This window comes from Sciurus vulgaris (genome assembly GCF_902686455.1).
Source record: "Sciurus vulgaris genome assembly, chromosome: 7".
NCBI classification, from domain to species: Eukaryota; Metazoa; Chordata; class Mammalia; order Rodentia; family Sciuridae; genus Sciurus; species Sciurus vulgaris.
The window spans coordinates 130,663,152-131,777,082 of record NC_136467.1 but is presented as its reverse complement, the minus strand read 5'-3'; the positions used below and the strand labels follow the sequence as shown (position 1 = coordinate 131,777,082).

The 1,113,931-nt window shown below is 42.9% G+C and overlaps 3 protein-coding genes and 12 pseudogenes across 15 annotated transcripts; 7 read left to right on the top strand and 8 right to left on the bottom strand.

The window, feature by feature from the left end:
* Positions 1-6,998: 6,998 nt before the first annotated feature.
* LOC306665623 (GRB2-associated-binding protein 2-like) lies at positions 6,999-18,569 on the bottom strand. Its single transcript, XM_079147304.1, has 3 exons — positions 18,197-18,569; positions 16,910-17,004; positions 6,999-8,694 (listed from the first exon to the last, which is right to left on the bottom strand). The coding sequence occupies exons 1-3, from the start codon at positions 18,504-18,506 to the stop codon at positions 8,590-8,592; spliced, it is 510 nt and encodes a 169-aa protein (XP_079003430.1). The 5' UTR covers positions 18,507-18,569; the 3' UTR covers positions 6,999-8,589.
* Positions 18,570-19,717: 1,148 nt separating this feature from the next.
* Positions 19,718-36,448, bottom strand: LOC306665625 (GRB2-associated-binding protein 4-like). The gene is made up of 3 exons (XM_079147306.1): positions 36,279-36,448; positions 31,453-31,573; positions 19,718-20,718 (listed from the first exon to the last, which is right to left on the bottom strand). Exons 1-3 carry the CDS (start codon positions 36,417-36,419, stop codon positions 20,585-20,587), a joined length of 396 nt encoding a protein of 131 aa, XP_079003432.1. The 5' UTR covers positions 36,420-36,448; the 3' UTR covers positions 19,718-20,584.
* A 30,268-nt stretch (positions 36,449-66,716) lies between these two features.
* Positions 66,717-80,885, bottom strand: LOC306665791 (putative RNA-binding protein 19; annotated as a pseudogene). Its single transcript has 14 exons — positions 80,745-80,885; positions 79,433-79,563; positions 79,083-79,202; positions 78,924-78,957; positions 78,446-78,641; positions 76,759-76,995; positions 75,377-75,458; positions 72,397-72,475; positions 71,451-71,521; positions 70,396-70,592; positions 68,792-68,923; positions 68,204-68,319; positions 67,718-67,813; positions 66,717-66,782 (listed from the first exon to the last, which is right to left on the bottom strand). The product of its transcript is annotated as a putative RNA-binding protein 19 (transcript).
* Positions 80,886-99,100: 18,215 nt separating this feature from the next.
* LOC306665790 (putative RNA-binding protein 19) lies at positions 99,101-104,195 on the bottom strand (annotated as a pseudogene). The gene is made up of 7 exons: positions 104,185-104,195; positions 103,839-103,910; positions 102,783-102,882; positions 101,179-101,310; positions 100,590-100,705; positions 100,104-100,199; positions 99,101-99,166 (listed from the first exon to the last, which is right to left on the bottom strand). The product of its transcript is annotated as a putative RNA-binding protein 19 (transcript).
* Positions 104,196-161,292: 57,097 nt separating this feature from the next.
* LOC306665789 (uncharacterized protein) lies at positions 161,293-890,368 on the top strand (the record flags this gene model as incomplete). Its single annotated transcript, XM_079147400.1, has 5 exons — positions 161,293-161,298; positions 162,088-162,428; positions 857,008-857,183; positions 858,878-859,001; positions 890,027-890,368. 4 exons carry the CDS (start codon positions 161,293-161,295, stop codon positions 858,997-858,999), a joined length of 645 nt encoding a protein of 214 aa, XP_079003526.1. The 3' UTR covers positions 859,000-859,001; positions 890,027-890,368.
* On the top strand, positions 191,359-192,602 carry LOC306665618 (proteasomal ubiquitin receptor ADRM1-like; annotated as a pseudogene). Its single transcript has one exon. The product of its transcript is annotated as a proteasomal ubiquitin receptor ADRM1-like (transcript).
* On the bottom strand, positions 288,769-292,022 carry LOC306666992 (PRELI domain-containing protein 1, mitochondrial-like; annotated as a pseudogene). The gene is made up of 2 exons: positions 291,947-292,022; positions 288,769-289,804 (listed from the first exon to the last, which is right to left on the bottom strand). The product of its transcript is annotated as a PRELI domain-containing protein 1, mitochondrial-like (transcript).
* Positions 292,093-293,986, top strand: LOC306665667 (protein ILRUN-like; annotated as a pseudogene). The gene has a single exon. The product of its transcript is annotated as a protein ILRUN-like (transcript).
* Positions 448,778-451,143, top strand: LOC306665104 (anaphase-promoting complex subunit 5-like; annotated as a pseudogene). The gene has a single exon. The product of its transcript is annotated as an anaphase-promoting complex subunit 5-like (transcript).
* LOC306665879 (holocytochrome c-type synthase-like) lies at positions 455,849-456,390 on the top strand (annotated as a pseudogene). The gene has a single exon. The product of its transcript is annotated as a holocytochrome c-type synthase-like (transcript).
* LOC306666991 (olfactory receptor 2M2-like) lies at positions 549,024-549,934 on the bottom strand (annotated as a pseudogene). The gene has a single exon. The product of its transcript is annotated as an olfactory receptor 2M2-like (transcript).
* LOC306666990 (olfactory receptor 2T33-like) lies at positions 608,334-621,052 on the bottom strand (annotated as a pseudogene). The gene is made up of 2 exons: positions 620,876-621,052; positions 608,334-609,211 (listed from the first exon to the last, which is right to left on the bottom strand). The product of its transcript is annotated as an olfactory receptor 2T33-like (transcript).
* Positions 636,885-637,864, top strand: LOC306665621 (olfactory receptor 2L13-like; annotated as a pseudogene). The gene has a single exon. The product of its transcript is annotated as an olfactory receptor 2L13-like (transcript).
* Positions 662,294-663,230, top strand: LOC306665620 (olfactory receptor 2L13-like; annotated as a pseudogene). The gene has a single exon. The product of its transcript is annotated as an olfactory receptor 2L13-like (transcript).
* A 156,656-nt stretch (positions 890,369-1,047,024) lies between the features above and the next one.
* LOC306665788 (olfactory receptor 2L5-like) lies at positions 1,047,025-1,047,835 on the bottom strand (annotated as a pseudogene). Its single transcript has one exon. The product of its transcript is annotated as an olfactory receptor 2L5-like (transcript).
* Positions 1,047,836-1,113,931: the final 66,096 nt, after the last annotated feature.

Sequence of the window (1,113,931 nt, the reverse complement as noted above, 5' to 3'; positions counted from 1 at the left end):
GCAAGAAAGAAAGGAAAAACACGAAGGGGAAAATCCCTTTCCATTCACCAGGTTGCCCACATATGTACTTAATTATAACTAGTATAATTAGACATATAATTTTACCTAGTACAAAGCTAGAATTTAGGGTGTCATAAATAGACCATTCTGACTTACTATCTAAAGGACAATTTAGCTTTGATTCAGGGAATAGGTGAAGGGGTTTGAGATGATTTAATAAGCATCTCAGGGGTGAGTTTGCTGAGCTGGATGTCCCGAATCCCATGGTAAACTGAGACCCACCTGGCTAGTGTTTTTTGGCATCCCAAGAACCATGGTGCCAGGCAATGAGAGGTTGGAACAGAGGTTTGGTCGTCACCAAAAAACAACCAATGTTTAACTAGGCATTAGCTGAGAGAGTTTGAAGACCTGATCAGGATTTCGAGCAAGATGCAGTGGGGAATAAACGAACTTCAAACCCTGAGAAAGAATCTCAGCACCATAAAAATCAGGAGTCCACCCAGCAATTAGGACCAGCTATGGGAACCAAGGAGGTACCCCCACACCTCAGCAGTCGGGCGGCGGGAGCCGTGGGGCTGGCGGCGGAAGCTGCAAGGCTGGCGGGCGAGAGCCATGAATGGGAAGCTGCAGGGCGGCAGGAGGAAGCCACGGGGTGGGCGGGTGGGTGGCGGTGGACGGAACCGCAGGAATGGCCGTTTCTGAGATACAGGGGGGCGGCGGTGGCACCACGGTGGGAGCCACAGGCGGCTGAGATGTGTTTAAGTGGTTAGGGCCTGCCTAAGGGGAACTCACCAATTCTGGAGTCCAGTGTTGTATGCAGAAAACTGGGCATCCAGGTAAATGGAAGGTGAGCCTGTATCCGTGGGTGCTGGGGCTATTGGATGGGATTCCTTTTGCTTAGTCAGTGGAAAAACCCATCCCGAGTCTTTGGCACCAGATGTTAGGGGCAGTTATGGTTTGTCACTAGCTCCCAGAAAATGGTCCGCAGATACAGGTCTCACACAAGAAAATTTTATTTTATGCAGACGATTCACGTCCACTCCCAGGAAAGGGAAGAAAGAAAGAGAGCATGGTACAAGGTTTCTTTCAGATATAGGAATTTCGCGGGCTGAGAGGAACCAGTTGCGGAGGAGAATTCTTACAGACTGACTCAAGGACCAATGACATATTAGAACTTAACGTGGGAGGCAGGAAGATTTAGCAGCGTAATGTGAGAGGTGGGAAGAATGCAGACTGACAGGTGATGGGGAGGCTGGAAATTCCTGTAATGGGAGAGGCGGGGAGAACGCAGATTGACAGGTGGTGGGGGAAGCCAGATTCCTTACAGACTCTTTCAAGTTTATTTTTTCCTTCAGAATTTGTAAAATGTAATGGTGAGATTTTTCATCTTCATAAGATTTGGATTATGTTCATAAGGTTTTGATGATGTTAGATTTTTGTATTCTTTGTTTAAATTAAATATTGCTCAGTTTGAATAGGCAAAATCTTCAAAACCATACTATGCTCCATGAACATTTGGATAAGCAACAGTTTTAATCTAAATATTAATAATTTCTTAAGCATGCAAATAACCAACATTTGGTTTAGATCCCAAAGTCACTGTTAAATAAAGAAACTTCAAAAAATTAAACAAAGTAGTTTATTGAACAGTATATAAAAAAAGAATGACACACAATCCAGGAGTATGAGAACAAAAGAGTAGGGTCATAGGATCAGGCAGCTCTTGGAGATGGAGAAGAGATGCAAGGTCAAAAACAGCTCACTAGTTAGAGTCAGCTTTGCAGGTTGCAAATGCTGTTTGTCTCAATTTGTCAGTTGAGACTTTGCTGCTATGATTGGCTGAGATGCTTTGTTAGTTACAAAAGAGTTCTCTTAGCTAGGCTTTCAGTACTAAAATAGTTGCAAATGGGAGTTAATTTCACAATAACATTTGGGGAGGGAGAGCCAGAGAAGGAGGAGATGTACCCAGAAGACATGGAGTCACAGTAACCAATCAAGAATCTGTTTTCTACATGGAATTGTAAACAACAACCCACAACATTTTGCTTAGGGGCATAGGATGCTAAGGAGGTTTTGGCTGAAGGTGACCTACCCTCACCTAACAGCCAGTCATGTAGAGTAGCAGAAATGTCCAGGTGTAGGCAGAAGATCATCCTCTGGGGAAAGATGGACTGGGTGCACCTGACTTCATCACACACCTTTCTGCAACCAGACTGAACAAATTTCTCAGGTGCTACAACTTTGGAACTCAGCTCCAGCCCTGGGATGTGAGAGAAGTCAGCTGTGCTTTCCTTAGGCTGGATCACCCTTTTGATTTCGCTGAGTTTAAATGTTAAATATTTATGTCTCTCAGGAGTTTAGGGTGTAGCAGGTTCTCCATGTATGCAGGTTCCACAAACTCATATTCAACCAACCTTAACTGCAGAATATTTAGAAATATTCCCATCTGTGATAAATAAACAGGTACACTTTTTCTTTGTTATTACTGCCTAACTTGTTACATAGTATTTATGTTCTATTTGTTATTCTATGTAATATGCAGACTGTTTATAATATGCAAGAGGGTATGCCTGTATTATATGTGAATACTATGCCATATCCTAGAAATGACTTAACCTTCCCAGTTTTAATATCTATGGGGCTCCTGCACCCCATCCAAGTCAGCAGTTAAAAGGTTTCTGGTGACAATGGGCCTCTGCAGATCTTGGGTGATCTCTGGTTCAGGCTACACCATCATAGCTCTGGCATTGTGTTGTCTCCAGTTTCACACATGATATCAAAGGAAGTCAGAAAAGGAAGTCAACCTGGAATTCTCCCAATATTCCTGGGAAGAACCAGACATGGAATGAGATGTGGCTTTACAAACTAGTTAGAAAGGGTGAAACTCCCTTGATTGGAGAGGGGTGCTGAACTGTTGGAAGTTAAAATTCTGTGAATGGACATTAAGACAGGCAGTCCTCTGACCCCAACCTGTCTACTTTGTATAAAAAAAAAACATCCATCTGCCATAAAGGGATGTGACCCTCCACTTCACTCATCCCCTCCCCTTTAGAGGCAGAAGGCGTTCAGCATCCTCCCACCTGCTCAGAGATGTGCATTCATTTCCGCAGGAGCCTGGGGTAAGGGTCATGTCTGTCAGCTGTGCGCACCAGGTTGGGTGCATGTCTTCTTTCCCCACCCCCACCCCACACCCGGCTTGGCCCCAAACACTGCTGATAAGGCAAGCTAGGCAGGCCGCATGGATAGCACGCTGGTGGTGGACGCCAGCTGGCTGAGGAAATCACCCCCAGAGAAAAAGTTGCTACTGTGTGAGTGCCAGCGGGCGCGGGTGCTGGGAAATTCTGAAGATGTATGGGACAAGAGGGTGGAAGGTGTTGACGGGCACCTTCTCTACAAATTTTCTCAGCCAGTCTCCCTGGAAACTCAACCCATTTCAAAGTTTATATTGAGGAATTGGGAGGAAAAGAGTGGATTTCCAGGGATGTGGGCCATAGCTCATGCTATGTTCTTTTGTCTTCTCTGGGTTTCTCTCTGGGAAGCTGGAACCCTCAGAGGTGCTGAAGGCTGACATGGGCCCACCTGCACCCACACACACACCTCTCTCCCCCCGGATGATTAATACTGAGGATACATTATCAGAGCTAATAGGACTCAAATGAAGAAAACTGCTCAAGTGAAACCCTGTAAATTGGTTTGTGTGTTTCCTCTGCCTCTTTTAATACCTCATGCTGGGGATTTTCATCCTTGTCTAGTCAGACTACAAGGGAAAGGATTAGTATAAATAGCTCCCATGGCAGTGAAAAGGTGCAGCCAACTGCTTCCATGGCCCATTTATTAACATGACAAGAATTCAGATCTCCAACAGAGGCATCTTTTCTCTGAAAACACTGCTTTGCTTCAGAAAATTAACTGAAAACACAACCCTCTTGCTTCCTGTTTTCCTCTTTTTATTTTGTTCTTTTCCTCCCATTTCTGTCTTAGTTTTTTCAGGCTGCTATTAAAAATAATCATAGACTGGGTGGCTTGTAAACAATGAAAATTTCCATGTCACAGTTCTTAGGCAGGTAAGTGCAAGGTTCACAGACTGCTTCCTGTTTCACAGATAGCTTCATTGTTCACAGGCAGCTTCCTGGTTCAGAGACAGCTTTTTCTTGCTGTGTCCTTACATGTGACCAAATCTCATCCCAAAGGCGTCACTTCCTCATGCCATCACACTGCAAATGTTTTTAAACAGAGGAAATTTGAAAGGACACAAATATTCATACATAGATTGCTATGATTTGGATGCAGTTTGATGCACCAAGGCTTCATGGGTTCAAATTCAGCCCCTACTGTGGAAAGTAAGAGGGTGGAAACTTAGTCCCTTTGGAAAGTGATTAGAATAAGATAAGGTCAGTAGGGTGGAGCCCTATGATTGAATCCTGGTTGTTTTAAAAGGACAAGGAGAGAGATCAGACAGACACACACACATGCTCCCTGGCTCTTGCCATGAGTTTCCCTGCACCATCTTGGAACAATGCCATCAAGAATTTCACCACCAACTGTGGTGATGTCAGATCTCCACAACAGGAGCCAAAATCAACTTCCTTATGAAGTACCCTGCCTCAGCTATTTCATTGTAGGAATGAAAAACTGACAGTTTTTGGTGGAAATGAAATATGAAAAGTTGAGAGCAATTCCTGGTACAGAGTATGTGATTTGTTCATCTTAATTATTATTATTAAAGAAAGGGCCCAAAAACACAGAAGGCAAACTTGGTATCAGTGCCCTCTATAGCTATTCATTTGTTTTGTTTCTGTTTTCTGTCAGATGTCCTTGTGGCTCTGTTTTGGTTGCAGGGTCTGTTTTTGTTTGAGATGCCCTAGAGGCAACAAAAAGAGTGACTTTACAAAACCTACTGTATTTTCCACTGTTCCTAGGTTTCTAAGATACATATAATTTCTCAGAGGTTGAAGCCTTTGTCTTCAAATACAGTCACATTGGCATTAAGGCCTCAATATATGAATTTTGGGAATACACAATTCAGTCCACAGTAGAATATGTTGAATTTTATCTTATCTCACCGATCAACTCAATTTGTCAAAATAAATAGTTGTTTACAGATCTAACCCTGAAATTTTTTTTTATTTTAAAAAATTTGTTCTTAATAGTTATAGGTGATGGCAGAATGCATTTTGACATGTTGTACACAAATGGAGCATAACTTCTCATTCTTCTAGCTGTACATGTTGTTGATTCACACCAGTAGTGTAATCATACATGTATAAAGGGTAATAATGTCTGTCTCATTCTACCATCCTTCCCATCCCTCACTCCCCTCTGCACAATCCAAAGTTCCTTCATTCTTCCCCCTACTATGGATCAGCATCTGCTTAACAGAGAAAACATTTAGCTTTTGGTTTTTTTGGGATTGCCTTATTTCACTTAGCATGATATTCTCTAGTTCTAGACATTTACCTGAAAATGCCATAATTTCATTCTTTTTTAAGACCGAGTAATATCCCAATGTGTATATCTGCCACATTGTCTTTATACATTCGTCTGTTGAAGGCCATCTAGGTTGGTTCCATAATTCAGCTATTGTGAATTGAGCTGCTATAAAAACTGATGTGGCTGAGTCACTGTAGTATGCTTATTTTAAATCCTATATGTGTAAACTGAGGAGTCCAACCCTGAAATTTTGAATCCAAAGTTTACTGGCAAATATATCTTCCACACACTAGGTTGCCATTAACAATTAGGGAGATTTTTCTGGGACAGAAAAAAAAAAAAAAAAAGCTGTCTTGATGTTTTACTCTAGTTACATAATAGAAGCTGTAACATCAGTAGGCAATGATTCATACTAATAAGCTGCTATTTTAATACATCATTCATTGATCAGATATTTTGAGAGAAATAATGACAGTGGTTAAGAATATGAAACTGAAGTGGTTGAATTTAAAGCCCAAATTCACCACTAACTAGTGAACAATCATCTCACCTTTCCATTTTACTTTCCAGTTGTTAGAGTAAGGTAGCACATCTAGATCGGAGAGGTATTGTTGAGGATTAAATGGATAATAAATACAAAGCATTTAGAGCAGTGCCTGGTATATAACAAATTCTCAGTTAATGTTAGCTGGTGGTAAAATTTCATTAGGAGAGACAAATTTAAATATAACTACAGAATTAAGTATAAAATCATTCATGTGTCATCTATCATTAACATCAAATTTATTAGTGGTTACTTTTTTCACAGGATATTTTAGACAGACCAATGTCTGCAAAGAAGTTCTTACCCAATCCTCAGAACCTTTGAATATGTTACCTTTTATGTCAAAAAAGACTTTGAGATGGGGTTATTCTGAATTATCTTAGTGGGTCCAATATATTTACCTGAGTTTTTAAATGTGGAGAAATTTTTTGAATATGAGAATAAGGTAGAGTGATTGCAGATGGGTCAGCTTTACTGAAGTGTTAAGACCCAACCCGCCATTGCTGATTTTGAAAATGGAGGAATAAAACTAAGAGCCAAGGAGTGTAAGCAGCCTGCAGAAACTGGAAAAGACAAAGAAATGAACTCTATTCTGAAGACTGAAGTAATTTGCTCAGCCCTGCTAACACTTTGACTTTAGCCCAATGAGGCCTGTAGCGGACTTCTGCCTACAGTAAGGCAATAAGTCATATTGTCTTGAGTCAGTTAATATGTTACACAGTGATAAAAAATGAATATGTGCTCTAATTTCTCTAATTCATTTAAATATGGGTTTTAGTAATAGATAGCAGGGAATGAGGAGTATAAGCAAACCACAACTCACTCTCAAAAACAGGCAAATGAAAATCATCTGAAACTAGAACTGGATCAAATGATGAGAACCCATTTTGAGTTTATCCAACTGTGAAATATGTGGCATAACTCTATGCTTAGATGCAACAAGTTAAATAAAATAGAAAGTTTGTTGTCTCATGTGATGCATAGTGCAAAGAAAAGTTGGTCTTCCTATTATTGTGTGCATCAGAGTCCCTCTGCCTCTCTGCCTCCTCACCACAGGGGTCTCCAGTTGCAGCCCTAAAGATTGTTTAATGCTGCCCAAATTATAACTGAGCAGGAACAAGAAAGGTTAGCAGTAATTAGGCAAGCAAAGGAGGCAACCCAAGCTGGACACTGGAGGCATGAACCTCTGAGAACTTCAGACTCAGACCTAGGCTTCCTGGAAATGGCTGTCAGAAGTGAATCAACAGGAGCCACTCTTTCAGCATTGCAGAAGGAACAAACATTGCTGGGGAACTCACTGCTCTTCCTTGTACTAAAGGAAGGAAGAGATTTCTCTTGGAAAGTCACAAGGAAGTCATTGCTGCTGTGTGGAAAAGCAGACACAGTGACATGCTGAGGACACTCCTGCACCAGCTCCATTGACAAGGCCACCAGGGCTGGCTGCCATGCTGCCACACCAAAGTGCCTCATCAGTGGAGTCACCCAGTGATACTCAAGAAGTCCAGTAAAGATTTTCTATCATCTTGAATCTGCTAGACTTTGCCTTGGTCACCACTTATGGAGGCTCTTCTGAGTTTTTCACCTATAGAAATAGTTAATTGCATATCAAACCATCAGTTGCTTTGTGACCATGAGCTAGATATTATCCTTAGTGATGAGTCTGAAAATAAATATCTGAATTGTGCATTTGAAAAGAGTAAAGGTGGTAATTTGCATGTTATGTGTGTTTTATCACAATAAAAATGTAATAATGAACAGGAAAACACCCTTGCCCTAAGGCATTCACAGTCTGATGAGGGGTGTGTGTCAAGACAGAGTGATGGTGGCAGATGCCATAATGGAAACAGGATACAAGAAGGAAGGCCTTGTTTCCAGGGAGGCTTGGGGGTTATGAGACCTCTTAAACCTCAAATGGCTTCTGTGTCCTGGACTCCATAGTTCTGAGTCAGCCTGGGAGTTGTTCAAGGTCTCTTCCTGTTGTTGAGGGCCAGCATTCAACAGTCAGCCTGCTGGTAATTGCATTTCAATGAGCAGTCTGTGCACAGAAGAACATCCTCCATCCCAATAACATTTTCTCTGTCCTTGCTCTAAGCGATGTAATTGAGGCTGAGATGATGATATTTTATTGAGACTACAGGACATAAATTTGCTGTATGTTCCTGCCGGATCAATTGTAACATTGATATTTTGGCATGCCACTTATTCTCCTGTAGGCAGTAACATAGATGTAAACCTCAGAAAGTGCTCAGAGACTTTAGGTTTTTAAATGTGCTTCAGGGGCAGCAATGCTGCTTGTGCTATTGATGGTGTCAGTGGTTGGGATGTGGGAATGCTCAGAGACTCATGGGAGTGCCCAAGGTGTTTGTGCTTCTAAGAGTTGTCCTGATATCAGTAGTAGTCCAGTCTCTGGGTCACAGAAGCTGTGTACACCACATGTGTGAAGTGGCTGCTTACACTGTTTTCCCAAACAGGTATGGTCCTGCAGAGTGGCTGGAATGAAGATGGGTGAAGGCATGGGTCCATTTGCCTCAGGTCTCTGCACCTGCAAGACAGTGGCTGCTATGTTGGTCAGTTCTGGGATCTGTTACATGGGATTTGCCATTCTGTTCCTGCTGCTACTCAGCTGTGTCACTGTGACCCCCATCCTTCATCACTGTGGGCCTCAGCTTCCTCTCTATGCAAAAGGAGTTTTGTATATCCATGATTCTACCATGCCACAGCTGTGAGAAAAGAGAAGAAAAAAGATGACTGAGAAATGGAACATAAAAATACCTCTCTGTAGTAATTCAACTCTTTCCAACTTAAGTGTTTTGTCACATCTCAAGAAACACTGATTATTGTTTTTTGTTGTTGTTGGTTTTGTTTGTGTTTTCATGTTTCTTCTTTTCTGGAACTCATGGGCTCAATTGAGACACCCACCTAAACCTCCTGAGCAGTTGGGATGATGCAAAAATTCCACTGTTTTCATTAAAGAAGATAGTGTCATGTAAAAAGAGGTAAGTCAATAATCTAGTATACATTTTGGGTAATTATTCTCTGTAAAAATGGTATTACTTTTCTCTTGCTCTCTAATTGAGTGTGCTTAGCTCATTGTAGCCCATTTGAAAGCACAGTATTCTTTAGAAAATTAAAAAAAAAAAAAAACTAACCTTGTAAGTTGAAGTCATGAGAAGGTTCTTGGTGGTTTATTAGAGGTTTTATCATACACATGGGATCCCCAGTCAACTCCAGTATCCTGTTCCTATTCATGTGGAACAAACATACCCTGACCTACCCACAAGCATCTTGATGTTTTGAACACTAGGGTTAAGGTTTTAGACTTGAAACTCTGACATGGACCACTGAACTTAACTTCCTTTTCTTTCCCCAATCCCAAGAAAATGAACCAAACAGGAGAAGCATATTTATGTCAGGTAGGAAGTTTAGAGAAACTATGGATTCACCAGAAAACTTGAGGACTTACTGAAAGATACAGTAAAAACCAACAGGCTGGTTGTGATGAAGGAACCCTAGCACTGGGCAGGAGGGAGCCAGTGATGCAGGTCTGAGCGAATGTGCCCTGGCTGGTGTCAGCTGGGGCCTACTCAGGGCCTGCAAGTGCCTGTGAGGTGAGGAATACTGCACCCAGAAAAGTCTGGTCACTCCAGATCCTGGAGCCCTGCAGCCCTTCCTCCTGACCATCTGCAGGCACCACTTAGTCTCAGCTCCCTTCTTTCACAGGTTCTGGTTCTGTTTGTACTGAGTACGCTGCTTTCTCCACCATGTGGGCCAAGTACTTCTCCCACTGGCTCAACTGGGGCTTCCCCTTGCACTTAGGGGCTTCCCCTTGCACTTAGGGGCTTCCAACTACAGGAGTGCATTGCTGTAGATCATCACACACTCCACCTTGCACAGCCAGGTGTTCCATTTTTGGTCTCAAGATTGTGGCCTGCCCAGCAGCCTGCTCCCTGTGCACCATTTCCAGTAGGCCTTGTTGTGCCTGCTGGCACTCTAGCAACAGCAGTCAATTCTTGAGAGTCACTGGCATGAAGATCCCCTTCATCTTCTGCTGATTCTCTTTCCTGCAATGGGCCTTGCTGGCTGGTGCCTCCTCACACACCTCCAAATTAATAAAGATGAGGGTCAGCTCCCATGGCTCCATGCAGGCCACCTCCAGAGAAGCCTTACTGCCTCCTTTTTCTTTGTTGCCTTCTCTGCCTCCACGAGGACCTTTTTGGTCCCACTCCTGTTTTCTCCACTGCCTTTTATCCATAAGAACAGTGAACAGAATATTAGGTCTATCCTGGTCCCTGGTTTGTTGGGACTTTTCCTGTAGCACTGTTGTAGAACCTCCAGGGCAAAGAGAGCTGACCTCTGCCATTCCACCATCAGTCTCTTTATCTTTGTTTACTGCTGACTTCATTTCCCCAGAAGTCATTGGAGACTTCTCTCCAAGGGACTTGTTCTTGGTGCCCATCTTCTGTTTTTGTTCCTAGAGTTTCTTTTGTATTTTCTTCCTTTGCATATTTTAGGGTCAAGAAATTTCTGGACCCTGAATGTTACCATTCTGTGTGTGCCAGAGCAAGCTGGAGCTGGACAGGTTGCAGGTCTTCCTGGACAGATCCCATAGGTAGGCATCTGGGCTGCTGCCCTCCAGGCACCTGCAGTGGTACAACTCATGTTATCTTTTGAAAAAACGTCTACTTAGGACTTTGGTCCATTGTTTAGTGTGGTTTTTGTTTGGTTTTGTTTTTTGGTTTTTGTTGGTTGTTTGTCATGGAGTTGTTCGAATTTCTTATAGATACTGCGCATTTACCACTTGTTAAAATGAATTGCTTGCCAGTATTTTCCCTCTTTCTGGAGGTTGTCTCTTCACTCTGTCGATTACTTTTTGGGAGTTCAGAAGCTTTTTAATTTGATTTGATCACATTTTTTCAGTTTTTTTTGAAACTGTATCAAAATATATATAGATTGGTTTTCTAATGTGAGCTCTCACACATTAGATTGCCTGCTCCAATCTGGGGGCACCAACCAACCTCAGGAGAGGCCTTGATCTTTCTTCTGGGAACAGTATCTCCATCAGGACTGTTGACTTTCTGGGTGAAAGATGAGAGTTCCATTTTTGGTTATTTGCAGGGATGGGATGCTAGCTGGCTACAGGTGTGCTCAATTCAGGCATTTTTCTCTGTGTGCATTCAGGATACCATATCCTCAATGAAGCAAAGCTGACACTGGTGGGGTGGCACACACCAAGCTCCTGCATTCTGCTGATGGCTATGAGCCAAGGCCCAGAGTACATTTCCCCTTGGTCCATATGGTGGTCCCTATCCAGGATACATATCTAGGCTTTGCCCCTGCCCCTCTGACCTGGGCGGTCACCTTCGTTCAAAAGCACTGAGGGCTGAACCCTCCCAGCAGGTAGCTCTTCCCTTTCAGCTCATTTCAAATAATGACTCTTCTGAGGTGTCCACAGTGCAATGGGGTCCAAGCCCTTGCACAGAGAAGAAGCTGTGAATTGTTCCAATGTGGGATCTCATTCCTCCAAGGAGGTTACAGTGGTTGAGTGGGGGGCCTCTCAGGTACCCTTTCTAAGTTGTGGGAGTTGTGTGGGTAGAACCAGCATGGCACAGGATCACAGAAAGGAGCTGATCTGGTCTCATGACTTTCCTGCCCATCCCCTACCAAGTACGGGAGGGAAGGAGTGGGCAGATACCTCTTAGAGGGGAGGAGCATGGCCAATTCTACATAGGGGGGGAAACATGGTGAGTACCCCATAGAGGGGAGGAGCACATGGAGTTCTTTATCCTCCTGTTGCAGGGCCTGAGGTGCCACTGTCTGTATCAGCTTTTGGTTGAGAGAGGGTCCTTGCTTTACTGGAGAGATGTGTGTGAGAAAGCTGCTGGCTCAGCTAGCCATGGTGGTGGCCTGATGTTTGGCAGATCCTGATCTCACTGTACACTAACACTGATCTAAATGGAGAGGAGACCCATGTCCTCAGTCAGGAATAGGACTAGGTTAGGTAGCTGCAGGGTCTGCATGCACTGGGTCTCTTACCTTCTGGGAAGTGTAACTGTGACTCAGGCTCTGAGTCACACCCATGCTGGTAACTTGTGAAATGCAACATCAAGGGGAGAAGACTTTTCACTGATGTACACTGTGAATAAAAGCATGACCTGACTAGTGCCAGGATGGGGGGACCTGGAAGGAAGAGCTGAATGGCAGTGAGGACAGAATCAAGTGGAAGCAGAGAGGGGAGAGAGGGGGAAGGATCTCAGGTCCAGCCATGCCCAATGAACAGTGCACATGCTTCCCTGTCAGGCGGTGACTTTCAGGTCCTAAGAAGTCTGGGCTTTCTAGAACACCTGCTGCAAACACTACCTTCTTTTCTTTTCTGTGAGAACCTGGAGAGGTGGAAGGTGGTTGGTGGCCTCCACTGGGCTGGACTTGGACACAGACCAGTGACTGGTTGAGAAGGCAGATCCTGCACCTCACTCCTCCCCTGAACATCACCCCATCCCTGTAGCTGGAGAGGAACTCTGAGTGACTTTGAAAAGCCCTGACCACCATCCTGACCATCCTCTCTTGCACAGTTGAACAGTGGGAAGCAGGGTAAGAGTGGGCACCACTGTGCCATGAGGGGCTATCTTCTCCTGTTATGGGTGGAGCTGCATTTTGGCCCCAAGTTCCCCATTCATGAAAATGCCAGACAAATTCTTTCTACTATGTCTGAGAGACATGAGCCAGCAGACCCTGGTACATTTCCACTTAACAGATCAGAGAAACAACTCCTTAGCAGAGGACTTATTCTTGCTCCCAGCCAAGAAGATCACCTGACTTCTATTAGTGTGACATAAGCCGAGACTGGCACACTGGCCTTCCTGGGATCATTTGGGAGAGGACTCTGAGGTGACACCATGTTGAGAATATGTGAGCCATATGTTGCACCATCACACCTCAGCCTTGCCCAGGATGGGGCCCACTATTGGCCCCTTCAGGCAAGATGGGCAGCACCCTCTGGGTGGAATTTTTAAGGGTCTGCAATTTCCTGTATGCTCCTAGCCAATGCCTCATGTCACCACAAAAAGAACCCACTTGAGTCTGTTCAAGATCTGAGACCAGTTTCCTTCCCCTCCTGACATGCTTGGAATGGATGGATTCTCATGGCATGTTCAGTCCAGGGGCATCACAGTTCAGGCCATCAGTATCTGAACACATCTGCAGAATGGTGGTCAGGATCTCAATGTGAAAAAACAAGATTGTCTTATAGGTTGGGGGGAAGAGCTTTAGAGGACACCTGACTTTGGACGACCTTGTAAGTAGGAGAGGTAGACCAAGTATTGCCTGGCACCTGGAATGCTGGGTTCAAAAAAGGTAAGATGAGCTGAGAAGCACTGGATCCTACTCTTAGGCCTAGCCCAAGTCTCTAGCCACAGCTCTGCTGGACTTTCTCAGGTCCCACTGCCATACACATGGCTCCCTGTACTTGTCACTTCTTCTCTCTGCTCCACCCTGCACCTCGCTCAGCTTTGATCAGCCCCTGTGGCAGTGTCCCTGCATTTTCTGTGTGCCCTCACCCTGTCTCACAGCCCACCAGGAGACTTCAATTGCACTGATTCCCAGCACACTGCTGTCCCATGGCTCACCAGGGGAATTCTGCTGCACTCATTATTAGCTCACTGCTGTCCCCAGCACCCAGCCCTGCACCACCTCCATCCACATGTTCTTCTGTGCATTTTTACCACACCCCAGTCCACAATGCATCATGCTCAGCTTCCACCAGCCCCTCTGCATGCGTCCCTGCATCTGCTCTGTGGCCTCACCCTGCCTCACAGCCCACCAGGAGACCTCTGCTGCACTGACTGCCCAGCCTGCTGCTGACCATGGTCCCAGCACATCACCTCCATCCACATGCTCCCTCCCACACCCCACATGACTGGCATTATGGTGCTACAGGTGGGGTGGAGCCCCAAAAGGCTGGGGAAGAGTACATCACCCCAGGGTCAGAGGACAGCCAATTCCAAAGTTCTGAGTAAACCTATGACTGGCAACCTTGTTCTGTGCTGTGCACCATGACTGTTCCTGCCTGCTGTCTTTCCTCCTCCTTCCTTGTGACACTGGCTGAAATTGCCCTGTCATGACCTCAGATATTGATGTCAGTTACTCTTCCATATCTGTGATTCTGTCCTTTGCCCTCTGGCTTCCTTCTTAACTCTTCCATTCATTGGCAGTCCTTGTCCCCACCAAAAAAAGGGATGAAAAGTTTACTCTGACCTGGTCTTCTGATACATTCTTCCCAGCCAGAGGGCCAACTTATCCTCTTCTGAGCCTGGGGGCTGAGGGAAGAGGACTGAGTCTAAGAGGGAACTTGGGCATGAATCCTGGCCCAGAGCCCAAAGTCATACTGAAAGTATCCAGGGTCCTGGGCACCACAGGACAAAAACAATAAGGGGAAACTAATCAACACTGTCAGCAGTTATTCTACATACAGAAGAGCACACAGCAACCAAAACTGAAAGCAAGCACACCAAGAAGGGAGTCTGTTGGTCTCTTTATCCCTGACACAATTGAAGTTTAGTCATGGACCACTGGTCAGGATGATTGTACAGTCTTTGGTGTGATGAATACTGAGGAAGGGAAGGCTGAGGAAGTGCAGATTTAGAAAGACACCCATTGTAGGGAAAGGGCAGTCAGGAAGAGAAGAGTTAACATGGAGATTCTCAGTTTGACAGAAAATACTGATAGGCTTGTCTCAATATTCAGGTCTGGAGGATGGGCCGAGGGTGCACTTTGACAAAAACTTCTCACTAGAATGGTAGTGATTTTGTAAAATAAATCAAGAGACTGCATTTGAAGTGGAGATGGTCACTGGTACCACTTCTGGGCATGCAGGTAGTCCAGGATGGAGGGAGGGAACTCTGCAGGCCCTGTGGCTTGAGTACCATACACTAGGACTGAGGGCTGTTGGCCAGACACAGGGATCTTTCTGCTGGTGCTCTTGGTCCTGTTCCTCCTATTGGAACCCCATTGCTAGTCCTCCTCCTGCAGAACCAGGCAGTGCAGACCTGGGCCTTGGAACCCTTCCTCCTGGCCTGTGTAAGGGCCAGATCTGACTGTAGTGAACACCTGCAGTGCCCCAATTTCTGTCCTGGGGGCTATCCTTCCACAAACCTAGGGGCAGGTGCTACCTCAATTTCATAGATAAGAAACAAGACTGAGATTCAATGATTTATCCAATGTCTTAACCCCAAGTCCAGGATCCATCTGATACATAAGTAAAGCCAGCAGACCTGGATGTTGTCCAGGGGTGGGATAGGGATAGAGTGTACTTACCTTTCCGGCCTGGCTTGAGCAGTCTACAGAAGGTGGCTGGATCTCGCTTCAACTGACAAGGACTTTGTGTGAAGGAAGGGCTTCACATAGGCAGCTAAGAGAGTAAAAGTGGCCACTTCCTGGGCTCCTGGGGTTATGGACATTCTGGGCATTCAAATTGTTTCCCCCATGGCCAGTAGGGTGGAAGGACCTGTGTATCGGGGCAGGTAATCATCTTCAGAATGAGCCTCATTCAGTTGGTGCACAACTGTTCTTGCTGGCTAGGGACAGGACAGTGAAGGAAATAGCCATCACTGACCAGAAGAAAGAAGGAAGTGAAAATCTGTATTCATGTCAAGATAGCCACCACTAGGTTGGCCACATTATGACTGTGGAGACTGTGGACTTCAGGCAGGAAGGCACAGTGGGAATGGGCAGTAGGGAGGTGGATGGACCTCTTCTAGCTTTCCTGGGACACACCAAGCATTAGTGGTATGTCTAGTGTAAAATGCTTCTGGTGGATAGGTCCATCCAGGTCAGAGGTCTGATGGGCAGGGACAGCCCTGCCTATAGACTGCATGGACTGGCTGTGCCTCCAGCCTCACCAAACAGTTGAGCCTCTCAGAGCTGATCAGGGGGAGTGACACGTGGGCAGTCCTGGCCCTGAAGGTGAGCCTGGGGCTATGGTATTGGCCCAGAAGATTTCAGGGCAGGCCACACCTGCAGTGGAGGTGAGCAGCTCAGCTGCCTTCTCAGCCCTGGCCCCACAGTGAGGCACACATCTCAGTTGCTTCTAAGTTGCAAGTCACAGTTCTCAATGCACCAATCTGATTGCTGACATTTTGGGAGCCATCAGAGTCTTCCCCACAGCCTGGGCTCTGGCACTGAAGTCACTGTCCTCTCCCACCTGACTCATCCTTCATTCTACCATTCCTCTTCTAGAAGAGACTCTGGGGGTGAAGTCTGCTGAATGGGAGACTGTGGGAAGTAGTGATGTGAATCAAGGTACAAGATTACCTTGTGGTTGTGGTGTGCTTTCACTGGGATTCCCCAGTTGCTATGGCATGTCTTCTCTGGGCAAATATCCAGAGCTTTCAGTTTTAACCTTAAGTCACAGGTGCTGTCTCCTACTAATAGAGCATTCTGAACATATTAAGATAACCATAATGTCTCACCCATGTTGTGAGCATCAAGCCTGGCTGCTTTCCATAAACATTCTCACAAATAACCTCTTGATGATAAAGCCCATATGAGAAACATGTGGAGCCAGCTCTGGGTCAATGTTACTCCATCAGAGGACAGTACCTACCTGATCCCACCTTGCCCTCTAAGTGTTTATTTTTCTTAATCCTCTATCACCCCTTTTCTGTTTCTGAATTAATGGTCATGCAGGTCATGACAGAAGACCCCAACCAGCATTCCCCTTTCTGCTCACTAGGAGAGTCAGGGAGCCTGTGCCCCAGTACACCTCAGCACATTAATTTCTTCCAAACTAGGGACACTGCACTTACCTGGGGCCCTGAACTGAGGTAAGCCCAGACAGCATCCTGTGAGGCAGTTGCCATCATTGAGGATGTGCTGATACCTTATAGGGTGTGGTATTACACCTGTCCAAGCATTCTGCAGAGCCAGTCAAAATGTACTCACCTGGAGAAAGCTGGCTCCAAGGCTCCTGGACTCAGCAGAGGGTCCTACACTCTCTGTGCCACTCTGGGAGTGCTTGAGGGTATCAGGGAAGGAAGCTGTGTCAGAGAAAGTAAATTGCATGTGGCTCCACATGGTCCTGCGTGGATATTCCCCATGCCCTCCCCAGTCACTCTTGGACTTACTAGTCCTCCAGACAACATAAGCCCTAATCCCCCAGCACAGGATTCACTTCTGACACATCTTGACCAAGCACATAGATCTTGGAAGTTCCTCCTGGGTGTGGGGTGCAAGCCCCAGGAGGCATCTATAGGATTCCCTTGACTTGTAAACTCACTCCCTCTTCTCCCATCTCACCCCACTGTCCTGCTCACCCAGAGTGACACAACACTGTTGGACATTCCAGGATGAGAACTTTGCAGCAGTCCAGGTGATGTGAGAATTTGCAGCTGTGACCTCTGATCCCATTCCATTTTGGCTTGGGTGGGATACAGAAGCCACATTGAAAACATAGGCACTGGTTTATATTTGTGGGGTTTAACTTCCCAGCTGAAGTTTAGTTATGGTAGTTAGGAGCATGATTCCAAACATCTCTGCCTCAGTTCTAGGCCAGAGGATGAGCATAGAGCTCCAAACCAGATGCCAGGCCCTTGGGGTTGAGTCATCTCTGAGTAAATCTTCTAATCCCAGACATCATATAAAATGGAGATAAAGCTCTGCCCTGAAAAACTTCCATAAGCTGCATCATGGGTGAGAGGAGGCTGTGTAGATTCTGGGGTGGAGGGTCAATGGGAAAGAATGAGAATGTTTCTTGCATCAAGCAGATGAGGTACACACAGTGCTGAGATGCACTCAGGGAAAATTAGTGACAGTGCAAGGACAGACTTCAAGTGAAATTTCATTCAACCACAAACATTCCAGTGTGCCTTAGAATATCACCTTACTTTCTCATTTTGTTTTAGTAGTCTGTTAGTACCTCTAAGTTTGGCTGCAATTTGAGCTGAGGTAGATTTCCTTTTAAGTCCTTAGTTTGATGTGTAAAATACTGTGATTTGAGCCACAATGAATCCTGGAACACATTGTACTGTGGTTAACCAGGAGGGTCTGTTCCCCTCACTGAGTAGGGAGTTCTCCAAGAACCAGGTGGGGTGGCAGAGGAGACCTGCATCCTAAATGTCAGTGACCACAGATGACTGAAAGTCTGCCTTGGGCATGGGTGATGAGGGCCTGCAAAATGTGAGAACTCTCCTACCTCCCTCTCCCCTGGCCTTAGCTGCACATGACACTTACCTTCGTGAGGTTGGCTGCTGTACAGTTCAGGGAAGTCTCTATGCCAAGTAATGATGGTAGAAAAAGAGACAGACTTATTCTTTCTAACCACAGGGTCCTGGGAAAGGCAGCTCTGTGGAGGTGTTTCTACCTGGCTTGGCTTGTGGGGAAAGCATGGGATGGTCATGTCTTTGTTCCCTGGAGCTGCGGCTTCCAAGTTGCTCTGGCTTTTATTCATCATGAATGTCTTGGGAATTGGGAAGGCTGAGAGTGGTGTTGCTATAGGTGCCATGAAAATGTATGAATCCTCGCTGTCTGTCTTGGGGCTCATGGGGCTGCCTGTGGTGTGGCCCTGGCAGTCCAGGTGATGTGGGAATTTGCAGCTGTGACCTCTGATCCCATTCCATTTTGGCTTGGGTGGGATACAGAGGTCTTGGGCTTGACCACAGACCCCACGAACACAACACCTACTGTCATGGACAACTTTCTGGGTGACCAGGCCACTCTTCATGTAGAATGAGGTCCTTGAATCTTCAAAGAAACCATCACTCCTGAAAGAGAATGGAGGGCAATGCAGGACTGAGTCCAGTGAGCATGGTGGGTTTGTCAAAGCCCCAAACAGCCCACTGTTTGGAAGGAGCATGCAGAGCATAAGCACCTGCATTTTTCAGCTGTGACTTACTCTTACCCTGGGATATTATTGCCAACCTGCTTTTAAAAACATGCTGGAGTTTGTTCCTGAACTAGAGTCGAGTGCCTCTGCTATGTGGACACTCAATATTGTTTAACTCTGTCCTACTCACCCAAGGGAGCTTTGATCATTTGTGTCAGACTTCCTGCACACTAAGGTTCCCACAATACTTCCTGCTTGCTCACTGTGGTTCACTCTTCCCCACACATCAGAAAATGTGATTGCTTTCTGTGGATCAGTCTTCCTTGCACATCCATCACACTGCAGGCTTGCTCATCTGGGTGTCTTACCTTCACCTCAACAGGTTTCTGCAAATGTCTCACACTTCCTGCTTTCTCAACTGTGTCAGTTTTCCTGAACCAGAGTAGGATTACACAGGTCTCTCACACTTCCTACTTATTCAACTCTATCAGACTAGCCTTCAGACTAGCCTGCTACCCACCATTTGTCCACATGTCCCTCAAACTGATGAACAGTCTTCGGTCACACACTACCAGCTTGTACAATGGCTGTCAAGTCTTCCCAGCCCCAAACAAGTTTGCACAGGCCTCTCATAGTGCCTGTTTGCTCACTGTGAGACAGCCTTTGGTGTACCGCAGCAGGTTTCCTCATCCTCCTCAAACAACTTGCTTGCCAATGTGAGTGACTTTTCCATGCACCCCAGTGGGATTCCCCATGCCCCTCACACTGCCTGCTTGCTAAGTGAAAGGCAGTATTCCCTGTACCTCACTAGTATTTGGCATGTCCATCACAGTGCCTACTTGCTCACTGTGGGTAACTCTTCTTGCACCCAACATGTCCTCACAATGCCTACTTACTCAGTTGGGTCAGCCTTCCCTGCAGCCCAGCAGGTTTATCCTTGTTCCTCACACAGTCTGCTTACTGAGTTTTGTCATTCTTCCCTACACCCTTCCAGGTGTCCACACAGCCCTCACATTGCCTCCTTGCTCCCTCTGGGTAAGTCTCTCCTACACCCCAGCAGATGTACTCACTCCCTTCACCCTGCCTGCTTGTTCAGCAGGGTCAGTCTTCCCTGAACACCAGCAGATGCCCACACTCCCCTCATACTGATATCTTATTCACTGTGAGTCAGTCTTCCATATGAGCAACCCAGGTCCCTCACACCCATCACACTGCCTGCTTGCTCATCTGGGTTAGTCTGCCATGCACCCCAGCTGATTTCAACAAGCCAATCACAGTGACTGCATGCTCAGGTTGATCAGTCTTTCAAACACCCCAGCATTTCCCCAAGCCTGTAATAATCCTGTTAGCTCACTGTGGTCATTTTCCCCTACCCAGCAGAAGTATATACTTGTCCCAACTTATAGCTTCAAAGTGAGGGCATGGGAGCTCCTGCCCCGGTGTCATCATGGTAACATACTTGTCCCATCTTATAGCTCTAAAGTAGGGGAGAGTTAACCCTGGCCTTGTGCTGTCATGGAACAAAGCTTCACCCAAATTAAAGCTCTAAAAATAGGGCATAGGAGCCTCTGGTCCAGTGTGGCCATGGAACAATGCTTGACCCGTCTTACAGCTCTAAAGCAGGGACACAGGATCCCTTGACCAAGTGTGGTCACATGGCCATTCTCATCCCTATCTCGCACTCTCTAATCCATGGCTCAAGCACTGGTCCAAATGGGGGCACAGGTAGAGGTGCTGCTGTCGTGCTCTGGAGGACCAGGTGGGCTGTGCCTCCTCCCACTCAGGGGACTTGCCTGTCAGCAGTGCAGGCTGACTGTGGTGTGGCAGGGTGGGGCATCTTCATTGTTGGAGGTGCTGCAGACATGAGTGGTTAGTTCAGCTCTGGAGGAGCAGGGCTTCTGACTGGCTGCGGAAATGTTTCTCAGGAAGCCTGTTGATAAAATGTAAGGAGAGGTGGGAAAGTGGCCTCATCCTGAAAGGTATCATCAGAGGAAGGATGTATATTATGCATCAAGGTCACACCCAGGAGTGACTTCCCTCCTGACACAACCCTGCTCTCCTGCCTTCCTTGCAAGCAGGGTAGTTCATCTATTACTTGCCACTCTGGACTAGCCCCAGGAAGTGTGGCTCCCTGTGGTGCATTGTCAGCCCTTGGAAAGTAAGGGACCCCCATCCTGATTTCAGGTTTTTGATTCAGCCTCATTAGGCAGAACATGGAATGTGCCCTGCTGTGTATGTGGCCTGGATTCCTCCTTCCTGCCCCTGCAAGTCCCTCAGGCACAGCAAAGCTCCCATCAAAAAACAAACCCCAGAAACAAACCCTGCATGTCATACTGAATCTTGTTTGTTCTGGAACTGCTCCTTCTCTGTGAACATCATCCCTGTGTCCCTGCAGAGAAGAGCTTTCTGTGAGGAAGTTGTTTTCTGCAACCTGAAGTCAATATTCAAACTGTGTCCCTCCTAGTCTGGTTGTGATGCTGCAGGCTTTATCCTGGGTATATCTATGTGGATTATGTGAAGAATTGGAAAGTGGCTGAAGGAAAAGTCAAGGGGTTGCCAGAAGTGTTAAAAAGAGAGACAGCTGGGTGTGGAGGCACACGTTCTTGTCTCAGCACTGGAGAGGCTGAGGTGAGAGGAGGATTGGAACCCAGAAGTTCAGGTCAGCCTCTATTGTACCTGGAGAGCAAATGCAGAAAAAGAAAGACAAAATCTGTGTAAAGGAGAAAGTCTCCCTATGCCACAAAACACCTACCAGCTGAAACAAGACAGAAGTCTTGTGATAGGTCTCTATGAATCACTTAAAAAAATGAAAAATAACAGGGTGTATCTGCTGAGAGCCCAGTAGGATGGATCTATCAGGATTGCTGGGAGCAGGTCTCCACCTATGAGTTCCACAGTAGGTTCTCATGGGATTGATGGATTCAGGGTCTCATCCTCCACTGAACCATTTTTCAGGAATAGTAACTTTAGCTCTCTGAAGTATCTATAATGCACAAATGAATCACTGGGAGAAAGGAAAAAAGCATTTGATCCATTTAACTGAAGGGATCAGAGCCTTTGCAAAGACTTGCTCACATCATCTGGGAGGTGATGTGGACTTTGTCAGGTTCACCACAATACACTAATCCATATGTGTCGGTGAGGAGGAGCTCTCAGTCCAAAGGGTCAGAGGCATCTGACAAATGTCAAGGGAAAAGAGGCTAGGTATCATAACTTAAAACCAGGCCTGACTGAGACAGAGTCCCACTGTCAATCAGTTATGTGACTTTGGGTCATTCCTGTCTAGTTTTAAGAGGTGCTTGTTAGTGGGATTTATACTAGGTCTATGCTTTCAGGGAGATGGTCAAGTCACAGATGTTGTCACATCCTTCTGTTGGTATGGATGGCAGGTGTGAATGCAGACATCTCCTTACCTACAAAAGGGGTGGATCCAGAACAAAGATGGAAAGCTCTTGACAGGCACAGCAAGGGAAACGTTTTGCCTCAGGGGAGTTTTATGCAATGAAAATGGAATGCCTACACAGTGCAGGTCAACAGAAAGATCTTCAGTTCTGCAAAGTTTCAGTGTAAGGCAGGAAATAAATTCCATTTCCTTACTAGAAAAACAGAAATACTTCACAGAGCAATTAACAACAAGCTCTTTCATGAATAGTGGTCAGATGCTGACTCCTTGCTTCCTCACAGCCCCAGCTCAGCTGGAAACCCTCACTGATGACTAAGCTAAGCTCCTGTGGATAGTTTTGTAGCCACAATACACTTTATAAGAAAGTTGCTAACTCAAAACTCTAGAGAGTGGAGACCGAGAAGGAAGACAAACCACCTGTCCTCTTCAGAAAGATCTCACAGTACTGAACCTCTCACATGCAACTAATGACTTCCACCTAGTAACTGAACCTCCTATAAGCTAAGAGAATATACCCTCATGAACAGGAAGCCAAGAGTCCAATGGAACAAACAATTTAGAAGACAAAATATTGACCAACTACTCAATCGTTACACTAACAATCTTCCTGATCATTTAATAAACCTCCCCTCACTTAGCTCTCTGTGCTGAAGTCAGTGTCTCTGGCCTGGTGATGAACTCCCCATGACTGGTTGGCACCTATCCACACACAAGGTTAGGAGCCCTGTGCCCTGGAGTCAGCTGAACACATCTGCAGACTCATCAGATACAATAGGGTGTAAAGACATGATGGAAAATCAAGGAATTTCAAACCAGAGACAGCACACAAAACAAATTAAACGTTGCTTTGAAAATATGAGCTACTCTTCATGAAGAATGAGAGGAAATGGGCTCATTATCCTTCCCCCAGGAAGGCAAAAAAAAATCTCCACAGCAGCTTTTCACCCCAGGCCCAGCTGGCCACATAATTTCCAGGGCCTGCTGTAACCTGAAAAAACAGTACCCACTGCTGAAAACTTACAGGACCTCAGGACAACAGCACCAAGTGCTGGTATGAGTGCAGTAGCATTCTGGACCTATGCAGCGGCACAGGGCACAAACCCACATGGCTGCTCCCAAGTCAAGGGGACTTGCACCTGGGTTGCCATCAGTTGTAACCTGAGAAAATTATTTTTAAAAAAATCTTGACATGTTATTCACATTCCATCAATGCTACCATTTCTTTTTTTTTTCCTATTTTTTTTTATTGTAAACAAATAGGATACATGTTGTTTCTCTGTTTGTACATGGCGTAAAGGCATACCATTTGTGTAATCATAAATTTACATAGAGTAATGTTGTTTGATTCATTCTGTTATTTTTTCCCTTCCCCCCACCCCTCCCACCCCTCTTTACCCTCTCTACAGTACTTCCTTCCTCCATACTTGCCCTCCCCAACCCTAACTTTAACCCTTCCCTCCCCCCCATTATGTGTCATCCTCCACTTATTAGCGATATCATTCGTCCTTTGGCTTTTTGAGATTGGCTTATCTCACTTAGCATGATATTCTCCAATTTCATCCATTTGCCTGCAAATGCCATAATTTTATCATTCTTTATGGCTGAGTAATATTCCATTGTATATATATACCACAGTTTCTTTATCCACTCATCAATTGAAGGGCATCTAGGTTGGTTCCACAGTCTGGCTATTGTGAATTGAGCAGCTATGAACATTGATGTGGCTGTATCTCTGTAGTATGCTGATTTTAAGTCCTTTGGGTATAGGCCAAGGAGTGGGATAGCTGGGTCAAATGGCGGGTCCATTCCAAGTTTTCTAAGAAATCTCCACACTGCTTTCCAGAGTGGCTGCACTAATTTGCAGCCCCACCAGCAATGTATGAGTGTACGTTTCTCCCCACATCCTCACCAACACCTGTTGTTGCTCGTATTCTTGATAATCGCCATTCTAATTGGGGTGAGATGGAATCTTAGGGTGGTTTTGATTTGCATTTCTCTTATTACTAGAGATGTTGAACATTTTTCCATATGTTTGTTGATTGCTTGTAGATCTTCTTCTGTGAAGTGTCTATTCATTTCCTTAGCCCATTTGTCGACTGGATTATTTGAATTCTTGGAGTAAAGTTTTTTGAGATCTTTATAGATTCTGGAGATTAGTGCTCTATCTGAAGTATGATTGGCAAAGATATTCTCCCATTCTGTAGGCTCTTTCTTCGCATTGCTGATAGTTTCCTTTGCTGAGAGAAAGCTTTTTAGTTTGAATCTATCCCAGTGGTTGATTCTAGCTTTTATTTCTTGTGCTATGGGAGTCCTGTTAAGGAAGTCTGATCCTAGACCAACAAGGTGAAGATTTGGACCTACTTTTTCTTCTATAATCTGCAGGGTCTCTGGTCTGATTCCGAGGTCCTTAATCCATTTTGAGTTTAGTTTCGTGCATGGTGAGAGATATGGGTTTAGTTTCATTCTGTTGCATATGGATTTCCAATTCTCCCAGCACCATTTGTTGAAGAGGCTATCTTTTCTCCATTGCATATTTTTGGCCCCTTTGTCTAGTATGAGAAAATTGTATTTATTTGGGTTTGTGTCCGTGTCCTCTATTCTGTACCATTGATCTACCTTTGTATTTTGGTACCAATACCATGCCGTTTTTGTTACTATTGCTTTGTAGTAGAGTTGAAGATCTGATATTGCAATACCCCCTGTATCACTCTTCCTGCTAAGGATTGCTTTAGCTATTCTGGGTTTCTTATTCTTCCAGATGAATTTCATAATTGCTTGCTCTATTTCTGTAAGGTACGTCATTGGGATTTTAATTGGAATTGCATTGAATTTGTATAGCACTTTAGGTAGTATGGCCATTTTGACAATATTAATTCTTCCTATCCAAGAACATGGAAGATCTTTCCATCTTCTAAGGTGTTCTTTAATTCCTTTCTTTAGTGTTGTATAGTTCTCATTGTAGAGGTCTTTTACCTCTTTTGTGAGATTGATTCCCAAGTATTTTATTTTTTTCGAGGCTATTGTGAATGGGGTAGTTTTCCTAATTTCTCTTTCTGAAGATTCATCACTTATGTATAAAAATGCATTGGATTTATGGGCATTGATCTTGTAACCTGCTACTTTACTGAATTTACTTATGAGTTCTAAGAGTTTTCTGGTGGAATTTCCAGGTTCCTCTAAATATATAATCATGTCATCAGCGAACAGGGATAGTTTGAGTTCTTCTTTCCCAATTCGTATCCCTTTAATTTCTTTGGTTTGTCTAATTGCTCTGGCCAGAGTCTCAAGAACGATGTTGAATAGAAGTGGTGAAAGAGGGCATCCCTGCCTTGTTCCAGTTTTTAGGGGAATGCTTTCAGTTTTTTCATCATTTAGAATGATATTAGCCATGGGCTTAGCATAAATGGCCTTTACAATGTTAAGGAATGTTCCCACTATCCCTATTTTTTCTAGTGTTTTGAGCATGAAGGGGTGCTGTATTTTATCAAATGCTTTTTCTGCATCTATTGAAATAATCATGTGATTCTTGACTTTAAGTCTATTAATATGGTGAATTACGTTCATTGATTTCCTGATGTTGAACCAACCTTGCATCCCTGGGATGAAACCAACTTGATCATGGTGCACTATCTTTTTAATATGTTTTTGTATGCGATTTGCTAAAATTTTGTTGAGAATTTTTGCATCGATGTTCATTAAGGATATTGGTCTGAAATTTTCTTTCCTTGATGAGTCTCTGTCTGGTTTAGGTATCAGGGTGATATTGGCTTCATAGAATGAGTTTGGGAGGGTTCCCTCCTCTTCTATTTTATGGAATACTTTGAGAAGTATTGGAATGAGCTCTTCTTTAAAGGTTTTGTAGAACTCGGCTGAGAACCCATCTGGTCCCGGACTTTTCTTTGTTGGTAGGCTTTTGATGACTTCTTCTATTTCAATACTTGAAATTGGTCTATTTAAATTGTTTATGTCCTTCTCGTTCAGTTTAGGTAATTCATATGTCTCTCGAAACCTGTTGATGTCTTCGAAATTTTCTATTTTGTTGGAGTATAGATTTTCAAAATAGCTTCTAATTATGTTTTGTATTTCAATCCTGTCTGTTGTGATAGTTCCTTGTTCATTCCGAATTTTAGTGATTTGGGTTTTCTCTCGTCTTCTCTTTGTTAGTGTGGCTAAAGGTTTATCAATTTTGCTTATTTTTTCGAAGAACCAACTATTTATTTTGTCAATTTTTTGTATTGTTTCTTTTGTTTCAATTTCATTGATTTCAGCTCTGAGTTTAACTATTTCCTGTCTTCTACTACTTTTGGTGCTGTTCTGTTCTTCTTTTTCTAGGGCTTTGAGCTGTAGTGTTAGGTCGTTTATTTGTTGAGTTTTACTTCTTTTATTAAAAGCGCTCCATGAAATAAATTTCCCTCTAAATACTGCTTTCATAGTGTCCCAGAGATTTTGATATGTTGTTTCTTTGTTCTCATTTACCTCTAAGAATTTTTTAATTTCCTTCCTAATATCTTTTGTTATCCATTCATCATATAATAGCATATTGTTTAATCTCCAGATGTTGGAATAGTTTCTGTGTTTTACTCTTTCATTTATTTCTAATTTCAATCCATTATGATCTGATAGAATACATGGTAGTGTCTCTATCTTCTTGTATTTGCTAACATTAGCTTTGTGGCATAATATATGGTCTATTTTAGAGAAGGATCCATGTGCTGCTGAGAAGAAAGTGTATTCGCTCTTGGTTGGATGGTATATTCTATAAATGTCCGTTAATTCTAAATTATTGATTGTGTTATTGAGATCTATGGTTTCTTTGTTCAATTTTTGTCTGGAAGATCTGTCCAGTGGTGAGAGAGGCGTGTTAAAATCACCTAGTATTATTGTGTTATGGTCTATTTGGTTTCTGAAATTGAGAAGGATTTGTTTGACATACATGGATGAGCCACTGTTTGGGGCATAGATGTTTATGATTGTTATATCTTGCTGATTTATGCTTCTCTTAAGCAGTATGAAATGAACTTCTTTATCCCTTCTGACTAACTTTGGCTTGAAGTCCACATTATCGAAATGAAGATGGATACTCCAGCTTTTTTGCTGAGTCCATGTGCATGGTATGTTTTTCCCCATCCTTTCACCTTTAGTCTATGGGTATCTTTTTCTATGAGGTGAGTCTCTTGCAGGCAACATATTGTTGGATCTTTCTTTTTAATCCAATCTGCCAGTCTATGTCTTTGATTGATGAATTCAGGCCATTAACATTCAGGGTTATTATAGAGATATGATTTGGTTTCCCGGTCATTTGGTTCATTTTTTAAATTTTATTTATTTATTTGTTGACACAACTTGGTTCCTCCTTTATTTGACAATTCCTTAGTATAATTCCTCCCTTTGCTGATTTGCTTCTTTGTTTTCATCTCTTCCTCATGGAATATTTTGCTGAGAATGTTCTGTAATGCTGGCTTTCTTTTTGTAATTTCTTTTAGCTTTTGTTTATCATGGAAGGATTTTATTTCATCGTCAAATTTGAAGGTAAGTTTTGCTGGGTATAAGATTCTTGGTTGGCATCCATTTTCTTTCAGGGCTTGAAAATGTTGTTCCAGGCCCTTCTAGCTTTTAGGGTCTGGATTGAAAAATCTGCTGATATCCGTATTGGTTTCCCCCTGAATGTAATTTGGTTCTTTCTCTCACAGCCTTTAAAATTCTGTCTTTATTTGTATGTTCGGTATTTTCATTATAATGTGCCTTGGTGTGGGTCTGTTGTAAATTTGTGTATTGGAGTCCTATAAGCCTCTTGAACTTGATTTTCCATTTCATTCTTCAGATTTGGGAAATTTTCTGATATTATTTCATTGAATAAATTGTTCATTCCTTTGGCTTGTTTCTCTAGGCCTCCTCAATCCCAATAATTCTTAAATTGGCCTTTTCATGATATCCCATAGTTCTTGTAGATTCTGTTCATGATTTCTTACCATCTTCTCTGTTTGTTCAACTTTGTTTTCAAGGTTAAATATTTGTCTTCAATGTCTGAGGTTCTGTCTTCAGGTGTTCTATCCTATTGGATATGCTTTCTATGGAGTTCTTAATTTGGTTTATTGTTTCCTTCATGTCAAGGATTTTTGTTTGTTTTTTTTTCAATATCTCTAACTCTTTATTGAAATGATCTTTTGCTTCCTGTATTTGCTCTTTTACTGTCGATTGGTGCGATCAATCAATGCTTGCATTTGCTCTTTCATCTCATCATTCAGTGCGTGCATTTGCTCTTTCATCTCATCGTTTGCTTCTCTGATCATTTTAATTATGTACATTCTGAACTCCTTTTCTGTCATTTCTTCTGCCATGCTGTCATTGGGTTTTATTGATGTAACATCTAGATTTGTTTGAGACATTTTCTTCCCTTGTTTTCTCATATTGTTCAGGTATCAGAGGACCGCTGAGATATTGCAGATTTCCTCTATTGACTTACAATGTCCCTGAAGATTTCTATATATATCCCCCCTTAGCCTTCAGTAGGCTGAAGTCTTGGAGGAAGTTGATAATGCGGTGCTCCACAAGGAAGCTGCCTCTCTAGGAGTGGTGGCCTTCAGGTGGGGTATAATCCCTGCTAGTGGGCAGAGGTGCCTCCACTTGTTGACCAATGGTCATCCAAAGGGGACCTAGGCTGCGGGCTGAGGCAAGGCCTGTTTGGGCCTGAGTCTCTGGTTTTACCATTCTTGTGGGGAAACCTCACCCGGCAGGGAAGACTCACCCGGTGGGGAGGTCTCGCTGGTCAGTTCCCTCCTAGAGGTTCCCCTCAATTTACAGCTACCGCCTGGGCTGGGCTGCCTTCCTCTGCAAAGTTCCCAGGGGCCCGGCCCTACCTCCTGGGCCTGGGAGCCTCACCCTTTGCAGATGACTCTCCTTAGGCTGCCCTTCCTTCTGAATCTGCCCGCAGGCCTGGAACCTTCGCTCCACCCTAAGCCTGTCTCTGTGCGGCTCTTCCACCAAGAAGCCTCCTAGATCCTGGGACCCTGCTCTGCACCTAATCGCCTGGCTATGCGGCCCCTCCTCTGAGCAGCCACCTGGGGCCCTGTACAATCGCTCTGAATCCCAGAGACCCGCCACATGCCTCTTCCTCCAGACAGCCGCCCAGTATTCTGGTGCGGTCACTAGGTGTCCAAGAAACTCACTGGGTGCCTCCACCTCCACCAACCACCCATAGCCCTGGGCAATCAATCACTCCGAGTCGAAGTGACCCTCCCCGTTCCTCCTCCTTCTCCAGATAACCCCCCGGGTGTTCAGGAGCGGTCACTCTGAGTGGCTCTGAATCCACGTGACCTGCTGCACGGGTCCTCTGGGCAACTGCCCGGAGCTCTGGTGCAGCCACTCAAGACCAAGTATCCCACCACGCTTCTCCTCCAGGCAGCCCCCCTGTGTTCAGGAGCTGTCACTTTAAGTCCAAACAACTCACCACTCGCCTTCTCCTCTGAGCAGCCGCTTGGAGCGCTAATGCAGTTACTGCGAGTCCAAACGACCCGCCTCGCTCCTCCTCCTCCTCCTCCTACTCCTCCGGGCAGGCCCCAGGGTTCAGAAGTGGTCTGAGTCCAAACAGCTCGTCACGCAGCCCCTTCTCTGGCAACCGCCTGTAGCTCTGGTGTAGTCACCCCAAATCCAAGCGGCTGCACTCCTCTTCCTCCTCCTCGTCCTCAGGGCAGGCCCCGGTGTTCAGAAGCAGTCCTTCTGAGTCCAAACAGCTCGCCGCGCAGCTTCTCCTCTGGCAACCGCCGTAGCTCTGGGTGCAGTCACTCCGAATCCAAGTGGCCACGCTCCTCCTCCTCCTCCTCAGGGCAGGCCCCGGTGTCCTGAGTCCACACAGCTGTTCTCGCCACTCTTCCCCTGGGCAGCCGCCGGAGCCCCAGTGGTTGCTCCGAGTTCCAGCGCTGTGCCGAGCGGCCTCCTTTACGATGCTCCCAGTTGTCCGAGTTCAATGCTACCATTTCAAAGTGCAAAATTCCGTTGTGAGTACTTTCCCACAGATTTACTGATGTCATCATAAGTCAAGAGTGGTTGACATTCCAAAATGAAACCTACTATCAAACCCAATGATAAATTTCTGATCCCCTTCACCTATCTTCTCCCAGGGTGCTGTGCGAGGAATCCTGGATTCTACATCAACAATAATCACACAGAACTAAGGGCAAAGCCTTATTGCAGAGGCTGGATAGAAGGGACTGTGGAGAGCAGTGACAGAGGACGGGTCGAAGCAGTGAGTGAGACAGGGTGTCCTGATGACCTCATGGCTATGGCATGCTGGTGCCTGTGAATGTTGCGTGTGCAAGGCACAGGATGCTTAGCTACTGTGGCAATTCCCTGCATAGGAGGCTCTGGGCAACAGTCCTATCAGCTATGACCTTGATCTCAGCACATAAGCTCCTGGGACTAAAGACATCTTATGATAGAGTAACCACAATGTTTTACAGTTTCACTTCTCCTATTCTTGGCCCCCCCTTACAGTAACTTTAGCAATATACTTTCCTGAGAGCTGCACAAAACTCCTAACATTGCACTTTGCAACTGTGGATTGAAACTCCAGAAAAGCTATATAGATGTCCTAGTTTCTGTAACTTTCCTGAATACAAAGAATAAAGTTTGCAAAGTCTTTCACCTGATAAGACATATATAAATGAAGATTGCTGGCATAACTCTTTAGATCTGCATCTGCACCAGAGAACAGAGCTCCACTTGATTGCAGGTTTATCTTCAAAATCTGTGTTTGTGAGTCTATATTTTTCTAATCCCCCTTTGCCTCTTAAAAGAACTGCAAGATTGGCCACACTGGTCATGCAGAGGACCCATAGAAAGGCAGATAGTCACCATGTGTGAGAGCTGAAGGAGGAAGAAGGTGACACACTGGTAGATGGAATTGGGGTCCAGGGGCCTGAGGATATGTCATCAAACAACTTTTGTTTCATTGTGACCCACATTTCTTGTTTTGCCATTTGAGCACAGTGAGGGCCAGTGGTCCCCATGATATCGCATCTGCTTTACTTGTAAAGGGAACCTTAGGGGTATTTAAGCCTCTAGAGAAGGCTGGTGACTGTGTATCTATGCTTTCAAATTCCTGATGGAAGCCGCACACCTTGCAGATGCTCTGCATCCACTTATGCCTGTCCTCCTTTGTCTCTGCTACCAGGTAAAAGGTGTGATCACTGGTCCTGAAGATGCACACCAAGTCACATGGCAGCCCCTTCTTGTGAAAGGCCGCATTGCCATGCACCTGCTTACAGAGGCTCAGGAAGATGATCCGCAAAGGCTTCTTGGACTGGTGATACTTGCAGTATTCCAGGACACCTCGGTCATCCCCTTCCTGGTTGTTCTTCAGGATGAACCAGCGTTTCCTCCAGGCCTGAACTCCACCAGAAGAGTAAGAAGAGGTCAGAAATTCACTCATTATTTCAAAGTTTTTACTCCTTAACTGTATTTTGAGATGAGGTTCCCTAAGTTGCACAGACTTTCCTGGAGTTTGTGATCCTCCTGCTTTAACTTTCAGGATTTCTGGATCACCATGCTAGATGTTATAAAATTTTTCATAGTTCACTAAGATGATACTCCTGATTTTGGAACCTTCAGGCTGCTCATGGCACCAAACCTCTCCTATCATAGATAAAAACAACAGAGGCTTGACTTGATGTAGTGGTTCTCTCCAGCTACGGCCCAGTTTTGGTACTTCTCTTCAGAGCAAAACCTCAAAGTTTTCTACACTACCAGTCCTTTGAATGACATTGAAATTTTCATTGCAAGGATGAAGGCCAGAGGAAAGTGCACACATTTTTAATGTGCAAAATGATAAGAGCTCTCATAATTTTCCATCCGTGAAAATACCCTTCAGAATGACTGAGTAAGGGAGATGTTCTCCAGTGAAGGCAAACCATGGACTTGACACCAGAAATCCTGCCCTGTGGAAGGGCCAGAGAATGTCTCTGTCTAGAAAGGAATGGTGAAAGGAGGGCCTAGGTGATATAAGGAGGAAGAAAGCACCCAGCACACAGAAAAGTATGTTGATATAACAGGCTCTTCTCTCCTTGAGTCTCTTGACTCTTGTTTGATTATTGAATCAAAAGCCAAAGCACCACCTGATGTAGGAAAATACTTAGCACAGGGACACGTGGAACAAGGACATTCCTCTCAAAACCACATGAAGAGCTGGACACAGTGATGTGCACCTGTAATCCAAGTGGCTCTAGAGGCTGAGACAGGAGGATCAAGAGTTTATAGCCAACTCAACAAAAGTGAGGTGCTAAGCCACGCAGTGAGATTGCCTTAAATAAAATACAAAATAGGGTTGTGGATGTGGCTCAGTAGTCGAGTGCCCCTGAGTTCAATTACTCATAGCTCCCCACCCCTCTGGCAAAACAAATCACAACTAGGCATTTTAGATGCAAACACATTTACCATCAACATTGTATTGGAAGGCAGAAGAAAGATAACATCTAAAACAACTTGAAAACAAAGAATAAGCGGAAGAGTTAGTCCACCAGACTGTCAGACTCATGGCATGACCACACTCATGAAGACCACCTGGGATGACTGACAGAGAAAGAGACACAGGGACAAGAGACTGGAACAGAGCACCAGAAAGAGACCCAGAGAAATGTTTCAATTGGCTTTGCACAAAACTAAGAGACTAATTCAGTGAAAGAAGGGTGGCTTGTCAACAATGGTACAGAGAGAGCAGTCATTGACCACTGCCATAAAGGAAATGAGCTGTCTCAAACCTTACACAAAAATTAAAGTGGACTATGGAAATGAAAGAAAACACAACATTGTAAGATGCAGTGCATTTGTGAGCTTCTCATAACTCTGAACAAAACACCTGACAAGAGCAACTCAGAGGAACACAGGATTACTTAAATTTATGGTATCAAAGCATGGTCAGCCAACTCCACTGCAGAAACCTCATGGTGGATGGACATGTAACAGGAAAGCTGCTCAGCTCTTGGTAACCAGAATGCAGGAGAGACAGACAGAGAGTAAGTGGACTTACAGTCCCCCAGGCAGCACCCTGGGATCCAATTCCTACAGTCAAATCCCACCTGCTTGTCACTTTCTACATCTCTCAGTAAGTCATTATATATATATTTTTTTCTTTCTTTTTTTTTTTTTTTTGCCAATACAGGGGATGGAACCCAAGGCCTCACACATGCTGGGTAGATGCTATACCACAGAGCTATAATCAGCCTGCTACAAATTATTAATCCACACTACATAGATGAACTCACTGAAGAGATGAGTTAACTCACTGATGAATCCTTGTAACTCAGTTGTCTTACCTCTGAATACTGCTACACTGACACCTGAGCTTTTCGGGGGATATTTTGGACCCAAATCATAACACTTAAAAAAACAAAAGTTATATAAATGGGGAAATATTTGGGACATAGGATTAAACAAAGCATTCACAAATTTGCCAAAAAATTGCAATCTAGAATAGGAAAGATTAATACACTTATAAACATCTACTCAGTGAAGACCCTGGTTCAGTATATACAAAGGACAATTTATAGGCTGAGTGGAAATACAAACTCATTGTGGTGGCTATGCCTGTCATCCAAAAATGTGGGAGGTTGAAGCAGGAAGAACACCTCAGTCTTAATTCAAGGACAGCCTCAGCAAATTAGTGAGATCCCAATCTTAAAAATAAAATGAAATAAATAAATAAATAAATAAAGAACTGGGGATGTAGATCAATTTGTAAAGGATCCCAGTGTTCAATCCCCAGGAAACCCCATGATAAAAAAGAAAGAAAGAAAATGAAAACCACACTTGGAGCATAGGACTACTATCTTAAGTGTGTAAAGTATTATCAAAATTCAACATAAAATAAAACAAACAAAGCTTAAAGAAAATGCCAAAAGACTTGAGGGGGCATGTTCTATGAGGATGCAATCACATGAAAGGAGTTCAATTCTTGGAAGAAATCCTAGTTCTTGGCTTGCAGCAGTTAATATCTCAAGTGTGTAAACTTGCAGAGAGGAGCATTCCACTCTGACCACCTAGGAATGTAAACAACTGCCCCCAAGTTGACCTAGTGTTACCAAGGAAACCTGTATAGGAGCCTGGAGGTCTGATCCCCTGTGGAACATTGTGAGTGGGCAAGAAACTTATAAAATGTATGGTTTTTCCTGCAATAAATGAGTTTGCAGGCTGCTTGCCACAAGCCTGCTTCTACCCAAGTACCAGGGTCTGGGTCCTGACTCTGTGACTCTTACCTATGCCTGAGCTAGCCTGGCATACCCTGAATTCAATGTCCTTAGACATGTGAATTCCTGAACTAAAATGAGTGGGCAAATGGTCAAACCAAAAGGCTGGTACAATCATGGACAATGATACCACATATTAAAGAGAAAATGAACTGTTGACATACAACAGCTGGGACAAATACCCAGAGATTCATGCTGAAAACATCTGAACCATAACACACCATCTGAATCCACTGAAGCAACACTGGTGAGATGACCAGCTCACAGACACAGAGGACAGCTTCATGGATGTCAGGGGTGAAGAATGTGTCAGGGCTGGGAAGGGGCAGAGGTGAAGAGAAAGGGAGAGAGGAGGGGCCCTCAGTGTGATGGGCTGACAGATCTGGCTCCATGAGAATGTTATAGGCCAGACTCTAAGGGAAATGATTAAACAAACTCCATTTTGCTCTGAGACTCCATTTTATGTAGGAAATAAGTTTCTCCCATGGGAACACCCCGCCTCTGTGCCCATCATCAGTTACTTAGTGTGACATGTTTAATAATATACAATGGCAACTCCTATGTAGTGAAGAATTGCTCTATTTTTATTTCTATTGCTCCTAAACAATGTACCACATGAACAGTGATTGTGTGGATGTTAGTAAACATTCTTTAGTTTGTACCTAGGTAAGGGTCATTTTGACCCACTTCTCCCTCTGTTGATGATCTCATGATGTTAATGTGTAATTTTGAATCATAGCAACAGACACTTATGATTAATGTGATTTTTGGTATAAGAACCCCTACAACCCTGTGGTCAGAGCTGTTCTCCCAATAGCCATTCTTTGGGGGCATTGTGTGAGACAGTCAGCTGGCCAGCTTAATAAAGACTCTCAAATTTGGACTTCTCAGTGGTGATCAGTCTGTTCTTAAGTTGCGCCCCATAACACTCAGCACTGAAGGCCTTCTGCATCCTGACAGGGCTTCTTTGAAAGAGCTCAGGCTACAGGACAAAACTAGATGGTCCTGCTGGCAGGGTGAAAAATACTGAATTAATAAGAGGTGAATGCACAGAGCCTGGTACAGAGATGAGCTCCCAGGTGACTGTCAGAAATAAGCAATGCTCAGCCTCAAGGTGGTGGGTGGGTCATGCATAGCCAGGGTATTTAGTCTGGTGGGAGTCAGTCAAGGGTTACTGGGTGACATTAGCTCAAAAATGGTTTCCACATTTCTCACCAGACAAGTGGCTTGCTGGTGGCACCATTTACTGAGCAGGTATGGGGTTCAGGTTTCTGGATGTTGTGAGTCTGTGCTCACTGGGAGACACTAGAGGCATCACATTTCAGCTGCATATGCAGGTTGGAGTTTTGAAATCTACCCTGGGAGGAGAATTTAATGGAACTTCAGACTCATGGTTGTAGCATAGAAGTAAGTCTCATCCAGAAGGTTCAGAGGAGAAAAACCAGCAGCAAGCATGCAAGGTGCCTTTCTCAAGGCAAGAATGAGACATTGCAAGAAAGAGCCACTGGACAAGAGTGGAAAGGTGCTGCTCACCTTCCTTTCACTACAGCTTTAAATTAGAAGAAACAAAGGGCACTGTCAGCACTGCTGGTCAATAGCAGTTGTGAACCACTAAATGTGACCACAAGGGAGGGGTAGGGTAGGGCCATTCCCTGCTTGATCCTCAGCATGAACTTCCATGGTATCTATGGCCCCCAGAAATCCACCCTTTTTCTCCCAAGCCCTCAAAATAAACTTTGAAATTGGTTGAGTTTCCAACTGGGGAGAATCTATAGAGAAGGCACCCCAGTCTGCTCCTACTGCCTGTCAGCCCCATGGATTATCCCAGCACCCACACCTACCCATACTCACACAGAGTTGCCACTTCTTCTCTGGGGGTGATTTTCTCAGCCAGACAGAGTGCACCACCTGGCTCCTATCCATGCTGCCAGCCTTGATGGCCTTGAGTATGGAGTTGGGGGCAGAGCCTGGGGAGAGCAGTCCCACACACATCTATGTGAGCAGGCGCTCTTGGAACCATGGATGTGACCCCCACCATGACCCCCAGGTCAGTTCTCCCTTGTGCACAGCAGTAGATTGTCAGGTTTCTGTGAAAATCACCCTGACAGTGCTCTCATAAGAAGGGGGGAGGAGGCTGAATGCCCACTGGATCTTGTGGGGTGGGAGGATGGGAGGGGGTGGAGTTAAGGGAAGGAGCCGCATCTCTTTTCAGCTGATAGAGTATTCATAGCAAGTGGACAGGTAGGGATCCGAGGATAGTTTGGCTTCCTGTCCATTTCCAGAATTTAAATTCCAGCAGGTCGTGGTCCCACCCCAATCAAAGGAATTTCACTCTTTCAATCAGTTTGTAAAACTGAAACCCTATCCCATTCCTGGCCTTCCTAGCCACTCTAGGAGGATTCTGAGTTTGTTCCCTTGGCTAAATTTCTTCAATAACCAGTGTGATGCTGGAGACACAAAACACCCTATCTGTGAGGCTGTAGCCTGGACCAGACATCACCTAACCTTTGCAGAGGGCCAGCATCACCAGAAATCCTTTAACTTCTGGCTTGGATGTGTTCCAGGACCCCCACAGGCACCAAAACCCAGGGGTGGTTATGTCAGTCATAGAAAATGGAGCAATATTTGCATGTAGCCCTCACAAGCTGTCCTGCATGCTCTAAACCATATGGGCATTACCTATAATACCCAGTAGAATACAAACACTATCTAACAGGTTAGGCAGTAATAACAATGAAAAATATACCTATTTATTTAGTACAGATAGAATTGTTTCTAGATATTTTACAGCTAAGGTTGGTTGGATATGATGATGTGGATCTGCACATACAGAAGACCAGCTATACCCTAAACCTCGGAGAGATATAAATATCTAAACATTTAAAAATCTAAACATTTAAACTCAAGAAAAATCAGTAGAGGTAATTCAACCTAGGAAATGTGGTGTTGACTTCCCTCATATCCTAGTGCCTGTGCTGAGTCCGACGGTTGCAGCACCCTAGAAATCTGCATGGTTTTGCTGCAGCTGAGGTGTATGATGAACTCAGGTGCACTGTGCACATATTTTCCAAGAGTTTTGTCTTTTGCAGACCCATGGACATTATTGCAACTTTATAAGACAGGCAGTTATTTGGGGATAGGTCACATTCTGCCAGAAGCACCTCAGGGTCATTTTCCCTTAAACACAAGGTCCAGGATTGTTGTTTACACTTCCATATGGAAATATAGGGTCTTGAAAGGTTAGTGTGGCTCCATGTCTTCTGCGTATACATCCTCCTTCTCTGGGTCCTCCACCGCCCAATTAATTTCCATTTGTAAGGTAATTTAGTATTTATGCCACTGAAAGCCTAACCAAGAGAATTCTTTTATAACTAACAAAGAGTTCCAGCCAATCACAGGAGAAAGATCTGAACTGACCAAATGAGACAAACACCAATGGCAACATGCAAAGCTGACTTTGTTAACAGCTGAGATGTTTTGTACCTTGCAACTTTTCTCTATCTCTAAGTGCTGCCTGGTCCTGTGCCTCTACGCTTTCTCCTGTGCTCCTGGATTGCAACTTATGACTTGTTCAATAAACTGCTTTGTTTTACTGATCAAAAGTTCTTCATTTAAAGTGACTTTGGGATCTAAACTAAAAGTTTATGAAAGTAAATATAATTATGTTTGAGTGATAGAACTTTGATGTTTATGACCTATTTGCATGCAGAAGAAATCTAATAATTTTTAAAGTAAAACTATTGCTTATCAGAGTTTATGAAGAATAATATGGTTTTGAAGATTATGCCTTCTAAAAATAAGCAATATTTAATTCGAACAAAGAATACATTGCCCACATCTTATGAAAATAATCTAAATCTTATAAACATTAAACATCTCAACATTCTTTTTAAAAAAATTATGAAGAAAAAAACTCAAAATAATAAACTACAGAAAATTATGTTGAAACTAGTGTTTAGCTTTCAGGACCCTGTTACTGACTTTGGGAAGTTTTATGACAAATGACATGCCAATAGCATTCACATTCTATGATTCATCATTTTACATGGTTTTGTGCTGAGAATTGTACCCAGGACTCCATGCATGCTAGGCAAACCACCACTGAGATACATACCTCAACTTTTAATGTTAACTTTTAAAACAGATTCTCTTCATTTTAGATAATATAACAAATCACTGGTAGTTTCCAGTTTTCCATGTTTTAAGACCTTAAATTATAGAACTTCAAAAATGTGGTTGTAGTAAGCTCATGCCTCAATAGTGCAATTGAAACAATTTATAAGATCATGAAGCAAAAAAGGAAGAAATGGAGATTACAAAGGCAGACTTGAAGCAGAATTCATTCTTAAATCAGCGTTAGTAATAATTGCATATGATAAGATCACCTGCTTAATATTTTAATGATTAAATGTTGGACATAGTTGTTTGTGAGACATCTAGATTAACAAAGTGCAATGCACCTTTTTTTTTTTTTTCCTATTTCTGGAGCTTCTTGTTTCATTTTCGCTAATTTGGAATTGCTTTGTAATTAGATCCTCTCTATTCAAATTGTATTTGTAAAATTTCCTTTTCCATAGGTTGGCTTTTCAAACTTCCAATGGCATTTAAAAAAAACAATTTTTAAATTGAGTTATATTAAGAAACAGTGATTTTGCTAGTTATGCCTTTTCATTTAAAGAATTGCAACTAATAAGTCCATGTAATTTTCAATGTTCTAGCTAATCATAAATTGTCCTATGTAAAAATAATTTTATTGAGTAATGTCAGAAGTATTTAAATCTAATTTAAATTCTGAATAATGTGCAAAACCTTTTTGCAAATATTGTACTAATATAAAATCAAGAAAAATGATGCTTTCAGGCAAAGTAAGAGCAAGATACTTCAGAAACCTCCTAAGATTAAACATAGTGATCAAGAAATAATAGATGAGAAAACATTTTATAAACATGGTAACAAATCCATGAAACACAAACCTCTATGAAAAATAGTACACTGTATCCCCAAGATGGGACTCTGATCCCCACAATGCTAGAAATATCTGGGAGGACAGTGTTTATATTGTGTCTGGAGGACACATCAACAATGCATGTCTGAGTGGCAGCTCATGTGTGTGCCCACCCAGTAGAATATGGGAGCCCTTTCCTCATACTATTGTTGTAGGCCATAATCCAAGGCATAAGGAGTGCATCATTGACAGGAAATAGAATTTTTGATTCTGTGTATCCAAGCAGCCTGCAGAAGTTCCACTTATTTTTGTATGATTTCCTGTCCTACAATTCAGGCTCAGGACTGTTGCATCTTGGTGACAGAACTTCATGACAGAAATTTCTCTTACATACTTTGTTCTCATCAATGATGTTAGTGCATGTTATCGCCCCCTATTCTCTTTATCACACAGCACTAACAGATTTTGCACATCATACCTCTAAGTCCAAGGTCAGTAAATTAGGTCCACCCAAGAGCTGTCCATCACTGCCGCTGAGAGCAGTCTCATGTCTGCAACAAGTACTTTCTTTTTGAAGGCTCAGTGACAAATCACAAGCACAAGAATAGCACTTTCATTAATACTCCTTTTTATTAAAATTGCCTAAAACAGGAACAATATCACTGAGGTCCTCAAAGAGAAAAATGTTAGAAGAAAGGACATGATTAGATAAAATTGCTGTTAAATGAAAACATTAATATTGTGACATTTATTAGGGCTTTTATCCCTTCACCCTACCAGAATAAAAGAAGATGGAAAATCCTCTGCCTAGGTGCACCAACACCATGGGCCTACCTAGCTTGCCTTGCAGACCTGCAGGAGGAGATAAACAAGAGAGAAGTCTCCTGGACATTACAAGAGCAAGGTCAGTAGTCCACTACACACTGTGTGTGTTGCAAGAATCATTCTTGTCAGTATGAAGGGATGCCCCATCATAATGATTAGTGCTAGCTGTCCGAATGTAGGGGATGCCTATCCCATGAATGTGTGGCTTATTCTCCTGGAGGGTTAGATCTTCTGAGTGAGGCTTCACAGGAGGGATAGGTTGCACTAGCCAGAATCCTCAGGGATGTGTGGTGGGTATGTGGCATGCAGATCCTGGGGGCCTCTGCATGAGGGTCACACAAGAGCAATGGTTAACAATGCTAGAATCCTCAGGGGATTGTGATGAGCATGTCGTACAGAAATCTCAGGTTCCTCTGGGTAGTGCTGCTGAGGAAGAATGGGCTGCACTACCCAGAATCCTCAGGGTGCCCTATGAGCATGTGTATTTCAGCTCCCAGGAGATTTTGAAGAAGGGTGTATATGAAGAATGAGTTATAATGCTCAGGTTCCCCTGGGGTGTGCAGTGAGCATGTGGTCTGCAGCTCCCAGGAGTCTGCTTGAGGCCTACAGTGTAGAGATGGTATGTAGTACACAGAATTACCAGGTTGTACTTTGAGCATCTGTTCTTCCCTCCCTGGAGCCCATAGGTGAGCCTTCAAGGGAAGATTGCACTACCCAGAATCCTAGGTGACTTATGAGCATGTGGCCTGCAACTCCCTAGATTCTCTGAGTGAGATTTGCCCAAGAAGAATGGCCGCAATCCCCATGGTTGCCATATAAGAATGTGCCCTGAGTTCACAGGAGCCTCTGCATGAGGGCTGCAGAGGAGAGATGGGCTGCACTGCTCAGAATTGAGGAATGTGTAGTGAGCATTTGGCCTGGTGCAATGATGTCGCTATTCCACCTTATCACTAGGTGTGATTATATTTTATTTTTTCCATGTCTTTTATAAGCTTATTTCCTTTGTTCTGAAATATTACACACAGTGGAAGAGCCAGAATGGGTTTAATATTTTCTCCATTGCTGATCATTTAGGGTGTTTCTAGTTTTTCAGCATCTTGGATGGTATTGATGCCAACAGCTTGCCACCAGACAATTTCCTGCTTCTCTTTCCCTGCACCATTCCTCCTTGCCTTCCCCCTTCCTCCCTGCCCCCACCCACATCTGCTCACCATCCACATTCAACAGGCTTTACCCTAGGTACTGTGACAAGGTCTGTATAAGGCCCAGCCCAGCCTTAAAGCCACTCATTCTCTGGAGAAAATGAGGCAGTTTTTAAACCCTTAGGTTTAGATCCAGAGAGTGTGGTAGAGTCATTTGGTGAAACACAGAGTGTGGCAAGATAGTGCTCCCAACTTGGGCTGTGGGTGTGGGAGTATGAATTGCAGGGAAGAGGGTCTTTGGGTCCCCAGGACTGCCCATGCCAGGACAGGACCCCAAATGTGGAGTGTGCCTGTTTTCACTTCAGACATACCTATTGGCTACCTTCCCCTGTGTCAGAGCTGAACCTCCCTCAGTGGACAAGTTGCAGTAGTCCCTTCATCCTGGAAAAACCTCCTGTTCCACCCAACTGTGTTGTCCTTCATGTAACCATGCTTGGCCCCGAAATGATCTGTACCCTCTTCTTGCTGTGTATGATCCCCTTCTGGTTCTGTAATATATTTTCATGGTTGGGTCACTGACACCTTGCTGCTCAGGACCCTTGCAAAAGAAGGTGAATCAATATTGAAGCCCAGCTCCAAGATACTCCTCACCCAGTCCTTCCTGAAACCAGGACCAGGGCAACCTGATGTCCACCTGGGACAGAGAAATCCATGTGGACCCTCCTAAACTCCCTATGATGGGAAAGGAACCCAGCAAATGCCTGAAATCCCCTTGCCTCACCCTCAGCATGATAATCAAAGTGTGAACCGGACTCCTGAGGCCTTTTTCATGTCCCCACCACACTCTCCACCATCCACCCTCTATTCTTGCTGCTGAGATCCTGGGATTCCTACATCATGCAGCAGGCCTCTGGGCTTCTCCAATGCTGTCCTCTGGAAAAATCCCCTCCCCACCCTCCCCACTTTATTTTGTCATATTCTGATGGTCCTGCAGGTCATGGCCCAGCTGATCAAATACACGGCACACTGCCCCATGTCTCCATAGTAACCTGCTCTCTATCTGTTCAACATATTGGATGACAATTGCCTGCTAGTCCTCTTTCTCCCTTGCTAGCTTGCAGGTCCTGAGGACCCCAAATACTTAGTATTGTAGACTCCCAAGTATGGTATACATTCATTAACTATTTGTGAAAAAACACCTCTGTGGGAATGGGAGACAGAGACAGGTCTCTAATTCCAGGTGAAATCTGGAAGAAGAAGCTCAGGATGAGAATCCTCTGGGAATGATCCCTAGACAGTGGGCTTGCTCAAGAGCAGGACAAACCTTCTCCTATCAGAGAATAAAGGCAAAGGCTCACTGGTTTTGGGCTTCCCTTCAGGGAGCATGGATCCCATCTGATGAAATCATTGACCCAAGAACCTGCAGGGATTGCAGATACTGTCTACTGAATGAAGGAAACTTGTACAGGTCAGAGTTGATTTCCTGACAGCATGGTACAGGTGATCACCTACACAAAGCCACTGGTAGTGGCAGTAGGATGTCACGTTCTCAGGTAGGCTGGCCCTTTGGCTGCTCAACAGAAGGGCTCTGCCCTTGTGAGACACAAAGACAGAGTGAAGAAATGGGTCATTTTTCAGAGGACATTGGCCTGAGGTCAATTTGATTCCAACATCAGAATAATCCTCCAGGTTTCATAATGTAACTCACAAATCAGCCTGTTTCTAGACAAGTGTCTAACCTATGCTTGGGTGGCAGGAAGCCTCCTAGGCCATGGGACTCCTGCCTTTCAGTAAGGTGCTGTGGGGAGGCCACTGTACTCATCATGAGTGTGCACTGTGTCCTGAAATTCCACAGTAGGGGTGCATTCTGTGTCTCAGTCTATGATCCCTGATAGAATTCACAGAATCTGGCAGGCTTTGCCTGGAACCCATCAGCCATCTGTACTTCATATGCATCAATTAGATTCACTCTTAACATCAGGCAAGTTCTCAAGTCAGGGGAGTGGGGAGACTCTGAAGAGGATTCTAAGTTTCAGTCAAAATTACCACCTTCCCCCTCTAAGTGTTCTGCCCCACCAAGGCCATATCCACAGTAAACCAGCAGTCCTGCAATCCTCTCCAGCATGATGCTCCTTTACTTTTTCTTTCTCCACATATTCTACTTGTCTCCCTCCATTATTTCTCTTTTTTTCATGCAGTTTCTGATTTATTTTTCTACTCCACTGTCTCTGAACCTGCAGGAGCACGTAGGTGCATGTTCATGGACTACTTTAAAATAAACTTGTGTGACATCCAATACATAGGTCAAAGACTGACACCAGAAATACCTGATTTCAAATCTCCCTGTCTTCAGGAGCTTTGTGACCCTTAGGAGGTTACAGTCCTGTCCTCCCTCTTTGGAAAAGTGGAATCAATTACGCAAACCCAGATGGGGGCTGTGAAAGCAATAGAGGTTCCACCAGTGTGTCTGGGCCTGGTGGCCCTCCTTCAGCCCCTCTCCTGGGTCTGCAGGGACCAGACAGCAGTCTATGAAGCTACTCTTCTGTGCAGTGGACTCTTCATTTTTACCTCCAGCCAAGCTCAGCATTTCACTCTTCGTTGGCTTGCCCCCAGAACAGGGATTTCAATAAGATCACAGGAAGTCTGCTGCTTAGCAGCCTGATCTTGAAAATACAGGTGCTTTTCTTGATCAATTTGCCAAAGTAAGTTCAAAGGAAATCTTACAACTTTAGAGCAAGAAGACTTCTCCAACACCTGGAGTTTCAGGTCCAATGCTCCATGATCTCCAGATCCTTGTACAGAAGTGCAGCTTCATGTCCATTGTTGCAGAACTCCTCAAGAGATCCCAGGGACCCTGGTCTGGAATCCAAGTGTTCTCACAGCACTCCAGGTAACAGGATAGGAAAACACTTGTCAACCCCATTCACAGCACCAAGATGACATTTATTCCTGACCATTGGGACCCTCGGAAGTGACTTGCCTGAATTCCCATCGCTGGTCAGTGATAGAAACAGAAGGAAACCTAAGTTGGATGTTCCCAGGTCCATCTCTCTCTCTGGTGACCTCAGGCTCTCCCTCCAAAGAGTTCTCATCATCTAACAATAGTCCTGAGATGCTAATGCAGCTCAAGTGAGTATAATCATAATTAAATTTTGTTACAGGTAATGAATTAAGATGGCTATTGGCATTATTTTTTAATACTGAGATTTTATCTATATATCCATTTAGGTATCTTATGTACTTCCTACAGTTGGGGATTGTTCTTGTCCGGAGCCAGCAGGTCACACGCCCTGCCTTGCCTCAAGGTCATGCGCCTTGGCTCATGGTCAGGCGCCTTGGCTCATGGTCAGGCGCTTTGACTCATGGTCACGCCCCCTACCGCGCTTCATGCTGAGCTAAGATGGCGCCTGCCAGATGTTGGCGGGGCGTGCCATTACCTGTTTACACACCTGTCAGACTATACCAGGTGCATCACACTAGATTACGTGGTGCTTCATGATTGGACAATTACACTTCCTTATTGGAGTTCTGGCGCGAGACTAGTCTTGCCTTCGCGCGCTTTACTCTGATTGGTTTCTGTACTTTATATTAACTGTGTTTATTATTCTAATAAATGAGACTTGATCAGGCTTTTGTCTTGTCTCCATTTCTCGTGTCTCTTGTCTCTTTCAATCCCAGCACCCCCCTCCAGGTACCCGTTGATGTCCTGCAGGCCGGGGCAAGTGACCTGCCGGCTCCGGACAGGGGTCTTTCGCTTGTTTGGTGTTTGCACAAGAACAGAGGGCTGAGGGCTGGGGACTCGAACCTGGGCCTCCAGCATCAGAGTCAGGCACTCTACTAGATGACCTATATGGCCGGCAATAACACATCATCAGTAGGGTAAAACTAAGATTATTCAACCCTACACCCGATCTCAGGTCAATTGGCTGTTACAAAATACTGACACCTGGCCTATAGCTTGTGCCTCATTCACAGGTGATATAAATTGGCTTCAACCATATCTTAAATTAACCACAGGGGAGTTAAAACCATTGTTTGAAATATTAAAAGGAGATCCTAATCCACAATCATCCAGGATTATATCTCCTGATGCATTAGCTGCTCTTAAAAAGGTGGAGGATGCTATTGCAGGTCAATTTGTTACCAATATTGATTATTCTTGTCCCTTAACGCTCATTATATTTAATACTTCCATCACTCCAACTGGTCTTTTCTGGCAAGATAATCCTATTATGTGGATTCATCTTCCTTCCTCACCCAAAAAAGTGTTATTGCCTCACCTGGAGACCTGCTGCGGATATGGGTACGGCCCGGCTAGCTCAGTCAGTAGAGCATGAGACTCTTAATCTCAGGGTCGTGGGTTCAAGTCCCACGTTGGGCGCCACTTGCCCCGGCCTTCAGGACATCAACGGGTACCTGGAGGGGGTGCTGGGATTGAAAGAGACAAGAGACATGAGAAATGGAGACAAGACAAAAGCCTGATCAAGTCTCGTTTATTAGAATAATAAACACAGTTAATATAAAGTACAGAAACCAATCAGAGTAAAGCGCGCGAAGGCAAGACTAGTCTCGCGCCAAAACTCCAATAAGGAAGTGTAATTGTTCAATCATGAAGCACCACGTAATCTAGTGTGATGCACCTGGTATAGTCTGACAGGTGTGTAAACAGGTAATGGCACGCCCCGCCAACATCTGGCAGGCGCCATCTTAGCTCAGCATGAGGCGCGGCAGGGGGCGTGACCATGAGTCAAAGCGTCTGACCATGAGCCAAGGCGCCTGACCATGAGCCAAGGCGCGTGACCTTGAGGCAAGGCAGGGCGCGTGACCTGCCGGCTCCGGACATGTTCTATCAAGTTTCATGCTTTCCCTTGATAAAAGACTTTTGGACCCAGGAAATCACTTAAAATATTAGCCACATCTGATGAAGAAATTAATGTAATGATGCCACAGTTGAGTGCAGTTGAGAGAACAGAGGTCCCAATGCATACAGGGCAGAGGTTCCAGCCCAGGGGATGAGCTGCAGTTTCCTGAGAAAGCTGCTTGTCCTCCTGAGCCTCAATTTCCTCCTTGGAATTACAAGAACATTTGAGTGCTCATCAGATCATAAGCAACAGCCCTCCCTATGCTGGTGCTGTCTCTGGGGCAGGCTAAATCCCCACATCACCTTGTGGAGTCTTACCCACATTATAACACAGGCCATGAGAGGTTCTGAAGTGAAGCAGAACTTCACTCAGCGCAGATTTCCCAAGCTGAAGTCAATTTCCCCATTCAAAATACATTTATTGAGCACCTATGTTGTACCAGGCACTGTTTCAGGACCTGGGGCTCCAGCAGAAACAAAATATTGCAATCCTTTCCCATGAGGCACTTAAAGCTTAGTGGGGGACAGGAGTCCCAAGCAGAACAAGTAATAAAATGTGGCTATTCTATATGATCATGTTATGGCTTATGATGCCCCGTGGAGGAGTGCCAACTAGGAGGCACACATATTCTCCAAGAATAATTCTGATTAATGTCTTTGAATGTGATTTTGTTCAGATTTTGTTTGGCCTGGGGGGATCCAAGATGGTGGACTAGAGGGAGGCTGTGTTCCTTTTCACTCCATAACGCCAGTTTCTTGCAGAGGATATTTTTTCTCGGTGAGGCAGTTTTTGCTACTTATCCATCCCCTTGTGTTTACCCATTTGTCTGCTGTGATGACCTGCAGTCTGCCAGCATATTGATGCCTTTTTTGAGAGCAGATTGCTCACTGTCAGGCATCTATCATCTGCCATTTGCCTGCCTCTTGCCTGTCCATTGCCTGCCTTACTCCTATCCATTGCCAATGCTCGAGGTTCACCTCCCAATCGTCCGACAACAGTCAGCAAATTGATTGCCAATCGCCAGTGGAGCACCAGCTGCCTGCTTCTGCCTGGAAGTTCACTGTTACAGTACCTGCAGCTTTGATTACACATGGCTGCTGCCATTTTGAGACAACAGCCAGACCCGTAGGACCCCTGGCTAGAATGACTGAGCCCATTCTCCAGGATCCCTCAGCCTGAATGATCACTCCCTGCCTCTGGAGCCCTCACATCCACTGATTGCTCCCTGCCGCCAGGACCCCCAGACCAACTGACTGTACCCTATCACTGGGACCGCAGACTGTCTGATTGCACCCAGCCTCCAGGATCCCACAACTACAACAAACACACAGGACCTCCAGGACCCCTGCCAGACCAACTGCATCCATCTCAAGGATCTTCAGCTGACCACGTCCACCCCTGAGCTGCAGCTCCCCATTTGCCAACACATTTCAAAGCCAGAGTGGCCATCTTGGATAATTCTGGGTTGCCTACCATGAATCCTATACCCAGCAAAACTAACCTTCAGATTTGAAAATGAAATAAAATCCTTCCATGATAAACAAAAGTTAAAAGAATTTACAAATAGAAAGCCTGTACTACAGAATGTTCTCAACAAAATATTCCATGAGGAGGAAATGAAAAACAATAATGTAGGTCAGCAAGGGAGGAACTACCTTCGAGAAAAACCACTGAAAGGAGAAACCAAGCCAACCTAAAAAACAAAAATGAGCCCAAATGAGTGGGAATGCGAATCATATCTCAATAATAACACTGAACGTTAAAGGCCTAAACTCATCAATCAAAAGACATAGACTGGCAGAATGGATTAAAAAGAAAGATACAACAATATGCTGTCTGCAAGAGACTCATCTCATATAAAAATACATCCACAGACTAAAGGTGAAAGGATGGGAGAAAACCTATCATGCACATAGACTCAGTAAAAAAGTGGGGGTTTCCATCCTTATTTCAGATAAAGTGGACTTCAAGCCAAAGTTAGTCAGAAGGGATAAAATAGGACATTTCATACTGCTTAAGGGAACCATAGATCAGGAAGACATAATGATAGGAAATATTTATGCCCCAAACAGTGATGCATCCCTGTACATCAAACAAATCCATCTCAATTTCAGGAATCACATAGACCACAATGCAATAATTCTGGGTGACTTTAATGCACTGTTGTCACCACTAGATAGATCATCAAAAGAAAAACCAACCAAAGAAACCATAGAACTCAATAAAACAATTAATAACCTAGACTTAATGGACATATATTGAATATTCCATCCATCAATGAGTGGATTAACTTTCTTCTCAGCAGCACATGGAACCTTCTAGAAAATAGACCATATGTTATGCCACAAAGCAGCCTTTAGGAAATGCAAAAAAAAATAGAGATACTGCCTTGTGTTCTATCAGATTACAATGGACTGAGAGTAGAAATCAATGACAAAATAAAAAAAAAAACAGGAATTATTCCAACACCTGGAGACTAAATAATATACTATGGAATGAAACATGGATAACAGAAAACATCAGGGAGGAGATTAAAAAATTCATAGAGGTCAATGAGAATGATGATACAACATATCAAAATCTCTGGGACACTGTGAAAGCTGGAATGAGAGGAAAATTCATTGCATGGAGCGCATTCCATAAAAGAATGAAAAGTCAAAACTAAATGACCTAACATTACAGATCAAAGTCCTAGAAAAAGAAGAACAGAATAACAGTAAAAGTAGTAGAAGTCAGGAAATAATTAAAATCAAAGCTGAAATCAATGAAATTGAAACAAAAGAAACAATTCAAAAAATTGACAAAAATAAAAGTTGGTTTGTTGAGAAAGTAAACAAAATAGACAAAACCTTAGCCACACTAACAAAGAGAAGGAGAGGGAAGACTCAAATTACTAAATTTGTGATGAAAATGAAATATCAAGAAAGACACCACTGAGATACAGAACATAATGAGAAGCTACTTTGAAAATCTGTATTCCAATAAAATAGAAACTACTGAAGATATTGACAAATTTCTAGAGACATATGATCCCCCAATCTGAACCAGGAGGACATACACAATTTAAACAGATCAATATCAAGCAATGAAATAGAAGAAACCATTAAAAATATACCATCCAAGAAAAGCCCAGGACTAGATGGATTCTCAGCTGAGTTCTACAACACCTTCAAAGAACTAATTCCAATAAGTCTCAAAGTATTACAGGAAATAGAAAAGGATGGTACCCTACCGAACTCATTCTATGAAGGAACTATCACTCTCATACCCAAACCAGGCAAATACACATCAAGAACAAAATTTTAGACCAATATCCTTGATGAATATAGATGCAAAGATCCTTAACAAAATATTGGCAAACCGTATGCAAAAACATATTAAGAAAATTGTGCACCACGATCCAGTGGGGTTCATCCCTGGAAATCAAGGATGGTTTAACATCCGTAAATCAATAAACGTAATCCATCATGTCTTCAATAAGACTTCAATAAGAATCATATGGTTATTTCAATTGATGCAGAAAATGCGATCAACAAAATACAACAGCCCTTCATGCTCCAACCACTAGAAAATATAGGGATAGTAGGAACATACCTGAACATTGTACAGGCTATTTATGGTAATCCCATGGCCAACATCATTCGTAATGGAGAAAAACTGAAACCATTCCCTTTAAAAAGAAGAACAAGACAGGGATGTCCTCTTTCACTTCTATTCAACATTGTCCTCGAAACTCTAGGCAGAACAATTAGGCAGACTAAAGAAATTAAAGGGATAAGAATAGGAAAAGAGGAACTTAAGCTGTCACTATTCGCTGATGACATGATTGTATATTTAGAGGATCCAAGAACCTCCTCTAGAAATCTTCTAGACCTCATCAATGAATTCAGCAAAATAGCAGGCTATAAAATCAACACACATAAATCTAAAGCATTTTTATACGCAAGCGATGAAACAGTTGAAAGGGAAATGAGGAAAACAACTCCATTTGCAATAGTCTCAAAAAAAATAAAATACTTGTGAATCAATCTAACCAACAAGGTAAAAGATCTCTACAATGAAAACTACAAAACATTGATTAAAGAATTTGAGGAAGACCTTAGAAGATGGAAAGATCTCCCATGTTCTTGGATAGGCAGAATTAATATTGTCAAAATGGCCATACTACCAAAAGTGCCATACAGATTCAATGCAATTCCAAATAAAATCCCAAAGATGTACCTTACAGAAATAGAGCAAGCAATCATGAAATTCATCTGGAAGAATAAGAAACCCAAAATAGCTAAAGAAATCCTTAGTAGGAAGAATGAAATGGGGTATATCAATACCAGGACTTCAACTATACTACAAAGCAATAGTAACAAAAATGGCATGGTATTGGCACCAAAATAGACAGGTAGATAAAAGGTACAGAATAGAGGACACAGACACAAACCCAAATAAATACAATCTTCTCATACTAGACAAAGTTCCCAAAATATGCAACAGAGAAAATATAGCCTCTTCAACAAATGGTGCTGGAAAAACTGGAAATCCATATGCAACAGAATGAAACTAAACCCCTATCTCTCACCCTGCACAAAAATCAACTGAAAATGGATCAAGGACCTCGGAATCAGACCAGAGACCCTGCATATTATATAAGAAAAAGTAGGTCCAAATCTTCAACCTGGCGTTTTACGATCTTCAACCTGGTGTTTACGTTTTTCTTAACAGGACTCCCATAGCACAAGAAATAAAAGCAAGAATCAATAACTGGAATAGATTCAAACTAAATAGCTTTCTCTAAGCAAAGGAAACTATCAGCAATGTGAAGAAAGAACCTATGAAAGAACCTACAGAGTGGGAGAATATCTTTACCACTCATACTTCAGATAGAGCACGAATTTCCAGAATATATAAAGAACTCAAAAAACTCTACACCAAGAATACAAATGACTCAATCATCAAATGGGCTAAGATATGAACAGAAACTTCACAGAAGAAGATCTACAAGCAGTCAACAAATATATGAAAAACTGTTCACCATCATTAGTAATAAGAGAAATGCAAATCAAAACTACCCTAAGATTCCATGTCACCCCAATTAGAAAGGCGATTATCAAGAAAACAAGCAACAATAGGTGTTGGAGAGGATGTGAGGAAACAGGTACACTCATACATTGATGGTGGGGTTGCAAATTAGTGCAGCCACTCTGGAAAGCAGTATGGAGATTCCTCAGAAAGCTTGGAATGGAACCACCATTTGACCCAGCTATCCCACTCCTTGACCTATACCCAAAGGACTTAAAATCAGCACACTACAGAGATACAGCCACATCAATGTTCATAGCTGCTCAATTCACAATAGCCAGACTGTGGAACCAACCTAGATGTCCTTCAATTGATGAATGGATAAAGAAATCATGGTACATATATACAATGGAATATTACTCAGCTATAAAGAATAATAAAATTATGGCATTCGCAGGCAAATGAAAGAAATTGGAGAATATCATGCTAAGTGAGATAAGCCAATCTCAAAAATCCAAAAAAGGAATGATCTCACTGATAAGCAGATAATGACACATAATGGGGGGTGGGAGGGCGGTGAATGGAGGAAGGAGGGACTGTATAGAGGGAAAAGAGGGGTGGAATGGGTGGGGGGAATGAAAAAGTAACAGAATGAATCAAACCTCATTATTCTATGTGAATGTATGATTACCCAAATGGTATGCTGTTACTCCATGTACAAACAGAAACAACATGTATCCCATTTGTTTACAATAAAAATTAATTAAAAAATAAAAAAGTTAAAATTTATTTACATATGCTTGCATAGATTATGCAGTCTTTTTAAAATAGTTTATATTGTTATTTATCTTTTAATTGTCCCCACCCCTCCTTCTCTCTTCATCAAACTACATTACTGCTCTTTGGCATAATCACAAAATGAATGGCTATGACAGAGAAACATTCATGAGTATTTGAAATGCAAAAGGAATGTCAAGGACTATCAAAAATCCACTTTTATCTGGGAATACCCTGAATGCTTTAAATTTTGCCTCTAACTTCTTTAAAGGAAGCAAAGAAAATTTTATCTTCTTACAGACCAGTAAGAAATTCTGATTACTGCCAGGTGAACTGATGCATGCCTGCAATCCCAGTGATTTGGGAAACAGAGACAGAATGATTGCAAATGCAAGAACAGCCTCAGAAAGTTAGCAAAGCCCTTAAACAATTTAGGAAGACCCTGACTCAAAATAATATCTCAGTTGTAAGGTGGCCCTGGGTTTAATCTCCAGTACCAAAAAAAAGAAGAAAAGGAAAAGAAAGAGAGAGAGAGAGAGAGAAAAGAATTTGATATTTCCATGAGATAATAAAATCCACTTTGTTGCTTTTGTTGTTTATTTATTTTATTGCATAGTAAATACACTTGGGGCTTCAAGTAAGTGAGGGTCAATTCCGTTAGAGTTTTTATACTGTAGGTAGTTCTTGATCCTTCTGAAAATTCTACCCTTTTTCATGGCCAGTGAAAATCTGAGGTCTAGGAATTACAATATAGTCATTTTCATTAATGATAAAAATTGGTTTGTGTAGAATTGATACTGCCATTTACTGGTGATGAGTTCTGCTCCTTCTAATGTGGAAGTTTGAACACTAGAGAAGCACGCAAAGGCAAGCACATTAAGCAAGTTTTATTTAAAGGTAATAATACATACTTCTCTGGGGAGGGAGAAGGGGGCCATGACTGATGTTCTAAAGTTCCAAGAAGTGAGCGCACCCTACATCTTTTATAGGTTAAGGTCTCTTTTGTTCTCCAGTTCTCTCTCCCCTTATCTCTCCTTCCTGCCTAGTGACTCTGCCTGGTTTTGCAGGTGAGAAGCTGATGGGGCAGGGAGAGGGCCAAAATGATTCAGCCAGGCAAGGGGCCCTGGAGGCATTATCAGCTCCTTGCCTGCAGTCCTTGATAAGGGCAGGTAAATTTGGTAATCAATGAGTTCAGGAGATCCTGAACATTCCATTCTCCCAGGGGCAGTCTCCACCTTCCAGAGGCAGATAGCTTTCATGGCCTTCATTTTTCCAATTTGACCTGATCCCCTATTTCTACACTAACTGCCTGACCCAATTCTGGCTTCAGAATCATGTGACATTTAGTTAGTTGAGTTTGAGAGATTATATATTTCATTTCATACCAATACCAAAATTCTGATTGTAGACCAGGAACCTATTTGTACAAGCATGCTAGTTCATGATCTTCTCAGGAGTAGAGAGTAAAGTATTGGGGCAACTACAACTGGCAACTTGCAAAGCTATAGGATAAGCAAATTTATAGCTCTGTACTTTATCTCCTTATAACTCAGTCTTAGCATCTGAAAGATAAATCAGAAAGATACCTTCCATCATATTAATTACCAAAAATTATAGGAAATAATTTGTTGTACTTATTTCTCAAAGTTGGGAGATTAATAGTTAAATTAATAACAAATAAAATTATGTCAGCATTGTTCCAGTTACTGTTAGCCATGATTTAACTCTCTGGTATTGCTTATGCAATTTTTATGCAATGTAATAAAGTATTGATTTAAGTTTTTTGATAATATTTTAATCAGATATATAAAGTTCAGTGTCATATAAAGTTACATTTATTAGTAATTTCAGACTGAAAAGTTCTATTGTTTGAAATAAATTATATGGTAAAAATAAGTTTATTTTCTTAATGTACCTTTCATATATTCTCCTTCAAGTGATCAGGATTTAGAGGCTTAGAGATGATAATAACTCTAGTGCTAATGACAGATAAAATTGGAAACTCTAATCTTTATTTCTGGATAATTAGTGTATTCCATATTAAATTGACAAAGGAATGGCAAGTATATTGCATCATTTATAGCAATTAGTAATACTCAAAAGCAGTACTCAAAAGCAATGAGGTCTCTTTTAGTCTAAACTTATCCACATAACAAGAAGAGTACAGAATACATTGTAATTTCTATTCCATGGAAAACTTTTCTGAATGGATTTCTGCAAGGAAATTGTCAGTAAAACTCAACTGGATTGTAGACTAATGACTTCAGGATATTTAATAAAAAAGTGGTATAACAATAAATGTTAGAATTAGGTTAAAGGTGATAAAAGCTTATAACTTTGTCAAGTAAAATTGTGTATCTCAGTGTCACTGACCTATTTTGGATTGATTTAATTTCAGCTAGAAAATAATTTTGGCAGTGTGACTGATGGACAAAAGGAAAACATCTTTAGCTTAGGTTAAGATAAACTAAACATCTACACCTTATACCACATACATTCAGCACATAAAAGTAAGTAAACATTTGTGGCCTCATAATTATTTTATTTAGATTAATTATATAATGATATCCTGACCCAAGACCACATGTAGTCAGCAGAATTCATAAAATCAATTTTGTTGAAGTTTCAAGAAACCATGGAGTAGCCATCTCAGTATCCCTGTGAATGGAGTCATGGTGAGGATAGGGACTAAGAAATTCTATATTAAATGGATTTCAGTATATTTCTTTGTTTTCTTTTCCCTAGTAAGGACTAGTGAGATCAATGTCAGTTCCCACAAGACTTACTCAAGTGATGTTGTCACACTATGTTATCAGCCACCTGATGTACTTCTTGGTTCTGAAGAGTACTCAACATAGATTGACAAATGGTAAATATATACAGATACAAAATTCCTACATTTATAATTTTGAAATCATGTAGCTAATAACACAGGGCATACTAATAGTCATTTTTAAAAAGTTGTTATTTTAAAGAGCCACAGCATAAGCAGTGAATAAAAGTTCTGGCATGGTATCAAGATTACCTATGTTTAAATATCAATTTCATCATCCAAATCACTGGCCTGTGCCTTAGATTCCACATTTAAGTAAATGGGAATATTTAACAATAACTACTTTAATGTTCTGTACATAAGGTTAAGGCCAAATTGTTTAACACATAAAAAAAAAAAAACTCAGAAAAGTATTGATTGACACAGTAATTGAAAGCAAAATCACTTTATCATTATTTAATATTCATCAAAATCTACCAGTTTTAAGTTGTTCTAAAAACAATAATCAAAATATCATAACCAGAAACAAACACTTATAAGCTCTGACAAACGTTTAGAACAACACTTATACATGATAAGTAACTTATAAATAGTTGCTGTCAATTACTGAAATTATGTCATCTAGTGAAATAAAAGAGTCTTAGGGACCTGACTCATCTGGGAGAGGGTAGTGAATATGGTGTGTTCTCCAGTGTCAACCCTGTGGGCAGGGCCATACTATCCCAGGTAGTGTTAAGAAAGTGGGTGTGCATGTGGGAGAGAGGTACCTGTGCATATTTAAGCATAAAAGGGCATTTTGTAAATCTGATTAAGTTAAACTACTTTATGCATAAACTGGACTAAACAAATCCGTTCCCTTCTTGAGAAGAGGTACCTGTAACAATTTATTTTTAATATTTGTTTCTTCACAGACTGAATGAATTCCTACTCTACCTACAAGAATACATTATAAAATGTGTGACTAGCAATTCTCCTGTGACCCTTTCTGGCACTGTAGAGGTACTGAACCTGTCAGTCTGGGTCTCCACTGACACTCACATGGTACACCTCACTGTGGCCTGTGATGCTACATAACACCCTCATCATGACTTATGACTCTCACATTATAACCTCATTGTGACCTCTGATTGAGATATAATATCCTTTCTGCGACTTCTGACTCTCACATGATTTCCCTCAAAAATGGCCCCTGACACTCACATAACACCTTCACTTTGTTTTTTGACTCTCAAATATTTTCCCCAGTTTGCCCTCTCATTCACATAATACCTCACTGTGACCTCTGACATTCAGGTAGTAACCTCTGTTTTACCACTGATGCTTACCAAATATCTACACGGTGACCCCTGAAGCTCCATTATACCATCTACATGACTTCTTACACTCACATAATATCCCCATAGTGACCTCTGACACTGAAAACATATCCTTCTTGTGACCTCTGCCACTCAAAAAATACCTTCAGTGTGACTTTCAGGAATATCATGATACTTTACTGTTGCCTCTAAAACTGACATAATAACCTCACTTTTTTCTCTGATACTCATATCTCCTCCTAGTGGCTTCTGAAACTCACATAAAACCCTAAGAGTGACAAAACATCCTTACTATGACCACTGACACTGACATAATATAATTATTTTTTCCTATGATACTCACTTTATCTCCCTATGTCATGTGACACTCAAAGAATATCTTCACTGTGACTCTGATAGTCACAAATTAGCCTGACTTGACTTATGACACTCAATAATATCTTCATTCTGACATCTCAAACTCCCAAAATAGCACATTGTCACTTGTGACATTCAAAAATATCCTCACTTGCCCTTTGACAGTAATGTCATACCCTCAATGTGACATTTGACACATTATACCCTCATTCTGACCTCTGACAAAAATGTCCTCCATTGACCTCTATCACTGACATAATACCCTCATCTAACATCTCATACTCACATATTACCCTCACTGTGACTTCTATTGCTTACTTATTACCCTTACTGTGGTCTATGACACTCATAAAATATACTCACTGTGGTCTCTGACAGACACATAATACCCTCCTTTGGCCTCTAACTCTGAAATAATATCCTCAGTATGACTTCTGTTACACAATAATCTCAGTGCGACCTCTCTCACACACATAATATCTTTACATGGCCTGAGTCAGTCACATAATACCCTCAATGTGTCTTATGGCTCTCACATAGTTCCCCTTCTGAGCCTTGTGACACTCAAATAATACTCTCATTGTTCTTTTTTAGAAACTGACATAATACCTCTGTGGCCACTCATACTCACATTATGTCCTCACTGTGATCTTTGACACACATTATTTTCTGAAATGACTTTGGATACTTTCATTTTTTCTTCACCAGTGCCTCTGGTACTCACCTAATTTCCTCACTTGTTATGTGACTCTCACGTGATATTCTCACTGTGAGTCTGATAGTCACATAATATCCTCACATAACCTCTGACACTCATATAATGTCCTCACTGTCACCTCTTATAATCACAATATAACCTCACTGTGACCTCTGTTACTTATGTAATCCCCTCACTTAGGATTATAACATTCACAAAATATTCTCACTTGGCCTCTGACACTAATGTAATATTCTTACTTTGACCACTGACACTCAAATAATAAGCTCTAACACATAACATTAATGCTACCTCTGACACATAATAACTATAATTAGACCTCTGGCACTCACATAAATCCCCAATTCTGGTCTCTGAAAATCACATAATGCACACATTTTGACCTCAGACACAGACTACTACCACTCTGGTCTCTGTCACTCACATAATATCACACTGTCCTTTGAAAGTCACATAAATATCACTGGGTCCTCTGACACTCATAAAATATCCTCACTTTGACCTCAGACATTGACATAATACCCTCATTTTGATGTCTGAAACTGATACAATATCCTCTTTGTGAATTCTTACACTCATAATGTCATCATTTTGATCTCTGATACTGACATAGTATCCTTATTCTAACCTGTGATACTCACATAATACTCACAGATTGGCCTCCTATACACATATTATATTCAAGGTGACTTGTCATGCACATAATACCTTTTCTGTGACCTGAGACACTCACGTAATGCTTGCAATAAAGCCTCTGACACTTATATAATATCCACATTTGGTCTCTGATATTCATATAATAAATTCAATCTGGCTTCTGACAATCACATAATATTCTAACTGTGACCTCTGTCACTCACTTAATATACTCACTCTTGCCCCTGATATTCACATAATATCCTCACTTGGCATCTGAAACTCACAAAATGCCATCACTATTACCTTGATACTCATGTAACACCCTCAATGTGGCCTCTAATACTCATCAAATACCCTCAATGTGGCCTTATACACTCACATACTATAATTGTCACCTCTGACACTCACATAATATACTCACTATGGTCCAAGATAGTTACTGTGACTTGGGACACTCATAATATCCTCATACTGGCCCCTGATGTGACAAAATATTCTCACTGTAGCCACTGACACCCACACAATTTCCACAGTGTTCTCCCTGTATTGACAGTATATCCCAACTGTAGCCTCTGACACTCATATAATATCCTTCCTGGGACAGTTGCCACTCACATAATATCCTCATTTGGTTCTGACACTCATAATACCATCTCTGTGGCCTCTGACACTTACATAATATATACAATTAAACCTCTGACTTTCACAAAATATCCTCAATGTGGCCTCTGATATTAATATAATACCCACTGTGGCAAAAAAAGACACATAATTCCCTCACTGTAGCCTCTGACACTCACATAATATCATCACTCTTACCACTGACATAATATTCTCAATGTGACCACTGTGATCACTGTCACTCATTGAGTAACTTACCTGAGGTCTCTGACATTCAATAAACATAGTCTGGCCTCTGACATTGATATAATGTTACCAGAGTGGTCTCAAATATTTATATAAAATCCTCACTGTGCCTTCTGACACACAATAACCTCACTATGGTCTTTGACTCTCATATAATATCCTGTGTCCTCTGATACTCATATAATACACTAACTGTTGCCATGACAATCACATAATATCTTTCCTGGATCTGACCCCCAAATTCCCTCATTGTTTTCTTGATACTCACATAAAACCCTGATTGTGGCCACTGACACTCACATATAAACCTCAATGTGGCCTCTGACTTTCACATAATATCTTCACTGTGACCTCTGAAACTCACATAATAACATATGATCTCACACTCACATAATACCCTCTGAAATTCACATAATATGCTCACTATGAATAATTACATGCATGTAATGTCCATATTGTAACCTCTGACTCTTCCTCTAGTCTTTGACACACATAAAACATCCTCCATGAGGTCTCTTAAACTCTTAAACTCACATTACACCCTCTCTATAACATCTGACACTCAAAGTCCTTATCTGGCCTCTGACATTCATATAATATCCTTACTATGGCCTCAGATTGTCACATAATATTCTCACTCTGACCACTAACCTTGAAAAACTGTCCTCGCTGTAGCCACTGAAATCCAGATATTACCCTCACTGTAGCCTCTGACACATAATATCTTCACTCTGGCAGCTCACATTTACATAATATCTTTAATCTGCCTACCAGCACTCACATAATAACTTCACGATGCCTCTGACATTCTGGTAATTACCTCACTATAGCCACTGACACAGAATAACCTTATGTGGTCTATGACACTTCCTTGTCCTCATTCTGGCCCCTTTTATATAATATTCTCCCTTGACCTCTAACACTCACATAATATCTTTACTGTGGTCTAAAATACTCACAAAGTATTTGCCCTGTGAACTCTCACAACAAGTGAGGATATACAATCCTCAATTGACCACTTTTTAAAAAATACCATTTCTTTAAAGATTAACATGTAAATTACAGAAGAAGTAAAAGTACAAGCAAAGAACAAACTTATTAATTTGCAAGTAGTTTAGTTGGACATGGCTTCCAGGTCAGGAGTATACATATACAACATCAAATTTTATGTGATTGAGATCATTGTATCATGCTTTTCCAAACATGAATATTCATCAAAACAAAATCTAATACCTACCTCATTTGACCACTTACATTTACATAATATCATAACTCTGACACAAGAATCTCACATAAATACCCTCACTCTGGCCTCTGACACTCATATAATGTTTACACTTGACCACTGACACTAACATAATGTCCTTACAGTGGAACTTGACACACATAATACACTCACTGTGACTGAAGACACTAATACCCTTCATGTGACTGCTGATACTCACATAATATCCTTAGTATGCACTGTGTCCTTTAGTATCAACATAATATTCATACATTAGAATTTATAACTAATATAGTAGTTGTCCTTTGGCTTTTAATGCCAACATATTATCAATAATTTTACATGCAAAATTAATAGTTTCCCCAAGTCCTTTCAAATTCATGTAATATGGAATATATGGCCTCTTAAACTCATATAAAAACTGTCCATTGGTGCTGGGTTTGTGGCTTACTGTTAGAGCACTTGCCTAGCACAAGTGAGTCACTGGGTTCAATCCTGAGCAACACATAAAAAATAAATAAATAAAATTAAATTTAACAAAGAATTCTCTTATCTTTCAAAACTATCCATTGTTCTTTCTATACATATATTCATACTATAGCATTAAAACAGCTGTAATAACTAGTCTTTGGTTGTTCATACTAACATGCTTTCCATTCTATAAAATCTAAACCTAACAAAATAGCTGTCTAACTTGGTACCCTTAATATGAAAGTGATAAACTTGTTGTACCCTCTAAAGCTAATAGCTGCCATGTGGTATTTAATGCTAAAGAAATATTCTTACTATTCCACATTAAACTAATATAGTAGATTCCCTGTGTCCTTAAAGATGATTATAATATACATAGTGACCATCTAAAACACATATAATAGCTCCCCTCTAAACTTCAATAATAATACAATATTCCTATTATGGCTGTTCCATGTCCTTTTTTTAACAGTATATGCATACAATAGCATGGGAAACTATACAAGAGCTGTTCTGTCCTTTAATGATAATATAATTTGTCTGATATTACAACATCAGAAATGGATAACACAGCCATTCAGAGTACTCAAATACTAATATAAAATCCATACTAGAGTGTCAAATATGAATATAGAAGCTGTGCTTTGGCCTCTAAATCTATGTGTTATTCATAGCCAAACACCTAAATTGAATATACTAGCTCCCCTCTACCTTGAAAAACTAATATGACGTCTATATTATTACCTACAAAACCAATGAAATATGTCCTCTAGCCTTTAATATTACTTTATGCCAGCTTTTTTATAAACCCTGAAACCAATATAATAACTTACTTGTGGATTTTAATATTCACTTAATATCCTTGATATAACATCTAAAACTAGTAAATGGGTGTTCTGTAGCATTTAACATTAGCATATTTATATTATGCAACCTTATGCTAATAAAATATCTGCATTTTTGACATTAAATAATTTTTATGAGTTATCATTAAAATTAATGTATTAACTACCATGTTGATTTTAATCCTAAGATATGCATACTTGAGTTTCTAAAAATGACCTAAAGATTTATTTGTGGCTTTTAATACTAATATGATATCAATACTATGATATATCAATCTGATACGATAGCTGCCTTTTAAAATTGATGTAATATTTATACTATAGGAAGTACAACTAATATGATAATGGCCCTGAGATTTTAATACTATTACATTTTCCATAGTATAACATTTAATATTAACATAATAGCTTCTATAAACCTTGGATATTGATAGAAGAAGTGTACAATAACATCTATAACAAATATAATAGCTGTTATGTAGTCTATTTTGCAAAAGTAATATCATAATAAAACACCTCAAGATAATACAATATCTGTCCTTAGTTATTAATAGTAATACCAATACTACACCATCCAAAAGTGATGGTTGTCCTGTGGAATGTAGTTCTATTATAGCATACATACTATTATAGAATTCTCATGACTATGGCTGCTCTTCATGAGCTTCACTGGCATCGAGCAGAGAGGTAAGACAGAGCACCAACTGGAACGAGGATGCAAGTTCTCAACAGGCTCCATTAGGAAAAAACCATGCCAGTAACTGAAAGAGTTCAGAAGGCAGCTGATCAAGACACATAAAATGCATGATCTTTGTCCCAATTCTCTGGGAGGAACATGTCACCAATAATGCAAATGCAACGAAAGATCCCTCAGCATACACAGGGCTTCATGCCACCTGGTATTTGACCCTTCAGATCTGAGTTGCAGTCTTGCACCTGAGACAAGCCAGGTGGCCCCTAAGTTCCATGGTCTCTTTGTCAGGATCACCAAACCTGAGTACACAGCTGCAGATATGAGGACATAGCCTGCACTGCCTTGCTGCTCCTTGATAACACAAGACCAGAGGGCAAAGTCTGTGGGCTGTGTTACCAGGGTGTCTCCATCTCACACTGACATTGATTGTTCTGGGCTTCACACTGTGCCTTTAATCACAAGGTTTTTGCCTAATTTGGATTTCAGTAGGGAAGCTGTGGTCATAATATATCACTTTAAAATTTTATTTTGTCTACATTGGTCTGTCAGAAAAATCATAATTTTAAAAGAATGCATGTTCTTGTAATTTTTCTATTGAGAGTTTATGCACTACAACGTTGTCTTGGATGCCCTTCTAAGAAAGGGAAGAGTACACCATCAGAGCTTGGTGCCTCAGTGTTTGGATCTGGTGATGCTGTGCTTCAGAGTGTGAAAGTCAGGACTGGGACAACTGGGTACAGAACCATTTGAGGATATTGGTAGAAAGTTGTATTAGAGACAAGGGAATAACCCTTAGGAAGGCTTTATTGATATACTTGTTCATGGGAATTCTTTGTTAATACAGTGAATCTGTTTTCTGTGGAATCAAACCCCTCTGAACCCAGGATTCATCACCCATTTTCTGTGATTCCTTTTTTCTCCTGTTTTGGAGAATTAAGCAACAATCCCAACAAATCAACTTTTAGGCATTTTCCAAGAGTTGTCAATGAAGAGATATTATCACTAGCTGATCTTGTTAGCTTAAAGGCTTTTTACAGTGACTTGGAAATTAACTGAACTTCTGTTCATTTCATGGTCCTATCAGGCCTGCCAAAGCTCATACAGGGCTTTCTCCTTCCTGAAGAAACTTAGTTGATAGGGAATGTTATCACATAATGCCATAATACCATAAGATGGATACCTACAGGAGCAGGAGATAAGAGGGGAGAATTTTATATGACTTCAATTTTTAGCAGCTTAAAAAATAAGGACTATTTCCTTTTTTCAAATTCACTGGTGCCTCAGGGCTTACCAAACTCAGCACCATACAGAGTTGCAGGACTTCCTTATGGTGCTCCTCCCCATTTTTTGTTCCCCAGTACATTTCAAGGAACACAGAAGCATTCAGCAATACCCTATCCTGGAAGCCCTCTGACAGGGGTGATTGTGCATATGAGTATTGATATTCAAGTCTTTCCAAGCCAGTGGTCTATCATCAGACTCTCACCTTTGTGGGATGGTAATGAGAAGTCAATTAGTTCTGTATGCACAAGGAAGATAGTTCTAAGCCTTTGAGATGGTTTGCTAATTTTTGATCTTTCTTAATAGAGAGAAGGAGATCAGCTTCTTGTGTTCATTCAAAAGTGGATACAGGACACTCAGAGAACCAGCATTAGATTAATGACTATCCCCTGAAGAGAGTGGTTACCTTGTCCCTTTCCATTTATCAAAACTGAATTGTCAGTCCTTCTCTCTGCTCCAATAACCTTAGCTGTTGAATAAATATTGACTTCTGAGTTTGTTCTTTGTTCTTCTGCTGGGCCTTCTTTCCAAATTTTAGTTAGAAGTATAGAAATAAACTGTCTTCAACAACATACACAAAAAGAAGTGACCTGCTGTGACCTTGAAAGAAGCAGTGCAGATGTTCCATAAATAAATAGAGAAAGAGAATTCCACTCCCATGGTTATGACCATGGTATTGAAAAAAGTTTTGGCAATTTCACAACATCATTTCTTCTCGATAAAAATTGCATTCATGAATTTTATAACCAAAATATGTTTATCTATGTGAGGCATTTAGAAATGGAAACAGAATGCCAGTTCCTTGCTATTTAATGGGGTCCCTGGAACTTTGCCTGCTGCCACACAAACTTTTCCAAAAAATCTCTGGAATTGTAGGAGTGCCACTGCTATGGGACTATGGAGACAAAGAAATGAGACTTCTGATGACTACATCTTGGAAGTGAAATACCATGGCTCTTGCTGATTTATTTTTCTTTGAAACCAGATGCTGATGTGGATTCACTTAGAGGGGGAAGCTACAGGTTTTGGACAACAGAATTCTCTGGTGCCAGTGATCCCTTGTAGTGTAACCATATCATACAGTGAGAAAAAATATTAAATAATTTTAAATTTCACAGGAAGCATTGGAAAGTGTATTGGTCAGGGAGTCTATCTCTGAAAGTCAGTCATTGCAAACTTCCAGTGGGGCAGAGTGGAAACAAGGACAATGTAGAAGTTGATTTTCCATCTTTTACTGTTTGATTCACATCATGGTAGAGTTGTATGTCATCCCTTGTCCTTCTCCTTTCTATTTTGTGTTTTCTGTATGTTGGTGCATTACAGACACTAACTCAAATATTACGGTTTCCAAGGAGTACGTATATAAATGACCTTATACACCTGATGACAACTTCAAAACCATGTACCAGAATAACCCCGGGAAATAAATGGCAAAAGTGATCAGGTCTTGTAAGGCATAATGACTTCTTCAGGGCCACCCACATGGCCAGAAGGAGTAAATGGGTCTGATTCAAACTGTCTCTCCAAACCAGGTGAGTTGGCTACACCTGGGACAGTCTGGGGACCAGAACCAGGATGTATTGGTGTAACCATGTCCACTTGTGTATATGTCAAGGGAAGCTGGGAGAAACCTGCATATCAGTGGGCCATTAAAACCATCTTGTCTGAGAAAGAGCTATGGGTATGCAGTCCCCAGAAAAGTGACCTCACTTCCTTGGCAGTAGAACACACAGAACTTGGAACCCTAGTAGCTAGGCAACCACATTCCAGATAAACTCCATTCCACTCGCTTGTGTTGAGACAGGAAGTCCAGAGCCACTAGTTCTTAATGTCTTCTCATCTTTGAATGCTTATTTCTCAGGAAAGTCCCTAGGAGGGGCCTTTCCCAAGATTGGAAGCACTGTATCAATGTTGGGACCAACAAATCTGGTGATATATCCCAAGAAGACCAGAGGTGAAACAGGACAGGCCATTGGAAGTGAGTAGAGTCTAGCCCTCCACTCAGATTCCCATTTAGATAGCACCAGACCCTCAGAAATTTTTGACTGTGTGTATTTATATTTGTGTCTCATATTTGTGACTCCTTGAGTTTGATGTTGATCAAGCTGTGATACTATCCTTTAAAAGAGGGCCACCTTACATCATTCTCTCCACACCTCAGAGAGACATAACTACATATTTGAGTGAGTACAAACTAGTACTTCACAAGCCCTAGTAACTATACTTCTTAGCAAGTCTTCTCTAAACACCTTAGAGAGCCTTTCTACTTACCTCAGAGAGCCTGCAATACATACCTCAGAGAAAATTTTTGACTCACCACAGAGACATTTCCTATACACTGCAATAGCCCTTTTATTCACTTAAGTGAACACTTACACTCTCATCAATAAGCCTTCCTACAAACCTCATAAAGCCCTTCTATACCATTCAGAGGGTTCTCCCTACATGTCAGAGAGCCCACCCTACATAAAAATGAGAACCCACTCAACACATCAGAGAATCTTTCCTTCACACCTCAAACTCACTTCCCTATATGTCTCAATAATGACTCCCTACTAATACCAAGAGCTTTTTCTACACACCTCAACTTCCTAAGGACACTGCCCCCACACTTAATTGAGCAACACTTATACAACTCAGAAAGCCTTTCCTATACACCCCAGAGAGTACTCTTTATAAGTTCCAGTTAGATGCTAATTCAAACTTCAGAATTACCATGCTACAAACAACAACACACCCTACTACACAACTTGGATACAACATACTACTCAACAAAATGCCCTCTCTACTCGCCTCTGAGGGTTGGCCTGACACACCTCAGAGAAGACTCTGGATACACTGTTGAGTGGCCTTCCTAAACAATATAGGGATTCCCCCTATTGTACTCAAAGAATACTCCCATTACATCTCATTGTGTTCTACCTAGTCATATCAGATAGATTTCATTATTCATTTCTGAGGATCCTAACTACACAACAGAGAGCACTCCTATGCAGTCAAAAGCCATTCTACACCCCTCATAGATTCCTCCTGTACACTTAATAGAGGCCTCCGTACACACTTCAAGTCATCTGCACTATAAATCTCAGAGAACCTTTCCTTTACACTTCAGTGAACACTTCCTACACACATAGCAGTCACCTCTCCACACAGCTCAGAGCCCTACCTACTCTTATCAAGTGCCCATTCTACAGAATTCAGAGGGCCATCCATACACACCTTAGACCCATTTTCTATACACATTATTTATCCATCACTGTATCAATGTTGGGACCAGAGAACCATTGCTACACACCACACACCATGCCTCTACACACCTCAGAATGCCATCATTTCACTATTCAGAAGGCCCAGTTACACACCTCATAGAGCCCTCCTTTCAAACTTCAGTTCATCTTCATTTATCTCAGAGATCTCTCCTTACTCCCCATAGATGTTCACAAATACACACCTCTGCTAGCTCTTAATTTTTACCAGTGAAAACTCACTCTATACACCTCATTCAACAGTCCTCCCTAAAAATCTCATAGAAGCAAGTGCTACAACTCTTGGACCAGCTGGGTCTCCCCAGGGGCCACACGGACAGCCACACTGCCCTTGGTCTCCTGAGGGAGGGAGGAAAGTAGGCCCGCGGCCATCAGGTGGACCCGATCTGCTCTCTTCAGCCAGCAGCTGAGCAGAGCCAGTGGAAGTGGGTTCAGCGGTGCCCCTCACCCAGCCACACCCACCTGACCCCCTCTGGCGCCCTCTCCAGCCACGTGTCCCTGCACCCGCTTGGTCTCTTTCCTTCTCCATAGTGGGCAGGTCTGCAGCTCCTCTTGCAGCTCGTGGGGGCTTCTGCAGGCCTGACCCTGACCCCGACCCCTCGCTCCAAGCAGTCCTTGCTCTGTCACCTCCCCAACCAGCCCAGGCTCTCCTCTCTCCACCTGTCTCCACTAGGCGGCTCCAGAAGGCACCAGAAGCTCTAGAAGATAGGACTCTGTCCTGGCACTGCGAAGCCCTGGTGCTTGGGGTACTTGTGGCACCTAAGCTACTGCAGCTGTCCCTTGTCCCTCCCTCCAACTCAGGCCAAGTTGCACTGCCCAGCATGGCAGCCATGAGCCACTGGACACCTGAGGCGTGGCTCAAACCCACGTTCTGCTACATGTGCAATTCAGTGGCCTGGGTGGGAAAAAGGGAGGAGAAACACCCTATGACTATGTTGGGCGCAGCGAAGCGACGATCCCTCCGACGCATTAGCTGAAGACGGCGTCTGTTAGAATTAATTTTCCTGTTTCTTTTAAAAATGTGGTCACCAGGCCATTCAGTTACACACGGGCTTGCCGTCCACCTCCACAGACAGGTTGGCCTCCAGTGTCTTAAGGAAGGGCAGAGGACCATGGAGAAAGCAGCCAACAGGCAGAATCAAGGGACGTCCCTTGCCACATGGCTGAAATGCACTCCTGGTTTTGCCCAGAAAGAATTCCGCGGGGATCCAGCCCTGGACATATTCACCAAGAGGGTCTGTGGACATGAAGCTCGCAAGTCACAGGCCACTCACGTGGTCGAACACTTGGCTCTTGGTGGCACTGTAATTCTGTGTGATGGCATCAGCCATGTGTTGGGCCCCATGAACAGTGTGTTCCAGTTGTGGGAGCTGCGGGCAGGGGCAGAGCAGGACAGGCCACGCTGGGACCCACGGGTGCTCTCTCACAGACACAGCCTGTCACAAGCCTCCCCGCCTTCCTAGCCCTCCCACTTGCTCGCCTGTCCTGGGTGGGCTCCCCACCTGCAGGCAGCGGTGCTGACAGATCTAACCTCTGGCAGTGCCAGCAGCTGGCCTGTGCCAGGGCCCAGCAGGTGGCAACTGTCCACTCTTAGTGGACGCGATACCTCAGAGCATAAGTATACACGGCACCACTCTCCCCATCTGCAGTGGGGAAACTGGCTCGGAGGTGAGGATGAACCTCAAGCTATAGAGCAAAAGGGACCAGGCGGTTGGGAAAGGTGGAGAAGGCGACAGAGGCTGGGCGGGGCTGGCGAGGACCTGGAGCTGCTGGCTTTGTCCTTAGATGCCTTCTTCTTGTAGGACGAGCAAGGGGTATCGGCATCCTCACTGGCTTCCTTCCTGATGGTGGACGGCAGCACATGCAGCAGCCTGCCCTGTGGGGACAGGGGAGGAAGTGGGTGAGCTGCCCTCCTGGCCTCCAGCCCTGCTCTCCAGTGGGGCCTCCTGTCTAGTGGGGCCTCCTGTCCTAAACATGTTGGACCCAGGGCCAGACCTGCAGGAAGACAGGGACAGCAGCCAGAGCAGACACTTGGTTACTCTCAGTTCAGCTGGTGCTGGGGTCCCCGACACGGCCATGCCAAGGGAAAGGTGCCTTTCGGTGACACCCCACAGCCCCTAACACTGTGCCCCCAGGCCCTGCACAGGGAGAACGTGAGTGGCTGTGGGTGGGCCAGGTCTGGCCTGGAGCCCATAAAGTCCATACGCTGTGAATGAAGGTGCACTGGAGGGAAGGTGGCCTGGGCACATCGCAAGGTGACCCTGAAGAGCAGAGCTCCCTGCAGTCCACGGGGCCATCCCTCCTGTCACCAGGCTCGGCGACCCTGGCAGGCCCATGAGCAACCTCACCTGGAACACCTGCCCATCCACTGCCACATAGGCCTTCACTGCGTGCTCGGGGAACATGAAGGTGATGAAGGCAAAGCCCTTGGGTTTCTTGGTCAGGCAGTTGATGGGGTAGTGGAGCTCTGGCAGGGGACCTGAGGACAGAAGAATGTCAGTCACCTGGGTTTGATCTGGGCCCAAGCTCAGGGGAAAGTGCTGGGCCCTAAGGGTCGGCCACATGACCACAGAACGGCTGCTGTGCACCAGCCACATCCACTCAGTCCAAGGGAAAGGATGGTGACTGCCAGTCACGAGGCCCACCTCCAGGTCAAGGGTGTCATTTCCCAGTCCCCTTGCGTCCACCCTAAGAGAAGTCAGGAGGAAGGTGCCAGGCTGCACCTGGCTCCATGGTCTGCTGCGCACAGCCTGTCCTGGGCAGTGGCCTCGCCCACACAGGCCTCCTCCTCTTGCCTGTGAATGGCACAAAAGTCGTCCCACACACAGTGGCCTCAAGTGTCCAAGAGTTAGTGTGCAGTCACTACCCAGGGCCTGCTGCAGTTAGTGCCACATAAGTGTTCATGACACCGTCCCTCTCAGAGGACATTATCTGCATGGTTCCGCTCTGAACACCAGGGGCGGCCACATCCCAAATGGATACCTGCAGTCTATGGTCAAGCCCTCTCCCATCCACCCAGCACTGCCATGTGACAGGACACCAGCCTGTGGGAGGACCTGGGGAGCAGGACAGCATGGACAGACCTTTAGGTTCCATCACCTGGCCTGCAAGCAGGTTCCACTTGGGACCTCTGAGCTGTCCTAGGCCCAAGCCACTCTCACGGCCTCGCTAATCCTCCACACCCAGCCCAGCCTCCCAGAAGACAGGGTGCTGGCAGCATCTCCAGAGCACAGATCCACCTGCACTGCGAGCCCACCTTCCTCCCCTTGACAAACGGCCCCTGTGACCAAGCTCAACTAGGGGCCTGCAAATTCTCAGCCCAAGAAGTAACAGCAGCAAAACCAAAGATGGCCCTGGCTGTTGCCTCTTCTCAGAAGCTCGGTTTGCTTAGGAAGAATTGAAAAAGAAAAGCATTCCCAGGCAGGAGCATGGTGGGTGGGGAGGGCTGGGCGGCTGCTGGATTCCAACACCAGAAGCCAAGGAAACTCAGGAAAACGCCTCGATCACTCCCGCTCTGCATATGGATGGTGAGAGCTAAGGAATCAAGTTCTGCAGGGCATGCTGGCTATGCCTGTGGTCCCAGCAACTTGGGAGGCTGAGGCAGGAGGATCAAGGCCAGCCTCGTGGACTTACCAAGACAGTCTCAAATTAAAATTAAAAAAAAAAAAAACAAAAAACTGGAGATGTAGCTTGGTGGCAGAGTGACCCTGGGTTCAATCCCCAACACTGTTAAGGAAAAAAAAAAAAAAAAAAAAGGAATCCAAGTTCAAGTTCAGAAAGCAGAAGATGCCACTAGATCTGCAGTGAGGACAGAGAGCCCTGTTTTCAGATGAGACCAGCTAGAGCCACTGCCCAAGGTCAAGAGCAAGTGGGAGGCAGATGGGGCTGACCCAGCCAAGTGGGAGCCAGGCACAGTAGGGGCCTACATGTGCGGCCAGGAGCAAAGCCCTACCTTAGGGGACAAGAGGACCTCCAGGTCCTCCTCGGTGAGGGGTGGGTTGAGCACAAAGAGCCTCCTGGAGTCCGCCAGGTCCTCCTCCTCCTCGTTCTTTCTGAGCAACCGGCCTTGTCAGGGCTACACTCTGTTCTGCAGGGGCCCCTTGGCTGTGGGCACGTGCTTCTCCCTGAACACCTTGATGTAGCATCCACCTGCAGGAGGAGAGGGTCAGGGCTCCGGGGAGCCTGGGACTTGACACACCTGGCTGGGGACCCAGGCCCTGGCTGCAGGCTGCCAGATGTTCCAGCTGGGAAAGGTGATGGGCCCAGCAGCAGGCTCTGTAGCGGGGCAGAGGCCTGAGCCCCTGGGACCTCTCCCATCCTGCCAGCATGGCCTCGGCCCTTGGGGCCTGTTCCCACTGTTCCAGGCCAAGTGACAGGTCCTCTGAACTCTGAGCCCACTCTGGCACTGCTGGTGGCTCTGCCTTGGGAAAGGTCTCATGTGACAGGCCGACCCTGAACAATCACCTGCTGGTGAGCAGGTTGCAAAACCACCCTGCATGTGTAAGAAGGCCGCAGGGATGGCCTGCCTCTACCCACACTGCAAGGGCTTGATGGATACCTTCCCCTGACCTGCCAGCAGGACTCCCAGGAACACCTGTATACCCTAGCACAATGCATCCCCAGGAGTCTGTGGTTCGGTGCAATAGCCATCCCTGCCAGAGAGGGTGGAGGACCACATCCCAGCTTGGGGAAGGTGCCCTTGCTGCACCCCCACCAACCCTGTCCAGAGGCCAGAGCCTTCTCCTCACTCCAGGAGGCCCAGTAGTCATCCCGCCAGAGACCTGCCTCCTCCAACCCCAGCCCTCTCCACTGCCCTGACCACCCTGTACTGCCCAGGGCCATGGGCCCGCTCATGGGCTCTGGCGCTCCCTGCCTCTCCACATCCCCTCTGCTGCTGTACCCTCAGTGCCCACAACGTAGGGTGGGAGGAAAAGCTGGGCACAGACGTACATGAAGGAGCCCATGAGGGAATAAGAAGCCCGAGGGGCCCTGCCAGTGCCCCCTTACCCACGTATGCCCTGTCGCACTTCAAGGCTTTCTTCACTTCCTCTTCGCTGCTGAAATCCAAAAGATGTACCCTGAGGGGGACCAGGACAGAGGTAACTGCAGGCTCTGCATACACAGGGAGTCACTGGGAATGCTGCACCCAGCTCAGGGCAGAGGCTGGAAGCCTCCAAGCACACCCGCCTCCCTCCCCACCAGGCCAAACTCCCTTTTGAGGAGCTCTCCGCACCAGCCTGGGTTGGCAGGTGAAGGCGCCAGATGCCAGGAGTCAGAAACAAAGGGCCTTTCTGCCTCCCTCTTGGCCTCAGTCCTTCCCTGACCAGGTTCTGCAAAGGAGAAATGCTCACGATGGCCCCATGACCCGGCCTAGCACTGGGGGCTGGACTCTGCCACCATCCTCCCAGCACCAGCTTCCCTCCAGCCATGCCTCTGGGCAGCCAGATCCAGGCTCCAAGGCCAGGAGCGGAGGCTCACTGCCAGAGAGGACACCCAGGGGCAGCACCACACATGCTCAGAGTAAAGTGCCGCCCACCAGCACCACTCCTGGGAAGCAAGAGGCCGTGACTCACACAACACCAGCAGGTGGGGAGTCTTTCCTGATCATGGGAGGCCTCCACAGCCTCAGCCTCAGCCTCATGGGACCTCTACCCGTGAGCCTCAGAGCAGAACCCTGTCTACGCCACCATCTTCTGCCAGCATGAACTCAGCCCAGCAAACCCAGAACTGCTGACCTCTATCTAAACAGATGGGGGAACCTGCCAGAAGAGCTAAGGCTGGGCAAGGAGAGACAGGTGACAATTCTAACACTCTCCACCAGGCTGCCAGAGGCAGGAAGAAGGCCATCAGAGCAGTGTCCTGACCAGGGTAGAGTGAGGACCGCCACCTGGAGAGGAGACATGCCCCACCCCGTGCTTGGCCTCCCTGACTAGGCACAGCTCCCAGACCTCACCTGTCTTGTTCCCATGCATGTTCCTCACTATCCAAATGGCCTCTGGCTTCAGGGGCACCAGGAATTCCATGACATTCTTCTGCAGGGAGAAGTTTGGCCCCTGATCAGTGCAACAAGAAAAGTGCGGCCCAGTAAAGAGAGGAGGGGCAAAGTACTGAATCGGAAAAGAAAACAGGGCGATTACGGTTCTGCTTTCAGTTATACTCATCTTTCCTCCATCGTAAAATAGAAGAATTGGAAAATAGAGATCAGAGAAGAACTGTGTAACAACTATAGAATAGCAACATCATCGCTGCTATTTTAAGGCATCGTATCTGACCTTTTTTGAGGTTTTTTTTTTTTTTTTTTCTTTTATACTTGGGGTCAAATCTAGCTTTTCTCACTTCACTCTACAGCATAGATATCTGTCCATGATACTTCACGTTGTAAGGAGACCCCTGTTTTGTTAACCATTCTCTTCTCTGGATGTGTGTGTGACTAAAACACATATTTAAAAAAATACACGAACAGGCAGGGTGAAATCACGGAAAATGCTGAAAAGTGCAAATCAGAAAACAAAACCGACTCCTAATTCTAAGGGCCAGCTCTCCCTTCCTGGCTCCTTCTACAAAATAAAAAGCAGTGAAACCAGTTTTAATCTGGGCACTGGGTGCTCAGAGGCCCCTGCTCTGAGTAGCCTGTGATGCCAGCCACCAGACGAAACTAAAAAGCATTCCAAACAAATGAAGAAGTCCAGCAAAGGTAGGGTTTTCACATGGCTGCTGCCAATTTCCTGATTATCAGATTCTCTCCAGAAGCCTGGCCTCGTTCCTGGTGCCTGGTGGGACAGCCAGCACCTGCACCACATGCAGTCAGGTGACTCTGGGGATGAACCACCTGCTGTTTCACACCGGGATTTTTCCACTTGCCACATCACACTGAGGTCTTCCTGTCACTGCATTCTTCATGTGACACCTCATGTTCCCCCATTTCAATGTGCCCTGTGAGTTAACCCAGGCACTGGTGATATTGTGGGCTTGGTGATTCTTTGTTGTGGGCACTGTCCTGTGTGCAGCAGGGCATCTGGCAGCATGCCAGTTTCTCTGCCCTGTAGATGTCAGCAGCAGCTCCTTCAGCGGTGACAACCAAGAGTTCCTCTGGACATCCCCATCTGTTCCACAGGGGCAGACCATTCCCTTCTGAGAATCATGGATACACGCCTTCCTAGAAATGGAGCTTTGCTTTCTGTTCTTATTGATGATTATAAATCAACACATTAAGTTTAAATAATAACAGGAAGGTTGCAAAGAACTTTCTTGAGTTCAGACTCTGGTGTGCTCGGGGGAATCACTTGTGGGGCGAAGCTCAGCACCAGCTCGGCAAAGGCCTGATGTTCCTAATTCTGCCTGACACTTCTACGTTGTCCTCCAAAAGACATGAAAATGTTTATTACAAAATGTGAAAAATGTATGCCACTTTGGCAAGTGAAAACATGAACTTTCAGTTTTGATTTTATTTTTAATAATTATGAATAAATTCAAGCATCTGTACAGGCCACCTGAATTCTTTTTCTTCAAAAACCTCTTGTCCTTTCTCCATTTTTCTGGTGGGCGGGTCATGTATCCTTCATAAGAATCTCTGTAAATTAGAGAAATTGGCACCTCTTGCGTGCTGTCCGGCTATGGATTCTGCGGTCCACCTTCTGACCCCCATGGCAGCCGTGGCCTTACAGGGTTTCTGGCTGGTAGGCAGTCAACACGTCCATTTTTTGTTTTTCCATCAAAGTTTGTGAATTGCTTAGAAAGAAATTTGTTCAGCTCAAATCCTTGATGAGTCTGAAACTTTTCTCATTATGAGGAGTAAGGCAGGGGTTCATCATTTTTCCCTAAAAAAAAGTTAACTAGGATGGGCGTGGTGCACGCCACTCTCCCAGCAGCTTGGGAGACTAAGGGAGGAGGATCATAAGTTCAAAGCCAGCCTCAGCAACTTAGTGAGACCCTGAGCAACTGAATGAGACCCTGTCTCAAAATAAAACATAAAATGTGGATTAGTGGTTACACACACCAAGGTTCGATCCTGGGTACCAAATTAAAAAAACAAAACAAACAAACAAAACAACAACAAAACCCAACTGACCTCGATCACAAGGAATTGCTTCAGTATTTCTAATAGCAAAAAATTTTAACTCCCATGTCCCATTTAGGAGACCAGGAAGTGTATCAAAGTGTCCCTAAGCACAGAAGAACATGCGAGAAGGAAAATGGCGGTGTCACGGTGTCGCAAGCCAGTCCTACCAGAGGGATGTGGAAAAAGCAAACCAATGGCAGAGGTCAGCGTCAGTGCACAAAGAAAAGGACACTTAAGAAGGTTCGTCCCAAATGTCAGGGGTGTCACTGGTGGGACCCGGGAATTGGGGCAGGGCAGCCCAGTGTGCCGAGGACAGTGGGCACCTGCGGATCACCTCTAGTCATCAGACCTGCAGCGATCACACCTGCATCCCAGCACCCCCTCTGGCTACGCCCGCTCATGGTCACTCACATGGCCATCTGGGTTATAGGTGACTTTTCATACTTTTTATTTAGCCGGGTCTTCTAGAATCTCATATGGGGAACAACTGTCACAAGGGGGCATGAGAACAGGGTCCTCTGCTAAGGCAGCTCTAGGGCCAGCCAGCTGCAGCCATGGTGCCAGCTGGCCTGCAGCCTGTTTCTGAAAACAGCAACCCCTCCACACTCACATGCACCTACAGCAGCCGCCTGCTGCAAAGTGGGGGAAGGACTCTCCCAAGGGACCATCTGACCATAGGCCAGCCCTCTGCCCCAGCTGCCCACCCACCCTGCTGTAGGTGAGGGAGCAGAACAGGCCTCCTCCTCCTCAAGGCAGCCATCACAGTCCCTCCTTAGTGGATGCCTGAGATGACATCGGTCAGCCTTTTGGTCTGTGATTCCTTCAGCTCTCAATCCAAGTGGCCTCCTCCTCACCCTGTCCTAGGAGCACATACCTCTGTGACACTGAACAGGGCTCCCCGCAGCTTCATGGTGTGGGGGGTGGTGGGCTCCTTCCTCTTTTGTGGGTTTCTCTGTCTGAGAACAAAGAGAAAAGACCACAGTGGGTTCCCTGAGATGGGGAAGCAGGGGACAGACCGGGAGTCGCAGCTCCAGCCAGGGTGGCAGGAAGTGCTGGCGCCTGTGTCTGCCACAGACTCAGGGTCTGGTTAGTGCGGACGCACTGGATGCAGGGTCCTCATTTGCCTCTGAAGTGAGAGCTGCAGCCAGGTCAGCATACCATAGGCAGGTGAACAGGCCCCTGCCAGCAGAGGGCCAGGGCAGAGGGAGGAGCCGAGGCATGCACCCTGTAGCCGCTGATCCCATCTGGCTCTGTGCTGCACGCTGAGCCCAGCATGCAGAGGCCAGCCTCCTACTGAGCCTCTAATTCCACACAGATTCTAAATTCAGCACTTTTTCCTGTAATTCTAGACTCCAGATAGCTCGGCACAACCTAAGTTTTGGTAGATCCTTTGGTGCTAAAACCTGCCCAGCTAGCACTCACTCCCCAGAAGAGCCTGCCATAAGCCAACAGGTGCAGAACAAGGTCATTTCTAGTCCCAGCACAGAAACGTCAATGTGCTGGGAGGGTGGCTGCCCAGACCGTGCTGGACATGGTGACCCCCAGGGCCACCCTGAGCACAGGGGTTCAGGAGATGGTTGGAAGGATGGCACTGCCAGGATGTCCTCTGCAGATTCTGCAGATGAGGATCAGAGAGGCCTGTGGGCTGAAGCATCCCCCCAGGCCTAGCAGCCCACAAGGGTCAGAGCTGAGATTGAGCCTCGAACTCCCAGACTCCCTGCAGGGCACGGTAACTAGAAAGGGAGGGAGGAGGAAGAGGAAAGAGAAGAGGAGGCAGAGGGAGCCCCCTTCCTCTCATTGGGAAGTGAAAGACTGGTTGCTTCCACTCAAGAATGGGGACACACACATGTCCAAGTGCCCTGTGTCTGGAGCAGAGGACTCCCTGTTGAGGGACAAGGTGGCCGTCCTCAAGGGTCATGTCCACCTCTATAACTCTTAACTTCAAAGCCTGAAAGACCCAGGCTGGGGCCTGACCCCATCATGGGAGCCTGTCATTTCCCTTCTCCAGGCCTCAGTTTTCTCACCTATGAAATGGAAGAAGAATGGCCCCAGAGATGGTAATGACATTCTGTGACAGCAGTGCATCACCGGGCATGTAGGCGGGCTTGACTAATCTCAACCTATCACGTGGCCTGTTCGTGTCTGTCCGCCTTGTTACTGAACACCACGTGCAACATGGACACCCCCTTCACTCCTCCTACAGCCTTGACAGGTGGACATGCACAGAACCCCTCCCTGTCCCCCAGAGGTAGGTACCCAGGCTCCAGGCTCCTGTGGCTTCCTATTCCCAGGCAGGGCCCCTGTGCTCCCTTAAGCCTGCTGGGTTTTGGTGGCGGAGGACTCCTCTGCCTCACTCCCTACGTCACAGTTTGCTACTTCATCCTCACTCTCCTCTGAGGATGACTCGGCAGCCACCATCTTGGACTTCAAGTACACCATGACCGAGATCTCGCCCCTTCTATGCAGCCGTCTTTGGCTCAAGGCCTTGCTCTGCTGAGAGAGCCGGGGTGGAAGAGGGTCACCTTCCTGGGCCACCAGAGACCTGGGCAACACAGGGCTGAAAACCTGGAGGGTGGCTGAGATGCCACACCCACCACGACCAGGGCCCCTGTACCCAGTGGCCCCAGGAAACCCTGTGATGGGCAATGAGAGGGTGGAGCTCTGCAGTTCTGTATGATCATGCCACACACCCAGGGTGCCATAGCTTTCACCACAGCCTGGCTCTCCCCTGGACGGCCCTCTGCAGTCACTGCTGACCCTCCTAGCTGGGTTATGTCCAGGCACGTAACATGTTAGAGAAGGCGTAGGTACGACCAAGGCCTTACTACAGAGGAACGCACTATGGTGTCTGTCACCACAGAGGGCCGCCTGCTCCATCCTGGGCAGGGGCAGCTCTCATCCATCTGAACAGCAGGATGGTGCCAAAGCACCTCCAGCACGTCACTGTCAATGTGCTGTGTGCTGCACTCTGGACATCCCCATCCTGCTACCTGATGCTGGACATGCTGTATAATGTATGAGGAATACTTGGTAAGACGTCAGCCACTGAGGAGCTATGGAAAGGGAGCCACGGAGGCTGAGGGAGTGTGCAGGGTGTCCTCCATGCTTGCAGGCTGCTGGGACTATGTTCTAGCCTCTCACACCAGGCAGGGAGCCCTGGAGGCTGAGGAGGGAACCCGCCTCCCCTCCCAGGGCTGCGAGCCCAGGAACTTTGGCTCCTCCTTCCCTGCTCTCCTCGGCCCACTCAGGGCCACGTCTGCCCCTGCAGCCCCTGCTCCCCTCTCCTGAGCCCTGAAATGTTGCACCCTTGTCTGTGACCCCTTCTCTGCCCCCTGCTACTGTGTCCCCCCAAGTCCTACGAGTCCTTCAGATTCCAGCTCAGCACAGAAACTCTGCCAGGCCTACAGCTCATGCTGCGTCCCCATCTTCATCTTTAAACCAGCCCTGACTGGGACCCCCAATCAGAGCTACCAACCTGTATTGCAACTGGTCACTCACTACCATTAGCTACCCCACAATGACCGGTGGGGACAAAGGCTCGCCCCCAGTAAGACCTTCCTGACAGCTCCCCTTCCAAGCCCTCCTGTCCTCTGTCACCAATGATGTGATCCAGGGGTGCTTATCTGCTATTGCTTCTCCCCTCTCATCAGGAAGACAGCTGACAGCTACATGGGGGAGGGGTGCTCTGCCTCCTGTTCGCTGCTGTGTCCTCAGTGCCTAGCACACAGCATGCACTCAGCCAATCCTTTTGATCACTGACTGAGCAAGTGATCAGAACAGTCACAGCAGACTTGCCAACTAAGAGAGCTCAAGAGCTGCATTGGGCTGGCCCATGCCTGGGGTCAGGCAGGGCAGGCCGCCTGTGCCTGCAAGCAGGCATGGTGAGCTGGGCAGGCAGGCTGGAAAGGACACAGGCACATAGGTGCAGAGGCCCAGGCCTCACCTGCTGGCTCCTCAGCTGCTTCCTCACTCTCCTGCCCAGAATCGGCATCAAAGTTCAGGTAGTCACTGGTTGGCTTGCTCTTCCCTATCAGGGACTCTGTGTCCAGGGCATCATTTGTCCACGTGGCCACCTGGGTCCGCTTCTGGTGAACTGACAGAAACTCCTGGAACTCATTATCTTCCTTCACTTGGTGGCACTGGAACCAGGGTGGCAGGGATATGGGGGGAGAAGAGGTGGAGGCGGCTCAGGTGTGGCCCGGCCGTCCTAGCTCTCGGCAGGACAGGCACCCCCCTACCTCTATTGGGCACCAAAGGTCTGCAGGTCAGCAAGGAGGCAGAGTGGACTCTGCAGGATGAGGCAACCAGGAGTCCATGGGGATGAGGACAGGGACAGTGGAGAGTGTGGCACTCTGCTTCCTGGACTAGCCCTCACCCTCAGATCTGCTGCCACCAGCCCTCTCCATCAATGGGACACTCACCTTCTCCAGCTTGCTTGGGACCTTTCTTTTCATCCTAAAAGAAGAAGGTGCAGATGATGAGGGTCACACAGAAAGCAGGGAGGTGACCCTGTAGTGCCCACAGCCCCCTCAGAAGCCACCCAAGAGCGAGGCTCAGCTCCTTCAGGGCTGCCTGCATACTTTGTTAACTTGCAGGGGGACAGGGCCTCGTGCGGGCTGTTCAGGCTGCCTCGGTCTCTGGGCACATCTGCTCCAGGCTCAGGGCTTCGTTGGGTCACCAAAAGACTTGAAGAACTCCACCTGCAAGAGAACAGGGTCATTTTCACACATGATGCGACAGCCAGCAGCCCTTCTGGTGATCTTCAGCACCTGGGGACCTGGGCTTCACAGAGGCAGCTGCCACTGACTTGCTGAGCTGAGTGAATGACTACTGCCCCAGCCTTGGCTGGTCCCGTGACATCACTACACTTGCTACCATTTATTGAGGTGTCCCGCACACTGGCACCCTCAAGTGCCCCGCAAGGACTGACCGGTTGAGACCCCCAACAGTGGGTAGCAGAGCTGCGACTCTCCCCAGTCCCCAGACCAGGAACCAGGAGCACAGAGATGTGAGGGAGCATGGCTGGGTGACCAGGTCGTAGGTGACAGAGGTCTCAGGTGCCTGGGAACCCAGGAGCCTGAGTTTTAACCATCCATGCCAAAGGATGGCTTTGAGGACAACCTAAGACGCAGGCCATGTGCACAGCCGGGCAGGGGCAGGGATGAGCGATGGCTGCGGGGTCACTAGTGAGTGCAAGGCAAGTGCCACTGACCTTGGGGAACAAGCATGGGTAACAGGGAGCCCGGGGCGGGAAAGGGGCATGGAAGGGAGCTGAGCCCATGGACCTCTCCAGACCCAAGGCCGCTTACACTCAAGGTGACCGTGGAGAAGGCTGGTCCTGCTGGGAGCCCAGGGTGACAACTCCCAGACAGTTAGGTCGCCCCGGTCACCAACCCCTCCCCTGAAGAAAAGCCTGCCATCTGGGTCCATCCTGCTGTGAGGATGTTCAAAGTTGCTCCTATAATAACGGCAAGTCTGTGGTGAAAAATCCAAATACCAGAAAGTCTGGGTGAAGGTTAGAGGGAAATGACTCCAACTGCTGTCATTAGAGAGGCACCATCAGGCTCTGGGTAAAACCCATGCCCACCTCACACCAGACCGCGGGATGTGGCTGCCTCGATGGGATCTTGTGCCCATCACTGTTTTCTCTTTCTCAGCAAAGCACTGGGGACATTTTATCATTCAGTGAACATTTCATCATGTGGGTGACCTGAGTGGGACCTCCTTCTCCGGGAAACTTCCTGACCCCTCCCTGGCCAGGGTGGGTCCTGCTCTGTCTTCCCAGGGTCTCTGATGCACTGACCACCCTGACCACAGCAGCCTGTGTCTGTCAGTGCTCTGCCTGTGCAAAGGCAGCAGGCTCGTGAGGACAGGGACCAGGGCGCAGGTCTCCACAGATTCCCAGCAGTGACCAGGAGCTCCTGAGAGCACGCTGATGGGCAGGATGATGCCCACCTGTGGCTCTCAAGTGCCCTCTCGGCAGGCAGCACAGGTGCCACCTGATGCTTCAGACGTGCCTGTTCTCACACCTGACAGCCTGCATCACGTCAAAACTCAGGACAGGCCAGCCACAGTTTGACTCGTTCTCAGGAGATTCTTAGAACACAGAAAAGCAGGACCTGGTAAGCCGGCCAAAGACCTCACAGCCTGGAGGACAGCCCTGGGACCCATGTGCTGGGCGAAAGGTGGATGGTGGGTGTCGCTCTGGACAGGCAGGCAGGGTGAGCCTCCCAGCCACTCACTGTGATCCAGGACGAGTCGATAAAGTTCTTGTTGAAATGGCTCAATGTGGTCTGAGCCTCTTCCTCAGACTTGAAGCTGATGAAGCCAAACTTGTGGAACTTGCCATCGTTGGTGAACTTGAGGCTGCAGTCGGTCAGCATGCCAAAGGCGGCAAGCAGCTGTCTGAATCACTTTTCCTTCATCTAGCATAGAAGGTGGGGAGAATCTGGTGAGGCCTTACAGCGAAGGGACAAATGGCTAGAAACCTGGGGCTCCAGGATTCTCTAGGGGTGGCCAGAGATGAGGAGGTGGCAGCATGTGCTTTGCTAATCAGGCCAGCTCTGACTCTAACACTCACTGGCTACGTGCTCTCTACTCACATCACTGGTGAAGAAATGAGAATCCCAAGGGCCACGTAATGTCATCATACCCTATGGGGCTGCTGCGAGGTCAAGACCAAGTACAAAATCACCATTATGGCACTGCTTAGGAGACACTTAAAGAGGCTGGTCAGAAATGAGAGAGTGGACATGCAAGCTCTGTGTGCTGACTGTGGTGGAGGATGCCGCCGTCTCCCAAGGCGGCCACACCCTAAGCCCTGGAACACACCACACACGGCACATGGGATTTTGCAGATATGATGCGATTAGGAGTCTTGAGATGGGGAGGTGATCCTGCGTTATCCAGGTCCAAAGTAATCACGAGGGTCCTTACAAGAAGGCGACGGGGGGTCAGAGTCAGAGAAGGAGGTGTAAAGACAGAATCAGAGGGAAAGAAATGAAGATGCTGTGCTGCACTTTGAAGACAGATGTTCAAGGGTGTGGCTTGGAGTCCAGGGAGGCAGGCAGGCTCTTGAAGCTGAAAAAGCGAAGGGACAGATTCTGTCCTACAGCCTCCAGAAGCATGGCAACCTTGATTTAAGATGTCTGACCAACACCTTGATTTAAGAAGTCTGACCTCCAAGACTGTAGGAATAAATATGCATTGTGGAACTTCCGAGGTGTGCAAAGCTGCTCTGGCAGCCATGGAAATCTGACAGGTTGACGTTGTTACAATCTTGTCAATTGGCCCCCATTCCAGGCAGAACTGGATCCTGGCTTCCAGCATCCTCACGACCCCAGGACCACCCTCACAACTCAGCAGAGAACTGTGTGGGTGGTAGTGGTACTAAGAGACACCTGGGGGCCACAGACAACTAAATCAGCTTGAAAACACAGAAACCCATAGGCACTGGCAGCCCAGGAGGAAGAAATTTTCAGAGGCAGCTTCATAGTAACTCTGATCTCACCCAAATCTCACACTCACCAAGTTAGGAGTTTTTATGCATATTTTAGAGAGGAGAAAATGGAATACTTGGAGGATAAATGACCTGCCCAAGGTCTGCAGAATCCAGGGCCATGTTGTTTCAGATGTATAAGTGAACTCATGCCCCCATTGCATGGGGGGCCTCACTGAACTCTGACCCCATCATTCTGCTGCAGGGACTGCCAGCTCCCTCCCTGTTCTCACAGGAAGCCTCTCCAAGATCCCACACGTGGATCAGTAACTAAACCCCACTGGGCTCCCACAGCACCCAGCTCACACTTTAGTCCCTGCTTTTTGATCTGGTGTCTGTTACCTCTGCTACCCTGCAAACTCCATAAAAGCAGGGACCAAGTCTTGTCCACTTCTGTCTACACTGTCAGCAATACCAGAAGCACTCATTACTAAATGTTCATCTGCTGGAAAATAATTAAGTGTATGCAATTATGCCAAGAGAGACAAAGGGGTACTGGTCAGAATTGCCAGTTCTAGAACCACACTCCCCAATTCAGTCCCTGTTGTATGAATTATTACCTGTGTGTGACTTCAGGCCAATAACGTTGCCTTGATATGCCTTGGTTTCTTCACTTTAAAATGGATATAAGAGTAGATCCAGACTTGCAGGCTTATGTGAGGATTAAATGAGTTACTGTACCTAATGCATCCGGAACAGTGCCCAGCACATAATAAACTCTCCAAGGGCTAACTCCTACTGTTACTGTTTTTTTTTTTTTTTAAGTAAGAAGTTATGTTTATTTTTACCAAAATTGAAGACAAAAATTATTAAAATTAATAATTATTTCATAATCATCAGTGATATTATTCCTCTCTTCCCTTCTCTGTGCTGAGGATCAAACCCAGGGCCTCACACATGCCAGGCAGGCACTTTACCGCTGAGCCATATCCCTGGTCCAAGGCATATTCTTTCTTTTTTTTTTTTAAATTTTCTTTTTATTGTAAACAAATGGGATACATGTTGTTTCTCTGTACATGGCATAAAGACATACCATTTTTGTAATCATAAATTTACATATGGTAATGTTGTTTGATTCATTCTGTTATTTTTCCCTTCCCCCCACCCCTCCCACTTCTCTTTTCCCTCTAAACAGTCCTTACTTCCTCCATTCATGCCCCCCTCCCTAACCCTAACTCTAACCCTAACACTAGCCCCTCCACCCCCCATTATGTGTCATCATCCACTTACTAGCGATATCATTCGTCCTTTGGTTTCTTGACATTGGCTTATCTCACTTAGCATGATATTCTCCAATTTCATCGATTTGCCTGCAAATGCCATAATTTTATCATTCTTTATGGTGGAGTAATATTCCATTGTGTGTGTGTATATATATATATATATATATATATATATATATATATATGTATATATATATATATATATATCACAGTTTTTTTATCTATTCATCAATTGAAGGACATCCAGGTTGGTTCCACAATCTGGCTATTGTGAATTGAGCAGCTATGAACATTGATGTGGCTGTATCTCTGTAATATGCTGATTTTAAGTCCTTTGGGTACAGGCCAAGGAGTGGGATAGCTGGGTCAAATGGTGGTTCCATTCCAAGTTTTCTAAGGAATCTCCACACTGCTTTCCAGAGTGGCTGCACTAATTTGCAGCCCCACCAGCAATGTGTGAGTGTACCTTTCTCCCCACATCCTCTCCAACACCTGTTATTGCTTGTGTTCTTGATAATCGCCATTCTAATTGGGGTGAGATGGAATCTTAGGGTGGTTTTGATTTGCATTTCTCTTATTACTAGAGATGTTGAACATTTTTTTGTATTTTTGTTGATTGCTTGTAGATCTTCTTCTGTGAAGTGTCTATTCATTTCCTTAGCCCATTTGTCGATTGGATTATTTGCATTCTTGGTGTAGAGTTTTTTGAGATCTTTTTAGATTCTGGAGATTAGTGCTCTATCTGAAGTATGATTGGCAAAGATTTTCTCCCACTCTGTAGGCTCTTTATTCACATTGCTGATAGTTTCCTTTGCTGAGAGAAAGCTTTTTCGTTTGAATCTATCCCAGTTATTGATTCTTGCTTTTATTCTTGTGCTATGGGAGTCCTGTTGAGGAAGTCTGGTTCTAAGCCGACATGTTGAAGATCTGGACCTACATTTTCTTCTATAATCTGCAGGGTCTCTGGTCTGATTCCGAGGTCCTTAATCCATTGTGAGTTTAGTTTCGTGCATGGTGAGAGATAGGGATTTAGTTTCATTCTGTTGCATATGGCATTTATTGAAGAGGCTATCTTTTCTCCATTGCATATTTTTGGCCCTTTGTCTAGTATGAGAAAATTGTATTTATTTGGGTTTGTGTCCCTGTCCTCTATTCTGTACCATTGATCTACCTTTCTATTTTGGTACCAATACCATGCCATTTTTGTTACTATTGCTTTGTAGTAGAGTTGAAGATCTGGTATTGTGATATCCCCTGCTTCACTCTTTCTGCTAAGGATTGCTTTAGCTATTCTGGGTAGAAACCAGATGAATTTCATAATTGCTTGCTCTATTTCTGTAAGATACATCTTTGGGATTTTAATTGGAATTGAATTGAATCTGTATAGCACTTTAGGTAGTATGGCCATTTTGACAATATTAATTCTGCCTCTCCAAGAACATGGGAGATCTTTTCATCTTCTAAGGTTTTCTTTAATTTCTTTCTTTAGTGTTCTGTAGTTCTCATTGTAGAGCTCTTTCACCTCTTTTGTGAGATTGATTCCCAAGTATTTTTTTTTTTGAGGCTATTGTGAATGGGGTAGTTTTCCTAATTATTCTTTCCAAAGATTCATCACTTATGAATAAAAATGCTTTAGAATTATGTGCATTGATCTTATATCAAGCTTATTTACTGAATTCACTTATGAGTTCTAACAGTTTTCTGGTGGAATTTCCTGGTTCCTTTAAGTATATAATCATATCATCAGCAAATAGGGGTAGTTTGAGTTCTTCTTTTCCTATTCGTATCCCTTTAATTTCTTTGGTCTGTCTATGCTATGGCTAGAGTTTCAAGGACAATATTGAATAGAAGTGGTAAAAGAGGGCATCCCTGTCTTGTTCCAGACTTTAGGGAAATGCTTTCAGTTTTTCACCATTTAGAATAATATTAGCCATGGGCTTAGCATAGATGGCCTTTACAATGTTAAGGAATGTTCCCACTATCCCTATTTTTTCTAGTGTTTTGAGCATGAAGGGGTGCTGTAGTTTATCAAATGCTTTTTCTGCATCTATCAAAATAATCATGTGATTCTTGACTTTAAGTCTGTTGATATGGTGAATTACATTTATTGATTTCCTGATGTTGAACCAATCTTGCATCCCTGGGGTGAAACCCACTTGATCATGGTGCACTATCTTTTTAATATGTTGTTGTATGTGAATTATTGCATCGATGTTCATTAAGGATATTGGTCTGAAATTTTCTTTCCTCGATGTATCTCTGTCTGGTTTAGGTATCAGGGTGATATTGGCTTCATAGAATGAGTTTGGGAGGGTTCCCTCCTCTTCTGTTTTATGGAATACTTTGAGAAGTATTGGAATGAGCTCTTCTTTAAAGGTTTTGTAGAACTCGGCTGAGAACCCATCTGGTCCCAGACTTTTCTTTGTTGGTAGGCTTTTGATGACTTCTTCTATTTCATTACTTGAAATTGATCAATTAAAATTGTGTATGTCCTCCTCGTTCAGTTTAGGCAATTCATATGTCTCTAGAAACCTGTTGATGTCTTCGAAATTTTCTATATTGGTGGAGTATTGATTTTCAAAATAGCTTCTAATCATGTTTTGTATTTCAATCGTGTATGTTGTGATATTTCCTTGTTCATTCTGAATTTTAGTGATTTGGGTTTTCTCTCGTCTTCTCTTTGTTAGTGTGGCTAAAGGTTTATTAATTTTGTTTATTTTTTCGAAGAACCAACTATTTAGTTTGTCAATTTTTTGTATTGTTTCTTTTGTTTCAATTTCATTGATTTCAGCTCTGAGTTTAACTATTTCCTGTCTTCTACTACTTTTGGTGCTGGTCTGTTCTTCTTTTTCTAGGGCTTTGAGCTGTAGTGTTAGGTCGTTTATTTGTTGAGTTTTACTTCTTTTATTGAATGCGCTCCATGAAATAAATTTTCCTCTAAGTACTGCTTTCATAGTATCCCAGAGATTTTGATATGATGCTTCTTTGTTCTCATTTACCTCTAAGAATTTTTAAATTTACTTCCTAATATCTTCTGTTATCCATTCATCATATAATAGCATATTGTTTAATCTCTAGGTGTTTTTACTCTTTATTTCTAACTTCAATCCATTATGATCTGATAGAATACAAGGTAGTATCTCTATCTTCTTTTATTTGCTAACATTAGCTTTGTGGTATAATATACGGTCTATTTTAAAGAAGGATCCATGTGCTGCTGAGAAGAAAGTGTATTTGCTCTTGGTTGGATGGTATACTCTATAAATGTCTGTTATGTCTAAATTTTGATTGTGTTATTAAGATCTATTGTTTCTTTCTTTAATTTTTGTTTGGAAGATTTGTCCAGTGGTGAGAGATGTGTGTTAAAAGCACCTCGTATTATTGTGTTATGGTCTATTTGGTTTCTGAAATTAAGAAGGATTTGTTTGACATACATGAATGAGCCACTGTTTGGGGCATCAATGTTTATGATTGTTATGTCTTGCTGATTGATGCTTCCCTTAAGAAGTATGAAATGTCCTTCTTTATCTCTTCTGACTAACTTTGGCTTGAAGTCCACATTATCTGAAATGAGGATGGATACTCCAGCTTTTCTGCAGAGTCCATGTGCATGGTATGTTTTTCCCCATCCTTTCACTTTTAGTCTATGGGTATCTTTTCTATGAAGTGAGTCTCTTGCAGGCAACATATTGTTGGATCTGTCTTTTTAATCGAATCTGCCAGTCTATGTCTTTTGATTGATGAATTGAGGCCATTAACATTCAGGATTCTTATAGAGACATGATTTGTATTCCCGGTCATTTGGTTCATTTTTTAAATTTTATTTATTTATTTATTTGACCCCACTTGGATCCTCCTTTATTTGACAATTCCTTTAGTATAATTCCTTCCTTTGCTGATTTGCTTCTTTGTTTTTCATCTCTTCCTCATGGAATATTTTGCTGAGAATGTTCTGTAATTCTGGCTTTCTTTTTATAATTCTTTTAGCTTTGTTTATCAAGGAAGGATTTTATTTCATCATCAAATATGAAGGTATGTTTGCTGGATATAAGATTCTTGGTTGGCATCCATTTTCTTTTAGGGCTTGAAAAATGTTGTTCCAGGCCCTTCTAGCTTTTAGTGTCTGGATTGAAAAAATCTGCTGATATCTGTATTGGTTTCTCCCTGAATGTAATTTGGTTCTTTTCTCTCACAGCCTTTAAAATTCTGTCTTTATTTGTATGTTAGGTATTTTCATTATAATGTGCCTTGGTGTGGGTCTGTTGTAATTTTGTGTATTTGGAGTCCTATAGGCCTGTTGAACTTGATTTTCCATTTCATTTTTCAGGACTGGAAAATATTCTGATATTATTTCATTGAATAGGTTGTTCATTCCGTTGGTCTGTTTCTCTAAGCCTTCCTCAATCCCAATAAGTCCTCAATTTGGCCTTTTCATGATATCCCATAGTTCTTGGAGTTTCTATTCATGATTTCTTACCATCTTCTCTGTTTGGTCAACTTTGTTTTCAAGGTTAAATATTTGTCTTTAATATCTGAGGTTCTGTCTTCCAGGTGTTCTATCCTATTGGATATGCTTTCTATGGAGTTCTTAATTGGTTTATTGTTTCCTTCATTTCAAGGATTTCTGTTTTTTTTTTTTTCAATATCTCCTAACTCTTTATTGAAATGATCTTTTGCTTCCCATATTTGTTCTTTTAACTGTCGATCGGTGCGATCATTCAATGCCTGCAATTTGCTCTTTCATCTCATCGTTTGCTTCCCTGATCATTTTAATTATGTACATTCTGAACTCCATTTCTGTCATTTCTTCTGCCATGCTGTCATTGGATTTTATTGATGTAACATCTAGATTTATTTGAGGACATTTTCTTCCCTTGTTTTCTCATATGTTCAGGTATCAGTGGACCGCTGAGATATTGCAGATTTCCTCTATTGACTTATGATGTCCCTGAAGATTTCTAGTATATCCCCTCTTAGCCTGCAATAGCCTGAAGTCTTGGAGGAAGTTGATAATGCGGTGCTCCACAACAAAGCTGCCTCTCTAAGGGTGGTGGCATTCAGGTGGGGTATATTCCCTGCTAGTGGGCAGAGGTGCCTCCACTTGTTGACCAATGGTCATCCAAAGGGGAACTAGGATGCGGGCTGAGGCAAGGCCTTTTTAGGCCTGTGTCTCTGGTTTTACTGTCCTTGTGGGAAAACCTCACCTGGCACAGAAGACTCACCCAGTGGGGAGGCCTCACTGGTCAGTTCCCCTCAGAGGTTCACCTCAATCTACAACTACCACCTGGTCTGGGCTGTCTTCCTCTGCAACATTTCCAGGGCCCCAGACCTACCTCCTGGGCCTGGGAGCCTCACCCTTTGCAGATGAGTCTCCTTAGGCTGCCTCTATTCAGAGAATCTGCCTGCAGTCTTGGAACCTTCACTCCGCCCCTAAGCGTGTCTCTGTGCAGCTCTTCCACCAAGAAGCCTCCTAGGTCCTGGAACCCTGCTCTGCACCTAATTGCCTGGCTATGCAGCCCCCTCTGAGCAGCCACCTGGAGCCCTGTACAGTTGCGCCAAGTCCCAGCAACCCGCCACACCCTCTTCCTCCGGACAGCCGCCTTTTGTTCCGGTGTGGTCACTAGGAGTCCAAGCAACTCACTGCGTGCCTCCTCCTCCCGCCAACTGCCCGCAGCCCTGGGTAGTCACTCCCGAGTCCAAGTGACCCGCCCCATTCCTCCTCTCCTCCTCCGGGCAGCCCCCCGGTGTTCAGGAGCTGTCGCTGTGAGTCCAAAGTGACCCGCCACACGCCTTCCCCGGGCAGCCGCCCGGAGCTCTGGTGCGGCCGCTCCAAGACCAAGCGACCTACCGCGCTCCTCCTCCAGGCAGCCACCCGGTGTTCAGGAGCGGTCACTTTGAGTCCAAACAACTCACCACTTGCCTCCTCCTCTGAGCAGCCACCCAGAACTCTGATGCAGTCACTCTGAGTCCAAGCAACCCGCCGCTCTCCTCCTCGTCCTCTTCCGGGCAGACCCCGGTGTTCAGAAGCGGTCTCTCTGAGTCCAAACAGCTCACCGCGCAGCTCCTCCTCTGGCATCCGCCTGTAGCTCTGGTGCAGTTACTCCGAGTCCAAGCAACCCACCGCGCTCCTCCTCCTCCTCCTCCTGGCAGGCCCCGGTGTCAGGAGCAGTCACTTTGAGTACAAAGAGCTCAACACGCAGCTCCTCCTCTGGTAACCGCCTGTACCTCTGGTGCAGTCACTCCGAGTCCAAGTGACCTGCCTCACTCCTCCTCCTCCTGGGCAGCCCCCTGGTGTACAGGAGTGTTTGCTCTGAGTCCAAACAGCCTGCCACGCAGCTCCTCCTCTGGGCAGCCGCCCGGAGCCCCAGTGGTTGCTCCGAGTCCAAGCACTATGCTGAGCGGCCTCCTCCACAATGCTCCCAGCCATCCAAGTTCACTGCTCCAGCAGGGGGAGGGGGTCCCATTGGGCAACTCCACTTCACAAAGTTCCCTGTGTTCCAGGACTACTGCCCCATCCGGGATGCCTCCCCAATGGGAGAGACTCACCCGGCGGCTTTGAGTTGGTTCCAAGTCTCTCAATATCTCCTCTTTTGAATCCTGAGTCCTGGAGCAACATGAAATGCAGCCACCCTCTAGTCTGCCATCTTGAAACCCCCCCAATACATTCCTTAAAATACTTCTGAACTATTATATACATGCATGAGTTATGGATTAAAGTTATTTTGGCATAGCTAGTTTTTCTAGTACCCTTTGTTGAAACCTTTGTATCTTCATTGAGAAGCAGTTGTTTATATATGTGTGGGCTTCTTATTCTCTACTGTTACTGTTTTGTTACTAATTCTTTCATTCATCAGGCAAGATGAACAACAGAAAGAAGCTGCCACACTGAGGGTCAAAGTGAAACTAGGAGAGAAAAGAAGGGTAGCTGTGCTGAAAGTCTCATCCAACTAAGTGAAGCATCAGGAGATGCTGTTTAAAGTTGATGGATAGATCAATAATAAATATCTTAAAAGTATTCTACTTAGGGTAAACAGCAGGATAGTTAAAAACAAAACTACTTAGAAGTTGGAGGGAAGGAATAGATTATCTAAGGTCCTCCTCTTTCATAGTAGAGGAGTCAGCAGTTAGTCCCTGGGATAAACTACAGGGATGAGCAAAGTACCTGGGTCCACAGAGAAGCCTTTGGAGAGCCCTTTTAAAAACAAACCATTTGAAGATGGGTACACCCAGAGTTGGAGCAAAAGACTTTACTTCTCATTTTATATACAACTGTCCTGTTTTAATTTTTTAAAACACGTGGCATAAGTCCCTTCTACATGACAAAGAGGAAAAAAAAAAACCTAAAACACCATAATAAAAGCGAAAGGGCTCCTTGAATTCTCTTTCCAGGGAAAGAGACTCCCCAGAACAGAGGCGAGAGTTCAGGAGACATACTCACAACATCCAAATGGCTCTCTTTGTATTGGGGCCATGCAATTCCTGGCCATCCAAGTGGTGTGGGTGCTCTCCATTGGAGAACTACAGTGAAAGAGGAAAGATGACCACTTTGATCCACTGCATCCAGAAAGACACTGCCATATCTATTCATCCATTACTTCACTCACTGATCAGGCAGTTTCATCAGAAACCTACCAAGTGCTGGGTTCTGTGTTAGGCTTAGGGAGACAGGAAAGTGCAGCTAGCATAAATGGATTAAAGTCCTTGGCGATATTCCTACCTGTCCCAAGGGGGATGGATGAGGGTGGGGATTGGAAACAGGTCCTCGGAGCCATACTCCCACAAGCTCCCCAACAGACTCCCAAATGGGAAGGCAATACAAGCACCTTGATGGTTCAGACACTGATCAACAAGAAAACGTGATTGATGGAGAGAGACTGGGGAGCGGCACAAGGAAGAGGTTGGCATTTCCCTAAAAAGAGGGTTGTTGGGTTTGGAGTCAGCTACCCACTGACCGGCTGGGAAACCTTGGGCAGCCGCTTTTCTCTTTCCCAGCAGTCAAGTAGGGATAAACCCAGGATTCTGCCCCTTTAGGTTTCGGATCTGCCCAAAGTCCCACGGAGAGCGGAAGCCCCTCAATTTTCTCCAGCCAACTCTTCCCGCAGCTCCCAGCGGGTCCCACTTTCAGAGTCCCCAAACCTGGCTCTTTCCTCATCCCATTCGGAGGTTCTTCACGATCAGTCGCGACATGGCACAAATCCCGCTGTCTTGATTTCAGCACCACCGAAGGCGTCTTCCCACAAGTCTCACGCTGCGGCCATGGGCTCGGCCATCTTCAGCATGCAGGAACAAAGACATGTGGCCTCGACTGGGCCTCCCACCCGGAAGTAGCGTGGCCAAAGCCGGACCTGCCCGAGGAGGTCACACCCCTAAGAGGCGGGCCTGTGCGCTTGCATTCTGCGCAGGTTCAGGATCTGGAGCAGCTCCTGGAGGCCACAATGAGGCGGTCCAGTAGGCAGGGGGTGCTGGTTCCCAACACCCACGGGGGATTGCTCGGGACCTGCTCTATGTAGAGCGCTAAGCAGGGCATGTGGTTTTGTGTCCCTTTCGTTTTATTTACTGTTGACTCCTAAGACAGCCCTGAGAAAGGGGGCTAGTTTAGGGATCCTTGCCTCCCTTCGGAAGATGGAGAAATAGGCTTTCTAAACCCTGCAGGGTCAATGGTGGAATGTGCACATTGGAAACAAAGTCCCATCTTGCAGGCGGTCAACCTGGGACCCAAGGAGTGAAGCTATTCCATAGAAGAGCGGAGATTGGAGGCAGGGGCCGCCTAGGACCTCACAGTGAGCACCTTCAACTCCAATGCCACAAGCAGATGCCAATTCTGGCTGAGCTTCTAAACCCTCACCTGCCAACCTTCTAGCAGGGAGTTCTTGACCAGACTAACCGTGATTCTTTGCACTTACTTCTGTAAAACCGGGGTAGTTCTGTACTGTGCTAGGATTCAAGGAGGTAAGAAGGGTGCGTCCAGGGTATCATTCTACTGCTTCTCTGAGCATCCTCCTACCACTGTTGGAGGGAGGAGGAAGGCCTGTGAAAAGCCGCCATTTCCTCTCCAGAGTGACCAGCACTTCCTGGCCACTTACCACAGTGCCTTGGTGTTCCAGGCCTTGTTTCCCCAGCTTTTGTGATTTCTTCACTTGAAAGCCCCCCATCCTTTTGGTTGTGCAGCTTTACTGTGGTATACTAAACACCCTGTGCAAGTCACAAACCCTGGTCTTTGTAGATTTGCCAAATTTTGCAGGCAGCAGTGTCGCCCTGTATATTGAAATGTTTGTAAATTCCCCAAGAAACCCTGCACCCTTCAGCTGTCATGGGCCATTTCCTGCTCCCTCCAGGCCCTGGCAACCACAGGGATCAACATTCTGTCTACACAGAATTGCCCACTGGACATTCCACACAATGGGATCATGCGACTTGTGGTCTTTTGTGACTGGCTTCTTTCATTTAGCACCATGCTTTTGAGGTTCACCCATGGGCAGCATGTGTGAGTGCTTCCTTGTGTTTTTCTGGCTGAGGAATAGCTCCTGTGGATAAAGAGCATTTCCTCATCCATTTCTCTATGATGGACATCTGGGTGGTTCCTACCCCGTGGAGTGACGTTGTTTATGAACTTTCAGTGTTTGTGTGGAAAGGTAGTTTCCATTTCCTTGCAGGGTTAGATTCCTGGGAGAGGAAACTACCTGCAGTTGTTTATTCAACAAGCACTATAAATCTAAATGTAACACAATAGCTGCTTGACTTGGTACCCTTAATATGAAAGTAATAAACTTGTTGTACCCTCTAAAGCTAATAGATGCCATGTGGTCTTTATTGCTAAGAAATATTCTTACTATTCCACATTAAACTAATATAGTAGATTCCCTGGGACCTAAAGATGATTATAATATACATAGTGACCATCTAAAACCATATTATAGCTCCCTCTAAACTTCAATAATAATACAATATTCCTTTTATGACTGTTCCATTTTCTTTTTTCAACAGTATATGAATACAAATGTATGGAAAACTATAGAAGAGTTATTCTGTCCTTTAATAATAATATAATTTGTCTGATATTACAACATCAGAAATGGATAACACAGCCATTCAGAGTACTAAAATACTAATATAAAATCCATACTAGAGTATCAAATATGAATATAGAAGCTGTGCTGTGGCCTCTAAATCTAATGTGTTATTCATAGCCAAACATCTAAAATGAATATACTAGCTCCTCTCTACCTTGAAAAACTAATATGACATCTATATTATCACCTACAAAACTAATGAAATATGTCCTCTAGCCTTTAATATTACTTTATACCATCTTTTTTATAAACCCTGAAACCAATATAATAACTTACATATGGATTTTAAAATTCACATAATATCCTTGATATAACATCTAAAACTAGTAAACGGGTGTTCTGTAGCATTTAACATTAGCATATTTATATTATACAACCTTATGCTAATAAAATATCTGCATTTTTGACATTAAATGATTTTTATGAGTTATCATTAAAATTAATGTATTTACTACCATGTTGATTTCAATACTAAGATATGCAAACTTGAGTTTCTAAGAATGACCTAAAGATTTATTTGTGGCTTTTAATACTAATATGATATCCATACTATGGCATATAAATCTGATATGATAGCTGCCTTTTAAAATTGATATAATATTCATAATATAGGAAGTACAACTAATATAATAATGACCCTGAGGTTTTAATACTATTACATTTTCCATTTTATAACATTTAATATTAACATAATAGTTTCTATAGACCTTGGATATTGATAGAAGTGTACAATAACATCCATAAAAAATATAATAGCTGTTATGTACTCTATTTTGCAAAATAATATCATAATAAAACACCTCAAGATAATGCAATATATGTCCTTAGTTATTAATAGTAATACCAATACTACATCATCCAAAAGTGATATAATAGTTGTCCTGTGGATTGTAGTCCTATTATAGAATCCATACTATTATAGAATTCTCATGACTAGGGCTGCTCTTCATGAGCTTCACTGGCATCGAGCAGAGAGGTAAGACAGAGTACTAACTGGAAACAGGATGCAAGTTCTCAACAGGCTCCATTAGAAATAAACCATGCCCAGTAACTGAAAGAGTTCAGAAGGCAGCTGATCAAGACACATAAAATGCATGATCTTTGTCCCAATTCTCTGGGAGGAACATGTCACCAATAATGCAAATGCAAGAAAACATCCCTCAGTCATACACAGGGCTTCATGTCACCTGGTATTTGACCCTTCAGATGTGAGTTGCAGTCTTGCACCTGAGACAAACCAGGTGGCCCCTAAGTTCCATGGTCTCTTTGTCAGGATCACCAAACCTGAGTACACAGCTGCAGATATGAGGACATAGCCTGCACTGCCTTGCTGCTCCTTGATAAACACAAGACCAGAGGGCAAAGTCTGTGGGCTGTGTTACCAGGGTGTCTCCATCTCACACTGACATTGATTGTCGGGCTTCACACTGTGCCTTAATCACAAGGTTTTTGCCTAATTTGGATTTCAGTAGGGAAGCTGTGGTCATAATTATAGTCACTTTTAAAATTTTATTTTGTCTACATTGGTCTGTCAGAAAAATCATAATTTAAAGAATGCATGTTCTTGTAATTTTTTCTATTGAGAGTTATGCACTACAACGTTTGTCTTGGATGCCCTTCTAAGAAAGGGAAGAGACACCATCAGAGCTTGGTGCTCAGTGTTTGGATCTGGTGATGCTGTGCTTCAGAGTGTGAAAGTCAGGACTGGGACAACTGGGTACAGAACCATTTGAGGATATTGGTAGAAAGTTGTATTAGAGACAGGGAATAACCCTTAGGAAGGCTTTATTGATATACTTGCTTCATGGGAATTCTTTGTTAATACAGTGAATCTGTTTCTGTGAATCAAACCCCTCTGAACCCCAGGATTCATCACCCATTTTCTGTGATTCCTTTTTTTCTCCTGTTTTGGAGAATTAAGCAAGTATCCCAGTGATTAATTTTTAGGCATTCTCCTAGAGTTGTCAATGAAGAGAAATTATCACTAGCTGATCTTGTTAGCTTAAAGGCTTTTTACAGTGACTTGGAAATTAACTGAACTTCTGTTCATTTCATGGTCCTATCAGGCCTGCCAAAGCTCATACAGGGCTTTCTCCTTCCTGAAGAAACTTAGTTGATAGGGAATGTTATCACATAATGCCATAATACCATAAGATGGATACCTACAGGAGCAGGAGATAAGAGGGGAGAATTTTATATGACTTCAATTTTTAGCAGCTTAAAAAATAAGGACTATTTCCTTTTTTCAAATTCACTGGTGCCTCAGGGCTTACCAAACTCAGCACCATACAGAGTTGCAGGACTTCCTTATGGTGCTCCTCCCCATTTTTTGTTCCCCAGTACATTTCAAGGAACACAGAAGCATTCAGCAATACCCTATCCTGGAAGCCCTCTGACAGGGGTGATTGTGCATATGAGTATTGATATTCAAGTCTTTCCAAGCCAGTGGTCTATCCTATCATCAGACTCTCACCTTTGTGGGAAGGTAATGAGAAGTCAATTAGTTCTGTGTGGACAAGCTAGATGGTTCTAAGCCTTTGAGATGGTTTGCTAATTTTTGATCTTCTTAATAGAGAGAAGGAGATCAGCTTCTTGTGTTCATTCAAAAGTGATACAGGACACTCAGAGAACCAGCATTAGATTAATGACTATCCCCTGAAGAGAGTGGTTACCTTGTCCCTTTCCATTTATCAAAACTGAATTGTCAGTCACTTCTCTCTGCTCCAATAACCTTAGCTGTTGAATAATATTGACTTCTGAGTTTGTTCTTTGTTCTTCTGCTGGCCTTCTTTCCAAATTTTAGTTAGAAGTATAGAAATAAACTGTCTTCAACAACATACACAAAAGAAGTGACCTGCTGTGACCTTGAAAGAAGCAGTGCAGATGTTCCATAAATAAATAGAGAAAGAGAATTCCACTCCCATGGTTATGACCATGGTATATGAAAAAGTTTTGGCCAATTTCACAACATCATCTTCTTCTCGATAAAAATTGCATTCATGAATTTTATAACCCAAAATATGTTTATCTATGTGAGGCATTTAGAAATGGAAACAGAATGCAGTTCCTTGCTATTTAATGGGGTCCCTGGAACTTTGCCTGCTGCCACACAAATTTTCCAAAAAATCTCTGGAATTACAGTAGTGCCACTGCTATGCGACTATGGAGACAAAGAAATGAGACTTCTGATGACTACATCTTGGAAGTGAAATACCATGGCTCTTGCTGATTTATTTTTTCTTTGAAACCAGATGCTGATGTGGATTAACTTAGAGGTGGAAGCTACAGGTTTTGGACAACAGAAATCTCTGGTGCCAGTGATCCCTTGTAGTGTAACCATATCATACAATGAGAAAAAAATATTGAAACAATTTTAATTTCACAGGAAGCATCGGAAGTGTATTGGTCAGGGAGTTTATCTCTGAAAGTCAGTCATTGCAAAATTCCAGTGGGGCAGAGTGGAAACAAAGACAAGGTAGAAGTTGATTTCCCCTCTTTCACTGTTTGACTCACATCATGGTAGAGTTGTATGTCATCCCTTGTCCTTCTCCTTTCTATTTTGTGTTTTCTGTATGTTGGTGCATTACAGACACTAACTCAATATTAGGGTTCCCAAGGAGTACATATATATATGACCTTATACACCTGATGACAACTTCAAAACCATGTACCAGAATAACCCCGGGAAATAAATGGCAAAAGTGATCAGGTCTTGTAAGGCATAATGACTTCTTCAGGGCCACCCACATGGCCAGAAGGAGTAAATGGGTCTGATTCAAACTGTCTTTCTAAACCAGGTGAGTTGGCTACACCTGGGACAGTCTGGGGACCAGATTCAGGGTGTGTTGGTGTAACCATGTCCACTTGTGTATATGTCAAGGGAAGCTGGGAGAAACCTGCATATCAGTGGGCCATTAAAACCATCTTGTCTGAGAAAGAGCTATGGGTATGCAGTCCCCAGAAAAGTGACCTCACTTCCTTGGCAGTAGAACACACAGAACTTGGAACCCTAGTAGCTAGGCAACCACATTCCAGATAAACTCCCATTCCACTCGCTTGTGTTGAGACAGGAAGTCCAGAGCCACTAGTTCTTAATGTCTTCTCATCTTTGAATGCTTATTTCTCAGGAAAGTCCCTAGGAGGGGTCTTTCCCAAGATTGGAAGCACTTTGTCAATGTTGGGACCAACAAATCTGGTGATATATCCCAAGAAGACCAGAGGTGAAACAGGACAGGCCATTGGAAGTGAGTACAGTCTAGCCCTCCACTCAGATTCCCATTTAGATAGCACCAGACCCTCAGAAGTTTTTGCCTGTGTGTGTTTTTATTTGTGTCTCATATTTGTGACTCCTTGAGTTTGATGTTGATCAAGCTGTGATACTATCCTTTAAAAGAGGGCCACCTTACATCATTCTCTCCACACCTCAGAGAGACATAACTACATATTTGAGTGAGTACAAACTAGTACTTCACAAGCCCTAGTAACTATACTTCTTAGCGAGTCTTCTCTAAACACCTTAGAGAGCCTTTCTACTTACCTCAGAGAGCCTGCAATACATACCTCAGAGAAAATTTTTGACTCACCACAGAGACATTTCCTATTCACTGCAATAGCCCTTTTATTCACTTAAGTGAACACTTACACTCTCATCAATAAGCCTTCCTACAAACCTCATAAAGCCCTTCTATACCATTCAGAGGGTTCTCCCTACATGTCAGAGAGCCCACCCTACATAAAAATGAGAACCCACTCAACACATCAGAGAATCTTTCCTTCCACACCTCAAACTCACTTCCCTATATGTCTCAATAATGACTCCCTACTAATACCAAGAGCTTTTTCTACACACCTCAACTTCCTAAGGACACTGCCCCCACACTTAATTGAGCAACACTTATACAACTCAGAAAGCCTTTCCTATACACCCAGAGAGTACTCTTTATAAATTCCAGTTAGATGCTAATTCAAACCTCAGAATTCCCATGCTACAAACAACAACACACCCTACTACACAACTTGGATACAACATACTACTCAACAAAATGCCCTCTCTACTCACCTCTGAGGGTTGGCCTGACACACCTCAGAGAAGACTCTGGATACACTGTTGAGTGGCTTTCCTAAACAATATAGGGATTCCCCCTATTGTACTCAAAGAATACTCCCATTACATCTCATTGTGTTCTACCTAGTCATATCAGATAGATTTCATTATTCATTTCTGAGGACCCTAACTACACAACAGAGAGCACTCCTATGCAGACAGAGGCCCTTCTACACCCCTCATAGATTCCTCCTGTACACTTAATAGAGGCCTCCGTACACACCTCAAATCATCTGCACTACAAATCTCAGAGAACCTTTCCTTCACACTTCAGTGAACACTTCCTACACACATAGCAGTCACCTCTCCACACAGCTCAGAGCCCTACCTACTCATATCAAGTGCCCTTTCTACAGAATTCAGAGGGCCATCCATACACACCTTAGACCCCATTTTTCTATACACATTATTTATCCATCACTGTATCAATGTTGGGACCAGAGAACCATTGCTACACACCACACACCATGCCTCTACACACCTCAGAATGCCATCATTTCACTATCAGAAGGCCCAGTTACACACCTCATAGAGCCCTCCTTTCAAACTTCCGTTCATCTTCATTTATCTCAGAGATCTTCTCCTTACTCCCCATAGATGTTCACAAATACACACCTCTGCTAGCTCTTAATTTTTACCAGTGAAAACCCACTCTATACACCTCATTCAACAGTCCTCCCTAAAAATCTCATAGAAGCAAGTGCTACAACTCTTGGACCAGCTGGGTCTCCCCAGGGGCCACACGGACAGCCACACTGCCCTTGGTCTCCTGAGGGAGGGAGGAAAGTAGGCCCGCGGCCATCAGGTGGACCCGATCTGCTCTCTTCAGCCAGCAGCTGAGCAGAGCCAGTGGAAGTGGGTTCAGCGGTGCCCCTCACCCAGCCACACCCACCTGACCCCCTCTGGCGCCCTCTCCAGCCACGTGTCCCTGCACCCGCTTGGTCTCTTTCCTTCTCCATAGTGGGCAGGTCTGCAGCTCCTCTTGCAGCTCGTGGGGGCTTCTGCAGGCCTGACCCTGACCCCGACCCCTCGCTCCAAGCAGTCCTTGCTCTGTCACCTCCCCAACCAGCCCAGGCTCTCCTCTCTCCACCTGTCTCCACTAGGCGGCTCCAGAAGGCACCAGAAGCTCTAGAAGATAGGACTCTGTCCTGGCAACTGCGAAGCCCTGGTGCTTGGGGGTACTTGTGGCACCTAAGCTACTGCAGCTGTCCCTTGTCCCTCCCTCCAACTCAGGCCAAGTTGCACTGCCCAGCATGGCAGCCATGAGCCACTGGACACCTGAGGCGTGGCTCAAACCCACGTTCTGCTACATGTGCAATTCAGTGGCCTGGGTGGGAAAAAGGGAGGAGAAACACCCTATGACTATGTTGGGCGCAGCGAAGCGACGATCCCTCCGACGCATTAGCTGAAGACGGCGTCTGTTAGAATTAATTTTCCTGTTTCTTTTAAAAATGTGGTCACCAGGCCATTCAGTTACACACGGGCTTGCCGTCCACCTCCACAGACAGGTTGGCCTCCAGTGTCTTAAGGAAGGGCAGAGGACCATGGAGAAAGCAGCCAACAGGCAGAATCAAGGGACGTCCCTTGCCACATGGCTGAAATGCACTCCTGGTTTTGCCCAGAAAGAATTCCGCGGGGATCCAGCCCTGGACATATTCACCAAGAGGGTCTGTGGACATGAAGCTCGCAAGTCACAGGCCACTCACGTGGTCGAACACTTGGCTCTTGGTGGCACTGTAATTCTGTGTGATGGCATCAGCCATGTGTTGGGCCCCATGAACAGTGTGTTCCAGTTGTGGGAGCTGCGGGCAGGGGCAGAGCAGGACAGGCCACGCTGGGACCCACGGGTGCTCTCTCACAGACACAGCCTGTCACAAGCCTCCCCGCCTTCCTAGCCCTCCCACTTGCTCGCCTGTCCTGGGTGGGCTCCCCACCTGCAGGCAGCGGTGCTGACAGATCTAACCTCTGGCAGTGCCAGCAGCTGGCCTGTGCCAGGGCCCAGCAGGTGGCAACTGTCCACTCTTAGTGGACGCGATACCTCAGAGCATAAGTATACACGGCACCACTCTCCCCATCTGCAGTGGGGAAACTGGCTCGGAGGTGAGGATGAACCTCAAGCTATAGAGCAAAAGGGACCAGGCGGTTGGGAAAGGTGGAGAAGGCGACAGAGGCTGGGCGGGGCTGGCGAGGACCTGGAGCTGCTGGCTTTGTCCTTAGATGCCTTCTTCTTGTAGGACGAGCAAGGGGTATCGGCATCCTCACTGGCTTCCTTCCTGATGGTGGACGGCAGCACATGCAGCAGCCTGCCCTGTGGGGACAGGGGAGGAAGTGGGTGAGCTGCCCTCCTGGCCTCCAGCCCTGCTCTCCAGTGGGGCCTCCTGTCTAGTGGGGCCTCCTGTCCTAAACATGTTGGACCCAGGGCCAGACCTGCAGGAAGACAGGGACAGCAGCCAGAGCAGACACTTGGTTACTCTCAGTTCAGCTGGTGCTGGGGGTCCCCGACACGGCCATGCCAAGGGAAAGGTGCCTTTCGGTGACACCCCACAGCCCCTAACACTGTGCCCCCAGGCCCTGCACAGGGAGAACGTGAGTGGCTGTGGGTGGGCCAGGTCTGGCCTGGAGCCCATAAAGTCCATACGCTGTGAATGAAGGTGCACTGGAGGGAAGGTGGCCTGGGCACATCGCAAGGTGACCCTGAAGAGCAGAGCTCCCTGCAGTCCACGGGGCCATCCCTCCTGTCACCAGGCTCGGCGACCCTGGCAGGCCCATGAGCAACCTCACCTGGAACACCTGCCCATCCACTGCCACATAGGCCTTCACTGCGTGCTCGGGGAACATGAAGGTGATGAAGGCAAAGCCCTTGGGTTTCTTGGTCAGGCAGTTGATGGGGTAGTGGAGCTCTGGCAGGGGACCTGAGGACAGAAGAATGTCAGTCACCTGGGTTTGATCTGGGCCCAAGCTCAGGGAAAGTGCTGGGCCCTAAGGGTCGGCCACATGACCACAGAACGGCTGCTGTGCACCAGCCACATCCACTCAGTCCAAGGGAAAGGATGGTGACTGCCAGTCACGAGGCCCACCTCCAGGTCAAGGGTGTCATTTCCCCAGTCCCCTTGCGTCCACCCTAAGAGAAGTCAGGAGGAAGGTGCCAGGCTGCACCTGGCTCCATGGTCTGCTGCGCACAGCCTGTCCTGGGCAGTGGCCTCGCCCACACAGGCCTCCTCCTCTTGCCTGTGAATGGCACAAAAGTCGTCCCACACACAGTGGCCTCAAGTGTCCAAGAGTTAGTGTGCAGTCACTACCCAGGGCCTGCTGCAGTTAGTGCCACATAAGTGTTCATGACACCGTCCCTCTCAGAGGACATTATCTGCATGGTTCCGCTCTGAACACCAGGGGCGGCCACATCCCAAATGGATACCTGCAGTCTATGGTCAAGCCCTCTCCCATCCACCCAGCACTGCCATGTGACAGGACACCAGCCTGTGGGAGGACCTGGGGAGCAGGACAGCATGGACAGACCTTTAGGTTCCATCACCTGGCCTGCAAGCAGGTTCCACTTGGGACCTCTGAGCTGTCCTAGGCCCAAGCCACTCTCACGGCCTCGCTAATCCTCCACACCCAGCCCAGCCTCCCAGAAGACAGGGTGCTGGCAGCATCTCCAGAGCACAGATCCACCTGCACTGCGAGCCCACCTTCCTCCCCTTGACAAACGGCCCCTGTGACCAAGCTCAACTAGGGGCCTGCAAATTCTCAGCCCAAGAAGTAACAGCAGCAAAACCAAAGATGGCCCTGGCTGTTGCCTCTTCTCAGAAGCTCGGTTTGCTTAGGAAGAATTGAAAAAGAAAAGCATTCCCAGGCAGGAGCATGGTGGGTGGGGAGGGCTGGGCGGCTGCTGGATTCCAACACCAGAAGCCAAGGAAACTCAGGAAAACGCCTCGATCACTCCCGCTCTGCATATGGATGGTGAGAGCTAAGGAATCAAGTTCTGCAGGGCATGCTGGCTATGCCTGTGGTCCCAGCAACTTGGGAGGCTGAGGCAGGAGGATCAAGGCCAGCCTCGTGGACTTACCAAGACAGTCTCAAATTAAAATTAAAAAAAAAAAAAAACAAAAAACTGGAGATGTAGCTTGGTGGCAGAGTGACCCTGGGTTCAATCCCCAACACTGTTAAGGAAAAAAAAAAAAAAAAAAAGGAATCCAAGTTCAAGTTCAGAAAGCAGAAGATGCCACTAGATCTGCAGTGAGGACAGAGAGCCCTGTTTTCAGATGAGACCAGCTAGAGCCACTGCCCAAGGTCAAGAGCAAGTGGGAGGCAGATGGGGCTGACCCAGCCAAGTGGGAGCCAGGCACAGTAGGGGCCTACATGTGCGGCCAGGAGCAAAGCCCTACCTTAGGGGACAAGAGGACCTCCAGGTCCTCCTCGGTGAGGGGTGGGTTGAGCACAAAGAGCCTCCTGGAGTCCGCCAGGTCCTCCTCCTCCTCGTTCTTTCTGAGCAACCGGCCTTGTCAGGGCTACACTCTGTTCTGCAGGGGCCCCTTGGCTGTGGGCACGTGCTTCTCCCTGAACACCTTGATGTAGCATCCACCTGCAGGAGGAGAGGGTCAGGGCTCCGGGGAGCCTGGGACTTGACACACCTGGCTGGGGACCCAGGCCCTGGCTGCAGGCTGCCAGATGTTCCAGCTGGGAAAGGTGATGGGCCCAGCAGCAGGCTCTGTAGCGGGGCAGAGGCCTGAGCCCCTGGGACCTCTCCCATCCTGCCAGCATGGCCTCGGCCCTTGGGGCCTGTTCCCACTGTTCCAGGCCAAGTGACAGGTCCTCTGAACTCTGAGCCCACTCTGGCACTGCTGGTGGCTCTGCCTTGGGAAAGGTCTCATGTGACAGGCCGACCCTGAACAATCACCTGCTGGTGAGCAGGTTGCAAAAACCACCCTGCATGTGTAAGAAGGCCGCAGGGATGGCCTGCCTCTACCCACACTGCAAGGGCTTGATGGATACCTTCCCCTGACCTGCCAGCAGGACTCCCAGGAACACCTGTATACCCTAGCACAATGCATCCCCAGGAGTCTGTGGTTCGGTGCAATCGCCATCCCTGCCAGAGAGGGTGGAGGACCACATCCCAGCTTGGGGAAGGTGCCCTTGCTGCACCCCCACCAACCCTGTCCAGAGGCCAGAGCCTTCTCCTCACTCCAGGAGGCCCAGTAGTCATCCCGCCAGAGACCTGCCTCCTCCAACCCCAGCCCTCTCCACTGCCCTGACCACCCTGTACTGCCCAGGGCCATGGGCCCGCTCATGGGCTCTGGCGCTCCCTGCCTCTCCACATCCCCTCTGCTGCTGTACCCTCAGTGCCCACAACGTAGGGTGGGAGGAAAAGCTGGGCACAGACGTACATGAAGGAGCCCATGAGGGAATAAGAAGCCCGAGGGGCCCTGCCAGTGCCCCCTTACCCACGTATGCCCTGTCGCACTTCAAGGCTTTCTTCACTTCCTCTTCGCTGCTGAAATCCAAAAAGATGTACCCTGAGGGGGACCAGGACAGAGGTAACTGCAGGCTCTGCATACACAGGGAGTCACTGGGAATGCTGCACCCAGCTCAGGGCAGAGGCTGGAAGCCTCCAAAGCACACCCGCCTCCCTCCCCACCAGGCCAAACTCCCTTTTGAGGAGCTCTCCGCACCAGCCTGGGTTGGCAGGTGAAGGCGCCAGATGCCAGGAGTCAGAAACAAAGGGCCTTTCTGCCTCCCTCTTGGCCTCAGTCCTTCCCTGACCAGGTTCTGCAAAGGAGAAATGCTCACGATGGCCCCATGACCCGGCCTAGCACTGGGGGCTGGACTCTGCCACCATCCTCCCAGCACCAGCTTCCCTCCAGCCATGCCTCTGGGCAGCCAGATCCAGGGCTCCAAGGCCAGGAGCGGAGGCTCACTGCCAGAGAGGACACCCAGGGGCAGCACCACACATGCTCAGAGTAAAGTGCCGCCCACCAGCACCACTCCTGGGAAGCAAGAGGCCGTGACTCACACAACACCAGCAGGTGGGGAGTCTTTCCTGATCATGGGAGGCCTCCACAGCCTCAGCCTCAGCCTCATGGGACCTCTACCCGTGGAGCCTCAGAGCAGAACCCTGTCTACGCCACCATCTTCTGCCAGCATGAACTCAGCCCAGCAAACCCAGAACTGCTGACCTCTATCTAAACAGATGGGGGAACCTGCCAGAAGAGCTAAGGCTGGGCAAGGAGAGACAGGTGACAATTCTAACACTCTCCACCAGGCTGCCAGAGGCAGGAAGAAGGCCATCAGAGCAGTGTCCTGACCAGGGTAGAGTGAGGACCGCCACCTGGAGAGGAGACATGCCCCACCCCGTGCTGGCCTCCCTGACTAGGCACAGCTCCCAGACCTCACCTGTCTTGTTCCCATGCATGTTCCTCACTATCCAAATGGCCTCTGGCTTCAGGGGCACCAGGAATTCCATGACATTCTTCTGCAGGGAGAAGTTTGGCCCCTGATCAGTGCAACAAGAAAAGTGCGGCCCAGTAAAGAGAGGAGGGGCAAAGTACTGAATCGGAAAAGAAAACAGGGCGATTACGGTTCTGCTTTCAGTTATACTCATCTTTCCTCCATCGTAAAATAGAAGAATTGGAAAATAGAGATCAGAGAAGAACTGTGTAACAACTATAGAATAGCAACATCATCGCTGCTATTTTAAGGCATCGTATCTGACCTTTTTTGAGGTTTTTTTTTTTTTTTTTTTTTCTTTTATACTTGGGGTCAAATCTAGCTTTTCTCACTTCACTCTACAGCATAGATATCTGTCCATGATACTTCACGTTGTAAGGAGACCCCTGTTTTGTTAACCATTCTCTTCTCTGGATGTGTGTGTGACTAAAACACATATTTAAAAAAATACACGAACAGGCAGGGTGAAATCACGGAAAATGCTGAAAAGTGCAAATCAGAAAACAAAACCGACTCCTAATTCTAAGGGCCAGCTCTCCCTTCCTGGCTCCTTCTACAAAATAAAAGCAGTGAAACCAGTTTTAATCTGGGCACTGGGTGCTCAGAGGCCCCTGCTCTGAGTAGCCTGTGATGCCAGCCACCAGACGAAACTAAAAAGCATTCCAAACAAATGAAGAAGTCCAGCAAAGTAGGGTTTTCACATGGCTGCTGCCAATTTCCTGATTATCAGATTCTCTCCAGAAGCCTGGCCTCGTTCCTGGTGCCTGGTGGGACAGCCAGCACCTGCACCACATGCAGTCAGGTGACTCTGGGGATGAACCACCTGCTGTTTCACACCGGGATTTTTCCACTTGCCACATCACACTGAGGTCTTCCTGTCACTGCATTCTTCATGTGACACCTCATGTTCCCCCATTTCAATGTGCCCTGTGAGTTAACCCAGGCACTGGTGATATTGTGGGCTTGGTGATTCTTTGTTGTGGGCACTGTCCTGTGTGCAGCAGGGCATCTGGCAGCATGCCAGTTCTCTGCCCTGTAGATGTCAGCAGCAGCTCCTTCAGCGGTGACAACCAAGAGTTCCTCTGGACATCCCCATCTGTTCCACAGGGGCAGACCATTCCCTTCTGAGAATCATGGATACACGCCTTCCTAGAAATGGAGCTTTGCTTTTCTGTTCTTATTGATGATTATAAATCAACACATTAAGTTTAAATAATAACAGGAAGGTTGCAAAGAACTTTCTTGAGTTCAGACTCTGGTGTGCTCGGGGAATCAACTTGTGGGGCGAAGCTCAGCACCAGCTCGGCAAAGGCCTGGATGTTCCTAATTCTGCCTGACACTTCTACGTTGTCCTCCAAAAGACATGAAAATGTTTATTACAAAATGTGAAAAATGTATGCCACTTTGGCAAGTGAAAACATGAACTTTCAGTTTTGATTTTATTTTTAATAATTATGAATAAATTCAAGCATCTGTACAGGCCACCTGAATTCTTTTTCTTCAAAAACCTCTTGTCCTTTCTCCATTTTTCTGTTGGGCGGGTCATGTATCCTTCATAAGAATCTCTGTAAATTAGAGAAATTGGCACCTCTTGCGTGCTGTCCGGGCTATGGATTCTGCGGTCCACCTTCTGACCCCATGGCAGCCGTGGCCTTACAGGGTTTCTGGCTGGTAGGCAGTCAACACGTCCATTTTTTGTTTTTCCATCAAAGTTTGTGAATTGCTTAGAAAGAAATTTGTTCAGCTCAAATCCTTGATGAGTCTGAAACTTTTCTCATTATGAGGAGTAAGGCAGGGGTTCATCATTTTTCCCTAAAAAAAAGTTAACTAGGATGGGCGTGGTGCACGCCACTCTTCCCAGCAGCTTGGGAGACTAAGGGAGGAGGATCATAAGTTCAAAGCCAGCCTCAGCAACTTAGTGAGACCCTGAGCAACTGAATGAGACCCTGTCTCAAAATAAAACATAAAATGTGGATTAGTGGTTACACACACCAAGGTTCGATCCTGGGTACCAAATTAAAAAAACAAAACAAACAAACAAAACAACAACAAAACCCAACTGACCTCGATCACAAGGAATTGCTTCAGTATTTCTAATAGCAAAAAATTTTAACTCCCATGTCCCATTTAGGAGACCAGGAAGTGTATCAAAGTGTCCCTAAGCACAGAAGAACATGCGAGAAGGAAAATGGCGGTGTCACGGTGTCGCAAGCCAGTCCTACCAGAGGGATGTGGAAAAAGCAAACCAATGGCAGAGGTCAGCGTCAGTGCACAAAGAAAAGGACACTTAAGAAGGTTCGTCCCAAATGTCAGGGGTTGTCACTGGGTGGGACCCGGGAATTGGGGCAGGGCAGCCCAGTGTGCCGAGGACAGTGGGCACCTGCGGATCACCTCTAGTCATCAGACCTGCAGCGATCACACCTGCATCCCAGCACCCCCTCTGGCTACGCCCGCTCATGGTCACTCACATGGCCATCTGGGTTATAGGTGACTTTCATACTTTTTATTTAGCCGGGTCTTCTAGAATCTCATATGGGGAACAACTGTCACAAGGGGGGCATGAGAACAGGGTCCTCTGCTAAGGCAGCTCTAGGGCCAGCCAGCTGCAGCCATGGTGCCAGCTGGCCTGCAGCCTGTTTCTGAAAACAGCAACCCCTCCACACTCACATGCACCTACAGCAGCCGCCTGCTGCAAAGTGGGGAAGGACTCTCCCAAGGGACCATCTGACCATAGGCCAGCCCTCTGCCCCAGCTGCCCACCCACCCTGCTGTAGGTGAGGGAGCAGAACAGGCCTCCTCCTCCTCAAGGCAGCCATCACAGTCCCTCCTTAGTGATGCCTGAGATGACATCGGTCAGCCTTTTTGGTCTGTGATTCCTTCAGCTCTCAATCCAAGTGGCCTCCTCCTCACCCTGTCCTAGGAGCACATACCTCTGTGACACTGAACAGGGCTCCCCGCAGCTTCATGGTGTGGGGGGTGGTGGGCTCCTTCTCTTTTGTGGGTTTCTCTGTCTGAGAACAAAGAGAAAAGACCACAGTGGGTTCCCTGAGATGGGGAAGCAGGGGACAGACCGGGAGTCGCAGCTCCAGCCAGGGTGGCAGGAAGTGCTGGCGCCTGTGTCTGCCACAGACTCAGGGTCTGGTTAGTGCGGACGCACTGGATGCAGGGTCCTCATTTGCCTCTGAAGTGAGAGCTGCAGCCAGGTCAGCATACCATAGGCAGGTGAACAGGCCCCTGGCCAGCAGAGGGCCAGGGCAGAGGGAGGAGCCGAGGCATGCACCCTGTAGCCGCTGATCCCAGCTGGCTCTGTGCTGCACGCTGAGCCCAGCATGCAGAGGCCAGCCTCCTACTGAGCCTCTAATTCCACACAGATTCTAAATTCAGCACTTTTTCCTGTAATTCTAGACTCCAGATAGCTCTGCACAACCTAAGTTTTTGGTAGATCCTTTGGTGCTAAAACCTGCCCAGCTAGCACTCACTCCCCAGAAGAGCCTGCCATAAGCCAACAGGTGCAGAACAAGGTCATTTCTAGTCCCAGCACAGAAACGTCAATGTGCTGGGAGGGTGGCTGCCCAGACCGTGCTGGACATGGTGACCCCCAGGGCCACCCTGAGCACAGGGGTTCAGGAGATGGTTGGAAGGATGGGCACTGCCAGGATGTCCTCTGCAGATTCTGCAGATGAGGATCAGAGAGGCCTGTGGGCTGAAGCATCCCCCCAGGCCTAGCAGCCCACAAGGGTCAGAGCTGAGATTGAGCCTCGAACTCCCAGACTCCCTGCAGGGCACGGTAACTAGAAAGGAGGGAGGAGGAAGAGGAAAGAGAAGAGGAGGCAGAGGGAGCCCCTTCCTCTCATTGGGAAGTGAAAGACTGGTTGCTTCCAACTCAAGAATGGGGACACACACATGTCCAAGTGCCCTGTGTCTGGAGCAGAGGACTCCCTGTTGAGGGACAAGGTGGCCGTCCTCAAGGGTCATGTCCACCTCTATAACTCTTAACTTCAAAGCCTGAAAGACCCAGGCTGGGGCCTGACCCCATCATGGGAGCCTGTCATTTCCCTTCTCCAGGCCTCAGTTTTCTCACCTATGAAATGGAAGAAGAATGGCCCCAGAGATGGTAATGACATTCTGTGACAGCAGGTGCATCACCGGGCATGTAGGCGGGGCTTGACTAATCTCACCTATCAACGATGGCCTGTTCGTGTCTGTCCGCCTTGTTACTGAACACCACGTGCAACATGGACACCCCCTTCACTCCTCCTACAGCCTTGACAGGTGGACATGCACAGAACCCCTCCCTGTCCCCCAGAGGTAGGTACCCAGGCTCCAGGCTCCTGTGGCTTCCTATTCCCAGGCAGGGCCCCTGTGCTCCCTTAAGCCTGCTGGGTTTTGGTGGCGGAGGACTCCTCTGCCTCACTCCCTACGTCACAGTTTGCTACTTCATCCTCACTCTCCTCTGAGGATGACTCGGCAGCCACCATCTTGGACTTCAAGTACACCATGACCGAGATCTCGCCCCTTCTATGCAGCCGTCTTTGGCTCAAGGCCTTGCTCTGCTGAGAGAGCCGGGGTGGAAGAGGGTCACCTTCCTGGGCCACCAGAGACCTGGGCAACACAGGGCTGAAAACCTGGAGGGTGGCTGAGATGCCACACCCACCACGACCAGGGCCCCTGTACCCAGTGGCCCCAGGAAACCCTGTGATGGGCAATGAGAGGGTGGAGCTCTGCAGTTCTGTATGATCATGCCACACACCCAGGGTGCCATAGCTTTCACCACAGCCTGGCTCTCCCCTGGACGGCCCTCTGCAGTCACTGCTGACCCTCCTAGCTGGGTTATGTCCAGGCACGTAACATGTTAGAGAAGGCGTAGGTACGACCAAGGCCTTACTACAGAGGAACGCACTATGGTGTCTGTCACCACAGAGGGCCGCCTGCTCCATCCTGGGCAGGGGCAGCTCTCATCCATCTGAACAGCAGGATGGTGCCAAAGCACCTCCAGCACGTCACTGTCAATGTGCTGTGTGCTGCGCTCTGGACGTCCCCATCCTGCTACCTGATGCTGGACATGCTGTATAACGTACGAGGTACACTTGGTAAGACATCAGCCACTGAGGAGCTATGGACGGAGAGCAGGGGAGGCCAAGGAGTGTGCAGGGTACCCCCCATGCTCACGGGCTGCTGGGACTGTTTTTTAGCCTCTCGTGCCCGGCTGGGAGCCCTGGAGACTGAAAGGGAAACTGCCTCCCCTCCCAGGCCTGTGAGCCCAGCACATTTGGCTCTTCCCTCCCTGCTCTCTTGGCCCACCCAGGGCCACGTCCAACCCTGCAACCTCTGCTCCCCTCTCCTGAGCCCTGACATGCTGTACCCTTGTCTGCAACCCATTCTCTGCCCCCTGCTACTGTGTCCCCCCAAGTCCTACCAGACTCCAGCTGAGCAAAGAAACTCTGCCAGGCCTACAGCTCATGCTGCATCCCCATCTTCATCTTTAAACCAGCCCTGACTCAGACCCCCAATCAGAGCTACCAACCTGTATTGCAACTGGTCACTCACTACCATTAGCTACCCCACAATGACCGGTGGGGACAAAGGCTCGCCCCCAGTAAGACCTTCCTGACAGCTCCCCTTCCAAGCCCTCCTGTCCTCTGTCACCAATGATGTGATCCAGGGGTGCTTATCTGCTATTGCTTCTCCCCTCTCATCAGGAAGACAGCTGACAGCTACATGGGGGAGGGGTGCTCTGCCTCCTGTTCGCTGCTGTGTCCTCAGTGCCTAGCACACAGCATGCACTCAGCCAATCCTTTTGATCACTGACTGAGCAAGTGATCAGAACAGTCACAGCAGACTTGCCAACTAAGAGAGCTCAAGAGCTGCATTGGGCTGGCCCATGCCTGGGGTCAGGCAGGGCAGGCCGCCTGTGCCTGCAAGCAGGCATGGTGAGCTGGGCAGGCAGGCTGGAAAGGACACAGGCACATAGGTGCAGAGGCCCAGGCCTCACCTGCTGGCTCCTCAGCTGCTTCCTCACTCTCCTGCCCAGAATCGGCATCAAAGTTCAGGTAGTCACTGGTTGGCTTGCTCTTCCCTATCAGGGACTCTGTGTCCAGGGCATCATTTGTCCACGTGGCCACCTGGGTCCGCTTCTGGTGAACTGACAGAAACTCCTGGAACTCATTATCTTCCTTCACTTGGTGGCACTGGAACCAGGGTGGCAGGGATATGGGGGGAGAAGAGGTGGAGGCGGCTCAGGTGTGGCCCGGCCGTCCTAGCTCTCGGCAGGACAGGCACCCCCCTACCTCTATTGGGCACCAAAGGTCTGCAGGTCAGCAAGGAGGCAGAGTGGACTCTGCAGGATGAGGCAACCAGGAGTCCATGGGGATGAGGACAGGGACAGTGGAGAGTGTGGCACTCTGCTTCCTGGACTAGCCCTCACCCTCAGATCTGCTGCCACCAGCCCTCTCCATCAATGGGACACTCACCTTCTCCAGCTTGCTTGGGACCTTTCTTTTCATCCTAAAAGAAGAAGGTGCAGATGATGAGGGTCACACAGAAAGCAGGGAGGTGACCCTGTAGTGCCCACAGCCCCCTCAGAAGCCACCCAAGAGCGAGGCTCAGCTCCTTCAGGGCTGCCTGCATACTTTGTTAACTTGCAGGGGGACAGGGCCTCGTGCGGGCTGTTCAGGCTGCCTCGGTCTCTGGGCACATCTGCTCCAGGCTCAGGGCTTCGTTGGGTCACCAAAAGACTTGAAGAACTCCACCTGCAAGAGAACAGGGTCATTTTCACACATGATGCGACAGCCAGCAGCCCTTCTGGTGATCTTCAGCACCTGGGGACCTGGGCTTCACAGAGGCAGCTGCCACTGACTTGCTGAGCTGAGTGAATGACTACTGCCCCAGCCTTGGCTGGTCCCGTGACATCACTACACTTGCTACCATTTATTGAGGTGTCCCGCACACTGGCACCCTCAAGTGCCCCGCAAGGACTGACCGGTTGAGACCCCCAACAGTGGGTAGCAGAGCTGCGACTCTCCCCAGTCCCCAGACCAGGAACCAGGAGCACAGAGATGTGAGGGAGCATGGCTGGGTGACCAGGTCGTAGGTGACAGAGGTCTCAGGTGCCTGGGAACCCAGGAGCCTGAGTTTTAACCATCCATGCCAAAGGATGGCTTTGAGGACAACCTAAGACGCAGGCCATGTGCACAGCCGGGCAGGGGCAGGGATGAGCGATGGCTGCGGGGTCACTAGTGAGTGCAAGGCAAGTGCCACTGACCTTGGGGAACAAGCATGGGTAACAGGGAGCCCGGGGCGGGAAAGGGGCATGGAAGGGAGCTGAGCCCATGGACCTCTCCAGACCCAAGGCCGCTTACACTCAAGGTGACCGTGGAGAAGGCTGGTCCTGCTGGGAGCCCAGGGTGACAACTCCCAGACAGTTAGGTCGCCCCGGTCACCAACCCCTCCCCTGAAGAAAAAGCCTGCCATCTGGGTCCATCCTGCTGTGAGGATGTTCAAAGTTGCTCCTATAATAACGGCAAGTCTGTGGTGAAAAATCCAAATACCAGAAAGTCTGGGTGAAGGTTAGAGGGAAATGACTCCAACTGCTGTCATTAGAGAGGCACCATCAGGCTCTGGGTAAAACCCATGCCCACCTCACACCAGACCGCGGGATGTGGCTGCCTCGATGGGATCTTGTGCCCATCACTGTTTTCTCTTTCTCAGCAAAGCACTGGGGACATTTTATCATTCAGTGAACATTTCATCATGTGGGTGACCTGAGTGGGACCTCCTTCTCCGGGAAACTTCCTGACCCCTCCCTGGCCAGGGTGGGTCCTGCTCTGTCTTCCCAGGGTCTCTGATGCACTGACCACCCTGACCACAGCAGCCTGTGTCTGTCAGTGCTCTGCCTGTGCAAAGGCAGCAGGCTCGTGAGGACAGGGACCAGGGCGCAGGTCTCCACAGATTCCCAGCAGTGACCAGGAGCTCCTGAGAGCACGCTGATGGGCAGGATGATGCCCACCTGTGGCTCTCAAGTGCCCTCTCGGCAGGCAGCACAGGTGCCACCTGATGCTTCAGACGTGCCTGTTCTCACACCTGACAGCCTGCATCACGTCAAAACTCAGGACAGGCCAGCCACAGTTTGACTCGTTCTCAGGAGATTCTTAGAACACAGAAAAGCAGGACCTGGTAAGCCGGCCAAAGACCTCACAGCCTGGAGGACAGCCCTGGGACCCATGTGCTGGGCGAAAGGTGGATGGTGGGTGTCGCTCTGGACAGGCAGGCAGGGTGAGCCTCCCAGCCACTCACTGTGATCCAGGACGAGTCGATAAAGTTCTTGTTGAAATGGCTCAATGTGGTCTGAGCCTCTTCCTCAGACTTGAAGCTGATGAAGCCAAACTTGTGGAACTTGCCATCGTTGGTGAACTTGAGGCTGCAGTCGGTCAGCATGCCAAAGGCGGCAAGCAGCTGTCTGAATCACTTTTCCTTCATCTAGCATAGAAGGTGGGGAGAATCTGGTGAGGCCTTACAGCGAAGGGACAAATGGCTAGAAACCTGGGGCTCCAGGATTCTCTAGGGGTGGCCAGAGATGAGGAGGTGGCAGCATGTGCTTTGCTAATCAGGCCAGCTCTGACTCTAACACTCACTGGCTACGTGCTCTCTACTCACATCACTGGTGAAGAAATGAGAATCCCAAGGGCCACGTAATGTCATCATACCCTATGGGGCTGCTGCGAGGTCAAGACCAAGTACAAAATCACCATTATGGCACTGCTTAGGAGACACTTAAAGAGGCTGGTCAGAAATGAGAGAGTGGACATGCAAGCTCTGTGTGCTGACTGTGGTGGAGGATGCCGCCGTCTCCCAAGGCGGCCACACCCTAAGCCCTGGAACACACCACACACGGCACATGGGATTTTGCAGATATGATGCGATTAGGAGTCTTGAGATGGGGAGGTGATCCTGCGTTATCCAGGTCCAAAGTAATCACGAGGGTCCTTACAAGAAGGCGACGGGGGGTCAGAGTCAGAGAAGGAGGTGTAAAGACAGAATCAGAGGGAAAGAAATGAAGATGCTGTGCTGCACTTTGAAGACAGATGTTCAAGGGTGTGGCTTGGAGTCCAGGGAGGCAGGCAGGCTCTTGAAGCTGAAAAAGCGAAGGGACAGATTCTGTCCTACAGCCTCCAGAAGCATGGCAACCTTGATTTAAGATGTCTGACCAACACCTTGATTTAAGAAGTCTGACCTCCAAGACTGTAGGAATAAATATGCATTGTGGAACTTCCGAGGTGTGCAAAGCTGCTCTGGCAGCCATGGAAATCTGACAGGTTGACGTTGTTACAATCTTGTCAATTGGCCCCCATTCCAGGCAGAACTGGATCCTGGCTTCCAGCATCCTCACGACCCCAGGACCACCCTCACAACTCAGCAGAGAACTGTGTGGGTGGTAGTGGTACTAAGAGACACCTGGGGGCCACAGACAACTAAATCAGCTTGAAAACACAGAAACCCATAGGCACTGGCAGCCCAGGAGGAAGAAATTTTCAGAGGCAGCTTCATAGTAACTCTGATCTCACCCAAATCTCACACTCACCAAGTTAGGAGTTTTTATGCATATTTTAGAGAGGAGAAAATGGAATACTTGGAGGATAAATGACCTGCCCAAGGTCTGCAGAATCCAGGGCCATGTTGTTTCAGATGTATAAGTGAACTCATGCCCCCATTGCATGGGGGGCCTCACTGAACTCTGACCCCATCATTCTGCTGCAGGGACTGCCAGCTCCCTCCCTGTTCTCACAGGAAGCCTCTCCAAGATCCCACACGTGGATCAGTAACTAAACCCCACTGGGCTCCCACAGCACCCAGCTCACACTTTAGTCCCTGCTTTTTGATCTGGTGTCTGTTACCTCTGCTACCCTGCAAACTCCATAAAAGCAGGGACCAAGTCTTGTCCACTTCTGTCTACACTGTCAGCAATACCAGAAGCACTCATTACTAAATGTTCATCTGCTGGAAAATAATTAAGTGTATGCAATTATGCCAAGAGAGACAAAGGGGTACTGGTCAGAATTGCCAGTTCTAGAACCACACTCCCCAATTCAGTCCCTGTTGTATGAATTATTACCTGTGTGTGACTTCAGGCCAATAACGTTGCCTTGATATGCCTTGGTTTCTTCACTTTTAAAATGGATATAAGAGTAGATCCAGACTTGCAGGCTTATGTGAGGATTAAATGAGTTACTGTACCTAATGCATCCGGAACAGTGCCCAGCACATAATAAACTCTCCAAGGGCTAACTCCTACTGTTACTGTTTTTTTTTTTTTTTAAGTAAGAAGTTATGTTTATTTTTACCAAAATTGAAGACAAAAATTATTAAAATTAATAATTATTTCATAATCATCAGTGATATTATTCCTCTCTTCCCTTCTCTGTGCTGAGGATCAAACCCAGGGCCTCACACATGCCAGGCAGGCACTTTACCGCTGAGCCATATCCCTGGTCCAAGGCATATTCTTTCTTTTTTTTTTTTTAAATTTTCTTTTTATTGTAAACAAATGGGATACATGTTGTTTCTCTGTACATGGCATAAAGACATACCATTTTTGTAATCATAAATTTACATATGGTAATGTTGTTTGATTCATTCTGTTATTTTTCCCTTCCCCCCACCCCTCCCACTTCTCTTTTCCCTCTAAACAGTCCTTACTTCCTCCATTCATGCCCCCCTCCCTAACCCTAACTCTAACCCTAACACTAGCCCCTCCACCCCCCATTATGTGTCATCATCCACTTACTAGCGATATCATTCGTCCTTTGGTTTCTTGACATTGGCTTATCTCACTTAGCATGATATTCTCCAATTTCATCGATTTGCCTGCAAATGCCATAATTTTATCATTCTTTATGGTGGAGTAATATTCCATTGTGTGTGTGTATATATATATATATATATATATATATATATATATATATATATATATATATATATCACAGTTTCTTTATCTATTCATCAATTGAAGGACATCCAGGTTGGTTCCACAATCTGGCTATTGTGAATTGAGCAGCTATGAACATTGATGTGGCTGTATCTCTGTAATATGCTGATTTTAAGTCCTTTGGGTACAGGCCAAGGAGTGGGATAGCTGGGTCAAATGGTGGTTCCATTCCAAGTTTTCTAAGGAATCTCCACACTGCTTTCCAGAGTGGCTGCACTAATTTGCAGCCCCACCAGCAATGTGTGAGTGTACCTTTCTCCCCACATCCTCTCCAACACCTGTTATTGCTTGTGTTCTTGATAATCGCCATTCTAATTGGGGTGAGATGGAATCTTAGGGTGGTTTTGATTTGCATTTCTCTTATTACTAGAGATGTTGAACATTTTTTTGTATTTTTGTTGATTGCTTGTAGATCTTCTTCTGTGAAGTGTCTATTCATTTCCTTAGCCCATTTGTCGATTGGATTATTTGCATTCTTGGTGTAGAGTTTTTTGAGATCTTTTTAGATTCTGGAGATTAGTGCTCTATCTGAAGTATGATTGGCAAAGATTTTCTCCCACTCTGTAGGCTCTTTCTTCGCATTGCTGATAGTTTCCTTTGCTGAGAGAAAGCTTTTTCGTTTGAATCTATCCCAGTTATTGATTCTTGCTTTTATTTCTTGTGCTATGGGAGTCCTGTTGAGGAAGTCTGGTTCTAAGCCGACATGTTGAAGATCTGGACCTACATTTTCTTCTATAATCTGCAGGGTCTCTGGTCTGATTCCGAGGTCCTTAATCCATTGTGAGTTTAGTTTCGTGCATGGTGAGAGATAGGGATTTAGTTTCATTCTGTTGCATATGGCATTTATTGAAGAGGCTATCTTTTCTCCATTGCATATTTTTGGCCCCTTTGTCTAGTATGAGAAAATTGTATTTATTTGGGTTTGTGTCCCTGTCCTCTATTCTGTACCATTGATCTACCTTTCTATTTTGGTACCAATACCATGCCATTTTTGTTACTATTGCTTTGTAGTAGAGTTGAAGATCTGGTATTGTGATATCCCCTGCTTCACTCTTTCTGCTAAGGATTGCTTTAGCTATTCTGGGTAGAAACCAGATGAATTTCATAATTGCTTGCTCTATTTCTGTAAGATACATCTTTGGGATTTTAATTGGAATTGAATTGAATCTGTATAGCACTTTAGGTAGTATGGCCATTTTGACAATATTAATTCTGCCTCTCCAAGAACATGGGAGATCTTTTCATCTTCTAAGGTTTTCTTTAATTTCTTTCTTTAGTGTTCTGTAGTTCTCATTGTAGAGCTCTTTCACCTCTTTTGTGAGATTGATTCCCAAGTATTTTTTTTTTTGAGGCTATTGTGAATGGGGTAGTTTTCCTAATTATTCTTTCCAAAGATTCATCACTTATGAATAAAAATGCTTTAGAATTATGTGCATTGATCTTATATCAAGCTTATTTACTGAATTCACTTATGAGTTCTAACAGTTTTCTGGTGGAATTTCCTGGTTCCTTTAAGTATATAATCATATCATCAGCAAATAGGGGTAGTTTGAGTTCTTCTTTTCCTATTCGTATCCCTTTAATTTCTTTGGTCTGTCTATGCTATGGCTAGAGTTTCAAGGACAATATTGAATAGAAGTGGTAAAAGAGGGCATCCCTGTCTTGTTCCAGACTTTAGGGAAATGCTTTCAGTTTTTCACCATTTAGAATAATATTAGCCATGGGCTTAGCATAGATGGCCTTTACAATGTTAAGGAATGTTCCCACTATCCCTATTTTTTCTAGTGTTTTGAGCATGAAGGGGTGCTGTAGTTTATCAAATGCTTTTTCTGCATCTATCAAAATAATCATGTGATTCTTGACTTTAAGTCTGTTGATATGGTGAATTACATTTATTGATTTCCTGATGTTGAACCAATCTTGCATCCCTGGGGTGAAACCCACTTGATCATGGTGCACTATCTTTTTAATATGTTGTTGTATGTGAATTATTGCATCGATGTTCATTAAGGATATTGGTCTGAAATTTTCTTTCCTCGATGTATCTCTGTCTGGTTTAGGTATCAGGGTGATATTGGCTTCATAGAATGAGTTTGGGAGGGTTCCCTCCTCTTCTGTTTTATGGAATACTTTGAGAAGTATTGGAATGAGCTCTTCTTTAAAGGTTTTGTAGAACTCGGCTGAGAACCCATCTGGTCCCAGACTTTTCTTTGTTGGTAGGCTTTTGATGACTTCTTCTATTTCATTACTTGAAATTGATCAATTAAAATTGTGTATGTCCTCCTCGTTCAGTTTAGGCAATTCATATGTCTCTAGAAACCTGTTGATGTCTTCGAAATTTTCTATATTGGTGGAGTATTGATTTTCAAAATAGCTTCTAATCATGTTTTGTATTTCAATCGTGTATGTTGTGATATTTCCTTGTTCATTCTGAATTTTAGTGATTTGGGTATTCTCTCGTCTTCTCTTTGTTAGTGTGGCTAAAGGTTTATTAATTTTGTTTATTTTTTCGAAGAACCAACTATTTAGTTTGTCAATTTTTTGTATTGTTTCTTTTGTTTCAATTTCATTGATTTCAGCTCTGAGTTTAACTATTTCCTGTCTTCTACTACTTTTGGTGCTGGTCTGTTCTTCTTTTTCTAGGGCTTTGAGCTGTAGTGTTAGGTCGTTTATTTGTTGAGTTTTACTTCTTTTATTGAATGCGCTCCATGAAATAAATTTTCCTCTAAGTACTGCTTTCATAGTATCCCAGAGATTTTGATATGATGCTTCTTTGTTCTCATTTACCTCTAAGAATTTTTAAATTTACTTCCTAATATCTTCTGTTATCCATTCATCATATAATAGCATATTGTTTAATCTCTAGGTGTTTTTACTCTTTATTTCTAACTTCAATCCATTATGATCTGATAGAATACAAGGTAGTATCTCTATCTTCTTTTATTTGCTAACATTAGCTTTGTGGTATAATATACGGTCTATTTTAAAGAAGGATCCATGTGCTGCTGAGAAGAAAGTGTATTTGCTCTTGGTTGGATGGTATACTCTATAAATGTCTGTTATGTCTAAATTTTGATTGTGTTATTAAGATCTATTGTTTCTTTCTTTAATTTTTGTTTGGAAGATTTGTCCAGTGGTGAGAGATGTGTGTTAAAAGCACCTCGTATTATTGTGTTATGGTCTATTTGGTTTCTGAAATTAAGAAGGATTTGTTTGACATACATGAATGAGCCACTGTTTGGGGCATCAATGTTTATGATTGTTATGTCTTGCTGATTGATGCTTCCCTTAAGAAGTATGAAATGTCCTTCTTTATCTCTTCTGACTAACTTTGGCTTGAAGTCCACATTATCTGAAATGAGGATGGATACTCCAGCTTTTCTGCAGAGTCCATGTGCATGGTATGTTTTTCCCCATCCTTTCACTTTTAGTCTATGGGTATCTTTTTCTATGAAGTGAGTCTCTTGCAGGCAACATATTGTTGGATCTGTCTTTTTAATCGAATCTGCCAGTCTATGTCTTTTGATTGATGAATTGAGGCCATTAACATTCAGGATTCTTATAGAGACATGATTTGTATTCCCGGTCATTTGGTTCATTTTTTAAATTTTATTTATTTATTTATTTGACCCCACTTGGATCCTCCTTTATTTGACAATTCCTTTAGTATAATTCCTTCCTTTGCTGATTTGCTTCTTTGTTTTTCATCTCTTCCTCATGGAATATTTTGCTGAGAATGTTCTGTAATTCTGGCTTTCTTTTTATAATTCTTTTAGCTTTTGTTTATCAAGGAAGGATTTTATTTCATCATCAAATATGAAGGTATGTTTTGCTGGATATAAGATTCTTGGTTGGCATCCATTTTCTTTTAGGGCTTGAAAAATGTTGTTCCAGGCCCTTCTAGCTTTTAGTGTCTGGATTGAAAAAATCTGCTGATATCTGTATTGGTTTCTCCCTGAATGTAATTTGGTTCTTTTCTCTCACAGCCTTTAAAATTCTGTCTTTATTTTGTATGTTAGGTATTTTCATTATAATGTGCCTTGGTGTGGGTCTGTTGTAATTTTGTGTATTTGGAGTCCTATAGGCCTGTTGAACTTGATTTTCCATTTCATTTTTCAGGACTGGAAAATATTCTGATATTATTTCATTGAATAGGTTGTTCATTCCTTTGGTCTGTTTCTCTAAGCCTTCCTCAATCCCAATAAGTCCTCAATTTGGCCTTTTCATGATATCCCATAGTTCTTGGAGTTTCTATTCATGATTTCTTACCATCTTCTCTGTTTGGTCAACTTTGTTTTCAAGGTTAAATATTTTGTCTTTAATATCTGAGGTTCTGTCTTCCAGGTGTTCTATCCTATTGGATATGCTTTCTATGGAGTTCTTAATTTGGTTTATTGTTTCCTTCATTTCAAGGATTTCTGTTTTTTTTTTTTTCAATATCTCTAACTCTTTATTGAAATGATCTTTTGCTTCCCATATTTGTTCTTTTAACTGTCGATCGGTGCGATCATTCAATGCCTGCATTTGCTCTTTCATCTCATCGTTTGCTTCCCTGATCATTTTAATTATGTACATTCTGAACTCCATTTCTGTCATTTCTTCTGCCATGCTGTCATTGGATTTTATTGATGTAACATCTAGATTTATTTGAGACATTTTCTTCCCTTGTTTTCTCATAGTGTTCAGGTATCAGTGGACCGCTGAGATATTGCAGATTTCCTCTATTGACTTATGATGTCCCTGAAGATTTCTAGTATATCCCCTCTTAGCCTGCAATAGCCTGAAGTCTTGGAGGAAGTTGATAATGCGGTGCTCCACAACAAAGCTGCCTCTCTAAGGGTGGTGGCATTCAGGTGGGGTATATTCCCTGCTAGTGGGCAGAGGTGCCTCCACTTGTTGACCAATGGTCATCCAAAGGGGAACTAGGATGCGGGCTGAGGCAAGGCCTTTTTAGGCCTGTGTCTCTGGTTTTACTGTCCTTGTGGGAAAACCTCACCTGGCACAGAAGACTCACCCAGTGGGGAGGCCTCACTGGTCAGTTCCCCTCCTAGAGGTTCACCTCAATCTACAACTACCACCTGGTCTGGGCTGTCTTCCTCTGCAACATTTCCAGGGCCCCAGACCTACCTCCTGGGCCTGGGAGCCTCACCCTTTGCAGATGAGTCTCCTTAGGCTGCCTCTATTCAGAGAATCTGCCTGCAGTCTTGGAACCTTCACTCCGCCCCTAAGCGTGTCTCTGTGCAGCTCTTCCACCAAGAAGCCTCCTAGGTCCTGGAACCCTGCTCTGCACCTAATTGCCTGGCTATGCAGCCCCTCCTCTGAGCAGCCACCTGGAGCCCTGTACAGTTGCGCCAAGTCCCAGCAACCCGCCACACCCTCTTCCTCCGGACAGCCGCCTTTTGTTCCGGTGTGGTCACTAGGAGTCCAAGCAACTCACTGCGTGCCTCCTCCTCCCGCCAACTGCCCGCAGCCCTGGGTAGTCACTCCGAGTCCAAGTGACCCGCCCCATTCCTCCCTCCTCCTCCTCCGGGCAGCCCCCCAGGTGTTCAGGAGCTGTCGCTGTGAGTCCAAAGTGACCCGCCACACGCCTTCCCCGGGCAGCCGCCCGGAGCTCTGGTGCGGCCGCTCCAAGACCAAGCGACCTACCGCGCTCCTCCTCCAGGCAGCCACCCGGTGTTCAGGAGCGGTCACTTTGAGTCCAAACAACTCACCACTTGCCTCCTCCTCTGAGCAGCCACCCAGAACTCTGATGCAGTCACTCTGAGTCCAAGCAACCCGCCGCGCTCCTCCTCGTCCTCTTCCGGGCAGACCCCGGTGTTCAGAAGCGGTCTCTCTGAGTCCAAACAGCTCACCGCGCAGCTCCTCCTCTGGCATCCGCCTGTAGCTCTGGTGCAGTTACTCCGAGTCCAAGCAACCCACCGCGCTCCTCCTCCTCCTCCTCCTGGCAGGCCCCGGTGTCAGGAGCAGTCACTTTGAGTACAAAGAGCTCAACACGCAGCTCCTCCTCTGGTAACCGCCTGTACCTCTGGTGCAGTCACTCCGAGTCCAAGTGACCTGCCTCACTCCTCCTCCTCCTCTGGGCAGCCCCCTGGTGTACAGGAGTGTTTGCTCTGAGTCCAAACAGCCTGCCACGCAGCTCCTCCTCTGGGCAGCCGCCCGGAGCCCCAGTGGTTGCTCCGAGTCCAAGCACTATGCTGAGCGGCCTCCTCCACAATGCTCCCAGCCATCCAAGTTCACTGCTCCAGCAGGGGGAGGGGTGTCCCATTGGGCAACTCCACTTCACAAAGTTCCCTGTGTTCCAGGACTACTGCCCCATCCGGGATGCCTCCCCAATGGGAGAGACTCACCCGGCGGCTTTGAGTTGGTTCCAAGTCTCTCAATATCTCCTCTTTTGAATCCTGAGTCCTGGAGCAACATGAAATGCAGCCACCCTCTAGTCTGCCATCTTGAAACCCCCCCAATACATTCCTTAAAATACTTCTGAACTAATTTATATACATGCATGAGTTATGGATTAAAGTTATTTTGGCATAGCTAGTTTTTCTAGTACCCTTTGTTGAAACCTTTGTATCTTCATTGAGAAGCAGTTGTTTATATATGTGTGGGCTTCTTATTCTCTACTGTTACTGTTTTTGTTACTAATTCTTTCATTCATCAGGCAAGATGAACAACAGAAAGAAGCTGCCACACTGAGGGTCAAAGTGAAACTAGGAGAGAAAAGAAGGGTAGCTGTGCTGAAAGTCTCATCCAACTAAGTGAAGCATCAGGAGATGCTGTTTAAAGTTGATGGATAGATCAATAATAAATATCTTAAAAGTATTCTACTTAGGGTAAACAGCAGGATAGTTAAAAACAAAACTACTTAGAAGTTGGAGGGAAGGAATAGATTATCTAAGGTCCTCCTCTTTCATAGTAGAGGGAGTCAGCAGTTAGTCCCTGGGATAAACTACAGGGATGAGCAAAGTACCTGGGTCCACAGAGAAGCCTTTGGAGAGCCCTTTTAAAAACAAACCATTTGAAGATGGGTACACCCAGAGTTGGAGCAAAAGACTTTACTTCTCATTTTATATACAACTGTCCTGTTTTAATTTTTTAAAACACGTGGCATAAGTCCCTTCTACATGACAAAGAGGAAAAAAAAAAACCTAAAACACCATAATAAAAGCGAAAGGGCTCCTTGAATTCTCTTTCCAGGGAAAGAGACTCCCCAGAACAGAGGCGAGAGTTCAGGAGACATACTCACAACATCCAAATGGCTCTCTTTGTATTGGGGCCATGCAATTCCTGGCCATCCAAGTGGTGTGGGTGCTCTCCATTGGAGAACTACAGTGAAAGAGGAAAGATGACCACTTTGATCCACTGCATCCAGAAAGACACTGCCATATCTATTCATCCATTACTTCACTCACTGATCAGGCAGTTTCATCAGAAACCTACCAAGTGCTGGGTTCTGTGTTAGGCTTAGGGAGACAGGAAAGTGCAGCTAGCATAAATGGATTAAAGTCCTTGGCGATATTCCTACCTGTCCCAAGGGGGATGGATGAGGGTGGGGATTGGAACACAGGTCCTCGGAGCCATACTCCCACAAGCCTCCCCAACAGACTCCCAAATGGGAAGGCAATACAAGCACCTTGATGGTTCAGACACTGATCAACAAGAAAACGTGATTGATGGAGAGAGACTGGGGAGCGGCACAAGGAAGAGGTTGGCATTTCCCTAAAAAGAGGGTTGTTGGGTTTGGAGTCAGCTACCCACTGACCGGCTGGGAAACCTTGGGCAGCCGCTATTTCTCTTTCCCAGCAGTCAAGTAGGGATAAACCCAGGATTCTGCCCCTTTAGGTTTCGGATCTGCCCAAAGTCCCACCGGAGAGCGGAAGCCCCTCAATTTTCTCCAGCCAACTCTTCCCCGCAGCTCCCAGCGGGTCCCACTTTCAGAGTCCCCAAACCTGGCTCTTTCCTCATCCCATTCGGAGGTTCTTCACGATCAGTCGCGACATGGCACAAATCCCGCTGTCTTGATTTCAGCACCACCGAAGGCGTCTTCCCACAAGTCTCACGCTGCGGCCATGGGCTCGGCCATCTTCAGCATGCAGGAACAAAGACATGTGGCCTCGACTGGGCCCTCCCACCCGGAAGTAGCGTGGCCAAAGCCGGACCTGCCCGAGGAGGTCACACCCCTAAGAGGCGGGCCTGTGCGCTTGCATTCTGCGCAGGTTCAGGATCTGGAGCAGCTCCTGGAGGCCACAATGAGGCGGTCCAGTAGGCAGGGGGTGCTGGTTCCCAACACCCACGGGGGATTGCTCGGGACCTGCTCTATGTAGAGCGCTAAGCAGGGCATGTGGTTTTGTGTCCCTTTCGTATTTTATTTTACTGTTGACTCCTAAGACAGCCCTGAGAAAGGGGGCTAGTTTAGGGATCCTTGCCTCCCTTCGGAAGATGGAGAAATAGGCTTTCTAAACCCTGCAGGGTCAATGGTGGAATGTGCACATTGGAAACAAAGTCCCATCTTGCAGGCGGTCAACCTGGGACCCAAGGAGTGAAGCTATTCCATAGAAGAGCGGAGATTGGAGGCAGGGGCCGCCTAGGACCTCACAGTGAGCACCTTCAACTCCAATGCCACAAGCAGATGCCAATTCTGGCTGAGCTTCTAAACCCTCACCTGCCAACCTTCTAGCAGGGAGTTCTTGACCAGACTAACCGTGATTCTTTGCACTTACTTCTGTAAAACCGGGGTAGTTCTGTACTGTGCTAGGATTCAAGGAGGTAAGAAGGGTGCGTCCAGGGTATCATTCTACTGCTTCTCTGAGCATCCTCCTACCACTGTTGGAGGGAGGAGGAAGGCCTGTGAAAAGCCGCCATTTCCTCTCCAGAGTGACCAGCACTTCCTGGCCACTTACCACAGTGCCTTGGTGTTCCAGGCCTTGTTTCCCCAGCTTTTGTGATTTTCTTCACTTGAAAGCCCCCCCATCCTTTTGGTTGTGCAGCTTTACTGTGGTATACTAAACACCCTGTGCAAGTCACAAACCCTGGTCTTTGTAGATTTGCCAAATTTTGCAGGCAGCAGTGTCGCCCTGTATATTGAAATGTTTGTAAATTCCCCAAAGAAACCCTGCACCCTTCAGCTGTCATGGGCCATTTCCTGCTCCCTCCAGGCCCTGGCAACCACAGGGATCAACATTCTGTCTACACAGAATTGCCCACTGGACATTCCACACAATGGGATCATGCGACTTGTGGTCTTTTGTGACTGGCTTCTTTCATTTAGCACCATGCTTTTGAGGTTCACCCATGGGCAGCATGTGTGAGTGCTTCCTTGTGTTTCTTGCTGAGGAATAGCTCCTGTGGATAAAGAGCATTTCCTCATCCATTTCTCTATGATGGACATCTGGGTGGTTCCTACCCCGTGGATGACGTTGTTATGAACTTTCCAGTGTTTGTGTGGAAAGGTATTTCCATTTCCTGCAGGTAGATTCCTGGGAGAGGAAACTACCTGCAGTTGTTTATTTCAACAAGCAAGTCATTAGCCTCATCTCCTTGGGACAAATACTGATAAAAACAATGTTTAATGCAGGAGAGAGACTTAGGTTGATTTCAATATTCCAACAGTTAAAAGCTGAATTTTCAAGTTCACAGTTATTGCTATTTAGAATTCCCTGCATAAAGCAACAAAAAGCAGATTAATAATAATTAAAAGTTAAATTTCTTTACAGATAATGCACCCTCTTCTTGGATTGAGGTGGACCCTCACTACTGCACCCTTCCCCACATTTCACCAATTCTCTGGACTTATTTTGGAGGCAAGTTGGCAGGAGACATAGAATCTAAAAGTGATAATTCCTTCCTGTCATCTCTTACTCCAAGAACCCCCTTCTGCAATTCTTGTTCCAAGCCATATTCCTAACCACAGCGGAAGAGGCCAATTACTTTTCTAAATCCTTTTTATTTTGGATTTATTTTAGATTTACAAACTGAGACAATACAGAGTCAACTACAGCCCTCATCCCCAACATTCACGTCTTCCATGGACCCTTCACCCAAACTAAGACCTGCCTGTGGTCCATCCCCATGAACCCCTCTCTAGGAGTCAGTTGGATAGCACCACCCATGTGCAGTGTTTTCTGTTACAAGCTTTCTTCCAAGGCTCACAGTTTGTGGTTTTAGTCCATGGCCCACTGGCTCATGACAGAGGGTTGGTGGCAAAGCAGAACATCATGGCAGAATGGAATGGTGGAGCAAAGGTGCTCAGCTCATGGCAGCCAGGAAGCAGAGAAAGGGGCAAGGTGGACAAAACACAGTCCAACGGAAGACCCCAAGCACCCACTCCTTCCAGCTGGGTTCCACCTCCTGCTGTTTCCATTGGGAATCAAGCCTACGACACAGTTTTGGGGGAGAGTCCAGACCCAGACCATAACCACGGCACACAGTACTTTGTCACCATTGCTGAGTCTCCCCAGTCTTATTTCATGACCTTAATGTTGTGGAGGAACACTGGTCAGGGATTTTGCAGAATGCCCTTCCATTGGGTTGACATGATGTTTACTCATAAGAGTAGGGCAATGGGTTCCCGGGAAGCTGGGTGTTTTAGTCAGTGTTTTCCACTGCTGTGACAAAGATCTGACCAGCACAACTGTAGAGGAGGAAGAGTCTGAGGGCTCACAGTTTCAGAGGTCTCAATCCATAGAAGGCTGGCTCCGTTCCTCAGGGCTCAAGGTGAGGCAGAACATCATGGTGGAAGAGCATGACAGAGGGAAGCAGAGACACACTCCACTCTCCAGATATGAGGTCAATACCCATAGCCACACCCAATTCCCACCTCCCCCAGTCATGCCCACCACTTCAGTTAATCTCATCAGGGATTAATTCACTGGATGGGTTAAGACTGTTACCACCCAAATCATTTCTCCTCTGAACCTTCCTGCATTGTCTCACATGTGAGCTTCTGGGGGACACCTCACATCCAAACTGTAACGCTGGGGAAGTGGCACCTTTCTCAGTCATTTGCCCTCATAGGTGGTGGCAACCTTGATACTTGGTTGCGGTGATGTTTGCCACTTTCTTCCTGGATATACTCCTCCTTAAGGATGCAGGGAGTGAGAGAGGAAGAATGAACTCCACCCCAGAGGGGCAGGTAGGTACCTGTGTTATCCAGGCTCATTTTGTAGTAAAGGTTTCTTTTCCCTCAATGACTTTTGTAAAGAGAATCTCTCAACTTCTATTAAAATAGGCACCTTTCTCCAAGATGGAGAATGGCAGGCCAATAGACTGAAGATCACCACCCATCACCAGCTTCACTTAAGTTTTTGAGGAGGGGCCCTTGAAGTTCCCTCACAAGATCCCACTATGCAAGCCGTTTGCAGAGTCCTCTGAAATCCTCCTTTGGGGCAGACATCAGAGGGGAACTGGGCAGTCTCTCAGATGTGGCTTTTCAAAGTGTGGTCCCTGACCAGCAGCATCACCTGGGAGCTGGTTAGAGAGGCAGAATCCTAGGCCCCACCTGAACCTCCTGAATCAGACTCCTCCATTTAGTAACCCCCTGGTGGCTCCTTGCCTGTAAGAAGAGCTGCATCTTAGCATCTTGCAGACTCCTGTGCAGAATCCAGAGGTGACAGCTCCTGATAGGGCAACCTCCTCTCTTCTGCCAGGGCACCTGCTATGATTTCCTCTTCTGCATCTTGTGCAGTTGGAGGATAGGGGAGAGCAGCAATGGGGGTCAGGGTGGGAGGAGGGGGCAGGAGACGCAGCAGGTGGTTCAGATGAGTCAGTGGGCGGGGGGTCAGTGTCAGTAGAGCTGACAGATGAGCATGGTGCTTCACCGGTCCTGGGAAGATGGATGACGGCAGGGATAGAGTGATGGACGAGTGGGGGTGGGGCCAGGGGCTGCTGGACAGCTGCAGGGAGCAGAGGGCTCAGCATGCATGCACCCAAGAAGTGCCGTGGGTGGCGGCCAAACCCAACAGCCCTGCACAGGAAGGGTCTTTCTTTTCAGTAGCATTCAAGTTATTTTCTCAACTATTCCATACTGTTAAGAATACAGTTTGGGGGAATGCTTTCAGCTTTTCACCATTTAGAATGATATTAGCCATGGGCTTAGCATAAATGGCCTTTACAATATTAAGGAATGTTCCCACTATCCCTATTTGTTCTAGTGTTTTGAGCATAAAGGGGTGCTGAATTTTATCAAATGCTTTTTCTGCGTCTATTGAAATAATCATGTGATTCTTGACTTTAAGTCTATTAATATGGTGAATTACGTTTATTGATTTCCTGATGTTGAACCAACCTTGCATCCCTGGGATGAAACCCACTTGATCATGGTGCACTATCTTTTTAATATGTTTTTGTATGCGATTTGCTAAAATTTTGTTGAGAATTTTTGCGTCGATGTTCATTAAGGATATTGGTCTGAAATTTTCTTTCCTTGATGAGTCTCTGTCTGGTTTAGGTATCAGTGTGATATTGGCTTCATAGAATGAGTTTGGGAGGGTTCCCTCCTCTTCTATTTTATGGAATACTTTGAGAAGTATTGGAATGAGCTCTTCCTTAAAGGTTTTGTAGAACTCGGCTGAGAACCCATCTGGTCCCGGACTTTTCTTTGTTGGTAGGCTTTTGATGACTTCTTCTATTTCAGTACTTGAAATTGGTCTATTTAAATTGTTTATGTCCTCCTCATTCAGTTTAGGCAATTCATATGTCTCTAGAAACCTGTTGATGTCTTCGAAATTTTCTATTTTGTTGGAGTATAGATTTTCAAAATAGCTTCTAATTATGTTTTGTATTTCCATCCTGGAACAAGGCAGGGATGCCCTCTTTCACCACTTCTATTCAACATCGTTCTTGAGACTCTGGCCAGAGCAATTAGACAAACCAAAGAAATTAAAGGGATACGAATTGGAAAAGAAGAACTCAAACTATCCCTGTTCGCTGATGACATGATTATATATTTAGAGGAACCTGGAAATTCCACCAGAAAACTCTTAGAACTCATAAGTGATTTCAGTAAAGTAGCAGGTTACAAGATCAATGCCCATAAATCCAACGCATTTTTATACATAAGTGATGAATCTTCAGAAAGAGAAATTAGGAAAACTACCCCATTCACAATAGCCTCGAAAAAAATAAAATACTTGGGAATCAATCTCACAAAAGAGGTGAAAGACCTCTACAATGAGAACTATACAACACTAAAGAAAGAAATTAAAGAACACCTTAGAAGATGGAAAGATCTTCCATGTTCTTGGATAGGAAGAATTAATATTGTCAAAATGGCCATACTACCTAAAGTGCTATACAAATTCAATGCAATTCCAATTAAAATCCCAATGACGTACCTTACAGAAATAGAGCAGGCAATTATGAAATTCATCTGGAAGAATAAGAAACCCAGAATAGCTAAAGCAATCCTTAGCAGGAAGAGTGAAACAGGGGGTATTGCAATACCAGATCTTCAACTCTACTACAAAGCAATAGTAACAAAAACGGCATGGTATTGGTACCAAAATAGAAAGGTAGATCAATGGTACAGAATAGAGGACACGGACACAAACCCAAATAAATACAATTTTCTCATACTAGACAAAGGGGCCAAAAATATGCAATGGAGAAAAGATAGCCTCTTCAACAAATGGTGCTGGGAGAATTGGAAATCCATATGCAACAGAATGAAACTAAACCCATATCTCTCACCATGCACGAAACTAAACTCAAAATGGATTAAGGACCTCGGAATCAGACCAGAGACCCTGCAGATTATAGAAGAAAAAGTAGGTCCAAATCTTCATCTTGTTGGTCTAGGACCAGACTTCCTTAACAGGACTCCCATAGCACAAGAAATAAAAGCTAGAATCAACCACTGGGATAGATTCAAACTAAAAAGCTTTCTCTCAGCAAAGGAAACTATCAGCAATGCGAAGAAAGAGCCTACAGAGTGGGAGAATATCTTTGCCAATCATACTTCAGATAGAGCACTAATCTCCAGAATCTATAAAGAACTCAAAAAACTCTACTCCAAGAATTCAAACAGTCCAGTCAACAAATGGGCTAAGGAAATGAATAGACACTTCACAGAAGAAGATCTACAAGCAATCAACAAACATATGGAAAAATGTTCAACATCTCTAGTAATAAGAGAAATGCAAATCAAAACCACCCTAAGGTTCCATCTCACCCCAATTAGAATGGCGATTATCAAGAATACGAGCAACAACAGGTGTTGGCGAGGATGTGGGGAGAAAGGTACACTCATACACTGCTGGTGGGGCTGCAAATTAGTGCAGCCGCTATGGAAAGCAGTGTGGAGATTCCTTAGAAAACTTGGAATGGAACCACCATTTGACCCAGCTATCCCACTCCTTGGCCTATACCCAAAGGACTTAAAATCTGCATACTACAGAAATACAGCCACATCAATGTTCATAGCTGCTCAATTCACAATAGCCAGACTGTGGAACCAACCTAGATGCCCTTCAATTGATGAGTGGATAAAGAAACTGTGGTATATATATACTATGGAATATTACTCAGCCATAAAGAATGATAAAATTATGACATTTGCAGGCAAATGGATGAAATTGGAGAATATCATGCTAAGTGAGATAAGCCAATCTCAAAAAGCCAAAGGACGAATGATATCGCTAATAAGTGGAGGTTGACACATAATGGGGGGGAGGGAAGGGTTAGAGTTAGGGTTAGGGAGGGGGGCAAGTATAGAGGAAGGAACTACTGTATAGAGGGTAAAGAGGGGTGGGAGGGGTGGGGGGAAGGGAAAAAAATAACAGAATGAATCAAACAACATTGCTCTATGTAAATTTATGATTACACAAATGGTATGCCTTTACGCCATGTACAAACAGAGAAACAACATGTATCCCATTTGTTTACAATAAAAAAAAAAAAAAAAAAAAAAAAAAAAAAAAAAAAAAAGAATACAGTTTGGTGGCATCCAGACATTCCCTCCGGTGCACAACCTCCACGCCACTGTCTCCAGAACTCTTCATCCTGCAAAGCCAAGGCTCTGGCCCCATGAGCGCTGGCTCCCAGGCCCCTCCTTCCACGCCATTCCACCATCTCCCAATGTGGCTTCTCTAGCTCCTCACAGGAGTCGACTTACACGGTATCTGGCCTTCTGGGATCTCCCTGCAGCTTCTGAACTAGGGGACGACATCCAGGCTGTACATGTGGAGGCAAAGGCCAGAGGCCTAGGGAGATGACTTGCACACTCCAGGGTCAGTCAGAGAGGAGAGCTTCCCAGGTCGACTCCAGATGTACTTCACCTGTATTAGAAAAAGGTGGGGGGCTTAGGCTGGGGACAGAATGGAAGGGCACAGGTGGTACAGGGGACCCTCTGAGGTTAAGGCCCAAACTCAGAGGGCCAAAGGATTGTAATCTTCAAATATCCCCAGCATGCATGCTGGTACTGATCATAACAAATATGGTAGCATATTTGATGAATGAACAAACAGACTGTTTTCTTCCTAATTTCAGCTTTTGACAAGAACTGGAGAATCCATAAAAAGGAAGCTTTGAAATAGAAATTTGGTTTTAATTCAAAAAAAAATTCACTGCAAATATAAAGACATTCTTAGATTTTTGCAGGATCTCCATTCTGTTGAATACCCAGGACTGAGTATCACTGTGTACTAGGTAGCTGGTGGGGTTACTTGTGCCTTGACTTTTGGGAGGCAGGTTGCTGAGGTTGGTCTTGGACTTTTCATCCTCCTGCCTCAGCCTCCTGAGTAGCCAAGTACCTTTATAAACAGAACCTCTGAGCATACTTAATCTCTCTCCTAAAATACTTTTGTCACTTGGGGGTTTCTGTGCTGTGCTCTGATTAAGCAAACAAGTGTGTCCTAATTCCCGTGGGGACCCTGATGTTAGGAGAATTAAACAGAACACCTGGGCTCTGCATGAAGCACTCCCCGCCACTTAACCAAGTCACAGGCAGAATGAAGGAGCTGAGGGATGGACAATGTGGTGGACAGGCTCCGAGATGGTCCCCAGTGTGGTTCATGTTCTCCTAAGTCCTTCTCTTTGAGACAGGGCCTGTGATCGACTTCTCACCAATAGCACATAGCAAAGGGGTCGGGTACAACTCCTGTGACCATGTTACAGATGAAAATAATGTCCATTTGCCAGCAGACTCTCCCCCTTGCTGGTTTTGACGAAGCCAGTCATGTTGGTGATGTCCACATGGCAAGGACCCAAGGGCAGCCCTCAACCAGCAGCCGGCAAGGAACTGGAGGTTCTCAGTTCTACAACCTGCAAGAGACTGAGTCCTGCCTGTCACTGTGTGAGCTTGGAGCAGTTTTGTCCATAGTGGAACCTTCTGATGAGCCCCCAGCCAGCACCTCGATGGCAGCCTCACGAGACAATATTCCAGAGGCTTCCGTCAAGCAACACGCCAAGCTGACCTACAGAAAAACGTGTACTGTTGTCAACACTGGTGATTTGCTGAGCAGAATTAGCTATATATACAGCAAGGTACTTGCTTCTATTTTGCAGAGGAGGAAAATGAAGTTAGGAGGTGCGCTAACCTTCCTTAGGGATGCCCCAGGCAATGAGGCTTGAAGACACCACAACCATCAGGCCTGGAGCATACTGCCCTCCCATGCAGAGTCCACCCTGCACATGCCCTCTCAGGTTTCTGTCCTTGGGGAATGACTTGCCTCTGAGCACCTTCCTGCTCTACCCAGCTCCCCCAGGGAGTGGTGGGGGCTGGGGTTTGTAAAACAGTGTCCAGCTGTCAGCACTGGCATTTGTCAAAAGAAGTGGCTGCTCTCGGGCCCCATCAAACTTCCCAAAATTGACACTGCTTTGGAAAAGTGTGAACTACAAGTCTGTCAGCCCAGCCTGGGGGAGGGAGTTGGAGCAGAGTTTCAACACTGAGGACAGAGGAGGGAAGCCACTGATGTGTGAGGCTGGGCCTCTTGCTCTTTGCCCACACCCAGAACCTGCTTCTTTAGCCCAAGCACACAGGTGATAGAAGATAGGCATGGAAGCAGAGATCACTCTCCTCCAGACCTTACTGATCCTGGGAGCCAGAGCTGGTGAGCCAGCAAGGCTGGGGTTGACAATGCTGTGGTGCAAAGCAATGCTGAGGACAGAAGTGGCCAGAACATCTGCTCAGCTCCCAACAGAAGCTGAAGGATTCCCATCGCAGGGTGAGAAGGGTGTGTACTTCCCAACTGAAAGAATGGTGGCCAGAGCTTGGGGAAGTGGGGACTCCTTGGGTCAGGTGTGGGGACACCCCAGGTCACCTGGTCCTGGTTTATGTCACTATTATCTATTGTTGCCCTTTATTACACAGGGATAGGTTTTCTAGATCAAGTTCAAGAACACAAGTGGTTCACAAGGGGGCAGTGACTGTTGCAAAGAAACTGGAGACAAGGGAGGAGAGGTCATTATGCCTGTGTCAATGAGAGGCAGTCACCCTCTCTGAGCAATTACCAAGGGTCAGGTGGACTAGGCTAGGCTCAGGGACAGTGGTATCAATTCAGACAAAACACTCGCATGGCTGAGCTTGCTCATGAGGGAAGCAGAATGACTGCTGCATAACAAAGCACCCCAAACACAGTAGCTGCAGACAATGCTCACACATTTCTCCTACTGGGGGCCTGGCATGGGGTGGGGGTTCTGTTGGCTGGTTGTTCTGTGTCATGAGATGTCAGCTAGAGCCTGCTTATGTTTAGCTAATGATTCAGATGTTATGTCTCTGCGAGTAGCCACCTCCTGGAGTGGCTTGGGCTTCCTTACAACATGGCACCTGGGTCTCTGCATGTAGCCTCCTGGAGTGACTTGGGCTTCCTTACAACATGGCACCTGGTTTGCAGCAGGAACAACAGCAGCTACCAGTCCTCTTAAGGGCTCAGGCAAGGCCCAGGGTCAGCACTGACTCCAGAGGGGAACATGCCTGCTCTGAGGAACAGGAGGTGAATACGGGAAGTGGGGGTTGTTGGCAGCCAGATTTGCAGACTGTCCTAACACATTATTGTAGCCAGCGATACACTCAGCAATGGCCACTAAACTTGGTAGAGAATCATTCAGAAGGTGAGCAATGCTGTTTATAGTTGAGATAGTTATGCTTCCCTGTTTTGATAGGAGTTGGTATTTTGAAATGATATGTGCTTACCGGATTATTTCATCCTCATATAAGGAGGAGTGTCATCCTATGTAAAGAAGTAGGATAACTTGTGAGACAGAAGTTGTTTAGTGGTGGTGAAGGAGGCCTGAGACCCCCACCCAGAAACCATGATCAAGCTTCTCTCATCAGATTTTTACAAAGAGTACCAGCAGACAGTTAGGGTGTCTGCAGAAGGCTTAGTGGTTGGGAGCTTCCCCTTTCTTGTGAATGCTGAGTTTGCACACAAAAGATAGTGAGAGAGTCTGCAAGCTTGTTGTACACAAAGGTATTATCTGTTTTCTTGGTAAAAACTTGGTGAAAGCTGTAGTCTGGTCTAGGGGATGGAGCAGAGAGACCTCCAAGTCTGTCCTGCCTCCACTGGGTATAAAGTTCAAAGAATTTCCAAAATCTGTCCAGAGAATGTTTCAGGCACAAACCACACTCTGAACCAGTGGCTGGTTGCAGCCAATAAACCTGCTTTCTTAAAATTCCTCTGGTGTCCAGCCTCTTCTGTCCTGCTTCAGCAGGGCTGGGACCTGGAACCAGGCTGTGATGTCACACACAGCTATTTTTGCAATAGTGCCTCAATGTAAACCTGGGACTTGATGGAGGACTGTTTGTCCCTGAATTGACCCAGGAAGCTTGAGGGACAGGCTTGTCACCACCTCCCTATGATCCCTAAGCCCCTAATTTGCAGGTAAAGGTTTGATTCTTATCAGATGCCAAAGGGATTGGAGACATGGAGCTCCAGCACATCCTTTGGGTACTAAAGATCTATACCGGACAAAAGTTATGCTTCGTGTCCATCTCCAGGGGTGGAATCATCCATGTTAGCTTGATGTGCAATGGTGGAGCTTTATAATAACCACTGTATCTGACCCAATGTCTCATGAGCTCACGTCACTTCTCGATGTTAAGTGTTCAGAGTTGGAGGACCATTTTCACTAAGGCACAGCAGGTAGCACTTGTGTCCTGCTCTGAGGTTCCTCTCGCTTCCCAAGGTCCCCAAGAGTGACCCCAAGGAACCCAGGGGAACACTGCCCACATGGCAGGTTTGCATCCCAGCTGAGGTTGCTCCTCTCAGGTGTTTTCCATGGGACGTGAAGCTGGCCATCGTGGCTGACCGGCTAAATCCATTCTCTCAATGCCTCACAGCTACCCTGCCAGGCAGTTGTTACCATCAGGCCCTTTCATACAGGGGTTTAGGGAAATGAAGTGACTTCACTTCCGAGATCACATAGTGGCTGAGCGGGGATTCCCATCCAGGCCAACTCAGGCCTCTCTCACCAAGTGATGCTCTGGTCTCCTCAGCCCTGCGAGTCCCTGGACAGTACCAGGCATTACAGTGTTGTTTATTGTCCACTTCCTGCCAAACACAAATACCAGAGTTAGATGATGCCCAAAGGAGACCAACACCCTCGTGACATCACCTGGTGGCTAGACTGCATGTTTTTGGATGGCAAATCCCCATCTCACATCTCGACCACGAAGAAGATGTCTGTAAATCAAGCAGGAACTGACTGGAGGTGCAGAGCTTGGTGGCACCTGTCTTATTCAGAAGCCTCACCTCTCTCTCTCACACCTTCCATGTTCAGGGGGAAAGGAGAGGCGCTCAACTCCACTGACCGCTTCCAGAGGGCCTTCAGAAGCACGGACGCCTGGGCTGCTGACCTGGGTTGGAGGTCACAGGGACACGCTGGTGCATGTTGTGAAAAGGTGCTGGTGCCTCGGTGATGGGTGTGCAGCAAGCTGGGTCTGTGGGTGAAGGTTTCTACCTGTCTAGTCCACGGGAGAGGAAGTCCAGCTGTTCTTTCCTTCCAGGGTGGATGGCAGAGGAGGAGGATAAATACGGAACTTTGATCACCGTGCTGAATGGAAAGGACTGTGATGGGGTAGTGGCAACATGTAGTGATGGAGAGCAGTGACTTGGGGCAAGGCTGAGCCCCAAGGTCCCCGGCTAGGGTGGCAGAGCCAGGAGCTCACACCCCTGTTTGTCAGATGTCATATGTTGATAGTCAAAGTGCCTGTCATTAACTTGGTTGCTCCAAGGATCCAATACAATGAGGCTCACACACTGCTTGGTGGTCCCGGTTGCATGGCCAGGGTGAGTTGTCAAAGCTTGGCCTCCTTCTCTCGGACCCCTGGTGTGTCCTGTTTCCTCCTGGGCTCAACAGCTCCCCAGCAGCCCAGCTGGCCCACCACACACAGGGGCAAAGCTGCTCAGTTCTGTGGCCCTACTGCTGCTGGTATGCTGGGGCACATACACGCCTGAACGTGGTGGGCTGCCAGACTCTCTCAGCCCCTGGGGGCAGCAGCAGCCCCAGGCAGGGTCAGCAGAGCCCCAGGGCCTTTGCCGCACAGCCAGAGAAGTGCAGCTCCAGTACAGTCCCGTCTCCTGCCGGTGGGGAGGTGAGAGCTGGCTTTGCCCCCAAGGGTGGATTCTTCCAGGGAAGGACACTGGCCCCCGCCTCTGGCACCTCATGGGTTCTGCAAAGGTGTTTGTGTACGGCCCCTCCCTCAACCACAGCCTCTCACCTGTGGGAGTCACATTGGGGCCTCCTCTCTCTGGCCTCCCCATTCTTTGGTCTCACCTGTTCTCCACACTTCCACCTTCCAGCTGGCAGCCCTGCAGTCTGTCTCCGGTGGGACGGCCAACCTCAGAGCTGGGTGACCATTCAAAGACACCAGGATTTGTTTAATTTTCAGAATACACCTCTTCATCCTTATCAGAGGCAACTCGGCCCCAGCCTGGGAGGCCCTTTGGCATCTTTCCCTGAATTTTCAAACAGATGGGCTGGGCCTTCTCCAACAGGTTGTCTTCTTCACCAGGAGATGGAAAGGAAGGAAAGTCAGCAATCTGATCTGAGGGGGGGCAAGAGTTACCTGGAGGGAGGAAGGGAGAGAGGCAGGGCGCTAGGCCCTTCATTATCAGAGTCCTGGACTTTCCACGAAAACCTCATACTTTATCACCATTTCAGAGGTCCCCATGCACACGATTGCACCTTGTGCGTACAGGGTCCCTGTCACAGGCCAGGCACTCCAAGCACAGGGTATATCTAGCCCTCCCAGCAGCACCTGGAGGTCGGTCCTAACATCACCTCCCTCCTACAGGGGGTGAAACTAAGGCAAAGCAAGACAGGTCATTGCCCAGAGCCACCCAGCTCCATGGACTCAGGGGTCTGTGCGTACCTCTGCTGGTCCTCATGGTGGCCTTGAGGAAAAGCTGCCCTCTGCTTCAGCTACGATGGAGACATTCACTTTCAGGTCCATGTCCACTGCCCACAGGCAACAGGCTCAGGAGAGAAAAAAGAAGTCACAGCTGCTAATACCAACAGTGTCTGGCACAGGGGATCCAAGCCCTGTGTCACCTGAACTTATTGAATCCTGACAGCCTGTGAAACAGGTGCTGTGATGACCATTTTACAGGAGAGGAGGGTAAGGCTCAGGAGCCAAGCGTCCAGGATCAGTTCTGGAGGAGACAGGTTTGAACCATAGCAAACGTCCTTGACTACTACCCATCTCCCTGGGCCGACCATGGTCAGCTAGACCCTGGCAGAGGTCGCTTGCTGTCCTCTGTGCTCTGCGTGATTCTGGGTGCTGCACTAGAGCAGACCCCAGGGGACTGCATGGCCTTCCCCTTCTTCCTTCCCCAGCCAGTCTAGACACCCCCAAGTTCCCCTAGAAACTGCAGGGGCACTTGGAGGCTGGTGTGAACTGGACTGAGAGAACACCCCTGGAATAAATGAAGGAGAGCGTGGGACACCCCACCACCTGAGCCAGGGAGGGGAAAAAGAGTTTCCACCAGGAAGCCACACCAGGGAAAGATGGCACTAACCCATCTGTGCCTTTGATGGAGTGATTGTGGAGCAAAGCCCAGAAGCTCAGCACCTGGACTCGGTCTGGAGGCACCAGAGGAAGGTGGCATGGGGTCTTGCTCAGGTAGAAGCTGGAATGGGGTTGGATGACCTCTTGTGAGCACTCCCCTCTTGGAATCTGGCTCCCTTAGCACCAAGACACCCAGCGGTTCCACAAGGAGTAGAAGGATAGAGGCGGTGACCCGATCCAGATGGTTCACCTTGGCCCGCATCAGGTCTCGCCTCCCAACTTGCCTTGGCAACGTGGGCGCCCTCCTGCCCTCATTTCCCTCCTCTGTGGGCCTTACATAGGCTTCCAGGCTGCAGTTGGTGTGGCTGTTGGGATCTAGCGGCAGGCTCTGTGGGCACATCTGTGGGCACATCTGTGGGCCACGCTGTGCTGGAAGCAGGGTGCAGCCTGGAAGCCCAGGCCATCATTCCCTTCAACCCCAGGCAGATCCCAGGCCAACGTTGGCTCCTATGGTGGATGCGTCAGCCCAGCAGCACTGGGCTCCAAGGGGCCTGTGGCCAGGGTCTTCGCCCAGCCAAGGGCGTGGTGAAATACCAGAGCTATTATTTTAACTATTTTAATTTTATCCATCCCTTGAATTGGCCTTATTTTATCCTGTGTGGAATATTATCCATGTGGAATTTTCTTCTGACCCCAAGGACTGGGAAGCAGGAAATGTGGGTCTAAGAGCCGCTGAGGTGAGGACAGGCCATGTCCCAAGGGACCCTCAGCTGCTTCCCGGCACCATAGTCTTCAAAATCCCAAATGTAGATTTCCGAGTGATATAGAGCAAGTCCTCAGTCTCTGCATCCGACTGTAGCAGCTAGACTTCTTTCTCGACTGTGCTCATTTGTTGGAGTTGGGGCATGAGGTGGCTGTCTATGTTCCAGAATTCCCCATAGAAGCATTGACGCCACTGTCACCATCTTAACCCATCTTCCCTAAAGCTGTGGCAGCGAGGTGCCCTTGTCCCCATCTCCAGAGGGACTGAACGGGCTCAGGAAGGTTGAGGTGTGCCCAGGGTGACATGGCTGTTAGCCAGGGCAGCACTTGGACCCTGCAGTCTCATTCCAAAGCCTAAGCTCATCACAGGTGCTGAATAACCTCCCTGGACCTGGAATGGCCTGGAATTACAGAAACCACAAAACCACCCCACCACAAACTCTGAGAATGGAGTCCAACTCCTATGGGGAGAGTCACTCCCTCCCTGAGGGAGATGCCGCTCTACTCTGCCCTGCAGCAGGAGGGAAGGCCTGATGGACAGTTAAGGAAATCCTGATCCTGGAGTTGATGTTGTACCAAGCCCAGAGACGGCGAGTTCTGGAGCTGCCCCGTCCCACAGGTGTGACTTAGGTGAGCCTCAGTTGGCTTATCCATGAAATGGGGGTGTCTTACCACCCTCTCAGGGGATCAGTTTGAGGTCCAAATGAACATGAAAGAACTGAAGGAACTCAGAATCGTAGAACATTCTGGAATGCGGGAACAAGACATTCCCAGGTAGAGGGATGTTGTTGGAGTTGTGAACCGGCAGGGGTTTTGGGAACATCTAATACCACTCAAACCAGGTGGATGACATTCCCTGAGATCATCATGAAGAACTCTGCACCTTGGGGTCTATGATTCCACTCCCAGCACCACAGATGTGGCCAAAGATAAGCTTGTTTTAATCACAAGCTAGAAGCCACCAAATCCCCAAGTTCAGAGGGACACATTGTGGTCCATTCTTATGATAGTGTAAGAGTCCAGTTAGAAGACTCCAACTTTATGGCCTGGTCGAATCTGGATCAGGGCCACAGTGGAGGCAGATTTGAAGGCTAGCCAGCCCAGCAGGACAAGAGAGAGCAAGATGAATAGGGAGCCCTGGGTACCTCTGACCTAGCAAACTACAGAACTGAGATGTTAGCAGTCAACCAGTCATTCAGATAAAGTCCCTACGTGAGGTGAGATTCTTCATCGGTGTTCCCAGGAAGCTGTGCCTGAGGCCAGCAGCTTCCACTGGACTTAATCGCTTCACCACCAACCCAGGCAAGTCCGATAATGAGAGGCTTGAGCTCTGCACCTGTGCAGGTGGCAAAGACCCACCTTGGGGACCCTCTGCCAAGGGTCACTTAGTTCCATTCCCCATGAGCCACATGGGAAGCTTCAGAGGATTTGCAAGATGGCAGCCTTGGGTCAGATGGCTTTAGGTACAGACATGACCTGGCACACCCAGTGCCATTTGGGGCAAGTGACTTGAATTGTTAGTTAACTCCCATCTCCTTGTGCAGGAGAGAACCACCTGCAAAGGGGTGCTTTGGGGATTAAAGTTAGACACTCATCTATTTGGCTACTGTCTGGCACAGGGGAACTTTTATTATGGCAGTAAGTTAGAATCACCTGGGGAATTTTGAAATAAACTAGCGCCCATATCCCACCCCACACAATGCCTTGGGGTAGAGGTCAAGCTTTAATACTTCTTCTAATTCTCAAAAAGCAACATGCTTTAGGAACTACTGATTATAATTTTCTAAAATTGGGTTTCAGGTACCTTCATTTTCCATTCCAGGACCCTGGTCACTTTGCTCGGAATCTGATCTTCCATCTTCCATCTGCTTAGGTGTGCAAGACAAACTCAGCTCTCCAGGGATCGCCTCTGCTTCTCAGCAAAACGAAAACAAACTGCCAGCTCTCCCACTGCAGCTGATGGGAGAAAATACCAGATGCTCAGGCTCAGGGGCTGCCTTGAGGTTTCCTCGGCTATTCCCATCACCTCTGGTAGGATTCCTTCTGCAAACCTTCACTGCTGAATGTTGAGAGAGAAGCCATGTTCAACCAAGCCACTGTCATCTCCCATCTGGACAACTCCAACAGTCTTCTGTCTTCCCAGCCTCCTCTTTAATCCCTATTCCCAGGCCTTAGCCACATGGGTCTTCTAAACGCACCTCTTGCCCCCCTCCCCCCACCTTATGTCCTCAAGGGCTCCCCTCTGCCGTATGGACAAAGACCAAACTCCCATTTGCATTCTGTAAGACTGCTACCAGCAACTCTAGCCTCAACGCCCTTCCTTTTTGAATTTCCAGATGCTAATGGTAGATTTTAATTCATTGAACGTTTCAATCCCAACCTTGGCACATACTAATCTAGTCGATTTCACTTTCAGCCTCCTGAGGCTTCTGGCTAGTTTATATACTTCTATTGGCAGTTCCTTGGACTTCTTTTCCTGGCTGTCTTACCCTCTAATAGCCAATAGAAACATGCTTAGCACTCCGTGGAGGCTATTAAGTCCTTTCAGTATTAGCTCATTTAAGCCTAGGATGCAGGCCTTCTTACCCTACTTTACACATGGGAAATGGTACAGAGGTTAAGCCTCTCCCTTAAGCTAAGGTCACATAGTGAATGGCAGAGCTAGAACTTGAACCTAGGCAGTCTCTGACCTTGGCAAGATCTTGACCCTAGAAGGAACAGCTCTTCTGCTGTGGCTGAGTCAGGACGGCCCTTTAGGTTTCCTCAAGCTCTGAACACAGTCAGCATGTGATGCTTTTTGAATGGTTTACCCTTTAATGAGGAAGCGGGTAGACAGAGGAACCACTTTCTCCCCCTCCTGAGGCTGGTTCCAGTGAACACCAGACTAGTGGCAGCAGGGATGGCCCAAGCTTTGGGGTGGCTGTGCCCACTATAACATGCCTCTACATGCATGTTCACATGAGTCTTCACTGCATGCCCCTCAGCGGGGGCAGGGCCTTGCCTCTTTAGAGGAAGCCACCCCACCCTGGCCCTGCCCCCTTCTCAGCCTGCTCAGGGTCTCTGAACAGAACAACCACTACAATTCATCAGGGGGATGTCAGACTTCCAGAGCTGTTTGGGGCATAAATCAAATGGAGGAGGAGGCAATGTTTTTATAAAAAAGGTTGAAAAGTTAGGAAGAAAAATCAGGGCCAGGGGTGGGGAGAAGGAGCAATGGAAGGGGGGGCGAGATCAAAGGGAAAACTTCATCAGAGATAAGGTAATTATTTATTTTCCCTGCTCTCCATCTCTGGCTTCTGCTCCACGCTGTTGTAATTGGATGGCCGAGGGCCACCGGCTGCAGAGGCCACTCCACCTCAGGTGGGCCCAGCCCCCGAGGCTCCCCTGCAGCAGCTGCCCCTCCTCGGGAGCCTTTTGAAGTGGGTCTGGCTGGTGTTGGTCTCCCTCTGTGAGGAGCGTGTATGGGGCAGTGGCCACAGCTGCCCCATAGGGGTGGCAGCCAAGGCCCCTCATCACTCACAAGCCTGTTTATTTGGGAACCAGAGTGGCCTTTCCCCAGTTATTACTCAACATCCTCTTCCCCTGATGCCACCCATTCCAGGGGGCGGGCAGGAATAACAAACAGTCTGCCACCTCAGCAGGAGGCTCCCATCTGCCTGGCCTCATGGTGCACTTGGCTTTCAGAGGACAGATGGAGATGAAGGGCTTGAGGATGCTTGGCTGGTCCCAAGAGGGCTGGGGACAAGGTGCCCAGGCTCTAATTCTAGCTCTGCCCACACAACTGCGTGGCCCGCACAGCAAGAGGACTGCCAATCCTCAAGTCCATCCCTTGCCCACTTTACAGACAGGGAAGCCAAGGCTCAAAAATGCCAACACTCGTCAACCGGCCTAGGTGGCTGGGACTTGGCAAAACCAACAAACATGTTCCCCCAATGGTTGACAGTTGGCTGGGGACTCAGGGGATCAGCCTGGCTCATGTTCTTAAATACCAGCTTTCCCTCGCCCCGATTTTCTACTTAACTGATCGGAAGTGCTTTGGGTACAGTCTTCTCATCCGTTTTAATAGATTGGCTGCTTTGTGCACTGAAGATGGTGGGCGGTGTTGCTGGTGGCTGAAAAATGGCCACATTCCCCAGAGATAACCATCTTGCCTCCAGTTACTCTCAGATCAGCTACTGCCATGTGAAACTGGGTATAGATTCCAAGACTGGCACTGGAATGCCCAGGCTAGAATTCAGGCTGGCATTTGCCTGACCCATGAAGCACAGAAGCCAGCTCCCCTGCTTCCTTATTGGCAAGCAGCTGGCCCCGAATCGATCCTTCTCTCCTGGGGAACTTTGGGGCAACTCCTCTGGACTGTGAGGAAACCTCATCTTACAGGAGGTGCAAGGCATTGTTCTCAGAGCCTGATAAATCCTTGCTCATTTGACTCGGAACAAGTCCATGAGATACACACTAGTACCCAATTTTATAGGTGGGGAAACTGAGGCTCAAGGGTGACCGACGTTAGGTAGCCTATCTTTAAGGGCCTGTAATGGGTCTTCAGAAGGTGGTCGCAAGTTTTAAGTCTCTTGTGTTCCTAGGGCTTTAAAAACAGTTCCCAATTGTAAGGAGCAGGCTGCTCTGTGAGCTACCCTCTGGGGAGGGGCACTTTGGAATGCAAATGAGAGAGACATGTCTCTTGGAGACAATAAAGCAAAATGGGGAGTGCTAGGCAGCAGGATCTCTTATGTGCAATTACCAGTCACATTTGCAGAGACCTGGAGTGCCGTGGGCCATGCAGGGCTGGGGAGAGGGCCGTGCCTGAGCTAGAGGCACTGCTGCCATCCAGTTTGAGTGAATGGACTGTGGCCTGCATCATGCCATCCTGGGACCCTGCCACCTGAGACCAGGACACCAGGCCCCATCGGTGCCAAGGCAGGTAGGTCGACATTGAGTCCATTTTATTTTTAAACAGCAGTCTCCATGCTCCTCTTCCAAGAGGGTCATTCCAGAAAAGCATGGCAGCACCTACTTCTCAAAGGGCTCTTCCTGTTTCATCTCATCTGGGCCTTGGGACACTTCTGTAGAAGGCAGCAGGGCCAGACATTCTATAGCTGCCCATTTATGCAGCAGGGACAGCAGATGATCCTCAGCCACCTAAGCCAGCCTCTCCTCTCTGGTCCTTGGAGGGACTGGCTGGCTTCTGCTGAGACAAGTTTGAGAGAAGTCCTTCTCTGAAGGAGCCGCTTTCAGACCCTGTAGACAAAGACCCCCCAACATGAAATCCTGCAGGCAGAGGTATGGCGCTCTCTGGGCACTCTCTGGGTGTCTGGTTTTGATTTAGCCATCATTACTTACTTGGTCAGGAACAATGCTCAGGAAGGCAGATGTTGCCACATGACGCTTGGGTTGGTGTGGGAGCCAGCAGCCCTGCCAACCCAGAAAACCATGACCTGGACATTCCATCACATCAACATTGTGCAAGCTCTCGGGGGTCCCAGGATGTGCAGAGTAGGCAGATGCGTGATTCCTTGAGTTTTCTTCATTCTTCTCAGGAAGATGCTCTTGCTGGTCTTCAGACCAGGTAGCCACTCAAGATGCTTATGGATCCGCCTTAGACCAAAGGCAGAGATTTCAGCTGCCTCTCCCTTTGGGGGAGAGGATGGATGTACACCAGAGAGGTCCCAGCTGGAAATGAAGTCATCAAAAGTTACCACTGGTTTCCACCCCTCTTCCTAGCTCAACCACAGAACTTTCCAGAAGATGCGATTCAAGCATTTTTGGCATTTGGGGTACAGGGGGAGGGAGTCAGGAGATGATAGCTGTCATGAAGGGTCTTACCTGATGTTTTAATTTCAAGATCACTTAATTCTTACCAATTCTCAGAATTGGCAGTTGGAAAAATAAACAGAGACTCAGAGCAACTCATGAGATGGGTTTCCCCCAAGTCCTTACAGCTAGGACATGAAAATGGAAAAATGGGACACAATCTGGTTCCCCCGGGCTGCAGGGCTCTCTACAGGGCTTTTTGAGAGTAGGGCCCTGGCCCAGCTCCTGCCTGGTAGAGCAGCCCCCTGCATGTCAGAAGCACTGCCATCCTGGGTGGCAGAATCCTGGTTTTGGGCTGTGTTCTCAAAGCCGGCGTGGTGGTGGAGGGGGTCCCCATTTCTTTGTGGTTGAAGTGGAAGTAGGGAAGCATCTTTGGTCTACCTCAAGGAGGTGCCGGGAAGGACACAGAGGGTCAAGGTGACAGGCGGTCCTTGCCCACAGGGCTTTGAGAGGATGAACTGGAAGGATCTTCAGAGCACCAGGTACTCTACTGCCCTTTCACAGGAGACAGCTGGGTCACTAGCTAAAGCACCCTGGAGTTTTCAGACACCTGCAGAGGCCAGCCGACAGTCCCACCCTGCCTCTAATGTCTCACCCTGCCTCTGCAGGTGCGGCCTTCTCCCCAGGAAGGTCCCTACCCATGGAAGAGCTGGCTGGTTCTGGGCTCATTCTCCCCCATCTCCTGTCAGACGTTACAAGTGTCTTAAGATCTAGGAAAGATCTAGCACCAGACTGATGAGCACTGATCTTCCAACCTATTTTGGAATAACTTTAGTTTTATGGAAAAGTAGCCAAGACATCAGACTCCCGTCCACTCCAAGACTCCTCTAATGTCCTGGTTTTGCGTTACCATGCCATCTATCAAACTGAAATGAACATGGTGTGTCATTGTTGAACTCACTTGGGGTCACTAGGATTTCATCAGGGTTTCTCGTACTGGCCTTTTATTGTCTGGGGATTTGATGTAGGGTAGCACATTGCGTTTAGGAGAATATTACTGTTGAATACAATACAGGATTATATTTCTTAAATGAGTTGGGTCACAAAAAATAATAAAACCAAACCCAAGTTCCCTTGCCTAGCCTCTGCCTGGGTAAATTTGGTCTGTAGCCTTCTAGACCTGCCTCATCCAGTACGGCACCTGTTAGCCACTGATGCAACTTCAGTGAACTAAAATCCAGTAAGAAGAGCATTCAGTTCCTCACTCCTACTGGCTGGGCTTCAAGTGCTCACTACTTGGCCACATTTCTGGTGGCCACAGCTCTGGACAGCACTGAATCCCAACTCCTCCATTCTAGTCCCTTTTCTGTTTCCTACTAATATGTTAATATGCCTCTGACTGCTTCGCCTTTGTATGCAGCCTGGACCACAGCTTACCACACAGCTTTCCCTGGGAGCATTATGGAGGTTAGACCACACTGGCATGTATCCAGCTGCCTCATTCACTGGCTATTGATGCAGAGTGCAGATGTACCCCTAAGACACCCCTCTCCTTGATGGGCTCTTATTCTCTATTCTTATCACAATAAAGGAGACATTGAATATCCTTATCCATTTTGACAAAACCCTGGGCTGGTTTAACTCAGGGTAGAGTGGCCGAGGCCAGCGGGAGAGATTCTCACCCTGAAATCTCTTCCTGTACCCTGGAAACTCCTCCAGGCCCATGCCCACACTCCATGGAATGGAATGTGGGGAAAAGACCCACAGCCCTGTGATGCAGGCAAGATACCTGCTCTGCCCAGTTGTCGAGCCCCTTTAGAAAGCAGTGTCTAGACATCAGCTGGCCACCCACAGGCAGGACCCTCTAGACCTGCCTCCCCGCATCCTCCAATATTGCACTGTTAGCGGATGATGCAGGACCATCAGATTGCATTGAGCTGGCCTGAGGGGGTTCGAGTCATGTGGTTTAATTGGCTGGTACTGATTGTTCATTGCAGTCACCCATTTCCATTTACCATGAGAAGGCTCTACGTCATGCATCCAGTCTGTAATAGTGCCGCTGGCTGGTTCCATCATTGCCATTTCACAGGTTGGGGAGCCGAGTTGAAGGGTTAGGGAATTTCACCTCATTTCCTCAAAAAAATCCCAGCAGCTCAGTGGCAGAGCTGGGGCATGAAATTTGAAGTCCACAATCCTAGCACATGCACCAGCCTGCACAGATGGTACAGAAGTGTCCCTCGTGTCCCTCACCCTGCATTCCTGGGTATGCATTTCATCACAAATCTTAAGGAATTAACTTCCTATGTCATTATTAGCTGGTGCCCTGAATCCAGCAGTTCTCCCACAGAGGCCCCTCTGTTCTTACTCCCTGCAATAGAAAGTCAGTCTCATTTCAATAGGAACCAGCTCCATTTCATGGGGTCAGCCAGGGAGGGCAGGCAAATGCATGGGTAGATTGTGTTCTCCAACCCAGGTTGGTCCCAGGCTGCACTGTCCCCAGGTGATCTTGGTCAAGTTGCACTTGATTTATATTCTTGCTTGCTGATGTAAAACTGGCCAGGCAGCACTGTTCTAGACAGAACACCAAGTAACTGTGGAATTCCAGGCCTGGGCTTTGGCCCTCCATCTCTTCTCAGTGTTTCTGAGCAAATTCAGCTGGCCCTTCAGCCTCGTGGCTCAGATGTGGGGTCTTCAGCCCTGGGAGAGCAGGTTCGACACAAGGAGGTGCACAAGGAGGTGCACGGGCCCCTCCACACGGGGAACAAACCCAGACAGGCCTCCCCCCACAGCATAGGCCGCAAGGGCCCCCTGTCAAGCTTCCAGCATGAGCTTCCTCCACATTTTGTCAGAGCAGAGATTATGACTTCAGTTCTATCCCCTTATTCACAGGGTCTGACAGTGGGCTTTTGCAGAAAGTGACCTGCAAGCAATGGGGTATGGTGACAGGAGAGTCCCTTGGGATGTTTTTTCATGTCCAGAGGCCCAGGCCCAACTCCCAACTCACTGAAATCAGTCTGAGGGACAGAGCTCAGGCCTCTGGACTAAGTTTCCAGAGATGGGATCAAAGTCAGATTAAGGAGCCGTAATCCCGAATCAACTTTCCACAGTTATTCCACAGGCACTTTTCAAGCCGTTTACAAATTGAGGCATCCTGTAGGATTCCTCGAGTGTGATGTGCAAATGTGGCCTCTGCTCATCATTTCTGTTCCATCCTGGTTAAGTCAACTCCCACTGGAGTTGTCCCATAATGGAGACACAGAACAGTCACGTCCCTTATATAGTGATGGAAACCTGTGTCCCAGCTCCTGGAGAAAACATGATTGAGAGATACTTTGAAGAATGTGTAAGAGTCTATGTTGCCAAAGCTCCTCTACCCAAATTAAGGTTCTGTCAAGTGCAAGGTATGAACAGCCAGAGAAATGTGCCCACTGATTTTGTCTTATGTCAGGACACATTTATGTCCTGAACAAAAACCTCATGAGTCCTATACATACAGGGTTAAAGCTTCTTGATGGAGCTATTGCTATGCAGACTTTGATCTTTCAATACCTCACTTTGCTTATAAACTATATCTGGTTATTAAATCAGGCTCCGGATTGAATATGCTATGTTCCTACTAAAGATTCAGAGCTCACTCTGCAAACTAATCAAAGTTAACTCAGCCCAACTAATAAAATCTCCCTCTCATCTGATTCTCTAATACTGCTATGCAGAATTCAGCACTGATATTTTGGTGCATGGCTTCAGAGATTACTGGTTCTTAACTTGGGGGCAATTTTGCCCTGGGGACATTTGGCAATGCTCAAAGATAATTTTGGTTGTCACACCTAGATAGTGTTACTGGCATTGGTGGGTAGAGGTCAGGGAGGCTGCTAAACAGTCTGCAATATTTAGGACAGTCTGCAATATTTAGGACAGACTCATAACAAAAGTAATTCACCATCCCAACATCACCAGTATTGAGGTTGAGAAACCCTGTTCTAGAACTCTCCTGTATATATGCAAATCTATGCACAAGCATGCACTTTAACTGCTGTTCTGAATTTTGCTTGTTTGCACTTACTAGCGTGGATATCTATCATTCTGTCACCTGCATGTACTAGAGAGCGTTTTGGGGAAAAAAATGATGCCCTAATGTTTTCTACCAAAATAGGTAAGTCTTTGCACCCTTACCCAGCAGATTCTCAATTCTGAGCAACTGCAGTTGCGTTTCTTCCAAATGAATTGATCCCGAAGCAGTTCACGACTGTCAGCCCAGGTCAGCAGATGGCATGATCGTATTAGAGCATGCACATGTACAAAGTCTGAACCATTCAGCCACCAGGGCCTTGGAAGTCAGGCTGCATCGAGTGCATGGGCTGATCCCTGTGTTCTAAGCCTGGAAGTACTCGTGAGTCATGGCTCTGAAATCCACCTCAGATGTCAGCTGAAAACAGGCTTTCCATAATCAAGTTCACAGATGAAGTTGGACCTGCCCTGCTTGGGACAGGCTCATCCATATCCTGGTTTAAAAAAAAATTGCATTTTTAAAGAGGAAAGAAACATATTTAAGAAAATATAAAGAAAGGGGAAAGAGAAGAGTTTTCTGGTCATTAATAATAATAAAATGCAGAGGGAAAAATTCACTTTAAAGGCATACTAAAGCCCTGTAATCTTCAAAGAGGTAGAGGAGGCTCAGTTGCCTAGGAAGAGAAACCTTAACCAGGAGGCCACAATTTCCCACTGATTACAAGCAGCCACGGTGAGGGCCCCAGTTGGTGGTGGGACGTGTTGGGTGAGGAGCAAGTTCTTTTCCTGCTTGGCTAAGATCAGTTGCTCAACTCAAATGCAGTGCAATGGAAGGTGCCGATTTTCCGATCTACCCCAGGACCACTGTGCCCACCACTGCTCTTGGAGGGTCTTCAGACTCATCCTGCTAATTGGGACCCTGTGTCTTCAGAAAAATTCTAATTTAATTGCATCAGCTCATTGCAAGGTGAGAATGCAGGTTCAGGGTTGCAGACTTCCATCTGCACTAAAAGCTCTTACCTTAATGTCAAATTTCCATTTGCAAAAGCCAAATTGACAAGTCTGCTGCTGAATTTGACCTTACTGTAGCCAGGTACCTAAGGGTTGAAGGTCGGCCCATCTAGGGAGGTGACATCAATGAATGACACTATATTGACAGCTGAATATGAGTTGTCCAGAGAGTTCCCAACTTGCCTGCATAACCATGTGTCAGAACAACCTGAGAGTTTCTTTTAAGGATCACAGGATGTGCTAGGCAGGACCATGCTTATTTTCCCTGCTTGCAAAAATACTTCTTAGGTCATCGTAAGACAGTTTAAATGAGGGTCTTTGGGGAACTAAACTGGAGAAGAGGCTTTGTCAACTTTTTGATATTAAAATACCCCCTGGAATAATCCTGGAGGGACAGGAAACATCCCCTCCAACACTTCCCCCCTTCAAGCTCTCAGCTCCTGCCCTTTCTGCCAAACAGCCCCCCATTCCTAACACATGCATTTCAAACTGCAGCCTAAAAAGTAGAAAAGAGTTCACTAGGTAGCCAAGACAGATCGCATTAAGATATTTTTGTTCCACTGACATATACACACGTGTACGAGTAGGTTGGACTAGGACAAGCGGTCTTCTGGGGCCAGCTCTTATTGACTAGTGACCGCTGTTTTACAAATCAGTCCACATGCAGAGATTTCCAAATGGTAATTTGCCAATTTCCATGGTGTAAATATTTCTACCCTGGCAATTTCAGACATGCAAATCAGAATATCCCCTGGAAATCTGGTGGTTTTCATGAAATTAGTGGTATGCTGGTAAATGTTAAAAGATGTATCAGACTCTGACTTAGAGCTGGAAAGTCACAGGTGGAAGGTCAAGTTCACTGAGGTGGGACCTCAGTAACACATCCTGGGGGCAGAAGATTGGGCTACCCCTTGGAGAAACTGAAGGGTAATATACCTTCCAGAGGCCCCTGCTGACCCATGAAGAGCTCTGGCACTGGGGTGATCTCCCAGAACTGCCCTAATTTGGAGTGAGGGGGAGGTGGGCTTTGTGCCATTCCTAGACTAGTCCTGGAATGGTGGTGGCCTTGAAGAGTGAGGTGGGTCAAATTGTTATCTGCATCTGAGGGCAATTTCTGGAGAACAGATTCACAGTCATTATCACCCCCAACTTGCAGCCCTAGGGGAACATTGGCTCAGCCCTAAGGTCGGGGCAGCACACTGTGGTGTCTTCTACTTTAGACTTGAAAGAGGGGAGAAAATAAGGTATTCTCACATGAAGGAGCCCAGGCTAGCCTGCTGAAGAATGATGGATCACAGGACCCAGTTGTCCCAGTCAAGACCACCCTAGGACCATCTACAGCAAGCAGATCCCTGAACATGAGAGAGCCCTCGTGCATCCCAGGGATCCATGCCCAGTCCCAGCAAGCTGGTGTATGTGAGTGAGTCCAGCAAGAAAAGAACCGCCCTGCAGACTCCCAGGCTCCCTAGCAGCAGCACATGTTATCCCTCTCTGCCATCACTGTGGCCCAAATGTGGTTGGTCCATGTCCAAGAGCTCACATGACAGAAGCCTGGCAGCCCATGTGGTGATGGAACCCTCAAGAGAAGCAGCCTAGTGGAAGGTGGTCCAGTCACTGGGACCACTGCCCTTGCAAGAGATGGATGCCATCTTGTGGAATGGCTCTCATAAGAGCGTGTTACAGCAGAGCAAGTCTGGCCTCTGATTCCCTCGGGCTTCATCTCACCAGGCCACCTTCCCCTCTCACATGTGATCCTACCCCAGAGAGCAGCGGGACCCAGGTCCATCTACCCCTTTCCAAGTTGTCTCTTGGTTCCAGTTCCCACTACCAGCTCCTTCCTCCACAGTCACCAACTGCTGTTGTGAAGTTCCAGAGCTTTCCTAGCTCCAACCTGGTGGCTCAAACTTCTGGCCTCTAGTAGTGCCACATCTTTTTCCCTCCAGCCTCTGTAGTAGTGGCTTCTGGCTATTGATGATTGCCAGGGTATATGGATGTGTGTGGGGGTCTCTTTTGCTCCAGCATCTCCAAGGGCTTTGCCACTGATTCTCCACATTCAGTTCCTTTAAATTGAAGTTCTTGGCATTTTCCTTCCAACTGGGACCAGTAATGGACATGCCATTGGTTTATCTGTGCCTGTCTTGTGCCAATCCAGGGCACTTCCCATGCAGTGTCCCCCTGGAAGTTATACAGGATAGAAGCAGTTTGGCATCAGATGTCAATCAGATGCTGAGGATTTAGCAGAGGACACAAATGCAGAACCCCAGTCATTGTGGAGTTATGAATTCCAAGTGGGGAAGTCAGATAAACTAAAAAATGCAATCCTAGTTGGTGTTCAGTAGCAGCGAGAAAATAAAGGAGGCAAGGGGTAAGGTTATAAGGGTAAGTGTGATAGGAAAGGTCTCACGAAGAAGGTGGCACAAGAGTAAAGACCCGAAGGGAGTCAGGGAACCGTGCCACTCTCTGGGGATTGCATATATAGAGGAATGAGCAGGGTCAAAGCCTCTGCTGTTGGGGAACAGGAAACCCACCTCTCCTCCACATCCCGAGGTCCTGCCTCTGTCTCCACAGGCTGTACTCAGTTGAAAGCAGAACTAGGGGACATCTGGCACAGGCCAGAAGTGACATAGCTCTGCTTCAGGTAGGATGGGAATCCCTGGAGATGGGGATCAACACCAGGTGTCTGACAAGGCCGAGGAGTTGTGCTTTCTGTCCTCCCCTTGGAGGAACTGAATTCCCTCTGCTACCACGGACAGCAAGAGAACCAGGGCACATCTACCCCTTTCTTAGGTGAATGTCTCAGACCCAAGAGAGCTCACAGATATGTAGAACTAAAAAAGGTTGAACTCAGAAGCAGGGTACCATGGTAGTTACTGGGTCAGTGGTGGTTGGAGAGATGTTGATCAAGGAATACAAAATGTCTGATATGAAGATCAAGTTCAAGAGGTCTAGTGTGTAACATGGAAATCACAAAGTACTCTTGAAAGTTGCTCATACATTTCTCTGCATACTTGTTTTCTGTGATAAGAAAGCAAAATCAACTCTTAGCTTGAGCCAGTCCTCAATGTACATGTTTCAAAACATGTTTTGGTCAAATAAAAAAAATCAGTATCATCTTTCTACTTCCCTGCAGTAATGCTGTTAGCCGAGTTTCTAGGATCAGTCTTGGATTTGGGCCAAATATCTGCTCTTCCTGAGCAGCCCTAAGTCAGGGGCTGAGCATGGCAGTGCTCTGGCCTGGCCATTTCTGCCCCCAGTGCAGGATTCTTCCTTAGAGAAGCACTTTTGGCTCCACTCCCAGTTAACCGATACTGTCAGGTTCGCTTCCTCCATCTTTAGCAGATATGGGCAGTGTGCAGGCAAATGTTTAATCACCTTCTCCGATTGTAGCATCTGCCAATTTCTGTGGTGTAAACTCACCACACCCGATTTCATGATATGGAGTAGCACTCACAATTGAGAGTTGGCTCCAACTTATCCCTGGGAGTTGCCTTTAATAAACCACTGTCTCTTTTTACTCCATCTCTGCATTTGTTTTCTTGGCGGCCCAACATGAGAGATCAGACATGCCCACCTTCTGAAGTCTCCCTCTTTCCACATCCTGTCCATCAGCCCATCCAGTAAACTCAAACACTCAACCTGCCCACATCCTTTCTACTGTCCTTTCTAGAGACTGAGCATGGATCTCAATGGGCTTTGTTCTTCCTGACTGAGTGCTTTCTTACAATTGGCCTAGAAGAGGTCCTGACACACAGTAGGTGCCTCAGCACGTACTGGCCAACTCAGGCAAATCTGGTGTGTGTGGCTAGAATCCAGTGCACATCTCCCCAGCCTCCTAGACCACTCTGGAGTTCACCTGCAACTTCATCAGGCAGTTCTTATCCACATGAGCTTCATGTTGAAGCTCAAAGTCTCAACCTGCGGTCTTTCTCTGGCCATTGTAGCATGCAAGAATCACACACAATCCAGAAGTCCTTAGACATTCACACCCAGAGGCCCCACCCCTCATCTGATTAACAAAAGATGGTTAAGTACCCCACAGCTTCCTCTTTACCTGGAGATCCATCCTTAGATCCATCAAGTTGTCCCTATCTTAGTCTGTTTGAGCTACTCTAACAAGAGACCATAGATTTGGGGTGGCTTATAAACAAGTTTCTCAGTTCTTTGAATTTCAAGATCAAGGTACCAGCAGATTCAGTGTCTGGTCAGGGCCTGTTTCCTGGTTCACAGACACCTTCTTTATGGTTTCCATATGGAAGGGGCAAGACAGTTCTCTGGGGCCTCTTTTATAAGCATAGTAATCCCTTCACGAGGGATGAAGACACTTCACCCTCATGGTCCAGTTGCCCAAAGGCTCCATGTTCTACTATAACCTTGATGTCTGGACCTCAAGAAATATTCAGGCCACCTCAGATCTCAATAGGATAAAGCCCCATTGCTCAGGCCAGTTCCTGCCTTATGGTCTCCTAGAGTTGAAAGGTCATTCCACTGAAGCAAGAGGATAGGGAAAGGAGACAGGGCAGGAGATGAATGGACTTCATTGTACCCAGTCTAGGAACTTCCAAATGCAGACCTGGAGCCAATAAGTTGGTGAAGCTGGTCCCAGACGGAGCTGGGAAATTCAGAATCTAGAATGAAACCCCCTCAATGTCTTGAGGGCCACTTGGTCCCAGATTGGCTGGTAGGCAGAGAAGCAGCGAGCTGTGTGAATCCACCACTCCACACCCAGGGGGAGCAGGTGTGCTCAGGAGCTCCCAGAGGTGGCGGCCACCTTGATCCACTTAACTTGGGCCTTCTAGGCTGGAGATGATGGGACCGCCCCAACACATGCAAGTCTTCAGAGGGAGTCTGGCCAGGAGTCCAAAAAGAAACACAACAGTAGGGCATAGGCAGTGCCATCCATTCTTGTGGACCATTCTGACTCTCAGTGGAGAGTTCTTTCATTTTTCATTAAAAATCCTCCTCCTTCAGTGCCAGATATAACTAATGGCTATTGGTTTTGCTGCTGGCAATTGCTGACCCCATTCTCATTTTTGTAATAATTTGGGTTGTAGATGTAGTAGGCTCTAGGTATTTTAATGCTGTATATCGTTTGCTTTCATTATTGGTATTGTCTCCCCACCCCCATTTGCTTTGAAGTGCTAAGGATCTAAGGGAAGCCAAGTTCACAGAGTAGAGATTGTGCTGAACTAAAGCCACCCCAAAGACAGCAGATCTTGCTCCATAAATTAACTACACTCCAACTTCAGCTATGCTTTAATACAGAGAATGAGCAAGACAAAAACCCAAAAGTAACAACCAGGCCTCAAGTTGGAATGGTCGAAGGGCATCTCTCGGGTCCCACTCTTGGACATCCACGTCTATGGCAAAAAGAAGCAACAAAGCCTTGGATACCATACCTACAAGGGTTCACAGTCTAGATCATTCTAGGACACTTTGGCAAGAGAAGGCTGTGCCCTATAAAGCCCCACACATAAGAGTGAAAGAGAAATCCATCCCAACAGATGCATAAAACCCCTCACAGGAATATAATAGAAGCAAGGTAACCTGAAGCCTCCCCTAAAGTTCATAATCCACTAGCAACCAACTCCAAGATACTGAAGTGGATGAAATAAAGTATTTGAAATAAAAATTAGAGAAATCCAAGAAAAAAATTGAAGGAAGTCAGCACAGGATGAAAAATTCAATAGAGAGATAAATGTTTAAAAAGAACTAAACAGGAATCTTACATGAAAGACAATTCCAAATATTCAGTTACAAAAGTCTAATAGGGTAGACTTTGCTAAGGAAAATCTTGGGGGCTGGGGAGATAGCTCAGTCAGTAGAGTGCTTGCCTCGCAAGCACAAGGCCCTGGGTTCAATACCCAGCACCACAAAAAAAAAAAAAAAAAAAAAAAAGAAAAGAAAATCTTGGAGTTGGAAGACAAAGTGGCCAGCCTTGAATATTCAGACAGTATTAAAAGAAAATAAGTGACTGATCAGAATATATGGGAAGTCTGGGACAACAGTAAGATTAAATTTAAGAATCTACATAAGTAGGATTTATAATAATTGGAATTGACTCTTACAAGGTGCAAGCTAATGGAATGAATAACCTCTTCAGGAAAATGAAAATTTCTAAACCTTGAGAATGAGATCAACATCCAGATACAGGAGTCATTCAGAATCCCAAATAGAAAAAAATTCTCCATGACACATTGTAATTAATGTGTCATGTTCTTTTACTATGACACATTGTAAAATAAGGATAGAATTGTAAAAGTCTCAAGACAATACTGTCAAGTCATGAGACAAGCCAATCAGGATTACTTCTATTTCTTAGCACAAACTCTAAAATTCAGAAGGGTTTTGAGTGATGTGTTCCAAGTTCTGAAAGAAAACTGTCAACAAGATTGCCATATCTAGCAAAGTTATCCTTCACAATCCAAGCCTTCTAAGGTAAGCAGAAAAATTCATGACTATTAAGTTAGCACTTCAGAAAATACTTAAAATACTTCACAAAGAAATAAACCTTATAGGCAAGGACTGCTGAGTGTGAAAGATGGTAACTGATGTATCATGAAAATGGAAACTGAAAACAAGAGTAGCTACTCATATCCAATAAAGCAGATTTCAAGTCCAAAAACTAAGAAAAAAAAGGTCACTTCATAAAGGGAACAACTCAACAGGATATATCAAATATTTATGCTAACTTCGATGCACCCAAATTATACAAAACAAACTTGAATTAAAGACTCAGACACCAGTAAACTACTGGATGATTACACCTCTTACCAAAATAGGTCATTTAGGCAAACTCAGTCCATTTGATTTATAATTTTCTTTTCAAAGAGTATCTGTAGATTTCATCCAAGAGTGGAATATATCTTCAACAGTTTATGGAACATTCTCCAAAATAGACCATATTTTAGGTCATGACACTAATCTTTCTAATAGTAAATACAAAAATTGATAAAATTTCTTGGATATTAGATCATAGTGAAGTGACATTAGAAATCAACACCAAAACTCCTAAACAAAATAAATGCATGGAGGTTGAACAATACACTTTAATGATGCATGTGTGATAGAAATCAGGATAGAAATTCTTAGAAACAATAGTGCTGTGACATACCAGAACCTCTGGGACACTGAAGGCAGTTCTAATAACAGTTTATAGCTTTGAGGGCCTACATAGGAAAGGCAGAAAGATCCCACCAACCTAGTGATGCATCTCAAAGCCCTTGAAAACAAGAACAAAAACTTCCAAAAACCAATAGCAGGAAGGAAATTACTAAAGATAAGAGTTGAAATCAATGAAATTGAGCAAAATGATACAAAGGATCAGTGAGACCTTTGGTTCTTTATCTTTTCAAAGATTGATAAATCCTTAACCAGACCAAAGTAAAAAGACCCAAATAAAATTAGAGGTGAGAAAGGTGATCACTGCAGATGTTACGAAAATTCAGGATTTTTAAAAAATTAAGATTATAGACTAGTTTGAAAACAGATTCCAATAAATTGAAAAACTTGGACATACAGCATCCCAAAATTGATCAAGAGGAAATAGAAAGCCTAAGCAGACCAATAATTAGCAATGTGATAGAAGCAATAAATCAAAAAGCAACCCAGAATCTGATGCATTCTCAGCTGAATTCTACCAGTTTTAAAACAAATGCCAATGTCCCTCAAATTCCACAAAATAGAAAATGGAATGCTTCCAAATGGAATGCATTCATTCTATGAATCCAGCATCACACTTAAACTACAACCAGATAAGGAAACATCAAGAACTATAGACTAATATTCCTGATGAATTTAGATGCAAAATACTTAAAATGTTAGCAAATTGTGTTCAACATGTTACAATTGTACATCGTGATCAACTTGGTTTCATCCCATGGATGCAAAGATTATTTAACATGCAAATCAATTCATCACATAAAAGGATAAAAAGTGATTCAAAGGGGAATCTTGTCTTTCAGAGTAATTTAGCAAAATAGAACATTAAAATGCAAAACTAACACAAACCCGTGAGGAAACATATAAAACTACTTTTTAACCAACAAATTCAAAATTTGCTATAGCTGATTCAGACAGGTATGTGGGAGACAGACATTATGAAATGAAAATGTATAAAGACAGATCAATAAAATATAACATTGTACAAAAGCTCAAAAAAGCTCAAGATGAAATCATCTGAAATATAGGAATTTTCTCAAGTGAAAGAAAATACTAAAGTTATAAAGGGAACTCCCAAGAAGAAATTATGTGTTTTCCTATACAAGGCATATTTACCCCCTAATAATAATAGTGAATTATTGCTATGATAATAAAAGAAAATTACTCTTAGAGGGAGACAATTTTTTTTTTACCTCTCCATAAGAGCAAGGAAAAAAATCCTTGACTTTCACTATAGCAAAAGAAAACCTTTATACAAAAGCTATTATATTTTCAAATTTTCTAAAACTAGGATCTATTTTGCTTATCAAGAACACATTTTCATCACTAGACACAATGCTCAACTCTTGTTGCAATCATAGAACTTGAGTGGCTTTGATTTTTAAAAAGCCAACAGTGCAAATTATGATGACATTTAGTTAACAGAAATGCGAACATCTCAAAAAAAATATAAAAACTTATCTAAAGATCCCCCTCATATAACAGATATTTTACTCTAGAAATGAATTGCACATTGAAGAGTTGTTGAGCCACATGCGGTGTTCTACAGGAATTAAATGTGCTATCAGGCTCATTTCCACTTCTGGTCAAAAGTCAGCAGTGGTTTTATTTCTCCTGATTATAAGAGCAATATATTTTACCTCAAAAAGATGAGAAGACACAGAAGAAGTACAGGATGGACTCTTAGAAACCTTTACTAACCAGGCGTCCCACGTGAAGGCTGGGCAGAGGAGCCAGGTGTGGTGGGCATGCCTCCCACTCTGTCCCTGCCACTCAGAGGCAGAAGCAGGAGGACCACAGGTTCCCAGAGAACCTGGGCGAGGCTGAGTGGCAAGGGCTTTGGAGGTGGCCCCGTACCTAGCGCCAGTGTGTGTATGTGCATGCATATGAAATAAAGGTCAGTGCAGGATAAGGGGGTGTGCAGTGTGCGCCAGAGGTTTCATACCAGTCCTTGCTCCTACTGGCTCTCTCAAGATGGATCATACTGTTTAGTAAAGGCAAAGCAGGGGGACAGAACAAACCTGAGTCCCCAGGGTGAGGATGAGACACCTGCGTCCACATAGGTCAACTATCAGGACTGAGATCCAAGACCTCCCAAGTCAACACAATTTACTCTGTGATCCATAAAAGTTCTTGTTCAGCAAGATTTGACTGTAAACCAGTAACTAGTTTCAATGTTTGCTTCAGGAAATTTATAAGAAAGAATTTATTTTAACAAAAGTGTGCTCATCTTGGCCAATAACTCCCCCTCAGTGGGACAGATTGTTCTCCTAGACAAACAGCTCATTTATCAAACAACTGAAGTTTATCCATCAAGACTCAAATTTTCAGGCCTAAATGTCACATCGAAACTGGGCCCAATCCTATTAGATCCCAGCACTGAGAGATCTGCTTTGGACACTTGAGCCAAGACCCCCACACCTGCCAACACTGCCTGGGTCCCTCACCCCACACAGTGTCCTCAGGGGACTGCTTAGGTGGCCCCCTCTCCTACTGCAGTTGGTTCTAGGATCTAGCTTTGGTTAGTCAGCAGGTTACCCTGGTGGTTTTCAGGGGAACTGGCAGTTGACAGTGATCCTGGGGGCACTTATCAGCCCTGAACTTCATTCACATGAGAGGGACCTAACTTCTATCTCATGAGGACACTTTTACTGTGGGTTTTTGATCACTGGTAGCCAAACCTGATTCCAGGGCACATCCCCTCCCCCTCCACACCATGGCCATCTTTTTTTTTTTTTTTTTTTTTTTTTTTTTTTGGTGCTGGGGGTTGAACCCAGGGCCTTGAGCATGTGAGGCAGGCACTCTACCAACTGAGCTACATCCCCAGTCTCACCATGGCCATCTCCATGCCTCACACGGGTCTACCATGTAAGTGCTCTGCACCTGAGAAAGGCATAGGACCAGAGCATGTGGTCTCACTCTGGGACATGTCGAGCTGTAGCATTTCTTGTACATTTTTGATGTGAGCCCAACAAAACTGGCTCTCAAACAATCCGAAGGGCCAGGAGTGCAGCTTACTTAGCATGTAGGTTCCAGTCCCTAGGCTCTGTCCCCAGCCACTCCCCCTCCCTAACACAAACACACACAGTACCGTAAAGTGTATGTCTAGGCAGGCATTGTTCCCTTCCACTTATTTACCTTAGCAATTTGCTCATCTATCTTAATAATACCAGTACTGCTTGAGACATTTTAAAATAACTTTTATAATTACAGTTTGATTTGCATCCTGGTGGTTGATAGAGTAGACTGTCCTTTTGTTCAAAATCTCTTTGTATGGATAATTTCAAATATATTCAAAAGTGGACAGGATAGCCTAGTGAACCATGGTCACTTCAGGACCATCTTATTCCATCTGTGCCTGGCTTCTCCTTTCTCCATATGAATTATTTTGTAGCTAATTCCATATATCATATTATTTCACCCACAAATATTTCAGTGTGTGTTCGTGAAAGAGAAGGATGGTGGTGGTGGTGGTACTGCTGCTGCTGGGGACTGGACCTAGTGTGCTCTACTCCTGAGCCACCTCGCCGGCCATTTTTATTTTGAGACAGGGTCTCGCTAAGGTGCTGAGGCTGGCCTTGAACTTGTGATTCTCCTGCCTCACTCTCAGGAGTTGCTGGCATTACAGGTGTGTGCCACCATGCCTGGGGAAAAAGATTATTTCCTTATTTATTTGGGGCAGTGGGGATCAAACCTGGGTCCTGCACATGCTGGGGAAGTACTGTACCACTTAGTTCCACCTCCAGCTTCTTTAAAAACACCAGGCATAATTCCATTGTCCCACCTCAAAATTCATCATGATTTCCTAATATATGTATTTTGAATGGCATTTAAATTTTTTTTTTTTTTTTACTATTTGTTCAATACAAGATGGAAATAAAGTTCATGTGTAGCTATTGGTGATGGTTCAAGTCTGTTTTCTTTAAAATTTTTCATTAAAGGGATAATATACATAGAAAAAGAGAATATGAACCTAAGTATATAGCTCAATGGTCTCCCCAAGTTCTATTAATATGTAGGTTGGACTTTCTCATTTTCCATTTAAAATTCATTGATGATGAATGTCTGCTTTGAATCCCCAGGTCTTCACTTCTTGGATCTGCAATGATTTGGATCTGGAATGTTCCCCCCCACACAAGGTCTCCTGTGCTGAAGGCATGGTCACCGGCTCATGGTAATGTAAGAACGTGGCAAAACCTTTAGGAGGAGGCACCCAGTGGAAGAAGTCAGGTCACTGGGGGTGTGCCCATGAATGGTATATTGGGACCCTGACCCTTTCTTCTTTCTTCCTGGTCACCTTGAGATGAGCAGCTTTGCTCCACCACATGCTCCTATTATGCTATTCTGCCTTGTCGTAGTCCCCCAAATAACAGAGCCAACTGACCACGGACTGAAATGTCTGAAACCATGAACCAAAATAAACTTTTCTTCCTTTTAAGTTGATTTTCTCAGGTATTTTGTCATAGCGACAGAAAACTAATGGGATCATTTCCCACAGTGTTTCCCCTTTTTCTGTTCTCAATTTCTTGTAAATTGATGATTACATCTAGAGGTTCATCATTTTGGTAAGATCATTTCAATAGCTGTTTACTACAACCAGGAGACTCGCTGTAACTGAACAGCCTTTTCCAGCAATGTTTTTCTTCCTTCCTTCCTTTTCTGTAGTGCTGGGACCTAACCTAGGGGCTTATCACATGCCAGGCAAGCACTCTACCATTGACCTACATCACTAGAGAGCTACCTCTTTCAAACCATCTTTTGATCATGGATGTGATTTCTACATACAAGCAAAATCCATTCAGATTGAGTGTAGCGAGTCATGTGGGTGACTTAGTTGAAAATGACGGTATGAGTTGAAAAATAAGGTGTGATCACATAAAGAATGATTTACCTGTGAAGCTGGTAAACAGGCCCTGAAGGAAATTCCAAAACTGTTCCATGCAAAGGCAGCCCTAAACAGCCACACAGGTGACTAATATGATCGGAACAACAGTGACATTGATTGAGAAATTGCATGGTACTTATATAGCCACTTTTCTGTGTGGGTAGACATGCCAGACATCCTTTCATAGTCATTAACCCCCTTTCCGGACCCTTGCATCTCTCAGTGTGTTGCATTTAAGTTTTAGAACCAGAGTTGGGGTGGCTGTGCTCTTGCTGCCAAGAGAGACCTGTCTAGCAGCCCACTGATGACGCTCCTCGCTTGTCTTAGTTCCATCCCACAGCCTGACACTAAAGATGTAGGCCTGTTGACAGGGCTGCTTCTGGGTTCCACCCAGCCGCTCCCCAGTCCTGGTGTTGGCATCCTGTCCATAACTGGTGAGAATGTGGTCAGGGCACTATTGGATGCCTGCTGCTATGGGCAGTCAACAAAAAAAATTAGGAAGATAAGGAAGAAGTTCAGAGGCAGGCACTAGCCTGGGCAGCAGCAGTGAGGGAGGCACAGCCTACTCTCAGGGTTCACAGACCTGCCTGTGCAGCTCCGGGGGTTGCTCTAAGCCCCTTCCAGACCCACTATACGCTGCGATAGGCGGAGCCCCGCCCCTCTCCCAGCCCTGACTCTGGTCGCAAACTGGGCGGAGCCACAGGGCCTCTGGCGAGACCCGCCAGGCATCAGGACTGAAGTCTTCTCCAGCTCCTCTCACCCTCTCGGACCCAAGCGCGCGCTTGCGCAGTCCAGGCCGGTGCAGGTTATCACCCCACCCTCTCCATAGCAACCTCCGCCCGCTCCCGCCCCCGCCCAGGACGCGACCACGCTGGGGAGCCCCTTTCGCACCCGCCCCGCCCTCGCCGTCGCCGTTGCCATAACAACCGCTGGAGCCCTAGCCGGGCCCCTCGCTTCTCCCGCCAAGCCACCTACCCGGAACCAGCGGTTGAGCAGTGGCCGCCGAGTACTGAAACTGTGAGGGCACAGCCAGGCCGCCGGCATGGGCTCCTCCCGCCGCTCCGCAACCCGGCCGGCCTTTCTAACAAGAGGTAAATGCGCTGCCGGAGGCGGGCTCTGAGCGCGGCCCAGGGCGGCCAGGGGATGCTCTGGCCACTTCCTGCCCGCCCGCCGGCCCGAGCCCGAGTCAGAGCTCCGCCCGTCCACGTCCCGAGCCGCTCCTGCGGGAGCCGAACTGTGGCCGCAGTCCTGCAGTCCCGGACCCGCGGGGCTCCCCTGGCCCCAGCCACGCCAGTTGTCATGCAACTGAGGCAGCCGGTCCTGGACGCCTGCGCCGCGCATCCGAGCTGGTACCTGGCGGGGTTCAGGGAAGCGCGAGTTGGCGGGTCCTTCTGGGTAGTCACTTCAGGCTCCGCAGGCGGGGGCATCCCCGTGGGTGGATGGATGGATGTTTTCTTAAAGGAGCGTCACGCTTGTCTTGCATCCCTTCCCTACCCGTTCTCTCCCGCTAAGTGTCCTCTTGTCTGGGAGATACCGTAAAATTAATTTTCCCAATTAAAAAGCTTATTGAGAAGCTTATTAGAGTCCTACTGTGTTCCACCACTGTAGGGTTTGCGAAAGTAAATAGAACGAGGTCCCGCGCACCTGGACGCGTCAGCTCCAGGATCAAGATGAATGTAGACTTGGAGTGGAGTTTGGAGAACTGAGTTTGGCTCCGATTATTATGATTTTAGAGCTGAGTGTGTTTCGAGATAATCTTTCCCAAACCTCGTTTTACAGAGATGGAATTAGGGAGGGTAAATTACTTGCTGGAGGTCACCCAGAGTTATTCCCTAGCTGTTTTCCTACTATCAGATGGCTTGTTTTCCAGCATTATCTGCTCCTTCTGGGAGATGTGTCAAATAAACATACCAGAAGAAGTTCCAGATCTGTTTAAAATAATGTAAACATTGTAGAAATGCGATAATATAGAGAGCAGTTTTCTGAAATAACAGCCTCATAATTTCTTTTTTTTTTTACAGCTAGACTTTGGGCTCCTTGAGGATATTCAGCTATGCACTTTTGAATATCTTTTCACCATATTCAACATGAGATAACGTTCTTAATGATTATCCTCAGCAGGACAGGTAGGCTTATTGGATTTATTTTTCGTCCTCACTTTTTCCTTCCTCACTTTAAGTTAGGTGAGTAGAGTCCCAGGTGTGACTTCTGGGAAACTCCAGGTAGGCTGGCTCTAGAGTGGCCTTGTGCTAGAAGGGGCTTCTTGATGTGTGCATGAAGACTGAGCAGGGTGGAAGCCTTAGAGCACCACTGCTCTTTGAGGCTGGAGAGGCCAGGGAACCCCTTGAGCCAGAGTGCTTAGCCTCCCAGCCATTGAAGATAGGCCTCTGAAATTGTAGTATACACAGAAGACAGGACATGATAAAAGTACTCTTTGGAAACAGCTTTTTGAGGAGTACTCCATAATTTGAGATACATAGTGTTTTTCTCCTTGTTTTTTTTTTTTTTTTTGTGTGTGTGTGTGTGTGTTTTCCCCAGAGCTGAGTGAGATGTTAACCATTTTTTATTTGGCTACCAGTTGAAATTGTTCAAGAGAAAATTATTGGCATAATTGAATCCTAGCATTTTCTTGCTAGGAAGGAGGAGATTATGGAACACAGTGTAGGGGCCCAGCCATGCAGATGAGGGCAACGGAGGCTTCCACCCTCAGACCAGCATGGTTCCCCTTGTTCCACTCCACCATTCTTTGCCTTTTTTATTGTCTTAACTACCTCCCCCTGCCCTTGTGTATTTCAGTATCTTTTGATCTGTGCATTCATAGAATCATGACTTACTGTGGTTTCTTTTTAGCCTTAGAATGTGGGATGATGTGTTGATGCAGACTGATTTTTTTCTGTATAGTGATGGTTTATCACATATTTTTGCAGGTGTGAGAGGATTGCTATTATACTGCAATCATGGTGCAAAAATACCAGTCACCAGTGAGGGTGTATAAACACCCCTTTGAATTAATCATGGCTCCAAGTAATGTACATTTCCATTTACTATTTGGCTTCTTATTTTTTAAGTCTTAGAATTTGTTGCTCTATAAACTTAACATTCATTGTTTCCATTGCTTCACTTACTGTGTTTATATGCTTATGAACTGTATCATCTGTAAGATGTTTTTAAATAAGCCTCTGAAAATCTGCACCTTTGTGTTTTAAAAACACACCTCAGCATTGTAAGGAATTTCCATGGAACTATGCCGGACACAGGAAATGACATAAGGGAGTTTATTAAGCAAACAGTGTCTCCCTGCAGGGTAAGAGAGAAAATGAGAGGAAAAGAGAAAGGAAAAGAAAGGACATATGCTAGAGAGAGTGGCAAGCCAGGAGGATAGATAAAAGTGAGTAGGACAGACAGTAGGAGGGTAAAAGATGGCAGGGAAGCTACAGTAAAACAGTTGAATTCCGCAGGGCTAACAGGGGACCAATATTGGAGAAGGATACTTGCAAGCTGACTGATGAACTAATAGCTAGCTAGGATGTTCACAGATTGACAAGTGGTTGGGAGGCGGGGAAAATAGTTGTACCTGATGGGCAGGAGAGCAGCTTTATACATTACAAGCATCATGCGTGAATTCACGTTAATTCTCCCTTTAAAAACACAGAAGTGGGATTCTGAAAACACTTCCTATGAATTTTGTTCTGTTTTTTCTTTTCAGTTAAAGTGGCACAGTGATCTGGTGCGTGGGTTCCAGTATGTAGAGGCCTGCTGTGGTCGTGGGTGACTGCTGGTAATCTCAAAGGAGCGCTGGAGGGTGGCGTCCCTCAGATATTGTTAGGCAGCTGCTGCATGATCTTCTCACCTAACACAAATCTGAGTTGAATCTCACACATGAGATAACTGAAGTCTCATTTTCTTCTTTTTTGTTACTTGCCTAAAAATTTGGCTAAAAATAAACATTTTACTAGACAGAAAAATGGTTCTAGTCACTTTTAGGGTACTATATGATATTCCTTGCCTTCTATTCTGTTATTATTAGGGTATGACATATATTGAGGAACATATGATAACTACAGGAAAAGGCTCGTACTATCACACACCCTGAGGAAATGTGACAGTGAACACACCAGGTTCCCGACCCCAGGGTCAGGAAGTAGAACATAGCAGCCCCCATTAGAAGTTGCACTTGGTTTCTTTGGGTCCCTGCTCCCCACCCTCTCAAAGTGTGCCACTATCCTGATTTTATTGCAGAAGGTGACTATCGCCTGTTTGTGTTCTTTATATAAATAGAAACTTGGGTGTTTTTGATCTGGCTGCTTCTGCATTATGTTGTGAGATTTGTCTAGATCAGTACAATCTTGAAAAACAAAATAATGGATGGGGTTTTGCTCCAGTGACATAGCCCATGCCTGTTATTCATAAGGCCCTGAGTTCCATTGCCAGTTGGCACCCCCAAACCCAAAGTCAAAAGAAAAACTCTAGTCCTTCTATGAGATGAAGGGGAAGTGTTGTGAGTGTTTTATTGAGGTGTAACTTACATTTAGTAGTGGATTGGCTATGTGTTAACCACACAGTTTGATTAGCTTTAAGAAGAGTCACCCACACCTCTGTCAGGACAGAACCCCAGAAAGTTCCCTTGTGCTCTTCTCTGGCAGTGGTGAGACTTTTGTTTGTATGTATGGGTGTTTCTTAAAAGCAGTCCTGTGTCTCCCTTAAATGTATCTAAGTGGTGCAGCCCTAACTAGCAAATGAGGGACATGTCTGAAAGCCCTCTGCTGTCCACATCTGTCTGTGGCGAGGGTTTGTGTGGACAGAGGCTGCTCCAGACCTCTTGAAAGGGAGTTCTGTTAGCAGCCACACATGTGGTGCCTTAGGAGTCACACAGACATTATTTCCACCTGGGACTGGCTGGAGCCTGGTGGAGGGGGCTGTTGGCAGCTCTAGGGGCAGCAGTTGTCCCTGGAACTTCACCCCATGGGACCCCACCTCACTCCATATGCCAGAACTTTTCTGTCCCATCACCAACTAGCTGTGTTGCTTACTCTTTCCCCTCCCCTGTGGCTTCAGCTCATGTGCTTTCTTAGCTGGCCAAAACCCCTCTGGTCCCGGTTCAACTTTGTGACATTTCTTGTTGTGTTCTTTTAGTTTCTAAGTGACCAGTTCTTGTCACATTTCCTAGTTTACATTCTTGAAAGAAACTTGATCTGGTCCACTACTCCCTCCAGATCTGAACTACAAGCTGTGGGCCAACCTGCCTGGTGTCAGCCTTGGGTGGGATGCCTGACCCCTAGGTCAGCTCCCTGGGCTGGTGGGGCAGGGATGAGAGGTGTGGGGATAATAGGGTCAGAAGGGCAGCCAGGAATGATGCTGTGTGTCGGCCCTACAAGGGGGGGACTAGGGCAGGGTGGGTTGTTTTCCAGAACCTGAAGAGTGATTTAAAAAACTTTCTGCTGATCTCTTCTTATTTTGATTGTCTAATTTTCAAACTCGTTTATTTCCCTTACATTACTATTTTCAGAATTGTGAAGTTTGCTTTGCAAATGCATGCATGAATTTACAGAATTCAAAATTCAAATTTGAATTGCCCCCAGTCTTAAAAAATTAAGCCATTTGTAAATTGCTTTTGTTTTAGGCAGTTGTTAAATTTCCTCTTGCATCAAAAAATACACTGCTTTTCTCCTTCTAAAACCAGACTCTTTGCCAAGTTGTTAGGACTTTTGTCTGGTGCAGCTGCACCTCTTCTGACTGTGATTTGTGGCCTACCATCCTCATCATTTACTCAGTTCCCTCTTTTCTCATGGGGGAAGACTGAGGAGAAGCAGTTGTATGATAATCCAGGTGGGTATGGAGTCATAGCTCTCACTGAAATATTTGTGAGAACCTCAGAAAGAATGCTTCAGAAATCACTGCACGGCAGGGTCTGAGGAGGGACAAGTGGGGTGGCATTCAGCAATAGGTGATTTTATTAGGGTCCTAATAAATTAGGAGTCCTAGTTTCTATGTGTCCCTGTGGAGGAGGATTGGGAGAAATGGACCTGCCCAACATAAGCACTCTTGTCTTGCTTTAACCAAGAGTTTAGTTGTAGTTTAGGATTTAAGGATAGAAAGCTGCAGGTGGAAAGTTCTACTGCAGTAGGTAACCAGGGCTCAGACATGTCCATTGCATTTCAGTTGATTTTATGAAGATTTTATTTGTTTTTGGGTCAGTAGCATTAAAAAGTCATGTTAAAGGTTTCGTTAACTTTTTGGCTTGCAGTGCTGGGGATGGGACCTGTGTGTGCCAGGCAATCACTGTGCCTCATCTGCCCCAGCCCTCCATTAACTCATTTGAGTTAAAGTGTGGAGGTTTCTAGTAGGCATTTGCAGCATTTTGAGGTACTTTTGTTAGATGTTAGCCCAGAAATGGAACATGAGCAGTGGCCAGTTGGACATAGCACCTGCCCCCTCTGCTCTCGGGGAGGAACCCAGGACCCTGAGGAACAGCTTAGAGTTATGGCAGAGATCCGATGCTTGAGGTAGTGTTCTTTTTATCACACTGCTTTTCTGAGCGTCAATTTTGAAACATTTCATGAAAGTTCTCATCCATGAAGATGGCTTCAAATGTAGTGCCACCCAAACACATTTCCCAGGGCTACTTGCCTGGCATGGTGAGGGGAAATGAGTCAGCGCAGACACCTCAGGTGATTGTGCCTGTAAGGATGGGAAGGCTCTGTGGGCACAGGACATGCCCCACAGATTAGGAGCTTGGAAGGGGAAGCAGCATTCTGAGATGCTTGGGTTGAAGTGTTTTATTTTAAAATTCTATGATAGAAAATGTAGACATTGTTGCGTGCAGCCCCTCCCCCAGGTCAGTGGCTCCCTGACTGAGTTGTGTGAGAGGAGGGCAGGGCTGAGGGTCCACAGGGGAGGCCAGGGCTTGGCCTCCAGGATCTGTTTTCCACTGAGTTCGTTAGGGAACCGGATAGAAGAGTCTCCACTGACTCCTGTCCATGTCTTCACCCAGTCCCCTTTCTGGTTTCTGTTGGGCAGACTCAGCCACCTGGCTCCTCTGCTCCTCCCTTTTTCTCTCTCCCTCACCCATCTCGGTTTCCTCTTTTGGCAGTGCTGCTGTTCTCCCAAAACCCTTTACTCATCTGTCCCTTCACAGGCACACTGTGTCAGTTGTGCCTTAAGGTCTCACAGGGCAGTCCATTTTTTTCCCAGCCACCAGTGTCAGAGTTCAGCCTGGGCTGGCAACTGGGTGGGGGACAGACATTACTTGTTGGTTTTCCTCCTTCCATCTTTAGTTCTTCCAGTCCTCCTGCACTGCTGCTCACACCTTCTGTCCTGGCAGTCCTCTGCTGTGGGATCCCACTGCCTGTCACCTTCTTTTAAACTGCTTGGCTTTGTTGTCAAGTCCTTTCCTGCCTGTGTCCAGCCCTACCTGTTTTGCCTTATTTCACAAATTGTGCACAGTTCCCAATTTGAACCTTGACTTTTATCCTTTACTGTCCTGGTCTGCGCAACAGCAGCGGCTTTCATTCCCCCACCCCTTTTCTTTGCCTCAGATGCTTGCCTTTCCCATGGTCTCTTTAGATCTCCTTCATCTTGTCTTGCCCTGTCCCTGATGCTTCTCAAGAGTGCCTCATGTTTCTCCTCCTCCTCCCTCTGTGATGTCCCCCCTTCACTGGGGGTGGAACCCAGGGCCTCTCCTGCAGGGCAAGCATTCTACCACTGGGCTCCACCCCCTGCCTTGCTGCATTGTTAGTGTTACTGTCAGTATGTACTATCTTCTCAAAGGTCCTGAGTGTCACTCTTCAGCTATTTTGCATGTTTCCAGGGCAGAAGCTTAACTATAGGGTCCCCATCCCCATTTACTTTTTATATTTCATTTAGAGTCAGAGTTTTGCTATGTAGCTTAGGGTCTCACTCAATTGGCTGGCCTTAAACTCCCAATTCTCCTGCCTGGGCCTCCTGAACTGCTGGGATTACAGGCATGTACCACCACATCAGGAACACCTTCTTTTTGACTGTGACCCATCACATGAGGGCGCATGTGGAATTTTCCTCTTATGTGATATTGACACTCAAGAAATGGCCCCAATGAAAAAATAAACTGTTTTATCATTGCTGATTTGATCACTGAGTTGCTAAATTTATAAAATTTTGCCCTAGTTAATCATGGTAAAGAATATCAAATAAAATTTAATATACCCTAGAAAATCCTATAAGTTTTAAAGCATATTATCAATGGACATACTTGTAAAATATACACTATACTTGTTTAATAGTGATATTTACCCATATTAAATGCTAGAGTGAACAAAGATAAACAGTAGCTTCTGAAAAAGGATCTAAATTGCATTGTGAACATGTTTTGAAATTTTAAAATCTCAAATCTCAAATAACTTTGAAATATTAACACCTCTTTCCAGTGTTTTGGAAACACTACACTGCATAATATTTTTGCAGCATTTCCATCCAGGAAAAAAAAAATCAAGTTTAAAGTTATCTTGCTCAGCTGGTTCTACTGAGCAAAGAAACACTCAACATTTCCTTAGAATAGAACAGATTTTTATCCAGAAACAACATTGCACCTTATGGTAAAATTTTTAAAAATCAGGATTTACAGAAGGAGCAGATGAGACTGCTAACCTTTCTGTCTCTAATTGTTCATACACTCAATGACGGAGAGAGGCAAACCTTCTCTCATGGGATTTCTGACAAAGCAATATATTTTTTCTTTTGGGATACAAAAGCCTTAGCCTGTTCCATGACATAAAATATTGAAAGAAATTTCATCCTTTTTTTTTTTAGTGAGGTATGATTTGCATACATTTAGCCTTGGCATAATTCCCCCTTTTCATGAATTCAACCTTTTCAGTGCACAGTACTTGGAATGTTGAAAAATGTATATAACATAGTAACTACCACAAAAATCAATTCACATCTTACAGTAGTCTATTTTTCTTGGGGAATGTGCAGTGGATGTTTAAAACTACAGATGATGCTACATCTTGTATATGTTACATTTTTCCTATAAATATATTCCTATGGTAAAGTTTATGTATTCAATACAGTAAGAGATTAATAACACTAGCCAAAAATAAAACAGAACAATTTAAACAATATTTAGCACTAAAAGTTAGGTGAATGTGGTCTCTAATGGTTTAGATATGAAGTATCCCCCAAAAGTTCATGTGTGAAACAATGCAAGAAAGTTTAGAGGTAAAATAATTGAGATATGAGAATCAGTGCATTAATCTCCTGATAGGGATCAACTGGGTGGTAGGTAGGGTGTGGGGGAGGTGGGTCCCTGGGGCATGTTTTCAGGTTATATATTTTATCCATGGTGAGGGGAGATCTCTCTGCTTCCTGATTGTTATCTTCTGAGCTGCTTTCCTCCTCAAAGTGTTTATGCCACCATCTTCTGTCACACTTTGGGCATAGAGAAATGTAGTTGGCCATCTATTGACTGAGACCTCTGAAACTGAGCACCAAATATAATTTTCCTCTTTTAAAATTGTTTTGGTCAGGTCTTTTTGTCACAGTGGTGAAAAAGCTGACTAATATATGGTCTCTCTCTCTTCGAAAAGTCAAGACAAGAATCACGATGTACTTTCAGACCATGGTTGACTATGGCTAACTGAAAATGTATGTTAGTGACTTTTCATGCTGTAATAAAATGCCTGAGAAAACAACTCCGAGGAAGAAAGATTTTTGTTTTCTTTTACTCACAATTGTGGAGGTTTCATTCCATAGTTGACTGGTTCCTTCTTTGAGGGAAGAAGTTAGATCTCAGGGAGATGCTTTTGAAGGAAATATTGAGACCTTAGTGTTTTGTTCTCTCTTTCTCTTTTCTTCCTGGTTCCCATAAGCCAAGCAGTTTTCTCCCTGATTTACTCCCACCATGATATTCTGCCTTATTGCAAGAACAAAATCAATGGACCAACCAACCACAGACTGAAATTTCCAAAATTGTGAGGCAAAATAAAAGTGCTTTCTCCTTTTAAGTTGGTCAACACAGGTATTTGTTCTAGTAATGGAAAAGTGACTAACAGTGTTAAAAATCCCCAACTTTAATTATGGATAGGTCTATTGAACTTTTCAATTTTATTATGTTTGGCATTTACATGTTTTGAACCTGTCATGTGACAAACATTTTCAATTATTAGGTCTTTTGGGGAATGTGTCCATTTATCATGATATATATTTATTTTTATTCCTGCTATATTCCTGTCCTGAAGTCTAGTCCCTCCAGCTTTATTTTGATTAGCATTAATATTATGTACTTTTTACATGGTACATTTTTTTTTTAATTTTATTTTTTTTTATTGTAAACAAATGGGATACATGTTGTTTCTCTGTTTGTACATGGCGTAAAGGCATACCATTTGTGTAATCATAAATTTACATAGAGCAATGTTGTTTGATTCATTCTGTTATTTTTTCCCTTCCCCCCACCCCTCCCACCCCTCTTTACCCTCTATACAGTAGTTCCTTCCTCCATACTTGCCCCCCTCCCTAACCCTAACTCTAACCCTTCCCTCCCCCCCATTATGTGTCATCCTCCACTTATCAGCGATATCATTCGTCCTTTGGCTTTTTGAGATCGGCCTATCTCACTTAGCATGATATTCTCCAATTTCATCCATTTGCCTGCAAATGTCATAATTTTATCATTCTTTATGGCTGAGTAATATTCCATTGTATATATATACCACAGTTTCCTTATCCACTCATCAATTGAAGGGCATCTAGGTTGGTTCCACAGTCTGGCTATTGTGAATTGAGCAGCTATGAACATTGATGTGGCTGTATTTCTGTAGTATGCAGATTTTAAGTCCTTTGGGTATAGGCCAAGGAGTGGGATAGCTGGGTCAAATGGTGGTTCCATTCCAAGTTTTCTAAGGAATCTCCACACTGCTTTCCATAGTGGCTGCACTAATTTGCAGCCCCACCAGCAGTGTATGAGTGTACCTTTCTCCCCACATCCTCGCCAACACCTGTTGTTGCTCATATTCTTGATAATCGCCATTCTAATTGGGGTGAGATGGAATCTTAGGGTGGTTTTGATTTGCATTTCTCTTATTACTAGAGATGTATTACATGGTACATTTTTAAAGACATTAACAATTATGAGCAAATATTTAAATAATTACAAATTATATGTTTTTGCATTTTTATTAAGCATAAAATCTGTCATTTGATGGATGTTTATAGCATTTATACTTAAGAAAAATATTAATAGAATTATATTTAAATCTATTACTTTGCTAGGTTTTTATCTATTGTAGTTTTTCTCCTTTTCTGCCTGATTTTGAATTAGTGAAACATTGTCTATGATTTAATTTTTCCTCTAAATTTTTATGTGATGTCCCAAGGCTAATAATATAAAGCTTTATTTTCTAATCATACACCTTCAAAATTACACTATTTTACGTAAAATGTAAAAACTTTAGTTTTACTTAGTTTTTACCAAAGATTAATCATCTTATAAGCAAATTAAAATGAGGAAACAGGTACTTTAAAATTTGTGTGAACCTATTCAGTTTGTTATGTAGATCAAAGTTTATGTCCAATATTTTATCCTTCTGACTAAAGAAATTCCCTTAACATTCCATTTAGTTCAGCTCTTCAGGAGTAGATATTCTGTTTTAGGGAATATTATTTCACCTTCATTTTGAAAGATAGTTATACTGAATATAGGGGGGGTTTGTTTTGCATATTTTCTAACTAGATTTGTGCTCTGTTCTTGGTCTTTATGTGTAGAGTGTGTCTTCTTCCTCCACCTCTCTTCAAGCATTTCCCTTCATCTTTGCCTTGTTACTCTTTGAATACTATGCATATAAGAATTTTCTCTCCGTAGGAGAATTTTCTCCCCTTTGGGTTCTCTGAAATTCTGTGATTGGTGATTTCATTTTTCTTCCTCTTTTAAAAATCCTCATCCATTTTGCTTCTGTACCTTCTCTGATATTCTCAATGGTAGGACATATTTTGTATTATCTCCCACTTGTGAATTCTTTTAAGTCCTGATTTTTCTTTCTGTGCTTACATTTAGGTTAAGTTTTTTCTTGTTCTGTTTTCAAGTTCACTTACATTTTTTTCTTAACTTGAATCTACAGATAAGTTTATTAAAAATATTCATCTCTAATGCTGTATTTTGTCTCTAGCATTTCCATTAGATTATTTTTGGAACTTTCAATTATTGCTGAAATTTTAAATTATCATTTTTAGTGATGTTTTCCAATCTTTCACTAGATGTTTTTGATAAGTTAGTCATCAATTTAAAATTATTTTCCCTGAAAATGATCTTTAAATCTGGTAGTTCTATTTTGTCCATTAACAGGGGAATGTTTCCTCCTTCCTTTCCCTATTCCTTCCTCTGTTCCTTCCTCCTTCTTCTGTCCCTTCCTCCCTCCCTCCCTTCCTCCTTTTTTGCCTTCCTTCCAGATGCCACATGTATAGGAGAATAATGTCTATAGGGTTTTTTTGCATGAGGAAATGAGCATACCTTACTTCTGTTAAAACAGCAGTAAATGTGTGTGTGTGTGTGTGTGTGTGTGTGTGTGTGTGTGTGTGCATATGCATATGTGTATTCCTGTCTATCTTTGTCTCACTAAAGGTTTCATATTTTCTAGCTATACCTTGCAATTAGAGTGAGTGTTGGGGAGTTCAGAAGGGTTTTCTCAGCCTGCATATTCTAACTTTGTTTTCTATCTTCCCAATGTGAAGGAAGATAATAGAGATTCCAAGAGTAGACTGTTGTGACTTCATGACCATTTTCTTTTTCCTTTGGAATAGGCTGTTTTTTATAGCAGTTTTAAATTTCAAGAAAGATTAGAAAGCATTAAGAATTGGCTACATGTCTGTCTTTCTCTCTCTCTCTCTTTCTCTCTCTCACATGCACAACTTATATATAGTTTCCTCCATTATTATGATTACTGTGAAACATCTGTTAAAATTGATGAAAGAATAATGGTACTTAATATACTCTTTTGTGGTACTTTCTGGGATTTTGACAAACCCATTGTGATAGTGTCAAGAGGTGTTGCACAGCCTAGTAATCCACAGGGTCTTCCTATCTCCCTTCCTTCTGTCTCCCTTCTCAAAATTCTGGCAACCAATGATATTTTTATTGTCTTTGTAGTTTTGCCTTCTTTAGAATGTCACATATTTGTAATAATACAGTATGGAGTCTTTTCATATTTGGTTCTTTGAGAAATATTCATTAAGGATTCCTCTTCATAACTTTTGATGACTTGAGAGTTCATGTTTTTTATGACCATTAATAATCCCTTGAATGGCTATACCAGTTTGCTCACCCATTCATCTGTTGAGATCTATCTTTATTGCTCATACAGAATTCAATTCAAAAACTCCTCAATCCTGAGCCTCCAGCCATTAATGAATCACATTTTGATAATTCCCAGGGCTACAGGCAGTTGGTTCCTGCTCATAAGCTTCTGTCCTGGGAAACATGCCTCTCTCTATTCACCTGCCCCACTCCCCTCCACTGCCCCCCTCCCCCATTCAGGACCATGGTTTGTCCTGTGACCTCTTATCCCTGATGGATGTAAAAGAAAGTTGATTTTTAGTTTGTTCAGCTTTTGTTTTGAAGTCTGTTGGTGTTTTGTTAGAAGACAGGGAATTCTTTGTTATCCTGGCCCATCCACAGATTTCATAATTCCCTTTAATTATGAATTCTCATCTTTAATTCTCCTTAAAGTTGAGACTCATTTCTCTCCCTCTTCCCAAGGGCAAACAAACTGCCAGGTTTTGGTTACTGGTCATTTGGGGAGATAGTTTCCTGCTTCGACCTTTCTGATGATGCTAAACCCATAAAAGCAGTTGAACTTTGGTCACAGAATTTCCTGTTCCTTTTGTATGTTTAAAGTGATTTCTTTTTTCATCTCCCATAAACTATGACAAAATTATCTTTTTCTCCTCTTAAGGCTCAAGTTGTTTGCTGTATATAGGAGAAGAGCAGGGGAGGATGGGCTTCATGCCTTTCTGACAAGGTTGGTTAATCATTACAGGAGACTTTCCCTGGATCACAGATCTGCTTTCTAATGTTCTCATGAGTACCCACCAAAGGATCAAAGGAAGAGACTGAGTGAGGGTGAATTCCTTTTGTGTTCCCAGAATTTCCTATCATGCTAGCAAACAGAGAGACAATAGCAATTTACTAAAATGCAACTGCTTTCTTTCTACCTAAACATATGGTATCAACTCTTTCTCCCCCATGCTTTGTCTCAGGTTTTCCATTCAGTAATCCTGCCTCTCCATAAACTTCAGGTTTCTGGGTTCACCTGCAGTCTAACTTCTGATGGTTTCAAAATATGTTGTGATTTTGCAGCATACTCAGATTTGTGTTTTTGTTCTTGTGGGTATTTTCATTGGCATCATACAGACTCTCTTTCTACATTCCTAGACAGAAGTAGAATCCAGGCTATATTTTAGAGTCTGAGTTGAGTTTGAATTATGGTAACCTCACCCAGTAGTGTGCTCAGTAATGTCTCTGGTTTATTTATTCTGACAGTATAAAGTGATAATGCTTTATACTTTATACCTGCATGTCAAAATTACAAAAAAAAAAAGATATAACATGACCTACAGAAATAACTACAGTATGTTATGAGACTAAAAACAGAAAGAAATTCATGGTAAAGGATAACGAGGTGAAGAATATCATAAGGTCTTGTATACTTGTTATAGATGGAAGAGCAAATAAAATATGTCCTCAAGAAAAGAACAAACTATTTTCTCAGGAAAGGAACACAGAGGTTTGGAGGGAAATTATTCCCTTGAGTCATCATAAAAGAAGAAAATTAGAGTACAGCAGACAACACCCGAAACATCATCCCAATAATAAATACAAACTTTAGGTGTTTATAGGTTTCTTATATGTTTCTCTATGGAAATTGAGGCCATAATGCCAAAATTAGTAAAAGTAGCATACAAAGGAAACAAAAAAGCACCCCTCAAATCCAAATAGGTATTTCTCTTTCTTGATCTTTGAATAAGATAAAAGATATAGAAAATAATGGAGTAGAGTTTGTATGGACCATATGTCCTTCAAGTAGTGCTCTAAGCCTCTATGAATGTTGGTTTCAAAACTGAAATATTAGTTAATGTTGGAAATAAATATGTATTATTACATATATGTATATGTATACACACACACACATAAACACACACAGTCTCATATATATCAAAAACCCAGAAGAGACTGTAGTGTTTTATAATAACAACTAGAAGAAATATTAAAATATACTTTTGTGAATTAAAGCACTTTAAAGAATTAGGAAGTGTGAATATATGGTCATTCCCATTTTGCATTATTAGGATGATGATCAAGTATATGTATAGTGTACAGGACCCCTTGCAACATTGAAAATGAGAGTTGGTTCATCAGTCAGCTTGCAAGTATCCTTCTCTGTTATTGGTCGCCTGTTAGCCTGGTGGAATTCAACTGCTTCACAGTAGCTACCCCACCATCTTTTCTCATGCTTTTCTCTCCTACACACTTGCGTATTTTCTCCTCACTTTTCACACTCTTTCTTGCACGTGCCCTTTCTCTTTCCCTTTCTTTTCCACTCATTTTCATCTTACCCTGCAGGGAGACACTCTGTTTGCTTAATAAACTCCCTTATGTGAAAAAAAAAAAAAAAACAAAAAAAACATAGAACAGTTATTATTTGAAACAGTCCCACAATCATCCCAATGTGTACATTTTACCTTCAATGCCGGAAATGCTCAGTAGGGAGATAGTTCATAGTTGGGGAGCTTTTGCAATTTGGTATCCAAGAAATTGAAACTTTTGACAGTGCTGATAGCTTTGATGTGAAACACTGTACAAAACATGTATGCTTTAGTATAATCAAGTCTAACACCCAATTATACTTGTATCAAAGGTTTTTCAGGGCATTTATTCATGTATTAATATAAGGAAAATAGTTGAAAATTATGTAGCATACTAACTATGAAGTTAAAGGTTTGCATTGAGATGTCTATAGACAAGTGAAGATGAATCAAGAGTATATTACTTGAAGTATTCAAGAGATGATCCTCACCGAAGTATGTTATGCAGTTTGAACATTCCTAATGAAAAAACCTGAAATACTCATAAATCTGCCTATTCTTGAGTGCCAACATCACATAAGGGAAAAATTCCACATGTGCCCTCATGTGATGGGTCACAGTCAAAAGAAGGTGTGCACGGTGTGCTGGCACATGGCTGTAATCCCAGCAGCACAGAAGGCCCAGGCAGGAGAATTGGGAGTTTAAGGCCAGCCAATTCAGTGAGGCCCTAAGCAAATTAGCAAAACCCTGTCTCAAAATATAATATAAAAAGTAAAAAGCAGCTGGGGATGGGACCCAGCCTCTGGGATGTGCCTCTGGGTTCTATCACAAGTACCACAAAAAAGAAGGTGCTGCATAAGATTTCATCAGAGGCTGGGGATGTAACTCAGTGGCAGAGTGCTTGCCTAGCATGTGCAAGGTCCTCAGTTCAAGACTTGTAACTGCAGAAGACACAATAAAGGGAAAAAAAAGAATGCACACAATCCTATATATCATTTATATATGAAATATAAATGTTTCATGTTGTGAATTGACTACCCATAAGCAAGCTATCTCATTGTATATATGCAAATATTTGGAAATCTCAAACAGTTCTACTCCCAAACACTTTGCATAAGGGGCACACAGCCTAGAGTACAAGTTAACATTATATATCATTCAGATGGAAAGAGTTGAAGCAGTCATGTTACAACAGCATAAAAAGCTGGAAATACAAGACCTTTAAACATCCTGGGACTTGTGCAATAATCCTGGTCTGGGACTATATGCTACCAAGTAAGCCTGTGCTAAAAGACTGGTTCCATAAGATTATGTAGCACCAAATGTTAGGATAAAGCATCCCACTGTACTTCTTTCTCCCAATCAAACGGAATCAAAGGAGGCTATATTGATTTTCCAAAGTGAATAATACTTACTGGAGAAGGGCTCAAAGCCAACACAGTCTAGTGCCTTTGTTATGTCCATAATGGACGTAACACATCTGCCAATATTAACTAATTATGTCCCTACTAAACCAAAGTCAAGTGCATTTCTAACCCAATGATCCTACCATTATATGTTAATGGTTATCACAAGGACTAAATTCTATTTTAAGGAAACTTTAGATGGAAATGAAGAGTCTCAATTATACCTCAATTATAGCCAAATGCATAAATTGTACCCCTAAGTTTGTTTCCTCAGGTCAAGAGTCAGAGCTGCACTAGGGATAAAAGCATGTGGACTGCCCACCCAGGTGTGATTGGTCTGCAGGCCTGATTTGGTAGCACACCCTTCTGCAAAAGTACTTTGCTTTTACTTTTCTGGGCTAATTCTGAGCACAAGTCTGATTCCTCATGACACATGGCATGTCAATCATTCTCAGGTCTGAAAAGTTGGGTGTTGTAATTCATGTCATTCTTTTTCTGATGACTGTGAATACAATACCACAACTCCTAAACTTTGATGAGCTGAATGTGGTGTGCTGTCCAGAAGTGAGCAACAGGGAACAGGCAGAGCTCCCCTTCCTCATCTTCTGTGTGGTCATGCCCTGGCTCAGGCCCAGGCAGCCTGCAGGAATCGGAGGTGCACTGGCAAACCTCTGGATCAATGGCAAACACTGCAACAGCAGCCACCTATTCCTTTACTTGCATTCTTCAGAGGTTCTAAACAGAAAAATAGAAATTCATGTCACTGTAAATGAGAGCACACCTGGACCACAGAGTGAGAGACTAAGGCATTTCCAGTACCCGCTTGCAGCCTGCAGGAAGCACAGAGGGAGAGGGGGAAGTCAAGGTATGTTTGAGCAGAGTAACACCATCTATTCTTAAAAGAATCAATCTGGCTACTGATAAAGATGGGAGTAACTGAAGAGTGACAAGCGGCTAAGTCAGGACCACTGGCACAACCTACTGGGAGGCTGAACCAGCCTTGCTTAGGAAATGGCTTTAAATCTGAGCTGGTCATAAATGAAGCAAGCTGCCTCAATGGTGGTAAGCAAGTCCCTGAGTCAATGGAACCATGGGGAATGGGTTACTGAGTAGGGAAGTTGTGCCATCAGTACTGAAGCATATGAGGAGTTGGGTTAGACAATTCTCCAAGTCTCTTCCAACTGGAGATAATGAGGTTCAGGGAAATCAGCTGAAGGGACTATTTTCACAGAGTAGGGATAGCTGACCACCTGGGACAATAAGGAGCTGTTCAGTGGTGGAAATGTGGGAGAGGCACTACTGAGTGAAAAAACAGCTTGATCCAAGCTCCACAGGTGAATAAACAGGGTCTTTGGGGAATCTAGCACACCAAAACGGAAAAGGTATATGAAGGACCAGGGGGAGATGAAGGTAGGAGGACATGCAGGCCCTCGTATGGAGAGCTCCCATGGGGTCTGGTGATACTGAGAGAACACTTTGCCAGCCCTTATTGAGGAGGAAAAAGAGACTGTAGGAGCCAAAAAAGGTGGTTTTGACCGCTTGGTTCCCCTGAACAGCTTTTGTTTTTCCCCTCACACCTTTGTCACCAAGTTCTTGAGGCCACTCCTGCCCAATATTCACTGTGCTCACTCCCCAAATTCCCACTGGAAAATATATCCAGAAATGGCTTCCTAACAAGCAACAACATAGATATAAGCCCATGAGTGTGTGAGGCCCCAAATCTAGGGGCTCTTTTGCGATTTCACTGTAAGAAGTTGGGAACAGACAATTCTGGGGAGGACCACTATTTGATGGAAGAGAACAATGCTCATGAGATGCCACAAGATGGTGTCCATTCCTTCCATCAATTCACAGCCACTCCACAAGCACCAGCCCTGGAATGGCCAGTGCTCACAACCTGGTGACATCATCTTTAGGCAACAATGGGGCTTAGGCCTTCTGAAGACTCTCATTGGTGGACAGATTCTTGGGGCAGTTGATTCTTTGCTGAGCCATGGGCCTGGTAACAAGTCTCAAAGGTATGGATCTTCAAATGGCAAAACTGGGCCTTCCTGGCAGTAAGTATCCCTTCAGTCCTTTGAGTGTGGGGACAAACATTCAGGGAAGATGCTTTGTGTTGATGGGGTGGTGGCTGCCTGCATAGAGTGCTAAATAGTTAAGAGACAGACTCCTCTAAAAAACTAAGGAGTTTTAGAAGGTGGAAACCATGTTCTGCCCAACCAGAAAAGATACACTGATGCCCTTGTCAAGTGGTTCCTTGAGGGCCTCGCCCTTAAGTTCAGTTTATCAGTCTGAGGGATTGCGTGGGTCCTGGACTGGGGGCCAGAAGGCCTGACTGAGTCTCACCAGATCATGTTTCCTCAAGACCTAGTATCCCTTATCTCTGAAAGGCTAACATGGACTCTTAGGCTCCCTGCAGACCTAGCTTTAACTGAATAATAAAATGATGAGGTAGGTATGTAAGGAGGGAGGGAAGGAGGGAATGGATGAATGAGCCAGATCAAGGAGAGGAATGAGAAACAGTTCAGGTCCCAGCCAGAGGTGTCAGTCAGCTGCCTCTTTTCTTTCTTTTACTTCCTCAGCCTGGGTCTCGCTATACTTTGGACTCATGGGACGTGTTCTGTAGTAACCGGCAGCTGCAGTATATTTATTCACTGGAGGATGAAGTTGCAGTGGGAGAGGTGTGCCCATCAGTGGGTGGAAGTGATGAACACTTCCACTTTCATTTACAGTCCACTCTTGTACTGGATCAATATGCAGAAACACCATGGTATCAATGCAGCTATTCAAATAGGCCCTCCCACAGCTGTTACCATCAGTGAGATGAAAGACCATATTCCAGATTGTCTGTGGGAGTCAGACACCCCTAAAGCCAGGGGTTATGGCCTCAGAGGCAGCATCCGTAGGACAGAGACCCCTGTTGCTATGCAAGCTGCTCTGGTGGTCTCAGGGCAGCCTGTATCTAATCGGATGCCACCTCGCCAGACCAGATCCCCATTCCTGATTCCCATCTTTCAGGAGATAACCTCTTCCCCACCCCTCCACAAAATGACTCCGATGCTGGAACACACTGTCTCCTACCGATTGGACATCTATACTGAAAGGAATGTCCACTACCATTCCCTTCCCACACTGGTCCTGGAATGAACTGTTTCAATGCCAAGCTTTTGCTTCATATCTGTAGCCTCCACTCACTGAAGGTGGGAGATTTATGTACCAATGGTATGATTAGAAAATGGAGCTAACCTCATGGCAGTCATGTTGACACAGAGGGCCCACTTGGATGTTACGTTATTAAAGATTTTTGGAAACGTCAGTCTTTTGGGTCTCATTCGCCGGTAGGAGGGCAATGTTCTTCTCCTGTTTGATGGTGGCACAAGTCTAACCAATACAATGAGAACTGGAGGTTGGCTTTGAAGGGACATATTGAATCAATACTTGTGGGTGAGCTCAGTTCCCTCCATCCAGGATTTAAGCTCAAACGTGTACAAGACCTTGGGCTAGGTCCACAAAGGCAGTGCTGTTTTGCAGGATGCTAAGTTCAATTGCCACAAGAATGACAGTTGCTGAGGGCACGCAGTAATGGCAGTCCACAATGACTATGCCAGTGGTGAAACAAGTCTTACAGAGGCCCATGAACCACACCACACTATGGGCTGAATGGGTGATATCTATGATGAATTGAATCTTAGGTATTCATCTCTGAATTGTTTCTTATACAAGAACACTGCAACATGGCTATCATGAGTCTTCTCTTACTGGTGAAGAGAAAGAATCCAAGGGCATATGCCATTATCTTTTATTTTGTTGTTGTTGTGTTGTTCCTGAGCCACTTTCCAATTTGCATCTGCCTGACATTAGAGTTCCTTATCTTTCCTCCATACCCCATGGTATGCTTTCCCTAATCCTGTCTTGTTCAAACATATGTGGTGGATGCTTTAGTGTATGCAGAACCATCTGCTTGGTCTATAGATTTGCTTAGAGTAAGAGCTGGTGAGTACCTCCTAGAATTATACACAGGAGTACATCTGTAGCAAATAGAAATCCATGGGTGCCCAAAAGTGAAGAGGCCCCTGCAACTGAGATACATGGGAACATTTTGAATACTTTCTGGATATGGTTCTAAAAGTAGAGACAAATAAGTTTATGAAGAATTTGGCTACAGTTTAAACAAGAGAATGCCTGGATCATGCAAAAATCTTTATCCCATTGTGTTGGAAATGAGAATCCCACTCACCATAGTTGCTCTAAACGTTAAATGTAGATTTCCCTGAGAGGAAAGGCCAGTATTTTTTATTATTTTGTGGTGGTGGTGTTATCTCTGCATGCATGTGTGTGTGTGTACGTGTGTGTGTGTGTGTGTGTGTGTGTGTGTGTGTGTGTGTGTTTGAAAGAGAGAAAGAGTGAGAGAGAGAGAGTTTGTGAGAGAATGTGATTATGTGATTCTTGGCTCTTACTAAACTTAGGTAATTTATTTTTATTTTTTCCTGTGTGAGTTGAAGGGATTAGGTCTGAAAAGATAGCAACTGAAAAGAAAGCCCTAGCCCTATCTGTGTGACCTGTCTCTAGCAATGGCTTGTAAACATTTTTCTTTTATTTTGGGAAGGTAAGTGGAAGCTTTTTTTTTCCCCTTTCTGTAAATATGATCTTATATTGTAACTAAAAATATAAAATAGGACTAAGTGCATGTTCCTTGATACAACAGAGGCAGAGGTTCACTCCTTCCTCACTTTGTCGCTTCTTATCATTGGTGTTTTAAACCATGCAGATGCCTAAAGTCTGAGACTTCACTACAACACTGCTTTATGCCCACCATCTGTTAGCCCTTGATTTCAAAGGAAGATGGAATCCACAAATGGACAGATCAATGCAGATTTTCTTTTTCTCTTATGAACCAGGGGAGTGGGGGTAGAATGTTTTTCCAAATTAATTTTACTATTTTCACAGTATCATTTTTGCTTTTCTGCCCTCTCCATTATACCATAATATCTTTGAGGAAAGAAAGTGAGGCTGCATCTTACATGGCATCCTCACTGCTTAGTATGTGGTCTAATGAGGCACTTAGTGAATGAATGAAGCTCACAAGAAACCTCAATGGAGAAGCCAGATGGTGTACTGATAAAGAATGCAAGCTTTGCAGTCATAGTGTGTCAGCCTGAATTCTTCCTTAACTAATTATTTGATGGTCAGACTTAGGAATTTTCCACATCAGTAAAATGGGAATTGCACAAGAATACTTATGTTCACAGGATAGTCAACAGGATTATGCCATGATACCTAACAAGTGTCCATAAGAAGTACTAAATAATGTTAGATGAATTTTTTGGTAAGTAAAAATCATAGAACAGTTTTTGTTTAAAACAGTCCCACAATCATCCCAATGAGTACATTTTACCTTCAATGCTGGAAATTCTCGGTAGGGAGATAGTCCATAGTTGGGGGAGCTTTTGCAATTCGGTCTCCAAGAAACTCAAACTTTTGACAGCCCTGATGGCTTTGATGTGAAACACTATACAAACCATGTATGCTTTAGTATAATCAAATCTAACACCCAATTATACTAGTATCAAAGGTCTTTTAGGGCATTCATTCATGTATTAATATACGGAAGTTGAGAATTATGTAGCATCTTCACTGTGAATTTCAAGTTTGGATTGAGATGTCTATAGACAAGTGAAGGTGAATCCAGATTATATTACTTTAAGTTTTCAAATTATTGTTCTTCACTGGAATATGTTATGCAGTTTGACCATTCCTAATGAAAAAATCTGAAATACTCAAAAATCTGTATGCTAAAAATAAAAATATAATGCAATTCTAAGTTTATTAGTGAATCTTCTATTTGTTTTGTTAAAATGTAATAATTACAAACTTCCTCTTTCTTATAGTTACATATCATTTAAATATACCAAAGCATAAGAAAAAAGAAATCCAACTTTAAGATGAATGTATTTGAACAGTTCATGGTCGAAGATCAACAGTAGAAATGTTAGGAGCTCCTATGAAAAAGTGTATATGCTAAAGGAACATTGTGTTCTAATTCTGTTAGTAATGACTTTATAATTCTTAACACATTATATATCAATGTATTTTGTCAGATATCTTTAAAGAATACATATATTTAAAAAGAAGTATTTCTAATAAGAATCAAATCTATTTTCAATTATCTCATCTTACTTAAACTTTGAGAAAACTTACCAAACATTTTGTTTGTTTCTGTTTCTAAGTCTGCACTCTGCAAACACCCAGAAAACCACTCTGGATGTAGGAACTCACATGAGATTTTAATAAGCAGAAGAACAGAATGTCTGCCCTTAAGGGTGAGAGAAAGAGAAATAGCACTCATAGCAGGGGAACTCCCCTTAAGTAGTGAAAGCCCACAGGCTGATTGGACCATGACTAATGAGGAAGTTAACAATCTAGATTGAAAAATAGTGTGTGGGGAGAGGGCAGAATCAGGGGAGAAATGGCTACAGCCTTGTTCCTTTTACACTCCATGTTAGTACCTGTTTGAAATAAATGTACTTTATCTTTAAACTGTATTTGTGTATCAAAATATTGCATTTTCAATTCAGAAGAAAGTTTTAACAGGAAAGTTGTGAAAACCATAAGAAAATATTTATTTGTATCCCACAATTTTAAATACAAAAGTTTTTATTTTCCTCTGTTTATGTGTGGTGTTAACATAATTGGAATCTTCTTAACTCTTCTATTTTAAGTGATTTATCAAACTATTTTTACAGTATCACATAATATGGAGAACAATCATTAATATACACTTTCTAGTTTAGGGGTGTGCGTGTGTTCAAGCAAAAATCACACTCAAGGTACATTTAGGCAGAAATTAGCCTTACGCTTAAAAGTGCCATGACAAGAAGTATCTCTGCATCTAAAATTCAGTCTTGAATTTTGAGTATAAATTCCTAAAATTGGGTTGCTCTAGTGGTATGTAATTTTAGTGTTTCCAAAAGTTTATGTGCTGCAACATTAGTATGGCCGTTTTGAGAGGTAGTGGGATTTTTAAGACACGGATATTAGTAGGAGCCCTGCCTTCTGAAGGAATTTATGTAGTTTTCACAGAAAACTAGTTAGTTCCTGTAAGAAGATTTTTATTTAAAAAAGTGAGCTTCACCCCTGAATCTTTCCAACTTCTTTTCTCGTCATGTGCTCTCTCCCTTTCTTTCCCACATACTTCCAACATTATGTTATCTGCCATACTGTAATGCATGGAAGACCCTCCCAAAGGCTGAAAAAATGGAGCTGTCCTATCTTGGATCTTCAGCCTCCAAAATGTGAGCTAAACAAATTTCTTACTTTATAACATACCACACCTCAGGTATTTTGTTAAGCAACAAAATTAGAGGTTATCAGGTCAATATAAAAAAATGTAGGGTAGTAATACATATTGATTGCAAAAAATAGTTTTAAGTTGTATATTTAAGTTTTAACCACCAATGTGTAAATACTTACATCTACTACCTTACCATAATTTACTATATTTGAGATGGCAGAGCAGAGAAGTTTACTTTCCAAATTCTCTATTATGTGGACCAGGAAGATAAACAAACATCTTTTCATTGAGGTAGGTAACAAAAGAAACCTTACTGCAATTTAATACCACACTCTCAGAACACCTAGGGACTCAGAAAACTGGGTGGAATATGTTTAAAGGGAAAGAAAAAATTTCCTGCCTGGTGCCAGCAGCTCCTTATACAGATTCATCACAGGCAAAGTGGACAGGGAGACTAAGAAAACCCACTTTTCAGGTGGTACTATGGAGTGTCTTGAAATGGAGAAATCAGTGATCAAAGATATTGTCAAACTGATTCAGTGAGTGAGCCACAGTATATTCTTATGTGGGAACGACACTGTGCTTCTCTTGGTAACCCACACAGAGCCAAGACAGCCACCATTATTTCCAGCTATACTATGAAAGCCAGAGAGTGTGCCTCAACACCCTGGTGCCCATACCTGTGTAATTCCAGCTGATTCCTAAAACCTGACCTGGTAGAGGCTCACCAAATGACCCAAGTGTGACTAGAAAACCAGGTGAAATTTAAGCATGAAGAGTGTGGCATCCAGGGGAATTCAGGACATCATACCCTAGAGATCTTGGGTGCCTTTTACCCTTTGAGTCTAATGGTTCACAGAACCAGCTGGGGAGGACCAGGAATTGATTGGGTCAGGGGAGTGAACATTCACTTCAATCCTTTTGTACCTGAGTCCAGCAGGGTTTAAGACTGGCTCCTCTGCTGCAGAAGCAGAACCCAGGAAAGACTCCAGGGATCTGGACTCCTGGTGTGGATCAGAAGCAGCTGGGCTTCAGAGTGTGCTGATTTAAAATCTTCAGAACAAATGTCATTCAACAAAGTTAGATCCAAACACTGTCTCTAGGATCTTTAACTCTGGGAACTCCTCTCACAGAACTTAAGAGCAACCCCTTACTGTGAATAGAGAAGACAATAACATCCAACCTGCCCGACCTCATACTAACAAGAAGGGGAGCTGACAATGGGCTACTCCACTAGCTCCACAAGAAGAAGAAGGACTTGGACAGCCACTGACTACTACTCTTATGTGTAATATATACCTAAAGAAAAAATGGAAAACTTCCAGGGACACTGTAAATTCATAGGTTAGAAGCTCTACCACCTCAGATTCATACAGATAAAGGGGTAGACCAACTCCAAAGATTATGAAAAAGTAAAGGAACAGATCATCCCAAACAAACCAAATTACCTTATTAACAGAGTAAAATGATATTACAGTGGAAGAAAAGTCAGAGAAGGAATTTAGAAAGTTCATAGTTAAGAAGTGAATTCTGAGAGAAAATCCAAGAAGTGAAAAATCACTTCAATAAGGACATAGAAATCCTGCATAATCTTTTAAATGAAATAATATTTGAAAAATTTCCAAAGGTTAAAAATGGAAAATCAAACACAGGAGGTTACAGGACTCCACATATACAAAATTACAACAAACCTTCACTAAGGCACATTTATTATGAAAATACTCAGCATACAAAGTAAGGATAAAATTTTGAAGACCACTAGAGGGAAATGACAGATCATATTTGGAGGGAGACCAATTCTGATCTCAGCTGATTTTTCAACCCAGACCCTTAAAACTAGGAGGTCTTGTAATAATATATATCAACCTCTGAAAGAAAATGGATGACAACCAAGAAAACTATACCCAGCAAAATTAAGCTTCAGAATTGATGATGAAATAAAATATATCAAAATCTCTGGGGCACAAGAAGATGGTTCTAAGAGAAAAGTTCATAGTATTGAGACCATTCAATGAAAGAAAAAAAAGTCACCAAATAAATAACCTGACAATACATCTCAAAGCATTAGAAAAAGAAGAACAAATCAACACCAAAAGCAGTAGAAGAAAGGAAATAATTAAAATCAGAGTGTAAATAAATAAAATTGAAATGAACAAAATTTTTTAAAAAAATTCACCATATCAAAAAGGTGTTTCTTTGAAAAATAAGTAAAATCAATAAACCTTTAGCTAAGTTAATGAAGAGAAAAACTCAAATTACTAAAATTTGCAATGAAAAAGTAAATATGACAGACTACTGAAGTACAGATGATGATCAGAAACTATTTTAAAAACTTATACTCAATAAAACAACATTTTAAATACATTGACAAATTTCTAGATACGTATGACCTACAAATTTAACCGGGGGACATAAAATTTTTAAACACATCAATTTCAGGCAATGAGTTTAAAGACACCTTCAAAAAACTACCAAAAAGAAAAACTCAGGACCAGGTGAATTCTCAGCCTAGTTCTACTAGACTTTCAAAGAAGAACTAACACAAATCCTCCTCAAATTATTCCATTGTTATGGTTTACATATCGTATCCCCAAAAAGCTCACATGGGAAACAATGCAAGAAGGTTTGGAGGAGAAAAGATTGGGTTATAGCTTTAACACACTCAGTGCATTAATCCCTGATGGGATTAACTGAGTGGTACCTGGAGGAAGTAGTTCATTGGGGGCATGGCTATGGGGTATCCAATTTGTATGTAGAGAGTGGAGTCTCTCTCTCTGTCTCTGATCATCATGTGAACTGCTTCTCTCTGCCATGCTCTTCTGCCATGATGCTTAGCCTCACCTCACCTCCAACAGTGTTCTTTATAGAAACAGAAAAAGCAGACATGAAATTCATTTGGAAAAAAAAAAAAAAAGATGCCCAGAATAGCCAAAGCAATCCTTAGTGAGAAAAGTGAAGCAGGAGGCATCATAATACCAGATGTTTACTTATACTGCAGAGATATAGCAGCAAAAACGGCATGTTATTAGCAACAAAGTAGACATGAAGACCAATGGAACAGAATAGAAGACACAGAGACAAAGTCACATAAATTTGGTTATCTCACACTAGACAAAGGCATCATAAATGTACATAGGAGAAAAGAAAGCCTCTTCAACAAATAGTGCTGGGGAAACTGGAAATCCATATGTAGCAGAATGAAATTGGACCCCTATCTCTCATCCTATACAAAACTCAACTAAGTTGATAAAAGACCTATGCATTAGAACAGTGACCCTGAACCTAGTATAAGAAAATGTAGGCCCAACACTCTATCATGTGAGTTTACAAACCAACTTTCACAGCAAGACTCCTAATGCACATGAAACACAATGAAAAATCAATAAATGGGATTATATCAAACTAAAAACCTTCTTTACAGCAAAGGATACAATCAAGAGAGCCTACAGAATGGGAGAAAATCTTTGCCACCTATCACACAGCTATAGCATTAATTTCTAGAATATAAAGAACTCAAAAAGTTAACACCCAAAATCCAATTACCCAAGCAATAAATAGGCAAAGGAACTAAACAGACCATTCACAAAAATAGAAATATAAATGGTCAACAAATAAATGAAAAAAATGTGCAACATCTTTAGCAATTGGAGAAATGCAAAATGAGAATACAGTGAGATCTCATTGCACTCCAGTCAGAATGGCAACACTCAAGAATACAAGCAACAAGAAATGTTGGTGAGGATGTGGGGAGAAAGATATTCTCATAAATTGCTGGTGGGACTGTAAATTAGTGTAATCACTCTAAAAACAGTATGGAGATTCCTCAGAAATTGTGCAATGGAACCACTATTTGACCAAGTAATCTCACTCCTTGGTATATATCCAAAGGACTTAAAATAAGCATACTACAGTGACTCAACCTTATCAATGTTTATAGCAGCTCAGTTCATAATAACTAAGATATGGAACCAGCCTAGGTGCCTTTCAACAGATGAATGGATAAAGAAAATGTGATATTTATACCCAGTTGGATATTACTCAGTTATAACTGTGACTTTATGATATTTGAACGTAAATGGATGGATCTAGAGACTCTTATGCTAAGTGAAACAAGCCAATCCCAAAAAACTAAAGGTCAAATGTTCTCTCTTATATGTGAATGCTAATACACAACAAGGGGGAGAAGAGGAAAAATAGAGGTTTGGTAGATTATGAAAACGGAAATGAAAGGAAGGGAGGAGTACAGGGACAGGAAAGACAGAGGAATGATTCTGACATAATTTTCCTTTATACATATACGAATATACCACATTGAATCTCCACATCATATACAATCACAAAACTGGCATCGGAACTAGAATAAGATGCATTCCATGTTTGTATAAATGGTCAAAATGTACTCTAATGTTATGTGAAACTAAGAAAAATAACCAAATGAAATAATAAAATAATAATTTAATTTGTTAAAATTAAAATTTATAAGCCAAATATACTTCCAATTATTTTATGCCCATTTTACTATATGTTGAAACAGTTTCATAGTTTCTCACCTGCAACATGCTGATTTTAACCCTTTTTTAATATCAAACTATGGTCATAACACACTTTTTACTAAATTGAGTTTTACATATGAGGAATATTGACACATGTTATAAATTTTAACTCATTGTTATCTTGAAATACTTGTTATATACCATTTTCTATTTTCTCCTTTTTTTCTTACACAGAAGTTATAATTATTATAAGTAACTATAGGCTTGTAACTGCAGAATATTAATGAATGTAAAATCCATAAGACACAGAGGCATAAAGGTTGCTAATATTTTGTACATCAATAATTATATGTACCTACATCTTTTGATATGTTATAATATTGGAAATATAGTACTATATTTTTATATAATTCTTCTCATGACAGATCTAATTTATTATTTATTTCTATGCTGGTATTTAATAACTTGTATATTAAAAAATCTGGGAATATAATCATTATTTTACCAACTCCATTTTCTTGAAAGAATAATAGTTTGCATTAATATCTTACTAGAGGTATGTTGGTAGATATATATTTTGTATTCTTCCTTGGCTTATCTTTAGTCATTTCAATAGATGAAATTTTATACTAAAGAATATATAATTTGTTAAATTTATTTATTTGGAGACTAAAACTATTTTTGCTTTAAGGAAATTGCAATGTACCCACACCCCTTTGATATATCTTACCTAATGTTTCTTATATTTGCATATATCTACACACCCGTATATATATGTCTACTCACATTTATATTCATATGCAGATACACATACGTTTACATGTGCAGATGCATATATAAATGTGCACAGTTGCACATGTGCATATACACATTTAAATATGAACACATATACATAAAAACATACACACACATATGTAAAGCAACACCAATTAGGTAAAAACATTTCATAGTTAATTGTTTAAAATATTACATTATTACAGTTGTGATCACATATTATTTATATTTCTGTTGTCTTATTTGATGTTTATGAATTACATATTTCATAGCCTCTATCCACTTTCCTTTGTCAGAATTACATGTATTTAATGAATTCTAATACTTCTTGGTCTAGTGAAGATATCAACCCTTTTCTATGTCCCATTTATTTTCCCATGATTATTTGTAACTTTATAGTTTTATACGTCAAAGGATTAACATTTAGTTATTTTGTTCCTTTAGTTGAAGGTTTTAAAAGTTATTTTCTGTGGGATCCCGCAGGCGCCGAGGAGGAAGAGCGAACCCGGACGGATGCCTCTCAGCCAAGGGATGACGACTTCAGGTGCTCTGTTCCCAAGCCTGGTGCCAGGCTCTCGGGTGTTCTCCAATGAGTATTTGGTGGAGTTTTGGGCAAGGAAAATGTCATTGAAAGGCACTACTGTCACTCCGGATAAACGGAAAGGGCTCGTGTATATCCAGCAGACAACTCGCTCATTCACTTCTGCTGGAAGGACAGGACATCAGGGACCGTGGAAGACAACTTGATTATCTTCCCTGATGACTGTGAGTTCAAGCGCATGCCTCAGTGCCCCAGCAGGAGGATGTACGTGCTCAAGTTCAAGGCTGGGTACAAGTGGCTCTTCTTCTGGATGCAGGAGCCCAAGACTGACCAGGATGAGGAGCACTGCTGGAAAGTCAGCGAGTACCTGAACAACCCCCCCCATGCCTGGGGCCCTGGGGGAGAGTGGGAGTGGGGGCCATGAGCTGTCACCACTGGGTGGTGAGGATGGCCTGCAGAGCCTGCTGGGAAACATGAGTCACAGCCAGCTCATGCAGCTCATCGGACCAGCCAGCCTTGGAGGACGGGGTGTCTGTGGGGCTCTGACTGGGCCAGGTGTGGCCAGCTTGCTGGGCACTGTTGGGCCTCCTGCCAGCAGCTCTTCGTCCAGCTCCCAGAGCCAGCCGGCTGCGGTTACCCCATTCTCCACCACCTCTTCTGCCCGTGCCACCCCAGCCCCTCTGCCCCAGCAGGCGCCTCGACTACCAGCCCAAGTCCTGTGCCTAGTTCAGGTAATGGAACCAGCACAGCAGCCAGCCTGACCCAGTCCATCCAGCTGAGTGACCTCCAGAGCATTCTGGCAACCATGAATGTGCCTGCTGGGCCGGGAGGCAGCCAGCAAATGGACCTCACCAGTGTGCTGACTCCAGAAATGATGGTGCATTCTCACCAACACCGACGTCCAGCAGTGCCTACTGCCCTACCTGTCCTTTGGGGAGTCACTGCCCCACACTGCAGAGGAGATCCGGAGCACACTGACCTCGCTCCAGTTCCAACAGGCTCTGGGCATGTTCAGCATGGCCTTGGCCTCGGGGCAGCTGGGGCCACTCATGTGCCAGTTTGGCCTTGCTGCAGAGGCCGTAGAGGCCACCAACAAGGGCGATGTGGAAGCATTTACCAAAGCCATGCAGAATAATGCCAGACCTGAGCAGAAGGAGGGCGACACAAAAGACAAGAAGGACAACAAGGAGTACATGAGTCTGGACTGAGGCGGGGTGGCCATGCAGCCGCCTGCTCCCGTAGTGGCACTCCCTCCTCTCCTTTCTTCAGACCTCCTGATAAAGTTCCTTTCTTTAAAAAAAAAAAAAAAAAAAAAGGTTATTTTCTGAAGTTAAATTTAATAAATTTTGTTTTTCTTCATTTTTGCTCTTTTATTATTTCATAATCACAGGCATGTGTTTAATGAATTAGGAATTTTACTTAAAAACAATGCAAATCTAATTGGTGTGCCACTCACCCATATTGTATCATAGGAGTGCAGTGTGACAGGCTGTCACATATTAAACATACCAGTCTATGCAACCAGCATTGATGTCAAGAGAAAACCTCAGTTCAATCCCTGGAAGATCACTCAGTTACATTCCCAGTCATCTCTTACCCCCTCACTCCACAGTGCTAACCATTAACTACTTGATTAACATAACAAGATTCCCACTTGTTTTAATAGAGGAAACCATACAGTATGCTTGAGACAGGATTTCTCTGTATTTTTTGCCCAGTATTATGTTTGAAAATCATACACAACCAAGTTGACTTGAGTTTTGATTGTTTGTTTTTTGGGGCAATTAAAAAACATTGTTGCTTGAATATACTGGGGTATACTGTATGATGAACACAGGAATTCCATCAAAAAATATAACCTAAGAATGAAATTCCTGAAAAAGAGTATACTATATTCAGCTTTATTAGATACCATCAAGCCATTTTCCAAAGCAATTATGTCACTTCAAAAGCTTATGGTAGACAATTTCTGTTGTCCTGCTTACTTGCTGATAAGGGTGTGATTTGTTTGATTAATTTTCATGCTGCTGTGCTTCAGGGCTAACAACTTATGTTTTCAATATGTACTTTACAAAGCAGCCCTGCTCCCTCCAGCAGCAGGCTCCTTTCACGGCCAGCTTCTCGGAGCAGGCCACCCAGTGAGAGCCTTTCTGCACAGAGCTAGCTGCAAGTTCCGGAGCCAGCGGTGAGCTCCGGCCCACAGGCAGCCTCTGGGACCAGGGCAGGGCAGCCAGAGACTTCTCCAATAGCCCTTCTCCCTCCAGTGGCAGGCTCCTTCCACGGGGTGATCCAAGATGGCAGACTAGAGGGCATCTCCTGTTGCTCCAGAACTCAGAATTCAAGAAGGGGAGGCATTGAGAGACTCAGACTAACATAGAGCCACGGGGTGAGTCTCCCCTACCAGGGGAAGCTCAGCCCAAGTGGCAGGATCGGACAGGGGCCGCTTCTCAGAGCAGGGCAGGCTCAGAGCAGGACAGGGCAGCTAGAGACTTCCCCAGGCAGCCCTGCTCCCGCGGGAAGCGGGCTCCTTCCACGGCCAGCTTCTCGGAAAAGAACACCCAGTGAGAGCCTTTCTGCACAGAGCTTGCTCCACTCCAAGTCCTGGAGCCAGCAGCGAGATTCAGCCTGTGGGCATCCTCTGGGACCAGGGCAGGGCAGCCAGAGACTTCTCCAAGCAGGCCTGCTCCCTCCAGCGACAGGCTCCTTCCACAGCCATCTTCTTGGAGCCTTTCTACACAGAGCCAGCTCCAAGCCCTGGACCCAGCGGTGGGCCAAGGCCCACAGGTAGCTTCAGGGACAAGAGTGGGGCAGAAAGGGACTTCTCCAAGCAGCCCTGCTCCCTCTGGCAGCAGGCTCGTTCTACAGCCAGCTTCATGGAGCAGGCCTCCCAGTGAGAGCCTTTCTACACAGAGCCAGCTCCAAGCCCTGGAACCAGTAGCGGGATAGGGGCAGCTTTCTTTGGAAGCACTGCATTATCAAGTTCCTCCAAGACTTCAGGCTACTGAAGGCTGGGAGATGATATACTGGAAATCTACAGGGACACTATAAGCCAACAGAGGAAATCTGCAATATCTCAGAGTCCCACTGATATCTGACCAATATGAGAAAACAAGGGAAGAAAATATCCCAAACAAACCTAGATACTATATCAATAAAACCCAATGACAGCACAGCAGAAGAAATGTCAGAAAAGTAGTTCAGAATGTACATATTTAAAACAATCAGGGAAGCAAATGAGGAGATGAAAGTGCAAAGGCAGGCATTGAAGGAGGAGATGAAAAAGCAAATGCAGGCATTAAATTATCACACCGATCAACAGTTAAAAGAGCAAATACGGGAAGCAAGAGATCATTTCAATAAAGAGAGATACTGAAAAAAACAAACAAACAAATACTTGAAATGAAGGAAACAATAAACCAAGTTAAAAACCCCATAGAAAGCATAACCAATAGGATAGAACACCTGGAAGACAGAACCTCAGACATTGAAGACAAATATTTAATCTTGAAAACAAAGTTGACCAAAGAGAGAAGATGGTAAGAACTCATGAACAGAATCTACAAGAATTATAGGATATCATGAAAAGGCCAAATTAAGAATTATAGGGATTGAGGAAGGCTTAGAGAAACAAACCAAAGGAATGAACAATTTTTCAATGAAATAATATCAGAAAATTTCCCAAATCTGAAGAATGAAATGGAAAACCAAGTGCAAGAGGCATATAGGACTCCAAATATACAAAATTACAACAGACCCACACCAAGGCACATTATTATGAAAATACCTAACATACAAATAAAGAGCGAAGCAGGGGGTATCGCAATACCAGATCTTCAATTCTACTACAAAGCAATAGTAACAAAAACGGCATGGTATAGGTACCAAAATAGACAGGTAGATCAATGGTACAGAATAGAGGACACGGACACAAACCCAAATAAATACAATTTTCTCATACTAGACAAAGGGGCCAAAAGTATACAATGAAGAAAAGATAGCCTCTTCAACAGATGGTGCTGGGAAAACTGGAAATCCATACGCAACAGAATGAAATTACACCCCTATCTCTCACCCTGCACAACACTCAACTCAAAATGGATCATGGACCTCGGAATCAAACTAGAGACCCTGCATCTTATAGAAGAGAAAGTTGGTCCAAATCTTCAACTTGTTGGCTTAGGATCAGACTTCCTTAATAGGACTCCCATAGCACAAGAAATAAAAGCAAGAATCAACAACTGGGATAGATTCAAACTAAAAAGCTTTCTCTCAGCAAAGGAAACTATCAGTAATGTGAAGAGAGAGCCTACAGAGTGGGACAATATCTTTGCCACTCATACTTCAGATAGAGCACTAATTTGCAGAATATACAAAGAACTCAAAAATCTCCACACCAAGAATACAAATAATCCAATCAACAAATGGGCTAAGGAAATGAGCAGACACTTCACAGAAGAAAATGTAGAAGCAATCAACAGATATATGAAAAAATGTTCAACATCTCTAGTAATAAGAGAAATGCAAATCAAAACTACCCTAAGATTCCATCTCACCCCAATTAGAATGGTGATTATCAAGAACACAAGCAACAATAGGTGTTGGCAAGGATATGGGGAAAAAAGTACACTCATACATTGCTGGTGGGGTTGCAAATTAGTGCAGCCATTCTGGAAAGCAGTATGGAGATTCCTTAAAAGGAAAATTCTGGTATATTTACAGAAACATTCTAGATCTTGTGGCACATCCTATAAAATATTTTGGGCTCAAATCCTCCTCATTGTCCTTCTGCTATATAATGCCATTGTCTTATTTACCACAAGATCAGATGAAGTTGGCATTCCTCAGGTGTTCTTATGAGGAGTCAAGTGAGCTACAGATCTGCTGTTCCCATTTTCCTTCCTAGATGGCTTTTGCTAAATATAATGTCTTAATTTCAATGAAGCCAATTTTTTTAGAAAAGAATTTTCATTATCAATTGATTTTGGTTCCCCCAATTTAAGAAAACACTCTTCAATATTTTCTTTGAAAGCTGTGTTATTTCACCACTTGGATTTTGTACCACAATCCAACTAGAATTGATTTTTGTTTATGTGGTGAGCCATGGGTAAAGTTCATTTTTTGAGATTCAAAGAATTCAACTTTTATTGACAAGACCATTCTCTTCTGCTTATTATAATGACAGAGGTGGTGGTGGCATAATTAATTACAGCACATGAATGTTCTACATGCTCTATTCTTTTAAACCAAACTGAAATTATTCTAACTGCTATATCTTAGTAGTGCAACTTGATAACCATTAGTGAAAACACTCTTTGTTTTCTTTTTCCAAGTTTCCTTCACTTTTTACCCAATTGAGTTCACATATGCATTTTAGAATACACACACACACACACACACACACACACACACACACATGTACAAGGAATTTTTTTGAAGGAGGACTGTGCTGAACATTTAGTTTAAGGCTAATTGGATAAAATTGATGTCTTAACAATACTAAGTTCCCCAAACTCTGAAGCTGGTATATATTTGTCTTTGACAATTTCTTAACAGTATTATTTTGTTTTTTCCTTTTTTGGGAATATTCACATATTTTATCAGATTAACTCTTAGCTATTTGATCTCTTTTATACTAATTGAATTGTGTCATAATTTAAATTTTGTTTTTATTTATTGTGGATCGAGTATTGAAATAAGGTTTTTATATATTGACCTTGAATTCTATCATCTAGCTAACTTCCCGTGTTGATGCTATTATATATACCTATGTATAAACGAGTCCCAGTTGTGCCAGGACAGTGGGGTAGGTTGCAGACAGGCCAAAGTAAGTCCCTGGATACAGCATGGGAGATTGTGATTTATGGGAAAAAATCTTCCAAGAGATAAGAGGCTGCACCAAGAAGAGTTCAATGGCAACAGGTTGGCAGGGAGCTCCTCTGTCCTTAGGGCACTTTGCCTGGCAAATCTCCTCTTACTCATGATGTTTTGTCTGACTTTGGCCACCTGAACAAGTATATTTACATATCCTTTCCACAATATCCTTAATTCTGAGCCTGTCCCCACTGGGAGGAGTGTGTATGTTAGGCTGCATAAGCAGCGACATCATCTGCAAGAGCTTGCTTGTTTTTCTTTTATGATCAACATCCCAAGGAGCAACTATCCTCTCTTGCAAGTATGCAAGAAAGTTGCTTTCTTTGGGTAACATTGACTTGTCTCTGTTGGTTAAACAATTTTTAGAATTTCACTTAGATTTATTTATAGTGTTTTTGACTCTGTATAGCTTTGTCAGTGGTGGCTCTAGATACTAACATTTTATACATGTAACATTTTGCTGCAAACATCACACATAATTTCCAAAACTCCAAAGGACAAAGAAAGCCTATATGGCTAACCCATATAGCCATACTCCTTCCTCCTCCTGGGTTCCCCCAGCATGCATAAGAGAAATCTCATTCCTTCAAGGTAATAGGTATCTGGAAATTCAGGCCCAGGCTTGCTCTGTTACCTTAAAGGGCTAGGTTTTTTGGGGGAAAGGGGCTGTTTTAGTTATTTTTCACTGCTGTGACCCTAAGACCTGACCAGAACAATTTGAGGAGGAAAAGTTTATTTGGAGGCTTATGGTTACAGAGGTCTCAATTCAAAGACAGCAGGCTTCATTCCTCCAGGCTCGAGGTGGTGCTAAATATCATGGTGGAAGAGTGTGGCAGTGGGAAACAGCTCACATAATGATCAGAAAGCAGAGAGAGAGAGACTCCACTCTCCAGATACAAAATATATGCCCCATAGCCCCGCCCCTAATGGGCCACTTCCTCCAGCCACACCCCACCTGCCTCAGTGAATCCCATCAGAGATTAATGCACTAATTAGGTTAAGGCTAAAACCCAATCATTTCTCTTTCAAGCCTTCTTGCATTATCTCACATATAAGCTTTTGAGGAACACTATCTAAACCAAAAAAAGGGCATTCCGGGACATGGTGTTTTTAATGTTCCTTTTAATTAAGATACTATACAGCATGTTTTTTTTTTAGATTTTCTGTGTTCACTGTCATATCATGTACTAATAATTTTACTTTCCTATGTAACATTCAAATCAATTGCTCCTACTACAATGACTAAGGCACCTATTGCAATGTTTTATGAAAGTAGGGACAGTTTCTTTACTGGATGAAATTTTCCATGGACTTTTAAACTAGAGAGATTATCTTCCTCTGGAGAAAGGGCATATTTGTTTGCTCTGTACAATAATAAAGATAATGTCTCCCTCCAAGGCACATGTTAGATCTGCTTTCAACCACTGCAAAACATCCAGGTTCCTTGATCTCAGGGTTTCTGTGCTATGAGGCAAGCCCACATTGTGCACAGCATCCACCATGCTGTCCAGCATTCCATGATTTGAGGAGAAAGGTAGGAGATGCTCATGAGTGTTTGACATACTGTGTGGATGTTGTACTTGTATGATTCCCTAGTGTGCTCTTCTGTTCATATCCATGAAACAGCACCACACTTACTAAGAGAATGCCACTAAGATATACTTTAGGATCCTTTACAGATTTTTGACAATTTTTTTTTTTCCAAATTTTCTTTTTAACCCCTGGATATTTTTGTTCACAACTGATTTTCCCAGTATTTGGAAATTTTTCTGGTATTTTGAAATTGATGTGTATTTCAACTATATTGTGATTGGACAATAAAAACTGCATCACCTCAATTATTTAACATTTATTGAGAATTGTTTTAAGAGCCAGGACATAGTCTTACTCAATATATTTTCTGTGGCCCCTTGGAAAGAATGTGTATCCTACTATTATTGGATGGAGTGTTCTGTTCAATTATATCTGCTGTTTTAATGATGTTGCTGAGTTTTCTTCATCCTTGATGACTTTTACTCATTCAGTTATTGGGAAGTTTCTAAAGTTTCTGACAATAAAGTTGGGTTTCTCTATATATACTTGTAGTTTTATCAAGTTGCGCTTCATGCATTTTTAAGCTCTACCCTTTGGCACCTGCACATTTAGAGCTATTAAGTCTTCTTGATGCATTTTGTCTTTATATTTAGTGATTCAATTATATACTTTTCACATAAATGACCAATTATATAACATCTTTTTGTTCATGATAATTTTCTTTGCTTTGAAGCCAACTTTACCTGATAGAAATACAGTCAGTCCTACTTGTTTTTGTTGATCAATGTCCAATATATTCTTTTCCACTTGTATGTTAACTGCATATATCATTGCATTTGAAATAAGTTTCTAAGTTAGGTCATGATTTCTAATCATTATTCATTAATGTTTCTTAACTGGTACATTTAGGTTATTTACACTTAATGTGATCATTGATGCTTTGGGAATTATAACTGCTATTTTGTTTTCCTGTTTTTTCTCTCCCTCATTTTTCTTTTTCACTTCCTGCTTTTCTGTTGGCTAAACACTTTTCAGAATTCATTAGATATATTTATAGTGTTTTTGACTCTCTGTATAGCTTTATCAGTGGTGGCTGTAGATATAGCATTTTATACAAATTACTTTTCTGCAAACATCACACATTATTTAGAAAACTCCAAACAAGAAAGAAAGTCTATTGTGCTAATCCAAACGGCAATGTTCCCTTCTCTCCAGGTTCTCTAAGGTTGCTTGTTTTACCTCTTCCTTTCTGTTTAGAAAATTTATGCTAGTCATTTTTTTAGAGTAAGTTTCCAGGTAAAAAATTGTTTCTTAGTATTTCTTTATATGGGTATGTCAATATCCCCTTCATGTTCAGAGAATATTTTTATTGGATATGGGATTCCAAGTTGAACATTATTTTTAGAATATTTGAAAATGCTGTGCAAGTTCTTTTTGGATTTCCTGATTGCAGTGAGAAATAATCTGTTATTATTCTAATTAATTTTTCTTTAAGGTCATGATGTTACCTTCTCAATCATGGGATTTGTGGTTTTTCTTTATCCTTATTTTTCAGTAATTTAAATCTTATATGTTTGGATATAGATTTCCTTGCTGAACCTTTCTATTTCTTACCTGTTTTTTTTTTTTTTTAATTCAAGCCTGTTTATAAATTACTTGAAATATTTTTATGGTGGTTGATATTTAGTATTGGATTACTCCAATATCTCTGTAATTTTACTTGGCATTTTTTGATCACTTTTCTTCACAATTTCATGGCTTCCTTGTTCTTTGTTTGATGGATAATTTTTATAAAGCCAGGGAATTAGAGTGTTGTGCTAGGAGATTCTGTACCATTTTAAAGCTGTATTTGTTAGCTGATTTCCTCTGATACTACACCACCAGGTATTGCCTAGAACGAGAGCTTCACTACGTTTCCCATGTGGCCTGACACCAAAGGGGACAGGGATCCTGGACAGTAGTTAAAATCCTATTTCTCTACTAGACTACCTCTGATATCCCTACAGAGAAATTGGGCAGGAACAATTTGTTATAATCTGGCAAGGACAGAATTCTAGTCCCCCTTAAAGTCTTTGCTGATTTCAGTGGACATGGTTACATAATTCTTTTTTACCCATACCTGTTTTGCTTTTGGGGTAGAATAAATCATTATGGTCTAAAATTATTTTGAGTCGCCAATTTGCTTCTCTTCCTGGTCATTTGGCAAGAGAAAATTAGACTTTTATTTCTTTGTTTCCTTTTGTTTATTTGTTTGTCTGCCCCTGTTTGTGTTTCCAGGTTTGTAGCATCTTCAATTCCAGGTAATTGATGCACAGGGCATAAATAAAATGCAGGAAACTCACTATTGTTTTTTCACAGGGCAGAGATACCTATTCAATCTTCAACAGTTTTCTGATGCTTGTTTTGTACAAAATGCCCTGGATTTTCAGCTGTATTTAGTCAAAGAAATAAGGGGGATGCATGCCTAATCATCTACCTATTAATGCATCCTCTTTGCTTGAGATTTTAAAATTTTAATCTGGGTTCATGAGAAAGATCAGTCTGTAATTTACATTTTATGTAATATACAAATCTAGTTTGAATATTAAAATTTATTCTAGTCTCCATTAGAAACTTTGAGGCATATTTCAGCATTTCTTATTCTATGGAAGAGTTTGTGCATGATTGATACTATTTCTTAAGTCTTTGAAAATCACTAGTGAGACTACCTACACCAAGGGTTTCCTTGTATTTTTTAACATTAAGTTTAAGTTATGTAATAAATTTAGGTCCTATCAGATTTTTCTCTCATCTTTATTGACAAGATACACTTTTCACATGATTTTCTCATTATCCCAACAAATATTTCATGTTCATAAAATTACTTATGATATCCTCTCAATTTTTTAAAACATCCTATGCCTTGGTGACATCCCAGTTCTGCATTCCTGTTGTTTCTTTTTTCTTTTTTTAAAAATTCATTCTTACTAGTTGTTTGTCAATTTAAGTATGCTTTTCAAGAGAAAATATTTAACATTTTAATTATTTCTATATATGTATTTTCTTCCATTAATATCTAGATTACTCATTTTTTCCTTTTTTTCTTAATATGCTGTTTTTTCTTAACTTCTTAACAATGAGATTTATATGTTTTGTTTCGATTTGCTAGTCATGTGCATTTAGGGTCACAGACTTTTGCTTAACTGCTGGGATAGCTGTATTGTTTTCATTCAATCACAGCATCACTACTGGTCTAGCTCAAACTGGTTTTAAATTTGTTATAATTTCTTGCTTGACTGATTATTTAGAAGTATACTACATAATTTCCTAGCAGGTAAGGATTATGCAGTTATGTATTTTTATTTGTTTGTTTCTCCACGATTCTGCCACAAACAATATTCTCGGTTATTTGTATCATTTAATGTTGTTGGAATATGTCTCCAGGTAGTATGCAGAGGACAAAGGAAGCAACCATTTTATAACCATGGGGTGGGAGCAGTCAGCTGAGGGAATTGATCCCTGGCAAACCTGATGATATTTCTGAATTCTGCAACATCAAGTATATGCTACCAGACTAGCTCTGCTGCCTACAACCACTCTGCACTTGTAAAGATTATGAGGAGCAACTCCTTTTAATATATTGGATTTTATGATCCCTGGGACATGAGAAACAAGCAAGAGATCAAGGTGGCTTTCTGCCTGGAGGCAATTTCCAGACTGCCACACATAAATACAGTGGTGAACACAGTAAAGCAACCTGGGAAGGTGAGTAGGCAGAGATGAGAGTCCTGCAAGACTGGAGAGGCTGGCATTTGTGCACCAGACTCAAGAAGGGGATGCTGAACAGGTAGAGTTTCAGGTTTTGGAGAGTTACCCTAAATTGGCGTAGGAATAGCTGAACATAAAAAGTGATATAGTGAGGCTTGGAAGACAATAGGCATCAGGACATTTAAAAATCAAATCCAAATTCTGGAGATAAAAATAAATAATCTGAAATAAAGTATGTACTTGATAAGATTCACAGTAGTTATTAGAGACTGCAGAAGAAAACGTCAGAAAATTACAGGCATCACAATAGAAACCATAACAAAATGAAGCAAAGAGAGGAATAAGATTAGAAAAAAATGATTAGGATATCAATTGTCTATGGCAAAACAATAACATAAAATATGTGAAATTGAAGTTCAAGGAGATAAAGGGGATATGTAACAGATATTTACTAAAATATTAGCCATGATTTTTGAAGTTAATAAAAATGATGATTGTAAGCATTGGTTAGTTCTGTGTTACTAAGTTTCAAAGGCTGCAGGGTAATCAGATTCTTCCAGGCTTCCCAGTGTAACTCTATAGACCCTAGTAAATATAAGTCATAAACTTGATTTTGCTTTTTGCTTAGAAAGAGTCTAATAAATAAAAAAGAAAAAGTGAATAAAAGAAGAAAATAAAATACAATAAGTCAGCTGGGTCATTTTAAAAAAAAACTTTTAAAACATTGCTGGGAATTCTGAATCATACTATATGTTGCTTCGTACACTCTAAAATGCTGATTTCCCCCACACATTGCTCCTACCATTTAAGAAATGATAGCTGTGCAGAAGCACAACCATTTCAAGTTGCATCTCATCTTAGATGTTAAATCTAGTCTCAGAGGTTGCAAAACTCATGAATTCTTAAGTTACAAACAAGAAGTTAAAGATCTTAATGGATGTGTGAATACCCACAACTAGTCATTCTGCCTAACTGATATCTTCAAGTCCTGAATATATTTCCAAATAAGTTCATTTGTCTTAAGGCAGCTTGTGTTGCAGGATTCAGTCGTTCCCCTAATCATTTCTCCAGTGTATTAAAGTAAGGGCTAGATAAGATCAATCCCCTTCTCTACATTTCAGGATGCATCTGGTTTGACTACATCATGTTCACACTGCTATTAAACATAAGCTACTATATAAATTTAAGATGTTAAGTGAACATCAGAAATGTTGTTTTAAATACTTTGTGTAATTTGTGCCCAACTTCTGTTTTATATTGTTCAATAAATTCTAAAGGAAATTTTTATTGTAAAAATATAAAAAATAAAGTAAAATAAAAACAAAGTGACTACACTCAATAGAAATGCCTCATTATGCTAACACAGAGTTCAATATGGAAACGTCCCCAACCTTCTGAGTTTTCTTGTATCAAACAGTCAGAAAGTCTCTCAGCTTTCTTTTTATCTTCTTGGTAAACCAACTTAACATTTTAGACACTTTAGGAGAAACAAGAAATATAGAGACACCCAACTTTGTCTTTGGAACCCAGGTATAACGTCCAGCATCTGGGAGGACAGGTCATATGCTCTCCATGGATGGGAAACCTTTTGGACTGTCACCAGTAAATTAGAAAAATAAAACTGATAGTTTCTTGAAAGGAATTCAGAAGTAGGAATTGCATTTTTCCCGAGTATAATAGAATTATTAAGAGTCCCCCTGCACTGTCTTCTACAGAGGGGTGATCCTCTGCTTCCACCAACCCTTCTGTTTATCCCCATGTGTCTGCTGGATGGGGAACCAAGACAGACTGCTTCCCTCAGCTTCCCGATAGCCACCTCTCCCCATCCTCTGCCCTTTCCAACTCATCTCCACCTGAGACCTGCTGGCTCCTTAAGTCTACGACTCTATTGTACAGAAAGTTCCTGAAGCCCTTTGCCCTTCCCCAAGTGGCTCCTTCAGCAATCCCACCTTCCTGAATGCCAGAGCTCAGCTGGGGGCTGCTGTCTCCTTCCCATGCTTTCCTCCACATCTTGGATTCAGGAGCAGATGCTCTTTCCTGTGGCTCTTGGTGAACAAATCCAGCAATGGTACACCAATTCTCCCTCACTGCTCTCTGGGAGGCCTCTACCACATGGCAATGTCCCAGCTCTCTCGGACATTGCTGTGGCACCTCCTCAACCCACCATGTTTCTCTACTCAAGGACTCTGCCCTGGACCAGCAATCACACCTGCACCTCATCCCTTGCCAGCACAGAACTGCTGTGATGTGTCCCCATTTTCCCCACTATATTAACATCCCCCAGTCTGGTTGCATCTGAAGACCTCTGTGTACCTGGATGATGACACTACCCAGGAAGGCTCCACCAAGACAGGCTCAGGGTGAAGTCCTGGGCTCTGGGGCAGCCCGTTCCCTTGCCCTGGCTCATGCACACACCTCCACTCTCCATGTCCTGCAACCCACTCCTGGCTTTCTCTGGTCACTCACTCTCTGTGATGCAGCTCTCTCTGCAAACACCTCCCCTCAGCCAAACTTCCAACTGTGTTCTCGTGAAGGTTCTTGACTCCTTTCCCCTTGGAACCCACCTTCTGCTCCGCATTCACCCCCAAGGCCTGATCAGCCCAGCCCTGTCCCTGGTATGCTGAGGGCAGCACAGAGCTCGCTGGATCCCTGCCTCCAAGTGGACACTTCCTAAGTCCTTGGAATGTTAACACCACATGAAATCATTCACATTTTGTCATAAAGAGACCCAGCACAGCAAAGGGAGGCTGAGAAAACAAGTTGCCAGAAGAAAATGTGTCAGGGCACACTTCATCCAGCTCACTTCGGAACTGGCAGAGAAATGGAAACTGCTACTGGGAGTCCTTCAAACTTCAACTTTCCATTTCTTGGAGTTTATGCAGAGTGGTTCAATCACTGTGGTGTCCTTCTTTAGCTCAATACAAGTTTGGGTTTTGCTTTTAATTTTGTACCTCATTATTATAATGGAAAATTATATATACATATATATATATAAACTGCATATTTACACATACGTATATGCATATGTGTATGATTATATATAATTTCCTAATGGCATCATGACGACACACATGTGGCTCTTACTAAGATGAGTGGTGCTCTTGGTCCAGACATTCACTGTGTTCATGATGACTCAGCAGCTCACTTAAGAAACAAGTTGTGTTCAAGGAAGAATGAACTGGTGTGCTGGAGAGAGGGCAAGAAGACAACTCAACTCATTAGTCATTTCTCAACAGGCCTGAGATCAACTCCCTGACACTCCTGGTGACATCCCAGAGTCACTACAAAGTTGGCTGGTCACCCAGTTGTCCTGTCCTCCACTCGGGAGACCTGAGGAATGAAAATCACACAGGACACTTTCCAGAGTGCATCCAGGAGCCATGAGCTATCTGGCTCTGATAAATGCACTTCTTAAAGTTGAACAAGGAGCAATCAAGCAACTGGCCTTAGCACATCCAGGAGATGGGACAATGAGGTTGTGCAAAGAAAAATGCCATTAAATTGTTTTCTGAACAGTAGGATTGAATGAGACAACCTATATACATAAAAGTACAAAAATCTAATGTAATTTATATTTATAATTAGGACCCTCTTACTTTTGCTCTCAAAAGCATTGACACATGACATTGGGGTGACACTTTTTAAGGATGACTGTGGTATTGTCAGCCAGACTCACAATCAGTCTTCATAAATTTTTTTAATTGAATACATTTGTGGTATGGAAATTGCTGGATCACCTAGAGCAGTGAGAGGGCACATTTTCCCTTCTGTATAAGAGCAGTTACACCTTGGAAGTGTTTCCATTTCCTCAGACTCAAGGCTTGGACAGGCACAAGCTGCTGAGCTGGAGTCCACTGATGGATTGCAGAAGCTTCCTGAACATGAGTCTCTGATCCAGTGCATCAGGAAATAAGCACCCTGCCCGGGTTGCTGTCAGTGTCCTGAACTAGTTTCTGGAAACAATGCCTCTATCAGGTGTCACTAGTCACCAGTCTGAGACCCAGACCTAGACTGCTCTCAGGGAGAGTTCAAGACCAGCAGGTGATAAGCAGAAAAGACAAAGGGGACATGAGGGGGCCTTCCCAGGGGGGAGAATTAGGGAGCAGAGTGTCGGGGACAGGATGGGCAAGAGGACAAGACTCTGGAAAGACAGAATTTTAAGACTATGGAGATGCTACACCTTTTTCTCAAGAAACACTTGCATTTATTGAGCACCTGCAGTTTACAAAGAGCTTTAGTGGGTGGCTAGCCCAGGTGTGGTCCACAGACCTGCACATCTGGGGTCAGAAATGCAGGGTCTCCATCACCACCAGCCAAAGCCTATCACCCAGAAGCTGCATTTAGAAAGGTGATTTCTGAACAGGTTGAAGTTCAAGAAGTGCAACTTTGAGGCATGACCAACTTTAGGCCTCACACAAACCAATAGGGAGGGACCAGGATTTGACAGGAGCTTCAGGCTCAGAGTGGCTCATCTGAGGTCTGGACAGTGTGACCTTGACTGAGCCCTTGCCCAGCAAATGCTCCCTGATCACCACCTGCACCCTGGACCCAGTGCTGGTCCTATCCCAGACCTCAGGCTTGTCACGTCTCCCCCACTTTCTTTGGGTATTTAAGACAACATGGCCACTTCCCCAAGATCTCGGTTGACCTAACCATCAGCCACTGAAAGTGCTATCACCACGACCCTCCTTTTCCTGATCAGGAAGTTGAGTCTCCAAAGGAGAAAGTGATTCTCTACAAACTCAAGAAGTCATCTGATTCACAAGAAGCTTTTGAGTGGTGGACAAGACTGTGCTGCGTTCTCTGGATGTCCCTCATGTGGAAACCTTGGGGAGGCTGCAGGGGGCCCTGCTTGGCATCAGGACCCCAGAGGCTCAGGTCAGCATCCTTGGGGCAGGAGGGCCTGCTGGATGTGGGTGCTGGGGGGTGAGCCACCCTCCCTCTGTCCAGCTGAGTTAGTCCAGAGGCCAGAGAAGCAAGAGTGGCCACCAGAAGGCACCACGGCCAAGGCTCAAGGTGGCTGTGGGGACACACAGTGGTGGAACAAGTCATCTGGAGGGTTAGTGAGCTTCTCTCCCTGAGAAGAGTTTGGTAACACCCTGGCAGGGCTTTTGGGGGTGTCCAAGCTTCAGAGAAAGAGGAAGACTGACAAAGCCTTAGGGCTGCAGGCCACTCCAAGCCCAGTCCAGCACTCAGTACCTGGCAGACCCTGGCAGTCTCTAGCCTCCCTGGGCCTCAGTTTTCTCATTGCAAAATGGGAACATTGATAATGACCTCGAAGTGTGCGTTCCCAATGAGCTGAGGTGGGGCCAGCACTTGACCCAGGGCCCAGGATTGCTCCCAGCCAACCTTGTCTGTAGGGAGGGCACCTGTCCCAGTTGCTCAGGAGACAGCATTAACCAGTGCAGAGCTGCAGGGTCAGGAAGTTACTCCCTTCCAGCTCTCCATCACCCTGCCCCACCAAGGAGAAGGGCTCCGCCTGCTGCCACCCCAACGTCAATACCCGCCACTTTTCTCTTAAAAGAAAAAAATCAAAGGTGCACCCATCTTAAGGATATTGTGCAAAGCCTCTTACACATCCGCAGGGAGAAGTGGACTGTTCCCAGCCCCTGGCTGCAACTGGCCCTCCCAGCTGGTGCCTTCACCACCGTCCTCACTGCTGGCCCCCAAGAGTAGGTCTACCTGTTCTTGAACTTCAGTTCAACAGTCATATAGTATTTATTTGCTTTATTGAGATATAATTTGCACCCCCACATAATGTATCCATTTAAAGTTCCCAGACTTAGTATGTTCACAATGCTGGGAAAATGTCACCACAGTCAATTTTAGAATATTTCATTACCTCCAAAACCAACCTTGAATTCTCCCTATCACCCCCAAAGCTCCCTGTCCTCTCTAGTCCCTGGCATCACAAATCTGCTTTCTATTTTTTATTATTATTTAAAATTTTTTTAATTTGTTCTAATTTATTGTACATGAGAGTACAATGCATTTCTACATTTTGATAGATCATACATAAATGGAGTGTAATCTCTGATTTTTCTGATTATACATATTGTAGTACCACTTCAGTCAAGCAGTCATTTTTGTATATGAGGTAATAATTACAAATCTGCGTTCTGTCTTTATGGATTTACCTATTCTGAATGTTTCATGTATTTGAAATTATACCATATGTGTTCTTTTGTGTCTGGCTTATTTCACTTAGCATAATATTTTCACACTTCATCCACTGATGGATCTGTAGTTCTTCCTCACTGGGTGAACACATCACATTTTATTTACCTATTCATCCATGGGTGGACAAATGCACACCTTTGAGTTTGCTTCTTTTGCTTCCTGTTATGTCAGTGACGTTCATCTTTGCTATACTGTGTTCAGAGTTCATTCTTCTTTATTGCTGTCATATTCCCTCAAATAAACATCTCTGTTTATGACCCTTCATCCTATGCCTGGATACTTGGGTGGTTTCCACTTTGGCCTTCAGTACTGTTAGGAATAAAGCTGAAAGAATCCTTTCATGGGGGTCATTGACAACTTTGTTTCAGCTGGGTGCAGCCAGAATGTCCTGCAGGTGTGCACAGGTGTTTGTTTGCCTGACTCTTTTTGAACATATAGAGAGCAAATGTCAAAGAGAGTTCGAGGAGGAGCCTCAAACTCTGGTCAGAATGTAACAACCTCCCATGGCTCTCACTGCATGGAGCTCCTCTCTGGTTTTCTCTTCATGGCAAAGGGATATTGTGTGTGTAGTGCTGGTCCCAAGTGTTCTTTTAAAATAATGTGGCTTAAGAAAAAGGAGTTTAAAGAAAGTCTTCAGTAAATGACAAACTAGAGTCCCAGTAATGCTGGGGCAGAGCAGAAGTCTAGAAAGTCCCCAATGAATAAAGTTTGGCTGCCTTGGTGTGGAGTTTGGAGGTAAGCCCTGGTGGCTGGGAAGACCTCCTAGCAGAAGAGCGAGACCCAGAAGGACACATGAGGACCAGGGGTGGGAGGGCAGAGTGAAGCAGAGGTCCCTGGGTGGGGCAGGGGCCATGGGTAGGTGGGGCAGGGCTGCCAGCATCCAGATGCAGGTCCCCCTCTCAAGTTGGGCCTGACCTTGGGAGTGCAGCACTGCCTGACCCTCAGAAGAATATAAATATAATGAAGCACAAGGAACAAAGGAACATGACTGAAATCACAAGTCAGCAGACCATGGGTCAGACGAGCTGCTGTTTTTATAAATAAAGATTATTGGCACACAACCATGTCCGTTGGTTACTCATTGTCTAAGGGAGGTCGCCGCATGTGGCAGAATTGAGGGATCCATCAGACCCGCCTGGCCCTTTGCATCCAGTGCTGTCCCTGGTCCCAACCAAGGCTCACCTGTCTTACAGATTGGAAAGCCAGTCCCAGCGAGGTCAAGTGGCTTCCCTGAGGTCACCGTGGCAGAACTCCCCTGCCCGCCCTTGCGCCTCCTGTTGCCTGGCTTGTCCTGGGCCCTTTCTCCTGCTCACCAGCACCAACTGCGTCACATCCCACTTTCCACAGCATGAACTTGACCTGCTTCACGACCTCTCTGTGCCTCAGTGTCCTCCCTCTGATGCACAGAGGAGGTGCCTGCCACGTGTGAGCTCTACACAGCCTTGGCCACTGTCACCCATGTCCCCGGTGCCAAAGTTGTGCCCCCCGGCCTGGCAGGTTCTTCTCATCCCCAACCCCTGGGAGGCTGGAGCAGTCCAACAGGAGCTCCAGGCCAAGGTCTTCTAGATCAGCCACAGGACAGAAGAGATGTAGCCTCGTTACAGCATGGCCAGAAGCCAGGCCTCGTCCCTCCTGTCCCTTGATGAGCTCCACTTCCCCTAATTGCAGCTCCCATGAAAACGACCCACTGGGGCCGCAGCGCCCCATCCCTGGACTCACACCAACAGCAGACATCTTCTTGCGCAGATTTCTGGGCGGCAGCTGCTCCTGCCTTCCCTGAGGACTGTCGGAAACACTCCCTTCTCCCGGCCTTGGGATTCCAGGTGAAGCTGGCACAGGCACTCAAAGCACCCTCAGGCTCATTCCCTCAGCTAAGTCTAGGCAGGGTCACAGGGTGGGTGGACACTCCCCTACAGGTGAGGAAACAGGTTCCAGGAAATGAGCCAGCCACCATGGCCAAGGTCCCAGGAAAGTGCAGGAAGGAAGTGGCTCTCCAAAGAATAGCAGCTTGCTCTAAGCTGGGGGGACAGCTGAGTGGTGGCCTTCAGGGAGATGGCGGTAAGTTAGGGTGTGTTCAGCTGCAGACACAAACATCAGCAGGTGTGTGTAAGGCAGTGGGGGTTCTCCCCCAGGGGACTGTCGGGAGGTGAGTGTCCCAGTCTGACAGGGACTGTCATGGGACACCAAAGTTAATACCCTTACACAACCCAGAGGATTGCCCGGGGCTGACCCCCAGCCAGCATGAGGGGAAGGGACGTGAACTCATGCCCTTCAGGGACACAGCATGGACATCCTCCCATGGCTCCACCCACAGCCCTTTGGCCAGGACATGGATACATGGCTGAGCCTAGCTGCAAGGGATGCGAGGTGGTAGGTCCCACCATCAGAGCTCCTGGTGCTGCAGAGTTGGGACAGCTCTGGCTGCTGCCTGGTACATTTTCAAGATGAATCTGACCTTGATGTCCACCTCATGAGATAGCTTTAGAATCCAGCCACATAAGCATGTTGGGGCCAAAAGTCAAACGTAGTCAGCCATTCTTAACCCTCTGAGCCCCTGAGCAGGAGTGTCCACAAGAAACCCCAAGGAGCGTGTGGAGCAAACAACAGAGATGCTTCTCTCTCAGTCAAGAGGCTGGAGGTCTGAAGTTGGGGCATCAGCGGGCCAAGGGACGCTCCCTGCCTCTTCAGCTCATGGTGGCTCCAGGTGTCCCTTGGCCTGTGCTCGCACCCACCAGCCTCTTGCTCCACCTTCTGTGTCCCTCTGATCTCCCTCCGCCTTTTCCTTAGGAGGGCCTGCCATTGGCTTCGGGCCTCACACAGATGATGCACAATGATACCTAGAGCCTAGACTTAAGGCTCATCCATGGAGACTCTTTTATTCTTCCAAATAAGAGCATTTTGTGGGTTCCATCTTGGAGGGGTCACCTTGGAGCTGCCAGAGTCTGCTGGAGCCCCTTTTCCTCACTGAGCATCCTGCAGCAGCCTCCTGCAGCAAGCTGGTGGCTGGAGGCCCAGTGATCGGCACAGCCAGGTGGTCCTGCCCTCAGAGAGTGGTCTGACTGGGAGATGGTCAAGGGGTGGGTAATCGGGTCCCAAGAAGGGACATGCCAGTGGCTGTAGATCCCAGAGGAAGGATATGGAGGGCTTCCCGGGTGACTTCTAAACCAAGTCCCAATAGGTCAGTAGTGGCTAAACTGAGGGACGGCTTTGCCCAGGGGCAGCAGCAGCCCCCTGAGGTCCAGAGGCAGGAGAGCATCAGTGTCCTGCTGCCAGGGATGCTGCCTCCTGCCCCACACCCTGCCATGCAGGGACGTGCCTCCCCACACTGGACAACCGCAGGAGGGAGTCCCTGTGACACATTCTGGTTCTCTGCACCTCCGCATGTGGTGCTCCATCACCTCAACAGAGAACGTCACCCACCATCTGCCCAGAAAGGTACCTCTTGCTGTCCCTGGCTGACTGCGGAGCCCACGTTTGCAGTATCTGACCTGTCTTCCCGAGAGGGGCTGTTTCCCACCCCAGGGTGGCGTCATTGGCTGAGGATGAGGTGGCCTTCAGCCAGGACCTCGAAAACCCAACACTGGGCAGAGTCTGAGCGGCAGAATCGTAGCTTAACATTTGAACTTAAATGATCAGTGTGTCAACTCTAGAAAAGTCTTGAACTTGCTGAGAACTCAGTGGGCATGGAGCCTCCTTTCAGCTATAACTTCTAGTTAGGCAGCAAGAAATGAAAAGTTATTTATTTGCCCCTTGAGCAGGGACTGAAGTCTGCATCCGAAACAGAGAAAACAGAGGATCCCCTCGCGGCAGTGGCCATCCCTGTTACCGAGACTTGCTTTGGGCCCTAGAAACCAGGTGGCCCTCCCAACAGCTGGGAGCCTTGTTTGGATGTCCCCATGTGACAGATGAGGAAGCAGGCTCAACATGTTACTGGATGAAGCAGAGACAAGGAAGCCAGGCCTTCTAAGGCACCTGGGCAGTGGCCAGCTGGCCCACATTGCCCACCAGTCCAGCCCTGTGCATTATGCATCACCTCTCTGCCAGTGGTGCCTGTCATTTAGCATGTGTGCTCAATCACCCACTATGAGCTGTGTGACCTCAGAAAAGTCACTTAACCTCTCTCGAATTGGGTCTCAATTCGCTCATCTGCAAAATGATAAAAGTAGTGTACATCTCATGGGGATTTTGAGAGGACTGAATTGTGACCTTGCTCATAGTGACATTCCTATGTCCACTGTCATTATTTATCTGCCCCTGTTTTTCCCATCTCTGAAACCTGGAGGTGAGCTCTGAAACCAGAAGCTCGAGACCCGAAAGTTAAGCCCCTGACTCTCTGAATAACCAAAGGGGCATCGCTGACGGCTCACTCCGTACCACACACGACTGGAAGCATCTCTGCCTCTCTGCACCAATCCTCAGTGGGCAGAACTCTGTGATTCCCATTTCACAGATGCAGAAACCAAAGCCGAGGGGTTAACAACCCTGTCCAGGGTCACACGCTGGCCAGTAGAGCATCATGCTCTGGGCTTTGAAGCTGACAGTCCCTGTCCGGAGCACCTGTCCCCGACCACCCTGGGGACTGCGGTTGAATGAATGACAGGGAGGAAGGGGCGGGAGGGGGAGGACGGCGGGGGAACCTGGGAGGAAGAAGGGGCGCAGCTGATCTTGGGCTTGTCAGGGGTGGAGGCGGGGAAGGCGCCCGACCTGGCGCCCAGCAAGAGCTCGGCACAGATTTGCAGGCACAGTGACGACCACGCAGGGATCCTGTCCAGCGGAGTGGGGAAACACAGAAATGGCGGAGGGTGGGACCAGCCCAACCTCGTGAGAAGCCTGGAAGCGAGACCCTTGCAGGCCGGGGTCCCTCCCGCATTCCTCAGGTGGAGCCCTGCAGGCACCGTGGTCGCAAGTTCACTGTCCATCCTGGGGGCGGTCAGGGTTCTTCAGGACCCCTCAGTGTGGGGGGTGATGAGACTTTCCCGCAGGGCCGGGGCAGAGGCGGGCTTCCCAGCTCCAGCCCCAGCGTGGGCCTGTCCTGGGCGTGGTTGGATGGCACCCTCCCCCAGCTCCGGGGCCTAGGCCCTCCTGTTCGTGGGGCCACACAGACTCGTGGGGCCAGAAGGGCTGCTGTGTGCACAGAGGAACTTTAAGAGCTGGCAGGCCAAGCTGGGGGTAGCGGGGCTGGGTCAGAGCTCAGTCTAGGGCTGGACCAGGGTCAAGGCTCAGTCTACAGCAGAGTTGGTCTTTAGTGTGTGATTAGGGTCTGGGCTCAGTCTGTACCATGGTTAGGGCTTGCTTGGCAACAAGGGTCAGTCTTCAGTATGTGACTGGGGTCAGAACTCAATCTGGGACTATGGGAAAGGATCAGTCTGTAACTGGGATCAGGGCTCAGGCTGTAACAGGGTCAGGCTCAATCTGGAGCAACAGTCAGGGCTGACTTTAGAACCAGGATGAGGGGCCAGCCCTAGGCCAGGGTCAGAAGTCTCCTGTGACCTTTCAGCACCCACTTCCCAGACTGCCCTGAGGCCCTGCCTCACCCCCAGGACCATATGAGACTCCCTCAAGGGGCCTCGTGTCCCACCTACAGATGCTCTGGACTCAAGAAGAAAGGCCAAGGGCCATTCCATCCATGCCCCTGCCTCTTGCTATGATCTGTGTCCCCATATGAAACCTGCAGGTGGTGAGGGCCTACATTCTCCCCTCTCCTTCCTGCAAACTGTCCAACAGCAGTGTCCTCTCCTTGCAGTGAAAGGGGTCAAGTCGTCCATTCCACGTCAGTGAAGTGAGCACCTACTATGTGCCAGCTCTGTGGGCTGGAGCCACAAGTAAGCATGACGGGCCCAGAGTTGGTGACAGGCCCAGAGCTGGGATGGGTGGAGCTGTGGGCCATGAGCAGGAGCTGGCTGATTCACACAAAGAAGGCTGACGGTGCGATGGCCCTGCAGGGACAGGTGTCATTGGCTCTGGGACAAGAGCGGGGAAGGGTCAGGCCAAAGATCCAGGAGGCCTCAGCCAGGTGCAGGGGCAGAGTGGCCTCCTGGGAGTGAGCAGAACCACCAAGGCACAGGCCGGCACATGTCAGTGAGAGGAAGCACCAGGGGCCAGCAGCTAAACACCAAGCCCGCCTTGCCAGGCAAGGTCAAGGTCAGGGGCCCCCAGCCAAGGCCTGGAGACAGAGGCAAGGAGAGGGGCCTCCAGTGGGTTTCATGCGTCCAGGGCCCCCCACTGCCCACAGAGGAATCCTCAAGGGAGACCTTGAGGTCCCGCCCCACTCACACCTCACCAGGGGCAGGTCCTTAAGCTGCCAGCCTCTCCCCTGTCCCTGCTGCCTTCGCGCCTTCCCTAACCCCGGCCCTCCCACTGTCACCCTCTCTGACATCCTTCTGTCCCCTCACCCAGCTCTCTGCCCTTCTCTTGGAAATAAGGGCCCCTGCGCTTGTGCCCTGGGATGAGGCACCTGGCCCGCCCTGCTACTGATGGTCGACAGGCCTCAGATGGAGATGCAGGTTCTGGTCAGTGCAGTGGGGCACGCCTATAATCACGGCGACTTGGGAGGCTGAGGCAGGAGGATCACAAGTTGGAGGCCAGTCTCAGCAACTTAGTGGGAAAGACCCTACCTAAAAATAAAAAAGTTAAAAAGGGCTGGGGATGTAGTTCAGTGGTAAAGGGCCCTGGGTTCAATCCTAAGTACAAGAAAGGAAGAAAGAAGAGAAGAGAGAGAAGAGAAGAGAAGAGAAGAGAAGAGAAGAGAAGAGAAGAGAAGAGAAGAGAAGAGAAAGGAGAGAAGAGGAGAGGAGAGGAGAGGAGAGGAGAGGAGAGGAGAGAAGAGAAGAGAAGAGAAGAGAAGAGAACAGAAGAGAACAGAAGAGAAGAGAACAGAAGAGGAGAGAAGAGGGGTTCCATCTTGTCCATGGTTTTCTCTGGCCTGCACAGAGCTGGGCACATGGCAATACATACAAAATTAATAGATGACTTCATGGTCAGCGAATGGCTCTCTCCCACCAGAACACCCTCTCTGGTGCCCAATCCGCCATGGATCCTCTGGGGGTAAGACGAGAGCGGGCAGGTGTGGTTGGAGAGAAGGGCCTGGCTTTTCAGGTCAGCTGCTTTGTCTCCACAGCGGCAGAGCCCACGGCCGTGACAGAACTGGCCACGAAGCCTGGAGACTGAATCTCTGGCCCACCAGGAACGAGTCTGCAGCCCCAAGTGCGGAAGTCGAGGGACCTGGCTGTGGATCAGGCCATCACAGGGCGCACCTCCCCAGGCTGCAGGGGGACATCATGAGTCCATAGGCTAAGGCGCTGAGGATGGCGAGCAGCCCTTCAGAGACCCCTCAGTGTCCTTCGTGTTTACTTTTGTTAGCTCTGGGGTCCACTCAGACCATGAGATCAGATGGGGAGTCCCCCAGAGAGAAGGGGACCCAGGCAGGGAGAGGCAGGCTGGGAGGAGACAGGCCCTGAGGCCAAGGGGCCCAGTGGGGTGGCAGTGCCTTGCTCACCTGGCGCACCCACCCAGAGTGTGCACAGGGGCTGGCGAGGGTCTCAGGCTGCTCCATAGCTCAAAGCAGGCGACACACAGGCAGACTTCCCCACACGCCCACACACGCTCCTGCACACTCACTCACAATGCACACACAACCCCCGACACGCTCGCACGTGGCCGCACCTCTGTCACATGCAGTGCATGGGCGCCCCGCGGGAGACGGGCCTGGACCCGTCCCACCCACCACCTCCCCCAGCTCCTCTGCCCAACAGACAGGACACGATGGAACACGCTTCCTCCCCTTTCCAGAGAGACCTGTGGTGGCACTCTGCTGAGAGAAGGCCTCCGAGCACCAGCATGACAGAACCCTCCCAGCCACAGTGGTGGCCCTGGTGGCAGCAGGGACATGGGGCCCCTTCTGTGAGACCCCCTTCCTCCTCAGCTGGGTTGGCTTTCCTGGGTGGGAAGGGACCCAGAAATGGGGCCGGGTGGCCCATGGGGTTACCATTTGGGTGGAGGGCGTGGTGTGTGTGTGTGTGTGTGTGTGTGTGTGCATGCACACGTGTGTTGGTTGTGCATGTGGGTTTCCATGGGGGTGTCCTCTGGTCACGCATCTGAGAGCGCAGCCGGGGTCCTGGGACGGGGAGCAGCCCTCAGCCTGGGACTAGGAGCCCGTCTGTGGCAGTGACATCCCGGGGCCCAGCCCAGCTCTTCTGCCCCCTGGGTTGTGGCTTTGGGGAAGTGACATCGGCTCCCTGGGCCCCGGTCCTGGTCTCTGGGAGGCGGGCTTAATAGCAACGGTGTTGGAATCGACCCAGTGCCACGGCCTGTGGTTGGTGCCCGGAGCAGCACCAAGCGCCACCTGTGCCCTGGGTGGCACTGGCACACACTGTGGCTCTGAGCCAGGGGAACTGGACTCCCCTGGGACAAGCCTCAGGTCCCCCTCTTTGCCACTCAGAAGCAGGAAGACAGAAGCCCCTGCTCCATCCTCAGAGGGAGGAGGGTGGTGCCCCACCCCATGGAGAGCATCCCTGGGACTGTTTCCATGGCAACTTGGGAGCCCCCACCATGGGGGCTGCTGGGCCAGGCCCCTCCCCTGCTTGGCAGGACCTGGGTCATCACGAACATCGCCCCTGCTCACCCTCACCCTCCTCACACCAGCCCAGGATGGTGGGGAGCAGGTGGGAGGCATGCCCATTTTCTACACAGGGACACTAAGGCTTCCCGGGGGAATCAGGTTCAAGCTAGAGCTTGAACCCACTAAGGAGTCCTTAGGTCTTCATCCTCCTTCCTCAGCCTCCAGTCCCTGTGTGAGTGTCGCCTTCTCCAAGAGAGCCCTGCCTACCAAACCCAAAACAGCATCGCCTGGCCCTCTGTCAGAAATTCCTGCAGCCTCTGTGAGTCTGGAATTGCCTACTATCCCAACGTGGTGGGAAACTCTTCAAAGTTGTTTCTTAACATCTCCTGAACAGGGTCCAATAAGTGTTAAATTAATGAATGAGTAAGTGAATTAAATACAGGGTTGACACTTTCTCTTGCCCCTTTGACCAAATATACCTGTTGCTTGGAATACCTGACTGTGGTCATGAAGCTGGGTCTGAATTGGAACAGTTTGGCAGTTCCATGAAAAGGTAAACACAGAGTGGTCATCTGATCTAGCAATTTCACTCCTAGGAATGGAGAATTGAAAACAGGTGCTCAAATACTTTTACACAAATGTTCACAGCAGAACTACTGTCAGAAAGGTGGAACCAACCCAAATGTCCACCAAGGGATGGGGGAACAAACAAAATGTGGTTGATTCACACTGTGGAATATTATTCAACCAAGAAAAAGGAATAAACTCTGCTGCAATGTGGTTGGACCTGGAAAACACCTTGAAAGAAGTCAGGTGCAGAATGTCACGTTATATGGTTGCATTCAGATGGAATATTTAAAATAGGCAAGTCAACAGAGACAGGAAGTAGATTTATGGCTGTCATGGGCTGGGGAGAGAGGAAAACAGGGAGTGACTATTAATGGCTCTGGGCTCTCCTTTGGCAGTGATGAAAATATTATGGAATCAGACAGAGGTGATAGCTGCAAAACACTGTTCAGATGCCACTGCATTGGTCACTTTATTTACAAAAACAAGTGGTGGTCTAGATTTGGTCCATAGGCTACAGTTTATCACCCCGTTTCTTTTTTTTTTTTTTATGCCAAAGTGACATCGTGTGTGTAGCGCTGGTTCCAAGTGTTCTTTTAAAATCACGTGGTTGAAGAAAAGGGAGTTTAAAGGAACTCTCAGTAAAGGATAAACCAGAGCCTAGGTAATGCTGGGCAGAGGGGGTCTGGAAGGAGTCCCCAGTGGATGAAGGCTGTGTGCCGTGGGCAGGGGTGTGGAGACAAGCCTGGCTGGTCAGGAGGACATCCGGGGACACAAGGGTGGAGTGAGGCCGGGCAAAGCTGCGGGTCCCCGGGCAGCCTTGACACAGGGCAGGTCCAGCTCTCAAGTCCAGCCTGACCTGGGGGCGTGGCACCGCCTGAGCCTCACATCCATCCGCCTGGCCAGATGCGGCCACAGAGGGCACACGGGGCTCCGCGGGGCCTCCGTGCAGCATCGCGGCTCCAGACAGGTGCTTGGCTCGGCGTCTGTGACGCAGTTCGTCTCAGAACCAGGAGGAATGGGCAGGGCCACCTCCTGACTGCCGACACCTGTCACCGACTGCAGTTTTGGGCCAGGCTCCGGGGGCCATGCTGGCCAGAGCTCGGTGTCCTCGTCTCGGCTGTCTGTCCGTGCTGGCGGCCGTCGGGGGGTCTGCCCAGGCCTTTGTGCTGCTGCAGCGCTGAGCCCCGCGGCCTTGGTGCCACGGAAAGCCCGCCCAGGGGAAGGTCAGGGGCGGTGGGTGGGGTGCAGGACCCTCGGGACAGGCTGACGGCCACGCAGGCCAGAGCTGGCGTGGAGAAGCTGACCAAGCCCAGGCATCCACGTCGGGCCCCCATTACGCAGGCCGCCGCACCACGTCGTTGCTTGAACTCAAGGGAGTCCCGGCTCCGCCCTGTGCCTCCGTCTCCCCACGAGACTCCTTTTGGGGACCCACATGGCACCCCTTCTAATTCCCACGACCCACATTCCAAAGGCCAGGCACACAGGGGGACTCCAGGACCAGCCCCCGAGGACAGCGGTCGTTGATCCCCTCTGGCCGGGCCCCATGGAGACGTCCCAAGGGGCCACCGGGGTCCCTCTCTTCCACTGACGGCTCTGGCGGTGGCGATACTAGCTGGTTAGCTTGGTGAGTGAATGAGGCTGGTCTCTGCCGGTAGAGATCTCGGGAGAGGCCGTCCGATGCTCCATGCTCCGGCTGGGTCTCATTTACATCGCCAGGCAGCTTCCTCCGCCACGTCCCCCTTATGACTGCGTTTTCAGAGCTCAGAGTTTAATGCCTGTTGCCACAGACTTTGTCCACAGTGCTGGCGGAAATGAGAGACACTGGCTGGTCCACTCATTTGCAGCTCATCTGCCTGGGGCTGGCACGTGGCGGGCACAGGGCACTGCGGTGATGTGTGTCAGGAGCAGACGCGTGGCAATGGGTGGGGCGGGGCCATCAGTCACCTGCCGGCCTCCTCCTTTGCCCTCCCCTGGGCCATTCTCATGCATCAGCCGGGTTGACCCTTCATTGTGAATCAGGGATGCCAGCTGTGACTCCTGGATCCCTGCTCACTCATTGCTGTAGTTGGATCTTGAATGCTCTCCGAGGCCCATGTGTTGAAGGCTTGGTCTCCAGGCTATGAGGAGGTGAGGCCTCGTGGAAGGAAGGTAGGTCACTGGGAGCTTGCCCTTCAAAGGGATAGTGGGACTCTGCCCCCTGCTTCTTGGCTGCTGTGACACACTTTCCCCACCATCACCATGTAGGGCTGCCTCAGGCCCAAAGCAAAAGAGTCAACTAATCATGGACTGGAACCTCTGAAACTGAGTCAGAATAAACCTTTTCTCTCCTTAAATTGATAGTGTCAGGTGCTTTGTTATAGTAACAGAAAGCCGAATAACACACTCTGATCTTCTTTCAGACTTCTTTTCTTTGACATCACCTGCCTGTGGGAGCCATCTCTTCTGAGTCTAAGGCAGATTTGCCCTTTGGAAGTTCTCAGCACTCCTTGTTCCTCTTGAAAGTGTCCATCAGAATGGACAGAGTAAAATGGGAGAAAATCATTTTGCCAAAGGGTGAATTTAAGGGTGTCTGCCGGATGCAATGTAAGCCACCCTCAGAAGGCGGGTGCTCCCCAGGGTAAGACAGGAAAGAGAAGAAGACCAATGCAGGTGCATCGATGAGCAGGGTGCAGTCTGCGGGGATGCCTTGGTGGCTGTGAACAGCACTCAGGGGGCAAGAAGCTGAGCTGCTCCTCCCCATCCTCCCGGGCCATGGATTCCAAGTATTCCTGGGCCAAAAGCTTCCTGGCACTTCTGGTCTACCCTGTGTGGGGACCAAGCTCACACCTGTGGTCACTGGAAGGCCACAGCACAGAGGAGCAGGTGGCAGGGGTAGGATGCCATTGACACATTTGAGAAGTGCTCTCTGAACGGCCCAGAGGGGGACAGGAGGCGTGTGCGGTAACCGAGCATCTCCGGCCGCTTCTGGCTGTAGCCGCAACTCACATCTTTACAAAGCATCAATCCACAACACTCTGCTTTCTAGCTCTGAGCCTCCAGCCACAGAGAAACCCAAGACCTGGGTCCTGCCCTCCAGATAAGAAATCCTAGCTATGGAGTCCAGACTGAAACACCAGGACAGCCCAGTGAGGTAGGCACATTTCACAGATGAGATGCAGAAGCACAGAGAGGTGAAGGGATTTCTCTAAGGTCACACAGCTAGTAATGTAGTAAAGGATAGTACTGGGATTTGAACCTAGGGCCTGCACCCTGAGCCCCCTCTTCTGCACCATTAGTCATAGCTTCTAACATGACCACTACCCTCCCTTCGTGTGAGGACAGCCTCCACATCCACCCTGATCATTCGCATTTAATAGGTGGGGAAACTGAGGCTCAGGAGGGACGTAATCAGAGAGCACATGGCAGCCAGATCCTGGGGTTGGAGACCCAGGCCAGCTGCCTGCCAGGGGGTCAGCCTCAGTCACTGCCCTTCCCTAGCCCCATGGATGCTTGCAAGCAGAAGCAGGGCTGGGATATACAGGTCACTGCCACTCACGGGGCGGGGCTGCAGCTGGACTGCCTGCCTCCATCCCTCTGCCGTGAGCTCTAACTGCACCTACCTCCCAGCGGGAGCTGGGCACGCGGCAGGGACAGGATTCAAATTGGGGCACTCGGCCTCTAGGACCCAACCCACCGTCACCCCCAAAGCAGGGATCCCTTTCGGGGCCCAAGCTGGGTGGCCACTGGCCCCGGGGGCAGTCCCTGTGGGCAGCTCCGGCTCTGTCCTCTCTGCTTCCAGAGCAGTGTCCGGGCTCAGGTGTGGGCCTGCTCATCTAAGCAGCGTTAAAGCCTGGTGCCTGGGCCGGCCTGGGTGGTTGGCCTGACACCCCAAACCCAGCAGCGGACCCCATTCCCAGGGTGCCTGGATGTGCAGCAGGCTTGAGTTGGGCTCCTGTGAAACCACCGCCCGCTCAACGCACCCAGTAGAGCACCCCATCTTTTGTGAAGAATAACTCAGGGAGCGTCTGTCACCTCCCGGCAGACACGACTCTCGGGTTTGATTCTGAATGTTGATTCCCTTTACTGGGACCATCCTCCTCCCATGTCCAGCCCTGAGGATCCAGGTGAGGAAACAGAGGCTGGGCCGCAGCCCCCAGTCCCGCCCGTGGAGGGAGTGACCGGTGACAGAAAGGGAGGGCTGGGCCTGGGTCCCCGGCTCTGAGGTGCCAGCTGAGGCCTGCAAGGCCCAGGGCTTCCCACCTTTCTCTCCACTGGTTTCTCTCTGGGCAGGAGGTGCTCGGTCCTCCCCTGCGCTGCCTCCATAGGTCTGAATCAGCCTCCAACCCTTACTTAACACGCAGTGCTTTACTTCACGACAGCTCGTCACTTGCAGATTAGCTCCTTGTATGACGAAAAGACTTATTTAGAAGGTTCCTCTCATCTTCTCTCCCCGCTTCCTTTCTTTCTATTTTTTTATTCGTTCCTTGGCTGAGAACATATTAATCAGAAATTAAGACTGATGGGGGGTGGACGTGGGTGTGATGGGGTCAGTAAGAGGAGGCTGTGGAGGGAGGTGGCCATGCGGCAAGGCACCAGGGGGACGGTGGGGCCAGGAGGAGGCTGGGAGGTGAAGGGCTGGGTCTGGTGGGGAGGAGGCAAGGGCAGCTGGGAGGGAGGATGGAGGCCAAGTCAGAGGCAGGGGGAGAGAGGAGGACCCAGCAGATGGGGAGGCAGGGAGAGGGAGAGAGGCCAGGAGAGGGAGAAGGGGAGAAGTAGGAAAAGGAAAAATACTAGAGTCAAAAAATCCCCAGAGAGAGGAAGGAGGGAGGGTGAGTGTGGGAAAATGCCTGGTGCAGGCAGGTCCCAGGGATGGCCACCTGGGCGCTGGTCCTGATCCCTGTGCTGCCAGCCGCTGCTGCTGGTGCAGAGTGGAGCTGCCCCACACCCTGGCCAGGCCGAGGCCAGGCCCTCCCTGCCCTGCAGCCTGGAGGGAGGGCCCGCCGGTCCTGCCTGTTATCTCCCCTTTGTTACTTCCTGCATCTACATACACTGATATAAATTTCTATGCAACATAAATATATATGTATAAATCTCTCCTTCTCTTTTCTCTCTCCCTCCTCTCTCTCTCTCTCTCTCTCTCTCTCTCTCTCTCTCTCTCTCTCTCTCTCTCTCTCTCTCTCTCTCCCTCTCTCTCTCCCTCTCTTTTGCAAGCCCACAAGATAACCAGACCTGAAGCAGAGGCTACAATGATAAGAAGATTAGAGAGGGCCGCTTCATTTGTTGTAAGATTTCTAGGAGGGATATTTTGGTCTCAGAAGATCAGCCAGAATTTTCTAAATAGGCTTTGTCTGAGCTAACCCAAAGCTACTCCCCACTGGGACATTAATGGTACAAAGAGCCTGAGACAGGCGGGTGAAGATGAGTTATAATGATTATTTGATTATCTTGGGCTTTAACAACCCAGCCAATTCATCTGGGTGTGAAAAATTAGTTGTTCTCACAGCGGCAAATTTCACAGCATTCGGTGTTATATATCTTTTTCTCTAGAGAGGAGGCAGGCCTGTGCGAGGGCTCAGGGCTGACAAGGATGCCCCAGTTTCTCTTGGATGTGGCCCTGTGGCCAGGTTCTCTGGATGGGGGAAAAAGTCTGCCAACCATCCAGGGCCTGTTGGAAGAATGTTCTGGAGAAACACCTTCAAATACAAACATAGGTTGGGTACAGGATGGACTAAAGCCCTTGCTTCCTTAAAATAAAGAATTAAAAAAAAAAAAAAAAAAAAAAAGAAAAAAAAAAGCACTTGGTTTCTGAGTCAGTGGATGAAGAAACCATTTTGGTTTAGAATCGTGTGGCCAAGGCGGTAGCCATGGGCCCCGCACGGCTGTGGGTCTGGAGCCGTGACCGGTCTGGACCCAGTCAGGCCATCAATGCAAAACTTAGCAGGGAAAACGTGAGACACAGGGTCCACAGGAGGTGGTGGGAGCAGGTGGTGAGGCACCCACAGCCCATTCGGCTGAAGTCAACCCCACCTGTCTCTTGCTGCTTTTTAAAATAATTTTATTTGGCAATGGACTTTATTTTATTGATTTATTTATCTCCCCCGCCGAGCCACTGCCCCAGCTGGCCCTTTGGGTTCTCCGCTTTCCACATGCGTGGGTATGGGCACGTGGCGATGGCGAACGCAACTCCCTCCCTCACCCTTTGTGATGGATGCCTCTGCTTTAGACTCTGGGTCATGCGCAGTGGGAGCTTTAAGAGGCCATGGGATTCGGTTGCTGATGGAGTGTCCAGCGGGTTGCTGGGAGTTCATTCCAGCTGGCTGGCGCTGACGTGGCCCAGAGATTAACCAGGGGACCTCATGGTGGCCCTTCAGCGGCTCAGGCCTCGGGGCACCTGCTGCGAGTCCGGCTCTGCTCTGAGCACGTCCCTGAGTTGGCCTTGCTCAGCTCCAGGATGACCTGGGAGGGAGGATCTGTTTGGCTTGCTGTGAGCCATGGGGTCGGCTTTTGGTAAACTGTTTATGTGTACTGTTTGTGCTGTTTGTACAGCACTTACTGTGCCCACAAGGGCTCATCCCTGGGCCTTGGGATGGCCAGTGCTGGGTCCCCCCCTCCCAGCTCACTCTGCAGCTAAGACCTTCACCTCCTCCCTGAGTTTCCCACCTTCTCTCCTTATAGCAAAGAACCACTTCCTCACTGGGCCCACAGCAGCCCCCACGTATGCAGATGATTCATTCAGAGTTTTGGGGGGAAGGAAGGAGCCCAGCAGAAACCTGGAGCCCAGCACTGGGTCAAGCCAGCCTCCGCAGTGTGACCTCAGTGGACCTCCAGCTCTCTGAGCCTCAGTCCTCCCAGCTGCAAAGCACCTTCCAGGGAGCACCTGTGGCGAGGTTACTCTGGGTCAAGGGACATCAAAACACTCAAGAGAGTTTTATTATGGAGGCCGAGGGGACAGCCGAGTGCCCACCGAGGCCCTCTCCTCCCTGCCTTTTATATCCAGGATCCCAGATTTGGCTCTGGGTGGGAAAGGGGGTCTTGGGAGATTCTTTACAAGGAGCCACCAAGGTAAAAAAGGGACCTCTTCCCCCTTCCCAGCCTCTGAACTTCTCTCAGCCTGGAAGGAGGCTGGAGGCTGGAAACAGTACCTCCTTACTGGGGGGACTTTGGGACGCAGACCCCCACCCACTCCCAGAGCCCCCAGCCAGGGTGGTTGGTAAGGGCAGGGAGGACGATCATCAGCTCGGCCCCAGCCAACAGGGCATGGCTGGCAGCTAGCCAAGTGGGGCCATTATTATTACCGCCATCTGCGCTGTCGTGGTTGTTGGACAAAGACTCCTGGGTCTCCTTGGGCTGAGCCTGCACCCAGCCTCCCTGCCTCCCAGCCTCCTCCCTGCACCCCAACCCTGCTTCTTTCGCATCCCCTGCTGCCACCCCTCCTCTGTTCCTTCCTCATTATTTCGCTTGCCACAGGTCTGTCCCACACATAGCTGCCATCTTTGTTCTGGACCATTATCTGTGGCAGTGCAGCCGAGCCAGGTGGTGGGCAGACAATGACAGTGTAATAGAGCGCCTGCAGCTGTTGTGGAGTGTGTCCAGCTAACTGGTCACACCGCCTGACACCAGGCAGGCAGCAGCTGGGAAGCTCGCTGGCCATTCTTGGAATCTCTACTGCCCCTCCACGTGCAGGACCAGATAGGCAGGGGGACGGGGAGAGACCACGGGTGCCCTGCGGGCCTCGAGGGTCTCCCTCACCAGGTCCCACCCCAGCCCTATCAGGAGGGCAGCTGCTTCTACCCTGTTATTCATATGTGAAACTCAGGCTCAGAGAGGGGCACTCACTTTCCCCAGGGCACACAGCAGAGTGGGGGCATCGTGGGATCTGGAACCCAAGTCTGTCGACCCCCAAGTCTGCGATCTGAAGCACCTTGCCCTGCTGTTCCCAGAGCCTGCCTTTTCAGAGTAGCAAAGTGATTTGCATATTTAGGACATGGACAGAGACCCAGTACCTGCCTAACCATCTTCTAGACACAGAGCTGGGAGTCTCTTGTCCTGGAGTGGGTGGGTAAAGTTGGGGGTGGGAAGGAACAGCCATCATGGTAGGCCAGAGCACATAGATACGAGCAGAGGCCCTGGGGCCCATACCAAGCTTCTGCCTCTGCCTTTCCTGCTGTGTGACTTGATCCAAGTGGCTTCACCTCTCTGTGTGTCAGGTTCCTCATGACGGTGATGGGAGGCCCTCGTCAAGGAGTGGCTAGGAAGATTCAGTGCATGGTAGGAGGGCCTGACACTCGGGAACATGCCCTGCAGTCCTGCCTGGGGCCGTCACCTACCTCTCCAAGGAGCCCAAGCAAGGTATGTCCACGTATCACTCCCATTTCACAGGTGCTGGATCTAAGGGGGCTCAGAGCCCTGCCTGAGACCACCTAGCTAGGAACACCCTGTATTTTTCTTCCTGCATCTTTAGGCGTTATCTGAGCACCTACTGTGTGCTGGGCTTGTCCCTGGGAGCTGCTGCACTTAGAGAAGGATAGCTTCGCAGTAGCCCCGGTCCATTCAGGGCCCTGCTCTCTGCCAAGCTTTGAGAAGCCTGAGCACCTCTATGCCCAACGCTCCTCAGAGGGAGGCTCCGTCATTCTCCTCGGGCAAATGAGAACACCGAGGCCCCAAAAGTCAGGCCAGGCGGAGGTCCCAGCCTCGTGGAGGGGTCAGCCAGCCAGGACCAGCAGCAGACCTGCCATGGGTTCCAGAAGCAGCACCACCCACGCAGAAAGGACCGGCAGGCCTGGTGGACCACAACTCAAGCCTGGGCTGCTGGGCATCAGGAAGGCTTCCTGGAGGAGGCAGGCGGGAGGCGCCAAGCGGGGCACCTGGAGACAACATCTAAGGCAGGCCGCAGGCACTGGGCTGGAAGGGACCCAGGACTCAGGGGCCTGCAGGAAGGGGCTTCAGCATCACATGGTGGATGGAGGGATCAGTGGCTCACGTGGGCGTTTCCAATCACTGGGGGCGACAGCCCGGCTTGGCACCATCCTCCTAGGGGACAGTTTTGACCCTGGGACATGCGCTTGATGGAAAATCACAGAATGCAGGGCCCACGAGACAAACCTCAGACCCAGCTGGCAGCCAGGGCCAGCGGGTGAACTGAGCAAAGCAGGGATGGGGCTGCAGAGGCTCCGGCTGTGTGAGGCCTGGGGTGGGGAGGCCTGTGCCGTGGGAGTAAGTGCTGTGGAAATGCCCAGGAGTGCATCCAGGGCCCAGGGCAGGGAGGGCTTTGGTCAAGATGGAAGCCAGGTGTTTGCCCCTCTTTGGCACCTGCTGGTGCCTGACCCTGTGCTCCATGTTTGCATGCCCACCTTGGGCCTCCTCTTTCCATCAGCCTGATGGGAGACTCCTGTGCCACCCCCACCTCACAGACGAGGACCCCGGGGCTCCAAGAGCCAAAGGCTCCTGGGTTCTGACTCCAGAGTGCAAGTTCTCAGCCTTCACAAAACACAGAGGCCTCCTCCCTCTCAGGACTCCCTTTGCCCATTGGGGTTGGGGAGTCTGAGCCAGAATGTCCCCTCCCCAGCTTTAGAGGAGGCTCTGCCACCCTTCCTATAGCCTCAGCCTGTCCAGTCCTCCCAGCCTCACCCACCAGCCAGACTCCAGCCCAGCCTTGCCATCCAACTCCTACCCACCCTGCAGAGCCCTGCCAAGAGGTCCCCGCCCCAGGGAGCCTTCCAGGCCAAACAGTCCTTCATCCTCAGTCATTTCCTCCTGCATCAGGACGTCCTGTGCTGGGACCGTTTTACTGGGTTTCTTGGTTAGAAGGATGATATCAGCTACTCTTTATTAAGCCCCTGGTGTATGCCAGGCTTGGTCTGTAGCAGAAGTTGTAATCATGGTAGAAGTGCCCTAGTGGACATTGCAATCGCCCCTGGGCCTCTGTGGGGCTGCTTCTAGGACCTGCCATGCATACCCACCTCCAAGATGCTCAGGTCCCTAGCGTCCACGGCAGAGCATTGGCACATAACCTTCACTCCTCTTCCCGGACACGTCAGATCACCCTGATGACTCACAACACCTCATATGAGGCGCACGCTCTGTGGGCAGCGGCCACATGGTCCTGATCAGGACATCAGGACCCTTCAGAGAGCACTGTGCACACAGCACATTGTCCCCACAGTACCTTCCATTTGTGGTTGGTTGAATGGATCCGCAGATGCAGATGGGGGCTGTCCTGGGCATCTCAGCCCCGAGGCACCAGGCATCATAGCGAGGACTTTGGTGTGCACTGTTCATTGAGCACTTACTGTGTGCCAGATTCCAGGGCACCATGGCAGCTGACATCTCCTTCCCCATCTGCAGAGCCACGTGGCCCCAGCCACCTGCCTGGCTGATGGTTCACTAGACCTAGATGGCAGCCCCAGGGTGGCCCTGTTCTGGCCCCTTTCTCAGCTGAGACAAGTGGCCCTCAGATGGGTGCAGGGGATTTGCCCTGAGGAGAGGTGGGGCCAGGTCCCTAGCAGCCCCTGGATGTGAGCCCAGCACTCCATCCATGGCTACCGTCCCTGCTGGTAGGAACAGTGACACAGGTGTGATGTCTACATAGGCCCAGTCCCAGCCCCTGGGCCCCCAGCTGGCCTATCTTTGTTCTGATCTCTCTCCCTCTTTCCTTCTCCCTCTCTCTCCCCCTCCCTCTCTCCCTCTCCCTCTTTCCCTCTCCCTCTCTGTCTCTCCCTCCTTCTCTTACCCCCTCTTCCCCCCTCTCTCTCTCTCTCTTAGTCTGGCTGTTGATTCCCTCATCCATCTTCCCTTCTCTCCTCTCCTCTCCTCACCACCACCTGGGTTCAGGACCCTCCTCCATCCTGAGTGTGGGGGATGGACGCAGCGCCACCTGGGCAGAGGTCCTGGCAGCAGGGGGTGGGTGGCAGGTGTCCGGGGACTGGGGAGCTCCCCAGCCCCAGGAGGTGCAGGGAGCCTCAGGGATAGCAGGGGAGGCTGCGAGGCTGGCCCAAAGGCTGGCAGGGAAGCCCACCAGGTCCCGGGGAGAGTGTCAGGGTGGAGAGAGACTGGAGGTTATGGGGAGGATGGAGATCCAGATGGGGGCGTGAGGCAGCCCACAGGGGCAGGGGATGGTCGCCCAGGGCTATAACTGAGTGGGGAGGGGTGGACTGTGAGTGTGTATATGCGTGTGTGTGCATGTGTGTGCATGAGTGTGTGCATGTGCGCGCACATTGGCATTGTGTGTACGTGTATGTGCATGTGTGTGCATGTGTGCATGTGTGTGTGCATGTGCGGGGCTGTGTGTGTGCACGTGCATGTGCATGTACACATGTGTGTGCATGTGTATATGTGTGCATATGTGTATGCATGTGTGCATGTGTGGGGATAGGCATGTGTATATGTGTGAGGGTGGGTGTGCATGTGTGTGCATGTGTGTGCACATGTGTGTGCGTGCATGTGCATGGCAGGATGGGACTGGGGCATGCATGTGGAGTGAGGTGGGGAGGGAGGGGTGGACTCTGCGCGTCAGGGACTGGAGACGACTGGTGCATGTGCATTGCAGGATGGGCCAGGTGCTCTTTGGGCGGAGGGGTTGGGTGGCCTACTCTCTGAGTGGAGGGAAGGCAGGTGCAGAGACAGAGGGTGCCTCCCTGCTGCCAAGGTCCAGGAACAGCAGCAAGGGAGTCGAGGCCCAGGGCAGCTTGCAGCCCCTGCACAACACATTCGTGGATGCGTTTTCTCCTCTCTTTAAAATCAGGAGTTGCCACAGATTTCAGGGGAAGCAGCCCTGTGAGGCTGGCTGGCCGAAGTGGTAATTAACAAAGGAGCCCGGATTCCTGGCCTCTGTATTTACTGATGTGCGCACACAGGAGATGAGGTGGTTGAATAGCTGATTTCCCAGTGGCTTTGGCTCCTGCTTGCTGCAAAGTTGTGAACAAAATGACTGTCCATGCATTGAACTTACACAGTCCTCCATATGGAAATGGAGATAATCCAGGGTCAACTTTGTGTCTGGGCTCTGGCAGGGGAGCCAGGAGGGGAGAGGAGGGGGCCTGGGAGGCTCCACAGAGACCCTGGGAGGCTCAGGGCCTCTCAGAAGAACAGTTCACGGCCGGCAGGGAGTTTAGCTAGATTTTGTTGGTCACTTAGGAGAATGTGTTCTCCCACCTCCCCACCCTGGGGCTGCTCCCAGCCACCCTGTTTCTTCGGCTCAGACCTCACCAGGGATGTAATGCCTGGTCCGGGTAGGAAGGGTTTAGGCTGCAGTACAAAAGAGAAGGATTATGGGTAAAGTCAGAGGGCGCGGGGATTAGAGATATGGTGTATTAAGGGGCCACTCTGCCGGGGATATACTTCCCGTCTCCATGAGGCCTGCGTTAATTGATGGGAAGAAGTCTCCCTCACACCCCCTCCCACAGTCTCTTCTCCAGGCTCCAAATTAAGCCCCCAGTTTCCACGTCCTGTGCCTCCCGGGCCTGTGACCCTGCCCCAAGCCCTTCCAACTAGTCCATGGCTTTCCTGGGGAATCCGCCCGGGCAAGGGTGGATGCCCAGTTCCGGCCTGTTCCCGCCCACACAGGGAGGCTTGGTGTGTACACATAGCCCAGTGGCTCAGCCTTCCTCCACCTCAACTTTTTGATCTGTAAAATGGGAACTGGAAATTGTAGTGGCTGGGTTGGTGATTTTCGGGGGAGGTTATCACCTACTGTGGACCAAGCAGCATGCTGGGTCCCTGAGTACCAGATAGAGGGGAGCCAGTCCCACCCGCTCTGGGTGTTCACCAAGTGGGGAGGTGACTCAGGCACAGGGAAGTCCACCAATCAGCCAAGTGAGATGGAGCACAGGGAAGTAAACGGGGCACAGGAGGCTGAGCAGAAGAGAACTGGCAGGGTGGTTGGGGGGAGGTCTACTGAGGGGGTGGAGATGAAGGCTGGGAGGAGGTAGGCCTGGGGGCCAGGGCTCAGGAGGGGCCTCCAGCAGAGCCCAGCAGAGCAGAGACCTCAGGAGGACCCTGGGGACACAGCAGGTGCCAAGGGGAGGCTGGAGGTCCTCGGGCAGGGCATCCCCTGGAGGGTTGTAAGCGGGAGGTGACTCAACAGGCTCCATTTGCACTTTTACAAGCTCAGTCTGGTGCTGGGTGGAGAAGGGGCACCAAGGGCCACTGGGAGGAAGGGCACAGGCAGAGCATCAGAGCCGGCTCGGGGGCCAGCCGGCCTGGGCGGGCAGACGGGCTCCTCCCCTCCGGGTGGTGGGACATGGGACAGGTCACCTGGGTTGCCCTGACCACAGGGGCCTCAGTCCCAGCATCTCAGTGGCAGAGTGGCATCCAGACCCTCCTGGAGTTGCCATGACACTTAAACCTGCTTGTGTGAGCGAACAGACCCGGGGACGAACCCCTCACGGATGCTCAGTCCACCCTGACGTCTCCATTGGCAACGGCCTCGCCATTCGGGCCAGAGACGGCGGCAGCGTGTATTGGGGTGGATGATGGGGAGCAGAGGCACCCTTGGAGCATCCTGGGGACTTGAGCCAGATGCTTGTCTGCTTTGGATTGCTCAGGATGGGAGTGCAGGTTTGTGTCCTCGTCCAGGGAAGGAAAAGGCCCAGAGATTTCTTGGTGACACCGTACCCACCCCAAATCATGGAGCCTGTGCCTGGCTGCCAGGCTCCGCCCATCCTGGGCTGCTTTCATGCAGGGGAGAGAGAACAGCCTGGAGGCCCTCGCCTGGGGGCCTCCCCTTGACAGCGGGGTCTGCATGATTCTGGGCTGTGGGGGGCTGTCCTGGGTCAGCACCCCTGGGCTCCCTGGCATCCCCAGGCCCAGGGGACAGATCCCTGCTCCACTGGGAACAGGCTAGCACCACCCAGCCCAGCATGTTCTGTTAAGGATGGGCAGAGGATGTTCTAGAAGGTTCTAGAGGAAGATCTTCACGCTGCCCCTTACTTAGCAGTAAAGGGCTCCTGGAGACCTTGCTCTGGCCTTGAGAGATACAAAAGGCCAAGAACCAACAAGCAAACCAGCCAGAGAGACCAGGACAAGCTGGCACTCTGGCTCAGAGCTGCCAGGAGGCCAGGAATGGGAACACCCCGTGGCAGGGTACAGAGAGTCCTTTGTCCCCAAGCACAGCCTGGGGCGTTGTACAATGGGACCCTCTGTGACAAGTTTGAGTTGGAAGCGAGGGGCTTTTCTGGGAAGCTCCAGCATACCCTCCCCAGACAGGCCTGGCATCCTGGTGGCAGGGAGACCGGAGAGACAGCCGAGCATAGGCAGCACACTGGCCCAGGTTGGAGCCTGGGACGGAAAGAGGCCACGTGTGGAGAAACCCATCCAACTCCATGGAGGAGTTCAGGGAAGGGATGATCAATGGGTTCATTTCTTAGTTTCGATAAAGATACGTCCAGAGGGTGGCCGCGTCGGGATGGTGCTGTCTCAGAGAAGGGGATTCTCTGCACGCTCTTAGTAACTCCTCCCTGAATCTGAAATTCTTGCAAAATTGGGAGTTTATTTTTAAAAAGTCAAAAGCTGCTTTAGAAAGACGTCTGAGCACTGGCCTGCCGTGTCAGAACCCATTGCCTGTCTAAGGACCCTGTGTGCATCTCTATTCACCATTTGAAGGGAGTTCATTTTTTTCTTCTTCATGTCAAAATGTTTCTTTTTAGTTAAAAGTGCACGTCACTATCACCAGTGGACAGTCAGTGTCTCCTGCTGCACACCAAGGGTGGCCGTAAGGACGGGTGGACAGATCAGAGGCTCCTGCCCAGAGGCTTGGGCCTTCTTCGGCTTCCCCGCTGTCCACAGGGTGGGGAGCTGCAGGCAGGTATGAGCACCCACCCGCAGCCTGCAGACTCCCTGCTGGCTGGGATCCCAAGGTCGGAGGAGACAATAGAGAAAGGAACTCATTCCTTGCCACGTGATTCAAGGTCATTTCAACTGTTGCCCGTGAGCTGCTGGAGGGGGATCCCCATTCAGTAGGAGGTGCCTCCCAAAGCAGTGCCCCAGTCACGCGTGGCTCTTTATGTAAATTGATTTAAATTTAATGACAAGACAGATTCAGGTCTTCCGTCCCGCCAGCCACATTCCATGTGCCCAGTAGCCAAGGGTGGCGAGGGTGACCACATGGGACAGTGCAGGACATCTCCACGCTGCAGAGTCCTGTCATGCAGTGCTACTCTAAGTCAGGGCTGGGGGCCAGGGACACAGCTGTAAAGACCCCCTTCCTCTCAGCACTGGTTAAAGGGAGCAGGCAAGCGGCCCCTGGAGACAGCAGGGGACAGATGGGGCCAAGGCCCCCAGGGACCCGTGGGCATCAGCTCTGTCCATGGCAGGCTCACCAAGGACCCTCCCCCCAGCTCCAGGACCTCCTGCACCCTGAGATCGGCAGTGCTCAGCATCAGTTCAAGGTCTCGCCTCCCCCGTCCCCATCATGCTCTTCCCAAAAGCCAGCCCTGCCCCTCCCTGTGCTGATGCCTGACTTAGAAACAGATGGACCTACATCTGGAGAAGAGAAGAAGCAGGCGACTTCTGAATTGCAGATTTTCACCAAAGAGGTCCCTGAGTCTTCTTGATCTTTCCCAGCTAACTCAAGTGTTCCACAAAACTGCTTTAGTCATTTTCCAACCTCCCTCCCATTAAGAAAAAAGCAAGGCCAGAGTGGGAAGCACCGCTGTTTACTGCTGTGTCACCAAGGGCAAGTCATCCAACCTCTCTGGGTGCTCAGTTGCTCTGTCTGTGAACTGGGATTCTCAGAGATAGAATGCTCTTGGATTCAGTGAGGCGACATGGGTAAAGTGCTTGGGATGAGGTTGATGGCAAAACTCAGTGAATATTATTGAAAAGATTAAGCAAGGGGTTTGTGGGTGCCCATTGCAGAATATAAAGAGGTGCAGAAATAGTAAGGATAGCCACAGGAATGCTGGTAACAGGTGAATGTCATACCCGAGGGGATCCACTCTCAGGCACTCAACATCCCAGACACCCCCAAATCCCTTGACCCCCACCATTTCAAGGTGATGTGGTAAACATCATCAGTGGTATTCATCAATATCCAGGTCACTCCTCCCGGGTTTGGGTGGGGCTTGGGGGATCACAGGTTCTCTTTCTCTTGAACTTCAGACTGATGATGTGGCTGGTTTGCACCAAATTAAAAATGAGCAAAAAAAATTGCACCATTTCCTGGCCAAACATCTCATCCTGGGCTCTGAACCCTCCGGCCCTCTCTTTCTCTGCTGCAGGGATTATGGAAAGATGTGTTGAGGTAGCCATGTCATGCCTCACTCAAGCTGGGTCCCTGAGTGACTCCAGAGAGCACAGGGACGCTTGTTGATTTGCGAGGGACAAGTGAGATGAGCAAGAAATGCACCTGCCCTATTTCAGATCATGAGATGACTGGGATGTTTGTTACGTAGCATGACCCAGCTCATACTGACTGTTGCAACCCAAATCAGTCCTCCCCAAAGACTGGGTATTAGAAGCAGAATTGAGATTTACTCCTAAATTGAGGCCTTCCCCTGCTGTCACTGCTGGATGACCACCTCTGAACCCAGCCAGGCCTTGAACTTGACGGAGAGTTACAGAAAGAATCCCAGCCACATGCCAAACCACCTTCCCACTCCCTGCACCAAATGCCTCCTCCACATTACACGATCTGCCTCAAGTCTGGGAACATGTTAGTGGTGACACTTTAAAAAATAATAATACAAACCCGACATCAACACACATGAGATACCACCCAGCACGTCTCCTCTTCCCCAATAAAAAGGACATGCTACTCTTACGAGAACCCACAGAGCTCATTATGCAAAGGCTTTCCTGGTTAGTCACAGCAATAAGATCCTTGAATAATGTGAGCGTATTTTGATTTTAAGAAAAACTAAGAAAATAATTACATGATTCTAAAGTATCTGCTAAATGAGATTGTTCTTCAGCAGAATCTCAACTTTTTTTTTTCTTTGTTTTTTTGTCACTTCAAGTGTTGGGGGTACTCAGGCTGCATTTTGTGCTTATGGTATAATTTGACATTTGTTTCCCTCATTTGAAAAAATGAATCAACGCTGACGGCAAAATGCTAATAGGAAAGCGTCCAGGTCTTGAGACTTTCCAAGATGCCCTTCCATCTATCGGGAAATTGAGTGTGGGTTTCTGGCTCCCTGGAGCAGACCATCCAAGAGGCTGAAGTGAGAATCTGGCCTTTAAGACCTATAGAGTACAAGGAAGGTTCCAGAAAGGTTAGCCATGCTGCCCCCCAGGCTCCCGGAGGCCAGCCACAGCTGGGGCGGCTCTTCCCCGCAGTCCCCAGCGGTCCAGCTTCCTACTGGTGACTCCAGGCTGGGCCAGGAGCCACCATGACCAGCAAAAGGGCTGGAAGTGAGGCTCTGTGGCTTCTGAGGCTGTGCGGCTACGAGGCTCCCCAGGGTCACACTGGGGGTCGGAAGTCCCCCCAGGCTGGAAAGCCACATTCACAGGCCACGTGGGGAGAGAGGCTGAGGCCCCTGGCACAGGAGGACCAAGAAGTACAGCCAAGGCTGAACCAGGCCCCAGGTGCGTGACCTAGCCAAGCTGCAGCTGGCACTGTCCCCCTGGGCTGCTGGGCTTCCCCAGTGACCAGCCTCACATGCCCAACCCCACCAGACACCTTGTGGAGCAGACATGAATTGTCATTGACTGAGTGGCAGCGTCACTGTGACAGCCATGGAGACGGCCACCGGACCTGTCCTGTGGCCTAGGACAGCCCAGGCTCAGAAGATCCTGGGTAGTCAGACCCTACCCAGCCCCCAAAGACCCCGCTGCCAGTGTGGGCAGGACCCGTGACTTGGTTCCCCTCAACAGAATGAGATGAAGCTCAGGACTGTCACTTCCATGGCTCTGTAAGATTGTCACTTCTGTCCTCCTTGACACTCTTTCTTGTGCTGGCAGCAATGAAGCCACCCACCCACGGAGGGGCCCAAGTGGCAGGGAGCTGTGGGCCACACCACCAAGGCCCTGGGCCCGGAGGTGAGTGGGAAGCAGGTCTCCAGGCCTGGAAGCTCTGAGCCCTGCCTAGTGGCTCCCTGCAGGGGACACCACCACACTGAGCCCAATGCCCACACGGTGAGGTGACTTGCAGTGACGGATCACACAGCAGCTGATGCAGGTACGGAGTACAGCACCTAGCAGGTGGCAGAGCCCAAAAGGGAGGCTGGTGGTCCCCACTGCCCCCCGGTCTCCCAACATGGGAGTGAAGGCCCCTCTGTATGCAGGACTGGGTTCCCTGAGGACAGAAATGTGTCCCAACACTGCTCCAGCCATTCAGCAAACCAAGAGCTGCAGCTGGGCAGAAGGCCGTGCTCGAGGTCCAGGGAGGCTGTTGGGGAGGCTGCTGTGGACACGTCCACCCTGGGTCAGCCCATGGGGAGCTTCTGTCCTAATGACGAGGTGGACAAAAACATTAAATTGTACACATGCTGCCATCTGGAACACAGAGGTTGGCGAGCATCTTCAGAAAGTATCTTGGGGGCGTGGCCGAGGGGCTGGGGTTCTGTAGTGCCAGCCCTGCCTCAGCAGCTGGCCATCTCCAGGAGCTCCTCGCATCCACTTTATGGATGAGGACACGTAAGCCCAGGAGGTCAAGCCACAGGTGGACACGGCCAGTGAGGCCAGCCAGGATTGCAGCCTCCCTGCCTCTACTTCGCCCTCGGCCTCCCTCTCCGTGTCTCTAGCTTCACCTTTGTTAACTGCCATGTTCAGATCCTCTGCGTTTTCTGGGCCATCTGATGGACCCATCAGAGACTGGGGTGCTGTGTCGGGAGTCCCCGCTCCGGGTGTAGGCTGATGACCCAGCCCACGGGTCTGCCTCTCTTTCAAATGGTGCTCAGGAAAAATACCTGTGCCTGCAGAGTGTGCTGGGTGCCCACACAGGTGGCAGCTGGGAGCCCTGGGGACCTTGGGGTTCTTCAGGTCTTGGGTCCTCAACCAGGGCTGGGTTGGCCTTGTTGGGGACTTTTGACAATATCTGGAGGCATTTCAAGGTGTCATATCTAGGGGGATGGCACTACTGGCCTCTGGTGGGTAGAGATCAGGGAGGCTGCTAACCACCCTATAACACCCAGGACACAGCACCCCCAACAGAGACCCCTCTGACCCCAAATGCCAGTGGTGCCAAGGTTGAGCAATCCTATTTAGACAAAGGCAAACCCCTACACGGGTGAGGGCTGGGAGGAGGGGTACATAGAGAACCATTCTTTTGGGACCTCATTCTGGGTCATCACAGGCAACCATGTCCGCTTTAGTTAGAATCAGTAAGAGAGCCTCTTCTCCTTAGCCCTACGTTAAAAGAAGAAGAAGAAGTAGAAGAAGTAGCTACCTGAATGGAGACTGTAACTAATGACTACAGGTTTTAAGGGTCCCGCTTACACTGGGGGCCGTGAGGTGTCCTCCCTGTCCCCCCTGGCCATGCCCCACCCCCACCTCCACTCCAGCCTGGAGAGCAGCAGGCAGGCTCCCTGCTGGCCTTGCTAGCTCTCGGGGCAGCATGTGTTGGCTACTTGGGGGAGGGATGGTCTTTAAGGGGACTAGAACTGTAATCACTAAGTCAGTTTCCTTGATAATCATTTAATAACATCATAATGTAGAACTTGCGGACCGCTTCTCACCTGCCAGGCCCTGCTCTGTGTCCACTCTCAAATCCCCAAAGTGCTCTGTGAGGGGCTGCTGTTAGGAGGGTCTAAGATGCATTCATAGAGGCACAGAGGGGTTCTGTAGCCTGCTTGAGGTCACCCAGCCTGGGAACGGTGGACTGGGGCTGGACCCTGGCCAAGCTGCCTCCGTAGTTCTTGGGCTAATGCGATGCTCCGGGGCTTCTGCCATGGCTAATTAGCAATGGGCTGCATCTCTGCCCTCAGAAGTGCAAGACCTTACCTTAGAATTGACTATGGCAGAAATGAATTTCTACTGACTGTAAGAGACCGGCTACCCACTCAGCCTCCTCTTCACTCCCTCTATCCCTCCAGGTTGTCAAGGAGTGACTTTATCTACAGAGCATCTGCATTGGTATCACCCGATGGCGGCTTTGGTCACATGAACACTGAAGAGTCCCTGTTATTTCTCTCGGAGATTCTCTTGTTTCGGTTTTTGTTCTTCATCATTTAGTTTCAAGATCACGAGCTGATCCCTGTCACCCCTGGCAATGTCCCCCACCTCCACTCCGGCCTGGAGTGGAGTTTTTTCTTGCTGTACCTTGGACAGGCCATTGGTCCAGGGCGATTTCATCCTCCATAGTCCTCAGACTACACACAGACCTGAGAGCAGACCCAAAGCCCTGGGCAGGTGGCAGGATGTTCAGAATTTGTGGCCTACGGGCCTGAAAGCCCTGGAAATCTCAAATCCATACATGGCTTAGTCCCTGGGATTGAAGAGTTCTGATCCTCCATCCCACTCAGCCAAGAGACTTTGATTGGCAGAACCTGAGGTAGGTGAGTTGAAGGAAGTTCTTAAATCAGACTCCTCAAGCCAGAGCCCAAAAATACATAATCCCCCACGGATCCCAGAACACACACTATATCATCATCATCAATCGTAATACGGCTTCAGAGATCACCTGCTCACAATAAATAGCATATCATCTGCTCATAAGATTTTATCATATAATATCATGACATCTACTCACAACATTATATATTATGTGATTGACATTCAGCTAAAGAGCATTCTCAGATATATTTGCTTTAAAAAAAATGGTGTGCTGGCTTTTGTGAGGAGGCCAGGACTTTCCCGGAGGCTGCAGGGATTCCGGACAGGCCAGCCAGTAGCTCCCCGTACACCAGGCATAGTTTAGGCTAGACGCAGAGAAAAGGCTTCGGCTGGCACTAAGCCGGTTAGAAATGCAGAGTCCTGGGCTCGGTCCAGCCTGCTGAATAGGACTCTGCATTCTGATGAGATGTTCTGGTCTGTAGGCAGAGGGCAGTTTAGGAACTGCTATCCAGTGAGTCTCTGGAATTTAACTGCCTCCATACAGAAGGCAGGCACTGAGCACCTCACAGGCTGCGCGGGACCCTGCTCCCATGGGGCAGGGACACCAGGGCGGGCAGGGGTCCCCTTGCAGAGCAGCCTCACACCCACCCGAGACAGATCCTCAGAACCTCCTGGAAGGCGTCCAGTCCCCTCCAGGACGGTGCATTTCCATTCAGGGGTGCATCGCTCAGCCAGGGAATACGGACTCTGAGAATGTCCGCCAGACCAGCGTTTTAAAATCTCTGGTTTGTCTTTGTTCCACTGACTTCATTTCCCTGTTTCACAGAAAAATCACCAGGACGGGGAACTACCTAAGCAAAAACACATTTCTTATTTTGTGTTTCGGTTTCTTAATCCCATGCTTCAAAATATATATGTGCAAGTCAGGCACAGTGGGTACACCTGTAATCCCAGCTACTGGGGAGGCTGAGGCAGGAGGATGACAAGTTTGAGGTCAGTCTCAGCAACTTAGGGAGACTCTGTCTCAAAATTTAAAAAAAAATTAAAAAGTGTGCGGATGTGGCTCAGTAGTACCTGGGTTCAATCCCTGGTACAGAAAAAAAAAAAAAAAAAAAAAGAAAACGAACAAACAAAAAACAAACATTTCCTTGCCAGTAGTGGTAGAAATAAGATCCACATATCTACAGAGAAACACTTAAGAACAAAATAAACAGTGACCGCAGTACCTCGTGACCTCATGACTGTTGATGTGGGGTTGACATTCTTCATGTGGACCCCGTTCTGCACCTCATGGGTTGTCCAGCGGCACCCCTGGTCTCTACCCACTGGATGCCAGCAGCGTCTCTATCCCCCACCCCTCATCCTAAATGGCTCCAAATGTCCCCTGGGGGTCAAAGCCACTCCCCATTCAGAAGAAGGGCTCGGGTTGAAGAATTCAGAGCTGAGAAGCCCTGCAGACCCTCTCCTGCACCCTGCTCTGCAGAACCCCCCACAGCTGGGGAACCAGGCAGCTGTCAAGCAGCGCCATCCCTGGCAGGCCCAGGTGTGCCCCTGCGTGAACGCACATGTGTTCACAAGGCACCCGGGTGCGTCGCGGCAGAATACCTTCATCTTCCCCTCACACCCTGGCATTCTGAGCATTCATCAAAATAATTGACGCAGATGAAATTGGCACTTCCTGCTATGTCGGGCAGATAAGCTTTGCTGAATGTTGATTTCACACAAAGAAAATGACATGTGCTTGGGCCTCACCCTTGATCTGGCCGGGCCAGGGAAGGAGGCAGGAGGGGCCGGCCAGCTGCCACGGTGGAGACACGCCCTGAGCATCCCTTTTACTCCTCGTGCACAAGAGACCAGGGGAGATAAGGGGGGACCCAGCCGGGTGCTGGGAAATCCACAGAAGGCATGGGACAGTCTTCTGGGGGTGGCGGGGATTGGCTGATGGATTCAGAAGAGCAGGATGGTGGTGGGGACAAGGGGCCTGGAGGGCTGCAGGCATGGGCTCACAGCCTGTCCCCCAGACCAAGGTGGCCGAGCATCCTGTTTAGCCAGGGGCCCTGGGCTTTCCCAGCACGTGGGAATTATAGTGGACTGGACAGCTGTGTGCCTCGGCTCCTCATCTAGCAAGCTGAGAGGGATGACCCCTCCCTGATGTCCCCAGTGGAGGGAGGCAAAGGGTCCCTGGCACCCGCCCTCTGGGGCACCAAGCCATCGCAGGGACAAGTGCTTAGAAAGCAGGACTTTCTCTTCCTTCTATCAGCCTGGGATGGAGAGCCTCTCAGATGCCTAGGGAAGCAGGAAATTTTAAGACAGGCTCTTGACTAAGTTGAAGAGGCTGGCCTCAAACTTGCAATCCTCCTACCTCAGCCTCGCAAGTCACCGGGATTTAGAGGCGGACGCCACCACACCCAGCAGGAAGCCATTTATTTCCCTGAGAGTCTCAGGCTGATTTTACTGAGGATCTACTATGTGCTAGGTGTGTGTCAGCAGCCATTGACAGGCTATAGCCACCGCCTCCTCTTTTCTGGAGAATCCCCTTCACTGAACGCCTGGTCACACCTTGACCCATGAAAGAAGCAGCTGGCTTCTAGGGCAGGGTCACGGCCACTCCTGAGTCACTTCTGGGACTCTCGCAGCCTGTGGGCCCTGGGCAAAGCCTCTCAGGGTCTCACCTGTTCTTGTCCTGCCTGCCTTGCTCATGGGGAGGACAGAGTATGGTGGTGACTGGGCCAGCAGGCTGGGTAGCCAAGTGGGAGGGGCTTCTAGATCTGCCAGGCCAGGGTGACACCCAGCATGGCCTTCTGCTGTGAGGCTGGAGGGAAGGAAAGATGCAGGCTTCTCTGCTGTATTCTCCTTCTGCCAGGCCTGCTGGGGAAGACCCCTGTGAGAACGGTGATCTAGGAACACTTGCAAGGTGCTCAGAACAGCACCGCATGTGACAGACATGTCCCCTTGTGCCGAACCACAGCGTCAAGTGCCTGGCATCAGATACACGTGGAGGGCTGCCCTGGGGTGGCATGGGGCGGCTCTGTGACTGCAACCTTCACACTGGTCACCTCCTCCCGGAGTCCTTCCTGATTACCCTGATGAAGATCAACGGCTCTGTCAGCCAGGCTCCCTCCAGATCTAGAAGCAGCTGCATGAGGCCAGGACTGTGTCTGGCCTGCCCCAGGCCAGGGTTTCAGGCAGCCAGTCCCCACTGGGACCTGTGGATCCTTCTCCCTTTGCCACTCTCTCCAGCCAGGCTGGATCAGGGTGCATGACAATAAGAGGACTAGCAATTACATGGGCTGCGGTTCCTGTTTGCCTGGCCCTCCCCCTGCGGTGACTTCCTCCCCCAGGCTGGGGGTGGAGCACCACCGGGAGCACTCCCAACAGGTGGGGCCAGCCTCACCCCAGCGCTATTCCATGTCTATCCACATGCGTTTCCCTGTAATCCTAGAAGCAGCTCATAGCAGCAGGAGCCGAGTCTCAGAGCAGAAGGGACTTGTGCCAGGGACACAGCCCGACAATGGCAGAGCTGGGACAGGTGTGCCCGCCTCCCCAGCCCTACCCCTCTTAGAGGCTGTCCTAGGAGGCAGCAGTCCCAACTCAGAGAGTCCAGCTGGCCTGGGCCCAGGTCCTCCTCCTGCTGCATGCTGGGGACCTGGCCAGAGTCCTGTCCTCTGTCCTGGCACTCCCTCCCTTCCCTTAGAAATGGGGGTCACATCCCCACCCCCTGCAAGTTGGGGAGGACTGTTAACTGAAAGGGATCACAGGGGTCGGTCCTCCAGGAATCGTCCCCACAGAGCTGCTGGGAGTCGGGTCCGGGACCACCCCTGCAAAGAGACCATGTTTCTCAAGGCCCAGGCCTGGGGGCGTTGGCCCACAGGGCGCCCTCAGGCTGTGGGGGACGTGGGCCCCGAGTGCCACCGACCCTGCCCTCCAGCACCCCACCTGAGGCCGGCAGCCCCCCACATTCCCACTCCTTGCCCCCTGTCCCAATGGGGGGCCATGGGGCTCCAGCTAATTACAAATCATTTCTCAGGGCTCCGTGCTGTTCAGCTAAATTCACTGAAACTGATGTGTCCCAAAACAAATTTCACAGAAGAGCCAGGGCGATTACATGATATTTAGCTCCACTTCCCGTGTCCCTGGCCTGAGGCTGGGGCCAGGGCGGCAGGGTGGGGGCGCGGACACAGGGTGTCTTCTTGGGCCAGATGTTCTTCCTTCCCACGCTGCATCCCTGCCTCAGGCAACCCCTCACTCTCCCTTCTGCTACCAGGTCGTGTCACTGCTCTCCAGGGGCCCAGCAGCACCCCTCCTTCCTCCCAGCATCTCTATAAAGCCAGCACCAGCTCTGAAATCAGACAGCCTTGGGTTCAAATCTCAGCTTCTGCACTTATTAGCTGTGTGTCCTGAGAAAAGTCTCTTAACCTCTCTGAGCCACTGTTTCCTAATCCCTCAAAGGAGGATCCCACTACCTGCCTGGCATTGGCCATTGGCAAGATCAAATGAAACGACACAGGTGACACATTTCTTCATGGGTCCAGCACATAGTGGGCCTCCCATAGATATGGATTCCCCCCAGCACCTACTTCAAGTTGATCAATTCAGAGGGATCAGAGGGACCATCTTTTGACAGTTTCAGAATCATCAAAACAAAAGTGATCAGGAAGCAAAGTCCCAGTGTCACCTCCCCAAGCAAGTGGCTGACCAGCCCGATCTCTGCCGGCTCAAAATCCCACCTTCCACCTCCCCCAGTCTTATCCTCTGGGGGTCTCCCAGGGGATTGGCTGTCCCTTCCCCAGGTGCCCCCAGTGTCACACAAGAGCCTGGGAGCTTGATTCCATTGCTGTCCTTGTGGGCTGAAGCCACTCAGAGAACTGTGAGCCAAAACACGGTCACGTCCCCATCCCCGTATTCACAGTGGGCAGGCCCAGATCCTGAGACTAGCACTCACCGGGAGGTGTCCCCTCAGGGCTGGCTGGAAGCCCGCTCCTGCACCTTCCACAGGAGACAGCAGGCCTGCAAGCAGGTGGGTCCCAGGGACTCATCCATGAACTGGATTCACGCCCCATTTCAGTTTCCCAAAGTCAGGGAAACAGTCCTGTGGAAACACCAAGGTCCAGGAATTAATCTGAGCTCCCCGGGTCCCGGGGCCCTAGTAAGGTGCTGAGAAACCCAACAGTGGACAGGATGGAACTGCCCCTGACCAGGCTGATGCCAGAGAGCAGCCACTAGACAAGCTAGAGCTGAGCACAGTTCAGATCATAAAGATAAAGACGACAGAGTGAGCACTCAGTATCTCTTAGGTGGGGTGACCTCAAAGTGGTGACACTTGCCCAGGAACTTCATGAAAAAAAGAGCTGGGGATGGGGGCCTGGGGTGAGACCAGAATGTGCAAAGGCCCTGAGACAGGCTAACTGGTGAGGCTGGAGGTGACTTAACAAGGTCAGGAGTGGGGGAGACCTGTGGAGGCCGGACAGGGCATGGACGGGGTGGTCAGACACACCAGCCAGTCCCACTGTCAGTCAGGGAACCAAGACTCTGAGAAGGGAAGCGGCCGATTGCAGGCTGCCTGGCCCATTAGGTGGGTCTGTCCCTTTGTGCCACTATTAACCGCTCCACAGGGAACAGGACCAAGAGCTTTCACGTAACCACATCCCCATGGCGCATCCCTTTGTGACGAGAATAATCACCCCTAACTTATCTGCTTCCTAAGTTTGGCCTCACGTTCTCTTGGGCCCTGAGAGCACACTCGTATTCCTGTCTAGATAAAGCGTGATTTGGGGCTGTGACTCGGGCTGCTTCTGAGGGCCACTCTGCAGGTCAGGAAGGACCTTCAGGAGCCGGGGCTGTGTGGTTCTCCTCTGTGCCACCCTGGCATGTGAGCAGCTTACAATAAAAAACAAAGCAGAGCAGCAGGAACGGGGCCAGCAATGTGCCACCGGCTCTCGGTAATTTTCTCACTTAATCTTCGTCATTCAAAATGAAGTAGGCTTTATCACTGTTCTCATTTTACACATGAGGAAACAGAGGCTCAGAGAGGTGAACCCACTTGCCCAGCATCACACAGCTGACAGTAGCCAGGATTCACACTGGGTGCCCACGTCCTGAAACTCAAAGTTTAGTGTTCGAAGGAAAGAAGGAAGGTGTAGAGACCTGTTTGGTTCCTTTGTCCGGGGCCAGGCCTCTCTAGACCTTAGACGATGCCCCTGATCCAAGAGCTTCTACCCTGGCTGCCTGAGAATAAGGTTTTTGAGACTCTGCCTGTGCTCTGCCCCATGCTGATTATCACTTGTGTTCCCGAGCTCTCCTTCAGCCAGGTGCCTGTTCCCTCTTCCCTGCTTGGGAGAGCTGGGGGCTGCCACCCCCTCTGAACACACACGTATGGATAAGTTGTCTCCTGTGACCTATGTGCCGTTGGCTAAATGAATGCAGTGTCCGCCCAGATCATTCCAAAGGCATAAAGATGATCTGGGGACGTAGGGGGACACACAGGCCCAGCAGTGGCAGAAGAGGAGATTACAGAACAGGCAGAGCCGGGTGCTGCGCCTCATCTACCCCACAGCAGGCCTGGCTGTGGGCTCCCTCTCTGTAGGGAAGAAGCGGCCCTGCACCCTCCCCAGCCCTGCACGGGTAGCAGGAGGCCGTAGAGGAGCACCAGCCAGCTGGGCACGGGAGCTCCAGAAGAGAGGGGTGGTTGGGGGGTATCGAGAGCCCCACAGGGGGTAGAAAGCTGGGGTCCAGAAGAGCTGTCCCCAAGATGGGAGCTGGAGGACTGGGGGATTTGTCAGGGAGGGAGGGCGGCCCAAGACGCTGAGGTGGCAGCTGGAAAAGTTTTATGAATATCAACTTGGAGAGGACCAGAGGAGCCAGTGGCTGAGGAGTGGGACAGGAGGACCTGCCCATACCAGCCTGCCTGGGGCACCTTCCTCCTCCTCCCGTCCCCACGGGGCCCTGTGGAGTAAACGTCCCCAGCCTCCCCATTTTACAGGTGGGTAAACTGAAGCTCAGCCTCCTTAGGTCCCGTCCCTGACGTGGGCACCAGCAGAGAGCGAAGAGCAGAGAAGCCAGAGGAGCTGCGTACAAGCTGCAGGCCTTGGGGGAACTGACAGGAGGCCCTGTGGCCTTCCCACTGGGCTGGGACCGGCCTCCAGCTCTCAGAGCCTCCAGCAGGCCAGGCCTCACAGGTTGCCATTAGAGTTAAATGAGAAAACGGGGCTGTTCTTCCCTCCCAAGAGCCACACATCTGGGGAGCCCGCATGAACTGCTCCTATCCCTTGGTGAGCTGCTGGGGGTACGGGGGCATCTCTAGTGACCTGAAGCTTTGAGGGTCTGACTTCCCCTTCAAGGGCCTGGCTAGTGGAGCCCTTGGGGCCCCCGTAGTTGGGGAAGCAGGGCAGAGTCTTCCTCCTATCAGGAGATGGCAAGTCCTGCCGTGGGGGTCTGCTGACTCGATGCCTGCCTCACCCTAGGGGACAGATCACACCTTTGAGGGGCAGAAGTGCCCCTGAGAATCAGTCCCAAGTTCAACAGATTCAACCTTGCCTTTAAACCGAGAATGAAATAAAAATAAAACTGATACACACATAAATGTTTATCTCTATATTTTAGTGTGCACATTGGAACCAAATATGCTTTCTTTATAAGGACCCAAGGTGCTGTGTGACCTTGGGCAAGTTACTTACATGCCCTGTGCCTCAGTTTCCTCACCTGGAAATGAAGTTCACATTAACAACCTCCCAGAGTGGCTATGGAGACAGTGACTTAAAAGCACAGTGAAGCATCACCTAGGTGTCTGCATTACTAGTTGTCCCCACCAAGGCCCAGAGGCTTGGGTCTGAGGGCTTGGTACTAAGGAACCCAGACGAGCCCAGGCCAAATGCAGCTGTGACTCCTGTCTTTTAGCAGGCGATGGTGGGGTGTCTCCGGAAGACAAGGTGGGTCCTTGGCCAAGGTCCCCAGAGCTGGGTGTGCCCTTTTTGACAAGGGATGCCAGATCCCTTGTCAGCTGGGCCCTGTGTCTGGAGCAAGGGACCCTGAGTGAAGGCAGGGAGGGACCCTCAACTCACCCAGGAGGTCGCTGGCCTCCTCCTCCCATGGGGATTACTAGAGGACTGGAGTCAGGGGACCTCTGATCCTGGGACCTGGAACCGTGGGCAGGTGGCTACACCCTCTGAGCCTCCATTCCTTCATCTGTGCAGGAGTCCACTCCCACCTGCTCCAGCCTCCCTGTCCCCATGGGAAGCAAGTAAAATTGGGTGCTGCCGAAACTCGTGCTTCAGACACCACCAGGGGCTACCAAGGGACCACAAACCATCCAGTCCCAGCCTGGCCACCAGGAGATGAGTCACATGAAGTGACAAGGAAGTGCCCTGGCAGGGTCTGGGGCCCTGCAGCTCCATGGTCCCCACCATGCTGGTCTCCAGTCCTCCTCAGCTGACATGAGCCCTCCTGGGGGAGGGGCAGAAAGTGCAGGGGGGTCCCCTGGGCAGCATGGCTCTTTGTCCGGGAGAGACAGAGATGGACAGAGAGGAGAGGTCAGAGGAGACAGAGACAAAGAAACACAGAGATGACCAGGGACAAGATCTAGCTGGAGGACAGAGACCGGAGTCAGAAAGAGGAAGAGGAGAGGAGCGAGGGACGGAAAAAGAGTAAGTCGAGAACCGAATCAGACAAGGGCGGAGCAGGTGAAACCCCAGGCTGCCAAGAGCCACGGGCAGAGGGGCGGGTTGCGCAGTGGCTCCGGACACACGGGGGTGCACAGCGGGTAGGCCCTCCGCCAGGACCCGCGGGTCCAGGTCCCGCCTCGTGCGCCCTGGGCGAGCGCCACCCCTTGCCCTGTCCCCAGTCCCCTGCTCCCCGCCTCCCTCCACCCGCGTCCCTGCCCTTAGGTCTCCGCTGCCCTCTCCATCCTCTGAACATGTCAGGGTTTTCTGGCACCTTTGTGGCCGTCCCGAAGTGAGCGGCGACAATGGCGGGGTGATGGGGTCAATTCGCGCGCGGAGATGGGACGCGAGGGCGCCAGGAACAATGCCGATGGCGCGCCCAGGAGCATGGGCTTTGTGCGCCTGGGAACAGTGCCTGCTGCTCCTATGTCCAGTGCAGGCCGGCGGCGCTCCTGCAGCCTGGCCCTCACCTGCAGTGTGACCTGGACAGTCCCTGTCCTCCTCCGAGCAGACCCTGCCCTCCTGAAAACCAGGGGTGGGTTTCAACGCTGACCCCTTCCAGGAAGCTGAAACTCAGAGGTCAGGGGGGATCACAGAGGACAGGGGGAGGCAGACCTCAAGGTCAAGGGGGCCTTGACAATGTCCGTCTCTGCAGGGGCTGGCCCGTGAGGCTCAGACCAGCAAGCTCTCCTTCCACAGGGTCCTTCTTCATTGAGATGCCCTCTGCCCAGCTCTGCCAGCATTAGCTGTGTGACCTTGGGGGTGTTGCCCACCCTTTGTGGTGTCCTCCCAGTGGGGAGCATTATGCCGACCTACCTTAGGAAGCCTGAATGAGGTGATGTGTCAGTGAGACTCGCTGGGCCTTTGTGAATTCATACACCTAATGCATAATAATGACACCAACTGAGCCCATTCTGTGTGCCGGAATCCATTCTGATCTTACCATACCTGTCTGATGACAGCTTACCCTCCGCTGAGTGCTCACGTGGAACATCAATGGGGCTCCTTATTCTCCCCAGTGCCTCGACTTGCTCATCTATAAAATGGGGCAGCAGTTCTTCCCCTGCAGGTATCAAGAACCCCTTCCGTTCCCCTCCAGCAGCCCCAGAGCTGGGCTCTGGCAGGTGTGGGGAGCCCCTGGCAGGGTGGTCTCGGTTAAGGCCCTGGTGATCTGTTCCAGCTTCTGGGTGGCATGACCCCACCCAGGCTCCTGCCTCTGTCCTACACCTCCTGCCATCCAGACCCCTAAGGACTGAGAAGTGGGGTCCTCCACTCAGTATGGGGTGCCTGGTAGAAGGCAGAGGTGACGGGACCCCTCTGGGGGCTCCCATGCCTTGTGTTCCAGCTGGCAGGGCTTCCGCTCACACCTGCTTGTGGGGAAAGGGACAGAGACCACCCCTGTAGAGCTCATGGCTGGAAAGCAGAAGCTAATTTGAAGACTCTGGTGTCACCCGCCCCCACCCCAGAAAATGCTCATTTGCTCCCAGGAAGTTTTACTTGCAGCCTCAGAGGGTCCCCACCATTGCACCCCAAGACCCCAGAGCAGAACCTCCAGAGTGGCAGAAAGAATTGGAAGCAGAAAGCCAAGCCTGCCTTGCTGTGGGGCCAGCGCCGAGCAAAGTCCGGGTTCTCCTTGAGCAAGTCCGAAGTTAGGCTCTGAAATGTCCCTGGCATGCAGAACTCGGAACTTCAAAAGTCCTGCATGGGGCCCCACCCAGAGCTCAACGCTCCGTTAGAGTGAAGGGGTCCAGTGTCCATGTTCCCAGAAAAGAGTCACTGCCATATCTCTGGGCTCCCGAAGGGGCCCATCTTCCACAAGGAGGGCAGGAAGGATCCAGAAGCCCCGCAGTCCAGGCAGAAGCTGGCGGGAGCAGCCATGCCCAGCAGGTGCCCAGGGCCCACGTTCGGGGACGGGCACAGATGGGGTGGCTCTGGGCTGGGGGCAAGGGGCAGATGCAGCCACCCCGCAGCCTCAGCTGCCTAGTTATCTCTTCATTGTCTCCGTGTGTCCCCCACCCGCCCCCTCCCCAGATGTCCTTCTGTCATCTCCATGCAGTCCCCGCCCCCACCAGCAGCCCAGCCCCAGGACTCCAGCAGGAACCTGGGAGAGGGTCCCCTAGGCCTCCAGACTCAGAGGGAAGGAGGCGGAGGAGGGCGGAGGAGCGGCCAGGAGGGGGCGTCAGAGTCTATAAATCAGCCCCACAGGGCTCCTGTGTAACACGCACTTGTCTGATGAGTTGTCAGTGAAACCGTTAATTAATTAGCTGATGCGGCAATGAAGTGGGTTCTAAATGGCTCTCCCCCTCCCAGCCTCCCGTGTAGATAATTGTTGCTGAGGGATCTTTTGTGAGAGTCATTTTTTCCATCAGGGATGGCTCTGGAACACAGAGGGGGACGGATTTAAAGAAGGGGCTGGCCAGCCATCCCCAAAACTCCTGTTGCATGGAGACCCTTCTCTCAGCAAAGGCAGGAACCCAAGTGGGGGTCTCTTGGTGGAGGAGCAGGCAGTGAGTACCTGGCTCTGGCGTTTGGGTGTTTATTTTTTGATCTCACAATGCTTTGTGAGTCTGTGGGAGTCTTCCTGGGCGGGGTCCCCAGGCGGGTCACAATGTGAACAATGCTGAAGAGGATGATGCTGACCACCACCCTGGGCCTGAGGGACTTGCCCAAGGTCACAAGGCTGGTGCGTGGCAAAATCAGGAGCAGCATCAAGGTGTCAGGCCCCACCACCCACCTTCCTAACAGTCCTGGGGGGTTATGGACATTGGCCCCTGTCTCAGAAGGGACACCAAGTTCATTGAAAAGGGATGTGGCCAGCTTCCAGTCACACGGGGAAGGTCTTGACTAGAGGACAGAAGGAAGGCAGGACCAGGGACTCTAACCCAGGACTCAGCAGCTTGTCTGGTCCTGTTGATGCTGAACGGGAGTCAAGAGAAGACATGTGCCCACCCTGTAGGGGACACCGGTGACCTGACTAACCCCCTCCCTTGTCCTTCACCTGATAGTCCAGATGGCCCCACCCTGAAGCTCTGAGAGAGGGCCACTCCCCAAACCTGTCCAACCAGAGTCCATTCTCCACCACCATCTCTGCATCCACAGGCACAAAATGGATAAGCCAGGGTCAGACCTGTGATCCAAGTGAGAAAAAGGAGACTCAAATCTAGTCTTTTTGCTGGAACTCTCAGGAAAGAAGTGTTCCCAATCCCTGGTGTTACTAAGCTAATGTAATCAGCAGCCCCAATGTTTGAACCCCTGGATCCAGCCATGCCTGATGCCTGTGTACATTTGGATTTTTTTTTTTTTTCACAGTTATAGAAATGGTCATCATTGTGGCAGAGGCAGCTGGTCACCTCTCAGCATCCACTCTCCTTCTTATCAACAGGATCCTGGTTTGTTTGAAGCAGGAGTACACTCAGCCAAAAGAGCTTTCCAGACAGTCTTATAGCTCTAAGCAGCCACATCCCCTGGTTCTGGGCCCTGAGTTCTTGGAGAAAATGTCATTCCCAAAGAAAAGGACCAAAGGACCGGAGGAGAAGGCCACGCACCTTTCTCCTGCCTGGATTGCAGGCACAGTGTTTACCTTCAGATGCCTCGCTCTCTGTGGGGAGGAATGCTGACTTATTTAAGCTATTGTACCTGTGTCTCTGTTTACCTGAGGCCAAGTAGGTGACAGAACAGGTGTCTGTGTTTGCAACCAAAAATCCCTGCCAGACACACTCTAAGAAATTGGCAGAACTGGAGAAATGGCCTGGACTTCTCTATTTTCTCCAAGATGATCACCGTGGGGTCCTAGCATCTCTATTACCCAGCAAAGATAGCAATCTGGAAGAACCATAAATTGTAAATAGATGGGGAAGAAAATTGGCCTTTAGCAAGGACCGGCTCCAGGCCATGTTTCAAAAGCGGAAGGTGGAAAGGGGTGGGGAAGAAATCTGTCACGTCTCCATCCACACAGGGTGTGGGAGCCTGCAGGGAAAGAAGCTCCCAGCACCACTTCCTGCCAAGCTCCCACCCTCTGCAGGATGCTGGCCACTTCATTTGATTAGTCGGTGCCTCCACGCTGGTGAGGCCTGAGGACCCGGGGCACAGGGACTCAAGGCACTTGAGGAGCCCCCAATGTTCCAGCCCAAAGACGATGGAGCAGCACCACCCCAGGCTGATGGTGCTCACCCACTATTCCAGTGCTGAATCCTGGCCTGAACACAGAGCTGGATGAGGCAGCCCCAGGAGAACCTGGGACAGAGCTGGTCACACACGGTGGAAGGGGACTAGGCAGGGGGCTAGGCAGCTCCAGAGAGACTCCCTGGAGATGCCCCACCAGCCGTGACTCTGCAAGAGACCCAGGCTTGAATCGTAGAATCTCAACAGAACACGAGCTCCAGAGACGCTCAGAATCACATTGTTTTAGAAACTCCACCGTAAACATCTTGGAATTACAGAATTCCATAATATTAGACCAAAGGATTCTGAAATGTCACCTGTATAGGAACTTAGAACCATAGAATTTTAGAATTGGAGAAATCTTTTTTTAAATTATTTATTTTCATGCAGTGCTGAGGATTGAACCCAGTGCCTTACACATGATAGGCAAGCGCTCTATCTCTGAGCCACAACCCCAGCCAAGAATGGGAGAAATCTTTGAAAACTGAACACCCGAAGTCTAATAGCTCTCAATTATAGAATCTGAGAATCATAAAATGTGAGAAAATGTAATAAGTAAAACAGAGTTGAAAAGTTGGAGGATATGAAGCTAATGAGTTTTATAAACATTAGATTTAGGGTAACATATATCCTTGAAGTTTTACATAAGATTGCGGTACCACAGAATTTTAGAATATTAAATTATGAAATCTCAGGAGAAATATAGAGTATGTGAGAATTGCTGAATTTTATAATCTTTGAATCACAGAGTTTTAAAACCCTAAGATGTTAGAGTCTTGGGGACCTCAGAGCTCGTCCTGGATAATCTTCTTCCAAAGGTAACAGCTGTTACTCTGGAAATCCTGACTCACAGCATCACTACAACTAGGCTCACACATGGTAGGTGCTCAATGGACACAAATAAGAATTTTTAGAAAGTGGAATCACTAGAAAGAGAACAATATAGTGTGTAGCTTCCAAAACAATAAAGGGACATGCTCTTGACTAATCCAACAGAAAGGAGAGGAGGAGGGGGAAGGTCAAGAGAAAAGAAAATAGCAAACACACACACACACACACACAAAGAGACACAAATACACACTAATTAATTATAGCAATCAGAATATCAAAAAATAAAATGAAAAGATAATTTCAACTATGTAACAATAAATACAAATGGTTAAAATTTATGTATTAAAACATAAAGATTCTCAGGTCAGATAAAGTGAAATTGGTTATCTATTGTTGACAAGAAATGATACAAAACATTAAAAAGAAAGGTGGTCATGGTGGTATGCACCTGTTGTCCAGGAGGCTGAAGTAGGAGGATTGACTGAGTCCAGGAGTTTGAGACCAGTCTGGACAACACAATAAGATCTCATCTCAAAAACAATAAATGCATTATATTCCACAACCACATGGACTTTGTGGGTGTAATTAAAGTCATGTCCTTAAGATAGGGAGATGATTCTGGCTCATACAGATTGTGGATCCAGCATAATCACAGTACAAGTTAAAAGTGGAGAACTTTCCCTACTTGGAGTCAAGGAGATGTGGCAGAAGGAGGAGTCAGATTGGAAGCATGAAAGTAAACTCTGCCTGCCTTTCCTGGAGGAGGCCACATGGGAAAACATGAGAAGAGTCTGGGGGTGGGAAACCTCCAAGAACAAAGATGTACTCCTCACGGACAGACACAAGGAAGCGGGGGCCTCACTCCTACTCCTGGGAGAATCCGACCTCGGTCACAGCTGAGCTTGTAGATGGGTCCTTCCCCAGAGCCTCCAGATGGAAATGCAGCTCGGATATCTCCTCGAGTTTGGTCTTAGGAACCCTCAGACAGAGAACCAGCCAAGGTCGTCTGAAATTATGACCTGATAAATGGTCATTTTAATCCAGTAAGTTAAAGGTCATTTGACATTAGAAAGTGACAATAGTTGCTATTATTATTAGGAAGTCCTCCTTGCTGGAACGAACTGTGCCTTCTGGTCATCAGTTCCCTGTGACCCTACTTCTGCATTTTTAGGCCACCCATGACTCCTACTCACTGTCTCACCTATTTAGAACTTTTTCGAACATTTTAGGTCAATTATCACAGCCCTCCTGGGACTCTCCCCTCTTCTAAGGCAACCATCCCTGGCTGGTTCTCCAGCGCAGATGCTCCCAGACTCACCTTCTTGGTGGTCTTGTCAAGAACAGTTCCTCCTTTGCTCTATATCCTTCCATGACTCCCCATGACCCCAGGTTGGAGGCCCTGTTCTTCAGCCTGGTGCTGGAGTCCTCACCTGGCTGATGCAGCTTCAGCCTGTATGCCTCTGCCACTCCCACTAAGGGTGCCCCTCATGTCCTCTCCAACGAGCTGATAGTTTCCTAGTCCACACCTTGGCTGGTGCTATTGATCCTCCTGTGGACATTCTGCGTCTTGTTCAAAGCAGAGTTCAAATGCCAGCCTGCCCTTGGCCACCCCAGCCAGATGGATCTGCCAGATTCAGCATCGGCAACACAGCACAATGGATGAAGCCCAGATTTCCCCCCTGCTCACTTGACGTCATCTCTCCTCCCACATTCTTACTCTTTCCTTTGCACTGTCATTTTATAAAACCATGAAGGACTCCGGGCACTCACCCCCCCGTGAATGGGGGGTCTATACAAAAGGATATGATTTAGCATAGAAAGAAATGAGCCATCAAGCCACACAAAGATAGGAGGAACCTGAAATGCATATTGCACATTGACAGAGAAGCCTGTTTGGTAAGGCGTTCCATTTATAGGGCATCCTGGATGAAGCTAAACTCTGAGATAGTGCCCAGATCTCAACGTGGCCATGAACTCACGGGTCAGGGTGGGCGTCGAACAAGTGGAGCACAGGGAAATTTTGTAGGGCAGTAAAACTCTTCTGTGTGAGGCTGTTCTGGAGGGAGCTGACATGGTGCAAATCCTTCTCAGCACATGAAGTGAATTTTCCTGCAGGAAAATCTTTCAAGATCACTCAGGAGGTGGGGGTCCCAGGAAGGGATGCAGAGTGAGACAAAATAATTCAAATAAGTATTTGCTTTTGGCTTTCTTCTCTAATGGCCTCATTGATTTATTTGCCAGCCACTTTATTATATGGGCTTCAGGATGACAATCCCTGCCCATGAGGTCATACATTACAGCATCCCCAGCACCCAGCCCTGCCTGGCAGTGAACTCTCAAATAGCACTGGATGGGTGGATGGGTAGGTGGATGGGTGGATGAATGGGTGGGTGGTGGGTGGATGGATGGATGGGTAGATGGGTGGGTGGGTGGGTGGATGGATGGGTGGTTGGGTGGATGGATGGATGGGTGGATGCTTGGGTGGATGGGTGGATGGGTGGGTGATTGGGTGGGTGGATGAATGGATGGATGGTTGGGTGAATGGTTGGGTGGATGGGTGGATGGATGGGTGGATGGTTGGGTGGATGGGTAGATGGAGGGATGGAGAGATGGGTGGGTGGATGGGTGGATGGGTGGGTGGGTAGATGGGTGGGTGGATGCATGGGTGGATGGGTGGGTGGGTGGGTGGATGGGTGAATGGATGAGTGGGTGGGTGGATGGGTGGATGCGTGGGTGGATGGGTGGGTAGATGGTTGGGTGGATGGTTGGGTGGATGGTTGGGTGGATGGGTGGGTGGATGGGTGGATGGGTGGATGGATGAATGTTTGGGTCGATAGACGGATGATTGGGTGAATGGACGGGTGGTTGGATAGGTAGATGAATGAATGCAAGCTTGGAAAAAATGGCTTCCTGGACTTGGAGGATGAATGGAACAGAAACCAGGGACAGAGGAAGAACTCCCCAAATTCCTTCAAGGTCAAGGGCAGATCTGAAGCCCCTACCCTGCATGCTAGCCTACTGGGGCTGGCCAGGGTCCTGGTGGCTGAGCTGCCTCACAAACCAGAGTCATCTGTGTCTTCCTCAGATCCTCTTGGAAGAGAATCCCAGCCCTGCCCCGCGGGCCTGCTTGGTGGCAGCAGGACACGGAGCTGTCAGGGGACTTGATGGACAAGCTTTGCTCTGGGGGACTCCAGTGCAGCCTGAGAAGCCAGGGAATTAGTGGTGTTTGCTGAGTAATCACTGCTGGGGGGAGAAGCTGCCGGCGGGCCTTGAACACACATCTCGTGTTTGTGATGGCAAATATCCCCCGGCTGCCGGGCCCCTGAACGGGCTGCCGGACAAAGAGGAGGCCAGAGCTTGGGGGCCCAAGGGACTCCCAGAAGAGCTGCCTGTGGGGCCAGAAGTAGAAAGCATGACTGGGAGGACACTGGGCACCTGATCAGAAGGCACTGGAGTCCCCTCTCTGGCCACAGCCTGTCCCAACCAGCCCAAGAGCCAGGTAGCCTTTGGGGGTAGACAGGTGGGACTCTTCAGAGGCCAACTGTTGGGTTTCTTGCTGTGTGACAGTCGACAGGTTGCCCCATGTCTCTGAGTCTTGGTGTCATCGTATGTGCTCAGGAAACAGCTGGCATTTCCTCACATCCCACACGTGCTGAAGTCTCCCAGTCTGTCTTCCTGAAGCGGAACAAGGATACCGCCACATTTCCTGGTCCTTTCTGTTCAATATTGCTTCCAACCTACTGAACAGGTACAAGAACAACAAACCCTCAGACACATGTGTCTGTTCCTAGTTGCTAATATTTTGGGATCTTGGCTGTCTCCACCCGTCCATCCACCTGCCCCCTTCTCTTGAACCACCGCAAGGAAGTCGGAGCTCCCAGAGCAATTCGGTGCCATGGGCATCTCCTAATCTCGAGGACAGCTGCAGAGACACCACCTGGTTACATGGTTCTGTCACCTGACACATGCCGCCTCAGACTCCCTGTGAGGCATAAACGAGCCCCATGGTCCAGCGTGGACAGTGCTGGCACATAGTAACTGCAGTAAACAGAACCCATGTGGAGTCTGATGTTGCTATGGCGATGGCTGCGGTCACTGCTGCCCTTCTGAGCAGAGGGGCGGCCTGGGGGGTGCACAGCCTCCCTGACTCCAAGCCCAGCCTTGTTGCGCCCTGGGGTCTAGTGGTGGCGAAGGGCAAGGGCCAGCATGCCAGCCAGGCCAGCAGATGGACTCCTGGGTCAGCAGGACTACCAGGAGCTCAGGGTTTCACTGTGGGGGACCCTGGGCATACTTTATGGGGCCTCCATGGACCCCCAGACCACCCACCACCAAAGGAAAAGGTAGGGGCCTCACTCTGTCCTGGAAGGTACCAGGTTGCATGAAGACCAGGCAGCTGCCAGGGTGAGGGTTGGGGAGAGCAGAGGCCCTGGTCACTGCATTTCCTTCTGAGTCCCCACCTGCCCTCAGACCTATCACATACCTGAGAGGGAGAAAGCTCTAGAACAGGGAAACCCCACAGTCTGCATTGGGTCCTCCCACGCTCCAGCCCCTCCCCTGGGCCTCCGCACCCTAATGCCCAGCGCAGCCCGGCAGCAGATGCCTGGATGGATCCTGCAGGTTCACCTTCATGTGTGGACCCAGATCCAGGGGGACAGTCTCACTGGACCCCCAACCAATTCTTTTAATACCTGTTGTTTGGTTTCATTAAAACCAGGACTCCATTTCCTCTACAACTTTTATTCATCCATTCATTCAAATTTTTTTTTCTTGAGCACCTACTACGATCCAGACTCCATCAGGCTGTAGAATGCAAGTCAGACAAGGAGCGGCCCTCAGAAAGCCAGTGTGCTTGGAGGACAATAAAGTAATCCGGGTGATGCTGACGATGATGATGATTCTAATCCCTGCATAGGAAGGTGTGGCCTGGCACTCTGCACCCTTGCCCAGGGCTGCCAGCTCAGAGGTCCTCCCTCACGGCAGCCTCCCCTGTTCCAGAGCCCCTCTGGGGCCCTGCCAGACGTGGGGCCATGGTCTGCGCCTCAGTCATCAGCAGAGCTCGGCTCATCCTAGGCCTTACTCCACACCCCAGAGGGGACCTCAGAGAACCCAGTGCCATCACCACCTGGGTCCCCAACAGGCCAGCACCCCTGCCTGCCCTGCTCAGAGATGGGGAGTTTCCAGGAGGCTCTGGACCCCAGTCCCCCCTGGAAAGGCAGAAGCTCCAGATGACACTCGGCCAGGATCCGAGACCCTGCCAGACTCACCCCGGCTCCTGGAGGGAAAGGAAGGAGGAGCCCCTCGCTGCTCCCCCTGGAGAGCAGTGTGGTCAAGGAGCAACCCAGGAGCCAGACATCCAGGGGGTGGCACTGATTCCTGAGCCTCCCTCCCCATCTGTCTGTGTGACGAGGGACAGTGGCAGGCAGTGGCAGGCCTGCTGCACTCTGGGTCTGTGCCCCATGCTCACTCCTACCTCCGCGGCCCAGCACTGGGGACATTCCCTTTCCTCTCCTCCCTGCTCCCAATCCCTCCTCTGCTCCCAGAGGCAGCTTGGGACTTTCCCCAGAGCCCTGGTTACCCATGAGCTGCAGGAACAGGAAGGCCACCCTGCACTCTAATTTAAAAAAGAAAACTCGCAAAGCACCAGGCTGAGCATGTTTCTTACTTCACCTCCTTGAGCCCTCCCAAAGCACCAGGAGGAAACTGGTCTCTGTCCTCGCCTTCACCACCTTGGGCTACCCACTGACTGCCTCACCCCATCCTTCATACCTGCCAGTAGAGTCCCAACTGAACTTGACAGGAGGGCGGAAGGTGGCTCCCTGTGGGATGCAGGTTCAGAAAGACCTGGGGCCCTAGCAGCCTTCAGTGCTTACTGACTGTGTGGCATTGGGCAAGAAAGGATGGGTCTCTGAGCCTCAGTTTCCTTGTATTCCAGTTAGGAAGAATGATATGCCCTGCTCCTTGGGCCAGTTGTGAGGATTCCAAGATAATCCATGTAACATAGTAACTGCTCAGTAAACATCATTATAGTTATAAAAGGGTACCTCAAATGGTCTCTCTCTCTCTCAGGAATTTAGGCAAAAAACCCAGGCCCAGGAGGTAGGATAAAAGGAAGAAATAAAAGCCATTACTCTGGTTTCCTGTCCAGCCCAGGCCCTGCAGGAGGGAGGACAGAATGTGGGTCACATGACAGCTGAAGCAGGAACTACACCATTGGTCCTCCACAGGATGGTGGCCTCACCTGGTCCGGAGAGCTGCAGCCTCCCTATGGGCTCAGCACTGGACAGCAAGTGTTTTAAAATAGGCAGCTGAAAACCCATCACCCCCAGAGTCTGAGGCAGCCTTAGCAGCTCCACCCAGATGCTACTCCTTATCCGTTTCCCCCATTTTCACGATTGTTTTGAATTATGTTGTAGCAAAATGTGTACTTGCTTATGTGTGTGTGCTTTTTACATATGCAGGCTATAGGGTGGTAAATGGCTCGTTCTGGTCCTGCTCACCCCACGGCAGTGCTCTGCTCTTTGGACCATCCATGCTGTTTTCTGTACATCTACTCTGTCTCCTAGTTCTAGGCCCTCCGTGCTGGTTGCTTAGTTTGGGTCAGAGACAAGGACTTGGTTGCAGGTAGCTTCTTGATCTAAGGTCCCAGGAAGTAGGGAGGAGGGAGAGGAAGGAGGGAAGAAAGGAAGGAAGGGGAAAGAAGCCAGAACCAGGTGAGTGGTGAGGCCATCTCTGTGGAGCTCAGTCCCCTCGTGTACAGAACACCCCTCGGGGCTGCCCCTGAAGAACAGAGGTAAGGTGGGGTACAGGTAAGGTGTGCTCCTGGACCCTTCAACCAAAAGTTCCCCAGAGACCTGAAACCCCCTACAGTAGCTGGACTGAGCATGCCCCCATCAGAGAAGGTCACCCAAAAATGCTCAAGGTGGCACGCCAGCAAGGGGAGAGTGAGCTCACATGGAGCTGCCGGTGGTGACAGTAATCTTTGGCAGGGTGGGGAGGGCAGGGGCCTGGGCATGGGCTCCTGCACGTCTCATCTATGCCCCTGCTGAGGAGAACCCTGGCCACCCCTGCTCCCCACCATGGGCGATGCTGGATGGACACCTGAATGTGGCTCCCTGTGGACCAGGGTGGGCCACCCCCAAGCCCAGCAGTGGGATTCTGGGTGATAGGTATCCACCCACTCGGTCTGACTTGGCAGAAGGTGCTGGGCAAGTGGGCTTCTGCCCGTGTCCTCACCGGAGCTCGGCACAGCGCAGCTTTCTAACTGTCCGTGGAATGGGGAGCGATGAGCGACATTGCACACGAGTAACCTGAAGCCTTTTATAGTTAACCGTATCAACCACATTAGGATGAGCTTAGGGATCAAAGGGGGAAGCCTGGTCAGACAATGGGAGACAGAAGAGCAGAGCCCGGAACGCCAAAAGAGAGGCTTCCCAGAGAGCCCCAATCCGCAGGGAGGCACTGGAACCCAGTCACATGGGCCAGGTCACTGCTGCTCCTGGGTTGGTGCAGGGTTCTGACTTGGCTTCCGAAGGAAGGAAGCCTATCATGGAACCTGGAGATGCCTGGAATTGAACCCTAGGAGATGACACATAGTAGGCACTCAGGCTGGCTATCCCAGGAACGCCTTGGCACATCATGAGACCAGACCAGCTGCTTTAAGATGCAAGCTACAGGCGGGGAGCAGAGAGCCAGGGAGCAGAGAGCCAGGGAGCAGAGAGCCAGGCTTTCCTAACCTGAAAGCACCATCTCTCAGGAGTGGGAGGCTGTTTTCCAGAGAGAGGAGTAGAAACGACACCTCGGTTTTCCTTTATCACAAAGTGTAGATTGGCTGATTGACAACAGGCAGCCCCAGGAGTGGGTGGGCTCTGGGCAAGGGAAGAGGATTCTGCCACAGCCGCCAGCTGCAGCCGCTCAAACCAGTTCCCGTGAGCCACTGTCAAATGTACAGGAGTCTATCAAGCCCACGCTGTTCAGTCACCCATTAAAAGTTCACTTAAACTTACGATTCAATAAACCACAGCAAAACGGCAAGAAGTACTCCAAACTCGCTGCCTCTGGGTGGCCTGGCTCTCTCTTAACACTACCTGTGCTCTTGGGGTTACCTGTTTCTCCTGTATTCCCTGGACTGATCCGTGTCCCCCTCCTCTGTTTCCTTCAGGGGGGTATTTACACCAGGGAAATTGACAAGCTCTCCACACCAGGAGTTGGCCTTCACCATTACTTGCAAGCCCGCACTGCCTGCTGGAGACAGTCCTTCCTGTCTGGGAGCCACAGAGGGCCAAAGATCCCCGGCTCTATCTAGGGGGCTCAGAGGGGGTGGCAATACAGGGCAGGGAATGTCATGTCCTGCTCATGCCCCGGACCAACCAGGAGGGAGAAGGGATCCCCCCTGACCCCTAGCCACCCATCCATCCTCCTCCTCACCCAGCAGGGCCCCAGGGCATTATGGGCGCTCCATTCTGGCCATCTCCTCCTGGCCACTCTGCCCTGCCTTTCCCACCAACTGCAGTTTGCAGCCAGAGAACGAGGCAGCGTTTTTCCTCCTGAGAATGGCTTCCAATAATTGGGGCTCCTACCTGCTATTTCTCTGTCATCATTTTACCCGAAAAATGGCTGGCCGTAATTGCTCATCCTCGCACGGAGTGGAGCCAGCCCTTCTGCCCTTCAAACTCCCAATTGGGCTATTACCGCCCCCACCCACTTTGTCTTAAATGGCATGATTGGGCAACACTATAAAGAAGAAGGGATTCATCTTTCTCTGGCTCAGATGGAAGGCGAAGATAGGAAGACTTGCTTTATCTCTCTGGGCCGAGAGGTGATGAGGTTGCTTCTCAATTCTTTTTTCTTTATTTTCTAGTAAAACTCCAGCTAACCTGTTGTCCCCATTTCATGGACAAGGAAAGTTGCCGGGGTCCAGCCCTAGCAGGAGTCCATGGGTTCCACACTGGTAACGGGGCACAGGGATACAGCGTCAGCGATGGATGTAGAATGAAAGACATAGACTCTAGTTCTGGTGCAATCGATTCCACTTTATTCTGGGGAAGGCTGGGTTTATATACATTTTTCTTCAGGCTTTGATGACAGGCTTGTGATTAATAAAATCAAAGAAGTTTCCAAAGCATAGGTAGAAATTGTTTCTACCGAAAGATTATGAGAAAACAGTAACCTTACAGATTATCCTTACCTACTCACAATTATTTTAAGAATTTTTAACTAATACAATGTTTATTCCCTAAATATCTAAACTCTATATGACCTAACACTATTCTTATTACTTTTGCAGTAAAGCGATAGACAAATAATGTCATGTGACCATTTCTACTAGGTCCATCTGGTTAATATCTAAATTGCTGAGTTAAGGGCTACAGGAGGACAGCGGTCGCAGTGGTTCTCGTGACCAAGTTTTTTTACTGAATAAATTACATTGTCTTATGTAGCTCTTTTTCCCAGAACAGGGCATTGTGTACCAATGTTTATTATAGGGGTGACATATTCTTTGTAGGAAGGAAGGAATGTTGTGAAACCTTATTCTCTTACCTCACCACCACACATAAACAAAACCATCATCTGGATTAAACCACCCTGTAGGAGACGGGGGAGATCTATATCTACCTTCTCTTAAGGGCTTGCCTTTAGGGGGGTACCAGGGCTTGCCATTGATAAAATAAGCTGGTCCATATCTAGTAGCTACTGTGGGAGGGGCTTTGTGCTTAGAACTTGGGGAAACATTGTTATCTATAAGTTTCTGTGCCCCAACTGGTTCTGGCTATGCCAGTAAATGCAGTGTTTGGTTTTTAACATAATAAAAACATTCTTCTGTAGTGAGGTTAACATCACAGGGTTTCAACATGTGTTTTGCCTCCATGATGTTTTTCTGGAAATTTGTAGAATTATTCCCATCACCTCTAGCAAGATCCCCAGACTGAAGTGAGTAATATATTATTAGGAAAACTCCACAGAATAACATCCAAGCTAGGGAGGCATACATCTGGCATGCAATCCTTTTAAGATGAGTCTTTGCAATCATCCTTCAGTGGAACTCTGTCAAGCACTGCAAGGAGAGCCAGGCGCCCCCGCAGAAAGTAAGGCTGGTAATTGACTGCACATTCTAATCCCACCACAAAAGTGAGCTTAGAGGCAGAGATGTCCAGCTCCTGATGACGCCTGCTCACATCATAACCAACCCACTACAAGCACCAAGCGGCCCATTATCCAGAATTGTTTTCACCAGAAAAAAACATTTAACAGACTTTTCACATTTTTCTTTTGTAATTTGGTTATAAGGACTTATTGGATGGATGGTTGGCTGGGATTTGCTTAACCATTCCTGGGCATGTTCAGGAATTTCTGAGTGAGAAAAATTTGAACTCAAACTGAAGTGGGTGTTGTTTAGGAATATGAAAACTTGATTAAAAAAAAAAAAAAAAAAAACTATTTCTGAAACACAAAATGGAGGAAAGAGGGAAGGGATTCCAATAAGGAGGGAGCAGAGAGTGCAGGTTCCTAGCAGCCTTTCTGGGCCACAGGTATTCACTGTCAAATTGGGAAGGTGGGAGGCAAGGAGGCCAGGGGAGGTCATGCATGGAAAGAAAAAAAAAAAAAAATCCTTCCCCATGAGTTGTTTCCCTCTGCAATGAACTTTCTATGAATGTTAAATATGCAATGAAATTTCTGTGAATGTTAAATGATCCAATGAGTTCCCTTGACATAAAATGTGTTGTGTAAGTTTGATATTTTGAGAGGGCTTTTCTTTTCCTATGTTGCAGCCAACCCTGTCCCTCCAGGTCTCAAAACATGTCCCTGGAGGCTGAGAAGGCCGAGTGCGGGCCCCAGCCTGGCGCTCCTGGTGCACGCTCCAGGGTGGGGGTCTCCCGGGCCCCTGGCAGCTCGCTCCCGCGGGCCGATGCCTCCTGCTCCTTTCGGGAAGGTGCACAAAGCCAGCCCAGGACTCCGACGTCTCTATCGCACCTGTCACCCTGGATCATACCTTCTCCTGCACTCTTGCCTCTCCATGCACTTGCCGCCACCATGCCTGCCTTCTGCAACCACCGCACCGCGGGACCCAGAGGGGGTGCAGCCCTGAGCCAAGGGTCTGCCCGGCCCGGCTTGGTGGCTTGGGGTGGGCGTCCCGCAGAAGAAGCCCCCTCCCCGCCCCCTCCCGATTTCCCGCAGCCAGCCCGGAGCCAGAGACCAAGTCTTTCTTGGGGACTTGGCATAAAGGGTCTGGGAGAGTGGGGTGCGGGTGGGGCCGGGAGGGGAGAGGGCAGAGGGACGAGGACGGATTCTCCGTGTCTAAAGGGGAATGAAAGTCCTTTCACTGGAGTGAAGAAATCAGCTGAAGAATGACCGGAGAACAAAGGGCCAGAGTGGATGCACAAGGCGCCTGAATAGGGCCAACCCCTTTAAGTTTGTAAGCCCCCTCCCGCGCCATAAGTCCTCCTTGCTTACTTCTGCGGAGAACAAATGCCTAGCAGGAAAACCTAGCCAGGGAGGGGCCCGGGGAATGGCAGAACCAGGGGAGAGAAACCCTAAATAATAGGTAATTCCTCAGGCACTTTGCCCTCCTAGAGCCTACCAGGCATCTGATTGAAGGTCGCAGATGATGCCGTTAGATAGAAGCAGGATTTACAAGAAAAGAGAGAGGGAAGAATAGGCGGAGAGGAGAAAAGAGGAATTATTTGTGTCTCTTAATGCTTGCTAAGCACTCCTCTTTGCTCCACGTGGGAGAACACAGGGCTCAGAGCTCAACAGATAAATCTTATGCCTTTCACCCTCGGCTCCTTTGCCCCTGACTCCCAGTCTGAGCCCAACTTCCCTGCATGTGCACACATGCGCACACACATGGCTCACGAGCAGGGCCACTGGGTCAAACCAGACTCACAGGAGAATAGCAATTAACCTCCTCCCTGGCTGACAGTGATCTAATCAAACCAGCCATCCCCCATTCTCTCTCTGTGCCCAGAGAATGGTGGCCCAGGCTACAAATGGTTTGGGAACTGGCCAGGAGGACAGTGAGAATCAGAGCCTTCTAACAGACAGATGTGGCTACCTGAGATGCTCAAGGAGTTGGCTGAGGCTCCTGCTTGTCACTCTTTAAAAATGCCCTGCTACCTCCGGCGGGAAGCGCCACTCTAGGCTAGCTTCCCCGGGCAGAACGCCCAGTGAGAGCCTCTGGACACAGAGCCAGCCACAAGTGCCCAAGCCAGCAGAGACCTCCGACACACAAGCAGCTTCTGGGACCAGGGTGGGCAGCCAGAGACCTCCCCAGGCAGCCTTGTCCCCCTCCAGCTGCAGGCTTTTTCCATGGGGCGATCCAAGATGGCGGACTAGAGGGTGACTGCATCTCCAGTCGCTCCAGAACCCAGGATTCAAGAAGGGGAGGCATTGAGAGACTCAGACTAAAATAGAACCACAGGGTGAGTCTCCCCGACCCAGTGAAACTCAGCTGGGCGACAGGCCCAGATTCGAGCGGTTTATTAGAGTAGGCAGATAGAGTCTCCCCCAGGCAGCTCTGTGCACTCTGGCAGTGAGCTACTCCCACAGGGACAGAATCTCCAGCCTCATGGAGCAGGCTCCCCAGTGAGAGCCTTTCTGCACAGAAGCAGCACGGCCAGCTCCGGCCCGCCCTGCTGCCAGCTCCGGCCCACCTGCAGGTTGCTTCAGTGACCAGCACAGGGCACCAGGGACTTCCCCAAGCAGCCCAGCCCCCTCTGGAGGGAAGCACCTCTCTAGGCTAGCTTCTCGGGGCAAACCACCCAGTGAGAGCCTGTCTACACAGAGCCTGCCACAAGTCACCAAGCCAGAGGAGACCTCCGACCTGCAACCAGCCTCTGGGACCAGGGCTGGGCAACAAGAGACCTCTCCAGGTCTCTCTTCCTGGAACCAGTAGCAGGCTAGGGGCCGAATTCTTTGGAAGCAATACATTGTCAAGTTAATCCAAGACTTCTGGCTACTGAAGGCTGGGAGGTGATATACTGGAAATCTACAGGGACACTATAAGCCAATAGAGGAAATCTACAATATCACAGAGTCCCACTGATATCTGACCAATATGAGAAAACTAGGGAAGAAAATGTCCGAAACAAACCTAGATACTATATCAATAAAACCCAATGACAGGACAGCAGAAGAAATGTCCAAAAAGGGAGTTCAGAATGTACAAAATTAAAACAATCAGGGAAGCAAACGAGGAGAAGAAAGAACAAATGCAGGCATTAAATGAACACACCAATCAACAGTTAAGAGCAAATAAGGGAAGCAAAAGAACATTTCAATAAAGAGAGATAGAGATACTGAAAAACAAACAAACAAACAAACAAACAGAAATCCTTGAAATGAATGAAACAATAAACCAAGTTAAAAACTCCATAGAAAGCATAACCAATTGGATAGATCACCTGGAAGACAGAACCTCAGATATTGACAAAATATTTAATCTTGAAAACAAGGTTGACCAAACAGAAAAGATGGTAAGAAATCATGAACAGAATCTACAAGAATTATGGTATATCATGAAGAGGCCAAATTTAAGAATTATTGGGATTGAGGAAGGCTTAGAAAAACAAACCAAAGGAATGAACAATCTATTCAATGAAATAATATCAGAAAATTTCCCAAATCTGAAGAATGAAATGAAAAACCAAGTACAAGAGGCTTATAGGACTCCAAATATGCAAAATTACAATAGACCTACACCAAGGCACATTATTATGAAAATACCTAACATTCAAAATAAAGACAGAATTTTAAAGGCCACGAGAGAAAAGAATCAGATTACATTCAGGGGGAAACCAATAAGAATATCAGCAGATTTTTCAATCCAGACCCTAAAAACTAGAAGGGCCTGGAACAACATTTACCAAGCCCTGAAAGAAAATGGATGCCAACCAAGAATTTTATACCCAGCAAAACTTACTTTCAGATTTGACGATGAGATAAACAAAAGCTAAAGGAATTTACAAAAAGAAAGCCAGCATTACAGAACATTCTCAGCAAAATATTCCATGAGGAAGAGATGAAAAACAATGATGTAAATCAGCAACGGGAGGAACTAGCCTAAAGGAATAGCCAAATAATGGAGAAACCAAATCATGTCAAAAACCAAAAATGAGTCCAATGACTAGGAATACAAATCATATCACAATAATAACCGTGAATGTTAATGGCCTGAACTCATCAATCAAAAGACATAGACTGGCAGATTGGATTAAAAAGAAAAATCCAACAATATACTGCCTGCAAGAGACTCGTCTCATAGAAAGAGATACCAATAGACTAAAGGTGAAAGGATGGGAAAAAAAACATACCATGCACACGGACACAGCAAAAAAGCTGGAGTATCCATCCTCATATCAGATAATGTGGACTTCAAGCCAAAAATAGTCAGAAGGGATGAAGAAGGACATTCCACACTGCTTAAGCAAAGCATAAATCAGCAAGACATAACAATCATAAATATCTATGCCCCGAACATTGGCTCATCCATGTACGTCAAACAAATCCTTCTCAATTCCAGAAATCAAATAGACCACAACACAATAATACGAGGTGATGTTAACACACCTCTCTCACCACTGGATAGATCGTCCAAACAAAAATTGAATAAAGAAACCATAGATCTCAATAACACAATCAACATTTTAGACTTAACAGACTTATATAGAATATACCATCCAACAAAGAATGAATACACTTTCTTCTCAGCAGCACGTGGATTCTTCTCTAAAATAGACCATGTTTGATGCCACAAAGCTACTGTTAGCAAATACAAGAAGATAGAGATACTACCTTGTACTCTATCAGATCATAATGGACTGAAATTAGAAATAAATGACAGAATAAAAAACAGAAACTTCTGCAATACTTGGAGATTAAATAATACACTATTATATGATGAATGGATAACAGAAGACATCAGGAGGGAAATTAAAAAATTCTTAGAAGTAAATGAGAACAAAGAAACATCATGTCAAAATCTCTGGGACACTATGAAAGCAGTACTGAGAGGAATATTTATTTCATGAGGCGCATTCAACAAAAGAAGTAGAAATCAACAAATAAACGACTTAACATTACAGCTCAAAGCCCTAGAAAAAGAAGAGCAGACCAACACCAAAAGTAGTAGAAGACAGGAAATAATTAAAATCAGAGCCTAAGTCAACGAAATTGAAACAAAAGAAACAATCGGAAAAATTAACAAAATAAATAGTTGGTTCTTTGAAAAAATAAACAAATGTGATAAGCCCTTAGCCACGATAACAAAGAGAAAGAGGGACAAAACTCAAATTACTAAAATTCAGAATGAACAAGGAAATATCACATCAGACACGAGTGAAATACAAAACATAATTAGAAGCTATTTTGAAAATCTGTACTCCAACAAAACAGAAAACCTGGAAGACATCAACAAGTTTCTAGAGACATATGAATTGCCTGAACTGAACGAGGAGGACATACACAACTTAAATAAATCAATTTCAAGCAATGAAATAGAAGAGGTCATCAAAAGCCTACCAACAAAGAAAAGTCCGGGACCAGATGGGTTCTCAGCTGAGTTCTACAAAACCTTTAAAGAAGAGCTCATTCCAATACTTCTCAAAGTATTCCATAAAATAGAAGAGGAGGGAACCCTCACAAACTCATTCTATGAAGCCAATATCACCCTGATACCTAAACCAGACAGAGATACATCGAGGAAAGAAAATTTCAGACCAATATCCTTAATGAACATCGACACAAAAATTCTCAACAAAATTTTAGCAAATCGCATACAAAAATATATTAAAAAGATAGTGCACCACGATCAAGTGGTTTTTATCCCAGGGATGCAAGGTTGGTTCAACATCCGGAAATCAATAAATGTCATTCACCATATCAACAGACTAAAAGTTAAGAATCACATGATTATTTCAATAGATGCAGAAAAAGCATTCGATAAAATACAGCATCACTTCATGCGCAAAACACTAGAAAAAATTGGGGTAGTGGGATCATTCCTTAACATTGTGAAGGCCATCTACGCTAAGCCCATGGCCAATATCATTCTAAATGGTGAAAAACTGAAAGCATTCCCCCTAAAAACTGGAACAAGGCAGGGATGCCCTCTTTCACCACTTCTATTCAACATTGTTCCTGAGACTCTAGCCAGAGCAATTAGACAAACCAAAGAAATTAAAGGGATACGAATTGGAAAAGAAGAACTCAAACTATCCCTGTTCGCTGATGACATGATTATATATTTAGAGGAACCTGGAAATTCCACCAGAAAACTCTTAGAACTCATAAGTGAATTCAGTAAAGTAGCAGGTTACAAGATCAATGCTCATAAATCCAATGCATTTTTATATGTAAGTGATGAATCTTCAGAAAGAGAAATTAGGAAAATTACCCCATTCACAATAGCATCAAAAAAAATAAAATACTTGGGAATCAATCTCACAAAAGAGGTGAAAGGGCTCTACAATGAGAACTACAGAACACTAAAGAAAGAAATTAAAGAAAACCTTAGAAGATGGAAAGATCTCCCATGTTCATGGATAGGAAGAATTGATATTGTCAAAATGGCCATACTACCAAAAGTGCTATATAGATTCAATGCAATTCCAATTAAAACCCCAATGATGTACCTTACAGAAATAGAGCAAGCAATTATGAAATTCATCTGGAAGAATAAGAAACCCAGAATAGCTAAAGCAATTCTCAGTAGAAAGAGCGAAGCAGGGGGTATCGCAATACCAGATCTTCAACTCGATTACAAAGCAATAGTAACAAAAACGGCATGGTATTGGTACCAAAATAGACAGGTAGATCAATAGACAGGTAGAATAGAGGACACGGACACAAACCCAAATAAATACAATTTTCTCATACTAGACAAAGGGGCCAAAAATATGCAATGGAGAAAAGATAGCCTCTTCAACAATTTGTGCTGGGAAAACTGGAAATCCATATGCAACAGAATGAAATTAAACCCCTATCTCTCACCCTGCACAAAACTCAACTCACAATGGATCAAGGACCTCGAAATCAGACCAGAGACCCTGCATCTTATAGAAGAAAAAGTAGTTCCAAATCTTCAACTTCTTGGCTTAGGAGCAGACTTCCTCAATGGGACTCCCATAGCACAAGAAATAAAAGCAAGAATCAACAATTGGGATAGATTCAAACTAAAAAGCTTTCTCTCAGCAAAGAAAAGTATCAGTAATGTGAAGAGAGAGCCTACAGAGTGGGAGAATATCTTTGCCACTCATACTTCACATAGAGCGGAAATATTCCCAATCTATAAAGAACTCAAAAAACTCTACACCAAGAATACAAATAATCCAATCAACAAATGGGCTAAGGAAATGCATAGACACTTCACAGAAGAAGATCTACAAGCAATCAACAAACATACGAAAAAATGTTCAACATCTCTAGTAATAAGAGAAATGCAAATCAAAACCACCCTAAGATTCCATCTCACCCCAATTAGAATGGCGATTATCAAGAACATAAGCAACGATAGGTGTTGGTGAGGATGTGGGGCAAAAGGTACACTCATACATTGCTGGTAGGGTTGCAAACTAGTGCAGCCACTCTGGAAAGCAGTATGGAGATTCCTCAGAAAGCTTGGAATGGAACCACCATTTGACCCAGCTATCCCACTCCTTGGCCTATACCCAAAGGACTTAAAATCAGCATACTACGAGATACAGCCACATCAATGTTCATAGCTTCTCAATTCACAATAGCCAGATTGTGGAACCAACCTAGATGCCCTTCAATTGATGAATGGGTAAAGAAACTGTGGCATACAATGGAATATTACTCCGCCATGAGGAATGACAAAATTATGGTATTTGCAGGCAAATGGATGAAATTGGAGGATATCATGCTAAGTGAGATAAGCCAATCTCAAAAAACTAAAGGACGAATGATCTCGCTGATAAGTGGATGAGGACATATAAGGGGGGTAGGAGGGGTTAGTGTTAGGGTTAGGGTTAGGTTTAGGGTTAGAGATAAGGAGGGTAGTAAGAATGGAGGAAGAAAGGAATGTATAGAGGGAAAAGAGGGGTGGGAGGGGAGGGGGGAAGGGAAAAAAATAACAGAATGAATCAAACAACATTGCCCTATGTAAATTTATGATTTTTAATTAAAATAAAAATAAAATGCCCTGCTAAGTTCTGCCTCAGGACCTTTGATCATGCCAGTTCAGTGCCTAGAATGCAGTTCCTCACCTCACCCCCTTTCTCCCCCAGACCACCTCCCCTTTCCTGGCTCTCAGCTCTCAAAAGACCTTGAAGCCCAAGGTCATGATAAATGTGAATTGCAACAAATGCATGAAACAATTCACTGTGGCATCAATAAATATTCAAGTGTCCATGTGAAAACCTTTGCAATAAGTGAGTGAACCACACATTTCTCAATGCGCCTGTTGAATTCTGCACTTGAATGTCATCCCCGGGAGGGTAGGGGACAGTGGATGCTTCTGGGTTCCTGGGGGCCGGCTGTAGGGCTTGGCATTGAGACACTGCCCTGACTGAGACAGTCTTGCTGGATGAACAGAGGACGACGTCACGAAGGGCTGACTCAGCCATCAGGCTCGGTGAGCAGTGGGAAGTCAGGTGGCCCTGAGTTCTGAAGGTACGGCCAACAGGACTCTAGGTCCCCCTCCCTGCCCCTGTGGTGGGAATGGGTGGGTCAAGTGGTGTGGGATTCTTTCATACATTTATTCATTCATTCAACAGATATTGGGTACCCTACATCAGGCACTGTTCCAGGCCCCAGGGACACAGCACAGAACAAAACTGATCCCAATTCCTGGCCTCTGGGAGCGGGCTGTCCAGGGATCCCTGCAAATGCTAGACTCTCCAAGGCATTCGGACAAAGATGGGATCTGCAGGGGCCACTCCTGGGAGGCCTCTGACCCAGAGGTGAGACCGGAAGAAGACCCAGGGCCAGAGAAGGAAGAGGCCATTCTAGCTGGAGGAGACCAGTTGCTTAAAAGCTGCGGGGCTGAAGTAATGTGGCCCAGAGTCGAGGCTCATGCACATGAGTGAGTGTGGCCAGGGAGGGACCCCAGGGCCTGGCCTGTGCCAGGCAAGTGCTGTACCCCCGAGATACACTCCCAGCCCCAGCTGCACCTTTGAAACACTTGGCATCTTTGAAAGAAATGTTCCACATAAATAGTGGTTGACTTCAGCCGTTCTGAGAACCTGTGCGCAGGGCCGAGCTGCGGCCTGTGCTCAGGGGGGACACCGGTCTGTGTTTGGACTCAACTCCACCCTTCTGTGCTAAAACAAGGCAGGTCCTATCAATGCTGTCTTTTGGGGAGGATGACAACTGTCCTTTCAGAGCCAAACCCAGACAGCCACTAAAAATTAGGATTCCATCTTAGACCCACTCAATTTATGAGAAAGACAAGTTTATATGGTAATAAAATGGAGGAGAGAGGACTCCGTTCATGAGGAGGTATCAGAGGCATTTTGCAATTTATCCAGATATTGGCTCAGGCCCTGTTTTTTAAGGTATTGTTTCCTATTACAAAATGTAATACAGGCTCATCATAGAAAATGGAGAAATTCAGGGAAGCATAAGTATCTAGAAGGCTTGCTAAACCCCAGCACCCAGAGAACATTTGTGTAAATTTCCTTCCTGTCTTTTTTTCATGCAGACATAGAAAACTGTTTTACGTTCATTCCATCCCAAAACTTGGGCCCTGGCTTTCTTCACTCAACGGCTAAGAAAGTCTTCGTGTTAAACTGATTTCATTGATTCATGAATTAATTTTGCAGTACAGGGGGAATTATGCATGCTAGGCAAGAGCCTCTGTCCTATTTTAAAACTATTCCGTAAACACTCATTTTAAGTTTGTCGCCACTTTTACTGATTCCAAAAGAATAGACAGTCATTGCAGAAAGTTTGCAAAGTGGAAAAAAATTAGACACACGTAATCTGATTCACTAAAGAAAATCGTGAGTGACTTGTTCGTGTATGGCATGCCTGTCTTTTATGCCTGGGTGCATAAACATTTTTTTCCACATGTAAAGTTTCATATTTTTCACTCTTTCCCTTTTCCTGGCTGTATAGCATTTCATTCTAACCAGTCCTCTGTTGAAAATGATTTAGATCATTTCTGGTGTTTCAATACCAAGAATAATCAAATGAAAAACTTTCTGTGTACAGTGTTTTTTGCATTTCAAATTCTCCCTATGGAATGGAATCCTGAACAATCACAAAACAACCAACTCACACAAAAGAAGCTGACCTGGTAGCTCTGGGTGCTGTCATGGTATAGCTATTGTCGCTGTCAGGGAGGGTGGGGTGAGGCTACAGAACTAACAGCCCCAGCAGACTGTTTCTCAGTCTTGGTTCCATGATGGGTTAGCAAGAAAGCTGGAGGTCCCAGGTTGGTTTGGAACCAACCTTCCATGACTATGACAGGAAGTGCTCAGAAAGACTCAGCCTGCATGTGACAGCGTGGGGGTTTGATTATTTTTTGAGATGGGGGGGTCCTGCTTTGTTACCCAGGCTGGCCTCCAACTCTGAACTCAAGTAATCCTCCTCCCTCAGCCTCTGAGTAGCTGGAAGCACAGGCACCTGCCACCCTGCTTTGCTGCTGAACTGAACTGACATGTGTGGACACTGTCCCCAAGCCTTGGATGCTCCAGAGCTTCTGTTTGCCAACCCTGGTCTGCTCTGGCCCCATCTGCTCTCCATGCAGCACCAGTCCACCCCACACCCTGTGGATCTGACCCCTGCCTAGCTTTCTAGGCTCAGTCGGCTTGTTTGCCTCCCGCCTCCTCAGTCCCATTCACACAGGTTCTTCTGTTTCTGGAAGGGCCCTGGTCTCTCCTGCCTGCAGATGTTTGCACAAGCAGGGCTCCATCCACATGACAGTCAGTCACGTGGTCAGTCTTCCTGCAGATCGATGTGGAAATACGTCCTGCTTTCCCAAACACAAGCACACCCACCCCTCACTGGGACATCTTGTATTCCTGTTTAAAAATCTCAACACCCAGTATCTTTCCCTTCCACATCTGATCACTGCTAGTAATTTTATACTTGTGTGAGTATTTTGTTCAATCTGTCTCCCACCCCGCACTTGGGGGTAGAGCCTGGCTTTCTGGTTTCTCGCTGCATCCCCGCAACTTCCTGGAGACCCAATACTCCGCCGGTGCTCAAAAAACACACATGCAAAGCACCAGAACAGTTGCTGCTTCCTTCCCGAGCTTTCTGGCTTAGGATCCCAGCTGAGTCTCACAGAGGGTGCCGTGAGGCCATCCCGGCCTCCTCATCTGAGCTTTCTAAGATTCAAAATCTTCAGGGGTTTTCCCCCAAAGTCCTCATTCCTAATGAGTTCTAATTCTTGATTCGATGCTCTGCACAGGAAGATAGGACATGGTTGGGACCCGCACCTAGCATGCTGATCGTCAGCAGGAGAGCCAGTGACATGTGACCATCCCCATCATTAGGCTTCTCTCCAGCCTCATCTTCATTGTCTGATAAATGAAGCCAACAGTCCTTACTCTGCACACTTAGAGTAGGTAAGTGAGCAGGAGTTGGCAACGTAAGGAAGAATCACACCAAGAGATGGCAGACTTTAGAACCTGGTGGACTTGAGTTCAAGTCCCTCCACTGTCCCTTACCAGCTGAGTGAGCCGCACAGGGGAGTTTGTCCCTCTGTCTCAGGCTCAGTTTTCTTATCAGCGTAGTAAGAGTGTCTGAGAATCATCCTGTGTAAAGCATCAAATACACACAGCAAGGGCTTCAGAAATGTTGACATGTAAGACTGCATATTAAAATAAAAATTAGTGGGACCATAGTCTTGACCCTCCATCCGAGCTCGGACATTGTGGCAGGAGTTATAAGAGCTGTGTTGCATGGAGCTACTGCCTAGCCCCTCCCAGCTCCAGAAGTCACCCAGGTCAGACTGCCCTCATCTGTCACCCGTGTCCTTGGCACTGAGCACGTGTCTGCTCTGAATTTTGCACATCTTCTCCCAGCGACAATGCACCTGAGCTAAAGGAGTTGACATCAACTCCAACCATGTGTCAGTCACCATGCCTAGTGCTGGGGATATGGCAGTGACCCCACCATTGTGGAGGTCACAGATGACATCCTCACACTTGGGAAAAATCTGAGCTTCACAATGACCGATGGATTGATTTTAGGTCACTCTTTCCACCCTGCAACCCAAGGCATGGTTCACTGATTTTTGAAAAAAAATTAGGAGTGGTGGGAGGAAGATGGGGACTTGAATGCTAAAGTCCCCCCAATTTTACTCTCCCTCGGGAGCTTTAGCAAGCAGGAAAGAAAAAGGAAACTAGAATTTGGAGGAGATAGTGGGGTACGCTGGATAGAGGAGATGGAGTAGGTGCCTTTCCCACAATGCTGAGGGGTGAACGTGTGTGTGCGCACACACACACATACACACACACATGCACACACACCTCAATCATACCTCGGGAAGCAGAGTTAATGGGAGCTACATTGATTCAAAGATAACAATTAGGGAACAATTTTAATCCCTGCTGGGATTGAGACAGACAGTTTATTTTTAATTTGTATCCATAATAAAAAATCATGTTTAAAAGGGCTGGCAAATTGCATCTTTTGCTGAAAAATTAGATTTACACTGCCCACCTTCACCCCATCAGGAACACCATCCTCTCTCCTGCCTCCCGTCTCCTCCCCTGGCATGTCCCCAGCACAACTTGCCTCTGCTCAGAAGCCACAGACCCCATTTTAAACAGAGAGAGTCATTAATTGAAGGAGATGAGCAGACTTAGTTTGGCATCTACTATGTGCCGGGCACAAAGCTGAATGCATTTGTGGAGATTATTTCCTTTAACCCTCGTGCAGCCCTGCAAAGGCAGAATCCCACTGCCTCTCCCCTTATGGGGGCAGAAAGAGAAGCAAGGGTCCCAGTGAGGACCCGAGGTCCATGGGCAAGGCGAACCCATCAGATGGCCTTTGCTGATGGTGGGGACTCACCTGGTCCTTGACCCGTGCTCGTGGGTTCCAGTTCCCATCCACCCATTCCCATGCCCAGCCTGGAGTTTGGAGGAGAAGCAGGAGAATGGCGTCCCGGGTTCCACCCCTGCCACTTGGTCTATGGGTCTTTTTGTGGACACTGCTCAGTCATGCTGGTCCCAGCTCCATTCCCCACAAACGTCCTCCTAATGTCACCCCACACCACTCTCTGATTTGGGCAGCTGACCTACGGTGCTGTGTCCACCTCCCCACCTGGCCTTGGAGCTCCTCAAAGCCAGAGTCTGTCTTTGCTCTTTCCATGCCCAGCACGGAGCCTCAGGCCCCTCTCCTCCCTTCCTGGCTTCCTCTGTAGCCCAGCTGCCCTTCAACCAAAGAAGTGAAAGGATGAAGCGAACAAATCAGTAAGAAGAGCAGGAGATAAATTTGGTTCATAACAAATTCTGGCAATAATAATAATAGTTTCCAGTCACCGAGGGCTCCTAACAGGGCAATTGAAGCCTCACGCCATAAATGTGAGTTCCGCACCTATCTGGGTTCAAATCTCAGCTCTGCCACTGACCTACTGTGTGACCTTGCCAAGTTCCCAAAACCTTCTGGGCTTTAATGACCCCTCTGTAACAGTACTGTTGTGCAGAATGGGTAAAAATGCCTTCGTAGCCTGTGAGCCAGAGTCTGAGGAATGAATGAATGGAGGTTACTATTATTGCTGTTGTTACTATTAATGGCTACTAACTCAGCCTCCAGGATAATAGCAGTAAGTGCCTCTGTGGAAACAGTTACCAAACACTGTTCTGTAAGCAGGACCTCATTCATCTTTAAAGCAATTGGTTATCAAACCCTTGTACAAATCTTTCCAGTCTATGTGTGGCAAAGCTAGACAGTTTCCTTGACACCCAGACAGTGTAAAAGAATCAGAGTTCTTGTCCTGAGAGGGAGGGAGGGAGGGAGGGAGAGGGGGAAGGAAGAGAAGTGCTATTCGAAGAGGGGATTCAACAAAAGGATCCCCAGGTTCTCCAGGATTGGGTGCAGCTCACTGTTCTGATTTGGCTTCTGTTCTTGGTGCTGAAAAATCCAGTGCCCATCCTGAGTCCTCAGGGCCAGAGTGCCCTAGCATCTCTTAGAAGGCAGTGACTCTACCCACGGTCCCTGCCAACTAGTTAATTGGAACTCAAAGTGCTGGTTTTAGAACCTCACCAGGATCCCTGCCCCAACCACAGACCCAAGCCCTCCCCTGACCTCCACCCAGCACCGAGGAGTCTGCCTCAAATTCAACCCCGTAACAGTGTTCAGCCTGGCTTCTCTCATCCTCAGGCATAGGAGGTTATTCCTCCTGGAAGCAGAGCACAGAGCTGACTCCAGACTCTTCCAGGACAAGGTCAAAGTCTCCCTGCTCAGACCAGGGTGACCATGTCCCCGCCCAAAGTAGACATCTGCCCCATTGATCTGGTTGTAGGAACAGCAGGATCTCAGGACTTTGAGATCTAAAATGACCTTTCCAGCTCCATAAAGCCTCATTTTCCTTTACCAGAACACCAGGGTCAGGTTTAGAAGGCAAGAGACCAGGCTGGGCTTGTGTCTAGCCCAGGGTGTGAGTGAATGATGGCCAGGCAGGGAAGGACTGTAGGATGCACAGCTGTCTGGGGGCTTTGGAGACACCCAGGGTGGTGCTACTTACCCTCTTGGGCAGATGCACAGGGGTGGCCCGAGCTGTGTTTGGCTTATGATGAGGGACAAACCAGTCAGTCCTTTTCCCAGGCCACTTCCTTACCCAGTCACCTAAAATCTAATGGCCTTTCCCTCCTTCCTCAGCCCCGTCTTGGGGAGGAGCCATGGATCACCACCCCAGGGCACAGGTTTGTTTGAACCCTTCATTTAACTGCCAGGTTTGAGGTGAAACCCAGTCACACCAGAGCAATTCCGTATCACAACTCAGAAGCAAATGCTCCGAGACTTCTCACTCAGACTCTCTAGAAACGAGATGCAGATTCACACTTTGGAAAGTCAAACTTGGCCAGTCATGGCTGGATGGGGACGGAGGGGGCAGAGACTCATTGCCCATACAAAACACGAGAATAAATGTCGACAGATGACAAAACCAGAAGCCACCGACCACGTCCATGTTCTCAGCCATTTTTGAAGGAGAAAAAAAAAAAATAAATCTATATATTCCTCTTGAGCATCACAACAAATTGGCTTAAATAATCTGCAGCAATGTTTCTTGTCTCCTTGGCTAATCATGTTGGTAAACAGTTGATATTCCCCCTTCATGGCTGCTGCTGAGGTGGGGGACACAGAAGCAGATGGGGGCCAGGAAGGAGGAACATGTTCCATGATAGATGAGTGATCCTCAAATGCCTTTGATATCCTTGTTTAACTTCCTCGGAGACATGGAGAATTTTACTGGTCAGACAACTCCCCACTATGTGGCACAGACAAGAAACACTAATTAAAAATAATTGCCACCTCCTCCCCAGAATTAAGAGTGTGATGTTCAGATTCATTTTAAGAAAGATAATTTGATGCCAATAAATTACAATTATAAAAACTTCATTACATTCAAGAGCCATCTATCTACCATCATCCTAATTACGCATTGTAGGAATAATGAATGCTAATGATTTAATGTACAATTATTACCACCATTGAAAAATAAAATATAATAATCACCATCGTTATTGTTATCAATAATACAGATATTCTGGCAAGGAGAATCTCCACTTGAGGCTGAGACAAAATTTCATGGCTTTTTTTTTTTTTTTTGTCCCCAAATGGAAGTGGTCACTTCTCCCACCACCCCTGCCCCTCCCAGCTCCATCTTGACTAAGAAATCCACAGTGCAGAATGAAACAGCTCACTTCTCAGGAGGGTTCAGCCCACGACTCCTCTCCCCTTGCCAAGAGGCCACCTCTTAGGGGCTAGAAAGAAAAGAGAAAATGATTATTCTAACATGGAAACAGGATTGGGAACTGGTGGAGCTGACTCCAGTTCTTTCATGAAACCATTTGCCTCCTATGGCAAAGAGAAAATAGCCAAGATTTTTAGTGTGAATTTCTTGGAGGATGATGAATTGGAACTCTGGAGCCAGATAACCTGGGTTCGAGTCTTGGTTCAACCCCTTCCTCCCTGGGGACCTTGACCCAATCTTTGCACATTTCTATGCCTTGATATTTCTCCCTATGAAGTGGAGCTTAAAATAGCTCCTACCTCACAGCTTCATAAATTTAAGGACACTGATAAATGCACAGTGCTTGGGAGAGTACTGGTTCTTAGTACCTACTCCCAAACTAGAAACTAAGACCTTTTATGAGCTTGCCTTGCTCAGCCTCCCCAGTCTCCCACTTCCTGCTCTCCTGCTCTAGGTACATCCTTATTGAGCCTCAATGCTCAACTTGTTCTCCAAAGAAGGCCTGCAGAATCCCAGGTCCACAAGGAGCACCAATTGCCACCCAGTCAAGCCTGATTCCCCAGCCTCAGGAAGCCTTGACCTACTCCCAGGTGACAGGCAAGGTTCTGGGGTCTCTCCACAGCGCTTGTGCCGGGCTGTTCTGACCTCTGGTAATCTAACCTCTTGCTGACCTGGCTTGAGTTCCTTGTCTCTGTGCTTTGCGATTGTGTCTTCCCAGGTAAGCTGTAAGCCCTTCCACAGCGAGAATTACATCTCCCCACCTTCCTGTTCCCCCACCCCCACCCACACCCCCAAACACTAGAATTCACTAGAATTCTTTAGAATGTTTATTGTTTTAATTCTGATCCTACAAATAATGCATCTTTATTTTAGAACATAAAGACAAGCAGAGAGGAGGAACAAATAAGACCTGCATTCCCATGACCCAGAGTCACCGCTCAAGAGGTGCCTCGTTTTCCACTACAGGGAACCACTCGGATGGCTGTTCTTGCAGACCTGTCTGCCTCCTGACGGTCCCTGGGAGTCCTTCTGGGGTGCGCACGCACACAACCAGAGGGTCTGGGCCTTCCTAGCCTTCTGCTTTTCTGAGGTACGACTTACACACAGTAACCTGAACCAATTCTAAGTGCAAATCTATGCACTTTGGCAAGGGCACACGCCAGGGTGATCCCAAGACAGGAGGTCCCTGCTGTATGGAGCCCCAGACAACCAAGTTGTCCTGACCCCAGACAACCAAGTTCTGCTGTCTGTCCCCGAGGCTGCCCCTTTTCTAGAATGTCATATGAATGACACCACACCATCTCCCATCTTCTTTTCCCAAATTCTTTCTCATCAACGTTGTGCATGACTGGAGTCCTTCCTGCTTTGTCCTTGACTCTACTGTATGAATGTCGCTCACCGGTAGACATTTGACTTCTTGTTTGAGTTTCTGTTGAGTTGGAGGAGTTTTGTTTTGTTTTACATATTCTGGATACAAGTCCTGTCTCAGATTTTTTAAAAATATAAATTTTCCCAGTTTTCTGGCCTGCCTACTCTATTTGCTTTTGAAAAATAAGTTTCAATTTTAATCATCTCTCACTTATCAATCTTCATGTATACTTTGCTGTTTTATATCCTAAAAAATATTTGCTTGACCCAAGGCCACAGGAACTTTCTCTTATGTTTGTGCCTCATGGGCTTGATCTTCAGTACTAGAAAGAAAAAAGAAAAAGAAAGAAAAGGTAGAAAGACAGAGAGAGAGAAAGGAAGAAAGGAAGAAAGAAGGAAGGAAGAAAGGAAGGGGAGAGAGAAAGAAAGGAAGGAGAAAGAAATTTTTATAGATTTAATTCTTACATTTGTATATAATTTTCACCATAATAATTAGAGTGAAGCAATTGTCTGCCATATTAAATAATTTGGGGTTCCTTTTTTTGTAAGTGGTGTGAGTCAAGAGTTGAGGTTCTGCCATAGCTTAGAATGTAAGTGTCCCTCAAAGGACCATGTGTTAAAGGATTGGTCCCAACTTGGTGCCCTTAGGAGGTGGAGCCTAGTGGGAGATCTCAGGTCATTGGGGCATGTCCTCAAAGGTTACTGTGGGACCCCAGTTTCTTCTCTGTCTCTCACTTCCCAGCCATGGGGTGAGTGGTTTTGCTTCCCCACACATTCCTTCCATGATGTGTCACCACCAGAGGCCTAAAGCAATGGGGTCAACTGGCCATGTTCTCAAACCTCTAAAATTGTCAGCTAAAATCACCCTTTTTCTTTATAAGCTGATTGTTTGTTATAGTAACTGGAAACTGACTAAAACAGGCTCTCTTTTGCACATGATTATTTAATGGTTCAGCACTGTTTATTATAAGATCATTCTTTTTAATTCAGATATCTTTCAGAATATACATGCGTTATGATGCTTAATGTTGGCCTATAGGTTCTGTTTTATATGGGATCTTTATTATGATTTTTTTCATTCTTTTTTTCTTTCCATGTTTCATTTTGGGTACTTTCTATGTTTTTTTCTTTTGCTATGTCTAATCTGATGTTAATCTTGCCAGTATTTTTGTCTATTTTTGGTTAGTACTGGGAACTGAACCCACCAGTATGTTTTTTTAATTTCTGACATTGTGCTTCTCATCTCTGGAAGTTCTAGATCCATCCATAGAAGGGCATCTCGGTTGGCTCCATAGTTTATCTATCATGAATTGGGTTGCTATGAACATTGATGGGGTGGTATCACTGTACAATGCTGATTGTAAGTCCTTTGGGTATAAATCGAGGAGTGGGATAGCTGGGTCAAATGGTGGTTCCAAGTTTTCTTAGGAATCTCCATACTGCCTGCTTTCTAATGTCCCAAAATGTTGTTTTAGAATATTTTGCCTGGTTTTCCAGTTGTTCAAGGCAGGATAGTAAATCTGGTATTTGTTATGCTGCAGCTCAGTGTGAGTATTGCCAAGAATTTTGCTTAAAATAATAATATAGAGTCAGGGGGATTTTCTCTCCCATCTCCCCCCAAAAGTCTGATACTTTTAAACTACTTATCAATGAACATAAATTGAAAGGACCTTAAATAAACACCTGAAAGAGGAAGAAAGCATGACTCTAAATTAGGGAGAGATGCTCACCTGGGATTCGTGAGGCCCTGGGTTTAATCCTTAGTACTGCAAGTAAATTAAAATAAATTAAATTAATTAGGTGAGAGAAAGTGACACAATCAGGTTTGGAATTTAAGATAAAAATTGGGAGTCAAGCAGGTACTTGCCTACTCTGATGTCCCTTCTGGGAAATGCTCAAATTCTCAAATATAAAAATGCATAGTCTCGGGCTGGAACTGAAACCTACACAGCATTCAAACTCTGGGAATGGGACCCCAGTAGATTCTGCCTTTTCTACATGCCCCTCAATTGCTTCTGACAAATTGATGAACTTGATTGTAAATGAGGATCAGACACTTGGCAACACAATGAGTTAGTGGCGGGTCTGGGCTTGGAAACCAAGACTCTTGTCCCCCATCCACTCTGGCCTTCCACATCAGCCACCACTGGCATCTCTCCCTGACCATCAGAATCACCCAGCAGCTCTGAAAGGTTGACCTTCAGGACTTTCCTCCAGAAATTTAGATTGAATTGGCCTAAGGTAGGACTTTCTCAAGTTCCATAGGTGATTCCAATGTGAGCCAGAGACACAGCATAGCTGTAGCCTCGGACACCAGTAAATCTCAGAGCCCCAAAAGTGTATGTGTACATCATGTGGGTTGTGTCAGCTCGGGTACAACTTGCTTGTCACGAAAGGGAGATCGTGATCCATTTTCTCAGATAAAGGCAGTTCACAAAGGAGACCTTGCTTCATTTAAAACAGTATTTCTTTAACTTCACTGGGCAAAAAAAAAATCCCCTGGAGAGCTTGTTTGCATATTCCTAGCTCTATGGTAGAGCATGTGCCTAGCATAGATAGGCCCTGGGAATTGAACCCAGGGCCCCTTCACCAAAAAAAAGAAAGAAAGAAAAAGGAAATTCCTTGCTCTCAACCCCAGAGAGTCTGATTTGCATAGGGCTCTAGGTAAGGCTTGAGAATTTGCATTTCTAATAGGTTTCCAAGATCCTGATGCTGCTGGTCTGAGAATCATGCTTTGAGAATTACTGAGCTCTGGGAAAAGAAGGTGGGGAAAGGGCAGACCAGGATCTACCAGGGACTGGTGGGCTTGGGAAGTCATTCCCTGTCTACTGCTGGCCAATAAGGAAGGAATGCGACCTTTGAGATGCCTGGCAGGTGTTGCCACTGACTCTACCCCCAGCAATCTTCTGCCTTAAATCCTTATCTGCCCTTTCCAACAACACCCCCGCTCTAGGTGCCCATCTTTAGCACCCACAAAAGGTCTCACCAATCCCGGATCCCTTTGAGCAGAGGAGAAGAATAATAGTGTAGTACAACTGTGGCTCAGCCAAGAGGACAGGGGTTTGGTTCATCTCCTCTGCAGGATCTAGAAGTAGGCACTGGTGAGCACCCACACAGTGAGGGAGTCAGCAGAAGCTCACATGCTGGAAACGCTTTGGGATCAAGCTCTTTTTAAAAATGTTCAGCTCTGTTAAGCCTTCGGATCCAGAGGAATGCGAGCTGCTATTGTTATTATTATTATTATTATTATTATTATTCCCGAGTTACAGATGAGGAAACTGAGGTTCTGGGAGGTAGGGGCACTTGCCAGTGCTAGGGCAGAAACTGAGGTTAGAACTCAGGACTGTCCAAGAGCTACAAGCAGCCTTCCTCAAATTTATAAATATTCACCTACTTATGGGTGAATACAGAATGCAGGTACATTTGTGAATCAGATGACACTAATTGAAAGAGCACTGAATTGTTGCTCTGTGTAAGAAAGTCATACACCCCCCCCCCATAAAGATTGAACACAGAAAAATACAGTCCGACTACAGGTCTAGCAGCTGGCATAACAATATATGCTATAGAGTTTTAAAATATGTACAGCATATAATCTATTACTAAATGACCTAAGGCACTTGCATGAATGAAGTGTGCTGCCTCTCTCCTCTTCCCCAACCCCCAAAAATGCCCTAAAGGGATTCTCACTGGTCAAGCAAAGTCTCACACACAGGAATGAGATGAATCACCAAGTCTACCCAGAAGAGGTCTAGGTCTTATTCATTCTTCCTCATTTCCAGTGGAATCAGAAGGAACAAAGACTTGCCTTCTGCCACATTAGGAAGGGTGAGCATGCACTGAGTATTATAGTTCATTGAGTACAAAAGACTGCAAGAATGCTTGTCAGGTTTTCTCCCCTATGTTCAATGCAGCACCAAGAAAATTCTAGGCACTTGATAATGTCCCTGAGAACAAAAAAATCAGTATTCACCAAATTACCCCTCTTTGCTGTCAATTACTTCAGTAATTTTCTCCTTTTAAAACACAAATAGGGCATGACTTCAACATTAGCAAAATACCAAGACCACTCCAATGTACACTTGTTCTGCATTGGCATGTGGGCTGGCTAGTACAGTCCTGTGCCTTGGCCAGAGCCTGCTTCAACTCTCTTCTGCTATTTGAAAATGAGAGCCACAATGAGAAGGTGCAGCTCTGCACTATTCCCTCTTAGCTAGGGCAAAAATAAATGGCTCTAAAAGTCTATGTCTCTTCACTATAATTCAAAGGAATTATCACTTGGTAATATAGAGCCCCAGGTCCTTATCTTATTCATTAAGCACTTAGAAGTTCCACAACCTAAAAGATTCTCAGGAAATGTGTTCAACAGAGACTGAAGAGGACTGGGGATATAGCTCAGTGGTACAGCACTTGCCTAGCACACGTGAGGCCCTGAGGTTGATCCCCAGCACCACAGAAGAAGGAAAACAACTGACTGAAGGATTGTGTATACTAGGTAAATTCTATATTCCACACAGGAGGGTCTGAATAATTAAATTTCAATATACTCTCCCAGCACTTATGGAAGATGAAAAACACATCACTAGTTTTTTTCCATTCCAGGCAATCTGTTAAAGGAAACCAAAATTACTTGTAAACATATTCCAAGTTATCAGAAGGGTAAATTAAAAATATACTTGTGTGTTTTGGATACATTCTTTAAACCATTTGTCAGATTCTTGTTCTAGCATGATTCTTATGATTAGCCACATAATTTCAAGATTAAAATGAATCTTTATGTTCAAAGAGCGTGTTCAAATAAGTAACAAATATATATGACTCTTCAGCATTGATTACTCCTGCACATTTTCAAGAGAAATCTCAAAATCCAGGGTATGTCTGTAATTAATACTAGCAGCTGAGGAGAATGAAGTAGGAGAATCACAAGTTCAAAGTCAGCCTCAGCAACTTAGCAAGGCTCCAATCAACTTAAAAGTAAGACCCTGTCTCAAAATTAAAAAAGAAAAAAAGGGCTGGGGATATTGCTCAGTAATAAAGCACCCCTGGATTCAATCCCCAGTTTAAAAGGAAAAAAAAAAAAAAAAAAAAGAAGAAGAAGAAGAAAAAGAAAAGAAAAAAAAGTCAGTATGTTTTCATGTTCTTTGGGAAAAATTTATGTCCTTATTTTTCTTTTCTTAAAATAACCTTACTAGTCAGGTATGGTGGTGAAGACCTGTAATCCCAGCTGCTCAGGGTGCTGAGGCAGGAGGATCACAACCTGGGCAACAGCAAGGGGCTAAGCAACTCAGTGAGACCTGCTCTAAATAAAATACAAAATAGGGCTGGGGATGTGACTCAGTGGTTGAGTGCCCTGGGTTCAATTTTCAATACCCCCCACCCCCCAAAAAATAGCCTTATTAGTGAAAATACTCTCACATTACCTGGTATGATTATATTTTTCCAGGAAAGAATATAAGTCACACAGAATATACTAACTAGCCAACCCAACCACAGTGCCTTTAAAAACATAAATAAGTCATGACAGGATGTTCATAATAAGGGGGTGATCAATTTATTTCTGAAAAGATTTAAGAAAAAGTAAGTATAGTATCTTTGTCTTATCCTTCCTATCATGGAAGATTCATATCCATTTCTGAAAAGAGTTATATGCAAAGGTGTCTGAAGTTGGTGTTGGGGTGTGTGTGAGTGTGTGTGTGTAGGTACAAAAATCAAATTACAGCTTTAGAAAGACTGCAAACCTGTCTGAAACCAAAAATGCAGACTTAAGTTAAATCCCAGCAATGGGAGTAAAGAGAAGGGAACAATTATTGAAGTAACTGATACATTTTCTTTTCATTTATAAACACTTTTTATGATCATCATGACCAGCTGTAGCTGGAAAAAAGGAAAAGAAACTATGAACTAAATTTAAAGGACTTTTTCCCCCTAGTACTGAGGACTGAACCTAGGGGTACTTTACAACCTAGCTACATTCACAGTCCTCTTTTCTTTTTTCTTTTGAGATAGGGTCTAAGTCACTGAGGACCTCAGTTGCTACATGTGATCCTCCTGCCTCAGCCTCCTGAATCACTGAGATCACAGCGTGCGCCACCAAGACTGGCTGAAGGAATGTTTTTAACCTACCTTAAACACGGCACTCCCTCCCATGTTTCACCCTGAACCTGGCTGCACACACCCCACGCTCATCTCTTCCCTCTACTTGGTATGTGTCCCACATTCTCATGAAAGGTGAGTAAAGACTCTTTTCTAAACTTTCCTGCCTTTTGAGTTCAAACATTTTGTTGTACCTCCAAGATGTACTTATTACAGACTGCATTGAAAAATAGCTCAACTCTATCTATGCTTAAATTCTGTCACCACCAGTAGATCATGATCTAGTAAAGTCCATCACCATTCCAATACAATTCTTAAACTATAGAGATTGAAATTTTCATCATTTTTGTAGCCTATCAATGCACAAAGCAAATGCCAATAAATGAGTAATAAAAAAATATGAAGTTTTCATTCCAGAGATCCTCAAAAGAAAATAAAAAGCCACATATCCTAAAGGCCAGAGTCACCTGTCTACAACTAGATCTTGGGTTCCAGCCTACATATATACTTTGCTAGGAATCTGGAGAAGATCTGTATTTCCCAAAATGGTATGTGCTGGACACTGTTCTACATGAATGTTACAGATACTTAAGTAAAATGTGAAAGTCAGAAATAAAATAAAGTTAAAAATGGTTACATTACTGCAAAACTTTAATATTCTAATACACACTTTTAATTTCAAGATAAAATTCCAAAATGAAGCCTTTAATAAACTAAGGCAAGATCCTGGAGAGAGTTTGTAAAATACTTCAAAGAAGTCTTTGGTTTGGGTCACAATGTTACTGGGTACAATAGATTAACTTCTAAAAATGTTCTTACCTGATATGCTTTGCAGGTAGAAATTCATACTAGAGTGACAAAAAGAGCTCCCTATGTTTCAACTGATGTTTCTGTTTATCAGTCAAGTCAGCCTCAACAGTTGTTTCAGATTCTTCTTCAATTTCTTCTACAAATAAAATTCAAAGAATTCATTATTACTGTCTATTTGGATATTAAGACAGAATTTAAAAGATAGGTCCAATCAACATTTATTCAATATTCTCTTCAAACTAATCAATTTAAGATTTCCATATTAAATTTATCACTTTAATTACAACCATAAAATTAAGTTCTTTGGGCCTCAAAGAAGAGAAACTCCAATTTAAAAATAATAACCATGCTGGGGTGCAGTTCACTGGTAGAGTGCACATCTAGCATACATGAGGCCCAGGTTCAATTTCCAGCACAACAAAAAATAATTAAATTAAATTAAATAAAAATGAAAAATGGCAGAAGGAACACAAGCATTCATATCTCTTCATCCAATAAAACTACAGCAAGATGACAAAATGTATTAACATTTCAATGACAATGAAATCTGAAGCAGAGAAAAGAAAGAATTTCAACAAATAAAGTCAGCAAACTAATGGATTACAAAATCAACATACAAAAATCAATAGCTTTCCTATATACCAGTAATGAATCTGAGAAAAAAAAAAAAAAAAAAAGGAAAACAGTCCCATTCAAAAAAATAAAATACCTAGGAATAAATTTAACCAAGGCGGTGAAAGACCTCTACAATGAAAATTACAGAATATTAAAGAAGACCTTAGAAGATAGTAAGACCTCCCATGGTCATGGATAGGCAGAATTCATATTGTTAAAATGGACATACTACCAGAAGCAGTATACAGATTTGAAACAATCCCCATCAGGATACCAATGACATTCTTCACAGAACTAGAAAAATAAACAGTCCTAAAACTCATAAGAAATAATAGAAGACCCAGAATAGCCAAAGCAATTCTAAGCCAAAATAGTAATGCTGGAGGAAACACAATACCTGATTTCAAATTATATTACAGAGTTGTAGTAACAAAAATGTCATAGTACTGACATAAAAATATACACACAGCCTGATCTTACAAAATAGAAGACATATAGACAAATCCACATGATATGGTCATCTGATCATTAACAAAGGTGCCAAAAATATGTATTGGAAAAATGACAGCTTTTTTAACAAATAGTGCTTGGAAAACTGATTATCCATATGTAGAACATGAGACTAGACCCTTATCTCTCACTCTGCACAAAAATCAACTCAAAATGGATCAAGGTCCTCAGAATTAGACCAGAAACCATGCAATTCCTAGAAGAAAATGTAGGGTCAACACTTCAACAAATTGACATGGGCTACAACTTCCCATTGGGACCCCTAAAGCTCAGGAAATAATTTCAAGAGTTAATAAACGGGACAGCATCAAATTAAAAAGCTTCTGCACAGCAAAAGAAACCACTCAAAATGTGAAAAAAGAACCTACAGAATGGGAGAAAAAATTGGTAACTACTCTTCTGAGGATTAATATCTAGAATATATAAAAAACTGAAAAAAACTTAATACCAAAAAGCAATCCAATTAATAAATGGGTGAATGAAGTAAACAGACACTTCTCCAAAGAAGAAATACAAATGGCCCATAAATATATTAAAAAATGCTCAACATCATTAGCAATTAGGGAAATGCAAATCAAAACTACACTGAGATTTCATCACACTCCAGTCAGAAAGGTAGTCATCAAGAATACAAACAATAAGTGTTGGAAGTGACCAAGGGATAGGAGGCAGACAGTAAGGAGTGAATTATTGGGTAGCGATATTGGTAAAATTATATTGTTTTACTGTGTATGAATAGGTAACAAAAAAATTCCATCGTTATGTACAACTATAATGCACCAATAAAAATGTAGAAAAAATAATAAATGTTGTATGTGGAGGAAAATGATCACTTTTACACAGTTGTTGGGATTATAAATTAGTGAAACCACTATGGAAATCAGTATGGAGGTTCCTCAAAAGAGTAGGCAGGGAACCACCACATCGCCCATCTGTAAAAATACTCTGTATTTATCCTAAAGAATTAAAGTCATAACTGCAGCTATATGTGTATACCCATGTTCATAGCAGCATATTTGACAATAACCAAACTATGGAACCAGCCTAGGCAACCATCAATGGATGAATAAAGAAAAACATTAAAAAAAAAAAAAAAAAGAAAGAAAACATACATACACACAATGGAGTTTAATTCAGCCTTAAAGAAAAATGAAATTATGTCATTAGCAAGAAAATAGATGGAACTTGAGAACATTATGTTAAGCAAAGTAAGTCAAACAGAAGATCAAGAGTCATATGTTTTCTCCCATGTGAAAGTTAAAGAGAAAAAATAAGTGGGGGGAAATCAAAGGAAGAAAGTAGAGGAAAGGAAACAGGAAGATAGGGAGGGGCCAAGTGCTAGGGAGTGATATCGGCCAAATTACGTTGTTATATTGTGTGCATGTACACATATGTAACATATGTAACAACAAATCCTGCCATTATGTCCAACTATATTACACAAATTTAAAAAATGAAGAAAAAAATAAAAATAACTGGCAATATAGCTTATGATAAAATCACCTTGGGTTTGATTTCCAGTACAAAAAAAAAAATAATTTTTTTTGACTGAATTCAAACAAATATTTATTGAGTGCCTATATGTGCTAGATATTTTTCCAGGTATTTGGGACACATCAAAACAAAACAAAGAGCTCTGCCCTCTTGGAGCTTACAGTCTATTTTTGTCAAAATTTCACCTGCATACTGCTGGTGACCTTAAACAAGTCCCCACACCTTTGTACCACTTTGTGCCTGTCATCAGCTACCCAATGGGAGAATAAACTAGCTGGGCTCAGACATTTGTCTGGTGTACTGCAGATGCTGAACAAGACACCTTCCCCCAACCCACCACCCAGACAGCAGAGAGGGCTAGAAGTTGATTTTTAATAATAAAGTACAATGAAAGAGGGGTCAGAGGGAGCCCACAGGTGTCTAGTGGGCTGTGGCAGTTGCAGGGGCCCAGGCTGGCTACACAAACTGCTGCTGCTGCTGCTTGGTGGCAGCTTTGCTGGCAAGGTCCCTGGCCTTCTCTGTAGCTGCCAGGGCTGTCCCCTTTGCCTTCTCCTTGGCTTTCTTGGCTGTCTCAACAAGTGTTTTGGAAGGGGCCTCACCTTGCAGCTTGGCCAAGATGTATTCAAAACCCTTCATAGTCTTGGTCCCATTGCTTTTGAACTGGGTGAGACCAAATTCCTGTACAGCTCTAGAGACACGAAATAAACAAGAGGAGACCCAGGCTTCCCTACGGATTTTGATCCAGCCGCTGTTGTCAAAGATCACACGGTAAACACATCGTCCCTCCACCACCATCAGCCGGGCGTGGTTGATGTTCCAGGTGAAGGTGGTCATGGTCTGATTTTGTGGGTCCACAACAGAGTCTTCCAGGATGTACACCGAATGAGCAACGTTGGCAGGAAACAGTTGCTCTGCCCAGCGGGTCATCCTGTTAGTCTTGGTCTGGAGTCCCCCCAGACAGGAGCTTCTGGTCAGGGGTCACCTCCCGGTGTACTATGTCTTTTGTTAAGACATGTTTGCTATAGGGATTCGGGTACCGCTGCCAGAAGGCAGCAAACACTTGGTCCCAGGAACTTCGGAGCATGCTCTGTCCCAGGAAATACTCATCATCGACCTGGCCGGGGCGGGCTCAGCACCCGCGCAGCATCAGTGGTGCAGAGCGCTGGGGGCACACAGAGGCCGGGCTGGGGCTCAGGGTACGCCTGCCAGGATCACAACTCACTCACCACTGCGCCGCACCCAAGTCGCTGCTGCTGCCGCCATGAGGGATTGTACCCCAAAAAAGAATTTTGACCAACAAAAAGATGGGCCCTTGGAGGCAAAGTCAGGAAGAGTGCAAGTTCGAGACCAGCTCAGTAATTTAGTATGACCCTGTCTCAAAGTCAAAGTTAAGAGGTGAGGTGGGTGGCAACAGGAATGTAGCAGTGGTGAAGTGCCCATAGGTTCAATCCCCAGTCCTAAAAGAAAAAGAAAATGCAGAGCCAAGTGTGGTAGCACATGCCTATAATCCCAGCAACTCAGTAGGCTAAGGCAAGAGGAGCAAAAGTTTGAGGCCAGCCTCAGCAATTTGTCAAGACTATGTCTCAAAATAAAAAATAAAAAAGTGCTTGGGATATAGCTCAAGGGTAAAGCAACCCGGGGTTCAATTCCTAGTATAAAAAAAGGAACATGGAAAGCAGATCTAAAAAAAAAAAAAAAAAAAAAAAAAAAAAAGAAAAAGGCAAACACTGAGAACACGCCACCAAAAGGAAGGTGTAATAACCCATGTGCTTACCAGAGGGATGCCAACAGGAGGAAAGGCACAGAGACTCTTCTGACTCAGCCCTTGAAGATCTCAAATATTGAGATAAGAGAAGAGAGGTGAAGAACTTGAAAAGGGTTAAAAGCCTTTGTGTAACAGAATAATTGAAGACTAGAATACTATATTTTCAAAGAGAATAACCGGAAAGCAAGACAGGATAAAAAAGTTTCAAATTTGAAAACACAAATTAGAAGGATAATTTCTCCCAGAAAGTAGATAATCAGAGAAAAGCCGAAAGATAAAAATATTACGGGAACAAACCATGAAGGCCAACATCCCAGTAATAAAGGTTGCAGGAAGGAAAAAAAAAATAGAAAAAAAGATGTCTTTCACTCTTTCTGCAGGGAGAGAGGTAAAAGAAGAGACTAAGCAAGGGAAAAAAATTTTTAATGTACTTGTAAGTAGCAACACTGTATGCTAAGATGGCAGAGCAATGCTATCCCAAGAAGAAAAATAATTCTCACACTACAACTATTGACTGACTGCATAGTAATCAATCTATTTATCAAGCCTGATAATGGAGTAACAATATCTTTACTTTCAATTCAACCAGCATTCATTAGGTGCCACATCAAGCACTATTCAGGTGCGGGGGATACTCAGTGAACAAAACAGTTACAAGTAAGCAATTCTAAATACATGCCTTTGGGAAGCAGGGCTGGAAGAAAGGGACAAGAAAAATAGGAGACAAAGTTCTACAAGTTATCTTTTAATATCAGATTTAATAACTTCTTTAAAGAAAAAAAATCACCCAATATCATTTATAGACATGACTACAATTTAAGTTACATACTTTTAAAAAAGAGAATACCTATAAGGGCAGCCACTCCTGGCTGTGTATACACAGAAACAGTGGAAGCACAAGAACTCAAAAGCAGAAGGGGTGGGCTGGATCCTCGCCAGCAAGAAGAGCCCAAGGGCCAACCCAGACCACCTGGATGTGCCTTGGAAGCCTTGATTTTCAGACAAGAATGAATTCTACACACACAGCAAGATACTTCTGTTTCACACAATTATTTCAGGAACCAAGTCCATATAAGGGATTTTTATCAAATATGATCTACTAACTGTAGCAGTTCTTTTTTAATTACAGGAGAGCAAAAAGTGGGTAAGAAGTGGGTAAGTGTCCAATCTTTCCTACTTTCAAATTTTTATTTCTATCCTCTACCACTCCCACCCCACCCCAGGTGCTTCATATAGAAACCAAAGGCAATCTATGTCTAAGCTACATCCTGGCCTTTTTTATTATTTTTCTTTCTTCCTTTTTTTTTTTTTTTTGTATTTTATTTAGAGACACAGTCTCGCTGAGTTGCTTAGCCCCTCACCGTTGCCCAGGCTAGCTTTAAAGTTGTAATTCTCCTGTGTCAGCCTCTCCAGAAGCTAGGGTTACAGGTGTGCACCATAGCACCTGGTCCTACTTTCAAACTTTTAAAAAACTATAAATTGAAAATTGATTTTAAAAAACTCACCTAGGGAGTCGGCGTGGCGCTGGAGGAGGCGGAGGTGGCAGAGAAACAAGAGCCGCAGCAGCGGAGGTGGTGGCATTGGGGGCGGGGGGAGCCCGAGAGTGAGTGGCTGAGTGAGTTTCCCCCTATGAGGCGGTGAGAGGCCTCATAGGAGCGGGGTCGCGGCGGCGGCTAGCAGCGGGCCACCTCTGGTCCCTGGGCCTGGCAGCGCAGCGGCTGCTCGGTAGTGAGCAGGGAGGGAAGCGGGTGTCCGGCTCCCGCCATGGAGGGCATGGACGTGGATCTGGATCCAGACCTGATGCAGAAGTTCAGCTGTTTGGGCACCACCGACAAGGACGTGCTCATCTCCGAGTTCCAGCAGCCGCTGGGCTTCCAGCTCAACCCGGCCGGCTGCGCCTTCTTCCTGGACATGACCAACTGGAACTTACAAGCGGTAATTGGTGCCTATTACGACTTTGAGAGCCCAAACATCAGTGTGCCCTCCATGTCCTTTGTTGAAGATGTTACCATAGGAGAAGGGGAGTCAATACCTCCTGATAATCAGTTTATAAAAACATGGCGGATCCGGAATTCTGGGGCAGAGGCCTGGCCTCCAGGGGTTTGTCTTAAGTATGTCGGGGGAGACCAGTTTGGACATGTGAACATGGTGATGGTGTGATCGTTAGAGCCACAAGAGATTGCGGATGTCAGCGGCCAGATGTGCAGCCCCAGCTGAGCAGGAATGTATCAGGGACAGTGGCGGATGTGCACTGCTACGGGACTCTACTGTGGCGTGTCATCTGTGTGATTCTCAGGGTGGAGGTGGGTGGACTGTTAGGAGTAACGCAGCAGCCTGTCATCTTTTGAAATGGAGTTCAACACACAGCCTCATCGCAAAGTAGAAGGAAACTTCAACCCGTATGCCTCTCCCCAAAAGAACCAACAATCAGATGAAAACAACTTAAAAGACCCTGGGGGTTCCAGGTTCGACTCCATCAGCAAAAACACATGGGCTCCTGCTCCTGACCAAACGAGAAAGATCAGAATAGACTCTCACAGAACTCTGTAAATCTGTCCCCCAGCAGTCACGCAAACAACTTATCAGTAGTGACTTACAGTAAGATAGGTGCCCTCGGAGAAGAGGAGAAGGGATAGGTGGTGGCCCTTGGGATTCATGATACCCCTTCTTGGCACACCTAGAATCCTGGACTGCCATGCAATGGAGGTGGCTCTTTAAGACTGCTCACCTCTCCTGCCAACACCAACAACACAAACGCCTACCCCTTCTCCCCTCCCCACACCCCATGTCCTGTGGATGTTGCTGCATCCACATTTATAATTTATTCCCACCTCTCTGTTCTGGTTTGAGTGTTGAAAGACCAACTTCTTTTTATTTTTTTTATTTTTTTTAATTTTTATGTTTTACCTTTAGCATTTAAAAAAAAGAACACATGTCAAAATATCACCAGCTTTGCTTCTAGTGTGAATGTATACTAAGCTTAGAGCACAACACACATTTAGAATTTGTTCCTAATTGTTTGGGGTGCTCCCCCACAAGTAGAAAGACAAACTCAATTATGTCATCCTAAATATTGTTGTCAGGCTGTCACTTTATTAACCCTGTTTGCATATTTTGTTGATGTTGCTTCAGTCTGTCATGGCCCATTGACCTCCTCAACCACAACCCAGAGTGGCTCAAGTGATAGTTTGACTTTCCAAATGCAGGAAATAAGTGAGAGAACTGTTAACATTGATTTTAAATGCTGATTGTTGTGAGACAACCTTGTAGCTGTTTGAGTTCTTGATCTGTTTCCCTCCCATGCTCTCCTAAGGTGGTGATGGCTCCTGTGTTGGTTTGGGTTGGTTGATCTTGGTGCTGAGAGTTCATGGTGATAGGTGTTGACATGGTGGTGTACTGGGAGACTTTCCTTGTGTTCTTCTCTGATGGATAATGCTGTCCATTTAAGCCCTGCATCCTACCTGTACAGTCACACAAACTGAAGTCTGTTTTTGCTTCATGTTGGCATTCATCCTCAATTTTTAAAATAAAATTGTTTATTTGGGGAAAAAACACTCACCTAGGTGGGTGCAGTGGTGCACACCTGTAATAGCAGCAACTCAGGAGGCATGAGGATCACAAGTTCAAAGCCAGCCTCAGCAAATTAGGGAGGCCCAAAGTAACTTAGTGAGATCCTGTCTCAAAATAAAAAATAAAAAGAGCTGGGGAGGTAACTCAGTGGTAAAGTACCCCCAGGTTACATCTCTAGTGCCAAAAAACTCAACCAAACAAACAAAACTCACCTAGGACTGGGAATTCAAAAGTAGCTGTGTGGTAGAGCTCTTGCCTAGCAGTACAAAGCCCTGGGTTCAATCCCTAGCACCACCAAATAGATAAAGGAAAGAAAGGCAAGAGAGAGGAAGGGGGTCAGGAGGAAGTGACTTGCCCCACTAAAAGAAAGAATATGGCAATTTAAGAGTCTTTGAATGTTCTTTTTGATTAACTACTCAAAGAGAAATATAGCAATAAAGGAGTCATTTACTTGCAGCTCTAATAACATTTCACCAGTGGAGATCAATAACGTTATTGCTGCATTGGCACTATTAGTATCAACAAATAAATACCACATACAAAATTATACTTTACCATTAGGTATGTGAAATTATACTTTACCATTAGAATGTGAAAAATTGGTGTTCTGAAAGACACAGTTAAAAGAATACCAATGTATATCCAATAGAGCTAAAACATCAACAAGCATCTCAAATAATAACAGCAGCAAAACTTTTCTTCTTTTTCTTCTTCTTTTCTCTGGTGCTAAGAATTCAACCCAGGGCCTTATCATACTAAGCAAGTGCTCAACCACTAAGCTACTCCTCCAGCCCCAAATCTTATTTTCTTATACAACCCCAGAAATACAAACAGAAAGAACTAAAAGTTCTGAAGTACAACCTAACTAAAGACAGAAATCACCCCCCAAAACATCTTTCCATTATGAAGTTCACTGAGGAAATCCTTTTTAAAAATTTACTAGTGAGGGGCTAGGGCTGTAGCTCAGTGGCAGAGCACTTGCCTAGCATGTGTGAGGCACTGCATTGATTCTTAGCACCACATTAAAAGAAAAGGCAAATAAAATAAAAGCATTCTGTCCATGTACGACTACAAAATTTTTTAAAATTTATTAGTGAAATTCCACTTACATATTTCTTTAAATCTGTACCACTTTGAGTAGCAATAAATGAATGATTCTCCACCAAGATCCTAAAAACACTGAACAACATTGGTGAAACTTAGCATTTAGTCAAGAAAAGTTTTTAAAGAACAAATATAACTAACACGAACTAAAATTATGTACAGCTGGCTGGGGGGCTTAACTCAATAGTAGAGCACTTTCCTGGCATGCATTAGATCCTTGCTTGATCCCCAGCATGGCAAAATATGTAGGTATGTGTGTATCTATGTATATACGTATGTATATGTGTACATAGATACACATGCATATATACACAGGCTAATGTCTACATCATTTTTAAAACCATTTTACCAGGTTTCATGGAACTCCATATTTGCTGTCTTATTAAATTTATTAAAGTAGAAATCAAGTACTACAAAACAATAGAAGACACTGAATACCTTATTATTTACTATATTTTCTTTGTAATGGGAAGAGTGTTAGCATACAGTTTATTAGTAATAAGGCACCTGGGGAAAGAGCACAGACGGAAACTGTACAAAAGCATTTCTTGGAGTTTTTGCTGTTTTGTTTGATTTTGCCATACATGGGCATTCTACCACTAAGCCAAATCCCTAGGCCTATTATGTTTTGGCACAGGGTCTCCTTACATTGCTTGGGCTGGCCTTTAACTTTTAATTCTCCAGACTCAGCCTCCTGAGTTGCTGGGAGTATAGGTCACCAGCCCCACTTCTTGGATTTTAAAGAGCAATAGATTTTGCTACACTGGGAGCTTCTATTTTAGCTGTATGTGCCATATAATACATGAACCAGCAAGGTTACTTCACATTTTAAAGTTTTAGACTGTAAGATAAGAAAGATGCTACTATCACAAAAGCTCTGCAAGCCCACTTACATTCCTAGGCTGAGAGGGACTGGGATGAGGCCAGCACAAAGTTGAGGAAGCAAGGTTCAAAGAAATGTCACTGAGAGCTCTGGAGGCCCCCAAGCATCTAGCTATGGATTCAGAGATCAGTTTCAACAGCAGGTTATAATCAGAGAATCTGGAAAACTTTTAGAGATTGGCCTTGTGGCCCAGAGGCAACTAATAAGTTCAAAGTAACTGAGCAACAAGGAACAGAACCCAGGGAAGGACAAGCCATTACCAATTCTAGGTAGTTAACTGAAACTGTGTATTTTTCCAAACAGGTCAGAATTATATTTTCTACACATTAGTTTGGGAGAATGAAGAGGAGAGGGGCAGGTTGCAGGGAAAAGGAGTCTTCCACAGCTATTCTCAAGCACCCTTACATTTATTTTAATAAGACAGTACCCACAGTGATAAGACGTAAGCTATTATAAACCATATAGAAGAGTGGCTGGTAAGCCAGGCATGGTGGCACATGCCTGTAATCCCAGATTGGGAGGCTGAGGCAAGAGAATCACTCAAGGCCAGGTTCAGCAACTGAGACCCTGCCTCAAAATAAAAATTAAAAAAAAATTAAAAGAATTGGGGATGTAGCTCAGTAGTAAAGTATCCCCAGAGCTCAATTCCTAGCATCCAAAAAGTTTTTGTTATATTTTTAAAATTAATTTTTTGTAGAACTCGGCTGAGAACCCATCTGGTCCCAGACTTTCCTTTGTTGGTAGGCTTTTGATGACCTCTTCTATTTCATTGCTTGAAACTGATTTATTTAAGTTGTGTATGTCCTCCTCGTTCAGTTTAGGTAATTCATATGTCTCTACAAACTTGTTGATGCCTTTGAGGTTTTCTGTTTTGTTGGAATATAGATTTTCAAAATAGCTTCTAATTATGTTTTGTATTTCACTCATGTCTGTAGTGATATTTCCTTGTTCATTCTGAATTTTAGTAACTTTAGTTTTCTCTCTTTGTTATCGTGGCTAAGGGTTTATCAATTTTGTTTATTTTTTTCAAAGACAACTCTTTATTTTGTTAATTTTTTTGATTGTTTCTTTTGTTTCAATTTTGTTGATTTCAGCTCTGATTTTAACTATTTCCTGTCTTCTACTACTTTTGGTGTTGGTCTGCTCTTCTTTTTCTAGGGCTTTGAGCAGTACTGTTAAGTCGTTTATTTGTTGATTTCTACTTCGTTTGCTGAATGCGCTCCATGAAATAAATCTTTCTCTAAGTACTGCTTTCATAGCGTCCCAGAGATTTTGATATGATGTGTCTTTGTTCTCGTTTACTTCTAATTTTTTTTTATTTCCCTCCTGATGTCTTCTGTTACCCATTCATCATATAATAATGTATTATTTAATCTCCAGGTATTGGAGAAGATTCTGTTTTTTATTCTGTCATTTATTTCTAATTTCAATCCATTATGATCTGATAGAATGCAAGGTAGTATCTCTATCTTCTTGTATTTGCTAACAGTATCTTTGTGGCATAAAACATGGTCTATTTTAGAGAAAGATCCACGTGCTGCTGAGAAGAAAGTGTATTTGTTCTTTGTTGGATGCTATATTCTATATATGTCTGTTAAGTCTAAATTGTTGATTGTGTTATTGAGATCTATGGTTTCTTTATTCAATTTTTGTTTGGAAGATCTATCCAGTGGGAGAGGGTGTGTTAAAATCGCCTAGTATTATTGTGTAGTGGTCTATTTGATTTCTGGAATTGAGAAGGATTTGTTTGATGTACATGAATGAGCCAATGTTCAGGGCATAGATATTTATGATTGTTATGTGTTGCTGGTTTATGCTTCCCTTAAGCAGTATGTAATGTCTTCTTTATCCCTTCTGACTAGTTTTGGCTTGAAGTCCACATTATCTGAAATGAAGATGGATACTCCAGCTTTTTTGCTGTGTCCGTGTGCATGGTATGTTTTTCCCATCCTTTCACCTTTAGTCTATGGGTATCTCTTTCTACGAGGTGAGTCTCTTGCATCAGCATATTGTTGGATTTTTCTTTTTAATCCAATCTGCCAGTCTATGTCTTTTGATTGATGAGTTCAGGCCATTAACATTCACGGTTATTATTGTGATATGATTTGTATTCCTAGTCATTGGACTCATGTTTGTTTTTTGACATGATTTGGTTTCTCCTTTATTTGGCTATTCCTTTAGGCTAGTTCCTCCCATTGCTGATTTGCATTGTTGTTTTTCATCTCTTCCTCATGGAATATTTTGTTGAGAATGTTCTGTAATGCTGGCTTTCTTTTTGTAAATTCTTTTACCTTTTGTTTATCATGGAAGGATTTTATTTTGTCATCAAATCTGAAAGTAAGTTTTGCTGGGTATAAGATTCTTGGTTGGCATCCATTTTCTTTCAGGGCTTGGTAAATGTTGTTCCAGGCCCTTCTAGCTTTTAGGATCTGGATTGAAAAATCTGCTGATATTCTTATTGGTTTCCCCCTGAATGTAATTTGATTCTTTTCTCTCACGGCCTTTAAAATTCTGTCTTTATTTTGTATGTTAGGTATTTTCATAATAATGTGCCTTGGTGTGGGTCTGTTGTAATTTTACATATTTGGAGTCTTATAAGCCTCTTGTACCTGGTTTTCCATTTCATTCTTCAGATCTGGGAAATGCTCTGATATTATTTCATTAAATAGATTGTTCATTCCTTTAGCTTGTTTCTCTAAGCCTTCCTCAATCCCAATACTTAAATTTGGCCTTTTCATGATATCTCACAATTCTTGCAGATTCTGTTCATGATTTCTTACCATCTTCTCTGTTTGGTCAATTTTGTTTTCAAGATTAAATACTTTGTCTTCAGTGTCTGATGTTCTGTCTTCCAGGTGTTCTATCCTATTGGTTATGCTTTCTATGGAGTGTTTAACTTGGTTTATTGTTTCCTTCATTTCAAGGATTTCTGGGTTTTTTTTCAGTATCTATAACTCTTTATTGACATGATCTCTTTCTTCCCATGTTTTCTCTTTTAACTGTTGATTGATGCGATTAATGCCACATTTGCTCTTTCATCTCTTCCTTCAATGCCTGCATTTGCTCTTTCATCTCCTCATTTGCTTCCCTGATTGTTTTAATTATGTACATTCTTAACTTCCTTTCTGACATTTCTTCTGCTGTGCTGTCATTGGGTTTTATTGATATAGTATCTAGGTTTGTTTGGGACATTTTCTTCCCTTGTTTTCTCATATTGGTCATATATCAGTGGGACTCTGAGATATTGCAGATTTCCTCTATTGGCTTATAGTGTCCCTGTAGATTTCCAGTATATCACCTCCCAGCCTTCAGTAGCCTGAAGTCTTGGAGGAACTTGATAATTCAGTGCTTTTGAAGAAAGCTGCTCCTAGCCCGCTACTGGGTCCAGGACTTGGGGCTGGTTCTGCATGGAAATCCTCTCACTGGGCGGTCCTGCTCCTAGAAGCTGGCTATAGACAGGGCCTGCCCCCACCTGAGGGAGCCAGGTTGCTCGGGGAAAACCTCTCCCTGACCTGCCTTGATTCCAGAAGCCGCCTGCGGGCCGGGCCTGCCACTGGGTAAAGGGCTTGGGGTTGGCTCTGTGTGGAAAAGCTCTCACCAGGCGGGCCTTTTCCAAGAAGCTGAGAAATTGGAAGAAAAACATATCAGGCAGAATGCAAATGAGCAAAGACATGCTTGAAAACATGACGAAGCATCAAGTGCCCTTAAATCAGTGCACAGTGTATATTGTTAAATGGTGGTGTTCACTGAGTAGAGAAGATTTGCATGAAGCTTTGGTGAGAGGCCGTGCTGTCACATTTGGACTGTGCTCTGATAAACAAGGAGGAACCTAGTATGGTCTTCACAGAGCAGAGTGACTTGCACTGGATTTCTGTTTTGTCCTAGTGACATGTCTATACTTGCCAACCCTTTGAATAATTACTCAGATCTGGCAATATGTATAGCTTCAAATAATTTAACCAGTTGCATTTTTCTTTTCTATTGTTTAGTATTTCATGTACAGGCATGCAGATGATCAACTGAAAGATTTGGTTTATATCAAGATGGTTTCAGTGTTGTGTAGACAGCCACAAACACTGAAAGAAAAAAAATTCCATGGGGGTGAAAGACCCTTTACCATGCCTCCGAAATAAATCATTGTTGATGGTATCACTAATATCAGTTCAGCTCTGTTTAAGCACAGTTATTAAGATCAAATGACCATCTGTTTTTCTGCTACAGTTTATGTCATGAAAACCTTTCCCATAGAGCCTATGGACTGTTCTCCATTGCATAGTTGAAGAAAGCTCAGTAAATAACCATAAAAATAATAACATATTGATGCAGTTGTACATTGTCTTCTTGAGTAATTCTGTGTGTTTATATAACCAAGGTCCAGACACACTGTTTTCCTACCCACACTGGCTTTCTCAGAGGAAAAAAATAAACAAATAAGACTTTTTCTCCTCTTTCACTAATCCTACCCTGAATTTCCTGTCAAATTCCACTTATACTCACGTAAAACAATGATGTTTTGTTTTACTTTTGAATGATGTAGGGAGTCCCTTTCTTCCTTATTTTCATTTGGAGTTTATTTGTCTTTGAATTGTATGGCTACAGTTGATGTTATGATTTAAATGTGGTCTAAGGCAGGATCTTTCATTCAACAGTCCATAAGGATTTGAAAATAATGAAAAGGGAATTTTCCAGTAAACAAATGCCTACAACAAACAACCGTTTTGGTGTGATAATCACAGAAAGAGGGGGAACAAATGTACTGACTAGAGGGGCGAGAACTCATGAAATAAAACTTGTCCACAGTTCACTTGAAGGCTACTATGACTTCTCTATGAATTTTTCATGCTCTGAGCATGAAGAAGTCCATATAATCCTTCTAATGAACACATGCAAAGGATGGAATGACAAAAGGCAAGTTTTTTAGAGGAAAACAACTAAGCAGGTAGAAGGATTGGAAGCTGCATCATGTGAGGAAAAGTAGAAGGATCTAAGATGTTTTCATCTAGAAAATGTCATGGAAGTCTCAACAGATGGGTCCTAAAACTCAGAGTTACATGGGATAAAAGAATGCAGATTACTGTGGATACTTCTAAGAGAAAGCACAGTTGAAAAAAAAAATTGGAGAAAAAGAATTGATTCAATATTTTAAAAAATCTAACAGTTGAAGTCATCTGTACAGTAAACCAGCTGAAGAAGTAAAAGAGTTTTATATATCTAGAAGCGTTCAAGCAGACATTGGAGCACCAACCTGAGGCAGTACTAGGAGGACTTGTGAATTCAAAGGATTATTAGATTTTTGGAGATTTCATGCTATGGGTATGTTTTTTTCTTTTGGTACCAAGGACAGAACCCAGGATTGCTTAACCTCTGAGCCACTTCCCCAGCCCGTTTTATTTATTTATTTATTTTTATTTTGAACAGGTGCTCACTAAGTTGCTTAGAGCCTTGCTAAATTTCTGGGACTGACTTTGAACCTGCAATCCTCCTGCCTCAGCCTCTGGAGCTGCTGGGAATGCAAGTATGCACCACCAAGCCCACCTTCATACTATGATTTCAACGCATCTCAAGCTACTGATTTTCCTTTGGTTCAGTACAAGATTATGAACCTCAGGACTTTCTCTCCTGGTATAGTTGGAATTTTTGTTTCCATTCCAAAATTCCTATATTGGAAGTTAAACCCCAAGTGGGAGCCTGGTGTGGTGGTGCACGCCTATAATCCCAGTAGCTTGGGAGGCTGAGGCAGGAGGATTCCAAGTTCAAAGCCAGCCTCATCAACTTAGGGAGACTCTGTCTCAAAATAAAAACAAAAAATAAAATAAGAGGACTAGGGACATGGCTCAGTAGTTAAGTACCCGTGCATTCAATCCCCGGTGCCAAAAAAAAAAAAAAAAAAAAAAAAAGAGGTCATAGGTCATTAGTTCATAAGGACTCCACCCTCATGAATGGGATTAGCAACCTTATAAAAAGGCTGCAGGGAACTACCTGGACCCTTTTTGCCTTTTCACTCTGTCTGCCATGTGTGAACACAATGTTTGTCCCATCCTGAGGGACAAAGCTACTGAGCTTCCTAGGAGCCATCTTAGAAGCCCTCACAAGACAGCACACCTATGATGCCTTGGTCTTGGACTTCTCAGGCTGCAGAACTGTGAGAAATAAATTTCTCATTCTCAGGCATTTTGTTACAGCAGCTCAAGTCGGCTAAGACAGCTCTGCATGAATTTGACCTCTGTTGTTCCTGACTTCATCAACCCTGTGAGTCAGACCTCAATTCTAGAAGTCACATTCATTTTACAGTATCAGTCTTACCCTAGATTCTTAAAAGTGGTTGTGTTCTGTTTCAATTATGACTAATAATCAGACCTGAACTTCTTATTGATGCCCTTGTTTGAAGATTTGATGTTGTGCTCTTGACCTGGAATTGTATCACACAGAGAAATAAAAAGAAATTCAGTTCTTCCCTATACAGGGTCACTTCAGAACACTAAAAATTCAGCATTGAAGAGTTATGCACATGAATGGTGATGACAGCTGTACAGCATTACAAATATAATTAATATTACTGAACTACATTGCTTAAAAATCATCAAGATGGTAAAGTTCATATGTGTGTTTACTAGAATAAAAAGAAAGAAAGAAAGAAAATATATCATATACAGATAATTAATGCAATTCATGACCTGAATCAACCAATTCTTAGGACTTTACCAAATGACCTTGATTTTAATTGCTTTTCTTTCCTAAGGCCTTTGGCTATCTTTACACATTCTAGCCTCATGTCATTAATCAAAGTGGGAAAAGTTTCAAAGTTCTGGTGTTGATCACTGACTTCTTGAGCAATTGTATAAGTCAGTGACTCATGATATCTATAGAATGATTATCCATCCCCAGCCCACAAACCATTAAGATTATTAACCTGAACAGGGAAACAATTTTGGGCCAGCTTACAGTTTCTTTGACGTGATAGGTTTGGAATTTCCCTGTAAGTCCCTAAACTTGAGGACATGAGATATCTACAAAATAATTTAATAAATAAATATATATATATACAAACTTCTTTGTCAAGAAAGGGAAGCTTAAAGTGACATTAAGCATATTGATGGAACAAAGCAGTCTGAAGAATGAAGAGCAGATGAATCATAGACATATGAACTACATCACCTTCTATGCACTCGCATGTTCCAACGTGAAGGAGAAACAGGTAGCAAGCTCTGTTCTCACCTGAGCATGCCCTGTGAGCCTATTTAAAGTTAATAGGTCTTCATTCTAATGCTGACTACACATACATGTAGCTTTTCACTACTGGATTTCCAGAAAATTCACAGTGCTGCTGATGGGGATGCATAAAATGACCTCTGAACTCTTCTTTCAAGGTCATCAATCATTCTTTATATAAGTCATACTGATTCCATATAACAAGACTGCTAGATCACATCCTAACTATATACAAGGGGAAAAATTGTTACCTACTTGGAATAAAGAAACCAAGCGGAATTCTTTTCTTTATAGAGCTAGAACAGTACTGATTCATTTGACAGGCCTTTACCAAAGACCGCTGTGCATCAGGCACTCCTGCTCCTGTCCTCTACAGTTGCTCAGGGTCTGGAGGAGAAGGCAGACAAGGGAGCAGGTAGCACTAGCGAAGTGTGAGATGTGGTGATCTGTGAGCATTCTATGAGCACAAGGTACTTTGGGGATGCAAGGGAGGGGAATCTAACCCCAACAAGAGTATTGAAATATTCCCAGAGGTGGTGCTCAGGCCAAAGATGGAAGGGTAAGAAGTAAGGCAGGAAGTGAAGAGTGGGAGCCGGTGGAGGAACTACTGGGAGTTTGGAAGGAGTTTAGAAAGGATGTTACTGAGGCTGAGGCTGGTAGAGTAGGCTGGGGCAGGATCCTGGAGGGCCGGCACACCAGGTAAAGAGGCCTGGGCAGGCCCTGGCTTCAGCTCACAACTTGGTTTCTGTTGTCCCTGCTGTAACTCAGTTTGTGCACCATTAACACCTAAGTTGCCCACACATCTCCATATGGCATTGCATTTTCCTTTCACCTGTGACTTCTTCAAAAATAAAGCCATTATCCTATAAGACATAGGAGCAGGGAGAGGGTGGGGTTTACTGCTCAGTCCTGAGGCCTGGTGGAAACAACTCATTTGACTCTGCATTTCTCACTCAACATTGGTTCAGTCCTTGTGCGTTCCTAGGCCTTGGTTTCCCATCTGGCAAGTGAGATCACTGTGGTCTATTTCGGATGTCCTGTGCGTCACTCGGAGGAAAGTTATTGGACTACAAATGCTCTCGAGTTCTTCATCAGATTGTATGAATAATTTACAACCAACATCATCTGGGGTTGGATTATATTTGGAATTTTTACATTGACCAATCCTCAAATCGGAATGCTATGATTCATCATGAACTTTGATAACAGTTTTCAAGAGGTAAAGAAAATGAATGAAATACAAGGAGTTCTTTTAAAGGTGCAACAAGAAGGAATAAAACAGTATTAAGGAACTGGAGAGTTATACCAGAAACACAGTGGGTGATGTTATGTGTTTAAAAATAGGGAGAGAGAGAGAGAGAGAGAGAGAGAGAGAGAGAGAGAGAGAGAGAATATATACACAAAAAAAGATTTTTATGTCACACTCCCTCCAGCTCTTGGTAACCACCTTGCTACTCTGCTACTGTGAGTCCAACTTTTTTAGATTCTACGTATAGGAGAGATTATATAATATTTGCTTTTCTGTGCTTGGCACAAAATCCTCTAGGTTTATTCACATTGTGGCAAATGACAGGATTTCCTTCTTTTTTTTTTATAGGCTGAATAGTGTTCCACTGTGTATGTACGCCACATGTTCTTGATCTATTCATCCACTGATGGACGTTTAACTTGATTCTATATCTTTGCTATTGTAAATAATGTTGCAGCAAACATAGCAGTGTTTCTCTTTGACATACTTATTTCATTTCCTTTCAATATATAACCAGTAGTGGAATTTCTGGATTATAGGGTAGAATCACCCCCATACTATTTTCCATAATGGCTACACTTATATTCCCACCACAAAAGGAAGTTTATTGGGTACCATTGCTGAAAATCTTTCCTGTTCTGGAGTTAATCTTAATTAATAAATACTAACATGTGCTGAGCATTTTCTATAAACTCTACTAGGCATTTATGACACCATCTTCACAACTTCTCAAGAAGGTAGATTATTATTATCTCCAATGTACAGATGGGAACACTAAGGCTTTACAAGGTTTCATATGGTCCTCAAGGACACACATTAAGTATGTCAGAGCAGGAATTTAAAATCAGATATTTCTAGCACTGGGGCTCTTAACCTATCTTTTTTGGTGCCTTCACTAGTTATCTCAGTAATTAATTCTCAAGTAAAAAATTTGGGATGAGAATATAAAAACTTTGGCATACCTGAGATTACTAAAAAGACCTCAGAAATCAATTCGGTAATTTTGGGAGAACCATAACTTCCTAGGGAGTGGAAACCCCTTAGGGAGATGTTCTGTTCATTGATTGACATATGTGCTGGAAGCTGTAGTGTCGTTTTCTATCACTGTTCAGCCCAGTCCTGCTGTCACTTTCCACAGTCCCTACTGAAGTCTGAATCCGTCATTGCAGCACTTCTTTTACCATATCCTGACTCCATGATCAAATTTCTCTTCTTTAGTTTTTGTGATTGGGGCAGCAGATAAAGAAGAAAACATGAGACTTACTTATTTGACTTTTAGGAGAGAGCACAATGATACTTCAGAAGAAGCACTTGCAAGATAGAAAGAATTTTTACCATTTTACGGATGAGACAGCCAAAGAATGGTCAGGATGGAGACTCATGTAGTAAGCTGTTTTTAGAACAAAGACAAAAATATTGGGGCTTTTCAGATGGTACTGGAAACTACACACCAAAAGGTCTGTGGGCTCCTTTCTTCTTTTAAATTGTGGTGAAATAGATATAATGTATAATTTAACATCTTGACCATTTTTAAGCGTGCAGTTTGCCAGCGTTAAGTGTATTCCCACTGTTGTGAAACCATCACACCATCCATCTCCAAAACTCTTTTCATCTCATGTTACTAAAACTCAATACCCAGTAAATATTCCCTCCTTTCCCAGTCCCTGGTAACCACTATTCTACTTTCTGTCTCTGTGGATTTGTCCACTGTAAGTACCTCATGTAAGTGAAATCATACACCATTTGTGTTTTTGCAACTGGCTTTATTTCATTTAGCGTACAGCTCCTCAGGTTCATTCATGCTGCAGCATGTATCAGAATTGCCTTCCTTTTTAAGGCTGAATAATATTTCATTGTATAGATATACCACATTTTGTTTAACCATTCATTACCATCTTCTTTTTTGTAGTTCATACATAATATTTTATTAATCTGAATTTGAGTATTTGGACTTCCAGTTGGTTTGAAGAAGACAAATAATCCATCCCTGTTATTGCAAGTCAGTTTCTTTGCTCTTTTACTTATCTGACAACCATGGCAGAGAGCAGAACCCCATCTTCATAGGTTTGGGTCAAGCTTCCTATTGGGCCCAAGGGTAAGAAATCCTGTCCCCTGTAAGGGATTTTAGAACTCTCTTTTTCAACCCTGCTACCCAACTGAGGATCTTTAGATATTGAGCTTAAGCATCAGATTCTTTCTAGGGTCTTAGAGAAAGATGGGAAAGTGGAGGAAGTAGCCCAAGGGACTCCCATGTTTATGGCATTGGCCTGTGAACAGTGGAGAGTGTCTGTCACTCCTGCATCCTCACTCCAGACCATGCAGGGGCTACAGCTGGCTGCTGCCATTTACCTCTCCGAACTTTCACTCCTCTCTCACATAGCTTCCAAATCTTCTCTGCTTCATGCCTCACCTAAATTAAGTCCTCTTTTGTGTAGCGTTAAAAAATAAATAAATAAATAAAAGTGAAGCATAATGAACAGGTAAAACATATGATTTAATATTTATTCTTTCTTTTGCATTCAAATGAACATTAGCTAAAGTTGTAACCCTCTGCACCAGAATGAATTGGACTCAATTTTTAAAAACAGTGGTTAACCTTGTCTCTGATCTTAATATTACAAGACCACTCAATTCCACTGGAGTTAAGGTACTTTATTTCAGAGAATAAACTTCCTTTAAAGTAAAAAACTCTCTTTCAATTTAACCTTGTTATTCACTTATTTATTAAGCCTACTATAAAATAATATTATATCAGGCCATATTATAATAGGAGTCTGAGACATAAGAAGAAAAAATGGTCTGAGTATATATTCTGCCATATTTAATGTGCACATGTTAGCTATGTGCAATATTAATTGACTGATCATCAGCTTTTTTGTCTCTCAAATGGAAATGAAATTTAGCACCTACCTATAAGAACTCATGAGAATTAAATTTAAGTGCTTAACACCATGCCTGGCATTTAAGTCTTCAATAAATATTAGCTATATACATAGTAGCCAGGTTAGTGAGTATCCTTTGGGGGGCCACCTGTCCTGATTTGCTTAAGAATCTCCTAGTGTTAGCACTGAAAGTCTCATATCTGATACTTTTCAATCCCACGTGAATCTGAACAACTGGTCACCCTACATTACACATTATGTGCATCTTCAGATCCCCAAATTCTGATGATGGTCATTACATTTTTTTAAATTATTAGAAATCTCCTAAAATTAAATAGATTAAAATGAATTGAAAACTTAAAGATACTCTGTATACAATAGTGATCAAATAAAAATTCATGAGAATGCCTATAATATACCTTTCACAGGTTGAAGATAATATGAAAGGGCCTTAAAAATATCCTCTTTTCCTTGTTCATAGCTTCCAAGTGAAATAAAGATGCTGAATAGATTCTTGTATCATTTATAAGATGCAATCTTTATTTTTTAAATATTTATTGGTGCATATTAATTATACAGAATAGTGGGTTTCATTATGGTATACTTACACATGCATATAACATAATTTGGTCAATATTATTCCCCCAAACCTCCCCTTTTCCTTCCCTCCTCCCTCTCACTGTTCCCCTCCTATTCCTCTTCTTCTACTCTAATGGTTTACCTTCTACTTTTTATTGGGGGGGGGGAACAACTTTTCATTTCTATGATTGTACACAGTGTAGATTCACACCATTCATGTAGTCATATGTATACAAAGGGTAATTCTGTCTGTCTCAGTCCACAATCTTTCCTTCCTCCACCCCCTCCTGCCCCATTTTCTACACCATCCAAAGTTCCTCCATTCTTCTCTTACCTCCCCTGGTACGCCACACCCCTTGTTATGTATCATCATCCACTTATCAGGGAAAACATTTGAATTTGGTTTTTTGGACTTGGCTTATTTCACTTGGCATGATATCCTCCAACTCCACCCATTTACCAGCAAATGCCACAATTTTATTCTTCTTTATGGCTAAATAAAATTTCATTATATATATAATATTATAATAATATATATATAATAATATTATAAATATATATATATCACAATTTCTTTACCATTCGTCAATTGAAGGGCATCTAGGTTGGTTCCACAATCTAGTTATTGTGAATTGAGCATCTGTGAACATTGATGTGGCTGCGTATAAGATGCAATCTTTATCTTAACATTAAAGCACCAATGTTTGATTGTTTAAAAACACCAAGATATAGAAGATGGGAAGGAAATATGAATTAAGCACTTAAAATTTCCTTTTTGTTTGTGTTTGTGGATGTCTTTAGTATGAATCTCCTATAATGTTATGCTCAGGTAGTGTTTAAACAAAATATGATTAATAATTTCATGTTAGTATGCTTTTGATCTGTTTCTTCCTTTCATTTCATAGAAATAAGCTTTATTTTTTCCCATTATTCTGAATAAAAGATCCTCAAAAGAAAGCAACTTCTATTATTTTTATTTTTAAGTTTCTAGGTAGACCTTTTCTTAAAAATTAGCATATTTTGGTGCTTCAATGATAAAATAAGGAGTGTGTCTTATAAATGATAATATTAATCTATGTAGCATCTTCAATTCACTTGAAAGCTATGAACAATGAAAAGTAGATATTTTGGGGAGTCCTTTTGCATCCTCTGAGAGCCTGTATAGACTTGGAGGTCTTTAAGATACTTTCCTTCTTAACACTAAACAGAAATGATTCTGACTCTAGTTGTCCTTTTAAGACTAAAGACCGGTGGTGGTCTCATTCTGCCTTCACTGATTTCAATAAAGTTCTTATGTTGGAGATGGATGGATAACTTAACAAATTGTCTTTTAAGAATCCAGGATTTTAAAACATATAAGATTAACATGTTTCATGTAAAGTTGATCATTTAATAATTATAAGCGAACATTTTTTCAAATTGTCTGCATAATGTCAAAACAACTGGTCAATTACATTTAAAAAGTCAGTCAAATGAAATTGATTACTAAATCTTGTACTTTTTTATTTCTTTCATATTGCTATGTCATATCCTGAATATTTGGAACTTCAAGGGAAAATAAATATTTAAGAGAATTTAAAAAAGAATGCATTTATATTTAGGTGTATGTATACATCCATTGTCAATATGCATATCCTCAGATAGCAATCATCTATTTTAGAACAAAGGAAAGTATGTATAATACATATCACATCTACAGTTGTTAAACTTAATATACCTGTGGTTATATTTAAAAGGGTGCAATTTCCCTTAAATAAAGTGTTAAATTCCAAAGACACACCTCCAGTTTTTCTGGAACATCCATCTGTTGGAAGCGTCATTCAGAATAGATATAAAAGGATCCTGACCAGGTCTAAATTCTTGCTAATCTCAGGTGGAGAAAGACATTTGCTTTGATAATGCCAGTTAATCCCAGAGTAAAACTTGGGTTTTCTGTATTTGGGGATGAGAACCACAGAAATTGGTTGGCATTTCCTTCTCATACAAGCTTTGAGTGCAAGCTGTAGAGAGATCTATGCTATGATTCAGCATATTACACTTCCTGTCTCCATAAAGAAGATGACTCCAGTGCTGATGAAAATAAATAATTCTTTTTTTAAGTTTGAAGAAACCTTAAAAACACGAACTGCTTCCCAGGTGAGAAACCTGCATTATCCTGTAGTCTACCACTCAGAGGGACCTTTAGTTGTATCTGATGTGAAACATATCACCAAATACAATGAAAAATTCTTAACAACAATTCTTAGAAGCTATATGGAAAATGAGATTGATTTCATGCACCATTAAGAAAAAATATTCCTGAGTAGCAAATGCTTTCATCCATGAGTTACGCCAAGGACATTGTGACTTGAATTTTGCAAAACTAAGAAAAATATTCAAAAATTAAATGAAAGAAAAAACAACCCACAGTGTTCACTAACAGCTAACATTGGTTTTTGCAGTAATATATTACCAATAAAACTTCACTTTAAAAAAAAAATTTATTGGTGAAGTGATTCTTTTTCTTGAGATGAATAATAACTTTCATATTCCTAGAATGGGAGGCTGGGAGGATGGGTTCTCAAATTCTTGGCTTGTGTAACATATAGATAGAGGAAATTATTATTTACATTCACATTTTAACAAGACACAGGTTTTCTCTAAAAGACATCCTAACATGTACCTAGAAGAATTCATCAGGTTTTTTTTAGTACATAACATAGTACCTAGTACCAAAAATGCATTTGTTGAATGACTAGATAAATTAATGTCACCCAATAAATATTTCTATTTATATTATCAACCTTGATTCTGAACATGTCACTAAGGTATTACTGACTACCAACATTTACAAGACCTAAGAACAATCTATCCTGAAAGAACCCTTAAGACAAACTGCTAAACAGGTCTATATCATAGAAATCAGGTTCAAAATAGCACCAGGTAGTTTATGATTCAAATAATGGATCCATTTTTTATTCTAGTTACTTACAATTTTCACCAGCTGAACAACAGGAATACACATGAATCAAACAGGCCCGCTTTTGTCAAAATGACCTGGACACTTTATCTGGTAACTCATAAATGCTGTGAACGATGTTCTTTCTAAATTAACCATATGGATAACAAAGAGAAAACTCCCTGCACATTGCAGTCCATGCAGTCTATCAGCCCTATTAAGATGTGCTTGACTTTAATTATTTCTGGTATCAACAGAAGCATTCTCTACCTTAGGAGAATAACATTCTGAAAAGAAATAAAGTTTAGCATTAAAGGAAATAGAAAAATACTTTCATTTGGGCAATCTGGTTCTCATAGCTATAATTTGTATAAGGTTAGGTAAGATCTAAGCTAAAAAGACCAATGATAGGTAGCATGCATAAAACTAAATGATTGTTAGCACTTATGATTACTGAAATCTCATTGTGTTCTCTACACACACACACACACACACACACACTCACACATTCAACTTATATTCAAACTAACCTTCCTGTCATAAATAACTAAATCAGAACAAAATATATAAAACAAACATTTTAAGATGTTGAGGAATAGGTAACACAGAATAGCAATTACTGGAGGAAACAAACAAAATGAGGTTAGTTCCATAATTTCCTGGTTTTCTGTATGGGGGCAGTTTTCTGAATTGTAATACAGGAAGAAGGAACCCAGAGCATGATGGTCTTTCTGGCTATAGAGAAAGAAAACAGAGTTTGGAGCCCCAGTACTGGCTAGAATTTACAGGTCATGATGCTAGATAAAAGGGAACTGTTCAGAGAAACAGCCTTACTTTCTATATTTTGGGCCCTTGTGTGTTTGGCTGAACATACAGCTTCACATGTGCAGAGCAAGAACTCATGAGGTTCAATTCAGAAAAACAAATGAACAATGACAACTATTGACCAAAGAAAGGAACGAAAGCAAGCCAGAGAGGAGTTACAAGTAGAAGCTCTAGAACTTGCCTAAGTCTGAGACATTCAAGTTCCAACTAACCAGAGTGTAGAGACCTCTTTAAGCACCAATGGTGCTTGGCAGAGAACCCAGAAAGGACATGCCTTAGGAAAAGAGCCAAATTATCCCTAGAGGAAAGGTTCTCCTCGACATGCTGCAATGAAGTTTAAAAACAAGACAAAGGAATCAAGAGGCCTTGCTCTAATAATTGCCTTACAGAACACAACTTGACCCTCTCAGAAGCTGATAACTCAACAACACAGGATCTATAGTTCAGCATCAAATCCCACCAACAGTGTACAAGTGTTCCTTTTTCTTCATTTCCTTTCCAGCATTTGTTATCATTTGTATTCTTTTTTTAACACTTATCATTATTATTATTATTATTACAGACTGCATTTTGATTCATTGTACACAAATGGGGTACAACTTTTCATTTCTATGGTTGTGTACGATGTAGATTCATACCATTCGTGTAATCATACATGTACATAGGATCATGATGTCTGTCTCAGTCCACCACGTTTCATAACCCCTTCCCACTACATAATCTAAATTCCTGCATTCTTCTCTCTTCCCTCCCCCCGACCTCCATTGTATATCATCATCCACTTATTAGGGAAAACATTCGGCCTTTGGTTTCTTTGTATTCCTGATGACTGTCTTTCCTACTGGAGTGAGATGAGAGCTCAGTGGAGGTTCAGTTTGCATTTCTCTAATGGCTAGTGATGTTGAACCTCATTTCATATATTTGTTGATCATTTGTATTTCTTCCTTTGAGAAGTGTCTGTTTAGTTCATTTGCCCATGTATTGTGTTATTTAGGTTTTTATGGTGTTAAAATTTTTGAGTTCTTTATTATTGTGGATATTCATCTTCTGTCAGAAGTGTAGCTAGCAAAGATTCTCTCTCATTCTGTATGTTTTCTCTTCGCATTCTTAATTGTTTCCTTTGCTGTGAAGAAACCTTTTAATTCAATGCCATTCCTTTTATTAACTCTTGGCATTTTTTTTTTTTTTTGAGTTTTGAGGATTCTATTAAGAAAGTCATTGCCTATACCTATATATTGGGGTGTTGTCCCTTCAGTTTCTCCTAGGAGTTGCATGCTTTCTAGGTCTTTGATTCATTTTGAGTTGACTTTTGGGCAGAATGAGAGTTAAGGATCTAGTCTCATTCTTATGTATGGATAAACAGTTTTCCCAACACAGATAAAAACTTGAAAAAACTGTTATAAATATGACCAAGATTTAAAGTAAAATATAGATCAAGTGGGTAATAAATAGAAAAACACAAGAAAGAATAGAAATTTTAATAAAAAAAGAAACAGAGCTTCCCCTCAGAACACAAACAAGTATACATAGAGGGTCTTTTTATGGCACAATTGTGTATTTGTGAGTGTATATGTCTACATATGAAATAAAAATTTTACTTGATGCTCTTAACAGCAAAATAAAAAGTATATTAATTTGAATATGGGGAAATAGAAATTATCCAAACTGACACTCAGAAAAAAATGACTGAAAAAATGTTCAACATCTCTAGTAATAAGAGAAATGCAAATCAAAACCACCCTAAGATTCCATCTCACCCCAATTAGAATGGCGATTATCAAGAATACGAGCAACAACAGGTGTTGGCGAGGATGTGGGGAGAAAGGTACACTCATACACTGCTGGTGGGGCTGCAAATTAGTGCAGCCACTCTGGAAAGCAGTGTGGAGATTCCTTAGAAAACTTGGAATGGAACCACCATTTGACCCAGCTATCCCACTCCTTGGCCTATACCCAAAGGACTTAAAATCTGCATACTACAGAGATACAGCCACATCAATGTTCATAGCTGCTCAATTCACAATAGCCAGATTGTGGAACCAACCTAGATGCCCTTCAATTGATGAGTGGATAAAGAAACTGTGGTATATATATACAATGGAATATTACTCAGCCATAAAGAATGATAAAATTATGACATTTGCAGGCAAATGGATGAAATTGGAGAATATCATGCTAAGTGAGATAGGCCGATCTCAAAAAGCCAAAGGACGAATGATATCGCTGATAAGTGGAGGATGACACATAATGGGGGGGAGGGAAGGGTTAGAGTTAGGGTTAGGGAGGGGGGCAAGTATGGAGGAAGGAACTACTGTACAGAGGGTAAAGAGGGGTGGGAGGGGTGGGGGGAAGGGAAAAAATAACAGAATGAATCAAACAACATTGCTCTATGTAAATTTATGATTACACAAATGGTATGCCTTTACGCCATGTACAAACAGAGAAACAACATGTATCCCATTTGTTTACAATAAAAAAAAAAGTAATCATAATTCAGTAAGTAATGTTAATATCCAGTTACATGTATGGAATTAGAATACCAGAAAAAGAGGAGAAATAATGGAAAAGAGAAATTTTTGAAGCAATAGTTGTTGAAGATTTAAAAATAATAAAAACTATAAGCTCAGAGATCTAAGAAGTTAATAAATCCAAAATGGATAAATCCATAGAAAACCACTTTAAGTTACAACATCACTCAATAGCTGAAAATCAGTAATAATGAAACAGATCCCTTTCTTTCTTTTCTTTTTTTTTTGTATCAGTTAATCTGTTAGTTACATTTTCAGCTTTTCTTTGCTTCTGGTTTCATTTTCAGATGAAAAAATCCTAGGCATACAGTGCTGCTGTCTGGTTGCTATGGTGACCGCAGCCTATTATCCTGCCTTGTCATTTATCAAGAAAGAATTACACTTGACAGAGGCCGAGGAAAATGCCTGCAGTCTGCAGTATAGGAGGAAAAAAGCTTTTCTTGTCTTCTATGTATGTAAAGGGGCTTTAATGCCCATTTAGCTACATGTTTTATTTAGCATTATTTATTACTTGTAATGACAATAATTGATACCTGTAAAAATATGTCCCGCCTCCCAAAGTACTTAACTTGCAATTTGTCCATTTGCTTTTCTCTCCCATTTCAGACCTATACCTAGTGTCACACCCCCAACCTCTGCCACCACAAACACTGTGTTCGCTCTAGTAATAGAAACAAAGGATTACATTCGCCACAGAGAGTGATCAGTGCAAAGATAGCTAAACAAGCCAGTTTTTCTTCCTAAAATGGTGTTTTATAATCTACAGTTCTGTTGTCTTGCTATTCTTAAAATTAATGAATGCCATACTTAATCAATGAATAACTGAATCTAACTTTTGATTAAATTATTTCTCCAAGGGTGCAATGTCTATGAAATATAGTGTCAGCAAACTAACACAAAACTACAGCGATCTTTCCATTAGATAATTGAATATAAAATCATGTCTGCTTTTTACAAATTTGGATCCATTCCAAATTTATTGTTCTTCAAAGGCAGGAAAAGGTAATTACTTGTTAACTGACTATTCCTGATTACAGCCATTTGATTAACTCAAATTATTTCCAAAAATAAATGGTTTAATAACTTTTGTATGTTTAAACACCTAGGCTTTTGTTTGTTTATTTTTTTTTACGTCTGATATTTTCCACCTCATTATTCAACTGTTAAAATATCTGTATCCTGTGGGCCATTTTAAACAAGTTTGATGATGGTTTTTGCCTTGCTGTCTTGAAATTGTTTGATTTCCTTGTTAAGGTCGAGAATGCAGTTGTAAAATAGACTCTACTTTATGTTGAGAACCTCTGAGAGTGGCCTTTGAATATCTGTTTGATCTTTTGTCTCTGGGATCAGAGAGAGTATGGACAATGCCAACAGTCCATATTGAGTTGCTAAAATATCAGCATTTAACATAACTGGTGCTTGTTGCAACTCAGCCAAGCCAACTTGTGTTTATGTGTGCAACTAGGATGAGGAGCAATGAACTTCTGAAGTTCAAGTTCTGTTTTGTCTGAAGACAATTTTCCTGCTAGATTAAACTTAACTAGCATACATGGAAACACGAAAGTCCTGTTCCCTCATGGCAAGCGAAATGGAGAATTGGATGAGTCTCTGGTCAGTTTTGGTTTTGAGATGGTTCAGATTCTATCCTTCCCACTACTTCCTGGATACTTTCTGGATAATTTTGGCAAGAGCAGGTTTGGGGGTGGAGAGGGATAATTCTAAGAGAATTAAATAATTATAGCTGTCAGGAAATCTGTCCTGAATTTTTATACATTCCTGCATAATAACTCAAAATCTCTTGATCTCTACTGCATCTAAGGTAATTCCATTAATGCATACCTCACAGCATCCTTTAGAGGCCCTGGCTGTTTAAAAATGTAGAAACTATGGAATGTTTTTCTTTAATTTTGACACTTGGGAGAGCAAAAAAGAAACAACAAAAAAGGGAGAAGACATGTCAAGTTTAGAATTGTGGCTATTTCTTTACTGGTTCTAAAATTCTACTTTAATATTTCAGCAACACCACTGTTCATTTCTTGTTAAACTTCAAACCTCCCTTTTGATTTTCAAATGTCCCATAGGCTAATGTTTTTACTGAAGAATGAAATGAGCAGGCAGAAACAATTAAGCGAGAAGATACAGTGAAAATGAACACCATCCTGCGCTGTCACAGAACTGGAAGTGTATGAAGGAATTCTGCTTGGAATCTGATCCTACAGCAGAAGGGCTTTTGCTTCTTGTCATTTTTCTCTTGCCCACCCCCAAAGCACACCACTTCCCCTTCGTGGAGGAAAAGAATCTAGGCACACAAAGAAACTTCTAAATGTTCACAGGCCTGGGAAATATTTTCTCTGCTGTTACTAGTACAGGATAATCTCCAAGAAAGAAAATCCACCTAGATATTTTCAACAGCAAATGTCTCCCAAAGCCTGTTAAATGTTCACATATGTCTTTATGAAATTTGTAATATGGATTGTTTACATAGTCCTGATTAAGGGCATGAATGTCATTTAAAAGGATCAGGTCAGTTTAAGGATGGAAAGTTATAAAATCATATGGAACTGTAACCTACAAGGAAAAGTGCAGGTTTTGAAAAAATCTTAATAATCTATGGCTCTTTATATAAAAGGATACTTCAACAGCCAAAGCAAGCTGTTAAAGAGCCTTCGAAGTCTATCAGAAATTAACAAGGAAGTCATTAACTCTACCCCAAACAAATCTGCCATCACATGTTTATAGCATTTTTGTCACTCTGTGAAAGCTGTATCTTCCTTTTTAGTACTACAACGAAGTAGGAAGAAGTCAATCTCGAAACAGGATCTTTAAATTCCAACTCCCAAGTGTTGTCACGACAAACATTGGGCCAGAATCTCCACCACTACTTGATGCAGTCTGAAACCCATTTTTGCATTGGTTATCATCTTCTTCCTCAGTGTCCCTTGCTATTTGTGTCCCATGGAGGTCTGTGCTGCAGTAGTGCCCTTATCAGAGCCCTTCAGATAACTTTCAGTCCTCAGATCTACAATTTCTCAGTGCTCAGATTTTGTAAATACAAGAGCATAATCATTCTATTTTTAAGAAACTTTGTCTCTTGCAATGGCCTTCGTGCAATGTGTACCATTTTATTTTTGCCAAAGAATCTGTTTCTGTGTGCAACCTTGAAGGCACTTATGTGCCTCTGAAATGCTGGGAAGTAGAAGGGAGCGCTACACATTCATCCAGTCATCCAATTCCTTCAACGAGTGTTCCCTGAGTCCCTGTGTGTTTTGGGTCATGTTCTAGCTACTAGGGATATATCAATGCACAAAGCAGACAAAGTAAACTTGCCCTCATACAATCTGTTAGATAAAGTTGGTAGTGACAACAAAAACCCAATAGATGTAATAGATAAGATATGGGGAAAGAAACAAAGAACAGAGTAAGAGAAGTGCAGGCTGCAACTTCAAACAGAACGGGTAAAGGGAATCTCATTGACAAAACTTTTAAGCAAAGACTTTAGGTCCAGGAGGGAGTAACATGTAAATAGAGAAAGTGCATTCCAGGGAGCTAGAACAGCCGTGCAAAGCATGAAGGAGAGTGAGCACTTTGCTGGTGGTGGTGGGCAGGGAAATACCCACCAGGACCATGTGCTAATTCCCAGAACCTGTTAATATGTTGCCTTACATGACAAGAGGGACTTTGCACATGTGATGAAGTTAAGGATCTTGAACTAGGGAAATTATCCTAGATTATTCACATAGGTCCAAAGTAATCACAAGTGTCCTTGTATGTGAGAGGGAGTTCAGAGAATCAAAGAAGTGCATCATTACCCTATGTACATGTATGATTACATGAATGGTATGAATCTACATCATGCACAACCATGGAAAAGAAATGATGTACTCCATTTGTGTACAATGAATCAAAATGCAGTCTGTAAAAAATAAAAAAATAAGTAAATTATATAAAGAAAAGCATAATGAAAGCAGAGGTCAAAATGTTGTGATTGCTGCCTTTGAAGATGAAAAGAGGACATGAACCCAAGAACTTAGGTAACTTCTATGTGCTGGTCAAAGTAAGGAACCAGATTTTCCACTAGATATCTAGACAGAGCACAGTCATGTAGAACCTTGATTTTACCCATTGAGGTCATTTCAGATTTCATCATATGGATATACAATAATAGCTTTATGTTTCCATTTTCTGGTCAGTGCTCATCATGATTGTTTCCAACTGGGACTACCATGCTGAAAACTACTATGAATGTTTTTGTACAGATCTGTTTGTGTACACATTTTCATTTCCTTTGGGTAAATACCTAGAAGTGAAATTGCTGACTCACAGAGAAGATATATATTTAACTGTGTGGAAAATAGTCAGACTAATTTCAAAAGAAGTTGTGTCATTTAATACTTCCACTAATAATACAGGAGAGCTTCAGTTGTTCCACCACCCAGAGACCTTTAATGTGGTTGGTCTTTCAGTCATTCCACTGATACACAGTGGTATCTCACTTTGACACTTTGCATTTTCAGATGGCTAGTGATATTCAGTACTTTCCATGTGCCAACTGGCCATTCATACAGTTTTTTTTGTGAAGTGCTTTGTACTTCACAAAGAATGAATTTAGAAGAATACATTCTTCTAAAAGGTTTAGAATTACAGAGGTTATAATCCATACCAAATTAACTGTTGTGAATGGTGTGAGGTATGGATTTGGGTTTCTCCCTTTCTCCATTATAGATAGTGAATTCCTCCAGTACTATTTTTTTAATTTTTATTTTATTTTATTTTTATTTTTACAGACTGCATTTTGATTCATTGTACACAAATGGGGTACCTCATTTCTTTTGCATGGTTGTGCATGATGTAGATTCTTACCATTCATATAATCATAAACATTATCCTTCTATTATATTCTGCATTGCATTTGTTTGATGTGAAGTCAGTAGTTTTTCTCCCAATTACCTCCCATATGTAATGTATTTATTTATTTATATGTGTTTACACAGCTTCTTTTAAGATGGAAGAAAAAAGGAACAAAAAGGCAAGTTAGATTATAAGCAATTAAAATTACAGTACCTAGTCTCTCCTTCTCTCTCTCCCTGCCTCTCTCTTTCCCTCTCTTACACATGCACCAACTAGATGTTTTTAAATATTATTTGGTAAACATGAAACAATTATGATTTATCTTTGTTTTCCAAAATGCCTCTTTTCTCTTTAAAACCTAGAAAGGAACTGATTTTTTAAAAAGAGGTATTTAATTCTATTCAACACTACAATTTATGAAACTTTTTGTATTGTGTTTGTGCTAGGATTTCTAAATTCCTTTCCTCTCTAGTGCCCATCCTTGAACTTTCCAGAGACCAAAGGCTTAATGTGCAACAGTTTTATCTGGGGGAAGGACTGGGTAAGGTGGAGAGGGAAAAGAGACTTGGAACTGAAAAATAAGAGGACAATTTTATGTTAACACTCCTCAATTCTATAGACTCTTTCCTCTGTATTTACCAAGTAGAGTTGCTTTTCTGTTGAGCTAAAGGAGAACTGCAGCTCTGTTTTGCTGTATCCCCATTCCCAAGCATAAGAAGTTTCCTGAATCCCCATTCAGAATGTTGTATATTCTGCCTATGTAATTTCCTCTCTTTAGCTTGATCTCAAAACTTTTATTGCAGTTTTACTTGGAGATGTTGTCTGTCTCTACTGAAAATTAATAAAAAAGAGAACACAGACATAAAAGTGTTTTTGAGAGCAATGGTCCCTTTTCATTGGATATTTGGTTGAGCACAAGAACATTGAGCTAGAAGTTGGAGGACAAATGTCCTGTCAGGGACTCAGCCTTGCGATTTCAGGCCAGGAGCACAGGAGAAGAGCAAACCAAGACACTTGAGTTAGAATCTTAGTTCTATCCCTTTAATAATATGATAATAAATATCAATACCTATTGTACGTGACCCAGAGAGTTTTTAACCTCTCTGAACTTCAGTATCCATCATCTCTAAAATGTAAAGATTTTAGTACTTAATGGGAGTGAGAGACTTCATGAGATCATCTGTTGAAAATGTCTGGTATACAATAGGAGTCAGTTAAATATTCTTTCTTCTTGTAATCCAAATATTCAATTTTCTCATCTGTGCAGTAGAAATGCCTGTATAGTATATGTGTGTATGTGTGTGAGGGTGTGTATGAGAGAGAGAAAGAATAAAGAGACTAAGTATATATAACCGCTGATTTCAGAAGGATGTAGCTCAAGTAAGTTCCCCTGTGTCAAGTGCTTTGGAAGTATGACTTGCTTATGGAAAGGGAATATAGCATCACCCAAAGAGCAACTCCTTTCCAGGAGATTCTTAAGGAAAGGTATCTGATTCCCACCTTCCCTGAGGCAGAGGAAAGGACTACACAGTGAAGGGTTCCCATCTCAGGAACTTCTTGATGGACCAGAAGATTGAAAATGTAGAAAGAGGCCCTCAGAGGAAGTCCACCAAGTCAGCAAGAGCTTGGGGTACCTGGTGCTAACAAGTGTCCAGTCCGTGTCAGCACAGAGTGCTCCCAGTTTTTCCCTAGCATGCCCAGTGGTTGAATGGCCACCAACAGCAAGGCCTAATAAATCCTTCTTTTGTCCCCATTTCCCCCAACACACACAAATGCAAAGTAAACAGTTGGATCAAAGCTTTAATGTGCTTTGTACTGTTTTATTTGAAAAGATCAGGTCTGATATTTGAGAGGAAGAGTCCATCTGGCTGGGCTGAGCTCAAGATGCCTCAGACAAATTGTAAACAAGACCAGGGCACAAAGTCCTCTCCCACCCACAGCCTGCCACTGCCATCCCCAAAGCATCATCCCATGCTAGCCAGGCTCTCTTGACCATTCATGAAAAGGGAGGGTTAGCATACTGAAACTGACCCTCTCACCAGCTTTTCTAGAATTTTCTAACATATATATTGCAAATTACTACTGCTAGTTCTGTCTAAGCTTCTACTTGCCTAAAACCATACCTGTTCATATTTTCAAAGTTTTGAAACAGTAGGTATTATGGTAATTTACATACCACTAAATCCCTCAGTTGTTCAAATAAACACCTAAGTAACTTCTAGTAAAAAAAGATGGAAGGAAGGCCATAATTGCTTCATTAAATGTGATATATGCATTTCTAAAACAAACCATTGAAGTTTTCATTTTTTGCCACTTTTGGAATATAAAGAAGGAACGTGTTGATTGTATTTCCTCCATCTCAGACTTTATCATACTTGATGTTATCATTTATTCAGTTTTGTGTTCTAGCTGCTTTGTGCACTCTTTACAGATAGGCCTATGGCCATCCTCAGTACCTAACCACATGCTTGACTCATAGTAGGCACTTCATAAATATTTGTTAACCAAATGGATGAGCTTTGAAGGCAGACACATGTATATTTGTCCTCTAGTTCTATTACTCTGGTTGTGAACATGGGCAAGTTCACTTTTCTGAGTGAGTTTAATTTCTCTTCTGTAAAATGGAAGGAAAAATTTTCACTTAATTGTCCTAAAGAACATACATGTTTGTAATGCATAGTGCCTGGCCTAACACAGAAGATACACAACACTGATTAGTTTTCCCATTTTAAGTTCAACTTCTTTCTATGAGTTTTAGTGAATTGCTTGACACTCCAAGAGATTTTTCCTGATAGTCTTTGGAAACCTATGCAATGCTGATAGAGGAGCTACAAATTTATAATAGGTTCATTCCCTAGATAATCATTATGTGAACCTATTTCAAAGACCATACTGCTGTAAGTACAGAAAAGCAAGTGCCATTTGTGATCAGCTAGAACAAGGAGGCTGGATGTGACTGGAGAGACCAGCATGGGAAGTGAATGTAGAACCCTGGGTTGCAGAGGGTGAGGGACCAGACATTAAGTGCCCAGCAGTAGCGTTGTTAATCCAGTAATGTGTGTTAACACAGGTGTTAATCCACCTGTGTTGGAGCAACTCATGAACAAATCACAGACAACATCAGTGCACACAGCATTAGCTGAGTTATAAAATGGAACTAACATTTGAATGACATTAATTTTTTTTTACTTTTATATTTTTATTTATTTTATTTTTTAAAAATTTGTATTTGTTGAACAACATTCCTTGAGCACTTACTGTGTGTGGTACCATGAATAGGTGGATTCACATCTGGATCTCCCTTAACTTAGGAAGCAGTAGCTCAGTGGTAAAACTCAGGCTCCAGTCAGAGTATAGTTTCCATCCTACAGACTCTTCTGCTTAATGACTGCATGAAGAAGCACATTACTTCAATTATCTTACCACAGTTTCCTCACCTGTGAAAGAGTGGTGACAACAGTAACTCCCTCACAAAATGTTTGTGGTCACCAAGTGATTCAATGCATATAGAAGCACTTAGAACTGCGTGTGCACATGAAGAGGACTCAGTAGGTTTTAACTGTTGGGGTTTGATCTGTACTTGGTCATTCTTTCTAAAGTTGAAAGAGTTGGTGAATTTATGACAGAAAACAGCTGGGTTTGAAAATCAGTTTTGCCTCTTACAAGCCTCATTCTCCTCATCTGAAAATAGAAGTCAGAGGACCTGGTTCAAAAGATGTCCCTTGATTTAAAGAGAACAAGATCAAGTGTTAATAGTGACCAGGAAAATGTTAAGCCAAGTTTCAAATTGCAGGCAATGAGTATCAGGGAAAGTGGACAGCTGACCCCAGACCAAGGCAGCAGGGGTCAGAGATCCATTCTCTTGGACACTAAGAAATAAGGACCCAAATGTCTGTGATAGACATCTCCAAGACTGACAGAGAAGACAACCTTGAGACACAGGGATGCCAAGTGAATCTTCAAATGTGTAATTCAAGTGAGCTCACTTCTCTCAGGCCTCCACTGACTGTGCCGTCTAAGAGAAAAAAATCTAGACTTCTGCAACCGGCATCCTAGTTCTTCCTGAACCTACTTTCAGTCCAGTTTCAGCACCATCTCCCTTTCAAGGTTGCTAAGATATTGGCTCTTTCCTCTCCATGCACATAGCCATCTAGGACCTCACTTTTTTCTCTCTTAGAATAATATTTCTTTTCCAATGATATTCCACCTGTTCAAGTTCTGCATAACCTTCAAGTCTTGGCCACAGGCTTTCTCTGTGGAGCTTTCCAGTCTTCTAGGCAGTAAGTGACCTCCAGTTTTCTTGGAGTCATAACTGTTTCTGCTTTGAATTAGAATCACACACCTATTGCCTTCTCTCCTCTGAAGAACAAGTTCCTTCTATGGGCAGGGCTTTTACTGTTTGCTTAAAGGGGGCTTAAACATAATAGTCATGCAATATATATTTGTTGTTTCACAACTGTATGGAATCTATGAACAAATGAAGGGAGGAAAGGATAAATCTTTTCATCCCGTACCTATAACCAAGTTGAGTTTTATAATAAAGACAAACATGATCATGAAAGTTAGTATTAGTAATGACAAGTGTGAATGAGCCCTTACCAATGCCTATTATGAACCAGGAATGAACCAAGAGGCAGTGAGGCATTGGCAAGTGAAACACATGCCTCTGTCCTCCCTGGGCTCACAGTGCCATGGAAGGGGCACACATTTATCAAATCACTGCCCAAATATGTAATTACCAACCATGAATTGTATAAAGAGAGACATTACAACAAATTACGAGAACACAAACAAAGGGACAAAGGGAGGTCACGGAAGACTTTCTTGAAGAATTGATGTTTCTATTCAGATTTGAAATGATGATAGCAGCTGCTCGTGGGCAGAGTAGTGGCTTGATGGCAGGGGATGGAGTAGAATGGCCAGGAGGGGTTAGGGGGAAGGGAAGAAATAACAGAATGAATCAAACAATAGTCCCTATGTAAATTTATGATTACACAAATGTTACAAACAGAGAAACAACATATATCCCATTTGTTTACAAAAAAAAAATAAATAAATAAATAAAAAGGAAAGCCTAAACAATAATAAAAAAAGAGAGATATATAATATACTTGGCAGTAATTTGGGTTAGTTTCTATTGCTAGATTGAATTTTGCATTTCTTTTCCTCAGGACATTGAACTAAATTAATGGATTTCCATTCATGTCACAGTTTCTGTTTTGATATTGTTTTCTTTTCTTTTTTCCTCCACTGAATTATATAAAGTTTTGTGTATTTTTTTTATGTATTCAAAGGAAGAAAACAATGTGCAGCTTAGGGAGAGGTGTAATTATTTGTGGCTGAGGTAGGGGGGGAAAACATCAATCTCCTAAATCCTAGCAATAAGGTTCTTATAATCTAAATACAAATTAGTTCATAAAAATTTATCTATTAAATTATTGCACAAAATGTCTGCCATGGTTCCTCCTAAGATGGTATAATAAGGCATTTTATTCCTGTCAATTTAAGTCTGTCTACTCAAATGTGTGCCTAGAGAGTAAAGCAAAGGATCTCAAATTTCAGTCCCTGAATTAGCAGTATCAACAGCTCCTGAAACTTTTGGACCTGCAGCTTCTATCCTCCAATCCCAAATTAATAATTTAAGAAACTTGGGTGGGCCAGCAGTCTGTTTTAACAAGCCTTCTAGGTGATGGTAACACATGCTCCACTGGAGTAAAGTGTCAAGATAAATCCTCCTAAGGAACGTCTCACCTCACTACCTTCCCTGTTTCTCCAATGTTTCTCCAAGCAGTCAACGTTCAGGACACAAACTTGTAAGGATTGATAGCAGTAGAAACAGGTGACTTATCAGGATGACCAACGACCTTTTCATTTTCTTACTCCTTATATTTTTGGGCTAGATCATAGGAACGAACAGCATTTAAAAGTAGTATGATAACATGATACTGCTGTGATAGGTTGATACTTTATTTGGAAGTAAAGCTTAATTATGGTGAAAAGAAAATCTAGACTATTTTCAGGTATACAGAAAAGGTTATTATTCAAATGTCCTTTACGGTCAACTTTGGACAAGTACTATGGAATTTTTGTTTGCTTTTGCCATTCCTTTAGAGTACAGACTTTTCATCATAGATAGGAAATGAAAGCATCTTTAATCTTTGAATCATTCAAAGTGTCCATGTTCTTCCATTTCCCAACCTGAGATTCTAATTCAGTTTATCTACTCTGGTGAATTGGGTATGTGAGTAGTTTTAAAATTTTAACTTTATAGGTGATTCCAATGTGTGACTCTTATTTGAGAAAACTGCCAGGTATTCCAATTCTAATAAGTAAATTCATTGTTAAAAGGTGGAAAATACTATCATTTTCATATTAAAATTGTAATTCAAACGTGGATCATCATAGATTTTAAGGCAGCATGCCTGTTGATAACTAGAGCACATGCTAAAGACATGATTTATCAAAAGTAATATAAATTAAAACCTTGAGTCTCCTACCATTACATAAAGAAGTGGGTCATTATAAGGAGTAAGTGGCATGGGTAGAAAATGGAGGTGCTTTTCACAACTTCATATCCCTCCTTGCCCCATGTGGACACACCCTTGTAAGCAGTGCTGCTGAGCTGGAAGCATGTGAGTATGTTTGTGCTACTCTGCAGGCAGCAGCATCCAGAGTTCACTGACAGTCTCAGAAAGTCACAGGGGGAAAACAACAACAACAACAACAACAACAACAAAAACTACAAACAAACAAACAAACAAAAAAACTTTCCATCAAAAGTAAGGATGTTACTCCTCAGTCCCACCTAGAGGTATTCCACATCCCCCAGCAAATTCAAAAATTGTGTTTAGCCAGTATGTTTCAATGAGATCTACCAATTGTTGAAACATTGAAATACACCATACATTTTGGAAACTATGTAATGACAATACCCAATAACTGATAAAATTAACTTAAAAATTACAGTGTCAATTTGTTCCCAGTTAAATGTGAATACACGGTAAAGGACGTGTTCTGAAGGACACACAATGAAAGGAATTTCTATTGCAGAAACTTCTGAGAAATATTTTTCAAAACTAGAAATTCTGGGGGCCCGAATCATGCACTGCATGGGCTTTGTGGAGTGCAGCGTTTTAGTGGCAAGACTGATTTACCATTGCCTATCACTTATGTAGTTGTTAGAACTTTCAAGTCATTTGGTACTTGCCTTACTTGCTACAATGTTCTATTTGTCCTACCTACATGTTTTTCTTATAATTCTTATTTAGAAATTCATAATGAATTATTAAACCACTGAAAGGGACAAAAGTTAAATTTTCAAAATATTTCAGGCATCATGAGTGTGAATTTGTTGAATTTAGGGAAAATAAGATAGAAATTTTAGCACTTATAAATTTAGATACGGATTTTTAAATTGTACTGTGCAAAAATCAAACTGAAACATTTTTTAGTATGTACAATACCAAAATAAAATCTTGAATCAATATCAAAAGTAAATTCAATATAAAAAATTAATTTTAATTACAAGGATTTTGACAAGTGACATTTCAAACTATAAAGAAAAACAATTTCACAGTTTAAAAGCAAATAATATATAAAAGCACTTCTGTCACTAGCAGTGAACAATTTAAAACTGAAATAAAGGAAAAATTATACTTAAAGTAGCACCAAAATGAATAAAATACCTATAAATACACTTAACAAAATATAAAACTTGCAGGTTAAAAATGATAAAGCATTGCCCAAAGATATTAAAGATACAAATAAATGAAAAGAAAACCCATGTTCAGAGTTTGGAACAGCTAATATTGTTAAAAATGAAAATACTTCTCAAATCTATCAACAGATTCAATGCCACCTCTAACAAAATTCCAACTGCCTTTTTAACAAAAATTGACACTCATCTGAAAATTCAAATGGACATTTAAAGGAAACAAAATAATCTTAAATAAGGACAAACTTAAGACAAACCACCCTTACCTCAAAGCTACAACAATGAATCTATGTGGTGCTGGCACTGAGGGCAGACACATAGATCAATGTAGTGTAACTGAGTACAGAAGCCAGCCCGCACATCCACAGTCAGTTGATTTTAAACAAAAATGCCAAGACACATCACTGGGTGAAAGAATAGTGAATAGTCTTTTTAGCAAATGGTGCTGAGACAATTGGATATCCATAAGCAAAAGAGCAAACCTGGAATCCCACACTTCATATCATATAAAAAAATAATTCAAAATGGATCAAAGAGCTAGATGTAAGAGCTAAAACTCTTAGAACAAAATGTAGTGACAAATCTTCAAGACCTTAGACTAAGCAATGGTTTCTTACCTGTAATACCCAAATGCATAAACAACGGAAGAAAAACTAGATATGTTGGGCTTAATACTAAAATGACATTATCAATAATGCAAGGAAACCAAGTGTGATGGCACACACCTGTAATACCAGTAACTCAGAAGGCTGAGGCAGGAGGATCACAAATTTAGGGCCAGCCTGGGCAACTTGGTGAGATCCTGCCTCAAAATAAAAATTTTTAAAAAGGGAATACTGAGGGCTGGGGTGTAGCTCAGTGGTGGAGGGCTTGCCTAGCATGTGTGAGGCACTAGGTTTGATTCTCAGCACTACATACAAATAAATTAAATGAAGGTCTGTCAACAACCGAAAAATATTTTTAAAAAAGAGAGAGAGAGAGGTCCGTCAACAACCGAAAAATATTTTTAAAAAAGAGAGAGAGAGAGAGAGAGAGAGAGAGAGAGAGAATACTGAGAGGTAACTCACTGGTACTGCACACTTAACATGCCTAATGTCCTGAGTTCAATCCCCAGCACCACACACACACAAAAAGTGTGGGTCTGGGGAGGTGGTTCAGTGGTAGTGCACTTGGCCAACACACACAAAGGCCCCAAATTCAATCTCCAGTTCAGGAAGAAAAAAAAAAAGAGGAGGAGGAGTAGAAAAAAAGAAAGAAAATAGCAAGGAGACTAAAAGGATACAGTGGCACCAAAGAAGTCTCCTCAGTCCCCACCATTTCACCTCCACATCCCATTAAAGCTATGTGCCACCATGTGTGCCAAAATCTAACTTCTTAAAATAAAAATATTGGCATAATAAAGTGTGAAAAAAGAAAACTACCTTCATTAGAATCTTTTTTAAAAAGGGTTCCAAATAAGCTTCTATAACAATAATGGCCAAACTGAAGAGAGACAGCTAATTCACTGGGGACTATTTTATTACTTATATGAAGACACATATACAAAGTACAGAACACATAATTAGGACACTGTCAGCAATTTCTCTTGGTCTCATTTTGCAGGTATACTCCTAATCAAAAATGTCAAATCACCTATACAAAAATTTATCTTTTGCAATATCATTTTTAACAGCAAAAGACTAAACTGAATCAAATATCCATCAGTTGGAATTAAATAAATGAGCAATATACAAAAGTCATAAATAAAAATGAGGCAAGGCTGAGGACACAACTCAGTGGTAGAATACCCGTTTAGCATGTCTGAGGTGTGAAATCCTGGATTTTATCCCCAACACTGAGTCAAAAAATAATAATAATAATAATGAGTCTAGCTCTTCATGATCCAAGATCCAATATGGAGCTATCCCCTAACTTTATTTAAAAACCCCAACATAGGGCTGGGGTTGTGGCTCAGTGGTAGAGCACTTGCCTCACATGTGTGAGGCACTGGGTTCAGTTCTCAGTGCCACATGTAAATAAATGAATAAAATAAAGTCCATCAACAATAATTTTTTTTAAAAAACACATGTAGTAGCATCATAATTTACTCCATAATATACCTAAAGACACAGCCTCACTGCTTTCATAAGCATAGAATGCTAAAAAAGAGAGTTTCAATTTCTAAAAGGAGGGGATTCTGATCAGTTTTCCGTGATCCTAAAAATAAAAGCACTGCTCCATCATTTGCTGCTTTTGGATGGGGAGGGTTGCCAGGGCTCAAACCCAGGGCCTTGTACATAACAGACAAGAGCTCATCCACTGAGCAATGTCCCCAGTGGCCATCCATTGCTTCTTGTTCCAGGGTATACTAAGCATTCATCCAAACTGGGTACAAATCACCCTAACCATGGTAATATATAAATTCACTCTGGCAACTGGACAGAATGGTGCAAGCCTGTAATCCTAATGATTCAACAGGCTAAGTCAGGAGGATGGCAAATTTGAGACCAGTCTCCCTCAGCAACTTAGCAAGGCCCTCAGAAACTTAGAACGACCTTGTCTCAAACAACCAAACAAAAAATAAAGGAGTTGGGGGTAGGACTGGAATGTAGCTCAGTTGTAGAGCACCTTTGGGGCTCAACCCCCAGTACAAAGAAATACTCACTCTGGCAATCTATTCCCATCTACTAAGAATAGCTTTGCAGAGTATTTGAAACATTCTTCGTTTACATAGGAAAAAATTCTGTTCATGGATAAACATTTTGATCATCTATAAGTTTCTGATATATATGACCACCTATTGAAAAAGTCTGCCTTCAAACATTAATTGCTCTAGCCGGGTGTGGTGGCACACACCTGCAATCCCACCAGCGAAGGAAACTGAGGCAGGAGGATTTTATGTTCAAAGCCAGTCTCAGTAACTTAGTGAGGCCCTAAGCAACTTAATGACACTGTCTCTAAAAAAAACTATATTTACAAAAGACTTGGGGGGCTGGGATTATGGCTCAGCAGTAGAGTGTTTGCCTAGCAGGTGTGAGGCACTGGTTCAATTCTCAACACCACATAAAAAAAATGAAATAAAGGTCTATTAACAACTAAAATGAATTAAAAAAAAAAAGAACTGGGAATGTTGCTTAATGGTTAGCACCACTGGGTTCAATCCCCAGAACCAAAAAAAATATATATATATATATATTAACTGTTCTAGGTAAAATATGAACAAAAATTTTAATTACAGACTTTGAAGATGTGTGGAAATGTTTTCTCAATGTTGAATAACTTATCAGAATCATAATATATTTCTAAAACAGTATAACTCAGTTTCATAAACAGACTAAATCCCTAGAGCTACAGTTGTCTTGTTTTGTGGGGTTTTATTGTTGTTGTTCTGTCATGTTTTTGGTGTTTGGCATTGAACCCAGACTTTACCATTGAGTTACACCTCAAAATAAATAAAAATATAAAATATTTTTATTCAGCGACATTTTATAGCATCTCAATAGGGGAGTGCAGAATATAATACATTAAATGACAGGCAAAATTCCATGTGTTGGTCTCTTCTGAAATGCCTTTAAAATGACAAGAGAATTTAAAACAAACAAAAACTCCAAACCACTATAAAGAGAATCCAAGAGGGCTATCAGCAGATAAATGATTTCAGGAAAATTCTGGAAGACAGATGGAAAAGACTGAACAGAGCAAGCCAAAGTCCATGACGAACATTTTAATTCAACAGGAAAACACTAGAGACATTTCTACCAAGATCAGGAACAACACATAAAAAATTAGGATACAAAGCCTAAAATTCGTGCAAAGGGAGCTGTTGCTAGGGAAATGGGAACTGACCTACCTAGTAGAGCACTGTAGAATTTCCAGCTTAAGAGAGTAGAACCTTGAAAAGCTCATAAGTGCCATCAAAGTCTGCCCACCTAAATGGAGGCCTGGTTAGACTTCCTGCTTGTCTGGTTTAGAGTGAGAGAGACTATGAATCATCTAATACTTGAGGACAGACTACTGAGCAAAATATTAAAAATAAAATTTAAACTGAACAGAGGTGATCTGGGGGACAAAACAGAATTGTGAAGATACTAGAAATATTAAAAATATTGATAAGGATACTGCAATCATAAAACAAAAACAGGATGCAATGAAAAAGAACATTCAGTCAGGCACAGTGTGGCACATGCCAATAATTCCAGCTATTTGGGAAGCTGATGCACAATGTCAAGTTTGAGACTTAGGGAGAACCTGTCCCAAAATAAAAAATAAAAAGGGCCAGGCATGTAGCTCGGTGGTGGTAAAGCACACCTGGGTTCAATCCCCAGTACCCTCCCCCCAAAAAGGGTAAAAATTATAGTGTTCAGCTGGGGTTGTGCCTCAGTGGTAGAGCACTTGTCAAGCATATGTGAGGCACTGGGCTTGATTCTCGATTAATTTATAAATAAATTAATAAAAAATAAAGGTCTATCAACATCTAAAATATATTTTTTAAAAAAGTTATAATGTGGGGCCAGGGAGATAGCTCAGTCAGTAGAGTGCTTGCCTTGTAAGCACAAGGCCCTGAGTTCAAGCCCTGGCACACACACACACACACACACACACACACACACAAGTTATAATGTTTAGTGACAAAGAACCTTTGACAACAGTGGGGTAATTCCTTCAAAATTTTGAGGGAAAATAATTTTTAACCCAAAATTCAATACCAAGCCATATACTGTGTTAGTATACAGTATTAAATTAGCTATGAATTTCACTCCAAAGTAATTTAAGAAGTATTATTAAATAAGTGAAAGAACAATTGAGTCTGATGCAGTTTGAGACCTCTGCTATAAGTTATTATATATTGAAAAATAAAGGTGAAAGCAGCAGGAATCAAAACCAAAACAACCCAGAACTCATTTTCACAAATTTTCTCATTATAAAAGTTTTGTTGAATTTTGTTGAAATACAAATAAAACCAAATACTTAACATAGGAAAGTTTCTCTCTATAGAAGTATTTCAACTACTTCATAAAGAAGGAACAGTGTAATTATAGAATATCACCACTTGGTAACAACTATGAATCAGCGGATCTCTAGGCAACAAATAAACTGCCAGTAACATTCTGAAAACAGACAACCAAGCTTTATATATCTCCTGATATACAATACCACCTACAAATTTGTTTTTATCTCTGGTGTGTCCCCTTCCCCCTTCAACTATACCAGCATGGAGAGAGGAACATGGTAAAAGACACCATGACAATACAATCAGTGAATTCTACAGGGAAACCAGTTTCTTCCATTAAAAAATGCTAGGAGAAAACAGCAGGAAAGGGGAAACCTTCATTTTCCCCTATGGCCACTCAATTGACTGGCAGCATGTCCACACTACATATTACCATGATGCCTTTACCATAATCAAGAAGTATTATATACCCGAATCTGTCTGGGACTTCTGTTTCACTGGTCTGTTTCTCAATCCACTTATTAAGGCTTACTGAGGATTGGAGAGACCCTGTCTCAAAAAATAAGAAGGGCTAGGGGAGTAGCTTGGTGGTAAAGGTTAGGGTAGGGTTAGCATTTTATAATAATTAATGTAGGGTGGTGTAGTTATAACTCTGAATTATTATAACTCTACACTATCCTGCCTTAATTATTATAACTCTGCAAGTGCTTTAACAGCTAATGAAAGCAATCTAGGTTCTCTTTTTTTTTGTTTCAAGAATGCCAAAAATAGGGCTTGGGATTTGGCTCAGTGCTGTAGTGCCCCTGAGTTAAATCCCTGATATCAAAAAAAAAAAAAAAAAGATTTCTTTATATTTCTAAAACTCATTGAGGACCTCAAAGAACTTTTACTTATGTGGATTATGTCTATCAACAGTTACCATGTTAGAAACTAAAACTGAGGAAAAAAGTTAAAATTTAATAATTAATTTAAAAGAAAAATAAATAGGGTGGGAGGGGTGCAGGGGAAGGAAAAATACAACAGAATGAATCAAACAACATTACCCTGTGTAAATTTATGATTACACAAATGGTATGCCTTTACTCCATGTACAAACAGAGAAACAACATGTATCCCATGTTGTTTACAATGAAAAAAAAAAAAAAGAAGAAGAAGAAGAAGTACTTTCAAACTTTGAGAATAACTCTGTCCACTAGACTGGCTTTGTCACATGTCCAGCATTTCTCAATCTGGGCTTCCATCATGGCTCATCTTGACTGAGGTAGGCTTAATATTTTAAAAATATTTTTATATGCAAGAAACATTGGCTGAATAAATTGTATTACTAAAATAAAAAACAAATAAATAAATAAAGTAGCTAGGTACAGTGGTGCATGCCTGTAATCCCAGTTGTTAGATATGGAAAATAACGAACCCCAAAATACTGTGGCCTGGGAAGAAGGAGTGAGAAAGAAGGCAACACATTGATAACATTGATCCTTTCCCAATACATTCTTTTCCAGTGACGAAGACAAGCCCCGGGAAGAAAATATCCATTGAGCCTAGAATGACAGACTTTGGGAGGCTGCCAAAGCATTGATCCTTCCCCAAATAAATCTTTTCCAGATACTATCCGTGGACTCCAGACCCTCCATCTTCTCCAAGTCAAAATATTGCCCAGTAAAAAAAAAAAAAAAAAAAAAAAAAAAAATCTCGAATTCCTAAGTGCCCAAACTGACATGCTCAGTCATAAAATCACCCATTAATGTAACCTATATAAGCACAGACTCCCCTTTTGTCCAGTGGCTCATTTTCCACCAAGAAACTGGGTCCATCAGATGTGTGATTTCATTGTTGAATAAATGCTATATTGATCCATGAAGTCTACACCTGACTCAGTCATGTTGTGCTAACACCAGTTACCCAGGAGGCTGAGGTAGGAAGATCACAAAATCGATGCCAGCCTCAGCAACTTAGTGAGACTCTGTATCAAAAAATAAAAGGGGCTGGGGATATGGTTCATTGGTAAATTGCTCCTAGGTTCAATTCCCAGTACCCTAAAATAAACAAATGAATGAATAAATAAAGTCTATATCAAATTAGAAAACATTTATGAATAATGAGTATATTTTTGAAACAATTTTAATAAAGAGTGAGGGGTAGTATTTCATATTTTTTGCAAATCTGTTCAATCAAATTCTATCTTCTTTTTTTTTTTTTGGTACCAGGGATTGAACCAGAGGTGCTTCACCACTGAGCCACATCCCCAGTCCTTTTTATATTTTATTTAGAGACAGGGTCTCACTGAGTTGCTGAGGCTGGCTTTGAACTTTTGATTCTCCTGCCTCAGTTTCCCAAGTTGATGGGATTACATGCATATGCTATCACGCCCAGCTTCCAATTTCTATCTTGATGGACAACTAGACTTCCCTCACTTTTATTGAAGTATATGAGACAAAAATTGTATATTAATGGTGTACAATGTAGCCTTTTGATAAACATATACACTGAAAATACTAACAATCAGATTTTCATGTAAAAAGTTCTTCAGGTTCAAAAAGTCTACCAAATACCCACATCTAAGCAACCATGGTTTATCTTTCAGCAGCTATTTCAAAAATGGTGTTCCATGAAGAAGGTAGATACTTTAGCTCATAATTCAAACAAGCCTATGACTTTGTTTCAAGACAACCATCACACTTCCAGAAGCAGTAGAAGTGAATTTAGGGTGATTTCCCATTTCATCACACAGAATGTTAAAAAGATAAATGATCTGGCAAAATAAGGTGGTGGTGATGGTCAAATGACAGTTGATGCACTGAATGCTGCTACACTGAATGCCCTATAGTAACTAAGGGGTAATTAAAATTAATAAATTGTATTGCCTTGCTAAGACCATTCTTAACTGGAAATTGCTTTAAAAAAAGAAGAGAAAAGAAAGAAAACAATTGTGAATGTGTGGAATTGCAGAATACATGGCCACTAGCAGAGACTGGCGCCATAGCCTGATCTGTGCTGGGGCACCAGCATTTTTACCCACCATTGTTCTGCACCAAACGGGCAAAATTCACACAAGGGAAGAGCCAAGGAATATCTTCCTGTTGTTATGAAAAGAGTCTTGATTTCTCAAACTCCCTTATAGAACTTTGGGGATAGACAGGGCTACAAACAAACCATACTTTGAAAGCTCTTTATCTTTATTGTTCTTGGTCTTTCCATTTCCATAAAATTTTCATATGATATAAAAATTCTTTAAAAAGCCTCAATTATTACACACACACACTCTCAAAACCCTGTTGAGGTTTTATTTGTAATTACATTCATAACAAGCAGGGGAAAACACATACTGCCATGATATATCCTGCCTTTACTGAAGTTGTTCTTTAATTCCTTCAGCAACACTGTGGACCTTCTATGTAGAGGTTTGATACATTTTCTTTAAACTCATCCCCAGGCATTTGATGCTGTTTGATAATACTGTAATTTAATTTTAATTCAGTTTCCTGATCGACCCCTCTTCACATTTATACATAAAATGGATATAGAAGTTGAAAAAATAAGAATTATAGAAGAAAACACTGGAGAATATATTTACAATCTTAAGAAATCTGTCTACTCCAAGACAGTGCCATTTGGATTAGTTTTTGACTAAGTGTTCCTTCTGAGTAACAAACTATTCTTATTCAAGTTTCATTCTGGTCCTTCAACTACATCAAAGTTCTCAGGCATGTTAAGTTCTAAGGAATGGAATTTTCCCAGATTTCATTTAACTTTTCTCTCCTTCCACTGTCACATCATTCGTTCTGCAAGTATCTGTCTCCACTACTAACCATAACCGAGGCTGTTAGCTCAGTGGTAGAATGCCTGCCTAGTGCACATGAGACCCTGGTTTAATCCCCAGCACCAAACAATACGAAAAAAGAGAGAAAGAAAGAGAGACAGAGAGAGAGACAGAGAGAGAGAGAGAGAGAGAGAGAGAGAGAGAGAGAGAGAGAGAGAGAGAGAGAGAGAGATATTAATGAATCTTGAACAAGCAAAGATAAAAACAGCACAATGAAGATAAGCACTATTTAACAAGAGATGGGTACACACAGTGGTGTGGCCTCTCAGCCACTTCAATTAAATTGCAGCAACACCATAGCACCCAGCAGTAAGCATACTTAGGATTCAAAAAGAAAAATGTATTAATGACATACAAAAATTTTAGTAGTTTTTCTTTTATGTTTATTTTTTGGTACTTGGGATTGAACCTAGGAGCCCATTACAACTGAACTTTCTATTTTTCATTTTGAGATAAGGACTTGCTAAGTTGCTGAAGATCTCACTAAATTGGTAAGGCTAGCCTTGAACTTCTGATTCCCTCCTGCTTTAGCCTCCAGAGTAGTTGGTATTACAGGCATTTACCACAGCACCCAGCTAGTAGTACTTCTTGATAAAGGACTATGGCTGTATATGGGGATATCTTTTTTTTTTTTTTTTTTTGCATTTTCCACATGTCAACAGTTACATTGCTTCTATAAGAAAATATATTGTTTATTTTAAATTTAATATGCTAAGGGAATAGTAAAATGGACATATTTATAACATACTATAGTGGAAATATAAAGTGACAAAATAATTCTTGAAGGAAATTTAGCATTTCATAACAAAATGTCTCAAATTTATACTCCTGAATTAGAAAAGTGTCAGCTATCAAATGGTAATGGTAGTTAATGTCACTACTAATACTGAAGATGGCAGCATTAAGAGGTCTTTTTAGATGGATGAGGTGGCATAGACCTTGCCACTGTAATACTAGCCACTCACGAGGCTTTCAGGACAATCAAGTTTGAGATCAGCCTAGGCAACTTAACCCTGACTCAAAACAAAACAAAAAAGCTTGGGAATATAGCTCAATGATAGACAAATCCTGGGCTAAAGTTCCTCTGGCGGGTGTGAGGGGACAGGGGAGACTTACCAATAAATTTCTTTTCAGTAAGTTCTCTTCCTCAGAATCAGCTATGTTGTCAGGCAAAGAAGGGGACAGAAATGAATGTAAGATGACATTTTCCAACTGCACAGATTTTAAAATAATACCTTTCTAATTACATATCTGTGCTTTTGTTTCAGAAAAACTGGAATTCTAGAAAAGTATAAAGATGAAGGTTGCTTGTACCTTCTGATATCAAAACAATCTGAACATCCTCAGATACTGCTACAGTGTGGATCTGAATGTCCACTCCCTCCAAAGGCTTCTGTGTTAAATGCTTAGTCCCCAGCTTGGCGCCAATGAAAGGTGATGGAACTGCTGAGATGAGACCTAGAGGGAGGTTTTAGGTCATTGGGAGCATGCCCACAAGGGGGACCAAGGGACCCTGTCTCACACTCTCTTTGTGTCCCAGCTATGAGGTGAACAGGCTTTGCCCTACCCCATGCTCCCTGCCAAGATACAAGCTCCAAAGCAATAGGACCAAATGATCAGACACTGACACTTCTGAAACCCTGAGCCAAAATAAACCTTGTCTCTTTAGAAGCTGATGATGTCAGGTATTTATCTCACTAATGGAAAGCTAACAAAGAAAACTAGCATCAAGAAATAGGGCTACTGCTATGAGCATTCTAGATGGTGTGTGTTATGGTTAAGACATTAGTTGTCCCCCAAAATTCATGTGTAAGACAATTCAAGAAGATTTAGAGGTGAAATGAGAACTTGAATCCAATCAGTGAATTAGTCCCCCTGATGGGATTGAGTGGGAACTGAAGGTAGGTAGGTTACAGCTGAAGGAGGGATGCCACTGGGGGTGTGCCTTTGGGGTTTATACTTTGTCCCTGGTGAGCTGACTCAGTCTCTTTCTCCTGATTTTCATGTCCTGAGCTGGTTTTTTTCTGCCACATTCTTCCACTTTGATGTTCTACCTCATCTTGGGCAAGAGCAATGGAGTCAGCTGGCTGTGGACTGAGACGTATGAAACTGTGAGCACCAAATAAACTTTTCTCTTCTAAAATTGTTCTTGTCGTTTCTTTTGAGCACGCAGTGAAAAGCTGACCATAACAGTGTAATTCAGAAGCCTTTGGAATTGGTTCGCAGGAGGACTTTGGAGTAGAGAAACCCTAAAACACGAAGCTTAATGGATGACCAGAAGATTGATAAGAATCCAGATAGTAAAGGCCAGACTGTGAAGTTTCAGAATGAAAGGAGAATTCTACTAGGAACTGGACTAGAAGCCGCTAGTATTACACTATGGTAAACAATATGGCTACAATTTTCCCATGCCATGAGTTGTTGTGGGAGACTGAGTTTAAAAGTATTGAACTAGTTAAGCTGAGAAAATTTTAAGGCAGCAAAGTGCTCAGTTGCTCAGCTCACAGCATGTTTATTATTGGCTGCTTTTAGCCAAATTTACTGTGAGATCCGAAGCAAAGAGGAGTGGTATAACATAAAGCCGAGCCTCCCAACCACCTGTCAATCTGTGCTCCGCCTGCCTCTTATGTTAGAGGAATTTCTGGCTTTTGCTGCCACCATTTTCCTGCTTCCCACATTACGTTCCTAACATGCTAGCCAGTTATTGGTTCATTAGTCAGCTTGCAAGTATTCTCCTCCGCTACTGATTCCTTCCAGCCCAGGAGATTCCAATATCTGGGAGAAGCGCTCACGCCGTCTTTCTCTTTTTCCTCCTTTCCACCCTGGAGCTGACACATTAGTAGTCCGCATAATGATGTCTCTTGCGTGAGACCTTGTGTCTGCGGTGCATTTTTCTGGGAGCTATTGGCGAGCCGCAACTGAGACTGACGAGCAGACGGCAGTTCAGCGGGACTGCGCAGTGGCCGCTAGAAGTGCTACTGCGAGTTCCAAGCTGAGCTGCATTTTTTCCCTTTACAAAGATTTGAAAAGTACTGAAAGATTTGGAAAACCAGCCAGAAAAGGAGCATACCCAAAGGAGCAGGCAAGGAAGGTGTAGTTGTCAAAGAGTTCAGAAATGTTAAAAAGAAGCCAAGGGAGATGGGGCTGTACCTCAATTGTACACTAGTTTGGTCAGCATGCATGAGGTTCTGAGTACAGTCCCCAGTATACGTACCCCTTCTCCTGAAAAAAGAAACCAAGGATTTTGCACCAGGATAAGAAGAAAACCTCAAAGGCAACTTAGAAAGTAGCAAGACCTCACTGATCACAGGCTCAGGGTGGGAGAAATGCAAATTTGTTTAAAAAATGTGACCCAGCAGTCTTGTGAACAGAAAGTCTCCAGACCCCCAGCTTGCCCAAAACCACCTTAGGCCAGAAAGGCACTCAGAAGCCACTGCAGCAGTGATTCAAATGGATCAAATGTAGCCCAAACTTGCACACCCTGGTGTCTTCCAGGTGATGCTGGTTTTTCAGGTATGCAAATATAAGATTTAATGGGGTTATGTAGGTGACCACTGAGATTTCAAAGGAAAGTCTGAGAAACCACAAAGTGAGGGGCAGTATCAGAGTCCCTATAAGGAACCCCTGACAGGGTTATGTGAGAGTAAAGTCAAAAATGCAATGGAGCTCAGCACACACCTGTAATCCCAGTGACTCGGAAAGCTCAGGCAGGAAGATCACAAGTTAAAGCTGATCTCAGCAACTTAGCAAGGGCGTAAGTGACATAGTGAGACTCTGTCTCAACATTTACAGAGAAAAATAAAAAGGTTGGTTTAGCTTAGTGCTAAAGCAGCCCTGCGTTTAAATCCCAGTACCAAAACAAACAAACCAAAAACAACTGCAATAAAGATATGAAGAAGGAAAAGAAAACAGGAATGTGGAACATCTACCAGGAGAAGCTGAAGGCAGCATGCAGAGCCAGCCCAAGAAAGTGGCCATGTGGACTGCAATCAGCAAACCTTTGGGAGCCCACATCCTGCCACAGTGAAAGCGTTAGGATCTAATGTTTACCCTACCAGGTTTCCGTCTTGCTTTGGTCTGATCCTTCTTGCTATTTTCCTGTCTCTCTCTTTTGAAATAGCTATTTGGGCCATTTCATACTGGCTATATATAATTTCTTACTGACTTTCATGAGGGTTCACAGATAGTTTGCCTTGAAACCCAGAGAAAGAAAACTTTGGACTTGGACTTTTAAGTCCAAGCTAACACCAAACTCTTAGATACACACACACACACACACACACACACACACACACACACACACACACTTCTACAAATTGTATGAGAACTTCTGAACAATAAAGTCCTAAATGAAGGACTGCAGAATCAAGGACATACAATTTACAATTTGACTGATTTTTCTGATTATATTAACACTCTAAAAATACAGAAAAGCAACTATGTCCCTCCTCTCACCAATAATATTTCTTCCCATATATAAATCCTGTTGGCTAAAAGCATTTCCATTTCTCCTTTTCTCATAGATGCGGTAAAATGTTCATCAACTGATTTTTGTTTGGTGACAAATAGCATGTACACAAACCGGATTTCCTACAGAGCAGCTTGTATTCCAAATAGCTAAATTTCCATTCTAATTCTAATGAGAATTAAATGAACTTTAATTACAATTTAAAATTATAATCTAAAATTTCATTTAAGAAGAAACTGCTCTTATAAAAACTTTAACTTCCTTAAAAATAAAAGTTAAATGAAATGAAAACTGCAATTTTCAAATTCTGAATGACTATTTTGTACAGTGTTCCACAGTAGATAGGAAAAAAGTAACCTAAGACAATTTCTTTTAAGAATCTTACAATCTACGATGAAGTCTTCTATAAATCTTACATTCTCACCAACTGCTTAAGAAATTTTCAAAACTGAATTAAGGCTGGGTTTTCAGGTACACATCTTAATTCTAACTACTCAGGAGACTTGAGGCAGGAGTATCACAAATCTGAGTCCTGCCTGGGCAACTTTGAAAGATCCTGTCTCAAAATAAAATATAAAGAGCTGAGAATGTAACTCAGTGTTTACCTAGCATGTGTGGGTTCCTGTGTTCAATCCCCAGTACCACATTAAAATAAAAAAAAAAAAAAAAGAAGAAGGCCTGAATTAAGGCAGTTTCACATTTTAGAGGAGAGAACACCATATATATGAGCGACACAGCATTCTTAAATCAAGAAAAAATGTACTACAAGTTGAGACTGTAGCTGTTTTTTTACACAGCAGTGGTAATAGTAAAGGTTATGGTGGTTAGGTCTGTATTCTAGGATCCTAATCTGAATTATCTATAAGGAAAGGAATATTAAGGATTTCGCCGAACAACCTTATCATTAAGAAACTGTGGATCTATGTCTTTAGGATCTACCCTACCAGCGACTGGGGAGATAGCTCAGTTGGTAGAGTGCTTGCCTCTCAAGCACAAGGCCCTGAGTTTGATCCCCAGCACCACCAAAAGAAAAAGATCTCCCCTATCACTGACACCAACTGCTCTTTTTGGAATAGCTTCTCAGAACTATTTTCAAAAAGTATACTCAGGTTGGACGCGCTTGCTTAGCATGTGCCAAGGCCCTAGGTTCCATTTCCAGAACCAACCAAAAAAATACTGCCAAGCTGGGTCCACTGTTCAGTATCCCCAGTGACTCAGGAGGCTGAGTCAAGAGAATTGCAAGTTTGAGGACAGCCTCAGCAACTTAATAAGGCCCTAAGCAATTTACCAAGACTGTCTCAAAACCAAAAATGAAAATAAAGGGCTGGGAGTATAGCCCAGTGGTAAAGTACCCCTGGGTTCAATACCCAGGGCCAAAAAAAAAAAAAAAAAACTAATAAAAAATTTAATTGTATTTTCAATTTTTAAGTAATGAGATAGACAGGGTGTTCTGAACTAGGGCCAGGTTTATCAACCTGGATATAAGTTTCTCTATCACCACTCCTTGAAACAAGATAAACTTGGAGAACAAATAATCAGGTCCAAAACACCTTATTGCAGAACAAAATGGGAACAATAACCAGCAGATACCTAAGAAAATGTTTTTAAGACACACTAAAGACTAACTTCAAAGGTTGTGGTCCAGATCTCAAGGTTGGCAAGTAGGAAAGAATTGGGTCACTTTTAAATATGACTAACAGTTGCACCAGAGGCAGGAAAGAGGCATTAATCATTGCAGGTACCAGTATTGTGATTAGTAGCTATTGAATAGTCAAACTTTATACATTCTAGATACATAAAAACTAACATTAAGGCAGGAGTAGTGACATATTCCTATAATCCTCTCAACTTTGGAGGGTGAGGTAGGAGGATACAAAGTTCAAAGCCAACCTCAGCAATTTAGCAAGACCCTATCTCAAAATAAAATAAATAAAAATATCAGGGATATAGCTCAGTGGTAAAGCACCCTTGGGTTAAGTCCCCAGTACCAATAATAACAATTATTATTTTTAATGTATTCTTTTTAGTTATAATTATTATTTTTAAACACACAAACATTGGACCATACAAAAGTTACATCCATAAACTCAGGAAGCAATCACCCAGTCAAGAAGAAATTTACCCAACTAGGGCTGTAGCTCAGTGGCAGAGCACTTGCCGAGCATGTGTGAGGCATTGGGTTTGATCCTTTGCATCACATAAAAATGAACAAACTAAAGGCATTCTGTCCATGTACAACTACAAAATATATATATATATTTTTTGCAGTACTAGGGATTTGAACCCAGGGCCTTGTGCTTGTGAGGCAAGCACTCTACCAACTGAGCTATATCCCTAGCACCCCCCCCCCCAAATTTTAATACTATAGGATATCCATATATCCACATATGGAGAATTGAAATTAGATCTCTCTCACCTTGCACAAAAAAGTCAAATCAAAATGGATCAAAGACAAGAATTAGACCAGAAATCTTGCACCTGCTAGAGGAAAACACAGGGGCAACACTCCATCATATACTGCAGGCACCAACTTCCTCAACAAGACTCCTAAGGCCCAAGAAATAAAACCCAAAATCAATAAGTGGGATGCCATTAAATTAAAAAGCTGCTGCACAGCAAAGAAAATGATTAAATGCATGAAGAGAAAGCCTACAGAACAGGAGAAAATCTTTATCAGCTGCTCCTCTGACAGAGGGTGAATATCCAGAATATATAAAGAACTCAAAAAACTTTATGCCAAAAAAGCAAATTACCCAATCAATAAATGAGCAAAAGACTCACCAGGCATTTCTCAAAAGAAGAAACAAGTGGCCAATAAGTATATGAAAAAATGTTCAACTTCTCTAACATACACGGAAATGCAAATCATAACAAAACTAAGATTTCATCTCACTCCAGTCAGAATGGTAATTATCAGGAACACTATTATGTTCACTACCAGGAACATTATTATTCAAATAATAATGAAGGCTGGTGAAGATGTGGGAGAAAAGGTACATTTCATACACTGTCAATGGGACAGCAAATTAATACTACCATGTTGAAGAGCAGTATGGAGATTCCTCAATAGACTAGGAATGGAGCCACCATATGACCTTCCTATCCCACTCCTTGGTATTTATCCAAAAAAACAAAACAAAACAAAACAAACAAAAAAAACTACTAAAATCAGCATAGTATAGGGATACAGTCACTTCGATGTTTCCAGCAGCACAATCCACAGCAGCCAAATTATGGAATCAGTCCAGATGCCCATCAATAGATAAATGGATCAATAAAATATGGTATATATACACAACGGGGTTTTACTCAGCCAAAAAAAAAAAAAAAAGAATAAAATTATGGCATTTGCCAATAAATGGTGGAAATGGAGTACATCATGCTAAATGAAATAAGACAGATATCACAAAGACAGAGAAGATCACTGGAGTAAAAGGAGATCAAGAGGGAGAGAGGAGGGTCAGAAAAGGGAGAAAATACAGAATGAATTTAACAAAATCATGTTATTTGCATATGTGAATATACCACAGGGAATTTCACCTTTATGTAACTGTAGAAAGTGCCAATCAAACAAACAAACAAACAAAATAAATAAGCCAGGCACAAGGTAGGAGGGCTGAAAGTTCAAGGTCAGTCTCAGCAACTTTAGTGAGACCCTGTCTCAAAATTAAAAAAAAAAAAAAAAAAAATTTAAAGGACAGATAATGTAGTTCAGTGATAAATACCCTGGGATCAATCTACAGTACCAAAATAATAAGAACAATATTAATAATAAAATAAATAAACAAGTGAAAAAAATCAGTAGAGAAAGGAAAATAGGGGAAGAGAAAAGGAAAAGGAATGGCAGGGGTAATGGGGATTGAAATCAAACTCCATGCATGTATGATTTTTGTAATAACAAACCGAACTAGTACATATAACTATAATGCTCTAATGAAAATAAAGTAAAAAAGCTGGACTCAGTGCCACATCCCTGTAATCCCGTAAGGCTGAGGCAGGATGATCGCTAGTTCAAAGCCAGCCTCAGAAACTGAAGGAGACCCCAAGCAGCTTAATAAGACCCTGTCTCAAAATAAAAAAAAATTTTAAAGGGGGATGCAGGAGGGGGTGGCTGGGATGTGGCTCAGTAGGAAAGTGCTTCTGGGTTCAATACCTGGTACAGAGGAAAAAAATATTTCCCAGGTGTGACCATACTACATTACTAAACTATATACTAATATACTATACTATATTACATTTTCTTTTAGTATAATAGTTAAAGTTTTCATGCTTAAATAGGTTTTAAATTTAGTACTATTTGAAATAAGGATCTATAGGGAAAAATTAATTATGTGAAATAAAAAATCAAAAAGCTGCTTGGGCTCTCCCTCTCCAAGGGGAGGGAGCGCAGCCAGGAGACTACAGCTCAGCGCGACGGTTGTGCTGAAGGTGAGAAAAATGTAATTAAGAAATTAAAAGGTTCAGTAAAGTAGCAGGTTACAAGATCAATGCTCATAAATCCAATGCATTTTTATACATAAGTGATGAATCTTCAGAAAGAGAAATTAGGAAAACTACCCCATTCACAATAGCCTTGAAAAAAATAAAATACTTGAGAATCAATCTCACAAAAGAGGTGAAAGACCTCTACAATCAGAACTACAGAACACTAAAGAAAGAAATTAAAGAAAACCTTAGAAGATGGAAAGATCTCCCATGTTCTTGGATAGGCAGAATTAATATTGTCAAAATGGCCATACTACCAAAAGTGCTATACAAATTCAATGCAATTCCAATTAAAATCCCAATGATGTACCTTACAGAAATAGAGCAAGCAATTATGAAATTCATCTGGAAGAATAAGAAACCCAGAATAGCTAAAGCAATCCTTCGCAGGAAAAATGAAGCTGGGGGTATCGCAATACCAGAACTTCAACTTTACTACAAAGCAATAGTAACAAAGACAGCATGGTATTGGTACCAAAATAGACAGGTAGATCAATGGTACAGAATAGAGGACACGGACACAAACCCAAATAAATACAATTTTCTCATACTAGACAAAGGTGCCAAAAATATGCAATGGAGAAAAGATAGCCTCTTCAACAAATGGTGCTGGGAGAATTGGAAATCCATATACAACAGAATGAAACTAAACCCATATCTCTCATCCTGCACAAAACTCAACTCAAAATGGATTAAGGACCTTGGAATCAGACCAGAGACCCTGCAGATTATAGAAGAAAAACTAGGTCCAGATCTTCAACATGTCGGCCTAGGACCAGACTTCCTCAACAGGACTCCCATAGCACAAGAAATAAAAGCAAGAATCAATAACTGGGATAGATTCAAACTAAAAATCTTTCTCTCAGCAAAGGAAACTATCAGTAATGTGAAGAAAGAGCCTACAGAGTGGGAGAATATCTTTGCCAATCATACTTCAGATAGAGCACTAATCTCCAGAATCTACAAAGAACTCAAAAAACTCTACACCAAGAATACAAATAATCCAATCAACAAATGGGCTAAGGAAATGAACAGACACTTTACAGAAGAAGATCTACAAACAATCAACAAACATATGAAAAAATGTTCAACATCTCTAGTAATAAGAGAAATGCAAATCAAAACCACCCTAAGATTCCATCTCACCCCAATTAGAATGGCGATTATCAAAAATACAAGCAACAACAGGTGTTGGCAAGGATGTGGGGAGAAAAGTACACTCATACATTGCTGGTGGGGCTGCAAATTAGTGCAGCCACTTGGAAAGCAGTGTGGAGATTCCTTAGAAAACTTGGAATGGACCCACCATTTGACCCAGCTCTCCCACTCCTTGGCCTATACCCAAAGGACTTAAAATCAGCATACTACAGAGATACAGCCACATCAATGTTCATAGCTGCTCAAGTCACAATAGCCAGACTGTGGAACCAACCTTGATGCCCTTCAATTGATGAGTGGATAAAGAAATTGTGGCATATATATACAATGGAATATTACTCAGCCATAAAGAATGATAAAATTATGGTATTTGCAGGCAAATTGATGAAATTGGAGAATATCATGCTAAGTGAGATAAGCCAGTCTCAAAAAACTAAAGGACGAATGATCTCACTGATAAGTGGATGATGACACATAAGGGGGGGGATGGGTTAGTATGAGGGTTAGGGTTAGGGATAGGGAGGGGGGCAAGAATGGAGGAAGGAAGGACTGTAGGACTGTATAGAGGGAAAAGAGGGGTGGGAGGGGTGGGGGAAGGGAAAAAAAATAGAATGAATCAAACAACATTACCATATGTAAATTTATGATTATACATGATTAACCCACGTACAAACAGACAAACAACATGTATCCCATTTGTTTACAATAAAAAAAGGGATGCAAAATAAATTGATCAAATATGAAAAAAAAAAAAAAAGAAATTAAAAGGTAATTTCCGCAGACGCTGTCACTCACCAGGTAGATGATGGCCTATTTGACAACACGCACACAGAGCCGATGCAGCTGCGGGTGTCAGTGCACCCCCAGTGCTCACCTGAGCGCTGAGCCCTCCCCGGTGGATGCTTTCTCCGCGCCCCTCGGACCTAGGCGGGATCTGTCCCCCCGCGTGCACTTTCCTGGAGGGCGACAAGGCTGGGCGCTGAGTCCTAACCCCTTTCCCCTGCGTGCTAGGCAGCCTATGCCGCTGAAGTGTCACTCCGGATTCTCTTCTGTGCCACTTACCAGTTCTCCGTGCCCATTTCTATTACTTTCCTCTTCAGTTCGAGTGAACTTTCCCTCCTACACCCCTTTCCCCCTGGTTTAGGTCCCCTTTTCCTTCCGTTTCCGAAATTCTACCCCTAGAAGAAACAGCCAGTGGGCGATCCTGGGACCCTGGTAGGGTGGCGGCCGCATTTTAGTTTCTGTCGCCTGCTCCAGCCCTCGGACTGCCGCCCGCCACTCCTGCACCTCTGCGTGGGGTGCAGGGCTCTCTCCGGAGAGCCCTGCCGCGCCAAGCGCTGTCTCCAGAGCCCGACCTGGTTCTCCCACGGAGGGACGCTGTGCCAGGAAGTGGATGGGTGAATTAGTGGAGGGGGGTCAGCTGAGTATTGGGATGGGCTGTGTCCTGGTGGGCCAGAGGGGTGGCAGATGGCTTCTGGAGATGGAGCCATCATCCTTCCACCACTGAACACCCAGAGAGAGGAGCATCTAGCTGCCTCTGGGTTTTCTGCCTCTAGAGAGACGGGCATGCAGCCATGGCCTGCTAGTGTGCCCAACCCTTGAATGGATGGGTGAAGAGACTGATCCTGTGTTCTCTGCTGTGTCTCCTTCTTTCTCAGAGGAGGGAATGGAGGCCATAGAGGTTGCCCAGTTGATCCCCCAAATCCCATGGTCCCCTCCTTATCCTGAGCCAAGCTGTCAGGAATGTTCCCAGCCAGGAAGGGTCCTTTGTTCCCACACAGAGAGGTAATGGGGGAAGGTCCTTGGGGATTAGGGGAGCCTCAAGGCAATTCCTTTCTTGCTGGGGCTCAGCGGGGGGCTGGAGCAGATTTTCACCTTCTAAGAGCCTGTTCCAAGCTGTGTCCCACCTGCTGGGAATGTCCAAAGCCTGGGGTGCAGGAGGCTCACCTGAGGTGGCCATTCTTGGGCCAGCGCACCTGGGCAAAGGAGAGATGGGAGGAAGAGGGACAGGGCAGGAGGGGGCAAGGTGGGAGAGAAGGTCTTTAATGCAGACACCTGTATGTAGGTACCCAAATCCATTCGCACCAGATGCATGTGAGCGGGTGAGGACTTGTGCCTACATGTGTTTGTGGGTGTCTCTCATCCACTCGGTTCTATTTCCATGAACAGAACCACACATACACAATCGCCATACACACACACACACACACACACACACACACACACACTCACCTAGACCCAGGCCACACCTAGGCCCAAGGGATTTGTGTGTTATTAGGACATATTTAAGATGCACACAGAAAGCATCCTCCAGTTCACCCTGAAATAATTGCTACGCTGAATTGGGGATTTATCAGTCATTATTTTGTTCATTTAATTGTGGAGCCTCTGAAACCGGAGAACCCTAGAAGTCCTATTCTCGGGGAACAGTCTGGTAGGAAGCATTTCCGTGCACTTCGGCCAAACATGTGTATCCGTAAACAACACATTTATTTATCACATTTAGGTTTTATATAAAGGCATGATCCACCACAGGGTGCCTCACCCTTGACACTTTTGGCATGTGGACAGGATGACGCTGTTGGGGAGCCTCTGCTCATGGTGCAGGAGGTTGAGCAGCATCCCTGATCTCTCTGGGATGACCAATGGGGTCTCCGGACCTTATCCAATGTCCCTGGGCAGAGGTGGAGGAGTCCCTGGGTCGGGAGTCACTGATCATATCTACCCTATTCTTCCTTTCTTGCAGCAAGCCCAGGAGAGTGAGCTCCATCCAGCTTGTTCTGGGCCAGTTCATACCCGCTTGCAACTTCAGGGCCTTCCCTGTGTAGAAAAACCACCAGTAGTTTCCTCTCCCATTTGGGGGACATTCAGATTGTTTCCTGGCTTTGCTTCTTTCAAGCAGAACTACCAGGAACATCCCTATCTGCAACCAGGTGCGAGTTTCTCCAGGGACACATCCACCTACCTGCCAGGTCCTTTGTTCTTAAAACTCGACTTTCATTTTTAAAATTGGTTCATGCCTGCCCTTGCTCAGGTCCCCAGGTGGCATCCTGTGACCAGCTGAACAACGGTCCAGCTTCTCAAAGAAGGAATACCAGGAGTCAGGCACTCTCTGTCTCCATTTTGCGGGATCTCCGGGCTCCAGGTTCTTCCTTGGAAAGGTAGTTAACCAGTGAGAACTGAGGATGTCAAGTGTGTGCTACATCATCCCCTGAAATGCACCCCAATTGCACAGAGAAAGAATCATGACCACCCTTGTTTTATCAATAGGGAACCCGAGGCACAGAGTGGTTAAGTGACTTGCCCAAGATCATGCAGCTAGTTAGTGGCAGAGATGGGGTCTGAACCCAGATTGCCTGACTTCAGGCAGTGTATTTATCTGCTCATTAATTCAATGACTTGCTCATTGAACAGACATTTTATTGAGCACCTACTATGTGCAGGCCTTGACAGTATCAGGATAGTCCAAATCTTGACTTGTATGCAATCTGCCACCCCCAAACAAAGAATGGTAGATGATCATATGCCTTGAGCTGTTAGCTTGTTCACAGGCAGCAGTGAGTGCTGTGTTAAAGGGGGAAAAAGGCAGAGGGAGAGACTAACTTAGTTCAGGGAAGTTCTTTCTGAGGAGAAAACTGTCTGGCAAAGGTCTGCAGGAAGAGTATTTCAGGCAGAGGCCCCAAGTCAAGAGCCATTCAGGAATGTTCCGGGAACAGCTCAAGCCAAGGAAAGAGAGGTTGGGGAAAGGCCGGGAGGCCTCACTCAGTTCCCCTGCAAATTCTTGGCCTGACTAGGGGGTCTTCCCTGAGCTGTCCCACCTCCTGTTTTCCTCTTCTTACTGACCCCCAGTGTCCACCCCAAGGAGGAAGCATACACTGAAATCCTCCACAGGCCAGGCAGGTGGCTCCTCTACCTCTTCCCCGGGTGTGGAGTTGCCAGCCCCAGGGGACCAGGAATGAGGGAGTGTGCACCTGTGTGTTTCCTTTTGGGGTGGAGGGACCATCTCCCTGCCTCTGACACCACCCTGCACCCCAGGAGTCTGACCCACAGAGGAGAACTGCCTTTTCCTTCCCAGGGAAAACGGGAGATGACAGGTGAACAGGAAGTTGGAGTTCTCAAAGTACCATGGAACTGTGTGCCCCTGGGCCAAGGGCACGGCCTCTCTGAGCCTCAACTGCTTCATCCAGCAAATGGCAAGAATGTGGAGAAATAACACGTGTCTTATCCCTAGGACACAGGAGCCTTTCAACCCATATTAATTCCCAGTGTCCTTGGGCACTAATTTTTCAACCTTGGGAAGCCAGCTTTGCACCTCTGATGAGGGCTAACTGTAATCTGCAGAGGGCTTGTTAAAATCTGCCGGGCCTTGATTGGCTGCGTGGTGAAACCCTTCCTCCCTCTGCTTCTCCAGGGCACATCATCTCGGGACCTTCCCCTGGTCTTTGCAGAGTTCTGGCTGCCCCTCTGCAACTCCGATCACAGGGAGGGAGAGGGGGACACATGCATGGTGGTGTCATGGGCTCTCCTGCCTTGAGGGCTGGTGGTGGGACTCTCCAATCCCTCTTCTCTCTCGTTCTGTCTCTTCCTGGAGATGGAGTGAGGACTTTCACACTTGTCTGAGCTGACTCCAAGTGTGTGATCACTCTCCCCAGGTGTGAGTGTGCTGGGAGAGATGCAAGACTGCCTGCCTCCTAATTACTCCTTCTCTGCACTCACTCCCCTCCCAGATCCTCCCCTGTGGCTGCCACCATCTCCATCATCTCTGGCTGCCAGTCTACCTGGCTCAATCTGCAGAGGAGAAACCCTGCTGGAAGCCCAGAGAGGTGTGCCCAGGTATGCCCACACGGTCCTGCTCACAGGGAACACACAGCATGGAGTGCAGACCCCCCCCCCCACACCTGCCTAAGGGCCAGCTCACCAAGGAGGGTTTGTTCCAGGATCCAAGCATGTTCCAGATCATAGGAGCAATAAAAATCACTGCATGATCAGGGTAAAGGAAAATGGCATAGGTGTCCCCATAAATGCTGGCAAAACACAGAGACTGTGTCCTAGGCCAGGTTCCAGCAAACAGAAACTCTGCAGGAGGTGCAAGGCCCCAGGGGTGGGGGAGGAACAGAGATAGGAGAGAAAAGGAACCAGGCAAGGTCACACCATGCTGGATGGCTAGATGCTCGCTGCCTCTTGGGAAAGCACAGTAGGTCATTTAGCCAGTGCAGCTGCTCAGCCCTGCAGTGTACTTCCATGTGACTGTGCCTCTGAACTTACATGGGGTTGGGGGAGGGGAGAGAATGTTTATCAGCCCAGTTTCCTTCTTATCTTCTGGGTCAACTCCCCTGCCTTTCTGGATGGCCTCATGCAACCCCTTGGTGGCTGCTCAGAAGGTCATTCCCTGTGGTGCAGTGTTTCTCTGAAACCCAAAAGTGACAGGAGAAGCCAGGAGTCAAAAAGTGGCAGAAGACTCTGGGCTTGTTGCTGACTGGTCCTAGACAGCAGAATCACAGGAGCCCATATGGATCCAGTTGACTGCGATTGGTGGCTGAAGCTGAGCAAGCTTATGGTTTTGGGGGAGCAGGTGGAGATGGAGAAAGTCTGATAAGGATCACAAATGTGTCCCATAGAGTTGACTTCGATGTCTGTTCTTAATAAAAATCCAACAAGTGCCATACTTACTAGTGAAATACTTAAAACATTCCCATTAAAAGTCAGGACTGAAATGACATCAGACATTAGCCAATGCAATGAGACAAGAAAAAAATCAGGTGAAACATTTGGAAAACTTAAGGCATGGGGGCCACTGGTCCTAGAAAAAAGTCAAGATCTTGGGTTCTGGAGGCAGAGGACCCTAGTTCAAATCCTGTTGCCTGCATTCATCATTTCCTGTGTTTCCAGGGACTCCATCTCACCCCATCATCTCATCCCTTTAGACTTGGCACCTCCTCTATAGAGTACAGATAGTAATGACCTGCCTTGTGGGGTTGCTCTGGAGCTAAAATGAGATGCTCAACAGAGAAGAACTTGCTGTAGCAACTGGTTTCTACTAAGCCCTCATCTAGTGCTAATGTTCACTTCACTCTGTCATTTTACAGCTGGGGAACAGGGACCCAGGGAGAAGCAGGATGTGCTGTGGGTCACACCAAGCTGTGACTAGATCAGGTCTCCTGGCTGCAAAGTCAACTTTAGTTTGATATTTCCCAGGCCCTAGCCAGCTCTGACAGCCTGAGAGCCCATGGGAGTTTCCAGAAAGGGAGCCATGTGGTCTTTCCAGGGCCACTCCAGCTACTTCTGAGCCAACATGAGTCTGGACCATAGTTGCTGGATTGGGCCAAAGTAGCCCCTCAACAAATTTTCTAGCAAAGTCAGTGTTCCCTACTTGGCAGGAGGCATGCTATGGTTTAGATAGGGTTTGAGTGAACCCCAGGGATATTTGTGTTGGAAGCTTGGATGGTCATATTGAGATGGTGTGGTCTAGTGGGAAGTCCCTGGGTCAGTGGAGAGGACATGCCTGCAAAACTGTCCCTTGACAGTTCTCATGGGAGGGTGGCTAAGTGGACCAAGCTTGGACCCTCACATCTCCCTGCTTCCTGGTTTGAGAGGTATGGTTCCTCTGGCACCTGCTCCCACCTTTAAAATATCCATTAAGCAATACAGCCCAGGCAGAGCCCTTACAAGAGCCCACACAATGCTGTATGGAGGTTCAACCTTCAAAACTGTGAGCTCCATAAACCTCTTCATTTATAAGGTAGCCTGCCTCAGGTGTTTGACTACGGTAAAGAGAGGCTAATATAAGGTGTGGCCCTGACTGTCCTTCCAGCTGTGGCCTCAGCTAACTTTTTCCCTTTACTTGGCCTCCCTAGACCTCACCAGTCCCAGCCTCTGCAGAGCACAAAGGGCTTCCCTTGTCTCATTCCAAACCACATCTCAAAAACAGGACCTTCTTAACAAGATGGAGTGTTCTAGACCAACATGACAGATACATTAAGGGAAGAGAAGGCAAGGAAAGAATTTGGAAATGCCACATGCTCTGCTCTGTCCAAATCTTCTCTTCAAAGCATGCACCTCGACAGGCTGGAGAAACACCTGTCACGAGCGCCCCTGTAGGCTGTCTGGGGTCAGACCACAGTGTTGTCCTAGATCTCATGTTTCCATAATGTTTTAATTTAGGCATTGCTTTTGTAATCAAGAATAAACATTTGAAACGAAAAAGTGATTTTTCAACTCTTGGGTGGCAGGACTCTCAGCAGGGAGCTGGCAAGGGCATCTGGAGCAGGACACTGGACAGACCGCCTGCCCAGGCTGGGGAAATCGCAAACTTCAGACAGGGACTGAGTCCTCTTGGAGCCCGGAGGAGAGCCAGCTGTTCTAGAAGTCCTTGCAGATGGCTTTTAAGGGCGTATGTTTGTTCTTCAGTTTCCAGAGCCAGGCACTACCGTTTCCCTCCAGGAAGAGGAGCCAGGTGGCCGGGGTGGGTGACAGCTGGCAATATCACTGTCTCCTTTTTCTGTTTTGTTGGTACTTTTTGAATTATAGACTAGGTGAATGTATCACCTCCTCCAAAAGCAAATGCAACATAAACACAAAGTTCTTTCCAAAACAGGACTATTAAATCAGTGTACAATACGTTACATCTGGACACGGGTGCCTGGGTAAACAGCCATTTGAAAACAAAGGGTTAATTTTAAAATGTGCCTTTAGAAACACTTGGAAGGTCCAGGAAAGGGCTCCCTGTTTGTTTGCCTGTGTCTTTTAGAGCCTCCCGCTCTCTGAGGCAACCGCTGTCCGGGTGGGGTGGTGACTCAGTTCCCTCCAGTCTGTTCTCTGGGCCGGGCTCTCTGCTCTGTGCGGTTCCAGTCTGAATCAGGTGGCGCTACATCTTCAGCAATCGAATCACTTTGTAAAGATCGAACGTGGAAAGATGCCCTTGATGGTGTCACTTTGAACATCCTATTTAACGGCGGATGTGGGTCCCCACCTGAGACGTAAAGCCCTGAGAAATGGCAGGAGGAAAGTCCGTGTGCCTGCTGGGGCCCAGAAGGGGAGGAGAAGGAGGCATCTGGGCAGTGAACCCAGCCAAGGGCAAGCTGGTTCTCAGACCTCCCGCCCCATCACGCGCCCTGATGGATGGCTGCTGGAGGAGCCTGCCTGCTGTCGGGCCAGTGGTGATGCAGTGGGGGAGGGCGCTGGAGCCCCAGGAAGAGGGAGGAGGTGCCACTGCAGAGGTGGCAGGAGGTGATGGATGGGCAGGAGCCACCCAGACAGGAAGCACATCAGGAAGAGAGGACAGGATTGAGCCTCAGCCCAGCCCTGGAGACCTACTGTGTGCGGTGCCCCTGACTGGGAGCTGGGTGCGCTTGAGGCCATCCAGGCCATCTGCTGCCTGAAGAAGGAGACTGGCAGGTTCCCCGGGGACCCACAAGCCTTGGCTGCCACATGTCCCTCGGGGACCTGGGTGCACCATGAGTTGGAGAGACAGTGTGTCGGGTGGGGAGCTGAATCTCACGAGGGAGGTGGTGGGCACCTCTGCTGAATGGGGAGAGAAAGAGGAAGAGACATCAAGATGGAGCCCCGTGGAAGTAGGAGAGATGTCGGAGAGAAAGAGAAGGAGAGGGGTCTGCAGAGGGTGGGGGCGACTGGTGTGCCTGGTGGGGAGAACCAGGCACATGGTGGGAACCCAGGAGGAAAGGAGAGAGGAGAGCAGACTGGTTGGCCCCTCAGTGGGTAGAGGGCTCAGGAGAGGGCAGGAGCAGAGAGGAGTCAGTGATGGGCCAGAAGCAGCAACCCAGCCTGCAGGACCCTCCCTGCCTCCTGGTGACCTGGAGCCTGCCGGGCCTGCCGGCCTGGACACACAGACTGGCCGTTGCCAGGCTTCCTGGTCTCCCTGCTGCCTCCTGAATGGGGCCACCTTCTCCTCTGCCTCTGGGCCTCTCAGAGCCATGACCCTACCAACACAGCCCCCTGCCCAGGACCCTGGACCCTTGTTCCCCTGGGCCAGGACCATGGCAGATAGTGCCCAGGCCAGCATGTTTTAAAGCCCACAGGTCACCCAGAAGATAAGTTCCTGTTCAGAAGCATCCAGGGGCCCATCCGGCAACCCTGGACTTTTGCCCACCACAGACGCGGTATCTTCCAAATGCATGGGTGCATGGTTTGTTTTGGGGAGTTTTGGGTGTTTTGTTTTGTTTTGTTTTTGGTACCAGGGATTGAACTGAGGGGCACTTGACCACAGAGCCACGTCCCCAGCCCTATTTTGTATTTTATTTAGATGCAGGGCCTCTAATGAGGCTGGCTTTGAACCCACCATCCTCCTGCCTCAGTCTCCCAATTCTCTGGGATTACTGCACCTGGTCAAATCCAAGTGTTTATGTAGAAGGAGGCTGATTTCAAGGGTCCTGTTGGGTGGATGGAAGTCACAGGCGCAGGACAGACTGTAGCACAGGAGCCAGGGCCTCCTTTGAAGCTAACCTCTGGCCCACCTCCCTGGGGTGGCCTCCTGGGATGCCCCCACACCGGATGGGACATGTCGGATAGTCTCAGAGAGCAGGTGACCCAGGCAGGTCCCCAGCAGCCCTCTGTCTCCACCTCCCCTCTGTTTCCCTCATCCCAGACCTTGCCCCACTCACATTCCGTCTGTGTGGACCCACCATGTAGGTCTTGGCCACTGTGGGCAGGCAGCCGCTGGGCAGACGGGGGTCACGCTTCAGCTTAGGGCCAGCTGGAGAGTGGGAAATTTCTGCTCCATCCCAGTGTCCATCCTCTTCCTCTCTCAGCAAGCAGAGGGCAAAGGGACCAGGCTCCTTGTTCCACCCTCCTCCTGCAGGTGGGCCATAGGGAGGCCCAGAGAGGGCAGATTCTCACTCCACGCACATCACACAGCCAGTGACCTGGAGACCCAGCGCTCCCTGGCCACAGCTCACCTGGCATCTCCCTTCTCCCATCGTCCCCAGGACCCTGCCTCACCCCTCTTCCTGATTCCTCCTCCTCCCTCTCCCTCTGCCTCCCACTGGACTTCTCCATCTCCTGTCCTCCTCTCTCCTGCCTCCTTCCTCCAATCCTGCTGCCTCTCCCTCTGCCATCTCCTTTCTCTCCAGCTGCCTATCTACAGATCAGCTCCTGCCCACCTGTCACGCTCCCGCACACAGGCGTGCCAGGTGCTCACATGCATTCGCTCATTCCGCTCCCTCCTTATCCAGTGAGGAGCTGCCTGTGTGGCCTGTCCAGCCCAGACAGGGATAGGCACCGTTTGGGATCTGGAAGGGGACAGGGACCAGATGGTGGCTGGGGAGGAGCAGAAGGCAGCAGAGTGGAAAGCAGGGCCCCTCACCCTCTCCACTGGACCCCAGGCAGAGCATGTGGCCAGACGTGATCGTGACACATGCGCCTCTCGCCTCTCACCAGCTGCTGGTCACTCTTGCCCTCCATGTCTCATTTAGTCCTCGTTAGCAAAATCACTTGTTTGTCATACGGGGACAGCTTGGCGAGACCTGAGATTGCACTGACACTGAGGGGGCTCGGGACCCCTGCGGGAGAGGAAGGGTGGCGGGATTGGGGAAGGGGATGGGGAGGTGACCAGAGGTTCCAGCTTTGCTCTGGTCCTGGAGGCTCCAACCCAAGAGCCAACCATAGCCCCAGGGGCCAGGAGAAGGTGGGACTGGACTTGCTTAAAGTTGAGTCCTGTCACTTTCCCAATGACATTAGCTGGGGTTGGAGGAGGGGGTTTAGGAGCCAAGGTTGCCCTCAGTGGGGGGACAGAAATTTAGTTACCCCCTCCACCCTTCAGAGTGATCTCTGAACTCCTGGATTTGCTCAGCACAATGCACTCTTGCCTTCCCACAGCAAGAAGAAGAGGCATCTCCTCTCCATTAAGCACATGATCCCTGAGTGAGGCAGAACCGGGTTCAAGTCCCTGTTAGCCTGCTCCCTAGCTGTGCAAGCTGGGGCAAGTTGATCACCTCTCTGAGCAGCTTTATGCAAGCTTTGGTTGTCGGTCCCTACCTGGTGGGTTGTCCAGGTGATTTCTCAATGAGAAGACACTGAGCTGAGTGCCTGGACTAGGGGAAATCACCAGCTTCATCATGTGACTTCCTCAGTCTGCTGCCAGACTGGGAAGATAGCCTCAAAACCCCAGCAACCTCTGGAGCAGTGTTGCCCTCTTCTTCCTCCCAGAAACCCCCTCACCATGCTTTTAGGATCACCTACACTCACCGGGTTTATTCTACTCTGGCTGCTTGGCTCACCTCAAGCACTGGAATGTATTTTCAAGAACTGTTTGTTGACCAGCTATCAGACCAATCCCCTCCTGTCACTCTGATCACTTCCTAGATGCCGTCCTCCTCCAACACTCTAGCCCAAAGAAATAAAATGCAAACCACAAATAGAACCATAAATTTCAGGTAGCCTCATCTTGAGAAAGCAAAAAGAAACAGATGAAATGAAGATTCTTTTAATCGGCTACTTTGTATAACCTGATGTCTCCAAAATATTACTTCAACCTCCAACAAATATTAAAAGCTGCTAGTTAAACATGTTGCATTCTCTTTTTCATACTAAGTCCTGGGAACCCTGTGTGTGTTTTGCACTGAAAGCATGTCAGTTCGCACTGGCCACACTTCGAGGGTTCAGCAGCCACCTGGGATGCATGGCCACCACTAGGACCAGCAGCCATCCTGCACAGGAGCATGCGGCTCCAGATCCTGGCTGGTTCTGGGCTGCAGCATCCCTGGTGGGGGTTTTCAGATGCATCAGGAGCCCGAGTGTCCATGGCCAAGGGTCCTCCTGCTGCCACAATTTGCTCAGCACAAATTCCTCCCTCTGGACCTCCCCAATCCCTGCAGAATCTGCCTTGTAGCTGGATTACCAGGTGATTCCTGGGCCCGCTGCTGGAGGCTCCCATAGGGAGAGGGTTCCTATCTCTTCCATTTTCTCTCACTTCCTTCACTGAGCAAGAAAGTCTGAGTTCAGCACTAATTGTTCTTTAACACCTCTCCAGTGGTGGCTGATCGCCTGTGTCGTACAAGTGCACGCACACACACACATACACCTTGAGGTCTCACTTTCCTAATTCCTACCGTGGGACCAGAGTCACAGCCACTTGGGTGTTGCAGAGATTAAATGAGATAATGTCATAAAGTGCTTCTGCAGGGGCTGAGCCCCAGAAAAACACTGGAGCCCCACCCTGGGGTGTCTAGCCTTGAGCATGAGCTATGGAGCTCCCGGCCGCGCTGTTCCTGGCTCAGCCAGGAGGAACACTAATGGATGTGTGAGGGTCAGGTTTGCCCACGCTGCCGAGGACCTTGCAGTTGTAAAATGCACACTGTGGTAGGGACTGTCAGAGAGGGCAGGTATGCTGTGTTACCTGTCAATTGGCTTCCTTCCTGTTTTTACAGTGCTGGGGATCGAACCCACAGCCTGGCACCACTAGGCCAGTGCTTGACACTGAGCTGCACCCTGGCTCCTGTTTCATCAGTTTTAAAATTTTAAAGAAATACTTGATTGACTTTTTTATTAAAAAAAAAAAGGCTCTCTGTGTAAATTTGGCATCCCGGCTGCCTGCTCTGAGCACTCCAGCCCAGCACCTCAGAGGGAATTGCCCATTGCGACTGAGTGTTTGTTTCTGCAGTGTCTCTGCACATTCCGATACGTGTGTGTGTGTGTGTGTGTGTGTGTGTGTGTGTGTCCACAAAAGCTGTTGAGCCATAGAGACCAATGGGCAGCTTTTCCCACCCTACCAGATATGTGCCCAGTGGCTAAATCAGAAAAGCAAGTTAGGAGGGTGCATGTTGGGTGTGACCCTCGTTCTGTGAGCATATGCAGAGAAGGACCTGGGACTCCATCCAAAAACAAGCCACCTGGGTGGCCGGTGGGCGTGGGGGAGGCTGAAGACAGGTCCATCACAGTCGTATGGGGCGCACAGGGGCCACCGCTCTGAGCCTCAGACTCCTCATCCCTACACCAAGATGGGACCAGTGGCTCCCCGCCAGGGGCCCTTCGGCCTTCTCTGGAGGCGCTTTGATTGTCTCAGGTGGGTGCTGCTGGCATCTGGTGAGGCGTCACTTGCACGGGACAGCACAGTATTATTTGGTCCCAAATGTCAGTGACCCCAAGGTGAGGAGCCGGGTCCTCCCGTGAGGTTCCAGGAGGTGAGGACAGGGCAGTGCCATCACCATCGCCAACGCCATTGATGCTGTTCGAGTCGGTCACTGTGTTATTATCGTCATTGTCACCGTGGACCACTGTGAAGATGCCATCAGCCACCTGCATCCAGGCACAGGGAAGCCACAGGGCTGATTTGCCATTCAAGTGAGCACAGGGCTGTCACAGCAGGTGTTGTAGGGACACAGCCACAGGAGGCCCTCTGGCAGGCCTGCCTCAGGCCTGAAGCAGCAGGGCACAGGGTGGCCAGCAGGCTGAAAGGATGTTACAGGCTTAGCGCCAAGGCCCTGCCAACGGCTGACCAGCTGGCAGGCTTAGCTGCCTCACCCAGCTGGTCTTGCTCCAGCCTGGCTGTTCTGGAGGAGCGGAATCAGTGCTAGGCGTCCCTTGCACTCTGAGCTCATTAGTTGGCCGGCTCATTCTCCGGGCGAGCCCGAGTTCCGCTGGTGGCACCACACACCACTGCTGGGTCCATGGCTGTGGCTGGCTATGCTTCTCGGGCCCACTGGGGGTCACTTCTCCCCATCTGCCTCCCTGATTGGAGGCTGCCCTTTGTCTCCTCCCCTCCGTGCCTCCAGCCTCCCCTCTTGACACTGTCCCATCGGTACCTTCTCTTCCTTTCTCCTGGCCATCCGGGCTGAGGGCCCTGGGCTCCCGGCTCCTCTCCACTCTCCACTCCTCCATCAGACCTTGGGCCCTGAGCCTCTCTCATCCAAAAAGAGGAGGTGAAACACAGAGGCTGGATGGACACAGGACCTGAAAAAGTCACCATCACTGTGCAGACGTGGAAACCGAGGCCCAGAGCAAGAGAGACAAATCTAAAGGTCAAAAGCAGTCGGCAACGGTCCAGGTATTCATCCGCTAAACAGTCAGGGGCTCCAGACTGTGTGAACCCCAGGACAGGACCGCAGCCATTGGTCGCGGAAGGAAAAGGCTTGCTTTCCCACCTCCTGGGGTCCCCACCTGTGACTGTGCCTGTCCCTGCCTGTGAAGCCTCTGTCCAGACCAGGCTGACACACATCCCTGGCCAAGGCCAGATGGTCAGCATCTTTGTGTGGCAGCCTGAGGCCCTCCGCTAGGATGCCCAGCTCTACAACTGGGGGGGGTGAGGACAAGACATGAAAGGATGGGCAGTGCCAGGTGCCAGGGACACCTTACAGACAGGCCATGTCCTGAGGGGGCCCTCAGGTGGATCTGCCAACCCCTGGCTCCTTGGGGTTCTGAAAGTTCTAGATCAGAGAGCCTTTGCATAGTTAAAGGCAGAAGCAGGAACCAGTGTCCTCACCATCTGTGGGTGGCCTCCTAGGAGCATCCCCTGCTGTGGTCCCCAAGTACCCCCACCCTGCATACACAGGCCCCTCCCTCCATGGTTCCCCACTGGACCCCAGCTCTGGGGGTGCAGGGGCTCAGGAAGAGGCCATGACTACCCCGAGCCATGGCCACCTCTGTGTGAGCAAACCCCTTGTCCTGAAGCGACAGGATCCACACTCGCCCTGGGAAGGATTAGTGCCCAGTGCATTCCTCTGTCTTCCAGTCACTTTAATAAAAACCTCCCTCGTCCCTACCGAGACCAAAGCCAACTGGCCCCTGAACAGGAGAACAAGGGCCCTGTCGCCTGCGTGTTCCCACAATCCCAGGAGCTCTGGCCGCCCTTCTCTGCTCCACCTGCTCGGCTCTTTCTCTGAACGCTGCTCATTTTTCGGCGTGCCCCCTCCCTCTCTGGGAGATCCTCTCTGGCCACTGAGCCATGCACTCCCTGGATCGACAGTCTCCATGTCAGCTTGTTGTCTTCTGCAAGATGGGTAGCAGAGCCAAGCAACTGGACACTTGGGGCCTCTCCCTGGCCTTCAAGGACACAGTGAGGAATACATAAAAGAAAGCCAGGGTATGTAAGCAGGGCTGGCTCTCACGGAGGTCAGAGGAGGTATGGCAGGTGGGCACCGCCAAGATGGCCACCACGAAATGGCTCCACTATCCCCCACTGAAGGTATCCAGGCTCATGTCCCTGAAGAGCTAGACCTAGTAATTTACTTCTAATGAATAGACAATGGTGGGGAAAACCAAATCATGACATGGGTATTACCCTGGCTGGTGCACAGATTGCAGCCAGAGATGGCTCCTGAACCAGAGGCCCAGCTAAGCTACTCCCAGATTTCTGACCCAGAGAAACGGTGAGGTGATAAATGTTTATCATTTCAGCCCTGAAATGTGCGGCCACCTATTATCCAGTGGTTGAGCTCAGACCACAGCAGCAGCTTGCCAAGGGTCCAGGTCCTGGCTCTGCCATTCCTAGCTGGGTCCACTCGTACAAACCGCTCTACCTCTTAGAGACTCAGTTTCCTCATCTGTGAAGGGGAAGTCATGACAGGTCCTACCTCCAAGGGTCGTGGTGAGGAGTGAATATGCTCATCTACTTGAAGCAGCTGGTGTGTAGAAAGCCCTCCGTCAGAGTCAGCATTACTGGTACTGTTACCTCCTAAGACCTGAGACGGAGATAGCGCTGGTGACATTAGGGAAGAAACTAATGTGCTGGGAAGGTGCCCACCAAAACCAGCAGCCTGGAGAATAGGAGACCAACCCCCCACCCCCTCCACATTTCTTGATAACACCCTTCAGCCACAGCCAGCTTCCATTAGCCACATGCACAGGGTACATCACATGGCTCACTCCTAGTAACAGTCCTAGGAGATGGAGCTGCGGCAGACGATTTCCAGAGACTGCTGCCATGGATTCCCTCCCTCCCTGAAACACCAGCAGCTCCTGCCACCAAAAGGTATAGGTTAGTTACCCATGCCTTGACTCTAGACTGGCCTGGACTTGCCACGGAATGCGGTGGAAAAGAATGTGCTGAGACTCCCAAGACTGATTCTTAAGAGAACGGGCAGCTTCTACCTTTCCCTTTCTGAAGCCAGGTTCTATGTCAGACGTTTGATCCCCCTGAGACCACCATGTTGTGAGGAAGCCCAAGTCAGCTGTGAGGACTGAGAGGTCACAGGAAGGTGCCCGGAGACACCAGGCATGTAAGAGAAGCCCTGTTGGACCTCCCCCTATAATCCAGCCACCATGTAAATGCAGCCAATGACTGACCCCAGCAGGTACCTCGTGCTCAGCTAACAGAATTGTGAGGATTAATAGATCGTGGTTGTTTTTAACCACTCAGTTTGGGTTGATTTCTTATATGGCAATACATTATTGAAGCAAGAATTATTATCTTACTTTCTTTCTTATAGGTAAGTAAACTGAGGTCTTTTGACCAGAGTAAATATCACCAGTGAGAGGTAAGTAGCCCCAGGAAGACAGGTTCTTCCAAATCTAATCAGTATGCTCTGTAGACTACAGACCAAGGATGAGCTGCCCACCTGAGGCAGCCCTCCACCACATGTCACCAGCCAGTGGCCTCTTTCCCTGGATGGTGAATTCCTTCCCTGAAGCCCTGGAACTCCCTTCAGTTTGATTGACCTGGCACCTGATGCTCTTTCCCATCCTGCCCTGCCCACTGTCCCATCTGAGGTCCACTGAAACTCAGTGGGTATGCAGGGCAAGGAGAGACACCCCTCACGAGGTTCATAGGAGCATCATCAGGGTGAGAAAACCTGAATGGCCTGCCTGGAGCCTGGGTCTGCCAAATCCCAGGCCGCTGGCCAAAGGACACAAGCCAATGATCCCAACCAAGGAAGGACAACCAGCCAAGCAGATGGTCAACACATGGGGTGAAGATGCCCAGCTCTGCATCCACTGAGGTCTGAGCAGCAAGCACATAACCCAGTGCTCCCCACCTCAGCACACAGGGTGCTGTGGTGTGGGCCCGGAATCTGCCCTGAAGTCCCCGTGTTGAAGACTGGATCCCCTGGATGGCTTCTTAGTAAAGATCACTTCTCTGGTCACGAGGCGTCAGTCTCCTTGGTGGATAGATCTGCTTGGTGGATGAACAATCTGAGTGGACTTCTGGGAGGTGGTGGGGCAGGGTGGGAGGAAGCTCGGGGCATGACCAGGCCCTTTGCTGCCCGCCCCTCTCCCTGCTTCCTGGCTGCCCTGAGTGGACAGCCTTCCTCCTCCCCTATGCCTTTCCACCATGATGCTCTGCCTCACCTCAGGCCCAAGGCAGTGGAGTCAGTTGACCACAGACTGGAACCTCTGAAACCACGTGCCGAAATAAACTTTCTTCTTCCAGGTTATTCAGCTCTGGTGTTTTGGTCACAGACATGAAACGCTAACTATCCCGTGGGGCAAGGTGAGGTTTTTTTTTGTCCTGAGAGTTTGTCCTGTGACTTGTGGGATGTGTAGCTGAACTACTGGGCATGACCCCATAGGAACCAGTAGTGCCCACAATTCCCATTTGGGAGAAAACTAAAACTATCTCCAGAGAGACATTGCCAGGTGTCTCCTAGGGCCCCACCACCACAGAAAACCTGCGGTGCAGCTTGGCGATCACAGAAAGAGAGCAAAGTAGAGTTTCAAGGTGTCGCTTCCAACGCCTGTAGGTTTTCAGAAGCCAGTGCTGTCCAGGTTGTTGGTCAAACGCATGAACTTCCTCAATGGCGGGTCAGTCGGTCCGAGCTCAGGGGAATCCACTTGGAATAATCATGGAAGCCCTTATGACACTCAAGGTGGTAAACTCACACCTTCATCAGGGTCTCATAAACAGAATTGACCCCCAGGTGGTTCAAAGAAAAAGACTCAATGAAAAGGCTGTTACAGAGGTGTGGGGAGAACCAACCATACTGCTTGGTTCCAAGCCATGGAACCCTGGTTCCAAGCTGCACTGCAAAGCCCAGGAGGGACCTGAGAAATCCTCCTGACCCCGCCAGCACCTGCTGGAGCCTCTCATGGCCTCAACCAGGAAGCAGGGGCCTGTAGGGCCACCCCCTGGAGCAGCCCAGAGGAGGGCAGGGAGGCGGAGGGTGCAGGGGCCACAGCACCCGGCAGAGCACTGCAGACTTATTCTAAGGAAATGATTCTTTAGACACCAAAAAGTAGGTGCACAAAGGTGTCTGTGGAGTGCCGCCTATCACTCCCAAATCTCCAGGGGACACAAAAGCCCCCATCTTCCCACCACATCCTACTCCTTGGAATGTTTCCACCCCTGAAAGCCCCTGGGATTCCTGAAACCCCAGTGGAGAGAGCAAGCTTCCCGAGACCCCAGTGGAGAGAGCAAGCTTCCCTTTCGATTCTGGAGCTCTGTCTGTGAAATGGCTCCCCAAGATGCATGCGTGGAGACCAAGTGCTTCCGAGGGCTGGGAAACCTGCCTAGAGACCCTCTCCCCTGAGGCACGGTCTCCAGCACCAGAACTTTTACCTCCCGAGTCTCAGCCTCCCTCATCTGTGTGCCAGAGACAGCGACCTACCTCCCAGGGTGGTGAGTGTGAGGACTAAGTGACATAACAGAGTCACCAGTGTTTGAGTACTGGATCCTCCTATGCTGAGTGCTTCACGTGGAGTGTCTCAGCAGATCCTCTTCCACGACCCTATGAGTGAGGGGCTCTTATTCGCTTCACTTGACAGATGAGAAATGGAAACCATAGAGGTTAAGATATTTGCTGGGCCGCACAGCAAGGACATGACCATGCCAGGACTCCAGCCTTGGTCTGACATGTTTTGAAGTGTCGATGTCAACCATCCGAATGTGTGCAGTACCCAGGAGACGTGGAGAAGTCACCCATCCATTCACCCACTGGAGCTGTGTTTATTGGGCACCTACGATGTCCCGGGCGCACTTCCTGTGACTAGCAATACTGTTGGTGAATAAGGCAAAGTTCATGGCTTTCTGGAGCAGATGGTCCACGGAGCAGAGACAGGAAATGAACAGATGCATCAATAAATAAAATGTCAAGTTATGACAAATGCAGAGGTGATTGAAAACAGCCAGGGGGACAGGAGTGGACAGGAAGGGCCTCTCTGAAGGGATGACTGCTCTGTGCCAGAGGAACATGCCGCGACAGAGGAAAGAGCACATGCAGAGGGCCTGGGGCAGGAATGAGATTGATATGGCAGAGCAACAGGCAGTGAGGAAGTGGGTACAGGAGCGGTGGGCACAGAAAGGAGAAGGAGAGGTGGGCAGAGGCCAGGCTGTGGGCAGCTGGTGGGCTGAATCCAGAGTGTATTTCAAGTCACTGAGAGATTGTGACACTGATGTCCTGATGATAAATAGCAGCCTCTGTCTGGGTTTGGCAGAACTCAGAGCCACGTGAGAGAGACAAATGGAGAGTGACAGCATGATGGGACAGTTGCTCTGGGAAAGATGGGTGCCAAGTTCCCACGGTCAGGTACTGCCCAAGGACTGGCTCGGTCAGTACTGTTCCTTAGACCATGAAGCATGGCCTTGCCTGGGGGCCACACAGTCCCCTCTGTACTACGGTGATGTCTTCCCACTCCCTGGATCCGCTCTTCTGATAAAAAGTGGAGTCTATCTGACCTCTCTGGCCCTTCATGACTCTTCTTGGTCAACACAATGGAGGGTGTGGTGCTTGACCAGGTCCTTGGAGCTTCTGCACACCATCTGGGGACCCTGATATCATGGTGGAATGAAGTCAAAGCGGGGCTGTGAAAGGGTGAGAGACAACAGAGACCAACACTGCCCTGCTGCCCCATCCAGGCCCCAGAGATGTGAGGGGAAAAGGGCCAGGTCAGCAGAACTGAACCATCACTGTCCAGAGAGGCAGAGACACCAGCCAAGGCCTGAGGAAAGTGTCCACTGCCTCATAAATGAGAGAAGCAAGCCAGGTGTGGTGGCTGTCATCCCAGAGGCTTGAGAGGCTAAGGCAGGAGGATCATGAGTTCCAAGCCAGCCTCAGCAAAAGTGAGGCCATAAACAACAGTGAGACCTTTGCTCTAAATAAAATACAACATAGGGCTGGGGTTGTGGCTCAGTGGTTGAGTGCCCCTGAGTTTAATCCCTGGTACCAAAAACAAGAGCAGCAATAATTGATCATTGTTTTAAAATCTTAAATTCTGGGGCAATTTGTTACATAGTACAAGCTAACTGATACAACCTCAAAACTTCAAACTTTCCCTGACAACCAGGGTTGAGACAGCCTATCCTCCATGCCTCAGAAATATGAGGGAAGATCCAAAACCATACTAAAAATAATCATATCCTACCATGAGGGTTAACAAACCCCCATGATCATACATGGCCTCGTTCTTCTATTAAATTCAGTGAAGAATAACCAAAAACTTTAATGCTGCTTTCATATCCTTAATGATTCTATATAAGGAGGCATTGTTTATGGAGCTATTTTTCTTGCTACAAATCACTCCTTTCTTTCAGCAAGTATCTGTTGATCACCTACTATGTGAAAGGCAATGTGGAGACAAAAATGGGCAAGTCCACAACCTCGTGATATCACTGGTTAGTTGGAAGGGCAGAGATACAGGTGAAAAATAAACCATTCTGAACCACACGGTGCTGGAGGAAGAGGGATGCGACACTTTGGTAATAGGAAAGGAGCCTATTTAGAGAGAGTGGTCAGAGAGGACTCGGAGAAGCTGACCTTTCAGCTGAAAAATGAAGAAGAACACAGTTTTTTCAGGAGTCCTGGGGAAGAGCATTCTAAGTCAAAGGAACAGCAGAGCAAAGGCCCTGAGGCAGGAAATAGCTTGGTGTGCTTAGAGGAATCGAGAGGATGTCCCGAGCTTAAACCCCTTCTCTTTTTGGCCCGTTCTTTACGGTCAGTTGCAAAAAATACCACAGAATCCCTGCTGCCCTTCCTGCCAAGAGAAGTTTCCCCAACTGCCCTCTTGAATCTAGAGACTTGGCTGCATGACTTGCTTTGGCCAAGGGGACATTAGTCATTGTGATGTGAGCAGAGACCTCAAACATGCTTGTGCACGAGAGTGTGTCCTGTCTTGCTGCTTTCTGGACACCACCACTCATACAGGCCCAGGCCAGCCTGCCAGGGGATGAGAGACCACAGGGAGCTGTGATGAGCCACTGAGTTCCCCCGAATCTGACAGTTACCCACAGCCAGGAACGTGAGTGAGGCCATCCTCCATGTGCAGCCCCCGCTGGCCAGCCCAGGCCAGAAAACCACTGCAGCCACCCAGAATCCCAGCTGACATACTGTCTACATCACTAATCAAAATCAATGTGGTTTTAAACACAACATTTTGGGGCATCTTGTTAGGCAGCAAAATCTGACTGATTCACTCACCTCGCCTGTGACTCGAGGTTATCTTGTTTGGAGTGACTTTTACACACACACACACACACACACACACACACACACACACATTCTTTGTTCTCTTACCCAGATCTGATGAGCAGGACCTGAAGGAATAAAAAGCAAGTGTTGGCTGATGGCTAGGCTCACTCCAGACCTGAGTGACACCCACCCACACACACGCCGCACTTAAATTCCTATGGTGGTAAAATTGCCAGGCGAAGACTCCAGGTCACCCAGTTCAATCTGCTCACGTTAGTCATTCATTCCAGGGACGCACTGTTTGAGCACCTACTGCGTGCCTCGCATGTGTAAGGCATGTGGAGACAGAGGAAAAGCCAGGGGCCCCAAATCCTCACCTTCTGGGAATCTCCAGCGTGGCAGGGAGTCTCGACTGACTCACGGAGTGTGCGCTGGCTGGTGATGCAGAACAGAGCAAGAGCTCAGAGAAGCTCCCAGATGGCGCTGGCCAGGTCTGGACTTTATGTCATGCTTGGGTGAGTTGGTGTTCAAATACTGTGAGATTTAACCCCTTTGTGTAGGAGTGCATGCACCCCGCTGCCCCCCCTGATCCTTTCCCCACTGGCATCTACTCTGTCCTCATCCTGGGAGGTTCAACCACAGGGACCCACCATGGGCTCCCTCCCCAGGGTGCATGCTGGGTTCAGCCACCAGGAGGCACCAGCAGGAGATAGGAGGGAGGGTCAGGTGTGAGGTGGGACATTTCGTCTCCTGGCTGCCTCTCTGATCTTGCTTCTCGTCTCCTTGGCCTGAGTGGTGGTGACCCCCTGCTTCTCCCCAGAGAGGGGGATCTACCCCTTTGGACCCCACCTCTCCTCGTTCAGCAGTCCATCCCCCTGTATATAGACCCTCCTGGATCACTAACTTAGAAGCCATGCACTTCCTCTCAGGCCCTGGTGGTACACATGAGCATGTTCCCGTGAGACACAGAACCCGCCATTCCCTAGTGCCCCAAGGTGACCTGGCCTCTGCATATGCTACCTGCCTGGGTGAACCCTGTGCTCATTTCAGCTGAGGCTCAGCCATGACCCCCCACACAAAACCACATGTCAAGTGCGAGATCCTGAGGCCACAAGGACAGGGACAGCCGAGGGGCTACCTGCATGACGATGGAGAGGCAGCCAGACTCCTTTTGTCCAGAAAATCCCTGGGGTCCAGGGAAAGCTCAGGACCACCCTAAAGCACCATCTGCCGGGAGCTCCCCTTCCTTCACTTGATCTGGACTTTGCCCGGTGCCACAGAGTGGAGATGGGCTCTGAGATTGAGAAAACAGATGAACTGAGGCCAGCCTCTGCTCCCTGCCTCCCTCCTTGCCTGCCTTTCCCCCAGGCTCCTCTCCCTTCTGCTCCCCAGCCTCCCCAGACTCCATGCACCTTCTTCCTGCTCTGGCCCTCTCCCCTCCCCCAGTTTTCTTCCCAGCCCCGCCTATGGCAGCCTCTCTCTCTCCTGGGGCCTTTCTTCCTCCTGCCTTCCTCTCCTCTTTCCCCCTTCCTCCTCCTTCGCCCTCCTGCCTCCCAACTCAGGCCCCTCCCTCTCCTCACCCCATCCATCTTCCCCGCTCCTCCCACATGGCCTCCCTTTCCTGGTGACAGGCAGTGGTTGAAGAAAGAGGGATGGAATTGACATCTCAGCTCTGGTGTGGCTGCCACTTGGTGATGCATTGGGAGCAGTTGCCGGCTCTCTGTGTGAGCCATACAGATGAGCCAGTGACCTCCCAATGCACAGGGTCAAGGACACAGGAAGGGCAGAGGGCTGGGGCCAGGGGAAGAAGAGAGGCCTGAGCCAGTGGCCAGGTCAGTCCCCTCTGCAGGCTGCAGGACTGAGGAGAGGGCACCCAGGCTTGCCATGTGCTCACCGTGCCTCAGACAACTAACCCCACCTCCTGGGCCTCGGCGTCCCCATCTAAAGAGGGGACAGCCTGGTTGTTGGGGGAGTGGGTAGGTTGATTCAGGGTCAGCCCTTAGCCCTGCTGGGCCCTCCAGGGGTTGAAATCATGGGGGGCAGCACCCAGGCTTCTGAACCAGGCGACTGCTCTGTGTGGATCCAAGGTGCCCAGGAAACCCGGGGCCTGAGCTCCTGGAAACCAAGCGTGGGGCCTGGGTGGCTCACGGAGGCTTCTTCCCTCCACCTGTTGCCCTGGCGAACTTGGAGGCTGAGCAGAGGGAAGCCCTGGGCTTCAGCTGGGCCCCAAGGTCCTAGCCTGGGACCCTGCTCCATCATGGGATCTTCTGAGCCCTGGTGCCTCAGCCGAGGGCCGTGGGCTGGGTGTGCAGGGATGCCCCTCTGCGCCTGGGGTCCCAGCACGCACTGAGCATGTGCCAGGCCCCATTGTGAAAGGCCAGGCAGCCACAGGCAGGCACGCGCACTGCCCTGTCCCAGGGTCTCTTTCCTGCGTCAGACGCAGGCACACTAAGCGGCTCCCAGCTCTGTTGGGAAATGGAGGGAATCCACTAAGTTCCCTAAACTTTCCAGGGAGCAGAAGCCAGGCCTGTGCTCCCCTAGCTCCCTCCGTGCTCGCCCATCTTGCTCCGTACCCAGCACAAACCGGACCAGGCCCTGCCCTGGGAGCCCTGCAGCCAGGTCTGTCCCTTGCCCCCTAGACGGGGACGAATTTCCTTCCTCCTTCCTCTTCCTCCTGCAGGAGCCACTTCAAAGTATCATCTTCCAAAACCCCGAGACCTCCTCCTCCAGCTTCTGCGCCTCTCAGAAGCCAAGAGCCTGGCTGCCCTTCATGTGGCCCTACCTGCTGACAGGGATCCTCGACTTGCAGGGGTCCCACCTCAGAAAGTGCCCCATAAGTTTAGCTTATCCAAAGCCAGCAGCAGCCAGTCTGTCAGGCTGTGTGCCTGCGTGAGTGCGTGACAAGGCCCACAGCCAGGCGCCACTAGAGGGCACCAACAAAACCTGGGAGCACAAAGGCTGGAAGCCAAAAGTGCACTGAAGATGGCCAGAATCTGGGCACATGCTGACCTCGTGACACAGTGTGGTGGGGCCTCGCCATCCCCTGGGGATCTGGACTGACTGGGAGCTGCGTTCACCCCTGCTGCACAGCCCCATGCTGGAGCGCTGGACTGCGTTTCACCAGCCTGGGAAAGATGATACTCCGAAGACCCTGAAGGGGCCTCACGCTGACACGGTCATCAAGTGAAACTGTGGAGGCTCAGACGCTATCCACGTGGCATGTGCCCTCCTGACCTGGGTTGTGAGTGAGTGGGTGCTTGTGGGAATTAGTCCATGGGCCCCAATCCTTTAAACCTCCCTGTTTCCATGGTGTTGGTTATTTGCAGATTCTTTTTCTGAGAAGGAGTCTATTTCCTCGTCCCTGGAAGCTGGGCTCAGCCCATGAAGCCCTGTGGCTAGGAGAAGGCAGGGGCAGCAGGAGGCCCTGCACATTTCCATGCTTCTGTCACTGCTCTGAGGAGAATGTGCCCGTCGACCCGGGCTGTCCCTGGGGCCAGAGGCTCAAGCCAAGCACATCGTGAGGGAGCCGCAGGACCAGCTCTACCCCAGACAAACACAAATGAGTGATCAGAACAGGGCAGCTGGATTGAGCCCTGCAATTGGGGGCAGGTTTTTACCCAGCCACAGCTGATGAATACAGTGCTCATGGCCAGGGCTTGGGCTCTGGACTCAGGTAGTCAATGACCTAACTTGCCTGGGCCTCTGTGGCCTCCTTTCTGCAGTGGAGATTGCATTACCAACTGCACAGTGCCATCGTGAAGACCAAATGGTGGTCCTGGGTGCTCCACAAAGTCTCCTGCTGTGGTGGCCGCAGCTCTCATCACTGGCATCCGCGGGAAGGGCCGGGCTGGGATGCACTCTCCTCTCTCAGCAACAAGGGTCTGCTTCCCGGCAACCCCCACTCACCCATGCAGGAGCGCTGAGCCCAAGCTAAGATCCACGACAGCGCGGCATGGACCTGGGTCAAGCCAGAACTCAGGGTTCAAACCCCAGCTCTGCCCCCTTCTGTGGGTGGCGTGGGGAGGCACCCAACTCTACAGAGCCCTGACTTCTCCTTCCTGGAACAGGAACGATGGGAACCTCGGGTCCCAGGAGGCCCTCCTGACCACCCTCACAGAACAGAGGTGCTGAGGTGGTGTCTGCGTGTGGCACTCTTAGGACACTTAATTCCACTATGCAAACCAGGGGCCATTTTCTAACAGGAAGCAGGAGGACATTGCTCTTCTATGGTGCTAGACTTCAGCCACAGGCACCCAGGTCATCAAAGCACATCCCCCCACAAACCGACCCCCAAACTGAGCATGATTCAGAGCCACCAAGCTCCCTGTCAACAGCCGCTGCCACTCAGGGACAGGGTCAAGGTCTGCAAAAGAGAACCTTGCGGGAGAAATGCTCGAGGAGGAGGAGATGCCACCCCATGCCCAAGCCATGGCTCTGTGTGCCAAGGACAGGGCCACATCTTCCAGGCAGCGAGGAGGGCAGGATGGGATTGTAAGGAGAGCCACATCCCAGCACAGGGCTCCTGACCTGGACCCTACACCAGGGTGCCTCGCAGGACTTGTCAAAGTTGAGAGGGCAGGTCCCCCAGCCCTGGCTCCTGCTGAGCTGCATGTGGAGGATCAGTGGCCTAATGCAGTCAAATTGACTTGGCTGTAGGCAAAGACCTGCTTCCAGGAGCCTCATCCTGGAGGTGCCAGGGGTGCACTGAACAAAGGTAAAGGGACGGTCCGTCTGGGGTACCAGTGGAGGCTCCGCAGATGGTAGCAGTTACCTACTGCAGGTTCCAGGTGCAGATTGTGAGTTCGACTCTCAGTCCAAGGATCCCCTTGTTCCTGTCTGGTGGATAGAAATGTCAAGGGTGGTGACCTCATGAGTTTGCTGTGTTACATGCTTGGCAAATATCCCTCCTGGGGTGACAGGGACCCTATCATTGAGAACAGTTGTGTTATTCGCCAGCATCCACAATGGCCTCTGATGACCCTTGTCTCCAAGTGCTCATGTCCTTGGATCACCCCGCCGCCACACATCAAACAGGGCTCACTTGCATAACCGGGAGCATCTTGTGCAAACGACAGGGTGTGACTTTCCAGGTTAGGTCATAAAAGACACACGGCCTCCTCCATGCTCTCCCCCACCCCCTCAGATCACAGATCACTCGCTCTGCGAAGTCAGTCACCATGTCATGAGGATCCTCAAGTCCTGCAGGGAGGTCCTCTTGGAGAGGAGCCAGCTTCCTGGCCATGTGAGGTGCCACCTTGAAAGGACACAGGCCTTCCAGCCTCCCATTGAGACTTCAGATGGCTGCACCCCAGACAACAATCCAACAGCAAACTCATGAGAGACCCAGAAACACCCAAGGAAACCACTGCCAAGCATCTGGCCCTAAGAAACAGTGAGATGACAAATACGGTTGTTGTGTTAACCTGCTGGTCTGTCGTGCATCTGTAATTAACGAATGCACCAGGGGCCATATTTAGAGTCTTTATCCTCATCTCCAAGGGACCAAATAGTCCCAGAAATACCATATGCTTCTCAAGGACAAGGGGATGTAATTCATCATGTGATTCATCTCTCACGCAAGAGAGCTACCACAGTGGCTGGAAGTGACTAATGGTGGCTGGTGGTTGAAATGTGAGCAAGAGCACAGAGATTGCCAGTGGATGCCATGTCTACAGGGAGCCCTGGAACCTGGCTCTGGAATTCCCTGTGATCTCCCAGATGGTGTCCTCACAAGATCTGGACACAGGAAAGTCCTCCCCACCCAACTATAGCTCAGCCCAACTGCCATAACCTTCCAGTCCTCCTCACCCCCACCTGGTCCCAGGTGTCCACAGCAGGAAGAGGAGCCCTGGCCTGGGGCCAGGAGTTAGGAGCAGGCACTTGGGCCTTAGCCTCAGAAGATATGGGTCCTCCTCCGGCCCTGCCACTTACTGACTTTGGGACCTTGAATTAGCTCTCTCATGCTAAATTGCAGGTAACCTTCAAGCTTGCAGCAATAGACATTTCTCATCATTCCTGTGAGTCAGGAATTTGAGAGGAGCTCACTTAGGCTTGGGGTCTCTTAAGCAGTGTCTGGCAGTCAGCTGTCAGGGAGGCCATGGCCAGCTGAAGGTTGGCTGGGCTGCAGGGCCCACTTCCAATGTGGTGCACTCCCATGGCTGGCGGGCTGGTCACGTGGACCTCTCACAGCCTGCTTGGGTGTCCTTACAACCTGGCGACTGGCTGTCCCCATGGAGGGCGATCCTGAGACCAAGGAAGACATTCAATACTTTTTTGGACCCTGCTTCAGAAGTCACATCACTTCTGTCTTTTCCTGGTCACCGCCATCTCAGCAAAGAGCCCAGTCAAAACCTCCGTCCTTCCCTGCACGGATAGCCCACCTCCCTTAGTTATTAGCCGGGACTTCGGTGAAGTCAGCTAGGCTGGAGGTGTCCACAGCTCATGCCCACCCTGCCCAGCAATTGGTTCCAGGATCCCCAGTCCTGTGAGGCCCTGGGAGAGGGCTAGAGGCCACCAGAGAGGTCAGCCTTGGTCCAGGATCTGTGGCGGCTTTGCCAAGGTCGGAGGTCAGAGGTCAGGAGGAAGACTGGCGGGTCGCCAAGCCTGTGAGAATGGGTGACTTTCTGGAGGCCCTCCCAGGGGAAAATCAGAAATACGCGTCATCTCGGAAATGAAGAAACCTGAAACAGTGTCACAACCTACGACTGTACACTGGCTATGAAGGGAGGCAGAGAGCTGGCGGCTGGGAACCTAGAGGCTCCCTGGGGGAGGGGCTGGAGTTAGATCTTGAAGGCAGAGTAAAAATCCAGGTCCGAGAACCTGCATTACCTGTTCCAACGCGCATGCGCCATCCAGGCACCCGCAAGCTCATAACTCTCTGCGGGCCTCGGTTTCCCCTCCGGTCTAGGGGACTACGATGTCTCCCCGCGATGAATGCTCTCCCACAGAGCAAATGACTGTGAAAGCTTCTGCAGGGTGTAGTGCGGCCTGGGTCCGGGTGGGGCTGGGAGGAAGGGGCATCAGGCAGACCTGAGTTCCAGTCCAGCCTCTGTGTGACCCTGCAGCCTCGCTGAGCCGCAGCTCACCTGTCAGCGGCGGAGGAGCAAAACGCCTGCCTTTCCGTGATGCAATGAGACCAGGGGACACAGGAACCTGCCCTGCCTCGGTCCACCCTGGTTCTACTTCACATGCACCCACTGGGCACCCACTCTGCGCCAGACCCACATGGGTACCTTTCTCGTTCTGGGGACAGTAGCTCTCTTAATTCAGTGACAGGTCCGTGAGACAGTGCGTGCATCCATCAGGTCTGACCCGGCAACACCAGCGCTTTGAGAGCAAGCAGAGGCAAGGGGTGGCCCTGGGTGACCGGGGGGGCTGCTGCCAGCTTGCCAGGCTATGCCCAAGAGGGACACATCATTTTTATAGATGCCAGCACAGTGATGACACGGAGCTTCTGGGTACAGAGACGCAGGTCCTGAAGGCAGGTGGAGGAGCTGGGATCCGACATGAAGGAGGACAGGGACAGAGCAGCGGGGGAAGGAGACAGCCACCTTCCCCAGCACAGCCCGGGCATCTATTTCCCGAGGTGAGGGGGGCCGGCATCCCCAGTGGGGATGTAGCCCATCTGTAATCGCAAAGCAAGCATTTTCCCACCCTTAATGGGGGACTCGACCAATCCACCAGACACCCTATTTCTCTTTGTCGTTCCCCTGCCAAGTCAGCAGGCTGTCTGATCTCCCCCAGGTGATTAATTTTCCCCTTGACCCCCTGGGGAATGAGACATTTGTCCCAAGGGTAGGGAGACAAAGGGGCAGGCTGTGCAGGGTCAGGCACAGGCCTCTGCCACCTGGCCCACTGTCCTGGCACCCAGAAGGCCAGAAGGCCCATGGCAGCAGGGCAGTGGGGGTACATCCCTGGGGGAGGCAACGGCAGGCAGTCTCCTGGGCTGCTTCACTTCCAGAAGTGCTGAGTTCCTGGATCAGACTAATTAGAAAACAGTATGGTGTGGACAGAGAACAGGGGACCCTCGTTTATTCCCCCTTCTTCTCCTCTTGGGACTACAGCCGGGTAGGCACATCCCTAGAACCAAACTCCTGGCCTGGAATAGCTTCTCTTGCTTGCTGTGAGCTGTGGGGCAAATTGCTTAACCTCTCTGAGCTTCCATTTCCTCCCATTAAACAGGGCTAATCATTTTACTTACCTAGGTCATAGGCATTTAAAACCTCAGAGATGTGCCCAGCACATTTGGGGTGCTTTTTAAGGTCTGCCTCTTACTCTGTGCCTCTAAGCTGTTGGAAAGAGTTTAAGGTCTTTTCAAACTGGAGTCATTTTCAAATGCCCCGAGCACAGTTCTCTTCAGACTCCGGTGGCCCTTCCAACAGCATTTACTTAATACGTTTATTTCAATCGATTCTGTGTTACACTTAAGTTTATTTCAGAAGGAAACTTTTCATCCTGACCTTAAATGGAAAATCACCCAGATTCATAATAAGAACGTAAACAGAAAATCAAATACCGCAGACAGAAACCGTTACTCTTGCCTGCCAGCTACCTGGTGCCTGCTGGAGTGTCGGTGCCTGGGCCCCCTCACTCTCCTTCATTAGAAGGGGACATTGCTGGGCTGGGTGGCCTTAAACACCAGCAGCACCCAGTGAAGACCTTTTCCTGTGTGGAATTCAGAGGATGGAATGAGAACGACTTTCTCACGTGACACCCAGGGTCTGATAACATCTCACAAATGCGGCAACCAGAACCTGTCATGGAGCCCCAGGTTCATGCCCACTCTGGGGCCACACCATCCTGGGGACATTGCAGTCCTGACTTTGGGTGAGTTTTCACCTTTGGGTCTCAGGATACCAAGTTGCTCTTGAGGTTGGGAAGCAGTCATGGTTTCCCAAACAGGCGGGTGGGGTTTGAAGATTCGACCCAGGACTAAAGAGGGCTGGGTTAGGAAGGACCCCCAATTCCACCTTAGTTTCTCAGAGAATGAAACAAAAGTCACAGATGTGGCTTTCCCTGCTGGCCTCTCCTCCCTATTCAGCTGCCGCTGAAGCAGGGGGCCCTCCTCTTACGGAACTAGAGCATTGAGAGAAGGTACTAGGCGAGCCATTGACTGGTCTAGGCTTCAACTGAGGAGGAAGCAAGGGTTTGCAGCTGGGCTGTGTCCCAGGATTTGCAGGAGAGGAAGGAAGAGGTGAGGCAGGGAGAAGGGCCAAACTTCTCATGCTCTCCTTCCCTCTGCCACCAGCCCTCACCCAAGCAAGCACCCGGCAGGGAGTCTCAGGAAACTGCTGCACAACCAGTCAGTATTTTGGGACTCTCATATGAAGTCCATTGACAAATATTTATTGAGCACCTACTATGTACCTTATTGAATTCCTCTTTGAGCTCTCCCTCTGTACCCAGCACACAACCTGGAGCATACAGAGCGAGGGTTGCTCAAAGGCATAAACAAATGAATGAGTGGCAGAAATGAATCAATTGGAGGGATGGAAGGATGGATGGGTAGATAAATGGATGAATGAATGGATGGATAGGTGAATGGATGGATGGATGAACTGGAGGATGGATGGATTGGTGGGTGGATGAATGAATGATGAATGAACAGATTAATGATAGAAGGATAAATGAATGGTAAAACTGAGGAACAGAGGGAAGGAAAGGAGAGATTACAAAAGTTTGCTAGATTTATAGGTGGAACCAAAAGGAAGGAAAGAAACAAGGACAGAGGGAAGGAGGAAGGAAAGAGGATGGGTGGATGGATTAATTGTTAATGTATATAAGGATTATTAATTAATAGTGAAAAGAGTTAAGAGTTCAGAGGAAAAAGGAGAGCTCAGAGAGGGGAAGTGATTTGCCTGAGGTTGCACAGCCACCGATAGCAGGCTGAGGCTGGCATCCAGGAATTTTGTTTGTTCATGTTTCTGTACTAGGATTGACACTGTGCCTCCCGCAAGCAGGTGCATGATCTTCCACCGAGCTACCCTCCGCTGACCTCCGGGTCTGAGCATCACTAATGCCTGTTACTCTTGGGTTACTCTCGGCTAGCCTTTCTGTGACTGGTCAGCCCTGCTTCCCTCACCCAGACCATAGGGATGAAGAGTGGGTCCAGGCTGTGTGGGTCTGGCCTCCAGGCTTAAGCTCCCACTGTGAGCAATCCACGCAAGCTGCCTTCAATCTTGGGAAACCCGCAGCCTCTTTGACCCTTCGAGGCTTCCCAGATGCTCTTCACCTTCCCCCACCCTACAGATGGACTGCTCAGTCCCATCTGAAAACCTCAGAACCCTGTGCTCCTCCACCCCAAGTCTGCATCGACCACGCCCACCACCCCAGTGCCTGGGAGTAACCTGCAGGTGCTTTCCCAGCCCGACGCCCGTGCCAGGCGTGACTTGGAGTGCTCAGGGACCAGACTGCCTGTTGCTCACGTGGGACCTGCACACATCAGGGCTTCCCCAGCCTGGGTGGACACAGGATGGAAGCAGGGTTGCGGTCCGCACAAGACTTTCCCATCCAAAGCAAACAAATCAAGCCAGGGACGGGGACAGGAAGCCAGCGGCCTGCACACCAATGCCCAGCGCCAGCGCAGGGCTTCTAATAGCCATAGGAACCACCTGTTCTCCATTTAGCAGAAAACTGCCACTTTCGCTTGGTGTGGGAGGTGATGGGGATGGAACAAGATGTCAGGTGCGACTTGGCTGGGAACAGAAAGGGACTGGGCCTAGTGCCAGTGGCCAGCCAGGGCTCAGGACTGAGTCTAGCTCCTCCTGCCCTGCTGGACAGAGGGGGCCTGCTGGCTGGCACAGGGGTTTTGTCTTCTCCTTCCTGCTCCTGGCAGGGGAGGCTGGCGGAGTTGGCTGTGAGCCCTGTCCCTGGAATTTGCCATCTCAATTAGGACCCAAGATAAGCCTGACAGGGAGAATCAGGAGAGAGGCAGCAGAGGAGGCAGCTGGAGACCTGCTGGCCGGACCCCAAGAAGCAGAGAGCAAAGGAGAAGGAGCGGAGGGGGCCTCATACCCTGCAGGCTTCCTTCAGAGGGGGCACGTCCCTCCTGCTAGCCACTCTGCAAGAGTTCCCGTCTGTGAACACCTGCCATGTGCCAAATGGAGGTTAAAGATTCCACATGCTCCATCCAGGTCTTCCTGGCATCTGTGCAAACTACCCATCACCCATCCATCCATCAATCCCACAGATATTTCCTGAGCACCTACAAAACCCAGGCACTGTTGTCCACCTGAGGATCTTTCTATACTGGCACAGGTCCCTGGCCCTCCTGGAGTTCAGCATCTAGGAAAAAGAAGCCAGGGAACAAGCAAGCAAATAACTAAATGACACGAGAAACTCAGGAGCGGGTCAGGGAGGCCGGGAGGGAAACCGGCATCATTTGAGTGGAGACCCGAATGCTGTGTGGCACAGATCACGTGGTTGGGGAAGGGGGTCCAGGTAGCAGGAACAGTGCAAAGGCCCTGGGGTGAGCGTGAGCTTGTGGGCGTGTGGTAGCCGAATGACCAGAGTGGCTGGCATACTGTGAGCAGCAGTGGCGGCAAGAGGTCACGATGGGCCTTGGAAGCTGGGAGGAGGATGTGTCGATGGAGCTGACACCAATCTCTAAAATCCTCAGTTGATGACCTTTTCTGCCTGCAAGTTGCCAATGTCCAACAGTTCTTCCTGTGAAGGAACAGACCTTGCAGGCTGGGTCTTTGTGGTGACTACTGCATTCTACCACCACAGCTCCAGAGCATCCTCCACAGGCAAACAAGTGGGCCTGGCAGTGTGTCAATAAAACTTTATTCACAAGACAGGTGAATGGCCCCAGGGGCCAGAAAGACAGTTCAGAGGCCAAGAGCTGAGAAATCATTGAAGGAGGCAAACCGTAATCATGTCGAGACTGGGTTAGGTACATGGGACAGAATCTCTGTGAGTTCATGACCAAGGCTGGCCTCCTCCCCAGTGGTAGAGGCCCCACCACTCAAGGGCTCCATCTGTGGCTGCCCCCCACCATCCTCAGTTCCTTATTGCTCAGTTGGGAGGAGTGGAGGCCTTGGAGAGAGGGTCAGGGACAAAGAGAAGCAGCCTTGGAAGATGGAACTGCTTGTCCTGACTTTCCCAGGTGTTTGTCCCTCTGTTCAAAGGCACAGAGCCACTCTCTGCCTTGATCCCCTCTGCCAGCCTTTAGTCTCTGTGGCTGGGACATATCTCTTGCAGAGAAGGTGTGTTGGGAGGTACAGGAGGACGGTGCCGTGGCCCAGAGCCACCCAGGAACACTGGACAGAAGAGCTGGGTGCTCTCACTCACCTGCTGACCCACTGGGTCTGGTCCTTCCAAAGCTCTGGCCTGAATCCCCAAGAACCTGGACCCCCCCCCCCCAACAAGGCCCCTGGTCCCTGCCCTGAGGCTCCTGTCCAAGTGGCTGCCTGAATGGTAAATCCCTCCAGCAGCAGTCCCCTCTTCTGCCTGCTGTCCCCCATCTCAGCCGGGGGGCACAGAACCCTCCAGACGGGAGGGAGGAAAGGAGGTGGTCCTAATTGCTTCTTATGACATGTTAATGGCAGGTCTATTTATAGGAGAGTAAAATCCCATTCATAATGGGGTCTAATAATTTCCCCATTGCTGGTCTGGCAGCTGGGGGTGGGGTCTCTATGAGGCAGAAATGCCACCAGATCAGCCATGGGTTCCAAACTCTGCAAATTATTTGCCTTTGGCCCTGGGAAGTCTGAAGCCCTGAAAATTCACAGTGCCAGCTGGGGTTGGGAGGGGGCCTTTACCTACTCTCTTTCATTCAGAGATTATTGGGGGCACTGTGCTAGGTGCTGGGGAGATCCCTCCTCGCCCTGCACAGAAAACAGTCTTTGAGGGGCAGCACAGTGGTAAACAAGCTGTCAGAAGAAGAGAACAAAATCCCTGTGATTGGAACTCCACCATCCCTTTCCTGGGAAGGAAAGACCCTGGGAGAGAGGGGTCTGCAAGCCTCTGCCCTTCCCCAAGCGTCAGACAACATCCCTGTTAGGAGTTGAAACGTGTTCCCTATTAAAGGGAACACAGGACTTCACAATGCCATCTTATTTGGAAATGGGATCTTCACAGAAATAATCAAGTTAGTCAGGTGTGGTGGTGCACACCTGTGATCCCAGTAACTCAGGAGGTCAAGGCAGGAAGATCCGAAGTTCAAGGCCAGGCTTGGCAACTTAGCACAGCACTGTCTCAAAATAAAAAATTAAAAGGGCTGGGATGTGACTCAATGGTAAAATTCCCCTGGATTCAGTCCCTGGTACCAGAAAAGAAAAAAAGAAAGAAGTTAAAATGACATCCTGAAAGTGGACCCTAATCTAGTATGGCCATGTCCTTACAAAAAGGGACATGTGACACAGAGACAGTCCAGCAGTGACAAGATGCTGTGAAAAGACAGAGAATGTCACATGAAGGTGAAGCACCAGGGAGATGCGTTCATGAGCCAAGGACTGACCGCCACAGCTGGAAAACCCCTGGAGCAGGAGAGCAAAGAAAGGTCCTCCCTGGCAGGCCTCAGCCTCCAGAACCGCAAGACCAGACATGTCTGCCGTGGAGCCATCAATTTGTGGCACTATTACAGCAGCCCCCCACACACTAGCACAAGGACCATCCCCAACCACAGGACACCAGAGCCCAGATCCCCCAGGGGACACCAGAGCCCAGGTCCAGGATTCCAAGCAGGAGCTAGCCCTCAAGTCCTGACTCAGCCTCTTCCTAGTTGGGTGACCCTGGGCAAGCAGTGACCTCAACTCTCTGAGCCTCCGTTCTTCACTTGGAACCTGGAAGTGTTGATAACAGGATGACCCTCCTGGAATCATCTTTAGGATCAACTAATAAATAGCAGATCATAGCAGGCTGCGGCTGTGTCAGGGAGGAGGTGGGAAAGCACTGTGGTTGTCTAGACAGCTGTCCACAGGCTGGAAGCTTAAAGAAACCCAGCCCGGATGGAAGAGGCAGGGTGGACATGGGAGGGAAGGAGGGTGCAGGAAGGAGGAGAAAAAGAAAGGAAAGCATGCCACCTTGAAGATGGCAGCTGGAACAGAGCACAGTAGTGCATGCCTGTGATCCTAGCAACTCAGGAGGCTGAGGCAGGAGGATCCCCAAGTTGGAGGCCAGCCTGTCAACTTAGAGAGACTCTGTTTCAAGTTAAAAAATAAACAGGGCTGGAGTTGTGGCTCAGTGGTAGTGTGTCCTTGGGTTTTATCCCCAGCACTGCAAAGAAAACGCAGGAGGAGAGGAGTAACTCCTATTGCCATTTACCAGTAGGCAAATAGCGCCGTGGCCAAACACAGCCTTCCTGGGTTCAAATCCTGACCATGCCCTCCATAGCTCTGCATTTTTGGGCAACTTACTTAACCTCTCTGTGCCTCCATTCTCTCATCTAAACATGGACAGAGTCACCCCACAGACTTCACAGAGTTAAACCTTGAAAATAAATTTACTAATTAGCTCGACTGGGCCACTCCACAACAAATACAGATTTCAGAATATCATGTCGCACTTGATGAGTGTTTGTGATTTTTTAATCTATGGATGTAAAGAAACAAGAAGGCATGAATACCCGAGCAACGCTCAGCACATACTGCCTGGGCCAAGCAGACCCATGTGAGTGAGAGCAAAATCAATCAAATGAACGTGTAGGTTCATTTACTTATGTGGAATTGGTCTTTATCTAACTGACTCTGTTCTTGGGAGTCTGATAGGAGTCACTTTGATTTAAAGATACAGCTTCTTTAGCTAGGGAAATTTATAGATTAGCCATGGCGATATTTAACAGGCCTCTGAATACAAAGTTTAGCAGGTCAATTGAAACTTTTAATTATGTTAAAGGCATTATAATCTTGAAATTTCTTTTCATAAAAATACTTGACTACAGAATTTTAAAACACTGACTGCAAGAGATAGAAAGAAGAGACCTCAAAAACAGTATAATCCAGGATTTTCCAAAATGGGTAGTTTGAAATCAATTTAATGCATTACATTTGGAATTCTGAATATGAAACCAAGTAGAAAATATGAGGATAAAACTAAGGTTAAGAGTCAGGGATCCATAACTTGTGGCTGTAATTCCAGCTACTGGGGAGGCTGAGACAGGAGGAAGGCAAGTTTGAGACTAACCTCAACAAGACCCTATATCAAATAAATAAATAAATAAAAGCCTGAGGATGTAGCTCAGTGGTAGAGCAGTTACCTATCATGCAGGAGGCCCTGGATTCCATCCCCAGCACCACCCAAAAAAAAAAAAAAAAAAAAAAAAAAAAACTATTTCAGTAATATGCATATATACATCTGTGTGCTGAATTACAGTGTAAAGTGTCCAAGTTTGAAAGTATGTGGCTTTGGCTTGTGAGAAGATTAATCCCAGCGTTTAGGTGAGTGTCCTAAGTAACATGGTTCATTAGTAAAACCTTAAGAGTTGTCAGCTCGGCTCATTTGACCCTAATATGTGTAGTCAGTTAGTGAATGGTATGTTTGTCAAATACCCAGCAAAGAAGTGTTTCATGAATTAGAAACAAAGAATATTAGAAAAAAATTATATTTAAATTTGAAACTCCCAAGAGTTTAAATTTGATAGTCTTCCCCCCCCCCCCATGGCAAAAGAAGACAATCTTGTGTTTTTGAGACTTACACTATTTTTCATTCCTTCCTCAGTACTTTATTTAAAAAAAAAATATCAAAAATGGTTTTGCCAGGCTGGGGTTGTGGCTCAGTGGTAGAGTGCTTGCCTAGCATGAATGAGGCACTGGGTTCCATCCTCAGCACTATGAAAAATAAATAAATAAAATAAATGCATTGTGTCCATCTACAACTAAAAACTATTTTAATAAAAGAGTTTTGCCAATATTTTTCTTCTGGTTGTTACCATTTTGCAGTAGAATATGGAGCAAAATAACTGGAAAGCATGCATAAAAAAAATAAGGACATGGGAACACATGGAACAGTGATGCAGTCTGTCAAGCTGACTGATGACTGCAGTAGTAGGTGCTTGTGCTTTTCTTAAAATTCAAATTTTATTCCTAAATCTCATTAATTTATTAATTAATATACCAAAAGAAGAACTTTGTTTTCATTTAGCCTGAAATTTTTGGTAATATGATTAATGTGGTTATTTTTGTTCTTAACTCTTTGTAAGCGTTATTTTTTAAATGTTATTATATAGCTTCAGAGAGATAAACAGGATTTTTCACTTTTAATTTTCATTATAACTTTTTATTTAAAAAATTTAACCATATGAGACATTTCATAGTGAACTCCCATGAACCTGTTGCCCAGCTTTAACCATCAAGAAAATTTGGCCCGTCTCATTTCATTTCTGCCCAATCTATCCTCTACCACTGTATCATTCTTAAAGCAATTTCCAGATAGATAATTTCATCCACATAGTTTTTAAAATTAGCTTTGATATTTTAAACACGTATGGACTAAACTAGTATAACTTTTTGTGTTTATTTCATTCAGTGGCATTGTAGTTTACCTCAAATCATTTACTACTTTCTTCAAGTGTGTGTGTGTGTGTGTGTGTGTGCAAACTTCCTGGGTATTGAACCCAAGGCCTCATGCATGCTAGGCAGGCACTCTACCATTGAGATATATTTCCAGCCCCACTTTCTTTCATTTTTAATTAACTTAATTTTAAATGTTATGAGGTGCTCAGTACTCCTTAGTCAAGTGCTGTAGTATTGTTTTATGTTAGTGTCATAAACTATGCAAAAATATCTTCATCAAATAAGTTTCAATCAAAAAAATTATCAGTAAATTGATAATATTTTTGAGTGAACTTCTCTAAATGTCTTTAAAAGTTTAGGAATATGTAAAATAGGTAAATCACAATGACAAAACATTTACTAATTTTTGTAGGGAAATGTTACTAAATTTCATCTAAATTGCTATTTCTTTCTTTAAAAATTAACTTTTAACCTGAATGAGAAAGTCCTTTTGAGACTGATAAATACATACTGACCCACTGAAGTCTTCAGACCATCCTTAGTTGGGGGTCACCTACAACCTCCCCCCTGCCGCCTCCTCAGCCTGGGGTTTTTGTTTCTCCTCAGAAAATGTTGGATGCCTGCGAAAAACTTTAAAATGAAACTTAAAGTCTGAAGATAAAAAAATTCAACATGAAGACCTCGGGACTAATGAGGCCCAAGCGCCCTTCCTCCAGAGACCTGGACCCTACACAGCCCTCACCTCAAGGTTCTAGCCTCCATCTCAAAGGACTCTGCTGCCTACAGTACCCCAAACCGCCGCCCTGGGGCTCATGAATAATCAGATCAGTCTTCCTGGGTGGGGCGTGGCTTCCTCATGAATAAAGAGCCAGGCCTTCCTGGGCGGGGCCTACGCCTCCTCATGAGTAATGTATTTTCTGTCTGCTGCTTCAGGAGTGGGGGGTGGAGCTCAACCTCATGAATATGCAAAGCAGAGGTGAGTGGCCGTTAACCGCTCCACTGAAAGGCCAACCCCTCGCAGCGGCTCTAGCTCCCAGGCCGGCCAAGCCCTCTTGCAGCCAGGGCCGCCTCTCTCCCGCCCTTCCCAGGGCTCGTGCCACTCCTGGACATGAAGGACCTGCAGGGAGCTCGTGCTGCCTCAGGAGCCAGGGATGGGGAGGTGGGGGGGGGCACCCCGCACCAAGTTCACGGGGCCTCGGGAACTTGCGCCCCAGGCTGAGGCGCCTAGGATGGCGCCTGGGGCTTCCTGAGGCGGCACCCGCCCTCCAGGTGAGATGCCTGGCTGGGCGGGTGAGGTCCCCGGGGACCTTGGGGCTCACAAGACAGGCCGCTGCGCTGGGGCCCCAGAGACACCAGGCCAGCGCAGGGCGGGGGGGCGGGGCAGGCTGGACCCTGGAGGGGCCTGGGGTGGGACAGAAGGACAGGTCAGGGATCCATAGGACAGGGCTGTCAGTCTCCAGGGCGTCCTCCACCTCTACATTAATGTTAATTATGAAAACGAAACCTAGGTGGAGTCCCCTTGCACTGTCCCTGAGCTCAGCCCCTTCCCCTAGAAGTGATGCTACTGCTGCGCCAGCATTTAGAGCGAGGAGTGTGTAAGCACTCCTTAGTCCTTAGGCGGTGACTCTTTTTGCAGTCCTCCTGGCTCACTGCAGTAAATCAAAGCCTGTCTTAAAAACTTCACTTAGAGTTGAATTGCCAGCTATGATAAATCCAGTCACTGAACAAGGTAAGCTTTCTTTGCCCCTCATCACTGTTCAAATGTTTTGCTCTCACAATCCATTAAAAACTTGCTGTTTAGGATTTACATTTCTTTGAGATTGTATTTAAGATTTTGAGGGGCATATGCATTAATGTTACCAAAACAAATGAGTAATAGAGTGTCTTTGCAGAGTCTGAATTTTTATATGTATATAGTACCCTGCAATGCAAGCCAAGCTGAAAATGTCCTTCACCCTGCCGGGCTATTTTTTATACTGAAGTAAAATGTATCAAATTAGATAAATTAATTTTTTCTCCAAACATGCTCCTCCCTTTCTTCACCTTCGTCAGTGTCGATCATTGACCACCTCATTGATTAAGGCAGAAACGGGGAGTCATCTTTGACAGACCTATCCCTAACATCATCTCACTTCTGTCAGCATCTCTGCACAGGCACTTTCCACTGATGTCACCATTATTCCTGGCCATGACTGACAACATCCTCTTCAATTACTGCCTTTTGCATCATGCAGCCTGGAGCTTGACTCCTCCTCCTGCCACATGTGAGCTGGGTGACTTCTCTGAACCTCAGTTTGCTCTTCTATAAAATGAGAATACTAGAACTTATCTTAAAGGGTTGTTGTGAGAACTGGAAATGGTGTAGGGCTTTATCATCTCTTGTTTTTGCATCCTCAGGACATAGTTTAAACATCACATCAGGTTTTTTTTTTATTCTTAATAAAACAGCATTTAATATTACCACTAGAATTTTGTGTCAAAAATATATTTGTAAACTACTAGCATATTAGGACTTCATTTTCCATGTCTCACTTTATTATGCCAGATCATTTCTGCCAGCTTTGGAAATGCCCAGTTCACCTTGCAGACTGACAATTCAAGACTGGCTGATGAGGCCTTCAGAATGAAGTGAGTAGAACAGATGGGTGTCAGCTGACCTTTCCTACCAGGTTCTCTTATTCCCCATTTTCCTGCCTCCATCAAGAGCAAATATTTTGAATCTTCTGAAGTTCACATTCTCTATACATTTGGTGTTTTGGCAAATAAGACATTCATTCTAAAAATAATTAGAATCAAACATAATTCACATTACATTAAAAATCACATTCTTAAAATAAGTGGCTTACCCTGAAGTCTATGGATCAGCATAGTTGTAAGGACTCACAATTCAACATGCTACTTCTACTACTATCCTAAATTTGAATTTTCAATGTACCAAAATGAACTACTAATGTTTTTGACAAGGGGTTAATTGAAACAGTTGTTTTCCTGATGGCACATACAACTAAAAGATTAACCATCCACTTATTTTTATATTTTCATCTCCTTTTCCACATCCCATCCTTCCAGATGTAAGGAATACAGACTTTTTGCATTGCAAAATTTCCACACTGGAAGTTGCAAGGGTGATGGTCCTGCTACTGTAAAATCTTGGCAAAGCTAATGAAGAAGTATGGATTTTAATTAAATAAATCATGAAAAAAATTAAGCAAGAGGAGTAACTATTATTTAATTTTCAATTGTGGTTAGGATGCAATTAGAAACTGCACCCAGAGATAGGGGCTGCTGTTGTTCCTAGCTGCAGCAGACAGCCAAGGGGGATCTGTTCCTGGGATGCATGGTGCTAGTGGGGTTCTTTGCCAGTACAAAAGAATCATCTCATAATTTTTTCCTTTTCTTCTTTTGAACTGAACAATTAATTTTGATACTGTAAATAGGAAGGAAGAAAGAATGGAAAGGAGCCACAGAAACATATCACACACTAGAATGCTGCTATTTCAGAACAGTTCCAGAGATTCATGCACCAAATAGCTCTGAAGATGGTAGTGGCCTTGTCCAAATCATTGTGTTGAATCTCTAAACTAATTTTCAGGTATGAGAATGAGCTGGCTCTATGCCAGACCATGGAGGCTGATGTCAGTGGCCTGGGCAAGGTGCAGGCTGACCCTGACCAGAGCTGACCTGGAGGTGCAGGATGAGAACCTGACTGAGAAACTGGCCTACCTGAAGAAGAACCATGAGGAGGTCAGAAGTTGTTTTTTTTTTTCCTCCTAGACCCCCCAAGTACATTTTCAGGTTTACAAATCTGGAGTTCAAACCTGACCTGTTAAAGTGGCCATTTGCTTGACTGTGTCTGTGTGTGTACAGTGCTGCTGATGCTACTGCTATTCAGTGTGGTTCCCACTGAGGTTTAACAAATTAGGGGCTCTTTCTGTTTTTATCATTTTTGTTATCAGGTAATGAAATAGGTAGTAAGAATTAATTATTTTGATTTGGTGAGTTTGAAATACTATATATATATATATATATATATAGTATTTCAAAAGATAGAAAATAAACAAGTCTACCAATAATATACAATGCTATCAATGCCACACATGGACTCTGATGGCCCACAGTGTTTATCAGAGGCTGGTGTAGAGAATGGACACCAGCAGTAAGTTCCTAAAGGAGTCTCTACTCAATTTTCAATGATTCATACAAACTCTGTGGGCCTAGGCACTGCTTCCAGTCCTTGGTTTGGCAACTGTAGTTGAAATCCCTCCACAACATTCATACCAAGTCTCCTCTTCCTGTACACACAGTGGACTCTCTACAAGGAGGGTCAACTAGTCCTTCTGGTCCATAGGTACAGAATATAGGGTCCATGGTCACTTAACGGGCCTGTGATATTATCTTAAGGTGTTTTTCTTTCAGTGTGCTCAAATAGATTTACATTTGTTCTAATAAGTTATACATGAGTATAGAATGCATTTTGGCACATTATAGATAAATGGAGTATAGCTTCTCATTCTACTGGTTGTACATGATGTAGAGTTACAATGGTTGCATAATCATATATTCACATAGGGTATTAATGTCCAATGCATTCTCCTATTCTTGCTATTCTTATACCCCTTCCCTCATTTCAGTCCCTTCTCTCTAATCCAAAGTATCTCTATTTGTCCCTAACCAACTTCCCCATTGTGAATTAGCATCCACATATAGAGAAAACATTTGGCCTTTGCTTCTTTGGGATGGACTTATTTCCCTTAGCATAATATCCTCCAACCCCATCCATTTACTAGTAAATGCAATCATTTCATTATTTAAGGCTGAGTGATGTTCCATTGTACAGATGCACCACAGTTGCTTTATCCATTCATCTGTTGAAGGGCACCTAGTTTGGTTCCATAGATTAGCTATTGTGAATGGAGTTGCTGTAAACATTGATGTGACTGTGTCACTGTTGTATGCCGATTTTAACTCTTTTGGATGTAAACCGAGGATTGGGATAGCTGTGTCATATATTGGTTCCATTCCAAGTTTTCTGAGGAATCTCCATACTGCTTTCCATAGTGGTTGCACCAACTTGCAGTCCCACCAGCAAAGTATGAGCGTACTTTTCTCCCACATACTTGCCAATATTCTTTATTGCTTATAGTTTTGATGACTGCCATTCTGACTATAGTGAGATAGAATCTCAGTGTGGTTTTGATTTGCATTTCTCTAATTGTTAGAGATGTTGAACCTTTTCTCATATATTATTGATCGCTTATATTTCTTCTTCTGTGAAGTGTCTCTTAAGTTCCTTTGCCCATTTATTGATTGGGTTATTTGGTTTTCTGCTGTGATACATTTTGAGATTTTGATATATCCTGGAGATGAGTACTGTATCTGAGGTGCAGGTGGTAAAGATTTTTCCCCATTCTGTAGGCTCTCCTTCACATTATTGTTTTCTTTGCTGCGAAGAAGCTTTTTAGTTTGAATCCATCCCATTTATTGATGCTTGATTTTACTTCTTATGCTTAGGGGCCTTGCTAAGGAAGTAGTTCCTAAGCCACCATGGTGAAGATTTAGGCCTGCTTTTTCTCCCATTAGGTACAGTGTCTGTGTTCTAGTGTCTAAGTCCTTGATCCACTTTGAGTTGAGTTCTGTGCAGGGTGAGAAATATGGGTTTAATTTCATTTTGCTACATATGAATTTCCAGTTTTCCCAGCACCATTGTTGAACAGGTTGTCTTTTCTCCAATATATGTTCTTGGCACCTTGGTCCAGTATGAGATAACCATATTTATCTGGATTTCTCTCTGTGTCTTCTATTCTGTACCATTGGAGTTCATGTCTTGGTGCCAATGCCATACCATTTTTGTTACTATGTCTCTGTAGTATAATATAAGGTTTGGTATTCTGATGATTTCTGCTTCACCTTCCTTGCTAAGTATTGCTTTGGCTATTCTAGGCCTCTTAATTTTTCCAAATGAATTTCATGATTACTATTTCTATTTCCATGAAGAATGTCAGCAGGCTTTTAATAGTCATCCCATTCAACCTGACTGACGGTTTTTGTAGTATGGCCATGTTGACAATGTTAATTCTGCCTATTCAAGAGCATGGGAAATTTTCCATCTTCTCAAATCTTCTTCTATTTCTTTTTAAGGGTTCTGTAGTTGTCATTATAGAGGTCTTTTACCTCTCTTGTTAGATCAATTCCCAACATTTTATTTTTCTTGAAACTATTCTGAATGGGCTAGTTTTTATAATTTCTCTTTCAATGGATTCATCATTGATGTATTCAAATACATTCATCATTGATGTATTTGATTTATGGGTGTTAATTTTACATTCTGCTACTTTGCTGAATTTATTTTTTAGTTCTAGAAGTTTTCTGGTGGAATTTCTGGGTCTTATATGGAATCATGCCATCAGCAAATAATGGTAGTACGAGTTCTTTTCCTATTCATATCCCTTTTATTTTCTTTTCCTGTCTAATTGCTCTGGCTAGACTTTCAAAGACCATGTGGAACAAAAGTGGTGAAATGGGGAATTACAATCTTGTTTAAGTTCTTAGAGGGAATGCTTTCAGTTTTTCTCCATTTAGAATGATGTTGGCCTTGGGATTTAGTATATACAACTTTTATAATGTTGAGGTGTGTTCTTACTATCCCTAGTTTTTCTACTATTTCAAGGGTGAAGGGCTGCTGTATTTCATGAAATGTTTTTTATGCATCTATTGAGCTGATCATATGACACTTATCTTTAAGTCTATTGATGTGATGAATTACATTTATTGATTTCCATATAAACATCACTTCTTTAGGGATCCCTTTCCTGCCTTGCTCAGTGCTGGCTCCCACAGGCCCCCAGACTGCTTGCAGCATTCATCACATGAATCTGTCTTCTCACACCTATCCTCTCCAGCAGGACATGTATTCAGGCCTTACATGCCTAATGAGGTGCCTGACATGGAGATGGAGCTCCCAATGTTATATGACTGATCCTTACACATAGTTATTCCCAACTGTAAGTAAGGGAGCAGATGACCACATACATGAATGAATATTAAAGATGCCACCCCAGAGATTCCATTAGTGAAGGATGCTGGGGTGATTGCTTCACCATAGCCAATCCCTTCTGTAAGAAACACACTTGGACAGATAACATCACCCCTGGCAGGCCTGCCAGAGCCAGTGAGCCAGGTTCCCAGGTCACAGAGCCAAACACCCTGCAGATTATGGCAGATTATGGGGGATGGAGCAAAGGGATGCCCATACTGGGGAAGATGGACAACCCAGGGGAAAGAATGAAAGTGGTATTAATGGTTCATTGAGCCAGGGCCACCTGATGGTTTGTCCTCAGACCCTGGCAGCTCCCAACTCAGTCTTCCACACTAAGATGATCTGGGCAACACATGAGATGGCCAGTGCCCTGAGAAGAACAGGGCAGGACTGAGGGTGAGGGGTGGGTCTCTTTTTGTGTGTGTATGTGAACTTTCTGAAATAAAATACATATGGAAAGTACAAGAACTATATCCATGGAAGTTGATGAATTATACCATGAGTGTGGCTGACACCCACCTCCCCAGTGATGACCTGCAGCATCCCCAGCACCATGGAATCACACACATATTCTCCCTGACCTGCTCCCTCCACATCTAAGGTGACTTTGGCTCTGGCTTAATATATTAGCATAATATCAGAAAAAACACAAAATGCAAACAATGCTTTCAGATTTCTCACAAAACACATTTTCCCCAGATCAAAAACTGTTTATTTGGATGTATCATTTTTATAACTTTATGGGGTATAACAGGGCAATTCAATCTATGTATACAAGTTTTACCATGCAAAATTGACTAAATTCCAGGAGGTCACTAGAGTGTAATCTTCCCTTTTTTGTGTGTGTTTAATTACTTGCATAGATTTCATACTCTGGCAGAGTTAGAGAAACTGTTTCTGTGTGCCCTTCAACAATGGGGACATTTTAGCACTTCAAGCCGTCTTTGATGTATGACAGATGAGGTTGGACAATGGAGAAACTTGCAGGAAGCAGGTTTATTTAGACTCGAGCAATCCAGAGGGGCTAAGGCAAAAAAAATCTCAGGATGCTGGGTGTAGATATTCTCTGAGACTTAGTCAGTTGATGGTTATGCAACAGGATGGTTACATAAATAGTTTTTGTTCCACATTCTTAGGAGTTTTCACAAGTTTTTACTGAGAAAACAGAAACTAATAGTAACAACAAGATTTATTGCAGACTCACATTTTCTTTTTTGGTTGCAAACAGGCATAATATCTTCACTTTATTTATATATTTTTATGTGGTCCTGAGAATCAAACCCAGTGCCTCACACATGCTAGGAAAGTGCTCTAACTGAGCCACAACACCAGTCCTGCAGACCTACCTTTACAAGAGAAACTTGGCCTTCACAACAAAGAGGTGCTCAAACCAATCAAAGACCATCGTTAACTTCTTGGCTTAAAGCTTTATATAATTTCATATCTTAGATGCTATCTCTCCCCTTTTTGTTTTTAATAGCTTCTTGCCATGGTAGACCCAATAGTTTTAGTATAAAGGGAAGATAAATATGAAAGCAAAAAATAAGTTAACAGCATAATTTCTACTATGACAAGTCAGCTTTTGTGTTCACCAAGAACACAAAACCATCCACCAAATAGTGAACTTAGATCCCAAGTCTCAATGGCCTTTCAGGATTGAACTGGTACATGTGCTAGTCTCCTGATATTATCAGCTATGTGGTTGATTGTTCTCAGTCCTGTAGTGAAGACCAAGGAAAGGACAATGTAGATGACAGTAGTAACAGGTGGTGATGATCACAGTATGAGCACCATCTTAGAAGATGTAACTGTCCATTTGTCCTGTTGGTTAGTTTATCTTCCACCTTGCATTGACCAGTCAGTCACCAAGTGGCTGAAGCAGGGCTGGTGTTTCTTCAAGCTTTGGGTGTGCACAGGCTGGTCAACTTCCAGAGTGACTAGAGCAGGGCTGGTGTCCTTCAGATCCTCAAGCTTGTCTGGTGTTTCCTTCTTCCTGATGATCAGCTGAAGGGGTGCAAATTAAGGGGGAAAGCTGAAAAAGAACATATGTGCAAATAAGAGATTCTGTTTTCAAAAGGTCCCAAAATGGACCCAAAGGGAGCAAAATAAAAATGTGTATCTGCATACATGTATATACATATGTTGATATATTTGGTGACACTGTAAAGGAAAGTGACATATTTTGGACTGTGTGTGAGACAGTGAAGGGGGATATTCCAGGAGGCTTAAACTACACAGATTCATCTCAAAGTAACTTTCAACAAATTTGAAATCAGCCTATGGTTTTATGAGGCTAACCTAACTTTATGCTTTCACTTATGATCTTCCAAATATTATTATTTGATCTAAATATATGAAGTGAATTTCAACCCCCTACCTCACAGGTCAGTTGTCTTCCAAAAGTGCATTTCTAAGTGTGTCACCTTTAACCTCAGAATGTTTTTCTGCATGGAAATAATGCTGAATGCCTACCTGGCTCCCAAGTTCAAGTGGTGCTCAACATCTTAATACACCCCTGGCTTATCATCCTCACCATCTTTATTTTACCAGATGCAAAACCAAGGGTTTACCTAGTTCTGTACCCTGGTCAAGGTCACCCAGTTAAGAGGGATTTGAATCCAGCTCTACCAACCCTGAAATCTCTGCCTCTCCTCACACTATCCTTTAGCAAGACAAAACTTGCTAACTTATATTTTCCTTTGTTGATAATCTTTTGGAAGAAGCCAAAGTCAGTCAAAATTTGGTAGATCTAAGAGGGTATTTTCCCAAAAGGCAGCTTTTCTCCAAATCCAGATGTGTAGAGTCCAGCATGTCTGGCTGTCACCAAAGTGCTTCAATGTACCTGGACCTCACAGTGCTACCCAGAGGTCCAGTGCCCAGATGGCCCTGTCTCCATAACCCAGAGTCCCATTCAGGGATGAGTTGGGGTGGTAGGGGAAGGGGGTGGGGAGGGAAGCTCAGGAGAAAATATCAAAACTGAAGATGCTCCTAGGACTGGGCTCTCAAAGCAGCCAGTGATTCCTCTCCAGTCTGCCACATGGGTCAAGGTCCACACCTGGCCAGCAGCCCCCAGGCTCCACCCCTGTCCCTCACCATGGACCCACCTAGCCCCTTCTCCCTGCTGTGAGGACTGCAGCCTCTATTTAAAGTACTCACTTGTTTTCCTTGGATGAGCTCCCTGAGTTAGCACCCCAACTCCTCAAGGGCCCAGAAGGATGGGTGACTGGTCCTGGGTGACAAAAGGCAAGCGACATGTTGTGGATGCTAGGGAGGTGACTGTAATGGAGAATGCCTATCTTTCAACTCCTGTGGTCTTGGGCAGCCAACAGCAGCCCTGGGATTGAGTCACTGCAGTGACAACATCATGGAATTGCAGTATGTGGTGGCAGTAACAGCAACAAGAAGCTGCTTTGGGCATAGGGTGTTATGCACCCATGGTTAGGAGAAGAGCATTGGTCTCAGGGCATCTCTGGAGGTGTCCGCATCCAGCTGCAGTTTGGGAGTGCAGTTGCATCATGGTCACAGTGGCAATGGCAACAGAAGAGACAGAAGTTACGGTGGGGACAACAGAGGTGTCCAGACATGAACATTTTTGCCCTGCAGTGCTGCCAGTAGCTGGCTACAGTTGTGATGATGTCAGTATCCACTGCTGAGTGTCGCTGTCTGGTGTCCATGTTGCAGTCTGGTGGCAGCAGCATGGAGCTCCAGAGTCTGGTGCTGGTAGCAGCAACACACAGCTGCATTGGGGCTGGCATCAGTTGCAGGGCATCAGGTGTCATGTGTGGGGTCAAGTGCATTGACATTGGGCTTTGGTGGGCAACATTGGTGTCCAGCTGTGGTTTAAAAGTCTGGTACTGGACAGGGTGGGGGCCTCATTAGAGTCCAGAAGCAGATTCAGTGGCTTAGAGGCATCCAGCCACGAGCATCTTCATCCTGCTGTGGTGACAGGAGTCCGGCTACAGTGGTGGTGAAGGTGGCATCCTGCGGTCATGTGGGGAGCCAGTGGCTGTGGTGAGGAGCTCCAGGCTGGTGGTGGTGGCAAGGGTGAGGGTCAGTGGGCATCAGAGTCAGATGGTGACGAGTAGCTGGGGTGCCCCTGTGGTGGGAGCTCCAGGCCCTTGGCCTTGCTCCTAGTGGAGTCTACCTGCTCAGGAAGCAAGGCCTAGGAGACAAAGGAACTCAGCTGCTGAGGACCTTATGCTGTCCATGACTCAGCGCCTTGCACTAACCACAAACCCACCAGGTGGCTGCTGGACCAATCCCCCACTAAGGCCTCTGCAGGGGAACTAGGTCATCTGCCAGGTGTGGTGCCTTGGCATAGGACCCTCACACTCTCAAACCACACACACAGGGGCTGTGGAAACAGAATGCCCCTACACTCATAGGCACACTCATGCATTGCTGGTGGTACTTAGGAGATCCTCATCCTCAAATGGCATTTCTGTGACTGAGGGCAGCAGAAGACCAAGACTGAGGAGTCCCTCCACTGACTCTGCCCTCCACCTCCTCCCTCAACAGGGATGCACTTTGAGGGTGAGGATTTGCTAGCCATCTGCCCCACCCCCACTACTGCTCTCCACCACTGCCCAGGGAAAATGGGTTTGGGGAAGGTGGGTGTCCTCTCCAAAGTCTGCCTCAGTTCTTAGCACATTTATTGTTTGGGTTCTTTGTATTTTTGGTGTAAATTTTCATGAGTTCTTGATAATTCAAAAATATGAAGAACCCAATTAATAAATGGGCTAAGGAACTGTCAGACCCTTCACAGAAGAAGATATACAAGCAATCAACAAATATATTTTAAAAAGTTCAAAATCTCTGGTAATTAGAGAAATGCAAAACAAATTCACCCTAAGATTTCATCTCACTCTAGTCAGAATGGCAATTATCAAGAATACAAGCAACAATAAGTGTTGGTGATGATGTGAGGAGAAAAGTACACTCATACATTGCTGGTGGGACTACAAATTGGTGCAACCACTGTGGAAGGCAGTATGGAGATCCCTCAGAAGACTTGGAATGGAACCACCATTTGGTCCAGTTATCCCAATCCTCGATTTATACCAAAGGACTGAAACTCAGCATACTAGAGGGATACAGCCACATCAATGTTTGTAGTCACTTGGTTCACAAGAGCTAAACTACAGAACCAACCCAGGTCCTCTTCAACAAATGAATGGACAAAGAAAATGGGGTACACATACACAATGGAATATTACTCAACTTTAAAGAAGCATGAAATTGTGGCATTTGCAGGTAAAGGGTGGAACTAGAGAATATTATTTGAAGTGAAATAAGCCAATCCCCCAAAACCAAACACTGAATGTTTTATCTTTAAGCAGATGCTGATCCATACTGGGGGCTGGGTAGAAAAAAATGAAGGAAATTCAGATTGTACAGAGGGGAGTGAGGGAAGGGTTGGGCCAAGTGCAGATGGGAAGAATAGTAGATTGAGACAGACATTGTCCTATATATATGTATGAAACAAATTTTTTGGATTATCTGTCAAAAGTTCACAGACAAATTTTCTTTTTGGAATTAGCATGTTGACATAAACACTCTCTATTTAATTAAAAACAAACTGAAAACTTAAAAGTACAAATAACCCAATCAATAAATGGGCTAACGAACTGACCAGACTCTTCACAGAAGATGATATATAAATGATCAACAAATATATTTTAAAAGTTAACATCTCTAGTAATTAGAGAAATGTAAATAAAAAATACCTTAAGATTTCATCTCACTCCAGTCATAATGGCAAATATCAAGAATACAAGTAACAAGTGTTGATGTGGATGTGGGGGGAAAGGTACATGCATATATTGCTGGTAGGACTGCAGACTGGTGTGACCACACTGGAAAGCAGTATGTAGATCCCTCAGAAAACTTGAAATGCACTCACTGTTTGACCCAGCTGTCCCACTCCTCAGTTTATACCCAAAGGATTTAAAATCAGGATACTACAGTGATCCAGTCACCTCTGTGATTGTAGCAGCTCAATTCACAATCACTACAGTGTGGAACCAATTTAGATGCCCTTCAGTAGATGAATGGATAAAGAAACTGTGGTATATATACATAATGGAATATTACTCACCCTTAAAGAAGAATAAAATTATGGCATTTGCTGGTAAATGAATGGAGTTGGAGAATATCATGTGAAGTGAAATAAGCCAATCCCCAAAAAACCAAAGGCCAAATGTTTTCTCTCATACATAACAGGGGTGGGGGAGGAGGTAGGGGAAGATTGGAGAAACATTGGCTTGTGGAGATGGAAATAAAGTGAGGGCTGGGGTGGGGGTAGGAAAGATGGTGGAATGAGACAAACATTACCCTGTGTACATAGATGATTATATATTGTGTCACTATGTCATGTACAACCAGAAAAAGGAAAAGTTGTACCCCATTTGTGTACAATGAATCAAAATGCAATCTGTAAAAATAAAAATTAAAAAAACTATTGCTCAAACATTAAAAGAAAAATAAAGGACTGCCCCAGCTGGCAGCAGGCCTACTCCCCCTGCAGAGACTGCAACCCAGGGAAGGGTAGGGTGAACCAGAATGTGGGATGAGCAGCCACCCAGTGAGCTCCAGGCCAGTGTGAGGCATGCTGGTATGGGCAGCATAAGGTCCTCAGAGGCTGTGTACCACTGCCTCTTGTGTCCTGCTTCCTGAGCAGGCAAGCTCTGCCAGGGGCAGGACCAGTGGCCTGAAGCAGCCACTACAGAGGCCACCCCAGCCTCCAGTCACCCTCTGACTCAGGCCCGCCACCTCAAGCTGTCACTGCAGTCACTAGGAGAGCTGTAGCTGCTGGAGTCCCAACATGGCCACCTGCAATACTGCCCCCACTGCCATTGCACTGTAACCAGACTTCTGCCACCACCAAAGGATGAGGACCCTCTCAGTCAGACACCTCGTCTGCCACTGCCACCTCCAGACTCCTCAATTGCCTTTGCCACCACTGCCACAGCTGGACTCTGGACACTGATGCCTCCACAGATGCCCAACACCAAAGCTGGATTGCCCATTGCCACTGCCTGTGGCCATCCAGCCTGAGGCCAAGGCTCCATTCTGCCACAGGTACAACTGGACTGGCCAAACTTCTTTGGACACCAACGCTTGCTGATCATTGCCTTCCCTGCAGATGGATGCACCTGCATATGGATCCACCATGCACAGTTGCTGGGCACCCCCAATCTGGACCTCTGCTGTGGAACCTGCTGTGGAGCTGAGGATGGCCACTATAAACTGCCACCCCTGCAACCAGACTTCTTTCACATCCACTGGACACCTCCACAGGTACCGCCTACCACTCCAGTCTTGGAGAGGGTGGGGATGTAACAAAATCATTTCACCTCTAAACCTTCTTGCACTGTCTTACCCATGAGCTTTTGGGGGACTCCTAGTAACTCCGTAGCACGTCTTCATCAAACAGCTTAGCAAGAGTGTAGCTTCTCCTTCAGCACTTGCTGCTTCACCTTGCACTTTTATTTTGTGGAGATGGGCATCTTGCACTAAACATCATGAACCAAACTCTGTCTGGAGCTTTCTCACTTCTCTTGACCTTAGAACAATCTGAAGTTAGTGCCTTATCTGGATTTGACTTTGGCTTAAGGAAATGTGTGTGTTTCATCTTTTCTCCAATGATAACTTTTTCCATAGCAGTCATAAACCTGTTTGACTTTCTTATCTTCCACATATGCTCTGGAGCAGTACTTTAATTTCCTTCAGGAACATTTCCTTTGCATTCTCAGTGGAATAACTAGTGCAAGAGGCACAGCTTGTCATGTAGCATGCAAACCATGAGAGTCTTCCTTTAATTTAAACCATACAGGCCATTACTGAGTTATCAACTGGTCTAACTGGTTCATATTGTGTCTTAGGGAATAAGAGGATGGTGAGACATGATCTGTGGAGCAATAAGAACACACAGTAAGTTTGCTATATGATGTGGACCAGGCATGTAGTTCCACATGGCAGTTAACATAGTTAACACCACAGATCACAATAAGAGATATAATAACCTGAAATGCTCACCACCCTTTAGGCAGTCATCTGTGCCCCATACCCAGGGCCTTGAGCTCACCTCTTCATCGATGGCCTGTGTGTGTCCTCCCCCACAGGAGCCATGTGCTCTATGAGGATCCATCTTCAGCTACACAGTGCTGTTGGCAGCAGAGCCTGGTGAATGGATTGAGCACTTTTATGTCAATATAAAAGTTTGTTACTAAAAACACTTACAATGCCATCCTAAACAATGGAAAAATTTAACAACATGCAAAATAAAGTTGACCAGTTCAGAAGGGAGGGCACATTCAGCTGTAGTGAGGGATCTGGCACTGGGTAATGCTCAGGAGGTGAGAGGTGCCATAGAGGACCATAGGACTAGGGCAGCAGAAAACCTTCCAGAAGAAGTGGAGGGCTGCTGGCCTGATAGTTTCCTGACCTCCTGTCTCTGGTGTTTTGGAGCCTGAAACTTACGTTGGTGCCAGAAAAAGTGGCTCTCTTAGAAAGGGTGTGATGGCAGCTTGGATCACCATCTTTACCAAATGGAAGAAAATATTCAGTGTCCTCTGGATTGCTTAGTGGCAGCTGAGATGCCTTCTTTTCCTGAAGGGTCACAGTGGCCACTGGTGGCTCAATGTCACCCTGTGTGGATGGTGCTGGAGGTGGGCCATCCTCTAGGTTTGAGGGCTATTCTTCCTCCATCACAGGGAATTTGGTTATAATGTGCCTGAAATGTAAGCAGGTAACCTGGGCCACTGCTGCTGGAGGAAGTTCTCTCACTTGAGGTGGTACTAGAACTGCAGGAGAAACACCCCAACATGACAGCCTTTCCCTGGGCCTTTCCCAATGACACTAGAAACCTGCTTCTGAGAACAGCCCAGCCCCTCTCCCCACAACAGGGTGCCTTCTCAGACTAGGGTCCACCAGCTGCAGGACATCAGGCCTGTCTGACTGGAGACCAAATGCCAAATCCCACTGGCACCAGCACAGATTCCTCTGCACATACCCTCAGTCATCACCCCAGGTCCCATCATCAGAGGGCACAGACTCACTGGAATATCTGTTCTCCAGATGTGTCAGGAGTCTGTGAACATGGAGGGTCACCTCTGATTCAGGCATGGTGAGCAGCAGGAAGTTCCTGAGAAGCTTCAGGTTTTCCAGGTCCCAGGACCTCAAAAAATCTTGTGGATAGAGGTATAGTCATATTTCAATGATGGAACAGAGAGGGCTGTGGCATTTGGAGTGTACAGGGAGCCATAAGGGGCTGAGCATCTTCTTTAGCTGGAAGCTCCCATGGCCCGTTGCATGGTTGGCTTCCCAAAGAGTGGCCAAGCATGTTGAGGCCAAACCGTGAGGCCCATGTGGATTTAGGGGACTCCTGGGCAATCCTGGCTGGGATTGGCTGTGTTGTGGAAGGATCCTCACAGGGCCTGGCTCTAAGGCCCCAGCCACTCCTGTTCCTCAGAATCCCACCTCACCTTGCTATGTCCCTTCTACAAGGTAATACAACAGTCTCCAAGTGACTGCTCTGGAGAAAGGAGCCCTCCCTCTTGGTCCAAAGATCACTCCTTTCCTCAAAGTTCCTCCTCCTCAACATCTGGCTGCAGATGTCCACACCTAGAGAAGGCCAGGAGACTGTCACCTCTAACATCCTGTGCCCCTCATCCGCTAGAAGCCTGGAGGGCTTGACTAACTTCCTGACAATCATGGGCACTCAGGAGGGCTGGGAGGTTTGTCTGCTCTGCTTTCTAAGTGGTAGGACAAATGCCTGCCAAAGGTAGATGCTTCTCACCATTCCATCTTTACTCTTTTTGGTGACCCTTCCTTTCTCACAGGGTGACTCTGACCCTAAAGACTTGAACATTCAGAGCAATCCATCCCACTGTGTTGAGCACAAAGGAGCAGTGACCCAGGCTGGCCCAGCCAGACCAAATCCCATGATTTTTACTATACTTATTAGGTAGGGGAAACTCTTTTCCTGCAATGCCAAGCCAGGAGATTGTGCCCCTAAAGCTAATAGGCAACAGGCCACCTCCCCACAGAGAGGACACGAACAGCAGAAGGCACTGCAAGATGGAGAGGCAGTGTCCTGATGACATCACTGCACCCCTGGATAGAGAGATACCTGAGTCTGTATCACCCCCAAATTCCCAGACACATGAACCAAGAACTCCACTTCTCAGTCGCTTTCTCCTTTCATTTTATCTTTGTTTATTGTTCTAGCTATTTCTATTAGGGTTTATGCACCTTGAAACTATGGAAGATGAATCTGCTCTGATGCTTCACAGTGTGCAGCCTTCATTCAGTTCCCTACACCTCTGAGCTTCAACTTCCTTCTTAGGAAAGAAGAGTTGCTACCTGTACCTCCACTATAGGAAGGCTGAGTTATAGAATCAATGAGATAAAGTAAAGTTCTTAGGATTGAAGTTGGATAAATGGACATTACTGTAATTCCAATTTACTAATTAAGCATAATTTACTGGAGAATCATTACAGGGAAATGCTTTCAAAGACTCAAGTATTATTGAGTTTCTGACTTCTAGGGTCTGAGCTATCACAGTTTTTAGTGGGGTCTCAGTGTGGAAGCCACTGTTGTATCCCTAATGAACACCCAAAATCTGAGTGCCTGCAACATCAGGCACAGAAAAAGCACCAAATCATTGATCTGCCCTCTTCTAATATGGCTAAAACAAAATTTAAAAACACAGTGACCATATTTGCATTTAGAACACTGTATACCCTCACCCAGGTGTTCAGGGCAAATCCATTCCAAGACAAGAGGCTCCCACTGAAAGGTTGTATCCCATTGGACATAAAGAAACACACCTTCCATTCATCCTCTAGCACAGCTCTGCAGGCTGCAGCACCCTGAGCCCAGGGCATACCCGGGGGAGCCTGTTTCTGCTCTGAGAGCTTCTCAAGGTCATCTGTGACCAGAAAGCATCAAAGTGTCCCCCTGTGACTGAGTACATCTTCCTTCCAATGGGGCGAGGCAAGCATAGAGATGGTCCTGCTGTGACAGTTCAGCAGCACAGCTGTATGGGGACAAAAACACTGTCACCCCAGAGGTCCACATGCTTAAATGGGCAAAACCAAAATTCAAACCAGGACTTGTGATTCCAAAGTCTTCCCTTTGTCAACTCCACTATCCCAGAAGAAGTCACAACCATATGTGGGCTGTTGGGTTCAGCTGCAGAGCAATGAGAAACAGGGCTTCATCCAGACCCCTGGGTAAAACACTCACCATCTCTGGGGCCTTAGGCAAGTTGCCTGCCATCTCTGTGCCCAGTTTCCTAATCCACAAGAGAAGGTGTTTTCTTCACTGCACAGGCATGGGGAAAGTTAAAGGAGAGAGTCCATAGAACAGACTTGGTTTCTGATTTGCTTTTTAAAGGCCTTTATTCCCTTAGGGTGTTTTTAGCTGAGCCCTGGTTTTCTTACAGGGATGCAAGACTCCCAAAGCCTCGTCAGCTACCCAGTTTTCTTAAGTCTTAAATGCCGATTTGGCAAATTCCAAGTAGAAAAAGGGAGGACCTGGTCACTGAGGGTGGCACCAGCCAATCACATGCACTAAAGCGCACAGACACCTGCAGCTGTGCAAACACCTCTGCTTAGAAAGCAGGAACAGGGACCTGCTAGGACTCAACTGGGTTGTTAGGGATAGAGAGTTGAGAGCCAGGACTCAGGACATGTCTTGTCCCATCAGGCTTCTGCAGTCTTAGCAATTGTAGTCCCACAGGGGTGACAAAAGTGTCCTCAAACACCCGCTAACCCATGAAAAATGCTCCTACCAGCTCAGGTAGCACCCTATGAAGCTGCCTTAGAGAGATCCAGCTGGATGGCACAGGAGACACAAGGAAGCAAGAAAGCCAGGGCCTCCTGCTGTCCTCAGCACTGACAACCAGGGTGCTCAAATCTCCCAGAGATGCCCGCCACTATCTGAAGCTTCCAGGAGCTGTGCAGCCAGAGCCCTGAAAGACCCTCAAAATACATCAGGACAGGACTGCGCTATTCATGAGTAGAATTTCTGCCCCCATCAGTCCATAAACACGCTGCACGCAGCTGATCTGAGTCAATCCTACAGACCTCAGGAGGTCCCGAAATGTCCCCTTGAAAGTTCTATACTCATTCAATGGAAGCGAATTCTGCAGTACCTCTCCTGCTGGCAGGGAATGGAGGCTGGGGCATGGGGTTCCCATCCCAGAATCAAAATTCTGCAAAGAACAGGCAGAAGTTTCCTCTCTTGCCTGGTGACCTATCATCCTTGCTTTCTTCCCACTCATCCCCAACATGCACACGTTTCTCCCCTTCTCAAATCTCTCCCAGGGCCCTCATCTTACCCGAGACTTCAGCAGCCATGAGGTTCTGCTTGATGGACCCTGTTCTTTCGCTGATCTCATTGTCACTCTCCTTCACATCTACATCCTCTGTTCCTTCAGCTCTTTGCACAAATGTCATCCCCTCAGAGAAGGCAACCCTGATACCACCTTGGGTGAGCCCTTTCCATCTCTCTCCAGCCTTATTTCCCCCATAGCACTTGGCACTTTTGAGATATATTATCTATTTACATCTCCCCAGACTGTATTGTACACTCAATGAAAGCTTGTGAGTAAGTACTCAATCTGCATCTTATGGAACAGGGCCTGGAACAAAGTAGATGCTCATGAAATATTTATGGAGGTAAGAAAAGGAGGAAGAGGAAAAAAGGAAGTCTTATTTTATGATCCAGAAGACACTATTCACCCTTATATTTGCTATCAGCTGAGACATCCTGAAGGACAGTTCTAAGCAAACCCTCCCTTGCTCTTACATATTCTATAGCTCCCTGCTATCTGTTGAGGTGAGTACCAAGGCTGCATCCTGGCTCCCACAGCCCTACATAGACTGGAATGAAGGGAACCTCCTGCTCATCTCCTTCCTCTGCATGTACCTGACCCCAGCCATGATCCCAGGGACCTGTCTACTTCTGGATGGTGCCGTCAGAAAGAGTATGCCTTTCTTCCAGCTCTTTGCTACATCAAAGTCTTCTGGTCAGGGAGAATGCCTTCCTCTTCTTGTATCTTTACCTTAAGTTTCTCAGTGGTGTCACTGGTATCCAACTCCAGGGTGATGGTCATGCTAGTCAGGGCCTTAATGAAGATACACATCCCACCTCTGTGAAAAGGAATTCATCTCCCTCAAGCAGCAGTGGTTGATCTTTGCTGGAACAGAGCTAGAAGAAAGGAACACCCTGTCTGACTACAACATCCAAGAGGAGTCCACCCTACACCTGGTGCTGCACCTCAGATGTGGGATGCAGAATTTCATGAAGACTCTGACTGGCATGACCATCACCCTGGAGGTGGAGACCAGTGACAACATTGAGAATGTCAAGGAAACAATCAAGTCAATGAAGGCATCCTTCCTGACCAGCACAGGTTGATCTTTGCTGGCAAATAGGTGGACAACAGTAGACTCCTTCAGGATATTGTAGTGACACCAGGTGTGTCTTACAGCTGTTTTCCAGCAAATATCAACCTATGCTCGTCAGGGAGGATGCCTTCCTTGATTTGGTTCTTGCCTTGACATTCTCAGTGGTGTCAATGGGTTCCACCTCTAGGGTAATGCTCATGCCAGTCAGGGTCTTCATGAAGATCTGCATCCCACATCTGAGATGCAGCACGAGGTGCAGTGTAGACTCCTGGGTGATGAAATCTGACAGACTACTATCTTCCAGCTCTTTGGGATGTAAATCTTTACTGGTCAGGATTATTGCCTTCCTTGTCTTGGATCTTTACCTTGCCATTCTGCATGATGTTACTGGGCTCCACCTCCAGGGTGTTGGTTATGATCTCTGGATTTCCTGAAGATATGCATCCCACCTCTGTGGCACAACACAAGGTAGAGGGTGGACTCTTCTGACATGTTGTAGTAAGACAGGGTTCTGTCTTCTTGTTCCTTGCTAGATCAACCCCTGCTTGCAGGAAGAATTCCTTCCTTGTCTTGAATCTTTGCCTTGACATTCTCAATAGTGTCACTGAGGCCCACCTCCAGGGTGATGGTGTGCCTGTCAGGGTCTTCATGAAGATCTGCATCCTACCTCTGAGGCACAGCACCAGGTACACACCCTGTCTCACTACAACATCCAGAAGGAGTCAAGTGTCATCCAGCTGTTTGGCAGCAAAGATCAACCTGTGCTGGTCAGGGAGGATGCCTTCCTTGACTTGGTTCTTGCCTTGACATTCTCCATGGTGTCACTGGACTCCACCTCAAGGGCAATGCTTGTGCCAGTCAGGATCTTCATGAAGATCTGCATCCCACATCTGAGATGCAGCACTAGGTGCAGGGTGGCCTCCTGGATGTTGAAATCTGACAGGCTACACTCTTCCAAATCTTTGTGACATAAATATTTACTGGATCAAGAAAATTGCCTTCCTTGTCTTGGATCTTTGCCTTGCCATTCTCAATATTGTCACTGAGCTGCACCTCCAGGGTGATGATTATGCCAGTCAGGGTCTTCATGAAGATCTGCATCCCACCTCGGAGGCAGAGCACCAGGTTCAGGGTGGACTCCTTTTGGATGTTGTATCAGGCAGGGTGCACCAGTCTTCTAGCTGTTACCAGCAAAGGTCACCCTCTGCTGATCAAGAAGTATGTGTTTCTTGACTAGGATATTTGCCTTGCCATTCTCAGTGGTATTTCTGGACTCCACCGCCAGGGTGATGGTCGTGCCAGTCAGGGTCTTCATGAAGATCTTCATCCCACTTCTGAGGCACAGCACCAGCTACAGGGTGGACTCCTTGATGTTGTAGTCACACAGTGTGCTGTCTTCCATCTCTTTGCTAGATCAACCTCTGCTGGTCAGAATTCCTTCCTTGTCTTGGATCTTTGCCTTGACATTCTCATTGGTGTCACTGACCTCCACCTCCAGGCTGGTGGACATGCCAGTCAGAGTTCATGAAGATCTGCACCCCACCTCTGCAGTTTAGCAATAGGTGGTGGTGGACTCCTTCTGGATGTTTAGGTAAGACAGGGTGCACCAGTCATTCAGTTGTTGCCAGCAAACATCAACCTCTGCTGGTTAGGTGACATACCATCCTGTTCTTGGATTGTTACCTTGACATTCTCAGTGGTGTTAGTGGTCTCAAATTCCAGGCTAAGTTCTTGCTTGTCAGGGTCCTCATGAAGATCTGCATCCCACCTCTGAGATGAGGAATTCATCTCCCCCAAAGCAGCAGTTGTTGATCTTTGCTGGCGCAGAGTTGGAAGACAGGCACACCCTGTCTGACTACAACATCCAGGAGGAGTCCATTCTGAACCTGATGCTGCATCTCAGATGTGGGATGCAGATCTTCATGAAGACCCTGACTGGCAGGACCATCACCCTGGAGGTGGAGCCCAGTGACACCATGGAGAATGTCAAGGCAAGAACCAAGTCGTGGAAGTCATCCTCCCTGACCAGCATAGCTTGATCTTTGAGAGCAATCAGCTGTAAGAAAGACACACCATGTCTCACTACAACACCCAGAAGGAGTATAATGTCATCCAGCTGTTTGGCAGCAAAAATCAACCTTGCTGGATTGACTTAGTTTTTCCATTGACATTCTCCATGGTGTCACTGGGATCCACCTCTAGGGTGATGGTCAAGCCAATGAAGGTCTTCATGAAGATCTCCATCCCCCTTCTAAGGCACTGCACCAGGTGCAGGGTGGATTACTCCTAGATGTTTTAGTTAGACAGATTGCACCCAGCTTCCAGCAGTTTGCCAGCAAAGATCAACCTCTTCTGTTCAGGGATGATGGCTTCTTTTTACTGGATCCCTGTCTTGCCATTCTCTCTGGTGTCACTGGGCTCTACCTCCAGGGTGATGATCGTGCCTATCAGGGTTTCATGAGGTGTGCATTACACCTCTGAGGCACAACACAAGGTGCATGGTGGACTCTTCTGAGATGTTGTAGTAAGACAGGGTGCTGTCTTCTTACTTTTTCTAGATCAACATCTGGTGATCTGAAAAAAAACTTACTTGTCATGGATCTTTGCCTTGACAATCTCAATGGTGTCACTGAGGTCCACCACCAGGGTAATGGTCATGCCTGTGAAGGTCTTAATGAATATCTTCATCACACTACTGAGGAACAGTACCAGGTGCAGGGTGGACACCTGGATGTTGTAGTCAGACAGGGTGCTGTCTACCAGTTCTTCACTAGATCAACCTCCGCTGGTTTGAAGAATTCCTTCCTTGTATTAAATCTTTGCGTTGACATTCTCATTGGTGTTACTGAGCTCCACCTCCAGGACGATGGTCATGCCAGTCAGATTATTCATTAAGATCTGCATCCCACCTCTGAAGTGTAAAACCAGATGCCAGTGGACTCCTTCTGGATGATCAAGTAAGACAGGGTTCACCAGTCTTCCAGCTGTTGCCAGAAAACATCAATCTCTGCTGGTTAGGGGAGTTCCCATCCTCATCTGGGTCATTACCTTGACATTCTCAATGGTGTCAATGGGCTCCACCTCCAGGTTGATGGTCTTACTGGTAAGGGTCCTCATGAAGATCTGCATTGCACCTCTGACACAAGGAATTCATCTCCCCCAGGCAGTAATGGATGATCTTTGCTGGCACAGCACTGTAATACAGGCACAACCTGTCTGACTGCAACATCCAGAAGGAGTACACCCTGCACCAGGTGCTGTGCCTCAGAGGTAGGATGTAGAAATTCATGAAGAACCTGACTGGCATGACCATCACCCTGGAGGTGGTCAAAGTGACACCATGGAGAATTTCAAGGCAAGAACCAAGTCAAAGAAGGCATCCTCCCTGACCAGCACAGGTTAATCTTTGCTGCCAAACAGCTGGACAACAGTCTATTCCTTCAGGATATTGTAGTGAGACCGGATGTGTCTGTCATACAGCTGTTTGCCAGCAAAGATCAACCTGTGCTGGTCAGGGAGATGCCTTCCTTGACTTGGTTCATGCCTTGACATTCTCATTGGTGTCACTGGGCTCCACCTCTAGGGCAAAGCTCGTGCCAGTCAGGATCTTCACGAAGATCAGCATCCATGTCTGAAATGCAGCACCAGGTGCAGGGTAGACCCCTGGATGTTGAAATCTGACAGGCTACAGTCTTCTAGCTCTCTGTGAGATCAATCTCTGCTGGTCGGAAGATTGCCTTCCTTGACTTGGATTTTTGTCATGCCATTCTCTATGGTGTTACTGGGCTACACCTCCAGGGTGCTGGTCATGCCTGTCAGGATCATCATGAAGATATGCACCCCACCTCTGAGGCACAGCAAAAGGTGCAGGGTGGTCTCTTCCAAGATGTTGTAGTCAGACAGGGTTCTGTGTTTCAGCTCTTTGCTAGATCAACTTCTGCTGCTCGGAAGAATGTATTCCTTGTCTTGGATCTTTGCATTGACATTCTCAATGGTGTCTCTGAGGTCCACCTCCAAGGTGATGGTCATACCCGTCAGGATCTTCATGAAGGTCTGCATCCCACCTCTGAGATGCAGCACCAGTTTCAGGGTGGACTCCTGGATGTTGGAATTCTACAGGCTACTGTCTTAAACCTCTTTGTGAGATCAATCTCTGTTTGTTGGGAAGATTGCATTCCTTCTCTTGGGTCTTTTCCTTGCTATTCTCAATGGTGTCACTGGGCTGCACCTCCATGGTGAGGTCATGCCAGTCAGGGTCTTCATGAAGATCTACATTGCACCTCTGAGGTGCAGCACCAGGTGCAGGGTGGACTCCTTCAGGATGTTGTAGTCAGGCAGGGTGAACCAGTCTTCTAGGTGTTGCCAGCAAAGGTCAACCTCTTCTGGTCAGGGAGTATGCCTTCCTTGGATGGGATATTTGCCTTGACATTCTCATTGGTTTCACTGAAGTCCATCTTTAGGGAGATGGTCTTTTCAGTCAGGGTCTTCATGAAGATCTGCATTGCACCTCTGTGTTGCAGGATCAGGTGTAATGTGGACTCCTGGAAGTTTTACTCAGGATGCTGTCTTCCAGCTCTTTGCTAGATAAACATCTACTGCTCAGAAGAATCCCTTCCTTGTCTTGGATCTTTGCCTTGACATTCTCATATGTGTCACTGAGCTTCACCTCCAAGGTGATGCCTGTCAGATTCTTCATGATATACTGCATCCCACCTCTGAAGTATAGCACCAGGTACCACCGGACTCCTTCTGGATATTCAAGTAAGACAGGGTACACCAATTTTCCATCTGTTGCCAGCAAACATCAACCTCTGCTGGTTAGGGGAGATGCCAATCTGTCTTGAATCATTACCTTAACATTCTCAATGGTGTCATTGGGTTTCATCTCCAGGTTGATGGTCTTACTCATAAGGGTCCTCATGAAGATATATATCCCACCTCTGACACAAGGAATTCATCTTTCCCAAGCAGCAGTGGATGATCTTTGCTGGCACAGAGCTGGAAGACAGGCACACCCTGTCTGACTACAACATCCAGGAGGAGTCCACCCTGCATGTGGTGCTGTACCTCAGAGGTGGCATGCAGATCTTCATGAAGACCCTGACTGGCATGACCATCACCCTGGAGGTGGAGCAAAGTGACACCATGGAGAATGTCAAGGCAAGACCCAAACCAAGGAAGGCATCCTCCCTGACCAGCACAGGTGGATCTTTGCTGGAAAACAGCTGTAAGACAGACACACCATGTCTCACTACAACATCCATAAGTCATCTAGTGTCATCCAGCTGTTTGGCAGCAAAGATCAACCTGTGCTGGCCAGGGAGAATGCCTTCCTTGACTTGGTTCTTGCCTTACATTCTCCATGGTGTCACTAGGCTCCACCTCCAGGGCGATGCTTGTGCCAGTCAGGGTCTTCATGAAGATCTGCATCCCACAACTGAGATGTAGCACCAGGTGCAGGGTAGAATCCTGGATGTTGAAATCTGACAGGCTACTGTCTTCCAGCTCTTTGTGAGATCAATCTTTACTGGTCAGAAAGATTGCTTTCCTTGTCTTGCATCTTTGCCTTTGTATTCTCAATGATGTCACTGGGATCCACCTCCAGGGTGAAGGTCATGACACTCAGCGTCTTCATGAAAACCTGCATCCCACCATGGAGGTGCAGCACCAGGTGCAGGGTGGACTCCTTCTGGATGTTTTTGTCAGGCAGGGTACACCAGTCTTCTAACTGTTGCCAGCAAATGTCACCATCTGGTGGTCAGGGATTATGCATTTCATGACTGAGATCTTTTCTTGCCATTCTCTGTGGTTTTACTGGGCTGCACCACCAGGGTGATGGTCATGCCAGTCAGGATCTTCATGAAGATCTGCATCCCACCTCTGAGGTACAGCACTACGTGCAGGGTGGACTCCTCCTGAATGTTGTAGTCAGACACGGTGTGCCTGTAGTCAGACACGGTGCTGTCTTCAGTTCTTTGCTAGATCAACTTTAACTGGTCGTGAATAATGCCTTCCTTGTCTTGGACTTTTGCCTGGACATTCTCAATGGTGTCACTGGGCTCCACCTCCAGGGTGATGGTGGTGTCAGTCAAGGTCTTCATGAAGATCTGCAACCCACCTAAGAGCACCAGGTACAGGGTGAACTCCTTCTGGGAGTTGTAGTCAGACAGGGTGCACCCATCTTCCAGCTATTTGTCAGCAAAGAACAACCTCTGTTTGTTGGGAGGATGCCTTCCTTGACTTGGATCTTTGCCTTGACATTCTCATTGGTGTCATTGAACTCCACCTCCAAGCTGGTGGTCATGCCAGTCAGGTTCTTCATGAAGAACTGCATCCGAACTCTGACGTGTAGACCAGGTGCCATTGGACTCCTTCTGGATGTTCAAGAAAGAGAAGGTTCACCAGTCTTCCAGCTATTGCCAGGAAACATCAACCACTGCTGGTTAGGGAAGATGCCACCCTGTATTGGAAAGTTACCATGACATTCTCAATTGTGTCAGTGGGCTCCACCTCCAGGTTATGGTCTTCCGTGACAGTGTCCTCATGAAGATCTACATTCTACTTCTAAGGCTAGGAATTCATCTCCCCAAGGAGCAGGATTTGATCTTTGCAGGCACAGATCTGGAAGACAGGCACACCCTGTCTGACTAAAACATCCAGGAGTCCAACTGCACCTGGTGCTGCACCTCAGAGGTGGGATGCAGATCTTCATGAAGACCCTGACTGGCATGACCATCACCCTGGTGTGGAGCCCAGTGACAACATGGAGAATGTCAAGGCAAGAACCAACTCAAGAACACATCCTCCCTGACAAGCACAGGTTTATCTTTCCTGGAAAAAGCTGTAAGACAGACACACCTTTTTTCACTAAAACATCCAGGAGGAGTCTAATGTCATCCAGCTGTATGTCAGTAAAGATCAATCTGTGCTGGTAAGGGAGGTGCCTTCCTTTTCTTGGTCCTTGTCTTGACATTCTCCATGGTGTCAGTGAGGTCCACCTCTAGGATGATGGTCATGCCAATAAGGGTCTTCATGAAGGTCTGCATCCCCCACTGAGGAACTGCATCAGGTGCAGATTGTACAACTCCTAGATATTGTAGTCAGACAGGTTGCACCCACCTCCAGCTGTTTGCCAGGAAAGTTCAACCTCTGCTGCTCAGGGAGGATGCCTTCCTTTTCCTGGATCCCTGCTTTTCCATTCTCTATGGTGTCACTGGTCTTTACCTCCAGGTTATTGTTGTGCCTGTCACAGTTTCATGAAGATATGCATCCCACCTCCTAGGCACATTGCAAGGTGCAGGGTGGGCTCTTCCGAGATGTTGTAGTCAGATAGGTTGCTGTCTTTTTCCTCTTTACTGATCAGAAAAATGCCTTCCTTGATTTAGATCTTTGTCTTGACATTTTCAATGGTATCACTGAGGTCCACCACCAGGGTGATGGTCTGCCTGTCAGGTTCTTCATGAAGATCTGCATCCCACCTCTGAGATGCAGCACCAGGTGCAGGGTAGACTCCTGGACGTTGGAATCCTACAGGGTACTGTCTTAAAGCTCTTTGTGAGAACAATCTCTGCTGATCAACAAGATTGCCTTCCTTTTCTTGGATATTTTCCTTGTCATTCTCATTGGTGTCATTGTTGTCCACATCCAGTGTTATGGTCATCCCAGTCAGCGTCTTCATGATGATCTGCATCTCACTTCTGAGGTTCAGTACCAGTTGCAGGGTGGACTCCTTATGGATGTTTAGGCAGCAGGGTGCACCAATCTTCTAGCTGTTGCCAGCAAAAGGCAATCTCTGCTGGTCAGGGAGTATACCTTTCTTGACTGGCATCTTTGCCTTGACATTCTCAGTGATGTCACTAGTTCCACCTCTAGGGTGATGGTCATGTGGGTCAAGGTCTTCATGAAGATCTGCATCCCACCTCTGAGGTGAAGGACCAGGTGCAGGGTGGATTCCTGGATAATGTAGTCAGAAAGCGAGCTGTCTTCCATCTCTTTACTAGATCAAACTCTGCTAGTCAGAAGAATGCCTTCCTTCTCTTGGATCTTTGCCTTGACATTCTCATTGGTGTCACTGAGCTCCACCTCCAGGTTGATGGTCATGCCAGTCAGATTCATAAAGATCTGCATCCCACATATGAAGTGTAGCACCAGGTGGCGTTGTACTACTTGCAGATCTTCAACTAAGAAAGGGTGCACCAGTCATCCAACTGTTGCAGGAAACATCAACCTCTGCTGGTTAGGGAAGATGCCAATCTGTCTTGAATCATTACCTTGACATTCTCAATGGTGTCAATGGGTTCCACCATCAGATTCGTGGTCTTGCTAATCAGGGTCCTCATGAAGAACTACATCCCACCTCTGAGACAAGGAATTCATCTCCCCCCAAAGACAGTGCTTGATATTTCCTGGCAAAGAGCTGGAAGATAGGCACACCCTGTGTGACTACAACATTCAGGATGAGTCCACACTGCACCTGGTGCTGCACCTCAGAAATGGGATGCAGATCTTCATGAAGACTATGACTGGCATAACCATTACCCTGGAAGTGGAGCCCAGTGACACCATGGAGAATGTCAAGGCAAGACCCAAACCAAGGAAGGCATCCTCCCTGACCAGCACAGGTGGATCTTTGCTGGAAAACAGCTGTAAGACAGACACACCATGTCTCACTACAACACCATAAGTCATCTAGTGTCATCCAGCTGTTTGGCAGCAAAGATCAACCTGTGCTGTCCAGGGAGAATGCCTTCCTTGACTTGGTTTTTGCCATCATGTCACTGGGCTCCACCTCCAGGGCAATGCTTGTGCCAGTCAGGGTCTTCATGAAGATCTGCATCCCACGACTGAGATGTAGCACCAAGTTCAGGTGGGACTCATGGATGTTGAAATCTGACAGGCTACTGTCTTCCAGATTTTTGTGAAATCAATCTCTGATGGTCACAAATATTGCCTTCCTTGTCTCAGATCTTTGCCTTGCCTTTAATCAATGGTGTCACTGGGCTCCACTTCCAGAGTGATGGCATGCCAGTCAGGGTCTTCAAGAAGATCTCCATCCCACCTCTGAAGTGCAGCACCAGGTGCAGGGTGGACTACTTCTGGATGTTGTCGTCAGACAGGGTGCACCAGTCTTCTAGCTGTTGCCACCAATTCAACCTCTGCTGATCAGGGAGTTGCCTTCCTTCACTGGGATCTTTTCCTTGACATACTCAATGGTGTCACTGAGGTTCACCCCCACGGTGATGGTCGTGCAAGTCAGGGTCTTCATGAATATCTGCATCCCACCTCTGAGATGCAGCACCAGGTGCAGGGCCAACTCCTGAATTGAAATCCAATAGGCTACTGTCTTCCAACTCTTTGCGAGATCATCTCTGCTGGTCAGAATCTCACCTTCTTGTCTTAGATCTTTGCCTTGCCTTTCTCAATTGTCTCATTCGCTCCACCTCCAGAGTGATGGTCATGCCAGTCAGAGTCTTCATGAAGATCTGCATACCCCCTCTTAAGTGCAGCACCAGGTTCAGTGTGGATTCTTCTTAGATGTTGTAGTCAGACAGGTTGCACCCATCTTCCAGGTGTTTGCCAGCGTAGATCAACCTCTGCTAGTCAGGTAAGATGCCTTCCTTTTCTTGGATCCCTACCTTGCCATTCTCTATGCTTTTACTGGGCTCCACCTCCGGGGATGGTCATGCCTGTCAGGGCTTCATGAAAATCTTCATCCCACCTCTGAGGGACAACACACGGTGCAGGGCGGACTCCTCTTAGATGTTGTAGTCATACAGGGTGCTGTCTTCCCTTTCTTTGCTCAATCCATCCTCAACTGGTCATAAAGAATGCCTTCCTTCTCTTGAGTATTTGCCTTGACATTCTCAATGGTGTCACTGGGCTCCAACTTGAGCATGATGTTCATGCTGGTCGGGGTATTCATGAAGATCTGCACCCCATCTCTGAGGTGAAGCACCAAATACAGGGTGGATTCCTTCTAGGTGTTATAGTCAGACAGGGTGCATCCTTCTTCCAGCTATTTGTCAGCAAAGATCAGCCTCCATTGGTCAGGGAGGATGTCTTCCTTTTCTTGTATCCCTGCCTTGACATTCTCACTGGTGTCACTGGGCTCAATCTCCACAGTGATGGTCATGCCTTTCGGGGTCTTCATGAAGGTCTGCATTCCACTTCTGAGGCACAGCACATGGTACAGTGTGGACTTCTGGATGTTGTAGTCAGATAGGGTGTTGTCTCCCAGCTCTTTGCTAGATCTACCTCTGGTGGTTGGAAGAATGCCTTCCTTGTCTTGTATCTTTGCCTTGACATTCTCATTTGTGTCACTGAGCTCCTCCTCCAGGGTGATGGTCCTGCCTTTCAGGGTCTCATGAAGCACTGCATCCCACCTCTGAGGCACTGCACCATGTGCAGCATGAACTCTTCCTGGATAGTCAAGTAAGACAGTGTGCACCATTCATCCAGCTGTTGCCAGCATACATCAACCCCTTCTGGGTAGGTGAGTTGCCATCCTGGTCTTGATTCATTACCTTGACCTTCTCAGTGGGGTCAATGGGCTCCACCTCCAGTTGATGGTCTTGCTGGCCAGGGTCTTCATGAAGATCTACATCCCAGCTGAGACCACGATTTCATCTCCCTCAAGCAGCAGTGGATGATCTTTGTTGGCACAGAGCTGTAATACAAGCACACCCTGTCTGACTACAACATCCATGAGGAGTCCACACTGCACCAGGTGCTGCACCTCAGAGGTGTGATGCAGATCTTCATGAAGACCCTGAATGGCATGACCATCACCCTGGAGGTGGAGACCAGTAACACCATTAAGAATGTTAAGGCAAAGATCCAAGAAAAGGAAGGCATTCTTCCTGACCAGCAGACATTGATCTAGCAAAGAGCTGGAAGACTAGCACACCCTGTCTGTCTGCACCATCAAGAAGAAGTACACCCTTCACCTGGTTCTGCATGTCAGCAGTTGGATGCCATCATCTGGATGTGGAGCCCAGTGACACCATTGAGAATGTCAAGGCAAGAACCAAGTCAAGGAAGGCATCCTCCCTGACCTGCGCAGGTTGATCTTTTCTGCCAAACAGCTAAAAGACAGGCACACTCTGTCTCACTACACATCCAGAAAAAGTCCACCCTGCACCTGGTACTGCATCTCTTCATATTTTCAACATGGAGAATGCATCCTTCTTTGTATGGTCTGAAAGGGTCTCCCATGTGTGAACTCATGATGCCTCAGTTTTGGAGTCTTCCATTACTGTGCCTGGGCAGTAGTTAATATCATTTCCCATGTCAGTCTAGTGTTCTTGCATATTTGGTCTAAAGGAATTTTTCAGCACACACAATGGAGTGAGTGGGTTCTTTGTTTTGTGAATTCAATGAATGACTATCACAGACACCAGTAGTGGACAGATGAGGGTCAATGATCAGAATTTAGGAAAATAATGGAACAACAGGAGATCTCTTTCATGGGTGGGGTTCCAATGTGGGTGATAAGTAAGTGGCTGTTGTCTTGGGATTTATATGCATCTAAGGGGTAAAGAAAATCAGCACCCAATCCTGTCCTTGGCATGTTATTCAGTGACAATATCCTCTTCATGTACTATTTGTTCCAGTCAGTTTAAGGTCACTGTGTTGCAATTGGTCCCTTTTCAGAGAGGTCTGGCTCTGGGTCACAGATGTCTCACTCTCAACTTAAGCTCAGCCTTGAAGGCATGGTCTTTCCATTCTGTTTCACTGTGGTCTTACTTTTCAAAGAAATCTGAACTTGATGGGGCCCTAGTCTCCTATCTGCATATCCCAGCTCTTTTCTTACCTCCATCTCAGGACCTGTGTCACCTTTTCTGTCTTCCATATTGATGGAAATGTGCACAGCACACAGTCTCCAGAGAAGTCCTCAAGATTTACTCAGTTGGTCAATTACTTTGGAAACAAAGGGAGGAACATAATTACTTTGAATGAAGTCAGGTATATTCTACCTTGGGACATCCTGAAGGCATTTCTGAGCCCCTTTCCATCATGGGGCTTTGCCTCAAGTCAACTGGAGAAAGAGATCCTGAAAGTTTATAATATTTAAATTTTCTACCAGTGTTGGGCATTTAGGTGAAATTCATTGCCAATCTTCAAAAGGATATTGCCTGCAAACTGGGCCCCACCACTTTTGGCAACTCTTTTATATTCAGACTGATTTCAGCACAGAATTGGCATCTTTGGTCCCCTTTTTGATTGCCAGTAGATTGCCAGTAGCAAATCCAATACTCTGAGGAATGGTCTGGTGAATGATGTAAACACATCTTGCTCGTAATGAGTGTCGTGGTGAAGAGAATCAACTATGACAGACCCAAGTTTTCTGGTAATAAAATGACTCTGTAGGGATTTGCCTTGAATTCACAGGAAGTTCCCAATTCTTGGAAACCCCAGTGATGAGCTCTCTCAGCATTTGCACCCAAATATTCAGGGGAAAATGTTTTGATTGAACTTCAAATTCAGACAAGAGGAGCAGGATGGTGTATTAGAGGCACCCAGCACTTGTCTGTAGTTCAGAGAGAGAATGCAAACACCACGCTGAGGTTTGTGGCCATGGGAGAATGCTCAAGATCAACAGAAGAGAGACTCGGACCTGAGGATCCCTTAGTATTGTGCTGGATTGTGAAAGTGAGTGCCCAGTACTGATCCCAGGGCAGGCAGCAGGGCTAGGGCAGGCCTCCAAGGCAAGGGTTGGAGTGGAGGCAGGAGAGTCCCAATGAGCAGCAGAGGCACAGGACTCAGCACTGTGCAACAGTGTCATCTGAACACATGACAGATCTAGGACATGCATGGTGAACAGGCTCTGGAGGTGTGCTCTGCCCTTCACTGCATATTCTCCTGGTGCCCTAACTGGGAGTGACACCTTCCCAAGTGGGGTTAAAAACTTTCTTAACTTGTGTCTTCATGTTTCAGATATAATGTGTATTAATCCAAAACATTATATGTGAAAATGTATGGAATAGATAATATGGATATATAGTGGATATATGGATACATAATATGGATATAGATAATATGGAATAGATAATAGATAAGAAACTAAGATGCATTTAAAAATTAAAACATCTTTCCTTAGTTTTGTCAAGAGACCCATTTCAGAAAAATTAAGATGTATACATAAGAATCTTAAAATTCTACTATTCATATATAACTACTATTAACATTAAACAAATAACTTACAGATATATGCATTTTATAAATGTAAAATCATATTAATAGTTTTAAAACTTCTAAATTATTTTAAATTGCACCAAATATTATTTTAATGCCAGATCTTTTAGCATATAGTTTATTTATCCAGAACCCTATATTGGACATTTAAATTATTCTTGCTACCTTAAAAACAGCTGTCAGGAATATTCCTACAGCTCTCTCTTTACAAATAAACTTTTTTTTTTTTTTTTTTTTTTTTTTTTTTTTTTTTTTTTTAGTGCTGGGAGATTATTTGTTTTTTTAAATCTCACAGCTTTCAAATAAACATTATTTTAACATAAATGTCTAAAATATAATTGATAGGTCAATGGCATCTAAAATTCTAAGACTTTTAAATTACTTACTAAATCACTGTCCTGAATGATAATACCCATTTACATTCTCCCCAACAATATTTAAAAGAACTAATTCCCCATACTTGGATTGGCACAACATTTAATGACAGTAAATATTACTATTTTGTTAGGTAAAATCTAGTCATTCTTTTGCTTCTTTTTTATTATTGATGAGTGGAAATTTTTGTCCTGTGCTCACTGAACATATGTATTTGTTATTTCAACAAATGTCTTTTGATACCTTCTCTGTCCTCTCTTAAAATAAAACTCTGCCTCTCATTCCAGGTTAAAATAATCATTAAAATTCATTTAAACTTAAATTGAAAAGATTAATTTTTGCTATACAAATTATGATGTGCCTAATAGAAACAGAAAATGCTATATACAACTGTTTAAAGTTATACAAAATTATATTCCTTAATCCACAGCTATTATAAAAATTAAATATAATTTTACACTTATTCATTTTATATTGTGTTTTCCTTACTAATCTTACAACTACTGTTTGTTAGCACCTTAAAAAATACCAATTCTAATATAACAACTTAAGTTAATTTAAGGTGGTAAGACCACTATGCATAAACAAGCAAGTTGTAAAACTGATTTTCAGTATCTATACTGACCCCATTTTATAATTTTGTTACCCATTACTAGAAACAAAATCAAATCGTACATTTGATAAAAACTAGGCCTTCTGTTATTGTAATGTCCAATAACATTCAAAAAGATCTCTGGCATCTAAGTATTGCCTCAGATTTTCTCCATCTTACACATGGCCCCATACCTAACTTTAGGGACAGAAACTGCAAGGAGAGTTCCTGCTATGGCCTGTCAGCCTATATGCAATCTCCTCATGCTTCATTTCCTGGAAATGTAAGATTAAGGAGAAAAAGATAAATATCATGTAAATTATAAGAAATGTAACCTAAGAGACACAGAGCTGCCAGGGTCAGGGCATGGGTATAAGGATATACAGCCTTGCTCACAGAGGTGTAGGTGCCCCAAGGTGGACTTGGGGGTTTCTGTGGGGGGGGGGACTTAAGAGTGCCCCCCTCAACCCCAGGAACAGAGTTTTTTTTTTTCTCCCTTTTAAGGCGGTCACTATGCAGATGGTCTGGTTAGTGGGACTGAAGGTGTTGAAGCCCAAGTTGCTCCATTAGCCCTGTCTTGGGCTTCTTGTTCCTCCAATTTGGGAGGAGAAGAACATGGCCGCAAAGGCAGATATGAAATCCGAGCCTAGTCTGTGCTCCCAGATTCCTTTGATTGCATGAGGACAAACTCACAAGTAGAGGTGGCCTTTCTGTGTGTGGTGCTGGTTCCCCCAGGAGAGCTTAAGGGGTTTTGCTTGAACAGACTTTGTGGGATGGCAGTAAATGTAGGAATGTTGCTTGCCCTTGTTTGCACTTTACCTTCTGTCCATTTGTCCCATGGTGGTCTGCCTATGGACACTGAAGGTGCCCTGTCCCAAGCTTGCCCCAGGTTGCTGTCTGTTGCTTGGGGTCTGTCCTCTTTAAGAGGAGATGCACAAGGCCCCCAAAGCTGATATGAGATCTGGAAGCAAGTCTGGGCTCCCATATACCCCTAATGACACAGGGACAGATGAGCAACCAGAGGTAGTTTTTTGGGGGTGGTGTTGGACCCCTGAGATGAGCTTAGGTGTTCCTGGGTGGGCAGATGTTGGGGGGTGGCACTCAAGGTAGGAACTCCAGTGTTTCCTTGTTTTTGTTTTCCCTTGTTTTTTTTTTTTGTTTGTTTTTTTTTGTTTTTTTTGTTTTTTGGGGACAGTGGTAGTGCTCTGGCCAGGGACACTCTTAGTGTTCTGTCCCAAACTTGCCTCATTTTGCTCTACAGTTTTGGGGGTTCCTCTACTTATTGAGCAGGTATTTATTGCTGTCCTGGGAGATGTCAGGCCTGGGACCAAGTCTGGACTCCAAGAACCCATTGGTGGTATGAGAACAGACCTACAAGTACAGGAGGTCTTTCTTGTGGTGGTCCTTGTTCCCCAGGAGAGCCTTAAGGGTTTCTGCATGGGCAGGCTTTGGGGGGTGGCAGGAAGTGTACAAACACCAGTGATTGCTTGCCCTGATTTGCACTTTCCCTTCTGCCCGTTGGTCCCCATGGTGGTCCTCTGCCTACGGACATTGGCGTTACTGTGTCCCAAGCTTGCCCCAGGTTGCTCTCTGTTGTTTGGGGTCCCTCCTCTTTGGGAAGAGATACACATGTTCCCAAAGGCTGATATGAGATCTGGGAGCAAGTCTGGGCTCTCAGATCCCATTGATGTGAAAGGGACACATGAGCTACTAGAAGTAGCCTTTCTAGGGGTGGTGTTGGTCCCCTGAGATGAGCCTAGGTGTTCCTGGGTAGGCAGGTGTTGGGGGGGGTGGCATTTAGGGTAGGAACTCCAGTGCTTCCTTGCCCCCGTTTGCTCTTGCTTTTGTGTTTTCTGGGTGCAGTGGTAGTAATCAGGCCAGGGGCACTGTTGTTGTTCTGTCCTAAGCTTGCCCCATGGTGCTCTCCGGGTTTGGAGGTCCCTCTACTTTTTGAGCAAATGCTCATTGCTGTAGTGGGAACAGTCAAGCCTGGGGACAAGTCTGTCCTTCCAGTGGCCTTTGATGGAACTAACTCTGTCAGCCTGGATGGGGATGGAACTTTTTTGTCACAGGTTGGTGCTGCCTGTTGTCAGGACAAACTCTGGCCACAGGCCCTGGCCTCTGGGGGGCATCTATAGAGGGAGAGGCCAATGTGTTTGATGCCCCAGCAGGTCTTAAAGCCGGGCTGCCAGCAGAATGTGCCTGGGTGCTGGCATGGGAACCCATGGTGGGGTTTCAATGTGTGTCAGCCCCAAGGGCTGAGTACTTTGGACTGGTCAAGGCTGGGGGGCTTGCAGTCAATGGTGGAATTGGGGCTGCCCATGGACCAGGAGCTTCCAGGTTTCCAAACTGAAGGCTGGCAAAGGAGAGGGCTGTGGGCATCTTCTCATGAGGAACCCCAGGGACTGGTGGAATGGTGGCTCCATGGATGACAGGCTGCTTCCCGAGAGGAGCCTGTTGCCACACCCGTGGAGCTGGTCTGCTGGTGCTGTCCACAGTGAGGCCCTGTGAGTTCTGTTGGTCTTTGGGCCCTGGTGAGAGGGGAGGAAGCTCCTGCCTGACCTGAATGGAGGGCCCAGATGGAGGGATTGGGAAGGCAAACTGGTGTTCATGAGGGTGGCCCCAAAGGGAGCCACTGGCTGTGGTGCCAAGCCTGCTGGTGTGCTGGGAGGGGGCCTGGGAGGAAAGGACAAAGCAGCAACTGGCAGGCTTGGGGTGGCAGAAGATGCTATGGTTGGAGATGGGAGGGTGTCTCTGGGATGAGCCATCAGAGCCCACCCACATTGGGGTGGAGGCTGCCACAGTGGTGGTACTGGGATGGTGGAGCAAGTTCTGACTAAGGCCCAGTGATGCCACAGGCCTGGCCCCTCCCAATTCTGCGGGGTCCCATGCATGGGCTTGGGGGGCCATGGTAGTGCTGTCACACATGGCCTGGGTCTCACCCATCAGAAGGCAGTTGATGCGCTGCAGAACTTTCTCCTTCTCCCAGTCTAGTTCCTCAGCGGTGACTGGACAGGCCAATTCCAGAGGTGGTGGCAGCCTCAGAGGTTCCCGTCGGCGGTGAAGCAGCAAAGGAAACTTCCATTTCCGTGGCCTGCTGGTGTCCCCAGTACATGAACACTTCTTCCTGGCCAATGGCTGTCCCACCCTCCTTTCTGCCACCTTCTTAGTGTGGGCCTTCTTTGGTGGAATCCCTGGGGATTAAGAGCATCCCAGGGGCAGCTCACAGTTGGAAGGACCTCCTCTTCAGGCCCGGGAGACCTCGACTGGAGCTGTATGAGCTGCTGATGGCATTTCTTTTGTGGCAGGAGCTCATACAGGTGGCCTGGGAGATGCCAGCTCTGTCTTGGGAGCTCTGGGTGCAGACGTTTACCTGCAGAGCACCAGACCTGGACACAAATGAAAGCAGGCAGCCATGGGACACCAGGGGCCTGAAGGCTGGTGCAGCACTCGTGCCCCTCCTCAGAGGTGTCCAGAATGGCTGCACAGCTGGGCTGGAGTTGGTGGAGCTGGTGGGTGGTGGGAGGGCTGAGCAGACTCTGACTGGCAGGTATAGGGCATCTCTTGGGGCATGCAGCAGGTGGGTACTAGGGTGACACATGAGGGTTTTTGCTGGTGGTACCTATGCCACCAGTACAGGAGTACAGGGACAGGCCCATGCCTCCTTGAGGGCGCTCTTCTCTGGAAAGGTGGGCGATGTCTCAGGCCCCAATATGCGCACTCCACATGCCACCAAGTGTGGAGGAGGGTTGTGGGCTGGAGCAGGGCTGCCAGCGGGAGATGCCATGGGCCTCTGAGAGGGGAATCAAGGACAGGAGATAGGCAATGTGCCAGCACAGGACTGGTCCTGCAGGTGTGCAGCAAGTGAGCAACTGGGGATGGCATCACCAGGATCTCATTCGCTGGGCCTGGGACAGGACACTGTCCTCCACTGTCACTGTGAAGGTGTGATCCAGAGTTTGTATCTGGCGAGTGCAGGCGGTGGTGGGTTTGACAGCTAGGTACTCTTGCAAAGGCAGGAATCCCTCTGCCCATGCCCCACCCAAGAGCTGTCAGAGAGCTGTCCATGGTCCTGCAAGTGCTTGACCAGAGAGCTGTCCGTGCTCCTACAAGGGTCTGACCAGACAGAAGGGGAACTGCTGGGGAGCAAGTTTCCTGGTGGTGGCAGCTTGGGATCAGGGACTGTCTTCCTGCACCTCCTCTGGGAACACTGGAGGGGACAGCTGCTGAAAACAGAGTATGAGTGCCCCCAGTCTCTGACTGAGGGCTTCAGCAGGGCAGGCTGGGAGGGACTGGTACCCTGGTATACTGTCCTTTCCCTCCATAGAGAAGCCAGAATACCCCAGCTCATGTGCTCACAAAGTCTGGTTTTATTTATGTTTGGGCTGCTTTCTTCAATTTTGGTATCAAGATTCTCCAATTGTTTGAGTGTGTCTTTGCTTAGCTGTTCTGGGGACACTAGTAGGCCTCATACTGATTCCACAGTGGAAGACCTGTTCACCTTTGACCAATTCAATCCAACACAGACACCTTACAGACCTAGAGATCCCCTCAGCGTTCACTGTTGGGAGGTTCAAACTGTCAAGCGTATTGGCTTCCTGAGGATGGAAGGACACCCTGCCAGAGTTAGGTGTGAGTTTTGGACCTCAAGCTTCCCATAACTTACTGAGCAGCCATGCATGCTCCTCCACCCTCAGCTGTGAAGATCTGCCACTCTTCATCACAAGTGGAGTGATGGGTGGGTTTCTGGAGGAGCCAGGCAGTAGGGAGCCTCAGCTGGGACCACTGTCCAAGATGGGTGCTCCTTGGGTCCTCTCACTGGCTGCTGGTTTTCCCAGGTGCAGCCTGCAGAGTGGAGATGTCACTGGTGCTCATGGTGCCTGGTGCTGTTACTCACAGAGGTGAATCCTCCTGACGCCTTTTGGTGGTGCTGCCTGGCAGGCTGCAGTGGGGACCAGGGCCCTGGATGGAGAGGATCACCCATAGCTCAGATGAGCCATGTGCAACCACAGACTAGCACCCCTCTTCCAGTGGGTGAAAAAGTTGGGGTGGAGTTGCCAAGAATGTGAGCAAGACCTCCCTGTGACAGCACAACTGAGCTGGCACTTATCTTGAATCTTCCTCTGGGGTGGCCAGGACCACTACTTGCCCAAGTGTAGTGAATTCATAGTACTGTCAGGAAAATGGCTGTGAGATGGGATGTGTCCCCCACCATAGGCCTCCCCAGAGGCTCTCAGGCTTGGAACTTCTCAGTGTCCTCTTTCAGACCCCTTTTCCTGCTGCATAGGACAGAAACCTGGATACCTTCCTAGATCATGCCTGCCTCTGGTGTCAGGGGTGCTGACTTCCTGGATGAAGGGGGTGAGGGAACTTGGCCACACCCAGGAGGTCCTGGAACCTGAGATTGGTCAAGCTCTTTAATTTCTAATAAGAAAGGTAAACACAGTCTTTATTTCTCATTTAAAATAGCAATTATAAAAATTATATAAGCAGCCTCTAAAGAAGGATTCCAGCACCCAAGAGGCCCTCATCATTGTATTAGGGTGTACGAACTTCATGTTTACTTCTAGATAGACTCCCCTTCCCATGAGAAAGCGGGAGTCCTTAGGAATGCTTAATGTGGGGGTTTCTCAAGAAGGTCGTTTTGACATACTATGTACAGTGAGGGTGGGGTTATATTGACTTAAGAGGTGACATGGTGGAATCAGGAAAACAAATATTAAAGAAATTGAGCTCAGAAGCAGGGGGTATCGCAATACCAGATCTTCAACTCTACTACAAATCAATAGTAACAAAAACGGCATGGTATTGGTACCAAAATACAAAGGTAGATCAGTGGTACAGAATACAGGATATGACACAAACCCAAATAAATACCATTTTCTCATACTAGACAAAGGGGCCAAAAATATGCAATGGAGAAAAGATAGCCTCTTCAACAAATGGTGCTGGGAAAATTGGAAATCCATATGCAACAGAATGAAACTAAACCCATATCTCTCACCATGCACAAAATGAAACTAAAAATGGATTAAGGACCTCAGAATCAGACCAGAGACCCTGCAGATTATAGAAGAAAAAGTAGGTCCAGATCTTCAACATGTCGGCTTAGGACCAGACTTCCTCGACAGGACTTCCATAAGAAATAAAAGCAAGAATCAATAACTGGGATAAATTCAAACTAAAAAGCATTCTCTCAGCAAAAAAAAAAAAAAAAAACTATAAGCAATGCGAAGAAAGAGCCTACAGAGTGGGAGAAAATCTTTGCCAATCATACTTCAGATAGAGCACTAATCTCCAGAATCTATAAAAAACTCTACACCGAGAATGCAAATAATCCAGTTGACAAATGGGCTAAGGAAATGAATAGACACTTCACAGAAGAAGATCTACAAGAAATCAACAAACATATGGAAAAATGTTCAACATCTCTAGTAATAAGAGAAATGCAAATTAAAACCACTCTAAGATTCCATCTCACCCCAATTAGAAATGGTGATTATCAAGAATACAAGCAACAACAGGTGTTGGCGAGGATGTGGGGAGAAAGGTACACTCATACATTGCTGGTGGGGCTGCAAATTAGTGCAGCCACTCTGGAAAGCAGTGTGGAGATTCCTTAGAAAACTTGGAATGGACCCACCATTTGACCCAGCTCTCCCACTCCTTGGCCTATACCCAAAGGACTTAAAATCAGCATACTACAGAGATACAGCCACCTCAATGTTTATAGCTGCTCAATTCACAATAGCCAGATTGTGGAACCAACCTAGATGTCCTTCAGTTGATGAATGGATAAACTGTGGTATATATATACAATGGAATATTACTCAGCCATAAAGAATGATAAAATTATGGCATTTGCAGGCAAATGGATGAAATTGGAGGATATCATGCTAAGTGAGATAAGCCACTCTCAAAAAACCAAAGGTCAAATGATATCGCTAATAAGTGGATGATGACACATAATGGGGGGTAGGAGGTGTTAGTGTTAGGGTTAGATTTAGGGTTAGGGAGGGGGCCAAGAATGGAGGAAGAAAGGACTGTATAGAGGGAAAAGAGGGGTGGGAGGGGTGGGGGAAGGGAAAAAATAACAGAATGAATCAAACATTACCCTATGTAAATTTATGATTACACAAATGGTATGCCTTTACGCCATGTACAAACAGAGAAACAACATGTATCCCATTTGTTTACAATAAAAAAAAGTAACAGAGAAAAATCAACACCTTGTCAAGCTAGATATAACAATGGCAACAATTCTTCACAGGCAATTCTCTTAGAATTAATCCCCTTGACTGGCAGGATAAGGTTGTGCTATAGAACCTCCTTCCCAAAGTTACAAATCCCCTTCTATGATCTGTCCCTACTACCTTCTTTCCCCTTCCCCACACTCATATTCACCTTCCCCCACAAAAAAAGTGCAGTTCACGGCAGTTTTCTAGAAAATGGTTTTGATGAATGTCCCAGCATTCATGCTTTAAAAAAAAAAAAAAAAAAAAAAAAAAAAGCACCTCCAAACACCAGAGGTAATGGACATGAATTGTGTTCTTGTATTTCATTTCAAGCCTTCACTAGGTCAAATACGTGTGTTCTGAGTATTTAGATTTTTTAAAAAAATTAGATGCTTGGGATATAATGGGAGAGAACATCTTGCTGTCCCCAAACTGGGGTAAGAAGGGAAAGAGATGCAAGTTGGCACTCCCAGTTTCATCAAGCATTCAGTCCTCTTCCTGGCTCGGTTCTTTCACAGGAGTTAATTATTTCTTCCTCAGCACTGTTACAGGAACTGCTCTGCAAAGGCTGTGACCCTGGTCACAGTCCACCTACAACAACCCTGCTCTGTAAACCCATCCCAAGAGCTCTTACCAGATGGAAATCCTTCAGCCCTCAAGATCACTGAAATTTCATTAGTGTAGTTTAGAGTAGATGCTTAAGATTTGGCACATATTACTTAATATATTATTAGCATAACATTCTCCAGTTTCATGTATAAATATTGATTTGAACATGGGCCAGGACCTTGGATGCCACCATTTTTTAGGTTAGCAACAATCCCATCTCTTTCCTTGGAGACCTGAGGGCTCTCAGTGGAGGTGTCCCTTTGGCTCTTGGCCCTGCTACCACCACCACTCCAGTTGCTGAGACCTCGATTGTTGTTGGCTTTCCACCGGTTTTTTTTCTCTGCCCTTTCTGCCCTGTCTCCTCATTCTCCCTGACATTCAGGAAAGCAGGCCCTGCTGCATTCACTTCAAGGAACCAGCACTGGGAACATCTTCCCAAACTCTGACAGGGACACTGGGTTGGACAGATCCAGGCTGCCAGATCCTTTGATTGCAGGGAACTCAGATGAGCTCAGTGGTCCTGAACTAAACCTGACTCAAACTGTTTTTGAGTCATCTTCAAACACAGTTACTACAGAAACAGCATCTGGCTCAGGCTGGCTCCCCACCTGGTTCTCCAATGACCTGTTACTGCCCTTGGTGACCACCACAGGCCCCAGACCCCTTGGCACTGAAGCACAGCTGAGGCTACTGAAGGATCTCATTGGAGATCCTCCCCAAGTTTTTCAGGGCTGCCTAGCACTCACCCTTTTCCAGTGTCCGTGTGGCTTGCAGATCATCCCAGTCTTCTTCAGCTGCTCAAGCTGCAGACAGTACTTTCCCTTGAGTTCAAAATAAACTCTGGACTTGATGGCCCTCTTGAGTTTCTTCTCCAGCTGTCACATGCTGCCTATGGCAGCATTGTACCTGGAACCTGGCTGCAGCCTCCTTAATAACCAGCTTGCTCCTCCTCTTGGTCTGCCCTGCTTCCAGACTCTCCATCTCCTGCCAGGTCAACTGCAGCCTGTCATCCTCCAGCAGCTGGAGGTCACTTTGACAGCACAGAGCATGTCTGTGGCCCTCTGTAAATCCTGAGTGGCTTTCTGAGCCTGCCACACCCATGCCCCACTCCATGCCTCCCAGCAGGGCTTCCAGTCCTCCAAGGCTTTGCCAATTTTCCTCACCAGTTCATCCAGTTTCACTGTTGCCTCAACCAGAACTGAGAGGAACTTATGATGAGCATTCTCAGGTTCAGTCTCCTGTCTGTTGATAGCATCTGTGGACTGATTTAACTTCTCCAGTTCTCCCTGTATCCAGGGGCCCACCTCTTTCCCCTGCCACTCCCCACTGTCTCTTTACAAGCCCAACAAGATCAGAGAATGGCTGCAGGGAGGTGCCCCTGGCCAATAAACTTGGGATTTTTTGGCTTTACAATGATGCAGAAATGACTTGGGATTTTTTGACTTTACAATGATGCAGAAATGACAATAATGCATTCAGTAAAAACCATATTTTGAGTTTGCATCCTTTTCTGGACCCGTTATAAATAGTACGATATTCTCTTATGATGCTGAACTGTGGCTGGAGCCCTGCTCCCAGCCAGCCTCAGGATCAGGAGAGGAAACATCTGACCCTCTGCAGTTGGCTGTGGCCCTCTTCAGTGGACTGTGTCCCTCTACACTGGGCTGTGACTCTACAATGGGCTGTGACCCTCTACAGTGGGCTGTGCTGCAGAGCAAGGATGGGTGGTAGGTTTGCTGCATTAGTGCATTTTTTACTTTTAGTGTTTTCTGATGGGTTTATTACAATGTAGCCCCACGTAGGTGGAGAAGTATAGGCCCAGGCAGGGTCTAATGTCGACAACATGCAATAGTGTTGTATTCCAGAGACAGCAGCAGCAGAGATGTCAGTCATTTGGGATGGAGAGAACTGTTGTTCTAGTGTTTCTTTCTGAACCATGTGACCTTGAGGTGTCTCCCAGAATAGAGAGTCCCTCTCCACCTTACTGGTTTAGGACAGGGCTGATGGACTTGCTCAGAGCAATAGAATACAGTGGAGGTTGGGATACCCGCAAGCGCCAGACCTGGCCTTGTCTGCCATGCTCTTCCATTTGTGCTTCTGTCATTTTCCAACAGAAGAAAATGCTCTGATGGATCCAGAAAAAAGGAGACCCATGGGAGAAATCTCAACCCAACTGGCAGCCTGGACCAAGTTTAGCCAAGACAAGGAGAACAAAGTCACAAATGTTTGTTCTAGTAGTCACTGAAATGTTGAGGGTGTTGGCTACCCCATGATACTGACAATATATTCCTCTGGGTTAAAGGGGACAAAAAGAGGTATGTTCCTGGACTGGACTATCTGACAGGAGTGGTGACATCAGCATAAGAAGTTCAGCCTTATTTCCCCACCTTCCTATTCTCCCTTACAGGTGACTGACTCTCTGGCTGATCCCAATTAGAAGTCAAGAGCGAGTAAGGTACTGAGTCAGGAAAGGTCAGCACTCACCTTCAGGGCCCCAGGTAGGATGCAGCGGTGTGGCCAGAGGGTACAGATGGGCAAATGGAATTTACCCAAGCACGATAAAGAAGGAAGACAGAAACACAAGGCTCTTGGGCCAGTGACATCCCTTTGGATATGTTCTTCCCAAACATTTCCTCAGTGTTCCTGGTTTTACCTTGTTCTACCTGTGCTTGGGAATATTTGTGGGAAATGAAGTTCAGTGGAGTTAGCCAGCATGGCCTCCTTGAACACTCCTATAATTTTTTTGTAAGTAAATCACAGATTTTTTTAAAAAACTTCAGTGGAATACATGATGCTTGTTACAGACTGAATATGTGTCCTCCCACAAAACTCATATTTGGAAGCCCTAATTCCCTGCTGGTGGGTCTAGGAGGTGGGGCCCTTGGGAAGTGATTAGGTCATGAGGGTGGAGTCTTCATGAGCAGGATTTGTTCCCTTGGAAAAGAAACCATAGACAGCTCTCTGGCCCTCTTTCCACCATAGGAAGATGCAAGGAGAAATTGGGAGTCTGCAACCCAAAACAGGGACTTCCCCAGAATTCATATCCCAGCATCTTGATGGTGGACCCCCAGGTTGCAAAACTCTGAGAAATAAATTTCTCTTGTTAGTGGCTGCCCAGTTTATTGTACCTTGTGGGAGTCTGAACCCAAGTAAAACAGTGCTGATCCATACTTTATCCCTATATGTAAATTCACACAATCCCCTGGCACATAAATTGAAATTAACTGATATTCCTTTTCACATAAAAAACAAAAATTTCTCATGCCAACCAAAAGATATAGATCATTAATTTTCATGTCACAAAAGGACTTTCTGAGTATGAATGCTCTGTAACTTATATGATCTTCTTTTACTGAATATTTGGATAGATTGCAATTGTGCTCTTAAGGATAATTTTGCTTCTTAACATTCTTCATTTCCTTAAGATGTAATCCCATTAGTGTCTGGTTTAAAATGGTATTAGAATAAGTGGTGGTGATGATAAGCAAAGCATTAACTTGGTTAGGAGTCACACATGTTAGTATATACATAGACCCCATCTCAAAACTATACATTGCAATCCATCGCACCATGGGCATGCCTGGAGGAGAATGGAGAGGTGCAGTTGGTGAGGGCCTGAAAAGAGGAATGGGTGAATGACAGGAGCTGAATGGGTGCTGTTTCTTGGCAGATTCTTTGGACAAGGATTGTGTCCTAGGGGACATGATAGGAATGGTCAGAAGTTGATGGTCTCTTGATCATTTTGTCAGTATGACAATTAATGACACTCAGTCTCAAGCAGAGCCGCTCCTGGACCCTGACAGAAAAGTATGATACAGAGCAGGGGAGGGAAAAAGCTCTTCTCAAATGCAGCAAGCAAGAATGTTCTGGAAATGAGTCTAAACAAATAAAGGTTTGTTACACCATCTAAATCTGGAGGCTGACATTAGGGGACTGCATTATGAATTACAAGGAACTTAGGCACATTTTTTGTTATAGGGCTCTTCCTCCACAAATATATTAAGATTATATTTTATAAGTATGCTGGTGTGAGGAAGAATATATTGAGATTATACAGTGAATTATTTTCTGTAACAAACAATCCAGAGGTGGAATCAATGGATCATACTATTATATTTTCAATTTTTTGAGGAAACTGCATACTGTTTTTTGCAATGGCTGCAACAACTCACTTCCAACCAAAAGTATACAGAGAATGGCCTGGGAGGCCAGGCAGTGTGTGGCAAGGTTAGAGCCCCTGCAAGATAGCCCCTTCCAGGGTGATGTGTGGCACTGTGGGAGTGAAGCTGAAGCTGCAGTGAGACCCCAGGAAGGCAGAGATGCTGTGACAGGTATGACTGCTGAGGGAAAGTACAGGTAGCGTGCAACACCTGCCCAAGATAGTGGCCATGTGGACTGCAACCAGCAAGACTGTACAGGCAGGACTGCCTGGGTCCTTGGATCCCACATCCATGGATCATGGTGAGCCTGGGTACTGAATGCTCCAAAACTCTAAGCCAAAATAAAACCTTTCCTCTTTGTACACTGATAATCTCAGAAATTTTGTTATACTAATAAAAAAATGGCCAAATGTCTCACTATCACTCCACCCTTTAGTAAGCCTCAAGGAACCCAATTCTAGAGAGTAAAGAATTTTCTCCATTCTTCTGGTCAGGAGACCTGTCCGTATCCATCTCCCTTTTCTCAGATTGCCTACTGATCTTAAGTTTAAGAGAAGAAGAAAGATCTCTTAATAGAATAGCACAAGTTTTGACAGAATCGTATGCACTGATAAGGACACAATTTATTTCAGGCATTTGGGATCAAAGGGTAGCTTTCAACTCGTGTGGATACAGGATGGGGTGGGCCTTGCATGATCCACACAGTCTTAAGAAAGCAGTAACCAAATGAATCCCTCAGATGAAATTCAAGTCCAATGTCCTGATCATGATTGTTCATGAAATCACACTGGCCAGATTCTTGTCCAATCACCATTAGTGCCCCTTATTGTATAGACCAAGCATCAGCACATCCATTGAGGAAGCTCATGTTTAGTAGCACTGTATATGCAAACTAGGGCTGCCACTATATGCTTCAGAGAAGGCAGCTCTTCTGATAAAATGGAGGCGAGAAGAAAACAAGAACACATCCTTCTTTCCAGGGTTTCCTTTATTCTTACACACACAGAAGAAATTTATTTCAAGGATCCTGTGACACACTGACCACCAGGCCACACCGTGAGCAGTCAGGGAGCCTCCAACAGTACTCTGACAGGTTCTCAGCCTTACCTGAGCAGAAGGGAAGATGCCCAAGAGGTTAAATCACAGGGGACGCACCCAACATGCTCCTGGTACTTTGGCCATGGTGCCGACATACAGAGAAACGGTCTCCTGAAGATAATGATTCACAGTACTAAAACATGGCTTCAAAAATTATAACTTTATTTTAAAAGTGAGATCTGGAGCATTCAGTCTTTGGTTTTGGGGAATTGGCTTATTTCACTTAGCATGATATTCTCCAATTGCCATAACTTTATTCTTTAAGGCTGAGTAATATTCCATCATATCTGTATAGACCACATTTTCTTTATTAATTCATCTTTTCAAGGGCACCTAGGTTGTTGGTTCCATAGGTTAGCTATTGTGAGTTGAGCTACTATAGACATTAAAACTGATACATATAATCAAATCAACTTTGTGGTTTTATGTATCAGTTTTTTAAAAAGCCATTTTTCAAAGAAAATGGGAGCTGTAGTTAAGTAATATGTCATTTGATATAACAACTGAGCATTAGTGATATCTGCAAGGGGTCCTGGAATCAATACTGCATGGATACTCAGGGAGAACTATGTATTTATTATCTTATTGGTTTGTTCTCTCTGGATTACTGTGACTAACAGAGACACATGGACATGGGGGCAGTTTCCTAATTGTCCTCCAAAGGGTTCTTACCTCTTGGTGTTCACACCATGTGCAATCTCCTCTCACGCTGAAATGGGATTGGCATGTGTGGCCAGTACAGCACAGCAGGATTATTGTGCAGCACTTCCTAGATCAGGTTGTAGCAGTGTTTTCATCTTAGTTTTTTCTTGGCACTCAGCTGAAAGATCTCCATCTGTGGATCAGGATCTCCAACTGTGGATCAGAAAGAGCAGGATATGGAATCTGTACCTAAGGCTTCTAGGTAATTGCTATTATTACAATTATTATGTGTTCAAGTTGGAGATATGTTGAAATAAGCTAGTCACATTATTCTCAACAGCTTTTCTGTGATCAGAACAGCAGTGCACTGCCTGATATTTGAGGGTTGGCTATCAAACTGTGAGGTCCAGAGTCAGGTTCATGGCAGGTACCTCTGACCTATCCATTAAAATGGATGCATCACATTTTTTACGCTTAATTCAATTTTCCCCCCTTGGGCCACTCTCAGTCCTCTGACCTTGTCAGGCATTAGAATCATCAGAGGGGCTCCACAAATACAGGTGTCTGGGCTCCGCCTGAGGCCAGTTTTTAAAGTGGGAGCTCTGCAGACTGTGTACTGAGAGTGGTTTTCATTACAAGTACAATTTTTTTTTGTTTATAGTTGATATAATGTTGGTATGTATTTGACACATGAATATGAGTCATATTAGTCATCTTCCATTTGTTTCTATGTATTCCTACTTTTTCCATCTTGAATGACACTTTTGTTCCCACTATCCCTTCCCCTCCTGTTTTTTTTTTTTTGTTGTTTTTTGTTTTTTTTTTGAGCCGACAGAGGAGAGCAGTTATGGGTTGGTTGGTTGTTAATTCAGAACAGTGATAATCAGAATTGTGTGACATATGGGGCTGTTGAGAGAGATAATGTAGACTGATTTCCTATTGGATTCCATATTGAGTTTAATCATCCATCCATCCATCCATCCATTTGTTCTCTCTAAACATATTAATGGAGTACCTACGGCTTTCCAAGAACTGTTGTATCTAAGTACTGTGAGAGAACAGACCAGGTCCCCTCCCAGGTGACCCTCACAACCTAATGGTGAAAGACTGATGATAAATAGATATGGAAATGATGTGGTTCCCAGGAATGACTCTATCTCATGACCTGAAATACCAATGGGCAGCAAAACTATACCATTTTCTAAAAGGCATTAAGGAAGACCCACTGGAGAGTGTCCAAGGTATCATAGAGTAGAGGTACTTGCTGAAGGATGCAGACCAGTTGTGATCAATGGAGGTTCTGGCAACACATACTGAGAACTGGCTCCATCTGAGCCCTGGGCTGGACAATTGGATGGATGCTACAATGGACACCATGATGTCTGGGAGCAGCTCACTCAGTCTAATGCACTAGCATTTCACCTTCTCTCCTCCTTCTCTTCCCAATTCCATCTTTCTGGCATACTTCCACCAGATGAATCAGAATCCTAAATTAGAATATTCAATGAGAAATGTCACTACCCAGCAGACTCCTAAGGCTGGTTTCCATGACTAACTCTCAGCAGCAACTTGACACCATAAGCATCTTCCTTGTAATCACTTATGAGCTAAGGACTTTTCTGGAAAAATCAGAAATAGGACTCCAAAACTTAGAGGAAGAAAACCAATGTCTAAATTTAATAGAGCCTCAAATTAACAGGATACCATAATTGATTGCACTTTACCATCCAATGCAACAATTCTGAAGTGATTTGAAGAAGAGGAGTTAGGTTTTCCTAGTTTTTGGAATATTTCCAAGATATGATAAATAGAACAATGTGTTATTTGTGTACCATGGACAGTGCACAGATGACATAACAATTAGACCTGACAGTGCAAGTGGTTTTCTATAGGACACAGATGGAATCTCAAAGCAGTAATATAAAGATTATTTTTAAAAAATAACAAATGCTGGAGAGGAATTTGGAGAAAAGGAAATTCATACTGTAGGCAGGAATGTAAATTAGCACAGCCATTTTGGAAAATAATATGTTGATTCTTCAAAAAACTAAAAGTAGAGCCACCATATGATCCAGCAATCCAACTACTAAAAGTATATATCCAAAGGAGAGGGACTTGTCATATGCCTCAGCTTCCTGAGACACTGGAATTACAGGCATACACCACCTTGACAGACTTCCCCTATATTTTTATTGGGGCATTGTAGTTGTACATATTGGTGGGATTTGTTATTACATATTCATGCATGCACACAATATAACAGTATAATTTGACCAATATCATTTCTCAGCACTTCCCACCTCCCTCCCTGCCTCTTACCCCTTGGTCCCTTCTCTCTACTGATCTCCATTTTGATTTTTATGAGATTTACCCCATCTTTGTTTCCTTTTTTTCTCTCTAGTTACCACATATAAGAGAAAACAAGACTCTTGACCTTCTGAGTTTAGCTTATTTTCACTTAACATAATGGTCTTTAATTCCATCCATTTCCCTGCTAATAACATATTTTCATTTTTCTTTATGGCTGAATAAAAGTGTGTGTGTGTGTGTGTGTGTGTGTGTGTATATATATATATATATATATATATATATACATATAGTATTTTCTTTATCCATTAATCCATTGATGAACACTAGACTGGTTACATAGTTTGGCTATTGTGAATTGTGCTGCTACAAATCTGGGTATGCTTGTATCACTGTAGTAAGATGATTTTCATTCTTCAGGATAAATACAGAGAAGTGTCTTATCTGGGCATATGGTGGATCAATGCATAGTCTTTTGAGGAGCCTCCATACTGATTTCCATAGTGGTCTTACTAATCTGCCATCCCACCAATAATAAAGTTCTTTTTTTTCTCTATCTTCTCTATTTTAAGATTTATTTTTAATGTCAGCGTGGCCCTTACTTTTTGCATACCTGTATTTAAGCTGTTTACTTTTATGTGTTGCTGAGGATGGAAACCAGTGCCTCACACATGCAAGTGCTACTGATAGGCAAGTGTTCTACCCCTGAGCTACAACCCCATCCCTATTATTTGTATTCTTGATAACTGCCATTGTGACTGATAAGAGATGAAATTTCAGTGTAGTTTTGATTTGAGTTTCCCTAATTGCTAATGATGTGGAACATTTTTTTATGTATACTTTGGACATTTGTATTTCTTTTTTTGAAAAGTGTGTGTTTAATGCATTTGTACATTTATTAATTAGGTTATTTGAATTCTTTGTGTGTAAAGTGTTTTCAACTCTATGTATTCTACATATTAATCCTCTATCACAGAGTAGCTAGCAAAGATTACTCTCTCATACTGTGGGTTTTCTCTTCACATTCCTTATTGTTTCCTTTGTTGTGCAGAAACTTGTTAACTTCATGTGTTTCTACTTATTAAGTCTTGGAATTATTTCCTGAGCTTTAGGGGTTCTGCTGGGAAAATCATTGCCTGTGCCTAAAAGCTGGAGTGTTAATGTTCTGTTTTCTTGTAGGACTTGCATAGCTTCTGGTCCAATTCCATGGTCTTTCATCTGTTTTGAGTTGATTTTATTTTAAATCTTGATATTAGATTAAGCTTTTGTAATGCCTTTTTTTCTGTGTCATCATTCTGATCATTTCTACTAATGTTTTAGCTTTATCTTGTCTTGTACTTCATTTGGATTTGTAATTTTAAGATTCTCATAAGCAGTGCTGAATCATATTTCTTTGGAGGATGGTAACTTTTTTTTTTACCTATTTTTGGTTGGTGCTGGGAATTGAACCCAGGGCCTTTTACAAACTAGGCAAGCATGACACTACTACAGAGCTACATCCCCAGCTCCTGTCACTTTAAATGGCTGTGAATACCAATTGAGTGCCTATGGAGTACCAAGACATCCACTGTCTTCGATCACAGTTCTGAGGCTCAGGAGGTCTTTGTTCTTTCCTTTTTGTGCTTGTTTACTGTTTTCTTTCATAAAATTTTTAAAACTTGTTTTTTTAAAAGGCTAATTTGCAAATTATTAAATAGGTGAATAATATTACTGCAGGTGCTTCTTGGTCTCAAGTAGACATTCAAGGTGCATTTTATAAGTATATATAAAAGATTTAAAGTCATTGAATAATGGAATAAATTCTCAGAAGTCTGTTTTTTAGTTGATATTTCTTAATTTGGCATTATTCTTGATTGGATCAATACTTGAACAGGTGTAAGACCTTTCTGAAATCAGTCTCTGATTTGGAATCATACATGTTCTTCTAGATATATTTAAGGAGGATTAAATCTGTACTGACTTGTGAAACCAAAGATGATATGTGTTATTTTCTTGTCTGCCTTTGCCACTGTTTAAGTACCTTTAAGTTTATAAATTAGTGACAGTTTTTGCCCTTCACAGAAATTTTACCTGAAGTCTTGGAGAGAAGTATGTTCAGCAAGGTGAGCTTGTCAGAGAAGGTAGGCATTAATGTATTATGACCATTCCAGATGCTCTTCTCTGAACCTATTTTCCATGACTTAGAGTTATTTTGCTGTATCTCAATTACTGTTATAGTATCAGAACATAATAGAGTTATACATGCATTTTGCATTTTCTCCCCTTTTCTTCTGTAGTAAGGCAAGAATTAGAAGAATCTTAGAGCACGGAAGAGCTAGTTAGTATTTGAACAATGCTTCTGAACATATGTTCACATAATTATCCTCTCTTAGATGAGAATTAGTTGTTCCAGGTAAAAACTAATATTCTTTCTTTCTGACTGATAAGTTCATGTTGTGATGTTTTGTTCTAGACCATGTATCCTCAATTAAAGTCATGTTTCTGATCACCATGAGAGAATGAGTTGGACTTTGATTTTGCTGTCTTTTTTCCCTACCCTATAAGGAAACATGGAATGTGTAGGAAGATATTGAGCTAAGTTGGAGGAGGATGATATTTATGATCCTACAAAATAATCTTATTATCCTTAGGACATCTGTGGATTCTGGCATGCAGAGGCAGCATTTCTTATTTTTGTGTCATATTAAAATTTTGGGAACTGCTTTGCTTTGTTGCCTTGAAAGTCAATTTGCTTATTTCCCCTTCCAAACAATTAAACCCTGTTCTCTTTTTCCAAAATTGGTTGACACCTTTAAATAATTTCCCTCACTCCAAAACTTTTGCTATCACAAATCTATTACTTGCATGCAAATATTTCTTTTCCTGAGTTGTCTATTTTAGTTCACTTTTTAGAGAGAAGTATAACACACAAAGTTCATGAAATTCAGATGTACAGTGTAGTACATGATTCCGAAGAGCATAGACACCATCACCCAGACCAAGAAATAAAACATGGTCAAGCACTCAGAAGACTGCCTCATCTCTGTTCCTTGTTCCTTATCTCCCTTGATTTTTTAGAATTAATGCTGTCCAAATTTTTTGTTTGTAATCACTAGTTTTTATTTGCATTGCTACCTTGGCATACATTGCTAACAAATGGGAGTTTTTCCTGTTTTGAACAGAAACATACTGTATATATTCTGTTTTCTTTGCATGTCTTTATGGGGTATTGTGTATTGCTCTATTTTGTTCATTTTATTTTTATGTTGTATAAAATATACCAGAATTATTCATTTTATTGTTGCTGGACATCTGGGATGTTTCCAGGTTTGCTGATATAACTATTCTTATGAATTCTCGGAATGTATTACCTAGGAGCAGAAATGCCAGACTGCACTATTTCTCTATGTTGAACTTTAATATCTTCTTGGGTACCAAAATGGTTTAGCAATTCACATTTCTAATGGTAGTATGTAAGAGTTCCTCTTGCTCCACCTCAACATCAACACTTTATATCTTCAGTATTTTAAGTTTTTGTAAATCTGGGAAAATTTTGGTATTACCTTGTGGTGAACTTGACTCAGCAGGGTTTTTATAATTTTGTGTCTCAAGAATTTGATTTTTGGTAAGAGCTCACTATCCTATAGCAGCAGTAGCCACTCATAGCCTGACAAGGGGTGTTGAAGCTATGTTGAAAAGGTTCTGGATTCTGAATGAGTGGGACAACTCATGGAACAGAGGTGTGACAAGGGGTATCGGAGTTTGAGTGGGTGGGTTGGGTGTTCCCTCTGGAAGACAACCTGAGTAGGGCAGAAGTATCCATGGCAGAGGTTGGTGAGTGATGGCTGGGGATGAAGACAGACTCTACTTCAGAGTATTAAAACTCAAGAGAGGGGAGAGCAGTGCCTCTATGAGGAGGCAGCTGGTGGGTTGTTGAAGTCCAAGCAGACTAGGGTGGCTTCTAGGATGACAATGATGCTTCTGCTTTAGGGGTCTGAGCCAGAGCAGGGTGAGGGAAAGCTTCCTGTGGGGACTGCAAAGAAAGGACTAGATGAGTTTGGGACATCTTTTTCATGTCATTAAATAAGGAAGAATTCAAGGAATAATGGGTGCATTTCAAATCAACAATGTAATCAGGCATACGGGCCTCTCACTGATGAACTAAAGACACTTTGAGGTTCAAAATAATGAAAATAATGAATTATAACCCATTTAGTAAAATAAGGAATCATGAGTCCAAATGACATACATATTTACAAAGAAAAGTTGATGAGGAATAGGCCATTTATGTAGTTTCATTATACTTTCCATCAAACACATATTTTAATAAAGGAAAAAAAGTATAACTTTACCACAGTGAAGAGAAAAACCTGAAAGGTCTCACTTAAAAAAAAATGATCAGCGTTAGCATCTTCACATATGTATCACCACCTGATGGGACCAATGAGCCACTGCATCATGTCTGTGGTTCAGAAGAGAAAATTACTCATGGTACCACTACAACTTTTCTGTAAATTTTAAAATAAAATTTTTCCAAAAACTAATCGATATTTTTACTTTCATTTAGGTTACTTGAGAGAGCATAGAACACAGACTCCATTCATTTCGCTCCTGACATATGTGCTGTTTTCTAGGGTTTTCATTATACCCTTATTCCTTTTAACCCAACATATCAAACATTATTATTACTTTATATACCAAGATTTCCTTCAATTTGTCCATATTCGTATATTTTATTTGCTAACAATTACTTCAAATATCATAGACCTTCCTTGTGGGATTTTTTTTTACTCAGGAAAAAAGCACTTTAGAAGCCTATTTTAGTGAGAGAGAATCATCTATTGGTAGCACTGACTCTCTTTATTTCCCTGAAAATGTTTGTACATAACTCTCATTTTTTAAGTATATGGTTTGGAAGATTACAAAGTTCTAGAATGACATTGATTTTCTTCTAGTACTTTTGTGATATTGTTTCTGTTGTCTAATAAGTATGTTGTCATTCTGAGGATCCTTTCTTTGTAAGTCAATTTTATCTTTCCTTTATCAATAGGTTCAATATTTTTCACTGTTTATAGTATTTTTCAGTTTCAATACAAAATACATTGGATTTTATGAATATAATAATTGGTATCTTTCACCAATTCTACAAAATGTCAGCCTTTATTGTACTATATATTGACCCTTCCCAATTTGCTATTATAATTCACTCAAAATGTATTTATTGGATATTAGCAATCTATCTTCAAGATCTTCAATATTTTTTACCTTTTTGCATTCTCTAAAGTTTCATTATTCTCTTTATTTTCTAAACACAATAAATGATATTTTGTATTTCATATCAAGTAACTCCAATATCTATAGTTTTTACAGCTCAGATTCTAGAATTTGTGTCTATTGACTTTCAATCATGGTGCTTATTTACTCATGTATTCAGTCACTTTTTATTGTTTGTTTCTTAAAACTGATATCTATGGTAATTTTCAGAAGCATGGGTTTAAATTCTAATTCTGTAAATAGTGTGTCCATTGTTTAAGTCAGACATCTTGGGGTACAGTTACGAGTCTACTTTAAACTACATTTTTACCTTGCAGCTTTTCAGGCCCAAATGTGGTAGAGTGTAGCATTATGCTTGTTAATTCTTAGGAGAGAACCTTCTCTCACTTCTTCCCAAAGCCAGGAACCAGAAATGCATGTACTCCTATAATATCTCTTCAGAGTCAATTTTTATTTTCACACTTGGCTTGCAGGTGATATTATAACACACAGTATCTTTTGGCTTTATATAAGAGATCAGGAGACCTTCAATCCCTCCTTCTCCCACTCCCTTTCTATTTTCCAAACCATGGAATATTTTCATGTAGGATGTTATTTTAAAGGGCAAGGCACTCCAATAATGACCATAGTTAAATTTTTTCACCATTCCAAAGTGGTAGTGTCTGAAGACCAGGTGTGATGTGATTTAAGGAAAACAAACAGTGCCCTTGGTACTAATCAAAGAAAAATATGACATGCTTTCCTACTTTCAAGATGATATACTTTCTTTTGTGTTGAACTCCCATAGCATGGAGAATGAAAAGAATCTAAAGAAAAGAGCAACAAAAATAAATTAAGACAAGTACTACAAGGAAGCAGGTCATGACAAGATACCCAAAGTCAGAGGCTGTTACTGTGCATGTACATATGAATTACCTTCCTTCTCCTACATTTTCCCCACAGTCCAAGTATTCTGGTTGTTTATTTTTGGAAAAAGTCTTGAGTGCAACTAGGTTGCAAGTTACTTTTTACTGTATAAATAAGATTATTCTGGCAAGCCTGTAGCAGGACTACTCGGTGTAAGAGACCAGAATATGCCACCCCCAAGTATGAGGTATTACTGGGCTGAAGGCAAACAAGAAGCAGATGCATGAAAGCTCTCTACTCTCTCTATAGTGGTCTAAATGCAGTACATAATTTTATAAAGATGAAAGGTCTACCTGGGAGACCAAAGGGCAACCACTGAAGACAAATTCAGAAACTTGTCTGAAAATGGCACCAGATGAAATGATAACAGACCTTACTCAGCAGACTTTATCCGCCAGTTAATTGCCTTCCCACAGTTGCCACTTTAAATACTCAAGGCCTTTTTCCTTGGTCTTGTCACTTCTCTCAATTGTTTTCTTCTTTGTTGAAGATGCTGTGTAAGTTGGAATTCAAAGACCCTACTGGCTTCTGCTTGTTTCCTGGGTATCACCCATGTATGTGTACAACATGTGTTAATTAATTACATTTTTTTTTCTGTTATTAATCTGTATTTTGTTAAAGGGGTCGCCTTAACTAAGTGACTGTAATATTTGAGGAAAAATTTTATGTGAACATGAAAAAAGGAAACAAAATTTATCAAATATTGATGGATTGATAAAGCATTATAGAGTCTTTGAGAAAAGGGAGATAACATTACACAGAGAAAATGTAAATCATTCTGTCAGTTGTTCTAAATCCAGGCTCAGTTACTTACCAGAAATGCTACTTTAGATGAACCCTTTCTAAACCAAACTATAAATCTGTAATGTGAAAAATTAATATTAACACTGGAGGAGCTCCTAGGATAATTTAGGTGAAATAATTACACAAAGGATCATGGAAATCTAGAAATTGTGTAAGGAAGGAGATATGGAGAAATGGGCCCTGATCAGATCCCTAAAAGATGAACCTTCCAACACTGGTACCTTTACTTCTGGATTGCAGGAAGTGAATAAGAGTTCTAAAGCCAGTTTGGTTTTCAACTTCCTTCACGTAGGAATTTATGGGAGTTGCAAATGGTTGTATTCTCAGACTCTGGGTGAAGTGCCAGCATTTGAGTTATAGAATCATGAATCTACCCAGCTTATTGCCTATACTGAAGAAGACTAAATATGAGATATTTTTAATCAGAAGATGAAGTCAGTGTTTACTTCATTGAGTGATTGAAAGGATTCAAGAAAACAATTATAAATGTCTAATGCATGAGTATTCAATAGATACTAAGTTCTAAATATTATGTTTGTTAACATTGTCATTTATCCTAATGGTCCACTCAAGCTCTGACTCTCTATAGTATTGCTAAACTGCTTCATATGCCTTCCCCATCTACCCTTTGCCCTAGGTAGAAGAACATAATCCTGATTAAAGGTTACATTCTGTGAGGACTGACTGTGGAGACACTGCATTTTTGTTCAGAGCAGCCACTGAAAATAATGACAAAAGTGATCAGTGGACTGGGGTCAAAAATCAATAGGCTCTCTGTCACTCCATTCTTCTTTTGGCTTTCAATGGAGTTCTTAGGAGATCAATCTCAGGTGTGAAATCCAATCAAAGCTCATCCCCTCAGGCCTATGCCAAGGATACCATATGAACAAATTCATAAGCAAGATAAAGTCTTCACTCAGTCTTCTGAATAGTAAGGTTACCATTCCTTCAGTGGTTATGGGAACAAGGTGCAGCCACTAGTCAGGTGGAGGCATTACAGAAAATTGTCAAATCAAGCACTGAGGGTGGATATTAGCAGGTGAGCTTGATGGAGGCCCTGGACACTTGGGCAAAACCCCAAAATGAGAGCCAGCAATTCATCTTGAAGTGGGCATTGAGGAAGCTTAAAATGTTGAGCCAATTTAAAATTGAGCAAAGTGACCACAGAGGCTGCCTTTGACAAACCTCCTTTTTTGTCTCTGCCTTATGGAAACAGGAACATCATCTCTGTTGGAAACCATTAATGCAATTGCTGCCCTGTCCCCACCCGCAGGACTTCAAAGTTCCTATAATAGGAACTTTATCTGGGCCAAACGTTCTGTGAAAATCTCCCAAAGCATCTCCCACCCTATTCCAACTTCTTATATTAATGCTTCCTTCTTGTGAGAACCAGGGACAGGTGTCCTTAATAAAGTCAAAAAACTTAAAAAGATCATTACTCTTAACCTTTACTCCCCATGTCTTTAAAGCTTCTTTTAATTGCTTAACAAAAACTTTATGCTTACTTAATTCTTGTCCCATACTTAGGCGCTACTGTACCTTCAAGAACGGCGCGGCAGGCTCCCGCGGCGATCTTTCTTGAACTGACTTTCACTTTTTTTTTTCCCTTCAGCTGAACACTTACACGCCTCTTCCCTCGCGAATTCCCCCATATCTAAAGCCACACCATTGGGCGCCAATTGTCCCGACCTGCAGGACTTCAATGGGTACCTGGAGGGGGGAGCAGGGATTGAGAGAGACAAGAGACACAGGAAATGGAGACAAGACAAAAGCCTGATCAAGTCTCGTTTATTAGGGGAATAAACACAGTTAATATAAAGTACAAAAACCAATCAGAGGAAAGCGCGCGAAGGCAAGACTAGACTCGCGCACAGAACTCGAATAAGGAAGTGTAGTTGGCCAATCATGAAGCACCACACAATCTAGTCTGATGCACCTGGTATAGTCTGACAGGTGTGTAAACAGGTAGAGGCATGCCCCGCCAGCATCCGGCAGGCGCCATCTTAGCTCAGCGTGAGGCGAGGCAGGGGGCGTGACCATGAGTCATGGTGCATGACCTTGAGGCAAGGCAGGGCGCATGACCTGCCAGCTCCGGACACTGCCCTTCCTATACTCAGGATGCATGCATGACATCTGCTAGAGATGCAGTTAGAATACAGCCTTTATATTGTAATTTGTCCCTAGATGTCACTGTCTGCCACAAGATTGGCCAGATTTAAAAGTGTGCAAGCAATATTTTTCAATTACTGTACATTCATCCTTTCACAATGTGTGACCTTTCACCAATTTGCTGCATAATCAGTCTTGATAGTGCCCACAAAGTAGGCTTCTTGATAATGCCGACAAGGTAACTTCTGTCTTTGTTGCCTAGGAATCTTGTTTGTAGCCTCAACTCACTAAACCAGCTATGCAGGTCATCAGCACACAGGGGAGAGAAGACTGAGTGGTCTCCACTAAAAGGAGGTGGGAATGAAACTAAGAAATATGATCAGGAACTGTAATGGGCCTCTGCTAGAAGAAACCATCACCAAAAAGAAGTGTCCAGCTCAGGGCTATGCTTGTACCACCAAGGGAAGTCAAGCAACCACTTTAGTACAAATTACTCTGCCAGGTATAGCTGCCCCCACTACTCCCTTTAATGTGATCTATTAATTTGTCTTACTGAAAAAACATGTTCTGAATGCTAACTACTATTCAGCACTTAGACCATATAACTTCATTTATAACACAATTATATGAAACTGAGAAAATTATCTTGATTTGATTGTGGAACTTTGTTAGAAGCTGGATTCAAATCCAGACCTGTGTATCCAAAATTCATGCTTTTGATGACACCATCCTCAACCTCAATTTCTAGAGATGGCAAAACCTTCCTTTTTCTCTCTACCCCAGTCTAAATTCTGTTCTCAGAAGCCAGGGCTGCCATAAAGAGCCCCCATAAAATGGTATAGGTAAGTGGTCCCTTTTTATAGCTATCAGGATTTATAATGATGTACAATGATTTTATTTTCTATAAACTTATATTGCTTCAAGATAATATTTCTAGGCTGTAGCTGTAGCTCAGTGTCATAGTGCTATCCTAGCATGTGTGATCCTAGCACTGGGTTTGATGCTCAGCACCACATAAAGATAGATAAATAAAACAAAGGCCTTCTGTCCATCTGCAACTACATATTATTTTTTAAAGATAAAATTGTTTCTCCCTGTTTTGACCCAGCTCTGATTTTGTTATTTCTCTGTTCAGAAATTCCCCATGGGCCCTGGTTTTCCCCAGGTTCACAGCAACTCTTGAATGTCCAAATTGAGCTATGTGCTGTCCTTCCAGGCTAATCTCTTTCCCTTGTCTCCAGCTATGGGGTTTAAACTGTGTTCTGTGGATTTCTGGAACAGCCAGGATTTTAAAGCTGGATCTTCTTTAATAATAATTTGTGTCTACACAGAATCTCACTTCAAGAATTGTTCTCTGATTTCATGAAGTTTGAAAAGTTATTCCCTAACTTGACTACATGTCAGTTCATTTGGCCCTCCCCCTACTCTACACCTGGGCCTCTGCTCCTGCTTCACCTGACTTGCCCTCCTTCCAGCACCATATTTGAAGATTCTACCCGTCCTTCAAGGCCTGGTTGAAATCTACTGCCTCTATGGAGACTCTGTAGCCTCATTCAAAATAATTCTCTCTCTCCTTTATGTACTTCCACAGCTCTTGCTTACGCTACCCTTGTAGGACTTGTCATGTAAACTTTATGTAGATGGTTATTTCTACCCATCTCATATCATTTATGATATTGTCTCCCATGTCCTAGGGATTGGAAGGCAGAGACATAATCTTCATTATGTCTGTGTGTCACCCTGGGATCAAAAAACATCTCCAAGTTATGACAATTAAGTCATCTTGCTATGAACTGACTTAATATTGATAATTTAACAGCATTTTAAGCAATGGCTTTGGTAAGTTATCTGGCTGGTAAACATCATCTTTAGTCCTTGAAAGCCAAAACCAACATGTCCATTCACACAGATTTTCTTCCTCACATAGATAAGGGAGTGCATGTTGCTTTCTTTCTTCTGCTTGAAGCATCCTTATCCAGTGGTTTATGGTATATTTGATTGCCTGTCTTGTTTTTGATAGTTATTATTGATTTGTTATCACAAGTACTCTTTGGGGTATTTTGTTCAACTGAATGTCTGAGGGTCAGACATAGTGATATATTGCTGGAATATAGACTGAACTCACTACTAGCTTTAGTTTTGTTTTCTTCAAGTTACTTAAGCACAAGAATAGTGGCTCCCATTTTTATTATATCCTCACTAGCATCTTTCATCTATATGAGCATGTGATGTGAGTTCTGAATATCAATGATTCTCCAATCTGAAAGAAAGTGTACTTTGACTTTTCTTCCTAGCCCTTATTCCTTTTTACCTGTACATGAAATTAGATGTGTGTGTGTGCATGCTTCAGGTTTCCCTCTACATTACAATTTACAGAGTAGAATCTATGGATGCATAATACTTACTATTGAGCAATAAATGCCTTTTGAATGGATACATGAATGAATAAACAAACATGGGAAAGGACATTTAATCTTAGAAATTAAAGAGAAAAACTAGCTCATGAAGGAAAAGGGAAATGGCTCATCATTCTTGGACTTCTGAATGAAATAAGTGAAGGTGGTGTATGCTTGGGGCACATTTACACATATTGACAGTCACAATTTCAGAATCTGATGGACAGAACCAAAAGATGTATGAGGAAACCTATGGAATATTCACTCTGACTGTCAAGGACATCAAAGAACTTCTAAGGAAAGCCACTCAAATAATAATGGTAATAATATTTAACATTTGTTGATCTCTTACATGGGTCAGCCACTCTACTAAGAGCTTATGCATGCTATTTCATTTATTGCTCACCCATATTCTATAAGCTTCTTTACAAAATGTTGAGTAAATTACTCAAGACTTCAAGGCAGGAAATGGCAGAGCTGGGTTGGTATAATGCCAGAGCCTATGCTCATGACCTCTACTACAAGAGCTCTCATTTATAATTATTTTTTGCCAGAAGCAGTAGTCCTGTTTTTAAGGTCATGTTTTGTGATTAAAAATTATGAAGAAAATACTTTGTTATGCAATGTACACTGTTTCCTGTACATTCATCCATAGGTATCTAATTAAAGAAAGATACAAATTTTGATACATTATGGTGCAATTGGGGTACCTCTTTTAAGGAGAAAAGTCTAAATACTTCCTTTAGTGTTTCGTTCCCATATCTACTGTTGATTGATAAATTTTAATTTAATAGAAAATATTTGATTTGTCTTGCCTAGCCAAGACATGTTTCTGGATATCAGTCTTTGGATACTATTTGCACCTGGTAGTGATACAAAGATTAAGGGTAGGAGTACCATCAAGAAAGAGGCTTAAATCTGTGAGAATACTGAAGGGGGGTAGAAATAACTTGAATTGCAAGCATTACAAGGCTTTTAGTTTGGAGAGCAATACATTCCATTTTCTGTTACTATATTTATTTTTATTAAGAGAACAACTATTTTTCAAATACTAGGCAATAGTTATGCATTGACCTGGTGGTGAACAAGACAGCTAGCTTCTCTCTCATCACTGAGCTCACAGTCCAGAGGGGGAAACAAATTTATTGAACAGGTAGTTATACTACTGTGTAACATGGGTAATGAAGACAGAAACACAGGGTGCTATGGTAACAAATGGGATTGGCAAGTTACTCAGGCCTTAGAAGCCAAGAAAGACTTTACAAAGATAGAGAATCTTAATATTTTTGAGGAAGTGTAATTTTTAAAAAATATCTTTCCATGCTATTATGCTATTAAATATCTTTAATATCATATAGCTATTAAAATGATTTTTATTGTTTGAAAGATGGCAAAAGGTTTTTAAAATGTGCTCTTGGCCATAAGGATGGGTATTCAAACATTTTAGGTTAAGAATAAGCCACAGTTGAAAGGTTGTGCTAAAAATTATTGTGGTTAAAGGATTCAAAGATACACTGTTTAGTACTATCATAGTAGGTACAGGGACAACTATGATTGGTTTTGCAGTAGAGGAGACAGGTTGCTCTCAATAGTAAATACAAGGAAAAGTGGAAATTTATATTGAAGAATCAGGGTCAGGGTCAGAGTCAGTGGACAGAAAATCAGTCAGAGGAAACATCAGAGATAAAATAAGAAGTCTGGTTAAACAGTCCTAACAGGATTCTTGCAATAAGACATCCTCTGTGGAATGGTAGAGAATGAAGAACCCTGTTAGATTATAGAAGGTTACCAAATTTGGGAAATGACTAAACTGACTTAGCAGGATTCTTGCTAAAATTGGATAATGCAGAGATAAACACAGAAGTCTGAGTTTTGGTTGTAAAGGAGCACCCAGGAGCCTGAGCTGAGTTTGGTTAAGCAGAGAATCTTTGCCATTTGTTACTAATAGATGTGCGTCCACTGGAGAAGGAATATTCTGGGTACTTTCCTTTCTCATCCAAACTGCTTCCATTTTCTGAACCCAGAAATGCCAAGTGCTAGAGAAAGGCTTCTATGCTTTGAATATTTCTCCTCTCCAAATTCATGTTGAAATTAAATTGTCATGTAACTATTGAGAGGCTTAAATCTGTGAGAATACTGAAGGGGGGTAGAAATAACTTGAATTGCAAGCATTACAAGGCTTTTAGTTTGGAGAGCAATACATTCCATTTTCTGGGAACTTTGGGAGGTGATCAAGCCATGTGGGCTCCACTGATTACAGTTTTCTGTCACTGTGACAAAATATATGAGATAAACAACTTAAAAGAAGGAAAGATTTATTTCTGTTCACAGTTTCAGACTTCAGTCCATGGTTGCTTGGTTCTACTGCTTCAGGCCTATGGCAAGGCAGGACATCGTGGCGGCAGGAGCATGTGGCATAGGAGGCTGCTCACCACATGGCAGCCATGAAGCAAAAAGTGAGAGGAAGGGGTCAAAGTACCAATATGTCCTTGATACACCCTCAGTGACCTTACTTCCTTGTACTACACACCCCTTCTCAAGTCTCCACCATTTCCCAATAGTATCACAGGCTGGAGACCAGGCTTTCAACACTCGGCTTTTGGGGGACATTTAAGACCCTAGCCATAAAGATATAAAAGTGCAAGCACAGGGCTACTCTTGCACTGGCTTTTTCTATAGCTCTAGCTAGGGCTCTCTCTTGTCTTCTACCACGTGATGGCACAGCAGAAACTCCCTTAGCAGATGTGGTGCCTTCATATTGGACTCCCCAGCTTCCAGAACTGTGAGCCAACAAATTTCTGTTCATTATCAATTTTCCCCCAGTCTGTGGTATTCCCTGCTAGCAGCCTCAAACAGACAAAGGCATAAAGGCATTTATTGTGTTTCTAAATTGTACCACAATTACCCCAAGTAGCCTGATAATTTTTCATTTAGAGACCCTGCATGGTACATTTTCTTCTGATTTATGTGTCTTTTCCTCACACCTCACAGCAACTGGAGTTATCTGAGAGGGTGCCACTGTACCAACTTTTCCATTCTTGGATGCGATTTCAGAACAGAGCTCTATCAGAAAGAGCAGCAGGATTCTATTAGAACATCTCTTTTTTAATACAGAAACAAAGTTCCTTCACAACCAGATCTTCCAGTTCACAACTTTTGAGAATTTCAGTAAATTACAACTACTTACAATTACAAATATTTCAGTAATATTATAACCATATAGTTGAAATTTCTTAACACAAAGGTATAATTTAAAACCTATTTTTAGGCACGTGGTGGGTCTCTGAGACTTAGTCTCAGAGGGCCGCCATGGCCAACGTCCACGAGAGCCTCTATTTCAATCCAATGATGACCAATGGAGTGGTGCACGCCAACGTGTTCGGCATCAAGGACTGGGTGATGCCATATAAGATCGCGGTGCTGGTGCTTCTGAACGAGATGGGCGGCACGGGTGAGGGCGCCGTCAGCCTCCTGGAGCTGCGGAAGCTCAACCAGCTGCTCCTGCCACTGCTGCAGGGCCCAGACATTACACTGTCAAAACTATACAAGTTAATTGAAGAATCTTGTCCTCAACTGGCAAATTCAGTACAGATCAGAATCAAACTGATAGCTGAAGGCGAATTGAAGGATATGGAACAGTTTTTTGATGACCTTTTAGATTCTTTTTCTGGAACTGAACCAGAGGTTCACAAAACAAGTGTAGTAGGTTTATTTCTGCATCACATGATCTTGGCCTACAGTAAACTTTCTTTCAGTCAAGTGTTTAAACTGTACACTGCCCTTCAACAGTACTTCCAAAATGGTGAGAAAAAGACAGTGGAGGATACTGATATGGAACTGACGAGTAGAGAGGAAGGAGAAAGAAAAATGGAAAAGAAGAACTTGATGTGTCTGTGAGAGAAGAAGAGATATCTTGCAGTGAGTGGGCCTCTGTCTCAAAAACAAGCAGAATTTTTTCTTTTTCAGCAGGCTTCTTTGTTAAAGAATGATGAGACTAAAGCCCTCACTCCAGCTTCCTTGCAGAAAGAATTAAACAACTTGTTGAAATTTAATCCTGATTTTGCTGAAGCACATTACCTCAGCTACTTGAACAACCTCCGTGTTCAGGATGTTTTCAGCTCAACACACAGCCTCCTTCATTATTTTGACCACCTGATTCTCACTGGAGCTGAAAGTAAGAGTAATGGGGAAGAGGGCTATGGCCGGAGCTTGAGATATGCTGCTCTGAACCTGGCTGCCCTGCACTGCCGCTTCGGTCACTATCAACAGGCAGAGCTCACCCTGCAGGAGGCAATTAGGATTGCCCAGGAGTCCAACAATCATGTGTGTCTCCAGCACTATTTGAGCTGGCTTTATGTACTGGGGCAGAAGAGATCTGATAGCTATGTTCTGCTGGAGCATTCTGTGAAGAAAGCAGTACATTTTGGTTTACCGAGAGCTTTTTCTGGGAAGACGGCCAACAAACTGATGGATGCCCTAACGGACTCTGACCTGCACTAGAAACACAGCCTGTCGGAGCTCATCGATATCAGCATCGCCCAGAAAACGGCCATCTGGAGACTCTATGGCCGCAGCACTATGGCGCTGCAGCAAGCCCAGATGTTGCTGAGCATGAACAGCCTGGAGTCAGTGAATTCAGGAGTGCAGCAGAACAACACGGAGTCCTTTGCTGTAGTGCTCTGCCACCTCACAGAGCTGCATGCAGAGCAGGGCTGTTTTGCCGCAGCTGCTGAAGTGTTAAAGCACCTGAAGGAACGATTTCCACCTAATACACAGCATGCCCAGTTATGGATGCTATGTGATCAAAAAATACAATTTGACAGAGCAATGAATGATGGCAAATATCATTTGGCTGATTCACTTGTCACAGGAATCACAGCTCTTAATGACATAGAAGGTGTATATAGAAAAGCAGTTGTACTACAAGCTCAGAATCAAATGTCAGAGGCACACAAACTTTTACAAAAATTGTTGACATACTGTCAGAAATTGAAGAATACAGAAATGGTGATCAGTGTCCTGCTGTCGGTGGCAGAGCTGTACTGGCGATCCTCCTCCCCTACCATTGCGATGCCTGTGCTTCTTCAGCTCTGGCCCTTTCCAAGGAGTATTGGTTGCAGTACTTGGCCTCCGAAACTGTGCTGAACTTGGCTTTTGCCCAGCTCATCCTTGGAATCCCAGAACAGGCCTTAACTCTCCTCCACATGGCCATTGAGCCCATCCTGGCTGATGGTGCTATTTTGGACAAGGGCCATGCCATGTTCTTAGTGGCGAAGTGCCGGGTGGCTTGAGCAGCTTCCTATGATCCACCGAAAAAAGCGGAAGCTCTGGAGGCCACCATCGAGAACCTCAATGAGGCCAAGAACTATTTTGCAAAGGTGGACTGCAAAGAGCGAATTAGGGACATTGTTTACTTCCAGGCCAGACTGTACCACACTCTGGGGAAGACGCAGGAGAGGAACCAGTGTGCAATGCTCTTCCGACAGCTGCATCAAGAGCTGCCCTCCCATGGGGTGCCTTTGATAAACCATCTCTAGAGAGGACATCCCTGCTGGCCAGAATTTAAGATGGACTTTGCTCCACCCTCCATGTCAATGTGCATCCATGACACCCTGTCTTGTTAATAAACTATGTTCTGATTTAAAAAAAAAATAAAAGTAAAACCTATTTTTAAAACTGTATAATGGATTTATTTCTATCACATAGATCCAGCTTTCTTTGTGTTGAGATGTCACCTAGTGGATTGTATTACATCCAGAAAGTAAAACTGTGATCTTCCTTGAGTTAAAATTTAGCATTTTCATCCTATATTTTGAGTTCCAAATAACAAATCTCTTTTGCTGTTTCTAAATTTAAATGGTTACAACATTTATTCAGCATACATTCAATGTGAAAGAAATCAAAGTTTGAAATTTACTTTAAATATTAAGAGAAAATTTAAAGGAGGGTATCAGAAAATATCTACATCAAAAGTAGATATGAGTTATTATTGTAGTGAAAAGAGAAGCTGATAAAAAAAATAAAAGTAGATGACACAATGGGGGGTGGGAGGGGGAATAATGGAGGAAGGAAGGACTGTATAGAGGGACTGTATAGAGGGAGGGGTGAGGGGGAAGGGAAAAATAACAGAATGAATCAAACCTCATTACCCTATGTGAATGTATGATTACACCAATGGTATGCTGTTATTCCATGTACAAACAGAAACATCATGTATCCCATTTGTTTACAATAAAAATAAATTTTAAAAAATAAATAAAAGTAGCTTATTTTATCTAAGGTGATTAAGATTTGTAGCAAACAAAAAAGTAGACTCTAGAATTCCAAGGAAATGACAGTTTTAAAGATCCACTCTGCTTCACAACCCCTATTTTTTGTCAGCTTTTTCAATGCTATGAATTAAAGACCCTACCAGAACACTTACAGAGGAAAAATTTATTTGTTGGCTCACAGTTTCAGAGGTCTCAATCTGTGGACAGCAGACTCCATTTCTCAGGGCTCAAGGCAAGGTTGAACATTATGGTAGAAGAGTGTGGCAGACAGAAGTGGCACACATGATGACTAGAAAGCAGAGGCCACTTGCCAGATAGAAAATTTATACCACAAGCTATGTGCCCAGGGACCCACCTACTGCAGCTACAATCTACTACTCAATTAATTCCCATTAGGGAATTAATTCATTGAATAGATTGAGACTCTCATAACTCAATAATTTCTCCTCTAAACCTTCTTGCATTGTCTCACATGTAAGATTTTTGGGGCTACCTAACATCCAAACATAATAACCCCTTACAGAGTTGGGCATTTTAAATGAGCCTCTAGGTTCAATGAAGGCTGATATTCAAGGACTGTTTATTGACTATCATGAGCTGAGCAAGCTGGGGATTGAGAAGCATTAAAGAGAAAAACTGAAGAGGGCACCTGCCCTGAGCAAGCAGGGAGATACTACAGCAGAACTCTCTGGATTTTGCCACTTAATTGAACACTTAGCATTATGTCATTCTTTTACTTAGGTTTTATTTGGTGCAATCCTAACAGAATTGATCATTTCATTACTAAAAGTCGAAGAGAATTCTACTGAGGTGATTGGAGCTAATGAATTTCCAGAACTCCAGAACTAACAGGAGAGCTCTATCATCTTTATTAATAAACATGGTGAAGTAGTTTCATCTTTCAAGGAAATCTTACCAGCTTGTTATCATGTAGGTGTGGGAAAATTCTTTATACTAAAATAAGAATGACATGAGAAATGGTCATTCCATGGACTGCTTGAATTATTTCCCACAAGGCCCAGATGCAAATCAGTAAAAAAAGGCCTTAGGCTCAAAAAAGGGAACAATCACCCAGAAATTGAAAAATCAGTGTCACACTAATTTATAAAATGCCCCAGAAAAAACAAGCACAGTGGTTCACCCCTATAATCCCAGCTACTTGGCAGGCTGAGACAGGAAGATCCCAAGTTCAAAGTCAGTCTGGGCAACTTAGCAAGATGGTGTCTCAACATAAAGTATAAAAGTGGCTGTAGGTATAACTGAGTTATAGAGCACCATTGGGTTCAATCTCCATTAACTACCTAACTAAATAAATTAATTTAAAATATCCCCAGGACTGAGTAAAGAAGGGAAGAAGGTTTATTGCTTTGCTAGTATGATGATTGCCTTCTACAATCTTTTTACCTCCCATGGCACTTTGGTAAACAACATTAAAACTGTCACACCTGATGCTTTGAGCATAAGGGATTTACAAAGGAAATTTTAGGCATGATATTGGGCCTAATATTACACAAACTGCTTTTGACATACTTTTAGTTCTTAGGATCTAGCAGTAAAACCTTTATCATAAAAGTTTCATACAAGTGAAAAGTACCAATCCCTGTACTGAATATTCTCAGACAATTCATTAAAGGTTGGTGAACTCTTGGTGAGAACAAAGTCAACAGGAATGGCAAAAAAAAGGAAACGGAGAAAAAATGAGGAGAAAATTTTAAAAAGTGAATGATTCTTTTTAACTGCATTAAGTATTAGGAGAAGTACAAACAAGTGAGTGGAGTATGAGTTCTAATATTGGGGACACACAGGTTTGAATGCCATCACTACTAGTTGCCAGTGATAGGAATTTAGGGTGAGGGATTAAATCCCATTAGAGGTGGTTTCCTCATCTGTAAAACATTTGACAACAGAATCTCTGAAAGGGTTGTTGTATGGATTAGACTAAGTATCATAGACAAAGTGCTTATCACAATGGCTGGAATTTAGTTAATTTTCAGGCAGCTACTTCTATTATGACTTTCATGTTTACTATTTGTCATTATAGTGAGCTTTATTTGGATGATGATTGGGTACTACATTCAGTTCTGGATAACATATAAGAAGGTTAGGATAATCAAAAGAGCAAATTTAAAGATTTTTGATTAGATATATTATAAAATCCTATTGTCCAATGACCAAATGAGAAAGTGGCAGCCTTGAAAAGAATCATGTTGGGCTTGAAGTATGAGCAGGTCTTTCATTTGGAAGAACAGTTAACCTTGTTCGTTGTAGCAGCAAATGTATAGCTAATCAGAGCAAAAGAAGTTGAAATCATTTCAGGAAAATGTAAGGAAGAATTTTCCTCAGAACTGCCAGGAGGTAAAAGGGTTATCTGGGAAGTTGATGTTTCCTGTCCATAGAGATCCTGAAACTGGTTTCCTTTGTAATGGGTATTATTTTGGGGGTTGGGCACACTTCAAGCATTAATTGAAAGTCTAAATTAGGTGGTTTGTTAAGGTTGTCTTCAGTATTGAGATTCTGTCATTGTAGAAAAAGAAGAGACAGATAAGGCAGATGTGCTGGAGGGAAGAAATGGAGGAAGACAACCAACCCTGTTTTCTTTCTTCTCTCCTTTCCTTCTGAGTTGTATGAAACTTAAAAAAGGCCATCACTAGTCCACAAATTATCCTTGTGTAAATGAAAAAATGGCACCCCTTCTGTACTGATGCAAGACCATGTGCTCTGTGCTTCACAAGATAAAATTACAAATTGGAGTGCCTTTCTCTGGGTAACTGAGTAGAGGAATAAAGACTGAATATAAGCCCCCACATGTCTTCTCAGCTGGGCACTCATGAAAGTGGAAAACCTTGATGACTAACTGTATAAGGGAATCCAAACCTTAACTCTCTGTCCCTTTCAGTATGTGTGTGTGTGTTTGTTTTCATAGATGGTCTTTCTTCTCTCAGTATTTTCACCTCTTCAGCAATCTACTTCAAATTTCTTGAATAAGAAATCTGGAAATGGAATCTGGGCAATACTTTCTATCTCAGATTCACTTGAGAGAACCTAATGTTGGCCTTCTAAAGTTCTTAGAGCTTGAGAATCTTTAACTTGAGCAACATGATTATACCCAAGAGTATGCAGCTTTTAAAGAGGTAAAATTTCCATGGAAAGTATTATGGAAGATTGAATTAGTAATGAGGGATTGTTATGGACATTTGACTACAGGCATCCATTATCCTTCTTTATAGTGTCCCAATTTCCCCTGTGTCCGTTATTGAGGCTGGAGGTAATCTAAGGAGCTTCACCCTCTGAGACTCTTTTCTTCTCCCTGTTCCTTTATACAGTTTGGATTTGGGGTATGTAAACTGACTCTGGTTAACAAGGAGATATATTCTTTCCTGAGATTTGAAGATTAGACTAGTGTCCTAAGACCAAAGGGAATGAGAGGAAATCATTCACTTGCCCAAATGCCTTGAGTTCTGAAGTATTTTTTGTATCTCCAGACTTCTATGACTCTACTTCCTTCCTTCTGCTTCTTGGGTTTCCTATCTACATCCAAGGATCATCCTCTGGTATCCCTTCAATTCTCTGAGTTCTCTGTTGTCCTTAATGTGATCTTATAGTTGTCAATAATACATTTCTGGCAAGAGCACTAGCAGTGATCATGGGGACAGTGATGAGGCAGTGAGAGGAAGGTGGAGACAGTAGCAGATCACTGTCCTTGGGAGTTTGGTTTGGAGGTTAGAGGTGGGGTCAGACTCCTAGAGTAACCTGGAGGAGAAATCAGCTGGAAATTTAAGATAGTGTGGAGTCAACAGTAATTCCAACCTTGAGTTTGTCAGCCTATACTCCTGCTGTTCTAGTTCAGACATCAAATGCTTCTGATCGTCAGACATCATCACCACCTTCAGGATGCCCATTGCATGAAGGGAAAATGAAAGACTGTCCAATGAGTGTGGAACCCTCTGCTCTAATCTGTGAGAACAAAATGTACCATATGCCTTCCCATGAAGATTGTGCATTTGAGTATGTAGAGGGTCCTGTTATAGGTGCTGCTGCTAATAATAAGTAGAACCTGGATCCTTCAAATCTGATGCCACCAACTTATCAAACCCCAGCTCCATATCAGCCCTTTGCCTTGTCTACAGAGAGGAGTCATCCATTTCACAAGCACATTCAGAGAAATAGTGGGTTTATCCTTTTGAACAGATGTTCTGGAATGTAAAGTTAAGGAAAGGGTGGAAGTGGAAGGATGAGGATATTAGTCAGAAAGATGTATAATATCATTAGAATTCACAATCAGAACAATGATCAGGCTTGGAAGGTGATTTTGAAGTGAGAAGTTCTTCATGCTGCAGAGTGTCCTTGTGGTTCACCATTGATCCCATTTGGAGGGAAAGCATGAGTATTCACCAAAGGCAAGAATTTATTCCTGGATGGGATATGAGTTGCCTTTCAACGGGCACAATTGGGTCATCAATCACTGTGGCACCAAGGTCAGGTATGTGATAGATTACTACAATGTGAATTCAAAAAGGACTACCAGTTAACCATCCTGGGCATCCACCCTCCATTGCATTCATTTTCAGCAGTATGGGACAGAATGAAAGTTCTTGGTGGTACTGGACATCATAACCACTGTTTTGTGTATGATGCAAAATATAAACTAGGTTTTTCTGAGAGATACATTAAACTGTTTTGCCCCCCAAAATAACACATTTCTATTGCTTACAACCAAGAACTCTAAGTGAAACACCAATATTAAAGTTGAAATGCTAAACATCTATTAATGCTGTAAAAGACTTGGAATTCATAAAATCTCCACTCCTGGAGATTGACCTTTCCATGAAGTATTATGTGTCATCTCCTAGTTGAACTTCCATTTCTAAAATTACAAATTATGATGTTACTTTGACATTTGTTGAGCATTGATTGAGTGTAGCACTGTATGTACAGCACCTCATTTAAGTCTCACAAAGTTCATCTAAAATAGGTACTGATATAATGCTCATTTTATAGATTAGGAAAATGAAGGTGAAGATAATTTGCTCAAGTTAAGTTAGGGAGTGGCAAGGTCAATATTTAAAACTATATCTGAGTCATTCCAAAATCTATGGTCATATCTGCTCTGCTAATCTGCCTCTTTTCAAAATTACACATTGTGAAAAATTTTTAATGTTATTCAAGTAATATAGTCATGCTATATCAAATAAGTAGAAGTTGAAAAAAATGCCTATGTATTCATGAATTATGAACTTACTGCATGGCAAAGTTAATTTAAATTCGGCTTCTTCATGGAAAGTCATATAATTGTGACTTACATTTTATGCTTTTTAATGTTTTGTTTTATTTTTCCCTAAATGGTGTGGGGATTAATTTCATAGACTTGCAGAGTTGCTAAACTTCCAGGTTCTTATGACAGAAAGATAGTTAATTCTAATTTTCCTTTTTAGTGTGGACAGACTGAATATGAAAAAGTGAACAAAGTATATTAAACCCCATGTCTTTTTTGAGAGTATCTTCATGAAAAAAAATCCTCCCCACAAGAAAAATGGCAATGAAAGCTGTTTTTTGACAGCCCCTATGGAAATATGTATGAGAATTTGAGAAAAAAGTCAATCTTTTAATTAGATAAATTGCAACATTTAAGTCATATGGCAAGCCTGTCCTTAATATAAAATCAAGTGAAAGTTACTTTTATTTTCAGTTATACAGGAAACAATAACAAAAATCAGAGATGCACAATATATCCCCAAGATTTAACCCTTGGTATCTGCTAGAAATTATCTATCCAATGATATGAAATATTATTAAGGTTCATAGAAGCATAAAATAGTGAAATTGGGCATTTTATTCTGATTTCTTGAAGGTCAGTTATAGAATCACAAAATACCTTAATCACATTGAACTGTAAACAATTTTGGTGTCTCCCTTGCCAGGTATCCTGCATGATCCAGTGTGTTCCTCTATATATGCAACAGACACATGAGGTTGCAAATGAATTGCTACACTACACTCTTGATTTTCTTATGAAACTGGGCAATGCATTGGTGAAACCAAAGAAAGCAAATCAAACCTTGGTATTGAAGGGATGAAAACAATGTGAACAGCAAGCTCTTTGAAAAGAGAACCGCCTCCTTGTGGTAGAAAATAAGGGGGAAAGGGACCCATGCAGGGAGCCCAGCAAGGAGGGAAGGGCTCATGGGAGAGTGATATCACACAGGAGATAATGAGGTTGACTGCATACTTGTCTAATTATTGAAGCTATTAGAATCTCTGTAATTTAGATTCAAGGGAGAAAATTCTATGTAAATGCACATATATGCTCCTGATTGGATTTTGCAAACCCATTCTTCTGGATTCTGAAAGGACACTGCCCTGCTGTGTACATGTGGCTGCTAAACCTGAGTGACCGTCTCCCCTTGGACCTGCCCTGGCCCCAGTCTAGTGCACTCTATTACTGTGGTAAGCAGTTAGGTCAGATAAGGTGATGGTTGAAACCAAATTATAAGGCCTCAGTCAGAGGATTTAATCTAAATCAAATGTTTTTGTATTCTCAAAAGCTCCAGGAACAGAGAAAAAAGAAGGTTCCATTTCATTCAAGTTCAAGCAAAGAGCAGAGAAAGAGATTTCAGAAGTTCAGAGTGTGGTAGGGTGAAAATTTATTTCTTAATTCAATCAAAGGAACAAGTAGTGTGTACTTTGTATTTCCATTAAGCTTTTTTTTAACCACCTCCTTTTTCACCAGAGACTTAATCTTGCTAATGCTAAATTGAACTTGATATAACAAGTACTTGGCACATAGTAGTTGCTCAATAAATAAATACTTCTCACATGAACAGATGCATAATTGTTAATAAAGGGGTTTAGTGTACCTGATTTAGCATTGGACTTCTTTGCCCCTTCATAGTCATAATAATTAAGGTAGTTACTTAACATCAGTGCCTCAATTTCCAGATCTGCAAAATGGACCTGATAATTGATCTTCACTGGTTCTAGTATCTTTGATCCCTTTTACTGGACAATTCCCCTCCTGACAACTCTAGTGGTGATTGCAGAAATAGCAGCAGAGATGACAGTGACAATGATCTCCTGAAGAGATAAGAGATCAAAGATAAGCTCAGAAACATTTATCAGATGTAAAATAATAACTCTGCATTAAAGGAAGTAAGAAAATGGTTTATTCTGAGCCAAATATGAATGACCATGGCCCAGAAACAGGGATTCGTTACCTAGAATGAGATAGCTTGTTGTGTAAGAAGTTACATGAACTCCTACAGCCACCAAAAAAAGTCATAAATCAATACATTTGATAAATACATTGTTGGGGAAATTAGGTAGGGGGGCTACAAAAAAGTGGGGAAATCTTTTCTATGGGTTTCAAATGCTATTTTCTAGCATTCTTAGCTTTATGCTTGGTGGAGGGTAGAAGTCTACTAAACTTAAAACACATTCCAAGGGTTTTACCTAATAGTTGCAATGATGTTAGGTCAGATAGAGAGGTTGAATGGGAATGGCTATTAAAGGGCTTCCGATAGACAAGATAAGGATTTTATGATTAAAAATAAAAAGAGATTCACTGAAATTAGCCACAATGTTAAAACTCTTACAGCAGAAAGATTTGAGGTAAGGCAAATGACCTAAATGCATTAACTCAGAACACTTTATCAACTTCATAGTATATGACATAGCAAGCAAATTTATTCTTCCCCCAGATGCTGGGGATGAAGAATGCTGCCAGATACTTTTGCTTCTCCAGTTCTTCAGTACATACAAACATGCACAAGACTGCATTCACTTTTTGGGGTTCCCAATATGCAATAATTACACACTAAGCAAGATAATGTTAGATGAGCCCTCCTTTGAGTTCCAAGCAAATATGGGGTTCTGTGAGCCTTTGGGTACCATGTCCACAAATATTTTCTCTGACAGTCTTCAGTAACAACTGCTTAACAAGTTGTTTCAAGTTTTGTTTTTTTTAATTCAACAGTAATATAAGCCTAATTTCCAAACTATACCAAACTCCTCTGGAGCCAGAGGGGGTACAAACTTACCTTAAATATGGTACAGATAATGTCTTGCCTCAAGAACAGATTTTCTGCAATTTATGCAAAAGGGGTCAGAATTTATAACAGTATTGTACTTTTGCATTTCTCACACTTGACTAGCATGGAAATAAGTGCATTCTACTGTCATGTACAACTAATTAGAAAAAATTAAAAATTAAAAAGGAGATTATGAATCATTGATGAATTGAGAATGTGTTAAATATTAAACAGAGTTTATGATCATGGCCAAAATAATTGGTCTCATACACACAAAAAAGATAGACCAAGATAATTTTGGCCTTTTTTATACTGGGGATTGAGTCTAGGAGTACTTTCCCTCTGAGCTGCATCCCCAATAAGTTTCAGTTTTTAATTTAATACAGTTTCTCACTAAGTTACTTAGGGCCTCGTTCGGTTTCTGAGGTTAACTTTTAACTTGGGATTCTCCTGCCTTGTCCTCCCAAGTCGCTGAGAGTACAGGCATGCATCAACATTCTCTCTTTTCACAATCACAATGTCGTACTCAGCCATATTCAGTCTGTATGATCTCTCAGAGAACTTCAATTCAACCCTTTTGAAGACATTTCAATATTTGTTACACTTTGTCTCTGTCACAGGTCAATACATCTACCAATTGAGAGTCTTTTGGTAAGTCAGAGTTTATTTGCCAGTCTATAGTTAGGGCACAGATAGGATAGGCAAGCTTCCCAAGGTCACACAATTCAATGAGTATACCAGAGATAATTCCTTATTTGCTAACTTCAAGTCTATGACCATCTTCCCTAAACTCTGAGTGTTTCCAAAGTGGCAAATCAAACTACTGTCTGGTTTACCACCAGAGCCCAAGCACATAAAGCACTGCTGCATGTCACAAGAATTCCAGAAGGGTTCTACATGAAGAAATGGTGCCACTGTCCTTGGGCCTTGGGAGTACAGAAAAAGAAGTATACATGGAATCTCAAAAATGCCCGTAAGCCATTAGAAGGCAGGAAATTCCCATGAACTGGAATACAAAACAAAGCTATTCATGAGTAACCAAGTCCCTGCTTGGGTCCTTTCTTTAGCCTGGGACATTGCCTGCAAAAGGTGGCATGATGTGAGGGTGCTACACAAGTTCAGGGCCAGGAGTTCCACTCCCTAACTTCACCTGTAGTCCCAACTTTGTAGTCTCTGTCTCTCTATGAACATCAGTGTCCCAGGCCACAGTGGGCATGCTTCTCACTCTCAAAATTGCCTGCACTATCCCTTGAATGTGCCTTCTGTGCTTAACTAATACCTTTTCACATTCTCCCTTAAATATGTTGCTGCTTTCCTAAGTAAACCTGTGTCTCTAAGTGATGTGTGCTTAAATTTATTTTTACGGTTATGAAAAACCCCATTTGTCCAGAGCTGAGTGTCCCCACTTGATCTCCTCAGGCCATCTCCAGTGACCATATAACCTTCCCACCAACCATAGGGAAGCTCCAAAAAGTCTTAGTTTGTACACATAAGAAAATAAAGCTGATGATTGGATGCATTAAAGCCTAGGTTGGGCTATTTCCTCACTTCTCCTGACTGACCACACTCCTCCTTTTCAGCATGAAAATTCTTATGAAAATAAAATTCTTTATTTTGAATTCTGTCTGTGAGCTCCATTTTCTAATACAATAATATAGTAGTATTTTTTTTTGTATCTGCATGAGACCTACAGAAGACAGGTTACACCATGCCAAAATATACCTAGGCAAAAGCCTTATTTGGAGCTGAAAATTTTGAGAAACACAGAGGAACTTTTGCAGACACAGAGGAACCTCTTTAAACTTTGTAGATGTTACTGTTTAATAAGGGAAATATGCGTCTATAAGGGAAATCTCCATATGTAAATGTGTCTCCCTCTCTGCATCAAGAATAAAAGAATGATTCTAAATCTCCAGGAAGCAGCAATGGAGAAGTCATGATTTAAATGCACAAACCAACCCTACTTGTGTTGGCCTTGCTTTCCTTGGTCATCTCAGTTTTCTTTTTTCTTTTTGGTTATTGTTAACCACAAGTCTATATCCCCAGCCCTTTTATTTTTTGTTTTGAGACAGGGTATTGCTTAATTACTTAGGATAACTTAGTGCATAATTCACTAAGTTACTGAGGCTGGCTTTGATCTTGTGGTCTTCCTGCCTCAGCTTTCCAAGCTGCTGTGATTTCAGGTGTCTGTCACTACACCCAGCTATCTCCTCTTAAATGGTATGCCCTACACTCTTCTTAGTTTTAGTTGAACATGGAATTTAAGCCTGAAATCTAGGCTACCTCTTGAAGAATTACTCATTTCTTAGTTATCCCTCATGTATACAAGAGGAATGCATGCTAATAAGCTTCTGTTTGTTTTTCATATGTCAGTCTGTTTTTTGTTATATAGATCTAACCAAGAGGATAGAAAAACATACACTTGCCTTGCATACAATACATATGCTTAATTTCTTTCCTCCAAAAATAAAATGAAAGAAAGAAAAAGTTGTTGTTGTTGTTGTTGTTTTTCTGCAGTGATTGATACCTGTAATTCCAGTTGCTCAGGAGATGCAGAATCACAAATTTGAGTCTAACTTGGGCAACTTAGCAAGACTGTTTTTCAAAACAAAATGAAATGGGCTGGTAATGTAGCTTTGTGGTACAGCACTTGCCTAGCTTGTGTGAGGCCCTATGTTTGATCCTCAACATAATGGAGGAGGAGGAGGAGGAGTAGTGGTAGAAGGAGGAGACTGGGAAAAAAGCAGAGAATAGATAGAGCAGCCTTGTAGGCTATTATCTTGATTCTAGTTAGTGCTCTTTTCACTAACATGAGAACTCTAGCCAATGACAGTAATGATAATTCATATTTCATATGAAAATTTAACAGTTTTGGAGGTTTCTAAATAATGAGTTTGAAGGTACCTTGTACATGATTTTTGACAAAGAGTTCTGAAGTACAATTAATTGTAACAAAAATTGGAACAAAATGATCAAAAATTTATCTAAATGTTTGATAATGTTGCCATCTTGGATAAAAGATAATTGTGCTAAAAGTGCAGGAGTGGAGCTAGCTGGATTCCAACTCAATAGGCCCCATCTTTCTACAGTGAGATAGCTATGATTTCCATGTACTCTGCAGATGTCTTCACCCACTCTTCCCTGAATTTCCGTGCCCAATGGCCAGGCCTGTGGTGTTCCCTACTGTTTGCTGATAGACAAATGGAAAACAGCATGTATTCCTTCTGCCCATTAGAGTAACAAGTAAAATGGCTTTGCGATTGTAAGAAATATCAACCTATTTAGCTTTTTTACTTTCATGTAATGAGGATTTTCTCCAAGGAATGAACAGCACTGTTAGAGAAAGTTTATATTTCTTTTTTCATTTAAGAGTCCTAGGGACAAAAATTATGCCAAAAGCTGCTAAGAAACATTCATGAATTATTTTTAATATAACAATATAACATAACAGCAAAAGAATCGTCTTTATTCAATGTGTATTTTGACATCTTCCATTTGAGAGACTTGGATCCTATGTCCCACAAACCTTTAAGATTATGGGAATGAAAAATATGTTTTTTAAAATATGGGGACTTTTTTATTTGGAATGTTAGTGACACTTTTTAGGTAGTTCTGGGAACTCCATGAAATGGTATTGAAAAACAACAAGAGTTTCTGAAAGGGGACTGGGGATATAGCTCAGTTGGTAGAGTGCTTGCCTCACAAGCACAAGGCCCTGAGTTCAATCCCCAGCACTGAAAAAAAAAAGGAGAATTTCTAAAAATTCTCAAAAGATGGTATCAGCCAAAACAATTTGAGAACTGCTTAATAGTAATCTGCTGATGTTTTAAATGCATAAATAATGTGATATACCTTTGTATGTTTCTTCAAACTTAGTGTTTAAAACCAAAATGCATAATCATCAGATATATTTTAAGAATATAAGATACCTAGTATATGCCATGACATTTATTTCATGTGCACAATTTTGAGAAGTGTTTTTTGCCTCTGAAAAGCAAAAAGGAATATTCAGCTATAATTCCACTTAAATTAACTCTGAGGACTACAGTTTCTCCTAAACAGCTGAAGGAATGGAATTCTGTAAAAAAGATTCTCCACTGCCACTACACTGCCAAAATTTCAGCTTGAGGCCCAGCAGGAGGGTAGAAGATGAAAACCTTTGTCTTCCTGCCATGTTGCTATGAAGTGGAACAAAGGGCTTTGTCAAGGATCCATGTGAGTAGAGCTCTGTCCTGAATAAATGAAGCCCAGTGTCTCTGTTCTCTAGGGGAAACAACTCTTGCTTGACAATATATTTTTTAAAGGTTAGTCTATGGATGAAAATTAATAAATAATATATAAAGGATTTCTCTATTAACACAATCTCTATGGCTAACACTACTCCTGATTATCATGTGTCTTCCGATGAATTTAAGGATCTCTTGTGACTGATTTGCCAATGTTGAAAATTCCTCAACAATTTGCCCATGAAAGATCCATTTATTTTGAAGGTAGATTTTAAAATTACATTTTTTTAAATAGACAATGAAGTTTTCAGATTTAGAAGTGAATGCATGACCTAAATAAATTCAAATCAGCCTCTGCCATTGTGATACTAGGAGCAGTGTCCTCACCTTTAAAGTGGGCATCATAATAGCATCAACTCAGAGAGCTGATGGAATGTTTAAATGCATTCAGCTTTGTTATTTATGAATATTTCTTAAATATTCATAACAGTGGGTTATAACAGTGTATGAAATAAACATGAAAGAATTAATGCTGATATAAATGAATGAATAAACAAAGAAGGGTGCAGAAGAGACAGAATTTTTTTCAGAAGATTTCCCCAAAATAGATTCCCCTCTTCAGAAGATGGAGCTTCCTCTTCCCTGTTCACAGGAGAGTGTGCTAAACTTAGTAGATGCTTCTGAAGAGCAGACTATGGAGAAGCAGGAGGAGTAACTTTACAGTAATGCAGCCTAGCACTCATGACCTGAACTGAGTGAGGAAGGTCACCAGCAGGGTCACATGGTTCTCTCAAAGCTCCTGGCCCAGTGATGAAAAGACATGAAGGCACTTCACCTCTGCACTGTTCTTTCCAAATATCCCTAATGCCAGTCTATTCATGAGATTCACAGGAGACAAACACAAACCGAGGCACATTCTATGAATCACCAGACCCATACCCACAAAAAGTGTTATGGTCATAAAACGCATGGAAGGAAAAATGGCCCAGAACAGAGGAGACTGAGCAGGTCTGATGCTGAATGATTCCTGGTCAATTAAACACTTTTGGCAGACAATTGATATACATACACCCCAACAATTTTCGGTCTCACTGGGAAATATGTTTAAGGAATACTGTGAGGGAATTGAAAATGTTAAAAGCAATTATATACTGAAATTTATGCTGTATGAAACAATGTGGAAGTATTTTTCTTTCCCACTTTTAGGTTTCAAAAATAAATTTTTAATGCAATTTCTTCAGAGGCTTCTGCAACCATCAGTGTTTTTCTCATCTCTAAAGAGATTAAAGTTTTATTTAGCCTGTTTCTCAGGGCTCAGCATCTTCTTTTCCATTTAGTGGAATGAAACACAGGATTTTTGAACCTGGAAGCTCATGAAAGATCCCAGCAGTGATCACATGGCATTAAGATTCTTTTTGAGCAGTGTGGAGATTCCTTAGAAAACTTGGAATGGAACCACCATTTGACCCAGCTATCCCACTCCTTGGCCTATACCCAAAGGACTTAAAATCAGCATACTACAGAGATACAGCCACATCAATGTTCATAGCTGCTCAATTCACAATAGCCAGACTGTGGAACCAACCTAGATGTCCTTCAATTGATGAATGGTATATTTATAAAATGGAATATTACTCAGCCATAAAGAATGACAAAATTATGGCATTCGCAGGCAAATGGATGAAATTGGAGAATATCATGCTAAGTGAGATAAGCCAATCTCAAAAAGCCAAAGGACGAATGATATCGCTAATAAGTGGATGATGACACATAATGGGGGGAGGGAAGTGTTAGTGTTAGGGTTAGAGTTAGGGTTAGGGAGGGGGGCAAGAATGGAGGAAGGAAGGACTGTATAGAGGGAAAAGAGGGGTGGGAGGGGTGGGGGGAAGGGAAAAAATAACAGAATGAATCAAACAACATTACTCTATGTAAATTTATGATTACACAAATGGTATGCCTTTACGCCATGTACAAACAGAGAAACAACATGTATCCCATTTGTTTACAATAAAAAAAAATTAAAAAAGATTCTTTTTCATCCTGTAGAAATGCATTAGTGAATTCCAAATTATTAATGTGTGACTCCCCTTTTTAAAATTATTGTTATAATGCATCAAAATAACACTATCCCTACAAGGAAATGTAAGGTTTATATTCCTATTTAATTTAATATTAAATTTTGTTTGTTTTTTATAGATATACACAACAGTAGAGTGTATTTTGACATATTAAACATACATGGAGTTCAATTTATTGGAATTAGAATCCCATTCTTTTGGTTGTACAGGATATGGAGTTACACTGGTCATTTGTTCATATATGAACACAGGAATGGTATGTCCAACTCATTCTACTGTCTTTCCTATTTCCATCCCCCTCCCTAATTTAATATTAAATTCTGTTTTCATAGGGTTACCACTTTAGGTGTCTAAAACTCACATTAAGTGAGATCTTAAAAGGTGAATTCTTCTCCCCAAACTCTCCTTTTCCTTTCAAAATGAATCACACCTTGTGAAAGGCTTTTTAAAAATACATAAGAGGCTCCTCCCCCTTTGCTGTGGTATCATAGGGGAGAGAAACAACACTGGAAAGACACAGAAATTTCCTTGTTGATGACCCCTTGGTGATGTAATTATCTATAATTTTTATTTTCTCCATTTTGTTCATCTGTACTTTTTTTTACATTGAAAACCAATGATTTCTATAATAAAGAAAAACAAGCAATAAAGGGTATGCATGTCTTTGCTCTTAGAAAATAAAAACTCAGTCACTTCTAGGCCCCAGGAACCCTCAGACTCAGTTCAGAATTCCCAACCAATAACACCTGGCAATCAGCTGACTCAGAGGTCAGGCATGATTCAGGTCCTGGATCAGATCCAGGTCTCCTCTCCATACAGCAGGAGATGGTAAAAGAAAAGAGTTCCCCTCTAGGACACTGTAGAGAATTCACAGTCCAAGAACATTGGGGAGGCTGGCCCCATCTCCCAGCCATTATTCCTTTTTGTCTTAATAGTGAAGGCACATTTTATTTGCAAACTTGTTTTCTATGTCCAAATGTGAAGAGAGCAGGAAGCACCTGGAGTGAGAACTGGCTACTAAGTTTAAGGCAACTCAGGAATAAGGATCATTGTGCTTCTGGGAGTGTCCTCCAACCTTCTCCTACCCCAAACAACAAAGTGTGAGTTCCTCTCTATTCTACCCTGCCCCTTCTTAAAAGGTTCTTTAACCTTTTAAGATGGCTGGAAGGGGCTCATTACCAGGCTGAGCAGAAGAGAGGATTTATTCCAAGGGACTACCTTGTTTTGCAGAAAGAGATCCCACCCAAGACCTGGACTAGACTTTCAGAAACAGGTGGATGCCTTACTGGAGCACAGCCTCTGTCCGTGGGGTATTGGATGGAGAAAGGGCAGGATTCCTTGCACAGCTGAGTGGTACTTGCAAGATTAGAGCTTCTGTGGGTAGCTGTTTCTGGACACAACTTGAGGGTGCTGAAGGTAGTGAAGGTGAACACTAGGGTTTCTGGTGTTCAAATTCTAGAATTTCCTATGGCATTGGGGAATTGTGGGGAATTGGCCACATCATATTTCTGAGCCTGTGTCCTCCTGTTTAAGCTTAGTTTCTTAGGTGAAATAAATGGGAGAGAAGACAGAAAAGTGCTTAAAAACAATACAGGCACTGTGTCACTAAAGATGGGGTGAACTCAAAAATAGAACAGACCTCTAGTGGAAAATAAGTTTAATATGCTAGGTACCAAACTCCCTACCTCAGGAACACAGTGCACAGTAGCATCTATTCTTTCTCCTGATGGTTGTGTGGCTGACTGGGAGCTGTAGCTCACTGCCACTGCCAAGCATCCTGAGTGGTTTTGCCACATATTGGGACCATGGAAAAAGTAAAAAAAAAAAAAAAAAAAAAAAAAAAAAAAAAAAAAAAAAAAAAAATCTGAAGAGTAGTTTCTACAGAAAATATATTGCTCTTGTACCAACATGACATTAAAAAAAAACCATAAGGTGAACCACTGTTAAGTTTGATTCCAAAAGAAATTGCTGTGTACCACTTATCTGAATGAGCTGTTTCCAAGGTGTGGCACTCATGCCACTATGAACACCAGAACCTCGACCTCCCCATTCTCACTTTTCTGGCTGCATGTTTCAAGTGGAGTCCTTGTGCCCATAACAGAGAAAGTTCACTTGACCTTTCCTCATTCTACCCATGACTTCCATTTCCAAAAGTCAAGGCATTCCTACAATCACTAGTCTCTCACTATATTAAGCAGAATGCAAAATACGGAATAAAGAATATATAGCCTTAAAGACCATATTTGATAAACGTTGGCAAACATGCAATAGTGATAGGGACATACCTTCATTACATTTACATTTCTAAATGAGTAGGATGGAGAGTGCACAAATTAGCAAAGTTCAACATTTTTCTTAAGTGAATCATTTAAGGAGCAGAGACAGAGACAGAGGGGTTGGCCCTCCTGTCTCTTTGAGTCTTCCCCAATGGCCTCCTGGGGAAGTGTTAGGGAGGGCTTCTGAGCTGATGTCATCAGACACCTTGTTCAGAAAGCCTCCAAAGTCCCTTACAGGCAATTCTCCACTGAATGTGTTCAGCGGCTGGTTTGGAAGGAGGCACTGAGTCTATTAGCTCAGAGCTTGGGCTACCTGCCATGACCTCCCACAGTGCAGAATGAGCAAAACACACTTTGTCTGCTTTCTCTTTTTAATCTGACAACTTTTTAGAGCAGTTTTTACTTCACAGGAAATTTGAGGGGTAGGTGCAGAGATTTTCCAAATGCCTCCATCCCTGCACGTTTGCAGCCTCTTCCAATCAGTACTCTCCAGAGAGTTGCATTTGTTACAAGTCAGGAATCCACATCATTGTCACCAAGAGTTTGTGGCTCACATTAATTTTCACTCTTGCTGTTGCACATTGCTTCAACAGTTGTATAATGAACTATCCCCACCTTTGCCCTCTCATATAGCATTTCCACTATGTCGCTCCTCCCACCTGTTCATCCTGTCCTGTCAGCCCCTGGCAACCACTCTTTTTTCCCCTTCCTTTTTAGCTTTCTCTCTTTCCAGATGTCATCTCATTGGGTCATATTTTCTGCAGGTTTTGTAGATCAGCATTTTCGTTCAGTAATAAGTATTAAAATGTGAAGATTCCTTTTTTAAATAACAATTTCCCTTGGGGAAATTGCTTGAGGAAGAAGAGAGGTGTGAAGTACCAGGTGTGGTAGTGTTAGGGTTAGGGTTAGGGTTAGGACATGACAGTGAACACTGGGGACCCATGGCAGAAGTGGAGCTAGCAGGTGCTTCTGGATCCTGGCTCTGAGAGCCAGGAATTAGCCATGACCATGATATTCAGTTGCCGTGTGCTAAGGAAGCAGGTGCATTGGCCACATGAACAAAGTAAGCTAAAGCAACCTGGGGCTCCACTAATGCAAAGCACAATCTTTTCACAGGCCTGATGGGCCTTGCGCACCCAGATCAACAGCTTCCTTGGGAACTTGCAAATAGCAACATTGACTCCTAAATTAAGAGTTGCTGTGAATCTTCAGGTTTGAACATGAAGCATCCTCCTCTAGGAAACACCCATAGGGGTCTGTTGAATGAGAGAATAAGTGGACCTACTGTGTTCCTGACTTAGGGTGGAACAGACAGCCTGGGTTTGAATTCCCACTCTGTCACTCCAAGCTGAATATTCTTTGGCAAGTCATTCAATCTGATCATGACTCAGTTTCCTCACCTATAAAAGGAGGATGTACCCATCTCATTGAGTTACCATGAAAAATTGAAGAAATTATTTCTCTTAGCATGGGGCCAGAAACACAGTGAACAATTAATAGGTATGTGCTGGATGGTGCTTCTAAAACAAATGTGCAAACCCTTACTATGTGGAGAGCTATTTTATTCAATGTTTGAAAGGTGCTGTGACTGCTTCTATCATGGGAGATATGTTCCAGGACACCCTGCAATGCCCAAGTCCTTGGATGCTCAAGCCCTTTATACAAAAGGGAAAGGTATGTACATATAAGCCAGCCTTTTCTAAATCATCCAGAGAATGTTTATTGTAATACCTATTGTAATGCCTTCTAATATAATGCAAATGCTATATGAATAATTGTTATACTCTATTTTTTAGGGAATAAAGATGAGAAAAATAATTTTAAAACGATGTTTTCAATTGTGGTTGATTGAATCTGCAGATATTCAGTGGGTCAGTTGATCATCTTATGCACTTGAAGCAGAAAATGATATCATCCATTTCACTGGCAGTAAAGGTAAGGCCTGGAAAGGACATGGATTAAGAATTAGCCAAGACCATGCCTGCAAGAGCTCAAATTGCAATTCTGGAAATCCAGATCTAGAGCCCAACATCCATAAATATGCAGTGGACATCTGAGACTGGTAACTAGGAAGAGGGGACCCCATCAAATTGGGGAAGGAGCCTCAGAAAAGTATGAGGAGATGGTCTGGCTACAGAGTTTTTCCAGAGCTGTAGGCAGACAGTAGTGGAAGGGATTCAAATAAAGGGGACTGCCTGAGGAAGTTAGTGGGAATCTTGTGGGTCAGGCAGAAGAAATGACACATCTGGGCAGCTCAGAGTGCAGGGAGGGAAAGGGACTGGATTCAGAAGGAAAGGAAGATTGGGCACAACATGCTCTCAAATTGATAGGAAACAGCATTCTCATGAAAGAGTTGAAGAGGTATTTTATTCTATAGTTGAAGAAAAAGAAAATTCACAAGCTGTATGTTGCATGAAAATACAAGGAGCAACTGCACTGGGCTTTGGCAAGTAGTAGACTTGTGGGGCAGTCCCCTTGATGTATGAAAATTAGGTGACCTGCTCCAGGTGGGCAGGGTGGAAGTCAACCTCAATATCAGCTGGAGAAACTAGAACTGAAGATAAGGGAGAGATTTTCCTTGTCACTGTATTTTCTCCATGTCTTGTGCTTCAACTTAGCAAGATTAAACCCTTCCCTATGGAAATGAGTGAATAGGTTGTGACCATATCTCAGTTTATCCTGATGTGACTCTGTAGCAATTACAGTTGTTGAAAAGCCTGGCTTCCGTTCACCTGTGTACCACCAGTCACAAACCTTTTCAATATTCAGTGGCATTTTGAGCCTTTGATTGAAGCTTGACAGGCATATATGTAGAGATAGAAGTAGGAGGCTCTTTTCTCTGCTTCTAAGGGATTCTGTGGAAATTTGAGATTGGGCTCCTTAGGTAAAGGCATCAAACTTGAATGAATGACACAGTAACTTCATATTTAAATTAACTATATCAAATATGTTAGTGATGGGACACCTTCAGTAGGATATAGACAATTCATTGATAATAGTTGAAGTTGCAAATATTTTAAGATATGATTTTGGTGTTGAGTAACTATCACAACACGGTTAGTGTTTAGGAAAACTTTTCTGTTCCAGTACCTTCAGTGTAGAATCTATACTGAAGTAGACTTTTATCATGCTTAAGTATTTATTGACAGGGAGGCCTATTTATTTTGAGACATCAATCTATGCTGCCTCTCAAAATTGGTACTTGTGTAAATTCCAACCCTTGGGGGCCTGTGCCATTGTGTAAGGGAGTGTCTTCTTTTATGTTATGTGCCATCAAAGCAAAGTCAACCTTGTGAAATCTGCACTCCATTGCAGAGAAAAGGATGGAGCCCAGAATCTGCAAGTCCATTTAGGACCTTTTAGTGTCAAATTATTGTCAGGTCTTTTCTTTGCTTAAATTCATCCTTGCGCCTTTAGTAATTACTTACGATACCTTGAAGCTGCAGAATCTCCTGTTATTATTCACAGGTTGTTAGGGCTTACCAATTTCTTTCAATTTCTTTTTTTAAATTTATTTTTATTGTAAACAAATGGGATACATGTTGTTTCTGATTGTACATGGAGTAAAAGCATACCATTTGCATATTCATACATTTACATAGAATAATGATGTTTGATTCATTCCATTATTTTTCCTTCCCCCCACCCTCCCACCTCTCTTTTCCCTCTATGCATTCCATCCTTCCTCATTCTTGTCCCCTTCCGACCCCCCATTACGTGTCATCATCTGCTTATCAGTGAGATCATTTGTTTTTTGGATTTTTGAGATTGGCTTATCTCACTTGACATGATATTCTTCAATTTCATCCATTTGCCTGCAAATGACATAATTTTATTATTCTTTATAGCTGAGTAATATTCCATTGTATGTATATACCAGAGTTTATACATTCATCAACTGAAGGGCATCTAGGTTGGTTCCATAGTCTGGCTATTGTGAATTGAGCAGCTATGAACATTGATGTGGCTGTATCTCTGTAGTATGCTGATTTTAAGTCCTTTGGGTATAGGCCGAGGAGTGGGATAACTGGGTCAAATGGTAGGTCCATTCCAAGTTTTCTAAGGAATCTCCACACTGCTTTCCAGAGTGGCTGCATTAATTTGCAGTCCAACCAGCAATGTATGAGTGTACCTTTTTCCCCACATCCTCTCCAACACCTATTGTTGCTTGTATTCCTGATAATAACCATTCTAATTGGGGTGAGATGGAATCTTAGTGTAGTTTTGATTTGCATTTCTCTTATTACTAAAGATGGTGAACATTTTTTCATATGTTTGTTGATTGCTTGTAGATCTTCTTCTGTGAAGTGTCTGTTCATATCCTTAGCCCATTTATTGATTGGGTTATTTGTATTCTTGGTGTAGACTTTTTTGAGTTCTTTATAGATTCTGGAAATTAGTGCTCTATCTGAAGTATGAGTGGAAAAGATATTCTCCCACTCTGTAGGCTCTCTCTTCACATTGTTGATAGTTTCCTTTGCTGAGAGAAAGATATTTAGTTTGAATCTATCCCAGTTGTTGATTCTTGCTTTTATTTCTTGTGCTATGGGGGTCCTGTTAAGGAAGTCTGATCCTAAGCCAACAAGGTGAAGATTTGGACCTACTTTTTCTTCTATTAGATGTAGGGTCTCTGGTCTGATTTCAAGGTCCTTGATCCATTGTGAATTGCTTTTTTGTGCAGGGTGAGAGATAGGGGTTTAGTATCATTCTGTTGCATATGGATTTCCAGTTTTCCCAGCACTATTTGTTGAAGAGGCTATCTTTTCTCCATTGCATATTTTTGGCACCTTTGTCTAGTATTAGACAATTGTATTTATTTGGGTTTGTGTCCATGTCCTCTATTCTGTACCATTGATCTACCTGTCTGTTTTGGTGCCAATACCATGCTGTTTTTGTTACTATTGCTTTGTAGTATAGTTGAAGTTCTGGTATTGCAATACCTCCTGCTTTGTTCTTTCTGCTAAGGATTGCTTTAGCTATTCTGGGTTTCTTATTCTTCCAGATGAATTTCATGATTGCTTGCTCTATTTCTGTAAGGTACGTCATTGAGATTTTAATTGGAATTGCATTGAATCTGTATAGCAGTTTTGGTAGTATGGCCATATTGACAATATTAATTCTGCATACCCAAGAACATGGGAGATCTTTCCATCTTCTAAGGTCTTCATTAATTTCTTTCTTCAATTTTTTGTAGTTTTCACTGTAGAGATCTTTTTACCTCTTTGGTTAGATTGATTTTTTTTTTTTTTTGAGGCTATTGCAAATGGACTTGTTTTCCTCATTCCCTTTCAGCTGTTTTGTCGGTTGCGTATAAAAATGCTTTAGATTTATGTGTGTTGATTTTATAGCCTGCTATTTTGCTGAATTCATCGATGAGGTCTAGAAGTTTACTGGAGGAGGTTTTTAGATCCTCTAAATATAAAATCATGTCATCCACAAGTAGTGACAGCTTAAGTTCCTCTTTTTCTATTTGTATCCCTTTAATTTCTTTAGTCTGCCTAATTGCTCTGGCTAGAGTTTCGAGGACAATGTTGAATAGGAGTGGTTAAAGAGGACATCCCTGTCTTGTTCCTGTTTTTAAATGGAATGGTTTCAGTTTTTCTTCATTAAGAATGATGTTGCCCATGGGCTTAGCATAAATAGCCTTCACAATGTTCAGGTATGTTCCTACTATCCCTATATTTTCTAGTGTTTTGAGCATGAAGGGGTGTTGTATTTTGTTGAACGCTTTTTCTGTGTCAATTGAAATAACCATATGATTCTTATCCTTAAGTCTATTGACATGATGGATTATGTTTATTGATTTACGAATGTTGAACCATCCTTGCATTCCAGGGATGGAACCCACTTGATCGTGGTGCACAATTTTCTTAATATGTTTTTGGATATGGTTTGCCAATATTTTGTTAAGGATCTTTGCATCTATATTCATCAAGGATATTGGTCTACAATTTTCTTTCCTTGATGTGTCTTTTCCTGATTTGGATATGAGGGTGATATTAGCTTCATAGAATGAATTCAGTAGGGTACCCTCCTTTTCTATTTCCTGGAATACTTTGAGAAGTATTGGAATGAGTTCTTCTTTGAAGGTCTTGTAGAACTCGGCTGAGAATCTGTCTGGTCCTGGGCTTTTCTTGGATGGTAGATTTTTAATGGCTTCTTCTATTACATTGCTTGATATTGATCTGTTTAAATCGTGTATGTCCTCGTGGTTCAGATTGGGAGGAGCATATGTCTCTAGAAATTTGTCAATGTCTTCGGTAGTTTCTATTTTGTTGGAATACAGATTTTCAAAGTAGCTTCTCATTATGTTCTGTATCTCAGTGGTGTCTGTCGTGATATTTTCATTTGCATTGTGTATTTTAGTAATTTGAGTCTTCTCTCTCCTTCTCTTTGTTAGTGTGGCTAAGGGTTTGTCTATTTTGTTTACTTTCTCAAAGAACCAACTTTTTGTTAGGTCAATTTTTTGAATAGTTTCCTTTGTTTCAATTTCATTGATTTCAGCTCTGATTTTAATTATTTCCTGTCTTCTACTACTTTTGCTGTTATTCTGTTTTTCTTTTTTAGGGCTTGGAGCTGTAATGTTAGGTCATTTAGTTGTTGACTTTTCATTCTTTTCTGGAATGTGCTCCATGCAATGAATTTTCCTCTTAGTACCGCTTTCATAATGTCCCAGAGATTTTGATATGTTGTATCATCGTTTTCATTGACCTCGAAGAATTTTTTAATCTCCTCCCTGATGTTTTTTTGTTATTCATGTTTCATTCAATACCATATTATTAAGTCTCCAAATGTTGGAGTAATTTCCCGTTTTATATTGTCATTGATTTCTACTCTCAGTCCATTATAATCTTATAGAACACAAGGCAATATCTCTATGTTTTTGCATTTCCTAAGGGCTGCTTTGAGCATAACACATGGTCTGTTTTTGAGAAGGTTCCATTTGCTGCTGAGAAGAAAGTGTATCGGCTCGGTGTTGAATGCGATATTCTATATATGTCTATTAAGTCTAGGTTATTGATTGTAGTATTTTTTTTATTTTATTGCAAACAAATGAGATACATGTTGTTTCTCGATTTGTACATGGCGTAAAGGCATACCATTTGTGCAATCATAAATTTACATAGAGTTATGTTGTTTGATTCATTCTGTTATTTTTACCCTTCCACCCACCCCTCCCACCCCTCTTTTCCCTATATACAGTGCTTCCTTCCTCCATACTTGCCCCCCTCCCTAACCCTAACTCTAACCCTAACACTAACGCTTCCCTCCACCCATTTGGGTCATCATCCACTTATTAGCGATATCATTCGTCCTTTGGCTTTTTGAGATTGGCTTATCTCACTTAGCATGATATTCTCCAATTTCATCCATTTGCCTGCAAATGCCATAATTTTATCATTCTTTATGGCAGAGTAATATTCCATTGTGTATAAATACCACAGTTTCCTTATCCACTCCTCAATTGAAGGGCATCTAGGTTGGTTCCACAGTCTGGTTATTGTGAATTGAGCAGCTATGAACATTGAAGTGGCTGTATCTCTGTAGTATGCTGATATTAAGTCCTTTGGGTATAGGCCAAGGAGTGGGATAGCTGGGTCAAATGGAGGGTCCATTCCAAGTTTTCTAAGGAATCTCCACACTGCTTTCCAGAGTGGCGGCACTAATTTGCAGCCCCACCAGCAATGTATGAGTGTACCTTTCTCCCCACATCCTCGCCAAAACCTGTTGTTGCTCGTGTTCTTGATAATTGCCATTCTAATTGGGGTGAGATGGAATCTTAGGGTGGTTTTAATTTGCATTTCTCTTATTACTAGAGATGTTGAACATTTTTCCATATGTTTGTTGATTGCTTGTAGATCTTCTTCTGTGAAGTGTCTATTCATTTCCTTAGCCCTTTTGTCAACTGGATTATTTGAATTCTTGGAGTAGAGTTTTTTGAGTTCTTTATAGATTCTGGAGATTAGTGTTCTATCTGAAGTATGATTGGCAAAGATATTCTCCCACTCTGTAGGCTCTTTCTTCGCATTGCTGATCGTTTCCTTTGCTGAGAGAAAGCTTTTTAGTTGGAATCTATCCCAGTGGTTGATTCTTGCTTTTATTTCTTGTGCTATGGGAGTCCTGTTAAGGAAGTCTGGTCCTAAGCCGACATGTTGAAGATCTGGACCTACTTTTTCTTCTATAATCTGCAGGGTCTCTGGTCTGATTCCAAGGTCCTTAATCCATTTTGAGTTTAGTTTCATGCATGGTGAGAGATATGGGTTTAGTTTCATTCTGTTGCATATGGATTTCCAATTCTCCCAGCACCATTTGTTGAAGAGGCTATCTTTTCTCCATTGCATATTTTTGGCACCTTTGTCTAGTACGAGAAAATTGTATTTATTTGGGTTTGTGTCCATGTCCTCTATTCTGTACCATTGATCAACCTTTCTATGTTGGTACCAATACCATGCTGTTTTTGTTACTATTGCTTTGTAGTAGATTTGAAGATCTGGTATTGCAATACCCCCTGTTTCACTCTTCCTGCTAAGGATTGCTTTAGCTATTCTTGGTTTCTTATTCTTCCAGATGAATTTCATAATTGCTTGCTCTATTTGTGTAAGTTACGTCATTGGGATTTTAATTGGAATTGCATTGAATTTGTATAGCAGTTTTGGTAGTATGGCCATTTAGACAATATTAATTCTTCCTATCCAAGAACATGGAAGATCTTTCCATTGTCTAAGGTGTTCTGTAATTTCTTTCTTTAGTATTGTATAGTTCTCATTGTAGAGGACTTTCACCTCTTTTGTGAGATTGATTTCCAAGTATTTTATTTTTTTCGAGGCTATTGTGAATGGGGTAGTTTTCCTAATTTCTCTTTCTGAAGATTCATCACTTATGTATAGAAATGCATTGGATTTATGAGCATTGATCTTGTAACCTGCTACTTTACTAAATTCACTTATGAGTTCTAAGAGTTTTCTGGTGGAATTTCCAGGTTCCTCTAAATATATAATCATGTCCTCAGCGAACAGGGATAGTTTGAGTTCTTTTTTTGCAATTCGAATCCCTTTAATTTCTTTGGTTTGTCTAATTGCTCTGGCTAGAGTCTCAAGAACAATGGTAAATAGAAATGGTGAACGAGGGCATACCTGCCTTGTTCCAGTTTTTAGGGGGAATGCTTTCAGTTTTTCACCTTTTAGAATGATATTAGCCATGGGCTTAGCATAAATGGCCTTGAAAATGTTAAGGAATATTCCCACTATCCCTATTTTTTCTAGTGTTTTGAGCATGAAGAGGTGCTGTATTTCATCAAATGCTTTTTCTGCATCTATTGAAATAATCATGTGATTCTTGACTTTAAGTCTATTGATATGGTGAATTACATTTATTGATTTCCTTATGATGAACCAACCTTGCATCCCTGGGATGAAACCCACTTGATCATGGTGCACTATCTTTTTAATATGTTTTTGTATGCAATTTGCTAAAATTTTGTTGAGAATTTTTGCGTCAATGTTCATTAAGGATATTGGTCTGAAATTTTCTTTCCTTGATGAGTCTCTGTCTGGTTTAGGTATCAGTGTGATATTGGCTTCATAGAATGAGTTTGGGAGGGTTCCCTCCTCTTCTATTTTATGGAATACTTTGAGAAGTATTGGAATGAGCTCTTCTTTAAAGGTTTTGTAGAACTCGGCTGAGAACCCATCCGGTCCCAGACTTTTCTTTGTTGGTAGGCTTTTGATGACTTCTATTTCAGTACTTGAAATTGGTCTATTTAAATTGTGTATGTCCTCCTCGTTCAGTTTAGGCAATTCATATGAATCTAGAAACCTGTTGATGTCTTCGAAATTTTCTATTTTGTTGGAGTATAGATTTACAAAATAGCTTCTAATTATGTTTTGTATTTCAATCCTGTCTGTTGTGATATTTCCTTGTTCTTTCCGAATTTTAGTGATTTGGGTTTTTTCTCATCTTCACTTTGTTAGTGTGGCTAGAGGTTTATCAATTTTGTTTATTTTTTCGAAGAACCAACTATTAATTTGTCAATTTTTTGTATTGTTTCTTTTGTATCAATTTCTTTGATTTCAGCTCTGAGTTTAACTATTTCCTGTCTTCTACTACTTTTGGTGCTGGTTTGTTCTTCTTTTTCTAGGGCTTTGAGCTGTAGTGTTAGGTCGTTTATTTGTTGAGTTTTACTTCTTTTATTAAATGTGCTCCATGAAATAAATTTCCCTCTAAGTACTGCTTTCATAGTGTCCCAGAGATTTTGATATGATGTTTCCTTGTTCTCATTTACCTCTAAGAATTTTTTAATTTCCTTCCTAATATCTTTTGTTATCCATTCATCATATAATAGCATATTGTTTAATCTCAAGATGTTGGAATAATTTCTGTGTTTGACTCTTTCATTTATTTCTAACTTCAATCCATTATGATCTGATAGAATACATGGTAGTGTCTCTATCTTCTTGTATTTGCTAACATTAGCTTTATGGTATAATATATGGTCTATTTTAGAGAAGGATCCATGTGCTGCTGAGAAGAAAGTGTATTTGCTCTTGGTTGGATGGTATATTCTATAAATGTCCGTTAAGTCTAAATTATTGATTGTGTTATTGAGTTCTATGGTTTCTTTGTTCAATTTTTGTCTGCAAGATCTGTCCAGTGGTGAGAGAGGCGTGTTAAAATCACCTAGTATTATTGTGTTATGGTCTATTTGGTTTCTGAAATTCAGAAGGATGTGTTTGACATACATGGATGAGTCACTGTTTGGGGCATAGATGTTTATGATTGTTATATTTTGCTGATTTATGCTTCTCTAAGAAGTATGAAATGACCTTCTTTATCCCTTTTGACTAACTTTGGCTTGAAGTCCACATTGTCTGAAATGAGGATGGATACTCCAGCTTTTTTGCTGAGTCCATGTGCATGGTATGTTTTTCCCCATCCTTTCACCTTTAGTCTATGGGTATCTTTTTCTATGAGGTGAGTCTCTTGCAGGCAACATATTGTTGTATCTTTCTTTTTAATCCAATCTGCCAGTCTATGTCTTTTGATTCATGAATTCAGGCCATTAACGTTCAGGGTTATTATTGAGATATTATTTGGTTTCCCAGTCATTTGGTTCATTTTTTAAATTTTATTTATTTATTTGTTTGACACAACTTGTTTCCTCCTTTATTTGACAATTCCTTTAGGATAATTCCTCCCTTTGCTGATTTGCTTCTTTGTTTTTCCTCTCTTCCTCATGGAATATTTTGCTGAGAATGTTCTGTAATGCTGGCTTTCTTTTTGTAAATTCTTTTAGCTTTTGTTTATCATGGAAGGATTTTATTTCATCGTCAAATTTGAAGGTAAGTTTTGCTGGGTATAAGATTCTTGGTTGGCATCCATTTTCTTTCAGGGCTTGAAAAATGTTGCTCCAGGCCCTTCTAGCTTTTAGGTTCTGGATTGAAAAATCTGCTGATATCTGTATTGGTTTCCCCCTGAATATAATTTGGTCTTTTCTCTCACAGCTTTTAAAATTCTGTCTTTATTTTGTATGTTAGGTATTTTCATTATAATGTGCCTTGGTGTGGGTCTGTTGTAATTTTGTGTATTTGGAGTCCTTTAAACCTCTTGAACTTGATTTTCCATTTCATTCTTCAGATTTGGGAAATTTTCTGATATTATTTCATTGAATAGGTTGTTCATTCCTTTGGTTTGTTTCTCTAAGCCTTCCTCAATCCCAATAATTCTTAAATTTGCCCTTTTCATGATATCCCATAATTCTTGTAGATTCTGTTCATGATTTCTTACCATCTTCTCTGTTTGTTCAACTTTGTTTTCAAGGTTAAATGTTTTGTCTTCAATGTCTGAGGTTCTGTCTTCCAGGTGTTCTATCCTATTGGATATGCTTTCTATGGAGTTCTTAATTTGGTTTATTATATTCTTCATGTCAAGGATTTCTGTTTGTTTTTTTTTTCATTATCTCTAACTCTTTATTGAAATGATCTTTTGCTTCCTGTATTTGCTCTTTTAACTGTCGATTGGTGCGATCATTCAATGTCTGCATTTGCTCTTTCATCTCATCATTCAGTGGGTGCATTTGCTCTTTCATCTCATCGTTTGCTTCCCTGATCATTTTAATTATGTACATTCTGAACTCCTTTTCTGTCATTTCTTCTGCCATGCTGTCACTGGGTTTTATTGATGTAACATCTAGATTTGTTTGCAGCATTTTCTTTCCTTGTTTTCTCATATTGTTCAGGTATCAGTGGACTGCTGAGATATTGTAGATTTCCTCTATTGACTTACAATGTCCCTGAAGATTTCTATATATATATCCCCTCTTAGCCTTCAGTAGGCTGAAGTCTTGGAGGAAGTTGATAATGCGGTGCTCCACAAGGACGCCGCCTCTCTAGGAGTGTGGCCTTCAGGTGGGGTATATTCCCTGCTAGTGGGCAGAGGTGTCTCCACTTGTTGACCAATGGTCATCCAAAGGGGAACTAGGCTGCGGGCTGAGGCAAGGCCTGTTTGGGCCTGTGTCTCTGGTTTTACTGTCCTTGTGGGGAAACCTCACCCAGCAGGGAAGACTCACCCGGTGGGCAGGTCTCGTTGGTCAGTTCCCTCCTAGAGGTTCCCCTTAATTTACAGCTACTGCCTGGGCTGGGCTGCCTTCCTCTGCAAAGTTCCCAGGGGCCCGGCCCTACCTCCTGGGCCTGGGAGCCTCACCCTTTGCAGATGAATCTCCTTAGGCTGCCCCTCCTCAGAGAATCTGCTCGCAGTCCTGGAACCTTCACTGCGCCCCTAAGCGTGTCTCTGTGCGGCTCTTCCACCAAGAAGCCTCCTAGATCCTGGGACCCTGCTGTGCACCTAATGGCCTGGCTATGCAGCCCCTCCTCTGAGCAGCCACCTGGGGCCCCGTACAATCACTCTGAGTCCCAGAGACCCACCACACGCCTCTTCCTCCAGACAGCCGCCCAGTATTCCGGTGCAGTCACTAGGAGTCCAAGCAGCTCACTGTGTGCCTCCTCCCACCAACCACCCATATCCCTGGGCAATCAATCACTCCGTGTCGAAATGACCCTCCCCGTTCCTCCTCCTCCTCCAGGTAACCACCGGGTGTTCAGGAGCGGTCGCTCTGAGTGGCTCTAAATCCACGTGACCCGCTGCACGCATCCTCTGGGCAACCTCCCGGAGCTCTGGTGCGGCCAGTCGAGACCAAAGGACCCACCGCGCTTCTCCTCCAGGCAGCCCCCCTGTGTTCAGGAGTGGTCGCTTTAAGTCCAAACAACTCACCACTCGCCTTCTCCTCTGAGCACCCGCCTGGAGCTCTAATGCAGTCACTGCGAGTCCAAACGACCCGCCGTGCTCCTCCTAGTCCTCCGGGCAGGCCCCGGTGTTCAGAAGTGGTCTGAGTCCAAACAGCTTGCCATGCAGCCCCTCCTCTGGCAACCGCCTGTAGCTCTGGCATAGCCACTCCGAATCCAAGCGGCCACGCTCCTCCTCCTCTTCATCTTCAGGGCAGGCCCCGGTGTTCAGAAGCGGTCGCTCTAAGTCCAAACAGCTTGCCGCGTGGCTTCTCCTCTGGCAACCGCCTGTAGCTCTGGCATAGTCACTCCGAATCCAAGTGGCCGCGCTCCTCCTCCTCCTCTTCAGGGCAGGCCCCAGTGTTCTGAGTCCACACAGCTCTCCTCGCTGCTCCTCCCCTAGGCAGCTGCCGGAGCCCCAGTGGTTGCTCTGAGTCCCAGAGCTGTGCTGAGCGGCCTCCTCTCTGATGCTCCCAGTTGTCCGAGTTCACTGCTCCAGCAGTGGGAGGGGTGTCTCACCAGGCAGCTCTACTTCACAAAGTTCTCTGCGTTCTGGGACCACCATCCCATCCGGGACACTTCCCCAACAGGAGGGACTCACCCGGCTGCTTTGAGTTGGTCCCAAGTCTCTCAATATCTCCTCTTTTGAATCCTGAGTCCTGGAGCAACATGAAATGCAGCCACCCTCTATGCCGCCATCTTGAAACTCCCTGATTGTAGTATTGAGGTCGATGGTTTCTTTGGTTGGATTTTGTTTGGAAGATCTATCTAGTGGTGACAGCAGTGCATTAAAGTTGCCCAGTTTTATTGTGTTGTGGTCTATGTGATTCTTGAAATTGAGAAGGATTTGTTTGATGTACAGGAGTGCACCATTGTTTGGGGCATAAATATTTGCTATTGTTATGTCTTTCTGATTTATGGTTCCCTTAAGCAGTATGAAATGTCCTTCTTTATCCTTTCTGACTAACTTTGGCTTGAAGTCCACTTTATCTGATATAAGGATGGAAATCCCCGCTTTTTTACTGAGTCCATGTGCGTGGTAGGTTTTTTCCCATCCTTTCACCTTTAGTCTGTGGATGTCTTTTTCTGTGAGATGAGTCTCTTGAAGGCAGCATATTGTTGAGGCTTTCTTTTTAATCCATTTTGCCAGTCTATGACTTTTGATTGAGGAGTTTAGGCCATTAATGTTCAGGTTTATTACTGAGAAATGATTTGTATTCCCAGTCATTTGGCTTATTTTTGGTTCTTAAGTTGGCTTGGTTTCTCATTTGAGTGCGTTTTCTCTAAGGTAGTTCCTCCCTTTGCTGACCTCCATTGTTGTTTTTCATTTCCTCCTCATGGAATATTTTGTTGAGAACATTCTGTAGTGCAGGCTTTCTATTTGTACATTCTTTTAACACTTGTTTATCATGGAAGGATTTTATTTCATCTTCAAATCTGAAGGTTAGTTTTGCTGGGTATAGGATTCTTGGTTGGCAACCCTGTTCTTTCAGAGCTTGAATTATGTTGGTCCAGGCCCTTCTAGCCTTTAGTGTCTGGATTGAGAAGTCAGCTGCTATCTGTATTGGTCTTCCCCATATGTAATCTGATGCTTTTCTCTCACAGCCTTCAAAATCCTATCTTTATTTTGAATGTTAGGCATTTTCATTATAATGTGCCTTGGTGTGTATCTGTTGTGATTCTGTGCATTTGGTGTTCTGTAAGCCTCTTGTATTTGATTTTCCATTTCATTCTTCAGGTTTGGGAAATTTTCTGATATTATTTCATTCAATAGGTTGTTCATTCCTTTGGTTTGTATCTCTGTGCCTTCCTCAATCCCAACAATTCTTAAATTTGGTGTTTTCATGCTGTCCCATAGTTCTTGGAGATTCTGTTCATGATTTCTTACCATCTTCTCTGTTTGGGCGAGTTTATTTTCAAGATTAAATATTTTGTCTTCATTTTCTGAGTTTCTGTCTTCCTAGTGGTCTAGTCTGTTGGTGATGCTTTCCATCGAGTTTTTTATTTGGTTTATTGTCTCCTTCATTTCAAGAATTTCTGTTTGGATTTTTTTGATAATCTCTATCTCTTTGTTGAAATGTTCTTTTGCTTCCTGCAGGTGCTCTTTCACCTTATTGGTATTATAATTGATTGCCTGCATTTGTTCTCTTATGCTCTCTTATCTCATCCTTTGCTTTGTGAATCATCTTCATCATGTATAATCTGAAGTCCTTTTCTGACGTTTTTTCTAACATACTGTCATTGGATTCTATTACTATAGAATCTAGATTTGTTTGGATCATTTTCTTCCTTTGTTTTTTCATGTTGTTCATGTATCTTCCCCTCTAGCAGTGTAGATCTGGGGTATTGCAAATTTCCCCCTATAGGCTTATAGTGGCCCTATAGGTTTCCAAAACCCTTTCTTTAAGGGGAGATCAATATCAGCAGTGCTCAATTCACACAATATGCAATCCTAGACCAAATAGCCCCTAAGGGGACAATAACAAAATTGTCATAATAAACAAAATGAGTTCAAATATTATCTTTGGTAAAACAAACAGGTTTGCAATAAGGTTTTCAGTTTCTAATGGAGGACAAAGAGGATGCAGAGGGATGTCGAATATGGTGTTAGTGGGATAAGAAAAGACTATACAGAAGTTCTAGAAAATAGAAAGGGTGAGAGTGTAATCAAAAGAAATGAGATGTTAGCATGCAAAAAAGGGAGAAAGAGACTCTGTTGGAACAGGTAAACAAAAGGAAAAGAAAGCAAGAAAAGTAAAGATATAAAAACTTATTTTTTTTTCAAAAGGAGAAAAAAGAAAATCTACCGTATATCAGTCATATACTAATGAAACCTCCTAGAGTTCAGTAGCCTGATGCATGAGAGGTACCTGACAATGAGCTTCAAGCCTCCAGCAGGCATCGCAGGATGGGATATGCCCCACTCAAAGATCGGAGCTACGGGTTTTCAGGATTATCCAAGATGGCAGCTCTGGCTTCGAAATGTGTTGGCAAATGGGTAGCTACAGCTCAGGGGTGGGTGTCGTCAGCTGGAGGTCCTGGAGATGGGATGCAGTTGATCTGGCAGGGGTCCTGAAGGTTCAGTGTGTTTGGTGTAGTTTTGTGATCCTGGAGGCCGGGTGAAATTAGTTGGTCTGGGGTCCCGGTGATAGGGTGCAGTCACTTGGTTTGGGGGTCCTGGCAGCAGGGAGCAGTCAGTCGATGTGCGGGCCCCAGAGGCAGAGAGTGATCGGCTGGGCTGAGGGATCCTGGAGACGGGGCTCAGTCAGTCTGGCCAGGGGTCCTACGTGGCCTGGCTGTTGTCTCAAAATGGCAGCAGCCATGTGTAATCAAACCTGCAGGTACTGTAACAGTGAACTTCCAGGCAGCAGCAGGCAGCTGGTGCTCCACTGTTGGTTGGCAATCAGTTTGCTGACTGTTGTTGGATGATCGGGAGGTGAACCTCGAGCACTGGGCGATGGACAGGAGTAAGGCAGGCAATGGACAGGTGAGAGGCAGGCAAATGGTGGATGATAGACCTCTTCTTTAACTTTGTAAACAGTGTAAAGGAATTGTTCATGGTTCTACCTAAGGGACAGTTACTCCTAGTTAGAGTTCGAAATTGATGATAAGTAAAGTTTCTGTCCCTGAGTCTAAAAACATTTCATGAAAGTACAGTGAGGGCCAGACTCAGGCCAGTGATTCTTAACCTATCTAAAGTAAATATTAGAAATCTGATTGGATAGTAAAAGAGAATTTGAAGATCACTTTCACCCAAACACACTGTGCTGACTCCTAATGAACCATTTCTGAATGAGAGTTTTTCCAATATTTGAAGTTTAATGTTCCATTTTCCTTTCTGAGCACTGTTGTTCCTGAAAGAATAAATATGTGGGATGAATTGAAGGTCCTGGGTGACAAGGCCATGGACGATTCCTACGGAAAATGAGATTTTGTTGAGATTGCCAGACATCCACAGCTAGCTCTAATTCTCTAGAGTATCTGTAAAGTAATCTTTCTTAAAACCTGTGCTCCTTTTTCTAAATTCCTTAATGGGAAACACAGAGCCTTGTAATAGTGTCTGAAATAGCCCAAGGGAAGTAAAATGGTTTATATGAGTACAATCTCAGCTTCAAGGACAAAAGTATATTAATTAATGGGAGCATATTTCAAAGTTCACTCCTAAAGCTTGCCATTTCATTACTGTCTTGGTTAAAGTACAAAATGATGATGATCTTTATTATTTAACTACAATGAAACTGCCATAAAGTGTTACTGATATTAAGAAAAAAGTAGATTAGGCTGATTTTTTTCTTTCAGTCAGTCCCTTTGAAAGACAAGGAATTACCCTTTCTTTTTTAGGCTGTCTGCCCTCTAGTTTTATTTTTTTTTCTTTTCCTATTCTCCGACCATTTTTCTTCTCTTATCCCCTCTGATGAGGAGATACCCTTCCAGTTTCTCTTCCTCTTATTTTCCTTTCACTTTTTTCTACTCATTAGTTAATATTTAGGATTTAAAACAACATTATATGAACCGTGCAATAGAAAGTCTCAAAGAACTCAAAGGGCAGATACAGTGTGATTGTTGTTTAGAGAAGAGAAACCCATTTTAACTTGGTGGTAAGCAAAGAACAGATGAGTAAAAGTTTATGGATGAAGATTCTTTGAGTCCTAAAGTTGGGTAAGATCTGGCAAACAATTATGGTACTTTCCAAAGAAGGTGAAAAATATGGATTTGGGTGAGAAATATTGAGCAATTTAAACAATAGATCATATTTGCAGGGTGATGATGGAATATTATTAGAAGAGAAGTCTTAAGTCAAAATTTGAGCTAAACATTACTTTTTTATTGCTATTCTAGATCTAGACAAGAGAAACCCCTGACTGAAAAGCAACACATTTTAAGACTGAGTTCATCAAACATTTGCTTATCTAGATGCTCATAATGGCATTTGACTACAGGCAAAACTGATTTCCTCTCAAACCCCAGAACTTTTCTAATTTTCGTTTAGCAATAAACAAACTAAAATGTGCATACTCAGAGCCTGGCAACTCTGTGAAGTGATAAGCTGAATGATTTAGTCTCTCTTTCTTTCTTTCTTTCTTTTTTTCTTTCTTTCTTTCTTTCTTTCTTTCTTTCTTTCTTTCTTTCTTTTTAATTGGATTTTAGGTATTTATTTAGGTAGAAAACGCTTTGAACACTGGGGAAACAGGATTCAGTTGTCAAAGAATATTTCAGGGAATTTTTTTTTGCATTTTTCAAGGAGATAAATTTGTACTGATTTTTGCTTCCAAATATATTTTAAGGCTGTTTGGTAAAATATATGCCAGATCTGAGGCTCACCTTACAGGGTTTTGTTTTTACAGGGAATTCTTAACTACTCAGCTTTAAAAAAGCAAAAACTCTGCAACTCAACATGCTTTAATATCAGCTGTGCCCAGGGAACCCCAAGCATACTGGAATGTAGACTACCAGGGAGAGGAAGGGGCGGTCTTCCTGAAGTCCCGCTTGCCTGGCTGTCTCACCAGCCTACCCCAGGCTGGGCTCTAAAGTGTGAATCTGGAGAGATCAAAGTGCTAGGGGCCTCCATGGTGCTCCTCTATGGCTGGCATGAGCAGGAGACTGGCGCTGGGTTGGAGACGTCTTGGGTTGCAATCCTGCCTGCACCGTGGAGTGCACCAGCTCTGAGCCTGGGATCCAGTGGGTACTCAGATGGGCTCTCCTCTGAAGGCCAGCTGGGGCAGTGGTCACCGCTGTGTCTGTGTTTAGCTGCACACGGAGGCCCACTGACCAGAGTATCAACTACTCTCCTCTGGTGCCCATCAGAGTCCTGCAAGCTAATCCCTTCTCTTAAATCCCACAGCTGGATATCACCACTTGTGACCCTTCCCCCTTCATGTCTAACACATGAAAGAAGTCCATTCTTCAGTGATACTGCATAGGATGAGAGAATTCTGGAAAACTACAAGTGTAAACTACATTTCTTCTTTACCATTTAATCTGTGATATGCTTACCACCCACATTTGTATTCCTATACTTTTCACAACATCACAACTGTCATTTAAACAAGCAAACACCGTTTTTGTTTTAAGGACACCCTGGAAAAGCCAACTGATAGAGCAATTTGAGAATGCATCTACAGAGATTAAAAAAAAAAATTACAAGTAGCGTAAGTAATGACCTAAAGAAAGTGCTCGGTGCCATGTTTTGTGATATAAAGGAAGAAAGAATGCCACGTCGCTTCTTCTCTCACTCCCGGCCTTCTTGAGCTCAGTCCCTGAAGCATCTTGCAGCCTTGGGAAGGGATATTGGCTTATTTTTGAACGTGTAGATGCTGTGCCAGGCTTTCCTAGAGTTCAGACTTGGAATCTCCTGGGCTTTGGAGGACACAGGTCGGATCTCCGAGGTTGGAGAAACCCCTTCCCATCACCATGGACTCCTCACAGGGAACCTACCCTTCTGCCGGTGCTAGCGGGGACAGGGCGGCAGTGAGGGTGATGGTCAGCTGGGCTCTGGAAAGCGACTTGAGGTCGGCGGCCAGGGAAGTGAATCTGCCTCTCCTGCACTTGGCACTGTAGCACCTTCCACTGGGTGTCTAGAGCCTCTTGTGAGTGGTGAGATACCCATTTGTAGTTATTTGTTCTTACCTGGTTATTTCACGATTTATAAAAATATAAGTAAGATGGGTTCCATCTCCTCTGAGACCAGAGGGAGTCAGATCTCACCAGGCTGGTTCATCGCAGCTGGCCGCAGCCAGCCCATAGGGTGCAAAGGTCACCCTTGCCAGAGCTCAGCAAACCAAAGACATGGGGAGCATTCCACTATGTCTGTGGTAGAAAATCACAATGGCTGGGGCATATTCAGTGGCAGAAACGACAGACAAAAACTACCTGGTCAGCAACAACCTGTACAAGCATTGTGTCGCAGACGGCAGCCAAGCGCGGCCGCCGTCCTCAGAGCCGGGTCTGGGCCTCAGGGACGTAGATCTCAATGCTGTCGGTGGCAGAGTTCTGTCAGAAGGAGGCCTCTCTCTTGGCAGCCAGGAACCACCTTCGGGCTTCTTGGCATTGTCTGTTGGGCAGGTCCAGGAACTTTTCTTTCATGATGGGAAATTTCCCTTTGGCGGGCTTCTTTGGTATCAGAGGGTAACCTTTCTTTCCTCCTTTCTCTCGGGCGACTCCACCACCTTCCAGTCATTGAGCTACAGCTGCTGCAGCTCATTGGACTTCATGCTGACGGCCTCGATGGACAGCTGCAGCATGTCCCAGTAGCCGGCCAGGTCCTGAAAGGTGGGCCTTGGCATGGCGCTGGGGTCCTGTGGACACATGGTGGCTTAGAGCCAGGGATGCTCTGGGCTGTACATTCCCTGTGCCATCCGAGATCTCGCTAGGAGAGGCCCGGCTCCTTCCCACATTTCTTTCTTATCTTCTTTAATACTCCAAATAATTGGGATATTAATCCCTATTCCACTGAACTAAGGTTATTTCAATGTAATAAAACTTTCTGTGCATTGTATCTGAGCTGTTGTTCACATTCCAGAAAACTGTTATACCCCTTATTGTGTACAATGAATCAAAATGCTGTCTATAAAAATAAAAAATTAAAAAAAATTTTTAAATAATTTTTAAACAGTGAAAATATTTTTAATATTCTTTAGAAATTATTTGGAAGGATGGAGTTCATAGAAAATCTACTTCAAGTAAGCACTTCAATCACCCCTTGTTTGTAGTCAGTGCTTTAGAAATACAACTTAATAGTATTTCCTTAGAAATTTAAGAGTTTATGATTTACCTTAGTAATCTTTTCTTTTGTGTTAAAACTCCTATGGGCAAGACAATTTTTCTAAAAACAGTTGCCTGCAATTTCAGTCCTATAATTTTCTTTTTGCTTTCTTAGACAAAATTTTCCACTATATATATTATATATATAATATATATATTATATTATATATAATATACTTGTGTACTTATGTAATATATATATAATATATATATTATATACTTGTGTACATGTATACAAGTATATATATAGTGTATACACACACACACACACACACACACATATATATATACATATATGCATATATCTGTATATATGAGCTCTCATACTCTTCCTGTAAAAAAAGAATATAATTTGTAGGTTAAAGAAGTCAAATTTGAGCTCTATGTCAGGAAACTGTTTGTTGAACTGTGTCCATTCCTGCTTTTCATACATTAATTTTCATGCTTAAATTATGAAAATCTTGAAAAACTACATGGCACTTCAAAAGGATTAATTGGTGAATGGTGAATAATATATTTATAAAATGGAATTTGCTTTATTTATTTGCATATGCACCCATGTTTATATGCATAAATGAAAAATAACACACAACTCTCAGTCTTGAAGACAATCATTTGCTGACTAGAATCATGTTAGAGAAACTTTGATACAATATGAGCAGGAGTTCTGGGCTCATATCTTAGGAAATCTGGACATTCAGCAATATACAGTTATGTTCTTCTTCACTACATGTCCTCACCAATTTCATTCTTTTTTTTTTTGTTTCATTTTATTTTATTTTATTTTTATTGTAAACAAATGGGATACATGTTGTTTCTCTGTTTGTACATGGCGTAAAGGCATACCATTTGTGTAATCATAAATTTACATAGAGTAATGTTGTTTGATTCATTCTGTTATTTTTTCCCTTCCCCCCACCCCTCCCACCCCTCTTTACCCTCTATACAGTACTTCCTTCCTCCATACTTGCCCCCCTCCCTAACCCTAACTCTAACCCTAACACTAACCCTTCCCTCCCCCCCATTATGTGTCATCCTACACTTATTAGCGATATCATTCATCCTTTGGCTTTTTGAGATTGGCTTATCTCACTTAGCATGATATTCTCCACTTTCATCCATTTGCCTGCAAATGCCATAATTTTATCATTCTTTATGGCTGAGTAATATTCCATTGTATATATATACCACGGTTTCTTTATCCACTCATCAATTGAAGGGCATCAAGGTTGGTTCCACAGTCTGGCTATTGTGAATTGAGCAGCTATGAACATTGATGTGGTTGTGTCTCTGTAGTATGCTGATTTTAAGTCCTTTGGGTATAGGCCAAGGAGTGGGATAGCTGGGTCAAATGGAGGGTCCATTCCAAGTTTTCTAAGGAATCTCCACACTGCTTTCCAGAGTGGCTGCACTAATTTGCAGCCCCACCAGCAATGTATGAGTGTACCTTTCTCCCCACATCCTCGCCAACACCGGTTGTTGCTCGTATTCTTGATAATCGCCATTCTAATTGGGGTGAGATGGAATCTTAGGGTGGGTTTGATTTGCATTTCTCTTATTACTAGAGATGTTGAACATTTTTCCATATGTTTGTTGATTGCTTGTAGATCTTCTTCTGTGAAGTGTCTATTCATTTCCTTAGCCCATTTGTCGACTGGATTATTTGAATTCTTGGAGTAAAGTTTTTTGAGTTCTTTATAGATTCTGGAGATTAGTGCTCTATCTGAAGTATGATTGGCAAAGATATTCTCCCATTCTGTAGGCTCTTTCTTCGCATTGCTGATCGTTTCCTTTGCTGAGAGAAAGCTTTTTAGTTGGAATCTATCCCAGTGGTTGAGTCTAGCTTTTATTTCTTGTGCTATGGGAGTCCTGTTAAGGAAGTCTGATCCTAGACCAACAAGGTGAAGATTTGGACCTACTTTTTCTTCTATAATCTGCAGGGTCTCTGGTCTGATTCCAAGGTCCTTAATCCATTTTGAGTTTAGTTTCGTGCATGGTGAGAGATATGGGTTTAGTTTCATTCTGTTGCATATGGATTTCCAATTTTCCCAGCACCATTTGTTGAAGAGGCTATCTTTTCTCCATTGCATATTTTTGGCACCTTTGTCTAGTATGAGAAAATTGTATTTATTTGGGTTTGTGTCCGTGTCCTCTATTCTATACCATTGATCTACCTTTCTATTTTGGTACCAATACCATGCCGTTTTTGTTACTATTGCTTTGTAGTATAGTTGAAGATCTGGTATTGCAATACCCCCTGTTTCACTCTTCCTGCTAAGGATTGCTTTAGCTATTCTGGGTTTCTCATTCTTCCAGATGAATTTCATAATTGCTTGCTCTATTTCTGTAAGATACATCATTGGGATTTTAATTGGAATTGCATTGAATTTGTATAGCACTTTAGGTAGTATGGCCATTTTGACAATATTAATTCTTCCTATCCAAGAACATGGAAGATCTTTCCATCTTCTAAGGTGTTCTTTAATTTCTTTCTTTAGTGTTGTACAGTACTCATTGTAGAGGTCTTTCACCTCTTTTGTGAGATTGATTCCCAAGTATTTTATTTTTTTCGAGGCTATTGTGAATGGGGTAGTTTTCCTAATTTCTCTTTCTGAAGATTCATCACTTATGTATAAAAATGCGTTGGATTTATGGGCATTGATCTTGTAACCTGCTACTTTACTGAATTCACTTATGAGTTCTAAGAGTTTTCTGGTGGAATTTCCAGGTTCCTCTAAATATATAATCATGTCATCAGCGAACAGGGATAGTTTGAGTTCTTCTTTCCCAATTCGTATCCCTTTAATCTCTTTTGTTTGTCTAATTGCTCTGGCCAGAGTCTCAAGAACGATGTTGAATAGAAGTGGTGAAAGAGGGCATCCCTGCCTTGTTCCAGTTTTTAGGGGGAATGCTTTCAGTTTTTCACCATTTAGAATGATATTAGCCATGGGCTTAGCATAAATGGCCTTTACAATGTTAAGGAATGTTCCCACTATCCCTATTTTTTCTAGTGTTTTGAGCATGAAGGGGTGCTGTATTTTATCAAATGCATTTTCTGCATCTATTGAAATAATCATGTGATTCTTGACTTTAAGTCTATTAATGTGGTGAATTATGTTTATTGATTTCCTGATGTTGAACCAACCTTGCATCCCTGGGATGAAACCAACTTGATCATGGTGCACTATCTTTTTAATATGTTTCTGTATGCGATTTGCTAAAATTTTGTTGAGAATTTTTGCATCGATGTTCATTAAGGATATTGGTCTGAAATTTTCTTTCCTTGATGAGTCTCTGTCTGGTTTAGGTATCAGGGTGATATTGGCTTCATAGAATGAGTTTGGGAGGGTTCCGTCCTCTTCTATTTCATGGAATACTTTGAGAAGTATTGGAATGAGCTCTGCTTTAAAGGTTTTGTAGAACTCGGCTGAGAACCCATCTGGTCCCGGACTTTTCTTTGTTGGTAGGCTTTTGATGACTTCTTCTATTTCAGTACTTGAAATTGGTCTATTTAAATTGTTTATGTCCTCCTCGTTCAGTTTAGGCAATTCATATGTCTCTAGAAACCTGTTGATGCCTTCAAAATTTTCTATTTTGTTGGAGTATAGATTTTCAAAATAGCTTCTAATTATGTTTTGTGTTTCAATCCTGTCTGTTGTGATATTTCCTTGTTCATTCCGAATTTTAGTGATTTGGGTTTTCTCTCATCTTCTCTTTGTTAGTGTGGCTAAAGGTTTATCAATTTTGTTTATTTTTCGAAGAACCAACTATTTATTTTGTCAATTTTTTGTATTGTTTCTTTTGTTTCAATTTCATTGATTTCAGCTCTGAGTTTAACTATTTCCTGTCTTCTACTACTTTTGGTGCTGGTTTGTTCTTCTTTTTCTAGGGCTTTGAGCTGTAGTGTTAGGTCGTTTATTTGTTGAGTTTTACTTCTTTTATTAAATGCGCTCCATGAAATAAATTTCCCTCTAAGTACTGCTTTCATAGTGTCCCAGAGATTTTGATATGATGTTTCTTTGTTCTCATTTACCTCTAAGAATTTTTTAATTTCTTTCCTAATATCTTCTGTTATCCATTCATCATATAATACCATATTGTTTAATCTCCAGATGTTGGAATAATTTCTGTGTTTGACTCTTTCATTTATTTCTAACTTCAATCCATTATGATCTGATAGAATACATGCTAGTGTCTCTATCTTCCTGTATTTGCTAACATTAGCTTTGTGGCATAATATATGGTCTATTTTAGAGAAGGATCCATGTGCTGCTGAGAAGAAAGTGTATTTGCTCTTGGTTGGATGGTATATTGTATAAATGTCCGTTAAGTCTAAATTATTGATTGTGTTATTGAGATCTATGGTTTCTTTGTTCAATTTTTCTCTGCAAGATCTGTCCAGTGGTGAGAGAGGCGTGTTAAAATCACCTAGTATTATTGTGTTATGGTCTATTTGGTTTCTGAAATTGAGAAGGATTTGTTTGACATACATGGATGAGCCACTGTTTGGGGCATAGATGTTTATGATTGTTATATCTTGCTGATTTATGCTTCCCTTAAGCAGTATGAAATGACCTTCTTTATCCCTTCTGACTAACTTTGGCTTGAAGTCCACATTATCTGAAATGAGGATGGATACTCCAGCTTTTTTGCTGAGTCCATGTGCATGGTATGTTTTTCCCCATCCTTTCACCTTTAGTCTATGGGTATCTTTTTCTATGAGGTGAGTCTCTTGCAGGCAACATATTGTTGGATCTTTCTTTTTAATCCAATCTGCCAGTCGATGTCTTTTGATTGATGAATTCAGGCCATTAATGTTCAGGGTTATTATAGAGATATGATTTGGTTTCCCGGTCATTTGGTTCATTTTTTAAATTTTATTTATTTATTTGTTTGACATAACTTGTTTCCTCCTTTATTTGACAATTCCTTTAGGATAATTCCTCCCTTTGCTGATTTGCTTCTTTGTTTTTCCTCTCTTCCTCATGGAATATTTTGCTGAGAATGTTCTGTAATGCTGGCTTTCTTTTTGTAAATTCTTTTAGCTTTTGTTTATCATGGAAGGATTTTATTTCATCGTCAAATTTGAAGGTAAGTTTTGCTGGGTATAAGATTCTTGGGTGACATCCATTTTCTTTCAGGGCTTGAAAAATGTTGTTCCAGGCCCTTCTAGCTTTTAGGGTCTGGATTGAAAAATCTGCTGATATCCGTATTGGTTTCCCCCTGAATGTAATTTGGTTCTTTTCTCTCACAGCCTTTAAAATTCTGTCTTTATTTTGTATGTTCGGTATTTTCATTATAATGTGCCTTGGTGTGGTTCTGTTGTAATTTTGTATATTTGGAGTCCTATAAGCCTCTTGAACTTGATTTTCCATTTCATTCTTCAGATTTGGGAAATTTTCTGATATTATTTCATTGAATAGGTTGTTCATTCCTTTGGCTTGTTTCTCTAGGCCTTCCTCAATGCCAATAATTCTTATATTTGGCCTTTTCATGATATCCCATAGTTCTTGTAGATTCTGTTCATGATTTCTTACCATCTTCTCTGTTTGTTCAACTTTGTTTTCAAGGTTAAATATTTTGTCTTCAATGTCTGAGGTTCTGTCTTCCAGGTGTTCTATCCTATTGGATATGCTTTCTATGGAGTTCTTAATTTGGTTTATTGTTTCCTTCATGTCAAGGATTTCTGTTTGGTTTTTTTTTCAATATCTCTAATTCTTTATTGAAATGATCTTTTGCTTCCTGTATTTGCTCTTTTAACTGTCGATTGGTGCGATCAATCAATGCTTGTATTTGCTCTTTCATCTCATCATTCAGTGCGTGCATTTGCTCTTTCATCTCATCGTTTGCTTCTCTGATCATTTTAATTATGTACATTCTGAACTCCTTTTCTGTCATTTCTTCTGCCATGCTGTCACTGGGTTTTATTGATGTAACATCTAGATTTGTTTGCAGCATTTTCTTTCCTTGTTTTCTCATATTGTTCAGGTATCAGAGGACCGCTGAGATATTGTAGATTTCCTCTATTGACTTACAATGTCCCTGAAGATTTCTATATATATCCCCTCTTAGCCTTCAGTAGGCTGAAGTCTTGGAGGAAGTTGATAATGCGATGCTCCACAAGGAAGCTACCTCTCTAGGAGTGGTGGCCTTCAGGTGGGGTATAATCCCTGCTAGTGGGCAGAGGTGCCTCCACTTGTTAACCAATGATCATCCAAAGGGGACCTAGGCTGTGGGCTGAGGCAAGGCCTGTTTGGGCCTGAGTCTCTGGTTTTACTGTCCTTGTGGGGAAACCTCACTCAGCAGGGAAGACTCACCTGGTGGGGAGGTCTTGCTGGTCAATTCCCTCCTAGAGGTTCCCCTCAATTTACAGCTACCGCCTGGGCTGGGCTGCCTTCCTCTGCAAAGTTCCCAGGGGCTCGGCCCTACCTCCTTGGCCTGGGAGCCTCACCCTTTGCAGATGACTCTCCTTAGGCTGCCCTTCCTCAGAGAATCTGCCCGCAGGCCTGGAACCTTCACTCCGCCCTAAGCCTGTCTCTGTGTGGCTCTTCCACCAAGAAGCCTCCTAGATCCTCTGACCCTGCTCTGCTCCTAATCACCTGGCTATGCGGCCCCTCCTCTGAGCAGCCACCTGGGGCCCCGAACAATCGCTCTGAGTCCCAGAGACCCGCCACACGCCTCTTCCTCCAGACAGCTGCCCAGTATTCCGGTGCGGTCACTAGCAGTCCAAGAAACTCACTGCGTGCCTCCACCTCCACCAACCACCCGTAGCCCTGGGCAATCAATCACCTCGAGTCGAAGTGACCCTCCCTGTTCCTCCTCCTTCTCCAGATAATCCCCGGGGTGTTCAGGAGGGGTCGCTCTGAGTGGCTCTGAGTCCACGTGACCCGCAGCACGGGTCCTCTGGGCAACCGCCCGGAGCTCTGGTGCGGCCACTCAAGACCAAGCGTCCCACAATGCTTCTCCTCCAGGCAGCCCCCCTGTGTTCAGGAGCTGTCACTTTAAGTCCAAACAACTCACCACTCGCCTTCTCCTCTGAGCAGCCGCCTGGAGCGCTAATTCAGTCACTGCGAGTCCAAAGGACCCGCCGCGCTCCTCCTCCTCCTCCTCCTACTCCTCCGGGCAGGCCCCGGGGTTCAGAAGTGGTCTGAGTCCAAACAGCTCGCCATGCAGCCCCTTCTCTGGCAACCGCCTGTAGCTCTGGTGTAGTCACCCCAAATCCAAGCGGCCGCGCTCCTCCTCCTCTTCCTCATCCTCAGGGCAGGCCCCGGGGTTCAGAAGCGTCGTTCCGAGTCCAAACAGCTCGCCGCGCAGCTTCTCCTCTGGCAACCGCCTGCAGCTCCGGTGCAGTCACTCCAAATCCAAGTGGTCACGCTCCTCCTCCTCCTCCTCAGGGCAGGCCCCAGTGTCCTGAGTCCACACAGCTCTCCTCACCACTCTTCCCCTGGGCAGCCGCCGGAGCCCCAGTGGTTGCTCCGAGTCCCAGCGCTGTGCCAAGTGGCCTCCTTTATGGCGCTCCCAACTGTCCGAGTTCACTGCTCCAGTGGGGGGAGGGGCGTCTCGCCGGCAGTTCTACTTCACAACGTTTCCTGCGTTCCGGGACCACCGTCCATCCGGGATGCCCCCCCAGGGGGTGAGAGTCACCCGGCTGCTTTGAGTTGGTCCCAAGCGTCTCAATATCTTCTCTTTTGAATCCTGAGTCCTGGAGCAACATGAAATGCAGCCACCCTCTAGGCCGCCATTTTGAAACCTCCCAATTTCATTCTTGTATGCAAAATTCTTGTCATTTTCTTTTAACTATACAAATACCACCCAAACCAATTGGCTAGGTTCCAGTTCACCTCTGCCTGGTGTTCTTTCCTAATTAGTAAAACATCTACCAATTTCCCCTCCTCTGAAATTCTGTGTCAAACTAGTAAGCCCTTAAATATGTATGGGGTCATCTTGTTCATATAAGGTATTTATTTGGTATGAATGTCCAAACAATCTCTTAAAATCCTTGACAATTAAGACTACACCTTACAAAAGGCAGGAAATACTTATACCATCAAAACTCAAAAGAAATAGGGAGATTAAAGACACACACATGCAAAGGACATTTTGTTAAACTGAGGGGTCTTGATAATGACTGGCTTTTACTTCCTGATTTATAGTTTTTGTATATCAAATTATTAAACAGTCAAATTTTTCTTTAAAACAAAAAATACTAAAATAATAAATATCAAAATAGAAAAAAGACATCTTGAAGTTCTCTTATTTATATATTCATAGCAACTACCATAATGCTAAATGTGTTACACTAGGTGCTTATCAACTCTTGTTAACTGAGTCACACAGTGGTTAACCTGAATCTCACTGTTATTTTTATCTTTTGCAGTTACTTGTGGTACAGAGAAAATTACAGTCTCTTGGAGTTTCAAACTTCAGGTTCTCAGTCTCTTTTAGACCATGTCATAGTTACGATTTGGAGAATAGATTCTGTCCATTACAATTTGTAGCTCTTTGTTTTAACAAACAATAAACAAAAAAAAATCTTCTATATTTTTAGGGCTTTATACCCAAATTCCCACTGCAAAATGTTAGCCAACAAAACTTTCTAAACAATGCTTTAGAGTGATCTGAAATATTCCATCATTTAATTTGTATCTATTCTATGAACTTTGACACTCAACTTTCATTTTTTTCTTTTATATCTTATAATTTAAAGATTCTAAAGGACAATATCACTAATTAAAAATCCTGGTGTCTAGAAAGTTCATGTGAAATAATTTGTTTCATTGCTGTATCTGATTACAAATAATTCATGTCTCAATAAAGAGTAAACACTAAATGAAGGCTGTGCATCTACTACATGACTGCTACATTAGAAATTTCTGGCACTTCATGTTTTGTTCACTGAATGCTCATTTCAAAAAGGCAGGATTCCTAAGTTTTACAATGCTCCACCAGTGCTTAAACAGTCCCAGATAGAACACAAGTATTGTTTCATAGGTGTACTTACTTACTTTGAGCATCTAATTATATTCTAAGTCTATAATTTTGTTAGGCAAAGACAGAACCAATGAATCTAGAAAGGATTTGACCACATATCTGCCCCTCTATTAAGGTAACCATAGAAATAGGTGTTGCTTCAAATCTTAACCAGGTTTTGGACTATTTTGAATCTTAAATGAACCTAATTTTTATGACTACTGATAAAATGAAAATGAATTTTTGGAGTTACTTGAATTAGTATGTAATTTTCTGCCAATTTTAATTTCTCTCTTATTAATACCTATACTATTGTTGACTGATGCCAGTAAAGATCAACGAATTGTCTAATGAAGGCCACCATATTCTGAATATTCCAAAGTGATTCCACAGCATTTCAGTCAGCTTTTGCATCACTGTGACTAAAACAACTGACAAGAACCACTTAAAAGAGGAAAAGTTTATTTTGACTCATGGTTTCAGAGGGTCAGTCCATGGTTGACTGACTTCATAGCTGTGGGTCCATAGTGAAGAATAACATCATGGTGGAAAGACATGGTGGAGGAAAGCAGCTTAAGGTATGGCAATCAGGAAGCAGAAAGAGTTCTGCTCACCAGAGGCAAAATATATGTGCCAAAGGCATGCTCCCAGTTACCTACTTCCTCCAGACACACATTACCCAGCCTACAGTTATCACCCAGTAAACCATATCAGTGGATGAATCCATCATACACAGGAAATTAACAAAAGTCTTCAGTGTTTTTGGTAGAACTTGGAGAACTTAAACTTGGAGAACTTAATAACTGAGTTTTAACTTGCTTCTCTTCAGAATTAGTGACCGTTTTTAAAAAAGCAATATATATTTTCTTCTGTTTAGTATCTTTATTGAGGGGAGTTTGTTGCATTCAGGAAAATAATTGCACTGTGTCAATGGAGTTACAGCAATGGTCCTCACATTCTTCATTACCCACTATGCCCAAAACATGTCAAATAAAAAATATACTCTAAATAAAATGAGTACACTTATTATGAAACAACATTTTAAAATATCTTTTTTAAAATTCCTTTTGCAAATAGATTTATCTGCATATGTTCTTACTTAGAACTTTCAGAGTTCCTAGTAGAGAGCATATATAGGGATCGTATAGTCTCTAATTTGTAAAAACTAATTAATTAAATACGTATCATGTGTGAGGTCTTATGCAAAGCAGGTAGCATGTATGATCACATTTTAATATTTACAGTAACCCTTAGAGGTAAGTATTATTTTGCCCATTTTTAACTACATAAAGTGCGGTTTAGGAGAAATAACTTATTTTACATCACAGAATTATTGTGACACAACTAATGGCTGTAATTGGGAGCCAGTGTGTTCACAGTTAATCGGTGTGCTCTGCTCTTAACAGAACCTTAAAGCTTCTCTCAGCTCTGGGAGGTTAGTTTACACATCAATAACAGGGTCATGCAAAAGAATATGTTGCATATTTAACTTGATTGGAGAAGGAAATTTGCTAATAATATTGCTAAGAGAGAAGAGGTATTTAAAACTTATCTGTTGACAGGGTGTTACTCAGTGATTGAGTACTCGTGTATCATGTTTTACTTATGTTCTACTTCTAGCACTACAAAACAAGATTTTATCTCTGAAAAAGAAAAATCATTCAACTTAAGGAAAGGGGTTTGAATAATAGTATAGTTTTATGAGATTTTAGAAACTGAAAAAACATTATAGTCATCTATTCAGCCATTCAATGGGCAGATATTTTGAGCACCTCTTGAAAGCTGTCACTGAAAGAAACCACGAAATATGCAGAAGGATATGTTTAGGGCCAAGCTTTCTTCAGTGAAAGTTATACAGAAATCATATTAGGCAACACGTGTATTCCAAGTGTAAGAATTGATGAAAATAAATCAGTAAAGCTTTCATTGTGATTTTACACATTATTATGAAATTATATATTGCTAGTGAGTGATAACACATTAAATGTGGCATATAATGTCACTGAACTCCTTGTGACTTGTGATGCAGTATCAATAAATGAATTGTTCCATCTCTGTGTGTTTTCAGATTTTATGCACTGACTGCTAAATTTACTTACTAATTCTAATAATTTGTAGATTTATCTGAACTGAATTTTAAAGTAGGTACTCAAATGGCCTAAAATAGCAAGTTTTTAGTCTTGCATTCAAAATTTCATCTTTTGTTCTTTTTCCTATACCTCCACAGTGAATAGGTCATCCAGTACTGTGTTCAACAGAAGAGGCAAGAGCAGACATTCTTGTCCCATCCTGATTTCAGAAGTAGAACTTTCTATTATTCACCATTAACTAAAATGTTTACTGTAGAACATTGTATTTTGGTTCTCTCTCTCTCTCTCTCTCTCTCTCTCTCTCTCTCTCTCTCTCTCTCTCTCTCTCTCTCTCTCTCTCTGGTCCTGGGTTTAAACCTAAGGCCTCATGAATGGTAAGCAGGTTCTCTGTCACCAAGCTACATTCCTGGTAGAATATTTGAAGATAACACTTACAAAACCAAAATAATTCTCTTCTACTCCCAATTTGCTGAGTATTAACAATGAACCATGTTGTTATTCTTCTCACCTATTGCATTGATTGCATTTTTGTCTTCTATTTTGTCAATGTGATGATGACAAGCAATCAGTTTTACATACTAGAACAGGCTGAACTTGCTTGTGATTTAGTGCCTTTTTATTTTTAAGGATTTAATTTGCTAATAATCAATTTAGAATTATTGTGTCTATGTTTTGACAGCTTCTAATGTAAATTTCCAAGGTACTTTTTCATATCAAGAGTATTATGATTTCATGGAAAGTGTAGGGAAGATTTTCCACTTTTTTCTTTTTTGTAATAGAGTGTCCAAGGTTGGTTTTGTTTTTATTTATTATTTAAATATTTTCAGTATCTCTTCAAGTCATCATCTGGCCCTGGAGATTTGTGTGTATTTGATAGGGTGGTAAGGAACAAATGAAATACCTCAGTAGTTATATGATTACTCATTGGCAAAAAGTTGTGCAGAAAACTTTTTATTCATTTTTTATATTTGCACACCTGTTTTTATATTCTTATTAAATGCCAATAAATGTAACATACACTCTTTCTCTTTTCTTGTTCATCTATAACAATTATTTTATTAGTTTTCCCAAAGCAAGAAATTTTAAATTGGTAGATATTCTCTTTGGTATTTATTTTATATTTCATTAATTTCTGCTCTTATTTTTAGAGTTCTGACTTTGCAATTCGGTCTTTTTCTAGTTTCTTGAGATGAATGCTTAGATCTGAGATTTTTCTCTCTTTCTTGTCTTTTAATTTTTACATAAAAAGCTATATACTTCATGTTTAGCATTGCTGTTTTTGCTCAGAATTAGTTGGATCTTCTGGGTCTTTTTTTTCATTTCTGTGAACATAATAATTGGTATTTTGATGGAAAATGCATTGAATTTGCTGATAGCTTTTGGGAATATGGACATGACATGCTAACAATATTAATTCTGCTTATCCATATATATGGGAGTTCTTTTCATTTTCTAGTGTATTCTTCGATTTCTTTCTTCAGTGTTTTATAATTTTCATTGTAATGGACATTCACCTCCTTGGTTAGGTTTATTGTTAGGCATCATTTTTTTAAGCAACTGTGAATAGAATTGATTTCCTGATTTCTTCCTCAGTAGATTAATCATTGGTACATAGAAAACACTGTTTTTTGTATGTTGCTTTTGTATCTTGCTACTTGGTTGAATTTGTTTATCAGTACTAGAAAGCTTCTGAGAGAAGCTTTAGGGTCTTCTAATACAGGATCATATCATCTGCAAATAGGGATAATTTGACTTCTTCCTTTCTTGTTTCCATTTCTTTTATTTTTTTGTTCTCTTGCCTAACTGCTCTGGCCAAATTTTAAGTACTATATTGTATAGGAGTGTTGAGAGTGGACATCTTTATCTTGTTTCTGATTGTAGAAGAAATGTTTCCAGATTTTTCTCAATCAGTATAATGCCAGCTTTAGGTTTGTCATATATAGTCTTTATGATATTGAGGTAAGGTCCTTCTATCCCTAGATTCTTCAGAGTTTTTATCATAAAGAGGTGTCAATTTTTTTCAAAGTTTTTCTGTATTTATTGAGATGATTGTGTGATTTTTGTTCTTATATTTATGTGGTGTATTACAATTTTATTGATTTGAAGATTTGAAATATTCATGCATCCCTGAGATGAAATCAACTTGATTATGGCATGTGGTCTTTCTAATGCAATTTTAATTCAATTTGCTAATATTTTATTAAGGATTTTTGCATCTATGTTCATTGATGATATTTTTCTGTAGTTTTTTTTTTTTTTTCTTTGAACTAGCCTTATTCAATTTTGGTACTAGGGTGATCCGGACTTCATAGAATGAGTTTGGATACATTTTGTTTCTTTAAATTTAATTGAATAATTTTAGAAATATTTGTATTAGCTCTTTTGTAAAGTTTTGGTAAAATTCAGCTGTGAAGCATCGAGTTTGCTTTTCATTGTTGGGAAGCTTTATTATTGCTTCAATCTCATTTATTTTTGATGTGTTTATGTTTTTATATGTTCTTAGTTCAGTTTTGGTAAGAAATATGTGCCTAGACTATCCAATTTATTGGGATATATTTGTTCAAAATTGCCCCCAGTGTTCCCCTGGATTTCAATTTCATCTGTTGTGATATCCCTTCTCTCTCTCTCTACATATATTAATTTGGGCTTATCATTCTCATTAATTTGTCCAAGAGTCATATCTTTGTTTACTGACCCTCTTTATTATTCTTTTAATTTCTATTTCATTAACTTAAACTTATATCTATATTATTTCCTTTCTTCTACTAGTTTTAATATTGTTTTGATCTTTTTTAAAAACCATGTAATGCATCATTAGTTATTTGAGATCTCTATATTTTTATAATGCACACATTCATAACTATAAATTTTCCTTCTAGGCTTTGTCATATCCAGAGGTTATACTATGTTTTATTTCTAATTTTTGATTAATTCTGAGGGTTTTAAATTTTCTTCTAATTTCTTCAATGACCCCTCATCATTCAATAGTGTATTGTTCAATCTCCATGTATTCCCACAATTGCTGTAGTTTTTCTTTTTTCTGATTTCTAATTTCATTCCATCAATATCAAAAAATCATTTATGAGATTATTTTAATCTTTTTGCATTTGCTAATCATTTTGCACTTTTCTTATGGCTTAATATGTGATTAATTTGGGAAAATATTCCATTAGTGACTGAAAAAAAAAGTGTATCAATTGTTGAATAAAATATTCTATAGATGTGTGTTGAATTCAACTGATCTGTATGAATCTGATCATCCTTTCTAAATTCACTCTCATAATCCTTTCTAAATTTAATCTGATCTATATCTGACAAAATCTGATGTATCTTTGCATATTTGTATCTGGAAGGCCTGTCTGTTAGTGAGAATGGTATGTTGAAATCTTCTACTTTTGTCTTATATTGTTTCCCTCATTTACTTTATCCTGTATCTGTAACTTCCCATACTCCAACAGGTTGAGAAGCTGATCTTGAAGACCTATTATTAGCCAAGAATAAACCTTCCTTTACTGCTCAATCAGAAGGGTAGAAGGAATTGATAGAGGAAAGCATCTCAGAAGGTCCCAAAAATTCTGAAGGGGAAAAAGAACAGAGTTTATGGTCAAAAATAGGAAACAGTTACATCCTTTACATTGCTTGGAAAAGTATTTGTGGAATTTTCAATCTTAAATTTGTTCACTGGTTTCCTATTGATTATGGTGGTGGTTGTCAAATTTTTAAAAAAAGACTTCACATCTTTTTACAAAGGAATTACTTCATGGGGATCCATTAGGCACAAAAAGAGAAATATTGATAACTTCTACTTGCAGTAGGAAGTAGGGGTAAGAATATACTCATTCTCCCCAAATTTATCCTCCTCCTTCTCTTATACTGGCCTTGAGGCCTTATTATCTTTTTACCTGCTGATCACCATCTGTATCCTAACTACTCCCCTTTTGTCAAATACTTTCATTTGTGGTATTATAGGGTTATAGTTATGCAATGCAAATTATGCTCACATTCTACTATTATGACTTGTTAATGATGCCTTCTGGTAATATTGTTATACATATCACTTAAGAAAATACATTGTTTACCTTTTTTTGTTTCTTAAAACCTCTAACATACAAGTATTATACAATAGTTGCTTAAAAATGTGTGCACAATGGATCAACTATGCTTCCTATCATGTCCTCACTTAGGCCAAGAACCATTCTATCTTTTGATAATGCTTCATACTTTTCCTTGTGTTTACTGGCCTTATAATACCTTCCAGGAGTGGATCTCAACTAGTCTCCTCTTATTATTGGAGGCTGATTTTGTGGGAACATCTTTAGTACAATATCAAAAACCTCAGTGCCTGTCATATTTGTTTTCTACAGTTACTGTGACACACTACCACAGACACAGTGACTGAAAACACAAATGTGTCATACTAATATTTTGTAGGTTATAATTTCAACATATGTTTCACTGAAATAAATAAAAATATATTCCTTCATAGGGGGTCCTAGGGGAAAATCTGTTCCTCTCTTCTCCAACCTCTAAAAGCCAGCAGCATTCCTTGGTTTGTAGCCCTTTTTCTCCATCTTGAAAGCCAGGAGGGGTGATCAAGTCTTCTTACATCTCTTGACTCTGATCTCCTCTCTGGCCTTCCTCTTCTACTGTGCAAGACTCTTGCAATTATGTTTGACCCTACAGATAATCTAGGTTAATCATTCCAACCCAAATTTCTTAGTAATTTCTGTCATGTTGGTAACATAATCACAGATTCCAGGGTTTAGGATGTAATGGCTTTAGATCCATTTAGCTTCCTGTGTTACCTGGGACTAACAATTAAGATGATGTTGAGAATAATACATCACAATTATATATATACATTTTTAAAGTTCCTTTCTTACTCTGTATTTCATTTAACCCAAACAGTTATTATCAAGGGTAGTTCTCACATCATTTTCCTTACAATAGTCTTACAAACTTTCATTAATATATCTGTTATCATATGGGTAGTTCTAATTATGTATCTGAGTCTTCGCTAGAGAATACCTTGAAGGTGTAGATTATATCCTATTTATTTCTGAATAAACCACAACTCACATTTTGTTCTATTTAGTAAAATTACTGACTGAAGAAGCTATTATTCAAAGGGAGTTATGTGACTCATCTAAACCAGTGTTTAAAATTGTAGGAATTACAACCATAATCCAGATAATTTAACCAAAGCTTAGTTTATTAATAACCAAAATTATTTTCAACACACCTCAGTGCTGACAATGCACTAGTTCTTCACACTGTCTTCATAGAAATCATAAGTAAAAGACGTGTTTATAAACACACTGGAAAAAATGTAGTATAGAGGTTTTGTACCTGTGTTATTTTAATGTAAATTTTTTCTGGTTGAAAAGTTTTCTAGAAAGGAATTATGATGCTTTATGTGAAAAACCATAGCAAAAATTTTAGTACAGAAATCATTTTTAGATTGTGTTAGAGTGTTTTCTGTTTTTGTCACCACCAAATCTACTACTATTCATTTAGGCATGCATCTGATATAAGAACTAGAAATTATGAATATTGAGGATTAAGAGTTTTTTCTTCTTCTAAATAATTTGATAATGTTGAAGAACAAATAAGTTAGTGTTAGGAAATTTGAGATCTTAAGAGAGTGCAAATTTAGTAAAACTGAGAATGTGATGGTCTCAATACTCGTACTAAAGTTGACAATGAAAATGCAGGAACTCTCATCATATTAAAGAGGCAGCTTTACATGTAATATTTGCATGTACACATCCATGAATTCTGATTAGAGAAAGCATAATTTGAGTTGGAAATCTGGAGATGGTCTAGATTAGTCTCAAGACACTGGGTTATTGGCAACTTGAATGTTATTTGATGGACCCAGTTGGTAATCCACTGTTCTGTATTTATTTTGATTTTAAAGAAACATAACAGTCACACAAAACAGAGGTGTGTGCTTTTCCTGTAGACAAATAAGACAAGCCTTCATTATAGGAAAAATTCAGTCCCTAGAGTTATATTTAACTTTGTGTTTCTTATTAGGATGCTATGAAAACCTATTACAGCCTGAGCTACTACAAATTGGGTGTAATAACTGTAAGCCTTATTTCTCACAGCAAGGACATATTTCTCCCTCTTAGCTTGTTGAGAAAGATAAATGTCTTTGGGATTCACATGAATAGGAAAGAAAAAACTACTCTATTTTACATAATATACCACCAAGACTAAGTGAGCAGAATATCTACAATCTTCTAAACATAAGCTCTTTGGCTGACTTTTATTGATATTTTACCTTCAAGCGTATAATTTAAGTTTAACTTGCCACCAATTTTGTCAGTACCCAGGTGTTCATTCTCAGGTAAATATGGAATAAAGTTTTCTGAGACTCCTAAACTCTTGAGGAATTACATCTAATATGCAAGAATACCTGTTTAAAAGGTTTAATGAAAGTCCATAGGTAAATACAATACATAAAACATAATTTTATTTTATTTTCCTCCTTGGGAATGAGCCAAGATTGATACAAAGTAGCTCAGGGGTAATCTTCAGGACAGTTCTGAGAGACTAATAGAGGTCTCCTCCACAATAATACGTAGTAAGTATAAAGCTTTAGTAGAATAAACATAATTGAAATGCCATCTTCTTAATAGGTTTAGAACAGAAGGCAGCATTAGAGATTAGATGCTCAATGGCTTTTCAGCAAGATTGGTGACTCATTCTACATAAATGAAGTTTGTGATATGTAATGAAAGGCTTTCTATCTTCATTGCAAGGAAATAAGCAGGTATTTCGTGGCAGGAATGTTAATGTTATCTCGAATTTGTTTCTGAACAGGAGCACATTAACAGATCAGGTTTGAAAACAATTGCACTTTTATGACATCAGGTGCTGAAGGTATTAGAACAAGGTCACCTCTGTAAAGTAATGAGGGAAAATTAGGTTATAAACATGCAGTGCCTAAAAATATATTCAATTTGCTCTTCAGTGTGAATGCAATATAGGATCACCCTAAAATGCTAATTTTCATTTACTCCAAATAATACTCAGACCCCCAAACCAAATTCAAAAATTTAAATAATAAAGGTAAACAGAATGAGGGAGGATTAGTGAGGCTCATAATAGACAACTAACCAAAATCAATAGAGTCCAAATACCTATATGTGAACACAATTTGCTTCATGATTTCAGCAAGTTTGGATTACTTTATACAAAAAAGTCTCAGAGCTCCACATTATCTGTTTGGGAGAAATATCATAGCAGAGAAAAGCAAATGAGAGAGAAACGTAAGACATTGTTTGTTTTACATGACATTAAAATATAAGAGAAGGTTAAGTGATTATTGAGAGTGTTATCAAGAATGAGATGGGCTAGAATATAAAATGTCAAAATTCTTGAAATGTGGGTTAATGCAAGTGAGAATTTTTCAATTCCTTTTATAAGTACCTATGAGGAGACAGGATGGGTAGCATGTATGCAGAAAGCCCACCAGATCTGGGCTGTCAGATCTTGAGAAGTGTATCATCTTTCATAATGGATCACAAGGTACTGATCACCTGGCCTTAAGGATGTGGGTAATCATTCCTACAGCCTTCCTTGCACCAGAAACAAACTCATGTAGCCTCTCTTCTTGACCTAAATATAATTGGCCCACTTGCCTGACCCTCTGTCTCCTGGGTCATGGTTTCTGCTTCATTATTCATTTCTGCAACTAAATTAAAACTTGTTGTGATTCCCTTCATCCTGCCCAAATATAACAAGACTAAACGGAGATTAAATTATGAGAAACCAATTTTGACCTCCATCTACAAAAATCCTTCAAAGCAATATAACAAATTTATTTTATTGATTAATCAATTAATTATAAAAGTATAAGTAGAAAAGTAAAAGAAAAAGGTGCTTAAAATAACAATAAAGCTTTTGCTTAATTAGAAATTTGCTTTAGCAAGAATTCAATTATAAATTAAATGGCACTACCATTTAATAGGTATAAAAGCTACTTCTTAGAAATCCTTTGACCAAGGCTATTGATAGGTTTATACTGGTTGTATCACAACCTGAAATTTAATGTGCCTAGAGCTTAGTAGATTATTTTAGAGCTGAAAAAGCTGAGTCTTAGAGAGAATAGTTTACCCAAACTCATAAGGTAATTACTAACAAAAGTCATAAAATATTAGAATCTAGGTACTTAGATTATTGTTTTGTTACAAATAAAAGAAAACCATATATTTATTTTACTGACTGGAATAGTTATTCTCAAATCTGGCTGATTATTAGTATCACCAACACTTGGGCACTACTGAAGGAAATTAAATTCAGAATCTCTGGGGGTAATATGATCACAAATATGTTTTAAACTTCTCAAATGATGCAATGTAGAGACATATGACTGAATTATATTGGGCCATTAGGAAATTCCATTATAAAATATTGCAATTCCTTTATCCCAGGACTAGAGCACTATTTTACCCAAGGCAATTTTAAGAAAAATTATTATGATTAATTTAATGATTAGCATAGAAATGCCACATGTATATTTTCAAAGCTCCTGACACATATTCAGTTAATACTATAGGAATGTATCAAGGAAATAGCCAGTGTTAAGATAACATGAATCTCATTTTTTAAGAAACTCAGAAAATAAATCAATGCTTGTCTAAAGGTTATAGAGTAATGTGGGAACTGTTTGAGCTCTAGTGATTACAAGATCAGAAGATTAAAAAATAATCCTGATGGTGTGCTTTAGGAACAATTTCCTCCAAAGTTATATGGGAGATTCATGAGTGAGTTGAAATCATTTTTGATCAGAAATAATTTCAACCCAAGAAAAACATTAGAGCAGAGTAGAAATGGCGGTAGGGACATTGTCAGAGGGAATATGTTTCTTGTGCACATTTTAAAGGCTAACTGTTTACCACTGAAAGAATAAGAACTATCTAGAAAATTAATACAACGAACAGGAAGTCTGGAAATCAACCACAATCAATGTTGTGTGAGGAATAAAATTAGAGTCCTAAAACCAAGGTCATCCTGGAACTCAGAGCATATATATCACCCAAATATAGCAAATGCTTGAAAAACAAATACTAGAATGAGAGACTACAATTCAATGCTATTTCCTTGATACATTCCTATAGTATTAACTGAATATGTGTCAGGAGCTTTGAAAATATAGTTCCTATAGGGACTTTTTACTTTTGTTTTTCTCTTGTTATTGGAAAATGCAAAAGATGTTTTGTCATTTGTGAAAATTATTCTTTCACAAAAAGAGATATCTGAATTATAGGCTCTTAGATGGTGATGTAAGAAAATTTGAAGTAGTTACTATGGAAGAACCAGGAATGTACAGGGGAGACAAAAAGAACCCGTAAATGAACATAATGTGTTAAGTCTTGATTTACATGTGGTTGTGTGCTTATACACATAAACATACAGACATTTTTTAATCAGATAATTAAAATTTATTCCAAATGTTTTATTTAACTCTAGTTTTATCAGGATTTTTTTGAATTTCCACTCACAAATTAAAGTATATCTTATTTGTGAATTTAAGCATCTTAAGTCCTGGAATTTGTTTCCTTGATCAAAATGGGCTATTGTGATAGGATGAATTCACAAATGTCTGATGAGTCTAAAGCACTATAATATTGACTTGTAATTCAGGTTGACAGAGAGTTGATCTGTGACATATTGAAAATGTTGAATTATCTCACAATATTTTTGGAGCTCTCTAGTGCTATTATGATAGTGATACTAGGTTTAACCTTGATGTGTAAGAAAAAAGTTGAAATATCCACGTTGAATGATCTATCTCACCTGTTTCCTGAGGGTCACAGAGCCAGTGTTAATTTATGAGAGGTGAATGTTTGCTGAGGTTTGTTAACTAGCCTCTGCACAGGATAAACTTGGGCTTTCCAGACCCAGTCTGGGCTTAGGTCTGCATATGGAGCATCATTCACTTGAAGCTGTTTGCTAATAGCCCCTGTCATTTCTTCTTTGACCAAAAGTTACTCAGATGTTCATTTTTCTAATATTTTGTGGTACTATTTTATATTACTTTATTTTTGCTATTGATTACAACAGTTCTATTGTGGTCACAGTATATAACTGATATGATTTTAGTGTTCCTAAGTTCATTAAGACTAATTTCATAGCCCAGTATATGGTCATTTCAGTAAGTGTGCCAAACATACTTGAAAAATTTTAAAAATGGCATAAAAAACTGCTATTCTTATAGTGTTTTGTAAAAATAATTTGTTGGTTTGCAATGTTCTTCATATCTTCTAATTTATTGGCAGATTCTTTTGAATATTAATATTTCCAACTATAATTATGGAATATTCTTTTTGCTTTAATTCTGTAAAAATTTTTCACTATATTTGGAAACTATATTTAAATATGTAAAGCGGGTGTGATGGCTATTGTGTCATCATGAATTAACACATTATTATGATGATATATTCCTCCATAACTTTGCTAATACCTATCGTCTTGAGATCTATTTTATCAGACATTCCGGTATGCTTACACATACTGAATTCATGACACATTTTTCCCTTAACTTACTTAGAATTTATTTTCTCTTTATATTTAAAACCTATCACCTGTTGACAGCATATACTTAATAATGTTTTAAGCCACTCTTCTCAGCTTCTGCCATTAAATTTGCTCTTAATTCATTAAACTTTAATAACATTGCTGACGTTTATATTTTGTCTGCCATCTTAAGTATATCCTACTAAGTACTCTTGCATTTTTGTTTCTCTTTATCAAAACTTTTAATATTTGCATTAGAATTACCTTTAATTTTCCCCTTATCTTTGTAAACAATGCTTCTTTACATTTTTCCAAAAATATTAGGAATTTAATTCTAGGGATTTAATATTTACTTAACTTTTCTAAGTTCATTCACATTTATTATTGTATCTTATGTAAAACGTATTCTCATGCATACACATATTGTCTTTTTCACATAGTTGTCATATTTTTATGTCTATATTAGGGAAGAAACAGTCATACCTCACTGTTTTATCAGCAGTTATTCTAGCTGTTCTTTACTTTGAAACATTTTCTTAGTGGCTTCAATAACAATTCAGAAAAAGTCGTGTTTATTGTAGTTGTTTTAAGTATATTGCAACCAATGTATGAATCAGGTATTTATTGGTCAGAACTGTGGGTAGAATATGAAGATCCCATCTCTAGTTTTTTGAATTTTTTGCAATGTGTTGCATTGCCTGTTTATGAGGTGCAGTTTCTCATTTCCCTGACCACAAAGATTGTTTCTTACTAGGGGCATAAACATTTCATCACCTATGTCCCACAAGCTGGACTAAGGGAAGGTAGGCTATGAAATGAGTACTTCAAAATCTGTCTGCCCAGCTACTTTGCATTTCCACTCCTTAACAGCTTATCAGTTGTTAAAACAACTACTGTACCTTGAGCTAATTGCTTTTTACATTTTGGCTACATCTAATGGTTGTTTGAAGAGTTTAAGCACCCAAAAGGAACTGACACTATTATTACCAGAAGCCAAATGTCATGAAACCAAATGTTAATGAAGTATCAATCATTATGTTCTTGTCTCCCATTCTCAAACCTTACCATTTTATATTCTGATTTGATATGCTTGTACTGGGAAGCTATGAAATTACACTTTTTTTTTTAACTCCCTGCTAAGTTCAGTAACTAGGGAACAGTAGAGGAAGAGTGGATCATGTATACAAGAGATGAAGAGAGTTGATTCTTTGATGATAACTGCAAAATCATTTTGCTTGAGAATTGCATATGAAAATTGATTCTACTATTTCTAACATACATTTTATGGGCAATCACAGAATTGACTAAAGCATTTAGTAATGTCTATTTATATGGCATATTCAGCATTATATTATTTATGTGGTATGTAATTGCATAGTATATGTGATGTACTATAATTTGCTCTATGACATAGATATTAAAATTATATATATTTAATTTAATTTAATCTCTCCAAAACAGTTCCTTGAAAGTATGTAAAAAGAAAAAATATAAACAAACATTTATGAAGATTAAACTATGTGTCTTATGTAGACATGAAAGCATTGAAAAAGTAAATGCCTCTGAAATTATATAAGTAGAGGCAAAAATTGAGAACTGAACTACTGTACTCTTCCTATATTATTCAGAGTTGTGTAGAGGATGGTACACATAAAATTAATATGGAAGTCAGTCCCCTCACATCATTCCTAAAGACTTATTAATGGGGAGCTCCAGCTGCTAGCTATGTGAAAATTTAGAAATAATTTGTAGAACTTAAAATTATTTTAACTCAAAAATATATGCATATGTTCTCATCAATCAATTGCTTGGTTTTACTTCAGTGGGAAGGTTAAACTTCATTTTTTTGTAATTAAAGAATTAAAGCATCCAAAATCAACCCAAAAATCAGTGTTAGTGTAAAGTACTGCTTTTCCTTGCAGTTTCCATCTGTATGCCTGATAATTTTGAAAAGATGATAAAAGAAATGTTATCATAGTAACATAGATACAGATATGTAAATATTGATTATTTTTAAAGCCCCAATACATTATGAAATTGACTTTAGTTTCTTTATATTTAAGTGCAATATTTTCTAGCCAAGCAGAGAAAACATAGCTTTTATTGGTTAGATGACCGAGGCACGTATAAATGTCATTTAGGAATGCTTACATTATATCCATTTTTATTAGAAAATAAAACCTCTGGCAGTTTGCATTCATCTTTTTTGAAAATATGCTAAAAGTAGTTGGTAGTGGAGATTTATTGTGGCTACCCACTATTTCTAGGATGAAGGTCTGACACAGAAAATATTATGGTTGCAATAATAAAGAATATGTTATTTTCATAACATATGTAGGATTTATATAATCAAATTGAAAAAAGATATTTATTTATTTATTTATTTATTTATTTTGTATGTACCTAAATTGAGATTCCTTCACAGGACTTTGAGATACATTTCTTGCAGGGCAGGTCTAACTAATAAATATATAAACTATATATATAAAACTATAAATATATAAACATGTATTTCTCCTTTGGTTCCTTTCAGGCTTAGGCATATGCTATATTTTTAATTTTGTTTAATTATAATCCTATAGAAGCTATGAAATGTGTTGAAGGTTGCTAGATGATGGCTAAAAGAAAGAGTGCAGATAAAGTTTTCTGTAATTGTTAAAGGCTAAACAATAAACATTTTCAGATTTTGCCCACTGAGCTGGTAGATTAATATCTTGGTTGGAGCTGTGCTCTAATTTATATCTGTATCCTTTATTTTGTATAAGAGGAACTAATATGCAAGATTTACTTGAATATGACCTGATAGGTACATGCAGATTTATTTAGGAAATAAGCATCTGTCTGGGTGTATATGTGCATTATTACTTAAAATTTTCAGTACTCTATTTATTGATAAAATCCTTAGACATAGGCTTTTAAATCTGGCAGGTAACAAGTTCAAGAGTCACAACTCCATCTTAACAATAAAAATCTTGAGCAAACTGAAAAATCATGATCAATGATTTGAGGTTGAGAATGTAGTTCAGTGTTAGTGTTTGCCTGGCATGTGCAATATCCTGGTTTCCATCCCCAAAACTGAAAATTAATAGGTAATATTAAAGTATCTAATAATTCTACTCACACTTCTAAAAAAATCAAGAATATGTCTTAGATTCAGAAGAAAAGGGAAGTCACAGGACCAACTACAGCCCCTCAAATTGGAGAAGTAGATGAACAGGAATCATCACAATCTACCAGCGCATAAAACCACAATGAGAAATCTTCATGGAAAGTAATGCCTGGGTAGGGACTATCTAAGCTCTAATTGATGTATATCTGGAGGCTCAATGTATACATATATGAGAAATAAAAACTTGCTAAGAGTCATGGGAGATGGAAATATTTTTGTAAGTTTTACCTCCAGGAACTCAATCAGTTTTCTGTAGAGAACATTTGAAAAACTTCTCTCATGTTCTGGAAAACATGACCTACATAAAATACACTAGAGCATTCTTTTCTTCTTAATAAGGTCTTTCTGTGGGAGAAACTAACCAGAACTTAACTGTCAGGGGTCTTATCAGGGCCTAATGACTTGGGGAAAGGAGAGATCCTACACTATTTCTCTGTAACTATACCATTATACCTGTAGGTGAGAAGGAGGCTGAGAATCACTTGTGAAGTGCACAATTCAGAGGCATCCTATTAAAATAAGCTGATAATAATAAAAAGAATGCTTCCTTTCCTCAGCACCATCTATACTATTACTGATGGCCTATTCATAGCAGTTCCTTTTATGTAACAGATTTTGACTATCAAAAAAGAAAATTACAAGTGTCAGAAGGCAAACAAAAGTGTATACAAAGTAAGATATTAACAATAGCTAATTACAAAATATTGTAATATTCTGCTGTAAAAAACAATTTACACTTGTGAATAGTTTATTTCCGGAAATTTTCATTTAATATTTTTGGAAGGTGATTATCCATAAGTAACTGAAATCATGGAAAGCAAAACTGCAGATAAAGGGAACAATTATATGGAATATGCAGACAGTGTGGTATTACTCAATCCTAAATATTTTGAAATGAATTATTAGTTCATGAAAAGGCATAGAGAAAACTTCCATGCATTATGCATATTACCAGATAAATTGAAAGAAGCTAATCTGAACAGGCTATGTGCTGTATGATTGGAACTATGTGGTATCATGGAAAAGGAAAGCTATGGAGACAGTAAAAAGGACAGCTGTTGCCAGTGGGTAGGGAGAAGAAAAAAATGAACAAGTGAAGCACAAAGTTTTTGGTCAATAATATTGCACTCTACTGTCATGTACAACTAATTAGAACAAATTTAAAATCTAAAAAAACTACTCTGTAATATCACAATGGTGGATACAGTCGTTTTAAGTTTGCTCAAACTCATACACTATACAACAGTGAGAGTGAATACTAGGGTAAACTGTGGATTTGAAGTGATAATGATGTGTCAACGTATGTTTATCAGCTATAACAAATGTACCTCTCTGGGGTAGAATGTTAATAATACCGGGATAACTGTGTGTTTGGGGGCAGGATATCATGTGCTGTATTTTGTGAGAATCCAAAACTGGTCTAAAATGAACTGTTTAAAATACTAATTGGAAGTCTTAATTTTATAGGTGAAGAATTAAGTAGCCACATTTCCATAACTTCTTCAAGAACTAGCTTCCATATTCTCTGCTTAGGTCAACAGACCTGAGTTATTTTGCCTTTCATGCCAAGATTTTCAAATCAAAAGATAACATTTTATTTGATTCAACATATTTTAATAACATTTTAATTGTTGTACTTTTCTTTTATACACACTTTGTGACTATAGGTAGCTTTATTTTTCAGCCTAAAAGGATAATAAGGTGAAGAAATAGGAGAAAATTCATTTATCAGAATAAAATCTAAAAGGGTTCAGTGGTACTTGTTTAATATACACCAGGCCCTTGGGGCAATTAAACATGTTTTTCTATTATTTAAGAAATACGCTACTTTTTTTGGTAGCATTTGGGGCTACAAATCCTTTGTAGTTCTCAATTTGTTTTTCGGCCTTTTTGAGATATTGTCATTGTTCCCCTCATTTTTTTTTTAGGTTCTGGGTATGTACTCAGAGTTTTACACATGCTGGGCAAGCCATTTATCTTCAAGTTATACTCTCTGTCTTGTTCTCTTGCTTTTGAATTGGCCTCATGTATGCTATACCTACTTATTTACTTATATGGTTTAAATTTGCATCTGTAAATTATTTATTAGCTAGCTTTATAATATGGGTAAGTTTTCTCTGCAAATTAGTTGTCTTTGTTGTAGAATGAGGAAAATAAAATTATTTATCTTAGAGTAGTGTTGTAAGATTAAATGAACAATAAATGATGATAATCAAAGACCTTGACTCACTCCCTACAGTATTTGCAGCTTTTAATTTATGTAATTTATTTTTATAAAGTTTAACCTAAGAAAAACCTTTGTATTAAGGAGTAATAAATACAACCATGTATTTCTTTCTTTTTATTTTTTTCCTTTTCAGTACTCAGTTTTGAATCCAGGGCTTGCACATTTTAGTCAAGGCCTTACCACTGAGTAATATCCTAGCCCTAAAATATAAAACTGAGACTGCCCTTTTTCTTGCTAAAATACCATATATATGCTTAATAAATTAATTTTTATATGCCTCTTTTTTCCCCTGTGATAGGACTTTTTCATAATGATAGGTAAGTGGTGTAATGACAGCTGATAGATTAATTTTTTATGTTTGGTAGGATTAGTACTAATTCCTAGATTATATTATTGTTTTTTTGGTACCAAGAATTGAACCCAGGAGCAGTTCACCACTGAGTCTCTTCTCCAGTCTGTTTTTATTTTAAGACAGGGTATCTTTAAGTTACTAGGGCCTTGCTAAGTTTTGAGGCTGGCTTTGAAGTTTTCATTCTCCTGCCTCAGCCTCCTCAGCTGCTGGGATTCCAGGTGTTTGCCATCCCACCTGGCTTTCTAGATTACATTATTAAACCAGATTTTTTGATTTTAGTAATCCCTTCTCAATAATTATAACAGTAAAAGAAATACAATATTCAATGGATCTTTTCAGTTTTTGAGATTTTTTTATTACATAATTTTATTCACTTAACTTACATAATTGTTCCATGTTATTATTTTTATTTATATATTTTAATTCATTGTGCACAAATGGGGTACAACTGTTGTTTCTTTGGTTGTACACAAAGTGGAGTTGATCTATTACTATGCCTTGTTTTTATGATCTTTGTATTTAGTTCATGTTATAAAAATTTAACATTTAATAGTGGGAAATTTTCACTTTTAGATTATTGAGAAAAGATTCCCACTTCTAATTTTCTGTTGCTTTATAACTTGAAAATGTGTATCAGACTTGTCCCCTTTTGTACTGCTCTCCTTTTTAATGTTGATTGATACAAGGTATTGACATTTTTCACCAAAGGTCAGTAGGCATTTTTCCCCTCACTGATACTGATACATAGATGACAGGAGCAAGCTTTTCCTTCAGGGCTCCTGAAGCTCAACGACTGCTCATATTTTCACACCTGAGGCAAAAGATTCCAGAAAATGAGGCCAAAAAGGACAGAGGAGCATTAGACGTGGAGATGAGAAGATGGCACTGAGCCTTTGAGGCTTTCATATCTTTGTTTCTATGCACGACCTCCAAATCCTGTGAGAAAATAATTTCTGATTTTGTTTGTTAGCTTGACTCGGGTTTCTTTCTCTTAAATTTGGAATTTCTGGCTAAAAATCCAATATTAATCTTAATAATGCTGTTCCTAATTAGGGCTTTCTAAGTATTTAAAGGTAATTTGGATTTTAATCTCAGTGTAAATCTTTACTATACATAGGTAAACTCAGCTTATATATGAATTAATATTCAGAATCTGTGGAGTGGAAATAATAAAGTATCTCATTTATTAATGACTCTTGCTTAGAAGAAAAATTATATATAATGAGTATAAAATATACCAGTATTCCTTTCTTTGTATACTTATACAGTGTAGGAGTTTCCTTGAAAGAGAAGGGCAGAGATAAATTCAGACTATTTGTAATTTCATTGGTTTGGTATAAATATTTCTTTTTTGGTACTGGGGACTGAACCAAGAGGTGCTTTACTTCTGTGCTACATCCCAAGTCCTTACTATTTAATTTTGAGACAGGATCTCATTAAGTTGCCAAGGCTGGCCTTGAACTTGTGATTCTATTGCTTCACCCTACCCAGTTGCTGGGATTACTGTGAATATCTTCTTATTTTTGATCAAAGTATTTGTGGTAACCATATAGAAGGGGCAGAGAAGGGGGTAAGAAGACCTGGGTGAAATACAGAACAGAAGAGGTCTGAGTTATGTTCACTAGAAATTGGTAAACCATTACTGATGGTTTTAGATTGTCCCCTTCTGGATTAAATGCTAGACTTCTACAAAGGGAATTGGTGATAGAGGTGAAGAAAAATTTTTGTTTTCTTTAGGTTGAGGTTCATGGTATGTAGATAATTATATAATGCTCAGTCTTCTTGTATTGCTTTTTCATAAGCTGCTGATATGTTGACTTGCACAATCTGTTACTTAATACTAATTGCTTAAGGGTAACACATGAGATGGGAATTGAAAATGAGTATAGTAATTGCCATTTAAGCCACATTGGATACCTGTTCCAAGATTCCCAGTGGATGCCTAAAAACACATGTAGTACCAAATCCTCCTATATATAAACTATGCTTTACCTATATATTTATCTCTCATAAAGTTTACATGGTAGGCACTATAGAGGTTACTGACCAAGTCTAATGGTGAAAAAGAATAGTACTATTATGTAGTAAAAACTATCTGAATGTTTTCTCTTTTAGAATATCTTAATTCCAGCAGACTGTGGTTGACTGAATAAAAAAATCATAGAAAGCAAAACCATAGGTAGGGGGACTACACTGGTCAAAATTTTCAGGACCATTTGGAAGTCTTTGATGAGTATGGTTAGGAGTTATGATGAAAATTAACTTTTAATATTAAGTATTCCAGTTCCAAAATTAACTTGACTGTTGACAACAGAGGATGGTATTTGAGTATTTGAGATGTCTATTCCACACTCCAGGTTTTACTGTTTGTCCCTATGTTAATTGAAACTTTAATATTAAATATAGTTCCTGGGGCTCCATTGAAAGGATCTTAGTTATAAAGAGCTTCATTTTTATTTTGAACACATGCATTCCAAGTGTGGATTTATAGTGAAGTGGTCTGTATCGCAAAATAGGACTCTGCTGGAATAATTTTGATAAGTCCTTAACTTCTTATAGGTCTTATAACTAATAAAAAGGGAAAATATTTGTCTTATCTGAGTGAACATGTGTATTTTTGATTACTTTGCTTCCAAATCTTAAACAAAATTTCAGCTTTAGAGAGGTATGATTTGCACAAATTTTACCTTTATTCCTGAATGTTATATATTGGAATCATACAGGATACTAATTTGTGCATGTCTTCTTTCAATTAACATACTTTGAGATTCATGCATGTTATTCAAAAAAGTAGTGCTTTGTTAAATTGGTAAGTAGGAGTTAATTACGTGGATGTCTCACATTTCTGTATCTGTTTTCTAGCTGATGGATATTTGGTCTGTTTCTAATTTTGGTTGATTTGGACAAAGTTCCTATGAAAATTTGCATACAACTCTTTGTATGGACATGAATTTTTATTTTCTTAGGAGTAGAAATTGCAGTGTTGTATAAGTGTATGTTTGTAACTTTAAAGTAAACCACCTATTTCACATTCTCATTAGTAACTTCTAAGGAATTTCTTGTACTCTGCATCCTGTCAACACTTAGTATTGCTAGCTTTTGTTAAATTTAGTTTAGTGGTGTGTCTATAGTGATATAACATCATGGTTTTAATTTGCAATTTCCAAAGACTAATGATGATCAACTTTTCATGTGCTTATTCATAAATTTTGATCAAATATCTGTTCAACTCTGTTACCCATTAAAAATTTAGTTTTTGTGTTTATTAAATTCAAGGAGGTTTGTTTTGTTTTGTTTCTTTTTGTTACCACTGGGTCATATTCTTATCACTTTTTAATATTTTACTTAGAGACATGGTCTCTAAAGTTGCTAAGAGCCTCACTATGTTACTGAGGATGGTTTTGAACTGATGATCCTCATGCCTCAGCCTCCTGAGCTGCTGGGATTACTGGGGTGCACCACCTCTACTGACCTGATGTAAGTTCTTCATCACTAGTCTTCAAAATCACATGTTTTGTAAATGTGTTCTCATGGCTTGTAGGTTTCTTTTTTATTTTCTTAGTAGTGTCTTCAAAACAATATATTTTTGGGGGCAGTAAGAGAGGTTGAAATCAGGAGCACTCATGACAACTGAGCCACTTTTCCAGCCCTATTTTGTATTTTTTATTTAGACACAGGGTCTCACTGAGTTGCTTAATGCCTCACTTTTGCTGAGGGTGGCTTTGAACTCTCTGTCTTCCTTCCTCAGTCTCCTGAGACACTGGGATTATAGTCATGGGCCACTGCACCCAGCAACAATATAATTTCTTTTTTTTTTTTGATCTTTATTTTATTATTTTATTTATATGTGGTGCTCAGAATCGAACACAGTGCCTCACACATGCTAGGCAAGTGCTCTACCCCTGAGCCACAACCCCCTCCTATCCCTTTTATTTTTTTATTTTTTTGTATTCTATTGTAAACAAATGGGATACATTTGTTTCTCTGTTTGTACATGGCATAAAGGCATACCATTTGTGTAATCATAAATTTACATAGAGTAATGTTGTTTGATTCATTCTGTTATTTTTTCCCTTCCCCCCACCCCTCCCACCCCTCTTTTCCTTCTGTACAGAGCTTCCTTCCTCCATACTTGCCCCCCTCCCTAACCCTAACTCTAACCCTAACACTAACTCTTCCCTCCCCCCATTATGTGTCATCATCCACTTATTAGTGATATCATTCTTCCTTTGGCTTTTTGAGATTGGCTTATCTCACTTAGCATGATATTCTCCAATTTCATCCATTTGCCTGCAAATGCCATAATTTTATCATTCTTTATGGCTGAGTAATATTCCATTGTGTGTGTGTGTGTGTGTGTGTGTATATATATATATATATATATATATATATATATATATATATATATATATATATCTCACAGCTTCTTTATCCACTCATCAATTGAAGGGCATCTCGGTTGGTTCCACAATCTGGCTATTGTGAATTGAGCAGCTATGAACATTGATGTGACTGTATCTCTGTAGTATGCTGATTTTAAGTCCTTTGGGTATAGGCCAAGGAGTGGGATAGCTGGGTCAAATGGAGGGTCCATTCCAAGTTTTCTAAGGAATCTCCACACTGCTTTTCAGACTGGCTGCACTAATTTGCAGTCCCACCAGCAATGTATGAGTGTACCTTTCTCCCCACATCCTCGCCAACACCTGTTGTTGCTCGTATTCTTGATAATCGCCATTCTAATTGGGGTGAGATGGAATCTTAGGGTGGTTTTGATTTGCATTTCTCTTATTACTAGAGATGTTGAACATTTTTCCATATGTTTGTTGATTGCTTGTAGATCTTCTTCTGTGAAGTGTCTATTCATTTCCTTAGCCCATTTGTCAACTGGATTATTTGAATTCTTGGAGTAGAGTTTTTTGAGTTCTTTATAGATTCTGGAGATTAGTGCTCTATCTGAAGTATGATTGGCAAAGATATTCTCCCACTCTGTAGGCTCTTTCTTCGCATTGCTGATGGTTTCCTTTGCTGAGAGAAAGCTTTTTAGTTGGAATCTATCCCAGTTATTGATTCTTGCTTTTATTTCTTGTGCTATGGGAGTCCTGTTAAGGAAGTCTAGTCCTAAGCCGACATGTTGAAGATCTGGACCTACTTTTTCTTCTATAATCTGCAGGGTCTCTGGTCTGATTCCAAGGTCCTTAATCCATTTTGAGTTTAGTTTCGTACATGGTGAGAGATATGGGTTTAGTTTCATTCTGTTGCATATGGATTTCCAATTCTCCCAGCACCATTTGTTGAAGAGGCTATCTTTTCTCCATTGCATATTTTTGGCCCCTTTGTCTAGTATGAGAAAATTGTATTTATTTGGGTTTGTGTCCGTGTCCTCTATTCTGTACCATTGGTCTACCTTTCTATTTTGGTACCAATACCATGCTGTTTTTGTTACTATTGCTTTGTAGTAGAGTTGAAGATCTGGTATTGCAATACCCCTTGTTTCACTCTTCCTGCTAAGGATTTCTTTAGCTATTCTGGGTTTCTTATTCTTCCAGATGAATTTCATAATTGCTTGCTCTATTTCTGTAAGGTACCCTATCAATAGACTTAAAGTCAAGAATCACATGATTATTTCAATAGATGCAGAAAATGCATTTGATAAATACAGCACCCTTTCATGCTCAAAACACTAGAAAAAATAGGGATAGTGGGAACATTCCTTAACATTGTAAAGGCCATTTATGCTAAGCCCATGGCTAATATCATTCTAAATGGTGAAAAACTGAAAGCATTCCCCTTAAAAACTGGAACAAGGCAGGGATGCCCTCTTTCACAACTTCTATTCAACATCGTTCTTGAGACTCTAGCCAGAGCAATTAGACAAACCAAAGAAATTAAAGGGATACAAATTGGAAAAGAAGAACTCAAACTATCCCTGTTCGCTGATGACATGATTATATATTTAGAGGAACCTGGAAATTCCATCAGAAAACTCTTAGAAGTCATACGTGAATTCAGTAAAGTAGCAGGTTACAGGATCAATGCTCATAAATCCAATGCATTTTTATACATAAGTGATGAATCTTCAGAAAGAGAAATTAGGAAAACTACCCCATTCACAATAGCCTCGAAAAAAATAAAATACTTGTTAATCAATCTCACAAAAGAGGTGAAAGACCTCTACAATGAGAACTACAGAACACTAAAGAAAGAAATTAAAGAACACCTTAGAAGATGGAAAGATCTTCCATGTTCTTGGATAGGAAGAATTAATATTGTCAAAATGGCCATACTACCTAAAGTGCTATACAGATTCAATGCAATTCCAATTAAAATCCCAATGACGTACCTTACAGAAATAGAGCAAGCAATATAATTTCTAGGTAGACCAAGTTACTGCTTTTTTTTATTCCTCCTCTCTTTTATAGACACTGCTCTGTATCTTTTTTAAGGATTAGTTTCTAAGTTCACTAATATATTTTTTTCTTCTGGAAGTTTTTGTTTTGTTTTATATCTTTAGGTTTTACATTGTAGTCTGTGAAATGCTTTGAATTAAAGTGCGTTGAATAAATGAGGTAAGGATCGAGGGTTTTCTTTTTCCATTTTTTTTGTTGCTTTTTTTATATTGGTGTTTGAACCCAGGATAGATTAACCACATCCGCAGTCCTCCCCAGCCCTTTTGGGTTAACCTTTTTGAGGCCTTGAACCTCTGATACTCTTGCCTCAGTCTCCCAAGCACCTGGAACTATAGATGCGTGCCACTGCACCTGAATTGCTATTTGTTTTCTATTTATCACATATTGTTTTCCTTAATTGATTTGATTAAGTATTTTTAAATATTTCATTCTGTCACCAATAGTATATTTGCTAAACTTTTTTAGAAAAAGTAAGAAGTATTATTGTTTTGCTAGTAAAATAGAAATACAGGAGATTCCTGTCTCAGAGGCTGTGATTCTCTATTTGTTTTTTTAATTTTTATTTATTTATTTTTTTGTGGTGCTGGCTTCCTATCCCAGTGGTAGAGTGCCTGCTTAAAATAGAACTACATTCCCAGCCCATTTTATTTTTTCTATGACTACTATAGAGGTTACAGTAGGCACAATCTACTTTAAAGTACAACTACACTGCTTGATGTATTAAAGAATGTGGTAGTAGTTCTCTATTTTTCTACCTTCTATCCATTTTTCTAGTGTTCTGCATTTTATTTTTATACATGTTGCAAAATTCATATATTTTTGTCAGCTTTTTCACTGCTGTGACCAAAAGACCTGACAGGAACAATTTTAAGGTAGAAAAGTTTATTTTCAGACTTACAGTTTCAGAGGTCTCAGTCCACAGATGGTCAATTCCATTGCTCTGGGCTTGAGTGAGGCAAAATATCATTGCAGAAGTGTGTAGCAGAGAAAAGCAGCTTGGGGCGTGGCTTTGGGAAGCATGGAGAGCTTCTCTCCACCACAGACAAAGTATACAAAGCCCAAAGGCATGCCCTCAGTAACCTACCTCCTCCAGCCACCTGCTTATAGTTACCATCCAGTTAATTCCTATCAGGGGATTAATGCACTGAATAGGTTAAGGATCTCATTATCCAATCATTTCACTTCTAAACCTTGCATTGTCTCACACCTGAGTTTGTGGGGGACACTAATATCTAAATCATTAACAACCATAATTCATTGTTATTTTTATCCACTTTAAGTAGACAATTATCTCTTAAAGAGAAAAAGATGTATTTATCCAAACTCTTTAAGACTTGTTTTTATTAAAATTTGTTAGAATGGGCTTGGAGAGGGAACTTGTCATAGAGCTAGTTTAGCCCAGTTTACAAGGTCTTAGCTGAATTCTCTGAGTTAAATAAAACCTCTTTGGTCAGGTTCAAAATGTCTGTGTCCATTCTGGTACCTAAGTTTATAATGTCCAAGTAGTTGCTTGTTAATTAATGATTGATTCTTTTCATCGAATCTCACTAATTGCTTGTGAAGGTAGTTAACTATGAAGATGAAAGCGTGTCCCACAAATTACAGCTGTCACTTACTTCCAAAACCAGTTAGAGTCTCTGACTGGGTTTCTGCTCTGCTCAGATTCCCAGATTTCCCCTCTCTGGCCATAGTCTAGAAAGCACCTCAAAAGCACAAATCTTGAACTGTCATAGGCTCAGGTAATTTGTTTTCTCTGGGGAATCACAGTTCCTTTCGGTTGACCAACATTTATGAATGGTTATAACATGCATTTTGTCAATTTTTTAGTTGTTTATGATGGGGGCTCTTCTCTCAAACAAGTTAATCCATCATGGCCAGTCTCCTTTAGTCTTCTGTAAATACAGCATTCCATGTGATAAGAGTCATTACAACCTGTTTTATAAAGGAATAGATCACATTTTTAGGCAGCCTTCCAACAGCAGTTGTCCTGGTAGGCAAATATTCATGTTCTAATTGTTCATTACTAGATTTTCGGTAAAGTAAGAAATGGTAGCTTTCTTAACAGTATTATAAATACTGGACCTACTATTTTACTGGTTGCTTTTTAATTCCTACAGTCAACTACCAGAATCCTCTCACTGACCACTGTTCCTATAGTAGATGCAGCTTTAAGATATAATCTCACTACTCAATTTTGGATTATTGTGTTCTTGTTCTACAATATTCCAGCACATTTAGTAAAAGATTTTGTGTTGCTTCTAACCACCTGGTATTCACTAGAATACAGAAATAATTTAAGAGCACTAGGCTCTTAAAATCTGCTTTAACATTGGAGCAGGAAAAAGATTGAAAAATGACTAATTTTTATATTAAAGAGGCCTTAAATTACATTAATTATGTAAACAGTGTTGCCAAAATTATCTCTTAGTTGGGTCATTGTTTAGATCTATAGTCCTCAATTTTATTTTCTTAGCAGAATTAACCCAGTCTTCACTCATCATACAAGAAATGACCCTTCAGTTAAGATTTTAAAAATTACACTTGGATTCTCATTGCAAATTGCAATATACACCTAAGAGACTTCATAATAATAATATATGGTTTTCATCTGCCTTAGAAATCAAACCATCCTTGTTTATCAGATATTTTATTTTGCTATTACAAGTCTTTGTACCAGATTTGGCATTTAAATATTGACAAATAAGGACAAATACCTTCCCCTAATATCATCATTTCTAGGCAAATACCATTATAAAGTATTGTGCTTTTACTTAATACTTTATAAAATCTCTTGGTAAAAGTCATTTATAGGCAAATATCCCTATTTACAATATGTTTGGGGTGAGTTAGATCTTTGGGTAGCTGGAAGATCTTATGAATTATAATGTTGGCTGTTAAATGGGTTTCAAATAGCTGTCAAAGAATGACTTTAGTAAAGGGAAGTTCCCTTACATTTTTTGAAATCCCTTTGAAATCATCAAATGTCTTATGTTGCTTATGTAAAAAATTAAAATGTTTTATATAGAGAAAATCAGTAACTGTTGGCATGAGGAAAACTTCATGTTGGAGAGTCTGATCTTTACATGTCTATTGGTACTTTAGAGATGAGGAGTTCTCTCTTACACCAGTCCCCCATGCATACCTCGAATAACACTTTTCTTTTTATGCTGAATAAAAAGTCCATGGGGTTAAGCAGGAATCTCTAAATCGATCATCTGATTTTGATAGCATCCATGAATTCAAATTAATTTTGAACTTTAAAATTTTATTTGATTAGCAGGTAGGAATTTTTTGAAGTATCACTCTTGCCTTGAAACATGTTCTCTTTGATACCATTAACTTTTTTCTTTGCAGGATTTAGCTTAGGCTTCTTTGTATATTAAATATTCATCAGTATTGCTTATTAACTAGGAACTGTTATGCAGTAGACTCTGGTTGTAGTGTTGAACAAGGTGTGGTTTCTCAATGCATAAGGTCTATAGTCTATGAAGGAAAAACAATTGGAGTTTGAAAATAATACTCCATTATAAGGTGATTTTTGCATCAAGTAGGTAGAATTTTTCCTAAGAAGTCTTCTACCTACTCTTGACATGGGGGTTTTACCGAAATCTTAGTCAATTCTTCTTTAAAGGTGCTATATCATGCTAAATGTTAAGAGTAAAGGCAATTTTAATTAAAAAATGCAATGTGTTATGGATTCTAAGAAGCACAAAAATGCTATTTGCTTTTAAGTATACAAAGGAAAGTTTATCTGTTTATGTAGTCAGTTATAGTGTCTCATTTCTTTTCTTCCAGGGACATTTCAGTATAAGGTAAAAATATACAATTATTGATCTTAATGTTTTTGGGACAATTATCTTGTGACTACATAGTTTTGATAATGGCCATTGAGTCATTAAGTAAAATTACCTCATTTAAAAAATCTGCTTTAAAAAATTGTTTTAGTTGTCAGTGAAACTTTATTTTTATTTATTCTTTTCTATGTGGTGCTGAGAATCAAACACGGTCACTCACACATTCTAGGCAAGTGCTTTACCACTGAGCTACAACCCCAGCCCAAATCATCACGTTTTATGGTTCCTTTATTATCTGGGAGAGTGGTTTCTAGGCCACTTGTCATGGTATATTTTTATTCTTAGTATCTTAACTGTACATACTTAAAAGTAAATGATGTTTTGTGCTTCTATGAATTTCTCACTGATATATCTAATGAAATGGTTTAAACTGTTCAATTTTATATACATTGAAGGCAAAAGCTAGTCAAGAAAGGAGAAAGATATGTTTTGTTAAGAGGTTAATACAATCTTAAAATAATGATATTTTACCTTTAAGATATTTGGCCATGAAATTTAATAAATACTTCTGGATTGTTAATATATAATCATGCTTGGGCATGTTTCCAATCTTTGTTTCAATTTTTAGAAAATATTATTCTAGATTAAACTCAATCAATAAAATTATGTTTATGCAATTTCAAATATCTATCTGTAATAGGTTGTTAGCTGATGACCAGGTATTTATATTTTACCCTTCTATTATTAGTAGTAGTAATTATTATTTGGTAACAGGGACTGCAACCAGGGGCAGTGAGTCACATCCCAGCCATTATATATATATATATATATATATATATATATATATATATATATATTTTTTTTTTTTTTTTTTTTTTTAAGAGAGCTTCACTAAATTGCTTCAGGCCTTGCTAAGTTGCTAAGGTTGGCTTTGAACTCTGCATTCTACTGCTTCATCCTCTGAAGCCTCTGCAATTACAGGCATGGGCCATAGTACCTGACTCAATATGGAATTTTACTGAACAGTGACTTGCTAAATTTGCACAGTTTTTGTACCTGAAAGTTTACTGATATTTAGAATATTTAAATGTTGTGTTATAGTTGTAGGGTACTTAGATTTTGCACCTATAACCAAATGATGTGGTTGATATTTAACCTCTTTTAAAAATATTTAAACTCTTTGAATGGTAAGACAAGAATCTTAGGCAAAGGAAATCATGGGAATAATAGTGTAGACCTATCACGGATAAATTATTTTTTTGGTATCAGGGATTGAACCCAGGGGAAATCTACCACTATGGCACATCTCCAGCCTTTATTTCTTTACCTACTTACTTATTTTATTTTGAGACAGCAGAGTCTTGATAAGTTGCTTATGACCTTGGTAAGTTGCTGAAGCTGACTTCAAACTTGCAATCCTTCTCTCTCCCAAGCTCCTGAGATTATGGGCCACCACACCCCACAATGCTTTAATTTTTTTTTTTTTTTTTTGTCTTTTATAGTATTGAGGTTTGAGAACAGGGATTCTCTATTGCTAAGCTACATAACAAACCTTTTTATTTTTTATTTTGAGATGGCATCTCATGAAATATCTGGACTGACTTTGAATTTGTGATCTTCTAGCATCAGCGTCCTGAATTGCTGATATTACAAGCATGTGCCATGGACTCAACTTTTTTTAAATACTTTGTTTAAATAATTCACTACACTAGATATTGCTCAAACATCATGTAAAGCATAGGTTTAAATCACATTTGACTTAATGATTGATGCTAACCAAATGCAAAGATAAATTTCAAGGATTTTGCCTTTTTTTCTAATTGTTTTTGCCTTTTTTAAAAGATAGAATTTTATTTTTTTAACTTATTTTTATTGTAAACAAATGGGATACATCTTGTTTCTCTGTACATGAAGTAGAGTCATACCATTTGTGCAATCATACATTTACATAGAGTAATGGTGTTTGATTCATTCTGTTATTTTTTTCATTCCCCCCACCTCTCCCACCCCTCTTTTCCCTCTATACAGTCCCTTCTTTCTCCATTCTTGACTCCCTCCCACCCCCCATATGTCACCATTGGCTTATCAGCGAGATCATTCGTCCTTTGTTTTTTTGAGATTGGCTTATCTCACTTAGCATGATATTCTCCAATTTATCCATTTGCCTTCAAATGCCATAATTTTATTAATCTTTATGGCTGAATAATATTCCATTGTGTGCGTGTGTGTATATATATACACACATGCACACAATATATATATATATATCACAGTTTCTTTGTCCATTTATCAATTGAAGGGCGTCTAGGTTGGTTCCACAATCTGGCTATTGTGAATTGAGCAGCTATGAACATTGATGTGGCTGTATCTCTGTAGTATGCTGATTTTAAGTCCTTTGAGTATAGGCCAAGGAGTGGGATAGCTGGGTCAAATGGTGGTTCCATTCCAAGTTTTCTAAGAAATCTCCACACTGCTTTCCAGAGTGGCTGCACTAATTTGAAACCCCCACCAGCAATGTATGAGTGTTCCTTTTCTCCCACATCTTCGCCAACACCTATTGTTGCTTGTATTCTTGATAATCACCATTCTAATTGGAGTGAGATGGAATCTTATGTTTATGCTCTTTCATAGATAGTGAGATACAATCTTATCTATTCTACTTTTATTCTAAGATTTAATAAAAAAATCTAAATACTTTGATAATGACAGAAACAGAAACATCCATGTTGCAGATTACATGAAGTCTTCACTACGGGAGAGAATTGGCACAAGTACATACCATATCTCAGAGGTTACATTTTCCTTCTCTTCTCTATTTCACCCTTTATTCTGTAGTGTCTAGAACTCAGCTTAAATTAAGCACTGAAAGTCAGTGGAAGAGGCACATAAAGTTTCACTACCACTTAAGAACTGATTTCCTTTTCATGGGATCCAATGGGCATTTGTACCTTCTTGGGCTTCATTGTAATAACAAAACAATCATGGTTTTGTACATCTGAACTTGGCAAAATTTGGCAAATTTAACATTTTAGCAAATTCAAAATGTAAATGTGTAATAATAATTGTACATGCTCTGAAATGGCTCCAGAAATGTCCATTAATAAAAGAATTTTCCATAGCTATGTACTATTAGAAGATGGTAGAAAATTTAAGAGGTGGAACCTAGGTGGAAGGATTGGTGTTGTTCCTTTGCAGAGAATGGCAACATCTTGGTCTCTTTCTGTATCTCTCTTTAGTATGGGCCATGCAGTTAATGGGTTATATCACATGGTCCTACCATGATGTGCTGCTCCATTTAAGGCAGTAATGCAATGGGAGTAGCAGAGAATTGACTGAGACCTCAGAATCTGTGGGTAAATCAAGTCTTTTCTCTTTATATTTGATTATCTCAAATATTTTGTTACAGTAAGGGAAAGCTGACTCATTTAACAGTACACAACCCAATGGGATGATTTATTAAAGGCATTCAAGACCAGTTTGATATTTCAATATAAATTAATCAGTCCAAACATAAACAGGCTAAAATTATAAGATCATGTAGCAAAAGCAGGAAAACATATGACAAAATATAAAAGCATTCATGATTTAAAAAACTCTCAAACTCTAGAAATAAAATGTAATTGCTGTCATATACAAAAAAAACATAATTAAAGTTAATAAAAGATTAAAAAGATTTTCTGTCTAAGACTAAGGTAAAGGAAATAATGTCCACTTTCACCATTTCCATACATGATACCAAAAGTTTTAGAAAATGTAATAAGTAAAGAAATGATATGTATGTGAGGAAAGAAAGAAAATGAAATTTTTGAAGTTATACTCCATTTTTGTTTAATGTTGCAGAATGCATTCTACTGTCATGTATGTCTAATTAGAACAAATTAAAAATAGAAGAAGAAACCTCAATTTTCACAGCTGAACAATTTCCAATGCATAAATTCTCAAAAGATCATAAAACAACAACAACAACAACAACAACAAAAACTCTTGGATAAATGACTTATAATGAGAAATTATAGAAAGTTTCAGGATTCAAGATTAATATAAAAATGTCAGTTGTCTTCTGATATGTCAGTAATGAAAATTAAAATTTTAAATTAGAAACATAATTTCATTAACAATATCTCCAAAAATATGTAGGTATGAATTTAACAAAAGAATTATGACACCTATTTAAATTTTCAATGAAAAAAATCTAAGAAAAACTAAGTAAATGGAGAATCCATAAGCATTCATGAATAGGAAGATTCAGTGTTTTAAGATATGCGTATTTTCCAACTGGATCTACATAGTCAACACAGTATCAATCAAAATGACAGGAAGTCAGTTGGTATCATGTTGTATTTCATTTTCCTTCCCAAGTACTCTGTAATTTCTCTTGTGAATTTTTTCTTTGCATATTTCTCTTACCTTTTAAAACTTTTCACCTTAATGATTACAGTCTCTAGTATGTGTTAATAGAATTGGTGAGGATGTGGGGGAAAAGGTACACTCATACATTCCTGGTGGGACTGCAGATTGGGGCAGCCACTCTGGAAAGCAGTATGGAAGTTCCTCAGAAAACTTGGAATGGATCCACCTTTTGACCCAGCTATCCCACTCCTTGACCTACACCAGAAGGACTTAAACTCAACATATTTTATTTACACAGCCACATCAACATTTATAGCAGCTGAATTCACAATAGCTAGATTGTGGAACTAATCTACATGCCCTTCAATAGATGAACGGATAGAGAAACTGTTATATATATAAATACAGTGGAATATTATTCAGCCATAAAGAAGAATAAAATTATGGCATTTGCAGACAAATGGATGGAGTTGGGGAATAGCATGCTAAGTAAAATAAACCAATCCCAACAAACCAAGGACCAAACATTTTCTATGATAAGTGAATGCTGATATATAATGGGGGTGAAGGGGTAAGCAAAGAATAGAGGAATTTTGGATTGTGTAGAGGGAAATGAGGGGAGGAGTGGGAGAATAGAGAAGGAAAGATTGTGAAATGAGACAGACATCATTACCCTATGTACATGTATGATTACATGAATGGTATGACTCTATAGTATGAACAACCAGAAAAATGAAAAGTCATACTCCATTTGTGTACAAAAAATCAAAATGCATTCTGCTTTCATGTATAACTAAATATAACAAACAATAAAAGAGGAAGAAATTATTCCCATTTCTTCTAAAATGTTGGAATTATCCATGTGTGCCTGGGTTCAGGCATGTTATAATTGGTTCAATAGCACTGCCAGTACAATATTATTATTAAATAAGTGGCATCAATGGAATCAAATAAGAAGAGAACACATTGAACTTCTCAACTACTCAGATATATTACAACTAGTTAATGAGTTTGGTAAATTTTAAGAATAGAAAATACAAAATAGAATATACAAAACTCAAGTATATGTATATGTTCTAGAAATGAATGAGTTAAGAAATTACAAAAATAACTTCAGGACTGGGGAGTATAGCTCAGTGGTAGTTTATAGCATGGGTGAGGCCCTGGATTCAATTCCTAACATAGAAACAAATTTTACTAATATTATTTTAAAAATAATAGAATGTTCAGAAAAATGTTAACAAAGACATGCAAATTTATACTCTGAACAAAGGAATCTTTTTAGAGGAATTAAGGAATAACCAATGAAATGGAAAGATACACTGTTTGTAGAATGTATGACATTATCAAGTGGAAAATGTCTCATATTAAACTATACAAACAACACATTTCCATCTGATTGTTTTGCAGAAATTGACAAGTTTAGCATAGTTTGTGCAAGATTCAAGTAGCAAAATCAATTCTGAACAAAAGCTTAACAAATTCATAGTGCTCACACAACAATTTTAAAACACTACAAACATACAGTCCTTATGATTCTGTGGTTCTAGTGTAAAAATAATCATAAAGATCAATTAGATATAATGATAAACTCTTACATGTATGTATGTTTGTATATATATGTGTGTGTGTGTGTGTGTGTGTGTGTGTGTGTGTGTGTGTGATTTTTTTTATTTCTTGTACTGGGGATTGAACCTAGGGATGCTTAACAACTGAGTCACATCTCCAGGCTCTTTTTTATATTTTTTGAGATAGGATATTGCTAAGTTGCTGAGGCTGGCCTTGAACTTGCAATTTTCCTGCTTCAGCCTCCTGAGCCGATGGGAATACATGTGTGAACCACCATGACCAGTGATATAAGTGATTTTTAATAAATGTATTTACAGAAGTAAATTGTGTGTTTTTGCACTGAGATTACTGGTTATTCACATGGAAAAGAGTAAATTTGCATCTATATCACATACCGTACATAAAAATAGCTCAAGTGGATCAACTTTATGAGACAGAAAGCTTAAACTATAAAGACATAAGGAGAAAATATAAAGAAATACTTATTTCTTTGAATTTGGAAATAAGTTTTTGATATAAGCTTAAGCAATATTAAATAAATAAGTAAATAGATAAATAAAAGAAAAAAATAATGATGTAGGGGAATAAAACAAATTCATCAAAATTTAAAACAATAAAAAATAAAGCTTTTGTGTTTAGAACATCATAAAAATATGAAAAAGTGTCTACTGTATAGGGAAAATTATTGTAACTCTTGTGTTATTATAATCTAATATCTGACTATAAAGAACATTTAAACCTTAATAAGGAAAAGATACATAACCTGATTTAAAAATTAACAAATTACCTAGTATACATTGCCTTGTAAAATATATACAACTGATTGATAAGTACATACATGGCATTCACCACATCATTAATTTTCAGGGACATAAAAATTAAACACTACAAATGGATGCCAACACACATCAGAATTACTTTATTCAGAATAGGAGTAATACCAAGTGTTTGTGAGAATATGGAACAATTACATCACCATACACTACTGGTTGGTATGTAAAGTACTATTTTATATTAGACCATGTGAAAGATAGTATGACTTGAAAAGTAATCTGGTAATTTTTCAAAGAGTTAGACATAGAGTTACCATAGGACTTCCTAATTCTGCTCCTACTTATACACAAAAAGTAAATGAAAACACATTTTTTACACAAAAATCTGTACACATTTTCATAACAATAGATAATGAGCCCAGAGCAAAGGTACATTAATAGATGGAACAATAAACAAAGCATATTGTATCCATACAGTAGGATAATATGATAACTGAAGTTTTGACACCTGCAACACTGTTGGATCTTGAGAAAAAGCTAAGTAAAATAGACTTGCCCTGTAATACTAATAATCTTGTTTGTAAGAGGGATCTGGAGTATTCAAATCTGTGGAGATGAGAAGTGGATCAGTGTTTGTTTAAAATGGTGGTGTAGGATGGAGGTTGACTGGGAATAATGAAGGATTGGGGGTAATAAAGATGTAAAACCATTTCAATTATTGCTACACTCTAGGAATATACTAAGAACACTGAATTTACACTTTAAATGGGTAATTTATTTGGCAGGGGCAATACATGTCAGTAAAACTGCTATGCCCTATAGAGAAGGGGTCAGCATCCTCCTGGAGGTTTCCTTCTTCTAGCCGGTATGTGACGTTATGTACTAAGTGACTACTCTAAGATCTCTTGGAACTTGATGGCTACCCCTTCATCCACATTGAGCACTGCCAGGCACGACTCCTCACAGGAAAATGTGCTACTTAGCTCTTGTGTGACTTCTGATGTCTCTGTTCAGTTGTGTGGCCTCTGAACAAGGGTGCCCACAAAGCTACATTCTCAGTTCCCAGCTGCTCACATGAAGTAATGGAATATTATTCAGCCATGAAGAAGAATATAATTATGGCATTTGCAGGCAAATGGATGAAGTTGGAGATTATCATGCTAAGTGAGATAAGCCAATTCCCAAAAACCAAAGGTGGAATGATATCTCTGATAATCGGATGATGATACATAATGGGGGGTGGCAGGGAGGCAAAAATGGAGGAAGGATGGATTGTATAGAGGAAACAGAGGGGTGGGAGGGTTGGAGGGAAGGAAAAATAACAGAATGAGACAAACATCATTACCTTGTATACATGTATGATTACACAAAGGGTGCAACTCTACTTCATGTACTACCAGAGAAACAAGTTGTACCCCATTTGTTACAATGAAGCAAAATAAATAAATTTTAAAAAGAAGCCATTTCAAATTGTATTTATTTCATTTTTTTAAATAATTGTGATTCACTTAGCATAATATACTTTTTTATTGTAAACAAATGGGATACATGTATTTGTTTGTACATGGAGTAAAGGCATACCATTTGTGGAATCAAAAATTTACATAGGGTAATGTTCGATTCATTCTGTTATTTTTTCCCTTCCTCCCCACCCCTCCCACACCTCTTTTATCTCTATACAGTCCTTCCTTCTTCCATTCTTGCCACCCTCCTTAACCCTAACCATAACCGTAACACGAACACCTCCCACCCCCCATTATGTGTCATCGTCCACTTATCAGCGAGATCATTCGTCCTTTGGATTTTTGAGATTGGCTTATCTCACTTAGCATGATATTCTCCAATTTCATCCATTTGCCTGCAAATGCCATGATTTTATCATTCTCTATAGCTGAGTAATATTCCATTGTATATATATATGCCACAGTTTCTTTATCCTTTCATCATCTGAAGGGCATCTAGGTTGGTTCCACAATATGGCTTTTGTGAATTGAGCACCAATGAATATTGATGTGGCTGTATCTCTGTAGTATGCTGATTTTAAGTCCTTTGGGTATAGGCCAAGGAGTGGGATAGCTGAGTCAAATGGTAGTTCCATTCGAAGGTTTCTGAGGAATCTCCATACTCCTTTACAGAGTGGCTGCACTAATTTGCAACCCCACCAGCAACTTATGAGTGTACCTTTTTCCCCACATCCTCTCCAACACCTATTATTGCTTGTGTTCTTGATAATAGCTATTCTAACGGGGTGAGATGGAATCTTAGGGTAGTTTTGATCTTCATTTCTCTTATTACTAGAGTTGTTGAACATTTTTTCATATATCTGTTGATTTCTTGTAGATCTTCTTCTGTGAAGTGTCCATTTCCTTAGCCCATTTGTTGATTGGATTATTTGTATTCTTGGTGTAGAGATTTTTGAGTTCTTTATATATTCTGGATATTAGTGCTCTATATGAAGTATGAGTGGCAAAGAATTTCTCCCACTCTGTAGGCTCTATCTTTACATTATTGATAGTTTCATTTGCTGAGAGAAAGCTTTTTAGTTTGAATCTATCCCAGTTGTTGATTCTTGCTTTTATTTCTTGTGCTATGGGAGTCCTGTTGAGGAAGTCTGGTCCTAAGCCGACATGTTGAAGATTTGGATCTAATTTTTCTTCTATAAGATGAATGATTTCTGCTCTGATTCCTAGGTCCTTGATCCATTGTGAGTTGAGTTTTGTGCAGGGTGAGAGATAGGGGTTTAATTTCATTCTGTTGCATATGGATTTCCAGTTTTCCCAGCACCATTTGTTGAAGAGACTATCTTTTCTCCATTGCATATTTTTGACACCTTTGTCAAGTATGAGAAAATTGTATTTATTTGGGTTTGTGTCCATTTCCTCTATTCTGTACCATTGATCTACCTGTCGTTTTTGGTACCAATACTATGCCATTTTTATTACTATTGCTTTGTAGTAGAGTTGAAGATTGGTATTGCGATACCCCCTGCTTCGCTCTTTCTGCAAAGGATTGCTTTAGCTATTCTGGGTTTCTTATTCTTCCAGATGAATTTCATAATTGCTTGCTCTATTTCTGTAAGGTACATCATTGGGATTTTAATTGGAATTGCATTGAATCTGTATAGCACTTTTGGTAGTATGGCCATTTTGACAATATTAATTCTGCCTATCCAAGAACATGGGAGATCTTTCCATCTTCTAAGGTTTTCTTTAATTTCTTTCTTAAGTGTTCTGTAGTTCTCATTGTAGAGGTCTTTCACCTCTTTTGTGAGATTGATTCCCAAGTATTTTTTTTTTTTTTGAGGCTATTGTGAATGGGGTAGTTTTCCCAACTTCTCTTTCCGAAGAGTCATCACTTATGTATAAAAATGCATTGGATTCACACACACACACACACACACACACACACACACACACACAAATGCATTGGATTTATGAGCATTGTTCTTGTAACCTGCTACTTTACTGAATTTACCTATGAGTTCTAAAACTTTTCTGGTGGAATTTCCTGGTTCCTCTAAATATACAATCATGTCATCAGTGAACAGGGATAGTTTGAGGTCTTCTTTTCCTATTTGTATCCATTTAATTTCTTTGGTTTGTCTAATCGCTCTAGCTAGAGTTTCAGGGACGATATTGAATAGAAGTGGTGAAAGAGGGGATCCCTGCCTTGTTCCAGTTTTTAGGGGGAATGCGTTCTGTTTTTCACCATTTAGAATGATATTGGCCATTTGCTTAGTGTAGATGGACTTTACAATTTTAAGGAATGTTCCCACTATCCCTATTTTTTCTAGTGTTTTGAGCATGAAGGGATGCTGTGTTTTATAAAATGCTTTTCTGCATCTATCGATATAATCATGTGATTCTTAACTTTAAGTCTGTTGACATGGTGAATGACATTTATCGATTTCCATATGTTGAACCAAACTTGCATCCCTGGGATAAAACCCACTTGATGGTAGTGCACTATCTTTAAATACATTTTTGTATGCAGTTTGCTAAAATTTTGCTGAGAATTTTTGCATCCATGTTCCTTAAGGATATTGGCCTGAAATTTTCTTTCCTACATGTGTCTCTGTCTGGTTTAGGAATCAGGGTGATATTGGCTTCATAGAATGAGTTTGGGAGGGTTCCCTCCTCTTCTATTTCATGGAATACTTTGAGGAGTATTGGAATGAGCTCTTCTTTAAAGGTTTTGAAGAACTCGGCTGAGAACCCATCTGGTCCCAGATTTTCTTTGTTGGTAGGCTTTTGATGACCTCTTCTATTTCATTGCTTGAAATTGATTTCTTTAAGTTGTGTATGTCCTCCTGGTTCAGTTTAGGGAATTCATATGTCTCTAGAATCTTGTCCATATCTTCGAGGTTTTCTGTTTTGTTGCAATATAGATTTCAAAATAGCTTCTAATTATGCTTTTTATTTCACTCGTGTCTGTTGTGATATTTCCTTGTTTATTCCAAATTTTAGTAATTTGAGTTTTCTCCTTCTTTCTCTTTGTCAGTGTGGCTAAGGGTTTATCAATTCTGTTTATTTTTTCAAAGAACCAACTATTTATTTTGTTAATTTTTCTGATTGTTTCTTTTGTTTCAATTTCATTGATTTCAGCTCTGATTTTAACTATTTCCTGTCTTCTACTACTTTTGGTGTTGGTCTGCTCTTCTTTTTCTAGGGCTTTGAGCTGTAGTGTTAAGTCGTTTATTTGTTGATTTTTACTTCTTTTGTTGAAAGTGCCCCATGAAATAAATCTTCCTCTAAGTTCTGCTTTCATAGTGTCCCAGAGATTTTGATATGATGTGTCTTTGTTCTCATTTACTTCTAAGAATATTTTATTTCCCTACTGATGTCTTCTGTTATCCATTCATCATATAAGAGTGTATTATTTAATCTCTAGGTATTGGAGAAGTTTATGGTTTTTTTTCTTTCATTTATTTCTAATTTCAATCCATTATGATCTATAGAATGCAAGGTAGTATCTCTATTCTGGTATATGCTAACAGTAGCTTTGTTTCATAAAATATGTTCTATTTTAGAGAAGGATCCATGTGCTGCTGAGAAGAAAGTGTGTTCGTTCGTTGTTGGATGATATATTCTATATGTGTCAGTTAAGTCTAAATTGTTGATTGTGTTATCGAGATCTATGGTTTCTTTATTCAATTTTTGTTTGGAAGATCTGTCCAGTGACGAGAGAAGTGTGTGAAAATCGCCTAATATTATTGTCTTGTGGTCTATTTGATTTTGGGAATGGAGAAGGATTTGTTTGACATACATGGATGAGCCAATGTTCGGGGCATAGATATTTATGATTGTTATGTCTTGCTGATTTATGCTTCCCTTAAGCAGTATGTAATGTCCTTCTTTATCCCTTCTGACTAGTTTTGGCTTGAAGTCCACATTATCTGATATGAGGATGGATACTCCAGCTTTTTTGCTGTGTCTGTGTGCATGGTATGTTTTTTCCCATCCTTTCACCTTTAGTCTATAGGTATCTCTTTCTATGAGATGAGTCTCTTGCAGGCAGCATATTGTTAGATTTTTCTTTTTAATCCAATCTGCCAGTCTATGTCTTTTGATTGATGAGTTCAGGCCATTAACATTCAGGGTTATTATTGTGATATGATTTGTATTCCCAGTCATTTGACTCATTTTTGTTTTTTGACATGATTTGGTTTCTCCTTTATTTGGCTATTCCTTTAGGCTAATTCCTCCCATTGCTGATTTGCATCATTGTTTTTCATCTCTTCCTCATGGAATATTTTGCTGAGAATGTTCTGTAATGCCGGCTTTCTTTTTGTAAATTCCTTTAGCTTTTGTTTATCATGGAAGGATCTTATTTCATCGTCAAATCTGAAACTAAGTTTTGTTGTATATAAGATTCTTGGTTCGCATCTGTTTTCTTTTAGGGCCTGGTAAATGTTGTTCCAGGCCCCTCTAGCTTAGTGTCTGGTTTGATAAATCTGCTGATATTCTTATTGGTTTCCCCTGAATGTAATTTGATCCTTTTCTCTCACATCCTTTAAAATTCTGTCTTTATTTTGTATGTTAGGTATTTTCATAATAATGTGCCTTGGTGTGGGTCTTGTAATTTTGTGTATTTGGTGTCCTATAAGCCTCTTGTACCTGGTTTTCCATTTCATTCTTCAAATTTGGGAAGTGTTCTGATATTATTTCTTTGAATAGATTGTTCATTCCTTTGGTTTGTTTCTCTACGCCTTCCTCAATCCCAATAATCCTTAAATTTGGCCTTTTCATGATATCCCATAATTCTTGTATTTTCTGTTCAAGATTTCTTACCATCTTTTCTGTTTGGTCAACTTTGTTGTCAAGATTAAATATTTTTCTTCAATATCTGAGGTTGTCTCCCAGGTGTTCTATCCTATTGTTTATGCTTTCTATGGAGTTTTTAACTTGGTTTATTGTTTCCTTCATTTCAAGGATTTCTGTTTTTTTTTTTTTTTTTTTTTTTCATTATCTATAACTCTTTATTGAAATGATCTCTTGCTTCCCATATTTGGTCTTTTAACTGTTGATTGCTGCGATCACTTAATGCCTGCATTTGCTCTTTCAACTCCTCATTTACTTCCCTTATTGTTTTAATTATATACATTATGAACTCCTTTTCTGACGTTTCTTCTGCTGTGCTGTCATTGGGTTTTATTGACATAGTATCTAGGTTTTTTTGGGACATTTTCTTCCCTTGTTTTCCCATATTGGTCAGATATCAGTGGGACTCTGAGATATTGCAGATTTCCTCTATTGGCTTATAGTGTCCCTGTAGATTTCCAGTATATCACATCCCAGCCTTCAGTAGTGTGAATTCTTGAAGGAACTTGATAATGCAGTGCTTCTGAAGAAAGCTGTCCCTAGCCCACTACTGGGTCCAGGGCTGGGGCTGGTTCTACGTGGAAATCCTCTCACTGGGCAGTCCTGCTCCTAGAAGCTGGCTATAGACTGGGCCTGTCCCCGCCTGAGGGAGCCAGTCTGCTAGCAGAAAGCCTCTCCCTGTCCTGCCTCGGTCCCAGAAGCTGCCTGTGGTCCAGGGTCCTCTGTTGGGTTCAGGGCTTGGGGTTGGCTCTGTGCAGAAAAGCTCTCACTGGGTGGGCCATCTCCAAGACACTGGCTGTGGAAGGAGCCTGCCACCAGAAGGAGCAGGGCTGCTTGGGGAAATATCTGGCTGCCCTGCCCTGGTCCCAGAAGCTGCCTGTGGGCCGGGGCCCACTGCTGGGTCGGGGCTTGGGATTGGTTCTGTGTGGAAAAGCTCTCACTGGGCGGGCCTCCTCCTAGTAGCTGGCTATGGATCGTGCCTGCTGCTGGAGAAAGCAGGGCTACTGGGGAAGACTCTAGCTACCCTCCCCCGCTTCAAGAACCTGCCCCTGTCTGGGCTTGCCTCCCCCCGGGCTGAGCTTCACCCAGAGTGAGAGACTCACCCCGCGGCTCTATGTTGGTCTGAGTCTCTTAATGCCTCCCCTTTTTGATTCATGGGTTCTGGAGTGACCGGCCATGCAGTTACACTCTAGCCCGCCATCTTGGATCCTCTAGCATAATATTCTTCAACTTCATCCATTTGCATGCAAATGCCATAATTTTGTTCTTCTTTATGGCTGAGTAATATTCCACTGTGCATATACCACAGTTTATTTATCCATTTGTCAATTGAAGGGTGTCTATGTTGGTTCCACAATGTTGCTATTGTGAATTGAGCAGCTACAAACATTGATGTGACTGCATCACTGCAGTATGCTGACTTTAAATCCTTTGGGTATAGGCCAAGGAGTGGGGTACCTGGGTCAAATGGTAGGTCCATTCCAAGTTTTCTAAGGAATCTCCACACTGCTTTCCAGAGTGGCTGCACTAATTTGCAACCCCACCAGCAATGTATGAGTGTACCTTTTCCCCACATCCTCGCCAACACCTATTGTTGCCTGTAGTTTGATAATCACCATTCTAACTGGGATGAGATGGAATCTTAGGGTACTTTTGATTTTCCTTTCTCTTATTACTAGAGATGTTGACCATTTTTTCATATATCTCTTGATTGCTCGTAGATCTTCTGTGAAGTATCTGCTCATTTCTTTAGTCCATTTGTTGATTGGGTTATTTGTATTTTGGTGTAAAGTTTTTGAGTTCTTTAAGATTCTGGAGATTGGTACTCTATCTGAAGTATGTATGTTTAAATTTCATTAATTTCAGCTCTAATTTTAATTATTTCCTGTCTTCTACTACTTTTGGAGTTGATCTGTTCTTTTTCTGTGGCTTTGAGATGTAATGATAGGTCATTGATTTATTGTCTTTTTATTCTTTTATTCAATGATCTAAATGTAATGAATTTTCCCCGTAGTACTTCTTTCATAGTGTCCCAGAGATTTTGATATGTTGTATTATTGTTCTCATTTACCCCTAAGATTTTTTTTATCTCCTCTCTGATGTATTTTGTTATCAACACATCATTCAGTAGCATATTGTTTATACTTCTGGTGTTGGAGTATTTGAATTAGAAGTCAATGATAAAATAAAGTTTTTTATTTTATTTTATCATTGACTTCTAATTTCATTCCCTTATCATCTGATACAATGCAAGGTAGTTTCTCTATTTTTTATACTTGCTGATTTGCATGTGGCATAGCATATGGTCTACTTTAGAGAAGAATCCATGGGCTTCTGAGAAAAAAAAGTATTCACTCATTGATGGAATGTTCTATATTTGCCTGTTAAGTCTAAATTATTGATTGTATTATTTAGTTGTATGGTGTGTATCTTTGTTCAGTTTTATTTGGAAGTTCTATCTAGTTGTGATAGAGGTGTGTTAAAGTCACTCAGCATTATTGTGTTGTGGTTTATTTGATTCCTGAAATTTGAGGGTTTGTTTGATGTATGTAGATTATCCATTGTTTGGGGCATAAGTATTTATAATTTTTGTGTCTTGTTGATTTATTTAAGAAAATATAGTTCTTTCTCCCTTTCAACTAACTTTGACTGGCAGTCCACTTTATCTGATATGAGGAAGGAAACCCCTGCTCTATTACTGAGTCCTGTGCAGTGATATATTTTTCCCATTCTTTCTCTGTCAGTGTGTGGATTTCTTTTCATATGAGATGAGTCGCTTGAAGGCAGCATATTGTTGGATCTGTTTTTTAAATCCAATCTGCCAGTCTATGTGTTTTGATTAATGAGTATAGGTCATTGACGTTAAGGGTTATTTTTGAGATGTGATTTGTATTCCCAGTCTTTTTGGCTTTCTTTTGGTTTATAACTTGACCTGGTTTCTCCTTGGATTGGCTTTTACTATAGTGGAGTTCCTCCATTTGCTGACTTTCATTGTTGTTGGTTTCTTTTTCCTCCCCATGGAATATTTTCCTGAGACTATTCTGTAGTGCAGGTTTTCTACTTGTTAATTCTTTTAACTTTTGTTTATCATGGAAGGTTTTTATTTTGTCATCGTCTGAATTTTACTTTTTCTGGATATAAGATTTTTGGTTGGCATCTATTTTCTTTCAGAACTTGGAATATATTGTTTCAGGTCCTCCTGGACTTTAGAGTCTGGGCTGAGAAATCTGCTTATATCTGTATTGGTTTCCTGCTATATGTAATCGGATGCTTTCCCCTCACAGCCTTTAATATTCTATCGTTATTTTGCTTGTTGGACATTTTCATTATAATGTGCCCTGGTGTGAATCTGTTGTAATTTTGTACATTTGGTGTCCTGAAAAGTCTTTCATATTTGATTTTCCATTTCATTTGTCAGGTTTGGGAAATTTTCTGATATTATTTCATTGAACAGACTGCTAATTCCTTTGATTTGTATCTCCGTGCTTTCCTGAATCCCAATAGTTCTTAAATTTGGTCTTTTCGTGTTATCCCATAATTCTTGGAGGTTCTGTTCATGTTTTATTTCTGCTTTCTCTATGTGGTCAATTTTATTTTCATGATTAAATATTTTGTCTTCATTATCTGAGTTCTGTCTTCCAAGTGATCTAGTCTATTGGTGATGGTCTTTATTGAGTTTTTTAGTCTGGTTCATAGTTTTCTTCCTTTCAAGGATTTCTGGTTGATTTTTTTTTTTTAGAATCTCTATTCTTTTTAAGAAAATGTTTTTGGTTGTTGGTGGACCTTTATTTTTTTTATTTATATGTGGTGCTGAAAGTTGAACCCAGTGCCTCTCACATGACAGGAGAGTGCTCTACCACTGAACCACAACCCCATCCCAGAATCTCTATTCTTTTCTGAAATAATCTTTTGCTTCCTGTATTTGCTCTTTTAAATCTTTATTGATCTTTTGTTGCCTGCATTTTCTCTCTTACATAATTTTTTTTACTTCATGAATCATTCAAATTATGTACATTCTGAACTCCTTTTCTAGTATTTCTTCTTCTGTGCTGTCAATGCATTCTATTCATATAGCAGCTTGGTTTGCTTGGGGCACTTACTTCCCTTGTTTTTTCATGTTGGTCATGAATCTTCCCCTCTAGTAGTTCAGATCTAAGATATTTCAGTTTCATCCCTATAAATTTATAGTGTCCCTGCAGGTTTCCAATACCTCACCTTTAAGGGGGAGATCAACATTAACAATACCTAATGCAACAAATATGGAGCCTTAAACCTTATAGCCCCTATTAAGATGTTAGTAGTATTGTTCCAATTTAATAGAGATGATGTGCTTGAAATTATTATCTACAGCATAAAAAATTTGTTTGCAATAAGGTCCACCATTTCTAATGGTGGACAAAGAGGATGGGGGAGGGGTGTAGGATATAACATTAATGAGGTAAGAAGTGAGAATATGCAGGTACTAGATCACAGGAAAAGTGACAGCAGAATCAAAAGAAGTTGGTTGTTAGCAGGAGAAAAGTGCCAAAGAGACTCCAAGGAAACAGATAAATAAGAGAAAAATAGATGGAGTAAAAAAAAAAAAAATAATAATAAAAATATTAGAAATTGTAAAAATTTTAAAAAAGAATCTACAACAAAACTGTAATATACTATTCAAACCTCCAAGTCTTCAGTAGTGTGATGCATGAAAGGTACTTGATTTCAAAGATGTGGGGATGTGAGAGTGGGAAATTAGAAGAGACAAAAGAAAAAATGGTGAAAAAAGAGTCTTGAAGGAAAATTAAACAATTGTTGCTGTTAGAGTTCAATATCTTCTCTGCCTCCATTTTCTTCTGATAGGTGGGGTGGTCCAGAGTTTGCTGTTTTAACTGTACTTCAGGATGATGACCATTACTAAGGTGGTAGCATTCGACTTGGAAGCAAGACACCTAGAGGCAGGGTGTAGCCATTGACAGTCCCTCTGGAAGAACGCACCCCAGGACTCTCCTTTGGGGTCAACTCATGTGACACAGAAGTCTGGTCTTAGCCCCTTCCTTCATTTGTGGACCCCACAATTCCTGGTCTGTAATTTAGTCTCTGAATTGTATCTCTCTTGCCCTGGTTCTTTCAACATCCAATCTGGAACCTCTCTGATCAGAGTCCTGAGGACTGAGTCCCAGACCTGCGTGCCTATCTTCAAAGATGTTCTGTATTGGTCCAATCAGGGCCAGGCATTGAAAGTGGTTGCCAGTCACTTAGCTGCAGGCACTGGGTTGGTTAGTGGCTATGGGATGTTTGGGAGATGGGATTGGGGAGCCAGTGGACTCTGTTGGTTGCCAAACCAGTGGGACTAAGTGTTCAGTGAAATCATGGACCCAGACTGATGTTGGGTCCCAACAAGCACTCCCAAGTTGTCTCTGGAATCCTGGTGGATACCAGGCTATAAAAGCCAGGATCAAGATGCCCTCACACCCTTTTTCCACCTACCAACCCTTTGCAAACCTCTCTCCTGCCTCTGCAGAAAGATGGTGGCCATTAGCACACCTAGCAGGGATACCTCAGAAGCAAACAAGCCTGCAGGGCCTTTGTGATGATCTTTCAGGTCCTGGCTATTATCCCTGGTTGTAAGCGGTCACATTCCTTGTTGGTGGCAACAGTCATGGCTAACCTGTAGGTACCTTGATAATGAGCTTCTATTCTCTTGCAGGTGTCACAGATGGAAGCTACCCAAACTAAATATGGCAGCCTCACTGATAGGGATAATCCAAGTTGGCAGCTGAGGCATCCCAACTCATTGGTAGATAAGTGCCACATGGCAGCATGCATGTGCAGGGCCTGAAATGTTTGCATAGGGTGGACCAGAGCTAGAGATCTTAGGAATCTTGTTAAGATCCATCAGACAAGAATAGATAATTAACCTATCTCCAAAAATTTGCCTTTTTCAGAATATCATACATTTGGAATCAAACAGAATGCAGGTATTTTTCCCTGATTGATTACTTTCACTTAAATGATAGACTTTTGAGTTTCCATAAGGTCTTTATATGGATTGATGGTGAATTTCTCTTTAGCACTAAATAATGTTTTACTTATGACTGGTCTACCTTTTATTTGTGCATTCACCCACAGAAGAAGATCCTCTTTGCTTTTATATTTGGTAATTAGGAAAAAAGCTATTATAAAGACCTATGTGAATCATTTCATGAGAACATAAATTTTCAATTTACATGGAAAAATATCATGGAATGTCATTACTGGATTATATGATATTAATATGTCTTGTTTATTAAGAAATATCTGAATCATCTTCCAAAATGGTTGTACTATTTTGCATTCAGTCAGTAGTGAGAGTTCCAGTTGGAGCGTGAATTTGCCTGTATCAAGTGTGAAGATTTTTAAGACTAAAGCCACAATATTTAATTAACTGGTACTGATATTTTATTGCTGCTTTATTTGAAATCCCCTGATGTCATATGATGCTGAGCATTGTTCAGATGCTTATTTGACATCTGTGTGTTCTCTGGTGAGGTGTCTTACATTGTACTCATTTTTGTATATAGACTGTTCAGTTTCTCATTGTTTCAATTTTAGTTATTGCTTGTATTTTGTATATAACAGTAATTCTGGATAAGCATTTTGTTGATATCATTTCCTGGTCTAAGACTTGCATTGTCATTATTTTGTGTGATCATTCATAAATATATATCATATATAATATCAGTGGGATTCACGGTGCTATCTTCAAACATGAATATGCACAATTTCATTCCCCAGTATTTCCTTGTTCTTCCTTTCTCTCTCCTCTCAATCCTCTTTCTTTACTATGTGGGTCTCCTGAAGAGAATACCTTTTTTTATTATTTTACATTTGTTCCTTTGTGAAAAAATCAGTTGATTACATTTACACAGCTCTAAATCAGTTGATTACATGTTTTGTCGACGTCTTTGTGTATTTTTCACAAATAGTGCATTTTATTGGATTTTATATATCATCTACCTTTCATATAAATTTTAACAATAGTGTACATAAATAACTTTCAAGAATTTTGATTGTGATCGTATCTATAGATTATGAATATATTTGTGAAAAAGTGATACCTTGACAATATTGAATCTATCCATGAACTTGGAATAACCTTCTGTTTGTTTATTCTTTTATGTCTTTCATCAAGGTTTAATTTTTTAAATACAAATGTACATATTTTGTTAGGATTATAATGGATTAAAAATAGTATTTCTTACTTTTACTTTCATTGGTGATGTATTCATATTTTCCTTAATAGGAATGCTTTTCAAATTTCAATTTGTAATATCAGATTATCCCAGAGGTTTGAATCTATTCATTGCTGTATTTTCAAATAACATGCTTTAAACATCTATTTTGTTCCCCTAGGACTTCAATCACAAGTGGCCTGAAGTTGGACATATTACCTCTTTCATTATTCTTTTGTGAACACAGTGAAACTCCACCCTCTTCTCTTGATACTACTCCTGCCCTTCCTTTTCCTCCTACTGTTTTTTTCTTGTTCACATTTTACTGATCCCTTTGTCATTACAATATGAGACATGGAAGAATGCTTTTTTTGTAACTGGTACTGAGTATACTAGGGCTTCACAACTGCTAGGAAAGTGCCCTACCTCTAAATTTCAGTTCTCCAATATGCCAGAGACTGCAGGTGTCTATCAGCATGCCTGGCTTTTGGCAGTCTCCATCCATAAAATATACCATCTCATTATAGCCTTTCTCTTGAAAATCATCTCTAGATTTTGTATGCCACCTACCTCCTTGTGTCATCATCTTTCTCACAGCCTCCAAAATATACAAGATACTTAAACATTGTATTTCAGGGTATTTGACCATGCAATCACAAATTAACCTTGCAATCCACACCTCCTCATATGAGTATTCATTTGGCAGTATGAATGAATATGTCAGCATATAAATGGGAGCAGTGTGTTGTGAATGCACAGCAGTAAATTAAAAAGACAAAATGAGCCTGAAATTTGCATGAAACTAGAATCTCAGGAAACATGTGGATTTCAAAATTGTAAGACACTGACCTGAAGTTCTAGTTAATATTGGCACTGACCAATATAAGTTGTAATAGGACACATGGTTGTTCTTCACAGTGCCCAGGTGGTGGTTATTTTTATACAAAAAAGAAACAAATACAGTGTGGATGTTATAACAGTTTTAAGAAAAAAGTTAAAATTCATATTAAAGTACAATAGTTTTTCCTAAAAGACACAAAAATCTCCAGAATTGCATTAAATTCAATACAAACATCATGAAAATACCTGTATACTTTCATTACACATACAATTCACACTCAATTGTGGACTTCAGAAAATCTGTACTTTTCTACAAAAATTGACCACATTTCCAGGCACGTGGTCTGTTTGACTCAAGTAAGAATCAGAATATCTAAGGAGAGTAAGTCTACAATTTAATGAATCATGTTGATATTTCAGTCTCCCATGTGTATAATTAATGTTTGTAATAGAAGGAAATAAGTGGAAACAAATCTACTTCAGTCTAAAGAAATAGAGTGTCCATTACAAGACAATCTCAGTATAGTCAATCATCATTAAAATAATGCTTTTCTCTCCATCTGGTTAAACTTAGTTTTTAATAATATTATAATTATTATATTAATTTGGTTACTTTTTGACAAACCAATCAGCCTAAGGTATGAATTGGACTCATGAGAATTTTTTGGTTAGCATATATAAAAATACTATTTGTTAAATGCTAATTTGTTAGAAGACATAATAGGTTTAATCAATGCAAACAGTGAGTATTATGATGGGCAAATATTTCTCATGTGCTGTTCTTGTGAAAGTAAACCATATAGTTCTGCAATTCCTCTTGCTACAAATATTCACTTACAATTGTACATCAAGTTTTGCCATAAGAAGAAAAGAGAGAAATATTTAACAAGTCTGTACAACATTCTTTAATTTTAAATCTTAAGCAGTTGATTGTAAATTTTTCAGTGTAAAATTTTAATCAACTTTATTGGTAAAATTCATAAAATTAAATATTAAGGAATGTGTAGAAAGGAGAGCCAACTCACTTCCCAGGTTTTCCCTTCCCTAGCACCTTCATGAATGCTCGGATACTTCCCTGTTGTGTAGGCTGTAGATGAAGGGTTTCAGTATGGGGGTGAGGATGGTGTAGTAGGCCAATGCCATCTTGTCCTGGGTGGGAGACTGGTCAGAAATGGACCACTTGTAGGTGAACATGGCTGCTCCATAGTACATGAAGACCACCATGAGGTGGGAGGAGCAGGTGGCAAAAGCTTTGTGGTGACCCTCCCGAGACCCCATGCAAATGACAGCAAGATTCACACAAGCATAGGGAGCAATGATGATTGCTACAGGGAATAGAAGCAAAATGATATGGTAGAAAAACATTATCCTTTCTAATGTCAAGGTGTCCATGCATGTGAGGGTGAACAGGGCTGGGACGTCACAGAAAAAGTGGGTAATCCCCACAAACCACAGTATGAAAAGGACAGAACAACTGCATCTTAAATTATACCATAAAGGGAGCCAAGGACCCAGGAAGCAGTAGCCTTGAGGCCACAGATTCTTTGGGTTCATGAGAACTGGGTATCTCAATGGGTGGCAAATAGCCACATAGAGTTCATATACCTTTGAAGCCAACAGGAAGCATTCACCTCCCATCAGGGACATGTAGAAGAATATCTTAGTCTCAAAGCCTGACAGAGAGATGGATTTCCTGCCAGAAAAGTAGTTGAAGGCCATCTTGTCGATAGTGGTGCAGATGAACATGAGGTCCATGAGGGAGAGCTGGCTGAGGAGGAAGTACATGGGGATGTGGAGATGGGCATCCAGGTAGATGAGAAGGACAATGGAGGAGTTTCCCATGAAGACCACTGTGCATATGCCCAGGACCAGAATAAAGAGAAAAGACAGGGCTGAAGATCTGGTTTCCCCAACCCATGGTGAGCTGCTCATTGTGAAGATACAGCATGTAAGGAATGTCCAGGATTGAGTCATGGGATATCAAGGTTTTCACTTGTAGAATAGCACACCTACCATGTTCCTTCTGAATAAGAAAATTATTTATTGAGAAATTGATTTTTTTAAAATTTGCTCAATATGGATGATGAGCTTCATTTTTAAGTTGAAGTGATTTGTAAATGCAATCCAACACCATAATAGGTTTTGAATTAAGAACACAGAAGGCTTTTCAAGATGATTCAAATCCATTCAGCAACAAGTAAAGTCAAACATGCAGGGTGATTTATCCTTTAACCACTATACTAACAAACAAAAGAAACACATATTTAGGAAAGTTGGTGATATTTTCCCATCACTGTTCAATTGGAATCCCACATTCTCACTGTATTTTCCTTATAAAATTATTTCTACCAACATGTATAGAGAAGAATTTTCCAGTGGAAAAAAATTTCATGAAACTGGTGAATCAAGAGTAAGAGGTTCATTAGGAGATAGTATTGAATTTCATATAAATGTGGCCTTGATGATCCCCAACCCTCATTCCACCTGCAAAGAGGTATGTCCCGAGACATTCTGTTATAGGCCACTTACCTGGGAAGAGGGTACAAGACAGTGTCCTAGAACCTGTTTCAAATACCTGCTAAAGAGTATTATACCTGGGTGATCTTAAACAATATTTTTTTCTTATCATTGCTTTAGAAATGTGAATTATATGCTAAAGAGTGTTATAAAGACTAATGCCATTTAAAAATATTTAGAACTTTATCTAGAATACAGTTTATGCCATATAAATATTTCTAAGTAAATAAGTACTATTAGACAGAAGAGGCTATTTCTATTTTTTATTGCCATTTATTTAATTGATTTCTTTAATTTGTTATAGCAATGTGACAGCAAGAAACTGAGGCAACATTAAAACATTCCTTTCAAACCCTGATTCTTGTGATCAAGTCAAAAAGATCAGACATGTTGCTCAGAGTAACAGCCATGAGTTAATTGAAGGGATAGAAAAAAGGAACACTCCCAAGGGAGAGAGTAGGTCCTCTCAGGGAGGAGAGGGACAACATCCTCTCTTGCCCTCCAGTTTTAATGAGGTCCCAGGAAAGTTTCCTGAGAGTCCCACCCAGGACCACCTGTTGACTTGGCTGACAGCAGGTGACATCTGATTTTTAAGTCACAGCTATCATGACAGCTGTGTGATGCCTTGAGCCATGTTGACTGGTTCTAATTGGATTTTTAACCATGGTTAGTAAGACCTATCCTTATCTTTCAGGATCTGGTCTGTGAAAAGGGTTACAAACATCTCTCCCTTCAAAATAACTTTGGTGCCTCTTGTCAACATGTCTATGCAGATAACATGTAGTTTGCTGAGGAAGGTGACATACCCTGTCCACTTAGGCCAGGCAGGACTGCAGGTGAATTCCTTTTTGGGGAAAAAAAAAAAAAAAAAAAAAAAAAAAAAAAAAAAAAAAGCAGGCCAGGCAGGACTGCAGGTGAATTCCTTTTTGGCAAAAACAAGCATGCAGGGGTCAGCACAATGCGCCAATTTCATAGAGTTATTCTCAACCTGGCATTCCCACCATCCTTGCCTGTCTGTCCTATAACAGCAAGACACAAAGAGAAATTTTTTGGACAGTCAATAGCATCTTTTTAGTTCTTTACTTTCACATCCATCTTTTTTCCCTTTTCCCTGCTTCTTACTCAAAAGGTCAAGACCTTAGCACCTTTCTTTTCTCTTTCCTGCTTCATCTGGGCTTTTCCTCTTTCCAAGAGTAAATCAGAGAATTCAGCCTTGTATTTTGGTTCTGGACTTTAAAAAGAAAACATTTCCATGTGGCTCAGTCAAATTTCCTAAAATTGAACATCTAATTTGACAAAACTCCAATTTAAAATACGTTGTTGTGCATTGGCCTATTTTATTCTAGGGTCTGCAGCAAAAGCAATCATTTTAGTGTAACCTCACTTGGATGTCTCTCTCCCTGGTAAATATCTCCACTGGCTGTGAACAAACTAAGTGTTCACTTTCTCCTTCACCATGGAACCCTTTCCCACTTTTCGTGGGTGCAGTATCACCAACTCCCACAGCCACAGTGAGGGGAAGCTTTGTTTTATTCACCCACCTTTCACTCATACTTGCTGACATCTGTAATCTTGTTTACTTGTTTCCATAACTTTGATTTAAAATTAATTCCCCTTTGCATTTTCAATGAGCAGAAGCCCAGATGTGAAGTTTAAAACATAACTCCATTTTTATTACATTACTGAGTTTTGAATTGCTATTTTGAATGACTCCTGCACTACCCAATGAACAAATTATAAGCATCTCTCTTTCGCCATGGAATCATTTCAAGCTTTTTATCTGTGTAATATTCATCAGTTCCATGACTATAACAACTCAAAATTCTAATTTAGATACTTCATTCTGAATTTTTTATTTAAATTATTTTAGAAATGTTTCTCATATTCATAATGCTTATCTAGAAAATCTGTCACTATTCTGTGGATGTCTATAGCACTTTACTTGAAATTTTTAATGAATTTTTACTTTTTCACACTTCTTTTATAGATTGCTAGGTAAAATTTACTAAAACTTTCTCCTGTCCTCCATCCTTGTTCAGTAATATCACCATATGCCCGACTTCCTCTTAAAAATAATCAGCATACAACTTTGATACAGTTAACATTTAGCAAAGCCTCTTTTCATGCGTGTTGATTGAAATTTATTACTCAGAAGGTGGCTACCACATAATATAGTTAGGTGGCAACTCAGCCATGAATGGAGAGCAGGGAGGACAATAGAGGGGTCCAGAGACCACAGGGAGCCTTATCTTACAGGCAGGAACCTGGTGGACAATGCCTGTGTCAAACTTCCCCAGCCATAGTCACACCCTTATGAATAAACAGTGTTTCATGTTTATGCCACTCCCTTCCAGGTGGCCTGACCCTCTCATCACAGAACCTATCACAACCCAGTCACCCTGGCAACCAAACACCATGACCTTCACAAAGAAGCTTGCTGAGAGCTATTTAAAGGGTAATAAATCAAGTAAAGGGGCTGGAAATTGAGGCACATCCAGGGCCCCAATGTTCTCAGTGAGCACCACACTGTCTCTGGGAAAGGTCATTGCAGTTCCTATGCTGCCAGTCAAGTCAGAAGGTGGACTTGGGTGGGACTATGGAAACTTCCCCGGGACCCCAGTACAACTGGAGAGCAAGAGGGTGAACCACCCCTTTCTTCTCTGGGCGAACCCACTGTTTCCCTTGATAGCATCCCATTATCCTTTTCCAATTTCTTCTAATAAACTCATTCCTGTAACTCTGAGTGACATGTCTGAAATCTTTCTGACATGATTACAAGAATTAGGATTTGAATGGAGGCCTTTGTGCTGCATCAGTTCCGCAGGAGGCCTGTGCCCTTTGACATTTGGCTAGATGTGATTATAGTCTCCCTAGAAGCAATGCTTATTTTATCTGATGTGTCCTCTCACATGATTACACTTGTGTGGCGTTCAATTACTCCCTGTTTCCAAATTAAGTTTTCAATTACTTACTCTACATCTTTGAATTAGAAGAAAGACATTAGATTCATGGGCTTTTTCAAGAGGTACTTAAATTATGTAATTAGTCATAGAAAACTTATTTTATTTAATGCCTGGGAAAATGACTAAAGTTGAAACAGATCTTCTTTGGAATTAAAAGCTCCAAATTTCATTAATTTCCAAAGTTTATTAATACTGAGAATGGAGGTTGAGGGCATTTTCCTACTGCTACCAGAGAACCTGAAACTGTGACATGTTCCCTGGTAACACATTATAGCTAAATCTTCACACATTAATCACCATGACTTTGTTTGTACAAGCTGTTACAACTTCTGTGGGACTGAGGGGAACAATTTGACTGCTTGGTCAAATTGCATAAAGTACTTTTTTGTTTTTCCACCCTTTGTCTATTTCTTAAGCAGCAAGGTGGCAGAATCCAGTCGGTCAGGATGCAGGCAGGTTCTAGACTGGGTTGCTCAATGCAAAGCAAATAGTGTTTCATCGTTGTTAAGGCATATATTTATGAACACAGTCAACTCAGGTTTTTTCACATGTATCTCATCTAAGCATAGCTTTAGTTTTAAGTGGTTATGTGAGACCAAGAAGAATGCATTTAGGATTAGGGCTGCCCATCCTACTTTCAACGTTCCGTAGCCCAGTCCCTAGCAGTTCACAAGTGGATTTTACACTTTCAGGCTAAAAAGGAAAGTGGGGCAGGAATAGGAGAATAAGGGTGTCATGTCAGAGGGTGAGATTGAGCCCCTTGAAATTAAAGACTTCCCTGTTTGCCTGAAATTGAATATCCTCATGTTCAGAATGGAAATTGAGAAGTAGCCCCAGCCAGGGAAACTGGAGTTGTGACTATTTATGCCCAGCTACATCTACACATGTTCTTTTCCTGGCCTTTGTTTCTATAGATTATAATCACAGTATGGGGACCCACTGAGGTGGACTGGCTGCCTCCCTGTTTTTGTGGAAGTGTGATTACCTTTGCTTCTGCTTTTCCACTACTGGCCTGTTTTTTATTTAGACAGCTTGGATTCCTGACTTGGCTGTTGCCAACAATAGTGGAAATCAACAAATTATCTAAAGAAAGAGAATATTAACAAAAAAAATGGAGTTGGAGGGAAGCAAAAATAAGGAAATAGGTAGTTGTGTGGAAATAGATTGGAATCCTGGACCCATTTATGTCCTCATTGTGCTGTATCCTGGAAAAAGAAAAGTCATTCACCTTCCTCCAAAAGGAGGTGCAAAGACAAAAACATAAAGGAAAACTCTCCTTTCTTCAGATAGAAAACTGTAGAATCACTGCATCCCAACCAACCTCCTCCACCATCTCATAAAAAAAAAATAGTGCTGACTGTTAAGTACAGGCAATGCCATTTTGAAACAGCTTCATTATAGAACAAGGGTCACCTCACAGTCACTCTGACTCAGCATGATTTAAATCCCAGAAAATACTCCCATCACCATGCAAAGACAGAAAATTTTTACCTGGGACTGGGTCCTGAAAACACCTTGTTTGACTTGGAATAGTGACCACCTCAAAGAACGGCAGTGCCAATCAAAAGGCCCTTCCCTGACAACCCCCATTAATGGCCTAATCGTAAAAATTTCCCCCTCACTCCCCATTATCTACTCCATGCTGTAAGTAGAAGACAGGCCTCAGTCTTCCCTGGGGCCCCCTCCACAGATTTTTCCAGAATAAATAACTGTTTCTCTGTTACCTCTCTCCCTTTATTTCCTTCCTTTGGTTCTTTCCTTGCACTGAAAAATTTTGGAATGGAGTTTCATTACTTCAGAAGAATATTCTTACATGCATGTGCACCCCTTACATCACATAGAAAATAAACCTACATTTCATCAACCCAACATCCCACTTCTGCACGCTTCATGATTAAGCTATACTGCTCCTCCTCTCAGAGGCTCAATGCTCACGTGATTCCAATGTTCTGCAGAACTGACTTCTATCTCCTTTCTGATCTTACCTGAAAGGTGTTGCAGATAATTGTTGAAAGACAAATCCCATGTTTTCTCTTTTCCAGGGCAAACCCCGAGCATTTCTACTTACAGACTCTACAACCCTTAGCACAGAGTTCAGCTTCAGGGTGGTTCTCTTACTCTGAAGTCTTTGTCTTTCTACATTCCTTTGTCTTTTATTATTATTATTTCATTTTATTTCTTCTAATTAGTTGTACATGATAGAATACATTTATATATTTTGTTAGATCATATATAATCCCAACAGAGTTCACACTGGTCTGGGTTTGCTTTCTCTCCATGGCTGCCTTGATTCACTTGTATTTCCAGATCTGCTCTTCTTTGATTTTTCTTCATACTTTTGATCACTGCATCTGAATGATTCATGCAATATGTGTTTTCTGAATCCCATGTGCTATCAAATTCATGACACATAGTTTTTTGGATAGTCCCTTCTCACTGGATACTCACCAAGCTCAGGTCTGAACCCCAAATCTCTCAATGAATCCACTGTTCTTTCAATGCTGACTTTAGCTTTCAAGTCAGTCTCTGTCTTATGATTGATGCACCTTACCTAGATGCTCAGTAGGAACTGTACCATCACAAGGAAATATCTGCCTTTTCAAAAGTACTTCCTGTTGGGCATGAGATAGTATCATAGAATCATAGACTGAGGCAGGGAAATTCCTTCCTCAAGGTTAAGGTCAACCTGGGAAATTTAACAAACCTGTCTCAAAATTAAAAAAAAAAAATAAGGGCCAGGGACACAGCTCACTGGGAGAGTGCTTGCCTAGCAAATGCAAGGCCCTGAGTCAAATCCATAGGAAGACAGTAAACAGAGCAGCAAAATCACACATCTAGCTGCACACAGAATTCTTGGACTCTTTTGCATTCTTGCCATGTGTGAAAATGGGATGAACATTTTCTTTCATTGTGTCTTCAAAATCATTTGGCATTGTTTGATGGCCTATTAAGTTTTTGTGAACCTATTTTATGAGAAATCATATCTCACATTTTCATTAATATTTATTTTTCTTACTGATTTGGGGAGTTATCTCATATATTTATTACCAATTCTGATTTCTTCCTCAATTAATTCAATTTCAAACAGCTAATGTTTTCTGAGAGCAAAATAAGAATATAATTTTATAAATTTCATATAAATTACCAATTTTCCAAGAATCATATCCCTTTATACTGATTTATAATACAACCTAAGGTCATTTACCAAATGTCCATTTATAAAAATATCCTTTTTCTAAAATCTTTAAATTCATTTCTTTTTAAAAGTAGAATATTATTTGTTTTTAATTTCCATGGTTTAAAAGCAAATATCAATAAAAATGAAGAAAGCCTCTCTGGTTTTATTTTAGTTGCTAAGTTTCACTGAATGTACTTTATTTTACATCTTTCATTTCAAAATGCTTAAATCTGGGCTTCTTTGGTTGGTTTGAAAAAAAAATTTTAATGGGAATAAGGAAGATAATAAACTGGCCATCACTTTCCTATATTCATATATGAATACATGACCAGTGTAACTCAATGTCACGTACAACCACAAGAATAGTAAGTTACACTCCAAATACATATGTCAAAATATACTCTACTTCCATGTATACCTAAAAAGAACAAATAAGCAAACAAAATAATAATTTTACATTTAATTCACTTAAACTACGTATTTTATAGTAAATAATAAGTTCTGTTATTTCTATAGTTTCCATAGTCTATATATTTAGGAGAATTTGTTCGGTATAGCCATAAGTAGAATTACTGACTCCTAGTTTACATGCAAGTATTAATTAATTAGACACCAGCAGGCTGGTCTCTGAGATGCTAGCATTTGACCATGCTCCGAGAAGTTGTTCACAGAATTCAGATCCACCCACATTCTCTGAATTATGGTTTCATTCAACTTTTGAAATTTACGTTATTGGACAAAAAAGTGATGTTTCATTGTCACATCTCTGATAAGGAAAGTGTGTTTTCAATAAGATGTAGATGTACATTTAATATTGTCAACTTTATTGACTTTTCTTAGAAATAAAAAAATCATCTTTTAATCTACATCAGTGTGCTAGGTTTGGTAATAATGTGCTACAGTAAATAAATAACCTTAATTTATAAGAATTAAATACTATTTCACTGATTTTTTGTTGTTTAAAATATGTCCCATCTACTTTATAAGAAATTGATGATCATACATTATGTTTAAATCATTCTGTATTAATATAGTCTATGTTTATGTCTTGAAACAATCTGGAGTTCAGTTTCTATATATCTTTTTCTCTATGTCTAGGTTCCACATATGAGAAAGAACATTTGACTCCTCAATTTCTGAGTCTTGCGTATTTTACTTAGCATGATGTTCTTTAGTTTATCCATTTACCAAGTGAAATAATTTCATTCTTTTTTATGGTTGAATAAAGTCCATTTTCTGTATAGACCACATTTTATTTGTCCACACTTTTGTTGATGGACACCGAGACTGGTTCCATAACTTGACTTTTATGCATTGCATAACTAAACATTGGAATGCATGTATTGCTATGGTATGCTGATTTCAATTCTTTTTGTTAAAATCTAAGGAATGGGGTAGCTGGGTCATATGGTGATTCCATTCCTAATAGTTTTAATAATATACTCTATACTGATTTCCATATTGGTTGCACTTATTCAGAGTCACATCGACAACATATGAGTATTCCTCCCCTACCACATCCTTGACAACAATTATTGTTATTTGTGTTCCTAATGATTACCAATATGACTGAGTGAGATAAGATCTTGGTGTAGTTTGATTTGCATTTCCATAACTGCTAATGGTGTTTTATTTTTTTATTAAAAATCATAAATTTACATAGGGCAATGTTGTTTGATTCATTCTGTTATTTTTTCCCTTCCCCTCACCCCTCCCACCACTCTTTTCCCTCTATACAGTCCTTCCTTCCTCAATTCTTACCACCCTACCTATCCCTAACCCTAAACCTAACCCTAACCCTAATGCTAAACCCTCCAACCCCTCATTATATGTCCTCATCCACTTATCAGTGAGATCATTTGTCCTTTAGTTTTTTGAGATTGGCTTATCTCACTTAGCATGTTACCCTCCAATTTCATCCATTTGCCTGAAAATGCCATAATTTTATCATTCCTCATGGCAGAGTAATATCCAACTGTATATATATATGCCACAGTTTCTTTATCCATTCATCAACTGAAGGGTATCTAGGTTGGTTCTACAATTTGGCTATTGTGAATTGAGCAGCTATGAACATTGATGTGGCTGTATCTCTGTAGTATGCTGATTTTAAGTCCTTTGGGTATAGGCCAAGAAGTGGGATAGCTGGGTCAAATGGTGGTTCCATTCCAAGCTTTCTGAGGAATCTCCATACTGCTTTCCAGAGTGGCTGCACTAGTTTGCAACCCCACCAGCAATGTATGAGTGTACCTTTTTCCCCACATCCTCGCCAACACCTATTGTTGCTTATGTTCTTGAAAATTGCCATTCTAATTGGGGTGAGATGGAATCTTAGGGTGGTTTTGATTTGCATTTCTCTTATTACTAGAGATGTTGAACATTTTTTCGTATGTTTGTTGATTGCTTGTAGATCTTCTTCTGTGAAGTGTCTATTCATTTCCTTAGCCCATTTGTTGATTGGATTATTTGTATTCTTGGTGTAGAGTTTTTTGAGTTCTTTATAGATTCTGGGAATTAGAGCTCTATCTTAAGTATGAGTGGCAAATATATTCTCCCACTATGTAGGCTCTCTCTTCACATTGCTGATAGTTTCCTTTGCTGAGAGAAAACTTTTTCGTTTGAATCTATCCCAGTTATTGATTCTTGCTTTTATTTCTTGTGCTATGGGAGTCCTGTTAAGGAAGTCTGATCCTAAGCCAACAAGTTGAAGGTTCGGACCTACTATTTCTTCTATAAGATGCAGGGTCTATGGTCTGATTCTGAGGTCCATGATCAATTTTCAGTTGAGTTTTGTGCAGGGTGAGAAATAGTGGGTTTAATTTCATTCTGTTGCATATGGTTTTCCAGTTTTCCCAGCACCATTTGTTGAAGAGGCTATCGTTTCTCCATTGCATATTTTTGGCACCTTTGTCTAGTAGGAGAAAATTGTATTTATTTGGGTTTGTGTCCATGTCCTCTATTCTGTACCATTGATCTACCTGTCTATTTTGATACCAAATCCATGCCGTTTTTGTTACTATTGCTTTGTAATAGTGTTGAAGATCTGGTATTGGGATATCCCCTGCTTCGCTCTTTCTACTGAGGAATGCTTTAGCTATTCAGGGTTTCTTATTCTTCCAGATGAATTTCATAATTGCTTGCTCTATTTCTGTAAGGTACCTCATTGGGATTTTAATTGGAATTGCATTGAATTTGTATAGCACTTTTGGTAGTATGGCCATTTTGACAATATTAATTCTTCCTATCCAAGAACATGGAAGATCTTTCCATCTTCTAAGGTTTTCTTTAATTTCTTTCTTTAGTGTTCTGTAGTTGTCATTGTAGAGATCTTTTACCTCTTTTGTGAGATTGATTCCCAAGTATTTTATTTTTTTCGATGCTATTGTGAATGGGGTAGTTTTCCTAATTTCTCTTTCTGAAGATTCATCACATGTATGAAAATGCATTGGATTTATGAGCATTGATCTTGTAACCTGCTACTTTACTGAATTCACTTATGAGTTCTAAGGATTTTCTGGTGAAATTTCCAGGTTCCTCTAAATATATAATCATGTCCTCAGCGAACAGGGATAGTTTGAGTTCTTCTTTTGCAATTCATATCCCTTTAATTTCTTTGGTTTGTCTAATTGCTCTGGCTAGAGTCTCAAGAACGATGTTGAATAGAAGTGGTGAAAGAGGGCATCCCTGCCTTGTTCCAGTTTTTAGATGGAATTCTTTCAGTTTTTCACCACTTAGAATGATATTGGCCATGGGCTTAGCATAGATGGCTTTTACAATGTTTAGGAATGTTCCCACTACCCCGATTTTTTCTAGTGTTTTGAGCATGAAGGGTTGCTGTATTTTATCGAATGCTTTTTCTGCATCTATTGAAATAATCATGTGATTCTTAACTTTTAGTCTGTTGATAAGGTGAATGACATTTATTCATTTCCGGATGTTGAACCAACCTTGCATCCCTGGAATAAAACCCACTTGATCATGGTGCACTATCTTTTTAATATATTTTTGTATGCAATTTGCTAAAATTTTGTTGAGAATTTTTGCATTGATGTTCATTAAGGATATTTGTCTGAATTTTTTTTTCCTCCATGTGTCTCTGTCTGGTTTAGGTATCAGTGTGATATTGGCTTCATAGAATGAGTTTGGGAGGGTTCCCTCCTCTTCTATTTTATGGAATATTTTGAGAAGTATTGGAATGAGCTCTTCTTTAAAGGTTTTGTAGAACTCGGCTGAGAATCCATCTGGTCCCGGACTTTTCTTTGTTGGTAGGCTTTTGATGACCTCTTCTATTTCATTGCTTGCAAATGATTTATTTAAGTTGTGTATGTCCTCCTCGTTCTGTTTAGGGAATTCATATGTCTCTAGAAACTTGTTGACGTCTTCGAGGTTTTCTGTTTTGTTGGAGTATAGATTTTCAAAATAGCTTCTAATTATGTTTTATATTTCACTTGTGTCTGTTGTGATATTTCCTTGTTCATTCCAACTTTTAGTAATTTGAGTTTTCTCCTTTCTTTGTCAGTGTGGCTAAGGGTTTATCAATTTTGTTTACTTTATCAAAGAACCAAATATTTATTTTATTAATTTTTCCGATTTTTTCTTTTGTTTCAATTTCGTTGATTTCAGCTCTGATTTTAACTATTTCCTGTCTTCTACTACTTTTGGTGTTGGTCTGCTCTTCTTTTTCTAGGGCTTTGAGCTGTAGTGTTAAGTCATTTATTTGTTGATTTTTACTTCTTTTGTTGAAAGTGCCCCATGAAATAAATCTTCCTCTTAGTACTTCTTTCATAGTGTCCCAGAGGTTTTGATATAATGTGTCTTTGTTCTCGTTTACTTCTAAGAACTTTTAAATTTTCCTCCTGATGTCTTCTGTTATCTATTCATCATATAATAGTGTATTATTTAATCTCCAAGTATTGGAGAAGTTTCTGTTTTTTATTCTGTCATTTATTTCTAATTTTAATCCATTATGATCTTATAGAGTACAATGTAGTATCTCTATCTTTTTGTATTTGCTAACAGTAGCTTTGTGGTATAAAACATGGTCTATTTCAGAGAAGGATCCATGTGCTGCTGAGAAGAAAGTGTATTTGTTCTTTGTTGGATGGTATATTCCATATAAGTCAGTTAAGCCTAAATTGTTGATTGTGTTATTGAGATCTATGGTTTCGTTATTCAATTTTTGTTTGGACGATCTATCCAGCGGTGAGAGTGGTGTGTTAAAATCGCCTAGTATTATTGTGTTGTGGTCTATTTGATTTCTGGAATTGAGAAGGATTTGTTTGACGTACATGGAATAGCCAATGTTTGGGGCATAGATATTTATGATTGTTATGTCTTGCTGATTTATGCTTCCCTTAAGCAGTATGTAATGTCCTTCTTTATCCCCTGTGACTAGTTTTGGCTTGAAGTCCACATTATCTGAAATGAGGATGGATACTCCAGCTTTTTTGCTGTGTCCATGTGCATGGCATGTTTTTTCCCATCCTTTCACCTTTAGTCTATGGGTATCTCTTTCTATGAGATGAGTCTCTTGCAGGCAGCATATTGTTGGATTATTCTTTTTAATCCAATCTGCCAGTCTATGTCTTTTGATTGATGAGTTCCAGCCATTAATATTCAGGGTTATTATTGTGATATGATTTGTATTCCCAGTCATTTGATTCATTTTTGTTTTTTGACATGATTTGGTTTCTCCTTTATTTGGCTATTCCTTTAGGCTAGTTTCTCCCTTTGCTGATTTGCACCATTTTTTTTTCATCTCTTCCTCATGGAATATTTTGCTGAGAATGTTCTGTAATGCCAGCTTTCTTTTTGTAAAATCTTTTAGCTTTTGTTTATCTCGGAAGTATCTTATTTCACCGTCAATCTGAAGGTAAGTTTTGCTGGGTATAAGATTCTTGTTTGGGGGCTGAGGAGATAGCTCAGCTGGTAGAGTGCTTGCCTTGCAAGCAGAAGGCCCTGAGTTCAATCCCCAGTACTGCAAAAAAAAAAAAAAAAAAAAAAAAAAAAAATTCTTGGTTGGCATCATTTTCATTCAGGGCTTGGTAAATGTTGTTCCAGGCCCTTCTAGCTTTTAGGGTCTGGATTGAAAAATCTGCTGATATTCTTATTCGTTTCCCCCTGAATGTAATTTGATTCTTTTCTTTCATGGCCTTTAAAATTCTGCCTTTATTTTGTATGTTAGGTATTTTCATAATAATGTGCTTTGGTGTGGGTCTGTTGTAATTTTGTATATTTGGAGTTCTATAAGCCTCTTGAACTTGATTTTCCATTTCATTCTTCAGATTTGGAAATTTTCTGATATTATTTCATTGAATAGATTGTTCATTCTTTTGGTTTGTTTCTCTCAGCCTTCCTCAATCCCAATAATTCTTTAATTTGGCCTTTTCATGATATGCCATAATTCTTGTAGATTGTGTTCATCATTTCTTACCATCTTTTCTGTTTGGTCAACTTTGTTTTCAATATGAATATTTTGTCTTCAATATCTGAGGTTCTGTCTTCCAGGTGTTCTGTCCTATTCGTTATGCTTTCTAGGAGTTTTTAACTTGGTTTATTGTTTCCTTCATTTTCAGTATCTCTCTTTATTGTAATGATCTTTTGCTTCCTGTATTTGCTCTTTTAAGTGTTCATTGGTGTGATCATTTAATGCCTGCATTTGCTTTTTCTTTTCCTTCTTCAATGCCTGCATTTGCTCTTTCATCTCCTCGTTTACTTCCCTGATTGTTTTAATTATGTACCTTCTGAACTCCCTTTCTGACATTTGTTCTGCTGTGCTGTCATAGGGTTTTATTGATATAGTATCTACGTTTGTTTGGGACATTTTCTTCCCTTGTTTTCTCATATTGGTCAGATGTCAGTGGGACTCTGTGATACTGCAGATTTCCTCTATTTGCTTATAGTGTCCCTGCAGATTTCCAGTGTATCACCTCCCAGCCTTCAGTAGCCTGAATCTTGGAGTAACTTGATAGTGCAGTGCTTCTGAAGAAAGCTGTCCCTAGCCCGCTACTGGTTCCAGGGCTTGGAGCTGGCTCAGTGTGGAAAGGCTCTCATTCGGTGTCTGCTCCGAGAAGCTGGCCATGTGGGAGGAGCCCACCGCAGGAGTGCTCAGGGCTGTCTGGGGAAGACTAAGTGCCCTGCCTAACCCCCCCCGGGCTGAGCTTCACTGGGTTGGGGAGACTCACCCCGTGGTTCTATTTTAGTCCGAGGCTCTCAATGCCTCCCCTTCTTGAATCCTGTGTTCTGGAGTGAGTGTAGATGCATTCACCCTCTAGTCTGCCATCTTGGATCGCCCCATGGAAAAATTCTGCGGCTGGAAGGGGGCAGGGCCACCTGGAGGGGTCTCTGGCTGCCCTGCCCTGGTCCCAGAGGCTGCTTGTGGGTCAGTGGTCTCCGCTGTCTTGGGGACTTGTGGCTGGCTCTGTGTAGAAAGGCTCTCACTGGGTGGTCTGCTCTGAGAAGCTAACCTAGAAAGGCTGCTAATGGTGTTGAACATTTTTTTTTTATTTGTTGGCTATTTGATTTTTTCTTTTGAGAAATATTTTTATATAATTTGCCCATTAATTGATTGGATTATTTTGTTTTTTTGGGTGTTAAGTTGCTTGAGTTCTTTATACATTCTGCATGTTAATACCCTAGTGGAAGAACAGGTGGCAAAATACTTTCTAACATTCATTAGGCTCTCTCTTCATTGTCACTTCCTTTGCTGTGCAGAAGCGCTTTCATTTGAAAGCTTCCCACTGACTGACTCTTGGTTTTATCTTTTTAAGTTTTTTGAGTCCTATTGAGTAAGTTGGAGCCTATGCCTTTACCCTATCTTTTCTCCTGTAAGTTGGAGAGTTTCTGGCATAGTTTCTACATTTTTTATTCATTTGAGTTTATTTGGGGAAGGGTGAGAGATTGATCAAATTTCATTCTTCTACAAATGGATTATTCCCCATTTTATGTTTGAATATTGCTGACATTATTTATGGTCATCTACCATAAAATTATATTGTCTGAGAATTGTATTTTACACTTGTTGAGTCTCCTAAAACATTTTTCTCCTAATGTTATTTCAACTCTTATCATTGCCTTTTCTCTTCTTTGCCCAAGTTAACTTGATAATGTAAGAAACACTGAAACCTAATTAATACTGGGTATCGAGACCCAATAGAACCCAGCAGGTGTGATGTGGGTGTGATTAGGAATTATGGTGCAGTGGTAATCTGCTCTGAGGTTTGCAGGGTTTGTCTGTCCATGGTGAAGATATTTCAGTGCTAAAATATGTTTATGTCCTTTTGTCTAAATTCTACTGGTGCCTAATGTGAATGCTAAGAATATGTAATAATGCAATATAATATACCTATAAATTACAGAATGAAATCAATAATTCAAATTCTGTAAAAAGTGAATTTGGAGCAAAATTGAATTGGGGTTTTATTGAACTTCCACAAAATTTAATCTTTCTGCTTATGAAGGTTCTGAGAATAATGATGCCTTCACAGTGGAATTCAGAGATTTTTATATTTTCAATATAAATTAATAGATATTTATATTTTAAATTTCTATGTTCTTTGAATGGCACTCTTCAAAATTTGGGACATTTCCCTCTGGGGCCAACATCATGGGGCCAACATCACTTGTACCAAGAAAGAGCATTGAGGGTCAAGAGTGCCAGAGCATGCTCAGAACTGAAACACTTACTGTGCCACATATTATCTAGAGGGAAGCCTGAAGGAACCTACATCATTACCCTCAGTGGAATTACTGGCACTTCTGCTGGAGTTCAATCACATGATAGGCAACAAAAAAGATGCAAAATCAAGAGAGGCTAAAAGATGAAGGTCTGAAGGAAATAGAAAATGGCAGGAATTTTTAAAAAGTGCCTATATCCAAACAAGTGCTCTTGCCAATCTTTCATGACAGCTCTAAACTTAGAAATTCAACTGTCAAATGAGAAAACCTCATCAATCACATGCAGTTGATGCATTTGAAGAACTTTTCACAGTGTTCACCACAATGCTTCAGTTTCATGGCTTGGGATTTTTCATATAAAATATGAACATTTTTTAGGTGCTAGTAGTAACTAGGAGAGCTCCACGCACTTAGAGTCAGCATCCAGTCCTTCAGTGAGCAGATGTCTCCCATTGGCATTGCTGCTTTCTGTTCTTAAATTGAGCACACTCCTCCTGGCAGCAGGTATGGACCTGTGACTTGGTCAGTGAAATGTCAGCAGAGATGACTGACAGAAGCAGAGAACCAGTGTGCACTCTCCCACATTCTCATTCTGGGCAGTTGACCTACCAATGTAAAATCTGCCTTCTGGTGCTCAAAGCAATGTCCTGTCAAGTTTTCTAACTTTGAAACTGCTACACCTCCCTTTGATTTCACATAAACTTCAGAGCTTCCTCTCAAGTGAGAACTATTTTTTATTATGATTCTCCTTGGAATCATAATTTATATTTGAATTATTTCAACCTTAGAATTTATCTTATTTACTGTGGACCCTTATTTTTAAAACACATACTTTGATTGTTTTTAAACATATTTACAAAAGTTTGCTTACTTGTGAGTTCAAGGTTTTTTTTAAATTTTTTCCCCACATTGCGATCAACCTAATCAGAAGGCACATGGGGCTGCCTATATTTACATTAATGCTTAGGATGGAGCATACAACATGGATGATTTTGGCTCTGAGGTGAAGCAGTTACTTAGTTTATGATTGCTGGGTCTTCGCATCATTTTTTCCACATTTTTAAATTTAAATATTTACATGTTTTATTTTAGTGAAACTGGGTTCTTGTTTTACAATGTCTCTGTCAATGTTACACTGTGCAGAAAGCCCCCTCCCAAAAACCTTTATTTGACAGGTATTATAAACTGGAAATAATGCTAGAGTGCTAGGACTATAGTTGCTATCATAGTATAATCTACTGTATCACAGCTGATATTTTGACAATCAAAACTTCTTTTTTCTTTCTTTTTTTGCAGTGGTAGGGTAAAACCCTTGCCTTGCAGATGTTAGGCAAGTGCTTTGTCACTGACATGTATACCTCACCCTCAAAATAAATCTTGTGTATGATGCTCAAAAACCAAAATAAGATTATTTTAACCACAAAATGTACTGAACAAATGCATGGAGTTGAATGAATTAAGAAGTGGTAAGAAAAAAACTGTATATTCCTTTAATCAATGTGACAATTTTTAAAACATATAAGAAAGCAAGTAAATATCCTCAAAGCCCTTGATTGTGTTTTTGGCAAACACAGTTCATTGACTGAGGGTGGTAGAGCAGCTTCTTTTCCTTTCCAGGGAGAGAAAGACTGAAAGGCTCTGCAGTCACCCTGTTCTTGACCCCACTCCTCCCATTTATCTTCACACAGAACACGTGTTCCTCACATTTTTTATATTTAATTTTGAATGAGTAAATGACTTAATGCTTACATTTCTTCTAACATTTGACCTTTGAAAATAAATTGAGACCATCTTAATTCTAAGTTTATTATTATTTAACAAATGCATTACTATACAATAGAATTTTAACACAGAATACTTTTAAAAATAACATTTAGCCTTTCTATGTTGGGTTATGTTTCAGTGTTGAGGATTTAACCCAGGGCCTCACATCTGCTAAGTAAGCACTGTACCACTGAACTACACTCAGTTGGATTTTTAGTGAGATGTCATTATTTCAAGTTTAAAATCTGGGAATTTGGAAGAATTTTGGTGGCAGACAGAAATAAAAGCAGGTCTCACACTGGGAAATTATTTGGGATAAAAATAATCTGAGAAGAGTCTATGGAGTAATGATATTTTACAGACATGATAAAAACCTGGAAGTTACAGAAAATGACTGATAGCATTTTACAAAGATTGATCATTGATTTTCTTTCCTATACACTCCCTGTTTTACCATCATCTATTTTCTGGGTTTTATTGGCTCCTCAGGGTGCAAGTATTTTCTCCTTGGTTTCCATGGTTACAGACTTAACCCATCTATTTTCTCAATTCAATATCAGAGATTTTTTCAATGTTAAATTGTTTCATGTATGTCCTCAACATCTATCCTCGACAGATTAAAATATCTCTTGATATTTGTTGAATTAGAAATAGCTGAAGTGTGTAGCATGTGTTCTGATGCTTTGTGCCTCAAGGTTCTCTGTCACTCACAAACACCCCTGAATTCTGTCCCTCAGGAGCTGGACTGGGGCAAGTGCTGCTTGCCTTCACCCACAGTGTATAACAAGCTCCAGTAGTCCTCAGGATGAAACACCACAGTGAAGCTGTCAAAACCACAGAAGGGCTCCTCCTTTAACTTTTAGATGTTTATCCCACAGTAGGAGGAAATGAATTTTGAAGGTATAAGCAAAAACAAAGAAACAAAATCCCCAGCACTACTCCACACACACAATTAGGAGAAGAAAAATTATTTTCCAAAGAGAATTAAGTGGCATGTTCTTTAATGCAGGACTATTTTAATGGATGTCTCCATAGAATAGGATGAGACTCTAAGACTTGTTTCAAGTTGGGGAAGTTAAAACACAGGATGTCCACTGTTCTCTGAATTAATGTGCATAGGGTTCCCCAGAAGAAAGCATCACTGACCTCATGTAATAAATCACTGGGCTGGGGGTGATGGTAAGAGGAAAACATGAGAACAGGAATTCTAGCACTGAAGACCACCAATCTGGAGGCATGTGAAGACCAATGAAGGAAACATTCAATATCAACTTTCCTGGGGTCAGGGATGATTGTAACATTTAGCAAGGGACTCATATGACCAATTTTTCTCCTAAGCTCTCTTTCTTGTACCTGTGAGTAAACTTTTAGAAACTTTAGTACGCTTGTAGGCAAAATAAAGAAAATGCATACTAAAATCATTCTCTTTGATGGCTGAATGAGGAGCAAAGCATAGAGGAATTGGACTGAGTCACACAGCTCACTGCTATTAAGGGAGGTGGGTGAGGCTGGTGAGAAGGTCTCATCTGCCTCACATACACTGTGCAGCAGAGGTCTTTGCTGTCTCATGAACTTTAAAACTTAAGTAATAAGTAAGCTTCTATTTTCCCTTGAAATTTCAGATCAGGCAAATTATTGAGAACGCAGTCAGGAAATCAGAACTTCAGCCCTGTCTTTGTCCTGCTGGGCATTTTTGATCACATCCCACCCACACCTTCCTCTTCACTTTTGTCATCTTCACAGTGGCCTTCATGGTGAACTCCCCCATGGTCCTCCTCATCTACCTGGATGCTCAGCTGCACTCCCCCCTATACTTGGCCAACTTTTCTACATGGAACTTATGCTCATCTGCACCACAGTCCCTAAGATGGCCTTCAACTTCTTGTCTGGCAGGAACTTCATCTCTCTGGCAGGCTGTGGGACCCAGATATTCTTCTACATGTCCCTTTTGGGAGCCAAGATTTTCCTGTTGACTGTCATGGCCTATGACTGCTATGTGACCATTTGCCACCAACTTTGGTATATCATCCTCATGAGTCAGAAACTCTGTACTACCTGCACAGGCACATATGCATTTGAGACTGCTGTTTGTTGTGTGGTGCTGCTCATCTTTCCAATTTCAGTTATCATATCCTGTTCCCATCCCCTCTGTGTCATCCTCCACATGGACTCTGGGGTAAGCCAGAGCAAAGCCTTTGCCACCTGCTCCTCCCACCTGTCTGTGGTGGGACTCTACTATGGGACTGTCATTTTCATATACATGAGACCAGTCTCCACCCACACAGCAGAGCACGACAAGATGGTGTTGGCCTTCTACACCATCCTAAGCCCAGGCTATAGACCCTCATCTATAGCCTGCACAACGGGAGGTGTCCAGGGCACCTAGGAAGCTCTTGAAGACAGGAAATTTAACATGACTTCCTACAGCATCTGCTGCGGGTCTATTTGGGATGCTGGTCTTCCAGACCAGGCATCAGTCTGCAGGTTATCACCTTAGTTAAGAGCATAAATTGCAGTTCCTCCTCTGCTTTTGGAGAGATACCTCTTTGTTCCTGGATTCATTACCTGCCTGTACTTGTCTTTGGTTTTACTGACCCTCCAACTTGTCTTGGTTGTTTTAATCCTGATCCTTCTTTATGTCTTTCCCATACATTTAGGAATGGGGAATTTTTTCCAAATAAATTTTATGTCTTTGTAAAATAGCTCCTAGAAATCATTCATTTTCACCTTTATATTAGAAGTGGAGACTTTAGTGAGTCCAAGAGGAACTTCTCTTTCACTTGGCTGCAGGATCACCCTCATGATTGTGATTACACCTGTTTCATTCATCAGCAGTCAGGATCTATTTGGAGATGTTTGCTAACTCTGTTTCTGGAACTGCTGGCCATGATGCTTTATATAGCTAAGAAGTGGTTTATTATAGATGATTCCATAAAACACACTAAAGTTGTATTGAAAATTATTTATGGCCTCTAAATCTGTCCAAATTAATTGATTAATATCCACAAGTTGCCCATATTTTGTTAAAACATTTATGTTCTCAAGCCATTTTCCAAAGATTGAAATCTTTGTGCATAAATCCATTATATCCTTGAGAATTGAAATAAATCATTGCCTAGATTTCTGTGTTCATATTTTAAATCCAGTATTTTTTGTATGCTGTGTATTAATTTAATTTTTTACCTAAACCCTTATGCATTAATACCATGACCATATGTAATAACCTATTGTATTCCTTGAGGGCACTACAAAATACTTTGGGACAAATAGAATATTCTTAATGCTTTTATTTTAGATAAAATAAATGTCCCATAAAATTTAGCAGGTATAGGTGTACAATTTTGTAGATTTCAATACATTCATCTATTTATGCAAACTTAACTATTGTTTAAATATTATCACTCCAAAAAGAAAGTCCATAATCCCTAGCAGTTATTCTTCATTTCCTCCTGCCCTGTCCTTAGCAGTCATGGCTTTGACAACAGATTTACCTATTTTGGACCTTACATATGAATGGTATGTGTTCTTTTCAACTGGCTTCTTCTGCTTAACATAATGTTTTCATAAGTCTTGTGGAATAATGATCAGCTCTTCATTCTCACATGCACATTAGTGATATTCCTTAGAAAGACTGTCCTACATTTTGTTTGTTTACTCAACAGTTAAGACTTTGGGATATTTTCATGTATGGGCTCTTATGAATAATTCTTATGGACACCCAAATCTGTTCCAGGGATCTGCTTCTCTATCTTATATGACTTGGAATATAATAGTGTCATGGTAAGCTTGGAGCTAGGAAGTGAGTTTTTCAATTCTGTTACTGTGGCCAGTTTCAGCTATGCTAGGTCTCTTGAATTCCCATGTAAATATTAGAATCCTCTTCTAAATTTCTGAAAAAACATAACAATTGAATATTTTGGGGGATGATATTGCTGTGCAAATTAGTTTTGGTGCAGATCTATTTTAATACTCAGTATAATACATAGATACAAGTGCCTTTGATCCTTTCTGTCAACCTTCCTTTCTTTGAATATTTTCTAGTTCAGGGGTCTACAGATCTTTTATTTTTTATTATTTTAATTAATTGTTAAGAGTTTATTCACTTTTATTATTTTATAAATACATTCGTTTTTCTGATTACACTTTCTGATTGTTCATTGCTGTTTTAGAATGATGTTTTTCTATATGTAGATGATGCTGCAGTTCACCATGAACAAAGGTAGCATTAGGTCAAGCTTAAAGGATGTGTGGGCGCAGCATTGGACAAACAATTTAGCAATTAGCCCCTTTTTTCAGTCTCTCAATTTTGAGAGTTGGTCAAAATCATGGGCAAAGCATCACCTCCTAACACTAAAACAACAGCTTTGTTTGATATCAGCACAGAATGCACGCTTCATATTTCAAATTAGGTTAGAGGATTCCAATCATTTCCTCATGACTATGGTACTGGTTATAACAAGATTGTTTTATACACAAGGGATACCTGTCCATGAGAACTTTAGTTTTTCCACTGAGCACCATACATCAAGACATGAAGATGGTCACCACAAGGATAGTGCCAAGAAACTGATAGACTCTGTAACACAAGTCATTAGGTTCCATATTCAGCAAAGTCAAATGATTCTCAGTTCAGGCAGTAAAGTTGGTTCAACAGCAGTTTAGTCTTTTTTCATGGTCTTTGCTTTGGGCCCAATGTCAATTAAGAACCACAGTTCTCAGTGAGGAAGCCTAATATCAAGTGGCATGTATTTTGTAGTCAGCCTGGGAACATCGATAATAGTAATCTGGAGACCCAGAGATATAAAAATTAGAAAAATTTGGATTGGTCAAACTTGACATCCACCACTCCTTTTGCCAATAAGTGAGTGCCTAGCTATTCCCACAAACACAGCAAGTGTTCCCTTCCTATGGGAGATGTCCTGACTGTATTCAGTGACTATCTAGAGAAACAGCTTTGCTGGTCAACTTTTAAATGAAGCTCCCTGTCATAGTAAAATCATGGGAAATACAAGAGTAGAAATCAGAATGTTCACCATGAATAAATTCTCAGATGAGAAAAATATCTAGAGATTCCTACTGTTTCATTAAGTGTTTCAGTTGGATAAGCATTCTCAACCACCTGCTTCCCTCTATTTATCTGTACCTGTGGGGGATCTGATTGGCTACAAAATCCAAAAATCTTTCCCAACCTATGGGTTAAATTTAAATTCCACACAATGGGCACTGCACTACATAATCCATATGCACATATATATACATGTAGTGTGAGCCTCCAGGAGTCCCATGTGAACCTTTCTTCAGTGGAAACCAGTTTACCCTCTTCTATGACACTATTGGTATTGATTTTTGTTATGGACCACCTTGACATTGGATTAAAGGAATGATCATGGTTATTTCCAGGGAAAACTGTTCAGAAGGCAAAAGTGGACCAGTCCAAGTAACAGGATCAGAACCAGAGAGGGCACACCCTGAGTAGCAACAGTTCTCCACAGACTCAGTATGGCCTTGGGATCTGGAAAAGAGGGCCCTACTGAGGTATGGACTGGGTCCAATCTGCTCTCCTGTAGTTCTGCATGGCTCTGAATAGGAATCAATGGGAGACTCCCTCCTATTTGGTCCTCTTACAACATGCTAAAAAGTGTATACGACCACATTGGTTGCAAGGAGCCCTACCTGGCTTTGTCTGGTGTCATTACAGGAATTGCTCTTTCCTGTATAGGTGTTTCCCAGATCGGGAGTATAGGATGCTGGAAGTGCAAGATGCCTTTTGCAAACCTCACTCATCAGTGTTTCTATACCTGGTAGCACTTAGGTGCTCATTGGAGAGATCAGGGAGTTGCTTCCAGTGAATATGAGAAAGCAAGCTGATATGCAAAATATCAATAACTAACTTCCCATCTTTTCTTTGGGGTTTCAGGATGACTCTTAATAGGAATATGTAGAGGTCAGCCAAAATGTAATTTTCAAGTTTGTAGCATTAGTTTACACATCAAGTAGTTGTTCTCATGTCTTGCCAGTTTATAAGCCTTTGCATATGCCATCCCCAGATTATGGCCTTGTGGATTCTGTAAGAAAGAGGAAGGACTGAGACAACAGAAAATGAGGGAAAAAGGAGATAAGCATAAATTTCATGGTGGTAGAGAAGTCTGTCACTGTGATCATGAGAAAACTGTCCACATCCGAGATACCTTTTGCTTCTGGGGAAAATGCCCACAGTCAGCATTACCTTTACGAGTATAAGGAGTGTGTGTTTCCAGGAGTCTGGAGGGTTCCTTCCACTTGTGAGATGTGGCTATCATAGCCCTTTTTTGTATTGTGTAACTTCATTATGACTTGGGACTGTACTCTTTGAAGAAATGAGGCTGCTTGAGCTCACACTCTGGAGGTCCCTTGCATTCTGGTGACGGTTTTGTGGCAGGTGGCATCACACAGCAGGAGCATGCTCAGGAGAGGTCATGTGGTAAAAGAGGCAAAACACTGAGGAGGGGCTAGGCTTACTTTTTCACAGCAATAAAGAGCACTTGAGAAAGTTGGCCACTGCTGTGAGACCCAAACTCTCCCCAGGACTGGAATTAATCCCTTACATGGGTGGTCATGATCTCATCACTCCCTCAGGCTCCACCTCCTAAAGGCCTCCCTACTTGTCAATGCTGTTACCTTGAGGGCCGAGCTTCTAGCACATGATTCTAGGAAACAAAGCACATTCAAGGTTGGATTCCAAATCTGTGCTGCAGTGGAGTTGGTGGAATGAGCTGCATGTGGCCTATCCAGGCAGGTCAAAAGCCATCTGTCTCTTAAGCATTCCGGAAGACCCACTGCCCAGGTTCCAGATCATTGAAAGTGTGACTTTCTTCAGTTGGTGGGCCACAGGAAGTGTTTTTACTTGATGAAAGCACCCCTGGGGACAGTCCATTGAAGGCTTGCAGCATTTACTTGCACCAACATATGGGTGAGTGAGAAATACATGCATTTCTAAAATTAAGCACATAGACATTCCAGTGATTACTGCCATCCCCTGCATAGTGACATGTCCATCAGTAATGACCTGTGTCTGTCCAGTGGCCCCTACGAATGTAGTGTAGCTAAAAAGGAGATAAGGTCAGAGCCATGGCCTGGCACACGGCATTTATGAGGCTGCAGTGATGCTGGTGTACACAACTGTGCTTCCTGCTGGATGAGGACACAGCACAGGCAGTAGCACTGGTCTGCATGCTTGCTGTGCTCTGCTTTTCCAGCTACATTAGATCCAACTCCCTCTGCTTCCAGTTAAAGAATCTCTGAAAACAGTATACTGTGGTACAGGAGCAGCAGTCTCATGCATGTTACATCTAGCACATCTCTTCCTTGCCCCATTTTCTCTTGTGTTTGATTTAATCTGATGTTGTCTATGCATGATGGCCCTAAAGTGAGAGCCTATTTACATATATGTGTATGTATATATGTGCACATATGTGCATGTATGTCTGCATGTGTCATATAGCCCAGGTGTGTAGTAGGCATCACATCTGCACTGTGATGTTACTACAATGTCAACAGAATCACTTAACAGCAGAGTTCTCATACCATGTTCCCGTGATTGTGGTACCTGTTTCATAAGGGGCCAATTTATGTTTCCAGGGAAATGGGTCAGACTGCCATTAAAATGAAAGGAATTATTTATGGCCAAGATAACCTAATTGATTCAGTTAACTTTGCCATTTTAGTTTTAAAATGCTCTTTTTCTTTTCAAATATCCTCAAACTCAGACTGAAGGAGCAATGGTGAAGCTGTTGTGCTGCAACAGGTCGGGTTTTGTATCTTGTCTGGAAAAGTAGCATCCTCAGGTGCTGGAGATGGTCTGTATGGAAATCTCACCTGCTCCCATGGTTTTGTACTGTGCCACCATAGGACAAAAGCAATGTGTGCCGCTAGCAGTGATCTGAGTTTCAAAAGAGCAACCCCAAAAAAACCTGTCCTCTTTTTAATTATTTGTTACAGTAATAGAGAGATAACATCTCCACCACTAATTTTTCATAATTTAAATCATCTTGGCAATTCCAGGATAAGCTGCGAAGTCCAAAGCTTTTGGCAACAGAAGACTTGGGGCTCAGAGAGAACCAGATAGTCATCCCAACCACCTGTGAGTCCACAATTAACATTGAATTTGCATCCTTTCAGATACCAACTTCACTTTTCCATATCACGTGCATTGCACTGTTCATTAAATAAGCAATTATAGCCATATCTCAGCACTAGCTGACTAAGCATGAGGACCTGCCAAGGCCTCAAAGCAGAGACTCAGGCCTATAGGCATGAGCTCCCTTCTTAATAATGGCAACATCTAAGGGAAGCAGAGTGAAAGGAAAGAGTTCATTACTTTGTTTCTATGAAAGTTTGATGCTGTGGGCTGCTGACATCTATGAAACAAATGAACATTCTTTCATTTTTTTTTCTTAGTGAATATGTTTGTTGTGAAATTACCAGAATGAAAGTATGATGCAGATCTTTCTATGAATAACAGAAGTCAAGACTGGAGTAAGACTCCTTGGATTACAATCCTGTTATCAAAAGGACCTACTGGATGCCTGCTAACTGGATTCAATCCACTCAAGTTTGGGATACAATCTGGCTATCAGCAATGTTTTGCAAGTAAGAGGGTCAGGTGAAAAATTGCTCAAATTGCCTCACACAGTGGTGTAGGACTGGAATCCCTCCTGCTCAAGAGACTGTGACTGGAAAATCATAATTTCAAGACTAGCCTGTGCAATGTCTCAAGATCTTGTCTCAAAAAGGGGGCTCAGAGAAGTAGCTGGTTAGTAGAGCAGCCTGAGAATCAATCCCCAGCACCTTCCCACACACGAAAAGTGCTCAGCTGAACTCAAAGGAGTACAGAACATGAGCTGGTGGAGCTCAGGACTAATCTGTGGCCTCCTGTTGCTGCAAGAGACCAGTGGGCAAAATGACCACTGGAGGAGGCTTCACTTGGTCACATGGTTCCTGAAGTTGAAGGAAGTTCTACCACACTTCTCACTGCAAAAATAAAAATTACAGGTAAATTTAACAGTTTAATTGAGCATAAACATGTCCATGGATGTCACATCACTCAGGATCAAAAACAGTTCAGCATACTCCATGCCACTGTGTGCAGCTCTATTAATATCAAGGAAAAGGGAGGGGTGTGAGGAAAGAGCCTTACTGGTGACTGTGTGAAGTTTGTCTCATATGGTTGTGCTTTGTCACCTTCAGCTTATGATTGGCTGGATTTCACTGCTCTGATAGGCTGAGGCCCACCTGCCTGTTGAAAGAATGCACCCTTCAGCTGTGCTACAGTTTATTCACAACTTAAGTTTTAGATCACCAGGTGCAGAGGTACCTTTAAAGTAAACTTTTTGTTTCAAAGGTTTTCTTCTCTTCTCAACCACTACAAATTAAGGCAAACACTCTGTAGTAGAGAGCCTGTACTCACTTCCCTGGGTGGAAGCAAAGCGAATGATTTAGTCAACTTTTTGTTGCTATAACCAAAAGACCTAACAAGAACAATTTTAGTGGAGGAATAGTTTACTTTGGGGCTCAAAGTTGCAGAGGTCTCAGTTCACAGATGGCGACTCCATTGTTCTGGGCCTAAGCTGAGGAAGAACATCATGATAGAAGAGTGTTAAAGGACTGGGAACATGACACCAAGAAAGAGAGAGAAGGTGGGTGGGAGGGAGAGAGAGAGAGAGAGAGAGAGAGAGAGAGAGAGAGAGAGAGAATCCTTAGCATGAAAAAATATAAACCTCAAAGGAACACCCCACAATGTTCTACCTTTTCCAGCCACAGCCTACCTGCCTAGTTATCACTCAGTTAATCCCTATCAGGGGATTAATGCACTGATGAGGTTAAACCTCTCATAACCCCATCATTTCACCTCTACACTGTCTTGCATTGTCTCGCACATGGACTCTTGGGGGACAAGTAATCTAACCATAACAGAGGGGAAGGAGAGAAATAGATTATGAGAAGAACTTGGCCTGGCATTTTTAGTTTTGAACATGGGGTCATGTGCAAGCACCGAACAGTTTGTTACAGATGCCTAAAAAGTGAAAAATTAATTATATCCTTGTGTTTCAATTTCTATATCTGTCCAATGGAACAAAATAATAGTGATGTTATTGTGAAAATTAAATTATTTCATGTATGTGAGGCAATCAGAACAGTATATGATACAAATATAAATTGTTTATTTGTATAAGCTAAAGTGGATCATTGCTCTTGCTTTCTCTCTATGGATATATCTGTACCACACACACATACATACTTGTTTCATTAGTTGTTATGCACATATAAGCATACAAGCTTATGAAAAACATTTTTCTTTCTCTTAGCATTTTTGTTCCTATTAATTGAATTATAAAGTTGTTTTATTTAATCCACATTTTTCTAAAAGGTAAAATTCTTTTCATTTGTTTGCTTGTTTCATATGCAAGTACACTTTTCACTTTACTTTTAATAAATATTTTCTAACTAATATACAGGAACATAAAATTACATGTATTAGTGAAGTTCTGTGTGATTATTTTTTTTGTACCTGGGATGGAACTCAGGGGTTCCTCAACCACTGGGCCACATCCCCAGCTCTATTTTGTATTTTATTTAGAGACAGGATCTCACTGAGTTGTGTAGCACCTTGCTTTTGCTGAGCCTGGCTTTGAACTTGAGATCCTCTTGTCTCAGCCTCCTGAGCTGCTGGGATTATTCGTGTGCCACCACACCAGCCCTTCATGATGTTTTGATACACATATTAATTGTATAAAATTTAAATCAAATTAAGCACTTTTTTCAGATGTACTATTCCTTTATGGTAAAAACAGACAAAATATTTCTTTTTGAGTTATAAAAGTATGTAAATTTAGATCATCTATATATATTGCCTTTGTGTGTGTGTGTGTGTGTGTGTGTGTGTGGTGATACATAGAATCCAAACCTCATATTGTACTGGGAAACACTCCACCACTGACCTATAACCCCAACCCTATTGCCTATTTTTTAAATTTTGGTTATTTGTCTTTTCAAAAATTAATTTTTTTAGTATCATATATTTGAATATCAATTCCTCATCAGATATATTTTGAAAATATTTTCTCCTGTTCTGTGGGTTGTCTCTTCAGTCTGATGATTGCTTTCTGTCCTATGCAGATTTTAATTTGATATAATTCCATTTGTTTATTTTTGCTTTTGTTTCTTGTGCTTTTGACATCTTGTCCAAAAAAATCTTACCCATTGCAATGTTCTGAAGGGGGATTATATTTATTCCATGAACTCCAGTCCACCATACTGCCCATTTCTGCTTCATTTACATACTACATAAATGGAAATCAACCTGTGCTAAAATTCTGGCTTCTAAGTGCCTGTTCATTTGGTTTCCATTAATGATCATTTATAATGCTAATCAGTAGTACATGTATGGGATACTCAGCCTTTTAAATTATTCCCTATTCTATTACACATTTATTAATTTGATGAATACAAGCTATGCAATAATTAATATGCATTTTATGGGGTTTAATTAGCACCAAACTATTTCTGATTTCAAGAAGTTTTTGTTTAAGAGATAAATAAGTAGATACAGATTAATAACAATGCATTTTTTAAGGATGTTATGTATATAAGATGATCACAATATTACAGGGACTGAGAGCATTATAGCTGTTACATGGCCACAATGGATTTTGCTGATGTAATTAAGGTTACAATTCAGCTTACTTCAAGTTTAGGAGATTGTAAATTTGTAACAAACCTGATCTTACAAGACTTTTAAGGAAAAAAGTTATTGCTGGCTGACACTGAGAGGGGAAGGAGAGAGATAAATCATGAGAGGAATTTGGCCTGGGATTCCTGGCTTTGAACATGAAGGGGCCATGTGCGAGCACCCTACATAGCAAGTTATAGGCCTGAGAGCAACCTTTGTCTTGTACCAGGAAGGAAACTGTACCTGGTTCTTATAGCCATAGGCAGAAGAATTCTGATAGCTACATTAGAGATGTTGGAAATGGACTCTCTTGCACACACCCTCCAGATAAGAATGCACTCCTGCTAATGCCCTGACTTCAGTTTAGTGAGGCCCTAAGAAGAGAATCATTGAAGTCTGTCCAGACTTCTGACATCTAGTGGTAGTGGTAAGTTAATAAATAACTGTTGTATGAAAGCATCAAGCTTGTGTTAATTTGTGACACTGAGTATAAGACTAATTTTAAATTTTGGATGCTTTTAATTATACTAAGAATATTGTAATTAAAGATTGCCGCTTGCTGCCAACCAGCGGGACAAACGACACATACTCTTCAGAAGTTCACGAAACAGCTTCCTCTTTATTCAGATGACACCCTCAATATATAAGCAGTCTCACGCATATGCAATTGTAACCAGATATGTCCATCCAATCCTATTAAAGGTCAAGCGATCACGAGCTCAAGCACACATGTAAGATAAATCTGTCCATGCGCTAAGTGACTGAACTAATTATCATACAGCCAATGGCAAATTCTTCCTGTTTTTCTCAAGGAGCATTCAGCTCACCATTTGGCTCTCTGCCAGTCGCCATCTTTGGATGCATGTGGCGTAACCCTGAGCCCTAGGTCTTGCCTGCCATGAAAGATAAATTGAAATTCCTCATGTCTTCTATGCAGAATTGACATTTGTGATATCACTTTTAAATGAATAGAAATATATCTTTAAAGAGTGTTCATAAATAAATTTGTGCATACATCCACAGAGTTGAGCAGCACTAATCTGATTCATTGAGGCATATGCTATGTCTGTTTGTCAGTTGTACACTGAGGCTCTGTAGAAGCCAAATCAAAACTGTAGAGGCCTTATTGTAATGGTGTCACTTCAAACTGCATATTCTAAATTCTGTTCTGCAAACAGCATTGAAGATGTGGCATTTAGCATGGATTGGCTTAATGCAATCTATTTAGTAAGAATAAAGTAATCATAACAAAATCAATATTTGGAATTTCTGTAAATCCAAAGAAAACATTTTGCAACTATTATTACTACTAGTATTCTTGAATGACCAGATGAAAATGTTCCAAAATATGGTAAAGATTTATTTTTTCTTATGCCAAACTTATCTCACTTTATAAATTGGCAAATTATTATGAGTTATGTAAATATTTTATGGTTCATTTTCTTAAGTAAATCAGAGACTGAGTCTAGCCTAATCTCTCTGACCCCTACTTTTCCTATTAATAATTATTTCAAATATAAATAATTCAGTAACATAATTAGGTAAAATTAAATAATATTCTGGAGGCTAAATTCAAGTATCTTAATAAAAACTTGAAATTCAGTACCCAGTTTTAAACTAGTTTTCCGCTAATAAGTGGAGGATGACACATAAAGGGGGGGAGGGAAGGGTTAATGTTAGGGTTAGAGTTAGGGTTAGGGAGGGGGGCAAGTATGGAGGAAGGAAGGACTGTATAGAGGGTAAAGAGGGGTGGGAGGGGTGGGGGGAAGGGAAAAAATAACAGAATGAATCAAACAACATTACTGTATGTGGATTTATGATTACACAAATGGTATGCCTTTGCGCCATGTACAGAGAGGCAACATGTATCCCATTTGTTTACAATAAAATAAAAAAAAAATAAAAAATAAAAAAATAAAAGATGACTGCTATATAAAAAAAATAAAAAATAAAAAAATAAACTAGTTTTCCAACATGGAACCACAGACCATAAAGAAAATCAGACCCAAGGGAAAAGAACCCACCATACCCAGGAAATGAACTTAGGTTTATTTTCATAATCTATTCTAAAATATATTCACAGTTGTGTACTTAAATAACTGCATACTCTGAATGTATATCCTGAGAAAAACACCTTTGTGAAGAATCAGATGATAGTACCTATGTGAGTCTGTCTCTGGCTCTTCTATTCCATACAAAAGCTATTAGCATATGAATGAAGAAGGAATATCACACACAGACACACACACACACACACACACCCTCACACAATGGAGATTTTTTCAGCAATAAAGAACAAAATTGTTATTTGAAGGAAAATGGATGGATCTAGGGAGCATTATGTTAAACAAAATAAGCCACACACAGAAAAACAAATGTCATATGTTTTCTCTCAGAAGTTGAAACTGGACAAGAAGAAGAAAAAATGATCTCATGAAAGTCTCAGATCAGTATAGTAGAGAGAGAAGATTGGGGAGGGCTGAGGGAAGAACGGGGTACTAGAAGCCAGGTTTATCAATTGTGCTACATGCATGTATAAAGGTGCTGCAGTGAAATCCACCATTCTCTATAGTTAACATGCATCAATAAAAACAAGGGACCCCAAATGTCTAGATTTATTGGAATTTTAAATCAGTATAATAATGTGTTCTTATTTGTACTGTTTCACATGTGATAGACATGGAAATAGTGCTTGGGTTTCAGAAGGAGAATCTGTGTGTCATGGACACAGTTGTAAATTCATTCATGAACTTCTATATGCTGATTATTCACTAATCTATTCAATTAATTAGATTTTACAGTACAAGAGCAAGTTTAGTGATTTTTCTTTCTATGCCAGTGTTCACTGATTGAGTCAAAGAAGGATTTTACAGGAACTTACTGTTTTTTTATTTTAATTCCAGATCTTCCTAAAAAAAGTAAATAGCAAATATTTCCAATATTCAGACAAGAAATGGCAGTGTGATTCATGTGTTTTTAGCTATATCACACTGTATATGAACCAGTCATGTTTGAAAACACCAGCAAAGGAAAACTTACTTGTGGTCAAATGAGAGACATGAAAAAGTTTGTTGAAATTAAATACTTTGTGATATTAGTCAATAATAATTTATACATCTTATAATTTTACACATGATATGCAAAATAATTTAATTTTGACCTAGAGTTTCATACATTCTCTGCAAATCTACATAAAAACATTTGAAAACACTGTTGTCATTGATTAATATAGTTACTTTTAAGTTTATCTGCTGAAGTTTTTAATCTGATGTTAATAATTTGAATAAGTCTTGTCTTGAAATGGATATGCTTTTTCTTCAAAAGAAAATCAGATATATTAAAAAATGATGGATTGATTAGGTAAATATGTAAAGCAAATATTACAGAAAAATGATTTCTGGTTGTTCCATTCATTGATGAAGTCTTTTGAATGCGTTTGAAATTGTGGGCATATGAATCTAAATTTTTCAACTGTAAATTTTATTAAATACTGTTGAAGAATTTTCAACAAAACTTTAGTGCCTGAGTTGATATAAACTAGAAATATGAAATATTTTTAAAGACTTCTTACACAAAATGTAAAATATTCCATCATTAATTTTTAATATTCATAGCATATTAAAACATTTTAGATGTTAGCTTACATAAGTACTATTACAATTAATTTAAGATTTCTTTTTACTTTTAAAATGTCACCCCTAGGATAATTTAAATTACTTATGTATTATATTTCTTTGCTTATTTAAATGATTGTGTGGGGTCCTCCTTTCATCTTGTTAGTTTATTACCCTAATATCAGAAACTCAAGTAAGTGAAAGTTCTTGCATTAGATTTGCTTTGCTTGCAGGGACTATTTACATAATCTTATGCACATACTATTGATTTGCTAAATAAAGTTTTTTCTGTCACTACAGGAGAAGAGTGGCAAGAACCATTTGCATTCACATGTACCAGACTTCTATTCGCAGTTTCATTTGGGATCATGCTTTTTCTCATGCCCTGTATTATGCCGGAGAGAAATACAAGCTACTCTGACACACCATGGAAAAGAAAAATGGATCCAATGAAAATGGGCTGGTTGGATTTGGTGAATAAGAAGTGTAAAGAAGAGGAGATTATAGCAGTGCTGGTAAATAGGTGGAACTGGAGGACATCATACTGAGTGAGATAAGCCAGACACAGAAAGTCAAGGTTTAATTGTTTTCTCTCCTACGAGGAATTTAGACCAAAACAAGAGGAGAAAGAGGGGATGGGGTCCCATGAAAATAGGAGGGAGATCAGAGCAATAGAGGAAGGGGAGAGAGGGAAGAGAGGAGGGATAGGAAAAGGGAGGAACTGCAGAACAAAATTGATCAAATTATGCTGTGTGCATATTTGAGTATACCACAGTGAACCTCACCTGTACATGTACCTCTAAAGCATCAATTAAAAAATGACAATAAATGGAAGGGATACTGGTAGAGTAAAGGAAAGGGGATGAGGTGAGGGAGGAGGAGGGAAAGAGAAAACACTGTGCACTGAAGTGAATTCAGGGGTGTATGATTATATGATTATGTTAAAATGAACCCCACTATTATGTATCGTTATAATAAGCCAAGAATACATTAAGTATTTATGAAATCTATCTATATGACTTACTTTTGAGGATAACTCATGACACTGTTTGTTGCTATTAAAATGTGTATATGTTAATGTGAAATACACATAAAATCATTGGGTTATTATTCAAACCCAAAAATTTGGAATCCTAAAAACAGAAAAAGATTGGAACATTGGAATACTTCTGAAACACAAGTACTTCCAATGGTGGCAGATGAACCTTATCACAATCAGAGGTTTATCATGAAAAAGGTTATAAGAAGCTGCATGCTAAGGGTTGACGGGACATCCAAAGTACAGGACAAATCATTTCACCTTGACTTCTAGTCAACAAATAAAAGTGAAAAACAGGAAGAAAAAGTAGGTATACATTTTTGGGCTTGGGTGGTAGTGTTGTCCACACCTTGACTATTGTTTTGAACCACATGGTAGGCTACACAAAAACTACTGACATTATATTGAATCAAGTAGAAAGATAAGTAGCAAAGGGATTGCTCATGATCCAGGATTTAGTGTCAGCCCCCCAACTTGAATCACACAATTGCTAAAATCTATGGTATTACCAGGTACTAGTATTTGGAAAAGGTGTCATGAGGCTTTTATCATACACCCCAATGGGATATCCACAAGTCAAATCCCCATTCACAATGGGATAAACATGCCCTTTGAAACATCAGCCTTTCTATGCTACTGGGTCTTGGCAGACACAGAAATCTCATCACAGGGGGTGTTATGTAGTAAAATTGAGTACACAAATCTATATGCCAAAACAGAATTCTAGTTTACAACCAGTAATAAATTTGGTGCACATAGATTCTGGGAGATGATGAAGATTCTTTCTGGGGTCATTGTTCATAAAATCCCCAAACAGGAAATTAAGGAAAGCAACAACGCTTAACTAGCTACAGCATGATCATGTGAGTGGCTGTGGGCACCCAGGAATGCTATGGGGACAAGGGAATTTATGGATCCACAAAGAAGTGAACATAGTGCTTCCAATTCTTCTCTAATGCCTCCAAGGGCACCAAACCATAGCTGTTTACAGCCCCAGATGTTGAAGCTCAGCAGTTCACAATAAATACAGCAAACTGAAGGTAGAATTGGTCTTCAAAGTGATGTAGAACTCTGCTCTCCTTGACCAGCCATTTCAACCTAAAAGAGCAATAGACTGTCTCCATCAGGGACATGGGTGGGCTACATGGTAGACTAGGAATCTAGAAGATGAACCTTCAGATATGGATGGGGAATGGTGACATCCTTAGGCTTCTGGTGTGCAGAGGTGAGAATGATCAACACAGGAGGCAGACCACGGCATTTTCTCTCAGAAAGAGACTTGTATGACAATGCATGGGGTAAGGAGAAGCTGTGACCAAGACCCCAGGAAGACATACCTGCATTTTTATCCCTCATCTCATCACCACAGAAGTCCCACTCTGCAGGCAAAGCCCTGAGAAGGCCCCCAAATGGGATATTCCTCAGAGCATTGGTCCATTCAGAGAGAAAGTGGAGTCCTGAGAGGAAGAAATGATTGAATTTCCATCACTTTTTCAAAATAAGAAAACCACATGTCATTTGTCAGTAGACACAATTTTATACCTGTGTGTGAACCATCTGGGGTGTATCAAGAGTTGAGCCTGATGGTGGATGAGGCAGAAAGCACAAAGGGAAGAGGGGTGGTCTTCTCCAAGTTCTCTCTAAATTGAGGACTGGAGATGTAAAAAAAAAAAAGTTTTTAGAAAAGATCATCTTTCCTGACATTGGGCACCCCATGGGCATCTCTTCCAGGGAGCTTGTCTGGGTGACTGTGGAGAGCCACTGGCTGGGATCTGAGCCAGGCTTTAGTGTTGACACTTGGACTAACTTGCAAATCTTCTCCATTCTGGGGAAAGTCAGACATTATCATGCACTGCAGCAACTAGAGGTGCACAGCACCTCAGAAATAAGGTGAATCCCTAAATAACATCCTTTTATACTACCATGCAGCTGAGCAGAATGATTATCCAACAGTCCACTATTTATACATGCCTGTACCTCACGTCATGAATAGGTAAAGAAGGACCACACACAACAGCCTCTCACACATTACCTCATTAATAAGTAAAGAAAGACCTGATGACACCATCTCACCACCTCTTTGGTTTTGAGAGTTTGCTGGTCAACTCCTCTCAGCCATGTGGGGTTTGCTGTTCTTCCTACAACATCCTATCCCTATGTGGGTTTTAATTCATGTGCATTCCAAAGTGTTTGGAGAAGACTGTAGAATCTGTTACCCCATAGATCATGAATAAGGTTGGCAAGCAGTGGTGGAAGCACACACCTTCCTGCCTTGGGGCTGAGAGGAGCAGGAGCTTTGGTGCTTTTTTCTGCCTTTGCACTGGGGAGTGTGGGGTTATCCATTTCTAAGGACATCAAGGCAGGACTCCATTGCAAATGCATTCCCTGCATGGTTCATGGAAGGTAAAGACCCTAATTAAAAGAGCAGTATTAAGGGACTTGTTAAGTCAGGCTTCTGGTTTGTGGTGGAAAACTTTTAATGAGTGTGGAAAAGTTGAGCACCCACTGAACATTGTTACTGCAGCTTCCCAATTAGCAAAAGTTAAGACTAATTTGTTCCTTGGAGTTCTCAGCTAATTAGAGACTTAACACATTAGGGAATTGAGGGAAATTATCAGGGATCAGTAAGGACCCTTTGTTAGCACACTAGGGAAACAGCTGCGTGTTGCCACCTTGACACTTGGCAGAGAGTTGAATCCTGTGGCACTAGGTTATGTTTCTCTGAATTATTTACCCAAGTAATCGAGTGTTGCCAGCCACTTCCTGGTGTTCAGTAATTATGCATTAGATGATAAGCTTTTAGTATTTAACACCACCTCCTCCTAGACTAATGTGCAGGCATGATGTCAATAGAATAATTTAAATTCAGAAATATAAAAGATATTAGAGTGCTATATCAGCATTACATAAAAATACATTTGCACTTAAAAATGTTATTTATTTACTGGTTGTCATCAATTTGGGTTGCATAAATTTGGTATCTGTATGAAGCATATATGATAAAAATCTACTTGCTTCAATGAAGCTAAGATAAGGCATTTTAGCATTTCACTCTGCAAAGGATTATTGTGTGTTCATGCAGAGTGATCTCCTTGGGATATCTTTAAGATGACTAAGAATCCAGGTGGACTATTATCTTCAAAATTTTGCATCTTATTTATCCTATCAATTAGACACTATATATATATATATATATGAAACTTGGAATATGTAAAGAAAAAATTCTTAGTTTATTTTGAAATATTTAAAATGCACAGACAAGAGCATGGTAATATAATGGACATGTGGATACCTGACACTTAGGTCTATTTTCAAATCATATGTTGACCCTGATTGTTAAAGAGAAGTAGATAATAGAGATGGAAATGAAGGTGCTGGTGCCTCTCCTCATCCTCTCTTCAATCTCCATCCCTGCACTGTTCCAGCAGTCACTATAAGGTCAATATCAGTTGGCCCATAGGTGCTGAATACTGTGGATTTTCTCACCAACTCCATTTGAAAATTCTTCTCAACAGAACACAACCAAAGTGATGACCCAGACTTCATATGCTTTTTTCTTCCTTTATGACTGCCAGCTACTCAGGCATTAGATACATGTCCTGTGATGTGAGAGGTCAGAGAAATTGGGACAGAGATTTATATCTCATTTAATATGGCTACAAAAACTACTTAGAAATAAAATAGTGAAGGAGGCATCATCCTACCTGATTTCAAACTATTTTGCTAAGATACAGTATTTTAAATGGCATGTCATTGGCATTAAAATACACACACTGACCAATGGAACAGAATAGAGATGCTGAAATGAAGCCCTACATCCACACCCAATTGATTTTTACAAAAGTGCAAGGCATTCTGGGAAAAGATCCAGTCTTTGAAAAGTCCACTTTAATACCCTCTCTTTGCTTTCTTGCTACTGAGTTGTTTCAGTGCTTCATATATTTCAGAAATACGTCTTTTGTTAGGCTTGGAAATAATTTATCTCCAATCCAGAGATAGTCTTTATAGCATTTCTAAAACTGTGCTACACTGATATGATGCAGGCGAGCATCCTGTGCATTTGTTGTCTTTAGAAGAAAACCACCCACATTGCAACCTTTCAGTGTGATCTTAGCTGCAGTGTGATCAAAGACTTCACTTTGTAGTGATTTTGTCCCTTCCTACACCTAAGTTTTTGATAGTTTTTATTTTAAAAATGTTGAATTTTGCCAAATACTTTTCTGTAGTTATTGAGTTGATTATATAGGTTTTTTCTTTATTTTCTTCATATGAATTATCACAATTTCAGTTGCATGCAATGAATAAGCCTTCTATTCCACAAGGAAAAATTCCATTTGATTGTGATGCATGACCTTTTCATATTCTGGTGCAATCCATTTTGCCAATTTTTATTGGGATTTTTTGCATTTGTAGTCTTCAGAAATACTGGTATGTGATTTTCTTTCCTTGTAATTTCCTTTTTTAACTTTGGTATTCATTTAACTGTGGCCTTATAAAACTAGTTTACAAGTGTTTCCTCCTCTTTAAATTTTAAGATTGATTGAGAAGGATTATTTCTTAGCTCTTTCTAAAAATGATTTAGCCATGGAGCCATTGGGTTGGGGCATTTCATTAATGAGAGAGTTTTATTACAGCTTGTATTAGTCAGCATTTTTTCTGCCATGACTTAAAGATATGGCAAGCACATTAGTGGAGGAAAAGTTTATTTGGGGCTCATGGTTTCACAGATCCATAGATGACGAGTTCCATTCTTTGGTCCAGGCAAAGCAGAATTCATGGCACCAAGGGCGTGGAGGAGGAAAGTACTTCAGCATTTGGGACCAGGAAGCAGAGAACCCTGCTTACCAGGGACAAAATACAAACCACAAATGTTGGCCACACAGATCCACCTTCACCAGCCACACCCAACCTTCCTACAGTCACCACCCCTATAATTTCTATGAGGGAATTAATGCATGGATTAGGTTAAGGCTTTATGACCCCATCATATCCCCTCTGGACCTTAGTGCATCGTCTCACACTTGAGCTTTTGGGGACACCTCACATCTAAATGATAACACTATTTTACTTTTCTTACTCATTTTTGGTCTGTTTGAATTTTCTTCTTCTTTATAACTCAATTTGATGGGTTGTATATTTTGTTCGCTTATTTATTATATCAAATTTACCCAATTTGTAGACATATAATTGTCCACAGAAATCTCTTCTGATCCTGTGTATTTCTGTGGTGTATCTTTCATTTCTGCGAAATGAAAATGTGTGTGAATCTTTCATTTCTGTTTTTTTTTTTGTATAAGTATTTTGTGGGATGGTTTAGCTAAGAATTTGTTAAATTTTTTTCTCTTGAAATAGAAATTCAGTATTTTAATGTCTTGCATTAGTTTTCTACTCTTTATCACATTTATTTCTATTTCTGCTCTAATATTTATTACCCTATCCTGCCAAATATGAATTTACTGTTTTTCCCTATTTCTTTGATGTATAACTTTTTTTGTTATTTTAATCACTTCTACTTGTTTGATGTAGGTAGTTTTTGTTATACACGTTTTTTTTATAAACTGCTTTTGTTGAATCTCATAAGATTTGGGGTACATACATATGCCCATCAGGTGTATTTATTTCAAAGTGTAGTTCAAATCCAGCATCATCTTCATGGTGCTCTGTCTGGGTGATCTATTCTGAAGATTTTACAATTTTAAGTAGCACATTTAAATCTACAGACTGAGTTACCCTGTGCACCAGTTGTGATGGTGAAGTTTATATTTTTTCTATAAAAACCCAATTGCTCCAGTTCCTCCTTATAACAAGACTACCATTTCTTCATAGGATTACTTGCACAATTTTTTTTTATTTCTTTTTGTTTTTTTAATTTCCTTTTCTTAAAAAACTTGGGATTGAACCCAGGGGAACTCAAGATCTATGCATTTTAGGCAAATGCTCGATCACTGTGCTACAACCCAGGTCCCAGTTGTGCACTGTTAAGAATGTTAAAGTCACTGACCTTTTCTGATCTCTTTCTAGTTTCTCTTTTCTGTTCTTCTACCAGTGTGCCTATCTGTCCATTAATGTAAGGATCACTGTGCCTGTACTTTACAGACCTTGAAACAGACAATGTGAACTTTCCTGTGAAACCATCTTGGTCTTAAGCTTTTGAGAGAAGGAGTGATCAATTATGAATTCGATGTTTTTTACTTATTGACACATAGCTCTGCAAATTTATAAGGTATAGTTTGACTTTTCAACAAATTAACAGATAATATAAATATCAAGTCAGGCTAATTGCCATAGCAATCATCATAAACATTTATCATTTATTTATTGTGAGAACCTTAAAAATCTTCTAGTTATTTTAAATACATAATGCATTATTGTTAGCTATGTTTGACTCACTGTGCATTATAGTGCCAGAATTATTCCTTTTATCTAACTGCACCATTGTGGCCATTGACTGATACCTCTCTATTCCCTGCCCTGCCAGGCTCCCCAGCCTCTCGTAACCACTATTCTGCTCTCAGCTCACATGAGAACAACTTGCTTAGAGTCCACAGAGTGAGATCATGTGGTATTTGTCTTAGACAGCCTGACTTATCTCACTTAGTGTAATGCCCCACTGTCATCTGTGTTGCTGCAATGATAGGCTAGTATCTGTTGAAGAATAATTAGTATTTCCTTGTGTATGTGTAGAATGTGTCTGTCACCATGGATTCACTGACAAGGGCCTCAGTTGATGACATTGCCTTGATTTGAATAGTGCTGGAGTGAGCAGGGCATGCATATGTCTCTGATGTACTGACTTGATTTTCTCAGGATGGATACCCCAATTTCTGGGTGGCATGGGTGCTCTACTTCTCTATTCTCTCCCATAATGGCTGCACTAATCTGCCCTGTCATTGAGTGTGTGCAAGAGTTCCCCTTCTCCCTCACTAGCATTTGCTACATTTTCTTTTGAAAATGGCCATTCTGAGATGAGCTGATCTTTCATGGTCATTTAGATCTGGATATCCTTTATGGATAATTATATTGACTGCTTTTTCATTTATCTGTTGACCATATGTGTGTTTTCTTTAGAGAAATGTCTATCCAGGCCTTTTCCCTACACTTTAATCAAATAAATATTTGTTGTTGATACAGAGTAGTTTGAGTTCCTGGGACCTTCCAGATATTAACCCCTTGCCACATTCCTAGTTTGCAAACATATTTTGTTTTCTGTAGTCTTTCTCTTCCTTCTGTTGATTGTTTCCTTTGCTGTCCAGATTTTCAAATTGAGGTTATCCTATTTTTTTAAATTTTGCTTTCATTAGTCTTACTTTAAAGATTTTGTCTCAGAATCCTTGCGTGCAACAATGTCATGATGCCACATAGCATTTCTCTTCTGACATACACATTTTAGTTGCAGGTCTTACACTTAGGTCTTTTGTCCATATTGAGGATATTTTGTTATATGATTACAGGTATATGGTCCCATTATTTTGCATGTGCATATACAATTTTCTCAGTAGCTTTTATTGAAGAGACTATCCTTTCTTCATTTTATATTCTTGGCACCTTTGTGGGAAATCAGTTGATTGATATATTTCTGAGTTCTCCATTCTGTTCTATTTGTATCTATTTATGTGACAGTAATCTACTATTTTAGTAACTGTAGTTTTGCAGTCACTTTTGAGGTTAAGTAGTGTGGAGACTGCACTTTAATTATTTTTGCTCAAGATTACTTTGGTCATATGGGTCTTTGTGGTTTTTTTTTTTTTTCAACTTTAGAAATTTTATTTATTTATTTTTTTCTTTTTTTATTGTAAACAAATGGGATACATGTTGTTTCTCTGTTTGTACATGGCGTAAAGGCATACCATTTGTGTAATCATAAATTTACATAGAGTAATGTTGTTTGATTCATTCTTTATAGACATTACATTGAATCTGTAGATCTCTTTGAGTAGATGTACATTTTTATAATATTAGTTATTATATTCATTATCTCAAAATATCATTTCCTTTATTTTATTCTCTTCAATTTCTTTCACCTATTGAATGGGGTTTCTTCCCTGGAGGGGTGAGGGTGATGGTGTCACCTACACACAGACACTGGGGACTTGCCCAAAGTAGTGGTGAAACAAAATCAGTTTATTGTGCACAAAACTATTGATTACATAGACTGTGCAGCTGCTTACATGAGGGGAGGTTCCTTCTGCATCAGCCAATGACAAGGTCATTAACTCTGATTATTGTGGATGTTCCCAAGGTTACAGCAAGCATCACAAGTCTGCTGGGTGGCATTCCAAACCATCTTGAGTGGTGGGCCTTTGCTCACACCATTAACTCAATGACTACTGCCAAGTATGCCTGTGGGACATTACCTACATTCACCTATGTTTTATAAAAATTCTTTTTAATCTCCTTGGTTGAACTTATTCCTAGGTATTTTCTTTTTTCTAGTCATTGTTGAGATTCCTTTCTTAACTTCTTTTCCGGATAGTTCAATATTAGTATAAAGAAACACCACTGAATTTTGTTTTCTTTTTTCTTTCTTTCTCTTTTCTTCCTTTTCTTTGTATGAGTGTGTGTGTGTGCGTGTGTGTGTGTGTGTGTGTGTGTGTGTGTGTGTGATGTATCTCTCTGTGAATTCAATGTGTCTTTGTTGATTTCTTTCTGGAACACCTGTCCATTGCTGAAAGTAGGGCAATGAAGTTCCTTGAGATCATGGCATTTCTCTCTCTCTTCTTACATAAATTAATGTTTGCTTTTTGCTCTTGGGTACACCGATGGTGAGTGCATGCATATTTGCCATGGTTACATCATCTCATACTGACCCCTTCATTATTCTATAATGTCCTTGTTCTATTTTCTTATGTGTTACTACTAAGGATATAAGTGGCTTGCATTTGATGATCACTGTGTTATCGTATTCTGCATTTGTGTGATTGCTCACTCTTTTCTGTGGGTTGGACCTCTGAAGTCTGTGTGTTTCCTTTTAGCATAACTTTCTTCCAGTTTGAATGTCTTTAAGAATTCCCTGTAAGAATATTCTGGTTGCAAATAATTGTCTCTGCTCCTATTGTTTGGGGTGCCTTCATGTCTCCTCCAGTCATATCAAAGAGTCTTGTAGTCTTGTAGTCTTGGTTGACAATTTCACATCTTTTTTCCTTTCTTTCTCTGTAATATCCTTCATGGGCACTGGGTTTCTGCTGGACAGTCTGCTGCCAGGTGTGTTGGAATTACACTGTGTGGTTTGCCTCTTCTTCTTGCTCCTTTCAGGATCCTTTCTGCCTTTTACTAATGTGACAGAAAGACATGTGAGTCAACTCTGCTCAGTGCCTTTTGACCTCTGTATACACAAATTTTGTGTCTTTCTTCAGGCAGAGAGAGTTTTCAGTTATTATTTCTTCTATTAAGCTTACTGTTGGGATTTCTACAGGTCCTTTTGGTAGCACCAGTGACTCAAATATTTACTCTTTTGATACTTCATAATCTCATTAGTTTTATTCATTTCTTCTTATTTTTTTCTCTTAATTTTTTATTTTTGAGTAATCTGTCTTTGTTTTCACATGCTTCTTGAGAAATTCTGCTGCTAATTCCTGCTACTAAATAGTCATTCCATTTATTGTATCTTTTAGATCCAGAATTTTTGCTTGCTTTTAATATGTATTAATTTATATGAGGCTCTGGGGATAAAATTCCATGCCTCACACATGCTAAACAAACTCCCTACCACTGAGCTCCATCCTGCTACATCCTTTTTATTATTTCAATTTATCTATTAATTTTTTCTCAAAAACTTCTGAATCATTTCTATTTTTCATCAAAGCCTTTTGCTTTTTCTTTCAAGAACTATTTCTAATCTTTTTCTGCCAAATTTTTCATCTGAAGTTGTTTAATCACTTTTCCATTTTTGTGTCAAAATCCTGAAAACCACAACTTAAGGGAAAATAGCTTTGTTTTAGTTTATAATTTCAGAGATTTTGAACCATATATCCTGGGCCCATCACTGTGGGCTTGTGATAAGACAGAACTTCATGGTGGGCAGCATGTGGTGGAACAAAGCTGCAGACTGTCACCTTGACAGTCAAGAGCAGAGAGGGAGAAGGACAAAGAGGTTTGGGGAGAAAACACCCTTCAAGGGTCACGTCCCAGTCACCCATTTCTTTAAGCTCTGCCCAACTCCTGAAGTTTGCACCACCTGCAATAGTGCCATGACCTGGGTACCAAGCCTTCAACACCTGAGTCTTCTAGAGACATTCCAGATACAAACTACAATGGAGTGTTTGGAATTTGCTGAACCACATATCTTTCCTTAACTGCTCTTTTTTTTTTTCACATAAGGGAGTTTATTAAGCAAACAGAGTGTCTCCCTGCAGGGTAAGAGAGAAAACGAGAGGTAAAAAGAAAGGGTGCACACTAGAAAGAGTGGAAAATCGAGGAGGAGAGAGAAAGCAAGAGAAAAGATGGCAAGGAAGCTATGCTTAAGCAGTTGAATTCTGCTGGGCTCCTTAACTGCTCTTATATCTTTTAAATGTACATATGTGTGTGTGGCATGTGTGTGTACACTTGTGCACATATGTGCTTGTGAATTAACTATGTATTTCAGAACTTGCAGCCTGAATTTGCTTGTGAACATTTTTTTCTCAATGAACTGACCATTGTATCCCACTCAGCACTAGACTTGCATTGAGCCCAGTTTAGAAGTGATGGCTCTGCAGTGATGCAGTGTCTCACATAAATCCATCTATGAGAAACCCACAGAGGGCAACCAGGCTGTGTGAGAGAGCCAGTCAGTAGCATATCGACAGCATCTGTGAACTGACCATGTGCCTGTTAGTATCATGGCCCTGAACATTTGCATTGGTGCTATGTCCCTTGTGACAGAGATGGGGAGCCACTGCCAAGTTTGATTTGAAGGCTCTTGGGAGCCTCCCTCCTCTGCTTATCCCTAGTTGGTCCAAGCTCATTCTAACCCACCAGTTCTCATGGTGCTTCTCATGGACCAATGCAGGAGTGATTCTCCTGTGGAGCACTTGATGGTGGGAAACCTGAATGACTATCGCAAGTCTCCTTCATTCTGTGGAGAAACCATGAGTGGAGGGGGAACATGTGGTTTGGATGTGAGGTGTCCCCCAAAACCGCATGTGTGAGACAATGAAAGAAATTTCATAGGTAGACTATGATTAAATTTTGAAAGTTTTAGCCTGAAGATTGGATTAATTATCTAACTGGTATTAATTGTAGACAGGTGGGGTGTGACTGGAGGAGGTGAGTCAATGGGGGTGTGACTTAGGGCTTTATAGTTTGTCCCTGGTGAGCAGAGGTCTCTCTGCCACCTGGGTGCCATGTCCTGAGCTTCTATTGTTTACATTCTTCCATCTACCATTGGGACCAGAGCAATGGAGTGTCATCTGTGGATTTAGAGCTCTTAGAGTCTCAAATAAACTTACTCCTCTAAGTTTTTCTGGGCAGGCACTTTGGTCACATAATGCAAAAGCTGACTAACACCAGGAATTTTCACATGTGGTACATTAGAATCCTGGGGAGGGTCATCATGATCACGGAGAAACATTGCATTGACTGTACTACTGAAGTTTGTTCATTTATTTTGGTCCAAGAGCTGCAGAACTTCACTGTGATGTTCTGGTTTCCTTAGTTCTGGTTTAAAATCATTTTTCTGCCTCAATGACTGTTTAAATTGAAGCTTTTTTAAAAGAATGACCTTTGGAGGCTCTACTACACCATCATACTCCCAGAATTAGGACTAACAACATTTAATAAAAACTTGAGTTCCTAGGCAGTTCATTGTTTTACCCATTATGAGGCATGAGTCCTGGAAGCCAGGTATTCTAGGTACACCAACAAAAATGATGTTGCAGTCCAAACATTGGACATATAGCCCATGTTCCCACTTGTGTCTTGTTATTAAGAAAACAGATTATCATTGAATTTATGCAAGTAATTACATTGCCAGGTAAAGAAAATTCACTAAAGTTTCTGAGTTCTGTAGAGTTCAGATAGAGAGAGAGTCAAATGTTTCAATTTAGTTTACTGAAGTGCAACTTACCAATTTACATTAAACTACAGGTATAATAAATGAAAACAGCAAAACTTTCCCTGAAAAATAAAACACTCAAAGAAGCAGAAATATCTCAAATTTAATCATAAAATTTAATTATGAGCACAGTCATGAAAATTACTGTGCTTGGGCTGGGGAGATATCTCAGTCAGTAGGGTGCTTGCCTTGTAGGCACAAGGCCCTGGGTTCAATTTCCAGCACCACACACACACACACACACACACAAAATCACTGCTCATTAGTTCATTTAGTAATGTCTTCATTTTTGTTTGATGGTAGGGTGGGAATCTCAGGAAGTCACTGATTTCTTCCTTAGTTCATGAGGTTCTTACTTCCTCCCATTACATGATATTGCGTTGTCAGAGACAACTTGTCAGAAATTTTCTTAAGTCTCCTTGAAGAAGAAGCAATTTTGGAAAGTTGATTGTAAACACTTTTAGAAAAAAATCAAAATGAAACAATTAATGGTTTGAAAAAAACTGTAGTCTCTTCCACAGGTTCCATGCTTGGATCCTGCAGATGAACCACAGATGAAGGATGTTCCATCTATTATTTAATTAAATACATCTCTTGGGCCTTCTCCCCTTCCTCTTTTTAAATTCTTCCTTCATTTGGCCTGTGGGTGTCCCACATTATCACAGAATTTCTGTTTTTTAAAAATTATTTTTTTCTTCTTGTTCCTCTGTGGGATAATTTGCATGCTCCCTTTGGAATATTCTGCCTGATTTTGCACTTAATGATAAGGCTGTATTGTTTTTATAGTTTTTTTTTTTTTTTTTTTCTGATTCAAATGCATGCTGTGGTCTTGGTCCTACATTGCTCACTAAAATGTGTGGGGAATAAAGGGAAATTTCAAATATGTCTTGGAATTTCATAAGAGAAAGTGAGGACTAAAAATCCAGTGCATGATGCAAAGAGTAGCACAAACTTAGAAAAGCTAATGTAAGTGTTGATTTTTAAATATAATTCCTCATAAAGGAATCTGCACCTTAGTATGATGGGTGCAACTGATATTCTTGAGAGCTGTTTTGGAGGTTCTAGAAGGGGAGCACATCTACTCATATACTATTGAATGAATAATGGTCCTCTATTGGGGAAGGTTGTCCTCCACCCGGTGCACAGCTTTGGGAGGGATGCACATGCAGCAGTGAAGAAGGAAGGGGACACCAGCCTAGCCAGCCAGATCAGCTGAATCAACCCTGGTGATCAGTGGATTGACTGATGTCACAGCCAGATCACCCTCACCTCCAAAATTTGATATTCTGTAAAGGAAAAATATATGACTAAAATTATATACCCCATAGTATGTTAATGTTGTCTAGGTTCTTCTCATGCTCAAAATCTATCTCTGATCTAAATTTATTATTTAAGCTTTTGGTGGTTCCATTATATGATCTTTGAAGTGGTATCTGTATTTTTAATTGTGCCATTATACATATAAATCTTGAATATTAATTCACCTCAAACATCATTTGACAAAGTGAAAGGAGTAAATTAATAAAATAAAGATTACAGTGGAATGAAATATTTTAATGATTTCAAAATATCAAGTCAGCAATCACATGACAGTGATAATGAACCATAAGGGAGCCAAGAAAATAGATGAAGACACCCTCTTCTACTGAGGAAAGAATAGTGAGCTGCTTATAGGATATATTTTTGAGGGAAGAATTGAGATTATTTTCTAGTAGGATGAAGGAAGGCAAGAAGGTTTGGGAATACTGCTGTCCAGGAAAGAAACACTGGAAGGGGAGCAGTTTGTGTTCTTGAATCTGAAGTTCAGTTTATAGTCTTAATAGGTACTATACATTAATAGAAACCAAAGTGTCATGTTATCCAAATGCAATGCATAAAAATTGATGAGTTTTCATACAAAAAGTGATAGACATGCATTTCATTTTAGAAAAATCTGACTTAAATTTGAGTAAATCCTGGTTATGAAATGTTATATAAATGTGATATAATTGAAATGATATATATTTATGTTGTATTACATATACAATATGTACTATATGTAATATATATTATTGTATTTATTCTCACAAGATATCTACTGAGGTATACAGATATCAAGTGTTGCTATTTCTGCAAACTACTGTCAAATGCTTCAGTATAAAAGAAGGATAAACAAAATAAGAAAGATTAAATTTAAGGAATATAAGGAGAATATGTTGGTGTTTATCACACTATCCTTCAATTCCTCTATGTTAATATATTGTATATTTCTCAAATTTTTCTGTAATTATTATTCATACACTCATGTATTAATATTTTGATGTAAGATATTAATCTTGGCATAACCTAAAAAAGTAAAATTTTTAAAGAATCATAAAATAATATTGTTTATTAATTTATTTTTATCCTGAAATAATAATAACTCCAACTGAAATTATTAAATGAGACATTTTGTATAACACTGAGGTCAGGGAAAGAATCAGGAACACAGATGCAGATGGCAGTTTAGTCTTCTACCTGAAGAAAACCAAGGGGGTGTCAGTGGGCAAGGGATTGAGGGCTGATCTGGGTGCCTCAAATTTAAAAGTAATTATATGAATAAGATTCATTAAGAAGATTGCTATAGTATCCTGTGTAGTGAAGGACTACACAGGATACTATGGGAACAAACAAGAATAATGGTAAGGTCTTTCAAGAGAAGGAGACACTTGAGTTGAAATTTGAATAATGTGTAGGAGTCAAAGAAGAGAATGAGTACACAAGCAAGTGGCATAATGGATGAGAACAAGGGAAAACAGAGAACATTTTGACACAGGCAAGGAACATCACTCCTCAAGACTGGAGCTCAGGAATGGGTTGACTGATTTAGAAAATTGGAGAGGTGTTAAATCTTTATGGAGGATATGAAAGATGAAGCAAGAGACATGGACACAAATAATAAAGGTCTTCATCGATTATGCTAACTCATCTATTTCCTTAGCATCATAATTATTCATAATTAAATAATAATTATTCATAGTTAAATGACTTCCAAATTTATGTTTCAGACTCAAATTTTATTGAGAGCCCTAGTTCATATAGACAACTATCAAGTGGATCTCCCTGACAGAACACGATGATAATATCTCAAAAATCATATTCAGAAGAAATGTAACTTCTGTAAACATAGTCTTCCTTCTAAGTTTCACTGGAAACCCATTCTTCCACTCTGAAATCCATAGTCATCATTGAAACCTTTGTTATAGCAGACTTTCAATTATTTGAAACAGAGAAGGGCTAACTAAATGAACTATCATAAAATGGAATGTATTTTGAATAGTTTCTCCCTAGGAATAGATGCTCCAATATTTCAGCCACTTCCTTTCAAATTAATATGTTTAGTACTAGTACATGTATATATTGTAATTAAATGTGTCTAAATTAAAATAATTATATTGAAGAAAAGATGTTATGATATTAAATCACCACAGCTTGTCTCCATTCTGGAATATTTAAAAATTTTGTGTTCCTGTGTTATAAATGCCATGGATCAATCAATTAATTACTATGATAATAGCTAAATGACATAAAATGGGATTATAGATATAGAATATTAAAATTTTCAAGTATCTTCCACTTTAATTTGTAAAATAAGCTCCTTCCAGAATATCCACGTTCTACTAGAAATTTCATATTCACTTAGAAACCTACCTCAACTGTCCAGTTGGCTCTGGAGAGAATTGTCAAAAAGTTTTCTCAGTTGTAAATTTAAGGCAATGAAATCCTTGATTCCAAAATTCATATCGTTATAATATAATGCCTTCAAATTAACATAGTTAAACAAAAGGAAAGGGAACTATGTAATCTTACCTGGTCTTATTCCTAATACTGAAATTAGTAAGAGTATTAATTTCCTATTTCTTTTTTTACTTGTAAAAACCATCCTTTTCAAGGATTTTAAATAAATGAATCAACAAATAAAAAAAAAAAAAAAGAAGATTGCTAAATAAAAAGAAAAAACAATGATGTAAGAGGAAGAAACTAAGAAAAGTGACCCATGAGCAAATGGGAAAGGGTTTATGGAAGGAGTAAGTCAACAATGCATAAAATCTCAGCCAAGGTTGAGAATTAGAAAGATGCCTTATTTTTACTTGATAATGTTTAACAATATTTAGGAAATCAGTGTCCTTATCAACAGTAATTTTGAAAAAATGACTGAATGGTGCACTTGATTTACCAGTATTTTTAAAATTTGGATTATGTTTAGACACACTATTTTGTTCAGCTTTTGCATTGTTGTGAGGAAAAGACCTGACACGAACAACATTAAAGGAGGAATAGTTTGCTTTGATTCATGGTTTCAGAAGTTTAGTCCTTGGTCAACTCCATAGCTCTGGGCCCAGGTGAGGCAGAACATTATGGTGGAAGAGTGTGGTGGAGGAAAGCAGTTCAGGACATGACAACCAGGAAACAGAGAGAGAGAGCTCTGCTCACCAGAGACCACCAAGGACATATCTCCAATGACCCACCTCCAGCTTACCTACAGTTACCATCCACTTAACCCATATCTACCAGTGGTTTATCAAACCACTGATTAGGTCAAAGATCACATAATGCAATCATCTCACCTCTGAAAATTCTTTGATTGTCTCACACATGAACTTTTGTGGACACCTCACATCTAAACCATAACACACATTCTTGACTCTGATTTGCAGATTGAAGAAACACATTTCACCAAGTGCTTGGCAACTGCTGTGTGAGTGGTGCCAGTGTGGGGGAATAGTGATGGCTTTGAGGAAGGATATTTTAAACTTTTACTTTTTTTATTTGTTCTAATGAGTTGTACATGACAGTAGAATGCATTTATACATTTTGATAGATCATACATAAATAGAGTGTAATCTTTCATTTTTTCAGATTATACATGTTGTATGATCACACCAGTCATGCAGTCATGTATGTACATGAGCTAATAATGTCTGTTAAATTCAACTATCATTCCTTCTCCCATATTTCTTACCCTCCTTTCACTCCCCTCTACCTAATACAAAGTAATTCTATTCTTTCCTATCCCCCCCTTACTGTGAATTAGCCTCCCTGAGGAAATTTTCTTAGAAGAGGAAAGCTTAAATGAGGGTACATTTGTCCATTCACTTTCTATCTTAAATTGACTTGGATATTGAAGTGACTGAAGAAGTTGTAAATAACCACTGTGTGCCCAAGAAGTAGCTAAAACTGACAACAAATTGTGCTCCTACTATTAATGCTCTTGTGCATTCTGTCTCTACTAGGTTTTTCTGTAAAAGCAAGGATCTATAGAAAACACATCCATTAATACATTTGAAAGAATTTTTATGCAAATATTTATTAAGGAATGAAGAGCAGGAACTCCCCCAAAAAACACAGAAAGAAGGAAAGTAAGGAAGAAAGAAAGAAGGTAAGAAAGAAAGACATGTTTCAAATGCTATTTTAGAATTTTAGCTTTTATTTTATTCTTTATTTTATTTTGATGAGATGACTGGTCTACTTTGCCATTTCTGTGAATATATCCCCATTTTCTAAGAAGTTCGCCAATTTTAACTATTGTCTTAAATTTGCTTGAAGATAATATTCATTCTGCTATTATTTGTTTGTTTACTTGCTCAAATTCCTCCTACAGACCAAGTCTGTGTCTGCTAGAAATATTTTATTCTTATTAAATTTATATGGCCTTTCCATACAATTTTCTTCTCCATATGTTCTAAAACCTATTTATCTGATGGCAAATCATTTTTACTGTCTTAACTTCTGATACAAACTGTTTTAGATTCCACAAGGCATATTTGTGTCTTTCCATAGTATCTCCCAACTACATCTATATTGTTGTAATTGACAAGATTTGACTCTTTTTTTGTAGTTGAATAATATTTCATTTTTATATTGCTAAATATTATTTTAAAATTTTTATTGGTTGTTTTTAGTCATGCATAACAATATGATTAGTTTATGCTTTGAATATATTTTGATTCCGCTTAAAGTTAACCATAAAATTTCTGAACACCATGCAAATAAAAACAAATGCAGCCCTATTGACATTACATGGCTTAAACTTGTTTTACATTTGAAGAGCAAATATTTTCTTTAGAAATTCTCCTTTCTTTTGTCCATTTTCAACTTTGAATTTGCATTTTCTTTTTTTCAGTTGTTTAAATTTCTTAAAAACATTTATATTCAAGATTTTTTTTTATTGTAAACAAATGGGGTACAACTTTTTTCTCTGGTTGTACATGAAGTAGAGGCATACCATTTGTGTAATCATACATTTACATAGGGTAATGGTGTTTGATTATAATGAGGGATGGGAAGGAGGCAAGAATAAAGTAAGATATCTTATTAACAGCTACTACAAACAGTAAGATAACTCAGTTAGATTACCAAGTACAAAATCAACATACAAAAATCAGTAGTTTACATATATTCAAACAATCTTTGGAAAATTTAATGAAAGAAAAGTTTTCATATAGAACAGTATCAAAAAATATATTAATATATTTGTCAATAAAAATGTGAGACCTATTAAAAATTAAAATTAAAATACCACTGAAGCAAAAAAAAAAACTTTTTACAAATAGAAGGACCATAATATGGTGTAAATTAATTTGTAAATTTAACAAAATCTCCATGAAACCTTAACAGTTTTAAGGTATATCACCTGATGCTGCATTTAGTGAAAAAATAAGCATAGAAGTGGGACTGGCACTAAAACACATTAAGCCTTTTTTAAAAGCTTACATAATTTAAGAGTATCATACTTGTCTATTAGCAAAACAGAATGCCCAGAAGTAAGTACACACAGATATGTATAGAAATTGAATATAGAAAGAGGACATTATCTCAAATCACTGGGAAAAAGAAGTACTCAATAAATGTTATAGGGATAAGTAAAGTAATATCCCTGCCTTACCTCCTATACCAGGATAAATTCTATATGTACCAAATACATGTTTTAAATAACACAGTCATTAAATAATAATAAGAAAACTTGAAATTTTTTTCTTTATCTATCTGAAATTAGCAAGGAATGTCTAGCCTTTCATGACTCAAAATCCCCGTCATAAATTATTTCACTGGTATTTTTTGTTACAAAAAAAATTGATCTTTTTTTATGGAAAGAAGCATCATAAACAGACTTAAAAAAAGACAACTAAGGGAAATGTTTACAGCTCATATTACAAAGAGCTATTCTCCATAACATGTAAATTGACAAAATTATAACCCTTTGAAACACAGAAAAAGGAAATAAAATTTTCTATTAACAGCAAGATAGTTAACTTCACTCATTAAAAAAGAGAAATATAAATTAAACCTGGAGATGAAATACCATTGTCTCTCTTTCTCCATTGACAAAAATCCAAAGTTAGCTAACATATTTTATTTATAGAACTCTGGGAAAGCATTTTCTCATGCATTCTGACAGCAGTATGTTAAAGTCACCCAGAATTATTGTGTTTTGGTCATTTAATTCCTGGAATTGAGAAGGATTTCTTTCATGTACATGAATGTGCCATTGTTTGGGGCATATATTTTTTATGATAATTATTTCTTTATAATTTATGGTTCCCTTAAGCAGTATGAAATGTCATTCTTTATCCCTTCAGACTAACTACGGCTTGAAGTTTACTTTATCTAAGGATGAAATCCCACACTTTTTTACTGAGTCTGTGTGCATGATATGTTTTTTCCCATCTTTTCCCCTTTAGTCTGTGAATGCTTTTTCTTAGATAAGTTTCTTGAAGGCAGCATATTGTTGGGTCTTGGTTTTTAATCCAATCTGCCATCTATGTCTTTTGATTAATAAATTTAGGCCATTAACATTCAGGATTATTTTTGAAATATGATTTGTACTCCCAGTCAATTTGGCTTAGTTCAGTTTTTAATTTGACTTGATTTCTCCTTTAATTGGCTATTCCTTCATGTAGTTTCTCCCTTTCCTGACCTACATTGTTGATTCCATTTTCTCCTCATGGAATATTTTACTGAGAATGTTCTGTAGTGCAGTCTTTCTGTTTGTAAATTCTTTTAACTTTTGTTTATCATGGAAGGATTTTATTTTGCCTTCAAACCTGAAGTTCAGTTTCACTGAGTATAAGAATCTTGGTTGGCAACCATGTTTTTCCAGAGCTTGAAATATGTTGTTCCAGGCCCTTCTAGCTTTTGAAGTCTTGGCTGAGAAATCTGCTGTAATCCATATTGGTTTTCCCCTATATGTAATCTGATGTGTTTTTCTTGCAGTCTTTAAATTATATCTTTATTTTGGATGTTAGGCATTTTCATTATAATGTGCCTTGGTGTGGATCTGTTGTAATTTTGTACATTTGATGTTCTGTAGGCCTCTCGTATTTGATTTTTTCATTTCATTTTTCAGGTTTGGGAAATTTTGTGATATTATTTTATAGAACAGACTACTCATTCCTTTGGTTTGTATCTCTGTGCCTTCCACAATCCTGATAATTCTTAAATTTGGTCTTTTCATAATATCCCAAAGTTCTTGGAATTTCTGTTCATGATTTCTTATCATCTTCTGTGTTTAGTCAACTTTATTTTCAAGATTAAACATCTTGTCTTGATTGTCTGAGATTCTGTCTTCCAAGTGATCTAGTCTGTTGGTGATGCTTTCCATTCATTTTTTAATTTGGTTTGTTGTTTCCTTCATTTCAAGGATTTTTTTTTTCAGAATAGCTATCTACTTCCTGCAGTTGCTCTTTTAACTATTTATTGGAGTGATCATTTTTTGCCTGCGTTTGCTCTCTTATCTCATCCTTTGCTTCATGAATCATTTAAATTAAGTACATTCTAAACTCCTTTTTTGACATTTCTTCTACCATGCTGTCATTGGATTCTATTAATATAGGAACTCTTCTCTTGTTTTTCCATTTTGTTCATGTATCTTCCCTCTAGCAATGCAGATCTGGGGTATTGTGGTTTCCCCCATAGACTTATACTGACCCTACAGGTTTCCAAGACCTCTTCTTTAAGATGGAGATCAATATTAGCAGGACCCAGAGCAGACAATATTCAGCCCTAAATCATATAGCAACTATGAAGATGTTAAAAATATTGTTATAATAAACAGATAGGATAAATTTAATTATTATCTACAGTATAATAAATAGATTCGTGTTGGGGGCTATGCTATGCAGACTATGCCAAGATGGCACCTGACAGCTAGCCAGAAGTTGTTTTGATTACATCCGCAGTGAGGAGGTCGGTCAACATAAGCACACCCAGGTGCTTTATGATTGGTCGTATTCACATAAGTCCATGCACACATGTGCACATTTATTCCCGAGTGCGCCTGCTCGTTTTTGACCTTTACTGTGATTGGGCGTCTGGCTCCTCGCCTGATCTTCACTTAACTGGCATGGCACTACCCTCCACCTCCTGGAAGGAATATAAGCAGTAAGCAGTAAGCAGTAGGCAGAAGGCAGAAGGCACATGGCAGAATGTGGGAGTAAGGATGCATCTCAGCACACACCTCTAGGTCGCAGATCACAGATCGCAGTAGGTGGGACGCACCACTAAGAAGCACCTCTGATAGACAGTGCCTTTACCACGCACCCCTGGCATGCACCTTTAGTTTGCAGGATGCAGGATACACCTCTAAGAAGAAGCAGCAGAACTCTAAGAAGAAATAGATCTCTGAAAGTGTAGCCTCTCTCTCCAAAGCAGTCTCTCTTCCTCTAAAACTAAAACTAAGCAAAGCCTTTTCTTCCTCTCAAAGCCTCTCTTCCTCTATAAGCTAGGGAACAAGCAAGCAAGCAAGGAAGCAGCTCAGGAATAGAAGTAGTTTATTTCCAGTCCACCTCCAATAAATATCCGCGGGATTGTTGCTGTGGGCGGCAACAGATTTGCAATGAGGTCTACCATTTCTAATGGTTGACAAAGAAGATGGGGAGGGGTGTAGGATGTAAGTGTTAATGGGGTAAAAATGTATAGAGAAGTACTAGATCATAGAAAGAGTGAAAGTGGAATCAAAAGAATTTGGTTGTTAGCATGAGAAAAGGGAGAAAGAAACTCTGAGGAAACAGGAATTCAAAAGGAATTTAGAGTGAGAAAAATAAAGAAATAAAAACTTTTCAAAAAGGAGAAAAAAAAATCAGCACTAAAACAGTCATATCCTATTAAAGCCTCCCACTCTTCAGTATCCTAATGCATGAGAGGTACCTGACAATGAACTTCTAGTCTCCAGCAGGTGTCTCAGGTGCCACCTAGAGATGGAAGTTTCTGCTTCCAGGATAATCCAAGATGACTGCACTAGCTTCAAAATGTGTTGGCAAATGGGGAGCTGCAGTTCAGGGCAAGGGTGTCAAGTTCATAGGGGGTGCCTTCAGTCAGGCCGAGGGGTCCTGGAGGTGGGGCATGGTCAGTGGCAATGGGGATCCTGCATATTCTGGTTGTTGTCCCAAATGGGTGGCAGCCACATGTAACCAAACACGTGGGTACTGTGTCAGTGGGCTTCCAGACAACAGCAGGCAGCTGGTGATCTGCGGGCAGTCTGTGGATGGTCTGCAGGCTACCGGCAGACAATTGGCAGGTGGACCTCAGGTGGTGGGTGATTGGTAGGTGAAAGGCAGGTGATGGGCAGGCAAGATGCAAACAAACAGGCAAATGACAGATGATAGGCAGCACTCAGTGAGTGATCTGCACTTCAAAAGTAGTTGATATGCTGGCGGACTGCAGGTGATCAAGGTGGACAAATGGGCAAAATCAGCTTGGGATCAATGAGCAGCAAAGTCTGAAACAGATATTCCTCTGCTTGAAACTCAAGTTACTGAACAACAAGGAATGCAACCTTCCTCTGGTCTGCCATCTTGGATTGCTGCCTGAATGTGTATTTTCCATTAGCCTTTCTTTAGTTCCCTTTCTATCTTCTGCTTAATTCTGCTTTGGTTTCTAGTTAAAGCATTTCTAAATTTTCTACCTTATATTTTTCAGTTCCAGAATTTGTGTTCTGATTCTTTTTATGATTTCAATGTAGCAAGTGCATCTGATAAACTCCTGTGTTATTTCTCTGTTTGCTTCAAGTTCTCTGACAGCTATTTGAGTTATTTTTCTGAGAGCACACATTTTTCAGTCAGTAGCTTATGTCTTATTTTGCCCATTTGATAAAGTCATAATTTCTCAAATGTTCTTGACATTTGTAGGTTTATGCATTAAATAAATAGGTATTGATTCTCACATTCAGACTGAATTTGTGCTTGCTTTTCTTCAAGTGTCCATCAGATTTTAAGAAAAATGCTATTTGCCTCAAATTCTGTCCACCACAGTTATTTTGTCACTAGCATGTTTCCCTAATCCCAGTGCTCCCTGAGTCTTGTGATTACTCCAATACTGTTGGCAGGAATTTTGACCTGGATGGACCTGAGAAAAACCCAAAGATGGCACCCAGGCTGTGTGAGAAGTCAACCAGGGCCCCAAGTCTCAATTCCCTTCCTAGTTACCCAAAAGCTTCTGGCATTGAATGAATAGTTTCCAAGTGGCTGTGGAAGTGGCCAGAGATGCCTGACCCTCCTCCAGATTTGTTGCTGAACAGAGCCCAGTGAACCTGTCTCAATAAGTCAGACAGCCATGAGTATTTTACCAGGTCCCTACACAGGTGGGATGTTTTCCCAACTGCAGGAAAATGTGCTGGGGCTGAGACTTCCCTTATCCCCAGATCCACTGTAAATTGATGGCTGGTGAACCCCATCTATTGACTCAGAGATATATCCCTCAGAATAATTCTGCATAAGTAAAGTTTCTTCTGATTATAGCAAGAGGGGTTAGATTTGAGATTGAACACCTACCAAATACACTGTAGAATGGGTTCTGTTGATCCTATGTCATTAAGATACATGTATATCTATGAATTTGTCTACACAGATGCATGCTGTAACAGCAGTGAGAAGGGGCAATCCTCAGAGCAGGCTGAGGATTTATCACAGGATGGAGACTGGTGTGTCTGCTGTGAATGCTCAGACATGGGGAACTTGTTAGGTGCAAGAGGAAGTTGAGACTATTACAAAGCTTGATACCCAGCATGGGACTCAAGAATCAGCTAGTATCAAAGTTGATGGAACAGGACAGAACTACAGTTTCTTGACCATTGGCATTACTGATGTCCAAGGGAATTAAGCATTTTTGCTCCAGCACTAATAGTCATAACTCCTAAACTCCATCAAACCCAGGAGCACAGTCAGGGGGCCTGTGGCTTGAATGTGTGCCTGACTCTCAAAACAGCCTTCCTACATCTTGAGATCCACTAGAATTTCACTACCTCCTGCACGACTCTTGAAAATTCCTTAGATGAACTTTTGCCATATGGGTACAGAATTCCTGTGTTTGGTTTAGCAGTGAGTAATCTTTTTTCTCCATCTTATATATATTAATTGCCAATATTTTACCTTGTGTCTAAAAAGTAATGTTTTGTTTGTCTTTTTTGGAGGCCCCATAAGTAGTTCCTACAAATTCACAGAGATGGTAAACAGCATGGAAAATAAATTAATGGACAGATAAAATATATGAGGTTAGAGAAAAAACTCTGAAGGCATAGTTAAAATACTTTCTATGTGACATTGGGAACAGTATACAATTTTCCTTTTCTACATTTCTTTATCTACAAAGCAAGGAGTGGTGTCAATAGCACTTACATTTCAGAATGTGGTAGGACATAGACATTGTTTCACAAGCTTAGGAAACAATACATTCTCAATAATGATATATCTCAGTGCAATTGACTCAATCATTAACTACTAATGATGCTGATGTATGAACTAAACTTTCTCTTTATTCATTACTAAAGTAGGGATTATATTTGAAACATCAATAAAGTCAGGAACTTAGGTTCATCTTGAAAAGTAAGACTAAGCTTGGTGGTGTTTAATATTTGCACATTTTCCAGCCACATTTTCAAACTTCCCTTGACCTTGGTGTTCCTAAGGCTATAGATGAGGGAGTTCAATATCAGGATGAAGATGGTATAAAAGGCTGACAGCACCTTATTGTGGATAGCTGACCTGTAGAATTTGGGTCTCATGAAGATAAAAATTGTAGCGCAGAGACAAGTGTGAGGAGCAGGTGGCAAAGACTTTCTTTCATGCTTCTGTGGAGCACATGTGGAGGACAGCAGCCAGAATGAGACCTTAGAATATCAGGATGAGTCAGATGGGTAGCAGGAACATCAATACAGAGCACACATACATGACATCCTCAAAGATAGATGTGTCATCACAAGCCAAGCACAACAGAATGGGGGCCTCATAGAAGAAATGGTGTATCTCACACCCACCACAGTACAGGAAGCTCAAGACAACAGTTGCCTGAATCAGCCTATCACCTGCTCCAAGAATCCAGGACCCTAAGTCATACTCAGACACAGTGGCCTGCTCAGGAGCATAGGATAGTGCAGTGGGTGGCATACAACCACATACAAGTCATAGGGCATGGGTGCTAAGGGGAAGCACTCCCCACCACCCAGAGTTGCTTCCAGTCACGTAATCAGCAGCCATTTTGGGCGCAGTGGTGGAAATCATCATTGGCTCAGGAGGAAATACATGGGTGTGTGGAACTGGAGGTCCTGTTGAATCAGGAGAATCAGGAGGGCATTGTCCATGAGAGAAGTGATGGTGATTGCCAGCACCACTGTGAAGAGAAAGAGGTGGAGTCTCATGTGCTCAAATACTCCTATGAGGATGAAGTTGGAGGTGGTGTTTCTCTTCTCCATAGTTTCAAGATTTATATGCTGTATGAAAACAGATAAGGGAGGGCTTTTATCACCCAGAAGTCTCAGTGTGACTGCATAGCTTCTGCACCTGGACAGGTATGAAATCCATTGTTCTGATGTAAAGCCCTACCTCCAGTTGTGCTTTTATTTGCTGGTCATTCCACTTCTTAGCTTAAATTTTAACCTCTTCACTGAGGTTGTATGTGTACTTCACATAAGATATTATTGCCAAAATGGATGAAAATATCAAAAGTTGTTATGTATTTCCTAGTGGTAAAGATTTAACATTAATATTTTTATATTACTTGTGCCACTCGTTTTTAGTGTTTGCTATGTATACAGAAACCACAATGAGTCAGTTAAGGAAACACTTAGAAGTCTTCATTTATATTTATTTGTGTCATAGTGATTTATATTCATTTTTAGGATAACTACATAATTTCAAGATAGACTCCTCTTAAAAATAAACAAGAAGAAATGTTTATTTTACTGAACATTCCAAGAATCACACATAGGAATATGAATCTAAAAAAAGGAAATTCTTCTTCTGAACACTGACAATATCTCAAGTAATTTATGGATGCTTTCCTCTTATTTGAGACTCAGATATTCTTATTTTATACTGCTCTGAAACCTCCAGTGTTTGCATACAACCCCTTCTACGAGATGGAACACTCTTCCCAAGGTAGATTTGGGCTTGTTATCTGCCCTACACAGTGTGCTGCTGCATGAAATACTGAAGACACAGAGAGGCAGCAGACTGAGCAGCTATGGTGTTGATCAATGTTCCATCTGACATTGGGGACTGTTGAGGAGAACAGGTGATGGGGATGAGGAAATAGCTTCCAAACAGTTCCATTTCCGTTGAGTGTCACTACTGGTCACAAAGATTCAAATATATTTAAAAAGAAAAATCCCACATGGTTTTAAATACCTAAATTTGCATTTGCCACTACTTATTACAACTGATAAAAGATTTCAGTAAAGTAACAAGATACGGGGTCACTATACAAAGATCAGGACCTTTCACGTACATTGAAAGTGGGCTTAACGGGAAGGTAGTGACAGCAGTACTGTTGAGAACAGCTGTGAAAAAAGGAAACACCAGGAAATAGATCTAACCAAGTAAGGGAAAGACAACTACACCAAAATGATGAAACACCTGTAAAGGAAATTGAAGAAGAAACAAACAAAGAAAAAGGAAAGAACCCCCATGATTTAGACTGGAATAAAAAATATTGTTAAAATTCCCATACAACCCAAAGTGACCTATAGATTCAATGCTGTCCCTGTCCAAATACCAAGGATAATCTGGTAGAAAAACTATCCTAAAATTTATATGGATACACAAAAGACCACAAATAGTCACAGCAAACATGAGCATAAAATAAAACTAACCATATCCCAGTACTTTATTTTAAAATTGAATTAGCAGATTCACTTTCTTTGGAAATAAAAACTTTAAATGCCCACAAAAATGAGCACACCTTCATTTGGAAGGATTTGCAGGTATAAAGTTGTTATACATTGAGCATAAGTAATATGTTTTGAGTGTTTACAAATTTTTAAGTCCCTACTAAAAGCAAAACTTGAAAACTTATACAGACTAAAAAATTCCATAGCTCTAAGGAGCCAATCCTCTCTTTATCAGAAGAAAAATACACAAATGCACTTATTTTTACACACACAGGATCTTAGATCTCTCTGGCAAGGACAGCTCAGACCGATTTTATTTGAAGCTTTGAAGTCATGAAGATGTGTGAGCCCATCCTGTAGAAATTGTGTGGTCATTGATTACTGCACATGAAGAAAGTGTGTCACTGCTTCAAAAAGCAGTGATTGGGGAGTGATTTTTTAGTATTCTGATGCTGTGAAAATTAGGTGTCAGGCAGGACCCACTTCTTGCACAGTGACCTTACAAATAGGTGTTTCGTGTCAGGGATCTACATAAGGACAATGCCACATCCACCACAGAAGCATTCAGATGAGAATATATACAACACACAGTAGGACCTGCATGTCTAGACGGCTTGCTTAAGCACTGAATGTCAGGGAAATGAATCCTGTAGGCAAAAAGTGGGCAAGATAGGCAGAGATTTTGTGGACCCAGTTCTCTGTAATCTGGGTTGACTTGCACTCCTCATCAGAGTGTGTGCCCCTTGCTTTGCATGCTAGCTAAGGAGGCTTTCCTGTAGGACTACTGGTGTCTGCTGACTCTTGGACTGCAAAACCTCCCCTACAACTTCAAATCATGACACAGTGGTCCTGTGGCTGCAGAATTTACAGCTGGAGGATTACTGGACTTGGGGTATTGCTGCCTAGGCAGCTTTTCAGGATCAACAGGGTGTTTCTAGTGGGATATTAGATAGTTTTAGGAATAATATTTTCTCTCTGGGCAGGCATATATGAACCTTAATGTATGCTAAAATTAACCTACAATCATAGTTTAAAAATATTTTCACCATCATTTTATACTTATGAGAGCAATTTACTTAAATTTTATTTCTTATGCTTTGAATTATAAATTTTCCAAACATATCACTCAACGAGTTACATGTTTAAAGTGTAAGAAATCTTAGAATTAGTTTCCCAAGAGATTTTATGTATTCATGAAATTTTTTTAGCTTTAATTTTAGTTTTTAGTCTAGATCATGTTACCATTTTCCCTATGTGTTCAGAAGATTGAAAGTCACAGAAAATGTCAATTTGATCATTCAACCAAAGTCTACTGCAACTTGAAGCTGAAATTCAAAGATTTGAAAAGAATTAACTTCTCATTCTAAATGGTTAGATATTTTCAGAATAAATATTCTTAGAGATAAAAGTAGATAAAGAAAAAGTAGTGTTACAAGTATTTTTATGTGAAAGAAGAGCAAAAGATAAACCTACTTAATATATACATGTACACAGATCTGTGTCTAAATAAATATCTTTAATTTGAACTATGGCTCTTAAAGGAGAAAATGTAACAAGTAAATAATCATCCTTCTCCTATACTGTGAAAATTATGATGTATAATATCCTAATAAATTATGCTTTATGGTATGCTATAAAAGTCAGATAACAATAGAAATTTAATTTGAATGTATTAATGTTCTTTCATTTATATAAAGCTATGGAAACTTGGTAATCTTCACTGTGCTTTGTTCAAAGCATTTTTAAAAAATAAAGGATTTGGGGCATTATGGACAAATGACTGCATTCACTTGCTAATTGAAGTCATTATTCCCTGAATAAAAGGCAAGGACAATTCTGAAAATTATGAGAATGTTGAGTAATTCCTCTTTTGAGTGATTCCTTATAAGTAATTCCTCTTTAGGTCACTTTGTGAACTAAATTAATTTTAATTTGTATGTGTATAGATTAAAAATGGGGGGGGGAATTTTATGCCTATGCTTAGGAGTAATTCCTCTTTTGGTCAATTTGTGGACTAAATAAATTTTAATTTGTATATATATAATTAAAAAGTGGGGGGGAATTTTCACCTCCAGGAATTGGGGATAGATTATACTTAATTATCCAGCTATGCATCCTTTATAGAGAGAAAGGGAGCCTAATGTAGTGGCACATGCCTGTAATCACAGATACTCATGAGTCTGAAGCAGAGGATCACAAGCTGGAGGCCAACCTCAGCAACTTTGCAAGGTCCTAAGCAACTCAGCAAGAACCTGTCTCAAAATCAAAATCAAAAATATGAAAGACTGGGTATAAAGCTCAGTGGTAAGCTTGGGTTCAATCTCCAGTGCCCTGCCCACAAAAAAAGCGACTTTTCTATTGTTTTAACAGTATATCCTGCCCTCATTTTAAAAAAATTGTCCATTTTAGGCTCATTGTTTATAAATGACATGAGGAATTTTGTGTCTGTTTAGCTCAAGAACATTTTCTTTCTGATGCTAGTAGGAAAACTGATTAGAGTCTCCTTCTCCCTATTCATCCATGAAAACAGACATCATTGTTCTAGATATTGGCATGACATTCAACAATTTATACCTTGCCCCCCACACAAAAAAATTAACATTCTCCATCTAGAAGCAGTCACATGATTCTGTGAAAAAAAATTCACTAACAGGAGCTTAATCATTTGACCAAATTGATGACTCTTTCAAGAAGATTTTTGGACTTGATTTTTGGATTTTGGGCCTGGGTGGACATAAAGTGCATCTTATATTTTCAAAATCTTATGTGGAAAATTAGGAGAATTGTTTTGCATCATTTTTTTGCAAAGTTTTGCAAAGGCTACTTCGCAATTCAAAATTCATGTGTAAAATACCACCAGACACATAATCATTAGGAATAGCTTTCTAAGATACTAGAAAAAATATATCAACCACATCAGACTCACCTTCATAGCAGAGAATCATACTTGATGAGTCACATATATGTAAAGGTTAATTGGGGTCCAGCATAAGGGTCAAGGGAAGAGCTAATAAAGAGGCAAGCACTCAGGATGGTGAAGAGCAAGAAGTGGGAGCATGGGAAAGCCAGTACAGTTTATTATCTATTCCAGTGTCATATCAAGTTACATTAGGTTACATAGTAGTTAGCTTTGCATATGTGTATATCACATAACTTGCTTGCTTCTCAGAGTTCACTAGTACCAAATGTTATTATTATAAGAAAATGTCTCCAGGCCTCCAGGGCAGAGGAATTGCAGAGCATTTCTAAGTCATTCAAACAGGGCGCCTACTGTCAACCTGAGGAGTTTGCTCAAATCAAGAACTTTCACTCCCCTGTACATTGGCTGACCTGAAATCCCCACAATTCCCCTTTTTTATTTTGTATGATTTGTCTTCTGTTTAAGGAAGGTGGAGGGAGAAACAAGGCAAACATTGGCAAAAACAAGCACAGCATAATAAGGCAAGTGTAAATGAACATTCTCCAAGGAAAGATGTTTGATCCATATAAATTTTGGTAGCCATGAGGCTAACCAATCTAATAAATTCCAACCTCCATTATCTTCTTTTGCCTTATTTACAATGTCCTTCAGATGATCCAATTCCCATTTAATGGTGTTACTATTATCAGTTAAAATGAAACAAAACATGTTATTAAATTCCTGGCATCATTTATGATATAACAACAGCAAATAATCAATAGCAGCCTTATTATCAAGAATAGTTTGACAGATACAAATTTTAAAAGAATTAACAATTTTTGATAAGTACTGAAGCACCACCAACAGGAATACAACAACAGAGAAATAACACAATAATAACCAGCATAGTTGTTGAATTTTGGGTAAGTTTGACAGAGCTGTAACTAAGGTTTCCGGGGTATATTCTAAACCCATCTAGGCTAGGCTAGCAACTGTTGAGCAGATTTGAAACTTTTTTATCCCCCAAGTCACTAGATGATTTGAAGACTGAGGGTTTCTTGGGCCTCTTGTTCTTATTGGAGGTTCCTTCTTGGAATCAGGGTCCTCCTCATTCAGGGTCAAATGGAATTTGGGAATCAGATTGTGAAGTCCTTGTTGCCAACTCATGGTGATTGATGGGTATCACACACATGTCAGGAATCTATACAGGAACTTTAGGAGTAAGAACAGCAGCCTATCCTTTTCCCCATATAATCAAATGTACAAGGTCCCACAAAATCAGATCTAGTGGAACTTGGTATTTTGTATAAATCTTTGGTAGTGGTTCCCTAGGGGTAAAGTGTCTATCCAAGGCAGAGGACCAGTGATGTGCATTATCTTCATAATGTACATTAAGAGCATTTATTGTGAACAAGAAAATATTGAGAGCATATATTAACATAAGCAAGTTTATGTCCTCCACTTTTATTTAAAGTCATGTTTTAGACATGCAATTTTTATGTTCAACTCAGTAGGATTGTGAGAAATTCCATGAGTTAGAATTATATTCCACTGATTATGAAACTAACAAAGGCACTAGGAGTATAAGCAGCGGCATTGCCAGTTTTTAAACAATGAGGTTTAAATGCATGGTGTTAATGCAAAGGAACTCATGAGAGATACAGGCTGAGACCTTCTCTGAAAGATGTGCATTGGCCCATATAAGGCCTGAGGATGTTTCAGTGATAACATGTAAAAAGGAGTAGGGATGAAAAGGAGGAAAACAAGTCACATTCATTGCCAAAGGGCATTAGAGTGTAAACTTTGAGGGTTTATAGTTTCCCAAGGGGAAATAAAAGGGAGTGCAATGAGAGCAATTATTAATGATGAGATGGACCTTGTTGATAGAACATAGAAAAAATTTTATTAAAGAATGAACATTTAAAAAAAAAGAATGAACATTTTGATGAAAAAATTGTGTGATTCCATGGTATCTGAAAAGAGAGGAAAAATAGTTTTATAGCAGCATCACCATGAACATTTCTTTCAGTAAATGATCCAGGAATCTTAGTGTGGCTACATATATGAGCAAGAAATACTGGAGTTGTAAAATCCTGTAAAAGAGATTGAAGAATGATAAATAGGGAAAACAACTTAGAGTCCAAATGAGGTGACAAAATTGCAGAGTAAATAGGAGGCATCAGCTTGGCTATATACTGAGAATCTCTAATGATGTTTAAGGCAGTGGGAAACATACAAAGAGCCAAAATAATTTCAGCTAATTCTGCAAACTGAGGGGAAGCTTTAGGCAATGTGTAATAATCAGTACATTGTTTTTTTTAGTGAATATAGATACCACAGCCTGTTGTTTTCCTCCATCAGTAGAGAGAGTAATCCCATTGGAAAGTGGAATGTAGGAGATTATAGAAGAAGGAGCATGAGAGACTTGACACAACAAGGAAAGGCATTCACCCAGAGGTGCATGGAAGGCAATAGGAGCTAAAAATCCAATTAAGAGAACTTGATAATATGAAGAAAATCATAAATACTGTAAATGTAAAGTCTTTCCATAAGTAAGATAAAGTACATGAATATCTGTTCCTATAAGAGATAAAATAAAATTGTTACCATCTGAGATCAATTAAGCATAGGTATCAGCATAAGGGAGAATATTTCTTCCTGAAAAATGAGGATGATACAACCACTCTATGACATACAACTTTTGATTATAAATGGCAACAACTGCAGCAAAGGCATAAGGCTTTCCTGTAATTATTAAAGATGAAGGAACACTGAGTTTTGTGAGTCTGTCTATAAGAACTGTAGATAATTTCTCATTAACACACTGAAGAGTTGCAGTCACTGCAGGAGTTAACTGGAAAAAAAACTGGTGGGATTATGTTGCTTTTTGGAAATCTAAAAAAAGACAACAATATATCAGTAGGTTAAAGAAATATATGGTCGAGCCCAATTTAAATGTCCTAAAAATTGCTGTAAATGAACTAAGAAAAATTTGGAAGGAAGAGTCAAATTTGGAATATGAGGAATAGAATAACATAGAAGTATCTTGTGTTCTAAATATTTAATAGGGAGTTATTGACTTTTTTTCTCTGACCACATGGAGACCAGATTGTAATTGAATGTGTTGCAATTTAGTTAAAGTATCTTCTGCTAGTATGAGCCCAGCAATCAAAATATCATTCATATAATGATAAATAAGAATATTTGAGGATAATTGTGAGAAAGGCTGAAGAGCCTTATTTACAAAATGTGGACATATGTGGGGTTATTTAACATACCTTGAGAAAGAACTTTCCACTGATATCCATCAGCAGGCTTATGATTGAAAACAGGAACGTGAAGGCAAATTTTTCTTGATTATCAGGAAAGAGAAGAATAGTAAAAAAAAAAAAAAAAGTATCTTAAGTCTATTGCATATAAGAAAAAAACCTGAGGAATTAGATTAGTGTTAGGCAACCCACATTGAAGTGGAACCATAGGTTGTATACATTTATTAGTTTCTCTTAAATCCTGTAATAATCTCCATCTCCCTGATTTCTTTTTTATGATAAAAATGGGTGTATTCCATGGACTGGTAAAAGTTTTGATATGTCCCAATTGTAACTGTTCTTGAATGAGGCCCTCTGTGGCTGCCATCTTTTCTATAGACAAAGGCCTTTGTTCCACCCAGACAGGAGCAGTGACCTTCCACTTTAATGGCGAGGTGGTCAATTCTGCTGAGGTGCCTATAAAAATGGCAACTCCATAGACATTTGTAACTTGTGTAAGTTGTCTCTGCCCCATAATGAAAGGGACTTTCCATAATGTACAGTTGAATATGAGTAATAACTTGCTGTGTGTTTGAAGGGGGGAAGCATCACAACCATAGAAAGATTTAGACACCTCTTCATTATTGTGTCCTATGCTCAAAACTGGGGTGACCCTCTGTAAGGGCCATGCACGAGGTCACATTGAGACAGGTATAACTGTAACATCAGCACTAGTGGCCAGTAACACAATGATCGACTGCTCATTTGAACAAAAGGTTAATTTTGCTCTATTTTTAGTAATATGCAAACATGGTCCTATAATAGTGGAACCAAAACCTGTATTCCCTCTTTCATTTAGGGGTTGTTGGGTGGTAATGTAAGGAATGACAATTATTTTGAGATATGGAGGATCCTTGTGGGAAATTTAATGGCATATGAGACCACACTTGAATGTGTATTACATCAGTAAAATGAGAATCAGTTACTCCAGGAATTATAAATTTTCCTTTTTATAGCCATGGGGGAGCACGGCAAAATTAAACCAAAGGTATCTTTAGGTAGAGGTCCTTGAATTTGTTTTTTTTTTTTCTTTTTTTTTTTATAATGTATTTTTTTTATTGTAAACAAATGGGATACATGTTGTTTCTCTGTTTGTACATGGCGTAAAGGCATACCATTTGTGTAATCATAAATTTACATAGAGTGATGTTGTTTGATTCATTCTGTTATTTTTTCCCTTCCCCCGCCTCTCCCACCCCTCTTTTCCCTCTATACAGTCCTTCTTTCCTCCATACTTGTCCCCCTCTCTAACCCTAACTCTAACCCTAACTCTAACCCTAACACTAACCCTTCCCTCCCCCCATTATGTGTCATCATCCACTTATTAGCGATATCATTCATCCTTTGGCTTTTTGAGATTGGCTTATCTCACTTAGCATGATATTCTCCAATTTCATCCATTTGCCTGCAAATGCCATAATTCTATCATTCTTTATGGCTGAGTAATATTCCATTATATATATATATATATATATATATATATATATATATATATATATATATATATATACACCACAGTTTCTTTATCCATTCATCAATTGAAGGACATCTAGGTTGGTTCCACAGTCTGGCTATTGTGAATTGAGCAGCTATGAACATTGATGTGGCTGTATCTCTGTAGTATACTGATTTTAAGTCCTTTGGGTATAGGCCAAAGAGTGGGATAGCTGGGTCAAATGGTGGTTCCATTCCAAGTTTTCTGAGGAATCTCCACACTGCTTTCCAGAGTGGCTGCACTAATTTGCAGCCCCGCCAGCAATGTATGAGTGTACCTTTCTCCCCACATCCTTGCCAACACCTGTTGTTGCTTGTATTCTTGATAATAGCCATTCTAATTGGGGTGAGATGGAATCTTAGGGTGGTTTTGATTTGCATTTCTCTTATTACTAGAGATGTTGAACATTTTTCCATATGTTTGTTGATTGCTTGTAGATCTTCTTCTGTGAAGTGTCTATTCATTTCCTTAGCCCATTTGTCGACTGGATTATTTGTATTCAATTCCAATTAAAATCCCAATGATGTACCTTACAGAAATAGAGCAAGCAATTATGAAATTCATCTGGAAGAATAAGAAACCAAGAATAGCTAAAGCAATTCTTAGCAGGAAGAGTGAAACAGGCGGTATTGCAATACCAGATCTTCAACTCTACTACAAAGCAATAGTAACAAAAACAGCATGGTATTGGTACCAAAATAGAAAGGTAGATCAATGGTACAGAATAGAGGACATGGACACAAACCCAAATAAATACAATTTTCTCGTACTAGACAAAGGTGCCAAAAATATGCAATGGAGAAAAGATAGCCTCTTCAACAAATGGTGCTGGGAGAATTGGAAATCCATATGCAACAGAATGAAACTAAACCCATATCTCTCACCATGCACGAAACTAAACTCAAAATGGATTAAGGACCTCAGAATCAGACCAGAGACCCTGCAGATTATAGAAGAAAAAGTAGGTCCAGATCTTCAACATGTCGGCTTAGGACCAGACTTCCTTAACAGGACTCCCATAGCACAAGAAATAAAAGCAAGAATCAATAACTGGGATAGATTCAAACTAAAAAGCTTTCTCTCAGCAAAGGAAACTATCAGCAATGTGAAGAAAGAGCCTACAAAATGGGAGAATATCTTTGCCAATCATACTTCAGATAGAGCACTAATCTCCAGAATCTATAAAGAACTCCAAAAACTCTACTCCAAGAATACAAATAATCCAGTCGAGGTCCTTGAATTTGGATAGCAATTTTAAAAACTTCAGGGAGACATATTTAAGCATCTTCAGTAGTAATCAAATCTATTCTTGTGCTCCCTCTGGTGGCATAATAGAATTAGTGAAAGGAGCTTCTGTTTGAATTGGAAACACTTGTGAAGGAGACATGTGTCTGCAGGTGAAAAGGGTTCCTCCTTCTTTGACCCTGGGCTGGGAGGTGACCCATAATTGGATTTCCTAATCTGTCTGTTTTTGATCTGCATTGATTATCCCAATGAAATATTTATGACAGATTGGGCACTTCTGATTGGGCTATTTTTATGGCCTCTCTTTCATCTTATAATCCTTTTGAAAATGGCCAGGTTTTTACAATTATAACAAAGTTTCTCGGGGGGCTTTAAAGCAGTAGCCAGTAAAGCTGCTTTATGAGTTTCAGTTTCCAAAAGTGCCATGTCTTTGTTAGATCAGAAAGTGTACTATTTACTTTATGGTAAATAGACTTTATCACTTCCTTACAATCTTGGTTGTCATTTTTATAAGCCAGTTGTTTGGTCAGAATATTGGCAGCCTCTAAATTGTCTACTTGTCTTTCAATAGCTTTAGTCAATTAGTTAAAAAATTAATAAAAGACTTCCCTGGGGCTTGTCTAATTACAGCAAATGACTAGGATGAATCCCAAGTGTCTGGGATCCTCCTCCATGCTTTACCAACTAAAGTTGTAATCTGGGCAATGGCAGCTTGGAGGCAACTGAGCTCATTGTTGTAATGTCCCTCTTTGTTCCTCACCAAATAAGTCATCATAATCAATATTTACATTTCCTTGAGCATTATCCTCAGCTTGAACATGGGCTATATCAGATTATTCTTGCAAAACATTGTATTTTGGGCAGGAGAAGTAACCATTTTCACCAATGCTTTTCAATTCCTGGGAACCATGGCATAAACCATTCTTAGCCCCTCTATCATATCAAGAATGAAATAACTATTAATTCCATTCTCCAGCACTATACTTCTTAATTTTTTAAACACGGCAAAAGGAAATTATTCATATTCTGGCTGATTAGCATTGTTTAATGGGGCAGATAGTCCAGGTATGAATTTCTCCCTCTGCAGCTACCTGCCTGAGACATTCAGATAAATGAGACTGGACTAGGGGAGGAAAAAGAGGAGGAGAAGGAGTAGGAATGCAAGGAGACGGCTGAGAAAGAACTTCAGTCTTAGAGACTGCCAGAGAAATTTGTGACTCTGTAAAGGCTAATTTTAAGATAGTATCTCAATACAAATGCCAAGTATACACCACAGGTATAGGAGCCTTTGGCTTCTCATGCAATTTTTTTTTACATACGTCTTCCCAATCTTTGGGTCTTAAGGACCCACTCTCCAGATACCATGGACAGCAAGAATCTATTTCAGACAGCAAAGCAGTAACATCATCATAACTTACAGTATGCTTAGCCTTATGAAGCAAATAATCAAATTCAGCTGAATGATAATGTTGAGCGTCAGACAGGGAGTTCCCCATATCTTACCAGTGGGATCAGTACCAGCCAAGGAATGGTGAGCATCAAAGTCTGTTCCAGGCAGTAAGCTATTTTCTACTCCCACTAACAAGTCCAGAAGTGTCCCTGTTTGGATGCCAGTTGTAAAGTTTAATTGGGTTCCAGCTATAAGGGTTAAGGGGAAAGCTACTAAAATGACAAGCACACAAAATGGTGAAAAGCAAGAAGTGGCTTCCATGGGAAAACCAGTACAGTTTGTCATCTATTCCAGGGCCATATCGTTACATTAGGTCACCTAGTACAATTGGCTTTGTGCATGTGCAGACCACATAGCTTGCTTGCTTCTCAGAGTTCACTAGTACCAAATGTTCTCATTATATGATAATATCTCCAGGCCTCCAGGATAGAAGACTTGCAGAGCATTTCTAAGCCATTCAAACTGGGCACCTATTGTCAACCTGAGATGTTTGCTCTAATCAAGCACTTTCTCTCCCCTGTACATTGACTGACCTGAAATCCCTACACATATATGTCATGGTGTATCCTCTGACAGGTGACTACAAATGCCTGCCTTAATCAGCATTGTGGACTCTCACCTAGGCCACCTTTGTCATGTTCATTAGGAATCCAAGGTGTTCACTGGAAGTTTTCTCCACCTAGGTACACCTTCCCAAGAGCACTGTCACTTTAAAGGCAAATCATCTCTGGCTAGGAACAGGGTAAAGGAATGTGATGCAGTAAAAAGCCCCTGAAATTTGCTCCAGGCTAAAGTGAAAAGGAAGGTGAAGAGGTACTTGTTAAGAGCAGCAAATGCCATGAATTGTGTCAGGCAAAGGTGGAATCTGCTCAGTGATGTTTGGGCTCAACAAGCATGACTTAACTGTGTGAAGTAAATATATTAAGCTTTTGCAATTGTATGATGACAATACAGGTACATTTTCTTCACTCGGCATCTCTAAATGGTAACCAATATGCTCAGTATTTTTCATGCATTTTATTCAATATAACAAACAGCTTTTGATTAAGTAATTTGTATTTTTACAGAAATGCAAGTAATGCTAATGATTTTAAGAAACTTTACTATTTAACCAGCATGATGTACCTGAATGGAAGAATTTTGGCACTAAAATCACTTTAAATTTGTGATTCCAAAACCAATGAAGCACCAAAGTCACTCTGAAGGCCTGATAATTGCTCTTTGAGAAACTATGTTGTAATCCACTGTTTAAATGTGCATTTTGGCACTATCCTCAACCAGATTTTGATGCTTTAACAATCTACAACTATTCGCAATTTTGCCTGATTATTTCTTCGTTTTGTTTTCTTTGCTTTGCACTTCATCCTGTTCCTATACATTACCCATTTTTTTAATCCTGAATAGCCATTATAAATAAACTTCAGGTCCCTGTTTCATAAAATTTGTGTAGTGAAATTGCTTATGTTATAGCATTAGTGGAGCAACTAAATAAAATGCTTATAAGCACCCCAAAAGAACATATCACCTTCTCCATTGATCATTATTGTTCTCATACTGATTGTTTAAATGAAAAAAAACTAATACAGTTTTTTTATTGATTCTGGCCTAAACATGATGAAAATTGATCTGAAACAGAAAATAATTCAAAGTTAATTTAGCTGCTTCTTTCAATGTTATGACAGAGCATTAACAGACCTGCTCAAATATTTAGTCTGTTGAGTGAATGCACCTGTGTTTGATTTGTCATTTACTATTAATTAGAGGTCATGACTTCTGAACTTGTATGCATATTTGGAAAATGTATGTGTATTTGCGTCAAGTAGAAAAAAAAATCTCTCTATATATGTCTGCATATACATGTATATATATACTTCTATCAAATATGCAGGCATGTTCGCATGACATACAAAAGCAATGCAGCACATCCACTAACTTTGTCCTAATAGAAACTCAAGCAAAAGCAGGAGGAAGGTTTTTTTCTCCTGACATCAAGTATGTGGTGCCTCCTTCAGCACTGCTGTCCATCACTCCAGCACCAGCTGAAATCCTGCAGCACATTTCAGTCCAATTCTGACCACCTGGATCTGGCAGCACAGGCCACACAGAGAATTTGGAGTCCCAGTTCTTCTTCTGAATCCAGCCACTGCAGTCAGGTCCAAGCTCTGTACATTTCTGCCTGCTTGGATGAAAAGTTAGAGACCCCCACAATTCTTCTATTATCAGGAGTGAAGCCAGGGATACTGATAAAGGGGCCCATTCTCAAAGGACACACAACACCCCTTCATAGGTATGCATTGAACGATATTGTCAAAATGCACAAGGGAAACTGCAGAGCAGCAGAGAAGGAGATGAATTACTATTAAAGACATGGACTTCAGCACCCCTCCATCAGTACTGAGTTTATCCAGGAGGCAGATCAGTATAAACACCATCAGCAACTGGATGTAAGTGAGCTCCATGGACTACTTCATCCAACAAGAGCAAATTAAAAACTTCACAAGTCCACACAGAGCAGTCACAAAAATGACAGCATTCTGGCCCATAAAACAGAATTTAATGAATTTAAGAGAACAGACATTCTATAACAATGTTTCCATTTTAGAACTCTGTTACAAAAATAAACCTAAATTTGAGAAAAATTAAAGTGATACAAGGTATGCTGCTAGGTCACATTGAAATTAAAGTAAGTTTTATGACAACATTTTAGTTTTAGGGCTCTATAGGAAAACAAAAATGAATATGAGATTAAAAAATTATACTAGGTATAACTAGGTATATTGGACCACAATGAATTTAATGAGAAATTAAAAGCCTTAATATGCCTGGGTAACTCCCAATTGCTTAAAAATTGAAAAGCATACTTTTAAATAACACATAGATTAAAGAAATATCAAGAGAATTTGAAAGATATTTTTAACTAATATAAAATGATATTAATTTTGTTGCCTCAAAAATTATAAGGTCAAAATTCACCAGTACCATTTTTTAATGTGGTGGGAGATGAGGGAAAAATAATTAATCAACATAAAATATAGAACCTGTTGCTGTAGTAAAATGCAAATGAACAACTATGACTACTTTCTTTCCCCAAACAGTTCCACTTCCCTTTACCATTTTCCAGAAGTTTGAATCGATAAGTTTCTTTAAGTAATAGGTAAAACAAGCCTTCATTTCAGTTAGACTAGAAATATTTGTTTTCCTTAGTGAACTGATGTGTTTCTTCAGTGACAGGGATCATTTCTTCGGAAAATCTGTATCTTCTGTATTTCAAGCACAATGTCCTGTACCCTGGGTGACTGGGATTCACTTACTCATGGCAATTGAGAATTATTAAAGTGACAAACACAGTGAGCCCATTTTCCACCTTCTGGTTCAGCAGTGTGGGAAACCCAAGGAGTTTTGGATAAGTTTCAGATGCCAATAAGTTAGGTCCATTTCCAGTTCCTGTGTAAACTGAGTACATATTTCTTCCTTGAACATTTGATCAACTTGTTTGAATACATTTGATGAGCTCAATGGATTAGTCAGTTTTTATTACTGTGACCAAAATACCTGAAAAGAATACCTTAGAGGAAGAAATACTTATTTTGGCTCACCATTTCAGAGGTTCAGTGTTGCTGCCTGCAGCAACAATTGCATGGGTATTTATCAGAGGTGGACTGGAAATAAACTACTTCTATTCCCGTGCTGCTTCCTTGCTTGTTTGCTTATTCCCTTGCTTATTGAGGAAAAAGAGCTTGCTTAATTTTAGAGAAAGAGAGGCTTTGAGAGAAAAATAGACTTTGCTTATAGAGAAAGTTTTAGAGAAAGAGAGGCTTCTACGCTTATCAGAGATCTATTTCTTCTTAAAGTTCTACTTCTTCTTCTTAGAGGTAGGTCCCGCATCCTGTGAACTACGTGCTATCTATCTGAGGGCTAGCTGCTTCTTCTCTCTGCCAGCTGCTGCTTTTTACTGCTGATTCTTCTCTCTGCTAGCTGCTGCTTTCTGCCTTCTGCCTACTGCCCGCTTATATTCCCTCCAGGAGGCGGAGGGCAGGACCACGCCAGTTGAGATCAGGCGAGGAGCCAGCTGCTCTATCATGGCAAAGGTTAAAATGAGCAGGTGCTAGCAGGAGCACTCTGGAACACCTGTGCATGCATTGTGTGCATGGACTTAATTGAATACGGCCAATGATAAATCACCTGAGTGTGCTTATGTTAATTAACCTCCTCACTGCCAATGTGATCAAAGCAACCTCTGGCTGGCCATCAGGTGCCCTCCAAGTGCGGCCCACATGGCACAGCCCCCAACAGTTCAGTCCTTGATCAGGCAACTCCATTGTACTGGGTTGAAGGTGAGACAGAATATCATGTTAGAGGAAGTGGCATAGAAGCACTGCTCAACTCATGGTAGCCAGGAAACAGAGGAAGGGGTCACAGGGAAGATGAAAACTTCTGGGTCACAACCTGAATAATGCACCTCCTCCAGCCATGCCTCACCTGCATATACTTACTACCAATTCAGCCCTTAAAATCAGGATGGACTTATTAGGTCAGCTCTGATAAATTCTTACATTAACAGGTCTTTGGGGGGACACCGCACATTCAAACCATAACATTCCACCCCTGGTCCTCGAAAGCTCATGTCCATCTCAAAATGCAAGGTGCATTTAGTTCATTTCCAAGAACCCCATATTCTTCACAGTTCCAGCCCTGCCCAAATTTCAAGTCTTTGAAATTTTCCTTATTCCCATCTAAGAATAATTTTAATTCTTGTCTGTTAGTTCCTGTGAAAATCAAAACCAAGTTATATGTATTCAATATGAAGTTGCACAGAGTGAACAATCCCAATCCAAAAGGGAGAAACAGGGGCACACAGAGACAGAATGGTACCAAAACAAACCCAAAACCCAACCAGAATACAGGTCCCATAACTGCACTTACAGAATCTAGGATATGTGGTGGGGAGAAATACTGTCCAAAGAACCTGAATATGCCTGCCTGCTTGACCTTGCCAGTTTGAGCCCATGTGGCCTCTAATTTAACCTGGCTCTCTGTGAAGCCAGCAGCTTTTCTCAGTACACTGTTCACATTATTAGCATCTCTCTCTCTCTTTTTAAATTTGGGGTGCCCCCACATCAGTTTTGACTCCCTTTCCACAGTTCTCATGGGCAGTTCAAAGAAATTCTTACCCTGCCACATTTTGTCTGGCAAAACTGAAATCTTGGTTGAAGGCTTCAAGACCCCATTAATTCTAGCATTTTATATTCTGAATAACCAGCACCATGTGGTTGATGCAAAAGTCTACCACCAGCTCAAAGAGTGGCAGAGTTCTCTGAGGTCCTGTCTGCAGTAGCCTCTATGTGCCTAGGGGCTGGCATGGTGAAACAACTTAGACCACCCAGTGCAAGCAGGAGCCCTGTGGTCTCCTCTCAAAGGAATTTTTTATGCTACACCCTTGAGACTTCATTATGGAGATCTTGAAAATTCCTGAGATGCCTTTAAGCCATTGTTTTTTCCTATTGTTTCTGTGAAAATTATTTACATAGAATTTCTCCAACTACAACACCTTCTTTGGCACCAGTTTACCTGCAATTTTATGGCCAAACTACAAGTTTTCATAATCCTCATTTGCTGCCTTCTGATCCTAATTATCAGTAGAAATTTATAAAAACTGTGAGCAAAATGAATAACACTGCCTAAAAACTGGGTTGCCTTGAATTTTTTACCACCAGATTTATTAGTCCATCACCTTCAAATTAAGTTTCTCACACAGTCTTAAGACATGAACAAAACATAACACGAATGTCCTCTACTCCAGTTTTCAATACAGACTCATTCTCCTCTGAAACCTCAAGAACACAGACTTTACTATCTTCATTTTGGATTTCTGCATTTCCATCAGAATATCTTATTAAACTCAGCTTACAACATTCTAAAGCTTCTGCAACCTGAATCTCCAAACTGTTCCAAAGTGTTCCCACAAACCAACTTCAAATGGTTCTGAAACATATGGTTAGGTTAGTCAAAACAATGACCCAAATTCTCAGTATCAATGTGTGTTACTCAGTTTTTTTCTTTCTGTGATCAAAATACCTGATAATAGCAACTTAGAGGAGAATTTTCAGAAGCTTAGTCTATGGGCAGATAACTTCATTGCTCTGAGTCCAACGTGAGGCTGATATCATGACAGAAGTGTGAGATGGAGGGAAGCTGCTCACTTCATTGCACCATGGATTTCTTCACTTTGTTTTCCCTCCTTTCTAAGATACTGCAGGAAGTTATACCCTTCAGGTCTTGCCCACCATGATACATGTCCTCCAGCCATGCCTCACCTTCCTACATTTACCACTCAATGAGTTCACTTTAACTAAGATGCTCTTTTCGCTTACTTAAAACCACTGCTTCTCGTGCTTAAGGCCCGACCAGCGGGACAGAAGACACATACACTTCAAAGGTTCATCAAGCAGCTTCCCGTTTATTCAAACAACACCCTCAATATATACGCAGTCTCATGCACAAGCAATTGTAACCAGATATGTCCATCCAATCCTGTTAAAGGTCAAGCAATCACTCGATTGAGCATACATGTAAAGTATATCTGTCCACATGCTAGGCAGCTGAACTGATTATAAAACAGCCAATTGTAAACACATTCTGCCTTTCTCCATGCATAATCAGAACGCCGTTTGCTCTCTGCCAGTCGCCATCTTTGGATGCACGTGGCGTAACCCTGGGCCCCGGGTTCCGCCTGCCACAAAATGTAAATGGTAAGTCTATGAAAAATAGCACTGGTAGCTATTAAGTGAAATTAGCCAGAACTGAAAGATAAATGCAATCTGTTATTACTCAATTGTGGCAACTAAAATATCGATCTCTTAGAAGACTGGGATAAAATAGTGGCAATGAGACTGACAAAAAATGGCAATAGAGAGAGGAGGAAGTGAGTGGAGGAAGTGAGAGGTGAATGGGAGGGAGGGATTTGAGGGGAGGAAGTGGAGGAAGGAGGTGAGAGAAGAAAGTTTGTTGTGAGAAATCCTAGTTCTTGGCTGGCAGCAGTGAATATCTCAAGTGAGTAAGGAAAACTTGCAGGGAGATTTCCACTTCTCCTACCTAGGAAAGTAAACAACTGCCCCAAGTTGACTCAATGTTACCGAAGGAACCCTTATAGGAACCTGGTGGTCTGATCCCCTATGGCACATTATGATTGGGCAAAAAACCTGTAAAATGTATGACTGTTCTCACAATAAATGAGTTTGCAGGCTGCTCTCCACAAGCCTACTTCCACCCAACTCCCAGAATCTGGGGTCTTGACTCTGCATCCTTGCCAGTGTATGAGCTAGCCTGGCACAAACTACAGAAGTTAGAGGAGGAAGTAAGGGGAAGATACAAAAGGAGGAGAAATAGCTTCAGTTTTCTCTGTACAGTAGGGTAAAGACTGATTGCAGTGACAAATGGTATGTTTCCAATGTCTAGAACAATGTGAAGACATTGTTTTTAAGACATTGTTTTTAAGACAGTGAAACAATTAATGTTTGAAGAGTAGAAAGTGTTTAGTGCCCTAATTTGCTTGTTGCACACTGTATAAATTCATAAGATCACCCAGAAAGATGAATAAATATTCTCTCAACAATAATTACAGGTTTACCCTGGTGAGGTCAAACTCATGCTGATGAGCTCCTGCACTGACTCTGTCTAAGCCAATATAGCCACTTTCTGAAAGGTCCATGTACTAAGAAGCAGGGGGCTGGTGGGACTGCTGGCATTTCCTAGAGAGTGTAAATATTTGAACCAATTATTGGGGCCCTCAATGAAAGTTTTCCATAGTGAAGCACTTAGAGCAGATTCCTAAAATAGTCCTAAGGGGTCCATTTACATGTACCTTTCCAAAGAGTCTCCCTTCTTCATCTTGCTCTGTCTGACCACTTGCCGTTGTACATACTGAAGATCTGGTTACTAATGTGTACCTGTATTATTTAGTCCCTCTGGCCTCCAACTCTTTCAAAATCTGCAGGTGCCTGTCATACCAAGTTCCCCTGTACTGTCAACATCTTCTCTGAATGGCCTCTTCACCCTGGGAAACCCAGCCTCACCTACCCATTAAGTGTGAAGAATTTCTTCACACAGTGTAAGCTCACAGATTCAAGAGAACATACCCAGACTAGTCTCTTCCACTCTGGCTTCCCTCCTTGATCACATTCTTTAAACACCTTACCCATAACAACCATATAATTCCAAATTAATCATGAATAATTTCTATCTCTATGAACAGAAAAAGGTGCTCCCTATAATATTACAGTCTTTGATTTTATATTGGTTCAGAGAGCAGGATTAGTTTCCATATGGACACATTTTTTTCTTAAAAAAATATGTTTACATGGCTATGAGGAGGATCCAACAGAGAGAAAGATGGAGAGAGGAGATGAAGACAGAGAGGAATCTCATGCAAGAGCAGGAGGATGGGCTCAGGCAAGAGCAGGACCACCCCCCGCACCCTCCCTGGAAGCAGGCTGAAAGTGGGGGTGCAGTGTGAAGAAGGCTGAAGCATTCAGAGACAGGAGAGTTGGATTCTGACCCATCAGGTTTCCCAACCAAATTTATTTTTTTCCAAGTTGAGTCAAGGGAATGTGCAGGGGTCTGGACAGATCATGCCTTACTAGATTATGTAGAATGAGACCATATTTCCAGTCAGTTCCCATAACATTCCTCCAATTAGTCTTGTTTTAAGGATTTGGCAACAAATCCTTAGTAAAGGTCATAAGTAAATTTTCAAGCTGAGTCTTCTATTCAGGAGTGGATCTGGCAGTTTAGACTTGTCTCTCTGAATTTAAGGCCTCATTTTATCACATGATTTCTGAGTCTGCATTCCACTTTAGTAAAATGCTGAGTACATTATTATTTTCACAAAAAGTTGGTCTGCCTCTCAAACAGGAGGAAGTATTTCATCATAGCATAATTTAACTTTATTTGGATTAATAACTTAATCCCAATAAATTATTATGGAAAGTACAGTGTAGGAGTTAATTGCTCCTACTACTAATGTAGCCATTACTCAACTGAACACTTGTAAGCTCTGCCTGCTTTTTGGTTGATCCTTATGACCCAAACTTACAAAATCAAAGGATTTTGGTGAACATTAAAAAATATCTTAGAGCTCTCAATCCTATTCTGGAATAGCTGGGTTCCTCCCTCCTAAAGATAATTCTGAGCAGCAGGAAAGAGCTGTAAATCTGAGAAGGTTGGAGGATTTGCTTTAAGCTTGAGCTGGGTTCATCTCCAAGTTATCAAAGTCAGGTGAAATGGCCTAGGTTTCTCTCCTGTGGGCATGGACATTGAAGATCAATTAGAGGGAAAGGAGAACATATATAGCTTGCTGGAGGAAGGCTCCTGCACACCAGATGCCACAGCTCCTCTTTCTGTCCCCCTGTGTAGAATGTAGAAGTGTGAAATGTATTACTGTGGTTTGGCTTAAACAAGGCAATAGCAAAGAAAGATGTGTGGACAAAGCAGTAACTTAGGGAAATGTTACATAAGGGGGAAGAGCTTTGTGATTTCAGCATAAGAAGAATAGTAGAGATGTGAGCAGGGAGCACTGAATGTGTTCTGAGAATTCCTTCATGGTGCCTTAGACTTCTCCTGTCAGGAGACCTTGGCGAGATGAGGGCCTGCTGCTCAGTGGCAGGACCAAGCTGCTTATCCTCGTACAGTGTGAGCATGGCTTAGGGGCTTAAATATTTTAAATAATCCAGTGGACTGTCAGAAGATGAGATTTAATTAAAAATTACTTCTCTCAAAATACCAACTCAAGAACTTCAGACAAGCTGAATTGAAGTGATGATTTTGAACTAAGTTGATTTGGGTTAGTTTTAACTAATGGAGACATTTTGGAGATGTTTTTTCCTATCTTAAGGAAACATATTATGATGCACAGAGTATATGCTATTCCATAACAATTTGGAAAAACTAAGAATAAACTTAAGGGCACAATTTGGTGATGAGAACCCTTTTAAAATTTTACCATGTGCTACTCTCAAGGGGTACAACTCTAGTTGAGACAATAGATTTCTCTGGGCCTGAGTCATCTCAATGTTTAAAGTATGAAAGGAAGAGAGGATATCAATACATATTCAGGACTTTATGTGCTAAATATAGAATTCACTTAGTTCCACTTTATAGCTATCATATGAAATTGTTGGGAATTGCTCAGAGAAACAATTTGCTTATTGGTCTTGGGCTGTTGTTCATAATATTTTTAAAATGTGCATTACCTCAAATTTCTTTCATCTGTCTAATTTCTCTTGCTAGAGTTTCAAAGAAATGTTGAATAAAAGTGGTGAAAGAGGGCATCCTTGTCTTGTTCCAGTTTTTAGAGGGAATGCTTTCAGTTTTTCTCCATTTAGAATTATTTTGGTCTTAGGTTTAGCATTTATGACTTTTATTATAATGAGGTATATTCCTACTACCCTAGTTTTTCTAGTGTTTTGAACATGAAGGGGTGCTGTATTTTGTCAATTGCTTTTTCTGCATCTATCAAGATGATCATTTGATTCTTGTTTTTAAGTCTATTGATATGATGAATTACATTTATTCATTACATGCATTGGATCAACCCTGCATCCCTGGGATGAACTCCACTTGATTGAGGTGCTCAATCTTCTTAATGTTTGTGTATATGAGTTGCAACAATTTTATTGAGAATTTTTGCATCTATGTTCATCAGGAATATTTGTCTGAAATTTTCTTTCCTTGAAGTGTCATTGTCTAGCTGTGGTATCACAGTGATATGAACCTCATGGAATGTGTTTGGAAAGGTTCTCTTGTTTTCTATTTCATGGAGCAATTTGGGTAGTATTGTTGTAGATTCTTCCTTAAAGGTATTGTAGAACTCGGCTGACAATCTGTGTGCTTCTGGGCTTTCTTAATTGGTAGAATATTAATGGTATTTCTATTTCATTGCTTGAAATTGTTCTGTTTAAATCATGTGTCATTGAAACTGGAGCTAGAGGAGTTAGAAGATAAAAGTTAAAGGTATACAAATAGGTAGAGAAGAACTCAAACTATCACTATTTGCCAACAATATGATTCTGTATTTGGAATATCCCCCCAAAAAACCACCAAAACACTTCTAGAACTAAAAAAAGAATTCAGCAAAGTAGAAGGTTATAAAATCAATACTTACAAATCAAATGCATTCCTATACATCAGTAATGAATCCACAGAAAGAAAAAAAAAGAACAATACTCCATTCACAATAGCCTCAAAAAATATGTGGGAATTAATCTAACAAAAGAGGTAAAAGACCTCTACAATGAAAACTACAGAACACTAAAAAAGAAATTGAAGAAGATCTTAGAATATGAAGAAACCGCATATGTTCCTGGATATGTGGAATTAATATTGTAAATGGCCATCCTACCAAAAGCATTACACAAATTTAATGCAGTTCATATTAAAATCCCAATGATGTTATTCATAAAGCAAAAAAAGCAACCATGAAATTCATCTGGAAAAATAAGAGACCCAGAAGACCCAAAACAATACTTAGTAAGAAAATTGAAGCAGTAGATATCACAATATGAGACCTCAACGTATATTACAGAGCAATTGTAATAATAAAAAAAAAAAAAACAGCATGGTATTGGCACCAAACCAGACATGTAGATCAATGGTACAGAATAGATGATACAGAGATAAATCCACATAAATACAGATATCTCATAGTAGACAAATGTGCTAGAACATTCACTGGAGAAAAGATAGATTATTCAACAAATGGTGCTGGGAAATATGGAATACCACATGTAACAAAATGAAATTAAAACTTTATCTCTCACCCTGCATGAAACTCAAATTACTGTGGATCAAAGACTTAGGTACTGGAACCGAAACCCTGTATCTACTAGAAGGAAAAGGAGGCCCAAATCTTCACGATGTCAGCCTAGGTTCTGACTTCCTTAACAAGACCCCTAATGCACAAGAAGTTAAATCAAAAATCAAAAATGGAATGGACTCAAACTGAAAACTTCTCAGCAAAAGACACGACGAATCCTATGAAGAGACAACCTACAGATTGGGAGAAAATCTTTACCACATGAATCTCAAATGAAGATGAGGATACATAAAAACTCAAAAAACTTAACACCAAAAAAGAAATAAACTAATTAATGGACTGAGGAACTGAATGAACATTTCAGAGAAGATATACAATTGATCAATAAACATGAAAAAATGTTCAACATCTCTAGCAATTAGATAAATGCAAATCAAAACTACTCTAAGATTTCATCTCCCTCCAATTAGAATGGCAATTATCAAGAATACAAACTACAATAAATGTTGGTAAGGATGTGGGGGAAAAATGTAAAATCATACAATGCTGGTGCGAATGCAAATTGGTGAAACCATTATGGAAAGCATTATGGAGATTCCTCAGGAAAGTTGGAAAGGAAACATCATTTGTCCCAGTTTTCCCACTCCTTGGTTTACACCCAAAGGATTTAAAATCAACATACTACAGTGACACAGTCACATCAATGTTTATAGCAGCTCAATTCACAATGGCTAAACTATGGAACCAACGTAGATACCCTTCAACACATGAATGGATAGCAAAATGTAATATGCATATATATATTTATATATATATATATGTATATATAAACACACAAACATATATAATGGGATATTACTCAGCTTAACAAAGAATGAAATTCTGGCATTTACTGATAAATGGATGGATTCAGAGAATATCATTCTAAGTGAAATAAGCCCAGTTCAAAATCCAAAGGCAGAATATTTTCTCTGATATGCAAGAGTTAATTCACTATAAGATGGGTAGGGAAGAACAGAATTACTTAATGTTAGATATAGGGTAGTGAAGGGACAAGAAAGGGCATGGGAGAAGGAATGATAGTGCAGTGAAACAGACATTAATACTTCATGTACATATATGACTGCATGACAGATGTAATCCTGCAATGTATATAATTAGAAAAATGAGAGATAACACTCCATTTATGTATGATCTATCAAAATGTATAAATGCATACTGCTATTATGTACAACTAATTAGAAAAAAATAAATTAAAAAAATATACACATTACCTGTTACCCTATATTCAGGGACCTACACTTGCTGCACTTAACATTTATTAGGCCCCATCAAATGAAGGTTTGACTGACTACCTATTTGAGCAATATGACTCAGGATGATCAAGGTAAATGGTAAACACAGACTCAACACGTAGCCACAGGAAAAATATTATCCAGGTTTAACGTCCCCAAGAAGGTGGCATTTCATGTATGAAATGAGTTTCCATATCCAATAAAGAAAGTCACTTGTCACTAATAGAAATAAACACTCATGTGTTAGTCATTTTAAAGGGAAACATATGTTTACAATTAGATTCTCTACTGTATGGGTTACAGTTCAGAATGTCATAAAAATGGTTTGGCTGTACTTAACACAATAATGACTTATTTCTAAATAGAAGACCTCCTTGTTTTCAGGAAATGAATGAGTATAATTCCTTCCAGGTTCCAGTATAATTGGGATTGAAGAGTGGCTGCATTAATTTTTAGCCCCACCAGCAATGTATGAGTGTACCTTTTTTCCCACATCCTCTTCAACACCTATTGTTGGTAGTATTCTTGATAATCACCATTCTAATTGGTGTGAGATGGAATCTTAGGCTAGTTTTGATTTGTATTTCTCTTATTACTAGAGATGTAATGAACATTTTTTTCATATATCTGTTGATTGCTTGTACATCTTCTTCTGTGAAGTGTCTGTTCATTTCCTTAGCCCATTTGTTGATTGGGTTATTTGTATTCTTGGTGTAGAGTTTTTTGAGTTCTTTATAGATTCTGGAAACTAGTGCTGTATCTGAAGTATGTGTGGCAGAGATTTTCTCCCACTCTGTAGGCTCTCTATTCACATTGCTGATAGTTTCCTTTGCTGAGAGAAAGCTATTTAGTTTGAATCTATCCCAGTTATTGATTCTTCCTTTTATTTATTGTGCTATGGGAGTCCTGTTAAGGAAGTCTGATCCTGGGCCAACATGTTGAAGATTTGGACCTACTTTTTCTTATTTAAGATGAAGGGTCTCTGGTCTGATTCCGAGGTCCTTGATCAATTTTGAGTTGATTTTTGTGCAGGGTGAGAGATAGGGATTTAGTTTCAATCTGCTGCTTATGGATTTCCAGTTTTCCCAGCACCATTTGTTGAAGAGGCTATCTTTTCTCCATTGCATATTTTTGGCACCTTTGTGTCTAGAATGAGAAAATTGTATTTATTTGGGCTTGTGTCTGTGTCTTCTATTCTGTACCATTGATCTAACTGTCTATTTTGGTACCAATACCATGCCATTTTTGTTACTATTGCTTTGTAGTATACTTGAAGTCTGGTATTGCAATGTCTCCTGCTTTACTCTTCCTGTTAAGAATTGCTTTAGCTATTCTGGGTTTCTTATCCTTCCAGATGAATTGGAATCTTCCATGATTGCTTGCTCTATTTCTGTAAGGTAAATCATTGGGATTTTAATTGGAATTAATGGCAGCAGAATATTGCTTACTGTTCTTTCATGTTGAAAAAACAATAATCCAAGATGACAACCCAAATAAATATTTGGGACACAATGTGGCATCTGAATGTCTTTCAAATGGAAGAACACAAACATAGAAAGCAGAAAGTCACACTGAGACTAGATGATGGAAGATGTTAAACATTTGTATGCAAATATAAGAAACAACAAAATTAAATGTAATATTTAAAAATGGTTAGCATTTGGTATAAGGCAGAGGCTCAAAGTTTGGTCCAGTGCCTAAATGTGTTTGAGAATGTTTTTCACATTTGACTTCAATATTTAGAAAATGAAGACATGAATGCCTAAATTCATGGAATTTGGGATGTGGGTGGATTATATTCAATCTGAAGAAGAGTTCAGATGAGTTACTGTATCTTAAAGATTCCTACATAGACAGAAACAATGTCTGAGTGCATGTGTTTAATTTTTCCATATCCATATATGTTTCCATTATGATATTAGTTCTAGCATGCCACCATGTCAGACAGAATAAAAACCTTTCATATTGTTAAATCTGTCATTTTTATCATCTGTAATTTACTTACTCAAAGAAATGAAAATTTGTATGAAAATCTATGTGCTTGATTTTCATACTTAGGGCTTCAGAAAATGGAAAACTTACTAGGACAAAATATCCAAAGAACACATTATAACTAGGGTGGATCTTATGGAACACATGATACCTTTACAATTTAAGAACAATGCTTTTGGATGGTGACCCACTTTTAGGACCAGCAGAGAAGCTTCTGTTGAGAAGGTGAGCAGCACAGCTCCTGGGAGAAGACCCTGGTTACTCAACTGCAGTACTGACCATTGGAATGGAAGAGCAGGAACTAAAGATGTGAAGGAGGCGAGGTCACTGTAGTTGCAGTTTCAAGCACACAGGGACTTTCTGAGTCACACTGGCCAAGTCTGTGGTAAACATGAGTGCTGAGTTGAAGAGTGGGAAGCAGGACCCTGGCTTCCTTGGGTGCTGAGACTGGCGCATAGCCTTGAGGAATGCTCCTGCCAGGATTCAGCAAGATGGAAGGCTTCAACTTCCATTCTGGGTTTGCTATGCCTGGTAGTAGGGTGTACTTCAGAACCAGGTACATGTCTATGAGTTGCTAAGATGGTTATAGAAAGAACTGGGGCAAGAACATTCTATTCAGGTCTTAAAATCAATTGAACGAAGGCTATGGTTCTGAAGGAAAAATTATTAACAAAGTCTAATAAAGTCAATTCCTTCTTAGTCTCCTTTCTGGTTTTATGTTGTTTATTTCTTAGCATTTGTGTTTTGTTTTTCTTTCAAGGAAATCAAAGCAGTGCATTTTTATGGAGAAATGGAACCATACTTCAAATTAGTTTATTTTGTTGAGGTTGTTTCCCCAAACTCAGAAAGATTTATTTCTCTTGCTACTGATCATCTTTTTTCTCATCTGTTTGGGTAACTCAGGAATGGTGGCCCTCATCTTCTTGGACCTCTGGCTCCACACCCCCATATGTACTTTTTCCTCAGCAAGCTCTCCATCATGGATCTGATGTACTTCTCCACCACTGTCCCCAAAATGGCCATCAACTTCCTCTCTGGCCTGAAGAGCATTTCCTTCCTGGGATGTGCCATGCAAAACTTATTCTTTCTGACAATGGCATGTTCTGAAGACTTACTCCTTGCCTCCATGGCCTATGACCACTTTGTGGCTATTTGCCAACCCCTCCACTACCCCATCACATGGCATAAAAGGATGTGTTTGAAGATGTTCCTGGGGTCCTGGACATTGGCTCTATCAACTCCCTGGCACACGCTTGCTATACCCTTCATCTTCCTTACTGCAGGTCCAGGGCCATCAATCATTTCTTCCATGATGTTCCTGTGATGTTGCCTCTGTTCTGTATTGACACCTCAGCCTATGAATACATGGTACTTGTGAGTTCATTCCTAATTCTCTTCCTCCCTTTCCTTGGCATTACTGCCTCCTACGGATGGGTCCTTTTAGCTGTCTTCCATATGTGCCCAAAAGAGTGAAGAAGAAAGGCCTTCATCATGTGCTCCACACACTTAGTGGTGACATTTTACTATATATATTTTGCCTACAATTATTTCCAACTCAGGAATCTGCACTCACCAACAAAAGAGTCTGACTGTCTTCTACGCCATCCTCACTCCCATGATCAATCCCATCATCTACAGCCTGAGGAACAAGGAGGTCCTGCGGATGAGGAGAACATGTGGGATTTTCTCCTTCAGGAAGAAATGAGCATGACTGTCCCTGCTCCTCTGTATTGCCTCTTTCCATACAGATTAAACACTTTGGATCTGACCTGTATATATGTGTACACTGGTGAGCCACATATTTAAGATTTTCTATTTTCTAGTTATACATTTAAAAGCAATATTAATTTAATCATAGATCATTATATACAGCTATAATAATTAATTTATTTAAATGAAAATATTATAGATGATTGTATTAAGTCAACATTAATTATACATTGCATTATATTGTATTATAAGTGATATATTTTGTTTGTAAATATACTACCACCAATGTGTACTTTGATGTGTAATGTTATTATTTCTATGTCTGATATACAATCATTACTGTGCTTGTATGCTTTGTTTTCATTCTAAATCATCACAGTGTTGTATTTCACACATACAGCAAATAGCAACCTGGATCATACACATTTCAAGAATCCAATTATCACATTTGCCAGTGTACACAAGAGTACAGGACATCCGAGTTACTGACTGTCCTCCCCTTCAGGGTCAGATGTGGCTTCTTTTTCTGATCATTTTTTCTGATGTTGGACAATGAACTTTACCCCACATACTTTAAGAGAATTGTTTACTTACTTTTAAATTTTAGACTTTAAAAATGTTATTCTTTAATCAATGTATTATAATTATAAATAATATTTGAGTTCATTTTTACAAAAGCATACTGCTGGGGATTTCATTTTAGTCCTCAGTGCATCCCCCTTATCCCATCTTCCCTCTCTTATTTTTATTCCTATATAAATTTTTCTTTTATTCATTTAAATAATTTTGGGGGTAGTACTGGGAATTGAACTCAGCACTCAATCACTGAGCTACAACCCCAGCCCAATTTTGCATTTCATTTGGAGGCAGGGTCTCACTGAGTTGCTTGGCATCACTTTTGCTGAAGCTAGCTTTGAACTAGTGATCCTCCTGTCTCAGCCTCCCAAGCTGCTGGGATTACAGACATATGTCACTGTGACCAGCTTCATTTTTAAATTTTTGATTGGTGCTTTCTGCATACACACAAAGGTCAAGTTCCCCATGTATATTTATATACACCCATAATGTGATTTTGTTAATTTTATTCTGCATTCCCTCCCTTTTTCCATCCCTCCTCTCTCTGTGTCAATCTACTTATTAAACTACAATGATCTTCTGGATGTATTATATGACATCCATTCTTCTCTTTATTCCTATTTTGCACAAACTTCTATGTATGTGAGACAACACTTGACCTTGATTTTCTGAGTCTGGTTTATTTCTCTCATCATGATGTTCCCCACATCCATCGATTTACTGAAAAATGCCATAATTTTAGTATTCTTTATGGTTGAGGAAAAATTAATTGTATATATGTTCCATGTTTTCTTAATCCACTCTCCTATGAATTGGCACCTAGGCTGATTCTATAACTTGGCTATTGCTAAATGTGCTGTTATGAACATTCATGTGACTGTATTGCTATAGTATGCTGACTTCAGTTCTTTGAAGAAATACTGAGTGGTAGGATAGATGGATCTTATGGTGATTTCATTCATAGTTTTATGAGGAATCTCCCTACTATTTTCCAGAGGGGTTTCACTACTTTGCAGTCCCACCAACAATGAAAGATTGTGCATTTCCCCCAAATCTCCAACATTCATTATTTGTTTTCTTGGTAATTGATCTTATGACTGTAGTGACATGGAATCCTAGTGTAGTTTTATTTTGCATTTACTAGCATGCTAGAGATATCAAACATTTTCTCACAAATTTTCATGGCCATTTCTTCTTCTGAGAAATGTCTGTTTAGTTTTTAGCCCATTTCTTAATTGGGTTGTTTTGGTTAGAAGCTTTTTTTGTTCTTTATACATTCCAGACATTATTCCCCTATCAGAGGAGAAACTGACAAACATTTTCTCCCATTCTATAGGCTCTTTATGTTAGTAACCATTTACTTTTCAGCACTGAGTTTTTAAAATTTGATCCGTCCAACTTGTTAATTCTTTATTTCTTGAGCTTTAGGGTTTTTGTGAATGAAGTCAGTGCCTGCACTGCTATGTGGGAGTATAGATGCGATCTGTTCTCCGAGGACTTGCAAATATTCTGATTTAATTTCTGAGTTTTTAATTCACTTTGACTTGGCTTTTGTTCAGGATGAGAAATAAGAATCTCATCTCAATCTTTTACTTATTTCCCAGCACAATTTGTTAAAAAGATTATATTTTCCAACATAATATTTGCAACTTTGTCAAGTATCAGATGACTGTAAGTATGTGAGCTTTCTTTGTGTTTTAAATTCTATTTTGTTGTTATTCAGGTCTGTTTTGATAGCATTAATACCCTGGTTTTATTGCTATAGCTCTGTAGAATAATTTGAAATCACATATTCCAGTATGTCCAGCATCACTCTTCTTGATCAGGATCATTTTGGTTATTCCGGGTCTCTTATTCTTTCAAATAAATTTTAGAACTTGATGATGTTGTTTTTCTGTGAAGAATGCCATTGGTATTTTGATGGAGATTGCATTGAATGTGTATACTGATTTTGACAATATTAGCTCTGCTTATCCATGAACACGGAAGGCCTTTCCATATTCTAAGTTCTTCTTCAATTTTATTCTACATTGTTCTACAATTTTAATTGCAGAGATCTTTCAACTCCTTTGTAAGATTACTTTCTGAGTATTTTATTTTATTTGTTTGAGGTTACCATGAATGGAATCATTTTCCTAATTTATTTCTCAGCAGAATTACTGTTGGATTATATAGAAAAGCTACTGAAATATAAGTGTTGATCTTGTATCTGGCTACTTTGCTAAATTCATTTATCAACTCTAGAAGTCTTTTGTTGCTAACAATAGTACCAAAGTCTTTCAATATATTATTGGTACTATTTACAATATATTACAATATATAACTGGTACTCTTCAAAAAGATAAATGCGATTTACAAACCCTTAGCCAAAATAACTGAAAAGAGAGAGGGAAGACCCAAACAACTCTACATGTTGAAGTATTATTGAGGTTCACATGGGACTAGTTTATATGTAGACTGAAACTGCTATTACTTGGTAGAGTTTTGAACATTTTTCAGCAGAAAGATCTCTACTCCATGAACTTGGACTTGAAAATGAGTGTTCTGATTGTTTCTAGCTCCTCTTAAAGAAAGGGGGAGCCAGGAATAGAAATACTGTTAGCAAGAAATAAATGTCTAGGAAAATAAATGTCTCAAAATAAATGTGTAGGAATTATGGGATCAGATTTAACATGAGCACCACTAAACCATCATGAATTAGATCAGACATAAAACAGCAAGTGTTTACTATGTCATCCACTACATTAAAAATCACAACAGAATGAATGAGTTAGGAATTATATAAACAACAAAGTCTATCAGATTATGTATATGCTGTTTTTTTAAGTGCAGAGAGAACAGGGTAGGAAAGTAAGAGAATGTTTGAAACACTTAAAGAATGAACAGAGGAGAAACAGAAGATAAGTAGTAGATTGTGGCTATAAAGAGAAGTAGAACATAATTAAAAGCAATAAAATAATGAATGAGAAGAAAGTAGAACAGGAAAATTTGGCTATTAGTAGAGACAGAAGTGAAGAGGAGGTAATAAGAGGGAAACAATCAAGGTAGGTACAAAAGAATGTAAGCTCAAAAGAGTCAAACTTACATATAATTTTACCCCACCAAAGTCAAACCAAGACTAAATAATGGATGAAGAAAGCAATTGAAATGAATGTAAAATTATATGAAAAAATATATATCCAATCTTCCTATCTGCACAGTGAGAGCAAACTCATATACTCACAATTATCCAAAATGACAAAATATAAAGTATGATTTTGAAAGAGTAAGTGAATAGGGAACAAAAATGGTAAAAAAATTAATGAAATGCAAAGGACTTGTTTCCATGGAGGCAAACAAAATTTTGTCCAGGATGGATATTCATTGCCTCTGCAGTTAGCCATTTATTGTATTGTATTGTATTTATTTATTTAGTCTCTGTAAAGGCCCTGGGAGTGGTTGAGTGTTTTTGGTTTTCACACCAAGGTGCCAGGTTTGGGTTGGAGTTAGAGCCGGTGATATTAACTGCAAGCTTCCCATCTCCCAGTATCATATAGCATAGAATGGGGAGTGATAACCAGTGGTGTACTTCCATAGCAAGCTTGGTGCAGAGTTCTAAAATGGAAGTTCCTGTAGTCAGGATTAGGTGTGGCTGACCTTTGGAACTAATTTGATGGCTATTTGACATATGATCCATAACACCTCTTGCTGGGAGATGCTGATCTCTGCTGGACATCTGGGTCTCTAGGGCTTCCTGTGAACTCCACATTTAGGATGCAGAATTTAAGCCTCCACAGATCTCACATTCACTGATATGAATATAAATTGCCTATAGTTATGCCTAGAGTCTGAATTACCCATGGTTATTCCTAGAGTGTAAATACTGTTTTCTGACTGGTTATTTCCATCTTCCCAGTAGCTTATATGGGATTACAGCAATTAAGAGAGACCACTGTCCTTGATATCTCAAGCCTGGATTAACCAAGGTACAATTCTCTCTGTGCCTGTTTCACTCACACTGGCTCAGGCACAATCTGTACCTCACAATAGGTGACTGCTATGTCAGACTTGCAACTCCTTCATGAGCTCCTGCTCTCTTGTCTCTGCTTGCTGCTGTGAGGCCACTTGTAAATGGTGCCCACTTTCAGTGACCCTGGTTCCCCAGAACTCTAAAGCAACTTTGTTTGCTTTTCACTCAGCAACTTTTGCCACCACCTGTGAGTCCAGAAGCTCCCACACCTCAACTTTTTCCTGTGCTTTCCCTCTCTCTCTACCTATGCTTCTCTGCTCCTCAGCAGTTGTGGCTCCCCTGCCAAATCAATGCAAGTCTAATGCATGATTCATATTGTGCACAAAGCATCCAACTTTCTGTGTCCCTATACTTGTTTTGTTTTGGTTTGAATTATTGTCCACAGTGAATTTTAGTTATTTTCCTTAGGTACCCACCCTGCTAAAGAGCAGTCTTCTCTTTTTTAAATCTTGAGCTAAGGAAATGCTGGGAAAAGCACCCTTCCTCTACTATGCCATCTTACCTTCCATTAATTTTTAGTTTTCATCTTTCTAGTGATATTAAACTCCAAGTGGATCCTAGAATTCATGATTATTTTTATCTGTGGTCATTCTTCTGAAATACAGCATGCAACCAAAGCTCTTTCTGCCACAGGGAGAGTTGCTAAACTTTTCTTTCATTGCCCTTTTTAAATTCTTCATCAAACACTGTCCATGGTCCTTGAACTTCCCTGAGAGATTCATCTTTGATTTTAATCATCAGTGATTCATCTGAGTTGGATGCTGGGGTTTCTACTTTGCTAAAATCTATTCTGTTAATACCTTCTGCCTAAAGGGCACATGACTTTACAATCCAAAACTTCACTGACAGGTTTTTATATATAATGGTCACTGTGTTATTCTTTCTAATATACTTGTTCATTCCGTTCCATGAGCTTTCACCACAAGACTAATTCCTTCCTGCATATAATTCTGATATCTGTGCTCTTTCCACATTTCACCAAACCATGCTCATGTGCTGTCTTCAGGTCCTTTGATCCTAGAATGAGTCAACACAATATATTTACTATTTCACTTGGTAATAACTTTTATTAATATTATTTCTTGCAATTATATTGTTCTTGGTGTGTATATATACAGCCTGATTCCTCTGTGTTTCTGAAGATTTTAAGGACCACCACATATAATTAAATATGTTCCTTTTTTTAATCTTTGGAGATTGATTTCTTTTTAATTTTTTAAATTTGTTCTAATTAGCTATATAATTTCTTTTTCTCTCTCTCAACTAAGAATCCTGGCTGATACAACCATATTTCAACATCAATTTGAATATAACTGTAAAAACCTATGGAAAGTAAGGGCTGTGATTATATTGAAGGAAGGGCATAAAGATGTCTTTACATACTTAGAAAACAGAATAAGATGGTGTTATGATTGTTTAGAGTGGTAGCAATGGACTTAAATTACTCAGTTTAAGACACAAATGTTACAATTGCCTCCAATTTATGGAGACACTTACCTACATCACTGTGTCCCGCACAGTGTAATAAATACTTAGGATTTAGTGACTGATAAAGCTTCCACTCCTAGAACTTATTGCTCTTTTATTCTCCAGATTTTACAGGCAAGAAACAGGGGAATGTTGCCTCCTGAGAGCCCTGTTTTGAGCTGCTTTCCTCTTCTGTGCACATCTTCTTGATCTCTGCCTCACGTTGGTGCCCAGGGCTATTGAGTCAGCCATCTGTGGGCTGAGGCCTCACAAATAATGGCCCCAAATAAAATTTCTCTCCTCTGTGTACTTCTTGTCATGTTTTTGGTCACAGGGATTAAAAAGTTGATTGAAACAGAAGCTGATACCAAGAATTGTGTTGTGAGACAGGAATAAACTTTTAGGGCCAGGGATGCATTTGTTTGATGTCTCTGCAAAGCTCATGTGTGAGATAAAGTAAGAATTTTCACAGGGGAAATGATTAGATTATGAGAGTTTGACCTAATTGGTTGGTTCATCCACTATATAGATAAACTGGGTAGTAGTCATAGGCAGGTGCAGTGTGGCTAGAGGAGTGTGTCCCTGGGGATATGCCTTTGGGCAGTGTGTTGTCCCTGGTGGGCAGAACTGTTGGAGGCCACCGCCCTGTAGGGCCTGCAGTGGTAGCTGGCCTTGCCCTAAGATGGCGCCGAGTATCCCAACCACAAAGAAAAACAAGTTTAGGGAAGTGCTGGCTATTGGCTGACTGATCTCTTCCGTGTCTGTGCTTAGCTCGTGATCAGTACATGTCCTCATTGCTCACCATTAAGTGTCCATGAGCCAAATGCCTGACCCGTTGGATGATTGGCTGCTACATCCTATAAAGCTACACACATTCCATGGCAGAGAGAGAGGAACAAGAGCAGCTGCATGGGAAAGAAGAAGAAGAGCAAGAAGAAGAAACTGCGCTGCAAGAAGACGGTGGTGACGAGAGAAGAACCAGAAACTTGGCTCAGAGCTCTCCCATAAAAATAAAAACCTTATACTTCAATTGAGAGCCGAGTCTTCATTTGTACTCGCTGGATGAGACAAGTGGTGCCGAAATCCGGGAGCTCTTGCACTGCCACAAAAAGGGGTAAGTAAAATCCAGGTAAAACAGCTGTTACAATTAAAACAACTCAAGTAAAATAAGGTAAGAAAGGTTAAAGCAGTATACAATGTTAAGGAATGTTCCCACTATCCCTATTTTTTCTAGTGTTTTGAGCATGAAGGGGTGCTGTATTTTATCAAATGCTTTTTCTGCATCTATTGAAATAATCATGTGATTCTTGACTTTAAGTCTATTGATATGGTGAATGACATTTATTGATTTCCTGATGTTGAACCAACCTTGCATCCCTGGGATGAAACCCACCTGATCATGGTGCACGATCTTTTTAATATGTTTTGTATGCGATTTGCTAAAATTTTGTTGAGAATTTTTGCGTCGATGTTCATTAAGGATATTGGTCTGAAATTTTCTTTCCTCGATGTGTCTCTGTCTGGTTTAGGTATCAGGGTGATATTGGCTTCATAGAATGAGTTTTGGAGGGTTCCCTCCTCTTCTATTTCATGGAATACTTTGAGAAGTATTGGAATGAGCTCTTCTTTAAAGGTTTTGTAGAACTCGGCTGAGAACCCATCTGGTCGCGGACTTTTCTTTGTTGGTAGGCTTTTGATGACTTCTTCTATTTCAGTACTTGAAATTGGTCTATTTAAATTGTGTATGTCCTCCTCCTTCAGTTTAGGCAATTCATATGTCTCTAGAAACCTGTCGATGTCTTCGAAATTTTCTATTTTGTTGGAGTATAGATTTTCAAAATAGCTTCTAATTATGTTTTGTATTTCAATCATGTCTGTTGTGATATTTCCTTGTTCATTCCGAATTTTAGTGATTTGGGTTTTCTCTCGTCTTCTCTTTGTTAGTGTGGCTAAAGGTTTATCAATTTTGTTTATTTTTTCGAAGAACCAACTATTTAATTTGTAAAGGCCATTTATGCTAAGCCCATGGCTAATATCATTGTAAATGGTGAAAAACTGAAAGCATTCCCCCTAAAAACTGGAACAAGGCAGGGATGCCCTCTTTCACCACTTCTATTCAACATCATTCTTGAGACTCTAGCCAGAGCAATTAGGCAAACCAAAGAAATTAAAGGGATACGAATTGGAAAAGAAGAACTCAAACTATCCCTGTTCGCTGATGACATGATTATATATTTAGAGGAACCTGGAAAATCCACCAGAAAAGTCTTAGAACTCATAAGTGAATTCAGTAAAGTAGCAGGTTACAAGATCAATGCCCATAAATCCAACGCATTTTTATACATAAGTGATGAATCTTCAGAAAGAGAAATTAGGAAAACTACCCCATTCACAATAGCATCAAAAAAAATAAAATACTTGGGAATCAATCTCACAAAAGAGGTGAAAGACCTCTACAATGAGAACTACAGAACACTAAAGAAAGAAATTAAAGAACACCTTAGAAGATGGAAAGATCTTCCATGTTCTTGGATAGGAAGAATTAATATTGTCAAAATGGCCATACTACCTAAAGTGCTATACAGATTCAATGCAATTCCAATTAAAATCCCAATGACGTACCTTACAGAAATAGAGCAAGCAATTATGAAATTCATCTGGAGGAATAAGAAACCAAGAATAGCTAAAGCAATCCTTAGCAGGAAGAGTGAAACAGGCGGTATTGCAATACTAGATCTTCAACTCTACTACAAAGCAATAGTAACAAAAACGGCATGGTATTGGTACCAAAATAGAAAGGTAGATCAATGGTACAGAATAGAGGACACGGACACAAACCCAAATAAATACAATTTTCTCATACTAGACAAAGGTGCCAAAAATATGCAATGGAGAAAAGATAGCCTCTTCAACAAATGGTGCTGGGAGAATTGGAAATCCATATGCAACGGAATGAAACTAAACCCATATCTCTCACCATGCACGAAACTAAACTCAAAATGGATTAAGGACCTTGGAATCAGACCAGAGACCCTGCGGATTATAGAAGAAAAAGTAGGTCCAAATCTTCACCTTGTTGGTCTAGGACCAGACTTCCTTAACAGGACTCCCATAGCACAAGAAATAAAAGCTAGAATCAACCACTGGGATAGATTCAAACTAAAAAGCTTTCTCTCAACAAAGGAAACTATCAGCAATGCGAAGAAAGAGCCTACAGAGTGGGAGAATATCTTTGCCAATCATACTTCAGATAGAGCACTAATCTCCAGAATCTATAAAGAACTCAAAAAACTCTACTCCAAGAATTCAAATAATCCAGTCAACAAATGGGCTAAGGAAATGAATAGACACTTCACAGAAGAAGATCTACAAGCAATCAACAAACATATGGAAAAATGCTCAACATCTCTAGTAATAAGAGAAATGCAAATCAAAACCACCCTAAGATTCCATCTCACCCCAATTAGAATGGCGATTATCAAGAATACGAGCAACAACAGGTGTTGGCGAGGATGTGGGGAGAAAGGTACACTCTTACATTGCTGGTGGGGCTGCAAATTAGTGCAGCCACTCTGGAAAGCAGTGTGGAGATTCCTTAGAAAACTTGGAATGGACCCTCCATTTGACCCAGCTATCCCACTCCTTGGCCTATACCCAAAGGACTTAAAATCAGCATACTACAGAGACACAGCCCCATCAATGTTCATAGCTGCTCAATTCACAATAGCCAGACTGTGGAACCAATCTAGATGCCCTTCAATTGATGAGTGGATAAAGAAGCTGTGGTATATATATACAATGGAATATTACTCAGCCATAAAGAATGATAAAATTATGGCATTCGCAGGCAAATGGATGAAATTGGAGAATATCATGCTAAGTGAGATAAGCCAATCTCAAAAAGCCAAAGGACGAATGATATCGCTAATAAGTGGAGGATGACACATAATGGGGGGGAGGGAAGGGTTAGTGTTAGGGTTAGAGTTAGGGTTAGGGAGAGGGGCAAGTATGGAGGAAGGAAGTACTGTATAGAGGGTAAAGAGGGGTGGGAGGAGTGGGGGGAAGGGAAAAAATAACAGAATGAATCAAACAACATTACACTATGTAAATTTATGATTACACAAATGGTATGCCTTTACGCCATGTACAAACAGAGAAACAACATGTATCCCATTTGTTTACAATAAAAAAAATTAAAAAAAAAAAAGAATGTCTGAGGTAAGCAAATGGATGAAATTGGAGAATATCATGCTAAGTGAGTTAAGCCAATCTCAAAAAGCCAAAGGACGAATGATATTGCTAATAAGTGGAGGATGACACATAATGGGGGGGAGGGAAGGGTTAGTGTTAGGGTTAGAGTTACGGTTAGGGAGGGGGGCAAGTATGGAGGAAGGAAGTACTGTATAGAGGGTAAAGAGGGGTGGGAGGGGTGGGGGGAAGGGAAAAAATAACAGAATGAATCAAACAACATTACTCTATGTAAATTTATGATTACACAAATGATATGCCTTTACGCCATGTACAAACAGAGAAACAACATGTATCCCATTTGTTTACAATAAAAAAAAAATTAAAAAAAAAGAATGTATCATGCTGTAGAAATTTGAGCAAGTTAATTTTTTCTACATTCTCGTGATGAAAGTTGCACATTGGATTATTTGCAAAGTGTTCTCAAAATAACTGCAAATTGTAGACTTGTATATTATTTTAGAGCCAAAACTCATCAGGTTTTGTGGAAACTAACATCACAAAACAGATCCACACAGTGCACTTGTGTGTACACTCACACATACACAAACACCAAACTTGCTCTTAAACACACATACTCGATGCTGAGCTGAAAGTGATTGCAAAAATATAGAAAATGAACATTTTAAATAAAAGTTCACAATTTAAGAAAATAACAAGTTGACACTAAATTTACAAAGCATTTATCATTAGATGTATAAAAGGAAGAGAATAGCAAAAGAATGTTGGAAGGTAGATTAAAAATGATTGATAAAAATATGAAATAAAAGTTTTAATGGACAAACTGGGTAAAATGTATCAGAAGGAAATGAAAACAGAAGCAACAACATGAGAGGACTGACATTTAGAGAAGGTAGGAAATCTAGGGAAATTGCATAGAACTAATGGATGTTCATGGGCATTCCTAGAAATGTCAATGGTAAAATATTAATGTTTCAACTTGAGAAAAATTTATCAGAATCAAATATGTGTGCCATTGTATGAAAACAATGCAAAGTATTGCAAAAGTGAACTAGAAATGTTTTATTGAAAGTATTTTCCATTGCTGTGACCAAAATATCTGACAAGAACAACTAAGAGGAGGGAAAGGTTATTTGAGGCTCACAGTCACCAAGTGAGGCAGAACATCAGGGCAGAAGGATATGGTGCAGGAAAATAGTTCAGGACATGATCATCAGGAAGGAGAGAAAGCCTGCCTCACCACAGACAATATACAAATCCCAAAGGCATTCTCTATCATCTACTTCCTCCAGCTACACACTACCTGCCTAAGGTTGCCACCCAGTTAATCCATGTCAGTAGATTGACTCAGATTAGGTTAAACCTTTCATGATCTCATCATTTCACCTTTGCAAATCCTTCCATTGTCTTACTCATGAACTTTGGGTGTCCCACTCATGTCCAAACTATTGCAGTATATGACTTTAGAACAAGTGGGCAAATATAAAGAAAAATGTAGATTTATCTAAAGTCACTGTCTTCTGTTGGGAAGAGGTTGGTTCTGGGAACAACATTTTGTACTGTGGGCTGTTAATCTCATGTCCAGGCATTACTTGAATTAAATCTGAGATTGGTATATAAATTAAGCTTCAGTTAAAAATTTAACATATGTTTGTGTCGTACAAGTTGACAAAATATTAAAAACTTCTCCTTTAAGATGTGAATTCCATGCTTGTATAATTAAATCACAATAGATTCTACTGTCATGTTTAACTAATGAGAACCAATGAAAAAGAGCTATTAAAAATAAAGATGTAGAATAAAGTAAGAATTCCCTCCTTCACTGGCTTCAGTATACAACAAGAAGTTGAGCTAGAGAAAATTAAAAAGAAAAAAGAAATAAAATCTCTCCTAATTTTGAAAAACAAAATGAATAATCATTGCTATTTGGACAGTAAACATGATTATGATTAAATTTGTAAAAAACGAACAATATCTCCCACTTTGTAGACTCTGTCTTATTGTTTCCTTTGCTTTTTACTTTGAATCCGCCTCAATCACTGATTCTTATTTTTATTTCTTGTGCTTTGGAAATTCTGTTAAAGAAGTCTGGTCCTAAGCTAATATGATGAAGATTTGGGCCTTTGACGCAGAATCTTTGGACTAATTTCCTAGGTCCTTAATCTCTTTTGAGTTGAGCTTTATGCAAGGTGAGAGAGAGGGTTTTCATTTAATTTTGTAGCGCATGGATTTCCAGTTTTCCCAACTCCATTTGTTGAAGGTCTATCTTTTCTCCACTGTATGTTTTTGTCATCTTTATCAGTACGAGGTAATTGTATTTATGTGATTTTGTCTCTGTGTCCTCTGTTCTGTACCATTGGTCTGTTTGTCTTCTATTTTGGTGTCCATACCATGTCATTTTTGTTACTATTGCTCTACAATATAGTTTTAGGTCTAATATTGTGATACCTCCTCCTTCACTCATCATGCTAAGGATTGCTTAGGCTATTCTGGGTCTCTTATTCTTCCAAATGAATTTCATGACTGCTTTCTCTATTTCTATGAGGTATGTCATTGGGGTTTTATGGAATTGCTTTGTTTTTGGTAGTATGTCCATTTTGACAACATAAATTCTGCGATAATGGGGGGTTGGAGGTGTTAGTGTTAAGATTAGGGTTAGGGAGGGTGGCAAGAATGGAGGTAGGAGGGACTGTATAGAGGGAAAATAGGGGTGGGAGGGGTGGGGGGAAGGGAAAAAATAACAGAATGAATCAAACAGCATTACCCTATGTAAATTTATGATTACACAAATGGTATGCCTTTACTCCATGTACAGAGAAACAACATGTATCCCATTTGTTTACAATAAAAAAAAGAATAAATATCATAGTCCAATTAAAAAATTCTGCCTATTCAAGAACATGGGAGATCTTTCCGTCTTCTAAGGTTTTATTTATTTATTTTTTCTTTCTTTAGTGTTCTTTAGTTTTCATTGTAGAGGTCTTTCACCTCTTTTGTTAGATGGATTCCCAAGTATTTTTTTTAAGTTACTGTGAATGGGGTAGTTTTCCTAATTTCTCTTTCAGAGAATTTATCACTTATGTATAGAAATTCATTAGATTAATGTGTGTGAATTTTATATCCTGTTACTTTTCTGAGTGCATTTATGTATTCTAGAAGTTTTCTTGTGGAATTTTTTTGAACTTTTCAATATAGAAAATCATGACATTTGCAAACAGTGATAGTTTGAGTTCTTCTTTTTCTATTTATATCCTTCTGATTTCTTTGGTATGTTTAATTGCTCTGGCTAGAGTTTCCAGGCCAATTTTGAATAGACATGGTGAAAGAGGACATCATGTTTTGTTACAATTTTTAGAGGGAATGAATTCAGTTTTTCTCCATTTAGAATCATGTTGATCTTGGGCTTGGCATAGTGTATAAAATGCTGAAGTATGTTCCTACTATTCCTATTTTTTCTAATGTTTTTAGCATGAAGGGGTACTGTATTTTATCAAATGCTCTTTCTGCTTCTGTTGAAATAATCATGGATGAATTGCATTTATTGATTTCTAAATGTTGAATTAACCTTGCATCCCTGGTATGAACACCACTTGATTGTGGTGCACTATCTTTTTTATTTTTTTTTCTGAGAAGTCTGTCTTTGTTGCTTTTTTTTATCCTAGCCAACAAGCTTTACATTTTTTCTTTTAAATTTTTTAAATTTTAATTTATTTTTATTATAAACAAATGGGATACATGCTGTTTCTGATTGTACATGGAGTAACAGCATACCATTTGCATAATCATACATTTACATAGGGTAATGATGTTTGATTCATTCTGTTATTTTTTTCCTTCCCCCCACCCCTCCCACCCCTCTTTTCCATCTATACAGTCCCTCCTTCCTCCATTCTTGCCCCCCTCCCACCCCCATTATGTGTCATCATCCACTTATCAGCAAGATCATTCGTCCTTTGGTTTTTTGAGATTGGCTTATCTCACTTAGCAAGATATTCTCCAATTTCGTCCATTTGCCTGCAAATGCCATAATTTTGTTATTCTTTATAGCTGAGTAATATTCCATTGTATATATATATACCACAGTTTATCCATTCATCAATTGAAGGACATCTAGTTTGGTTCCACAATCTGGCTTTTGTGAATTGAGCAGCTATGAATGTTGATGTGGCTGTATCTCTGTAATATGCTGATTTTAAGTCCTTTGGGTATAGGCCGAGGAGTGGGATAGCTGGGTCAAATGGTGGCACTATCTTTTTAATATGTTTTTGTATGTGATTTGCCAGAATTTTGTTAAGACTTTTTGCATCTATGTTCATCAGGGATATTGATCTGAGTTTTCTTTCCTTCATGTGTCTTTGCTTTTGGTATTAGGGTGATACTAGCTTCATAAATTTAGTTTGAATGAGTTTCCTCTTTTTCTACTTCATGGAATACTTTGAGGAGTATTGAAATTAGTTCTTCTTTGAAGGTCTTGTAGAACTTGGTTGAGAATCCATCTGGTCCTGGGTTTCTTTTGGTTGGTAGATTTTTGATGACTTCTTCAATTTCATTGCTTGAAATTTATCTGTATAAATTATATATGGTTTTTCAAGATGGCAGACTAGAGGATGACTGAATTTCATATTGCTCCAGGACTCAGGATTCAAGAAGAGGAGGTATTGAGAGACTCAGGACCAACTCAGAGCCGCCGGGTGAGTCTTCCCACTGGGCAAGGCTACCCAGACAAGGCAGTAGTCCTGGAACACAGGAACTTTGTGGAGTAGAGTTGCCCAGTGAGACTCCTCCACTGGAACTGTGAACCCAGACAACCTGGAGTATTGTAGAGGAGGGGCTGCTCAGTGAGAGGCTTTGGAACAGAACAAGGGTCCCAGGACTGGTGGCAGAACCAGACTGCAGGCAGCTTCATGGTTCAGGGGACACCCAGCAAGATGCTTAAAAGCAGATCGAGGGTCCCAGGACCAGCAGCAGGACCAGACTGCAGGCAGCTTCTCAGAAGAGGGCCCAGCGAGAGGCTTTGGTACAAGTTGAAGTTCCCTGGCCCAGGTGGTAGTTCTGAACCTCAGGGAATGTTGCAGAGGAGGGCTGCCCAGCAAGAGACTCACTCCCAGGCAGAGACTCCCTGGCCCATGAGGTAGGTCCGGAACCCTGGGAACATCACAGAGAACGGCTGCCCAGCCAAGGCAGTAGTTCTTGACTGAAGGGAATTTCTCTGAGGAGAGCTGCCCAGGGAGACTTTTCCACTGAGTGAGACTTCCCTGCCAGGTGAGGTTTTCCCACCAGGGCAGTAGAACCAGAGACACAGGCCCAGACCAGCCATGCCCCAGCCTGCATTCTAGTCCCCTTTTTGACTGACCATCGGGCAACAAGTGGAGGTGCCTCTGCCCACTAGCATGGAATATACCACACCTGAAGGCCACCACCCCTAGAGGGACAGCTTCCCTTGTGGAGCACTGCATTATCAAGTTCCTCCAGGACTTCAGGCTACTGAAACTAGGAGGTGAGTTATTGGAAACCTATAGGGACACTATAAGACAATGGAGAAAATCTTCATTATCTCAGAGTTTCACTACTAGAGGGATAGATACCTGACCAATATGAGAAAACAAGGAATAAAATGTCCAAAAGATACCTAGATGCTGCATCAATAAAATCCAATGATGGCATGGCAGAAAAAATGTCAGAAAGTGAGTTCAGAATGTACATAATTAAAATGATCAGGGAAGCAAAAGATGAGATGAAAGAGCAAATGCAAGCATTGAATGATCGCACCAATCGACAGTTAAAAGAGCAAATGTGGGAAGCAAAAGATCATTTCAATAAAGAGTTAGAGATACTGAAAAACAACCAAACAGAAATTCTTGAAATGAAGGAAACAATAAACCAAATTAAAAACTCCATAGAAAGCATAACCAATAGGATAGTACACCTGGAAGACAGAAAGTCAGATATCAAAGACAAAATATTTGATCCTGAAAACAAAGTTGATCAAACAGAGAAGATGGTAAGAAATCATGAACAGAATCTACAAGAATTATGGCATATCATAAAAGGCCAAATTTAAGGATTATTGGGATTGAGGTAGGCACAGAGAAACAAACCAAAGGAATGAACAATATATTCAATGAAATAATATCAGAAAATTTCACAAATCTGAAGAATCAAATGGAAAACCAGGTACAAGAGGCTTATAGAACTCCGAACATACAAAATTACAACAGACCCACAACAAGGCACATTATAATGAAAATACCTAACATACAAAGTAAAGACAGAATTTTAAGACTGTGAGAGAAAAGAATCAAATTACTTTCAGGGGGATAGCAATATGTATATCAGCAGATTTTTCAACCCAGACACTAAAAGCAAGAAGGGCCTGGAACAATATGTTTCAAGCACTGAAAGATAAGGGATGACAACCAAGAATCTTATACCCAGCAACAATTACCTTCAGATTGGACAATGAAATAAAATCCTTCCATGATAACCAAAAGCTAAAGGAATTTACAAATAGAAAGCCAGTACTATAGAATATTCTCAGCAAAATATTCCATGAGGAAGAGATAAAAAACAATGGTGTAAATCAGCAAAGTGAGGAACTACCCTAACGAAGCCAAATAAAGGTGAAACCAGGTTGTGTCAAAAAGCAAAAATGAGCAAAATGACTAGGAATACAAATGGTATCTCAATAATAACCCTGAATGTTAATGGCCTGAACTCATCAATCAAAAGACATAGACCTGCAGATTAGATTAAAAAGAAATATCCAACAATATGCTGCCTGCAAGAGACTCAACTCATAGAAAGAGATACCTACAGACCACAAGCAACAATAGGTGTTGGCAAGGATGTGGGGAAAAAGGTACACTCATACATTGCTGGTGGGGTGGCTAACTAGTGCAGCCACTCTGGAAAGCAGTATGGAGATTCCTCAAAAAGCTTGGAATGGACCCTCCATTTGACCCAGCTATCCAACTCCTTGGCCTATACCCAAAGGACTTAAAATCAGCATACTACAGAGATACAGCCACATCAATGTTCATAGCTGCTCAATTCACAATAGCCAGACTGTGGAACCAACCTAGATGCCCTTCAATTGATGAGTGGATAAAGAAACTGTGGTATATATATACAATGGAATATTACTCAGCCATAAAGAATGATAAAATTATGGCATTTGCAGGCAAATGGATGAAATTGGAGAATATCATGCTAAGTGAGATAAGCCAATCTCAAAAAGCCAAAGGAAGAATGATATTGCTAATAAGTGGATGATGACACATAATGGGGGGAGGGAAGGGTTAGTGTTAGGGTTAGAGTTAGGGTTAGAGAGGGGGACAAGTATGGAGGAAAGAAGGACTGTATAGAGGGAAAAGAGGGGTGGGAGAGGTGGGGGAAGGGAAAAAATAACAGAATGAATCAAACAACATTACTCTATGTAAATTTATGATTACACAAATGGTATGCCTTTATGCCATGTACAAACAGAGAAACAACATGTATCCCATTTGTTTACAATAAAATTTTTTAAAAAAAATATATCCAGGACCTTGAAATCAGACCAGAGACCCTGCAACTTATAGAAGTAAAAGTAGCTCCAAATCTTCAACAAGTTGGCTTAGGATCAGACTTCCTTAACAGGACCCCCATAGCATAAGAAATAAAAGCAAGAATCAATAACTGGGATAGATTCAAATTTAAAAGCTGTCTCTCAGCAACGGAAACTCTCAGCAATGTGAATACGGAGCCTACAGAGTGGGAGAAAATCTTTGCCACTCATACTTCAGATAGAACACTAATTTCCAGAATCTATAACAACTCAAAAAACTCTACACGAAGAATACAAATAACCCAATCAACAAATGGGCTAAGGATATGAAAAGACACTTCACAGAAGAAGATCTACAAGTAATCAACAAACATGAAAAAATGTTCACCATCTTTAGTAATAAGAGAAATGCAAATCAAAACTACCCTAAGATTCCATCTTACCCCAATTAGAATGGCGATTATCAAGAATACAAGCAACAAAAAGTGTTGGAGAGGATGTGGAGAAAATGATACACTCATACATTGCTGGTGTGTCTGCAAATTCATGCAGCCACTCTGCAAAGCAGTGTGGAGATTCCTCAGAAAGCTTGGAATGGAACCACCATTTGACACAGCTATCCCACTTTTGAGCCTATACACAAAGGACTTAAAATCAGCATACTACAGTGCTACAGCCACATCAATGTTCATAGCTGCTCAATTCACAATAGCCAGATTGTGGAACCAACCTAGAAACCCTTCAGTTGACGAATGGATAAAGAAACTGTGGTATATATGCACAGTGGAATATTACTCAGTCATAAAGAATAATAAAATTATGGCATTTGAAGGCAAATGGATGAAATTGGAGAATATCATGCTAAGTGTGATAAGTCAATCTCAAAAAACCAAAAGTCGAATGATCTCACTGATAAGTGGATGATGACACATAATGGGAAGTAGGAGGGAAGCAAGAATGGAGGAAGGTGGGATTTTATAGAGGGATAAGAGGGGTGGGAGGTGTGGGGGGAGAAGAATATAACAGAATGAATCAAACACCATTACTCTATGTAAATGTATGATTACAGAAATGGTATGTCTCTACTTCATGTACAGAGAAACAAGATAGATCCCATTTGTTTACAATAAAAATAAATTAAAATACATAAATAAATAAATTTTATATGCCCTGATGATTCAGTATGGGTGGATAATATGTCTCTAGATGTTTGTTGATAACTTTGAGAAAACATCTTGCTATGTGAAAAAGTCAGACTCAGAAAGTCAAAGTGTGAGTATTTTCTTCATATATGATGAGTCCCAGGTCACACTTAAGTACCACAGATAACAAGAAATATACCCTTCCCTGATGTACAAATCTGTGGTGTACTAGGATAGTAAGAGATCCTCATGTCTACCAATGCTAACCGTGCAACAGTCACTTTGTAAACATCTGCATGAACACTTCCACTCAGTTCCCATAAAGATTTGACAACCATCAGGATGGTGGAGCATGCCTGTATTTCTAGCAATTTAGGAGTCTGAGGCAGCAGGTACACATATTCAAAGGCAGCCTTGGCATTTTAGAAAGGCCCTGAGCAAATTAGCATAACCCTGTTTCAAATAAAATACAGAAAAAGGCTGGGGATGTGGCTCAGTGTTTAATCATCCCTGCTTCAACATCTTTTAACAATGAACAAAAGAAACTGACAAAAGAATAATATGCAATTAATTTTCCAAGTTTAACCCATTAGTCAGTGGTGGAGTCTCTCATTTTATCATAAAACCTCAAAATCAAGTTTTCACTTTAGGAGAATTGCTGATTTCATTAACATTTGCATAAATCAACTCATGTATTTCTTCATATAGAAGAATGTATTTGTCATAGCATACTTAAATTTAGTCACAATTGCCAATAATTTGTTTTCGAAACTGACTACACTATAGAAGGTAACTGCTCCTGCTACTGACATTCTATTACTCAACTGAACAATGCATCTTGTTGATCCTGAGTCTCTAACTTACAAAAAGGGAGGATTTCAGTAGACATTGCCTAACATACCCTATAGCTCTCCATCATGTTCTGGAATAACTGAGCTCATCCCTCTTGAGACTAATTCTGGACAACAGACAAGAACTGCAGTACTGAGTGGTTTGGCTGATTTGTTCCAAACATCGACTGAGTTCACCTTAAAAAAGCAAACCCAGGTGAAATGACCAAGTTTTCTCTCCCAATAGGCTTGAACATTGGGGATCAATTAAAGGAAGGAGGACATGTAAGGCTTAAAGGAGGAAGATCTTGCACATCAGAGGCAGATTCATCCTTCCTGCCCACTCTCCAGACATGAGAAAGTAAGTGTGGCATGTTTGTTTCACTGGAACAAGAAAATAGCAAAGGGAGAGGACTGAGCAAAGCAATGACATAAGGAAGCACCTCCCAAAGTGAAGAACTCTGAGTTTAGCAAAAAAGAATACTAGAGGTGGGAGCAGTGGGCACTTAGACTTCTTTCCTGGTGCCTTTGGCTTCTCACATCAGGGGAACATGAAGAGACCCAGTGCTGCTGCTCAGTGGCAGGACCTAGCTGCTTAGCATGGCAGAGTGGGAGCACAATGTGAGTTTTAAACATTTTAAGAAATCAATGCACCATAGTCATGGTATGTTGTAATTAAATGACTTCTTCTCTCAAAACATAGTCTTAGAATTTCAGATAAAGTTAGTCAAAATAATATTGTACTAAGTTGATTTGTGTGAGCTTTAACTATGAAGATATTTTGGAAGTGAGGTTTTCTAATCATAAGGAAGCATTTATTTTGCATAAAGAACAGGCCATTTCATAACAAATTATAAAATATAATAAAAAAATTTAAAGGTAAAATAAGTTGAAGTGAACCTGTTAAAATTCCAGAATGTGCAACTCTTCAGGATGTTATCCTAATTGAGACAATTAATTTCTCTGGGCCTGAGTCATCCCCATTTAAAGTATGATAGAAGAGAGAAGAGAAAAATTTACTCAGGATTCTATGTGCCAAACACAGAGCTCACTTAAGACCATCTTTGCAGCTCCCATGTTAGTTTGTTGGGAGTGAGTTACCTGAGCTGCAGACAAACAATTTGTCTGTTGGTCTTGGGCTGATTGTCTGTAACATGTTTTACAGGAACATTAATTTTCATTGTAGAAATTATGCTCTCTTGTAACATTTGCAAAATAAACTCATCATGCTACACTTGGTGCAGTTACATTTATTAGGAACTGTCAAATGAAGGTTAGTTTTTAAAATTCTAGATACTAGAGAAATGTAAAATAATCAAGGGAGAGTAATCCTTGACACATCTTGTAGCCATAGAGGCAATATTCTCCATGTTGTAATGTTGCCAATAATGTAATGTTTGAAGGAACTCTGGTACATAAAATAAGGTCCAATACAAAATAAAGTAATTTGCAGGTCATCAATGGAAATAGCCCCTCATATCTAACTCCAATGTCCCAGATCCTCAAAACTTCAATTTCAGATGAATGTGATCCCTAAGTGAATATTTGCATCCATTATCTGACAGCTGAAAATTTTCAGTTTAGGAAGAAAGATAATTAACATAGCAATCACCACCAACTTTTTCATGATATGCTGAGTCCCTGCAGTTAAGTACCTAATGTAAACATGGATCTCCTTATCCTTTCATGGATCATGAAAGACATAAATGTATAGCAGACTGTGTGTTCAGATCTAGGTGCTGCCAGTGAACTTAAACCTGGACAATAAAAAGAAGTGGAAAAAGTACCACAAAAGACTCCCATGTCCTGGTTTTCAGGGTGCATGTACTGTAGACTGATGTAAAACATTATCTACTCACATTTCATTCTTCTCAGGCTAATAATTGGCTCAGTGAATCAGAAGATTTGCTGAGAGCTCATTATGCAATAACCCCTGAGCCAAGGGGCAGAGACGAGGATTCAATGGGTCCCATCCTGTCACTAAGCTGCATCCCACTGTGTTGACATGCTCAGGCCTCAGCGGTCCCTAGAATGCTTGGCTTCCTTTGATAAACCCAGGGAAGCCCCACTGTCCTCATTTCTCACTGCCCATTCTGCACTGCCCTCTTAGATCTCTGCTCAAACAAAGCCTCCCTTGTGAGCTCCAGGAGGGGACAAGACCCCATGCCACACCCACCAGCCCCTTCCTGGTCAAGAACAGATTTCTCATTCCTCCCTACACACTTTGCCTGGTGCCTGGAACTTCCCTTTTCTCTGCTGTGGTTCTGATTAGTCAGACAGGCTCCCACAGGACTCTTCCAGATCTTTAATCTGTGCAGAGTGTTCCAGAGTGTTTGCAGAGGCTCCTGCGGCAACTCCTTGAGGTGGTTTTCATGCTGCTGCCCAGTTGTCTCTCTGTCCTTCTTCCCTACTTTATTTTTTATTCTGATACTATTGACTACACAGCCTCATAGCATATGTTTGAGATTGCTCTTTATCTATCTGTATCATGCACTGAATAGTAGCTACTTATCACTGGAACTTGTGTAATATACTGCCTAAAGCAAGAAAATACTGAGTGACACTCCCACAAAACAGGAAGAGTGAGCCTGTTTTGTAGGGTGGATGTAACATAATGATGGGTCTTGTGTTTTACCTTTTCTGTGAGGTCATGAGCTTTGTTTCTATAAGTTGTTAGAAGCAGAGGAGTCTTTGATATCACCTCTCCCTCACATGGAGTGACTCTTCTCCTGCTGCGTTCCTGACCATGCAATTTTCACTCCCAGTGCTTGTCACCATGGCAGCTACCAAATGAAATCATGTTTTTATTCCTATGCTCTCTTTTACAATTTTATTATTGTTTGCCAATAAAACATGAGGCAATAATATAAGTTACTGAATGTGAAAATTGTCAACAGGCTATTAATTACTATTTTTTCTTGCTAAATAATCCAGGGTGACTACCTTTCAATTAGAAGAGTACAAACATACAAGGCAGAAATCTCATGCTAAGAATAGATATAGGAAGTAGTCAATCACTTATAGGATAAATGTCACCATCAGTTTATGAGTATGTGAGAGAATGCATGAAAGAAAAACCTTGTAGTACCCAACTGAGATGTTATATAGAGAAAAAGAGAGGCCATAAAAGGTACAGATATAAATTTCCAAGTGAAGGCCCAGACATGAAAAGGAACAGAAAAGTTGTCTAGGAAGAGAAAATGATGCATTTTCATATTGCTGTAATTCATTTACTCTGAACAATTAACACATGACTTTTGTTTTTACTCAAATAATTAAATGTGAAGAGGACTAATGTGTATATACATGAGCTATAAAGAAGGAGCATACTGCTGTTCATATTTCTTCCTAGTTGAACAGCTTAGCAGCAGATTCACCCAGTGGCCTGTTCTGTTTGAAAACCAAACTGCAGGCCAGGAAGAGGAAATAAACATCTTCTCTAAGGTCTACATTCTTTGACCTAGCCTCAGATATCAAAATATGCCTCATCTATGGACAGCAGTCAAACTTATAGAAATTGCACTGAATGTGCTATTGTAAAAACAGTAACAAATTTACCAAATAACTAGTAAGTGATTAGAAACATGAAGGAGGCACATAGGCTGAATTCCCTCTCTGAGGCCATGCTGTAGCTTTGAAAATTTCTCTTCACATCAATAAAGTCTACTTTTAATACTTGGAAAATGAACACACTATTGTCTAGATTTACAGAATGTGGGCTTTGTATGGATTAGAATAAGTAAAGTAATATGAGAAAGAGTTCACAAAATGAAGGCATCTCAGAGATTGCTATATCAATAGAAAAAGCACCTGAGTGAGTTTCCATTATCAAAATTATGTTGTATATCTATCACCACATGAGTTATGATTGCTGTGTTAAAGTAGAACAAAAGTCTTGCATAATATTTTGATGTGTAATTTTTACATGTGTAATATGCTTACACACAAAAAAAGAAAAATGGACATCAAAAATTGTGTGTTTGAGTTTGTAGGAATTCAGAAAATGGAAACGTCCTTAGAGAGGTGACATATCCAAAGAACATACAATTAAGGTGGATTTTATAGAATACACAATAGTTTCCCAGGACAAGAACACTGTTTTGATGTTGACCCACTTTCAGGACCAAAAGAGAAGCTTCAGTTTAAAAGGTGAGCAGCACAGCTTCTGGGAGAAGACCATGTTACTTACCTGCAGTAGTGAATGACCATGTGAGGAAAGAGCAGTAACTAAAGATGTGGAGCAGGAAGATCAGTAAGGATGCAGATTCAAGCACACAGGGAACATCTGAGCCACATAGCTCAGGTGTGTGGAAAACGAGAGTGCTGAGCTGTGGAAGGGGAAGCAGGACCCTACTTCCTCAGGAAGTTACACTGGCGCATAGTCCTGAGAAATGCTCCTGCCAGCATTCAGCAGAAAGGAAGACTCCAGCTATGACATTGGGTGTGCTGAGCCTGGTACTAGACTTGGTATTTCAGGATGTGTCTGTGATGGGCTCAGATGGTTACCAGAAAGAAGTGGGGCAGGAACATTCAATTCAGGTCTTACAATCAATTCATGGAAAGGTACAGTTAGAAAGAAAACAATTCTAAACAAACACTAATAAGGTCAATTCATGCTTGTTCTTTTTCACTATATCATTTTATGGTTAATGATCAGTTTTATTTTGTATTTACTTTCAAGGAATTGAAGAAGCAGGTTTTCATGGAGATTTGGAACCAAACTTCAAATGATTTTATTTTGTTGGGGTTGTTTCCTCAAAACCAAACTGGCCTACTTCTCTTGCTCCTGATCATCTTTGTGTTTGTTCTCGCCTGTTTGGGGAACTCAGGAATGATTGGCCTCATCTTGTTGGACACCCGGCTTCATACCCCCATGTACTTTCTCCTGAGCCAGCTCTCCCTCATGGACCTGATGTACATCTCCACCACCGTCCCAAAGATGGCATACAACTTCTTCTCTGGCCAGAAAAGCATTTCCTTCTTAAGTTGTGGTGTACAAAGTTTCTTCTTTGTGACCATGGCAAGTTCTGAAGGCTTACTACTGGCTGCCATGGCTTATGACCGCTTTGTGGCCATCTGCCACCCCCTCCATTATCACATCCATATGAGCAAAAACATGTGTGTGAAGATGATTCTGGGGTCCTGGACACTGGGTTCTCTCAATGGCCTAGTACACACAGTGTATGCTCTTCATCTTCCATACTGCAGGTCCAGGGCCATTGGTCACTTCTACTGTGACATCCCTGCCATGATGCTTCTTGTCTGTACAGACACTTGGGTCTATGAGTACATGATTTTTTTTTAGTGCAGTAGTGGTTCTTCTCCTTCCTTTCCTTGGTATCACTGCCTCCTATGGACGGGTCCTTTTTGCTGTCTTTCACATGCACTCAAAAGAGGGAAAAAGAAAGGCCTTTGCCACATGCTCTACACATTTAACTGTGGTGATATTTTACTATGCACCTTTTGTCTACACTTACCTACGGCCCAAAAGTCTCCGCTCACCAGCAGAGGATAAGAAACTGGCTGTCTTCTACACCATCCTCACCCCTATGCTCAATCCCATCATCTACAGCCTGAGGAACAAGGAGGTCCTGGGGGCCATGAGAAGAGTGTATGGGATGTTTAACCCCAGGAAATAATGAGCAATACTGTCCCTGCTCCTCTGAATTCCTTCTTTCTATACTGAATAATATACTCTAGAGCAGTGCTGACCAATAGAAATTTAATGTGATTATGCATATTTAATTAGATTTCTAGTGACACACTTAAAAGTAAAATTAAAGTATTGATTTTATATAGCTATATTGATAATTAACATATTTATTTAATTGAAAACTCAAAATGTTAATATTAACAGTGTTGGTATTACTTTATATTATATAATATACAATTTAATGTTTGTTCACATAATATTTTAAAGTAGTAATAAACTGATATTGAAATGTTATATCTAGTTGACATTATATTCTTGCTGTGCTTGTATCCTGATTTTTTCATTCTGTTTTCAAACATAGCATGTCTTTAAGAGTTATATCCCATTAGCATCCCCTTCAGAATGACCTATGAATTATTCTTCTCACTATGATTCCTGGTCTTGGAACAAAGAATTATACTCTGAACACTTCAAAAGAGCTATTTCACCTGAGTGTGGTGGCATATGCCTGTAATCCTAGTGGTTAGGGAGACTGAAGCAGGAGGATCACAAGTTCAAAGATAGCCTCAGCAACTTATCAAGACCCTCAACCTCTTAGGGAGTTCTTGTTTTAAAATAAAAATTTAAAGGGGTTAGAGGACTGGCTCAGTGGTTAAATATCCCTGGGTCCAATCCCCAGTACCAATAGAAAAACCAGGAACAACAACAAAAACCCATTTCTACTCTTCTAAATTTCTGTTTTAATATTTCTAGAGATATTGAAATCTAAATGACTCCTAGAAAGCACAATTATTCATATCTGTAATTTTTCTCTAGCCAGACAATACATAAGGAAATTCTACCACAGGGACCAATGCCATAGTCTGCTCTCTTGCCTTTTTCACTTCTGTGTTTGAGCACTTGCTATGATCCTTGCCTTTCACTCAAAAACCATCCTTGGTTTTCTCATCAGTGGCCCATCTGAGCTGAATGTGGGATCTCTGATTCTCTAAAAAATTTCAGTAGTTAATTAGTGTGCTTCTGGGAGGGCACCTTAGTTTTAACATCTTACATCTCACAGGCAGCCTTCTGCATACAGCTGTTGCTGTATCCCATCCATTCAAATCTATATGGATGGTCAGTTCCACGAGCCTTCAGTCACATGTTCAGCTCTTTCCTGGAGGTGACTCTCACTTCCATCCCCTGTCCACATTTCCCCAAACCTAGGATTATGGGCTGTCTTGAGGTCCCTTGACCTGACAGCATGAGTCAGCATGTCTAGCTGAGGTTTGACCAGGTGACATCTTGTAATCATTCTATTCATGCATATTCTGGGCATTATTCTTGATGTGTTCACATCAGTCTAGTTCCTCTGTATTTCTGAAGATTTTATGACCCAGTACATTTTGAAATGTTTACATTTTATCTCAATGGGGATTGATTTATTTCTTTCTCTTTCAATTAAGAACCCTGGGTGCTACAGATTGTAAATGTCAGTTTAACTGTGGCTTGGAAATATTTGGGGAAGTAAGAGCAGTGACTATAGTGCTGAAGGAGGTTTAAAACAGTGTTTTAATACTTGGCTAAAAATTAAGATTGTTTTATGATTGCTTAGAGTTCTGGAAAAGGAATAGGAGGATTCAGTTTAAGGGTCAAATATCAAATTGGCCTCCAACTTATGGTATGCTTACACATCTATATCCACTAAAATGATGTCAGTACTCAGTATTCAGAACTCTGATACATCTGCTCTTTAAAGTAAGTGCTTTTTTTTCCCCTCTAGATTTAAAGGCAATAAAAAGTACATAATAAATTTGTGGTAAAGCTTATACATTCATTTTAACTACATTCCATGTTATCACACTACCGAACCATAATTGTGATGAGAAAGATAGGAAAAATACTCATTTCTTTTTATTCATATTCAACTTTGCTAAAGTAATATGTAAGAAGACTGTAGTGCACACAGTGAGCATTCAAATGGATATAATGTGCTACAAAATTTGCACCTAACAGTTGGAGGGTAAAAATGAATGAGAGGAAATGCAAAATAATGACTATAGGCTAACAATTGGGTTAAAAATGGTCACAGTGATGTATGTTGAGTAGGGACTTGGGACACTGAGGTGGAGATGATTTGGGTCACTCTCCTTGAGATTCAACATCACACAACATTCGAGACCATCTGGAGTTAGATGATAAGAAACAATGTAGTAGATTGAAGAAATCTGAGCAATGCTACTTCTTTCCACATTACTCCTCCAAATGCAAGGGACTTCAGGGGAAGGAGAGCCTCTGAGTTTAGTCACACAGCAGTGGACATGACTACATCATTCTCCTGGGCCAGAGGACCTACTAGGTTAATCGATTTTATAAAGTCTTTCCTGATGTCCTTGAACTTCTGTATATTTACTGATATCAAAGAGTTACTGGAATAAAAATTATACATCTCTGGCCATTACTGGAAAATCTGTATGGAAACCAATAAAACAAGAAGAAAACACTAAATATAGACAAATGAGTCTCCATCTGGGAATAAATAATAGGGTTGCTTGCAGAATTCTGGAAAAAAGACTGAGGGGACTCTTGCATGTGGAGAACACAGGTAAGGTTGAGGGATTTATCTGTGTTTTATTCAGTTTCCTGTACCAAAAGACCTGATGACAACAGCACAGAGGAGAAATCTTTATTTGGAACGCACAGTTGCAGAGGTCTAAGTCCATACACAGCCAACTTGATTGTCCTAACCCCAAGGTCAGGCAGCATATCCTGGTGGAAGGGCATGAGGGCATGATGATGGAAAGTTGCCACCCTCATGTTTGGGTCAAGAAGCAGAGAGAGAGAGAGAGAGAGAGCGAGAGAGCTCTGCACATCAGGGAAAAATGTAAACCCAAAAGTAACACACACGGGAACCTTTCTTCTCCAGTAACATTCTACCACCTATAGTTACCAACTAGTTGATCTATATCAGTGTAGTAATCCACTGATTAGGACACACTTCTCATAATCTAATCATTTTACCTCTGCAAATTCTTGCATCATCTCACACATGAACTTGGGAAAGACACCTCATATCAAATCACTAAGAATTTTGAAATGGAATCTATCAGCACAACTCATTAATGAAACTAGAAATCACTTAGAGATAGGTCCTGTGGCTACTGTGTAAAGCTAATTTTAAGGCAATGGTTGGCAGTTTCATTAAATATGCCAAGAACAAAACAAAGGGTCTTAAAGACCAGGGTTTTTCCATGGATTGACCCAGTGGGGCAGTTCCTGGGAAAAGTTGTTTGTGACCTTACTGTTTTTCTTCTGGCATCTCAGGTCTACCTTAGATGGTTATTACAATAGTTCCATTTGTATGCTCAGTTTCAGTGGCACATGGAACTTTCTCAAAAACACATCGTACTTTAGGGTCCAAACCAAGTTAACAAGTACAATAAATTAAAGATAGTACAAAGCAATCTATAAGATCATAATGGAATAAAATTAGAAAAGAACAAGATGAAAAGAACAGAAGCTAGTATAGCCTTTGAAGATTACATAATACATTTTGAATGGAGAAAGTATCATAAGAGAAATCAATGAAGAAAACAAAAAAATTGAAACGAATCAGAGGAGAGATATAACATATCAAATCTTTGGGAAACTGTAAATGCAGTTGTAACAGGAAAATTATAGCTTTGAGTTCCTACATTATAAAATAGAAATATCACAAATAAAAATGTTACAACTTGAGCCCCTATAAAATATAAACAAACTAATTAAAAATCAGTAGAAAGTTAGAAAAATTAAGATCAGAGCTGAAATCAATGAAATTTAGAATAAAAATGAACAATACAAAGGATCAATAAAACAAAGAGTTGGTTTTTTGGAAAGATAATCAAGATTGCTAAACTTTTATGGTTTGGATGTGAGGTGTTCCGCCAAAGCTCACATGTGAGACAATGCAAGAGGGTTCAAAGGAGAAATGATTGGGTGTGAAAGTCTTAACATAATCAGTGAATTAATTCCCTGATAGGGACAAACAGAGTGGTAATTGAAGTGGTAGGATGTGACTGGAGTAGGTAGGAATTGGGGGTTTGACTTTGATATATATATTTGTATCTGGCAAATGGGGACCTCTCTCTCTGCTTCCATATCATCATGTGAGCTCTTTTTCTCTGCCACACTATTCTGCCAGGATGTTCTGCCTCACCTTGAGCCCCAATGAATGCAGCCAGTCTTATATTGACTAAGACCTCTGAAACCATGAGTCCTTAAATAAACTTTTCCTCCTCTACAATTGTTCTGGTTGGGTCTTTTAGTCACAACAAAGAAAAAGTTGACTAAAACAGAAACATTCCCAAATTCATACCACCCTAATACCAAAACCAGACAATGACATATAAGGGAAATAAAACTTCAGATCTATATCCCTGATGAACATATATGCATAATACTTAATAAAATATTGTCAAAAACACATTAAAAAGATAGTACACTATGATCAAGTGGGTTTTGTCCCAGGGAGGCAAGATTTATTCAACACATGGAAACCATTAAATATGATTCACCACATACATAGAATTAAGGAAAAAAATCAGATGATGATCTCAATAGAACAAACCAACTTTCAAAAATATCCAGCACCTATCCATGTTAAGCACCCTGGCAAAACTTACCTCAACACTGATAGGGATAGAAGGAACTTACTTCACCATTATAGTGGATGTATATGAAAAAAATTAATATCTCAATGGATGAAGAAAACTGAAAGCATTTCCTCTAAAATCAGGAACAGTAGAAGAATGTGGTGGTTGCCTGAGACTGAGGGAAGGGGAGAGAGCCTTTTCACGAGTTTTAGTTTGGACTGATTGAAAACCTCTGAAGATGCAGGTGTGATGCATGTACACCAATAAGGATTCTCTTAATATCACAAAATTGTAAGCTTAAAAAGGGTTAAAATGATTCACTTTATCTTAAGTATCTTTACCCCAATATAAAAGCCAAAACTTTTGAATGACCTCCAATTATTCCAAATTTGAATACCCAAATGTATTTTAAGATAATTAAGATAGGACTCTGAGTCTTTTTGGAGCAAGTAATATTTAATTATGATACAAACTATGATAATTTGGCAAAAAAATTTGAGGAGATTAAATCATTTCTCTAAATGTCATTTCAAGTCAAAATATGAGATCAGCAGTTTAGACTGATGACATCATATATTATTTATATAAGCAGTTTAAATAATTTAGTTATTAGCAAGTAAAAAAAATACTATTTGAAATTAACTCTATCATAATTTCTGTTATTTGTATTTTTAAAATTTATTCTTATTGTAAACAAATGGGATACATGATGTTTCTCTGTCCATGAAGTAGAGATATACCATTTGTGTATTCCCACAATACCTGGATCTAATCTGGAGCTACCTGCACCACCAGATGGAACTGTCCCCAAATGTGAGATGGACAGACACTGAGTGCCTACTGATGCCCTTGGGACTCAGACCCTGCATTCTAACCTCAACACCTGGAAAGGTCTGAGTGGGGGAGGCCTGGCTGGGCCCACACTCATCATTCCTGTCACATGTCCTAATTGAAGGAGAAAACCTAAGGTGCAGGGAGCAACCTTCCCACAGGCTCTCTGCACCATGGGCTTGGCTGTCAACTAGGGAGGAATGAATGGTGCATAAAGCCCAAGCTCTGTGGTCCTTATCTAAATTGACCAGCCTCCCCTGGGTTCACTGTACTCACCCTGCTTACTTCCTTTACACATCCATCTCACTGGACAAGGAGTACTGGACCAAACTCCACTCAGGCTCATCAGGCTCATTTCCAACCAGGCCTGATTTAGGACCTTCAGTGCTCATCTCTGCTTTGTTGAGTTTCAGCAAAACTCCAACTAAGCATGTAACCACAGTTATCACACAGGGTTTCTACTGCCCTGTGTGTCTGGTGGGTTCTACCGGCCAGAGCATGTCTGGTCTCTGCCTTGCATTCAAAATGAATCCATGCAGGTCAGCTTAGCTTTCTCCTTCATCTTCCCTCATCATGAACACCTTCCCCTGATAAAAATGTTCTTGGTTAAATGCAAGATTCAACCAAGGATTCATTCTGCACTTATTTAACTGTAGCTTCCCAATTCTTTAGAAATTTAGAGAGTTAGGCCTTACAATAAAATGGGTGTATATGTAAGGTCTACAATGTATAGATTTAGAATTTCACATCATGAATGTGATTACTATAACAAAATAACTGACATATTCATTACCTGAGATCACTACCGTCATTCTTTTTTTGCACTGAGAACAGTTAAGATCTGCTCTCCTGCAAAATGTCATATATACCACACAGTACCATTAACCACAGTCATTATGCTATACTTTATATTTTACTTTTGCAGTCAAAAAAAAAAGTAAATAAATGAAGGGTGAAGTGTTTGCTTCAACATTTTATTCAGAACATTTCAGAGAGAAACGCCAGGCCAGACAAGAGCATCATCTACTCAGGATGTTATCCAGCTGTGCATGTCCTCTGTGTTGGAGCCATGGAAGGTGTGCTGCTGGTGCAGATGGACTTGACCACTGTATTGCTGTCTGACAGCCACTGAGCCACTCTGTCCTCATGCACCATCCACTTTGTTGAAAGCTGGTTTTCCTAGCCTGGATGTGAGGCTTGAAGGAGCCTCTGAGAACACTGTCTTCTCATTCTAGTTCTGTCTCCAGCATCCTCTGGAAGAATTTCTACATGAAGTTCCCGTCCCTGTGGAGATCCTGCAACAGACTCAGATGACCATGGCAGGTGTGGACCTCTCCAAGGTACCTCTGGCTGCTCCTGCTCCTGCCATATAATGCCCTCTGTCATGCTCTGAGGCTGCACAGGCTGGTGCTGAATGTTCACCTACTGCACTGTGAGTGGCAGTGGCCCTTTGTTTACAAGTCATTCAGCCTCAGGTGAGGTGCTTGACAGCATCATGAGGAAGACCAGGGCAGTGAATGTGCACACACTCACTCTCTGCTGAGCTGGGCATCCCATCCCCAACCCCCTTTCCCCACAGAGGGTATAAAACCCTTCACAGGAACAGAGCATAGCAATAAAGACCCCTGGAAGAGCTGCTCCTTGCAGCCACCATGTGGGTGGCTTCCTAACTGGCTGAAAGTGTCTCATCCAGACCTTCCCACCAGTGGGTACAGGAGTCCCAAGACCCATGGAAAGCTTCTTAAACCAAAGGCAGGAACAGAGTCCAAAGGCAATGGAGGAGCCTACTCATTGAAAGGGTCTGTGGTGAAGCTGCTCAGAGGTTAAGAGAGGACAGATGATGGAACAGAATGTTTTGAAGTTAGCATCAGGGGAATAAAAAGGAATTTTTGAATATTTAAATTATGACAGCAGAAACCATGCAAGAGAACAAGACTGGCAGCAATGAGAAAGGAAGTGAGAAGTAATAACTGATAATAATGGAGGTTCTGGGCTGGTGCAATGGATGCATTGGCAGGGTATGGGGTGTGTGAAGCCCTCATGCAGCCCCAGGATGCAAACAGCAGGAATGGTAAGAATAAGAAATAATGAAAGTGGAAGTAGTAAGAATAAGAAGTAATGAAAGGGGAAAAATTTCAAGGGCAGATATGTTCCTTGATGAAGGAGTTGCATTTTGAAGTGGCACATTGTCTCCATCACCTACACAAATGCTATGTTGTATTTCATAATAAAAATGAGATTATAGCCTGCTGTCTCAGCCTCCAGAGCTACTTGGATTGCAGGTATGCATCACTGTGACCCACTGTCATTTATAATCTGATGGCTACAATTCCAACTGGAGAAAATCTCAGTGTTTTAGAGATTTGCATTTCCCAAATTCCTAATAATGTTAAGCATTATTTCATGTGCTTTTTGGGCATTTCTCTTTCTTCTTTTTATAACTATCTGTTTAGTTCATTTGTCTACTTTTTAACTGCGTTATTTCATTCAGTATTTTTTTATGTTAAACTTAATTGTTCTTTTTATTAGTTTTAGTAGTCTTCTGTGGAGCTTTTTGAACCTTCTAGGTATAGGATCATATCATTTACAAAGAGTGATAATTTGACTATTCTTATCTATTTTTAATTCTTTTATTTCCTTCACTTGCCTAATTGCCCTGGCTAGAATTTCCAGCACTATGTTGCATAGAGTTGGTGAAACTAAACATCCTTTTCTGGTCCTGGATTTTGAAAGAAGTATTTTCATTTTTCCCCATCCGCTCTGATGTGTTTGGGTTTTTCATACTAACCTTCATGATATTGAGGTAAGTTCCTTCTCTTCCTAGTTTCTTTAGTGTTTTTGTCACAAATTGGTCCTGAATTGTTTTGATGGTTTTCTGTCCCTTTGTTGAGATGACTACATGATTTTGTTCTTAATTCTATTTTCATGGTGAATTACATTTAATGATGAACATATGTTAAATTATCCTTGCATCCCTGGGCTGAAACCAACTGGATTATTATGTACAATCCTCAATATCTTGTTGAACACAATTTGTTAATATTTTATTAAGGATTTTTACATCTAACTTTATCAGAGTTATTGGATATTGATCTGTAGCTTTCTTTCTTGATGTGTCCTTATCTGATTTTGGCATGAGAGTGATAATGACTTCTTAGAATGAATTTGGAAATGTTCCATCCCTTTCTATTTTATGGAATGCATTGAGGAACATTGGTGCTATTTGTTATTTAAAGATCTATGAGAACTCTGCTGATGATTCATCTGGTTTTGGTCTTGTCTTTGTTGGATGGCTTTTTATTAATTCTTCTATCTCAATACTAGTTATTGGCCTGTTTAGGTTTTCTGTGTCCTCTTGATTTAAAAAATCGCAGGCCTTGTATATGTTTCTAAGATTGTATCCATTTCTTCCAGATTTTCCAATTTATTGGAGTATAAATTTTCAAACTAATCCCTAATTATCCTCTGAATTCTTCCATGCCTCTGGTGATTTCCTTTTTCATCTTGTTTTAGTCAGCTTTCTTTTCCTGCTGTGACCAAAAGACCTAAGAAGAGCTATTGGAGGAGGAAAAGTTTATGTTGAGACTGAAAGTTTCAGAGGTCTCAATCATAGATGGTGAAATCCTTTCTTTGGGATCTGAGATGAGGCAGAACATTATGGTTGAAGTATGTTCTGGAGGAAAGCCATTCAGGTCATGATGATCAGAAAGCAGAAAGAGGCCTCTGCTCAAAAAGGACAAAATTTAATACCCAAAGGCACGTCCCTAGAGACCCAGCTCCTCCAGCCATACCCTACCACCCAGTTAATTACTATCAGAGGATTAATATACTGATTAGGTTAAACCTCTTATAATTCAGTCATTTCATCTGTTAACTTTTGTACATTTTATTACACATGAGCTTTTGCTAAATGCCTCATATCTAAACTATAACACATCTCTAAATTTTTTAATTTGGGTCTTCTTTCTTTCTTTTGGCTAGTTTGGCTGTTTGCCAACCTTTGTTTTTTTCCAAGTAACAACTCTTTTTAAAATGATCTTTTTTACTTTTTTATTCTCTAATTCATTGTAGTCTGAACGTACTTATTTCCTTCCTTCTATTGATTTTGGAATTGGTTTTCTTACTTTCATAGGGTTTGAAGAACATCAGTAGGTTGTTTGGTATATATATTATTTTCTTATGCATTCATTCATAGGCAGAATGCTTGCTCTAGAAACCACTTTCAATGTCCCAGATTTTCTGATGCTTTATCAACATTAACATTTGATTCTAAGGTTTCTTTGTGGGGTATTTATTTATTTATTTTTCTTTAAATATTTTTATTTTCACAAACTGCATTTTGATTCATTGTATGTGAATGGGGTAAATCTTTTCATTTCTATGGTTGTGCACAATGTAGATCCATATCATTTTTGTAATCATACATGTACATAGAGTAATGATGTCTATCTCATTCCACCATTTTGTTACCCCTTTCCTGATTCTGTTTTTATAAAAATTTTCCCCTTTAATTTTTCCTCTCACCCATTCATCATTCAAAAGTGCATTGTTCAATGTCCATGTGTTTATATGGCTTCTCTAGGTATTTTTGGTGTTGATTTCTAATTTCATTCCATTATGTTCAGAGTAAGATACAAGAATTATATTAATAGTTTATATTGAGAGAAGTGTCCTTTCTGATCTAAAAATATGGTCTATTTTTGAAAATATTCCATGAGTATCTGATAAGAAAGAGAAATGAGCTGCTGTTGGATGAATACTCTATAGTATCTGTTAGATGTATTTGATTTATAATAGTTTTAAGTATGAAGACACTCTACTAAGTTATGTCTGGATGACTTTATTTAGCTTTTGTACCACTTGTGATCAAAATTCTCAACAAGAACTATTTAGAGGAAGAAAAGATTATTTGGGGCTCATGTTTTCAGAGGTCTCAGTCCATAAATAGCTGGTTACATTGCTCTGGGCCCCAGGGGAGGCACCTCATCATAGGGAAGGGCCCAGCAGACGAAATCCACTCATTTTGTGATGGGATCAGAAAGCAAAGGGAGGGAGATAAAGGGGTTTAGGAAGAACAAAATTCCAGACCCAAACCAGTAACTCATTTCTTCAACCACACTCCCACCTGCCTATATTTAGCACACATTTCATTCAAAGTAGAACAAACTGATTAGGCTACAGCTTGTCATAATTTAATCATTTCACTTCTGAATATTCCTGTATTAACTGGAATTTGAGGGGACACCTCATAAACAATCAGAATAATGAACTATAAACTAATAAGAAAAATGAGATGAAATAATTCAGTATTATTGTACTGGAGTCTGTATATCTCTTATTGGATATTAGTATAAATTGACCTTCTTTGTCTGAGTTTTTAGCTTGAAATATGCTTTTTTTGGAATATGAGATGAGCTATTCCCTGCTTGTTTTGGGACTTCAATTGTATGCTATATAAAATTTTGATTATGTCCCCCTTTTAGCCTGGTGAAAAGTGAATTGTCTATGCAAATACAGTGAATATATAAATAGCATATATTTAAGGATTTTTTAAATCCATTTGCTAGTGTATGTATTTTAATTTTGATAATTGAGACCATTTAAATTTAATGTATTACTGAGAGATGTTGATTAATCATTTCCACTTTGATTGTTTCTGATGATTGATTTATTGCTATATCTTGTTTGCCTATGAATCTTCAAATATGAACATAGGATTTGTTTTACAAGTTCTTCTATGTGTAGAATTTCTTCAAGTATATTCTGTAGGGTAAGCTTAGAAGTCATGAATTCTTTAGTTTCTGTTTATTTTATTTGATTCTAAAGGTAGCTTTGTTGGATATAATAATCTGAATAGACAGTCTTTTCGTTTAGGGCTTGAAATGCATGATTCCAAGTGTTTCCTGAATGTTAGAACTTGTGCTGAGAAATCAGGAAGTAATTCTTATTGGCTCCCCTCTAAATGCTGAGCTGAATATTTTTATCAAGTCTTTGAAAATTCTATCCTTGCTGTGCATATTAGTCATTTCAATTACAATGGGTGGTGAAGAGGTTCTTTTGTTATCTTGTCTATTGGGTGTTCCAAGTTCCCCCACATTTGGATGTCCATCTCATTCTCAATATTTCAAAAAATATTTTGTCATTATTACCCTGAAGAGGATTTACAGGCCATTAGCTTCCATCTCACAATCTTCTTCAATTCCAATGATTCTTAAATTTGTTCTCTTAATGTTGGCCCAGAGTGCTTGTATGCTGTGTCCATAGTTACTTATCTTCCTTTTATATAATACTGTATGAATATTCTAAACCAGCCACATTGTCTTCCAGATCTGACATTCTGCTCTTCAGTAAGGTCTACTCTATTAGAGAGACTTTGAGTAAACAATTTAATTGATTTATTGTGTCCTTCACTACTAAGTTCCTGCAAGTCTTTTTTCAATATATCTATCTCCTTATAAAATCTCTCATTCATAGCTTGTGTTTACTTCTTTAATTCATTCAGTTATGTTTCTGTGTTATCTTGGAATTCATTGATCATTTTTATAATCATGCTTGTGAACATTTATCTGCTATTTTATCCACTTCAATATATTTGGAATCAATTGCTGGCTGAATTATAAAATTTGGGTATTGTTGCATTACCTTGTTTTTTCCAATTTTTTGTATTCCTTTCTTGACTTGTAGGCATCTATTTGCATTAATTTCTCTTCAATTCTTTTTTGTGGACTTTCTAAGGCACAGCCTTCTCTTGCCTAAAATACCCTATATTGTTCTAGATTGAAACCTCTCATAGGTAGGGTATCTATAGGCTTTGTGTTAATTCTCTGCCTTTGATGTAGGAGTAGGTGTTCATTAGTTGGGTTGAGTAGCCCTTTCTCCTGTCATTCCTAATCAGGGCATGTTTGTTAATTGTTCTTTGTTGTTGTTGTTATTCTCTTCTATTCATTATATTAAAGTATCACAGAACAGTGGTACTAGGGAAGAAGAGAGTTACTTTAGATTAGGTAGAGGGGAGTGAAAGGAGGGGAAAGGGTATGAGTATAGGAAGGATAGCAGAGTGAAACAGATATTATTACCTCATGTATCTATATGACTGCCTGACTGACATAATCCTACAATATGTACAACAGAAAAATTAGAAATTATACTTCATTTAAGTAAGATGTAGCAAAACGCATGTATTTATTCTACTGTCATGTATAACTAATTAGAACAATAAAATATGACTGATGTGATCCTGCAAGATGTATTATCAGAAAAATGAGAGGTTACACTGTATTCGTGTATCATCTATCAAAATGCAAAAGTCATTCTACTGTCATGTACAACTAATTTAAATAATTGAACAATTAAAAATGTTTCAATTCATCATTCTCCATCTGGAGAAGATCAACCCTCAGCCATCATCAGACAAGTAACCCACTGTGGTCTCTCATAGTTACAGGATGATGCCCAGAGGTACCTTCCAGAATCTTTGAAATATTTTCTGTTTTTCATGATAATTGTAGTTCCTACCTCAGTAGTAGTTGAGTCCCAGGCTTACAAGGAAAATAGTGCATGTCTGACATTTTCAATGCTTGGGTAGTTGGGATCATTCCCCAGGAGGAATTCTTGCAGTTTCCAAATTAATTCATGCTTACTTAGTTTACCTTGGGCCTTGGATGAAGACTCTTCCCACTTGCCAGTGGGTGCATTCTTTCCAGGGGAAATACTGCAGTTTTTTCTCCAGGTTTCATCACAGGACTGCTTATCTAATCACAGCCTCTCTCTGTAGGTAATGAGAACAAATAGTGGTCTGGTTCAGCTTTGCTGATGTGTCCCTACAGGAGAACTTCAGAAGGGTGGGACCTCACAGAAAAAGTGAGTTGATTTCCTAAGAGGTAAAGAAGGGGAACAGCATGGTGACTGGGTGAGTAGAAAACCTTCTGCAAACCCTCCCAGCCAGTTATAATCAACAGGGAGACCCTGCAGCTCCTCAGGACAGGGTAGTGCAGAGAGTGGCAGATGGATAGGTAGTGGTCATAGGACATTAGTCCTAAGAAGAAAAACTCTGCCCCTGCCAAGGTCATGTAGAGAAACTGCTGGGCAATGCACTCTGCAGAGGAGATTGCCCTCTGGCTCATCGCCTGGTCCACCAGCATCTTGGGCACAATTGGTGGATATGTACAGGAGGTCCCTGTGGGAGAGCAGGCTGAGCAGGAAGTACATGGGTGTGTGGAGTCACAGGTCCATTCAGATGAGCAGAATCATAGTGGTGGTGTTGGCTATGGAGACCACAATATGACCAGGAAAATGAGGTCAAAGGGAAACCAGGGGAAGTATCTGCTGCTGAACAATCCCAGGAGAATGAATTCAGCATACAGGGAGCCATTGTCCCACTCCATATAACTGTAGGTTGCTCAAGAGAGTTGGGACATGAAGCTGGAAAATGCCTGCTTGACTTAAAGAATCACAGTGTGGCCATTAACAAATCAAATCAAGGCTCATGATCAATCAAATCAAATCAAATCTCATTAAGCTCAGATGAACAGCCTGAGCAGGTATCTCAGCATCATCCACTCAAGAATAGGATGTCCACCCTGTGACCTTGACTTGCTAACTTAAAGGTCATGATGTGGGAAGGTCATCTCCTTTTGTTTAAAGATCTCTCTCTCTCTCTCTCTCTCTCTCTCTCTCTCTCTCTCTCTCTCTCTCTCTCTCTCTCTCTCAAGCACCATCCTACCTGGAGAAGAGCCATCTTGTTGATCAGGGTAGAGTGGAGGGTGAGACAGAGTGGCCCCAGCTTCCCCCTGCTCCAGGCTCTGGTCCTTACACTGAAAACTCAGATCCACAAGGAGATGACCACATTGAATTCACCTCATTTGTAACATTCTTGAATGTTTTCACACTGTAAAATTGGTTGCATAACATACTTATCATGTGCACAGTATTTGAAGGCAAAGACCTTCTACTGAAGTGTGAACCACAGATCTCTCAGCTGTGAGGAGCAATCCAGAAATCAGTAGTAAAAAAGCTGTCAAGTGGGAAATAACATTTAGGATCAGGAGATTTTATCTTTCCCCTTTCAGCATTAAACTATGGATTCTTAACACAAAGTTTACTAACCTGATGAAGTGAATAAATGCAATAATTACTGTATAATGTTTTAATAGAAAAAAATGGAAAAAATTAACTGATTTATATAATAATAGAAGTTATTATTTTCCAAGGTACTTTACTCTTATATTTGAAGTTAGAGCATGCACATACAGCCATTTCAGTTATGTAACATTTTATCGAATATATGAACACTACGGGCCACTTGGACAATTTATTTTGACATCATAGAGACCTAAATTGTGCAGACTGTTGTCCAGTAGTCCCAAGATGCTGTTGAGTACCTGAGACATTACTTTAAACCAAAGATAAGCTGTAACTATACAGTAATTACAGAGATCTGGTGGATCATAATTTTGAATTACTTTCCCCTACACTTCATTAAAAACTAGAGGACTCTCTACCCACTCCACACAGGAAAAATGTGAGACTGAAAGAGAATCAGAAAGTCCCCAGAGCACAGGGCTCAGCTAGAGCAGGGCAGTCTAACTGCCTTAGGTTGGTTTTCACTGAGCCAGAGTGGACAGAGAGTGTCATTAATAAACATGAATTAAACAGTTAATTATCAATGTCTCTGTAAGTCAAACATTTAGATTCTGAGTGGATCCAAAAGACTGTGCCAGATCTGGTTCCTTATTGCACAGAGCCCAGAGAGGAGGGTTGTGTAGAGCACTTGCAGTGTGTGTGGCTGGGCTGTCATACAAGAATGGCTTTGTTCAGAATCTCCAGGGTTTCAACTTCTGTCTGGTGCACAAGAGAGAAGAAGAGGGAAGGACAGGGACAGGGAGAGGACAAGGTAGTGACAGCAATACAAGCTGGAGCCCAGGACTGCATACACAAGGTCCAATGAGGACACTCATTACACTTTGCCACAGCCACCAAGGATGGATGTATACAATAGAGAGTGAACCTCATTCCGCCTCTACTAAGGAGACACACTCCATGTGCAGTGGAAGGATCTGAGCAGCGCAGGCCTGACTGGTCCCCACACCATTCTTCCTGTCACATGTGCTAACTGAAAGGGATACCTTTAAGGTGCAGAGAGCAACTTTCCCACAGGCTCACTGCACCATGGGCCTGACTGTCAAATAGGAGTGGATGGTGCATGAAGTCCAAGCTCTATGACCCTTGGCTAAGTTGTCCAGCCTCCCCTGGGCTGACCGTCCTCACCCTGCTCTCTTTCTTCACACCTCTCTCTCACTGAACAAGAAGACCTGGACCAAACTCCATTCAGATTGTTCTTGACTTATTTCCAACCAGGCCTGAATTAGGGCCTTCAGTGCTCATCTCTGTATCTTCCAGTCTCAGAAAAACTCCAACTGAGTGTATAGCCAGAGCTGCCAGTGAGAGTGTTTACTGTCCTTGAGTGTCTGGTGGGTTCCTCTCTGCCTAACCCCCATAGTACATCTGGTCCCTGCCCTGCCTTCAACAGGAATCCATGCAGGTCAGCTTAGCCACGACCCCTCACCTGACATTTCCCACAGTGACTTTCCATCTGTTGAACTCACAGCTCCATCCTTAGATGCAGACCCTGCTCGTCCAGGTACCCAAGCTCTCCCCACCCTTCTGGTACCTCTACCCCAGCCACAGCCTCCAATTTATAAAGACTTCTTTGTGACCTTTTGAAATAAGGGGATCCCTTATTTATTTTTCATGTTAAATGTCTTGAGTGGTTTCCTCTTTAAGGTCCTTCATTCACTGCAAGTTAGAACTCCCTGGCAGTTCCTTTTCTCCATGAGGCCCTTGCTTCTCTAGCTCTGAACCATATTTCTCTTCTGCTTTGGGGGTAACCCATTTCTGTGTAAGTGTAGAGCTCCCTCTGCTGACATCTCCCTGCCTGGAGCACTACCTGACTGTCCCAGGCTGGGCTTGACATCTCCTTTCTACTCTTCCCATTAGAATCACAGGAGCCTAGTCATGTTTACTGAGCAGGTACTACATACTTGGCACTGTTTCAGGCTACGTTCCTTGTAGCAACCCTGGGAAACAGGTTCTGTAGTGTCCCCAATTATGACAAGGATCACCATCACAGATGGCTTAGTAACTCACCCAGGTCTCACAACTGGAAAGGAAAGTCAGGCCAACTGGGTTTCCACTCTCCTCTCAGCTACTTCTTGCACCACCTTGTAATTCCTACTGCTGCTTCCTGAAGTAGGGACCTCACTTAACAAGGGCTCTGCCTCCAGCTGATCTCCTGGCTCTCTATCTGTGTCTCTGCATACTTCTTTTGTGGTCTCTGAGCAGCATGGTGAATGAGATTCAGAAACCTGACTGAGACAGGAGGATCAATTAGAAGCTACCAGGAGGGACCAACAATATGTCCATATCCTTTTCCCTGGCCACTTGGCTTCTCAGGGTCAAAGCATCCTGTGTACAGAGCCAGGGCTTGAGATGGAGGTATCTGGTTCTCAGTCATCTCTCAGCAAAGTGCCAAATGCAAACCACGCCTGGCACTGCTGTGGACCCTGGGGACAGAATACTGAGCAACCTGACCTGGGGCCTGCTCCACTGGAGCTTGTGGTCAAGAAGAGGTATAGGGGCACAATATGCAAGAATATAAATAGACCTGATCTTCACACTGTGAAGGAGTGGGCAGGGGGTCATGAAGACAAAGGTAGCTGCTGTGGGTTGAGGAAGCCCCTCTAATGGGAGCCAACCTGGAAGAGGCAGGAGGAGCCCAGGCCAGGCAGAAGCAGAGGCAAACTCTTCAGTTCTCAGATGGTACGGGTGATGCTCATCTGCACCTCTCCAGTACAAAGGGTCCTTCCACAGGCTTCCAACCTGAGGACCCTGCACCAAGTGTGCCTACCAGCCCCAACAGTTCCACATCCTCTGCCTGAAGGAGGCACCTGTTCTCCACACAATTGCCTACCAATTCTGTCCCCACGTGCTTCTTTAGGTACTTAGAAGGCTGCTACTTTGAATGTGCCTCATTTTGCTGAGACCTCCCAGGCCCACACCACTGCCTATCCTGAGCTAAAAATGAGGCAGGTACAGATCTATTCACCTATGGCATTTCACTTAGTCCTCCTAACAACTCTAAGAAATAGGCTGAGAGGGTAAAAACCAGACAAAGTTCAGCAGATAATGAGTGGAGGCCCCAGGACTTCGATCCAGGTCACAGGCCTTGGATCCAGATCATAGGCATTTAGAAACCATGTGTTATGGCTGAAAATGTGTGAATGAATGAATGGAATGTTCAGGCCATTAGGGAGTTTTTGCTGGATGATGGTAATGCACTGACATGTGGTTGCACCTCAGTGTCTTGTAAGCCTTGTCAGTACATTCCAGTTTCCACTAACACAGCAGAAGACCCCAAAACTTTCTCTGAAGACATTTCCCATGTGATCTCTGAATCAGTCTTTCTCTTTCTGCCCCATCTGACCTCAATCTCCAACCCCAGAACCACAGGTTCCTCCAAGTTATCATGGCACAACATTTGCTTTCAGGTGATTGTGGGGACTGGTAAATACAGTTCAGGGTACCGAAAAACCCCTGCCCTCTTCACCACCCATCCTAGACCAGGCTCCTATTCCATAGGCACTGAGTGCCTGGTCTTGTAAATTTCTGGGTTGGGTGCTGGGAACAAGGCCCCACAAGCCCTCAAGAATCTCAGAGTCTGACCAGGCACTGTACAGGACCAGGATCACCAGTCACAGTAGCTAACAGGATTTACTTTTGGTAATTCATACATTTGTTTATTTATTGCAGTGAGCTACACTTCCAGACCTCATTACTTTTTAGACAGGTCTGGCTAACGTGCTGAGTCCATCCTTAAACTTGCAATCTTCCTGCCCTAGCATCCCTGCTGCCAGGATACAGGTGTGCCTCACCATGTCTGGCAATAAAGTTTCTGAGCATATGCTCCTAACATTTGAATTGTCTACTTACATCATGTGTATGTAATAGTATCTGCTTATTAGGAAAACATAATATTTTTATTTATAGTACAAGTAAACAGAAATACAAGCTAAAGTATTTTCTCGCTTGACCCCAATGCCATATTTATCCTGTGCTCAAGGGAAAGAACTAGAAGAAATCACTTTTCCCTGAATCCTGGACATGGCCTGAGGGATCATTCAAATTGTTTAGATGAACCAACCTTAACAGAAGGGACAGTAATATTTCTCCTGAAATCAGTGATCAGGTCTCCACAATAAAACTAGGAGAGTTCTAAGAAAAACAATGCCACCAAGTGCCTTGCAGAGAGCCAGGCTGAAGGGGCACTAGTTATAGAGGTTGGAGTTAGAGAGAAGCTCAGAGAGGAGGAGCAGGTGGGCAAGCACCACATGGGTGTGGCATGAAGCATTCAAATGTGTAGGAGTGAGGAACATGATAAGGAGTCAAGCATTCATGTGGGAGTAGGCAGGATACTATTTGTAGAAGGATCTCAGGTGGAATAGGGAGGGCAGATTGTGATGAAGCTAGGGAGGAACCAAGTCCAAAGAGGCCTCAAGTACTAACTGATTTAAGCTATTTCAGAAGTGACAGAGACCACAGAAGTGTTCCGCAGAATGATGGACTTAATCCAACAGGACTGTTACCCAACATTGGGGTAGGTCTTGGGTTTGGGTGACTGGTTTGAGGGAAAGAAGCATGGCTAGAATGCCCCAGAGTAACAGGCAGGAGTGATGGCCCTTCAGGGGCTTGGGGAGTGAGGCTGGAGATGGGTAGGTTCAGTGACTGTTAAGAGGGTGGATTTAAGTGAGGAGTGGAGATTCCTCCCAGTGTACTATGGAGTCTTTCCCTCATGAAGAACAGAGAGGGTCTGGGAAATGTAAAGGAGCAGGCAGGATTTCTGACTGCCAGGTGTATGGACTGAGGGAGGGAGACTGGGAATTGACTCTTGGCTTCTAATTTGGGGAAGGAATGCCCTATTTGCCTTGTTTGGCCCAAGGATGTTCTGGAGAAGCAGAGGGTGGCAAGGCATTCTGAGGTCCTAGCTTTTCAGTGGCGTCAGTTCGAGGTCCCTACAGGATAGGACAAGGGAAGTACTGGGAGATGGTCAAGTGGTTGATCTGGAGCTCATTTGAGGCTCAGTGTCATTTAGGTGGTGCTGTTGCTACAGGACCAGATGAATCTCACATGAGGGTGCATGGTGAGAGGAGTGGAGGGGAGGGTGCTTTAATCCTACAGGTCAGGGAGCACTGCCTTCAGAGGTCCACTTCCCTGAACTTCCAAAGGAGGACTAGACAATGTTAAAAGCCTAAATACCCTTATTTATGAAAATGAAACCAAATATAAATGAAGTCAAAACTTAAAACCACTGCAAAATACAAACTACTCTTAAGAAAAATTATGAAAGGCAGTCCTAGTTGCAGGGATGGTACATGCCCAAATTCCAGCTGCTTTGGAGGCTGCGGCTGAAGGTATCATAAGTTCAAAAGGCTCAGCCTTCGAAACTTAGAATGTCTCATCTCAAAGAGGACAAAAAAGATGTGCTAGAGATGTAACTGAGTGCCCCTGAATTCAATCTGTGGTAAACACACACTGAAACACACTCACACACACACACACACACACACACACACACACACACACACACACACACACACAAAATCACAGAGAAAACAAACAAACAATAACCAAAAGAACAGAACATTTCTTTTTACATGAAAAACGTTTGGTCTGATCTCAATGTGGATGCCTTTCAAGGCATCTGATGTGTCTCAAGATGCCAGGCAGCCCTGGAATCCTCCCTCTCTAGAGATCAGATACCAGGGCAGGCCCCTACCTCCCCATGACCAGCCTGAGTGGTCCCACGCCATGACTCTGTCTTTGACTCTGTGGCCCCACAGTCCTCACCCAGATTTGGGGGATTCTTGTGGTACTGTTTGGAGCTTATGTGTGCACAGTTCTTGCAGGTACAGTTCGCACTGCCACTGGTTCTGATGAACCTCATCCTGAATCACCTTCTCTCTCTGGTGTCTGGCCATGGCCTGAACATGCTGTGTACTGTGAGGCTCTCCAGGCCTCCTCTGTCTCAAGAAGTGCCAGGTCCTCTGCAGTCTCCAGGGAACAGCTTCCAAGGCTGTCTCCTGGCAACAGAGTTCTGTTTGGAATTTGCAGGCTCTAGATTTATCCCTACCCTGGGCTGCCCAATCCCCAGCCTCCAGCCACTGTTCCCAGTTCCCTCTTCTCAGGACTCCAAGTTGGCACTGGACTCACCTGCCTCAGCTTCTTCTATCAAAACCCTGAAACTGGAGCTGTTTTTGGACATTATCTGTAAAGGGCTCACCATCCAGTGTCAGTCCCAGGAAAGGGACTGATGGGTGCACCTCACGCTGGCAGTCATTTCCTGGAAAAGATCTGCAGAGGAGTCAGGAAGCTCTCACACATGAAGCAGATGCACAGAATCAAGACTTATGGCTAGCTCACTCACACACTCTCTCACACACACACATACACACACACACACACACACACACACACACACACACACCCACTACACCAGAGGTTTCCTGAGAAGACTTTCTGTCCAGTGTGATTATAGACAGAACCACCCCTTTTCCCTATTGAAGATCCTAGGACTTCAAATTTCTAACTGTGGTGACATAACATGGAAGGAAATTTCCCATCTTGACCCTTCCTGAGCACAAGTTGAGGGCTGCTGAGGTGCATGCACACCCCTGTGAAACCCATGCCCAGTGCTGCTTCATATTCCTGAGCTGCTCTCCTTGACCCCTTCTCCAGCCCCTGGTCACCACCTCTCCATTCCTATTTCTAGAGTCACCTCACTGTATGCTTAATATAACAGAGTTCACTTTAAAAGAGCCCAATGTGGCCTCACTCTCTGGGTCTCTTCTGGACCATTTAAGCACCCCACCCTGACTCCAAAACCTGAGATCTTCACACTTTGGGACATTTTCCCCTTGGTCCATTCATGCACTTGTAACTTGGGTTTGTCCCTGGAGGTAGTACTTAGGACAGGAAACTAATTTTAGACACATTGACTGTATGGATGTTCTACAGGTTCTTGGGTGCAACCAGCTGTTCAGGGCTCCTTTGCCTCAGTGCCTGCTGCTTCTGCCAGCTCCTGCAGCTGGCTGATCAGCAGTCGAGGGGAGGAACTGACTCCCTGGAGAAACAACATGCTGAAGCTCTTTCTGCCAATCTACTTGGGATCTTCACTCTCTAGTAAGTTCACACTGTCAACTGTTCCCTATGACCAGCTGAGAACCATGGTGACAACTCTTTGCCTGGCTCTCCAGCAATCAGAATTCAGGGGTTCCAAGCCAGCTGACCCTGAACAGCTCTGCCAAGAACAGCTTCTCTCCTCTGGGAAGGCCCCAATGATCAGTTACTGCTGATTAATTGAAGAAAGGCCCCCAGTCAACTGTTTTGGTGGCTAATGAATTGTCTGTAAATACCCTGTCTCAATATTAATGGAGCAACTTTGCAGCCTGCCTGAGCACTGCTGAACTGACCCTGGGTACCCAACATTGAGCACCCGCTCTGTTCTCTGCTCCCTCATCAGAGGCCTATCTGCACACTTCTCATCTCTCCTGAGACCATTGGTGGAAAGAGGTGAAGTCCCACATCCTCTGTTGTCCTTCAATAGCTGCAGCCTGGGACCCACCTTGGCACTCTCCCTGATGTCACACAGGCCTCCTTACCTCTGTCACCACATGCTCACTCCAGTTATCCAGTGGCACTGCTGTCCCTCATGACCATCCTTGGCAGCACCCAAAGGGCATGCCTCCTGTCCACATCAATTTCATGGATTTTCCACTTTGTGATTCCTGTATTATTTCCTAAACATATCTAAGTCAAGATGAATAATATGTGCACTACATCTGTCAACATCTTTCAGAAAAGGATGGCTTTTATTGCCCATTTCCTTTAGGGTTTTCTGTGAGAATTGTGATCCTACTGATCAAATGAAGCATGTACTACTGCTGACAACAGTAATTAAATACCTCTAATGGTTATTTAATGGATATTTAAATGTTCACAGGCATTTGTCTCATTTTCTAGACTAGGAAGCAGACGCTCAAGACATGAGGCCAATTCCCACCTCTACACCACTGGGGACTGGCAGAGCAGGGCATAGAAGCTGAGATTTTCTTCCCACAGGACCCACAGTCAGGCCCTGAGACCAACCCCCTGCTCTCCCCGTGAAAAGACACACTCCTACCTCCTGAGGTGCACCTAGCATCTCTTTGGGAATTAGCTAACAATACTGAAACCACGTGTTTAATTAGGTGGAAAGCTGCCTATGATAACAACAATTAGAACTTACACATTGTTCCTTAACATCTGGTTGCTCTGAAGGCATGTTTCTTAATTAAGCACTTTCTGCAGCCCCGGGAGGTGAGGGAAGGTGTGTGACTAACTTTACAGGGAAACCCAGAGGTGAGGAAGTGGGCATGGTTTGTCCTGGGCCAGTGTCCTGGGAGACTCAGGCTGGGGCCCAATGGCCTCCATGCATTCAACTCATGGACAAGAGGAAGGGCCCCAGTGGTGATGGTTCTCTGAATCTTTGGACAAGAGCCTTCTCTTCCCTGGGGCTTCAGCTCCTGTGTTTACCCCATCACTTTCCTCTAGGGGTCTTGCCAACCCCAGGTTCATAGGCAGGTAGGAGGGGACAGTTCCTGAGACCCAGCAGAAGAGAGTTCTGCAGAGAAGCAGAAGCAGCTGCCAGCCTATGGCCATGCTGAAAGGAGGGGCCAAAGGGGCAAGTTGGCTAACACCTTTTCCTCCCGTCCCTCACGTCCTGCCTGATTCCCTCTTTGCTTAAACCAGGACAGGGTTCCTCCACTGCAGCCCACCTGGGTCAATCTCCTGGACCTGGTGCAGAGAGAAGAAGTAGGATATTGCACCAAGAGGGGCATCTGGATGTCCCCCAGAAGCACCTTCTGGAAACTTCTGCAAATCCACAGCTCCTCCACCTCTAATCCCCATGGCCATCTTTTCAAACATTTGGAAGCAAAGTTGAATCAAGGGCTAGCCTGAGAGCAGGCTCCAGCTGGGGTAGCTCCCAAACATCCTCCTCAACCAACATGGTGGATTGCATTGCTCAAGATGTGGCACTGATCCCGCATATTGCTTTTGCAATGAAATGTTGATGGTCCCCCATCAGGAGAGAGTCTGTGTCCTCCCCTCTTGAATCTACAGGGTTCTGGGGCTCTGTGGCTTCAAGAGGCTAGGTCTTAAAGAGCAGTGCACCTGCCTTTCTCCCTTGGGAGCTCTGACCCCAGTAGCAAGTGCAGTGCTGAAGCTTCCATGCTGGGAGAGACCATGGGAGGGTCTCTGAGATAAAGAGACAGAGCCCAAACATTCCAGTCCCATGATGTGTGTGTAACTGTGGGGTGGCACTCAGCAGGTTCCAGCTGTCTTTGCTCAGTGCCACAAGCCACTTGTGCACAGTCCTATAGACAGACTGCCTGAGTGTGAATTCCATTCCTGCCATGCATGCCATGTGTAATTTTTGAGTAAGTAATTTCACCACCTTGACCCTCTGTTTCTTCATCTAGAATTTTACAAGGGTTCTTGTAGCTCATCTAAGAAAAGGGCTTGATAGAGTTCCAATTCTTGATTAAAAGCAACAGTTCTTTATTCTTCAGAGCCACTGGTTTCCATTTGAGTAAGTTCTCTGCATTATCAGGGTCCCAATCTCCCCCCTGTAAAATAAAGAGTAATTTCCAAGGTCCCTATGGTTCTGATTTCCCAGTTTGGGAAATATTTTATATAGTCATCTGCTTGGGGCATAGGGAATTAGACCCCAGGCCACTCAAGCCCTCCTCAAAGCTGTATCGCCAGCACATAAGCCCCCTGTTCGCAAATTATAGAGATTTCCCCCTCCTTAAGACACTTTTAGTCTTCCGAAAGTATCACAGCATGTAAATCAGAGTGACTCTGGGCTAATGGCACCTTGGAGAGTTCTGTGGGCACATCTGAACGACTCTATATGGAGGGCCTATCTTCTAGATTAAAGATCCAGAGAGCCCTCTTCACAGTGAACCTGAGGGTGCTACAGAACCCTGGGGCAGAAACCACACCCTCCTATTCCAATACTCTGTCTCTTTCTTTGAGAAACCGGGTACTATCCTCACCCCCATCAGCTGGGACATCCATTGACTCTTTGACATCTGCAGGATTAGTTCTAGCTCTATCAACTTCTCAAGGGGTAGAAGACTGTGGCAATATCCTGGACCTGAGAGAGGAAAATGCCAGAACCATGAGCCAAAAGCAGCCTCTTCTCTTTATAAATTAATTGTCTCAGGTATTTTTTCTCATACGTTCACAAACCAGCTGATCACCGGGCCACATGTGGCCTAGAAATAGCTTGTTTAGCCAACATTTTTTGAAAGTAGTGCTTTCACCTAAAACTCTCTTGAAAAAATTGGAAACTCTGAAAACTATAGATTGCATAGAAATAACTGCTGGAGGCTGAGTCATGGCTGCCTCCTTCATGGATGGAGATTTGCCTCTAGAGGTACATCTCCCTTCCCTGATTTCACATGGTTGTGGTGGCAGATTATGCAGAAACACGATACTGACTTTTGTTTTCCTGTGTATTTACCTTACCAGTTTTCATTAATTCTTCAGGAGTTACTTTCCAGAATCCGTTTGTTTCAGTCCAAATAACTCTCTGTGGCATGTTTTATAGGTCAGGTCCATTAGCAATGAATTTCCTTGACTTTCATTTATTGGGAATGTCTTTATTTCTTATTCATTTTTGAAGGATAATCTTGTTGGATCCAGCATTCTTGGTTGGCAGTTTTATTTATTTATTTTTAGTTCAGGATTTGAACTGTGCCTTCTGACCTCCATGATTTCTGTTGAGAAATTGGCTATTAATCTCACTGGGGATCCCTTGTATGTGAAAAGTCATTTCTTACTGCTTGCAAGATTCTTATTTTGTTGATGTGAAAGGTAGATATGAGGGAGTTATGGAAACCACCACAAGTTAGTGGAAACGAGGCTTGACTCTGAGTCAGGAGGTGTCAGCAAGAGTAATAGAAATAAGCTATTATTAATATTGACTTCTACTATCATGCTTGAAAGGTCTTTCAGTCTACTATTTTAATTCTTTCTCTGCCTCTACAGAACCTTTTATTTGGTGTACTAGCAAATATTTTAGATCCAGTACTTCAGAAAAGTCTCTGGTTGGTAGCATTTCACCACTTTCCCTGGTATAAATATTCCCATGAGTGCCAATGTGAAGCTAACTATTTATCACTGCAGGTGGGGTCAGGAGCAGATGCCCACAATGATCTGTCATGACTTTCATTGAGTCAGCCCCAACACAACTGCCATATCTGACTTTGATAAAATGGATTAATTTCTTCAGACCTCAATTTCTATATACCTTCAACACTACATTTGATTAGGTGACCTCTGAGATTTATCATGGAGTACAATCATGTGATTTTAAGTTTGAGTACAGGGTTGTACAAAAGATCAATTAAGCATAGCACTCTCCTTTTGATTGAGATATTTGATATGTGGATTTTCTGTAGAATCTGCTGTAAATATTTTTGAATGGGTGTATCATGACAAGAAATGTACTGTGATTAAATTCCCATTTTTTAAACAGAAAAATATAAAATAGTTTCCACTTTAGAAATTCCATTGCCAGCTTGTTGGAAGTTTGTGGAAACAGTATTTTCAGTTGACAACATGCACCAGTGTGGTGGGCAAGACACCAGAAGGGAGGCCCGAGAACTGGAGATGTTACACAAAGCAAAAGACTACAAATGGGAGTAAAAATCCTGTTTCCAGCTCAGCTGACATCAGAAGGTTTGTCTCACACTCTAGCTAACATGTGAAGCAGTGGAGAGACTATCTGAAGGGACAAAAATGAGTTTGTTTAAATGTGTGAAAGGCACACTCTCATCCTAGTAAATAATATATGGAAGCTGTATACCAGCATTCTTCCCATTTTCCATGATCACACAACCCCATTGTTGACAACCTCAGGCAGTAAGTGACCAGGAGAGGTGGGAAGGAGCACTCCCACAGAGCACAGTGGAGAGGATCTGGGTGGGATGAACGGAAATATGGCTATCTGTAAGCCAGTCTTGGCAACTTCATTCCATTACCATTGATTAATTTGGAAATTGTCACCAATAACTGGAAAAGAAGATAGGAGTAAGGTCTGTCAAAAGGAATCTGGTCTGGAAAAACTTTCTTTGTTTTTGAAGAGGGACAGAGAAATGAGCTGTGTTGGCAATCTGAAAGCTGTTCCCACTTGCTGCTTGGAATTGTGGCAGCTGTCTTGGAGTCACACATACAGGGAGTCAAGCTAGCATGAAAAAGTGACAAGCTGGACCTGCATTTTTCATGATGTCACAGAGCCTCAGAATTAACTCATCTGGAAACTGCCTTAGTTTGAGTCTTTTTGTTTTTCTGTAAGATAAGCAAGTTTCTTTTGTTCCTAAGCCACTCTAGTTGTGTACATTTTCTGCGCACACTTTCAGTGGATCTCCTTTTCAATAATTCTTGCAATATATTATGGCTCTTCCTTAACAAATGTTTAGCGGACTACTAGCTGTCAGGCACTGCCCTATGTTCTGTGACATTATGGGGACAGAGGACGAGGGTGCTGCCTTCAGGGGCCCACATGTTAGTAGTCATCAAGAAACAATTAAAATGCAAATTGTCAAAGGAAAATTTAGAGACGGAGGCTAGTGCTATGAAGAAGACACAGCAGGGCACTGGAACAGAGGTGACTTGGACATGGGGTCTTTTACTGTATTAATGTAGCCATAGGAGTCCTCCTCAAGGAATTGGCATTAGCACTAAGGCATGAGTGACGAGAAGCTGTCAGCTCTAGACTTTTTGGAGAGTCTTTTATGCAGGAGTGAAAAGAAATTACAAGAAAGATTCAAAGACTTAAGGTGCTAATAGGCTTAGTATGTGTGAGGGAGAGAAAGAAGGGTGACCTAGTGAAGGTGTGTATGCAAAGAAATGATTGTCACCAGAGAAAGCCAAGACATATAATATGTGAAGCAACTCTCTGCACGACTTCGTAAACAAGCTCCCAAAGGGAATGGGCCACCAAAACAGGAAAACCAAAGGATCCCTGCAAGTGACCCAGCTGATTGCCTGGAGAAAATTTTCTGCACACAATAGGGGGAGTAGACACCTCAGAGCTCTGTGGATTTTAGGAGAGGGGGAACCAAGATTTCAGAACCCAAAACATGAAGCGTTAGGAATCCTGGAGATGAAAGAACTTTACAGATAACTTGGGCATAAAAATATGAAATAAAAATAAATGTAACAACCAGTCTACAAAAGATACAAAAGACCTGAAAAAATTAAATAGATAAAAAGATCCCCTTGTATAGGTGAAACACCATATTTTGAGAAGTTGCTGATTTTTAACTTGTTCTATGGATCTGATGCCACTCCAATATACAGCAGACTTTATTGTTTAGAAATGGATTGACTGATTTGAAAATTTATATGGGAATGTGCATAATCTACAATTAAAAACTTTCAAAAATAACAAAGCCAAAAGGTTAATAATATTTATTTCAGGACTTATTTAATTCTCACTATAAAGACAGAGTGAAAAATGAGTATGGGATTTTCACAAACACTGACAAAGTAGTGCAACTGACTAAAATCCCAGAAATAGAGATCCATCTATACCTTTGACAAGGCTGCAGAAGCAATTTGATGGATGAAGAAAGATCTTCAACCAATGGTGCTGAAATTCAATATGCAAAAATGATTTAATTCAATACATGGTGCCAAACACAAAAACAAAATCAAATATACCATATTCCTATATGTGAGACATATGTATATGTATATACATATACATGTAATTTCTAAAAGATAGTTTAAATCCTCTGTAACCTAAGGTTGTGCAAAATATTCTTAGATACAGTGCCAAAAGTACAATTCAAAAAGCTTCAATTTGATAAATATTTCATCAAAAGGAAAATCTGCTCTTCCAATGACAATGTTAAGGGGATATGAAAAGCTACAGACTAGGAAAATGATTTGCAAGACATGTATCTGAAAAATAATATTTCTTGAGTACACAAAGAACTCCTCTCCTAAAACTCAATAATAGAAAAACAAACAAACTGATTAAAAAGAAAAACAGGCCAAGATCTGGTCAGAAGATCTGTCTTGAAGGAGACATACGAATGATACCTAAGCAAATGAAAAGATGCTCGTTCTCATTTGTTCTGAAGAAATGCAAATAAAAACAACTATCAGGTACTACAACACACATATCACAGTTTCCAAAATTAAAAAGATTGATGATACTAAGTGTTGACAAAGGTACAAAAGATCTGGAACCCTCACATACTACAGTGGGAATGTCAAATAGCAAAACTGCTCAGAAATAGTTTTGTAGTTTCTTTAAAGAGTTAAACTTTTGTATTTATGTGACCCAGTCATTGCTTTATCCAGAAAATGTAAATATTCTACATAGACAGCTGCACATTAATGTACATAGCAGCTTTATTTTTAATAGATAAAACATGAAAATAGCCCAAATGTTCATGAACACAAACTGGCATATCCATGGAATGGAATATTATCCAATAATAAAAAATGATGAAGTGTTGATAAATTACCTATGATAGGGATAATTTGAAGATAAATGTACTGAATTCTGGGAAATATAAACTAATGCATAATGCATAAAACAGATTTGTGACTGACCAACCATTGAAGAGCAGCATGGCAGAAGGTGTAAGGGGAGGGAATTGTGAAGGAGCACAGGGAGCTTGGGGGTTCCTTGTCTTTATTATGGTAATAGTTTCATAAATCAACACATAGATGAAATGTGGTAAATTTTACATTTCAGCATGTTCCCTTAACTGTGGTTATCAATTATCCTTCAATAAAGCTATTAAAAACAAAGAATGAGACAGAAGAGGAGTAGCAGTAGTCCATGTTCCACCTTACGTGCCCTGGGAGTTTGGGATTTTATTGATGTGCATTGAGGAGGAAAGGATTCAGCAGCTCCTCTGGGTGTTGGCTGAATGTTCTCCCTGCTCAAGGCACAGCACCAAGTGCTTTCCCTTGGATGATCTCATTTTGTCTTCCCACCATCCGACATTGTGAATGATAAGGAATCTGATATCCTGAAGATTCAGTAATTTCCCAAAGGACTCTGTGGCACTGCTGAGACTGGATTATGGCTTGGCTTGCTGCAGTACCCATTCCTGCTCCATGGTATAGAACATCCTATCCTATGTTTGTGTTTCAGAGGGATAGATGGGACAAATCCCCAAATAACCATACCATGAGGTGAGCATGTTGGTGTGGTTCTGTGTGTCAGCTGAGAGCTGCAGGAGCTCAGAGGGTGGAAGAGGCATGTGATGGGGGAGCCAAGTGGATAAGAGGTCCTGATTATTTGATTCCTGCTTCTGGTGCCTGCAAAGTCCAAATGGCATGGCACAGTGTCTGGTGATAGCTCCCTGACTGTCACCACATGGCAGATAGGCAGAAGAAGCAACAGTAAGACAGTGGAAGTGAATTCAGAAAGTGAAACTCCCTCTGTCCTAATTCTCTCTCACAGGAACAATCCAGTTCCAGAAGATCTGACCTGCTGCTGGAGAGGTCATCAATCCCTTCCAGGAGCAAAGCCACAGGACCTCATCACCTTCTCTTAGTCCCTACCTCTTAAAGGTACACTGCCTCTCAATGCCCTAGCAATGGGGACTATGCTTCCAGCCTAGAGACTTCTGGGGGACAAACCATATGCAAAGCATAGCAGACCCAAAGTGGTTAAAAAAATAAATATACTGCTTAAAATTTAATTGGAATGATATAAATTGGTATAATGCAAAGCACAAAGCTAAATTGTATGGGGAGGGTAGCAGGGAAGTCTTGATGAACCCTGATGTGACCTGTTTGGGATCTCCTGGTTTAGATGACACCTTAGTCTTTCCAATCTTGTCCTTGTCATAAGAATCTTCTAAACACATGTAGAGGATTAATGCTCAATGACTAATAGGAATGAAGTAGCGGGTCCAGGGTGGGTGGCTAGCAGAGGGACACTGCAGGTCAAATCCATGTTTTCCAAGCGAGGCGCCTTTGTATTGTAAGATGCTGCCAGCACTCTCAGCTCATGGCATTATCTTTGATGAGCTTTTGCTTCATGATTTTAATAAAAAGGAATTAAGATAGGAACATTTGATGGAGGTGAGATTATCACAACAAACAACACTTTTCAGGAAACAGATTGGTGCTGTGCCTGTGGACAGAAGCTTAAAAGCAGCCAAGTTGGATTGCTGGATCAAGAACCTCTTGATATAATTACAAATTTCGTGTTGGAAGCTAAACACAGTAAGTTGTGAGCTTTAAGAATGTCTAAGTCTTAAGTAAAGAAATGACCCTACAATTTCAAAGAACAGAGAACGTAGCTCTTTCTATGAAATCATGTGAATAATTGAAGGCATGAGAGAAAGAAAGAGATCCTAACCGATATTTTTCACAAATCCACTCAGTCAGTGAGCATCTATTATGTCACATGTGATAGAAAGGTAATTAGAATAAACAGCTATGTTTATGCCTATTGAAGATACGTTCTCTGCTTCTTTTGGTCTCATTTAATAACTTTTCTCTTGTCTCTGCCCTAGGTTTTGGAGTTTGACTGTGCCTTATAATCTCAGTCCCCAGTGCTTGAGCCATTATCTACTGAGACCTGCTCCCAACCTCACTAGCCTAACTCTTAACTTCAGCGAGCACCCCAGGGTGAGCATGGAGCCCAGTCCTGACCAACCAGAATCTTCCCTAAGAATTTATCATGGTCACTGCAGAGACATGCTCTCTGTTCTTTTCAGGTTATAAAGTACAAGGATAAAATTCCAGAACATTAAGCTACCGACACTAGTCAGAGATCCATTTGACAGAATAAATCCAGTCCTCAGGGAGAAGCAGAACCAGAGTCAAGAGACATGGAATGCTAACAATGTGTCTCTTGATGCACCAGCCTGAGGTCAGCATCAACCAGCTTCCCACTCAAGTGAACAATACTCCCTTGACTGTTTTGAAGTCTGTTGTTCCAAGGGAACTGTTCTGCCTGAGGCAGGAATATGGAAGATGTGCAGTGATACCCTTTTATGTGCAGGGTATTCTTTGGGAGGAGCTGCTGCTGACATGAGTGTGGTATGCTCCTGGCCTTGAAGATGTCACAGGTAGTTTGGGGGACGTGCATGTAAATTTACAATGTCATGCTGCATGCTGATTACAATAATAGAATATGGGCCTGAGACATCGGAAGATACAGAACAGGCTAAGGAAGTTTCCCTCATTGGTAAACACCAAAAACATAGTCTTCAAGAGAGAATAGTTCACTGCCTTAAAGCAAAATCTGGGAACAATTGTTCAGATAGGGAAGAGTTGGTAAAATAGAGGTTTTAAAGAAGGTTGACACATCTGGGGAGCCTCTAAGAAGGTTATAATGGAGATAAAACCAGGATGCAGGGAGTTACCAAATAGTACAGTGCTTTGACTGATCATAGCCCACTGCAGTGGGTGATCTAATGCAGCTCAGTTAGGAATGACCTGCACATGGAGGATACAGCATTAGAGTACTTACTGGAAAAGTACTAGCAGACATAGAGAAATGGCACTTGTTTCGCAAAGAATGCAGATGAACAGACTAGCAGATTGAGGCTTTAGCTGTTTACCAGTTAGAGGGCAAATGGCACAGACCATCAAGGGCCCAGGAAAACACCATCGCCCCAGATACCAACTGATCTCAAAGAAGATCAAACCCAAAGACTATGAGCTTCCCATTACCAATCTCATGGTATTCCTTGGGCAATTTTACCAGGTATGTATCTTCTGTAGACAGAGGCAGGCCTTCAGATTGTGTGAAGTCTATTCCTATGACTTCTCCTTCAGAAGGAGACTTCCATATGAGGTCTCAGGCAACTGCCAGCTCCCCCATGATATTCATGAGGCCCAAGCTCTTGAAGGGCTGGCATTGGTTCCTTCTTACTTCTGTGCAGGGTGCTCGCTGAACAGAAGCATGGCCACCTACCCTCTTCAAGAGAATACCAAGTGAAGACTGCACTCCTTCGGGTCCCTGAAAGTCCTGATGCATTTATTTTGCCATTAATTACACAGCAATCATAGGTTTGAGTTTAATATTTTAAGAAGCAGAATTTAATGAGAAATGAAGAGTAAATATTTATGTCCAAAAGCAGCATAGCAGCAATTAATCGCAGTTCCAGCTTCTGAGTGTCAGAGTTTCTAGGTACCATGTTTCCTAATTATATTTTCTAGCCAGGGTCTGAAGGCATAGTAAGTCCCTCCTCCCCCTTCACATGGCCTCATTTTCAAAGGTTGGAGAATAAATATAAGGTCCAATCAGTCTGTCTAAACTAACCTAGGGTAAGCTTGTTGAATCTATGCAAGAAATTCTATTTTATTATCTTCTTTATAAAAATGATTAATCTTTATGCAAACCTGCTATCAATTTCTGTGTATAATTGTCTAAGCCGGTATCATCTTCCCAAACATCTGTTAACACAGGCAGGCCCCAAAATAAACCTCCACATTAGCCAACTTGCACTTTTTAAAAAAATAAACATTTATCTGGCAACATCGTTGAGCTATTTTCTGTTTCTCCCTCCCTCTCCCGCTCCCTCTCTCCCAGTCTGTCAAGGCAGAGTGAGGTAAGCATTGCAACTTGAGATTTGTTTCAATAAGGAGGCTCAGAAACAGCTACTTGGAAAGGGGAAACAGAAGCTGGAGAGATTACAAGGGAAGGAAATGAGAAGAGGGTGAGATGATGGCAGAAGAGGGAGTGGACACATCCCTGGTGTGAAGGGTACCCTGCTGTCTCTTCTTGCCTACAGAGATTTGGACAAGCATTTTTTCCTCTGAACCTCTTTAAGAATTATAATAATATGAGTTTCAGAAGCTCATCACCAGCCTGACTTACATGGAGAGATACATAAATGGGCATAGTTCAATATAAACAGAATGTTCAATATAAACAGAAGCAATTGTCAACATATTCATAGACATAATCTATAAGACTGAATCAAAATTCCCACTTTCCTGAGTCCACTCTGATAGCTGGCATACAGACTATCAAAATATTCTTGGTTCCATATCCCTGATCTTACTATACACAAGAGAAGGTTAGATGAAAGGAAAATACTCAAGAACCAGTGCCATTGCCTCCTTCACAACCAGGTTCATACACTTGCCTTAGATTGAAAATCTCTCGAGAGGGAAAAGGAAGACGGAATTTGACTTGCTTGTTCATTTGGTTTTCCATTGCCTTATAAAACAGGGCCCTGAGCAAGCAATGGTTGCCCAGGAAACACCACTGAATCCAACCCAGTTGGACCAGAGCAGTAGCTAGATGAACAGTAGCTAGTACTCACACTTGTACTTCTGATTTTGACCTTTCCCTTGAATCCCTGTCTCCACGAGAGCCTGGGAAAGCCAAGCAGCTCAGAGTCCCTGACCACTCACACAGCCCTATACCTTAGGCTCAGTTCCTCTTAAAATGAAGTAAGCATTGGTAAACACTTTCAGGATGTGTTTAGTTGTCTTTTTAAACTTCAGATGTCACTTCCACTTGGACAATGTTCTCAGACATCTAGTGTGTCAGTCAGGGTATTGCTGCTAGTCATTACTGTGGATGGATTTTGAACTCTCAATGCTTTATCACAAGAGGAGTGCATTTTTTCCCTCAAGTAATATGGATATGGGATTGGGAGAGAGGGGTCATGTTCCACAACATCATCCAGGGACCCAGGCAGGTGGAGACTTTGGTGTCATCAGTGGGGCGTCCAGGGTCATGCAGGGCTTTGGTGCTGTGCAGGTAGATGGAAGGAAGACAGTGAGTAAGAATACCCATGGAGAAGATAGAAGGGTGAGCTCTGGAAGCAGCACACAGCCCTTTGTCCATTCACCAAGCAGTGAGTACAAGAGATCACAGGATAGAGGGTCACTGACTGAATTGCTGTGTCCCCTGCTACCACTCTATGCAGGATTTTCTGACCACTTACAAGAGGCAGAATCTTGGGGCAATTATGCCAGTGTGTGGAAGTAAGCCTGAAATCTCATCACTTGGCTTGGCTCCCAATCCCTATCTCATCCATGGATGGTTTGCTTAACTCTAAAATGGACATGTTAATAATTATTTAGACAAAACAAAAGTAATTACACATTAAAGGGCATAAGATAGCATTGAGAATATTGGAAGAATTCAATGAATGCATGCTATTTATTTGTTTATTTTGTGGTGTTGGGGACCAATCCCAGGGCTTTGTACATGTTAGGCAAGTGATTTATCACTGAGCTATACCCCTGGATGCATATTATTTTTATAGACTCTTATCATAAACTTAGCATCTAATAAGTGATATCCAGTGTTGAGGCAGATTACCTGGATCATTACAGAAGCCCTAGTTCTAGCCTGGTATCTCAGTTATTCCTGCTTTAGGGCAACAACTTTTATGTATTCAATTTATTCTCTTTGTACTGTAATTAACCATAGTGGGTCCTGTTGCCTACAATAAAAAAATCCTTACCCTGCACTCTGGTGTACTACTTATTCATCTGTGAAGTTGTCACTGTGAACACAGGTGAACTTCAAGTCTTAGCACTGAGGTTCCAGCATCTCAGTTTCATTGCTTATTTAATTTTTTAAGGCGATTGGCATCTTGGATACAGAGATAAAGAGATTTATGTACTTATTATAAATAATTTACATATGCAGGATATTGCAGCTTGGACTAGCCAGATGGCTACTGTTACTTTTTTTTCCTTAAGCTTTATGGAAAATGCTACTTCATACTCCATGTCTAAATGTTATGTTTGGTTGTTCTCTTGCTTTTTTTCAGTCCTATAATAACATGCTCTAAGATTAATGTTCTAAGCAAATAAAATCAATTGAACAGTAACATATATGACTGTTTCAACTAGCAGTATGCCAGGCGCTCATGCTGGTAATCCCAGAGACTTAGGAGGTCAAGGCAGGAAGATTGCAAGTTCAAGGCTAGCCTCAGCAACTTAGTGAGGACTTTTTTCAAAATTAAATAAATAAACAAATAAAAGGACTGGGGATGTAACTCAGTGGTAGAGCATCCCTGGATTCTACTCCCAGTACCAGAAAAAAAAAATAAGCAGGGAACAGGAGTGTGTAGCCTTGATGCTTCAGCATGCATTCATTCATTCTTTAAATTATGCAGCTTCATTCCAGTCTTTTACAACATGGCTAGTCCAGTTTGAAGTTCATTCAAATTTTGCAAACCAAATGAGATCCTTCCTTAACTTCTGGCCTTAGGCCGCTTCTTTCTGAACGGGTCATTACCACCAGCCTGCTAGGTGCAGTCTCTTATTTTTCCAGACTGGCTTTAAAAGCCTTTGTATACCTAGTGTGGTTTTGCCTGTTGGAGTTTTGACCACGTTTTTGTTTGTTACAATTGAAACCCTATGGCTTTTTCTCAATTAGCAATATGTCTCTGAGAATTTTATGTTATTATAAATCTACCTCATTATTTAAGAGGCCACCTGCTATTCCATGTAATGTCCAAGATTATTAGCCACTCCTTTATTAACAGGCATTAATTTCCCCAATTTGTGCTTCTGAGCAGTGCCACAGTGAGCATTCCTGATTCTTTTCTATCTTCTCAGGACCAAGACCAAGGAGACTGAAAGCATCTGGAGAGGGCTTCAGGGGCTATGGGTTAAAGTGCTCAGACCCTCTTTCCAAGTTGGGATGCATGCCACAGTACCCCATGTCATTTAATGCTTCACAAGAACACAACAGTGAACTTTTATGTAAAAGCTTTTGTTTTTATTTTTACTAAGTGGATTCTAATTAAAATATTTTTATACCTTCTGCATGTCAAATGTAGTGTATCTTCAGACAGCATTGGGCAGGATGACTCCCAGATCATAGTCTTTGTGTTGAGAAAATAGGGTCTGTACCCATAAATTATGTTCTGGGTTGATGTCATCAAAATCTTCCAAAATTAGTGAATCTAGAATATTGCTTTCATTTTACCTGTAAATGTGAAATGGAATTTTTATGGGACAAATCAAATTGAGGGAGTTTAAGAAGAGTATCAGAATTGGAGTGAGGAGCATAAGATTGGATTGGGCAAGTTGTGGTTGTAGACTTGTTTTCTACTGTCTCATCCAGTCATAGCAACTACCTCTTTAAGATCCAGCATTTTGCCTGTGCAAAAGAGATGACTGTCCCCCATGCACATACACTACACACTACATACACCAGGCCATTTTGAGATCCCATCAGTTCAGAAAGTAACATCATGAGCCAAACCTAGGGAGAGCCCATGTAAATGCCAACTTGTCTCATTTCCCCACAGCAGCAACCAAAACCCAAATTCATCCAGGAAAGCATCCTCCATTTAACTGAGACTGGCTTGTGAGCAGAACTACACTTGACAACAAATTAAATTCTACTATTGCTCAGGAAGTGGGCCTCTGCAGAGTGCCATGGATCACAGGTCCAAATAACCCTGGGATTTATGCTCTGGAGCCATGCATGTTCTCCCTTGTGGTCACCTGGAAGGGGTAGATGTGTGGTATCAGTTTCAGTCATGTTCCTCATAAGTGAAAACTGCAGAGCGCTTGATGGCTCCAGGACCTATTAGGACATGTCTCATATAGGAGAATATAGGGTGAAAAAGGTCCTTTGTTCAGTTTCCTGATGTTATGACCTCAGGCCCATTAGCTTTGTTGTCAACATTTTGCTTATTAGAACAAAGGCAGTGATCAAAGGATCCAGAGGGAAAGTGGCCAGTGGGGAGTAGAGCAGAGTTAATTCTCCCCAAATGTCTTCACTCCATTGATAACATTTCTACCATTTTCCATTGCAAATGCTTTCCCTGGCTATTCTTCTGATGTACTTTCCCCTGAAATAGTTTCTTAGGTGTAAGAGAGGTGTAATTATGAACTCCTTAGTTTCAGGACCTGAAAGTTCATACGGACATTGTGTCACTGATTCTCCCATGAAACGTTTCATGGTACTTACTCCCAGATCCCAGCTGGCTGCCTGATCTTGGCCTGGGAGTTGGCAGCAAAAACTCAGATGAAGTCATTTTAGTAAAGATTCCTCCTTGTTTCCATTAATTAAGGAGAGTTCCTTCTGCCTGGGAGCTTTATTTTTCCAATTACAGTGGATTAGCAGTGAATTTGAAGAGGTCCTTTGCAAAAGAATGAAAGTTTCTTATTATTATAAAACAATTCTTAACATAAAAATTTAAAGACAACATAAAAGTAGAATGTTGGAAAAGTACTTAACCAAATCTCTTGTCTGTAGGTGTATTCATCCCTTGCCTTTGCTTTCTAGAGGCATTTTTATTGCACTGTGTTTATATTGACAAGCTTTTTGGAACCCTGTTCCTTTCATGCCAGATTGAAGACAAACTTTATTTTGCTTCTCAGGCCCAGCATATGCCTCAGTGACCTTAACTTGGAGAGCCAGAGCCACTCCTCTGCAATGAGTCTGAGTGACTGTCACAGAGGTGGCCCTCTCCCAAGTCTGCTGTGTCGCTGGCTCTTTGCGGTACAAAATCCATGGATATTTGTCACCGCTTGCAGCAACAATTTGCACGGGTCTTATGGGTGTTGGTCTGGAAACTGAGCTACTTCTATCTTTCTCTTTAGTGCACTGCTTTCTTGCTTGTTTATAGAGGATAGAGGAAATGAGGTTTACTTGCTTTGAGAGGAGAGAGAGAGAGACAGAGAGAGAGAGAGACAGAGAGAGACTTTGCTTAAGAGAGAGACTTTGAGAGAAGGACAGGCTTTGCTTAGAGCTTAGAGGAAAAGAGACTTGCTACGCCTTGCTTAAGGTCTGCTGCTTCTTACTGGTGTATCCTGCATCCTGTGAACTAAGGATGTGTCTACCTAAGGTGCTTTAGTGATGCGTCTCAGTTCTCCGCTCTGCAATCTGCCCTTCCGCCACTTTCTGCTAGCTGCTGTGTGTTTCCCTACCAGCTGCTGTGCTGTGCTGTCTCGCTCCGCCTACGCTTATATCACCTCCAGGAGGCGGAGAGCAGGGCCACGCCTCTTACGCAAAGATTAGGCCAGATGCTAGAAGTCCGAGCAGGCACAATTAGGAGTGCTCGAGAACACATGTGCATACATTGTGTGTGTGGATGATAAATCACCTGAGTGTGCAGCTCCTTGCTGCCGATGTGATCAGGCACCGTGCCATCAACATGGCACAGCCCCCAACATGCTGTCTTTGGCACTCACTCTCTGTGCTAAACATAGTAAATCTTCCTTTTTGATTTGTTTACATATTATTAAGTCATACAATAGATCCCTTGAATGGATTCCTCCTACCTCACATGTGCATCCTTCAACCTAAAGCTCACCAAACCCTCTTCAATGTTGTTGCTTTGATTTTCAATTAAAGTGAACTATCTGAGCAAGGAAGTTATCAGAGGCCCCAATTAATGGGGTCCAGGTGTTGTTCTCTCTGCTACTCTTGCATAGCAAAAGTTCAATTTCCTTTGGTGATTGGATCAGTCACTCCAAACAGAAGGAAAACCCTTTCCCAGTCTTTTGACTTAGGTAACTAAGTAGCCCCAACCTCCAGGAATGTGACTCTCATCAGTAACTTGTTAAAAACCACTGTCAAGTTTCTAGGTGGAAACAGTCCCCAAGGGAATCTAGGATCTCTGAAGCAGCAGAACTCAAAGTCATTGGGCTGGAACATTATCTTAAGTCCTTTGCAATGTTGGGGTACAATGCAGATCATTTCAGGAATTTGTTCACAGAATGGCTTTACTGAAAACCTCATGCATTTTGTTTTGATCATTGGCTTAGTTCAGCTGTGAGACAGTCCATGGTAATCACCATTGTTTGTAAAAAGGAGCACATGTGGAGGCTTTAAAAGGCCAATACCCATACCAAACACCTAGCAATGTGTGCTTTTAGAAATACATGCAAAGTTCACCTTCCCCAGAGCTGAGTCTGTTTTTCAGAACCTTGGCTTTCAAACTGCTGGTAAAAAGTATGAGAGGCATGAAATAAGTTGACTAGATTGGCACCATATATTAAAACACAAAACAGAATAAATAGAGAATATATTAAGAAATACCAGAGAACATTGCAAGTAGTAAGATATGCCCAAATTTCAACCTTCTATTTGAGTTTGAATGTGTGTAATCCTGTGTTGAGTCATGATATAAAATGTACTCCTTACTGTGATTTATCCCCAAAAAAAGAACAAAAGAAGGAAAGAAAGAAATTTCTTTTCTTAGAACTTATACCATAAAATTGCTGGTGCAATTTGTGGAGAGAAGAGTTATGAAGCAATTTTGTGGCATTAATTTTAGAGAAAAACTGACACACAGTATTCAACTTACAATTATTGAAAGGATAATATATGAGTATTAACACATGTGATACTACCTAAGACCCTGTTCTAAACAATCACTACTAATCCTGTCCCCTTGGAACTGGCATTATGATTATCATCATTTTGCAGTGAGGAAACATAAGCACAGAAGGGTAGTTTCCTGAAGGTCAATGGTCCAGAGGCTGCAGAGTGAGCACTCAAACACCAGCAAACAGCTTATTTATAAAAACTATTCCCTGGTTCCCTTGGTAGTTTCTTACTTGATCATTCAGAAAAAAAGAAGTTCAGGGTATTTGCCTTAATTACCTTATTAGCATGACAATTTGTTCCCAAAATGGAGGCCTGCAAGAAAGGATGACAGTGCCTTGTTTACATTAAGCAGCATCTTCAAACCTTGGCAGCATCCTAGGGTCCTAAAGTCATGTTTGATCTACCTGGGAGAGTTTTATGAATGAGTAGGGATGTCTTCCCAGGACACAGTATGAGATAGTAGAGGCTCACATCTCATCAAATATGTGACATTTATTCTTTTATTAAGCAAAGTGTGTTGAAGGCCTGGGTTTCCAGATCCTAAGTACATAGAAGGGGAAACAACAACAGAGGACAATTTTCTGTGAATGGAAGGCACTAAAGATAGATGGTAAAATGGATAAATAGATGCCTACCAAGCTTTCAGGTGGTTTGGGTTGAAGGAAAGCAGAGCAAGTTAAGATGGCACAGAGCTAAGCAGTTGATCTGCAAAGCCTATGATAAAGGGGTAATTTTCTGGAATACAGCACTGTAAGAAAGTGAGCGAGCATAGAAAGTTATAGGAAGGCAGAAGGTACAGTACAGGGACCACAAAATTTTCTTGGTTCATTCCAGGAAAATCCATCCTAAACCTTCATAATCATTTGCAGCTTCATATGTACAAGGAGTCAGAAGCATGGGCTGAGGTCCTGGGATGCTTACCTAAGGCGAGGAACTAGTTGGGTAGGAAGAGTGGCTTCCATTTTCTACTTTGCGCATTCCAGTATTTTAAATAATCTCTAACAAGGGGCACATTCTTCTTCTAGAAAGAAAAAAATGCTCAATTATTTATAAATTGTATAAAGGCTATTTCAATTAATAACATATTGAAGAAAGAGTACTGCATTCTTTTTAGGTCCTCCTGAGGGTTAAGGGGAGATCACTAGCTTCCCTGTGACAACCAGACAAAACTCAGTGGAAAATAAAAAGGAAAGAATACATAAGACTCCAGTCAATTTGTTCCTACATTCCAATGACATGGATCAGAATTTCTGAACCCAGGAGTAAATCCTCACTACAAGATCACTTGGCAACTGTAATTGAGGACTATGTGGGTTTTCACAATTAGAGGAGTTGCCTCCCAGCAGCACTCAGGGCAGAATGAGTAGAGCACAGACTCAGAGAATAATAGACCCTGAGTTCAAATTCTCGTTTTTGCACCTGATGGCTCTCAGGCCGTGGAAGACTTTGTCACCTCTCCTAGCCACAGTTTTCTCACTCAGAAAGTGGGGGTTTATGGTTCTTTTTTTTTATTGTAAACAATGGGATTACATGTTGTTTCTCTGTTTGTACCATGGCGTTAAAGGCATACCATTTGTGTAATCAGAATTACATAGAGTAATGTTGTTTGATTCATTCTGTTTATTTTTCCCTTCCCACCACCCCTCCCACCCTCTTTACCCTCTATACAGTAGTCTTCCTTCTCCATACTTGCCCCCCTCCCTAACCCCTAACTCTAACCCTAAACTAACCCTTCCCTCCCCCCCATTATGTGTCATCCTCCACTTATTAGTGATATCATTCGTCCTTTGGCTTTTTGAGATTGCTTATCTCACTTAGCATGATATTCTCCAATTCATCCATTTGCCTGCAAATGCCATAATTTTATCATTCTTTATGGCTGAGTAATATCCCATTGTATATATACCACAGTTTCTTTATCCACTCATCAATTGAAGGGCATCTAGGTTGGTTCCACAGTCTGGCTATTGTGAATTGAGCAAGCTATGAACATTGATGTGGCTGTATCTCTGTAGTATGCTGATTTAAGTCCTTTGGGTATAGGCCAAGGAGTGGGATAGTGCGGTCAAATGGAGGGTCCCATTCCAAGTTTTCTAAGGAATCTCCACACTGCTTTCCAGAGTGGCTGCACTAATTGCAGCCCCACCAGCAATGTATGAGTGTACCTTTCACCCCACATCCTCGCCAACACCTATTGTTGCTTGTATTCTTGATAATCCCCATTCTAATTGGGGTGAGATGAATCTTAGGGTGGTTTTGATTTGCATTTCTCTTATTACTAGAGATGTGAACATTTTTCCATATGTTTGTTGATTGCTTGTAGATCTTCTTCTGTGAAGTGTCTATTCATTTCCTTAGCCTTTGTTGACTGGATTATTTGAATTCTTGGAGTAGAGTTTTTTGAGTTCTTTATAGATTCTGAAGTATGATTGGCAAAGATATTCTCCCACTCTGCAGGCTCTTTCTTCGCATTGCTGATAGTTTCCTTTGCTGAGAGAAAGGCTTTTTAGTTTGAATCTATCCCAGTGGTTGATTCTAGCTTTTATTTCTTGTGCTATGGGAGTCCTGTTAAGGAAGTCTGGTCCTAGACCAACAAGGTGAAGATTTGGACCTACTTTTTCTTCTATATCGCAGGGTCTCTGGTCTGATTCCGAGGTCCTTAATCCATTTTGAGTTTAGTTTCGTGCATGGTGAGAGATATGGGTTTAGTTTCATTCTGTTGCATATGGATTTCCAATTCTCCCAGCACCATTTGTTGAAGAGGCTATCTTTTCTCCATTGCATATTTTTGGCACCTTTGTCTAGTATGAGAAAATTGTATTTATTTGGGTTTGTGTCCATGTCCTCTATTCTGCACCATTGATCAACCTTTCTATTTTGGTACCAATACCATGCCGTTTTGTTACTATTGCTTTGTAGTAGAGTGAAGATCTGGTATTGCAATACCCCCTGTTTCATTCTTCCTGCTAAGGATTGCTTTAGCTATTCTGGGTTTCTTATTCTTCCAGATGAATTTCATAATTGCTTGCTCTATTTCTGTAAGGTACACAATTGGGATTTTAATTGGAATTGCATTGAATTTGTATAGCACTTTAGGTAGTATGGCCATTTTGACAATATTAATTCTTCCTATCCAAGAACATGGAAGATCTTTCCATCTTCTAAGGTGTTCTTTAATTTCTTTCTTTAGTGTTGTATAGTTCTCATTGTAGAGGTCTTTCACCTCTTTTCTGAGATTGATTCCCAAGTATTTTATTTTTTTGATGCTATTGTGAATGGGGTAGTTTTCCTAATTTCTCTTTCTGAAGATTCATCACTTATGTATAAAAATGCGTTGGATTTATGGGCATTGATCTTGTAACCTGCTACTTTACTGAATTCACTTATGAGTTCTAAGAGTTTTCTGGTGGAATTTCCAGGTTCCTCTAAATATATAATCATGTCATCAGCGAACAGGGATAGTTTGAGTTCTTCTTTTCCAATTCGTATCCCTTTAATTTCTTTGGTTTGTCTAATTGCTCTGGCCAGAGACTCAAGAACGATGTTGAATAGAAGTGGTGAAAGAGGGCATCCCTGCCTTGTTCCAGTTTTTAGGGGGAATGCTTTCAGTTTTTCACCATTTAGAATGATATTAGCCATGGGCATAGCATAAATGGCCTTTACAATGTTAAGGAATGTTCCCACTATCCCTATTTTTTCTAGTGTTTTGAGCATGAAGGGGTGCTGTATTTTATCAAATGCTTTTTCTGCATCTATTGAAATAATCATGTGATTCTTGACTTTAAGTCTATTAATACGGTGAATTATGTTTATTGATTTCCTGATGTTGAACCAACCTTGCATCCCTGGGATGAAACCCACTTGATCATGGTGCACTATATTTTTAATATGTTTTTGTATGCGATTTGCTAAAATTTTGTTGAAAATTTTTGCGTTGATGTTCATTAAGGATATTGGTCTGAAATTTTCTTTCCTTGATGTGTCTCTGTCTGATTTAGGTATCAGTGTGATTGGCTTCATAGAATGAGTTTGGGAGGGTTCCCTCCTCTTCTATTTTATGGAATACTTTGAGAAGTATTGGAATGAGCTCTTCTTTAAAGGTTTTGTAAACTCGGCTGAGAACCCATCTGGTCGCGGACTTTTCTTTGTGGAGGTAGGCTTTTGATGACTTCTTCTATTTCAGTACTTGAAATTGGTCTATTTAAATTGTTTATGTCCTCCTCGTTCAGTTTAGGCAATTCATATGTCTCTAGAAACCTGTTGATGTCTTCGAAATTTTCTATTTTGTTGGAGTATAGATTTTCAAAATAGCTTCTAATTATGTTTTGTATTTCAATCCTGTATGTTGTGATATTTCCTTGTTCATTCCGAATTTTAGTGATTTGGGTTTTTCTCTTCTTCTCTTTGTTAGTGTGGCTACAGTTTTATCAATTTTGTTTATTTTTTCGAAGAACCAACTATTTTGTCAATTTTTGTATTGTTTCTTTTGTTTCAGTTTCATTGATTTCAGCTCTGAGTTTAACTATTTCCTGTCTTCTACTACTTTTGGTGCTGTTCTGTTCTACTTTTTCTAGGTCTTTGAGCTGTAGTGTTAGGTTGTTTCTTTGTTGAGTTTTACTTCTTTTATTAAATGCGCTCCATGAAATAAATTTCCCTCTAAGTACTGCTTTCATAGTGTCACAGAGATTTTGATATGATGTTTCTTTGTTCTTATTTACCTCTAAGAATTTTTTAATTTCCTTCCTAATATCTTCTGTTATCCATTCATCATATAATAGCATATTGTTTAATCTCCAGATGTTGGAATAGTTTCTGTGTTTTACTCTTTCATTTATTTCTAACTTCAATCCATTATGATCTGATAGAATACATGGTAGTGTCTATCTTCTGTATTTGCTAACATTAGCTTTGTGGCATAATATATGGTCTATTTTAGAGAAGGATCCATGCGCTGCTGAGAAGAAAGTGTATTCACTCTTGGTTGGATGGTATATTCTATAAATGTCCGTTAAGTCTAAATTATTGATTGTGTTATTGAGATCTATGGTTTCTTTGTTCAATTTTTGTCTGGAAGATCTGTCCAGTGGTGAGAGAGGCGTGTTAAAATCACCTAGTATTATTGTGTTGTGGTCTATTTGGTTTCTGAAATTTAGAAGGATTTGTTTGACATACATGGATGAGCCACTGTTTGGGGCATAGATGTTTATGATTGTTATGTCTTGATGATTTATGCTTCCCTTAAGATGTATGAAATGTCCTTCTTCATTCCTTCTGACTAACTTTGGCTTGAAGTCCACATTATCTGAAATGAGGATGGATACTCCAGCTTTTTTGCTGAGTCCGTGTGCATGGATGTTTTTCCCCATCCTTTCACCTTCAGTCTATGGGGATCTTTTCTATGAGGTGAGTCTCTTGCAGGCAACATATTGTTGGATCTTTCTTTTTAATCCAGTCTGCCAGTCTATGTTTTGATTGATGAATTCAGGCCATTAACATTCAGGGTTATTATAGAGAAATGATTTGGTTTCCCGGTCATTTGGTTCATTTTTTAAATTTTATTTTTATTTGTTTGACACAACTTGTTTCTCCTTTATTTGACAATTCCTTTAGGATAATTCCTCCCTTTGCTGATTTGCTTCTTTGTTTTTCATCTCTTCCTCATGGAATATTTGCTGAGAATGTTCTGTATGCTGGCTTTCTTTTGTAAATTCTTTTAGCTTTTGTTATCATGGAAGGATTTTATTTCATCGTCAAATTTGAAGGTAAGTTTTGCTGGGTATAAGATTCTTGGTTGGCATCCATTTTCTTTCAGGGCTTGAAAAATGTTGCTCCAGGCCCTTCTAGCTTCTGTAACTATACAGTAATTACAGAGATCTGGTGGATCATAAATATTGAATTACTTTCCCCTACACCTCATTAAAAACTAGAGGACTCTGAACCCACTCCACAGAGGAAAAAAGAGTGAAAGAGCGTCAAACAGTTCACAGAGTACAGGGCTCAGTTAGAGCAGGGCAGTCTAAATGCTTTAGGTTGGTTTTCATTCAGCCAGAGTGGACAGTGAGTGTCATTAAATAAACATGAGTTAAATGGTGAATTATCAATGTCTGTGTAAGTCAAACATTTAAATTCTGAGTGGATCCAAAAGACTGTGCCAGATCTGGTTCCTTCTTGCACAGAGCACAGGGAGGAGCGTTGTGTAGAGCAATTGCAGTGTGTGACTGGACTGTCATACAAAAATGGCTTTGTTCAGAATCCCCAGGGTTTCTACTTCTGTCTGGTGCACAAGAGAGAAGAAGAGTGAAGGACAGGGACAGGGAGAGGACAAGGTAGTGACAGCAATACAAGCTGGAGTCCAGAACTGCATACACAAGGTCCAGTGAGGACACTCAGTACACTTTGCCATAGCCACCAAAGATGGATATATACAATAGAGAGTGAACCTCATCCCACCACTACTGAGGAGATACACTCCAAGTGCACTGGAAGAATCTGAGCAAGGCAGGCCTGACTGATTCCCACACTATTCTTCTTGTCACATGTGCTAACTGAAAGAAACTCCTTAAGGTGCAGTGAGAAATTTTCCCACAGGCTCGCTGCACCATGGGTCTGTCAACTAGGGAGGAGTGGATGATGAGTGCATGAAGTCTAAGCTCTGTGGTCCTTGGCTGAGCTGTCCAGCCTCCCCTGGGCTCACCAACCTCACCCTGCTCCCTTTCTTCACACCTCTCTCTCACCGAACAAGAAGACCTGGACCAAACTCCATTGAGATTATTCTTGACTTATTTCCAACTGGGACTAAATTAGGGCCTTCAGTGTTCATCTCTGCATCTTCCAATCTCAGAAAAACTATAACCGAGTATATAGTCAGAGCTGCCTGCAAGAGTTGACTGTCCTTGAGTGTCTGGCGGGTTCCTCTCTGTCTATCCCCCATAACACATCTGGTCCTTGCCCTGCATTTAACAGGAATCCATTAATGTCAGTGTAGCCATGACCCCTCACCTGACATTTCCCACAGTGACTTTCCATCTATTGAACCCACAGCTCCATACTTAGCTGCAGACCCTGCTTGTCAAGCTGCCCAAGCTCTCCCCACCCTTCTCGTGCCTCTATATCAGCCACAGCCTCCAATTTATGAAGACTTCTTTGTGGCCTTTAGAAATTAGGGATCACTTATTATTTTTCATGTTAAATGTATTGAGTGGCTTCCTCTTTAAGGTCCTTCATTCACTGCAAGTTAGACCTCCAGGGCAGTTCCTTCTCTCCATGAGGCCCTTGCTTCTCTATCTCTGAACCATCTTTCTCTCCTGCTTTGGGGGTACCTGTTTCTGTGTGAGTGATAGGACTTCCTCTGCAGACATCTCCCTGCTTGGAGCAGTACCTGACTGTCCCAGGCTGGGCTTGACATCTCCTTTCTACCCTTCCCCATGAGCATCACAGGAGCCTAGTCATGTTTACTGAGCAGGTACTACATATTTGGCACTGTTTCAGGCTATGTTCCTTGTAGCAACCCTGTGAGACAGGTTCTGTAGTGTTCCCAATTATGACAAGGATCACCATCACAGATGGCTTTAGTACCTCACCTAGGTCTCACAACTGAAAAGGAAAGTCAGGCCAACTGGGTTCCCATTCTCCTCTCAGCTACTTCTTGCACCACCTTGGGATTCCTACTGCTGCTGCCTGAAGCAGGGGCCTCACTTAACAAGGGCTCTGCCTCCAAGCTGATCTCCTAGATCTCCATCTGAGTCTCTGCATACTTCTTTTGTGGCCTCTGAGCAGCATGGTGAATGAGACTCAGAAACCTGACTGAGACAGGAGGATCGATTAGAAGCTACCAGAATGAGGGACCAACAATGTGTCCATATCCTTTTCACTGGCCACTTGGCTCCTCAGGGACAGAGCACCCTGTGTGCAGAGCCAGGGCTTGAGATGGAGGTGTCTGGATCTCAGCCATCTCTGAGCAAATGTGCCAAATGCAAACCATGTCTGCCACTGCTGTGGACCCTGGGGAGAGAGCACTGAGCAACCTGACCTGGGCCCTGCTCCCCTGGAGCTTGTGGTCAAGAAGAGGTATAGGGGCACAATATGCAAAAATATAAATAAACTGATCTTCACACTGTGAAGGAGTGGGCAGGGGGTCATGAAAACAAAGGTAGATACTTTGGGTTGAGGAAGCTCCTCCAATGGGAAGCCCAGGCCAGGCAGAAGCAGAGGCAAACTGCTCAGTTCTCAGATGGTGTGAGTGATGCTCATCTGCACCTCTCTAGTAAAAAGGGACCTTCCACAGGCTTCCAACTGAGGCCCTGCACCAACTGTGCCTACCAGCCCCAACGGTTCCACATCCTCTGCCTGATGGAGGCATCTGTTCTCCACACAATTGCCTACCAATTCTGTCCCCATGTGCTTCCTTAGGTACTTAGAAGTCTACTAACATGAATGTGCCTCATTTTGCTAAGACTTCCCAGGCCCACACTGCTGCCTGTCCTGAGGTAAAATGAGGCAAAAAATGATCTAGTCACCTATGGCATTTCACTTAGTCCTCCTAACAACTCTAAGAAATAGCCTGAGAGGGTAAAAACCAGGCAACGTGCAGCAGTAAATGAGTGGAGGCCCCAGGACTTAGATCCAGGTCACAGGCCTTGGATCCAGATCATAGATATTCAGAAACCATGTGTTATGGCTGAAAATGTGTGAATGAATGAATCGAATGTTCAGGCCATTAGGGAGATTTTGCTGGATGAGGGTAATGCACTGTCATTGTGGTTGCACATCAGTGTCTTGTAAGCCTTGTCATTTCATTACAGTTTCCACTAACACAGCAGAGTATCCAGAGACTTTCTCTGAAGACATTTCCTGTGTGATCTCTGAATCAGTCTTTCTCTCTCTGCCCCATCTCACCTCAGTCTCCAACCCCAGAACCACAGGTTCCTCCAAGTTATCATGGTACAACATGTGCTTTCAGGTGATTGTGTGGACTGGTAAAGAGCATCAATACAGCTCAGGTTATTGAACAACCCCTGCCCTCTTCACCAACCATTCTAGACCAGGCTCCTATTCCATATGCAATGAGCATCTGGTCTTGTAAATTTCTCGGTTGGGTGCTGGGAACAAGGCCCCATAAGCCCTCAAGAACCTCAGGGTCTGGCCCTGTGCTGTGCAGTGCCAGGATCACAGTTACAGTAGCTAACAGGATTTACTTTTGGTAATTCATACATTTGTTTATTTATTGCAGAGAGCTACACTTCCAGACCTATTTACTTTAGAGACAGGGTCTCACTACCCTGCTGAGTCCATCCTTAAACTTGCAATCTCCCTGCCCTAGCCTCCCTGCTGCCAGGACACAGGTGTGCATCACCATGTGTTGCAATAAAATTTCTGAGCATATGCTCCTAACCTTTGAATTGTCTACTTATGTCATGTGTATGTAATATTATCTGCTTATTAGGAAAATATAATATTTTTCTTTATAGTACAAGTAAACAGATATACAAGCTACAGTATTTTCTCACTTTACCCCAATGCCATATTTATCTTGTCCCCATGGGAAAGAACTGGAAGAAATCACTTTTCCCTGAATCCTGGACATGGCCTGAGGGATTATTCAAATTGTTTAGATGAACCAACCTTAACGGAAGGGACAGTAATATTTCTCCTGAAATCAGAGGTCAGGTCTCCACAATAAAACTAGGAGAGTTCTAAGAAAAACAATGTCACCAAGTGCCCTGCAGAGAGCCAGGCTGAAGGGGCACTGGTTATAGAGGTACGAAGTTAGAAGTTCAGAGAGGAGGAGAGGGTGGGCAGGCACCACCTGGGTGTGGCATGAGGCATTCAGAGGTAGAGGAGAGAAGAACATGGTAAGGAGTCAAGCATCTACAGGGGAGTAGGTAGGACACTATTTGTAGAAGGATCTCAGGTGGCCTGGGGAGGGCAGATTGGGATGAAGCTAGGGAGGAACCAAGTCCAAAGAGACCTCAAGTACTGACTGATTTAAGCTACTTCAGAAGTCACAGAGACCACAGAAGTGTTCTGCAGAATGATAGACTTATTCCGACAGGACTGTTACCTAACATTGGGGTAGGTCTTGGGTAGAAGTGACTGGTTTGAGGGAAAGAAGTGTGACTGGAACACCCCAGAGTAACAGGCAGGAGTGATGGCCCTTCAGGGGATTGGGGGATGAGGCTGGAGATGGGCAGATTCAGTGGCTGTTAAGAGGGTGGATTTAAGTGAGGAGTGGAGATGCCTCCCAGTGTACTATGGAGTCTTTCCCTCATGAAGAACTGAGAGGGTCTGGGAAATGTAAAGGAGCAGGCAGGATGAGTGTCTGCCAGGTGTATGGACTGAGGGAGGGAGGTTGGGGACTGACCTCTGGCTTCTTATTTGGGGAAGGATTGCCCCAGTTGCCTTGTTTGGCCCGAGGGTGTTCTGGAGAAGCAGATGGTGGCAAGGGATTCTGAGGTCCTAGCTTTTCAGTGGGTCAGTTCGAGGTCCCTACAGATAGGACAAGGGAAGTTACCTGGGAGATGGTCAAGTGGTTGATCTGGAGCTCATTTGAGGCTCAGTGTCATTTAGGTGGTGCTGTTGCTACAGGACCAGATGAATCTCACATGAGGGTGCATGGTGAGAGGAGTGGAGGGGAGGGTGCTTTCATCCTACAGGTCAGGGAGCACTGCCTTCAGAGTCCACTTCCCTGAACTTTCCAAAGGAGGACTAGGACAATGTTAAAAGCCTAAATACCCTTTATTTTATGAAAATGAAACCAAAATATAAATGAAGTCAAAACTTAAAACACTGCAAAATACAACTACTTCTTAAGAAAAATTATTGAAAGGCAGTCCTAGTTGCATGGGATGGTACATGCCCAAATTCCAGCTGCTTTGGAGGCTGAGGCTGAAGGATCATAAGTTCAAAGCCAGCCTCAGAAACTTAGAATGGTCTCATCTCAAAGAGAAAATAAGATGTGCTAGAGATGTGACTGAATGCCCCTGAATTCAATCTGTCATAAACGCACACTGAAACACACACACACACACACACACACACACACACACACACACACACACAAAATCACAGAGAAAAGAAACAAACAATAATCAAAACAACAGAACATTTCTTTCTATATGGAAAATGTTTGGTCTGATCTCAGTGTGGATGAGTTTCAAGGTATCTGATGTGTCTCAAGATGCTAGGCAGCCCTGGAATCCTCCATCTCTGCAGATCAGAGACCAGGGCAGGCCCCTACCTCCCCATGACCAGCCTGAGTGATCCCACACCACGACTCTGTCCTTTCCTCTGTGGCACCACAGTCCTCACCCAGATTCAGGGGATTCACATGGTGCTCTGTGTAGAATTTCTGTGTTCAAGCTCTCGCAGGTACTCTTCCCACAGGCACTGGTTCTGATGAACCTCATCCTGAATCACTTTCTCTCTCTGGTGTCTGGCCATGGCCTGAACATGCTGTGTGCTGTGAGACTGTCCAGGCCTCCTCTGTCTGGAGAGGTGCCAGGTCCTAGGCATTCTCCAGGCAACAGCTTCCAAGGCTGTCTCCTGGCAACAGAGTTCTGTTTGGAATGCTGCAGCCTCTAGACTTATCACTACCCTGGGCTGCCCAGTCCCCAGCCTCCAACCACTGTTCCCAGTCCCCTCTTCTCAGGACTGCAGCTGGCACTGGACTCACCTGCCCCAGCCTCTCCTATCAAAACCCCGAAACTGGAGCTGTTCTTGGACATCATCAGAAAAGGGCTCAACATCCAGTGTCAGACTGAGGAAAGGGACTGATTGCTGAAACTCACCCTGGCAGTCATTTTCTAGAAAAGATTTGCAGAGGAGTCAGGAACCTCTCACATGTTGAAGCAGATGCACAGAATCAAGACTTATGGCTAGCTCACACACACACACACACACACACACACCAGAGGTTTCCTGAGAAGACTTTCTGTCCAGTGTGATTATAGACAGAACCACCCTTTCCCTATTGAAGATCCTAGGACTTCAAATTTCTAACTGTGGTGACATACACATGGAAGGAAATTTCCCATCTTGACCCTTCCTGAGCACACAGTTGAGGGCTGCTGAGTGCATGCACACCCTGTGAAACCCATGCCCAGTGCTGCTTCATATTCCTGAGCTGCTCTCCTTGACCCCTCCTCCAGCCCCTGGTCACCACCTCTCCATTTCCTATTTCTAGAGTCACCTCACTGTATGCTTAATATAACAGAGTTCACTTTAAAAGAGCCCAATGTGGCCTCACTCTCTGGGTCTCTTCTGGACCATTAAGCACCCCACCCTGACTCCAAAACCTGAGATCTTCACACTTTGGACATTTTCCCTTGGTCCATTCATGCACTTGTAACTTGGGTTGTCCCTGGAGTACTTAGGACAGGAACTAATTTTAGACACATTGACTGTATGGATGTTCTACAGGTTCTTGGGTGCAACCAGCTGTTCCAGGGCTCCTTGCCTCAGTGCCTGCTGCTTCTGCCAGCTCCTGCAGCTGGCTGATCAGCAGTAGAGAGGAGGAACTGACTCTCTGGAGAAAGGACATGCTGAAGCTCTTTCTGCCAATCTACTAGGGATCTTCACTCTCTAGTAAGTTCACACTGTCAACTGTTCCCTATGACCAGCTGAGAACCATGGTGACAACTCTTTGCCTGGCTCTCCAGCAATCAGAATTCAGGGTTCCAAGCCAGCTGACCCTGAACAGCTCTGCCAAGAACAGCTTCTCTCCTCTGGGAAGGCCCCAATGATCAGTTACTGCTGATTAATTGAAGAAAGGCCCCCAGTCAACTGTTTTGGTGGCTAATGAATTGTCTGTAAATACCCTGTCTCAATATTAATGGAGCAACTTTGCAGCCTGCCTGAGCACTGCTGAACTGACCCTGGGTACCCAACATGAGCACCCGCTCTGTTCTCTGCTCCCTCATCAGAGGCCTATCTGCACACTTCTCATCTCTCCTGAGACCATTGGTGGAAAGAGGTGAAGTCCCACATCCTCTGTTGTCCTTCAATAGCTGCAGCCTGGGACCCACCTTGGCACTCTCCCTGATGTCACACAGCCTCCTTACCTCTGTCACCACATGCTCACTCCAGTTATCCAGTGGCACTGCTGTCCCTCATGACCATCCTTGGCAGCACCCAAAGGGCATGCCTCCTGTCCACATCAATTTCATGGATTTTTCCACTTTGTGATTCCTGTATTATTTCCTAAACATATCTAAGTCAAGATGAATAATATGTGCACTACATCTGTCAACATCTTTCAGAAAAGGATGGCTTTTATTGCCCATTTCCTTTAGGGTTTTCTGTGAGAATTGTGATCCTACTGATCAAATGAAGCATGTACTACTGCTGACAACAGTAATTAAATACCTCTAATGGTTATTTAATGGATATTTAAATGTTCACAGGCATTTGTCTCATTTTCTAGACTAGGAAGCAGACGCTCAAGACATGAGGCCAATTCCCACCTCTACACCACTGGGGACTGGCAGAGCAGGGCATAGAAGCTGAGATTTTCTTCCCACAGGACCCACAGTCAGGCCCTGAGACCAACCCCCTGCTCTCCCCGTGAAAAGACACACTCCTACCTCCTGAGGTGCACCTAGCATCTCTTTGGGAATTAGCTAACAATACTGAAACCACGTGTTTAATTAGGTGGAAAGCTGCCTATGATAACAACAATTAGAACTTACACATTGTTCCTTAACATCTGGTTGCTCTGAAGGCATGTTTCTTAATTAAGCACTTTCTGCAGCCCCGGGAGGTGAGGGAAGGTGTGTGACTAACTTTACAGGGAAACCCAGAGGTGAGGAAGTGGGCATGGTTTGTCCTGGGCCAGTGTCCTGGGAGACTCAGGCTGGGGCCCAATGGCCTCCATGCATTCAACTCATGGACAAGAGGAAGGGCCCCAGTGGTGATGGTTCTCTGAATCTTTGGACAAGAGCCTTCTCTTCCCTGGGGCTTCAGCTCCTGTGTTTACCCCATCACTTTCCTCTAGGGGTCTTGCCAACCCCAGGTTCATAGGCAGGTAGGAGGGGACAGTTCCTGAGACCCAGCAGAAGAGAGTTCTGCAGAGAAGCAGAAGCAGCTGCCAGCCTATGGCCATGCTGAAAGGAGGGGCCAAAGGGGCAAGTTGGCTAACACCTTTTCCTCCCGTCCCTCACGTCCTGCCTGATTCCCTCTTTGCTTAAACCAGGACAGGGTTCCTCCACTGCAGCCCACCTGGGTCAATCTCCTGGACCTGGTGCAGAGAGAAGAAGTAGGATATTGCACCAAGAGGGGCATCTGGATGTCCCCCAGAAGCACCTTCTGGAAACTTCTGCAAATCCACAGCTCCTCCACCTCTAATCCCCATGGCCATCTTTTCAAACATTTGGAAGCAAAGTTGAATCAAGGGCTAGCCTGAGAGCAGGCCTCCAGCTGGGGTAGCTCCCAAACATCCTCCTCAACCAACATGGTGGATTGCATTGCTCAAGATGTGGCACTGATCCCGCATATTGCTTTTGCAATGAAATGTTGATGGTCCCCATCAGGAGAGAGTCTGTGTCCTCCCCTCTTGAATCTACAGGGTTCTGGGGCTCTGTGGCTTCAAGAGGCTAGGTCTTAAAGAGCAGTGCACCTGCCTTTCTCCCTTGGGAGCTCTGACCCCAGTAGCAAGTGCAGTGCTGAAGCTTCCATGCTGGAGAGACCATGGGAGGGTCTCTGAGATAAAGAGACAGAGCCCAAACATTCCAGTCCCATGATGTGTGTGTAACTGTGGGGTGGCACTCAGCAGGTTCCAGCTGTCTTTGCTCAGTGCCACAAGCCACTTGTGCACAGTCCTATAGACAGACTGCCTGAGTGTGAATTCCATTCCTGCCATGCATGCCATGTGTAATTTTTGAGTAAGTAATTTCACCACCTTGACCCTCTGTTTCTTCATCTAGAATTTACAAGGGTTCTTGTAGCTCATCTAAGAAAAGGGCTGATAGAGTTCCAATTCTTGATTAAAAGCAACAGTTCTTTATTCTTCAGAGCCACTGGTTTCCATTTGAGTAAGTTCTCTGCATTATCAGGGTCCCAATCTCCCCCCTGTAAAATAAAGAGTAATTTCCAAGGTCCCTATGGTTCTGATTTCCCAGTTTGGGAATATTTTATATAGTCATCTGCTTGGGGCATAGGGAATTAGACCCCAGGCCACTCAAGCCCTCCTCAAAGCTGTATCGCCAGCACATAAGCCCCCTGTTCGCAAATTATAGAGATTTCCCCCTCCTTAAGACACTTTTAGTCTTTCCGAAAGTATCACAGCATGTAAATCAGAGTGACTCTGGGCTAATGGCACCTTGGAGAGTTCTGTGGGCACATCTGAACGACTCTATATGGAGGGCCTATCTTCTAGATTAAAGATCCAGAGAGCCCTCTTCACAGTGAACCTGAGGGTGCTACAGAACCCTGGGGCAAGAAACCACACCCTCCTATTCCAATACTCTGTCTCTTTCTTTGAGAAACCGGGGTACTATCCTCACCCCCATCAGCTGGGACATCCATTGACTCTTTGACATCTGCAGGATTAGTTCTAGCTCTATCAACTTCTCAAGGGGTAGAAGACTGTGGCAATATCCTGGACCTGAGAGAGGAAAATGCCCAGAACCATGAGCCAAAAGCAGCCTCTTCTCTTATAAATTAATTGTCTCAGGTATTTTTCTCATACGTTCACAAACCAGCTGATCACCGGGCCACATGTGGCCTAGAAATAGCTTGTTTAGCCAACATTTTTTGAAAGTAGTGCTTTCACCTAAACTCTCTTGAAAAAATTGGAAACTCTGAAAACTATAGATTGCATAGAAATAACTGCTGAGGCTGAGTCATGGCTGCCTCCTTCATGGATGGAGATTTGCCTCTAGAGGTACATCTCCCTTCCCTGATTTCACATGGTTGTGGTGGCAGATTATGCAGAAACACGATACTGACTTTTGTTTTCCTGTGTATTTACCTTACCAGTTTTCATTAATTCTTCAGGAGTTACTTCCAGAATCCGTTTGTTTCAGTCCAAATAACTCTCTGTGGCATGTTTTATAGGTCAGGTCCATTAGCAATGAATTTCCTTGACTTTCATTTATTGGAATGTCTTTATTTCTTATTCATTTTTGAAGGATAATCTTGTTGGATCCAGCATTCTTGGTTGGCAGTTTTATTATTATTTTTAGTTCAGGATTTGAACTGTGCCTTCTGACCTCCATGATTTCTGTTGAGAAATTGGCTATTAATCTCACTGGGGATCCCTTGTATGTGAAAAGTCATTTCTTACTGCTTGCAAGATTCTTATTTTGTTGATGTGAAAGGTAGATATGAGGGAGTTATGGAAACCACCACAAGTTAGTGGAAACGAGGCTTGACTCGAGTCAGGAGGTGTCAGCAAGAGTAATAGAAATAAGCTATTATTAATATTGACTTCTACTATCATGCTTGAAAGGTCTTTCAGTCTACTATTTTAATTCTTTCTCTGCCTCTACAGAACCTTTTATTTGGTGTACTAGCAAATATTTTAGATCCAGTACTTCAGAAAAGTCTCTGGTTGGTAGCATTTCACCACTTTCCCTGGTATAAATATTCCCATGAGTGCCAATGTGAAGCTAACTATTTATCACTGCAGGTGGGGTCAGGAGCAGATGCCCACAATGATCTGTCATGACTTTCATTGAGTCAGCCCCAACACAACTGCCATATCTGACTTTGATAAAATGGATTAATTTCTTCAGACCTCAATTTCTATATACCTTCAACACTACATTTGATTAGGTGACCTCTGAGATTTATCATGGAGTACAATCATGTGATTTTAAGTTTGAGTACAGGGTTGTACAAAAGATCAATTAAGCATAGCACTCTCCTTTTGATTGAGATATTTGATATGTGGATTTTCTGTAGAATCTGCTGTAAATATTTTTGAATGGGTGTATCATGACAAGAAATGTACTGTGATTAAATTCCCATTTTTAAACAGAAAAATATAAAATATGTTTCCACTTTAGAAATTCCATTGCCAGCTTGTTGGAAGTTTGTGGAAACAGTATTTTCAGTTGACAACATGCACCAGTGTGGTGGGCAAGACACCAGAAGGGAGGCCCGAGAACTGGAGATGTTACACAAAGCAAAAGACTACAAATGGGAGTAAAAATCCTGTTTCCAGCTCAGCTGACATCAGAAGGTTTGTCTCACACTCTAGCTAACATGTGAAGCAGTGGAGAGACTATCTGAAGGGACAAAAATGAGTTTGTTTAAATGTGTGAAAGGCACACTCTCATCCTAGTAAATAATATATGGAAGCTGTATACCAGCATTCTTCCCATTTTCCATGATCACACAACCCCATTGTTGACAACCTCAGGCAGTAAGTGACCAGGAGAGGTGGGAAGGAGCACTCCACAGAGCACAGTGGAGAGGATCTGGGTGGGATGAACGGAAATATGGCTATCTGTAAGCCAGTCTTGGCAACTTCATTCCATTACCATTGATTAATTTGGAAATTGTCACCAATAACTGGAAAAGAAGATAGGAGTAAGGTCTGTCAAAAGGAATCTGGTCTGGAAAAACTTTCTTTGTTTTTGAAGAGGGACAGAGAAATGAGCTGTGTTGGCAATCTGAAAGCTGTTCCCACTTGCTGCTTGGAATTGTGGCAGCTGTCTTGGAGTCACACATACAGGGAGTCAAGCTAGCATGAAAAAGTGACAAGCTGGACCTGCATTTTTTCATGATGTCACAGAGCCTCAGAATTAACTCATCTGGAAACTGCCTTAGTTTGAGTCTTTTTGTTTTTCTGTAAGATAAGCAAGTTTCTTTTGTTCCTAAGCCACTCTAGTTGTGTACATTTCTGCGCACACTTTCAGTGGATCTCCTTTTCAATAATTCTTGCAATATATTATGGCTCTTCCTTAACAATGTTTAGCGGACTACTAGCTGTCAGGCACTGCCCTATGTTCTGTGACATTATGGGGACAGAGGACGAGGGTGCTGCCTTCAGGGGCCCACATGTTAGTAGTCATCAAGAAACAATTAAAATGCAAATTGTCAAAGGAAAATTTAGAGACGGAGGCTAGTGCTATGAAGAAGACACAGCAGGCACTGGAACAGAGGTGACTTGGACATGGGGTCTTTTACTGTATTAATGTAGCCATAGGAGTCCTCCTCAAGGAATTGGCATTAGCACTAAGGCATGAGTGACGAGAAGCTGTCAGCTCTAGACTTTTTGGAGAGTCTTTTATGCAGGAGTGAAAAGAAATTACAAGAAAGATTCAAAGACTTAAGGTGCTAATAGGCTTAGTATGTGTGAGGGAGAGAAAGAAGGGTGACCTAGTGAAGGTGTGTATGCAAAGAAATGATTGTCACCAGAGAAAGCCAAGACATATATATGTGAAGCAACTCTCTGCACGACTTCGTAAACAAGCTCCCAAAGGGAATGGGCCACCAAAACAGGAAAACCAAAGGATCCCTGCAAGTGACCCAGCTGATTGCCTGGAGAAAATTTTCTGCACACAATAGGGGGAGTAGACACCTCAGAGCTCTGTGGATTTTAGGAGAGGGGGAACCAAGATTTCAGAACCCAAAACATGAAGCGTTAGGAATCCTGGAGATGAAAGAACTTTACAGATAACTTGGGCATAAAAATATGAAATAAAAATAAATGTAACAACCAGTCTACAAAAGATACAAAAGACCTGAAAAAATTAAATAGATAAAAAGATCCCCCTTGTATAGGTGAAACACCATATTTTGAGAAGTTGCTGATTTTAACTTGTTCTATGGATCTGATGCCACTCCAATATACAGCAGACTTTATTGTTTAGAAATGGATTGACTGATTTGAAAATTTATATGGGAATGTGCATAATCTACAATTAAAAACTTTCAAAAATAACAAAGCCAAAAGGTTAATAATATTTATTTCAGGACTTATTTAATTCTCACTATAAAGACAGAGTGAAAAATGAGTATGGGATTTTCACAAACACTGACAAAGTAGTGCAACTGACTAAAATCCCAGAAATAGAGATCCATCTATACCTTTGACAAGCTGCAGAAGCAATTTGATGGATGAAGAAAGATCTTCAACCAATGGTGCTGAAATTCAATATGCAAAAATGATTTAATTCAATACATGGTGCCAAACACAAAAACAAAATCAAATATACCATATTCCTATATGTGAGACATATGTATATGTATATACATATACATGTAATTTCTAAAAGATAGTTTAAATCCTCTGTAACCTAAGGTTGTGCAAAATATTCTTAGATACAGTGCCAAAAGTACAATTCAAAAAGCTTCAATTTGATAAATATTTCATCAAAAGGAAAATCTGCTCTTCCAATGACAATGTTAAGGGGATATGAAAAGCTACAGACTAGGAAAATGATTTGCAAGACATGTATCTGAAAAATAATATTTCTTGAGTACACAAAGAACTCCTCTCCTAAAACTCAATAATAGAAAAACAAACAAACTGATTAAAAAAGAAAAACAGGCCAAAGATCTGGTCAGAAGATCTGTCTTGAAGGAGACATACGAATGATACCTAAGCAAATGAAAAGATGCTCGTTCTCATTTGTTCTGAAGAAATGCAAATAAAAACAACTATCAGGTACTACAACACACATATCACAGTTTCCAAAATTAAAAAGATTGATGATACTAAGTGTTGACAAAGGTACAAAAGATCTGGAACCCTCACATACTACAGTGGGAATGTCAAATAGCAAAACTGCTCAGAAATAGTTTTTGTAGTTTCTTTAAAGAGTTAAACTTTTGTATTTATGTGACCCAGTCATTGCTTTATCCAGAAATGTAAATATTCTACATAGACAGCTGCACATTAATGTACATAGCAGCTTTATTTTTAATAGATAAAACATGAAAATAGCCCAAATGTTCATGAACACAAACTGGCATATCCATGGAATGGAATATTATCCAATAATAAAAAATGATGAAGTGTTGATAAATTACCTATGATAGGGATAATTTGAAGATAAATGTACTGAATTCTGGGAAATATAAACTAATGCATAATGCATAAAACAGATTTGTGACTGACCAACCATTGAAGAGCAGCATGGCAGAAGGTGTAAGGGGAGGGAATTGTGAAGGAGCACAGGGAGCTTGGGGGTTCCTTGTCTTTATTATGGTAATAGTTTCATAAATCAACACATAGATGAAATGTGGTAAATTTTACATTTCAGCATGTTCCCTTAACTGTGGTTATCAATTATCCTTCAATAAAGCTATTAAAAACAAAGAATGAGACAGAAGAGGAGTAGCAGTAGTCCATGTTCCACCTTACGTGCCCTGGGAGTTTGGGATTTTATTGATGTGCATTGAGGAGGAAAGGATTCAGCAGCTCCTCTGGGTGTTGGCTGAATGTTCTCCCTGCTCAAGGCACAGCACCAAGTGCTTTCCCTTGGATGATCTCATTTTGTCTTCCCACCATCCGACATTGTGAATGATAAGGAATCTGATATCCTGAAGATTCAGTAATTTCCCAAAGGACTCTGTGGCACTGCTGAGACTGGATTATGGCTTGGCTTGCTGCAGTACCCATTCCTGCTCCATGGTATAGAACATCCTATCCTAATGTTTGTGTTTCAGAGGGATAGATGGGACAAATCCCCAAATAACCATACCATGAGGTGAGCATGTTGGTGTGGTTCTGTGTGTCAGCTGAGAGCTGCAGGAGCTCAGAGGGTGGAAGAGGCATGTGATGGGGGAGCCAAGTGGATAAGAGGTCCTGATTATTTGATTCCTGCTTCTGGTGCCTGCAAAGTCCAAATGGCATGGCACAGTGTCTGGTGATAGCTCCTGACTGTCACCACATGGCAGATAGGCAGAAGAAGCAACAGTAAGACAGTGGAAGTGAATTCAGAAAGTGAAACTCCCTCTGTCCTAATTCTCTCTCACAGGAAACAATCCAGTTCCAGAAGATCTGACCTGCTGCTGGAGAGGTCATCAATCCCTTCCAGAGCAAAGCCACAGGACCTCATCACCTTCTCTTAGTCCCTACCTCTTAAAGGTACACTGCCTCTCAATGCCCTAGCAATGGGGACTATGCTTCCAGCCTAGAGACTTCTGGGGGGACAAACCATATGCAAAGCATAGCAGACCCAAAGTGGTTAAAAAAATAAATATACTGCTTAAAATTTAATTGGAATGATATAAATTGGTATAATGCAAAGCACAAAGCTAAATTGTATGGGGAGGGTAGCAGGGAAGTCTTGATGAACCCTGATGTGACCTGTTTGGGATCTCCTGGTTTAGATGACACCTTAGTCTTTCCAATCTTGTCCTTGTCATAAGATCTTCTAAACACATGTAGAGGATTAATGCTCAATGACTAATAGGAATGAAGTAGCGGGTCCAGGGTGGGTGGCTAGCAGAGGGACACTGCAGGTCAAATCCATGTTTTCCAAGCGAGGCGCCTTTGTATTGTAAGATGCTGCCAGCACTCTCAGCTCATGGCATTATCTTTGATGAGCTTTTGCTTCATGATTTTAATAAAAAGGAATTAAAGATAGGAACATTTGATGGAGGTGAGATTATCACAACAAACAACACTTTTCAGGAAACAGATTGGTGCTGTGCCTGTGGACAGAAGCTTAAAAGCAGCCAAGTTGGATTGCTGGATCAAGAACCTCTTGATATAATTACAAATTTCGTGTTGGAAGCTAAACACAGTAAGTTGTGAGCTTTAAGAATGTCTAAGTCTTAAGTAAAGAAATGACCCTACAATTTCAAAGAACAGAGAACGTAGCTCTTTCTATGAAATCATGTGAATAATTGAAGGCATGAGAGAAAGAAAGAGATCCTAACCGATATTTTTCACAAATCCACTCAGTCAGTGAGCATCTATTATGTCACATGTGATAGAAAGGTAATTAGAATAAACAGCTATAGTTTATGCCTATTGAAGATACGTTCTCTGCTTCTTTTGGTCTCATTTAATAACTTTTCTCTTTGTCTCTGCCCTAGGTTTTGGAGTTTGACTGTGCCTTATAATCTCAGTCCCCAGTGCTTGAGCCATTATCTACTGAGACCTGCTCCCAACCTCACTAGCCTAACTCTTAACTTCAGCGAGCACCCCAGGGGTGAGCATGGAGCCCAGTCCTGACCAACCAGAATCTTCCCTAAGAATTTATCATGGTCACTGCAGAGACATGCTCTCTGTTCTTTTCAGGTTATAAAGTACAAGGATAAAATTCCAGAACATTAAGCTACCGACACTAGTCAGAGATCCATTTGAACAGAATAAATCCAGTCCTCAGGGAGAAGCAGAACCAGAGTCAAGAGACATGGAATGCTAACAATGTGTCTCTTGATGCACCAGCCTGAGGTCAGCATCAACCAGCTTCCCACTCAAGTGAACCAATACTCCCTTGACTGTTTTGAAGTCTGTTGTTCCCAAGGGAACTGTTCTGCCTGAGGCAGGAATATGGAAGATGTGCAGTGATACCCTTTTATGTGCAGGGTATTTCTTTGGGAGGAGCTGCTGCTGACATGAGTGTGGTATGCTCCTGGCCTTGAAGATGTCACAGGTAGTTTGGGGGACGTGCATGTAAATTTACAATGTCATGCTGCATGCTGATTACAATAATAGAATATGGGCCTGAGACATCGGAAGATACAGAACAGGCTAAGGAAGTTTCCCTCATTGGTAAACACCAAAACATAGTCTTCAAGAGAGAATAGTTCACTGCCTTAAAGCAAAATCTGGGAACAATTGTTCAGATAGGGAAGAGTTGGTAAAATAGAGGTTTTAAAGAAGGTTGACACATCTGGGGAGCCTCTAAGAAGGTTATAATGGAGATAAAACCAGGATGCAGGGAGTTACCAAATAGTACAGTGCCTTTGACTGATCATAGCCCACTGCAGTGGGTGATCTAATGCAGCTCAGTTAGGAATGACCTGCACATGGAGGATACAGCATTAGAGTACTTACTGGAAAAGTACTAGCAGACATAGAGAAATGGCACTTGTTTCGCAAAGAATGCAGATGAACAGACTAGCAGATTGAGGCTTTAGCTGTTTACCATTTAGAGGGCAAATGGCACAGACCATCAAGGGCCCAGGAAAACACCATCGCCCCAGATACCAACTGATCTCAAAGAAGATCAACCCAAAGACTATGAGCTTCCCATTACCAATCTCATGGTATTCCTTGGGCAATTTTACCAGGTATGTATCTTCTGTAGACAGAGGCAGGCCTTCAGATTGTGTGAAGTCTATTCCTATGACTTCTCCTTCAGAAGGAGACTTCCATATGAGGTCTCAGGCAACTGCCAGCTCCCCCATGATATTCATGAGGCCCAAGCTCTTGAAGGGCTGGCATTGGTTCCTTCTTACTTCTGTGCAGGGTGCTCGCTGAACAGAAGCATGGCCACCTACCCTCTTCAAGAGAATACCAAGTGAAGACTGCACTCCTTCGGGTCCCTGAAAGTCCTGATGCATTTATTTTGCCATTAATTACACAGCAATCATAGGTTTGAGTTTAATATTTTAAGAAGCAGAATTTTAATGAGAAATGAAGAGTAAATATTTATGTCCAAAAGCAGCATAGCAGCAATTAATCGCAGTTCCAGCTTCTGAGTGTCAGAGTTTCTAGGTACCATGTTTCCTAATTATATTTTCTAGCCAGGGTCTGAAGGCATAGTAAGTCCCTCCTCCCCCTTCACATGGCCTCATTTTCAAAGGTTGGAGAATAAATATAAGGTCCAAATCAGTCTGTCTAAACTAACCTAGGGTAAGCTTGTTGAATCTATGCAAGAAATTCTATTTTATTATCTTCTTTATAAAAAATGATTAAATCTTTATGCAAACCTGCTATCAATTTCTGTGTATAATTGTCTAAGCCGGTATTCATCTTCCCAAACATCTGTTAACACAGGCAGGCCCCAAAATAAACCTCCACATTAGCAACTTGCACTTTTTAAAAAAAATAAACATTTATCTGGCAACATCTGTTGAGCTATTTTCTGTTTCTCCCTCCCTCTCCCGCTCCCTCTCTCCCAGGTCTGTCAAGGCAGAGTGAGGTAAGCATTGCAACTTGAGATTTGTTTCAATAAGGAGGCTCAGAAACAGCTACTTGGAAAGGGGAAAACAGAAGCTGGAGAGATTACAAGGGAAGGAAATGAGAAGAGGGTGAGATGATGGCAGAAGGGGAGTGGACACATCCCTGGTGTGAAGGGTACCCTGCTGTCTCTTCTTGCCTACAGAGATTTGGACAAGCATTTTTCCTCTGAACCTCTTTAAGAATTATAATAATATGAGTTTCAGAAGCTCATCACCAGCCTGACTTACATGGAGAGATACATAAATGGGCATAGTTCAATATAAACAGAATGTTCAATATAAACAGAAGCAATTGTCAACAAATTCATAGACATAATCTATAAGACTGAATCAAAATTCCCACTTCCTGAGTCCACTCTGATAGCTGGCATACAGACTATCAAAATATTCTTGGTTCCATATCCCTGATCTTACTATACACAAGAGAAGGTTAGATGAAAGGAAAATACTCAAAGAACCAGTGCCATTGCCTCCTTCACAACCAGGTTCATACACTTGCCTTAGATTGAAAATCTCTCGAGAGGGAAAAGGAAGACGGAATTTGACTTGCTTGTTCATTTGGTTTTCCATTGCCTTATAAAACAGGGCCCTGAGCAAGCAATGGTTGCCCAGGAAAACACACTGAATCCAACCCAGTTGGACCAGAGCAGTAGCTAGATGAACAGTAGCTAGTACTCACACTTGTACTTCTGATTTTGACCTTTCCCTTGAATCCCTGTCTCCACGAGAGCCTGGGAAAGCCAAGCAGCTCAGAGTCCCTGACCACTCACACAGCCCTATACCTTAGGCTCAGTTCCTCTTAAAATGAAGTAAGCATTGGTAAACACTTTCAGGATGTGTTTAGTTGTCTTTTTAAACTTCAGATGTCACTTCCACTTGGACAATGTTCTCAGACATCTAGTGTGTCAGTCAGGGTATTGCTGCTAGTCATTACTGTGGATGGATTTTGAACTCTCAATGCTTTATCACAAGAGGAGTGCATTTTTCCCTCAAGTAATATGGATATGGGATTGGGAGAGAGGGGTCATGTTCCACAACATCATCCAGGGACCCAGGCAGGTGGAGACTTTGGTGTCATCAGTGGGGCGTCCAGGGTCATGCAGGGCTTTGGTGCTGTGCAGGTAGATGGAAGGAAGACAGTGAGTAAGAATACCCATGGAGAAGATAGAAGGGTGAGCTCTGGAAGCAGCACACAGCCCTTTGTCCATTCACCAAGCAGTGAGTACAAGAGATCACAGGATAGAGGGTCACTGACTGAATTGCTGTGTCCCCTGCTACCACTCTATGCAGGATTTTCTGACCACTTACAAGAGGCAGAATCTTGGGGCAATTATGCCAGTGTGTGGAAGTAAGCCTGAAATCTCATCACTTGGCTTGGCTCCCAATTCCCTATCTCATCCATGGATGGTTTGCTTAACTCTAAAATGGACATGTTAATAATTATTTAGACAAAACAAAAAGTAATTACACATTAAAGGGCATAAGATAGCATTGAGAATATTGGAAGAATTCAATGAATGCATGCTATTTATTTGTTTATTTTGTGGTGTTGGGGACCAATCCCAGGGCTTTGTACATGTTAGGCAAGTGATTTATCACTGAGCTATACCCCTGGATGCATATTATTTTATAGACTCTTATCATAAACTTAGCATCTAATAAGTGATATCCAGTGTTGAGGCAGATTACCTGGATCATTACAGAAGCCCTAGTTCTAGCCTGGTATCTCAGTTATTCCTGCTTTAGGGCAACAACTTTTATGTATTCAATTTATTCTCTTTGTACTGTAATTAACCATAGTTGGGTCCTGTTGCCTACAATAAAAAAATCCTTACCCTGCACTCTGGTGTACTACTTATTCATCTGTGAAGTTGTCACTGTGAACACAGGTGAACTTCAAGTCTTAGCACTGAGGTTCCAGCATCTCAGTTTCATTGCTTATTTAATTTTTTAAGGCGATTGGCATCTTGGATACAGAGATAAAGAGATTTATGTACTTATTATAAATAATTTACATATGCAGGATATTGCAGCTTGGACTAGCCAGATGGCTACTGTTACTTTTTTTTTCCTTAAGCTTTATGGAAAAATGCTACTTCATACTCCATGTCTAAATGTTATGTTTGGTTGTTCTCTTGCTTTTTTTCAGTCCTATAATAACATGCTCTAAGATTAATGTTCTAAGCAAATAAAATCAATTGAACAGTAACATATATGACTGTTTCAACTAGCAGTATGCCAGGCGCTCATGCTGGTAATCCCAGAGACTTAGGAGGTCAAGGCAGGAAGATTGCAAGTTCAAGGCTAGCCTCAGCAACTTAGTGAGGACTTTTTTCAAAATTAAATAAATAAACAAATAAAAGGACTGGGGATGTAACTCAGTGGTAGAGCATCCCTGGATTCTACTCCCAGTACCAGAAAAAAAAAATAAGCAGGGAACAGGAGTGTGTAGCCTTGATGCTTCAGCATGCATTCATTCATTCTTTAAATTATGCAGCTTCATTCCAGTCTTTTACAACATGGCTAGTCCAGTTTGAAGTTCATTCAAATTTTGCAAACCAAATGAGATCCTTCCTTAACTTCTGGCCTTAGGCCGCTTCTTTCTGAACGGGTCATTACCACCAGCCTGCTAGGTGCAGTCTCTTATTTTTCCAGACTGGCTTTAAAAGCCTTTGTATACCTAGTGTGGTTTTGCCTGTTGGAGTTTTTGACCACGTTTTTGTTTGTTACAATTGAAACCCTATGGCTTTTTCTCAATTAGCAATATGTCTCTGAGAATTTTATGTTATTATAAATCTACCTCATTATTTAAGAGGCCACCTGCTATTCCATGTAATGTCCAAGATTATTAGCCACTCCTTTATTAACAGGCATTAATTTCCCAATTTGTGCTTCTGAGCAGTGCCACAGTGAGCATTCCTGATTCTTTTCTATCTTCTCAGGACCAAGACCAAGGAGACTGAAAGCATCTGGAGAGGGCTTCAGGGGCTATGGGTTAAAAGTGCTCAGACCCTCTTTCCAAGTTGGGATGCATGCCACAGTACCCCATGTCATTTAATGCTTCACAAGAACACAACAGTGAACTTTTATGTAAAAGCTTTTGTTTTTATTTTTACTAAGTGGATTCTAATTAAAATATTTTTATACCTTCTGCATGTCAAATGTAGTGTATCTTCAGACAGCATTGGGCAGGATGACTCCCAGATCATAGTCTTTGTGTTGAGAAAATAGGGTCTGTACCCATAAATTATGTTCTGGGTTGATGTCATCAAAATCTTCCAAAATTAGTGAATCTAGAATATTGCTTTCATTTTACCTGTAAATGTGAAATGGAATTTTTATGGGACAAATCAAATTGAGGGAGTTTAAGAAGAGTATCAGAATTGGAGTGAGGAGCATAAGATTGGATTGGGCAAGTTGTGGTTGTAGACTTGTTTCTACTGTCTCATCCAGTCATAGCAACTACCTCTTTAAGATCCAGCATTTTGCCTGTGCAAAAGAGATGACTGTCCCCCATGCACATACACCTACACACTACATACACCAGGCCATTTTGAGATCCCATCAGTTCAGAAAGTAACATCATGAGCCAAACCTAGGGAGAGCCCATGTAAATGCCAACTTGTCTCATTTCCCCACAGCAGCAACCAAAACCCAAATTCATCCAGGAAAGCATCCTCCATTTAACTGAGACTGGCTTGTGAGCAGAACTACACTTGACAACAAATTAAATTCTACTTATTGCTCAGGAAGTGGGCCTCTGCAGAGTGCCATGGATCACAGGTCCAAATAACCCTGGGATTTATGCTCTGGAGCCATGCATGTTCTCCCTTGTGGTCACCTGGAAGGGGTAGATGTGTGGTATCAGTTTCAAGTCATGTTCCTCATAAGTGAAAACTGCAGAGCGCTTGATGGCTCCAGGACTATTAGGACATGTCTCATATAGGAGAATATAGGGTGAAAAAGGTCCTTTGTTCAGTTTCCTGATGTTATGACCTCAGGCCCATTAGCTTTGTTGTCAACATTTTGCTTATTAGAACAAAGGCAGTGATCAAAGGATCCAGAGGGAAAGTGGCCAGTGGGGAGTAGAGCAGAGTTAATTCTCCCCAAATGTCTTCACTCCATTGATAACATTTCTACCATTTTCCATTGCAAATGCTTTCCCTGGCTATTCTTCTGATGTACTTTCCCCTGAAATAGTTTCTTAGGTGTAAGAGAGGTGTAATTATGAACTCCTTAGTTTCAGGACCTGAAAGTTCATACGGACATTGTGTCACTGATTCTCCCATGAAACGTTTCATGGTACTTACTCCCAGATCCCAGCTGGCTGCCTGATCTTGGCCTGGGAGTTGGCAGCAAAAACTCAGATGAAGTCATTTTAGTAAAGATTCCTCCTTGTTTCCATTAATTAAGGAGAGTTCCTTCTGCCTGGGAGCTTTATTTTTCCAAATTTACAGTGGATTAGCAGTGAATTTGAAGAGGTCCTTTGCAAAAGAATGAAAGTTTCTTATTATTATAAAACAATTCTTAACATAAAAAATTTAAAGACAACATAAAAGTAGAATGTTGGAAAAGTACTTAACCAAATCTCTTGTCTGTAGGTGTATTCATCCCTTGCCTTTGCTTTCTAGAGGCATTTTTATTGCACTGTGTTTATATTGACAAGCTTTTTGGAACCCTGTTCCTTTCATGCCAGATTGAAGACAAACTTTATTTTGCTTCTCAGGCCCAGCATATGCCTCAGTGACCTTAACTTGGAGAGCCAGAGCCACTCCTCTGCAATGAGTCTGAGTGACTGTCACAGAGGTGGCCCTCTCCCAAGTCTGCTGTGTCGCTGGCTCTTTGCGGTACAAAATCCATGGATATTTGTCACCGCTTGCAGCAACAATTTGCACGGGTCTTATGGGTGTTGGTCTGGAAACTGAGCTACTTCTATCTTTCTCTTTAGTGCACTGCTTTCTTGCTTGTTTATAGAGGATAGAGGAAATGAGGTTTACTTGCTTTGAGAGGAGAGAGAGAGAGACAGAGAGAGAGAGAGACAGAGAGAGACTTTGCTTAAGAGAGAGACTTTGAGAGAAGGACAGGCTTTGCTTAGAGCTTAGAGGAAAAGAGACTTGCTACGCCTTGCTTAAGGTCTGCTGCTTCTTACTGGTGTATCCTGCATCCTGTGAACTAAGGATGTGTCTACCTAAGGTGCTTTAGTGATGCGTCTCAGTTCTCCGCTCTGCAATCTGCCTTCCGCCACTTTCTGCTAGCTGCTGTGTGTTTCCCTACCAGCTGCTGTGCTGTGCTGTCTCGCTCCGCCTACGCTTATATCACCTCCAGGAGGCGGAGAGCAGGGCCACGCCTCTTACGCAAAGATTAGGCCAGATGCTAGAAGTCCGAGCAGGCACAATTAGGAGTGCTCGAGAACACATGTGCATACATTGTGTGTGTGGATGATAAATCACCTGAGTGTGCAGCTCCTTGCTGCCGATGTGATCAGGCACCGTGCCATCAACATGGCACAGCCCCCAACATGCTGTCTTTGGCACTCACTCTCTGTGCTAAACATAGTAAATCTTCCTTTTTGATTTGTTTACATATTATTAAGTCATACAATAGATCCCTTGAATGGATTCCTCCTACCTCACATGTGCATCCTTCAACCTAAAGCTCACCAAACCCTCTTCAATGTTGTTGCTTTGATTTTCAATTAAAGTGAACTATCTGAGCAAGGAAGTTATCAGAGGCCCCAATTAATGGGGTCCAGGTGTTGTTCTCTCTGCTACTCTTGCATAGCAAAAGTTCAATTTCCTTTGGTGATTTGGATCAGTCACTCCAAACAGAAGGAAAACCCTTTCCCAGTCTTTTGACTTAGGTAACTAAGTAGCCCCAACCTCCAGGAATGTGACTCTCATTCAGTAACTTGTTAAAAACCACTGTCAAGTTTCTAGGTGGAAACAGTCCCCAAGGGAATCTAGGATCTCTGAAGCAGCAGAACTCAAAGTCATTGGGCTGGAACATTATCTTAAGTCCTTTGCAATGTTGGGGTACAATGCAGATCATTTCAGGAATTTGTTCACAGAATGGCTTTACTGAAAACCTCATGCATTTTGTTTTGATCATTGGCTTAGTTCAGCTGTGAGACAGTCCATGGTAATCACCATTGTTTGTAAAAAGGAGCACATGTGGAGGCTTTAAAAGGCCAATACCCATACCAAACACCTAGCAATGTGTGCTTTTAGAAATACATGCAAAGTTCACCTTCCCCAGAGCTGAGTCTGTTTTTCAGAACCTTGGCTTTCAAACTGCTGGTAAAAAAGTATGAGAGGCATGAAATAAGTTGACTAGATTGGCACCATATATTAAAACACAAAACAGAATAAAATAGAGAATATATTAAGAAATACCAGAGAACATTGCAAGTAGTAAGATATGCCCAAATTTCAACCTTCTATTTGAGTTTGAATGTGTGTAATCCTGTGTTGAGTCATGATATAAAATGTACTCCTTACTGTGATTTATCCCCAAAAAAAGAACAAAAGAAGGAAAGAAAGAAATTTCTTTTCTTAGAACTTATACCATAAAATTGCTGGTGCAATTTGTGGAGAGAAGAGTTATGAAGCAATTTTGTGGCATTAATTTTAGAGAAAAACTGACACACAGTATTCAACTTACAATTATTGAAAGGATAATATATGAGTATTAACACATGTGATACTACCTAAGACCCTGTTCTAAACAATCACTACTAATCCTGTCCCCTTGGAACTGGCATTATGATTATCATCATTTTGCCAGTGAGGAAACATAAGCACAGAAGGGTAGTTTCCTGAAGGTCAATGGTCCAGAGGCTGCAGAGTGAGCACTCAAACACCAGCAAACAGCTTATTTATAAAAACTATTTCCCTGGTTCCCTTGGTAGTTTCTTACTTGATCATTCAGAAAAAAAGAAGTTCAGGGTATTTGCCTTAATTACCTTATTAGCATGACAATTTGTTCCCAAAATGGAGGCCTGCAAGAAAGGATGACAGTGCCTTGTTTACATTAAGCAGCATCTTCAAACCTTGGCAGCATCCTAGGGTCCTAAAGTCATGTTTGATCTACCTGGGAGAGTTTTATGAATGAGTAGGGATGTCTTCCCAGGACACAGTATGAGATAGTAGAGGCTCACATCTCATCAAATATGTGACATTTATTCTTTTATTAAAGCAAAGTGTGTTGAAGGCCTGGGTTCCAGATCCTAAGTACATAGAAGGGGAAACAACAACAGAGGACAATTTTCTGTGAATGGAAGGCACTAAAGATAGATGGTAAAATGGATAAATAGATGCCTACCAAGCTTTCAGGTGGTTTGGGTTGAAGGAAAGCAGAGCAAGTTAAGATGGCACAGAGCTAAGCAGTTGATCTGCAAAGCCTATGATAAAGGGGTAATTTTCTGGAATACAGCACTGTAAGAAAGTGAGCGAGCATAGAAAGTTATAGGAAGGCAGAAGGTACAGTACAGGGACCACAAAATTTTCTTGGTTCATTCCAGGAAAATCCATCCTAAACCTTCATAATCATTTGCAGCTTCATATGTACAAGGAGTCAGAAGCATGGGCTGAGGTCCTGGGGATGCTTACCTAAGGCGAGGAACTAGTTGGGTAGGAAGAGTGGCTTCCATTTTCTACTTTGCGCATTCCAGTATTTTAAATAATCTCTAACAAGGGGCACATTCTTCTTCTAGAAAGAAAAAAATGCTCAATTATTTATAAATTGTATAAAGGCTATTTCAATTAATAACATATTGAAGAAAGAGTACTGCATTCTTTTTAGGTCCTCCTGAGGGTTAAGGGGAGATTCACTAGCTTCCCTGTGACAACCAGACAAAACTCAGTGGAAAATAAAAAGGAAAGAATACATAAGACTCCAGTCAATTTGTTCCTACATTCCAATGACATGGATCAGAATTTCTGAACCAGGAGTAAATCCTCACTACAAGATCCAATTGGCAACTGTAATTGAGACTATGTGGGTTTTCACAATTAGAGGAGTTGGCCTCCCAGCAGCCCTCAGGGCAGAATGAGTAGAGCACAGACTCAGAGAATAATAGACCCTGAGTTCAAATTCTCGTTTTTGCACCTGATGGCTCTCAGGCCGTGGGAAGACTTTGTCACCTCTCCTAGCCACAGTTTTCTCACTCAGAAAGTGGGGGTTTATGGTTCTTTTTTTTTATTGTAAACAAATGGGATACATGTTGTTTCTCTGTTTGTACATGGCGTAAAGGCATACCATTTGTGTAATCATGAATTTACATAGAGTAATGTTGTTTGATTCATTCTGTTATTTTTTCCCTTCCCACCACCCCTCCCACCCCTCTTTACCCTCTATACAGTAGTTCCTTCCTCCATACTTGCCCCCCTCCCTAACCCTAACTCTAACCCTAACACTAACCCTTCCCTCCCCCCCATTATGTGTCATCCTCCACTTATTAGTGATATCATTCGTCCTTTGGCTTTTTGAGATTGGCTTATCTCACTTAGCATGATATTCTCCAATTTCATCCATTTGCCTGCAAATGCCATAATTTTATCATTCTTTATGGCTGAGTAATATTCCATTGTATATATATACCACAGTTTCTTTATCCACTCATCAATTGAAGGGCATCTAGGTTGGTTCCACAGTCTGGCTATTGTGAATTGAGCAGCTATGAACATTGATGTGGCTGTATCTCTGTAGTATGCTGATTTTAAGTCCTTTGGGTATAGGCCAAGGAGTGGGATAGCTGGGTCAAATGGAGGGTCCATTCCAAGTTTTCTAAGGAATCTCCACACTGCTTTCCAGAGTGGCTGCACTAATTTGCAGCCCCACCAGCAATGTATGAGTGTACCTTTCTCCCCACATCCTCGCCAACACCTGTTGTTGCTTGTATTCTTGATAATCGCCATTCTAATTGGGGTGAGATGGAATCTTAGGGTGGTTTTGATTTGCATTTCTCTTATTACTAGAGATGTTGAACATTTTTCCATATGTTTGTTGATTGCTTGTAGATCTTCTTCTGTGAAGTGTCTATTCATTTCCTTAGCCCTTTTGTTGACTGGATTATTTGAATTCTTGGAGTAGAGTTTTTTGAGTTCTTTATAGATTCTGAAGTATGATTGGCAAAGATATTCTCCCACTCTGCAGGCTCTTTCTTCGCATTGCTGATAGTTTCCTTTGCTGAGAGAAAGCTTTTTAGTTTGAATCTATCCCAGTGGTTGATTCTAGCTTTTATTTCTTGTGCTATGGGAGTCCTGTTAAGGAAGTCTGGTCCTAGACCAACAAGGTGAAGATTTGGACCTACTTTTTCTTCTATAATCTGCAGGGTCTCTGGTCTGATTCCGAGGTCCTTAATCCATTTTGAGTTTAGTTTCGTGCATGGTGAGAGATATGGGTTTAGTTTCATTCTGTTGCATATGGATTTCCAATTCTCCCAGCACCATTTGTTGAAGAGGCTATCTTTTCTCCATTGCATATTTTTGGCACCTTTGTCTAGTATGAGAAAATTGTATTTATTTGGGTTTGTGTCCATGTCCTCTATTCTGCACCATTGATCAACCTTTCTATTTTGGTACCAATACCATGCCGTTTTTGTTACTATTGCTTTGTAGTAGAGTTGAAGATCTGGTATTGCAATACCCCCTGTTTCATTCTTCCTGCTAAGGATTGCTTTAGCTATTCTGGGTTTCTTATTCTTCCAGATGAATTTCATAATTGCTTGCTCTATTTCTGTAAGGTACACAATTGGGATTTTAATTGGAATTGCATTGAATTTGTATAGCACTTTAGGTAGTATGGCCATTTTGACAATATTAATTCTTCCTATCCAAGAACATGGAAGATCTTTCCATCTTCTAAGGTGTTCTTTAATTTCTTTCTTTAGTGTTGTATAGTTCTCATTGTAGAGGTCTTTCACCTCTTTTCTGAGATTGATTCCCAAGTATTTTATTTTTTTTGATGCTATTGTGAATGGGGTAGTTTTCCTAATTTCTCTTTCTGAAGATTCATCACTTATGTATAAAAATGCGTTGGATTTATGGGCATTGATCTTGTAACCTGCTACTTTACTGAATTCACTTATGAGTTCTAAGAGTTTTCTGGTGGAATTTCCAGGTTCCTCTAAATATATAATCATGTCATCAGCGAACAGGGATAGTTTGAGTTCTTCTTTTCCAATTCGTATCCCTTTAATTTCTTTGGTTTGTCTAATTGCTCTGGCCAGAGACTCAAGAACGATGTTGAATAGAAGTGGTGAAAGAGGGCATCCCTGCCTTGTTCCAGTTTTTAGGGGGAATGCTTTCAGTTTTTCACCATTTAGAATGATATTAGCCATGGGCATAGCATAAATGGCCTTTACAATGTTAAGGAATGTTCCCACTATCCCTATTTTTTCTAGTGTTTTGAGCATGAAGGGGTGCTGTATTTTATCAAATGCTTTTTCTGCATCTATTGAAATAATCATGTGATTCTTGACTTTAAGTCTATTAATATGGTGAATTACGTTTATTGATTTCCTGATGTTGAACCAACCTTGCATCCCTGGGATGAAACCCACTTGATCATGGTGCACTATATTTTTAATATGTTTTTGTATGCGATTTGCTAAAATTTTGTTGAAAATTTTTGCGTTGATGTTCATTAAGGATATTGGTCTGAAATTTTCTTTCCTTGATGTGTCTCTGTCTGATTTAGGTATCAGTGTGATATTGGCTTCATAGAATGAGTTTGGGAGGGTTCCCTCCTCTTCTATTTTATGGAATACTTTGAGAAGTATTGGAATGAGCTCTTCTTTAAAGGTTTTGTAGAACTCGGCTGAGAACCCATCTGGTCGCGGACTTTTCTTTGTTGGTAGGCTTTTGATGACTTCTTCTATTTCAGTACTTGAAATTGGTCTATTTAAATTGTTTATGTCCTCCTCGTTCAGTTTAGGCAATTCATATGTCTCTAGAAACCTGTTGATGTCTTCGAAATTTTCTATTTTGTTGGAGTATAGATTTTCAAAATAGCTTCTAATTATGTTTTGTATTTCAATCCTGTATGTTGTGATATTTCCTTGTTCATTCCGAATTTTAGTGATTTGGGTTTTCTCTCTTCTTCTCTTTGTTAGTGTGGCTACAGTTTTATCAATTTTGTTTATTTTTTCGAAGAACCAACTATTTTGTCAATTTTTTGTATTGTTTCTTTTGTTTCAATTTCATTGATTTCAGCTCTGAGTTTAACTATTTCCTGTCTTCTACTACTTTTGGTGCTGTTCTGTTCTTCTTTTTCTAGGTCTTTGAGCTGTAGTGTTAGGTTGTTTCTTTGTTGAGTTTTACTTCTTTTATTAAATGCGCTCCATGAAATAAATTTCCCTCTAAGTACTGCTTTCATAGTGTCACAGAGATTTTGATATGATGTTTCTTTGTTCTTATTTACCTCTAAGAATTTTTTAATTTCCTTCCTAATATCTTCTGTTATCCATTCATCATATAATAGCATATTGTTTAATCTCCAGATGTTGGAATAGTTTCTGTGTTTTACTCTTTCATTTATTTCTAACTTCAATCCATTATGATCTGATAGAATACATGGTAGTGTCTCTATCTTCTTGTATTTGCTAACATTAGCTTTGTGGCATAATATATGGTCTATTTTAGAGAAGGATCCATGCGCTGCTGAGAAGAAAGTGTATTCACTCTTGGTTGGATGGTATATTCTATAAATGTCCGTTAAGTCTAAATTATTGATTGTGTTATTGAGATCTATGGTTTCTTTGTTCAATTTTTGTCTGGAAGATCTGTCCAGTGGTGAGAGAGGCGTGTTAAAATCACCTAGTATTATTGTGTTGTGGTCTATTTGGTTTCTGAAATTGAGAAGGATTTGTTTGACATACATGGATGAGCCACTGTTTGGGGCATAGATGTTTATGATTGTTATATCTTGATGATTTATGCTTCCCTTAAGATGTATGAAATGTCCTTCTTTATCCCTTCTGACTAACTTTGGCTTGAAGTCCACATTATCTGAAATGAGGATGGATACTCCAGCTTTTTTGCTGAGTCCATGTGCATGGTATGTTTTTCCCCATCCTTTCACCTTTAGTCTATGGGTATCTTTTTCTATGAGGTGAGTCTCTTGCAGGCAACATATTGTTGGATCTTTCTTTTTAATCCAGTCTGCCAGTCTATGTCTTTTGATTGATGAATTCAGGCCATTAACATTCAGGGTTATTATAGAGAAATGATTTGGTTTCCCGGTCATTTGGTTCATTTTTTAAATTTTATTTATTTATTTGTTTGACACAACTTGTTTCCTCCTTTATTTGACAATTCCTTTAGGATAATTCCTCCCTTTGCTGATTTGCTTCTTTGTTTTTCATCTCTTCCTCATGGAATATTTTGCTGAGAATGTTCTGTAATGCTGGCTTTCTTTTTGTAAATTCTTTTAGCTTTTGTTTATCATGGAAGGATTTTATTTCATCGTCAAATTTGAAGGTAAGTTTTGCTGGGTATAAGATTCTTGGTTGGCATCCATTTTCTTTCAGGGCTTGAAAAATGTTGCTCCAGGCCCTTCTAGCTTTTAGGGTCTGGATTGAAAAATCTGCTGATATGTGTATTGGTTTCCCCCTGAATGTAATTTGGTTCTTTTCTCTCACAGCCTTTAAAATTCTGTCTTTATTTTGTATGTTAGGTATTTTCATTATAATGTGCCTTGGTGTGGGTCTGTTGTAATTTTGTGTATTTGGAGTCCTATAAGCCTCTTGAACTTGATTTTCCATTTCATTCTTCAGATTTGGGAAATTTTCTGATATTATTTCATTGAATAGATTGTTCATTCCTTTGGATTGTTTCTCTAGGCCTTCCTCAATCCCAATAATTCTTAAATTTGGCCTTTTCATGATATCCCATAGTTCTTGTAGATTCTGTTCATGATTTCTTGCCATCTTCTCTGTTCAACTTTGTTTTCAAGGTTAAATATTTTGTCTTCAATGTCTGAGGTTCTGTCTTCCAGGTGTTCTATCCTATTGGATATGCTTTCTATGGAGTTCTTAATTTGGTTTATTGTGGCCTGGTGCACCTCCGGGCATGTCATTAGCAAGCTCCTTATGCTGAGGGACCCGAGACCTGTGGCTTCCTGGGGACTCTGGGACTCACAGCCACCCCTGCCCTCACTCCCGAGTGCTGAAAGGGCAATGGGGGCTTGGGAGGCTGGGTGTGGGTGTACCACCTTCCCTATGCTCACAGGCTTAGGTGGTTCTGCTGCTCAGTCCATGTTCACACTCCAAGTGAAGAACACCTTGTGCCTGGAGAGCCTGAATCCCTTCCGGTGAGATTCAGTGACAATGCAAACCCTGTGCCCACTCTGCTGCTCTTGAAAGTGTTGAGAGTTGCCGTTGGAGATGTCTGGCCATTTATTCACCAAGTAACTTTAGGGAAACAAATCCTCTGAGCCTCTGTTCCCTGTTCTGTAGAATAGGGGTTAAAAACATCTCACAGAACAGTCGTTAATTAAATGAGATACTATATGTCAAATGCCTAGAGCAACGCTTGGCTCAAAAAATAAACAATGATTGTGTAAAATTCCTATTGTAATGCCCTGTACTGGGTCTAATCAAGGGGATCTTTTCCACAGGCATCTTTACAACCTATCAGGGACCAACCTGGGGTCAGGATTCAAATCCTCTGTTAGTTTACAAGCTTCACCTTGTCCAGCATTGAGCTGCCTCTGGACTCTGAGAAGGGGTTTCTTGATCTACAGACATGGTGTGAGTTCTTTGAGGTCATTCCCTGCCCTGGTGTCTGGCAAACGCCTGCAGTATTGTAAGGTAGAACTACAGGGCTCAGGTCAGCAAGCCAAGGAAGGTAAACCTGGGAGATGTGACCAAGTCACACAGGGAAGACCGGGCGGGGGAGTTTGGACCTCAGCCTGGGGGCAGCATGGAGCCCTGGAAGATTTTGAGTCTTCGTGAGCTGAGACCAGATGCATGTCACACCAGCAGTAACACTGAGATGGTGACTGTCTTGTGGATGATGGGAAGATCTGAGTTCCTCCTTTGTTCCAAGAATGGCCTGAGAACTTTCCCTTCATCATGACAGTGACACTCTGAGCTTAGAATGTTGGATCATGAGCCAAGTGCTGGATGTACGCAGGGAAGGGAAGGCTGGGATCTTTCAAGACTGGACACTTGATCCTCAACCAAGAGCTGACAGTGATGATGGACTTGGCACAGCGACCAGCACAGGGCATGTATTGGACAAATTGGCCACTCAACCAATCCCTCCTGAGCTTAGAAAAATGTCCACCAGAGCCGTTTCATCCCTGTGTCAGGATAGCCAAGTGGTCATGGTTGAGACGGAAGAACCTTAATCCTACTTACAGGGTGATGTGGGTCATTTGCAGCCAGGCACTAGAGTCCCTGAGAGGATAGACTTGGAAGCATCTCAGGAGGGGATTTTGCACAGATCGGTGCCCAAAGCAGCTGAGTTGAGGCAACTGTCTCCTTGCCAGAGTCTGTGCTCTCCTGCCCTGCAAAGCCTCCTCAGCAACTATCGAGAGAACTCTATTCCACAAATCTGTCTCTTTCCACCACCACCAATCACTCACTTATGAAATTCGGAGACCAGCATGGTCCTCGCAGTCCTCTCAGCCTGGTCTTACTGCCTGGGTCGATTTGTGGTTACTATAACAAAACACCCGAGGCAGGCTCTTTATCAAGAAAGAGGCTTATTTTGCTCCCAGGTTTGGAGGCTCGAGGGTGCAGCACTGCCCTCTTCTCAGCTCTGGTGAGGACCCTCTTCTCTGGGTCACATCGCGGTGCCTCTCTGTGGTGGGAGTTGCAAATGGGAGCAGAAGATTATGTCTGGAAGCTGGAGGCTGAGGAGACTGGAGTCCCACATGGCCTTCTCGAGGACTCCTTGCTGGGTCTCCCTCTTGACATCCCCACACTGGAGACCAAGCTCCTCACATGTGAGCCCTTGGGGACACACTCAAATCATGTCCAAATCATAGCACTGACCAGTTACCAAGCTGCCACAGCAAACCCCCACCCAGCTCTTAGACCCACCCTCTTGCCACCGTGATGCAGGGCATCAATCACTCTGCTCAAACAAGGGCCAACAGAGGCACCTGACACCTCCCTTTCCCAAAATCTTTGTGGCTAGATTGGCACATCCAGGATTCAAGTCCGATGCACCCTGTCCAGGCTGCAGACCTGGAACCCCATGGCCTGGCACCCCAGGTCGGTCAGACCTGGCCCCTTCCCTGCACTCTGTTCTCCAGCGGTCACTCCTCACACATCTTGAACATGCCACACCCTCACTCAGGTCCCTGAAGGCACCAGCCTCCATCAGGTTCTCCCAGGACGTTGATTCCTCCAGCTGTCACTGTGAAGGCCCAGCTGGTGACCTGTTTCTCCTGTCCCCTCTCCCTTTCCTCGTCCCCACCAACATGTGGGGCTGGAAAGTGAGGACCAGCTTTGCAGTAGCTGCTTTAGGCTGGTTCTGCAGTGCCCACTGCCATGGGCAGACTTCCCAACCACGCAGTTTCCAGTGGCATCATCAACACGTGGGTCAAAAGCCAATTCACGTGACGGGAAGCCCAGCTCGCTTCCATGGCGGGACCACGAAATGCTTCCTGCCTGTGCCTGGCCTCCTGTGAATGCAAAATGATTTCATCCTCCACCAAGGATGCCTGGCCTTGTCACTTCTGCTGGTATTTTCCTGGGGGTGGCCCTGGCCCTGGGCTCACCTTGAGTACCTCTCAGGTGCTTGCTATTAACATGGACAACTTAGGGCTCATGAGGAAGGCAGGGAAATGGACTTTACTGAGGGCCTACTGTGTATGAGGCACATCCCTGCAATACACTGTTTTAGCCATCACAAGTGGTGGGGCCTTGGTGGCAGTTGGAAGGCCTCCATCCCACCATGTGACCTCTCGCATCTACTTTCTGGGTAGGGGCACTGACTATTGCTACATAGCAAACAACCATGAATGTAGCAGCTTACAACAAGATCGGAATCAATGATTCTGCAGGTCAAGGGTCTGCACAAAGACCCTCTCATTGGGGTCTTCCAAGGATGCAAAGGGTTGGCCAGGGTGGTGGTCTCACCTGAGGCTCAAGAGGTAAGATCTGCCACTGACCTGGTCAGTGGTCAGCAAGGGTCCATTCCCAGTGAGATGCAGAACTGAGGAATCTAGTCGCTCGTTTCTTCTTGGCCCAGAGACCCTCCATTCCTTGATGCAGAGGCTGTCCAAGTGCCACTTTCTTCTTCCAAGCCTAAAAGAGAGAGAGAGAGAGAGAGGGTCTTTAAGCAAGGTAGACGTTGCAGCCTAATGTGACATCATTACAGAGGTGACAAGATTCCATTGCCCTTTCGTACTTATTGGTTAGAAGACAGTCGGACACACACAGGGGAGGAGGTGTCCCACGAGACTTGAGTGCAAGGATGTGGTGATCACAAGGCCACCCTGGAGCTGAGCTACCTGCCACAAGGCGAAGGGGCTCTAGGTCACTCAGCAGGTTGGACATGGACCTGGGACGGGACGGCAGGGCTGTGCTTAGTGGATTTCCAGGCTGCAGCATCCAAAGCCAAGCTGCAAGCTGGTGCTGGGGGACACCGACCTTGCTGACCAAGCCTGGGTCATTAGTTCACCCTCGGGGCTGCTGAGGGACATCGGCGCCTAGTCATTCAACCAAAGAAGGAAAGGGAGGTGTTTCTTCAGGGGACAACTGTGGGGTCATCACATGGAGACCTAGCCTCCATGTTTCAGGGCTGGCATTCTGTGAAGGGCCCTAAGTGACTCTGACCCACTGCAGCCTTTGGGTAAAAATTAATCGTGTGGCCACTCTGGGGTAAATGCCACTACTGGTCTCTCTCCTTGAGGTCACTCTTTCACCAAGAAGTCAATGCCATCTGGATGATTTAACAGAGTCTTGCTCTTGCTGCTCTGTTTTATTTTTTTCACACTGACACTCATGGCCACTGATTTGATGTTTGGAACTCTTCCAACTCTTCAATTCTGAGCAAGATTTGTGCTAACTTCTATATGGCTGTCATGTGTGGTTGTTCAGGTTGTACAGTGAATAAGCAATGCTTGACAGAGAGAGTGAGTGGATCATACAGAAAATCAGCTCATTGATACCTTGCTTCCAGCCAGCGAGAACATGATCGGCATCATTTTCCCTTCTTTGGGTAACAATCCCCCAGTTTAGTTTGGTATTGTTTTCCTTTAGAAGCCTCCTTCCTCATTTTGCAGACTTCGTAACACTCCTTGAGCCAGGAAGAACTGGTTCCATCTGGAGAAAGGGTCACCTCTTTCCAGTTCACACACGTAAGCCCATCCAGGCATGCAGCACCCATGATGGCAATTTCCAGGACAGAGAAAGCCTTCTGCTGAGCTGGGGTACTGTCACAATTTGCCCAAGCTGACACTGAGAACAAGCAACTCACAGTTTTAAAAACCAGCTGACAGCTACCCCATCATGGAAATTCTGTTTTCAACGTGCTGTGCCTAAATTCCCAAGTCCATATGCAGAATCATTTCGCTTCAGAATGAGCAGCTCTGGCTACCACGTGCCTTTAAATAAACCTTGAAGTCAAGATTGAACTCAATACTGCTTTTCATATAGAAAGGCTGTGTGAGGCCACAAGTATTGAAAAGCCACATTTGAATGATGAAATCAACATGAGCTGCGGTTCAGTGAAATCCAACCATTCAGGTGTCAACAGACGTGAAATGCATGCATGTGTGTGTGTGTGCACACTCTACCTGACAAATTACTTCCTTCCAAATGTGGAGTCTGGAGTCAAGGTGAATCCCCTAGACACCCAGCCTGGAACAGAGTCCTTCTTAAAATTGCACATTCTCAGTTGCTACCCCACACCTACCAAATCCAAGTGTTTTAGGAGAGAAAAGCCCAGGAATTTGAATTATAGCAAGGCCCTGAGTTCAACACCATTGCAGACCCCTGCCTTGTGGGGCTGGCAGGATTTTAAGGGTCCCTGGACTCCTAAAACACTTGGCTCTTAACTCTCAAAGCAGAACACATTTTTTTAACCAGCTCGTTCAATGTTTTGGTCTCCAGGAGAAACCTCTGGAGATGTACTCAACAGAGCAAATCTCCTTGTCCCTCATGGTCCTTTAGATGCTTTACCGGTATTGCTTGGTCTACCCCATTTCTTCCAATTCCCCAATAACTCTTAAGTCCACCATGTATCAAAACCTGGGTGCATATTTGAAAGTGACACCTACCTGGTCACAGGGTGATTAGCTGGCTTCAGTAGCAGCAAATCTCATGGTCTCACACCACTGCTTTCAAAAGGAAGGAAGCAGAGTTCAGGGACTCGATGGGGAGGTAGGAGCCAGGATGGTGAGAGGTCCCCTGAGACTCTCTCCCGTTACCAGGAAGGGAAATCTTATCTAGGGATCACCTCACAGTCTTCTTTCTGCCTCTCCAGTAGAGCTGGATCACATGGCCCTCCCAGCTGCTAAGGAGTCTGGGAGAGTGAGTATGTGTTGACTGAAGCTGAACATGCTTCATCTCCTACAGCGTATCCAAACAAAAGTGAGTTTCAGCTAGTAATAAAAAAAAGTACATGCCCCATCCAGAAGCAAGTGGACCAGGCGAGCCTCTAGGTGGTTTTGATTAAGGACCAGAGAAGACAGAAAACTCTTGAATTAAATGCCAAACCACTTCCAAGGTCAAGGCTGGCATACCGTCTCTTCCATGATGTTGCTATGACATTGTCCCAGCAAGAAGCAGTCTTCTCTTTGCCAACCCTGCCACTGCTGTTCATGATCTTGCCTTACCTATTAGATTCAGCATTTTTAAAAAATGACATCAGTGCTCAGGGCCCACCTGAGACCACTTAAATTGGAATCTTCAGGAATGGGACCTGGAGCGTTTGTTCTTTGAAATGTCACCAAGGGATTTGAAGTTAGAGCCACTATCTTAAAATGCCTTAGCTCAGCATTTAAGCAAAGGTACTAGTTGGTAAAATGAGGCTTTGCAACACCAAAAAAAAAAAAAATGCTCCAAATTCACTGGCTGAACATGCAAATATTTCTCTCTTCAATTTGCTTGTCAACACGAGTGAGCTGGTGACCTGTACTGGGCTCATCTCTGAGTCTCTGATCAGCATGGCTGTGGGAGGGAGGCTGGCCCTGAGCCCTGGTCCTGCAATTCTCTCACGTGGAAGTGACAGATCTCTTCCAGGCTGTTTAATTGGCCAGAGTAAGCCTGTGGTTGCACCTAGCTCCCAGGAGACAAGGAAATGCAGCCTACCACGACCTGACTCACGACTACAGGAACAAAGTTCACAGAGCACAAATATGTGCCTCAGGACCCTTTCACAAGAAAGGACTTATGGAACATTTACAAAATAAGACAAACAATGTTTACTCATTATAAAAATTTAATTGTACAAAAATGTGGAAAATGAAAAAAATGTATTGTCTTTTTCTGTCATCGCCCTGACCCTATCATCTGGCCTCCTTCTCTCAGTGACTGTGACTTCGCTCAATGGTTTGTCTGTTCCTTTCAGAGACTTTTCTACACACACACACACACACACACACACACACAATTTGTTTTTTTCTCATCTCCAGATACGGGATTGTAGATGAGCATTCCGTATTTTCTAGTGAGGGCCAGGTGATTTTTATGTGCACCCAAAGAAGACTCATCAATTTGTCATGAACTGCCCACGAGGTGAGTGTCCAGGGCAGATACCCACAGGCTAGTCTGCAGTGCATGAAGTAGCTCTTGAACAGGGTTGAGCTCCAGGGGTCAGTACTGGAAATGCTGAATGAGCAGGAGCCACCTGTCACCCTTCCAAAGGGTTGTTCTTAAGAACAAACTGCGTATGTTCAGCCTGGTGGCCTGTGATCCCAGCAGCTCAGGAGGCTGAGGCAGGAGGATCATGAGTTCAAAGGCAGCCTCAGCAAAAGTGAAGCACTCAGGAACTCAGTGAGACCCTGTCTCTAAATAAAAAAATTGAAAAGGGCTGGGGTTGTGGCTCAGTGTTTAAGCATTCCTGGATTCAATCATCTCTGGTAGGAGAGAGAGAGAGAGAGAGAGAGAGAGAGAGAGAGAGAGAGAGAGAGAGAGAGAGAGAGAGAGAGAGAGAGAGAGAAAAAGAAAGAAAGGAAGGAAGGAAGGAAGGAAGAGAGAAAGAAATGTCAAGGAACTTTGCATAGTAGGAGCATGCAAGACAGACAGGACTGATTTTCATGAATCAGAGCACCAGTGCCACTAATGGCATGTGCAGCTCACAGAAATGGTACAGGAGAAAGGCCCCAGGTAAGTGGAAGGAAGGGAGGGAGGAAGAAGGGGGAGGGTGTGATCTTGGGAAGGAGAGACCCAGGAGAGAGGGAAAGGAAGACTTATTCTAGACAACAGGATAAACGTAAAAACTGACTAGTGTGAGTTTTAAATTTTCCAACAGTAGAAAAACATAACAGGGCAGGGGAGATGGGTCATGAATGTGATCCTAAATGGCACATTTAAATGGAAATGTTCTCCAGGCAAGGAAACTATAAGAGAGAAGATCCAGGAAATGGCAACATTTCCAGGATGGCAGGGCAAGTGGCTGGCTCCTAGCAGAGGCTAGTTAACATGGGGGTATGTGGAAAACAGGATTGATGTTAGATGTAGAAACAACAAGAGAGGGATTAACCACTTAAATACATATAAAACATTCTCTTCTGTACCCTTAGGGGTCTGAAGTGGGGAAGTGGCAGGGACTAAAGCACTTATGCTTTGGCACGAATGTGTGTGAAGATCATACTCTCAAGAAGAAAGAGAAAATTGTTTACTGATTGAGATTCCGTTTGCTCTTATATTGACTAAGCTAATTATTTAAGTGTGATGCTTTATCTTGATCTGTATCCACAACTCAATAAAATGTTAGAGTGGTATAATTGGTTTGATTATACCAGGTCCTACACATTATTGTAGGGATCTGGTTAGGAAGATATGGCCTATACTCAAGCAAAATGGTTTTTACTTCACCCAGGCTGAATGACATTGGAGAAGTTGCTCAACCTCTCTGTGCTTCTGAATTCACATCTGCAAAAGGGAGAACAGGGACAGAACATACTTTACTTGGTGGCTGAGGTGAATAAGCTAGATATGACTTATAATGTCCTTTGCTCAGTATCCTCAATAAACACCAAAACTTACTGATTCTTAGTAAATCTCACCATGGAAAAATGAGTATACTGAGAACCACTGATTCATGAATGTGTTCCGTGTTTGTGCCTGACATTGACATTAGTTACTGCTTATCTTTACTTCTAATCTTCTTCCCAGAAATCATTTAGTTGGAAGTACTTCTTCACCTAACTTGGAAGTGAATCAGATTCTCCCAGTTCTCTCAATAAGATCCTCAAGTCTGATTCATTTTCAGAAGGTGCTGCTCAATGTCCCTTGCTCTAGCTTCCTTCCTTCCTTCCTTCTTTCCTTCCTTCCTTCCTTCCTTCCTTCCTTCCTTCCTTCCTTCTTTCCTTCCTTCTGTCCTTCCTTCTTTCTTTCCTTCCTTCTTTCCATTAAGCATTTACTATAAGTCAGTCTGTGCAAGATACAGGGCTGAAAGAAATAGCCTTTCTCCCTGCAGCCCATAGTCTAGTGGTGAGGGAGGAGAGAGAACAGTGATCCTCAGGGGAATGGATTCGAAGCTTCAGGAACCAGATGGAATGCTTCTACTTCACCCAGCCTGGGGATCCAGGAAGAAAACTAGAGCACCTAAGCTAAATACTAAAAAGAAGAAGAGACATAGCTAAGCAATAGGGTGGGTTGTGGAAAGACTGTCCAGCCCAAGAATGTCCCAGGTCTGGGGCACTGAAGATGGTTCTGTATGGCAAGAAAGTTGTGTTTGAGTGACAACAGAGAACAGGGAGGCATGAAGGAGGAAATTCAGCAGGGGACACACACAGACCAAGGCACCCCTGTGAGAAGTCTGGGCTCAAGGGCAACAGGTACCCCTGGAGGCTAGCTGGGCAGGGCCATCAGACAAGTGCTCTGGAAAGATCACCCTGGCTGCCTTGGGGAGAATGGCTTGCTCTTAGGTCAAGTTTAAGAACTCTGTCCACCTTGTCAGGTGTCCTTCCTGAAACTTGAACCAGGGTGAAAATTACTCTAGGAAGCTAGTTGAGCAGATTCCTCTGAGAGGATTAAAGGTGGCTGTATTCCCACACAATCTTCAAACTCAATTCAACGAGATTGAATCACCCATTTTTCTGGGTCATTTTCTATTCCCTTCTGGTCAAACCAGGTGAACATGATCCTGCCCTCATGGAAGTTACATGGCAATAGTTTATGATTCTGGTATCTTCTCATGTCCTCTAGGAATGCCTGATTAAGAATAAGAGTTTATCAGTTAGCTATTGCTACATTAAAAAAATCCCTCAAAGCTAGTGAATTAGAATAGCATGTGATTAAAATTCTGCCACCAGCAATTGAGACTGGGCTCAGCAGACTGGTTCTTCTGGTCTGGGTGGGGCACACTCTTGCATCTACACCCAAATGCAGGTTGGGTAGGCATCCCACCTGATCCTGGCTAGCTTCTCACACGTTTGAGGGTCTCAGGAGGGAAAACTGTTTGAGCTGACTCTGGTCTACATGACTTATCTTCCCATTGGTTCATGTAGCAGCCAGAAATTTTCCCAGAGAGAGTGGAAGTCTGCATAGTCTCTTGGGTCCAACCTGGAACCAACATGAAGCCATTTCAGTCATATTATGTGGGTCAAAACTAGTTACAAGGCCAAGTGCAGATTCAGGCAGTGAGGGAACAGCCTTCACTCCTGATGAGCTTTGTACTATGGCATCACTGCAACGGGCAAGGATACAGGGAGAAGAAGAATTTAGGTGACTCAGGCAATAAATCCCAAGGACTCACCTACTCCTAATTCTTACCAGATGTAATGCAATACACAAGACAGATTTAAGGAAAGCAGATTGCCATTAAACCCATTTCTTATCTTTTCAATCCAGGCAGGGGCCAGACTATGACATGTCCTTCCTCATGGGGGAATTTCCTGTGTCTTGGGCAACTTTTTCTCATTTAGCTTTCTGACTATGGCTGTCCTCTCTTTTTCAACCCCCAGGACAACAGCATGGAATCCTCAGCACAGATGTCAAAGAAACAAACTTTCAGCAGAGTTCACTGTGACCCTGGAGGCTGGTGCCCTCCCACATTCCCTCCTCCTCCTCCTCCTCCTCCCCTTCCTCCGCCTCCTCCTCCTCATGGTTGCCTCTGGAAGGGCTGGTCTGCACTATTAATAAACCCTCCCCTCAGCACACTCCCTGGAGGGCAGTATCAGATAGGCTCCCTCCATCTCCCGGCCTTACCCCCGCAGAAGATCTTCTGATGTGGAGATATAAAATCTCAGACATCACTGTCAGTGGGGGGCTTGGGGTTCCATTTTCCCTATAAAAGATCAGATTGGCTTCTTTTTGCAGTGTTTGGAAAGAAAAAGGCTAACATAATGTGCTTTCTAATTGCCAATGATCTTGACATCCCTGATAAAGAGAAGTCAATGAAGGTGGATAACATCTCCAGAGGAGAGCTAACTTCTAAGTGCCAACAGGGGAGGTAAAGAATTCTTAATGACTCCTGTGACGGGCAGCGGCTGATTCCATCCTTGGGTTACAATGATGCAATTATTACTGCTTCAAAACAATTCCTGTCTTGTTGCCCTGAATATGAGCAACAGTAACAGCTCCCCATCCAGAAGCTTTGGAGGCCAGTCAGGCCAGCCACTGGTCCTACCCACTCTTCTTTTCTTTCTTTACTTCTGTCTTCCTCCCTTCATTTCTTTTTCTCTCATTCATCTCTCACTAATCTCTCAAGTAGCCACCAGAGGCCCGGGACTGTGCTTAGCATTGGGGCTGCAGATGAGGCAAATAGCAGGGCCTTCTGCCCTTGAGGAGCTCACAGTTCAATCAGCATAAGAGTCAGCAGACCAGAGCTCGCTAGTGATAGGAAGGGTAAGGTGTGATAGCAGCCACCCCAGGGAGGTCTCGAGAGCTCGCGACTCTATCCTTGGGTCAGGCAGTTAGCGAGGGCTCATTTCTAAGGGCTGGCTGACTTGCCAGCATGAATTCTGTATTCCTATTCAAGGGGTGACCAGCCCTTCTGCAGGCATCCCATGCATTCTTACAGCTGTTTGACTCAGAAGACAGGTTGTTTTCTGTCTGGATGCTTGTACTCACAGTTTGGCACCTGGAAAACTCTGATGCTGCCTTCAAGACCCAGACCAAATGCCCTGCAAGAGGTTTTCTGCAAAACTTTTTTCTGATTTATTAAGTTGAACTTATCCTCTCTCCAAACACCTCATTCGGTCTGGGTTGGAAGACTATTTTGTCCTGATTATTTCTTTCTGATGTGTTTGCCTCTCCTTCAGCATACAATGAGATGCTCTGGAACAGTGTCTGCATCTGTGCTTGGCCCACAATAGCAGCTCAGTAAAGGTTCATTAAATAGAAAAAGGAAGTGTGTTGTGATCGGGATCACCAATCAATCAGTGGACACCACCAAGACACTCACGCTCCATCACATAAGGACCATGGGACAGAACAGGGACCACGGCAAGCAGCACTGATAGCATTATCGGTTGGGCCTTGTCTCTGATGTGGGGTTGGCACCTCCTGTCTCTCTGTCAGGGGTGTCAGGAGACCCCAGCTCATGTCCTAACCCCACATCCCACGTCCAGGAGCAGATGAAGCAGTGCATCTGCAGAGACTGGGGGACCCTTGAAAGAAACACACCAAACCCTTACCCTTAGCCAGGCACCCCGTGGGGTATGCTCTGTGTGAAAAATTCTAACAATGTGCAGGAGAAAACCCTGAGAGCCCTCCCTCCCAAACATTTCCAGAATCCCAACGGTTCTGACCACCTCTGCTGAAGTTGCCCTGGTCCTGACTTGATAGGGTGACTGTCACAGCCCCATAGCTTACCTCTGTGTCTTCTGACTGGGCTTCCACCTCCACCTCATCCCCCTCCAATATAATTTAAACCCAGTGCCAGAATGGTCTTGTGAAACATCACACCCTTCTTCTGCTCAAAACCATCCCATGTTTTCCATCTCAGTGGAAAAAAAAAATCAAAGTTCTTATGATGATTCTTGGAGGCCTCTAGGATCAGCCCTTCTTCTTACCTCCCAACCTCATTCCTGACCATCCCTTCCCTCTTTCCCTTTGTTCCAGCCACAGGGACCTTTATGTTCTCCTTCATAATATAGAACAAGCTTCTGCTTCAGGGCCTTTGCATGTGCTGTTCTCTCATTTGTTCAGACCTTGGCTCAATTGCCATCTTATTGTAAAAGACTATCTAGCATCCTATGTAGAAAGAGCATATACCTCAACCCAGGAATTGGTTAACATCTTATTCTGCCTGAGTTTTCTCCATAACACTTACCACCAGACATAGATATTTTTAAATTTGCTCTGCTCAGCTCCTGCTAGATACAAGATTTGTGATAGCCACAGCTCGGACTATGTTCATCCTTTGGTCTATCCCCAGTGCCTAAGACAGAAGCTGAAACTCAGTATTTGCTAAGTGAAATGCATGAGTGAACATGCTCTTGAACCCCCAAGTAGCACAGTGAAGGATATTTTGGGTGATCATCCCCTTTCTTGCCTGAGACAGTGCAGGATCAGCTGGGGCGAGGCCTGTTGAAGTTGCTCTTACTCAAGAGAGTATTGGAACCCCAGGACCATGGATAATGACCATTTCAGCCTGCCTGAAGCAAGTGGCAGGGATTCATGGGAATTTGCTGCACTCTTTGAGACCCCCTAGGAGGACCAGAAGTAGGAAACGGAAGGCTGGTTGGAACCACTGAACAGCATCGTCCCTTGGGTGTGTGGATCCCAGGACAAATGTTACTCCAGATTGCCTGTGTGTGTGAGCAGCATGAGCTGGCCTGTGGACCATCTGTGGACCAGTGGCACACAGTGAAGCTGAGGAAATACTAGCCATCTAGGAGGAGTAGCAACCATGAAGCCCTAAGGCCCAGGAGAGCCCAGATCTTTTGGACATCTGGTCGACCTGACACATGGAGTAAAGGGTCAGAGAGGAACTTGCAGAGAGTGGCAGGGACTGAGATTTATACAGGGACCCTCTTGGATGGTTCCAGGCTCTAATGAGGAAACTTGGAAAATTTCCAGGAAGACAAGAAGACACTGCAGAGGAGAAATTCCCCTGAGGCCTCTCAGCTCTGTTCTGTATTTTCTTTTTCTTCTTCTTCTTCCTCTTCCTCTTCCTCTTCCTCTTCCTCTTCTTCTTCTCTCTTTCTCTCAGCAGTTTTAGTTCTAACTGTCTGGGACGGGAAGTCTGATTGACCCCCCTGTGTGGTCAGGTGCACAGGTCTGGTTCAGTCACTGGTGGCAGGGGAGGGCCACCATGCAGAATAACCCAGCACAGCACTGCTGTGGTTGTGGGAGGGAGTGGGGGGGTGGTATTCGCAAAGCATTTTCTACCGTGCCAGGTGACCAGGGGGAAAGCAAAGCCCCGGCCTGGATGCTTCAACGTCCAAATTCCATATCCAGAACAGCAATGGTGCATCTGAGCACCGTCTCCTGAGAGTAACTTAAGGGGCAGACAGGACCACCAGATGATAGTGGCAGCAACCAGACTTTAGGGAGGGAGAGGCACACACTGGTTTCCTGGCTTCAAATTGTCTCTGCTTTCGTCTTGGGGTTTGTGGTCAGGATTGGGGAATCATAGAAAGTGGGGGCCTTCTGGCTGCAGACAAGCTGGCCTGAGCAGCAGGCCACCCTCTGGACATCCAGGCCCCCAGTACATGCACATGCATAAAAAAAAAAATGGAATTCACACTGGAATGAATGCAGGATAATTGGGTTATCTGCCCCACTCCCTGCCCTGGCCAATTTCAACATCTTTTTACAGATGGTGGCTGGGCAGGACCTGGGACCACCTGGAACCGGGTCTCCCGATGCTGTCCGTTGCTCAGACTCCTGTCTCAGCAGTTTCACCTCCACCTCTCTAGGCCACCTGCTGCTCGGTTGCAATGTGCTGATGTGATACAGAATGAGTCCCTGGGTCCACTGAGGAGGGCTGTACGGGCTGGTGGAGAAGGAGGGCCTGGGGGCAGATAAGTGTGGACTTGAACTGTCTGAAAGTCCATCATGTGGAAGCAGCAGCAGAATCAGAAATGGAGAGGGGAAGGGTGGCAGAGAAAAGGCTAAGTCTGCCATGAAAAATGGTTGACACAACTGAAGTTCTGGGACCCAGGGGACTAGACAACATCTGAAGGGACAAGCCCCCTGATGCTTGGAAGCAGGACGTCAGAATGACACAGTATCAGGTGCTTGGAAGCAGGGCATTGGAACAATACAGGATTGGCAATTGCATTGGTCCTACATCCATAAAAATGCCAAGTAGCTCATATTATCACAGAATATCAGACAACTATTGCAACGAGACAACCCTGAGCAATCCCGTGTAATCTGTCCCACAGGCTGGCCCCTCCTGCCACCTTCAGCAGACTGGGGTCATCCATGCCCGCCTGTGTGGCCTGTCTTTTTCTTCTACTCTTTACCTTCATAGCTCTTTCCCCATCTGATTGAGTTGGCCTGGCCCAGTTCAGATGATACCACCAGGGTTCTAGGGCTAGAAGGGAAAAAAATCCAAATGAAAGCAAAAAACCCTGTGCTCAATGATGGCTGTGGGCCATGGACAGCTCAGGCCCGGCTGCTGTGCATTGTCAGGGGCTGTGTTTAAGCAGAGACTGTGTGGCCACCTGTCATTGTTGATGTACTTGGATTCCTACATATCTACTCATTCCCATTCCTTTACTAATTCTGTCACATGGTTCCAGAGGAAAAAGGAGAGGCACGGACTGAGAACATAATTCTCCAATGACTTCTGGTTTTCACCAAGTCCGGTGGTTTGCTCCACCATTGAGATCTGTGAGGTTCCCCTTCACCTATCCATCATCCTCATTCTACCTAAGTCAGTCTAAAGAGGTTTCTGTCTCTTGTAACCAAATCATTCCCGGTAAAGAGCATCATTGAACCAGGAGCCCTATTCCAGAAAGCAACTGGTCTTGTCTTTCTGTGTTCCCTAGGGCTTTGGGCAGGGTGAGCTCCCTCGTCCAAATGTTTATGGAATGGATGAAGAAGAGAGGTTAGGGAAGGTCCTCACAAGGCCTGTCTCCTGTCCACAGCCAGAAGCTAGCTCAGGTTCTCCATGAACATGGGCTGAGGCAGCCCGTGTCACCTTGGGAAGTCAGATGTCAAGGAGCATGATCAATTAGACCCTGTGGTGCTGGCTTTATGGAAGAACTCAGTTTAATGAGTTTTTTTTTTTCAACATACACAATCTACTTACTCCATCAGCAAATGTGGTCTGTTGGATGTAAATAATTCAATGTTTTATAGGGGTTCGGAGCTCTACTGAGAATGAAGCCCTGTCAGAGATTGTTAACTAATCCCATGGAGCAGAGCTGAGCTCTGGTTCACCTCTGAACCAGAAAACACTTGGGAGCACAGTCCAAAAGAATTTCCAAAACAGGAAATACTTCTCCTAGCTGACAACAGAAACCTCCCTCCCCCAGCCTCCAGGGCACACATACATCAGCATGAAGCTCTTTCCTCCTCAAGCCTTTAAACCTTGTCTGGGAAGATTTTGGTAAAATAAAGAAATTTCCGAAGCTGCAGTTCCATGTGAAGCAAGGAGGTTTAAGAGAAGTCCAGCTCTGAATGAGTGTCCCTGCTGCCTCTGCCCAGGGAGCGAGGGGTATGGGCAAATGAGAAAGGCCTGACCACTCCCTGCTCAAAGAAGTTCTTTCTGCTTTCATCTCCCTTCTGTGAAACCTTGGGAAAGTCACTTCCCCTCTCTGGACTCATTTGTAAATCTACAGACTTTGATTAGAGATCAGAAATTCTTTTTTTTTTTAATATATTCAGTATTGAACCTAGGGGCACTTAACCACTAAGCCACATCCTCAGCCCTTTTTATATTTTATTTAGAGACAGGGTCTCACCTAGTCATTTGGGCCACACTAAGTTGCTGAGGCTCATTTTGAACTGGAGATCCTCCTGCCTCAGCCTCCTAAGCCACTGGGATTACCAGCATGTGCCACTGCACCCAGCTCAGAAATTTTTTAAAAATTCTGATTATCTAAATTCAGGATAGTGTGTCATAATTTGATACATATGTATACTATGTAATGATCAAATCAGAGTAGTTAACATTTCCTCCTCTTTAAACTTTAAAATTCTTATTGAACACATACTAATTGTACATATTTATAGGGTACAGTGTAATATTTCTATGAGTATGTGTAATAGGTAATGATCAAATCAGGGTAATTTAATGTTTCTGTCTCCTTATTGCTTTGTGTCTAGACCCTTCAAGCTCCCCTCTATCCATCATCCTTGAATGTATAATAGGTTACTGTGAACTACTGCCCCTGTGCCATCCAATGATAGAACTTATTTCTCTGCTTGTCTGATACTTGCTACCCGGCCTCCTTAGACTCCCTCTGCTCTCTGCCCTTCTCAGTCTCTAGTAAGCATTGCTGTGTATTCCAATCAGCTTTCCAAGCTTTCACATCTGAGAGATAACATCAGCCCCTCTCTTCCTGAGTCTCTCCTAGGGCTGAATCGTGTGCCTTTGCCTGTATCTGCCACATTCTTTGTCCACTCATCTATGGATGGGCTTCTGGGCTGGTCCTCTGCTCAGCTACTGTGAATAGCACATCAACAAACATGGTGGCAGGGCCCTCCACCATGTGCTGGTACCATTTCTTTTGGACATGCGCTCCCTGCTCTTCTCCCTAGCGGCTCTGCTAATTTACCTTCCCACCAGCTGTGTGCAGAGTTCCCTCTCCTTCATCCATATCCTCGCCAGCTTTGGGTCTTTTATGACTTTTCCATATGGTTATTCTTTCACTGGAGTGAGAGGACCTTTCATTCAGGTTTGGGTTTGCACTTATTTTCCTAATAGGTGATAAAATGGAGCAATTTTTTGATAGAATTGTGGGCCATTTGAATTTCTGCTTTGGAGAGTCTCTAGTTATACCCATTTTTAATTGTGTGTGGGTGTGTGTGTGTGTGAGGGTTTCTGTCAGGAGATGGCTGCTCATTCATTCATTCATTCATTCTGCAAATATTCACTGAGGTGAGACAGCCCCGCGCTACCCATGGCCCTCCCTGAGTTCATGGTCAAGTAGAGAGTCAGTGGGAAAATAGTCACAAAGGAATGTGATAACACTGGCTTGTCACTAGGCATTTTGGCAAGAGGTGGACAGGGGACCTCTCTCCTGCACTGCCGCTTCCCACACATTTGAATGGGGGGTGAACTCGAGGAGGGTGTCCATGAACCCGGTGTCCATGAACCCAATGTCCATGGCCACCACCCCAGTGGCCCCACAGCCCTCTTGTCTTGGTTTGTGCTCTCTCCCAGTGTCTGGAATGGGAAGACGAGGGAAGGTAGTAGGATCCAGTCCTGTGCCCTGTGTAAGGGTACAAACAAAAGGCCACACTGTCCCCGTCCCGGAAGGAGCCTCAGGGAAGGGCGTGGGAGGAGGGAGGTTTCAGGGTGGCTGAGGAAGGACTCCTCCCCAGCCTTCAAGATCCAGTTTGGTCCCCTCCTCTGAGAAGGCTCCCCTGATTTCCCTAATTCCCTTCCATCAAGGCCGCACTGGGCAGGGAGAATTTACCTTCCCCAGACGATGATAGCATCACTGACAGCATCAGGGGAAGAAGCAGCCTCACTCCTTGAGCACCACACCTGGATCCCCAGAGAACAAAGCTTAACAGGGCCTGGGCTCTGGGAGCCGGTAGCCAAGGCTTTTGGACCATCCACCCTCATCAGGGTCCTGAGCAATGTACACAGAGCAGGTAAGAAAATTCAAACCCACGACCCAGCAAATGAGAGCGGATGGCGTATTTTGTGTTTCAAAATACTCTTCAATTTATAAAGGACCGTCTGCAGATAGCATCTCAGGATGTTTACAGATGTGACTGCAGGCTTTAAAGACTGCAGGTGGGGTGGACTGCAAACACAAGTCATAGAGGCCATTCTGAGGAGTTTGGCTTGATTTAAAGCTGTCAACATAGAGGAGGAGTCTGTCCACACCATAAGGAGAAGCTCACTGAGGTCGCTGAGGAGCAGACTGGGGTTTGGGTTCTTATCTGAGAAAAAGCACATCAAAGATGCTTATTCCCCTGACCACAGTGAGTGTGCAATGAAGGGCAGCCATCACCACCCACGTCCCCTGGGTCAACACCTGCTGGTTGTCCTGCAATTCAACTCCATTCCAACACTGCCTGCCTGAAGTGGCACAGACCCCGTAGTTTAAGTTGGGGCTGCAGTTGGTCTTTCTTCTGCTCTTTTAGATCAGTTTTAATTGCTGCATTACAGTTATATATAACAAATTTAAAATGACACTCCTATCATTCAGGAAATTCTAAGAGTTTTTGAAACACTATGGCAGGGACCAGGGACAGAATGGACTTCTGCTTCGTTATGGCACAGTGCTGTGGTCGTGCTAAGTCCTGCCACACAGGGCTGCAGAAGGATCTTTACAGATCGACCTGCCCATCTCTTTGCATCTGGGTGGGTGCATTTTAATCATTGTAGACAGTCAATAGTGTTTTCTCACACACATGTGCGCGCACACACACACACACACACACAGAAAATTCCAATTTTCAGAGGTGGGAGGAGTCTCTGGTCAGTTCATTGGGGCCACACATTTTGAATTCCCAAGGGAGATGGTGCCACAGGGGGCTACTTTGGGTGGGGACTGGAACTTCATGCCTCTAGCTCTGCTTCTCTTAAACCTCTTGAATCTCCCCCCAGGTTTATTCTTTGTACGGACCCAAGGCACAAGGAAAGGTGGATCCAAGGTGCTTTCGGGCACTGCTCAGATCCTGCTCTCCAGGGTTTGACCCTTTCTGACAGAGCTTTCAGCTGTGAGGTCTCCTGGAGGGGTGTTTAGATCCAACACTTCTGCTGAAGGGTCTCCATTTTCTTTCCCTGCAGTTACTCTGAGGTCACCCCATCTGTAGTGCATATACCACAGGCATTACCCCCCCCATGGACTCCTCTGGACATTCCTAAAGTTCTTACCTACTGGGGTCTCACCGATAGGACACTCCCCTCTCTTGTTGGGTGGGATTTTCCTTGAAGAATTTTCTCTCATGGTCTCATTCATTCACTCGTTCTATCATTTAGACCTTCTCTTCTGCCTCTCTCTGAATGCTATCTCCACATTGTCCAACTGGCAAACGCCTCCTCAGCCTTCGAGATCCAGTGTGGTCACCTCCTCTGAGAAGCCTTCTCTGATTTCCCCAATTTCCTCCAAGTCTCTGGTCCATGCTGCGTATATAATGTGGACATTGATCTGTGCAGCCATCACCATCCAGTGTGATCACTACACCAGTTCTATGGAGGGGCAGTGCCTAGTCCCTCTCTGACTCCACAGAGCCCACGATGACACCACATCATGGCACTCGAGAAATACTAACTGCGTGAATATATCAGTGGTCCTGACCCACAGCCACGGTGCCCACCCCACCTGCAGAGGATCACTGGTCTCTCACTCCATTGTCACTTTTCTTCCCCATTCACAGAACTCCAGTTTAGATTAGGTCCTGGGCACTCATGGATCTCAAGGACCCTCTCCTAGTGGCAGGGTCTTCTCCCAAACCTGGGGTGGTAAATGGTGATATTTCAATGCCATCATGGTCATTCTTAACTCCAGCCAGCAGTCAATTAAGGTGAGGGCACACTTGCAACTCCAGGCTGCTGAGATGTAAATGTGCAGCTGTGCTGGGTGGGGGGATCTTGAGAAAAGATGTCCTTTCTTGATAAAAGGAGTTGCACCATGAAAAACGCCTCTTCCTGCCTGTTAGTCAGCTTTTTGACAATGTGACTAAAGTAATTGACAATAATAACTCGTGGTTTCAGAAGAGGTTCAGTCCATGGTGGGATGATTCAATTGCTCTGGGCCCAAAGTGAGGCAGAACATCATGGCGGAAGGGCATGGTGGTAGGGCAAGGCAGAGGGAAGTGGTTCAGCTCATGGCAATCAGGAAGCAGTGAGGGAGGAGGAGCCAGGGACATGATATAATTCCTAAGGGTGTGCCCCCCAGCCGCCTACCATCTTCCAGCCCCAACCCACCCACCAGTACTGTTGTCCTTTCAAACTATAAATTCATCAACTGGATTAATCCACCGATTTGGTTACAGCTCTCATAATCTTATCATTTCATCTCTGAACATTCTTACACAAACACAAAAGCTTTGGGGGAACACTTCATACCCAAATCATAACATCCTGTCTTTGGATAAAATTCTGGCAGGCCAAGATGTCTCAAGAAGAAGCACCGTCCTAAGGCCCAACAAAGGGTGACAATATGGAGACTCCCTCAGGCCAGGATGATGCCCCTGTGCCTCTGGGTTAACCAGCCTGGGCCTGTCTTCCTAGGGTGATTTGTAATCTCAGTTTGAACATTCTCTGTGTCATGGGAGAAAGGATGTCTCCCAAAAAGGGTCAAAGGGGTTCTCAGGAAGAAGGAGAAACTTGCCTCAGGACCAGCAGGGTTCTTGGAACATGGGACAGAAAAGAATTTCAGCATGCTCCAGTCAAAGGCAGAGAAAGAGGTTTAATTTGGAAAGTAAAAACCTGCCCCAGGGAGAATTAGGGTCATCTCTAGGGAGAGCCACCTTTGGGGTTAATCAAGGACTATGCATTTAAGGGAGAACAAAGGCTACTTCCAGAGAGAGAGCCAACAACCTGTTGGTGTGGGATGTTAATATTTATAGAGGGCCAGTGCCAGGAGCCAGACTGGTGGTGGAAGCAGGGTGGAGCTGCACAATCTCAGGACAGTTTTCCCTGCACTTGCACGTGGCCCTCACCTTACAAGGGCATGGATCAAGGGCACGGGCCGAGGACATGTTGCTTGGGAGTTGCAACGTTCCTGGGTGCTTTCTGCATCTCAGTGATATGCAGGTAATTCCTACATCTCAATGGTTTATGGCACTTCCTTTGAAACTCAGTACTTTTTCCTTTTATTCCCAAATTCCTATCTCACCTGAATGGGGGTACTCTCTCATTCCTCTGCATCTGTGGAAGGAGGCTTGGGAAGGGATTGTCAAGAGCTTCTAGAATTTTCCATCAAGTATTTTCACACCATAGTTGACTGAGTAGCTGAATCTCAGAAAGGGAAAGTGTGAAGAAGCTGTCTTCCTGGTTACCTGCCAGGTGACTGATACTAGCCAATGAAGTATCAGCAGGAAGGGTTCCTGTTCCTTCAAGGACACTTCAGGGCTCATGTGCCACCTCCACATACTCTATCCCTGTTGCCTCAGGTATAGAAACCATGCCATTCCTCCAGGCTGCATATTTGAGGTGGTGTAGTCCCAGAGTGTTGGGGAAAAACCTGCACCAGACTTTCTCTTTGCAAAAGCAAGTTGGAAAAGCTCTTGTGTTACTCTAATGATTTAGGGGCTATTTATTTTCTGTATAGCTCGTCATCACTAATACTCAGACTAATATACAGGTTCAGTATCCCTTATCAAAAATGCTTGGGACCAGAGTGCTTTGAATTTGGGATTTTTGTTTTTTAGATTTTGCATATACATAATGTGATATCTTGAGACCAGGGCTCAAGTTGAAACAGGAAATTCATTTGTGCTTCATATTCACCTTATTCACATAGACCGAAGGTAATTTGATACAATATGTTAATCATTCTGTGCATGGAACCAGGTTTCACGGTATGGAATTTTCCATTTGTGGGCATCATGTCAACACTCAAAAATGTTTCAGATTTTGGAGCATTTTGGATGTTTGATTTTCAGATTATGGATGCTTGACCTGTATTTGGAAAATAGAAGCAAGCATGAAGAACGACAGAAAAATATCTCCCTTCTGGTGTTATTGTCCTTAGACAGCTGGGATGCTGTTTGGGATCCTCTCTGAGGGTACACCCCATCTTGGCGTGAATTCTCAGAAGAGTGCTGGGCTTTTCGGCATCAGTGATCTTCACTGGACATCAGGCAGACATATAGCCAGAGCATCCAAAGAGACAGATGTGAGGGGAGCCCTGGAGAGTGTCATTGGGGGAGCTCTGGTCTTATACGATGATGTCACTGACAGCTGCCGTCCCTGGAAATATGTGTGTGTGCGCAAAGGGCTGTTTTGTATTCTGCTTTATATAACTGTCTCCAAAAGTTTCTGTATCCTTTCCCATTATAGATAATTCTCATTTTTCGACTGGGCCAGTGGTGTCTTTCCATCAATGATATCAATGGCTACTCAAAGATAACCCTGTTTGTGACATTTGCTTCCAGCATGATAACTACTTTCATAATTGAATTTCCACAATGAAGGATGAAGACATAGTATTTATCCTATGTTAGCAAAAATGAAATTTTACTGCTCAAACATTTCTGGAGCCTGCTTTTTATTAAATAACCATGTTATGAGCACATTTCCACACTATTAAGCATTCTTCCACAGAATCCATTTTACTGCCTGCCTAGAATCCCAACATCAGGATCCATCTTCATTTATTTGACAAATCCCCTGCTACTGGATGTTTAGGACACTTTCAATTTTTCAGTACTGAAAGAAATGTCCTTGTAGTTCATATTTATCCAAATACATTATTATTTCTTTAGAGTAAATCCCTAAGAGTGGATTTGCCCAAAGAGTGTGCAAAAAGTAAAGGCTTCTGAATCACTTTGGTGACTTGCCCTTTCTAGAAGATTGTACCAGCCTGCAGGTGTGTAGAGTGTTCTTTTCTCACTCCCATTTATAAAACCAACAGGAAGAAACTGAACAGGAGACAATAGAAGGCTCCCTGTATAAATCACCCTCTTGCAGTCTCTGTATCTTTTGATTTATGTTCATGACCTATTGTTGACTCTATTTTCTTTCCTTTATTTCATCAAACGTAAATTCACATAACCTCAAAGAGATTTTTAAGTAGATGATCTCCATGTAGTTTCTATAGCTTTAATTTCTTCACTACTTTCACCTTCTGACTCTAATGGTTTCCTTGTGTACTTTATCATTTTTAATTGTGAGCTCATCTTCTGTGGGAATTTTCCCCTTGGAATTCTTTGGGTCTTATATTGGGGAAATTCATGGAACATGTTTGATATTCAAATTTCTCCCAATGGGTCCCTTACCATCTGTAGTCTGGAGTGGACAACTTGTTTGCATGCTGTAAGCAGAAGCCAATGGATGGAAAGACTTTTATGGTTCCCTGCTTGGGGCTTTGTAGATCAATTCATGTGGATGTTATTCTGCCCCACAAGGCATTATGACTCTCTTGGTGTGTGAAGTTTTGATATCTCATGAACCTTTGGGTTCATTGAATTTTCTCTTCCTTTCTGTAACCTGAGGTTCTTTTGTCTTTATTTTTATTTTTGATTCAAGCTATGTATTTGAAGTTTTTGATGTTGTATTTTATCCAGCATTCCCATGTGTTCAGAGTGTGAGAGGCTTAGATGTCAGCTCAGCTACTGTATTGGCTGGAAGTCTCTGAGCTCTTTCTGTACCCTTAGGGGTGATTTGACACTCTTCGATAGTGACCAGAGATAGAAGGGTAGTTGAAGCAACAATCACTACAGTTGATAGAAAGTCAAGATGGGTGGTAACTACATAGATTCTTGTATGCATGGTTTATTTGCAAGAATCATAGCAGGTTATCAGGAGACTTACAAAATAGGCATTTGTTTTAAACCATAGCTCTGTAAACAAATTTAAACAGTTATCCATTGCTGAATACCAGGTACTGCAGTAAGCACATTGCATAGATCAACCTGCTTATTCATCAGAAAAAATCCAGTGATATATAAATTTTTGTTATTCCCATTTTAGAAATGAAAAGACTGATCCACGGATGTTGAGCAAGGTACCTGAGGTCACACATGAAATGGCAGAGATGGGCTTTGAACTCACAAATTTCAACTCCAGATCTGAGTCCTGATGGCTGTGACAAAGATCATCTTAATGAATCAGAGCGCCCTCCCTTTCCATCCATTAATTCTCTCTCCCTCAGGAGCAGTACCACCAAGGAGATTCTCACAGGCTAAGTTACCAGGCAGAATTTCCAGGTACCCTGGGTCCTGGCTCTCCTTGCCATCAGTTCGATTGAAAATTTCTCTCATCTATTTTCAAAGGAAATCTTAATCTTTGAAGTGATATTTAAAATATTGAGACTAAGAGACTAGGATTACTTTGTGTAACTCTTTTCCTTTTGCTTCCTGGGGAGCATAATTTGGAAAGCACTTGTAGTCCCAGCATTTACTTTATAGAAAAGGAAATTGAAACAGAGAGTGTAAGTGACATCCTCATACATGCACTCGATATCGTTGATCACCAAATCTCAGTCAGGTACCAGGCTTGGCCCTGAAGATGGACAAGGGGGTGGACAAAGTCTTTTTCTTTGTTCTTTTTGGTACCACGGATTGAACCCAGGGATGCTTAACACTCAGCCACATCTCCAACTCCTTTTCTATTTTTAATTTTGAGAAAGGGTCTCATTGAGTTGCTTAGGACCTTGCCAAGTTGCTGAAGCTGTCCTCAAACTCACAATTCTGCCTCAGCCTCCTGAGTCACTGTGATTAGAGGTGTGTGCCACTGTGACTGGCTGACACACTTTTTTTCTAGCTGGGGAGAGAGTAAGTGAACACATGGACAGAATGATCACATATGGTGACAAGAGCTAAGAGGGAACCCAACATGTATTAGACTCAGGAGTTCCAGGAAGGTTCAGGAGGCACCCTTCATTCTGGGTCCTGAAGGATGAGAAGAAATCAAGTCCATGAAGATGTGGGGGAGGGGCAGTGTCTGCCTTGTTTATAAGCCACCATGAGAACTCAACATTTCATCCATGGTGGGATGGAAACCAGTGGAAGGGGCAGGGTGACAACAGCTGATTTTGTTCCTACTGTGATTTGTCTCCTGGAAGACACAGGTGGATATCAGCTCTGGCATTTTTCACAGCATCTATGCCCAGCAGGTCCTGAAAAAGTGTGTTTCGGTTCCTAATTGTGTGAAGTCAACAGAGACTTATAAGCCATGGTCTGTGTATGTTCCCATCCTCAAGTTTAAGGTCTCTTGACCTATTTGGGGTTTATAACCTCTGCAAGGGTCTGACCAGAGATATGGGCCTTTCCTTAGAAAATATTCCTCTGCACATATGCATACTACAATTTGCATACTAAGAATTCACAAATGTCCTAATGGCCATCTTAGGACCCAAGTCCCTTGCTATAGTCACTGCTGTCTTGACACATATCCTGCATTTAGAGCCAGAATATCCTGATCTTCTTAAACCCCAGGTGGCCTGCCAATACAATGGGAGACTACACATGTCATGGGAGGTTTTAAGAATTCAGGGAGATAGCAGGGAAAGGTGTCCAGGTCACAGGAGCACAGAAGATGCTAATTTTCCTCCCCTTTTCGGGAAGGCAGAATGGCATGATCAAGAACCTGACCACAGACGTAGAGAGATGATAACTGAATCCTAGTTCTGTCTCTTACTCAGTCTTCTCATCTATAGAATGGGAATAAATGATGTAAAACCATTTATCCTAATGCCTGGTACTGGGCAAGAATTTTGATAGTTTTTGATCATTCTGTTGTTAAGGATGGTACTAATGTCACTTCCTTCATCCACTGCACACCTGCTCAGATGAGAACGGGAAGGCTGATAGGGAAGACCTGAGAGCACAGGAGGTTAGACTTCAGGGGACTCGGCTAGTCTGGGGAAAACCCAGCAGAGTTGCTTGGCGGGAACCACTTAGTTACAGGTAATCAGATGCTCGTAGAGTCCATGTCCCTCACACATCTCTGTCAACTTGCCGAACCCAGGCAAATCAATGTGGAGAATCAGATTCCTTGGGCATTAGAGGGAGGGAGCAGCCTTCCTCTGGCAATGATCAGTAACACAGAAGAGCTGCATCCTCCAGAGAGAGCAGAAGGACCCATGAAATCAGGCCAATGAATAATGCAGGAGCCTCTTCTGCCCTGCTTAATTCTATTTTGTTAGGTAATGATGGAATAAAAATTCAGGATGATGGAAGATGAGATTTTCAACTCTATTTGATCAAATGCCTATTACTGGCATTTCAAGCTAAAGGGGTTGCTTCATAAACAGATAAATAAATCAGACATCAGTGGGAAATGAAAAGTCATGGCCAGGAATGAAATGACTCAGAAATCACTCCCGGCTGTGATGCTTGCTTGGGGGAGTCACACCCAGGCTTCAGAGGGAGGCCTGGAGCGAATGACAGAGGATGATGAGGGAGTGGGGACCCAACCTGCTGAGCAACCCTCCTTGGGAGCATCACCTGCCCAGGTCACATTGTCCCAGAGGGTTGTGCCAGGCCAGTGATTGATCCTTCACCATTACTGCTCCATTTGTGGAATTAACTGGGCTCTGTGGGTAATAATTTATGGGGAATCACTAACCTAATGATATTGGTTCTCCATAAACCACTTAGTCTGTCTCAGGGAAAATGGATTTCATAAATCTAGCAGAAAATTCTCAGTGACTCACAGAAGGCCTGTCAGCAGGGTGAGGAGGGAACACCAGGCCGTGAAACTCCACACGAGGTTGGATAGAAGGACTCTGAACATGCACCTTCATTTTTAAAATCTGTCAATCCAGACAGTTGCTCACGTTGAAGCAGGAAGTACCCAGGGTAAGAAAGTAAGATGTCCCTCAGTATTCATGGGAATTGGTTCTAGGAACCTCCCTGGATACCAAACTCCACAGTCCCTTATATAAAATAGGGTCATATTTACCTAGACCTATACACATCCTCCTGTGTAAGTTAAGTCATCTCTAGATGATTATGATTTTTTTTTTTTTTTTTTGGTACCAGGGATTGAACCCAAGGGCACTCTACCAATGAGCCACATCCCCAGCTCTTTTTATTTATTTATTTATTTTGAGACAGGGTCTCACTAGGTGGCTTAGGGCCTCCCTAAGTCACTGAGACTGGCCTCAAACCTGTGATCCTCCTGCCTCAGCCTCCTGAGCTGCCAGGATTATAGGCATGCACCACCATGTCTGCTTCTAGATGATTTTTAATACTTGATACTCTATTAAATGTTATGTAAATAGTTTTTAAACTATATTTTTTTTAGGGAATGATGACTTCCAAATTGTCTGTATATATTCAGTACACACACAACTTAAAAAAATATGTTCCATCTCTTGGTTGGTTGAATCTGCAGATGTAGGATGGGCAGATCTGGAGGACCTAGTGACTAGGATGAAAAAAGATGTGTTGATTCTCCTGGTCTTGAATTTTAGATCCCATATGTGACCTGCTCTGTGCATGCTGGAAAAGGGAAGAAGGTAGCCCTGGTGCAGGGAATTTCCACAGAAATCATATCTTTCTCTCTATGCTAGAAGATTAACCTAAAAACGTTGAACAAGTTAGTTTCTGCATCTGTCATGTCTCAGGCTAGCTTTATTAGTTAGGAAAGTGATTCCAGGGAAGCCTGCAGGAAGGTGACTAAAGACCCTAAATGACACAATGAAGTAGCATGCTAGACTGGAAGGAAGGGCACTTAAAAGCAGAAGGGAGAGCAGAGCAAGTTCAAAGGCCCTGGGGTCAAAACAAGCTTGGACTGTTTAGAGAAGAGACTTTACTATCCTAAGTGGAAGAAGTAAATAGTTTATCCCTATGTGAGAGGTAAGAAAACTGGGGGTCAATGAGATTGAGTAGGTCCCCTCCATCTCACCCTAGGAGAAGGGAATGCTGGGATTGCCAGGGAACATAGCTGGACCCAGGCTGTGCCCTCGATCGCTCTAAGGCTCTAAGCCAAGCTCAGTCAACTCTGTAGTCCAAGGGCCTCATCAGCCTTCACCTGCCTTTGTAAATGCAGATTTATGAGAGCACAGCCTGTGTGCACCTATCGTCTGTGGCTACTTCATGCTCTATCAGCAGAGCTGAGTCGTCTTAATGAGTCTGGGAAGCCTGAAGCATTTTCTGTCTGGCCCCTGAGAGCTCAAGTAGGCCCTCACCTGCACTGGACACTGATGCCTCTCTGTCCTCCTTTGTCTTTCATGGGAATGAGTGACAATCACATGGTCTCTGGTCATTTGCATCATCCCACCCACTGAAGATCCAAGGAGAAGGAGAAAGCTAAGAATCTGTCATAGTGAGCAGTCAGAGCTGGTGAGGGCAGGAGTGCCCAGCCCTTCTGGGTTGACAGAAGTGACTGATGTCACCTCTGAGGACAGGGGACGAGCACCAGCACCTGGGGCGAGAGGGCAGAAGCATGTCTGTCTCCACCAGCTGCAGCTGACCCGTGTGTCCCCTCAGCATGTGGGACACATGTGGCATCTGGTCACTTCCCAAAATATTTTCCAGGGTCAGTTGACACTGTGGGACCAGCCCAGGGAGGCAGGGAGGCTGTGACCTTTTCCCCAAATGCATGGATTCAAAACTGAGTGGGAAATATCTTTTGCACAATGAAGCCTTACTTAAAGAGAGTTCAGGAAGGAAGGAAGAAAGGGAGGTAGGGAGGAACGAAGGGAGGGAGGAAGGGTGGGAGGAAGGAAGAGGGATTCTCTCTCCTGACTTTATGCTGATCTTTACAACACCATGTGGGGAAGGGAAAATTCTAGTACTAAGAAGCTGGCCTGTATTTAAATTGTAACTTCATTAGCTGTGCCTCTCATTCCACTTCCATTGCTATACCAAAATATCCAAGGATGGGTAATTTGTCAAGAGGCGTATGTAGCTCACAGTCCTGCAGGTTCAAAAGCATGAGGCCAGCTCCTGCCGGCCTGGAGAGGGCCTCCCAGCTGCACCACAGCATGGCAGCTGGCATCCTAGCAGGAGGCACGCAAGGAGGAGAGGTCTCAGGTGGGACGGGAAGCAGAGGCATTCAGGCTCCCAACTCGCTCTTCTCCCAAAAACTCGCTCTCACAAGAACTCCCTCACTGGGAGCAGCCAGTGCCCACCCCTTCCAAGGGTGACGCTCATTACCTTCCACCAGGCCCTGCCTCTTAAAGTTCCCCCTCTCCCAACACCTCCACATTGGGAACCAAGATGCTAGCACAGGGACCCTAGGGAACAGACTCAAACCACACCCCATCCACAGCACCACTGGACTGGAGCCCTCTACGTCCCTCTTCTGGCTCTTTCTTCTTCTCCTCACTAAGTTGCTGAGGCTAGCCTCAAACTTGTGATCATAACCTGTGGGCATAACCACAGCTGCTTCACGGGACTTAAGACTGGGCAAGATCAGGAATGGAAATGCACAGCGCTCGGAAGTTTAGATTCTTGCCATTGGTGGTGAAGACTGTAGCAACCTCTGCTCTTCCCTGCTCCTTACCTTCTATAATAAGGGAATATCTGGCTTTGAAGTTGGGGCTGAGGATGGTGCTTCCCAGTCTCCCCCGTGGCTAGGCACAGCTGTGTGAGTATGTGAGGGTCGATGAACCCGGAGGCCTTCGTGGTCTCTCAGACTTCCAGCCAGTGTCTCCCTCTTCCTTCCTCCTACCACCCAAAAGGCAGGAAAGAGGACTGAGCTGGGGACACTTCTGAGTCATCAGGAGAAAGCCTGGTGTTGAGGTGACAGAACACCAGGCCTGGGCCCCCAAACTGCTTACTTCTGGTTTTGATTCAGACAGAAATAAGCAACTTACTTAACTATCTTTAAGTTTTGGATTTTCTTCTTAAAGCAGAATCAATCTGGCTACATAAGTTGCGTGACCTCAAGCAAATTTTCCTAGCCTCCGGGAATCTGTTAATCTCATCCACAAAGATCCGGAGAATTCAACATGGTGGTTTTCTGCTGCCTCTAGAAAATGCTCTGATGCTTCAAAGGGAAGACTGAGGCCCCCACGTGGAAGCATCTGAATACCACATCCTGCCATGGGGACAGAGAATGTGCATTTTCGTCATGACCCTAGATGATGTGACATCCATCGGTTCAGGAAGCTTGATGCTGAGAGTCAGCCTTTCCTCCTTGCCTTCAAAGTCACAGTAAAAAAAGGTGGTCCTTCCCAAGGTGTTCACCTCTCCCAGGGATGCCTAACAAAATCTGGTGTAGCCTGTCCCAGGCCACCCTGCTGCCAACACCCCTGGGCTCTCGCTCTCTGGGGAGGGAGAGAGGACCCACGTGTGCACTACCCGAGCTAGAACCAGCTGTTCCACCACATCTGAGCAACTTACTCTGAAATTCTGTTTAAAATGCATCAGCCTCCACGGATTATGGCTTGCTGGTTTACATGCACATGATAAATTTTTTAATGTAATTAAGGGAAGGCAAGCTTTCTCCCTTGGTGTTTTCAGCTGCAGAGTGCTCTGATTTTTAAACAGTGTACAGGCTGAGAGCATTGCTTCAGGATCAAGGAAACCTGAGCCCAAGTGCTGGCTGTGTGATCCTGGACAAATCACTTAACCTCTCTGAACTGTCACTTTCTAATTCTGTGAGCTAAGTTTTGGGCCAAGTGCTTTGCATATGTAGAAAAATCCCTCACTGATCCCAGGAGACAGGGATCACCTCATCTGTAAAGATGAGGAAACTGAGCTCAGAGATCACATGGTCAGTGGTGTGAGTTTGAGAGAAGAATGATGTCTGGCTGAAGGTCTGTCCCAAGGATGACATGGTCATGTGGATCTAGAGAGTTCGGCTTGGCTCTCACCCGGTGAGGGACCTACGAGTCTAACAGTGGCAACTACAATTATTATGTGGTTGTTGTCAAGGGAAGAGGTGCTGGAGTCCCGGCCAACCCTGCCATAGCAGGCGGAGGACCTCAGGATGTGGAGAGGAGGCCTGGGAACCTCCAAGCCCAGGGGCCCCAGTCCTGGGAAGGTGGGGCTGATGTTTCTGGCATGACAGGTCCCCTCAAGTCCTGGCCATAGAGACTCTGACCTTTTCCTTCCAGCAATGCTGGACCCCGCAATGTCCCTCAGCCAGACGTGGCCCTTTTCTCCTCCTTGTTCTGTGTCTGGGGGAAGGAACACAGAGACCAAGGGTGGAGAGGCTGCACCCTTGCCTTGCCCCCTGATATTTTTATTATTTTTTTATTAATTTTTAAAATTTATTCTAATTAGTTGTACTTGACATTTGAATGAATTTATGCATTTTGATAAATCCTACATAAACAGAGTGCAATCTCTCATTCTTCTGATTATATATATTGCAGGGTAACATAGGTCATGCAGTCATACCTGCACATGAGGTGATAATGTCTGTTTCACTCTACTATCCTTCCTACTCCATACCTCTTCCCCTCCTTTCACTCCCCTCTACCTAATCTAAAGTAACTCTATCCTTCCCTAGTGCCTGCCCTTATTGTGAACTAGCATCTGCATATCAGAGAAAACATTTGGCCTTTGGTTTTTTTAGGATTGGCTTATTTCACTTAGCATGATATTCTCCAGCTCCATCCATTTACTGGCAAATGCCAAAATTTCATTCTTCTTTAAGGCTGAGTAATAGTCCATTGTGTATATACACTGCATTTTCTTTATCCATTTATCTATTGAAGAGAATCTAGGTTGGTTCCACAATCTAACTATTGGGAATTGAGCAGCTATAAACATTGATGTGGCTGCATCACTGTAGTATGCTGATTTTAAATCCCTTGGGTATAAACCAACAAAGAGTGGGATAGCTGGATGAAAGGGTGGTTTCATTCCAAGTTGTCTTAGGAATCTCCATACTGATTTCCATAGTGGTTGCACTGATTTGCATTCCCACCAGTAGTGCATGAGTGAACCTTTATTCCAAACATGTTTTTAAAGTTAAGAGAACACGACAATGACTGTCCACAAATCTCCCTAGATTCCTGTAGAGTTGGCCTCCATGAGTTCACCACCATGGATTCAACCATGGATTGAAAAAAATATATTTTAAGCAAATTGCCATATGTACTGAACACATCAAGACATTTTTTCTGTTGTTATTCTCTAAACAGAACAGTGTAACAGTTATCCAGGTGCATTTGTGTTGGGAGGTGTTGGGGGTGACCTGGAGGCAATCGAAGCAGGGGAGATGAGCAGAGCTTCTATGCAAATTCAGTGCCAGTTTTTAAAAGGATCATGATAGCCACATCCCCAGTGGGTCTCAGGGGACAACTGCACCTGCTTCACCATGTCTTTCCATCAGCGAAGCATCAAAGTAAATTCCAGACCTTGGGATCAGATGACTCGGCATTTTTTATTTAACTTCAGAATAAATTATACCCCTGAGCCTCCTGGGAGGGCAGCTCATGAGTTTATAAAAACATAAGCCCCAAAGTGAGCAGATCCCTGAGACCTTGGGGACCTGCGCAGTAGAGTGTGGGAGTCCTCACCGTGGTCCAAGCTGCCCATTTTATGGAAGGGAAGTTGAGGCTTGATTGGGGTGAGGACACCCATCCTGAGTCTTTAATCACTGATTCATCAAGGATCTGTTAAGTGCGACCCAGGAGGTGTGGGGGTCCTGCCCAGTCCTGTCTGAAGACTGGGTAACATGAAGGACTGTCTGCCAGACACATGCACCTGTGGCAAGGCAGCAGGGGTTCCAAGCCCTGGAATGTGTTGGGGTTCCCCAAGGATGTGGCTGGTGAGATGGACCCTGCAGTCACGTGGCTTCCCAGGATGCTGGGGGGAAGTCCCCAGGGCGGACACCAGCTCACTGAGCACAAGGAGCCTCCAGGCTTGCAGGAAACCACTGGGCACACTTGGCAAGTGGCTGGTGATCAGCCCTGTCCTCAGGCAACCTGCTGAACTGCTCGTGTCTGTCAGCTTCCTGCAGAGGTCAAAGAAAAGCTTCATCCAGGCAGGAACCTGGATGGTGGGAAGAAATGCCACCCTCAGCAGCAGCCCAGCCATTGCAGATGTCGCAAAAGCAATAGCGTCATCCATGGCACCGCCTGCATCCCCTTCTGGAGAGTTCCATGGGGAGTGGGCTTCTCAGTTGGAGAGGCACTAGCCCAACACCCAGGAACACTGGTGGACAGGGACGAGGCTGGTGCAGGAGGGGCTCCTGAGCCTCTGGGGTGGACTCATCCATGATCCCAGAGAGGAGAACCAGGTCCCCAGGCCCAGAGATGCGTGGGAGGGCAGGGGGCAAAACCCACATATCCAGTCTGCTTGACCTTCAGAGCAGAGGGAGTAGGAGAAAGGGACAGAACTGGAGAGACCATGACCAATGGTAAGGGAGGGCTGCCGAAGAGCGAGGCATGTAGATTCCAATGCCCCAGCCTCCTCCACCCACCACCTGCTCCTTGGAAAGAAGGTTCACGATGGAAATCGCATCTCCCAGCTCCTCTCTTCCAGAGAGGGGTGCCAGGATTGATAAAGAGCAGGGGTTTGAACATCTCACCGTGAGCTGTTTTATACTAGCTGGATTTAAAACAATGTTCATGGGTTATCATGCCAAAAAAAAAAAAAAATTAAATGTACACGTGGAAGTCTGAACCACATATATGCAATACCTCTTCAAAAGTTGATTTTTAAAATGGAGCGGTTTCTCAGCCTCTGTCAAAATGTTGTCTTATTAGCATCTTTATCACTATCTGCTTTAAAATATTATTGACGTTCACAGCCATATCTCCTGTGTGTGCATGTGTGATATGGATATACAAGCACACACACACACACATACACACAATTCTTTTTTGCTGGTACTGGGGATTGAAACCAGGGGTGCTTAACCCCTGAGCCACATCCACAGTCTGTTTTTGTATTTCATTTAGAGACAGGCTCTCACTGAGTTTCTTAGGGTCTTGCTAAGTTGCTGAGGCTGGCCTTGAACGTGCAATCCTCCTGCCTCAGCCTCCTGAGTTGCTGGGATGACAGGCTCATGTAAATAATCTTTCACTTGTCATCTATCATCTCTTTTCCATCCATCCATTTGTATCTATCAGTAGAACCCTGCATCTCTGTCAATGGATCCACCCCCGCTTCTGTCCTGAAAGACACAGACACTCCCTGGCACTCTCAACCTCAACCTCCAATGTGAGACCCTTAACAACCCTATCAGAGACTCTCTCTCCCCTGTGCTGCCTTTTCCTCCCATTCCTGCAGTGTCCGCTGTTTCTCTAGGAACCTCCCCTCCCTGCTGACACCCACCCATATGGGATCTGGCCTCCCCCTCCCCTCTCCAATTCCCTCCCTATTTATTCATTTTTATCCTACAAGAGAGTCCCCCACCCCCCCACCCCCCAACATATAGTCCTTTCTATATCAAATTTTGCATCATGAAAACTCAGGAACAAAGATGGGGAAAGAGGGGTTCTGCCCCTTGTGGGAGAAGGAGGTGGGTGTTGAAGGAGCAACTCCGGGATTCTCTTTTGCAGGTTGAGAAGGTCAGAAGCAGAAAGAGGGAACCACCAAATGTTTGGTTCTCCATGCTGATGTCTGAAAATCTGTGCTATTTCTGGACCAAAGATATTCCAGGAAATGCGTACCGGCTGTGCCTGTGCCTGTTCCAATCCCCCCAGATCACGCGGGTCCCCAGGACGGGGCTTCTGACCTAGGGAAAGGATCTGGAAATCCGAAATCAGTTACTCCCATGGTGGCCTGGGACTTTCTGAGAGGCAGAAGGAGTGACCAGTGTCCCGTTCTCCTCCTGTTTCTGAAGAATTACTAGGAAGTCATTTTCTGATTCTGGCTGCAAGCTGAGCAGAAATCAGTCCCCTCCCTCTGTCACCCACCTTGGGACGGAGGCACTGCTTGTGCCTAGAGAATAGAGAATAGCTTGTCTCTATTCAAAATCAATTCATCAAGGTATTGATGGTGCTGGGTGAAGGAAAAAGACAGATGGACCTGGAAAGCTCTGGGCAGAGATGACATTTCAAGGGGCCACTGGAAAGGGGCACCCAGTGGGTTCATTCTGTTTGGGGCAGATTGGGAAAGTTTGAAGATGTGACCCTGCCGGAAAATATCCAGCCCTCTTCTTCTGCATTCCTAACCACTCTTTCCTGGGCTAAGCTCATTTGGTGTTGGCCACAGATGTGGACATGCAACCCTGTGTAAGCAAACAAAAGGTCTTCTTTCTGACCACCACAATTGTGTCAATGAAGGACTCATGAACCAAGCTGTCAATCAAAGCCTTCCCTGGGATTTTCCTATTAGAACCTTCAGGAAAGATGGTTTTCCTACAGAGGGGGCTTACCAGGACCATGTGAGGCCAGGGATGCCAGTGTCTGTTTCCCATCAAATAATGAGAGTCAGAGAAGAGAGACAAAGGGGCAGAGTTCCTTGACAGCATCAGGTCTGAACTCCTGGATCCAACCATGCCTGATTCCCCATCTCATGCCAGGATTTCTTATTTCATGAACTAGTACATTCTAAATTTTGTTGAAGCTTCTTTGTCCCTTTCTCTATCACCTGCAACTCAAAAGAATCATGTCTAATCCAGTTCCAATATGTAAATGGTCACAGCATTTTCTGTGGTCTCTCTGATCTGTAATCTCAGCTTCCATCTACCTGGCGACAAGGACTGAGTTCAATTCAACTCAATTTGATTCCGTGGACTCTATTCAATTCAATGCAGTTCAGCGAGGTTCGTGTAATTTGTTTTGATGGTGAATGTTTTAGTAGATTCTAGGAACACTAAATTGAGTAAGTGCCTCTCTTCATTCCTAAGGAGCTGAGGATGACTTAGAATCACCAACATGATGACTGCTCTTACGTGCTCAGTGCAGTTGAAACAGAGAGGAGGTTGGACTCTCATAATTCATAATTTTTTGTCCTTATTTTTCACTATGATGGGGGCCAGCATGGTTTTGTACTTAATACCCAGGGCTTTGGGACTGGACAAATTCACCTTTCAACATTTTATAGCCAGGTGACTTTCATTCAATTGGTGTCATATACCTGAGCCTTACTTTCCCTCATCTGTAAAATGGGGATGATAACAGGGTCTGTATAGATTTGTTTGAAAATTCAGTGGAAGAAATTTTGGGTCAAGGGTCCAGCACATAGCGAGTGCTCAATAAACCATGATTACTGCCACCTGATCCCCAGGCCGGAGCGGGGGCAGCAGTCAGCCACAGAGCTTTCTCTACACCTCCCGCAGCACCACAGCCCAAGGGCCTCCTGTGTTTCTTGGCACATGGAAGGTGCTAGAAGACATTTAATCAGTAAGTGCTGAATGCAGAGACAGGGGGTTGGGGGTGGGCTGGCAGAGGTGAGAGCAGGCAGAGGCCTGAGCCCTTTGTAAGGGCCTCAGGGTTCAAGTAGGAATTTCTGGGTGGGGCTTAAGGACACAGTCTGCCTGGAACTGTGGGCTGGGAGGCTTGATTTGAAGCTGCGTGATGAGCAAAGTCCTTTCCTAGGATTCAGAAAATGTTCACTTATACTGACAAATAGAGGCAGGTGATGGAGGTGAAGGCAGGGATGAGGTTCAGCCCATACCTCCTCAGAGCCCAGAGCCCTGCTTGTTACTCAGTCTCCTCCTTAGGACAAGGGACAAGGGACAAGCAGGTTCTATATGGCAGTTTTCTGGCCTCACTTTGCAGAAGGGGAAACCCAGGCACCAGGGACTTGCCCGTGACGCTCTGTCAGACTGAGGAGGAGCAGGCGGGGACTGTGTGTCCTATCCTGCCTCTGGGTGCTCATCCCACCCGGCCACTCCGGAGGTTCCTGAAAGCTCTTTTTACTTGTACTGGTGCTGGAGAGAGACACAGGATGAGTGGGGTGGGGCAGGGGACAGCTGGAGAGTGTCCTGGGCTGTCTGCCATGCCGGGACCTCCCTCTCCTGCCCACTCTCTGAACTCTCTCCTTTTCTCCAGGGAATCCCCTTTGGTCTGGCCTTCTCTGAATGGTCTGTGGACCTTTCCTCAACAGCTCGCCTCCTTTCCACCTTTCTTGTCCCCAGTTTTGCTTCCTCTGACCCAACCCCCATACCAGGGACCAGACCTCAGGTTTACCCAGAGGTCAGGCCTATAAAAGGAGAGAGCCAGGCATGAGCCAATAGGGAATGGTGGGGACTATGGCAAACTAGATAAGCCATGTCTGTCTAAAAGCAGCAGCTCAGTTCATGTGGACACAACCACACAAGAAGTGCTGGCTGGGCTCAATGTGGCAAGAGCTTGGAATTTTCAGAAAACGTCAGAAATGGAGATTGTGTGTGTGCATGTGTGTGTGTCTGTGTATGTAATTCCTGTTTAGAAAGAAAAGACATCTCCTTCTCATTATTGGCCAAAGCCTCAGAATCAGGTCAGTTCAGGAAAGAAAGGGAGAAGTAGAGCCAGCCAGAGGGCTTGGCAGGAAGACAGAGCTGAGAGAAGGGGCATCCACAACTTCTGAGCTTCTGAAATCCTGTGGTGCAACTTCGCTTCACCACACCAGCCCTCCACCAGGCCCTGGGTGCTGATAGCCCGAGATGTGGGGAGACGAATCACACTGGCTAAGTGGACAGGAAAGGCGAATCCCAGTGGTGCAGAGACCAGGTTCTCCACCCTTCATTTACAGTGAGGGCCTGGACATGGGTCTCCAAACACCAGCCCTGGAGCCACCTCCCTTCCAGGGTCACTGATCATGGTGGGAGCCCAGCGTAATGGATATGGCGACAGGGCCTGGTTTCATTGGAAATGAGAGCCACACAAGCCAGTTAAGAGAGTGGCGTGCTGAGGTTTGTGGAAGCCTCATTTGTAGTTTCTCTCTGCACAGTCTGAGTTACACTTGGAGCTGGGCCAGGACTGGTAGTTGCCAGGGGAACTGGCATTCTCTGCCTCTGCAGGCCAGTGTTCACCCTGTTGGCAGGAGAACAGGGCCATCTCCCCACTACCCTGCAAGGCACTTCTTGGCCTCTGGTTCCCTAGTGGCAACAGAGGCTTCCAGCAAGTGGGGCTGACAGAGCACCATTGTTCCCATTTCATAGATGAGGAAACTGAGAACTGACTGACAGGTCACACAGAAAATGAGTGAAGCTGCATTTGAGGCTCAGTCAGCCTGACTCTGGGGTTCAAGTTCATAGCCCCTGGACTCTGCAGTCCCTTGGTCTCTGACAGATCTTGGTACGTAGAAGATCTTGGATGCATTCATTCACTTGCTCTCATGCCAAGACTTCTAGTAAATGCTTCCATATGTTATGTGGTTGGAGCCCACAAGGACCTGGTCACCATCAGGCAAAATGGCCTTTGAGAGCTAGGCAGATGTGGGAAGCTTGGAAGCGGCAAAGGTAGTAAGGAGGGCAGAGGGTTGGTCCCTAGATGCTTCTAAAATCCATCAATGCAGATGCCAAAGTGGAATCTGTTGTTTAGAGGTGGAAGGCAGCTACCAGGAGAACCAGGAACTTCGGGAAGTGGGACTGGTGTGGACAGAGGAGGGCACAGTGCCTCATTGGAAGCATTTCTATGGTCCATCAATGAACTTGTCTGTTACTCTAATAAAAGTTCCAAACCAACCATGACTGGCTCCTTCTCTCTGCATTGCCTGGGTAATCTCCCTCTCCAGCCACCTGGTACTCTTTCAGACTTCTTGTTAACCTAGAAATGTCTTGTGGGCAGAGAAGTGGCATTCCTGCTACAGTCCCATACCCAGCCCTGCACTGGGTACTCAGGATGCTCCATCATATTTGCAGAAAGAAGAATTAAGGGTTCAAGTCTCCACCTTGAGGGATTGGCCTAGACCAGTGTCTTTTGATTCTATTTCAAAATTTATGCCAAATCCTTGCACCACTTGAATTATCAATAGCCAGAATTATTTTTGTAGCAATTCACTTTATGGATACTTAAAAACACATGTAGCCATCCCTGGGTATTTACCCAGGATGGGTTCCAGGACCCCGTGGATACCAAAATTCCAGAGTGCCCAGGTCTCTTATATAAGCCCATGGACTCTGCAGCCCCTGGGGCTTACCTATTTAAAGGAAAACTACATTGCTAACACATTCCACTTACACAGAACTATGCACATCCTTATGTAAATTTTAGGCTTTTTTTTTTTTTTTTTTGGTACTAGAGATAGAACTCAGGGGTACTTACCCACAGAGCCACATCCCCAGCCCTTTTTATTTTTTATGTAGAGACAGTCTTGCTAAGTTATTTAGGGCCTCACTAAGTTGATGAGGGTGGCCTTGAACGCATGATCCTCTTTCCTCGGCCTCCCAAGTCACTGGAATTACAGGCCTGCACCCCACTGAAATTGTTATTGTTAGTGTTTTCAACCCATGGTTGGCTGAACCCATTTATTTGGAACTTATGCATTTGGATACCTTGTTGCATTTAAGATACATTTACTTAAAAAGATAACTACATTGCTAATACTCTAAAGAGAAAACCTTGCATCAATTGCCAGGAATGGAAGGTTACGAAAAGAAAAAGTAAGTGGTAACTAAAGGGATTTACTGAATCCTGGTAGAGATGGCTGCCTGCCTGAGTCTTACCTGGGGCCTGATCACTCCTGGTTAAAACCAAGACAGATTAGAATCAGTAGGCACTCAACCTAGTTGGAAGGCTGAAAGGCACTAAAAGGGCAGATCCTCTCACTACCATTGAAGACCCCCAAGGGAATGGCTTTCTCTCAGTGTCATTGATGCTCTGCCTTGGAGCCAGAGAGGTGTGGGCACTGACAATGAGAGAGGCCAGCTCAAGTGAACCCCAGTGGCCTGGAAGTTCCATCCAATCATGGAGCAGCACATCCATTCTGGAAAGGCTGCCTTCCATGTCCCTGATTCTCAGGCTCCGAGGAGGACACAGTCTGCCCAGCATCTGAGCTGTCCATCTGGAATTCCATGCCTTCCCCCAGAACTTCTGGTCTGGCAGCCAAAAATGTAATCAGTGGCTTGGCAAGCAGATGGAGCCTGGGTGACCTGGGTCTTGGGCGTAGTGAGTGAAAAGCCAACACTGCTTAGGCCGGCATCCACTGCACAGTGGCCTCTGGTCTTGCCATGGGAAGGGTACTTCAGGGTTGTGCTTACAGAATTGTGCACGTGTCCACCAGCATTAGCAGGTGGGAGGATGCAGGGTTGCTCAGGGGGTAATGCCCCTGGCATTGTCAAACCAAGGGCATGAGTCAGCTCACTCCAGCCACTTGTGAAGGACATGCTTTGGGTGGTCCCCCATCCCTCCTCCCCTAATTCCTAACAATTTTCTCTTAAAATCACATATAGGATATTAATAAAGATGTCAATTGTTCTCCTATCTTCCTGGGGTGTGGCCAGAGAGCTTTCTAGATCTCTGCAGCTGGAAAGATGTTCACTCTAAATGGAAATTTAATAAGGAGGAAAGGGAAAGTTGGATTTTCATTCCGTGGTGGATGTGCTAGGGATCTGGCTGGGACAAAAGTATTTCTCATTCCAGGTCAAATTCTCTAAGGTCCCTGCACTCTGCTTAGGGTTTGGATTTTGGTTTTCTATAAAAACAAAATGATCTCATGTCTGTGTGGGCTTTCATTTGATTGACAAGCACAAAACTCAGTTTGAGCCTAAAATGTGACCTCTGCGGTCATTCAGGGAGTTTCCAAGGGAACCTCCGGGAGAGGTTCACTCTATGGAAGGGATTGCTTGGCCTGATGGAATGATGCAGAGAGCAGAGCCCCAGTTGAGTCATGGTGGGGCCAAGGGGATTCTGATCCTGGTACAGTGACTGTGGCTGGGATCCATCCCCACCAGGGCCAGTCCAGGGTCATCTTCTTTAAGCTCTGCACACCTTGATGTCCAAGCAGCAGCAATTGGCAACATTGGCACGGGGGGAAGTCTCCATCTGTGGTCCCCAACATCTGAGGGGGAGCACCTCTTCTCAGGCATGTTCAGAACTCTGCCGTGGGCTCCTGTGGGCCAGTGGGAGAGATGAGACCCCAGGGAAGACTGGCATAGCATCCGGAGCCTATTGTGCCCTTCAGAGCAAACCAGGGAGAGTGCCATGCCCAGTGAGAAACTCTGGGGACATGGTGACCTGATATTCACACAGTAGCCCTCAATTGGTAAGAGGGGCTGCATGATGGTCCAGTGACCTGGATATTTGAACTGAGCTCAAGGGGTTAGGACAAAGAAAAAGGAAGACACCCTTTGAAGAAAGTGTATGTGTTTGTGAATCAGGAAATTGAGTGGCTTGCTCAAAGTCACGGGCCTGCAGGGTCAGCCAGAGAGATGCACCTCAAGGGGGTGAGAGAGGCCGGGGACAAAGTGTACCTGCAGGGCATAGCCAGTGAAAGGGGATTTTGAAGCTGGAGAGCAGAGGCCCTGTGCACATGCGTGTCCCTCCTGGAAGTTGGCTCAGACCACAAGCCAGAGGAGAAAGAGACCAGATCAAAGGGACATTGGTACATAGACTCCAGGCATGGCAGGTGAGGCAGTCACCTCTCAGGGGTGGTGACAGGTGACTACACTTGGTCTCCAGGTAACTACACACCTGGCAAGAAGTTCAGAGAGGGTACTACTTCACCAGAAAGGAGGGCTCCTTAGGAGAGGGCCTTCCCATTCAGATTTCAAGAATCACAGATGGAGAATCAGAGGGAAATTTAGCCAGCACTGGAGGTGACAGAACATGGGTTCTGAGTGAGAAAAAGAGACATTGTGCCAATAACCAGGCACCATGATCTAGTCTGTGTCGGGCAGGGGCTTCTGCCTTATAAGAGGCCAAATCCAACACAAGGTTCACAGATGCTCCGAGGCATAAACCCCAGCCCAGATGGGCCAAACCCCTGTGAGCTTGCAGATACATAGGTAAGGAATAAATGTTCAGGTTGGCCAAAGGAGAACTTTCCGGCTTCAGACAGAAAATGCCTGCATCTCTTTCAAAACCCACATCTGCTTCTAAATACTGAAAGTGTCTCACACAGAACCCACCACTCCACCCCAAGACTCTGGAAGACAGTTCTGGAGCTCCATCTCATATAATTCCTGTCTTGGTCTGTTTTTTGAGACTATAACTGAATACCACAGGCTAGGCAATTTATAAAGAATTGAGGTTTCTTTAACTTACAGTTTGGGGGACTGAGGAGGCCAAAGCATGTGGGTGGCAACTGCTGAGGCCCTTCTTGCTGTGGAGGATATAATGTGGTGAGACAGAGCATGCATGCTAACTTGGGTTTTTCTTTCTAACATCCCAACACCATCATGGGGACACAGACACTCATGAGCTCATGTAACCCTGATTACCTCCCCAGGGCCCCACTTCCAAAAGCCATCCATCCTGTGAATTGAGGGATTAAGTTTCCAGGGCATGAAATCTGGGGGGACACATTCCAACCATGACAGTCCCCTCTCCTCGGGGTTTAGGGTTAAGAGCCAGTGCTGCCTGTCTTCATTCATATCCTTGTTCCAACCCTTTCTACCTTTGGGACTTTGAACCTGAGAATCTCATTCCATAAGGCAGAATTTATGAGGACCTACTTCAAAGGGCTGTGGATTTAAATGAGGTAAAACACATTAGCATGTCGAACATGACCTAGCACATAAGAAATACATTCCTGACAAATAGCAACTGGTATCATCTCTCTCTCTCTCTCTCTCTCTCTCTCTCTCTCTCTCTCTCTCTCTCTCTCTCTCTCTCTCATTTTTAGGTGGTTGGAATGCATTACTTTATGATGTTCATTAAGTAATTTTGGAATTTTACTCACGGTTCCCTCAGACTCAGGGGCCTGGGTGACTTTCTTCCTGTCTCCCAGCTGGTGGGTGAGAGGTCCTAGGTCCTCCATCCCTCTTTCTGGACAGCAGTGGGTCACAGTCCTGAGGTGCCCACATGCTGAGTCCCCAGTGGAGAGACCTTACCCATTTTGGGGAGGTTGGTGTGGCATGTTGAGGATGGCCTGAATTGTGACCTTCTAGGGAGGTTGACATCCAGGCCTGGCATACTTGCCGAAGATGACAGAGACTGATGTCAGGTTCCAAGGGTCCTGGAAAGCCAGATTCTCTTCCTTCTGTCATGAGTCTGAGCAGCCCGTGGGTCTGTACACACCTATGGCTGGAGGGTCCCAGGGTCAGGGCCAGAGGAGAAGCTCCCCTGCTCCACTTGCCTCTGTTGGACTCAGGGAGGGAAGGGTTGCCTGTCACCTGGCACAGGTACCCTTGGTTCTGCAGTGAGAAGCTTGTAGAAGCTCTGTGTGCATGTAGGGGGCCGGTGCTCTGCAGATTGAGGAGTGCTTGGGAGGGACTGTGGTCAGAAGCACAAGGGTGACAGTGTCATCGAGAAAGAGACAAACAAGTCAGAAAAAGAGTCATCTTTATATTGTTTTACCCGTGCTCAGAGGCCCAATTCCTGCCATATTTTAACGTGTCTGAAATCAGGATGTTTCTTTCCATCAGCCAACAGGGAAGAGTCTTGTCACATCATGGGCACTGATGACGACCTCTTCAGTGGTTCAAGCCGTAAGAGTGCATCTCATAACCAATGGCTGCCTAGTTTGGGGAAATAGGTGGTTTTTTTTTTTTTTTTTTTCTTTTTAAATGGCTCCTATTTATATAGATTCCCTCTACACTAAACCCCATGACAGGTGCATGACATGGATGTCTCCTCTGACAGAGAAGCAGACACTAGCATGGTCCTCATTTTTCAGAAGCCCAGGGGAGATGAGGTGTTTGCCTTGGGTCACACAGGAATGGAGTGGCTTGTTTGGGGTCCAAGCTGGGCAGTTGACAGATGCCCTCCCTGGGAGTGTTCTTAACTCAGTGTGGTGAGGCCAGCCAGGGACTGAAAGGTAGCTTCCTAAACACAAACTCAGGAGTCCTCCTGCCATGAACGACACCAACGCCACTCAGATGTGCTTCCAGGCGTTCTTTATGGCTAGAGTGTAGTGCATCTGCCAAACTGGATGTAAAACCCCACTGGCAGACCCTTGCAACACAGTAGGTCTGAGCTGACCTCAACTCCCACATGGGAAAAGAAAATTCAGCTGCATTAAGAAACACCTGGAATTGAATCAGACTGATCTGCAAGGGGCAAATGAAGTGCCTTCATTCTCCACAGAACTGGTTAAGAGGCCTCCATCTGGAGAGGAGAAGTCTGAGGGATGGGGGCAACCAGAGGCCAGAGAATCAAGAAATGGGAACAGGAACAGGATCCAAGTGATTCAGGGTCTATTTCTGAACATATAGAAAGTGCTACCACAGTGTCAGGGCCCCTGTGACTCACAGAAATTATTCCTCACCCTCTGCCCGGTATGGGCCCCTCATTCCTCTATACCTTCCTTAATGTAACACAGGTCACTCCCTGCTGTGACTTCTCTGTCCCCATCCCCTGTGATCTTTTTTCTTCTTTATTTTTTTTTAAGTACTGGGAATTGAACCCAGGAACACTTAACCACTGAGCCACATCCCCAGCACCTTTTCTATTTTATTTAGAGACAGGTCTCACTGAATTGCTTAGGGCTTCACTACATTTCTGAGGCTGGCCTCGAACTTGCAGTCCTCCTGCCTCAGCCTCCACTAGTATTACAGGCGTGCACCACTGTGCCTGGCTCCACTGTGACCTTGAAGGTAGGTCAGTCCTGTGACAATCATCCCTGTGCACATTGGAGGATCTCCTTCAACTCTGATGACACACCGATACTCAGCATATTGGAGAGCATAAATGAGACACACAGTTGCTCCTAAGAGGAGACACTTAGAGGCCAAGGATGGAAAGCACAGCACCCTGGCTGATGAACAAGGGTCACCTTTCAGTAACAAGGTAAGGGACAAACTAGTTCCCAGGAGGTGGCTTGGGAAGATCAGAAGACCGTGGATCCCTGGGTGCTGGGAGGGAGACTTCTGCTCTGGAAACTAAGGCACAGCCAAGATGCCTCTGCAGCGGGGGACCTGACCTTGGCCTGGAGGTAGTGGGGTCTGACCAGAAGTTACTTCTTTCCAAAGCATCTAAAGCACCCTATTACATTTTGTTTTTCTGATTAGAAAAATCAAGCATGTTCATTGTGGGAAGAGACAGACAGGAAATTGAAAGAGCACCAAAACCACGCAGCTATACCCTAGGTGCTCAGTCCCATTCTCGACACAAAGTAGGTGCTCGATAAACGTTTGTGGGTGGAGTCACCAAATGTGTTAATTCAGGCAGGGTGCAGGAAGGAGGTCTTTCCAAAGTCCTTCTTTCACAGAATCTCCTCCTACCCAGAGATTCACTTCAACATCAACCACCACTCTTGACAATTTCAGGCCCCTGTCCCTTATGTCTAGCAGTGTCTCTCAGATCCCTTTAAATCCAGAAAGAAGGCAGGGATCTGACTGTCTCTCTGTGGCTCCCTGGACTCCATTTGGGTCTTGTTACTACCATATTTGATAGATGAAGGAAAATATTCAGAGAAGTGAAGTAAAGTGTCAATGTCACACAGTTCATGAATGGGCGACAGAGAGAAACCCATGGCATCTCCAAAGCTACCTCCTGTAAGGGATCCCACCTCCTGCTTAAACAAAACCCCTGGTGATGATGTGACAGCCCTAGCACACCCACTCAGAGATGGGGCAGGACTGACAACCGCTCAGACACCTGCCTTTTGATGCTCTGGAGGAAGGAAGTGTGAGTGGGGCTGTTTCCCACTCTTCCTCCCCAGCAGCCTCTTTCAACCCAAGGAGAAAGGAGTCGCTGATCTGATCAGACAATACTTGGGATACAGACTGGGCTGCATTTTTCTGGTGGGTGTGGTTCCTGGTCCTTCACGATAAGACCCCAACCTTCTCCTGGGCCTCCTGCCTCAACTATTTCCACTACTCTCTCTGAGTTCAGTTTCTTGATGAGCTAGATCAGGGCTTCCCCTGAAGGTTGATGGATCTACCTACCTATCAATCATCCATCTATCTGTAACCTATTGATCATCTATCAGCTATTGACTGCTTATTTAGCATCTATCATCTCTTTCCACATCTCTCTACCCCAGCTCCTTTGCTTTCCTCTTCTTCCCTTTCTTTCTCCTCCAAAAATCACACAGGTGGCTAAAGAATTCTTGAGACCCTGATCCCCAAAGTTCCTCTTAACCTCTAATGTACCTGAGAGATCAACTTCATTTTCTCAGTCAAAACACATTTATTGGTGAGCCACTACTATCAGAGCTCAGGGGAAATTATGCTGTGTAAATGGGAGACAAACGAAGAAGAAAGTTGGTCCTTCCTGTTCACCTGTCAAATATATCGGGGAAAAAATGCATTCTGTGGATGCTTACAGTCTTCTTTCCTTATCACAGTTCCCGAAATGATACAGAACAACTATTTAAAGCATTTACATTGTATTGATGATTGTTAAACATCATCAGGAGATGATTTAAAGTACACAGGAAGATGTTCACAGGTTCTCTGCAAATACCTGGTCTTTTATACAAGGGACTTTAACAGCCACAGATTTTATTATCCTCAGGATGTCCTAGAATAAACCCTGGGGATACCAGGGACTGACCTCAGGTTAGAATTCCCTATTATGTAAAACTTCTGCTTTACATAGGCCAATGAAAACCCCATTTTAAATACATTCAGAAAACCCTATGAGGGGAAAAAATAAAAAGGCGGATCCCACCATTCCACATTGGTGAATGTAACAGGGCACCCTGCCTGATACTCATCAAAGAATAAAGTCCTCACTGGGACTGCAGAGGCTGGAAAATCCTCTCCTTTCACAACCAGTAGCAGATTTCTGCCAGGCAAGTGGCAGGGATTAAAGCATCCTTTGGGGCAAGCTGTTCTTTTGTTCTGAAAAAACACCTGAATGGGTCCATCATCCCCTCAAGAGCAAAGCAGGACGGTGCCAATGGCTCAGGAGAGCTGTGGATTTTCTGCTATCCTGGGCACAGATGGTGAGGCCAAGCTCCTCCTTATTCCCTGGAGATTGCTTTGTTTGAGGTGGATGGGATTATGTCTTCATTTCTTTTTGGTTATGGATTTAGACACCTCAGTGACCCAGGCCCAGGTTCCCAGAGTTTATCTCCAGAGATCCCATGTTCTGGGGACTGAGTATTGCCAACAGAGAGCTGATCATTCAAGAAGAATGAGAAAATCCAATTTACAAAGGAGCTGGTCCATTTTGGGGGAATCCGGCATGAACTCTGCAGTTGAGGTCATGTAGATGGCATAGTCAGAAGTGCACACAGAGCTGGGCATGCCACACACTCCTGCAGTCTCAGTCATTCAGGAGGCTGAGGCAGGAGGATCTTGAGTTTCAAGGCAGCCTCAACCACAGTGAGGAGCTAAGCAACTCAGTGAGACCCTGTCTCTAAATAAAATACAAAATGATGTTGGGGAGGTTGCTCAGTAGTTGAGGGCCCCTGAGTTCAATCGCTGGTACCAGAAAAAGAAAAGAAAGAAAGAAAAAGGAAAAGAAAAGAAAAATAAAAATGTGCACAGAGACCAGAGCTAAAAATAAAGAAGTAAGTAAATGCATACAACCGAGTCTACTGATGTGTCAAGCCAAGGAAAGAATACCAGTGGGGAATTTCACTGAGCAGATCACACACAGAAGGGATGAAGTTGGGATGTTTTAAGGGCTAAGAAGAGATTTCCATGGTACTGTGCTAATCAAGGATTGACAGCTAGTCCTGTGGCAGGAGGAAAGGTCCATGGGTCTCTATGCAGATCCATTGGGTAGAAAAGAGGTTGGGATTTTGGGGCCTGGCACACAGGCTCAACAAGAGTTTGTCTCTGATCAACTCCAGTGGTTACAACCTTTGGTGATGATACACAAGAGTTGGCTTGGATATCCGCAGGCAGGCATTGATGGCTGAAACGCTCCTTCCTATAGAGCTAGTGAGGATTTCAGGAAAGGCACTGATCCTTGGTGACTTCATTCTTATGACATTGCCTTACACAAGGACCAAGTGACCAGTCCCCTGCACCCCATGGGTATTGTTGGGGCATCTCGTGAAGGAAGCCTACAATTCTTCTTTTCTTACTTCTTCTTTTTAGATATACATGACAGTAGAGTGTATTTTGCCATATCATACAGACATGGAGTATAACTTCCCATTGACATGCAGTTTCATTGGTTGTGTATTTATTTTGGAATGTCAGAAATGTCTGATTCATCCTGCTGTCTTTCCCATTTCCATTCCCCTCCTCCCCAACCCCATGAACCTCCACGCCTCCCTCCACACTGCTCACTGTGTGTCTGCGCCTGTGTATCAGGGAGGTCATTTGATCATTGGTTGTTTTGGAATTGGGGAACCTACAATTCCAAGACTGAATATACAAATGGGAAAGAGACCATATATAAAAATGGAATGCAGAATCCAGCAACCTGTCCAGGAAGCCAAAGCAAGACCTCTGAGGACATCAGCCCAAAACAACCAGGACTCAATCCATCACTGCTCCCTTCCCTGCTGTTTGCTCTCACTTCAAAGGTAGGACCAACCAGGAAAGAAAAGCAGGCTCCCTATCAGAAGTGCACTGCAGGCAGCCTGCTGACAGCTTCCCCGTGCCCACCACTCCATTGGGGTGCTGAGGCTGCCCTTTGGTCCACTAGATACCTTCCTGCCAAGTGATGGTGGATGGCAAGCTTTGAGTAAGCAGCCTTCCTTATTCTCCTTCATGAGGTCTTTGTTTATTTCCAAACTTCTCACCATGACATCATGGATTTGGAGGACAGCAGAGGTGGCATTTTGGACAAAGACACTGGACCCCAGGAGTGCTGGTGTGCTCCAGGGCACCCTGAGTGGGGTGGGTCAGCTGCTTCTGATTCTCAGGTAGGAGAGCAGCCAGGCCTGGGAAAGGCTTGGGAAGACCCCCAGGTGCCTCATTCAACAGATCATCACCTGGAAGATAGTGCCCTGGCATGTTAAAACCTCCCCCAGCCATAATTACATTCCCTTTAGAAAAAACTATTGTTTCAAAATCATGTCACATCCTACAAGGTAGTCTGGACCCTCCCTTATCACCCAAACTAGGTCTCAACCCCTAATCATCCTGGAAACTAAAACATCAACACCCTCACAAAGTTAGCTATTCAGAGGGTAATACACCGATTAAAAGGTCAGGAGATTCAACCCCAAACAGGGGGCCCAATTTTCTGCCCCCACTCTATGGGCACCACACCACCCCTCGTGAAGGTGGTCCATGCCATTCCTATGCTCTTAGTCATATGTCAAGAGGTGGACCTTGGTCAGTGGCTCACCTGTAATCCTAGGAGGCTGAGGCAGGAGTATCACAAGTTCAAAGCCAGCCTCAATAACGGTGAGGTCCTAAGCAACTCAGTAAGACCCTGTCTCTAAATAAAACATAAAAAAGGGCTGTGGAGATGGCTCAGTGGTTGAGGGTTCCTGAATTCAATGCCCAGTACAAAGAAGAGGAAGTTAGGGTGAGAGGGCAGAAGGGCAACTGCTCAGAGACCTCAGGGTGCACACTCCCCACTATCGAAGAACCTGGGAGATCCATGTCTACCAGCAGAGAGATGTCAACCTCAACATAAGAGGCCACTTTTCCTCTTTAACAGCAGACATCAAATATGGCACAGTTACCCATGAGGAATCTCAGAAATATTTGGGGGAAGAGAAAGTTCTGGAAAAGATTCTTATTTCTTTTTCCAGTTGTATGATTTATAATAAGGTCAGTAGGCAACAAGAAGAGAAGGTTAAATCAAATACATTAGAACCATCCAAAAAACTACTAGGCAATCATCTAAAATAACAGAAATCTATGTGCCAGGCAAGAGAAGATGCTCACAATACATCTGACAGAAAAAACAGTGTTGCAAAAGTTAGTGCCATCTGATGCTATTTTTGTGATGAAAACTGATCATGCAGATGGAAAGTTTAATAAAGAGATCAGGAGGTTATTTGGCTAAAATCTTCAGGGCTTTTATTTCTGCCTGGGGGCCTGAAAGGCTTCCCTTTCTCTAGGGGTAGAAGGATATTCTCTGGAGTTGCTATCCTGAGTGGAAAGGAGAGATTGAAACCAGAAAAGACAATGCTATTTCGAGAGCTCTCGATGACCAGGCAGCTTTGCCCTTCTGAGTGTGGGACCTGACCCTCCTCCTGCTGTTCCCATGGGCCTCCCTCCAGGGTCTGCCTGTCTGGCCAAAATGCCAGGAAAGAAACAGAAATCGCAGCTTAGGGAGATCTGTTCCGGAGTCAGAGGGGCCGGAAGCCAGGTTCTCCATGGGATCCTTCAGCCGCCAGCCTCCTTGGAGCTTTGAGAAATGAGGGATTGGAGTGGAGAGGCAGTTTGGGGCCAGGGTTTGCTGACAGAGGCTGGGGATGATGTGAGTTTGATAGGCCCCCAACAGTGATCTCCCCAAAATGAACCACAAGTTATAATACTGTTCTTCAATAGGCATGATGGACATTTTCCCCATTACGTGTCGGTGTGGACAGAAGAATCTTCAGACAATTTGACTTTAATATTGAAACCAGATCAACATACCTGAAGCCCCTCACCACTGACACTGTGCTGCTGTAAACTCTGGCTCATTTTTCATGAATGAGCAGCAGACCAAGCTGGCGACCGCCAGCTGGGGAAGTGTCAGGGGAGTATGGGCTCCTGACCATGCAAATGGAGCCACTTTGAGCACCCTTCTTCTGGCCAGGAGTGGCGCAGGCTTCTCTGACCCTCCGGAGAGTGCAGCTGGGTGCCCAGTAGAGCAAGGCCCCAGCAGAGACCTGGGGACTGTGTGTCCCCAGCTTTGATTCCAGTCTCCCTGCCCCTGAGGGTCAGGAAGTCCCACTGTGCGTCCCTCCCAAGTCTCCACTGGGCTGTTTATAGGGCTCCAAAACAGGAGCTGAGAGTCTTGGCCATCCCTCCAGGCTGTCTTCTGCTTCAGGCAGGCACATTCTCAGTGCCAGTGGAGCCTGCTTTTCTAAATTATGGCCTGGAGATTAGAATTGAACAGAACACTTAATTATTCAGCTAGAGGAGGATCCAGGTTTTGTGTGTAGGAGGGACACAGAATTGGCGAATGGACTCCATCCCTGTCTTTAGAAAGAAAATGCTTTTGGTGCCAATAATTAAGTGGCCAGACTGGGTACAAGTGCTGACTTCTGGTTCAGAGACTTGAGTTCAAATCCTGTGTCTAGCACCAGTTGTATATGTACTTGAATGAAGTACTTAACTTCTGTGCCTCAGTTTCCCCCATCATGATGGGATCATGATGAACTTTATGGCAAAGAAGGAAACAAGATCATCTGTGCTGGGCCCTAGGTGTGGGAGGGGGCAAGGGCTTATATGGTGACTATTGCTAATAATCTAAGTAGTTCATTTATTGGAAATAATACATGTCAGAGAGGCTGTGCTCTCAAAGAGATGTATAGGTGTTGAGGCTCTTAAGACTAATAAGAGATGGAGAGGTGGAACCTCTTGGGACTGACTTGCTCTGGCATGACAGAGGTGACTGTCCTCAGTCCCAGTCCTGACTTGGCCTTTCTGGTTGGCAAGTCACAAACGATGCTCCACCTGGGTTTCCTCTTCTGTACTCCAATCAGAACCCCACCCTTTATTTTTTCCTGTGATGCAAACATCTGAGTCCTTGTTTGCTCTTTTCTTATAAAAAGCCCTTCCCTCTACCTCTGCCTTCTCTCAAAACTTTCTATGATTCAGTCTCCTGGCTCTCCCTTCCTCCTCATGTGTCAAGTCAAGTTTAAGGTCTACTTCACTCTTGTAATCTCCTAGAGATGCCAGAGGGATGGACCAAGACAGCAAGGCCAGCAGGCTGCCAAGGTTCCAAAATTATGCCAAGTCCTGACCACTTAGCTTTAAGGGGGTGTGTGTCCACCTGCACGTGCCTGATCCCTTTCAATGTTAGTAACTCACCAATGTGTATGGACTTCAATCCCAGCATCTGTTTCTGATTCTGAGCTTCCTCTTCTTTCTGCCACAAACACCCCTCTTTACAAACTTGGAGGCTTGAAGAACAGTCATGGCTGTTGGTGCAACAGCCATGTTTTCGCTCTGATTGTTTATTTGTTTCTTCAATAATTGTTTCTTGAGTGCCAGATGCAAGGCAGGTTCATTGTGCCCTGGGTACCACCTGAGCTCACTGCATCTTGGGCTGCCATTTCTACTGCCTGCATGAGTTCATTGAGACAGCACACTCCTACAAAAGTTGCATAAAGGGTATTTTTATTACAGCAAAGGACAACTGAAGACTCAGATTCAAACTGAGATGGCCCTCATGTCTCAGGGAAGCTGACCAGGGTGTATGGAGTCTTCTCCAGTGCCTGAGCCATCCAGGACAGTCAAAGCCCCAGGAACCAATCAGGTGACTGAGGCAAGCTGGGAAGAGGTGCCTGTATTTGGGCCTCAAATTGCTCCAGGTAGCAGATTCCATAGGAGCTGGGAATGTGCCATGGAGAGAGAGACACAGTTGGCTTTGGCTTAAATCTTCTTCCAACTTTTATGTCTGCACTGAAATTAACTTCCTTGTACCCTCTCTGTCACTTCAGAAGAACTAACCTCTGATAATTAAGCTCAAAGTCTGCTGAACCATGTTCACCATGTCACATAAGTACATTTCTAGTTCTGATTTTGTCATTTAAAAGCAGCACAATTATTTATTATATGTGGTAATACATTTCTTTGTTTTCTGATGCCTTCTAGATTTTAATGCAGAAAAAAAATGCTTTAATAGAGTTTTGTTTATTGTTTCCTCAATGCTGGGAAGCCGTATTTTTAGAGACCATAGAATCATTGGGGTTTGGGAGGTTTTAATGAGTCTCTGCCTAATATTTTTTTCTTGCAACATATCAATGATTAGCAAATGTCTGATCATTGATTAACTTGTTTATTTCCTAATTAGGTTTAGGATTGACTGTCTTGTGGTTATAGAAATAATTGTTTGATTAATGGATGGGAATTTACATTTTCATTATGCTTCTGCCTAAGTTATATCCCAATTAGCCATAATGCCCCATGCCAACCTGGGGAACCAGTATTGCAATTTTCAACCATTAAATAATAACTGTTATATTGATTGGTTATAATTGGTGTGGATAGTAAATACCCATTTGCAGAATTTAAATTAAATAAGAACTGGTTCTTTTGATTGGCTTCCCAAGTAGCAAATTTCTAGGTGCCCACCCATGGTTTGGTAGTATGGGGACTTATGTGTTTGCCAATGTCCTTTTTGGTCAGTTGATGCCATAAAGTATCCACAAAAGGTGTAGAAACCACCTAATTGACTAGGATTTATGGCAGAGCTTGTGAGCAAGGGTCTCCTTAAGCCTCTTCCTGGGTACCACGGAAGGTCTAGAACCTTAATCAACACCCACCCCATTGTGTGCCAGTTTAGGTTTCAATGTGTGGACTGGTGCCCAAGAATCTCAAAACACATCTCTCCATCATAGCTACAATCTATTTTGTCAGATTTTCTGATGTAAGCCATAGAGACCCCACCTGACCTCTCAGGGGAAAACACAGAAACAAGTGAAAAACAGGATCCACCACAAAGACATGTGGGGAGCACAGGTGGAACCAGGAAGTCCACTCAGGAAGAGCGCTGGGACAGCTCTACCTCCATCTTGTTTCCTCTGCGTCCTCATCTCTGCTTTGATCTCCATTGTGTTCTCATTCGCTCTCTTTCCCTTTGTGCAGATTTTTTTCCAGTTCTCCTAGTTCACCACCAACCAGGTTTCCCACCCTCTTTGCTGCTTCCTTTCCCTCAAAGATGCAAACCAACCTGGCTTGGGTTGGGTAGCCCCGCACCTCCTGCTCCACCTTCTCCTTTTCCTGGCTTCCTGTTCCCAAGGGAAGGACATCCCCTGGAGACTGTTGCCATCTGCCTGCTCCTGGTGCATTATTTGCCATGGACTTCTATTAGCAGTGTTAAAGTTTACTTACTGTGTTAAAAAAAAAAATCCTTGAACTAGAGAGGAAAAATGAAAAGAAAGGTGTGTGTTTGGGAGATCTCTGAAAATTGAAGGGAGATCAGTAGAGGAGAGGAAAGGGACCAGGGGGAGGGAGGAGGAGAGGGAGAGGGGACATCCATATGGGGAGTGATATTAACCAAATCAGACTGTTGTATTGTGTGCATGTATGAATATGGAACAATCAATTCCACCATTATGTACAACTATAATGCACCCATTCAAAATAGGGACAATTCCTTGGAAATTTTAATATTACATATCATGAAAGAAACTCTTTTTATCAAGATCCTAATTGGGAAAACAATGTTTTCCTGATATTCATTAAAATACAAGCAGAACTATGAAAAAATATATAATATGAGTGCCAACCATGGTGGCTGGTGGCTTCTTGCTTTTCTGGAAGCACCTGCCTGGCTCATCCTTTCGAAGCCACCACACACCATTGTTTGCCAGCAGCCTCAGGATTGTTTGTGCTTAGATCATGTGCCCCGTCTTGGGTTCTACTGAGGACACTCCCTGCTTCTCCTCCCTCAGCACAGCTCCAAAACAAAAAAAAAAAGAAAAAAAAAGTGATGGCTTTGTAGAGGGAACTGAAGATACAGCACCCATCTTCTCCGTGACCACTCTGGAAGGAAGAAGTGACCTCTAATGTCGACTGCTGTCCTTTGTCAGGATTTATATCATGGATGGATGAGGCAGAATGGTAGGTGTGGCATCTGGAGTAAATGGCCAGGGAGGGGGAGCAGCATCTTCATTTTTAGTAAGGATACCAGAATAGAAGAGGGCCAAAATGGAACAGCAGACCACACTGAGTATCTCTCTGGTGGTATCAAAAATATCCATGTCCCCTGAAGGAAACCAGAATCATCTTTTCAGTTCCTGCAGAAATTCTCTCTTAGAGGCTCAGCCAAGAAACCCAGCGTGGAATGCAGTTTTCCAAAAGGCAGAAATGGCTGCTTGCCTCAGCAGACCACTCCATGTTCCTGAAGGAGACCCAGCATAGGATACAGGCCGACAGGCCAGGCTGTGAAATCAGACTGCCTGGGGTTGGCTGGCTGTGTGACCCTGCCTAGGGGACTTCACCTGTTTGCTTCTCATTTCTCCCTAGCTCTGAAGTGAGAATGCCAACAGTAACCACCCTGAGATATATTGTCAGGAGTAAAGGAGATCATTCATGGGGAGCCTCCAGCCCAGTCAGAGTTCCGTCCATTAAGGACTCCATAATCGTTCAAGATAAATTCCCGCTTCTCCTTCTGGGCCTGCCAGATTTCTGGATTTAATATCCTCCATTCCTCTAGGGGAAGAGGTGCTTTATTATAAGCATGCATCAGGTACCAACAGGGATACATAATTCTGAGAGATGTGTTGTAAGGTGATGTCAGCCTTGTGCCTCCAAGAGCTACCCACACACACCTAGAGGCAGAGGTCAACCCCTCAGCCTCTCAAAGGTCAAGAGGTGCGGTGATCACAAGGCATAGGAGGAAGCAGCCACCCTAATGCAGCAGATCCTTTGACAGCAGACTTTATATTTTATAAAATGATCAATGAACAGTATAGCAGATGTATACCAGTAATGTAGTTATTCTTTGTCAAGGATCACATGCTGTGCATAATTTCATGTGCATTTAGGGTAGGGCGGTACGTTCATTCACACCACAAGGAGCACATGGAATAATAGTTTGTGTGGCAACTTTGGGACAGTGATGACATCACCAGGGTAGAGGAATGTAATCACTTCATTCTCACCATACAGGACAGTACAGTCCATCCATGACCTAAACATTGTTATTCAGCACATAGAGCATGTGTTGAAGGTTACTGGCTTCTAAAAGGGGCACTGGACAGGAAAGAAGGTTGCATCCTGGCTTGAGGCTGAGACCAGTCTCGGGATGACCATGTGATGCTGGTGAACACAGGCCATGTGTGAACTCAGTGCTGGGTAAAGTGGGTGCTGAATGTAGCCCCCAGATCTCCAGGAGCACACAGCCTCCTAGAAGCCCAGAGACAGTAATTTAGGGTTTGAGTGTGTTCCCTGCCACTCTTTCTGGTATCAGATTCAGTCTTTTGCCAAATCCTGGGATGGAGGGTGACTTTCCATGGGGAATAAAACTGTTTCTTCTCTCCTTTAGGAAAGGGAAGCTAGTTTTTCTTATCCTGAGTCAGCCCTCCCTGTCACATTGCAGGTTGCTAAAGGCATAGGTTCCTTTGCAATACTCTCTCTGATGTGCTGTTAAAAACTGTGGCAAAGCCAAGCATGGTGACACACACTTGTAATCCCAGCAATTCGGGAGGCTGAGGCAGGAGTATCACAAGGCCAGCCTCAGCAACGTAGTCAGGCTCTAAGCAATTTAGTGAGACTCTGACTCAAAATTTTAACAAAGGACTGGGATGTTGCTCAGTGGTTAAGCATCCCTGGGTTCAATCCCTGGTACTGAAAAATATGCTTTAAAGGAAGAAAACAGACTTCCAGTCAGCTACTTTTCTAGCCAAGAAGAAAAGGTGTAAGATTAAGGAAAGAAAAATAAGGAGTGATCCTTGATCTGGGGTCAAAAGTTTCCACCTCTTCTTGCTGGCACATGACTTCCTTGCCCTGTTCAAAGCAGTGGGGTTGGGATAATGGCAGATCTTAACAGCAGTGCCAGTAGAAGTTCATGAGTCACCAACAGGAACTACAAATATCATCTTAAATTCTTCAAGTAGCCACATCAACAGAAGGTGGAAAGAAACAGGTGAGACTCTTCACATTTTTTCATGTAACCATGACACAGCACAAGCTTTCTTATTCCAGTAATGAACATAAAGCAGGGTTCACATGCTCCTGGCTTCCCTCCTTCCTGACTGAATCTTCAAAATCCGGTGTAGGTTCGACCTGTACGGCCAGCTCCATTCTGGCCCCATGCATTTCAAATGTGCAGTGGCCATGTCTGGCAGGTGCTGTTTTGGGGTGCAGCTGAGGGGCTTCAGACCTTGAATTTAGATTGTGGAGTTTTTACAAAAGACATTTCCATGGCAGCAGGGAGATACAGGTTAGATGGAGAGACTCCTTAGGAGGCAGTTGGAAGCTGTATTTAAAAACCTGTCTAAAGGGTCTTCCTTCTATACAGACACTGGGCCTAGAGAAAATTCTGGAATCTCCATTCCAATGGACTCAGACTGATCCAAGCTTGAATAAATCCTGACCTATCTCCAACTGGTTGAGAGTCCTTGCCTAAGACTAAGGACCTTAGTCTTATTAAACCTGAATTTTTTTGTGTGTCAAATAGTTAAAATGACATCTTTGTGGATTCAGGATATATTGAGACAGTTTAATAAGATAATATGTGTAAAGCACTTATCGCAGGGTCTGATACATTTTAAGCCCTTAATTAAGCAGATATTATTATTATCTCATAGTATCCAAATTAACATCAGAATCACATACATTGGAGAATTTTTTTCTCTTTTTCTCTCTTGGGGACATGTGTTACAGATTCCAGGCCTTAGAAAAATGATGACATATGTGTGAAACTAGACCCTCATCCTCCATGGTACGTCCTGAAATGCATCCCTGATCCATCACAGCCCCCCCTCCACCTAGGCCCCGAGAAATCCTCAGGAGCCTTCTGAACACAGGCAGCCCACCCTCCACCCATTCAGCCCAGCAAGTAGATGACAATGAAGCATCTAATGACAAGGCACGTGTCTGTTCTCAGGAGGCAATTCTAAACCATGACAGAAAAGAAAGGGTGGCTGGAGAGATCAGAGGGGAGCTTTCCATGGGGGCTCTTGCTTGCATGCTGGGGTCCCTGCGACTGAGCCTGGGCCGGCTCCCTGGGATCCCCAGGGTTGGCAGGAGCTGGGTACCAGAGTCCCCTGGGAATGCTACCCATCTCCACTGCCATTAAGCCCTGGGAAGTAGGTTCATTTAGAATTCCAAGAACCTCATTCATCTTGTGCCCAGCTGCCAGCTCCTCTGGGGCTGCTGACAAATGGTGGCCATCTCACCCACCACCTGGCTTCCCCGTCACCGCTCCCACTCAGCCCTCCAGCCGCAGAGGGTCTCACCCTGGAGAGCTGCAGAGTCAGCCCATCCATCTCTGCCGACTCAGGGAAACTCTCCCTATGCCAACCTCAAGGTCTCTCTGGTAGATCTGAGAGCAGCAGAGCCAGGCTGTCGCTTGCTTCCCCTGGAGAGATGCAGCAGGACCAGGAGGGCTCAAGACAGACTCCAGGAAGACAGGTCCATCTGTCTCTTCTTTGTTTCTTCATTCATTCAATAAATACTTTCAGGAGCCCTGGGTGATTTCTTGGGACCCAGAGGGAGGTGGGTTGTAAAGATGAGTCAGGTTTGGTTTCTGCCCTTGGAGTTTGCAAGACACAGGGAGTCTAGTGCAAGTTGGGTCACAACTCGCCTACCCAACACGTGACGAAGCCCAAAGGTGGTCACACTGTCCCTTGCTTGGAATCTTACAAAGGCTTCCCAAGTAAGACTGCATAAAATTCAGTCTCCTGACTTTGGCTCAAAACATTGGTCCCCCCCTACCTCTGGGGCCTCACCTCCACCTACTGCCCCCAAATCCCTCTCTGCTGTAGCTACAATGTGTAAAAGGTCCCCAGTCCCTCTACAGTTCCTGACTCAGGGTCTTTGCACAGCCTTTCACACATATGCCATGCTCTCCCTGAACCTTCTCTTCATTGACTCTTTTCAACAGGTATAAACCAAGGACCCCTCCCCAGAGTAACCCTCCCAGACTCCCCCACCCTCTCAGCTTTTATCATACTGTCCTGGGTTAGTTCTTAAAACAATTCTCCCTGGCCAGTATTTCTTGGTGTTGGATGTTTTATCAGTTCAGTGCCTATCTCCCTTTCAGAATAAAAGCCACCGGGAACTTCACTGTTTTGTTCTTTCCTCTCCCCCAAAGCCTGAAACACTGCCTGATATCTAGTTGGTGGTCCACAAACACTGTTTTACTGAAGGAATGGAAGAAATAATAGCTCTTTGGAGCACCTAATGTGGTAGGGTGTTCACCACCTGCAGCCAGGAATCTCTCAGCTCCACTGAAGTCTGCCCACTGCCTGAGAGCCCACTGACCAGGGATGGAGTCCAACTTCCAATCAGGTGTGTGTGACTTGGAACCCGAGCTCTAAGGTCATGATGCCTACCCACAGTCCTCCCAATTTCCTCTTCACTTATACTTCTCGTTCTTTCCAGTCCTTTTGGGATGGGGTATTGAACCCAGGCATGCTCACACCCCAACCTTTTTATTTTTTATTTTTGAGACGGGATTTCTCTAAGTTGCTTAGGGCCTCAGTGAGTTGCTGAGGCTGACTTTGAACGGACGATCCTCCTACTTCAGCCTCCCGAGTCACTGGGATGACAGGCGTGCACCATGGCACCTGCCTCATCTGAGTCCTTGATCTTCCTGTGTCACTCAACCAGGAAGCTGCTCTGTCACAGTGGTCTCAACTCCCTGGAGACTGGGCTGAGGTCCTGAGTCCTGTTGCCACTTACCGCTCCAGGCCTCCCCTTCCCCCCACATGAGAGAGGCTGGCTGAGGTGGGGGTCTCTTCCTAGACAGGGCTCTCCTCTGCTTCCACACACCTGCAAAGAAACCACTGGATGCTCGGCCTCCCGGGGTTCCCTTCCCCGAGGCACCTGCCAGCCTCTCCTGGATTCTTTTGCAAGATGCATTCGAGCCTGGTAATGATAACACCACTGTACCTAAAGTTTAAAATGCTTTTTTTTTTTTTTTTTCCTGACACCACTCCAGTTAATTCTTGCAAGAAGACGGACTGTCATTTATAGATGATTTTTGATCTCTTATCATGCTACAGTGCAATCTGAACATTTAGAGAGTGGATCCAGATAGAGGACATGCATTCATTCCCTTCTTTCCTGACCCAAATTCCATACACCTAAGAGAAAAAAAGTCATTGAATTCTCCAATCTATCTCCAACTTAAATTAAATTTAGATGCTGCCTGATCTGTGCAGAAGGAGCTGTAGAGGAAGCCGCAGGCCTGAACCCAACACCAGGGTCAGTCAGAGCTATCAGGGGAAGGAACAGAAGAGAACTCTGGTCTGGGGATCACTTGTGGGCCACATCCTGCCCAGAGAGGCTGGTTGAGTCCTTCACTTCTTCTCTGATATAGCAGGACAAGTGGCTGGCACTCCCCATGCCCCCTGCGAGGCAGAAGCAGGGCGGAGTGTGGGACCCACACAGTGGCAAGCACGCTGTACCATAGGTGCCAAGATGAGCAGAAACCCAGGTTTCCCAAACCCCAAAACTTACCCTGAACTTCTGCTCATGTCATTCACTATTTTTCTACAGTGATATTAATACAGGTGAGCAGTTATCCTGTGTGGCTATATCGTGATTTACTGTAGTGATCCCTTATCTTTACACATCTAGGATGCTTCCAACTCTTCCCGGCAAAGAATAGGCAATGCTGACCCTGCCCCATCTTCACAGAGCAGGACTTTGGTGCCTCAGACCAGCAGCCCAGCCCTCGGCTAGGCCCAGAGCACAGGGCCACCAGACGAGATGCTCAGCCCTGAACCTGGCAGCTAGGCCAGTTTCCAGCAGCAGGACAGTCTCCCTCTTTGGGGTCCCCACAGAAACCTCTGTCCCCTGGGGTCTGCACGGCACACACCAGGAGGGTGCACCCTGGGCCTGCAGCCTGCAGCGCTGCACACCTGCCTCTCTGGTGGACCCTGGGGTGCCTTCTGTCTGGGGAGTGGGAGCCTGTTTCCTCCAGACCCACCTGCCCCTGTGCCTTTCCTGCCTTCCCTGTATTCCTTCTGTGGGGGTCTCACCTGCCAGTGCCACTCTATGCTCAGTCCTCCTTGTGAACAAAAGAATATTGGAAAGCAACTTGGAAGGAAAAAAGGAATGGAGAAAGAAGAAAACTAAAACCATCACAAGTACCTCAGTGAGAAGCTGTGTGCAGGCAGCACCTGCAGCTCCAGCTATTCAGCAGGCAGGGGCAGGAGGAGAGTCCCTGGCAAGAGTTCAGGATCAGCTGGGGCAGCAAGGAGAGACCCCATCTCAAAAACAAAAATGAAAACACATGCTCTCAGAGAGGCAGGAGAAGTGCCATACCCATGCATGAAACCAGAGCAGTATGTTTAAAAGGGCAGCTGGGAGAGGGAGACCATCCATGGAAACGAGCCCTCCAGCACAGTTCAGAATTCCACCACGGTGTGGAGATGGTGATGAGGAAGTTTTCCGGAGAGCAAGGCAAAAGGACCAAAACAGAGAAAACAGCCTGGAGAGGTGACTCTCGCACTGAGACGCAGGCATCTCGTTTCTGATGTACAGAAATGGGCTTAGGTAACTGACAGAGAGTGGGGCTGGATGTGGAAAAGCACATAACAAAGCAGATGAAAGGGCCCTTTTGAACACCAAGGAGATGTGTGAGAAAGGAGCCACCTCTGACTGCAGCAAAGGCAGCCAGCCTGGGAAAGCAGGTGTGCTCAGGCCTGGGGTTGAGGGAGCACAACCTTCCCCTCCAGAAGACGAGCAGTGTGAATCTGTTTGAGGCTCACCAAAGGAACATTCACCAGGAGCAACAGACACACTGTCAACACAGATGACCCTGACGCTGAACCAACCTGAGCTACAGGAACGTGGTGGGATGGCAGCACCCACCAAGCCTGCGACTCCCACCAAAGGTTAAGGCATAGAACAGGATGGTGTGGGGACACCGTGACCAGGCCAGAGGCTTCAGGATGCAGTAGAGCTCACACTCAGCAGGTCATGCACCCACAGCACCTTCACTGTGAAGAAATTCCAGGCCTGGCACAGTGGCACATGCCTGTAATCCCAGTGGCTCGGGAGGCTGAGGCAGGAGGATCAGGAGTTCAAAGCCAACCTCAGCAAAATTGAGGTCCTAAGCAACTCAGTGAGACCTTGTCTCTAAATAAAACACAAACTAGGGCTGGGGATGTGGCTCAGTGGTCGAGTGTCCCTGGGATCAATCCCTGGTACTCCCCCCACAAAAAAAAAAAAAGTCCAAACACATGGTCATGGCAGGGTCATGGCCTTCTGCCCAGCAGCACCTGGCAGGGAAGACAGCCGCTCACCAAGCACCAGTCCCTCACCTCCCACATCCTGGACCCCGACCCCAGCATGACATGTTTTCATAGTGATTCAAGGGGAAGACCCAGGCCTGCTTCCCACCTGTGGTTAGTCAGGTCAGCAGAATGCTGGAGTAGGAAATAGATGTGGCAGCAGAGGACCCAGGCCTGGGTGCTGGCTTCTTAGGCTACACCCAGGCCCCCACTCCTGTGCACTGCGGTCTCCCCCTGGCAAAAGAGGAACATTTTGTTTAATTGATAAAAACCAAAGCTAGTTCTCCAGAAAAAATGAACAAAATCCAAATAAAACCCTGGAAGAACAGATGGCCACTGGCAAGTGTGAGGAGGAGAAAGAGGTTGACCAACCAGTCAGTGGGGCAGGCGGCTGAGGAGGAGAGCCAGGCAGAGGGAGCAAGGCAGGCACGGAGGACCCAGAGGCTGTGCGGCACCAGCAGAAGCCAGGGTGCGGCCTTGCTCCCACAGCCAGGAGGCCTGACCAGTGACAGGGACCTGCCCAGTGAAAGCAGAGCCACCGAGAGCACTCTACCTGGACTAGGAGGAATGTGAGTGGGGACGGAAGATGCTACCTGATGGAGCCAGCACAGGAGGACCTCCCCAGGCCACTGGGTCAACCCTGTAGGACATGCCCAGTTCCTGCATGAGCTGCTTCAAGTGGAGAAGCAGAGTCCTTCAAGAGAGGCTGCAAAAAGCCTCTGGAAGTCAACCCCCCACAAGACCTGCAGGCTGGGAGGGTGCCCAGCAGCAGAGCGCTCACCCTGCACCAGGCACTGAGAGCTCTAGCACACCAGCCACACAGCCGCCGGCCCTGCCAGCTGGCTCTCCCAGGCTAATTCATGCGTTCGATGTGATCTCCATGTAAATGTTTGGAACCTCAAGTCTTATTCAGAAGCCCATCTAGAAAGGGAAATGCTCAATAAAAAGAAGCTGTGGACAGGCACTTGGGACTCTCCTGCAGACACCAAAGGCACAAGAGCCCCAGAACCTGCACCAGGTGTCACAGGGACAGGCTGCATGCCCTGCAGCGGCATCCATGAGGGACCCTGCTCACCCTCTAGAGAGCCAGGACTGCGGCGGCCACCAGGTGCACACATCTGGGAGGTCAGGGGTCTGACTGTAAAGGAAGCTGCAGGAGCTCAGGAAACAAGGAGCAAGAACCCAAGCTGTGGAGAGAAAGGAAACCTGGCGAGAAAGGTGGTTACAGAGAAGCTCCTACCACCAGCCAGGCTGGAAAGCAGACCACAGGCAGACAGCCACAGTAGACCACGTGTCCACCCACACCAGCAGCAGAACCCACGACCACAGCAAGTGTGAGCCCTCCACCAAAGGCTGGATTCGAATGTGAAGGAGGGACCGTCTGCTGCCCTCAGACTCAAAGCATCAGAGTGAGGCCAGGGAGTGGGGCAGAGGCAGCACACTCAGGAGTGAGCCAACCTGGACACTTAGACTCAAGCACGAGGGTGTTGTGTGAGAGGGAAGCAGCCTGGCCACCACCTGCCCATCAGCCAGGGAGGAGCCACGAGGCCCGGGAATAGGGGCTCTTTGGGGAGGACCGGGCTCACCTGCTCCACATGGGGCTCCTTGGTGAAGGAGATCCTGGTGATGGAGTGGGACACGATGCACAGTTCCTGCCTGTTCACCTCACCCTCCTCCACCTCCACAACACCTGTAAGGGGTGGAGCTCAGCTATAGCCTCCCATTCTGGCTCCAGAGAGCAGCTTCCTCCCCACAGGAGGCTGGACTCTGAGACTTCCAGCACAAGGCCCTTCTCACCTACACACAGCCTTCTGAGTTTCAAGTGTGTTACAATACAGGATGGGTACTCTGGGGGGCTGGCCTCTACAGAGGTGCCCTGGACCCAACTCTCCTACCAGAAGATCCTGCTGGAGCATTGTGGGGTGGACATACCCACTGAATTCCACCCAATGCCATGCCCATCAGGGCCTGAACAGCTCCACTCTAGGCTGAGTGCATCCTGATCATCCAGAGAGAGAACAGTTTTCAGGCAAGTGGGCAAGGTCAAGGTCATGCAAGCTTTTTGAGAATAATTTCTTTTTCAGTACTGGAGACTGATCACCAGGGCTTAGGGCCTCACTAAGTTGCTGAGGCTGGCCTCTAACTTTGGATCCTTCTGCCTTAGCCTCCCAAGTCCTGGGGATTGCAGGTGTGCGCCATGACCTGGCAGTCTGAGTGACTGAAGTAATGAGGTGGTAAGGGTCCTTCTGAAATCGTTCAGAAGGACCTCAAACTGGGGCAAGCAGATTTTCAGAAAAGGCCCTTGCTGCCAGACTGTCCTCCTCAGGAGCCCTGCTCCTCAGGACCCACACGCACACCACGCATCCATAGTCCCCGAGCAAGCACACCTGGAAGGTTGTCTGAGAGACCCTTGCCCCTGCTCCGCTGGGTGTGGGCACTTCCTGTGTTCTGGGTGCTGATGAAGGCCACCTTGTTGGTGTTGGGCTTGAGGAGGATGAAGCCACACTCTCTGTGCAGGGGTCTGAGCGTGTCCGGGTGGAAGGAGTTGAACCTGCAGGAAGTCGAGACCTGGGGCAGGCACCGGCTCACCAGTACCCATGCCTGAGTGTGGAGGCACGCAGCGGCAGCCTAACACACAAGTGGTCTCTGCCCCTGCTGTCTCTGCCCCTCCAGGTCCTGGGGTCCTGGCTGGCTATCACTGTCCACAGGCTTGTTGTTCCCCACATTTCACCCAGTGCTGTCCAATGGGCACTGGACAGCTCTAGGACCTCCTTCAGTTGAGCCCAAATCCAGCTGGTTTGTGTGGTGGAGACAGAGCAGGCACGAGTTCCTGGCCAGCACGCGCCCTGCAGCAGACGCAGGAAGAGGAACACAACTTCGCTGGGCGAGCACCCAGACTGAAGCCCTTTCCCTGCATGGCTCAGGACGCCACGCTGCCCGTGGCCTGTCTATGGCTCTCACAGCAAACTTCGGACAGGTTGGGCATCACCAGACTTGCCTGGCCTGGGGAGCCTGTGCACAGGGCACGCACTGCAGAGTCCAGGGCACATGTGTGCCACCTGTGCTGGCACCAGACCCCACTCCACTGCTCTCCCATACCAGTTACAAGACGGTCTTTCCAATCCTCTGGTGCAGGCCACAGTTCAAAGAGGCTGACAACACTGATCTGCATCATCTCTAGCACCCAGAATCCCACTGCTATGGGTCAGACTGACAGCTGGCTCCTCATCAGTCCACCACTGCTATGGGAACTGTGAGCGGATGGGCGTGGCTGCCCTGGGGTACATCTTCCCTGTGCTCCCTGCCCTTCTCTGCTTCCTGACCCCACCATGAGCTCCCTCCACGGAACCCTTCCCCATGACAGGCTGCCTTACCTCGGGCCCAGAGCAATGGAGAAGGCCCTCTGTGGAGTGAGGCCTCAGGGACTTGAGCCCCACAGACTTTTCCTCCTCTCAGCTGCCCTCGGGTCTTCTGGTCACAGTGAAGCAAAGCTGACTCAAACACTCCTTAGCATCACATGCCCTTGTCTGCTCATTCCAGAACGCCACACTTGGACACAGTGGTGGTGCCTGTGTCCAGCAGCCTGGGAGGCTTCAGTGGAAGGATCCCTGAGCCTGGTTGTGAAACTGTTTTTAAACAAGATCTTCTAAATCTCTCCAAGACTGTGGTGTTATAAATACAAGTGGAGCTTCTAAAATCTGAAACTCAAAATAGCATCATGTCAGGGCTCGGAAATGCTTAGCCTATGGAGTATTCCAGATTAGGTTGTGCAACCGGCAGTCTGTGCACACATCCTAATTCAACACTGTGCAGCCTGGAACAGGTCTGGTCCTTAGCCTCAGGCTGACTCGCTGCCTCTGTCACAAAACAGAGACTGGAGGAGCACAGGGCCCTCTCATTCCAGAGGCCTGGGAGCCTCTGCCTCCTCCAGAACAGCAGGGCTCTCCTAGTGAGTGTGCCATGGGACCCAGCTGAGGACCTCACTGTGGCAAAGACTCTGAGAACCACAACTCTAACAGATTCCTCGATTCACAAACAGCTCAGGGCAAATCAGGAGGAAAGCCACACCCCTTGTTCTCACTGACACTGGGGCAACTAACTTCCACCCGGGAATTCAGCTCGCGATCAGATGAAAACAAGCATGCACTTGCTCCACGCTTGGTTCACAGCAATGACCCTACAGTCTGCCTAACACCTTCACACACATAATGGACTCAGAAAGATCATGCCACCACTCCTGCCTCAGATGGCCTGCAGGTTCCTGCTGGACCCTCTCTGTTGTGGATCAGCCTAGAACCAGAAGCCCACTGTGGGGAACTTAGGAGAAGTTGAGCATGGGCTGGTCCATGTGGGAGATGTGCACCTCCTCCAGGTACTGGAAGGGCTGCAGGGTCGGGTAGGTCCCAGCTCCCAGAGGGTCAGACAGCCAGGTGCCCAGCATCCAGGACAGTGGCTCCACCACTAGGTTCATCTTGAGAGGCTCTGAGGACAGAAGGACAGCAGTCAGCAGCCTCCTCCTGTGCACCTTGCTGGGCTTCCTGTGGAGAGACACACGCTGCCAGAGCACACCTCAGACAGGCACCACTGGCACCAGCAGGGCCATGTGGTCAGAACCTCACAAGTGACCACAGAAACACAACCCGGGGAGCCAGGGGCCAGGGCGGACAGCAGCTCCTGCATGGGGTCAGGGACCTGGAGATGGAAAGCGGGGCTGTAGGGCTCAGGGTCTTCCCAAGCTGTGCCTGGTAAGCCAATGCCACAGCTGGGCTGAGAGGCTTGGGGATGGGCAGAGGCGGGACAGTGGGTAGTGGGGACTGAGTGCTGCTGAGTGGCTTCATGTGACACAAGGTCAGCAGGGTGAAGTACCTCTGCATCCCCCACCTTGGACTGCCCGTCGGGGCTGCCTCTTGTGGGCCAGGGCTCTTCCCAGTGCCTGTGTCTGGAGGCTGAAAAAGAACACTAGGGACGGCAGGAGTGCAGGGGACTCTGCCCACCCTCCAGGTCATCTGTTAGGAGCCTGGGCAACAGGCGCAGGAGCCCTGGGCACCAACCACAAGACAGTGGAGGTAGAGGGGGTGGCCTGGCCAGATGGCAGGAGGGGCGGTGGGGGAAGGGCCAGGCTCAGTACCCCCAGGTCAGAGCGGGTGGACGTGGGATGGAGGGGCTCTGAGGGTTCTGGCCTGAGCTCCTGGAAGACGAGCTGCCATGCTGACCTGGAGACGCCGACCAAGGACCAGCTGGAGGCCCAGAGCTGGAGGCCCCAATGCAAAGGCCAGCACCTGGGCACCTTCCTTCTGGTTTTTCAGGTTGACTGACAGCTGTGCAGCACTGAGAAGAGGTGTTCCCCTCACACCTGGGCCTTCCAGACTCTGGCCCCACCGCAGGCAGGCTACCGTCACAGCCCAGCCTGCCTCCATACCAAAAGGGCCAACTCATGAGGCCCTTGCCTGAACAGGCTGAGGTCAAAGCCCTGCCTGTGGCTCTCACCAGCTGACCTGGTCCTCGGGCAGTGCTGCAGCCCAGGTGTGGGCCAACGCAGCAGCCTGGGCACACAGGAGTGGATGGAGCTGGTCTACCAGTGATTCAGTCAGGGGACTAGAATCTGACCTGCTGCCCCTGACAGAGAGGTGACCTGCAGCCTTTACTCCCAACACACACCTGAGCCTTCCAGGGAGAGCAGCATATGTTCCCTGCTGTGGCCCTTCACAGAGGTCAGCATGAGCCGGTAGCACCAGGGGTCAGTGCACCCAGGCACTTGGCTGGAGGGCAGGGAGCCTGCCCTGGAGGCTCAGGAAGTGAGCCTGTTCCTGTCTGCTCAGGAAGTGCTTGTCCAGCCCTGTCCACACACTGGAGGTTGGCAGCTCATGTGAAAGCCATCCCTTGACCAGCAGGCTCCCCAGGAGGTCCTGGGTGTCCCTGTACTCAGCAGGCCCCGGCCTGGGATGAGCCATGCCTGCCCCCTGGTGGGGAGATGCTCAGTAGCAGCAGCAGAGCTGGATGCCACTCAGGAGGCAGGGCCTGGGTCACGGGCCAGGAGGGACCACATCACTCACTAAAGGGACATCTGAACCCACGTCTTGGTGTGTGTGATCCCACCTTCCCCAGACCCGAGGCCACCTTCCCTAGCAAGCAGCCCACCCAGCTGTCCTCATCTCCGTCCCTCTGATACAGCACCAGGCTATGCTGCAGCTGGCCGGAGGCCCGAGGGAGACTTGTTCCCAAAGCCTGGAAGGCATTCCTCAGAGACAGGGCAAGGAAGACAGAGCATGAGACACACTGGCATCTGAAAACAGTCCACAAGTCACAGATAAAGAGAAGCAGAAGAGAGGCAGTGACTTTGCTCCTCTGTCCTTCAGTCTGTCTGTGGTCTTCCTGGGGACATGACCAAGTAGGTCAGAATGATCTTCACCTCTTCTGGAATTAACAACAAGAATGCTATGATGAAAGATTTTCTCTGAATTTGATTTCCAGGCAAAATAGGTCACAGATAAAATCCACAGCCACCAGAACTTGGGGGCTGTGGGAGCCAGCTGGGAGAACCAGGGTGTGGCTAGAAGATGGAGGGAACCAGGCCAGGGCTGCTGGAGGCAGGTGAGTGGTCCCTGTTCGCCAGAGTTGCAAAGAGTGGGCAGGCAGTGGGGAACAGCCCCCGAGGCCCTTTAGGCTGCCAAGAAGAGAGGCTGGGTAGGCTCCACATCTCCTGAGGTGCAGGGCAGGCCAGCATCTCACCAGGCAACATGACTTACCCTCAGCAACCCACTGGTCCCAGACATGTGCTGTCCTTGGTGCTCAGAGCAAAGGGTGTGTCCACCCGTGGTTTATCTATTCATTCTGAGACAGAGCCTCAGCCTCCCGAGTTGCTGGGACTGCAGGTGCACATGCTGAGTCCAGCCACTTCTGTGAAGAAATACCAATCACCCGAGTGCAAGAACTCAGGGAAGAAAACACAGGTAGGCCACAGGCTGGTGGAAACTGGGGAAGGAGAAGGAAAACCAGCAGGAGTGTCACCCACAGGGGTCGCGGGGCAGCTCCCAAGACACCTCAGAAGCAGAACTGAGAACAGCACTGCTTTGGGACGAGAACCACACCTCCTCACCAGAGCCAGGAACTAGCTCTCGTCACCGCCGTGGGCAATCGCCCTCCCGACTGATGAGAGGTGAATGGACGCGGTGTCCAAATGACACAGCCAGGAGCCAGGTGCTGAGCCAGCTAACAGATCCGAACACACACCGCATAGGCCTGGCCACACTGAGGGGCTGTGGGGGCTTCTCGAGAGGCCTCGAGGCAGAGGCCAGGCACAGGCATCAGCAAAATGGTGGTCCCTGAGTCGTGCTGAGCACCAGAAGAATTCCCAGCACCCCAGTGACCTAGACCATGGCTGGAGACCATGCTGGCGACAGGGCTCAAGTCAAACATAACCAAAGTAAGTCTCCCACCTTATGCTAAGGGCCCCTAGGTGTCCAGGCTGTGAGGATCCACCCAGGGCCTGAGGTGGCCCAGCAACCAGGGTGCCAGGGCCATGACCAGAGGAGGCCACTTGCTGCTCCAGTCTTCTGATTGCCAGGAAAAGCCAGAAATATTGGTTTGGGGATAAAATGCCCCAATTTCTAAAGATTTTTCCAAACTAAAAGAGGTCCTCCTGTTGTGGTGTGAGTCATGTACCCTAGTCCCTGGCTATCCCATCCACCAGCCCGAGGAGCTTGGTCTCATGACATGGGCGGGTGAGGCAGGCCTGAAGCCCCACAGTCAGGGCCAGTGGTGCCCACTGACTACAGTGTGGCCTGAGGCCATATGCTGACCCAGGAGTTTCTGCTGCAGCCCTCCTAACTGCTAGCAGAGGCTCACCAGAGGAATCCGAAAGCACATGAAGTATGACAGGGAGACAAGAGATGCAGGATCCCATGAGGGTGGGGGTGCAGAGGGGGAGAGTGGGGGGCCTTGGAGGGAAGGGAACTGTGTGACAAGGCCTGGGGGTCTTGTGGGCATGGTGGGGGCTGAGGGTGAGGCCTCAGCTGGGCGGGAGTCTCAGAAGCCAGACTGCCCAGGACCACAAGTTGCTTGGTGCCCAGCTGATCCATGGGCTGGTGGGAATCAATCAGGGCAGTGTACTGCCCCCAGATGACAGCAGGGTTGTGCTCTGTTCCATCTAAGTTCTGTGACACCGGGTGGCTGGGTCTAAGCAAAGTCTTGATGACAGGAGCTGTGCCTGGGGTCTCAGGTGGGGAGAGGCTATAGTTGGAAGCCCAGGGCCAGCAGGACAGAGTTGCCAGAGCAAGCGGGGCTGCTTCTGATGTCACATGGTCAGGGAAGCACCCAGAGGCAGGCAGGAGGAAGCCCCCACACAGGGCTGATGGCAGGAGAGGTGAGCAAGCTCAGGAGAGACAAGGCAAGGTGCTCAGGCCTGTGTCAGGGAGAGTGGGAGGAGTGCCTGGACATGGTCGGCACTGGACAAGGCAGGTGGGTAAGGTGCGCCTGTGCGCCCACTGAATTCCAGCAGGTTCTCCAGGAGGCACAGGTCCTGGACCACTTGCAGACACCATCAAGCCCTCCCAGCCTCTGCTCCACATGACCTCAATGTGGACACCAATAGCGGGCTGGGCAGGGACACCTGAGCCTGGGTCCCTGGTTCCCCGCCCGCCCCCACTCCCTGGGTCCTGGCCACTGCCCCTCAGCCTTGTTCTCATGAGAGCAGGCTCTGGCCTGCTGGTTTCTGCCATGAGCTGGGATTGGGCTGGGGCCCTGCGTAGTGGTGGGTGTGGGCACAGGAGGGGGCTGGGGGCAGAGCAGGACCAGCCTGAGCTGGAAAGCAAAAGTCAGAGGGTGGTTCTGGGAGGTCCTAGGGCAAAGGTGAGGTAAAGGGAAGGGGGGTCCCACAGCACTACCTTTCTCCCCAGGGCTCTGCTGCCTCCTAGGGTCCAGGGGGAACCTAGGCCAGCTGCTCCCACTCCACCCATTGTCTCAGGCCCTTGTGTTAGTGTCCTTGGCACCATGTGGACTGTGTGACCTGCAGCTGTTTCTTGACCTCTCTGATCCTGGGAGAGTGAAGGTGTTGTCTGCCCCTCCCATGGCTGGCTGGCTATAAGGACACCCCTCAGACCAGCTTGTGCCTGCCTATCACACTTCACCCCAACCTCTCCCAGTCTTCATGGCGCCGGCCTCTTGGCCTGCTGGCTTGGACCCTCCTGGACTCTCTGCCTGTGGTATGCCCACACTGATCTTGCACACTGGCCCTCCAGCTGACTTTCCTGCCTGTAGTGCAGCCTGCCAGGGTCCACCCTCCTGGGAGGCTGCCACCCGTGCTTCCTCTGCTATAGCCACTCTGAGCTGCAGCTCCCAGGCTCCTGCCCCCCGTAACAGGACAGCCAAGTACCTGGGAAGCAGCGGCCACTGCTGCTGGTCCTTGTGCTTCCCTGAGGGCTTTGAGTTCACCCCTGCTCATTTCCATTTCTTTTTTTTTTTTTTTTACTTTTTTAAATAACATTTTTAATTAGAGTTTTTGCAAAGGTAAAATATTAAACTTAAAATAGGTCTTAGTACTTGAAAATACTAAGTTCTGTAATTGTATTCCAAGATGGTCTTTAAAACATAATATCCCATATATCACAGAAGAGCAAACTTAATCTGCAATTGTACAGAATAAATTTTGCAAACATAATAAATATATTTATGCCCTTACACTTCACAGTATATACAACAGCAGTTGACAACAGTAGCTCAAAACAACTTCCAAGTTGCAGCCCTGTGTATACCAGACTGATTTAAGGAAATCTGACTGAAGGAAAGAGTAGTTAGTAACACAATATAATTCTTCCTCTAAAAGAGAAGGAATATAGCTTGTTCATCAAAATAAACAAAAATAGTTTGATCTGTTCTTCTTAAACCACAGAAAAATAATGATACACTAAGGCAGGATTCCCTTTTGAATCCTGCCTTTCAGAGTAATTTAGCAAAATAGAAGATTAAACAGCAAAACTAACACAAACCCGTGAGGAAACATATAAAACTACTTTTTAAACAACAAATTCAAAATTTTCTATAGCTGATTCAGACTGATAGGTGGAAGACAGACATTATGAAATGAAAATGTACAAAAGATACAATAAAATATTACATTGCACAAAAGCTCCAAAAAGCTCAAGATGAAATAATCTGAAATATAGGAATTTTCCCAAGTGAAAGAAAATGTTAAAGTTATAAAGGGAACTCCCAAAAGTAAGTATGTGTTTTTCTATAGAAGGCATATTTACCCCCTAATAATAATAGTGAATTATTGCTATGATCATAAAAAACATTACTCTTAGAGGGAGACAATTCTTTTTACTTCTCCATAAGAGCAAGGAAAAAAATCCTTGACTTTCACCATAGCAAAAGAAAACCTTTATACAAAACCTATTATATTATCATATTTTTCAAAATCCAGGATATATTTTACTTATCAAGAACACATTTTCATCACTAGACACAATGCTCAACTCTTGTTGCAATCATAGAACATGAGTGGCTTTGATTTTTATAAAAAGCCAACAGTGTAAATTATGATGACATTTAATTAACAGAAATGTGAACATCTCAAAGAATATAAAAGCTTAGCTAAAGATCGCCCTCATATAACAGATAGTTTACTCTAGAAATGAATTGCACATTGAAGAGTTGTTTTAGCCACATACGGTGCTCTACAGAAATTAAATGTGCTATCAGGCTCATTTCCACTTCTGATCAAAAGTCGGCAGTGGTTTTATTTCTCCTGATTATAAGAGCAAAGTATGTTACCTCAGAAAGATGAGAAGACACAGAAGTACAGGAAGGACTCTTAGAAACCTTTACTAGAGCGAGCTATTTGGACTCAGGAACCACTACTGAACACCGTGGGGCTGACCGGAGGAAGAGAAGTGCGGTGGGTCGCTTGGACTTGGAGTGACTGCACTAGAGCTACAGGTGGCTGCTCAGAGGAGGGGCCGCATAGCCAGGCGATTAGGTGCAGAGCAGGGTCCCAGGACCTAGGAGGCTTCTTGGTGGAAGAGCCACACAGAGACACACTTAGGGGCGGAGTGAAGGTTCCAGGACTGTGAGCAGATTCTCTGAGGAGAGACAGCCTAAGGAGACTCGTCTGTGAAGGGTGAGGCTCCCAGGCACAGAAGGTAGGTCCAGGCCCCTGGGAACATTGCAGAGCAAGGCAGCCCAGCCCAGGAAGTAGTTGTACATTGAGGGGAACCTCTAAGAGGGGAACTGACCAGCGAGACCTCCCCACAGAGTGAGTATTCCCTGCCGAGTGAGGTTTTCCCACAAGAATGGTAAAACCAGAGACACGGGCCCAAACAGGCCTTGCCTCAGCCCGCAGCCTAGTTCCCTTTTGGATGACAATTGGTCAACAAGTGGAGGCACCTCTACCCACTAGCAGGGAATAAATCCCACCAGAAGGCCACCACCCCTAGAGAGGCACCTTCCTTGTGGAGCACCACATTATCAACTTCCTCCAAGACTTCAGGCTACTGAAGGCTAAGAGGGGATATACTAGAAATCTTCAGGGACATTATAAGTCAATAGAGGAAATCTGCAATATCTTATTGGTCCACTGATACCTGAACAATATGAGAAAACAAGAGAAGAAAATGCCCCAAACAAATCTAGATGTTACATCAATAAAATCCAATGACAGCATGGCAGAAGAAATGACAGAAAGGGAGTACAGAATGTACATAATTAAAATGATCAGGGAAGCAAACAATGAAATGAAAGAGCAAATGCAGGCATTGAATGATCGCACCAATCGACAGTTAAAAGAGTAAATACAGGAAGCAAAAGATCATTTCAATAAAGAGTTAGAGATATTGAAAACAAAAAACCAAACAGAAATCCTTGAAATGAAGGAAACAATAAACCAAATTAAGAACTTCATAGAAACCACAACCAATAGGATAGAACACCTGGAAGACAGAACCTCAGATATTGAAGACAAAATATTTAACCTTGAAAACAAAGTGGACCAAACAGAGAAGATGGTAAGAAATCATGAACAGAATCTACAAGAATTATGGCATATCATGAAGAGGCCAAATTTAATTATTGGGATTGAGGAAGGCTTAGAAAAACAAACCAAGGGAATGAACAATCTATTCAATGAAATAATATCAGAAAATTTCCCAAATATGAAGAATGAAATGGAAGTTCAAGTTCAAGAGGCTTATAGGACTCCAAATACACAAAATGACAACAGACCCACACGAAGGTACATTATAATGAAAATAATGAATATACAAAATAAGGACAGAATTTTAAAGGCTGTGAGAGAAAAGAACCAAATTACATTGAGAGGGAAACCAATATGGATATCAGCAGATTTTTCAATCCAGACCCTAAAAGCTAGAAGGGCCTGGAGCAACATTTTTTCAAGCCCTGAAACAAAATGGATGCCAACCAAGAATCTTATACCCAGCAAAACTTACCTTCAAATTTGAAGGTGAAATAAAATACTTCCATGATAAACAAAATCTAAAAGAATTTACAAGAAGAAAGCCAGCATTACAGAACATTCTCAGCAAAATATTCCATGAGGAAGAGATGAAAAACAAAGAAGCAAATCAGCAAAGGGAGGAATTATCCTAAAGGAATTGTCAAATAAAGGAGAAAACAAGTCGTATCAAAAGAAAAAAAAAATAAACAAATAAAATTTTAAAAATGAACCAACTGATTTGGAATACAAACCATATCAAAATAATAACCCTGAATGTTAATGGCCTGAATTCATCAATCAAAAGACATAGACTGGCAGATTGGATTAAAAAGAAAGATCCAACAATATGTTGCCTACAAGAGACTCACCTCATAGAAAAAGATACCCATAGACTAAAGGTGAAAGGATGGGGAAAAACATACCATGCACATGGACTCAGCAAAAAAGCTGGAGTATCCATCCTCATTTCGGATAATGTGGACTTCAAGCCAAAGTTAGTCAGAAGGGATAAAGAAGGTCATTTCATACTGCTTAAGGGAAGCATAAATCAGCAAGACATAACAATCATACACATCTATGCCCCAAACAGTGGCTCATCCATGTATGTCAAACAAATCCTTCTCAATTTCAGAAACCAAATAGACCATAACACAATAATACTAGGTGATTTTAACACACCTCTCTCACCACTGGACAGATCTTCCAAACAAAAATTGAACAAAGAAACCATAGATCTCAATCACACAATCAATAATTTAGACTTAACAGCCATTTATAGAATATACCATCCAACCAAGAGTGAATACACTTTCTTCTAAGCAGCACATGGATTCTTCTCTAAAATAGACCATATAGTATGAGAAAATTGTATTTATTTGGGTTTGTGTCCGTGTCCTCTATTCTGTACCATTGATCTACCTTTCTATTTTGGTACCAATACCATGCCGTTTTTGTTACTATTGCTTTGTAGTAGAGTTGAAGATCTGGTATTGCAATACCCCCTGTTTCACTCTTCCTGCTAAGGATTGCTTTAGCTATTCTGGGTTTCTTATTCTTCCAGATGAATTTCATAATTGCTTGCTCTATTTCTGTAAGGTACACAATTGGGATTTTAATTGGAATTGCATTGAATTTGTATAGCACTTTAGGTAGTATGGCCATTTTGACAATATTAATTCTTCCTATCCAAGAACATGGAAGATCTTTCCATCTTCTAAGGTGTTCTTTAATTTCTTTCTTTAGTGTTGTATAGTTCTCATTGTAGAGGTCTTTCACCTCTTTTCTGAGATTGATTCCCAAGTATTTTATTTTTTTCGAGGCTATTGTGAATGGGGTAGTTTTCCTAATTTCTCTTTCTGAAGATTCATCACTTATGTATAAAAATGCGTTGGATTTATGGGCATTGATCTTGTAACCTGCTACTTTACTGAAATCACTTAAGAGTTCTAAGAGTTTTCTGGTGGAATTTCCAGGTTCCTCTAAATATATAATCATGTCATCAGCGAACAGGGATAGTTTGAGTTCTTCTTTTCCAATTCGTATCCCTTTAATTTCTTTGGTTTGTCTAATTGCTCTGGCCAGAGTCTCAAGAACAATGTTGAATAGAAGTGGTGAAAGAGGGCATCCCTGCCTTGTTCCAGTTTTTAGGGGGAATGCTTTCACTTTTTCACCGTTTAGAATGATATTAGCCATGGGCTTAGCATAGATGGCCTTTACAATGTTAAGGAATGTTCCCACTATCCCTATTTTTTCTAGTGTTTTGAGCATGAAGGGGTGCTGTATTTTATCAAATGCTTTTTCTGCATCTATTGAAATAATCATGTGATTCTTGACTTTAAGTCTATTGATATGGTGAATTACATTTATTGATTTCCTGATGTTGAACCAACCTTGCATCCCTGGGATGAAACCCACTTGATCATGGTGCACTATCTTTTTAATATGTTTTTGTATGCGATTTGCTAAAATTTTGTTCAGAATTTTTGCGTCGATGTTCATTAAGGATATTGGTCTGAAATTTTCTTTCCTTGATGAGTCTCTGTCTGGTTTAGGTATCAGTGTGATATTGGCTTCATAGAATGAGTTTGGGAGGGTTCCCTCCTCTTCTATTTTATGGAATACTTTGAGAAGTATTGGAATGAGCTCTTCCTTAAAGGTTTTGTAGAACTCGGCTGAGAACCCATCTGGTCCCGGATTTTTCTTTGTTGGTAGGCTTTTGATGACTTCTTCTATTTCAGTACTTGAAATTGGTCTATTTAAATTGTTTATGTCCTCCTCATTCAGTTTAGGCAATTCATATGTCTCTAGAAACCTGTTGATGTCTTCGAAATTTTCTATTTTGTTGGAGTATAGATTTTCAAAATAGCTTCTAATTATGTTTTGTATTTCCATCCTGTCTGTTGTGATATTTCCTTGTTCATTCCGAATTTTAGTGATTTGGGTTTTCTCTCGTCTTCTCTTTGTTAGTGTGGCTAAAGTTTTATTAATTTTGTTTATTTTTTCGAAGAACCAACTATTTATTTTGTCAATTTTTTGTATTGTTTCTTTTGTTTCAATTTCATTGATTTCAGCTCTGAGTTTAACTATTTCCTGTCTTCTACTACTTTTGGTGCTGTTCTGTTCTTCTTTTTCTAGGGCTTTGAGCTGTAGTGTTAGGTTGTTTATTTGTTGAGTTTTACTTCTTTTATTAAATGCGCTCCATGAAATAAATTTCCCTCTAAGTACTGCTTTCATAGTGTCCCAGAGATTTTGATATGATGTTTCTTTGTTCTCATTTACCTCTAAGAATTTTTTAATTTCCTTCCTAATATCTTCTGTTATCCATTCATCATATAATAGCATATTGTTTAATCTCCAGATGTTGGAATAGTTTCTGTGTTTTACTCTTTCATTTATTTCTAACTTCAATCCATTATGATCTGATAGAATACATGCTAGTGTCTCTATCTTCTTATATTTGCTAACATTAGCTTTGTGGCATAATATATGGTCTATTTTAGAGAAGGATCCATGTGCTGCTGAGAAGAAAGTGTATTCACTCTTGCTGGGAGAATTGGAAATCCATATGCAACAGAATGAAACTAAACCCATATCTCTCACCATGCACGAAACTAAACTCAAAATGGATTAAGGACCTCGGAATCAGACCAGAGACCCTACAGATTATAGAAGAAAAAGTAGGTCCAAATCTTCACCTTGTTGGTCTAGGACCAGACTTCCTTAACAGGACTCCCATAGCACAAGAAATAAAAGCTAGAATCAACCACTGGGATAGATTCAAACTAAAAAGCTTTCTCTCAGCAAAGGAAACTATCAGCAATGCGAAGAAAGAGCCTACAGAGTGGGAGAATATCTTTGCCAATCATACTTCAGATAGAGCACTAATCTCCAGAATCTATAAAGAACTCAAAAAACTCTACTCTAAGAATTCAAATAGTCCAGTCAACAAATGGGCTAAGGAAATGAATAGACACTTCACAGAAGAAGATCTACAAGCAATCAACAAACATATGGAAAAATGTTCACCATCTCTAGTAATAAGAGAAATGCAAATCAAAACCACCCTATAATTCCATCTCACCCCAATTAGAATGGCGATTATCAAGAATACGAGCAACAACAGGTGTTGGCGAGGATGTGGGGAGAAAGGTACACTCATACACTGCTGGTGGGGCTGCAAATTAGTGCAGCCACTATGGAAAGCATTGTGGAGATTCCTTAGAAAACTTGGAATGGAACCACCATTTGACCCAGCTATCCCACTCCTTGGCCTATACCCAAAGGACTTAAAATCTGCATACTACAGAGATACAGCCACATCAATGTTCATAGCTGCTCAATTCACAATAGCCAGACTGTGGAACCAACCTAGATGCCCTTCAATTGATGAGTGGATAAAGAAACTGTGGTATATATATACAATGGAATATTACTCGGCCATAAAGAATGATAAAATTATGACATTTGCAGGCAAATGGATGAAATTGGAGAATATCATGCTAAGTGAGATAGGCCGATCTCAAAAAGCCAAAGGACGAATGATATCGCTGATAAGTGGAGGATGACACATAATGGGGGGGAGGGAAGGGTTAGAGTTAGGGTTAGGGAGGGGGGCAAGTATGGAGGAAGGAACTACTATATAGAGGGTAAAGAGGGGTGGGAGGGGTGGGGGGAAGGGAAAAAATAACAGAATGAATCAAACAACATTGCTCTATGTAAATTTATGATTACACAAATGGTATGCCTTTACGCCATGTACAAACAGAGAAACAACATGTATCCCATTTGTTTACAATAAAAAATAAAATAAAATAAAATAGACCATATATTATGCCACAAAGCTAATGTTAGCAAATACAAGATGATAGAGACACTACCTTGTGTACTATCAGATCATAATGGATTGAAGTTAGAAATAAATGAAAGAGTAAAAAACAGAAACTACTCTAACACCTGGAGATTAAACAATATGCTATTATATGATGAATGGATAACAGAAGATATTAGGAAGGAAATTAAAAATTTCTTAGAGGTAAATGAGAACAAAGAAACATCATATCAAAATCTCTGGGACACTATGAAAGCAGTAGTTAGAGGAAAATTTATTTCATGGAGTACATTCAATGAAAGAAGTAAAACTCAACAAATAAATGACCTAACACTACAACTCAAAGCCCTAGAAAAAGAACAGACCAACACCAAAAGTAGTAGAAGACAGGAAATAGTTAAACTCAGAGCTGAAATCAACGAAATTGAAACAAAAGAAACAAACAAAAAATTGACAAAATAAATAGTTGGTTCTTCGAAAAAATAAACAAAATTGATAATCCTTTAGTCACACTAACAAAGAGAAGATGAGAGAAAAGCCAAATCACTAAAATTTGGAATGAACAAGGACATATCACAACAGACACGATTGAAATACAAAACAGATTTGAAATACAAATCTATACTCCAAAAAAAATAGAAAATTTCGAAGACATCAACAGGTTTCTAGAGACATACGAATTGCCTAAACTGAACGAGGCAGACATACACAATTTAAATAGACCAATTTCAAGTAATGAAATAGAAGAAATCATCAAAAGCCTACCAACAAAGAAAAGTCCGGGACCAGATGGGTTCTCAGTCGAGTTCTACAAAACCTTTAAAGAAGAGGTCATTCCAATACTTCTCAAAGTATTCCATAAAATAGAAGAGGAGGGAACCCTCCCAAACTCATTCTATGAAGCCAATATTAACCCTATACCTGAACCAGAGAGACATATCGAGGAAAGAAAATTTCAGACCAATATCCTTAATGAACATTGATGCAAAAATTCTCAACAAAATTTTACCAAATCGCATACAAAAACATATTAAAAAGATAGTGCACCATGATCAAGTGGGTTTCATCCCAGGGATGCAAGGTTGGTTCAACATCAGGAAATCAATAAATGTAATTCACCATATCAATAGACTTAAAGTCAAGAATCACATGATTATTTCAATAGATGCAGAAAAAGCATTTGATAAAATACAGCACCCCTTCATGCTCAAAACACTAGAAAAAATAGGGATAGTGGGAACATTCCTTAACATTGTAAAGGCCATTTATGCTAAGCTCATGGCTAATATTCTAAATGGTGAAAAACTGAAAGCATTCCCCATAAATAGAATAGAGGACATGGACACAAACCCAAATAAATACAATTTTCTCATACTAGACAAAGGTGCCAAAAATATGCAATGGAGAAAAGATAGCCTCTTCAACAAATGGTGCTGGGAGAATTGGAAATCCATATGCAACAGAATCAAACTAAACCCATATCTCTCACCATGCACGAAACTAACCTCAAAATGGATTAAGGACCTCAGAATCAGACCAGAGACCCTGCAGATTATAGAAGAAAAAGTAGGTCCAGATCTTCAACATGTCGGCTTAGGACCAGAGTTCCTCAACAGGACTCCCATAGCACAAGAAATAAAAGCAAGAATCAATAACTGGGATAGATTCAAACTAAAACGCTTTCTCTCAGCAAAGGAAACTATCAGCAATGCGAAGAAAGAGCCTACAGAGTGGGAGAAAATCTTTGGCAATCATACTTCAGATAGAGCACTAATCTCCAGAATCTATAAAGAACTCAAAAAACTCTACACCAAGAATGCAAATAATCCAATCGACAAATGGGCTAAGGAAATGAATAGACACTTCACAGAAGAAGATCTATAAGCAATCAACAAACATATGGAAAAATGTTCAACATCTCTAGTAATAAGAGAAATGCAAACAAAACCACCCTATGATTCCATCTCACCCCAATTAGAATGGCGATTATCAAGAATACAAGCAACAACAGGTGTTGGCAAGGATGTGGGGAAAAAGGTACACTCATACATTGCTGGTGGGGCTGCAAATTAGTTCAGCCAATCTGGAAAGTTGTGTGGAGGTGCCTTAGGAATCTTGGAATGGAACCAACATTTGACCCAGCTATCCCACTCCTTGGCCTATACCCAACGGACTTAAAATCAGCATACTACAGAGATACAGCCACATCATGTTCATAGCTGCTCAATTCACTATAGCCAGACTGTGGAACCAACCTAGATGCCCTTCAATTGATGAATGGATAAAGAAACTGTGGTATATATACAATGGAATATTACTGAGCCATAAAGAATGATAAAATTATGGCATTTGCAAGCAAATCGATGAAATTGGAGAATATTGTGCTAAGTAAGATAAGCCAATCTCAAAAAACCAAAGGACGAATGATATCGCTAATAAGTGGATGATGATCCATAATGGGGGGTGGGAGGGGTTAGTGTTAGGGTTAGAGTTAGGGTTAGGGAGGGGGGCAAGAATGGAGGAAGGAAGGACTGTATAGAGGGAATAGAGTGGTGGGAGGGGTGGGGGAAGGGAATAAATAACAGAATGAATCAAACAACATTACCCTATGTAAATTTATGATTATACAAATGGTATGCCTTTATGCCATGTACAAACAGAGAAACAACATGTATCCCATTTGTTTACAATAAAAAAAAAAAAGAAACCTTTACTAACCAGGCATTCCTCGTGAAGGCGGCCAGAGGAGCCGGGTGTGGTGGGCTCGCCTCCCACTCCGTCCCTGCCACTCAGAGGCAGAAACAGGAGGACCGCAGGTTCCCAGCCAGCCTGAGCGAGGCCGAGTGGCAAGGGCTGTGGAGGTGTCCCTGTATCTAGTGCCTATGTGCGTATGTGCATGCATGTGAAATAAAGGTCAGTGCAGGATCTGTTTCTCCAAGGATGTCATCCAAATGGCCACCAGCAGGCTGGGGTGCGGCCTGGGCAGAATTTGCCCAGCCCTCCAGGTCCTGGTCTCCACCACATCCACACGCATGCAGGCCAGCAGGATGAACTGCTGTCCAGCACCACCAGCTGTTAGGAGAAGATGGGCTGGACCTCCTCGTTCCAGGATGGCTAGTCCCACAACTGCAAGCATGGCGTGAGCACCAGAACCTGGCCAGGCATGAGGCCTCTTAGCAGAGAGCCTGGCAGGTCCCCGTGGTTAAACATGGAGTTTCTGTATTACCTGGCAGCTCTAGGCAGAGGCCCAAGAGACCTGGAAATGGGCAGCGGCCTTCTTCATCCTGGCTGAGAGGTGGGAAGGGCCCACAGTTTCCTCTGTTGACAAACAGACATGGAACACTGTTCATCCATGGACAAGAATTACCAGTGCCCTGCACCAGGGTGGCAGGACCCTGGACACCAGGACGGGCACCCTGCTGAGCAAGGGGTGTTGGACAGGAATACCCTGCACTCCAGGTGGAAAAGTATGTAAGGAGTGACCGGTGGGTCACGTGACACAGGCATGGTCTGGAGTTGGACAGTTGTGGACTGTGTGGATGTACAGGAGGCAGTATCCCACTTCCAATGGTCACACTCAGCCCTGGGCAGCACTCCTGCAAATGCCTGTGGTTCATCTGTGCCAGTGTGGCTGCCCACACAGTGCACAGTCCTCTGCAGAACAACCTCAGGTCCCCCTGTTGGGCCCCATGGGAATCCTCCTCTTCACCCTCCACTGGTGTCTGCTGGAGGCCCAGGGCTCAGTGGGCACAGGAGGTCCATTCTGGAGTTGTGACTGGACATGGTCAGGAGGCCGTGTTGCCCTGCTGTCCTTGAGCAGAGCCCTGGGGTGGGAGCTCAGCTGTGGAGGGCCAGGGCCCAGTGGGCCTCCTGGCCCCTTGGCAGCTGGCCTATGAGGCCAGTTCAGCCAGGCTTGAGGCTTGGGTGTGGCTGGACAGGGGAGGGTTTTGCATAGTGCATGGTCTGAGCTCAGGGCTGTTTCCTCATGTGGAGTTGAGATGAGTAGAGCAGCTTCACCTACCTGAAGTGGCAGTTTTATGGCATTTGGTACACTGGTGTAGTGACCCCCGCTTGACCCACCCCGCCAAGCCAATGACCTGCTATGGCTGCAGGCGCTGTTCTGGACACTGCACACGTAGTCTTTCCCAGTGCACGTACTGTGCATCTGACTCCTTCCACTGGCTGTTCTGAGGCCTCCACTGTTCATGTGCTTCTCTCAGTGCTGGGGTGGAGCCTGGGCTCTGAGGGCTATTGGACAGCTGCTCTACCTGGGCCCCGTCTCAGCCTGTGTGTGAGTCTCGAGAGGGATCTTCTTTGATTTGTGAACTGACTTGGTGTGCTCAGGAGAATGGCTGGCCCAGGGCTCAGGAGCACTTGTCCGGGGCTGTGGTCTGTCTCCTCCGAGGTGGCCCCAGCTCCATTCTGCCACTCAGTCGGTCAGTTGTCTCAGAAAGGTTCTTTCCATGGGCCTTGGCTCCTTTATGAATGGATGACAGAGCTGTCCTGCTGCAGAGGGACAGGTGTGCCCAGGGAGCCCTTGTTGTCCCTTCGTGCAGCCCCTGCAGCCCCAAGTCTGCTGGGTCCTATGCTGAGGTTCCTCCCTGGGGTCTCCTTTGTCCTTGGGCTAGGCACCTCATCTGCCCTAGGGTGGGTGGGACTGACCCACGGGAGATGTGGCAGGGACCCACCAGGCCGTCGGCTGGCCAAGAGCCACTGGGGTGAGGGCCTGCAGGAGGTACCTGGCTCCTGGGCACCACCTGGGCATCTCCCACTGCCAGTGCCTGACCAGCAACTCTCTCTGCAGGCATCATGTGGGCAAGGTGGTATCCCTGTATGCAGTGGCTGCAAGACTGGCCATGGACTGTGTGTGACAGGCCCAGCCCACCATGGTGCATGCCCTGGTGGACTGCCTGGGGGAGTTTGTACGCAGGACCCTGGCAGCCTGGCTGAGGAGGCATGGTGGATGGGTGGGTGAGCCCCTGGGTGCAGGGCTGTGGGCTTGGGGTGCATGGCTTGGGGTGCCAGGAGCCAGGGCGCTGACGCAGGGCAAGGGAGAGTGGACAGCATTGGGGCAGCAACCAGCTGGCTCCTGCTGCCTGAATCCTGCACTGGCTTGTTTCCTGCCCCTCCCCATCATGCCCTGCCCCAGCTAAAGACTGTGAACCCTAGAAGGTGATCAGCAGTGTGGACCCCTGGCCTTGGGAGAGGCAGGACTTTGGCCCCTTCAGTCCTGCCCAGTGCACCCTCTCCTCTTTGGAGCCCAGCCTCACCCACTGGAGGAGGGCTGCACAGCCTTGGGGGTGGGTGTCAGAGTCAGACGCTCCGCTCTCTCCATGCTCCACTGGCCACCTGGGCCTGGGCACACTGTGGGTGCTGCTGGGCCTGGGCATGCAGGTTGGCTGCACCTGTAGAGCAGGTGATAGGGCTCAGTCCCCCCGTTGCTGGGCCTGTGGTCCTATCTGGACACTGAGCTGCTTGGGGAGGGTGTATTCCCAGCAGAGACTTGAGGCTGCTGACCTCCTACCTCTTCCCTGCAGACCCTGGCAGGCCCCGGTGCCCAGGAGGCCAGCAGGAAGTACTCTGGGCAGCACCTAGGCAAATCCAGGAAGCGGGGCTAAGGTGTAGGCATGCACCCATCCCTCCTGAAGGGCCTCAAATCCAGGGCACCTTGGCTTCTGAAAAGCCCATCCTCTTCTCCCACTCCAAGAAAGTGTCCAAAGCTGTTCAGTGGCCCTGTGGAATGGCTGTTTGAAGCTCCTCTGGGATGGCCACCAAGCAGGGGATATTTGGGAGCCCTGGGTGCCTGCAGTCCAGTCCTGTCCCCTCCCCAGGCAGCCTGGGGCTGACTGTGTGGCTCATGTGCTCTGGGCCTGTGGCGCTGGGCTTTGCTCTCACACTCCTCTCTTCCCTCATAGACTGACATCCTGAGGTGCGTGGTCAGCACGGACCCTGGCCTTCGTGCACACTGGCTGGTGGCCACACTCTGCAATTTTGGCTGCTTCCTGAAGGCTGTCTTCTTCATGCTGCTGCCAGAGAGATGAGCTGCTCAGCTGGACAGAAGCTGTGGCTTGGCCCCTGGGTTCAGCCCTGGAGACCAGCAGCACCTGGGAAGCACTCTCCCCGCTGAGCACCATTCCTCTGCAGACCCAGACCCCTGGGTGGGGTGAGCAGAGAGGGGCTGACTTCAGTGTGGCTGCATGCCCTCTCCTGGACCCCTGCCAGGAATTCCAGGTCAGTTCCCTGCAGCACATGCTGCCTGATGCCTCCAGCCCCAGAAGGGCCATCTTAGGGCACAAGCTGGCTTTGGTCCTTGTGGGCAGTGGGCCCTGCAGTCTGAAGGAGACTGGCCTGCTGAAGCTGGAGGACCAAGAGCTCCTACTGGCCTGGTCAATAGCACAAGGCTCTCATGCTGGTGGCCTCACCCATTTCTAGAGGGAGAGAGTGTCCCTGACCGTGGTGGGTTCCAGGTCAGTGTCCTGACCAGTGGACCTCTGATCCCATGGGCAAGCAGGACCCATTGAAGCTTCGCATCATGGAGAACAATCATGAGCCCTGCTTTCCCTGTGCCTCCCTCATCCAGGCCCCCAAGGACTCCATACTGGGAAGCCCAGCCCCTGGGGTGCACTAGAGACTGAGGCTGGGCCAGGAGGAGTTCTGCAGCCCCAGCAGCCCAGCCCAGCCCTGCTGAGCAGGACCCTGTGCCCCACATGGCTGTTTGAAGTGCCCTCCCCTCTGACTTCTGTGCCCACCCTGTAGCTGCACCTGCCCCCAGACCCCAGTGAGACACCACGTGCCGGGTTGTCTATCTGGCAGAGAGGGTCCAGCTGGAAGCAGCCCCAGGGTTGTGTGGCCTTCAGGTCCCATTGGGGTGAACAGACTGGAAATAAAGTCCAAACTGAGGTTTTCATTTTAGTTATCCTGTGTCCAGTGATGTGCCCAGGATGCTGTGTGAAGTGTGGTAGGCACTCTGGTCTGGTCAGGTGGAGGTGTGCAGACGCCTGCTCAGTGACATACCCAGCATGCCATGTGAGGTGTGGTAGGCTCTCTGGTCTGGTCAGGTGGAAGTGTGCAGACGCCTGCTCAGTGATATGTGAGGATGCTGGTCAGACAAAATGTGCAAACACCTCTCCCAGTCGAAGCTGCTGACAGTTCAGGGTTTGATGTGGCAGTAGAAATACAAGGGACAGGGATATTGCAATGGGAGGCCCCCAGGCTCCAGGTGACCTCAGAACATCAAGGAGCAGATGGGGTTGCCTGGCTGTTCAGAGGAAGAGAAACACAGGGATCAGACCCCACAGCTAACCGGAGGCTGTGTCTGCCCTCCTTCAGCTGTTGGGTCCCCCGACCTTCGGGCCCAGGACCTCATTCCTCTGGAGCTAGATCACAGTACCAGCGAGAGCTTGGCCTTGCAGGGCAAGCACTGTGAGGGTGTGGGCTGTGAATAAGTGGCATATTGAGGAAGCAGGGCACACTGAACCCAGGATCCCACGGAGGTGTCTGGCCAGTGGATGCTGCTTCCCACCCCGAGAGGTAGTCGTCTACCTGTCCCAGAGCATGGCCTTGAGGCAGCTGCCCTGCAAGAGGACACAGATTCTCCCACACCACATGTTTCTAGATACCAGCCCTGCTGGCTCCTGGAGCTGAACTTTACATGGGACCTTGAGGGACTGTTGTAGTTTTCTCACTCATGCAGACCACTGGGAACATGGAATGCAGACTGAGTGTGGGAGAAGAAGCACAGTCCGCCAGGCAAGCAGAGGTTCTGCACTCAGTGTGCAGCCCAGAGGCCTGAAGCGTGTGCTGGAGTGGCATGTCCTCCCTCCCTGCCCCAAGGGCAGCCAGGACCTTGGCAGGCACTCCTGCAGAGCAAGGCCCTCACCCAGGGCTGGCAACTCAGGTCCTCAAGCCCAAGTCCATCTCCACAGGCACGGGTGAGGTGGTGTCACTGGCTAGACCCCCATAGGGCCCACAGTCATGGACACATGCCTCGACTGCACACCTGGGTTTCTGCACGGTGCCCTCTAGGCCAGGACTGGCTGTCCTTTCCCACAGGCCTGCAGAGGCTCCTGGGGACCCTGGCAGCTGAATTAAATGGACCACAGTGAGGGCCTTTGAGCCCTCCCAGGGACCCTGTGCTTTGCTGTGCCACCAGAGGCTCACACATGTGCACACACCAGGACAAAGGCCAGTTTTCTCCACAGCTGCAATCAGCCCTTTTCACTCTATTCTCCTGTGTCCACCTGCTTCCACGCCAGCACAGGGCCTAGTTTCCGAAGCAGTGACTTTCTCCCAAGGTCCACCCAACTCCAGGTTGGGTCATGGGACACTGCTGGAAGGTAGACACATCACAGGGTTAGACACCAACCACTAAGGTTTTCTAGCCCTGCCTGGCCCTCAGGACACTGCAGCCCACCCTACCCTGCCCAACCCCTGGCACCCCTGCTGCTGTCCTGGCTCCTTTCCCCTCCTGGGAAGCCTACCTGCTCCTCTCACAGCCCCAGTCACAGGTAATATGGACAGGGTCCCAGAAACCTCTTGGCAGCCATGTGAAGTCAGCTCAGGGGGGACACTGCTCTGCATGACCACCAGTTGAGTGGTCTTGGCTCCACCTGTCTGATGGGCAGCAGCCTTAACAAAGGGTGCAGGGGTTGCTGCTCTACAGGCTCTGGGCTCCCATCTGCACCTTCCAGAGCAAAGGCTGTGATCTAGTCCAGCACAGGAAGTTCTCCATGCTAAGGGCCCAGAGAAGCTGCGGGTTGAAGAGGCAGAGATCAGTTGTCTGGCTCCAGGAAGAGATGGCCCATCAGGGCATGGACAGATGCAGCATCAGTGGAACAAGCAATGTGAGCTCGAGGCAAGGAACACTAGGGATATCTTCAGGGCCCCAAAGTGGACATGAACAGTTACAAAGAGAAATATGTCTTGGTGGCAAAGTTGGACACCCCCCAAAAAAGCCACAAATCAAATGTAACCCTTATAAAAGCGCAGAATGTCTTCCCCTGAATGTAAACAAGCCAACTAAAGGTCATGAGAGAGAAAGGAGTAAAAATAGCCTGGACCACCCTGAAATGGAGAAGGGTGAGTGTGGAGCCCACTGGAAGGCTGGGCACCCTCACAATGGCACCTGAGGGGGAGGTGGGGAGTCTGGGACAGCCAGGAGGGCATGCTGGCAGGAGGGAAGAGAGCTTGCCCTGTGGAGCACAGGGCCTGCTTGTGCATTGTAAGACAGCCCAGGAGGCTGCCAGCCACTCGCCTCCCAGGCTCTGCTCTGTGAGCAGGCAGAAGCCTGGGGTGCCCACGGGTGGGGCCTGGCAAGCACTCCCAGGTGCTGGCAGGAGAGTCAGATACAGCCCCTTCCCCCAAGTCCCCCAACATGGGCCGTGTGCCAGGTCAGGTCCTTGCCACAGGCCACACCTGCACCAGGGCTGGACACAGAGCTCTCCCCTGAGCCGAGGTGTCCCCATGCCCTGGGGCTGCAGCTGACTGAGCTTGTTGCCCATCACTGTCAGGTCTGCTTCCAGGGGTCTTCTGGTGTGTAGGTGATTCCAATTTTTTTATCTCCTCCCTAATGTTTTTTTGTTATCCATGTTTCATTCAATAGCATATTATTTACTCTCCAGGTGTTGGAGTAATTTGTTTTTTATTTTGTCATTGATTTCTACTCTCAGTCCATTATGATCTGATAGAACACAAAGTGGCATAACATATGGTCTATTTTCAAGAAGGTTCCACATGCTGCTGAGAAGAAAGTGAATCTGCTCTTTGATGGATGGAATGTTCTATATATGTCTATTAAGTCTATTGATTGTGTTATTGAGTTTCTTTGTTATTGGTTTCTGTGTTATTGGTTTCTTTGGTTGGTTTTTGTTTGGAAGATCTATCTAGTGGGGACAGCGGTGCATTAAAGTCCCCCAGAATTATTGCGTTGTGGTCTATGTGATTCCTGAAATTGAGAAGAATTTGTTTGATGTACAGGGAAGCACTATTGTTTGGGGCATGAATATTTACTATCATTATGTCTTCCTGATTTATGGTTCCCTTAAGCAGTATGAAATGTCCTTCTTTATCCCTTCTGACTAACTTTGGCTTGAAGTCCACTTTATCTGATATAAGGATGGAAATCCCTGCTTTTTTACTTAGTCCATGTGCGTGGTAGGTTTTTCCTATCCTTTCACCTTTAGTTTGTGGATGTCTTTTTCTATGAGATGAGTCTCTTGCAGGCAGTATATTGTTGGGTCTTTCTTTTTTAATCCGTTCTGCCAGTCTATGTCTTTTGATTGATGAGTTTAGGCCATTAACAATCAGGGTTATTATTGAGATATGATTTGTATTTCCAGTCATATGGCTTATTTTTGGTTTTTAAGTTGGCTTGGTTTCTACTTTGAGTGGTTTTTCTCTAAGGTAGTTCCTCTCTTTGCTGACCTCCATTGTTGTTTTTCATTTCCTCCTCATGAAATATTTTGTTGAGAACATTCTGTACTGCAGGCTGTCTATTTGTAAATTCTTTTAACTTGTTTATCATGGAAGGATTTCATTTCATCTTCATATCTGAAGGTTAGTTTTGCTGGGTATAGGATTCTTGATTGGCAAAAATGTTCTTTCAGAGCTTGAACTACATTGTTCCAGGCTCTTCTAGTTTTTAGAGTCTGGGTTGAGAAGTTGGCTGCTATCCCTATTGGTCTCCCCCTATATGTAATCTGATGCTCTTCTCTCGCAACCTTCAAAATCTTATTTTCATATGGAATGTTAGGCATTTTCATTATAATGTGCCTTGGTGTGGATCTGTTGTAATTTTGTGCATTTGGTGTTCTGTAAGCCTCTTGTATTTGATTTTCCATTTCATTCTTCAGGTTTGGGAAATTTTCTGATATTATTTCATTCAATAGGTTGTTCATTCCTTTGGTTTGTATCTCTGTGCCTTCCTCAATCCCAATATTTCTTAAATTTGGTCTTTTCATGATGTCCCATAGTTCTTGGAGATCTGTTCATGATTTCTTACCATCTTCTCTGTTTGGGCAACTTTATTTTCAAGATTAAATATTTTGTCCTCATTGTCTGAGGTTCTGTCATCCAAGTGGTTTAGTCCTTTGGTGATGCTTTCCATCGAGTTTTTTATTTGGTTTATTGTTTCCTTCATTTCAAGGATTTCCATTTGTTTGTTTGTTTGATTTTGAGAATCTCTATCTCTTTGTTGAAATGATCTTTTGCTTCCTTCAGTTGATCTTTCAGCTTATTGGTGTTACCATTCATTGCCTGCATTTGCTCTTATCTCATCCTTTGCTTCGCGAATCATCTTAATCATGTATAATCTGAAGTCCTTTTCTGACATTTTTTCTGACATTTCTTCTAACATACTCTCATTGGATTCTATTAATATAGAATCTAGATGTGTTTGGATCATTTTCTTCCCTTGTTTTTTTATGTTGTTCATGTGTCTTCCCCTCTAGCAGTGCAGATCTGAGGTATTGCAGATTTCCCCCTATTAGGCTTACAGTGGCCGTTTAGGTTTCCAAAACCCGTTCTTTAAGGGGAGACCAATATTAGCAGTGCCCAATTCAGCCACTGTGCAATCCTAGACCAAATAGCCCCGATGAGGACAATAACAAAATTGTCATAATAAACAGAATGAGTTCAAATATTATCCTCAGTAAAACAAACAGATTTGCAATAAGGTCTGCAGTTTCAAATGGAGGACAAAGAGGATGCAGAGGGATATAGAATGCAGCTGTTAATGGGATAAGAAAACAATATACAGAAGTTCTAGATAATAGAAAGGGTGAGAGTGTAATCAAAAGAATTGGATGTTAGCATGCAAAAAAGGGAGAAAGACACTCTGAGGGAACAGGTAAACAAAAGGAAAAGAGAGCAAGAAAAGTAAAGAAATAAAAACTTAATTTTTTTCAATAAGGTGAAAAAAGAAAATCTACAGTATAACAGTCATATAGTAATGAAATCTCCTAGAGTTCAGTAGCCTGATGCATGAGAGGTACCTGACAATGAGCTTCAAGCCTCCAGCCAGTGTCTCGGGATGGGTTTTGCCCCACCTAAAGATTGTAGCTCTGGCTTCCAGGATTACCCAAGAAGGGTGCTCTGGCTTCAAAATGTGTTGGCAAATGGGGAGCTGCAGCTCAGGGTGTGGCCGTGGTCAGCAGGAGGTCCTGGAGGCGAGATGCGGTTGGTCAAGCAGGGCTCCTGGAGGTCGGGTGTGTTTGGTGTGGTTGTGGGATACTGGAGACCAGTTGCAATCGGTCGGTCTGGGGTCCCGGATAGGATGCATTCAGTTGGTCTGGGGGTCCTGGAGGCTGGGAGCACTCAGTCAATGTGAGGGTCCCAGAGGCAGGGAGTGATCGGTTGGGCTGAGGGATCCTGGAGATGGGGCTCAGTCATTCTGACCAGGGGTCCTACGGGGCCTGGATGTTGTCTCAAAATGTCGGCAGCCACGTGTAATCTAACCTGCAGGTACTGTAACAGTGAACTTCCAGGCAACAGCAGGCAGCTGGTGCTCCACTGGTGGTCGGCGATCAGTTTGCTGACTGTTGTCTGATGATCAGGAGGTTAACCTCATGCGTTGGGTGATGGATAGGTGTAAGGCAGGCGATGGACAGGTGAGAGGTAGGCAAATGGCGGATGATAGGCGCCTGACAGTGAGCAATCTGCACTCAAAAAACGTGTAGATATCAGGGCCTCATAAACATTTTCTTATCGAAGCTTAATAACCCAGAGAGATATGTTTTCTGACACCAAATTTCATTAACATCTTTCCCTTTGGGGAAGAAAAACCTTAAAAGCTGCTCTGGGCCACTAAGAAGGCTCAGTCAGGCACACAAGCCTTCTAGGCTGGCAGACAGGTGAGATGAAACTTTCATCGAGGTGTGAAATGAGAAGACAATGAGATTCTCAGACAGGAGTCACACTGTGTGTGTACAGAAACTTCCCGGGGCAGACCCAGGGGACTACCAGTTCTGGGATGCATTCAAATAAAAAATGCAACTGAAACTGGGAGAATTTGGAGTCTGAGTGATCCTCTCTCTACTCACATCAAGCTCTGGCCTCTGATGACTCTTTCCTGTGTGTCCTGTGCCACCCAATCTCCAACCACAGCACTGAAGCTGGCCTTGGAGAAATTCTTCAGCTAACTGGATTTTGCATAGCCTACTTCTTATTCCTTACCCAGTGCCCCCTCTGGTCTGTCCCTGTGAGAGCTCCATTCATTCCTCCCGGCTGGTTAAAACCAGCAAGTCCAGCCATCTCCAGTTGTGTGACCAGCAGCCACATAACCCTGGGCCTTGAGCTGGGCTTGCAACCCCCAGTCCAGATATGGCACTTGGAAGAAAGTGCTACACAGCTGCCTTGGAGGAGTGAGTTGAGGGCTAAGCCTGGAAAATGAGCAAGCTGGGAAGAAACATGGCGGCTGACTGCATTCCTCTGATCCAGAAGCTCAAAGGCCTGGGGTCATCCTCTCTGTCAGCTCAAATCTCATCAAAGGTAAGCTGCATTTCCCATTGCAGAAACCCCTGACCTAGGCCTAGCCATTTCCCTAGGCTTGATGTCCTTGCTTGGTGATGTAAGGAGGAGAAGAGCTATGGAGTATCATGTCTCAGCCCACTCCTGCTTGGTCCCTTCAGCAGAGAAGTGTGTTCAATGCACTCAGAACACAGGCCTAATTGAAGCCTCCTTCAGTTCAACCCAACTACTGCTTAATAGGGTCCAGGAAAATGCCAGGTGCTACAGACAGTAGAAGAAAATGAGTGGCCATAGTCTCAGAACCACTTACAAGTCCCTTCAGGAGACGGACCCACTCTGCAGCACAGACCCATAGGCAGAGGCCTCTGAAAAGGCTGCAGCAGGGGGAGCAAGAGCAGCTGCTGGACATCTCGTAGTAGCATGCCTTTCTAGACTCCAGTGTCCCCTGTGGTGTCTGAATCAACAAGGGTGCTGAAACCGAGCTCGCTGCATTGGCAAGAGAGGAATAAATGAACAGAGTGGAGAAGATGGCCAGATCATCCTACACAAATGATAGCCGGGACCAGATTTACAGGGACCTTGAATGGCAGGCAGGCTTTGAAGCTTATATTTCAGTCTGTAGTTAATGTCATTTTGAGCAAGGGAGCGAGAGTTCATCTGTGTTTTTGAAAGAAAATTCTGCCAGCAGCATGGAGAGTGCCCTGAAGGAGGGGAGACTTGGGCAGAGAAAACTGTCACATTCCAGGCAACTTGGCCCTTACAGACTGAAAAGAGGGATTTTAGAAACAGATGAGGCTGGGCAATAACTTTTGCAGACCTGACTTCTTGGCCAGACGTTTTCCTGACTTGGGAATGATGCAATGTATTATTAGCTCAAAGCCACTGGTTTAATGGCAGGGCTCAATTAGGAAATGGTGCATGTAGGGTAACCTACATTTTCAGTACTTTTCTAGGCTGGGAACTTTGCCAGATGGCCCATGTCAGGAGACTCTGCAAGTCTGTCTCAACTCTTACCACCAAGTGGGAAAGTGGCAACTTCCAGAAGTGGGTTTGGATGTGCCCCTGAGTGACAGGCAGAAACACAATGCCAGAGTGTGCAGGGACACCGGGGAGTAAGAAGGGGTCCTGGGCCTATCAGCAGCCCCGTAAGTAGCTGAACTTGTGCTGAGCATCATCATTTCAGCTGCAGTGGTGAAGAGGGTATGAGCTCTGGAGCCCAAATTCCTAGTTAAGATCTCGCTTGCTGCCCATCTCCCTGCAGTGGCCCTCGCCTGGTCTCTACCCCAGGCCTCTGGCACTGCCAGCTTTGGGCTTTCCTTGAGATGTCTCCTAACACTGTGCGAAGAGGGGTGGAGAAGAGGTGACCCAGAAGCCAATGATTGGTCCCCACCTCAGGTTAATCCTGTTGGGGGAGGTGCCATCTGCCACAGAGCTTCCTGTGCCCATGTAGGTATGGACAGGCTGTCCTGCATCTGATGTCAGCCAGCAGGACTAAAGGGAATGACAGCTTCAGACGCAGGTTTGGAAGGGGACTCAGCTGAGCAGCTGGAAAGAGCCAGAGTGCCTGGCTGTGGATGCCAGGGCTTGGAATCCTGACCCTGACTCATGGGCACCTGACAAGTGGGACCTTTATGTCGCATCCATCAAGGCTTCTATCTGCCAGGGAGGAGATGACCACACACAAAAAAGGAGTCAGCAAATAGAAATGCTCACAGAGTGAGGGGCACGCTTGAAGTATTTGGGAATACAACTTCAGAGAAAGGAGGAGAAGAGCATCCCCACAGACAAGAGCGCAGTGCTGGGTCCCTGGGAAGACATAGCCCGTCCTCTGGGCAGTACCTAATGTGATTCACAGGTTAGGTGGGGGATGCCTGCAGCTTTTCAGCCCGTGGATGACACTAGGAACCAGGGATTAGAGAGAGGCGCAGGGCGACACCTGCAAAGGATCCTTAGAATTCTTCTTCTACCTCCTCCTCACCTTCTTCCCTCCTGGTTCTCCTTTTGTAGAGAATGCTGTTTCCTAACATTGCTTGAGTCTGTACATGCACTTCCTGGTGTCCATTCTGTTCTCTGCAGTCTGCCTTCTGTCCCTGAAACCTGATGAGTTTGTGTCCAGTCGGACACCAGTGACCCTCTGACTGTCAAATCCTGGCCTTTGGCTCTGTTGACTCCACACAGCTTTGAACTTTCTTTTGGTGACCAGGATGCCACCACTCTCTCTTGCTCTCCTTCCACCTCTCCAGCTGTGTATCCTCATCCTTCCTGGCTCTCACCCATGTCCCAGCTCTTTGTTATTATTATTGGTAATTTGTTGATACTGGGGATGGGCCCAGGAGTACTTTACTACTGATTCACATCCCCAGTTCTTTCCATTTTTTATTTTGAGACAGGGTCTTGCTAAGTTGCTGAGGCTGGCCTTGAACTTGAGATCCTCCTGCCTCATCCTCCGGAGTTCCTGGGATTAATGCCTATAACACTGCTCCGGCCCCAACCCTTTTTGGTGTTCTTGAGATTTTTGCCCTTGCCTTTTGCTGCATCTGTGTGCACACTTGCACACACAATTCTGGGGATACAGCACACCCACCAGTGACTTTGTTTGTCTTTGGATGTAGCCCTGTCCCACTGTTTCTCTTCTCTGAGGTCTTCCTCACTTCCCCAGGCACTGGCTCCATGGGAGTTTCTTCATTTCCCATTTATAGCACTTAATCAGATGGCATATCTGTCCCTCCTTTTATATTGAAAAATTTCAAACACATTCACACTGCATCATGGGTGCCTGTTTTCTTGGGGTCTGAGCCAGGGTCTTACGTGTTCTAGGCCATTGACTATGCCAGGCAAGCACAGTGCCACTGAACTGCATCCCCAGCCTCCATATTGCACTTTGATTACACCCTTCACAAGAGAGCCCGAAGCAGCCACCCTCCTATTTTTTCTTGGTTACAGAGCCCATCGCTTTTAACTGGGAATGTGGCCACTTTTAGCTGGGTATATAAACAGGTTCCATTTCTCAGCCTTTCTTGCAGTTACGTGTGCCCATGTGACCAAGTTCTGGCAGTGGTATGTAAGGGGGATGTGCAGCACACGCCAGAGGTTTCATGCCGGTCCTTGCTCCTACTGACTCTCTCAATGTGGACCATACTGTGTAGTAAAGGCAAAGCAGGGAGACAGAACAAACCTGAGTCCCCAGGGTGAGGATGAGACACCTGCGTGCACATAAGTCAACTATCAGGACTGAGATCCAAGACCTCCCGAGTCAACACAATTTACTCTGTGATCCGTAAAAATTCTTGTTCAGCAAGGTTTGACTGTAAACCAATAACTAGTTTCAATGTTTGCTCCAGGAAATTTATAAGAAAGAATTTATTCTAACAAAAGTGTGCTCATCTTGGCCAATAACTCCACCTCAGCGGGATAGATTGTTCTCCTAGGCAAACAGCTCATTTATCAAACAACTGAAGTTTATCCATCAAGACTCAAATTTTCAAGACTCAGTGTGTCCCGTAGGCCTAAATGTCACATCGAAACTGGGCCCAATCCTGTTAGATCCCAGCACTGAGAGATCTGCTTTGGACACTCGAGCCAAGACCCCCACACCAGCCAACACTGCCTGGGTCCCTCACCCCACACAGTGTCCTCAGGGGACTGCTTAGGTGGCCCCCTCTCCTACCGCAGTTGGTTCTAGGATCTAGCTTTGGTTCATCAGCACGTTACCCTGGTGGTTTTCAGGGGAACTGGCAGTTGACAGTGATCCTGGGGGCACTTATCAGCCCTGAACTTCATTCACATGAGAGGGACCTAACTTCTATCTCATGAGGACACTTTTACTGTGGGTTTTTGATCACGGGCAGCCAAACCTGATTCCAGGGCACATCCCCTCCCCCTCCACACCATGGCCATCTTTTTTTTTTCTTTTTTTCTTTTTTTTTTTTTTGGTGCTGGGGGTTGAACCCAGGGCCTTGAGCATGTGAGGCAGGCACTCTACCAACTGAGCTACATCCCCAGTCTCACCATGGCCATCTCCATGCCTCACACGGGGCTACCATGTAAGTGCTCTCTCTGCACCTGAGAAAGGCATAGGACCAGAGCATGTGGTCTCACTCTGGGACATGTCGAGCTGTAGCATTTCTTGTACATTTTTTATGTGAGCCCAACAAAACTGGCTCTCAAACAATCCGATGGGCCAGGAGTGCAGCTTACTTAGCATGTAGGTTCCAGTCCCTAGGCTCTGTCCCCAGCCACTCCCCCTCCCTAACACAAACACACACAGTACCGTAAAGTGTATGTCTAGGCAGGAATTGTTCCCTTCCACTTATTTACCTTAGCAATTTGCTCATCTATCTTAATAATACCAGTACTTCTTGAGACATTTTAAAATAACTTTTATAATTACAGTTTGATTTGCATCCTGGTGGTTGATAGAGTAGACTGTCCTTCTGTTCAAAATCTCTTTGTATGGATAATTTCAAATATATTCAAAAGTGGACAGGATAGCCTAGTGAACCATGGTCACTTCAGGACCATCTTATTCCATCTGTGCCCGGCTTCTCCCTTTCTCTATATGGATTATTTTGTATCTAATTCCATATATCATATTATTTCACCCACAAATATTTCAGTGTGTGTTCGTGAAAGAGAAGGATGGTGGTGCTGGTGGTGCTGCTGCTGCTGGGGACTGGACCTAGTGTGCTCTACTCCTGAGCCACCTCGCCGGCCATTTTTATTTTGAGACACGGTCTCACTAAGGTGCTGAGGCTGGCCTTGAACTTGTGATTCTCCTGCCTCACTCTCAGGAGTTGCTGGCATTACAGGTGTGTGCCACCATGCCTGGGGAAAAATATTATTTCCTTATTTATTTGGGGCACTGGGGATCAAACCTGGGTCCTACACATGCTGGGGAAGTACTGTGCCACTGAGTTCCACCTCCAGCTTCTTTAAAAACACCAGGCATAATTTCATTGTCCCACCTCAAAATTCATCATGATTTCCTGATATATATATTTTGAATGGCATTTAATTATTTTTAACTATTTGTCCAATACAAGATGGAAATAAAGTTCATGTGTAGCTATTGGTGATGGTTCAAGTCTGTTTTCTTTAATATTTTTAATTAAAGGGATAATATACATAGAAAAAGAGAATATGAACCTAAGTGTATGGCTCAATGGTCTCCCCAAGTTCTTTTAATATGTAGTTTGGACTCTCATTTTCCATTTAGAATTCATTGATGATGAATGTCTGCTTTGAATCCCCAGGTCTTCACTTCTTTGATCTGCAATGGTTTGGATCTGGAATGTCTCCCCCGCCACCCTCTCAAGGTCTCCTGTACTGAAGGTGTGGTCACCAGCTCATGGCAATGTAAGAAGGTGGCAAAACTTTAGGAGGAGGCACCCAATGGAAGAAGTCAGGTTCTGCGGGTGTGCCCATGAACGGTATATTGGGACCCTGGCCCTTTCTTCTTTCTTCCTGGTCACCTTGAGATGAGCAGCTTTCCTCCACCACATGCTCCTATTATGCTATTCTGCCTTGTCATAGTCCCCCAAATAACAGAGCCAACTGACCATGGACTGAAATGTCTGAAACCATGAACCAAAATAATTTTTTCTTCTTTTTAAGTTGATTTTCTCAGGTATTTTGTCACAGTGACAGAAAACTAACGAGATCATTTCCCACAGTGTTTCCCATTTTTCTGTTCTCAATTTCTTATAAATTGATGAGTACGTCTACAGGTTCATCAGATCAGGTTGGCATTTTGGTAAGATTACTTCAATAGCTGTTTACTACAACCAGGAGACTCACTGTAACTGAACAGTCTTTTCCAACAATATTTTTCTTCCTTCCTTCCTTTTCTGTAGTACTGGGACCTAACCCAGGGGCTTACCACATGCCAGGCAAGCACTCTGCCATGACCTATATTGCTAGAGAGCTGCCTCTTTCAAACCATCTTCTGATCATGGATGTGATTTCTACATACAAGCAAAATCCATTCAGATTGAGTGTAGCGAGTCATGTGAGTGATTGAGTTGAAAAATGACGGTATGAATTGAAAAATAAGGTGTGATCACGTAAAGAATGATTTACTTGTGAAGCTGGTAAACAGGCCCTGAAGGAAATTCCAAAACTGTTCCATGCAAAGGCAGCCCTAAACAGCCACACAGGTGACTAATGTGATCGGAACAACAGTGACATTGATTGAGAAATTGCATGGTGCTTTTATAGCCACTTTTTTGTGTGGGTAGACATGCCAGACATCCTTTCGTAGTCATTAGCCCCTTTTCCGGGCCCTTGCATCTCTCAATGTGTTGCATTTAAGTTTTAGAACCAGAGCTGGGGCAGCTGTGCTCTTGCTGCCAACAGAGACCTGTCTAGCAGCCCACTGATGACGCTAGTCCCTTGTCTTAGCTCCATCCCACATCCTGACACTAAAGATGTTGGGCTGTTGACAGGGCTGTTTCTGGGTTCCACCCAGCCCCTCTCCAGTCCTGGTGTTGGCATCCTGTCCATAACCGGTGAGAATGTGGTCAGAGCACTATCTGATGCCTGCTGCTATGGGCAGTCACCAAAAAAAAAAAAAAAAAAAAATGAGGAAGATCAGGAAGAACTTCAGAGGCAGGAGCTAGCCCGGACAGCAGCAGCGACAGAGGCCCAGCCTATTCTCACCCTTCACAGACCTGCCCCTGCAGCTCCACGCATTGCTCTAAGCCCCTTCGGGACCCACTACACCCCGCTATAGGCGGAGCCCCGCCCCTCTCCCTGCCCCGCCTCGGGATGCGAACTGGGCGGAGCCACAGGGCCTCTGGGGAGACCCGCCAAGCGCCAGGACCAACGTCTTATCGAGCTTCTCCCATGCTCTCGGACCTGAGAGCGCGCTTGCACAGTCCGGGCAGGTCCGGATGTCACCCCACCACCTCCCTAGCAACCGCGGCCCGCCCCCGCCCTGCCCAGGACGCTTCGGCACACGCGCGCCCCTTTCCAAACCCGGCCCCGCCCTCGCCGTCGCCATAACTACCGCTGGAGCCCTGGCCGTGCCCCTCGCTTTTCCCGCCCAGCCCCCTCCCCAGAACCCGCGGTTGAGCAGCGGCCGCCGGAGTACTGAAACTGTGACAGCACAGCGGAGACGCCGGCATGGGCTCCTCCAGCCGCTTGTCGCCCCGGCCTGGCCTTTCTGACAAGAGGTAGGGGCGCGGCTCTGAGCGCGCCCCCTGGCGGCCCGGGATGCTCCGGCCACTTCCCGGTCCCTGCCGCCAGAGCCAGAGCGCCACCGGGCCACGTCCTGAGCCGCTCCTGCGGGAGCCGAACTGCTACCGCAATCCTGCGGTCTCGGACCCGCGGAGCTCCCCTGGCCCCAGTCACGCCAGTTGTCATGCAACTGAGGCAGCCAGTCCTAGACGCCCGCGCCGCTCACCCGAGCTGGCACGTAGGTGGGTTCAGGGAAGCGGCGAGTTGGCGGGTCGTTCAGGGTAGTCACTTCTGGCTCCACAGGCCGGGGGATCCCCATGGGTGGATGGATGTATGGTTTCTTAAAGGAGCATCACGCTTGTCTTGCATTCTCTCCCCACCCATTCTCTCCCGGTAAGCGTCCTCTTGTCTGGGAGATACCATAAAATTAATTTTCCCAATTAAAAATTTAAAAGCTTGTTAGATTCCTACTGTGTACCAGCACTGTAAGGTTTGCAAAAGTAAATAGAACGAGGTCCTGCGCACCAGGACGCGTCAGCCCCAGGATCAAGATGAATGTAGACTTGGAGTCGAGTTTGGAGAACTCAGAGTTTGGCTCCAATTATTATGATTTTAGAGCTGAGTGTGTTTCGAGATAATCTTTCCCAAACTTCGTTTTACAGAGATGGAATTAGGGAGGGCAAATGACTTGCTGGAGGTCACCCAAGGTTATTCCCTAGCAGTTTTCCTATCAGATGGCTTGTTTTCCAGCATAATCTGCTCCTTCTGAGAGATATGCCAAATAAACATACCAGAAGTTCCAGACCTGTTTAAAGTAATGTGAACATTGTAGAAATGCGATAATATAGAGAGAAGTTTTCTGAAATAACAGCCTCATAATTTCTTTTTTTTTTTTACAGCTAGACTTTGAGATCCTTGACGATATTCAGCTATGCACTTTTGAATATCCTTTCACTGTATTCAACATGAGATAACATTCTTAATGATTATCCTCAGCAGGGCAGGTAGGCTTATTGGATTTATTTTTCTTCCTCACTTTTTCCTTCTTCACTTTAAGTAAGGTGAGTACAGTCCCAGGTGTGTCTTCAGAAAACTCCAGGTAGGCTGACACTGGAGTGACCTTTCGCTGGAAGGGGTTCCTTGATGTGTGCATGAAGCCTGAGCAGGGTGGAAGCCTTAAAGCATCACTGCTCTTTGAGGCTGGAGAGGTCAGGGAGTCTCTTGAGCCAGAGAGCTTAGCGTCCCAGCCATTGAAGACAGGCCTCTGAAATTGTAGTATACACAGAAGACAGGACATGATAAAAGAACTCTTTGGAAACAGCTTTTTGAGGAGTATTCCATAATTTGAGATACATAGTGTTTTTCCCCTGCTTTTTTGTGTTTTCCCCAGAGCTGAGTAAGATGTTAACCATTTTTTATTTGGCTCTCAGTTGAAGTTGTTCAAGAGAAAATTATTGGAATAATTGAATCCTAGCATTTTCTTGCTAGGAAGGAGGAATTTATGGAACCCATTGTAGGGGACCAGCCATGCAGATGAGGGCAACGGAGGCTTCCACCCTCAGACCAGCGTGGTTCCTTGTTTCACTTGGGCATTCTTTGCCTTTTTTATTGTCTTAACTACCTCCCCCTGCCCTTGTGTATTTCAGTATCTTTTGATCTATGTGTGCATAGAGTCATGAATTATTGTGGTTCCTTTTTAGCCTTGGAATGTGGGATGATGTGTTGATGCCGACTGATTTTTTTCTGTATAGTGATGGTTTATCACATATGGGTATGTTTTGAAGGGGTCAGAGGATTCCTATTGTACTACAATCATGGTGCAAAAATACCAGTCACCAGTGAGGGTGTATAAACACTCCTTTGAATTAATTATGGCTCTAAGTCATGTATATTTCTATTTACTATTTGGCTTCTTATTTTTTAAGTCTTAGAATTTGTTGCTTTATAAACTTAACATTCATTGTTTCCATTGCTTCACTTACTCTGTTTATATCCTCATGAACTGTATTGTCTGTAAGATGTTTTTAAAATAAGCCTCTGAAAATCTGCACCTTTGTTTTTTAAAAACACACCTCAGCATCATGCATGAATTCCCGTTAATTCTCCCTTTAGAAACACAGAAGTGGGAATCTGACTAAACACTTCCTATGAATTTTGTTCTGTTTTTTTTTCATTTTGGTTAAAGTGGAACAGGGATGTGGTGTGTGGGTTCCAGTATTTGGAGGCCTGTGTGGTCCTGGGTGACTGCTGGTAGTCTCAGGAGGAGCGCTGGAGGGTGGAGTCCCACAGATATTGTTAGACAACTGCTGAACGAGTTTCTCACCTAACACAAATCTGAGTCGAATGTCACAAATGAGATAAGTGAAGTCTCATTTTCTTCTTTTTTGTTACTTGTCTAAAAATTTGGCTAAAATAAACATTTTACTGCACAGAAAAATGGTTCTAGTCACTTGTAGGGTACTATATGATATTCCTTGCCTTCTGTTCTGTTATTATTAGGGTATGACATATATTGAGGAACATATGATAACTACAGGAAAAGGCTCTCACTATCACACACCCTGAGGAAATGTGACAGTGAACACACCAGGTTCCCAACCGGAGGGTCAGGAAGCAGAACATAGCAGCCCCATTAAAAGTTGCACTTGGTTTCTTTGGGTCCCTGCTCCCCACCTTCTCAAAGAGTGCCACTATCCTGATTTTAATGCTGAAGGTGACTATCGCCTGTTTTTATTCTTTATATAAATAGAAACTAGGGTGTTTTTGATCTGGCTGCTTCTGCATTATGTTGTGAGCTTTTCCTAGCTCAGTGCAATCTTGAAAACCAAAATAATGGACTGGGGTTTTGCTCCAGTGACATAGCCCATGCCTGCTATTCATAAGGCCCTGAGTTCCATTGCCAGTTAGCACCCCCAAACCCAAAGTCAAAAGAAAAACTCCAGTCCTTCTAAGGGATCAAGGGGAAGTGTTGTGAGTGTTTTATTGAGGTGTAACTTACATATAGTAGTGGATTGGCTACGTGTTAACCACACAGTTTGATCAGCTTTAAGAAGAGTCACCCACACCTCTGTCAAGGCAGAACCCCAGAAAGTTCCCTTGTGCTCTTCTCTGGCAGTGGTGAGACTTTTGTTTCTGTGTATGGGTGTTTCTTAAAAGCAGTCCTGTGTCTCCCTTAAATGTATCTAAGTGGTGCTGCCCTAACTAGCAAATGAGGAACGTGTCTGAAAGCCCTCTGCTGTCCGCATCTGTCTGCTGGCGAGGGTTTGTGTGGACAGAGGCCGCTCCAGCCCTCTTGAAAGGGAGTTCTGTAAGCAGCCACACATGTGGTGCCTTAGGAGTCACACAGACATTGAGTATTTCCACCTGGGACCGGCTGGAACCTGGTGGTAGAGGGGGCTGTTGGCAGCTCTAGGGGCAGCAGTTGTCCCTGGAACTTCACCCCATGGGACCCCACCTCACTCCATATGCCAGAACTGTTCTGTTCCATCACCGGCTAGCTGTGTTGCTCACTCTTTCTCCTCCCCTGTGGCTTCAGCTCATGTGCTTTCTCAGCTGGCCAAAACCCCTCTGGTCCCAGTTCAACTTTGTGACATTTCTTGTTGTGTTCTTTTAGTTTCTAAGTGACCAGTTCTTGTCACATTTCCTAGTTTACATTCTTGAAAGAAACTTGATCTGGTCCACTTCTCCCTCCAGATCTGAACTACAAGCTGTGGGCCAACCTGCCTGGTGTCAGCCTTGGGTGGGATGCCTGACCCAGGGTCAGCTCCCTGGGCTGGTGGGGCAGGGGTTAGAGGTGTGGGGAAATTAGGGACAGAAGGGCAGCCAGGAATGATGCTGTGTGTCGGCCCTACAAGGGGGGGGGGGGGGGGGGGGGGAAGGGCAGGGTGGGTTGTTTTCCAGAACCTAAAGAGTGATTTTAAAAAACTTTCTGCTGATCTCTTCTTCAAACACTAAGCCATTCGTAAATTGCTTTTGTTTTGGGCAGTTTTAAATTTCCTCTTGCATCAAAAAATATACTGCTGTGCTAGGGATATAGCTCAGTTGGTAGAGTGCTTGCCTCATAAGCACAAGGCCCTGGGTTCAAATCCCCAGCACCACAAACAAAAACAATTATATATATACTGCTTTTCTCCTTCTAAAACCAGACTCTTTGCCAAGTTGTTAGGATTTTTGCCTGGTGCAGCTGCACCTCTTCTGTGATTGTGCAGCCTACCATCCTCAGCATTTACTCAGTTCCCTCTTTTCTCATGGAGGAAGACTGAGGAGAAGCAGTTGTGTGATAAGTGTGTTCACAGGGTGAGGAAGGAGGGCTGCAATCCAGGTGCGGATGGAGTCATAGGTCTCACTGAAACATTTGTGAGAACCTCAGAAAGAATGCTTCAGAAATCACTGCACGGCAGGGTCTGAGGAGGGACAAGTGGGGTGGCATTCAGCAATAGGTGATTTTATTAGGGTCCTAATAAATTAGGAGTCCTAGTTTCTATGTGTCCCTGTGGAGGAGGATTGGGAGAAATGGACCTGCCCAACATAAGCACTCTTGTCTTGCTTTAACCAAGAGTTTAGTTGTAGTTTAGGATTTAAGGATAGAAAGCTGCAGGTGGAAAGTTCTACTGCAGTAGGTAACCAGGGCTCAGACACGTCCATTGCATTTCAGTTGATTTTATGAAGATTTTATCATTTGTTTTGGGGTCAGTAGCATTAAAAAGTCATGTTAAAGGTTTCATTAACTTTTTGGCTTGCAATGCTGGGGATGGGACCTGTGTGTGCCAGGCAATCACTGTGCCTCATCCGCCCCAGCCCTCCATTAACTCATTTGAGTTAAAGTATGAAGTGGAGGTTTCCAGTAGGCATTTACAGCATTTTGAGGTACTTTTGTTAGATGTTAGCCCAGAAATGGAACACGAGCAGTGGCCAATTGGACATAGCACCTGCCCCCTCTGCTCTCGGGGAGGAACCCAGGACCCTGAGGAACAGCTTGGAGTTATGGCAGAGATCCAATGCTTGAGGTAGTGTTCTTCTTATCACACTGCTTTTCTGAGCATCAATCTTGAAACATTTCATGAAAGTTCTCATCCATGAAGATGCCTTCAAATCTAGTGCCACCCAAACACATTTCCCAGGGCTACTTGCCTGGCATGGTGAGGGGAAATGAGTCAGCACAGACTGCCGGGGACCAGCCCAAGCAGCAGAGTCCAGGGGTCCTTGATGGCCTGAAATGTAAAAGCCCCGAGTGATTAGGCGGCGCAGCGTCGGCGATGGACAGCAACCACACAGACTCAGGTCAGTGTTAGGTTGCTGACAATATTGAATTCACCAGCAATTTTTATACCCTTTACAAACTTACTAAGAATAAAGGAGGGAGTTTCAAGGGCATAGATAACAGAAGAAGGATTTGGGCATTTAGCCAACAGGCGCCATCTGGTAATATCTTATCTTACTTGACACTTCCCCACAATGAAGTATCCTTGACTCGAAACTTACAAAGGCAAGTTGTTGTATACCACCTGTTTTTCCTTGAAGTTTAACTTCTATTTGATTTCTTACTGCTAAGATTAATTATAACTTCTAGTAATTTGTTATTAATTTTTTATGACTATAATTACATGTCTATGCTATGTTAAATCATATTATACTATTAAGAACCAAGTTATTATCTTCAGAGTAAAAAATCTTCATCTAAAAGAACTAAAACTTTTCTTTTGAACTAAATATAATGTATTTCTGTGGGAGGCTCATTACTTTGCAGAAGAAACCAGATGTAATAAATATGTTGATCACTGAAGCTAAGAGAATCACTTATATGCAACTAGATGTCTGGGAATCTTGTAAAAGTTAACAAAAACATCACAAGACATATTGCTTCAGAATGTCCACCATTCCCTATAGGAATATTAGTGCTTTGTGTAAACAAATGAACTTTATTTTACTGGAATTGAGTTGACTCATATGAACTGTTTGTGTTCCCATCATCCTTCAACCGAAGAACTTTATTAAACATGATTAATCCGCGTAATATTGTGAGTTCTGGTGAAAAACAAAAAAGGAAGAGAGATTAACACTCTGAGGAAGGGGCTCCAGCTTTACTCAACTTACGACGAGTCCTTGCTATCGTCTTCCAGGGAAGGCCTTGGCAGCACCCAACTTATGACGAGTCCTTGCTATCATCCTCCAGAGGAAGATTACCAACATCTGGCATGGGTCTTTATGCGCCAGGCACACTTCCCTGGCATGAGTTTTATGTGCTAGGCGCCCCCGCAACAGACACCCCAGGTGATTGTGCCTGTAAGGATGGGAAGGCTCTGTGGGCACAGGACATGCCCCACAGATTAGGAGCTTGGAAGGGGAAGCAGCATTCTGAGATGCTTGGGTTGGAGTATTTCATTTTAAAATTCTATGATAGAAAATGTAGACATTGTTGCGTGCAGCCCCTGCCCCAGGTCAGTGGCTCCTTGGCTGAGTTGTGTGAGAGGAGGGTAGGCCTGAAGGTCCACAGGGGAGGCCAGGGCTTGGCCTCCAGGATCTGTTTTCCACGGAGGTCATTAGGGTACAGGATAGAAGAGGCTCCACTGACTCCTGTCCGTGTCTTTGCTGGTCCCCTTTGTGGTTGGGCAGACTCAGCCACCTGGCTCCCTTTTTCTCTCTCCCTCACCCATCTTGGTTTCCTCTTTTGGCAGTGCTGCTGTTCTCCCAAAACTCTTTTCTCATCTGTCCCTTCACAGGCACACTGTGTCAGTTGTGCCTTCAGGTCTCACAGGGCTGTCCCTTTTTTTCCCAGCCACCAGTGTCTGAATTCAGCCTGGGTTGGCATCTGGGTGGGGGACAGACATTACTTGTTGGTTTTCCTCCTTCCATCTTTAGCCCTTCCAGTCCTCCTGCACTGCTGCTCACACCTTCTGTCCTGGCAGTCCTCTGCTGCAGGATCCCACTGCCTGTCACCTGCTTCTAAACCCCTTGGCTTTGTTGTCAAATCCTTTCCTGCCTGTGTCCAGCCCTACCTGTTTTGCCTTATTTCACAAATTGTGCACACTTCCCAATTTGAACCTTGACTTTTATCCTTTACTGTCCTGGTCTGCGCAACAGCAGCAGCTTTTATTCCCCCACCCCTTTTCTTTGCCTCAGATGCTTGCCTTTCCCATGGTCTCTTTAGATCTCCTTCATCTTGTCTTGCCCTGTCCCTGATGCTTCTCAAGAGTGCCTCATGTTTCTCCTCCTCCTCCCTCTGTGATGTTCTCCCTTCACTGGGGGTGCAACCCAGGGCCTCTCCTGCAGGGCAAGCATTCTACCACTGGGCTCCACCCCCAGCCTTGCTGCGTTGTTAGTGTTACTGTCAGTATGTGCTGTTCTTCTCAAAGGTCCTGAGTGTTACTCTTCATCTATTTTGCATGTTCTTCCAGGGCAAAAGCCTTTTGTTATCTCCCTTGGTCCTTAGAGTGATGTGTGTGATCAGTGGATTTCTCTTTGTTCTCCTGAACTTAGAATGTGAGGAATGTGTAAGTGACTTTGGTAGAAACATCTAAAATGTAACTTCAGTCCTGTTTTCAAGCAAGGGATTTGTGTCTCTCCATGGAGGAGAAATAACTTGCTATGATGCTTCAATTACCCAGTGCCTCTCCAAAAAACAAGGACCTTTTGTGGTGAAGTTGGCTAACATTTTTAATGGCTTCATAAATTATGCAAAATATTGTTGGCAAACAGTGTAATAACAATTTAAGTGGTTTGTTGATTAAATCATCCACTAACCAAAATTTACTTTTGCTTTCCTTATCCTATTTTGTTTTTTATGTGTCTCTGGCTCTTTAGGCTCTTTTGAGTTTGTCACTTCCCTTCCCAGTAAGACTAGAGGATGAAAGAAGAAAGGGATTTTCTGGAGACCAGGTGCAATTCTAGAAATAGCACCAGCTAGTTCTGTGCCCTGGTAACTGGGCCAGGAACTAGCCATGCTGTGAGGAGCTGTGAGGAGCTGTGAGGAGCTGACAGGGCCTGGTGATGGCTCTTGTCCTCCCTGTCTCATTCCTAGTACTCTCCTTCTTCCACCTCCAAACCCCAGGGTATTTCCTTACTTAGAGTTAAGTAAATACCTGTGTTTGGATATGTGTCTCTTTTAGATCAAATGGGCATTTCAGCTTGAATACATCTGTTAAACAGCCCTGAAGATAGGAGGTAGGTGGCCTCCATGGCCTTGTTCACCTTACTGTGGCCTGAAGAGCACCCACTCAGTCCATCTGCTGGGGGGAGTGGGTTGCTGAGGCCAGAGAGCTGTCAGACCTCTGGCTCTGCTGCAAGGTGGTCACTGAATTCAGTTCCTCATTTTTCCTACAAGGAAACCAAGTAACCTATTAAATCACTGATGCCCCCTGACTCTGCAGTTTTCATGTTGTCAGTGATTAGACTATAGTCTGTTTTTTTTTATTTTATTGTTGTTTGTTTTAATTACCTTTTACATGCATTGTGCTGGGAACCCTGTAGATTATCTTCTTAACAACTCTTGGCCCTACCCTTTAAAGATTTCATATTGCAAAGACATAGGCATATATAAAAATGGGAAATCAAGCACAAGAAATTGTACTAGAAGTTCAAGTAACCACCAAAGCTGGAAACAACCTCACACATAAATACAGTAAGTTGGTAATAGTATCTATCTATCCTACTACTTCTACGTATCCTAGGTATCCTACTACCTAGTCGCTAGTCTGGGTAAAAGTTCTGTCTTCCCATACTCCCATTCCTCTGCCATTTCTCTTAAAAGTGGCTGAAACACTTTCAATAAGTTTGACCAGTTGTTTGTTTTTTTTTTTAAATTCTAGATGTCATTCAAATTTTAATATTCATTTATCTTTCATCTTTTCTTCCTCTTCCTTTTGCCCTCTAAGTTGCTACCATTCTGCAAAGAGAGTCTTTTGATCAAGTGACCAACAGAATTGATACCATAAAAATCACAAACATAAAGGTACATAACAGGAGGCTTACCCTGAAGTAAAAATAAATGCATCAGCAACTCTGCTTGTGACATGCTACTTTCTTATCAAAAGTAACACTTGGATCTCATGGTACTAAAATTTCAAGACAAAGCAATTAGTAAATTACCATATTAGTGGAAAAATGAATATCATGTTAGGTATGTATCTTCTGCTAAGCTGGGAGTGCCACAGTGAGCAGCATAGACATGTGACCCTTATTCTAGTGCAGCTCAAAAGCTATCAGTCAAAAACAATCTTTAACACAGGAGTATACAGATAACTAATCTCAAGTCTAATAAATGCTATAAAGTAAATATATAGGGTATGTTGAGGGAATTCTGAGAGATCAGGAAGGCTTCCCTAGGGAAATGACTTAGGCTAAGACAGTCAATTATCTATGCTAATGATGGAGGACAAAGGTCTATATCATCTAAAACTGGTATCCAGTCTCAAAATCATTTCCCATGTTTAGACTGCAGTCTTAGTCCATTAATACCTTCAGTGTCAACAAGTTCCCTTCATCATGTACCTTTTATTTTTTGTTCTACCCAGACATAATATAATGATAAAATAAGAAATCTTTGATGTTTTGGTATCCTATGAAATTTTGATTATAGTATTCTCTGATTAGAGTGTTGTTTAATATTATAAGTCCTGGGATAAGATAAAGGGAAAGCCAGGAAGATTTTTCCTAAATTGCTATGGTATCATCAAGATGCATCTTGCATTTGATAATTTCAGAGGATATGAGGCTTAAAAAAATGAACTTGGAGTAGAACCATAGTGCAGGCACTTTTTGATGTACTGCTTTCCATCTTATTTTTTCATCTTTAGCATTTTTATACCATCAAAATCATATATTTAATATTTTAATGCATTATAATATAGTCTCTTTTTGATTTTATGCCTCTGCAATTTTTTGTAAACCTCACTTAGAGAATAAGAAAACTTAAGAGCCAGATAGAAGTGTTGAACTTGAAAAGTTAACAATTGTTTACACAGTAGTAGTGGTTTTAGCAGTAGTTCACAGTTTAACAGAAAATATCAGAAAACATCACCAGTATACACTTTCTCCTAAATTTCTTGGCTTTATTTTCAGACCATTTCCATTTTTAACTCACTTTAGTGTACTAATCCCTTTGTCCTGCCTCAGGTAGTCACCATAACCAGATACAGTTTGTCCTTACCATTCTTCCATTAATATCTTGTTTTCATTACATGGGTTCATATTAGAACTCCCTAAGAACAGTGAACTACTATACAGTAACTATTAGGGTAGAAGTAGCGAGAGAAGAGAGAAAAATTAATACACATTGAATAGAAGTAATGTGAGATGAACTGATGTTCTAAAACACATACAATCAGGACTCTCTTTTCACAGTAGCCTAAGCAGTTAGAAAGTAGCCTTATAGAAGGCAGACTTCTCTCTTTTTAATAATTAAATTTTTATTCATGACCCACTCTAGATCTTCCTGGGAATAAAATGAAGTGTACTGTGTAAACTATTTTAAAAGATTTAAACAAATAAGACTTTGAACTAGAACTCTTACACCTCCTTCTTTATGTTTCTGAGAGTTGTTGCCATCAAGTGACCATCACTATAGGGAAACAGAGGGAAGTATAGGGGAGTGCTTGTGTTTTGTTCATGTCCAGCTCTTTTTGTTATTATTTTTTTTGTTATTTTAGGAGAGTGTTTAGGCTGGAATGGGCATAAAACTCTCCCTTAAGTGGTCTGGAGTGTGAGATATTTAGGACAGTTATTTAGGTAGTGTGATATAGGTCCTAGAAAACAATATTCTCCTCATTTAAGAAGTGGGTCTTGCACAGGTACCTGAGCAAGGGTACATTTCCTTTACTGATGATGATATACACCTTCTCGCATCAGCCAAATGTTCACAACATCTGAGATCATCTGGAGAATAATGTTGCCTTAATGATCTAAACTCAAATCCAGCCGGACACACATCATCACTGAACAACAAAGATCCTTGGCATTTGTTTATTCATTCCTTCAGTGCTTTTAAAGGGAACATAGTAGACACTCAGGATTCAGGTGCGGTCTTCTACCTTAAATGTTCTTTTTTTAATTGTCAATGCACCTTTATTTTATTGATTTGCATGTGGTGCTGAGAATTAAACCCAGTACCTACACATGTTAGACAAGTGCTCTACCTCTGATCTACAACCCCAGCCCCTTAAATTTTCTTTGATCTTTGTTGTGGGTGGAAAGAAGATAGTTCAAATTCTCAGTGTCCAAGCTGTAAGAGAAATGGGAGCTGATCGGTGCTCTTGCAAATAAACCCGACAACAACAGGCCTCCAGAGACTGCAGAAGAAGGTGAGCACTGGGCTGGCTTCTGAGTATTTCATGCAGGCTTGTGCAGCTTGCTCCCACATAGGGACTGTAAAAGGTGTTTTTAGCAGCACTGATCAAACCCTGTGAGTGATGCCAAGCTTATGGAGGTGAAGCTCATGCACTCTATTTTCATTTAGAAAAAGTCCATTTTGTACATGATTTGTACTCTGGTCTATTAAGGGCAGAACAGGTAATATTTAGCTGGAAATATACTTGCTATCTACATCCAATTACAGGAAAAAGTGTTACTGTCATAACATAGTAAAGCAGCCCTACATGTTGTTTTTGGGACTCTTCATTACTGTATAAATTTGCTTAAAAATAGATTTTAGTCCTTCTGATAACCATTAACATATAATGGTAGGATTATTGGATTAGAAGACCACTTTACTTTGGTTTGCTAGGGACATAATTAGGTAATATTGTCAGATATGTCCTCCAATGTGGACATAACAAAGGCACTAGACTGTGTTGTCTTAGACCCCTTCTCCAGTAAGGATTATTCACTTTGGAAAATCAATATAGCCTCCCCTGTTTTCTTTTGATTTGGAAAAACAACTAAGTGGGAGGCTTTATCATAATATTAGGTGCTACATAATCTTATGGAACCAGTCTTTTAGCACCAGCTTACTTGGTAGCCTGTAGTCCCAGACCAGGATTATTGAACAAGTCCCAGGATGTTTAAAGATCTGTCATATCCAGCATTTTATGCTGTTGTAACGTGACTGCTTCAACTCTTTCCATCTGAATTATGTATAATGCTAACTTGTACTCTAGGCTGTGTACCCCTTATGCAAAATGTTTGGGACTAGAACTGTTTGAAATTTCCAAATATTTGCATATATACAATGAGATAGCTTGCTTATGGGTAGTCATTTCACAACATGAAACATTTATATTTCATATACACGTAGCTTGATATTTAGGATGGGGTGCATTCTTTTTTTTTTTTTCTTTATTATTGTGTTTTTGCAATTGTGAGGCTAGAACTGAGAACCTTGTGCATGCTAGACAAGCACTCTGCAACTGAGTTACATCCCCAGCTTCTGATGAAATCTTATGCAGTATTTGTATACACCTTCTTTTTTCTGGACTGGGGATAGAACCCAGGGGTACTTAATTACTGGGCCCCCATCCCCTTTTACCTTTTTATATTTTATTTAGAGTCAGGGTTTTGCTAAGTTGCTTAGGGCCTCAGTCAATTGGCTGGCTTTAAAATCCCAATTCTCCTGCCTTGGCCTCCTGAGCTGCTGGGATTACAGGCATGTGCCACCACACTGTGCACACCTTCTTTTTGACTGTGACCCATCACATGAGGGCGCAAGTGGAATTTTCCTCTTATGTGATATTGGCACTCAAGAAATGGCAGATTTTTCAGTATTTCAGGTTTTATCATTAGGAATGGTCAAACAGCATAACATTCCAGTGAGGAACATCTATTTGAATCTTGTTTCACCTTCACTTGTCTATAGACATCTCAATCCAAAACTTTAAATTCAGTCAATATACTACATAATTTTCAACTCTTTCTTTTACATTAATACATTAATGAATGCCCTAAAAGACCTTTGATAGTAGTTTAATTGGGTGTTAAATTTGATTATACTAAAGCAAACATGGTTTTTACAGTGTTTCACATCAAAGCCATCAGCACTGTCAAAAGTTTGAGTTTCTTGGAGACCAAATTGCAAAAGCTCCCCAACTAAGGGCTATCTCCCTACCAAGAATTTCCAGCATTGAAGGTAAAATGTATACATTGGGATGATTGTGGGACTGTTTTAAGTAATAACTGCTCTATGTTTTTTACTTACCAAAAAATTCAACTAACATCTATTGAGTATGCCCTATGGACACTTATTAGGTATCATGGCATAATTCTGAAGACTATCCTGTGAACATAAGTATTCATGTGCAACTCCTATTTGACTGATGGAGAAACTTCCTAAGTCAGACCATCAAATAATTGGTTAAGGCAGAATTCAACCTGAGACTCTATGACTGCAAAGCTTGCATTCTTAATCAGTATAACATCCAGTTTCTCCATTGATGTTTCTTGTGAGCTGCATTCATTCACTAAGTGCCTCATTAGACCACATAGTAAGCAGTGAGGATACCACGTAAGATGCAGCCTCACTTTCTTTCCTCAGAGATATTGTAGTATAATGGAGAGGGCAGAAAAGCAAACATGATACTGTGAAAATAGTAAAATAAATTAAAAACAAAAACTCCCCTCACTCTCCTGGTTCATAAGAGAAAAAAAAGATCTGCATTGATCTGCCCATTTATGGATTTCATCTTCCTTTCAAAGCAAGGGCTAACAGATGGTGGGCATAAAGCAGAGTTGTAGTGAAGTCTCAGACTTTAGGCTTCAGCATGGTTGTAACCATGATGATAAGAAGAGACAAAGTGAGGAAGGAGTGAATGTCTGCCTCTGTTCTATCAAGGAACATCCACTTAGTCCTGTTTTATATTTTGAGTTACAATATAAGATCATATACACAGAAGGGGAAAAAAATGTTCCACTACCTTCCCAAAGTAAAAGAAAAAGTTTTACAAGCCATTGCTAGAGACAGGTCACATAGATAGGGCTAGGGCTTTCTTTTCAGTTGCTGGACTTAATCCCTTCAGCCCACACAGAAAAAATAAATATAAATTACTTAAGTTTAGTAAGAGCCAGGAATCATATTCTTTCACAACCTCTCTCTCTCTCTCACACACACAAATGCACACACACACACACACACACACACACACACACACACACACAGGTACATGCATGCAGAGATTCCATCAACACCAGAAAATAATCAAAAATTAGCCTTTGCTCTCAGGGAAATCTACATTTAATGATTAGAGCAACTATGGTGAGTGGGTTTCTCATTTCCAAGGCAATGGGTTAAAGATTTTGGCATGATCCAGGCATTCTCTTCTTTAAACTTTAACCAAATTGTTCATAATCTTATTTGTCTCTACTTTTAGAACCATTTCCAGAAAGTATTCAAGATGTTCCCATGTATCTGAGTTGCAGGGGACTCTTCACTTTTTGGCGGCCATGGATCTCTATTTGCTAAGGATGTATTCCTGTGTATAATTCTAGGAGGTACTCACCAACCATTACTCTAAGCAAATCTATAGACCAAGCAGATGATTATGCACACACTAAAGCATCCACCACATATGTTTGAACAGGACAGGATTAGGGAAAGGATACCCTGGGGTATGGTGGAAAGATCAGGAAATCTAAAGTCAGGCAGATGCAAATTGGACAAGTGGCTCAGGAACAATACGACAACAACAAAATATAAGATAATGGCATATGCCCTTGGATCCTTTCTCTTCATCAGTAAGAGAAGACTCATGATAACCATGTTGCAATGTTCTTGCATAAGAAACAATTCAGAGATGACAACCTAAGAATCAATATATTATAGATATCAGCCATTAAGCCCATAATTGGGTGTGGTTCATGGGCCCCATGATGACTTGTTTGACCAGTGGCAGAATCATTGTGGACTGCCATTCCTGTGTGCCCTCAGCAACTGTCATTCTTGTGGCAATTGAACTTAGCATCCTGCAGCACAGCACTGCCTTTGTGGACCTAGCCCAGGGTCTTGCACATGTTTGAGCTTAAATCCTGGATGGAGGGAACTGAGTTCATCCACAAATATTGATTCAATGTGTCCCTTCAAAGCCAACCTCCAGTTCTTATTGTATTGGTTTGACATGTGCCACCATCAAACAGGAGAAGAACATTGCCCTCCTACCAGCAAATGAGACACAACAGACTGGCTTTTAAAAAAATCTTTAATAACATAACAGCCAAGTGGGCCATCTGTGTCAACATGACTGCCATGAGGTTATCTCCAATTTCTAATCTTAACCTTGGTACATAAAGCTCCCAGCTTCAGTGAGTGGAGGCTACAGATATGAAGCAAAAGCTTGGCATTGAAACAGTTCATTCCAGGGCCAGTGTGGGAAGGGAATGGTAGTGGACATTCCTTTCAGGATAGATGTCCAATGGGTAGAAGACAGTGTGTTCCAGCATTGGAGGCATTTTGTGGAGGGGTGGTCAAAATGTATCTCCTGAATGATGGGAATCGGGAATGTGGATCTTGCCTGGTGCTGTGGCATCCGATTAGACACAGATTACCCTGAGACCACCAGAGCAGCTTTCATAGAAACAGGGGTCTCAGACCTGCAGATGCTGCCTCTGAGTCCATAACCCCTGACTTCAGGGGTGTCTGACTCCCACAGACAATCTGGAATATGGTCTTTCATCTCACTGATGGTAACAGCTGTGGGAAGGCCTATTTGAATAGCTGAATTGATACCATAGTGTTTCTGGGTATTGATCCAGTACAAGAGTGGACTGTAAATGAATGTGGAAGCATTCATCACTTCCACCCACTGCTGGGCAGACTTCTCCCACCACAGTTTCTTCCTCCAGTGAATAAATATAATGCAGCCTCTGGTTAATACACAACACAGTACCATGAGTCCAAAGTATAGTGAGACCCAGGCTGAGGAAGTAAAGGGAAAAAAAAAAAAAAAAGAGGCAGCTGACTGACAGTTCTGGCTGGGACCTGAACTGTTTCTCATTCCTCTCCTTGATTTGGCTCATTCATCCATCCATTCACTCCCTCCCTTCTTACACACCTACCTCATCATTTTATTATTCTATAAATGCTAGGCCTGCAGAGAGCCTAAGAGAACATGTTAGCCTTTCAGAGATAAGGGATACTAGGTCTAGAGGAAACATGACCTGCTGGGACTCAGTCAGGGCTTCTGGCTCCCAGTCCAGGACCCACCCAATCCCTCAGACTGATAAACTGAACTTAAGGGCACGACCCTCAGGAACCACTTGACAAGGACACCAGTGTATCATTTCTGGTTTGGCATAACATGGTTTCTGCCTTCCAAAACTCCTTAATTTCCTACAGGTGTCTGTCTCTTAACTATTTAGCACTCCATGCAGGCAGCCACCACCCCATCAACACAAAGCATCTTCCGTGAAATTTTGTCCCCACACTCAAAGGACGGAAGGGAGACTTACTGCCAGGAAGGCCCAGGTTTGCCATTTGAGGATCCATATGTTTGAGACTTGTTACCAGGCCCATGTCTTGCCAAAGTATCAACTGACCCAAGAATCTGTCCACCAATGGGAGTCTTCAGAAGCCCCAAGCCCCATTGTTGCCTAAAGATGATATCACTGGGTTTTGAGCACTGGGCATTCCAGGGCTGGTGCTTGTGGAGTGGCTCTGAGTTGATGGAAGTAAGGGACTCCATCTTGTGGCATCTCATGAGCATAGTTCTCTTCCATCAAATAGTGGTCCTCCCCAGAATTGTCTGTTCCCAACTTCTTACGGTAAAGTCACATAACAGCCCCCAGATTCGGGGCCTCACACACTCATGGGCTTATATTTATGTTGTTGCTTATTAGGAAGCCATTTCTGGATATATTTTCCAGTGGAAAGTTGGGAAGTGAGCACAGTGAATATTGGGTAGGCGTGCCCTCAAGAAGTTGGTTACCAAGGTGTGAGGGAAAAGAAAAAAGCTGTTCAGGGGAACAATGTGGTCAAAACCACCTTCTTTGGCTCCTACAGTCTCTCTTTTGCCTCCTCAAGAAGGGCTGGCAAAATGTTCTCTCATCACCAGGTCCCGTGGGACATCTCCCCTATGAGGTCCTGCATCTCTTCCTACCTTCATCTCCTCCCGGTCCTTGATATACCTTTTCCCTCTTGGTGTGCTAGATTACCCCAAGACCCTGTTTATTCACCTCTGGAGCGTGGCTCAAGCTGTTTGTTCACTCACTAGTGCTTCTTCCACATTTCCACCACTGAACACCCCCTTATCACCCCAGGTGGTCATCTATCCCTACTCTGTGAAAATAGTCCCTTCAGCTGATTTCCATGAACCTCATTATCTCCAGTTGGAAGAGACTTGGAGAATTGTCTAACCCAACTCCTCCCATATGCTTGAGTACTGATAGCACAACTTCCCTACTCAGTAACCCATCCCCCATGGTTCCATTGACTCAGGGACTGCTTACCACCACCTGAGGCAGCTTGCCTCATTTATGACCCGCTCAGATTGAAAGCCATTTCTTACCCAATGCTGGTTCAGCTTCACAGTAGGTAGTGCCGGTGTTCCTGACTTAGCCCCTCATCACTGATCAGTTACTCCCATCTTTCTCAGTAGCCAGAATGATCGTTTAAAGAATAGATGGTGTTACTCTGCTCAAACATACTTTGACTTACCCCTCTCACTCAGAGTGCTTCCTGCAGGTTGCAGGTGGGTCCTGGAAATGCCTTAGTCTCTCACCCTGTGGTCCAGGTGTGCTCTCATTTATGCTGGCTGATGAATTTCTATTTTTCTGTTTAGGACCTGTGAAGAAGGCAAGGGAAGAAATAGGTGGCCACTGTTTCAGTGTTTGCCATTGATCCAGAGGTGTTCTAGTAGACCTCAGATTCCTGCAGGCTGCCTGGGCCCAAGCCAGGCCATGACCACACCAAAGATGAGGAAGGGGAGCTCTGCCTGTTTTCTGTTGCTCACTTCTGGTCAGCACACCCACATTCACATCATCAAAGGTTAGGAGCTGTGATTTTGTATTCAGCATCATCAGAAAAAAATGTCATGAATTACAACATCCAAGATCTGAGAATGTTTGACATGCCAGGTGTCATGAGAAATCAGACTTGTGCTGAGAAATAGCCCAGAAAAGTAAAAGCAAAGTGCTTTTGCAGAAGGCTGTGCTACCAAATCAGGTCTGCAGAGCAATCACACCTGGGTGGGCAGTCCACTTGCTTTTAACCCTAATGCAGCTCTGACACTTGACCTCTATGAAACAAACATAGGGGTGCATTTAATGCATTTGGCTATATTTGAGGTATAATTGAGACTCTTCTTTTCTGTCTAAAATTTACTTAAAAATAGAATTTAGTCCTTCTGATAACCATTAACATATAATGGTAGGATCATTGGATTAGAAGACCACTTGACTTTGCTTTGGTAGGGACATAATTAGTTAATATTGGCAGATGTGTTACCTCCATTATGGACATAACAAAGGCACTAGACTGTGTTGGCTTTGAGCCCTTCTCCAGTAAATATTATTCTCTTTGGAAAATCAATATAGCCTCCCTTGATTTCTTTTGATTGTGAGGAAGAAGTACAGTGGGAGGCTTTATCCTAACATTGGTGCTACATAATCTTATAGAATCAGTCTTTTAGCACTGGCTTACTTTGTAACATGTAGTCCCAGACCAGGATTATTGAACAAGTCCCAGGATGTTTAAGGTCTTTCATATCCAGCTTTTTATGCTGTTGCAACATGACTGCTTCAACTTTTTCCATCTGAAAAAATAATGCTAACTTGTACTCTAGGCTTGTACCCCTTATGCAAAATGTTTGAACTAGAAGTGTTTGAGATTTCCAAATATTTGCATATATACAATGAGATAGCTTGCTTATGGGTAGTCAATTCACAACATGAAACATTTATATTTCATATACACATAGCTTGATATTTAGGATGGGGTGCATTCTTTTTTTTCCTTTATTGTTGTGTTTTCTGCAGTAGCAAGTCTTGAACTGAAGACCCTGCACATGCTAGGCAAGCACTCTGCCACTGAGTTACATCACCAGCCTCTGATGAAATCTTATGCAATATTTGTATACACCTTCTTTTTTCTGGTACTGGGCATAGATCCCAGGGGCACATAACTACTGGGTCCCATCCCCAGATTCTTTAACTTGTCATATTATATTTTGAGACAGGGTTTTGTTAAGTTGCTTAGGGCCTCACCCAATTGGTTGGCCTTAAACTCCCAATTCTTCCTCCTCAGCCTCCTGAGCTGCTCAGATTACAGGCATGTGCTGCCACCACACCGTGCACACCTTCTTTTGACTGTGACACATGAGGGCGCATGTGGAATTTTCCCCTTAGGTGATATTGGCACTCAAGAAATGGCAGATTTATGAGTATTTTAGGTTTTTTCATTAGGAAAGGTCAAACTGCATAACATACTCCGGTGAGGAACATCTATTGAAAACTTAAAGTAATATACTCTTAATTTACCTTCACTTGTCTATAGACATCTCAAGGCAAATTTTTAACTTCACAGTTAGTATGCTACATAATTTTCAACTATTTCTCTTATATTAATGCATGAATGAATGCCCTAAAAAACCTTTGATACTAGTATAATTGGGTGCTAGATTTGATTGTACTAAAGCATACATGGTTTTACAGATCAAATACAGATTTTCACATCAAAACCGTCAGCGCTGTCAAAAATTTCAGTTTCCTGGAAACCGAATTGCAAAAGCTTCCCAACTATGGACTATCTCCCTACCGAGAATTTCAGGCATTGAAGGTAAAATGTACACGTTAGGGTGATTATGGGACTATTTTAAATAATAACTCTTCTATGTTTTTACTTACCAAAAAATTCATCTAACATTTAATGAGTAATTCTAATGGACACTTGTTAGGTGTCATGGAATAATCCTGATGACTATGCTGTGAACACTAGCATTCTTGTGCAATTCCCATTTTCCTGATGGGGAAAAGTCCTAAGTCTGACCATCAAATAATTGGTTAAGGCAGAATTCAAGCTGACACACTATGACGGCAAAGCTTGCATTCTTAATCAGTATACCATCTGGTTTCTCCATTGATGTTTCATTGTTTCAAGGAGCTTCATTCATTCATAAGTACCTCATTAGATGACATAGAAAGAAGTGAGAATCCCATATAAGATGCAGCCTCAATTTCTTTCCTCATACATATTATAGTATAATAGTGGGGGCAGAAAAGCAAACATGATACTGTGAAAATAGTAAAATAAATTTGAAAAAGCCTACCCCACTCCCCTCATTCATAAGGGAAAAAAATCTGCATTGATCTGTCCATTTATGGATTCCATCTTCCTTTGATAGTAAGGGCTAACAGATGGTGGGCATAAAGCAGTATTGTAGTGAAGTCTCAGACTTTAGGCATCTGCATGGTTGAAAGCAACAATGATAAGAAGCAACAAATTGAAGAAGGAGTGAATATCTGCCTCTCTTCTATCAAGGAACATCCACTTAGTCCTGTTTTATATTTTGAGTTACAATATAAGATCATATATACAGAAGGGGAAAAACGGTTCCATTGCCTTCCCAAAATAAAAGAAAAATTTTTACAAGCCATTGCTAGAGACAGGTCACATAGATAGGGCTAGGGCTTTCTTTTCAGTTGCTGGAACTAATCCCTTCTGCCCACACAGGAAAAAAAAATATGAATTACCTAAGTTTAGTAAGAGCCAGGAATCACATTCTCTCACAACCCCTCTCTCTCTCTCTCTCTCTCTTTCTCTCTCTCTCTCTCTCTCTCTCTCTCTCTCTCTCTCTCTCTGTGTGTGTGTGTGAGTGTGTGTGTCTTTCACACACACTCACACACACACACACACACACACACACACAGAGATAACATCACCACCACAAAATAATCAAAAACTGGCCTTTCCTCTCAGAAAAATCTACATTTAATGATTAGAGCAACTATGGTGAGTGGGTTTCTCATTTCAAAAGCAATGGGTTAAAGATTTTGGCATGATACAGGCATTCTCTTCTTTAAATTTTAAATAAATTGTTCATAATCTTATTTGTCTCTACTTTTAGAACCATTTCCAGAAAGTATTCAAGATGTTCTCATGTATCTGAGTAAAAGGGGACTCTTCACTTTTGGGCAGCCATGGATCACTATTTGCTAAGGATGTATTCCTGTGTATAATTCTAGGAGGTACTCACCAACCATTACTCTAAGCAAATCTATAGACCAAGCAGATGATTATGCACACACTAAAGCATCCACCACATATGTTTGAACAGGACAGGATTAGGGAAAGGATACCCTGGGGTATGGTGGAAAGATCAGGGACTCTAATGTCAGGCAGATGCAAATTGGACAAGTGGCTCAGGAACAACACAACAACAACAAAATATAAGATAATGGCATATGCCCTTGGATCCTTTCTCTTCATCAGTAAGAGAAGACTCATGATAACCATGTTGCAGTGTTCTTGTATAACAAACAATTCAGTGACAACCACCTAAGAATCAATATATTATAGATATCAGCCATTCAGCCCATAGTGTGATGTGGTTCATGGGCCTCGTGATGACTTGTTTGACCAGTGGCAGAGTCATTGTGGACTGCCATTCCTGTGTGCCCTCAGCAACTGTCATTCTTGTGGCAATTGAACTTAGCATCCTGCAGCACAGCACTGCCTTTGTGGACCTAGCCCAGGGTCTTGCACATGTTTGAGCTTAAATCCTGGATGGAGGGAACTGAGCTCATCCACAAGTATTGATTCAATATGTCCCTTCAAAGCCAACCTCCAGTTCTCATTGTATTGGTTTGACATGTGCCACCATCAAACAGGAGAAGAACATTGCCCTCCTACCAGCAAATGAGACACAACAGACTGGCTTTTCAAAAAATCTTTAATAATGTAACATCCAAATGTGCCATCTGTGTCAACATGACTACCATGAGGTTAGCTCCATTTTCTAATCATACCCTTGGTACATAATTCTCCCACCTTCAGTGAGTGGAGGCTACAGATATGAAGCAAAAGCTCAGCATTGAAACAGTTCATTCCAGGGCCAGTGTGGGAAGGGAAAGGTAGTGGACATTCCTTTCAGGATAGATGTCCAATGGGTAGAAGACAGTGTGTTCCAGCATTGGAGGCATTTTGTGGAGGGGTGGTCAAAATGTATCTCCTGAATGATGGGAATCGGGAATGTGGATCTTGCCTGGTGCTGTGGCATCCGATTAGACACGGGCTGCCCTGAGACCATCAGAGTAGCTTGCATAGCAACAGGGGTCTCTGCCCTGTGGATGCTGCCTCTGAGTCCACAACCCCTGTCTTCAGGGTGTCTGACTTCCACAGACAATCTGGAATATGGTCTTTCATCTCACTGATGGTAACAGCTGTGGGAGGGCCTATTTGAATAGCTTCATTGATAACATGGTGTTTCTGGGTATTGATCCAGTACAAGAGTGGACTGTAAATGAAGGTGTAAGCGTTCATCACTTCCACCCACTGCTGGGCACGCCTCTCCTGCCACAGTTTCTTCCTCCAGTGAATAAATATAATGCAGCCACCTGTTACTACACAACACAGTCCCATGAGTTCAAATTATAGTGAGACCCAGGCCGAGGCAGTAAAAGAAAGAAAAGAGGCAGCTGACTGACAGCTCTGGCTGGGACCTGAACTGTTTCTCATTCCTCTCCTTGATTTGGCTCATTCATCCATCCATTCCCTCCTTCCATCCTTACATACCTTCCTCATCATTTTATTATTCAGTTAAAGCTAGGTCTGCAGGGAGCCAAAGAGTCCATGTTAGCCTTTCAGAGATAAGGGATACTAGGTCTAGAGGAAACATGACCTGCTGAGACTTAGTCAGGACTTCTGGCTCCCAGTCCAGGACCCACCCAATCCCTCAGACTGATAAACTGAACTTAAGGGTGAGGCCCTCAAGGAACCACTTGATAAGGGTACCAGTGTATCTTTTGTGGTTTGGCATAACATGGTTTCTGCCTTCTAAAACTCCTTAATTTCGTAGAGAAGTCTGTCTCTTAACAATTTAGCAATCCATGCAGGCAGCCACCACCCCATCAATACAAAGCATCTTCCCTGAATGTTTGTCCCCACACTCAAAGGACTGAAGGGATACTTACTGCCAGCAAGGCCCAGGTTTGACATTTGAGGGTCCATATCATTGAGACTTGTTACCAGGCCCATGGCTCAGCAAAGATTCAACTGCCTCAAGAATCTGTCCACCAATGGGAGTCTTCGGAAGGCCCAAGCCCCATTGTTGCCTAAAGATGTTTTCACCAGCTTCTGAGCACTGGGCATTCCAGGGCTGGTGGTTGTGGAGTGGCTCTGAATTGATGGAAGGATGGAACTCCATCTTGTGTTCTCAGGGAGGGGAAGACCCTACAATCAACAGGGCAGATGCAGTACTGTAGGTAACAACTTCGCTCTCTCAAGAGGTGGGAGCTGGTGGCTGAATTTCTACCCAGAACATTAAAGCATCTTTGCTCTTTTCTACTTTTTCTCCTGATATGGTGGCTATTAGGAACAGGGAGGGTACCCAGGTTCTTCCTTTGTGCATCATGGGAACTGGTATTCAATATGAACATAAAAATGATTACTTTTTCTTAGGAAGAACATGTTCTCCCTAATGTGGGTCTTTAATCTCACAGAAGTGCTTCTGGCCTAATCCTGTTGACTTGTAGAACATTCTCTCCCAAGGAAGAGCTGCCAAATAGTTTTGAATTATTAAAAAAATGGATGACTATATAAAACAGTGTCTCAGAGAACTGTGACACAGAGAGTCTTGGAAATGCTTCCTGTGTAGCTTTTCTTCATTAAGTCTTTTTGTTTTTAATGACTGGTTTTGTTCCACTTAAAAAATGAAGGATATTTTTATTCTTCCCCACCTTTTTCAAAATTTAAAGATTAAAGTCCCCTCTCTTTACCAGACCCTGAGTTGGGCTGAGACTCTGTCTGGGCAGCTTGCCTCTGTCCTGTTCTGCACTGAGAAGCCAGGGGACTTGACTTTATCAATACACTTTCTGGGCTCTAGATCCTCATCCCTACTAATGGAAGGAAGTAGAAATGGATTGCTCCTTAAGTCTTTTCAATGCCAACATTCTACTGAAGTATATAGAAGTAGTGTAAACTAGTCCCATGATCTCTACCATGAAAAGAAGTTTTGAAGTTGGGAGAAGTTTCAGAAGTACTTTTAGGGATACTGGAGGTCCATTTGCATATTCAACAGAATGTGAAGCCAGAGATATTGCCCAAGGCTCTAGGAGACAATGGATTTCTGTTTCAAAGGAGGTGCTAGACCATATGCAGGAATTTCACAGTAGAAGATCAAAAGCTAGTTAGATGCTGCACCCACATCCAGAATTTCAAAGGGCCAGCAGAGTGGAGAGAGAGATTTTATTTGAATATGTAGTTTTGGAAAATATAATATTGAGTTATGAGAAGGTTACAATGACAGAGAGAGAAGAAAGGAGGTACCTCCTACATCCAGTTTGGTGATGGTGGGGCTTATAGCAGGACCACTCAGAATTTTGTGAAAGTTCCCTAAAGTGCGAAATGGCCCAGGGGTTAGGTGGTAGTCACATGTTCTGGAATCTGAGTTTTCTGACCAATCTAAAGGGTAAGAAATGATTTACTGACAAGCTGAACCTGAATGAACTGGGGTGGAATCTGGGGTAAGGAGTGTTGAGTATCCTATTCTTCAAGAATTTCTCTGGGGAAAGGCTGTGTCCATTTTTCCATGGAGAACATGACCCTCATGACCAGCAGAGAACTGGTGTGGAATCAGCTCAAGATGGTACTGGAGGGAGGGAGGGAAGAGAGCTGGGGAAGAAAGATCTCAGCCAAGAGGACGGAGAGAAGAGAGAGGAAGGATCCAAGGAAGATGTGGGCATCACCCACATCCGAGGGCTTCAGGGAGAGGCCTCCAACAATGAATGTGGGAGTTGAGGGCTGCTGAAGTTGCGCTTTTCATAGCTACTTCATGGCTCCTCCTAGGGCTAACAGACCCTGTCACCTGCTCACAACATGCTGACTAAAGGACAGTTTTCCTGCCACTCCCTCCTTTCCTTCCTGTCCCACATGTTGCAGACCTGGAGGCGCATGTGCTGTGAGGGAGAGGTGGCAGTAGAAGGCCATAGGGAGGAGAAAGAGCAAGACCAGCTGCAGCCTCCTGGACTGCAGTCTTCAGCTCCAACTTGGAGGAGAGGGACTGACCCCAAATCAAAGCTGGAAATTTCTTTTTTAAATTGTGATGAACTTTTAAAATATTAAAGTAACATTGTGCTTGTGACTTAAACGAGTATTTTTTTTTTTTTTTACTCAAGGGAGTCTATGGGCACAGAAGAGGTAGCTCCCAGAACGAACTTAAATAGTAGGGAAGAAAATGAAATTACCTTGTGTTGGCATCCAGCAGGTCAGGTTCTGAGTAGGAACAGTCCATCAACAAAGAAACGTGTCAACTTTGACTTGGGTTTTCCAAACTTCTTTTTATGCTTTCCACACAAGACCAATTAATATGCCATGAAAAATACAATGATTTGGAACACACTTAGGTGTACCTTGTTCACATGGCTAAATATTTTCTTTTAGATTAATATAGAGAGGATGGTTGCTTTGATTAAACCAAACCTAGATCCTCAAATCAGGGGATCTAGGCTAAAGTATTTAGATTACATATTCATAGATTTATGTGTGGTTTATTTTTCATCTTTCTTTTGTTGCTGAATAGCTTATTCAGATTTCACTGGAAAAGTCACCCTAACCAAAATCCTCATTTCACTTTTAGTCTTTTGAAAAACAGTTGAAACATGTAATCTGAGTTTTGATTTAGGAATTATGCTCAGTGTAGTTAGAGCTTATTGAAAACTGTTGGTAAGAGACAAGTGTCTAGTTTTCATTTTTATATTCAGAGTTTTTGCTTTTATTATTTATTTATTTACCTCTGTGGGGCTGGCATTGGACAGAGGCCTTGTGTGTGTTTGGCAGGAGCTGTGCCTCTGAACTACATCTCCAACCTGACATTTTGCTTTTAATTCACTTATGCACCTACATTTTTTTCCTGCCTTAAATCAGCATCCTTATTCTGTTTCAGTATCACTAATGAAGCAGTCATATAATTTTTATGATCATGTTTCATTTTTTAAAAGGGAAAACAATGAACTGCCTGAAATATCTTCCATTAAAGAACAGATTTCTCTTAGTGTCCTTTACATATCTTCGAACTGGATTGTTCAGGTCTTTGCTATTTCACAGGTAGTCTGTGGACCTGCACTGTCAGAAGGCTGTGGGACCTCATTAGAAGCATGGGCACCAGTCCTTCCCCAGGCCTTCTGTACTAGGAGCCCTCTATGCATGAGACTTTGAGAAGCACTGTTGGATGTTCATCAAAGGGTTATTTCCAATATGATTTCTCTTACCTTATTTTCTTTCCTTCTCTTTTTCCTTTTCTTTAAAATTCAGTTTTTCTGGCAACTTCAGCTACCTGGAGTATCCTAAGAATTCTGAACTGTTTGCATCACTTTAATAGCAATCAAACTATCAAAACCATGAGTCAGATTCTGTGCTTGTTGCTAAGGTCTTTGTTCTCGACCCCCAAATCTGACTCTTAATTTATCCACAGCTTTGTGAGGCATGGTTATCTGGTCTCCACTCCAGGCACACAGCAAGCAGGACTCGGGCCACAGCCCAGCATCTGTGGGGAACCCAATGAGGGCTTTGCTGCCTGGCAGAGGATGCACTGTGGTCCAGCACCTTAGAATCAGGATCTAGGTCATGGAAAAGAGGTGGGTTCTTTTTCTGATCTTCTACCATTTGGGAAGGTAGGGAAGCTTTTAATGATACGGAAGCAAGTGTTGAATGTGCGTGATTATTTTTAAAATTGGAATTTCTGAGTGAATCCTTCAAAAAAGGAGACTTTAGCAATAGTAAATCAACATGAGGCAGCTTGTACCTGAATTAATGCTGGAGACATTTCTTCTTCAGAAGAGTCAACATGAACTCTCTCATGGCCTGGCCTGTGGAGATTTTGCTGGCTGATTTCCTTTGCTTTTTTTTTTCTCACTTTCTGTTGATTTTGAGGGCTAGGGTTCTGGTAAGGTCAGGTAAGCAGGTTAACGAGAAGAACGTAGATGTCCCAGAACAGTTTAATGTTTCTAAAGGAAGAGGAATATGTTGAGAAGTCTGCTTCTGGAGTATGAGGAGACATACTTTTACTAAATGTCTCCACTCAGTGCAAACTAAAACTTTGGAAAATTTATTTTCTAAAAATGAGGAAAACTGAAATGTGGGGAGAAGGTAGAAGATGGGCCAGGGACTGCTAGATCCCCAAATCAATCACCTGATGAGTTCCCCAAGTTGTCTTTCTGTTTTTTATGTCTCAAGTGAGATGCTGAGGCAGGCAGTTAACAGGGAAGTCAACTGACCTGGGGAAAGAGACCTCAACACCAGCATGCCTTCCCTGCCCTAAGGAAGAGGAAGGGCATGCTAGCAAAACAGAAAAGCTTCAGAAGACAACTGTAGCCCAACACCACAGATGGAGCTCTGGTCCACCCACAGCAGCAGACACCCAATCCTGGGATGCTGCTGGGGGCAGTTGAGTAGGAAGGAAGCTGGGAACTGTCCCTCTTGTGGGCTGTAAAGAGCCCCTCCCCATGACAGTGGCAGAAAAGTATACCTCAGTGAGCAGCATCAGATGTTTCTCCTTCCCACAGGGTTGGGATCAGAAAAGCCTGCAGGGAGAAGTACAAGGTACCCCATGCCTGCCTGGCAGGCAGGGATCCAGTGAGGTCACATGGGGAATCTGGATTCCTACACCCAACCTCATCCTGGGACCCAAATGGAGGTGGAGAGAACCAGCAAAGATGTAAATTTAAATAACATCCAGGAGGTCAGCATAATTCCCAGAGCATACAGGTTTCAATCAAAATCTACTTGTCACACCAAAATGCAGAGCATCCTGCCTGATGAGAAGATGATCAATCGACAAGGAGATGACAGAAGGGTGAGATTTATCATTGAATGCCATCACAGAAAGTGCTTCACTGAGCAATTAGCAGCAGGCTTGAAGCAGATGACAATACAAGACATAGCAGAGGAGGGTGACTTCTTGATAACAGAGAAGATATGAGCAAGAACCAAGAGGAGGTGCTAGAAATAAAAACATAATAATCCCAATCAAAACTTCTTCAAAATCAGGAAGTCTTGCTCTGTGAAAGTCACAATCAAGAGGACTTTGGGCAAGATCTGGACTGGGAAGAAACACGCAAGTCATACAGCTGACAAAGAACCAGCATCTAGATGCCTAGCAACTTCTCAGAACCCAGCTGACAAATGTTCAATAAGGAAATGGTCACATGACATCAACAGACAATGCAGGGGAGGAGCCACCCAATGCAGAGGGTCATAGGAGAAGGGATCTGCATCCTTAGCCATTAGGACCTGTGAAATTAAACCATGGGCAAGCTCACCACAGACCTACTAGAAAGGCTGAAGGAAGAAACTAGGATGTGTGCCTTCTTCTGCACCATGGAAATGCTATTAGGTGAGAAAAACCACCAGAGAGATGAAGGGAGAGACATGAGCAAAATAAAAACATAAATCACATAGTGACAACACCAAGGGCTGACACAGGTATGGAAAGAGTGGAACATGCATGCATTGCTCACAGGAATGGAAGCTGGTTCCAGTGCTCTGGAAAACAGGCAGGCTGTTTATTAAAGCACTACCAGCTAAAAATTGTAGTCCTGGGTGTGAAAATTTGTCTTCACCCAAAAACTCTTACACTGTGCATAAGGGCACCCCCCCAAAGGAAACAGCACAAATGTCCTTCAGTTTGTGGATGAGTAAACAAACAGTGGTATATTACGACACCACCTACTTCTCAATAATACAAAGGAATGAATGACTGATGCAGGCTTGACTTGGATGAATCTTCAGGGAATAAGTTTGAGTGAGAAAAGCTAGAATAGAAAGATTATTTACTTTGCAATTCCATTAAGGCAACAGTCTGGAAATGAGAAGGTTGCAGAGAATTTAAAAAAAACAAAAGTGGTTGCCAGGGATTGAGGAGCCCCACCTGTGAACACTGCTGCATTGGGGACCAAGCCTCCCACACAAGTGCCTTTGGGGGATGTTCCAGATCCAAGCCATAGCACACAGTCACCTCCTCTGCTTTCTCAAACAGGCTGGCATACAAGCCAGCAGGTGATTTGTGGGCCATGGAAACAGGAATTTGACCTAGGAGGTCCAGCCCACCTCTGGGAGGACCTCGAGAGAGCTGTTGTCCCTCTTCTTTCTACTGGCAAGATTCTCAGCACAGTGATTGCTGTTCCTGCTGTCTGAAGTATATGAAGTCCAAGGAGGCTGAACAGGCACAATTTTGGGGTGGGAGTGATGCTAAAGCCTGGTTTGAGAGTTGTGGAAAATTCTGTAGTGAACTCAAAGTCCCTGTAAGGTTACCTCATAAGTAATCAGCAAGAGCTCAGATGGGTTTATACCCAGAATCCACTTTTTTTCTGTTAATGGTGGGCAGAGGAGGTCAGTTTAATTAATTTCCAGATTCACAGACTCTTCCTCTGTTAAATGGGGTTAAGCCCATTCATGCCCAGCTGGTGGGAGCCCAGCTGGGCTTAGCCACTCTGGAGTGTGGTCAGGCAAGATTCATTGAAATAGAGTGTGTGAGGCCCTAGGAGTAGCAATGCCATTACTGGGTGTAGACCTAGGGAAAGTCACACACTATGTGTGATGGGACCGGCAGGATGCTGATGGGAGCATTGTTTGTGGAGATGAGGAAATATGGAAAGACAGCTTAGCTCTCACTAGAGAAAATGAGTGAATGTAATAGAGATGATGCAAATAGTTGGACTGCAGGGCGGCCCGCTGGAAGAAATGAGATAGAGCAGTGGTTCTCAAAGCAAGGTACCAGAACCAGAGACCACCATGTTGCCTGATAACCTACACCAGTTCAGGGCCCTGCCCAATTATAGTGAATCAGAAAATCTGGTATTGGGCTCAGCCATCTATTTTTAATCAGTTCTCTAGAAGATTCTAATGTACACTCAAGGCCAAAGGTTACTATACTAGAGGTATGCATGGGTAAATATTAAAACAGGCTTGGCCTGGGGAGATAGCTCAGTTGGTAGAGTGCTTGCCTTGCAAACACAAGGCCCTGGGTTCAATCCCCGGCACCACAAAAAAAAAAAAAAAAAAAAACAGGTTTAAATTGAAAGATTTTTGCCTCTCAGTGGATATTTGACAATGTCTGGAACACATTTGTCTTGATTAGGGAAGGGATGCTGGCATCTAGTGACAGAAGCCAGAGACACTGTTGAACATCTGATAATGTACAGCAAAGAATTATTCAGCCCTGAGGGTCAATGGTGATGACATTGAGGAACCCTGAGGCATTTGCCTTGCCAACCTCTAGTCTCCCCAAACTAAATAGAGCTTAGAAGCACTCGTGCATGCCTTGAGTTTTAGCTCAGTGTTCTTTTGTTCTGTTGGGGAGAAGAAACATCAATGGAATAATATTTTATCCTCAAGTGTGTGAATAACAAAAAGCATCTATCTGATTGACCATAGTGTGGAGACAGAACCTGACATAATGCTGTAGGTAAGATGTCCGGGGCTTCACCTTGGTCAACAGGCACCTTCATCAACTGGTTGCTGCAGGTTTGCCATCTACTTGGTGGTCCCTGGTCTGTGCCATGATTTCGATGCATGTACATATGTACTATCACTTTCTACTTACTGTACTCTATTTTCAAGATTGACTACATTACAGGGCAGTTAATTATCTGAGGAAACATTTTTCAGAAGCTTTAACCCATACACATGTTATATTTCATAATTGCTGTCAGCTTCCTGGCAGTCCATACCCTGTTGGTATCGTCATATTCCAATGTTTGGTTCATTGCTGAGAATACCCGCTCTTCTGAATGTGTCTCTGTGTCCCATTTGGCACTAGCTTCTTTGCACTGGAGGCTCTTCAGAGTCACATCCAGTTGTACATAGTTGGTGTCATGGTTTGCTCTTGATGTTCACCAAACCTTTCCTCCAGTAGGAGTAGGCCTCTCAACATGTAGGTGGGTTTGCCACAATTTGGGGGGTTCTCAGTAAATAAGCTTGGTGCAAGGATGGATGGGTGGGTGAATGGTGGACAGATGGTGGGTGAGTGATGGGGTGGACAGGTGCTGGGTGGGTGGATGGATGGATGGAAGGATGGAAGACTGGGAAGATGGTTGGATGGATGGTTAGTGGATGGGTGATAGTTGGATGAGTGGGGAAATTGATGGATGGATGGTTTGGATGACTGAATTGGTGGATGAATTTTATTGGTGGGTGTATGGATGGATGGATGGATGGAGGGATGGAGGATGGATGGATGGATGGATGGTGAATGTAATATGAAGCAGTAAAATGTACTCAAAAGTTTGAAAGATGTGTCTAACTAAGGGCATCTTTAAAACACAGTGCCTCTACATCCTACACTGGCCAGATACTACATGTTGGGGAAACAATAGAAATGATTCAAGCAACTAATGTAGATATAACTACATTTATTTAAGGCCGTTTTCATAGTGGAACTGAAGAATTTGGACAGTTTCTGTGAAATACCCACTTATTTTTACAAAGATTGCACTTATTTCATTAGATATAAAATTTGCACCTGCTACAGCACACTTTGAGGATAAAGCTTTTTAAAAAGCAGTTGTTGTTCGATTTTGAAGCAGTGTACCACTTGCTTCTAAATAATTCAGTCCTTTGCAATATATCAGAGTATCTAGATGCAACTGTACATATAGGGATTGGAGGTGATTCAGGCTTGTGATCTTGATGGGAATAAAATTTTCGTAAAGCTTTAAGTGTTATTATTTAGACTAATGGAAACACTGGGCTGAAATACATTTCTTCATATTCATTTATGGTGTAGGACCTTCCCTCTGAAGGCTTCTAATGCAGAGCATTTTATATAAAAGCTAAGATGTGACAGGTGCATAAAAATTACTTTACAAAGAGAAAAGGAAACAAAAATGAACTTCCAGAAGTCAGTGGAATGTTTCAATGGAATATTTGCACTGCATTACTTGTTGTTGAGTGTTGATGTACATGTTTGATGTTGCTCTGATTTATGGATGGATCAAACAGGATTTTATGGATGGATCTGCAGCCATCTGGTCACTAGAAACTGGTCTTTCAAACTGAAATCCTGAACTGGGTGAGCATTTACAATTCGTAGTGTTCATCAAAAGCTCCTGGTAACTTCTTTCTGTTTATAAATTATACATATATTATCTGTACAACTTTAAATTTCCTGGAGTTTTAGTACCCCTGGAAACAATTTGACACTTGAATAAAGCAACTTTGATCAGCTCAGAATACCTATCTGGTAAGGAAGGAAGATGGGAAAAAGATGAAGAGATGCATCTCTGATTTTTTCTAAGCCACAGAAAAGAGAGGGAGCCCATTTGTGCATTATCAGCAGAGCAGGAGCAGAAGGACTGATCACAAAGAGGAGGCTGGGCATGCAGTGAATGTGGGGCCTTTCAGCAACTTAGGTTGGAAAGAAATGAAAGCTACCTTTGTTGCAAACCAAAACTGTCTTTAGGCAAAATGAAAAGGGAGAGAGAAAATCAGGGAAAATTAACAGGGAGTTCAAAATTTTTCTTGGGGGCACTGGAAAGCCTCTCTTATCAACATAACCCATAGGGTAAGTTGGTGAAGTGGCATAAAAATAGGAAAACCATTCAAAACCCAAAGCATCTCAGATTGATTTAGCTGATTTTGTAAGGATAGCACCTAATACCATGCACCCAATGACCACATTGATGGTTTTGCAGAGAGAACAGTGAAAAATCTGGCTTCAGGGACCATGGACTGTTGCAGAGGGCACCACTGAGATGCTGGATGGGATGTTCTTCACCCAGAGACAGGTTCAAGTCACAGCTCTGCATCTAGTTCATTGGTGGCAACCACTGGCACTCTTCTAATCTCTGTAAGCCTTGTTCCCTCATCAGCAAAGTGATGATCACAATTTCTTGGCTGTGGGTTGGCAGCATATTACTATCATGTTTTAATCTCGATTAAAACACAACGTTCAATAAACATTCTTCTTTTCCATTGAGAAATTCTGTGAGCTCGTTATCATATGATCAATTGGAGGTTTATTATTAGTTATTTGATTAATATTGCAGAGTGTGACAATGAAAGAAAATTTCAACATTATCTGTGACCCATAATTTGCCAATGTGGGTTAAGATCCAGATGACAGTTCCAACACGAATAAATATGCTCTGTGTTTGGGGCCAGCTACCTAACCTTTCTCTGCCTCCATTTTCTCATCTGTGGAATGTGACTAGTATTTTCTTCATAGACTGTAAAATTAAATGACTTAAATATTTTCAAAATTTGTAGAGCAGAAACCAGCACAGAGTAGACCATAAGTGCTTGTTAAATAAGTGCATTTTGCAGCTTAAATGAGAAGAACTCCAGGTTGACAAAGCAGAAATTTACCTACTCCCCAAAGTTCTATCTTATTGCAACTAGGGGCACTTTTCCTTTTGAAAACAAAAGCAGCCCGATGTGTGGTGCCCCAGATCTTTGTATTGCATGGGTGTGACGTAGTTTTAAAAAGACACAGATCTATGTTTTGATCCAAAAATGCTTCCTGTAGAGAAGATGGTCAAATCTACTGAGCCTTATTAATTCAATTCACAGATTGCCAACTGACTCAGATGGATTGTAAATGTATATGAAACACTGTGGTTCTCCCAAAAAAGAGAAATTTTATTTCAAACTGAAAGAATCAGGCACAAATTCCCTAGGAAGTGATAGATGAGTAAAAGGATGTGGACTTTCAGAACCCACCTGTTTGACTCAGACAAATCAGTCTGTGCTCTTAGGATATTCCCAGATGACTTCCTGGAGGAGGCAATGTATCTGGAACAAAAAATGATGAGGAGATTTAGAATGGTAGAGATAGAGAATGGCATGGGCGTTGGACATTTGACTCAATGTGAATCAGACAGGGCTCTTTGTCATCCTGCTCCACTCCTTCTAGTAGTCTGTGTGAGTCCCTCCACCACTACAGAGCCTAACCCCTCCTAATACAGAAGGGTAGAACCAGCTGGCCATGGGGCCATGGGCAGAGCTTCTAGGAACTCCAAAGGGATAACATAGGTGCACCATGTCTGGATAGTCCACACTTCATCCAAGACACCAATTCCAAACCTGCATCCCAAATGGGACAGAGCTCTCTCCAGTTTGTAACTGTCAGTCTCAGAGAGGGATCGGATCACATCAAGCTCTTTATTTGGACAATAAACAATAAGAAGTCACCCATTATCTTACATATACCAGGAGAACAAAGAATGCTTTAGTACATTTACCTTGCTCTCCTATCATTATGCTCTTCTTTGGCAATGACCACTGACCTGTGTAACTGCCAGTGGCTTATGGAACAGATAATAAAGTTATTAGCATAATAGCCTATGAGGAACAGCAGGAAAGAAGTGCTCTAACAGGGTCCCTGGGATTTCAGTTTCAAAATTAGGCCATTGAAGGTGGGATGCACTCTATTTGTTTTGATTGGCACAGTGTTAGCACGAGGGTCAGAAGAAAATGTGATAAATTGACTGATTCCAATATGTAGCAGGGTTGGATGGGAAATGTCTGGAATGCTGAGGGGAAGACATCAAGATGATGTTCTTAAATACTACAGTTGGCCAGGTGCTGAAGCAGGAGGCCCATGAACATTGGCAGGACTTCAGTCCTGCCAAAGGCAGGCCTTATGTCACCAGATCTATACTCTGAGGCTGGGGAAATAGAATCTCAACCATTGCACATGGCTTGATCTTTGCTCCAGCAGAGGAGTATAATGAAGAAATGCAGAAGACTGGTGTTCAGCCCACATTCCCCTATAGTCCCGTGGATGAGTTTCATCTATGTGGAGGTGTCTGTGGTGTACATAATGCCCCTGCTGGGGTTTGGATAGGACTGAGTGTCCCCAAGCCCTCACATATGGACATTTCATCCCCTTTGTGAGAAATTAAGAGGGTGACAACCTAATCCAACCACAGTGAGGGCTCAGGGGTGGGGCCTTTGCAGGTGATTAAGGTTAAATAAGATTGTCAGTGTGGATCCCTGATCCCTGTGTTGAATCCGGATGGCTTTAGAAGAAAAGAAGACCAAACACATGCACATGTCCCCCACCTATTGCCATGTTCTGTCAAGCACTGCCGTGAGACTCTCACCTGAAGTGGGCTTTCAACTCAGTCCTCCAGAAGCATAAGCCAAAGTGAAAACCCTTTTTCTTTATAACTTGTTTCACATCTCGTAGTTTTATTTATGTTATTGGCAATAAAAGTAGACCCATATATCCTCCTACCTCAGGTTCGTACACATAAACCTGATCTTCTCTCAAACAAATCGAATGATATCTCATGCAGTGAAGATGCTGGCAAATTCTTGCAGTTACAGAGTTGACCCATCACAGGTGACATGAAGTTTCCAGCTAGCATTTTAAATACCTGGATCACTGAAAAGGTCCTATGTCCTCAGGTCTTTGGTCTACCTAGGTCACTCAGTCATGTTCCTTGTCCATAGCCTCACCTGGTTTCAAAGTTGTATTTCTGGCTGCAGCTGTAGCTCAGTGGCATGTTCGTTTCCTCACATGTCAGGAGGCCCTGGATCAGGGTCCCCAGCACCACTAAGTTGGTCTCTGCTGTTTCAGTGCAATCTCGATCCCCCGCCCCCACCCTGAGCTCTGGAATTGCTTCCTGGACTCAGTCTCCCTTACCACAAGGCCCCCATTGCCCCTCGTTGTCCTCGTCTCCCCATAGCCCCATAGCCCCAATTCCTACATCATCAGAGACCAGCATATGATTTTCCATCCTTTGACATTCTCTGAATCTTCTGCCATGGCTACATCCCTTCTGCTTCTGTGCCATGTTGTAACACATTTGAGTGGTGATTTCTATAACTCCAGGATCATGCTGTGGGGCCTTCCAGTGCACTTATAAACATAACCTTCTTTACTTATAAGGTATCAGCCTCAAGCATTGAGTTACACTGACCCAACATGGACTGAGGCAGTGGAAAAGGAGTCATATACTACTTGAGAGACTAGAAGATAATCATTTGATCAGATTCATATTGATCATGTGGTCTCCTGGATGATGGTGGTTTTTGTTTTGGTGCCAGGTAACTGAAAAGGGATGGTATGCAATGTTAGTGACATTGCTTCATTTGGCATTGCTGAATCCTGGCTGTGACCTGGGTCAGTTTTGACCATCCTGTGCTACCTGGAGCTCTGACTGGTGGAGGTGTTCTTAGTATCTAACTTCTTGTCCTGTGGGAATGATCCAACACTGTCAGCTACAGACAATCCTCAGGCAGTACCCAGCAATATAAGTGCTACACAATTCAGCTTCTATCATTATAATTACTATGTGGTCTTATTGTTATTAACTGTGAGTCACCATTGCTTCTGTCCCACCCTCATGAGGTGAAGTGTGCTTTTATTTTTTTTTTTTGTTAATCATTTTATATTTTTACAGACTGCATTTTGATTCATTGTACACAATTGGGGTACATCATTTCATTTCTATGGTTGTGCATGATGTAGATTCATACCATTTGTGTAATCCATACATGTACATAGGGTAATGATGTCTGTCTCATTCCACCATTTTTCAAACCTGCCTCCTCTCATTTCCTCTAAGTAATCTAAAATTCCTCCCTTCTTCTCTCACCTCCACCGTCCCCCACCCCCATTATATATCATTATCCACTTATCAGGGAAAACATTTGGGCTTGGTTTTGGACTAATCACCTGTCCACTCTGAGCTCCCCCTGACTTTCTCCTCCACCTTTCCTACCCCAGCCATTTCAGGGCTGTCACCAATGGGAGGGTCTCCCACAGCAAGGCAAAGCAATTAAGGCCAGACAGGGTGAATTAAACCAAAAAGAGTGAGTTTACTCTGGCACCTGAGCGATTTTCAGGGTCTTCCTTCAGAGGGAAGCTAGGAGGAGAGATGAACGTAGTTGGGAGGGCAGAGGGAGACTGATGGGTAATATCATGATGGGAAGGAATGTGAACAGAGATGGGCGGAGAGAAGAGTGTGGCTTTGCTTGGACATGAGGTCAAATGGAGAGAAGGGAGCCGGCCATTCATTGTTCCCTTCTGCATCAAACACAGGATCTCAGTGTTTGGAAACACAAGAGCAATTGGAGACCAGAGTGCCCCAGCCAGGAGCTAGGGCTTTGGAGCAAGATGGACCCACCTGGTTTCATCACTCCTTAGCTGGAAAAATCCTGGGAAAGGCACCTAATCTCTCAAACCTCATTTCCACAATCTGTTAAATGGGGATTAAGTGCATTTGTATTTCCAGGCCTTTGGGGGAAACACTAAATGATGTACTTATAGAAAAGGAAAATATTAGATGGTCATGAAAATTAATGCACCCATCTATGGTTCTCCATCTGGGTGTCTGCAGAGGAATAGTTTGGGCTTATTTTTCTCCAGCATTTTATACATAAATATTTTGTTTTGCAAACAATATGAAGAAGTTATTATCATCATCTTTTTATTTAGGAATGAGAAACCTAGGCACCTAGAGGTGGCCATGGCCTTGCAGAGTTACACACGCATTAAGTAGTACAGGAAGAATCTGAACTCAGAAGATTAGCTCCAAAAACCCTACCTAAAAGGCAAACTACACAGCCTCTGGTAATGCAGAGAAGCAAAAAGGAAAAATTTATTGTAACTTATCATTTAAGAACTGGGGGTTGGTCCAGAGGGTCCTTGCCAATCTCTGCAAGGAATTCTATTCAGGGGGTTCTCCTTGCCCTGGCTGGTGTGGACACAGACATACTCCAGCACACAAACACATGCTTCTATGTGTGCACTTGACCTCTGCTGACCTCCAGCTGCTCCCCTGTGCAAGTCTTGCAGCAGTGCCCATTTTCTGGGAACGGGTGGATGGAGCTACTCTGTGGATGCCTGAAGCAAGTCTGCTGACCCCTGTTTCCTAGCTCCACCCCACACTACCCTCCTCCTCCCCACGTGCCCCTTTCCTTCCCTCCCTCCAGGGCCTGGCACAAGCACAGCATCCCATTGTTACCTACACAGGAAGGTTACAGCCCTGCTGGCCCCTGGAATTTTCTCGTGTGGGTCTTCTGCTGTGGTCTGCTTGGATTCTCTCTGTGTTAGGAAAGAGTGAATGGGTAATGGGGAGGGAACCGGAACCAGACGGTGACCTCAGCTCTTAGAAACTCATCAGAGAAGATGCTTTCTGGGGTTCCCTGAATAGGTCTCAGAGTTGTCCTAAACAGGCCCATGTGGGAACTTGTTGATGGAGAACTTGGTGTCCACCTAGGCAACAGGACAAACTGAATCTGTTTATGCTAATTAGGGTTCACAAAGCATGATGTGGCATTGTGTGTGTGTGGTATGTGGGTGTTTACACACATAGGTCATACACACATATGTGCAAATCAGTATTTTCTTCTGTACAAAGTGTCATAGATGTCATCAGAATTTCAAATGGTTGGAGTTCCCATAGGCATAAGATCCACTGCCCTAAATTCAAGGGAGATTGAGGAGAGATGTTCTAAACTTAGGAAACTGAGACATGTCATATAGTCCTTGAGTCCACCTATTGCATATGTACTTTGGTTTGGGTGCCTCAACTCCACTGTCTGCAGTAATTAAAGGTGAATATATATATGTGAATCTTGACAAATGTAAGAAAAATCACAGTATTTGATGGACAAAAATGTAGAGTGAGATCGTGGTAGCCACAAGGACAGAGTTTGCATGTCCCCAACCAGAAGTCACACCCCACTATAGCTAAAGTCATCAGCTTGCTGGTTCTTCTGGAGTTTTGAATGAAGCCTGGAATTCAGATTTTAATCTGAAATATTCAAAATTTCAAATGTTGGCTCAAGTAAAAATAGAAAGTTGGGAGAGAGAAAAGGAAAACAACATGCAGGCCAGAGTCAGCCTGTGAGACTCTGCTGGTTGACATCCGATGGGGTCCTCCACCATTTTCCAGGAAGAGAAATTGAGACTCACCAAAGGAAAGGGGTGTGTGTTTCCCTAAGGTCACATAAAATGTGTGACAGAATCAGAACTCAAAATTCAGGTCTTCATGCCATAGCCCTCTCTCTACCTTCAGGGTTACTTGGAGGACAGCTCTCCACCTTTCTATAGCCTCATCTTCTCCAAGGACGGCCAGTAGGGCTTCTTACTTATCCACTATGGGGATTGATATGACTGATTTTTCTTTTATATTCTAAACTCTTCTCTTCCCATTTAAGTAAAGTCTTTTTGGTTCCAACTATGATTGAGGCTTGGTCATAGCAAAGGTCATGCAAGCTGAGACTCAAGAAGCACTGAGATGTCTGGTTCCTTTGCTGACCATGGGCCCATTATCCTATGAACTAATGTGAGCTACTGAAGGACAGCAGGGGATGTACTGGACATCCCAGTTGTCCCAGCAAAGACCATTCTAGATCAGTCAGTCCTTGGTCAACCCCCAGCCTACTGTATCCATACAGCAAGGAAACCCTGAATCAAATGAACTCTTCCAAGATAAACAGAAGCATCCAGTCTTGATACTGTGAGCACACTAGAGGATGAGAGAGGAAGTGTTTGTCCTTGGTGCTCTGGCATTGCAGTCACGAAAAGGAAGGATGCTGGGAATGGGCCTTGTTAGTCAAACAATAATGTTCTCCACATGTCTCAGGGTGCCTGGGTACCAAGGGCATTTGAGAACTGACACTCTGCCCCATGATGCAGGTCCTTAACTTTGCACCTGCTAATGCTCTAAAGGAGAGGAAGATAATTTTTTTCCACTCTGTTTTAAGGTACAGGAAGTTTTAGGGTTGTTTCCAAGCCATAGAAGGACATTTTCTGGGCTCATCCTTTCCCACCATGGTCTGGAGTTGAGCATCCCTTCCCCTGGCCCCAATGTTGGGGTCTCTGTGTTTCCCTGGCTCCAACCCTGCCATGGGTGTGGCTGCCCATGGTACCACTACACCACCTCTTCCAGGCTCCATAGAGTTCTCTATTAGATCACAAATGCAAAGTCAGCTAGGGATCACTTGGTAAACACAGGAAAATGCAGGGTCCCCAAGCCAGAGCTCCAGGAATCTGAGGTCAGTGTGGGGAAACTGAGAAAATGAATCTTTAATTCATACCCAGGATGGGTTTTGAAACACTCTTTGGAAAACCGTGTCCTGGGATCCTGAAGCCCAAAGCACATGGCCAGGAGAATACATTGCATGGAAAACATTGAGGTGCAGGGAGAGATACCAAGGCAGCCTGCAGAGCAACAGGGCACAGAGGTAAGGGACAGGAAGCACATGGGAGAAGTCATTGACCCCCTTGGCTGTGAGTCAACTCTCTCCTTTCCTTCCCTGCAGGTTTACTTATATAGTTCAGATTATTTTTATTCCTTCCCAGATCTTGAATCTCAGTTTCTGTCCCTTTCGGGGTACTCTTCCTCTGTAGCTTTCTCAGGTCACCATGACATTGCTTGGGCTCACAAGACACTGATGATCTCATAAGGAAAATGATTTGTCCCAATCATAAAGGTCAGGGAAGACCACCCTGGAAACAGAATACCCATTCTTTGACTTTCAGGTCAAGTTTTTGTCATTTATGCTCTCGGACTACTCTGTACCTATAAGGGGAAGAGGGAGATATATGGGCATATGGCCAAGGGAAGCTTTTATTTGCAGCATAAATCTCTCTGAAAGGATTATCTATAACATTCTGGATGGAGACTGCATTTAATAACACTGAGTGAATTGGGCAGAATGGACTAAGCTCTGCTGCTGTAACAACCAAGCTCAAATCTCAGTGGCTTAACATAAAATGCAATGATTTCTCTTTCACACTGTCTACACAATATGGGTAGGTTGAGAGGTTTCTGCTCCTTAAATTCTCTTGGAAATTCAGGTTGATAGAGTTTGTCTGAGCATGTGCTTTCCTTGCAGCCAATAAACATGGTAAATCTCTTATCATGACTCTCAAAGTTTCTGTTTTACAGTGGCACATTTTCTTTCTTTTTTTTTTATTTTTTATTTTATTTTATTTTATTTTTTATTATAAACAAATGGGATACATGTTGTTTGTCTGTTTGTACATGGGTTAAAGGCATACCATTTGTATAATCATAATTTACTTATGGTAATGTTGTTTGATTCATTCTATTATTTTTCCTTCCCCCCACCCCTCCCACCCCTCTTTTCCCTCTATACAGTCCTTCCTTCCTCCATTCTTCCCCCCTCCCTAACCCTAACCCTGACACGAACACCTCCCACCCTCCTTATATGACATCATCCACTTATCAGCGAGATCATTCGTCCTTTAGTTTTTTGAGACTGGCTTATCTCACTTAGCATGATATTCTCCAATTTCATTCATTTGTCTGCAAATGCCATAATTTTATCATTCTTTATGACTGAGTAATATTCCATTGTATACATATATACCACAGTTTCTTTATCCACTCATCAAATGAAGGGCATCTATGTTGGTTCCACAATCTGGCTATTGTGAATTGAGCAGCTATGAACATTGATGTGGCTGTATCTCTGTAGTATGCTGATTTTAAGTCCTTTGGGTATAGGCCAAGGAGTGGGATAGCTGGGTCAAATGTTGATTCCATTCCAAGTTTTCTAAGGAATCTCCACACTGCTTTCCAGAGTGGCTGCACTAATTTGCAGCCCCACCAGCAATGTATGAGTGAACCTTTCTCCCCACATCCTTGCCAACACCTGTTGTTCCTTGTATTTTTGATAATCGCCATTCTAATTGGGGTGAGATGGAATCTTAGGGTGGTTTTGGATTGCATTTCCTTATTACTAAAGATGGTGAACATTTTTTCATACGTTTGTTGATTGCTTGTACATCTTCTTCTGTGAAGTGTCTGTTCATTTCCTTAGCCCATTTGTCGATTGGATTATTTGTATTCTTGGTGTAGAGTTTTTTGAGTTCTTCATAGATTCTGGAGATTAGTGCTCTATCTGAAGTATGATTGGCAAAGATATTCTCCCACTCTGTAGGCTCTTTCTTCGCATTGCTGATAGTTTCCTTTGCTGAGAGAAAGCTTTTTAGGTTGAATCTATCCCAGTTAATGACTCTTGCTTTTATTTCTTGTGCTATGGGAGTCCTGTTGAGGAAGTCTGGTCCTAAGCCGACATGTTGAAGATCTGTACCTACTTTTTCTTCTATAACCTGCAGGGTCTCTGTCTGATTCCAAGGTCCTTAATCCATTTCATGTTGAGTTTTGTGCAGGGTGAGAGATTTGGGTTTAGTTTCATTCTGTTGCATATGGATTTCCAATTTTCCCACCATTTGTTGAAGAGGCTATCTTTTCTCCATTGCATATTTTTGGCACCTTTGTCTACTATGAGAAAATTGTATTTATTTGGGTTTGTGTCCATGTCCTCTATTCTGTACCATTGATCTACCTGTCTATTTGGTACAATACCATGCCGTCTTTGTTACTATTGCTTGTAGTAAAGTTAAGGTTGCGATACCCCCCAGCTTAATTTTTCCTGCGAAGGAGTTGCTTTAGCTATTCTGGGTTTCTTATTCTTCAATATGAATTGCATGATGCTTGCTCTATTTCTGTAATGGTACATCATTGGGATTTTAATTGGAATTGCATTGAATCTGTATAGCACGTTTGGTAGTATGGCCATTTTGACAATATTAATTCTGCCTATCCAAGAACAGGGAGATCTTTCCATCTTCTAAGGTTTTCTTAATTTCTTTCTTAGTGTTCTGTAGTTTCTCATTGTAGAGGTCTTTCACCTCATTTGTGAGATTGATTCCCAAGTATTTTATTTGTTTCAAGGCTATTGTGAATGGGGTAGTTTTTCCTAATTTCTCTTTCTGAAGATTCATCACTTATGTATAAAAATGCATTGGATTTATGAGCATTGATCTTGTAACCTGCTACTTTACTGAATTCACTTATGAGTTCTAAAAGTTTCTAGTGGAATTTCCTGGTTCCTTAAGTATATAATCATGTCATCAGCAAATAGGGATAGTTTGAGTTCTTTTCCTATTCATATTCCTTTAATTCTTTGGTCTGTCTAATTGCTCTGGCTAGCGTTTCAAGGACGATGTTGAATAGAAGTGGTGAAAGGGGGCAACCCTGCCTTGTTTCCGTTTTTAGGGGGAATGCTTTCATTTTTCACCATTTGGAATGATATTAGCCATGGCTTAGCATAGATGGCCTTTACAATGTTAAGGGAATGTTCCCACTATCCCTACTTTTTCTAGTGTTTTGAGCATGAAGGGGTGCTGTATTTATCAAATGCTTTTTCCTGCATCTATTGAAATAATCATGTGATTCTTGACTTTAGGTCTATTGATATGGTGAATTACATTTATTGATTCCGGATGTTGAACCAATCTTGCATCCCTGGGATGAACCCACTTGATCATGGTGCACTATCTTTTTAATATGTTTTTTGTATGCGATTTGCTAAAATTTTGTTGAGAATTTTTGCGTCAATGTTCATTAAGGATATTGGTCTGGAATTTTCTTTCCTCGATGTGTCTCTGTCTCATTTGGGTATCAGGGTAATATTGGCTTCATAGAATGAGTTTGGGAGGGTTCCCTCCTCTTCATTTCATGGAATACTTTGAGAGTATTGGAATGAGCTCTTCTTTAAAGGTTTTGTAGAACTAGGCTGAGAACCCTCTGGTCCTGGACTTTCCTTTGTTGGTAGGCTTTTGATGACTTCTTCTATTTCATTATTTGAAATTGGTCTATTTAAATTGTGTATGTCCTCCTCATTCAGTTTAGGTAATTCATATGTCTCTAGAAACCTGTTGATGTCTTCAAAATTTTCTATTTTGTTGGAGTATAGATTTTCAAAATAGCTTCTAACTATGTTTTGTATTTCAATCGTGTCTGTTTTGATATTTCCTTGCTCATTCCGAATTTTAGTGATTGGATTTTCTCTTATCTTCTCTTTATTAGAGTGGCTAAGGGTTTATCAATTTTGTTTATTTTTTCAAAGAACCAACTATTTATTTTGTCAATTTTTTTGTATTGTTTCTTTTGTTTCAATTTCGTTGATTTCAGCTCTGAGTTTAATAGTTCCTGTTTTCCTACTACATTTGGTGTTGTTCTGTTCTTTTTCTAGGGCTTTGAGCTGTAGTTGTAGGTCGTTTATTTGTTGTTTTTCCTTCTTTTATTGAATGTGCTCCATGAAATAAATTTTCCCTCTAGTACTGCTTTCATAGTGTCCCAGAGATTTTGATATGATGTTTCTTTGTTCTCATTTACTTCTAAGAATTTTTTAATTTCCTTCCTAATATCTTCTGTTATCCATTCATCATATAATAGCATATTGTTTAATCTCCAGGTGTTGGAGTAGTTTCTGTTTTTTACTCTTTCATTTATTTCTAATTTCAATCCATTATGATCTGATAGAATACAAGGTTGTGTCTCTATCTTCTTGTATTTTCTAACATTAACTTTGTGGCATAATATATGGTCTATTTTAGAGAAGGATCTATGTGCTGCTGAGAAAAAAGTGTATTCGCTCTTGGTTCGATGGTATATTCTATAAATGTCCGTTAAATCTGAATTATTAATTGTGTTATTGAGGTCTATGGTTTCTTTGTTCAATTTTTGTTTGGACAATCTGTCTAGTGGTGAGAGAGGTGGTTAAAATCCCCTAGTATTATGTGTTATGGTCTATTTGGTTTCTGAAATTGAGAAGGATTTGTTTGGCATACATGGATGAGCCACTGTTTGGGGCATAGATGTTTATGATTGTTATGTCTTGCTGATTTATAGTTCCCTTAAGCAATATGTAATGTCCTTCTTTATCCCTTCTGACTTACTTTGGGTTGAAGTCCACATTATCTGAAATGAGGATGGATACCCCAGCTTTTTTGCTGAGTCCAGTGCATGATATGTTTTACCCCATCCTTTCACCTTTAGTCTATGGGTATCTCTTCTATGAGGTGAGTCTCTTGCAGCAACATATTGTTGGATCTTTCTTTTTATCCAATCTGTCAGTCTATGTCTTTTGATTGATGAGTTCAGGCCATTAATATTCAGGGTTATTATTGAGAGATAGATTTGGTATTCCTGGTCATTTGGCTCATTTTATTTATTTATTTATTTTGACATGACTTGGTCCCTCCTTTATTTGACAATTCCTTTAGGATAGTTCCTCCCATTGCTGATTTGCTTTCTTTGTTTTTCATCTCTTCCTCATGGAATATTTTGCTGAGAATGTTCTGTAATGCTGGCATTCTTTTTGTAAATTCTTTTAGCTTGTTGTTTATCATGGAAGGATTTTATTTCATCGTCAAATTTGAAGTAAGTTTGCTGGGTATAAGATTCTTGGTTGGCATCCATTTTCTTTCAGGGCTTGAAAAATGTTGCTCCAGGCCCTTCTAGCTTTTAGGGTCTGGATGAAAAATCTGCTGATATCCGTATTGGTTTCCCCCTGAATGTAATTTGGTTCTTTTTCTCTCACAGCCTTTAAAATTCTGTCTTTATTTTGTATGTTAGGTATTTTCATTATAATGTGCCTTGGTGTCGGTCTGTTGTAATTTGTATATTTGGAGTCCTCTAAGCCTCTTGTACTTGATCTTCCATTTCATTCCTCAGATTTGGGAAATTTTCTGATGGTATTTCATTGAATAGATTGTTCATTCCTTTGGTCTGTTTCTCTAAGCCTTCCTCAATCCCAATAATTCTTAAATTTGGCCTTTTCATGATATCCCATAGTTCTTGTAGATTCTGTTCAATGATTTCTTACCATCTTCTCTGTTTGGTCCTACTTGGTTTTCAAGGTTAAATATTTTGCTTCAATAACTGAGGTTCTATCTTCCAGGTGTTCTATCCTATTGGTTATGCTTTCTAGGGAGTTCTTAAGTAGGCTTTTTGGTTTCCTTCATTTCAAGGATTTCCTGTTTGTTTGATTTTTTTCAATATCTCCTACCTCTTTATTGAATGATCTTTTGCTTCCTGTATTTGCTCTTTTACTGTCAATTGTGTGATCATTCAGTGCCTGCATTTGCTCTTTCATCTCATCATTTGCTTCCCTGATCATTTTAATTATGTACATTCTGAACTCCCTTCTCCTCGTTTCTTCGGCCATGCTGTCATTGGATTTTATTGATGTGGCATCTAGGTTTTGTTTGGAACACTTTCTTCCTTTGTTTCTCATACTTTCAGGTATCAGCGGACTGCTGAAATATTGCAGATTTCCTCTATTGACTTATAATATTCCTGAAGATTTCTAGTATAACCCCTCTTAGCCGTCAGTAGCCTGAAGTCTTGGAGGAGTTGATAATGCATTGCTCTACAAGGAAGCTGCCTCTCTAGGGGTTGTGGCCTTCAGGTGGGGTATATTCCCTGCTATTTGGCAGAGGTGCCTCCACTTGCTGACAAATGGTCATCCAAAGGGGGGGAACTAGGATGTGAGCTGAGGCAAGGTCAGTTTGGGCCTGTGTCTCTGGTTTCACAGTCCTGTGGGAAAACCTCACCCCGGCAGGAAGCTCAACAGTGGGGGGTCTCACTGGCAGTTCCCTCCTAGAGGTTTCCGTTCATTCACAACTACCACCTAGCTGGGCAGCCTTGTTCTGCAATGTTCCCAGAGACCTGACCTACCTCCTGGGCCTGGAAGCCTCGCCTTCGGCGAGTCGAGTCTCCTTAGGCTGCCTCTCCTCAGAGAAGCGGCCTGCAGTCCTGGAGCCTTCTCTCCACCCCTCAGCTTGTCTGTGCGGCTCTCCACCAAGAAGCCGCCTAGTCCTGGGGACCCTGCTCTGCCCTAATACGCCTGCTATGCAGCCCCTCCCTCTGAGCAGCCACCTGGAGCCCCCTTAGAGTCCGCTCCGAGTCCCAGTGATCCGCCACACAGCCTCTTCCTCTGGCGCCGCCTGGGGTTCCGTGCGGTCACTCTGAGTCCAAGTGGACCCATCGCACACCTCCTTCTCCTCCAGGCAGTCACCCAGAGTTCTGGTGCGTTCACTACGAGTCCAGCAACTCACTGTGCACCTCCTCCTCCTGACAGCCACCCATACCCCGGTGCAGTCACTCCGAGCCCAATGACCCGCCGTGCTCCTTCTCCTCCAGGCAGCCCCCTGGTGTTCAGGAGACGTCGATCTGTGTGTCAAAACACCTCACCACATACCTCCTCCTCTGAACAGCCACCTGGAGCTCTGGTGTGGCTGCTCCAAGTCCATGTGACCCGCCGCACGCCTCCTCCTCCTCCGGCAGACTCCCTGTGTTCAGGAGTGGGTCGCTCTGAGTCCAAAGCACTCACCACGCTCCTCCTCCAGACAGCTGCCTGGAGCCCTGGTGCACCTGCTCCAAGTCCAATTGACGCACTGTGCCCATGCTGCTCCTCCTCTGGCAGCCGCCCAGTGGTTCAGGAGTGGTCGCTTTGAGATCCAAACAGCTCACCGCGCACCTCCTCCTTTGGGCAGGCCTCCCGGAGACCCCGGTGGGTTTGCTCCGAGTCCAAGCGCTGTGGCTGAGTGGCCTCCTCTCCAATGCTTCCCAGTTTCCAGTTCACTGCTCCAGCGGGGGGAGGGGTGTCTTCGTTGGGCAAATCTACTTCACAAAGTTCCCTACGTTTGGGCTACCGCCCCATCCGGGATGCCTCCCCAACGGGAGAAGACTCACCCGGTGGCTTTGCGTTGGTCCCAAGTCTCCCGATATCTCTTCTTCTTGAGTCCTGAATCTGGAGCAACATGAAATGCAGCCACCCTCTAGTCCGCCATCTTGAATCTCCTCCATTTTCCTTATGTTTCATATTTCATTGGCCAGCACAAGTCACATGGCCATGCCAAACTATAAAATGCACAGAGAAATATATTCCTTCCAGGCTCCTGGAAAGCAGAGAATTAGAATATTTGATGTGTAGCATTCCTTGGCCAGTAGAGTGGTGAAATTCAATAATATAAGTCTGAATAAAAACATAAGCTAGAATGTATTGACAGCTTAAAGTTGGCCACTTTGCATACACTGCCCTGGGCAAGGTAGGCATACAGTCCTGGACTTGTGAAAGGAATTCTGAAGTTGGTCCCCTGGTCAGTAAGTGATGTTTTAGTTTTCAAATCTTACTTTCTCTCCAAACCCTTACTATTTTATGTATTATTTATTTTTGGTACTGGAGATTGAACCCAGACTTAACCACTGAGCCACATCCCCAGCCCTTCTTAATATATTATTTAGAGTCAGCCTCTCACTGAGTTGCTTAGGGCCTTGCTAAGTTACTGAGGCTGGCTTAGAACCTGTGATCCTCCTGCCTCAGCCTCCTCACTGCTGGGATTACAGGCATGTGCCCACCATGCCCTTATTCTTTTTTTATTTCTTCTAATCAGTTGTACTTGACAGTAGAATACACTTATACATTTTGATAGATCATACATTAATGGATCTCTCATTTTCTGATTGTACATATTGTAGGGTCACATCCACTATGCAGTCATACATATCCATGATGTAATAATGACTGATTCACTATACTAACCCCTTCCTACCCTCAAACTCCCTTCCCCACCCTTCACTCCCCTCTACCTGATCTAAAGTAACTCTATTTGTCCCTAGTTCCCCCTCCTTATTGTGAATTAACTTCCACATATCAGAGAAAATTTTGGGCCTTTGGTTTTTTGGGTTTGGCTTATTTCACTTAGCATATTTCAAGTTTTTAAAATTTGTTCAATACATTCTTTCAAAAGCACCATATATTTTCACAATATTAGGAGGGGTGAAGTAGTATTAAGACACAAAGATAACTCTTCAGGAGCTCACTGGCCATTAATATATTTATAATCCATCTTTCATTGGATGAGAACTCCCATGTCAGACTTTTCCTAAAGCAAAAGAATCATCAATAGAACCAGTGAGCTGACATTTGCATGATAGGTGACTTAGTTTTCTCAGGTATTTTGTCAGGTCCTCAACAACTTATCAACTTTCTCTAGCTAGATATAGCCTGAGAGTCCAAAAAGGCTTCTGTTTATCCTATCACTTATTAAAATGTTTATTGAAAATTTTGAAGGTCATTTTTTGGAGTTTTCATTATTCAGCAAATATTCACTGCCCCTCACCCCCAGATTAGTTATCCCAGGCCACTGACTTTGGGATTGGGTTGGCCAATATGAGCAGCATACTTAGACACTCACAGACTTTGACTTGGTTTGAAGCTATCTTAACTTTTCTTTCTTTCTTTTGGTAGAGCCGGGGAGAAATCCAGGCCCTCACACATGCAATGCCCTACCACTGGGCTCCCTCAGCAGCCCCTCCTGAGCTACCCAAATCCACCAGGAGAAAAGTATGGCTCACCCAGTCTCTTTGCATTCTGGACAGAGTCCAAAATAAATGCTCTCACAACAGACACAGGATCTTCATCCAAGCCAAGTCTGCATCGACTGAACCCAGGTTGATAGCAGACCTACTTCTATTAAGTAGTGGCTGTTCGAAGGGTTTGTCATACATCATTATTATAGCAACAGTGGACTGTACCTGGTATGCTGGTGGGAGTTGAAAGATGGCCCCTGGGACATTTATTTAGGCCTATTTAATCTAGAGAGGTGGAGAGGATCTCCAGAGACCAAGGGACATAAGAACCCTTAAGCTCTGACTAACCCATTTTGTTTGAAGATGGCCAGGCCACTCTTCCTCTCTGGAATTTGTTTTAATTTAGATAGAAGGGATCTGCTCTAGATGCTTTAATTTAGATAGAAAGGCAAGTAGGCCAAAGGAATCCACTGAGGTGTATTAAGGATGGTTACCTTGAGTGCCTCAAATGCAGAGGATGCTCTCAGGAACAGAATGAAAGTTCTGTGACTGATTATTGATGTCTGCCACAAGCACAGATGTGTGTGTGTGTCCTTCTCTTGCTTACATTTTTACATCTGAGACTCTAGGGGTCTAAGAAGTCAGATAGTTTCCCTGTATCCTTATATTTGAGTCAGGGAGAAATTGGATCTTATGTGAAAGAACAGGAAAAAACAGGAGGGACCAGAGTTCACCAATGGGGTGAGGTTACTTTGATCCTTTTGTGACATTCCTTGCATTTATGCAAGAGAGAGTCTATGGAGAGCTGCAGCTGTGATGGTGAGGCTGGTGGGTTGCTTGGCAAACACACCCCTCTGCCCACCAAATTATGCAAAATCTAAGCCAATCTAAGTCTGAGGCTTTAAGAATTAAAACTGAATCAGGAACATTCAAAGGCGGTGAGGGGAGTTGGCATCTTTGATTTCTTTAAGGGCAGGTGCAAATTCTCACAATGGGGTGACAGGTACCATTTGGTCAACTCAGCAAAACTGCCAAAACTGTGACCAATCAGATTTCAGCTAGAATCACCACAGAGGCACCCAGTTCCCCATTTGCCCAGGCACTGTGCATCGGGAATTGTAACTGACCGCTCCCAGGTGCTGGTTTTGAAAGGGCCCCCTTCTTTTAAAGAATGTGCTCACACCTCACACCAGAGCTCATTCTTCAGCTTTTGGTTTAATCACTGAGCATCACATTTTAAAGCAGCTTAGAGAACATATATTCAAAGCTTAGTCTGTGCATAGGGTGGCTGTCAAAAAGGCATGCTAATCTTTTCCTGTGGGTGAAAAAAGAAAATTGACCTGAAGTTTGCCATAGATGAAGAAATTCAGAGATTCCACTCTTCAGCCTTCAGATGGACCACCTGCTTACAAACTATCTGTACTTCTTCCTCTGAGTTCTGCTTAGTCAGTGGGCCACACATGAGCAGGGCATGGTGAACCTTGTTTGTTTCTGCAGGTCTGGATCCCAACAGGATGCCTGGCTCACGGGAATATCTGGAAAGTCATGTGCTGGTGGAATGAATGCTGGCCAGGGCAGCTATGCCCAGGCCTCGAGCAGGTCTGGGAACAGCAAAAAGCATAAGAAAGAAATAAGAGCCCATCCTGCTGTTTCTTTGACTGGTGGTGGTGATGGTAGAGTGCAAGTGATGTTGGGCGAGTAAGCATGAAGATGGAGAATGGAGATATCATGACCAGTGAGTTTTGCAGAGGGATAATAGCCAGGATCAACAATATCAATCAAACACCTACTGTGTAACAGACACTTTTAGCTTAAGATTCTATAAACAGCTCAATAGGATCCCTGACCTCAGCAAGTTCACGTTCTTCAGTGAAAAGCATTAACATCATCTTCCATTAACAGAACAGATTTCTCTTAGTGTCCTTACATATCTCGAACTGGATTGTTCAGGTCTTTGCTATTTCACAGGTAGTCTGTGGACCTGCACTGTCAGAAGGCTGTGGGACCTCATTAGAAGCATGGGCACCAGTCCTTCCCAGGCCTTCTGTACTAGGAGCCCTCTATGCATGAGACTTTGAGAAGCACTGTTGGATGTTCATCAAAGGGTTATTTCCAATATGATTTCTCTTACCTTATTTTCTTTCCTTTTTTCCTTTTCTTTAAAATTCAGTTTTTTCTGGCAACTTCAGCTACCTGGAGTATCCTAAAATTCTGAACTGTTTGCATCACTTTAATAGCAATCAAACTATCAAAACCATGAGTCAGATTCTGTGCTTGTTGCTAAGGTCTTTGTTCTCGACCCCCAAATCTGACTCTTAATTTATCCACAGCTTTGTGAGGCATGGTTATCTGGTCTCCACTCCAGGCACACAGCAAGCAGGACTCGGGCCACAGCCCAGCATCTGTGGGGAACCCAATGAGGGCTTTGCTGCCTGGCAGAGGATGCACTGTGGTCCAGCACCTTAGAATCAGATCTAGGTCATGGAAAGAGGTGGGTTCTTTTTCTGATCTTCTACCATTTGGGAAGGTAGGGAAGCTTTTAATGATACGGAAGCAAGTGTTGAATGTGCGTGATTATTTTTAAAATTGGAATTTCTGAGTGAATCCTTCAAAAAAGGAGACTTTAGCAATAGTAAATCAACATGAGGCAGCTTGTACCTGAATTAATGCTGGAGACATTTCTTCTTCAGAAGAGTCAACATGAACTCTCTCATGGCCTGGCCTGTGGAGATTTTGCTGGCTGATTTTCCTTTGCTTTTTTTTTTCTCACTTTCTGTTGATTTTGAGGGCTAGGGTTCTGGTAAGGTCAGGTAAGCAGGTTAACGAGAAGAACGTAGATGTCCCAGAACAGTTTAATGTTTCTAAAGGAAGAGGAATATGTTGAGAAGTCTGCTTCTGGAGTATGAGGAGACATACTTTACTAAATGTCTCCACTCAGTGCAAACTAAAACTTTGGAAAATTTTTTTCTAAAAATGAGGAAAACTGAAATGTGGGGAGAAGGTAGAAGATGGGCCAGGGACTGCTAGATCCCCAAATCAATCACCTGATGAGTTCCCCAAGTTGTCTTTCTGTTTTTTATGTCTCAAGTGAGATGCTGAGGCAGGCAGTTAACAGGGAAGTCAACTGACCTGGGGAAAGAGACCTCAACACCAGCATGCCTTCCCTGCCCTAAGGAAGAGGAAGGGCATGCTAGCAAAACAGAAAAGCTTCAGAAGACAACTGTAGCCCAACACCACAGATGGAGCTCTGGTCCACCCACAGCAGCAGACACCCAATCCTGGGATGCTGCTGGGGGCAGTTGAGTAGGAAGGAAGCTGGAACTGTCCTCTTGTGGGCTGTAAAGAGCCCCTCCCCATGACAGTGGCAGAAAAGTATACCTCAGTGAGCAGCATCAGATGTTTCTCCTTCCCACAGGGTTGGGATCAGAAAAGCCTGCAGGGAGAAGTACAAGGTACCCCATGCCTGCCTGGCAGGCAGGGATCCAGTGAGGTCACATGGGGAATCTGGATTCCTACACCCAACCTCATCCTGGGACCCAAATGGAGGTGGAGAGAACCAGCAAAGATGTAAATTTAAATAACATCCAGGAGGTCAGCATAATTCCCAGAGCATACAGGTTTCAATCAAAATCTACTTGTCACACCAAAATGCAGAGCATCCTGCCTGATGAGAAGATGATCAATCGACAAGGAGATGACAGAAGGGTGAGATTTATCATTGAATGCCATCACAGAAAGTGCTTCACTGAGCAATTAGCAGCAGGCTTGAAGCAGATGACAATACAAGACATAGCAGAGGAGGGTGACTTCTTGATAACAGAGAAGATATGAGCAAGAACCAAGAGGAGGTGCTAGAAATAAAAACATAATAATCCCAATCAAAACTTCTTCAAAATCAGGAAGTCTTGCTCTGTGAAAGTCACAATCAAGAGGACTTTGGGCAAGATCTGGACTGGGAAGAAACACGCAAGTCATACAGCTGACAAAGAACCAGCATCTAGATGGCCTAGCAACTTCTCAGAACCCAGCTGACAAATGTTCAATAAGGAAATGGTCACATGACATCAACAGACAATGCAGGGGAGGAGCCACCCAATGCAGAGGGTCATAGGAGAAGGGATCTGCATCCTTAGCCATTAGGACCTGTGAAATTAAACCATGGGCAAGCTCACCACAGACCTACTAGAAAGGCTGAAGGAAGAAACTAGGATGTGTGCCTTCTTCTGCACCATGGAAATGCTATTAGGTGAGAAAAACCACCAGAGAGATGAAGGGAGAGACATGAGCAAAATAAAAACATAAATCACATAGTGACAACACCAAGGGCTGACACAGGTATGGAAAGAGTGGAACATGCATGCATTGCTCACAGGAATGGAAGCTGGTTCCAGTGCTCTGGAAAACAGGCAGGCTGTTTATTAAAGCACTACCAGCTAAAAATTGTAGTCCTGGGTGTGAAAATTTGTCTTCACCCAAAAACTCTTACACTGTGCATAAGGGCACCCCCCCAAAGGAAACAGCACAAATGTCCTTCAGTTTGTGGATGAGTAAACAAACAGTGGTATATTACGACACCACCTACTTCTCAATAATACAAAGGAATGAATGACTGATGCAGGCTTGACTTGGATGAATCTTCAGGGAATAAGTTTGAGTGAGAAAAGCTAGAATAGAAAGATTATTTACTTTGCAATTCCATTAAGGCAACAGTCTGGAAATGAGAAGGTTGCAGAGAATTTAAAAAAACAAAAGTGGTTGCCAGGGATTGAGGAGCCCCACCTGTGAACACTGCTGCATTGGGGACCAAGCCTCCCACACAAGTGCCTTTGGGGGATGTTCCAGATCCAAGCCATAGCACACAGTCACCTCCTCTGCTTTCTCAAACAGGCTGGCATACAAGCCAGCAGGTGATTTGTGGGCCATGGAAACAGGAATTTGACCTAGGAGGTCCAGCCCACCTCTGGGAGGACCTCGAGAGAGCTGTTGTCCCTCTTCTTTCTACTGGCAAGATTCTCAGCACAGTGATTGCTGTTCCTGCTGTCTGAAGTATATGAAGTCCAAGGAGGCTGAACAGGCACAATTTTGGGGTGGAGTGAATGCTAAAGCCTGGTTTGAGAGTTGTGGAAAATTCTGTAGTGAACTCAAAGTCCCTGTAAGGTTACCTCATAAGTAATCAGCAAGAGCTCAGATGGGTTTATACCCAGAATCCACTTTTTTTCTGTTAATGGTGGGCAGAGGAGGTCAGTTTAATTAATTTCCAGATTCACAGACTCTTCCTCTGTTAAATGGGGTTAAGCCCATTCATGCCCAGCTGGTGGGAGCCCAGCTGGGCTTAGCCACTCTGGAGTGTGGTCAGGCAAGATTCATTGAAATAGAGTGTGTGAGGCCCTAGGAGTAGCAATGCCATTACTGGGTGTAGACCTAGGGAAAGTCACACACTATGTGTGATGGGACCGGCAGGATGCTGATGGGAGCATTGTTTGTGGAGATGAGGAAATATGGAAAGACAGCTTAGCTCTCACTAGAGAAATGAGTGAATGTAATAGAGATGATGCAAATAGTTGGACTGCAGGCGGCCGCTGGAAGAAATGAGATAGAGCAGTGGTTCTCAAAGCAAGGTACCAGAACCAGAGACCACCATGTTGCCTGATAACCTACACCAGTTCAGGGCCCTGCCCAATTATAGTGAATCAGAAAATCTGGTATTGGGCTCAGCCATCTATTTTTAATCAGTTCTCTAGAAGATTCTAATGTACACTCAAGGCCAAAGGTTACTATACTAGAGGTATGCATGGGTAAATATTAAAACAGGCTTGGCCTGGGGAGATAGCTCAGTTGGTAGAGTGCTTGCCTTGCAAACACAAGGCCCTGGGTTCAATCCCCGGCACCACAAAAAAAAAAAAAAAAAAAAAAACAGGTTTAAATTGAAAGATTTTTGCCTCTCAGTGGATATTTGACAATGTCTGGAACACATTTGTCTTGATTAGGGAAGGGATGCTGGCATCTAGTGACAGAAGCCAGAGACACTGTTGAACATCTGATAATGTACAGCAAAGAATTATTCAGCCCTGAGGGTCAATGGTGATGACATTGAGGAACCCTGAGGCATTTGCCTTGCCAAACCTCTAGTCTCCCCAAACTAAATAGAGCTTAGAAGCACTCGTGCATGCCTTGAGTTTTAGCTCAGTGTTCTTTTGTTCTGTTGGGGAGAAGAAACATCAATGGAATAATATTTTATCCTCAAGTGTGTGAATAACAAAAAGCATCTATCTGATTGACCATAGTGTGGAGACAGAACCTGACATAATGCTGTAGGTAAGATGTCCGGGCTTCACCTTGGTCAACAGGCACCTTCATCAACTGGTTGCTGCAGGTTTGCCATCTACTTGGTGGTCCCTGGTCTGTGCCATGATTTCGATGCATGTACATATGTACTATCACTTTCTACTTACTGTACTCTATTTTCAAGATTGACTACATTACAGGGCAGTTAATTATCTGAGGAAACATTTTTCAGAAGCTTTAACCCATACACATGTTATATTTCATAATTGCTGTCAGCTTCCTGGCAGTCCATACCCTGTTGGTATCTCATATTCCAATGTTTGGTTCATTGCTGAGAATACCCGCTCTTCTGAATGTGTCTCTGTGTCCCATTTGGCACTAGCTTCTTTGCACTGGAGGCTCTTCAGAGTCACATCCAGTTGTACATAGTTGGTGTCATGGTTTGCTCTTGATGTTCACCAAACCTTTCCTCCAGTAGGAGTAGGCCTCTCACATGTAGGTGGGGTTTGCCACAATTTGGGGGTTCTCAGTAAATAAGCTTGGATGCAAGGATGGATGGGTGGGTGAATGGGTGGACAGATGGGTGTGGATGGGTGGACAGGTGGCTGGGTGGGTGGATGGATGGATGGAAGGATGGAAGACTGGGAAGATGGTTGGATGGATGGGTTAGTGGATTGGTGATAGTTGGATGAGTGGGGAAATTGATGGATGGATGGTTGGATGACTGAATTGGTGGATGAATTTATTGGTGGGTGGATGGATGGATGGATGGATGGATGGATGGATGGATGGATGGATGGATGGTGAATGTAATATGAAGCAGTAAAATGTACTCAAAATTTGAAAGATGTGTCTAACTAAAGGGCATCTTTAAAACACAGTGCCTCTACATCCTACACTGGCCAGATACTACATGTTGGGGAAACAATAGAAATGATTCAAGCAACTAATGTAGATATAACTACATTTATTTTAAGGCCTTTTTCATAGTGGAACTGAAGAATTTGGACAGTTTCTGTGAAATACCCACTTATTTTTACAAAGGATTGCACTTATTTCATTAGATATAAAATTTGCACCTGCTACAGCCACACTTTGAGGATAAAGCTTTTTAAAAAGCATTTGTTGTTCAGATTTTGAAGCAGTGTACCACTTTGCTTCTAAATAATTCAGTCCTTTGCAATATATTCAGAAGTATCTAGATGCAACTGTACATATAGGGATTGGAGGTGATTCAGGCTTGTGATCTTGATGTGGAATAAAATTTTCGTAAAGCTTTTAAGTGTTATTATTTAGACTAATGGAAACACTGGGCTGAAATACATTTCTTCATATTCATTTATGGTGTAGGACCTTCCCTCTGAAGGCTTCTAATGCAGAGCATTTTATATAAAAAGCTAAGATGTGACAGGTGCATAAAAATTACTTTACAAAAGAGAAAAGGAAACAAAAATGAACTTCCAGAAGTCAGTGGAAGTGTTTCAAGGGAATATTTGCACTGCATTACTTGTTGTTGATGTTGATGTAACATGTTTGATGTTGCTCTGATTTTATGGATGGATCAAACAGGATTTTATGGATGGATCTGCAGCCATCTGGTCACTAGAAACTGGGTCTTTCAAACTGAAATCCTGAACTGGGAGCATTTACAAATGCTGTAGGTTTCATCAAAAGCTCCTGGTAACTTCTTTCTGTTTATAAATTATACATATATTGAATCTGTACAACTTAAATTTCCTGGAGTTTAGTACCCCTGGAAACATTTGACACTTGAATAAAGCACTTTGATCAGCTCAGAATACCTATCTGGTAAGAGACGGAAGATGGGAAAAAGATGAAGAGATGCATCTCTGATTTTTCTAAGCCACAGAAAGAGAGGGGAGCCCATTTGGCATTATCAGCAGAGCAGGAGCAGAAGGACTGATCACAAAAGAGGAGGCTGGGCATGCAGTGAATGTGGGCCTTTCAGCAACTAGGTTGGAAAGAATGAAGGCTACCTTGTTGCAAACCAAAAACTGTCTTTAGGCAAAATGAAAAGGAGAGAGAAAATCAGGAAATTAACAGGGAGTTCAAAATTTTCTTGGGGCACTGGGAAGCCTCTCTTATCAACATAACCCATAGTAAGTTGGTGAAGTGGCATAAAAATAGGAAACCATTCAAAACCACAAGCATCTCAGATTGATTTAGATGATTTTGTAAGGATAGCACCTAATACATGCACCCAATGAACCACATTGATGGTTTGCGACCGAGAGAACAGTGAAAAATCTTGGCTTCAGGGACCATGGACTGTTGCAGAGGGCACCACTGAGATGCTGGATGGGATGTTCTTCACCCAGAGACAGGTTCAAGTCACAGCTCTGCATCTAGTTCATTGGTGGCACCACTGGCACATCTTCTAATCTCTGTAAGCCTTGTTCCTCATCAGCAAAGTGATGATCACAATTTCTTGGCTGTGGTTGGCAGCATATTAACTATCATGTTTTAATCTCGATTAAAACACACGTTCAATAAACATTCTTCTTTTCCATTGAAAATTCTGTGAGCTCGTTATCATATGATCAATTGAGGTTTATATTAGTTATTTGATTAATATTGCAGAGTGTGACAATGAAAGAAAAATTTCAACATATCTGTGACCCATAATTTGCCAATGTGGTTAAGATCCAGATGACAGTTTCCACACACCGAATAAGATATGCTCTGTGGTTTTGGGCCAGCTACCTAACCTTTCCTCTGCCTCACATTTTCTCATCTGTGGAATGTGACTAGTATTTTCTTCATAGACTGTAAAATTAAATGACCTTAAATATTTTCAAAATTTGTAGAGCAGAAACCAGCACAGAGTAGACCATAAGTGCTTGTTAAATAGTGCATTTTGCAGCTTAAATGAGAAGAACTCCAGTTGACAAAGCAGAAATTTACCTACTCCCCAAAGTTCTATCTTATTGCAACTAGGGCACTTTCCTTTTGAAAACAAAAGCAGCCCGATGTGTGGTGCCCCAGATCTTTTGTATTGCATGGGTGTGACGTAGTTTAAAAAGACACAGAATCTATGTTTTGATCCAAAATGCTTCCTGGTAGAGAAGATGGTCAAATCTACTTATCCTTATTAATTCAATTCACAATGCAACTGACTCAGATGGATTGTAAATGGTATATGAAACACTGTGGTTCTCCCAAAAAAGAGAAATTTATTTCAAACTGAAAGAATCAGGCACAAATTCCCTAGGAAGTGAATAGATGAGTAAAAGGATGTGGACTTTCAGAACCCACCTGTTTGACTCAGACAAATCAGTCTGTGCTCTTAGGATATTCCCAGATGACTTCCTGGAGGAGGCGATGTATCTGTGAACAAAAATGATGAGGAGGATTTAGAATGGTAGAGATAGAGAATGGCATGGCGTTGGACATTTGACTCAATGTGAATCAGACAGGGCTCTTTGTCATCCTGCTCCACTCCTTCTAGTAGTCTTGTGGAGTCCCTCCACCACTACAGAGCCTAACCCCTCCTGAATACAGAAGGTAGAACCAGCTGGCCATGGGGCCATGGGCAGAGCTTCTAGGAACTCCAAAGGAGATAACATATGTGCACCATGTCTGGATAGTCCACACTTCATCCAAGACACCAATTCCAAACCTGCATCCCAAATGGGACAGAGCTCTCTCCAGTTTGTAACTGTCAGTCTCAGAGAGGGATCGGATCACATCAAGCTCTTTATTTGGACAATAAACAATAAGAAGTCACCCATTATCTTACATATACCAGGAGAACAAAGAATGCTTTAGTACATTTACCTTGCTCTCCTATCATTATGCTCTTCTTTGGCAATGACCACTGACCTGTGTAACTGCCAGTGCTTATGGAACAGATAATAAAGTTTATTAGCATAATAGCCTATGAGGAACAGCAGGAAAGAAGTGCTCTAACAGGGTCCCTGGGATTTCAGTTTCAAAATTAGGCCATTGAAGGTGGGATGCACTCTATTTTGTTTTGATTGGCACAGTGTTTAGCACGAGGGTCAGAAGAAATGTGATAAATGACTGATTCCAATATGTAGCAGGGTTGGATGGGAAATGTCTGGAATGCTGAGGGGAAGACATCAAGATGATGTTCTTAAATACTACAGTTGGCCAGGTGCTGAAGCAGGAGGCCCATGAACATTGGCAGGACTTCAGTCCTGCCAAAGGCAGGCCTTATGTCACCAGATCTATACTCTGAGGCTGGGGAAATAGAATCTCAACCATTGCACATGGCTTGATCTTTGCTCCAGCAGAGGGAGTATAATGAAGAAATGCAGAAGACCTGGTGTTCAGCCCACATTCCCCTAGAGTCCCGTGGATGAGTTTCATCTATGTGGAGGTGTCTGTGGTGTACATAATGCCCCTGCTGGGGTTTGGATATGGACTGAGTGTCCCCAAGCCCTCACATATGGACATTTCATCCCCTTTGTGAGAAATTAAGAGGGTGACAACCTAATCCAACCACAGTGAGTGCTCAGGGGTGGGGCCTTTGCAGGTGATTAAGGTTAAATAAGATTGTCAGGGTGGATCCCTGGATCCCTGTGGTTGAATCCTGATGGCTTTAGAAGAAAAGAGAGACCAAACACATGCACATGTCCCCCACCTATTGCCATGTTCTGTCAAGCACTGCCGTGAGACTCTCACCTGAAGTGGGGCTTTCAACTCAGTCCTCCAGAGCATAAGCCAAATGAAACCCTTTTTCTTTATAACTTGTTCACTCTCTAGTTTTATTTATGTTATTGGCAATAAAAGTAGACCCATATATCCTCCTACCTCAGGTTCGTACACATAAACCTGATCCTTCTCTCAAACAAAATCGAATGATATCTCATGCAGTGAAGATGCTGGCAAATTCTTGCAGTTACAGAGTTGACCCATCACAGGGTGACATGAAGTTTCCAGCTAGCATTTTAAATACCTGGATCACTGAAAAGGTCCTATGTCCTCAGGTCTTTGGTCTACCTAGGTCACTCAGTCATGTTCCTTGTCCATAGCCTCACCTGGTTTTCAAAGTTGTATTTCTGGGCTGCAGCTGTAGCTCAGTGGCATGTTCTTTCCTCACATTCATGAGGCCCTGGATCAGGTCCCCAGCACCACTAAGTTGGGTCTCTGCTGTTTCAGTGCAATCTCAGTCCCCCCGCCCCCACCTGAGCTCTGGAATTGCTTCCTGGACTCAGTCTCCCTTACCACAAGGCCCCCATTGCCCCTCGTGGTCCTCGTCTCCCCATAGCCCCATAGCCCCAATTCCTACATCATCAGAGACCAGCATATGATTTTCCCATCCTTTGACATTCTCTGAATCTTCTGCCATGGCTACATCCCTTTCTGCTTCTGTGCCATGTTGTAACACATTTGAGTGGTGATTTCTATAACTCCAGGATCATGCTGTGGGGCCTTCCAGTCACTATAAACATAACCTTCTTTACTTATAAGGTATCAGCCTCAAGCATTGAGTTACACTGACCCAACATGGACTGAGGCAGTGGAAAAGGATCATATACTACTTGAGAGACTAGAATATAATCATTTGATCATATTCATATTGATCATGTTGCTCCTGGATGATGGTGGTTTTTGTTTTGTTGCCAGGTAACTGAAAAGGGATGTTATGCAATGTTAGTGACATTGCTTCATTTGGCATTGCTGAATCCTGGCTGTGGACCTGGGTCAGTTTGACCATCCTGTGCTACCTGGAGCTCTGACTGGTGGAGGTGTTCTTAGTATCTAACTTCTTTTCCTGTGGGAATGATCCAACACTGTCAGCTACAGACATCCTCAGGCAGTACCCAGCAATATAAGTGCTACACAATTCAGCTTCTATCATTATAATTACTATGTGGTCATTATTGTTATTAACTGTGAGTCACCATTGCTTCTGTCCCACCCTCATGAGGTGAAGTGTGCTTTTATTTTTTTTTTGTTAATCATTTTTATATTTTTACAGACTGCATTTTGATTCATTGTACACAATTGGGGTACATCATTTCATTTCTATGGTTGTGCATGATGTAGATTCATACCATTTGTGTAATCATACATGTACATAGGGTAATGATGTCTGTCTCATTCCACCATTTTTCAAACCTGCCTCCCTCTCATTTCCCTCTAAGTAATCTAAAATTCCTCCCTTCTTCTCTCACCTCCACCGTCCCCACCCCCATTATATATCATTATCCACTTATCAGGGAAAACATTTGGGCTTGGTTTTGGACTAATCACCTGTCCACTCTGAGCTCCCCCTGACTTTCTCCTCCACCTTTCCTACCCCCAGCCATTTTCAGGGCTGTCACCATGGGAGGTCTCCCACAGCAAGGCAAAGCAATTAAGGCCAGACAGGGTGAATTAAACCAAAAAGAGTGAGTTTACTCTGGCACCTGAGCGATTTTCAGGGTCTTCCTTCAGAGGGAAGCTAGGAGGAGAGATGAACGGTAGTTGGGAGGGCAGAGGGAGACTGATGGGGTAATATCATGATGGGAAGGAATGTGAACAGAGATGGGCTGAGAGAAGAGTGTGGCTTTGCTTGGACATGAGGTCAAATGGAGAGAAGGGAGCCGGCCATTCATTTGTTCCCTTCTGCATCAAACACGGATCTCAGTGTTTGGAACACAAGAGCAAATTGGAGACCAGAGTGCCCCAGCCAGGAGCTAGGGCTTTGGAGCAAGATGGACCCACCTGGTTTCATCACTCCTTAGCTGGAAAATCCTGGGAAAGGCACCTAATCTCTCAAACCTCATTTTCCACATCTGTTAAATGGGGATTAAGTGCATTTGTATTTCCAGGCCTTTGGGGGAAACACTAAATGATGTAACTTATAGAAAAGGAAAATATTAGATGGTCATGAAAATTAATGCACCCATCTATGGTTCTCCATCTGTGTGTCTGCAGAGGAATAGTTTGGGCTTATTTTTCTCAGCATTTTATACATAAATATTTTGTTTTTGCAAACATATGAAGAAGTTATTATCATCATCTTTTATTTAGGAATGAGAAACCTAGGCACCTAGAGGTGGCATGGCCTTGCAGAGTTACACAGCTATTAAGTAGTACAGGAAGAATCTGAACTCAGAAGATTAGCTCCAAAAACCCTACCTAAAAGGCAAACTACACAGCCTTCTGGTAATGCAGAGAAAGCAAAAAGGAAAAATTTATTGTAACTTATGCATTTAAGAACTGGGGGTTGGTCCAGAGGGTCCTTGCCAATCTCTGCAAGGAATTCTATTCAGGGGTTCTCCTTGCCCTTGGCTGGTGTGGACACAGACATACTCCAGCACACAAACACATGCTTCTATGTGTGCACTTTGACCTCTGCTGACCTCCAGCTGCTCCCCTGTGCAAGTCTTGCAGCAGTGCCCATTTTCTGGGAACGGGTGGATGGAGCTACTCTGTGGATGCCTGAAGCAAGTCTGCTGACCCCTGTTTCCTAGCTCCACCCCACACTACCCTCCTCCTCCCCACGTGCCCCTTTCCTTCCCTCCCTCCAGGGCCTGGCACAAGCACAGCATCCCATTTGTTACCTACACAGGAAGGTTACAGCCCTGCTGGCCCCTGGAATTTTCTTCGTGTGGGTCTTCTGGCTGTGGTCTGCTTGGATTTCTCTCTGTGTTAGGAAAGAGTGAATGGGTAATGGGGAGGGAACCGGAACCAGACGGTGACCTCAGCTCTTAGAAACTCATCAGAGAAGATGCTTTTCTGGGGTTCCCTGAATAGGTCTCAGAGTTGTCTAAACAGGCCATGTGGGAACTTGTTGATGGAGAACTTGGTGTCCACCTAGGCAACAGGACAAACTGAATCTTTTATGCTAATTAGGGTTCACAAAGCATGATGTGGCATTGTGTGTGTGTGTATGTGGGTGTTTACACACATAGGTCTACACACATATGTTCAAATCAGTATTTCTTCTGTACAAAGTGTTCATAGATGTCATCAGAATTTCAAATGGGTTGGAGTTCCCATAGGCATAAGATCCACTGCCCTAAATTCAAGGGAGATTGAGGAGAGATGTTCTAAACTTAGGAAACTGAGACATGTCATATAGTCCTTGAGTCCACCTATTGCATTACTTGGTTTGGGTGCCTCAACTCCACTGTCTGCAGTAATTAAAGGTGAATATATATATGTGAATCTTGACAAATGTAAGAAAAATCACAGTATTTGATGGACAAAAATGTAGAGTGAGATCGTGGTAGCCACAAGACAGAGTTGCATGTCCCCAACCAGAAGTCACACCCCACTATCTAAGTCATCAGCTTGCTGGTTCTTCTGGAGTTTTTGAATGAAGCCTGGAATTCAGATTTTAATCTGAAATATTCAAAATTTCAAATGTTGGCTCAAGTAAAAATAGAAAGTTGGGAGAGAGAAAAGGAAAAACAACATGCAGGCCAGAGTCAGCCTGTGAGACTCTGCTGGTTGACATCCGATGGGGTCTCCACCATTTTCCAGGAAGAGAAATTGAGACTCACCAAAGGAAAGGGGTGTGTTTCCCTAAGGTCACATAAAATGTGTGACAGAATCAGAACTCAAAATTCAGGTCTTCATGCCATAGCCCTCTCTCTACCTTCAGGGTTACTTGGAGGACAGCTCTCCACCTTTCTATAGCCTCATCTTCTCCAAGGACGGCCAGTAGGGCTTCTTACTTATCCACTATGGGGATTGATATGACTGATTTTTCTTTTATATTCTAAACTCTTCTCTTCCCATTTAAGTAAAGTCTTTTTGGTTCCAACTATGATTGAGGCTTGGTCATAGCAAAGGTCATGCAAGCTGAGACTCAAGAAGCACTGAGATGTCTGGTTCCTTTGCTGACCATGGGCCCATTATCCTATGAACTAATGTGAGCTACTGAAGGACAGCAGGGGATGTACTGGACATCCCAGTTGTCCCAGCAAAGACCATTCTAGATCAGTCAGTCCTTGGTCAACCCCCAGCCTACTGTATCCATACAGCAAGGAAACCCTGAATCAAATGAACTCTTCCAAGATAAACAGAAGCATCCAGTCTTGATACTGTGAGCACACTAGAGGATGAGAGAGGAAGTGTTTGTCCTTGGTGTGCTCTGGCATTGCAGTCACGAAAAGGAAGGATGCTGGGAATGGGCCTTGTTAGTCAAACAATAATGTTCTCCACATGTCTCAGGGTGCCTGGGTACCAAGGGCATTTGAGAACTGACACTCTGCCCCATGATGCAGGTCCTTAACTTTGCACCTGCTAATGCTCTAAAGGAGAGGAAGATAATTTTTTTCCACTCTGTTTTAAGGTACAGGAAGTTTTAGGGTTGTTTCCAAGCCATAGAAGGACATTTTCTGGGCTCATCCTTTCCCACCATGGTCTGGAGTTGAGCATCCCTTCCCCTGGCCCCAATGTTGGGGTCTCTGTGTTTCCCTGGCTCCAACCCTGCCATGGGTGTGGCTGCCCATGGTACCACTACACCACCTCTTCCAGGCTCCATAGAGTTCTCTATTAGATCACAAATGCAAAGTCAGCTAGGGATCACTTGGTAAACACAGGAAATGCAGGGTCCCCAAGCCAGAGCTCCAGGAATCTGAGGTCAGTGTGGGGAAACTGAGAAAATGAATCTTTAATTCATACCCAGGATGGGTTTTGAAACACTCTTTGGAAAACCGTGTCCTGGGATCCTGAAGCCCAAAGCACATGGCCAGGAGAATACATTGCATGGAAAACATTGAGGTGCAGGGAGAGATACCAAGGCAGCCTGCAGAGCAACAGGGCACAGAGGTAAGGGACAGGAAGCACATGGGAGAAGTCATTGACCCCCTTGGCTGTGAGTCAACTCTCTCCTTTCCTTCCCTGCAGGTTTACTTATATAGTTCAGATTATTTTTATTCCTTCCCAGATCTTGAATCTCAGTTTCTGTCCCTTTCGGGGTACTCTTCCTCTGTAGCTTTCTCTTCAGGTCACCATGACATTGCTTGGGCTCACAAGACACTGATGATCTCATAAGGAAAATGATTTGTCCCAATCATAAAGGTCAGGGAAGACCACCCTGGAAACAGAATACCCATTCTTTGACTTTCAGGTCAAGTTTTTGTCATTTATGCTCTCGGACTACTCTGTACCTATAAGGGGAAGAGGGAGATATATGGGCATATGGCCAAGGGAAGCTTTTATTTGCAGCATAAATCTCTCTGAAAGGATTATCTATAACATTCTGGATGGAGACTGCATTTAATAACACTGAGTGAATTGGGCAGAATGGACTAAGCTCTGCTGCTGTAACAACCAAGCTCAAATCTCAGTGGCTTAACATAAAATGCAATGATTTCTCTTTCACACTGTCTACACAATATGGGTAGGTTGAGAGGTTTCTGCTCCTTAAATTCTCTTGGAAATTCAGGTTGATAGAGTTTGTCTGAGCATGTGCTTTCCTTGCAGCCAATAAACATGGTAAATCTCTTATCATGACTCTCAAAGTTTCTGTTTTACAGTGGCACATTTTCTTTCTTTTTTTTATTTTTTATTTTATTTTATTTTATTTTTTTATTATAAACAAATGGGATACATGTTGTTTGTCTGTTTGTACATGGGTTAAAGGCATACCATTTGTATAATCATAATTTACTTATGGTAATGTTGTTTGATTCATTCTATTATTTTTCCTTCCCCCCACCCCTCCCACCCCTCTTTTCCCTCTATACAGTCCTTCCTTCCTCCATTCTTCCCCCCTCCCTAACCCTAACCCTGACACGAACACCTCCCACCCCTCCTTATATGACATCATCCACTTATCAGCGAGATCATTCGTCCTTTAGTTTTTTGAGACTGGCTTATCTCACTTAGCATGATATTCTCCAATTTCATTCATTTGTCTGCAAATGCCATAATTTTATCATTCTTTATGACTGAGTAATATTCCATTGTATACATATATACCACAGTTTCTTTATCCACTCATCAAATGAAGGGCATCTATGTTGGTTCCACAATCTGGCTATTGTGAATTGAGCAGCTATGAACATTGATGTGGCTGTATCTCTGTAGTATGCTGATTTTAAGTCCTTTGGGTATAGGCCAAGGAGTGGGATAGCTGGGTCAAATGTTGATTCCATTCCAAGTTTTCTAAGGAATCTCCACACTGCTTTCCAGAGTGGCTGCACTAATTTGCAGCCCCACCAGCAATGTATGAGTGAACCTTTCTCCCCACATCCTTGCCAACACCTGTTGTTCCTTGTATTTTTGATAATCGCCATTCTAATTGGGGTGAGATGGAATCTTAGGGTGGTTTTGGATTGCATTTCCTTATTACTAAAGATGGTGAACATTTTTTCATACGTTTGTTGATTGCTTGTACATCTTCTTCTGTGAAGTGTCTGTTCATTTCCTTAGCCCATTTGTCGATTGGATTATTTGTATTCTTGGTGTAGAGTTTTTTGAGTTCTTCATAGATTCTGGAGATTAGTGCTCTATCTGAAGTATGATTGGCAAAGATATTCTCCCACTCTGTAGGCTCTTTCTTCGCATTGCTGATAGTTTCCTTTGCTGAGAGAAAGCTTTTTAGTTTGAATCTATCCCAGTTAATGACTCTTGCTTTTATTTCTTGTGCTATGGGAGTCCTGTTGAGGAAGTCTGGTCCTAAGCCGACATGTTGAAGATCTGTACCTACTTTTTCTTCTATAACCTGCAGGGTCTCTGGTCTGATTCCAAGGTCCTTAATCCATTTCATGTTGAGTTTTGTGCAGGGTGAGAGATTTGGGTTTAGTTTCATTCTGTTGCATATGGATTTCCAATTTTCCCAGCACCATTTGTTGAAGAGGCTATCTTTTCTCCATTGCATATTTTTGGCACCTTTGTCTACTATGAGAAAATTGTATTTATTTGGGTTTGTGTCCATGTCCTCTATTCTGTACCATTGATCTACCTGTCTATTTTGGTACCAATACCATGCCGTCTTTGTTACTATTGCTTTGTAGTAAAGTTAAGGTTGCGATACCCCCAGCTTAATTTTTCCTGCGAAGGATTGCTTTAGCTATTCTGGGTTTCTTATTCTTCAATATGAATTTCATGATTGCTTGCTCTATTTCTGTAAGGTACATCATTGGGATTTTAATTGGAATTGCATTGAATCTGTATAGCACGTTTGGTAGTATGGCCATTTTGACAATATTAATTCTGCCTATCCAAGAACATGGGAGATCTTTCCATCTTCTAAGGTTTTCTTTAATTTCTTTCTTTAGTGTTCTGTAGTTCTCATTGTAGAGGTCTTTCACCTCATTTGTGAGATTGATTCCCAAGTATTTTATTTGTTTCAAGGCTATTGTGAATGGGGTAGTTTTCCTAATTTCTCTTTCTGAAGATTCATCACTTATGTATAAAAATGCATTGGATTTATGAGCATTGATCTTGTAACCTGCTACTTTACTGAATTCACTTATGAGTTCTAAAAGTTTTCTAGTGGAATTTCCTGGTTCCTTTAAGTATATAATCATGTCATCAGCAAATAGGGATAGTTTGAGTTCTTTTCCTATTCATATTCCTTTAATTTCTTTGGTCTGTCTAATTGCTCTGGCTAGCGTTTCAAGGACGATGTTGAATAGAAGTGGTGAAAGGGGGCAACCCTGCCTTGTTCCAGTTTTTAGGGGGAATGCTTTCAGTTTTTCACCATTTGGAATGATATTAGCCATGGGCTTAGCATAGATGGCCTTTACAATGTTAAGGAATGTTCCCACTATCCCTACTTTTTCTAGTGTTTTGAGCATGAAGGGGTGCTGTATTTTATCAAATGCTTTTTCTGCATCTATTGAAATAATCATGTGATTCTTGACTTTAAGTCTATTGATATGGTGAATTACATTTATTGATTTCCGGATGTTGAACCAATCTTGCATCCCTGGGATGAAACCCACTTGATCATGGTGCACTATCTTTTTAATATGTTTTTGTATGCGATTTGCTAAAATTTTGTTGAGAATTTTTGCGTCAATGTTCATTAAGGATATTGGTCTGGAATTTTCTTTCCTCGATGTGTCTCTGTCTCATTTGGGTATCAGGGTAATATTGGCTTCATAGAATGAGTTTGGGAGGGTTCCCTCCTCTTCTATTTCATGGAATACTTTGAGAAGTATTGGAATGAGCTCTTCTTTAAAGGTTTTGTAGAACTAGGCTGAGAACCCATCTGGTCCTGGACTTTCCTTTGTTGGTAGGCCTTTGATGACTTCTTCTATTTCATTACTTGAAATTGGTCTATTTAAATTGTGTATGTCCTCCTCATTCAGTTTAGGTAATTCATATGTCTCTAGAAACCTGTTGATGTCTTCGAAATTTTCTATTTTGTTGGAGTATAGATTTTCAAAATAGCTTCTAATTATGTTTTGTATTTCAATCGTGTCTGTTTTGATATTTCCTTGCTCATTCCGAATTTTAGTGATTTGGATTTTCTCTTATCTTCTCTTTATTAGAGTGGCTAAGGGTTTATCAATTTTGTTTATTTTTTCAAAGAACCAACTATTTATTTTGTCAATTTTTTGTATTGTTTCTTTTGTTTCAATTTCGTTGATTTCAGCTCTGAGTTTAAATAGTTCCTGTTTTCTACTACATTTGGTGTTGTTCTGTTCTTTTTCTAGGGCTTTGAGCTGTAGTTGTAGGTCGTTTATTTGTTGGTTTTTCCTTCTTTTATTGAATGTGCTCCATGAAATAAATTTTCCTCTAAGTACTGCTTTCATAGTGTCCCAGAGATTTTGATATGATGTTTCTTTGTTCTCATTTACTTCTAAGAATTTTTTAATTTCCTTCCTAATATCTTCTGTTATCCATTCATCATATAATAGCATATTGTTTAATCTCCAGGTGTTGGAGTAGTTTCTGTTTTTTACTCTTTCATTTATTTCTAATTTCAATCCATTATGATCTGATAGAATACAAGGTTGTGTCTCTATCTTCTTGTATTTTCTAACATTAACTTTGTGGCATAATATATGGTCTATTTTAGAGAAGGATCTATGTGCTGCTGAGAAAAAAGTGTATTCGCTCTTGGTTCGATGGTATATTCTATAAATGTCCGTTAAATCTGAATTATTAATTGTGTTATTGAGGTCTATGGTTTCTTTGTTCAATTTTTGTTTGGACAATCTGTCTAGTGGTGAGAGAGGTGTGTTAAAATCCCCTAGTATTATTGTGTTATGGTCTATTTGGTTTCTGAAATTGAGAAGGATTTGTTTGGCATACATGGATGAGCCACTGTTTGGGGCATAGATGTTTATGATTGTTATGTCTTGCTGATTTATAGTTCCCTTAAGCAATATGTAATGTCCTTCTTTATCCCTTCTGACTTACTTTGGGTTGAAGTCCACATTATCTGAAATGAGGATGGATACCCCAGCTTTTTTGCTGAGTCCATGTGCATGATATGTTTTACCCCATCCTTTCACCTTTAGTCTATGGGTATCTCTTTCTATGAGGTGAGTCTCTTGCAAGCAACATATTGTTGGATCTTTCTTTTTAATCCAATCTGTCAGTCTATGTCTTTTGATTGATGAGTTCAGGCCATTAATATTCAGGGTTATTATTGAGATATGATTTGTATTCCTGGTCATTTGGCTCATTTTATTTATTTATTTATTTTGACATGACTTGGTCCCTCCTTTATTTGACAATTCCTTTAGGATAGTTCCTCCCATTGCTGATTTGCTTCTTTGTTTTTCATCTCTTCCTCATGGAATATTTTGCTGAGAATGTTCTGTAATGCTGGCATTCTTTTTGTAAATTCTTTTAGCTTTTGTTTATCATGGAAGGATTTTATTTCATCGTCAAATTTGAAGGTAAGTTTTGCTGGGTATAAGATTCTTGGTTGGCATCCATTTTCTTTCAGGGCTTGAAAAATGTTGCTCCAGGCCCTTCTAGCTTTTAGGGTCTGGATTGAAAAATCTGCTGATATCCGTATTGGTTTCCCCCTGAATGTAATTTGGTTCTTTTCTCTCACAGCCTTTAAAATTCTGTCTTTATTTTGTATGTTAGGTATTTTCATTATAATGTGCCTTGGTGTCGGTCTGTTGTAATTTTGTATATTTGGAGTCCTCTAAGCCTCTTGTACTTGATCTTCCATTTCATTCCTCAGATTTGGGAAATTTTCTGATGGTATTTCATTGAATAGATTGTTCATTCCTTTGGTCTGTTTCTCTAAGCCTTCCTCAATCCCAATAATTCTTAAATTTGGCCTTTTCATGATATCCCATAGTTCTTGTAGATTCTGTTCATGATTTCTTACCATCTTCTCTGTTTGGTCCACTTTGTTTTCAAGGTTAAATATTTTGTCTTCAATAACTGAGGTTCTATCTTCCAGGTGTTCTATCCTATTGGTTATGCTTTCTATGGAGTTCTTAATTAGGCTTTTTGTTTCCTTCATTTCAAGGATTTCTGTTTGTTTGATTTTTTTCAATATCTCTACCTCTTTATTGAAATGATCTTTTGCTTCCTGTATTTGCTCTTTTAACTGTCGATTGGTGTGATCATTCAGTGCCTGCATTTGCTCTTTCATCTCATCATTTGCTTCCCTGATCATTTTAATTATGTACATTCTGAACTCCCTTTCTCTCGTTTCTTCTGCCATGCTGTCATTGGATTTTATTGATGTGGCATCTAGTTTTGTTTGGAACACTTTCTTCCTTTGTTTTCTCATACTTTTCAGGTATCAGCGGACTGCTGAAATATTGCAGATTTCCTCTATTGACTTATAATATTCCTGAAGATTTCTAGTATAACCCCTCTTAGCCTTCAGTAGCCTGAAGTCTTGGAGGAAGTTGATAATGCAGTGCTCTACAAGGAAGCTGCCTCTCTAGGGGTTGTGGCCTTCAGGTGGGGTATATTCCCTGCTAGTTGGCAGAGGTGCCTCCACTTGCTGACAAATGGTCATCCAAAGGGGAACTAGGATGTGAGCTGAGGCAAGGTCAGTTTGGGCCTGTGTCTCTGGTTTCACAGTCCTTGTGGGAAAACCTCACCCGGCAGGGAAGACTCACCAGGTGGGGAGGTCTCACTGGTCAGTTCCCTCCTAGAGGTTCCGTTCAATTCACAACTACCACCTAGGCTGGGCAGCCTTGTTCTGCAATGTTCCCAGAGACCTGGACCTACCTCCTGGGCCTGGAAGCCTCGCCCTTCGCAGTCGAGTCTCCTTAGGCTGCCTCTCCTCAGAGAAGCTGCCTGCAGTCCTGGAGCCTTCTCTCCACCCCTCAGCTTGTCTGTGCGGCTCTTCCACCAAGAAGCCGCCTAGGTCCTGGGACCCTGCTCTGCACCTAATCGCCTGGCTATGCAGCCCCTCCTCTGAGCAGCCACCTGGAGCCCCTTAGAGTCGCTCCGAGTCCCAGTGATCCGCCACACACCTCTTCCTCTGGCAGCCGCCTGGGGTTCCGTGCGGTCACTCTGAGTCCAAGTGACCCATCGCACACCTCCTTCTCCTCCAGGCAGTCACCCAGAGTTCTGGTGCGTTCACTACGAGTCCAGCAACTCACTGTGCACCTCCTCCTCCTGACAGCCACCCATAACCCCGGTGCAGTCACTCCGAGCCCAAGTGACCCGCCGTGCTCCTTCTCCTCCAGGCAGCCCCCTGGTGTTCAGGAGCGGTCGATCTGTGTTCAAACACCTCACCACATACCTCCTCCTCTGAACAGCCACCTGGAGCTCTGGTGTGGCTGCTCCAAGTCCATGTGACCCGCCGCACGCCTCCTCCTCCTCCAGGCAGACTCCCTGTGTTCAGGAGTGGTCGCTCTGAGTCCAAAGCACTCACCACGCTCCTCCTCCAGACAGCTGCCTGGAGCCCTGGTGCACCTGCTCCAAGTCCAAGTGACGCACTGTGCCCATGCTTCTCCTCCTCTGGGCAGCCCCCAGTGTTCAGGAGTGGTCGCTTTGAGTCCAAACAGCTCACCGCGCACCTCCTCCTTTGGGCAGCCTCCCGGAGCCCCGGTGGGTTGCTCCGAGTCCAAGCGCTGTGCTGAGTGGCCTCCTCTCCAATGCTCCCAGTTGTCCAAGTTCACTGCTCCAGCGGGGGGAGGGGTGTCTTCGTTGGGCAAATCTACTTCACAAAGTTCCCTACGTTTGGGGCTACCGCCCCATCCGGGATGCCTCCCCAACGGGAGAGACTCACCCGGTGGCTTTGAGTTGGTCCCAAGTCTCCCGATATCTCTTCTTCTTGAGTCCTGAATCCTGGAGCAACATGAAATGCAGCCACCCTCTAGTCCGCCATCTTGAATCTCCTCCATTTTCCTTATTTTCATATTTCATTGGCCAGCACAAGTCACATGGCCATGCCAAACTATAAAATGCACAGAGAAATATATTCCTTCCAGGCTCCTGGAAAGCAGAGAATTAGAAGTATTTGATGTGTAGCATTCCTGGCCAGTAGAGTGGTGAAATTCAATAATATAAGTCTGAATAAAAACATAAGCTAGAATGTATTGACAGCTTAAAGTTGGCCACTTTGCATACACTGCCCTGGGCAAGGTAGGCATACAGTCCTGGACTTGTGAAAGAGAATTCTGAAGTTGGTCCCCTGGTCAGTAAGTGATGTTTTTAGTTTTCAAATCTTACTTTCTCTCCAAACCCTTACTATTTATGTATTTATTTATTTTTGGTACTGGAGATTGAACCCAGACTTAACCACTGAGCCACATCCCCAGCCCTTCTTAATATATTATTTAGAGTCAGCCTCTCACTGAGTTGCTTAGGGCCTTGCTAAGTTACTGAGGCTGGCTTAGAACCTGTGATCCTCCTGCCTCAGCCTCCTCACTGCTGGGATTACAGGCATGTGCCCACCATGCCCTTATTCTTTTTTTATTTCTTCTAATCAGTTGTACTTGACAGTAGAATACACTTATACATTTTGATAGATCATACATTAATGGATCTCTCATTTTCTGATTGTACATATTGTAGGGTCACATCCACTATGCAGTCATACATATCCATGATGTAATAATGACTGATTCACTATACTAACCCCTTCCTACCCTCAAACTCCCTTCCCCACCCTTCACTCCCCTCTACCTGATCTAAAGTAACTCTATTTGTCCCTAGTTCCCCCTCCTTATTGTGAATTAACTTCCACATATCAGAGAAAATTTTGGGCCTTTGGTTTTTTGGGTTTGGCTTATTTCACTTAGCATATTTCAAGTTTTTAAAATTTGTTCAATACATTCTTTCAAAAGCACCATATATTTTCACAATATTAGGAGGGGTGAAGTAGTATTAAGACACAAAGATAACTCTTCAGGAGCTCACTGGCCATTAATATATTTATAATCCATCTTTCATTGGATGAGAACTCCCATGTCAGACTTTTCCTAAAGCAAAAGAATCATCAATAGAACCAGTGAGCTGACATTTGCATGATAGGTGACTTAGTTTTCTCAGGTATTTTGTCAGGTCCTCAACAACTTATCAACTTTCTCTAGCTAGATATAGCCTGAGAGTCCAAAAAGGCTTCTGTTTATCCTATCACTTATTAAAATGTTTATTGAAAATTTTGAAGGTCATTTTTTTGGAGTTTTCATTATTCAGCAAATATTCACTGCCCCTCACCCCCAGATTAGTTATCCCAGGCCACTGACTTTGGGATTGGGTTGGCCAATATGAGCAGCATACTTAGACACTCACAGACTTTGACTTGGTTTGAAGCTATCTTAACTTTTCTTTCTTTCTTTTGGTAGAGCCGGGGAGAAATCCAGGCCCTCACACATGCAATGCCCTACCACTGGGCTCCCTCAGCAGCCCCTCCTGAGCTACCCAAATCCACCAGGAGAAAAGTATGGCTCACCCAGTCTCTTTGCATTCTGGACAGAGTCCAAAATAAATGCTCTCACAACAGACACAGGATCTTCATCCAAGCCAAGTCTGCATCGACTGAACCCAGGTTGATAGCAGACCTACTTCTATTAAGTAGTGGCTGTTCGAAGGGTTTGTCATACATCATTATTATAGCAACAGTGGACTGTACCTGGTATGCTGGTGGGAGTTGAAAGATGGCCCCTGGGACATTTATTTAGGCCTATTTAATCTAGAGAGGTGGAGAGGATCTCCAGAGACCAAGGGACATAAGAACCCTTAAGCTCTGACTAACCCATTTTGTTTGAAGATGGCCAGGCCACTCTTCCTCTCTGGAATTTGTTTTAATTTAGATAGAAGGGATCTGCTCTAGATGCTTTAATTTAGATAGAAAGGCAAGTAGGCCAAAGGAATCCACTGAGGTGTATTAAGGATGGTTACCTTGAGTGCCTCAAATGCAGAGGATGCTCTCAGGAACAGAATGAAAGTTCTGTGACTGATTATTGATGTCTGCCACAAGCACAGATGTGTGTGTGTGTGTCCTTCTCTTGCTTACATTTTTACATCTGAGACTCTAGGGGTCTAAGAAGTCAGATAGTTGTCCCTGTATCCTTATATTTGAGTCAGGGAGAAATTGGATCTTATGTGAAAGAACAGGAAAAAACAGGAGGGACCAGAGTTCACCAATGGGGTGAGGTTACTTTGATCCTTTTGTGACATTCCTTGCATTTATGCAAGAGAGAGTCTATGGAGAGCTGCAGCTGTGATGGTGAGGCTGGTGGGTTGCTTGGCAAACACACCCCTCTGCCCACCAAATTATGCAAAATCTAAGCCAATCTAAGTCTGAGGCTTTAAGAATTAAAACTGAATCAGGAACATTCAAAGGCGGTGAGGGGAGTTGGCATCTTTGATTTCTTTAAGGGCAGGTGCAAATTCTCACAATGGGGTGACAGGTACCATTTGGTCAACTCAGCAAAACTGCCAAAACTGTGACCAATCAGATTTCAGCTAGAATCACCACAGAGGCACCCAGTTCCCCATTTGCCCAGGCACTGTGCATCGGGAATTGTAACTGACCGCTCCCAGGTGCTGGTTTTGAAAGGGCCCCCTTCTTTTAAAGAATGTGCTCACACCTCACACCAGAGCTCATTCTTCAGCTTTTGGTTTAATCACTGAGCATCACATTTTAAAGCAGCTTAGAGAACATATATTCAAAGCTTAGTCTGTGCATAGGGTGGCTGTCAAAAAGGCATGCTAATCTTTTCCTGTGGGTGAAAAAAGAAAATTGACCTGAAGTTTGCCATAGATGAAGAAATTCAGAGATTCCACTCTTCAGCCTTCAGATGGACCACCTGCTTACAAACTATCTGTACTTCTTCCTCTGAGTTCTGCTTAGTCAGTGGGCCACACATGAGCAGGGCATGGTGAACCTTGTTTGTTTCTGCAGGTCTGGATCCCAACAGGATGCCTGGCTCACGGGAATATCTGGAAAGTCACGTGCTGGTGGAATGAATGCTGGCCAGGGCAGCTATGCCCAGGCCTCGAGCAGGTCTGGGAACAGCAAAAAGCATAAGAAAGAAATAAGAGCCCATCCTGCTGTTTCTTTGACTGGTGGTGGTGATGGTAGAGTGCAAGTGATGTTGGGCGAGTAAGCATGAAGATGGAGAATGAGATATCATGACCAGTGAGTTTTGCAGAGGGATAATAGCCAGGATCAACAATATCAATCAAACACCTACTGTGTAACAGACACTTTTAGCTTAAGATTCTATAAACAGCTCAATAGGATCCCTGACCTCAGCAAGTTCACGTTCTTCAGTGAAAAGCATTAAACATCATTTGTTGACCCTTAGTTCACACACAGGCATGCTATCAAACATTTTGCTGGTTAAAGTAGTTTGCTCTTAGTAACAGCTCTGTGAATTCTACTTATATTCTTCCCAAGTAACAGACCATGAAACTACAGTCCACTGAGATAAAATAATTTGCCAAAGGTCCCTCAAACCTAAGTCTGGATTACTCCCAAGCCTCTTTCATTTTAACTAGTATGTTACACAGTTTTCTTGTTTGTTAAATGGAGGACTAGATTTCTTCATTGAACTACCAAGGTTTATCTGTTAGGTGCTGCTACACAGCAATAACCCAATCTCAGTGGCATGTCACAAGCCTTGATTGCACTCCTCTGTGGGTTCCTTGGAACATCTCTGCTGATTTTAAGTGGACTGGCTCCTGTGTGACTACAGGAGGGCTGGGGTTGGCAGATGTAGTTTGGGCTCACCTGAATGGCTTTTGCTGCAAGTATCAAGTCCTCAGTCCATCTGGGTAGCTCTGCTTCCTGTGTTACTTCTTTTTGAACCAGTGATCTAACTAGGACCTGTGCTTCCCCTCGAGATGGTGAAGACCATGGTGTGCATGCACATTTCAAATTCTTGCTCATGTCAGATCTGTTAACATCCCCTTGACTGAAATCAGTGACATGCTGACCCCAGAGTCCGTGAGTGAGCAAGTGCCCCTAACGTGCACACCTAACCGCAAAGTTATATGACAGGGACACAGATCAAGGTGAAAAAATTAGAGTTAGGGTCAAAAATACAATCTGCCACAAGATAGTAGTTTATTTTGGTTATAAAAGTGGAGAAGGAATTGTCCAAACACACATATCAAAGTCTTCAAAACTTTTCAAAACTTTTTTCTAAGACTTAAAATTAAGGACCCAATCAGAGAAGTGATTCAGAGTCTGGGGATGCCAGTGACAGCTTTATTCACACAAACAAGCAGTTGGAAATGGCCTGGAATAAAGTTATTTGGGACCCAATTATGAGATGGAGTAATTTCCAGTTATAACAAAAATCACATTTTGTAAAATACTTAGCAGTACCGAATGCACATGATATGGAGGTGAGTGGGAAAAATTCAGTATGTAAAACTGCAAATGTAATAGTATCTTCATTGCTGAACATTTCTCTCTCTCTCTCTCTCTCTCTCTCTCTCTCTCTCTCTCTCTCTCTCTCTCTCTCTCTCTCTCTCTTTCTCTCTCTCTCTCTCTCTTATGCACACACATTCACACACACACACATACACACACAGAGGGACCACAGTGAAACAGATGAAAGTAACCAGGACTATCTATGAAGATACAATTCAGGTTGATATCAACTCTTTTCTTTATTCTTAATGGCAGCTTTTCCATAACAAACACTTCTGTGTATGAACACCCCACACAGATCTGCTACTTAAAATAAACTTGCCAATGAAACATTCATTCTGAGTTGTCTGAAAGCTTTTTCTATGAAGAAAAGTAAAATCACCAGCAAGGATTCTATGGAATAGAAGAGAGAAAAAAGCAATAGTGAAAAGTGGTATAAGTCAAACATTCAAAATATTTTTAAAAATCTTGTAATACATATAAATAACTGATTTTAATGCTTTATAAGTGTCTGGCTATATTACCTATGTAAATAATTTTGATTCTGTGGAATAATTATAAATGAAAATTTTGGAAGTCTGAAATAGAGCAATATTATCTAGATTGAAAATAAGTCCATAATGTAACATTATTGATTTTGAAATGCAGCATAAATCTGCTATGAAAAGTATCTAGCCAGCCCAAGGACCTGGCCCATTAAAATTTGCCACTGGTTCCTGGGTGGAGACCTCATGCCAGCAGCTCACAGACTCAGCAAGAGCAGGAGCCCTCAGGGTGAGTGCCCAGTGGATGATCCACTCCAGGCTCTGGTTAGAGGACACTTCTATTCAAGTGGGGGGATGGGGATTGTTTTCTTTTTCTAAAACAAGAAAAAAGATGGAAATGCTCAGCTAGGACCTTTCTCCCAAAATGTTGAACAATTTCAAGAAAGAAGTACAAAAGACACAAGCTACATAGGCCCATCTTAAGCCCAGGCAGGCAGGCAGCACAACTGGTGGACAAACAGATTTGGGATCCGTCAACTAGCCAGGGCCTTTCATTCCAGCAGTTTCAAGCCTTTGTCCCTGTGGAAAGGGAATTGCTTTCCGAGGCCAAAGCAAATAAGTTGGATAATCTCTGAGTGGGATGCTCCAGAAATAAAGAGGAGGATAAAGGAGGGCTGGGGTACAATATGTCTTGGCACCAACCCACCCCATGTATTCTTTAAAAGAAAACTTGGAATTCTGCTGAATTATTCACCATCAGCATCATAAAACTAATAACAACAGAAAACAAACGTAGAAACTAAAAAGTAATTCCAACCATCCATCCATGAGTTAGGTGAATGGGTAGACCATATATTTGCTTGATCCTGGCCCTGCCAAAGCAGACTCGAATGATACTTGGTGTGCTATTTAGTTTTAAAACTCTCAAGGCCTCATTAAAAATGGGGACCACAAGAATAATTCAAGAATAGATAAAACAAAAAATGACAGACTGAAAAACAGCTGTAGGACCAAAGGTAGCTCCATGATCCCATTCTAATGCATTTGAGCACGTTCCATTCAAGTCAAGGAAATAAACTTGGAAGAGTCCCTAAAAAACTTTAAATGACATTCAAGAAAAATAGTTTTTAATCTGGCAAGTTTTTTTTTCAAGGAGTACCATCCACCATATCAATGTTTAACTCTGTGTAATTGATGTTTGGTAAGGTTACAATAGGGAGTAGATCTTTGCCTTGGATTTTCCAAACTAAGTACATGGATGAAGAAGTAACAGGAGGAATAAAAACTAATGATCAATCCCAATTTCCTTAACAAAGTGCCTAGACAAAGGACCACACATACACAGAAGTAACATACTAATAGCAAACAACAACAAATATTTAATGGGTTCTTATTATGTGTGAGGCATTGTTAAAGTTGCATTGTATAAGCTAACTTGTTTGGTCCTCATCTAAGAACTCTACAAAGGATGTACTCATATTATCACATCTGAATTTATTATTGAGGAAATGTACATAGAGAGAAGGATGCAGGACGTTTCCTAAGGTTGCCAGCCTTAGGAAATCAATCAGAATTCAAGATCATATGGACCATTGCTACAGTCCTTGGTCTTAGTCATGAACTTATTATGCTTTCTCTCATGACTTCAGATTAATTCTTGCAATACACATAGGTAGTAGGACTTGACTGAAGAAAAAACCAAGGCTTAGAGAGGCAATAAAGAAATCATAGGAACTCAGGACTAAGTCTTATGACTCCCCTGAGTAAGTTTATCTTCACATCCAAATCTGTGATCCTTTATGGAATATTTGGTGATCAATTTAAAGTCATCCATTTACAAGAACATTTTACAAGAGATCATTGTCCTCCAGGGCCCCTTTGAGTTCTTCATGCAAGAAATCCACAGGGTGCTGAGTCCATCTGGAACCATGACAACAGCCAGGTTTCCTGATGTCTTCTCCACACTGCAGGAGAGAAGTGGTTGTAGATATTGCTTCTGTCAGGAAATCAACCAATAATCACATATGAACCCTTCTTGGTGAGAAATGAAATTGACTCACCTGTAGATTAATGCTGCAGTAACCAATTGACATCACTAACTGTGGGGTCCTTGATGTTGAGGTCCCTTGTCCATGTCACCAATGGACACATCTAACCAATTGTCAGTTGTTTTCTGGATAACTGGATACTTCAGTTTCCTTGGAATAAATCTGAAGCATCAGTGAAGTCCATGACTCAGGTCTCAGGTTTTTCATGGAACCCTAAAACCACTAGTATGAGGAATCTTAGGAAAAATTTTCAAAATTATACAAAGTTTAGGAAAAGTAATATATTTAATCAGTACCTTGAACTTTAAAGTTCCTTTGTGAATGGAGATATGTGAAAAAGGATCCATACTCTTCACATGGATGAGGAGAAAACAGGGAATTCAGGAGCACCCACATACTGAGACTTATAATTAAACCTAGGAATAGCCCTAACTAGACAATTTGAGTTTCTTGTCTGAGAAAAGTGACATGTATTAATTCATTCCCTTAATTATTGGACTTCTCTGAAACTCACCACTCCCTCCTTATTCTTGCATTGTTGAATGTCCTTAATATAGGTTATCCTGTGATTTCATATTTCTATATTCCATCTTTAGTTTTGAATGTGAGCTCAAGTATTCTGTATGTTTTCTCACCCTTCAAGCACCTACCAGAGTTTCTGGCATATGCAATAATGTAAATTATTTTGATGTTCTATGGATGAATTAAATGATTAATGATTTTAGCTGAAATTCTTTAAATTATTCACACATTCATCTGTGTCTCTTTATGCCTGCCTATCAAAGCATTCATCCTCCCATCCATCCATCCATCCATCCATCCATCCATCCATCCATCCATTTATCCATCCATCCATCCTCTCACCCATTCATCCTTCCATCCTCCCATCTATCCTTCTATCTATCTCTCCTTTCTTCAATACATTCTTCTCTCTAATTTTACCCTGTTAACAATATGGATAAAATAGTCAGAAAAAATTCACCAGAAAAATAAGAGTAAAGATTTCCTATCAATTCTCTTCCTTTTTTCTGTTTACTTTTCTTTCATATACTATCTTTCCCTTATTCTATTATAAATCTCTTTCTTTTTTTCTCAAGAGATTTATGGGAATGGAAATAAGATGGGTCCTGAGAGCTGTTGAGGGGAGGAAATTGTTTGATGAAGGCTTGGTTTCAGGCCCAGATGAAAATCTTAGCTTTAAAGAAAGTTCAGGGAAGTCCAATTAAAGATGGGCAGTCTGACTTGTCGAGGGTGAAATCAATTAAAGTACATCAAATCCAGAATTCATGTTTTCTTAGAGTGACAAATATATGCTGGAAACTGAGAAAGATGAAGGGAGAAAAATGCCTTAGATCTCTTGGAGACTGGCTGTTCCTTCTGTCAGGAGAGTCAGGCCTGGGCTGAGATGCATTCATGATGAATTATAACAGCCAGCCAAGCCAATTAGAAAAGAATGGGCTGAAAATGTTACCAAAGAGACCCAAAATGTGAAGGATTCTCCCAAACATAAAGATAAATCAATTCAGGGCCTGGAGTATCTGTGGCATGACTGTTCAAAAGTATTATTATGGACAGGCTCAGATTGTTAGCCCAACTCTTTTGAGCAGGAGATGTACACACACACACACACACACACACACACACACACACACACACACACACACAGAGTTTACCAAAACCAAAACATGGAACATGGGAAGGTCATGAGAAGAGAAGAGTCACAAGATTGTCAGACTAACCTCAGAAATTTGAAAGCAAATTTCTAGTGTTTCTGGGTGATGCTGTCTACTAAAACTTTCTGTAGTGATGGAAATGTTTCACAGCTGATTATCCAATATGGTAGATGCTACCCATATATGGTTGCTGAGCATTTGCAGTGTGGTTAATGCAATTGGGAACTAGTTTCCTATTATTTTATTTCAATTTTAAGGGTTAGGAGTCACAGGTACCTATGAGCTACTGCACTGGATGGTGAATCTCTAGGATGTTTTTACCTTCAATGATATCATTAGACAAGCAGGGATGGGTTTAATATCAGATTGCAATACAATTGCTTGGAATTTTGCAGAGTTCTTGGCAGTGACCCATTACACTCATCTGTAATTCTTAGAAGTATGTTTGCTTTTTTTTCCATAAAATGGGGAGATTGAATCTTGTTTTGAAATCACCTCTCATACAGCAGTTTCCTCATCAGTCAAATGGACCTCCTATATTGAGAGGGCTCAGTAATGTAGCACATGCCATGTGTCTAGCTCAGTGTCTGACAACACTCCATAACAGGTTTCTGTGGCTGATGTTATTGATATTGTGATTAAAAACCTAGTAGTTACTGAGAGGCAGAAATTCTTTGTTTACCAGTTGTCCCAGTTTCCTCCTGGTTCCTCACTGAAATCATGCACTATGTGAACTTTTGTGTCTGGGGTCTCTGGTTAGCAGAGTGTTCTTGGGTTCTTCCAGGTTGCAGCAGGCATGAGAGCCCTTTCACAGCTGAGCATTTGCTGTAAGTATATCTCACATTTTATTTGTCCATTCATCTGTAGATGTTTCTAAGAAATTATGAAGAAAATTGCATTATTTCCCCAATGAATAAAGGTAAGATTTATTTCTTAATTGTAATTTATGGAAATAAGTAAACAAAACAGAGTATTATTTAGTACTTTATTGAATAATTGAAACTCTAAACTACAATGATTAAAATAAGTTTAAAAGTCTGCTTTATCTGTTGTAGCTAAAGAGTGGAAGCCTAGAACATACTGGCTCCTGTGCTCGCACTTGCACACACACATGGATACACACACACACACACACACACACACACACACACATTCACACACACTAAAAAGGAAGTACATAAGTTTGATTAAACAGAGGAGCCCTATTACTAAAATTTCTACTCTCAAGGATCATGGATCTGAGAACTATGTTGATATCTATGTTCCCCACATTTGGATGATTACTTGAGAAAAATTAAGAGCCTCTACAGTAATATCTTGGTTACCACAAAGTAGCTTTTTGACAGTAGACCATCAGCTTTAAAAAAGATATTTCCATGCCATATTTATTGTTTCTAATGCATGGAAATATACCATATATTTGTATGGATGGATATTTCTGCATCATGTATTTTTCCTTAAGAAAGAACTTGGAGAAATTCATATGCATTTCAATTATGAGTGAAATTTGTACAGAATTATATTTTAAATTCAACTGTGGCCTGAGTATCATATTTAAGTTCTCAGTGCCTTCTTTCCAATCTAGGTTCAAGTTTGTTTTAAAAAAGTGACAGAAAATTTGGTTTTGTAGAAATTATGAAGAAAATTGCTAATGTTGAAGCAACTGCATTTGGGGACAAGAATAATGGATACCACATTTACCAAGAGTTTACTAAGTACCAGGTTCACTGGAAAGTATTTTTCATAAACTTTCTTACTATGATAGTATTTTATGTGCTGTGTTATTCTAAGTTTACAATTTTCTTAGTTTAAATGCTTTCTTTTTGTCATCACAAATACATAGAGGGCAGATTATTAAAATTGCTCACAGGAAAAGATAATGTTCAATAGGAGCAAACTAAAGAGTCATTTGTGATTTTAATGAAATCCTTTGTGGTGTAAAATCCAAACAGCAGTTTTGAGCTGAAAGACTGTAATTCTAGCTGCTCTGGAGGCTGAGGCAAGAGGATCACAAGTTCACAACCAGCCTCAACAAATAAGTGAAGCCTTAAGAAACTTAGAGAGACTCTATCTCTAAATAAAACACAAAACAGACTGGATACATGGCTCAATGTTTGTAAGAGTCCCTGGTTATATTTCAAAAGTTTTTATTATGCTGCCACTGGATTTTTGTTTGGTTTTAAATATCTTTTAGATTTTGTCATTAATTTGAGGAACATTACTATCCCAAAATGTCTTATTCAGTTTTGATTTGATTCACTTTTCTTGCAGTATTTTTATGTTTTTTATATACATGATTGCTTCAGGCTCTACCTAACATAGAGAACATGATTGGATTTTTGATATCATGATTTTCCTAATTTATAGGAAGTTTTTCAAATATCATGTGCCTCTGCATCTATATCATTGCTATAAAAAAGTATCTTTTAGACTGTACTACCAGGTGCTGCTGTCTTCCAATAGATTTGAAGCTCAACATACATGATATTGTCCTTGCTCGAAAATCAAGAAAATCCTAAATCATTCAAAACTTAAAATGGCTTTTGTACTCAGAAATTTCTGACATTGTGTCACTCACAGTTGTGTAATTCTCAGGGCTTTGTTTGTAGGGTAGCATGGAGGCCATCTCTAGAAGGAGCACATCAGACCTACTGGAGATTTCATATGCTGTATGGACAAAGACCAACTTTTATGACACCATATTTTATACAGTAAAAGGTTCAAAATCTGTTATGTTTAATAAAAGTAAAATCTCTGAGCTTTGGGATTCAAATAAAATTATAAGGACTTATTCTACTAAAATTCTAGGAAGTGATCTTTCCAAGTGTTTATGTTTAATGAAAGTATAATGAACAAAACTGAATCAATGAAACTTTTATCACTCATTTGAAAACATTCTACAAGAACACTTTTAAAATACTATTTAAATCATGTCAGCATTCAATTCTTTAAATGCAATTAATTTAAATAAGCATTTTTGAAATTTACAATTTTTGAAAAATTTTAGAGACTGCCTCAAATTTTTAGCATATTGAAATTATTTCCATTTGTTCATTATTTAGATTAAATTGTTCAGATTTTTATTTCCTGGTTATAAATTGTATTGCACCAAATAATTTCCTATCCTTGATTTTGTTCTTAGATTAGGGTGGCTCAAAATTGGATTAATTGGATCAGTTCACCAATATTCTTTGTCATTCCATAAAGAGTTTTCAATAAAGTTTGCCAAAAGGTCTATTGCATATTTTGGGCCTTGTTCACAATGTGAATATATGTTTACATAAGAATGTCTTTTCTAGTTGCAGAGAAAATGTGTTAGCATTTATCATCTTAAAAATTTATATTTATTTAATAATTGTTATGTAGTTATATCATCAAATAGTCCAAGCAGTCTTTGAATAACCAAGGATTCCTTGACCAATCATTTCTAGGTTGAACCCAAATCCTTCAGGTGGAAATGTCTGCAGACATCACTAGCTAGTTCTTTTTGAGTTTAACAAATATGTTTCAAGTTAATGTGTCTGTGCTGCTCTCTTTAAATCATCTATAAACAGTAACTTCAACCTCCTTTTCTGAGAAGATTCAGCTGTATTTTTCCTCCCCATACGTCCTTCCTTATCTCCCTAAGTATGTTTTTATTTGAACCTGGTTTAAAACCATTTTGGTGTGTAGATTATTTGTGATTTAGTACTTTTCCCCATTGTCATTTCCCTTTAATCTCCATTGGACCGACCATTAACCTATCCTGTTATTTGCCATACTACTTTTTTCCAAGCAAGAATCTGTTAGTATTTTGATGTGAGGTGTCACCTAAAAGCTCATGTGTGAGACAATGCAGAAAGGTTTAGAGGAGAAATGATTGGGTTATGACAGCCTTAATCCAATCAGGGAATTAATCCCCTGATGGGATCAACTGAATGTAAACTGAAGTTGGGTAGGTGGTGGCTGGAAGAGGTGGCATTGGGGGAGTGACTTTGGGGTATATATTTTGTTTCGGGTGAGGGGAGTCTCTCTCTGCTTTCTGATCATCATGTGAGATGCTTCTCTCTGCCACACTCTTCTACCATGACGTTCTGCCTCAAATTGAGGCAAGAGAAATGAAGCCAACCTGTCTATTGACTGAGACCTCTGAAACTGTGAGCCCTCAAATAAACTTTTCCTCCTCTAAAATTGTTCAGGTTGGGTCTTTAGTCACAGTAGCAAAAAAGCTGACTGAAAAAAACAAAACAGCCACAACAAAAAAACAGGTCCTGCTGAGTCACTGACTTCTGTCCAGAGCTAACTCTTTCTGTCCCAGTATATGGTGTGTGCACCTCTCTTGGGTTGATTTCCATACATCCTGGATCCTGGAAAATCTGTGTGTGTGTGTGTGTGTGTGTGTGTGTGTGTGTGTGTGTGTGTGTGTTTTGGCAGGGATTGAATCCAGGACCTTGCCCATACCAGGTAATATCTTCATTAAAAGTATAATAAAGATACAAACTGAATTTTTTTTTCTGAAGGATTAATCATTTGGTCGTGAAATACTGGAGGGCAAACAGTGTCAGAGTCTTGAATTTTTCCATTTTGAAGTGTTCTATCATTTTATTATTGTACTGAGAGATACAATATTTCAATAAATCTATTCCTCATTTTATTTTTTTCATGAAAGGTATGTTAGCTTTCCTGTAGCTGCCATTTACTAAAATTGTACTAGATTTAGAAAGTTTATAGACTATTTCACTCACAGTGATTAGGATATTGTAGCCCATTCAATCTGGAGAGAGCCTTCCCTGGTATTTCTTTAGTTTTTTTTTTTTTTTTTTCCCCTGTGTTTCTTTTTGTTTTTTTTCAAAATAAGAGTTGAAAATTCTGGAGTTAATGATAAACTAAGCAATTAGAAATCAATAAAGAATTCTTGGTAAGTAGATGTGTGAGGATGGAATGCACAATTAATCAAAAGAGATGGTAGGAGGAATTTAGAGAATTTGCCTGTAGAAGTACCAGAGAAGCTGGGTGCCTCTGGTTCAGACCTGTGATCCCAGGACTCAAAAGGCTGAGGCAGGAGGATTGCAAGCTTGAGTACAGCCTCAGCCACTTGGCATGACTGTGTCTCAAAAAAAGGACTGGGTATGTAGCTCAGTATTAAGGAAACCCTGATGTATGAAATCAAAACAACAAAAACAAAGCCAGAAGTGCCATAGAGTATAATTTGTATCCTACTTGTTTGGACAGTTGAATACTTTTAGTGACCAAGAACTCTTTCTCATTTTCTAATTACTTTTTAGGGTGTCATTAACATTATTATTTCAACATCACTGGGTCTTCTCTTTACATAAATGAATGGTGACTTAGTGAATTTTACTTATTTTAAACTTCTCTCTTTAATTCTTACCTTTTCTATGAACTCAGAATCATAATTGCCATTAAAATGCCTCATCAGTATTTTAGAACTTTTCCATGCCAAAAAGAAAAAAATGCTGACTATTCCTAGCACAACCCTTTTCCTCAAATGTTTTCCATTTGAATGGGGCATCATCTCTCACCTCTTGCAGTATTAAAATCTAAGACTTATCCTACTTTTATTTTTTTATTCAAGACTTGTGTCCCATCTGTCACTTGTTGGTGGATCTACTTTCAAGTGTTCCTATGGAATTTGCCTCCCACAAGCTCCTCTTCCCCAGGTTGTCCAAGTTTCTTTATCCTCTCTCTAGGCAGGGGCTCCTGAGCAACTCGATCTGTAGCATTTTAAACATTATCCCTTTTCTTCAACCATATGCCTACTTCTGCTCCCCATTGTACCCAGAATCTCATCTTTTTAATTTCTGCAGAAAATAAATATCTAATTTTCTATTGGTAGGAATGACAGGCAGCATACCCCACAAGGTGGCTCATAGCAGGGATCATTCATGTGCTGATATGGGTTCAGATTCTGATTCATCTTTCAGTGTCTGGAAATCCTAAACAAATTTGTTATACTCCTAATGTTTCTTCATTTGGGAATAAAAATTAGTACTTAATTAATTGATTTTCTTTGAAAATTAAGCCATTCTTCTTAAGTGACAATCAAGAGCAAGATTATAGTCAGTGGAATTTACACTGGCAGTATGTAGTTGTCTGCCTATAGTCTGTCATGGAAAGAAAAGGTGTTTCTTCTATGCATGGAGGTTCTATTTTCTTGTTCCCAATTCTCTTCCTCCACCAAACTCCACAATATTCAGGGTCATCATTTCCTGAACTTATTCCGGCTCTTTTCCTCCACTGCAAAATGTTGAATTTCTAATTCTTCCAGCTCCAAGAACGTCTCATCCTGCCAACATGTACTGAATTTTCTGTCTTACATTTATATGTCTATTGTCTTGATGCTTGTTGTTTCCTATCTCCTTCATTTCCCCCCAATAACCTTAGAAAAGTCTTAATGATAAAAGTCTGTGTGTTCAATCTGATATAGTTCTGAAAGTATTGGCCTCATAAGTATTTGCTTCCTTTCTTAATTTTCATGATTATGTGTCAAATTTTACCTCATTGGTTTAATTTGCACTGCTTACATTCCTGGAAGTTTGAATGTCAGGCAATGTGTATGAACATGAATATGAAGAACAAGTATGTATATTCATACACACAAACACTTACATAAATTACCTGTTCATACTTTTCAGATGACCTTTTAGGGTCTTGACACTGTATGTGCATGAATATATGGAACCTCATATTTATATTATACTCCTGATTCTTTTTTCCCCAAATAAGCTATTCAGATTTGCAAAAAGAGGTGTAAATGTCATCTATATATAGTCACTTTTTCTTATATGAGTAATGTAAATCAGGAAAAGTCATGTTTTGTTCTTTCTTTGTCTTTTCAATCATCCATATGAACTAGGAGAAATTTAATGTTAATACTGTGAAATCCCGCTGGATTTACTCTTCTGTTCAATGTTGTTCCATGTATAGCTTCACTTGTCTTTCCTTTACTAAAATATTTCTATTACATGAATTTAGAATTATTTTAGTTATTTTTAATAAATGGATCTAAAGCAATGTGTTCACTGTGATAATGATTTTGCTTGAAAAAGTACAGTAAAACTTTAGGAATGAATAATGCTACAAATTCCAGACAGGACCTTATGATGCAAGTATAATATCTGTCTTTGTAATTGGATTGAGGTATTTCTTCATGATTCTTCTATTCTGATAAACACTTGGAGAGGTTTGGACCACAGATCTGGATTCAGACTGCCTCAGATATTCATGAATGTTAACACAGAATGAACTTTAATGATTCTCTGTGCTTCAGGTTCTTTATCTGTGAAACGAAATTGACAGTAGTATGCTATTATCAGCTCACTATAGTTCATGTGCTACTTATTAATATTAAAATGAGCTAATCTTTATAAAGATCTTCAAAGAGTACAATGTGAACACTGTGTTAAGTAAAAATTATTATCATTGCATATTACTCTTTTAAAATTTAAAAGTATTTAATTCTGTCCTTGGAAAATATTTTCTGACTATAATTAGATTTGAAAGTCTAAATGTTTGATTCAGATGTGAAATAACTTCTAGTGTGACTTGTCCTCTCTTTTCTCCTTTCTCTTCTAAGTGTTACTTATGAGATAAATGAAATGTCTTTAAATGTGTTTCTTTCTTTGTAAAATGGCTTCTTCAGTAAATACATGTGGTTAATAATGGAACTATCAGCAGTGATTAATATCAAATGATGTCTAACTAAACACAAGACAGTGTGTATTTTCAAAGAACTGATGAAGGCAGTGGTTACATTATGTTGTAAATACCATGCGCCCTGCTCTAGACTATGACACTCATGGAATAAATCCACATGTCACATATAATGAAAACTGACAATTCATCCTTTTTGCAGTTCTGGGAGTAGAATCCAGGATGCTGCAGGTGCTAGGCATGTGCTCTAGAGCTTCACTTCTCCACTCAGAACTGGACAGTTTTATGTTTGTTCAGCATATAATTTTAATTCAACATGAAGAAAAGTAATGATGGGAAAGACAGAAAGAGACCTTTTAGAAGATAAGGAACTCAATAATCAGATACATTATTTTTTTAAAAAATTAGATAGAAATAAGCTCTACATAGGATTTTTAAAATAGGATAATGCAACAACCACTTTGTACTGGGAGGGTTGAAGTCCACTCTGAAGAGAAGTCATTTAGTTGACATCAGAATGATAACAATATCATTGGAGTGAGATGAGATCTTAGAATAGTTTTGATTTGCATTTCTCGAATTTGAGAATTCAAATATATCTCCTCTGAGTCAATTAGGGAGAAATTTCAAGAACTTTTCTTGATGAAAACATATACTTTCCTTTAGGAAAATTAATTGGTAGAGTTATTTAGGTGCAAATTATTGTTTTTTCTCAACTGCATTATTTTGAACTTTATCTTTAGAAATGAAATAGATCATTTCCTTCCTCAGTGGAAGTCCACAGAAGGTACTAACCCTGCTTAAAGTTGGGCCATGAATAGACTGAGAACTTGATATTTCCCTGTTTCTCAGAAGAACTTAAGGTAGCAAAGCAAAAACAAAAACATCCTAAAAGAAAAAAAAATGTAATAAAATGTGGGAAACAAGATTATCATCTAAGCAAATTAAAAATTATGGGATCATTAAAAAGTACTGCTATAAATCTATGATTAAAATGAGGATAAATTTTATATATAATATTATGGCTACAGTTGGAGATTTATAATTGTTCTAATTTTTTTCACACATAATAATGTTAATTTTTTTGTTAAAATCTTTAATTTGTTCTCATTGGTTATATGTGAGAGTAGAATGCATTTTGACAAATCATACATAAATGGAGAATAACTTCTTTCTCTGGTTGTAAATGATATAGATTCACACCAGTCATGTAGTCATATAGGATAACATGTGTCCTAGGATATATAATAGGATAACAATGTCCAATTCATTCTATTGTCTTACATACCCCCATACCTCCTCCCCTCCTTTTACTTCCCTCTGCCTAATCCCTCTTCCCTAGCAATGTCCCCTCATTGTGAATTAGCCTTTACATATCAGAGAAAATATTTGGCCTTTGGTTTTTGTTATTGGCTTACTTCACTTGGCATGATATTCTCTATTACCATCTCTTTACCTGCAGATGTCATAATTTCATTCTTCTTTTTGCATGTATAGCATATATTTTTATTCATCTGTAAAAGGGTACTTACGTTTGTTCCATAGTTTAGCTATTGTGAGTTGAGCTGTAATAAACATTGATGTGCCTGCATCACAGTAGTATGTTGATTTTAAGTCCTTTCAGTATTAGGAGTGGGATGACTGAGTCAAATGTTGGTTCCATTCCATGTTTTCTTAGGAATCTCCATACTGCTTTCCATAGGGATTACACAAATTTGCAGTTCCACCAGCAATGTAGGAATGTACCTTTTCCCCATATCCTTGACAATACTTACTGTTGCTTGTATTCTTGACAATTGCCATTCTGATTGGAGTGAGATGAGATCTTAGAGTAGTTTTGATTTGCATTTCTCAAACTGCTAGTGATGTTTAACATTTTTTCATGTATTTCTTGATCAATTGTATTTTCCTCAGTTCTTTAGACCATGTACTTATTGGTTATTCATCTTATTGGTGTAAAATTTTTGAATTCTTTCTATATCCTAGAGATTGATACTGTATCTGAGGGGCATGTAATAAAGAGTTCCTCCTATTCTTTGGCTCTCTCGCCACAGTATTTATTGTTTCCTTTGCTGAGAAGAAGCTTTTTGTTTGAATCCATCCCATTTATTGATTCTTGATTTTATTTCTGTCTGCTTTAGGAGACTTGATTGAAAAGTCAGATCCTAAGCCAAAATTTGGGACTTATTTTTCTTCTATTAGGCACAGCATCTCTGTTCTAGTACCTAAGTCTTTGATCTGCTGTGAGTTGAATATTTTTGCAGAATGAGAGATAGGGGTTTAATTTAATTTTTCTACATATGGATTTCTAGTTTTTCCAGCACCATTTGTTGAAAAGGCTATATTTTCTCCAATGAATGTTTTTGGCACCTTTGTCTAGTATGAGATAATTGTTTTTACAATGGTTTGACTCTGTACCTTCTACTCTGTGCCATTGGTCTACATATCTTTTTTGGTCTAATACCATGCCATTTTTGTTACTGTGGCTCCATAGCATAGTCTAGGGTCTGACAATCTCATACCTTCTGCTTCACTCTTCTTGCTAAGAATTGCTTTGGCTATTCTAGGTCTCTTATTTTTCAAAACAAATTTCATGATTGCTTTTTCTAATTCTATGAAGAATGACATTGAGATTTTAATAGGAATTGCATTAAATCTATGTAATGCTTTTGATAGTATTACCATTATAACAATATTAATCCTGTCTATCTAGCAGCATGGGAGTTCTCTCAATCTTCTAAGGTCTTCTTTAATTTATTTCTTTAGTGTTATGTACTTTTCATCATAGAGGTTGATGATATTTCATCATATTAGGTTGATTCTGAGTATTTCATTTTATTTTTTGAGGCTATTGTGAATGGGGTACTTTTCCTACTTTGTCTTTCATTAGATGCATTACTAATGTATAGGAATGCATTTGATTTATGGTTATTGATTTAATATCCTGATATTCTACTGAATTTCTTTATTACTTCTAGAAGTTCTCTGGTGGAATTTTTTGAATCTTCTAAATATAGAATCTTGTCATCTGCAAATAGTGATAGTTTGAGTTCTTTTCCTATTTGTGTTCCTTCCATTTCTTTCATCTGTCTAATAGCTCTGGCTGGAGTTTCAAGAACAATGTTGAGTAGAAATGGTAAAAGAGGTCATTCTTGTCTTGTTCCAGGTTTTAGAGGGAATGCTTTCATTTTTTTCCCATATAGAATCATATTGGACTTGAGTTTAGCATAGAAAGCTTTTATAATGTTGACATGTTCTTACTATCCCTCATTTTTCTAGTGTTTTGAACACAAAGTGGTGCTATATTTTGTCAAATGCTTTTCCTGCTTCTATTGACATAATCAGATTCTTGTGGTTAAGTCTACTGATGTGAAATGAATATTGATTTTCATATGTTGAACCAACCTTTCATTCCTGGGATGAATCCCACTTGATCATGGTGTACTATCTTTGTAATATGTTTTTTGTATGAGACTTGCCAGAAATTTTTGGACAATTTTTGCATCTATGTTCCTTAGGAATATTAGTCTGAAATTTTGTTTCCTTGATCTATGTACAATAAACCTTCTTAATTACACAATGCAATAATATTGGGTGACTTTAATATACCTCTCTCACTAATGGACAGATCTTCCAAAAAAAATGAACAAAGAAATGATAGAACTAATACAATCAATAATTTAGACTTGATGGAAATTACAGAATATTTCATCCATTAACAAGTGAATACACTTTTTCTCTCGGTAGCTTATGGATCTCTCTCTACAACAGAGCAGATCTTGTATCACAAAGCAACTCTTAGCAAATTCAGAAAAATAGAGCTAAAACCCACCATTCCATTAGAACATAATGAAATGAGGTTACAAATCAATGATAAAATAAAAAATAGAAGATACCCTTAATACCTGGAGACTAAATAATATGCTACTGAATAACAAATGGGTAACAGGAAATAAAAAAAATACTTAGAGGCAAATGATAAGCCCAATACAATATATCAAAATCTGTGGGACACTATGAAGGCAGTACTAAAATGAAAGTTCATTCCATTGACCTCATTAATTAAAAGAATAGAAAATCAACTTATAAATGCCCTAACATTGTATCTCAAAGCCCTGGGAAAAAAAGGAATAAATTAACACCAAAAACAGAAGATAGGAAATAATTAAAATCAGAGCTGAAATAAATGAAATTGAAAGAAAATATGCAATTCAAAAAATTGAACACACTAAAAGTTGGTTCTTATAAAGAATAAATAAAATTGATAAACCCTAGCCACACTAATGAAGAGCAACTGGGAGAAAACTCAAATTACTAAAATTTATGATTAAAAATAAGCTGTTACCTGCCACCTCTGACTCTAGAGACAAAGGCCACCAGCCTTACCTTGTCCCAGTACTGGACACCAGGTGCTGTGTGTATTCTCAATCCCCAGGTTGTTCCAGAGTCCCAGGAAACCCCAGCATCCCTCTGTCCCAGACGCTCTGCAGGCCTGTCCCACCCTGTGCTCCTCTCCCACCCCCTACAGGGCCCTGTGGCCAGCTGCTGCCCTGACACACAGGGTAGAGTTTAGACTTGAGGGTCCCAGGGAGACAGCCCTGAGGTGGAGCATTCAGGGCAGAGAGGCCACGGGGTCACTACCCACATCTGCTGTGGGAGCCACTCTCTGTGTTTGATGATGGCCCTTGCAGAGTTTAAGGCAGTCAGGAATGTGGCCTCGGGGCCATGCCCCAGTAGAGGGCTGGACAACTGATTATTACAGGTTGATAGATTTAAATGGGCCCACGCACAGACCAGAGCAGCGACCTCAAGAAGGGGACTCAGTGCTAAGGACAGGCCAGGGACAGGGCCTTGGTATGGGTTTACTCTGATTCTCTGATTCTGATTCTGATTCTGATTCTGATTCTGATTCTCTTCATGATGGAAACAACCCCATTGAACCTTCTCCCCTGTCCTGCTGGCCTCCTCTTGCACAGGGATAAGGGCAGGGTGAGGACTCTTCCCCATGCCCCTGAGCTCCAAGGCTCATCAAGCAAAATGAGCCTGTGGGTGGTGCGTCCCCTCCCCAGACAGAAGGCTGTGCACAGGGGAGGGGCTGTGCCTAGGAATGAATGTGCCCAGACCGTCCTGTGTGCTTCTGCCAAGACACACGGGAACTGGGGAGGTGCCTGCTCTTGGGAGGGCTGAGGGGGCTTCCGTTTCCTTGTTCTCTCCTTTGATTTTTTTACATAAACATCTGTTTAATTTTGCTTTTGAGTTAATTTAAAAACAGCAATAACCAGGCTGAGGATGCAGTTTAGTGATAAAGCACTTGCCTAGAATTCAGGAGGCCCTGGGTCCAATCCCCAGCACCACAAAAAAGAGAGGAAGAGGGAGAGAGAGAGAGAGAGTGGGCAGTGGTGAAGGACAAAGGATCCAGGAACCAAGGCATCAACATCTGCTGCCGGCCTCCAGGGACTCTGGCCAGGCCTGTATGCCAGCAGCCTCCTCCGTCAGGCCCCGCCACCCACTTTCCTGACAGTTCACCCCCTGGTAGCCCAGAGGGGCTCACACACTTCCATCCACACAGACCACCAGGGAGGGTCTTGTGTGCAGACCTGGCCACCCTGGGGCTCCTGCCTCACAGGACCAGGTGTGACCTGGGAGTTGGCATTTTAAACAAGCGCCTGGTGACACTGAGAGTCTGCTCTAGAAAAGTGATCTCAAAGTAGCTGGCTGGGAGTGGACTGAAGTTTCTGCAGGTCCTGTGGCCTCCAGGAGAGGGTAGGGGAGGCTGGCGGGGCCCAGGAGGTGCAGAGCCCCAGGCGCCAGCCCCCACCCCACCCATAGTGGGGCCGGTTCTGTGCCCCTGGGCTGCCACAGACGGCCTGCACCATATCTCCATCGAGTTCAGATAGAGGCGGTGCTGCCATCGCCACTCCACCCAGCCCCTCTAGAGATCACCCTCCAGGTGGCACCACAGGCCTAGCACCTGTCACCTGCAGAGAATAAGGCCATGCACCTGCAATTAGACCTAATGGGGGTATTTGCAGGCAGGATGCTGCCCCAAGGGACATTCCTGGCTGGAGGGCTACCTGCATGCAGGGCCTTTGAGTCACCCGGTGACAAGCGCTTTAGATGCAGAGGGGAATAACTGAGGCACCACTGTCACTGCTGGAGCAGGGAGTGACATTTGGAGAGCAAAGGCTCTTCTCTGGGGCTTTTTCCTTATATCCTGGGCTCGCCCCTGCACGGGGACAGCAGCCTGCCCGGGCAGTGCTCAGAGGCTGTCTGGACTCTGCCCTGCATGTCAGGGCAGCAGCTGGCTGCAGGGCCCTGTAGGGGGTGGGAGAGGAGCACAGGGTGGGACAGGCCTGCAGACCTTCTGGGACAGAGGGATGCTGGGGTTTCCTGGGACTCTGGAACAGCCTGAGGATTGAGAATACACACAGCACCTGGTGTCCAGTACCGGGACAAGGTCAGGTTGGTGGCCTTTGTCCATAGAGTCAGAGGTGGCAGGGACCAGCTTCAAGGGGAACAGTGGGGGTTGTCTCCCTGGGACCCTCGAGTCTTGGGAGTGTCCCCCTGGTCAGAGGGCTGAGGATGGGCCTCCAGCCCTAAGAGGCAGGCTCTTCAGGGGCCCCACACAGCTCTGCTGGACATCCTGAGGTCACCTTATGAGGAAGAACAGGTGCAGGCTCGGGCAGGACTGTTTGGTTTCACCACCAGGGCTAAGGATCTCATCTTTGGGGCAGCCAGCAGGAAGATGGCATCACTGGGGACTGAGCTGGATAGGTCCAGGCAGGATGCCTACATAGTGTAGGACTTGGGGAGGCCAATGGCTACAGCCACCCTCCTCTGAGTCACGCCAGGTCAGCCCCACCTCCATCCACTGCTGCCTGCCACCTGTGGGCTCCTCCAAGATGGCTCTGTGATGGGCCTGCAGGTGAAGCCCAGGAAGGAGTTAGGGAGGGGTCATCTTGTCCCTTGGATACCTTCACCTCTTGTACCCCAGCCACTCTGCCCACATGCCCCGGTGCAGGCTGCTGCGTGACCCTGAGACCATTAGGTAATGTGGCCTCCTGTAGTGCCCTTGTAACCATGTGCAGCCTGGGCAGGTGCTTTCCAGATGTCAACTGGTCGCATCCTGCTGGGAGTGTGCTGCATCCCTCTGTGTGAAGGTCCACGTCTTGGGGAGGGTACAGCTGAGCTTTTCCATCCCACAATAATTTCCTGAGTGCCCACTGCATACCAGACATGGTACCAGGCACTGTACCAGGCACTGTACCAGACTCTGGGGGACAAGCTGCAGTCCCTGCCCTCAAGGGGCCGTGGGCTCCTGAAAGAGATGGAGCATGGACAGGAAGCCCTAGCAGGGGCGCTTGTCCTTGGGGGAAGAAAGTCTGGGGCACTGAGGACTCTGAGGAACCTGGTCCTGTACCAAGAGGGAGTGGGTGCAGGATGCTCTGGAGTGGGTGACATCCCAGAGAAGCCGGGCTGGGGGAGGGGGCCTCAGAGCCCAGAAGGGGTGGAGCACTGGGCTCTGGGCAGGAGGAAGCTTGTGTGGCTGGGGTGGGGAACACGGCAGGGGCACTGAGGCTGGGACACAGGAAGAGTCCAGGGCAGAGCCTGAGTCCCCAGGCCCCCTGGAGAGTGTAGGGACCTCAGCTGAGAGGGCCAGGTGGACGGGGCAGTTGGCACATCCCACCCCATGCCCAGCAGTCAGCCTCATAACCAGGCCTCCCCACCATGCCCTCCCTCAGGTGGAGCCCTACCTGCCCCATGAGTACACCTGTGGGGGCAGCTGGAGCAAATCCATGCCTACATCCAGCACCAGGTAGGCAGCCCTCCATCCTTGGCCCTGGGACCTGGGGTCTAACCCCAAGTCCATCAGGCCAGAGCCCATGCTGTGCAGGCAGCAGACACCTCCAACTGTGAGTCCTGCAGGTGCCCTGTCTGCTGAGCCTCCGTTTCTTCCCTGTCAAGTACCTGGAGGCACCTGAGTGTCTATGGGGTGGGGCTACTTTGAGGAATAAATGAAATGTGTGTGTAGGGCTGCCTGGTACTTCAGCAAGTGCCCAACAGTGTCTCCCCCTGAAACTGCAAGGTTGGGACCTCCGGCGCTGCCCAGGGCTGCCCCTGCCCCACTCTACCTCCCTGATGCCCCTCTTCTCCTGCAGGACTTCTGTGCAACTCCCAGCCCAGCTCTCCCCCAGGGACCAGCACCTCACAGAGCCCCTTTGTCCTGGCACCCAAAGCACAGCTCCTGGTGGATGTTTTTTATTAGGCTCTAAATGATGGTCAGCAGCCGATCGGCCCTCAGAATCAATATTTTAAAAATTTAAGATGAACAAGGCAACAGATAATTTGTCTTTTTGGGATCTGTATGATGCCCTTATTCCCCCTTTTTGTTAATAAAGCATGTTTTTAAGCATTAAATGGGCATGCTCAACAATGCTTTGTCCAGTAGGATTATAGGGAATTCCTGTGACATGTTGAATACCAAAGGTGGAAAGGGATACTTTTAACGCCCTAAGGATTAATTCTGCCACAGATTCAGTGAACAAAGATAAGACCTTGCTAGGGGCATAATTCATGTGAACCCATAGAATAGGACCCTTTTGCCAAAACACTCCTGTGGGTAACTTATTTGTGGCCAAGACAATGAATGATAAAGGCTTAGCTAGGTCAATATGATCAAGATGAACCTTTTGCATAGCTGTTTCAACAAGCTTGAGATCTGTTCGAGCCTTAGGGGTAAGCACCCACTTAGAAAGGGGGTCAGAATCACCTTTAAGAATATCAAACAGGGGGTCCAAACTTGAGGTGGGTAAATGAAGGTAAGGTCAAATCCAATTAATATCACCCAAAAGGTTTTGAAAATCCTTTAAAGTTCTGAGTTTGTCCACCCAAAGGGTAAATTTTATGGGTTTAACCATAGTTGCATTTATGATAGATCCCAGGAAGTTTTTGGTATCTGTCATTTGTACTTTATTAATGGCAATATGTAAGCCCCATCTTTCCAGTGACTGACTTTGCACTAAGACAGGTTTTTACTTATGAGCTAGCAAAATATCATCCATATAATGATAAGTTAAAAGTTGAGGGTTAATTTGTTGATACACACCGGGGTGGAAATTAATCTGATTACCTTGCCCTTCATATGGTCCTTGGCCTGTCAGCATGTTTAGATTCCATTGAGGATTGCCTGCAACTGTATTATGTCGGGCAGTATCAGAACATAACTCCTGGTTATCCACCTTCCATTTTAATATGGCTGCACTTTTGTTAGGATTGGAAGCCATACCCAATCCCCTTAAAGTCTGATCTGCCTGTTGAAGTGGTCAGGCTTTGGGCCATTCTGTAATTTTGATAATACTTTTGTCAGCCCCAGTATCTAATAAGCCCTCAAAACTTTTGCCTTCTATCATTAACTTTGTCATAGGTCTGTCTTTTAAATCCAATGTTAACATGACCATATTTTGGCCAGTAGAACATAATCCTTTATTTCCCCTAATAATATTCTTTGATGGATATTGATCATGGCAGCTGGGTAAGACCAACAATTGTGCTATGCAAACACCCTGAGCTATTATTGCTACACCTCTTGGTGAAGAAGCAAGGATTTTTATTTCTCTGATAAAATCAGTGTCTATAACTCCAGGGACAATATTTAATCCTTTTAAAGCAGAAGAACTCTTTCCCAGAACTAGTCCCACTGTTTCTTTAGGTAATGGGTCAACAACCGAAGTTGGTATTGGTTGTATTCCCATCTCTGGAGTTAATACTGCTCTGGCGGAGGCACAGAGGTCTGAACATCTACTTTCTCTTTCAGAAGCTCAACTTGATTGTTCTTCTTTTACAGTTTCTAATATCTTTTCCCCTTCTCTTAACTGTTATTGAAATTTTGTTTTTTTGGAAGTCAGACAGAAACAAACTAATGTCCAAATCGCCACAACAATAACAAACAGAAACGAAACAAGAAAAGGTAACACAAATAACACCTTACACATATTCATTTACTTACAGAATGTCCCTTGCTGTCTCTTAGGACAGCCTTTCATTACATTCCCTCTATAGGGAATCTTCCGTTTTATCTTCCGATAAAACCTTAAGGCCACCATTTCCTCAAATAGGGAGACCTTCTCATTAATTATGCTAGCGAAACTGTCATTTACTTACCTGAGCTCTCACCACTCCCCGAACGAGCTACCACTTGCCGCTTGCCGCTGCTTGCTGCCACTTGCCACCAATCAGTGGGACAAATGACAAGTATTCTTCAGAAGTTCATGAAGCAGCTTCTGCTTTATTTGGATAACACCCTCAATATATAAGCGGTCTCAATTGCAATTGCATAAGCAATTGTAACCAGATATGTCCATCCAATCCTATTAAAGGTCAAGCGATCATGAGCTCAAACATACATGTAAGATATATCTGTCCACGTGCTAAGCGGCTGAACTAATTATCATACACCCAATGGTAAACACTTCCTGTTTTTCTCAAGGCGCATTCAGCATGCCATTTGACTCTCTGCCAGTCGCCATCTTTGGATGCATGTGGCATAACCCTGGACCCCAGGTCTCTCCCGCCACACCAGGTGGGCATCTGCATCATGCGGCTATGCTCTTGGCAGGACCCAACCACTACCAGGGACACTGCCTACCAGTCCCACCCTGCTCCCTCTGCCCCTCGGGGGCCCTGCTCCAGCCTGGATGGGCATTTTCTCCATAAAGCTGCTGCACATCCCTCCAGGCAGGACCCTGGCCCCTCTTCTCCAAGCTCCCAGACAGAGGCAGATAAGGAGCTGTAACTGCCTCTTCCTGAGTCTGGGGCAGGGGTCTTTAGGGAGAGGGGTGGGCAGTGCCAGGCTGGGGACAGCCCCACCTCACCCACCCCAGGGGGTAACTGATGCTGGTTGTGCCCATGCAGGCTGCAGGTGCCCTTTGAGAGCACCTAGTGGGAGATGCACCACCTGTACCGGGCACTGGCCCAGCCCGGCCAGGATTGCTACCTGCAGAAGCATCCCTGGCTCTCCAGTTGTGCCAGATCCAGCACCAAGTACCAGTGGCTCTGCCTCTGTTGTGACTTCCTCAAGGGCCAGGTGGCCCTGTTCCAGGGCTGCCTGTGAGGCAGTGGGGGCCCCCTCTCCTGGCCTCCCCGTGCAGGAGAAAGCACCAGCAGACCCCAGCTCGAGATGCACATATGCGCATCTCCCCTGCTGCAGCTTCCTTCCCAGGCCCAGGAGCGGGCAGAGGAGCGCCAAGCACTGTCCAGGGGAGGGCAACAAAGGCAAGCCATGGGCACTCACTCTGGGGCACCTCGTTCTCACCCTGGGACTCTGGGCTGAGTAGATATTTGGTGGTCGGGGTCCAGGGACCCAAGAACTGGTGGACAAAGGTCCCCTGCTTTGTGCCAGGTGAGAACTTGACCAGTTGGAGAAAGACTGCTGGACCCTGAGTGGGTCTGATTTATAAGACGTGGGCACCAGGGCCCATGCTGCCCTGTGGTCCCCTGAAGTTGCCCAGAAGTGGACAGCAGACTTGGCCTATGCTTTTGCTGGGAGAGACCTATCAGGATGCACCCTTTTCCTGTGAGCACAGTTAAGCACACAGGGCCAGCCATGTCCCTCTCGAGTCATTTAGGGGGTAGATGGAGGGGAGGATTGTGGGAGGCCAGACTGAGGGGTCCTGTCTCTGCTTGGCCCTGTCCCCCCTCCTGTCAATTTCCCCTCCCTCTCCACTTGGGCTCCCCTAGAGCCTGGCTGGCTTGTCCCCATGTCCTTCTTGTTCCAGATCTCCTCCCCTTGGGCTGAAACCTGGTGGCATGACCTGCAGTTCCACATGGATTCACTGCCACAGCCTCAGTTCCCACCCAGCCACCAAGGGCACCACCTGGGTGTCCTTGGAGTGTCCTCCTGGCCCAGGCACCTCGCAGGCACTAGTTCTCCCAGCCTCAGGGCTTGGAGTGAGCTTCCCCACCACCCCAGGGCCCACCCGACCTGTTCCCAGCACCCAGGCCCACAGCTCCCAGTGGCCCCCACTGGATCCATGTTGCATCCGCGTCCCCCCTCCAGCTGTCTCCAGCCTCACATCAAGATGGAGCCCTGTGCCTGTCTTTGCGGCATGCCTGCCCTGGCCCAGGAGGCCCCTCCCTCCACCCACAACCAGAGTCCCATTAGATTCCATGGGTCAGGCTTTCAGAAACACTGCCACAATTGTGCCCAGAAGAGGCTTTGGCTATCGGGTCACCTGCCCAGGGAGGCACTCACCCCAGGCCCTAAGAGTTGGAGGAGGGGCTGGAGGCAATGATTCCCTTGGGAGCCCCTCCTGGCCAGGCTGGCACCAGGGGCTGCAGAAACCATGGCTGTAAGAAACTCAGTGGTTCCCAAGGACCCAACCTGCTGGGGAGAAAGCAATAGAGACACTCTTTCCTTTCTCTTTTTTTTTTTTAAAGGTTTCTTTCTTGAAATAATAAATATTTTATTGGGATGTGAGATGCAAAAGAGGAATTGTACCATTTCTTGTCTTTTAGGGGGACCCCACAGATTTCTTCATGGGGGTGGATTTCTGGCCCCCAGACTCTGCCTATGTCATTGGGTGCACATGGGGCCTGGGTCTGCAAAGCTGGCACCACCTGCTTCAGGCTACCCAGAAGGAGCTGGTCGAAACCAGGGACTGGTACACCCCTCCCCACTGTGACCAAAGGGACCCTCTTCATCACTGCAGCTGCTTGACAAGCAGAGTTGTGCCCTGTCATGCCCACTTCCAGCTGGCCTTAGCTGGCATCCAGCAGGCCTTGGCACTGATAAAGACCTGGGCCAGGCAATCACAGAGGAGCTCATGTGTACGGAGCCTCACATCACATTGCACTGGGCTGGGCGTTTGACATAGGAGTTGTCACTTTTGTGCTTGGCTGTCCTGTGGGGTAGGTATTATCATATTCCCATTTTACAGTTGGGAAAGCAGAGAATCTAAGTACCTCAACCAAGGTCATGCAACTTGCAAGCAGGGAGGTGAGGTCAGCTGGGAATTGGGGACTGTTTCACATGTGCCATGAGCAGCAGGTGACCCACTGAAGCAGCAGCCACACAGCACCCAGTGCAGGCATGTGCTAGGCTTCTCATGGTCCTCTGTGGAGACACCCATGTTGGGGCCTCTTTCCAGCCAGGGAGCCTCAACATGGGCTGCTTTGCTCCCTGGAGGGCAGTAAGCACTGCCCAGAGACACTTTGGATTGTCACAGCTTGGGGGATGTTGTGCTACTGGCAGCTAATGGATAGAGTCCAGGATGTTGGCCAGCATCCTACAATTCTTGGGAAGGCCAAGTGCAAATACTGACCCAGCCCAAAGTGTCAGCAGCACTGAGGCTCTAAGCCTGCATTTCTCAAAATGGGGCCACCAACCCTGAGCTTTGAAAGCCCTGATGGCCGGGTCCCCCCTCTGATTCAGCAGGTCTGAAAGCTGGTGAGGGGGACTCGAACCTGATAAACTCCCAAGTCTGCTGCTGCTGCTGTTGGCCCAGGAGTGGCACTTTGGGAACACAGGTCTAGACCAGGCAGGTGCCAGCAGGTGTTTCCAGTAGAGAAGAAGTAACTAGTTACTACTCATTTTTATTAAGTTCACAGGCAACAGTGACTCTCACCTTTAGTTTCTACTTTAGCATGAAATGCAGGTGAGAGACCTCATACAACCAAATCTGCTTACAGAGATTTGCTTACATGGTTTGCATTCAACAAAAGTCTTGGCAAACACAAAAGTTTTACCACCCAGCTGCCCAGGAGGTTGCCCTGCTGGCAGGTCTCCATGGAGACCACAGATGCACATCTGTTCCCTCACACTTCCTGAGCAGGGCATCTGCTGTGAATCTACAATGCAAGACCAGGGCATTGTGCAGGGGTGCTCCCTCCAGAATCTCCCCCCAGAATCCTGGGGGATTCCCTCTGCCATGGGAGAGCCAAAAGGAAGGGGTGGCTATTCTCTCCAGGATGGGGACAGCTGACAGTCTGGGACACAAGACCAAAGATGAGCTGGGCAAACTTGACTCTCAGAAGACATAGGCCTCTGGTGTCCAATGTGTACAACACTCATGATCCTGTGAATCTGGGGTTGGGGATCCAGGAACAAAGTGGGGGACCTGCATGAGATCCTGGGAGGTGGAAGCAGCTTCTCATCTTGGAGTCCTGGTCCCTGGAGCCTAATGCTGCATAGCCCTCTGAAGCTCTCAGACTCTGTTCCACCACAAACTCCCTTTATGTCCCCTGCTCTCTGGGGTTCTCCTCCCTCCCACCCTCACCCTCTTTTTCTGTCTCTTTCAGTCTGTCTTTCTCTGTGCACTCTGTCTGTCTCTGTCTTTCTCTTTTCATGTGTCTTGTTTCTGTCCCTTTCTGGGCCTCACATACTGCCACAAATGGATCAGTGTGTTAGTAGCTGGAGCAGAAGCTGCTGGGAACTGGTGACATTGTGCAAAGTTGGCTTTGACCTTGGCTGCTCATGTCTGGCTTTGAGCCTGATGAACCCCTTGCTCCTTTCCACTGGGTCCCTCTTGCACAGGCAGAGTTTCCCCCAACTGGGTTCTGTCTCCTGCCTCTCTCCACATGGTGGGAGGAGCTTGCAATTGCAGGAGACTTAAGTTCATGTGTTGGAGCCCTGCTTGACATTGAGCATGTCTTTACCTCTCTAACCTCATGGTTTCCATCAGAAAACCCTATCTAATCACTGTGCCCAGATCACAAGAGTGGAGGAAATTTAAACTGAAGAACTTTCTTTGTACACCAAAGCAGGAACATAAGCCCATCCACCTCCAAGGCCAGGCCAAGAAAGCAAATGAGCAGAGACTAGCTGGTACACAGGGCAGCTGGGAGGAGTAGGAACTATGGCATACTGGAGAGCCCAGAGTTTGAGGATCTTCCACTTGGCTCTAGTTGATTACCACCATGCACAGTTGTGTGGATGGAACATGGTCATATCTCCAGAGTTTCTAAAGCTGGAACACAGACCTGGCGTGGTGGCAGGCAAGGCCAAGTCTCCTACCTGTGGGGTGTTAAAGACTGTGTTTCTATGGAGGCCCAGGCTGGACCAGGACCCATACTCTCTGCCTGGCTCTGCAACAGCCAGGGATCCAGCTCTCACCTGGGAAGGGGTGCTCCTGTCTGTGTGGCCTTCATCCCCAGAGAGCCCTGGAGAAACCCTGTAGAACCCATGGCCCAGGTACCCACTTCCCCTCCATATTCCCAGAGGAATATGCCTGTCCATGCCACTCTGGTCTGCACACCAAGGGAAGTTACCCAGGGTTCACAGGGAGAGGCTCAAGAATCAGAGCCCAGATGCCTCCCATCAGTGGACACCTGGGCCCACCAACAGAAACAGCCTCTTGGGTTGACCCAGCTGTTCTTCCTAGTGCCCAATTTTTGCACTGTCTCTTGGACCTGCATCCACTGAGGAAAAGCCTCAGAGAGGTGAGCAGAGTATGGTGGAGCCCAGGCCCTGGGTGCTGAGTCCTGACCCACTTCAGCTCTTCCCTGTGGCCTCCATCTGTTCCCACACAGTCCACATGGCTGACTAGCTGTCTCTTTTGCTAGACCTTTGGAGTGGAAGCATCACTTTGTACTGGCTGTGTGGCTTAGCTTTAACAAAGGAGGTAATTTTGGGAGCCAAGGACCACACTCTGGGGTGCATGTTGATCACTGTAGCATAGTGCTTAAGAGAAAGGACACTGTTGCTTGTTGATTGTGTGACCTTGGGCAACTGATTTACCCTCTCTGTGCCTCATGTTTACTTGTTTAGAAAATAAGAATGATAGTAATGACTACTTAATAGGATGGTTGTGAGAACTAAATGAGTCAATATAAATAAATGATAGGTAATAAATGTAATAACATTTATCTGAATCATTTATCACTATAACTTGGTAATAAATAATAAATGTGAAGGGCTTAGTTTGATATAAGTTCCTTTATTTAGAATAGTGTCTGGCACACATGAAGCATCATATAAGTGGATGCCAGGTATCCATCACCATTGTTGCTGTTGCTCTTTTGTTACCATGACCTGTCTTTTGTACCCATGTTCCAGGAAGCTTATTAACCTAGGCCCTTAGCATCTACTCAGCAGCCCTAAGAGCAGATGAGGCAGGCATTGAAATCCTCCGTTTTAGAGATTCAGAAACAGAAGCCCAGAGAGGGAAGGTGACTGGTTCACAGTCACACAGTCATACAGTGGGTCCCAAATCCAAGCCCTACTCCTGTCCATGCCACACTGGTCTGCACACCAAGGGAAGTTACCCAGGGGCCACAAGGGGAGGCTCTAGAGTCAGAGATGGGATCCCTCCCATCAGTGGTCACCAGGGGCAGCCAACATTCTCCATCTGCAGGCCCTGGTAAGTCATGGTGGGAGTCAGGCTTTCTACTGCCAGGACATGTGTTTGGTTACTCCACGTGCACCTCCCGCTTTCTTTCTGCCCCCCCCCCCCCCACTGCCCCCTGTGAGTCCTCTGGACCCAGACTAGAGGTGAGTTTGCAGCATGGAAACCCGGGACCCCTTAGGCTCCTTCTGTCCTCTGCAGCCACCTTTCTTTGTCCTCATTGGAAGACATGTGTTGTCTTGGGTTGGGTGAAGGCCACATCTTCTTTCCTGGTGGAGGACTCACAACTTCTTTTCCTTTTTAGGGCTTCAGGAACCAAGCCATTCAGTCCAATAGGGAAATACAAAGCAGATGGAGTCTTAGAAACAGCATGACTTTTCGGAAAGTTGTCACACAAACTTTGGCTGTGTTTGGGGACTGTCTGCTTTCCTATAAGTAAATCCTCCCCCAGCTGGGGAAGCCCAGGCCCTTCCTGCAGCCCAGGCTCTCCGTTTCTACACCCCAGGGTTGGGGAGGGAGCAGCAGCATTTGACTTTAGGGTTGGGCTCCTACCAGAGCTAGATCTGTGGCCTGAAGCCCAGTGACTCCTGTAATCTCAGGGGTGCTCAGGTCTGGGGTCCCCAGCAGCCTGTATGCAGCACCCTGGGCTGAGCCTCAGGCCTCTAAGGTCCCTCTTCCTGTTTCTCCAGCTTCTCTTCTAGGACTTTTGTGAGTGGATGTCGCAGTGGAGCCAGGCTGCAGAGGGGGCGATGTCAGAAAGTGGGGAAGGACTTTGATAGCATGGAGCTCAGGCCATGAAGGCAGACGTCAGTGATAGAGTGAAAAAAATGAGAGACATACGGTTTGATATTTTGAAAACATGAAAGCAGTGAAGTTTAAAAAACAAAACAAAACAAAAAAACCCTGCCATCTCTTTAGAATTTTCTTTCTGTATTTTTTTTTTCTTATGGTTCCAGGGATTGAACCCAGGGATGCTTAACAACTGAACTGCATTTCCAGCCCTATTTTGTACTTTACTTAGAGACAGGGTCTCAATGAGTTGCTTAGCACCTTGCTGTTCCTAAGACTGACCTTGAACTCACAATCCTTCTGCCTCAGCCTCCTGAGTTGCTGGGATTGCAGGTGTGCATCACCAGCTAGAATTTCCTTTTAACCCACTTATTTCATTTTTCCTCACTTTGGGCAAGTGTGACCCTAGGACCCTAATTAAGGGACTCACTTTTCTGATATTTTTAAGTGCCACCCCACCCCAAAGGCCTACCTGAGAAAACAAAGGGGACTTGATTTGGATGTGATAGCCCCTTCAGCCCCTGGACTCTTCTCAGCCATGATTGGCACACAGGGTGCAGCCCTCCCTGGGGTCATGTGCAATGCTGGGGGCTGTGCATAGTCCCTTGATCCAGGACATGCAACAGGTAAATGTGGGCCCAGGACTGCTGCTGGGCAGACTCATCCCCAGAGATCCTGGCTGTGCCAGGCAGCCTGAGTTGTACTCCTATGTGGGGCATAGCCTGGTGCCAGCTCTGCAGGTTGCCTCTCAGCTCAGGGGTGGTCCCAGTGTGGTGTGTAACAGCTGAAACCAAGGCCACAGAGGCTGAGAGGATAAGGTGTGGCCCTGGGGGAAATAGCAGCTCACACAACTCACACCACATGTTCCTTCCTAGCTCACACTGCACAGTTTGACCTGCTACAAGGAGTTGGTGACTTTCCTCCAGTACAGCATTCATAAGGTATGAACCACGACTTCTTTTTGTGGGATGAGCAGTGTTGAGCCTTCTAATTTCATTGTGGAAGAGATGCTGGAGACCTGGAGCTGTCCTTCCCATCAGCCAAGGTGGGAGGAGGGCACATGGGCCTCTGGTTAGTGACATTGAAGATGAGGGGTAATGTGGCCTGGAGAAGTGTGGACTTGGGGCAGAGGTTCCAGGTTTTCCATCACATCCTTGCAGGCTGATCATGGACACAAGCCACCCCTGGGGCTACAGAAAGCAGGGCTAGGACAGTTGAGGTTGGAAGAAAGAGAAGCAGCTATTAGATGGTGGCTATAGAACTGTTTCCATGTCTGAGAGCAAGCAGCTGCCTCTGGAGCTCTGAGCTCTGTGTCAGTGGGGCAGGTCCCGGGACCAGCTGGGAGGCAAAGAGGAAGTAGCCTCCAAGTCAGGGTTGGAGGGGGGTCAGTGTCCATGGGGACCCTGCTTGGGACAGGACATTACCTTTCATCCTGGGGAGGCTGGGCTGGCCCAGGCAGGGACCCTGCCATGTCCAGTCTGCTAGAGGAAAGCTGTATATCCACTCTTGACCATCAGCTGGGAGGGACCTGCCCAGGGCTAGGAGCAGCATAGCCAGAGGTTTCTGGGAGTCTGGAGTGGGACTGCAGCAGCCTGGCTTTGCAGAGGCGGAACTCACATCTCCAAGGGCAGAGGACTTGGCCTTGGAGCTAGTTGGCCTGATTTTGGATCTGGGTTAGCTTCCACATAGCTCTGAACCTCAGGCCACACACAAAGTTTTTCCATGCCTCAGTTTCTCCTCTGCCAAGCAGGTAATAATGGCATCTGCCTCAGGGCATTGTGCAGCATTTAGGGCCTTAAGTAATGTCCTCTTTAATCATTGATGTCCATTGTCACCATGGTTTAGGGTGACCTTGGGATGGGCCTGTCATAGAGGTGAAAACAAGAGGGAAATGGTCCAGTGTGAGCTAAGACCAGGAGACCCGTGGCCTTTGAGATCCCCATCCTCAGGCCTCATGGTCCTGATGCATGTGGGTCAGGATGGAGGGAAGGAAAAAAGGCTAAGCCTTCCTCCTGGGAGCAGGCAGCCCTCCCGACCTCCCCTTCACTCTCTGCTCCACTAGCCCCCAGGGAGGGTGGTGGGGTCTTGGGTGATGATCAGGAGGGTGGAAGAATTCACTAGAAGTGGGACCAGGCCTGAATCTCTTGCTGTCAGATGCCCTCCCAGCACTTTCCCTGCAACTCTGAAGGGGGCTGCCTTGAGAACAAAAGGAGGCAGTTGGATCCCTTGTGGAGCCTGAGACCTGAAGTCTGTCTTCCCAAAGCTGTGATGTGGTTCCACACAGCTGAGAGCCCGACCTCATGCCCAGGAAGAGCCAGACCTAGCACAGTCACCACCTTTGGGGGGCTTCCTCTCTGCATGGGCCACTCTGTCCACCCCGTGTTGTGTGTGTGTGTGGGGGGGGGGGGTCCTGGCAGAGGAATCAGGAGCTCAGGTTGACTCCCCCTGCTCCAGACCCTGGCTCTCTCTGACTCTTTCTTGGAATAACAAGAAGCTATCTACTAATTCCCCACCCTGCCTGAACAGCTGGAGGGCTGGGGACAGGGAACCCATGCTGGTTTATTGCTTGCCCACATGCAGCCTTATAAAGTTATCTCAGTCTGTTTCCTCATCTGGAAGGAGAAAGACTGCAGCTTCCAGCTGCAATCAGGATTCTCAAAGAACCTTAAACACTGGGAGGAATGTTTTCCAAACAGAGTATGGGCAGTCTGAATTGGCAGAAAGGGGGCCTCCTGTTAAACCAAGAGTGCACCTGAGAACCTTATGACACCAGAGTTTGGACACCACCAGGGTGCAAGAGGCGAAGAACTTTCCTTATGGGCATTTGGACAAGCATCGTTTGACCTGTCCAGAGAAGCCCAGTTTTAAAATTCATGGTGTAAAGTGAATACAACAGGGTGACTGATGAGTGCAGCTGTGATGGGGAGGGGGAGGCCCCTGCCTCCCAAAAGGGCATTAAAGCCTGCCCCCCACCACTACCCCAAGACCCCACTTTAGAGAAGCCCAGTTCTGCAAACATAGCTTAAAAACTTCAGGAGCAGATGGTCACTGGAAGTCTTCCTCTCTGGAGCCCAGAGTCAGATCTGGAGGGAAGCCTTTGATGCTGTGTCTGACTGATCTGTGATTACTTTGGGCAGTAGTTGAAAACATGTCCTGGGAGTCCAGAGAGATACCAGAGTCCAAGGTCAAATGCTCTTCAACTGGAGAGAAGCAGAGTGGAGGGCTGGGCAGACCTACCTGATGCCTCCAATTGCAGTGTGTGCATGCTCACGTGCATGTGCACGGGCAACATCAGGAGACTTGTGGTTGGATGGGAGGTGATGTGGTGTGTGGATGCTTGGTTGGAGAGGGAGCAAAAGGTAACACAATTGTGAGTGTGACTTCCTGTGTGAAAGAGGGCATGGTGGTTTCTCCCTCCAGGCAAGGAACTTCTCCTGAAGCCCAGCGGCTGCCATGCACCAAAGTCAATGCTCGTGGCTGTAGACCATTCCTAAGCCTGAACAGAGTAAGAATAGGTCCCATGGCAGGTGTGGGCCATTCCGAGCACAGCCCAACCACTCCAAAGAACAGTTGTGAACAGGCCTTTGAAGTTTGTTTACCCCGGTTGTGTGCAGTTTTGTGAAGGGTTTATTTATTTTTTCCACTTGATTTTGAGCTGTTTATTTTCTGTCTTAAGGTCTCCAGTTGCTTGCAGTAAATCTCATGCCTAATTTCATGCTGTCCTTGGTCTGCTGCTTCCCACCCTGCATGTCTAGAGCCTTCCCCAGGGAGCCCTCATAAGTCCAGGGATGCTCAGGGCCCCAGGGTCAGGGCCAGCTCTGAGACATGCCTGGGAAGCACATCACAGGGGGCAGAGTTGCAGTCTCCAGGGGCACTCAGGCCTGGCTTACAGTAGACTGATGCTCACAGGTGGCTTGGGCCCTGGGTAGGAAGATTGGGAAGAAACTCATGAAGAAGGCCTTCGTCCCTTTGCCTTCCTAATGTCCCTTTGCCTTCAGTCCAGTGACCATGCCAGCTGCCCAAAGGAAACCTGAAAGCAGGAGGACAGGGACTTCCTGAGTAAGCTCCAGTGAACCCCCACCATAAGAATGAGTCAGGTGAGGGTAGGGTCCACACTAACACTTCCAACAAAAATGTCCCAAACCAACATGATGGGTGGAAGGGGACCTGTGTGGCTGCCTGTGTCACAGACTGGCAGACACCCTCCTCAGGTCTTACTTCTTTCTGTTCTTCTGCCTACAGGCCCCTCTTTAGGGCCTGGGCCTTGGCTGGATTCCTCTGGGCACACTATGGGCTCTCTGGCCCTGAGTAAAGTGAGTCCAGAAGCTCAGCTAGAGACAGGCCCTTGCTGCCACCTTGGGCCTTTGCAGTCTTAGAGCAACCCAAGGGAGAGGCCTGCAGGCCTGGGTCGATTATCCCTCTTTACAGATGTGGGGATGTGGAGAAATGAAGGGTGAATTAGTGGCACAGCCATATCACCCCACTCTAGTGACTTGGTCTAACACCCTATGCCAGTCTTACCATCCCTGGAGGGGGAGGGGTGCCAATAATAGAAGTGGGAAATGAGACCCCCCAATAGGCCTGCACCAAACTAGGTGCTTGGCCACCTCCTCCATCCCCTTCTGATTTCAGCTGGCAGGGTCTGGGCCAAAGCAAGCTGATGCTGCTGGACCAGGTCCCCAGGATGCTGAGAGGGCAGGCCACAGCCAGCGAGTGCCCCCTGGGCCTAGATGAGGGCAGTAATTCTCATGGCCACAACCCCAGAGCTGTTTGGAGGGGCCCCCCTCCTACACCTGGGAACCAAGCCCAGGCCACACTAGGGTTAGTGACCCTCTGAGTAGCAGGGCATCCCTTACCTCTGGCCCTCACCTAAAGACTCTTGCTTCTTGTTCCATGAAGGACTTAGATGCCCAATGAAGACCATGGAGGAGGGAGCTGTAACAAACCTTCTGGAAGGGTTTTCTGCATCAGGCCTGCCTCAAGTGTGTTGGTGGGCTGCTCACTTCCACCTGCCTCTGCACCCCTCCCAGGTCCAGCTTCTAGAAGCAGTCCCACAGGGCCTGCAGAGCCCACAGCCTCTCCTGGGATGGAGGTGGGCTGTTCAGAATGCTGTGTGGGTGGGATGGCATTTGCTGGGTAACTGTGTGCCTAATTCTGGGCATCAGGGGACCAGATAGATACAACATTACCTCATCTCAAAGTCCTTGCTGCCAGAGGGGGAACACAGGCACATGAAGAACAGATGGTATGGGTCCTTGGGTAAGGGAGGACTAAGGAGAGGAAAGATGGACATTTCCATCCCTCCTCTTGATGGAGGAGGAGGTACTTAGCAGGGCCCTGAGGGGTAGGCAGCAAAGGGTCTCAGCAGGTAGCAAGGACAGAGCAGACACCAACCACTGGTGAGGATTTGCAGGGACTGCTTGTGCAAGGCCTGGTTGGGAGGGGTGATCCTGGAGTTAGAGGAAGATGACGGGCAGTGAGGTGGAAGGCAGCTTGGGAAGGACTTTGGCCTGTGACTGTGGAACCTGGGCTCCTCCTCTCTTCCTTCCTCCAGGCAGGTCCTTCTCCTCCCTGCAAAGTTTCCCACCAAGTTATCACTGTTTGGACAGTGGAATTGACACAGCTCTCCAGCCCTGAAACTTTCTGCAGTTTGCAAGGACTTTTCACGGTCTCTTCCCACAAGCTTCATCAGGGAAAGACATACCCAAGACAGAGATAAAAAGCGATTTGCCAGGGCCATGTGGCACAGGTGGCAGAGGGGGCCAGTGGCTCTGAGAGGGCGACAACCTGTAAGTATGTGATGGCACTCAGGTTTGAGCTCAGGGCTCCCTGCATTTATAGTCAGGTTCTTTTGGTTTATCACAGAAGCTCCACCTCTGCAGGTGGGTGGGGAAGTGCTGTGGGGGTGCAGTCTCTGAGAGGGCCAGGTTAGCTGACCCAGTGGGACATAGTTGCTCAGGGCTTGATGTCCCAGTGTTCAGGTGGAGGCAGGATGACTGGTTGGATCTTCCGGTTAATTACTGTGTGTAGCTTGACGTTTAACAGATCAGAGTCAGGGAGCAGACTCACTTGTTTCCATCCCAGGAGGTCCCCAGGGATCCCTTGCCTCAGGCCTCTGCTTTTCTAAATGACTCAGGCTGAGAAAGAAATGCAGACTTACCTCAGGTCACTTGGTCAGGCCAATAATGAGCTGGTCACTGACACGTCTTGTGGATGTTTGTTTGAAGTGAGTGGCCAGAAACTGTGCCCCATGCCTTTAGGCCACTTAGGCATATTACTTCTTATTCTGGAACTTCTGTGCTAAATGCCACGATCACACGGGGAAGCTTTTAGGTTAAGGAACAAGTCAACTGGAGCCATGGGTGGTCAAACCTGGGTGGGGCCTCAGGTCATCTGTCCCTCCTGGCTTCTGTCCTTCAGCTTTATGCCTGCTTGCTCAGACAGCTCAAGAGTCCCTAAGCCTAGCCCCCAGGAGAACTGTGAAAAGGACACCTTGCCCACTGAACCGAATGGTAAGTCAGTCCTGGGGAAGAGACTGCCATGGTTTGTGGCTCGGAACACAGAAGGGGTAGGAGGCCAGAGCTTGGGGGTCCCTTCCATGGTTTCAGCCTCTGCTTCCAGGATGCTTGACACCCAGGGGTTACCCTGAGAAAACATGGGGACTGGTGGAGGGAGAAAAGGTTAGGCAAGGCCCAGTGCTGCCTTCAGGGGAGTAACTCCACCCTTCATAAAACAGGCTTCTGCATAGATTTCTGAGTCTAAAATGACTTTAGGGTCACTTGTATAGGTAAATACTGTGGGGTTTAAATTGTATTGAATGTTGAGTGAATCAATGACTGAATTAATGAATGAAAATAGATAAGATTGAGAAAGTAGATGGGTTAATTAACAAAAGAACACTTGGATATTTGGATGAAAGAAAAAATATGTAGATGGGCAATGACAATGCAGATGGTTAACTGAATGGAAGGATGATCAGATGTTGGATACACAGTAGGTTGTGTGGGTTATGAATGGACAGATTGACAGACAAGTGGATTGGAGGAAGAGCTGGTGGGTAAACATGAAAATATTGATAGATGGGAGGGTGGAAGTAGGGAGGGAAGAATCAATGTAAAGAAGAAAATAGAAAAAGAGGGAAAGAATGAAAATGGATGGATGAATGGATGGGTAGATGGGTGGATGAATGCATTAAATAATAATTATAAAGTTGTTAGATAATTAATGTAGATAGTAATAGATTAGTAAATAACAAATAGATAATTAATAAACAGATAACTGAGTGAAGGGTGGAGAAATGAGTATGTGGGCAAGTAGTGGCTCACCACGGGTGACGGAGCACATGGGACACCCAGTCTAAAGGAGCGGAGCTTTCTCAGCTGCAGCCACACAACACTCACCTCTCACATCTGGCTGGGCCCTACTGTCAGGCTATTTTTGTCCCTTCTGTGGAGGGAGGCTATTTTTTGGACAGGGCTTGTTAGAGAAGAAAACACAGAGCATTCGTCCTCCCCCAGGTGCTTAACTGCACAAATACATGCATTGTCACACTGGGAATAAAACCAAGCAGAAATATAGAAAGTGCAAGAAACGAAATACAGAAAGACAGAAAAGGAGTGGGGCAAGCCTACCTGCTTTCTCCAATATGGGATCTTTAGACAGAGGTTTCCTAGGCTGAGCTTGGAGTTGTTGACCTCCATGCACTCCTGCCAGAGCAAACTCATGAACACCATTTTGGGCCCTAGGGACACAGGCACCACCACTGCTGGAGTGGAACTTTTAACCTAGTGGGAGAGAGAAACACACAAATCAGTAAGCAAAAACAACATGTCATCAGAGCAAAAGGATAGAGGGCCTTGTTTATCTACTTCAGCATAGAATATTCCAGGCTCATCTTGGATTTTCCTTTTTCTAACCCTTGAACCAGTCATTTATCTAAGACATCCTAATGGCTTTCCATGGAGCATATGAAACATGGTAATACCATTCATGGGGACTGAGAATCCAACAGTGTTGCTCTGGCTGAGGATCTCCTGTGAGATGGCAGTCACAATGGCAACCAATGTTGTGGGACTAATGGGTCTGCCTCCTAAGGGGCTCACAAACACACCTGTTGTTGAGTTCATGCTGTCTGTTGGCAGGAGACCTTGGTTCGACCTCCGGAAGGCTGCTTGGGCATCCTTAAGGCATAGCAGCCTGCTTCCTCTCAGAGGTAACACATGGCCCTTTTCTGCTACATTGTGTCCTTCAAGAGCAAGTCACAAAGTGAAGCCCACACCTTAGGAAAAGATAGACAAGGACAAAGTCCTGGAGTTGGGTGTATTTCTTGTGCTGAGAATAACAGCAGCCAGAAGCCCATGTAAAAAACAGGGTCAAAGGAGATGAGACTGGAGAAAGGCAGGGTTGGGGTTTGAAGACACAAGTGTAGATGCCAGAGGTTTTATGGAGAGCTGAACTATGCCTGGGTCTCTTCCAATAAATTTCCATGGTCCTAGTGATATGCCTATTGTAGAGAGGATGGCAGTGATGTCCGGAGAACTTTAGGAAGGGCACATACCTTCTCATGTATCTCAACTTCATATCTGCACTCTGGTGAGTCATCCCCAAATCCTGATGGGCTATGGAGGGAAAGCTGTCTTGAACAAGTGAAAAAATTGGGGAAAAACTGCCTTTAAAGAGAAAAAGGCAGCGAAATAGTGGGAACAGTTGGACAGAGACATAAAATGTAAAAGAACAAGAGAGGAAGAGGATCAGAGGCATCCAGAGGCACAATGACAGAGAAAGATGACCAGGCAGAGAGGAGAGGATTAAGGAGACAAGGGGGAGATGGGGTGGGGTGTAAGTGGTTTGTGGGTGTGTGTGGGTGCCAAGCACATATGCTGGGTGGTGCTGGGGCCATAGTCACTGAGACCATCCATCTTTCCCTTCCTGTTTTCCATCAGCAGGAGGGACAGAGGGTGGGAAGTTGACAAGAGACAGTGGGATTCCAGTAATTAAAGATTCCAGATGCAATTACAGACATCAGCCAGGAAGTCCAGGTGGGGTGGCTAGGGAGAGAGAGGGAAAGTCCAGAGAAAGTTTAGCTAATTACTTAATAGTGCCCACACAGCCCTTCATCTTGGCTATGAGGGTGGGAATCAGGACTTCAGGAATGACAGCTGGTGCCCATGGACAAGGATAACTGCCTCGGTCAGCTCACACAGCAGACCAGGTATCTCTCAGGAGTAAGGTTCTGGGTGGGGATACCAGAGTGACAGAAAGTAACTTCATACATGATAGCCCCCCTTGTACTCAGGACATCTGGATGTTGAGGGACCTTCCCAGATATCTACTTGCATAACACATCCATTATCTCTTGGCTCAAAGAGTGCCTGCCTCAGGCTCAGCTGCCATGGGCATCTTATCCCATCTTCACCCTTTGACCCTCATCCCCCACCATACCAGCCAGTCAGTGCTGTCCAAAATTGCAGATGAAAAAAGTAGGGATGAGGGAGGGTGAGTAACCTGCCCGTGGGTCACCCAACAGGACAGTGGTAGCAAGTCTTCAGTCAGCCTTGAACTACCTAGAAAACTACTCCACATGTCCTACTGAGCTCCTTCAAATCCCATGATTGAGACATCAATACCATTCCCAAATATTAGACTGTACAAGGAGCAGATTTACAGAAAAACTGTAAGAATATGTTTATCCTCTACTAAGACTCATCAATTTTTCTCATTTTTACCACATTTTCTTTAAGTTTCTTAGATATGACATTTAAAATACATGTGACAAAAAGAAAGAAACTTGGACTTCATCAAAAGTATACCATTTTTTTTTCTAGGGATGGGCACCAAAGGACTCTATTCAGATAGTGAAAAGACAACACACAGAAAAAGAGAAAAAATTTCTAATCATATATCTGGTAAGTGTCTGTTATCCAGAATATATAAAGTACCCTTTCAATTCAATAAACATAAACTACTAAAATGTGGGCAAAGAATATTAATAGACATTTCTCTAAAGGAGAGATACGAATGATCAATAAGAACATGAAAAGATGCTCACTAACTTTACGTGTCTCGTCCAGCGAGTACAATTAAGACTCGGCTCTCAAATGAAGTTTTAAGGTCTTTAGTTTTTTGGGAGAGCTTCTGAGCCAAGTGCCTGGTTCTTCCTCCTCCTCCACCGCCACCATCTTCTTCTTCTTCTCTCGTCACACAGCTCTCTCTCTCTCTTTCTTTTCTCTCATGCAGCTGCCGCTTCTCTCTTCTTCCTCTCTCGTCGCGCCACGGCCACCTCTCCTCTTCTCTCTTCCCGAAGCTGCTGCCTGCCCTCCTTGCCTTGCTCCTTTCTGCCGCGCAAAATATGCAGCTTTATGGGATGTAAGAGCCAATCACCTTAACGGGTCAGGGGTTTGGCTCGTGGGGACTTAATGGTGGGTAATGAGGACATGTACTGATCACGAGCTAAGCACGGACGCGGAGGAGATCAGTCAGCCAATAGAAAGCACTTCCTTAAAGTTGTTTTTCTTTGCAGTTGGGCTTCTCGGTGCCATCTTAGGGCAAGGCCAGCCACCACTGTGGGCCCTACAGGGCAGCGGCCCCCAACAATTACGGAAATGCAAATCATAACTACAGAAAGATACCACTTCCCTAGATGACACATCTTCCTTTAGAATTGCTATACTAAAAAATGAAAAATAGGGCTGGGGAGATAGCTCTGTTGGTAGAGTGCTTGTATCACAAGCACAAGGTCCTGGGTTCAATCGCCAGCACTGCAAAAAAAAAAAAAAAAAAAAAAAAAGAAAGAAAAGAAAAATAATAATAATTGAGATCCAAGATGGTGGATTAGAGGGAGGCTGTGTTCCTTGTCGCTCCGTAACTCTGGTTTCAAACAGAGGATATGTGTTTCTCGGAGGTTCACCTCCCGATAGTCCGCAACAATCAGCAAACTGATCGCTGACCGCCAGTGGAGCACCAGCCTGGAAGTTCACTGTTACAGTACCTGCAAGTTTGAGTACATGTGGCTGCCGCCATTTTGAGGCAATAGCCAGGCCCCATAGGACCCCTGGCTGGACTGACTGAGCCCTGTCTCCAGGATCTCTCAGCCCGACCAATCACTCCCTGCCTCTGGGATCCTCACATCAACTGACTGCTCCCTGCTGCCAGGACCCCCAGACCAACTGATTGCACCCTATCACTGGGACCCCACACTGACTGACTGTACCTGGCGTTCAGGATCCCACAATCACACCAAACACACCTGATCTCCAGGACCCCTGCCTGACCAATCGCATCCCGTCTCCAGGACCTCCAGCTGACCACGTCCACCCCTGAGCTGCAGCTCCCCATTTGCCAACATATTTCAAAGCCAGAGTGGCCATCTTGGATAATCCTGGAAGCCATAGCTCCAATATTTATGTGGGGCAAAACACACCTTGAGACACTGCTGGAGGCTTGAAGCTCATTGTCAGGTAACTCTCATGGATCAGGCTACTGAACACTGGGAGAATTCATTAGTATATGACTGTTATACTGTAGATTTTTGTTTTTCTCCTCATTAAAAATTTAAGTTTTTATTTCTTCACTTATCTTGCTCTCTTTTCCTTTTGTTCACCTGTTCCATCAGAGTCTCTTTCTCCTTTTTTGCATGCTAATATCCAATTTGTTTTGATTACACTCTCACCCTTTCTATTTTCTAGAACTTCTGTATATTCTTTTCTTATCCCATTAACAGTCACTTTCTATATCCCTCTGCATCCACTTTGTCCTCCATTTGAAACTGCAGACCTTATTGCAAACCTGTTTGTTTTACTGAAGGTAATATTTGAACACATTCTGTTTATTATGACAATTTTGTTATTGTTCCCATAGGGGCTGTTTGGTCTAGAATTGCATAGTGTCTGATTTGGGCACTGCTAATATTGATCTCCCCTTAAAGAAAGGGTTTTGGAAACCCATAGGGCCACTATAAGCCTATAGGGGGAAATATGCAATACCCCAGATCTGCACTGCTACAGGGGGAAGATACATGAAAAACATGAAAAAAACAAGAGAAGAAAATGATCCAAAAAAATCTAGATTCTATATTAATAGAATCCAATGACAGTATGTTAGAAGAAATGTCAGTAAAGGACTTCGATTATACATGATTAAGATGATTCCTGAAGCAAAGTATGAGATAAGAGAGCAAATGCAGGCAATGAATGATGATACCAATAAGCTGAAAGAAAGAGCACCTGCAGGAAGCAAAAGATCACTTCAACAAAGAGATATTCTAAAAAAAAAAAAAAAAAAAAAAAAAAAAAAAAAAAAAAAACAAATGGAAAGAAATCCTTGAAATGAAGGAGACAATAAATCAAATAAAAACTCAATAGAAAGCATCACTAAAAGACTAGGCCACATGGAAGACAGAACCTCAGACAATGAAGACAAAATATTTAATCTTGAGAATAAAGTTGCTCAAACAGAGAAGATGGTAAGAAATCATGAAGAGAATCTTCAAGAACTATGGGACATTATGAAAAGACCAAATTTAAGAATTATTGGGATTGAGGATTGAGGAAGGCACAGAGATACAAACCAAAGGAATGCACAACCTATTCAATGAAAAAATATCAGAAAATTTCCCAAACCTGAAAAATGAAATGGAAAATCAAACACAAGAGGCTTACAGAACACCAAATGCACAGAATCACAACAGATCCACACCAAGGCACATTATAATAAAAATGCCTAACATTCAAAATAAAGGTAGGATTTTGAAGGCCACGAGAGAAAAGCATCAGATTACATATAGGGGGAGACCAATATGGATAGCAGCTGACGTCTCAACCCAGACTCTAAAAGCTAGAAGGGCCTAGACCAACATATTTGAAGCTCTGAAAGAACATGGTTGCCAATCAAGAATCCTATACCCAGTAAAACTAACCTTCAGATTTGAAGATGAAACAAAATCCTTCCATGATAAACAAAAGTTAAAAGAATTTACAAATAGAAAGCCTGCAATACAGAATGTTCTCAACAAATATTCCATGAGGAGGAAATGAAAAACAACAATGTAGGTCAGCAAAGGGAGGAACTACCTTAGAGAAAAACCACTCAAAGGAGAAACCAAGCCAACTTAAAAACCAAAAATGAGCCAAATGACTGGGAATACAAATCATATCTCAATAATAACCCTGAATGTTAATGGCCTAAACTCATCAAACAAAAGACATAGACTGGCAGAATGGATTAAAAAGAAAGATCCAACAATATGCTGCCTGCAAGAGACTCATCTAATAGAAAAAGACATCCACAGACTAAAGGTGAAAGGCTGGGAAAAAAACCAACCACTCACATGGACTCAGTAAAAAATCAGGGGTTTCCATCCTTATATCAGATAAAGTGGACTTCAAGCCAAAGTTAGTCAGAAGGGATAAAGAAGGACATTTCATACTGCTTAAGGGAACCATAAATCAGGAAGACATTACAATAGTAAATATTTATGCCCCAAACAATGGTGCATCCCTGTACATCAATAAATCCTTCTCAATTTCAAGAATCACATAGACCACAACACAATAATTCTGGGCGACTTTAACGTACCGCTGTCACCACTAGATAGATCTTCCAAACAAAAACCAACCAAAGAAACCATAGAACTCAATAACACAATCAATAACCTAGACTTAATGGACATATATAGAATATTCCATCCATCAACAAGCAAATTCACTTTCTTCTCTGCAGCACATGGAACCTTCTTGAAAATAGGCCATATGTTATGCCACAAAGCAGCCCTTAGGAAATGTAAAAAAATAGAGATACTGCCTTTTGTTCCATCAGATCATAATGGATTGAGAATAGAAATCAATAACAAAATAAAAGAGAAATTACTTCAACACCTGGAGACTAAATAATATGTTATTGAATGAAACATGGATAACAGAAAAAATCAGGGAGGAGATAAAAAAAATTCTTAGAGGTCAATGTGAACGATGATACAACATATCAAAATCACTGGGACACTAAGAAAGTGGTGCTAAGAGGAAAATTGATTGCATGGAGCGCATTCCAGAAAAGAATAAAAAGTCAAAAACTAAATGACCTAACTTTACAGCTCAAAGCCCTAGAAAAAGAACAGAACAACAGCAAAATTAGCAGAAGACAGGAAATAATTAAAATCAGAGCTGAAATCAATAAAATTAAAACAAGAGAAACAATTCAAAAAATTGACAAAACAAAAAGTTGGTTCTTTGAGAAAGTAAACAAAATACACAAACCCTTAGCCACACTAACAAAGAGAAGGAGAGAGAAGACTCATATTACTAAAATACATGATGCAAAATGAAATATCATGACAGACGCCACTGAGATACAGAACAAAATGAGAAGCTACTTTGAAAATCTGTATTCCAACAAATTAGAAACTACCGAAGACATTAACAAATTTCTAGAGACATATGCTCCTCCCAAACTGAACCAGGAGGACATACACAATTTAAATAGATCAATATCAAGCAATGAAATACAAGAAGCTATGAAAAATCTGCCATCTAAGAAAAGCCCAGGACCAGACAGATTCTCAGCCAAGTTCTACAAGACCTTCCAGGAAGAACTCATTCCAATACTTCTCAAAGTATTCCAGGAAATAGAAGAGGAGGGTACCCTACTGAACTCATTCTATGAAGCTAATATCACCCTCATACCCAAACCAGGAAAAGACACATCAAGGAAAGAAAATTTTAGACCAATATTCTTAATAAATATAGATGCAAAGTTCCTTAACAAAATATTGGCAAACCGTATCCAAAAACATATTAAGAAAATTGTGCAACACGATCAAGTGGGGTTCATCCCTAGAATGCAAGGATGGCTCAACTTTTGTAAATCAATAATCATCCATCATGTCAATAGACTTAACAATAAGAATCATATGGTTATTTCAATTGATGCAGAAAAAGTGTTCGACAAAATACAAACCCCTTCATGCTCAAAACACTAGAAAAAATAAGGATAATAGGAACATACCTGAACATTGTAAAGGCTATTTATGCTAAACCCATGGCCAACATCATTCTTAATGTACAAAAACTGAAACCATTGCCTTTAAAAATGGGAACAAAACAGGGATATCCTCTTTCACCACTTCTATTCAAATTGTCCTTGAAACTCTAGCCAGAGCAATTAGGCAGACTAAAGAAATTAAAGGGATATGAATAGGAAAAGAGGAACTTAAGCTGTCACTATTTGCAGATGACATGATTCTATATTTAGAGGATCCAAAACCCTCCTCCACAAAACTTCTAGACCTTATCAGCACAATAACAAGCTATAAAATCAACATGCATAAATCTAAAGCATTTTTATATGCAAGCGACAAAACAGTTGAAAGGAAAATGACAAAAACAACCCCATTTGCAATAGCCTCAAAAAAAAAATTGGGGAATCAATCTAATCAAAGAGGTAAAAGATCTCTACAATGAAAACTACAAAACATTGAAGAAAGAAATTGAGGGAGACCTTAGAAGATGGGAAGATCTCCCATGTTCTTGTATAGGCAGAATTAATATTGTCAAAATGGCCATACTACAAAAAGTGCTATACAGATTCAATGCAATTCCAATTAAAATCCCAATGACGTACCTTACAGAAATAGAGCAAGCAATCATGAAATTCATCTGGAAGAATAAGAAACCAAGAATAGCTAAAGCAATCCTTAGCAGGAAGAATGAAACAGGGGGTATCACAATACCAGAAGTTCAACTATACTACAAAGCAATATAAAAAAAATGGCATGGCATTGGCTTCAAAATATACAGGTAGATCAATGGTACAGAATACAGGACACGGACACAAACCCAAATAAATACAATTTTCTAATACTAGACAAAGGTGCCAAAAATATGCAATGGAGAAAAGATAGCCTCTTCAACAAATGGTGCTGGGAAAATTGGAAATCCATATGCAACAGAATGAACCTAAACCCCTATCTCTCACCCTGCACAAAACTCAACTCACAATGGATCAAGGACCTTGAAATCAGACCAGAGACCCTGTAGGTTATAGAAGAAAAAGTAGGTCCAAATCTTCAACTTGTTGGCTTAGGATCAGATTTCCTTAACAGGACTCCCATAGCACAAGAAATAAAAGCAAAAATCAATAACTGGGATAGATTCAAACTAAATAGCTTTCTCTCAGCAAAGGAAACTATCAGCAATGCGAAGAAAGAGCCTACAGAGTGGGAGAATATCTTTGCCACTCATACTTCAGTTAGAGCACTAATTTCCAGAATTTATAAAGAACTCAACAAACTCTACACCAAGTCTACAAATAACCCAATCAACAAATGGGCTAAGGATATGAACAGACACTTCACAGAAGAAGATCTACAAGCAATCAACAAACATATGAAAAAATGTTCAACATCTTTAGTTATAAGAGAAATGCAAATCAAAACTACACTAAGATTCCATCTCACCCCAATTAGAATGGCAATTATCAAGAATACAAGCAACAATAGGTTTTGGAGAGGATGTGGGGAAAAAGGTACACTCATACATTGCTGGTGGGGCTGCAAATTATTGCAGCCACTCTGGAAAGCAGTGTGGAGATTCCTTAGAAAACTTGGAATGGACCCACCATTTGACCCAGCTATCCCACTCCTTGGCCTGTATCCAAAGGCCTTAAAATCAGCATACTACAGAGATACAGCCACATCAATATTCATAGCTGCTCAATTCACAATAGCCAGACTGTGGAACCAACCTAGATGTCCTTCAATTGATGAATGGATAAAGAAACTGTGTTATATATATACAATGGAATATTACTCAGTTATAAAGAATAATAAAATTATGGCATTTGCAGGCAAATGGATGAAATTGGAGAATATAATGTTAAGTGAGATAAGCCAATCTCAAAAATCCAAAAGACAAATGATCTCACTGATAAGTGGATGATGACACATAATGGGGGGTGGGAGGTGGGCAAGAATGGAGGAAGGAGGGACTGTATAGAGGGAAAAGAGGGGTGGGAGGGGTGGGGGCTGAAGGAAAATATAAAGGAATGAATCAAGCATCATTACCCTTTTTAAATGTATGATTATGCCAATGGTATGCTGTTACTCCATGTACAAACAGAAACAACATGTATCCCATTTGTTTACAATAAAAATAAATTTAAAAAATGGAACAGCTCAGTAGCCAAATTATTTATTCTAGTATAACACATATGGAAAACCTGACGACAGATATGAGAATATGGATAATGGAGAGTGCGATGTGATTTCTTGGGAATTCTGGCATCCTGATGTCTGCAGTATCACTATGGCCTAGAGGGGACAACAAACATCAGGAAGTTTGGAGACCTCTGCAGAAGCCAAGAGGTGCATCCAAGGAACCTCAAGATGGTTGAAGTGGCAACAGGGTCGCTACATAGGGGAATAGGAACATGAAAGTGAATGTTATGTAGAGGGGAAATTGTAAATAACTCTGATGTCACTATAGAACAGGTAAAAATCACAAGAGATTGGAAGCAGGGAGACAGGTGAGAGGCTATGAAGCTACCCGGCCAGCAAATGGGAGATGAGAAAGACCTGGGAATAGAAGGGAGTAGTTGGACCAGAAGGAAAGAAATTAACAAGATGCAGTTCAGAAAAATCCAATAGAATTTAGAAACTGTATGCTGAGTGTAAGGGTGTAAAGGAAATAAAAACTCAAGAGGGGACAAATATGAGTTCTAGTAGGACTGCAATGCAAACAACCAATGAATACTGGAGGGTGGGGTGGGGAACAGTCCTGGTTTGGAGGAAGGTGATGACTCCAGTGTACAAACAGTATGTTGTCTGCTGAATGCTATTTGTAGAAATATCTGAGAACTCTATAAAGTGATGTCTAGCACTTGAGAAGAGTTATGAAATGAGAAATGTTTGCTTACTCATTCTTGATGCCATAAAGTCAGCTGAGATTAACAAGGAAGGAACAGAGATGAAAGAAACCAAGCAGCTGATCCTCTGGAAGTGATCCAGCATGAACAAATGCAGAAACACATACATGCAGTAAAGAGATCCAGGCTTAGTAATTTTGGAGTCTTGTGTGCAGCATTCAACATGATGGAGTCTCGCTTTGCTCAAATATCAAATGAGGCTCGAACTAGATAACCTCAAAAGTCCCTTTGAAGTCCAAATCCAGTAATGTTCTGCAAGGTCTCTAAGATATGACTTAACATAGAAATCTTTCCTTTTCCTTAGTTACTGGGTTTTTGGGTCTTAGTCTCAACACATTACTTAGTATCCCTTTGGTTGTTTTAAAAGTATTCACTTATTGCTTTTTTTCTTATCTCCATATCTAGGCCTATATCCACAGACATCATTTTAGGCTACATATTTCTAAATTATATCCTCCCATTTCCTAAGAGAATCTAAGAATGCTTATTTTAAAACTGAAAGGTTAAAAAAAAATGGAGTATAGAAAAAATGGGAAGTAGCATACAGAAATACTGGCTGCTGTGACTATTGTTTTAGGTCTAAGTTTCCCAACAGCCAGTGCAAAAATACAAAGCTGACTTAATTACCAGATAATTGCTTTCATTATTGCAGAAGAGGTTCAATTTTTCCTGCTACTGAACAATAAATGAAACACATATCAAAAGGAAGATGTAGTAAATAAACTAATGAAAGTTTTCAAGAGCTGGAAATAAGATGCAGAAAGATTCTTTATGTAATTTCAAAAGGTGCATGGCAGCAGTTTCATACTGTTTCAAAGTTGTAGTTTCTTATTGTCTCAAATTCATGTTCTTCTCCATCAGATACCACCCGTATTGATGAGAACTCTTCAATACTCAAACATACTCCTACCTCAACTCTAATCAGAAAATGATCCTCCACAAGTTTATCAGAAAACTGAATTTGTAGATGAGTTTCACTATGTTGTCTAGGCTGGTCTTGAATTTGTGGGCTCAAGAGATCCCCCTGCCTCAGCACCCAACTAGCTGAAATGACAGGTGCAGGTTGCTGTGCCCACCTTTGATTTGTTTTTAAAGCAAAAATAAACATTCATCATTATTAGGGGTTACCCTTCCAAAATTGTTGAATACATACTGATTTGAAGTTGTACCAAGATTTTATTTTCAACCAATGTCTTAGATTATACTCAGTCATCAGTCTAACATGCAGTTCACATGATGTTTTATTCATATTTTTCATATTCCTTCCTAAACTGTAGTTTTATAAATGTATTTTGTAAAACATATTTGTAAAACCATTCCTTTTATTCTGTTTATTTTCATTTATGAAACAAAAAATAATGTACATATACATATGTCTTAGATAAACACATGAATATGAACACACTCAGAATCCAAAATATGTTCTTTGTTCTTTACAGATCAAAGGATAGTGAAAGTTTATATTTCAACATAAAATCCAGCAATCTGAAAATGTATGTCATCAAACATATTTTTAATCTGGCACGAAAGATGAACAATCAATATCTCAATCAATCCATCACTCAGTGTTACCCTGAAATCATCTAAGACTAGCTTGGATCTTCTAGGCAGTATCTTTGTCTTACTATTACAGATCTACAATGTCTGATACAATGCCAAGAGCAGAGAAACTGCTAAATAATGATATGCTTAACTGGTAAGAAATTCAAAGCTAATATTTCTGTACTGTTAGACCATTTTAATTGAATTGGATTTTTATGCAGTTTAATCAGTCACAGATTTGGAATGAACTGTACATTTAAATATGTGAACATAGATTTCTATTAGAGGTAAGATTTATAACTCTATTATTATCCCAGGATTGTAAATAGTAAATACGATGTACAAGTGTTAGCTTTCTGTCACTATCACAAACACCTGAGATAAATCAACTTTATAAAGATAAAAGGTGGGCTGGGGTTGTGGCTCAGTGGCAGAGCACTTGCCTAGCACAAGTGAGGCACTGGGTTCCATCCTCAGCACCACATATTAAAAAATAAATGAATAAAATAAAGGTCTATCAACATCTGAAAAAGATTTTTTAAAAAAAGAGAAAAGGTTTGTTTGGCTCACAATTTAGGATATTTCAGTCCATGATTGATTTTTCTCCCTATTGTTTTGGGTCTGTAGTGAGGCAGAACATCATGGTAGAAGCACAAGCTAGAGCAAAACCATCACCTCAAGACCAGGTATCAAAGAGAGAAAGGAAGAGACCTGGTTCCTATAATCCCTTTTGAGGTCACTACCCCAATGACCTAAATATCTCCCACCAGGTTCCACCTCCTAAAGGTCCCAATACCTCCTATTTGCACCATGCTGGGTATCAAGCCTTTAGCACACAGGTCTTTGGGTGATATTCTAGATCCAATCTACAGCAGTATAGGAAAACATATAAGGATTATGCATCAGATTGCTAACCATAGTTGGGGCACTCAGTGTTGGACTTATACTTTTGAAACTATACACTTATGTAATATTTGAATTTTAGAGAGGATACATTACTTTTATAATGTGACAAGCAGGAAAAAGGCTATATTTATATATTTTATATATCAATGTGCAGATTGATCATTTTAGGGAATGCCTCTGCTTTGACTTGAGAGCAATCAACAGCAAATTCAATATGGTATCTTTAAGAAATTCACAACAAGATGGCATTGTGATTCAGTGTTAAGGCACATACCTAGCACATGTGAAGCCCTAGGTTCAGTCCTCAGTATCACATAAAAACAAATACAGATATTGTGTCCATCTACAACCAAAACACATTTAAAAGAGGAAATTTATAGCCTGATAGCTGAAATAATTTATGCATGTACACACACACAAAAGAAATATGAATGTGACCACTGATAAAACTGAGATTCTGATAAAGTCCTAGAAGATGAAACCTTAGAAAGAAATGTCAATTCAAGCAGTCCTTGAAAAACTACTAAAACGTGGATCCCCAAATGTGTGAAAGAAAGGGCATTCCCAGCAGCACCATGACAGGGCAGAAAGTACAGCAAGTACTGAGAATTAAATGAAGGGCACCCTGGAGATTTAGTCTGAAATTAAAATGTAAATCAAGCCAGGGAACACATTGAAGCTGATACAAGGCATTTAGTTTTATTATTCTAGGGATAGTGGAAGGGGATGTCAAAGGCGGCTTTTGAGAACAGGAAAAAATTATCAGATTTTGACTTCAGTGAGAGTTAGACAAGAATTTAGTCAAAGAGATTATCTGGGAAACTCCCAAGATAAAGAGAAAGGTAAAAAGGTACAAGTTGAGACCTTTCTTCTTAATGTGATCTTAACATCCCCTGGAAGCTCATTAGAAATGCAGATTCCCAGACCTCATGACTCTCAGTCTGCATTTTACTAGGGTTCTTATGTATTTGAATGCACATTAAAGTTGAGGAAGGTACCCAATTAAGGTATTGATAGCAGAAAAGGAAAGTAGACAAGAGGATGAGACACTTTTTGGTTAAGTGTTAGAATTTGGTGACTGGATAAATGTGGGAGGTTAAGGAAGGAAGTAAATCAAATTTACTCAGAAATGTTGGATGATCATACTATTCATAGAAATGGGAACCCCTGGAGAGGAGCAGAATGAAGAAAGGGCAAGGGAAGCTGCTCTATCCAGTGAGCAGAGGGCAATGTTTCTTCTGAAGCCAAGAGGGGCTTGGAGAAGAGGATATGCATGTGACTCACACTGCAAGGATGTGTAAACCCATGAAAATGGATAAAATTATGAAAGGAGTGGCAGAGTGCAGGGGAGGGTCAACCAAAAAGGAAGCACTGGCGAACACCACACCAGATAGGAGATGGGAGTGGGAAGCTGGGGAGGAGAAAGACAGGAAAGAGGAGACTCCAGAGGCAGAATGTTCCAGAAATGAAGGAAGTTGAGAGAGATTCCCAGGAGATCAAAGGGGCAGCCAAGAATGGGTTACTGATTCTGTGATTCAGGTTACAGGTCACTTCCAAGGGTAGTTCCTGTGAGCACCATATGGAAGCCAGATGTCAAGGGTTCAGTGTTGGAGAACAGTGGGATTAAGGAGGCAGGAAAACTCTTCCCAGAATGTAACCAAAAATGTTAAGAATAAAATCTGGGATCCAAGATGGCGGACTAGAGGGTGACTGCATCTCCAGTCGCCCCAGAACTCAGGATTCAAGAAGGGGAGGCATTGAGAGACTTGGACTAAGATAGAACCACGGGGTGAGTCTCCCCCACCAGGCGAAGCTCAGGTGGGCGGCAGGCCCGGATTCAAGTGGCTTAGTAGAGTGGGACAGGGCAGATAGCGTCTTCCCCAGGCAGTTCGGTGCAGTCTGGCGGTGGGCTCCGCCCACAGGGACAGATCCTCCAGCCTCTCGGAACAGGCCCCCCAGTGAGAGCCCTTCTGCAGAGAAGCAGCTCGGCCAGCTCCGGCCTGCCCTGCTGCCAGCTCCGGCCCACCCGCAGGTTGCTTCAGTGACCAGCACAGGGCGCCAGGGACTCCCCCAAGCAGCCCAGCTCCCTCCGGCGGGAAGCGCCTCTCTAGGCTAGCTTCCCGGGGCAGATCGCCCAGTGAGAGCCTCTCGACCCAGAGCCAGCCACAAGTCCCCAAGCCAGTGGAGATATTCGACACGCAAGCAGCTTCTGGGATCAGGACTGGGCAGCCAGAGATCTCTCCAGGCAGCATTGTTCCCCGCCAGCTGCAGGCTTTTTCCACAGGGCAATCCAAGATGGCGGACTAGAGGGTGACTGCATCTCCAGTTGCCCCAGAACCCAGGATTCAAGAAGGGGAGGCATTGAGAGTCTTGGACTAAAACAGAACCGCCGGGTGAGTCTCCCCCACCCAGCAAAGCTCAGCTGGGCGGCAGGCCTGGATTCGAGTGGCTTATTAGAGTGGGACAGGGCAGATAGCATCTCCCCCAGGCAGCTCGGTGCAGTCTGGCGGTGGGCTCCGCCCACAAGGACAGATCCTCCAGCCTCTCGGAACAGGCCCCCCAGTGAGAGCCCTTCTGCACAGAAGAAGCACGGCCAGCTCCGGCCCGCCCCAGCCAGCTCCAGCCCGCCCCACTGCCAGCTACAGCCCACCCGTAGGTTGCTTCAGTGACCAGCACAGGGCGCCAGGGACTTCCCCAAGCAGCCCAGCCCCCCTCCGGCAGAAAGCGCCTCTCTAAACTAGCTTCTCGGGGCAAATCACCCAGTGAGAGCCTGTCTACAAAGAGCCAGTCACAAGTCCCCAAGCCAGTGGAGACCTCCAACCTACAACCAGCCACTGGAACCAGGGCTGTGCAACAAGAGACCTCTCCAGGTCTCTCTCCCTGGAACCGGTAGCGGGCTAGGGGCAGCATTCTTCAGAAGCACTGCATTATCAAATTAATCCAAGACTTCTGGCTACTGAAGGCTGGTAGGTGATACACTGGAAATCTACAGGGTCACTATAAGCCAATAGAGGAAATCTACAATATCACAGAGTCCCATTGACATCTGACCAATATGAGAAAACAAGGGAAGAAAATGTCCGAAACAAACCTAGATACTATATCAATAAAACCCAATGACAGCACAGCAGAAGAAATATCCGAAAGGGAGTTCAGAATGTACATAATTAAAACAATCAGGGAAGCAAACGAGGAGATGAAAGAACAAATGTAGGCATTAAATGAACGCACTAATCAACAGTTAAAAGAGCAAATAACGGAAGCAAAAGAGCATTTCAATAAAGAGTTAGATATACTGATAAAAAAACAAACGGAAATCCTTGAAATGAAGAAAACAATAAACCAAGTTAAAAACGCCATAGAAAGCATAAACAATAGGATAGATCACCTGGAAGACAGAACTTCAGATACTGAAGACAAAATATTTAATCTTGAAAACAAGGTTGACCAAACAGAGAAGATGGTAAGAAATCATGAACAGAATCTACAAGAATTATGGGATATCATGAAGAGGCCAAATTTAAGAATAATTGGGATTGAGGAAGGCTTAGAGAAACAAACCAAAGGAATGAACAATCTATTCAATGAAATAATATCAGAAAATTTCCCAAATCTCAATAATGAAATGGAAAACCAAGTACAAGAGGCTTATAGAACTCCAAATATGTAAAATTACAACAGACCTACACCAAGGCACATTATTATGAAAATACCTAACATTCAAAATAAAGACAGAATTTTAAAGGCCGCGAGAGAAAAGAATCAGATTACATTCAGGGGGAAACCAATAAGAATATCAGCAGATTTTTCAGTCCAGACACTAAAAGCTAGAAGGGCCTGGAACAACATTTACCAAGCCCTGAAAGAAAATGGATGCCAACCAAGAATTTTATACCCAGCAAAACTTACTTTCAGATTTGACGATGAGATAAAATCCTTCCACGATAAACAAAAGCTAAAGGAATTTACAAAAAGAAAGCTGGCATTACAGAACATTCTCAGCAAAATATTCCATGAGGAAGAGATGAAAAACAACGATGTAAATCAGCAACGGGAGGAACTAGCCTAAAGGAATAGCCAAGTAAAGGAGAAACCAAATCATGTCAAAAAACAAAAATGAGTCCAATGACTAGGAATACAAATCATACCACAATAATAACTGTGAATGTTAATGGCCTGAACTCATCAATGAAAAGACATAGACTGGCAGATTGGATTAAAAAGAAAAATCCAACAATATGCTGCCTGCAAGAGACCCATCTCATAGAAAGAGATACCCATAGACTGAAGGTGAAAGGATGGGAAAAAACATACCATGCACACGGACACAGCAAAAAAGCTGGAGTATCCATCCTCATTTCAGATAATGTGGACTTTAAGCCAAAACTAGTCAGAAGGGATAAAGAAGGACATTACATACTGCTTAAGGGAAGCATAAATCAGCAAGACTTAACAATCATAAATATCTATGGCCCAAACATTGGCTCGTCCATGTACATCAAAAAAATCCTTCTCAAATCCAGAAATCAAATAGACCACAAAACAATAATACTAGTCGATTTTAACACACCTCTCTCACCGCTGGATAGATCATCCAAACAAAAATTGAATAAAGAAACCATAGATCTCAATAACACAATCAACAATTTAGACTTAACCGACTTATATAGAATATACCATCCAACAAAGAACGAATACACTTTCTTCTCAGCAGCACATGGATCCTTCTCTAAAATAGACCATGTCTTATGCCACAAAGCTACTGTTAGCAAATACAAGAAGATAGAGATACTACCTTGTACGCTATCAGATCATAATGGACTGAAATTAGAAATAAATGACAGAATAAAAAACAGAAACTTCTCCAACACTTGGAGATTAAGTAATACACTATTATACGATGAATGGATAACAGAAGACATCAGGAGGGAAATTAAAAAATTCTTAGAAGTAAATGAGAACAAAGACACATCATATCAAAATCTCTGGGACACTATGAAAGCAGTACTGAGAGGAAGATTTATTTCATGGTGCGCATTCAACAAAAGAAATAGAAATCAACAAATAAACGACTTAACACTACAGCTCAAAGCCCTAGAAAAAGAAGAGCAGACCAACACCAAAAGTAGTAGAAGACAGGAAATAGTTAAAATCAGAGCTGAAATCAACGAAATTGAAACAAAAGAAAAAATCAGAAAAATTAATAGAATAAATATTTGGTTCTTTGAAAAAATAAACAAAATTGATAAACCCTTAGCCACGCTAACAAAGAGAAAAAGGGAGAAAACTCAAATTACTAAAATTCGGAATGAACAAGGAAATATCAAAACAGACACGAGTGAAATACAAAACATAATTAGAAGCTATTTTGAAAATCTATACTCCAACAAAACAGAAAACCTCGAAGACATCAACAAGTTTCTAGAGACATATGAATTACCTAAACTGAACGAGGAAGACATACACAACTTAAATAAATCAATTTCAAGCAATGAAATAGAAGAGGTCATCAAAAGCCTACCAACAAAGAAAAGTCCGGGACCAGATGGGTTCTCAGCCGAGTTCTACAAAACCTTTAAAGAAGAGCTCATTCCAATACTTCTCAAAGTATTAAATAAAATAGAAGAGGAGGGAACCCTCCCAAACTCATTCTATGAAGCCAATATCACCCTGATACCTAAACCAGACAGAGATGAGGAAACTAAATTTCAGACCAATATCCTTAATGAACATCGATGCAAAAATTCTCAACAAAATTTTAGCAAATCGCATACAAAAATATATTAAAAAGATAGTGCATCACGATCAAGTGGGTTTTATCCCAGGGATGCAAGGTTGGTTCAACATCTGGAAATCAATAAATGTCATTCACCATATCAACAGACTAAAAGTTAAGAATCACATGATTATTTCAATAGATGCAGAAAAAGCATTCGATAAAATACAGCATCCCTTCATGCTCAAAACAGTAGAAAAAATTGGGGTAGTGGGATCATTCCTTAACATTGTGAAGGCCATCTATGCTAAGCCCATGGCCAATATCATTCTAAATGGTGAAAAACTGAAAGCATTCCCCCTAAGAACTGGAACAAGGCAGGGATGCCCTCTTTCACCACTTCTATTCAACATTGTTCTTGAGACTCTAGCCAGAGCAATTAGACAAACCAAAGAAATTAAAGGGATACGTATTGGAAAAGAGGAACTCAAACTATCCCTGTTCACGGATGACATGATTATATATTTAGAGGAACCTGGAAATTCCACCAGAAAACTCTTAGAACTCATAAGTGAATTCAGTAAAGTAGCAGGTTACAAGATCAATGTTCATAAATCCAATGCATTTTTATACATAAGTGATGAATCTTCAGAAAGAGAAATTAGGAAAACTACCCCATTCACAATAGCATCAAAAAAAATAAAATACTTGGGAATCAATCTCACAAAAGAGGTGAAAGACCTCTACAATGAGAACTACAGAACACTAAAGAAAGAAATTAAAGAAAACCTTAGAAGATGGAAAGATCTCCCATGTTCATGGATAGGAAGAATTAATATTGTCAAAATGGCCATACTACCAAAAGTGCTATATAGATTCAATGCAATTCCAATTAAAATCCCAATGATGTACCTTACAGAAATAGAGCAAGCAATTATGAAATTCATCTGGGAGAATAAGAAACCCAGAATAGCTAAAGCAATCCTCAGTAGAAAGAGTGAAGCAGGTGGTATCGCAATACCAGATCTTCAACTCTATTACAAAGCAATAGTAACAAAAACAGCATGGTATTGGTACCAAAATAGACAGGTAGATCAATGGTACAGAATAGAGGACACGGACACAAACCCAAATAAATACAATTTTCTCATACTAGACAAAGGGGCCAAAAATATGCAATGGAGAAAAGATAGCCTCTTCAACAAATGGTGCTGGGAAAACTGAAAAACCATATGCAACAGAATGAAATTAAACCCTTATCTCTCACCCTGCACAAAACTCAACTCACAATGGATCAAGGAACTCGGAATCAGACCAGAGACCCTGCATCTTATAGAATAAAAACTAGGCCCAAACCTTCAACTTGTTGGCTTAGGAGCAAACTTCCTTAACAGGACTCCCATAGCCCAAGAAATAAAAGCAAGCATCAACAACTGGGATAGATTCAAACTAAAAAGCTTTCTCTCAGCAAAGGAAACAATCAGTAATGTGAAGAGAGAGCCTACAGAGTGGGAGAATATCTTTGCCAATCATACTTCAGATAGAGCGCTAATATCCCGAATCTATAAAGAACTCAAAAAACTCTACACCAAGAATACAAATAATCCAATCAACAAATGGGCTAAGGAAATGAACAGACACTTCACAGAAGAAGATGTACAAGCAATCAACAGATATATTTAAAAATATTCAACATCTCTAGTAATAAGAGAAATGCAAATCAAAACTACCCTAAGATTTCATCTCACCCCAATTAGAATGGCGATTATCAAGAACATAAGCAACAATAGGTGTTGGCGAGGATGTGGGGAAAAAGGTACACTCATACATTGCTGGTGGTGTTGCAAACTAGTGCAGCCACTCTGGAAAGCAGTATGGAGACTCCTCAGAAAGCTTGGAATGGAACCACCATTTGAGCTATCCCACTCCTTGGCCTATACCCAAAGGACTTAAAATCAGCATACTACAGAGATACAGCCACATCAATGTTCATAGCTGCTCAATTCACTATAGCCAGATTGTGGAACCAACCCAGATGCCCTTCAGTTGATGAATGGATAAAGAAACTGTGGCATATATATACAATGGAATTTTACTCCGCCATGAGGAATGACAAAATTATGGCATTCGCAGGGAAATGGATGAAATTGGAGGGTATCATTCTAAGTGAGATAAGCCAATCTCAAAAAACTAAAGGACGAATGATCTCGCTGATAATCGGATGAGGACATACGGGGGTGGGGGGTAGGAGGGGTTAGTGTTAGGGTTAGGGTTAGGTTTAGGTTTAGGGATAAGGAGGGTGGTAAGAATGAGGAAGAAAGGACTGTATAGAGGGAAAAGAGGGGTGGGAGGGGAGGGGGGAAGGGGAAAAAGTAACAAAATGAATCAAACAACATTGCCCTATGTAAATTTATGATTTTCAATTAAAATTTAAAAAAAAAGAATACTTTATATTAAAAAAAAAGAATAAAATCTGAAAGTGCACATACAATCAAGATGAATCACTTTTTTTTTTTTTAGAAGGTACAGGGCATCTGTATTTCAACTGACCTCATGTAAACAAAATAGATGCTATTTTAGAACATAAAAGGATCTTGAATATAAAGAATGTAAAATATTAACAATAGAAATCATTTTGCTCCTGACACACAAAAAGTACTATTTCAAAGAAAGAGTAAAGAAAATACATCAGATGAACAAGGCATTAATTTTTAGTAAACAATTATCTCCATATACTTTCCTCTGCTCCTTGGCTTAGGTCACGTTCATTAAAAATGTAAAATGTTAAGGCTTTTAGATAATGCACTGACAGGAAATTATAGGAGAACCTTTCTTTTAAAATACTTAGATGAAATTCCACAAACCTGTTCTCTGAATCACCTTTACACTATCAAAATGTAAAGGTTTTTTTTTTTTTTTCTTGTGTGTGTGTGTGTGTGTGTGTGAGAAAGTTGAGATGTTTTCTCATCCTGACCTATAATTATAAGGAAACCAAAGGAGCATAGTGAGTAAAAATTACATTTTTGGCTCAGTACAGAGAAGATCCACTCTTCACTACTCTCTGAAAATGGAATGAGCTGCCCTGTATTAACTTCTAAAAACACATAAACCACACATTTCGAAGGACACTGATAAACTAGCAAAGAAGAACTTTTTCATTAATGACATCTGCAAGTGTCTAAATGGAGGTCTGACAAAGGATACACCCACCTCCCAAAGCCCAGAGCCCATGGCTGCCACAAATGGCAATACATGTGGATAAGGTGAGTCTTTAGAGACAAATCCTGTCCTGGATTTTCTGGATGGAATTTTGATGCCATCTCATGTCTGAAAGAGGACACACAAAGAGGAGGAGCACAACCAAACAGGAAGGGAGAAGGAGGTTGTCACAGACAAGGAATGCTACTCAGGAGGCTGAGGCAAGAGGATCCCCTGTCCCAGGTTTGCATGGGCCATAGACAAGACCCTGTTTCAAAAATACAGAAATGCAGACAGCCACCAAAACCTGGCCGAAGTGAGGAGGGATTTTCTCTCCTCCCCACCTCCTCTGCAAGAGTCTAGGAAGAAATATGGTCCCACTGGCACCACACTGATCTCAGACCTCTGGTTCCAGAATTATAAATAACTTTTGTTTTAAGTTCTAGGGTGTTTATATGATATCTATCATTCCCTTCTAAGTCTGAGATGTATTGAGCTGCTCTTGCCTCACACCGATCACATGTCACTGGAAGGCAGAGACTTGGACTCCCCTTTCCTATGCATCCAAACCAGCATCCAGTGTGCCTGGCACATGGATGCACTGCAAGAAAGCATTATAACAAAGATATACATCCAAGTGATAAGTGCAGAGGGATCAGATGAATGGATTGACACATTTGGCTCTAAGAAGTATTTATTCAAGTGTACTTTTCATATATTCCCATAAACTCAACTTTGGAGAAAATCAACATAAATATTACCATGAGGTCACATTTAATTTTAAATAGAGGAGACATGACCAGCATTCAGAGGGATCAGAGGGAGATATGGCTCTTACCTGCCCACTCAGATGGGTCACCAGTTTCTAGAGATTGAATGAATCAAGTGATTGAAAGTGACTTACTTCAGGAAAAGCAGAGTGGTGGCTGCACTTGGGAAGGCTGGAAAGGGTGGCAGGTCCCTGTGAGATGGGATGCAGATGGGGGTAGGGTGAGAAGAAGGGAGGGTTCCATGCAAGGAAGCACCACAACCATGCCAGTTTCCTGTAGGCTCTCTTCACAAAAGACCTCACATGTGACATGCTTTAGGGCACATATGGGAATCACAGGCAAAGAAGGAAGGACACCATATATTAACACTTCCGTCCCATATCAACACTTTCAGGGACCTGCACATAACAAAAGTGCTGTAGACCATCCGCCTCAGAGGAAGTGAAAAATCACAGAAGTTACTGCATTCAACAACCCTTTACAATGGATATGCGTATATATGTATGTGTACACACACACACACACATACGGGAATCAAAACTATCATTAATATGTATCAAAGAACCGAATGACATTTGAAATTTACATAAATTCTAAATCTGTGAATTACCACTAGATGGGGTTCTCCTAGCAGTGAGTACTAGATTGATGGAACTTCAAATGATAATGGGCAAGAATTGACTCAGTGAACAGTTCTCTCTAGTCCAGATTCCATGGGTTATTCCAGTGGGAGGGATGTACTCCAGAGTGACAAGTGACAAGTGAATGGTTTCCAGGGCCATAGCTTCATGTGATAAATGAAACTCAGCAGCAGAGTTTTAGGACATTTCACCAGCAGAAATACAGGGTCCTGTAAGTAAACAGGAGCCACTCCTTTTGTAGAACCTCCCTGAAACAGGTTGAATATATTTAACTTTGGTTCAACTCATCTAAATTTTACCAAAACAGCAGTAGTTGGAGGACATCCAGCCTGGGTCAGAATGCCTATGGTAGCACAACCTCCTGTGGCATATTGGTGACTGAAGGTAAAATGTCATGGCTCAGCTGTGTGCCAGACTTCAAGTGAACAGTGGGCACAGGAAATATACTGGGGCTTGACCAGAACAAACAACTTAATAAGGGAAGGATTAATTCACTAGTGGATAGTCAGTAACTGAATTTACAGTGGTCAGGAGGGGTGTGGAGGATGGAAATTCGATCCTGTTAACAAGGACAGAAAAGATTTTGTCAAGTGGAACTTGGCAGCACAAGACTCCAGACTGAAACAATACACTGTCAGGAATGTGGCTGGGCCTTAGGTCCTGAGATTTGTCCACAGTGCGGTTGAAGCAGACACTGAGAATAAGAGAATGGAGTTTTGAGTCTGGAAAGTTCTTGGCAAGAGCAAGTCTGACTATCAAGGTCACTGCTAGAGGTTTTTCCAGGCAAAACTTTTTAAGCCCAATACTAAAATTGTGAATTGAAAACAAGAGATAAGCCTATTCCTATGAAATGGCAAATACAAAAAGAGGACCAAGAAATTATAAGAATTTACTAGGGTTACTCAGGCAAGCCCAACTGAGAATGGCTAGGATCTGGAGCTCATGCACAGCAAGGTGGGAAGGCAGTGTTCAGAGTCCACACTGTTATCTGCCAGCTTCTAATTCCTTTTTTCTATCTACCACTCGTTTCCTCAGTGTTCGTATTGGTGTTGGCTTCAGAAGAGCAAGAACAATTGATAAAAAGATGGTGGTGGCACAGAATTTTCCCTGTGTGGGCTTCTGTCATCGCCAATAGGCCCAGGGACAGGCTGCAGCAGAGGAGGTATAAGAAGGTGCAAGTCAGGCAGAGTTCAGGCCTCAGGAGGGTAGGGACACAAAGTTCCATAGATGGAAGAATACAAACCTCCAACCCAAGGGACAGCCTGCCAGTAGCTGAAGAATCTGCACACTGCCAAAACTTTTGGACAGAAAGGAACACCCATCTTCCAAGCAATGAGCCAGAGGGCACCTCCATGTTTCACAAGGCAGTCTGGAGGGGTCAGAGTGCCAATCAAGCACTACGTTTCACAGGGTCAATGAATTTGTTCAAAAGGCACCTCCATTTGCGTTTGATTCTAAAAAAACTATCCCAAGATATGGAAAGGCAACCACTCTCATTTCCATGTAGATTACATACTGCAGAAATAAATGCTTGAGGCAGTTCCACTGTCTTTACATAAGGCAAGTGTTGATTCAACAATTTCAAAAGTTCACTATAACGAAACTGTCTATTTTTGGTTTGAAGACGTATGTAACAGTCTAATGGAGCACTCCAGAGTGGAATTCCCACTGGAAAGGGGCACCTTTGCACCTCCCAGTCTCTCCAGGGGCAGTTGTTGACAACATATTCAGGATGAGGAATCAACTTTGCATTCGATCTGAACAATGAAAGGACAAGGTAGAGTCTGTTAGACACAAGAACATAACTACCCACCTGACAAACTTTGGCTCAAGAAATGACAAGGAATTTTAGGTAAAAAAGTGGAAAATTAATTCTAACGTACAAACACATAAGGAAATTTACTTTTACTTTTAATCATCTCCTTTAATTTTGTTCTTATGAGGATGGATACAAAATTCTAGTTCTGATAACTTCACATTGTTTTTCCATGTTCAAATTCATCAGGTTGACAGCAATTAAAAGCTAAAGTATGATTAAAAGAAGTTCATGTTTTTGCTCATTCTTGCTTGAAATAAAAATTTTCTGTACTAATAATCTTTATTATTAATAAGGAAGAAAAAGGAAAGTAACAATCTAAAGAATGCTTATGGTACTCATAAATAATCTTCAGGAATAAACTAATATTTTGGTATTCCCCTGCCCCAGGAAAAAAGAGAATAATACATATTCATATAATTTTCTAATCTTTAGAACAATATTTTCTAAATAAATTTTAATGTGTGCTTAATACAAAACTATTCTTATTACAACAATTCTTCTTTCTCTAAATGAAAACCAATTCCACATGTTCCTGTTCCAGAAATCATTTGCCTTATATTAATTTTCCATGCCAAAGATTATTTCAGTCTATTTTCATCACAAAATCTCTTCCAAATATCAAGACCATTTGAATTATTAATGACCATTACTGGAAAAAAACCCAGAATTTCATCATCACTATTTACCTATTCTAGTATTGTACTGAATCTCATAGCAACCAGCCTATATAAACCATCTAATCAGACCTACAACGTAATTGTTTTTCAATGAGTAAGATAAAGTTTTATTTGCATATGGAAACCCCTTAAAAATAGCATGCCTTAAAGCTCATCAAAAACTAATTTAAAAAGATCAATCACTAGTTACACATTCAGCTAATTGAGACAAATCATGTAAAGAAAACAAGGGAAAGAATATTTAGTATTGGAAGAATGGGATGGGACCACATGTGTTGGAATACACACTGGAGGGGAAAGCATATTCCATGTATCTCACAATACTGGCTTCCATTCCAACTGGGTGCACACAAAAACATGTTTACCTCATGATATTTGAAACAGAAAGTGCTCCTTTTTTTTATGTGATCACAATTCTGTCTACACATATGTATCTCTTCTACAGTTCACAATCCCCCTTATGAAAAGTACTACCTCATGCACAACCTCTCTCTAAAGCAAATACATGCGAAAAGATTCAAACAGGAATTAGTGAGGATGGTTCATGAAATACAATGATATTACAATCTATAACAATTTGGACTACATAATTATAAACCATGATTACTTTTTTAAAAAAATAGTAACCCTGAAGACAGGCTACAATGGGGCAGGAAGTACATTTTTTGCCTTAAAAAATTCAGAAATGAAAGATATGTAATAAGCACACAGAGAAATAATCAGTAGACTTAACAACACAATGGCTCTGATGAATACATGTTTCTCCCAAGGGGATATGCCCATTCACACTGCAAACACAATCTACAAAATATGATAGTAGGGACATATCCTCATGGATTTCCAACAGGTAAATACACCAATAGTACACAACTGAAAGTTCACATGCTTGATATCAGTCCATATGGATGCAATACTCAAACCCCTGCATTCTCTTCACTTCCAACTAGCATGTAAGAAGAGTTGCACAAATGCATGGGCATGCATATCAAAAGCAAAAGCAACACACACCTAGCCAAGAAGATAAGCAGAATCTACCGCTCCAGTTTTCACCCTCCAAGTCGTTAACTTAAAAACAAGCAGAAATCAACCCTGCTCTAAGGAGGCTGTGCCAGAAGAGGATTCCATAAAGGAGATCCACTAAAATTCAGCAACCACTGCCAAGCTAGAACTGACTGCATGGGTGTGAAAAGTACACACCACCTAAGTACCTTTTCACCTGCTTTATTCCAAGATCAACATTTATTTCTTGGATACCTTATGTGCAATTCAAGCATGGGGCTCCTACAGGTGGCTGGCTCAGATGCTGTCATAAACACCCTATGAAATCAAACAAGAGCCCCACCCGGCACTCACATGCAAGCATGGATGGGCACACACAGGTACAGGTACACACACACACACATACACACACACAGTCTATCAACTCAGCCAGACCTCATGCTTAATACCTTGGATCTCTCATCAGAAGGAGAGAAATCAAAGGGAAAAGTCAGTTGGGTGGGGTGACCTGGGCTCTCTCCTGACCATCTCTCCCCTTATTAATATCCCATTACAGGCACTTGCATGGTACACAGGAATTTCCCAAACACAGTCTGGGAGCTGCAATGTCCTCTGCACCTGATCACCTTCTGGAGTTTTCTGCCCTAGCCCAAGCCCAAGTTCATGGAACAACCACTTTGGTTCCAGCCACAATTTCCTCTTTTAACTTCTCTAAGAAAAATATTTCCTCCCAGCACAGAAAACATTTTCCTCCTTTAGCAAGGTGATCAACCAAGAAAGCATGTCATCCATCCACTACTGCCCCTGGCTTTGCTGAGCACTGACTGGGTGGCAATGCAGTACTTACCTGGCAGTAGAGCTCAAGGTGGCCTTCCCATGGCAGTACTCTCTACCTCCCCAAAACGCTGGGGTCATCTGCTCCACCACCTCTTTGTCTCCTGCCTCTTGACTGACTTCAGGTACCTGTTGTCTCGAGGATCTCAAGTCCCTGCCTGGAGCTGTCCTTCAATCCATCACCTAGTCTTCCAGAAGCGCTGCCACCTGTGGGAACTAACGATGAGCACTGGATAAAGGATGGCACTGACTTGTCCCTCAGTGTACACCCCTGTCACCAAGAGAGCTCCACCTGTGGGCCACTGTGCCACGTGCCATATTCAATCTCTGGGCAGGGGCTGTGACACAGGCCCAAATGGCAGCTCTCAGGCTGGGAAGGGCTGCCTCACCAACAACCCTGGTTCTCTTTCATGCCCTGGCCCTTTCTGGTCACAGCTTCCCACACCACACACACACTCACTCACTCACTATCCACTTACTTTTTCACCCTTCTAATTTCTGTCTCCTTTATTTTGTACTCTCTTTTCCAAAAGGCAACAAAAGACACTCCAAGTGATAGGAGGGCCTGTCCCACCCCAAGAACTCCTCCTCTCCCTGGTGCTCCTGGTCCTGGCTACTGCTGCCCTGCTCCTCCGTCCCTTTCTCCTAGCCTTTCTACCAGAACCAGTGCCCCCTGAGCACCCCGTGCCTCCCTGCCCCCAGCATTCATAGTACTGCTGTAATCCAAAAGCTGCCTGTTTGAAACCCAAACCTGACTGCTTTCTGAGCATACCCAGTTGCCCTGCTGGTGCCTTGGCTGCCTACCTCTCATGTGTTTTCTTGACTTGGGTCTTCTGCCTGGCAGGGGGCGGCGAAAGCCAGCAGAGGGATCCAGCAAGAGGAGCGGGGGCTTGAGAAACCAGGCATGGTGCTAGAGCCAGGAAAGCCGCCAGAAGCTAAGGATGCCTGCTCTGGCGGCAGCATCAGGTGCGGGAGGAGGTGCTCCAGGAGGCCAGGCCAGGTGACCTCTGGGCGGCATGCGGTGGGGAAGAGGGGGCACTGGAAGCTTCCTGGAGCCCGTAGCCTCACGTCCCACGCACGCTGAAGAGAACGCCCTTCTGCTTTTCGCGCATGCGCTCTGGAGAGCAACGGCTGCTGGGTGGAGCCAACAGTGGCGCCCCTGGACAACATGACGGTGCCGCTGGCTGGCCATGCTCCGCAGTGCAGAGCTGAATTGGTGGGCCAGAGTACACAGCCTCTTCTCTGGCTTTTCCTTGTGGGGAAGGCTCGCTGATGCTGGCGGCTTCTGTGAAGGCTGTCCTTGAGGTGTCTCTATGCCGGGTGATGTACCACCTTCCACCAATGGACTCTGCCCCCCGTGGCCCTGGCAACTGTGTGCCACCCAACAAAGATTGTCACCATATTTATATACATATACACACATACACACATACACGCACACATACATACATATATGTTATTTTGTATCCAATATATAGTAGATTATTACTATATATATTTGAGAAAAAGAAAAATCTGAGAGTCTTATGTTTCTCCACATGGTAACAAGAAGGCATAAGAAAACAATGAGATCTATACCTATCTTGAATACATTTATTTATGTATATAGCCATTTAAAATATAAAAATAATGAGCACGAAGTGAAACAAATTAGAAGAGAAGGTTTACTCTCCACAACTGAGTCATAAATAAATGTGATTTTTATAAATCAGTAATGTAACCAAATAAAGATTCAAAAGAATCGATAAAACAAAATTTAAAAAACTGAATAAGTATGAAATCTTCAATTTATTATGAAATATTATTCAAAGTTAAAAGCCTAAAACTATGTGAAATGAACAATTTGTATAAACGTAACCCAGTTAGAAAAAGAAAACTCATTTTGAAAACCGGGAAAGATAGGAGAAGCAAAAATTCCAGTAAGAAATAGAGGAAACAATCCTGTGAAGATTTGAAGAATGAAGAATGCACTGTATTTGATAATGTTGTCATAAGGATTTTCAACATCAAATAAAACCACAATACAATTTATGAGGCAAATGTGATCATTTCCCATACTCCTACAGATAAATGTTACCATCCACAAAAGTTTAAATTTTTAAAAATTCTTGCAATTTTAGCACTTTTGATACTTATTTTAATTTTATCCTATTTTCCATTCCTAGTATTATACATTTATGTTGCATAGCTGGAGAATGTGTAGTTATTTTATATCCTTTCTTTTATAAATTGAATATTAAAACTGTCCATTTTTATATTAGAGATTCAAAATTTTTTCTTACTTTACAAATTATAAATGCTGGGGCTCTAACTGTGGCTCTGTAGTAAACCACTTGCAAAGCATATGTGTAAGACATGTGGTTCGATACTCAGCACCACATAAAAAATAAATAAATAAAATAATGGCATTGTGTCCATCAACAATAAAAAATTAAATTATAAATATTGATTGGAAATAATTTAGATAATGCATTCAATTATGAAGAAACTAAAAACATTTATGTAGTTCCACCAACCAAAAAAGTAGATATATAAATACTTTTGGATTGGGTTCTTCTTTTTTAAATTTTTGAAGTTAGCATACAATTCATCTAACAAAAGTCACAATGTGCACAATTCAGAGAATTTTTTTGGACTCATGATGTATAATCATCACCATCAATTTAGAACATTTTCATTCACAACAAGATGAACCCCCATACCCTTTAGTAGTCATTCCCCATTACCCACTATTGTCAAAGTGTGAAGCAAGCCCCTGTCTAATTTCTGTCTGTGGATTTCTGTATCTTAGACATTTTAAAAAATTTGTTCTAGTTAGTTATACATGACAGTAGAAAGCACTCTGGCTGTACATGGTGCAGAGTCACAACTGTAGCATAATCATACATTTGTACAGGATAACAATATCCATCTCATTACACTGTCCTTCCCATCCCTACTCCCCCTCTCCTCCTCTCACTCCCATATGCACAATCCATAGTTCCTTCATTATTCCCTAATCCACCATGATGGATAAGCATCTGCTTATCAATGAAAATATTCCACATTTGTTTCTTGCATTTGGCTTATTTCACTTAGCATGATATTCCCCACCTTCATCTGTTTACTGCAAATATTATAATTTCATTCTTCTTTATTATAATGGAAAATAAAAAAAAGAATCATAATATGTGAGCCCTTGTGACCAGTGTATTATATTTAGCCTGTTTTTGAGTTTCATTCATTTTATAGCATGAATCAGTACTTCATTTCTTTTTAGAGTTGAATAATACTTCATTGTGTGCATATGCTGTATTTGTCTATCCATTTATCAGCTGATGGATATTTGGATTTTTTCAAATTGTTGATAATTACAAATACTTTTGGAAATATTCATATACACATTTTTGCATGGACACATCATTATCAGTTCTTTTGGACATATACACAAACATGGGATTTTTGGGTCATGAGAGCTGGGTCAGTTACTACACCATTTTACATTCCTAACAGCAAAGTGTGAGCACTTTAAATTCTCTACAATTTTTGGCAATACTTATTATTATTTTTTTAAATTGGATCCTTTATATATATTTTTTTTTAATCTTCAATTTATTTTTATTGTAAACAAATGGGATACATGTTGTTTCTCTTTGTACATGGAGTAACAGCATACCATTTGCATAATAATACATTTACATGGGGTAATGATATTTGATTCATTCCATTATTTTTTCCCTCCCTCCCACCCCTCCCACCCCTCTTTTCCCTCTATACAGTCCCTCCTTCCTCCATTCTTGCCCCTTCCCACCCCCATTATGTGTCATCATCCACTTATCAGTGAGATCATTCGTCTTTTGGATTTTTGAGATTGGCTTATCTCACTTAACATTATATTCTCCAATTTCATCCATTTGCCTGCAAATGTCATAATTATATTATTCTTTATAGCTGAGTAATATTCATATATATATATATATATATCATATATATATATATATATATATATATCACAGTTTCTTTATCCATTCATCAATTGAAGGACATCTAGGTTGGTTCCACAGTCTGGCTATACTGAATTGAGCAGCTATGAACATTGATGTGGCTGTATCTCTGTAGTATGCTGATTTTAAGTCCTTTGGGTATAGGCCAAGGAGTGGGATAGCTGGGTCAAATGGTGGGTCCATTCCAAGTTTTCTAAGGAATCTCCACACTGCTTTCCAGAGTGGCTGCAATAATTTGCAGCCCCACCAGCAATGTATGAGTGTACCTTTTTCCCCACATCCTCTCCAACACCTATTGTTGCTTGTATTCTTGATAATTGCCATTCTAATTGGGGTGAGATGGAATCTTAGTGTAGTTTTGATTTGCATTTCTCTTATAACTAAAGATGTTGAACATTTTTTCATATGTTTGTTGATTGCTTGTAGATCTTCTTCTGTGAAGTGTCTGTTCATATCCTTAGCCCATTTGTTGATTGGGTTATTTGTAGACTTGGTGTAGAGTTTGTTGAGTTCTTTATAAATTCTGGAAATTAGTGCTCTAACTGAAGTATGAGTGGCAAAGATATTCTCCCACTCTGTAGGCTCTTTCTTCGCATTGCTGATAGTTTCCTTTGCTGAGAGAAAGCTATTTAGTTTGAATCTATCCCAGTTATTGATTTTTGCTTTTATTTCTTGTGCTATGGGAGTCCTGTTAAGGAAATCTGATCCTAAGCCAACAAGTTGAAGATTTGGACCTACTTTTTCTTCTATAACCTGCAGGGTCTCTGGTCTGATTTCAAGGTCCTTGATCCATTGTGAGTTGAGTTTTGTGCAGGGTGAGAGATAGGGGTTTAGGTTCATTCTGTTGCATATGGATTTCCAGTTTTCCCAGCACCATTTGTTGAAGAGGCTATCTTTTCTCCATTGCATATTTTTGGCCCCTTTGTCTAGTATGAGAAAATTGAGCTATTCCTTTTGATTTCATTCTACAGTGCGTCTTGTAGAAGCTCACTGGATTGAATGACATCTAGATCCCTGTGAGGGCAGAGATTTTTATGTTTTAGTCACAGGTAATCCAAAGGGCTTAATATAGCATGTGGCACACAGTAGATTCAGGAAGTATTTATGGCTGAATGAGCCTCCATCACTCTTGCCCTTGGGGACAAAAAGAAATCCAAGGTTTAAGAAGTGTTCCCAGTATCTTAATATTGGAAAATTGGTTTATTGTTAGCAAACAGGTATCAGTCTTCAGTGATTGTTAAACAAAACCAACAGAATTCTGCCAATTGAAGGTAATTCTCACCTGACTGGAGTGTTGCCTGCACAGATATCCTGGCTCCACTCTGACCCTCATATTTTGAGACACATGGTCCTTTATGACACCATCCTCCAAGTAATGACTCCACCCACTAGCTAATTCTAATGACCGGTATTTTCATGTTGATTATCAGCTGTCACATTCAGTTCTCCTAAGTGTTCTTTTTAAAATTTTTTTTGTAGTTGTAGATGGGCAGAATGTCTTTGTTTTCTTTGTTTATTTCTTGACGGGGTGCTAAGGATTGAATCAGTGCCTCTCACATGCTAGGTAAGTGCTCTGCCACTGAACTATGGCTCCAGCCCTTTTAACTGTTCTTAGTGACCCACAGAAATGTTTTATTCAGAGGGATTTGGGTGATCTTTCTAAAACCATGACCTAGGATCATATGCACCAGAAGTCCCTAGGATAGTTGTTAAAAATAACAAACTTGGGTATTGAAACAAGACAAGCTGAATCAGAATGGGGCAGAGCCTGTCAATCTGCTTTCTAAATAAATCACTTGCATGGTACTCATGTTTGCTAAATTTTAAGACATACAAGTTGAAGAGAGAGAAAGAGATTTTCTATTTTATTTTTATGAGTAGAGTAAATACAGTAATAGCCTGTATTGGCAAGGGGTATTATCATATTGTAAACTTTCCTCTCTGGTAAAATCAGTCAGTTTCAATTTAGCATGCTTTGTAGGCTTTGCAAAGGCTGGGGTGATCTTTTCCACAAGAATTTACACACAGTCAGTTAATGGTAGATTTCAGGTGTAGAATTAGGATGGCACTGCTTGTAACAAATGTGCACCCTATTGTATCTACATACATTTTTTAACTGTGGTTATCAATCTTTACAAAGTGTTAATACCAGAAACTATTATCTCAAATAAAGCAGTTCTTAACATTTTTATTTGTTTTTTGGTGCTGTCATAAACCATATTTTTGTATGTCCATGGTGCTATATTTGGGGGTTATATTTCTGAGCAAGTGCACTGCATACATGATTGATAGGACTAGCTGGGTGTCCAAAGTCATTAACTTTATCCTGTGTGTTCAGTGAGCAGAGGGTTATGAAAGGTTCAAACTGAGCCACTTCATATGAAAAAAAAAAAAACAAAAAACAAAAAACTTACTTCCACAAGAGTAACAGGTGGGAATGGTTCTATTCCATGGACTCTGTTTTATGTACCATCCTCTTGGTACTCTGTGGTGTTTGTTTTTCATTTTGGCATTCTGCTCAGTTTGTTTCCCATGGAGGAAAATTTGAAGTTCCTTTTGAAAGCCACACTTATTTCTGAAAGCAATAGAAACTCCCAATGTAGTTTTACCAAAGCTTTGGTTATCTGAAGAAGTTAAATTAGGCTTTGCAAATGAAGATATATATTCATGCCCTCATGGCTCTGGGGACTGTGCTACCTTATCAGATGCATGCAAAATCAATGTTTCATTTTCTGTGATAACAGAAGAAACAAAGAACCTAGGTACTCTGAACCTGACCCCGTCACTTAATCTACCATTAGCTCCAAGAGTCCAAAGAAAATGAAGTATGAACCTAAGCTGTATTAGGCAAGGCACACATATCAACCAAGATGTCATCCCCACTGCAGAACTGAGAGTTGGCCCCAATTTGACTTATGAGCAGCCCCCAATCCTCTCCTAAACATAGAAAGCAAACTCACCCTGTCTCTTGGAATACTAAGGGTGCCATGTCATGTGTTTTCCGACCTAGATCAAGCTGCGAAGTACTTGTGCCTCTGACTTAGATTTCTGGAACATCCATGCTTACTAAAGGCTGCCATTGGTTTCCTAAGCAGCTTGGACAAAATTATTGTAAGGCAGCTGGGATCAGGATGGGTATAAAATTTTGTGTCAAAATGTTGACCTTAGATGTGTGTTTATAATCTACAAATATGTTAACTTGTAAAAAAGAATCATCTGAGCCAAGTTGTTCTTTGGATTCAGTGGGTGGAGAAACCAAATCCTTTTGGAGGGATACCAGAAATTTCTTTAAAAGATTTAATTTGAGAGATATTTTAAATGACCAGTAAGATTTAAATAGAGGGAGAGAGACACAAGATAGATGATTCAGGTAACACTTCCTTATAAGTGAAAACTCCTTGATGGTTTTTGTCTGTGCCAAGAATACAACTAAGAGCCTCTGCACTTGATCTCATAATTATTTGGGACACTCTTTTTCCCAAACTTACATATCTTGCTTTTTAACTTAAATCTTTAGAGCTTTCCTAAAATGTCACCTAATCGAGCCACATTTTATAAACACTTTATGTGAATTCTTCATAGTAACCTCACATAATGCCTATTTTCCCTATTTATTTTGTTAATACCCACTGTAGAATGAGCTGTGAAATTAGGACTTAATCTTTTCTTTTTAATTGCCAAATTTCCAGTTCTAGAACACTGTCCAGCATGGAATAGGCCCTCAACAAGCACTCACTGAACAAATGAATAAAGAATGAATGAGTAAATTTTCAAGTCACTTTGTATTTATTATTGCAGAAAGGAAAACTGACAAATCTACCTCCATAGTGTTTTTTTCATTCAGAGAACCCCTCAGGCCTTTCTTTTTTTGAAAGGGGGAAAAAGGCGTGCAACTATATCAAAATTATCACTAATCCCATTATACAGAATTTAAGATTGTAGATATGAAGAGTAATGAAATAAAATAGCACAATCAATCAAATGTACTTTAGTATGCCTGGCTTTGTTTCCAGTGATGCTGTTTTTCTATTACGAGAGGACCAAACTCATACCTTCTGAGGGAGCTGACATAGCTCCCTACCTGGGAGGAATCTGGTCTTTCAAACCAAATTCTTTGCTACTCAGCTTTTAAAAATTCTGTTTCCATAAATGCTTATTTACCTAATTATGAACATATGTATTAAAAGGAAAGGAATGGGCTGGCGTTGTGGCTCACTGGTAGATTGCTTGCTTAGCATGTGTGAGGCACTGGGTTTGATTCTCTGCACCACATACAAATGAATAAAATAAAAGTCTATCAACAACCAAAATAATTATAAAGGAAAGGAAAAAAAAGATGAAGCAGCATTTTTCTGAATTTAAAATTCTATGCCAAAAATTAGGAAATCTACCTCCTGCCTTTGCCTGCCCAGTCCCTGAGGCACAGCTGAGAGCTGCCATGCACTCAGCTCCTTCATCAGCCTGTGCATGCACACTGTCACCGGTGACTCTCCTGGGCTTCCAGGCCTTCAGCCTGGACCACACTCCCTCACTGGCTCCTCTTCCTCTGAGGTTTCAGGTTCCTGGACTTAGCAGTTGCTGGTTTCTCGGGTCTTCAGCTTGCATATGGTGGTGGTGGAACCATCCAGCCCTGATCCTGTAAGCCAATCCATACATCGCCTCAGAATTATCTATTATCTTATACATTCTCTTGATTCTGTTCACTGGAGAACATTAGTAGTGTTGGCATACAGGATTTCTGGTATTTCAGTTATTCTGAGATGCTTTATAGTAACAAAATATGCTTTTATCAAATTTCTCACATTAGAATTTCAAGCTTTGAAATAGTTCCAAACATACTTGGAAATAATGCATTTTATTTTTTATCCATAAATTTTCATTCATTTTTTATTTTGAATTCATATGGAGTAGCAGCCAATGCCAGGATGCCATCTCTCCCTGGAGAAAGAGTGCTGGGAAAAAAGCAGGACTTTGCCCTCAAGGAGATTGAGAGTTGGATTTACAGGATCAAATAACTTTTCTTGCTGTTGAGAATTAGCTATAAAAATAATAATGTAATAAGTAAATCTTGTTTGAAGGATGTTGATGTCACCATCTCCAGTACTGCAGATCTTCTGAAGTTGTTTGGGTAGAAGGTATTTACTAGAGCCATTGTTTCTTTGGAGTTCAGGGACCACCGATTTCCAAACACAATTTTCAACACTCTGAGAACTTTTTTCCTGAAACAGACTGAACTGTTTTCTACAAGGCATGACACCTTGATTAGGCATGAATTTTTCTCATCTCACTTGACTATGGGAAAATCTTTGGGCTCTGAATCAAAATTGAAAACTGTATTTATACAGATGTGGTTTCAAAGTCAGTATGTAGAAAGTAGGAAGATATTTTTCTGGGATAATATAAAAGTTTGAGGTCAAATCAGATTTATAATGGTCATGAGCTGCACTTCCTGATATTTGGGGTTTGTATGGAGGAATTTGCTGAGCAGAAACTATGTTTTGTTGAAATAAAATGTGATCTAGATGCTAGAGCAATTTGAATTGAGGATATCTAGTATTCTTTCCTATCATTTCAAAGGAACATTTTGGTGTATAGTATTGAGATGTCTGATTTTAGTTTTAAAACTGTTTTTTTAAGACAAAATGCTCTATGCTTCTAGAATTGTGAGGCCTTCTCCATTTTTATCTGTATTCCACTGTTCTCTAACCATAGTTTTCCTTTTCCTTTTTCATTGAATTCAATGTTTCTCAACTGGATTTTTTTTTATTATTATTGACCCACAAGGAAGGCTTTTTAACTTTATTCTCCTAATATCTGCATTTTATGAAACTTTAATACCATATATATATTGTTTCTGTTTTTATATTCTGGGGGCACTTGATCAGAAGCCATTGTATTTTCTAAGATGCTTTTTGCCCTCCATGAAGCCACTTTTAGCCTCTACACGTGATACCATCTCCAGAGGAAGAGTGCCTCTATCTTGTCTTAGGGAAGAAGTTGTTCTGATGCTGGAGTGTGCTGGCCACCTGTGGGAACAGCAGTCTTCCCTGACCCCTCACCCCCCACGCAGTCCCCAGTCCCCATAAGTTTTCCTCCTCTGGAAAGTTCTGTACCTCGCCTAAGAAGCAGTGTTCCTTCTCCACCTACTTCCTCTGTCACTGTCCTCTGTGCAGATACTTATCCTTCTGGACATGGCTGCTGACTTGATTCACCTGCTCTTCCAAAAGGATTCCCATGTAAACAGCTACCATGTGGCCCCTTAACACTTGATTTTGGAACAGTCAAATGTTTGGTATATTTTTCTGAGGCAAAAATATGAAATTATGAACACAATTGCATTTTTTTTGAGCTTCTTACTGCTTTGGTGATCTTCACTGCTGTGAGTGTCCCTCAATTTACTCAGCTCCAATTGGGCACTGTTTCTCCACTGAGTTACAGTCCTGATAAAGCACTGCCCAGATACGTCCACTCTGCTTTGTTTTTAAATATGATTTCCACAGTGTTTATGTTCCTATATCACCAATGAATTTTTAAGCTTGTATAATGCCTGTGTTTTAGCTCATACAGTGGTTAGGCTTCTAGAAGGAAAGAACGGGAAAGGAAATAAACTGTGTCACCTCTGCCATGGGTTAGGCACAGTGCTGGGTTGCCTTAGTTTTAAAACCTCAGAAATGATTGTTCAGGCTGCTCTATGTCAGGCTTGCTCTTGGCCCTATGGGTGGGGTGTCCTGAACATGAGGGTGCTACATGTTTACCTCTGTCATATTTTGTGCTACTTAACAGGTAGCTTATCTAGAAGGCAAACTTGAGTCACTTAGACAGTTTAAAACTGGTAGATCACCTCAAATGAAACAAATATGAAAATGAGTTGTTATTTGACCTTAACTTTTTTTGTAGTGTTTGTTCTATTAATTAACTATCTTTTCACATAAAATTAATGAATATCTGCCATTAAGAGAGTCATGTAATTCCCCAAGGTTATGGTAAGAGTAGGTGTCCTCAGCACACACCTGCCCTCCCCAATTTATACTCCTGAAAGTTCTGAGAGGCATAATTTCCAAATGTTCATACTGTATTTTTTTGTTATTTATTTCCATCTTTCTAAATAGCAGACTTAGACTGCTAATGTTTTGTTTTTTGGCTTCAAAAATTTATTTTTTACTATGGAAGACTTTATCTCTTATAAATCTCTTTTTTTATACTTCTAAGAGAATGACTTTGTTATATTAGTATAGGATACGAGTATGCTTCAATGATATTATTAATGCCAATCCAGATGTCTTCCAGCCTCCTTCTCTAGTCAACCCTGGTTACTCTCCAGGCCTGCAGTGGGGTGGTCATTGGGTTTTCTTCCATCTACTTCTTTACCCCTGCCACTATGTGTTTTCTTCCCAGTTCCCTATTTCACTCTCCATGGAGTGGGAGGAGAATCCTTGTACCTGTTTTGCTGGTCATCATTGATGAGTAGGGGTTCAAGCACATCAGCCCTGGCACATAGCTAGCACCCTCTAAAGGTTGTTGTTATTGCTGTGGTACCTACTGCTTTTATTGCTGTGTATATTGTTATCTTACCTGCCTCACAAGGGTGTTTGGGGGATAATAAGAGAACAGTAGATTGCTGTGGAATGACTCAAGAGCCTGTGTGGTGATTATGAAGTGCAGGTGTTAGAATTACTACTGATGGTCATCCAGACTGCATGCTTCCCAACTTATAGTTGCTTGCCGAATGCACCAGTAAGTGCATTGGTTTAATGACTTTCTTAATCAATGAAATGCAAAATGGAGATGAGAATGACAGAATTTCAGTTTCTCCTGTAAGTTTTACATATAGCTCTACATCACTTCAACCTGCACACATGGAAGTTTAAGAATTATTTTAACATTCTATTCTTGATTTTTTTTCTATTTTCTTTCTTTTTTTTTTTTTTTTTTTTTTTTTTTGGTGGGGTGGGACAGAAGTTTCGAAGGAATGATATACTAGAAAATAACCAACCCCTGGTTCCTAGGGCAGGAGGAGGGAACCCCAGGCCCTGGTGCAGTGTGTGCTAGTTTCCCTTGGGAGAATAAGCCCATCATTGCCAATATCAAGCTCCTAAAGTAACACCACCAGTTTAGGAAGTAGGAGAATATGGCACATCTGGCCATCCTGAACTGGAGTGAACTGGTTCTAGTGCTTCAGCTTTTGGAAAAGACACATTTATCATAGCTCCCTATGATCAATAGGGTTGGGTGAACTAAATTCCCAGAGATTGCTGGAAGAACACAGTTATTGCATGGAATTGAGTGTTTTAACTATCAACATTAACAATAAGCCATTTCCCAAAGAAATAAAGTACTAAGAAATAAATCCAGGGGCCTCTTCAGTATCTGTTGATCCTCAGAGATAATCTTTTGTTTTGTGACATTTCCTACCATGGTATTTGTTAATTTATTTTGTTCAGTTGAATAATCATTTAACATATGCCCATATGTTACTGATCTCTCTCCTAGAGTGAAAAAGCAAACATGAAGAATAAGCTCTTTCCTCATGCCTACTGTAAAGTGAATTAACTCAATGCTCAAGATTCCTTTCTGCACAGGGGAAAGACAGGTGAAGGCTGCTCATTTGTAACCTGGAGAGAAGGAAAAATTTTTTTTTCAGTGTAACTGAGACTTCACTGTTTGGTCACTGCTGTCCACAATTTCCTACATGATATCCCTGAGAAGACAGCTCATTTTCTCTGAAGGGAAAAATTTAATCATAATCTAGGTTTAAGTTGTATACTGGTGTTTTTTCATAGTGTTCTACAATTTGTGTGTGTCAATCAAGGTTATTTTGAACAAAACTAAGGGATACAGTGAGGAGTGGCTATGTTAAAATGGAGAACACACTTTTTTGGATTATTTAGCTTGTTAAAGAAAAGCTCAAGATCAAGTGAAATTAGACTATTCTTTGAATGGTTTGGGGGTATGGAGGACACTTGTTGAGAGATTTATCTTTTAAAACTAATGTGATTCTTTCAGTCCTTTACTGAAATATTTCAGTCACTTGTCTAGTAATCTTAAAATACAGACCAAGATCTTTATTTTCCTTCAAAAAGTTCTACAAGGTCTCTTTCTTATATCTTAAGCTTCTCCTAACCCCAATGCTATAAAGATATTTTCTTATTTTCTCTTAATAATGGTATACTGTGATCTGTCTGAAATTTATTTGTGTGGATAGTATAAGGCAAGGATTTATTTTCAGTTTACCCATCAGATAGTGTGTTAGTCATCTTCATGTTACTATGACCAAATTCAATTTAAAAAGAGGAAAGATTTATTTGTCTCACAATTTCAGATGTTTTATTTTATGATTGGTTAAGCCCCTTCCTTTTGGGCCTGTGGTGAGTTAATACATCATGACAGAGGAAATTGCTCATCTCAAGATGGCCAGGAAACAGATTGAAAGAGGAGGTGGAGGTTCCAGTATCTTCTTCAAGGTCATGCCCCAGTAGCCTGACTTCCTTCTAGTAGACTCCACCTCCTTAAAGTACTATTCTCCAATAGCACCACAGCTGGGGACAAAACCTTTACTACATGAGCTGTTAGGGACATTCAGGAGCCAAACTATAGCAGATAACTCTAGTGTTTGGAAGTACATTAACTGAATAGTCCATCTTTTCCCAGTTGTTAGAAAGACCTTTAAAAAAACATTCTCATTTATACATGGAGTTTATTTGTTACTGCCTATTGTGTTCTATTTGTCTACTTGTCTATTCTTGTGTCAATACTCTTTTAATTCTTTTACTTTTGGTTCCCTCATCACTCTTCATTTTCAAAACTTCAGTTCTTCTAAAAATCAGTGGCTTACATTTTAAATTACCTTTATTAAAAGTTGAAAATTAGTTTTTCCTCATGTAGGAGCCAATGTCAAGTGTTGGCTATGTGCTATGTATCAGGCAGATAATACAAACTGTACTTAGAAGAGATTTTTAGAATATATTTCCTTACTTTAGTCTCACCAAAAGTATGTAATTATAGTAACATACAGTAATCTGTACCACATTTACAGATTGAGATGTTAAGCTAATTCATTATCATCAGGTACTACTTATTCACTGCCAAGATTATCAAGTCTTCTGATATTTCTTATTCTTATGCTTTCTTCCCCCTAAAATACTTGCACATCTATCCTTCAAAAATGAGATAGAGGTTTCAAAAATCTGTTTGCCAAATCACATAATACATGTGACTGCAGCTATCCATCAAATCTGTTCTATTCTGCTTCACAAATAGGGTTGGAGACAAATACAAAGGTAGACTACATACTCCAGATTTTCCTGCCTTGATATTAGGTATCTGGCAAAGGAATGGAAACAGATGTGATTTATGCCATTTGCAGACTTAATCTATGAAATCTCCCTGTTGGGAGAAATCCTAGTTCTTGGCTTGCAGCAGCTAATATATCAAGTGTGTTAACTTGCAGAGAGGAGCATTCTGCTCTGACCACCTAGGAATGTAAACAACTTCCCCATGTTGGGCGCCAAATGTAGGGGTGCCAGGCTAGCTCAGGTGCAGGTAAGAGCCACAGAGTCAAGACCCAGACCCTGGGAGTTGGGTAGGAGCAGGCTTGTGGTGAGCAGCCTGCAAACTTGTTTATTGCAGGAACAGGTATGCATTTTATAAGTTTATTGCCCAATCACAATGTGCCATGGGGGATCAGACCACCAGGCCCCTATACAGGTTCCCTTGGTAACACTAGGTCAACTTGGGGCAGTTATTTACATTCCTAGGCAGTCAGAGTGGAATGCTCCTCTCTGCAAGTTTACACACTTGAGACATTAGCTGCTGTGAACCAAGAACTAAGATTTCTCCCAACAGCTGCTGGAGTGAGGAGGTCCATGGGGACTGCCACACAATTTTCAGCTGTCATGGAGAAGGCAGATGTCCTCACACATGAAAGTGCATGCACTGCTAGGTGGAGCAGGCAGGGATAAAGGTACATTGTCTTGGCGCACTATTTACTAGCTTGCTGCCCTGCCTGACCTAGGCCTCTCCTTACTTCCTTTGCTGCACCTGCTTCTCATTATAAACTGAAGCTGCAGCATGGAGGTGATTTTCTAAGCATGCCCCACAACCCCTGGCACTCTGCTTGGCTCCCTACTGTAGTGGCCCAGCACTGCTTCTGCCTCCCTAGGTAATGTGCTTCCCTCTACTGCTGAACTGCCTGCTCTAGGACTTGTCCCCCACCCAGGCACAAACTGACAGCAGTTAGGCCCTTGCTGGGGGTTACCCACTGAATCACACAGGGCCTGGCACACAGCACACATTCACTAAAGAGTTGATCCTTTCTACACAGAACTTCACTAAGTCTTAGAAAGAGATTTAAACCTGATTTTGACAAGTCTGAATTCAATATCCCACTAAAGCCTGAACAAAATCATTCAGATTTCTCCAGAGTGACAAGATAATTGACTTACATGACTTTGGCAAAGAGCATCCTGTCGGTCAAATACAAAAATCCTCTTTCAGGGCATACAAATGGAAAGCATAGAGCAGACAAGAAAAAGAACCATAATCTGTTATAGTTTTTCAGCTGAATAATTGGGTTTCTAAACATACACATTTTATGTCTCCTTGTATTAAATCATTCATGGAAAATATGTTGCTGTGAAACAAAACAGTATATGACAACAATCAGTGGACATGTAAGATTTTCTCTTTAACACTTGGTTAGTTATAAAGTTGGTCATAACTTGCTGCCACAGTGAGCAAGTTCTGTTAGGAAGAAGACCTCAGGAGTGCTGGTGCATGCTGATGGTCAGGAATGATCAAGACCAAGAACCCAGATAGAGCCCTTCCTGAGGTCAGCCTCAGTCACTGAACATGAGGAAGGTCTTGCAGAACTGGGAACCTCTTCTCTGCCCCTAACATAGTCTTCAGGCCTGCCTGGGAGATGTGAGCTATGGGCCACATCGTAGGTACACAAGATCATATGCACACACAACCTTCCCTGCCCTGAGTATCACTCAGGGGCAAGCTCAATGAGTTCCAGAGTCAGGAAGCTAATATTTTCTTAAGCTCAGCTAACCATTACTATGTGGGAATATAAAATGAAAGTGAATGTTCTCAATTGGAGGAGATGTCAGAAGTCTAGATATGGAATCCATCTACATTTAAAGTAGGTCCTTGTTCCTGTGTTTTTCTCAAACTTGACCTGCCACTCAAATGACAGTTTCAGTCTGTTTTATGCATCCATTTGGCTAGACCATTACCTGAGTAAGTTTGGGGTGCTATAAAAAATTACCCTAGACAGTGATTTTAAAGAACAGTACTTCAAGGCAAGCACTTTACCAACTGAACCATATCCCCAGCCCCGAATATTGAATCCATTCATTTATTTTTATGTGGTTCTGAGGATCTAACCCAATGCCTCATGCCTGCCAGGCAAGCATTCTATCACTGAGCCACAACCCCAGTCCACACTGCTCTGGAACCTAGAAGTCCAAGATCTAGTGCCATAATGGTCAGCTTCCTGTGGGGAGCTCCTCTGTGCTCAGGTTGCTGGCCTCTTGAATGTGTCTTGGAAAGAGAGCAAGATGGCTGTCTGCTTCTTCTTTTGAGTCATCTTAATCTTCTTCAAGAAGCCTCCTCCCTCCTGACCCAAGGATTTCTCCAAAGCTTCCCTTTAAATACCATCATCCTGGGATTCAACTTTCAATATTTAAATTTTGTGGAGATGCACACATTCAGCCCATAATAGCTACAGTTTCCTGTCATTGATTCACTAAGCCATGTGTTACTGTGGAAGTTTCTGTGGATGTGATCAACATCTTAAGTTAGGGAGATTGGCCTTGATGATGTTGGGGCTTAGCCCAGTGGCTGAAAGACCTTAAGAGCAAGACCCAGGGTCCCCTGAAGGAGGTGAAATTCTGTCTGTGGAATGGAGCTTACACTTCTACCCTAGAGTTTTCAGCCTAATCTTCCAATGGCCTGCTTTATAGATTTTGGACCTACCTGTTGGTCGCTACAATTGTGTAAGTCAACTTCTTGCAATTTATAATCTCACTGTCGGTCAATCATCCCATGATTGGTTCTTCTCTCTGATGGATAGAGTCCTTTTGGACCCAGATTTGCATCATGATGGAGGCCAGGCACTGCCCAAAGTGTGGCCCAAAGAGGGCATTGGGGACTTGCTCACTGCTGGGTCTTCAGATGATGTCTGCTTGCTCTTTTACCATGGGTCCTCCTCAGTGAAGACTCCTTCCTCTCATGAACCTCTTGCTCTGAGTCTATCACCAGAGACGTTATCTAGGCTGAATACAGGAAGACCTTGTTCCACCTCCCCAGGGCTTGTCCAGTAGAACTTCAGGGCTCAAATCAGTGAAGGTGGAGTATACTTCACAGACTTCTAGAATATGCCAATAGAGTTTCATATCCCTCTCAAGTTGGATAGGGGGCACACCCTAAGAGTAGCATGAAATATCCATAAGTGCTATGTTTAAAATATTACCCACTCTGCCCTTAAACCAATATTGTTACAAATGCAGACTGCTTGTTAATGCATCCCAATGTTTAGATGAACTAAAGAGAGGTTTTAGGAGAGAAAGTCAGGAAAACAAGATACTTCCCAAGAAAAAAAAAGATGCTACTCAGTAATGCTATTACATTAACTCATCTATACCCTGGAGCCAGTACTAGTTAGAGCTTCACTCCCATCTAACATCATTCAGCATATCTCACTTTGGAATCACCTGAAAAATAGAGGGAGAGATACCCCAGTATATATCACACACACACACAGAACCTGCTACATTGCTGAGATGCTCAAAAAATAACCTATCAGCTCAACTGAAACTAGGATAGATAAGCAAACAGAAGGTATAAGTCATCCCAAAGCCAAGGACATGGATTTGAAGGCACCTGCAGGTTAATGTGCTAGCATCCACTCCACACTCAAGCAGATCAAACCTCAGAGAGTCCAATGCCCAGAATTAGAACATACAATTAAAACTCATTTAGATTCATCTTGGCTCAGTACAGAGGTTTTCAGGACAAACATGGAAGCTGTTTAAGAAAGGGATTATCTACTTCTCTATCCCAGCATGCCTGCATTTGAAGATTTTGAAGACAGGACCCACATTTATTTACACTACCTCTATGAAAATATACAACAGGGCAGATTCTGGGATAAGTGATTTTACTACTTAGAAAATTCATCAAGAACAGCCCCTTAGCAGGCTGTACATCAACTCTACCAACTAGTGAGATCTCAGAATGGAAGTGGACACCTCAGACCTTAAAGGAAGCTTTAATTTGAACTGTGCAAACAGACTTAGGGCAGCTTGGCCCTTTCTGTCAGAGTCCCAGGCCACTGGCTGCCTTTCAAGGCCCAATCTGTGGAGCTGGGGCAGCTATAAAGAATGATATTGTGAGTGTCAAATGCCTTCCCTTTCCATGTTCTTGGGCCCTGTCCTGTGGTTAAAACAGTATGTGACAAAGATAGTGATGCCATGGGGGAAATGATGTTTCTTTTTTTTCCAAGGGAAGATACTGTGAGCACAATTCAGAATACAATCAGCACTTCATATGCTGATAAGAAACACTACTTATAGATATATTGTTAAATAATTTTTGAATTGGAAATTAGGTGACATAGGTACACAAGTACATACATGTATCATATGTTATTTATGGGAATATACAGATGCTCATGTGCTCTCACACTTTAACAGAGGGAAGCTGCAGGATTGAGATGCAGGGAAGGAAACTTCTTATTGCATGAGGTTTCATGTTGCTGAAAACATTTGTGCCTCAGATGTTCATTTTAAAAATAAACTTATAAATGAGCATTTGTCTCTTTCATTACATCATCTTCAAGAACAACCTGGTTCCAGCCTGGTGAGCTTCCTGTGAGGCAGCATTGGGCTGAGCCCTTTAAATATGTCACTTGCTCCTCATAGCCACCTACAAGGGAGGATATATTTAAAAACCCAGTCTTACAGATTGCATCTGGAGCCCTACAGAACTCTCAGCTCTTCTCGCACAGTACAGCCCAATTAGCCCAGTGGCAGAGCGAGTTTCATCTATGTCCAGAGTCTGGACCTCAATCTCTACATTGTTCCCTCTGTCTAGTATGATTAGGAGCTCCCCTATCACAGGTCACTTATGTCTTATTTGCTCAGATCTCTGTTTTGTGTAAAAGGTTGCACTGAAGAAAATGAGGATGTTGATTTAAGACAATCTGGGAAGCAAAATGTCAATTGGAACTTATGTACCTAGAAATCACTTCAGATTTCAGTCCACTTAAGTTAAATCATGAAAGAAGGATTTTGATTTGTTTCCCAAACCATTGAAATTCTTTTAAAACTATGGGTTTGTTACACAGCAACAATGGCTCTGTCGAGTTCTGACATTACTTCATTCCCAGGCTTTTTATTGAATTCCTGCTGGCAATTTGCATAGTTGCATAATTGCAAATTTCAGTAAGAAAGTGCATGCTGGAGATGGGCATACTTCCTGACTGTGGCTTAATGAAGGTAGACTATTGATCCAATATCAAATAGACAATTGATGGCCTGATAATGTGTTCCAGATGCTGAAACATTCTGTTTTCTTTAGAAAACAAGGGATCATTCTGTGTGGTTTTGACTCAATCCAATCTGAGCTAATATGTAATTCTTATTAATCAACCATTTGGTATATTATGGATAATTAAAAAAGAGACTTTTGCAAGAGGGTACCTGGAAAAACATTGAATGAGGTGTAGGGATATATTTCCACTCTCCTGTCAGTCATTATTCATGAAGTGGGAGTTCAAAGTCTCCTAAATAAAAATAAAATTGATTTTGAATTATATTTTTAAATATAATATATAAAACTCATCTACTTTTATATTCAAAAACACTATTTACACATGAAACAGTGAATAATTCAGCATTTTATTTTATACATACTAGGGTAAACTAAGAAAGAAACAGAGGACAGAGGTAAAAATTGGGAGAATAAGAGAGCAAACCTGTACTCACAGAGTCAAAGGGGCCCAGGATCTAGAGCCCAACCCTGACTCTTCCCAGGGAGCCTGGTGGAATGTTCTGGTCACTGGGCATGACCAGGGAGGCAGTGTACCTGAACACCCTGTGTTCATTCTTTGTGTCTACAGAGCCATGAGGAGAAATAAGAGCTGGGGACAGGTCCACTGGAGAAGCAAGGCCAAGAGCGCAGTGGGGAAGTTCAGCTCATCTGTCTTTTACTTTCCTTTTCTTCCAAATGATTCCTGCATGCTCGGTCTTTTCTATAAGCCTCAGATTATGAAAAGCAAAGTTAGATTTCAAAAAATCAAATTTTCTCAAATTTGTTCCTTAATTTGTAGCAAGTAGAAAGTCTTACAAAAATCTCAGGTAAAGTATATTTTTACTAATTAACATTACGTAAAAGGGAATCAAAATAGAAATTTCTTTTTGCTTTAATTAAAAATTTTGAAAGTGGCCCATTTGATAAACTATTAAGTAAATTACTCCTCTAATGTTCATTGTAATTAGTGGCAATATTGGATTGAGTATTCAGCTCCAAGGACTACCTCCAAAGTCCATCTTTGCCTTGTTTCAAACTTAGAATGGCTAAAGCAATCCCTGCAAGAAGACAGAAGTGAAGTTTGATTGGGACTCATATGAGCATGAATCTATACTTTGTAAACTAACCTTGTTGAAACAGATATTTTAGAGAATTGTTAATCCCTATTTTAGACAAAGAAGATTATAGGTTAATAATTGACCAATGTGCTCTTTCAAATCCTGTTCCTTTGGGTCCTCTTACAGTTTCAGATTAATTTGGCCAAATACCAGTCTTATCATTTCCCTACTTTTACTAAATATTTGTTGCTGAATAAACTTTCAGTTTTAGGAATGGAAAAGACTTTGAGAGCGGGAAAAGTGTGTTGAGGGAGGATGGACTTCATGGCACTGCTTTGCTTAATGGCAGTTTGCAGATTGTATTCCTGTTGCCAAAGTCTAAATGGGAGCCCTCTAACACTTATCATTGTTTATATGTGTGTGTGTGTGTGTGTGTGTGTGTGTGTGTGTGTATACTCACATCACCATACTGCAAAAGGCAGAGTTGCTAAAACTGTATATAGCAAAGAAAGTGGTTAATTAAAAATTTTACTGAATTCTATTCAAGGTCCTGATACCTTAATTTCTATATTCATTTGTTATTAAAAATTTCTGCCTTGATAATGCTGTTGTAATCTATAGGTATGCTGGGCATGATTCCAATTATGAAATATTCATACCTTGAAAAATAAAATGTGCTGATGAAAATGCAGGTATGCTCTCATTTTGAAGGAATAAATAAAGAAATCCTTAAACAACTGGAAATTGGGAATAAACAAAAGTAGACTGCACTTTTATCTATTCATGTTCTATTCTAGCAAAAGTGCCTGTTCTCCTAATTTACCTTCCCTAAACTGCAGGGCAGCAAGCTGAATTTTTAATATCAGTGTTGCATAAAGCATCCATAAAGTCTAAAATCCAATAACCACTAAAGGTTCATAAAAAGAAAGGAATTTCAGAAAAGAATCTTCAGTTCTACTGAATCTGTCTCTGTAATAAGACATCTATTTCCATACTAGTGGTGATGTAAACCTGTGGCTAATTATATTTTCATTTATTCTAAGGATAGGTATACTAGTATGTGAGAAACACTTAAAATCCCCAAGAAAAAGGCATGGAAGTAAATAAAAGATGTGCATGGTTTATATCAATGCCTTTGTGACTGTCACTTATTCCCATTGCGTATTGAAGGACAGAATTTAAATATTGATAACGTAGCAAATGAGCATCATGTGTGCTAGAATTAGTTATATAATGATAACTGTCTCCTTTTTTTTTCTATTTTTATTTATTTATTTATATATTTTTATTGTAAACAAATGGGATACATGTTCTTTCTGTCTGTACATGGAGTAACAGCATACCATTTGTAAATTTATATTCATAAATTTACATAGAGTAATGATGTTTGAATCATTCCATTCTTCTTTTCATTCCCCCCACCCCTCGCACCTCTCTTTTCCCTCTATACAGTCCCTCCTTCCTCCATTCTTGTCCCACTTCCACCCCCCATTAAGTGTCATCATCTGCTTACCAGTGAGATCATTCCTCTTTTGGATTTTTGAGATTGGCTTATCTCACTTAACATGATATTCTCCCATTACATCCATTTGCCTGCAAATGCCATAATTTTATTATTCTTTATACCTGAGTAATATTCCATTGTATATATATATACCACAGTTTCTTTATCCATTCATCAATTGAAGGACATCTAGGTTGGTTCCATAGTCTGGCTATTGTGAATTGAGCTGCTATGAACATTGATGTGGATGTATCTCTGTAGTGTGCTGATTTTAAGTCCTTTGGGTATAGGCCAAGGAGTGAGATAGCTGGGTCAACATTCCAAGTTTTCTAAGGAATCTCCACACTGCTTTCCAGAGTGGCTGCAATAATTTGCAGTCCCACCAGCAATGTATGAGTGTACCTTTTTCCCCACATCCTCGCCAACACCTATTGTTCCTTGTGTTCTTGATAATCACCATTCTAATTGGGGTGAGATGGAATCTTAGGGTAGTTTTGATTTGCATTTCTCTTATTACTAAAGATGGTGAACATTTTTTCATATATCTGTTGATTACTTGTACATCTTTTTCTGTGAAGTGTCTGTTCATTTCCTTAGCCCATTTTTTGATTGGGTTATTTGTATTCTTGGTGTAGAGTTTTTTGAGTTCTTTATAGATTCTGGAGATTAGTGCTCTATCTGAAGTATGAGTGGCAAAGATATTCTCCCACTCTGTAGGCTCTCTCTTCGCATTGCTGATAGTTTCCTTTGCTGAGAGAAAGCTATTTAGTTTGAATCTATTCCAGTTATTGATTCTTGCTTCTATTTCTTGTGCTATGGGAGTCCTGTTAAGGAAGTCTGATCCTAAGCCAACAAGTTGAAGATTTGGACCTACTTTTTTTCTATAAGATGCAGGGTCTCTGGTCTGATTTCAAGGTCCTTGATCCATTGTGAGTTGACTTTTGTGCAGGGTGAGAGATAGGGGTTTAGTTTCATTCTGTTGCATATGGATTTCCAGTTTTCCCAGCACCATTTGTTGAAGAGGCTATCTTTTCTCCATTGCATATTTTTGGCCCCTTTGTCTAGTATAAGAAAATTGTATTTATTTGGGTTTGTGTCCGTGTCCTCTATTCTGTACCATTGATCTACCTATTTTGGTACCAATACCATGCCGTTTTTGTTACTATTGCTTTGTACTATAGTTGAAGTTCTGGTATTGCGATTCCCCCTGTTTCATTCTTCCTGCTAAGGATTGCTTTAGCTATTCTGGGTTTCTTATTCTTCCAGATGAATTTCATGATTGCTTGCTCTATTTTTGTGAGGTACGTCATTGGGATTTTAATTGGAATTGCATTGAATCTGTATAGCACTTTTTGTAGTATGGCCATTTTGACAATATTAATTCTGCCTATACAAGAACATGGGAGATCTTTCCATCTTCTAAGGTCTTCCTTAATTTCTTTCTTCAGTGTTTTGTAGTTTTCATTGTAGAGATCTTTTACCTCTTTGGTTAGATTGATACCCAAGTATTTTTTTTTTTTTTGAGGCTATTGCAAATGCAGTTGTTTTCCTCATTTCCCTTTCAGCTGTTTCATCACTTGCATATAAAAATGCTGTAGATTTATGCGTGTTGATTTTATAGCCTGCTATTTTGCTGAATTCATTGATGAGGTCTAGAAGTTTTCTGGAGGATATTTTTGGATCCTCTAAATATAGAATCATGTCATCTGCAAATAGTGACAGCTTAAGTTCCTCTTTTCCTATTTGTATCCCTTTAATTGCTTTAGTCTGCCTAATTGCTCTGGCTAGAGTTTTGAGGACAATTTGAATAGAAGTGGTGAAAGAGGACATCCCTGTCTTGTTCCTGTTTTAAAGGTAATGGTTTCAGTTTTTCTCCATTAAGAATGATGTTGGCCATGGGCTTAGCATAAATAGTCTTTACAATGTTCAGGTATGTTCCTACTATCCCTATTTTCTCTAGTGTTTTCAGCATGAAGGGGTGTTGTATATTGTCAAATGCTTTTTCTGCATCAATTGAAATAACCATATGATTCTTATCCTTAAGTCTATTGACATGATGGATTACGTTTATTGATTTACGGATGTTAAACCATCCTTGCATTCCAGGAATGAACCCCACTTGATCGTGTTGCACAATTTTCTTAATATGTTTTTGGATACAGTTTGCCAATATTTTGTTAAGGATCTTAGCATCTGTATTCATCAAGGATATTGGTCTAAAATTTTCTTTCCCTGATGTGTCTTTTCCTCGTTTGGGTATGAGGGTGATATTAGCTTCATAGAATGAGTTTGGTAGGGTGGCCTCCTTTTCTATTTCCTGGAATACTTTGAGAAGTATTGGAATGAGTTCTTCTTTGAAGGTCTTGTAGAACTCAGCTGAGAATCCATCTGGTCCTGGGCTTTTCTTGGATGATAGATTTTTAATGCTTCTTCTGTTTCATTTCTTGATATTGATCTGTTTAAATTATGCATGTCCTCCTGGTTCAGTTTGGGAGGAACATATGTCTCTAGAAATTTGTCAATGTCTTCACTACTTTCTATTTTGTTGGAATACAGATTTTCTAAGTAGCTTCTCATTATGTTCTGTATCTCAGTGGTGTCTGTTGTGATATTTCCTTTTGCATCATGTATTTTAGTAATTTGAGTCTTCTCTCTCCTTCTCTTTGTTAGTGTGGCTAAGGGTTTATCTATTTTGTTTACTTTCTCAAAGAACCAACTTTTTGTTATGTCAATTTTTTGAATAGTTTCTTTGTTTCAATTTCATTGATTTCAGCTCTGATTTTAATTATTTCCTGCCTTCTACTACTTTTGCTGTTATTCTGTTCTTAGAATTAGGTCATTTAATTGTTGACTTTTCATTCTTTTCTGGAATGCGCTCCATGCAATGAATTTTCCTCTTAGTACTGCTTTCATAGTGTCCCAGAGATTTTGATATGTTGTATCATCATTCTCATTGACCTCTAAGAATTTTTTAATCTCCTCCCTGATGTTTTTTGTTATCCACGTTTCATTCAATAGCATATTATTTAGTCTCCAAGTGTTGGAGTAATTTCCTTTTTTTACTTTGTCATTGATTTCTACTCTCAGTCCATTATGATCTGATAGAACACAAGGCAATATCTCTATTTTTTTCCATTTCCTAAGAGCTACTCAGTGGCATAACATATGGTCTATTTTCAAGAAGGTTCCATGTGCTGCTGAGAAGAAAGTGTATCCACTCGTTGATGGATGGAATATTCTATATATGTCTATTAAGTCTAGGTTATTGATTGTGTTATTGAGTTCTATGGTTTCTTTGGTTGGATTTTGTTTGGAAGATCTATCTAGTGGTGAAAGCAGTGCGTTAAAGTTGCCCAGAATTATTGTGTTGTGGTCTATGTGATTCTTGAAATTGAGAAGGATTTGTTTGATATACAGGGATGCACCATTGTTTGGGGCATAAATATTTACTATTGTAATGTCTTCCTGATTTATGGTTCCCTTAAGCAGTATGAAATGTCCTTCTTTATCCCTTCTGACTAACTTTGGCTTGAAGTCCACTTTATCTAAGGATGGAAACCCCTGCTTTTTTACTGGGTCCATGTGTGTGGTTGGTTTTTTCCCATCCTTTCACCTTTAGTCTGTGGATGTCTTTTTCTATTAGATGAGTCTCTTGCAGGCAGCATATTGTTGGGTCTTTCTTTTTAATCCATTCTGCCAGTCTATGTCTTTTCATTGATGAGTTTAGACCATTAACATCAGGGTTATTATTGAGATATGATTTGTATTCCCAGTCATTTGGCTCATTTTTGGTTTTTAAGTTGGCTTGGTTTCTCCTTTGAGTGGTTTTTCTCTAAGGTAGTTCCTCCCTTTGCTGACCTACATTGTTGTTTTTCATTTCCTCCTCATGGAATATTTTGTTGAGAACATTCTGTAGTGCAGGCTTTCTATTTGTAAATTCTTTTAACTTTTGTTTATCATGGAAGGATTTTGTTTCATCTTCAAATCTGAAGGTTAGTTTTGCTGGGTATAGGATTCTTGATTTTCAACCATGTTCTTTCAGAGCTTGAAATATGTTGGTCCAGTCCCTTCTAGCTTTTAGAGTCTGGGTTGAGAAGTCTGCTGCTCTCCGTATTGGTCTCCCCCTATATGTAATCTGATGCTTTTCTCTTGTGGCCTTCAAAATCCTATCTTTATTTTGAATACTAGGCATTTTTATTATAATGTGCCTTGGTGTGGATCTGTTGTGATTCTGTGCATTTGGTGTTCTGTAAGCCTCTTGTATTTGATTTTCCATTTCATTCTTCAGGTTTGGGAAATTTTCTGATATTATTTCATTCAATAGGTTGTCCATTCCTTTGGTTTGTATCTCTGTGCCTTCCTCAATCCCAATATTTCTTAAATTTTCATGATGTTCCATAGTTCTTGGAGATTCTGTTCATGATTTCTTACCATCTTCTCTGTTTGGGCAACTTTATTTTCAAGATTAAATATTTTGTCTTCATTGTCTGAGGTTCTGTCTTCCAAGTGGTCTAGTCTGTTGGTGATGCTTTCCATTGAGTTTTTTATTTGGTTTATTGTCTCCTTCATTTCAACGATTTCCATTTGTGTTTTTTTTTTTTTTTTCTTTTTTTTGAGAATCTCTATCTCTTTGTTGAAATGATCTTTTGCTTCCTGCAGGTGCTCTTTCAGCTTATTGGTATCATCATTCATTGCCTGCATTTGCTCTCTTATCTCATCCTTTGCTTCATGAATCATCTTAATCATCTATAATCTGAAGTGCTTTTCTGACATTTCTTCTAACATACTGTCATTGGATTCTATTACTTTAGAATCTAGATTTGTTTGAATCATTTTCTTCCCTTGTTTTTTCATGTTGTTCATGTATCTTCCCCTCTAGCGCTGCAGATCTAGGGTATTGCAGATTTCCCCCTATAAGCTTATAGTGGCCCTATAGGTTTCCAAAACCCTTTCTTTAAGGGGAGATCAATATTAGCAGTGCCCAAAGCAGACACTATGCAGTCCTAGACCAAATAGCCCCTATGGGGACAATAACATCATGTAAATAAGGGAGAAAGCAACTCTGAGGGAACAGGTAAACAGAAGGAAAAGAAAGCAAGAAACATAAAGAAATAAAAACTTAAATATTTTTTTAAAAGGAGAAAAAAAGAAAATCTACTGTATAATAGTCATATTGTAATGAAACCTCCCAGTGTTCAGTAGCCTGATGTATGAGAGGTACCTGAGAATGAGCTTCAAGCCTCCAGCAGGTGTCGCAGGATAGGATTTGCCCCACCCGAAGATCAGAGCTACGGCTTCCAGGATTATCCAAGATGGCTGCTCTGGTTTCCAAATGTGTTGGCAAATGGGGAGCTGCAGTTCAGGGGTGGAAGTGGTCAGCTGGAGGTCCTGGAGACAGGATGCAGTTGGTCCTGCAGGGGTCCTGGAGGTCTGGTGTGTTTGGTGTGGGTGTGGGATCCTGGAGGCCGGGTGCAATCAGTCCGTCTGGGGTCCCGGTGATAGGGTGCAGTCAGTTGGTCTGGGGGTCCTGGCGGCAGGGAGCAGTCAGTTGATGTGAGGGCCCCAGAGGCAGGGAGTGATTGGTCGGGCTGAGGGATCCTGGAGATGGGACTCAGTCAGTCCAGCCAGGGGTCCTACAGGGCCTGGCTGTTGTCTCAAAATGGCGGCAGCTACGTGTAATCACACCTGCAGGTCCTGTGATAGTGAACTTCTAGGCAACAGCAGGCAGCTGGTTCTCCACTGGCAGTCTGCAGTCAATCTGCTGGGAGCTGTCGGACAATTGGGAGGTGAACCTCGAGCATTGGGTGATGGATGGGGTAAGGCAGGCGATGGACAGGCGAGAGGCAGGCAAATGGCGGATGATAGACGCCTGACAGTGAGCAATCTGCTCTCAAAAAAGGCGTTGATATGCTGGCAGACTGCAGGTCATCATAGCAGACAAATGGGGTAAAGAGCAGGAGATCTATAAGCAGCAAAAACTGCCTCACCGAGAAACAGATATCCTCTGCTTGAATCCGGCATTGCAGAGCGACAAGGAATGCAGCCTCCCTCTAGACCGCCATCTTGGATCTCCTCACTATCTCCTTCTTTGTACATCATTACTAAGGTTGTCATTGTGAACTCTAAACTTTATTATTCTGTAGCTGTCTTTTTAAAAATTTTTTCTACTTCTGAATTTTTTCTACTGTGCAAACAAACATGTATACAAATACAACACTGAACAGGTACTGAAAGGGAAATTTAAAAGGCAGAGTTCTTGTTTTGGTTCTTATGTGTGTATATGCCTGTTTTGTTTGGGTACTTTGTTTATTTTTTGTTTTGGATTTTGTGAATAACCAGGTGCACACTGAATAATGATCTTAAAATTAGATCATTCTTTTGGGCATTCTTTGGCCATGATATGGGCATTTTTGGTGGATGAACTGCAGTCATTATTTTCTTGCCATAAGAAATCAAGGATTGCTCCCTCATTTGTGAAAATATATAAAAATGAAGAAAGAGAGATATGAAGGGCTGTTGTGCAAGGCTCCTTATGGGCCATGTGTTGTTTCCAAGATGACCCTGGAAGTTAGTTTTATGACTCTCAAATAAAGGAAAAGAATGTCTTAGATCAAGTGCCTCACTTTCTGATGCCATCCAACTGCTGACACAGGTAGCAATTCAGCACACCAGTGGACTGTCTACTTCCTAAGACTGAGCTCTTTTTTTTTTCACACCATGCTAATTACTAAAAAGGCATGAGATTGATATGTGAAACTGATACCTTCTCATAAATGCAAATGCAGAAAGGCAGAGGAAAGAATGCTCACCAGCTCTGGCAGAAGCACAAAGTGACAGATTTATTCTGGCCCTGCACTTAAGTGGTGCTGTAATTTTAATGTAATAAATATTTAGATTTGCTTTTTGTTTTCTATCCACAGAATTCTGTCCCAATTCTCTGGCTAATGGGTGTATGGGAGAAGCTCTTCATAATAAATTATGGTGTTTGTGTGTGAATGGGTGGAAGGACACATCAGAGATAATGTAGTATGTACTGCTTTGCTATTAGCACAATAGGCTGTCTTTATGGAGTTTAATATTCAAATCTATGCACCAGTGCACTTGGAAATCAAGAATTTGCTTCCTATTTTTACTTAAAACTATCTTTATTTTAGTTAATAGGAATGCAGTTTAATCATCCATCTTTATACTTAAAGGAGTTGTACGGGCTTATAATACTGTCAGATTCTAGGTTATATAAATAAGAAATAGAATGACAATTTTAGAGAAGAAATGGGCCTTCTTTCTATTCCCCCCTTCCCTTTTCTCATCTGTTCTCTCCTCTATGAAGAAACTATTCTGCAAGCTAGGAAGTATCATTGATGGTTTATGATTTCACTAGTTGGATTTCATCTCAGAACATCTGTGAAATTCATACCTGTCTGAAGCTTCATTCCAATATCATCACCCCAAGGGTTAGCCTGGAATGTGAGCACTTTTTTATAGTGGTAAGAGAAAAAAATTGTACGAGTGTCTATGTGTTAGAATCAGAGGTGAGTTGGTTTAACAACCAGCTCTTCTGGGGTTTCAGGGGGGAGTGCAGAAAGAATGGGGTAGGGAAAGACTGAATTATAGTGTTTGCCAAATTCTGTGGTGTAAATATTCCCACCATGGCCAATTTCAAGGTTGTTTGTTCCCATATGTTTCAATACAACTATTCAAGATGTTACAAGGAAGCAACAGTAATAGAAACTCATATGGTTCAACTGATACTGTAAGCTGAGATAGCATTTCATTTATGCAATTCAAATAGCTATTAGTTTGGATACCTTAGTGTTATTTCCACAAGAAATATTTTCATTCTTTCCTAAAAAGATAATAATAGACATTCATGATGTAATTCAGGAGATATCGTTTTTGTTTGTTTTATCAAGCATCTCATTATTAATGCTTTGTACAAAACTAGATTTATGAAAAGACCCAGGAATTTCACATTATTATTTCATCTCCTGTTAGTTTGAAAATGAGACATTTATTTTCCTATTTTGTTTTCCTGATTAAAAAATTGAGACAGCAGGCTCTTAAACATTTTTCTCAAGGCAATACAATGGTAGACTAGGAATTGTCAAATTAAATAGTGATAATTTTTTATTATTTAATTTTAATCATAATTATAAAGAATCCTTAAGTGCACAGAACATCATTGAGAGTCCTCAAAATATACTCATATAGGATTTTTTTCTAGAGATATTAGAATTATCCCACTGGGAATTTATTTATTTTTAATTATTTTTAGTGTTTGATTAACATGTATGATTGCACATGTTTAATGGGGTACAGTGTGATTTTATAGGAAGTACAATGTATGTATACAGCATGTACTGACCAAATAAGGGCAATCAGCACTTTTATCTCTTTATCATTACTTTTTGTTGGGAGTCTTCAAGCCCCTCTCTTCTAGTTCTTTATAAAGTATAATAGGTTATTGTGAACTGTAGTCAGTTCACTGTACTGTGGATCACCAGAACTGTTTTCCCTTGTTCTGTGTCTTGGTATTCATTATGCAATGCCCCTCTATGTCCCCTACCCACTTCCTTCCATTCCAATTGACTTTTCTTTTAAGTTTCATGTATAAGATAGAATATGCAGTATTTCACCTGACTTTCTGTGTCTGGCTTCTTTCACTTAATATAATGCCTTCCAGTTTCATCCACTTAGCTGAAAATGATAGGATTTCTTTCCTTTCATAGTTGAATAATATTTTTTGTGTGTGTGTGTGACATTTTCTGTACCTATTTCATCTACTGATGGATATCTAAGTAGATTACATATCTTTACTATTTTGAATAGTGCTGCAATAAACATGGGCATACAGGTATCTCTTCAATATGCTGATTTCATTTCCTTCAATTATATACCCAGAAGTTGGATAACTGGATCACACAGGAGATCTATTTTTAGTTTTCTTTTGGAACTTTCAAACTGTTTCCTATAATAGCTGTACTAATTTCTGGTCCCCAAAACAGTATATTAGAGATGCCTTTCCTCTATATATTCTCCAGCATTTGTTAATTATTATCTTCTTGATAGCATTTGTTGTTTTTTGTCTTTTTGTCCATTTTAATTAGGGCAAGATATCTCATGGTTTTGGTTTGCATTTCCTGGATGGCTAATGATATTGAACATCTTTTTTACATGTATGCTGGCATCCTATGCTTTTTATCCCATTGGATAAACATGGCAGAAAATTTATATTTAATTTTAAACCGCAATTCTCTCAAATTCTGAAAGAAGCTAATACATTCTAAGTTCAAAGACAAAGTTTCTTTTTTTATTTTTATTTTTAGTTATACATGACAATAGAATGTATTCTGACATACATAAAATATGACTTAATCTATTAGGTTTCTACTCTTGTGTTCATACATAATGTGGAGTTAACCTGTCAATACATACAAATATAAGGCTAGAAAAGTTATGAGCAATTAATTCTACTTTCCTTCCTATTCCCCTTCTCCTTCCCTCCCTCCATTGTCCCCTGTCCAGTCCAATCTATTATTACCCTCCCCAACCTCCCCTGTTCAGGCTTAGAATCCACAAATCAGAGAGAGCATTTGGCCTTTGACTTTTTTGGGATTGGCTTATTTCACTTAGCATGATATTCTCCAGTTCCATCCATTTACTGACAAGTACCATAATTTCATCTGTCTTTATGGCATAGTAATATTCCATTGTGCATTACTACATTTCCTTTATCCATTCATCCACTGAAGAACACCTGGTTGTTTCCATAGCTTGACTATTGTACATTGAACTTCTATGACCATGCACATGTTGCAAAAGTATACTATGCTGTTTTTAAGTTCTTTGGGTATAGACCAGGAGTGGGACAACTGGGTGAAATGGTGGTTCCACTTCAAGTTTTCTAATGAATTTCCATGCTGCTTTCCATAGTGGTTGCACCAATTTGCAGTCTCACCAACAATGTATAAGAATAGCTTTCTCCCCACATCCTCACCAACATTTATTTTTACTTATATTCTCTATACCTGCCATTCTGACTAGAGTGAGATGGAATCTCATGTAGTTTTAATTTGCATTTTTCTAATTGCTAGAGATGTTGAATATTTTTTCATATTTATTGACCATTCATCTTTCTTCTGTGAAGTGTTGTTCTATTCCTTTGCCCATTTATTGAATGGTGTTGGGAAAACTGGAAATCCATATGTAATAAAATGAAATTGAACCCCTATATCTTGGCCTGCACAAAAACTCAACTCTAAGTGGATCAAAGACCTAGGTATTAGACCACAGACTCTGCACTTACTAGAAGAAAAAGTAGGCCCAACTCTCCAACAAATCATCTTGGAACTGAATTCCTCAACAAGACTCCTAAGCACAAGAACGAAAATCAAGAATCAACAAATGAGATGGTATGAAACTGAAAAAGCTTCTTCACAGCAAAGGAAGCAATCAGGAATGTGTACAGAATCCTACACATAGGGAGAAAATCTTCACCACCAGTACCTCAGATAAGGCATTAATTTCCAGGATATACAAAGAAATAAAAAATTAACACCAGAAAAATTTTGTATTTTTTTGAGAAATGTTTATTCACACCATTTACTTATTTTTAAATTGGATTTTTTTGTTTTTATTTTTGAGGTGCTTTTGAGTTATTTATATAGTCTGGATATTAATTCTTTGTCAGAAGAACAGTTGGCAAGTATTTTCTCACATTCTATAGGTTTTCTCCACATCCTCTTCATTGTTAACTGTGCAGAAGCTTATTAGTTTGATTTAATCCTATTTGTTTAGTATTTCTTTTGTCACTTATGCTTTTCTGCTCTGAGCACTGCCCAACTTTCAGGTCTCTACATGGTGATTACACATAAAAGAATAAACTTTTTTTAAAAATTGGTTAATTTAAATGATAAAATGATAAAGTAATAATGTTATTTAATTTTAAGTATAAATGCTTACTTAGTAGGAAAGTCAGAAGTTTATGTTCACCTGAAAGTGATTTTAAAACTCTTCCTGTATCTGAAAGTATAAGTTGAAGTAATTCGTGTTCAAATTAAGACTTTCAGATGATTAAATAACTTTTATGTACATGGGTCAATCAGACTATGCCAAAATATAATAAAAAGAACCCTATTGTTTTAATTACTTCTGTTCTCCAATAACCTCCACCCTGACCTTTCTTGCAGATGTTATTTATTCACTAATTCATTCACCCATCCATTTATTGAAGACACATCAATTGTACCAGGTGCTGCTTAGACAGCAAAGGTGCCAAAGTGATCAAGACACATACAAGAAACAATTGTTCTCAGAAGTTCACATTAATGAGAGCTTCAGTTCATAAAAAAAGTAATACCAGATATTGATGAGTATTACTAATATAATTAAAAAAGGATGATTTGACCTGAGAATAACTAGGTGATGATTGTAGATTATTCATGAATAATGTATTCATGTACTCATGAATAAAATAGCATTTCAAATGATACTTGGATGACAAGAAATAGCCACACATGCAAGACTCAGAGGGGAAGAATTTCAGGTATTGCAAGTGTCCAGTGAGCCTGGCATAAGTTTCTTTTTCTTGAACAGTTCAGAGGAATAAGAAGAATAAGGGGTATGAAGAAAGCTGGTGTAAGATGAAGACAGTGAGTGAGGCAGGTCCAAATTATCAGGGGCTTTACAACCAGACCAAGGAGTTCACATTTAATTCTCTAAGGGGACTGAACACATTGGAGGGAGTTATTCTGGGGCATGATGTAATTTGATTTACATTTTAAAAGATCATCTGGCTGCTGTATAAAAATGCATTATATGTGACAGGAGAGAAACCAGTTGGAGAAGCTAGGTAGAAGATTATTTAGGGATTCTTGTGGAACACAATGGTGACTTGGTCTAGGATACTAGTAGTAGAGATGCAAAGTAGATTCAAAACATGTTTCAGAGATAGAAGAATAAAGATGTGCTAAGGAATTGGCATATGGAGGTGGGAACAAAGAAAAGAGAATTAAAGGCTAACTCTAAAATTTTCAGTCACAGTAACTGAGTAAATGGTGCTGGCATTTACTAAGATAGGTAATATGAAGAGAAGGGTAGACTTGGTAGACAAACACTCATTGTTTTAGGTTGGCCATGTTCATATTTTGAGATGTCTATTAAATATCTAAGTGGAACTGTCATGTGGGCAGTTGTTATGTAAGTTTTTAGTTTATGGGAGAAACACAGAATGGAGATGGATTTTGTGAGCCTATAACACAAAGATAGTTCATAGATAGTACATACAGATAGAAAAGAGAAAGGAGCCCAGGACCAAGCTCAAGGTCACTCTGACATTTACAAATGAGTCTAGAAAATAAAAGCCAGAAAAAGAAATTGGGAAGGGGCAAAAATAAAGTAGAAGAAAACTAAAGGGCATGGAGTAAGGTATATGGGCATGGTGATTAGAATATTCAAATGGGGGGTTATTTAAAAGAGTGATGAAATTAAATACAACACAGAAAAAGATAAGGTGAGGAGACAATTTACGAGTCTTTTTGCATTTGTTGTTCTCGTCTTAAAATCAGAGTTTCTGACTCTTTTTCAATACTGTATAGTGAACAGCTTTGAGAAATGTAAGGTACTCCTCCAGAGCAGGAGAATAAGTGCTTTAGCTATTCAGTTCAATAAAGATAATAGATCCTTCTGGAGCAAAGATCAGACAGGCTTACTGCCCATAAAATATTCAGGTTCCTAAGCACATGGTTCCTATTATATAACATGGTTACTTGTGTGTGTGTAAGGGGCATCTGGTCTTCTCCATATTTCCAAGAAAGAAATGGGACTCAGGGAACCAGAACAAATGCTAACACTCTGACTACTGCTTTTGTTATAATATTAAGTACTTGATCTGTGACCAAAACTTTCATATCCTCTGCTGGCATCCATGAAACAGTGACAAGTTGACTTTGTAAGTAGAGTAGGCTAAAATCTCACATCCTTCACTGTTCTTCACAGATGGTAGATGGTTTTGATGGTTCCCTTTGGATCTGTGGTCATGGTGACCTTTTTTCTGCAGCAGTATTCACTGGCTCTTATAGAGAGATAGTGCAAGGAGATGAATTTATGGCTTAGATCTTTAATATGAGTGTCTTACTGAATGATCACATAGCTCCTTTCATGTACTGATAGTGTCCTACCACCTGAGTGTGCAGTTTCAAGAAGACCAGTATTCAGACACTGGTGGGTAGTATGCTAATAAATATGCCAGCACATTTAGATTTTTCTAGGAGTTACTAAAATAGCACATTTTCTCACTGCAAAAATAAATTAAAAGTTTTCTTTAGTCAGTTGAAATAGAAGAAAGTACCTTCCCTATATCTCAATGTCACAAGTTGGAAAATAGAATTTGTCCATGCATTTTTTCTGTCAGTGTTGACATACAGAAACATGATGAATGATTGTAAGCTCTTTGAAAATGTAAAATTCAAGGGGAAATACTAAATAAAAGGACTGATCAGTATGGAGTTTAGCTTTAATTATTTTTTCATCTACTAGTACTGGATTTCTTGGCAGTAACAGCAAAACTAGAATTTGAAAAAATAATCTTATACATGTACTGACTGAATTTATTAAAATGCTTTATTACCATATCCATTTAATTGTAAGAAGGCATTCTTGTATGTCGTATATGTCTTGAAAGATAATCAAACAAACGACATGAATGCAGAGTAACAAAGGCTGCACAGCATCTGCAGACAGCATCTTATTTATTTTTATGTGCACAAAAGAAACAAAAGGTTGAAAGCCTTTTAGAGTGACAAATGCCACAATTCAGTAGAAAATACACAGTTTTAATTTGAAAACATCTCTCACTAAGAATAAGTTTGTAAAGAGCGGAAAGAACCTGGGTGCTATGATCTAAATGTATGCATCCCTCCAATATTTATAGGTAGGAACCTAATATTCAGCATTACAGCACTAAGATGTGGATACTTTGGGAAGTCACTAAGTCATGGGGGCTGTGTTCTCATGAATGTGGCTTAGTGCTCTCATAAAAAAGGTTGAAAGGAGCACCTGAGTGCCTTTTGCTCTTCTGCCAACTGCTGTGTGAGCCATTATGAAGAGAGTGAGAGCCTTTACCAGACACTGACTCTCCTGGTAACTTGACCTTGGACTTCTCAGCTTCCATAATTAAGTGAAAAGAATTTCTGTTTATAAATGATCCAGTCTAGGGTCTTTTGGCCTGCCAACTCTGTAGCATCTCAATACCTTTGAGGCTATACAGGACTTCAACCTTCAGATTCAGTGTATGTTACATTAAAAGTGAAAGGAATATTTAAAGAAGTATTCCACCCCGCTCTTTATTGAAAATTGTCCTCTAAATTGTTTCCTGATGGCAAAAACAAAACATGTTAGATTTTTTTATGTGTACTTTCAAACTTCCATTCTTTGTCAACCTACTTTGGTCATTTGTGTTAACATGGAAGATGGGATGTGTTGTCTTATCTTTGTCATTTTTTCAGCTGTAAACTGGATGGGGACCAGAAATTATATAAGGGGGTGTAGGAGGGGTTAGTGTTAGGGTTAGGGTTAGGTTTAGGGTTAGGGATAAGGAGGGTGGTAAGAATGGAGGAAGGAAGAACTGTATAGAGGGAAAAGAGGGGTGGGAGGGGTGGGAGGAAGGGGGAAAAATAACAGAATGAATCAAACAACATTGCCCTATGTAAATGTATGATTTTTAATTAAAATTAAAAATAAATAAATAAATAAACTGGGAACTTGCTAGGAAGAGAAGTAATAGCTAAGGGGTGAATATATGAAATTGAATGCATGTCAACAAGCATCAAGACAGTTGGTGCAGAAGTAAAAGTAAACCAGACAAGAGCTGCACATGACCTAGAACCAAGGAAAGAATGGCATGTTCATAGCCCAGGGAGGTTTCTAGAAATTAAAGATTAGATTATTTCTTGACACTTCTGGAGGCTACCTGAATGAAAGGCCTGCCAAATGTCTGAGAAAAGTGCCATGAGAAGGAAAAAAAAAAAAAAAACACCAAAAACTCAGGACATTGCTTCTTCACTGAATGCTCATAAAATTTCAGTGTTGGAGATGATACTAGAGATGGTCAATGAAGGCCACATATATCCACCAAACCCTCTAAAGTGTTTGCAATGAGGAAAATGGAAGCACTTAACAGGAGAGAGATAGAAATCCTTCAATCCAATCAATAAAGGCCTTATCCAAAAGTTAGGCTAAATGAAGCACAATGTAAGAAGACTAATTGTTTATAATTTAGCTATTTATTTTGTATCTAGAGAGCTCCACAATTCAAATAATTTTCAAACCTTAACAATCTTAATTGTGCATGTGCTGTTCAGATATTCCAATAGAAGGAAAATTTTCTAAATAAAGATGAAAAGGAGATGCTATGATCTAAAAGTTGAGGTGTTTATAAGATAACAGGTCTTTGCTTTGTGTGTTGGTAATAGAAATTTGCAAGCTACAAAGAATACTTATCATCTCCTTCTATTTTAAGAAACCTTGATGACTTTCCCATATATTTCAAGTTAACCTCTATAAAGAAGTTTATAGATCCAAGAAACATATCTTAAAAAGACTCAAAGCCCTTGTTTTAGTCTTAGCCCATGTAAGTACTATGTTTTAAGGACATCTCATCTATGCTCACAGCTTAGATGATGTAGAGAAAGATTGATGATTATGAAATAGTGTTCCACAAAATTTATTTTAATTTATGCAGAATACTTTCCATTACTATAGTTAGTATATAATTTATAAGACATTATGTTTTACAAGTTGATTTTAAGTGAGTCGCTTGAAATCTAGTGTAAGTGATCTAAAGAGTGAGTGTTGAACTAGTTTGAACCACCCATGGTTCCATAGAAAGCTCATACTAACTTGTGAGGCAAGCAGGCTTATCCACTTTCAAATAAAACATAATTTCAAAATTAAAAAACAAATGAGCCTTATATCTAGATAAATGTGTCTGATATGATATATACATACACACAAAAATTGGTATGCGATTTTAAGGGGCATGGAGCTTAATTTTATCCAGGAAACCAAATTAGGAAGCCCTTAGGGTAGAGAATACTAACAACAGTGTATAATAATTCTTTGGGGGAAGCTGTACTATATTTTGGTCAAGTGTTTATGAGAAACTGAATTCTCCATCTCCCACATGACTGAGAGTGAGAGTCAGGGGGTTCCCCTAATTCTAAAAATTGAGCAATGTAGAATTTACAGTGTAGCAGAAGCATCTTTTTGTTGTTGTTTTCCTTGTTTGCTTTTTTGTTTTTCTTTTTCTCAGAAGGGCGGAAATAAGTTAAGAACAGGGATGAACACATTATTCCCAAAAGCCCACTGACATTTTAATACATATTCAAGCACACCAGCTTTTCAAAATGTTAGCCAACCAAAATCAGCCTGCTTTTTTTTTTATTCACTCTGCTTTATTCTTCACAATCCTTCTCAAAATAAAGGTCATCATAAACACACTTTACTAAAAGATAAACGGACATTCACAAATGGTTTATGCTTTCCCCAGCAGGCCTCCATTATCAAACATCAAGTGGCATAATCAAATTCAAGAGCCCTCTACTGAGTGACTACAGAAATATGCTGGACTTAACTGTTGACATGTACAGTTCACAAATCCCAAAACACAGGAATTTGATTTCACCAAGATGACATATTAGATAGAAATAAATCATTTAATAAAACTCATAGTTTTGCAATCACTTTGTGAAGGAGGTTGCCTGATTATGTGGCATAACCTCTTGTCCAGTCTCTCTGGAGATAGATATTATGGTAACTATTTTATTTAGTTCTATGAGATGGGTATTCGTGTGCGTCTCTCAACCATGTCCCATGTGGATGAGAAAAGGGTTAACTGTGGGAGGATTATGTTGACCATAAATCAATCAATTACCCATAAACTTATCTAACCAATAAAAACACAAGAGCCAATACTCCTTTTAAATGAGGGGGGTGTGACGGGTCTGGCCATACCAGTTCTGCCCTCTAACAACATGGAGTAGCCCAACTCTCTTTAATTTAGTCACACAGGTAAAGGGGCCCGGAATGGGAGGGGCTTCTTCAGTGATGAACAGGATGGGGCAGAGTTAGGGGAACCAATTTGCTCAGGGAAACTATCACAGAACCAGACGGGGAACCACTCCTGCAGGGTCGCATACCCCCAGCAATCTGGTACAGGCCTCTGAGTCTGCTAGCTCAGAGAAGTCAGGCCTCTGAGTGATGAGGCTCAACCTCATCTGATTCTGCTAGACAAGGATGGCTTCTCACAGGTATTATTATACCCAACTTTCAGGTAAGTAAACAAAGGGTCAGGCAATTTATGTAACTGGTTCAGATCAAGAGTTAGGAAACTTATGGGAGTTATGTCAGTTATACTCCAAGGAGTATAACTTGCCTGCTTTTTAATCAACTGCTTCAACTCATTGCTTTTAAACCATGTTTCCCTTTTATTGTCCACTGGGCAAGAACTTTTTTCTGTTCCTCAGAATAAATGAATATTTCTTCTATCGACAATGAGAAACTGTTGAAATGTGAAGTGGGCTCTGGTACTTAAGTACATATGTGCTGTGCATCAACTTGCATGTACATTCCTTTACCTCTCTTTTCACTATTGAAGCTTTCCTCTTTGTGATCTGCCCTAGAATGACTCATTGATTATCAAGAGAAGGAAGGCCAACTACAGAAAAAAAGGAGAGAAAGAGTAGAGGTAGATACCAAGTGGGACTGTTGAGGAAGAAAAGGAGGGAAAAGGGAGCTGAAAACTTTAGAAACTATGAATATGCTAGGAAAGAAACGGATGATAGTACTCTTCATTGGATTATAAGTCTTTAAAAAAAAGTTTAAGCACAAGAACCAGAAGACCATTGGTTGTCTGAAAAGTTTGGGTGGGACATTGAGAAACTGCTTAGTTCTAGGGATCAGATCACCCCCCTGGCTGTTGAACTTTCTCTAAGTCGGCATCAAAGAAATGAAATACTTTGATCCAGGCATTGGGAACAAATCCTACCCAACCCTTACTTTCAGGAAAACAGCAAGCAAGTCCTTCGGTGAAACTGTATTTTCCTGAAACTCTCCTCAAGTTCTCTTTTGTCTGCTTTCTGTCTCTGCTGAGGAGGCTGGAAGTCTACATAAATAAGTTACGGTGTTCAAGCAGCAAACAGCAAAAGAAAAATCAAAACTTCCAAGTAGTTGGGCAAACTCTGAACAAGTGCCCTATCTCTAGGTCATTCTGGGAAAGATGGGGCAATTTTGTAATCTCTCTCCCTTCTCTTCCCCTCTCTCCCTCTCCTTCTATGTCTGGAGATAGTAATATAAGAACCAGATAGGCACGCACATCTTCCTGCTTTTCCTCCTTCCCCACCAATTCTTACTTCCCTTCACCTGCTGTTGCTTTCTTCCTCCCTCCCTTTCTTTCTCCCTACTTCTCTCCCTGCCTTTCTCCATGAGGCCCTCTTCCCAGTTTCCACCCATTTTTTAAAAATGTAAACCACTTTTGCATTCTAGCGATCTGTTAATACAAAGCAGTGAAAAATGTTGAAGTCACATCAAACTCCACTTGCTCTGCCAGTTAAAAATACAGATGCTTCCTGTTTTATGCTTTCCTTTCACTTTCTCTGTAGTTTAAACATGAAAATATGTTCCATGATAAAAACCAGCACATATACCCTTTCATCAGGAAACATATTCCAAACAATGAAAGTGTGGAAGCTATTTTCCCAAATCCAACAAGAATACCTGGATGTTGGAGGACTCATACCTAGAACCATAATTTCATGGAGCAAGAACACAATTATTCACAACTATCACATTTTATAGATGAATAAACTTAGATCACAGGGGATTGTAATTGTTCTCATATGTGCTGTGCATCAACTTGCCAAAATTCACATCAGTTTACATTTTCACCCAACTTGTTTGGGCCTCAATTGCTCCACAGTACTTTCTATTATCCACAGTTTTCAGAAAAGGGTCTTTTGACTACTGTGAAAAGCCAGATCATTGAGCAATGTAACATTAACTTAAAAGTTAGTAAATGTGCTGGAGTTAACAGAAAAAAAAAAAAGGACTAGTCAAGACACCTGGATTTGTCTCAAATCTGTTACTAACTACCTGTCAGAGTTGGGACAAAAATTTCTACTGCTGCTCCATCAAGAGGTTATGTCAGTTGATCTCTAAATTTCCTTCCAGCACTTCGAATCTTGATTTTTTCCCCTTCACTTTTCTGCTGATTCAGAGTAAAGAACCTTGACCAAGTTTTTAACTGCCATAAATCTGAATTTTTCTAAGTGCAAAGGAAGAATAACACATTCTCTTGTTTTCCTAGCACAGAGATACTAAACGATCCTGCATTAAAGTGGGAATCTAGAAATCACATTAAATATTTTCTATCTATAGACATTTAATTAGTCACTAAAGCTAAAGTAATATAGTGGCCATACTGGTAGGCAATGTGCTGGTCATGTTATAAGACACTGTATTGATTTTCATTCCTTTTCATCATATGTTTGTGTGGTGCTGTGGCTGGAACCCAGGGACTTTTGCATGCTAAGCAGTCACTCCATCCCTGCACTATACTCTCAGTCCCATCATATCTTTCTGCAATAGTTTTTTATATCTGTTAGATTTCTTTGGTGTGGAGCTTTGTAGGTGACAGTTTTCTGCCTCTTTCTTGTCAACCCTGTTCTCATATCTCCCATACAAATGCCTAGCCCCTCACTCATTTTACTAATGCATGATAGAAATTTTCTTATTGCTTTTTGTGTTCTTACTTTCACCTCCAATGATTCACCAAGTTCTTGCCAGTTTTCTCTCCCTGTGGTCTTTCAAATTAATCCACTTCCCTTTTCTCTGTCACCATATCCTACTCTAAGCTGCCATCACCCCTCACTTGAACTACTGAATTCCACTAGCACTCAGAGGACTATTTCAGATGTTGTCTTTGATCATTTATCACTACTGCCTAAACCTCCCTAATGGCTTTCCCTTGATCTTAAAATAAAGACCAAAATGTATAGAAGACTCAACAGCAGGCTGTTCCTGGCCCTTGACTCACAGAACATACATCCCTCAACCCCCTTAATTTCTACTCTTTCCTACCTTCTCTTGGGAAACAGACTTTTGCAGCTCCCTGTGGTTATAATATTCTCCCAGCAATCACCTAGATAATGCTCATTCTTTGGATTTCATACTAATTCTTGTGTCCCCAGAGAAGCCTTCTCTGACTTCCTCAGGCCATTTCCCTTCATCGTACTTTCTCATTGTACTCTTTATCCTTGATGTTATTGCATCTACCATTATCACAATTTTACATTTGCTCAGGTAATACTTCTCAAATCATATTTTGATATCTCCTCCCTCACTAGATTATAAAATCTATGATGTCATGTCTTTTGCTATCTCTCCAGCAATGCCATGTCTATTTTTCTATTACTATAGTGCGAATTGTATTTGACACATAGTAGGTGCACTATCAAATTCTGTCAAATAAATGAGGAACTTAATGAATGAAAAGAAAGGACCTAAAAGTTTGGAATCATGGAAAGTAAAATTTAGTGCTCAAAAAATGAAGCTCATGAGCATTGTGTGCCTGCTGGACCAGGAAAGTCAGAATTTTTTTTAAGTGCTAAGATATAGGGTTAATAATGTTTGTAAGGTGAAACACAATTATATCTAAAATGACTAGTGATCAAGATAGCCTTCAACCAACCCTCAACATACTGCAAAAAGAAATATTTCAAATGTTAAATTATAACTTTATTTCTTCCTATGTAAAAAAAAATAAATAAATACCAAGCCAGGTTTGGTAGCACATACCTGTAATCCCAACTGATTGGGAGGCTAAGGTAGAAGGATCACAAGCTCAAAGTCAGCTTCAGTATCTTAGAAAGGCCCTAAGTAATTTAGAGAGACCCTGCCTCAAAACAAATTTTTAAAAATATTAAAAAGGGCTGGAAATGCAGTTCAGTGGTTAAGTGCCCCGGGTTCAATCCCTTGAACTGCCTCCTCCCCCCAAAATAAATAACAAGACAGTCTTACAAGCAATTTGTAGAGATTTTTTTTATCTCCATAAATTCAAAAAAGAGAGAAATGAATAAAACCTTGAGTAAGCAAGAAATGCTCCCAATAGGCCAAATTTGAACTTTGCTTTGAAAAGTAATTGTAAATTGAACATGAAACTATATGACTTATTTATTAAATATTTTGTTTATATACAGATTATTCTCCATTTGTTCTTTGTTTTAGTAAGCTGTTTCACCACTGTGGCTAAAAGACCCAACCAGAACAATTATAGAGAGGGGAAAAGTTTATTTGGGAGCTTATGGTTTCAGAGGTCTCAGTCCATAGATAACTGGTTCCATTCCTTGGGGCTCAAGGTAAGCAGAAGATCATGGCAAAATAGTGTGGCAGAGAGGAGCAGTTCACTTGGTGATCAGAAAACAGAGAAAGAGAGATCTCCACTTGCCAGATATAAATACATAGCCCAAAGGTATACCACCAGGGACCCACCTCCTCCAACTACACCCTACCACTTCACTTACCACTCAATTAAACCCTATCAGGGACTTAATTCACTGATAGGGTTAAGATTCTTATAACTTAATCATTTCTCCTCTAAACCTTTTAGTATTGTCTTACACGTGAGCTTGGGGTGTGACAACTGACATCCAAACTATAACATTCTTCCTCATACGTTCCCTACTCAGGTTCCCCAAACTCTACTGGGGGAATAGTGACATGAACTTGGTCATCAGGACTTCCCGGCCTTCCAGTTTCAAGTGACTTGGCCAAAAGAGAGGCACTGGAAGAGGTCTGTAGGATGAAGGGGGATTTGTAGGCATTCACTTTCCCTGCTGCCTCTCTGCCTGGTCATAGCTGCCAGTAGTTGGTTCCTCTTTTGTGGACCACACTCCTGTTAGATGCCTTCTCACTTACAAATGAGGGTCTCAGTGGGTCACTGCTTTAGAACTAGGGATGGAACAGGCTTTCTGATGCTGTGACTATCAGGGAATAAATAAGTCCTCTTTATTCAGCCATTTTGGGCCTATTGTGTTCCTTGCCAAGGGTGAGGGATTTAAAAAAACAAAAAATGTAAAAAAAGACCTGTCAGCCTGTCAATGAAATTTTTCTCAAACAAAATGTAATTGTATGTTTCTCCTCTTGTTTGTTCAGTTAAGGTAATACATATGCTTTACATCAAACCAGATCACAAAGCAGGGGTCACTTTAAACTGGTTATTATAAGCTCACTGGCAGAAATAAACATTTCCCTAAGTAAAATAGAATAAGCAGGCTAGGAAAAACTAGAAAAGTCACTCTACCACTCCCAAACACACATACATATGACACTGAATGGATCTTCAGAGAAAATAATAAAAGGTCCGTTCTTTATTCCTGTTCCCTTCCCCAGGTACACACATATAAACATTCCACTTATTCCTGACATAACAGACTTGGAAAAGAGGAAATTTAGGACAGTCCTGCTGGAGGGGTTGAGAGCTAAGTGTGAAGGAAGGGGAAGTGAGCACAATTAGGGTGCTAGATTTAGAGCCCAATAAAAGCTGCTCCGTCGTGTCCATCCTGATCAATGGATCCATCCATTGAAGAGATTATCCTAGGTACTTACCCTACTCCTACAACCAGGAGTTTGACAAGCTGCCTGGCTGTGAGATAGAAAGCCATTGTCACTTCATCTGCCATCAGGCACCCATGTGGTGAGGAAAAGAAGATCTGATATATGCAGAAGACTTCTTGGGGGCCAACTTTTTAGTTGACCATGGGTAGAAGCACTAATTGACCATCCACTAATCAGCCTTGGCTTTAGCAATGGAAAAGCCATTAGCTTAGCCAGGATTGTATAGAACTATAAATTTTAACTTTTAAATACCTTGATTGGTTAAAATAACAACAGAAATAATTATGTGGCAACTGGAAATAAAATTATTTCTTCATGTATTTGTCCCATATTTTCAAAATAAAGTGATGTTTGGTTGATAAAAATGTAGAATATATGTAATAGTTAGAATAATAGAATACATTACATAATGCCCTTTAGCAAAAAGTCTTGCATTATCTTAATGGTTGAAGTACATTAATCTGAGTGATCTTATTATAATAGTCCTAATAATCATAATGGAATGAATTGCCCTTTATTATGACTCAAGTAATATATATCAACTTGTTCATGATATGTTGGAATGGAATGGGGTAATAGAAAAGCAGTGATTTTGGCTAGCACATTAGATATTCTAAATAGAAGTCATTTTCTCTACTGTCTTACTGGGAAGAAATGTTCTAAGAAGATTCCTAGGGCAGATAAATAAGTATATGAATCTGGCTTAGGAAGACAGTGCATTTCTTCCCCTATGAGGCATTCTGTAAATGCCAAATGGAGAAAAATAATGGGATAAAGAATGATGGCCTGGGAGAAATTTGTAAGCAACACTCAGGTACCTGCAGCAGCTTCTATTCAGGCCTTTGCTCACCTCAGAGTCTGTTCAATTCATTTGATCAAAATAAAGCAAAAACATTCAAACATGCAGCCTAAGTATATTTAATGAGTACTTATTGTATGACATGGAACCTTCCAAGTGATTCCGTGGAGATCATTTTCATTCACTTTCACCCATCTCATGAGATAAATCATCGCTGTTGTCTTCAATCAAGGAAACTGATAATCAGTGATTCTCAGAACCTTGCTCAAAGTCACACTAGTAGTTATTGTGGGCTGGAGTTTAACTTAGAGCCCAGGCCTTTAACCATTAAGTGAAATAAATAAACATCTTCATGTTCTAGGTGTGCACCATGCACACACACACACACACACACACACACACACTACGTCAAAAAACTGTGGGGCTCTAAGTCTCTTAAGTACAGGTTGGTGCTATTGCCATAATGTGGACACCACCTGAATGAGCAAGAGATCTTAATGTGGCCAGCTTTCAACTGTAATTAAATTTCCATGTCCACATTATCAAGATGTATTAAAACTAGGTGAAGATATGCAAGAGTTTTTAATTGGATTTTATAGAAAGCCTCCATTTACAAACACTAGTGCAGTCAGATGAATTCTTACCTCTTCTGTTGAGTGATTTCCAATTTTTGTTGGGGGTGTGGTACTGGTAATTGAACCCAAAAATGATTAACCACTGAGTCATATCCTCATCCCTTTTTAATATTTTATTTAGAGACAGTGTCTCACTGTGTTGCTTAGGGCCTTGCTATGCTGCTGAGGCTGCCTTTGAACTTGAGAAACTCCTGCCTCAGTCTCCTGAACCTCAGGGATCACAGGAATGCACCACCATGCCCAGCTCCACATTCTTGTACCAAATCTTTTTAAAACAGCTCAGCTCTATCTATGAATTTAAATACCTAAAGCTTAGTGTAATTATTGCTTGTGACTTAAGTATATCCCTGAATCACCTTGAAAATTAATTATAGGAAAGGTAATGCCCACTTTACAGATGGGGACATTTGTGGTCTCAGGTGATGAAGGTTAAAATATAGTAGAAGATATTTAAATGCACAACTTGTTTCCTTTTTAAAGACCATACTGAAGAAACTGTGGTATATATATACAATGGAATATTACTCAACCATAAAGAATGATAAAATTATGGCATTTGCAGGCAAATGGATGAAATTGGAGAATATCATGCTAAGTGAGATAAGCCAATCTCAAAAAGCCAAAGGACGAATGATATCGCTAATAAGTGGAGGATGACACATAATGGGGGGGAGGGAAGGGTTAATGTTAGGGTTAGAGTTAGGGTTAGGGAGGGGGGCAAGTATGGAGGAAGGAAGTACTGTATAGAGGGTAAAGAGGGGTGGGAGGGGTGGGGGGAAGGGAAAAAATAACAGAATGAATCAAACAACATTACTCTATGTAAATTTATGATTACACAAATGGTGTGCCTTTACGCCATGTACAAACAGAGAAACAACATGTATCCCATTTGTTTATAATAAAAAAATAAAATAAAATAAAATAAAATAAATAAAATGCAAAAAAAAAAAAGACCATACTGATGTTTTTAAGAGTTATCAGAGAAGAGAGGTAATTATTCTAAATCTTTGATATTATAACCATTAAAAAAAATAAAGTAGTATATAAGCACAGGTCATATCATGACCCACTGGACCAGAATTTCTGGAGCTATGAGTTCTACTCTGATCCCACCCCTTATTCCCTCATCAAGCATTGTTTATTTATAAATTGTTTAAATGATTAATTTATTTTTAATCAAACAGTGGACATGATTTGAAATTGGTAAATCATCAGATGAATCACTATCTAAAATTCTGAATGAATAAACAATGGGAAACTGAAAAGTCCCTGGCAGAGGCTCATTGAGTAAGTAAATTAAGGATGGAAAAAGAGCTACAGTGTAAGCTAGCAGTATTATCAAATGGGGCAGGAGTCCATTCCTCTGGTATAATAAAAACCATTCATAAACCTGAAATTACAGAATTTAGTTAGGAGATGTATAATATTAGCTTGTCTTCAATGAAAAAAAATAATTCACTCTATAAAAAGCATGTAACAAAACACATTTTATCTATGTGTAGGCATTATGTTGGTGTGCTAGTACTGCAGATTTGAAAAAAGAACACTTTATTGTTTTGTGATTGAGTCAGAACACAGCAACTACTTTGACAAATAACCCCTTCAATCTTGATGTTTTATTACAGCAAAAACTTGTATCCTGATACGTCAAATTCCAGAACCCTTGTTTTTGATTGGGTTGTTCCTTTAAGAGTTGGCTCAGGAATTTATTCTCTTCTAGACTGTTCCAGAAAATGATGGCTCCTCCATCTTCAGTACATGGCTTCCATGTCATTGTGACACTGTGCAGTCAGTGTTCTGTGGGAAGAAAGAGAATGTGGAAAAGGCATACGTGGCCCAGTGAGGTGGGACCCGCCTGCCACCCCACTACTCAGGAGGATGAGGCAGGAAGATGGCGAGTTTGAGGCCAGATTGGGCAACATATTGAAACCCTGTTTCAATACAAAAAATAAGAAGGAAAAAGAGAGAAAGCTCATATGCACATTCCTGCCCCGCTAACACACATTTTTAATTTCCTTGGTTTAGAAGTGACAGACGACTCCTCACATCCCATTGACTACAATTAGTCACATGATCCCCACGTGGATTCAGAGAGGTTGGGAAATATGAATTGGCTCCGTGCTCAGAAAGAGGAAACACATTTGGTAATCATCTAGTCGATCTCTGTGTCCTTTGGCATCTGAAGTAAAGAGAAATCAGGGGCAATATAGAGTTTATGAGCTACTAGGTCCTCAGTTGCCTCTGTGGTTTTAGTGGCAATGTGTCTGTGTGAGCCTTCAATTTCTTTATTTTTATTTTCTTACTTTAACCCCCTTACCCCACTTTTTCATCCATATTTATTCTACATTCGGTTCCCTTCATGTCTTCTCTTGGTTTCTCAATTCTATGTCTCATCTTTCTCTACTCTTTTAACCTGACCTATAATCATGTCATCACCTTTGTAATCTCTATGGAAAAGCTAGTTTCATTGTCTCTATTTAAAATGTTTAAAAAGTCTCAACCAAGGGAGGAAGCTGAATTTATCCATCTTTAATATCTTTCTTTGAATTCAGAAACTCCTTAGATCTTGCTGTCCTCACAAAGCACAGCACCAATAAACTGCCTCTGGACATGAGCTTGTATGTCTGGCTTTACTTAGCTGCTAGCTTCTCCAGCCAATGAAAGCAGATACATTAGCCCAGTGTTTCCTACATATTTATATTTTATGGGACAGTAAATTATCTAAAGGAAAAACAAAGATATTGTTTTATCTTTAACACTTTTAAAATAAAAACTACAATCTAAAACTACCATTTTAAAAATTTTAACACTTTTTAAAAACTACCCTTGGCTGGTTGCAGTGGCACATGCTTGTAAACCCAGTGGCTCAAGAGACTGAGACAGGAAGATTACAAGATCAAAACCAGCCTCAGCAATGGTGAGGCATGCTAAGCAACTCAGTGAGACCCTGTCACGGCAATGGTGAGGCACGCTAAGCAATGTCACTAAATAAAATACAAAATAGGGATGGGGATGTGACTCAGTGGTTGAGTGCCCCTGAGTTCAATCCCTGGTACAAAAAATAACAAAGAAAAAAAAAACCCTACCCTCTATTGTCACTATTATTTCATTAAAAGGACATTTTAGGATGGGTACTCCAAACATAACTTGAATGAATGTAGCCAATGAAAAACAACTACTAACCTTTATTTTCTCTTTCCATGAGAAACTGACTATGGATATCAACCAGCATTGATCCAATTTTAGGTTCTCAGGTTCAATAAAATAGTTCCTTTTCCAGTACAGATGATCATGACTTTGGGTGACTCCTCTGCTTTTCAGGAGCTATTGTACTCTATTGCCTCTATGTTGAAGGTCAGCATTCCATCTTTGGAATCCCACATGTTCCAGTGGTAAATTCTAAATTCCAATATGTAAATGTAGTCAAGATTTGAATTATGGAATTTATAAGCAGGATCTCCCAAGTCCAGATGAGAAACCTTAGATAGTGGTCTTTGATGATATGGGACACTCAGCTTTTCAAGTGTCTGCCTGTGCTATTAACTAGGGAAAACTGAAGGTACTGGTAACAGCTTTTGATCCTTTCTTAGGAGGAAAATCTTTGATGAAAAGTTAGTGGAACATTTTTGTGTAGAGTTTAAAACTAAGTACAAGTTGAATGCAAAATCCAAAATTTGAGCTCTCCTTTGTTTATATCAACAGTGTGAAAAATTGAAAAAGCTAATGAGCTCTAACAGCACAGACCTGCCACTGAATATAAAGCCTATTCATATGCTTTGTAAATGACAGAGATGTTTCCAGAAAGATGAATAGGTCACAAGTTCAAGAACTCTGTGCTGAACTCCTGGAAAAAATAGAAGTACCCTTTTATTCATTGATGGAACAAACTCAGCTCAAAGTAGAAGATGTGAGTGCTGTTGAGATCATTGGAGGCACTACACAAATTCCAGCTGTGAAAGAAAAGATTGCCAAATTCTTCGGAAAAGATATTAGCACAGTGCTCAATGCAGATGAAGTGGTAGCCAGAGATTGTGCACTACAGTGTGCAATCCTTTCCCCGGCATTTAAAGTCAGAGAATTTTCCATCACAGATGAAAAATTGTGGAATGAGATAGACATCATTACTCTATGTACTTGTATGATTACACTAATGGTACAAATCTACATTGTGTACAACCATAGAAACCAAATGATGTACCCCATTTGTGTATAATGATTCAAAATGCAGTTTGTAAAAATTAAAAACTAAATAAAAAAAATCAGGAGTATGGGGGTCAGAAGGATAGTAGAGTGAAACAGAAATTATTACTTCATATACATATATGTCTGCATGGCTGATGTGATCCTACAATATGTATACTCAGAAAAAATGAGAGATTACACTGCATTTATGTATGATCTATTGAAATGTATAAATGCATTGCACTGTCATGTAGAACAAGTTAGAACAAATAAAATTTTTAAAAACAGAAAAAGAAGCAATAGTCATCCCAAAATATGGGAAGACATAAAGACAATGTGAAAAAAAATGGGGGGAACCACTCCAAACAGCCCACAAGACTTCAACAACTTATCCCATTGATACCAAAGTGGAGGAAATGTCAGAGAAAGATTATTAGAAAAATTCATAGTTAAAATGTTCAGTATATTAAAAGAAAATATAAGGAATGAACTCAGAAAACACAGGAAGTGAAAGATCATTTCAATAGAGAGAAATTTCCTAAAAATAATCAAACAGAAATTCTGGAAATGCAAAACTCAATAAATCAAATAAAAATTCTGTTGAAAGCATCACCAATAGATTAGGCCACATTGAAGACAGATTCTCAGACCTTGAAACAAAGGATATAAACTTGAAAGTAAAGTTGACAATAAAGAAAATTTGTTAAGAGACCATGACTAAAATGTTCAACATTAAAATAACATAAAGACACCAAATTTGAGAACTATTAGGGTAGAAGAATATTCCAAAATATAAACAAAATTATTACATAAATTTCTCACTGAAATAAGATTTTAAAACTTCCAAATCTTAGGAATGAGGAAGAAATCTAAACACAAGAGGCATTTGGAACCCCAAATAGGATAAAAAACATGGTCTCCTAGGTACATTTTGATTAAAATACTTAAAATACAGGATAAGTATAGATTTTGCAGGGGGATAGGGAGTAGTGGAGATTGAACTCAGGGACACTCAAACACTGAGCCACATCCTGAGCTCCTTTCTTTTATTTTATTCAGAGACAGACTCTCATTGAGTTGCTTATCACCTCGCTTTTTCTAAGGCTGGCTTTGAACTTGCCATCCTCCTTTCTCAGTCTTCCAAGCTGCTAGTATTAGAGGCCTGTGTCATCTTGCCTGGCAAGAATAGATTTTTTTTAAAGCTGAAAACAGTAATAGCAGGTCATATTTAGAGGTAAGTCAATTAAAATTTCAACTGTTTTCCAGCCCAGAACCTAAAAGCCAGAAGCCCTTGGAATAGCATACACCAAGTCCTCAAAGAAAATGGGCACCAACCATCAGTACTCCTTAATGAGAAACTTACATCTCCACAGAAAAGGAAGCTCAATCTAATATCAGAGCTTTCATTTTTATATTGGTTTGGAGAATGATATTAAGTTATACACATGCATACTTTTTCTATAAAGAGATAACATTTACATTTCTATGAGAATGATCCAGCTGAGAGAAAATGAAAAGAGAAAATGTAGAGATGCCCCCTTGCAAAAGCAGAAGGGTGGATTCCCACAAGAGCAAGGCCACTTTCAACACTTGTCAGTCCATGGAAGGGGGCTGGAGTTTGGACAAGGCTTGAATACTAGATTTCTGAGAATAATAACCAACCAAGATACCCTTCAACAGATGAATGGATAAAGAAAATATGGTGTATATATACCATACAATGAAATGTTACTCAGCTTTAAGGAAGAATGAAATTCTATCATTTGCTGGTAAGTGGATGGAGTTAGAGAATCTTATTCTAGGTGAAATAAGCCAAACCCAAATAACCATAGGAGGAATGTCTTCTCTGATATGTGGATGCTAATTAAAAATAAGAGGGGATAAGGAAGAATAGAGTTACTTTATATTGGATAGAGGGAAGGGGAGGGGTTTGAGGGAGGAAATATTAGTGGAGTAAAGCAGACATTATTACCTTAGGTACATATATGATTGCATAACCGGTGTGATCCTACAATATGTATAATCAGAAAAATGAGAGATTACACTCTATTTATGTATGAGCTATCAAAATGCATAAATGCATTCTACTGTTATATACAACTCATTAGAACGAAAAGTAAAAATTTTAAATTAAATACACTTTGACAAGCCAAAATCACAAATATGAGATCTTTTTTCCTAAATTTGAATTTAGATTCATCATTATGGCTTGCACCCTTTTTCTGTAATTTTCATTATTCCATATGGATTTTGTTTTCCTGGTAAAAGACTTGAAGTGAAGATTAGCTGGATTGGAATTCTGTAGGTAAAAACAATGGATTCAACTCTGTACAAGGGGGAGACAGGAGGAATCCACAGAAGAGAATAATGATAATGAAAAATCTTTATGTATTTATAACTGATTCACTGAGATTTAAAGCAATGGAACACATTCATTAAGTTTTATTCTTCATCATATTTCCATCTAATGGGTCACTAATATGTATGAGTACAGTGTCCTTAAGTTGTCTTCTGACATCTTCTATGATAAGAGTCTACAGGTCACAGATAAGTACCCAAAACAACTTGAAACATACATGTCTCTGATTTACCAATTTGTCATTTAGTTAGGTAGTAAGAGATCAACGTGTCTATCCGTTCCTACTCCTGCAACTGACACTTTGCAGACATTTGGCATTCATATAACCAGTTAGTTCCCAGAATGTCCCTCCAATTAGTCTTATTTTAAAGATTTGGCAAAAAACTAATGTAATTGTGAAATTTTCCCAACTCAGTCTCCCAGGCAGGAGTGGATCTAGCAGGCTACACTCCTCTATTTGACTCTAAATCCTTATTTTATCAATAGTCCTGAGTCTTCTTTCCACTTTAGTAGAATTGCTGACTGCATTATATTTTCATGAATCAACTGTCTACCTCTCCTCAAATTGGAGAAAGTTTCTTGTCATAGCATAACTTTATTTAGTCACAAACACCAACAATTTACTCTGAGAACTGACCATTATCCAACTGAACAATCATGTGTTTTCTGCATCTTGTTGATCCTTAGGTCTCTAACTTTAAAAAAGCAGAGAATTTTGATGAACATTACTAAATATCTCTTGCAGCTATCCATCCTGTTCTGGAATAACTGGGTTTGTCCTTCCTGAGACTAATTTTGGGCAACAGGCAAGAGCTTCACAGCTGAGCAGGTTGGTGGATTTGCTAGAAGTTTGAATTGAGTTCATCTTCAAGTCAGCAAAGTCAGGTGAAATGGCCTAGGCTTGTGTCCCTGTGGATTTGAACATTGAGGATCAATTAGAGGAAAAACAAGGACATGTAAGGCTTGCTGGAGGAGGGTCCCGCACACCAGGTATAGCAGCTCATCCCCTGTACAACCTGAGGAAGTAGGTGTGACATGTCTCTGTTTCCCCTTAAACCAGGGAATAGCAAAGGAAGATGTGTGAGCAAAGCAATAACATAAGGAACACTTCAGGCAGTCAAGATGATGCCTAGAGGTGGGAGCAGTGAGCACTGAATTTGAGAATTAATTCTTGGTACCTTTGACTTCTCTCATCAGGAGAGCTTGGTGAGATCCAAAGCCGCCTGCTCAGTGGCAAGCCCTAGTTGCTTAGCCTGGCAAAGTATGATCTTGACTTGGGAGTTTAATAGTTTAAAGAATAGACTTTCAGCGACAAATGTTGTAATAATGAAAATACTCCTCTCAAATTACAAACTTCAGTAAAGGCGAGACTAGATGGTGTTACTGACCTGAGTTGATTTGAGCTAGATTTAACTAAAGAAAATATTTTGGGAATTGGTTTTCCTATCATGAGAAAACACCCTCTGTTGCACATAGTATGTTATTTCATAACAACTGGAGAAGCTAAGAATGATGTTAAAATAGGTTAAATGGTCTCTGAAATATGGACACTAATCCAAATAAGGGGGGAGGGGAAGAATAGAAATTCATTGGAATGTTAGAAAAGGGAGGAGAAGGAAGGAAAGGTAGGTGGGATAAGAAAAGGAAAGAGAGTAGGATGAATATGATACAACTTTTCTATATACAGATATGTGTACACCACAATGAATCCCACCATCATATACATTCACAAGACTGAGGTCCTAATTAGAGTAAGATATATTCAATGATTCTATAATCCAAACAACATGGATTCTACTGTTATGTATAACTACAAAGAACTAATAAAATAAAATTTAAAAATACAGAAAAATTAGGTGATGTAAAATTGAAATTGTACAAGATGCTGCTCTCAAAGGGTAGAACCTTAGTTAAGAGAAATATTTCTCTGGGTCTGAGCCTTTTCAATGTTAAAAGTATGGAAGGAAGAGAGGAGAGGGCATACATTAAGGACCTCCTATGTGCTAGACACACAGAATTCACTTACTTTCATCTCCACAGTTTTCAACAGATAATTTTGAGTTTAAGTTAGATGAGGCCTAAACAATTTGCTTATTGGTCTTGCACTGGTTATCCATACTAATTTTAAAACTGCAATACTTTTAACTTTTGCAAGGTAAACTAGGGGTCCAACACTTGCTATGCTTACATGTATTAAGCCTTGTCTGAAGAGAGGTTTTTTTTTTTTTTTTCAACCCTGTATATTTAAGCAATGTGCATTAGAAGATCAAGAGAAACATTGATCTTAGACCCACCTTGTAACCACTGGAACAATATTCTCCAAGATATAATGTAACCAAGAGAGTGTCATTTCATGGGATATTGATACATGAAATAATGTCCTATACGTAATAAAGAAAGTTGTTGGTCTCAATGGAAATAGATCCCATGTCTAACTCCAATATTCCACATCCTAAAATCTTCAAATCCTAAGTGAAGAGGGACTTGAAGATAACTATGAGCATCAATTGCCTGATGAAATTAAAATTTCATTTTAGGACAATTGATTGTGATAACTACAATCAACACATTTTATGGCATTCTATGCAGCAGAATGCATACCTTCAAAGTGACTGGCATGTGGAAGTCATAAACTAACAGCAGATTATGTGTTCAAGGCTTGGCCCAGTCACTGCTGCTGACACCTTTCCTTCTCTGAAGTTAAATCTGGACTACACTGAAGAGTGAAGCAAGTACATAAGTGTCTCTCATGCCCTGATTTCCAGGATATGTGTGATAAAAATTGATTTATGAAATTATCTAGTCACATTTTCTTAGTTTGATCTATATTACTAATTTACTTCTGAGGCTAATACTTGACTCAGAAAATTAGTAGATCTGCTGAGAGCCAAGTATGCTATAGCCCCTGAGCCAGGGGACAGAGGCAGATGATTCAATGGATCCCACCCTGTCCCTACACAGCACCCTGCTATGCTACTGTGCCCAGGTCTCAGCAGTCCCTAACATGATTGGATGATTGGCTTCCTTGGCTAAACTCAGAGTGGCCCCAGCTCTACTCATTGCCCACAGCCTAGTCTGTGCCATGGATGACTCCTCTCACCTCTCTCCTCAATCAAGAGACTCTTCTGTGAGCTCCAGAATGGACCTGACACCATGCCACATCCACTGATTTGCCACCTCATCCAGAACAGAATCTAAGTCCTCATTCCTCCTTATTACTTGCCCTGGCTCCTGGAGTTTCCAGAGCACTCATCTTTGCTGCTGTGTTGAGTACCCAGTCAGGCTCCCTCCCTTGCTGGACCCACTCCTCAATCTGTGCAATTTTCCCAAGTCTGAGGCACCACCAGCACATCCTTGGATTGGTTCTCAGTGCTCTACCAGGTTGTCCCTCTGTCCTTCCTCCCTGCTCTACTGTTCTTGCTATTGCTGATGTCCACACACCTCACATCATGTGTGAATTCCTGCTCTATTTTCTGTGTCACCCACTAAATAAACTCCAGATTATGAAATCCTGGGTCTTTTAACCAATGAAGCAAGTCACCACCACTTGCTTCAGCACTGCCATTAAACATGAACAGTGAACTCATTTTGAATGGATTAATGGATCCAGTGCTAGTGATCTTGGGTTCATCCTCTCTGAGTCAACAGTTTTTGGTGCTCACAATAGGGGAAGCAGAGGAGCCTGGATCCTGTCCCTTCTGCTGCCCAGGGACTCCATGGTCCTGCTGTCTTCCCAATCATGCACTTGTCACATTCAGTGTCCACTGGACAACTCTAAAAGTACATTTCCATTTGTTATCATAAGTGATCTTTCAAAATTTTATTCATGTTATCACAATTGTACAAACATTTGATTTTAAGGTAATAAATGTGAATAATGGCAACAAACTCTTAATTATTTTTGCTGTTGAAAAATCAATAATCCAAGTTAACTACCCAAATTAATATATGGGACTGAATGAGGCATCAGTAGTTTTTAAGATGGAAGAGCAAAATTTTTTAAACCAGAAAATCATACTGACATTACATAACTGAAGAAGTCCAATACATATTTTGGAAATGTAATAACTGTCATCATCAGAGTACATGCATATTTAAGAGAAAAAATGAGAGAACAAACCATCTGCTAGAAAGCACACACCTGTGTGCTAAAATCAGGAAGCCATATTTGCCCAGGTTTCTTCTAGTAAACAGCTCAGCAGCAGAGTCAGCTCCTGCCTGCAACTTGTGAATCAACTTCAGTACAGGAAGGGTAGTGAGCATCCTAATATCTATGCACCATGACCAACTCTGAAGTTTGAAATTGGGTATGATCTTTAGGAGGACAGTAATGATTATACAAATTGAATCAAATGAGTTGTTGTATACACATTAAAACACTCACCAACTAAATTAGGTACTTGATGATTAGAAATATGAAGTAGGTCATCGACTGTGATCCAAGGTTTTAATGTGTTTGAGAATGCTATGCTTCATGTCACTGAAGTCTACTTTTAATACTTGGAGAACAAAGAAAATAAGGACTAAATTTACAGAATTTGGACGTTGATATCTTTTCAGGAAAGAAGTACTATGAAGAACATTCCACAGATGTTATGGCATCTCAAAATTTCCTATAGAGACAAAATATCTGAGTGTGTGTATTTGTTTTATTGATACCTGTGTTTTATTTACAAGTGGCAGCTTGATGCTCTGCAAAATAAAGTGAAAAGCTTGCATATTGAGCAGTGAACTCGGACAACTGGGAGCATCGGAGAGGAGGCTGCTCAGCACAGCGCTGGGACTCGGAGCAACCACTGGGGCTCCAGCGGCTGTCCAGGAGAGGAGTAGCGAGGAGAGCTGTTTGGACTCAGAGCGACCACTTCTGAACAATCCTGCCCTGAGGAGGAGGAGGAGGAGTGTGGCCGCTTGGATTCGCAGTGACTACACCAGAGCCACAGGCGGTTGCCAGAGGAGAAGGAAGATATAACAATCATAAACATCTATGCCCCAAACAGTGGTTCAGCCATGTATGTCAAACAAATCCTTCTCAATTTCAGAAACCAAATAGACCATAACACAATAATACTAGGTGATTTTAACACGCCTCTCTCACCACTCGACAGATCTTCCAGACAAAAATTGAACAAAGAAATCATAGATCTCAATAACACAATCAATAATTTAGACTTAATGGATATTTATAGAATATACCATCCAACAAAGAGTGAATACACTTTCTTCTCAGCAGCACATGGATCCTTCTCTAAAATAGACCATATATTATGCCACAAAGCTAATGTTACCAAATACAAGAAGATAGAGACACTACCATGTATTCTATCAGATCATAATGGATTGAAGTTAGAAATAAATGAAAGAGTCAAACACAGAAACTATTCCAACATCTGGAGATTAAACAATATGCTATTACATGATGAATGAATAACAGAAGATATTAGGAAGGAAATTTAAAAATTCTTAGAGGTAATTGAGAACAAAGAAACATCATATCAAAATCTCTGGGACACTATGAAAGCAGTACTTAGAGGGAAATTTATTTCATGAAGCGCATTTAATAAAAGAAGTAAAACTCAACAAATAAACGACCTAACACTACAGTTCAAAGCCCTAGAAAAAGAAGAACAGACCAACACCAAAAGTAGTAGAAGACAGGAAATAGTTAAACTCAGAGCTGAAATAAATGAAATTGAAACAAAAGAAACAATACAAAAAATTTGACAAAATAAAAAGTTGGTTCTTCGAAAAAATAAACAAAATTGATAAACCTTTAGTCACACTAACAAAGAGAAGACGAGAGAAAACCCAAATCACTAAAATTCGGAACGAACAAGGAAATATCACAACAGACAGGATTGAAATACAAAACATAATTAGAAGCTATTTTGAAAATCTATACTCCAACAAAATAGAAAATTTCGAAGGCATCAACAGGTTTCTAGAGACATATGAATTGCGTAAACTGAACGAGGAGGACATACACAATTTAAATAGACCAATTTCAAGTACTGAAATAGAAGAAGTCATCAAAAGCCTACCAACAAAGAAAAGTCCGGGACCAGATGGGTTCTCAGCCGAGTTCTACAAAACCTTTAAAGAAGAGCTTATTCCAATATTTCTCAAAGTATTCCATAAAATAGAAGAGGAGGGAACCCTCCCAAATTCATTCTATGAAGCCAATATCACCCTGATACCTAAACCAGACAGAGACTCATCAAGGAAAGAAAATTTCAGACCAATATCCTTAATGAACATCGACGCAAAAATTCTCAACAAAATTTTAGCAAATCGCATACAAAAACATATTAAAAAGATAGTGCACCATGATCAAGTGGGTTTCATCCCAGGTATGCAAGGTTGGTTCAACATCAGGAAATCAATAAATATAATTCACCATATCAATAGACTTAAAGTCAAGAATCACATGATTATTTCAATAGATGCAGAAAAAGCATTTGATAAAATACAGCACCCCTTCATGCTCAAAACACTAGAAAAAATAGAGATAGTGGGAACATTCCTTAACATTGTAAAGGCCATTTATGCCAATGACGTACCTTACAGAAATAGAGCAAGCAATTATGAAATTCATCTGGAAGAATAAGAAACCCAGAATAGCTAAAGCAATCCTTAGCAGGAAGAGTGAAACAGGGGGTATTGCAATACCAGATCTTCAACTCTACTACAAAGCAATAGTAACCAAAACGGCATGGTATTGGTACCAAAATAGAAAGGTAGATCAATGGTACAGAATAGAGGACAAGGACAGAAACCCAAATAAATACAATTTTCTCATACTAGACAAAGGGGCCAAAAATATGCAATGGAGAAAAGATAGCCTCTTCAACAAATGGTGCTGGGAAAATTGGAAATCCATATGCAACAGAATCAAACAAAACCCATATCTCTCACCATGCACAAAACTAAACTCAAAATGGATTAAGGACCTCGGAATCAGACCAGAGACCCTGCAGATTATAGAAGAAAAAGTAGGTCCAGATCTTCAACATGTCGGCTTAGGACCAGACTTCCTCAACAGGACTCCCATAGCACAAGAAATAAAAGCAAGAATCAATAACTGGGATAGATTCAAACTAAAAAGCTTTCTCTCAGCAAAGGAAACTATCAGCAATGCGAAGAAAAAGCCTACAGAGTGGGAGAATATCTTTGCCAATCATACTTCAGATAGAGCACTAATCTCCAGAATCTATAAAGAACTCAAAAAACTCTACTCCAAGAATTCAAATAATCCAGTCAACAAATGGGCTAAGGAAATGAATAGACACTTCACAGAAGAAGATCTTCAAGCAATCAACAAACACATGGAAAAATGTTCAACATCTCTAGTAATAAGAGAAATGCAAATCAAAACCACCCTAAGATTCCATCTCACCCCAATTAGAATGGCGATTATCAAGAATATGAGCAACAACAGGTGTTGGCGAGGATGTGGGGAGAAAGGTACACTCATACATTGCTGGTGGGGCTGCAAATTAGTGCAGCCACTCTGGAAAGCACTGTGGAGATTCCTTAGAAAACTTGGAATGGACCCTCCATTTGACCCAGCTATCCCACTCCTTGGCCTATACCCAAAGGACTTAAAATCAGCATACTACAGAGATACAGCCACATCAATGTTCATAGCTGCTCAATTCACAATATCCAGAGTGTGTAACCAACCTAGATGCCCTTCAATTGATGAGTGGATAAAGAAACTGTGGTATATATATACAATGGAATATTACTCAGCCATAAAGAATGATAAAATTATGGCATTTGAAGATAAATGGATGAAATTGGAGAATATCATGCTAAGTGAGATAAGCCAATCTCAAAAAGCCAAAGGATGAATGATATCATCCTCCACTAATAAGTGGAGGATGACACATAATGGGGGAGGGAGTGGTTAGTGTTAGGGTTAGAGTTAGGTTTGGGAGGGGGGCAAGTATGGAGGAAGGAAGCACTGTATAGAGGGAAAAGAGGGGTGGGAGGGGTGGGGGGAAGGGAAAAAATAACAGAATGAATCAAACAACATTACTCTATGTAAATTTATGAATACACAAATGGTATGCCTTTAGGCCATGTACAAACAGAGAAACAACATGTAAAAAAAAAACTTGCATATTATTTAATCTGTCAGCTTTATCATTGTGTGATTCGCTTACATAAAGGAAAGATAAATATATGACAATCTATGTATTTGATAATGAGTTTATAAGCTTTCCACAAATGGAAATATCATTAGGAAAAAGACAATACTCAAATAGCATGTAATAATTAGGATGGATGTTATAGGACATACAATGTCTTTACCATTAAAAAAACAATGCTTTTGGATGGGGATCCTCTTTTATGACCAGAAGAGAAACCTCTGGTTAGAAGGTGATCGACATAGCTCCTGAGAGAACATCCTTGTTACTCAGCTGCAGTAGTCCCCATCCATAGGGAAGATCAGGAACAGAAGATATGGAGCAGGCAATGTCACTGAGAATGCAGATTCAAGCATACAGGTAACATATGGGCCACACAATCCAAGTCTGTGGTAAACATGAGTACTGAGTTGAGGAGAGGGGAAGCAGGACCCTGGCTTTCTCAGGTGCTGAGACTGATGCAGTGTCCTGAGGAATGCTCCTGCCAGGAGTCAGCAACAAGGAAGAAGATCCAGTTACCTCATATTTTCTGTACATGATTTTGGAATTTATATATTTGACCCTTATATCTGTCTATGACTTGCTTAAATGTTACCAGAGAAAACTGGGCAGGAACACCTAGTTTAGGTCCTAAAATCAATTGAACAAAAGATATACTGTTGGAGGAAAAACAATTAATTCTAAACAAACACTAATAAAGTCACTCTATTTATTTATTTATTTATTTTTGGTACTGGGGATTGAACCCAGGGCCTTATGCTTGCAAGGCAAGCACTCTTCCAACTGAGCTTATAGCTCCAGCCCCACTTCATTTTTATTCTCCTTTTCTGTTTGATTCATGTTTAGTTCTTAGATTTTGTTTTTCTTTTTCTTTCAAGGGAGTTATAGCAGTACATTTTCATGGAGAAATGGAAACAAACACAAATGATTTTATTTTGTTGGGATTCTTACCCCAAAACCAATCTGGCCTATTTCTCTTGTTCTTTATTATCTTTGTATTTGTTATCACCTCTTCAGTGCACCCAGGAATGTCTGCCCTCATCTTCTTGGACCCCCAGCTCCACATCCCAATGTACTTTCTCCTCAGCCAGCTCTGCCTCAAGGACCTGAAATACATCTCCTCCACTGTCCTCAAGATGACCACCAACTTCCTCTCTGGACAGAATGGCATCTCCTTCCTGGGCTGTAGTATGCAAATATTCTTCTTTGTGTCCATGACATGTTCTGAATGTTTGCTTCTGGCCTCCATAGCCTATGATCACTTTGTGGCCATCTGCCTCCCCCTCCACTATTCTGTACATATGAGTTAAGAGAATGTGTGTGAAGATATTCCTGGAGTCCTGGGTCCTGGGTGGAATCAACTCCCTTGGCACACACAGTCTATGCTGTTCATCTTCATACTGCAGGTCTAGAGCTATCAATCATTTCTACTGTGACATACCAGCTATGATGCCTCTGGTTCGTATTGACACCTCGGTCTATGAGTATATGGTGTTTTGAATTCATTCCTATTTCTCTTCTTCCCTTTCCTTGGCATCATTGCTTCCTATGGATGTGTCCTTTTAGCTGTCTTCCATATGCACTCAAAAGAGGGAAGAAGAAAGACCTTCACCATGTGCTCCACACATTTAACTGTGGTGACATTTTACTATGTACCTTTTGTCTACAGTTATTTCCAACCCAGGAATCTCCATCAGCAGCAGAACATAAGAGTCTGGCTGTCTTCTACACTATCCTCACCCCCATGATCAATTTCATCATCTGCAGCCTGAGGAACAAGGGGGTCCTGAGGCCATGAGGAGAGTGTGTGGGATGTTCTCTTCCAGGGAGAAATGAGCATGACTATCCTTGCTCCTCTGTATGTCTTCTTTACATTCTGAGTAGAACACTCTAGAGTCGAGCTGACCAAAGGTCCACATGTGCAATTAAAGTTTTCTAGTGACATATTTATAAGTAAAAATAATTTATTTAATATTATATAGAACTATAATAATAATTATGTTTATTAGTAATAAATATTATAATTAAATTAATATTAGCAATATTACTATTAATTTTATACTCTTGTATACAATAGAGTATATAGGAACATGGAGTAATATAAAGATAATATTTTATGGACATTGACATGTTATTTGCAAATACTTTACTTGAATTATCAAACTTACATAGTTTGTTTTCATGCTACATTGTCATAGCCTTGTGTGAATTTTAGGCTTAAAACACATTTCAAGTTGCACTGCACATGTTCCAGTGTCCCAGTCATGTGGGTCTGTGCCTATAGAAGTGCATGACCGTGGGTGACTAGTAATCATCTTCTTCAGGGCCACATGTGCCCCATTGTTCCGACTGTGACTCCTGGTCTTGGAACAAAACCCTGCACTCTGAACCTTCATTTCCTTTTAAGTTTCAGTTGTACCTCTTGTAGATGTATTGCACTTTAAGCAGCTCCTATAAACCACAGTCATCCACATCTCTGATCATTCTCCTGGCATGTACTATGTAACAAAGCACTATCTGCCTTGGTGGCAGATGTTACACTTTTCTTTCATTGAATTTTTCAAATTCTTTGACCAGCATGGTGTCTGGGGTCCTTGACTTCACTGAGAGATTCTCCTTGGCTCTTATCACAGTGGCCCTTCTGAGCTGCTCTTTGGGGTCTTCTTTCTTATAATTCGGGCAGTCAACAAAGTGTGCCCCTCTTAGAGGGCAAGACTTTTCCCTCCCAGCCTCACAGGCAGCCTGTGTCTGCAGTTACCACTGTGTCTCATCCTTTCTAATCTGGCAGCCTGGTCAGTTCCATGAGCCATCAGCCACATGCCCAGCTACTTCCTGGAGGGAATTCTCAAAGAATTCCACATTTTCCACATTTTCATAGACCTATGCCTCTGTGCTGTCTTCAGGTTCCTTTATTTGACAGTCCTGTAAGGAGCTAGCCATTTATCTGCAGCTTGCCCAGGTAGTATCTTCTATGTATTCTATATTGTGCACATGCTGGACATTGTTCTTGGTGTGTTCACATCTACCCTGATTGCTGTGTTTCTGAAGATTTTATGGGACACTAGATATCTCTCAATATGATCCTCTTTTGTCTAGATTGTGATTAGTTTTTTCTTTCCTTTTAATTAAGAACTTTGGCTGATAACAATCAGATCCTACATGTGAGTTTAAATGTGAGTAGAAAATCGTATGGAAAGTAACGCAGTGAGTGTTGTGATGGAGGAGGATAATATATTTTTAAATATATAGAACAAGGAGAAATAAAATATGAGTGTTTAGAGTTTATCAATGGGATGAAAGGGTTCTGCCTAAGCACTCAATGTCAAATGTTCTCCGATCTGTGGAAATCTTCTATGCACCTCTGTGTCCCCTGCAATGCTCTGAGTACACAGTATTTAGTGACTGATAAAACACTGAGGTAAATCTTACAACAGGAAGTTAATTATTTATAAATCACACATTATCATACTACTGAACCACAAATCTGATTAGAATATTCATGCTTCAAATTACTAAGAAAAAGCTGGGAGTGGTGGCACATGCCTCTAATCCAAGTGGCTTGGGAGGAAGAGGCAGGAGGATTGCAGTTTTGAAGTCAAATTCAGCAGCTCAGTGAGGCCTTAAGCAACTTCGTCAGACCCTGTCTCAGAATCTAAAAAAAATAATAATAATTTTAAAAGGGTTGAGGATGTGACTTGGTGGTAAAGCACTTCTAGATTCAATCTTGGGTACCAAAAAAAAAAAAAAAGAAGAAGAAGAAAGATAAAAAAGAAAAAATTACTCATTTCTGTTTCCCTAAAGCAAACTTTCCTAAAATGCTATTTAAGAAAGCTGTAAATCTTCACAGCATGCCTTGCAAATCCAGTCAGATAGATACCATGTGTTATAAAATGAGCATCTCATACTTGGAGTTAAAAAAATGAATGTGAAGAAGTGCAAAATAATGACTAGAGATTAGTGAAACAAGGCCAAACAATGTGCAATGAATGAACATGGAACTGGGGACACTGTAGTAGAAGATGGATTAGGTTAAGTCTCCCCAAGAGGCATCATTGCCAATGTGCACAATTATCTGAAGTAGATGCTAATAAAGATGGCAGCAGATTACAGAAGTTTGAACAAAGCTTCTTTTTTCTACTGTACTCATGATGTCAGGGGAAGGAGAGCTTCTGGGTGCAATCACATGGCAGTGGGCACTTCTTTATAATTCTCCTGAGCCAGAGGACCTACTACGATTTCACAAAATCATTTCTGTCAGACTTGGAGTTGTCCATATTTGCTGGTAGTAAAGAGCTACTGGCATGAAATATTAGATTATCTCTGACCTTTGTAAGAAAATCACTGTGAGAATCAATCCATAAAACAAAAATAGGGAGATATGTCACCAATAAATTTTTTTATCTGCCAATACATAACAGGGTTTCAATGCAGGATACTAGTGCACAGGCTGGTGTGGACTCTGGCGTATTGAGAACACAAGGAAGGCTTGTGTTCAAAGAGAAATCTGCACACCCCATTCAACAAGCAGGCAATCTCTGAAAGGTGGGTCTAGCAGATATTTTGGCATAACTGTTCATAACTGTTGTTATGAACAAAATGTATAATCTTGATAAAAAACACTGGTACAGAGAAGGTTGCTCTACTCAACCCAAGCTGGCATTGTACATGTGTGAGAACAGGAAGTAGAGAATTACATTGTCCATAAAAGAGATATGCCATCCAAGGTTACTGACTGATATTCAGGATGAAAATTTTCAATAGTGTGATTGTAGAAACTGCATAATTGCTTCAACAGTCTAAGTTTTGTTCACTCAGTAATCTTCTTTTATTAATACCTAAAGATGCATCTGGATCCTCTAATTCAAATTTATATTCTTCCAGATATAATTATTGATCCTTAGAACTCTTTTTTCCTTGTGGTGCTGGAGATTGAACCAGGTCCTTATGCATACAACATAAGTATTCTACCAAATGAGCTATAGCCCAACCTGATCCTTAGATCTTTGATACATTACATACATGGGATTCAAGTACATAACTAAAAGACCTCTCTCAGGGAAATTACTTAGTAGTAATTTCACTACTTAGTAGTGAAAGAACTATTGAATCTTAAAGAAATCCCCTTATACTGCATATAGCAATAAATTATCCTTAGTATTGGAAAAAGTTGGTAGCATGTATTTGGAGTAAATTTTCAGAAAATGAGCAAAAAGATTTGTAGATTGTGTCATCTGCATTACATGCAAATTATTTAAATATTTAAAAAGATAATTTTAAAATTACTTATGAACATTACAAGTTTAGTGTAATTTTGTGATAATTTACTAAACATGGGAGAAAAACAAAATATTGTACAACCATTATGCTGAATAGTTTAAAGTTTCTACTTTTCATTTTTTCATAGCATGTCAGCCAAATCCTATTGCCTTCATGTTATTGAAAAATATATATCCATTATCTTGATGAGAAATAAAATACAATTATTCTGTCATATCTTAGTATTTCTATTTCTTGTAGATTTATTTTATTTCCTCAGCTGTAGTCACTGGATAAGGTTATTCTTGTTTCTTGTGTACTGCTGAGTGGATGGCACCTTAGTTGTAAGGATTAGAGCAGAAAACGTTGACTACATTTTCCTGGAGAAAATTCTGTGAAGGACTCCTCTCACGGCCCCCATTACTTCCCTGTTTCTCAGAGTGTAGATTATGGGGTTGAGCAATGGAGTGAGGATGGTGTAGAAGAGAGCCAGAACCTTGTCTTCTGCTAAAGACTGAAGGGATCTTGGACATAGATAAGTAAGCAAGGGGTTTGTAGTAGAAGGTCACCAGAGTGAGGTTGGTGCTGCAGGTAGAGTAGGCCATCTTCTTCTCTTCCCCTGAGTGCTTGTGGAATACAGAAAGACCCTGACCATAAGAACATGCAATACCAGTGGATGGAACCATGAGAAAAAGGTGGTGCTCACAAACACCATGTACTGGTAGACCCATGTGTCCATGCAGGCCAGAGGCAGCATGGCAGGGACATCACAGAAGAAATGATTGATGACTCTGGATCCGTGGTAAGGGATATGCAGAGCATATATGGTGTAAGCATAGGAGTTGACAGAACCCATCATCTAAGACCCCGATGTCATGAGCACACACATACTCTTGTTGAGACAGTTTGGGCAGTGGAAAGGAAAGCAAATTGTCCCATATGGTCATACACCATAGATACCAGCAGCAGTTCTGCACCTGCTAGAGTCAGGAAGAGGAAGATCTGAACCCCACATCCAAGGAAGGGCATAGACTTGTTGCCCAGTATGAAAGTGGAAGCCATCTTCAGGACAATGGTGGAGATATAAGTAAGGACCATGAGGGAGAGCTAGGGAGGAGGTTCATGGGTGTGTGGACACAGGCATCCAGGAGGATGAGCAGGATCGTGGACGGGTTTCCAACCAAAGTCAGTCAGAAGATGAGCACAGTGGGAATCAAGAGGCAAAGGCCAGTTCTGGATGGCGGGAATAATCCCATCAAGATGAAATAACAAAGTCCCACACTGCCTTTGTCCTGACCAAAGGACAGGTACCTTTGGTCTCTTAAATTTGTGACAATATCCTCTCATATTTTTTCATGCTACTTATTTGTTGAATAAACTGGGTCGCTTTTCCTGTGGAAATTCCCGAGTCTTGATTTTGACTTACTGTATCCTTATTGTATTTTAAAACAATTGTGTTTGTGTAGACTAATATGGAGATGTAGCAGCTCATTTAGATTTGTGTTTCTTTTTGGGGAAAGGACTGCATGGGTGTTGCTGTCTATTTATTATCTGGAGTCAGTCATGTAGATAGTAAATAGCTTGAGATGTGTTTGAACCCAGGAATTACGATTCTGGAAATCAAATTCTTAGAGGCCACACTGCCTTACTGTCTACTGTAGTCAGCTTTGTTGAATCAGGTGTCTAGAAATTTTGACGATCCCTCTTCATGTGGGCCCCAAAGCTGTCCAATAATTAATTAATGAGCTAAATTCTGTTTAAAAACTGGTTTGGGATAAGTCTGGTGACAGCACAGTAATATTTAAGAACTCTGACTTTTGAACTTGGACTCATTTGAGACTTTGCAATCCTTAACTTACCATGTACCATTTACAATATTTATGCAATATCAAACAATTTAACCTCTTCCATTTCATTTTCCCATCTTCAGCGTGTCAGTGATGCAGGTACCTAATTCACAGGGTTTTCAGGAAGATTAGTCAGCTAACAGATGCACATAGAACAGCCATGGTTCATTGTAAGTAACACAGCTAGCTTTTGTGATCTTTCTTCTTGTTGACTTTAAGGAGTGCAGAGTATCAAAGTGAAGACATACCACAACAGTCGAAAATACTGGACAGTTACACACAGGTCAGGACAGAAGGCATTGATCCCTGAATCCTCTGTGTTAAAATGAAAGAGAATGAATAGATGAGATTTCCAGTGGATAGGGTGTAAAGAGAAAATAGTAAGGACTGTAGCCAAGCATCTCCTATGCTCCCAGAGCAGCTTGAGACACTGTAACTGTTGTGTTTTACCCTGTGTTGGGATTGTTTATTCTGGTATGTTGCCTCTTCTGTGGAAGAGAGTCAGGGCCATTTATACATTGAATAAAAGAATGGATGAAGACTAGGGAATTGTCCACCTGCAGGAAGTAGAAGGAGAGGATCTGCAAAACAGGAAGAGCTGTAAAAACATGGGTTTCATTATTTAAAATGGAAAGAAAACAGGGTGGCCATCAATGCTGAATTCTACAGATACTGAAAATAATAACAGGAATTGAGAAAAGTCATTGGGTTGGTGGTCGGATAATGGGTAACAATCAAAACTATAGTTTGTAGAGTAACATCGGTGCCAAGTTGTTCCTGATGACTTGGAGGCAGTAATATCAGATAATTCATTTGAGACTTTGGAAAGTGTATTATAAAAGAGAATTTGGAATGTACATGGAGAACAGCAGAGTAAAGTCTTTTTCCAACTTTAAGGTCCTATATACATTTTTATACACATCAATAACACTGCATTTTTCATTCTTTTATCATATTCCTTCAAAAAATAAATTATAAAGTAGGTGTTTTATTTTATTAGCCATATTCAAAGATGCCATCATGTGCAGCATGAGGCCTAAAGATGAATCAGATGGGATCCATTTCCATGAAAAATATGCTCCCTAGAAGTAATATGTATATACCCATTTAAATCATTGGTCAGAGTACTTGTGAATTCTGGAAGAGGCATTCAACAATATGTGTATCCTTAAGGAAAGAGTATCCTCCTGGTATTTTTAGAAGTGTGACCTTTTTGGTTAATGTGTACTTTGGGGAAAGATACACATAGAGTGGGCAGAACAGCAGGCTAGACTGGGTGACTTAGCCATGGTCAGGAAGGAGACCTGCGTTCAACGTCGAGAGTGCTAAGGGCTGCCTGAGATGTGAAAACACAGTAGAACTATGAAGCAGGAGTGAGCACTTGCAGTTGTTGAGATCAAGGTTGAGATCAAGATAAGCTAAGTGGAAATCACACTCCAGTACTTGGTTTTGAAGGATGTGGGTGGTGTCATTAGGAAGAGAGACGAAGAAGGTCAACTCAAGTTGATAGAACATACTGAGAATCATTAAGATGGATCATCAAATAAAGTTGGCTTTATTTGGATGTTTGTGTTTAAACAAATGGCTCCAGAGAGGAATAATAACTAATTGTACAGGAGTCTCCCCTTATCCATATATCCCCAGAGATGCAGTACAAACAGTTCCACAGACACCATGGATAGGATCACACCATATTTTATATACATAAAATGTTTCTTCTTATGCATATTTTCCTATGATAAAATTTAATTGATAAATTAGGTACAGTTAGAGATGGACAATAATAACAAAATAGAACAACAGTATCAATATACTATAATAAAAGTTATTTAAAATTGATGATTTTTTTTCTGGAATTTTCCATTTAATATTTTCAAACCATAGTTGACTGTAAATAACTGAAACTGCAGGAAGCAAAACTGTATTATGGTCAGGAAAAGTGGTTTATAAAGAGATGGAATTGGACTACATATTTTCCTTCTCTGTTAAAAGATGGATGGCTGAGAGGATAATGGCTCCCTGAGCAACTGTGGAGTCGAGAATCCTGAGACATCTTGGTGGCTAGGGGAATGTGGGTTGCCTGCATGATTTGCTAGGTTTCATCATCAAATCACGTAGAGAGAGGAAGAAGTTATTTACTAGAAGTGAAAAGAAGGTGGAAGGTAGATGATTTTAAAGAATCCAATTGAAAAAAAAATTTAAGAATCGAAACTGACTCTGTTGCTATGTTTGCATTCCAAATTGTATCTAAAGTTACAGATGTCAGTGTCTCTCTTCTGGACTGAAAATCTTAGAGAACAATATTTTGATCAGATAAACAATGCTAATTCTGTTCAAACACAAGTGCAAGTACTTGTAGCAGATGGAGGAAGACACACATCACGTGAATGTCTTACAGAGTCCAGCCATAGATTATGAGGGTGGAAAAGCTTTTGCAGAAGTTTTGCATCATGAGACAAGACACCTTCTGAGAAAATATTTTGCTTTTCCAAAACTGTTTTGTAACTCTTTCAGTAATCTCAAAGGGTTTCTACAGTCTCATAAAAAGAATATAAAATGATGCTCCATCCTCTTTTCTGAATAGAGTCCATTGGGACTGTATAGGCCTAAATAGGACCACTGTGGTTGCTTTGAAGAATGATAGTACTCTGAATTTTGGCATATTGTTTAGTTTTTAGTGAGTAATACACAAATATCTTTCCTGTAAAAAAAAATAAACTTTTTAGATAAAAGAAAAAGTTCCCTTTAACCAAAATTTTGAATTATAGGTTCTCCAATCTCCTCCGTTAAAAATCCATATGGAAATTTTACTGCTAATTTACATGCATAGAAGCACACCTGGGGAAAAGATATAGAGCCACTGTGAGCACTGGGGTGTGTGTTTTCAAAAGGAGACCTCATTCTACTCGTAATGCTTTAAAACTGGCTGCGCCTACTAAAAACATGAACCTAGAGACTCAAGACATATTTTAAACTGCTGTCCATATCCCATACACTGGCTGTCATAGTTTATTTATTCATCTGCCTATTGATGGATAGTTACATTGTTTCTAATATTGCATGTGTAAACAGTGCTGTGTTCATTTCTTCCTATCTCCAAATGTACTTTTTTCATATTAGTCCTTTTTTAAAAAAAGTTTTTTAATCCCTTATGAGTGGAAAATCATCTTTAAATGCTGGGTACCTGTGAAATGTAATAGCTAATGTTATGCAATGACGAACAGTATCCCTCAAAATTGCCCAAGTCATTTCCTTTTGTGAATTCTAAAGGTAAACTAGAACTTGTTATTTAACCAGGTATTTGTCTATTTACAGCTTTTGAGATCATGTCCTTAACATTTTTTTCATGTTCTTAACATTTTTTTTTTTTTTTTTTTTTTTTTTTTTTGTGGTACTGGGGATTGAACTCAGGGCCTTGTGCATACAAAGAAAGCACTTTACCAACTAAGCTATATCCCCAGCCCTCATGCCCTTTAATTTAAAAATATTTTCATTAAGGCATCATAGTGACATGTAGTAGTGGGTTTCATTTGGATATTCACACATGCATAGAATATAATTTGTCGCTTTTCAGTCTCAGCACTTCCACATTTCTTCTCCTTTCCCTCTCCCATGACCTTAACTTTTGCTGTGAGCTTTCTTTATTCTTCTGCTTGCCCATCCTCAGAACCACCAATAACACAGCTGGAGTAGCCAATGAGAAAGCTCTTAAATGGAGAACCTGACAGCCACTCCTGTTGCTTTTCAGAGTTTGGTTCAGTATATGGGGGAATGACTTCCTATGTGATAATGAATTGGTGTGTGTGTGTATATGTGTATATATATTTTTTTAAGATGTTATTATAACCAGTCATATGTGATTCCATAACCTGGGAAAATCCTTTAAGTGTAATAAGACCTAAAGTTTCTTTCACAGTTGAGTGATTCATCCAAAAGTATTTCTTAACAGCCCAGGAAGGAGTCATAACTTTGTTAAGGATTTTGGTGATAGGATTACTTCTGAGGCAAGGTAAGATTGCCCTGATATCTAGTCCAAGAAAACAAAAAGCCTTTATCTTTCCTTAGGTCTTTCACAAAAGAACCAGGCACAGATTGCACAGGGGCAACTACTGTTAGAATCAGAAGAATATAATAATAATAATAATAATAATAATAATTAAACAAACCACATACACACAAATATAACCCCTGTTTGGGTAGTGTTGATCTTGCAAAGGGAACTCTTTGTTTCACTAAGTCAACTGATGTTTTGGATGTCACAACAAGAATTAAAGGATTCTTGACTCTGTCTTCAACAAGTCTGCACAATACCTTCTTGGTATTCTTTTTGCCTTCTAGCAAAGCACATTGTTGCATTGCATTCTCCAACAGTTCTGACCCAGGCAGAGTAGGCCATACTGTAGGTCTGCAAAGGTAGGTGACTTATCTTCTTGTGGCCAAAACACATCCCCAATCTCCTTCGCATTCATCTGTTCTTCACTGAATTTGCTGTCTTCCAAATGAGGTTGTATGTTCAGACAGAAGTCTGTGTTTCTGTGTGCACAGAAAGGAGCCTTTGGGAACGTTGAGGCGTGCTGGGGAACTGCACACCCTGACTGTTGCTGTCTGACCATTGTAGGACTGTAAGATCTCTCAGAGCACATGCAGACACGCAGGTACTGTACACCACCATGCTTGGGCTTTGCCCTCTTCTTGGTCTGTGAAGTGAGGAAGGCCTCAGATGCCTTTGTCCGGGTGAGGCTAAGAAGCACTTGGATTTGCTCCATCTGTGTTACCAAGACTGTTTTGTGTGTCTGTTCCCTCTGTGGAGTTCCTCACCTGCACTATTCTCACATACCAACCCTTACTTCGATGTGTTTTTTTCCCAATTCCTTGTTCCCCTTGTGTGCTTGATCCTCATAATCACCTGAAATACTGTGATTTCTATGATCATACAAGTTTAAGAAACTTGTGGTAAGATCTTGGCATGAACTAATAGACCTATCTCTTAGAGTAAAAAAATCAAGGTCCGCAATGTGTCCTTGCAAGCATGGGGCATCCAACAGCTGCTCTTGACAGTGAATGTGCTAGGAGAGCTAAGTTGGGAGGCACACATTCACTTTCTAGGGGTCTCTTCAAACTGCAGAGGGTTAGTCAGTGCTGTGAGCTATGTTAACATGCACACATCATTTCAACAAGGATGGCCTGCAGACATCCTGCCAGTGTTTGTGCTGGGTGTTGGGCTGTACAGCTATGAATAAGGCAGTGGATACTTGGCTAACTGCTTCACATACCTTTACTCATTTAAACTTCACACCTGCCCTTTGAAGTAGGTATTATCACTTCATTTTAAAATTAAGAGACTGATGTTTCCAATCTTTGGCTGACTTGGCCAAGGTCACAGAGGTAGTAATGGGGAGATTTGGGACCCTACTAAGTCTATCAGACTCAAGCTTCTCCCTGTTGATCGACTCCGCCCCTCTACACATGCCTCATGTTCCTTTTTTCTACTTCAAACAGAAGTTCTCAACCCTGGCTACTTGGTAGAATTCCCTGGGAGCTTTGAAAAAAAAAAAAAAAAAAAAAAACCTTGCTTGGGCTTCACCCCAAACAGATTAAACAAAACTATTTGATGAGGCCCAGGTATGCACATTTTTTCCAAAGCTCTGTGTGAGACTAATATGTAAAGATGATTGAGAATCTCTGAAAGCATCATTAATTGACACCAAATAGATATTTCTGCTGGCCTAATAGATCTCAACAAACAGGAAAGAAAAAGAAACAATAGGAAAACATGAAAAATGACCTCCTGTTTTACATTTCCACATAGGTGATCTCCATACCAGGAGATGAACTTGAACTTGGTTGGGCGGGAGACTGGAGCCCCTCAGAGAATTTGGGATTCTTCTATTTTTACTGGGAGGGTTGGCAGGTATAATGTGTTGCTATGTGAGTCCACGAGAGCCTCCGGGGCTCTCCCTCCTGCCCCCCGTGTGCTGGGGAGTCAGTTGCTCACTCTGAAGCACTCAACTGGTTTCTGTCTGTGGCTTACCCATGAGCAGTGGCTTGGAAGTGTCAAAGCATGAGAAGCATGCAGTCAATAGCATGTGCTGCTGTCACCTTCTACATGGTTCTGCATGGAAGCCCTGGGGCCACCTGCCTCTGCACTCAGGCATCTCCTTCTTTCCCTACAGAACTCCCTGAAGGCTTCAAATCAGAAGAAGAAGTGAACAAGCTTTAAAAGAACAGCTAGTAAAAGAGGAACCGAAGTAAGTGTTGGAGAGTTAAGTTCCAAGGAAATACCTTTTCATATCCTGCTTTGTCCTGATGGTCTGAGCCAAGCTTAGTTTCTGTTCCACATAAATAAACAAGTAGACAGTGAGATAGACCACCCTACACACACACACACACACATATGCACACACACACACAGATCTAAACTGTCGTTTCAGAATCAGAGCATGTGCTTGAAAATCTCATCCCGATGATGATGATGGCGATGATGAAGATAAGAGCTGACGTTTCCAGAAGTCCTAGAGCACACAGAGTAAACTCAAAAGCAAGGCTTCATTATCTGAGGCAAGTTATAGTTTAAGATACTTTCTTCCAGGTTATCTGTAGAGGGTCCTATGAACAGTCATACTTATAAAAGAAATACAGGGTTTTTTGAGGGGTAGAGGGGTAAGTGGTGATGCCAATATTGGGCTACCACTTTCTTTGCTTTGAGGTTGCTGTTGAGCCATGAATATCTGTACTAACTGTGCTGCTTGCTTCTTTCAGCAGGAAAATAAAGTCATCATTTTGTCATAAAACCTCTCTCTTCTCCTCTCCTGAAACCTTTGCTTGTATTTGTGAACCCCAAGTGTGGAGGCAACCAGGTGAGTCATTTTTCATGAGTCTAACTTAGAACTTTTGGTGATTTCTTGAAAACATAATTCCCAGTATTAATTAAAATAACACCACCAGGACCCCAAGTATTGGCAGACAACTAGTTTCTCAGGACAAGATTGGCTTCATTGGGCTGGGCAAAACCCGGAGGTTTTGTGATTTATTCCTCTATTTCCAATTAGACTGAAAATGGTGACATTGTCTTTATATCTTTTCAAGAAAGATCATTCCAGAATTTCTCTTGCTTAATGTTTCAGGGATTCTCAGTTCTTACAGTTGGGAAGCCCTCTACCAAGCCATCCTTATTTCTTCCCATTGTCATTTCTTCCCACTGTTTTTGCCCCTGTCCTCAGAGAAAAGGGAGATGATGACTCGTGGGTCAGAGCAGTCGTTAACAGACACGCCCAAAGCTGCAGAAAAGTGTCAGCTTCCACGGATTTCACCCTGTCTCGCCCAAACCCTTTTGTAGGTAATATTTAACTTAAAAATAAAGAAACAGCCTTACAAAAATTAACTAAAGTGACAGTGCTCTTTAAAGGACAGAATTTGTTCTGAAATCTGGGTCTTTGCTCATCCTATTCTCTTTCCACTCTCTGAGGCTTCTTATCAATACTCCTCTGTAGACATTGGTTTCCTGAGTTTTCATGTGAACACTTACATTTTGAGAGAAGATTCTTTGAGGCTTCACAGCCAACACCTGGAGGTTGGCAGCTCTTTTGCCTGTCCACGTAAGGAAGGGAGTCCTGCAGTTAGGACTGACCCAGTAGTCCAAAAGACGTTCTTGTTATAAAGACACAGTAGCTGCGAAGTGGCGCCACTTAGGAGAACTTATGATTTAAGGGCAATGCCCCTCTCCCTCTGTTCTTCTTTCTTCAGAATTCCTGATAACTTGCTAAGCTAAGAACATGCATTGGCATTGTAGAGGCCAGGGACAAGAAATGTGTTTTGATCAAAGAAATAATTTGTTTTCAACATCCTTTGTCTTTGAGTTGCTGAGTGATGATCTTAATATTAAAATGATGGTGATTCTGGCTTGTGGTAGAGGAGGCACTAAGAATGGGTTCTTCCCTGTGAGGTTCAGTTTGCCCTGAACCATGTGCACTCTTTGGCTGGTCTCCCTGTAGCCTACCAAGGGTCAGGATATGTTTGTAAACTATGTAACACAGCAAACCATCCAGTCAAGGTAGAGCCTGTTCCTATTCTCATCTCTGTAACCTGTTGATGTGTGGACCTTCAGAGACTCATGTTGTTCCCTTTTTCATTAAATAGGAAACTGGCCTAAGTGAACTTTTTAAGGACATCATGTTTGTTAATGACATAAAAGAGAAAAACAAAAAATTCAAATGACTTTTGCTCCACGTGAGTTCTGAGTTGAATGGCTCAGACCAAGAGTACTGATGTGATCTCAGAATGAAAGGAAATCTTTGGTACACAAATAATTGTATGATAAACTATGAATAGAAGAATAGATGTCCTAATGGAAATTATTTTCTTTGAGGACAGTGTGGTGAGTGGAGCATTCATATTAAGTTATTGGAAATGTGATTAGATAAAGATTAGAATGAACCTATAGAAAACTCGAATGAAGAGTTTGGATTTGTGCAATGGCAACTAGGTTTTTGCTGTTTTTAAAGCATTTTAGGTTTGTAAAATCTTTTGACTTTTGAGCAGAGCCACATGATTACATTTAATATGCAGTTTGCTTGGAGATTCTGCCACAGTTGCAGATGCTGATTTAATAACTCAGGGTGGCTCTGAATCTCCTTGGTAGAGTCTCATTTCTCATTTCTTATTCCAGGTGCTGCTAACCCCCCTGCTGCCCAGAAAGCCACTGTGATTGGCGAGGGCTTACTGTGTTACCAGTAATAGAGAAAAAAAATTTAGTTGAATCCTGATTTTTGCCTTCTATTAAATTTACCTATCCCATTATCTGTTTTTAGATATAAAAGATTTAGATTTTATTCCCTCTCTGATAAAATTTTTTAAAAACTTACATGAACCTTTATGTAACTACTAGATGACATCACCATCTACTGAAAAGAAAAATACCTACAGCTTTTTTTCTTAGTATACGATTACACATACATGAGGAAAATTTTCAACATGGTATAAACAACTATAGGAACTGCTTCTATGTCCTTCTTTGAAACAATGCATTATTTTATAATTTTTCTTTTAAACTTCACAATAATAGTCTGTTTTTTCACCACTTATGAGGCAGAGACTTTATTGGTGTTTTGCCAAGGTTTGGACATTGGTAATGTAGTTATTACTGTTGAGATCTGAATTATTTGAGGAAACATGGACTTAGACCAGAGACTAAATTTTTTTAATGCATTTCAGTTTTTTACAGAGACAGATTGCTTTCTTTTTTTAATTTATTTTTATTGTAAGAAAATGGGATACATCTTGTTTCTCTGTTTGTACATGATGTAGAGGCATACCATTTGTGTAATCATACATTTACATAGGGTAAGTTTTTGACTCATTCTGTTATTTCCCTTCCCCCCCACTCCTCTCACCCTTCTTTTCCCTCTATACAGTCCCTCCTTCCTCTATTCTTGCCTCCCTCCCACCCCCCATTATGTGTCATCATCCACTTATCAGTGAGATCATTTGTCCTTTGGTTTTTTGAGATTGGCTTATCTCACTTAGCATGATATTCTCCAATTTCATCCATTTGCCTGCAAATGCCATAATTTTATTATTTTTTATGGCTGAGTAATATTCCATTGTGTGTGTGTGTATATATATATATATATATACATATATATATATACCCCACAGTTTCTTTATCCATTCATCAGTTGAGGGGCTTCTAGATTGATTCCGCAATCTGGCTATTGTGAATTGAGCAGCTATGAACATTATTGTGGCTGTATCTCTGTAGTATGCTGATTTTAATTCTTTTGGTTATAGGCCAAGGAGTGGAATAGCTGGGTCAAATGGTGGATCCATTCCAAGTTTTCTAAGGAATCTCCACACTGCTTTCCAGAGTGACTGCATTAATTTGCAGCCCCACCAGCAATGTATTTATTCATCACAGAAATTAATCCCAGGGGCACTTACCCACTGAGCTTTATTTTTAAAAAATCTATTTTTAAATTTTGAGACACGGCACCCTAAGTTGCTTAGGGCCTCTTGAGGTTGCTGAGGCTGGCTTTGAACCCACAATCCTCCTGCCTTGGCCTCCTGAGCATCTGGGATCACAGGCATGAGCCACCATGCATGGCATATTTTTTACATTTTAGAACGAGAAGGTAAGTGTGTCAGCCAACTTCCTATTATTGTAATAAGTACTTGAGATGATCAGTCTATAAAGAGGAAAGCTTTCGTTTGGCTCAGGTTGTAGGGGTTTGAACCCTCTGTGGTTGGTAGGCTCTACTGGGCCTGTGGCCAGGCAGGCCATCAGGGCAGGAGCTCCTGGTAGAGGATGCTGTGCACCCAGTGGCAGTGAGGAAACAAAGAAAAATTGAGGAGGGTTCATGGTCCTAATATCCCCTGAAGGCCACACCCCAATGACCTAACTTTCTCCCCTAGGCCCTGCCTCTTAAAGGGGCTGCCACCTCCTAAGAGTGCCACAGGCTGGGATGAAGTCTTCTCACCCCACCAACCTTTCAGGGGATGCTTGTCCACACCACAGCAGTAATAATATGTTGAAGAGATCCACTGCATGGAGAGTGACCATGGTTGACAACCACAGGCAGTAGTCTCCACTTATCCATGGGGGATGCACCCCAAGACTGCAGAGCAAACTGAGACCATGGAAAGAACAACGTCCTGAGTGGACTGTTTTCTTCTTTCCATACACATCGTAGATGAGGTTTGATTTACACAGAGATCAACAGTCAGAGATTAACACTGCAATAATAAAGTAGAACAAATGCAACTAGACATTGCAATAAGAGCGGTTTATTTCTGGAAATTCCCATTTCCTATCTTTGTGATTGTGGGTAAATGAAACCATGGGAAATAAAGCTGTGGGTAAGTAGGAGAGAGGGCGACTGCATTGTCATCTTTCATTTTTTCTTTTCTTTCTTTTTCTTTTTCTTTGCTTTTTTTTTGGGGGGGGTACTGGGGATTGAACCCAGGGGCACTTAATCACTGAGCCAGCTCCCAGCCCTTTTTATTTTGAGACAGGTTCTTGATAAATTGCTGAGGCTGGCCTCCAACTTGTGATCCTCCTGCCTCAGCCTCCTAAGCCACTGGAATTACATGTGCACTGCTGCATCGGACAACGGTATTGTTTTCTTGAAATTCGCTGAGAGACTGGGTATTAAGTGCTCTTACCAGGAAAAACAGTAGTGCAAATGCTAGTCGGTCTGATTTAGTTTCTCCGCAACATAGGCTCATTTCCGAACATCATGTTGCACAATGATGACCACATTCGATTTTGATTTGTCCCCTAAAAATAATAACAAAATAAAATGAGAAGGTGAGCTTGAGCACCCTTGGAGTGGCTGCAGGTGTCACGGCTGCAGGGCTCCCCTTGGGACAGGCCTCTTACCTTCCTGCACTGGGGGAGTGTGGATCCTTGTTAGCAGCCAACTCCATATGACTTTCCCCCAGGTGGGAGTAATTGACTGAGACCCTGGTCACTTGCTGTGAGCAAGGCCTCCAGGGACCCTGGGGAGATGGGGCCAGGACCCCGGTGTGGTGTGTGAGACCAGGGGGTGCCTGGGCAGCAGGAAAGGACGGGGTGAAGTATGATGGAAGAAGAATCAAAGGTGTTTGGCAAATGGTGCCTCAACCTCAGCTCCTCCTCACACTCCCACAATGACCAGCACTCACGGTCCTTTGTGCTCTGAGCACCATTAAAAGTGGCAACCCCGCTACCTGTCTGTGAGGAATCCTTGGTGGTGAGACACAGAAAACCCAGCTCCAAGTGGCGTGAAAACAAACTAAACCAATGAACAACAAGCCAACAAAAGGCCAGAGGGAACCTCTTTGGCTTCTATGACTGCAAAGTTGCTGTTCCAAGTAAGCTTCAGGTACAGTTTGATCCAGAGGCTTCTTTCATGAGGGCAGATGTGGCTTTATAAAGGTACAGCCTCATTGTACACCTTCTGGAAGGCCACAGAACACCCTCTGGCAACTCCTACTTAAAAGAGGAAGAAACTTTTCCTATTTTGCAGCATAATCTCCTTTGGTGTCACTGGCCTAACTGGTTCCCACGAGCTCTGCACCAGTGTTTGTATCAGGAGAATGGAAAGAGCTGATGATCTCATCTATTGGGTCACGACCCTTGGGTGAAAGGCAGAGCCAATCCTACCTAAAACACTCGGTGAGGATCAGAGAGAGGTATTTCCCTTGAGAAGAAAAAAATCCGAGAGACAGTGTTGGGAAGAGGAGGTCGCTGCAGGGGCAGTGGTCACTGGGACCCCCCCCAGTCCCCAAGGAAGCTCCTGATGGCCAACCTCTGCTGTTCTGGAGGCGCCTTCCTCCCGCCCTCTAGGGGCCCCACCACAGAGCCTCATGGGAGACACCGTCTTCATCTGTTTTCTGTAGCTATTTTGCAGGACACCACAGACTGGATTGTTTACAAACCAGAAAGGTTGAGGTGTCTCAGGGTTCTGGGGGCCAGGATGCCTAAGTGGCCCGGACCTCTGGGCTGCACCATGCCCTGGTAATTGCCAGCAGCCTTGTGGAAGATGGGGAACGCTGGGCTAGCCTCCTTCAATTTGGGAATACTCTCCAGCCAAGATGGCTTCATCTAGGTTTTTGAGAACTCCCCCTGACTCCTCCAGACCTGGGAAGGACAGTGGCCTCAGAATGGGGGACACACACAGCGGCTCCCTCCAGGTCAACCTGCCTGCCAGGGCACCCCCAGGGGACAGCCGCAGCCAGCATAGCCTGCTGGGAGACTGGGTACTCCTGGCCCCCAAGCCAGTGGGCTCATTTACATCATCCCAGCTAATTCTCTGGGGGTATGAAAATGTATGCAAACCACAATGCAGGAGAGTCAAAAGTAGCAGACATGTTAGCATCCCCCACTGGACTATTGTTTTATGCAAATGCCCTGCTGGGCCAGCTGAATGGGTGGGAAGGGAGGCTGCCTCCAGGGCTCCAGAGAGGCCAGTCTCCAGGCCTCTGTTCTGTGGGTCCCTGGGTCCTTGGCCAGGCCCCTTCAGGGAAGAGGACTCTGGGGGACCTGGGGTGGATGGAGGCTCCTGGCTGCCAGGGAGGGCCCCCAGGAGGGTAGGACCCAGCCCCAAGGGGACCCTTCCCAGCCCTGGCCTCTACCCTCTGACCCTCCCTCTCCCTCCTGGCCCTGAGATGCTGGCCCTCCTGGACTCTGGTGCTGCCTCTTCCTATTGAGTCTCCTCTGCAGCACTCTGTCTGCCTCTGTGGCCACCGGGGTCCTTTGTCCTTCTCTTTGCCATCTCCTGCCCCTTCCTGTCTGTCTTTCAGAATCTGCTTTCCTTCTGTTCCTGGGCCTCTTATTCTCTGCTGCCCAGCCTTCCTGCTGTGTCATTGTCCCTCTTTCTAGTCATCCTCCCTCCCTGGAGACTGTCCCGGGTCACAGTCTCCCTCTGTCCCATGAGCACAGGGGCTGTTGGGCTCAGGGGGACCCGTGGACCCCCCTCTCCCTGGGGTCACCTGGCCTCCTGAGCGTGGCCCCAGAAGAATCCATCTGGATGGCAGTGGGTGCTGAGGACGTGCTGACCTTCCCTGCACCACATGCCCAGGCTGGCCCTGCCGGCTCAGGTGGTCTAGCCTGGGCTGTGGATCTGGGGTGGCACAGGCCAGGCCCACAGCCAGCCTGTTTCCACCTCTGGGAATGGGTCTCTGCCTGTGTCCGAGCCTCAGCTGGCCATGGGCTCTGCCTGTGCTGCCCAGACAGTGCGCTGCTGTCACTTGGGGACTGTAGCTGGTGAGCGTCATCTTCTCCCAGTTCAATTCTTGTCACCTCTCCCCTGTTTCCATGTAGACTCTGGTTCTGGGTTTCCTCACCTGGAAAAGGGGAAGAACATCGCTCATGCTGCCAGTGACCCGTGTTCTGGTTGGGTGTGGAAGGTCCCCAGGAGCCCGTGGGTTGGGGCCTGGTCCCCAGTGCAGCGATGTTCAGGGGTGGAGTTTTGAGGAGGGACAGGATCTCCAGGGCTCAGACCTCTTCCTGGGTGAATCCAGTGCATGGCTTCATGATTTGAAGGGTTGTCAGGGGTAGATCTGGCTGGAGGAAGGGGTTGCTGGGTGCAGGCCTGGGAAGGATCCTTCCCCCAGCCTGGGACAGGAAGCACCTTTCCTTGGCCACATGTCCACCATGAACTTCCTGAGGCAATGGAGCCAGCTTCAAACCCTGAGCCCAGATGAATCTTTCCTGCCTGATTTTGTTCATGCCAGCTCTTTTGGTCTCGGTGGTGAAGAGCTGACTAACACATGGACTTGGCCTGTAGTAGGTGCTCAATAAACCACTTTCCTTCCTCCTCAGATAGCTGCCCCTCCCTGAGCCCGTTTCCTCCTCTGGAATAAGATCAACACAGAGCACCCCCTGAGGTCTCTTGATCAAGCCAAATTGGACTGCAAAGGCCCTGGGGCCAGAACCAGCTGACATCACTGAGGGTCTAAAAGGCGGCCCTCAGTGATCTTCAAACCTGGCAACCCCTCTGTACCTCCAGATTCCAATGGGCAATGAGGATGCTGGGACTCTGAGAAAATCACCAGGGAGACTCACAGAAGAACCATGCCTGGCCCCTCTCCAGGGCCACCTAATGGGCTCTGGGGACATAGGACTGACTTGGGTCTTTGCTGTCATCTCCTGGGTGATAACAGCAGGCAGATTGGGGTCTCTTGGGCTCCAGATCTGGGTTTGCTAAAATTTCTTGACCCAATGACTGACTGCCATGTAGTTGGGCCATTTTTATTTATCTGTTTATTTTGGGATAATTTTTATCAGTGTTTTTCTTCCTGTGAGCCCAGCCCTGGCCCAGGGTCCATCGGCTGCATAACAGTCCTGGCTTATCCTAAGACCGTGGGTGACAGTGTGGCTGGCGAGTTAGTCTTGGGGGCCTCCTGGGCCAGTGTCTAACAGTGTAACCCCCAGATAGCCTTAAATACCCCCCAAGCCTGACTGGAGAACTGCCTTAGGCAGGCGCCTCTGAGCTGAGCCCAGGAGAGTCTATGTCTGGCCCAGAGGACCACCCGCTAGGAGAGTCTCTGGCCCAGAGGACCGCCCCATAGAGAGAGAGGGAGGTTGGGAGGGAGTGCTCTGGGATGGACTGGCAATGTCTTCCCTGGAGGCAGCCTGGGGGAGGTTCTGAGGAACCACCACAGGGTGAGTCCAGCTGCACTCAGATCTCACATGGGGTCACCCGCAAGAGGTAGGAAGGATCCAAGTTCACCCCTGGCTGGTGACTGAGAAGCCCACTGAGGCACCAACTCTTGACCTCTATCTTCCCTCTGGAAAGTGGCCCCCATGACTGTATGAATTGTGATCGCCGCTGGGACAAAGGATCTCAGGCTGGTGGCTTGAGCAATGGGTATTTATTTCTGCCCAGCTCTGGAGGCTGCCAGCCCAGGGTCAAGATGCTGGCAGGCTGGACATCTTGGGAGGCCTCTCTCCTAGGCTGGTAGAAGGCCATCTTCTCCCTGCCATGTCTTCCTTTTTCATCTGCTCTCCTTATAAGAACACCTGCCATGTTGGATCAGGGCCTTCCTCGATGACCTCATTTTACCTTAATCACTCTTTGGAGAATCCAAATGTGGTCACATTCTGAGGCACTGGGGGTTAGGACTTCAATAAGGGACTTCAGCAGTGGGGTGGGGATGTGATTCAGTCAATATGGATGGAGCATCCAACTCAGAGGAGAGTGGAGGCCCTGAAGAATGGCCCGTCCGTCCAGTTGTCTCTCACGACATAACAGACAGCCCAACGTCAGCAGCCTAAGGAAGTGATGCGTGTTTAAGTCAATTATTTTCCACCTTTTCAGTGATGTTTAACTATTTGATGTGTTAATGTATTCATTTTCAATCAGTCTCTGAGTCACCACGTGGACCTCTGTCTCAGGAGGTGCCATCAGGGTGGCTCTGTGGCAGGGAGTGGGAGTTTTGGGGGTTTGTTCACTTACACACCCTGGAGTCGATGCTGGTGGGGCTGTTGGGAGAGACATTTGCCTGTGTTCTCCGCATGTTGTTTGGGCTTCCTCACAACATGGTGACTGAGCCCCCAGGGTGACTGCCTCAGGGAGAACCCCAAAGGGAAGACAGCTCTCCGTGTGACCTCATCTCACAGCATCCCGTTGGCTGCAACCTCCGACCACGAGGTCTCCAAGACCTGCCCCCTTCCAGGAAAGGGAGAGTTGTCTGCAGTTCTCCTTGGGCAAACTTCTCGAAATGTATCTCTCATCCTTTTGGCAAAATATGACTTGCCAGAATACAGATGAGGTGAGGCCATCTCCAGGAAGGAAGGTCTACCCAGGCCCACAGCACGGATGCCCTTCCTTCACCCCAGAGAGTGCCCGGAACGTGTTTGCTCCCCATGTGGGGCAGTGAGGCGGCATTCTTCTCCCAGAGCCCATGGGAAGCTCAGCAGCTGGACCTCAGTCTGCCTGTGGGATGGATTTGTCACCTGGGAGGAAAATAACTGATTTTCCTCTCTTCGCTAACTCCTTATTTGCATTTGGCTAGTGGGGAGTCCTCAGAGGTCAGGCCCCCTTCCTCTTCTTTTGCTCCTAATTCTCCTTGACTCTCTCTCTCTTTTCTCTGGCTGTCTTTCCCACTCTCTGTGCCCCTTCCTCTACCTCTCTGATATTTGGGTCCTGCTGAGACCCTTAGCTGGAGGCAGCTCCTTTCTTGGATCCAGGCTTCATGACTACTCTGCACCTGGCTTCAGTCGGCCATGCCATATCCAGGCAGGGAGCTGGGAATGAGCTGGCTGCGTCATTGCTTTATTTTGCTTAACAATTTTTTTAAAAATTGAGGTGAAATTCACATAGCCCAGAATTAACCATTTAAAATGGACTTTTACCATATTCACAGAGGCATGCAAACACTTCCTCTGCCCAGTTCCAAAACATTTCCATCACTCCAAATAAACCCTATGATCATTAAGCAGTCACTCCCCATGCATTCACCCTGGGCAACCCCTCATCTATGTCCTGTTTCTCTGGATTTTCCAATCCTGTATATTTTGCATAAATGGAATCATGCAATATCTGACCTTGTGCATCTGGTTTCTTTTACTTAGCATAATGTTTTCAAGGTTTATCTCATCATAGCATGCATTAGTCCTTCATTCATTTTCATGACCGAATAATATTCCATTGTATGGAATATTATGTCCATTGTATGGACATACCATATGTGTGTATCCATTTATTTGTTTTTGCACTTTTGGGTTATTTCCACCTTTTGCAGTGAACATCTGGGAAAAAGGATTTTAGGTGGGGAGTCCTGTTTTTATTATTTGGGATACATAACAAGGAGTGAAATATCTGGGTCATAAGATAATTAATTTTGTGCTTAAGTTTTTCAGGGACTTCTAGACTTCCTTACCATTTGGTTGTACAGAAATTGATCATGTGTTTAAAGGACTCATGTTGCATCCCGAAGTCTTCTGCCTACTGTCCTGCCTGGTCTTATTTGAGGGAAAGCACTTATAGCCTTGAAATGTGCACTAGCTATTCAGCAGTGAACTCCTGGATGGAATGTAGAGGAGAGTTTGGTGCAGTGTAGGACAGGGATAGAAAGCCAAGAGTCATCCTCCTGTTCATCCACTAATCCATCCTTTCACTTATCCCTCCATTCACTCATCTATCCATTCACTAATCCATCCATTCACTAATTCATCCAGTCATTAATTCATTGTTAAAATATTTACTAGAGCACCTACCCTATGCCAAGCCCTGTGCTGGACATGGGAAGAGGTGCATAAGATACAGGTGATTCCTCAAGAGGCTTATGATTGTGGGTTGGGGAAAACCGACATATAAAAAAAAGCAATCAGGCCAGGCCAGGTGGCCTATACCGGTAATCCCAGCTCCTCAGGAGGCCAAGGCAGGAGGATCACACAGATCATTTCTGGGAAGGTAAAGCATGGAAGAGTGAACAGGAACCACCTGGGAATAGGACTGGGTCAGGGATGTTGTTCTGCTCACTTGTGTGACTCAAGAGCGCAGCACATAGTAGGTGCTCAGTAAATAATTGTCAGTTGTACCAAAGATTTCCAGGGAGAGACCTGACTGTTCAGTTTTGGGCCCTTCTCTGCAGTTATCACCTATTTTAATCATACATGAATGTAAACAAAATTTTGCTTCTGCTTTTTTAAAGGTGATCCTTCCATCTTCTGATCTTCCTGACCTATCACTGTGTTGAGAGGAGGATTGGGGATCATGTTTGTATGAAGATGCACAATGTTTGGTAAATAAGTGTTGCTTTGAGAAATCAGGAGAAAAGCTGCCACATCAGATATATATATATATATATATATATTTTTTTTTTTTTTTTTTTTTTTTTTTTTTTTTTTAAATCATGGCAAGTGAACGAGGGCCTCCCTGCCTCCTGCTCTGGATTCTGGTGAGGTATTCCTCTTGCCCAGGGTTCTCTGGACCTCCCTCCCTGGCCTCCCGGAGAGAGCCTGGCAGGGGAGATGATCACTCCCGAGTCCCCCCAGCCTGCAAGGCACCAGGGCTTTGGTGGAAGGCCAGCGATCCCAGGATCTGCTACAGACAGCACCCAGCCCAGCAGGACCCTCCACTAGACATGCAGGGGAGGCGACCTGGTGATCTGAACTCTGTTTGTTTTGACTTCTATGTGCTGATTTCTTTCCTGTCCTCATCTCCCCACCCACCCTCCCAATGCCAAGCCCCATGTCACTTGAAGAATGGTGTCCTGCGGGGAACTGGGACCTTGAAGTGGCATTTCCAGGGGTGGGCGTGGCTGCAATTGGAGCCAATGACTGGTGGCAGGGGAAGGAGTCCCGCTATTGGGTCCTGGAAGCCTGGGTTCCTCACCTGCTCTGCTGGGAGGACAGCAGGGGGAGCCCTGGACAAGCGACTCTGCTTCCCCAACCTTGGTTTTCTCTTCCGAAAAATGGGTAGAAGAGTGGCAGCCACTTCCTAGGGTGTCATGAGCAGAGAAGTAGGAAACAGGGCAGATAAGCACAGAGGCAGGTTCCCGACCAGTGTCCATTCTATGGCAATGCCACTTTTTGATAGCCTGGCCACAGACGGAGGACCCAGAGGGAGGTGGAAGCCATGTCCCCATGCTAGGAGGGTCAGGCTCTGAAGTGCACAGCCAGCTCTGGGAGTTGCTCCATGCACCTGTGGGAGCAGAAATGATTCTGGACCAATGACCTCAAAAGTTGGTCCTGGAACTTACATTTAAGAGGAAATAAGAGAACATGATGTTGATGGGGGTCTGGGGGCCAGGGACAGAGTGGCACCTGTGTGGGGTCCCAGGTCTGCACATGACCTCCGCCAACTGTCCTCATAGGACCCTGAGCTAGAGCCACTCCACACACTTCTGAAGCATGGAAAAAATTAAAAGAATAATATTCAGAGGGCATGGAAATTTAGGAAACTTAAATCTAAGTGTCCACATGATTTTATTATTGTCATTTTTTGCAGAGCAGGGGACAGAACCCAGAGTATGCTAGCAAGCACCCTGCTCCCAGCCCAACCAGAAATATGGCTCCACTGGAACACACCCCCCACCCAGGCCTTAGACTCTAGGACTGCTACTTTGGTCACACCCTGGCCCAGTTGAGTAGCTCTCATGGAGGCCACCCTGCTGCAAAACTGAAAATACCTACGAAAAAATGTTTGCTGACCTCACCTTTCTAGACTGTATTGAAAGCTCAAAGTAACTCCACGAGTCATGTTATCATCAGGAACTCATTTTATAGGCAAATAAACTGAGGCTTCGAGTAGCTGAGGTGGGCAGCTGGCCCCAGGATCACAGGGAAATCATTCTTAGGACTTCGATATTCCAGATGAGGAGACTGAGGTGCCAGAGATCAAGTTACTTGCCCAAAGATGTGCAGTGAATGAAAGGCCATCGTGGGTAAGAGGATCCCCCTTTTAGGGAATGAATCCCACTTTTAAACTCCTCCTTCATGAGACTTCAGGGTAAGGATTCCAAAGCACTTGGAAGGAGCTGTCTCTGCTGGTTGACTGGTCCTCATCCCACCAGGAACTGGAGCAGAGAGGCTAATGCCCTAGGGGGTTGAGGTCCTGGGTTGGGCGCTAGTTTCCAGGTAAGAGGATCTTCCAGGAGAAGAGGAAGATCCGGAGGCCCAGGTGTCTCCTAGTTCCAGTTCCAAACAGACCCACTGTGCTGCTGTTGTTCTGAGGAGGAACATGCAGGGTGCTCACCCAACTGTTGCTCTTGTCACCACTGTGTCATAAGCAACAATCCCGGAAGAACAACCCTAACAAGGCCCCTGCCCCTGACCCACCCCAGCCCCGGGAAACACTGAACAAGACTTTGCCCTTAAAATTATTCTCGTTCAGATGCAACCTCCATGACCAAACAGAGGGGATGGGCGTGGGGTGGCACCAGGCATTAGGGAGTGTGAACATGGGGTTCAAACCACTTCCTGCAATAATGGACTGATGGCCACAGCTTAACCTGCAAGGACTCACGCAGCACGTGAAACGCTTCGCGGTGCAGCTCTGGTGTTAGGGGACAGGACCTGAGTGAGGGCTCTGCCCGTGAGCCATTGACCTTCAGTTCTTCAGCCTCCTCAATTTTTTAACCTGTGAAATGGGGGCATAGAACGCTAGCTCTCAGGGTTGGCATTGCTTCTCTGCAGTGCCATATATAAATGCTTGCCAATTGTCTTTATAAAATAAGAGAAATAAAAGAAAGAGCAAACCTTATCTATAAAGGTGGAGAACTACTGGCCTAAGCCAACATAGGCATTGGCAGGTTGGGCATCATGACACAGACAGGTTGAGTGATTCATTCGCGGTCACACAGTAAGAAGGGGAAAGGTGGTCTAAGACCCAGGCTGGCCCTGGCACCAATTCTACAAGACCATGTTTTGTCCCTAAAAACCAGAGTTTTCAGGAAGATGTGCCCATGAGAGCTGAGCTGGTCCCTCAGCAGCCTGGCTTAGGCCGGGCCATTGTCATCCTGCCGCAGGGTGGTCTATAGGGACTCTCATGGCCCTTGATGTTGGCCTGTGCAGAGCATGTGACCTTCACTATCCACCTCATTTCTTCCTTGCAGCTAGATTCCTGCTGTGTCCCTCCTTTGTGCCCAGCGCACAGTAGGTTCTTAGGAAATATCTATTGGCAGAACATTCCAGACTCCAGATGTCCAGGGTCCAGGGCAGACACTGAGTCAGGGGGAGAGTGGAGTCCAGAGTCACCCAGCTGGTCTCAGGTCTGTCCAATTCCAGAGAAGAGGCCAGGGAGCCCCTCAGACCAGCACAGTTCAGACCCCAAGTCAGGGTATTACCAGGTCTCTGCTGCCAAGGGGAAGAGCTCTAGAAGGCAGGGAAAGGACTCACGAGGGAGTGTGTGACACACAGCAGAGAAAGTCGAACACAATTCCCTCCTCTCGGGTTTCCCTGGGGAAAGTACATTCTAGAACGCATGGTTTGCGAGTCCCCTGGCCTAGGCCTGCCTGGATGTGTTCCTAGAGAAGCTCAGCCACCACCTCTGGGTCTCATGGCTCCAGAAGACCCACCTCTGTGCTGTTCTGTCTCTTCCTCTCTGTAGAGGGCCATACACTAGGCAAGACCCGCAGAAGTCCTGAGAACTTGTCTGCCCAGGAAATGCCCAGAGGAGAGCAAAAGACGGGAGGAACCACCGCCAGTCAGAGGTAGAAAGGATGTTTGGACTTCGGATTGAACCCAAGGGGGCTTAACCCCTGAGCCACATCTCCAGCCCTTTAATTTTTTTTTTTTTTTAATTAGAGACAGAGTCTTGCTAAGTTGCATAGGACCTCCCTAAATTGCTGAGGCTAGCCTCGCACTTGTGATCCTCCTGCCTCAGCCTCCTGAGGCACTGGGGTCACAGATGTGTGCCACCGTGCCTGCTGGGTCACTTCTCATTTCTTTGGCAGATCCTGCAGCACTTTCTGAGAATCTGCTTCCATCTTGCTCTTCTGGCTGAGGATTGTCTAATTATAGATGCTCCTTAGCATATGGTGGGGTCATGTCCCCATGTCCCCGTCATCCCACTCTAAGTCAAAAATCACACATTTGGAAAATGCACGAAGCTCCAGCAGCACAGGCACTGCAGGGACTTGCTCACCTCCCCTTGTGATCCTTGGTCTGTCTGGAAGTGGCATGGGGTGGTACCACCTCTCCCGACTCAGGGAAAAGATCACAATTCAAAGTCCTGAGTACAGTTTCTACCCAACACACGTGGCTCTCACACCATCATAAAGGAAAAAGGTCTAAGTTGGACCCTTGAAATTCAGGACTGTATGTTTATCCATTTGCTCACAAGATTCCCCTCCTAGGCCCATTCGTTCCTTCATCCATCCATTCATCCATCCAATCAACAAACAGACCAGGAACCCCATGCTGAGTCAGGATTTGGCATAGAGGTTCAGGAGATGAGTCTCTCTTCACAAACGTGGTGCTTGACAAACAGTTGGTGCACAGTATATGTTTGTTGCAAAAACTCCATGTCTCAATGTCATAAGCCCTGGCCCTGCACAGGTGTAGACAGTGTGTGTGTGTGTGTGTGTGTGTGTGTGTGCATGCTCTTGCACACACCCATACCAAAAGTCTCCCATGCACCAAAAGGGGAGATGCTCAGGGCAGCCAATGTCACAGGCAGAATACTCCCTCTGTGGCCAGCACAGCTATGACAGCCTGGGACAGTAACCAGAATATAACAGGTGCTCAATAAATAGATTTTGGTGATGACCCATGAATGCGTTTTTAAATCCACAGTGCAGGAGCTGGCACATGGCTAGGACTAAATAGCTGCTCAAATAAATGTGGAGACAAAAGGGCCCCACCGAGTCCTGCAATAGGAAGAGCCTAACCAGAAAGGTGGGGTCAGCGTGACACAGCAGGATGGCATTGCCTGTGAGGGTCCTGGGGGGTAGAGGCTCTGCCTGGGGCATGTTCTAAGAGGTCCTGGCTCTTGAGCACGAATAGGAGTCTGACAGCTGGTTCATGTGGGGAGGTTTCGGCACAAGAAACGTGCCATCCACGAAGGCAGAATTAACAGTGCCTGATGCCCAGGCAGCCAGAAGAGTGAACGGCTAGTGGGGAGAGGGGGACCCATGCCCAAGACCACAGAGCCTCACATGGCACACAAGGAATTAAGATTCACCCCAGGGACCCTGGGGAGCCCAAGAGGCCACATGCAGGAGGACCCCGTCCTATGGGACCCGCAGCAATCTCTTCCGGACCTTCAGAGATGGTCAGAGTGAACCCACCACCAGCCCAGGAAGGAGACAGCGAGGGCCGATCCCAGTGGGGACTCCGGCCACCTTGCAACACAGTCTTCCGATTCGCATTTTGACACAGAGACTCAGACGCAGGTGTGCTGTGTATTAAGCAGCACGGCAGCTGTGACATAGCAAATGGAAACAAAATACAGATTTATAGCAGTAAATTCTTCTTTCTTCAGGGTGGTTGATTATCTTCATTACTTTTATTATCTTTTATCTTTTAAGAACCTAAATTGCCTACTTCTGCCTCTCTTGCCAAAGGCGACCACGTATCTTTCATGGGCCTGTGGAGTGCAGACCATTGGCCGCACATCTTCCTGGTGAAATTTAAAGGAACTTTGATTTACACCCGGCTTCTCGTGATTTCTGTTGTGCCAACTCTTGGAAACTCAGCAGTGTAAGATGCCAAATGGGTGCAGAGTGCATGGACCACCACTCCAGACCCCACAGATTCTTTTCTCTTTTTCTGCTTCTTGGTTTCCTCTCTGCATTATTTTGGGGGGGTCCTAGTGATTGAACTCAGGGACAGGCAACCCCTGAGCCATGTCCCAGCCCTGTTTTGTATTTTATTTAGAGATAGGGTCTCACTGAGTTGCTCAGGGCCTCACTTTCATGGAGGCTGGCTTTGAACTCATGATCCTCCTGCCTTAGCCTCCAGAGCCATTGGGATGACAGGCGTGTGCCCCCCGCCTGGCTTCTCTGCATTCTCTGTGTGATGTGGGAAGAAACTTTTCTCTCCAGCAGATCTTAACTTCAACTTGAGAGAGAATTACGGACCTGGAAAACTTTCACAGTTACCCCAGAAAATGGAAAGGTGATTTCCATTCACTATAAATCCACTCACAGGGAACATTTTCAGGTAAAGGGGGAAAAATCATCAGGACACCGGATCTGAGGATATGTCAAGTGGGGGGATCTGGCAACCATTCAGCCAGTGGATGATGCTCACAGGCTGAGTTGGGGACATGGTGTGCGACAGGCCTGAGTACCAGTGCAGTGACTTCATGAGGGAGGAGGCCTCCTGCAGTTAAGTGCTCAGTGAGGTGGCTCGAAGCCGGTGGAGGCTGAAAGGAGGCCACAGTCCTGCTCCAGAGCCTCTTGGGTCATGTGTCTGGTGGAATTTGGAGAGAACATAGCAGTTGGAAATGGGATTGCCCCCGAGCAACCCTCTAGGGAGCTCAATGGAAGCTGGGGCTCAAGACACGTTGATGTGGTTTCAAATTCTGGCTCTGTCAAGTTTGAGCTGTGTGACTGTGGCACACACCCTGATGTCTCTGTGCCTCATTTCTCTAAACTCCACCACAGATGTGGTAATCATAGTACTCTCCTCTTGGAGCCATTGAGAGGGATGAATAAAATGATGGCAGGCATGTGATGCTGTGAGCTCACCAGTGTCATGGGAAACTAAAGCTCAGATAGGTTGAGTCGCCTCCCCAAGGTCACACAGCTTCCTGCCCCTTTGGATTCTGTCTGGGGACTGGGGATCTGCCACCTCGGGTTGGGGTGCTCAAGATTCCCTGGAAAAAGTGAGAGGGAGAGGCTGATGAAGAGGGGGAGGTGAGTGGGAAGGGGGACCCTCTTCACCCTGGTGCAGAGAGAGGAAGGTCAAGCTCAGTGGGCAATTGGGAAGGCTCTTTGAGTTTCCCTGGGCCAGAGAGATGCAGCCCGAGTTCCCAGGGCCACACTCCCCGGCCTTGGCTTCTCTGTTTCTGGACCCGTCCGTCTGTCTGACCCCTTTCTCTCACCCCCAGAGCTCCCATTGGCTCCCTGCTCCTTCCACTCCAGGCGACCACCTCCCCCTTGGACCAGGAAAATTCTGAACTGGCATCTCCAGGGGAGAGGGCGGCTGGCCAGCATGGAGACAGGAGGAAGCAGGGAGCAGGGAGGCCAGGCAGCCTGGCTGTCTGGGGAGGACACAGGGGCTGGCACACCCTCCAGCCCCCAGAGCTGAGGGCCCTGGAGTTTCTGCACAAGGACCTGCTTTCTACACACCGAGCCCCGGGTGACTTGCATGCAGACATGTGTGTCTTATTAAATGATCTTATTAAATCATTTCATGGGTCTGGCGAGGTGGTGCATGCCTGTCATCCCAGAGGCGTGGGAGGCGGAAGCAGGGGGATTGCAATTCAAAGCCAGCCTCCGCAAAAGTGAGGCCCTCAGCAACTCAGTAATAGGGCTGGGGGTGTGGCTCAGGGGTCAAGTGCCCCTAAGTTCAAACCCTGGTACCCACCCAGTCCCCTGAAAACATAATTTTATGGGTTTTTTTTTTTTAAGTTTAAAAAAATGCAGCTTCTACAAAGCATAAAAAGGGATCTTACGTGGCTTGCGCTCTTTCCTGGACAGGGTAGCTCTTGAATTTAAGGATATCCATCCGGGTCACCAACGAAGTATCTGGTCAACCTCAGCCACTTGATTTGTGGTTGTTTTTATCCTCTGATCTGTTCTCTTGCTGTAGAAAAGAGAGAACATGCCACTCCACTGAAATGGACCATGGTTAAATTGGGAAGATGAATGAATTCTTGCCAGTAATGTCAGTTTTAAGGCCCTGCATCCCGGTGCCCACTCTATACCTGGGTATTCATCAGGGACCAGGCAATGAAGTGATATTGATCTGGAATTTTAGATTTTGAGGTGCGTCTTGAGTTTCTTTCTTTTGCTTCTGGCCAGAAGTTCACATTCAGAGAGTTGACCCGATAGGATCACTGCCGGTGCAAATTCTGCCTCTTGTAACTGCGGGCTGGGAGCCAGGCTCCAAGTGAGAGACCCTCTGCAGGCAGGAAGTTGATAAGGAGGTCTACAAATACGCCAGGCATCTCCTATGTGTGCTGGGCTGTGGGTAGACACCCTGGCTCTGTCCTCAGAATACGGAGGCTGACAAGTCACATGCCCTCAGTCACCCTGTGCTGGTTGGTTACAGGCCTGGTCTCATCTAATTGCTCTGTTGGTTCCAGGAAACAAGTCCCGGTCCTTTCCACTCTCCTGCTCTCCCTCCCCCAGCTCCAGCTTCTGGCCTCTCAGGAGTCAGGCATATGCCTGCCTCAGGGTCTTTGCACAGTCTCTGTCCCTCTGCCAGAACCGCAGTCGCATGACCACCCCCTTCTCCTCATTGAAGGTGCTGCCCAAGTGTCCCCTTCTCCTCCAGAGGACCCTGTTGAAAACCACCACCCCTCTGCCTTCCATCAGCTCTTTTCCATTCTACCCCATAGCCTCCTTTATTTCCTGTCAAACTCCAGTAAAAAAATTAAAATGTCCCCTTTGAAGAGATCACTGTTGTTTCTTATCTTCCTCCTCAAAGGCACGGGCCTTCACGTGCCCTATTCCCAACTCAAGTCAGCATGGAGCACACAGCCTGGTCCACACCCTGGTCCACAGACATGGGTGGGTCACCTTGATGTCCTCACTCTTACCTTCTCACGGGTCTCTGGTCACGATCATTAACACAATACGACAGTGTCTATCGAGTGTTGGGTCCCCCCCCCCCCCACCATCAGAGTCCATTGGTAATGACCCACTTCTTTAGGAAGGGCTGGTCTCGGGCTGGGGGCACAAGACTTGAATTCAGGGCTTCAAGGCTGGGGAAGGTCAGCCTAGATCTGTGTGCCCATTTCTCAGATCAGGAAACTGAGGGTCCTGGTCTCAGTTTGCTGGTTCGACTTCTGACCCCTGGAGTGCTCCCACCTGGCCCTGCATGCCCACCCGGCCTCCTGCCCCAGGCCCCAGCTCAGAGGGCTTCTTCAAGTCAACAGGCTGGTGCCCAGGGCTGCAGGAGGAGAGGGACCCTCCTGGGCTTTTGGGGAGGCCTGGAGGAGCTGGGCGCAGACCTCAGGCTCCAGGGCCTCCCTTCACTAGTCCGTGGATATTTAAGAAAGATTTGCTATTATTATTAATTTTTTAATGCACAAAATTGAATGAGTGCTATGGTTGGGCTAAGGACACCAAAGGCCCCTGATGACAGGCTTGGTCCCACCCCTGGAGCTCTGGGGGCGGGTAGAGGGCCCTTTAAGAGGTGGAGAATATTGGGAGGTCTCAGGTCATCAGGGTTGTGCCCTTTGGGGACCCTGGTCCTTATTTATTTCTATTTTTGTAGTTCTGGGGATTGAACCCAAATGCTTCCTACCATTAAGCCCTGTACTCCAGCCCTTTTTAAACCTTTTATTCTGAGACAAGTTCTCACTAAGTTGCTGAGACTGGCCTCTAACTTGCAATCCTCCTGCCTCAGCCTCCTGAGCTGCCTGGATGGTAGGTGAGTGGACCACGCCCTGCTTACTGCACTCTTTCACACCCTGGCCACAGAATGGAGACCACCTTGTTCCTCCACAGGTTCCCCACCCTGATGTGCAACAGGGCCAACTGAACATGCACTGGAGCCTCCACACTTTAAAGCCAAATGAACCTCCTGTCTTTATAAGTTGATTAACTTGGGTATTGTTACAGTAACAGAAAGCCAATGGCACATGAGGAACATCTAATTTTAGAAAATGGTAAGTCTGCAGATCAGGAGTTACCTGCTGACAAACTCTCATGCTGGCCCAGGGACCTGACACCTTGATTCAGCTCTGATTTCCCCACGGTGGCCTACAAGGAATATTAGGCCCATTTTACAGATGAGGCTCAGAGAAGGAGGCAATTTGCCCACAGCACAGGCTCATGGTCGGGAGAACCAAGGACCCACCCCCAGGTCGACCTCTGTGCTGCAGGGCTCAGAGCTCAGGGGAATCACAATTCCATACAAAGAATAAAAATAAAAAAGATTTTAATAAAAAGAATGGCGGGGGCAGGGAGCCACAAAGGATGCCAAGAAGAGCCTGATTTCCGTGGCCATTGACGTCACCGAAGGGTGCCTTGCCATTTTCAGTCTCTCCAGCGCCTCTATTTCTTCAGTGCTTGACACCACATGGGCTGTGATTGTGCACCTTTTCTCCTCTGTGATCTCTTACGTGTGATCTCTTACAGTCACGTTTCCACATGTTCTTCTTCTTTTAGATGTTTTCTGCAAACACTGCAATGGCCGCTTAATGGTCTGTCTGGGGTCAGTCACCATGCCTTTCTCTTTCTCCCTTGGGTGGACATTTAGGTCGCCATCCCCGGGGGTTTCTGTTCAGTGCTGCAGGAGCATCACCTCCTAAGTGCCCCTCTCCCTGCACTGCCCTGCAGCCGGAGCCTTTTGGAAAGAGCTTGGTGCCTGGTGCCCCATGGCTTCCAGGACACACCGCGCTCCCCTTATGGTTGGGGGCAGGTGGGGGGCTCCTCACCACCTTCTGGTTTTTGCAGACAAATCGCTTTCATGACAAAATAATTTTTTAAAGATGGGTGGAAAGTGTCTTTCCTTGTTTTGATTTCTTCCTCTCAGATTCCCATGAAGCCAAGCTTCCTCCAACAGGTTGGTTAAGCAGATACAGTTCCCGTCTGCCGAGTCTGCTGACAAGAGGACCGAGTTTTCTTTTCTTTTTTGGGGGGTACCAGGGATTGAACTCAGGGCACTCGACCCCTGAGCCATCTCCCCAGCCCTTTTCTGAACTTCACTTAGAGACAGGGTCTCACTGAGTTGCTTAGGGTCTCACTTTTGCTGAAGCTAGCCTTGAACTCATGATCCTCCTGCCTCAGCCTCTGGAACTGCTGGGATGACAGACATGTGCCACCGCGCCTAGCAGGAGTAGTCTTGAAGTGAAAATAGAATTGAAAGATATTCAGAAGCAAGAAATTCATATGGAACCAGGGGCCAGGTGATGGACCCCAAGCACATCAGCTGATCCTCTCCATCCTTAAGACATAGCAGGTCTGGAAGCGCTCGGGTGGGTGCCGGGTCTAACACTCAGACATGAGTGGGGTCCTCACACAGACACCAGAGTTGGGGTGAGAGGCCGGGACCATCAAGGGATGTGACCACCATCTGGGACCCAGATCCTTCCCCTTCCCAGGTCTAGTGCCCCCGTGCTCTGGGCTGGGCTCGCCTTGCTCTGGGAGCTGGGCTGGGTTGGGGCCCCTCTGGGGAGGCAGCCTGGCCACACCATGGCTCTCTGGGATGCCACAGGAGCTTCCCCAAGGGTACCTCTGCCATCTAACCCAAGTGATCCCACATCACGTCCATGTGCCCTGTGTCCTGGCCCTGCCACCTCTCCTGGGCAGGCGCACTTGTTTCTCCAACTGGCCTGTCTCTCCACCGCTCCCCTCGCTTGGAACACTCTGCACATGCTGTTCCCTCTGCTTGGAATGCTTTTTCCCGCATGGGCACAGAGGAACATCACCGCCTCCAGGAAGCCATCCCTGATTGCTCCTCAGGTTCTCCCTCCAGAGCCCCTATTTCTCCCCTCCATGCCACTGAGCAGCTTGGCTCTTCCGCCTGCCATTGATTCTCCACCCGGGCTGCTGTGGGGAGCACCCCCGCCCTGGGAGGCTTGGAAACACACTGCCAACTGGGCCCTTCCCCCGCTGATTAAATCCGCATCTCGAGGCCTAGAGGACCCAGCAGGCTGGGAGAGCCCCCAGGGGAGATAACGTGCATCCTGGCTGAGACCTGGAGGTAGCCCAGCACCACAGTACAGACTTCACAGTCACCCAGAAGGGTCCACACAGGGCAGAAGCCATGGTCCCCCTCACGGCTTGGCACATCAGAGATGCCAAATCCAGGGAACCAGTTGGCCCAACTCAGCCGCTGGACAACCTGCACCTGAAGATGATCCAGAGGTTCCCAGTGGCTGGAACCCGCAATGGATGGGTCGGAATATTACTCCCATTTTTCAGACAAGGAAGCAAGAAGGTTAGGGACGGGAAGCAGCTTGGGACCCTCCCCAGCTGGGCATGGAGGAGCATAGCCAGTAAACCCCACAGTCTGGAGGTCACCACCCATCCTTCATCCGAGGTTGACAGCAGAGATTTGGGTGGAAGATGGAAGAGAGGTGAACAGGCCTCCCACTGATCTCTTCTGAAAAAATAGATAAAATGATGGGGCATCTCTCCGGCAGAGGGTGGGGGTGAGGAAATCTGGAGGTGCTCGCTCTGGCCTGCTCTCCGGGTTCATCTGTATTCCTGTCACCGGCGCGGCCACATAAACATTCAGCAAGCAACACTTGCAGACACTTTTTAATAGAATCACTTAAAACAATTAATGACCAGCATTTTCATTCAAGCTGCAGTGCAAAAGATAGGCTGGCAATAAAAGGCATTTATCCACGGGTTTCTCCAGGCCTGTTTGTTATTAAGATGTAAATTAAATCATCACAGATGTTCCATTTTTTAATCTAGGCCTGGGAGGATCAGGGCCAAGTGAGGCCTAAACGGGTTTATTCATTACCCGCACATTCATTAGGAGCCCGCTGTCTTCTTCACTATCATTTTTCTTGGGTGACTTCCCCCCACTTTCTTAAACAAATTATCAGGATAATTTGTTCGTTTTCCTTTCAAATTTGTTCATTGGGCTCCTGAGCTCGTGGTCAGGGCCCCCAACTGGTGTTCTCAGGGAGGTGTCCCCCTCCCAGTAGTGTAAGAGGCCAAGGGTTGGGTCCAGGTGTGAAGTTGGGGGAATCATCTGGAAATTTCTGGAAAACAACTCCCTTCCCTGAGAATGATGGGTTGGTGAGGAGCAGGACTGAAATCTGCAGCCTTCAGTTCACAAAGAGTTTGGGGTTCGGGGAGGGAAGGAACCTTCTCACGATGGACAGCCCAGTCCCCACTCCCTGCCCTCGGTCCCCCAGGCTGCTCAGAGGGAAGGTCACCCCTGAAGGGACCTAGCCTCTGCCCGCTGCTTGCTCATCCTCTGCCTGAGAGTCTGGGCTGCGAGCCCTGGTGGTCGCCTGTCCATGTGGCTCATTGTGGGGTGCTCAGGGTCTAGCCCAGTGCCTGGTACACCAGAGATGCTCAATGAATGGAGACAGTTCCTGTGGTGTCTCCCAGGGGCACAGTCCCAGCCACCACCCCTCACCAGAGCAAGACAGAGCAAGCAAGCTGCTCATGTAATGTGGAGCCTGTAGCCACACAAGCCTCCTTGGACTTGATGGCTTCTCCAGAGGGAGGAAAACCTCTCACACAGTCTAAAGCTGGGTACATGGTTGCTGTGCTGTGTCATTCAGGGAACAAGGGCAAGAAAGAACATCTGCATGCGTCCAGGATGGACGCAGCTGTCCCGGGCCAGATGACCTGCCACCCAGAGGCCAAGCCAGCATGGGAGGCTGAGGCCTGTGAGCCCAGGGGGGTGGGCAGGGGGCTCCCACACAGCACTGCATTGGTGTGCCTTCAAGGTTTGCTCCTTGGAACTTCCTGGAACTATTTTTTTTTTTTTTTTTGAGTATTTTTGGTCTGAGGTTGGCTGACTCCATAGACAGGGAACCCAGGGATCCACGTGGTCGGTTGTCCGTGAATTTCAACACTCGCAGTTGAAGCGTCTGGCATGGTGGCACAATCCCACCTGAACCTCCAGAGCCTGGAAGAGAGGCGGTGCTGTCATCAACTGTACCCACTCTGGGGACAGTGTCAGCGTGTCATGGAGGATGCAGGAAGTCCTGTGAGGACCCAGGACTGGAGAGTGGCAGATTAGGATCTGAACCCAGGTTGCCAGGCTCCAGATCCCTGGGACCCACCCCTCCCTCTTCTACCTTGAGCACCGAGTCCCCAATCCCCTCGCATGTCACCCATGCATTTATTTAGCACCAAGACCCCTGTGAGGCTCAGCAAAGTGCTGGACACCTCCGCGGAAGAGCATGGGCAGTGCCACCAGCCCCCCTGGGTCACCACCCGAGGACCCAGCTCTGTAGGGTGGAGCCTGAAGAGCCACCAGGAGGCTACAGTCAGGAGTCAGTGCCAAATGGCAGTGTGAGCCTTGTCCCCAGTGGTGAGAATTTCACAACCACACACAGCACAGGGCCCGGTTTTTGGTGTGGGAAAGGGCAGAAGTCACACGCCCAGGGAGCTGGCCCTACTCTCTGGGCCCACAGGGGCTCAAGGGCAGGACAAGCTTGGGTGCCCCTTTCCTCCTGAGTTGTCCCCACCCCTCCCCAGTCTCTGTTGCTCCTCCAGCTCCCTTTAAATTTCAGCAAAAGCAGCCCAGCTGAGCTTCCCATCACCTTCACAAATGGCAGTCAGCTTAACCAATCTGGTGGCATACTAGGCCAGCCACAGCGTCCTGGGCTGCTCTGCCCTAATTCCCTGTCACTGTAACAGCCACATGCAGTAGAACAGTCCCTATTCTCATTTGGTAGAAGAAACAGAGATGCTAAGTCATTAAATGAAGGTCACACAGTGGGGCATTTTAGTCCTATTCCCTTCTCCCTGGCATCTGTCACACTACCTTCTTTTGAGGAACCATCTTTTGCAGAAGTCAGAGCCTGGGACAAGGTGAAGTGCAGGCAATCGCACTGAGGAGGGTACTGCAGCCCAGCCTCCTCCTCATGCTCAGCAGAGCTTGGGACATCTGAGAGGGTCCACGATGGGGACAGGGAGGCCGAAGGGGAAGGCCACCCCTGCAGAAGCCCCAGTCCGTGCCCCTCCCACCCAGGGCATGCTGTGTGCAGGCAAGTGACCCCCTGCTGCCGAGCAATCATTGTCAGCTTCCCGCCTGTGGATGATTGTGTGTTTTCATCAAGAGCAAAGAAAAGGAATGGAAAACGTAGGACCTCTCATGCCCCCTGCATGCTCAGAAATTGCTTTTTATGAAAGTTCCGTGGCTTCTGGGCTATTTCATGGACTCTCAGCCCCAGAGACCCTGTACATGTCCACCTTCCTTCACTGACTTTGCAACTCCAGGACAGCCACCTGCAGGAGTGTCGGGGAGAGGAGGAGCTAGCAGGGCAGCCACGGCCACCCCGGGGAGGGGAGAGCCACCTGAGCTGGTGCTCTGCACCTAGCATGTGGGCTCTCATCAGGTGGTTACCAGGAGGTGGTGGCTTGAAGTGGCCCCTGGCAATCAGGGAAGAGCTGGCCACTTGTGAAGGGCCCTGGGCTTGGCCGGGAAACCAGGTTTCACACCCTCTCCTTATAGGCTGTGTGACCTTGGGCAACTGTCCTGACCTCTCTAAGCCTGATTCCTGCAGTCAGACATGTTCTGTTGATCCCTGTCCTGCAGATCCCTGCCCTGCAGGGGGCTTGGGAGGATTAAATAAGCAGCCAGTTAGGAAGCCTCCTGCGTGGTCTCTGGACCACAGCTTGCTTTCAACACAGACCATGTGCCTCCAAACTTCCCTGTTTCCCTTCAAGTCATCTTCGGACAATGGTCAGCTTCATGCCACTGAAATCTCCTTCCCAGCCTCTCCCTCCCTTCCACTGTTAAGTAGATGCTGAGTGTATACATAGTTTGAAAAAGGCTTGGAGAGATTCCTACAGAAGCCGGGTGCAGTTATCCAAGGTGATATGCCTGCCCAGGCTTTGGTGGGCTTCTGGGCCTCGCATCAGCCTGGCTGGCACCAGGAGAATGGGCCTTGGTGTGGCCACCCAGTTGGCCTTCACCAGCACCACTGGTAACGGTAGAAGCAACTTTCTTCATTACTTTTTTCTTTTTGTTTCAAAATTGAGTTCTTCAAAATGCAGACAGGGTTGTAATGCTAAGGAACACAGTTCCTGCCGGTGTGGACACATAAGTGTTTACATGCACACATGCATGTATATATGCATACATGCACTCATAATTATGCCATATGTTTTTGGGGGTTTGGGTACTGGGATTGAACTCAGGGGCCCCAACCAGTGAGCAACATCCCAGTCCTTTTTATATTCTATTTAGAGACAGGGTTTTGCTGAGTCACTTAGGGCCTTACGAAGTCAGTGAGGCTGGCCTCCAACTTGCAATCCTCCTGCTTCATCCTCCCCAGTCCCCAGGCCTTCGAGTCTGGCCATTATGCCTGCCTCCTTTCTTTTCCTTGGTCTTCTCTTACCTCTCCAGTCTCCTCTTGCCCAAAACTTACGTTTCCTCCTCTCTTCTGTCCTGCTCAGTGTCTTCCCTTCTTTCTTATCTCTCAGGCTCCCCCTCCCCCACACGGACTCTTTTGCTCCTCTGTCTCATTTTTTCTCCTTTGTTCTCTGTTCTCTTCCCTCTTTCCATGAGTCTTGTTCTTGACTTTGCCTGCTTTTCCTACCTCCTCAGCCCCCACCACTCTCTCTCTCTCTCTCTCATGCACATGCTTCCTTGAGGATGCAGCAGCAGATGAGGGATCAGACACTTGGGGACTTTGCTCCATATTGAAGGCACGGTGTCCTTAGCAACCTGACAGTCAGAGAAAAACAGAAACAACAAAACTAACCCTGAAGCCAGGAAGACAGGACGGGCAGGCGCTGGGCAGGGCCTTCTCTGTGGCCAGCCAAAAGCTCACATCCCAGGAGGTGCCTGGAGGCCCCACCTTCACTGCTGTGGGGATGCTCCTAGCCCAGAACCTGTCCACGTTTCCCACGTTTCTGAAACTAGTAGGAGCCTGGGGAAGGCCGCACCTCTCCGGGCCTCCTGACCTCCCATTAGGAAGAGGAAAGCATCCAGCAGGGTTTCCTGGAGGCCCAGACTACAGATAACCGCCGCTTCTAGCCCGGGTTGCTCCAAGCAGCTCCGCCGCCACTTCTTGCTCTTTCAGCCCGACCAGCAGGACAAAAGACACATACTCTTCAGAAGTTCATGAAGCAGTTTCCCCTTTATTCAGATAACACCCTCAATATATAAGCAGTCTCATGCATAAGCAATTGTAACCAGATATGTCCATCCAATCCTTTTAAAGGTCAAGCGATCACTCGCTCAAGCATACATGTAAAGTACATCTGTCCACGCGCTAGGTGGCTGAACTGATTATCATACAGCCAATTGTAAATTCTTCCTGCCTTTCTCCAGGCATAATCAGGATGCCGTTTGCTCTCTGCCAGTCACCATGTTTAGATGCACGTGGCGTAACCCTGGGCCCCGGGTCTCGCCCGCCACAACTCCCCCTTTCTGTTTATAAAAGGGACTGTGCCTGTCTTAGGTTGTTCACGGCAGAGCAACATCCTTACCCGTCATTGGACAATGAGGCTCTAGCCCTCATTTCCTGTCTTAGGTTGGTATGAGCTCCCCATGAATCTTACCTGTCTTTGACTCCCGGTCCAGCATTTTTAACCAGACTTGGGGGGATGAGCCAGCATTAATTGCAACGAGAGCTTGGCAAATAATGGCTGTTTTTCTGTATGGATGTATATGCATTTTGTATATGCACAGGACAGATACAACACACAAAAGACCTCCCCTGGACAAAAACCCAAACCATTCTTTTCCCCATAGAACAGTGGACTGCAGAAATGTGGCCAATTGTTGTAAAAATAGGAGGATATAGAATAGAGGAGTTGGTAAGGGGTACAGGATAGGGCTACATTTTCACTATCCCCCATAGTTCACGTGAGTCTCCTCCATTAACTTGGCGAGAAATCGTCAACATCATCAGCGGGAGAAGCCTCCTCATCTTCTTCCTGTTTTTGGGTCTCTGTTGAGGCCTTGACCAATCTCTCCGGCACCCAAATTGGCAATTGTGTGTCCTGTGGGAAAACACAAACAGACCCTCAGGTCCAGATTAATACCGGATCTGGGCCTTTCCATTGTCCTGATAGAATGTCCTTCCAGAGCATTTGAGGTAGATGCTTTTTATTAGGCTCTGAATGATGGTCAGCAGCCGATCAGCCCTCAGAATCAAGATTTAAAAAATTTAAAATGAACAAGACAACAGACAATTTGTCTTTTGGGGACCTGAATGATGCCCCTATTCCCCCTTTTTGTTTATAAAGCATGTTTATAAGCATTAAATGGGCATGCTCAACAATGCTCTGTCCAGTAGGATTACAGGGAATTCCTGTGACATGTTGAATACCAAAGGTGGAACAAAATTGTTTAAAGGCCTGGGACGTATATCCAGGACCATTATCTGTTTTAATTTGTTTGGGAACTCCTAGGATGGAGAAAGAGTGTAAACAGTGTGTTACTACATCTTTGGTTTTTTCTCCAGTATGAGCAGAGGCCATAATAAATCCTGAAAAGGTATCAATAGACACATGAATGAATTGTAGTTTTCCAAATTCTGAATAATGAGTTACAGCCATTTTCCAAATATGATTGGGCTGAAGCCCTTTTGGATTTACTCCTAACGAGGGGTTAGGAATAAGTGTAACACATTTAGCACAAGACTTGACTATGTCCAGAGCTGTTGCCTTAGTAATTTTATAGCGTGTGCATAGAGTGGAAGCATTTATGTGAAATTTGGAATGAAAAGGTTTTGCGTTTTCAAGTGTATTAAAGATGTGTGGGTCTCTGGTTGCCCTGTCTGTTAAAATCATTGTGTAAACTTGAAGGACCTGGAAAGCCAGTATGAGCCCAAACATTCCCAATAAAGAAAGGATTTTTTCTGTCCCAAATAAGTTTTTGTAAACTTTGCAAATATTTAGTAATAATGGAGGTGAGGGAAATCAGACCAGTTAATTCTAAATTTTGAACAGCATTAACAACGTATTTGCTGTCAGAGAATAGGTTAAAAGGCTCATGGTGAGTTTTGAATACTTCTATAGCTACTAATAGTTCCATTTGTTGTGCAGATAGAGTATTAAACAATGTTTCTGTAACATTATCTATACTAATAGCACCCGTACCATTTTTTGATCCATCAGTAAATATAAGGATAGCTCCTGTAATAGGTTCTTTTCGGGTGAATTTAGGAAAAATCAAAGGATGTTGACTCCAAAATTGGAGAAAAGGATCAGATGGCAAATGATTGTCAAACACAGCAGAAGTACTAGTAAAGGCTATATCCCATGAATTTGAATTATTAATAAGATATTGTATCTGATCAGTAGTGTATGGAGTAGTGATAGTTTATGGATGTGATCCAAAGGTGGAAAGGGATACTTTTAACACCTTAAGGATTAATTCTGCCACAGATTCAGTAAACAATGCTAAGACCTTGTTAGGGGCATGATTCATGTGAACCCATAGAATAGGACCCTTTTGCCAGAACACTCCTGTGGGTAACTTATTTGTGGCCAAGACAATGAATGATAAACCCTTAGTTAGGTCAATATGATCAACTTGAGCCTTTTCCATAGCTGTTTCAACAAGCTTGAGAGCTGTTCGAGCCTTAGGGGTAAGCACTTGCTTAGAAAGAGGATCAGAATCACCTTTAAGAATATCAAACAGGGGGCCCAAACTTGAGGTGGGTAAATGAAGGTAAGGACTAATCCAATTAATATCACCCAAAAGTTTTTGAAAATCATTTAAAGTTTTAAGCTCGTCCACCGGAACAGTAATTTTTATGGGTTTAACCATAGTTTGATTTATGATAGATCCCAGGAAGTTTTTGGTGTCTGTGATTTGTACTTTATTAATGGCAATGTGTAAGTCCCATCTTTCCAGTGACTTTAGTAAGGAATTATAACATTCCTCTAAGACAGGTGTTCCTTATGAGCTATCAAAATATCATCCATATAACGATAGATTAAAAGTTGAGGGTTAATTTGTTGATACACACCAGGGTGGAAATTAATCTGATTACCTTGCCCTTCATATGGTCCTTGGCCTGTCAGCATGTTTAGATTCCATTGAGGATTTCCCGCAACTGCATTACATCAGGAAGTATCAGAACATAACTCCTGGTTAGTCACCTTCCATTTTAATATGGCTGCACTTTTGTTAGGATTGGAAGCCATACCCAATCCCCTTAAAGTCTGATCTGCCTGTTGAAGTGGCCAGGCTTTGGGCCATTCTGTAATTTTGATAATACTTTTGTCAGCCCTAGTATCTATTTAATGGGCCGACAACAGAAGTTGATATTGGTTGTCCTTCCATCTCTGGAATTAATACTGCTCTGGCAGAGGCACAGATGTCTGAACATCTACTTTCTCTTTCAGAAGCTCAACTTGATTTTTCTTTTTTTACAGTTTCTAATATCTTTTCCCCTTCTATTAACTGTTTTTGAGATTTTGGTTTTTTGGAAGTCAGACAGAAATGAACTAATGTACACATCGCTAGAACGACAACAAACAGAAACCAAACAAGAAAAGGTAACACCATTAACAACTTACACATATTTTACACATATAGGACATCCTTCGCTGTCTCTTGGGACAGCCTTTCAATATATTCCCTCTCTAGGAGAATCTTCCATTAATATTCCCTCTCTAGGGAAATCTTTTGTTAAAACCTTAAGGTAACATTTTCCTCAAATAGGGAAACCTTCTCATTAATTATGCTAGCGAAACTGTCTTTTATTTACCTGAGGGCTCACCAATTCCCAGTCCGATCCTCATCTGAATCTGGTCGGGGCCACCACTTACTGATTTCCGCTGCTTCTAGCCCGGGTTGCTCCAAGTGGCTCCGCCACCACTTCTTGCTCTTTTGTCCCGACCAGCGACCAGCAGGACAAAAGACACGTACTCTTCAGAAGTTCATGAAGCAGCTTCCCCTTTATTCAGATAACACCTTCAATATATAAGCAGACTCATGCATAAGCAATTGTAACCAGATATGTCCATCCAATCCTGTTAAAGGTCAAGCGATCACTCGCTCAAGCATACATGTAAAGTATAACTGTCCACACGCTAGGTGGCTGAACTGATTATCATACAGCCAATTGTAAATGCTTCCTGCCTTTCTCCAGGCATAATCAGGATGCCGTTTGCTCTCTGCCAGTTGCCATCTTTAGATGCACGTGGTCTAACCCTGGTCCCCGGGTCTCACCCACCACACCAGACTCCTGAGGCTGAAGGTCACATATTTTGGTGATTTCCAGAGATAGAAGACCCTGTGGACAGGTGGAGGCCACTGCCCTTGTGATGTGCCCAGGCTGAAGACAGTCGGTTGCACCCGGACCCTCTGGTTCACAGATGGGACTGACAACACCCTGCCTCAGATTCCCCTCTTCTGTGTGGGGGGACAGGTGGGGACATGAGGAGTCAGGCCTCGGTCTGCCATCTTGGCTCAGTGTTCCATCTATGCTCCTCCATTCATGTCTTTGTTTATTCAACCAGCATGTATTGAGTACCGATTACACACAAGGCATTGGGAAGATAGGAGTGAATGTGGACAGGAAACTGATAACAGGGGTAGCTGGAAGACCAATCACTAGTGGGCTTCCATTCCATCAAAATGAATAACAGGCAAAACTAGCGTGTGGGTCTACAGCTAGGACAGCCATTATCTTTGGGGGCACTGAGTGGCATGGCTTGCAAAGAGGGGTTTACATGTTACCAATAGTCCAGCCAGCCCTCTGTGGATCCCCATCCCCCTATTCAACCAGCCACAGATAAAAAGCAGTGGGGTAAACTGGTGCCTGCCAGAAAGAGACCACCATTCCCTGAACAATGCAGAGTAACAACTCTTTCCCCAGCATTTACGTTGCCTTAGGGGCTATAAGTCATCTCGAGAGGATCTAAAGTTACCAGAAGTGCAGGCAGGTTCTCTGCTGATTTACAGAAGGGCTTCAGTGTCTGTGGCATGTGTGGATGCAGGGGTTCTGGAACCAGTGGGGGACAACTGGGTCCAATTTCTTAAAATGTGCAGGTTCTCTGAGCTGCCCGTCAGGACGTGCGTTACCTCTTGTGCCTGTGCCGTGTTTAAATTGATTAATTCCAATACTTAAAAATCTTTGTCATGGAAGTATTTTCCTAAAGAATAAGCAGATCATGGAGGACTTCAGAGGCACAGAGGCATCATTGGCTGAGCTGCTGTGGACCGGCCCACCTCCCAGTACCCACATAGAATTCTCGGTACAGCATGGCAGCAAAGCAGTAAGGTCAACTGCTTTTCCCAGGATAAGAGAAGAGAAGAGAGATCTCCAGCACTCAGAGGAAAGGCAGGGCTCACAGCTGGCTGGAGGAGAGGGTGGCTGGGAAGCAGCCCACCCAGGTCTTGGCCCCAGCAGATGTGGCCCTGGAGACTATGGCCTGGGCTTCCCAATCCCCCAGGGGACCACAGGTGCTTTGAGGTGGTGCTGCTGAAACTCAGCAAAAACTCAAACAACTCCTCCTCCCAGCCCAGGGCAGCAATTGGGAACCTGGCAACCTGGGATTTAGGCAGGGGCGGCAGAGGGACATCGAGGGAAAGAACTCAAAAACTCATCTTACACTCTGTGTGGATGTGGGATGAAAGCGTCCCCATCCTCTGTAGCAGGAGGACCACCAGTGAGATGCTGACATATTAGTCCTCCCAGGACAACTGCAGTGGGCCAGAGAGCCTCACAGACACTTCACCACAGAAACTGTGGAGAGGGCAGATATTCCTGTATTTAGTGGCACATAGATAGCCCAGGAAGACACTTTCTCCAAAGAAGGGAAACTGGGAGGCAATGAGCCAAGAATTTGATTGGAGGAGTCAGGAAGCAGAGCTTCAGGGCCCACCTGTCTATTGCACTGAGAGTAAACACCAAACCCTTAGTAGGTCTGGAGGTCCTGCATGGTCTGATCTTTGCTTGCCTCTCCTGCCTTAACCTCATCTCCTCTCATTGCCCCCCAGCAGACGTATTCCCATCCACACAAGTGCATATTCAAGCTTCAACCACAAGATCCACCCTCTGACTTCTTGCACAAAAGGCCACACTGCCCCAGGGTCTTTGCACATGCCATCACATTTTCTTGCTCGGCCTTTTCTCTCAGACACCACACGTGCATCTCTTCCAGGGACTGAACACTTGCCATCTGCCAGAGAAAGCTTCCTGGATGATCTTACTGCTGTTTATCTTTCTTGTCCCCATAACACACACCACTGGTAACTATTTGTTGGCTTATTGTTTCTTCTTTTCTCCCCATTCGACAGTCAGCTCTGTGAAGACAGAGCTGTAGCTGTTGCTCATGGCTTTGTTCTCAGGGTCTGGAACAGGACTGAATCTTTCACAGAGTGACTCACTGTCCTGTCTTTCCCAGAACTGTCCTGGATTTGACATTGAAAGTTCTATATCCTGGGAAAGAAGTCGCTCCCAGTAAGTTGGCACCATTGATCAGCTAACGGAGTGGTTAGAATGCACCTATTTTAAAATAAAAATACCCCCATTAAATTCCAATGATCTGGCCTAAGAAATCAATCTCTATCATTTAAATAAAACTTATGTTGGACTAATTCCTCTGGCATACGTGAGAGTACTTCAGTTAATCCTTAGGGTGAACTGCAAGCTGTGTGCCATTATTTACACACCCTGCTGGACCTTCAGGACCAACAGCAGGGAGCCCTCACCTTCTCCCAGGAGCCAGGTTCTCTGAAGGCCTTATCCCCAGCCAGGTGAGGAGCTGGGGCACTCCGAAGGCTGAACCCTGTCTTATGCAAACTTTGAGAAACTTTCTTCTTGTGGGAAACCCATGTCAGCCAAGAAATCACAACAATAGAAGGACACAGGGCCGGGAAAATGTTTTATTAGTGGAGCTAAAAGGCCAGTAGGTTATAATTCTGCTACCTGTTAGGTAATTAGCTGCCCTGGAATCCTGCTGTGTCCAAGGCCCCAGAGAAGAACAGCCTCCTTTGTCACATGTGAGCAGCCCGCTTTCCAGTCATTGGCTCCAAGTGCCTGCTGCCTGGTGCACGCACCCGCTAGGGACAGACATGTGGGTCGGGCAGGAATGTGTGGGCACATCAGCCCCCTGGGACCTGCTGACCTTGGTCAGTGGGGCTCCGGTGAGCATTCTGGGCTGGGCATGCCATGGTGTCTGCAGCCAGGACAGAGGGACGGCCATGCTACTCGTTCCCAGTTCCCCACTCAGATCCACAGTTTGACAGCAGGAAGCTGCTTCACCAGGGGCATCTGATGCTGTGGTTCGAGCAGTGGGACCATCCTGCACCATAGATGTAATAAGATTACATGCACAATAAGTATAATAGGATTCAACAGTATCCCTGAGCACCCAGGGGGCAGGGAGGCTGCAGGTCTGTGGAGCAAGGCAGGGCGGTCCCCTGCTCTGCCCCCCGAGCCACACAGTATGGCACATTTCACAGCCTTGCTTTTCTGAGAAGCCTGGTGGGCACAGAAACAGGCATGGCAAGTCACCTGTGTGCCAGCCTGGGGGAGGCAGAGGAGGCCCAGACACTCCTTTCTCTGTCTCTCTTCAACAGATGAATGGATAAAGAAACTATGGTACATATACACAATAGAATATTATTCAGCTCTAAAGAAGAATGAAGAAGAATGAAATTATGGCATTTGCCATAATGGCTAGAACTGGAGACTATCATGCTAAGTGAAATAAGCCAATCCCCAAAAACCAAAGACCAAATGTTCTCTCTCGTGTGTGGATGCTAACATACAACAGTGGTGTGGGGGCATGGGAGAATAGAAGTTCATTGGATTAGACAAAGGGAAGGAAGGGAGGCAGATGGAAATGGGAAGGACAGTAGGATGAATGTGCATAACTTTCCTATGTTCACATGTGAATCCACAACCAGGTAACTCCACATCATGTTCAACCACAAGAGTGGGAACTAATCCTCCAAGTATGTGTGATGTGTCAAAATACACTCTGCTGGCATGCACAACTGATAAGAACAAGTAAAGTATTTTACCAATATGTAAAAAATGAGAAAAATTTAAAAATCATCCAGAGGAAAACAACACATCACAGTCAGACACATGGGGACCAGAACGACCATGTAAGAGAATTTCCACAAAACCACGCTGGACACGGGACATCACATAAGGGAATTTATTAAGCAAAGAGTGTCTCCCTGCAGGGTAAGAGAGAAAAAGAGAGGAAAAGAAAGGGTGCACACTAGAGAGTGTGGAAAGCCAGGAGGATACAGAAAAGTGTGTAGGACAGACAGAAGAATGGAAAAGATGGTGGGAAAGCTACAGTAAAACAGTTGAATTCTGCTGGGCTAACAGGGGACCAATATCAGAGAAGGATACTTGCAAGCTGATTGCTGAACTAATAGCTAGCTAGGATGTTCACAGATTGACAAGTGGTTGGGAGGCGAGGAAAATAGTTGTACCTGATGGGCAGGAGAGCAGCTTTATACAGTACATTCCCCCATTTCTTTTTTTATAAGAAAATCTTTTGCTCCCCAGTTCTTTTTGAAGCCTTCTCTCTCCTTCCTGCCTAAGTGACTGAGGTTGGTTTTGCAGGTGAGATGTAAACAATCCATTCTCCTTCCACACTTCCAAAGGCAGATGATTTTCATGGACTTCATTTCTTCGATTTGATTGATCCCCTATTTCTACATTAACTGCCTGTCTCCAATTCTGACTTCATTTACCCCTCTAATTCTATGAACTCCTTCATTGCTGTAGGGAAAGGGTTTGATGTCCGATCTGGCTTCTTCGAGCTGGAAGGAGGCAGCATGGGGCAAGCAAGTTGGAGTTCCCTTTTTAGAAATCAGATCAATTGAGGGGTTCATGGTAGAAGTCTGGTTGGGAAGAGAAGATTGTAAAGGCATCTGGGGATGGGTACATCTATGAGAGAAGAACAAAAAGACATGAGTATTGAAATGAGATTGTTACAATATAAATGTTGCAGAATCTGGAAAATGCCAATGCATATCATAAAGATGACAGAAGTCAATAATTCCTCACCAAGGGGTGGAAGAACTGAGAAGTTGTTCCCACAACAAGGCCAAGCAAAGGCTGGAGAGGACAATTACTTCATTTGGGAACTTTAACATTGTCTAGGTTATCAGGAATAAAAACACAACATTTAATAGAAATACTAGCAAACATAGATTAAGCCTACCTGTGTCTGTAGGCCTTAAACCGACTAAAAACTTCTGACTCTGGCAGTTTCTCTTGATAGTTATCAGGCACATTTGCCTAAGAATCTCTCTTTTGTAGCTTTTAGTCTTTATTATAGTGGGCTACCACATGTGTACATCTTAAGTTACATTTAAGTATTATTTCTTTTAAATGCTCAAGAATGGCTATATTTTTGTTTTAACTGTTTTGCTAGGTGTTTAAGATCAAGCTGGTCAAAGTGACATGTTCCTATCTGTTAAAGAGTCAGCTGAGTTCCCACAGGGGTCACTCATAGAGAACTTAAGAGAAGCTTCTTAGCTCCACCAGTGCCATTGGTTAGGCAGGGTCTCCCCCATGAGGTGGTTTTCCTTGGGAGCATTAGGGGTGTCTCCCTTTTTCCATGACCCTCCTCTGCAGCAGGTGCACTGAGTGGCTTTTCCTCTAGTGGCCACATCAATCTCCTTGCTCAGGAGGTTGTGTGACCCAGAGGTGCAAAGCTTTTGGAGAAGTCCTCTTGTTCCCTGGGTTCAGGCTGATTTTGTGGGCAAGACCCAAATATGGACTTTTCTTGACCTCTGTATTTAATCTCAATCTCTAAGTTTGATCTTAACCATCAAGCAAGTCAGTCTCACCAGTCATAAAGTAAGAGTACTGGAATTTAGCTTCAATGTCTATAACTTTACAGTTATTTACCCCCTTTTGTCTAATTGGGGTTTACATTATCTGTCCTATAGGTGATGGCTTACTATTCCAAGTTAATTTATGATGTTCGCTCTTGAAGCAGTACTTCTGCAAAATATTGATCAGGCAACAATTAGAGTTTACAAGGAAAATACAAAATGGAATCACCAACAGTAAAACATTCAGTTTGTGCAATAGCTATCTTGAATTTTGGCTGAGTTCCCATTTGAGATCACAGTAATCTTTACAACAAACATCAAACTTTTGAACACAACTTTAAATGAGTTAAAGTCTGGCTTACTTTGGACTGTGAGGCAGAGCCTTATCTCAGGTAATGTGAGGCTTTTCAGTGAGGGGCAAAGGAGTATTAGAAAATAAAGTGTTATAAACACAGATTTTGAAGATTCAGATGGAGCTCTGTTTTCTGATGGAAACGTGGTTCTAAAGAGTTATGTGAGCAATCTTTATATATGTGCAATGTTAGGTTCCAAAGTTACTGTAAGGTGGGCAGGAACCAGAGAAGGGAGCTGATGAAATACTGGTTATCTAGCAAAAGAATTTCTTCCTGCCCAAGAACTCTGTGCCTGAGATCAATGTACTACCACAACAGTTAGGCATCTTGTGCCCCTGCACAGGAGCACTCCTAGGCACCAGGCATGCCACAGCCATGAGGTCATCAGAGACCCCAATTTCAGTAACTGTTGTTCCATTTTTACTACTGCGCATTACACTCTTTCTTAAATGTCATTTTACATGTACCCTATTGATGACAGGTCCTATAATACAACATTAAATGATAGGTTTACCATTACAGACAAGTTTAATTTGGAGAATAGCAGCTTGATAAATTTTCTGCTTTAAAGGCTTGTATACCTGAAAAATATGAACACATTTAATATATAAAGAATAATGTTTTTAAGTATGTTACTTCATGGAATACCTTGTAAATTAATTAGATGTCTCTAACAAACACATCTGAGTAATCCCATACATATTGACTTTAATTCACTCATCTTATTGTAGAAAAACCAAGATATCAGACAAGTGTACCAAAAGTATTTGCTGTCTCTTTCCTGTTGAATAAAAGTCCTAGAAAAATTGATGTTATACATTTTATAAACATCAACATTTTATTAGTTTAACCACTTTGAGGCTTGTGAGTTAATTTTAAGGACATTTTACTTCTATTAGTTTACCCAATTTAAATTGAACCTGTTTAAATCACATGAATTAAAAATATTTAGATCCATTTTTAAAATTTTAATTTTTATGTGTGCTTATATTTAACACAAAAGCAAAGGCCTTGTAATATTTATCTCCATTGCAAAGTAACAGATGTTCAAAAATAACTCTAGAGTTGGATAAAAAGAACTGATCAAATATCATTAACCTAGGTATGTAGGATCAAAATTGTGAGCTCAAAAATATTGCATTTAAGAAAAAAAAAAAAAAGGTCCTAGAAGAAAAATGTTAATGGTTATTAATTATAGCATGAGAGATTGTGGAACCAACCTAGATGTCCTTCAATTGATGAATGGATAAAGAAACTGTGGCATATATATACAATGGAATATTACTCAGCCATAAAGTATGACAAAATTATGGCATTTGCAGGCAAATGGATGAAATTGGAGAATATCATGCTAAGTGATATAAGCCAATCTCAAAAAACCAAAGGACGAATGATCTCGCTGATAAGTGGATGATGACACATAATGGGGGGTGGGAAGGTTTAGTGTTAGGGTTAGAGTTAGGGTTAGGGAGGGGGGAAAGAATGGAGGAAGGAAGGACTGTATAGAGGGAAAAGAGGGGTGGGAGGGGTTGGGGGAAGGGAAAAATAACAGAATGAATCAAACAACATTACCCTATGTAAATTTATGATTACACAAATGGTACGCTTTTACTCCATGTACAAACAGAGAAACAACATGTATCCCATTTGTTTACAATAAAATAAAATAAAAATTAAAAAAAATTTAAAAAGCATGAGAAAATGAGAAGGAAAGAAAAGGTGAAAGGGAGAAAAGTATTCTGAGTTGTAGCCCAGGAGAAATTTAAAATGGACACTTTTTTCCTTGGGCTTCAGACTGGTTTCCCACAGTGCCTTCCTCCATTTACATTTCAATGTAAGCCTTGTCTGAGATCTGAATCTGAAAGGGGCTAAAATGTTCTAGCAGAAGCTTGATGCTTAGGTCCTTTTAATTTAGGTTTGGATGCAGAAAATTGTTAAACAATTATCTTCCACTACTTGACAAATGGGGCTGCTTATATTACATGGGAAGTAGGGTCTGGAGGAGCTTGAGCCTGCAGGAAGAGCCAGGAAGTGAGAAAGAAAATACTAGAAAATAAGGAATCCCTTTCCATCTGCCCACTCGCTCATGGAAGCTGTGTGCCATTACACAAATGGATTTTGATGGCTTTAAGTCCAGTGATAAATGCAGAGCAGAGCGATGAGGCAGAATGGAAGGTGGAGCCACGTCTGGGGGCACTGGGGCATCAGATGGGGTTCCACTCTCTAAAAAGACAGTGGAAGATCCCATCCGTGTCACAGCACCACTGTAAGGGAATTTCCATGAAACCACGCTGGACAGTGGAAGTCACATAAGGGAATTTATTAAGCAAAGAGTGTCTCCCTGCAGGGTAAGAGAGAAAAAGAGAGGAAAAGAGAAAGGAAAAGGAAGGGCACATGCTAGAGAGTGTGGAAAGCCAGGAGGATAGAGAAAAGTGTGTAGGACAGACAGAAGAATGGAAAAGATGGCAGGGAAGCTACAGTAAAACAGTTGAATTCCGCTGGGCTAACAGGGGACCAATATCAGAGAAGGATACTTGCAAGCTGACTGTTGAACCAATAGCTAGCTAGGATGTTCACAGATTGGCAAGTGGTTGGGAGGCGGGGAAAATAGTTGTACCTGATGGGCAGGAGAGCAGCTTTATACATTACAGACCACAGAAGTCTCATTAGCAATAATGCAGCTGTAGTGAAGCAGCCCCTTTACTGTAGAAAAGGGAAACAGAATTCATTGAGAATTATATATTTATGGGAAAGATTTTTCAAAATCAAAGTGAAATAAAGATTTTTAAAGAAGATGGGTGGAAAATGAAAAAAACAGCTGTACAAGGAATATAAAAGAAAGTCCTTTAGATTGAAAGAAAGTGATATCAGAGCAGAATTTTGTATAGGAAGGAATGCAGGACAATGGAAATGGTTGCTAAGTAGGTGGATATGGAACATGTTTCCACTAACATCTAAATCTCTTTTGATAAATATTTGTGGTCTGAGCAAAATTGGTAACAGGTGTGATGGATTTCAGATATGCACAGAAGTAAAATGCTGTAACAAAAGAATAAATTCGAGGTGGGAAGGAAGAAGAGAAATAAAAGGTTCTCATGGGATACGTGTAAGGGTGTGGAGTCTCTTGTGAGTAAATTGAAATCAGTGAGGGAAGGACAATCTAAATCCTCAAGCAACTGCTACAATAATATGTGAGTTCTCATTAGTAAGCCAAGAAACAGAATAACACAGAATCATGAAAAGACTCAATGAATCCCAAACAACACTAAAGGAGAGGAAGAACAAATGTAAATAGACAAGACAAATACAAAATAAATAGTAAGATGCTAAGAGAATAGATTTAAACCTTCCCATTTTAATAATCACATCAAGTGTAGACTATTTGAATACCCCATTAAAAGAGAGGCTCTCAGATTGGATAACCCCACTTCATGCTGACTAACAGAAACCTGATTTAAAGACAAGGACACAAAGACACAGTGGGTTCAAAGTAAAAGAATTCTAGTACCAATTAAAGAGATCGTGTGTGGCTACACTGATAACAGACTAAGTGAAAGTTAGGCAGAAACCAATCATGGAAGAACATGATGTTTTGTAATGATGAGGGGGAAAAGCCATTGAGATAAAGTGACAATTTTCAACACTCATGTGCCTAACAACAGGGCTTCAAAACACATGAGACAAAACTGGATTCAATGGCAAGGATGAGCAGTTAAATCCACACTTACCAGTAGAGATACCAGCATTCTTTCTTTTGATCATTGATGGAACATGCAGACAGAAAATGAGTAAGAACTTAGGATGGGGGCACCCCCTCTTGGGTCCGCTCTCTTCTAGGGGGAGCTTGGTGTCTATGAATGCTTGAATCAATCCTACATTTATACTTAAAAATCAAAAATTGAATCAAAATTGAAACACAGCATATCAAGAGTTGTGGGATGCAGCTAAAAAAGTATTTAGAAATTTATAGCCCTAATGCTTATGTTAGAATGGAAGGAAAGTCTCAAATAAATGAAATAGAGAAAATAAAACAACAGAGAAAAATCACTGGACACAAAGTTTAATTGTTGGACAAATGAATACAAATTTAAAAAGCTCTAACAGACTAATCTGGTGTGTGTGTGCATGTGTGTGTGTGTGTGTGTGTGTGTGTGTGTGTGTGTGCAGAGAGAGAGACAGAGAGAGAGAGAGAAACTGAATGTGGGGAACAAGAGAGGCATATCACTACCCATACTACAGATATTAGAAGCTCAATAAGGAAAATTGCGAACAATTTATATGAAATGGACACAGTTCTTTGAAGATAAAAACTATCAAACCATATTTAAGAAAATAGTAGTAACCCAGCTAGCTTTATAAATTTATTAAGGATGTTGAATATGTAGTTAGAAACATTTCTACACAGAGAACTTCATGCCTAAAGGGCTTTGCCGGTGAATTCTACCAAAGAGTGAAGGAAGACAGCATCACATCTTCACAATCACTTCTATGAAGTCAGAATTACCTTGATATTCAAATCATAAAAACATGAATCATAGATTAAAATGATAAAAACCAATGTCTTCATGAACTCTTAACAAAATTTTAGCAAACGAAATCCAGTACTTCATAGAAAGGATAATACATCATCACCACATGGGATTTATTCCAGAAACATAAGCCCAGTTTAACATTTTAAAAATCAGCACAATTAATCACATTAACAAACTAAAAATGAAACACCATGTAATCATCTCAGTAGTCACAGAACAAAAATTCAGTAAATTCAACATTAATTCTTGTTATTAAAAAAAAATACCTTCAGCAAGTAGGAATAGGAGAAAACTTTCTCTACTTCATAAAGTTCATCCATGAAAAACCTCTAATTAATATCCCACTGAATGGTGAAATACTGAATACTTTCCCTTTAATATTAGGAATAAGGTAAAGATGTCTGATATCAGCATTTCTGTTCAATATTGTTCTGGAAGTTCTGGCCAGTGCAATCAAGCAAGCAAAAGAAATACAAAAGCCATCCAGATTTATTAGCAAACAACATGATCATCCTTGTAGAAAGTCCAGTAGTATATACACCAGAAGTACTGAACTAATAAGTAATTTTAGCAAGGTTGAAGAAACAAGATGCATGTATAAATTAATTGCATTTCTATATGCTACAATTGAATGATCGTGAACTGCAATAGAACTTGTACAGTTTGCAATAGCCTGTGAAAATACAAAATTAGGATACATCCAAGAAATGATGGGTGAGACTGTATTTTTGAAAAACCATAGAATAATGTTGGAAGAAATTAAAGAATGTTCAAATAAATGGAGGGGCACACCATGTTCATGGATCAACAGACTGTATTGTCAAAAATGCTAATTTTCCTCAAATTAATCTAAAAGTCTTACATAATTCTAATCAAGATGCCAGCAGCATATTTTTTGGATAGAAATTGATAAAATGATTCTAAAAAAATTTATTCTAATATGGAAATGTAAAGAATCTAGAATACCTAAATGCTTTGAAAAACACTAAAAAATTTGCAAGAATACTTATACAATGTATTTCAAAAGTTAGGATAGCAGGATATTCTTCTTTCAAAGTTTAGAGAAATAAAACAATAGAACAGAATAGAGTTCATAATAGACTCATGCATGCATGATCAATTGTTTTCCAACAAAGGTACATCCACAATTTATTGTTGAAGTGAGAGTATTTTCAACAAATGGTCTTGGAAAAATAAAGATATATATATATATACATAAAACTAACTTGGGTCTATACGTCAGACCACTGACAAAAATTAAGTCAAAATTGATCAAAGTTTGAAGCATAAAACCAACAAATACAAACCCTCTAGAGGAAGCATAAGGGGAAAAGATTTTGTAATCTTAGGGGGTTAGGCAATATGTTCTTTGATATGACAATAAAACCATCATCCATAAAAGAAAGTGTTGATAAAGGGGACTTCATAAAAATTAAGAGCTTTTGCTTTTTGAAAGAGACTGTTAAAGGAATGTGAAGACCAACAGATGAAGAGAAGCTATTTCCACATCACATTTCCAAGAGTATATTTCATTCAGAATATATAAAGAACTCTCAAAACTCAATAATAAGTAAATCAACAACCTGCTATGGGTACATGCCTAAAATCAATGCTACAATTATCTCAAAATAAGAAGCTTAATTTACAAAAGACCAAAAAGTGTTGAATAGATAATTGAGCAAAGAAGGTACATATTTGGCAAATAAGCAATGAAAAGATTCTCAACATCATTAGTCATTAAGAGAAGTTAAATTTAAATCACAATGAGAAACTATTGTATACCTTTTTGAAAGTCCAGAAACTAGGCCACTTATTTACTGTTATAGGGAACATAAATTGTACAGCATTTTGAGGGAAATGATTTGTACTTTCTAAAATACTGCTGTGATGTGATCACACCATTTCACCCCCAGGTTCTCACCCAACATAATTGAAAGCTTGTATCCTTACAAGACTGTATGACAACATTCCTGGAGGATTTATCTCTAATGGTCAAATTAGAAGTAATCTAAATAATGCCTGTCAATGGCTGAATGGATCAATAGACCAGCACATTCTCACAATGGAATACTACATAGCAAAGAAAATGAATGAGCTGTTGATACATACAAAAACTTGAATATCTCAGAGGTGTTGTGCTGATGCAAGAAGCCAGATGAGAAAGGTTATGTGCTCTATGATTCCATGAACATGGGATTTTAGAAAAGGAAGAGAGCAGATCCACAATTGCCTAGCTGGAGGGAGGGAGAGATTTCAGAGGGGAGCAAGGAGACGTTTAACAGAATTGGTGGATCCTGAATGCGGTGCTGGTTTTTGGTTCTGCCAAGGGCAAGAAATAAGATTTTCAAAGGTAAACATGAGCATAGGCTCCAGCTTTTGGCTCTTGAATCCACTTCGGCCACAGAGCAGGGGAGCCTCACCAACTCCCTGTCAATCTTCCAAGACTCCCCAGGGCTCAGCACACAGCAGGTGTGGGCAAGGCCTTGGCTCCTTGAATCAGGTGGATCTGAGCTCAACTTGCCATCCTGCCACCTGCTTGCTCTAGGATGGGAACAAGTGGCTTCCCTCCATGGAGTCCTTGTCCCTTCCTGCAAGGCAGGTACAGGAGTGGACACCCAGGTGCATGCCATCACTCTCTCCCATGCCAGGGTCACCTGGTGTCCCTCCACCATGCTGGAGTCAAATGTTCCCCAACCTACCTCTGCTCCTTGAGGCCAATGAGGACCTGACATCTCCCAAGGCTCATCATGTCTCCACTTCAAAAGTGACATCATATTCCACTCACAAGTGACCAGAAGCCACTCTGCCTGAATCCCAGAGACTCTGCCCCTCTCCACTGTGGACCATGGCAGGCCTACAGAGCTGCAGAATGTCCCCTCCCTGGTGAAGGGCCATGGCAGGTCATCTTTGACTCTTCTTTCTCCTTGAGCCCCTCTGAGCACGAGTCCTGACACAGTGAGGAGACCGGCATGGCTGCTCCTGCCACCTCTGCTCTTTGGGAAGAGATCCCCTTCTTTCCCATGGACTCCAGCAGGTCCTGCACCTGATCAGAGACCCGGGGAAGTGTGGCATGTGGCAGGGGGTTGGCTGTAATGACAATGAAGTTAGGACCTAATGAACGGTGCTGATGGCAAATGCTTCTCAAGGAGTTCTCATCATTATGGTCACGTGTGTGGACAGGGAGTTCCTGAGGGTGAGCACCAGGGTGGGTTGGCCACTGTTCTTGTATTCCAAGCACACTGCCCGCAGGGGTAAGTGTTGAGTTCACCAGAAGGTGAACAGATGGATGATGGAGGGAGGGAAGGAGGGATGATGGATGGATGAATGGTGGGATGGATGGAGGGATGGATGGAGGGATGGAGGGAGGAATGAGTAGAAGGGATGATGGAGAGATGGAGGGATGGAGGGAGGGATAGATGATGGATGAATAGAAGATGGATGATGGATGGATGAGTTGATGAATGGATGAGATAAATGGGTGGATGGTTAGATGAATGGGTAGATGGGTGGGATGGATGAATGGATGGTTGGATGGATGAGTGGATAGGTGGATGAATGGATGTGTGGATGAGTGGGTGGATGGATGAGTAGATGGGACGTTGGATGAATGGAGGGATGGATGGATAATGGATGAATGAGATAAATGGGTGGATGCATGGATTGGTGAATGGATGGATGGGTGGGTGGATGGATAGATGGATGGTTGGATGGATGGGTGGATGGTTGGGTGGATGAGTAGAAGGGATGATGGTTGAATGGAGGGATGAATGGATAATGAATGGATGAGATAAATGGGTGGATACATGGATAGATGAATAGGTAGTTGGGTGGGATGGATGGAAGGACAGATGGGTGGGTGGGTGGATAGATGGGTGGATGGATGGAAGGATGGATGGATGGCTGGATGGATGGATGGACTAATTCAGTCCTTATTTTACCCTGGTGCTAACTGGCTGACTACCCTAACCTGGAGGTGGGTGAGGGCAGCCAGCACCAGGCCACATGCCCCTTGGCACCACCCAAAAAACTCCAAGGAAAAGACATATAGAGGGAAGTAACAGGGAAGAAAATCTGAATCCATAGGCAGAGAAAAGAATGCCCTGGATTTCTCAGAGTCTGATATCTGGAATCCTTAAACCTATAATCTAATATTCAAAAGAGGGTTTGGGGAAAACAAAGGCTGTGTCAGGCTAAAGAGAAGCTTGGGTCGTGGTCCAGCTAACCCTGCATGGTGAGGGATTTCTGATCAGAGTGAGAACAGGGGGCATCAACTACCAAGTCAAGTGTTTACCTCAAAATAAGACCATGTGGATTTCACCACGTTGGTGACTGGCATGAAGGACATGGTGGAGAAAGTCACGCCATGGTGTGGCAAAGGAACTGGATTGTGATGCTAGAAAGTCTCACTGTGAATCCCAGGTCCTCTTCTAATTTTTAGTGTGACCTCTGGCTGATGTGATCACCTCCCTGACCCTCTGTCTCCTTTTCTGTACAGCTAGGATAAGAGCACCTACCTCAGGGGTACTGCACCCCAGATGGGGCTTCCCTCCCTGGGATGTTAACCTCACTCCTTTTCCCTGGCTGTGCTCCCTGGCTGTGCTCCCTGACTGTGCTCACTGGCTGAGGTCCCTGGCTGAGCACAGTCTGAACACCCCCCCTCTATTGGCCCATGCTGTCCATTTGGTGGGACTCAGAGGGACCAGCTGGGGAAGTCGACTTTAGGGGTTTCCCCTTCTCCACTAATAAGCAACCATGACCCCTACTCAGCAGTCCCTTGAGGGACAAGCTGATATTGCCACTCTCCTGTTACAGAGAATGTGAGCTTCAGAAGGCTGCAGGGCCACCCAGATCTGATCACTCCTAAGGCAGGTTTTGTCACCACTTACGCCAACACAGCATAGGCCAAGTCAAGGAGGACCCTGCCATTGGACTAAGAGGGAAAATACCTGCTGGGCCAGTCTCATGCCCTTGATCCTACAACTCAGGCTGAGACGCTCTGTTAGGTCTCAGTTTCCCTCCCTCCAGGCCCCTTTGTGTCTTCTCTCAAAGCTCTTGGCCTTCCCATCTCCTCCAGGAGCAGTGAGGATAGGCGGGACTTGCTGCAGTAAGAAAGCAGCCCTCTCAGCTCTCAGTGATGGAGACAGATGTTTTCTTCTTGCTTAGGCTACAGGTTCCTGTGGTCACTGAGGTTCGGCAAGGCATGGTTCACACTCAGACGCAGGACAACTATGGGATTTGCAGGGCTCAGTGCAAAATGGAAACCCTGGCTTAAAAATCACTCTACTTTTTTTTCAGGGCGTACCAGGGATTAAACTCAGGGCCTCCTGCTCTCCCACTTCTCCAGCCAGAAGCCATCCACCCAGGATACGGAGATGCAGATCCCAGCCAGGGCGGCTGGTCCGGGGCTTCCTCTGCAGCCACCCTTCCCTGGCACTGCCCACAAGCCACTCATGGTCACTGCACCTGACTCCTGTGCATGCCTGGACACCAGTCCCCACATGTTCCTCTCTGGACAGTCACTAAAGGGGTCTTTATAAGCACACCCCCCTTCAAATCTTCCAGCAAGTGCTTGGTGGGGATAGGACAGTGTCTCTCCCCAAAAAGGCCAGCAAGTTCCCTACCTCGGTCACCTGTGGAACCAGTCCTTGGCAGAGGCAAGAAGGTGTCCATCAGGAGGACGTCTTGCTGGAGCAGAGTGGGCCTCTGATCCAACAGGATTGGTGTCAAGACCCAGAGTCACAGAGGATGAGGAGGCCACCAGTGACAGAGGCAACCAGAGAGGTGCATCCACAAGCCAAGGAGCACCAGGCTCTGCTGGCCACTGCCCCTTGTGGCCTGGGCCTCTGCCTCTCCAGCGTGCTGGTGGCACTCAGCCATCCTGGCCTGCTTCCCATCTCTGGGTTTCACTAGCTCTTCCTTCTGCTTCAGCACCTGGAGTGAGATGGGCTCCTTTTCATCCTTCATATCCCCATGGCTCCCTCCGGCTTTCCATCATCCCTGATCTGGCTTCTCACCTCTTCCATCAAAGCACGCTTGTGATTTCCTTCCCGACACTTTTCACCATTAGTCATGATTTTCTTTGGCTATGTCTGTGTTGTCTGTCTTTCCTACTGGCATGCAAACTATGGGGTTCCATGATTCCCTACTTCTGGTGCTCACACCCTCTCCTTAGTGTGGGCAGGTTCTGTGACTTGCCGCTAATGGATAGAATATGGCTCAAGGGATGGGATGTCACTTTTGTGATGAAGTTGCATGAAGCCCCCATCTGGCTGAGACATCCTCTCCCTTGCTGACTTTGATGAAGCAGGTCATGTTACAAAGTGTCCCATGGAGAGACCCACAGGGCAAGACACTGATGCCAGCCTCCAGCCACCAGCCAGCAAGAAACAGAGGCTCCCATGGCCTCAGCCTTCAAGAAATAGAAGCCTGCCAACCAGAGAGTTGGGAACAAGTCCTTCCCCAATGAATCCTGATGGTGGCTCAGGGGAGGTCCTGAGCAGAGCACCCCCCAGAGCAGTCCAGGACTCCTGGTATCTGGACCTTGGGATGTGAGAAGCATCATGGTTTTAAGACTCTCAGTCTGTGGGTGATTTGTGATGCAACAGTAGCTGACCAGTGCAGGAGGGGCCCTGCCTTGTCATGCATGCTGTTCCTGGCAGAGTCCAGTAGCGTATTTCTCTTGTATGAGATACTCAGTGAACATAAGTTGGCCAATTTAATGTCACATGTTCAGCCAGGCTCTGTAGCTTGTAAATAGATCTGTAGCTTGTAGGTAGATAGATAGATGATAGATAGATTGACTAATGATGTGCGTCATAGAATGCACACACATTTTTGTTTATCTATCATCTATTGATCAATCAGTCCATCCATCCATCACCTCTCTCTCTCTCTCTCCATCCATCCATCTGCATTCAGCCTTTACTCCAGATCCTGGGCTTCTGCATCTGCAGATTCAATAAAAAATACTCAGGAAAAGAAGATGAACCTGCACCAGACACGTATCCACCTCTCTTCCTCATCCCTATTCCCTAAATGGTAGAGTCTAGGAACGTTTCCATGGTGTGTACCTTGCATCAGTTATGGTAGGTAATCTATACATGGTTTCCTGCAGCTGGGAGCAGGCCATGGGTCACATGCAAATACCCTACCACTTTACATCCAGGACCTGCACATCTGTGGATCCAGGTGTCTGAGGGGCCCCTGGAGCCCAGGCCTTGGGGAGGCCAAGGGACTAGCTTCTACTGTAGGGGATGAGAATTTCCAAGGTAGACACAGATGGCCAGAGCCAGCCTGGGCTCCCAGGAACAATGTTTCCTTCCTCCTTCCTCCCGGGTCTTCAGCTCTCATTTTGTACTAAACACTCAGTGGGGTGGGTTGAAGTGCCCTGTCACCAAGGGCTCTTGTGGCTGCAGGTTCCGGCCTTTGAAGAAAGGTCATGCAATTGCCAGGCTTTCCATAGGCTCTCCTTTTTTTTTTTTTTTTTTTTTGTCAACAAATATAAGATTGTTCAACTTAATATAATTAAAACAGAGGGGGGGGGGGGGAGACCAAGCAGGCTTCTCCCAGTCACATCTGGTGAGTCTTCTTTACTCTTAGGAGAGAGCAAACAATTAGCCCACCTCCTCCTCCTGCAGACTCCTCTCAGAGACTAATAGCTGTTTACTTAGTCATGTCGCCATGCTGTGTTTAATATTTATCCATCATGTGAACTGTGCATGTTAAATGTCAGCCTCTCATCCTGACAACTCGCAGCTCCACCAGCTGGAATCCCACAAACAGCCCCAGCGGCCTGGCCTGGCTCCCTGGCAGAGTCCAGGGTGGGCCACTTGGCGGGTCCTGCCACCTCTGAGGGGTATGTAGTCTCCAGGGCCAGTGTGGGTGGACAGCAGGCAGGACTCACCTGGAGGGCCAGCTCAGGGGCTCAAGCGGAAATGATACGGTGGGCTTTGACCCCACATGTGGTTCCATGCACAGTGGGTCGTCTCTCAAGGACATGTAACACCCGACACCAGGCAAACACTGGATCACTTGTTTTCATAGCTGTTTGGATGATATGAATGAGAATTGGGATGGACACAACCTGAAACAATTTCTGTGGGTTATCGAAGCAGATCTGGGGCATCGAGTGCCTGGCATGTGCACAGTAATGACAAGGGATGTGAGCCAGTCATTAGCATCAGCAGCTGGTAGACGAGTGGGATGCTCAGCCTCACAGGTAGTCAACGCAAAAGCAAAGCAAAACCAAAGCCCCAAACCAAAGCAAAACAAAACCAAAAAACAGGAAAATGGAAAATAAGACACCTTGAGATTTTTGCTGAAGTTACTGGGGGAAGTTTCTTCCAGTCAGGTTTTGCTTTTCCTCCATGGCTTCTGTGCTAACTAACCATCAGGGCCAAGGCCAGGCCAACCCCAGAGCTGCCTTTCCAGGGAGGGGCCTCCCTGGGGGGCCTGGGGCTTCAGATCCATGCAGAGCCGCCTCCTGAACCCCCGGGCCATCGGCAAGGGCCCCTCTGGTCTCCAGTCATTTCGTGGAGATCTCTCTGTTTGGAAAACTGGATATTAAAAACAAATGTACCTCATTAGAAATAAAGTGTTTCCAACCAGTCTGAAATAAAATAAAATGTAATCACTAATGATATTTAAATGTTGTAGATATTTTACTTTTTAAAAATCTCCTCAATGTAAAATGAAGTATGGCTTTAATTTAGCTGTGGAGGCATTAAGGCCCACTCCTGGCCAGGGCCTCCTCTGGCCTCAGAAGCCAGCCTAGGCTTCCGGAACCATCCCTGGCTGGGGAGACTGGATGAAGTTCTGCTGAGGAAGAAGAGCGTGCCTTCCAGGGATCCCTGGATCTCTAGGGATCACAGGCTGTTCTTTGAGACCCTGCGACAAGTGACAGTTTGTGCCCATGTCATGTGGACAGGTCCCTGCCCTGCTGTGCACCTTAGTCTTCAGTGAGGTCGAGGACATTGCCCTTTCCTGGGAAAGTTTGATAAAGCTAAGGGACACAAACATCTCCGGACCTGGGGCACCATGCCTCATAGGAGAGCAAATGCCACCAAATTCAGAAGATGCCACTGTCACCATGGACTCTGCCATATTGACAATTTTCTTTTTGGTGACTTGGCATTTCACCCTGTGGCTGGTCCACACTGGAATTTTCCTAATTGATCAAATCAGTATATGAATACACGGCTGGCCAGTGCTGGGATATTAAGGTTGGAGGAGTGATGTGGATAATGCCATTTCATCTTGAAAAGCTCAAAAGCTGTGGGTCTGTGGTGACTCGTTCCTGCTTGGTTGCTTCCAGGGACAGGGAGCTCCTACCCCACACCCACTGCCAGTTTCAGCTCTGCAGAGCGCTGCCTGCTGAAAGCCCTGTCACAGCTCCAGATGTGAGCCTTTCTCTGTCCTTGGGGGCTCTGTGGAATGGGACAGGTCCTCAGGAAAGGGAGTCATAGATTTGCTGTTTCATGGAACACTTTCTTGTCGACTGGGGCATAAGGGGCACTGGTGGTGGTTATAATGTGAGCCGGAGATTTGGTGGTCACAGTTCACACCCAGACACTGCCACGTCCCACTTGTGATGCTGGATGATTTATTGTGTGACCTCTGTGACCTTCAGTCTTCTCATCTGTAACTGGGTGTTCAAGGAATACTGTCTCTGCTCACAGTCCTATAAAGTTCAAAAGGAAGATGGTATGTTTAAAGTCCATTTGTCTGAATCCATTAAAAAACAAGTACCTTCTCTTTTGTGAAACAACATTGCTTTATTTCCTTAGTGGAGAGGAGCTACTTCTTGATGCCCACCAAGCCACACACACCTCTTGCCTGGACTGGTGCAGTAGCCACTTCCATCATTGCCCCATGGACCTGTTCTCCCCTAGGCAGCCCACCCGTCTTGTTAACACGTGGGTCTTGCCAAAACCCCTGGATGGTGAGCAACCCAGGTGTTCCTGGGTCCTCCAAGGCCTGTGTACTCTGGGGACCTCTCATGTCACCTCCTGGCACCTTTGTCACCCTCTCCAGCTAGCCTCTGGGGTTCCCTCTAGCCCACACTTTTGCTCCCTTGTCTAGCCTTAGCCTAAATGTCACACTTCACTGAAGGGCTCCTGAGCCCAGTGTTACCTCCTGCCTCTCACCTGACTTGACATTTTTTTCTAAACTTCCCAGATCCAGACGTCATATTATCTTTTTATTATTTCTTGTTGACCATCTTTCCTGATTGACTGTCATTGCCACCATCACCCTTGAGTTGGAGTAGGTCACTGAGAGAAGGTGGCTTCATGACAGGATCCATAGGCTCTAACTCTGGCACATGATTGCTGTGTGTCTTTGGGCAAGTTACCTGGCCTCTCTGAGCCTTTTTTCATCTGTAAAATGCAGACAGCACTTATCCGTCAGGATTCAGATCAGTGTGGATACAGGTCAACCCCAGCAGGAAGTAAGGACTCCACAGGTGCCAGTCACTCTTCTTTTCTTTTGCTGGGGTGGGTGTGGTGATGACCTAGGAAACTCAACCTTGACATGTAATAAAACACTCCCTCCCAGGAAAGGGCTTCCCTGCAGCCCGGTGGTCTGCCCCGCTCATAGTAAGTGCTCAATAAACACGAGTTGAATGGACGATGGAACTGTTCAGAACATCCTCCCACGAGCCTTTCAACACAACTTTGTTTTGAGGGACACGTGAGCTTTAAAGGACGAAAAAGAGGCGCTTCGTAATGAAGTCACTTGTTATCAATTTTCCTGGTCACTTCATTGACCTCCTCTTTGCTGTTTTAGAGAGAATTCTTTTTTCTCTTTCTGCTTGAAGTTGGCAAAAACCTGAAAGGCTTTTTTTGTGTGTGCTGTGATTTAAGCTCTCTGCTATCACTGTGAAGTGGTCATTTGGCAAAGTTGCATAACAAAGTCGGAAACAGAGGCATCCTCCCGGCTGGGGGACACCTCAAGTGTGCCTGAAAGGGCTTTGGCCCAGGTCCTCCCCCCGGGCCCATGTCCTCCCCCTGGGCATCACAGCCAACAGACCTCAGTGAGTCCCCATGTGGACATAGTCTGCATGCTCAGTACTTAATTGTGCTTTTACGTCCTACCTGAAGCATTTTCTCACGATTAAGAAGTCTTTTCCCCATCATAGTCATGATGTCCCCTGTAACTATATCAGAGTCCCCCATTACCTTGGCAGGGATGTCCCCCAATCTTTGCCATTATAAGTAGACCCACAGTGGCCACCTGGGCCCTGAGGCCTCCCTGCATCTATGGATTTGTCTTTGGGCAAGGTCTGAGCAGGAAGAGCTTTGGATTCAAGAAATTCAAAATGTTTAAGATGCTGACTTATGTTTGTGATCAGACTGTGAGAGAGACTGGAAGCTAGAACCTACATGATTCACTGATTCATTCACTTGACATGTGATTATAGTTTTTTTTTTTTTTTTTTATGACATCCTGAGGATTGAACCCAGGGCCTTGTGCTTGACAGGCAAGCACTCTATAAACTGAGCTACATCCCCAGCCTGTGATTATAGTTTTAATATATGCAACCCACATTTTTATTTTCAAGGAGAAAAATGAATTCTCTATTGATTTATTCATTGATTGGTGGATTGACTAATCCATCTATCCATCCACCCACCCATCCACCCACCCAGCCACCCATCCATCCACCCATCCCCCATGTACCCATTTACCCATCAATCCACCCATCCATCTATCCCCCATCCCCACCATCCCTCCATCCACCAATCCATCCATCCACCCATCCCTCCATCCCTCCATCTACCCACCCACCCATCCTTTGTTATATTATGAATTTTTAAAAATGGCTGCACACGCATACATAATACAACTCCCACACATGGAAGCACATGCCTGAGCACCATCAACCTCCAGCCTATGACTTGGTGGACAGACACGTACATGGACCCCGTGGAAAAGCCAACTGGACCAAGATTCAGAACATTTCCAACTTCCCAGAAGATGCCCTCCCATTCCTTCAGTTAACACCCTCTGAGGTGACCATTCTGACCCTGTACCATTTTAAAATCCATTCTATGGCCTTGTGGTCCCCATCCCTGTATGGGCTAGTCCATGGGACTGTGGGATCCTTGGTCGTCCCTCTTGTGTGCTGGACGGTGGAGATGCATTTCGTCCCCGCTCTCTTCCTCCCTCTCTCCTGGCTTTTCATCCCCCCAACTTCCTCCCTTCACCCTGGTGCTCAGCCCCTGCCATCGAGAGCTTGGTAAGGCTTGGGCCCTCCAGGGTACAGACAGGGACAGGGTCTTCACCATGCAGGTCAGCGTGCCAATGAGGGCAGGGCAGGGCACAGAGCCAGGAGACAACAGTCTGTCTTGGTGTCCTCCTTCCTGGCTGCCTGCTTCCTTCGGTCTCTGTCTACCAGTCTGTCCAGCCGATCCCACAGGGCAGAAGGCATCCCTCCCTCTGCTAAGCTGCCAACTGCACCTCAGCCAGGTGCGAGGAGCACACATTGGAACCGATTTGCTTTGGGGTAGGGGTAAAAAATACGGCCAAATGTTGAGAACCAGGCACTGAAGTTCGCATTCCAGGACACTGAGCTGGCCAACACACCTCCCTTGTCAGGGAGCCCTGCGGTCTGCAGTATGGCTGCTCCGCCCCCGCCCCTCAGCGGCTCCTCGCCTCCCAGCAGGAGAGTGGGCGTGGCTGCCGAAACTGACACCCCTGGGCTGTCTGGAGAGAAGGGAGGGTGGGACGGAGGGGGTTCCTCCCCAAACTGCGGCGCCCCCGCCAGGCCAGGCACAGAGGTAAACCGGACACGTACAGGGGGCCTCAGGGAGTCACTTGTTTCCTGCACCCTCATTTCCTTCTCCAACCTGGGGACAGGGAGGGTCATACCAGGTGTGGTGGGTGTGATACTGTGTTCAAAGCTCTCTGCAGGGGCAGAGCCCCTGGAGCCTGGGCCAATACCATAACTGTTCCTGAGTGCAAAGCTGTGCAGGTGGCCCTGTGACAAACCCACTTGCTGCCTGGAACCTCAGATTGCTTTTGCAGGATGAGAACACCAACGCCAATGCAGAGTTAGTCACAGGGTCAAGTGAGATAATGTGAGCAGAATTCCTACCAGTCCCAGCTCGTAGCAGGTGCGGGGCATCTTCATCCTGTCCAAAGATTCTTTCACAGCCCTTATGTGACCTTTCTGTAAATTGGAAGCCTACCCTTGCAGAGACACCACTTGCTGCCAGGGTGCACAGCTGTCCCAGAGTGGGAACTGGGTTTCAGCCACCGGTCAGGTCTGCAGTCAAGGGTCCTTGTGCAGTGCACAGCCTGCACAACTATCTACCTCCTCTGAATCTCAGAACACTGAGCTTTGTTAATATCTCTTGCTTTAGCTCCTGAGCCCAGTCCTGCTTCACACCCCCTTAATTTTCTGACCCAGGTTGCATCTTCTGTGCCCACTGTCCATTGTTCCCTCTGATCTGCAGAAAGAAACAAAACAAAACAACAACAATAAGAAATGAAACAAACAAAAAGATTGAATCAGAACAAAAACCACTTGGAAACAATTTGCACTTGCCATTGGAAGACCTTGATTTGAGTGTGCTGTGTGCCCTGAAGCAAGTGCCTTTCTCACTCTGGTCTTGTTTTACTCTAGGCAAAATAAAAATCTTGGAGTGGTTAATTCTGAAGATTTTTGTTCATTTTCAGTTCGTTCTAACCAAGGGTCCTTATAAGTCCCAAATACGTTTTTTTTTTTTTTCTTCCAAACTTCATCTTTCCTTATTTGGGGAGGGGGTATGGGGGATTGAACTCAGGGGCACTCGACCACTGAGCCACCTCCCCAGCCCTGTTTTGTATTATATTTACAGACAGGGTCTCACTGAGTTGCTCAGGGCCTCACTTTTGCTGAGGCTGACTTTGAACTCATAATCCTCCTGCCTCAGCCTCCTGAACCGCTGGGATGACAGGTGTGTGCCACTGAGTCCATCTCCAACTTCATCTTTTGCCAGCAGAAAACTCCCAGCTGTTCCAAATGTTGCATGGGCCCAATGCTGTGGCTCCCAGTGTCCCCACCAAGCACTCCTGTGTTCCCAGCATCACCTGTATTAGGGGCAGTTATGGTTCATCACTAGCTCCCAGAAACGCTCCACAGATGCAGGTCTTACACAAGGAACTTTTATTTTATGCAGACGATTCACATCTGCACGGGGGAGAGGGAAGAAAGAAAGAGAGAGCATGGCGCAAGGTATCTCTTAGACATAGGAATTTCGTGAGCTGAGAGGAACCAATCATGGAGGAGAATTCTTACAGACTGACTGATGGGCCAATGACATATTAGAACATAATGTGGGAGGCAGGAAGATTACGCAGCGTAAGCCAGAAATTCCTGTAACGTGAGAGGTGGGAAGAATGCAGACTGACAGTTGATGGGGAGGCCAGAAATTCCTGTAACCGGAGAGGTGGGCGAATGCAGATTGACAGGTGGTGGGGGAAGCCAGATTCCTTACAACCTGGTCCCCATCCTGCCCCTGGTTCTGGCCTGTTCTTCTCCTCTCATGTCCTCCATGTTCTACTTCAACCTCTCTCCCCACCTTTCATTTTCCTTACATCTTTTCATGTTAATAGACTGAATCAATTTCCTCCCCAAATTCCTGTGTTGAAGCCCAACACAGCCACATGACTATTTGGAGATTGGGCTTTTGGGGAGATAGCCAAAGTTAAAGGAAGCCACAGGGAAAGGCACTGACCTGAGAGGGCTGTTGCAAGATCTCCCCTGGCCCCTGTGTGCACACTCAAAATGCTATGAGGATGCAGTGGCTATCTTCAGAACAGGAAGAGAAGTCACACCTGAAACTGGATTTGACCTTGCACTTCAGCCTGCAAAAATGTGAGAAAATGGATTTCTGTTTTTTAAGCTTTTTGGTCTGTGCTGCTTTGTTATGGCAGCAGAAACTGACTCATATTCTCTTTCCTTTTTTTTTTTTTTTTTTAAATGGTACTGGAAATTGAACCCAGAGGCACTTCCTCACTGAGCTGCATCCCAAGTACTTTTATTTTTTTATTTTGAGACCGGATCTTGCCAAGTTGCTGAGACTGGCCTCAAAAAGAAACCCCCACGGGTGTGCCCAAACCACCATGGTGGCAGGCACCAGGGACCCCATCTTCATGATGTGCCTCAGTCCCTCAAGCCAATTTTTTCTGGGGGTGGGTACTGGGGATTTAACGCATGAGTACTTGGCCACTGGGCCACACCCCCAACCCTATTTTATTTAGAGACAGGGTCTCACTGAGTTGTTTAGCACCTTGCTTTTGCTGAGGCTGGCTTTGAACTGACAATCCTCCTGACTCAGCCTCTGGAGCCACTGAGATTACAGGCTGCACCACCATGCCCGGCCCTCAAGCCAAATTTGTCAGCCCCTAAATGCAAACACTGTCCCCCAACACGGGCTCAGAGATGGAGACCAGGACACTGTTAGAACTGTACTGTGCAAACACACTTCCTAGGTGCATCCCAAATATGACTGAATGTCAGCATGGAGGGGAAGCAGGAGGGAGATGGAGCGGGTCAGTGGGGATCTGGGGATGTCAGTATCTGACAGAAAGCCAGGTAGCCTCCCAGGATCCATGGGCCATGGGACCTGCGGTGGAGCAGGGGCTTCTGGGATGTTCTCCTGGGTTCCTTCCCACCCCATCACAGTGCACTTGCTGTCCCCAGCATTCACCTCTGCAGCTCCTTCAGGGAAATGGTGACCTGCAGCCTGTGGCCCAGGATGTAGAGAGCAGTCAGGATGTCCGCCCACTGCACCATCTCCACTAGAGGCCCACCTTTCAGCACCCGCAGGCTGAAAACATTCCCGGAGTCCAAGGTGAGGAATCCAATGTGAGCGAGAATCTGTGTCAGCAGGACAATGGGAGGGGGGCTGGGTCGGCATAGAAGAACAGCAGACCTCTGACCCTCCCACCCCAAGTCACCAGCTGGGAGACCAGTGGACTCTGAGGTTCTGCACTGCTGGTCTTCGTAGGTGTCAGTGCAAGGCCAAGGGTAGGAGAGTGGCAGTGGCAGGATGGAGTGGTGGAGTCGGGCCTGGGTGGGTCTGAGCAC

Bases quoted from the DNA above. Each gene is read 5' to 3' on its own strand.
- LOC306665623 (XM_079147304.1), bottom strand. From the start codon at position 18,506: ATGAGCCCCAAGACAGACAGCGAGGATTCATACATTTTCATGGCACCT. The intron at 17,005-18,196 runs GTAAGTGTCATG...TCTCTGACACAG, and splicing joins CAGCAGCCAACCTCACGAAG to CTTCCTTCCCTGATACCCTC. The intron at 8,695-16,909 runs GTGAGTACATTT...CTTTTCTCACAG, and splicing joins TTGGAGCCAGCTTTCTCCAG to CTGTGGCATGGTAGAATCAT.
- LOC306665625 (XM_079147306.1), bottom strand. From the start codon at position 36,419: ATGTGTGTGGGACTGCTCTCCCCAGGCTCTGCCCCCAACTCCATACTC. The intron at 31,574-36,278 runs GTGAGTATGGGT...GGTGGAGTTCAG, and splicing joins AGAAGAAGTGGCAACTCTGT to GCCTGGAGGAAACGCTGGTT. The intron at 20,719-31,452 runs GTAAGCAGGTGC...TTTTATCAACAG, and splicing joins GATCATCTTCCTGAGCCTCT to GCTTCCTGAGAAACATTTCC.